General features: G+C 42.9%; 2 protein-coding genes and 2 non-coding genes across 7 annotated transcripts in view; 1 reads left to right on the top strand and 3 right to left on the bottom strand.

The window, feature by feature from the left end:
• Nucleotides 1-181,526: 181,526 nt before the first annotated feature.
• On the top strand, nt 181,527-928,566 carry LOC124601774 (protein similar). Of its 3 annotated transcripts, none has more exons than XM_047136272.1 (14): nt 181,527-181,720; nt 603,073-603,260; nt 622,463-622,608; nt 624,451-624,633; nt 631,862-632,097; nt 637,222-637,328; nt 760,428-760,575; nt 913,079-913,433; nt 916,920-917,466; nt 917,574-917,848; nt 917,957-918,192; nt 918,380-918,576; nt 918,671-918,966; nt 927,279-928,566. In XM_047136272.1, exons 1-14 carry the CDS (start codon nt 181,686-181,688, stop codon nt 927,549-927,551), a joined length of 3,222 nt encoding a protein of 1,073 aa, XP_046992228.1. In that variant the 5' UTR covers nt 181,527-181,685; the 3' UTR covers nt 927,552-928,566. The 3 variants fall into 3 exon arrangements, with proteins under 3 accessions (XP_046992228.1, XP_046992226.1, XP_046992227.1); XM_047136270.1 differs by lacking the exon at nt 181,527-181,720 and adding an exon at nt 486,585-486,748; XM_047136271.1 differs by lacking the exon at nt 181,527-181,720 and adding an exon at nt 571,079-571,131.
• Nucleotides 406,820-406,894, bottom strand: Trnas-cga. Its single transcript has one exon. It is a non-coding gene; the product is annotated as a tRNA-Ser (tRNA).
• Trnat-ugu lies at nt 731,446-731,519 on the bottom strand. Its single transcript has one exon. It is a non-coding gene; the product is annotated as a tRNA-Thr (tRNA).
• A 118,661-nt stretch (nt 928,567-1,047,227) lies between the features above and the next one.
• LOC124601810 (nuclear pore complex protein Nup133) overlaps nt 1,047,228-1,048,914 on the bottom strand; it is a 131,738-nt gene continuing 130,051 nt past the window's right edge. For both annotated transcript variants that reach the window (XM_047136275.1, XM_047136273.1), the window contains exon 22: nt 1,047,228-1,047,819. In XM_047136275.1, coding sequence (XP_046992231.1) covers nt 1,047,677-1,047,819 — 143 coding nt within the window. In that variant the 3' untranslated portion in view covers nt 1,047,228-1,047,676. The remainder of the gene's footprint in view (nt 1,047,820-1,048,914) is intronic.

Consider the following 1,048,914-nt stretch of genomic DNA (forward strand, 5'->3'; position numbering starts at 1 on the left):
CCTGAGTCGAAACAAGGCCCCCGGAGTAGACAATATTCCATTGGAACTACTTACGGCCGTGGGAGAGCCAGTCCTGACAAAACTCTACCATCTGGTGAGCAAGATGTATGAAACAGGCGAAATACCCTCAGACTTCAAGAAGAATATAATAATTCCAATCCCAAAGAAAGCAGGTGTTGACAGATGTGAAAATTACCGAACTATCAGCTTAATAAGTCACAGCTGCAAAATACTAACACGAATTCTTTACAGACGAATGGAAAAACTAGTAGAAGCCAACCTCGGGGAAGATCAGTTTGGATTCCGTAGAAACACTGGAACACGTGAGGCAATACTGACCTTACGACTTATCTTAGAAGAAAGATTAAGGAAAGGCAAACGTACGTTTCTAGCATTTGTAGACTTAGAGAAAGCTTTTGACAATGTTGACTGGAATACTCTCTTTCAAATTCTAAAGGTGGCAGGGGTAAAATACAGGGAGCGAAAGGCTATTTACAATTTGTACAGAAACCAGATGGCAGTTATAAGAGTCGAGGGACATGAAAGGGAAGCAGTGGTTGGGAAGGGAGTAAGACAGGGTTGTAGCCTCTCCCCGATGTTATTCAATCTGTATATTGAGCAAGCAGTAAAGGAAACAAAAGAAAAATTCGGAGTAGGTATTAAAATTCATGGAGAAGAAATAAAAACTTTGAGGTTCGCCGATGACATTGTAATTCTGTCAGAGACAGCAAAGGACTTGGAAGAGCAGTTGAACGGAATGGACAGTGTCTTGAAAGGAGGATATAAGATGAACATCAACAAAAGCAAAACAAGGATAATGGAATGTACTCTAATTAAGTCGGGTGATGCTGAGGGAATTAGATTAGGAAATGAGGCAATTAAAGTAGTAAAGGAGTTTTGCTATTTGGGGAGCAAAATAACTGATGATGGTCGAAGTAGAGAGGATATAAAATGTAGGCTGGCAATGGCAAGGAAAGCGTTTCTGAAGAAGAGAAATTTGTTAACATCCAGTATTGATTTAAGTGTCAGGAAGTCATTTCTGAAAGTATTCGTATGGAGTGTAGCCATGTATGGAAGTGAAACATGGACGATAAATAGTTTGGACAAAAAGAGAATAGAAGCTTTCGAAATGTGGTGCTACAGAAGAATGCTGAAGATTAGATGGGTAGATCACATAACTAATGAGGAAGTATTGAATAGGATTGGGGAGAAGAGAAGTTTGTGGCACAACTTGACCAGAAGAAGGGATCGGTTGGTAGGACATGTTCTGAGGCATCAAGGGATCACCAATTTAGTATTGGAGGGCAGCGTGGAGGGTAAAAATCGTAGAGGGAGACCAAGAGATGAATACACTAAGCAGATTCAGAAGGATGTAGGTTGCAGTAGGTACTGGGAGATGAAAAAGCTTGCACAGGATAGAGTAGCATGGAGAGCTGCATCAAACCAGTCTCAGGACTGAAGACCACAACAACAACAACCGTTCAGCGCTTATTGTCGAACGTGGTACTCCACAGCAGGGGAATGCTGTGTTTTCCCATGTTGACCCAACTGCATCTACACTCCTGGAAATGGAAAAAAGAACACATTGACACCGGTGTGTCAGACCCACCATACTTGCTCCGGACACTGCGAGAGGGCTGTACAAGCAATGATCACACGCACGGCACAGCGGACACACCAGGAACCGCGGTGTTGGCCGTCGAATGGCGCTAGCTGCGCAGCATTTGTGCACCGCCGCCGTCAGTGTCAGCCAGTTTGCCGTGGCATACGGAGCTCCATCGCAGTCTTTAACACTGGTAGCATGCCGCGACAGCGTGGACGTGAACCGTATGTGCAGTTGACGGACTTTGAGCGAGGGCGTATAGTGGGCATGCGGGAGGCCGGGTGGACGTACCGCCGAATTGCTCAACACGTGGGGCGTGAGGTCTCCACAGTACATCGATGTTGTCGCCAGTGGTCGGCGGAAGGTGCACGTGCCCGTCGACCTGGGACCGGACCGCAGCGACGCACGGATGCACGCCAAGACCGTAGGATCCTACGCAGTGCCGTAGGGGACCGCACCGCCACTTCCCAGCAAATTAGGGACACTGTTGCTCCTGGGGTATCGGCGAGGACCATTCGCAACCGTCTCCATGAAGCTGGGCTACGGTCCCGCACACCGTTAGGCCGTCTTCCGCTCACGCCCCAACATCGTGCAGCCCGCCTCCAGTGGTGTCGCGACAGGCGTGAATGGAGGGACGAATGGAGACGTGTCGTCTTCAGCGATGAGAGTCGCTTCTGCCTTGGTGCCAATGATGGTCGTATGCGTGTTTGGCGCCGTGCAGGTGAGCGCCACAATCAGGACTGCATACGACCGAGGCACACAGGGCCAACACCCGGCATCATGGTGTGGGGAGCGATCTCCTACACTGGCCGTACACCACTGGTGATCGTCGAGGGGACACTGAATAGTGCACGGTACATCCAAACCGTCATCGAACCCATCGTTCTACCATTCCTAGACCGGAAAGGGAACTTGCTGTTCCAACAGGACAACGCACGTCCGCATGTATCCCGTGCCACCCAACGTGCTCTAGAAGGTGTAAGTCAACTACCCTGGCCAGCAAGATCTCCGGATCTGTCCCCCATTGAGCATGTTTGGGACTGGATGAAGCGTCGTCTCACGCGGTCTGCACGTCCAGCACGAACGCTGGTCCAACTGAGGCGCCAGGTGGAAATGGCAAGGCAAACCGTTCCACAGGACTACATCCAGCATCTCTACGATCGTCTCCATGGGAGAATAGCAGCCTGCATTGCTGCGGAAGGTGGATATACACTGTACTAGTGCCGACATTGTGCATGCTCTGTTGCCTGTGTCTATGTGCCTGTGGTTCTGTCAGTGTGATCATGTGATGCATCTGACCCCAGGAATGTGTCAATAAAGTTTCCCCTTCCTGGGACAATGAATTCACGGTGTTCTTATTTCAATTTCCAGGAGTGTACAATTATAATTGCAGAGGGCACTGTATCATTGGGACTGGACCCTGGATCAATAGAAACGTGTCGCTTGGTCAGATGAATCAAGTTTCTTGTTACACCAGGTCGATGGCTGTGACCACATACTGCTCCATCCAGGCGAACGACTTGTCGAAATATGTACTGCGCCACAGACGCAGAAAGTTGGGGGTCATATGATGCTGTGGGGGCACTCGCCTTGGCTTCTGTGGTACCTGTGGTGGTAATAGAAGGTGCCATGACAGCTGTAGACTACCTGAACATTACTGTGACCAACTGCATTCCTTCATGGTTGATGTCTTCCTCAGCAGGGATGGCATCTACCAGCAAGCTAACTGTCTACTTTAAAAGGATAGGATTGTACTGTAATTGTCGGAGAATCATGGTTAGTGAACTCACCTTGATGGAACTTATCTAGGACGATGTTAAGTGCAAGCTTAACGCCAACAACTCACTGGCCTGTAATTTACTACAATTGCTTGACTTGTGAGTTGACATCTGGTGCCACAAACTCCGGAAACCCACCAAGGACAGTTTAATCCATGCCATGCTGACTCGCTACTGTATTATGTTTCAGTGAGTACCAATACGCTAACGGTTAGGTGGTCGTAATGTTAGTGTGTAACACAGTGATTATGTGGCGCAGAGACTTCCAGCGTGGTCGGACAAGTCGAAAGGACGAAGACTGGAGTGACAGACCACCTCTCTCTGAAGAATCGGGAATCGCAAGAGAGGTAGTGGTCCTGAGGCTCGAAGATCAGTATATCACAATAGAGACGATAGTAGAAATACTGAAAATTGGTCATGGATCAGTTTTCATCATATTGTCTGACAATTTTCGCTCTGCAGCAAAGAGTACACTGGCTTGAAACTTCCTTGCTGGATTGGGACTCAAATCTGAGAGCTCTACCTTTCGTGAGCAAATGCTCACCCGCTGATTGGAGTCCTAGTTCGGCACACAGTTTTAATTTTGTATGACGCCATGAACATGACAATCCACCTCCGTAGCTGAGAGGTCAGTGCGGCTGACTGCCATGCGGGGGACCCAGTTCGATTCCCGATTCTGACAGGGATTTTTCTTCAGTGGAAGGAGTGATGCAGAGTGCGCTCAGACGAATTGAGGAGCTACGCGATTGAGAGATAGCGACTCCAGGGTGTGTAAAGTCGGAAAAATGACCAAGAGAGCGGTGTACTGCCTTCATGCCCCTCCCTGCTGCATCTGTGTCACGCGGATTCGTCAGAGGATGACACGGTGGTCCGTCAGGATCGATTGTCCTGTCAGGGTCAGAATGCGGAACATTGTTTTACCTTTACTTTGAACGCCGCGCGGGATTAGCCGAGCGGTCTGAGGCGCTGCAGTCATGGACTGTGCGGCTGATCCCGGCGCAGGTTCGAGTCCTCCCTCGGGCATGGGTGCGTGTGTTTGTCCCTAGCATAATTTAGGTTAAGCAGTGTGTAAGCTTAGGGACTGATGACCTTAGCAGTTAAGTCCCATAAGATTTCATACACATTTGAACATTTTTTGCTTTGAACATGACAAAGGTCACCACTCCGTGGGTTCCGCGACCCCTCACACTCATTCTAAAAAGCCTGCCGAATTGAGGATGCAGTGAAAACCTTACTGTTGCCTCAGACTGATCAAGATGACTCCTTCAGCCGCCTAATCACAATGGACAAGTGCTGAGTGTATCACTATGACACCGAGACAAAGAGATAAAGCAAGCAGTGGAAACGTGTGGATTCACCACCCCCAAAAAAGAGAAAGACCCAACCATCATTGGGCAAAGGATGTCAAATTAAGCACCTTTCAGCCGTGAAATTTCCAACCTTATTTTATTTGGCAACTAGTATCTGCGTTTCACTACGCTATCTTCAGGCCCCTGATCGATGTGTAGGAAGAATCTGCCTCGGTTGTGATCAAAACAGGGGCCAGCAGTACTGGTATTAGTAGATATTTGCTACAGTGATCACTCCAACCATCACCTACCGGCTGTTGGTTGGAAATTTGACGGCTGAAAGGTGTTTAATTTGACATGGTCCATCGAACAGCCGAGACCCGCGACCATCTCTAAAAAGATGGGCATACAGATCATTGGGCAAGGTCATGTTGTATGTTTTTTGGTAATGCCGTGGTGTGGTGTTAACATATTAAGCTTGTATACGTAAAACCTTCAGAGGAGCAAACTAACGAAATCTCCTGACGAGGTTACGAGATGCTGTCAATATGAAAACGGCGCGGCAAGCTGTCCAAGGAGGTGCGCTTGCTCCACGATTTCACGCCAGATTGTTCTGCACAAGATAGTCATATAAGTTGCTTCTTTGGATTATCAGTCTTCTCCGGAGCCCTCAATATAATTCACCACAGCCGTCAGTGAACATGATACCCAGTGACTTCTTCCTCTATCCTCGAGTGAAGAAACCATTGGATTTTGGGCATTTTCAGACTGACGGGGAAGTTACCTTCAAGGTGGGACGTATCGAGGTGGAACATAATACAAATTTTTACAATCAACGTCTCTGCCAAACTGAGTACACAGAGAACGACCAACACACGCACATATGCATGCACAAGCACATGCACCCATTAAACTCATAGATCTTACAAATCATATGCTTGGTAATTTTAAGTCTATGGTACAGCTATGTGAACGTTAGATTATTGTTCACCCAGCACTTAAAAGCACCGCTTACGTTGCTGTCAACGCTGGTAGATAATCACTGTCGATAATTTATTAGACACTCAATTACATTAGTTTTTCTTGGCATCTTAGAGGCCAGACGATGGCGATACGGTAGGTGTCCAACACTGCTCTGGCGTGCCTCTATTCATTGCAGTTAATGAAACCACGTATTAAAGATGAGACAGAAAGTTATCACGAGAATAGGGGACTAATGACCTCAGATGTTAAGTACCATATTGCTCAGAGCCATATCACGAGAATAATTCCAGAGCTGTATTGCGGTCGTAAATGGATTACTGGACTATTTCCGCATGATGCCATCTTTACAGTGGTGTCGAGCATACAACATGTTCATCGGGCTCTAATTTGCAGGAACACGTCCAGGGAAGGTCTATGTCCCAAGTTCATAACGGTATATCCCTATCTCTTCCTGTACCACTATCGTATGTTACCTTAGACTTCTCCATTGAATATTTCAAGCATCAGTTCAAATTTCCACCCTACACTCATATTCATAAATTAAGGATAATGCTGATACATGGTGAAACAACGCTCTGGTGGGCGCTTTGCGGGTTAAAATCACCTCGGGGTATGACCAGGCGGTGCATTTGACCTGCGGTCGTCGCACGGTGGCGCTGGCAGCAGTCCACATGCGCAGAGATGTGTTGGTGCATGTCAGAGTACGGTGCAGCGAGTATGTGTGCAGACGTTTTCAGACGTGCTGATGGTGACTGTGTGTTGAAAATGCCTCAAAGAACACATATTGAAGACGTTATGAGGGGTAGAAAACTAGGGCGACTGGAGGCTGGTCAAACACAGCAGGTCGTAGCATGGGCCCTACCTGTGCCACAAAGTGTGATCTCAAGATTATGGCAACGATTCCAGCGGACAAGAAACGTGTCCAGGCGCTACAGTACGGGACGTCCACAGTGTACAACAGCACAAGAAGGCCGATGTCTTACCATCAGTTCCCGCAGACGGTCACGGAGTACTGCAGGTGGCCTTGCTCGGGACCTTACCGCAGCCACTGGAACAGTTGTCTCCAGACACGCAGTCTACAGACGACTGAAGAGACATGGTTTATTCACCCGGAGACCTGCAAGGTGCATTCCACTGACCCCTGGTCACAGGAGAGCCCTTAAAGCCTGGTGTCAAGAACACACAGTGATTCTCGCCCGGTTTTCATCTTGCGTGAACCAGGAACCAGATACCAAGCCCTTAATGTCCTTGAAAGGGACCTGTGTGGAGGTCGTGGTCTGATGGTGTGGGGTGGGATTATGATTGGTGCACGTACACCCCTGCATGTCTTTGGCAGAGGAACTGCAACAGATCAGGTGTGTCGGGACGTCATTTTTCACCAGTATGTCCGCCTTTTCAGGGGTGCAGGGGTCCCACCTTCCTCCTGATGGATGATAGCGCACGGCCCCACCGAGCTGCCATCGTGGAGGAGTACCTTGAAACAGAAGATATCAGGCGAATGGAGTGACCTGCCTGTTCTCCAGACATAAATCCCATCGAGCACGTCTGGGATGCTCTTGGTCGACGTATCGCTGCACATCTTCAAACCCCTACGACACTTCAGAAGCTCCGACAGGCAATGGTGCAAGAATGAGAGGCTATACCCCAGCAGCTGCTCGACCACCTGATTCTGAGTATGCCACCCCGTTGTGCGGCCTGTGTACGTGTGCATGGTGATCATATCCCATATTGATGTCGGGGTACATGCGCAGGAAGTGGCGTTTTGTAGCACATGTGTTTCAGGGCGGTTTTCTCAACTTATCACCAATACCGTGGACTTACAGATCTGTGTCGTGTGTGTTCCCCATGTGCCTATGGTATTAGCGCCAGTTTTGTGTAGTGCCACGTTGTGTGGCAGTACATTCTGCAATTATCCTTAATTCATGAGCATGAGTGTATTTAACTGCCTAGCTTTTGAGCTGTTCTGTCAGTGACTGTAGCACCATCAGGAAAACTGCGAAGGGGACATAAATGATACTGCAGATTAACAAATAAAATCTAAAGAAACTAACAAATATAATCTACTCCTGGACGCTTCTCTGTATAAGGGATTGCCACATTAATGTTGCTTCTACACGTGTGCTTTGAGAACGATATAAAATGTCTGGGAGAGGATACCTTCTAATTCGTGTATGGAGCTTACCATGAAGGATGGCTAGGCGCACGTTATCAATTACATATGTTGCATATGTGTAGGGCTGCGAACTACTACTAGATACCTTAGGTTTTTGTAAGTTATCTAGTAGGATTCTAGAATTTTTCAAATATCGTTTCATGTTATGTTATGCATTATGCTTTGAGTATCAGCAGGTTCAGAATTTCCGAAGTTTCTATTGCACTCATACGTGAGTCAATCAAAATGCAACCATGCATAGTGCTCTTCTTTGTGGAATGCAGTGCCGCATGTTAATTCACACTGATACAGATTTCACACACTCGAGCAATATTCCAGTGCAGAGAGCGCTTCCATAGTAATTCGGCGTGCTAGGCTGAAAAACTTCTTTAGAATATTTGATAGCTATTTCTTTGATACCTTGGTGGCTGCACAAAGAAGCATAGGGCTACAAACTGACAAGTGTGAGTCTCAAATGCTGGACAGCTACTGGATTTATTTCTGACACCTGGCGACTTCCACAAATGACAGTGCTTCTGTATAAATGCAGAAATCAAGTTGCAGCGTGCTTTGAATCGCATGTTAAACTGTAGATCCACATGTAGCTAGCTTGCTCGTCTGGAGCTGATTTTCAGGTCGAAGGAAGACGAAGGCTTGTCACGTTGAACAGGACCATGCATAGTGAAGTACCGTGAAATTCATATAAACTTCCGGGTTTCCATTTAATAACAGCTTTATCTTTTTATTCTTTTACGCCGTCGTTCTTCTCGCGTTAGAAAATTATCACATTCGGAAGTGATAGTACTTGATGGAAGCTGCCAGCGCTCATTCAGATTGAAGCGAAATTTTATCAGCCGGGACTGCAATGAACGTCGCCTATCGAAATCAAAGCAGAAGTAGTAAAATTCTTATGAATGAGAGACCAATCTATGATGTCAAATAATACAAGACCACAGTTTCGACTATTATTGAAGGCAGTTCCTTTTTAATGCCTCTATACTGGTGCGTATGTATCACTGCTCCCTTCCCCCCCCCCCCCCCCCCCACTAAAAAAGAAGAGGAGCGTTTTGCTAGCCGTTGCGTTGGCTCGATTGTAGGAACGTATACGAAAGAGTTCAAATACTTTGTCGATGAATGCTGTTAACTATTTTATCCATCATCACCAACTGTCTATTTTTTGAAAAAATGATCAACCAACTCCACAGAAGAAAATTTATTTTTTTACCAGTTTCACACACCTTGTGCCCTTCTTCAGAAGATTATAACTATGACATTATTAGCGAGCATCAAATCTAAGCAGGTGTATGCAGCATACTACACGCACTATAATACACATGTACAGTAGTATGCTGCATGCCCTCCCACCCTTCCCCCCGCTCCTCTACCCCTCTTACGCTCATTTTCGTTTTCTCCCCTGATGTCTGTTCCTCAGTCTCATTGGAATTCTTGAGGGGATCATTGCTATAAATTAATTACAGTGCTTGTTTTCAAAGTCGTTTATTTTCTGACTCAGTCGCAACTAATTCACCATTCGTAATCAGATCATAAGATGGGTACAGTAGTTCACTCCAATTGACAAAGTAATTTCCTCGGTGTCTGGGATGAACTACTACGTCCGTCTTATGATCTCAAGATGGACGGTGGCAGCCGAAACAGGTAATTTCGTTTTGAAATTGTGAATATTTGTGCCGCAAAGCGAACTATTTTCAAAACAAGCATTTGAACAGAACACGCACTTACATTGAACAGAACACACACTAGCATCTCAAGTACGAGAGCATTCCTTTACCTCCAGAAATTATATTGTCGTCTGAGATAAAAGAAGGGTATCGTTCTATCTTCATCTTAGAGCCAACAAAGACTTTTGTCTGGATCTGTCTACAGGGTGTATAAAAACATATGTCAGAAGCTTTGCGGATTTATTCTTGACATCAAAATATTACAAATAGTTGCTATGAACATGAGTCCGAAAATCCTTCGCCATGGAGATATATGAAAGGATTTATTACTGATGGCAGAAAAATAATACAAGTATGAAAGGAGTTATTATTCATCGCGGAAAAATGACACATTTACCGAACAGATTTACATTTACAAAACCGCCCGAGGTGACCAACACCTGCTTCCGTGTATCTCCTGAACCTGCTTTTCATACTTGGTCGTTATGGGGAACACCTGGTGTATTTCATATTTGATCAAATCCGTTTTAGAGATTCTCCCTCAGAACATCGACAGTGGGTCGGGAGTTCAATACACCAATGATTTTAAATATTCCCAAAGGAAAACATACATCTGGTGAACAGACAAGCCATGCGATGGATTCCTCTCGACCAATCCATCTGTTCGGAAACTGGTTGTCGGGATACTGGCAAATTATGCGTGTAAAGTGTGGTAGAGCACCATCGTGCACAAACCACATTTGTTGGATGACGTCTAGATGTACATCACCAAGTAAGTGAAGCAACTCGTGACTGAGAAATCGTAGATACGATTGTCTAATAGACGTTGTGGGAAGAAGAAGGGCCAATGAGATGATCATGAATGATTCCACCCCACACGTTGGGGCTCAAAACTGTCCTGCCGCACTTCGTTAGGTTTTTCGTACGCTCAGACGTGACTGTTAGGACAGCTGGAGATCCCATCACGTCAAAAGCCAGCCTAATGAGTGAAAAATTTACATGCTAAGAGGTACAGAAACACAGCACAGTGCTATAAATGCGCTGACGTAAAATTATTCTTGACTGAAAATTGGCTAATTTAGTCTTTGCACCCGTTGAAGGTGATAGGTGCACAGAAGATTTTCACGCAGGATTTTCCAGATCGTCATGCCCTTAACGTCTTCCCTTCTCGCGATTCTCCTAGTACTAGTTGATGGACTTTCGTCCACAGCACGATGAACCCGTTCTTCAAGCTTATGCTTTCGCACATCGCTTGGTTACCCACCATCCGCAACTCTTTTCTCGAATGTGCCCGTGTCTCTCCCGTGTTGGTGGAGTCGTACAAGCGTTCTTGCAGAAGGTAACTGCCTTCCAGGGCAATGCTCGAGACGTTCTGTGTCGCATTCCCATCCGCTAGGCAGTACACGTTGTGCATGTACGTCATTTCAGACACGGACTACATCGCCGTGATATTTTGTGATGAAAGTTGGTCTAAAACAGAATAAACGACAATCAGACAAAAGAAAACAAATGCCAAGACCAACTGCAAACAAGAAAGTGAGTAAAAAATTTACATATGAGGCAAATTACACAACCAGGAGTTGCTACAGCGAATTCCTTTCATATGTACCTAGCGAAGGTTTTTCAGAACCATTTTCATATAAATTTTTGGTAATGTTTTGATGATGAGAATAAATCACTAAAGTTTCTGATACAAGTTTTCGCTCACCCTGTATATTCATATAGACCCCAGTCTACAAATACCAAAAAAGGTCGATTAGGGGAAAAATTGCTTAGTCGCAAATTTTTTGAACATTACTAGGATGGAATGTCCTGAACAACTTACTAAAAATTCTGACCTGTGGGGTCGGGTGGGGTGGGTTTAAAGATCACTTTTTATATTTTTCTCGAAAAACTCGAAAACTGTGGCTTCTAGCGAAAATTTTTCACAGTACAAAATTAAACTGCATTAAATTTCATACTAACAATGTCTTATGCATTTTGTTCTCTAGGACTAAGAGCTTCTGTGTTGCAGGGAATGGAAAAATCGCAGTTTATTAAATCTATTGTTGTAATGGCATAAAATTAATATTTGTCTCTAAGTAAAGTGGGTTAAAAACAAATATTAAATGTTTGTAGCACCTCTAAGTGCAGCAGAGCCGTATTAAGGGATAACTTGTGAACCGGTTGTGTAACGGTGTGAAGGGATGTGTGTGGAGTAGAAGCGCAAGGGAACGTAGGCAGCCGAATCGTGTTCATGCACTTCCCTTCTTCATAAATCTGCAAACTGAAGATCGAGCAGGTGGTTCGCCACTCCACTACGTCACAAAAAGCAACTACAATGCGTTTCACAAAGTTATATGAGCCTTCCACGGTGTGCCTTATGGATCACAGGCGGTGCAGTGCGCAGACATACCAGGGGAATGTTTATTTTGCACAAAATGCGTTGACACTACATGGAATACAGATATGAATTACTAATAACACTAACGTAGATATCGCATACAGACATAGGAACGTCAAACATAGGAACGTCTATACAAACACGAGCTCATTGAATTTATTGTGTCTACTGACATAACAGAACTGGGCAGGAAATGCTGGGGAATTATAGTCTATCTGTAAACTGAAAAGCGAGCAATGCTCACGGTGGGGGAAACTGCCTTCCCTGGAAGAACACTGCGGTTTCTTTACGGGATGACTAAGAACCAAATTCTCCTCTAGCAGTGTAGAGCTTTACGCAGATTCCGTCCACATGCATTACTTGTGGTAGTGTTATTAATGACTCGTATCCGCATTCCCTGTAGTGTCAAAGCATTTTGTGCAAAATAGACACTCTCCGGATAAGTCTGCACACTGCATCGCCTGTGTTTTGTAAGTCGCGGTGGAGGTCCTGTATAGCTTCGTGAACCACCCCGTAGTTGCTTCTGGTGACGTGTTGGGGTAGATAGAGTGTAGAATCACCTATTTGACTTTCAGTCTGCAGACGTGAAAAAGGCAGGAACACAGCTTCCGGTTACCTGCCTCCCATCGCACTTTTGTCTTGCACATCTCCCCCTTCCACCCTCTTTCACGCCCGGAACACAATTCAACCCTTCACAGAGCTTTACTGCACATAGACGTGGTATACACATTTAATATTTGTTTTTAACCCGCTTCATTTAGAGATAAAATTTAATTTTATTCCTCGAGAACAACATTTTTAACACTTTGCCGTCCGCACGTCTCGTACAAATTTATTCGCTTGGCGCCGGCACCGGATTACTTGGCTTGTCGCCGGCCTCTTGTCACCTTTCCTTTGACGACAAGCTTCACACACATTGACTTTTGCGCGCTTTAATTTTCCGGCAATCCCCTATTTTGCCATATCGTTCCATAAGCTCGAATTTTCTTTTCAAGTAACTTCTCTGCAAATTCTACACTGTTACAATAATTATCCATGCAGAGGTGATGCCATTTCCATCAGGTGTCAATAGTTCCATCACTGCTTTTGCTAAAGGCTGTCCAGCGCCGGAATATATCTTTAATGAAGAAATGTATCCCATACTCGAATCACAAAGCATGCAAATGAGTTTGCCGTATTTCGTAATTTTTCGATGGATTGTCAACTTTAAAATTTAACCGTCGACGCCACGTTCTAATTCCTTCATCAACTGAGATATTTTGACTTAGGTTAAACGTTTCTTTAAACTTTTTGGAAAAATAATTAAGTACGAATTGCACTTTGACAAGCCGGTCGGTATTAGCCGATTTATTGTTGCTGTCGGAAAAATGTAAAAATGATAATATTTGTCTGAATCGGTTGCGGGACATCGTTTTGCGAAATATTGGTGTGTCTATCATCGGATTCGTTGAGCAATAATAATTGATCTTTGCTTTTTTTACAATTCCCATAAGGATAGCAAGCCCAAACCATTTTCTAAGTTCGGCTCCCGTAAAGTCGACAAATTTGGCATTTTTTTAAATCCAGTTTCCTTCTATTGCAATTTTGATTGTAGTACTTGTTGGTTTCGTTGCTAATATGTTTCAATAGATCGTTCCTAATATATAATTCTACGATATCTTTGTGAAATATGTTTGGACTCGGGGATCCTTCAAATTTATTATTGGTCCTCGGTAAATCAAAGTCTGACCATTGTGCTCTATCTTCTTCGTCAGATTCAGCCGGATCAGCTGGCAAACGTAGCGTTCGCCGAATTCTTCTTGGACGTATTTCACTGTCTTCCTACGATTCTGCTTCACTTTCATTTTTTGATATCCAATGTCTTCTTCGAAATCGGCCAAATCGTCCGGAACGTCAAACAAGACGTCCGCTCATTCATCGTAAATAATCCTACTGTCTCTTTCATCCACCACGATGAAAGGGCACATATATCCTAAAAAACAAAACACTTGTTCACGTGTGTAACTTGTTGTTACCTAAACAAAACACCAGCAGAATGCAAAAGATACACTACTGGCCTTAAAATTGTAACACCACGAAGATTTTACCGACAGGAAGAAGATGCTGTGATATGCAAATGATTAGCTTTTCAGAGTAGGAGTGGCCGTGCGGTTCTAGGCGCTACAGTCTGGAGCCGAGCGGCCGCTCCGGTCGCAGGTTCGAATCCCGCCTCGGGCATGGATGTGTGTGATGTCCTTAAGTTAGTTATGTTTAATTAGTTCTAAGTTCTAGGCGACTGATGACCTCAGAAGTTAAGTCGCATAGTGCTCAGAGCCATTTGAACCATTTTTTTTCAGAGCATTCACACAAGGTTGGCGCCGGTGGCGACACCTATAACGTGTTGACATGAGGAAAGTTTCCAACCGATTTCTCATGCACAAACAGCTGTTGACCGGCTTTGCCTGGTGAAACGTTGTTGTGATGCCTCGTGTAAGGAGGCGAAATGCCTACCATTACGTTTCCGACTTTGATAAAGGTCGGATTGTAGCCTATCACGATTGCGGTTTATCGTATCGCGACATTACTGCTCGCGTTGGTCGATATCCAATGACTGTTAGCAGAATATGGAATCGGTGGGTTCAGGAGGGTAATACGGAACGTCGTGCTCGATCCCAACGGCCTCGTATCACTAGCAGTCGAGATGACAGGCATCTTATCCGTATGGCTGTAACGGATCGTGCAACCACGTCTCGATCCCTGAGTCAACAGATGGGGACGTTTGCAAGACAACAACCATCTGTACGAACAGTTCGACGACGTTTACAGCAGCATGGACTATCAGCTCGGAGACCATGGCTGCGGTTACCCTTGCCGCTGCATCACAGACAGAAGCGCCTGCGTTGGTGTACTCAACGACGAACCTGGGTGCACGAATGGTAAAACGTCATTGTTTCGGATGAATCCAGGTTCTGTTTACAGCATCATGATGGTCGCATCCGTGTTTGGCGACATCGCGGTGAACGCATATTGGAAGCGTGTATTCGTCATCGCCATACTGGTATGGGGTGCCACTGGTTACACGTCTTGGTCATCTCTTGAACAGTGGACGTTACATTTCAGATGTGTTACGACCCGTGGCTCTACCCTTCATTCGATCCCTGCGAAACCCTACATTTCAGCAGGATAATGCACGACCGCAATTTGCAGGTCCTGTACGGGCCTTTCTGGATACAGAAAATGTTCGACTGCTGCCCTGGCCAGCACATTCTCCAGATCTCTCACCAATTGAAAACGTCTGGTCAATGGTGGCCGAGCAACTGTCTTGTCACAATACGCCAGTCACTACTCTTGATGAACTGTGGTATCGTGTTGAAGCTGCATAGGCAGCTGTAGCTGTACACGCCATCCAAGCTCTGTTTGACTCAATGCCCAGGTGTATCAAGGCCGTTATTACGGCCAGAGGTGGTTGTTCTGGGTACTGAGTTCTCAGGGTCTATGCACCCAAATTGCGTGAAAATGTAATCACATGTCAGTTCTAGTATGATATATTTGTCCAATGAATACCCGTTTATCATCTGCATTTCTTCCTGGTGTAGCAATTTTAATGGCCAGTAGTGTGCTAACGTGGTGTAACCGACCACTGCGCGATACTATGCTCACGACACCACCTAGGCGTCGCCGGACGGCATGATGTTAATAATCCGCGATTTCTTTATCTCTTGCAACGCGAAAATTATTAGTTCTAGAGAAAATGAGTAGTTCCTTTTTTTTCTAGCAAATTCAATGTAGTTTAATTTTGTACTGGGAAGCATTTTCGCTAGACTCTGTAGTTTTTGTGGGTTTCGAGTTATTCGAGAAAAACTCAAGTGACCTTTATGCCCATCCCCACGCCACGGTCACACGCCACTGTCAGGATTTTTAGTATGTTGTTCGTGACACTCCTTCCTAGCACTGTACAAAAATTAGCTGACCGGGGTAACAGCGTCAGGTGTGACTACGGAATTTTGTCCCATCCTTCGGCCTGAATTACCTGATATCAACAAAAAAATCTGTATAATATAGCCGGCCGCGGTGGTCTCATGGTTCTAGGCGCTCAGTCCGGAACCGCGCGACTGGTACGGTCGCAGGTTCGAATCCTGCCTCGGGCATGGATGTGTGTGATGTCCTTAGGTTAGTTAGGTTTCAGTAGTTCTAAGTTCTAGGGGACTGATGACCACAGATGTTAAGTCCCATAGTGCTCAGAGCCATTTGAGCCCATCCTTCGTTCAGCAACCGCCGCTTTCAGCGACCTCTTTCAGTACTTTCCGAGGAAATTATAAGACTTCTAATAGGATGGGATTCGAAAATGGTACTAGTGACTCTAAGCACTATGGGACTTAACATCTGAGATCATCAGTCCCCTAGACTTAGAACTACTTAAACCTGACTAACCTAAGGACATCACACACATACATGCCCGAGGCAGGATTCGAACCTGCGACCGTAGCGGTCGCACGGCTCCAGATTGTAGCACGTAGAACCGCTCGGTCACAGCGGCCTTCCGTGGGATTCGAAAGAGCAGGAAATGCTATCATAAAGTGATTCCGCTGCAAGCGGCTTTGTCGAGAAAAGGCAAGACTTCGACACACTGTGTCTTTCGTTGTACATTTTTCTGTTAACTGTAGTAATCAAAGGGTGTGATGGCGGCCAGTGCACAGCGAGTGTATCGTCGCCGAGCCGGGCAAGTGGGAGGCGTGGCGCATGCCGGACCGCGATAAGCGCGGCAGTCCACTGCCGACAGCCGCTCGCCAGGCCTCCCTCCGGCTCGCCGGATTCCCTGCGTCGCTACGATGCTACGGAAAGTGCTCTCCCAATTCATTAAGTCCTCAGTACGACACATCAGCGTCGATTTTTTCAAGGCCTCGTCCCAGAAGTATGTCGCTCAGTCAACGTTTTCTTGTAGCATGACTCAACGAAGAAAAATTACCCTACAACGGCAGATTTCCTTAGTCGCTTATTGGTTTGCGTAAATCGGGAAGGGGAAAAATCTTTCAGAAGTAGTAAGCCGGGAAAACATGGAGAGAGTGGCACTGTAGTTACGAATGTAATAACATAAGCGGCATCTGTAATGTATGAAAGCAGCTACTACTGTGAGTAATAGAAGGTATCTTGGGCAAAAACTTTGGTTTCTTGGCATTCGGACATCACGTATAAGACGAACTGCAATGATTAATCTTTGAGACATTAGAGGCATCTCAAATTCAGACAGAGAGTGACAACTGATTCAAAGTTCATAGCAATGCCTGTAGACTGTCCCAACAATTTCCAACCACAAATTCAATATACACGGCAAGGAACCATTATGCAAATTAATTATGCAATTATTTGTATTTGCTGTTATAAATTTTAAGGCTGGAGGATAAGGCCTTTAATCCCTATTATAATTTCAAACAAATCTTATGGCACACATTCTCCTCAAATTTTCGGACGAATGCTTTTCGAATTCTGTATTTCTCTGAATTGCAATTTCTTGATGTTTAGCAAAAGCGATGTGCTAAGTACTGATGTAAACAAATCATTATCATTATTATATTAAAACATTTTATCTACTTTATTGTAATTTTTATCAAAACCGTAGGCATCTGTTGCACATTAGAAATGTGGGTGACCACAAGTAACATTTGCGGGGGAAAGGGGAGACAGTAACAAGCTAGCACCCCCCCCTCCCCCCTCCCCCTCCCCCCTCCCCCCCCCCCCCCCACACACACACATCCATTCAGACTCGATCCCTAGATCCGCACCTGACTGAGTTCAGCTTTGTAGATCAGAAGGGCCTTTGGTTTGCTATGAAAATTATGGAAACATTAATTAGCACTTTGCTCTGTCAGGACACACGTATCACATAGACATTACTTGCGCTGTTCGAAAATGATGGAGACAACGGCTCCAAAACCATCTTATTGGAATGGTAGCGAGACACACACTATGAAGCAGAATCTTTACAAACAGGAGGCGGCTTTCACTCAGACAGAGTTAGCAAAGTGGTTAGATATCCGTCCGTTTTTGGTCAGTCTCTGGCAACAATTTCTAACCACAGGTTACACATTCGTGTAACATGATATACACTCCAAAGCAAGAGGACCACGACCTCATCTCCCACCTGCCCATCCTACCACCACGCAAAAGGTGATATTGAGGCTTATAAAGGTGGTTTGACCTCAAGGCGACGGGCCACGCTATAGTAGGAAGGAGTGGACAAGACTGTTGCGTACACACCCGCATAAATCCCGCATAAATCCAGGATCGACTTGCGTATTTTGATTTGATGAAAAGCGACAACTCATTGTCATCCATCAAACACACGTGAAAATAATGCAGTTTGTATACCTGTTTGAAGCTGTATGTCATTCCGCCGGCCGTTGTGACCGAGCGGTTCTAGGCGCTTCAGTCTGGAACCGCGCGACCGCTACGGTCGCAGGTTCGAATCCTGCCTCGGGCATGGGTGTGTATGATGTCCTTAGGTTAGTTAGGTTTAAGTAGTTCTAAGTTCTAGGGGACTGATGACCTCAGATGTTACGTCAAGTAGTGCTCAGAGCCATTTTTTATTTCATTTTATTTATTTATTTATTTATTTATTTTTGTATGTCATTCCATGAATAACTGTGGCGCCGCTGGCATACGTAAATGGCATCTCTGATGCTTATGTTTGTCATTATGCCATTGCAAAGGAATGGAAGAAGGAAGAGTAAGGTTTACTGTCCTGCTGACGAGGAAGTCATTAAAGACAGATCACAAGTTCATATTTAGGAAGAAAATTGGCTCATGCAAAGGAACCATCCAGGCATTTGCTTCAGGCTTTTTGAGGAAATCAGGAAAAACCTAAAGTTGGGTGACTGAACAGTGATTTGAACCGTCGTCCTCCAGAGTACGACTCCAGAGTCTTGAGACCGTGTCACCTCAATCAGTATACGACACTGCAGTAGGTGAGCCTTTCATCTCACAAGAGGGCAGTTCTCGACTACGCTAAGTTTGTTGTGGAAGAGCACCACAGCAAACATTTATCGCAGCCTAGCCTACCTCCAAGCTTGTATCGCTCACAGACGCAGAAAATTTATGGTTTGCAACAATAGTGAGGCGTGTTACTGGCTGACAGCGTCCTCCCCGTTCAGACAGGCGTGGATCCAAGGGAACCGCGGGTGGTGTGGGGCGGAGAGGGAGGGGGCAGTGGAGAGGGTTGTCATGGGTGTCATGAATTCCCTCTTTGCTACTGTGAAACACGTCTCTTCTTCTGAACAGCTGCTCTTAGCACTTGAGGTATGCATTTTAGAGCCCATATTTATTAGATGATTTTTTTCTTGTTTTCGTCCATACTACCTCCTTCCAAAATATAGAAAGCAACGAGCTTGCAGTAGAAGAGATTTGCTTCACAGTATCGAAGATGGAGAAGTGCTAAGTACTCTGAATGTATGCATTTTAAAAGCCGTGTTTACTAAAAATTTTTTGTTCTGAATGATTGTTCCTGTCACATCCCTGAATGTTGACCATTGTTCCTGGGACACATTGTACTGCGTAAATTATCACGTTGTCAAAGCTTTCTCTGAACTGCAATTTCTTGGATATTACGTTAAAATGATATACTAAGAGCTGATCTAAACTAAATATTATTATTATTATACTAAAATATTATATGTACTTTATTGTTACTTTTATTAAAGTTGAAGGTAGCCGAGCACCTTAAGCCATTGGTATAACAGTTGTAAATTGTCGTAGCTGTGTTGGGAAAGTAACAGAGCTCCAAGCGCTAATAGAAAGCACTGATGCTCAAATCGTTACAGGCACTGAAAGCTGGCTAAAGCTCACCTGAAATTTTTGCGAAGAACCTAACGGTATTCCTAAAGGATAGGCTAAACACGGTTGGCGGTGGTGTGTTTGTTGCTGTTAGAAGTAGCTTATCTTGTCGCAAGATTGAAGTAGATAGTTCCTGTAAGTTAGTATGGGCAGAGGTCATTGTTGGCAACCGGAATAAAATAATAATTGGATCCTTTTACCGACCTCCCAATTCAGATGATACAGTGAAAGGTGGCTACACTGAGTCACAGCGCCAGAGATTGCGCTAAAGAGTATTATTCAGCCGCCTCCACTGGCAGTAGTAGTTCAGAGGTTGCCATAGGCAGTGCTTCTTGAGAGGATGTCGATGGCTGTACTAGTTGAGGCCATGTCGTGTGCAGTTGTTCTGATGGGCTAGACAGCAGATGTTGTTCGAATGGGGATGTTGTAATGATCAGAGTGTATTTTTCGTCAATATATATGAAGATAACAAAAATTTTTTATTTCAAATTTCCTAACTAACAATGCCTCTTGGTCACAGGTTCAGTCAACAAAGCATCTGGCTTGTGTTCCTGTATTAGAGTGTAATTCTGGTTTCTATGTGCAATTATAGCATTTCTGTTTTTTTTAATTACTTCAGTGTAAATGGCGTTTAAAATATCTTGTCTAATTGAGGAAGAACCGTGCCAAATATGTACGTTGAATCACACTTCCACACAGAGAACAGTTACACTTGTGCTTTGTTGTTTCGTAGCTTTCGTAGTTGCTGGGGACTTAATTACTTAATTGTGTTAACGGAAGTTTCCTTTCATTCTTCGTTGTTATTCTATGCAGTCAGATTGCGTACTAATACTAGTCAGGGCCAACCGGTTACGAGACTGCGTAACCGGACAGACAGCTACTAAAATTAAAATTATTTGCATTTTATTTAATTAAGCCCCCATGCAACAGTTGCTGAAAGGTTGAAAGAAAACTTGAATTTGATTTCAAACACATGCCCGACTCATACGACTGTACTTGGTGGTGACTTTAATTTACCCTCGATATGTTGGCGAAAATACATGTTTAATTCCGGAGGTACGCGTAAATCATCATCCGAAATTGTGCTAAACGCATTCTCTGAAAATTATTTCGAGCAGTTGGTTCATGAACCCACGCGAATAGTAAACGGTTGTGAAAACACACTTGACCTCTTAACAACAAATAAATCTGAGTTAATAACGAGCATCAAAACCGATATAGGGATTAGTGAACACATGGTTGACGTAGGGAGACTGAATATTGTAACCCCCAAATCCTCCAAAAACAAACGAAAAATATACCTATTCAGAAAAGCAGAAAAAAATTCACTTGACGCCTTCCTGAGAGACAATCTCCACTCGTTCCAAATTAATGATATAAGTGTAGACCAGATGTGGCTTACATTCAAAGAAATAGCATCGGCAGCAATTGAGAGATTTACGCCAAATAAATTAACGAACGACGAAGCTGATCCTCCTTGGTACCCAAAACAGGTCAGGACACTGTAGAAGAAAAAATGAAACAAACTTGCCAAATTTAAACAGACGCAAAATCCCCAGGATTGGCGATCTTTTACAGAAGCTCGAAATTTAGCGCAGACTTCAATGCGAGATGCTTATAACAGTTTCCACAACGAAACTTTGTCTCGAAACCTGACAAAAAATGCAAGGAGATGCTGGTCGTATGTGAAGTATGTTAGCGGCAAGAAACAATCTATGCCTTCTCTTCGCGTGAGCAATGGAGATACTATCGAAGACAGTGCTGCCAAAGCAGAGTTAATAAACACAGCCTTACGAAATGACTTCACAAAAGAAGAAGAAGTAAATATTCCAGAATTGAATCAAGAACAGCTGCCAACATGAGTAACGTAAAGTAAATACCCTCGGAGTAGTGAGGCAACTTAAATCACTTAATAAAAGCAAGTCTTCTGGTCCAGACTGTATACCAATTAGGTTCCTTTCGGAGTATCCTGATGCATTAGCTCCATACTTAACAATCATATACAACCGTTCGCTCGGTGAAAGATCTGTACTCAAAGACTGGAAAGTTGCACAGGTTACACCAATATTCAAGAAAGGTAGTAGTAGTAATCCACTGAATTACAGGCCCATATCGTTAACGTCGATATGCAGCAGGATTCTGGAAGATATATTGTGTTCGAACATTATGATGTACCTCGAAGAAACGGTCTATTGACACACAGTCAACATGGATTTAGAAAACATCGTTCTTGTGAAACACAACTAGCTCTTTATTCGCAGGAAGTGTTGAGTGCTATTGACGAGGGATTTCCAATCGATTGCGTATTTCTGGATTTCCAGAAGGCTTTTGACACTTTACTACACAAGCGGCTTGTAGTGAAATTGCGTGCTTACGAAATATCGTCTCAGTCGTGTGACCGGATTCATGATTTCCTATCAGAGAGGTCACAGTTCGTAGTGATTGACGGAAAGTCATCGAGTAAAACAGAAGTGATTTCTGGCGTTCCCCAAGGTAGTGTTATAGGCCGTTTGCTGTTCCTTATCTATATAACCGATTTGGGAGACAATCTGAGCAGCCGTTTTAGGTTGTTTGCAGATGACGTTGTCATCTATCGACTAAAAAAGTCATCAGAAGACCAAAACAAATTGCAGAACGATTTAGCAAAGATATCTGAATGGTGCGAAAATTGGCAGTTGACCCAAAATAACGAAAAGTGTGAGGTCATCCACATGAGTGTTAAAAGGAATCCGTTAAACTTCGGTTACACGATAAATCAGCCAAAAATAAAGGCCGTAAATTCAAGTAAATACCTAGCTATTACACTTACGAACAAGTTAAATTGGAAGGAACACAGAAAATGTTGAGGGGAAGGTTAACCAAAGACTGAGTTTTATTGGCAGGACACTTAGAAAATGTAACAGACCTACTAAAGAGACTGGCTACACTACGCTTGTCCGTCGTCTTTTAGAATACTGCTGCGAGGTGTGGCATCCTTACCAGATAGGTCTGACGTAGTACATCGAAAAAGCTCAAAGAAAGGCAGCACGTTTTGTATTATCGCGAAATAGGGGAGAGAGTGTCACTGAAATGACACAGGATTTGGGCTGGACATCGTTAAAAGAAAGGCGTTTTTCCTTGTGACGGAATCTTCTCACGAAATTCCAATCACCAACTTTCTCCTCCGAATGCGAAAATATTTTGTTGACACCGACCCACATAGGGAGAAACGATCACCACGATAAAATAGGGGAAATCAGAGCTCGTACGGAAAGATATACGTGTTCGTTCTTTCCGCGCACTATATGAGATTGGAATAATAGAGAATTGTGAAGGTGGTTCGACGAACCCTCTGCCAGGCACTTAGATGTGATTTGCAGAGTATCCATGTAGATGTAGATGTATTTGAATGCGCATGCCTATACTGCTGTTTCCTTCTTTGTAGGAATCCACCTGTACCCTGATAGACCTCGATGGCGCACTGTTTTGCCCACCCCTGCTACCAGCACGTCTTCCCTGCCCGGGAGAAACGTCTCTTTGTGACGGGGGACGGAAAAGCAGGTATGCGTTATGCAGGCTGAGGTGCGCGCTCGCGCCCCGCTTGCTGGGACACGCCTGCCTCTATACGCTGCAAATCACCGAAAGGCCGCGCCACAGGCCGCTTTCTACTGGACCTCACTCACGATGTTACTCTGTCAATACTACACCCAACTAGAGGTTGCAAATGCAACTAATTTTACATGTTGTTGTTGTGGTCTTCAGTCCTGAGACTGGTTTGATGCAGCTCTCCATGCTACTCTATCCTGTGCAAGCTTCTTCATCTCCCAGTACCTACTGCAACCTACATCCTTCTGAATCTGCTTAGTGTATTCATCTCTTGGTCTCCCTCTACGATTTTTACCCTCCACGCTGCCCTCCAATGCTAAATTTGTGATCCCTTGATGCCTCAAAACATGTCCTACCAACCGATCCCTTCTTCTAGTTAAGTTGTGCCACAAACTTCTCTTCTCCCCAATCCTATTCAATACCTCCTCATTAGTTACGTGATCTAACCACCTTATCTTCAGCATTCTTCTGTAGCACCACATTTCGAAAGCTTCTATTCTCTTCTTGTCCAAACTGGTTATCGTCCATGTTTCACTTCCATACATGGCTACACTCCATACAAATACTTTCAGAAACGACTTCCTGACACACAAATCTATACTCGATGTTAACAAATTTCTCTTCTTCAGAAACGATTTCCTTGCCATTGCCAGTCTACATTTTATATCCTCTCTACTTCGACCATCATCAGTTATTTTACTCCCTAAATAGCAAAACTCCTTTACTACTTTAAGTGTCTCATTTCCTAATCTAGTCCCCTCAGCATCACCCGATTTAATTTGACTACATTCCATTATCCTCGTTTTGCTTTTGTTGATGTTCATCTTATATCCTCCTTTCAAGACACTGTCCATTCCGTTCAACTGCTCTTCCAAGTCCTTTGCTGTCTCTGACAGAATTACAATGTCATCGGCGAACCTCAAAGTTTTTACTTCTTCTCCATGAATTTTAATACCTACTTCGAATTTTTCTTTTGTTTCCTTTACTGCTTGCTCAATATACAGATTGAATAACATCGGGGACAGGCTGCAACCCTGTCTCACTCCTTTCCCAACCACTGCTTCCCTTTCATGCCCCTCGACTCTTATAACTGCCATCTGGTTTCTGTACAAATTGTAAATAGCCTTTCGCTCCCAGTATTTTACCCCTGCCACCTTCAGAATTTGAAAGAGAGTATTCCAGTTAACGTTGTCAAAAGCTTTCTCTAAGTCTACAAATGCTAGAAACGTAGGTTTGCCTTTTCTTAATCTTTCTCTAAGATAAGTCGTAAGGTTAGTATTGCCTCACGTGTTCCAACATTTCTACGGAATCCAAACTGATCTTCCCCGAGGTCCGCTTCTACCAGTTTTTCCATTCGTCTGTAAAGAATTCGCGTTAGTACTTTGCAGCTGTGACTTATTAAACTGATAGTTCGGTAATTTTCACATCTGAATTTTACATAGGGACATAATATTTATTTTATACGTGTTGGATCTTATTGAACTACTTGGCTGTTGTTATATTAAGGATTGTTGAGTATTACGCAACCAGCCAGAAATACTTTTTTCACCTCCAACTGCGCAACGCTACGCGCTGTTCACATCCAACTGCCCATCACTACAATAGCAAATACTCCAACAATGCCAACCAGCCACAGACTGACACAACACAGTCAGTGATTTTCATATAGGGCGCTACGTGGCGTTACCAACGTAAAAACCTAAACAGCCTACTTACAAAACACTAAATATTGTGAAAACTACGTAGCGAACGTCAGTATCAGCGCGAGAATTACAAACGTGAGCCAGTTTTGTTTTCCTTGAAACATAGAAACGGACAGATTCCACTCGTTCATTCCTATGAAAAACTTTCTAGTAGAGGAAGAAAGAGTGCGTTTAACGGACGGTAGTCGAGGTCGTTAGATACGGTGCACAGCTCTGATTGGGGAGGGAAATCGCCATTGTCCTATTCAAAGGAACCGTCCAAGCATTTATCTTAAGCGTTTAGGGAAACAGCCAGGAACCTAAACCTAGATGGGCTCCTGCGTTTCTACACGACGTGTGCCTTTTTAGAAAGGATCCTTGGCTACAAACTCCAAACATCATCACAGAATCGATGAAAAACTACATGTAGCAATTTATACGGAGAAATAACAATCACAGCAGAAGTGCCAACTTGTATAATGACGCAGAAAAACTGTCTGCCTACCAGGATCGCTAACACAAACAGTTTCATAAATGTGTTAATGTTGTAATTAGAAAGGCAACGACAATTCCCCGTTCTGGCTTGTGACCCGACTGCATTGTCAATCTCTGCCAATCACGTCACTGAACGTCAGAATGCACATTTGTAGAATTTCTTTGCTCGAATATTTGCAACCGCAGCGATGTATAAACGAGTGGACCTCTACTCTTTTATTTGTACTGAAGAAGTTCTTTAGTAACTGACGACGAACGCAAGAGCGTTGAATGCTACAGTAAGCAACTAGTTTGCATCCACCGTTTCCTTAATGGAACTGGTACCTTGACTTCGGCACAGCTTTTGCTTCTAACGTTCCTTTTTACATGGCGCACGGCAGTGTGCCGCCGAATACAAGCTTCCGGTCTGTCAGTACTAGATCTATAGGCTTCCTCTCCACATACGCACAAAACATTACTCACCCCTTTGAAAGAAGACTCTAGTCGCTTTGGAATACAGAAGATGTTGTAGAACTGGTAGCAGAGGTCATGTGACCACCCACCGCCACGAAAGTGAAGACGTGGCTGTGTGCCTGCCGTGTGTACAGAAATCAGCACAATAAGGTGGTTCGACGTTGAGGAGAAACAATAGCAGAAAGGAGTTGCCATGCCCACGACCACACCGTGAATGAAGTTACCCGATTTGTTGAGGTATCAACGTTGACCGTCCACCGTGTCTTCAAAGAGTCAGTCTTGTAATACGACGTAAGAACAATGGTCGTAAAGAGGTCGTAACGATAAGGACTGGAGACGAGTGTCGCGCCTTGTCAATGATAATCGCTTTCAAATCCGACAGGAATTGCTGCTCACTTTGACTGAAGGTCCACCTCAGCCAGATTTCAAGCAAATGCTACGAAGTGAACTGCATGTAGTGGGCATTTGGAGCCGGGTCAGCCGCAAAAAGCCATTGCTCACAGAATCAGAAAAAAACTGCACGTCTTCATTGGGCCAAACTATTCGCGAAACTCGACAGTAGCTGACTAGAGATGTGTGAGTGTGGTCTGATGTGGCTGTACAAATGATGCTAGGCGTCAGTTGGTCCGACATCAGAGTGAAGCGTTTAACCTGCAGCGTATAGAGGGTGTCATTGAGGCCGGAAGTGGTCCTGTAATGGTTTGGGAGATTTTTCGAACCATGAATGGGGGCTACTCATTGATGTTACCGTAGACGTTAACCAGTAAGTATGTTTCAACATTCTTGGTGACTAAGTGATGCCTTTTCGTTTACATCTTTATGATGAATGTTCTGTGGAGACTCCCGTCTTCCGAAATGACAACAGCTGTGCTGACGACATAGCACGCACACAATTCTGGTTTGACAAACACTCAGGCACCGTATCGCACTTCCGCTATCCCACTAAATACCCCGGTCTTACTTAACCTCCGATTTACTTATTCATTTATTTGCCCACATAAACCTTTTTACAGTACAGTGTATATACTGTGGTCAGAAACAGTCTGAAAAGCTCTTAAGAATGTTGCAGGGTCGGTTGTATTGAGAAATAATTGTTGAGAAAAAAAATTCGAAACGTTGCTCCGTTGTCGGCCGCTGTGACCAAGCGGTTCTAGGCGCTTCAGTCCGGAACCGCGCTGCTGCTACGGTCGCAGTTTCGCATCCTGCCTCGGGCATGGATGTGTCTGATGTCCTTAGTTTAGTTAGGTTTAAGTAGTTCTAAGTCTAGGGGACTGATAACCTCAGATGTTCAGTCCCATAGTGCTTAGAGCCATTTGAACCATTTGTTGCGCCGTTTCAGTGCTAATTAGGATTGATGTTAGCTGATCAGGCCGTTGTGCGCAACACATTCAAGCGACCCGTCAGATGAAATTATTGTCATTCTCACAGGGTACATTATAGCGCACGAGACAGCTCAGCCTTTGATTCGGGTTCGATCTTTACTACCGTCCCATGTTCAAATTTTGTATTGCTCTCCTCTTCGGTTTTAGGAAACCAAACGAAGAACACATTTGGCGACGCCATATCTGGAGGGCCGCTTGAATTTGAGCGCGCAAAGACCTGAATGGCTAACTTCATTGCTAATTAACTCGGAAACGGCACAACAATCAAATTTTTTCTTAACCATTATTTCTCAGGACAAACTATCCTGCAACTCCCTTACAAGCTTTTCAGAATGCTTCTGGCCACCTTATATAACGTAGTCAAGATGTTAGACAAAATCTTTTTATATGTCGGTTTTAAAACTTACAAGCGTACTTCATTTAAATTTTTGCAGTCAACTGGATACCAGATAATGAACAGTTGCAACTTTCAGTAATAAACTGGTTTTATATACTGTACGCAAACAACTTATATGCAGAATTAAAAGAATGAGTTACTCTGCAGTTCTGTAATAGTTTCGCAGTACATAGATGTCACAGTTTTTAAAAGATATGTAGTTCAGAAAGGCGTTTTAATTTCTAGGTAATCTCTTGTACAGTTTTCTTTCTCATGGTAGGGGATTACATGTACGTCATTGTTTCACATGCTATTATAATTATGAAGATTTTCGTTTTGAATAAAACTATTTTCTTTCTCCGGCACTCACTTTTGACATGCATAACTACCCCAGCACATAAATGCAGGGAAGGGTAAGATTTTGAGTATTTTTTTAATTGCATTCCTGCTATTTACTTGTTTCATTATGTTTTATAATTTTTTTCCCCCTTGAAAGCGTTTTCGTCTGGTGTACATTTCCTCAGTCTATGACACTGTACCTCAGTAATGAATACTTTCCAGCAAAGTATACTGCCGTAATTGTTCTTGCACTAATGTTGTTGACGAGAATTCTTAGTACATAACCCATTTTTTCCAGTTTTAAATTTGGGGATATGATATGAGAACTCCACTTAAGATTTTCTTGAATACGAATCTCAAGAAATTTAGTTTCGGTAACAGCACTTGTGTTCAGATTATCCATCCAAATGCAAATTCATGGGTACCGTTTACTGGATATTTACCATTAGCCTCCACCCAGACACTTCTTTCGTGATATCTTTTGCGGACACACTTCTTTGTCCCTCCTTTCGATCGAAAGATCGGTGTCATTTACAAATAGTATTGACTCTGAATCCGTGAGGGGTAATAGGAAGTCACAGAAAATGTCTGGGGTTGTCCGGAACAGCGGGTGAGGCGTAGCAATCAACATCGCCGTAGTTTGGCGGCGCTACGGGAACTTCAGTGTTCCGAAACTGTTTCACTGCGGAAAATCGTAACACGGTCCCTGACTTCAGCCGTCGCACGGACGCCAAAATGGAAAATATTGAAATAAACGATATCGGAATTGAAAAACAACTGCTATCACTTAGTAGCGGAAAAGCATCCGGACCAGACGAGATACCCTTAAGATTCTACAGTGATTATGCTAAAGAACTTGCCCCCTTTCTATCAGCAATTTATCGTAGATCGCTGGAAGAACGTAAAGTACCTAGCGACTGGAAGAAAGCGCAGGTCGTTCCCATTTTCAAGAAGGGTCATAAATCAGATGCGAATAATTATAGGCCTATTTCGCTTACGTCAATCTGTTGTAGAATAATGGAACATGTTTTGTGTTCTCGTATTATGACGTTCTTAGATAATACAAATCTCCTTCATCATAACCAACATGGATTCCGCAAACAGAGATCATGTGAAACTCAGCTCGCCCTATTTGCCCAAGAAATTCACAGTGCCGTAGACACTGGCGAGCAGATTGATGCCGTATTCCTGGACTTCAGGAAGGCATTTGATACGGTTCCGCACTTACGTTTAGTGAAAAAAATACGAGCTTACGGAATATCGGACCAGGTTTGTGATTGGATTCAGGATTTCCTAGAAGAAAGAACACAACATGTCATTCTTAACGGTTCAAAATCTGCAGATGCAGAGGTAATTTCGGGAGTACCGCAGGGAAGCGTGATAGGACCTTTATTGTTTACAATATACATAAATGACTTAGTTGACAACATCGGTAGCTCCGTGAGGCTATTTGCAGATGACACGGTTGTCTGCAAGAAAGTAGCAACATCAGAAGACTCGTACGTACTCCAGGAGGACCTGCAGAGGATTAATGCATGGTGCGACAGCTGGCAGCTTTCCCTAAACGTAGATAAATGTAATATAATGCACATACATAGGGGCAGAAATCCATTCCAGTACGATTATGCCATAGGTGGTAAATCATTGGAAGCGGTAACGACCGTAAAATACTTAGGAGTTACTATCCGGAGCGATCTGAAGTGGAATGATCACATAAAACAAATAGTGGGAAAAGCAGGCGCCAGGCTGAGATTCATAGGAAGAATTCTAAGAAAATGTGACTCATCGACGAAAGAAGTAGCTTACAAAACGCTTGTTCGTCCGATTCTTGAGTATTGCTCATCAGTATGGGACCCTTACCAGGTTGGATTAATAGAAGAGATAGACATGATCCAGCGAAAAGCAGCGCGATTCGTCATGGGGACATTTAGTCAGCGCGAGAGCGTTACGGAGATGCTGAACAAGCTCCAGTGGCGGACACTTCAAGAAAGGCGTTACGCAATACGGAGAGGTTTATTATCGAAATTACGAGAGAGCACATTCCGGGAAGAGATGGGCAACATATTACTACCGCCCACATATATCTCGCGTAATGATCACAACGAAAAGATCCGAGAAATTAGAGCAAATACGGAGACTTACAAGCAGTCGTTCTTCCCACGCACAATTCGTGAATGGAACAGGGAAGGGGGGATCAGATAGTGGTACAATAAGTACCCTCCGCCACACACCGTAAGGTGGCTCGCGGAGTATAGATGTAGATGTAGATGTAGATGTACGTCATACCTGCAAAAACCAGTGCGCATTCTTCCTCGCCGCATGGGGCCGTCATAAAGGCTGGGCTAGATGCGACGTCATACGGTATTAGTGGGAAGTCTCCTGACTAATTTTTTGTCTGGTATGTGTGTGTGTGTGTGTGTGTGTGATAAGTATGAGTCTTTGTCTGACAGTCCGTTCCCCTCAGTATTTTCATCGGTTATCGACTAACGACTAGCACTGTCCACTTGGGTCATTAAGAGCAATCATGGATCAAATTCGCTTAGGGATTCCCACTTCATCAACGTTCCTCAGAAGAAACAAAAGCTGTATCAATAGCAGTGACGACGCGAGTGACAACACAGTGAGGTTTTAGAAAAAATCGAACATCAACGTCCAAAAAATAACCAATGAAATACATATAAGACATAAAATCGAGCAGACGTATAACTTTTTCAAGTATTTGTCTGACCCGGAAAATATCTATTGATCTGATACGAAAAAGGTTCAGTAGTTTATGAACATGAGAACTGCTCTTTATAGAAAAATCACTCTTAGTGGTGTCTGCGTAGGCACCCGCGAGGGGAGACAACTGGGGGCTTTTGCACCTTTCTGGAAACTGAGGTAGACGTTTAGTTAATATCAAAATTCCTAACGTATTTCTAGAAATGATTCTTTCTTATTCTACTGGACCGCAACCAGGAGTAACGCAGTGTCTTTAGTAAAAAATTGTCCAAATGGCTCTGAGCACTGTGGGACTTAACTGCTGAGGTCATCAGTCCCCTAGAACATAGAACTACTTAAACCTAACTAACCTAAGGATATCACACACATCCAGGCTCGAGGCAGGATTCGAACTTGCGACCGTAGCGATCGCGCGGTTCCAGACTGTGGCGCCTAGAACCGCTCTGCCACTCCGGCCGGCTGTCTTTAGTAAATACTATATTAAACACTATATCGTTTGATTGTCATGTTGCTCAAGGGAATTTTACCGTTTCCTTGTCGGCGCGGCGGTTTCGGCGTTGTTTTGCAATCTTGGGAGATGTGAATCTTCACAGAATAGTGCTCAAACAATTGCCCAGTCTTTGTCTGTCTTTCTTGCGCACGCCGTAATGAGCTACAGGAAGAAACACTCCCCATGACACAGTATAAACGAGGCCGCGTTATATATGCCCGACACCGGTCTAAAATTCTCACAAGAATAGTTCCTTCTCTTGTGCACATTTAAATTTCGACAGTTAGTTTTCATTTGACCCATCAAGGCATGCTGAGACTCAGTTTTACACGACAAGTAGCTTGTATGAGAGTATAAACAATACGGTAATGCTATACTGTAGGTGTATCAACCTATACCTTCTGCGCTCGTCGAGGGGGAAAAGTGTTGAAATTTCAAAATCGGAAATTTGTTTCAATCTTATTAAACTTTATGGTTTTGAACTATATGGGGTGAAGTCGTGCACGACATCCAGTCATACAGTTACGAGATCTGTAATCCAGTTTCCACGTCTACACAATAACGTGCCAAACCAGGGAAACGCAAACCTTTTTCATTGAGTCTTAGGCTGGTAAAGGCCGGCCGCTGTGGCCGAGCGGTTTTAAGCGCTTCAGTCCAGAACCGCGCTGCTGCTACGGTCGCAGGTTCGAATCCTGCCTCAGGCATGGATGTGTGTGATGGATGTCCTTAGGTTACTAAGTCTAGGGGACTGATGACCTCAGATGTTAAGTCCCATAATGCTCAGAGCCATTTGAACCATTTTAGGCTGGTAACAGTTGGTTCTACCGACCAATCTGATTTGTTGTTTTCGACGGTTTCCTACGTCAATATTGCTCTTAAGATTAAAAATATTTTCCTTGTTTACATTAATGAAATATCCTTGCTTCTAAGGTATACCAGTAATGTACTTCCAAAAAAATATTGGCTGGGTTACTATCAGACGTTTAAGGTACAATAAGCTTTGTGTACTGTCTGTCAAATTTATTTCTGGGGTCTCAACACGTTCTCAAACTCCACTAATCAGTTATATCAAAAATAGAACTTTAGGAATCTCGCCTTCTCTTGTCTAAATGTCTGAGGGCGCCCGTGGGTATATGCCACAATTTCTGTGAACTCTTCGCTGGTAAGATTCTGTTGTCAAGAAATAACAAAAAGTACTTGTTAAGAGACTTATTTTGAACACTCTGTGTATGAACAATACAAAGGTTTAAAAAAACTCACAAGTTTGATAGATGCAGAAATCAGAGAGCTCTGAAGTCAAAAACTAGTAAAGAAGCACGCCAGAGAAAGGGCTTGTTACCTGATTGAATGCCCGTTATCGAATATGCGGAAGAAATCGCCACACTTCTAGCAACAGTGTGCCTTAGATCGCTAACATGCTACGTGACCGGAAAAAGGCGAACGTCTTTCCGATCTGTAAGAAGACTTGGGCAAAACTGCAGACCTATCTCTCTGACTTCAATTTGCTGAAAAATCATCAAAAACATTTTGTGCTCGCGAATGACTATTCAGAAAAAGTCCGCTTAGGGACAATACGAATTCCACAAACACCGAACTTTTGCAACTCAGATTATTCGTTCGTTAATGAGATCCAGAAGATTGTGGATAGCGGAACCCAGGTTGATGCAAAGTTCATAATGCAATTTGAAGCACTGTTCCCGTGCTTGCAGAAAATAATAATACTGTGGCCTCTTGCAAGAAAATAATTTTTGTTTGTTTAATCCTCAAACATATCTCACCAGTTGTGGCAGCCTCTGCGACTTTTTTTCCTTTTATTGATTCTGAAATACATGTATATAGAAATTTTATGTAGATTAGAAATATACTGAGATCAGATTTTGTCGTGGTTTATATTTATAATTATCTACTTCACCTTTTTTATATTATGTCTACCTTGTAGCTGCCAACAGAAATCAGTGACCCTTCTAAATTAATACACCGTGTCATCTGCATCACAGGGATATTAGGGCAACGTCTGGATTGAATTTTATTTTAAAATATAACTTTTAAACTATATATTCCTGTATAATAGTGGCATATGCGTCTTTGACGCCTGTCATTGTTCTATTTGACTTTCCGTTAGCGGTACTTGGCCTCTATTTGCTTGCTAGATGTGTTTTTGTTGTTGTTTTTATATTTAAAATTACTGCGGACACCGGTAAAATTTCACGTGGCCTAGGTTTGGGAAGCTGTTTGTTGTGGTTTGTTATTTATAGATTGCGTTGCTTATTTTTAACAGCGTTTGCTGTCGTTTTCTTCTGCTCAGTAAGGAACTATGGATGTTATTATGTAGTTGTGGCTTAGATAACACTTTTCACTGCTGCTGAATTTACAACAATTCATGACTATCATTTAAATGTTTCTTGAATTCTTGAAAGCCTCCTATTCAGTTTCGTTCCACCTTCTAGTAAACAAAACACGAGGTTATAGAACAGCGGAACAGGTCTGCCAATGAACTACAGAGTTCCTAGGTAACAGAACCCCACTGCGTCGTTCTTCATGGGCAGATATCGTCAGCAGTGAAAGGAACGTCTCATTATCTCAGGGAAGTGAAGTTGACAAACCAGAATAACTCGAAAAATAAGCTTCACACGAAAAAATGTGTAGAATCCGAAGTTGATTATTTTCGAGGGGGACATCTGCTGGTGCTAAAATTAGCCCACCATTCCAGCCCCCTGGGGGTGGCGTGGGAGGCAACTTTAAAATTTCAAATGGGAACCCCAATTTTTTATTGCAGAATCAGCTTCTACATTAAAAACTACGCACATTTTGTCTTGAACATTTGTTTTGATTCTTGGTAGTTGGCGCTTTAATTCAAGAAAATCCATGTTCTCATTTTTGCGTGGAAAATGGTTACGGATAAATAAAAAAAATATTTATTTACTTCGTAAATTTTGATTCGCTAAAACTAAAACTCTCCCTCTCACCCCATAGGGTGGAGTTTGAGAGAGAGGAATTAGAGTTTTAGAAATGTAGACCCACATAGTAATTGTTTCTGCAGATTCTGATAAGTTTTGTTTGTCAACATTTGTAGAACTGTAATTCCTCTCTCTAAAACCCCACCCTATGGGTGAGAAGGAGAGTTTTAGTCGTAGCGAATCAAAATTTACGAAGTAAATACGTATTTTTTATTTATCCGTAACCATTTTCCATGCAACAATAGGAACATGGATTTTCTTGAATTACAGCGCCAACTACCATTAATCAAAACAAATGTTTAAGACAATATGTACGTAGTTTTTATGTAGAATCTGATTCTGCAATAAAAAATGGGGGTTCCCATTTGAAATTTTAAAGTTGCCTCCCGCCCCACCCCCACGGTGTTGGGGTGGCTTGCAAATTTTAGCACCACCAGATGTCTCCCTCGAAAATAATCAACTTCGGATTCTACACATTCTCTCGTGTGAAGCTTATTTTTCGAGTTATTCTGGTTTGTCAACTTAAAATTTACACCCTGTATACAAGCGGCGTACAGGGTAACATTTTTGTTTTTTTGAGGTCGTTTGAATAAGATGCATTATTATATAGTGTGGTCACACTGACAAAAAATGGTTACGAAATACTGAATAGCTGACTTTGATGAGCCATAATTGCAAAGACTGACAGATAATGCTCAACATACGCAAACTTAATGTAATGTGAGTAAACAGACGAAAATACCCTCTATGTTTGACTACACCACCGGCGATGAGTCTCTAGATTCGGTCACAACAGTTATGTACCTATGAGAATCTGTCGAGCGTGATTAACGGTGTCCGACTGAGTCTATCGAAATAGTCCTGCAGAAATTTTAGTCACACACGAAAAGACGTTGCTTCCAGACCTGCCGCTCGACTTATTCTTGAGTGTTATTCCACTGTTTGGATCCCTTACCAACTATTAGCGAAGGAAGGAGATAGAAAAGATTAATATAAGAGGTGCACACTGCGTATCAAGTTTTATTAGTCAGCGCTAGGGCTACACAGAAATGCTCTAGAGCTGAACGGGAGGGGTTACAAGGTAGGCTCTTGTGTTGAGCCGTTATGAGTCATTGATTTGAAGAGTTCCATGCAAATACACATTTTGTCATTCTTAAGGTAGAGAAATCGCAAAGGTAAAAGAGTATATCACGGTAGGCCTGCCGCGGTGAAGTGTTATATGATAATTACAAAGTATACAGGGTGTTCTGAAATTCCCGTTATAGTCTTGTAGAATTTGTAGGGGGGAGTGAGCATATAATATTTTGAATAGGAACCCATGCCTAGAAGCCGTTTGAAAACATGTTTGCTAAATAGGTATGCAACAGAGTAATCATGGTGGGACGGGAGTGGGGTTGTAGCTATGTCGGATCGCCTGAAGTCATTTGACGTCTTTTCGGTTCAAGCCTCATTCATGAGTCTGTGAGCGTTAGAGGAACATGGTTGAGTAAAAGTTTGCACCGACACGGTTCTTCTGTATGGCGAAGCTCACGGAAATGGAAGAGCTGCTCGTCACCTTTGTTAAGATCGTCATCCATAACGTCCGACTCCATCGCATACTCTTTTCGTCAGAATTACGCATCGGCATCGAGAAAGGGTACCTACAAGACTCTTGCACAGGGCACGAGCAAAGACCTGGGGGTGCGCTACAGATCTGTCCATTACGGCAATCAAGGCTCTGAGGTAGGGTACAATCACACTCCAACCGCTGGCCAGTGTGGCCGAACGGTTCTAGGCGCTTCAGTCTCGAACCGCGCGACCGCTACGGTCGCAGGTTCGAATCCTGCCTCGGGCATGTACGTGTGTGATGTACTTAGGTTATTTAGGTTTAAGTAGTTCTAAGTTCTAGGGGACTGATGACCTCAGATGTTAAGTCGCATAGTGCTCAGAGCCATTTTGAACACTCTAACCAGTTGGCCACATTTCGAACTGTAAATGAAATAGACATTTTTAATTACAAGAATATCAGACAAATGAAGTGATGTCACAGTAACCATTGCCATTATGCCACTGGTCGCATCGCAAATTCATTACCCATGAAGTCCTTAGAGATCACAATACAGTATAAGTCATATAACTTATTTTATACACAAACACAGATTTTTTGCCAAATAAATCTGTTCATGATCTTACGTTTGCTCTTCTCGACTTCTACATGGCTTATATGCTTCCACTTTGCTAACGTCATTTCAGCCACTACTGTAGATACTCTGTATTTTCGTTTGGGACCATGTACAGAAAATCACCGACTGGGGGGTGACGTACTGTGATTACGGAAAATGGCGTCGAATCAGGCAGAGCCAGCATTTTCTGCGCTAGATTTTGTCCGTTGTCAGTCAATAGTGAACGTGCAAAGAGCTTTCCGTGGCAGATTTTACCAGACACCGTCAGCTTGCAACAGTCCCGTGCCGTGTCCAAGACAGCCCATAGATCTGTAGGTAGTTTCCTTCGTACAGTGCAAAGAAATGTAGCAATAATACGCTAACACGGACTTTCCAGTATAAGAATAGAATCACATGTATAATTAAGGCAGCGACAGCCAATGATCCCTCCAGTGCAGATGTACAACAGGCTATATAAGGGATGTTGGCTGTATGGTGCTTGTAACCCAAAGAAACAAAAACAAAAAAAAACTCTTACGGGAATCGACGAGATGCCGCGAGTAACGAGGCAAATGAGCAGGGGCACTACATCAGTAGCGTGTGGTATAAGTTGAGAATTTAGGTCTGACAGGAGGTGTGCTGTGGTAATCTGTGCAGTTGTGGTGACCACTGCGTCCGGATGGCGTAGTGATTGACGCATTTCCCTAGTAAGTAGCAGACCTGGGTTCGAATCCTGGTACAGCACAAATTTTCAACTTGCCCCGTTGATAAAAATCAGTGCCCACTTCAGGTAATGTCTTTAATCCTTTTGTGTCTTGATTTATAGTGGCTGCAGGATCAACATGGTGTCTGTTGTTTCTGACACTTCCAAAATAAGAGACACGACATACACAATTAAGATGATGACAGCCAATAATTCGTTCAGTGCAGATGTACACCAAGCTCGAAGACTTATGAGAATCGCCGCGCGGGCTAGCCGTGCGGTCTATGGGCGCCTTGTCACGGTCCGCTCGGCTCCCTTCGTCGGAGGTTCGAGTTCTCCCTCGGTCATCGGTGTGTGTGTTGTCTTAGCGTAAGTTCGCTTAAGTTAGATTAAGTAGTACGTAAGCAGATTGGCCCCATAAGACCTTACCACAAATTTCCAATTATGGGAAGCGACGACACACTGCGAGTAATGAGACTAACGAGCAGTGACACAATATCTGTAGTGTGTAGTGCAAGTTGAGAATTTGGGTCTGATCGGAGACATGCTATGATAATCCGTGCAGTTATGGTGACCACTGTGTCCAGATGGCCAGTGGTCAGCACATCTCGATAGTAAGCAGGAGATCCGGGTCGAATCCCAGTCTGGCACAGACTTTCAACTTGGCCCATTGATATAAATCAGTGCCCACTGGCAGCACATAGCATGACTCAGCAAGAACCGCCAGTCCAAAGCACAGACACTCCACACCACTGCTTGGCTGCGTTTGCCCACACAGACCCATCTTCGCTGAGAGAACTGACGATGTTTATCACCTGTGTCGACACTCTGTAATTATAGCTCATGCCACAACTTGAAACTGAAATGAAATGAAATGTGCGGCTAGGGCCTCCCGTTGGGTAGACCGTTCACCTGGTGCAAGTCTTTTGAGTTGACGCCACTTCGCCGATTTACATGTCGATGAGGATGAGATGATGAGGAGTAGGACAATACAACACCCAATCCCTGAGGGGAGTAAATCTCCGACCCAGCGGGAATCGAACCTGGGCCCCTTGGCACCACATTCCGTCATGCTCACCACTCGGCTACTGTGGCGGACAACACGAAATTAATAGCAGTGATTTCATCTTCCTAACACGTGCAAACGAGATTACCTGATGAGGTGTTGCCATGTCGCTGGATGTACTGTGTTGCTGCCACTGACCTGGCGCTACTCGAGTGCCTAAATCGTCGCCAGACTTGACGCCTGCTCCGGGCTCGCGCGCGCGCATGTGTGTGTGTGTGTGTGTGTGTGTGTTGAGTTACATCAACGATACTGCTTATGTTCCACCTTACCATAGATCCTCGAAGACTTGCGTCACCAGACCGCAGCTACTGTATAACTCTTGATATGCTGGGTTAGGTACGCTCAGAATTCGACAACCGATTACAGGTGTGCAGTGTGACGAAGGGTGGACATATGGAACATCTAAGAACATAGTAAAAATAACTTGGGGGTTTCTCTATACCGATTTTTTAACGTTTCTTGGTGTTTATAATTACATTGCAGAGGTTGCTGAACATTTGTCTGACGCTCTAAAAGGTCGTGTGGCGATAGGCGCAGCTCTTCTTTAAATCTTCTTTATGTTTACCGTTACCCATACTTGATAAGGGTTGGCAATAATGTTGTAAAGCAGTGACCTTCTTGTGCTCGTGAACAACTACCAACTATCTCAAAAACTGGCAGCATTATCATTTACTTCGTTTATTGACATCGTATCGGCACTGTCACGTTTCTTTGACGTATCAGGCGATATTTCGGCTTCTAACGATATCTTCTCGTTAAGAATGACATACAATTTCTGTGACCTAAGTGGTCTTCAACCCAGTACTATCCCTGTTCAGACGTTCGTGAAGCACTTACAGAACGTTTTACAAAGATTCATCACAATTCACAAGACTGTATCTCGTACATGAATGAAGATGGAAACTTAGGGTGCGTTTTAACACACACATCTGTATCACTAAACGGCAAACCCAGGGTACAGTCGCCAGGCACCCAGTTGCAGATTGCGTAACTGTTGGCTTCAGGGGAAAACAAAAACTTGATTTTGAATATTTCTTATGATTATTGATTGAATTTAAAAGTTTAAAACGCTGTCGTAATCTACATGTTAAGAGGTGTGATCGTACGTTAAAGGTTTAGTACAGTGAGACAACTATTAAAGTTAGAAACTGCGCATGTCTTGAGGGAGCGAACTCACAGCGTGCAAATTACCCATACTTTATTCATCCAATATTTGAGAACGACGACACTTAGCGACTTCCAACAAACTTTACACATAATTTCAAACATTTATGAAACATTTCTCGGTAAGTCCATTGATTGTTTGCTTTTTGCCGATTTCTTCTTGTATTCTTTGCTTACTATGGTAAGAAAGGTGAATTTTGTGAAACATTTTAAAATTGTATTCCGAAGTGAAACAACCTCCATAAAATAATTGAGCGTTTACTTTCTTCATTTTTTTCTTGTATTCGTTGCTTCTATATAACAAATCTCAGCTAAAAAAATTTAAAACTTTCTTTTCTTAGTTTGTTGAGACACGAAGTAACACTGCGCCACCTTCTGCATGGAGGTGCGTTTTCGCTATCGTCGGTAATTCCTCTGCGCGAGCCTGATCAGAGTTACCGACCGATGTCGCGCAGGAAGTGGTAAGAGACGGACTACGACTCAAGTCCACATTAGGCCTAGAGCTTTCCGTATTTTCCCTAAACCACTTACGGAAAATACCGAGATGGTTGTTTGCTAAGGGCACGACAGATTTCCTTCCCCAATGCGAGCTTGGGTTCGTCTGTGCTGATGTCGTCATCGGCGGGGCGTTAAACCCTAAACTTCCTCTTCCAGTCTGAAGCTCAAACCAAATCAGCATCAAAACTGCGCTAAACGTTCCAATCCAATACGGAAAAACGCTCTCCGACTCCACTAGCCCACCAGTAAACCCCAGTTTTTTTTCTGGACTCTCATTCTCCAACTTTCGCCGGAATAAGTCGGCCCTACTAACTACTTCCCAGACATCCCAGCGTCTCACAGTGGGCGAGCCATTATTTTAGTCACAATCTGGCTTGCAAATAAATTCTTGACAAGATGGTAACGCATACAGTCATGTGCTCTGCCCTCAAATGAACCAGAAGTCTTCTTTATAACATTCTGCCCGGTATCTACTACCTTCAGCAACCTGCTGAACGAATAATAAGGTAAAAAGGCCCCCATTGACGTTTAGGATGTAGGATACAAAGCCTTCGTTCGACCAATACTTGAATACTACCTATAAGTGTGGGAGCTGTATCAGGTAGGAGTCATAGAGAAAACAGAGAAGATCCAAAGAAAAAACAGCTCATTTCGTCACATGCAATTTTAGTCATCGAGAAAACGTCACACAGATACTCATCCAACCCCACTCGAATAAGCTTCAAGAGAGCCGTTGGATACAACGGCACGGTTTACTAGTAAAATTGCTGGAGCGTACATTCCTAGAGGAGTCAACCAATATATTGGTTCCTCCTATGTATAACCCTCGGAAAGAATATGATGGTAAAATTAGAGATATTTGAGCTCAGGTGGAGGCTCACCAACAATCCTTCCTCCCGTGACTTGAACAGAAGAGGTTGGAAGTGTCATAGTACACAAAGCACTCTCCACCACCCACCATAAGCTAGCTTGCGGAGTACAGACGCAGATGTAGAAGAGAAAAAAACCGACTTGTGTCCAAGTGACCAGTCTAAAGGAAAAGGAATTCACTGGGGAATCGTAAGCCGCTATACCTCCCAAAAGTCTATGACTGAAAAACTATTACTTTTCACTATCATAAATATTTGACAGAGGTGTAATTCTACTTAGATATCAGAAAACATAGCTTACTTTAGATCCTAGATCTTTAGATTAAAGATAAATCTATCCTCAGCCCGAAAGTAGGTATAGAAGTAGGTACAACACAGAATTCCTTTACTACACACGCTGTTCGCCTGCTTAGCTGGGTGGTACTGTGCTTGGCTCCCATGCAAGCAGGCCTTGGTTCGATTTCCGGTCGGGTTGGAGATTTTCTTCGATCGAGGATTGGGTGTTGTGTTGCCCTCAGCATCATATCATCCTCATCACTGGCAAGCAAGTCGCCTAGTTTGGCGTCGACTGAAATAAGACTCGCACTTGGCGGCCGAGCTTCCCCGGATGGGGCCTCCCGGCCAACAATGCCATACGCTCATTTCATTTCATTTCATTTCACTATACACGCTTCCGTTGGATGTGGTAGGCACTTGCCTTCCTTCGACCTTTGAACTGGCCTACGCGGCTGTTTCTGTGAGGGCCGAACCCCCATTCTACTCGGCATTTTTTACATATACAAAATACTGTCATGCACAAAAGAAGTTAAGTGACACAAACAAAAAAGAAACGTAGGACCAAGTGTGCATTCTACCATGCTCGTTTGAAATTCTAGTCGGATTCTCACGTGCCACCGTAAATTTCTACATCTACATTAGTACTCCGCAAACCATCAGACGGTGTGTGGCGAAGGGTACTTGCGGGGCCTGTAAATGATCCTTCCTTCCCTGTTTCATTAACGAATGGCGCCTGCGAAGAATAATGCCGGTAAACCTGTGTATTAAATCCGATTCCTCGGCTCTTTTCGTCGTGATCATTTCGCGAGACGTATGTGGAAGGAGTTAATACGTAGGCCAACTCTTCGCGGAACATAAGCACTTGAAATTTCAGCAGGAAATCTCTCCGTTATTCAAAACGCGTCTGTTGTAGTGTATGCCACTGGAGTTGTCGGGCATCTGCGTAATTCTCTCGTGCCGAATAAACGATCCCCTGACGAAACGCGCCGCCCTTCGCAGCAGGCCCAGACCTAGAGGGGGGGGGGGGGGGGGGGCTAACCGCGCTGTCTGCCTCGGGCGGCAATTTCAGGGGACGTCAAACTCACATTCTTGAAGAAAAGAAACCTTGTTTCACAAATCCAGGCAGTATTCAGCTAATTTTTGAATGTGTGCGTAGTGTTCGTGATGTCTCTGTCAGAGGAATCCCTGTCGCATCTAGAAATATAAAACTCTCCCGCAGACAAAAGGGGGCGGGGCTGTCCGAGCTGAACCAAATAAACCAGAACGAGCGAGTGCTTGTTACTGTTTGTTCGTGGGGTTGACTGGATGTGCGAATGATAATTATTAACGAAATCTATAGATTCAGACTACCAGAGTGGAAATAAATGACTAACAGAAATAACAGGTAAGAAAGATTACGTATTCTCGGTGTATCCAAGAAAATGAAATTTTAGCCGGCCGGTGTGGCCGAGCGGTTCTAGGCGCTACAGTCTGGAACCGCGCGACCGCTTCGGTCGCAGGTTCGAATCCTGCTTCGGGCATGGATGTGTGTGATGTCCTTAGGTTAGTTAGGTTTAAGTAGTTCTAAGGTCTAAGGGACTGCTGACCATAGCAGTTAAGTCCCATAGTGCTCAGAGCCATTTCAAATGAATTTTTGACCGAAAATTTTTGCTAAATCGCTACACTACTAAGGGCCAATTGCACAGTCCTCGGTTAGCAGCCACTTAGTTCTATTCTCGGAATATCGCGGAAAACGCGTGTACGAACACGTACACTACTGGCCATTAAAATTGCTACACCACGAAGATGACGTGCTACAGACGCGAAATTTAACTGACATGAAGAAGATGCTGTGTGATGTGCAAATGATTAGCTTTTCAGAGCATTTACACAAGGTTGGCGGCGGTGGCGACACCTACAACGTGCTGACATCAGGGAAGTTTCCAACCGATTTCTCATACACAAACAGCAGTTGACCGGTGTTGCCTCGTAAAACGTAGTTGTGATGCCTCATATAAGGCGGAGAAATGCGTACCATCACGTTTCCGACTTTGATAAAGGTCGGATTGTAGCCTATCGCGATTGCGGTTTATCGTATCGCGACGTTGCTGCTCGCGTTGGTCGACATCCGATGACTGTTAGCAGGATATGGAATCGGTCGGTTCAGAAGGGTAATACGGAACGCCGTGCTGGATCCCAACGGCCACGTATCACTAGCAGTCGAGATGACAGGCATCTTATCCGCATGGCTCTAACGGACCGTGCAGCCAAGTCTCGATCCCTGAGTCAACAGATGGGGACGTTTGCAAGACAACAACCATCTGCACGAACAGTTCGACGACGTTTGCAGCGGCATGGACTATCAGCTTGGAGACCATGGCTGCGGTTACCCTTGACGATGTATAACAGACAGGAGCGCCTGCGACGATATTACTCAACAACGAACCTGGATGCACGAATGGCAAAATTTCATTTTTTCGGATGAATTCAGGTTCTGTTTACAGCATCATAATGGTCGCATCCGTGTTTGGTGACATCGCGGTGAACGCACATTGGAAGCGTGTATTCGTCATCGCCATACTGTCGTATCACCCAGCTTGATGGTATGGGGTGCCATTGGTAACACGTCTCGGTCAGCTCTTGTTCGTATTGACGGCACTTAGAACAGTGGACGTTACATTTCAGATGTGTTACAACCCGTGGCTCTACCCTTCATTCGATCCCTGCGAAACCCTACATTTCAGCAGGATAATGCACGACCGCATGTTGCAGGTCCTGTACGGGCCTTTCTAGATACAGAAAATGTTCGACTGCTGCCCTGGCGAGCACATTCTCCAGATCTCTCACCAATTGAAAACGTCTGGTCAATGGTGGCCGAGCAGCTGGCTCGTCACAGTACGCCAGTCACTACTCTTGATGAACTGTGGTATCATGTTGAAGCTGCACGGGCAGCTGTACGTGTACACGCCATCCAAGCTCTGTTTGACTCAATGCCCAGGCGTATCAAGGCCGTTATTATGGCCAGAGCTGGTTGTTCTGGGTACTGATTTCTCAGGATCTATGCACCCATACTGCGTGAAAATGTAATCACATGTCAGTTCTAGCATAATATATTTGTCTAATGAATACCCGTTTATCATCTGCATTTCTTCTTGGTGTAGCAATTTTAATGGCCAGTAGTGTAATATCGCCTAACCGGAGAATAAACGCGGGATAACTGAACAGGTGATTCTGACAGGGTTAGCGAAGTTAACCGGAGAATAAGTTTTGACAATGGCAGGAATAGTTACAGAATTAGTTATAACAAGATTGATTGTTAGAACGAGGAAGGAAAAGAAACGGGGACATCACACAAGTTATATGGATGAATATGACGATTCATATTTATATAAAAATTTCTTACTACTACTATTATTTGATCTCGTGCTTTAGAAACTGGAGCATATGAATGAATGTGAAACTATTTGTTAACATAAAACTTTTTGCTTGTAAGAGGCCTAATAGTCATTTGATATTGGTACTTCCTGTATTATATGCTGTCGCATTATTTATGTAAATGAGGTAGAGAAAAATAATCGTTTGTGCCAAAACAGTCTCGCTTATTTGGCGTGTGTTAAAATTGCTGTAATATTAGAAAGGCCTATTTCGTTTTATTTACCAGACAGTGACAAAATAGACGTAATGAGATCGGAAAACCACACAGTCTTGGGTACTATTCGTATCAATAGCTTTTCCAGTATTATACAATGACATTTGGATTATCCATGTAGCAAAACTTTTGAAGAGGTAGTAGATTCTGTCTCAGAAAGGAAAGCACACCTTGTAAAGCTGTAGCAAGAATAGAAAGGAAAAAGTGCTGGGACCTAAAGATTGAAGAAATGTGTAGTGTCTTGCTCGTCTCTTGTCTTTACTGATTTTGTGTTTCCCACATTTAATTTTATGTCACACAAAAAAGGGAGCTATTAGCTAATAGGCAATAAAGAGTACAAATTTTTTGAAGAGTTCTTTTTCTCCCAATAACAAATAATCCCACCCATTATTAATTGTGATGTTTTTGAGGGAGGGTAGGATGTCAAACAGGCCGACTGAGAGCAGGACATTTTAATTTCCTCTATCATGAATATAGATTTGATGGCTTCCATTGCAACATATACACGTTTGAATTTCATGCAGCGAAATACAGTGATGTCGATAGAAGAATGCTGTGTGAAGAGGTATGGCAATGCACTGTGACACATTTAAGATCAACTAACATGTCTTCCATTTCCTCGTCTCGTACGTACGTGTTTTATATATCAAACTCTTGAGACAGATATGCGCTACAAAATGAAAATATTTTTTAAAAATCGATTTTCTTTTTTAATTGTTTGCTGTCCTTTCTTTAACGCTCGAAGGGGAGGGAGGCGCCACTATCAAGTTTTCGCCCCGGTTCGGAAATATCGTAGATCCGGGGATGCTTCGTAGAATCTTGCGTATCTCTTCTATTAATCCGACACGGTAAGAGTCGCACACTGACTGGCAACGCTCAAGAATCGCTTGAAAAAGTGTTTTGTAAGCCAGTTTTTTCGTGAATGAATTACATTTCCTTAAGATCCTTCCAATGAATTTCAGCCTGGCGTATGAGTTTCCTACAATTCGTTTTATGTGGTCATTCCACTTTACGTGGCTCCGGGTGGTTATTCCTAGGTATTTTCCGGTAGTTAGTGTCTAGTGATTTGTCGCCAATAGTGTAATCGCACAGTAGTGGATTGCTTCGCCTATTTGTGAGCACTACATTAGATTTATTTACGTTCAGGATCAAATGTAAAAGCGTGCACCAATCATTAATCGTCTGGAGGGCTTTCTTCGTCTCACTAGTCTTCTTGCATTGCAACCTTTTTATAGAGAGTCGCTTCATTTGCGAACATCCTCAAGGAGCTTCCAACGATATCCACTAAATCTTTTGTATGAACTGTAAACTGTAACGATCCAGTCACATTTCCTCGGTGTACTCCTAAAATTACCTTTCCACCTCTCGATTTTGATGAGTTAAGGGCAACGTGTATTTGCAAAGCACTCCTGAATACAGTCAGAAAACTGGATCGATACACGGTAAGCTCGTGTTTTGTTCGTATTTGACCTACTGAATAGTGAAGCTGTAACTCTTCTAACAAGCGAAAAATTAATTTGTTCTTCTGGATTGCTAGGGACTCATGCGTCACTGCGTTGCAGCAATGTATTCGGGATTGTGCTTGTAAGAATTAAGCTACAGGAATGCTGCTCCGAGTGTTTCGTAATTTTGTTTCTGTCCATGGCGGGGAATTCCTGTCGTATCATGTGCGTAAGGTCAACATCTAATTTATACCCTCGTGAGTGTCTTTACACACCAGTGCCTCTGTTAAAGAAAATCTCAGCGCTCTATGTGGCTATCCGTTAAGAGTTTCGCACTGTCTGAAATTTTGCGCCTTCGTCAGTTGAAAGTAGGAGGTCTGGGAATATGGAAATTGGTTTGGAGCTATAAATATAGTAAAAGTAGGCAAGTGTTCGCTTTATAGCCCCGCGTTAACCGCTGAATCATCTGAGCTCACGGCGTCTGGTCTGCGGACAGGTGAAGGGGCGACCAGGGCATGCCGTGTCCGTAAAGCCAGCGCCCTTCGCAGCCTCGCAAGTTCCCGGTTGGCGGTTCACGTTTCAGGCGACCGCCGGGCTGCGTTCTCCTCAAGGCTGGCCATTGCAACACGGCCGCCCACTCCGATACTGTCAGTCGTAAGGTCGCTGTCACACTGCTGTGACACCGCGACAATTCACATGTACGAAACTAAGCAGAAAATACATGACACCGGCTGTTTCAGGAATATGTTTCCAATCCACTGATTTCGTGTGCAAATTTTGTTTGTACTACAAATGAAAAATTTCGGCACATGACAGTTCCCCTTAACCATCTTGCAGTTACCACCACCAGTCATCATCAGGATTCTTGGCAGTCAACCAGTGACCCATTGCGGTATTTTTTTGAATATTGGTCTTATTTTGTAAGTGCAGTATATCCACGAATTACACTACTGGCCATTAAAATTGCTACACCAGGACGAAATACTGATGATAAACGGGTATTCATTGGACAAATATATTATACTAGAACTAACATGTGATTACATTTTCACGCAATTTGGGTGCATAGATCCTGAGAAATCAGTACCCAGAACAACCACCTCTGACCGCAATAACGGCCTTGATACGCCTGGGCATTGAGTTAAACAGAGCTTGGATGACGTGTACAGGTACAGTTGCCCATGCAGCTTTAACACGATACCACAGTTCATCAAGAGTAGTGACTGACGTATTGTGACGAGCCAGTTGCTCGGGCGCCATTCACCAGACGGTTTCAATTGGCGAGAGATCTGGAGAATGTGCTCGCCAGGGCAGCAGTCGAACATTTTCTGTATCCAGAATGGCCCGTACAGGACCTACAATATGCGGTCGTGCATTATCCCGTTGAAATGTAGGGTAGAATGAAGGGTAGCGCCACGGGTCGTAACACATCTGAAATGTAACGTCCACTGTGCAAAGTGCCGTCAATGCGAACAAGAGGTGATCGAGACGTGTAACCAATGGCACCCCATACCATCACGCCGAGTGATACGCCAGTATGGCGATGACGAATACACGCTTCCAATGTGCGTTCACGGCGATGTCGCCAAACACGGATGCGACCATTATGATGCTGTAAACAGAACCTGGATTCATCCGAAAAAATGACGTTTTGCCATTAGTGCACCCAGGTTCGTCGTTTACACCATCGCAGGCGCTCCTGTCTGTGATGCAGCGTCAAGGGTAACCGCAGCCATGGTCTCCGAGCTGATAGTCCATGCCGCTGCAAACGTCGTCGAACTGTTCGTGCAGATGGTTGTTGTCTTGCAAACGTCCCCATCTGTTGACTCAGGGATCGAGACGTGGCTGCACTATCCGTTACAGTCATGCGGATAAGATGCCTGTCATGTCGACTGCTAGTGATACGCGGCCGTTGGGATCCAGCACGGCGTTCCATATTACCCTCCTGAACCCACCGATTCCATTTTCTTCTAACAGTCATTGTATCTCGACCAACGCGAGCAGCAATGTCTGGATACGATAAACCGCAATCGCTATAGGCTACAATCCGACCTTTATCAAAGTCGGAAACGTGATGGTACGCATTTCTCCGCCTTACACGAGGCATCGCAGTAACGTTTCACCAGGCAATGCCGGTCAACTGCTGTTTGTGTATGAGAAATCGGTTGGAAACAGCACGTTGTAGGTGTCGCCACCGGCGCCAACCTTGTGTGAATGCTCTGAAATGCTAATCATTTGCATATCACAGCATCTTCTTCCTGTCGGTTAAATTTCGCGTCTGTAGCGCGTCATCTTCGTGGTGTAGCAATTTTAATGGCCAGTAGTGTAAGTACTGGATTACAGAACTTAGTAATTTTAATGCAATAAGCGATACACTTTGACGGAAATAAATCGCAGCACCAAAAATAATTAATGTAGGATAACGAAATTTCGGAAATACATTTTTCGAGGTAACATATTTAAGTAATTAACGTTGCAAGATGACAGGTTAATGTAGGAGCGATATAAGCCATTGCAAATGTGAAATTCTGGTACATTAATAACCGGTGTAACTGTCAGAATGTTGAATACAAGCATGCAAACACGCATGCATTGTGCTGTACAGGTGACATGGAGTTCATTGGCTGTTGCACCTGGTCGGTGAATCCAGAAACAGTTAATGCTATTTGTGGATGGCATGGAGTTTTCATCCGATGATGCCCCGTATGTGCTCGACTGGACACAGATCTGATGACAGAGGAGGCCAAGACAACATGTCGATAATCTGTAGAGCTTATGTACAACAACAGTATGTGGGCGAACGTTATCCGGTTCGAAAACACTACCTGGAATGCTGTTCATGAATGGCACCACAACAGGTCGAATCAGCAGAGTGACGTACAGTTTTGCAGCCAGGTTGCGTGGCATAGCCAACAGAGTGCTCCTGCTGTTATACGAAATCACAGCCCAGACCATAATTCTGGGTTTAGGTCCAGTGTGTGCAGGCCGCAGATAGGCTGGTTGAAGGCCCTCAACGGCTGTCATCATTGGTACCGATGCAGAACCAGCTTTAATCAGAAAACACAACATATCCCCACCCTGTCCTCCAACGAGCTCTTGCCTGACACCGCTGAAGTCGCAGATGGAGGTGTTTTGGGGTCAGTGGAATACACGATACAGGCCGTCTAGCTCTGATTTGTAGCAGTTCATTGTGTCACTGTGGCGCCAACTGCTGCTTAAATTGCTGCTGCAGATGCAGAACGATGCGCCACAGCCAGACGCCGAATATGATGGTCTTCCCTCTCGCTAATGCCACGTGGACGTTGGCAGCCCGGTCTTCTTGCGACCTTACATTCCCGCGACCACCGCTGCCAGTAATCATGCACAGTGACTGCATTCCTGTCAAGTCTTTCTGTAATATCGCAGAACGAACATCCAGTTCTCACAGGCCTATTACGAGACCTCGTTCAAACTCAGTGAGCTGTTGATAATGGCCTCTTCGTCGTCTTAAGGGGCTCCGGAAAGGCTCAAAATCATGAAAAGTTCAATTTTTACTTTTTTGCGTTTTCTGAATCTGCAGACTATTACCTTTTAGTAGATATATAATTTATTCAATTCCGAAGACTACAACTATTTTTCAATTTTTTTTTTGAAATGTGTTCTACATGGGCGTGACCCACTGTGGGGCTGTTAAACTGCTGTCAAATGGTGTTATTATTAACGTCCGTGTTCATCAGGTACATTTTAGTGATGTGAGATAAAGTATGTGTTGTGGCTAGCCTGTGATGGTTCAATATGTATCGCTGGTGTGATTGTCGATTGTTTCATGTTTATTTACTCTGTCGTTATCTCGAAAATATTCGTAATTAATTCTGTTTCTTGAGTCTCTGTTTTGTTGAAGTATAATAATGAGTAAAAGTAAAGTTATTAGAAATCCTCTGAAGGCTTTTAAGAAAAGGAGAAATGTTGGAAAGCCAAAGGTATGTGTTATTACTGTAAACAATAAAGACGATAACCAAGTGAGTGAACCTAACCTCTCAAGTACACCTGCCCATAGCAGTCAAAGTGGGAAAGAAAATACTTTACAGAAGAAGCTTGGTTCAATGAGTGAAAACTATGAATGTTTTATGGGCGAATCGGATGTGAATGAAATATTTGATATGTCGGTTCTCAAAGGATTTTTTTCAAACTGTGTAAGATGTATTCATTGTAGTGAAGTTGGTCTGAAACTCTCCATAATAAAGCACGTAGGACTTGCTAGTGAAATACAACTGAAATGTGATAAGTGTTCATACATGACCACCTTTTGGAACAGTGTTGCAGTAACTGCAACTGAAGAAAATGGTAGCAAAATCTACGAACACAACAACGAGCGATGCTTGCTTTAGACAAGGAACGCCTTCGGGCTGCAGACAGGGCTGTAAAGAGTCTAGAAATACAAGCAAGAGTAAACAGGAGGAGGAACAAGAGGAAGCTGGAGGAGGAGTTTGCAGAGGATGAAGATAATCCATCCTATGGACCTGGAATGCACTAAAAAGTCAATCCAATCTTTGTCGCTCGATTCCCAAAACTTTTATTTTCTCATACTAATTACATGTTTTCTAAGGATCTTCCAAATATATTTGTTTCAAGCTTTCAGTAAATGTTACACAGTACCTTCTGCATAATTTAACACAGCCTTTTTCCAAAAAACTGTATATTTTTGAATATATAAATAAAAAATTGCAAAAAAATGTTGTGAATTTTCATTACAATTGAAAAAAATCATCTTTAATAACTGAACTAAAATTTTGTAAAATCCCTGTGTTAACTTGTAGCCCATATTCCAATAAATAATCTGTAAAAAAGTTCAACTTCCTACCTCAAATACTTTGTGAGGAAAGATGTAATTTATAAGCGTTATTTTAACATTGCAAGTATAGGGCGTTCCGGAGGCCCTTAAAGGCATTTTTGACTAACATCAACTCACCACGTCTAGTATCGAAGGTAAGTAGCGTTTACGACCGTTACACCGTGTATTTAAAGGAAATCTGATTTGCAGCCTCATAATTGCGATACTAGCCCCGCTCTTATGCGACTGGCACGAAATTTGAACAGACATCGTCGTCCAGACGCAGCAACACGCCTATCAACTTTCGTTCATCTCACAGAACTCCCTCTTGGTGTTGCGATTTTTTTTCCGTGAGCGCAGATAAGAACTGCAATCGGACTACAATCTCTTCAGTGTTACACTCAGTTCTCTCAAGTTATTAGTGTTGCTGATGTAAATAATGTCCCTGGCGTAACCACCGGTAGAGGAGTCCAGCAAGCAGGCGCGGATCCTGGGTTGGGTTCTCAGGGGGGGGGGGGGGGCAGTGAGAGGGAGGGGAAGATCCCCAGTTTGTTACCTTTTTCTCTTCCCACCCCATTTCCCCCTAGTATACTTTGCTTGCATTCCCACTTTTAACGCACCATAGTTACAAACAATTTAATAATATCTACACAATGTTTTAATACATTAATAATAACCTGCTTATTTATTGCTTATTTCATCGCTTCAGCACAAATTACGAGTCTTGTGTTCTGCTTCGAACACACATACAAGTGAACAATTGTAACACTCAAAATGGTTCAAATGGCTCTGAGCACTATGGGACTTAACATCTGAGGTCATCAGTCCTCTAGAACATAGAACTACTTAAACCTAACTAACCTATGGACATCACACACATCCATGCCCGAGGCAGGATTCGAACCTGCGACCATAGCGGTCACGCGGTTCCAGACTCAAGCGCCTAGAACCACTCGGCCACACCGGCCGGCTGTAACGCTCAGTTAAATGAACAGTCGAATAACATTACACTTTGTAAATACAAAAAATAATCTTGTCTTTAGCTCTCCACTGCTGCGGCTGTGTGAAAGCTCATGGAATTAATTGTGCAGTTAAGTGACTTGCTGTTTAAATAGTCAAGAGACAGTCGTAGACGCGGAGATCGGTTAAAGTAAAAGCCTGTAGATAATGCACTCTGAATGTGAATGTATGCTTTCCCGGCGTATACAGCTGGCGAAGAGTTCTCGGGCTTCCAGCCGGGTGGCGGTGTCTCCAAACAGCGACGTTTCGACGAGTGACATACTCATCATCTTCTGGCGAAGTGCCGAGACTTTTTTTTATTTTTTTTATTTTTTTTTATTTTTTTTAATATTTTTTTTTATTTTTTTATTTTTTTTTTATACTTTTCATTCCCACTCCTGAGGGGTAATGGGCGGGCCATTGGAGAGCTTCTCGCTCTATTTGGCCTTAGTTTAACAATTTTCTTGATATTTCCTCTTTATTGACATATTCCTTATAACTATTACTTACATCTACTTGTGTCTATAATACATTTGAGTAATTATGATACTAGGTGTCCTCAGTCGGACTTAAATAGGTCTATTATACATTTGAGTGATTATGATTCTTGGTGTCCTCAGTCGGACTTAATTAGGTGTACAACAATAAGGTGAGGTGGTTGACTTGGTGTTTTAAGAGATAGGCTTAAGTTAACAGAGAAGTTTTAATAGAACTGAATTTTGATATATTTGGGAAGATCATGATATATATGGTACACTATTGCTATGGCGATCTGTACTTCGATGGTTGACATTGTGAAGTGGAGATATTTTAGTTATTACCATTTAGGCTAAGTGGGTGACCTGTTTCCTCTGCTGCCTGGCTTGAGGCGGTGCAATGTTTGGGTTGTTCCGGTGTTTGGGAGGTTATATTGGATCGGGATCTGGGTCTAGTGCCAGTAGGTGTGGAGGTGTTGGTGGTTCGTTTGCTATTAATAGCAAACTAACACTAACACTAATAGCCGAGACTTTGCGGATGCCGGTCCCTTTATACCTGCGGTGTGCCCCCCACCACCTGGCCGCGGGAGGCTGGGTCCAGAGGAGCCGGCGGGCGAGGTGGAGGGGGAAGCGGGTGCGCCGTTCGTGTCTCCGTCAGAGCATTCTGATTGCGTCTCGTGAGCTGGACGGTTCTTGTTGCGTTCCTGGCGTATTGCGGCTAATGCTGGATTCCAGGCCGCGCTCAGTTGCGAGGAACACATCAGGCATGTTCGACTTGGACAGATAGAGAAATCTGCTATAGCTGAACATAGCATCAAAGAAAACCACACCTTTGACTTCGAAAACACCAGGGTGCTATGCCGAGCCGGGAGCTATTGGGATAGCGTCATTAAAGAATCAATAGAAATACGGGTCCACGAGAACCTTGTGAACAGGGACGAAGGCTATCAACTGAGCGCGGCCTGGAATCCAGCATTAGCCGCAATACGCCAGGAACGCAACAAGAACCGTCCAGCTCACGAGACGCAATCAGAATGCTCTGACGGAGACACGAACGGCGCACCCGCTTCCCCCTCCACCTCGCCCGCCGGCTCCTCTGGACCCAGCCTCCTGCGGCCAGGTGGTGGGGGGCACACCGCAGGTATAAAGGGACCGGCATCCGCAAAGTCCTAGCATATGGTGTCGTGCATTATAGATACATAATACTAGGAGACTTTAATGCACGACACCATATGCTAGGGGACACAGCCGACAATAGAAACGGACGTAGTCTATTCGACTTCCTGACAACAGAACCAATGGAACGGTTACCAGTTAACCAACCGACTTTCATAGGACACCGAGGCCACTCGACACCAGATCACGTACTATATGGACACAACATTAGCGACACAATGTCAGATGCTGTCGTGGGCACCTCGATAACTAGCGACCACCTGCCTATCCTTTTTTCGACCAGCGCCACCCTGCCCCCAGACCATATACCCACAAGACGAACAATCCGCAAATACGCAAATGCGAATTGGGACAAATATAAAGAAGTACTCACGGAACAACTAGCAATACCACTGACGATAACAGACGACGACGACCTCCAACACGCCACAAATAGAATAGAGACTGCCATACATCAAGCAATACATGAAGCCATACCCACTATAGTAGTCGAAAATTGGAAACAAGCCATACCCCAGGAAGCCCTCAACCTAATACGACACAAAAAACAACTTTATAGACAAATCAGACGCGACAACAACCCAGACCTAAAAAGACAATGGAATAGATTGAATGCCAGAGTTAAAAGAATCATATGCGAACACCGACAAAGACAATGGGACGACACATGCAGAAGACTTAACTACAGGGAAGGGGGGAAATTCTGGCAACGCTTTAAAACGCTCACGGGACAACGACGGAGAACAAACACTACATTACTAGTGGATAATGAACCGACAACAGACAAAGCAGAACAAGCAGACGCATTTCGACAAGTACTGCAGCAAGTTTACTCCTTCCCACAAGACGCAAAATTTGACGACAAGTTCAGACAACACGCCGAGCAACAGCTGACTATAATCCTAAACACCCCAACGACAGCAACAGAAGACGAAAACACGCTGACAACAGAAATCACTAACGCAGAAATAATCAATGCCATATACTCAGGACGTAACACAGCTCCAGGACAAAATGACATAAGACGTATACACCTTCAAAAAGCCCCAGCCCACCTCCTGACACCCATCCTCTACCTCATCTACAACTATTGTCTCACAAATGAAACGCTACCCGCCACTTGGAAGACTAGCAAAACAATAATGATACCAAAACCTGACAAACCAAGGACTGACCCAAGATCTTACAGACCGATATCTCTACTCGACGTCATAGGGAAAACTTACGAAAGGATACTAACTGACCGCATAAAAACGTATGTAGAACGCAACGACATCCTCCCTCTGACACAATCAGGCTTCCGACAAAATCACTCCACTAACGACCCGTTAATCAGACTGACCAACGGAATAACACAAGGCTTCAACATAGGACACTGCACGCTTGCAGTCTTCTTAGACATAGAGCGTGCCTTCGACAAGCTCTGGCATACAGGACTGCTATACAAACTGAGCAAATTGGGCCTCCCGACCAAAGTTATACGACTAACACGGACGTACATCACAAACAGGAAGTGCAAGGTACATGTCGGCGGAGCCTACTCCCAAGAATTCACACCCCAAGCAGGAGTGCCACAAGGAGGTATCCTATCCCCGCTGCTGTACGCGCTTTACACGGCTGACGTACCAACGACAACAACCCCCAAAGAAACGGTAGGACTGTATGCTGACGACACCGCCTACTGGTGCACAGACTTGAGGACGACAACCATACAACAAAAAACACAGACCTACCTACAAAGATTAGAAAACTGGATGATGACATGGAGAATCCGACCAAACCCAACCAAAACCCAAATGGTTTTATTTAGACACAGACACCTGACGAAAAAACGACAACAAAACACAAATGACATACAACTGACGCTGTGGGACACACCACTAAGACTTAATGACACTGCCAGGTACCTAGGAGTGTACCTAGACAAGTACTTAAACTGGAAGACACATCTCACTTATCTGCTAAACAAGACGAGGAAAAGACAATGCCTAATCAGACAAGTACAAGGACGTTTCCATGGATGTGACGACCACACGGCGATACACACCTACAAGACGTACATCAGACCAGTGATAGAATATGCAGCAGCCCCCCTAGGAGGCTTGCACAAACCGGTAGCCGAACAACTCTACTCGACCGAAAGACGACTTTTACGCAGCATCTGTAGACTGCCAAGGCTCACGCCTAGAGACGACGTATATGACATCACAGGCGTGGAGCCGCTACAAAACAGACTGACCAAACTCAGAGCGAACTACGGTAGACACATATTAACGAAACGCCCAGACATGGAAGACATTTTGACAACAAGACCGCGAATGAACAGACGACCAAAATTTAAGTATACCCAACCAGCGTGTACAGTAGCACAAAACACCAGCCAAGAATACCCAGACCTCGCCCCCACCATGGAACCACTAACACAAGGCAGCCAACTTCCCCCACACCTCACCCAAAGACACAGAAACTGACCCCAGAATATACACACAAACGCGCCTGCGCGCACACGCACACACACAAAACATACACAAGAACTGTAGACACACTATATCACAACATGACTTAAAATCTTTAATACTTAAACCTCAACCTCTAACCTCATTTTATGTAACATTTTTGTACCTATCTAATACCCTTGTACCTACTTTATATTTTGTTTTATTTTGTATTATTGTATTATTTTATATTCCTGCATTTTTGTATATGCTATATCTTTGTATACTCAATATGATCAAATGCACTTTGCAAGAAATATTGAACTAATAAATAAATGAATGTACGAGTTATGTACAGCAAATGGCTGAAAAGGGCAATGCAAGCCCTCAAACAGCCCGCCCATCCCCATCAGGGGTGGGAAAAAAAAAAAAAAAAAAAAAAAAAAAAAAAAAAAAAAAAAAAAAAAAAAAAGTCTCGGCACTTCGCCAGAAGATGATGAGTATGTCACTCATCGAAACGTCGCTGTTTGGAGACACCGCCACCCGGCTGGAAGCCCGAGAACTCTTCGCCAGATGCACTCTGAATGTTTACAGTATCTACGACGAAAACGCGGCCGTTGATGGCACTCAACAAACTGTACATTCAAGAATGAAGCAGGCTCGATTCGGCGACGATATGACGCGTGACTGCACTCGCGACGAAACTGTAGACACAGCTCGTAGACCGAACAGACCTGGCCGCTCTTGTCCTATGCAGCGATATTTGGAGAGCGTTACGCAATAGCGGCACCTCGTAACTGCTCCTTCCTGACTGGCGCCTGGTGATGCTGCTTGGGCGTGGAGTGTCAATTGTGATGGTCGACTGTCGATATGCCGCAGTCGATTATCGGCGACACCATAACAAGTGTAATAATTTGCACGATATAATATCGAACTGCGCGGTCACTATGACTATGCGAGCGTGTAAAAATAATTTAGTATTGAAAAGTTAGTATTTCTTTTATTTGTTAATTTAGTGGAGGGTCTTTCCATTTCTGTGGTTCTCAGTTCTACCTGTGGCCCCACGAACCGTGTAGGGTTTGTTGTTGGCAGCAGATAGACTCTAGCCAGCCTGTGAGTTTGCGCCTTTTCCTAGCTGCAATGTTTTCCGTAGGCAGTCAGGTCGCTAGCCCATCCATGCAGGCAAGACCTCAAGCGAGCAACTGAAAGTGTCTTGTGGTAAACGTAGCTTATACGAGGGCGTGCTGAAAACTAATGCCTCCGAGTTTTTTATGTGAAAACTTCTAAAACTTTATAAATAAGACAAACTTTATTAAAATTCAACATCATGATTTTTCATGTCTCCATACTTACTTCTCAAGATAGCCACCCTGATACGGACACATTGCTCGTAACGAGAGACCACTTTGTTGATATCGTCGCTGTAGAATGTTTGACTTTGTTGAGAAAGTCACAACCTCATCTCCGCTTACACCGCTTCATCACTACCAAAGTGAAGTCCTCAATGGTGTTATTTAGGTTTTGAACACGGATGAAAATCATATGGGGCGAAGTCAGCAGAATGGTCGATGACAGTGAACTTAAGGTGTCGGATTGTTGCAGAAGTCGCAGTGCTGTGTGTTGTGGCTTTGTCACTCTGAAGCAGAGCATGCACCACGTGTTAACGAACTCTTAGAATTCGTGCTTTCAACTTTCTCCCGCACTGATATACACTGAAGAGCAAAGAAACTGGCACACCTGCCTAACATCGTGTAGGGCCCCCGGGAGCATGCAGAAGTCCTGCAAGACAATATGGCATGGACTCGACTAATATCTGAAGTAGTGCTGGAGGGAACTGTAGTGGCACCACTATTTAAGATGGGGAAAAGTTAGATTCAGTGCAGTATTTCTGAGTGCACAAGTTACAGCCAGGCAAGGACCTGTTGACAATAAGTTATGTTTACCAGTAGTTGCAAAGTAGAGTGGAGGCCACAGGGCCGTAGAACCGCTGAAAAGAGTAAACGCAGCGGTTTGTATGGCGTAAGTTATGGGCAGAAGGGGCCCACTGGCCCAACCTAGGTGTTTTGAGGACATGACTCGGAGCAGCACGTTAGCAAATCAGAGGCGCACACCCACGTATAAATAGGTGCTGGTTTTCTAAGGAGGGGGATTCAAGTGTGGCAGCTCTCCTTGACGGCGGGGCGTGTCACACCACCGACTACACACAGCAGCAGATGGGGCGCCAGCATTCCAGTCCATGGCGGGATGCTGGTTCGACCCTCTGAGGGCAACATGGGGTCCGTAGCCAGCAAGCGGCAGGTCATGTGATGACTCGCAACCATGGGCAGTAGCCCAACACATGCCAGAGGCATACAGAGGCGAGGGCCGCAGATTTGGCTGTCTGATCGCAGGCGCTTGTTGTCGCCGCAATCTTAACCACGATGGCGAAGAAGCACGCAGCGGGCCACCCTGCGGCTCCCAGCGAGCAGCGCTGAGACAACAGGGATGAAGGCCGCTTAGTTGGCTGCTGGCGCATCCTGACGTCGTCAAAACACCATGGCTGTACACGGCCGGCATGCCACAGTACGTTGCACGGGTCACTGAGGTAGCCCTTCCACGCCAAGCTCTTTTGCAGACAGCGAAGTGGCGTTCTCAGCATCACAGGACCCTGTGACGCAGACATAGGGGAACGTGGCACTGTAGCTGGGAATAATAATATACTTGAAGATCATGGCAGAGTTTTAATACGGTGCATGCTGACAGTTTCCATCCACGTCCAACATTCCTTCACCGCACACCAACATCTACATTTGGCAGTCACAGCTACAGAACTGACACCACAATTCCTGCAGGGCTGTCCATAAATCTGCAAGAGTACGAGGGGGTGGAGATCTCTTCTGAACAGCACATTGCAAGGCATCCCAGATGTGCTCGATAATGTTCATGTCTGGAGAGTTTGGCGGCCAGAGAAGTATTAACACTCATATGAGTGTTCCTGGAGCGACTCTGTTGCAATTCTGGACATGTGGGTGTCCCATTGCCCTGCTGGAATTGCCCGAGTCTGTCGGAATCCACAATGGACATGAATGGATGCAAGTGATCAGACAGGATGCTTTGTACGTGTCAGCTGTCAGAATCATATCTAGATGTTCAGGGGTCCCATATCACCCCAATTGCACATGCCCCACACCAATACACAGCCTCCACCAGTTTGAACAGTCCCCTGCTGACATGGAGGGTCCATGGATTCATGATGTTGTCTCCATAATCATACACATCCATCCGCACGATACCATTTTAAACGAGGCCCGTCCGACCAGGCAACATGTTTCCAATTATGAATGGTCCAATGTCGGTGATGACGGGCCCAGGTGAGGCATAAAGCTTTGTGTCGTGCAGTCATCAGGGGTACACAATAGGGCCTTCGGCTCCGAAAGCCCATATCGATGATATTTCGTTGAGTGGTTTGCATGCTGACACTTGTTGATGGCCCAGCATTGAAATCTGCAGCAATTTGCGGAAGGGTTGTACTTTTATCACGTTGAATGATTCTCTTTACTCGCTGTTGGTCCCGTTCTTGCAGGATCTTTTTCTGGCTGCGGCGATGTTGGAGATTTGATATTTTATCGGATTCCTGATGTTCACAGTCCGACTCGCAAAGTGGTCGTAAGGTAAAATCCCTACTTCATCCCTACCTCGGAAATACTGTGCCCAATCGCTCCTGTGCTGATTATAACAGCACGTTCAAACTCATTTAAATCTTGATTTCCAGCAGTTGTAGCAGGAGTAATCGACCTAACAACTGCGCCAGACACTTTTCAAATGCGTGGGCATTGCTGACCACAGCGCCGTATTCCGCCTGTTTACATGTCTCTGTGTTTGAATACGCAAACCCATACCAGCTTCTTTGGCGCTTCTGTGTATTTACGTTATACAGCGCCATGTCACACGTTACAATTTCGGAGCCCACTAGCGACAGAGGACTGCAGCTTGCATCAGCAATGCAGGAAAAGTCGACCGAGTGATATGGACGACAAGTAATTTGTCAACCGACATTGAGAACTGAATTTAAAAATTCGTAGGCGTCCTCTTCAGCATACCCGCGCAGTTTTCTAGAATTCATTGCCATTTCTACACTGAACTTTCGATATAGACGGTGTCTTGTTGACATCATTCAGCGTGTCGCTCTCATCTCTGTAGAAGAAACATTTACGTTGGCCGCCGTCCCGCGTCGCTGCCATAGAGGGCTCGCCAATCATAGCCAGGTGGCGCTCACACCACCAGAGGACGCCGAATCCGCATCCCTTCGCTGCACTCAGAGCTCAAACACAGATTGATCTAAGATTGTTCTCAGATTATCTTCAGATTATTTTCAGATTCCAGAGTGAGATTTTCACTCTACACCAGAGCGTGCGCTGCTATGAAACTTCCTCGCAGATTAAAACTGTGTGCCAAACCAAGACTCAAACTCGGGCCTTTGCCTTTCGTGGGCAAGAGCTCTACCATATGAGCTACCCAAGCACGACTCACGTCCTGTCCTCACAGTTTCAACTCCGCCAGTACCTCGTCTCCAACCTTCCAAACTTCCCAGAAGCTCTCCAGAATACCTTGCAGAACTAGCACTCCTGGAAGAAAGGATATTGCGGAGACATAGCTTAGCCACAGCCTGGGGGATGTTTCCAGAATGAGATTTTCAATCTGCAGCGGAGTGTGCGTTGACATGAAACTTCCTGGCCAGGAAAATCTCAATCTGGAAACATCCCCCAGGCTGTGGCTAAGCCATGTCTCCGCAATATCCTTTCTTCCAGGAGTGCTATTTCTACAAGGTGTGCAGGAGAGCTTCTGTGAAGTTTGGAAGGTAGGAGACGAGGTACAGGCGGAATTGAAGCTGTGAGGACAGGGCGTGAGTCGTGCTTGGGTAGCTCAGATGGTAGAGCACTTGCCCGCAAAAGGCAAAGGTCCCGAGTTCGAGTCTCGGTCTGGCACACACTTTTAATCTGCCAGAAAGTTTTATTTTCAGATTGTGATTAGACTACTCTGAGATCACACTGAGTGTACGGATGACAATGCAGTGAGAACTTACGAACGTAGCACAAAGCTATCGAGACTTGACAAACTTAGTTCGACAATATTGCTACGCCGACTGGCAGTGAATATTGAAAATCAGGGCTTGTGGAACAGAGAGAGACAGAGAGAGAGAGAGGAGGCAGCACAGACTCCAGGATAAAAAGTTAGGTATTCATTCCTGTATGTATTGTAAATAAAGACGTTTTGTATTGATCCTTCTATAGAGTTTGACATGATATTGAGTGTTCACCCATCTCATTATGCTGATGGACACAGCAATACTCACGCTAATTCATTTTCCTAAATTCTCTAAGAAGCTTGGAAACTGATGTATGTAAAAATATAAATGCTTTTAGTGAAATGCCCTTTGACGGTTGGGGAACGGGGACACCTTTCGAGAAGAGATTTGCTTTTTGGACCAGAGGAACCATGATTGATAAGAAATTGTCCAACATTCAGTTTCCGTGGTGAGAACATTCCGCTCAGTTACTTAATTACTTTGGCGCTGTTTCTTCTGGTTGGATCATAGCATACCTTTCCAATACAGCAAGGGAATTTACAATATAAATACAGGATGTCCCACTTAAACCTCCGTGATTTAAAAGACCCAGGAAAAAAAACCTCAGTAGATACGACAATGAAAAATGCACCATATTGTAGAGCATCTCAAAGAATTTATTTATTTATCATCAATACACCTCTACATGTGAACCATTTGTAGCACGAAAAATATCAAGCCTACATTAAATTTCTTGCCAAGTTCTTTGTAACATTTCCTCTGTTATTGCTGCAAGTGCATTAGTGATACAATGTCGCAATGTAGGAATATCATCCGCTTTGGTCACATACACGCGGTCCTTCATGTATCCCCACATGAAGAAATCAAGTGGCGTAATGTCGGGTGAACGTGGTGACCAGGCAATGGATCCTCCGCGTTCGATCCAACGACTGGGAAATTTCCTCTCCAGGAACTTGCAAACAGCCGTTGACCAAAGTGGCGGAGCTCCATCTTGTTGAAAAATGACGTTGGGTTGCACATCTTGTATCCGAGGGTACACAAACTGCTCTAACATGTCCAGATACAGTGACCCATTCACTGTTTGTTCCGTAAAGAAGAACAGTCTAAAAATCCTGTCGTACATTAGCCCACACCAGACGTTTAGTTTAGGGCTATCTCGAACATGTTCAATGACAACAAGCGGATTTTGCGAAGCCCAAATCCGAACATTATGCCTATTAACCCTTCCTGATAGATGAGAGGTTGCCTCATCTGAGAATAAACATCTTTCCAGGAAGCTGGCATCCATATCAATACGTTGCAGCATATCCGCAGCAAATTGTTGTCAGTGTGGTTTGTCGTTTGTCGTCAGATGTTGCAGAATTTGCACTTTGTAAGCACACATACGAAGACGCTGACTAACTACACGATGCAATGCTGCTCAAGGTACATCAAGTTGCCTAGATGCTTGACGAATGGACTTATGTGGGCTTCTGAGAAACGTTTGTCTGATGTCCTCCACTGTCTCTTCTGAAACTTCGTAATGTGCACTGCCAGAATGTTTCAGAACACTTCCTGTTGCCAGGAACTTCCTATACTATTCCTTAATTGCTTTCACATCAGGTGGATCACATTCATACACACGAGGATAATTTCTTTGCACAGTAATCGGCGATTTTGTTTCTGAAAACCACACTACTGCTTGTGTGCACTGCTGCAGAATCGCCATTTTCACTTCATGCGACCATGCTGCACTCTGGCGACGATACTTAGCACTTCTGACGCGGGAATATAAATTCTTTGAGATGCTCTACAATGTGGTACATTTTTCATTGCCGTTATTTACTGTGGCTTTTCTCTCCTGGATCCTTGATATCAGGGAGGTTTGAGTGGGGCACCCTATATATCCCTGCTAACTGATTGACAACGTCGGTCTGCGTTTAAATTCCTGTTCCTGCCGCGGCATCGATGTACAGTAGGACTGTTGGTTCAAATGGCTCTGAGCACTGTGGGACTTAACATCTGAGGTCCTCAGTCCCCTAGACTTAGACCTACTTAAACCTAAGGACGTCACACACATCCATGCCCGAGGCAGGATTCGAACCTGCGACCGTAGCTGCAGCACAGTTCACTGCTTCTTCTTGGATAGTTTCTATTTTTACTGTCTTTTCATTAAGGATGGTAGTATTTTGCGTTGTCAGTCACAATTGAAAAATATTTCTAGATGCTTCGCTTACCATCATCAGGACTTTTCCATTTGAAAATGTAATTTATATATATAAAGCTATAATTTAGTAAATAGTAGACGGTTTTTGATGTTTGAAATATTAAAATAATGCAGCAAACGCTTCTTTTTTTCAAGCTTAACACGATCCATTTTAGAAATTTGATCCCATTTTCGAGTGGGGGGGCGAGTTTATACACTATTTCACTGAAAGTATGCGGACACTCGCGTGTAATGCGGAATTGATCAGTAAGTGTCTCGAGAGGCGGACGAATCAATATAAATGGAGGCGTGGAATATTGTCAATAGAGAGGCGGTAAGAGCGGAATGGCTCGCTCAGGAGAGTTCAGTGACTTGGAACGCGGACTAGTCACTGGATACCACCTGACGAGGGAAACTCCCTATCGCATCCCCCTCAGATTTAGTGGTAAGATGGCCCAATGGATAGCCCGTCAGAAACTGAACACAGAGCAAGCATGAAAACAGGCAGAAGGTGAACTGAACTGAGGGAAAAATGTTCAATATAGAAACAGTGAATGGTCCAGGCTCAACAAGTGCAATATGGAGCGAAACTGAACAGCCACCGCCTCCTGGTTTTGCCGGCACCGTAGCTCAGCGTGTTCGGACAGAGGGTTACCTGCCCTCCGTAATAAAAAGAAAAATGCGTGAATGGATCAACGATGAACTTCAGCGAGTGTCATGGGACGTGCGCCCCGAACAAATGTAACGAACAATAACGAAGAAAATGAGATTTAAAAAAAAAGTGGTTACGGTGTTGGACTCTGAAGTGGACGAACCGTGTTCAAAATCCGTCTTGGCTCTTACTGTTTCGTTTTTTTTCCCACAACGTTATGAACTGTCCGGTAATTGAGATGTTTGTTCTCTTTATGTAGCCTTGGCACTTGCCTTTACGATACGTTGGTTATACAATATGAGTCATGTGGTAAAAATACATTGTGTGAAGTATGTTAAAACAAAGGAATTCAAGAGTCAAAACTTCCAAAATGGAACGCAACTTCAAAAACGCTAAAAACATATGTTTTGATAGAGCACAGACAAACTGTGTGATTGTGAAATTGTTGCTCATGTGACAAACTATTGTGCTTTCATCATTTCCTTCGGAATGATCACATTCACATTCATACTAACTCTTAAATCGGGCAAGGAAGCATATGTCACTCACTTGCCAGGGGTAGAAATTAAGTGTGTCGGTAAGAGATTCCTATCATATGACACACGTACTGTCACTAATGCCATGTATGACATACCAGACGTGTTTTCCGGTAGAGGACTTGCCGCATTGTCAACAAACGTTTGCGGTTTCCACTCGAAAGCCACTTCCTTTCGGCTGCTAGTAGTGCAGATTTCAACTGTCATTATAGGTCCCTTCCTTATACCTCGCTGTTGCAAACGGATGTTGCACCACTACACAGACACAAATTTGAATATAGTGAACAGCGAAAAAAAAAAAATGCAGGAGTGATATTTGAACACGGTTCGTGTACTTGGTAGGGATGACCTCTTTTTTTTATTTTTTTTATTTTTTTAAGGAAGGTAGGAGAAACAGTAACCTTTATTGTTCACAAAACCATAGTACGTCCTTATACATTATAACTGTTTTGGAAGGAACCTCGCTGCCGTCTTACATTGGGCATGAAATAACAACAAAGTCAAAGTGGGACCACCTCCGGCACCCTTAAAAATGTATTTATAGATATTGAAACAAAATTAAAAGGAACATTCCATTGCTAGCTGTGCAAGCGTTAGTTCTTCCTGTGTCGCATACTCGCGTAGTTGTCCTTAGCTGATCACTTTACTTGTTCGGATCCACAACGACAGCACCGCCGCTCATCTTTGCGCACCCGGCACACCCCAAGTATATGGCGGGTCCGCAAAAACCGTTACTAGGAAATTTGCATACCAGTCGTTGTACTTTCGTAGCCGTAACAGTTTTGTGTGTCCATCTTGCAATAATTGCCAGTAATCCAGTACGTTCAGATATATGTCTGTATATATGTAATTGGACCGTCATACCTGCGATCCACGCCACTGCGTTCGTCTGATGACGTGGAAAATACGTTACCTCTGGAAAAAAATACGATGTCGGAAGATACTGCTGTATATGTAGTGCGCCGCATGAACGATATTATCTTCCTTGCTAGAATCCAGACAGCCAGTGCCTCGCCGCAGACCAGCCGGTGGTCATCCGTATCCAGCATGTCGCATTGCTGACACCTGGGCGAATCTTCCAAATGTATTGAGTACTTTTTGTCATTCGTTGGGTATATCCGGTTCACTGCAATGTACCATGTTGACCTAACTGTTGCAGGTAGGCGGGGGTGGTGAATCGTGCGCCACACCACGCGCCAATTAACGGCTGGATGTTTCCGTTCCACCCTGTTTCGGGTGATCTGCCGAAGAAGCAGATGGTACACGTCCTTCGATGTCAACTGTCGGGACGTCAGTAAACGCTCTCGAACGTATTTAACCACGACGACATAACTATTGCTGCCAGCTCTATGTTGCACTAGTTGTCCTTTGACCGTTCACTGTTTCTATTTTGCTTTGTTTTTCACAGTTCAGTGCACCTTCTTCTTGGTTTCATGCTTCATCTGTGTTCTGTCTTTGACAGGCTGTCCACTGGGCCCTCTTACCGCTAAATCTGAGGGGGATGCGATGCGGAGTTTAAAAATGAATGGTTCAAATGGCTCTGAGCACTATGGGACTTAGCATCAGATGTCATCAGTCCCCTAGAACTTAGAACTACTTAAACCTAACTAACCTAAGGACATCACACACATCCACGCCCGAGGCAGGATTCGAACCTGCGACCGTAGCGATCGCGCGGTTCCAGACTGAAGCGCCTAGAACCGCTCGGCCACTCCGGCCGGCGCGGAGTTTCACTTGCGAGTAACAGATCCATCAGAGACGCTTCAAACCTTCTACAGCTACCCAAGTCGACTGTTGGTGATGTAACTGTGAAGTGGATGCGCGAAGGGACGACCACAGCGAAACCACGACCACGCAAACCTCACGAATTAACGAACAGGAACCGTGGACCACTGCCGAGGTAAGTTGTAAAAAGTCGCATGAAATCAGCTTGAGGAATCGCTCGTGAGTTCCCTCTTTCAATTATCGAACAAACGCAAGGATGGCTGACATAGTGTTTAGTGTATCTGGGATTGCAAAACAATTAAGATCCTTAGACGCCAGGAAGGTATCTGGCCCAGACTGTATCCCCGCAAGATTTTATGATGACTATGCTACAAATATATCACCTTTATTATCCATCACCTATCAGAGATCATTGGAATAGCGGAAAGTTCCACGGAACTGGAAGAAGGCCCAGGTCATAGCAATATACAAAAAGAGTAGAAAATCGGATGCACATAATTACCGGCCAATTTCACTGACATCGATTTGTTGTAGAATCATGGAACATATTTTCTGTTCAGACATAATGACCTTTCTAAACTCTGAGAAGCTCATCTGCAGAAACCATCACGGTTTTAGGAAACAGCGGTCATGCGAGACATAGCTGGCCCTCTTTGTGCATGATATACAACAGGCTCTTGATGCCGGCTCCTAGGTTGATGCCATATTTCTTGACTTTCGAAAGACGTTCGACTCAGTTCCGCACAGTCGCTTGCTCCAAAAAGTGCGCGCTTACGGCCTATTCGATGACATATGCGGTTGGATAGATAGTTTTCTAACTGGCAGAGAGCAGTATGTCGTCCTGAACGGAGTGACTTCAACAGAAACAAGCGTAACTTCAGGTGTGCCCCAGGGTAGTGTAATAGGTCCTCTGCTTTTTACGATCTGGTTGATGGCATTGACAGCGGCATTGGACTGTTTGCTGATGATGCTGTAGTCTACCGGAAAGTAGTATCACACGAAAGTTGTGAACAAATCAATGAGGATTTGCAGAAAATAAATGCGTGGTGTAGTGACTGGCCGTTATCTCTCAATATTAGTAAGTGTAACCTACTGCGTATATCAAGGCGAAAATCCCCATTAATGTATGAGTACAAAATAAATGCCCAGTCTTTGGAAGCGGTAACATCCGTCAAGTACCTGAGTGTGACTATTCGAAATGATCTCAAATGGAATGATCAGACTACACAAGTAATGGGCAAGGCGAACTCTAGATTGCGATTTATTGGTAGAATCCTGAAGCGATGCAGTCCTTCGATAAAGGAAATTGCTTACAATACGTTAGTTCGTCCAGCATTAAAGTACTGTTCGTCTGTATGGGACCCTTACCAGTTGGGTCTGATTCAAGATTGAGAAGGTCCAAAGAAGAGCGGCAAGATTCGTGACTAGTAGATTTAGCCATCGCGAGAGCGTTACAAATCTCATAGAAAGTTTGAAGTGGAACACACTTGCAGATGGACGACGCTCTAAACGGAAGGGGCTGCTCACTGAATTACGAAATCCGATCTTCGTCGAGGATGTAGAGCATATATTATTACAACGAACTTTCAAATCGCGCAACGATCACCATTCAAAGATAGGGGAAATTAGGGCTCGTACTGAGGCGTTCAGACAATCGTTTTTCCCTCGCTCGATCCGCGAGTGGAACAGAGGGGGGTGGGGTGGGGGGGGGACGACTTTGGCGCGAATTGTGTCCTCCGCCACACACCGCTTGGTGGCTAGCGGAGTGTTTATGTAGATGTAGAAGTGTCACCAGCAGTCCAACTGCCGCAATGACTGAGCACAGGAAGTTAAAAAGGATGCGGCACGAAGGACGAGCAGCTCGTCCTAAGCCGCACATTTCTGTAGTCAGTGGTAAGTGACCCTTGAGATGGTATAAAGAGCAATGCCACTGGAAGCAGGTGATTTGGAGTGATGAATGACGCTGCATCCTGTGACAATCCGATGGAAGGATTTGAGTGTGATGAGTGCTTGAAAAACGTTATGTGCCATCATGTGATGTGCCCACAGTGAAGCAGAGAGGAGGTGGCGTTGCGATGTGAGATATTTTTCATGGTTAGGGTTGGTCTCCTTTTTGCTCTTAAGAAAATGCTAAATGCGGAAGGATACGAACACGTTGTACAGCATTCTGTACTGTGTACAGTAGAGGAACAGTTCGGCGACTATGACTGTTGGTATCGGCTCCACAATGTAATCTGTCATATGTGGGGCAATGCTTTGTGGACAATAACAGTTCTGAAATGGTCTGGCCTGCCCAGAGTCCCGACCTGAACACAATGGAACACCGTAAGGCTGAATTAGACAGCCGATTTCGCTCCCCACACTCATCTTCTCTGGTCTCGGCTCTTGACGGAAAATGGGCTGTCTTCACATACATTGAGATACCTAATTTTAAGTGATCCCAGTAGAGTTCAAGTCGTCATAAACGCAAAGAGCGGATACACGCCGTAATAATGGCCACTAATAGGTGTCTGGATGCTTTTGATCAGATAGTGTATATGAAAGATGTCGGTATATGTGTTTTTCTGCGTTTCTTTCTCCTGCAATTTTCTCCTTACAAACACACAAAATTTCACTGCGAACGGAGCCATCATAATACCTTGAGAATTAGAAAAGGAAGAGGAAAAGAAAGAGACAACACAGACACAGGCATCATGTCTGATACTTACGAAAACACTCACAGCACTCGAAACTATCAATAAATTCCTCAAATTCGTCGTGACATGCTTGAAAAATTGAAAATAGTGCAGAGATAGAAAAACATTTAAAATCGCTCAAAAGGGGAAAGGCCGCTGGACCTGATGGGATACCAGTTCGATTTTACACAGAGTACGCGAAGGAACTTGCCCCCCTTCTTGCAGCGGTGTACCGTAGGTCTCCAGAAGAGCGTAGCGTTCCAAAGGATTGGAAAAGGGCACAGGTCATCCCCGCTTTCAAGAAGGGACGTCGAACAGATGTGCACAACTATAGACCTACATCTCTAACGACGATCAGTTGTAGAATTTTGGAACACGTATTATGTTCGATTATAATGACTTTTATGGAGACTAGAAATGTACTCCGTAGGAATCAGCATGGGTTTCGAAAAAGACAATCGTGTGAAACCCAGCTCGCGCTATTCGTCCACGAGACTCAGAGGGCCATAGACACGGGTTCCCAGGTAGATGCCGTGTTTCTTGACTTCCGCAAGGCATGTGATACAGTTCCCACAGTCGTTTAATGAACAAAGTAAGAACATATGGACTATCAGACCAATTGTGTGATTGGATTTAAGATTTCCTAGATAACAGAACGCAGCATGTCTTTCTCAACGGAGACAAGTCTTCCGAAGTAAGAGTGATTTCAGGTGTGCCGCAGGGGAGTGTCGTGGGACCATTGCTATTCACAATATATATAAATGACCTTATGGATAACATCGGAAGTTCACTGAGGCTTTTTAGCGGATGATGCTGTAGTGTATCGAGAGGTTGTAACAGTGGAAAATTGTATTGAAAAGCAGGAGGATCTGTAACGAATTGACGCATGGTGCAGGGAATGGCAATTGAATCTCAATGTAGACAAGTGTAACGTGCTGCGAATACATAGAAAGAAAGATCCTTTATCATTTAGCTACAATATAGCACGACAGCAACTGGAAGCAGTTAATTCCATAAATTATTTGGGTGTAGGCATTAGGAGTGATTTAAAATGGAATGACCATATAAAATTAATTGTCGGTAAAGCAGATGCCAGACTGAGATTCAATGGAATAGTGCTAAGGAAACACAATCCGAAAACAAAGGAAGTAGGTTACAGTACACTTGCTCACCCACTGCTTGAATACTGCTCACTGGTGTGGGATCCGTACCAGATAGGGTTGATAGAAGAGGTAGAGAAGATCCAACGGAGAGCAGCGCGCTTCGTTACAGGATCATTCAGTAATCGCAAAAGCGTTACGGAGATGATAGATAAACTCCAGTGGAAGACTCTGCAGGAGAGATGCTCAGTAGCTCGGTACGGGCTTTTCTTGAAGTTTCGAGAACATACCTTCAACGAGGAGTCAAGCTGTATATTGCTCCCTCCTACGTATATCTCGCGAAGAGACCATGAGGATAAAATCAGAGAGATTAGAGCCCACACAGAGGCATGCCGACAATCTTTCTTTCCATGAACAATACGAGACTGGAATAGAAGGGAGAACCGATAGAGGTACTCAAGGTACCCTCCGCCACACACCGTCAGGTGGCTTGAGGAGTATGGATGTAGATGTAGACGTAGATGTACATCATTATTTCAGTCTTTACTGATACAGTCGCTGGATTTGCAAAAACATCGTTTATGATGAATGAAATTAAAACAATTTATAGAAACCATAAGTATTAAACTTCCTGGCAGATTAAAACTGTGTGCACGACCGACGCTCGAACTCGGGACCTTTGCCTTTCGCGGGCAAGTGCTCCGCTGCAAAGTGAAAATCTCATTCTGCATACGTATTAAGGTCAGACAAGCAGCGGTTTTCGGGCTTGTCGCTATCACGTGACTATCACGCTAGAACAACCGAACAAGGCGGCAGCAGAGATGCAGAAACCACGGGCAGGAACCCTCCTGCAGCTGAAAGTCTTCAGCACTCTGGAAGGATCCGGAGTTCCGGCACCTGTTTACGATCGCTAAACGCCGCTGGCCTTGGGAAGGAACCGTTACCTGCAAGGGTTGGCTAACTGAAAAGGGATGGGGTAGTGGTGAGTGACGAAGCCAGGTAGCAGCCGCGGGAGAGGAGAGCACGACGTGTGGACTGTGACGGTTTCGGAGAGCGGTGTAAATGTGTGGCCCACAGACAGATACCATTCCCACTCCTTATAAAAGAAGCATATTTTGCTGGCGCTTCCAATAAGGATTCCCCACTCTGCAATTAATAAAATGTTCCGCGCTGTTATGCCGTGGTCGAATGGATTTTACATTTAAACATAATGTTTCGTCGCCATCTGCGGGGGACATTTTCAAGGGCTATCATAGCTTCTATGAGTGGCCAATTCACACTCTGGCTCGCAAAATTCCGTTTACCTGTGTCCCCACGCTGTGGCGTGACGTCAAATGTTTTGAATAAGCGAGCGCAGTTGGCCGTTGTCGACGCTTTTTGTGTTATTCGGGTTCAGTTTTATGTAATACAGAGAGCCGAGTCTAATACACTACTGGCCATTAAAATTGCCCCACCACGGAGATGACGTGCTACAGATGCGAAATTTAACCGACAGGAAGAAGATGCTGTGATATGCAAGTGATTAGCTTTTCAGAGCATTCACACAAGGTTGGCGCAGGTGGCGACACCTACAACGTGCTGACACGAGGAAAGTTTCCAACCGATTTCTCATACACAAACAGCAGTTGACCGTCGTTGCCTGGTGAAACATTGTTGTGATGCCTCGTGTAAGGAGGAGAAATGCGTACCATCACGTTTCCGACTTTGATAGAGGTCGGATTGTAGCCTATCATGATTGCGGTTTATCGTATCCAGACACTGCTGCTCGCGTTGGTCCAGATCCAATGACTGTTAGCAGAATATGGAATCGGTGGGTTCAGGAGGGTAATACGGAACGCCGTGCTGGATCCCAACGGCCTCGTATCACTAGCAGTCGAGATGACAGGCATCTTATCCGCATGGCTGTAACGGATCGTGCAGCCACGTCTCGATCCCCGAGTCAACAGATGGGGACGTATGCAAGACAACAACCATCTGCACGAACAGTTCGACGACGTTTGCAGCATGGACCATCAGCTCGGAGACCATGGCTGCGGTTACCCTTGACGCTGCATCACAAACAGGAGCGCCTGCGTTGGTGTACTCATCGACGAACCTGGGTGCACGAATGGCAAAACGTTACTTTTTCGGATGAATGCAGGTTCTGTTTACAGCATCATGATGGTCGCATCCGTGTTTGGCGACATCGCCGTGAACGCACATTGGAAGCGTGTATTCGTCATCGCCAAACCGCCGTATCACTCGGCGTAATGGTATGGGGTGCCATTGGTTACACGTCTCGGTCAGCTCTTGTTCGTATTGACGTCACTTTGAACAGTGGACGTTACATTTCAGATGTGTTATGACCCGTGGCTCTAGCCTTCATTCGATCCCTGTGAAACCCTACATTTCAGCAGGATAATGCACGACCGCAGGTTGCAGGTCCTGTACGGGCCTTTCTGGATACAGAAAATGTTCGACCGCTGCCCTGTCCAGCACATTCTCCAGATCCCTTGCCAATGGAAACCGTCTGGTGAATGGTGGCCGAGCAACTGGCTCGTCACAATACGCCTGTCACTACTCTTGATGAACTGTGGTATCGTGTTGAAACTGCATGGGCAGCTGTACCTGTACACGCCATCCAAGCTCTGTTTGACTCAGTGCCCAGGCGTATCAAGGCCGTTATTACGTCCAGAGGTGGTTGTTCTGGGTATTGATTTCTCAGGATCTATGCACCCGAACTGCGTGAAAATGTAAACACATGTTAGTTCTAGTATAATATATCTGTCCAATGAATACCCGTTTATCATCTGCATTTCGTCTTGGTGTAGCAATTTTAATGGCCAGTAGTGTAGTTTGCGAAACGACCGTAACTCCCCAACAGAGCGCTAGAACGTCTCACTTTCTTATTTTCTGTGTTACCCGTGTTAGCTCCAACATCGGCCACCGTCTGAGTTCCCGGACAGCAGCCACAACACACGGTTCGACAACGCACGGGACGCTCGTAGCTTATGTTGTCAGCTGCTATGTTGGTGACAAATGACTCATGAGCGTGTCGCCTTTTATAAGTTTAACAGGCAGCATACGCTTTTTCTTTTCGGTCATTGGTGCCCCCAATCCCTACAACAGTTAAAATAATTTTCACAGATTTCGGTGCATTAAATTCTCAAGTTTTCATCACTAGCTTCATTTTATTCTTGAGTCGCTACAGGACCCAGTACTTCTCTGAATATCTATGAGGGACATTTTGTTGCTTAACGCAGGCCGACAAGAGCATATTTTAATCAGAATGTGTACAGTTCGCGACATGACACAAGTCGGTCTCGTTTATGGCAATTGATCCACATCACAGGGAGATGGTCCTCATCTATTTTTCATTTGAGATAATGTTTCACTGTTTTTTAATTAATAATGATCAGTTCTGATTCCTTATTCTAGTCTTTCGTTTTAGACATGACTTTCATCCTTGACGATGGTCTTTTTATCATTTGGCGATGGTTTTTTCTATATCCATTGAGGAATGCTGAAATCTTTGCCTATCCATGCCAATTGTTACACTGCGGCGTTCTGTAACCTATGACATAGCATTTGTAAATACTTCCTCTTGGTATGAACATACAAGTTGCATTTATTATGTATATACGACGCCTGGAACTTTAACAGTGGTAACTATTTATTTACAGCTCGTACAAAATGGATACTTATTTCAGAGTTTTATTGAGCTTCAAAGGCCGGCCGGAGTGGCCAAGCGGTTCTAGGCGCTGCAGTCTGGAACCGCGCGACCGCTACGGTCGCAAGTTCGAATCCTGCCTCGGGTATGGATGTGTGTGATGTCCTTAGGTTAGTTAGGTTTAAGTAGTTCTAAGTTCTAGGGGACTTATGACCTCAGCAGTTGAGTCCCATAGTGCTCAGAGCCATTTGAACCATTTTTTTGGGCTTCAAAGTAGTCACCAGCATTGTGTATAACCCGTTATCAGCGATGTGGAAGTCGTAGGATACTCTTAGCAGCGCCAGTTGTGTTGACAGTTCGAGTAGCATGGTCTATTGCCCGACGAATTTGTAGCAGTTCTGAAGCGAATGCCGTGAAATTTTTCCTTCAGTTTAGAAATCGAGTTGAACTTACGAGGGCTTAAGTCATGGAAGTGCAGCAGGTGGTATAGCACTTAGCAGCCCTATCAGTCAAACAAATCAGTAACAGCTTGCACTGTACGTGCTTGAACATTGTCCTGCAAAATGATGGTCAGGTCCTGCAGAAAGTGCCATCACTTCTGTCTCTAAGCTGTTCATTTTTGGAACACAACCTACGACCAGCTGAACGAAAAAATGATGTAGCAGAGTCCTCGTGCCACAATATACTGTATTTCATCAAAAGTGTCTAGACACCGCTATGTAATGCGGAATTGACCGTTAGGTTTGACGAGAGGGGGACCCGCCAGTATAAAAGGAGGCAGGGAGTGTTGTGTTGAGACTAGAAAAGCAATAAAGGCGCAAGGGGTCAGGACGGCTTAGTGACTTCGAATGTGAATTATAGCGACTGTCACGAAAATAGGCACCTCAAGGTCAACTCACTGTCCAAATGTTAGTAAAAATTCTGAAAAAAGTGTTACACATCTCCATTTTCAGCCTAGAATATACCTAAGGAATTACTTTTAAAAAGAAACTTCTTGCTAGCCGCTACGAAAGAAATAAGAACTAACATTACAGATTTGAAGAAAAATATTTTTCCCTTAACCAGTGTAAAAACCAGAACCATTGACATATTTGAACTGAAAATAATGTATGAACACTCTCAAAGTTTATAGATGCATGTGATACATATATTGTCATGAATAGGTTAAAGTATTCGGAGGCAAAAAGTAAAATACTGTAAGACGCCTGAAACTGTTCCGCCTGTGTAGCGAAAACTGTCGCTGATAAATTTGTGTTCTATTGAACGTTAAAGAAACTTCCAACGAGGAACTTGTTAAGGAAACTATGAAGTTAATTTTGGTAACATCTCAGACATCATTATTGTATCGTGTCACCTACGAACGCATTTTACTTACGAGAGATTCCGTGCGCGACAGTGCAGGATTATTTGTATGCAGTGGCGGATACATGGGAGGGGCTCCCCACCCCCCCTTGCGAGGCTGGCACCTTTGCCACCCGCGCCGCCCCCGCCAGTCAGCCCGCACACTATTCGTTCGTTTCTTTGAAGAAGAATCACTCTTCATTATTAAAAAGAGACTAATGGGAGAGATTCTTCAACAAGCAACTATTGCTACAGTAGAAAGAAGTTTTTCAACATTGCGGAGTACAAAGTCCTGGCTGAGGTCGACAGTGAAGGAGGATCGACTTAATGGTTTAGCACTTTTGTATACTCACCCTGATACTGATTGTCCTATTGACCATCGTAATGAACCAACTTGCCAGAAAGAATAGGCGTATAGAATACATTGTTTAAGGAAGAGAACCACAATTGTAATTTTTTTATATCATAAGTTGGCTTTGTATTGCATATCTGGATAATCAGTTTAAATAAAAGTTTCTTAAACTTTGCATGTGACTTGATTATTTTTATTACCGAAAAAATGAAGGTAGCTTAAGACATGTTTAGCTCCCCCTCCTTGAGGTTTTTCTGTACCCGCCACTGCTTGAATTCCGCCGCCACGATCTGAGTTCCGAGGGGTCGCCGTAATACTAGCGAGAACATTCCCTACCCACCGAAAATTTTGTATTTGCAGCTCTTACTGACCCTTCGTCACTGCACCCATCATCCAAATCTCCGATGTACACTATGTGATCAAAAGTATCCGGATACCCCCCAAAACATACGTTTTTCATATTAGGTGCATTGTGGTACCACTTACTGCCAGGTACTACATATCCGTGACCTCAATAGTCATCAGACATCGTGAGAGAGCAGAATGGCGCGCTCCGCTGAACTCACGGACTTCGAATGCAGTCAGGTGATTGTGTGTCACTTGTGTCATACGTCTGTACGCGAAATTTCCACACTCCTAAACATCCCTAGGTCCACTGTTTCCGATGTGATAGTGAAGAGGAAACGTTAAGGAACACGTACAACACAAAATAGTACAGGCCGATCTCGTCTGTTGACTGACAGAGATCGCCGACAGTTGAAGAGGGTCGTACACTCCTGGAAATTGAAATAAGAACACCGTGAATTCATTGCCCCAGGAAGGGGAAACTTTATTGACACATTCCTGGGGTCAGATACATCACATGATCACACTGACAGAACCACAGGCACATAGACACAGGCAACAGAGCATGCACAATGTCGGCACTAGTACAGTGTATATCCACCTTTCGCAGCAATGCAGGCTGCTATTCTCCCATGGAGACGATCGTAGAGATGCTGGATGTAGTCCTGTGGAACGGCTTGCCATGCCATTTCCACCTGGCGCCTCAGTTGGACCAGCGTTCGTGCTGGACGTGCAGACCGCGTGAGACGACGCTTCATCCAGTCCCAAACATGCTCAATGGGGGACAGATCCGGAGATCTTGCTGGCCAGGGTAGTTGACTTACACCTTCTAGAGCACGTTGGGTGGCACGGCATACATGCGGACGTGCATTGTCCTGTTGGAACAGCAAGTTCCCTTACCGGTCTAGGAATGGTAGAACGATGGGTTCGATGACGGTTTGGATGTACCGTGCACTACTCAGTGTCCCCTCGACGATCACCAGTGGTGTACGGCCAGTGTAGGAGATCGCTCCCCACACCATGATACCGGGTGTTGGCCCTGTGTGCCTCGGTCGTATGCAGTCCTGATTGTGGCGCTCACCTGCACGGCGCCAAACACGCATACGACCATCATTGGCACCAAGGCAGAAGCGACTCTCATCGCTGAAGACGACACGTCTCCATTCGTCCCTCCATTCACGCCTGTCGCGACACCACTGGAGGCGGGCTGTACGTTGTTGGGGCGTGAGCGGAAGACGGCCTAACGGTGTGCGGGACCGTAGCCCAGCTTCATGGAGACGGTTGCGAATGGTCCTCGCCGATACCCCAGGAGCAACAGTGTCCCTAATTTGCTGGGAAGTGGCGGTGCGGTCCCCTACGGCACTGCGTAGGATCCTACGGTCTTGGCGTGCATCCGTGCGTCGCTGCGGTCCGGTCCCAGGTCGACGGGCACGTGCACCTTCCGCCGACCACTGGCGACAACATCGATGTACTGTGGAGACCTCACGCCCCACGTGTTGAGCAATTCGGCGGTACGTCCACCCGGCCTCCCGCATGCCCACTATACGCCCTCGCTCAAAGTCCGTCAACTGCACATACGGTTCACGTCCACGCTGTTGCGGCATGCTACCAGTGTTAAAGACTGCGATGGAGCTCCGTATGCCACGGCAAACTGGCTGACACTGACGGCGGCGGTGCACAAATGCTGCGCAGCTAGCGCCATTCGACGGCCAACACCGCGGTTCCTGGTGTGTCCGCTGTGCCGTGCGTGTGATCATTGCTTGTACAGCCCTCTCGCAGTGTCCGGAGCAAGTATGGTGGGTCTGACACACCGGTGTCAATGTGTTCTATTTTCCATTTCCAGGAGTGTAATATGTAATCACACAGGATCCACTGCATGTACTATGAGAGTTAGACGGAGGTGAGAAAACTTGGATTTCATGGTCGAGCGGCTGCACAAAACCCACACATCACGCTGGTAAATGCCAAACAACGCCTCGCTTGGTGTAAGGGGCGTAAACATTGGACGATTGAACAGCGGAAAAACGTTGTGTGGAGTGAAGAATCACGGTACACAATGTGGCGATCCGATGGCAGGGTGTGGGTATGGCGAATGCTCGGTGAACGTCATCTGCCAGCGTGTGTAGTGGCAACAGTAAAATTCGGAGTCGGTGGTGTTATGGTGTGGTCGTGTTTTTCATGGATGGGTCTTGCACCCCTTGTTTTGCGTGGCACTATCACAGGACAGGGCTACATTGAAGTTTCAAATGGTTCAAATGGTTCTGAGCACTATGGGACTTATCTGCTGAGGTCATCAGTCCCCTAGAACTTAGAACTACTTAAACTTAACTAACCCAAGGACATCACACACATCCACATCCGAGGCAGGATTCGAACCTGCGACCGTAGCGGTCGCACGGCTCCAGACTGTAGCGCCTAGAACCGCTCGGCCACATCCGCCGGCATTGAAGTTTCAAGCAAGCACCTTCTTGCTTCCCACTGTTGAAGAGCAATTAGGGCATGGCGACTGCATCTTTCAACACGATCGAACACCCGTTCATTATGCGCAGCCTGTGGCGCAGCCCATTCTTCACGGAGTGCTGCACTGAGGAGAGGTATCGACGTCGGTCGGTGACGCCTGGCACGATGTCAGCTTTCCAAAATATCCCAAAGGTGTTCTATAGGATTCAGGTCAGGACTCGGTGCAGGCCAGCCCATTACAGGGATGTCATTGTCGTGTAACCACTCTACCACAGGCCGTGCATTATGAACAGGTGCTCGATCGTGCTGAAAGATGCAGTCGCCATCTCTGAATTGCTCAACAGTGGGAAGCAAGAAGTTGCTTACAACATCAGTGTAGACCTATGCTGTGATAGTGCCTCGCAAAACAACAAGTGGTGCAAGCCCCCTCCATGTAAATCACGACCACACCATAACACCATCGCCTCCGAATTTTACTGTTAGCACTACACACACTGGTAGATGACATTCACCGTGAATTCGCCACCCCCACACCCTGCCATCGGTTCGCCACTTGTGTACCGTGATTCGTCACTCCACACAACGTATTTCCACTGTTCAATCGTCCAATATTTATGCTCGTTACACCAAGGGAGGCGTCGTTTGACATTTATCGGCGTGATGTGTGGCTTATGAGCAGCCGCTCGACCATGAAATCCAAGTTCTCTCATCTCCCACCTAACTGTCATAGTACTTGCAGTGGATCCTGATGCAGTTTGGAATTCCAGTGTGATGATTTGGATAGATGTCTGCCTATTACGCATTAAGACCCTCTTCAACTGTTGGCTGTCTCGATCAGTCAACAGACGAAGTCGGTCTGTACGCTTTTCAACTGTACGTGCCCCTTCACGTTTCCACTTCACTATCACATCGAAAACAGTGTACCTAGGGATGTTTAGGAGTGTGGAAATGACACAAGTGACACCCAACCACCTGACCACCTTCGAAGTCCGTGAGTTCTGCGGAGCGCCCCATTCTGCACTCTCACGGTGTCTAATGACCACTGAGGTCGCTGATAGGGAGTATCTGGCAGTAGGTGGCAGCACAATGCAACTAATATGAAAAACGTATGTTTTTTGGAGTGTCCGGATACTTTCGATCAGTGTACTTGGTAACGACACCAAACTAGTGGACAGGTACTCTTAGAGTTGGTGGTACTGGCGTCTTATATGCATTTTTTTTACGGATGCACGGGGCTTTCCGGAACCCTTTCAGTAAATCACACACTTCAGTGCCTTTCTCCAGGACATTCTTATCTGAGCCGGAGCACCGTTTCACCAAAAACACACATTGCCAACGGTTGGAAGCCCCACTCCATGCTGATCGATTAGCGCGAAGACCTTCCACAGGTACACGAATATACTTAGAACTCTCCTGAGGTCGACTACTGATAAATTTCTGTCGTAGCAAAGCCAATCTAGAGCAAAAATCAATGTCGGTTAAAGAATAATGGTGGCATGAATCAAAAAAGTGTGTGTTCGTTGCAGTACAGCTAGCTGAGCTAAAGTACAAAAAGGAGTAGTGCGTCCGAGCATTTCAGGGGTATACAGATTTCCACGTATAGGATGGCATGCTCAGGTGCATGCTGTAACCAGCTGCCTAATGGTTCTGCACAGTCTGTAGGTCGGCTATTGCGAGATGACACATACTCAACCGTCCGAATACTTCTCGTGTGTGTGTTAGTCCTCCAGCTACAGTGTTCAGCTTTCGTCTACCAGTGCTGATAGGTTTTCTTCTCGAATTACTGCTCACAATTAGGCTGCATACCATTACTCTCATAACATGTTCTTTTCGTCACATGTATTTGGAGCGTTTTTGTTGGACGAAATTCGACTTGCTACTTGAATATAAAGGATACATGCCAGATACATAAAGGTTTATGTGTTTTTACAGATTGCGCAGATTGCTAGTGATGTGCCCCCCCTCCCACACATCATTTTTTTGTGGTGAATTTAAAAAATATAGCGCCAGAAATTTCTCGCTCCAGAGCCATAGTAGAAGCTCTCACCAGAAGATGAGTGTGCAACTGGGACTTTTGAAGTACCTTCCACGACATAACGGTGGGCTATTGCAGAACAGATAGCATTTTAAAGCTAAGACAATTTTGAATTCCATGCCATTTTTCAATATGATCGACACTGGGCTAAAGCAGAATAGTGCTTCTTGCATTTTCGAACTTCATAACATTTTAACTTAGCACATGTACACTATAAATGTTAGACAGAGAAAATGAGTTACTCAGTTCTAAACTTAGGGCAAGTCAGCTCCTAGCATTTAAAATTAGGGTGGCATTATTTAAACAGCACAAGCAGTCTGCTAACTGGGGTGGTTGAAATCTTTTAATATAACAATAGCACAAATGGATTGAAATTTAGGGAAAAAAAAGTGTGTGAAATCTTATGGGACTTAACTACTAAGGTTATCAGTCCCTAAGCTTACACACTACTTAACCTAAATTATCGTAAGGCCAAACACACACACCCATGCCCGAGGGAGGACTCGAACCTCCGCCGGGACCAACCGCACAGTCCATCACTGCAGCGCCTAGACCGCTCGGCTAATCCCGCGCTGCATTTAGGAAAATACAAGTTTTGAATTTCATGTCATTTTATACTTAAGACAGGACTCTAGACTTAGAAAAAGTGACCTGGCAACTATACAGGCTGAACCAGTATCCCAGGTCCGCCGTCTTGGATTCCATGGTTAGTGCAAGTGACCTAACAACAATGCAGACTGCAATAGCACATTCTCAGATACGCCATCTTGGATTCTATACATAGGACAAGCGACCTGGCAAATGTGTGGGCTGGTTCAGTATCCTCAGGTCATTGATGCTGGATTATTAACTTTGCACAAGTGTCCTGGCAAGCATTCAGGGTGCACGAGTAGGCTCATGTCAGCCATAATCGATTCTATACGTAGCATAAGTGTTCTAGTTCCACTATCTTGGACCTTTTTGAATATCCCACCAATACAACAATTGCGCAAATTGGATTTTTTGGAATTGCTATTATTTTATACTTGGTACAAGTGGTCTGTGACGTTCAGGACTGGAGGACAACCAATACCACGGTTGGGCTATTTTCAGTTTCCTTCCATGTTTGCATTTCCAGCCATTTTATACGAAGGGTGGTTGCCCTGTGTCAGCTGTGATGTTAGAGGGGTCGGGGAGCATTGGGGGGGGGGGGGGGGGGGGGAGAGAAACATGACAACATGACGTTATTGCATGAAATCATCGGAAATGTGGCAGCAATCTGACTGTAAGAAAACACCCCTACCCCACTACTACTGTATGTGCTAAACTGTGACAGACGGCTACCACATCTCAGTCACATGGGAAATGAACCACTGTGGCAGTCAACTGCATTCAGGACATGGAGCACTTCGACTATTGAAGCAGCCTAGCGCCGTCAGAGAGTGGGGCGATCGGCGCGTTTCGTCACAGGGTTATTTGGTAAGCGTGATAGCGTTACGGAGATGTTTAGCGAACTCAAGTGGCAGACTCTGCAAGAGAGGCGCTCTGCAACGCGGTGTAGCTTGCTGTCCAGGTTTCGAGAGGGTGCGTTTCTGGATGAGGTATCGAATATATTGCTTCCCCCAACTTATACCTCCCGAGGAGATCACGAATGTAAAATTAGAGAGATTCGAGCGCGCACGGAGGCTTTCCGGCAGTCGTTCTTCCCGCGAACCATACGCGACTGGAACAGGAAAGGGAGGTAATGCAGTGGCACGTAACGTGCCCTCCGCCACACACCGTTGGGTGGCTTGCGGAGTATAAATGTAGATGTAGATGTAGGAAGCTTCTGTTTGATGGTGTTGCTGCAGCCTATATGCCACGAAGCGCGATACCGATGCGGGTGTATAAGCAGCGGTATGTAGGCAAAGGATCAGTGTGCGATTCGAGCCCTTCCGACGTGTGTGCGTTAAGTATCTCTTGGCTGCCGAAGGTCGAAACCGGTAGACATCCATCGGAATGGCAGCACGTCTGTCGCGAACCACAGTTGTGGAATGGCGCACCAAGGGGTGTGCTCCTGTATTATAACACAAATGTAGCGCAGAAGTTACCCCAGCTCAAGTGGCTGAAACTAGAGGACCCACCCTGTCGCCCTAATCTCTCCCCATGCGATTGTAACGCCTTCAGCCCCTTAAAACGGCCTCGAAGTGTCGACTATACCTATCGGACGAGGGTGTGCACTTACGGACTTCTTCGAGCAGTAGGACACAGTGTTTTACCAAACGGTTATTTTCAAGGTTGTGCGTCGGTGGGACGATTACCTCATTGCTCACGGCTGTTTCACCTCCCTGGCATACCGATTCTGGACCGCTCGGCCTTCGAGCGGAATCCTTTTGACGGCCCGTTGTACAGTAAGGTGGAGCTGTTGGACTCACGAACATCCAGTAGCCCTGTCCGTGCTGGGAGAGGCAGGCGAGCGCGGCGAGGCAGACGGCGAGCGCGCCGGCCAGCAGCATGAGGCCGGCGCACAGCGGCAGCCTCCACGCGCCCACCACGCGGCACAGCGACAGCTTGGCCGGCAGCAGCCAGCAGCCCGTCGCCGCGCTCAGCACGCCCACCGCCTGCCGGCATCACCTGCCCCGTAACACAAGACTAGCGGCGGGCAACAACAAAAAGTCAAGCACAGGTCTACACGTACTCAATACACCAATTTGAGTCTTGCCGCATGACAAATCGGAGACAGATGTAGATACTGGTGTTCGAGTTTACACGCGGTCAGCACACATAATCTTCGTCAGAGATAAAACTTAACTATCGATTGTCGACTGTCAAGGATAAAAACTTATCTATCGACGCTGCAGAGCCATTTGAGTTTCTGTTAAAATTATCACTGTGCTTATATACTGACGAGCCAAAGAAACCGGTACACCCGTCTAATATCGGGTAGGGCCCCCGCGAGCACGCAGAAGTGCCGCAACAAGAGGTGGCATGAATTTAACTAATGTCAGAAATAGTACAGCAAGGAGCTGACACCATCAATCCTGCACGGCTGTCCATAAATCCGTAAGAGTACGAGGTACGAGATCTCTTCTGAACAGCACGTTGAAAGGCATCCCAGATACGCTCAATAATGTTCAAGTCTGGGGAATCTGGTGGCCAGCGGAAGTAGACTACTGGCCATTAAAATTGCTACACCAAGAAGGAATGCAGATGATAAACGGGTATTCACTGGACAAATATATTATACTAGAACTGACATGTGATTACATTTTCACGCAATTCGGGTGCGTAGATCCTGAGAAATCAGTAGCCAGAACAACCATCTCTGGCCGTAATAACGGCCTTGATACACCTGGGCATTGTGTCAAACAGAGCTTGGATGGCGTGTACAGGTACAGCTGCCCATGCAGCTTCAACACGATACCACAGTTCATCAAGAGTAGTGACTGGCGTATTGTGACGAGCCAGTTGCTCGGCCGCCATTCACCAGACGTTTTCAGTTGCTGAGGGATCTGGAGAATGTGCTGACCAGGGCATCAGTCGAACCATTTCTGTATTCAGAAAGGCCCGTACAGGACCTGCGACATGCGGTCGTGCATTATCCTGCTGAAATGTAGGGTTTCGCAGGGATCGAATGAAGGGTAGAGCGACGGGTCGTAACACATCTGAAATATAACGTCCACTGTTCAAAGTGCCGTCAATGCGAACAAGAGGTGACCGAGACGTGTAACCAATGGCACCCCATACCATCACGCCGGGTGATACGCCAGTATGGCGATGACGAATACACGCTTCCAATGTGCGTTCACCGTGATGCCGCCAAATACGAATGCGACCACCATGATGCTGTAAACAGAACCTGGATTCATGCGAAAAAAATGAAGTTTTGCCATTCGTGCACCCAGGTTTGTCGTTGAGTACACCATCGCAGGCGCTCTGTGATGCAGCGTCAAAGGTAACATCAGCCACTGTCTCCGAGCTGATAGTCCATGCTGCTGCAAACGTCGTCGAACTGTTCGTGCAGATGGTTGTTGTCTTGCAAACGTCCCCATCTGTTGACTCAGGGATCGAGACGTGGCTGCACGATCCGTTACAGCCATGCGGATAAGATGCCTGTCATCTCGACTGCTAGTGATACGAGGCCGTTGGGAACCAGCACGGCGTTCCGTATTACCCTCCTGAACCCACCGATTCCATATTCTGCTAGCAGTCATTGGATCTCGACCAACGCGAGCAGCAATGTCGCGATACGATAAACCGCAATCGCTATAGGCTACAATCCGACCTTTATCAAAGTCGGAAACGTGATGGTACGCATTTCTCCTCCTTACACGAGGCATCACAACAACATTTCACCAGGCAACGCCGGTCAGCTGCTGTTTGTGTATGAGAAATCGGTTGGAAGCTTTCCTGATGTCAGCACGTTGTAGGTGTCGCCACCGGCGCCAACCTTGTGTGAATGCTCTGAAAAGCTAATCATTTGCATATCACAGCATCTTCTTCCTGTCAGTTAAATTTCGTGTCTGTAGCACGTCGTCTTCGTGGTGTAGCAATTTTAATGGCCAATAGTGTATCTGTTGTTGTGGGTGGTCATCCCGAAGAATGGATTGATGAAACTCTCCATGCTACTCAATCTTGATCGTACCTCTTAGCAATTCCTGTCACATTAACCCAGTTGAACTTCCGTACTATAGCTAAGCATTGGTTGCTCTCTCAAGTTTTATACCCCCCTCCCACTCGTCCCGCCACATTTCCGTCTATCGCCAAACTGACGATTCCTTGACGTCTCAGAATGTGTCATATCAATCGATCCCTTCTTTTACTCAAGTTGTACCACAAATTTAGTTTTTCACAATTCATTTTGGTGCCTCCTCATTAGTTATCGTATGTACCCATCTTCAGCATACTTCTGTAGCGCAACATTTCAGAAAAATACCGTTGTCTTCTCGTCTGAACTGTTTATCACCCACGTTTCACTTCCATACACGGCTGCACTCCAGACATCATCAGAATAGTTATGGCGAATGTCACACAAATTGCCAGTTAATTATCAAGGCACTGTATTATTCTATAAGACGCGAAAAAAACACGTTTTCAACCTTATTCCTCGACAGTGGATGAGAGAAATAGTGTTGTTGTTGTTGTTGTTGTTGTTGTTGTAGTCTTCAGTCCGAAGACTGGTGCGATGCAGCTCTCCATGCTACCCTATCCTGTCTGTTCAAGCCTCTTCTTCGCCAAATAACTACTACACCATACATCCTTTTGAACCTTCTTACTGTATTCATCTCTTGGTCTCCCTCTGCAATATTTACCCCCACCCCCATTTCTTTTCTCCACAATTCTGTTCAGTACTACCTTGCTGATGACGTGATTTATCCATCTCCTCTAGCATCACAATTCAGAAGTTCCCGTTCTCTTCTTGTCTGAACTGTGTGTCGTTCCACTGCAATCCTCGTTCAGAAAAGACTTCCTAACATGTATTTTTTTTATTTAATTTAACGAATTTCTGTTTTCTTCCCTTTTAGAATCGATTTTTTTGCTATTACCAGTCTGAATGTCGACCATCATCAGTTATTTCGTTGCTCAAACAGTGAAAAGCATCTTCTAATTTCAGTGTCTCATTTCTCCGTCTATTACCCTTAGCATCGCCTGATTTCGTTCCCATACATTCCTTCCCCTTGCATTACTTCGGCCGATACTCATCTTACCTCTTCTCGAGATACTGTCCATTCCGTCCAACTGATCTTGCAATTCCTTTGTCGTTTTTGACAGCTTTACAATGTCAATGGCAAATCTTATGGCTCATCACTAAATACGTTACGTAATGTTCCATGCAGTTCATCGCGTATCATGTGGTGCGGCATATCCCAGACGGTACGTCCCACCTGAGCTATTGTCACGCTATTGTCATAATACATATCACATGGTACAGTGCATGTCATGTGGTGTACCGCACATTGTGTAGTATTGCAACGGTCGTGCAAAGTCGAGTGTTGCGTCATGCTCTTGTCGCATTACACTGTACGTAACGCCGTGACACGTGTCACTTTAGCTCATGTCATGTTTATTGTCGTGTCGTGCAACATCGTGATTCACCTTACATTTTATGCCACGTTACACATAACAACTATGCATTCGTAAGAAGTCCGTTTTAACGCTATTTGAAAGCACTTGAAATTATGATATTTATTAAATGGCATCTACTGAAGTTTATGGTAATATTCTTCCCTAAAAGAACAGGAAATATGCTAATTACGGAAGCCAAGACTACTAGCAAATGGTAGCTTCATTTATACTGCCATGTAAATACTGAGTAATAGGATGGAAACTGTGCTAACTTTTTTCCATCTTTCACAGCATACACTTCGTGGGTAGATTTGACGCTTCTTGATATCGACCTTTTTTTTCCATCAACCGCTCTCGAATGCCATCAAAATCGTAATTCCATGTTACATCACAGTTGTCTCAATCTGTTGTCTCAATCCTTGACCCGTTCTGTACTACAACTTATACAAAAACTTGTGCGTTATAATATATTTGGAGTGACAACTTTGCTGCTCAGATTTAGAATATTCTATTACACACGCATATTTTTCTCCTCTGCTGCATTAAGAAGCGTATGCGCTACGCCCATGCCTTTTTTTTTGTTTTTTTCCTCTTACAACACAGTTAATCTAGAGGGCAGTAATAATTGGCATTGGGCGCACTGATGAGACGTATCATCACAGCCTCCCTACTCCTCAGAATTACAAAATTCCGAAACAAAGTTTAAGTTGGTTTTAGCTGAGCAGAAAAAATACCAGTCGCTATGTTGGCGGAAATTAAGCTGGGTGTTACAAAAAGGTACGGCCAAACTTTCAGGAAACATTTCTCACACACAAATAAACAAAAGATGTTATGTGGGCATGTGTCCGGAAACGCTTAATTTCCATGTTAGAGCTCATTTTAGTTTCTTCCACCTACGCTCAATGGAGCACGTCATCATGATTTCATACGGGATACTCTACCTGTGCTGCTAGAACATGTGCATTTACAAGTACGACACAGCATGTGGTTCATGCACGATGGAGCTCCTGCACATTTTAGTCGAAGTGTTCGTACGCTTCTCAACAACAGATTCGGTGACCGATGGATTGGTAGAGGCGGACCAATTCCATGGCCTCCACGCTCTCCTGACCTCAACCCTCTTGACTTTCATTTATGGGGGCATTTCAAAGCTCTTGTCTACGCAACCCCGGTACCAAATGTAGAGACTCTTCGTGTTCGTATTGTGGACGGCTGTGATACAATACGCCATTCTCCAGGGCTGCATCAGCGCATCAGGGATTCCATGCGACGGAGGGTGGATGCATGTATCCTCGCTAACGGAGGACATTTTGAACATTTCCTGTAACAAAGTGTTTGAAGTCACGTTGGCACGTTCTGTTGCTGTGTGTTTCCATTCCATGATTAATGTTATTTGAAGAGAAGTAATAAAATGAGCTCTAACATGGAAAGTAAGCGTTTCCGGACACATGCCCACATAATATATTTTCTTTATTTGTGTGTGAGGAATGTTTCCTGAAAGTTTGGCCGTACCTTCTTGTAACGCCCTGTATATTACTTTTCCGTGGCAAGCTATGACGCACTAGTCTTTTTAAACTATCAGAAGTCCTAAATGCAATTTTAACCCCGTTTCTTCGGAAGATATATTCGATTTTATCTGATGTTTTGCCTATTTATTTCATAGGGGCGTACTTATCCTTTTCGGATGTCGGTTTTACCTGCCGTTTCTCGCTCCTTTTTATCTTCTTTTTAATTTTGGTATGTGTGGAGTTAACTATATCTGGGTCATAATCATTGGCTAGGGCGACCTGTCTTAATATGTCGAGTTCTTATTTCACTTCATTTTGACATAACGGAAGTCTTACTATTCTGTGCAATACTGAATAAAAATATGCATGTTTCTGACGTAGTGGATGATTGCAGTGGGCATTGATAATCACGTCCGTACATGATGGTTTCCTAAATATTTGGAGCGCATATCTACCATTTTTGTTACGAATCGTCAGATCTAGGAAATTTGTCTTTTTGGCTACTTCAATTTCTGTCGTGAATTTTATCTTGGCATGTATACTGCGTAACTTCTGTGCCGCATCTTCTATTTGCGTTTTACTACCTCTATAAAGAATAATTGAGTCATCGACATATCTTCTGTAATATACTATATTCGTCAGAATCTCTGGATTCGTCTCGAAGAAAGTCTTTTCTAGCTGGTTAATAAAAATGTCTGCTATTGTTCCTGTTAAGCAGTTTCCCATAGCGATTCCATCACCTTGTCTGTAACATTTATTGTTAAATAGAAAGTAGTTACACGACAGAACAAACTGCAATATTTCAATCAGTTCTACAGCTTCAGCTTGGCCTAGACGTCCATTACGTAATAGATTAGTTTTTATTATCTCTAAGGCTTCATCGATGGGAATATACTTTCTGACTGGTGCAATGCCAATAGCCTGTCTATGAACATAAATAAAACACAGGAATTAAACATTTCTTATAACAATAGAATCACCTTAGAGACAATTCCTGTAAAGTTTCTTAGCACTGTTTTGCAAAATAGTTTAGCCTGGCAGGCACATGTGAATTATTTAACACCAAAAATTTCTAAAGGAATATTTATGCTCAAAAAATTACAAGCAACAGTAGACGAAAAAATTTTGCTTTCTGTCTATTATAGTTATATTCGCTCTCATTTGACATATGGGACAACCTTGTGGGGAAATAATTGCTACTCAAAATGCTTATTTACAGCCCAGAACAAAGCGGTCAGACTGATATGTAAAGTACCACCTAGAACTCACTGTAGAGAATTATTTATTAAACTTAGTATTATGACCCTACCATGTATATACATATTTCAATGTCTCTTGGACATTAAAAAGAACTTGTCTAGTTTTGATCTGAATTCTGATGTACATAATTATAACACACGACACTGTAATGATGTAAGAAAAGACTACTGCTCGTATACCAAAACTCTAAACAGCTCAAACTCACATCTGTAAAGCTATTTAAAAACTACCAGAGTCAGTTAAGAGTCTGGAGCTGAAAAAATTTAAGATATTTGTAAGAACTTTATTAATTCAAAATTGTTTTTGTGCAATGGGAGATTTCTGTGAGCATAATTTCTATCATAGATTAATTATTTGCGTATTTATTGTCATTGTTGTTTGAACATTTATTGACATTGCTTATACAAGCTTTACATCCCTGTAAATGTTTTGTTTTTGGGCAATAAAAATCAATCAATCAATCAATATTTGTATATAAGTTCTCGATATCCATTGTTGCGAATGTGGCATCCTCCGGTATCTTGATATCTTTTACTTAATGCGCAAAGGCTGCACTGCTTTTAACATTGTACGATTCTTCGTAAACAAAATTAGCTTTCAAAATTTGGTTGAGTTCCCTATCAATCTTATATGTAGGACAATCTATATTATTAATCACTGGCCTAATGGGTTTTTCATGTTCATGAAGCTTTATTTGCGCTCTTAGGTTTGGTGTACGTGCGTTCATTACCTTTAGGTACAGTTTTTCTTTATCTGAAAACAAAAAATTCACATTATCTATCCTTTTGTTTAATTCTTTCTGAAACCTCTTTGTCGGTTCATTTCTAACTACTACAGTGTTATTTTTATTAAAGAAATCCTCTGTCTTTTTTTTATGCAATCAGTGTCATAAATTAAAACGGTTGTGTTGCCTTTATCTGCTCTGGTGACGAGAACTTCTTGATCTTTAAGGTTATTATTGAGCTTTGTAATAACTTTATCCTCGGTGATTTCCCTTCGTGAAAGATTTTGGGATCATTTTAAGAACTTTTCACTCTTGGCTGCAATAATAAGCTGTTCGCTTCTGCTTAGTTTTCCTATCTCACCTGCCATTTTAATCTCAGCTACCGCATTTTTAATTGTAGCTATGTCTTGTTTCTTTCTTGTATTATATTGTAAGCCCCTGTTTTAAAGCTGTTCTTCGTCAGTGTTTAAAATCGGAGTAGACAAATTTTCAACACGGTTAAAAAAGCTTTGGACTTATTGTACTTTACTTTTTTGCTGTCTCAAATCGCTGGCATTTAAATTAAAAGTTTTCTTCTCGTGTCTCGTCTTAACTAAAATTAGCTCTTTACGTATTGAAAGGGCACCTATCGCTCAGTAATGTGCTTTTAGCAATACAGCATAAGCTTTGCCGATTATTTACCATGCAGTAGAACCACATGATAGATACATCGTTACAAACCAAAAAATATTTTACCAGCACCAGTCAAATGCCTGGGCGATTATACTAGATTAGACGTTGTTCTCAACATGAGCAAAAACTAAGCTTATAATGCCATAGAGTTGGAACTGACATTCGCCACACGTCCGATCTATTGCAACATGAGAACACTCTCTCTGCACAATGCTAACCTTCCTGGACTGCAATGATGTCAGACCATCCATTGTAGGAGTATTAATGGATGTCACACTATAATGTCTTTAATTGAGGGCTCCAGTGGACACAATTTGAAAATAATACAAGACATAATTTCACCTGTATCGTAACTCTGACAGTCCATAATTTTGTGAGAGACTAATTTTCCTTTCCCCTTCCGCGTTCCCTTGAACTGTTCCACCAGGCTATAGCTGAGAAGTTCAAGCCAGTTATACCGGCCTTCTTGACTTACAAATTCCGCAGTTGAATTCCCACCATGCTGTCTCACTTTTTTTTGCGAGTGCCACCCCTTTCCTGTGCAACAAAGGCTATTCGCGACCGCCGGCAGTTACCGTAAATTCGGATCATTAAGCTCAGTTACAGTTGAGATGTCTCATGATTCCTATCTCGGATCATGATGCATTTTTGACCAATCCAACTTTAATAAAATCTCACATCCATCTATAAATGTTTCCAACTGATTTCTTCCCTCCATCATTATTTTAACCTACCAACTAATTACCACTGAGATGAATGAGCGCAGTGAGATGCTATACCTTTGCCAGACCTCAAGTACTATAATGACATCTGCAATTAACCAATGACAGAATTCCATCAGCTGTAAATGATAAGGGTAGGGGCAGTGCGTACGTAATTCTACCATATTCTTGCATGCGAAACATCAATAAGTGTAGAAATTATGCTTGCACTTGTTCTAGTAACTGAACAATGTCATCTACTTTATCTACACTTTGTTCAATTTACCATTCATTTGAAATAAGATTGCTGGCAACTGCACCAGTTTCATGCAGTTTGTTGAAAGCATGAATGAACTCGCTGGAATGTGGTACTCTTCAGTTAGGAAATCATCAACCAAATCCTCTATATACAGCAGCAGCGTTTCCATCACAAACACCACACACAAATACCATATTGTCGTACTCAGAATTTGTAAATACATGTGACATACTTGAATGACACAGCAGAATTGGCTAACAAATCACAGTAACAGTAGAGAAATTCAATTTTGTGAAGTGAAGTACAACTTCACGACTTGAACGTCAAAACAAAGAAGACAGTCGATAAAGAAACCCACAGCAACTGGAGTACCAACAAGTCAAATGAAAATATCTCTGTAAGCAGGTGTATCTCTGTAACTATTATAATGGCACTCATGTTGTATGGAATATTTTACTCGGAATTAGTCTATTCTACCAACTCCTACAATGTTTACTATTCCTGCTGAAACACCCCGTATACCTCTCCACTTACTACACAGTCCATTGTAGTGGATATTGTTCACTGACGCTATCTTAAGAGTTCTTTCTATTCTAGTCACAAGCGGAGTCTGGGAAGAGTAATTGCATATTACAGTACATTGGTCCCTGAAAACTTCTTTTAAAAGATTTTCGTTAAAGTAGTTGTTTTAAGGAAGTATGTGTTATCCAGGAAAAAAGTTTATATACGCACAACAGTTAAGTAATTTTGAGTTTATGGTTTGTGCTATGTATCAATAATTACTTCTCAGAGAATACAAAAATGTGTCGAATTTCGTGTATTTTTGATGTCAATATAGTCAACAGCTTTCCTCGATACAAAACACTAAACCCAGTCATATTGTGTCTAAAATTATGCAAAACCAGCACCAGGACATGGAAACCAATCGCTCACTACAGAAGATGCTTGTGTCTTGATTTGATTGCTAACTGTGATCAATAAGAAAATCTTAAGGTGGATTCACCCTCAAAGGACAGTCAATGAGAAGATACTTCAAAGTTCAATATTTTACAACGATTGTTCTCTCAGAACGGTAATTTTATAACGGATCCTAATACTTCAGCATTTATTTTTCTGTAAACTCTAGCAAAATTCATCCTATTAATGGCTGATAAACCGTAATTCTATTGTTCCTGATAGACTCAACAGATGACCGAATGTCTTCGAATTACAATTGTAGAAGAGAACTTGTGAAATCCGTTGGTGCGTCAGTCTTCGAGTGTCCTTTTATTAGAAACGCAGACTTTATTTGACATATGAGAGTGGTTTGCAGAACATGGTGAAACGTCCCCTTTGAACAATTATACATGACTGTGCTTAAACTGACACACAATATTTTTAGCGCAACGCAGTCTGACTTTCAATAATCCCTACAAAAGAATGGCCCTGACTAACATTAACCTATACCTTTCACAAATCACTTACCTCACAAAAATCTTCGTTACTCGAACTACTGCAACACAGCGAGCGCCACTACTGCCAGCTAAATAATAGATTGAAACTACTGAAGGCACTAACTACTGATAGGCATGGTTAGCAAATGAAAGATTTTGATAGAGAACAAACAATGTATTTACCTTACTAGTGTTCAAAAGTCATAATATATATAGCAGTTCATGACATCCAGTCTTACATATTTCAAAACTCCGCCATTTTTCTCCCCACATCCACCACTGCTGGCGGCTCACCTCCAACTGTGTCACGCTACGCGCTGTTAACATCCAGCTGCCCAACACTACAATGGCAGATAACAATGCAAACTAGCCACAGACTGCACACAGCACAGTCAGTGATTTTCATACAGAGCGCTACGTGGCGTTACCAATATAAAAACCTAAACAGCCTACTTACAATGGGTACGGATTAATGTGTGTATAAATCTATGTTTAGCTGTTTGACGAGTGCGACAGTTAAATTAAATGTGGCAGATAAAATATGAGTCAGAACAATATCAGGTCAAACATGTGTGCCGTTATTCTTGGACTATGCTCAAATCTAGTCGCAAGTCACCCAACATTTATAACAAAGCATTGGCTCGCTGGAGAGGGACTAGTTACGAAATGTTTGCTGATTTGTTTTGGAATGTTGTTCGAATACGTTGTGCTATAAACGGATCAAAATACCTGGGGCCGTCAAGTGTCTCTTCGTTATGTTCCTAGAAATGTTTCACATTAACTTCGAAATGCCGAAGAATAGGGAAAAATGCCATATTTGAAGGAAAACACTATTTTTTAGTTTTCGTTTATGAATAAAAATCCTGTCGCATGCAAGAGTTTTTATTTACAGACTGTCGGACAAAAATGTGAAGTACCCATGGGGGGGGGGGGGGGGAGGGGGGGGAGGAAACGAAATGAAACTTCACGGATTGAGAGGGAAGTGATGTTATTTCAGTGACTATAAAATCGAGTAAGATTTACAAAGTACTTGGCAGTACGAGCCCACTTATCAGTATAAGCGTTGCGCCCCTCTCCTCCCCCCCTGGCCTGGATGCATGCGCTGATCCACTTGGTGACGGCTACATAAAGCCGTTGGATCCTCTCTTGAGGCAAGCTGGCCCACAAATGTTGTAACTGGTCCTTGAGGTCATGGGTACTGACACTGGAACGGAGTTGACGTTCGCACTGGTCGCATACACTGTATGTGTTATCGGGGACACATCTGGGGATCTTGTTGGCCACAGGAGTACCTCAACATCACGCAGACCATTCGTAGAGAAGGGTGAGCATTGTCCTGTTGAAAAATGGCACCTCGAGTTTGTCGCATGAGAGGTACCACGCGAGAATGCAGAATGTCTGTGGCGTACCGTTGCTCCGACAGTCCGGCCGTGACCTGAAGTCATGCACGACGACTCTCTGCGCCATCACACCAGGAGTGATACCGCTGTGCCTCTTCAAAAAATTAGAGGAATGAGGCCTTCCCCCAGGTCAAGTGTGCAATATTGGAGTTCCCATCTATTACTTCCAGACACTACAACCAGAACTGGAGGTTGCACTTCGTGACATTGTATTTAATGAATTTCATCTTCATTGATTTCATTTATGCCAGTAAAAACACATCAGTTGGCATACATCCCTTGTGGTAGGATAAGCAGTGGTACTCTAGCGCATCCATTCTTCTGGTGGTCCTATTCGCGAATGGAGAACCTTCTGTTTTCTCGTCGAAAAAAAATGGAAATAACATCACAATGGCCATGGTGTTGTAATTGGATGGCGTCATGGTTAAACACAATAAATAAGTATGGCAAATCCTCGAGATTAGTAGGCGATCCGACTTCTAACCCCAAAAATTTTAAGTAACCCTCTCAAACCGTTCAACATACTGGAAAGAAAAGAGTTAAGCCAATAGTTTCATTTCGTGTTAGACTTACCTCATCATTCTGTTTTTAACTATGTCCATTAGCATTAAGATCTAAGTCTCATGAATGTCAGTACTTGCAGATCCTTGGCAAAGTAACCAGACTTCTTATAATCTTCTTAATACCACAGTGGTCCACTGCACTTCATTAATATGATATTTTCACAAAATAAAGCTTCATCAACGCGAAAACTGATTTGAATACCGCAATGTTTTACTAAGCTGCCCTCCCGTTACTTCAATCTGTGAACTTATGCGCTCAGTCTGTTACGGAGAGAACGTTCAGTTTGCATGTAACCAAAACCGCTGGACTATTTGTCATTTTTCGCAATCTGAGCGCGCAAACAGCGGTGAACACTCTTTTATACACTGAAAAAAAAAAAAAAAACTCCTTGGACTTCCTGGGTATACGATATCGAAAATCTTGAGTTTTTGTCTGAAACTTAGACACATACCATTGAAACCGCACGACATTTCATTACATATAATAATGTCATTTGTGAGAACATCGAATTTATATTAACGGTGTTTTGGAGACAGTTGTGGTATTGCCAGATTCTGCTTCAAGCGCTAAATTTAGTCTGTGTTTTCCGAGGTACGGAATTGCAAATTAAAGTAACAGGGAAGTAACCGCATCACGTTTCTGTTGCACAAGACGCTAGAGACATACTACGGAAGGTGACCAGCACCCACAAAATCCCCCTTTTCTATGAGGAAACACTACAATTTATACGTTGCGGTTGGTGGTTGGCGTCATGCTGTCTAGACGAAATGATGGAACTGCAGTGTTATTAACACTATTACTTCATCCCACTTTCAGAAACGTTAGTTCTTGCTATATTTGCTGTAGGCTGTGTACCCCCACAGTAATTGTGTCGATCAAGCATCTATTGTTTTCTCATTTTTCGCCTCGAGTAACTTCCATTATCATTGTTACCTTAAATAGTAACATAATACACATTTTAAATACAGACAATAGGCTTTCAATTATTTGTTCTTTTGGCTCTGATGCATTTATTGTGTAACAGAACCTGCCACATATTTCAGACCGCTTCGATTTCGTATGAATGAACAATGAATAGACTGCTTACTGATGAATTGATTGGGCACTGCATTGTGCCTACCTTGCAAACTCGCTTGCTAAAATAAAGGATTATTCAAAACGATCTACAGGGTGGTCCATTGATCGTGACCGGGCCAAATATCTCACGAAATAAGCGTCAAACGAAAAAACTACAAAGAACGAAACTTGCCTAGCTTGAAGGTGGAAACCAGATGGCGCTATGGTTGGCCCGCTAGATGGCGCTGCCGTAGACCAATCGGATATCAAATGCGTTTTCTTAAATAGGAACCCCCATTTTTATTACATATTCGTGTAGTACGTAAAGAAATATGAATGTTTTAGTTGGACCACTTTTTTCGCTTTGTGATAGATGGCGCTGTAATAGTCACAAACAAATGGCTCACAATTTTAGACGAAAAGTTGATAACAGATAGGTTTTTTAAATTAAAATACTGAACGGTGGTACGTTTGAACATTTTATTTAGGTTGTTTCAATGGGATACATGTACCTTTGTCAACTTATCATTTCTGAGAACGCATGCTGTTACAGCGTGATTACCTGTAAATACCACATTAATGCAATAAATGCTCAAAATGATGTCCGTCAACCTCAATGCATTTGGCAATACGTATAACGACATTCCTCTCAACAGCGAGTAGTTCGCCTTCCATAATGTTCGCACATGCATTGACAATGCGCTGACGCATGTTGTCATGCGTTGTCGGTGGACCACGATAGCAAATATCCTTTAGCTTTCCCCACAGAAAGAAATCCGGGGACGCCAGATTCGGTGAACGTGCGTGCCATGGTATGGTGCTTCGACGACCAATCCACCTGTCATGAAATATGTTGTTCAATACCGCTTCAACCGCACGCGAGCTATGTGCCGGACATCCCTCATGTTGGAAGTACATCGCCATTCTTTCACGCAGTGAAACATCTCGTAGTAACATCAGTAGAACATTACGTAGGAAACCAGCATACATTGCACCATTTAGATTGCCATCGATAAAATGGGGCCGGCCGGGGTGGCCGAGCGGTTCTAGGCGCCACAGTCTGGAACCGCGCGACCGCTACGGCCGCAGGTTCGAATCCTGCCTCGGGCATGGATGTGTGTGATGTCCTTAGGTTAGTTAGGTTTAAGTACTTCTAAGTTCTAGGGGACTGATGACCTTAGAAGTTAAGTCCCATAGTGGTCAGAGCCATTTGAACCATTTTTTGATAAAATGGGGGCCAACTATCTTTCCTCAGATAATGCCGCACCATACATTATCCCCCAAGGTCGCTGGTGTTCCCCTTGTCGCAGCCGTCGTGGATTTTCCGTTGCCCAATAGTGCATATTATGCCGGTTTACGTTACCGCTGTTGGTGAATGACGCTCCGTCGCTAAATAGAACGCGTGCAAAAAATTTGTCATCGTCCCGTAATTTCTCTCGTGCCCAGTGGCAGAACTGTACACGACGTTCAAAGTTGTCACCACGCAATTCCTGGTGCATAGAAATATGGTAGGGGTGCAATCGATGTTGCTGTAGCGTTCTCAAGACCGACGTTTTTGAGATTCCCGATTCTCGCGCAATTTGTCTGCTACTGATGTGCGGATTAGCCGCGACAGCAGCTAAAGCACCTACTTGGGCATCATCATTTGTTGCAGGTCGTGGTTGACGTTTCACAGGTGGCTGAACACTTCCTGTTTCCTCAAATAACGTAACTATCCGGCCAACGGTCCGGACACTTGGATGATGTCGTCCAGGATACCGAGCAGCATACTTAGCACACGCCCGTGGGTATTTTGACCACAATAGCCATACATCAACACGATATCGACCTTTTCCGGAATTGGTAACCGGTTCATTTTATCACGGGTAATGTATCACGAAGCAAATACCGTCCGCACTGACGGAATGTTACGTGATACCACGTACGTATACGTTTGTGACTATTACAGCGCCATCTATCACAAAGCGAAAAAAGTGGTCCAACATTCATATTGCTTTACGTACTACACGAATATGTAATAAAAAATGGGGGTTCCTATTAAAAAAACGCAGTTGATATCCGTTTGACCTACGGCAGCGCCATATAGCGGGCCAACCACATCGCCATCTGGTTTCCCCCTTCAAGCTAGGCGAGTTTCGTTCTTTGCAGTTTTTTCGTTTGATGCTTATTTCGTGAGATATTTGGCCCAGTCACTATCAATGGACCACCCTGTATATACTTTCAAGTAACTGTAAAACATACTTGTACTGAGGCAAGGTATTATATGATAGTATGTATGGAAATAGCAAGTCAGGAAGTTTCATGTGTTATGTTTACCAATATTCAGTGTCTGAACCGTCAGTCACATTGCACGCGTCCAGTATGTAGTCCAATGTGGCCCACATTCAACCCACAGTGTCCGTATCGGCGTCAGGTCAAAAATGGTTCAAATGGCTCTGAGCACTATGGGACTCAACTGCTGAGGTCATTAGTCCCCTAGAACTTAGAACTAGTTAAACCTAACTAACCTAAGGACATCACAAACATCCATGCCCGAGGCAGGATTCGAAACTGCGACCGTAGCGGGCTTGCGGTTCCAGACTGCAGCGCCTTTAACCGCACGGCCACTTCGGCCGGCTCGGCGTCAGTAACAGCTGTCCCGACACGTCCTCAAACGTTAGCGACTCTATGGGGAAGTTCAGGTGTGAGAACAGTGTCTTAGATGTAACTTTACACATAAAAATCACACTATGTCAGGTCCGGTGGTCGTGGAGGCCTTGCCAGCAACAGCAGATTGCAAGCTTATGCACGACAGATCCGTTGTGGTAGCTCAGTATCCAAGAACTCACGACCATTGTTGTGGAAGTGTAGTAGAGCACAAACCTGTTGAAAAATGATCACTGCCTCTTACAATTGAGGCGTGTGCAACAGATAAAGCATTCCCAAGTAGGAATGTCCACTGATAGTTGCCTGTGCAAAGAAGAAGTATCCATACACATTTTGCCTTGACAACCTTTGAGCATCTACAGACACGGTCGACAACAATAATAATGTGGGGAGTCTCTGGTCCCCACATTCGCGCGCGGTGCCAGTTAACTGCACCAATCAGGTGAAAGGCAGCCCCATCGATGAATAGCACTCTGCGGGTGAAATCGTCATCTTCCATCAAGTGCTCCATATCAAAGTAAAACTGTTTCCGCAAACTTTAGTCGCCATTTGTTATGGCTTGGAGCAACTGAATCCGATATGATTTCATATTCAGGCGTTTTCTTACCCTCTCCAAGCAGATAATTGTGGAATTTCTAGTTCACGACTTGCACAGACGTGGATTTTTGTGGACTTACGAGAAATGTTTCCCCGATCCGTTCAACCTGTTCCTCAGATGTTGATGTCCGACCATTCATTTTGCGTTTTCGTTAAACTTCTGCGCCCACTCGCAAATGGATTGTCTGGTAGGCGGAGTTTTGATAAATATGATCTTGAATTTCTGATGGACTGTGGTTGCGGACTCGCTCTTGCAAAACTCCAACACGTGAAATGCCTTCTCCTCCGGCCTGGTAACCATGTTGCAAGAAATCACTGTAACATAAAATTTCCTTGATTTGCTGCATCTATATGCAGGGTGTCCCATTTATCTTGACCACCCTAAATAACTGTTTGTTCGGATGAAAACTACAAAATGTTTCAAGCAAATGTTCTTTAGCCGTCAGGGGGACACCAATCAGCATGAGTGCCTTCGTTGTAGCTTTGTTTTTTACAAAGATATGAATAGCGGCATGACTTTTTTAAATAGCACCCTGTATGTTTTATTTGGTAATTCATTTCCTCTCCTAAAGACCTGTTCAAAACATGTATCCCAGCGTACCATTCACTGAAACACAACACTGACGTTGACGCTCCCAGCGCTTAGTGCAGGTACTCGGGGTAATGGAACACATCCACGTGCTGACGTTGATAGAGGGCAAATGTAAACATCAGCAGAATGCACACCCTTCATTCCGTCAAGCATCGTCAATTGAAGAGTTGTGTGAGTAGAATGTACACCAAGGAAGAGAAGATAGAAGTGCTACTCATCTGTGGGGAGTGTAAGTTAGCAGAACAGTAATTGCAGTATTGTTTTCTTATGTACGGGACATTTGGTACAGTAGTTTAGTCCTTTTAAATACTGTTGTGTAGAGTAGGCATAAGTAAAGGCTGTCCTTCGTACAAACTGCATCGACCTAAAGTTTCTTTTATTGTTTATGTAGTTGATGGCAGGCGAAATGCTTCGCAGGCAGCGGAACTGTACAGAGAGCGATATTCTGACTAGAACCCACCTTCCCGACAGATGTTTCCGCGTCTTGTTGCAACGCTTCAAGAAACGCGAAGTTTCAAACCACGACAACCCAATCCTCGTAGCATTCGCACAGACGAAGCTGCTTCCGTTGCTTTGAATCCACATGTGAGCACACCACAGCTTGAACACGAGATTGGCATTCCTAAAAGCAGTGTACATCGTATTCTTACACGTCACCGGTTCCATCCTTACCATGTACACCTACATCAAGAATTTCATGGGAATTATTTCCAGAATCGTGTACAGTTCTGTCAGTGGGCACAGCAGCAAATCCTCGCCAACCCGAACTTCTTCTCCAATGTTCTATTTACCGATGAACGTTCAATCTCAAACAAAGGACAGGTAAATACAAGAAACATGCATATTGGTCCAGCGACAACCCACGATGGCTTAGACAGGTGGAACATCGGCGTCAATGGAGGGTTAACGTCTGGTGTGGGATGCTTGCTACTATAATTATTGGCCCTTATTCCATCAGTGGTAGTCTAAACAGCACAGCATATGCCAACTTCCTTAGACGAATTCTTTCTCCTCTACTGGATGAAGCGCCGCTAAGAACCAGAATGCTTACGTGGTATCAACACGTTGGATGTCCAGCACGTAATGCCTTGCGTACACGTCAAGTTCTGAACCGAAGGTATCCTGCGAGATGGATTGGTCGAGAAGGAACAGTTACTTGGTCTGCTAGGTCTCCTGATTTAAATCCTCTGGACTTCTTTCTTTGGGGACGTTGTCTATCGCGATATTTCATGAACTCCAGAGGACAAGCAGGAAAGTATCATGCTTGCTTGTAATTCTCTTCAGCAGGCAACACTGGTAGCAGTAACTAATTCTTTCATTCAACGAATGCACCAGTGTATCGGTGTCCAGGGTGGCCACATTGAGCACCTTTGAATGTTCTAATCCTGGGCAATGGTACAGGAAAGTCAAAGTCAATTTTGTGTTATGTTTTTACTTGGTTTTCGTTTGTTTTCTGTCAACTCCAGCAAGTGGACGAGTTTGTGATCCCATGCTCAAAGTCAATGTTGTGTTACGTAATTAATAACATTGTGTTTCAGTGAATGGTACACTGTGATACATTATTGAATAGGTCTTTAGGAGAGGAAATGAACTACCGAATTGAAAATACTGGGTGCCATTTAAAAAAGTCATACCGCTATTCATATCTTTGTAAAAAACAAAGCTACTACGAAGGCAGTCATACTGATTGATGTCCCCCTGACACATTGCATGAAACATTTTGTAATTTGCTCTGAATAAACAGTTATTTAGGGTAGTCAGGATAAATGGGACACCCTGTATATAATCAGTCACTGAGGTGACAGAAGTAATGGGGCAGCGATATGCACATATACGGACGGCGGTAGTATCGCGTACACAAGGTATAAAAGGGCAGTGATTTGTACTCAGGCGATTCATGTGAAAAGGTTTCCGGCGTGATTGTGGCCGCACGACGGAAATTAACATACTTTGAACGGGGAATTGTAGTTGGAACTAAACCCATGGAACATTCAGTTTCAGAAATCGATAGGAAATTCAATATTCCAAGATCGACAGTGGCAGGAGTGTGCCGAGAATACAGCATTTCAGGCGTTGCCTCTCACCACGGACAACGTAGTCGCCTATGGCCTTATTTAACGACCGAGAACAGCGGCGTTTGTGTAGAGTGCTAACAGACAAGCAAATAACGGCAGAAATCAATGTGGGACGTACGACGACCGTATCCGATAGGACAGCGTGGCGAAATTTGGCGTTAATGGAGTATGGCATCAGTCGAACGACGTGAGTGCCTTTTCTAATAGCACGACATTGCCTGCAGCGCCTCTCCTGGGCTCGGGACCACATCTGTTAGCCCCAGACGACTGGAAAGAACTGATGGTAGAGTTCGAGTGTGGAACAGACCCCACGAAGCCATGGACCCAAGTTGCCTACAATGCACTGTGAAATCTGGTGGTGGTTCCATAAAGGTGCGGGCTGTATTTACATTTAATGAACCGGATCCTCTGGTCCAACTGAAACGATCATTGACTGGAAATGGCTATGTTCGGCTACTTGGAGTCCCTTTGCAGCCATTCATGGACTTCATTTTTGTGGATGACAATGCGCCTTGTCGCCGGGCCACAATTATTCACGATTGATTTGAACAACATCCTGGACAACTGGAGCGATTGATTTGGCCAGCCAGATCGCCCGACATGAATCCCATCGAGCGTTTATGGCACGTAATTGAGAGGTCAGTTCGTGCACAAAATTTTGCATCGGCAACACTTTCGCAGTTGTGGACGGTTGCTGAGCAGCATGGCTCAATATTTCTGCAGGGTCTTCCAACGACTTGCTGAGTCTGTGCCACTACGAGTTACTGCACTACTCTGGTCAAAAGGAGATGCGACAAGATATAAGGAGCTATCTCATAACTTTTGTCACTTTAGGGTATAATATAGTGATAGTCAAACATTTTTGCTCAGGAGCAAATACTGGCATTGTGTGGCAGCATCTCCGGCCGTACATGTACCGATCTTAATATTAATTGGTTATCTACGTAAATTGCTTGTTATGAGGCCCCAATAGAACAGCTATAGCAAGGGAGCGATAAGTTCGCCGCCGGCCGCAGTACTGATCGTTAATAGTGGGTATCATTCAGAACACATTGTGTGAACTGTTCTCAGTTTCAGCTTGCTGCACTCCCAGCGACCCCAAAGCTGTGACGTTGAAATTTCCTGACACTGTTGTATTGACTGTTTGTGCGGATGAGTAACTGATTAGTAACTGCAACTATATTAAATACTGAAATGCATTATGCAATGTGAGACACGATCACTATATTATACCGAGCGAGGTGGCGCAGTGGTTCGACACTGGACTCGCATTCGGGAGGACGACGGTTCAATCCCGCGTCCGGCCATCCTGATTTAGGTTTTCCGTGATTTCCCTAAATCACTCCAGGCAAATGCCGGGATGGTTCCTCTGAAAGGGCACGGCCGACTTCCTTCCCCATCCTTCCCTAATCCGATGAGACCGATGACCACGCTGTCTGGTCTCCTTCCCCAAACAACCAACCAACCACTATATTATAAATGTCATTTTTCTTTCACTCATTGCATCGTATTACTACAATTGTCACCTAATTTCATATACGTTGCTAGAAATAATTACACTGCATCTGAAGATAACTGTCTCTATAATTCGCGTCACGAATCCATGTTATTTCCGTTTGACATATATACCATAGCTCACGCCCGTGATTTGCGAGTAGTGGAAGACAAACAATAAAACATTTCCCTTCTCACATCATCCAACCCTGCAGTGGCCGCGCTACTTGCGCCTTTACCCTAAGGTAAGCGAGGCCCCCCCCCCCCCCCCTATGAAAAACACGACCACACCATAACACCACCGCTTTCGAACTTTACTGTTGGCACTTCAGTGTTTACGCTCCTTACACCAAGCGAGGCGTCCTTTGCTATTTACAGCGTGATGTGTGGCTTATGAGCAGCCGCACGACCATGAAAACCAAGTTTTCTCACCTCACGCCTAACTGTCACAGTACTTGCAGTGGATCCTGATGCAGTTTGAAATTCCTGTGTGGTCTGGATAGACGTCTGCCTATTACACATTACGACACTCTTCAACTGTCGGCGGTCTCTGTCAGTCAACAGACGAGGTCGGCCTGTACGCTTTTGTGCTGTATCTCTTCACGTTTCCACTTCACTATCACGTCGGGAACAGTGGACCTAGGGATGTTTAGGAGTGTGGAAATCTCGCATAGACATGTATGACACAAGTGGCACCCAATCACCTGACCATGTTCGAAGGCCGTGAGTTCCGCGGAGCCCCCCATTCTACTCTCTCACGATGTCTAATGACTACTGAAGTTGCTGATATGGAGTACATGGCAGTAAGTGGCAGCACAATGCACCTAATATGAAAAATGTATGTTTTGGGGGGTGTCCGGATACTTTTGATAACACAGTGTACAAAGGCATTACAGATGAAGCTGTAATGTTGTAGTTAAATTTGTGCACCTGAAAACGGTAGTGTTTGAAACCTGTGGTCAGTTGGAGGTTAAAATCGATGTCAGAACGATCTCATAGATCTCCAGTCATATAGGGATGGCGAATGTAAGTTCATAACGGTGTATCGAGATCGTTTAATGATGTTTATCCAGCTGCAACCTCTGAAAACTAAGACAGTTGCAGAAGTAGTGTATCACCATCGTCCAGTATTTTTAACATTTGGTGCCTCAGCTATATTGTGTAAGATGGCAAGAACTATGCCCCTTACATGAAGTCATTAAAGATCACCTAACTCACGTTGAGCGAGCAGTAGGGCTGAACAAAATGACTGACAAGGCACAATGCATCTTGTAGAGGGTATAGTATGGACGTAGTGGAATAATTAATGTCGGGTGATGGTTTTAAAGTAAGTCACACTACATGAAAACTTTGTGGAAACGAGTCGATTTACTGGACGCTAGTTTACCCCAGGGAAGCATTTAGAGTTGAACGTGGCCGGCTGGGGGAGCAGCTAAGGGAAGCAACAATAGGCACCTTAGGGCGGCTCAAGCTCTGAGAAAGTGGTAACAGTGCGCGGCCTCCAGCCGCCTTCAGATGAGTGACAGTGAGTGGGTGGTTGACCCCGGCTCCATGCTGCTGTACCAGGAAACAGACGGAGAACTTTACGCCTGTTGATAAAAGTCCGTCGTCCCGTTTTCTGTGAAACATGCGAGAAAGCCAAGCAAAGCTACGGTGGAGTGGTCAACAGAGGTCAAAATATGCGTGTTCGTGACTATAGCAACTTCACGGTGAATTCGCGGTCTGCAGAGCCTGAAGTAAATCAGGTGAAGAGCGACATCGTGAAATACGACGGCCTCTGATGGGAACGTAGGACCAAGGAATTTGAAGTACTCTCCTGGGAGTCAGAATTCCGGAAAACTTGGTGTTTGTGCAGACGCTAACCTTGATGGGTGGCCTGGGGGGGGGGGGGGGGGGGCTAAATAGAAGAAGTTGAGAGGAAGGGAAATTTTGTGGGAATTTGTTCACTTCCCAGAGCAGGCATTGTTCAGCACTGGGAAGTGATGCATAATTAACGCGACTTGTGCTGCAATTGGCATAAGTGATTTTGCTGGAGGGGAATCCGAGGCGAAGAGCAGACTGGCAGAAGTCTCAGTAGAGGTCTTCCGTTCCCAGCTTGCCTAGAGTGCGGACGTGGCGTTCTTTACTCAGCTTGCCCGAGAAAGAGTGAGCACCTCTGCAGTTTAGGACTTATCAAATGGAACGATTGAGCTTGGAGATAGAAAGTTTTGGTCCAGCTACGTACTGAGCAAGATAGCTAGGAGTGAATAGATGAGCGCACCCTTGCAGCACCACGAGGTCGGCCGACGTCCACACAACGACGACGCTCTGCCACACTGCACTCGGTGATATTGCGCCCGCTCCGGTCACTGATTAATTTGTTGGATCACATCGGCAAAGTTTCCATGAGAGTTTCATGGGCTGTGTACTGTAGAGTTCTTCTCGCACTTCGCATTACACCTGGGTCAGTCGATAGGAATTACTTTTGAGTTATCGAGCTTTACTCCACGCAAACGCAATTTATTACCACTGCCTGGTAGGAGAGTCATGCAATGTGGTGATTGAAGGTCGGGAGTTAAAATAAATTTGTGATAATCGACTGCATCTGTTTTCAATCAAGTAGTTGAAATCCCAAGTCACTTTCTTAATTAATTTTATGTTCAACATTTGCATCTGGTGTTCAATAGCTGCATATAACATCAACGTGCACCCCTTTTTAATTAAAAGTGATCAATTCTGAATCAATTAATGTCAACACTGCCACCGCAGTTCAATCAGGAGTCACAGGGCCTTATTACTTTCTTTGCGTTATCCGATATTGTGGCAGTTTTGCACTCTCTGTTGATCTGTTAGTCAATTAGCTGGGGTGAACACACGCCAAAACCAGATATGTGACGGGTGGGGTGTTACAATTGTTAGCAGATAGTGGTAGGGAATTTTGTAATCAAGTCGTATCCGAGCTGTGCAATATATGGGAAGATGTGAAGATAGTTCACAGAAAGCCTTCATAGTCAAATAGAAAGCTCAGTTGAAAGGGCCAATCAACATATACAGAATAAGCCTATATTAACTACATGGATGAACGAAAAAATACAGATTGATGGTCAGAAGATTTGCGCTTTGCTCTATTTGCTAAGAACACTTCATACCACGGAGCAATACTCCAAAATCCTTATGAAGCCATGTTTGGCATGAAATAAAAAAATAAAGGCACAGCACCTTCATCTTTGCTCGGCTTTTTAAGAAAATTTCAGCAGTGGCCATACCAAAATCATATTCCGTAGGAAAGTACTGAAGAAGAACAGAAACCTACCAAGTCCTCACATCAGGCCCTAACTGAACAGCGTGAGTTTATTTCAATAAAAAAATAAAAAATAAAAAACTGCAGTGCAAGCAAAGAAAATGTTAAGAACCTCAAAAAGAAAATTTCCTCCTTCACAGATTGGTGATACTGTACAAGTTCCTGAAGTCGACCGTGGCCTTACAGATAAACGAAATGTGTTGGCGGTTGTTGTTCGAATAGAACACTCAAGCTTTTATGAACTAGTGGGAAGAAAAGATACCATCAGACAGCTTTGTCCCCGCAATCAGTTCATAATTCGTAGGGAAAAGTCACTTTCCATAGATGAGATTTCTTCTCATGAAATGTCACTGAGCGATTTAAAGTGTAAACAGTGTTTGATGTTGCTGTTTATTTAATTACGACCCAGGTTTCGACCTTTCAAGCCATTTTCAAGTGACTGAGTTTTGATTTCACTATCATTATGACTCAAGGACAAGTGTTCATCTTTTATACATCAAAGTGAACCTGTTTTTATTAAATATGACGTGCCCCCACCATTCTTTACTGATCTTTTTACAAGATGATGATCTTTACATCTGGCAGTTCATAGGGAGCGGATATTTTTCTTAATTTACGGCCAATTTTAAGCTTGATCTCCCGCAATATATGTCAATGACATAAACGCAATCACTTGAAAGTGGCATAAAAGGCCGAAACCTGGGTCGCAATTAATCGTACAATAATACAAACGGCGGTGTGTTCATTCAAAAAGAAAATTTAAAGTGTCATAACAGTTTAAGTTGTTACAATAAATAAGATTGTGTCAAATCAGTCACATAGTTAAGTAAGTTTATTATTGATCTTATTTTTTCTTCTCATTTATAATTTACTATTCCTTTAAAATTCAACAGTTTATTTACATGTGCTGCTACTTAAGCGTTCTGCTATTATTATTTGCATCGACACCCTGTAGGATCACGCCAAACATTCTATCTAATCTTCCATGATTCTCTCATTTTTTATAGGTTACTTTCGAACTTCACTCTCTGACCTGACACTCTACTGGTGTATCTTATCTCTGTATGTGTTTCTGTCTTGGTCTTTTACTGGATCGATTTGTGCTTTATATAGGTCAAGTTTGACTTCACCTCTTGTATGTACGTTAGAATTCTGTTTGTTAGTCTTGTTGATGTGCCCATGGAACTATAAACTTCTTTTTCTGACGCCTTCTGCTAGGTTTAACAATTTCTCTGTGGTTTTCCTACAGTGTTATCCGTTCTTCATACAGTATGCTTTCCACGTCGCTTTTCGTATGGAGTGTAAATACCACATTTGCGTACATTATTTCAGCCTTTATTACTGTGTTGTAGGGTCTCATCTTTGTTTTAATGGAGATGCGCTTCTTATTATGTATGTATTGTGTTCTGTCGTAAACTCTGTTCATTTTTTGTAGTCCAGTCTTCTGTGAGAACTTTTCTCCTCCAGTAGGATTGAGGATTTGACCTAGATATCTCAAATGCGTAGCACTGTTTGTTGTTGTAGTCGTTGTTGTTGTTGTTGTTGTTGTGGTATTCAGTCTGAAGGCTGGTTTGATGCGACTATCCTGTGCAAGCCTCATCATCTCCAAATAACTGGTACAGTCTACATCCTTCTGAATAATCTTACTGTATTCATCTCATGGTTTCCCTCTACGATATCTAATTCCCCCCCCCCCCCCCCCCGCCCCTCCCACGCACGCGCGTGCCCACACACACACGCCCACACACACACACTCACTCACTCTTCCCTCCAATACTGAATTCGTGAGCCCTTGATGTCTCAGAATGTGTCATATCAATGGATCCCATTTTCTAGTCAGGTAGTGCCACAAATTTCAAATTTCTTCTCTCATCAGTTCTACTTAGTGCCTCTTCATCAGTTACATGATCTACTCATCTAATCTTCAGCATTCTTCTGTAGTAACACAATTCGAAGGCTTCTATTCTCTTCTTGTCGAAACTGTTTATCAGCTACGTTTCACTTCCATACATGGCTACACTCTGGACGAATACTTCCAGGAAAGACTGTAATCTATACTCGATGTTAACAAATTTCTCTTCTTCAGAAACGCGTTTCTTTCCATCGCCATCCTACATTTTATGTCTCCCTACTTCGGCCACCATCAGTTATTTTGCTGCCCAAACAGCAAATCTCATTTACTGCTTTAAGTGTCTTAATTCCTAATCTAATTCCTTCGGCATCGCCTGGTTTAATTCGACTACATTCTATTATCCTTGCCTTGTTTTTGTTGATGCCCAGCTTATATCCTCCTTTAAAGACACTGTCCATTCTATTCAACTGCTCTTCCAAGTTCTTTGTTGTCTTCGACATAATTACAATGTCATCGGTAAATCTCAAAGTTTTTATTTCTTCTCCTTGAGCTTTAATTCCAACTTCAAATTTTTCTTTGGTTTCCTTTACTGCTTGCTCAAAGTACAGATTGAATAACATCGGGGATAGGCTACAACCCTCACTCTCTTCTCAACCAACGCTTTCCTTTCATGCCAGTCGACTCAACTGCCACCTGGTTTCTGTGCAGGTTGTAAATAGCCTTTCGCTTCCTCAATTTTAACCCTGTTACCTTCACAGTTTCAAAGAAAGTATTCCAGTCAACATTCTCAAAAGCTTTTTCTAAGTCTACAAATGCTATAAATGTAGGTTTGCCTCTCCTTAATCGAGTTTGTAAGGTAAGTGTAGGATCAGTACTGCCTGGCGTGTTCCGAAATCCAAACTGATCTCTTCCGAGGTCGGTCTCCACCACTTTTTTCATTCTTCCATAATGATTTCGTGTTAGTATTTTGGAACCATGACTTATGAAACTGATAGTTCGGTAATTTTCATAGCTGTCTGGACCACTGTCTTTGGAATTGCAATTATTACATTATTCGTGAAGTCTGAGGGTATTTCGCCTGTGTCATACATTTTGCACACCAGATGGAAGAGTTTTACCATGGCTAGCTCTCCCAAGACTATTAGTAGTTCTGACGGAATGTCATCTACCCCAGAAGCCTTGTTCCTACTTACATGCAGTGTCCTGTCAAATTCTTCTCGCAATCCCATATCTCCCATCTCTTCCTCACCTATTCCTCTTTAGTTCCTATAACGCTGGAGGAAAGGTACATACTTTGAGATTTGTGATAGTATTGGTGATTCTGAACAAAAACCTTCAAACGAACATAGCCCCTTTTCTTAGCCGTGTCCGCCATACAGCTGTTTAAAACTCACGGGCGTTTAGTCGCTTTTCCTACTTCACAAGCACTCTCTGTAGTTCCTACAGTGTGAATGCATCTGCCGGCATTTTGTGAGAATTTATGAGCTTTTTAAAATTTTGAATTTTGCTTCTGAAACGAGTATTGTTCTTGAAAGTTGTGATTTCAATCTCTTCATATCGTGAACTCTAGAAATCGTTCAGTGTGACGTAAATTGCTGCATATAGGTTGAAGAAACAAAGGAATTACATAACTATACTGCCTTTTTTTAATCGATTTTTGGTGCGTTCCAATAATTTTGTTTGATGTGTTCCGTAGTTTTAGATTTTTGAAAAAAAGTGGATACTTTTTTAGAGTCTTGCTACATTAGATTACCGTTTGTGGGACTGGCTTAAGACCGAAGTCCAAAAGCCTAGAGCAGCCACAAACAAGGAACTTCTATCTCGTATTTTACATGCGTGTACTCAAGTAAACGACCGTACGAATGAGAACAGATCAGCAACACAGCACCTGCCTACAACAGCTGCAAAATGCATTGTGGTTAATGGGGAATCCTTGGACATCTTTCGTGAAGAAATGTATACAGTTAAACAAAACTTACATTTGTCCTGCTTCCCACTGTTTTCCTTAGTTCCCTCGTAACTGTTAAGAACAGGACATATATTCAAATGGCTTTTTTTTTCAGAATCACTAATACTATCACCCCTCAAAGCATGTATCTTTCCTCCTGACTCATATTGTACAACGTATAAAATTGGATTAGATTTTTCAAATGTTGCGGATGGGCGGTTGCAATGTATCTATACCTCAAAGACTAAAAACATAGGAACGTTTATAACAGCGGCACAGAATAAGTAGTCGTCTACTCAGCTATAGACTAAGATTGCAGAATCTGCGTTAATTCATGCTGCATGCATGCCCATAATTACTCTGAAATTTACACGTACATGTTTGGTATACTAGAAACAAAATCAGAATCGCCGCCTATCACCTGGTGCTGAAGAGGCGTTAAAATATATTTATTTTATTTCCTCACGCTTATTTTTTCTGTAATATCAGCTTTCTGTCTTTCTAAAAATTTGCGACCCTACGAATGTACCTTTTGTGTCAAGCTTCTTATTTGTCACGCTTGAATTATATTCCTTATTCTGTTATATTGGTTTGCTTAGGTAAATTGTCCGAAAAATCCAAAATCGTACAAACTAAGGCGAATGAAGACATCCCCAAGAACAGTATAAGGGAATATTTTCTGCGTCTGTAGAGCCCTACAACTCCCGGAAATAGGGAAAGATCCCTTTCACTTGTACAGGCGATGCATTTCTTTCGAAATTCCAGTGGCAGCCGTGTGACTCACGTCAACATGTGGTCGAGGACAGCGCTGTGTTGTCGATGCTAGCACGTAACCCTCCGTGACACTGTTACCTGCAGCTGGCTCCCCTTGCAGCATAAGCATACGCGCTTACCACGTATTCATAAGTGAATGCCCAATTGAGTCGAAAGAAAGCAGGTCGGTTTGTTCCAACCTGAGAGACTGTGGACTAACCTGATTTCGTAAGGCTTGGGGCAATCTTTTATAGCGCAGACCTCTGTCGCAAAATTCAGAAAGCTAAACAGTTTGATTACCGTCTCCCGGATTTCCTGTTCATTTCGTGGTATAAGAGCGCTGGATCATCTAACTCTACACCATGTCTATAGTTTGAAGGTAGTTCAAGTTGGGTGAAAGAGCATACTTTTTCGTTATTTTCCAAAGTATTACATGAACAAATATGATTCATGCATAAGTAGAACCGCAAACTCATCAAGTTTGCATTTTGCGATCTACAAACGTGCTATGAGTCGTCGTCGTCGTCGTCGTCGTCGTTGTCCCGCGCCCGGGTCACACGAGACACTTCAAAGTGGTAGTCAAGTTCGTTCCATGCTTTATGTAGCAATATCAGATCAGTGGTCATCTCAGAGGCATTGATGCTTCTATGAGCTGTTCTCGTGTTCTTGGCAGTAGGGGTACGATGAACACGGTCCTTAATGCACGCCCAGAGGAAAATATCACAAGGTATTAGGGCAGGCGACGCGGAGGTTAGGGTAACTGATTCAAATGGCTCTGAGCACTATGGGACTCAACAGCTATGGTCATCAGTCCCCTAGAACTTAGAACTACTTAAACCTAACTAACCTAAGGACACCATACAACACCCAGTCATCACGAGGCAGAGAAAATCCCTAACCCCGCCGGGAATCGAACCCGGGAACCCGGGCGTGGGAAGCGAGAACGCTATAGGGTAACTGAGCCACATCATCTTCTCCAATCGAGGGATGCGTAAGTTCATCATTTAGTTACCGACGAACACCGATACTCCGCCGGCCGGCGTGGCCGAGCGGTTCTAGGCGCTTCAGTCTGGAACCGCGCGACCGCTACGGTCGCAGGTTCGAATCCTGTCTCGGGCATGGATGTGTGTGATGTCCTTATTTTAGTTAGGTTTAAGTAGTTCTAAGTTCTAGAGGACTGATGACCTGAGATGTTAAGTCCCATAGTGCTCACAGCCATTTGACCCGATACTCCACTGAGAGTGTGCCCCGTCTTTGTGGAAGACAGAATTCTTGGGCTCAGCAATCAGCTGTGGAAACAACCACAACTGCAACATATCAAGTTAAGAGGTGCCTGTCAAGTCTTCTCACACAAGAAAAAGGGCTCAAACAATATCGACTGTGGCTCTGTATAGAAAATCGAATCTCATTCATGCGTTACAGTTTCGTGATGAGTTTCAGTGACCCACACTCTCACATTTTGGTGATTAACTTCTCCAGACAAATGAAAGGTTGCTTCGTCGCTGCATGTGAGCTAGGTAGAGAAATGTTCTTTTCTTGTTCTGTCACCATTTTGTCAAGGCACTGCACTCGTAACGCCAGCCGGTGGGCAAAATGCAAACTCCGTAAGTTTAAGGCTCTACTCACGCATCAGTCATGCTTGTACATGAAATACTTCCGAAAATAAGGAGCTTTGAAAATGAGTGGATAATTGATAGTAGTCCTGCATTAAGTTCCCAGTATACTTCATTGCCAGTATTCTCGCGTTTTGTTTGTAGCCGCATGTAGTATCATAGTTTCATTTGTTTTTTTATGTACAATAGGAGTGACAAATAGGAATATTCTAGCGATATGTGCACGCAGACGACACATTCACACTGTAAGCAAGAAGCGGAGGAGAAGATGTTTTAAATTAATAAAAGGAAACGTGCATCATGGAGAGAAAAAAATGCCTTACAGGGGTTATTGAAACAGCAGCTACTGATGGCATGTGGGTACACAAAAATGGCGATTTTTCGGAAGATCAGTGCACTGAAGACGTGAGGCCATTTAATATATTTACGTCCACCGAAATTTCAAAATTTGCCCGAAGAGCAGTGGCCTGGAAGACTCTGAAGCTGTTATATTTATATAACTACGTCGAAGAGTTTGGCTACATGTCATACCACAAGAACTAAACTTTATAGGAGAGATAGACAAGTTTCCTCAGGGAATTGATGGTTACCCCCAAGTCGAGGATTGCTACAAGGAGCCTCGAACATTATTAGACTTTTTTTTAGTCGTGAAAGCAAGAAAGACGAGTTTAATTATTAGACGTTTCAATTTATGGTGCGAAGAATACTGTCTTTTTTTGACAGAAAGTAGGAATAAACGGTAAAATAAGACACTAGATTCAGAGCGCAGATTTCGTTCCTTCGTAAGTCATTTTCCCCTCCATGTTTTCGAATTCTCTGCTGTATACTCGCATTAAGCCACTCTTTTGTGTCATCCTGATTTTCAATCTTACCTTCTTGAACGTACAATTGACAAATTTATCACGATGTGGAACTACTACACTGCTGTTGCGGGAGTCAAACTCCCCATACTGTACATTCCTGTACCGTACTATGGAATATAATGTAGGGTCTACATTCTGTATGCATTTCTAAGGTGCGAAGTGTTCGCTGTGCGCTTATTGTATGGGGGCTCTAAGGTTCTCGACGAGGTGGCTGATGGTACTTCTTCTTAAATCGATAAAATTAAATGACATCTGCCAGTAGTAACTGATTTCTGACCGTTGCTAACGTGAACTAGCAGACAACACTGTTTAGTTCATCTACACTTATGAAATCAGAACTGATATGCTGAGTTCAAAATCGATGAAATGTTATGTGTAATTGATTTTGAAATCATCTTGCTTACTGACCTCTTTGTCCTTCGTAACAAGTGTTGTCTGTTGTCTGAAGCTGACAGCGATGGGAATGGGATGAATAGCGATCACAAGAATTCGATTTCATTCGATGCACCTACTCTCATCAGTAACCTCTCCAAGAGGCTTCATAGAGTGAGTATGTACTGTCGTTATATTAAAATGACATACTGTATAATAAAACAGAGCTCCTTTCGTCAAAATCATTGTTTAAAAACCAACTTACAAGTCTAAAAAAAAGGTTAACGAAAAAATGGAGTTCTTTTTACTATCAGGTGAGAGAGCACGATGAGACTTTCCCACGGGGCACGTCCTGATACTTAATGGGCTGCATAAATGATTACATAAAGCATGTAAAACTACCGATAACACTCTTGGAAAGATGTCATACCTTTCAGACGACTAACGCTTTTGCACCCAAGCCTTACTGGGACTGAAAAAGCACACGTACTGCATAACGCGACCCCGTTCTTTAGTGCTGATTCCAACGATCTGCCGTGTAAAACTGAATAGCATCCACGTGCCAGGTACGTACCCAACAATAGCGTGTACGGAGAATCGACCGAAATAAGACTGCCGATTCTGCCGCAGCACTATTCAGACTCGCATCTGCCTTGTGTTTCGGTCAGCGCAAAAACGTCGCTGCACCGAAAAACTCGGCTTCATTTACTGCGAACAGTATGAAAATCAAACAATCGTGAGTTACTGAACTGCTACAGGAATAGTGTTTCTCATTGTGGCTGTTTATTGGAATCACAGATAATCATTTCTAGGAGCGTATGAGAATTTTGTAATGTTTAAAAAGTCTGTGTTCCAAATTCCACGGTGGGGAGAGGGAAGTGCCCTTTCTTGCCACCGCCACCCCCACCCCCTTGACACTCCATGTCCCCTTGGGGACGCCATTGCTCGCACGTCTGCAAGTCAGTCATAGTCAGAATACTGACGTAACTGTATTAATTATAATGCTTTTAGAATGGCGCGTACTATTTTTTTCTAAAGTATTTCACAATTATGGATGTTCGATGATCATCAGTATTTAAAAAATATCGTTATAAGTAGTTCAGACATCGATGTTTCAATATCGATTCTGAAATCTGAAACATTGTGTCATCGATGTTAATCACAAAATATGGACCTTCGACGTTGGCAAAAAATAGGCTACTTCTTATCACTGTCAATCAGTTTTTCATGATTTAAACGAATCTGTTTCGAACTTGTAACGACATCAGTGCACTGGTTAAAGAAGAAGAAATAGCATTTGGAAGGACAAATCATATACATGGTGTCTGTAAAACATCGTTATCATTTCAATAAATCATACCTTGCAAACTATTAGTGCATTGTGGTTTGTTGTAAAACGTTTAGCAGCTCTCAAAACTTTTTATGTTTTGCCACAATTTCAGTGTGTAACCTGCTCATAGTTCCTAGAAGCTAAAGGCGATATACCAGTTCTGTCCATATGCAGGTCAGCATGGCAGCATCAACAACAGTTCTGACTGCTTCATTGAATCGCGCGAAAAGGTTAGCAATGTCATTGACTGGCCTTCACGTAAACCCACAAAAAGAAGTGACATTGGATGAGCGTGGGTGCCATGTGATGGAACCATCACAACCCCCCCCCCCCCCCTCAGGAAATGTGTGTAGTTCAGCAGACGCTGCACCTTCAAGAGGGTGCATCATCATGTTGGAACATCATGCGTCGCTGTAGCTCTTCGATCTATGATGTCAGGAACTGTTTGAGCTTTTCCACGTAAACATTCTCCGTAAGGGATTTCCCTGTGAAGAAAAATGAGCCTATCATCCTATCGTACATTTGGTCACGTCGGACATGAAGCTTCGTGTTAACACAAGTCCAGAAATGTGCACCGTTGTTTCTTCTGCAAACAGCCACTTCTTTAGGTTCAAATGGTTCAAATGGCTCTGAGCAGTATGGGACTTAACATCGATGGTCATCAGTCCCCTAGAACTTAGAACTACTTAAATCTAACTAACCTAAGGACAGCACACAACACCCAGCCATCACGAGGCAGAGAAATTCCCTGACCCCGCCGGGAATCGAACCCGGGAACCCGGGCGTGGGAAGCGAGAACGCTACCGCACGACCACGAGATGCGGGCCTTCTTTAGGTAGTCGTTGTCAGCATCCATGGAGGCCAGCCTGAAACATGCAGAGGACGATCGTTTGGCTGCAATGCTTGGACCACTTGCACTTGTGCGCAAAACCCGTTACCGCTTATATAACACTTTGTGGACAGCTGATCTTGCTTCCTGGTATTCGTGCGATATGCCACGACTTGACTTCGGCGGCTGCGTTGAAATGCGGCTTGCACTCTGTCAACACGTGCCTGAGACACAGGGGAACGTCCACTTCGTCAGCAAGGTCTTTGACACGGCCTCTCTCTTTAAAGTTTTTTAACCACCTCGTTATGCTTATTTTTGCTCCCCATTCCGGCGCCGATAACTCCGCAATACCGTTATCACACTGAATTCTGCATACCAGGTGACTCACGCAATTGCGTCATTACACTTTCTCCTGGTCTGTCGCCATTGTGATGCACTCCAAGTCAAATCTGCAACAAAGAACAAAGTAAAAAAATCTTTGGGAGCTGCTAAACGTTTTATATCAAACAACGAGTCTCTATCTCTAGTAGTTCCCAAGTTATGATTTTTGGAAATGATAGCGTGACTTCATGAACACAAGTACAATTTGGTAGCACAGAGACAACTGAAAGCCTGAAAAACTGCCTGATTTGACTACTGTTGTGGACATGATTGTAATGTGGATTAAACAAAACAGCAAAAAAAAAAGAGCTAAGAAAAGAATCACCCCAAAAAATTAATTCAAGGATTACCAACTATATGGAATTCAACGTTCTTTAAAACTGAAAGATTGTTGCAACTGCGTTCAGTGATTAACACTATCCTTAATTGCCTTCATATTGCACCACCCAGGCTAATAGCTGTATAAATTATTGTTTAGTTGACGTCTATGGCATTCAGCGGCCTTTAGAAGTGAACTTTGCGTAGTACAGTAATCCCAATAACTATTACGTTGTAGCTCAGAATATCTGGCATGCGACCAGTACAAACTACTGGAAGGAATCTGAAGAGTACCAACATAACTGAAACAAATACCGCTTAGTACCAATTGAACATGTTGTTCGAGTCTAGATTCAAGACACACACTTTCAAAATGCTTTAGCATATTGGAAGCCAATCAAAACCATCAAGGATCTGCTTGCTGCTGTCGAAACGACAGTCACTGAAGATGAGCAACACGTCGATACATTATACGCGAACAGAGAAATACAATTTGATTTATGAGTGGAAATTATAAAATGTCATAAGAAAAGAATAATTTTCAAACTGCAATAGAAATGTATCTACCATCACAGTTCAGTTATTACCTGAAAGATCACCTTCTAGCTCTTCAACCAAGAGCATTACAAATATGGAATCACAACATCGGCACTACCTAACCAAAGTAACAAAAAAATGCACGTATAAAGGAAGATCAAAAAGTTTCCGTTTGAGTATGTTGCTGCAGTATATAGGGTGATACACTGATCGTGACCGGGCCAAATATCTCACGAAATAAGCGTCAAACGAAAAAACTACAAAGAACGAAACTTGTCTAACTTGAACGGGGAAACCAGATGGCGCTATGGTTGGCCCGCTAGATAGCGCTGCCATAAGGCAAACGGATATCAACTGCGTTTGTTTAAATAGGAAATCCCCATTTTTATTACATATTTGTGTAGTAAGTAAAGAAATACAAATGTTTTAGTTGGACCACTTTTTTCGCTTTGTGATAGATAGCACTGTAATAGTCACAAACATATGGCTATCAACTTTAGACGAACTGTTGGCATCAGGTGGGTTTTTTAAATCAAAATACAGAACGTAGGTACGTTTGAACATTTTATTTCGGTTGTTCCAATGTGATACATTTACTTTGTGAACTTATCATTTCTGAGAACGCATGCTGTTATAGCGTGATTACCTGTAAATACCACGTTCATGCAATAAATGCTCAAAATGATGTCCGTCAACCTCAATGCATTTGGCAATACGTGTAACGACATTCCTCTCAACAGCAAATAGTTCGCCTTCTGTAATGTTCGCACATGCATTGACAATGCGCTGACGCATGTTGTTAGGCGTTGTCGGTGGATCACGATAGCAAATATCCTTCAACTTTCCCCACAGAAAGAAATCTGGGGACGTCAGATCCGGTGAACGTGCGGGCCATGGTATGGTGCTTCGACGACCAATCCACCTGTCATGAAATATGCTATTCAATACCGCTTCAACCGCACGCGACCTATTTGCCGGACATCCATCATGTTAGAAGTACATCGCCATTCTATTATGCAGTGAAACTTCTTGATGTAACATCGGTAGAACATTACGTAAGAAATCAGCATACATTACACCATTCAGATTGTCATCGATAAAATGGGGGCCAATTACCCTTCCTCTCATAATGCGGCACCATAGATTAACCCGCCAAGGTCGCTGATGTTCCACTTGTCGCAGCCATCGTGGATTTTCCGTTGCCCAATTGTGCATATTATGCCGGTTTACGTTACCGCTGTTGGTGAATGGCGCTTCGTCGCTAAACAGAACGCCTGCAAAAAATCTGTCATCGTCCCGTAATTTCTCTTGTGCCCAGTGGAAGAACTGTACACGACGTTCAAAGTCGTCGCCATGCAATTCCTGATCCACAGAGATATGGTACGGGTGCAATCGATGTTGATGTAGCATTCTCAAAAATCGTTCAAATGGCTCTAAGTACTATGGGACTTAACATCTGAGGTCATCAGTCCCCTAGACTTAGAACTACTCAAACCTAACTAACCTAAGGACATCACACACATCCATGCCCGAGGCAGGATTCAAACCTGCGACCGTAGCAGCAGCGCGGTTCCGGACTGAAGCGCCTAGAACCGCTCGGTCACAGAGGCCGGCAGCATTCTCAACATCGGCGTTTTTGAGATTCCCGATTCTCGCGCAGTTTGTCTGCTACTGATGTGCGGCTTAGCCGCGACAGCAGCTAAAACACCTACTTGGGCATCATCATTTGTTGCAGGTCGTGGTTGACGTTTCACATGTGGCTGAACACTTCCTGTTTCCTTAAATAACTTAACTATCCGGCGAACGGTCCGGACACTTGGGTGATGTCGTCCAGGATACCGAGCAGCATACACATAGCACACGCCCATTGGGCATTTTGATCACAATAGCCTTGCATCAACACGATATCGACCATTTCCGCAATTGGTAAACCGTTCATTTTAACACGGGTAATGTATCACGAAGCAAATACCGTCGGCACTGGCGGAATGTTACGTGATACCACGTACTTACACGTTTGTGAGTATTACAGCTCCATCTATCACAAAACGAAAAAAGTGGTCCAACTAAAACATCCATATTTCTTTACATACTACACGAATATGTAATAAAAATGGGGGTTCCCGTTAAAAAAAACGCAGCTGATATCCATTCGACCTATTGCAGCGCCATCTAGCGGGCCAACCATAGCGCCATCTGGTTGCCCCCTTCTAGCTAGACGAATTTCGTTCTTTGTAGTTTTTTCGTTTGATGCTTATTTCGTGAGATATTGGGCCCGGTCACTATCAAAGGTCCACCCTGTATATGAACGTAGCGCGACTCCGATATGGGGGTATAAAGGCGGACACGTAGGCAATGGATTAGTGTGGCATCCGTGCCTTTCTGACGAGCGTGCCGTAGGTGCGTAAACGTGACCTAAGGCGACTTTATTACCAAATGCGTCCCAAACAGGACCAACGTGGTGTTTATTCTTTTCTTGGCTACCGGATGACAAATACTGGTAGACATCCATCGGAGATTGGAGAATGCGTTGCGAGGTGCCGGGGCTAGCAGTGTATTCAACACTAAATTTTTCTAGAATCTGCATATGTAAATGATGCTCTAAGCCCCCCCTCCCCCCTATTCTAACTCCGACTTTTGCTGTTGAACATGGATTAAAAAGAAACGCGAACTGACTGTAATCGACCCTGCAAGTGGAGTAGAAAAGAGTTTGGCACCTGCAATAATTTCATTTGATAAATAAGTTAAATAAAGGAAAGTTTCATTAACGTAGTGAGAAATGATAGGGTTGCTCTACCGATTAACAGAATGAAAGTTCTGTCCAAAATAGCAATATGATTTATTATAACTCAAAATAATAAACAAAAACACATTAAACTTTTACAATACATCAAATTGGCTCAAATTGGATACTCAGATAAATGCTGTGAAGGTGAAGTTGTCCCTAAACTAGATTGTGACATTTATGACGAAGTGGTATGTGGAGCCAATTCCTTGCAACTCAAGTCTTGAGAGAGACATACAGCCAACCCAGCATTAATTGCTGCTACATTAGTGAGAACTCAGACAATGAACACCCAAGACAGATCAAAGTTAGAAAAGACAAACAGGCGCGCTCTGCTGAGCTCGGATTATCACCTAGCAAAATTGCCTGCTTTGCTTGTGCTGCGGACATACATTACCAAGCTGTCTTCCTAACTGCACAGACACGATCTGGCATACAGGAGGCGATGGCTGGTTGCTTCGACGTCCCGTCGTGGTGATGATAATGTCGCGAGTATAGCCCGAAACAAATTATCCTGGCCTGATTGTTCCAGACTAAAGACTTCCTAGCAATACAAACGCGCCTCTGAGGGAGACGAAGAAGGCTCGCCACACAATCACTGACGGTACAGTGATTGATTTTAACAAGCGAAGTCACACTGTAACTCCGATACAGTCAACTTTAGCCAAAACTGCTCAAGACAGACAACATAGGCCTCTTGTACGCAGAACGCTCAATTGCCAACTGTACTCGGAAAGTTACGTTGAAGTCGAAACTTCAGCAACTTCGTCAAGCAGTTACAATTAAATAAAAGTATATTAGACAGCCAACGGAAGGCAGGCTGACCAGAGCAGCGAGAGCTCAGTCCTGTAACCTACTCCGACCGAAAGGCGAGAGCCGACTCCCCACAAGAGCACCCGTACAAACCGAACACAGAACATTCCCGCCCCCATGACAGTGGCCGTGGTTAACCGTTCCAATCAGCAACTCGAAAACCGGCGGAAAATTCCACTCTATTGCCGGAGCACTACCATTCCACCAATGGAGATTCTTGGCGCCAATTTCTGTGCCGATTTTGCGACGTCACGGAGCTATGCCCTGAGCAAGCCAATCACAGTTATGATTTTGCAGAAAGCGCGGGAATTTGCCCGCCACAACTGCCTGGGTACACAAGTCATTCTCACGCCTCGCTGGTAGCCCGCCAGAAAGTGTTTTCGCTAAGTTTCTGCGAAGTAACAGAACCTCTAGCCCAGCTGCTACTTCAGGCCCCTGCGAGCGTGTCTCCGCCGCTATTCTACAATGTCGGCGTCTGGAAAGCATTCACTCGACTCCCTCACACCTGTCGGCTTACCCTTTCAAGATCAGTAGAGCCCGCCTGTCACCAGACCACCTGGGTGACGAGAGACGCTGCGTGGGAAGTCCGCGTGTGAAGGAATAGCAACTTTTCACTGCATGCAATTAGAGAGGAAAATCGTAAGATAGAAATATGAGAGGGGGCTCATACCACCTCTCAGCGTATGGGGCAGCATATCTGTCGACAACTACCATTTGTGGAATGGTGCGCCAAGTTTCGTGCTGGCAGCGATTCGACACAAGACGCAATCGCAAATGTCGTAACATAGAAGTTAGGCCAACTCAAGTGGGAGACACTCGAGCACCAGCCCTATAGACCTGATCTCTCCCTAGGCAATTGTCACGCCTTCGGTTCATTAAAGAAAAGCCTTCAAGCGTCGAAGGTTCCTGTCAGACGAGGATGTGTAGTGGCCAGTAATGGAATTTTTCATACGGCATGACACGGTGTTTTACCAAAGGTGCATCTTCAACGTGGTGCATCGATGGAATGCTCAAAGCTCACGGTCTGAGAGGCGTATGGATTCTCCACTGTATGACCTTTGCACAGAAAGTTTTAATCGCACCTTATATATATTTGAAGTTCTAAAAAAACTTTTAAGAAGTAGGGTACACTCTCTGACAACAACCGAACGTAAAACTTCTATCGAGTACGTTGTTTTCATAGTCATGCAAAAATTGGTGGAGATTTAATGTTGACTGTTGCTGTATTTATTGGTTAATAAATGAGATATTAAATGTAGAAAATAAACAACATGAAACCGAACACGTAATGAAATCGCTACCCAACACTATTTATGAAAAATTCTCACACTAGTCCGACTAGCAACGGATGTATATGTCACTAATGATTGTTGCTGCCGTTCTATTCAATCCAGGAGGGAATAGCTATATGCTGATCCCTATATTCGTTTTCAGAAGAAATACTCTAAGCTTTCGTAGAAAAATTTCCAAATGCTAGTATTCCAGTGAAAAGTCGCACACAAGGTTTATGGGAAAAAAAGCGAACAACGGGTATGGTTTCAGGTGCAAAACGAAATAGGCAACCTTTCATTACAACTACACAGCTCATTTCCGCTATTTTAAGGAGAATTAATGCCAGTCTAAATAAATCAGTACGCAAGTTATTCCAACAATCTGGTGTTAAATACGCATGTTATTGTAAATTTGTCATGAATTACAACCGAAACCATACCCCGTTACAACAGTACAATAGCTGAAGGAGACACACAAATCGAAACGGTTGATTGCTACAGTTGACTTTTCGAAAACATTGATGGTGGACAGATATACCCGACATCGTATTTCAAGTCAGCGGGGGCATGGTTGCATTTATTCGGCCATATTCGTTCCCAGAACAGCAGGTATCAGATAATGAAGAATCCTTACGAGATATTCGAGCGTCCACTTCAAGATGAAAAAAATTGGTGTTTGGTGTGCCATTTACGTTCAATATTTTTTACTGTTTCCGTTCAATATTTTTGACAAGACGGTCAATAAGCAAATTTACCTAACAGTTTTTGAATAACTGTATGCGCAATTTACTGATAATGAAAAACAATACAAGTTATTCTAATAATATGGAGAAACATTTCACTGAATGGCGTTCTCGTGGAGCTGCTGAAAGCAGAGAGCATCTAATCTCCACAATATCGATGACCTGAAAGTGAAAATTCTACGAGAACAACGTTTTACGTCTGACATCTCTCAATATAACAGTCGAACATAAGTGTTCCGAAGCCCAGGGTGATCATTTTGAACATCTTTTGTAACAATAATGGTAACAAATGCAACATTTAAGTTAAGTATCATTCGTGGAAGTTTAATCTCATCGGCGAGGTTATCAATGCCCAAAATGTCATTCTGCAAAAAGCTACCGATTCCGCACCGGTTACGTTAAGGGTTCTGTATTACGTTGCTCACTGTGTTGCTCACTCAGTATTTATGTTGATTTTTGCGCTTTTGGGTCGATTATTATCAGCCATCGATAATTTGCGAACATTGTAGATCCCGGGTCACAATACAAACCTGACACAAAGCCGCATTCCTATCGCGTGCGTTCGTCTAAAAGTACACGACTGCTCTGCAATCCAAATTTAAGTGCATGGCAGAGGGTTCATCGAACCACTTTCACAGTTTCTCTGCCGTCCCATTCTCGAACAGCGTGTGGGAATAATTGACCCTTGAAGCTCGCATTTCTCTTATTTTATTACGATGATCATTTCTTCATATGTAAGTTGGCGCAAATAAAATACTTTTACATTCTGCAGAGAAAGTTGGTAATTGAATCACTCTTATTTTGCGATAGCACAAAACGAGCTGCTCTTATTTGAACTTTATCGATATCGTCCGTCAGTCCTTTCTGGTAGGGATCCTATTCCCCAAAGCAATACTCTCGCGGAGGACGGACAAGCGTAGGCAGGGAATCTCTTTGGCATACCTGTTCTAAATGTTCTGCCGATAAAACGCAGTCTTTGGCTAGCTTTCCTCACAACATTATCTATGTGATCGTACCAATTTAAGTTGTGCGTAAATGTAATTCCTAGATATTTAGTTGAATTGAGAGCCTTTAGATTTGTCAGATTTATCGGGTAACCAAAATTAAACGGATTCCATTTGGTACTCATGTGGATGACCTCACACTTTCTTATTTCGAGTGAACTGCCACGTTTCGCACCATATAGATGATATCATGTCTAAGCATTTTGCAATTGGTTTTGTCTTCTGATGACTTTACGAGACTGTAGTATTTGGAATGTAATTTTGCGACCAGTTTCAGGTTTCCACTACGCCGTCTACAGAACCCCTGACCAACGTGTAAGAGGAATCCAGCCCCATGTGCAGTCGAAATAGGGGCCAGTATTGCGTAACTGGTATTCGTAGACTTCTAGTTTCAACAACGCGACCCTTCGTTCATGAAAGTGTTTTTAATTTTACATTTTCCGTCAGTTACTGCGAACTGTGACCTTTCTGATAGGAAATCACGAATCCAGTTGCAGAACTGAAGCGGTACTCCACAGGCACGCAATTTGTTTAGAAACATCTTGCGAGGAACGGTGTCTAAGACTTTCTGGAAATCCAAAGTATGGAATTAGTTTGAGATCCCCTGTCGATAGCACTCATTATTTCATGAGAAGAAAGAGCTGATTGTGTCCCACAAGAACTTTATTTTCTGAATCCGTGCTGCCTAGTTGTCAATAAATAGTTTTATGCGAGGTAATTCATAATGTTGGAACTCAGTGTATGTTTCAAAATCGTACTGCAAATGGACGCCAGTGATATGGGTCTGTAATTCATCGGATTACTCCTACTTCCTTTTTTGAGTATTTGTGTGATCTGTGCAGCTTTCCAGACTTTAAGTAAGGATCTTTCGTCGAGTGAGTGGTTATAGATGATTGCTAAATATGGAGCTATGCATCAATCTGATAGGAACCTAACTGATATGCGGTCTGAACCGGAAGACTTGCCTTTATTAAGTATTTGAGATGCTGCGCTACATCGAGGATATCTACACAGTGCAACAGAAATAAAGAATCACTTTTTCGAGACGCAATTGTGAGCTTAAGTTTGAAATTTGGCTCAAAGGTGTAAAAGTGTGGCGCCCTGCAACGTCGCCTTCTGGGTCGACTACCCTTCAAACAGTAAGGTATCAACAGGTGCGAAAAAAGGCCACAGCCCATAAGTTCGTGTGACGTGAAACTGTGTCAATGACGTCACATTGGCACCAAATATCAGCACAATTCTGTCCAATGCCTCGGTCAACGTCGGAACTGCGATGCACAGTGTTGCAGTCACCAGGTTTTCTTATGTGTGGCGGAGGAAAACATTTCCAGACACTTCGCCACTCAGAATCGGCACGGAAAGGCCTCAGGGGGTAACATGAAGGATCTAAATGAAACCGTCCCCTTTCCTGGGTCATTGATTGACAATTATTTTGCGATGGAAAACGACAGCTCACGGTGTGATGAACAAATGAAAGACGTTCTTGACAACCTTTGACACTGCTGACGCCTTCGGACCTTTCAACCCTTCTCTAACAACATTATGGTGCAGCATCCCATTAAACATGATCTGGTCCCTTTCGAGCGCAGCACGAGCTCTCGTGTGCAGGTTGGAACCACTAGCGACCGTTAAACACCATTTGACGAAATCTGAATGTGATCTGAAGCAGAAAAGGATGCTTATTCTTTTTCGTCCATCCTATTTCCCGTCCTCGTGTGGTGTGATCATGTGAAGAAGGGAGGGGTTCGACGTTGGCAGATGCGTGATTAAAACGGCAAAGCTTCTATATCTACATCCACATTTATACTCAGGAAGCCACCCAACGGTGTGTGGCGGAGGGCACTTTACGTGCCACTGCCATTACCCCCCTTTCCTGTTCCAGTCGCGTATGGTTCGCGGGAAGAACGACTGCCAGAAAGTCTCCGTGTGCGCTCGAATCTCCCTAATTTTACATTCGTGATCTCCTCGGGAGGTACAAGTGGGGGAAGCAATATATTCGATACCTCATCCAGTAACGCACCCTCTCGAAACCTGGACAGCAAGCTACACCGCGATGCAGAGCGCCTCTCTTGCAGAGTCTGCGACTTGAGTTTGTTAAACATCTCCGTAACGCTATCACGCTTACCAAATAACCCTGTGACGAAACGCGCCGCTCTTCTTTGGATCTTCTCTATCTCCTCTGTCTACCCGACCTGGTACGGATCCCACACTGATGGGCAATACTCAAGTATAGGTCGAACGAGTGTTTTGTAAGCCACCTCCTTTGTTGATGGACTACATTTTCTAAGGACTCTCCCAATGAATCTCAACCTGGTACCCAAATTACCAACTATTAATTTTGTATGATCATTCCACTTCAAATCGTTCCGCACGCATACTCGCAGATATTTTACACAAGTAACTGCTACCGGTGTTTGTTCCGCTATCATATAATCATACAATAAAGGATCCTTCTTTGTATGTATTCGCAATACATTACATTTGTCTATGGTAAGGGTCAGTTGCCACTCCCTGCACGAAGTGCCTATCCGCTGCAGATCTTCCTGCATTTCGCTGCAATTTTCTAATGCTGCAACTTCTCTGTATACTACAGCATCATCCGCGAAAGCCGCATGGATCTTCCGACACTATTTGCTAGGTCAAGGTCCTTCTAAGACCCTGCCCACCCTCCACCCCTTCCTCTAGATCGGCAAAACCCTCAGTGCCACCCATCCACGATTATTGAGCGCCTTAAAAATGTAGCTGTACAGGCAGAACCAGTGACGAGAATCCAAGGCACCTGCAGGCATGCTACGTTGTTGTTCTTTCGCCACTATATTTCTGCTCTTCCGCCGGATAGGAGGCCACCCGGACTCGGAGTGAGTTGAAGTGGTTGTGGGGTGCAAGCGCCTATGACATCGTCACGGACTCTGTCTCTACAGGGACATTTTGAAATTCTCAATAAAGGTGGACGAGTGCCACTGAGGGTCTTGCTGAACTGTTAGAGGGATCTTTGGCCCTTTGCCAATGTCGCATCTCCTCATGACTACGCCACAGGAGGGCAGAACTCAGGAACACCTTTGCTGCTTCGGAAGACGTTCAAATTTCGTCGAACGGTTCTGAACCTGTACACGAGAGCAAAAATTGCAGTTGTGCTCCCTAAATGGGTGCGATCACGTTCGATGCGGATACAGACCCACAATGTCCTCAGAAAAAGGTCGAAACGAGGGTGTCAGCAATGTTGAATATTGTAAAGAATGTCTTCCTCTTGGTCATCCCACTGCGAAATGCCGTTTTCAACGCGAAATGTCGTTTTCGAGCGCGAAATGTTTGGAAATCAACGCCCCAGGGAAAGGTGTGGCTTCATCGATGCTCTTTATGCCACCCCTGCGGCCTTTTCGTGCCAGTACTGTGCAACGGTGTGTCTAGAACGTTTGCTTCCACCACTTATAAGAAACCTTCTTGATTTCAACGCTGGGCGTGGCGGTTCTGACTTTCATCACAGAGGTGTCAGAAAAAGGGGTAAATTACTACGGTATGTTGATGATTTTCACTTATGGACCGTCTGACAGCAACTGAATAAAACACAATTTTAGTGCCATACGCGTTTCGCCTTTATTTTCTGCAAGGCATCATCAGTGGCCTGTAATAAGTACATATGTTAGCTATTTTATTTACATTTTTGTCACTGTGCCTATAGGTTATAAACAGTTCTGGTGGTTGGTATTTCCTATTAAGTAGTAATGTTTTGAACTGTACTTACAGGTTGCGTAGACAGTTTCTTACATATTACGCTCCTGTTGCATTTTTGGTCTTGTTCTTCTTCCTATGAGCGCCAATTTGCTGTTTTTTTCGCATTCCACACACACATACACGAACAGACCACAGATACTTCGATAGTTGCACTCATAAGTTTGGCAGTAATATTCGATCTTTGGCAAAAACATTTGACAGTCGGCAACAGAAACCAAAACATTGCATTAAAAGAAGCGTTCAGTGCATAGTGCTGTGGAATGCGAAAAAAACAGCAAATTGGCGCTCATAGGAAGAAGAACAAGACCAAAAATGCAACAGGAGCGTAATATGTAAGAAACTGTCTACGCAACCTGTAAGTACAGTTCAAAACATTACTACTTAATAGGAAATACCAACCACCAGAACTGTTTATAACCTATAGGCACAGTGACAAAAATGTAAATAAAATAGCTAACATATGTACATATTACAGGCCACTGATGATGGCTTGCAGAAAATAAAGGCGAAACGCGTATGGCACTAAAATTGTGTTTTATTCAGTTGCTGTCAAACGGTCCATAAGTGAAAATCATCAACATACCGTAGTATTACGCGCAACTGAGGAGGACAGGACCACGAAAGTTGAAGATGTCAAGGGGTAGATTGTCGGTAAGAGGGTGTGTGACGACTTTCTGATCGTGTGACACGTCCATGGGGCATTGGGCAGAATTGTGGTGAAATTTTGTGCCAATATGACTTCATTAACCCACCTTACACGTCACATGAAGTTCTGGGTTCTGGCCTTTTTTTCGGGTGTGTCGCCAGCTTAATACGAGGGTTGGAACTTAACTAGTGGCAACTATTTACTCACAACCGATACAAAAGAGATGTCTACACCTGTTACTGTCCTTCAAAGTAGTCACCAGCGTTGTGTAGAACCTGTAGATGTAGAAGGCGTAGTATACCGTTAGCAGAGCCCGTTCTGTTGATGGTGCGAATGGAGTGGTCTAAAGTTATGGTGATTCTCGTGTACGACTGTGATGGTGTTATCCTAACGCGTTACATTCTTTGACGCAAACCGTCAATGCGCAGTATTACTGTTCGTTTTTGGAGCATCACCTGCGACCAGCTTTGCGAAAGAAGCGGCGACGCTTTCTGCGCAACCCACTCATCATTTTGCACGACAATGCGGGGGCGCATACAGCGCAAGCTGCGGCTGCTCTGTTCGGTCGATGGGACTGGGAAGTGCTGTACCATCCACCATACTCCCCGGACTTAGCTCCTTGTGACTTTGATTTGATTCCGAATATGAAGGAACCACTTCGTGGCATTCGCTTCAGAACTGTTCCAAAGATTCGACAGGCAGTAGACCGCCCCATTCGCACCATCAACAGAACAGACTCTGATAACGGTATCTACGCATTCCACATCGCTGGCAACGGGTTCTACACAACGCTGGTGACTACTTTGAAGGACTGTAACAGGTGCAAACATGTAACCCTTTTGTATGGGTTGTGAATAAACAGTTGCCACTACTTAAGTTCCAACCCTCGTACCTGAAGCGTCGTCGAGCCCGAGGGTGACGTCGCACGGCGCCACGCTTTTGCACAATTACAAAAAATGGTTCAAATGGCTCTGAGCATTATGGGACTTAACATCTGAGGTCATCAATCCCCTAGAACCTAGAACTACTTAAACATAATTAACCTAAGGGCATCATACACATCCATGGCCGAGGCAGGTTTCGAACCTGCGACTGTAGCAGTCGCGCAGATCCGGACTGAAGCGCCTAGAACCGCTCGGCCACCGTGGCCGGCGCACAATTACAGACACAGCTCGTACGCACCTTTCAGCCAAATTACAAACTTAACCGTCGGAGTCAAAGGGAATTATGGGGTTTGGAAGAAGTGATTCTCTAATTCTGTTGCACAGTGTATTTTTAAGTTACTTACGTTACTCACGTTGGTAGCAGTTCTTGATTCTGGATTATTTACTTCGTCTCCTTTGCTGAAGGAATTCCGGAAAAGCGTATTTGGTAACTCCACTTTAGTGGCACTGTAAGGGTAAAGGTATCATCGCTATCGCGCAGTGTGGGTATTGATAGTGTCTTGCCGCTGATATACTTGACATACGACTAAAATCTCCTCGGATTTTCTGCCCGGTTTCGAGAGAGAGATTTGTTTTGGAGACTAGTAAAAGCATATCTGCACGTCCGGAAACATTACTGTAGGCAGCTTCTACAGGGTGTTACAAAAAGGTACGGCCAAACTTTCAGGAAACATTCCTCACACACAAATAAAGGAAAGATGTTATTTGGACATGTGTGCGGAAACGCTTAATTTCCATGTTAGAGCTCATTTTAGTTTCGTCAATATGTACTGTACTTCCTCGATTCACCGCCAGTTGGCCCAATTGAAGGAAGGTAATGTTGTGCTTGTGTTGACATGCGACTCATTGCTCTACAGTACTTGCGTCAAGCACATCAGTACGTAGCATCAACAGGTTAGTGTTCATCACGAACGTGGTTTTGCAGTCAGTGCAACGTTTACAAATGCGGAGTTGGCAGATGCCCATTTGATGTATGGATTAGCACGGGGCAATAGCCGTGGCGCGGTACGTTTGTATCGAGACAGATTTCCAGAACGAAGGTGTCCCGACAGGAAGACGTTCGAAGCAATTGATCGGCGTCTTAGGGAGCACGGAACATTCCAGCCTATAACTCGCGACTGGGGAAGACCTAGAACGACGAGGACACCGGCAATGGACGAGGCAATTCTTCGTGCAGTTGACAATAACCCTAATGTCAGCGTCAGAGAAGTTGCTGCTGTACAGCGTAACGTTGACCACGTGACTGTATGGAGAGTGCTACGGGAGAACCAGTTGTTTCCGTACCATGTACAGCGTGTGCAGGCACTATCAGCAGCTGATTGGCCTCCACGGGTACACTTCTGCGAATGGTTCATCCAACAATGTGTCAATCCTCATTTCAGTGCAAGTGTTCTCTTTACGGATGAAGCTTCATTCCAACGTGATCAACTTGTAAATTTTCACAATCAACATGTGTGGGCTGACGAGATTCCGCACGCAATTGTGCAATCACGTCATCAACACAGATTTTCTGCGAACGTTTGGGCAGGCATTGTTGGTGATGTCTTGATTGGGCCCCATGTTCTTCCACCTACGCTCAATGGAGCACGTTATCATGATTTCATACGGGATACTCTACCTGTGCTGCTAGAACCTGTGCCTTTACAAGTACGACACAACATGTGGTTCATGCACGATGGAGCTCCTGCACATTTCAGTCGAAGTATTCGTACGCTTCTCAACAACAGATTCGGTGACCGATGGATTGGTAGAGGTGGACCAATTCCATGGCCTCCACGCTCTCCTGACTTCAACCCTCTTGACTTTCATTTATGGGGGCATTTGAAAGCTCTTGTCTACGCAACCCCGGTACCAAATGTAGAGACTCTTCGTGCTCGTATTGTGGACGGCTGTGATACAATACGCCATTCTCCAGGGCTGCATCAGCGCATCAGGGATTCCACGCGACGGAGGGTGGATGCACATATCCTCGCTAACGGAGGACATTTTGAACATTTCCTGTAACAAAGTGTTTGAAGTCACGCTGGTACGTTCTGTTGCTGTGTGTTTCCATTCCATGATTAATGTGATTTGAAGAGAAGTAATAAAATGAGCTCTAACATGGAAAGTAAGCGTTTCCGGACACATGTCCACATAACATATTTTCTTTCTTTGTGTTTCCTGGAAGTTTGGCCGTACCTTTTTGTAACACCCTGAATATCGACTACTTTGTTTCGTTATAGAAGCAGAAGAGTAGAGAAATGCGGTGTGTAGCTGACCAGCACGGTGGTGGCGGCGAGGCAGGCGAGGAACTCGACGAGCTGCCGCCGGGAGTCTGTGGTGGGGGCCCTGGGCCGCGGCAGCCCCCACGCGGGCAGCGGCGGCAGCGCCAGCGACACCACGGAGCCCAGCGACACCGACTCAGAGCTGTCGTCCCCCTGCACAGCGCACACCACCGCTCACAGCCCGCCCACGGACCGTCGTAAGGAAATGCCAAACGACTTGGACAAAAATTCCACTCGATCAACAGCAACTCTCTTTCAATGTGGATAATGTCTATAAAAATTGGTCAAGTGCGAGTAGCGGGGGTTCCGTGTGAACTTAATTTGAGTACATACACACTCATGCTCATAAATTAAGGATAATGCTGATACTTCGTGAAATAACGCTCTGGTGGGCGGCTTGCTGTTTTAAATCACCTCGGGGTATGACCATGTAGTGGATTTGACCTGCGGTCGTCGCACGGTGCCGCTGGCAGCAGTCCACATACGCAGAGGTGTGTTGGTGCACGTCAGTGAATGGTGCAGCGAGTAAGTGTGCAGACGTTTTCAGACGAACTGATGGTGACTGTATGTTGTAAACGGCCCAACCAACACATATTGATGACGTTATGAGGGGTAGAATAATAGGGCGACTAGAGGCTGGTCAAACACAGCAGGTCATAGCATGGGCCCACCGTGTGCCACAAAGTGTGATCTCAAGATTATCGCAACGATTCCAGCAGACAGGAAACGTGTCCAGGCGCTACAGTACGGGACGTCAACACTCTACAACACCACAAGAAGACCAATATCTCACCATCAGTGCCCGCAGACGGCCACAGAGTACTGCAGGTAGCCTTGCTGGAGACCTTACTGCAGCCAGTGGAACAGTTGTCTCCAGACACACAGTCTACAGACGACTGAACAGATGTGGTTTATTCGCCTGGAGACCTGCAAGGTGCATTCCACTAACCCCTGGTCACAGGAGAGCCTGTAAAGTTGGTGTCAAAAACACAGTACATGGTCATTGGAACAGTGGTCCCAGGTTATGTTCACGGACGAGTCCAGGTATAGTCTGAACAGTGATTCTTGCCGGGTTTTCATCTGGCGTGAACCAGGAACCAGATACTAACCCCGTAATGTCCTTGAAAGGGACATGTACGGAGGTCGTGGTTTGATGGTGTGGGGTGGGATTATGAATGGTGCACGTACACACCTGCATGTCTTTGACAGAGGAACTGTAACAGGTCAGGAGTATCTGGACGTCATTTTGCACCAGTATGTCCGCCTTTTGAGGGGTTCAGTGGGTCCCGCCTTCCTCCTGGTGGATAATAACGCACGGCCCCACCGAGCTGCCATCGTGGAGGAGAACCCGGAAACAGAAGGTATCAGGCGAATGGTGTAGCCTGCCTGTTCTCCAGACCTAAACCCCATCGAGCACGTCTAGGATGCTCTCGGTCGGTGTATCGCTGCACGTCTTCAAACCCCTATGACACTTCAGGAGCTCCGACGGGCACTGGTGCAAGAATGGGAGGCTATACCCCAGCAGCTACTCGACCACCTGATTCAGAGTATGCCAACCGGTTGTGCGGCCTGTGTACATGTTCATGGTGATCATATCTCATACTGATGTCAGAGTACATGCGGAGGAAACAGTGGCGTTTTATAGCACATGTGTTTCGGGACGGTTTTCTCAACTTGTCACCAATACCGTGGACTTACAGATCTGTGTCGTGTATGTTCCCTATGTGCCTATGCTACTTTTCGCCAGTTTTGTGTAGTGCCACGTTGTGTGGCACCACATTCTGCAATTATTTTATGAGCATGAGCATGAGTGCAGTTTACTCCTCCTACTACTCGAGACTCTCAACGATTTTTGCCTGATACACAAACATCAAAAAATGTTTCGCATCACCTCGGTTCCGAGAGTTCCGGAACCTGTACAAAATATTGCAATACCGATCAAAATAAACAATACTTCCGCCCTTTTTATTGCTCATGAAAACCACACATTGCATGTTGTACCACCATACAGCGAGACCTTCAGAGGTGGTTGTCGAGACTGCTGTACACACCGGTACCTGTAATACCCAGTAGCACTTCCTCTTGGTTTGATGCATGCCTACATTCGTCGTGACATACTATCCACTAGTTCATCACGGCACTGTTGGTCCAGATTGTCCCATTCCTCAACGGCCATTCGGCGTAGATCCCTCAGCGTTGTTGGTGGGTCACCTCGTCCATAAACAGCCCTTTTCAATCTATCACAGGCGTGTTCGATAGGGCTCATGTCTGGACAACATGCTGGCCACTCTAGTCGAGCAACGTCGTAATCCTGAAACAAGTTATTCACAAGACTTGCACGATGGGGGCGCGAATTGTCGTCCATGAAGACGAATGCCTCGCCAATATGCTGCCAACATGGTTGCACTATCAGTTAGAGGATGGCATTCAGGTATCGTACAGCCGTTACAGCGCCTTCCATGACCACCAGCGCCGTACGTCGACCCCACATAATGCCACCCCAAAGCAGCAGCGAACCTCCACCTTGCTGCTCTCGCTGGACAGTGTGTCTAAGGCGTTCAGCCTGACCAGGTTGCCTGCAAACACGTCTCCGACGATTTTCTGGTTGAAGGCATATGTGACACTCATCGGTAAAGAGAACTGATGCCAATCCTGAGCGGTCCATTTAGCATGTTGCTGGATCCAAATGCAGCGTGCTGCATGGTGTCGTGGTTGCAAAGATGGACCTCGCTATGGACGTCGGGGGTGAAGTTGCGCATCATGCAGTCTATTGTGCACAGTTTGAGTCGTAACACGACGTCCAGTGGCGGCACGAAAAGCGTTATTCAACATGGGGCGTTGCTGTCAGGGTTCCTCTGAGCCATGATCCGTAGGTAGCGGTCATCCACTGCAGAAGTAGCCCTTGGGCGGCCTGAGCGAGGCATGTCATCGACAGTTCCTGTCTCTCTCTGTATCCTCAAAGTCCGAACAACATCGCTTTGGTTCACTCAGAGACGCGGACGCAATCGAACCGCGGTATTGACCGTCTAGGCATGGTTGAACTACAGACAACACGAGCCGTGTACCTCCTTCCTGGTGGAATGACTGGGTCTGATCGGCTCTCGGACCCTCTCCGTCTACTAGGCGCTGCTCATGCATGGTTGTTTACATCTTTGGGCGGGGATAGTGACATCTCTGACAGGTCAAAGGGACTGTGCCTGTGATACAATGTCCACAGCCAACCTCTATCTTCAAGAGTTCTGGGAACCTGCGTGATGCAAAACTGCTTTTAATGTCTGTAGATATCGATACATGAAAGACATTAGTCCCAGGAATTCGAAGACCGCATCAAAATCTCTAAAGTACTTCCTCAGACCAGCCCGGATATAGCCTACCAAAAGAAGCGAGCAGTGCACTTCAGTTTATAAATGTAGGGAGAGAAGACATAACGAAATATTTTTGATATGCTTACTAAAACATAACTACAACTTTCATTTCATGTTTGCATGCAGTAATCTCATCTATTACGCTTTTGACGGATGATGAATGTAATGTATCTTCAAATGGCAAAAGATATTTTTATATGATACAATTTAACAAGTTCGTTTTTCTTACTTTGCCTCTACTACGGAACCTTCATTATTGCAAAATTTCATGACTTTAGATCACTGGGAAATACCCTGCAGGTTTTGATGAGTGATTTTGCGAGTATGCAAATATGTGGCATAAATGACAGAATCTCTTGACTGCATTTACTTACAAGGGAACCTCCCCATCGCACCCCCCTCAGATTTAGTTATAAATTGGCACAGTGGATAGGCCTTGAAAAACTGAATCCAGATCAATCGAGAAAACAGGAAGAAGTTGTGTGGAGCCATAAAAAAATAAGCAAAATATACAAACTGAGTAGTCAATGCGCAACATAGGCAACATCAAGGAGAACGTGAGCTCTAGAGCGCCGTGGTCTCGTGGTTAGCGTGAGCGGCTGCGGAACGAGAGGTCCTTGGTTCAAGTCGTCCATTGACTGACAAGTTTAATTTTTTATTTTCAGACAATTATTATCTGTCCGTCCGTCCGATGCGAGGTAACTACGCCGTAGTATGGGGACACCAAACCTAAACAAAGATCGAAACACACGTCAGTCGACTACAGCGCACAGAAGAGATAGTGTTCCTGCTAACGAGGCTCCCTGGCTGGCAGTTGACTGTTCACTACTTTGGACGAGAGTGCATTAAATTCGTGAGATGTATTCCGTGGGCAATATGAATTCAGCAAATATAGCTCGCGACTTCAATAACAATCGCACGATTTTGGGGTGCGGTAGCAAAACACAGGCGCTAAACTTATTACAGTGAACAGAGACGTTGGTGAACGAACGGACAGATCATAACTTTGCGAAAATAAAGAAGGTAAAATGTTCACTCGAGGGAAGACTTGAACCAAGGACCTCTAGCACCACAGCGGCTCACGCTAACCACGGGACCACGGCACTCTTACGCTCACATTGTCCTTGATGTTGCTTATCTAGCACATGGACTATTCAGTTTCTATATTTTACTTACTTTTTTCACAGTTCCACACAACTTCTTGTTTTCTCGATTGATCTGTGTTCAGTTTTTCAAGGCCTATCCACTGTGCCAACTTATAACTAAATCTGAAGGGGGTGCGATGGGGAGGGTCCCTTGTTAGAAGCTTAAATTTTATACACTGCCAAGGTACCATAGACTTTGTACGTGACATATATTTGAACTTGATACGCCAAACTGTTCCAGAGAAAAGGGGATCTTAAAAGACGGGCTGACAAACGGATAAAACGCCTAAATTAAGAATTTTTGCATTTTTCCCCTACTGTGAAACTTTGCATCCTGCCAAACTTCATGATTTTACGTCAACGGGAAGCACCCTATAGGTTTTTATGAGTCAGTTTTCGATAGTCAAAATATATGACATAAATGACTGTACCTTTTGATTGCTTTGACTTAGGAGATTACAAGTTTTACGCTATCAAGGGACCATAGACGTCTGCATGTGACAAAGTTGAACTTGATAGATGGCTCTGAGCACTATAGGATTTAACATCTGTGGTCATCAGTCCCCTAGGACTTAGAACTACTTAAACCTAACTAACCTAAGGACATCACACACATCCATGCCCGAGGCAGGATTCGAACCTGCGACCGTAGCAGTCCCGCGGTTCCGGACTGAGCGCCTGAACCGCTAGACCATCGCGGCCGGCAAACTTGATAGATCTAGCCATTCCTGAGAAATAGGGTTTTGCGCAGTCGGGAAGAGGACAGACAGACTAACAAACGGACAACAAATCAATCCCATAATGTTCAGTTTTCACCGACTGAGGTACGGAAACATAAAAATGAGAAACAACCTGATAATATCTGGTTACGAGGTTAATGGTGAACTACTCGAGCTCGTCACCTCATCTAATACTGACAAGGGAAGTGCGTGACCTCGAACACGCAGAACCGCACGAAAATGTGCTTAGAAAATAAATCGCTTATCCCAAAAAAGTGGAATGAACGATTCGCATGCCATGCTGCGCGTCTTATCACGAGAGACAATTAAATGATCACCTATTTATGGTCTAACAAGGAGAACACGTGGCAATCGGATTTATGTTCATTTTCATATTTATGGTACGAGAAGCTCAGAACTCAATTATCAGCCATTCGATGCAGCTCTCAATAATTTTCGAGAAAATCGATTTTGAAGTTTTGCGAACGTGTTTAATATTCTAAATTAATGTCGATATTTTTTCGACAGGCTCTGTGTTAGAGCGCTCGCCTGCCACGTGGGTGGGTAGTGTTTGATTCCAAGCAGACGCAGATTGTTAAACGACGTTTCTACGAGCATTTCTGTGAAGCGTAAAATACATAAAGTGGCATAAAGATGGGAAAAAACCGGTTGCGCTCGAGACTGGCAGTTGCTGGTCTTGTTTTGGTAATTTTTTTTCGTTCTTTTTCTGTTCAGTTCGAATACCTAAGTCATTTAAATATAACATTCATCGAACATATGCCAATCAACAGACATCAAATTGTAATTTTTATGAATATGTAGGTCTTTTTAGCTGTAATTACATATCACACATAAAAACACAGCTTTCATTGGCGAAACGAATTCTTAATTATCGAGTTTGTGTAAAAGATTGTTTGGATTTTAAAATATTACAAATATTTTTTTTTAGTTTTATATGTTCTGGTCTTCACGGAAATGCTGATAGAAAGTGCACCTTCGTTTAAAGATTTATGGCACCTGGGAGTCGTACCCAATCTACCCACAAGACAGGCCGCTCACATGGTCCACCGAAAAACAGAACTTAGTTTAGGTTATTATAGATGCTCAGAAAACTTGGAAGTCGATTCTCCTTAGTAAGGCTGATGTTTTAGTTCTGAAGTTCTCGTACCATAAAAGTTTTAAAAAATACAAAAATCCGATTGCCGTGCGCCTTGTAAGAGAGGGACTTTGGTAACGAGAAGAAACAAAATATCGATATAACAGGACCAAAAAACAGACATTTCAGTGTAGTGACTTATTAAAGTTCCCTCTGCGCTGTCTGAACAACAAACGTTTTCTACTGACCTGAAGGTTATACAGAAATTCAGTATTGAGAGTGTTCGTGTGGAATTTGTATGAAGCGATTAAGGGGAGCCGGAGGTGCCTATGCTGCCCATGTTAAAATCACTAAGTTTGAGGAACATTTATGAATAAACTACCAAATAGAAAATTTTGAATTTTTTTTACATATAGAGTGGTTTAGTATTGCAGTTATGACAGAGATTTTGGAGTATCTTTTCTAGGTTCCTTCCAATTATTTTTTTCATTAATGACCCAAATTTTTTTTACAAATAATTGCTTTATAATTAAACTGAAATGAAACTACTGAACATATTGCCAAATGGCTGTGTTACAATGTAAGTTTGACCACTAGGAGTGCTGTATAAAAATTTCATCTCTCTAGCTTGGGTGGATTTTGAGAAAATGTTCCTTATATTCGAAAAATTCTAATTTACGGGAAATGGCTATCAAAGTTTCTCAATACATTCCTGCACTATAGGATGGATTATCAGGGTCTTCTTCTTCATCCTCCAAAAGCTTCCTCTTCTGTCTTCTTTTCTGGCCTGTTGTTCCATCATACTTCATATGCTTTTCTCTTCTTTCTGCTCCTCTTATCCTTTCTCTGTCAATATTTCTTAGTGCTCGTACAGTGTTCACCCCAGCTGTAAATCCTAATGCCTTCAGAACTTCACACTGTTCACATCTACATCTACATCTACATTTATACTCCGCAAGCCACCCAACGGTGTGTGGCGGAGGGCACTTTACGTGCCACTGTCATTACCTCCCTTTCCTGTTCCAGTCGCGTATGGTTCGCGGGAAGAACGACTGTCTGAAAGCCTCCGTGCGCGCTCTAATCTCTCTAATTTTACATTCGTGATCTCCTCGGGAGGTATAAGTAGGGGGAAGCAATACAGGGCGTTTCAAAAAGAAAGAGCAGATTTCAAACATTTATTTCTCAAAAACTACAAATGATAGAAACACAATTCAAACGTTTCTTGTCAGAGAAAGGTTCAAAGTTTTTCAATGGTCCGCGCAGAAGTTCCATGCAAATCCGCAGTGGCGCTGGCGTTTGTTTGTAGGAAAATGGCGACGACACCACAGGAACGATCATTTTGTGTGCTGCAATTTGCAAAGTTAGAGTCCATTGTTGGTGTGCAACGTGCATTCCGCCGTCAATTCAACAAACAGCCGCCTCGTCATAAGCAAATTTATGAGTGGCATCACAGATTCGTAGAAGATGGTTGCATCTGCAAGCGAAAAAGCACGGGTCGTCCACGCACATCGGATGAAAATGTCGAGCGTGTCCGTGCAGCTTACGAAAGGAGCCCTAGAAAATCCACGACACGGGCAAGTCACGAACTAAACATGTCTAAAACAACGGTATGGCGCGTTCTGAGTAAGCGTCTGCACATGAAGCCGTACAAACTGCAGTTATTGCAAGCATTGCGTCCTGACGACCACAACAAAAGGTTCGAATTTTCAACTGCAATTCTACAGGACATGGAAGAGGACAATTTTGCCGAACGATTAATTTTTTCAGATGAATCAACGTTTCACATTTCTGGTAAAGTTAATCGGCATAACGTACGAATTTGGGCGAGTGAAACTCCGAGGGACGTTATTCAACATGAAAGAGACTCACCAAAGGTTAACGTCTTTTGTGCAATTTCGGTAAACAAAGTTTATGGACCTTTCTTTTTCATGGAGAAAACTATCACAGGAACCATTTACCTGGACATGTTAGAAAACTGGCTATTTCCTCAACTTCAGGAAGATTCAAATCACTTCATCTTCATGCAAGATGGCGCCCCACCACACTTCTCTGAACCTGTACGACGGTACCTAAATAACACCATTCCAGGACGGTGGATTGGAAGAGCAGGAGCACAAGATCAATGTCATCGTCTGTGGCCTCCCAGGTCACCAGACCTTACTCCCTGCGATTTTTATTTGTGGGGGTACATAAAGGACTGTGTTTATGTCCCACCTATGCCCGCTACTCTTCAAGAGGTACGACATCGAATTGTTGCGGCCGTGAATTCGGTAACTAAAGACCAGTTGCGTCGTGTGTGGCAAGAAATGAGATACCGGTTTGATATTTGTCGTGTAACAAATGGTGCTCATATTGAGGTACAGTTTTGATATTTGTTGTGTAACATTTGGTACTCATATTGAGTGAAGGACCGTTGGAATTGCGTTTCTATCATTTGTAGTTCTTGAGAAATAAATGTTTGAAATCTGCTCTTTCTTTTTGAAACGCCCTGTATATTCGATACCTCATCCAGAAACGCACCCTCTCGAAACCTGGCGAGCAAGCTACACCGCGATGCAGAGCGCCTCTCTTGCAGAGTCTGCCACTTGAGTTTATTAAACATCTCCGTAACGCTACCACGGTTACCAAATAACCCTGTGACGAAACGCGCCGCTCTTCTTTGGATCTTCTCTATCTCCTCCGTCAGACCGATCTGGTACGGATCCCACACTGATGAGCAATACTCAAGTATAAGTCGAACGAGTGTTTTGTAAGCCACCTCCTTTGTTGATGGACTACATTTTCTAAGCACTCTCCCAATGAATCTCAACCTGGTACCCGCCTTACCAACAATTAATTTTATATGATCATTCCACTTCAAATCGTTCCGCACGCATACTCCCAGATATGTTACAGAAGTAACTGCTACCAGTGTTTGTTCCGCTATCATATAATCATACAATAAAGGATCCTTCTTTCTATGTATTCGCAATACATTACATTTGTCTATGTTAAGAGTCAGTTGCCACTCCCTGCACCAAGTGCCTATCCGCTGCAGATCTTCCGTTGGTTGTAGATTGCTATTGCCTCATAAATGCCAAAGTGCAGTGTTTTTATGCTTACAAACACCCTTTTAGGAATCACTTTCCAAATCAAATTGTTTACACTCTCATTAGGATTCTGCGTCTTTCCGTGTAGACATTTGTGTAACAATTCTGGCTGTGCTAAGTCATGAAAAATTGGTTTTATTGCATTTATCACAGCTGCTGGCAAACCATGTTTGTGATCATAGTCCTTTTTTGCATTATATTTGCACCAGGAATCCTTTGGGCACAGGCTGTGTTGAGGGTATTCATTGGAAGAGGCAGTATGAAGGAACAATGCCCACACTGCTTTTCGCATGTCACTAACATTACTAGTATTTTGCCTTATAGCATACCCATAGTATCTCTGTAGACGTTCAATCACCTCATCAGTAAGCCTGCCTCTCCCTCCTATTGTCTACCCATCACTGAGCTTACTTGAACCCAAAGTTTGTTTGAGCCTTCGAAGCCGTGCACCCATACGCTTTTGCGCATGCCCAATGCATTCCAACTTTTCAACTACAAATTCATTTCCATATGGTTTCAGTTCCTCTATAGTCTTGAAACCTTTGGAGTCACCATCCCCAAGGTAGTATTTGCTAGAAGATGTCACAGGGCTATGGCCGGCCATGTGTTGCTTAGCAGAAGAACGCACTGTTTCAGTAATTGTAGTATCGCAACTTGGTATTAGTGTTAATTTTCTTTTCCCTACGTTCTCCCTCTTCTTATATACACGGTTACTAAAACGTGGCACCGTAACCAGAACAACGCTTTACACAAGAAGTATAATACTACCAACAACAGGCGCAACACTGAACTAATTCGAAACGGTAAACAGCAAAGAGACGATGTTCCGCGCTCTTGGCGCTTCATTTGTCACAGAAAACAATGTAGCCAACCCTTTCACACTCGCTGTATGCGTAACAGGCCGATAAAATCCCAAGCAGTTCGCCAGGAAGTCACGAGAGGGTGTTAGATGCATTCAGCGGCCGCCCATTTCCTCTGCAGGCGTGGGGGAAAATGGTATTACCTCCACTTCTAGGGCGAGTAGAACAATAATTCAAAGTTTACATTAAAGAGGAATGTTCCAATTAATTTTCGGTAGCAAAAAAAAGAAAAATCGTAATTTTTTGGATTTGACCACCTCCGGCTCCCCTTAAAGTAAAGTGGAACAAACATTATGCACACATGGCTAAAGCCAATGTTACAAAATGCTTGGCAAAAGGCATTTTATGACATTGACAACCCAATATCCAGGTTTGAACATGGAATTAGTGTGGGCGTTTCATACTGGGCACCTTTAATGCAGAATTAATGTTGAATGTGAATATAGTAACCAAGTAATACACGAAACCAATCCAAATATGGGTTTATTCATAAACCTCTGAACAATAACGGGAATAAGCCTGTCGGGAATCTGCACGTAACAAGACACAGAACAACTGATGTCAGCGGCAGAACTGGAAGAACATGAGAGAGGCCGTCAGCGCTGCTCCGCGCATATGCGCGAGTCGACGGCAGACGGCGGAACGGAGACCGCGCCGCGCCCCACGCCTCCCACAAGCCGCCGGTCTGTACTGACACTTCGCGGCCGATTCAAGCACTCACCCTAACACACACTAGCAGGAGGATATAGCAGTGAAAAAGTGTCTTTAAACATATGTGTACTGGTAGGGTTCCTGCACTTAAGTTAGCAACTAATAAATACACGAAACCCTCCGTTGCCAAATTTACCTTTATTGTAATTTTAATTAACATGGAAGCCATAAAAACACCAAACATGGAGGCAAAATGTACGCATCTAAAGGCTACTTAAAAAAGGAATAAAATCACTTAAATTTGTTTCCGCAAGAGGAGAATACGACGTCCCAATGCGGACCTCGCTAACACTTACATTTTACTGACATTAAATATAACAAGATAATCATACATGTGACGAGAACAAATGAATAACACTATCAGTCTTTACAGATGAGAATACGACTATATCCACGAAGGTTCGCGCCCTGAGATATTTAACTTCAACATATAAGGCGATTACAGTAAGCCCTAATTCCACTCGACAAACGTAGTAACAATACAAGCGAGACAAAAGTACTGAAGGAGGATAGCCAGATGTGCTGTAGTAAAAAGGACCACTATCAACCCCGTCAGCACGCGACCCCCGTGACCACAACAGTTTCAGCTACCTGCAACATACACAGTCATTTGTAGCTTCTTAAAAACAATTAACATGAAAAGTCACAACGCGTAACACACTAACAAAATATAAACGACTACTTCACAGAACTAGCTCCTCTTTAGAGGTAGCAAATAGCAGAATATTAATAACACGTAAAATACTTCTAACCTATAACAAACTAGGGTACCAAGTAATAGGATATCGTCTTGAGCTGATAGAACACGCAGTTTGACTTGCCTTTTTATAGGTCTTACAACTCAACAGTGTCAGCTTAAGCAAACCTGCGAATGCAAAACTCGAAATATGACAGGAATAATAATAGAAGCCACTGACAATGCTAGGATGCCACACAGAGGAGACAATAGTAATTTACAACGACACACAACCGACCTTACATTTCCAATTTAGTATAATCAGAATAAACAATTTCGTGTATAATAATGACTTACAGTACCATGGCAACCTCCGAATAACACTTATTATCCAAGGTAGATGCTGGTATCGAGGGGCACCTTTAGTTATACAAAGTTCGAGTGTATTCACTTATTGGAAGGGTTTCCACTTTATATCCCTTTCCACATAGCTCTCTGTTTACACACTTCGATAACTTCTGCAATTAAAGAAGGGTTTATAAATGCACATATAACTGACACAGATTTAAGCAGAATAAAACGGTACCTTAATACGGCGCAAATGGCTTCATTTGCTTTACACGTGGGATATCTTCACCATTCAGTAATTCCGAAATATATTCAACAACGCGTGAGAGCAAGACGTCGCCGTGGTCTCAGCTATTTACTTCACATAATTTCCTGCACAGACACAAGGCAGACGAAGCGTTTTCACGTGCAACAGCAGCGAGCATCACACATTTCCTCCGTCACGCCATAGACACATCTCAATTTCAATGGCCAGTAACAAGAACCTATACATGCCCTCGCAGCAGAAAAGCCCCAAAACACAACAGTGCACCACCGCGATACCAAACCCGAAGTCCCATCAAGTCACTACCGGGATCTCTCGCTGACCCTGCCCATAGCATACAGGCGTCGTACCACAGGCCTCATGGTAAACGTCAAGCCACCTCCGACCCTGCGAATCTCCACTCCGCTGTCTCCTTTCTCTCCCCCGTTAACCACCCGACCACCTGCCTGAATCGCGGAAGGCAAAGATGGTGACCTTGTAATCGATGGCGGCAATGCCATTCTGAGTGCGAGAACACTGGCGCCAGCCGCGCCACGGCTCGTGTACAGTTTTCCGTTCCTCTTTGCAGTCAGCATGCCATTGATATCCCACGCCTGCACACTGAAGACGTAATTGTTCTTTAATATCAGATAACTAGGAAAAGTTTTTTCCTTCAGGTAGCGTAATTATTTCAAGCAGAGAGAAATACATAGAAAAAAGTCACGACAATCTATTACGAGGTGCGATCCAAAAGCAACGAGAACTTTTCTCTGGCAGTTGGTAGAACACTAGTTCCGAATTCTTCCTCTAGGTCCCTTCACTAGACACCATTTTGCATCAGTTGCCCTAGCGGCATTGGTGGAAATATTACTGCAGTCTGTGCGACTGTTTCTACAAGCGCTTGTTTCACGGGTTCGGTGATTTTTCATTCCTAGACATTAAATACCAACATGCTGAAATCAGGTTCTGTTTCCTGTTAGGAAATCAGCAGCAGAAACTGTCGCAGTTGTTTGGACGATATGTGACGAGGGACTTTGGAGCCAGGCAACGGTTTATGAGTGGGTTTCTCGTTTTAAAGGTGGTCAAATGGCAATCCATGACAAATGACAATGGGGACGTCCCTCGATTTTCAGAACGGACGAAAACATAGAAAAAATCCTTGTTTGATCGTCGTAAAACAATCGATGAGATGGTGGAAATAATTGGAATGTCCTGAAGTCCGGTAAAAGTCATCACTGGCAACGAATCGCAGTATTATGCATACGACCCAGAAACCAAACAACAATCCAGCCACTGGGAAACCAAAGAAAGTAAGGCAGGTGAGACCGCATGTGAAGGCAATCATAGGCAAAACCGACACCGAGGGAATCGTACACCATGAACTCACTCCCCAGGATACCACAGTTAACTAACGAGCACGTATGGTGACAAAATAACGACCCGCATTGTGATAATCAGAAGATTGGCTTTTGCACCACAGGAATGCCCCTTAGCACACAGCATTGAGTGTCAGGCAGTTTTTTTTTGTCGAAAACCAAATAACAATGGTTTCTAATCCACCCTACGCATCGTGTCTGGCCCCTGTGACTTTTATTTACTCTGAAGAATGGAAACGAACCTGAATAGCAAATGTGTTCAAGAAGTAGAAGTGAAACAAACTCACTCAAGGCACTAAACAGCATAATTTCAGACGAGTTTCACAACTGTTTCCCCGAATGGAAAAAAAAAATTTGGAACAAGTGTATTATGTCCGATGGACAATATTTTGAAGATATTGAAGATTAGAAAATATTCCGTCAGTTACACGATTTTTCCTAAAGCAATGTCATTAGTTTTGGGTCCCCTCTCGTATGTGTGTTTTTGGACTCTTCATAAAGATATTTTGCTTCGTCGCGTTCCCAAAGTTCCTCTCTTAGACCTTCAATAGGTGGTCATTCGAATGTGTCTCGTCGCAAAACGCGCCATTCTACATGCGAATGGGTCATACCACTGCTTTTAGAATGAGCGATTTACATTCTAATCACATTTTCCTGCGGATCTGTGTGTCCAAGTTTATTCATGTCACTTGTAAGAAATGATACGAAATGGGATGATCACATAAAATCAGTATTAGAGAATACGAAAGTGGGCTTAGATTTGAAAATAAATTGTTGTTCTGCACAGTCACAACAATTTCAAACTGAAATTACCGTTTTCGGCCATCACTAGCCATCCTCAGATCATAAAACAGATCTCGCGGTTTAATGTAAGAGTGAAAGATACTGGCAATGGGTTTCCGCATTGGTGGGAGAGAGCCATGATATCTGTCATATCATCTGAGGATGGATGATGACGGACAAAATTGGTAATTTCATTTTGAAACTGTTGTGATTGAGTTAGACAATAAATTAGTTTCAAAACAGGCGATCATTGTGCATCCACAATTCGGCTGAAACGTCGTTCTTTCCAAAAAGACGCGGGTTTATTGGAAAGTTTCTGGGAAAATTCACTGCATCTGTAAAGAGAAATTGCACATAAGACGCTAGTGCGAACAATACTAGTATAATGTTCCAGTGTTTCAAGTCTTTACGCAGTTGGTATGGCGATAGGCACCGAACAAAGTAAAATCCGCTACTAGGATCATAACAAGGCGGTAGAGCACATACCGATGCGTGATGGAAATTCACGGAGAACGAGAATGAGAATCCTCGGTAATGAGGCTACGTAGTTCCCGCGTAACTCAGCTGGGTACATTTAGAGAACCTGTGATAACGTTCCTTTCCTTCGCTCTTTGGAGCTTCCGTGGCGTTGCACGAAATTCCTGTAGCGGCCGCGGTCTGAATCGACGCGCTCTTGGTGGTGTAATGCGTGCGCAACAAACTACATGACGTACTGCTCCGCACATTTCCCTGGAAAAGTTTTTTGGCGGACCCGCAATGTAACGCTCCTTAAAATATATTTATCTAACTTCTAGGATTATTGCTTCACCAAACTAAAGATACTTCTCTGTTTCCAAATATCTACTTTTTTGTTGCATAGTACAGGATTTACTATGAAGGTTTCAGAAGAAGACAGCGAAAAATTTGCAAGGCATATAGGAAATAGACACATATGAGTAGATAGAGCATCTCGCCAAATTTTTAACTCACATTACAGGCGCTTAATATGAGCATTGTATATAATGCAGAAAACGTCAATTTCACAGACACTTGCCGTGCATGCCCCGACATGTCATGGTCAGTAACAGTGATTGCACCGCTTCTGCTTTGTTGCAACTCTTTCAAATTAAGTGGCAGTGTCGTGGGAGATTTGGAGGGGGAATATTGGCGAGTACTGACAGCCATAGTATTGGTGTGGATTTAAGAGTTCTTGTCACGATCGTCATTGCGTCGTTTATGTGGATATCTAATTTTGTTGACATAGCTACTTCCACTCTAAACAGGAGAACAGTCCTCGGCAACAGGATACACAAGCGTTTGTGCTGTAGTTATCAAGATGTTTGCATTAGGTCCACAGCTAGCACCAGTCAGTTTCCTTAATGTTATTTCTTGCTTTTAGTTTCTGTCCTGTTTGTTGCACGTGTGTACTGAATGTCAGGGATCTGTCGAGAGTCGGATACAACTTAATACGCACCTGACTAAAATATAGAGAACCAATCTGGGCAACCAATGGTTTACTCGCCCCAGAAAGCTATAATCTAAGAGATGAATGGAGAAATCAGTGGACGTCCTTCCATGTTCATAAGAAGTTAGGTAAAACAGGTCCGACCATCCAACCGCGGCGAGCGAATCAATCAAGAAAAATACGCAGCTCCCTCAACCGCATCAGGCTCGTCACGTCATGACCAACACGACTGTGGAACATCGGAACAAACACTGACGCACATTTGCTCGACTGCCCAAAAAGAAAATTCGTGGATACCTGGAAAAACATCGTAGACGCAACAGCTGCAGCAGTGAACTGGCTGGAGTAGTTCGATATCCAACTATTATGGAAAAAGGATATCCCAATTTCTTTCAGCTTCTACCCGTTCTCCGACTTTCATTATAATCTATACATACGTAGATGTATCTGCGCGTACTGATTCACATCATTTTATTTTGTATCAACTTTATTACATTTACTTGTAAAATATAATCCTTTATGCCAAACGCTAAATAAATTAGAATATGGCAAGAATTAATCTGTAATATCGATGTCTGCCGCGTCAAAAACGTTGCCCGTATTGAGCGCCTGTAATTTGAGTTAAAAACAAGCAGAGATGCTCTATCGACCCACATGAGTCATTTTTCTGCACGTCTTGTAGTTTCCACACAGTTGTCTTCTGAAACCCTGGAGGGATTTATGAATAACCTTGCATATATTTACATTGCTGAATGTGCACTCACACCATCCTTACGAGGAAGTAAGATGGTAGAAGTTCATTGCCACTCTTACGACATCATTATATAGGGCGGGAAAACTGCCCTTGTCTTACGAAATTTATTACTTTCCTCAAAATTAAACTGCAAGGAGCCTGATTTTTAAGAAAATTTTGTTTTGCTGAGCAAATGTATTAGTTCTCATAATTACATTTGTAGGGTTTTCAGTGACGATGAGATATTGCTCCCTACCATGGTGTATTACATAGAGACATCCAAACGCTTACTTTAATTCGACGTAATCTTCCCCACCGGTGATTTAATCATGTCATACATGGGAAAATGCGGATATTTAGGGGTACGTTCGCGACTCATTAAACTTTACAAAACTGCAGTGAGCAATTTCAACAAAAAGTCTAGTTATTACTGTTGAGTGCGAGGTTCCGCGCTAAAATGGGATAACGTAATTCTACAAGTTGGCTATCTGTTAGGAATACGTTCACTATGATATCACTTATGAATAGTACATTAGAGATTTTTACCAGTGTTATTAGAAGCACAATTGCTTCTGATTTCCACAGTTTCTTTATCCAGAGAGTTACACTTCCACAAATTATTACTGGTGCACTGAAAAATATTTAATACCTACATCTTAAACTTTATGCGTGCGACTTGATCAAACAAACAAAAGAAAGAGCAAAAAATCAAAACAACAGGCTAAGAGACAAAAGTGTGAAAACCTTTATGACACTAAGACTACTCCCGATGGGAATGAATCACTGATTTTAAAAAAAAATGTAAGAGACTTCTAGAATAATATTTCCGTGCCTTAACAGCGAGACCGTATACGTGAGGACTTAAAGTGCCTGACAAGTGATAATTTTACCTTAACATACGTATATTCTGTTTTCTGAGCACTTAGTACGAGCGAAAAATGTCGAAGTTGCATTTAAACACTTGTAGTTTTGAAACGTCCCCTTTGAACAATTATACACGACTGTCCTTAAACTGACACACAATATTTTGTTAGCGCAAACGCAATCTGACTTTCAAAATTCCCTACAAAAGAATGGCCCTGACTAACATTAAACTATACCTTTCACAAATCACTTACCTCACAAAAATCTTCGCTGCTCAAGCTACTGCAATACAGCGAGCGCCACTACTGCCAGCTAAATAAAAGATTCAAACTATGGAAGGCACTAACTACTGATAGAGATAGTTAGCAAATGAAAGATATTAATAGAGAACAAACAATTTATTTACCTTGATATCATCATATATAAATATAGCAGTTCATGACAAATTTCAAAACTCCGCCATCTCTCTCTCCACATCCACCACTGCTGGCGGCTCACCTCCAACTGCGCAACGCTACGCACTGTTCACAGCCAGCTGCCCAACACTACAATGGCGAGTATTACAACAATGCAAAGCAGCCACAGACTGCACACAGCACAGCCAGTGATTTTCATACAGAGGTGGCGTTACCAATAAAAAAACCTAAACAGCCTACTTACATAGCCCCCATGCTCCCCACAAAAAATTTTACAAATTGGATTGGGCAGTGGCCAATACAGATTTGAAAATTTTTTTTTCATAATTACAATAACAAAGAAATCAAATGCACACACTTATTGATACAATGTTGGTCAAAAGCTAAAATTGTCTCACAGTCCATAAAGACAGTCCTAATCGTACATAACAGGAGAATAGCAGTGTTTTTCTCAAAGTCTGAGCAGTAAAAGAAAATGCACACGGAAGTAGTGGATTTCCATGCAGTCTTGAAGAAGTAGTGTTGTCCTTCCAATGGAAAGACAGTGCTGACTCTCGACATGCAGACAGGTAATGGGCCACAACAGAGCAAACCCACAGCAGAGTCAGTCGAAATTTTGAAGAGTATTGGTAGGTAGGTCATCACAGAGCAGACCCACTGTAGTCCTGGTAGAGATTACGGTATTGGTGGGCCACCAGAGGTGCAGACCCACTGCAGTCCTTGTAGAAATAATGGCATGGTGGGTCATCATAGATGCAGACCCACTGTAGTCCTTGGAGAGATAGCCAGCAGCCATCTGTTGTGACTGTGCAGGTGCACAATCACCGTTGAAGAGTCTTGCGGATAATATAGCAAGTCCATAAACCACCACTTGTGCACTCACAAAGTTTTTGAAATTGTCCTTAGAACCAGCAATGCTGTTATCCAGTCCCTTGCTGAATCATTAACACACGTGCAAACACTATCAGTCCCTACTTCTCACATATTGTCCATATACTATGACCAACACAAACGTGTGCAGTGAAATGTAACTAACAAGTTAATAATATCATGAACTGGTGACAATTACAATTTTATAACATAAGAATACAATAACAAAGGTACAAAACACATCATTAAAAACATAATAATACAGATAACGTTTGTAGTAATAGGGGCTTTACAAAAGAATAGAAATAAACATATACATCAGTGTTACAGGAATTATGACATAAGTAAATACATAAAAGATCAGAATAACTTTTGAAACATCAACTTTACACATGAGCATTAAAACAAAACAGAATTAATAATGTCTAACATCTTTACAAAGTAAATAACATATTATTAACGCAAATTATATTTGAGGATAACAGTATTCCTCATCATAGTTCATGTAGCTGACTATGAGAAAAATTCTACAACAAAAGTCTGATGAGGTAAACATATAAAGACAGGAAGAACATATATACACAAGGGTACCAAAACACATAGTGGGATAACACAAAAGGAAAGGGCAGGGTTTGTTCCATTGCAGTATTTTGCAAACAAAACTTTCTTTGCTTCTTGGAGATCTCCCTTCATTCATCATTATTCCCAAAAGTCCTATCTAAGCCTGCCCTCTGTATTTCGTTCACATCCTCTGTCAGAAATAGTTTTTCTCTCTGCTTTCTGTATTCTGTTCACATCCTCTGTCCACTGTACAGTATCCTTTTTATTTTGCCAGACCATTTTCTGATAGCTTCTCAATGCATTTCTTATAAATTTATAATAGTTAGTTTCTTATATAGTCTCCTCTTAAGCTAACTTAAATCTACTGAGCTCAGATACTAAACTAAGGGACGAGGCAATGCAGCAGCACATAACAAATTAACACAAACAGCAATGCAAAAAAAATGGAAAATTGCAAAGCAAGCTACAGTAAATATAAATTACCAAGCAATGCAACATTACGACTAACATGAGCCCATGTACAGTAGCAAGAAAAATAAGTCAGTAGTAAAATTAGCTTAACAGAGTAACACAATTTAAAATTCAGTAGCACTATGCCTGGCAAACAGCAGCAGCAAATATAAAAAATATAAAAAATATAAAACTTATATCTATACATGACAAAGCTCAAGCAAAAAAATATTACAGTAAAAACAACAATGCAGATAAGGGAAATGTATATTCACATCTTAATATCTATGTAATTAAAGTGGTGCACCACAACAACTGATTGTAAAAAGAAATATTACCATGTACTTGAAAAGAAAATTATGTGTTACTGTTACTAGTTCCTTCTTATTGTTCTTTCCTTTCCAAGTGCTCCTTTTTTAAAGAATGTGGATCATAAAATAATTATTTAATAGATCTGTTGACAGAAAGTGTTCACATTAGCAAATGCATTTTATTTTATAAAAGCAATGCTGCAACACAGCTGGAAACCAGATATCAAGTGAAATAAGCAACTACGAAAAGCAAAGCATAAAAATATCATTCAATAGTCATGTGGCATTTCGTAAGTCAGTAGCTCTCAAGTCTCATAGAAAGACACTTGTCATAATCAGGTGTGCAGATGTACGAATATTTCCCATCAATTCATAAGCATTGCAGTAATTAGTACAAAGTATGAGTAATCATATGTTTTCAGGTAATGAGCGTGTAATATTTGCGATGCTTTCTACAAAGGAATGTCAATAGCAAGGTTAATGGAAGTAATGAGGGTGTCGCATTTGCAATATTTTCTCTAAAGGAATGCCAATGGTGAGGATAAAGGCCTGCCTTTTTTCTTTTTTTTTTTTCTACCTGTGCTTCCGGAAAGGCACACCCTAATGGCTTGTTCTCCAGGTGTTTGACACAGCTGCGCGCCCACGACGCATTACGTGCAGGTGGTCACTTAACTTTCTTACGGAAATATTTACGACACCAATTTCCGCTACAGTGACAGTCTCACATAAAAATATTTCACAGGTCAAGAATTAGCGTTGCAAATCTGTAGAAAGAAAATCCTATGAATATAACGTTGTCCAAAAAATTTTCGCCGGCATTGTGATACATTCACGCATTTACACACATTTCATAACTCTTAAAGTACGATTCTTGGTTTCCAACATCCTTTTTCACAAGTCAAGAGTCCCTACCCACTATTCATTACTCCTTACCTTATTACACATATACGTATCCATCGACACTCGTCAATATTTCGTCATTATAAATATGAAGCATAATCAAATAACTCATATAGCCTCAGCCTATTAATCGTAAACATACCTCAGCAGCATAATACACATCGTCGTCGTAAAAATAACATCATAACACCTCAGTCAAATCTCAAAATCGTCGTAGCTTCCTCCAATAATTAAAAAAATTCTCTGCTCATGTCAAAAGTGTCATCTGCCTCAAACGTACTTTAAAAATCATGAATCCATACCAAATACATCATTCAAAGCTCTCATAGTATCACAATGGTTATGAAAAAATATGAGCATTTCACAAAGTACAGACAAAATACAATTTCATAAGTGTGAAGTTATCCAACTGTGTAATTGCGTAAACATCTGTCACTGATGTAATAAAAAAAGTTTATCTCTCAGTTACATGATCAGATAGCTGTGTAATTTGTGTGTTAGGGAAATATGGTACCGATGTGTAAAGTTGTATAAGCAAATACCATATTAGCTAGGGTTCCTTGTGGTTGCCAAACACATGGTACACAAAGTAGGCGTATACCCCCCTGAGGATTAATGTAATTATACCCTCAGGTGTTACAGATTAGAACAATGGAATGAAATGTATCACTGAAAACCTTTGTATCATTGTACTTCAAATATCTTTAAAAAATAAATGTTTTAAGTACAAAATTAATCACTCAAATGCATGTCCTGTAGCGCTAAATGTGCGTCTCGCTGTAAGATAATTCTGTGGAAGTGTCGTACTTATCGTCCTCCGAAAGCTAAGTTCTGCAGAAGTCAATGTACTTACCTCATGATAAACAAAAGTGAAATGCTTTATGTATAGATATCTTAGTTATTACGCTTATTGCCGTGATGAAGAAAGTACTGTGCTGTAACGTATTGTTGTGCTACGGAAAAGACAATCTCATTGTTGCTGTACCACAAAAGTTACTACTAAAACATGTTTTACTTTCCAGAAGAATTCAGAAAAACTGTGCAGATATAAAACAGAAACACTGCAAAAGCAACATTGTAAATTGTCACTCATTAGTAGCGTCGTGATAAAAATCGTGTAGCTGTCACATAAACTAACCTCTGTGTCATCTGGTATCTCTCAGAAAGCACTTTAAATTCAGAATGTATTTTCAAATAAACCAAAATGTTGCATTAAAATCTCATTAGCAGTACTGGTAAATGTTCTAAGTATGTGAGCCTTATAGTTGTTACGCAATCGTGCAACAAACAAGCAAGAATGTACACACACAATAACACTGTGACGTCTGTTCACTATAACAATGCATTCGTCATTTCTGTTTAAATAAGTTCTCTTGGTTCTTGATTGGATATTTAACTTCAAACATAGTTGTATGTTAACAGATTCTAAGTCTGACAAAGCATATTAGTAATGTGAAGCGAAAAATTTTATGACAAAGACAAAGTTAAAAAGCAGATTATCTTTCAATAAATGGTTTTACATGTGAAACCTGGTGTAAACCTTTACTCTTCATAGTACTCAGAGTTTGAACTTGAATGCAATTGTCATGCGGTATACTGGAATTTTTCTCAAGGTTAGCGTCTATGTTATTTTTCTCTGAGCCAGCCGGCGCACGTGGGTGCCTGCGGCGCGAGTCATTGTCTGTCTCTTTGTTGGCGCGCGTTGTTATTGGGATTAGGAGACCTAACTTCTACAAATTCGCCTTGCCGAGAGGGCCCAGCTCTGTTAGAATCCCGCCAGTTCTGATGAAATTCACGTCTGTCGTTTTGTCGGTAGTTTACATAGTTTCTTGTTTGTCGGTCATGTGGTGGAGAATTTCTCCCTGAATCGTAACTCTGCGCCGAACTGTTGCGTCTGAAGTTATTCTGCCTCCCTTGATAATGCTTGTTTTGGTTCCCATATTGTCTGTTTCTCTGATTGTCTCTGTGATAGTCATTACTACGGAAATGCGATCTTTCTCTGTAACTATTATTACTCTGCCAACGGTTGTCGTACGGGTGGTGTCTATTTTGGTCACGATTTGCGTTGTAAGAATAGACCAGTCGTGTCCGGTTATTGTTTCTGTCGTCACGGAATTGTGACGGATGTGACCTGTAATTGTTGTGTCCTTGTTTTCGCGTTCCGCGATTGTCAGTGTCACTTTCCAGTTCTTGTAACAGTCCCTGAAAAGCTTCAATGTCGTCTTTGCAACGTCCTGCCAAAATAATATGTCGTAAATGTTCAGGTAATTTGATTAAGCAAATGCGGATGAGTTCTGAGGGGCTGTATGGGTTTGTCAGGTACTGATTCTTGTGCAACATGTCTTCAAAATATTTCAAAAGACTGGAGAACTCAGATTGTTCGAAATGTTTCATCATTATGATGCCATGTTTTACGCGGTCTTGTGTGGCTTGAGACCAATATGCTGAGAGGAAGGCATGGTAAAATTCTCCTTCACTGTGGCAATCGTGAATGACCGATCGCATTCTTACAGCTGGTTCATTCTCTAAGTAGCCACACATAAATTCTAATCTGTGTTCCAACGACCAGTTGGGAGGAAAACAATGCGAGAATTGATGGAGCCATGCTTGTGGATGAATGTCGTTGCCGGAATTCTTAAATGTTTTGAATTTACGTGTAGTAATGAACAGCTTATAGTCAAAATCGTCATGTTGGCGAGTCGCATATCGGTCATTGTTAGGTCGTGTCGGCCGTTCCATCTCAAAATTCGGTGCACATTGCCAATTTCTTTCATAACTTCCGAAATGTCCTGTGTTATTATTTTGTGGTTGTTCCGTATTTCTATGTCCCTCTTCCCGTATTGGAGCGCGAGTGGCCTCTGAAATACGTAATTCTTGTATTACCTGAGTCAGCTGATCTTGTACTTCCCGGATTTCTCTTTGGTGTTGCGTATTAATTCGATTATGATTTTGTTTGAATTTCCTAATTTGTTCGCACTCTTCTGTGGCATTAAAGACTACCGGTTTTGTGTCGTTCAGATTGTCATCTACCTTCGTAGATAAGTTAGTGAACTGATCCGAAAGTTCGGCTGCTTTCTCCGATAGTGAACACATTTCCTCAATGTGTTTTTCTGAACCAAGTTTCAGAGTGTCCATTTGTGTTGAAATCGAATCTACTGTGTTCTTTAAGTTTTCCTGAGTTTTTGCAAGTTGCGTAACCGAATCGGTAGATGCAACTGAGTCAAATTTAGCTTGCAAGGTCTCATGATTTTCATGAACAATAATTTGCAGTTCTTTTATGGCTGCTTCGTGATTCTGTAATGCCTTTTCATGCCGCGAAAAAATAGGTTGAAAATGCTCACAAATTTGAGTTTTTACGTCATTACAGACTTTTTGACATTTCGATTCAATGTTATGTAACTCAGTAGTTAAATCTTCACGCGTTTGTTCAAGAGTTTGTTCCAATGAGTCTAACTTTTGAAGCTGTTGCTGTGTTTGTCTCTGATTTTGTTCCAGTGTGTCTAACTGTTGCTGTGTTTGTCTCTGATTTTGTTCCATTGTGTCTAACTTTTTAAGATTTTGTTCCACTGTGTCTAACTTTTTGAGATTTTGTTCCACTGTGTCTAACTGTTGCTGTGTTTGTCTCTGGTGTTGTTCCATTGTGTCTAACTTTTCAAGCTTTTGTCCCATTTGTTGCATTAATTGTAATAACAATGCACTGGTGTCTGAAACATGTTCCTCAGTGCTTTTCGGCAGTGAAGTTGCACCGGCAACATTCACATTTTGACAAGCGGAAAATGTGTCTTGACTCATTTGAGAAAACGGTGAGAACCCAAAACCTGAGTCTGCAGTATTTGCAATATTGTGTTCTGTCATTCCCGATTCCTGAGGCGAGCTGTTGCCGACCAATCGATCGATAACGCTTCCCTGTTCACTACCTGTTTCACTGTCTACACCATTGTTTGCCGCCCGCTCCATTTCCCTATGCGCAATTACCAAATTACTACTTTGAACATTAGTTAATTCATTACTCTGCGGCGCTAACACACTGCTTTCGTCTTCACTGTCATTTCTCAGTTTACTTTGTAGCCTAGTATTACGTTTTTCACACGCCATAATTGTCACAATATTTCACACGATAACACAGAAAAGCACAATTTGAAGAGCAAAATAAAATAACATAGCAATGGAAATAATGTCTACTTAATTGCCAGCGCAGCTGCGAAATACTTGGTGCAAATCTACATGCATGCCACAACTGTGTTACTGTACAACAATGAAAAACTACAACTACAAAGGAAATTCTCTCTATAATTACGCGCTAGCAATAAACAATAGCTACACTAATTACACAAACTACAAGAAAAAAATCAGAAGATTCCAGTGAGGTATCCTAGGCTAAGGGTCGACATATGTAACGTCCCCTTTGAACAATTATACACGACTGTCCTTAAACTGACACACAATATTTTGTTAGCGCAACGCAATCTGACTTTCAAAATTCCCTACAAAAGAATGGCCCTGACTAACATTAAACTATACCTTTCACAAATCACTTACCTCACAAAAATCTTCGCTGCTCAAGCTACTGCAATACAGCGAGCGCCACTACTGCCAGCTAAATAAAAGATTCAAACTATGGAAGGCACTAACTACTGATAGAGATAGTTAGCAAATGAAAGATATTAATAGAGAACAAACAATGTATTTACCTTGATATCATCATATATAAATATAGCAGTTCATGACAAATTTCAAAACTCCGCCATCTCTCTCTCCACATCCACCACTGCTGGCGGCTCACCTCCAACTGCGCAACGCTACGCGCTGTTCACAGCCAGCTGCCCAACACTACAATGGCGAGTATTACAACAATGCAAAGCAGCCACAGACTGCACACAGCACAGCCAGTGATTTTCATACAGAGGTGGCGTTACCAATAAAAAAACCTAAACAGCCTACTTACAGTTTCAACACGTCATTTCCCAATTTACTTTATTCCTGAGATGTTGGGATGGTTGGAATAGAGCACAGCGGCAGTTTTTCAAGAGGAAGTACAAAATTGATCATAGTCAGTTTATATTCGAACTTGCTTCTGTGCAACAGGTAAGAATTGAAATAATTACACTTATATGTAGATCTCCATGTTTCTATCGAATCCTGTTTCTTCTATTTGCCATTCAATCACGCCAGATAAAAGTGCCGAAAAGTTATCATGGGCGATGTTAATATAAACACGTACAACTCTTTCAGTCCTTGAAGTGTGAATATCAACATAATCAGATCAATTTAGAATGCGGATGTCCTACCTGCCACGACGATTTTAATTAAGTTTTGGCCATAAATTTAGACGAAGCTGCGAATTTGGTAAATGTATTCAACTTCTGCAGTATCGATATAATCATATTCTTTGTAAGACTGTGTTTGAGGTCCGAAATGTGGTCAGAGTAAGTCAGAAAGTAGCAGGGTCAGTATGTATTGGTCAGTCTCCCAATGTACTTCGTTTGAAAATGATGGAAGCTGACTTGCCGTGTAGTGGAGGCAGCATTATTTAAAAAATGATTTTATAATAATATGTTTTGAGGAAATACATTGAGCAAATGAGATTAAATTATTGGAAGAATTTTATAAGGATAACTTTGAAGGAAATCTAGTTTTTTTATATTTGTAACTGTGTAACTTCTTACTGTCAGAACACTGCGTATGGTTGAAGTTGCTGTAGAAATTATGTAATACAGCATGTGTTATTGTCTCATAGTTGAAACAAGTGTCAAGGAAGGCAACTGCACACATAGAGTTATTAAGAAATATTTTTTCTAACGTGTCTAGATCTGAGAACTTTGTGAAAATGTGTATAGTTGTCATGGTTTAATGAAGCATGGTTAAACTTGGAGTCTGTGTTCTCGTTTACCTGTCGTTAAGATTAGCTCCACATTTTCATTTTTACTTTCATGACTCTGTTTGCACATTCGTATTGCACATCGCGAGTTGTATACTGAGAAGCATTTTATGAAAATGGTTAGATACCATCTTCCATTGCACATTACAAGTATGGCAAATGAAATTTCATTTTTGACAGACACATCATTATTCCTAATAGCAACAAGTTGCAGAGCAAACGAGCGTTCCGTGCGCACAGGTAGGCCAATAAATTTAATTACCATCAAAGTTCATGTCCGCTGTAAGGCACAGTGACCGTCAGAGTGTATTTGTGAAAAAAATATATCAATTCAGAGGCTTAATAACAATGGAAGATTATATAAAGTGCTATCTTGTAAAATTTCAAGCAGTTTCATCAGTAAGCCAGATGCGTTAATTGTAATGTTTATTTGCTGTGTAATTACTGTAACAATTCTCATACAGTCGTTGTTTGCAAGACTAAAGATGAAGATTAGCAATATTCGAGCCAACATTTTAGTCTGAGTCTTTCGTTTCGCAGTCAGACGGCATACGTAAATTTCACTGAAAACTGATTGCTTTCTCGTAGACAAATAGTTTGATGTACCAGCGAGTCTGGATTTCGTATCGTATAGCGTGAGCTCTACATGTTTCCGTTAAAAAATAAGTTTTCACTTAGTTGTGTTGCCCTGCACTGAGATTTACATATTTCTATACCAAAATAAGTTTTACATATTTCTCAGATACCGGCTTGACACTTCTGAGCACGACTTGGGAAAAAAAAGGAACTGTTACCTGTCGACCTTTTCTGTCAGGATGCGTATGGCAGTCTGCTGATTTTTTGCAGTCAGATAAAGATTTATTCTGCAACAGCATATACAAGCATTGATCTAGCGATTACTTCCAATATGACACAACAGTTTAAGTTATTGTATACTGTATGCCATGACAAGAATACAGTTTTGCATATTTATTACCGGGAAACACTATAGATAAATTTTCTGGACAGTTGAGGTTCGTTTCGGTAGGAACAGAGTTTTGTGTATTTCCTGCAATTGTGACAAGTATTTTACTGAGTCTAGTGCAAGTGAGATTCTTTCATTTTTATGCATTTGTAATGTTATATTGTGCTTAGAATAAGTGTTTTTGCTACTGATCTTTGCTGTTGTTAATGATACATTCCCAGTTACAAGTATTTTTTACTGAATCCTGAAGTTTCATATGATTAGACAGACAGTGATATATGCTACTCTGTGTCCTTTACTGAAGTGTAGGTATTTCATTGCACAGTGATATTATCAGAAGCTTGCATTTGCATTTATTCAGTGATTTCTGTCAGTGGTAATTTAAACATTTCTCTGTTTTCATTAATGATTATAGGAAGTGATTTTAATCGTTATCTGTGTAATGTAAATCTTGTGTTGTGTGTGTGTATGTGTGTGTACGAGATTTCTTTTTTGTTTGCTGCTTTACTACAGTTGTAATAAAATGTCAAAAGCTGCCAGAGCTCGGGCAAATTCTAGAACTTCGGCTGATGCAACTTTTGGTATATCTGTAGAGAGAAAAGAAACAACTGGACAGGGATCCTCTCACAATACCGGTTTAACGGAGATGCCTGACAGGATTGATCAGGATAATTTTTCGGTATCAAATATGGAACATGAAAGTGAACTGGGGATCCTGCTTTAGACATCGAGTCTGCAAGATGTAATTTGCTAGAACAGTCAGCTCCTGTGGTTCGAGATTTTGGTTTTAATCCCACAGCTGTCAAGCAAACTGAGCCACTCTCTAGTCCTTCCGGTAGTAATGCCAAAGATAAGGACAACGACCTGTTGCAGATACTATTGTCAGAGTGTTAAGGAAGACAATGAAAATCTTTAAGAAGAGATTAAAGAAACTGTTACGGGAAATATTAAGTGCTTCAAGGAAGAGATGAAAAAGATTAGGCAAGATGTAGGTGAAGAGTTCAGTCCGGAAATGAATAATCTGAAGTCGAGAGTTGAACACACTGAAACAGCCGAAATCTTACAGTTAAAACAGCAAGATAGTCTGTTTGAAACTGTGAAACAGGTTCTTCAAGGGCAATGCGCATCATTTAAGGCTAAAGAAACAGTTATCCTAAAACAGTTAAATCAAGTTACCAAACAAGTAGACGAACTTCCTGTAACCGTAGCCCAACTGAGTAGCAACGCAGACAAAAATTCTGATGTTACAGAGCCTGTTCCCTTTGCAGAGTCGGAACAAATCTTCTATCGTTTTAAACAGGGACATCTCAACGGCACAAGTCCGACGTAAGGAAACTGGATGACGGATTACCGGGCACTGAACGTTAAACCAGTCACGGGCATGATAATGGCGACAGCCGTAGTTTGGCTTTTAATACTCCTGAAGAACTTCCTGATTGTGAGCGCAGATGCCTCACAAAGAGCGAAAAATAATTTGTCCTCCCACAGAACGATACATTTCATTACAAACATTTCCTCTTGTTCGGAAGTTTAAGGTTTTCCGAAATTCTCCCAGTGATATGAACCTCAGAGAGTGGATACAACAATTCCAATGTTGTCTTCCAGCTTCACGGCCAATTGGTTACAAATTGGAATATAATATGAATGACTATTTAGAATCTGCATCAGGTACAAGAAAGAGGGCAATTCGCACGAATGCCGTATGGAATGTAAATTTTATCATGCATTCTTGTCTTCATGCTGGTCGGAAGCAACAGAAGACAGAGTGAAAAATAGTATTATTATGTTAAAAAGTTTTGAGTAATCAGATTTTTCCAGCCCGGCAGACTATTTTCAGCACATGATACACAAAAATCACTTCTTATCGAATCCGTACAGTCCTTCTGAATAAATAAGAATTTGTTTGAATAAATTACCGATAAGCTTGCGACACATTATTTTGGCAGAACGCTGTGTAGATGACATTGAGGGTTTTCAAACTTTATTGCAAGAACTCGAAGTTGACAATAAGGAATTTTCCTCGCGAAATAAACACGAAGACGGTAACAGTCAAAATTTCCAATTACGGAGAAACAGATCACATGATGGGTGTTATGCAAATTGGAACAACGATTATGAACAGAATAATCAATTCTCTAATAGTCGTGAATATAATTATTCAAACAATTAGCATACGAGAGATCAGTCTTACAATCGCGGCAATTTGAGACCGAAACAGAGGTCTTGGTTTTAGGAATCAAAGAAGTTACGCCAATAATTGTGATTTCAACAGACATCGGTATAATGAAAGAATTAACAGTAACTGGCATGAAAGACAATCCTGTCCATTCTTCTTCTCAGTGTTTTCCTTATATTCATTTCCTCTCCGATTCTGCGCAGAATCTCCTTACTCATTACCTTAGCAGTCCACATAATTTTCAAAATTCGTCTGTAGCACCACACGTCAAATGCTTAGATTCTCTATTTCTGTTTTCCCACAGTCAATGTTTCACTAACATACAATGCTGTGCTCCAGACGTACTTTCTCAAAAATTTCCTCCTCATATTCTGGCCTGTGTTTCATACCAGTAGAATTCTCCCGGCTAGGAATGCCTTTTTGCCAGTGACAGTTTGCTTTTGACGCCCTCCTTGCTCCGTCCGTCAACGGTTATTTTGTACCTTTTTAGCAGAATTTCTTAACTTCATCTACTCCGTGGCCATCAACCCCGGTGCTAAATTTCTCGCTGTTCTCATTTGTGCTACTTCTCATTACTTTCGTCCTCCTTCGATTTACTTGCGATCCATATTCTATAATCAATAGACTGTGCACTCCATTCAGCACATCTCGTACTTCTTCACTTTCACTGAGGACAGAAATGTCATCAACGAATGTTATCATTGATATCCCTTCACCTTAAATTTTAACTCCACTCTTGAACCTTTCTTTTATTTCCATCACTCCTATTCGATATATAGATTGAACAGCGGAGGCGAAAGGCTAGATCCCTGTCTTACAACCTCTTTAATCCGAGCACTTCTTTCTTGATCGTCCACTCTTATTATTCCCTCTTGGCTCTTGTACATATTGTATTTACCTGTCTCTCCCTATAGCTTAGTCCAATTTTCCTCAGTATTTCGAACATCTTGCACCATTTGGCATTGTCGAACTTTTTTCAGGTCGACAAATCCTACTAACGTGTCGATTTTTCTTTAGTCTTGCTTCCATTATCAACCGCAACGTCAGAACTGCCCCTCTGATCCCTTTACCTTTCCTAAAGCCAAACTGATCGGTATCTACCACATCCTCAATTTTCCATTCTTCTGTATATTATTCTTGCCAGCAATTTGGATGCATGAGCTGTTAAGCTGACTGTGGAACAATTTTCGCACATGTCAGCTCTTGCATTCTTCGGAATTGTGTGGATGATATTTTTCCGAGAAGTCAGATGGTATGTCGCCAGCCTCATACATTCTACACACCAACGTGAATAGTCGTTATGTTGCCACTTCCCCAATTATTTTAGAAATTCTGATAGAATGTTATTTATCCCTTCTGCCTTATTTTACCTTGGGACTTCCAAAGTTCTTTTAAATTTTGCTTCTAATACCGGATTCCGTATCTCTTACATATAGGTTCCTGTTTCTCTTTCTATCACTTCAGACAATTAGAGAACTTCAAGCGTACCTCTTCATTCCTTAGTACTTCCCTACCTCACTTATTTGCGCATTGATTCTTCCTTAGTCTCTTAAACATGTCTTCTCTTCGTCACTATTAAATTGTGATCTGAGTCTATATCTCCTCTTGAGTAATCCTTATAGTCCAGTATCTGATTGCGGAATCTCTGCCTGGCCATGATGTAATCTAACAGAAATCTTCGCGTATCTCCCGGCCTTTCTCAGGTATATTTCCTCCTCTTGTGATTCTTGTATAGAGGTGTTACTAGGTGAAATTTATTGCACAATCAATTAGTCTTTATCCTCTTTCATTCCTAGTACCAAGCTCATAGTCTCCCGTAATCCTTTCTTTTACTCCTTCCCTACAACCGCATTTGAGTCACCTATGGCTATTAGATTTTCATCTCCCTTTACGTACCGACTTCAATATCCTCAAATATTTTCTCTATCTCTTCATCTACAGCTGAACTATCGTTGTCTGTGTCGATTTACTGTCGGTTCTGATAACCCATTCACTGAACTGTTCACACTACCTCATTCTCTGTCCCACCTTGCTATTCATAACGAATCCTACACCCGTTATGGCATTTTCTGTTGCTGTTGATATTACCCTCCACTCATTTGACCAGAATCCCTGTCTTCTTTCCATTTCATTTCACTGACCCCCACTATTCTAGACTGAGCCTTTGCATTTCCCTTTTCAGATTTTCTATCCGAATGGAGGACTTTCCCTGAATCTTTTGCAAACGGAGAGATCATCATGACAGTTTTACAGGCCACGTGTCCTGTGGATACATTTTATATTTCTTTAATGCAGTGGTTTTATTGCATTCTGCGTCCTTATGCCGCTTATCATTGCTGATTCTTCCGCCTTTAGGGGCAGTTTCTCAGCCCAAGGACAATCGTGCCCTAAACCTCTGTCGACTCCTCCGCCCTCTTTGACAAGACCGTTGACAAAGGCTTCTAATGCCGGAAGTCTTTTATTCAAAACTTAAGCGGTGACAGTGTGCGAACCCGGGAGCGAGGACGATTCGATTACTATGGTTCAAATGGCTCTGAGCACTATGGGACTTAACGTCTGTGGTCATCAGTCCCCTAGAACTTAGAACCACTTAAACCTAACTAACCTAAGGACATCACACACATCCATGCCCGAGGCAGGACTCTAACCTGCGACCGTAGCGGTCGCGCGGTTCCAGTCTGAAGTCCCTAGAACCGCTCGGCCACTCCGGCCGGCGATTTGATTACTAATTAAAGACGCTAACCCTAGACCACAGGTGCAACAACAGCTATTACGAAAGAAATAATCAGGAGAGGAGGATCGTAGAAATTTTAGTGCTGAACAACGTGCTGAAGTACTTGAAATTAGACCACCTAATTCTCGTGATAATGTTAGACGACGGGCCATCACAGAGACGACTGATGGCCCATGCGGCAAACGACTCGTTTGTCAATACAGAAAATTTCTCCAGTCATACCATGAAAATCATACTTTGTGAACCCATTAGTGAACAAAATGAATAGTGTGAGCCTATTAGTAATCAAAATGAGGAACAGATGTTATGAGAAACCGATCATAATCCCGTTAATATAGAGACTGTTGAGCACCAGGCATTAAACTTAAGGGAAATCAATATTTTTGACTGGGTAACTAATTACAAGTCTTGGTCAGATAAGGATAGTGAATGTGAAACAGATGTACGTTGTCGTATCGGCCGCCGCACAGCAGCCGTCAACTCGGCGCGGCGTGCTACAACACGCGCGGCACACAGCGAGTACCGCTGGCGCCGCACACGATGTCAACAACTGGCGCCAGTGAACGCGTCGTCGCGGGGTTAGCGGCAGCGTACACACCACTATCGATACGGATTACCCTGGCGGCGCTGCCCTTGCCACCACAGTGAGCAACCGTATAAGGGCGCCATCTACCAACACTCTGAACACTCTGATTGGCCGGACCTGCGGATTTAAGCGAGCTCCCTGAGCCCGTTTAACCAGTTCAATCTTCGCCGATGACTGTGTTACTACCCGGCTGCTGGATTCGCGACGACCGAACCGTACTGTGGCGTCCCTGGCTGGAAACTTGCGACGCGTCGGTATCGACTGGTTGGCAGTGGTTTGGACTCGTATTGTCTACTAGTGACTCTGATTTCTCCTTGGCGCTACAGCCAGCGAAGTGTTGTGTAGTCGAATTTAAGTTTTGTTTGGACTGACAGAAGGTCAAATAAATTTGGTTATCACGGAATATTTGTTGTGTTATAGTGCGGACATAACATACATCTACATCTGCTAACAGTACACGGCATAGCAAATAATTTTGGATTTTTGTGACACTTTCTTAGGAAAAAAATTGTGATATGGATTCAGAGAGACGAATAAATTTTGTCCATTTTGCTGATATTAGAGACATCTTGTTGGAAGAGAAGGTGCACAATCCGAACATCTTAACCCATGAAATGTTCAAATGTGTGTGAATTCCTAAGGGACCATACTGGTCAGGTCATCGGTCACTAGACTTACACTCTACTTAAACTAACTTATGGCCAGAACAACACTCACATCCATGCCCGAGGGAGGACTCGATCTTCCGGCGGGAGAGGCCGCGCAATTAGCGACATGGCGCCTCTAACCCCGCGGTCACTCCGCGCGGCTCTTAACCCATCCTATAGTGTCAGTTTATGTTGGACAGGTTTCTTTATCAGTGGTATTAGACTCGGGTAGTCCTGTTTAGATTATCAGTGAGGCAGCTTTCAGTAAATGTCAGAGGTCAACTGTTTGTCCATTTTCATTGCAACGAACCAAAATTGAGGGAGTTATTACTAGTAAAACTGTGCAGGTCGGAAAGCAAACATGTTTGGATTTCAGCTACCAAGGCCATCACTTCTCTGCTAACTTCTTAAGTGTGCCACTACACAAATGACATTCGTTGTCGATTTATTGACTGAATACACGTCGTTCTGAATTTGAATGTTGCTCAGGCGAAAGCTCTAGTCGATGGGAAGTTAATGTATTTGCAATTAGAGGATTAGATCACAAAACTGAAAGAAGAAATCAGCGTTTGAAATATTTATCTTCGTTTAAATCACAACCTTCAACTGAAGTTATTGATCATAAAGCAAGTACGAGTTGTTCTCAGGAAGTGAAAGTCTTTCGATATCTGAAATTGTATGTGATAAAGTAGATAGTGCAGAGGATGCTTCTGAAGTAGATAGGCAAGAATTATTCAATATCTTACAATCACATTCTGAAGTCTTTGTCAACAAACCTGGTACCATACGAAATATTCTGTATGAATATATAGTCAAGGAACATACGAAGCTTTTCGTTCCACGTTATGCTATTCCACTGGTATACAGGCAAAGAGTAAATACTAAGATCCAGTCCTGTTATCTCGAGCTGTCACTGAACCTGCCATGAGTTCTTTACAACAGTCCACGTCATGTTATTGAAAAATGAGTAAAGCAGGTAGAGTACCCATCTCTCTGTGAGGGGTACATCAGCTGGCGATTGATACCTCCTCAAGCTGGGTATTATTATTCCTTTTAATCCACGGTGCACTCGACTTCTTCTACTGTTCTCCTACTATCCTAGCGTAAGTATAGTGAACTAAGTTTTGAGACTGGTTGACCTTCCGCTGCAAGAAATTATTTTCGTAACTGGAGATAAATGTAATTTACTATGAATTTGTGGTGGTTTTTTGAATGATGTTTTAGAAGTCGCTGTATTGTGCCATTTTGAGATGTCTGGAAATAGTTACATGAAGCTAACAATCCTCAGCTGTTGACTACACTTAATACTGAGCAATGACCTTTCAGCTTCAAATGAATATGTATACTGCACACAACTGGACACAGCGTAGAGAGTGAACAGACAGGGTGTAGTATGACATTTATGTAAAAAATACTGAGATCAAAAGGTAAGAAATGATGTGCTTATGATGTAGTTGTATTTGTGTGATGAAATAAGATGTTGATATTGTGCAACAATGTAAATGTTAATAATGCTGAGCAGAAATGAAGGAATAATATGTATTGATTTGTGTGTATCTAGGTGAAGATGTTTTTTTTTTTTTTAAGAATAAATATTTCAAGAAGACAATGAGGAATAGATGATGTTATTTCGGTAGTGATGATGTATGTGGATGTTTTTATAGGTTATTACTTCAGCCAGCCAGTGAGGAATCAAGGGAGATTTTTGTCTCAGAAATGAAGTTTTATGCGGTTTAATATTAACTTTACAGGCACACTCTATAATCGATGGAAAAAGAACCAATCTGTATGTACGTCTTTATGTAGGATTAACTCAACAGATGATAGAGCTATTCTGTGGTCAACACCTGATCTTTGAATTTTCAGGAGCTGGCAGCTTGTTAGTGAAAATATAATTAACATGTTACTCTTTTATCACCAGGAATGACAACGGTTTTGTAGTTGTAGTGATACCAGTGAATTTGAAGCTAAAATGTTACACCTGAAATGTTTGCTCTAATAGTACAGGATGTTGACTGTCACATTACTGCATTTATTCTACTCTAATAAGGTTTTCTATTCTACGAGTGTGTACACAATAATTAGCTATTTTGGTGATCACCATACTTATTCCTGATGTTGCTATATGTGGGAGTTACCATTATGTCAAAGTAGATAAATGTATATAATTTAAGAAACTGGATCCAAGTCTTCTCATTTACGTGAGGTACTTTAAAATGGAGATACGTATTCAAGGTTGAGATCTGATATCAGATTGATGATGAACTGCTCACTTGTTTACGCAATTGGTTGAAATGACACCAGAACTGTACTGAAAAGCCTAAAATGCAATTTATGTGATGCTCACGTTATAATATAACCATTTCTATTGGGTTTATATCAGATAAGAATTTTTGAATAAGGCACATATACAGGAATTACCATGGTTTTAGGACAATTCATTTCGGCACTAAAATGCATGTACCTAGTTATCTTATTTTTTCCTTGATTTGTTTCATGTATCCCGGACACACAAGGGAGACAATCATAGTTAACATGCACACACAAAGCGTAATGGAAATAATTACCGTGGATGGCTTCATATAATTGCCGTGGCACTAAGCTGAGTGTTGCATCATGTCACTGCTTATGAAAGATGGACGAATGGGAACATTGCTCATTATGGCAATACTACAGCAATTTCTCTTCAAATTCTGGGTTGTCAACGAAGGTTGTAACAAGGCATTTCCTCCTCCCCGAGTCCGCGTGAAAAACATATTCTGGACTCTGTGCGTTGTCTGTGGAGAAACTGAAGGCAAGCTACTATGCTCCCTGAATCTGTTCCAGTAATGTGTTCATGCTACCATGTTTGTGTAACTGTGATAAACATGTGTGTGACAAATCAATGATGCTTGTGACATCCTGTTGCTATATTTTTTCCTCCCATCGCACGACGTTGTCCTCACAGGTTTTCTAATAATTTTGAACAGATAATTGTAAGCACTTTTGTACCATACTGTAAACTTTAATAGTGGCAACTATTTATTTACAACTCGTACAAAATAGATACGTGTTCCAAAGTTTTACTGAACTTCACAGTAGTCACCAGCATTGTGTATAACCCGTTGCCAGCGATGTGAGAGTCGTAGGATACTCTTGGCAGTGCCAGTTGTGTTGGCAGTTCGAGCGGCGCGGTCTATTGCCCGACAAATTTATAGCAGTTCTGAAGCTAATGCTATGAAGTGTTTCCTTCGGTTTAGAAATTGAGTTGACTTACGAGGGCTTAAGTCAAGTAAGTGTAGTAGGTGGTATAGCACTTAGCAGCCCCATCAGTCAAACAAATCAGTAACAGCTTGCACTGTACGTGCTTGAGCATTGTCCTGCAAAATGATGGCCAGGTCCTGCAGAAAGTGTCATCACTTCTGTCTCTATGCTGCTCATTTTGGAACACAACCTACGACCAGCTTAGGTTTCAACTCTATTTCTAAACTGAAGGAAACACTTCACGGCATTCGCTTCAGAACTGCTATAAATTCGTCGGACAAAAGACCGCGCCGCTCGAACTGTCAACACAACTGGCACTGCCAAGAGTATCCTACGACTTTCACATCGCTGGTAACGGGTTATACACAATGCTGGTGACTACTGTGAAGTTCAGTAAAACTTTGAAATACGTATCTATTTTGTACGAGCGGTAAATAAATAGTTGCACCTATTAAAGTTTCAGCCCTCGTACGTGTATCTTCCTTGCTTTATTTGAGCTAACAAGAATATTTACTTATCTCCATAACATTTACTTAAACGTTTGAACAAAAAAACTGTAACTGTATCGTAAAATTTTGTACCACGTTGCATGAAATGTGTGTATCTTTCTTACACCATTTGAATTGACAGGAACTCTTACTTGTCCTTAGGTGTACAAATGTTTAAAAGAAACCTCTAACTGTAAGGGCTTTATAATGCTTGTCCCTTATTGTAAAACTGTATGTATTTATGCCATTGTATTTGACTGAATTAGAATAATGATTTACCACAGTAAGCATCTTGTAATGCCATGTCCTCATTTACACTTATGTACTGTTACTTGTATTTCAACTTATTTACCATATTTGTAACTCTTTGTACCTGTCAGCTGATATTTTGTATTCATTGTCACCCAGCCCAGGTATTTGTAACTACACATTTTGTACCATGCTTTTGTGATTGTTTCTTTTGGAGAATGTTTTGAGTGTCTCCTGTTATTGCATCAGCAGAAACAGCTCTGCAAAATTCTTCTTTAATAGGGGCGAGGTGATGAAAGGGAGCTGTCCTATTTGCCATGGTGATTTTAATTGTAAAATATAATAAATATGAATAAAGTTGCGAATTTAATAAATGTACTCGACCTCTCTAGTATCGATATAATCATATTTTTTGTAAGACTGTGTTTGATACCAGACATGGTAGTCAGAGGAGGGTATCAGGGTCAGTGTGTGTTGGACATTCTGGCGATGTACTTTGTTTGAAAAGGATGAGAACTGACCTGCCCTGTAGTGGAAGCAGCATTATTTAAAAAATGATTTTGTAATATGTTTCGAGGAAACATATAGACCAAATGAGATTATATTAAGGGGAGACCGATAAAAGGCAACATTGAAGGTAATCAGGTTTTTAACTGTGAAGCTTTTCATAAAATGCTTTTCAGTACTCAACTCGCGACTGATAAACAAGAACAAAGACACTAAGTATTGTTGGAAAACCGCGTATGGTCGAAGTTGCTGTAGAAATTTAATAATGCAGTATGCGCTATTACCTTATAGCGGAAACAAGTGTCAAGAAAGGCAACTGCACACATGAGAGTAATTAAGAAATATTTTTGCTAACTTGTTTAGGTGAGAGAACTCTATGATGAGGTACAATCTTGTCATGGCTTAATGGGGTTTAGTTAAATTTGGAGTCTGTGTTCTCGTTTATCAGTCGTTAAGATTAGTTCCCCATTTTCATTTTTTTACTTTCATGGTTCTGTTTGCACACTCGCATTGCACATAGCGAGTTGTGTATTGAGAAGCATTTAATGAAAATTGGTGAGATAACCGTCTTGCGTTGCACACAAAAAATACGGCAAGCGAAATTTGATTTTTGATAGTCACATCATTATGCCTAATAGCAACAAGTTGCAGAGCAGGTGAGTGTTCCGTGCGCACAGGTAGGCCAATGAATTTAATTACCATCAAAGTTTATGTCTACTGTAAGGCTTAGTGATTGTCAGGATATATTTGTAAAAATATTATATCCGTTCAGAGGCTTAATACCAGCGGAAGATTTCAGTAGAGTGCTGTCTTGTACATTTTCAAGTAGTTTTATCAGAAACTCAGATGCGTTAATTGTAATTTTTATTTGATGTGTGATTACAATGTGGTACAGTGATTATTTGCAAGACGAAAGATAAAGTTTAGCAATATTCAGGGTCAACATTTAAATCTGTGTCGTTTCGTCTTGCAGTCAGATGCATATGAAAATTTAGTTGAAAACAGATTGTTTGGTGTACCCCCCTGCTAGTATGGATTTTGCGTTGCGTAGCGTGAGTTTCACATATTTCCGTTCAAAAATAAATTTTCACAGAGTTCTGTTGCCCTGCACTGAGATTTACATATTTCGATATCAAAAGTTTACCCATTTCTCAGATAGCAACTTGACACTTCTGAGCATGAGTTTAAAAAAAAAAGAAATAATAAAGTTTCAAACTCCAACAGTTAGTAAGAGAGAGATACTGATAGCTGGATTTCACAGCCGCATAAATGATATGTAGTGTACCTCCACTGTTCTAAAAACAATAAAATGAGGAATCCCAGAAATGACATGAAACCGTCACAGCTTATTTTAACAGTAGCCGATGGTTAAGAATGATTCGGTTACAATATGTCGTTTTCGAAGTGTGTGCAACACCTCTTGAGCACTTTACATTAGGAAAGGAAGTATGTTAGAACAGAACTTCCTATCAACTTGGATGTCGTAAGGGACGAAGAGTATTGGGAGTGATTCACTTCTACAATTAGTCACAATGGCGGCGTTACTGTATTTCTGTAAACCAGTTCAGTGACAGCACTTAGCTACTTAGCTTTCTAAGGCTAACTAAATGTACACAATGACTTTCAGATATATGACACTTAGTTACCGAGCAGTAGAATGTGTTATACGCTCAGGTTTGCTACTGTGTCGAAGAGGGTGTTACATATTTAAATTTTTGTGGAGGAGGACAAACTCTGTGACAATTATTTCCCAACCCGCCGTCCGAAAAGAAAATGGGCCATATTCTCGGGACAGGTCATTGTGTTTCGTGAAAATGACGGCCATATTCGGTTCTTTTACGACTGAATACTGATAACTTGTTCTGGAAGGGTTCGCTGCATGACCCGTCCAAGCTAAATATAACTCTCAGCCATGATCACATGTCTGGACCGGTTAGAGGATATCTACAAGAGACGAAAATCGAGAGTTCCGCAACACTTGCGATGGAATGGCTCGAATAAGCTTATTAAATAACCAGAAGATATGTAGACAATCGGAAACTTCTATTTAAACACCACACTCGATATGCAGTCACAGCTCCACCCAACCGGTTGTAAAAAAACGACAGTATAAGCCTGCGTTACAATAAACATTTGAATACGCAAAGTGGAAAAAAATCTCAGAATTCGCCAAAATAGTCATGAAATTTATGACTGGATTGAGAAGGAAGTAGTTTTTATTACGTTAATGAAGGAGAGGATAAAAGTCGGTGCAAGATCAGAAACTAGCCCCCTAAAAACGCACCGAGTCCTCATCCGATGGCCGGATTACCATCGGCAGACTCAAATTTCTTCGCGTCATGAAACACTGCAGAGAGGATCCGAATTTAAACCAGCTAATTGGAGCAAAGTTACGAATTGCGTATGTCCATCTTATATCGCCTTGCTGGCCATATACTGGCAACAAAAACTTCCTGGACTACCAAGATTCGAAACGGAAAACTCCAAGCCGAGCAGTAACTTAGAAGTCCGCGTTAACAACATATTTTACGAAGGCAGGCTATCATTAATCTCGTACCTAGCAGTAACGACAGTTCTGCAAGGGAGTTCAATAAAGAACGGCACGTGGCCGTAGCTGTCTCACAGTCAGGACGTCGACTGGATTCTAGCGAGTAGCACGGTCAACATTGATACTCAGCTTCTGAAAAGGACAACTAGGACACTTATCGACTTAGTGTGAAAGATGCAGCGGACTTTTCAGTCAGTAGTTGCGGCGGCAGCAGTCTGAATGATTGACTGCTCTGATGTAACAATAAGCAATATGGCCTAGCTGTGCTGGTACAGCGAACGGCTGAGAGCAAGGGGAAACTACAGCAGTAGGCATGCTGCTCTACTGTATGGTCAAATTATGATGGCATCCTGTTGGGTAGAATAGAACTCATTTGGGTTAGTTTGCAGCGGCTACTCAGGGGGGATGTCGTCATCTGGAAAAATAAAACTGGCATTTTACGGGTTGAAGCGTGCAATGTTAGATCCCTTTTGGAAACTTGGATTAGAAAATTAGAAAAGGGAAATGGACAGGCTAAAGTTAGATGCAACGTGAGTTAGTGAAATTCCATGGGAGGAAGAACAGTAATTATGATGAGGTGAGTAAATTCAAAACTCAAGAGGATACTGCAAAAGCTGGTCTAACAAAGAATAAGAAAATAAGAATGTCAGTAAGCTACTGCAGTCAGCAGAGTGAACACATTATCATACCCTAGATGGACACACACACACGCACACACCTCAGAAGTACAAGTTTATATGGCAACTCTGCAGATGGTGATGAGATTGAATGATCCTCGCAGACTGGACAAAAATGTAGGCAGTAATTTCAATCTCAACGAAAGCAGGTGCTGATAAATGTGAATATTAACAGACTATCGGTTTAATAAGTCGTGCTTGCAAAATGCTGACACGAATTATTTACAGCAGGCTGGAAAAACTGGTAGAAGCTGTCCTTGGAGAAGATCAGTTTGGGTTCCGGAAAAATATAAAATCACGCGAGGCAACACTGATTCTACGACTTATCTTAGAAGATAGGTTAAGGAAAGGCAAATCTATGTTTACAGCTTTTGTAGATTTGGTGAAAGTTTTTGAAATGTTGACTGGACTATACCCTTTTAAATTTTTTAAGTAGCAGAATACAATACATAAAAAGAAAGGTTACGATTTTTTGAGAAACCAGACTACGGTTATAACAATCGAAAGACACGATACGGAAGCACTAATTGAGAAGGGGATGAGAAAAGTTCGTTGTAGCTTCTCCCCGATGTTAATCAACCTGAACCATGATCAAGCAGTGAAGGAAACTGAGGCGAAATTTGGAAAATGGAGTAAAGTTCAGGGAGAAGAAATAAAATCTTTGAGGATTGTCGATGATTCTGTAATTCTCTCAAAGATGGCAAAGGACATGGAAGAGCAGTTGGACGGAATGGATAGATTCTCGAAAAGGAGATATAAGATGAACATAAACAAATATCAGACAAGGGTAATCGAATGTAGCCGAATTAAATCAGGCGAAGTGGGAGCAAAAGACTAGAAATTAGAGACACTAAAGGTAGCATCTCAGCTTGGCTATTTGGGCAGTAAAATAACTGATGGTGGCCGAAGGAGGCCATAGCAAGAGAAATATTTCTAAAAGATGGGATTTGTTAGCATCTTATACTAAATTAATCCTTTCAGACGGTATTTGTTTGGAGCGTAGCCTTCTATAGCAGTGAAACCTGTGCGATTAGCGGTTCAGACAAGAAGAGAACAATTATTGTTGTTGTGGTGTTCAGTCCGGAGACTGGTTTGATGCAGCTCTCCAAGCTGCTCTATTCTGTGCAACCCTCTTCATCTCTGAATAAATACTGCAACCTACATCCTTCTGAATCTGGTTACTGCGTTCATCTCTTGGTCTCCCTCTACGATTTTTACTTCCCACACTACCCTCCAGTACTAAATAGCTGATACCTTGCTGTCTCATAATGCTCCTATCAACCTATTCATTCTTCTAGTCAGACTAGAATAAGAGAACAAAAGCTTTTGAAATGTGATGCTATAGAAGAATGCTGAAGACTAGATGAGTAAATCGAGTAACTATGGAAGAAGCGCTGAATCGAAATGGAGAAAAAGAAATTTATGGCACAACTTGACTAAATGGAGGGATCGGTTGATAGGACACACTTAAATACAATCGAGCTAGGAGGGGACGTTAACCTCTAATGTTCCTTCATTTTTCATTTTAAGGCACTGGTAAAGGGAGACCAAAATATGAGTACAATAAGCAGGTTTGAATGGCTGTAGGTTGCATTAGTTATTCGGAGGTAAAGAGGCTCGCACTGGTTAGACTATACAAGGTGGACAGCTGCAGTATACCAGCGTTAGGACTCAAGACCACAACAATATCCACATTCAAAGAGAGCTGACATTTATCTAAGTGGGAAATTCTGCCCAAAAACTGTACTGTACTTTCTCAGAATCCTCTCAACGATGTAAGTCTCCTACTTACTATTACTGATTTCAGATGTACGTTCTGTTCCCATCGTGTGGTAATATCGCCTGTAGAATTTTATACCTCAATCCTTTGATCGAATTTTTAGGGGTTTGTACCTCAGTCTGTAAAAACAGAACCCTTATAAGGACCGCTTTGTTGTCCGTTTGTCTGCACGACTCTTAACAACTCTTTTTCTCATAAAAATGTATGTCACTTACTAAGCTCCACGGTCCCTTGGCGATGTAAAGATGATAAGCTTCTAAGCTAATGCAGTCAAAAGATACGGCCATTTATGTTACATATTTTAATACTCGCAAACTCACTGATCAAAACCTAAAGGGTACTTCCCGTTGACTTGGAATCGTGAAATTCGGTGAAGTTTCACAGTACAAGAAAAGGAAAAATCCGAAAATTAGTTATATCAAACGAACAAACATTTTTGTCTTTTTTTTTGTCTGTCCATCTTTTAAGACCTCCCTTTCTCTGGAACAGGTTGGCGTGTCAAATTCAAATTTGTGTCACATATTGAAGCCTATGGTCTCTTGGCGATGCAAAAAAACTGCAAGCTTGCAAGACAACGCAATCAAAAGATTCGGTCATTCTGTCACATATTTGATACTCGCAGACTCACTCATGAAAACCTACAGGGTACTTTCCGTTGATCTATAACCATGAAATTCGGCAAGAAGCTGGGTTTCGCGGTACAGATAAAGTAAAAAATCATAATACATAAAAATATATTTTGCCATTTGAGCATTCATATTCATCATCCGTCAAAAGCATGGTAAACGATAATTACTCCACGCACGTGTAAAATGTAAGTTTTAGTCACTTTTTAGTAAGTAAATAAAAAATCGAATTAAGTCGGTTGATGCTGAGGGAATTGAGACACTTACAGTAGTAAAGGAGTTTCGCTATTTGGGAAGCAAAATAACTGATGGGTATGGAAGTGAAACATGGACGATAAATAATTTGGACAGGAAGAGAATCGAAGCTTTCGAAATGTGATGCTACGGAAGAATGCTGAAGATTAGATGGTTAGATCACACAACTAATGAGGAGGTACTGAATAGAATTGGGGAGAAGAGCAGTTTGTGGCACAACTTGACGAGAAGAACGGACCGGCTGGTAGGACATGGTCTGAGGCATCAAGGGATCACAAATATAGCATTGGAGGGCAGCGTGGAGGGTAAAAATCGTAGAGGGAGAGCAAGAGATGAATACACTAAACAGATTCAGAAGGATGTAAGTTGCAGTAAGTACTGGGAGATGAAGAAGCTTGCTCAGGATAGAGTAGCATGGAGGGCTGCACCAAACCAGTCTCAAGACTGAAGACCACAACAAGAACAACAAATAAAAAATGTTTTACTATATCTTCTGTATGTATATACCGCTTCCTTTTGTATGTCCAGGCTAGTCTCAGCGATTTCTGTAGAGATTTTGATACGGCCTTGGAATTCTCCGGATCAGTATCTTGCCAGTATCGACATCGATTAACAGGCAAAGATCGTTGTGAATCTCGATTTCCGGGATGGATGAACTATATACTTTGCATATAGACAATTAAGTTTGCGAGTGCTACTTGCATTTGGCCATTTTTTAATTTTCTTTGTCTTGTGTATTCCCTTACATTTATCCACATATATAGTCAACAAATTACAAATACCGTTCAAATAGCTCTAAATATTTTTACAGTCATCTAGTGGCGACATAAGCTTACCCAGCAAAAAATTAACCATCCCGATGCGCACGAGCAGATGAATCGTTAAGCCCTTACAGATGGCGCAGCGATCGAGTCACGTGCTGAACTGCGCGCACTGCCTCTACGTGAGCAGAAGGCAGCAGCGGGCAGTGAGACATCTTTGTTTTCAAGCGAATATTCTACGTAAACGTGCACGACTGTAAGGTAGTGACAGCGTGGCAAAAAGGCACTGTGCCATTGCCACACGGATGTGAAGTTGCTGGATTTGTTGGTGTTTCGCGGAGGACTTTTCAACGTGTCTACAAGCAGTGATGTAACACATATGGCCTCGACACACGACGTCAGAATTACGGCCGGAATAAGATCATAACTGAAAGTGGCCGGAGACGCGTTGCCCAGCTTGTGAATCAAAATCGTTTCCACATCTAACAGGTATTGCTGTAGATGGTGAATGAAGGTCCATCCCAACCTGCTAGCGAGAGAACATTGCGACGGAAACTGCAATCAATGAACATCTGGAGTCGGTCACCTCACGAGAAACCACTGCTCACGCAGGCACATAAAGACGACAACAGCAAAGTTCGCCGGGCTGGAAGAATATGTGACTGGTTTTCTACACACTTCTCGATTGGCTTGCAAAATCATCTTGAACCCCACAGAAAATCTGTGGGAACTGTTGGAACAGTGGGTAAAACAGCGACATCTCCGTCTCCGCAATTTGGTGGAAATGCGTGACGAAATCCTTAGCGAGTGGCTTAACCTGGATGCAGCGTATCTGCCAACCTTGTGGACTCACTTCTTAACCGAATTCACGCGTTTATCAGATCCAGGGACGGAATTACACTGTATTAAATGATACTTGCAATTATTTCTCTAGGGGTGACTAGTTTTGTGTCTGGTGAGTTTATTCCAGTAAACATCGGAGTTTTCAGCGAACAGTCTGGGACTGCTGTTGCGCTGTCTAATTTTATTAGTCCTACAACTTTGCTTCCGTCGTTTCGCAATAGATTACAGTTGCGGAAAGTGATGGTGCAGATGGTAGGTCGTAAGTGTCGTACAACAAGCTTTATTTGTGAGCATAATGCTATCAAAATATTAAAGTTATTTTCGATTGAATTTGTCAAACTTACAAGTCCAGTTCTCGTTATTTGCGGGAAGTTGTTAGTGTTTTACTTCAACATGAAGGAATCTGCGGCTGAGGCTCATAAAATGCTGAGTAAGATCTTTGTGGTGAGGCACCTGTTAGTGAAAGAACGTGCAAAGAAAATGGTTCCCGTGCTTCAAGAACGTTGATGGCCGGCATGGCGGTGAAAAAGAGGTTTCCGAAGCTGAAACGGAAGGAAACAATCACAGGAGATCGTTGTCGAAAGCAGTTGATGTGTTTGAGCCGAGCACTGAAAACAAACGCCCACAATACAGCGATGCATATGAAAAGGCGATTTTGCAACATGACTGTGCTCGACCACCTGTCATAGTATACTTGGAAACGTTGAAATGGGAAATCCTAGACCCCGCCTGTATTCTCCAAGCTATATTTTCTCCGACTAGCAACTTTTTCGATAATAGCACACAACCTGACTGACCAGTACTTCCAATCATGTGAACAACTACAAAATTGGATCGATTCATTGATCTCAAAAAAATTCACAGTTCTTCTGCCGCGGGATTTGTATGCTGCTCGAAAGACTTAGAGGTCAGCAACGGCCAATGCTTTGAACTGTAAATGTTGTGTAAGTTTTCCACAATGAGGTCCCGAACTTAAAGGAAAAAAAACTGCAGAATCAAATTTGTAAACCTAATATGTACTTGTATATATAGGGTAGTTCCTGTAGGCTAGCAGTAAAGTAGCAATTAGAAACAAATAAAAATAGATAAGATAGTAAGGGAGGAAAGGAGAAAAGGGCAAACGAAAGGAGAAAAAGTAGAAATTAAACCAGCTATTGCGTTTTTCCTACGGCGTATATCTGTTATAATGTGGAACTTGTCAAAGAAAAATACTTATCTACATACTGCGAATATGGTAACACTGTTCCTAGCAGAACTAGCGACTATGACCGATATCAGAACATGATGACACAGAGCCCGAGGTTTTACTGTTTCTTACCTTAAGCGTATGTCAGTCACTGAGAAACGCCGACGTTCACTCAAAACCACGTTGTCGAGAACCCTAAATATGGTTATCATCAACACAAATATCTGGACATTCACACACAGCACTCGACACAGCTCGCTAGACAGACCTTCAAAAAAAACTTTGCGAAGACAGTATAAAATTAAAGATTACTGGTGTCTTGTCGGAGCTCACATGATCGAATACACGATTTTAATCGGTTGCGGAGCCCATCCACCATCATGGCGAAAGAATCATTCTGGAATACAACTCGTAAGGTGTGGTTAAACCACGCTCTACCACATTCTCTTGTGCAATCTTAATTGTGGTCCCTCTCTTTTGAGCCCAACCCGACGGATACCTATGGTAGATCGGGGAAAACCACTGTTCAGGCTGTGTTGCTGGCGGGGCCGGAAGGTGCTAACTGCCACATCACGTATAATTATAAGTCTCATTGACTCTGCATGAATTGTTTGTACAACTAACCTACACAGCCTATACCTCAACCTCCACTACATTAATAACTTCTGATCTGAAGCTTGAAGTCAGGCACCTCTTCAAGGGACCTACGCCTCCTGGTAAGAGGCGGCGCACGGCCTGGGTGGAAAGATCTTAATTGTGGTTCCTCTCTTCTGAGCCCAACCCGACGGATACCTATGGTAGATCGCGGAAAACCACCGTTCAGGTCGTGTTGTCGGCGGGGCCGGGAGGTGCTTGCGCCTGATGTACTCTACTAGGAGCCTTGTACGCTCAACATAAACCGTTAGCGTCATTACCTTTATTCCTATTACCACAAGAACCCTTTCATTAGCAACTTTGAGCCAAGCACAAAATCAGTTACCTCTCTATTGTATATCGTAAATAGTTTAGCAGGCTGGACATGGAGGTCTTAGTCTTAGTTTCTAGCTTTAATGTATCCTAATCTCTTCTAGTTAAGTTAGTTTTTAGGATGGTAGATGTTAAAGGCATGGTGAGCGATGGCCAGCGTCTTGAGGGTCATTCCAAGACCCGGGCCGCCGCCCACAACCAGGTGACGGCCAATATTATACCTATCTCCTCTCTATTCAACTCTCTTCCTTCCTTCTGTTTAAATATTTAATTCCGTTTTGTTTATTAATATCTCACTTGATTTTGTATTAGTTATAAGTTTTTCTAATGCTCCACAAAAAAAGATATCAAATGGATGTAAACAAATAGAGCCCGCCTCCACGTGGCGGGACACGGGCAACGGTGTGAGTGGGGATGGGAGCCGGACCCCGCACCCAGTCACAGCGGCTAAGTGGTAACATACGACCCACCATAATAAATTAGACGGTGGGTCATAAAAAATAAGTAGCTAGTGAAAAAAAATGTGTGCAATAAATTATGGAAGCTAGTCTTTCTGCTGTCTGGAAATGGATCGTTAGTGAAAGTTAGTGCGAGAGCTCCAGAAAAGTCTTTTGAACCAAGACATCCACAACCACGTTCAGCTCATCTAAACAAGAATGACTGAAGGGTATAATCCTACATTGTAAAGCTGATGTATTTAATTCTTCATTCAGATGATAATAAACTCACAGTATATAAAAGAAATTTGTTCAAGAGCACTTCTAGCGAAAGGCAAAGATCCAGGTTAGAGTCTCAATACACCCCGCCCCCTTTTCATTTTAATTCCAGGATGACACAATATTTTAGTGAAAATGAAATGAAATGTCGTGTGGCTAGGTCCTCCCGTCGGGTAGACCGGTCGCCTAGTGCAAATCTTTTTAGTTGACGCTACTTCGGCGAACGGCGCGAGATGATGGTCCGGGAATCGTACCCGAGCCCCTTTGCACAGCATTCCGCCTCACTTACCACTTAGCTATCGAGACGGACAATATTTTAATGTTTGGTTAATACTAAACAAATTTGTAATACCGTGACAACGACTTTAGACTGTCTTGCTATTTAATAAGGCAGTAGTTGGAAGAAGTGGACAAGAACTGTGACCATTACTTGAGAATTTTTTTAACCTTAGAAGCAACTGCACCATCAAGACACTAGTTGTTATGCCTTTCATCGATTACCAATTCAGACCATTGCTCATTCATCAACCGAAAAAGGATAAACGCTACAAGAAAATAACGAGGCACTTTTCTAAATTGGTGGGTTCGAGATGAAAGAATTCGCCTTCTGCTTACCCCAAAAACGGCCGACTTTCTGTAGCGAAGGTTGGCGTACATATTCCTGCGCTGGTTCGCACCTTCCCAATGGATCAGTCCTGCGTTTATCTCCTACGTGTACTACATATGATCTGTGGGACGGACTATCTCTTGAATGTTCTCTGGTACGTTTCTTTTACTCTGAGGAAAAGGTATTAAAATCAGTAAATTAATTCTTTGTTAAAATAAAAAGATCACCATACAAAGATATATTTTTCACGTATCACGAAAGAAGTTTGCACCGTAAAATTTTATACCACATCGCATTGTTGCTGCGTTAACATATTGTTAGGCGCACGAATTTGTTGGTATTCATCCTGATAAGAACTATTACATTCAATTACCACAACCTGACTACTGTTTTGTCTTTTTGCTAGTCAATATCTTCCATTTAACAGTTCATTATATTTGTGCCATAATCGATTAACAACACTTAAAAATGGTAGCGAATGTACTTAGCAAGTTTATTAACTTTATACATGTACAACTTTTCTAACAATCGTCCCTGAAGCACCTGCAAGAGTGTGTTTCATCTTTTCAAGCATATCCAGGGCACAGAAAAAAATATTCATGTAAAAATATGTCTTTTAAAAAAATGCACAAATATGATGTAGCTGTGTCGTCGCTCACGTGGAAAAGTTGCCTTTGTTAAGGTGATAACACATAGATTTAGACCCCTCTGGAAGCAGAATTGCTACGTCCTAATGCATGTTCGTTCCTATTAAATTTTCTGAGTCTCAGCTGATTGTCACACGCCGGAAAATCGTGTGTTGTAGGAAGATTGAAAGCGTAGCGGTTCTCATGTTTTAGAAGGCTGTGGACGGCACGTCGCTTGACAAGCTTAATAACAGAGGGCAGCACGGTATTTCCAGTTTGACGTCAGCTGGTGTGCGTTGTGTTTGTGTCCCGTACTTTCGTATATTGTGATTTTTTGTGAGCATTGTTTTAATAAAGAGCATATTTAAGAACTTTCCGAAGAATTTTGTGTGGTTAACGACAAAGGTACAACTGCTTCGTCATGGAGAAAAAGAAATCTACCAAGGAAAAGCGGAGGTAAGTTCAAGTTGTTTATGGCTGCTCGTGTATTAAAGTAGGTCAATTCGTGAATTTCCGCAACATTGCAGCCGGTTCCGTGGCTTCTACGTTTCCGTAAAAGATCAAGCCTACAAGAATTTAATAAGCTGATGTAATTGTGTGCATAGGTTCTGTCATGATAAGAGAGAGTTGTATACATAACTTACCATAACCTTATGAGAAAGCAACTTTACTAACAATAAACATATGTGAACTCTGTAACTTCTGAAGCAAATCCTGTTGGACTACAGCTTTTACATCCTAATTAGAGATTCTTGGAGGTCGCCTGTTTTATTTGGAATTGCTATATCTTATTCCCTCGCTGAAATTTGTCTATTATAGTGAGTGCATCATATTTGTAGCTCCTTAGAGACGTGTTTTTTGGATGGATTAAGTGTCCTTGTAAACTACTGAGCATAAATAATGATGTTTTAGTTAATTCTTGTATATGTGAGAGAATGTTTCTCCGATGACAGTGTTCAGAACAGCCCATATGACTGCGGCTAAACAGTCTGGCAGATGCAGAATAATATTGGGCTCTTAGACTGTGTCTTACGATTATACTTTTTTATAAACATCGTTATCGTGTGCTTACTGCATGTGTTTTTGTCAATGCTTTGTTGTCACCACCTGCCGAAGTTAAACTTTTGTTGCGCGCACAGAACAAACTACACGTGTTTGCAGGCAACCTTTGTATCGCTTAATCTGAACTACGTTATAGAATTTGTTATTGTTTTCTTGCACATGAAATCATAAATTCACTGCTGTTCATTAGGCTACTAGTTGACAAGGTCAAGAAGGTCACTTAATCGGTAGCACTAATACTAATCATTAAGAAAATTGTAATCGGATGTTACCATCTCGTGAAGCTTTCCATGTAATTATATTTACCTTCGTACGCAATCACGTGCGGTATCTATGGTAGTGGCGGACAATTCACCAGCTGATCGGTTCCCAATTTGTTATGTATGCATTGTTTAGTGAGTGCTGTAAATTTGCACTTGCAGACTGTAAAAGCGTGTTCTCAGTTTTACTGCCCAACAGCATTCTATACGTTCGATTTTTTGTCTTAATTAATGTTGCTGTTTTAAGTGGTTGTTTATGAGGTTCACTTCTGAGAGAAAATGTTGAGGTATGAACTCGCAAAATTATGCCGTGTTTAGTTAAAGATCTACCTGCCGTTTCACAATTTTTTTATCTTGAGTTAAAATTGATTTAAGGTAGTGATAGGGTTAATAACACTACAATTTATTTTTCGCTGCCTTGCTTGTAATATATACCACGGGCTCAGTTTCTAGAGGCAAAGGATCTCATGGAGCAATTGAAGGAACGAGAAACCAGTAACGTACAGACAACAGTTTATTAAGACCTCATAGAGCTTTTCGTCAATATATGTAAAGTTTAAAATAGCTATGTTCACAGTTTACTGAAAAATGAACCTCAGAAAATCTTTCTCAAGCCAGTAGTCTACAAATAAGTGATTTGTAAAAATGTGTTGCTTCTGTACTGGCTTACATTTGTGATAGATCATGCAAGTAAGGATGGTTCACTTTTCATGTTATCGTGAACCATGGAACTTCTAGCTCGTTTTCATAAAAGCGTTTTTATAATTTGAATTAGAAAAGAAAACAACGTACCTCAAGCTACTTCCCGGCTGCGCCAAATGACTAGCTTAAGTAGAAATAGACTTTTTTGTGGAGCCAATTTAACAGGGCAGACGCCAGTTCTTCTACTTGATGAGTAGAAGCTACTACTTATGCACCCAGAGTCTATAGTTGGGAATGATAAGGCTATCCAATGACATTCGTGACAGATAAGATAAATATCTTCATGATCACACCTCTAGTTATCTACTTCTTATCGTTTGTTATTCGGGAAACAGTTTATTTACGTGTTACTGTGTGGAATTCTTTTTCTAAAAATTACATTAAAAAACAAATGTGTTTTCTAAGCCTTTCAAACGCTCAGGGGTATTTTCTACCTTTTTTGCGCAGGTAATCTCACTCATAGACGTGATCATTTTGTCTGCCGATAAAGCGTTATAGCACTGTCCTGAGCTTGCAACATTAGTTTCGGTTTGAACAGTTTGAAGGAACAAGTACTATCACATTTCGGATTTGTCAATTCTTCAGCTGGAGTTAGGTGGGATGTGGATGATTCGCAATGGTGCGGCATAGTTTTCACGTGCTGCCTTAAATAGTTCTTTATTTAGTGTAAATTATCCAGAGCATGGATGCGATGTATCTTTCTCGCCAACCTTTCTTAATTTCTTGTGCGAAAACATTGTCAGTCATTTAGCTATTTTAGGCTACGTTATTACATGTGAACTGGAATATGGCATGCAAAGGGACATAGTATACGCAGAAATTTATGAAATGTTTTTGTTGGTGATTGTATTGATTTGCTTTTGTCGGCCCTGTTCATCTACGGTTCTACGCAGAACAGGTGCTAAAGCATAAATCTAACATATGTGATAGTGTACAGAGTTATTGTTGTAGATATAAAGTGTTTTTGTTGAAATTCAGTTAACTTGAAAACACATTACTTTCTAAACAAAATTAATCATTTTTGTGTTATATTTTTTCCTATCACAGTTTAAAAAAAGCATCTCACGCCAAGAACTCGCAATCGTATTCAATGAGTTTGTCACAATGCCTAGGGCAGCATAGAGTTTTTAATGAAGTGAGATTTTCAACATATTGTATGAAAACCATCCAAAATGATCCAAACACTCTTTGAAATTATTACTTTTATATTGTTTTTTTTTATTTCTAGTGGTTTAGCAGGTAGCATACTGGACACACACTCGTCCATTCTGGTGTCGGTTTTCCGTGGTTTTCTTTATCGATTAAAGTGACTGCTGGGATGGTTCCTTTCAAATGGACGCGACGTTTCTCATTCCTCTGGAATGGATCCTTTGGAACGGACGCGACCTTTTGCGTTTCTCGTCCAGTCCGACCACGTGTTCCGTTCCAGAATGATGTCAAGTCAAACACTTTTCTTCCTTTGCTTCTTGATAACACTGCAGTCCTTTTATACGTTACGTCAATGGATATTGACTCTCATCATGTGTCTACTCTAACCTGTTCGTATTTATTTTAGTAATATAAATTCTCTACGTCGCGTGTTTTGTCGTTTTGGGAAAACGGCATTAAAAATGTGAAACAAAAGATTAAAAAGTTGCAAATATTGGGTCCAAGAAGAAAATGTATTTCAGCTCTATTATGATGAGCATTTTTAAAGTAAGATGGACGGTATTTGGGTCTAGTACTGAAGTAAACAATTATTTGACCATTACGTGACATGTTCTATTTACTCGAGCATCTTCTCACTAAAAGCCAAGGGAACGGTAAAGCTTATCCACCGACCTATGTGTAGCCACATTACATACGGTGAAACAGAATAATCTGGAAGGAATTTATTTGCGAAGCAAAATTTGTAGGCTGGATGGGGACAGAATATAGTGCAAACAATGAAAGTATACGGGGTAGTCAAATGAAAACGAGTACATTTATCCCAAGGGCCCACATGTAGCCAAGTGTTTTTTTCTGCGCCGGTGCTGTTTTGCTTGGAAACCCTTGCACATTCTCCAAACAGTCCCGATTTCCATACCTTTGGAACTCTTCAAAAGACATTAGTGGCCGTCAGTTTGCTTCGGTGTACCCTTTGGTACAATCACGGTTCCACAATCAAGCGCAGACATTTTTCCATGAAGGCATCTCACAGTGGGTTAAATTATTAACAGTTATGGCGTATTCTTTTAAAATAATATACAGTGTACTTACTTTTTCGTCAGTCTCGTTGACTGCCCCATATGTGATGTGTGTTGCCGCCGAGGTTGTTTGTGACGGCTGTAGAACAATGATATTGCAAATTTCCTGTGCAACATGTGTTTGTGAATGCAGGTAATACTCGCGAAGAGAAATCCAAACTCATCAGCTATGGACACCTAAAACCAATCAGCACATGCTGCGTAGCAATCCAGAAATCGCCGTTTGAAAAGAAAAACGTATCACCGATAATTAAGAATCTTTATGCAGTGGCCCTTCTTAACCATCACTTGAAGTATCTTCAAGTATACCTTAATTGGATGGTGGTAGAGAGACCGCAGGAGGAGTAAAGGATTGTTTGATGAAGGTTGCCTAACGCAACTGCAAATTGCAATGTGTTACAACAGACACACAGTACATTTCGAACGTGGGGAGTAGATAATGGTTTGACTGGATGGGAGTTGATGTTCCTATTTGGGATTAACGGGGCCATAACAGAGGTTTATGCTAATAAAGATTGGACTACATCAATCAAATAACAGAGGACGTCGGTTGTAAATGCTTTTGTGAGATAGAGAGATTGGCACAAGAGATGAAGTCTCAGCGAACAGCTCAATCCGGTCAGAAGACTAATGGCCCCCAAATAATAATAATAATAATAATAATAATAATAGTTTACATAAATACATACATAAAAACCACTAAGTCAAAAATATATTTATAAATAACGTTTAGTCATGTGCAATACATTCCTTGGCTTGTCTATCTCTGATTGACTGAACATATTTATAAATTTTGTATTTTTGACATTGGATTTTTTGACGTACAGTTTGCTCGTGCTGTTAACAAAAATCAGACATATGCTTCCTTTCGCAGAGGCGCTCATGTTCTCGTTCTACGTATCTGCCCTCTCCTTAGCGTTTAAGGAGAGTTTGGATTTTTTTCGCGTTATTATCCACCAATAAAATTTGCAATTTTCTCAATAAAATGGTATACAAATCATTTATGAGCTCGAATGGGAAGTTTTTTTAAATGTCATCTAATTAAAAACCTTACATGCATTACTTCAAGGTAAGATAAAGTCGGTAACTATTTACATAGAGTGCTGTGGGTTACAGTATTACAAAGGCGAAATTATGTTGATTTATTGGTGGCTCTGTCGATAACAATATGGTAGCTGTTCATAATGTAAGCTCATGTACTATCTAGAAGATCTAAGAATCCTACAGCTACAGCGACCAGTGTCGACACCGGAAAGATAATCGAATTTCAGATTCTGGGAAAATATTGTTATAACTGTAAATCAGTGAAGTAAACAGAACGTACCTGTGATAGGAACTATGAAAGAACAAGTGGTGCAGCTATTGAAATTTTCAGTCGGTCCTTGAATGATGCGAGTGTTTGTTATTCTATGTTCTTGTGTGTTGGGGAATCAAAGCTATACAACAGTGTAGTAGCAGCTCGGCCTTGTGGTGATAAGATTATCAAAAAGCAGGTATGTGTGGCTCACGTCCGGGAGAGGATCTCAACTGGGTAAGGAAGTTGAAACTAACAAGTTTGAGAAACAGCAAACCTTCTGATTGTAAAAGGGGTAGGCGGGCAGACAGAATTATTGATGAATTGCAACAGTACTGTGGGACGAGCATTAGGACTGACACTGATTATTTGTTCAGAATGCGGCAGGCATTGTGGGTTACGTTGTTCCTCAAACTGTCAACAAATGGCAAACCAATACATTAACTTTGCCTCCCGTACAAAATTGATGGTAAGTAACGCAACGCCCAACATTCAGACAGTTCATAGAGCCAGAAACATTCCGCTTCAGCTGCAGTCATGGAAATTACAAATCCAATTTACAGAGAATTGGCACATTCTCACTTCTTGAAGAGTCTGTATGGGCAGACGCAGAATCTAAATAAGTCTTTCAAAAACTCGTACGGACTCACATACCAAAAAAATGTTTTTGTTGGGAGGCAGACGCTAAGATGCCGGGTCTGGGGTTCTTTTATTGCTTTTAATGACGGCTCTCCCAAGGCTGTCAGTAGTTCTGACGGGATGTCGTCTACTCCAAGGGCCGTCTTTCGGCGTAGGTCTTCCAGTGGTCTATCAAATTCTCCTCGCAGGATCATATATCATCTTTATCTGCGTCCGCTTCCATTTCTGTAATATTGCCGTCGAGTTCGACTACCTTGTATAGACCTATATATTCCGTCCACCTTTCAGCTTTCCCTTATTTGCGTAGTACTTGTTTCCCATATGAACTCTTGATATTCATACAGTTCTTCCCTTTTCTCCAAAAGTCTCGCTAATTTTCCTGTGGATGGTATCTATTTTTCCCCCGGACAAAAATGTTTCTAAAGCCTTACAATGGGCGTCTAGCATTTCCTCCGATCTCTCTTTATAGATTTTGTATCCCCTTTCACCTGCTTCATTTGTGGAACGAAATTATTTCTGAAACATGGACCTATAAAAGTGGGCCCATATTTACCACTTTTAATATTAATAAATTGTTTCACTTTGTAGAACAACAAAAAACTGACTGAGTAGCACACGTTCCCACATTGTCGACATAGATGTTTGCTTAAAGATTTTGATGAAGGATTTATGTCAAATTCATATTAGACGAGTTCAAGGGATAGATTTGCTTGCACCACCATTGAAAATATAATTGGTACGCCAATACGGCTGACTTCTGTCATGCCCACACGTGTTTCATTTTCGTTACATTGATTAACAAGATTATTTTATACTCTCAATCCGTATTCTGTACTCATTTTACTGTTCATTCCACTGAGCAGAGGATGTAATACTTCTTCACTTTCATTCAGGATAGAAATGTCATCAGTGAATCGTATCATTGATATACTAACACCTTGAATTTTAATAGCTCTCCTGAACCTTTCATTTATTTCCATCATTGCTTGTTCGATGTACAGATTGAACAGAAGGGGGAAAGATTACATCCCTGCCCTACAATCTTTTTAATCCGAGCACATCTTTCTTGGTTGTCTACTCTTGTTTTAAATGGCTCTGAGCACTATGCGACTTAACTTCTGAGGTCATCAGTCGCCTAGAACTTAGAACTAATTAAACCTAACTAACCTAAGGACATCACACACATCCATGCCCGAGGCAGGATTCGAACCTGCGACCGTAGCGGTCGCTCGGCTCCAGACTGTAGCACCTAGAACCGCACGGCCACTCCGGCCGGCTGTCTACTCTTATTATTCCCTCTTGGCTCTTGTACATATTGTATATTACCCCTGTCTCCCTATAGCTTACCCCTATTTTTCTCAGAATTTCGAACATCTTGCACCATTTTACATTGCCGAACGTTTTTTTCCAGGTCGACAAAATTCTGTGAACGTGTCTTGGTTTTTCTTTAGACTTGTTTTCATTGTCAACCGCAACATCAGAACTGCCTCTGATGCCTTTACCTTTCCTAAAGACAAACTGATAGTCGTCTAACACATCCTCAATTTTCATTTTCATTCTTCTGTATTTTATTCTTGTCAGCAAGTTGGACATGGGCTAAGCTGATTGTGCTATATTTCTCGTACTTGTCAGCGTTCGCAGTCTTTGGAATTGTGTGGATGATATTTTTCCGCAAGTCAGGTGGTACGTGACTAGGCTCACACATTCTACACACCAACGTGAATAGTCGTTTTTCGCCACTTCCCCCCACGATTATTAGAAATTGTGATGGAATGTTATCTATCGCTTCTGCCTTATTTGATCATAAATTCTGCAAAGCTCTTTTAAATTCTGTTTCTAATACTGGGTACCCCATCTCTTCTAAATCGACTTCTGTTTCTTCTTCTGTCACATCACACACATCTTCCCCCTTCATAGAGGCCTTCAACCTTTTTCAACATATCCGCTCTCTGAATTGAACAGTGGAATTCCCGTTGCACTCTTAATGTTACCACCCTTGCTTTTAATTTTACTGAAGGTTGTTTTGACTTTCCTGTATGCTGAGTCAGTCCTTCCAACAATCATTTCTTTTTCGGTTTCTTTACACTTTTCATGCACGCATTTCGCCTTAGCTTTCCAGCACTGCACTGCCTACTTATTTCATTCCTCAGTTACTTGTATTTCTGAATTTCCTTGAACATTTTTTTACATCATTCTTTCATCGATCAATCAAAGTATTTGTTCTGTTACCCATGGTTTCTTCGCAGTTACCTTTTTTGTACCTATGTTTTCCTTCCCAACATCTGTGATGGCCCTTTTTAGAGATGTCCACTCCTCTTCAACTGTACTGCCTATTGAACTATTCCTTATGCTAATCTATATCTTTAGAGAACTTCAAACTATCTCGTCATTCCTTAGTACTTCCGTATCCCACTTCTTTGCATATTGATTCTTCCTAATTAATCTCCAAAACTTCAGCCTACTCTTCATCACTACTAAATTGTGACCTTAGTCTGTTTCTGCTCCTGGGTACGCGTTACAATCCAGTATCTGATTTCGAAATACCTTGTTTGACTATGATGTAATTTGATTAAATCTTCCCATATCACCCGGCCTTTTTCAAGTATACCACCTCGTCTTGTGTGTATTCGCTATTACTAGTTGATATTTATTACAGAACTCAGTTAGTATTTCTCCCCTCTCATTCTTTGTCCCAAGCCTATTTTCTCCTGCAACCTTTTTTTCTACCCCTTCGCCTACAACTGCATTCCAGTCTCCCACGACTACTAGATTTTCATCTCCCTTTACGTACTGTGTTACTCTTTCAATATCCTCATATACTTTCTCTGTCTCTTCATCTTCCGCCTGCGACGTCGGCATGTATATCTGAAGTATCGTTGTCGGTGTTGGTTTGCTGTCGGTTCTGATAAGAACAACCTTATCAATGAACTGTTCATAGTAACACACTCTTTGCCCTATCTTCCTATTCATAACGAATCCTATTCCCATTATACCATTTTCCGCTGCTGTCATCCTATACCCGTCGGACCAGAAATCCTTGTCTTCTTTCAATTTCACTTCACTGACCCCCACTATATCTAGATTGACCCTTTGCATTTCCATTTCAGATTTTCTAGCTTCCGTACCACGTTCAAGCTTCTGACATTCCACGCTCCGACTCTTAGAACGTTATCGTACCTTTGGTTATTCAGTCTTTTTCTCATGGTCACCTCCCCCTTGGCAGTCCCCTCCCAGTGATCCGAATGGGTGTGACTATTCCGAAATCTTTTGCCAATGGAGAGATCATCATGACAGTTATTCTGTTACAGGCCGCATGTCCTGTGGATACGCGTTATGTCTCTTGAATGCAGTGGTTTCCATTGCCTTCTGTATACTCATGTCGTTGAGCATTGCTGATTCTTCCGCATTTAGGGGCAGTTTCCTACCCCGAGGACAAGAGAGTATCCTGAACCCCTGTCCGCTCCTCCACCCTTTTTGACGATTTTTAGAGAATACAAAAAACAAAATGTATGAATCACTTTAAAAAAGAAAGATGACGTGTAGTAGATAGAAGAAAAGAATGATAATTAAATTTGGAGAACAACTATAGCCTCCAGCAGGAATCGCGAAAAACTCCGTCAAAGACATTTTGAAAGTTACTCTGTTACAGCTGCTGGGTGTTTTGAAGTACATTTACCGTAAACTGCCAACGCGTCAGATCCGAGTCGTTCGATGGAAATCTTTTCCAAATAAATGAGGCTTCAGTAATGGAACGCGATAAGATGAGGTGTGACGAACAGTTAGCTTATGACTGAAGGGAAAAGCAGTGGCGCCCCGGCGCGGTACTTGCCGTTACCAGTAAAAGTCGGAGTCTCGATGATTCTGCTTTCTTACACGGAAGGTGCCTCTACTGTTGGAGGAATCGTTTCAGTTCGGCAATGAGATTTAAGAACGTTGGTTGCAGAGTATAACGTGTTACGGCATCAGTGACTTAGTTCCCGCAATGGTTTCCGTGCTAGAGTTATGGCAACACGTTATGTTTATTTTTCAGTAAATGAGTTATGTTTATATACGATCATTTTAGGTTACGCTTGACTGGCCATTGCGATCATCAGTTGAAAATACAAATTACTGTTGGTGAAATCGTAACTTTGACTGGGTTGCGTATTTTGAAATCCATAATTGTGTTTTTAATCGTAGAAAAATTCAAATTGTACACTTGCGCAATTTTCGTAAGCATATTCAGTCCCTGTTGGAGATTGTTCTCAGATTCAACTAAAATCAGTGGTGCAGATGAATCTTAACGTTAAAATGGGTATTCACCAGTGATCTCGTCAGCCAAATTCCTCCTCTTCATCTACTACATCCACATGATTCCTCTGCTATCCACACTTGCATGTTTGGCAGTTAATTCGAAAACTTTCAGAGTATTTCACGGCCGTTTCACTCTCGAACACCAATTGAAAAATTTTACACCTGAAGCTCGGATTTCTCATTTTTTATCACAATGGTTATTTCCTTCTAAATGGGTGTGGGCCAACGAAATATTGTGGCATTCAGAGAAGAAAGTTGTTGACTGATGTTTCCGGAAAAGATCTCGCAGCAACGAAAAACGCGTTTGTTTAAATTATTGCCACAGTAACGCGTTTATCAGATAAGCAACACTTTCTCCCCTATTTTGCGATAATACAGCACAAGGTGCCTTTCTTTGAACGTTCTCAGTGTTATCCGTGAATTCATGTGGTAAGAATCCCACACTGCGCAGTAAGACTGCAGAAGAGTTCGGACACGCGTAATGTAGGCTGCCTCTTTAGTAGGTTTGTAGCATATTGTGTTCTGCCAATAAAACACTGTGTTCCGTTCACATATCCCAAAACATTTTTTGTATGGTGGTTTCAATTTAAGTTGGTCGTAATTGTAATCCGAAGTTATCCTGTTAAATCGATAAGCTTTAAATTTGTGTGAATTATCGTAACCAAAGTTAAAGGATTTATGTATTTATTATCTTTTCTGCTGGTGTGGAGGACCTCACACTTTTTATTGTTGAGGGCCAACTGTCACTTTTCTCAATGTGAAGATATCTTGCTAAATCATTTTGTAATTCGTTTTATATTCTGCTGAGTGAGTTAACTATACGGTAAACCACAGCGTCATGTGCAAAGCATCTAAGAGGGCTGTTTAGTTGTCTCTAAAATCGTTTATATAGAATAAGAACAGCAGAGGACGTATATCGCTCGCTTGGGATTTCTGTAGACTAATTCTCGTCAATTAGTACGAACTGTGACCTTTCTAAGAGAAAATCACGAATGAGTCGCACTGCTGTGACGATACTCCACAGGCATTCGATTTGATTAAAAACCGCTTGTGAAGAACGGCTAGAAAATCCTTCCGGAAATATGGAATCAACTTCGATCCCTGACGATATCGCTCATGGTTCCGTGTGAATAAAGAGCCACTTGTGTTTCATAAGAATGCTGTTTTCTGAATCAGTGCTGCTTATGTTTCGCTGTTTTCTGAATCAATGCACGAAGTCATCTTCAACCTTGTTTTATGTCGTTCTGTGTTGTACCATGTAAACTAATAAACGTTTTGTCGTTACATATTTTGTATACCTCGTACTAAGTTTTGTTGAGGATCCTTTTCAACAATTGGAAAGTTTCTGTTATTTTTATGTTTGTGGTGAGCCTGTCCCTTCTGTCTTCCCTTACCTTCTGTACGTAGTATGGCCGTTCTACATGAGGAATCAGCCACGGTCATCCTGTGAATGTGCGCATTTACGTGGCTGGAAGGCTATCGGTCAGGTCGTAAGCCCATCCAGCTGAGCAGATCATCGCTCTATCAGCTGGAAAGTATCCCAAACGTAGCTTATAATTTCTAGGATTCTGCGTCATTTTCAGGACGGTTTGATATTCATGATACTTTACTTACTGAAGATGTAAAATTTGTGTGTGAAAATATAAACGTTTTAAGTACCAGGGAAATTTGTGCAGTTGTTATAACAAAATACTCCTTGACGTAAATGAAAGAATTTCTGCTGGCTCCAGATGTCTACATTTCCTCGGAGAAGCGTCCAAGTCTAAAGCCAAGTAACATTCTACGAAAATGGAGACCCACAATGCCATTCTACCTGTCCTCCTGAGGTTCAGAAGGCTAGACACTAACTTAAAAGGAGCAAAGCTTCTGGCATTTGAAACGGACACCCGGTGAGAGACGTAGAAATTTGAAGAACAAAAAAGGACACTGAAATTTATGAGATCATGAACCAACCCACCATTTTACAATATCAAAAGAACAGACGACTCCGATGGGTAGGTCACGTAATCCGTATGCCACAGAATTGACTTCCTAAGCAAGGTATCATTGCCACATTGCAACAAAAAGGCACCAAGGGGTAGGTCGACAGACAGAGGAGAAGACGACGTAAAAAAAAAAAAAAAAAAAAAAAAAAAAAAGACACGGAGACTTTGAATGTAGGCAGTTTGAGGAAACAGCATGCCGTGGAGCCTGTTGACATATCGCATGATCTGTAGGGAAGGTGTCCACTGGATAAGTAATCAAGTAATTAACAACTAAAGTGTTGTTTGGGGCGGGACTACTATGACAAACCCCCACTTTTCATTTTGTCTTCGCGCATGTGTAGGTATTTTTAAAACGACAGGGGACACGCTAAGACTGCTGTCGCTGATTCGCGATTTTGAAGCAGTTCGATTAGATTTTATCCTATGTCTTGGAAGCCTGAGGGATACCTTATTCCGTTGTAGTAGCCTGCCATGCAGTTCAGTTTGTAAATAAGGTATGTTTCTTTCGCGTATGTGCTCCAAGTCTATCTTCTCTGCTATCTTGCTGTCGATTTCAGTCACCACCTCTTTACAGCGTTCACTGTTTGCCTAGTACTCCACCCAAGTTGCCTTTTGGTATGAAAATCTCTCTAGAGGCTATCTTGCTGTTTCACGTAACATCACGTTGTGGAAGCGAGTGGCCTCTTGGAAAATTACGTGAATCTAGAGGTTAATGTGCTGACAACGGGTTTCACCCTACAGGTACATCTGCACTAAAGAACTGCGCGTTGTGTGGTGGAGGCATTTTTCATGCCACTATAATTTCCTTCCCTTTCCTACTGTCGAGATGATCGGCTGTCGGTAATACTCTGTATGAGCTGGAATTTCCCTGATTTTAAATCTCCTTATGATGCGCAACGTCTCTCTTGTAGGGTCTGCCGCTTGATTCGGATGAGGCTGCCCGTGACGCTCACTCCCTAACTTTTAAGAACCCGTGACGAAACGCACTGCTCTTCTTTGGATAATCCCTATCACCTGTGTTAATGCTACCTGGCAAGAATATTCTTCCTCCTATCTCCATTATACGTGCGTGGTATGCTATTTCAGAGTGCTTAACATGCTCTTCAGCGTTAATGAAGAGGGCACTTTTAATATTTTTCGAAGTTTGTTCAAAGAGATTTTCTGAGAATTTTATTTAAGGGACCAGAGGTCTCCGGTGGGTCGTTAGGGAGTTGACAGTACAGTTATGATTCGTTCAGTTTGTTACCCAATTATCTTTGTTCCATGTAAAATATTTTCAGCGGTGAAAAGCCTGTAACAATCACTAAAACGTACAACGCTACACGCAGATTGATGCAAGAGCCGACAGACGAAACATATAACTTTCGTCGCAGTATATTCAGTTCATTGTTTCACGACATAACAAATATAGTACTGTTCGCTTACAGATATTGGCCAAATTGGCCACCACCAGCAACAGTTAAAGAACAACCAAAATCCTTGGGAAAAAACCACGAAACAGAAGTGAATTCAGACTTAAGGGCAAGGAGTAAAGTGATCATTGCTACTGTCAGTAGCAAGTACCGTGTTTCCAAATACGACGCACGGCACTTACTGCCGACGCCTGCATTATTGTGCAGATATTTTCAGTGCAGTGCAGAGACAAATATAAATGGGGGTAATAAATGAAACGTAATGCATCCACTCTGTAATTGAGATGACAAAAGTCGTCGGATACCTCCTAACGTCGTATCGGACCTCCTCTTGCCCAACGTAGCTCGACGTGACGTGGACTCAACAAGTCGTTGGAAGTCCCCTGCTAAAATATTGAGCTATGCTCCGCTATAGCCGCCCATAATTGCAAAAGTGTTGCTGGTACCGAGCGAGGTGGCACAGCGGTTAGCACACTGGACTCGCATTCGGGAGGACGACGGTTCAATCCCGCGTACGGCCATCCTGATTTAGGCGTTCCGTGATTTCCCTAAATCGCTTCAGGCAAATGGCAGGATGGTTCCTTTGAATGGGCACGGCCGACTTCCTTCCCCATCCTTCCCTAATCCGATGAGACGGATGACCTCGCAGTTTGATCTCCTCCCCAAATCAACCCCCAACCCCTTATCCATCGCATGATGACGTTGCTGGTGCATGAGTTTATGCACAAACTGGCCTCTTGATTACATCCCATAAATGTTAATGGGATTAATCTAGGGCGATCTGGGTGGCCAAAACATTCGTTCGAACTGTCCAGAACGTTCTTCAACCAATCGCAAACAATTGTGGTCCGGTGACATGGCGCATTGCGTCTTTGTTTGAGAACATGAAGTCCTTGAATGGCTGCAAATGGTCTCCAAGTAGCCGAACATCACCATTTCCAATCAAATACTAAGGGATCCAGTCCATTATATATAAACACAGCCCGCACCATTATGGAGCCACCACAAGCTTGCACAGTGCCTTGTTGTCAACCTAGGCCCGTGGTTGCGTGGGTTCTGTGCCACACTCGGACCCTACTATCAGCTCTTACCATTGAAATCGGGACTCATCTGGTCAGGCCACGACTTTCCAATCGTCCAGGCCCCAACCGATATGGTCATGAGCCCAGGAGAGGCAGCTCGTGGTCATGCGGTAGCGTTCTCGCTTCCCGCGCCCGGGTTCCCGGGTTCGATTCCCGGCGGGGTCAGGGATTTTCTCTGCCTCGTGATGACTGGGTGTTGTGTGATGTCCTTAGGTTAGTCAGGTTTAAGTAGTTCTAAGTTCTAGGGGACTGATGACCATAGATGTGAAGTCCGATAGTGCTCAGAGCCAGGAGAGGCGCTGCAGGCGATGTCGTGCATAGGCACTCGGTTGGTCTTTTGTTGCCATAGCACCTTAACGCCAGATTTCGCCGCACTGCCCTAACGGATACGTTCGTCGTACGTCACATACTGATTTCTGCGATCATTTCACCCAGTGTTGCTTGTCTGTTAGCACTGACAACGATTGCAAACGCGCTGCTCTCAGTCGTTACGGGGAGTCTGTCGGCCACTGCGTTGTCAGTGGTGAGAGGTAATACCCAAAATTTGGTGTTCTCGGCACACTCTTGACATCGTGGATCTCGGAATATTGAATTCCCTAACGATTTTCGATATGCAATGTCCCATGCTTCTAGCTCCAACTAGCATTTTGCGTTCGTAGTCTGTTAATTTCCGTCGTTCGGCTATAATCACGTTGGAAACCTTTTTACATATCGCTATCACTTAACTCTTGTCGCCTCAGTGTATAGCAAAATACTCAGAAAATATTCCTGAATAGCCCCGTAAATTTTGTCGGTGGAGTTCGGGATTACGCTGCATTGCTATTTTCGTGTGCTTGCCGGTATAAAAAGCGCACTACCTTACGGACACGAAACAGAAACACAATAGCGCGAACGTAACATAACCGAAAAATAGTTACTAAGAGCAACTAAGCAGATGTGTTAGTAAATATTGCAGCCTAGGCGGAAAATTTCGCTGTCATTCAACAGATTTGTGGCTGTGGTACCCAACGTAACGAAGATGTTCCAGTGCCTTCCATTCTTCCAATGTTCTCTTCCTCTTACTATCCAGCAGTCTTACACCGCTGCGCAACACCGCGTTATCGCTATTATGCCTTTCATTTCGTCATTTGCAAATCTCATATCTCTGAAAGACATTCGGTATGCATCACTCACTGTCCCCAGTAGGCTACAAAATTCAGCAGCGTATCAGTAACCAAGGGGGAGAGAGACACTCTTGAAATCAAAGAGAGAAACATATATTTAGGTGCACATGTTCAAAATGTCGTTTAAAATGACTGAGTGCATACACAACATATTTACAGAAGAGATCATCACTGTACTATACTATGCCTCCTGCGCTATAAAACGGACTTAAAAATTTCCCAAGTGTTCATTTTGACCATCTCTTCATCTACTGTACCACCTTTTGTCACCTTTTCTGTCTCTTCCTCACTTTTGTTTTAAAATATTATGCATTTTACGTACGTCTTCACTGAAACTTTAACATGTTGCTATTTTCTGTATTTTTTCCCTTTTTGCCCACATCAGTCAGTTCTTCAGATTGGTATAGAAAAAGCTACAAACGTCACAAGAAGCTCAATATCATGATTACCTAGAAGGGACGCATGCTAGCGTGTTTATAAAGTGCTCCAACCTCTGTCGATTTTTACTTGTAAACTTTTTAAAAGAAAATAATAGCTGGATAACTACCTTGTCATCACACAATATCTCGTAATTTTGGTCTGTTATCAGGTACATTTCGCAAGACCCCTCACGCAGTATTTCAGGTTATACAACACGCGCTTCGTGTTGAAAACGAATGAGGTCTGTAATACACCAGAATCTTATCAGGAGGTAAGGGTGCAAACTAGTAGACGTCTCGGCTGCAGCACTTGGCGAGATGTACCTATCACCGGAACATTGCTTTTAAGCATAACATTTCAGCAAGCAGTTTCTAGAAGCAGGAGTATCTTTAGTTTTGTAGCTCAGTACACGTATGTAATTGTCGCACTCTTTGTCTTCGGAAGCTAGTGCGATAGCGAGGTATCTAATTTACTCTACTTATCACGAAACTATAGGTTAAAAATTTACTATCTTTCGGGTAATGGTCGTACTGTTGGTTGAGCTGCGTTGCCTTGAGTGGGGGCGTTGCTATTCTGCTGCCTACAACAGCAGACATGTGACTCCTACTGTGTCCCTCTTTCTTGGCGTTCTTCCCGCCATTGCAGGTTCCGCACGTGATGTGAGATCGCTCATCGTGGATTTGGCACCAGTTTCTGTGGCCACCTGTCCACTGCCGCCACGTCATGTGAACTGAAGCTGGTAATGCGTCTAGACACGATCTGTGGCTCCCAAAAACTGTATCCCTGTGTTATTAAATTTGCAGTGCTGTACCCAGAAGCTGAGAATAACGTCTCCCTAAGAGGGCATTGAAATCCGCCTGGGTAATGCTGTGTTCTTCGACTTCAGGAAGGCATTCGATACTGTTCCGCACTGCCGTTTAGTGGGAAAAATACGAGCTTACCGAGTAAAGGACCAAATTTGCAACTGGATTCAAGACTTCTTTGAAACAGAATTCAACACATCGCTCTTAACGGAATAAAATTGAAAGATTTAAAACTGATTTCTGGTGCACCCCAAGAAAGTGTGGTGGGATCCTTACTATTTACAATGTATATAAATGATATTGTAGAACGCGTGGGAAACTCTTTAAGACTGTTCGCACATGATGCGGTTGTCTATAGGAAAGTAGCAACGGCAGAAAGTTATCGATTTGCAGAATGACCTGCAGAGATTGATGAATAATGCTGGGACTGGCAGTTGACACCGAACGTGAATAAATGTAACATATTGCGCATACATAGGAAAAGAAACCCACTACTGTACAAAAGCAATATTGATCAGAAACCGCTAGAAACAATGTCTGCCATAAAAAATTTACGAGTACCTATCCAGAGCGACCTTAAGTGGAATGACCACATAAAACAAAAAGTAGGATGCCAGACAGATTCATAGGAAGAATGTTAAGGAATTGTAACTCGTCCAAAAAGTAAGTGGCTTACAAGGCTCTTGTTCGACCGATTCAAGTACATTTCATCAATCTGGGACTTTAGAAATAATCGATGCTAGCCGCACGGAGTGTCCGCTCGGTTTGAGGCGCCATGTCACGGATTGCGCCGCCCCTCCCGCCAGAGGTTAGGTTCGAGTCCACCCTTGCGCATGGGTGTGTGTGTTGTCCTTAGCGTAAGTTAGGTTAAGTAGTGTGTAAGACTAGAGACCGATGACATTAGCAGTTTCGTCCGTTAGGAATTCACACGCATTTGAACATTTGAATCGGTGATGGAGAGAGAGACAGACAGACGGAGAGAGAGAGAGAGAGAGAGAGAGAGAGAGAGAGAGAGAGAGAGAGAGCGAAGATCCAACAAAGAGCGGCGCCTTTCCTCACCGGATCGTTACAGTTGGCGCGAGTGCTTTACAGAGTTGCTCAACAAACTCCTTAGCCAGACGCTACGAGAGAGACGGTGTGCATCACGGAGAGGTTTACTATTGATATTTCGAGAGAGTACTGTTCGGGAAGAGTCGGACAACATATTACTTCCTGCCAGATACATCTCTCGAAATGGCCGCAACGGAAAGATTCGAAAAATTAAGGCTAATTCATAGGCTTACCGTTGATCATTTCTCCCAACCGCCATTCGGTAATAGAAAACGGAAGGTGGAAGCAGTTAGTAGTACCATCCGACAAAGACCTGACGATGGCTTAATGTAGCTGTAGAACAACAAATCTACCCGTATGGTGCACTCATCAGACAATTGAGTGATACTAACATAAAAAGTCTCTCCAAAAACTCATACTACCGTTCTGAGCACTGCTCTGCCACTGCTGCCGCCGTCGTTGCCGTCAGTGCGAAGACTGGTTTGCTGCTGCTCTCCTCGCTAGTTCATCCTGTGCAAGTCTCTTCACATCCATTTAATGCTGTAACCTGTATCAACTTGAAGCTACTTATTACAGTCTAGTCTCTATCTACTATTTTTACCCCATGCCCCCTCCTCATCCATTACCAAATGAACTATTCCTTGTAGAAAGGGTCATATCAACCAGTTTCGTCGTTTGGACAAGTTGTTCGACAAATTTCTTTTCTTCCCGATTCGATTCAGTACTTTTTCTTTAGCTACCTGATGTATCCAGCTAATCTTCAGCATTCTTCTGCTGCTCCACAGTTCACTTCTATGTAAGCCTATGCTCTATACAAATACCTTGAGATATGACTTCAGTACTCTTCAACTTTTGTTCAATATTAAAAAATTACTCCCTTTTCAGAAACGCTTTCCTTGCCATTGCCATTCTGAATTTGACCGTTGTCAGTTATTTTACTGCCGAAATAGCAAAACTAATAAAACTACTTTCAGAGCTTCATTTCCTAATCTAATTCCCTAAGCATAGCCTGATTTAATTCAGCTACATTTCATTAGCCTTGTTTTACTTGTTATTGATATTCGTAACTTCTTTTTCAAGACGCTATGGATTCCGTTCAACATATCTTCCAAATCCTTTCCCGTCTCTGACAGAACTACAATGCGATTGGGAAGCCACGAAGTTTTTATTTCTTCTCCCTCAACTTCTATCTCCTTTCAGAGTTTCTCTTTAGTTCCCTTTAATGTTTGACAATGTAAGTATGAGAACGTACATATTGTCTCATTGTCAGTGCTATGTCACAGGAAAAAGGAAAGGAGGCTAGAATTCGAAGTCCCGTGGACGCCGAAGTCATTAAGACTACGGAGTTGCTTGGAAGAGGAAGGAAAGCGGCTGTGAGCTCATTTAGGAAACCGTCTAGCACTCGCCTAATCTGATGACGAGGAACAGCGGCAGACCGAAATTTTATTGACTGGAGGGGAATTTGAGTTCTTTGGAGCTCCTAAATCCACACCAATACCATGGCTGTCAGTATTCGCCTCAGTAAATCTCCGGCGACGACAATGAGCAATAACACTGGAATTGACGAAACTTTTAAAATCCAGAGACCTCTCAGTTGCTCAATTAACTCACATCCGTCTAAAATCTGGAGAACCAATCTGAGTAAACACGACCCCGGAGGAAGACCGTTCAAATCCTCGTGGTGAAAAAAATTTTCGCTGGCACTATTTGGCTGCCAAGGTGAGGAGAGATGGTGCCGTGAAGCTCCTGACCACCGTACTTTGCGCCAATGTCCTGGTTTAAATACGAAACCTCTCTGTAGCCTCATTAAATGAGGCATTTAACATTGTTGATGGTGATCTGTTCGTCGGATGGGGACGTTAAGCTTGGCGGTTCCCTTAGTGGTATTAGCTAGGAGTATGCTACGTGTCGGCTCCGGGTTTCATCCTCTCCCGTCTGTCATCATCATAATCATCATCATCATCAAACAACACAAACATTATACTGCACGTCCGCCCCCTCCACACAATACATACACGTTGTATTACAAATATTGTAAATAAATAAATCTGGGTAAACAATGGCCAACTCGGCATAGAAAGCTGTGAGCTAAGAAAAAATTGGATAGATCAGTGGGCTTCCTATCATGGTCATGAGATTCCGGGCGGAAAGGAGCGCCTGGTCCCCGGCACGAATCCGACCGGCGCATTTGTGTCGAGGTCCGGTGAACCAGCCATTCTGTGGATGGTTTTTAGGCGGTTTTCCATCTGCCTCGGTGGATGCGGGCTGGTTCTCCTTATTCCGCCTCAGTTCACTATGTCGGCGATTGCTGCGCAAACAAGTTCTCCACGTACGCGTACACCACCATTACTGTACCACGCGAACATAGGGGTTACACTCGTCTGGTGTGATGAGACGTTCCCTGGCAGGGGGGGGGGGGGGGGTCCACCGGGGGCCGAACTGCACAATAACTCTGGGTTCGGTGTGGGACGGCGGTGGGGTGAAGTGGACTGCGGTAGTCGTCGTGGGGTTGTGTACTACTGCGGCTGCGGCGGGGACGGAGCCTCTCTGTTGTTTTTAGGTCCCCCGTTAACATACAACATACATAGAATGGTCATGAGAAGTTACGTAAAACAGATCCGACCTTCCAACTCCCAGGAGCGAACCAACAAAGAGACGCATGGAGATCACAGCCGTGTCAGAACTGGCCACGTTGTGACCCAAGCAACGCAACACAAGTGAGGAATGACCAGTGATGACCAATGCGACTGCGGAATATCGGAACGAACACTGAACCACATTTTGCACGACTGCCCAAAAATAAAATTCTTGGATACCTGGGAAGATTTTGCAGAAGCAACATTTGCAGCATTCAGTTGGCTGGATCTTTGTATATCCAAATCTGATTGTGAAATTGTTATCTCGAGCTCCCTGAGCTACTGCCAGTTCTCCATCTTTCATTATTGCCCAGATCGCTCTGTTCATTTTTACGTTATTGAATTCCTTATGATTTTTTCGCTGGTTGTCGTTCATAAGAGGAGCAAAACGGATAGGTGCATAAGCTGAAGCGAGCAACTTTTGTGTCGCAATCCGACTGGAATGCGGGCGTGCAAGGAGCTCTTTCACAAGCAGTAATGAATGAGCAACGTATTGTAGTCGGGTTACCACGTGACTTTCATGTGTTACTCTCTCAGTTCCGATGTACGGATTACAAAACGTACCAGGATTTATCTTTCCTTTAATTACCAGAGTTTAACCTCCAGTGCCCATGACGTCGTTATACGCAATACTGTTGCTAAGATTCGACAATTCGAATTCAAGTATACAGTGTGTTTGTTTCAACTAGAGACAAGTAAATGTCTCGAAAACGACGCATCGTACGAAAAAAGTGTTCTAAGTGAAAAGTGTATGTTAGTAAAGGGGACTTACGTCTGTGCTACAACTAGTCACCTAACCACACGTCCTGCTTGGTCGTGGTCATCTTTCTATTTCCAAATGTGAACCCTCTGTTTTATTGACTATTCGGATTCTACGCCTAAAAATGCGTACGGTTCACGTAAACCATTGTTGTCCAGACTTGGTAAATGGCGCTGAAATTGACAACTATCAAGTGTTCCCGTTTTTGTAACTTTAGAACCTACGCACATTTGATTCTCCAGTTCATTTGCGATGTAAATGTAAACGTTTGCGTCTGGCACATTATTGCGCAAGAGCCATAGAAGCACTGAATTGCGATTTCAGTGGTCGCGGATCGGAAGAGATGGTCGGGTAACGTGGCCTGCCAGATCACCCGACCTTAACGTTGTCCGATTTTTTTGTTGTGGGGTTATCCGAAGGAGTAAGTGTATGTAGAATTACCTACTACCCGAAAGAACGTGATGGAACCTATTAGAAATGCTTGCACGTTCATTCCACCAGACTTGCTAGAAAATGGAAGGTCGTCAGTTTGAGCATTTATTGTCAACTACAGTTGTGGTGTCACGCAAGGGGACTCACCAAAATCAAGCACGTCGATCGTAAGAGGCAGTGGAGCTCGCCGATATCAAGCATCCACATGGGAACAAAAAACTGTTGCATGCAAGCCGTTGTTCCTGGATCACGCTAAACTTCTAACTAGACATTGAAACGACTAATCATATTGCGCTGTACAATCAAATTTGCAACACTACGGTAAATTTCGAACCGTTAGAATGCAGAGGTTTATATTTAGACTTTAAATGAAACGTAGAATTAGATGCGTCGGTTCGCAATTGCAAAAACAGGCACCCTTGATATTTATCGATTACAGCGCCATCTGCCACGAATGGAAAACAATAGTTTGAGCAAACATTACTTACTTTTTGGTGTAGAATAGGAATATACATTAAAAATGAGGGGTGAGCTTCCCGTTTCAAAATACACGCTGGAGGGGTGGTTGGGAGGTGGCCCATTCGTAGCAGACAGATGTCCCCTTTGCTAATATTAACTTTTCGCCTGTAACTTTTTTTTTTGTACGGCGCGTCGTTTTCGAAATATTTAGTTGCCTCAAGTTAAAAAAGAAAAAAACAACATCTGTATACATTTTTCCATGATCACTGTAGCTGCAACTGTGTAGGTTGGTATGTCGGCCAGTTTAAAGCAGCATTTTTGTGTGCCATCGCCTCAGTAACAATCTCGTGAGCTTTCATTGCGTTATCTTCCGTTGCCATGCGACGACAGCACTGGTCTGCCGAAGCGCATCTTTCGCGCATCTTACGTTCATGTAATCCACAAAGATGGCGCATACTCCACATGATCGTTATCGTCTTCTGTCGTGAATCGCTGACACTGACCATTTAGATGACTGGCAAAAATCCAACTGTATTTCGCTGCAGTTTGATGCTGGAAACGAAAACAATTACCATGCCTGTCAGCATTCAAGTGATTTAACAAAATTTTGTATTCGTCTGTGAAAATTTGCGTGTGTGGTCTCGTGTACCAGTCATTTCTCATCTTCGGAGAACACATTTGGCGGTTAACTTCCTAACATTCATCACGAAGTTTTCACGTTTCCATATAGTAAAGTAGTTCTTTTGGGGACGTACTTGGGCAGTAAAGTTCCTTTGCAGCGTTGTCCGTGGTTGCCGTAGCTGACACAGCGCCTCCGGATGTTTTCGGCCTGTCGTATCACCGGAAGGTCTCTGAAGAAACTACCTTTCCTCTTCCACGTTGGGTACAGGCGTATGTTTGCTCTGGCGATCCTACAGCCATTGAATTTGAATTAATTTCTTACTGTTGGCACAATAGCTATTTCCCGTAGGTGTACTAATACCAGTTGAAAAGCAAAATGTAAATATTTTAGATGTTCTTGTTACCCTAGTATCGTTTGAAATATTCAACTATCGGTGTTACGTAATTACGAAGCTGTTCTGTTGGAAATACGTAACGTAACAGACGTTAGATGATTTATGGGATCACTATTTTAAGGACCTTATTAATACTCATGTTCCAAGAGTCATGTTTCAACACATAGTCTATACGTTGTCTTATTTATCCATTGGTCAAACATTGATTCAAGCGACGACACATGCTGTGTTAAGAAAAACGGCAGAAATGGGAACAACTCCACTTTCACGAATTCTACAGTAGAGATAAAAAATTGCTTTATACAAAAACCATAAAGCCAAATTATTCTATATTTTGTCCAAAAATACGTGGCTGTAACATGCTTTGGATTAAGTAATTTTATCCAGTTTTGTTTACCAGTAGGTTTAAAAAGATTGAGCCTTATATTTTATGATACAAATTTATTTTACATATTTTCCTCAAGCCAAATACGTTTTAAACACTATTACATCAAAATAAGTTCGAGTATTTAAACATTGTCTTCAGTTCATCTTTTTTGGGTTGATCACAATTTCGTTCCAAAATTGCATCCTTTCTTCCAGAATGTAAATTAAACCTTTTTTAATATCATCCATTTTTAAGATTTTTATGGGTAGTTTGACTTAGTATGCAAGTTCCTTGGGAAGTTCTAGAGTCATCTGAGTAGTCCTTAAATAAAAGCTACCAGTTCGCAGGCCATTGACGTTCATCTTATTTTGAGCTAGCTGTGATGTGTTTCTGGCGATACTAAATTCGTGGTGCTTCGATTGGGTAAAAAAAAAAAATCTTTTCTTCGTGTAGAACACCTCTGCCGTAAGAATCATAAGTAAGGCAAGCTTTTTTGTAGAATTTTGGTCATCGAGTTTTGTAATACGTAAATTCTTTCTGTTTTCATGAGAACAGCACTAAGTTTGTCTTTCTTCTTAGAAGAATGCAATATGAGGTGTATCACCTCACTAACAGTGTAATATCGTTCCTGTTTTCTCAGTTTTCTTCTGATAATCGCAAAGTCCTTTTATTATTTACAGCAGAAAGGAAACACGTCCTGGTCATGTTCCCTTTCTGCAGTAAGTGGTGATTTATACCTGTTACGAGGCGCGCTTTATCGTAGTCTGCAGTAAATCATGCGATGAAACTAGTTTTGAAAATTATGACACGTTTCCTTTGTGCAGTTAGCGATTCATATGCTTTTGGCTATGATTTCGCAATCAGGTGGCATCTGCTTGCTAGCAAAGGCTGTTCACATGGTTAGTGTTTGACAGAAGCATTGTATTCTGATTGAGAGAGATTACCAGTGTCAGCGGTAAGAGTAATGCACTGGCTGCGTCGTTCTTTAATTTCAGCGGTGCACAGGCCTTCTTAGTCAGCGATTGATTTCACTAATAGTTCTGTAATCGTAGTGACAGTCAATTTCTGCAAAGCAGTGTCAGATAACGCTGAACGTATGTATATGAATCACCCACCAATCGTTCGAGGTGATCAGAGGAGAAGAGATCAAATTCAATTCTATCCATAGAGATTTAAGTATTTTAAGGTGTAACTAAATTGCTGGAGGCGAATGGCGGGCCCGCATCTCGTGGTCGTGCGGTAGCGTTCTCGCTTCCCACGCCCGGGTTCCCGGGTTCGATTCCCGGCGGGGTCAGGGATTTTCTCTGCCTCGTGATGGCTGGGTGTTGTGCGCTGTCCTTAGGTTAGTTAGGTTTAAGTAGTTCTAAGTTCTAGGGGACTGATGACCATAGGTGGTAAGTCCCATAGAGCTCAGAGCCATTTGAACCATTTTTGAGCGAATGGCGGAGGTTTCGTTTAAAGAGTCCACCTCCAGTTCTGTTGCCCATCCTTGTTATCTAAAACGTACCTCGTGATTGTCATTAAACTCCATCATCTTTATCACGCTCAAAGACATGTAAACAGTAGATCCTAAAAAAGCGTGGAAGCAATAATGTACATACGGTTGAACCTTGGGAGACTCCAGTAACAAATTTAGGCTAGTCTGACGCCGTTATTTTAGGGGGCTAATGATGGACCCACTTATTACTGAAATGTAATATGTTTTTGTATGGAGAGTCAGCGATGACTATTTCTATCAAACGCAGACTTCGTGTGAAACAGTGAGCGGGACACAGACACTCGTATATGTTGTGTGGTGCTGATGGTTAACGGTATGGCTGTAGTGCACTCGGTGCCGGCTGGCCGAAGCGAGGCGAAGCGCTGGTGAAGGAACGACCTCGACTCCTGCCTAATCTGTGTCGACCGGCGAGGGGTGGCGCCGTCTGGCGATACAGATACACGCCACTGACGCGACGGTCGTTAGCCACGCGCCAGCCGCCGTGCTCAGCTTCCGAAAGCAAAGAAAGTCTTTCGTCACTGCTGTCAAAATCCAGCGGGCTGCGTATCGAAATAGGGCTGAAGGGCTATGGATAATATTTCAATCCCTCTAGCGGAAAACAGAGTACGTCATAAAACACTCTTATTGTAATAAAATAATTTTCGAGTCATTTAGCGTTTCAATCCCGCCCCTTTTGTACTGTGTTTATTGAAGTTTTGTTGCAGATTGTATACCGATTAAAATTACTTGTGATTCACATTTCATCGAGTCGACTGGTAGGAGCCAGCCGCCATCCAATTGTACACTACTGGCCATTAAAATTGCTACATCAAGAAGAAGTGCAGATGATAAACGGGTATTCAGTGGACAAATATATTATACTAGAACTGACATGTGATTACATTTTCACGCAATTTTGGTCCATAGATTCTGAGAAATCAGTACCCAGAACAACCACCTCTGGCCGTAATAACGGTCTTGATACGCCTGGGCATTGAGTCAAACAGAACTTGGATGGCATGTACAGGTACAGCTGCCAATGCAGCTTCAGCACGATACCACAGTTCATCAAGAGTAGTGACTTGCGTATTGTGACGAGCCAGTTGCTCGGCCACCATTCACCAGACGGTTTCAATTGGTGAGAGATCTGGAGAATGTGCAGGCCAGGGCAGCAGTCGAACATTTTCTTGTATCCAGAAAGGCCCGTACACGACTTGCAACATTCGATCGTACATTATCGTGCTGAAATGTGGGGTTTCGCGGGGATCGAATGAAGGGTAGAGCGACGGGTCGTAACACATCTGAAATGTAACGTCCACTGTTCAAAGTGACGTCAATGCGAACAAGAGGTGACCGAGACTTGTAACCAATGGCACCCCATACCATCACGCCGGGTGATACGCCAGTCTGGCGATGACGAATACACGCTTCCAATGTGCGTTCACCGCGATGTCGCCAAACACGAATGCGACCATCATGATGCTGTAAACAGAACCTGGATTCATCCGAAAAAATGACGTTTTGTCATTCGTACACCCAGGTTCATCGTTGAGAACACCATCGCAGGCGCTCCTGTCTGTGATGCAGCGTCAAGGGTAACCGCAGCCATGGTCTCCGAGCTGATAGTCCATGCTGCCGCAGACGTCGTCGAACTGTTCGTGCAGATGGTTGTTGTCTTGCAAACGCCCCATCTACTGACTCAGAGATCGATACGTGGCTGCACGATCCGTTACAGTCATGTGGATAAAATGCCTGTCGTCTCGACTGCTAGTGACACGAGGCCGTTTGGATCCAGCACGGCGTTCCGTATTGCCCTCCTGAACCCACCGATTCCATATTCTGCTAACAGTCATTGGATCTCGACCAACGCGAGCAGCAATGTCGCGATACGATAAACCGCAATCGCAATGGGCTACAATCCGACCTTTATCAAAGTCGGAAACGTGATGGTACGCATTTCTCCTCCTTACACGAGGCATCACAACAACGTTTCACCAGGCAACGCCGGTCAACTGCTGTTTGTGTATGAGAAATCGGTTGGGAACTTTCCTCATGTCAGCTCGTTGTAGGTGTCGCCACCGGCGCCAACCTTGTGTGAATGCTCTGAAAACCTAATCATTTGCATATCAGAGCATCTTCTTCCTGTCGGTTAAATTTCACGTCTGTAGCACGTCATCTTCAAAAAAATCGTTCAAATTTCTGTGAGCACTGTGGGACTTAACATCTGAGGTCATCAGTCGCCTAGAACTTACAACTACTTAAATCTAACTAACCTAAGGACACCACACACATCCATGCCTGAGGCAGGATTCGAACCTGCGACCGTAGCGGTCGCGCGATTCCAGACTGAAGCGCCTAGAACCGCTCGACCATACCGGCCGGCTACGTCATCTTCGTGGTGTAGCAACTTTAATGGCGAATAGTGTAGTTGTTTCTGGAGTGCCACGTCTTCGCTATGTAGCATGTTTTGTGAGTACGTGTAGCGCTTTGCGAAGCGTGGCTCGCTGCACGCTGGCAACAGTGGCCCCAGCCACTGCAATGTGTCAGTCACAAACAGTTTTAATCAGAGTATAAAACTGTGTCCTGGACTGGGACACGAACCTCCAACCTTTGCCTTAGTCTTTCGCGGACAAATTCTCTACCGTCTGAGCTATCCAGACACGACTCACCACCATCACTCGCTGCTTTGTTTCCCCCGGTACCTATCTCCCGTTTTCCGTTTCGGATCCCCAATGTTGTGGCTAAGCCTTTTCTCCGCAATATCTCGTCTTCGAGCACTGCTAGTCCCTTAAGGTATGCAGAAGAACTTTTGTGAGGTTTGGAAAGTACTGACATACGTAATGACGTAAGTAAAGCTGTGAGGGTCTGTGGTATCTTGATAGCTCAGTTGGTAGAGATTGTCCATGAAAAAGCAAGGACAGAGATTTTGGTATCGAAACTCGATATGGCACACCGTTTGTTAATGTACCAGAAAGTTTCCAATCAGCTCACACTCCGCTGCAGAGTGTGAATTCGTTGTGGACTGTCTTCGTTGTGTGATGTGCCCTTCTCCGAAAAGTACACCACTGTGGCTGAGCAGAGCTCACATGAGGAACAACGATGTTGGATTAAACCGTGCCCTGAAGGCCTGAACTCAAAAACTGAAATTAGTCGTGACCACTGTATTTATTAGTTTTATACTGCCTAACGCGTTTCGGCCTACGTCATTCTGAAAGGCTCAATAACACATTCTTAGATAAAACGAAACTCGATCACAGATGGTCTACATTATCTGAGTTTGCTCTCAGATGTCATTAAATAATGTAGACCAGATACTTTGAATCCATGTGTGACAGATTCAGTTTCGTTTTACCTAAGAATGTTATAAAGATTTTGAGTCTTTGAGAGTGGCGTAAGGCCGGAACGCATGTTGTTGTTGTTGTTGTTGTTGTTGTGGTCTTCACTCCTGAGACTGGTTTGATGCAGCTCTCCATGCTACTCTATCCTGTGCAAGCTTCTTCATCTCCCAGTACCTACTGCAACCTACATCCTTCTGAATCTGCTTAGTGTATTGATCTCTTGGTCTCTCTCTACGATTTTTACCCTCCACGCTGCCCTCCAATGCTAAATTTGTGATCCCTTGATGCCTCAAAACATGTCCTACCAACCGATCCCTTCTTCTAGTCAAGTTGTGCCAGAAACTTCTCTTCTCCCCAATCCTATTCAATACCTCCTCATTAGTTACGTGATCTACCCACCTTATCTTCAGCATTCTTCTGTAGCACCACATTTCGAAAGCTTCTATTCTCTTCTTGTCCAAACTGGTTATCGTCCATGTTTCACTTCCATACATGGCTACACTCCATGCAAATACTTTCAGAAACGACTTCCTGACACTTAAATCTATACTCGATGTTAACAAATTTCTCTTCTTCAGAAACGATTTCCTTGCCATTGCCAGTCTACATTTTATATCCTCTCTACTTCGACCATCATCAGTTATTTTACTCCCTAAATAGCAAAACTCCTTTACTACTTTAAGTGTCTCATTTCCTAATCTAATCCCCTCAGTCTCACCCGATTTAATTTGACCACATTCCATTATCCTCGTTTTGCTCTTGTTGATGTTCATCTTATATCCTCCTTTCAAGACACTGTCCATTCCGTTCAACTGTTCTTCCAAGTCCTTTGCTGTCTCTGACAGAATTACGTTGTCAAAAGCTTTATCTAAGTCTACAAATGCTAGAAACGTAGGTTTGCCTTTTCTTAATCTTTCTTCTAAAATAAGTCGTAAGGTTAGTATTGCCTCACGTGTTCCAACATTTCTACGGAATCCAAACTGATCTTCCCCGAGGTCCGCTTCTACCAGTTTTTCCATTCGTCTGTAAAGAATTCGCGTTACTATTTTGCAGCTGTGACTTATTAAACTGATAGTTCGGTAATTTTCACATCTGTCAACACCTGCTTTCTTTGGGATTGGAATTATTATATTCTTCTTGAAGTCTGTGGGTATTTCGCCTGTCTCATACATCTTGCTCACCAGATGGTAGAGTTTTGTCAGGACTGGCTCTCCCAAGACCGTCAGTAGTTCTAATGGAATGTTGTCTACTCCCGGGGCCTTGTTTCGACTCAGGTCTTTCAGTGCTTTGTCAAACTCTTCACGCAGTATCGTATCTCCCATTTCATCTTCATCTACATCCTCTTCCATTTCCATAATATTGTCCTCAAGTACATCGCCCTTGTATAAATCCTCTATATACTCCTTCCACCTTTCTGCCTTCCCTTCTTTGCTTAGAACTGGGTTGCCATCTGAGCTCTTGGTATTCATACAAGTGGTTCTCTTCTCTCCAAAGGTCTCTTTAATTTTCCTGTAGGCAGTATCTATCTTACCCCTAGTGAGACAAGCCTCTACATCCTTACATTTGTCCTCTAGCCATCCCTGCTTAGCCATTTTGCACTTCCTGTCGATCTCATTTTTGAGACGTTTGTATTCCTTTTTGCCTGCTTCATTTACCGCATTTTTATATTTTCTCCTTTCATCAATTAAATTCAATATTTCTTCTGTTACCCAAGGATTTCTATTAGCCCTGGTCTTTTTACCTACTTGATCCTCTGCTGCCTTCACTACTTCATCCCTCAGAGCTACCCATTCTTCTTCTACTGTATTTCTTTCCCCCATTCCCGTCAATTGTTCCCTTATGCTCTCCCTGAAACTCTCTACAACCTCTGGTTCTTTCAGTTTATCCAAGTCCCATCTCCTTAAATTCCTGCCTTTTTGCAGTTTCTTCAGTTTCAACCTGCAGTTCATAACCAATAGATTGTGGTCAGAATCCACATCTGCCCCTGGAAATGTCTTACAATTTAAAACCTGGTTCCTAAATCTGTCTTACCATTATGTAATCTATCTGATACCTTTTAGTATCTCCAGGACTCTTCCAGGTATACAACCTTCTTTCATGATTCTTGAACCAAGTGTTAGCTATGATTAAGTTATCCTCTGTGCAAAATTCTACAAGGCGGCTTCCTCTTTCATTTCTTCCCGCCAATCCATATCCACCTACTATGTTTCCTTCTCTCCCTTTTCCTACTGACGAATTCCAGTCACCCATGACTATTAAATTTTCGTCTCCCTTCACAATCTGAATAATTTCTTTTATTTCATCATACATTTCTTCAATTTCTTCGTCATCTGCAGAGCTAGTTGGCATATAAACTTGTACTACTGTAGTAGGCATGGGCTTTGTGTCTATCTTGGCCACAATAATGCGTTCACTATGCTGTTTGTAGTAGCTAACCCGCACTCCTATTTTTTTATTCATTATTAAACCTACTCCTGCATTACCCCTATTTGATTTTGTATTTATAACCCTGTAATCACCTGACCAAAAGTCTTGTTCCTCCTGCCACCGAACTTCACTAATTCCCACTATATCTAACTTTAACCTATCCATTTCCCTTTTTAAATTTACTAACCTACCTGCCCGATTGAGGGATCTGACATTCCACGCTCCGATCCGTAGAATGCCAGTTCCGGAATGCATAAGACAGTATAAAATTAGTGAATACGGTGCTCAGGCCAACATCAGTTTCTGAATGCGTTAGAAAATGGCCGCAACATCTCACAACGCGTTTTGCTGTTACGGCTTGCACCCCATTGGGGTCGTCACCCATAATCATATTCTCCCATCCCAAATACGGCGGGACCACGTTCAGACTATACTCTAAGATGTTAAAGTGGTGCTCCTCTGCCAATTTACAAAGGGCCAGAAGGTGTGGAAGTCAACAGATTGCGCTACAGAGCCCGCAGCACCCAAAAGCCGTCGAACTACTCGCCGCCACCGGAGTGCGGACAAGACAGTCGCCAGTGTGTCAGAGAAGAATCATGAAAAATATGGACTTGCCTGAGCGGTATAATGTACTTGGGAAGACTGAAGTTCAAATCTCCTCCAAATATTTTGATGCAGCTTTTATGTGATTTTCCCAAATCACTTATGCCAAATCTCAGGGTGGTTCCTAAACCATCCTCCTCAGAGTTTGTGCTTCATTTCTAACGGTATCACTTACGACGAGGCGTAACATCTTAATTTTCATACTATCAGTGCGGTAACAGTTAGGGTTGCCGTATATAGCTTGGACCACATCGGGACACACATGGATTTAGTGTAAAAATTTATATGATATAATTACTTTTTATTTAGAACACATTTACTTGGAACTTGTTGCGGCAGAAGTAGTTTGTACATCATATTTTTCGGAAAATTACGTACTTACACAATACTGGCCATTAAAATTGCCACACCACGAAGATGACGTACTACAAACGCGAAATTTAACCGACAGGAGGAAGCTGCTGTGATATGCAAATGATTAGCTTTCCAGAGCATTCACACAAGGTTAGTGCCCGTGGCGACACCTAAAACGTACTGACATGAGGAAAGTTTCCAACCGATTTCTCATACAAAAACAGCAGTTGACCGGCGTTGCCTGGTGAAACGTTGTTGTGTTGCCTCGTGTAAGAAGGAGAAATACGTACCATCACGTTTCCGACTTTGATAAAGGTCGGATTGTAGCCTGTGGCGATTGTGGTTTATCGTGTCGCGATATTCCTGCTCGCGTTGGTCGAGATCCAATGACTGTTAGCAGAATATGGAATCGATGGGTTCAGGAGGGGAATACGAAATGCCGTGCTGGATCCCAACGGCCTCGTATCACTAGCAGTCGAGATGACAGGCATCTTATCCGCATGGCTGTAACGGATCTTGCAGCGACGTCTCGATCCCTGCGTCAACAGATTGGGACGTTTGCAAGACAACAAGCATCTGCACGAACAGTCCGATGACGTTTGCAGCAGCATGGACTATCAGCTCAGAGGCCATGGCTGCGGTTACCCTTGACAGTACATCACAGACAGGAGCGCCTGCGATGGTGTAATCAACGATGAACCTGGGTGCACGAATGGCAAAACGTCATTTTTTCGGATGAATCCAGGTTCTGTTTACAGCATCATGATGGTCGCATCCGTGTTTGGCGAAATCGCGGTGAACGCACATTGGAAGCGTGTATTCGTCATCGCCGTACTGGCGTATTACCCGGCGTGATGGTATGGGGTGCCATTGGTTACACGTCTCGGTCAGCTCTTGTTCGCATTGATAGCACTTTGAACAGTGGACGTTACATTTCAGATGTGTTACAACCCGTGGCTCTACCCTTCATTCGATCCCTGCGAAACCCCAGATTTCAGCTGGATAATGCACGACCGAATGTTGCAGGTCCTGTACGGGCCTTTCTGAACACAGAAAATGTTCGACTGCTGCCCTGGCCAGCACATTCTCCAGGTCTCTCACTAACTGAAAACGTCTGGTCAATGGTGGCCGAGCAACTGGCTCGTCACAATACGCCAGTCACTACTCTTGATGAACTGAGGTATCGTGTTGAAGCTGTATGGTCAGCAGTACCTGTACACGCCATCCAAGCTCTGTTTGACTCAATACCCAGGCGTATCAAGGCCGTTTTACGGCCAGAGGTGGTTGTTCTGGGTACTGATTTCTCAGTATCTATGCACCCAAATTGCGTGAAAACGTAATCACATGTCAGTTCTAGTATTCTATATTTGTCCAATGAATACCCGTTTATCATCTGCATTTCTTCTTGGTGTAGCAATTTTAATGGCCAGTAGTATAAAACGTCATGCAAATCAGCTTGTAGCAAAATTGGCATCGTAAGATTCATTCCACAGTCCCATGCAGCAGTGTATTTCTTTCATCAGGCCACTCGGCCGACACCAGCGAAAATTTTCTTTCCATAGTGGCGTTGTGTGCGGAAATAGAAAGCAAATAATCGCATCATTTTAGCAGTCGGCATTTGCGTACGGGATTTCCCGTTTCCTTAAGAAAGTAAATCCACCTTTGTTCCACTGTGTGTTTAGACTTCCATTCTTCAGAGTCACGCTTAGTTTCTAGAAAGCTCTTGTGATATATATATATATTGCTGAAAACGATTGTCACCTGAAATTTTGTAACCATGTTTAATTAGGGATACAACTGTGTTTTCAATCGTCACCCAATCTAAGGTTTCAGATAGCGTCATCCAATCAAATACTTGGTATTTATTAAAAGAAATAGCCTATTTCACTAAGTAATCAAATTGTGTGGTATAGAAAGGCATTGTCTCTTCCTGACACTTTGAAATTAAATTAGTTGTTTCTTAGTTAGGATTCTCATTCTTTAATTTGTTCAAATTCGTCTTGGTTTTTGCATTCCAATAAAATTGGCAGTCTTCCTTTCATCCAGATATATCTGAGTGCCGATTAATGTATTTTTCTATTTCAGCTATGGAGACTTTATTCTTCTCCACGATTTTTATACTTTTTTCAAACAGAGCGAAGTTTGACTGCAGAAACATGAAATAAATTTAACTGATCGGACTACTAAAAAAAAAATCTGAAATTATTTGAGGTGGTCCATCTTCGGCCTCAAAAAATTGTTTTAATGGACTCCAAAGCTTATGAATTCTCTCAGCTGCGGGCATTAATGGCAGCCCTCTTGTTTTTGAATGAGATGGAAGACTTTGATGATTGACATCAGCGTATAAGCAGACCTCATTCAGCTTCTCTGTCCTTATCGTACTTATTGAAAAATAATTAAATCTTTTCATGACGTTTATTTCAGTGTCGACAGTTAGACTTCAGCAGCACTTGATATGGTATTGTGGAGAATAAGAGCAGGGCATCGAATTCCTTCTACACTTTTTCCTAGTTCTTCTTTGTTTTGGTGAAACACATTCCGCTGACCGCTTAGATGAAGCGCTCCAAAGTTGGTATTTTCTTCTCAAAAAGCGATTGATTTATGGACTTTTCAGTTGTCTTAAGTGTCAGCCGGCCGTTGTGGTCGAGCGGTTCTAGGCGCTTCAGTCCGGAACCGCGCTGCTGCTACGGTCGCAGGTTCGAATCCTGCCTCGGGCGTGAATGTGTGTGATGTCCTTAGGTTAGTTAGGTTTAAGTAGTTTTAAGTCTAGGGGACTGATGACCTCTGATGTGAAGTCCGATAGTGCTTATAGCCAATTGAACCAATCTTAAGTGTCGGGAAAGACTTCCTAATTCTTAAACTTAAATTAGATAATTACATATTTTTCTTCCTCACAGAAGCTTTTCGTTCTTTTTCCAGTTCACATTTTATATGCTCTTTACTTCTGGCGTTATCATTTTATTTTTCTGCCCAAGTAGCAAAACACTGTGCATTCTCTCTCTCTCTCTCTCTCTCTCTCTCTCTCTCTCCCTCCCTCCCTCCCTCCCTCCCTCCCTCCCTCCCTTCCTCCCTCCCTCCCTCCCTCTCCGTCCGCCCTTCTCTCCCTCCCTCCCCTAGCGTTTATCCCATTGTACGGGGTCCACTGTTGTCTTGATTTGGCCAATAAATTTTATTTTACCTTCTGGACCGAAAGCCTATCTTCTTGCTAGTCAGCAGGTAATCTAAGGGAGGGAATCAGTGTGCGTCATCTACCTGTAAATCGTGTCAACTGTAGTGTGTGTTGTCTTATTTTAACGGCTTATGTATCAAATCTTCTGGGGCGGAAATGGAAACCAACCCAGCATTTGCTTAAATGAGCATGGGAAACGGCGCGTTTCTATAGTACTACTAACTTTATTTTAAAGCCTCGTGGCAGCTTGAAACCGTGTCCTAGACCGGGACTTGAACCTGGGACGTTTGCCTTATATGCACAAGTGCTCTACCGACTGAGCTATCCAAGAATGGCACACGACCCGCCCTCACAGCTTTAATTCTGCCAGTACCTCTTCTCCTTCCTTAAAAACTTCACAGAGGTCATCCTGCGTACCTTGTGAGACTAGCACTCGTGGAACAAAGTAGCCGAGAGTCGTGCTTGGTTAGCTGAGTCAGCAGAGCGTTTGTCCGTGAAAGGCAAAGGCCCCTGGTTCAAGTCCCGCACTGGTAACAGGTTTCAGTCGCCCAAGAAGTTTCAAATTAGCGCACACTCATCTGCAGAGTGAAAGTTCATTCTGTAGTAATCACTTCGCTCTTTGATGAAGGCATCATCTTTTACTTCAACAGCTGGGAAATTACAATTTCTACGCGATGTGTCTTACGTTTAGGGCTTGGCGGGAAAAAGAAACTGTGTTTCATTACGCCTGGGAGAATAGCGTAGTGGTAGCGCAAAGGACACGAAGTGTCCGAGGGACCGTGGGCCGTTTGTCTCAGTTCTTAAACGAAGTCTACGTCTGAGTGCATATGTCCGCGCTCACGGAGCCTCAGAAAAACGGCAGGCAACGTTAAGTGCAGGAATGCCGTAGCTCGGTTGCGCTTCGTTATATCCTCGACTGCTGTATAAATTTAGCTTCCACTGCTCCAAATGAAAATACATAGTTTCAGTAACACGTGTAGATAAAAGACTCCCTGGAATGTGCTCTCGAGCTTTCTCGCGTTGCACACTAATTACTGGCGACGAAGGTTGAATGCACGTGTTACGCTTTTTCCCTCTTCGTAATTTGCCTCCTCCATTTTCTCGCTGGGTGGCGGCGGTTGATGTGTTGGATAACTCTCCAACGAGAGGACCCGCCCGCTTGTCGTGTTCCCCTCCCTGTGTCCCTCATTTTGGTGGATTGCAAGCTCGGTCATTAATCACAGGACGGCGCAGTCTGTGGCGTAGCAGTAGACCTGTCCTAAATTACGAGAGCGAATACGTGAAATGTTGCAGATTGTGTTAGTTGCCATCTCCTACCAAAAGTTTTAGGTAGGAGCATATATTTACATCTACATCATTACTCTGCTATTCACAATAAAGTGCCTGGCAGAGGGTTCACCGAACCACCTTCTAGCTGTCTATCTACCGTTCCACTCTCGAACGGCACGCGTGAAAAACGAGCACTTAAATTTTTCTGTGCGAGCCCTGATTTCTCTTATTTTATCGTGATGATCATTTCTCCCTATGTAGGTGTGTGACAACAGAATGTTTTCGCAATCGGAGGAGAAAATTGGTTATTGAAATGTCATGAGAAGATCCCGTCGCAACAAAAACACTTTTGTTTTAATGATTGCCACTCCAATTCACGTATCATGTCTGTGATACTATCTCCCCTATTTCGCGATCATACAAAACGAGCTGCCCTTCTTTGTACTTTTTCGATGTCATCCGTCAGTTCCACCTGATGCGGATCCCACACCGCACAGCAGTACTCCAGGATAGGGAGGACAAGCGTGGTGTAAGCAGTCTCATTGGTAGAACTATCCGCATTGTTCCTTATGAATCAGAGAAACCTATAGTGTGATTTACCTACTCCGCTTCTTTACTTACAAATGCCCGATCACTGACGAGTGATTTCCCTACTCCGCCTCTTTACTTACAAATGCCCGATCACTGACGATCGATGCGCTGTGCGCCCCAGTCTGAGCACCGTAGTTGATCTCCGGCTCTTGTCAGTACGCGCTGCGCATTTCAAATGCTGTTCGACAAACTTATTTTTTTGCTGCCATTTATTTTTTCCCACCATCTGGAAGCTACGTTACGCTGTTATTTCCTCTTATTTACGTAATTTTATACTTGTATTAGGGATCTAGGCTTCAGTGAATTACTTATTTTCTGAAACTGAAATACTGCTTAATTTAACTAATTATAGTATTACATTTAACTAGCCGAAAAGGACCCGCTTTGCTTGGTCGTTTTATAGTCACTAAACAACATTGGAATGTTCACCCATGTGCTTTGTTGATGGTCATGATGTAGCCTAATCTTATAGAAAATTGTAGTCTTTTAAAACTGAATGATAAATTAGTTGAAATGGATGAAATTCGTGGTTTCTATATTTCCTTACATTTTTCTTTTCCGGTTAATATTTGCACTTTTATAATGTTGTGTAACAGATGTACTGGGAACATTGAGCATATATCTCAATTGTTGGGGTTGAATTGGGGGAGGAGACCAAACTGCGAGGTCATCGGTCTCATCGGATTAGGGAAGGATAGGGAAGGAAGTCGGTCGTGACCTTTGAAAGGAACCATCCCGGCATTTGGCTGAAGCGATTTAGGGAAATCACGGAAAACCTAAATCAGGATGGCCGGACGCGGGATTGAACAGTTGTCCTCCCGAATGTGACTCCAGTGTGCTAACCACTGCGCCACCTCGCTCGGTATATCTCTAGGGGGAAGATAATACCGCCTACAGAAGAATTAGAGAGACCTTTGGAGAAAACAGAACCAACTGTATGAATATCAAGGGCTGAAATGGAAAACCAGTCCTAAGCAAAGAAGGGAAAACTGGAAGGGGGAAAGCGTTTGTAGAGGGTCTAGACAAGGGGTATGTGTTTGAGGGCAATATTATAAAAATCGAAGAGGACGTACATGAAACTGAGATAGGAGATATGATACTGAAAGAACACAGTATGGCAGAGTACTGAAAGACGTAAGCCAAAACAAGGCCGCGGCAATTAACAACGTTCCGTTGGAGCCACTGATAGTCTGGGGAGAGCCAGCCATGACAAAACTCTTCCATCTGATGAGCAAGATATATGAGACTACGCGAAATACTCTCATACGTCAAGAAGCATATAATAATTCTAATTCCAAAGAAAGCAGGTGCTGAGAAGTCTGAATAGTACCGAAATATCAGTTTAATGAGTCATCGTTGCAAAACAGAAACAGGAATTCCTTACAGAAGAATGAAAAAACTGATAGAAGCCGTCCTCGGGAAAGATAAGTTTCGATTTCGCAGAAATGTAGGAACATGGACGGCTATATTGACCGTCAGGTTATCTTGGAAGATAGGTTAAGGAAAGGCAAACCTACATTTACAGCATTTGTAGAATCAGATAAAGCTTTTGACAGTATCGATTGGAATACTGTCTTTGAAATTCTGAAGGTAGCAGGGGTAAAATACAGTGACCGAAAGGCTATTTACAATTTGTACAGAAACAAGATGGCAGTTATAAGGGTCGAGGGACATGAAAGGGAGGCAATGGCTTAGAAGGGAATGAAGCAGGCTTGTAGCCTGTCGCCAGTGTGCACTGCGCAAGCAGTAAAGGAAACAATTTAGAATAGGAATTAAAGTCCAGGGTGAAGAAATAAAAACTTTGAGGTTTGCAGATAGAATGGATATTTGTCAGAGACAGCAAAGGACGTGGAAAAGCAGTTGAACGGAATGGACATTGTTTGAAAGGAGGATGTAAGATGATGAACATCAACAAAATCAAAACGAGGATAATGGAATGTAGTCAATTTAAGACGGGTGATGCTGATTGAATTAGATTAGGAAATGAGACACTTAATGTAGTATATGAGTGTTGATACTTGGGCAGCAAAATAACTGATGATGGCCGAAGTAGTAAGGATATAAAAGCGTTTCTGAAGAAGAGAAATGTGTTAACATCTAATATAGATTTAAGTGTCAGGAAGTCGTTTCTGGAAGGATTTTTCTGAAGTGTACATGTGTGGAAGTGAAACATGGGCAATAAACAGTGTAGGAAAGAAGAAAATAGAAGCTTTTGAAATGTGGTGCCACAAAAGAATGCTGAAGATTAGATGGGTATATCACGCAACTAATGACGAGTTACTGAATAGAATTGGAGACAAGAAAAATTTGTGGTACAGCTTGACCAAAGGAAGGGATAGGTTGTTAGGACACATTCTGAGGCATCAAGGGATCACAGTTAAAAAAATGGCTCTAAGCACTGTGGGACTTAACATCTGAGGTCATCCGTCCCCTGGACTTAGAACTACTTAAACGTAACTAACCTAAGGACATCACACACATCCATGCCCGAGGCAGGATTCGAACCTGCGACTGTAGCAGCAGCGCAGTTCGGGACTGAAGCGCCTAGAACCGCTCGGTCACAGCGGCCGGCAATCACCAGTTTAGTACTGAGGGAAGTGTGGGGGTAAAAATCGTAGGAGGAGACCGAGAGATGAATACAGTCAGCAGATTCAGAAGGATGTAGGTTGCAGTTGTTAGTCGGAGCTGAATAAGCTTGCACAGGATAGAGTAGAATAGAGAGCTGCATCAAAACAGTCTTCGGAGTGAAGACCACAACAAGCAACAACAACAACAACAATATGTCACATATATTCATACTCGCAAACTTACTCATTAAAACCTGTGGGGCACTTCCCCAGGGCGTAGAATCATAAAATTTGGCAGGAAGAAATGTTTCACAGAACAAGTAAAGGAAAGAAATGAGAAAACTGTTAATTTAGAACTGTCACACGAAAAAATTCTCCTCCTGTGATTTGTTATCCGACTTCGGGCTTGAAATTAAAACATTCTCGAAAGTCTTGGAATCCCTAGAACCGATATCTTTCCAGTAACAATGCCGATAAAAGGCAAATATCGTCGAGACCCTCGATTCCAGGAATGGATGAACTGTCTGTACACATAGTTAAATTTCTACTGAACCCTCAGTGGTGCGAGCCCTAGTCGCACGTCTCCAGTTACTTATTTCTAAAATTGTTTGCTTACCCTACTGTTCTTAGGTAGATTATTTAAGTGGATACACTTTTTCAATGAGTTGTTCCTCTCTCTTCAATGCATTGCAAAATTCGTCGGTTAGGACGGTTTTGTCGGAGTGCGGTTCAGCGCGGTAGCATATGCCATATCCAGACTGTGTTCGAGAACGTTCAACAATATTATAACATTTGAAAATATTCGTTCTCATCAGACAGTGATACTGTAACCTCAAGAACGTTGTAGAACAGTCTCGAATTTTTTTCCATTGAACAATACATTGATACCACAGAGACAGAGGAGTCACGGTAACCACCACGATCTGATGAGCACTTTCAGACAGTCGTATCTCCACAGTAACAGCTATCACCACACAGCTCCCGTAGCGCACAATGAGGGAACCAAGGGTAGCACCAGACACAGAAACCAGTGATTGGCTATGAGTGGTTTTGAGCTGTCATCAACTTCTCCTACAAACACTGTAATTATATTAAGTTGTGCCACTTGTAGAGAAAAACTGCGAAATTGTTCAGAGACAACAGTAGAAGAAAAGTTCGTGTTAAAATAGATTTAAGGTAATATCGAAGCGCATCTCCGCAGTTGTTTTACTCCTGTTTTCAGAACGGGCAAAAGCACAGGTTAAACGGAATTTATTGTTAAGATTGGAAGACGACAAAGCCCGTTTGCCCGAAAGTGAGACATCTGTGCTTCAACACATCAGCAGAATCGAATTGTCAGGCTTCGTAGCACAGAATTTGAGTTAAGAAAAGACGATGCTAAGACAAAGACGATGAGTGATAAAAAAGTACGGAGAAATTTGCTGAATATCAGCCTTGGGAGGTAGGTATAGAACGTTTAGCTACGTAGAAAATACGACGCTAGAGAGGCACTACGAGCAAATTAGCACAGAAAGAACTTTCTGCAGCCAGAGTGTTCTACTGGTATCAAATGTTGACACTGAATTGAAAACTTCTGAAACTGCATAATTGGCGGATAGCATTATATTGACGTGAAATATAACCTGTGAGAAAACGAAATAAAGAGGAGACAAGTGCCACTTGGGTGAGCAGCAAGTCTGTCGAGAGCTCTTAAAGAAAAGGAAACTTGTTAGTTTGCCAGACATATTCTGAGACATCCCAGAGAAATTTTTTGACGCTGGAAGGAGCACTAGAATGGAAATAAGAATGTGTGAATCAGAAAGTTGCGAGGGGTAAATACACGTACGAGGTGTAATAAAAAAGTAACTGGAATTTTTCTTTTTCATCAACATCAACTCTGTCCCCTTCAAAGGAATACCCCCATATACGATACACATTTGTCAGAGTTCTTTCCAATCTTGGAAGCCCTTCTGGTACTCACTTTTCATTATGGTGTTCAGCTACTTCAGCGATTCTGTTTTTATCTCATCAGTGGTAGCAAAACCTTATCCTTTCATAGTCCTCTCAGCTCGGCACAAACTTTGTTGCTACACGTTTCATACCCAAAACATCCGAAAAATAGTTTGGCATAAGCTAAAGAATATGCCGACATCATCAGCATCCTCAGATTGTGATTTGCTATTTTCGAGAACAATTTCTTTAGTTATTCCACATCGTTGTCGGTAATTGATGTGCTGGTGCGTCCAGGGCGGTCGCCGTCTTCAACGTCTTCTCGACCCTCTTTGAAACGTTTATACCATTCGTGAGCTCTTGTCTTACTTATATACTCATACTAGATTCGCCAAAAGCTACAATCAGCATTTCGAGTGCTGCTGTACTTTATGCCATTTTTCAAGCAGAATTTAATGCAATCTCATTGATCCATATTTTTCGTAAGTAAAAATTCGCTTAGCTCTCGAAAACACGTATAACCTTTTCGACTGTCAACAATAAACTAAATATTCAAAACAGCTGAAAATGCAAACGTATATCAGGAACATCTGTACCTACCAAAAAGATAAAACAAATTTTGAAAATGGGATGTAAAAAGCCCGCAAAATTAAAAAAATTCTGTTACTTTATGATCACAACTCATATGCAGAGATGAAAAGATTAGCACTCTACAGGAAGAGGAGGAGGATGGCATCAAACCGGTTACAAGAATTATGTTTATCCTGAGAAGAAGCAGGTACGCAGTATTATGCCTACCACTCATTAGTAAAGATACATAATATGATGCCAGCCTCTCATTCGTAAATGCTTAAAAGAGAAATGAAACATATAAATATTCTATTAATTTACTTTATGTAACTGATGTCTCCAGATAGTTCATAGAAAGGTAAAGCATACTACTTCAGCTCTAAGACTCATTTCAATAACCAGTGCCTTACGATGCATGTTCTTGTTGGAAGTGGTAAGTCCTTGCCGTCTTCGGAAATTTGGATTGACTTATCCATCTGATTATAGGGAGACCTAAAGTTAAAATGGACTCGGGGCCAAGATCCTGTTCTGTATTTTTCGCGTTAACAAAAATCGCCAGAGGTGAAAAAAAGCATTGGCAGATAAAAACACTAGGATTGCCCGAAGACAGAACCCCAAGCCTTTGGATCGGTAGCCGGCAATTAACCGCTGATCAACCGCGCCACGTACCTCGTTTTAATTTTGAGCTGTGCGCTTCACGTTTCTAACCTCGTTGCTTCACTAGGTGATTCTGTACCAAAAGCTGGAAGCACTCGTCTGGTATACATTTTTTTTGTACAGTAACCAATATTATACATTTTTCTGTCAATGCTATACTAACGTTTCCAAGTACATTTTTTTCGAAAATTAATGGATTATTTTTGTGCATCACAGAGAAATGCTATATACAGGGTGAGTCAAGAGGAAAGGTACGTGTTTTGAAGGGCGATAGCATTACTGATTCTGAACAAAAAACTTGATGTGGCCATATGCCAGGAAGTTTCATATCAGCGCACACTCCGCTGCAGAGTGAAAATCTCATTCTGGAAACATCCCCTAGGCTGTGGCTAAGCCATGTCTCCGCAATATCCTTTCTTTCAGGAGTGCTAGTTCTGCATGTTTCGCAGGAGAGCTTCTGTAAAGTTTGGAAGGTAGGAGACGAGGTACTGGCAGAAGTAAAGCTGTGAGTACCGGACGTGAGTCGTGCTTCGGTAGCTCAGTTGGTAGAGCACTTGCCCGCGAAAGGCAAAGGTCCCGAGTTCGAGTCTCGGTCGGGCACACAGTTTTAATCTGCCAGGAAGTTTCATATCAGCGCACACTCCGCTGCAGAGTGAAAATCTCATTCTGGTACCTCAAACTGGCCTACAAAAAGTACCTAAGCTACAGCGCATGCGCGTCGCGCGAGGTTTCCAATATTCTCGCGATCTCTCCGCGCAAATTGTTGGCCCTAGGCAAAAGATAAAAAAGGACCTTTTTTGTAGCAAATTTAATTTAGTTTAATTGTGTACTGAAACATGTTTTCATTGGAGTGTGCGGTCTTCGAGTAATTACAGAAAAGCGTACAAAAGTAATATTAAACGTGTTCTATCTCGGAAACCATTCGCAATAGGGCTTATGTCCATATGAAGTTTTTTGTTCAGAATCGCTAATACTATCGTATCTCAAAGCATGTACCTTTCCTCGTGACTCACCCTGTGTTTCAAGACGATCGGTTTTGCGCACTGTCCGACCTTGTTGACATGAGTACAGGTTAGGAGCTGGTTGGTGATGAAAATCTGTCCGCCACGTCGGCAAGTGGCTGGTTGATAACGAGCTCATTAACCGTCGTCACGCGGAGCAGCGGAGTCTGCCTGCGACGTTTGGTTGAAACTGATACCTGACCGTAGAAACGTCCCACTTGCTGTCAACACTTACGTGGTGTACGCAGCTGTGAATTTAGCTGTTTCTGTGCGCCGTGTTTGCTTTCTCCCGAGTTCTTCATGCTAGTCTCTTTACACACTGTCCCTCCATGCATAAATCCAGGGAGCTGGAGCATAATTATCGATTTTCCAAGGATTTTTTACTCTATCCGTATGTGGTTTTTATTTCTGCCGATGCTTTACCTATATATTGGTTTTCTGTTTTATTCCATTCGCTTATTGAGGGGAGGGGAAAACGACTTGAGTATGTTCCTCTGTACGCGTGCTGAGCTATATTTTATTATTCTCTTTATCCCTGTGCTAGATATAAGATGGTGGCAGCATAAACTTTGCACACTCTTCTTCAAGTACAGGTTCTGTAAGAGTTACATTATGTTTTCGCGAAAACTACATTGTCTTCCTTCTAAGAATACCCGTTTAAGTTCGCCTAGCGTTTCTGATGCACTGCCCAATGGGCTACACGTATCTATTACGATCCTAGCAGCGCGTCTCTGAATTCCTTCGATGTCGCCTCTATGTCTGTCTGATAAGGACTCCAAATATTGAGAGTTGGACGCACTAGCGTCTCGTATTTCCAGACGAATTGCATTTTCCCCGAACCCTTCCAACAAATCTAAGTCTTCCATTCATCACTGCTAACTGTTTTCTTTTAATGACAAGACCTGGCACACTGGCTGTCGTAATTGGGCATAGAATTTCCTTTTATTCTGTCTCTTTAACTTCTGCAAAGTTTCCGCTGTTGAGCCATTTTCAGCTGTGTGGTATAACCCATTAAACGAGCATTTTTGGGTTACAGTCTCTAACCACCTCTTTTGCAATAGGTTAAAAGCAGTGTTTAAAACTGTTCAGGAAATCTCGATAGCGAACATCGGTGCTTTCTCCGTAATCAATTCTCAGTACCTTGAGAACATACAAAAGAATGCCGAATTATTGTTTTGTGGCATGATAACCCTTAAAACTTGTAGAATTATTTATTACTTGCCCTTGTGTTTATCATCGGCACAGTATATCTAGAATGATGATTCTTCTTTGAAGAGAAGACATCTACGATCGTAAATTTGGTTATGCGTCAGCTGTAAAATGATTAGTTGCGAAGCTTTTCTCGTGAATATTTCTACCACTTATTAATTTGGTTTGAAGAACTCACCATATCACACAAAATATTGCATTATAAACCTTTTACATGAAAATGTCCTCCTTGACACACATTGGCACCCAACACCATACCTTTCTCAAGACAAACTACTTAAAATTCGTCAAAAAGACAAAGAGATGAGGGACGTATTTCGCCGTACAAAAAGATTTTGAACCACCATCCTCCAGAATGCAAGTTCATTGTATTGCACTTCGACTCCTCGATTGGTAGCTCACTGCTCTCACAATAGAAATTCTGATTTAGTTTCATTTGAAGTTTGTAACTCAGTCCACTCTGCTTTTCCACGAGGCCCAGAAAACAGCAGATACAGGCGACCAGGTTGAGAGCGTGTTATTTGACTTACGGAAGGCGTCGATACAGTCCCGCACTGCCACCTCGTCAAAAAATACGAGGACAGTTGTATGACTAGATTGAAGAGTTTTTAACAAACAGGACATTCTCAACGGAGAGAATTCTTCAGGCGTAAAAATAATTTCAGGTGTATCCCGACAGAGTATTGCAGGACCTTTACTGTTCACAATATATACAAATGACCTGGTGGATAAAGTGGCAAGATCTGTGAAGTTCCACTCGGATGATGCTGTTGTTTACAGACGATATGAAATTGTAGCGAAATGCAGGAAGACCTATGGTGGATCGGCGCTTGGTGTAGGAATTGGCAGCTGATCCTGAACATAAACAAATGTAATGTACTGTGCGTAAATAGCCAGAAAGGCCAACTACTGTATGATTACACTATTGCAGAGCAATAACTGTAAGCGGCCACATCTATTACATAGCTAGGAGTGTTAGTGCTGAGCGATTTAAAGTGGAACGACCACATAAAACAGATCGCAGGGAAGGCAGATGGCAGGTTGAGAGTCATTGTAAGAATGCTCAGGAAGTGTAGTCTACCTATAACGGAGGTAGTTTGCAATAGCCTCGTACGACCAATGCTTGAATATTGCTCATAAGTCTGGGATCCGTCCCAGATAGGATTGATAGAAGTAATAGAGAAGAACTAAAGAAGAACATCGAGTTTCATTACAGGTTCATTTACTAAGTGGAAAATCGTCACTGACAATGAGATGCACCCCATTCCAGTGAAAGAGAGGTGGTGTACATCACGGTGAGTATCGTCTTGAGCGTATTGTTCCTAGAGAGTCAACCAATATAATCCTTTCTCCTACGTATATCTCACGAAAAGATTGTGGAGGTAAAATTAGAGAGATTCGAGCGCACACGGTGGCTTTCCAGCAATCCTTCCTCCCACGAATTATTCGCGACTCGAACAGGAAAATGGGAATGACAGCGATATACAAAGTACTCTTCGCCAAACACCGCTTGCACTGTATATATGTAGACGTAGTTGAACCCCATTATTGTCTGAGTGATGCGCCTCAAAAGCCTGAGACCAGTATTTTCTTACCACTTCAAAAAGGTGCTACCGTAGTCAGGCCTCGTGATACTGAGTAGTGTGGACTCTCGGGCATGTACCTGGACGCGGATTACTATTGCGACACTGAACCATTACGGGCCATGTATTCCAGCTTGCTGCACCTACAGCCATCATGGTTGTTTCCTTTTGAGTCTTTGAATGTTGGTGTCGGTAAAGAACCACTGAGTCTTTCCACACGGATGGTGTAATGTTTCATTGTTCCTGTCATCCTTCCAGGAGTTACTGCATTATGCCTACACGTAAATGTAAAATACGTATTTATGGTGGGATATAAACAAGGGAATTTTGTAATGTAGATGCGATTTTCTGCCGTTCACGACAGGAGCGCTAGCGTTTGTGCTTGTACTACGTTGTGTCAGGAACGTCTCCTCAGACAGCTTTGTCCTGAAAACGAGGCAGACAGAGCAAACGCCGTCATGAATCGTCCAGGTGTTGCGTGGTGGTCCGGTGCCTTCACGTAATCCATTCCGCCGCATGAAAAACGTAAAACGGGATTCCTACGGAAGACGGAGATGAACCGTAACGTAGTTCTGATCTGTTGGTTCCATTGTGAAGTCATATCGGCATGATGAACGCTATGAAGTTAAGATCAATGCAGATGACGCTGTCATTTACCGTCTTGTAAAGTCATCAAATGGAAAACGAACTGCAAAATGATTTAGATAAGATACCTGTGTGATGCGAAAAGTGGCAATTGACCCTGAATAAAAAGTGTGAAGTTATTCACGTGAGTACTAAAAGAAATCCACGAAATTTCGGTTACGCGATAAGTCGCACAAATCTGAAGGCTGTAAATTCAACTAAATACTTAGGGATTACAATTACAAATAACCTAAATTGGAACGATCACATAGATAATGTTATGGGTAGAGCAAACCAAAGACTAAGATCGTTGGCAGAACACTTAGAAGGTGCAACAAGTCTACTAAAGAGACTGCTTACACTACGCTTGTCCGCCATATCCTGAAGTACTGCTGTGCGGTTTGGGATTCGCGTCAGGTGGGACTGACGGATGACATCGAAAAAGTACAAAGAAGAACGGTTCGTTTTGTAGTATCGCGAAATAGGGGAGATAGTGCCACAGACATGATACGTGAATTGGAGTGGCAATCATTAAAACAAAGGCGTTTTTCGTTGCGACGGGATCTTCTCGCCACGAGTTTTCTCCTCCAATTGCGAAAACATTCTGTTGGCACCCACCTACATAGGGAGAAAGGATCATCACGACAAAATAAGAGAAGTCAGGGCTCGCACAGAAAAATTCAAGTGCTCGTTTTTCCCGCGTGCCGTTCGAGAGTGGAACGGTAGAGAGACAGCTTGAAGGTGGTTCATTGAACCCTCTGCCAGGTACTTTATTGTGAGTAGCGGAGTAATCACGTAGGTGAAGAAGCAGATCAATTCACACAGAGAAAAACGAATGGTGTATCTCCTTTACGATACCATACATACATTGTTTCTTGTGACCGCTTAGCACTTAATTGTTCGTTAAGACACGTGCTGACTGTGCGAAAATCCTATTCTGCAAATCAGCTTTAAACTGCGATTGGTACATGGTGAAATCTGTTTTGTCTAGGAATCCTGCCTACTCGGTTCCTAGACAAACAAAAAACTCGTATTAATGAAAAATGAAAATTGAAATACTTAAGTTTAGCAATTACATAGATGTCTCGCAAGCAAAGGGCGACGTACGAAATGATCAGTTTTTGCAGTGGCTGCTGATCTCTAACTGACGAAATCTGTCCTGAACTGCTGACGTTAAAGCTGCTATTGAAGTGGCTAACGTTAAAGCTGCTATCCAAGTGGCTATTGTAACATTGCTATCCAAGTGCCTAACATTGAAGCTGCTATCGAACTGGGCTCCGACGTAGCGTCCTTACGTCCTCTTCACCTAGGGGCCGCTGCTGTAGCGTTGTCGTCCTGGAAGGAGGTCGGTTAGTGTGCGCTGACAGATCGCTTCTCACAGTCTCCCCTTCTCTGTCGTTCCCGACTGGCGTGCCGGCGCTTGACTTTACGCCGTAACAAAATCAGTGTGGCCCCAGTATCTATAGAGGCAGTCAAATGAAAAAGAGACACATGGAAAAAAAAACGAAGTAAACTGTTTATTATTTCAAAAGTAATCACTATGACTGTTAACACATGTACGTCACTGTGAGACAGGACACTCAGTGCCTTCATGGGAAAATGTTTATAGTTGCCTACAGAACCATGATTGTACACAGCCGTGCACCTCTTCGTCCAAAGCAAATCAATGGCCACGAATGTCTTTCGTCAGGGCTCAAAAAACATCGAAATCTCATGAGGAGAGTGCAGGACTGTATGGAGCATGTGTAAGTGCTTCCCAGTGAAACTTAAGCACTGTAGTCGAAACAACTTTGGCAACATGTTGGCGGGTATTTTGTTGGCAAGTTGTTTCAACTATGCTGCAGAAGTTTCTCTGGGAAGCCCTTACACACCCGGTTTAATTTCTCGACCGGTTCGGAGATTTTCTTTGCTCGGGGACTAGTTGTCGCTAGAAAACCCTCGCGTGTCAAAGAACATATGAGAGGCTGTCGGAATTATGTGCAATGCATGTATTGCCTTTGGCAGTTCCATGAATCCCAGGTGTTGCGCGGGCGACTCTTATCTTCTGATTACTGATCGTCGTGGCTTCTGCAAGCTCTGCCGTCAAACGAGCAACAACGAAATACTCTAGTGAGTTCTGCCATCTCCTCGTTGTTGGAACACGTGTCCACAAGTCGGGTCAACTGAACCTGCTGCGACTGGTTGCTTTCTTCCCATAACATAATGAGGTGGAGGGACCAACAAGATGCCGGCTCTGTGGCGTTTGTCACGGCATGTGCCACTATGGGCCTTACGAATTCCACCGACTGTCTCCGGCAGGAAGCGAGTTACTATTTAATACGAGTTTAATTGTTCCTACCTACACATTAAAATACATGCAAGCTCTTGATTACGTATGAGTAAGTTAAGACGTTTGGTGGGTACCTTTTCATTGACATATTGATTTTTTCGAGGGCCCCAGACGGGGCTGAGTTTCGCGCTGTATGACGGGCAAGGAAGTTGGTTGCGGAGCTGTATTTCTCGAGGGCCCCGGGTTGAGGCGGTGATATCATACGTGCACTAACAGAAACAAGACTGAACCCTCATAATGTTTCCTTTTCATCTGTATTAGTGTTTATAATATACGGTATGATGACAGACTGATCTGTAACGTAGGCTGAGGTCTAGGTTAGGCTGGAAGGTTGAAGTTCTTGCGAGTAGAAAGACATGACCGGTCTCGGTCATGGATTTGATGGTTCGAAACTGGTAATCCAATAAATAAAAAAAGATACTTAGAACATGTTTGCCTTTTTGTACGTTGGAAGTGGCGATGGTGCGCTGTGGACATTATACATTTAATTCTGGAAATGTGACAATTTAGAAATGACTTGGCGTGGCCAACGAATGTGAATACGGAAACCTAGATTTGTTGATTCACGGATATGTATCGGAGCCTGAAGTCTAGGTTAGGTTGGAAGATGACAGTTCAATTTAATTGGCGTAGCGATATCGAACTCTTCAGTTAATCCAACTATTCCAGGCTATCGAGTGATGTGTCGCTGCGACTAGAACGGTAGGTTCTCCAAATCTCTTAAGGCGAATGCCAGGATGAACGCTTTTAAAAGGAGACGCTCAATTTCGCTCCCCACTCTTCCTCCAAATCCGAATTCTTCTCGTTCGCTAATGCCTCTCCCCAGTATTTTCTATTCCAAGATGATTAATATGATTTGGTCTAGTTCATCTGTCAGCGTCACCCTCGGAGCTTTTGACGCTAGGATTCGAAGCATTTATGCTAGTCGCATGCACGATTTCCCGGCAGCAGTAGTATTGAGCGGCAGTACATAGCATACTCTCGGATAACTTCAGACACGCGGCAGATGTACTGACGATATCTCTCTAAGCGACAGGAAGTATCTACGCTCTTGAACTTTCGCTTGTACAATATTTAGTACGTATTATCTTCAGCTGATACTCCTTCACGCATTTTCATCAGAAAGTTTATCACCTCTTCTCGTCCGCCGACATATTAGCTTACTGATAACAAAGTGCTCTTTTCCGGTCAAATGTTTGAGCGGGGCGAAAACAATACTCACTAGAAATTACAGAATTCGTAGACAAACGGTGAGTGGGAAATGACAAACGCGGGCTATCAAATTTACCAGCGTGAAGTCTAGTTTTGGAAAAAAAAAAATTTAATCTTTTCAAAATGGTCAGGCTAATTAAGAAAAACTGAGTTAGTAATTTGTTGGAAAATTACACAATGGATGTTTGCCCAAACATTCATAATCAAGCAAAGAGTAGGAAATGAATAGCCAAAAGAAGAGTCGGAAATGGAGAAACAAGTTTTCAAATTGACTAGCTAGAGGTGCAGTTTTGCTAAATTAGATTAAATTGCGCGAAAGTACCGTAGTTAAGTAAAACTTAAGTTTGTGATTTGAGGAAATATTGAAATATTAACGAACAGCTGCTGCCAGTTATGTAAATGAAGTGTCAATTTTTCCCATTTTCCACAGTTTTCATTTTACCTGCAGAGGATCGGAGCTTTCGTAGCCTGTCTGCAATGTTCAGAATCAATTGTGACGTTCATGCAATTCATGCTCTGTCCTACATGCGTCTCTTAAACTGTTTACGTCATTAAGGGAATCGTCTCTTCATACGCATCCACCCGGCCACTGTGTGTGAAACGTGTTAGTACTTGAGAATGCCCACTGACCTCGTTACGGGCAGTGTGCTAAGCGAGCCCAGTACTGGGCTGCGTGTGAGGCAGCAGGAAGTGTCGGCGTTTCCCTTGCCTAGCAAACCTGGGTACACCAGACCTCTACAGCTCTCCCTGCCTCTGCGATGACAACAACACTTCGTCTACATAGGGACCATGCACGCTACCGTTCATGTACATCCAAACGCCGCACGTCACCCTATAGTGTGTGGCAGAAGTTACTTTGCGCACCACTGCCATTTGTCCCTTTGCTGTATCAGTCGCGAATGGTCTGCGGGAAGATCGATTGCTGGTAAGCTTCCGTCTGAACTCGACTCATCCTAGTTTTACCTGCATGGCTTTTCGCGAGATATGCAGGGTGTTACAAAAAGCTACGGCCAGACTTTCAGGAAACATTCATCACACACAAATAAAGAAAAGATGTTGTGTGGACATGTGTCCGGAAACGCTTAGTTTCCATGTTAGAGCTCATTATAGTTTCGTCAGTATGTACTGTACTTCCTCGATTCACCGCCAGTTGGCCCAATTGAAGGAAGGTAATGTTGACTTCGGTGCTTGTGTTGACATGCGACTCATTGCTATACAGTACTAGCATCAAGCACATCAGTACGTAGCATCAACAGGTTAGTGTTCATCACGAACGTGGTTTTGCAGTCAGTGCAATGTTTACAAATGCGGAGTTGGCAGATGCCCATTTGATGTATGGATTAGCACGGGGCAATAGCCGTGGCGCGGTAGGTTTGTATCGAGACAGATTTCCAGAACGAAGGTGTCCCGTCAGGAAGACGTTCGAAGCAATTGATCGGCGTCTTAGGAGCACGGAACATTCCAGCCTATGACTCGCGACTGGGGAGACCTAGAACGACGAGGACACCTGCAATGGACGAGGCAATTCTTCGTGCAGTTGACGATAACCCTAATGTCAGCGTCAGAGAAGTTGCTGCTGTACAAGGTAACGTTGACCACGTCACTGTATGGAGAGTGCTACGGGAGAACCAGTTGTTTCCGTACCATGTACAGCGTGTGCAGGCACTATCGGCAGCTGATTGGCCTCCGGGGTACACTTATGTGAATGGTTCATCCAACAATGTGTCAATCCTCATTTCAGTGCAAATGTTCTCTTTACAGATGAGACTTCATTCCAACGTGATCAAATAGTAAATTTTCACAATCAACATGTGTGGGCTGACGAGAATCCGCACGCAATTGTGCAATCACGTCATCATCACACAGATTTTCTGTGAACGTTTGGGCAGGCATTGTTGGTGATGTCTTGATTGGGCCCCATGTTCTTCCACCTATGCTCAATGGAGCACGTTATCATGATTTCATACGGGATACTCTACCTGTGCTGCTAGAACATGTGCCTTTACAAGTACGAAACAACATGTGGTTCATGCACGATGGAGCTCCTGCACATTTCAGTCGAAGTGTTCGTACGCTTCTCAACAACAGATTCGGTGACCGATGGATTGGTAGAGACGGACCAATTCCATGGCCTCCACGCTCTCCTGACCTCAACCCTCTTGACTTTCATTTATGGGGGCATTTGAAAGCTCGTCTACGCAACCCCGGTACCAAATGTAGAGACTCTTCGTGCTCGTATTGTGGGCGGCTGTGATACAATACGTCATGCTCCAGGGCTGCATCAGCGCATCAGGGATTCCATGCGACGGAGGGTGGATGCACGTATCCTCGCTAACGGAGGACATTTTGAACATTTCCTGTAACAAAGTGTTTGAAGTCACGCTGGTACGTTCTGTTGCTGTGTGTTTCCATTCCATGATTAATGTGATTTGAAGAGAAGTAATAAAATGAGCTCTAACATGGAAAGTAAGCGTTTCCGGACACATGTCCACATAACATATTTTCTTTCTTTGTGTGTGAGGAATGTTTCCTGAAAGTTTGGCAGTACCTTTTTGTAACACCCTGTGTGCTGGAGAAAGCAATATATTGTTTGTTCTATGAATGTACGCTCACGGAATATTAACTGTAAACAAGATTGTGATGCTTAACGCATCTTTTGTAACTTTTGCCACTGGAGCTGGATGAGCATTTCGGTGACGCTTTCGTACTAAATGAACATGCGACGAAACACGCTGCTTTTCTTTCGATCTTCTCTATTTCCTCTCTCAGTCCTTTCTGGTACGGGTCCGAGACTAAAGAGAAATATATAATTATTAGTAGAACACGGGTTTTGTAAACTACATGCTTCGTGGGTAGACTGAGTTCCACGTACAAGCGAAATTTCTCACTCGTTTCGAGTAATATATCGCACAGTGACGACGAAATAAACTATTCCAGTGACACTGGACTATTTCAGTGACCAGTTCATAATATGGAAACCAAAGGAATACAGAGAAATGTGGAAATAACGATGAAGGGTGTTAAACGTTCTTAATAAAAAATTTGATTACAGTGAACTTAATTGCAAACAGGTAATAATATAGAAGAAACAACTTCAAGTAAGAAGAAAAAACACGGAAATTGAATTTAATTACAGACTAGTTTTTTAATAAGAATTATGGTCTTGCGTTCGTAAGTAACGCATTTGTCGTTCCCTACCCTTTGGTTACTGAGAGGGAGCTTACGGACTGACCGTATTTGCTTTTCTCCACAATTATAGGATTTGAAGCTCGGTGGCTTGACATCAGTTTCCGATAGCAGAACGAGACGCTCTGGTAATCGCAAAGTCGTTGCTTCGAATTTCGTTGGTAGTAACATTTTTTTTTACTTTTATTAAAAATCCATGTTTATTGACATATTAAAATGATAATTAACAAAATCATAATTATTAACAAAAGTAACACATTCCTATTGTAATTATTAATCGAATGAAAATGCGAGTACTCACTCTAAATAAAAATTTGGTGCAAAAATGTGAAACATCAAGTAGAAAATAAAATAACTTTTTTATATTAAGGGATTGAACTGTATGATTGGTGTAAATAATAGTAAGGCATTTCGTCTATCAAATTTTAATTTATTTTCATGCATAGTAATTAAATAATGTATTTTATTAAAATTATGATTTAGTATTTGTTAATTACCATTTCTATTTATTGATAAAAATGGAATTTAAATAAAGTTAAGGAAATGTCGCTACCAATGAGATTCGAACCAACAGATTTACAATTATAAGACAATTATGCTACGCACTCAGTAATCGTCAACTGTGTTAATATGTTACAGATGCTTTATAACGACTAGCAGTAGATTCTGAGTTCCAAAGACGATTTTTTTTTGAGAGGCTTGTCTTTCTTTAGAATTGTGCCGTACAGCTTGAACAAACTGATATCTGGGCACTGGCTTTCAGATCCTGTCAGTATGTAGAAAAGGATGCTGGCCGGTCTGTAAAGCCCTCTTGTGAATGATGCCGGTATAAAATTAATTTATTGGTGTGACATAGCAGTTTACTTAAGCCTATACCTTTTACGTGCAGCGCGTTCACTTGTGGTTAAAAGCCAATCCAGCGAAATGCCTATAGGAAAAAGAAAGAAAAAAAATTTGCACTACAAATCCAGTCATCCAAAAAATGCCGAGTTGTACTGTGATTCGGGGTCTATTTTAAATTGTAGGTCCTCTTATAAGTGGCTGGGTAAGTGATTTCGAATGTCGGAAGAAAGCAAGGGGATACCAACTCCAATAGGACGAGGACGACATCTTGTAAAGCACTGATGAAACCACCTTTGGGTTGAGGACAGCCTTACTTTACTTAAACTTTTCATTTATCATCGCAGTCAGTAGAATGGGAAAGATTCTCCCTTGTAGTGTTCAAACGAGTAGGGGGTTGAGGACGTGCTATTCGCTTCGTCCGCCTACTCACACTGCGCTGAAACGGGGACCGGTGCCCGTCAGTCACGTGGCTGTTTTAATCGTTCTGCGACTTGTTATGCTCCGGTCGTACTTTGACTGGTGCCTTTTCATCCTTAAAATGTGTGTTTTTCTGTGTACAATACTTTTTTAGATTTTTATCTCCGTTTTACAGTCGCCGCTTTTTGTATGCTTTCTTTTCTTCTGTTCCGCCTTTTTTGTTTCTATGTTCCGCCATGTTTTCTTCCTTATATTGTTTTGATGCCTACTTGTAAAGTCTTTCGGCTGAATAGCAGCGACTGTGTTGCTGCCAGACCGCCCCAGGTGGGGAATTGGAAATACAATAAAGAGAAAGAAAACACAAACAAAAAAGACTCTGATGTCGCCGAACGAGTGTTAAGGAAGGGGAAATGTCCCGTTCGCAGAAAGTGAGCAGAAGTTGGAGGAATGCAGTGGTGGGCCAAGCCGTTGCCTGCGAGAGGTTCCTATTACTCACACGCCTTCATCCATGTTTTCCGCCACGCTCTTCCGAGTGCGAAGAACACTCAACAGAAGCGTTTGCGACAGTGTGACTACGTTACTCACGATTAAAATAACCTTGACTTTTCCCGCTAATTCTGCATCTACATCTCAACTCCACGCAAGCCATTTACGTTGTTCGGCGGATGTAATTTTCCCTTCATTCTATGATCACGACATATTTGTTAGAGGAACCAATAAGTTGGTTGACTCTCCAAGGAACTTCACGTTCTCTGAAGTTCAATAGTAACCCACATCATGATGTACAACGGCTCTCCCATAGCATCACCTAATATTTCTTTTTTCTGATTGTAGTGATCGCTATTTCAACTGCCAATATGTCGGGAATATGTAACACTATAAATGTTTATTGGTACTACAAATTGTTTAATACAGGTTTGTTTTTGTTGTTGTGGTCTTCGATCCAAAGACTGCTTTGATGCAGCTCTTCTTGCTACTCTGTCCTGTGCAAGCCTCATCATCTCCGAGTAACTACTGTAACGTACATCCTTCTGTATCTGCTGAGAGTATCCATCTCTTGGTCGCCTCTACGATTTTTACCGTCCACACTTCCCTCCAATACTAAATTGGTGATCCCTTGATGCTTCAGAACATGCCCTACCAACCGATCCCTTCTTCTAGTCAAGTTGTGCCACAAATTCCTCTTCTCCCCAATTCTATTCTGTACCTTCTCATTAGTTACGTGATCTACCCATCTAATCTTCAGCATTCTTCTGTAGCACCACATTCAAAAGCTTCTGTTCTATTTTCGTCTACACTGTTTATCGTTCATGTTTCACTTCCATACACGGCTACACTCCATACAAATACTTTCAGCAAAGACCTCCTGATACTTAAATCTACACTCGATGTGAACAAATTTCTCTTCTTCAGAAACGCTTTCCTTGCCATCGCCAGTCTACATTTTATATCCTCTCTACTTCTGCCATCATCATTTATTTTGTTGCCCAAACAGCAAACTGGTATAAGTCTCTTATTTTGTAATTAGATTTCCTCAGCATCACCTGATTTAATCGACTACATTCCATTATCCTCGTTTTGCTTTTGTTGATGTTCATCTTGTATCCTCCTTTCAAAATACTGTCCATTCCATTCAACTGCTCCTCCAACTTCTTTGCTGTCTCTGATAGAATTTCAATGTCTTTGGCAAACCTCAAGATTTTTATTTCTTCTTCCTGGACTTTAATTCCTGCTCCAAATTTTTCTTTTGTTTCCTTTACTGCTTGCTCAGTATACAGATTGAATAACGTCGGGGATTAGGCTACACCCCTGTCTCACTCCGTTCCCATCCAATGCTCCCTTTCGTGCCCCTCGACTCTTATAACTTCCATCTGGCTTCTGTTCATATTGTAAATAGCCTTTCGTTCCCTGTATTTTACCCCTGCCATCTTCAGAATTTGAAAGAGAGTATTCTAGTCAAAATTGTCAAAAGCTTTCTCTAAGTCTATTATCTTTCCTTAACCTATCTTCAAATGGTTCAAATGGCTCTGAGCACTATGGGACTTAACATCTGTGGTCATCAGTCCCCTAGAACTTAGAACTACTTAAACCTAACTAACCTAAGGACAGCACACACATCCATGCCCGAGGCAGGATTCGAACCTGCGACCGTAGCAGTCGCGCGGTTCCGGACTGCGCGCCTAGAACCGCTAGACCACCGCGGCCGGCTAACCTATCTTCCAAAAGAAGTCGTAGGGTCAGTATTGCCTCTCGTGTTCCTACATTTCTGTGGAATCCAAACAGATTTTCCCCGTGGTCGACCTCTGCTAGTTTTTCCATTCGTCTCTAAAGATTTCGTGTTAGTATTTTTCAACTGTAACTTGTTAGACTGATAGTTCGGTAATATTCACACCTGTCAGCACTTGCTTTCTTTGGAATTGGTATTATTATATTCTTCTTGAAGTCAGGGTATTTCGCCTGTCTCACATATCTTGCTCAACAGTTGGAAGAGCTTTGTCATGGCTGACTCTCCCAAGGGTATCAGTAGCTCTAATGGAATGTTGTCGACTCCTGGGGACTTGTTTCGACTCGTCAAATTCTTCACGCAGTGACATATCGTCCATATCATCTTCGTTGCGCGAGGTAGCCACGCGGTCTAGGGCACCTTGCCACGGTTCACGCGGCTCCCCCGCGTCGGAGGTTCGAGTCCTCCCTCGGGCATGGGTGTGTGTGTGTGTGTGTGTGTGTGTGTGTGTGTGTGTGTGTGTGTGTGTTGTCCTTAGCGTAAGTTAGTTTCAGTTAGATTGAGTAATGTGTAGGCCTAGGGACCGATGACCTCAGTTGTTTGGTCCCATAGGTACTTACCACAAATTTCGAAATCTCATCTTCCTCTACCACCTCTCCCATTTCCACGATATTGTCGTGAAGTGCATCTCCCTTGTATAGACCCTCTGTATACTTCTTCCACCTGTCTGCTTTCCCTTATTTGCTTAGAGCTGGTTTGCCATCTGAGCTCTTGTATTCATACTGGCGGTTCTCTTTTCCCCAAAGGTCTCTTTAATTTTCTGCAGGCGGCTTCTATCTTGCACCTAGTTTACATCCTTACATTTATCCTCTTGCCATTCCCGCGTAGCCATTTTGTACGTCCCATCGATCTCATTTTTCGCCTGCTTCATTTACTGCATTTTTATATTTTCTCCTTTCATCAGTTAAATTCAATATACCTTGTGTTACCCAAGGATTTCTCGTAGCCCTCGTCTTTTTACCTACTTGATCCTCTGCTGCCTTGCACTATTTCATCTCTCGAAGCTGCCCGTTCTTCTTCTACTGTATTCCTTCCCCTGTTCTTTTCAGTCATTCCATAATGCATCCGCTAAAACTCTCTACAGCTTCTGGTTGTTTCTGTTTATCCAGGTCCCATCTCCTAAAATTCCTACAATTTTGCAGTTTCTTCAGTTTTAATCTACAGTTCGTAACCAATAAATTGTGTCAGTCCACACCTGCCCGTGGAAATGCCTTACGTTTTAAAACGTCGTTCCTAAATCTCATTGACTTACCATTATATAATCAATCTGCAACCTTCGGGTGTCTCCAGGTCTCTTCCACATATACAACCTTCTTTCGTGATTCTTAAATCAAGTGATTAAGTTACGCTCTGTGCAAAATTCTACTTGGCGGCTTCCTCCTTCATTCCTTAACCCCCCCCCCCCCCCCGTCCATATTCACCTACTACTTTTCCTTCTCTTCCTATTATCGAATTCCAGTCGTCTCCATTAACTATCGGAATAATTTCTTTTCTCGCTTCATACATTTCTTCAGTCTCTTCATCGTCTGCGGAGCTGATGTAGGCGTAGGCTTCATGTCTATCTTTGCTATAATAATGCATTCACTATGCTGTTCGCAGTAGCTTATCCGCGTTCCTCTTTTTTTATTCATTATTAAACCTACTCTTGCATGACCCCTATTTGGTTTTATGTTAATAACCCTGTATTTACCTGGCCAGAAGTCCTATCCTCCGGCCACCGAACTTCACTAATTCCCACTATATCTAACATTAACCTATCCATTTCTCGTTTAAAATTTTGTAAACTACCTGCCAGATTAAGGGATCTGATATTCCATGCTCCGATCCGTAGTATGCCAGTTTTCTTTCTGTTGATAATGACTTCCTCATGAGTAGTTCCCTGCCGGAGATCCGATTGGGAGACTATTTTACCTCCGGGTTATTTTAACCAAGAGGACGGCATGGTCATTTAATTTTACAGAAAAAAGCTGCACGCCCTTGGGAAAAATTACGGCTGTAGTTTCCTCTTGCTTTTAGCCACTCGCAGTACCAGCATAACAATGTTGTTTTGGTTGATGTTACAAAGCCAGATCAGTCAGTCATCCAGACTGTTGCCCCCGCAACTACTGAAAAAGCTGCTGCCCCTCTTCAGGAACCACACGTTTGTCTGGCACCTCAACAGGTAGCTCTCTTTTGTGGTTGCACCTAGTGTACGGCTGTCTGTATCGCCGAGGCACGCCAGCATTCCCACCAACTGCAACGTCCATGGTTCGTGGGAGGGGATACAAGGTAAGACAAGTTATTTCCTTTTCCAAGTTGACGAATCAAAATTCTGACCTCCAGCGCAATGTGTTCCTCTGTTATAAATTCATGCCGGCCGAAGTGGCCGTGCGGTTAAAGGCGCTCCAGTCTGGAACCGCAAGACCGCTACGGTCGCAGGTTCGAATCCTGCCTCGGGCATGGATGTTTGTGATGTCCTTAGGTTAGTTAGGTTTAACTAGTTCTAAGTTCTAGGGGACTAATGACCTCAGCAGTTGAGTCCCATAGTGCTCAGAGCCATTTGAACCATTTTTTATAAATTCATACAACCTCTGTTATAAATTCATACAAAGAAGCATATATTAAGAGGTTATTTCTCTTTAATAAGATTTTCACATTCGCGAATAATATGATTCCAAGTAAACCATATTGATTCGACAGAGGTGTCACGCTGCTCATGAAATTTTTATTGTTCTTACACTTTTCATACGAAGGTATCGCTATAAGCGATAGTAAAATTTTGACATTTCTCCAATAATAGTTGCTCATGAGAGCGTTAACTCTTTGTGAAATTGCTCTTTTATTTGTGTTCTGGTGCTGTGGACGAAGTCGCTAAGTGGTATTTTATCGTGCTCCGCTGTTCATGAACTCCGTGCTTCCTTTGCTACGACGTCAGCTCCGTCGTTATGCGGTATTGTGTTGTGTTCTTTGATACATATGAAGACAGTGAGCTTGTTTTGTTCTCGTAACAGCTGTATTACATCGAGGATGCGGACAACAATACAATTACTGCGTTATTCAAGGGATTTATAAAAATATGGAAACGCAAAAAACATAACATATTACCATGCCTTACACAGTGTACGGAAACCCTTTCGCAAAATTTCCAGTCGTCTCAGAATGGATAAATGCAGGTCCTGTACGATTTTAAGAAATCGTATACAATTCTTCGTGCAAAATAGTGAAAGTTCGGTAACGATGACGGAGGTGGACAACGGTACCACCCACTTCTCTCCAGAGAAGACGACAAAAGTAATAACGAGATCTGGTTATTGTGATTACCAAGTAAGACGAGACAATTCATCTCGTGGTCACAAAACAGTCCTGGACGATGGGAGTTGTGTGAACAGTGGCCCTGTCATCTTGGAACCTAGCATCACAATTGGGGAACACCATTGTACCATGGGATAGGCCTGATCAGTCAAAATGATAATCCCTGGCAGCAAGAGTACCCGTAGGGTCCGTGGAATACCGCTGTGTAATATGCAGGGTAGGTTCTGCGGAGAAATAATCGTTCAGAAAAAAACATCGGTACATTGCGAAGTTTTCTAGTTAATGTAGCATTGAAATTGGCCAATCAGGCCGTTGCGCCTGTAAATTCAAGCTGTCATCCAGAGTCGGTGTCGCCAATGTGCTCTTCGTTGGTTTTCTAAAACCAAAAAAATAGAGGGATACAGAAACTGGGCATGGGACCGTAGTAAGAATCGAACCCGAGACAAAGGCGGAGCAGTCTTGTGCGTATTATCAACGCTGTAAGAACAGCTAACACTAATTGTATCTGGCGGGCCGCTTGAATTTGCGCGCCGAACGGCCTGACTGGTTAACTCAGTGCTAATCAACTCGGAAAAGGCGCAACGTACTGAATTTTTTCCTTAACAATTATTTCTCAGCACGACGTACCCTGCAGTATCGTTCCAAGCTTTTCAGACTGTTTGTGACTACCCAGTATATATACGGCTGCCCAAATCATCACCACCGAACACAGGACATGTTTCGTTCTTGGGACATAAACTCGACCGGAAGTTGGACACAATGTGAAACAAGACTCATCCGATCAAATGAATCTCTTCCTTTGCTCCACAGTTGAGGTTTTATGGCTTCGACAACACGTTTTGCTGCTATGGGCATTTTCATCACATGAGCGGTTTTGGGATTCCTACTCGCCCTGCAATTTCCTGCTTCTGGAACTCCCTTCGTGTTGGTTTCCTGCTGACAGGGTTCGCGGGAGCGACATGCAGTTCTACAGTGACTTTTGGAGCTGTCGACCCCTTATTTTCTGTCACAATCCTCTTCAGTTGCCGTCTGTCACGACCATTCGACACACAATTTCGTCCTCGTTATGACTCAGTAGATAACGTTTTTCGGCTCTCCCTGTCTGCGGTATGAATCTTCCATGTGGTGCCTCTTGAACCACCACTACGGCTCACTCGGTCACCACACGAGAACCAAGAATTTGCCCACTTTCGTAATCACCCAGTTCCGACATAGTGCACTCTTAAACTCCACATAAAACTGTTCTAATCATGCTACTTGCAACGTATTGAGGACATTGCGCGATTGTCTTTTGTGGTCAGACACAAATGCGCAACCTGTAGCCTTGGCTAGCATCTGCATTTTTGTTCAAGCTTGCATTTCTCTCGGTGTTCCCATATTTTTGTCCAACTACTGTAAGTAGCGGCTGTTTTAGGAAGAATTGTAATTATTTTAGGAGCTGGTAGGCCTAGCAATTCGAATAAAACATTCCGTATAACATGTGTCCAATTTTAATTTGTTGCTGAGATACAACTGTTAGAAGGTATCCAAAACAAATTCTGATGCAAGGTGTTAGGTAAAGGCAAGTGGTCAAACTAAGAGTTGATTTTCGTAAGTTCTACCCTGGACTTCAGTGCATTTCGAATTCTCATGACACCACCACTAGTAACTGTTCCGGCGCTCTTTTATGCGAGCAGCACTATTAATAATCCCAAAGATCAGTTCGTCTCTTTAGTTTACTTGTTTTTTTTAGACGTCGCCTTTCAACCACCGCCCCAGGCAAAAATTGAGTGGGATAAGGAATAGCGCACCTTGATGGCCAAGAAATGTGACCATTTTTGCCAACTCATCTTCGGAGAGTGTTAGCGTTAGATGATAAGTCACCTGACAACTAAAATGTGGAGGAGCTCCATCGTGCTGGAACACCATACCAATCTTTATTATGCTTGTTTTCAAGAAAGACGATGCGGTACCACAGCCGGCCCAGTCAACTGCTTGGCTATCATAACACACCATACATTTACAGAGAAGCAATGTGTTTTTTGACGGAGGCTTGTAGGTTTTCGTCGGACCGTCGATTTTAGTTACGAGTATTATTGATACTGGCACGAGTGAAAGTGGCTTCATCAACAACAATATTTAAGGGATTACTCGGCGATTTGCAATTAGGCAATGGCAAAAATCCAATCGTCTGTCTTCATCTCCTTCTCGAAGGTGCTGAATCCGCTGTAAGTTAAGGTGTCCCCTCCGTCACGCACCACAAGCTGGTGTTCTTCGAGGTCTCTAGAGGGATTTAGATCCTGTAAGATGATTGGTTCGTGAACGCCACGGGAAATTTTGAAGAAAAATTTGCTCGTTTTCTAAATAGTGTAGCTCAAATAACAAGACGTTTAAGACCGTGTAATGCCTATCATCTTTTAACGGATCTTTAGGAACTATTTGATGTATGAACCACAGCGGAGGTAATCTGAACTGCCGTCTCGGACTGTTTACAAATGATGCTATCGTTTACCGTCATGTCATCAGATGATCAAAACCAATTGCAAAATGATTTAGACAAGGTATCTGTATGGTGCGAAAAGCGGCATTTGACTCTAAATGATGAAAAGTGTGAAGTCATCACCACGAGTACTGAAAGAAATTCGCTAAATTCCAATTACACGATAAATCACACAAACCTAAAAGCTGTAAATTCAACTAAGTACTTCGGAATTACAATTATGAGTAAATTAAACTGGAAGTATCACATAAATAATGTTGTGGGAAAAGCAAACAAAAATAGGCGATTTATTGGCAGGACACTTAGAAAGTGATACAGGTCTACTGACGAGACGACTTTCACCACGCTTGTCCTGCCTATTATGGAGTATTGTTGTGCAGTGTGGAATCCGCATCAGATGGCGTTGACGGAGGACATTGAAGAAAGTTCAGAGAAGGGCAGCTAGTTTTGTACTATCGCGAAATAGCGGAGAGAGTGTCACAGATATGGCACGTGATTTGGAGTGGCAATCATTAAAACAAAGGCATTTTTCGTTGCTGCAGGCTCTTCTAGTGAAATGTGAACTATCGACTTTCTCATCCAACTACGAAAATGTTCTGTTGGCGACTATTATGTAGGGAGATAATATCCTGATGATAAACTAAGAGAAATTGGAGATCCTATAGAAACATTTCAAGTGCTCGTTTTTCTTGCCAGCCTTTCGAGAGTGGAACGGTTGAGATGTAGCTTAAAGGTGGTTCGATGAACCCTCTGAGAGGCACTTAATTGTGGATTGCAGGGTAATCATGTAGATGTAGATGACAACTTAAATTTAACTCCTTGCTTCGTGATATTGCGATGGGGCCCTTCTATCTGTCGGTGTTAAATACGCTTGCTGTCTTCCATTTTAGAGGCCTTAGTCTCGTGCATATCTGTTAGACTATCCTTCTTCGATAGGAATGACCTTCGCAGTTTTGCTGTTACATTCTCGTCTGTGAGTGGCGTCTGCCCAACATACAACGAACGCCCGCCATTGGGGTGTAGCGTGTTGCACAGTAATTGTGAGCAGTTCCCCGTATTGTGCGGAGGACAGCAGTCGTGGTCGCGGTGGCCGGCAGTGGCGTCACGCTAGCGGTGCGCCGGTCCCAGCCACCTGCTGCTCTCGGAAAGAGCCCGGCTAAAAATACAGAGCCGAGTCGCAGGCACGCGCGCGCGACCTTATCACCGCACCGCCGCGAAACCAGACACCCGCCACCCAGCGCCCACTCCACTGACATCGCATTTCCTGCGCAACCGCGGCCACCTAGCCGCCCGTCGGAAGCACGCTAACTACCGGCGTGGGCACAACAGAGCGGCTGTGCGTGCGCTGAGGCTGACGCAACCAGACGCCGCGCCGGCACGAGACAGACGCGGGCAGCGACCAGGCTGGGAAAGCACATGACCTCCCGTGCGCTGCTCCTCGAGTCGTACAGTTGTGATAGATCTTTGTTTAGTGTGTAGTCATTAGCAACTGGAACATTTGTTTTAGCCGGTACAGCGAACCGTAAACTGGCCGTAATGGATATTAAAGTGGTCACGTGACTAGGTGCAGCCATTCAATAGTCCAAAGTAGAACGTGTAGTTACTCCGCTTTGCAACCGAGGCACGTGAAAGCGGAAAACACCTTCGCAGGCATCCGTGATGGCTTGGTTATTGTGACATGAAGTTTACTGGGAAAGAGAAGGAGCCCGCCGGTGTGGTCGAGCAGTTTATAACGGATCTTTTACGCTGCGATAAATTTATTTTATTTTTTGTTAGATGTTTTCGTTAATAGCTGAATAAATTGTAATTAGGAATAATTTAATTAAGCAGAGTAGAAAAGATAAAGTCAAAGAGATGTTCATTGGGCGGACATTGTCGTAATGTAACGTCTTTACGTTGTTCGGTTGTTAAAACAAGTCGTTTGTGTTCCGTTCTGCGTGCGCGTATGTGAAAGGAATTAATTCGGGAACTATAATAAACTTTCACATAATAGTTACGATTCGACGTTCCGACAAAAGGGGTTAACGTCAGTGTTAATTTGAATTGTGGGCGACAGGATTAGTTTTGACAGATACGTGAAAACGGACGTAACGAAAGTTGTTCGCATATCATCCTTGAACGTGATTTTTTATTTAATTAACGATTGCGGACTCATTAAAAGCTATTATCTCATGATTAGGATAAATCCCTCTTTCCTCCTAGATATGATCATTCATTAACATTTACGTCATAAGAAAAAGGATTATTAATAAAAGTGATGTTAAATGACAGTTACGTGTTATTCCGTTAGTTAGTTACCGACGTAATATATCTGAAATGGCATTGATGTATAATTTGTGTTAAATACTGAACTGAGATAGGAAGTAAATTGAAATTAGTGCACATTAGATACTGAGACTATAGAAGCAGAAGCGCTTAACGTTTCTCTTCTCTAAAATGGCAAAATAGGTACGAACTTTAACTCAATAGTCGACATTATGTATTGCAAAGACATTAGCATTTCATACTTACTTAGACGACACGCTGTTAAACAAAGGAACGTTGAGTCTCTGCACGAGTAATAAAATTAAATCTAAAAACATAATTAATAACGGCGACCTCCGCTTTAACAAACTGTATTGCGTGTCGTCATCGGGCAATAACTGCTCATCGCCGGGGGACTTGTGTGGTGAAATTAGAAGTCGGGCATATAAAACAAACTTAAAAATCCATTCAAGCTACAGTGGAGACGGCACAACACGACGTGGGCAGTTATAGGTTGTAGGCGCTTCAGTCTGTAATCGCGCGACCGTTTCGGTCGCAGGTTCGAATCCTGCCTCGGGCATGGATGTGTGTGATGTCCTTCGGTTAGATAGGTTTAAGTAGTTCTAAGTTCTAGGGGACTGATGGCCTCAGATGTTAAGTCCCATAGTGCTCAGAGCCATTTGAACCATTTTTGAAAGAGGACGCAGGAGTGACAGTGCAGATAAAAATGACTGAACGTGCAAGCAAAATGTTAAAGTTGACTAAGTCGATAACGTGTCATTTATGGAAGATGGTACACGATGCTGAGGTCAGTGGGATTGAAGTATTTACCCAAAGAAGAAGATGTGATGTGACTACAGTGAGTAACCCACAGAAGACCTGAATAAATGTCTGTTATACAACTATTAAGCACACAAGGAATTACGTACGTCGCAAAACTCCAAGGCTGTTTTAGCACAAAACTAAACATCAGGGTAAGCCAGAATCGCTGAGATACGATTTTGTTTTAATAGATTCCAGACGAGCTTAATTATTAAAAGTCATCAAGGCGACAGAGTTTCAGAAAAAGGCAAACTAAATTAGATTTTTGTAGAATAAAGAAGCATCAGTTCGAAGTGGCTAGGTGTTTTCTCTCTCTCTCTCTCTCTCTCTCTCTCTCTCTCTCTATATATATATATATATATATATATATATATATATATATATATATATATACGAAACGTGGCTTCATACACATTATACTGCGAAGGCGAATTGGAGAAATACGAAATCTTTATGCAAAACCGCGTCCGGCTACCCTGATTTAAGTTTCCGTGGTTTCTCTAAATCGCGTCAGGCAAAGGCCGTGATGGATACTTTGAAGCCGCGCGGGATTAGCCGAGCGGTCTGGGGCGCTGCAGTCATGGATTGTACGGCTGGTCCCAGCGGAGGTTCGAGTCCTCCCTCGGGCATGGGTGTGTGTGTGTTTGTGCTTAGGATAATTTAGGTTAAGTAGTGTGTAAGCTTAGGGACTGATGACCTTAGCAGTTCAGTCCCATAAGATTTCACGCAATTTCACACACACACACACACACACACACACACACACACACACACACACACATATATATATATATATATATTTTTCCCTAATCCGATAGACAGATGACCACGCTACTTGGACCCTTCCCCCAAACAAACCAACCAACCAACCAACGAAATCTATGGCACAACTTGACTAGAAGAAGGGATAGGTTGATAGGACTCACCCTGAGGCATCAAGGAATTGTCCATTTCGTAATGAAGGAAAGCGGGGGACAAGGGGGGGAGGTTAAAAATTGTAGATGGTGACCGAGGCTTCGCTACAGTAAGCAGTTTCCAATTGGTGTAGGTTGCGGTAGCTGTGCGAAGATTAAGAGGCTGCGCAGGATAGGCTAGCGTGAAGAGCTGTAACAAAGCAGTCTTCGGACTGAAGACCATATTGTAGCAGTTTTAGGTGGAACATATTTAGAACTATGGTTGCGTAACATACCATTAGAGGTCAGGCTTGAACTACAACTGCCAACTGCAGCAAACGATTGCGCTGTAGTCACCATAAAATGCTTCGTGTACTCTGTTATGGTTTGCTTGTTGTTTTTTTTTTCTTTTTTTTTTTTTCTTATTTTGAAATGTGTGAAGAGACTAAGCCTGGTGGATAAAGTGATCCGAATGCGACTTTTACTATAATAAAAGGAATCAGCGATCCCTAAGACTATTAAGTCAGCTCTGCTTTCTTGGAAGCTCAGAACGCGGACGTAGGATGGCAGCCCTTCGAGAAGGAGACGGGGCTTATTCTCCCGCAATCCCTGCGACAGTCTTTTAAGTTGTCGTTTGTTTACGGTCGCAGCCACTGCCACGATATATCGTCCGCGTAATAACAACAGCAGAACAAAAACACATGCTGGCCAGGTGATAGTGACCGAGGTGTACTGTGAAAATTATGCACAGTATTTAATTGCTGTGTCCGCCATAACTGTCTCTCTCTGGCGTCAACACGACGGTGCTACAACCCTTGAATGTGCTTGGCACATTCAGTCCTTAATCTCACTCCAAAATCCGCCGTCCCCCTCCAATATCCATCCATTGCCGAATTAACTACCCAATCCTGCTTCAGGGAGTGTCCTATCAACTGATTCTTCTTTCAGACTAAATGTGCCTAAAATGTCCTTTCTCTCCAATTCAATTCAGGGACTCTCCTCGGTCTCCGTAGCTGAATGAGGTCCTAGATTCTATTCCCAGCCGTGTTGTAGAGGCCGTACAGTCGGGGACGAACAGTCTCAAATGAGTGTCCCGGGCAGTAATGCTGTACGGTCATTTCATTTCATGTCTGTACTGTTTGTCGTCCATGTTTTCTGCCCATTTAAAGCTACACACCAAACAAATTCTTTCAGAAAAGACTTCCGTTTGTATTGGACATTACTATCTTTATCTTTTCCGAAAAGATTTCCTTGTTATTGCCGATCGGCAATTTTTATCATCTGCAGTTCTGCGTTGTCAGTTAGTTTACTGTCGAACGAGAAAAAACACATCTACTATGCGTATAGCGTGTCATATCCTCATCTAACGCGTATAGCATCACCTGATTTAATTCCACCATACTTTGCTACATTTGTTTTACTTTTTGAATATCAGTACTCTAGAAGCAATTGAATCGAGCACAATTAATGTTGCAAGATTTTGGGCAACAGTAGTGTAGCTAAATAATTTTCTTCCGTTTGTTTTTAATGGTAATTACCATGTGTTGTATTTGTTTCTGGTTCTAATAAATAAATCTCTTTTCAAGACAGTACCCGTTCCCTTCAGCAGCTTTTCTAAATAGATGCAGTCTCCGACACAGTTGATATATAATCGCCAAACCTTGAAGTTTTGTATTATCTCCCTGAACGTCAACTGTCTTTTTTCAAATTTGTTACTTGTCTCCTTTACTGCATGCTCATCGTGCACGTTGAATAACACGGGGGTAAGTTTAGTAAGACAACCAACTAATTTTACAACCGATTTGCCAGTTGATGTTTTTTTGGTTCAAAAGGTTATTTCAGTCTAATGAAAGAGACTAGTATCTATGACCACACCTCCGGGTTTGAGTGATTTCACTTACATACATGTTCAGCCTTTTCGGTTATACAAGAACCGTGACTATGCTTGTTAACTTTTTAGACGCAAATACTGTGTCTTCCTTCAAGGAGAAGTAAAATAAGCTATATTTCTAAACATGAAATAGTGTCATAATTTATGTATTTATTTACTTGAATATGAATTATTCGTAGTACTGGCGTTAAATAGTAGGTTTTAGTAGATCAGTAACTGATGCTACGTTGTAAATGTTTGTTTAAATAAATGAACGTTAATTTTTAATTTCGGTGTATTGAAGCTCTGTCTCTGTATTCCCACTGGTTTGACCTTATCACGGAATAATTTTCTTTCGATGTATGCCGAGATAACATTAGCAAAAAGCATATAGGATACAATATTTTGTAATTGCTTGGAACTTAATCTATTGCTTTTTAAGCATATACTGGCACATGTTGAAAATTTTTTTTCCCGAAAAATCTTTCTCATGTTGCGTTAATTTTTTTCGAATTTCTGTAACTGATGTAGTTTGAGAATACGAATCATCCTTGCAGATACTGTTCACTTTATATCGCATTGAATTTATCCTGAGGATGTGCAGTCATATGATGTCTCCCATTCCTACACCACTCTGTTTCGGAATTTTGACCCAGATCCGAAGTTCACTCCCGTAAGTGCACTGTTCATAAACGTGGACGAAAAGCTGATGACCGTTCCGCAGTACACAGCGCCCTGGGAGCATTTCGTGCATGCACCAACATTATGATAACGGACTGACCACATTGCACGACGGCAGCGCCATCAGTGGTAGAACTGCGGAACTCTGCTGTTCTCACCGTGTCGCGACCGTCGGCGTGTTCTTCATTTGTCTTCGATGGCTCATCTGAGGGTGACTGACAGGTGCCCACTCGAAATATCGTAGATTTTATGTGGTTGCAATATGTTTGCACTTTAAATTGTTGGCTAGGGATGCGTGAAATTGAGGTAAGCTTGTGTGAATATGAGTGGTACTGTATCATACCTGTGAAATGCTACTTTTCACAGGCTATGAAATGTAAATAAGTTTGTGCGCGTTAGTGCGATTTGTACATATGTAGGCGGTGGCGCAATTTAGTGGTTCAAATGGTTCAAATGGCTCTGAGCACTATGGGACTTAACATCTGAGGTCATTAGTCCCCTAGAACTTAGAACTACTTAAACCTAACTAAGCTAAGGACATCACACACATCCATCCCCGAGACAGGATTCGAACCTGCGACCGAAGCGGTCGCGCGGTTCCAGACTGAAGCGCCTAGAACCGTTCGGCCACACCGGCTGGCGCAATTTAGTGCGCACTGTATTTACCTTCCACGTAAGGAAATGTCAGAGTAAGTATTTAACTATAAACGGTTTTTAGTTTATGGAGATGATCACATCTCTCCAGTTAACGGAGTGGAAACTGTCGCTAAAATTTGACCCTGTTTCTCTTTGCTTCTTATACCCGTAAGGATACTTTTAAGTCTCTATTTTGTACCGCAACGATACATCAGCTTGATTAGTTACGCGTTAATCGCATCTTTTACACCTCGTTCTAGAGCAATCAGTTATAAATGATGAAAAGAAGAATTTGTCTATTAAATAAATAATTAAAGAAACATGTGTAATGCTTATTTTAACTTTGGCCGACACTCCATGGATGTGATCACGTACCCCTGGGGGCACGGGTATCGTCTGAGATTGTGTGTAAGCGACCCCAGTTGTATAGCAGTGCTTTCATTCAATTAGTCAAAGTATTGCCGACTGATGTGACTCGCAAGAATGAATGAATAGCTCAGTCAGCTAAAACAATAAAGGGTGATTTCAGTTGAAAGAACGAATACTTTTTACAATCGACAGTAAAACTACAGAGTGGTTTCAGTTTTAAAAAAAAGAATGAATAATTCGCTCATATACGGAACTAGCACGGAATCTTATCATTTTTGTTTTATTGCCTCCGCAAACTGGTTTCGCTCGAAAGAAAGAAGTGAATAACAGCCTAATCGTAAGTAACTCTGCGACCGATTGAATCGATTGTTTTCATTCTGTTGTTCCAATCACTGGACAAACTGTTTAGGGTATGGTACCTCGTTCATTGTACTTTGAGTGGAAAAGTGCGATTAGTTTGCATTTCATTAATAAGACGTGCCCGCCCGTTTGAAATGAGATCTATGTGTAACATAGACTGTCTAGTAGTCATTCCGGTAATCACGACACAGGTGCACTTAAAGATTGTATGTTGCTTCATAACAAACTAGCGCCTCCACGTGCTTTGTTATAGGAGTATCTGTTGGGACAGACTCGTTACTTTTGTTTTACAAATAAGCATAATTGTATGCAATCTTGAGGTGGCTATTAATAGCTTTGATTAGTATAGTAATCAGCCAGTCAGTTGTCGGATGTTGTTCATGTAGTTTCGTATGGCTCTTGACAATAAGTGAAAAGTTAAATCATTATAGGGAATAAATAAATTTTGTATGAGCAGTGACTGATATGAACATATTAGTCAAATATCTTCTCATTAAAGAAGAGCTAAAAGCTATGTACAGGGTGATTATAATTTAAGCTAAACTTCCAAACCGCTGTAGAGATAACACCACTGGCCAGAATGACGTCAAATTGTAACGGTATATTATCTGAGAAGGGAGAAAACGTATGGCAGAAAAAAAAGTTACAATATGCAGCAACAGATACCGCTGTAAGCATCGTAATTTAATAGTGCTCGACTACAAATGACAAATGAATCATACAACAATGCCTAAGATGTACATCTGACGTTAAACTGTGCTATTCAGTGTGCATGATTGTACAGGTGTAATACTGTTAGTTAAGGAAGCCCATCCACCAAGGCAAGGTCATACCCCGTCGGATGGGAAAAATCGGTTTTTAATTGTCCTGAGGCCAAAAACCACATAAAAAGCATCAATCAAAATCGAATCGAATTATTAATTTCTGTGTGACATGTTCAATATGCTGTCCACCATTTTCTGCAACAAGTTGAAATCGAGAAACAACATGTTCCACAACTGATCCAAGTGTTTCCGGCGTCACGTCCAGAATGTGTTGCACAATGCGTGCCTTCAATACAGCTAAGTTTACAATCGAACACTAAACACAACACCTTTCAGATAGCCCCACAGCCAGAACTCAGACGGATTAAGGTCAGGTGATCAAGACGGCCAGGTTTTAAGGAAATGGTGGCTCATAATTTTAGCATTTCTGAAATGGCGTTTCGGCAGCTGCTTAACTGTATTTGCAATGTGCAGAGTGCGCCATCTTGCTTAAAAATGATCCCATCCACACATTCACGCTGTCGGAGAGCTGGAATGACGTGGTTGCGCAAAAGACACTTATAGTGCTTACCAGTGACGGTACAGGTAACAGGACCGGAAGCACCTGTTTCTTCCAAAAAATGTGGCCCTATGATAAATTATGCCTTAACCCGCACCACACAGTGACCTTTTCAGGATGAAGTGGTACTGGTTGATTTGCGTGTAGATTTTCCTGGTTGATTTGCGTGTAGATTTTCCGTTGCCCATATTCGACAATTCTGTGCCAACGGCTTTTCTAAAACCCTTTAGTGTCCGGATCTTCTGCAGAGCGACGTGTGCACAGTCATTATTCTTGTAATACAGTTTTACGAGCAGAGCGCGATCCTGCATTGAGGCAGTCATGGCGAACGTCGCAGACGCGAAAGAAGGAAAAGCTGTGTACCCGGCGTGTTTATACCAACTTCAATGGATCGTGCGCAAGACAGGTGTTTTCATTTACGTATTCTGACACATACAGCGCCATCTGCTGATCAATTTTCACTCTTATTTTTTTTTATTCTGCCATACGGTTTCCCCCTTCTCGGATAATGTCCCGTTGCAATTTGACGTCATTCTGGCCAGTGGTGTTATTTCTACAGCGCTTTGGAAGTTAAACTTTAGCCATAATCAACCTGTAGGTATAGTGTTGAATACTTTTTGTACATTATAAACTAAAAATATATGTTTTTAAACATGTCTGTCTCTTTTCTTATTAGTTTCTAGATCTGTCCCATTCATCATACAGTATGGTCTAAATAATTATTTTTTATGTGCACATGCAGTCCACTGATGTGTTTAATCAATTACAAAAGTATGCCTGAAAAACATTGAAACCTACTACTATACCATACTGCATTATCTCTCTAAAACATGTGATGAACCTATTGGATCACTGATAGATTTAGGTGTGCCGTCTATAAATTCTGTTTGTATTGAATTCAAACGTATAGGAGTAATACTATCAGCACACACATTTGCACTTACACATCAATTTAACGATTCATCATCACCGTCCTGAACTTTTTGCTCCATCAAATACGTTACATCTCATCGAAGCGTGTGTTGACATGTGGTCACTATAGACTAACTCTCTGTGGCAGTCCATACTACAATGTGTTTCACACAAGGTTACAACACTTGAATGTTTTAGATATACACACTGCGCTGAATGCGAACTTGAGTTCAGCTGTCGACAGGGGATGTCAAATTGATTCCATATTTTTCGATTTACAGAAGGCTTTCGACACCGTTCCTCATAAACGTCTTCTAACCAAACTGCGTGCCTATGGAATATCGCTTCAGTTGTGCGACTGGATTCGTGATTTCCTGTCAGAAAGGTCACAGTTCGTGGTAACAGACGGAAAGTCATCGAGTAAAACAGAAGTAATATCCGGCGTTCCCCAGGGAAGTGTTATAAGCCCTCTATTGTTCCTGATCTATATTAATGACATCGGAGACAATCTGAGTAGCCGTCTTAGATTATTTGCAGATGATGCTGTCATTTACCGTCTCGTAAAGTCTTTAGGTGACCAAAACGAATTGCAAAATCATTTAGATAAAATATCTGTATGGTGCGAATAGTGGCTATTGACCCTGAATAAAGAAAAGTGTGAAGCTATTCACATGAGTACTAAAAGAAATCCGCTAAATTTCGATTACACGATAAGTCACACAAATCTGAAGGCAGTATATTCAGCTAAATACTTAGGGACTACAATTACAGATAACTAAAATTGGAACGATCACATAGATAATGTTGCGGGTAGAGCAAACCAAAGACTACGATTCATTGGCAGAACACTTAAAAGGTGCAACAGGTCTACTAAAGAGACTACATACATCACGCTTGTCCGCCCTATTCTGGAGTATTAGTGTGCGGTGTGGGATCCGCATCAGGTGGGACTGACGGATGACATAGAAAAAGCACAAAGAAGGGAAGCTCGCTTTGTATTATCGCGAAATAGGAGAGATAGTGTCACAGACGTGATACGTGAATTGGAGTGGCATTCATTAAAACAAAGACGTTTTTCGTTCTGGATCTTCTCATGAAATTTTAATCACCAGTTTTCTCCTCCGATTGCGAAAACATTCTGTTGGCACCCACCTACATAGGGAGAAACGATCATCTCGATAAAATAAGAGAAATCAGGGCTCCCACAGAAAAATTAAAGTGCTCGTTTTTCCCGCGTGCTGTTCGAGAGTGGAACAGTAGACAGATAGCTTGAAGGTGGTTCACTGAGCCCTCTGCCAGGCACTTTATTGTGAATTGCAGAGTAATCATCTAGATGTAGATGTCCATACGTTTTAGTAATGGATGCGGAACCAGGAAGGTTGTTTCCGGAGGTACACTAGCGACACCCGTGTATTGCGGCTTGTCAGTACTGCGTGACCGCGAGGCGGCTATCGCCTTACAAGCCCGTCGACCTATCCTTGCGTCGAATGTCAGAGTAGCGCACATGGGTCCATTCTACCACTGGCTCAACTACGCTTGCGTTTGTTGATGCACCTCGGACCATCTGCTTCGTGGAGATTTTTACAGTCCTTGCGCCCATTCTTCGCGTGCCCAAGTGCTTAGACGTCGCAATGCGAGCTCCCTTTCTCACTGTCGCATGCACCGTCAGCTGGGCGATGCTTGCGCGGCGTGCCCCGCCCCGTGTCAGGGCAGAGGAGCGGCGACTTATTGGCTATGGGCTGTGTGCATGGGAGCGTAAAGTTCACTGTCGAGAACACGAACAAGATAAATTTACTGGCCGAAAGTCAAGAAAATGCTTGTTCTATTTGTGGATGCGCTTTGTGTGATTCCGGAATGTTGCGGCTAGATGCAACATGTGGCATGAGTGTAGACACGATACATGATCAGCCTATTAACGAACAGGTGTGGAACGAACTTATCAGCAAGCCGCAAGTCGGCCTGCTTTGAATGTACGATGATGATTGGTGCAAAACGGAGCATACCGGAGATTATGCATTGCGGTCAATAACATTGCAACGCAACGGTGTATAGCACGTAACAAAATTTTACTTATTGTGCGCATACCTAAAAAGAATACATGATTAAAATTTTGGGCGTACATACGGTACGAAATTTAGTACAGGAAGCTGCTACCTCGGCAGCAACAGTGGCTTCAACTTGACTGGGAATTTGTCGCACTGAGATTGAGCGACAGATAAGAGTCGTCATTCCGTGCTACTTCAATCCTGTGGCAGAGTTCATCAATCGTAATGGCTGGCTAATGGTAGCGTACAGTCTCTCGGCAACCCTGGACCGGATGTATTCACTGGGTGATAGATCTGGAGAATGTGCCGTCAGGGCAACAGTGAAACACTTTCTGGATTGAGGTAGGAAAGGCCGGGCGGGCAACTTAAAAGTTCTGCGTCATCTTGTCACGCAGAGTTCGGAGATAGAGAACAGCCACCGGCGTCAACATGTCAGAAATGTAACGTCCCCTGCGCAAATTACCGGCTATGCGAACCAGAAATCTCGCATTATGTATAGAGTGGCAACTAATACCGTCGTGCTTTGCGCTGGGCTCCTGTGATGATGATGATGATGATGATGCTATTTCTGCCTGCTGAAAACAGAATTATTTTGAGACAGAACACTAGCTATGTTGGACAAATATATGGGCCATAGCCTTGGCTACGGAAACAAGAGGGGGAAGAGTTGAACACTGCTTCCCTCCGCATACGGGTGCAGCATCGTAAGGATTGCGTCACCTAGCTCGCTCATACACAGAGTGGTGCTGGTGCAAGGAATTGATGCGACAGGAAGCAGGAAGTAAGCTGGATGACGTCGCATTGCTCAGTGTCCTCGTGCAGTGGTCCCTACCAGACAGTCGTCTATACGCTACTACACCGCTACCCCCCCCCCTCCTTCGCCCCCCCCCCCCAACGCCCTCCTTCGCCGCCCCCCCCCCCCCCCTCCTTGCCCCGCCGTGCGGTCTGAGGTGGCTTGTCACGGTCCGTGCGGCTCCCCCGTCGGAGGTTCGAGTCCTCCCTCGGGCATGTGTGTGTGTGTGTGTGTGTGTGTGTGTGTGTGTGTCGTCCTTAGCGTAAGTCAGTTTAAGTTAGATTAAGTGGAGTGTAAGCTTAGGGACCGATGACCTCAGCAGTTTAGCCCCATAAGACCTTACCACAAATTTCCAATTTTTTCCGCTCCCTGCCAGCGACCGTCACTCCACTGTCTGTCTCATACCGTAGCCACGCGAGACATTGTATTTCCCATAGACTTTACGTCCCCTAGAAATATTAATTACAGTTCAGGACCTTCCCCAAAAACTAATTCTGTGCTTCTGTGCATACAAGCTCATAAAAATAACCTCCAAAGTTACTTTTTCCTGACGGCCAAACCATGATTTTAGGGTAAGTATGGCGAAATGGTAACTCCCTTAGGCGAAGAAGCTGTATGAGTGTTCTTGCAATCCGTTATAGTTTTTACATAACTTCATTCCTATATATTCATTCCTATTACTATTCTCTTTTCCATAAAAGGAACCTAGTCTACTTAGACTCACAATTGTTAGAGAGTGTCGTACCAATATCAAATTGGTTGACCAGTAATGTCTCTGTTTCACGGAAGAGTATAAGATGCGTCTTTAGGGTTCTTTGTAGACAAAGATAATAACTTCTTCTTCCCATCTGTTTTGAAAAAACCGATCCGCGGTTTCTGTTTCATTTATTCATCTTTCGTATTTGCTACTAATTTCGGGGTCGTAGCCACATTTTCAAGTAATCATTCCTTCTGTCAGCCATATCGTTAGGTTGTGATCCGACACCTCAGCTGGTCAGAGTCAAACTAAACTTGTGTAGGAATGTGATGTACATTGACCAGAGAGTGTACATGCTGTCAATGTGTGTACTCTCTGGCTGATGTATATCACATTCCTACGCAAGTTAAGTTTGGCTCTGACATCTACATCTACCTCTACATTTATTCTCCGCAAGCCACCCAACGGTGTGTGGCGGAGGGCACTTTACGTGCCACTGTCATTACCTCCCTTTCCTGTTCCAGTCGCGTATGGTTCGCGGGAAGAACGACTGTCTGAAAGCCTCCGTGCGCGCTCGAATCTCTCTAATTTTACATTCGTGATCTCCTCGGGAGGTATAAGTAGGGGGAAGCAATATATTCGATACCTCATACAGAAACGCACCCTCTCGAAACCTGGCGAGCAAGCTACACCGCGATGCAGAGCGCCTCTCTTGCAGAGTCTGCCAATTGAGTTTGTTAAACATCTCCGTAACGCTATCACGGTTACCAAATAACCCTGTGACGAAACGCGCCGCTCTTCTTTGGATCTTCTCTATCTCCTCCGTCAGACCGATCTGGTACGGATCCCACACTGATGAGCAATACTCAAGTATAGGTCGAACGAGTGTTTTGTAAGCCACCTCCTTTGTTGATGGACTACATTTTCTAAGGACTCTCCCAATGAATCTCAACCTGGTACCCGCCTTACCAACAATTAATTTTATATGATCATTCCACTTCAAATCGTTCCGCACGCATACTCCCAGATATTTTACAGAAGTTACTGCTACCAGTGTTTGTTCCGCTATCATATACTCATACAATAAAGGATCCTTCTTTCTATGTATTCACAATACATTACATTTGTCTATGTTAAGGGTCAGTTGCCACTCCCTGCACCAAGCGCCTATCCGCTGCAGATCTTCCTGCATTTCGCTATAATTTTCTAATGCTGCAACTTCTCTGTGTACTACAGCATCATCCGCGAAAAGCCGCATGGGACTTCCAACACTATCTACTAGGTCATTTATATATATTGTGAAAAGCAATGGTCCCATAACACTCCCCTGTGGCATGGCAGAGGTTACTTTAACGTCTGTAGACGTCTCTCCATTGACAACAACATGCTGTGTTCTGTTTGCTAAAAACTCTTCAATCCAGCCACACAGCTGGTCTGATATTCCGTAGGCTCTTAACTTTGTTTATCAGGCGACAGTGCGGAACTGTATCGAACGCCTTCCGGAAGTCAAGAAAAATAGCATCTACCTGGGAGCCTGTATCTAATATTTTCTGGGTCTCATGAACAAATAAAGCGAGTTGGGTCTCACACGATCGCTATTTCCGGAATCCATGTTGATTCCTACATAGTAGATTCTGGGTTTCCAAAAACGACATGATACTCGAGCAAAAAACATGTTCTAAAATTCTACAACAGATCGACGTCAGAGATATTGGTCTATAGTTTTGCGCATCTGCTCGACGACCCTTCTTGAAGACTGGGACTACCTGTGCTCTTTTCCAATAATTTGGAACCTTCCGTTCCTCTAGAGACTTGCGGTACACGGCTGTTAGAAGGGGGGCAAGTTCTTTCGCGTACTCTGCGTAGAATCGAATTGGTATCCCGTCAGGTCCAGCGGACTTTCCTCTGTTGAGTGATTCCAGTTGCTTTTCTATTCCTTGGACACTTATTTCGATGTCAGCCATTTTTTCGTTTGTGCTGTAATGTCGGATCACAGCCTGACGGCATGGCTGATAGCAGGAATGATTGCTTGAAAATGTGGCTAAGACCCCGAAACTAGTAGCAAATACGAAAGATAAATAAATGAATTGAAATAAGTGTAGCCGGGGATCGTTTGTTTCCAAAACAAATACCTTATCGGATACGGACCCGCCAGTAAAATTACCCTTGAAAAATAGTGCAGAAGATCATGAGAAGAATTCGTATTCCAATTCATAGTACATGTCATTATTGCAGAAGAAATTCTTACCCGCGTGCAGTCCTGCAGTAAGGTGTGATTGCTGCCCATTTGCTCACTATTTGCGTAGGCAGTTCAGAATGAATTTGAGCCTTAATCTATTTCGTTGGAAAAACTTTGCCTGCATTACTGCTGCATTATTTGAGTTATTATCAATACTCCTGCGGGCCCTAAGTCCAGATAAAGAAGGAAGAGCAACCTGTGTGCAGTTCTCTGTGACAGAAACACAATCGTCAAAAGGAAGGGCTTGCAAGACTGTTGTAAGACCAGAATTACTTTCTGAACGGAGACGTGGCAGCTACCCTTTGCTAGTGCAGTAGCTAGTGCTAGTGCATAAATGTAGAGATGACGATGCTAACATGGATGTGGAGAATTGTCTCAATCGTGTAGATTCCGGATGATAAAATCCGGCGAAGCTTGATGACGAACTCGAAGAGAGTGTGAAAATTATTGAGGTGTTCCAAAACTTCCAGGAGAGAGAGTATGCACGCGCGCGCGCGCGCGCTCGTGCGTGTGTGTGTGTGTGTGTGTGTGTGTGTGTGTGTGTGTGTGTGTGTGTGTGAGAGAGAGAGAGAGAGAGAGAGAGAGAGAGAGAGAGAGAGAGAGAGAGAGAGAGAGAGAGCATTCCAAATGATGGGCGGGGGGGAGTAATAGAAGGGGTCGGCGGAAGAAAGTGATTACTCGCAAGAGGGTATTTTTCATTTCTACGTATTTTATGGTTGGCTAAATTCAAACACAAGGACATAATAACACCGAGTAATTTATAGAGTAGAAATATTTTGTAGCACTACGTGTTACGAGCATATGGCGCATTCGAAAACACGACGGATAAATTGATGAGATTAATCCTTACTAAATTGAGGGTTAGTACATTCTTTCGCCGATCCCTGCTATTGATGGTAGGTGACTTACGGGACCGGGTTGAATGGAAGAAACGTTGATTCTATCTTCGTATGGTACTGGCGTGCTTTCCCTATTTTCATTCATTTGTAACCAATAAATATACACTGAAGGTGTCTTGCGTTACGAAACTTAGACCCGAAAAGAAAAGTACTGGAATGTGATAATTTGAGTGACTTTTCTCATCCTTCGTATTATGATTTGCTATCTATATTTTATTACTAAGCATTGTAAAAACGTTCTCTAGTTGTTTGTCTGTTTAGTAGACCATAGTGTCTTAATCACTAGCCAAAACCAGAAAGCAAGTCTGTAGGTAGCAAAAATGCCTGTAGTTGCCCATAAAAGGGCGACGGTGGTCAATCCTCATTGTACTCCTTATTCCCGTCATTAGCAAGAGATGTGGGAAACTGCTTTAATTGTGTATGCATTGCCAGAAAATACTTTTAGATACATATATTTCACGACACATTACTCCTTCCAATGCGATGTAACTCAACAACTAGCCTACCAATTAACTCTTTTAAGATCATAAATTATGCTGCGGTGTTGAAGAGTTTTTGAGAACATCATTTTATCGGAAGACAACTGTTTACAATGTGCAAGACAGACATACCAATCTGGTCATCCTTCGCCATTGACCTTTCCATTTCTCCACTTCTCTCATCGTCTCTTATAAGGAGAATGTGCTATCTCCCGCCTCCCGACCACTTTCCAAATTTAGCGCTACTTGTAACAGACAGGAATCCGCCGAGATGAAAACTAAGGACCTAGAACAGGACGCTTTGTACGGCTAATCAGCCATATTTCACGAGGATACGGTGTTTATGCAGCCATCTCCATGTCATCCGCTCTGCTTAGAAGGTATTCTCCTTCTTGCTGGGACACCAGACGCCAGTCGACTTACTACGAACAGGCAAGCCGAGATGTTCGGCTAGGTTAAAGGGCGTGCCTGCAGCATAGGATCTATCGACAGTTTTCGGCCATCACGATTGAGGGCCGATTGATTATTGAAAAAACATGGCACCGGTAATTGATTTTCATGCACTGTTCCGATGCTCGTTCGAGGGGCCAGTCTCCAGGGGTTAGATAAACACTTCTCATGACCTTTCCAGCTAGTGGAATATTTTTAATTGCCCTGTTTGTTCCGTTGGCAATAGAGGAACACTTTCATCAACATCACATAGCGACAGTTTCACTAGAAAGAAGCTGCAGAGTAATGGATTAATTTACACTAACCCAACACTTCCAGCTCATTTGTTGCCACAATGTCGGAACCTCTTGTTAAGAAAGCGAAGTCGTATGACATTGTTGGCTGGAAGACACCGAGGGGTGGATTCAGCCGCCTAATCGGAAAGTGTTTCCTTCTGTCGCGTACAGCGACTCCCTTTCCTTGGAGATTTGTGAAAGATACATCTTCCATTGTGGAGTGTAGGAGTGTAATGGATGCGTATATTGTGTGGTGTTATGTTCGTGTTGCATGATGAAGATAGAGAAGGGAGAAGGCGAAACACGTGACGGCTCACAGCCTGCTACTCTCCAATAGCACTAAGCGGGCCGCTGAGCTAAACGTCCCCATCCAACGGACGGATCACCATCGACAATGTCAGTGGCCTCTCTTCAAGAGTCATTGCGAGATTTTTGAAATTTAATCCAGGACATCGGCGCAAAGACCGCTCATCAGGAACTTTACGTCACGACGCCCCCTCCCCTTGCCAACCCAGAACTGACAGTGAAATTTCGTCCAATGCCAGGATTCGAACCGGCTTACCTTCGAATCGAGCGTCACCAAACAAGCGTGTGTTAGCGAGCTCGTGTATTTCTTCATCAGTATAACTAGTTTTAGTTTTTTCACCGCCAGTGCATTTGCAGCCCGTAACACTGAGTGCTTCAATCGTTCCTTACCATTTGTCTACGCTATTTCTGTTCGCCTATTCTAGACGTTTTATCACCATATTGCACTTGATATAAACTTGGTGTATTTTCTGTTGAGGACTTCAGTTGACATCTATTGCATATTTCCATAGCAAACAGTAAAACATTCACAGGATATCGCGAGACTGATGGTACATAACTTTTTTTGAATTTCAAAATATGGCTACAACGTGTCTTCCAGAAGTATACCGAAAAGACATTCCTGGAAGAAAACGAATATTAGCTTTTGTTTTGTGTTGCTAATCCTCTTCAAGGATCGCTGGGGTGGAGGGCCGCAGTTCCCCCCCCCCCCCCCCCCCCCCCCCCCCCCCGCGTCATACAGCACGCGCCAAATGACAGCTAGCGATATCCATGGGTATCCACTCTTAGTAGCAGATTGTTTTCGGTATCTCATAGTATGTGCGTGCACCTGAATATGGCTTGGCTATTACAGGCGGAAAAATAGAAAAAGGTCGCTGGTTCCCATATGACAGGTCTGGCCATTCCCCTGTTATTGTGCAATATGCATTTGTCCCGTCGTCTATCTTACGTTACACAGTACAGATATATTGAGCAAATAATCTCGACAGCAAATACTTCTATAAAGACTTGTGCCGGCCGGTGTGGCCGTGCGGTTAAAGGCGCTTCAGCCTGGAACCGCGTGACCGCTACGGTCGCAGGTTCGAATCCTGCTTCGGGCATGGATGTGTGTGATGTCCTTAGGTTAGTTAGGTTTATGTAGTTCTAAGTTCTAGGGGACTGATTACCACAGAAGTTAAGTCCCATGGTGCTCAGAGTCATATAAAGACTTGTCGCAAGACTTGTCCAAATCCAAACTTAGACGCTTCTACAGTACCTCCTCGAGCAACTATGTTTACAAAATTCAGATCGATAACTAAGTAGCCCTTTACGGAGGACATATAGTGTTAGTTGCTGTCGTTCATTATTTTTAGCCGGCCGCTGTGGCCGAGCGGTTCTAGGCGCGTCATTCCGGAACCGCGCTGCTGCTACGCTCTCGGGCTCGAATCCTGTCTCGGACATGGATGTGTGCGATGTCCTTAGGTTAGTTAGGTTTAAGTAGTTCTAAGTCTAGAGGACTGATGACTTCAGATGATAAGTCTCATGGTGCTTAGAGCCATTTGAACCATTATTTTTACGGCATTGCGCAATGGGATGAAGCATTGGTTAGTAGAACGCTTACATTATAGCGAAATTGGACACTTAATACAGCATAAAAACATCTTGTAAGTATAATGGCGGTGTGTCACAGTTGAAATCATACAAATAATAGCTGTAAATTAATTTTTTGGGGAGAGGGGGGGGGGGAGGGTTGTATGACGTTGATGTATCGCGTAGGCTGTTGTAGGAATAGCAGATGTCATACTTCTTCGGGCCGTTGATACGGCCCTGGGGAAATTCAGTTAGTCCACGGAGGAGGTTCGTTACAAAATACTGGTGCGACTAACGCTATAGGTCGTGCGGTGGGAGCAGATCAGATACGGTAAAAGTGGGCTTTGCTTGTCTGCTTCGAGCGTTTTTGTGTACGTTTCTTGAGAAACGCCTCTGTGTTTTCACGGTTCTAAGCGAGTGCTGTGGCTTTCAGGCAGTACTGACGGCAACCATTTACTCATGGCGCTCGAAAGCTGGCGACAGTGCTGCCACCTGTCAGGAATCTGCTTGCCCCATGCTGAAATTGGATTTGCACAATCAAATACTACTAACAGTGTATATAGGACGAATACAAATACTGTACTGGTAGTTCGAATCGTCACAGTTTGTCTGACTGACGGGAGAGCGTCACGGAAATCCTGAAAAATTAGAAGTGTACGACACTACGAAGATAGAAGTCACCTATCCCGCGAAAACCCGCTTACAAAGTTTCGACAACTAGTTTTAATTGAGGAATCTCGGAATGTACTACAGACCTGTGCATCGCAGCTGCAGTGGCCGAAAAGACAAGTTAGGCGAATTATAGAGGGCTCTTAGCCATTCGAGCAGTCATTCTTCACGCGACTGGAACGAGAAGAAACATAATACGTGGTACAATGGGAAATTCCCTCTGCTCTGCACTTCACGTTGGTTTGTAGGGTATGAATGTAAATAAACTAATCGGCTATATAGATATATCCGGAATTACTTCTGCGGCGATTCCCATTTTAACTAAATAAGTGCCGTGTTATGCGCCTCATAGAATTTACACAACTGCTCGCAGTAGCATGCCCGTCAGGTGCCCGCTAGTTGAGCTAGCATTCGTTTGGAATTGTCTCGGAACTCATACTTGGAAGCAAATAAGTGGAAATGATATTCGGGTCTTTTCAGTTACATATTTCTTGTCGACAGTGAGAAGATTAAGCCCCTTTCGGAGGCACCGTCACGTCTTTGAAAAGATACCTGCGTGGATACAAAAGCAGAATGCTCCGTCGGATCTCCGCCGGAATACATTAAGGGATTAAGCGGCCGTCGTTCCGTTCGTTCCCTTTCAGGACTACGTCGTGGAACGAACACAGGGTGACACTACATTCAGTTGCAAGCTGCCGCTGCGCTCCGATCCTCCCGTCCTGGGGACGTGGTTGCATTGCCAGTGGCTGCGGTGCTTTGGGAAAATGAGAGCCGGAGAACACCTTGTGTAAAATGGCAACAGTGAATGCTGCATGGGTGTCTGCTGGAAGTCGTGAGACAACATTGTTCCCGACTGGAAACAGTGACGTTTCTAGGTGCCAGCGGTGTTCTCCGATTGACTGGATGGTCTACATGCTTAATTACGGGGGGTAGCCACAAATTTTTAATTGAAATCTTGGTAATTAATCTTTGTTCGCAGGTACGTGTCTACAGTCTCTGTACACCCTGAAGTGCCTGTGTCACAGGACCGTAGCGCGCCCCTCGAGTAGTAAAAAAAAAGTCTCGTAGTTCGTTAATAAAGTGCAGTATCGTACAGTAATCCGCTTTTTGCATTTGATAGAGAACAACGCCGAAAGAATCCACGCTGAATGGATGGAACCCTACAGTAACAATGTACCTTGATATTACATGGCGCAGACGCTTTAAGTTGGCAAAACAAGTCTGAATGACAAAGAAAAGTCTGGCAGACCATCTGTCTTTGAAGAGCCATGACGCAAGAGATGGTCATGGTGCGATTGGCGATTGCAGAAAAAAATGAAACTCAGATACGGCAAAGGTGACTGTCCGCTGCGTTACGTCACTGCCGACACCCACCCAAAAAATCCGCCGAAACGAGGTAACAGTGGATAGGTCGCATCTGTGTCGGGTTAATTCTGATGATGACTTCTGTAGTCGCCTACCGTCATGGACGATTGCTGGCTGTGTCACTATGACCGCAATACAAAGGAACAAAGCAAGCGGTGCCAACAAGTCGATTCTCCATAACCGACAAAATCGAAGACCCAACTATTATCGTGCAAGATTATAATGAGCCTTTTTACGGACTGTTAAGATATAGTACTAAGAGATTATAGTCGTAAATGGCCAGCTGTCACATGTGCATTCTACTGGAATGATCTGGCTAGATTACGGGAGGCTTGAAGACGAATTGTCGGCCCGAGTGGTCAGCATAGAAGACTGCCATGCGGAGCATCCGTGTTCGATTCCCAGTATTGCTTAGGATTTTTTCTTGGCGGGAGGACTGGTGTGTGGCACACTCAGCTTCTTGACGCCAACAGAGGAGCTCCTTGATCGGCCAGTAACGACTCCACGGTCTGGAAAGTCTGCATAACGGCCGGGAGAGCGGCGTGCTGACACATGTCCCTCCACACCGCATCCTCATCCGCATGACGCTGCTCGGCGACCAGTAGACATCCCTTGGGCCTTCATGGCCTGGCGAGGGGCTCTTATTCTCAAAGAGTAATTGTTGTGGCAAGCTGTCCGAGGGGATGCTTTTGCTCCGCAGACAAGCCGCTCCCCCTCCCCCCCTCCTCACATTCTGCACAGGACACGGTCACCCATGCTGCTTTTTTGGCTGACAGATTTTCTTCCACCCACTTACTACTCCTGACGTTACATCCTGGGTGACTTCTTCCTTTTTTTTATGATCATCGCTTGGCAGGTATTTCCAGAATGATGATCAGCTGATTTTCGAGGTGGGGCGTTTTCTGAACATGCAAAATACAAACTTCTGCAACCAAGTTCTCTACCAAGTCTTTCATCAGTGAGAAAAGTGACTTGAATCAATGTGGGACGGACGACGAACGTATCCGTTAGGACCATGCGGCGAAATTTGGCATTAATGGGCCATGGTACCAACGACCGACGCGAGTAACTTTGCTAACAGGGCGAAATCGTCTGCAGCGCCTCTCTTGGGCTCGTGCCCATTACGATCGAGTCGTAGACGACTGGAAAACCGTGGTCTGGTCACATGAATCCCGATATCATTTGGTAAGAGCGGATGGTAGGGTTCGCTTGTGGCACAGATTCCACGAAGCAATGGTCCCATGTTGTCAACAACGCAGTGTGCAAGCTGGTGGTGGCTGCATAATGGTTTGGGCTGTATTTTCATGCAATGGACTAGATCCTGTATTTCAACTGAACCGATCATTGATTGAAATGTTTATTTTCGGCTACCTGGAGACCATTTGCAGCCTTTCATGGACTTCCCTGTTCCCAAACAGCGATGTCATGTCACCGGGTAACAATTCTTCAAAATGGTTCAAATGGCTCTGAGCACTATGGGACTTAACATCTGAGGTCATCAGTCCCCTAGAACTTAGAACTACTTAAACCTAACTAACCTAAGGACATCACACACATCCATGCCTGAGACAGGATTCGAACGTGCGACCGTAGCGGTGTTCCAGACTGAAGCGCCTAGAACCGCTCGGCCACAACGGCCGGCAACAGTAGTTCGTGGTTGGTTTGAAGATCATTATGGACAGTTTGAGGGAATGATGTGGCTACCCAGATCGCCCGATATTTATCCCATCGCACGTTTATGGGACATAATCGGGATGTCAGTTCGCGCACAACATCCTGCACCGGCAACACTTTCGCAGTTATGGTCGGCTGTAGAGACAGCGTGGCTCAATTTTTCTGCAGCGTTCTCCGCAACTTGTTGAGTCTACGCCACGTAGAGCTGCTGCGACACGATGTTAGGAGGTAGCCCATGACGTTTTGTCATCTCAGTATGTATATTCTGGTGTGCAAAACTAAAGGATGAAAGTGGTTTGTACATAATGTATCATAGGCAAGTAACATACATCAATGAAACTTGGACCATACATAGAAAAAAACTGCAGCAATATAGTGCAGAAGACAACTGTAAGAAATACGCAATGAGAGGAATAGAAGTGGCGCTTTTATTCAAAGACAGTAGTCACTGTGATCATCAGTTCAAACGTGCTGGTGAAGGAATGGAACGCCCTACCACAAGAACTGCGTACCAACCTACGTGGTAGCACGTTGCATAGAATGCATTGCCATCCAGAGTGATCACAAGTAATACGCCCCGTCTTTTGTGATGTGCAGGGGACCATTTTGAATCGCGGTTACTTCAATGTATTTTTTGATAAAAGTGCCATTTACATTCGTCTCACTGCGTATGTTTTTCAGTTACTTTCTGTCCTATACTGTACCATTTTTTTCTATGTGTGGTCCACGTTTGACTGACGTTTGTTACTGTCGCAGTTAACACAACATGCGAAAGTTACTTTATTCCATAAGTTTTGCAGACTTGTGTAATTCTTTAAGAAACGGCGTCGAGTAAATGAGTACCCTGATTGCTGATTAGATCTCAGAGAAGAGACGCAAAATGTTTGTGGTTCAGTTCCCGGTCGACACTAACATTTATTTTTGACACTTATCATGACTTTCACATTCATCAAAATGCCGACTTGCACAGTTGTTCCGATTCATCTTTAAACTGTTATGGTTTGGTTAGTCCGTTCTCGGACTGGGGAAGACTAACCTATACTTCCTCCAGTAGAACTATAAAGCACCTAGCTATTCATCCCAATGCTCTGGTCAATAATGTCTTGCATTTTTTACAAAATAAATATTGTTATCGTACATACCACGAGTGGCATGATAAATACTGTGGCAAGATCTTCTCCCGAAAGGTCATCTTCTTGTATAACTGCCAAATGACTTTTTTTTAACCAGAACATAGCTATTCAGATCACATTCATAGTTTACAGATTCTGTATTTCCTGATGTATTCATGGTTATAGAGCCTCCGAAAGGAAAAATAAGTAAGAGTTTAATTTCCCGCTGTTGTCATAGTGTATTCTTTCACTTTTTCAAGTAGCTCCTCAATTGCCCCCACGCACTCGTAATGGAAAATTCTTTGGTTGTACTGGGAATCGCACCTGGATCATACATGTAGTAGTATACAGCATGACCACTCAGTTACGGAGACGATATTGCCTACCAGTACAAGCTGAATGAAGGAATAAATATAACAGTAGAATAAAACAGAATCTGTCTCGGTGACTAAATGTAAGAAAAGAACCTCAAATATGAATGAAGTACAGTTGCAGTGGGGGGGGGGGGGGGGGGGGGGGGCTGGTAATGGATTAGTTGGAAGTCTGGTTACAGTAACAGGAGTCACATCCGGAACAATGTAGCACTAGATGTTCTCAGCACAGGGCGTGATGGCGTGGGATTCTAGAAGTGCCTACACAGCAACTAACTGTGGATGCATTGATGCTACTGGCTGTTGAGAAGTCGTTGAAGAGAGCTGACTTGTAGCTGGAGATCTATTTCATAGGAAATTTCTTACTCCCGTTCTATTCTGAAAGCGTAGCCCGATGGGCAGTGCCTTCAGTCGATCCGGAAGATGCAAACTAGCCCTTTGCTCTCTATAATTTTGTATGGTGTCGCTTTGCAATAAATGAATAAATAAGAAATAAAATAGACCGCTCGGCTACCCCGCGCGGCGCATGAGAAATGGTCAACGTGTTTTATATCTGCATCAACATGTATACTTCGCAAGCAACGTTACGGTGTGTGGCGGAAGATACCCTTGGTTCCACTATCAAATTCCCCATCCTTGTCCCATTCGCGAATGGTGCTTGATAAGAAAGACTGCCTATAAATCGGGTTTCTCTCATTTTCTGGTCATGGTCGTTTCGCTGGAGGTATGTGGGAGGAAATAATTGTTGCTTGACTCTTCTTCGAACGTACGCTATCGGAATTTCATCAACAACGCTCTCCGTTATGCATAACGCATCTCGTGAAGCAACTGGCAGTCTTCTCTATCTCTTTTGTTAATCCTACCTGGTAAGAGTCTCAGACTGATGAATAATACCGAAAAACTTGGCGAACGAGTGTTTTGTAAGCCACTACTTTCGTAGACGAGTTACATTTCTTTAGAATAGGTGATTTGCGTGATTTTTTAAAAGTAATTTAAAAAGTAATGCTAAAACTTTTGACGCAGTTTTATTCTTTACATTTTCGTCTATATAGAATCACTTTAGTGTCCTCACCGAACACTCCGTGTAGTTGTTGCACCAGGTGGAAGGGCGCCTTGCAGTATAGACACTGATAATTGGCGAATTCCCGAAGCGCTTCTATTGGACATGTGTCAAAATAATTTTGTATAAGTCATTTTCAATAGATTCTCTATTAACACACATAGGATAATTGAAAAATATTAAGTTCTAACAAAATGGTGACGTGGTGTTGAAATAAATGTCGTTTTGTTCGCCCGCAAAACAAAGACAAAAGCGTGCAACAAAAATAGGCTCTTGAAGATACCGCAAAACGGCTACGTACGCTGATTAAAATCGTATGTACTGTTCTGAAGTTTGTTTTTCGCCAACTTGAAAAAAACGTCGTCGACAAAAAAGCGTTTTAAGTTTTGGATTACATTTTGTTTAGTTAAGCGTACGTCTGGTCAGCGATCCGTGGATCATACAGCAATCCTTCCAGCTCCAAAAGGAGCTCCTCCTCAATCTTTTTGGTGGCCATGGCGGTCCTGCGGGCCTTTTTCGCAAGTCGCCTTGGAAGACGAATATGTAGTTTCTAGGAAAATTGGGATGAACACTACAATAAAGTAGACATCCCAAAGAACATTTTAAGGAAAAAATCGATTTTTTGAAGTTTTGAAGAGTTCTCAGCCTGGTTTGTGCTTTTCCTGCAGTTAATTTTGTGTGATCATGCGGCGTTAGGTCGCATGAGGTGTTTACTACTACACTGTGTTCATCACAAGAATAAACCTGATGTAAACATTACGCCACGTTTGCTTCAATCTCATTTGATTTCGTTTCACGTAAAGCGGAAGCCAAGCTGTGTCCAGTACAGTCGAGTGCGGTCATAAGAATGCGCTTCGTGCTGTTACACGCACATAGATTGAGCGATAATGCCGGACAACAGCTTTCCCGGCATATTTAACTTGGACAGCATTGGCCAATCAGCTGGTCCAACCAACCTGCAATGATATGAGCAGTTGTAGTTCAGACGTAACAGAGACGAGCAGAGAAACAATATAGCTTCGAATTGCAATTGATTGTTAAAGAGAATGAATTAATATTCCGCAAAACTCCAGCAATACTGCACGCTTCTTAGACGACCAGGCTGACCTAAAATAGTGTTCTCATCACAGGTGAGAGTGATAAAAATTCCTAATTTAAACACACAGTAATTTTTCTGAGCGAGCTATGTGTGATGCAAAGGCATTCTGCAGGGATCTCACCGTATTATTGAATATTGGAGTTACTGAAGGTATTAATTACTGTCAGTCGTCTGGTAATGTCTTAACTCCTTCCTTATTCGAATCCGAGAAATACATATCAGTTCTGGAACTGTCATCTGCTACCTTGATAACGAATCGATCACCAACAAAATCCACGAAGCCACCAGGCGCCGCAGTTTCTCCTCGTTTTCTATGACGTGCTGTTCAATAATGCGCCTGCGTTCGGCAGGGGCATCCGAAAAAGCTGCGTGCATTAGTTTCAGTACGTCTGGCAGCTTAACAGTCTTGTAATTTCTCACGACAAATCCCGTAATTTGGCTCTAGATCAGTTCTGTTGGATTCATATTGTAATGGTACAGTGGCAAATGTAAAAATGCAGCGTTTGTATGGTGTGCTCGATGCTGCGAAAATGATTGTTTTTCATGTTTCTACGACATTTATCACTCTGGTTCGTGTGAGACTACAATTTATGCAACATGTATTAAAAATTTTTCATAAAATATCGAGAATTAAGAACTTATATTTGAAATGAAAAGAGGAATTTCGTGTGCAATATGTAAACAGAAACAAGAAGACCTGCATTATTCAATAAAAATGATGATGAATTTTACAGTTATGACATTGAACGGAAAAAAGATGACGAAGGTGAGACGTGAACAAGCGATCCATGAACTGCGCCAGATTATCAGCCTTACTACATTACCGATTTCGCTATACATCCCGCGTATATTTGTGCCTCAGCTGTATGAAATACAGTCCTTCGGAAAACTTCAAAGCCGATTTTTTTTTTGTAAATTTATGAAAAAAATTAAGAACAACCTATTTCTCGGCTCTTTTTAACCGTGTTCCACAACGTAGTACGAAGCAACCATAGTCATTTTGATACTGCGTATTAACAGCGCGAGAATCATAGTGCAACAGTATGGAGACTGTGACTGTACGGGGTTTTGAAAGGAAAACTACATAGCTAAAGAGTGATTAAGAAAAATGTTGATGGCTGTTAATACAGTAGAATATCTTAAAATCATTTAACATAACTTAGTAATAAGATGTGTAATACATAAATAGGACCTACTTCCAAGTGCGTTACAACACCAGTGACGTCTGCTACGGCTCCTGATCAATCACCGCGTTTATGATTGTTTACACAGGTTTATTCATATGATGAACGGAGAATAGGCATTTTACTGTTGTTACTATTTTCATTGAATTTTCACTAAATGCGTAATCAAACAGTAGCTAATCTCTTGGCTCGCTTACCCGCAACGTGCTACGTTCAGAATGGTCTGCTAGTCCCTGCACCAGTCACTGTCATTTCGCTGTACTTTCTGCATTTCGTTAAAGTTGTAACTTTCCTACAGGCAACAGCAACGTCTGCAAAAACTCTCTTGGAGCTTACTAGTTATAATACAAATATGTAGCCATAACATAGAAAGAGGTGACACAACGAAGAACTGTAAATTGTATGAGAGACATGCTGTATATTTACTGCGGTCTCATACATTCGTTCGAACATACAGCCATTGATTGTACACGAACGGATGCGTTGTTATCGCTGTGTTGGAAAAAAAGTAACACTTTTCTCCAAACATTTACTGTAAAATGTCATAGTTAAGCACACCTTTTTTTCGTTTTTATGTGAACGTGAACACTGGAAGTAGCTACGTGTGTACCATCCACAAAAGTGCCCCTGAGTTAAATGTAAATGTAAATACATAAAATACCAGAAACTGTCGAATTCTTAAGGACTGAATAGAGATTGTAACATTTTTTAATTGAACGGAACCAGCTCTATCATTACGGCATTTGTCAGAAGTGATTAAGGAAAACTGTTGCGGATGTGAGTCATATATATTCTGCCACCAGACTCATTCCCTATGTCGCCATCCGTTAACAGTTATGCCATTCAGCGGGTTAGAGCCACACACAAGTCAGTGCAAATCTCGAATACTGTTCATTGTATTGGGTCTTCACGAGTAATTGTAGAGCGACGTGTTTTAAATGGAAGTTACTTTGACCTATTTTCTACACAGCATCGAAATTGCGATTCTGTGGTGGATATGACACGTTTAAAATATCGATGAATTTCGTTGTGAGTTTCTTGTCTTCACGAAAGAAATGTGACCTTTTACTATTCAGTCATGCAGTATCTCTCTCTCTCTCTCTCTCTCTCTGTGTGTGTGTGTGTGTGTGTGTGTGTGTGTGTGTGTTGACGAGGGCAACACAGGCGCGATGTCACTTCTCTCTCCGTTATCACAGCCTCCTGGAGGACCAGAAAGCGAAACTCTCTGCAAATCGGCTCACGTGCAGAGGGTTATGTGCGACGCGTGGAGTGTGTGCTGATGTCCGAATGGGTAGCTGTGTGCGGCCTTGTCAGGTTTCTTTGAGAACGGCAGAACTGAGGACGGAGTCCAGCAACTTCCATTCACATCAAGTCCATCTGCCTGTTTTAAACGTTACGTAGTAGTGTTGCCACAGCGTTGTCCGACACTTCGTGTTTATTCGTCGTTTATGAACGTATCACAGTGTTCTTTTCTCCTTTCCGCTTAGTGTCACACGTTGTCTGATGTGTATTAAAGCCTTCTGCAGAACATATCCAATGAAATCACTCTTTTTCTAGATAACTATTGAAAAAGTCTGTAATTCAGTTTCACAGTAAGCTTTATTACGGAATTGCTCCTTATGTTATTAATAACGATAAGAAATGGTGTACTGTTTGTATCAGCCAATAATATTTACGTATTCTACTTGTGCGATTACGATGCTTTGTTCTACGACACTCTTTCTTCTGTGTCTGCGTCCTTGTACGTTTCTTACACGATGAAGAAACTGCCTATATCGCAATCTGGACTGTTCTTTCCTTGTGTAAATGCGTCATGATCCACGTCCTCTTTCGAGTCTTTCTTTGTCTTGTCCTCTTGAACTATTTACCACCATTATTTTAATTCACTCTGCCGGCCGGTGTGGCCGCGCTGTTCTAGGCGCTTCAGTCTGGAACCGCGTGGCCGCTACGGTCGCAGGTTCGAATCCTGCCTCGGGCATGGATGTGTGTGATGTCTTTAGGTTAGTTAGGTTTAAGTAGTTCTAAGTTCTAGGGGACTGATGACCTCAGATGTTAAGTCCCATAGTGCTCAGAGCCATTTGAACCATTTTTTTTAATTCCCTCTACGACACGGGACCTGCTGATAACAGCCCGCACACCTCCTCCTCCAACACCAAATCCCACTAGATGGCGAGTGTGACGAAGTACGCCAAGTCTATCGCTCACATCTCTTTGCGTTCTTTACATTTTTCATTTGTTTATTTTTGTTATGAAATTATCTGATATCTGTCGTTGCACCTGTCGTTAAACTGAACTTTTCACCATAATTTAGTGACTTGGTTCTTCTTAGCACTCGTAGTTGCAATACTAGGCACTATTGCCTTCCTTTCGTTTCTTCTCGTCTGATTCTGTATTTCAGTTTACCGAACGGGGCAGTGCAGTGAATAAGCCGCTGAATAGCTTTTGGTAAAACCGTTTCAGGCGATTTCCGATGTGTCTCCATTGAACAGATTTCTTTGACAAACGGATAGATAATATTCGCAGTACTCCCCGCTCTTAACGCTTCAGATGCTTATTTTATGTCAAAGAATTTCATGTACCTTACGTTACTGTTCGTTGGATCATTCACAATCACGTCCCTCTCTCCATATCCCTTTCCCCCTTTTCTTTAGACTGAGGTGGGGTAGGGGAGGGGAACTGAGCTGGGGCACAATTTAAATGATCCTTTCGCGTTGACTGTACAGCAGTAAAAACATGACGTTGTTTGAGGTACGTAGCAGATGAAACAGTACAAAACACGGTGGAATTGGGATGCGTAATGTGATTGCTGTGAAGCATGTGGTGGTATCTCTTTAGATAATAGCGCTGTTTACCGGTCACGAAGCTCGTTACTGCTTACTTTATCTTTTCTTACGTCCAGCGTGACCATCTCTACAATCTCTTTGCTCTCAGTTTTCTAATAATAACTGTCGCGAGGCATGTGGACGTCTAACAGAGCAGCGCTTTCACCAGGATTAGATTTCGTTCTCGGGAGCATTTCAGGGGTGTGGTTTTTCATCCCAGACATCAACATGAAAGATTCGGACAAATCGTATGGTATCAGAAATTCACACTAGTTGATACTTATCTCATTGTCTAGAGGTCATTGTTGTTATCTTTTTGAAAGAAGATTTTGATTAATTGGCCATCAGTGTAGAGCTACGAAAACTCGACCGAGCGACTTGTGTGCCTGACGTTGAGGGTAGGCATCATTTTGCCGTCAGCGTTTTGGAGGAAAAAGAACTGTGATAGCTTTCAACACTGCGCTAACGGCGGGGTCGTTTAGAGCCCCAGCAGAAGCTCAGTTTGTATGAAGATGGAGCCATTTCAGAGGAGATATTCTGCCAATTCCCAAAGCGATACAAGTAAACCACGAAGACATAAATCTGGATAGCCGGTCACGTGTTTGAACTTGTTCATCCTTCTTCAGAGAACTGGTGCAATAGAATTAATAACATTTCCCGCATACTGAATCCCAGGCATAAATGCACAACCAGCCGCGCTTCGAAAATGGCTTTAATGTGACGGCTTGTGACCGGAACGATACGGATACCGTCTCGCTAGTGTTGAACTCGCTCTTCGCTTCATCCCCCACCTGCTGCGGCGTTATAACGCCGGACACGTCATTTTTCACTATGCTTTCTTAGTTAAAGCACGTCGGTTGTAAAATCATTTATCGCCCGTAGTGTTGGGCATCAGCTGAAATGGCACATAATAATCAGTCGTAAGTATCATAACTAGTTTTCCTGGAGGAAACATTCGCGTATCTTGTAATTTTGTTCGGTAGCGCTGTCAAATATCTGAAAGAGTGGGACTTGCAGACAGGGCATATACAGAGATTGGAGAAAAATATGGAAGCATCGCGAGAAATGCATGTTTGAGACCGCGAACGACACCTGTGCAATGTCCTCAGTACGTTGCAAGTGTCAGTCATGGTCAGAAAGCGTATTCTGCGTCATTGTGAGTGCATGATGCCCAACCTAAGTGACTTCGAACGTACGCAAATTGTTGGCGTTCGTATGGTGTGTGCTTACGTAACCAAGGGAGCCGAAGTGTGTAGTGTTTCAAGAGGCAACGCATCGAAAATTTATACCACGTAAACTCGTAAAGGGAAAGCGGACAAACATCATCCGCTAAGTCATAATGCGATCGAAATTGTGCGCTGAGGGATCGTGACAAACGGTCATTTGAGGAGGATTGTGACGAAAAGTAAGAGGGCGACAGCTGCAATAGTAACTCCAGAACTGAAAGTCGCACTCGCGAACCCAGCCAGCACAAAAACAACACGAATGGTTCTGAATAAGCAGCGAATTGCAGGTTGAGCTGGAATTCCAAAACCACGTATGAGCGATTCAAATGCCCGTAATACGAAAACGTGGTGCAGAAGCCATAAAACCTGTACTGTGTGCCGGCCTGTGTGGCCGAGCGGTTCTAGGCGCTTCAATCTGGAACCGCCTGACCGCTACGGTCGCAGGTTCGAATCCTGCCTCGGGCATGGATGTGTGTAATGTCCTTAGGTTAGTTAGGTTTAAGTAGTTCTCAGTTCTATGGGACTGATGACCTCAGATGTTAAGTCCCATGGTGCTCGCAAGGGAACCTCCCCATCGCACCTCCCTCAGATTTTGTTATAAGTTGGCACAGTGGATAGGCCTTGAAAAACTGAACACAGATCAATCGAGAAAACAGGAAGAAGTTGAGTGGAACTATGAAAAAGTAAGCAAAATATACAAACTGAGTAGTCCATGCCAAGATAAGCAACATCAAGGATATTCTGAGCTCAGGAGCGTCGTAGTCCCGTGGTTAGCGTGAGCAGCTGCGGAGCGAGAGGTCCTTGGTTCAAGTCCTCCCTCGTGTGAAAATTTTAATTTCTTTATTTTCGCAAAGTTATGATCTGTCCATTCGTTCATTGACGTCTCTGTTCACTGTAATAAGTTTAGTGTCTGCGTTTTGCGACCGCACCGCAAAACCGTGCGATTAGTGGACGAAAGGACGTGCCTCTCCAATGGGAACCGAAAACATTTGATCGCAAGGTCATAGGTCAACCGATTCCTCCACAGGAAAACACGTCTGATATATTCTATACGACACTGGTGACGGCATGTGCGTCACATGACAGGAATATGTTGTCGACCCACCTAACTTGTACACTTGGCGAATGGGTAAAAAGATTCTTCTACGTTGCCCAATTTAGGTTTTCTTGTGGATGTGATAATTACTCCCAAAAAAGAGATGAAAACATAAGAGTTTGTCAAATAAACTGCAACAAATGAATCCAACAGTTTCACAGTCGCACACTTTTCCCTGTGCTCTGTCAAAACATATGTTTCTAACGTTTTCAAATTTTTCCATGTGTAAACCGTTAAATCCTGCATATGTCCAAGCAAATATGAACATGTCCTGGAATTTTGGAGAGCGAAGTTGATTATGTGTGAGTGTCTGAACTTTGATAATTGACTGAAAATAAAAATTAAACTTTTCGTTCGAAGAAAGACTTCAACCAAGGACCTCTCGTTCCGCAGCTGCTCACGCTAACCACGGGACCACGGCGCTCCTGAGTTCAGTCTGCCCTTGATGTTGCCTATCTTGCGCATGGACTACTCAGTTTGCATATTTTGCTTATTTTTTCATAGTTCCACACAACTTCTTCCTGTTTTCTCGATTGATTTGTGTTCAGTTTTTCAAGGCGTATCCACTGTGCAACTTATAACTAAATCTGAGGGGGGTGCGATGGGGAGGTTCCCTTGTCAGATCCGGGACTGTGGAGTGATGGAAGAAAGTTTCCAACGTCTGCCCGAGTTTACGCCCGGTGTACGCCGTTCAAAGCCTGCGACGCTAACTGATCGCTGCCAAAAACGAAGCGCGGCGGGGCTTCGGTGGTAATTTGGCAGCCATTTCGTTGAATTCCATGGGCCCCATGGTTACTCGGCAACGACCCATTACCACCAAGGATTATGCGGCCATTTTGGGTGATGAGGCCTATCCCGTGGCACAGTGTTTGTTCTCCAATGGTGATGCTGTGTTTCAAGACGACAGGGACTCTATTCACACAATTCGATGGTCAAGAACACGAGGGCGAGTTGTCGCACTGCCCCTCTCCATCACTGTCATCAGATCTCAGTAGTTTCGAGCCCTTGTGGTCTATTTTGGAGAGAAGGTTGCGCGATTGCTATCCACCCCCTTCGTCGTCATCTGTACTTGCCACTATTTCTCACGAGAATGATGTAAGTTTCTCTTGAAAATAATAAAAGGTGTGTATTTATTCATTCCGGGACGACCGTAAGCTGTTTTGAATGCCAAAAGCTTTCCTACATCGTATCAGGCATGAGGCAATGTTTCGTGTTTTTTGGTGTTTCCATATTTTTTGTCCACCTCCTGTATGCGACTGGAGAGACGTGATGCTTCACTTTTTTTTCTATTGGTATTGCCGTTTTTTTATTTGTGTCTGCGGCTAATTTTTGCCTACCAGCAATTGACTTCTGATTCTTGCGGTCGGTGGGTTAAAAAACGCTGCATTTGATGATTCAGTATTGTTTTTCCTTGTCTCGCATTAGCGATAGGCACAAAAGATAAGACATCCCTCCTCCTACCTGACATTGTCTGATACCATGCTGAATCACATTTCAGCTTTCAATGCCAAGTACACAAGCGTTGATAGTAATATAATTTGCAGATACACTATGTAATGTGACGCAATACTGAACAGAGTACCGGAACTCATTTCGCACCGGCTTTCCATAATACTTCATGTCTATTTCCTGTAACCAGTTTTCGTTACTGAACCGTGATTTATTTTCAAAGAATATTCTTAAGAATTTATTTTATTTACTAGCGATTCATCAAGAACATTAATATATTTAATCACACTATGTAAACATGGAAGTAGTTGCCTGGGAGTAACTGATGAAATCATAACCAAATTCCTTTTAACAAATGGGAATTTTATTCACATTAATAGTGCCTAAAGCTTTTTTAAAGAAACATTTAAAATTATAATCAGAAAGCACCCTCTAAATATCAAAAGTTACAATTTATTCAGAGGCAGAAAGAAACAAGTTTTGACTGTATGAGCTTTCGGGCAGAGAACCTTGCCGCTCCCTTATGACACTGCCGTAGTTACGACCGCTCACAACAGCCTCTGAAAGACGACACTGGTGCAAATCTGCAACACATCAGATAACTTTAAGAGTTTTAACGATTTACACAAGTACACAAACTATGCACCCCCGTAGGAGGGATGGAAATAGTACAAAACAATTAAAATATTAACCTTGCTACCGAAGGTGCAACTTGATTTTAACTTCAAAGAAAAGTCTTACGGTGAAAGGGCGGCAACTATACTAAAATGATCATTTAAATAAAATCCCATGAAATGCAGTCTTATATAAAATTCTACAAGGTTGGCCAAACAATAGTTAAGATGCTCTACAGTACACAGATACCGCCTCTCAAGATCATAGGCAATAATATCAAAGTTTCCAAAGATCAAAACATATTTCAGGTATTAGGCCGTTGCACTCCAAGCAATAAATTCGTTAACTCACCTAATCCGACAAACATGACAGAGGCAGCTACTAACGTATCGTAGATTGATAGGGAGATTACCGAACACCCCGCCCCTACTCCACAAAAGAAAAACGGACCACCCAATTTATAAACAACCACCTTCCCGCGGGTGGGCAAACGGAGAAGAATGGTGGGACGGCCCCAAAGCAAAACGGCTGGTGACCTCACCAAGAAAACAAGTAGAATTTAACAAGAGTAAATCAAACAAGATATCACCAATCACTTAACTTCTAATAAACTGGAATTTCTCGAGAAGACCTGGCGCAGCACTCCCAAATCGCTCTCCCGAACCGTCCGCTGCCAGCCGCTTCAACGGACGTAGGAAGGCGCGCCGATCTCCCGTCTCACGGCGTCGCAGCTCCCACCGGCCAGACTGATGTCGTTGGTTGACTCATGTTTCTCTCGTGTCGACCGCGAAGTCACTACCCCTCGCTATACGGCGCGGCCCATTGGACTCACGTGGCGACCTCACATGCGCCGACGCTCAAGACGGACAAGTCATCTTGTGTCGCAGTGCGCGACCGACCAATCGATCGATCCAACCGCCAGTGACCATTGCTTTAGCAAACTCGAGCAGAATGGCGGCCTAACGCGCAGATTCAGATGCAGGAACAAAGCCCCGACCGGGCGACCACTCGCTGAGTTCTCTTACTGGCGGAGTGGAAAGACTCTCATTTTGCCGGCTTTAAAGGTTGATCCGAACGACAGACATACTAGCACTCCGAACGACAGACTGCCACTAACTGCCTAACAAATGCGGACGCGAGACAGACTAGCAAGCTGGGGACGTGAGACTGACTCATTGGCGAGCTCTTCAGAACAGAAATTTTTACCACGGCTCAGTTACTGGTGATACTATATTAGGCCAAGTATTTTCGCTTCATAAACGTTTTAATGCGCTCTTCTTCTTGTGTGTTTCACACGGAACAGTAATTGTTTCACAGGTTTCATTTGCACACCCAGCAGTAATATGTTTGCTGCGGAGTGCTGAAGCCGCACGAAAGCTATTAATTACTTGAGTAAATCCACTAAAACATGATCTTCTGCGATTAGGAATGAATGCACTATATGTTTAATTACACCTCACGGTGAGTAACGGAGGATTCTGCAGGTACAGCTATCATTTCTCCCGTTTCCTGTTCCATTTGTGAGTGGTGCGCAATAGAGCGACTTCCGGTAATACTCCGTGTGAGCTCAAATTTCCATGATATTAGCATCATGGTTAGTTCACGAGATATATGTGGGAGGCATATGTTCTGCATTCCTCTAGAAACATGTAATCTCTAAATTTTGGTAGTAAAGCTCCGTAACAAACACAATGCATCTCTTATTGCTGATGCCAGTGAAGTTGGCTGAGCATCTCCGTGACGCCCTTGTGCTTTTGGAAACGAACATATGACGAAACGCGCTGACCTTTGGATCTTCTCTTTCACTGATAAATATTCAAGAATCGGTCGAACGAGAGTTCAGTAAGATATCTCTTATGTTGATGAATTAGTAAGATACATGTTACGTTGATAAATTAGCTATCATACCAAAGTCGATTGAAATGAAGCTCGAGAGTATCGGTAATATGTGCGTTTAAATATTTTAGAACTGCATTTGGTTTATTAATTGTGCTTTTAAGTCTTACGTTAAGGTGGCATGTCAGGTCAGGCATTGTGCAACACAGAATTTGAATGTAATGTGTTTCATTCAAACTGAGTGCGTCTTCTTCCAGAGACTCAATTAATGTTTTTCAAGGAAAATTTTATTTCTTCATGGCCGTTGAAAACCGGACACATTAAACGACTTTTCTACTCCAGTACGTTGAGTGACTTCATACCCTGAAGTATTGGAAGGCGTACGGAAACACTCTGACCAGCAAGACGTATACTAAGTTATCCTGTTTGCTAATGGCCGTTGTCTAAACAAAAATGTTTCAGTGTTTACTAAAACGAATCCGTATTTTTTTCAGCTATACGCAAAGGAATTGTACGCTGAAGTAAAATTTCCCAAATCCTGAAAAAGGGTTAGGGAAAAGAAGATACGCAGAGTAATTGTACGCGACCAAAATAAAAGGAGCACAAACATTATTCCTATGCTGTACAGTAGTTTTTATTTATTTATTTATTCGTATGGCTCACATGCAGTTCAAAATTACAGGTATATAACATGAGTAGTAGTATCTATAACAGGAATAGGAAAGTACAAAATTACATATAAAACTAACTAAATGTCATTATCAAGGTTCCTAATCCATATAAGAGCCCGTATCATCAGCTTTCATGAGGTCGCTCCAACTCCCCTGGTAGGAACGCAACGGGTATTCATCTCTAATTTACTTGATTGTCTGTTTCGAAGCCCCACAGTCACAAAACGGAGACTCTGTAGTACTCCTATATAATAGTTCAACGTATGGATGAAGACTGCAATGCATGGAGATGTGTGGAGGAAGCCTTCAACCAGCAGTAGATGTCAAAAGAGTGGTGGTGGTGGTGGTGGTGGTGGTGGTGGTGGTGGTGGTGGTGAGTGATTTCCAATAACAAGTCAGACTGGTAGCAGGAGAACTAAATATAGAACCTGGAATAAGCGGACTGCGTGTATGAGGTTCGATAATATGTTTCATACATCCTTACGTCGTTGCTGTGTGTCAGCAGTTTCTAACTCGGATGCTACTGTTGTTTATCGTGTTACACATAAACGTATTTGCACATATCGGCTCTAAGAGGCGCCAGCATTGTTGGTCTCCATTAGCTCAAGATTAAATGAATCGTCTTTGGTATAGGTAGTGATAGTTCTCGCCTTAAATCCTGGTCTGCATTAAGCGAATAAGTCACCACGAATGCGACAGAATAAGCAATCCGGTCGGCTGTTTCCACCAAGTTCTAAATTAGTTGCACTTGCTTTTGACACTTTATTTACAAAATATGTCATGTGTGTCACATCGCACGAGCAATGACAGTGGTCTTTGTTTCTCCAAATCTTTTAATAGTATTCATATCTTTCACCTAGTTATTGGCAGCCTGTAATAATCAATATTATTTATCTTAGTTTATCGCTAGATTTTCCCAAGAATACTTCTGTTTTTCGTATTCAGCGAACTCCATATAAAGTGATCTGTTTCCAGTAAATTGTGCGAAACTGCTCGTTCTTGACAAGGCGTCAAATACAGATGAAATGGGAAGTTTTAGTTTTCGACTAAGTCGTATGCTGTCGGCTTCGCACTCGTTTTTTCTAGTCCTCGGGTCGCGTAGCGACGGAAAGTTCCGTTGTTTTCTGGTCTCTTCTGCGCCGCACACTTACTCGCTGTCCGTTCCTAAATACAAAGCCTCATTTACATCAACGCGGAATAGCTGTACATAATAAGTAATCATGTGATTTTTTTAATGAAAAAGCAAAAACATTGATATCGCTTATCAAGTTTTTTTGTCTCGATATTTCTTTGTGTAGTGTGCAGTGGATTTAACACCAGATGACCAACCTCTTTGATTTGATAACTTGTAGAATCTATTGCTGGCCAACATATTACTCACCAAACATAATTTTCCTGTTGTTCGAACATCCTTTGCGATCCTGAAGACATCGGAGGCTGCAAGGATTTCAGCTCAACGTGTTAAGTTCGCTGTCTGTATGGGATCAAGTGATTATCGTCTGTTACACGTTTCTTTAAAAATGCATTCCATACAACTGTTACATCACTTTGCCAGAAGCTAAATATATGCTCCGATTCAGGCCTGCTTACTTTCTACCGTGCTGGTCAGCAGTTTCACTTCTGCTAACTAGTTGATTTCCGGACTAGCCGAATTCAGGACATCATATGCTGTAGCCTGAAGTGTAGCTGCATGACCGAGTGAGAAGGCGCAGCGCTAAGACACTGGATTTGCATCCGAGAGAACAATGGTTCAAGTTCTCAACTGGCCGTTCAGATTTAAGTTTTAAGGCAAATGCCGGAATGCTTCCTTTGAGCAGGACATTTCCGAGTTCCTTCCTCATACTTCTCATTATAGGCGATTACGCTCAATCTCTAGTGTCGTCGTCGATGGACGTTAATCCCAGAATTTTCTTTTCCTTTCGTAGCTGCTTCTTACGTTGACCGTACCAGATGAGCGATAGTCTGTGTCGTCGTTTGTAGGGCGAAATTTCCGAGAACGCACACATCACCGCCGGGTTTGATGCGGGAATCTTCGTACGACAGCGCCAGGTATAGGCCGTGAATTCAGAGAACTAACTGAAGCGTACCATACAGCTGCGCCAACTCGCAAACAAACTGCCACCTTTCGACTTCACTTAGACTTCCATTATGCTACAGATATTACCTCCACTAAGATTTCGTATTCGCTGGCTCTGTGTGTGATTCATACAAAGTATCATCACGAGTTTCTTCTGTCATGTTCGCATAAATTCTGTTCTTAAAAGGTAATTAATGTGATGTAAGAAAGAATGAAATTTGATTAAAGACTTCTCACTGGGCAGTACTGAATGCCAAATAAACGTTAAGTATTAGTCATATGTTCGGTTTACCTTTCTATTTCGCTTCGGCCGTATTTGTTTTTTCTTCTTAAAGTACATTAAATGCACGCTGACCTATTGACTTCGTAGAAATTTGTGTCGATTCACGCAGAATGACGGCTGTTAGAAACTAAACAGAAAGGTCTCAAACAAATATCTGAACATTAATGAGTTTCGCTGGAATAGTTAGTGATTGAAACAAGTGCTGTAAATTCACTGATCTCATTTGAATAAAAAAAAAGCCATCCGAGTGGCTGGGACAGAGGATATAAGGGAGAAAGGGATCTTCATCTCAATAAAAGCGTACAGTTCGCAAATGCATCACATGATGAAGTCTCGTGCTTTATACATCTAGAACACCTTACGGTAAGAGGTGTACAACTGATTTTAACATTTTTTTTGCTCCTAATCATGAAACAGACTTAGATTTTCAAGTGTCAGGGCAATTCTCTCTCTCTCTCTCTCTCTCTCTCTCTCTCTCTCTCTCTCTCTCTCTCTCTCTCTCTCTCTGTGTGTGTGTGTGTGTGTGTGTGTGTGTGTGTGTGTGTGTGTGTGTGAGAGAGAGAGAGAGAGAGAGAGAGAGAGAGTCTTTGGTCATAGATCTGGTATGTGTCACTAGTTTAATCCGACAACATCGCTAACGGGCGCCATGTAACTCCTTTTGCGCCCCCTGTGTGTCTTAGAACTGCAGAAGTTGCGATTAATATTCAAACCGTTCATAACTTCTGTTGGCAAGCGGTGTACACTCAGCCCTTGTGAGGCCAACTGAGAAACTACTTTATTGAGAGTAGCAGCACCGGTGACGAAAACTGACAACGGCCGGGAGAGCGGTGTGCTGACCACATGCCCGTTCGTGTCTGCATCCGGTGACGCCTAAGATCTGAGAATGACACGGCGGCTGGTCGGTACCATTAGGTCTTCAAGGCCGGTCCGGCGGTGTTTGTTTGTTTGTTTGCGCCACTTTCAAATATTCCTGTGTGTTACCAACGATTTTTCCTATTTACTCAGACCCAATAGTTCCTATTCTTCCTTCGCCGCTGCAGATCTTCCGAGTTGATTATAGTACTCCTGATCTTCGAACTCTTTCAGCAAATTCTCTAAAGTGGTGTATGAATAACGTTGGGACAATTTTGAAGAAACCATTCTTTTTTTATCTTGCAAAAATTCGAATGTAGATCTAATTTCCAACCTTTCTGCACCCCTGTTTTGCTTGTTTAACTTCTGTTTGCGAAAATAATATCTGCCATATCAGATGACGAAATGCAGCCTCCGTGCCAATAATCTCGCCCGCCGTGTTTCTCAGTAGGTTGCAAATGTTTAGCCTGCTCGCCGTTATTTGGCTTTCACCACGCCATAGATCTTCCGTTTGTTGCTCTCATCAGTAAATGTAAACCCATTCCACCACTGTCGCCCTGTTTTAACGTGGCTGCATGCGAACTGGAGTCTTTTTGTCTCTGTTCGCTTTCTCACATATGACGTTTTCCTCGCCATTCTTCCATTCTCTGGTAACACCATGGGCAGCTGATTCATTCACTCGCTTACCATATTTTTGAATAAGCTGCACCGTAAACTTCATGCGCTTCATTGAGGATTACACTTAATCTTTCTTCTGATTATTAGCCTTTTTATTCTGTGCTATCCCACCTCCTCAAATAACCTTATAATATCCCCCGAATGCATTGAGCCCCTCCAGCCGGAGGTTCGAGTCCTCCCTCGTCGAACAACCCATCGAGCCCCACCTGACGGATTGCAGCGTAGGACGGCCTGGCCAGATAAATGGAGCAGAGGACTGCTGCTGACGTCATGGCGAAGGTATATATATATATAGTGTGTGTGTGTGTGTGTGTGTGTGTGTGTGTGTGTGTGTGTGTGTGTGTGTGTTGTTGGTTTAAGGAGTGTGTAAGTCTAGGGACCGATGACCTAAGCAGTTTGGTCGCTTAGGAATTCACACACATTTTTTGATTACATTGAGCAAATTAGCACTAGCTCTGTAATTACGGCACTTCACGCAGTGAAAGAATACGAATTATCTATGTTCGATAGCCGTGTTAGTTCCCTTGTGTCACACTGTGACCCTTTAGAACACGCGGCAGGCCGGAACAGTTACAATGGAGCAAGCGGACAGGAAGAAACAGGGCGTATCATGCCACACGCAACGCGCATTTATAGGAAGGAACTCAAGGCATGCTTTTGCGTGACGCAGTATTAAAGATTCATCCATTTACGATCTTCCACATTGATTATTTAAAAAAAATGGCAATCACCGTTTTTCAATGATTCATTGACGCTCCATTATTCAACAGGTATCTCTCGACAAATTCTTAGCTTTTTATATGATCACACAACCGACGAAAATTGCTGAAAACAGTGCGTGAGCGAACACTGGCGACAGCCTGAGTTCAAATAGTCCGGCTGAGAGACGGCAGCGGCGCGTGGTAGGCCAGCTCGCGGGTTCAGGCTGTTGACCTTCGCCGTGACGTCAGCAGCAGTCCTCTGCTCCATTTATCTGGCTAGGCCTTCCTACGCTGCAATCGGTAAGGTGGGGCTCGATGGGTTGTTCGACATACGTTCAAGGATACTGCATCTACACCATGAAAAAGTAACTGACTCAGCAGCACACACCGAATACTAGTCCGGCATCCATTTTAGAAAATAACAGACGGGTCCGAGGGCGAGTCTTTTACGGGCAACATCTTTAGTCATTTATGACATACTTTTACATAAGTGTTATTTTATGGAACACATTCCTCATCTGGAGTACAGGTACCTGGAAACTGTTGCTACCGAGTTGAATAAGTAGAAGTCCAGTTATATTAAACATATACACTACTGGCCATTAAAATTGCTACACCACGAAGATGACGTGCTACAGACGCGAAATTTAACCGACAGGAAGAAGATGCTGTGATATGCAAATGATTAGCTTTTCGGAGCATTCACACAAGGTTGGCGCTGGTGGCGACACCTACAACGTGCTAACATGAGGAAAGTTTCCAACCCATTTCTCATACACAAACAGTAGTTGACCGGCGTTGCCTGGTGAAACATTGTTGTGATGCCTGGTGTAAGGAGCAGAAATGCGTACCATCGTGTTTCCGACTTTGATAAAGGTCAGATTGTAGCCTATCACGATTGCGGTTTATGGTATCGCGACATTGCTGCTCGCGTTGATCGAGATCCAATGACTGTTAGCAGAATATGGAATCGGTGGGTTCAGGAGGGTAATACGGAACGCCGTGCTGGATCCCAACGGCCTCGTATCACTATCAGTCGAAATGACAGGCAACATATCCGCATGGCTGTAATGGATCGTGCAGCCACGTCTCTATCCCTGAGTCAACAGATGGGGACGTCTGCAAGACAACAACCATCTGCACGAACAGTTCGACGACGTTTGCAGCAGCATGGACTATCAGCTCGGAGACCATGGCTGCGGTTACCCTTGACGCTGCATCACAGAGAGGAGCGCCTGCGATGGTGTACTCGACGACGAACCTGTGTGCACGAATGGCAAAACGTCATTTCATTAATTAAAACTTCCGGTCTGAATTGTCGTGTTCCATATATAAAACTGCTTCTCCTTCCTGACGTTTTCGTTTCCTACTGCGGGCAACATCTGAGGTGAGTCGTCAGGAAGGAGAAGCAGTTTTATATATGGACCACGACAATTCAGTCCGGAAGTTTTAATTAATGAAGACGCCGGCCGTGAAAGCTTATATGTTATGAAAACGTCATTTTTTCGGATGAATCCAGGTTCTGTTTACAGCATCGTGATGGTCGCATCCGTGTTTGGCGACATCGCGGTGAAACCACATTGGAAGCGCGTATTCGTCATCGCTATACTGGCGTATAACCCGGCGTGATGGTACGGGATGCCATTGGTTACACGTCTCGGTCACCTCTTTTTCGCATTGACGGCACTTTGAACAGTGGACGTTACAATTCAGATGTGCTAGACCCGTGGCTCTATCCTTCATTCGATCCCTGCGAAACCCTACATTTCAGCAGGATACCGCACGACCGCATGTTGCAGGTCCGGTACGGGCCTTTCTGGATACAGAAAATGTTCGACTGCTGCCCTTGCCAGCACATTCTCCAGATCTCCCACCAATTGAAAACGTCTGGTCAATGGTGGTCGAGCAACTGGCTCGTCACAATACGTCAGTCACTACTCTTGATGAACTGTGGTATCGTGTTGAAGCTGCATGGGCAGCTGTACTTGTACACGCCATCCAAGCTCTGTTTGACTAAATGGCCAGGCGTATCAAGGCCGTTATTACGGCCAGAGGTGGTTGTTCTGGGTTCTGATTTCTCAGGATCTATGCACCCAAATTGCGCGAAAATGTAATCACATGTCAGTTCTAGTATAATATATTTGTCCAATGAATACCCGTGTATCATCTGCATTTCTTCTTGGTGGCCAGTAGTGTATATGGAAAAAGTGGGTTTCAGTGCCTCAGCCTCTCTCAAGCAGTCAGTAATTAGTTAGAACAACACCAGCTGTGACAGGTGCCAGAAACGTCAGCTGCAACATCAGGATTGAACCAAAGACAAGAGGAGTTGATCGTCGATAAATTTACAGTGCCTGTAACTGTATAGGCTGAGTCAGAAAAAAAGGCACATGCTTTGAGGATGATAGTTATTCTGAACAAAACAGTCGTATGCTTTTAACAGTTTCCGCGAAATGTAATGAATACAATGGGAAACAGGACATATGCTGGTGATAATAAATGAAACATTGTGATCAAGTGTTTTATTTAATTGTGTACATTTCCAAACAGAAGGTATTAAAAAAGTCCGCCGTCAGTTGCAATGCATTTTGCAGCTTGTATAGACAGCTGTTGTGTTGCTGACCTGAGCTCACTCGTACGTTCTAAGGACGAGCGAGAAATTCGTCCTTTGCGTCCATTCTGAAATCGTCAGTAAAGACAACACTATATATCCTAATGTCGCTTCTGTTGTATTCGCATGTCAGTGCTGGTGAAGGACAACGCGCCGTACGTCCGTGGTTTTCATACAGCTGTACGTCTGATACCGTTAGGAAAAGAGCATATGTTCTTTTGAAATATTTTGTTCAGAATCACCAATATTATCACCTGTAAAAGGATGTAACTTTCCACCTGACACACCTTGTGTATCCTGACATATGTTCTGAAACAGTCGCATCCGCCAGTGTCGGTGTGTAGTGTTGTCGGTCGAGAAACAATAAGAGCACAATGAATCGGTCAGGAGAGCTAAGTTTCTTCGAATGTCGACTAATCGTTGAATGTCACCTGAGAAACAAATCCATCAGTGTCATTTCAACCCTTCTAATGTTGCCCAAGTCGACTGTTGCTGGTGTGATTGCGAAGCGGAAAGGCGAAGGAACAACCACAAATCAAGCAGACCTCATGTACTCACGGACAGGGATCGCCGAACCTTGCGGAGCATGGATGTAAAATGTTGCGTAAAATCTGCGGAAGGAATCAGTCGTGAGTTGCAAAGTACTACGAGCAGTCTAGCTAGCACATTGGCTCTGCATAGGGAGTTTAAAGGACTGGGGTACATTGGTTGAGCGGTTCCTCAGAAGCCACATATTTCTGTAATCAGCGCTAAGCGACGCTTAACGTGGTGTGAAGATCGCCGCAGCTGGACTGTGGATCGCTGGAAACGAGTGATTTGGAGACATGGATCACGCTGTGTCCTGTGGCACGCGTGGAGAACGTTACCGGTCATCATGTGAACTACGGAGGAGGTGTGTTTTTCGTGGTAGAGTGTGTTCTTATTATTGCGCTTAAGAGAACCCAAAACGCTGATGGATACGAACACATTTACAGCAGTATATACTGCGTACAGTAGACGAACAATCCGGAGACAGTGATTGACTGTATCAGCATGACAATGCATCCTGTCATAAAGCAACATCTGGGAAGCAATGGTTCGTGGACAATAATATTCCTGAAATGGACTGGCTTGCCCAGATTCGCGACCTCAACCCAATGCAGCGCCGTCGGGATGAGTGAGAACGTCGACTTCACTCTAGATCCCAGCGCCCAACATCTTTACCATCCCCGGTTTCGGATCTTGAGGAAGAATGGGCTTTCAGGCCTCCACAGACATTCAAGCACATCATTGAAAGTTTCGTCAACAGAGTTCAAGGCATCATAAAGGCGGATGATAGGCACGTCCCATAGTAATGCCCTTTAGTAGGTGACCGGTTATTTTTTGTCATATAGGTGTATGTATTAAGCCAACACACCTGAGATATACATTATATTGATCAAGATGGCTCAAGTGGTTCTAAGCACTATGGGACCGAGATCATCAGCCCCCTAGACTTAGAACTACTTAAACCTAACTAACCTAAGGACATCACACACACCCACGCCCGAGGTAGGATTCGAACCTGCGACCGCAGCAGCAGCGCGGTTCCGGACTGAGGCGCTTAGAACCGCTGGGCCACAGCAGCCGGCATTGATCAAGGCTGAGTAGTAGTTTTCTTTCTGAGAAGAAAGATGAACAGTTCATTTCAAAACCTTCACTAAGATAAATACTAGTGCGAACTGGTATATATGCTTATCATCATCACAGACGATCAAAATGTGTCCTTTCCTGACTGGAAAGTGCCACAAACAGCAAAAGTTTTCCGTCGATTGTAATAAAGTTACCGAGAACACTTTCAGAGGACGGAGAGAGGTATCCATCAGCGCAATATGCGCTCATTCCAGGGAGAACGTGTTTTCACACCCAGAGTAGGACATTATAGCAGGGTTTTTTTTTTTTTTTGTGGCGTTATGCAGCTGTGACAGGTCCCGCATCTGGCGATCAGTTGCTCTGGTACCATTAGTGTGAACGAGTCGTGAGTATTCAAACCCTGTCTTTTTTTATGTTAACAGTTTTGCGCATTTCATTCAAGTATGGAATCACTCCAGTATTCGCCTAAAAAGCTATTATAAGCGATTTCACTGAAACGCCACACAGACTGGTCAGGGTACAAAGACAGCAGTCGTTAAGTCAGCTCGCGTATTCAGTTTAGGTCTACTTCTTCTCCCTGCCTCGCAATGTAGCGAAATTTTTGTTTCGCTGTGGGAGTAACACATCAAGCTCAACGATGGACTGTGCTCGGAAAAATTTACTTTCGTGTAGTGCCAGAGGCCATGAATGAATAAATTTGTGTCTCCTGGGAAATTTCTTCGTGAAAGCGAAATGGGCATTTATGTGGATACTCGAGGAAGCCTCGTAACGCGTTAATTTTTACGCAATTTATTATTCCACATGTTTTCCAAGTAGATTAGAAAGAGTACAATGTCTGCTGCTTCACGAAAATGGTAGTGTGTAGCTGATGGTAAACGATTGCTGAAACTGTGTACTAACCTAATCAGTCAACTATTAGTCGGTAGTGGAATCATTTCATCGCTGTGTAAAGAATTATTTTGAACTTTCGTAATGTAAAGGCGAGATTGTTATTGCATTTGTCAAGCATTATTAGAAGCCGTAATCAATTGGCACATAAGGCATCCTGAACTTTTACGAAATTGCTATCTGCCCCTGCACACCGTCATGCTACGGAACTACTGCGTGTTGTTCTTGTACAGTTCAAATGTTGGATATTTGCCTGTTGTGATAGCCTTCTTTAAGTCAGTCTTCCTTGACTTCTTTACCCTTTAACTTTGTATCTTGTGGTTTTGAGAGGTAATCTTTGGTTACTCATCCTGATAATGTGCTCAGTACAATTTCCTATGTTTTCATGAATTTTATTTCCTAACTGATAGATGTCCTTTTCATTCCTGGTGTAATAATTCAGTCTCAACTACTCCATCCTTTTACTGCTCTGAGATATCTCATGCCTGCAGCATCAGTTCTACTACCTTGTTGTTTATATGTGACCCAGTCAGTAAAATGATTTAGTAGATTAACATGTATTAATTAGACAGAAAAATGAAACCGCACCATGTACAATTAATCTAAACGTTAGGCAAAATTAGGAATGACAGGGGTGAACTGAATATCTTTAAATTACAAAGTAAAATGAAATCGCACGGTGTACATTAATGTCTCATCTAAACGCTATCCTCTGCAACCATGTTTTGAGGGACAAGAGGTCACTAAGACTGCATTGAGGTTGCAGCTTATACGTTAAATTCTTTTTTGCCTATTGATGGTAAGCTAGAGAGGTATCGTTAAACTTGACTATGTTGAAGAATCGTCGCATTCTTTTACTAGTTTGTAACTGCAGAGTTAATTTGACGACCTTTATCAGGAACATCTGGCTTGCAGATAAACCTGTGCGTATCATTTGAAGCATTTTAATAATTTACTTGTTTTATAATTCCATTGTCTTGTGGTCTCCTCTGATATTTCATCAAGCGTTCCAAAGGTAAACAGTTCCCCAGTTACTGAATAAGTCGCAATTGGTGGACGCATACTTAAAACTGAAGCAGTCACCAGTCTGAAAGTTTATTTGGACAACGCCCAGTTATAAGTGAGTCTGCAATTTCATGAGGAATTCATACCATTATGAACGCTATTTCCTTACGTAAACAAATCTTTGTCAGAGGTGCAAGTCGCAAGTACTGCCAGAAAAAAATGTAGAAGCTGCCAGGGATCTGATCCCAGACCTCTGGATTTGGAGTTCTGCACATTACCCGCAGCACTGTCAAGCCACACACTTCTCCCATTTAAATCGGAACATTCACTGATTTCGTTTTTCACATAGTTTCTTCGTGCTATTACAATGCGTGCTTTGATGATTGATGTCCTGCTACACGTGCGTTCAAGTTGGAATTCTTATAGCCCTGCCAAGGAACATTTCGGCAGAATACGTCCAAGTATCTTTAATTTCTTCAACTGGCGATACAGAAATTGCGTTGTAACACATTTTGTTGGGTCTCACCATAAAATTTCCTTGCTTACTTTGATGTACAGGGTCATGATTATTGAACTGCATGAAAAAAACGTAAATTAGCTACAAATGCACTTTATTGAACATGTAAAAGTGGCTACAGATATTCGGAACTACGTTATGACACGTTCTATATGCCTGCCCTCATTGGCGATGATGTGGCGCAGACGAATAGCGAAATTCTACATGACCCGCTGAAGTGTCGGAACATAGATGCTGTCGATGACCTCCTGAAGGTCTGTTTTCAGCTCACCAATGGTTTTGTGGTTATTGCTGTAAACCTTGTCTTTAATATAGCCCCACAAAAAGGAGTCGCATGTTTTCAGATCTGGAGAATATGGCGGCCAATCTAGGCTCATGCCAGTGGTCTCCGGGGCCCCAGAGTCAGAACGCGATCCCCAAAGTGCTCCTCCAGGACTCAAACACTCTCCTGCTTCGATGGGGTCGAGCTCCGCCTTGCATGAACCACATCTTGTCGAAATCAGGGTCACTGTGGATAATGGGGATGAAATCGTCTTCCATAATCTTCGCGTACCGTCCTGACTGGAGATTGCACAACACACAGCCACCCGTTAAGAGACTTCTAGGTCGCGAAATGCGGATTCTCAGTCCCCCAAATGCACCAGCTTTGCTTATTGACGAATCTATTCATATGAAAGTGGGCCTCGTCGCTCAAACAAACAACAATGCGCATTATAACTCCCATCATGCACCGCGACCAACCGCACAGTTTAAACGTCCTAACGCAAACCGTTCAGAAGTTACGACGGTTTTATTTCATATTGTTTGGTAACTGTCACCCTGTAATTAGAGATGGTGTCATTAAGGCATGTCGAGATTCAGTTTTTTAAATCTGTGACAGACATTAGAGGCGTGTACACGAGAACAGTTATGATATATGGGATTATCCTCCTGTAATCAGAGTTGTTAACATTAATTGTTGGCTGTCTGCGTTATCGGTAATTTAATGTGGATGTACCTGCAGAACTGGCGTATTAAAGTACGCCTTCATAGAATGATTTTCTGTCCTTATCACAATGACTCATCAAATAGTGGTCACTAGTTGCTACGACATTTTTCAGCCTCCAATCGTGTATTTTTCTACATGTCACAAACAGTAAGGTTCAACATCCGTCGGTGTAATGCACGGTTATTCTTTCTTTCTTTATTTTGCTGGTGCTGTTTTTCCGGCGGATACGCAGGGTCGGCATGGTTAATCGGATGTGGCAATGTTAGTTGAAGGGGTGGCCGGATGCCCTTCCTGCCGCCTCCCCGTGTACCCCAACTGTCTGCGACTAGTGTAATCCATGGAATAGTGCGAAAGTGTTCAGATGTCTGCGAGCTGTGTAACTGAGGAGGGACTTGGGGACCAGCCCGGTATTCACCTAGGGGGATGTGGAAAACCGCCTAAAAACCACATCCAGGCTGGCCGGCACACCGTCCCTCGTCGTTAATCCGCCGGGCGGATTCGATCCGGGGCCGGCGCGCCTACCCGAGTCCAGGAAGCAGCGCGTTAGCGCACTCGGCTAACCTGGCGGGTTACAATGCACGGTTATTCTGGTACGAAAAAGTAGGAGATTACATTTTGTACAGTCGTTATCAACCTGACCCCTATCACCCACTAGTGGACGTTCCAGCTTTCATGGTGAGCGGTAGGCTGCTGGGGGTTTAAAATAGCATGCGTAATAGACAGCCAACCATTTTCAATAAATGGTGGTTTTCAAATAACCATTACCATGGTTTCGACGGAATTAAAACGTCTTCGTTAGAAGTGATATGTGTCGCCAGTGGTCTGTATGTCCATATGTAAAAGTTAAGATCCTATGATCAAGAGCTTGTCACACCAATAAAACTAGTCTCTTAAAATAACAGACATGCATTTTTCATTAGACTTTTATACAATTTTAAGGAAGATTTGTCAATTAATTATTATTATATGCTTTAACTTGCTGTAACCCTGCTTTACAAATTTTATAATTTACCTTACTATAATTTATAAACCACCATTACTGTTGAACCGATGGGCGATTAGAAAATTTTGCTAGTGATGTATGTATGTACACAAAGGTGGGCGGTAGGTAAAACATGTTAACTACACCTGTTGTTATATGATCACGCTCAGCCTTCTCTGAACGTTGAACTCTTGGTGTGATTAGGAGCAACTGTAAGCGCGTTGCGTATGATTTCAGTCTCGAAAGACTCTATTAACGCGTTAAGCATCTGTGTTATCCTTGTTTGTAACGAGACATAACCGACCAGGATGTTGTATTGCTTCTACGGCTCATAAATTATTCCAACTAACTACTTATTTTCGGAGATACTGCGAATGTTAGAACGTTTTATCATCATCCGTCAGATGCGGTCTGGTATAGAAAACTCTGGCAACATTGTAATTTTTAATTGGATATTCTTCAGACTTTACAACAACATTGTAAACTGGCAAATGTAGACACCGCCCATTCATATTCGAATTGATACTTCGTGTCTCTAATGATATCGTCGTCGACGGGACCTCAGACTGTAATCGTCCTTCCTTTTGTAATGAGCTACGTAAGAAATCTGATAGAGAACGAATGAACAGAGGAAGAGCATTCTGAATGCGTAAACAAAGTGACCCAAAGGGACTGGCTGTCAAAGGATTCCCTTTGTACTTTCCGGTAACTGAAGTTCCAGAACCGGGACATCAGTTTGCTAAAGCAGTGCACTTCTCAAACACACTCGAAAAAACTTGAAGGTTTCCGAGCGCTGTTAAGTAAAACAATTTTCGAACCTAACAGTTGACCGTATTATTTTTAGTTTTCAATGTCATTCCTTGTAAACAAAGATTGAGTTGATTTAGTAAGTAGCGACGTACAAAAAAGTGAAAAAAGAGCTGTGTGCATAGCGCCTCTGGTTATCACGAGGTTGCTGGTTCGTTTCTCGCCAGATGCAACTGTATTTTTATATGCATTTTATATTTATTATCAAATCGACATGTTAATTAACAAATATGGAATCATATTTTTTGTCAAACGGGCATTTTTTATTTACAAATAGCATGGAAATGCGGGTATTCATAGTAAATTGAAATTTGGTACAAGAATGCGAATGATCAAATAGAAAAAAAATATTTTTTCTTTCTAGAGATTACGAATAAATACAAATGTTACACTGTCTATGAAATATATAATTTTGTCATTTGTTAGGGAAATATTTGGTATTTTTGGTTCCCAAATTTAATATGAATACTCGCATTTACATGCGATTAGTAATTAAAAGAAAAAATGTTGCCTTTAGAGAGAAATGAACGAGCAACCTCGTGATTATAGGATTAGAATAATACGCTACAGTACGGACGGCTGTGTTGAAAAAATTTTTACTCTCGACACCACTCGGAAATTTTAATAGTCGATTTTTGCAAGTGTTTTTTGCGAATTAGTCTGGGCACTGCATATATACTCTAAAGTGTAGAAGAGGACCGGTCCGTCAGCTTCTCTTGTGAGACTCTGCAGCAGCCAATGTCATTTCTTCCAGAGCTGACGACCAGCCGTCTGTAATTGGTGATCACCGGGGAAACCCGGCCGTTGGCGACTGGAAGCGTGGCTTCGCCGTCTGGCAGATAAGGCGTAATGATCAGCGGCCGCCTCACGTCCTCCGTACTGCCCGCTTCCCGCCGCCCGCATTGCCGATGCTCGCCATGAATCACCGCGGTTACCAAAGCGGAAGCCGCTGCTGTCCCTTCAAGCCAGCCACTCCTCTTTTCCCTCTTACTACGGCACTACTAACAAGCAGCTAGTCAGATACAGGCAGAGACCGTAAATAGAAAGCGTAAAACCGGATAACCTTTGACCGATTTTCAGTTTCAGATGTGATTATCAAGTCTGTTTTTTAGGTTCTGTGACCCCTACGTTGGTGAACATCGGGGCTTGTATGAAAGGATTACATGCTAAATATTACAATACAGTTTCTAAAATGCGGAGGAAGTAATGTAAAAAAAAATATATATATATACGTTGTCAAAGTTAGCATGGATTTGGCGATCCATTGACCGGCCTATATTTCCACCGCAACTGTCAAGTACTACTCCATTTGTGGTCAATATTTCAAAGACACAATGTAACTTTGACCACCCAGAAATAAATACATTGATATAAAGTTTAAGTGTTTTATTAAGCTTTGTTTCCTATCAGTCTTCTGACTGGTTTGATTCGGCCCACCACGAACTCCTCTCCTGTGCCAATCTCTTCATCTCAGCGCAGTACTTGCAACCTACGTCCTCAATTATTTGCTGGATGTATTCCAATCTCTGTCTTCCTCTGCAATTTTTGCCGTCTGCAGCTCCCCCTAGTACCATGAAAGTTATTCCCTGATGTCTTAACAGATGTGCTACCATCCTGTCCCTGCTTGTCAGTGTTTTCCATATATTCCTTTCCTCGCCGATTCTGCGGAAAACCACCTCATGCCTTACCTTATCAGTGCACCAATTTTCAACATTCTTCCGTAGCACCACATCTCAGATGTTTCGATTCTCTTCTGTTCCGGTTTTGCCACAGTTCATGTTTCTCTACCATACAATGCTGTGCTCCAAACATACATTGTCACAAATTTCTTCCTCCAGTTAAGACGTATGTTTGATACTAGTAGACTTCTCCTGGCCAGAAATACCGTTTTTGCCAGTGGTAGTTAATATTAAGCCTCATAAAAGAAAAAAAAAACTAGTAATGTACATAAGTCAAACAGTGTGATCCATCATCAAAAATATAAATGTAATGAAAGGCAGTAAGATGGAGTACCATACACATAGCTCGAAATTCAGCTGAACATAATACCTTCAGTCTCATCAATCTTAAACCGAAATCCTCGTTTGAAAACACCCATTTCAGTTAGAATTAACGTTACCTTTTCTTCATTTATCGAGACGATATCTGCTATCTCTGCCTCGTGATGACTGGGTGTTGTGTGATGTCCTTAGGTTAGTTAGGTTTAAGTAGTTCTAAGTTCTAGGGGACTGATGACTGTAGATGTTAAGTCCCATAGTGCTCAGAGCCATTAGAACCATTTGATATCTGCTACTTGTGGCCAAACAAACTTCATTCCTTGTTTCCGGAGATATTTGACGATATATATTGTACCTGAATTACAACCTGAACCACAACAACTTGCTGTTCGAGCAATATATGTCTGAAGTTTGTTTTTCTCACTCGCAGGCACATTAACAGTTACAGATGAGCTTTCGTCCATATATCGATGGTTAATGTGTGCATTCATTAGTTCCTCACTGTCATCGGCATGAACACTATTTAATACATTATGTACCTGTAATTCTGGGGAAATATGACCAGTGGTCAAAGTACGAAACAGAGAAATCATGTACATAACCTCAGAAATAGTAATATTCTGGCGGGTACATACATGTGGACAAAAAACTGATCAGTCGTGTATCTTGAGAATTAATCGAGTAACATACATGTTGTAGCTGAAAACTTCGATAGCGTTGCAATTGCATGATATCGGTAGATTTTGCACAACATGTTTTAACACAATTTTTTGTGTATAATTATAAGTAGAACCAGATTCGCCAACTGTTGCGCAAGAAAATTGGCTCTACATGACGCCATTTAGTATATATTGATGGAACTTTATCACTAAACGGTATATACTAAACACCCAGTTACCCGTCCACCCCTGAGGTAAGCGGCCAACTTTACTTAGCTCACGCCCAAATTCACCAACGTCAGTAAAAATTCAGCACATTATAATGTTACTGTCTCTGTAAGTTTATTTGTTTGTTTCTGAGCAGGAAAACTACGCTCTTGAGAAGGTCTTGACTTTTATTGGATTCAGCTGTTATGTTAGATACATATTATAAAATGCGGCTGAGAACCGTGGGTCGCAAGAATAATTGATTCGGGCCGCATGTTTGACAACCTCTGGTCTAGTAAGTGGAGGAGCACTAACAGGCGAATTGGTCAGTGAGCAGAGGTAAGTGAAATCGAACCCGGACCAATCATTGGATGTCGACTGAGTAACAAATTAATCTATGAGATTTCAACTCTTCGAAAACTGTCCCGAGTCGGACTTAATGTGACGGAAAGGAAAAATGCGGAGGAACAACCAGAGGTAAACCAAGACTAGGCAGACCTAATGCACTGTCGGCAGGGATCGCCGAACATTGCGGAGGGTCGTTGTAAACAATCGCATGAAATCAACGGCAGGAATCACATGTGAGTTCCACAGTGCCACTAACCGTCCAGCTATCACAGTGAGTGTGTATAGGGATTTTAAAAAGAATGTGGTGCAGTGGTCGAGCAGCTCCTCATTAGCCAAATATTTGTATAGACAGTGCTAAGTGATATCACTGAACAGTGGATGAATGGAAGCGAATGATTTGGAGTCGTGAATCACGTTATAAGCTGTGAGATGCCTATAGAGCGTTACCTGCCACCGTGTGCAGTACGGAGGACGTGGTGTTAACGTAGGGGTGTGTTTATCGAGATTAGGGTGTGACCTCCTTACTGCAACTCAGAAAACGCTAAATGCTTAAGGATGTGAACACATTTTAGTGCATAGCGTATAGTAGTGCAACAGTTCGGAGACAGTGTTTGCTTGTAGCAACATCACCCTGCCATAAAGCAGCATCAATTATTAATTGTCCATTGAGATAAATATTTTGTAGGCACTATAATTTTCATGTTTTTTGTTAATGATTTATTCATTCAATGATTCAGTTCTTCATCAGAAAGCGGCATGGGAAAGTCATTTTCGTTTGCAGCCTCCTTAAATTTGTTTAACTTACAAATGAAGCTTGCCGTTTCTTGGTGTTGCAAACCCGCCAAAATATATTCTGAGGTACGTAAATATCAGTAGTCAGTTTTCTTTTTTGGGGGGGGGGGGGGGGAGGATCTTTCACTCAACCAATGTACTTGCATTGGGAAATATTGGACTTTAGATATCCGATCGACTACGAGGCTACAAGGATTTAAGTTTTCCGTGATTTCCGTAAGCCCCTTAAGGAAATGCCGTGATGGTTCCTTTTGAAAAGAATATAGAGTTTGCTTCCTTATCTATGTCAAAACCATTTTTCTTCCCTCAGTAATGATCTTATCATCGACGCTGCTCTAATATCTTAAATTCCATCCCTCTTTCAATAAAGCCCAGTCAGTATTAAAGTGCTATGCGGTTGATTTTTTTTCCATAATTCTGATCCAGTTCTGAAGGCAGAGTAATTGCGAAAAGTACGACCACACATTTTTCGAGTCAATAGTCTTCTGATGGGTTTGATGCGGCCCGCCAAATTCCTCTCCTGTGCCAACCCCTTCATCTCAGAGTAGCGCTTTATATGCTGCGTCCTCAATTATTTGCTGGATGTATTACAGTCTCTGTCGTCCTCTACAGTTTTCACGCTCTACAGCTCCCTGTAGAACCGTGGAAGTTACTCCGTGATGTCTTAACTGATGTCCTATCATTCTGTCCTTTCTTCCATGTGTTCCTTTCCTCGGCAATTCTCCGGAGGATCTCCTCATTCCTTACCTGTTAAATGCATCTAATTTTCAGTATTCTTCCATAGCACCACATCTCAAATGCTTCGATTCTCTTCTTTTCCGGTTTTCCCACAGTCAGTGTTTCACTACCATACAGTGCCGTGTTCCAAACGTACGCCGCGGCGAATACTGATCTTGGACCCTTATGATTACATAGGTGAAAGGTTTTTCACATTGCTCTTCCAAACAGACAAGTCTTGTAAAACTGGTGGAAAAAATGTTATAACATATGCGTTATATACTATGAAATGGTAGGCAGAAGACAAGTGCGCAAAGGCCGTTTATTGACCTGTATATAATTTTCATGTAAATATCCAGAGAAGATGCTTACATGAAAGTAGGAAATTTCGTGGCTTTGTTTCTGACGCGTACTTACACACACACACACACACACACACACACACACACACACACACGCACAGAGAGAGAGAGAGAGAGAGAGAGAGAGAGAGAGAGAGAGAGAAGTATGAGTTGCGATCCAGCCTTCTAGTCTTGTGTCGAGAGTATTCGTTTCGTAATAACTTATGGCGCGTGAGATAACTATTATCTAATATGATGCAACTGTACTGACAGTGCGATTACTGAGCCAGTATGCTCTCTTTGCATTTACTAAACGAATTGCGAAATTGATGGGATGAATATTGTGTGTATAAAGAAAGAAATATTACATATCGTAATGTTTTATAGAATTAAATTCATTAGGTGATCGATATCTTTCAGGTAGATTGCCAAACCATAGCATAAATTGTAGTTACCTGCGGAAACATTTTTACCTGATTTAGGTTTTACTCTACTTTTTTCTAAAGAAACATGGACTTTTCTTGAAGTTAGTGTGTGTCACATTCATTATTTTCTGCCAACAGACTGTCTGAGAGAGTAGAACACTATTTTTTTCGCATACTATTCGACATCATACAGTAGTGCCGAAATTCAAAATCTATTTCGCCCAGCTCGAGGTTGGAAGAATTTATCGTTTATCTACTGGAGGTATTATAGTGAGGAAAAACTTGTGTTATCTGCGCCCGATTAGATCGACACCTTCCGCTGTGTTGAGTTTACTACCCTCTGTATCTGACAAACACCAATTGCGGTGGTACACGGAGGTAACAAGAGCTATGGTATGGGCATGTTTCCAGTGAGAGAGGCGTTTTACTGCCGCATCTGTTAATACTCATTTGGCGTTTTACGACGTAACGCATCCTAGATGTTTCTACAGTGTTTCATAATTTATGAGTTTGGTTCTACATTTTTATTTAGGTAGTTAAGATCTGACACCGAACCGGTTCTGTCGTTAAACGATTATGAGGACAAAAAGGACCGTAGCTAAGATAAGGGCTTAATACGAGCATGAGCCGTTATAAAGCTTTGTCGTCGTCACGCGAAGTCCGTAAAGCTCAGATGTGAAAAAGGGTTATTACGTCAGACCGAATTCGTGTTAAAATGAAACAAGCTAGACTAATATCTCTGATATTAGCTGTTTACGGGCGGGTACCCAAAAGAAACTGAACTATTTTTTAAAACCTATTTATTCACATTTTAAGCACAATCGCCTTCAAACTACTCGTCACTTGCATCAATACACTTGTCTAATCTTTTATTCCATTTTTCAGAACATTGCTTAAATTCATCTTTTGTGATTCTTGACAGCGCCACGGTCGTTTCATTCTTCACCTCAACATCATCATCACCAAAACGCTTCCCTTTCATGTCTTATTTCATTCTAGGAAACAAAAAATAATTGCACGGGGCAAGGTCGGGCGAGTACGAGGGGTGAGGAACAGGGATCATACAAATTTTGGTCAAGAATTGTCGTACAGACAGAGCTATGTCAGCAGGGGCATTGTCACGATGGAAAAACCAGTCACTCGGGTACCACAAATCAGACCGCTTCCACCGCACTCTGTTGCACAATCTTTTCAAAATTTCCAAGTAGAACGCCTGCTCAACTGTCTGGCTCTGCCGAACAAACTCTGAGTAGACGGCTCTTCTCACATAGAAAGCGCCGGCCGAAGTGGCCGTGCGGTTAAAGGCGCTGCAGTCTGGAACCGCAATACCGCTACGGTCGCAGGTTCGAATCCTGCCTCGGGCATGGATGTTTGTGATGTCCTTAGGTTAGTTAGGTTTAACTAGTTCTAAGGGACTAATGACCTCAGCAGTTGAGTCCCATAGTGCTCAGAGCCATTTGATTTGAACCACATAGAGAAAACAAAGCAGCATTAAATTACCTTCCATTGGGAAAGTGGGGCGCGTTCCACGACTGTGATAGGGCTTTAAAAATGGTAAAGAGTAGCAATCAGTCGCCATTTCCGTTCTGGGTGTATTATAGCAAATCCATATTTCGGCTAGTAACTAGCCATTATGAATGCCATACTCATTAAATCAGCAATGTCTTAATATCTGATTTCACCCGATGAACTTTCTTCAGGCAAAGCGAACTTGAAGTCTTCCACTGGCCTGATTGTTGCTTTGACTCAGGATGCAAGCACAGCACTTGTGATAATTTTTGAAAAAAGTTCAGATCATTTCGGGACTCTTCTTTCAAAGACCAACGTGCTTCCACGCGATGTTGCTTTTATCCGGCATTCAGCAGCCGTGGCAAGAATTCGGCAGTCACCCTTTTTCATTTCCAAATCTTCTGACACAATTCGCTGCACTGAACTCCAGGTCACTGCCGACAGTTCCAGAATTGCATCAGCGGTCCGTCATCGATCTTCATTGATCATTGCACAAATGTTTTCAAGATTTTCATTTGTCCGAGCGGTGGAACGACGACCAGATCGAAGTTCGTCATCGGTTGGCATTTCACCATTTTCGAAACAGAAAAACCGCTCAAACACCTTAGTAATCCCTTATACGCCGTTTTTAACATTTCAAGGGTTTCTGTTCCACTTTTACTGAGCAGAAAGGCAGAATTTCACCGCCCCACGCTGTTCACGGAAATCAGCCTTGCAAAAACGACAATCACACAAAACAGTTCTCACTGTAAACTCTGCCGAAACTAGTCCCGACCTCTTTCAGCGACGACATTCGGCTTGTCGTCTCTGGAATGTTGGCTGTATGCGCTCCTATTGGGCAATTGACGGTTGAAGGTGCGCTAAATAATGACACTATAAGCAAAGCAGAATAAAGAATACCATATTTTGTGTGAAGAACAAACTGATATTTGTTCCTGGTGGGTGCCACATTTGTTGAATTCTGCTTAAAAGCAACAGCGAAAACGCATTACTCATCATTGCCTGGACCGTTCCAAAAAGTATCTGATTATGTGCGCCAATTTGTTGCTATGTGTAAACTTGACTCCGTCTCGACACGAGAAAAACAAAACTGTCAAAACAGTGGGTGGAAGCCGGTGGCCTTGCACCACATAGGGCAAAGGCGATTTCATCAATCGAAAAGTTTACAGGTTGCGAAAGGTACTCTGGTTACCAGACAAAGGGTGAAACAATAATACTACTGTTTGAGGGAAAAATAAAGTAGTACAGGCCTGGGTTTCAAATGAGAAGAAAATGTATTTAAATTAGGAACATTCATCTGTCCGCTTAAAGTGCTTTGGTAATGAAAAAAAAACGATAATAAGTGAAGTAGTAATTATTAGAACACTACTAGATTCGTCAGCCTCTGACGTACAACTGTTTTCACATCGAACGAAATGTATGGTAGCAAAGCACTTCTTTTGAGTCCAATGAAAAGGTTATGGCAGCCATAGATTGTATTTGCGGACCTTCCAGAATCGCACTTCAGGACTGGAGTTTAGTTCAGAAATGGTTCAAATGGCTCTGAGCACTGTGGGACTTAACTTCTAAGGTCATCAGTCCCCTAGTACTTAGAACTACTTAAACCTAACTAACCTAAGGACATCACACACTTCCATGCCCGAGGCAGAATTCGAACCTGCGACCGTAGCAGTCGCGCGGTTCCAGACTGTAGCGCCTAGGACCGCTCGGCCACACGGCCGGCTGGATTTTATTCAACGCTAAAACTTAAAGCAAACTGCACTGGCTTAATAAGAGTACAGTGAAACCTCGTTTATGCGATGCTCATTAATAAGTATCACTGGTTCATCTGATGGTTTTTGGGGTTTCGTATCTCAGTTGGCTAAACAGAATCCATGTAGGATCACTTTATTGTCTACTTGTTAAGACACATTTTTCTCAGGAACGAGTAGAGGTATCAAGTTGAAATTTATGTCAGTTACTGCTAAAGTGTACGGTCCCATGGCGGTGCAAAAATTGTAAGACAGTGCAGTCAAAAGATATGGCCTTTTATGTCACACTCGTAAACTAACTCGTCAAAACCTATAGAACACTGAGTGCAAGTCGTTCTCGCGCTTGTCGTTTTTTCGCCAGTGTAGTAACTGTACAGTAATTCATAATTTGGAAGTAAAAGCAGCGACAGTCAATAAATTTAAATTAAGATGACCGCTATGCTTTGGTTGTACTGTCTTGCATGACCCTGTTTATTGCAAGTGTAAAAGTAACATCAAAAAGAAGGAATGTGGTAATGTCCACGCGCAAAAAGTTTGGAAGAATAACAGGAAGAAAACTGCAGACTTTTGTTTCAACGTGACTGATGAAATTGTCGCCGTTTGTTCATCTGCAGACAATGACGACAGTGTAATGGACATTCTGTCGACGTTGCCGATCATTATGGAGACTTCATGACACACAACGCAGCTGGATGGAAATTTTTAATATATGTGTTTATACGAGGGGCGTTTTAAAAGTCCGTGCAAAGTCCAAGAGATGGAACCAGCGGCGCGTATCGAGGTCATAAATAGTTAGTAGCATCTTTGGAAAGAACGCACACCAAGTTTCAGCCATATTGGTCTATTTCTTTGTGTTTGGCATTCGTGTGAATCAAGGAAGTCGAGTGATTGTCGAAAAATGGACGAAAAAGAATTTCGTGTGGTGATTAAACATTACTTTATAAAAGGCAAAATGCCTCAGGAGACTAAACAGAAGCTTGATAAACATTACGGTGACTCTGCACCCCCAATTAGAACAGTTTCGGAATGGCCATATGGGCACAAGTGATGCTGAACGTTCTACACGCCCTGTGGAGGTTACGACTCCAGAAATCATTGATAAAATCCATGGTATGGTGATGGATGACAGAAGAGTTAAGGTGCATGAGATTGCTAGAGTTGTGGGCATCTCGAATGAACGGGTACATAATATTTTGCATTAACATTTTGACATGAGAAAGCTACCCTCAAGATGGGTTCCGCGATTGTTCACGCTTGACCAAAAACGGAATCGTGTGAAGTGTTGCAAGGATGGTTTGCGGCTGTTCAGGAAGAACCCACAGGATTTTAAGCGTCGTTTCGTCACTGTGGATGAAACTTGGGTACATTACCATGCTCCTGAGACCAAACAACAATCTAAACACTGGGTTACCAAGGGAGAATCTGCACCAAAAATGGCGAAGACCATTCCTTCGTCCAGAAGGGTTATGTCTTTTGGCATTCGGAAGTGGTAATCCTCATCGACTATTTGGAAAAGGGTAAAACAATTACAGGTGCATATTATTCATCGTTATTGGACCGTTTGAAAACCGAGCTGCAAGAAAAACTCCCGCGATTGGACCGCAAAAGAGCCCATTCCATCACGACAATGCACCAGCTCACACCTCAGCAGTTGTGGTCGCAAAATCAATGGTAATAGGATTCCAGCTCGTTTCACATCCCCCCTATTCTCCAGACTTGGCTCCTTCGGACCTTATGTGTTCCCCAATTTGAAGAGATTTTATTCAAACGAAGAGGTGATTGCAGCAACTAATAACAATTTTGCAGACTTGGACAATTCCTATTATTCGGAAGGGATCAACAAATTAGAACAGCGTTGGACGAAGTGTATAAGTCTAAAAGGAGACTATGTCGAAAAATAAAAAAGGTTTACCCCAAACATGTAACAAGTTTTTATTTTTGCACGGACTTTTCAAACGCCTCCCCGTATAATGCTGGTGTAACGCCTATATTATCATCTTGCACATAACCGACATACGAACACAACTCACAATAAAATTACTGATTATTTTAGTGCATAAACTCACTGTGTGTTGTTCCAGCATCTCATCAAAATTTCTGTGTAATGTATCATTACTATGTTTACGTAAAAATAAATTCATCGCCGGCCGGGGTGGCCGAGCGGTTCTAGGCGCTACTGTCTGAAACCGCGTGACCGCTACGGTCGCAGGTTCGAATCCTGCCTCGGGCATGGATGTGTGTGATGTCCTTAGGTTAGTTAGGTTTAAATAGTTCTAAGTTCTAGGGGACTGATGACCTCAGAAGTAAAGTCCCATAGTGCTCAGAGCCATTTGAACCATAAAGTCATCGTGTGTACTTCTAGCATTAAACCCATGTAATTCTATTTTTTTCCAGATTTTCCGAATTTTCTATAATCCGAATGATGTACGGTCTAACCTACCCCGTATAAATGAGGTTCCACTGTACTACGTAAAAAGAAGAAAACAACAAGTGCACTTTAGACGTTAGAAACGCAGTATTTCACTACCACGTTAGAATTTAACACCTTGGTCTCGTAGGGGCTAGACTTAGAAAATTCAAGGCCCACACGCCAAGCTCTGTCGCGCGAGAATAGGAAATGGTATTGGGATTGACACTTGTAATACTAGGTAACTAGATGTAAAGTCTTGGTAGTTTAGACACCATTGTGGCTTTTTAGCTTAGGAAATGTCACGCTTTTGCAAACGTTTATCCGCCTTAGTATGACCTGAATGAATGCTGCCTCAGAGCGGTAGTGGTTACCTGTAAGGAGTGTGTGCACGTGCTCTAGCGGACTACCATTCTCTAGGATCCGACAAGCGGTGGCGCCACGGGCGGCGCTACGGCCCAGATGAATTGCATTAGTCATTCCACCGCTAAACGGTATAAGTGTATGAGAGGCCATTGCAAATTACAGCCGTTATGTGCGAGTACAGCGCGCTTTTATTAGCTGGTGGCGGGTGGGACATAAATGAAGAACCGGACTTCGTGATATTTACGTATACTTGACAGTTACGTAGCTGTTAAGAAGCAGCAGACTTTAACACGAAACGGGTGATAACACACCAGCTTTCAGACGTGGTTCTTCCTCTGCTCGTGATTTTTAGTAAAGGAGTATATAAAACATGCAGAGCGAGGTGAGGCACTAGGTTTGTGTTCGGGAGGACGACGGCTTAGGCTTCACGTGTTTCCGGAAGTCGCATAACGTGAACTCCGAATGGTTCCTTTGAAGGGACGCGGCCGATTTCACTCCTCATCCTTCTCAAATCCGAGCTTATTCTCCCTCCGTAATGAAATCGTCGTCGACGGGATGTTAAGACCTATTCTTATACATCTACACCTACATGGTTACTTTGGAGTTCACAGTTAAGTCCCAGGCAGATGGTCCCTCAAAAAAATGGTTCAAATGGCTCTGAACTCTATGGGACTTACCTTCTGGGGTCATCAGTCCCCTAGAACTTAGAACTACTTAAACCTAAATAACCTAAGGACATCACACACATCCAAGACCGAGACAGGATTCGAACCAGCGGCCGTAGCGGTCGCGCGGCTCCAGACTGAGCGCCTAGAACCGCTCGGCCACCTTGGCCGGCGATGGTCCCTCGAACCACCTTCAAGCGACTTCTGTACCATTCATCCTGTAATAGCGCTTAGGAAAAATTAACGCTTAAATCTTTCTGTGCGAGCTCTGATACCTCTTATCTTATTATGATGGTCATTTCTTCCTAAGTAGGTTGGCTGCAACAAAATATTTTCACACTCAGGGATGAGAGTTGGTTTTGTGAAAAGATCTCGCCGCAACGAAAATATGCTTTATTTTAATAATTACCACCCCCAAATCGTGTATCATACCTGTAGGATTCTCTCCCCTATTTCGCGATAATATAAAACGATCTGCCCTTGTTTGAACTTTTTCGATGTTCTCCGCCAATACTACCTGATACGAATCGCACACAGCACAAAATACTCTAGAAGAGGACGGACCAGCGTAGTGTAGGCAGACACTTAACTAGGCCTGTTGCATTTTCTAAGTGTTGCACCAGTAAATCGCAGTCTTTGGTTCGCTTTCCCCACGTTATCTACGTGATCATTTCGGTTTAAGACATTCGTAATTGTAATAGCTAATTTCTTAGTTGAATACACAGCCTTTAGATTTGTGTGATTTATCGTTTAACCGAGATTTAAAAGATATCTTTTAGTACTTATGACGGTGAGGGTTCACACTTTTCATCATGTAGAATCAGTTGCCACTTTTCGCATCATATAGCTGTATTGTCTAAATAATTTTGTACTTTGTTTTGATCTTCTGATGACTTTACTATACGGTAAATTACATCATAGTCTTCTAACAATCTTAAGAGGGCTGCCCAGATTATCTCCTAATTCGTTTGTATAGATTAGGTTCAAAAATGGTTCAAATGGCTCTGAGCACTATGCGACTTAACTTCTGAGGTCATCAGTCCCCTAGAACTTAGAACTACTTAAACCTAACTAACCTAAGAACATCACACACACCCATGCCCGAGGCAGGATTCGAACCCGCGACCGCAGCGGTCGCTCTGTTCCAGACTGTAGCGCCTAGAATCGCACGGCCACTCCGGCCGGCTACAGATTAGGAGCAGCAGAAAGACTACAACTCTTCCCTGGGGAAGAGTTGTAGATCAGTTTTGTTTTACGCGATGATTTTACGTCGATTACTACGTATTGTGACTTTTCTAACAGGAAATCAGGAACCCAGTCGCACAGCTCAAGCGACATTCCACAGGCACGCTATTTGATTAGAAGTCTCCAGTGAGCAGCAACGTCAAAAGCCTCCTGCAGACCTGGAAATGTGGAATCAATTTGAGATCCCCTGTCGATAGCGAATAAAGAACTAACTGTGTTTCACGAGAACGATATTGTCTCAATGCGTACTGCCTGTGTGTCAGTAGAACGTTTTCTTCAAGATAATTCTTGAAGCAGCTTTCTTTTGGAACAGCTTGCTGGTAAGAGTTTGTCCTGGTCTTTTGCTCACCCTAATTTAGTTAAGTCACGCAAACGGCTGCACATAAGCTCTTTGCATTTTTAGCGTACCTTTAAAGAAGGTAGAAATGTAAACACTCTGCTTGTGTGCAAGAAGCAAACCTCGTCCGACGCAGACTGATGGAAGTAGACCTATTCAGGTAGTTCGTTGCAGTTTCCCAGTGAAGGCTACAATGACTCGTTGTTAAACACAGGACTGTTTTCCTGGCCTTCGAAACATTCACACTGCTTTTCTGGTTCATTACTATTTTTTTCTGCTTGTATAGAATTTCTTATGATTCTGGGGAACCCGGGCCATTACGATCAGAGTTCTCAAGCAAACTTCGTCCCAAGGTTCCCATGTACATTGGTACCTTTAACATTCAGACCCTAATTCAACTTGGAAAATTACACAACTTAGTAACAGAGCTAGACCAACAAAAAATTAAGATCTTAGCGTTACAAGAAACTAGATTCACGGATGAAAATACAATAGACTATGGAAACTATCGCATCTTCAAGAGCAAGACTGACAAACGAATTGCCAATGGTACGCCACTCCTGGGCATGGCATTTGCGGTGCACAGAAATATATTAGGCTCAATTAGAGAGGTCTCTTCCATAAATAATCGCCTCATGACCATGCGTATCCAGTGCGCCAACAAGAAATACACATTGATAAATGTTCATGCACCCACAAACATAGACAACAAAAAACGCCAACTACAAAGTGAAAAATTCTGGACTAAACTTGAAGATGTCATGGCCAAAATTCCCCGGGATGATATCAAAATCTTAATGGGAGATTTCAATGCACAAATTGGCAGAGAGAAAGAACACCAAAAAACTGTAGGAAAATATCCAGCACACAGATTCACCAACAGAAACGGACTGAGATTTATTGAACTATGCCAACAAAATAATCTAAAAATAATGTCTACATCTTTGAGAAAAAAACCTAGAAAACAAAAGACCTGGAGGTCCCCCATACAAGAGATCGGCGAATATCAGATTGACCACATTGCCATTTCCTATTTCGTACAGAAAGAGACCCATGATGTCCAAGTCCGCAGAGGGGCGAACATTGACTCAGACCACTACTTAACACGCATTAAAGTGAAATTCACCCCAAAAAAATTCTATCCGAAGAAAACACACATGATGAAATTTGACACACGAACAATCAAAGAAACCAATCTGAAGGAGGAGTGGGAAAGGGAACCAGCTGACTCTTGGGAAAAATTTCGAACAAAAATTACAAAGAAGGCAAAAGAACTGATCCCATTGAAAAAGAACACAAAACACCCCTGGTGGGACTCTGGATGTGAAAAAGCGCTGGAAGAAAGAAAGAAAGCCTTTTTGAAGTATAACAGTAAAAAATCCCCAGAAAATCTAGATCACTTCCACAACACCAGAAGACAAGTAGCAAAAACAATCAGACAAGTCAAGAGGAAGTACCTCAAGGAACAGTGTGAGTCTATTGAAGAAAATTTCCGTAACTATAATGTACGAGACTTCTATAAGACCTTTGCTGGGAGAATCAATGGATACGGCTCACGAAATCTATGTTTCAGAAAACCAGATGGAAAACTAGCGCTCACAAATCGGGAAAATTGTGAGGAGCTGGCAAGATACTTTTCCGGACTCCCCAATTGCCCTGAACCTTCATCAAGATTCCCTCAAGAAACTGCTATCTGCACAAATCCAGAATCCCCACCACCTACACTAGAGGAGATCCAAAGACATATTCATAGACTGAAAAACAACAAGGCATCCGGAGAAGATAATATCACTGCAGAACTACTTAAAAATCTTGGACCAAATTCCCTCAAAGAACTCACTCAAATCATCACAGACATTTGGCAGACAGAAAAACTACCAGAAGATTGGAAATGCGCCCTAATTCATCCACTGCATAAAAAGGGAGACATGGCAGATATAAACAACTATCGAGGAATCTCCCTTCTCCAAGTCACTTATAAAATCCTCTCAGCTTGTCTTCTTCAACGAATACAAGAACAACTCGAACACAGTATTGGTGAATGCCAAGCTGGCTTTCGCCCTCACCGATCCTGTGCAGAACAAATTTTCAATTTGAAGACAACACTAAAATACAAAGCAGTCAGAAACAGTCCGATCATTTGTTCCTTTGTTGATTTCGCAAAGGCTTATGATTCAATCGATAGGCAATCTCTCTTTATTATCCTTGAGGAGCTAGGACTCGATCCGAAAACCCTAAACCTTATCAAAGAAACGCTCACAAACACAACTTCTAAGATAAAATTCCTGGGTGGAATATCAGAGCCCTTCCTGATCAAAACCGGCGTCAGACAAGGTGACGGCTTGTCTCCACTCCTCTTCAACCTTGTCTTAGACAAAGTCATCCGAGAATGGGAAAAAGAACTGAAGAATCAAAATTACTGGAAGCCTATACAACTAGGAAGATCTAAAGATGGTATTAAAATTTCATGCTTGGCATTTGCAGATGACGTGGCCATTCTAGCAGAAAACGAGACCACAGCAATTAAACAGATAGACATTCTCAAAGAATGCGCCGAAAAAGTTGGGCTACAAATTTCCTTCCAAAAAACCAAATTCATCTGCTCAAAATTTGAAACTCAAAAACTGACTACAAAATATGGACAGATTGAGAGAGTTCCATTCTTTAAATACTTAGGCGAGGTCCTAGAACCCACAGGGGGAGAGAAAACTGCACAAAAAGTTCGACTGCAAAAACTGAAAAGAGCATACTGGAAAACCCACAACATCTACAATAAAAAGTGTCTCTCCATTCACTCAAAAATACGACATTACAATACAGTAATCAAGCCCGAAGCACTATATGCCAGCGAAACACTCACACTCCATAGAAAAGGCGACCTGGAAGGCATCCTGAAAGAGGAACGCAAAATTATCAGAAAGATTCTTAGCCCAAAAAGAACAGAAGATGGATACAGGTTACAGTCTCGGAAAACTACAGAAAAATTATCTAACCTCGCCGCAGACATCCGGAAAAGAAGACTAAAATTTTACGGTCAAATCCACAGACTCCCAACACCCAGACTCTCCCACAAAATTTTAATATACATTGGAAAATTGAAAATCATACCCTGGATACAAGAAACCAAAACAGATCTAGCAAATGCACAAATAAATTCTTCAGAAGTTATAAACAGAAATGTATACAGGCAAAAAATCAATAGTTGGAAAGTACAACCCGAGAATGAAGTTTGCAAGAGACAGGGGACAAAATGGACAGAGGAAAGAAAGAGAATTCATGGGGAAAGAATGAGAGAAGTTTGGAGAATTAAAAAATTGAATCGGAAAAGCTTTGCGTGATCCGTATGGGTCCAATCGCACATAATAATAATTTCTTATGATCTGGACATGTTGGCGAGCGGTCGAAACAGTGTTTTCTTTCTGTCCTCCAATACCGTACAGGGTGACCAATTATTTAATTGTAACTTTAGTAACACAGTTATTTGTGCACAATGCCCGTATGTGCACCTGTTATCACTGCACAGATTGATACGCGTCTGGCGATTTAAGTCATCGTCCGTTACTTCACTGATGGCCATTGCACGCTAACTTCAGCACGTATTTCTCTTTGGGTTGGTGGATGACCAGAATGGAAGGCATCCAAAACACTTCTCAGGTGAAATGCTTTCCTCCCTCTGAAGACTTCGTGACTCCATACCCAACCCTTCACTAAACCCATCCAACATCTGAGTCATATTTTTGTTGTTGTACTTGCGTTCGTGGACCCACACGCCTGTCAGTAGGTGAAGTCTCTGATATCTGCCATTGTTCGTCCGCAAACACGGAAAGGCGAACAATGAACTGGTGAAGGTCACACACTTTAGTCTCCTCCTCGGTCAGTCGCGTGGCAGTTACGCGACAGTCACGTTGCGGTTCGCGTGAGCAACACTGCTGCCGTATCAGTGGTCGGAATGGGGATTCAACCCGTAAATATCATACCATCTTACGCTGGTAAACGCATTTAGTTCAGCTGACTTTGTGGTCACACCGTACGTTGTTGCAAACAATTAACGGAAATGGGCTCGATTAAGCTTTTCCTGTAGCGTATGTTTTCATTTTCACATTTATTATACTGAGTATTCGACCACTGGCGAATAACTTTCAAACTACCGGTGGCTTATAAGCATGTACCCATTTTTAGAATTGTAAGTGAGGATGAATTTCATAAGTCCTATAGCGCGACTAGTCACTGCAGGTGCGCCTTGACGAGCGCCCCGTAGCAAGCAGACTGGTTGACCGGAGCCGCTGCAAGTGGGCGCCTTTTAAGCTGCAGTCCGCCAGTAGGGCAGCCGTCACGATGCACGCGAGTCGGCAGTTGAGCTCGGCGGCGCTAGCGTGACCCAAATCGGTGTGTTTGTGCTGCTGACGCGGCGCGGCGGCACGCCTGTCGGAAGATTCTCGGCGGGTCCGCCGCGCCAGTCTACCAGCGCCGTTTCGCAACGCTGCCCGTCGCCTTGACTGCCGCGCGAAAGCCGCTTTCGCTTTTTCGGGGCCACGACCGTGCAGTAGAGCGATAAGCACCACCGACTGCAGCTCGGCTCGCCTCTGCTCTTGCACTCAGTCGGCCGTAGCTTAATCCAGTAATTCTCTGGCAGAGCTTGCTACCAAAATGTCTTTTTATGGATATTATCCTAACTGCTGCGTGGAAACGGAAGTTGGCGTACAAGCCGACCCAAAGGTCTGTAACACTAATTCACGGGATGACGTGTGTAGAGAGCTAAAACTTGACACACATGCCTCAGATGACACGGGGTTTTAGAGAAACCAAAAACGAGTGCGAAAACCGCCCAACAGATGGCGCTGGACAGCGACGTGCTGCTTTTCAGACTGTCAAAGTGACGGGTGCGAGGAACGTATAAACGCCTAATGCTATTTTGTCAAAAATGTTCAAATGTGCGTGAAATCTTACGGGACTTAACTGCTAAGGTCATCAGTCCCTAAGCTTACACACTATTTAACCTAAATTATCCTAAGTACAAACACACACACCCATTCCCGAGGGAGGACTCGAACCTCCGCCGGGACCAGCCACATAGTCCATGACTGCAGCGCCCTAGACCGCTCGGCTAATCCCGCGCGGCGCTATTTTGTCGAAAACTGACATTCTGAACCCGTGGCTGTATACAAAATATAGGTTGACTTTTACAGAGAAGATAACAGCAACAAGCCACTTTTTACGGTGTTGTTTATTTATATAAATAGCTCCGTCACCGGTTTCGAACTGACAGTTTCATCTTCAGATGGCGAGTTCACGTTAAGATAAATTTTACGTTCGCTGTCCCTTTTTGTTTTCCCAAAGGATGAAATTTCCTTGGGGCGGTGGTGCCCTACAACAATAACCAGACGTGACACGTTGGCTTATTAACTGTCATTGTGCTTCACAACGATTGCTAATTGATGTAGACTAATTGTTAAAATGAAGATGTTTTGGTTACTTACGTTGCAAAAATCTGCGCCATTACGCTCCAGAGCTGACAGCTGTGATCAGGCAGCAGCGAAGACTGTATGAAGCACTTTCTTTATGTATATTTATACACACAATCTAAAGCATCACTCGCACACCAAAAAGTTTCATCACATTTAAGTATCACAAGCTGCGACATGGTCGCGAATAAAACACTGACCAGAATATAGAATCAAATTTCCTTTACTTTACGTCTGTGGTCACAAATTTTTTGTCATCAGACTGCCGGTTTCGGTCTGTAATGACCATCTTCAGATCTGTTCTATAATAACATGTCCTAATGTACTACAGCCATAGTGGCATCGTCGAATGTTAAACACAAAATTAGCGCCAGCATCGCAAATATATATAAATAACAACATATGCAATAGTCAACTTGTTAGCAACACTGATGTTGGTTTGAACAGTAGTGCTGCTGACAAGATGACTATTGCATATGTTGTTATTTATATATATTTGACGATGCTGGTGCTAATTTTGTGTTTAACATTCGACGATGCTACTATGGCTGCAGTACATTAGGACATGTTTTTATGGAACAGATCTGAAGGTGTCATTATAGACCGAAACCAGTAGTCTGATGAGAAAAAATTTGTGACCACAGACGTAAAGTAAAGGAAATTTTATCGTTGAAGTATGTGCACAAAGATGGCGATATCACAACCATATCAATGTCAAAGACTTCCACTTTCAGACATATTTCGATGTATGCATAAATGTGACAGTAGGAATTTACAAATTACTGTTGTTCCGTTACTTGCTGTTTGTTCAAAAGCAAACTGGATAAAATTAATATAAACAAATAAAGCAGCCAGTTTGCTATAAAATGGTACTGCAGTGATATTATGTAAATATTAAGGTATACATTGGAACCAAAGTAAATGATAAGGGGCAGATGTATATAAATAAAAATTAAAAATGTAGACGTATTATGTAAATATTATGGCATACGTCGGAAGCAAAGGAAATGATTTGGGATGGATGTACATAAATAAGTATTACAACAGTGGATATTACACTGAATTTTTTTACGTATCTAGCTAGTTGAAAGTATTGTATGTGCACCCTCATTCTTCTTCTAAAATCGAACGTTTTTCCCCGCTGTGATAGCCTCCGAAACTGCATCATTTGACTGTAAACTTTCTTGACTTCGGGTTCAGTTTGACGTACGTCGCTTAAATCCCCGATTTCAGCTAGTAAGAGAATCATTGTTTCTTGAGTGATATAGTTGATTACAGTTTCACGCCATGCTAATCGGAGCAGGTACATAGTATCGCATCTTCCCCCCCCCCCCCCCCCCCCCTCAGTGCTGGAAATAACGCACAGTTATGTGCCGCTCAACGAACGTCGTTTCTTTTGTAACGGTCCTCTCGGACTGTGAATGGACCCGTAAAATAGCCTCTTGCTGCGCTCATGTATAACTGGACAAGTCGAGGAGTGTGCCTGGGAACAACGGCATATTTTCTATTATTCTATTTTCGTGCGACCAGTACAGTGTGTTTGAGTGTCTCTGTACAATTGCTGCCCTTTTCATCTTAGAAGAATACTGCTGACTGCTCCATTCTCCTTTAGCGATATCATACGTAGCACATCCCGGCACAGTGTTACCCGCGGCGCCAGGAACGCATGGCCGAGCTGTAAATGCGCTGATAGGAAAAGGAGGAAAAATATGTGTTTAACATCCCGTCGATGGCCTCATCATTAGAGACGAGCGCATACTCGGAATGGCCAGGGCTGGAGAAGGAAAGTGGCCGTGTCCATTTCAAAGGAGCAATCCCGGGATTAGCCATAAGCAATTTAAGGAGAAACTAAATCAGGCTGGCCGGGCGGTGGACTGAGACACGCTCCTCCGAACGTTAGTCCTTGGTCACGGGGTTGGACATGACGGCAGTAATAAAACTTTTCCAATTCTCATGCTCCGGCAGCCTTACATCTGCACGCGCTTTACATCCTATTCCGATAAAATTTTAATGAACTTCCCCACCCGACAGTGAAATCACCCCTGAGTTCTCCCCATCCCTCCAGATTCAACAGAATCCGCTTTTTCATGTACATGTTTGAGCTCCTCTTGTCCCCACTCCACTCCTCAGTATTTCAAAACATTGATTCAGTGCCCGCCTCTCAATCATCCAACATCTATCCTATTCAAAAAGATCTCCAACATAAATCCCACACCACCCATCACCTTTGATTATAGCCCACTTCTCGTATTTACTGCACTCACCGTACTAATTCATCCCTACCCCCTAAAAGTTACCAAACATCCTGCACCATCACCACTTGCAATGGTACAATCTGTAAAAGCATCAGTGTCTATCTACAATTACGCCATAAAAAATCAAGGAAATCGAGCCTTTATGTTTAAAAAAAATGCTCGGAGCAAATCATATGTATTTGAATTCATAAGACATGTCTAATTTAACACTTCCCTATGTTTTAAAACTACGTCTGTAAATTTTAAAACTCTTCCCCCCGCCCTCCCCACGTGATATATGAGTCTGATGAAGCTGAGATGAACGTGTAGTCGACTGGTCGATGTCATTAAATACTGCGCTGAAAACTAAAGACTCAATAGGACGATGCCAAGGACAGGGTAGGGCGCATAACCCTCTTACAACCGCCGCTTTGAATGAGGGACACCTGTAATTTTCCCACTACAGATTTGAGGGACACGTCTCCATCCTTTCCTTTGTATATGGTTAAAGAAGCATCAGAATATTATGTTCACAGTAGTGTGTCGGCCCTTTACGCGAACGATCAACATACAACCCCGGTAATAAGTTTTTTTTTTTATCGTATTGAGATGGTCACGAGTGCTTTGACCACTGTGAGATTGTATCAGACAAACTTCCGCCCGTCGGACGTCTAGTTTTGACGGTCTTTCGTAAACCTCGGGCGTCGATTCTCTGTAACGATTTGTCGCCGAATTAGGTCGCTCGCGCTAATCAACGAACCGTGCTGTGTGAGACGCTGCTGTAGACAATGATTTAGTAACCAGCAGAATGTTGGGCAATTTTTGTCATCGTGTTTGCTGTGTCATCTGCTGTTCATCTACAACGCCTTCTTGTTTTTGATCAGGAACGTTTAGCTGCTAAAGAAATACCTTGACGATGTACTCAGCAATGAAAACATTGTGTCTATAATCCTGTTAATTTCATCTTTCTTTAAATATTAAGCCCTCTTGTTTTTGCGTTCTGCATTCCGTGCGTCTACGTCATTCACGCAGGCAGAGAAATAAAAACTAAAAGAAACTCTACAAGTTCACCTTCGAGAAGATATTGAGTGATAAGAGAATAGAATCGACAGATTTTGTAGTCGCATACATCCTTTCTATACCTACACAGACTTGCGTACTGTATGCGTATCTATGCAAAAAGCTGTGCAAGACGTGGAGCAGCGTTCGTTCACCGTTGTTGGTCTATTCCTATCGTGTTCCATTCACGAAGGGCATAAGTGAAGACTACTGGCCCTAAGATCCCGTATCTTGTCTTTAGGGTCATGAATCTATATTTACAAAAGAAGCTATAAACTATATACCATATTTACCTAATAGCTGTTTACACTTATAATCTCGTCCTTTTTCCGTTTACTTTACTAGACCTTCGTCACATTTGTTGACCAACACGCACAATTAAAGCCATTGGAGCGTGCGGCCTTGAATTCCTCACAGATGACCCTTGAAACCACATAAACCAATGAATTGTTTGGGTTCGCATTTGTACTCCCACTGCTACATTCATCCACCAGGAATTTAAAATCTATCCGCATTCGTTTGTCCTCCATCCTGCGATAAAATTACGAAATTATGTTCACGCGTGCGCAGAGAAAAGGTGTGTAGAGTGACAAATAAACTATCAGCAGAAAGCATAAAACTAGAGGCCAAGTGGCGAAAAGAGACATTTATTTGTTGTACTGTGTAGTTTCATAAAATCAATGCTGTTTTGGAAGCGACAGGACAAAGGAAAACTTGGGCTAATATAGTCTTTTGCTAGATTGTCCTAATATGAACGTTTTGAACTCAGAGCAAAATTTTAGTATGGCAATAGTTAGCACGACCGTTTCTCTTGCAGTCGACCGAAGATACCTGAAGGAATTCAGCGCAACATCTTTTTCTTAAGAAACAAAGTAAAATCTGTATGATGTAATGCTGCAGTGGGCCACTGCACAATACAAAGTAAACGGCCAGTACATTAAATCGTAAGAACGAAATCATTGCGCTACCCTGGGCTACTGCTTAGTGGAAGAGTAGCAAGATACTGACTGTAATGTTTGTTAAACGTTTTGGCAGCTTTCATCACGATGTTTAATTGTAAAACTGTGTTAATGATTTGTGATAACACAGTTGGTAAACACCTGTCTAAATACAACTTCAATGAATTAATTGATCATCCAAAGCACAAAAAAGTTTCGAGAAAAATAGACGATTGTCAAAATCAGATTTATAACAAATCACCACTCTCATAATTCTGAATTGTTTTTTAAAGAAGTATGAGCATGCTATAGTTCGTATGAAAAAATTCACATTATTTCCACATACCGACTAATGACAGTAGCGCCTTTTGACAGATGTAAGGTTTGTAATTAATGTTAATCTAGAACAGAACAGATGTTAAATGCACGGCACACCCAAATATGACCTATTCAAACGCTTCGTGGTCGTCGTTTTCATCGTTTTCATAAAACACATTCTGTGGCTTGAGTTTCGGATAAGACGGCCAATACAACTCTGATTGTAAAGTATAACTACTACGTACATGATGTGGACACTAAATTATATTGTCAACCCTTGATAACAATTGAGCAGCACAGACTAACAAAATTATGCTTTCTGCCCATATGGAAATGAATATCCGAGAAATCGGCGAGGAAGCTTTTCGTGAATGTCCATACATGAGTATACAGTGTGGGGCTAGACAGTTAGATGCATTTGGTATACCTAAGATCAAAAGATATCAGGAACATGGGCATATGGGATAATCTCAGAGTAGATGACCCTTATGGTTCCCAGCGCCTCAGTTAGTCTTGATCGACCACAAAATATGTAATTCATAATAATCATGAGATTCTGCCAATCATCATCAGGCCATTAAGTATCAGTCGACGAATGAGCCTGCTGGCATATGATTGGTTTCGCTTGCCGTCTCCGCAGATCGCTAACGGAGAGTCTTAATGGTCTGATGATGATCTTCAAAGATTGAAATCGGTTACCACGAATAAGATATTTTGTGATCGAGACTGATTACTTTATGAAAATGTAGTACTGTGTACCTGTCAGAAGACAGATTGAGAAGATTGTGAAATGAGCTTCCATGATTCATGATGAATTTGGTTCGTGATACCTCAGAGCAATCTCCACGCGTAAAGTCACCGCAGAATTAATCCTTCGGAATTGGAGTACTTTTTCACCTACCCACCTTCATGCAAGGAAGAAATGCGTTAGGAGTTCTGCACGTGTATACGACGAAGTTGAGCGCGCTTCGTCCCCGAATTAAATAAGAACATAGGACCCTGACGAAGATACCTTCTTTGCTAAACAGTAAGCAATAGTTATGAGGTACAATAAGGTGGCACAGCGTACAGTTGTAGAAGCGGAGTATGTGATAATTCTACATCATTCCTTGTAGACGGGAGCGCAGTGCCGAATCTTGACGTCATACCTGCAAGTTTGAATCAGTGCCACATCTTAACTACAAATTGACCAAAACGTTGAGATTTTGCTAATCGTTGTATTATACTAACATTTAAACTATGTGCGCTGACCAGGGGCCTCGACGTGGAATGACGATAGGATTTGCTGACAGAGCTACTAACAAGGGAAACTCACCATTTCACCCCTCTCAGATTTAGTGTTAGTTGGCCCATTGGATAGGCCGTCAAAAACTGAACACAGATCAAGCATGAAAACAGGAAGAAGGTGTACTGAACCGTGGGAAAAATAAGGAAAACAGAAACAGAGTACTGCGTAAATTTGATACGTACAATACCGAGCAACGTTGATGGACATCGTGTCGTGGTTCAGTGGTTCAAATGGTTCTGAGCACTATGGGACTTAACATCTATGGTCATCAGTCCCCTAGAACTTAGAACTACTTAAACCTAACTAACCTAAGGACATCACACAACACCCAGCCATCACGAGGCAGAGAAAATCCCTGACCCCGCCGGGAATCGAACCCGGGAACCCGGGCGTGGGAAGCGAGAACGCTACCGCACGACCACGAGATGCGGGCAGGTCCAGTGGTCACGGTGTTGGACTGCGAAGGGGAGATCTCACTGGGTCCTATTTTTTTTCCCCCAAAATTAAGAACTTGCCGTCCTGTCGTTGACGTGTCTGTTCGCTGTATTCAAAAGTGTGTATGCGCGGTGGCGTAATGTCAGTTTGCAACTGCGACGTGTGACTTAGGTATTTTCAGACGGGCTTACCTCCTACTTGTTCTACACAGGTAACCATATGCTATGCCTCGCGCGTTTCGTTTTGGACGTTTTGACTCTTGAATTCCTTCGTTGTAGCATAGTTCACCCCCCTTTATTTGTTGTTTTCATTTCTATGAGAGGTCTATGTGGCAGTAAATGTGATGAATAATGAGAGCTGGCAAGATGCCGCATAGACATCTCACAAAAATGAGAACAACAAGTAAATGGAAGTAAATGGGTGTGAAATACGTTACAATGAAGGAATTCAAGAGTCAGAACGTGCAAAACGAAATGCGAGAGTCATAGCATATGGTACCTGTGTAGAACAAATAGGAGATATGTACGTCTGGAAGTCCCTTCGTGACACGTCGCAGTTGCAAGCTGACATTACGCCACGACACACACACAAATTTGAATACTTCTCAGTCCAACAACGTGGCCACGGAACCACGACACGACGTCCATCGACGTGGCTCGATATTGTACATATCAAATTTACATAGTACACTGTTTCTGTTTTACTTCCTTTTTCCACGGTTCAGTACACTTCTTCCTGTTTTCATGCTTGATCAGTGTTCAGTTTTTGATGGGCTATCCAATGGATCAACTTATCACTAAATCAGAGAGGTGGGAGGAGGGGGGGTAGTTTCCCTTGTAAGTAGTCGTAGAGGCATTAATCTGGACAAAAATTTTTCACTCCATTGCGCTCGTACAAATTAATGTTTCAGCTGTTAGAGAAGGCGCAGTGATCGAGTCACGCACTGTATCTCGTGAGCATAAAGCAGTGGCGATCAGTGACGCATTTATTTTTCGAGGGGACATTCCATGTAAACATTGGTAAATGTAAGGATGTAGCAGAGTTCCGAAAAGGGGCAATCGTGTTTGGCCTTTCCCACGGCCATACGGTGTGTGAAGTTGCTGGATATGCTGATGTTCCGTGACAGACTGTTCAAGGAGTCTACAAGGAGTGGTGTAACACACATTGTCACGAAACACGACGTCAGAATTGTGGTCGGAGAAAGATCAGGACTGATAGGTATCGTAGACGCGTTTCCCGGCTTGTGAATCAAAATCACTTCAGACCCAACAGGAATTATTCCAGGCAGTGAATGAAGGTTCAACTCAGTGGTAGAGAACAGCGCGGCGTGAATTTCATGCAATGAACGTTTGAAGTGGGTCACATCGCAAGAGCCCATTGCTCACGCAAACACAAAGACAACAGCAAAGTTCATCGAGCTGTAAGAATATGTGACTGGTTTCCTGAACGCTCCCCCACCCTGTTACATTTCGATTGACCTGCAAAATCAACCGACTTGAACCGTGTAGAAAATCTGTGGGGTATGTGGGAACAGCGGGTAAAACGCCTAAATCAGCATCCCCACAATTTGACGGAATTACAAGATCAAATCCTCAGCGAGTGGCTTAACCTGGATCAAACGTTCGTGCCCAACCTTGTGGACTCACTTCGTAACCGAATTCAACCGTTTATGAAGTCCTGGGGCGGAATTACACGGTAATAATTTCTCTAGGGGCGACGGAGTTTTTGTCCGGTGAGCTTATTTGACGTCCTCACTTACTCGGCTTCAATTAGGGCACTTGCGACGTTACCAGCCGACACCCCCACATTAAATTATGTAGCTCCTAATTAAATGAACTCAGAAAATACATTTACGCAAATATTTTGCGCCTGTAGAGCTGACATCGCTATAAGATTTTTTAATTTATTTATTTACGCTGTCAACTTGTCTTTACAAGCGATGTGGAAGTCGTAGGATACTCTTAGCAGTGCCAGTCGTGTTGACAGTTCCAGCGGCGCGGCCTATTGCCCGACAAATTTGTAGTAGTTCTGAAGCGAATGTCGTGAAGTATTTCCTTCAGTTTAGAAATCGAGTTGAACCTACGAGGGCTTAAGTCAAGGGAGTGCATCAGACAAACAAATAAGTAACAACTTGCACTGTACGTGCTTGAGCATTGTCCTGCAACATGATGGTCATGTCCTACAGAAAGTGTCATCACTTACAGGATGGGACTAAGAATGACTCTGTGTCCATGTACCGCACGCGGGTAGGAAAGCATCGAGGCCTTAGAGGAAACTGTAATGCCAATACAGATGAATGAAATTCAGAATCTATAACGTTACATTGTCAGCGTTAGACAAACAGTGGCAGTCGTCAAATATTTTCATAAGGCTTAGTAGCCAGGCGTGGCGGGAGTTGTTTACCGAACGGGAGATGGCTTAAGCGGCGCGCGGCGGCCTGTCTGTTGACTCTGCGGCGTTTTTAAACGTCTGCCCGCTCTTGCTGTGCTGTAGCAGAACTACCAACTATTTTGGATTGTCAATAATTGTTACCGATTATAATCTTAATTACGAGGGTAAGGAAAGTTGCTGAAAAATACGGAAATAGACCTTTTACAATTTGTTGTTTTTAAAAAACCGGAAAAACTGCTGTTTACATTTCCTTAGTCATATGCTGTGAAAATGATTTACAGATTGTAATGATTTTCCTCCTGAGTACATAGTGAACCTGTCTGCGTGTTATTTCATCACCACGGCTTCCTTCGATAGGTTCTGCTGAGTGACGACGAAAACTTTTCGTTCTGCGAGTGTCAGCTTGAGGATAGGAGTGAAACTGCTTTCGAACCAAGTGACATCACAAGGTCAAGGAATTCGTCTATAAACTGTTCCGGTTCCTCTGACCAGATGACGTAACAAGATGCACTGTTCGCCTATTAAAGGCCTAAATCGGGCTCGTAATTCTAAAAAAATTCCGCAGAAGGCCACCAGACCCCCCTGCATATTTTCCATGTGATTATTGGCAATGTCTTCTCAATGCTGGTAACTATGCCGTAGCTAGCGTCCAAAGAAAGGGGCCGATGGTCGCGACAAAGTCGCTTGTTGATCATAGTTTAATTTAAATTAGTTGGCCTTTCACGTTTTAAGGTCCAGAGTTGCGCGTTGTCGCGACTAGTACTGCCTGCAGGCAGCCACCACAGCACACTGCACTTCGCTGCGATGGGAAATGGCTTTAAAGTGGCCATCTCCCAAAAAAATCACGAAAAAATCTGAATCTCGTTCATTGTGCAGACGTCTGTGTTGCTCGAAACAGGTGAAAAATCTGTTCTTAATTTTAATTAGAACTAGAGATCCTGTTACTGTCCTCAAATTGTGGATTACTTGACACGAATTTTAAGACCGACTATAGATATTGTGAAGGACTGGTTAAAATGCCTATTTTGTTGAAGAGCTATGTGGGTGAGCAGTGCTTATTTATTATTGTCATCATTATTGCTCACTTTTGAAAGTCGACATCCTCACAAATTTGGATGTAGATGGTCAGTAGTGGGGAGAGAACACAGTGTTACCAGGAGGAAAAGTTGTTAGCCTTTAAGGAACATGATTTTATAGATTATATAGTTGGTCCAGTTCTCGTCCTAAAAATATATGATGCTTGTGTTTCATGGAGAAGAGAAGCCCTGGGATACGCTTCAAGCTTACCATTATAAACACGCTGCCTGGAAAAAAAAACGCTGACAAGGGGAGGAGGAAACGATATGATACTTCACAGGTTGAGAGAGTGTATGATAATATTTCAATGAATACAAAATCGAGACCCAGTTACAAAGAACTTGGCAGAAGTAGTGCACTTAATGAGTGTCACTTTGCATCCCCTCTCGCCTGGATTCATTGACTAATTCAGTTGGCAACAATGTCATAAAGCCGTTGTATCCTCTCTTGGATGACTGGGTGTTGTGTGATGTCCTTAGGTTAGTTAGGTTTAAGTAGTTCTAGGGGACTGATGACCATAGATGTTAAGTCCCATAGTGCTCAGAGCCATTTGAACCATTTTTTTATCCTCTCTTGAGGCAAACTGGTCTAAAAGTGTTGCAACTGGTTCTCGATAACCTCGATACCAACACGGAGTTGACATCCAAATTTATCCCTCACTTGTTCTATCGAGGACACGTCTGGGGCTCTTGCTGGCCACGAGAGTACCTCAACGTCATGCAGAAAGGTCATAGAGGCATGTGTCGTGTGTGGACGAGCATTGTCCTGTTGAAACAAGGCACCATGCATGAGAGGTAGCATATGAGGGTGCAAGACGTCCGAGACGTACCATTACGCCGTCGGAGTTTGCTGGATCAATACCATCCGTGACCTGAAGTCATATGCGATGGCTTCCCACGCCGTGGCCCAGAAGTAACACCGCTGTGCCTCTGCAACACTTTGCAAGAATGGCATCTCTCCTCAAACTGTCGCCATATTCCCTCGACGATGATCATCTGGGATAGTGCAGAGGCGCATTCATCCCCGGACACAATGCGACACCATTCATCAGCACGGACTGCTGTACTTCACTGTCACGGAATAACTACAAACGCAGCCCTTTCTGTTGTGTTTTTTACTGCAACCTACGCATGAGACGGTAATTCCCAATTCGGATGCAGCTAGTTTCCGACGAGTTGTTTGCGACGACACACACCCTTGCAGGGAGTGCATTACTTGGTCTAGGATGACAGGCTCAGATGTAAAGGAATGATAGTGTGCTTCGTTCACGAGATATCGATCCTCCTTTGTAGTGATCAGACGTGTTCGGTGTCTACCCGAACCTTGACGATGAGTATGTCTCCCCTCACGTTGCCATGCAGTCCAACATCGGGTCACTGTCCCATCCTAATGACCCACAAGTCTGGATACAACACGATTCGACCATCTGGATATTACACGATTCGACCAGCCGACCAAATGGAGACCCAAAATGAGGCCTCTTTCGAACTACGCAAGGTGCCGACAAAGCTGTCTCGTACGAGTACGCGGCATTTCCGTGCCCTTCACAGTGATCACGCAACATCTGACACTTATGTAACCAGAAACAGTAACAGGTCTACACAAAAACTGCACTAATGTACCCTAGTGGCCGTTCTACCTGTCACAGAGAATTGCAATTCTGACCATTCACATTATTTACGATGGTGTGTACGTTTACGATGCAATATTCAAATCCGACCACGTCTTCTGGGTGCTTCAGTTTGTCATGCAGTGTATTTCCAGTGTTACGAATCTGCATGAATATCCCGTTATAAACTGTATAATTCGTGATACAGGATACTTCGCTCCTAATTTTCCCTCCTTGTCCTGTCCACTAGCAAATGGAACGTGGGTAAAATTACTTTCTTTGTGTCTTCATGCGCTACTCAACATCGTTTAGGAGCTTCCCCGAGATACGGTACGGAGGCAATAAAAATAGTTTTACGGAGATATCTTCTTTAATTCTACAAAGACAGTCTTTCTTGTAATGGTTCTCATGAAGGATCTTTAAGTGAACGAATCGGGAGAACTAGTGTCCAAATATCCGTCCAGGTATCCTGCATAAGATTTCCGTGGTTTCCCTAAATCTGTTAAGGCGGATTTGGGATGATTTCTTTGTAAAGGAAATAGACGATTTCATTGAAACTTCCTGGCAGGTTAAAACTGTGTGCCGGACTGAGACTCGAACTCGGGACCTTTGCATTTCGCGGGCAAGTGCTCTACCAACTGAGCTACCGAAGCTCGACTCACGCCCCGTCCTCACAGCTTTGCTTCTGCCAGTACCTCGTCTCCCACCTTCCAAACTTTACAGAAGCTCTCCTGCGTACCTTTCTTTGAGGAGTGCTAGTTCTGCAAGTTTCGCAGGAGAGCTTCTGTAAAGTTTGGAAGGTAGGAGACGAGGTACTGACAGAAGCAAAGCTGTGAGGACGGGGCGTGAGTCGTCCTTGGGTAGCTCAGTTGGTAGAGCACTTACCCGCGAAAGGCAAAGGTCCCGAGTTCGAGTCTCGGTCCGGCACACAGTTTTAATCTGCCAGGAAGTTTCATATCAGCGCACACTCCGCTGCAGAGTGAAAATCTCATTCTGGAGACGATTTCATTCTCGATCGTTACCCTGTACGAGCTTATGCTTCGGCTCTAATAACGTCGTCGGGACATCAAACCAAAATCTTCCTATGAATCGTCCGGTTACAAATATAGCAGCAAGTCTCTGAATTCCTTGGGTCTCTCGTTTTACCCGACGTAGTAACGATTCCAAACAGTAGCAGAAATCGAGACTAGCTCGCAGAAGCGTTTGCGATTTCCTTCCATCAGAATTATCTTTTCCCCAGAATTACTCCGAGATATCTAAATGACTCATTATACTTCTCTGTAACAGACTTCTTATGTTTTCCTCCGACTTAATATTGTTCGTATTTGCCATGTTATTGGTTGAGAGCAGCAGCGAGTATATTACTTTTTTTCCTTTTTAAAAGAAAAACGTTTTGCCGTCAATTGCTCTACTAAATTATTTAACTGCTAAACTGGTTTCGACTTATAAATTATTTTCAGTAGCCCTTAGATATTTGTAGGCCTAATTCTGCGCCAGAATATGGAGTCACCATTTGCACCAGGTTCCCACCAGCGATGCATTTTACCTAGATTTTTATCTGTGTAACTGAGCACAGAAGTTTGCCACTGACGCTGACTTGAAAAGCTACCAGATTTGTTCCCTAATCATGAGCGTTATCCTTTCTTCATATACACTTAAAATAAAATGTCGTTTATCACACCAGGTTGATATTATCTGTAACTCTTTCAGAATGTGTCTACAGTTCTTGATGCGAATATTTATAGGTACCCAACCGCTTCTCCAACAATCTGAATATGCTATTCGCACTGTGGGATGAGTCATTTGTGTACAATGAGTATAAGATCAGTTATATACACTTTTCTGCAGCATTTCCAACGTTACCATTTTTGATGACGACACGTCATCCAGCTGGCCGGGGTGGCCGAGCGGTTCTAGGCGCTACAGTCTGGAACCGCGCTATCGCTACGGTCGCAGGTTCGAATCCTGCCTCGGGCATGGGTGTGTGTGGTGTCCTTAGGTTAGTTAGGTTTAAGTAGTTCTAAGTTCTAGGGGGCTGATGACCTCAGATGTTAAGTCCCATAGTGCTCAGAGCCATTTGAACCATTTTGAACACTGAGCATGTATGAATTACGGCACCAACAGTGCGATGTTATAAGTATGTCACATCGCACAATAAGGCCGGAGAAAGGCAAAAAGCAAGGCCATTCAACGAGACCTTGCCACGGGAACAATGCATTTTTTCCCCTTTGCAAGCACAGTTAGTACTGAGACAAGATAAATCGTGTCTCGTTTCGACAGGCGAAGCTGTAACTCGGGTCATGGCCTTTTAGCTTTTTCTCCAGAACTAACGATAATGCCGTGACCGTTTCAAATCCGCAGCTGAGGCGTATCAGACAAAGAGCTCATACTTGTCCACCAGTTGTCGAGTCCATCTATGATCAGCTAAATTCTATTTTTCCCTACTTACGGTTTAAAAATTGTAACATCATAAATGTCGGAGGAAACTTGAACTGTTGGGCTGAACATAATTGTGGCAATCCCACTCCAACTGACTTAAGCCATAATTGACGGGGATCGTCATTGCATGTACGAAAATCGACACTCTGCCAAATCGCCATGCTCTGAAATAGACATTCTTTATTCAACGATCGTAATCCGTTGCGTTATTATTTAATGAGTAGCAGCAATTGCTGTTACTATAGGGTTTTGCATAAGTACTTTAGCGTTCTTGTATAAGTTTAATAAACACAACAGATACACGTAACAGAGCCTTTATTCATCAATAATATATTCTCTTTCACTATTTACAACAGTCTGCCAACGCTGGGATAACTTTTCCATTCCGCGACTGTAGAAATCATTTGGTTTTGAGGCGAAAAGCTTGTTCAGCCATTTTCGGGGCGCATTTTTATCCGATAGTGAAGTTCTTTGTAAATTGTCTAATAGCGAAAGGAGAAGGCGAAAATCTGAGGGCGCAAGATCAGGTGAATGAGGTTGGTGCGGAATGACTTCCCACCCCAATTCCTGTTTACTGTTTTTGGTCGGTCTAGCAGAATGTGGGCGAGCGTTATCAAGGAATGGCATCACTTCGCGCAGTCTTCCTAGTGGTTGCTCTTACATTGAGTCTGCAATACAATGGTTCAAATGGCTCTGAGCACTATGGAACTTGACATCTGAGGTCATCAGTCCCCTAGAACTTAGAACTACTTAAACCTAACTAACCTAAGGACATCTCACACATCCATGCCCGAGGCAGGATTCGAACCTGCGACCGTAGCGCATCTCATTCGTTGGTAATAAATGTCAGCAGTAATGGTTACATCTCGGGGAAGCAATTCGCAGTACACCACACGGTCGCTTTTCCACCAGATGCATAACATTATCTTTTGTGGAGACGCACAGGTCTTTGTACGGGAAGTTGCTGCTTTGTTTGGGCTCAACCAATCCTTTTTTTCGTTATTTTAGCATAAAGACAGCATTTCTCGTCACGAATAACGATACAGGATAGGACTGATCGGTGTTGTTCACGACCCGATTGATGACGAGCTAGCAGAAATGCGCACATGGGCACCCGCTGATTTTTGTGATTTTCGCTTATAGCATCGGTACCAATACACCCAATTTTTGAACCTTCCCCATTGCGTGTGAATGTCGCACGATGGTGGAATGATTACAGTTCATCACATTTGCCAGTTTTCGAGTACACTGACGTGCATCACAGTGGAGTGATGCCTTTAAAAGATCTCCGTGTAACCCCGAAGGTCTTCCTGAGCGCGGAGAGTCACTAATGTCAAAACGCTCCTCCTTAAAACGAGCAAGCCATTTTCTTGCCGTGCTCTATCCAACGGCATATCCCCATAAACGGGGTGAATGTTTGTGGCCGCCGCCTCTGGTGTGACCCGTCTAGTGAACTCAAACAGAAGAGTCTGTCGAAAACTCTCCAGTTTCTCCACTTGGCACTCCATTTTCTATCGTCCACAGCTCCACTAATTATCTCCAAATGACAATGTGTTAACTCAGACAGCAACCATGAACTGCAACTAAAAAATGACAGTTGATAAATAACCTTTAACAACAGGAATACCAACATGCAAAACAAAAACGCTACCAACTTATGCACCAGCCTAATATTTCCGTGTCCAAGGCTTGTAAATATGTCCCGTTAACCTTCCCGGAAAGCAACAGCCTTGCCTATTTTCTTTGTAAATTATATTCCTATGTGAGAATATTTTTATATGAGATCGCACGCTGAGTGGGAGTAAAGGCTGGAATTATCATTTCCCCATTAACGACGAACCACTGTTTAATTGAAGCAAGAACAGGTAAGGAAACTGACTGTAACCTTGTCGAAGGAAGCACTGTAGAATTAATTTCAACTAATTTAGAGAAACAACCGGAAACATATATCGGGATGTACATACGTGAATTAAAACCTCACTTATCGGCACCATACTTTGGATTGATCAAGCGGTTTGTAAAGAGCGCTGATCACTTCCTTTTTCAAGGAGTGTTGTCGGTTAGATGCACACAATTACAGGCCCATATCGGTGACATCAGTCTGTTGTACAAATATGGAACACGTTTTACGTTGGCGTATTTGCAGAGCGAAGTGCCCTGTATAGCAGTCAGGATGTGTTTCGTGAACAGAGATTATATGAAGCTCGGCTCGCTCCGTTCGTCCGTAATACCCGGAGTGCCGTAGATAACGGCGCTCGAATTGATACCGTGCTCCTTCACTTCCGGAAAGCATTCGACACTGTTCCGCACTCTCCTTAACTGGACAGAATACGCGGTTGCCGAGTGTGGGTTAGGCCTGTGAATTCTAGCGTGCTAGAACACAGCATGTGGTTCTTAACGGAACGAAATTGACAGATGTTGAAGTATGTTCGTCCAGCTGTACGTACGGAAATGGTTCACATTGCAGCCCCGGAATTGTTGTGAGACAGCCATTCACCGCCTTGTGTCACAGTGGGACAAGTGTCTCAACAGCCAAGGTCAATACTTCTAATATACAGTTACTGATTTCTGTAATTATGCCTCCGACTCGTTTCTTTTTGAACGCCTCTAATAATTAATCCACGAATGTTCATCACCTTTTGAAAGCTTCAACGCCACACAGCAACAACACTTCCAACTGGATGGCCCTCAGAAGCACTCTAAACGTGATCCACAGCGCCACCTTACCGTTCCCATATCCTACTTGCGCATGCGCGATCTGGGCGAGTGTTTGGACTATGTTGCCACTATTTCATTCACAGACCTTCGCATATAAATGATGCGGTGGATAACCAGTCCATGTAATCGGGAACAGTACCAACAAGGAAATGTTTAGGAGCAGACGTCTAGAGTTACCTAAAATGGAATGATGGCATAAAAATAGTTTATAGAAAGTCGATGACAGCCTGCGGTGTTTAGAAGACTCCTGGGGAAGTTTAACTCGTTCACGGAATCAGTGACTTACAAAATAATTGTTCAACCGATTATCGGGCATTGTTTTTCAGTCTGAGACCTTTATCAAGTTGGATTAATACAGAAGATAGAGGAGATACAATGAAAAGGGGCGGCTTTTAGTCGCATCGTTTAAAAAGCACGAGAGCGATACGGAGATGTTCACCAAAGCCCAGTGGCAGAAGCAACGAAACGTTGTACATCACTGTTAAATTTCCGAGAGCGTACGTTCCAACAAGAGTCAGGCATATTGTTTCCTCGCACATACATCGAGCGAAATGATGACATTGGAAAAATCAGAGACGATAAGAGTCACGTAAAGTGATCTGCAGAATATTGATACATATATCGATACGGATGTGGATCGTAGTCGCAGTTACGTGTTCTGTGCAGAAATACACCCTTTCATCTATATGAGCCGGCCGGGGTGGCTAAGCGGTTAAAGGCGCTACAGTCTGGAACCGCGCGACCGCTACGGTCGCAGGTTCGAAATCTGCCTTGGTCATGGGTGTGTGTGATGTCCTTAGGTTAGTTAGGTTTAAGTAGTTCTAAGTTCTAGGAGACTGATGACCTTAGAAGTTTAGTCCCATAGTGCTCAGAGCCATTTGAACCAACCATCTATATGACACCATCAGTCTTTCATCAACCCAGTTGTATTGATCTTATATTCCGCGCATCAGGGCACATGCTTTAATACTTTGTATGTTTCGTTTGTGCACTGTGTCAGTTATGTGAAAGTAGTTATACAAGGTATTACAGGAGGAATGATAGTGTACAAGAACGGTCATCCGAGTCAGAAAAGTCTAGTAAACGTCGGCACTAAAACGCGTACATTAACAACTATGAGCACTACTGCATCTTCGATACTACGAAACAAGTCTCTTCTGCTGCAACCTCCTTGCTTACCATATGTAGAGAGGTGGTCGTATGGACCAAAAGAAGAAAAGAAGTCCAGTAAACATGGGCTGTAAAGTACGTACATTAAGTGCTCTGAGCACTTGTTCATCTTCGCTACTGTGAAACACATCTCTTATGCTGAACAAGTGTTCGTAGCTCTTTCGGTATTCGTTTTAGACCCCCTGTTTACAAGACTTTTTGCTTCGAGTTAACTTTCCTGTCCCTGAATGCTGACTGTTCCTCCTGGTATACCCTGTATAATTACACAGGGTGAACGAGAGCTCCACTGACAAACTTTCAGACGTTGTTCGGACATACCTTCTAGATCCACGGTCTCCGACGGCTCTTTACAGGGTAGTAATGTAATTATGATTTATTCGGTTTGTTACAGCATTCATCCTGGTTTCTATGGAAATGTCTTTACAACAGTGAAGAAACCTGTAATATGCAGTAACAAAACGTACAACATACAACACAGAGTAATGCAAAAACCCTCAGCTGCAAAGTACTGTTTGTGGTTGCCATCAGTGCGGGAACAGTTCAGCATTGTGCCATTGTGCAGCGCATCCACTGAATTCAGCGAACCCATAACGAGCTGCATATCGGCCAACTCTTGTTCAGTGAACGTATCCATAGTACAGGTGTGTGTCACTGTTAATGCACAACCAATAGTGCCGGAAAACAAAATCCTTGACATAACCGAACAGTACTGAATGCAAACTCGAGGCTTGCGGGTTAAACACGGCATCGTTGTTTACACAGCATGTACTGTAAACGAGTGGAAAAACAGACACAGCACATGCCGTCGGCACTTGCACTGTTGTGCAATACAGATGCAAAACGAGTCGGGGCAAGAAACCAAACGAAATGCAATAACTCTGTAAGGAACCACCAGAGACGTGGGTCTCTGAAACCAAAACAACCGCTGACAATTTTTGGGTGGAGTTCTGGATCACCCGGTGTATGTTCTATTATAAGATTACACTTCCCATACACACATCAAAATTTTTTTTGCATCACCTCGGTTCCGAGAGTTCCGGAACCTCTACAGAAAATTGGAATAGAGATCAACATAAACCTCATTTCCGCCCTTTTTATTGCTCATGAAAACCACACATTGCATGTTGTACCACCACACAGCGAGACCTTCAGAGGTGGTGGTGCAGATTGCTGTACACACCGGTACCTCTAAATACCCAGTAGCACTTCTTCTTGCATTGATGCATGCCTGTAGTCGTCGTGGCGTACTATCCACAAGTTCATCAAGGCACTGTTTCTCTAGATTATCTCACTCCTCAACAGCGATTCGACGTGGGTCCCTCATGTTGGTGGGTCACGTCGTTCGTAAACAGCGCTTTACCATCTATCCCAGGCATGTTCGATAGGGTGCATGTCTGAAGAACATGGTGGCCACTCTAGTCGAGCGAAGTCATTTACAAGATGTGCACGATGGGGGCGCGAATTGTCGTCCGTGAAGACGAATGCCTCGCCAATATTCTGCCGATATGGTTGCACTATCGGTCGGAGGAAGGCATTCACGTATCGTACAGCCGTTACGGCGCCTTCCATGACCACCAGCGGCGTACGTCGGCCCCACATAATGCCACCTCAAAACAGCAGAGAACCACCTTGCGGTGGACAGTGTGTCTAAGGCGTTCAGCCTGACCGGGTTGCCTCCAAACATGTCTCCGACGTTTGTCTGGTTGAAGGCATATGCGACACTCATCGGTGAAGAGAACGTGATGCCAATCCTGGGCGGTCCATTCGGCATGTTGTTGGGCCCATCTGTACCGCGCTGCATGATGTCGTGGTTGCAAAGATGGACGCCGCCATGGAAGTCGGGAGTGAAGTTGCGCATCATGCAGCCTATTGTGCTCAGTTTGAGTCGTAGCACGACGTCCTGTGGCTCCACGAAAAGCATTATTCAACATCATGGCGTTGCTGCAGGGTTACTCTGAGCCATAACCCGTAGATAGTGGTCATTCAGTGCAACATTAGGCCTTGGACGGCCTGAGCGAGGCATGTCATCGACAGTTCCTGTCTCCTTCATTCTCCTCCATGTCCGAACAACATCGCTTTGGTTCACTCCGAGACGCCTGGACCCTTCCCTTGTTGGGAGCCCTTCTTGGCACAAAGTAACATTTCGGACGCGATGGAACCGCGGTATTGACCGTCTAGGCATGGTTGAATACAGACAACACGAGCCGTGTACCTCCTTCCTGGTGAAATGACTGAAACTGATCGGCTGTCGGAACCCCTCCGTCTTATAGGCATTGCTCATGCATGGTTGTTTAAATCTTTGGGCGGGCTTAGTGACATCTCTGAACAGTCAAAGGGACTGTGTCTGTGATACAATATCCACAGTCAACGTTTATCTTCAGGAGTTCTGGGGACCGGGATGATGCAAAACTTTTTTTGATGTGTGTATTATGTATGTGTCAGTGGTATCACCAACGTCTTTTGGATGCAGATGGTGCTTTCGACAACGTCAGAGGTATGGTATGCCACCGTGAGACGAAAGTTCGGGCCACTCCGAAACCTGTATTTGCTTCTCCTCTTGAGACGGCTGCTGTACGAAGGAGAAAGCTCTGCCTTTCTCTGGGAACCCCTGTGGCAACGTTCCGCTGCATTGGCCCCACGCTTTAGCTGAGACCAGATATTCTCTGTTGGCCATGGTCGCGGATGTAGTGTGGCGCAGACTGTTGTACGAATACTCTTATCTGTCCAGTTACGTTTTACCACTGAATGATCTCTGACAACTGGCACAGCTGACTGCACATCGTGGCTCGTAGCGCCGTGAAACGTAACTGTATTTCCTGCCCTAGTTCAGAGGCCATCCTCGTTATCCTTTACACACCTAGCTGAACGAGTTAAGACCGCCAGCCTCGGCTCGCGGGATAGATACACAACTCATAATTTGTATCTGTATTTCTTAAGCCCGTAGCAGTCTTCTGGCCTTTACCTGGGCGGAAGATTTAAACTACAGCTTCGGTAGATGTTTCGGATTTAGATTTCTTGACCTTCGGTTCGTATCCTCCTATCTTCCGAATTGGTCAGAAGATATACCACTGCGCCATGGACTTCATGAGCAGCAACGTTTAATAGTCCCTATGAAGATGAGGAGAACATTTGTGTTCCACGTTCTTGCTACTATAAGAGAGAGAAACGTTCAGGGTAAAAAGATTGATCAGAAATTGCGCAACCTCACACTCTGTGACTATGTCATAACCCCGTGCCATATAGATCTGTGACATGCAGCCTGATACCGTTCATGCTGGGGCTGTCACGTTGCCCCCAGACGTGGATACGTTGGTGATTACACCAAAGACGAAAGCAAGACTGCCTCCTGCCGTTCGGCGTGGGATCGCAATGACCGATCATGGAAACTGTGCAGCGTCTCTGTTGTTGCGTTAAGAGGAACCATCATAACTGTCTACATGGCGGTACTTGCATACAGAGGACATTCCAAGCAAGCAGGGCATCAGTAATTGCTGAATGATCTACGGTCACACTGTCCGGATGTTTCCGCAGGCCATGGGCAAATACAGCGAGCGTCTATTTTTCTCCTCGTGTGCCTGTGTAACCGACGTCATTTGGGCGGCTGCTTGTCAAGAATCTTAAATCGAAGTGTCTTATCTACGTGAATGTGATGAGTAGTCTATGATACAGTGCCGAGTTAACTTTTTTTTAAGATGAGAAAAGAGAGAGGTTGAAGGTCAGTACTGGCACGTAATCTGCTTCTAGCGGATAGCACCAAGGGGGTCGCCAAGCTTAACGCTCTCATTCGACAGACATATCGCTACCAGCTACGTAACGTGCCCTAACTGCGTGAGACACTGTGGAGAGGTTTTGGAATTCGGTCCGAACCTTTGAGGTAAAATGTTGTGATCCGGAATAAAACGCCGCCGTTTCTTCTCACATCACTGGTCAAATTTTCCGGTACCAGAATCTGGTTCGAATGGTTCTGAGCACTATGGGACTTAACATCTATGGTCATCAGTCCCCTAGAACTTAGAACTACTTAAACCTAACTAACCTAAGGACAGCACACAACACCCAGTCATCACGAGGCAGAGAAAATCCCTGACTCCGCCGGGAATCGAACCCGGGAACCCGGGACCAGAATCTGACTCCATGTGAGCCAAGTGCCACGGCACAGACATGAGTTAGCAACTTCGGCTATCGACATCATTTTTTTTTTTTTATTTGATGCTATTTCTAAGTCCCAAAGCGCCGTTCTTGCTGTTAGATGGACCCAGTGGGTAGGACGGTGCAAGATATTGCAAATATAGAAGGAGGGAATCATTTCTTGCTGGTTTCCAGGGCACACAGAGATTAGGGAAATGAACTCGCCCACCTTTGTCGAAGATGCGGGTAACGGATGTCGATGCAGCATATTTTAATTGCGTTTTATTTGACTACCTGAGGGCAAAGATGAATCTCTCACAGGGTCTGTATGTGTGAATAAACAAAATATGCAGTAATGGAGTGATATGAACCCTCGAGGCCTTCATGAGCAGCCGCTACATACAGAACGCATGACGGTTTGGTGTGCATTATCCGAAATCAGCGTTATTGGCCCGTGGCCCATGGTTTTTCGAAGAGAACGATAGAGCAGTTGCGGTCACTGCTGAGCGTTATGTCCAGATGTTTGAGTAGTTTTCTCTTCCCGAGCAGCATGAAGAAATAGACGTGCGGGATGTCTGGTTCCAATAAGACGGCGCCACGGCTCACACGGCACGAATGTCAATGACACTCCTGCGCGAACACTTCCCCCGACTGTCTCATCCCTTTGAGGAGGCGATCTTCAGTGGCCATCACTCTGGCGAGATTTAGGCCCCTGCGAATTTTTCTGATGGGGCTGTTTTAAATCTTTGGTACGTACCAGTTGTCCACTGTCTCTGGGTGAACTGTGGAACAACATCGGCACTGCTGTTGCCAACATAGAGAGATGCTGTGCAAAGTGCACCTAAATTTTACGATTGCGACTCTCCAAATGCATTGAGCAGAACGGAGGCCGCCTTCAAGATATCATTTTCAAAAACTAATGAAATGAAACTTTAAATGTACCTCTGTTTAAAGAAAAGAGAATTGATATCTCAATACATCCTGTTATATGATTTTTTAAAATAAGTAATTTCTCGCGCCGCACCGTGTATAATTTAATTTTATATGCTGTTATTCTAGTGTGTCTTTATGACTCTCTATATGTCGGTATTCTACTTTATATTCTCGTTTATTGTGCTGTGTTTATTTACACAGCGTGGTTTTAGAAATTATTTTCGTTTTAATAGAGTTTAATCAACCTTGTCTCTATTTCATGCAATGGCTCCGATGACCGCACAGTTTAGCGCTCTAAATGTTGAACACTATCTCTTAGCTCTTGCTTGTTCTGTGTAGGTACGTGCGTTTCTCTTTACAGTGCTATTAACGGCATGGTACGGGGATATCGTAAATGTTGTTTGCGGCGAAACTGTTAGTAAGAGACAAGGTTCGCGAGGAAGCTTGACTCTTTTGCGAACGGCGGCAGGTTTGGAGATACTCTGCAGTTTTAGTTCGCTCTCGTCTCTTCGCCTGAACAGGCACCGGGACTCCGACGATCGTGCCAGGCAGCGGTGGCGCCTGTGTAATGCGGGAGGCTGAGGCTCCCAGAAAAGCACATTTTAAGCTCGTTAATTTAATCGCTCTGTAGTTCGGCAGCGCGTCTGACGCCATCAGCTTAACTTAGCGGAGTACCTGGGGAACGGTATGTTCGTGAAGCTAAGCTATTATGAGGCATGCACAGTTGCATGATAGTTCTGTTGCATTTGATTTGTGTATCTGTGCGATAGTTACAATATTACGTTAGTTATGGATTCAAAAGAACATATTTGAGGATAACACCAATACTTACTAAAACGCTATTGTCGGTTTTGCAGTTCTGTAGGTCTACATCCACATAAGTACTCCACAAGTGTTCGTACGGTGCGTGGCGGAGGGTACCTTATACTGCTGCTAGTCATTTCGTTTCCTGACCCACTTGCAAATGGAGCGAGGGAAAACTACTGTCTATATGCTTTCGTACGAGTGGTGTTTTATCTTCTCTTCGCGGTTCTTAAGCGAGATACGTATTTCTGGCAGTAGGATCGTCTTGCAGTCCATCGCAAATGCAGCCTCTCTAAACTTCTTCAATAGTGTTTCAAGGAAATCACGTCTTCTTCGGTCTAGGGATTCCCATTCAAGTTCTTGTATCATTTCCGTTCAAAAATGGCTCTGAGCACTATGGGACTTAACGTCTGTGGTCATCAGTCCCCTAGAACTTAGAACTACTTAAACCTAACTAACCTAAGGACATCACACACATCCATGCCCGAGGCAGGATTCGAACCTGCGACCGTAGCAGTCGCGCGGTTCCGGACTGAGCGCCTAGAACCGCTAGATCACCGCGGCCGGCTATCATTTCCGTGATACTCGTTTCTTGATTTAACCTACCGATGACAAATCTAGCAGCACGCTTCGAATTGCTTCGATGTCTTTCCTTAATCCGTCATGGTAGGGATCCCAGACACTCCAGCAGTACTCCAGGTGTCGACTTGACAGTGTCAAGCAGAATACTACTTCCACTGTATTCGAATATTCCTCTTAATCTTCGTTCATTTACATTTTTCCATATTTAGAGCAAACTGTTAGAAGCCACCCTGTAACTTCCGACGGACACTCCACGGCGACACTTTCCCGTGGACTGCAGCGTTGTCAGCAAACAGTCGCAGATCGCTGCTCAGGCTCTCCATCAGATTGTTTATGCATACAGAGGAGAAGGGCGATGCTGTCACACATCGTAGGCCGCTCCTGACGATACCCTTGTCTCTGATGAACACTCGCAGTGGAGGAAAACTTACTGTGTTCTATTGCTTAAGAAATCTTCGAGCCACTCAAATATCGGAGAATCTGTTCCGTGTGCTCTGATCCTCGTTAACAGTCTGCAGTGTCACATTATGGAAATATAGGAGTATGGAATCTACCTGCTGCCCTTCATCCATGGTTCGCAGGATATCGTGCGAGAAAAGTGCAAGTTGAGTTTCGCACGAGCGACGCTTTCTGAACCCGTGCTGTTTTGTGGACAGAAGCTTTTCTGTCTCTAGGAACTTTATTATATGTGAACTGAGAATATGGTCAAGGATTCCGCAGCAGACAGAAGTTACAGATATTGGTCTGTAATTTTGCGGGTTCGTTCTTTTACCCTACTTATATACTGGAATCACCTGCGCTTTTTTCCAGTCGCATGGGACTTTGTACTGGGCGAGAGATTCACGATAAGTGCAAGCTAGGTAGGGGGCCAGTGCCGTGGAGTATTCTTTGTAAAATCGAATTGGGATTCCTCCTATTGGTTTTCAAATCTTTCAGCCGTTTTTCAGTGCCAGGGACGCCTATTTCTAGGTCCTCAATAATGGAGGTTGTGCGGCAATCAAATGATAGTATGTCACACGAGCTTCCTGCGTGAATGATTTCTATTCTCAGCGCAAAATTTAAAATTTCAGTTTTCCTTTTGCTATCTTCTGTTTGCATACCGGACTGGTCTACGAGTGAGTGAATCGAAGCCTTCGATCCGCTTAGCAATTTTACGTAGTACCAGGACTTTCTGGGGTTGTGGGCAAGATCTTTTGCTACGGTATGACGGTGGCAGTAGTTGTATGTTTCGCTCATCGATCTTTCTATAGGCGCACGAATTTCTACTGACAATGCCTGTTGGCATTGCTGCGTGTTCATTTATATACTTTTTTGCTGTGTTTATTGGCTTAAGAGACCTCTGCTTCGCCGTTATTTTTTGTTTTAACTGTCCAGTCAAGGAGGCTGTACCGACGGATAACAGCTGAAATGTGACGTGGTAGTATTACGAAGAAAGGTCAACAGTGTTGCTGTCTTATATAGACATTCGTGGAAACTTTTTCCTATGAAAATACCCTTAATGGAATTGAACCGGGGTGGGGGTGGGGGGTGGGGGAGGTGTACAAAACTAATTCTTTGTACGGATTGTAACTTATAACGGTTCGAGTTACAGTTAGTGTCCTAAGGTGCTTTTCGAATTTCGTTGGCTATAGGTGCTGTGCTCAGCTAGTTTTTTGCTCCAGTTCTCAAACGCAACAACTCTTTTCAGCTTTTGAGAAGTACATCACTGATTTCAAGTAAGTGGGTATACCCACAACTCATAGTATTTGGCCTTTCGAAGTGCCTGAGTAAGTAACTGTTGCGTTGGGCAGTTACAATCAATATTTATTTGAGCGCGTAGGCGGGTCACTGGATGCTGAAGTACGTGCTAATGGTCAACTGAAAAATCAATATCGTAGCCAAGTTCTGAAATTCATCGCACATGGAGTGCAATAGTACAACTGTGAGAGTATTTGCTAGGAATATGGTTAAAGCTCCCAGTTAATATAGCGTATGAAAGATGTGTGTTTTGAGTGTTACGTATTCTGATCAGCCAGAACATTATGACCACCTACCTAATAGCTGGTATGTCCACCTTTGGCATGGAAGCAATGAGGCCTTAATAGGTCGCTGGAGGGAGTTGGCACCACATCTGCGTACAAAAGACACCTAATTCCCGTAAATTCCGGGGAGAGGGGCGATGACCTCTGGCGTCACGTTCAAATCACATACAGATGTGTTCGATCGGGATCAGATCTGGCGAGTTGGGGACCCAGCACATCAGTTGGAACTCGCCACTGTATCCCTCCAACCACTCCATCACGCTCCTGGCCTTGTGACATGGCGCATTATCTTGTTGAAAAATGCCCTGCCGTCGGGAAATATGATTGTCATGAAGGGGTGTATGTATCTGCAACCAGTGTAGGAAGCTCTTTGGCCGTCATGGTGCCTTCCTTACACGAGCTCCACTGGACTGATGGATGCCCACGTGAATATTCCCCAGAGCATAACGGAGCCGCCGCCAGCTTGTCTCCGTCCCGCAGTACGGGTGTCTAGGAGCTGTTCCTCTGGAGGATGACGTATACGCGTCCTTCCATCGACATGGTGAAGAAGGTATCGGGATTCATCAGACCATGCAACGCTCTGCCAATGCGCCAACGCCCAATACCAATGATCACGTGCCTATGTTATGGTGTTCACATTGGCGCATGCATTGGTCGGCTGCGAAGGCCCATCGTTAGTAGTGTACGGTGCTCTGTGTGTTCAGACACACTTTCACTCTGCCGAGCATGATGTTAGTTCCGTCACAGTTCGCCGCCTGTCCTGTTTTATCACTCTGCCCAGCCTACGACGTCCGACGCCACGACGTCTGGGCGTGGTTTCCCCTTGGATTCGCCATGTGTTGAAGACACCGCAGACTTCCTCGAACACCCGACAAGTGATACAGTTTCCGAAATGCTCGTGCCGAGCCTCCGGGCTATCACAGTCTGCCCTCGGCCAAACTCACATAGATCGCGCGCCCCTACCGCACAGCACGCTCATTTTTACTACATGCGCCGTGCGTACTAGCAACCATTCCTCGCCGGTTGACACTGCTATCGCCTTGATGGGTTTATATCGTTAGTAGGCCGGTGATCATAATGTTCTGGCACTAGGCGTTTCAGTCTGGAACCGCGCGACCGCTACGGTCGCAGGTTCGAATCCTGCCTCGGGCATGGATGTGTGTGATGTTAGTTAGGTTAGTTAGGTTTAAGTAGTTAGGTTTAAGTAGTTCTAATTCTAGGGGACTGATGACCTCAGATGTTAAGTCCCATAGTGCTCAGAGCCATTTGAACCATTTGTGTTTCCGATTATGTATTCTGCCACTTTTGTAACATTTCATTATTTTGTTCCAGGTAAGACAGAACTGCCCGGAGACCTTGTACTTCGTAATCATTTCACGGCTTCTGAAGACCGCTGCTGCATGTTAAAAGCAGTGTACATGTGAGTTCGCTCAAGCGCGCAGCATATGCCCAACAATCGTAAATCTTGCTTTGGATAGCAATGTAGATATGCCTGAGGCTGCTGTGTCTCCTGAAATATACTAAAGCCAGGATACAGTTGTGTGCTATTTTTAATATGTTATCTGTACCACTAAAGAGAAACTCCGTATTTTAGGAAACTGAGAACGACCTGATTGCTGCTGTGTCGTCCTGTCTGAGGGGAAGTCGATATTAGCGTTTGCCAGTGTGTCTAAATTTTGTTACGTGGCGTAGTTTATATAAATTAGGTAATTTGTGTCATTAATCATTAGAACGCCATATTTATTGTCGCTGGCATAGCTTTCGACCACAAAAGGAGTTTAAACGACGCCTAATTACCGTGTCAGTATCACCATGACTACAGGACTACATCCGGATTTTAATCCGGAAATAATACAATGGCTGTTGTAACTACCCTACTCATAGAGACTCAGTAATGTCTACAGTGCCATTGCATGTTCCATGTGTAATGTATACATGGTGAGTTACTAACTATAGCCACCTAGAATAACTCCGAAAGTATGATAGTAGCTGAAAAGCTTTTGGGACAAATGTTGCATGTGACAACGGTGGCAACAATAACGCGTTGATTTTTTGTTGCTAGGTGGGGTTGCGTCAGAGATATGAAGGTTAACTTTGTTTTTTAAATGGGATGCTATAGTTTGGTACTTATTTTCTGGTAGCGGCTATCGAGACGAATCCAAGGTCTTTGAAGTTCACGACGTTAAAAAAGATGGCATGAACGCCCATTGACAGGTGTTCGAAGTGATGACCATTGGTATCAGTGCAGTGCTGCAATCTTCTTATCATGGACTGAGTGGTATTCCTTATCACTTCGGCACTTATCGAAGCACATACTCTGACAATTCTCCCTCGTACATCGTGCAAATAGTAAATATTCTCCGAATGCGGCGTATCCATCTAACGTGCCATTGACATGTAAACACCATTCGACGGTTTCGCAATACAGCACTAATAGGAACGGTAAGACTAGTATCGTCGTATCAAGGTAATGTGAATGATGTATTCCTTCGAAGAACAAGTCGATAATTCATTGACAACTAGAGACATATACGCTGAAAGATTTCCTCAACGTACTTACCCTACACGTCTTACATTTAAATATGTGTATGATAAATTGAGAACAATTGGATCTTTGACGCATCGGAAACAAATCCGGCAAAGGAAAGTTACTAACGAGGAAACGGAAATTTGCACTCTTGCCACTGTGGTTCGAGATCCTTATGTTCGCGTCAAATCGCAGGGAAATCTGGCATGAACGAGAGTAGCCTTCTTCGTGTTCTGCATTGCCATTAACATCATCCGTACCATATCAGTATCCACCAAGGCTTAACTGGTACGGATTGTACGCGACGCATTGAATTCTGCCGATGGGCTGAACTTCAGATTCAGATGGATGACACATTTATTAATTTGATTTTATTTGCTGACGAGGCTACATTCACGAACCATGGAAATGCTAGTTTTCCTAACATACATTATTGAGCAACTGAAAATCCCTGTTGGTTGCGGCAAGTTGTACACCAAAGACCGTGGTCGGTGAATGTATGGTGTGGGATTCTAGAGGACAGAATTATAGGCTCCTGTTCCATCGAAGGAAATCTTAATGGTGGGAAATACACCACATTCTTGCAGGAAAAATTAGGTCTGTTATTGGAAAAAATACGTTTAGGAACAAGGAACACAATGTGGTATCAAGACGATGGGTGCCCTGCACATTTTTCGCTGATGGCTAGAAATGAGTTGCAGAGACAATTCCCTAACCGTTGTATTGGACGCGGAGGAGATGTGTCGTGGATGGTTCGTTTGCCAGACTTGACGCCTCTGGATTTTCCTTGTGGGGTGAAGATATGCGAGAGAGAATTGTCAGAGCGTGTTCTTCGATAAGTGTCGATGTGATAAGGAATACCACTCAATCCATGATAAGAAGATAGCGGCACTGCATTGACACCAATGGTCATCACTACGAACTCCTTCTGTAAATGGACGTTCATGCCACCTTTGTGACCTTCGATGACCTTCAAAGACCTTACTGTTACTCATCATTGGATTCGTCTCGATAGCCGCTATCACAAAATAAGTACCAAACTATAGCATCCCATTTAAGAAAACAAAATTGACCTTCAAATCTCTGAAGCGACCCCACCTAGCAACAGAAAACCGACGTTATATTATGTCCCCCGTTGTCCCATGCAACTTTTGTCCCACAAACTTTTCAGCTCCTATCATACTTTCGGAGTTATTCTTGTTGGCAATAGTTGGCGACTCACCCTGTATACTTTGTGTGCGCTTTGTGTGTGTGTGTGTGTGTGTGTGTGTGTGTGTGTGTGTCTTTAGAGAGGAGCTACAGAGCATGTCACACACAACGGAGACAACGCTGATTTTAACGAAACTGTCAATTCGTCAATATAACTAAGCATGGTTTTCAGATATCCACGCTAAACAAAAGGCTTAGTCTTGAGTTGTAGTTAAATACCTGTAATTTGTATCCAAACAATTCTGAACCATCCGTTTTTAATACAAATATCTGTGTTTCGACTGTCCGTAAAAAGAGTGGTATACTAATGACAGGTTTGTTGGCACAGCAAATTTCTTCATTGTAGATGTTATGCAGACGTTGCTTGGTGGGCCATGCAATCCTCGTTTTTCGAACATTTCTCACTTGCTTTTGCGAAACCGATGGTTAAGACACTGCGGAGTTGAAATCTCCTACCAGCCATTGTGGTTACACTTCATCAGTGTTTTAATAAATCACTCCAAGCAAATTTTAGGAGGATTCTTTCCACTAAAGTGAGGGTGATATCCTTCCTCTTCCTAGCCCAGATGATCCAGTGCTGTGTCTATAAATTCTGCCATATCGACAGGACGTGGAACCCCGTCCGTCATAATATTTTTGCGAAAAATACCCTGCGTTACTTCATTGTATTTTTTTCCACAGGGACGGCAGAACGCTGTTAAAAATAGTTCATCGTACCATCAACAATTAACAGTAGCGACGGTAGAGAAGTCTGTTACGAGCGGAAAGAGTATCCTTCACTGCGGACACTATGCATTGCCGAAAATTTTCTGAACGGTTTATGAAATGACATGAATTTTTGCTTTATACGAGATGGTCTTTTACTTCATGCATTACTATTCCATCGTAAAAGATATCCAGCATAGGCACCACGTTTCATTGTAACAATCAAACACACGCGTTAGGTGTAAAAGCCGGCTGTTACAGCTGATAAGTACAGAGCGCTCTCAGTCTTTACTTCTTTATGCAACTCCTTTTATCTGTACCATTAGACGGCACGTTGGGAAGCTTTCTATAAGGGCACTCTCAGTCTCTACTTATACCACATCTCCTCTTCGTTGGGCTACGGTCTTAACAACCTGCTCACAGCAATTTCGGTTGACGCCGTGGACTCGAACGACGACACATGTATCAGTGCACGTAACAAATTAAGCATGCGGTAGAAAGAAGGAATTTCCCCCTTTCTGCGACCCATTAATAGCCCCAGTTCGAGAAATTATTGTTGGCGCATGACTAAATTTCAGGTTAGTTTGCTTTTCATTTATACAGCATTGGAGTCATTGTACTTCTAAGTTTTCGTTGCTGTAAATCAGTAAATCTCTAGCATCTGGTGAGCAAGATGTATGAAACAGGCGAAATACCCTCAGACTTCAAGAAGAATATAATTATTCCAATCCCAAAGAAAGCAGATGTTGACAGATGTGAAAATTACCGAACAGTCAGTTTAATAAACCACAGCTGCAAAATACTAACACGAATTCTTTACAGACGAATGGAAAAAACTAGTAGAAGCCGACCTCGGGGAAGATCAGTTTGGATTCCGTAGAAATACTGGAACACGTGAGGCAATACTGACCTTACGACTTATCGTAGAAGAAAGATTAAGGAAAGGCAAACCTACGTTTCTAGCATTTGTAGACTTTGAGAAAGCTTTTGACAGTGTTGACTGGAATACTCTCTTTCAGATTCTGAAGGTGGCAGGGGTAAAATACAGGGAGCGAAAGGCTATTTACAATTTGTACAGAAACCAGATGGCAGTTATAAGAGTCGAGGGACATGAAAAGGAAGCAGTTGTTGGGAAGGGAGTAAGACAGGGTTGTAGCCTCTCCCCGATGTTATTCAATCTGTATATTGAGCAAGCAGTAAAGGAAACAAAAGAAAAATTCGGAGTAGGTATTAAAATCCAGGGAGAATATAAGATGAACACCAACAAAAGCAAAACGAGGATAATGGAATGTAGTCGAATTAAGTCGGGTGATGCTTAGGGAATTAGATTAGGAAATTAGACACTTAAAGTAGTAAAGGAGTTTTGCTATTTGGGGAGCAAAATAACTGATGATGGTCGAAGTAGAGAGGATATAAAATGTAGACTGGCAATGGGAAGGAAAGCGTTTCTGAAGAAGAGAAATTTGTTAACATCGAGTATAGATTTAAGTGTCAGGAAGTCATTTCTGAAAGTATTTGTATGGAGTGTAGCCTTGTATGGAAGTGAAACATGGACGATAAATAGTTTGGACAAGAAGAGAATAGAAGCTTTCGAAATGTGGTGCTACAGAAGAATGCTGAAGATTAGATGGGTAGATCACATAACTAATGTGGAAGTATTGAATAGGATTGGGGAGAAGTTTGTGGCACAGCTTGACCAGAAGAAGGGATCGGTTGGTAGGACATGTTCTGAGGCATCAAGGGATCACCAATTTAGTATTGGAGGGCAGCGTGGAGGGTAAAAATTGTAGAGGGAGACCAAGAGATGAATACACTAAACAGATTCAGAAGGATGTAGGTTGCAGTAGGTACTGGGAGATGAAGAAGCTTGCACAGGATAGAGTAGCATGGAGAGCTGCATCAAACCAGTCTCAGGACTGAAGACCACAACAACAACAAATCAGTGTTTCCCCTCTCACTTTAGCGTCCTGTCTTTTTAATATTTCTGATATCGCCTTTAGTTTCTAGGCGTTTTGTAAATGAATCATAATTTATTTTGTTGAACCTCCTAGAATATTGCTAACATACACCTGTCTTCCAATGGTTGTTGTCGTCGTCGTCGTTGTTGTTGTTGTTGTTGTTGTTGCTGTTGTTGTTGTGTTTGTTGTGGTCTTCAATCAGAAGACTGGTTTGCTGCTACTCTATCCTGTGCGAACCTCTTTGTCTCCGAGTAACTACTGCAACCTACATCCTTCTGAATCTGCTTACTGCTTCATCTCTTGGTCCCCATGTATAATTTTAACCCCCCCCCCCGCACACATTTCTTTCCAGTACTAAATTGGTGATCCCTTGATGCCACAGAATGTATCCTATCAACCAATCCCTTCTTTTGGTCAATTTGCGCCACACATTTCTTGTCTCTCTACTTCTATTCAGTACCTCCTCATTAGTTAACGTAATCTACCCATCTAATCTTCAGCATTCTTTTGTCGCACCACATTTCGAAAGCTTCTATTCTCTTCTTGTTCAAACTATTTATCGTCCATGTTTCACTTCCATACATGGCTACACTCCATACAACTACTTTCAGAAACGACTTCCTGACACTTAAATCTATACTCGATGTTAACAAACTTCTCTTCTTCTGAAACACTTTCCTTGCCATTGCCAGTGTACATTTTATATCCTCTCTACTTCCACCATCATCAGCTATTTTGCTCCCCAAATAGAAAAACTCATTTACTACTTTAAGTGTCTCATTTCCTAATTTAATTCCCTCAGCATCACCCGACTTAATTCGACCATATTCCATTACCCTCGTCTTTCAAGACACTGTCCATTCCGTTCAACTGCTCTTCCAAGTCCTGTGCAGTATTTGACATAATTACAATGTCATCGGTAAACCTCAACGTTTTTATTTCTTTTCCCTGATCTTTAATTCCTATTCTAATTTTTTCTTTTGTTTCTTTTACTACACAGAGTGAGTACCATCGGGGATAGGCTACAACGCTGTCTCAGTGTCTTATCACCGATGGAGGTGTCGCAGTGGTTAGCACACTGGACTCGCATTCGGGAGGACGACGGGTCAATCCCGCGTCCGGCCATCCTGATTTAGGTTTTCCGTGATTTCCCTAAATCGCTCCAGGCAAATGCCGGGATGGTTCCTCTGAAAGGGCACGGCCGACTTCCTTCCCCGTCCTTCCCTAACGGTGTGAGACCGACAATCTCGCTGTCTGGTCTCCTCCCTCAAAACAATCCAGCCCAACTTTCACTCCCTTCCCAACCACTGCTTCCCTTTTTTCATTCCTCTTTAAAGAATTCGTGTTAGTATTTTGCAACCATTACTTAGTAAACTGATAGTTCGGTAATTTTCACACCTGTCAGCAACTGCTTTATCTGGAATTGGAATGATTATATTCTTCTTGAAGTGAAGTGTGAGGGTATTTCGGCTGTCTCATATATATTGCACACCAGATGGGAGAGTTTTGTCATGGCTGGCTCTCCCACGGCTGTCAGTAGTTCTGACGACAGTCGCCTTCTCCCGGGACCTTGTTTTGAGTTATACCTTTCAGAACTGTGTCAAATTCTTCTTGCAGTGCCATATCCCCCATCTCATCTTCGTCTGCGTTCACCTCCCTTTCTATACCCCACGGTATGCATGTATGAAAGTATCTTGCATATATAAACATATTTTGCAGTAAAAGGTAAAGCTTCATCAACCCGGAAGCTGGTATGAACACCACAGTGGTTTACTGGGCATAGTCGTATTAGAGGTGATATGCCCTTGCTTTCCTCCGAGCTTCGAACTGACTTGGATTTCTAACCGTTATGCAACTCCAAATTTTTCACATTAACATACATTGCCAGAGGCGACAGAAATAAAAAATGACAGGTGAAAATCCTATGATCGACCAGAGATCTAACCTTTTACCTATTACGTGGCACTTTGCCAATAAACCCATCGAGCCACACTTTATGTTAGAGTAACCATTACATATTTATTTTGTAGTATTTCGTAATATATGGCCTGATTTAATGTAGTGAGTAAATTTTTACCAGCGAAATGGATGTGGTCTACGATTCGTGGGGGGAAGACTCGGTGGTGGTGGTGGTGGTGGTGGTGGTGGTGGTGGTTAGCTGTTGACCTGAGCCTGTAGACGTGAGTCACAGTGCCTCCGACAAGTGTTACAGGGCAGTTATCATCTTTGTGCGTAAATGACGCGGTAAATGATAATATCGGTAACCGTCTCAGCAGTTTTTCTTGAGCTGGGATGCTATTTTATCATAGAAAAATCTGAAGATGTAGCAATGATGTTCCCCCTTAACCAGCGATGGAGCGTAATACAGATAAAGAGTCGCTGCATACTCTTTAATAAGCAGCGAGGTATCCCAGGAAGCCAAATTGCTATATGGGCAGTGTTATCCTGCGATTGTATTACGGACTGTGGAACAGAAGGAGGGGAGGCGGTGAAAGGTTGTACCGATGCATGTTCTACATCCAAAGGGAAGGTCCAAAAATTTCGCCGGACACAGCTTTTACGCTTACCAGATGAATCACCATTAACAGCTTACCATCTCCTTCCCTCTAAGACACCAAGGAAATATGGGAAATAATGAAAAGTGAAGGACAAGTACAAAGCAGTGTCTTCTCCCTTTGGGCCAGTTCCAAAGAAGATAGCTGCGTTCTCCATCAAGGATATGTACCGACTTCGCCCGCTTCGAGTACTGTACTAGCAGACATTAGGTAGGGACCTTAGCTATGGATAATGACGATAACGATTAGAGTAACACCCACATAGTCTGAATGTATTCTTGCACTAGACACTCAGCGATATAAGGTATAACGCCCATCTCAATTTTATGTTTACGACGGAGGTTTGTATTATAATTCGATTCATTTGAAAATTTCTTAAGGGTTGCCACTTATGTACAGATGAGATTATTTGTAAAACCAACTCATCTGCCCTGGTATCCAAACCACTTCTAAATGACTGAAGAAATAATTCAGTTTGCACGAGAACCTCTTGGACAATTCAATAACTTCCAGTGCGAGACACAAGAAAGGTGTCTTGCCTCGTGAGACCAGTTCCTACTAATATGCCGTTAGCATACACACTGGGACGCGTCAAAGAAAATGTCCCGACGTCCCACATACTTATCGCGCAGAGAGCCTCAAATTAGGTTGCATGAGGAAGCCCACAGGCGATAGTTTCGTCCGAGCACCGCCCATGAGTGGAATCTGAGGGGAGGCAGCCTACATTGGTACCGAGCTTGCTCTAAACCACACAGACCTACCTACCTGCATTTGGGGAAGATGAACGTGCAAGCAGCGTCTGATAATAACTGGTATGTTGTGTATACATGTAATACTCACAAGAGGCAGAAAAAATTCGATGTCGTGTATACATGTAATATTCACAAGAGGCAGAAAAAATTCGCTATTCAACATAGTTTGCATTGCAGTCGGCGCCCGTAAGTGTGCCTAAGTTTTACTAATGCCTCAATTTCACGTAGAACGAATAATGAATTAGTCTGACTGCACAACCTCTCGAGTACCGCCTGTTTCACGTGAAACTGCTTGCCACCAAGTTGCCTTCTTGAAAGATAGAGGCGCTTTGCAGCTATACTTCGTGAGAATGTACATGATATAGTAGAATTTTTATTCTACTGGGACATCTTATATATGCGGCCGTAGATGAGTCGGTCTTTCTTTTTTTCTTTCTTTCTTTCTTTGTGCAGAAAGAGTGCTAAGAAATTTCCTTGGTTCCAGTGAAAATTAATGTTACCACTCATTGCTCAGTTCTGGTTGAAAGTATTATTCCCAGCATTCATGAAAAGTAATAATATGCTTTGTGAAAACATCTTCCTCATTCTAATAAATTTATAGCGGAGATCCATAAAAAGTAAGACGAAGCTCTTTCACATCAGGGCAATTAGTGTTGGAACCCACGAAGAAGCATTGATTAGTGTTCAATTCTTCACAAATTTCGTTTGGTGTTCATCGCCAATTTCCTAGTATCGCTCCATTTGTAGATGTTGTATGGCGTAATCGCAACAAGCGGAGTGCCAAAACCCAAAAAATCTGTCAGTGTTGACAACCTCCTCCTCCCCCCTCATCCCCCCCCTTTAAACTCCCTGTGCCGCTTATACCTTTTCTGATTCAATACATAGGTGCTGTAATACTTCTTCATCTTCTGACGTACGTCTTCTGGTTTTCCACGCTCCCACAACATACAAACCGAGTGCTATCTTATTACAGACGCTGACAGCACTCACTCAGTAATACCACTTTTATTGATCCCCCAAAGGGAGATTGCTTGTATATTTTTCTCATACCTGTAGATACTCTTATTTCAAGTTACAGACTTTTTTATGACTAATCAGACTTGTATATGCATAAATAACTGTGCAGTTTACATTAGAGACATATCAGTTCCTTTCCTTACAGTTGGTTCCTTCTAAATTGCTGTAATTCCGTGTTTACGGGGCAAATATTGACGAAGAAAGTAACAGTACAAATTACGACACTTTTTGTCATACTCAAGCTAAATTTCGTTTCATTATTAAATACATATTAAAATATATGAATTATTTCATCATAAACATATGTGTCACTGAAACAAAAGACAATTAAACCGATCTTCCTTTTTCAAAAATGGCTCTGAGCACTATGGGACTTAACTGCTGAGGTCATCAGTCCCCCAGGACTTAGAACTACTTAAACCTAACTACCCTAAGGACATCACGCACACCCACGCCCGAGGCAGGATTCGAACCTGCGACCGTAGCGGTCGCGCGGCTCCAGACTGTAGCGCCTAGAACCGCTCGGCCACTCCGGCCGGCGATCTTCCTTTTTCAATCCACTAGTAACTGTTGATGCAAGTCTCTCTCTCTCTCTCTCTCTCTCTCTCTCTCTCTCTCTCTCTCTCTCTCTCTCTCTCCTAATGTTAATTCTGGTTTCGCGATTTTGCAGGTTTATAGGTTTATATTAACGTTGTGGCCGGATATCTTTCCTGTCGGCACTGTCGTCAGTTAAGCGATGGGACTGTAGAGAGGGGGGGAGAGAGAGAGAGAGAGAGAGAGAGAGAGAGAGAGAGAGAGAGAGAGAGAGAGAGAGAGAAAGAAAGAAATGAAGTTGTTTTCCCTACGTATTGTCAGTAAACTGAGTAGTAGGATTATGTGGAAGCCACAGAATTTTATTTTTGCTTAGTTCGAATATTTGTGAAACTTACTGCGCTGCGGATCTTGATACGTTTGATACGCTAGGTTCTTAGCTGTTGAACAGTGTGATTTGTTTACAGTAGGTAACAGTTTTTATTTATGTTGGGAACCAGCTTCACCATAGGAGTATGACATTTTTCTGTTGAGAAGTATTGTCCTAATTAAGCTGTTTAAGTATTTATGTACAGATTGAGACCTCAAATGGCTCTGAGTACTATGGGACTTAACATCCGTGGTCATCAGTCCCCAAGAACTTAGAACTACTTAAACCTAACTAACCTAAGGACATCACACACATCCATGCCCGAGGCAGGATTCGAACCTGCGACCGTAGCAGTCGCGCGGTTCCGGACTGCGCGCCTAGAACCGCTAGACCACCGCGGTTGAGGCCTCAAGGGATCACCAATTTAGTATTGGAGGGCAGCGTGGAGGGTAAAAATCGTAGAGGGAGACCAAGAGATGAATACACTAAGCAGATTCAGAAGGATGTAGGTTGCTGTAGGTACTAGGAGATGAAGTTTGCACAGGATAGAGTAGCATGGAGAGCTGCATCAAACCAGTCTCTGGACTGAAGACAACAACAACAACAACAACAATACAGACTGAAGGGACGAATGAAAATTTGTGCGGAGGATGGGATTCGAAAGCGAGGTTCCCAGTCATTAGGAAGAAGTACTAACCACTACGCCACCCTGGCATACTGGCTTTGCACAACTGCAAGGACAACCCCAGCAAGCCTTCCTCCTCAGTCCAAATTCCCGTTCACGCCTCAGCCCACTTGGTATACCCAAGAGCAGCATTGCAGAGGCTTTGAATAACTATATCAGAATACCACCTCAGCAGGAACGGGGGATTCTGCCTGAAACCCAGACATAAGTGCTTTTATTAGAGGAAACAATATAGTTCCAAAACCCTTTCGAAATCTCAAACATCTATGATTCAATATGCAGCCTGAAGCAACAAATGAAAATATGTGCAGTGGCCGGGCCTTAAACCTGGATCTCCTGCTGACTAGGCAGATGTGCTAACCACTACGCCACACTGACACACTACCCTCGTACAACTAAAAGGACTGCCCTGTCTGTTCGAGTTTATCATAATTACCAAGTGGGCCGAGGCGTGATTGGGAATTTGGATTTAGAGAAAGGCGTGCCAGTGTAGTCCATGTAGGTGTGCAAAGCCACTGTGCCATCGTGGCGTAGTTATTTGGCATTGTGCAGGTTCGAGTCCCGGACTTAGTACAAATTTTAATTCAGCGCTGCAGTCTGCATGTACTGTACACGTCATAGATGTTTGAGGCTTGAAAAGGTCCCTGAATCCACATAGTTCCATTTGATTTTTTAAGCATGTTCACCTTCGGATATTAGTAACTACGTACTGAAATTGTAATAAAGAAACTATTAAGATTAAATTGAGCATAACGATTTATTTTATTTTCATTCCCCTGATTTTGAAATAATAAAAGTGGGGTGTTGGTGACCCCATCATACCAGTACTGAAACAGAAATTCAACATACCAGTTACGGGTTAAGCTAAAGCGTGAGGTACGCCACCCAGGTGGCTTCAGTCACGCCGGAAAACAAATAACTGAGTTTCTATTATTTGTTTAAATGTTTAACGGCGCTGGGAAACAGTGGCTAGGGCTGCACGTTCACATTTTGGTTGGACTTAAAGTAGCAAGCAAAGAAACCTGCGCTCGACATGCGACGAAGTCAAGTATGGAAACTGACGAAATATTTTGTAAAGCGCTAATGACAACTAGGATGCAAACCGAAAAACTTGTGAACCAATACTATTTTTCATGCGGCAAGCAAGAAGAGAATCTCAGGAGAACACAGCAAGTGCCATAATCCAGTTTTCCAGAAACTTCGCTCAATGGAAGAGGGGGACAAAATAAGCGAACAAGGGCCTCGGCTTACCCGTAGATTCTTGACCGTTTCTGAGAAAACGACCGTCAGAGTTTTCGAAGTACTTTATGTGCCCTTTAGCGAGTAAAAAATTCAACAGAAAGACTGGCACAGTGGCTAGCGTCGCGGCCTCAGTTTTTTCCGCCCCATGTTGGAAACGCTATTATTATTTTAATTTTTGTTTTTCAGTTATCTACTGATGTCCCTAGAAGAGTACTACACGACTGCTTCCCAGTGTATATTGAAATAACGTTGACCTTATTGGTCTACTAATCGTCTGTCTGCCATGATGAATTAAAAAAATAAATAAGAAATGAATGAGAAAATTATATGAAATTGTTTTTGGTGAAATTCCTGTGGTGTATCTTGATCCATAATTAGTAGCAGGTGCCAGTTTTCGGTAATGTGACTCGTTATGCGTAGTTTGCCGCGAAATTATTGCCAACCCGTGAACTCTTCAGCAATGTTAACGATGTTTCTTTCGCGAGTGAGAGTCACACGAAGAAATGTTACTGTGTAAAGCCTGCCTTCGCGTGATGCTCGTGATGTTCGGTATTTCTTTGCTTCGAATGTTTCTAAGATCGGTATCCTCCAAGGGAACGCACCAAATCTTTCTGAAGTATAAACATAAGAATAAAACATAAGAATTAATATACGAATTGATTCGAAAATGAAGTATAAGAACACGAGAATTTTAAAAGATTGTAACCACTGAAAATACTTTACACACACATTTTATAATACTGTATGACACTTACTACTGTGAAACCCAGTGATAACTTGATAACAAACATCGTTGTAGTAACCTACGATCATGAGTAGATAATTGAAAAAATAAAATAAATAAAAACAATTATAGGGTTTCGAACATGGGGCGCGCAAGTGGGAAGCCGCAACGCTAACCACTGTGCCACCAGTTCAGCTGACAGTATCGCGCGCTGAAGGGCAGCTAAATTACATAGTAAACTTTGGCCGTCTTTTTCTCAGAAACGGCCTGTCAACGGATAAGCCGAGACACATGTTCGGTTATCTTGTCTACTCTTCCGCCGAGCGAAGTTTCTGGGAACTCGGGCTGTGGCACCCCCCGTGTTCTCATCGTAAGACAACGCCACGACAAGACAATGGAAGTTGACAGCAGAACCGCTGTCTAATGTGCTTGATGGCGCCGTCCTCCAGTGCAAGTGCTTGGCCGTTTGTGGGCGCCTTTCTCTCTGTGGCGTTCACACGAGCGTGGAGAGAGCGGAACCGGACTTCGTCACCAGATCCGGAGTCGTAGCCTCAGTTGTAGGATAGGAACTAGGCGGCTGCCCCTCCGGTCCCCCTCGACATGCTTACATTACTCACAAAACAAACAAACACCGCCCAAAGGTATCGACCGGCCACCGTGTCATCATCAGCCCTTAGGCCTCATCGGATGCAGATATGGAGGGGCATGTGGTCAGCACACCGCTCTCCCGGAAAGTTACCAATTTTCGTGACCGGTGTCGCTTCTACTCAGTCAAGTAGCTCTTCAGTTGGCCTCACAAGGGTGGAGTGCCCCCGCTTACCAACAGTACTCGGCAGAGCCAAACGATGACCCATTCAAGTGCTCCAAGTCCGATAGCGCTTAACTTCGGTGATCCGACTGGAACCGGTGTTACGACTGCGGCAAGGCCGTTGGCGTAATTACTCATACGTAGGCGATTTTATCGTTCGCCTGTACTGTCACTGGGTAAATTGAGTCTTGTATCTCACACTGCATTAATATTTCTCTAGCGACAATTCCGTACCGGCGTAATTCTTACTCTTTTGTTCTTTCCTGAGCGGACGACGCTTTATTTACGATTCAATAAGTAATGTAACATATTATTTTCTGATAGCAAGTTGGTTTTATTCAGCGTTCAATGAGACGGCCTCACGCCATCTTACTGGGAGGACCCGCAACGTGCCACGCTACTGGTCGACGTGAGTTCGTTTGCATTTTTGTGGGGACCAACACGCCGAAGTCGTTTCTTCAGGTTCGTGAGGTTACCTCAGCACACTTCAGAGTTGATCTTTGCACCATGAGGGAGGACATCAAACAGAAGAACCCTTTCAGGGTCCCAGAAAACTGTTGACATGACTTTGGTAGCTGAGGGTGCGGCTTTTATATTTTTCTTCCGAGGAGAGATGGTGTGGCGCCACTTCACATGGATTGCCGTTTTGTTTCCGATTCGAAGTGATGAACCCAGGTTTCATCGCCTGTGACGATTTTCGACAAAAAATTGTCAAAGTCGGCTTCGTAATGCGCAAGAATTCCGCACAGATTGTCCTTCGTTGCTCTTTTTGGTCTTCTGTTAGGCGACGAGATACACAACGTGCACACACCTTTGGGTATCCCATCTAATGGATGAGGGTGTCAGCACTACCAAGAGAGACGTCCAATTGAGCAGTGAGGTGTTTCGTTGTGATCAGTCGATCACCTCGAATGATCAGTCGATCACCTCGAATGAGAGTGATCGCACCTTGTAACATTGCAGGAGTCACAGCTGTGTGCGTCCAAACGGCACGCGAGAGATGGGACAGGTTTGTACGACCTTGTTGCGATGATGACAGACGGTTTCCCCAACGGCTCATCGTTTACCGCCAAAAGAAACGCAGTAGCAGCTCTCTGCTTGGAACGCGACTCTGTAGCAGCCTCCATTTTGAAGGCTAGATATAGCGCCACTATCCATCGGAATTTCATTTAACTATAGGCGCTGAAGGGGAATATTACACAATGTCCCACAGCTAATTCTGCATTTTCAACCGAAATCTCCCGAGAAAAAAGTGTTGCATGGCTTCTCGAATGCCCTTCGTAATTGGCACCCTGAAAGTGAGCTGCGGTCTGCCCAGTCTCACAGTTGCAGAATGGGACATGGAAGGAGCCTCCTTGAAGAGTGCAAAAATTACGACACACTGGTGTCCACTGGAAACGGTGAGACATCGGCCAATCCTTACGCTCCAGAAGCACCATCGAAAAATTAATTCATTAGGAAAATATCAGGCCCACGAAAAACTATGTTCGTTTGGAAATTACGAAGTAATTATGAAATTTATAGTATCCACTGATCCAGTTGATATGGGAGAAGGCGACACTGCCAGAAGAATGGAAATTGGCTATAATATGCCCAATATACGAGAAGGGAAGCAAAATGGAAAGAGGTAACTACAGAGGAATCAGCTTGTTTAATGTAACGTATAAGGTGCTGTCCATCATTATCCTCAGAAAATTGCAACCGTTCATAGAGGACAACATATAGGAGCACCAAGCTGGCTTTCGACCAAACCGATCTACAGTACATCACATTTTCACACTAAGACAATTGTTAGAAAAACACTGGGAATATGATAGATATCTACAGCCTGTTCGTCGATTTTCAACGTGCTTATGACAGCATCCACAGGAATAGCCTATACAATGCAATTTGTGACTTCAGAATCCCTGAGAAGCTAGTGAGAACGGTGCAAGCTTGTATGGATGGGTCAAAGGCAGCAGTACGTTTCCAAGGAGCCACATCAGAAACATTCGAGATTGAGACAGGTCTCAGTCAAGGGGATGTTCTCTCATGTGTTCTGTTCCATGTCATCTTAGAGAAAGGAATAAAAGAGTGTAGGCAACAAGAGTGGGCTAGAGTAGAGATGGACGGTAACTTCAACTGTCTCGCATATGCAAATGACATAGTACTACTAAGTGAATCCCAGCATGAATTGAAAGAAATGTACCAGAAAATGGACAATTATCCACAGAAGGTAGGGCTCAAAGTGAATCGAGACAAAACAGAGTTCATGCAAGTAGGAAGAAGGCAAGAGCAGGAAGAATTTCTTGAGATAGATGGCAAGAGGTTCAAGAGGGTACACCAGTTCAAATACTTGGGATCTTGGTTTACCACGGACAACAACATGAAAATGGACATCAAGGGAAGAATAGCAATGGGAATGAAATGCATGCATTCCCTCAGAGAGACGCTTGGCTCTAAATCGATCTCAGTGAACACTAAGACGAAAATCTACAACACAGTGATATACTCATCAGTAATGTACGGTTCAGAAACATGGACTAAGCGAGAAAGGGAAACGCTATTAGTATTTGAAAGAAGAGTAATGAGGAAGATATGGGAACCAGTTTTAGATAACGGAGAGCGGAGGAGAAGGATAAATGAGGAAATCTACCTTCTGGTGCGACAACCAGCTATCCTGCAGAAGATAAAGAGCAAAAGAATACAGCGGGTGGGCCATGTAGCCCGTATGCCAGATGGAAGACAGGCGAAGATGGCTCTAGCGGCGAAACCAAACACCAAACGCCCCATTGGACGACCAAGGCAGCGCTGAATGGACGACCTGGCGAAGGATCTAGCAGCCCTGGGAACTGAAGACACCTGGAGGAACCGGTCACAAAACAGGAAGGAATGGAGGCAGTTTGTGGAAACAGCGCGTGGTCTGCAGGGCCTGTGATCGCTGAATGTCTATCAATCATAGTATCGTAGAAAACATATCAGAAGTAACGAGAAAAAGAAGACTGGTATTTCTTGAACATACATACCGATTGCGAGACGGTAGATTAACCAAAAATGTCTCCAGATATTTGCGGGAAAATGTTGTTATGTGAAGAGTTACTGATTTATGGGATGTTTTGGGGGAGGAGACCAAACAGTGAGGTCATCGGTCTCATCGGATTAGGGAAGGATGGGAAAGGAAATCATGCCCTTTCAAAGGAACCATCCCGCCATTTGGCTGAAGCGATTTAGGGAAATCACGGAAAACCTAAATCGGTATGGCCGGGCGCGGGATTGAACCGTCGTCCTCCCGAATGCGAGTCCAGTGTGCTAACCACTGCGCCACCTCGCTCGGTGATATTTGTAGGAATAAAAGTCAACAAGAAGTTAGCTCCACGAAGTAAAAAAGGAATTAGAAAAAAATAATATAAAGACTGAAGAAACGAATGAGAGAGAAGTGCTTAAAGGACAAAGAACTGAGTATGGAAAGATTCCAAAGCAGGAGAGTGACAGAAACTGGTCTGAAGTGGTTAGAAGGCAGAAAGAAACAACATAGTGAACAGATGAAAGAGTACTGCAAGAAAAGAACAGGATAAAGAATTCAAAACGGCACGTAGTCCTTAGTTGGCGTATTCGAGAAGAACAGAAAAAAGTGTTCTTGTAGTACCTGGTGTGTGTGCTACATACAAAAGTATTGAAAATACGTGAACACCCATTGATAAATGGGTTAAGATAAAAATAACTGTAGAGGAATTTCTTAATGAGATTGTAACAGCAAACATCCATTTTCAGATGTTTAACTAGATAGTGAAACCTAGTTCTGTTGAAACCCTGCCTGTACATGTCCCTAGCTACACACTTATCAGTACGGTCGGCAATTCCATGCATGCATGTCGGAGGCAAATTATAGTGGCTGAGACTTTCTGTAATACGCTCTCTGGAAATTCTTTTGACAGCCTTTGGCGGGTGTACTGCGTCCTGTTTGCAATGCATCTACGTCGGGCTGTCGTGCTAACTAAACCGATAGGTCGAAAATCCAGCAGACGGTATCCGAATTGCTTTGATCTCCTGCGTAGGCTTGACAGGGTTATAAACACTGGAGCAGAGTGCTCCAGAGTGGGTCACATCAAAATTTTACCGTCAGCATAGTATTGAGGTGTTCAGCTTCTTGGTGCTGCACACGTGTTCGGGAGAAGCAGAGTTTAAATTCTCATCAAATCATCCTGATTTTAGACGTCTGAGATTTCTGTTGACATTCACACGGTTTCTTTCAAAATGTAGGAGTTGCTGTTATATAGGGCTCATGTCTCGTCAGTAACTGTCATGCTATCTTGTGTTAGAATCAGCAGCACCATAAGGTTGTTCGCTGACGATTTAGTTGCGTACACGAAAGAATCGTCGCTGGATGATCGTAATGAGTGGCGTCTCTCTTTAAATATAGATAAGTGTAAGATAATACCTGTAACAAAGAGAAACTGACAGTATCTGTTTACGAGATTATTGGTGAACATCTTTAGGACAGTACGTCACAGTATATTATTATACTCTAAGCGGGGAGGGGGGGGGCGGGGGGGGGGGGGGGGGGGAGACGCAGCACGAAAGAATTAGCCGAATGGGATGGAAATCATTAGATGTCATGTACATGTACAGACATACAAATGATTACAATTTCAGAAATAGTGGATGATTTATTCAAAGGAAAGAGCTTCACAAGTTGAGAACGTCAATAACACGTTGGTCGGCCTATGGTCCTTATGCAACCATTTATTCGACTTGGCAAGTGGTTCGTAGAGTTGTTAGATGTCCTCCTGAGGGATATCGTGCCAAATCTGTCCAACTGGCGCCTTAGATCGTCAAAATACCGAGCTGATTGGAAGTCCCTTCCCATGATGCTCCAAACGTTCTTCATTGGGGAGAGATCCGGAGACATTGCTGGCCAAAGTATGGTGCGTGCTGGCATTATTGTGCTGAAGTGTAAGAGGAAGATGGATGGTCCTGAAGGGCAACAAAACGGGGCGTAGAATATCGTCGACGTAGCGCTGTGCTGTAAGGGTGCAGCGGATCTAATCAAAGGGGTCCGGCCGTGCGGTTCTAGGCGCTGCAGTCTGGAACCGCGAGACCGCTACGGTCACAGGTTCGAATCCTGCCTCGGGAATGGATGTGTGTGATGTCCTTAGGTTAGTAAGGTTTAACTAGTTGTAAGTTCTAGGGGACTAGTGACCTCAGAAGTTGAATCCCATAGTGCTCAGAGCCATTTGAACCAAAGTGGTATGCCAGACCATCACTCGTTGTTGCCGGGCCGTATGGGCGGTGACAGTCAGGATGATCATCCTGACTGTCGCCAGTCGCACGGCCTGACAACAACGAGTGATTGTCTGCGGCTTCATTCGGATAGTTGTTCAGTGGTGCGTCGTTGTCTTTTGTCTTAGAATGTATTTAGGGCTAATGCTAATAACCGGTATGAAGTGGGATGATCACGTAAAATGTGTATTAGGGAAGACGAATGAAAAGCTTAGGCTTGTTGGAAGAGTGTTTGGGGAAGTCGGAGAATGTTGCCACCAACGTACATCTTGCGCAGGCTTCATGAGCAAATGATAAGACAGATTGGGACACATACAAAGGCATTTAGACAAACATTTTTTCGATCGCTCAGTATGCGAATGGAATAGGAAAGAAAATGTATAATATTGGTTCGATACACCCTCCGACATGCAATATATAGTGGCTTAGGCTGCGGGTCATGATGGGAATTAGTATGCGCATTATGGTTCGGTTTAGCGATGAAGCCCACTTTCATTTGGATGGGTTCGTCAATAAGCAAATTGTGCGCATTGGGCGGACTGAGAATCCCTATTTCGCAACCGAGAAGTCTCTTCACCCTCAATGGGTGACTGTGTGGCGTGCAATGTCCAGTCACGGAATAATCTGTGCGATATTCCTTGATGGCACGGCGACTACCAAACGATACGTGAAGGTTTTGGAAGATGGTTTCATCCTTATTATCCAAAGTGACCCCGATTTCGACAGGATGTGGTTCATGCAGGACGGAGCTCGATCCCATTGAAGCAGGAGAGTGTTTCATGTCCTGGAGGAGCACTTTGAGGACCGCATCCTGGGGTATCCAGAGGCTACTGGCATGGGCCTCGATTGGCCGCCATATTTTCCGGATCTGAACACATGCGATTGTTTTTGTGGGGCTTTTTTAACGATAAGATGTACAACGATAACCCTAAAAACATCGCTGAGCTGAAAACAACTATTAAGGGGGGTCATCGACAGCATCCATGTTCCGACATTTCGGCGGGTCACGCACAATTTCGCTATTCGTTTGCGCCACACCATCGCCAGTGATGGCAGGCATATCGAACATGTGTCATAACCTAAAGCTGAATATCTGTAGCGACGTTTACATGTTGAATAAAGTGTGTGCACAGTGTAGTTTGTAACTAATTTAAGTGTTTTCCCCATGTAGTTCAATAATTGTCACCCTTTATATAGATAAAGACCTGGCCTAAGGACACTGGCAGTTACAGAGTTTTCACAATTTACTCTTGCAGTCTTTATTTTGGGAGTTGTCATACTTCACGTTCTGAATTGGGACTGTTTTTACGGTGCTTCTATATGAATCTCATTAGTAGGTGCGCGAAGAAAATGGAACTCTGTAACGTGATGGCAGACCAGGTGTTATAGTTAGTAGCGTGGCTGTTGAACTGCGCACTTAGGAAGACGGAGCGCTCCATTGGGCTAACTGGCGGTGCCTTGAGTGATGGTCGCCATCCTGCGCGGACTGCGCAGCGCAGCAGCCAGGAAGTGGCGGCAGCCTTGTGCCTCAGGGCCAGACTGCTTCCTGCGCATACGTCACAGCCCACTTGCCCTTTACTCGCCCCTAGGCGATCACTGTACACGCGCTCTGAGCGAGAGCTTCGAGCTTCGTCAGCGCACCGCAGATTTTTGATACCCTCCTCCCAGAAAGAACTCGCAAATGAACTCTACTCGCGAACAACTTGTTCTAGGAAGATTTCATTACCAGTGTTTGGCCGCCAAGGGTGCGAGACGTGGTGGCGTAAAGTTCACAGTCACCGGACTGCACCAATGTCCTCGGTTAGTTTCCAAACCTCTCAGCTGTCTCTCCTAAACTGAGGACATGTGACAATGTGATCAGTCCCCTTGGAATTAGTAAAAGGAATGGTAGGTTATGTGGCGGCACAGTGTGTCACCACTCCCTCTCTCACCAGTAAATAAACATCTCTTGCTGTAGACCCTCCTTCAATGTACTGTACTTATATACATAATCAACAAATCTTTTGTAATGGTTGTTTTTATTGGCTCTTTGTGTCATGTGGCTAGGCTAATACCTCTCTGAGTGTCTTCCATTGATCACTGACATCGTCGTTGACCATGAAGTCGTCCATAAGTTCCTGGCTCTGTTCTCTGTCTTCTTTCTTGTCTTCTGCTGTTTCCTTATAAAGGCGCCTTGTCCGTTGTAAGTATGCTCCAACTACTGTCTGTTCTTCTCATGTTGTCTCGTCTTCCTAAGCGTTACAGTATTTTAGGTTGGGCCATTTCAGACCTTTACATTGTTTTATATCCTCCAGATGTATTACTATTGTCACTACTTACATTTAGCTTGCACCGTTCTACTGCCCACCTCATACTTTGTTTTCCCCTTCATTTACATTTAAGCCCAGATCGAAGAGCCGTACGTGCTAGTCGGAGTTGTACAAAAATTAATCTTGTTTCCCTTTAGGCCGAGAGGTAGTTTAAACTTCATACAAAGTTGAAAGCTCCAGTGCCTTCTCCAAATGTTATTTATTCCCATATAAAGTTCTAGTCTTTTCTCAATTTACAGTCTCATTCAAGAGAGTCTTTACGATGCCTTAGTCATAGAGCGCACACTTTCTTTCTTTCTTTCGCTACTGCCTTTATCCCTCATTGTGCGCAGGGTCGGCAGGGTTAAGTACGGATTTGGCATGATGAATTTTAAGGGGTGGCCGGATGCCCTTCCTGCCGCCAGTCATAGAGCGCACACTGTGCAGCCCTAATATCAGGATGACGAGATGAAATAAACAACCCGCACCCAAGTCTTCCTCCTGCATTACGGAGAGGGATGGCCTTGTATATCACATATAATAGGGCAAACTACTATTGCAAATCACTGCACTAAAGCTAAATAAAAAAACTGAGTAATTTTGTGAAATTTTCAACAAACCTTCGAACATAATTATTTTCATAGTCCTCGTTCGTAGAAAAACAATAGTGATAATGTTTTAGTTAAAAAGCGAACATATCACAATATTTTATTACGTTACTGAGTTTGTTTGTTTGTTTTCTTTCGAGTGAACGCCTGTTTCTATGACATATGATAATGGAGCAAAGCCTTACATACGCAGAATTGTTAAAAAAATCCATATCTGTGGGAACAGGAATTCCCAAGTGCATCTGTTGCTAAGAGCGAAAGATTGTCCAGCGCCAAGAAACCCATACTTAGCTCGCAGCTCTCGTAGTCTACAACGTTGAACTTCTTTGGTAGCGTAAAGACAAATAAATAAGTAATAGAATTTCTCGCTTTCCAAATTGCCCTTACAGATAATTTATAGTAAACAACATGCTCAGAGTTAATTATATGATTCTTTTACATTCATAGCCGTTTAATCGGAAAATGACATGACTGGTGGGGCCGAGCGGTTCTAGGCGCTTCAGTCTGGAACCGCGCTACCACTACGGTCGCAGGTTCGAATCCTCCCTCGGGCATGGATGTGTGTGATGTCCTTAGGTTAGTTAGGTTTAAGTAGTTCTAAGTTCTAGGGGACTGATGACCTCAGATGTTAAGTCCCAAAGTGCTTAGAGCCATTTGAACCATTTGAACATGACTGTTAAAAATAAACACATAATAACATGTTTGTTAGATCAAGCTTCTTGTTTGTAATGTGTAAACAATTTTTAAAAACGTTAATGTCACCTGAAGACAGGAGAGAGGGGACGGAGGAGGGGGAGGGGCCTGTACTTAAAAGCATTCGAAACTGATACAGGTGTTACAAAAAATAATAGTAAGGGACTGGTTGCTGGATGTTTTTCCAGTAATTGAATTGTTTTATATATGAGGGTTGAAACAAAATACTTTATAACCAGTGTCTGTGTTACAGCGAGATGAAATGTGTAGTTCTAACGTAAAAAGAGCGTCCAGTGGTCAATGTTTTCTTTAGTGTTGAAAGATGTATCGAAATACGATGGTAAAAAAAGAAAAATACCTCGTCGGTGATATCGTTTTATGGGCACTACGCCATGGGCCAACACCTATTTCTGCGCCTAACGTTTCGTCTCGTAATGCTGGATACATCATCAGAGCCTATAAACACTCAGATAGCAGTTCCAGACTTACACAGTCTCAGCAAATGCCGACCATGAAAGACTGCATTCTATGAAAGAGAAAAATAGCTTTTTGTGGGACGTATTGACACACCATTACGAAATTGATGAAAAAATAATAAAAATGAGAAAATAAAATTCAATTGCATCATTTTTCATCTTTATGGGGGGACCATAAATTTTCATTGACTAGAGCTGTTGTGGGTCAAGGGATGTGATTATCACTGAATTGTCCCGGAAACACACTATGTTAACAAAATGGTTGTCCAAAACTTCTTTGTGTCTTTGAGATCTGTTGGGGCCAAAGAGCTCCAAATAAACTAAAGTCACGCAATGCTCTCCACACATGACGAAGATATGATTCTGAAAGAGACTGTGATGATCATCCCAACGCGCAAGCTTCTGGGCGTTTTTGATGTTTATTGTGCGTGCACGTTGCTGTCAAGCTCTAAGCGAGTTAAAGGATCTCTTCTACTGGAGAAAGAAATCGAGTTGGTTGGCAAGACAGACTTTTCTGAAACGTTAGTGTATTTCCTCCACGTCCATTCTATGCAACGCTCTCACCAAGTCTACTACTTCACCTACACTCACCCGTCGCAAACAGCCAAAGTTATCCTCCCACTTTGTGAAATGAGAACAAAGTGAGTTCAAGAGTAGTGATTCTATCGAGGCCCCATAAGAAATAGCCTGCCGACCTTGTCCGAAAGAAAAACTTCTTCATTGGACCATTCCACTTGGTCCCAGTAGTGTTGTGCAACTAGGAAGTACTCGAAACAGAACGCTTTACTTGCATGTCGATGAAATTAAGAAATGGCTCGCTTTTTTGCAGATTGTGATGATGAGGAATGGAGCATTTAGGCGTCGGCGAACAATAATAGCACCCACGTACGGAAGTTTCTGCTCATTTCTCTTGTTGACATGAATGCATTCCCGATGCTCCCATAAAGTGGCTCTTAGTTACCCCAGAAAAATAATGCAATGGTGCGACAAGAATTCACAGAGCGAAGTGATAAAGTGTAAAGCACTGGGCTCATATTCGGTTCATATCGTCATTTGGTAATCCATATTTAGGTTTTTGTGGCGCTCTAAAATCGCTTAACGCAAATTCTGGGTTAGTTTCTTAGGAAAGGACAAGGCCGGTTTCCTTCCCCCTTCCTTCCTTCAGTCGGAGCTTCTACTTCCTCGAATGACCTCATCGTGTACGGTAGGTTAAACCCTAATCTTTTTCCTTCCTTCCTTCGAAAAGAGCTCCTTTCCGTTATTTGTATAGCAGTTGACGCAGACATATACGCAATGCTTGAGGATATCTTTCGGTGCAATGTCGGAAGTAATGAGCGCGCAGAGTTCCCGTTTGTTAATAAATACGAGGATGCCAGGAGGGATTTGTGGACTTCTCACCCTCTCGTTCACTGTCAGTAAGCATAATCCGCGTGTTACTGTGACGCTCAGGCCTTTGACTTTAAGCGAACGGCGAGCTCTCAGCTCAGCAGAATAATAGTTGGAAGTGCGTGGATGTGTTGCACAAATGAGGGAAAGTGATCTCACATATGTGCTGTTGATTCGGAGAAATAGACCATAAAATACAGTGTAGAAAGGAACGGCAGCGGCAGAGGCTAAATAAAGTGGCGTTATGCACCAAGGAAAAGATGACTGTAAAAGAAACTGAGGAAATATTCTTCCTCCACACATATTTCGCGAAATGACCTTGATGGGGAAAAATCAGAAAAGGCTCTCCAGCATGAACTTGCACTCTTCAGCGGAGTACGCGCGTATTTGAAACTTCCTGGCAGATTGTAATTTTGTGCCGAACTGGGACTCGAGTATGGGACCTTTGTCTTTTGCGAGCAAGTGCTCCAGCGACTGAGTATCCAGGTACAACTCATTATCCGGCTTAGCCACAGCCTGGAAGATTTTTTCCAGAAGGAATTTCCACTCTGTAGCGGAGCGTGCGCAAAATTGGAACTGCTTTCTTCCACGAATGCTAGTCCCGCAAGATATACAGGAGAACTTGTGTGAAACATGGAAGATAGCAGATGAGCTACTGGCAGAAGTAAAGCTGTGAGGGCGAGTAGTGAGTGGTTCTTGGATACTCGACCGATGGAGCACTTGCCCGCGAAAGACATAGTCCCGGTCCGGAACACAGTCTTATTCTGCCAGGAAGTTGTAGAAAAGTCCTAGCTCGTAAAGATACTGGGCCAGTTATTTTTCCCGCAAACCATTCGAGAATGGGACAGGAAAGGGGAAAAAAGGATAGCGCTATCCGAAGTATCCTACGCCACATACGTAATGCGGCTTGCTGAAGATAGATGCAGATGTAACGTTCCTGCATACTGGCTGATGTCTAACGTGAAATGGGTCAACCGCATATTAATAAACATCCCCTGGCTGGGTAATGTCAGCGAAGTGCCTCGTCGTAAGTTGACCGACTTACTTGCGGAAACGTGGACTGACAGTGAAAAAGTATGGGTCATGTTAGGATTCAGGCTTGAATAACTTAAAGGTAAGGCAACTGCTCTCAAAAACAGAAAATTCAACTCATGTCTTGTTCCTGACGCGCACATGCAGCCACCACCTCAGATGCATATAATCGCGGCTGTTCGTATATGTCTTTGATATCGTATTGCACACAGTGGTATAAAAATTACAGAACTTTATTTCGTGCCTGTATATTGCATCTCGTTTCTAATTGTTGCGGTAATCGCCATATGATGAAAAGTAAAATAGATATTGTAATGTTAGGGAGAGCCAGAAAAGTAGTTTAATACGCCTTTTCTCCCGGGAATGCATGCTAATGATTGAAGCTCTGCCACCCCTCTGGACGTTGAAATTTACGTTGCGCACTGTTTCTAAGGTTCTGAAGCGGTTGAGTTTGCGGGCCGAGCAGAGCCCATCCCTTTTTTTTTTGTCATGTTACAAGAACAAAGAACAGTTGTTTTGCACCCACAATAATCGGATTTATCACATAAAATATGCCTTTTTCTCTTTCGCAGTACAGATGTGCTATTAACATGTATTTCACAGAACCCACAACGACTGTAACGTACATTCTAGAAGGCATGAAATTCTGAGAAGTTCGAATAACTGACTTGACGTAAACTGTCTACCGAACAATAAGATCATTTGCAGGTTGAAAAATTTTGAAATTAGGCTCGATTTTAATTATTCAGCGATTTCATATTCTCGAGAGTAGATTGACGAGTGAAGATACGGTAGCCGGCCGTGTGGCCGAGCGGTTCTAGGCGCTTCAGTCCGGAATCGCGCTGCTGCTACCGTCGCAGGTTCGAATCCTACCTCGGGCATGGATGTGTGTGATGTCCTTAGGTTTAAGTAGTTCTAAGTCTAGGGGACTGATGACCTCAGATGTTAAGTCCCGTAGTGGTTAGAGCCATTTGAACCATTTTGAAGATACGGTTCTTCGACCATTCAGTCAGAGGCTGTTTCAAGAAAGACGTGCGGTCAGATGATAATGACTGGTCATTATAGCTTCAGTCATCGTGTTACTCCAATAGAACTGCTTCGTGGAAAAGGAAACATGAAGTGTAAGAAGAGCCATTAGTCCGTGTTACGGTTATAGTAATATTAATTCGAGCCAGAAATCGGGATATTCGTTGGGTGTTGTACCAGCAAAACCTGGCGTTCCCTTCCCGCGGATCACCATGCCGAGCCGCATGTCTGGTGCAGAAAGGTCGTTGCCCTGTTGGGGTTCGAGCCGCATCACGATGTACAGCACGGTGCGCATATCGCCTGTTGCGATCATCGTGCCGTCTTGAAAAGCCGGCTCTGCCAGGTCTCGAGACCAGGCACTGCCGTTTCCCCTTGCGTTCCCGCTTCCCCTCCGTCCATTCTCCCAAGGTCCTTCACTACAGCTGGCCTGCGGTTGGTGCAGCGGGCCAAATGGAGGGGACTCGACGATGTGGGTCCAGACGCGTAAGATCAGGCCACCTGCAGCTGCCCAGCGTCCCTCGAGATGATACGAAGTGAGCAACTCTTCGCGCTATTGCACTTCCTGAGAGTTCATCAAACATAACGACAGTTTCATGGTTTTGCCATAATGACAGAGATACAAATTAGATAATTCTTCTACATCTACATTATTACTCTGCGATTCGCAATTAAGAGTCTGGCAGCTTCAAGCTACTTCTCTGCCGTTCCACTCTCTAATAGCGCGCGGTAGAAGCGAACACTTACATCTTTCCGTGCGAGTTCTCATTTCTCTTTTTTTTTATTATGACGATCATTTCTTCCTATGTAGGTGGGCGCCTACAAAATATTTTCACACTCTGAGGAGAAAGTTGTTGGTTGAAATTTCGTCGAAAGTTTTCGCTGCAACGAAAAATGCATTTGTTTTAATGATTGCCACCCCCAATTCACGTATCATGTACGTGGCATTCTGTCCCCTATTTGGCGATAATACAAAACGAACTACCCTTCTTTGAACTTTTCCGATGTCCGTCGTCTATCCTGTCTGAAGGGGATCTTACACCGCAGAGCAGTATTCCAGAAGAGGGCGAACAAGTGTAATCGCAGTCTTTGGTTTGCTTTCCGCGCAACATGATCTATGTGGTTGTTCCAATGTAAGTTATTCGTAATTGTAATCCCTAAATATTTAGTTGAATTCACAGACTTAATATTTGTGTGGTTCATCGTGTAACCGAAATGTACCGGACTCCTTTTAGTACTCATGTGGATGACTTCACACTTTCCATTATTTGGAGTCAAATGCCACTTTTTGCACAACGCAAATAACCTTGTCTAAATCATTTTTTTGATTTGCTTTGATCATCTCATGACTTTACAAGACGGTAAATAAAACCATCATCTGCAAACAATCTAAGAGGGCTGCTCAGATTGCCTCTTAAATCGTTTGTGTATATCAGGGACAGCAGAGGGTCTGTAACACTTCCTTGGGGAACGCCAATGTTTCTTCTGTTTTACTCGATGGTTTTCCGTCAATTAATACGAACTGTGAATTGAATTTGTTGTGAGGTCTTATAGGACCAAACTCTTGAGGTCATCGGTTCCTAAGCCTACACACTACTTAATCTAACTTAAACCAACTTACGCTATGGACAACACACACACCCATGTCCCAGGGAGGACTCGATCCTCCGAGTGGGTGGGTGGGGGGGGGGGGGGGGGGGGGGGGAGCCGCACAGACCGTAACAATGCGCCCAGACCGCGCGGCTAAGAACTGTGACCTTTCTGACAGGAAATCACGAATCCAGTCACGCAGTTGGTTGGAAGCCGCTTGTGAGGAGCGGTATCAAAAGCCTTCTGGAAACCTAAAAATATGGAATCAGTTTGAATTCCCCTGTCGATAGCATTCATTACTTCTTGAGAATGAAGAGCTAGTTGTGTTTCACAAGAACAGTAGTTTCTGAATCGGCGTTGGCTTCTTTCCAATCTGCATTGCTTGCAGCTCCGAAGACAGAAAGTCGTACCGTGCCATATGTTTGTGGCTGGCTTTCTGAACTGTTGAACTCGTAAATAGTGGGAAAAGCGTGGCATTGCCGAGGATAATCTGGATTCGATTTCAAGCCTGCGTGATTCAGATTTCTGAGAATAGTTATGAAGTTTTTGGATTTATGTGTCACTTTTCGATATCTTGGTATTAGGCGAGTTAAGTTAGTAGGAATAATAGCTCAGTAATAGACGCTAACGTAAAGAGGACAGGATTTTACTTAATTCCTGCTCTATACTTTAAAGACGCCTAATAGGTCACGGGTATTGCTAACTTATGTTTTCAGGTATAGAGAATTTAAAATCGTTTGTCTATTTGTTTGTGTATTACTATTTTTACTGTTGATGTTAACTACAACTAATGACATACAACTCTGAGTAACTCTAGTGATTCACTTGTGTTATTGGGAGGACGATGATGTGCGCTTCCGACAGTTTCACAAATGTTTTCTATCTTCAGGAAACCGACCCCGATGTAAAGTCAACAACAATCATTTAAATGATCTGGGAATTATGTGATGTGAATAGAGCACAATTTCGTGTCATTTGTAATGAAACCCGCCTGAAATGATAGACGGTTATGCAATATTTCACGCTCGGTTTCCGTGGAGATGGAGTCTTCTTTGCTTCGTGAGGCCAAATGAGAAGCTTGTCGAATAAATAAGCAGCGAATTAAATGCACAAAATATCAAAGTTTTGTCAAATTGGAAAGGCACCACCGAGCTGTTTACGATATTATATCGCTTACGAGTGTCGCTTATTATCTAACACACTTCGAGTGTACTGGTCATGATTGTTAACAGTTCCTCACACTCAGCGAAGAAAGCTAGTTTTTAGTTCATTCTCATGTCGACACCATTGTCTCTGAAAATTAATTAAACTTCAGGAGGAAGTTTTTAGAAAGCACAGAGGCATCCTTCGAAAGAGGTTTTGAGAAGACACGTCAAATTTTACATGAACTGGCATTAAGAAAGACCATTGGGACACGTTGTGGTGCATTGTATTTGTGTTAGATATTATGTAGTGAGACACAGACTCTCCAGGATCACCAGTTGAGGCGGTATTCAAAATTCCTTATTATTTGTGATTGTAAAAGTTTGTGCTTTGTTAAATTGTTAACTGAATGGAAAATACCTCTTAACCCCCTTGCTGGGTTGGAGTAGTGTTCAACGGCTGCCTCCCGCCTCCCTCCCGTTCTAATCCACTGTCACATTCTCGAGTCTTCCTAGTTTAAATGTACTTAAAAGAGTACCGTCCATACAAACGCTCGTATGTACAGAATATTGCCATACTCAGAGCGGGAAAAGTATGAAAGATGTTATACATAATAATTTTATATAAAGATAAAATAAGTTATTTATTGTTAAAAATGTGTTTTAATAGTTTTAATAAACTGCCACAACATACACGGTGTCGAAATTCTCAGTACTGACACTTTGCTGTTGCTAAATCAGTGGTGGTGACGAGTCAGTTTTCGGAAGCTCCTGGTGGGAGTCTTTTGCCTGAATCTGGTGCAGTAACTTCTTCCATCTGCTCACATTGCAGCGGCTACTGGAAATATTTCATACAAAATTCTATTCAAAAGGATTTTCGTATTTATGTGTGTCTTTCAAGTTATTGTACTCGTATTACGATTTTGAGGCTAATTGATAATATAATTTTAATCAATGGTATTAGAGTAAACTGTCATGTTTTTGTGTGTTAGGAAACAATGGTTCAAATGGCTCTCAGCACTATGGGACTTAACATCTGACGTCATCAGTCCCCTAGAACGTAGAACTAATTAAACCTAACTAACCTAAGGACATCGCACACATCCATGCCCGAGGCAGGATTCGAACCTGCGTCCGTAGCAGTCGCGCGGTTCCGGACTGAAGTGCCTAGAACCGCTCGGCCACCGCGGGCGGCTGTCTGTTAGCATCTAAAATAAGTCATCGTAGCTAATATAGAATGCATGCTTCCACTGCCCCCCCCCCCCCACCCCCCCCCCCTCACCGAAAAGTGGAACTCCTCCTCCAAGGATGCTATGCCACCCAGTTCGAGAAACACAGCACTAAATCTGTGACGTGTCGATCGGTCACATTAGCGAGTGGATATAAAGCAGTATACTTTGACCCGACCAGATACCTGAGCGCGTTAAAGCGCAGCTTCCCGAATGTGGGAAGGGAGCCTGGCCAGATCGAATCTACCTTGTGGTATAACGAGGAAGGATCGGCGGGCATGGATGTGGTTTTTAGGAGGTTTTCCGCATCTAACTGGGTGAATACTGGGCTGATATCCACGTTCCGTCTTAGGTAAACGCTAGCTAGACATTACGAAAACGTTCTCACACTTAAACATGAGGCTGGCCTTGGTGGCCGAGCGGTTCTAGGCGCTACAGTCTGGAACCACGCGACCGCTATGGTTGCAGGTTCGAATCCTGCCTCGGGTATGGATGTGTGTGATGTCCTTAGGTTAGTTAGGTTTGAGTAGTTCTAAATTCTAGGGGATTGATGACCTCAGAAGTTAAGTCCCATAGTGCTCAGAGCCATTTACTTAAACATGAGATTTACTCCAGACGCAGCCAGGTGGGGTACACAGATTCCGTTAGGGGAGGGGGTGGTGACTTCAGGAAGAGCATCCGGCTGGCATCTACCTCTAATATTGCCTCAATCCATATTGCAATGGCAACGCCACAAAAGAAATGGGAGAAATCAAAGGAAGGAGTAGTAGTAGTAGTAGGAGTAGTAGTAGTAGTAGTAGTAGGAGGAGGAGGAGGAGGAGGAGGAGAAAGAACAATGTTGTTTCATCTCTTGATTCTAACAGAAGGACAGAAATATTTTATTCACAACTGTGAGGGGCCGGTAGCAGTAAGTATGGGGGGCTCGTACCGCGGCATTGAGGTTGAGCGCAGAGACCGGTCCCGGCCGCGTCTGTTGGCCGTGCCCCAGGCCAGTGCCCGCCGCCCGGTTGGCTTTTTGCGCAGCCACCCCGCAATTGGCGGTATCCGCGCCGGCGCGGCTTCTGCGAACGCGTGTCCCGGTGCGCGCTCAGCGGCACGTAGTCTGCCGGCTGGACCGCCTCGCCGGAGTCTGCGCCAGGCTGTTCACCCGCGCGGCCCTGCCTCGGCCGGGAGGTCACCCACTTATCACTCTGCCCGCTCCCCACTTCGCTCGCCCGCTGCTGCCGCTTACTGCCTCTTCCGCATTTCATTCCGCTCTTCCCATCGCCCCGCCCCTTTTCCTCGTCTTAAGCGCTTGTCTCCCTGTTCCTCGTATCCCTTCCCGCTCACATTCTTCGCTTGTCTCTTTAGTGGGTTCGCCCTACATTCTCTTGTGCTTTCTTGTGTTCCTTTCAGTAATTCTCTTTCTTCCTTTATCGTTGGTTACAATATTCTCTTTAGGCTGCCTTCGCGGCAGCGCGTCTCTGCTGCTAGCTCCTGCAGCTGTTTAGTGCACTTCGCTCTTACCCCACTGACCCTGCGCCCCACCACAGGTCTCTTCTTCGCCTGAAGAAGTCTTCAGCACAGTAAGGAACTGCCGTTGGCAGGCCGCACTTGCTGCTCTGCCTTGCATTCATATTGGAATGCAGCTGCAAACAAAGCGCTGTCTACAGTCTTCAGGCACTCGTAAGGAATTAGTTCGTTTAATTCCAGTCGATTGACACAAACAACTTGTCGTCAGACCACTGATTTTGTTCCATAATGACCGTCTCCAGAGCTGCCAGGAGAAGGGAAATGACACGTTACTGCTGGACTCTCTGCATCTTGTAAACAATAAATAATGAAATAATGAGAATGTACCAATTTCATCACTTAAGACAGGAGTAAATTTTCTTGCCTTACTTCTTATTATTATTTTTGAGAGGTAGTCAAATGAAAACCGAACACGCACCGCAAGGGACCATAAAATGGTGCCATTCAAAACTAATCACTACACGCATTAAGACATGGCCAAAAGTATGCCGACACCTGGCTGAAAATGACTAACAAGTTCGTGGCGCCCTCCATCGGTAATGCTGGAATTCAGTATCGTGTTGGACCTCCCTTGGCCTTCATGACAGCTTCCACTCCCGCAGGCACACGTTCAGTCAGGTGCTGGAAGATATCTTGGGGAATGGCAGCCCATTCTTCACGGAGTGCTGCACTTAGGAGGGGTATCGATATCGGTCGGTGACGCCTGGCACGAAGGCGGCGTTCCAAAGCATCCCAAAGTGTTCTATAGGATTCAGGTCAGGGCTCTGTGCAGGCCAGCCTATTAAAGGGATGCTATTGTCGTGTAAGCACTCCGCCACAGGCCGTACATTATGAACAGGTGCTCGATCGTGTTGAAAAGTGAAAACGCCATTCCCGAATTGCTATTCAAGAGTGGGAATCAAGAAGGTGCTCAAAACATCAGTGTAGGCCTTTGCTGTGACAGCGCCACGCAAAACAACAAAGGGTGCAAGCCCCCTCCATGAAAAACACGACCACACCGCCTCCGAATTTTACTGTTGGCACTACACACGCTGGCAGATGACGTTCACCGGGCATTCGCCATACCCATACCCTGCCATCGGATCGCCACATTGTGTACCGTGATTCGTCACTCCACACATTTTTCCACTGTTCAGTCGTCCAATGTTTACGCTACTTACATCAAACGAGACGTCGTTTGGCATTTACCGGCATGATATGTGGCTTCTGAGCAGTCACTCGATTACGAAATGCAAGCTTTCTCACCTCCCACCCAACTGTCTTATTTCCAGTGGATCTTGTTGCAATTTGAAATTCCTGTGTTGAGATCGCTGATATGGAGTACCTGGCAGTAGGTGGCAGCACACTGCACCTAATATGAAATGGTTCAAATGGCTCTGAGCACTATGGGACTTAACATCTGAGGTCATCAGTCCCCTAGAACTTAGAACTACTTAAACCTAACTAACCTAAGGACATCACACACATCCATGCCCGAGGCAGGATTCGAACCTGCGACCGTAGCAGTCGCGCGGTTCCGGACTGAGCGCCTAGAACCGCTAGACCACCGCGGCCGGCACCTAATATGAAAGTGTATGTTTTTGGGGGTGTCCGGATACTTTTGATCACATAGTGTATATCGCCCTGGCAGATGAGACGATCGATTCACGCTTCGTAGAACGCTGTCGGGTGCGTACGGATACACAACCGCACGCACTCTTGCACTTGCTCATCCGTCTGGAACCAATGTTGAGGGATATTTTTCTTCAGGTCGCCAAAGATGTGACAATCACACAGTGAAAGGCGCGGGCTGTACGGAGGACGTTGCAGTGCATCCTACCAAATTGCTGAAGCGAAGCTGAAACGTCCCCTTTGAACAATTTATACAAGACTGTGCTTAAACTGACACACAATATTTTGTTAGCGCAACGCAATCTGACTTTCAATCCCTACAAAAGAATGGCCCTGACTAACATTAAACTATACCTTTCACAAATCACTTATCTCACAAAAATCATCGCTACTCAAGCTACTGCAATACAGTGAGCGCCACTACTGCCAGTTAAATAAAAGATTCAAACTACTGAAGGCACTAACTACTGATAGGCATAGTTAGCAAATGAAAGATTTTAATAGAGAACAAACAATGTATTTACCTTAATAGTCATAATATATATAGCAGTCCATGACAAATTACAAAACTCCGCCATCTCTCTCCCCACATCCACCACTGCTGGCGGCTCACCTCCAACTGCGCAATGCTACACGCTGTTCACAGCCAGCTGCCTAACACTACAATGGCGAGTATTACAACAATGCAAAGCAGCCACAGACTGCACACAGCACAGCCAGTGATTTTCATACAGAGGTGGCGTTACCAATAAAAAAAACCTAAACAGCCTACTTACATAGCCCCCATGCTCCCCACAAAAAATTTTACAAATTGTTTTGGACAGTGGCCAATAATGATTTGATAAAATTTTTCATAATTACAGTAACAAAGATATCCAATGCACACACTTATTAATACAATGTTGGTCAAAAACTAAAATTTTCTCACAGTCTATAAAGACAGTCCTGATCATTCATCACAGTGAACTTACAGTGTTTTTTTTTTTTTTTTTTCAAAGTCTGAGTAGTAAAAGTGAATGCACACGGAAATAGTAGATTTCCTTGCAGTCTTGAAGAAGTATTGTTGTCCTTCCAACAGAAAGACAGTGCTGACTCTTGACATGCAGACAGGTAATGGGCCACAACAGATCAAACCCACAGCAGAGTCATTTGACGTTTTGAAGAATATTGGTAGGTAGGTCACCACAGAGTAGACCCACTGTAGTCCTGGTAGAGATTGTGGTGTTGGTGCGCTTCCAGAGGTGCAGACCCACTGCAGTCCTTGTAGAAATAGTGGTACTGGTGAGTCAGCAAAGGTGGAGACCCACTGTAGTCCTTGCAGAAATAATGGTATTGGTGGATCACCAAAGGTGTAGACCCACTGTAGTCCTTGTAGAGATGGCCAGCAGCCATCTGTTGTGACTGTGCAGGTACACAATCACCATTGAACAGTCTTGCAGATAATATAGCAAGTCCATAACCACCACTTGTGCACTCACAAAGTTTTTGAAATTGTCCTTAGAACCAGCAATGCTATTATCCAGTCCCTTGCTGAATTATTAACACACGTGCAAGCACTAACAGTCCCTACTTCTCACATATTGTCCATATACTATGACCAACAGAAATGTGTGCAGTGAAATGGAACTTACAAGTTAATAATATGATGAACTGGTGTCAATTACAATTTTATAACTTAAGAATACAATTACAAAGGTACAAAATACATCATTGAAGAACATAACAATACAGATAACATTTGTAGTAACACAGGCTTTACAAAAGAATAGAAATAAACATATACATTGGTGTTACAAAAATAATGACATAAGTACATACATAAATATCAGAATAACTTTTGAAACATCACCTTCACATATGAGCAACAAAACAGATTAAATAATGTCTCAACATCTTTACAAAGTAAATAACATAGCATTAGAAAAATTCTACAACATAGCTCTCATCAGCTAAACACATAAAGACAGGAAAAACACAAATACACAAGGGTACACAAACATATAGAGGGATGACACAAAAGGAAAGGACAGGGTTTATTTTACTGCAGTATTTTGCTTGGAGATCTCCCTTTGTTCATCATTATTCCCAAAAGTACTATCTAAGCCTGCTTTCTGTATTCTGTTCACATCCTCTTTCAAAATAGTTTTTCTCCACTGTACACTACTTTTTTTTTTTGGCCAAACCATTTTCTTATATCTTCTCAATGCATTTCTTCCAATTCATCATAGTTATTTTCTTATATAGTCTACCCCCTCTTAAGCTAACTTAAATCTACTGAGCTCAGATGCTAAACTAAAGGACGAGGCAATGCAGCAGCACAAAACAATTAACACAAACAGCAATGATAAAAAAATACAAATGCCAAAGCAAGCAGCATAAATTATCAGAGCAATTGCAATATTACAACTAATATAAGGCACTGTGCAGCAAACAAGAAAAATAAATGCGTAGTAAAACTGGCTTAACAGCGTAATACAAAGTCAAATTCAGCAACATTATGCCTGGCAAACAGCAGAAGCAATAGCAATAAATTATATCTAAACATGACAACGCTCAAGCAGAAAAATATTACAGTAAAGACAACAATGCAGACAAGGGAAATGTATATCCACATCGTAATGTCTATGTAATTAAAGGTGGTGCACCACAACTATTTCTACAAAAGAAATTATCAAGTACTTGAAAAGAAAATGATATATGCAGTTACTGTTATTAGTCCCTTCTTATTGTTCTTTCCATTCCAAGAGCTCCTTTTTCGAAGAATGTGGGTCATAAAATAATTATTTAATAGATCTGTTGACAGAAAGTGTTCACATTAGCAAATGCATTTAATTTTATTTTATGAAACCAATGCTGCGAGACAGCTGGAAACCAGATATCAAATGAAATAAGCAACTATGTACAAAGTAAAGCATAAAATAATCATTCAGTAGTCATGAGGCATTTCATAAGTTGTTAGAAATTCTCTCAATTCTCGTAGATAGACACTTGTCCTAATCAGGTGTGCAGATGTAAGAATGTTTCCAAGTTATGAGCGTGTCGTAGTTGCGATGCTTTCTACAAAGGAATGTCAATAGCGAGGATAATGGCCTCCCCTTTTTTTCTCCACCTGTACCTCTGAAAGGCACACGCTAATGGCTTTTTTTTTTTCAGGCGACTGTCGCCCAGCTGGGTGCCCACGACGCATTACGTGCAGGTGGTCACTTAACTTTCTTACCGAAATATTTATGACACCAGTTTCCGCTACAGTGACAGTCTCATATAAAAATATTTCACCGGTCGAGAATTTGCGTTACAAATGTGTAGAAACAAAATCCTGTAAATATAAGTGTCCAAAAAATTTTCAGTGGCATTGTAATACATTCACGCATGTACACACATTTCATAATTCTTAAAGTACGATTCTTGGTTTCCAACATCCTTTTCCACAAACCAGAGTCCCTAACTTCTATTCATTATTCATATACATATAAACACGTAATCACATTCCTTATATAGCATCAGCTTATTGATCATAAACATACCTCAACAGCATAATACACATCGTCGTCGTAAAAATAACATCATAACACCTCAGACAAATCTCGAAAACGTCGTAGCTTTCTGCAATAATGTCAAAACCTAAAGAAAATTCTCTGCTCATTTCAATAGTGTCATCTACCTCAAACATACTTTAGAATCATGCTCCCTTACCAAACACGTCATTCAAAGGTCTCATAATATGACAAAATACAGTTTCATAAGTGTGAAGTTATCCAACTGTGTAATTGCGTAAACATCTGTCACTGATGTAGTAAAAAAAAATGTTTATCTCTCAGTTAAATGATCAGATAGCTGTGTAATTTGTGTGTTAGAGAAATATGGTACCGATGTGTAAAATTGTATAAGCAAATACCATATTAGCTAGGGCTCCTTGTGCTTGCCACACACATGGTACACAAAGTAGGCGTGTACCCCCCTGAGGATCAATGTAATTATACCCTCAGGTATTACAGATTACAGCAATGGAATGAAATATATCACGGAAAAACTTCGTATCATTGTACTTCAAATATCTTTAAAAATAAATGTTTTAAGTACAAAATTAATCACTCAAATGCGTGTCCTATAGCTCTAAATGTGCGTCTTGCTGTAAGATAATTCTGTGGAAGTGTCGTAATTATCGTCCTCCGAAAGCTAAGTTCTGCAGAAGTCAATGTACTTACCCCTACATAAACGAAAGTGAAATTCTTTGTGTATAGATATCGTAGTTATTACATACATTACTTTGATCAAGAAAGTACTATACTGTAAAGTATTGTTGTGCTACGAAAAAGGCCCTCACATTCTAGCTTACTACTAAAACATGTTTTGCTTTCCAGAAGAATTCAGAAAAACTGTGCGGATATAAAACAGATACACAGCAAAAACAACATTGTAAATTATCACTCATTAGTAGCGTCGTGATATAATCGTGTATCTGTCAAAGAAACCAAATGCTAAGTCATCATTAATTCCACAGAAAGTACTTTAAATCCAGGATGTATTTTCAAGTAAACTAAAATGTTGCATTAAAATCTCTTTAGCAGTACTGGTAAATGTTCTAAGTATGTGAGCCTTATAGTCGTTACGTAATCATGCAACTAACAAGCAAGAATGTACACACACAATAACACTGTGTCGTCTGTTCACAGTAACAATGCATTCGTAATTCCTGTTTAAATAAGTTCTCTTGGTTCTTGACTGGATATTTAACTTCAAACATTGTTGCATATTAACAGATTCTAAGTCTGACAAAGCATACTAGTAATGTAAAGTGAAAAGTTATATGGCAAAGACAAAGTTAAAAAACAGATTATCTTTCAATAAACGGTTTTACATGTGAAATGTGGTGTAAACCTTTACTCTTCCTAGTACGCAGAGTTTCAACTTCAACGCAATTATCATGTGGTATACGTCGGATTCTGTAAGGTCCATTGTAAACTAGAAAGAATTTGTGACTCAAGTGTTTCTTCTTATGTGACAGTGAATGAGCTTTAATGAGAACTTTCTGACCAATATACAATTTCTTTGCATTTGCTTTACCATGTAGTTTTCTCGTTTTGTCTGCTGCAGATTTTATATTTTTAAGAGCCAAATCAATTATGTCTTTGTGTCGAAGTTTAGTGTATTCGGGAAAGGTACAAGCTCTCTGATTCTGTTCGGTGGTTCTTCATTCTTTAGTACAAGAGTAGGTGGTAAAGCAGTGGAATCATGAGGCATTTCATTCAGCACGTTTTGAAATAAGTGTAAATATCTGTCCCAATGCTGATGCTTTCTGTGACAATAAAGTCTGCAAAGCTTATTGATTTCTTTCATAATCCGTTCGGAGGGGTTACAATGTGGTGAGTACAATGAAATAAAAACAGGTTTGATTTTATGGTTGCGAAGCATGCGTGACCAAACAGCAGATCTGAATTGCGGTCCGTTATCTGAAATGACTTTACTAACGTGTCCAACTTCACGTAAGAAATTTTTAACAAAGGCGTTGGATACAGACCATCCAGTGGCTTTACGTAACGGAGTGAAAGAAACAAATTTTGAAGTAAGTTCAACAGCGACTGGAACGTACGAAAATCCATTAGATGTTCTGACAAGCGGTCCCAAGAGATCAACAGCAGCAAATTCTTTTAATTTAGAAGGAATAATAGGAAACAACGGAGCACGATGTGAGACAGTAGATGGTTTCGCCTTTTGACAAAGTTTACAAATAGACAAGACTCTTCGAATTCTCTTTTCCGTATTGTTAAAATAACAAGTCGTTCGAAGAATATGATAACATTTTCGTGGACCAAAATGTGCGTAGCTGAAATGAATATACCAAATGAGCTTATTAACAAAATCGTCTGGAATGCAAAGTACCCATAGCTTGTCATCAACAGTGCAGCGTTTGAAGAGTATGTTGTTTCTAACCAGGTAATAATGCCGAATCTGTGTGTGTGTCTTTTCATACCATTTGCTCTTGATGTCTTTCCAAATCGGATCTTTATCTTGTTCATGAGCAATGTCCTTTAAAGATGTGGTGATGAAGTTTTCAAAGGCGACTTTCTGAATGTAAAGAATACTGAAATTTTTCTCGAGGTTGCCTTCTGTGTTACTTTTCTCAAGCCCAGCCGGTGCGCGTGACAGTGCGTCCGCAACAATGTTCTCCTTGCCGGGAATGTAGACTATTGTGAAGTGGAATTCTTGCAGAAACAATGCCCAACGTTTTAACCTGTCATGATTTAATTTTGAAGACATAAGAAATTGCAATGCACGATGATCACTGTATACTTTTACGTGCTTACCAGAAAGAAAGAAACGGAATTTGTTAAATGCCCAAACGATAGCTAAAGCTTCTAATTCAGTAACGGAATAATTTTATTCAGATTTTGTTAGCACTCGGCTAGCAAAAGCAATGGTTTTCTGAACAGTAATGTCATTTTCTATGGCTTCTTGAAATAAATGGGCACCAAGACCGACTTTAGAAGAATCCGTGCTAAGGCAGAAATCTTGTGACAGATCTGGATGAGCTAGTATTGGCGCGTGAAGTAACGCTTCTTTCAAAGAATTGAATTCCAACCGTGCTTGTTCGTCCCAGTTCCAAATAGTATTTTTTCCAGTGAGAGAACAAAGTTTTGGTGTAACAAGAATTTGCATATTCAGAAAACGACGGTAAAAATTTACGAGACCTAGAAAACTGCGGACTTGTCTTTTTGTGGATGGAACTGGAATGGCTCTGAATGCTTCTAACTTTTCAGGATCCGGCTGAATGCCCTCAGAAGAAATAATATGTCCCAAAAACCTCACCTTTGACCTACCGAATTCAGACTTTTCCAAGTTAACTGTAATTCCAGATTCTGCAAAAATACGTAACAAACTGTTGAGGATGCGATTATGTTGTTCCCATGAGGCTTCTGCTATCAGAATATCGTCTACATATAAGGTGATGTGACGTTTTAAGAACTCAGGTAATATGGAATTTAGCCCGCGAATGAATGCTGCCGAAGAAATGTTCAAACCAAAAGGAAGTTTCCGAAACTGATAACAAACGCCGAAACAAAGAAAAGCTGTGTATTTTCTACATTCTGGATGAAGTTCGATCTGATAAAAGCTGGATCTGAGATCAATGGAAGACAACACTTTTACACGATTAAAATTTTGAAGAAGTTCTTCCATCGTCTGCGGCCTGTCTGTTTCAGGAATAATGATAGTATTGATTTGTCTCGAATCTAAGACAAGCCTGATCGATCCATTTTTCTTCTCAACAACATGTAATGGATTGTTGTATGAGCTTACTGCAGGCTCAATAATGCCCTCGTCAAGCATAGATTGTATTTCTGTTCTAACACGGTCCCTATAATGTGCTGGAATTACGTATGGTCTAACACAAAATTTAGTATGCTCACGAACACGAAATTGGTATTGAAATCCCTTGATTGTTCCTGTTTTGTGAGTAAAAACTGTGGAATGTGCTTGTAAAATCTCAAAAAGGTCCTGCCTATCAGTGTCATTACAATTCTCAATTGTTTTAATTTTATTCTGAAATAACTCATTAATTTCAAATATGCCGTCGATATCATCCCTGTCAGTACTTGCAGAGTGATTGTTAGGGTCTAGTTCCGTAGAAAATTCCGAACTGTTGTCTACCAGAAGGTAAAGCCGATTAATTTCTTCGTCATGGTTTGAGAGCCAATCTTCAAATTTCAAAGCTACTGACTTACCTTGTTTTTCTAAACTTATTTCAGCATCGTGAAAGTTTAAGATTGCTTTGTATTCATTCAAAAAGTCTACTCCCAATATAATTTCCGTCGACAATAATGGAACAATAAGAAAGCTCATAGAGAAGCTGTGGCTTTGACAAAAGAATTCTAAGTTGGTTTGTTGGTGTACATCTACACTTTTTCCAAAGATTTCACCTTGTAATTTAATCTTACGCAACGGAAGTGTGGGACAATCGTTCGATTTGTTGCATTTGCTAAAGGCTGTTTCACTAATTACTGAAATGGGACTGCCAGAGTCAAGTACTGCCGTAAATTTTACATCATTTACTGTAATGTGAATCACAGGATATGCAATGTTGTTATGTTTTATGTCGTGTTCCTGGAGTAAGATGTCCCTAATGTCTTCCATTTTTACGTAATTACTAGCTACGGCAGCTGCGTCGTCAGTTTCATACGTACGTTTCGTGGCTGCCAGCGGTATGAGTCATTGCCTATTGTCTCTTTGTTGGCGCGCGTCGTTATTGGGATTTGGAGACCTAACTTCTACAAATTCACCTCCTCGAGAGGGCCCTGCTCTGTTTGAATCCCGCCAGTTCTGATGCAATTCAGGTCTGTCGTTACGATCATATCGTCTGTCGTCATGTCGGTAGATGCCATAGTTTCTTTCTTGTCGGTCACGTGGTGGAGAATTTCTCCCTGAATCGTAACTGCGCGCTGGACCGTTGCGTCTAAAGTTATTCTGTCTCCCTTGATAATAATTATTTTGGTTCCCATATTGTCTGTTTCTCTGATTGTCTCTGTGATAGTCATTACCGCGGAGAGGTGATCTTTCCCTGTAATTGTTACTACTCTGCCAACGGTTGTCATACGGGTGGTGTCTGTTTCGGTCACGATTTACGTTGAAAGAATAGCCTTGTCGTATATTATTTCTGTCATCGCGGAATTGTGACGGATGTGATCTGTAATTGTTGTGCTCCGGTTTCCGCGTTCCCCGATTGTCAGTGTCAATTTCCAGTTCCTGTAACAGTCCCTGAAAAGCCTCAATGTCTTCTTTGCAACGTCCTGCTAAAATAATATGTCGTAAATGTTCAGGTAATTTGATTAAGCAAATGCGGATGAGTTCTGAGGGGCTGTATGGGTTTGTCAGGTACTGATTCTTGTGCAACATGTCTTCAAAATATGTCACAAGACTGGAAAATTCAGATTGTTCGAAATGTTTCATCATTATGATGCTATGTTTTACTCGGTCTTGTGTAGCTTGAGACCAATATGCTGAGAGGAAGGCATGATAAAAATCTCCTTCATTGTGGCAATCGTGAATGACTGATCGCATTCTTACAGCTGGTTCATTCTCCAAGTAGCCGCACATAAATTCTAACCTGTGCTCCAATGACCAGTTGGGAGGAAAACAATGAGAGAATTGATGGAGCCACACTTGTGGATGAATGTCGTTGCCAGAATTCTTAAGTGTTTTGAACTTACGTGTAGTAATGAACAGCTTATAGTCAAAGTCATCATGTCGGCGAGTCGCATATCGGTCATTGTTACGTCGTGTCCGCGGTTCCATCTCAAAATTCGGTGCACCTTGCCAATTTCTTTCATAATTTCCGAAATGCCCTGTGTTATTATTTTGTGGCTTTTCCGTATTTCTAAGTTCCTCTTCCCGTGTTGGAGCGCGAGTGTCCTCTGAAATATGAAATTTTTGTATTACTTGTGCCAACTGATCTTGTACTTCCCGGATTTCTCTTTTGCATTGCCTATTAATTTGATTCTGATTTTGCTTGAATTTCTTAATTTGTTCATACTCTTCTGTGTCAGTGATGGCTACAGGTCTTGTGTCATTCAGGTCATCATCTACCTTTGCAGATAAGTTAGTGAACTGATTCGAAAGTTCGGCTACTTTCTCCGATAGTGTACTTATTTTCTCAGTGTGTTTTTCTGAACCAAGTTTCAGAGTGTCCATTTGTGTTGAAATCGTATCTACTGTGTCCTTTAAGTTTTCTTGAGTTTTTGCCAGTTGCGTAACCGAATCGGTAGATGCAACTGAGTCAATTTTAGCTTGCAAGGTGTTGTGATTTTCATGAACAATAGTTTGCAGTTCTTTTATGGCTGCTTCATGATTCTGTAATGCATTTTCATGACGCGAAAAAATAGGTTGGAAATGCTCACAAATTTGTGTTTTTACGTCATTACAGACTTTTTGACATTTCGATTCGATGTTATGTAACTCAGTAGTTTAATCTTCACGTGTTTGTTCAAGCGTGGTGTGAAGATTTTGTTCCATTGCGTCTAACTGTTGCTGTGTTTGTCTCCATTGCTGTGTTGTTCCATTGTGTCTAACTTTTGAAGCTTTTGCTGTGTTTGTCCCATTTGTTGTATTAATTGTAATGACAATGCACTGGTGTCTGAAACATGTTCCTCAGTGCTTTTCGGCAGTGAATTTGCACCGGCAACATTCACATTTTGACAAGCGGAAAATGTGTCTTGACTCATTTGAGAAAACTGTGAGAACCCAAAACCTGAATCTACAGTATTTGCGAGATTGTGTTCTGTCATTCCGGATTCCTGAGGCGAATTGTTGCTGACCGATCGATCGATAATGCTTCTCTGGTCACTACCTGTTCCACTGTCTACGCCATTATTTGACGCCCGCTCCATTTCCCTATGCACAGTTACCAAATTACTACTTTGAATGTCTGTTACTTCATTACACAGTGGTGCTGATAAACTACGCTCGTCGTCACTATTATTTCTCAGTTTACTTTGGAACCTAGTATTACGTTTTTCACACGCCATTATTGTCACAATATTTCACACGACAACACAGAAAAGCACAATTTGAAGAGCAAAAATAAGAGAACACATTAACATAGCACTGAAAATAATATCTCGTTAATTGCAAGCGCAGCTGCGAAATACTTGGTGCAAATCTACATGCATGCCACAACTGTTTTACTGTACAACAATGAAAGACTGCAACTACAAAGGAGATTCTCTCTACAATTACGTGCTAGCAATAAACAAAAGCTACACTAATTACACAAACTACAAGAAAAAATCAGAAGATTCCAGTGAGGTATCCTCGGCTAAGGGTCGACATATGAAACGTCCCCTTTGAACAATTTATACAAGACTGTGCTTAAACTGACACACAATATTTTGTTAGCGCAACGCAATCTGACTTTCAATCCCTACAAAAGAATGGCCCTGACTAACATTAAACTATACCTTTCACAAATCACTTACCTCACAAAAATCTTCGCTACTCAAGCTACTGCAATACAGCGAGCGCCACTACTACCAGTTAAATAAAAGATTCAAACTACTGAAGGCACTAACTACTGATAGGCATAGTTAGCAAATGAAAGATTTTAATAGAGAACAAACAATGTATTTACCTTAATAGTCATAATATATATAGCAGTCCATGACAAATTACAAAACTCCGCCATCTCTCCCCACATCCACCACTGCTGGCGGCTCACCTCGAACTGCGCAACGCTACGCGCTGTTCACAGCCAGCTGCCTAACACTACAATGGCGAGTATTACAACAATGCAAAGCAGCCACAGACTGCACACAGCACAGCCAGTGATTTTCATACAGAGGTGGCGTTACCAATAAAAAAACCTAAACAGCCTACTTACAAAGCTTTCGTCCGATTGGCGTTATCGCACAAGGTGATTCCGGCCGATAGCATTCCTGGGCGTTTTGACTCTGTTTGCCCTCGGGCTGTCGGAATGCTGTCGGCGGACGGAACCATACTACTGCATGATAACGCCCGCCCCCACATTGCCATCGGACGAAGGCTACGCTTAAGCCATTTGGTTGGGAAACACTGCAACACCCTCCGTACAGCCCGGACCTTTGACCGTGTGATTTTCACATCTTTGGCGACATGAAAAAAGACTAGCATGGACGTTTCAGTCGGACGAGGAAGTGCAAGAGTGCGTGCGGCTGCGGATCCGTAAGCGGCTGGCCGCCTTCTACGAAACAGGTATTGATTCGTCTCAGCTCCCATTTGGATAAATGTCTTAACGCGTATGGTGATTGCGTGTGAATGGAGCCATTCCATGGTCTCATTGTGGCGGGTGTTCGGCTGTCATTTGACTGCACCTTATATTTTATCGTATTTATGTAATTCTGTTAGCTCCTTAAAGTTGTGTGGCATGGTTGGCTTGGAGACCCTGTGGTGCAGGTTCAGGCACCTAATTGGAAAGGTTTTTACTATCGTGTATAATACGCACAGTGGTACCTTTCCTTCGCGATGTGTGAGAGTCGTTTGTTAAGTGTGTCTGATACCTATGGACGACTGTAAGGATGTGTGTGTAGCGCGGTGTCGTGTACGAAGATGAGAGGACCATGAACAGTGTCACACGCACTCACTCCATGAGACACTGCGTTGAGGTTTGGAATTTAACCCATGACGCAGGTGCAAAGTCTTGTGATCAGGAACATTATGTCACCAATTCTTCTCCCCAAAGGGGAAGAGAAAACTGGCAACAGCGCATGGTGTAAGAGGGCGGTTGCCCATCCAAGTACCGGGCGCACCCGACGTTGCTTAACTTCCGTAGTATGACGGGAACCGATGTGTTCAACGAGGCAAGGCCGTTGGCGCTCCTGAAACTTCATACATGGGTATATTTTACTGCTATCTAGAGTTAACACCATAGTTTTTCGACATCACATAATGTCACTCGCCACCCATTTCCTTTTTAACAATCAAAAACTTAATTTCATTTACGCTTTTTAAAATATTTTAGTAATGTAACAACTTATTTGAGTTGCAGAGCAGTTTTTTACTTTATTATACATTTTTACCAAATTGTACGTACTGTACATATTGTTAGATATGTTTGCAGTAACGACACCCTACAAGTTTGTGTCGCAAACGTGTTTTTTGAACCGAAATCGCACCTCAGTTTTATAGTAACAGCAACGACTTCACATTATGATTCTTCCGGCGCTCTAGCCTGGTTTGCACTGTATTATTATACCTGTTCGATGATGCCAAGCTAATTTTGTTTTTAACTTTTGACGTCTTTTTTGATCAGGTATGGAATTAGTATCTTTTCATTATTTCTTAATGCATTGTTTAGATGTGAGAGACTACCCAGAAATTTTATTTGGAATCTCTTTTCCAAACAGTCAGCAGTTCGTGTTCTTGTGATTAGCGTTGTTTACTCTCGATCACACGGTCTCGGATCCGATTCCCGGCGGCCGGTTCAAGGATTTTCTACATTTGCGAACGCGCAAGTTGCAGAAGTGGCGCCAAATAAGGACTCGCACCAGGCGGCCGAACTACCAAGGAGGGAATCCCCAACCAACTACGCCATACGTACATTCAATTTTTTCTGACAGATTGTCATAATGGATCGAAACGTCGAAATGAATAGTCTGACAACAGTTTTTACGATAATCAGCTGAAACTGAAGAAACCAATTCTGGACGTAGTGCATGGAGCTTGTAAAACTCATGTCACAGCTTCTTTTTATATAATATGATTCATCTGGTTTAATGACGCTCTTCTTCTCCTCCAGTTCTGTATTAAACTGCACGTTAGATGGTAAAATTAGCTGAAGAACCGAAACACCAGTGTATTCCCATTGCTACTTCGATGCTAAATCGTTGGCTAAAATAGATAATTTCGATATATTAGAATTTTTGAGTTACCAGAAAAGAGATTCTTATTTGACAAAACTTAAATCGGCGATAAAAAACTCCTATTATTTAAATTTGTTTTATGATAGGTCTGTTGTTTACAAACAATTTATGTCGAGACATTTGTTTGATTTTTATTAAAAACTATTAACGTTTTCTTTATTTCTAAGTTAATGAAAGTATAGGGCTGTTTATTTAAGCAAAACTTTATTAATAGTGATACCAGAGACCTAACAGTTCCTATAAAATGAAAATAGTAACTGAAGTCAGCAATACTAATATTTTATTGAAGGTTATGCTTATTAAATTGGTTCGATGTTGACTTAAAGGAATGCTCTTCAAATGTGTTCAGTTTAGAAAATAATAAAGAACTGTCAGATCAAAAATAGGGTAACAAAAAATTTTTTGTTTGAAGTGAAAGCTTATTTTTCTGTGTCGTAAAATTGAGGGCAGCACCGTTTTTAACTAAACTTACTTTCACTTCGTGGATGACCAGTCGATGTACTCCGAAGAAATGATGGCGAACGAGAAGAAATTATCTTTTGAACCTCATGATACTAACGGCAGGATAGGTGTGTGCTGAATCAGTATCTTGTGAGGGTATGCAGTCAGTCGCTAGTGTGTAGATACCCATTGCAGACAATCTGACTTATTATTTATGCCTTACATTAACCATTTTGTCTTTTATTTTGTAAAGCTGTGGGTATGACTTCGAGTTTGAAGTATTCGCAGAAATTTTTCAAATTTTTGTCTCAGATGTTACACTTATCACCAGTTCCACAGCGTTTATTCTAAACTGCCTTCACATGTCGCTTTTAGGAGCCATGCCCCACTAAGTTATAAACTAACTTTGACCAAGCTTTCAAAAAAATCACAGAACAATGCAATATTTACTTCTTCAACTGCAAGTCAACAATTTACATACCTCAAAACACATGAATTTGACTGAATAGCCGAAATGAACTGATAGAGATGCATGACTGACTTCAAATTGAGGAAGCGACTCAATGAGTTCGGATATACAGGGGGCTCACTGAGTCGTGTAAGATAGATTGGGAGTCAAGCGAGTTGTTCAGTTCAGTAAGACACACAAGAGACACGAATATTTGTCATATATCTAGATCACCCAGAAGTGAAAATGATTTCATTAAAAATAGTTAGGTACTTACCATCTAGAAGAGCTGAGGTTTCATATCAGTGGAATACTGGAAATATATGTTTCGTTCTGAGAGGTTGAGACTAGTTGATGACTGTGTACAGTAAAAATATAGAAAATAAAATTATGAAAGCGTGATTTAGTTGTGAAGTATATCGATATAGACTGTTTTGGGTCTATGTTTCATTATTGATTTAATTTTTCGTACGTATCGATGTATTGTTGCCATTTCTATCTCTGCGTCAGCTCGTAACTACTAACCCAACATCATAAACGATCTTTTTTACATTTTCAAATGGTTCGAATGGCTCTAAGCACTATAGTACTTAAAATCTGAGGTCATCAGTCCTCTAGACTTAGAACTATTTATACCTAACTAACCTAAGGACACTTCTCTTCCTCGCAGTCTATACTGTCCGTTTAGGAGCCGCTATTTTCCGAAGGATCTTGCGCTCGAACGTTTCGGTTTCTCACAGTTCAGCCTTTCCTGTCATTCTGAGGTATTCACTTCCGTATAGGCGTTTATTTTTGACCACTACGTTATAGTGCCTTAAGTTTATTAAGATTGTCCAGTATATAGAACATGCGTTCTACAAAAATCAGCGGCCACCTTCCACTCTCCTGCTGTCTTTGATTCCTTTTTCACTGCTGTATTTTACGGTACTCTGTTGTTATGTGATAAGGCGTTGTTCGGATATTGGTTACGTGCTTTGTTTCCTCGAAAGAACTTTTTCTACTTGTTCCTTCAGCGTGTTTATCAGTTCCACAGCTGTTTCTATGTTTCTTGACAGGATCGCCAGGTCATTGGCGATTGCAAGGCAGTTAACTTAACAGCGTTCTTTGAACCTCTAATGTGAACTTCGTTCACTAGCTCTTTCCCGGCTTTTTCCTTTTCCGGTTCTCTGACCTTCGCTATCACGCAGCTAAAGATAACTGGAGAAAGTCCATCCCCCTGTCGGATTCCAGTTTTAATTAAAAACTCTTCGGCGATTTCTCCCATGAATCTTAAAAACTTTCGAATGATTCCTTGTTGGAGCTTGCTTCATTGATAATTTTTACTGTTTCTGGATCCACTCTAAACGCTATTAAGATGTCAAACACCCCTTCCAGGTCGATCGAATCATGGGCTTCGTGAAGTCGAAGAAGACGACCACCAAGTATTCAAAAATGTAACTTTCCAATAGGCTTTTTTAGACTCCGGATCTGTTCTACGCATGACTTCCCTATACTGAGGCCTAATATTCAAAAATTTGCCGATCTGATTGCTTTACCAGCTTAGCCTGCAGTGCTTTGAGGAGTACCTTGTAAATTTCAGGTTATTTTCCTAATAAATATTTACACCCTCACCATATGAAGCACACCTGAAAAATTGCTGATTTTCATATATCCTCCTCCGAACATTTATGCATAAGGTAACTGTTCATTGTTTTGTAGGCGTAAAATTGTTCGTAGCACGGTACCTACTTTGGTTTGGTAAGCAGAGCTTTCTTGGTAATTGACGTCTTTGTCTTGCTGACTTCGTATGCTGCATTCGCGTCGTGTTGCCGAGACAGGACAATCTGAAACTCATTCCGCGTGTCGGCATACTGGGAAAGCCTAGGGTTGCTGCCACTGTTTACTTGCTTGCGTCATCCTTTCAGCTGTGTGCTGGGGTATAGCAGCGTTTAGGTCTGTGGACCCGCGCGTGGGAGAAGCAGAGCTGAAAGCCCTGAACGGGGTCTGGCGAATGCTGAGACAGTTCCGTAAGAGCAAGACCTCAGCCCTTTGTCTAGACGCGGCGTTGAACTGTAACTTTTCCATCTTTCCGTCTTTTTTTTTTTTGTCTGTTATGTTGCTCTAGGTAGCGCACAGTATTTATGGTAGACGAACAATTCGGGTTCTTGATGCTTCTTTCCTTATGTAGCTCATGACCTTTTCGTTACTAAGACCGTTAGATACTAATATTTCCGCTTCAGACTTTTTGTTGTTGCTTACGACAGTTCGAATATGGCAATAACTTCAGTCAAGGGCAACTCGATGAACAATCCTTATAATTAAGTGAAAGAGACATAATTGAAAATTGTGTGCCTCTCCTCACAAATATTAGTGCATGAATGGCACCGCAATGGATTTAAGATAGTCTAGGCTAAAGAAACTCTTCAAAGACTGTTAGATAGCTGTTTCCCTTCTCCAGCTAAGTAACGATCATAGAATATTTCACCTAGCATACAAATTATTTGTAATAAATAACCAAGAAACTTAGTTTACTTCGTTACTATAACTGCAATCTCCAAAACATTACGTTCAGCATTGTATGGAGCGAGTCAAGCAATCTTAACGTTGCAAACAGTAGTTCGCTGACTTGCGTGTTCAATAACTATTTCAGTTCCGCGCGGTATTGCTTCGGAAACACTGAAATAGTATTTTATTTTGAGACAGGGAGAAAGAAGTTGACTTGAATGAAGAGTAGCATGATTGGGGGACAGTGGTCTGTTCCTGTTTAAAAGGAAGTCCCTCACGGTTAAGTGAGGTGTATTGCTAGTGGCGGAGGTGAACCTTTGACGATGCCAGCCATTCGTGCTGACGAAGCGTCATAAAAGTCGTGAAACAGTCGTCATCGGAAGACCGCGACACAAAACCCAACGCAGTAAGCCAAGAAGTGGCCACGTAAGCGTCAACAGTTTTATTCCTACCCCTTTCTTGGACACAAACTGCGTTGTTGCTCCATCTGTGATGACCATGTGCACTGCTGTCCATAACGGAATGGATCTTCGAGATCATCCAAGAAGCAGCATGAAACATGTATAATATGTGTACCAAAATGTGTAATGGCAATATTGTAACATTCGACTCAGTGACTTGGATAGATGATGTTCTAGAAAACGGGCTGTGAGTGGGATTGGCACATGCCGGTGGCATGCAGAACTTCAGTTCGAGTGCGATGCTGCTGTCATATGGCGGTACAGGATGAGTAACGGCTCCCCTTACTGTGTGGCACACGCTCTGCGGCATGGTATGCAGTAACGCTTACCATTGTTGAAGAAGCGCCCTCTCGAGAGCGGCAATGATCCGTGATAGCGGTGTTAGGGCTACGATCTCCTTCGTTCAAATGGCTCTGAGCACTATGCGACTTAACTTCTGAGGTCATCAGTCCTCTAGAACTTAGAACTACTTAAACATGTTGTGGCTTGGCAAGACAGCCAATCCACTAGGACGGGAGGCCGAAGGGCACGCCTTTAAGCTCACGCAGGCTGGCGTGAGGTCTGGAACAGGACAAGGTAATTAATATAGCCAATAACGTACGTTGCTGCTGGAATACTTAACTTTAATCCACAATTGGTGAACATCACTCTTGACGGTACATGTTTTACAGCATCAATAGTAACTGGTAATGGCGCCTTGCTAGGTCGTAGCAAATGACGTAGCTGAAGGCTATGCTAACTATCGTCTCGGCAAATGTGAGCGTAATTTGTCAGTGAACCATCGCTAGCAAAGTCGGCTGTACAACTGGGGCGAGTGCTAGGACGTCTCTCTAGACCTGCCGTGTGGCGGCGCTCGGTCTGCAATCACTGATAGTGGCGACACGCGGGTCCGACGTATGCTACCGGACCGCGGCCGATTTAAAGGCTACCACCTAGCAAGTGTGGTGTCTGGCGGTGACACCACAAAACCTATCCAACCTGAGGACATCACACACATCCATGCCCGAGGCAGGATTCGAAACTGCGACGGTAGCGGTCTCGCGGTTCCGGACTGTAGGCGCCTAGAACCGCTCGGCTACTCCGGCCGGCTTCGTGCTCAGTCTCACGTAATTCGGGGGGAATGAACCAACGTTTGTAGACGGCCAATGTCCTCATGTGCATGCAACCTGTCGGCCATCGGATGAAACCCAGGTCTGTATGTTCCACATAATAGCAGAATACAAGGTTGCGTGATGTCGTCGCTACAGACTTGACCCTTGGAGTGCATGCTTCTAACATCGTTATTTATGTATTGGTCTGGTACATAGAAATTAAAGCAAACTAACTTCTTATTGCTTGTAATAAATATTCCTCTATAATTTCATTTGGTAACTATTTTCAAAGAGAGAACAATTTGCTACTGATTCATTAATTACGAAGATAACACTACTTACTGACCTAATTATCAACGTAATAACTACTTGCTAATTACTAATTGTGATGCCTGTTCTTTCTAAAATGCACTTTATTTAAAAGCAGATATTGTCAGGCTTACGGCCTCCGGCACTACCGCAGATTTTCTGTAGTCCGGAAGACCACGATAAGTCTAAATAGTTTAAGTCCGGTAACTTCCGAAATACTTTAAAACTTTTTCTACTGTTCTGCAGTATGTTCTGAATGTACCACTCTGTTCCCCTGCTCTGAAGTTGCCTCCATGGCTCTAGTAACGATATACACCGCAGCAACTTCGAATGGCCAGTCTTCTTGTATCGTGTTGATCACCATAGTGCAACATGGAGCAGACGACAGCACCGGGCGCCGCAGAAATTGTAGTAACTCCTGGCAGTTCCCAACGCTTACCATTCAGCCACAGGTGGCCCAATATATGTGCACGTCACCGTCTTCACTTATATATATTTATACAAGGAGTGATTTCTAAGAATAGTTAGGTCCATTTTACCCTGGTGTTACGGCAGATATTTGTAATTTCGTTTCTGCAATGTGTAGCAGGAACCAGGGCAAACAGATACTGGTCATTATGTCTTTCACGCCACGCCCAGTGTCGACGGACAGCGTCTGTTTGCTTTAAAGTCGTTTTTTAAAGCGAAATTTTACGTCCCCATTCGTTGGGGTGGTCCGAAATTAGTCTTCTGCGATCCAGAATGAGATTTTCAATCTGCAGCGGAGTGTGCGCTGTTATGAAACTTTCCTGGCAGATTAAAACTGTATGCTGGACCGAGACTCGAACTCGGGACCTTTGCCTTTCGCGGGCAAGTGGTCTACCATCTTTTTTGTTCGGTATTGTTCGTTTCGTTTTGGTCTGTGCGGGCGGCACATGACATCCGTTGAAATTGATCGTTGACTCCTTTACTCAGCTTTTTTTTATTACAGAGGGCAATCGGCCCTCTGACCGAACACGCTGAACTATCGTGCCGGCATCCTCTGAGCTACCCAAGCACGACTCATGCCCTGTCCTCACAGCTTTACTTCTGCCAGTACCTAGCAGAACTAGCATTCCTGGAAGAAAGGATATTGCGGAGACATGGCTTAGCGAAAGCTTGGGGGATGTTTCCAGAATGAGATTTTCACTCTACAGCGGAGTGTGCGCTGGTATGAAACTTCTTGGCAGATTAAAACTGTGTGCCGGACCGAGACTCGAACTCGGGACCTTTGCCTTTCGCGGGCAAGTGCTCTACCATTTCATAACAGCGGACACTCCGCTGCAGAGTGAAAATCTCACTCTGGAAACATCCCCCAGGCTGTGGCTAAGCCATGTCTCCGCAATATCCTTTCTTCCAGGAATGCTAGTATTGCTAGGTTCGCAGTCTACTGCGATATTTGTTTTATCGTTTTGTATCAATACGGACATTAAAACGCAAATCATAACTAGTACTCCACCAGCGACAACATCGCCGTGTCCCGCGCTGACTGCTGCCGCCATGCAGAAGCGAAGCTCTATTGCTACTGGAGTACCAGTTAGTCTTCGTGTTTTACTGTTCCCGTTAATACAGAGCGATAAAACAAATATCGCGGTACACTTAATTAGGACCATCCTATCGAACGGGCACGTAAAATTTCGCTTTAAATATAGTTTTATTTGTAACGGGAACAAACCGACGCTTTACACTGACTCCAACTACACATTGTAAAAACGCAGTTGCAGACATATGGCGAAATACCAGAGAAAATTCGCCTCACATATCTTAGGAGATACACTCTGTACATTTAATTCTTTATCGTGTATCGTTGTTACTCCTTTCTTGTTTTCGAAGATAAACTTTCATTTCTCTCTTGGCTATGTTTTCGGCTGTTTTGTTTCCCTTGCGCTACGTAGATTCGCCACGAAAGATATATTCCGTCCCATCCCCGACTTCAGCTCTTTCGTATTCAGTGACTTCTGTCAAATGAATACAGCGCCAAACAGTATGGAACACTGAAATAACTACGTAGGCTTCCGCTGTGCGTTTCATATGGTACAGCGTTCCAATTTCTCTGTAGTCACAGTTACCGATCCGTCAACGCCCTGTTCTTTTCAAATGTGTAGTGTAATGTTCATATCTGGTAAGAAAATCCGTCATATCCCTCATATGCTTCATCTGAAGTCTTACCTTCACAATGGGAAGGAACTAACTGGCGCGTCGTGCTGTTGTTCTTGTCACTACTTTCTGTGGCTATAATTCGTAAGCAGTCGTATCCTTCTTCTTTCTGATTTCGGGGTCTGAGGGACATATACCGCAGAAGTGGTGGTGTATGCAACTGCAGACCAAGGTAATACGCTCCTCTGCACATGTGTTCGTAATATAATGCCACACGGACGTCTCCACTGGCGCAACTATAGCGGTCCTTTTCCATAGTTTTGGCAGGATTGTACCGTGTCCCAAGGCACCAGATGGAGAAACTGAGGGAATCACACACCAGGCTGGGAGTGGTCAGTGGTGGCGTGCTCCTGTAATCCAGCTACCTGGAGGCCGGGTGTGGTGGATAATCTGAGGTTGGGAGTACTGTTTCACAGCATCCTGTGTTGATGTGGCGTCCGCATTGAGATCGCCATCGTTATGGTCGTTTAAGAGGAGTCTTGCGCGACCAGGTTAGCTAAGGAGGGACGCACTGGGCCAGGCAGGTAACTGAGCAGCCAATAGTCTCCGTGGTGGTTAGCAGAGGGATAACGTCAGGATAAACTTGGATTCGCCTACGTTGTCTTTTGTGACCGTAATAATGCAGAACGACGGGCAGATGCTGATTTGATTGGACTTCGCCTGTCACTTACGGCTTGATAACGCTATTTGCCGTACGGCTGTTATTTCCCCCATACTGACATTATCTCCACAACCAGGATACGATGCTACGTGTGAAGTCCAACTCTCGACCCGTGTCGTGATGACTTTAGTCAGCCTCTAATTTTCCAACTATCCCCTTACATTCACCACACCGTCCTGCTGCCCAGCGACTTGAATACTGCTTGCAAAACTGTGACACCACTCTGTCAGGAACGCAAAAAAGACTTACGTAGTAAGCCTTCTGTTTTTATCTCCTTAAATACAGTTTGTTAGGTGAAGAAAGTTGAATATGGCGCTATTCACAATGCTTCAGGTCCAATCCACCGCAGTATTAACTTTCTACATTGTTAGATTCAAGTACTGCAGTCGCATGTGAAAGGCCAACATCGTAGTTCGTATTAGACAGCGCGTTCTTGAATGCAGAAGGTGAAGCGCCCATTCGCGTTCATGAGAGACTGAAAAATGTGTGCGGTGATGCAACAGTGGATATCAGGTAATGTTAGACGATGGGTTCGTCGCGGTAACGAAGCTGAAGGGCAAACACCGTTGGCTGGCGAAGCTGGGAGCGGCGTGCTGGACTACAGTGACGCCACACAATATCAGCGAGTCGCTGACATCATTCGTGATGACCACCGAGTGACTGCAGATGATTTGTGTCGCTTTACCTCCTCAGTAAAGGCAGTGTGATGACGATTATTCAACAACTGGGACACTCATAGATTTGCAAGTCTACACATCATTCGTCACACCACTGAAGACATTGTGAAAATTGGTTGGGAAGCCTTGCCTCATCCCACATACGTCCCTGACGTGGCAACATCAGACTGTCATCTTTTCGGGCTGCTAAAAGTAGTACACTGTGGAGTCAGGAGACCGCGGAAACGTCCGTGCTTCAGTGGCTTCGGAAGAAGGACCTTGTGTTTTATCACGCTGCAACACCCGCTCTTGTTAAGATTGATCAAAACTTTGGAAATGGATGGAGATTATATTTAAAATTTATAAATTAAGCGTCAGTGTTGTAGTTTTGAAGCTATGTAGTTGCGTTTGAAATTCTCGAAAAAAAAAAAAAAAAAAGAATAGCTGGCATTACTTTTTGAGTGGCCGTCGTATATGCTTCCGTGTTGCCCCTTCAGATTTTATTCTGGACAGTGCCGCGATAACGCGCTGTTTTGTTGTGGATAGCGAAGATTCCTTAATTTAAGAAGCGGACATGTATGTGACTTTAAAATAGTTCAACGTGAGTCCTCAAGCCGGCTGGAGCTTCGTTAAGTTCCGCTCCGCAGACCCAGGAAAACTGCGTGTCACTGGCGGCTTGCAAAGGCCTTTGCTCCAGAGTTTGCAGTTTGATAATAGCGTTTGCCAGGCGTCTTATGTTGTGTAATGGAACGGGTGAATGGCGCTCTTCTTACATCACTGGAGCAATCTGTGTTACGTCAGCGTCCGCTGCCGTAAAGTCTGCTGCGGCTACAACACAGACGTCTCAATAGGCATTATGGGATGTGTTACTGAGTGCTCCAACTTTGTAAGCGCCCTCAGTAATACACACTGAGTTTACGGTTTCCTTTTCTCTGTGGTTTTATAGGAGACAGTTTTTAGGCAGGTGGACCATACGCCTCAACCTCGCCGTGGCGAACTGCAAATAAAGAGCATGGGCCTCCACAATTTAGAAAGGGCCTGAGAATCTCACTCGTCTGCAATTTGCCAAAGTCATTGTAAATGTGTCATATTAATAATTAGCTGTTCGCCATATTTATAGTTTCTTCAAAGCTGCAGAGCACCGTACGTAGAAGCCGTTCTTATCAAAGTCTCTCACCTCTGCCCTGATTCACTATACATCCGCTCGCCACGCCCGTCCCGTAGAGCACCTTACTTCATTACACAGGCGGGGGCTTACTAAACAACATTCCATTAGTCGCTAACACAGTTGCTTATATTTTGAAAGTGCTTCATCAATAGTAAGCCGGCCGGTGTGGCCGTGCGGTTCTAGGCGCTTCAGCCTGGAACCGCGCGACCGCTACGGTCGCAGGTTCGAATCCTGCCTTGGGCATGGATGTGTGTGATGTCCTTAGGTTCGTTAGGTTTAAGTAGTTCTAAGTTCTAGGGGACTGATGACCTCAGATGTTAAGTCCCATAGTACTCAGAGCCATTTGAACCATTTTTTTGCTTCATCAAAGGTACACATTTATGCCTTACGTACATCTACACAGAATTGTCAGAACCAGTCGGAAAAACTTGTAAGGGCGGTGCAGGATCGACTGACCTGAAAAATAATATTAAAGAAACAAATTCGATACGGTGCGCCGTTTCCGAGTTTAATTAACTGTGAAGTTGGGCAGTCAAGCCGTTGGGCGTGCAAATTCAAGCTGCCGCCACACGTGTTGGATTCCTAAAGATGAATAAGAGAGCAATACATGGGACGGTAGTAAGGATCGAACCCGAGCCAAAGGCTGAGCAGTGTCATGCAACAACTGACACTTACTGTATTTGGCGGGCCGCTTGAATTTCCGTGCACAATAGCGTGATTGGCTAACTTCAATGGTAATTAACATGGAAAAGGCACAACATATCGAACTTTTTTCTTAACAGTTATTTCTTAGTACAACCTACCCTGCGACGCCCTTACAAGCTTTTCCGACTGTTTCTAATTACTCTGCATAGACTGATTTGCTAGCGATCAGGGCGGACTATTGGCAGACCATTTCTGGGGTCCAGAATGCTCCGCATTTACTGCGTGATGTTCCATATTTTGTGTTTGCCGATATCGTACTTTCTTGAATTCGGCCACGACACGGTTGAATATATTGTTACGAAAATACTTCGTGTACGGATTTTATTTGCTTGATTGTGAAGAGTAACTTATCATTTCCTCCGCAATAGGTCACCGACTTGTACACTCCTGGAAATGGAAAAAAGAACACATTGACACCGGTGTGTCAGACCCACCATACTTGCTCCGGACACTGCGAGAGGGCTGTACAAGCAATGATCACACGCACGGCACAGCGGACACACCAGGAACCGCGGTGTTGGCCGTCGAATGGCGCTAGCTGCGCAGCATTTGTGCACCGCCGCCGTCAGTGTCAGCCAGTTTGCCGTGGCATACGGAGCTCCATCGCAGTCTTTAACACTGGTAGCATGCCGCGACAGCGTGGACGTGAACCGTATGTGCAGTTGACGGACTTCGAGCGAGGGCGTATAGTGGGCATGCGGGAGGCCGGGTGGACGTACCGCCGAATTGCTCAACACGTGGGGCGTGAGGTCTCCACAGTACATCGATGTTGTCGCCAGTGGTCGGCGGAAGGTGCACGTGCCCGTCGACCTGGGACCGGACCGCAGCGACGCACGGATGCACGCCAAGACCGTAGGATCCTACGCAGTGCCGTAGGGGACCGCACCGCCACTTCCCAGCAAATTAGGGACACTGTTGCTCCTGGGGTATCGGCGAGGACCATTCGCAACCGTCTCCATGAAGCTGGGCTACGGTCCCGCACACCGTTAGGCCGTCTTCCGCTCACGCCCCAACATCGTGCAGCCCGCCTCCAGTCGTGTCGCGACAGGCGTGAATGGAGGGACGAATGCAGACGTGTCGTCTTCAGCGATGAGAGTCGCTTCTGCCTTGGTGCCAATGATGGTCGTATGCGTGTTTGGCGCCGTGCAGGTGAGCGCCACAATCAGGACTGCATACGACCGAGGCACACAGGGCCAACACCCGGCATCATGGTGTGGGGAGCGATCTCCTACACTGGCCGTACACCACTGGTGATCGTCGAGGGGACACTGAATAGTGCACGGTACATCCAAACCGTCATCGAACCCATCGTTCTACCATTCCTAGACCGGCAAGGGAACTTGCTGTTCCAACAGGACAATGCACGTCCGCATGTATCCCGTGCCACCCAACGTGCTCTAGAAGGTGTAAGTCAACTACCCTGGCCAGCAAGATCTCCGGATCTGTCCCCCATTGAGCATGTTTGGGACTGGATGAAGCGTCGTCTCACGCGGTCTGCACGTCCAGCACGAACGCTGGTCCAACTGAGGCGCCAGGTGGAAATGGCATGGCAAGCCGTTCCACAGGACTACATCCAGCATCTCTACGATCCATGGGAGAATAGCAGCCTGCATTGCTGCGAAAGGTGGAGATACACTGTAATAGTGCCGACATTGTGCATGCTCTGTTGCCTGTGTCTATGTGGCTGTGGTTCTGTCAGTGTGATCATGTGATGTATCTGACCCCAGGAATGTGTCAATAAAGTTTCCCCTTCCTGGGACAATGAATTCACGGTGTTCTTACTTCAATTTCCAGAGTGTAGATAGATTGAGGGGGCTGCTACCTTTAGACATACTAGCAAACCTGTTGTTGACCCAACGGTATTGCGTATGTGCGTATATGTTTCTCCTGTAACTAATCACTTCCAACGCACCAGATCTCAGTAGAGAGCGCTTTTCTAAAATAAATCCGGCGCTTTTGTAATGAAATGACTTTATTGTGTGCAGCATTATTGGCCAGTAGATACCGTCTGGGATGGTTGTGCTTCCTGGTGCAAGTCTTTCTGTTTGACGCCACTTCGGCGACCTGCGGGTCGGTGATGACGAGATGAAATGGTTCAAATGGTTCTGAGCACTATGGGACTTAACATCTGTGGTCATCAGTCCCCTAGAACGTAGAACTACTTAAACCTAACTAACCTAAGGACATCACACACATCCATGCACGAGGCAGGATTCGAACCTGCGACCGTAGCAGTCGCGCGGTTCCGGACTGAGCGCCTGAACCGCTAGACCACCACGGCCGGCCGAGATGAAATAATGTACTATTAGCATAGCATAAAAATAATACTTTTTACATACTAACGAGGATATGATGCTTTAATATCGTCCACTCACAAGACATACGTACGGGATTATCCCTAAATCCCCCGACATAATTTCAGAAATTCTTGAGGGACATTTTTGAGTATTTTGGTATAAGGGACCCGTGGTCTCCAGTAGCTCATTACAGAATAATAGTGTAATTCTGATTTACTTGTACGTGTATACTCCGCAAGCCACCCTACGGTGTGTGTGTTAGAGATTGCAGTACCGCTGTCATTTCTACCCCCCCCCCCCTCCCCCCCTTCTGTGCTTCATTTAACAATTGGAAATTGGAACCATCACATAGATACTGCAGTGGGGTGGTGATCCAAGACGGTGTTTCAGTGGTAGGACACGTAGAAAATGCAACAAATCCACTAAAGAGAGACCGTCCACCACCTTTGGGCATCTTCTGCTTGAGTACTGCTGTGCAGTATGGGATTCTTACCTCTAGGGTTGACGGGGTACATCGAAAAAGTTCAAAGAAGGGCAGCTTTTTTTTCTACTGTTGATAAATAGGGGCGAGTGTCACGGATATGACACGCGAGTTGGGGAGGCGATTATTAAAAAACAGGCGTTTTTCGAAGCGGCATTCCTTTCACGAACTTTCAGATCCAAAATTTCTCTTCAGAATGCAGAAATATTTTGTTGACGCCCACCCATATAGACAGAAACGATCATCGCAAAAAGAAAGAGAAATTAGAGCTCGCACGGAGAGATTTAAGTGTTCGTTTTCCCCGGGCGCTGTTCAAGAGTCGAACGGTAGAGAAATTAGTGGTTCGATGAGCACTCTGCAAGGCCCTGAATTACAGAATAGTCCTGTAGATGTAGATGTCCGTAAACTTGAGTATGAGCTCTGATTTCTCGTAATTTCTGGTAATGGTCATTTCGCGTCACATACGAGGGAGAAAGTAATATGTTGCCCGATCCTTTGTCGAGCGTACGTTCTCGGTATTTCAACAGGAAACAATTTCAACAGTAAACCTCTTTGCTATAGACAATGCCTCTTGTGTAGCGACTGCCACTGTGGTTTGTTGGGCATATGTCTGACGCTCTGGAGCTTGGTTCATGATCCCGTGACGAAAGATGCCGCTCTTTGTTATCTTCTCTGTCTCTACTGTTAATCTTGCTTGACGTGAGTTCCAGACTGGTGAACAGTACTCAAGGATCAGTCAAACAAGTGCTTTCGTGGATTAAGTACATTTCCTTAAGATATTTCCAGTGAATCTCAGCCTGGCATCTGCTTTTCCAATAATTTGCTTTATGTTGTCTTCCCACTTTAGGTCGCTCTGAACATAGATATTTTACGGTTGTTATTGTTTCCAGTGAATTTTCACCAAATGCGTAATCGAGCAGTAATGAATATCCTCGCAAATTTGCGGCCAGCGTGTTACATTTATTTACGGTCAGGATCAATTGCCAGTCTCTGCGGCAATCATCAGTCCTCCGTAGGTGTTCCTGCATTTCGCAACCGTCTTCTGGCGTTGTAGTCTCCATATAGACAACAGCCTTGTCTCCAAGAATAATCTCTTTCCTACGTTATCTACAGGTAATCGCCGGTCGCGGTGGTCTAGCGGTTCTAGGCGCTCAGTCTGGAACCGCGCGACTGCTACGGTCGCAGGTTCGAATCCTGCCTCGGGCATGGATGTGCGTGATGTCCTTAGATTAGTTAGGTTTAAGTAGTTCTAAGTTCTAGGGGACTGATGACCACAGATGGAAAGTCCCATAGTGCTCAGAGCCATTTGAACCATTTTTTGAACAGGTAATTCATTTGTGTTATTAACAGTAATATCCCAATAACACTCCCTTGGTGTACTCCAAAACTTACAGTAATATCTGTCGATTTACTGCCGTTAAGAATAATATATTTAGTTCTGTCTCGTAGAAAGTATTGAATCGAGTCAGATGTTCGAATGTGTGTGAATTCCTAATGGACCAAACTGCTGAGGTCATCAGTCCGTAGACTTACACACTACGTAGACTAACGTAAACTAACGTATGCTAAGAACAACACAACACCCATGCCCGAAGGAGGACTCGAACCACTGGCCAGAGGGGCCGCGCAATCCGTGACATGGCGCCTCAAACCGCGCGGCCGCTCCCCGCGGCGAATCGAGTCACAAATCCGGTCTGATACTCGGTAAGCTCGTATTTTGTTCACTAATGACAGTGCTGAACTTTATCGAATGCCTCCCGGAACTGAAGAAACACGGCGGCGAGCTGGGTGCCTTTGTTGCGCTCTGGATTTCATGGGCGAACATAGCGAGATGTGTTTCGCAAGACATCTATTTATACGTTTTATTCGGTTTGTTACAGAAATTACCTTTGTTACCGTGAAAATACTTTCACAACAGTGAAAAAGCCTGTAATATGCACTCACCAAACTGTACTGCACAAAATACAGCGCAGTGCAACAACTCTCAGATGCGAAAGTGATTGCCACCTCCGCGGAAACAGCTCGCCGTTCTATCGTCGTGCCGCTCTTCCATTGTATTTAGTGAAGCCATACACGAGCTGCATATCGGCTAACTGTTGCTGAGGCAACCTATCCATACTGGTGTGTGAACACAAAATGAAAGTGATCTCAGGCGGAACAAACAGTAGCGAATGCAAGCTTGAGAGCGAAGAATAAAACGAACATTACTGTTATTAACAGTACGTAACGTGAGTGAATGGAACAGGTTGTTTCGAAACAAGAGACAGCACACACGGTCGACATATGCTCTATTGTGCAGATATTTTCAGTGGAATACAGATACAAAGATAAACGAGAGCAAGCAACCATGCGATACGCAATTACTCTTGTACGAACCAGCGGAGACCACGGGTTTCTCATACCAAAATAATCTTAAAATATTCCTGAACAACGCCCGAAATTTTGTCGGTTATGATGACGCCCACCCTATCTCTGGCCCGGACTGCTACAACATGATCGGTGAAGAAGCTGTAGACCCGGATACAGTACGCTGCTGCACTCGTGCACTCAACTGTTGCGGGCGTGCAACTTCAAATGTTCAAACATAAAGCTGCGTCCTAATGAGAGTATGCTAATCACTTTAGTCGTCTATTTATGCGCGTGATTATTGTAGAAGGTCTACGGCGAGCGGAAGCGCTATGTGCTGTATGGAAGATGTTGTTCGTAAGTGTTTTTTTTTTTTAGTGCACTGTACTACAATCGTGTTCGGTTTTGCCGAAGTCGGATTCATTATACGTTTTACAGGTGGGGTGCGTTTAATGCAGCATAAATTTTCATGTGCGAAGCGAAACATCGGAAGCCAGAGGTTTGCTTGTAAACGAAAGTTTCTTCGGCACTTTCTCATATGAAACTTCCTGGCAGATTAAAACTGTGTGCCGGACCGAGACTCGAACTCGGGACCTTTGCCTTTCGGGGGCAAGTGCTCTACCAACTGAGCTACCCGTGCACGACTCACGCCCCGTCCTCACAGCTTTAATTCCGCCAGTACCTCGCCTCCTACCTTCCAAACTTCACAGAAGCTCTCCTGCTAAACTTTCATAACTAGCACTTCTGGAAGAAAGGATATTGCGGAGACATGGCTTAGCCACAGCCTCGGGGATGCTTCTAGAATGAAATTTTCACTCTACAGCGGAGTGTGCGCTGATATGAAACTTCCTGGCATTTTAAAACTGTGTGCCGGACCGAGACTCGAACTCGGGACCTTTGTCTTTCGCGGGCAAGTGAGGACGGGTCGTGAGTCGTGCTTGGGTAGCTCAGTTGGTAGAGCACTAGCCTGCGAAAGGCAAAGGTCCCGAGTTCGAGTCTCGATCCGGCACACAGTTTTAAAATGCCAGGAAGTTTCATTTCAGCGCACACTCCGCTGTAGAGTGAAAATTTCATTCTGCTTTCTCATATGTTTAACGAATATCTAAAGTACATTTTTACATTTCGACTTCAGAAACTTTGCAGTTACCTCTGCCCATGTGTTGTACCAAGCTTTCCTGTTGTATGGATGAACCTCCACTTAAAATAAATATTTTTCATCGGAATTCTAAGTCACTCCAGGGAACGAATGGTCGAATCTAACGTCACATCGCCATTCTGGTCCGTAATGGCGTGACCGGAGCTCACAATGCACCACAGTAGGGGAAGAAATATACATTATCTGTCTGGTAACTGTCCAAATCTCGCGTGAAGTGAGAAACGAAGGAAAACGTCAAATTGAATGGCTCGACCCCGACTATCTAACGATCTAAATATCGTGACATACCCTTACAAAGGGAGGAAGTCTCTATACTTTCCAACCTTATAAATCTGGAGTATCGCGTGACACAGTTCTAACGTAGAAAGAAGGTCGTATTTTATTTATTTCGGAAAACGAATATCAGCCACCATTGATTAGTAGATATTGACTTGACGTTTAGCCATCAAACACATTTTCGATTTGTGGTTATCTGGAAAAATTTTCCCGATTCGGCCTCGCGTACCCCACTCTGATATTAACGAGTTTCTCTCTCTGCCCCGTATAGCAGTGGGTCACGATCCGCTGAGGGTTCGCAAAGCCTTGTTCTGGGGGTCGCGGTCGCAGGAGAAAGCAAAGAAACTTGTCCATTTTATACTCGCTCAGAGCGAATCGCGAAGACAATAATCACATCCGTACTTGATGGCGTATTCGGGCAACTGATTGTAGTGACCGAAAACGCGTGACTATGCCTCCTCTGATCCCTTCTCACACCCACGCCTCTACCGCGGCAAAGAATATAATTATATAACTGCCCGCAGAGCACTGCGACCTTTTTTCACATTGCAGTTGATTTCTCGATCAGTGTAGTGTCAATAGAAAGTAAATTAAATACGTTGCCTTTGAAATCGTTGACGTACTTTTATTATGATTCAGGGGTCGCCAGAATATTTTTCCTTGAAAGGAGTCGCATATTCAGAAAGGTTCGAAAACACTGCTGTATAGTAACTGACGGTTGAGGTTTCGCGACTTAGCTGGAGGTAATTTGCAAATAAAGGTCCGCCGATTCGCTTCAGCAGAATGTGAAAGCAGAGCTAATACACAGTTGACATTCTGTCTTGTTTACCGCGCTGCAGTGCTGCATTATGGTAGCCGACCTCTTCGGCGACGGCGCGGATTGTGCACGTCGGCGGTGACACGTGCCGTCCATTGACGTCACGGAGAAGAGTCGCGGCCGCCGTGACCGGAAGCGGCTGCGTCCGTGTCTTCTGCGAACACGCGCGACGTACGCTGCGGTAGCCGCCCGACCCCTTTTTGAGATGGGTCAGGGACGATGCAGTAAATGCGATGCGGTTGTCCCGCAGACAGTTACAGCCACTATTTGAAGTTTCCTTCCGATTCAGGAAAGCAGACATACAAAGAAGGGCAGCTCATATATATTATCACGAAGTAGAAGCAGAGAAGAGAGAGCGCTACGAATATGACATGCAGGAGGGGTGGCAGTCAATAAAACAAGGGCGGTTTTCGTTGCTGCAAGGTCACGAGATGTCGCTGTCACCTCCGTGAATACACTCGAAGACGAAGACACAAAAAACAACATACCACGAAGGCATAAAAAAATTGGTCACAAAATGATTCCATAACCCCCCCCCCCTCTCTCTCTCTCTCTCTCTCTCTCTCTCTCTCTCTCTCTCTCTCTCTCTCTCTCTCCCTCCCCCTCCCCCTCCCTCCCTCCCTCCCTCCTCTCCCTCTCCCTCCCCCCCTCTCCCTCTCTCTCTGTGTGTGTGGGTGGGTGTGCGTGTGCGTGCGCGCGCGTTTGAGTCGTCTGTCTTGTGACTGGTTTGATGCGGCCCGCCACGAATTCCTGTCCTGTGCCAAAGTTTTCATCTCAGAATAACACTTGCAACCTACATCCTCAATTATTTGCTGGATGTATTCCAATCTCTGTCTTTCTATACAGGTTTTTCTCTCTGCAGCTCCCTCTAGTACCATGGAAGTCATTTCCTGATGTCTTAACAGGTGTCCTATCATCCTGTCCCTTCTCCTTGTCAGTGTTTTCCAGATGCTCCTCTCCGATTCTGAGCAGAACTTCCTCATTCCTTACTTTATCAGTCCACCTAATTTTGAACATTTGTCTGTGGCAGCACATCTTAGATGCTTCGATTCACTACTGTTCCGATTTTCCCAGTCCATGTTTCATTACCATACAATACTGTGCTCCAAACGTACATTCTCAGAAATTTCTTCGTCAAATTAAGATCAATGTCTGATGGTAGTAGACTTCTCTTGATCAGTGATGCGTTTTTTGCCTGTACTACTCTGCTTTTGATGTCCTACTTGATCCGTCCGTCATTGGTTATCTTGCTGCCTAGGTAGCAGGATTCCTTTACTTTATCTACTTCGTGACCGTCAATCCTGATGTTAAGTTTCTCGTTGTTCTCATTTCTGCTACTTCTCATTACTTTCGTCTTTCTTCGATTTACTCTCGATCCCTAGTCTATACTCATTAGATTGTTCATTCCATTCAGTAGATCATGTAGTTCTTCACTTTCACGGACGCTAGCAATGTCACCAGCGAATCGTATCATTGATATCCTTTCACGTTGAATTTTTATTCCACTTCTGAATCTTTCTTTTATTCCCATCACTGCTTCTTCGATGTACAGATTGAGCAGTAGGGGCGAAAGACTACATAACTGTCTTACACCCTTTTTAATTCGAGCACTTCGTTGTTGATCGGCCACTCTTATTATTCCCTCTTGGCTCTTGTACGTATTGTATATTACCTGTCTCTCCCTATAGCTTACCTTTATTTTTCTCAGAATTTCGAACATCTTGCACCGTTTTACATTGTCGAATGCTTTTTCTGTGTCGACAAATCCTACGAAAGTGTCTTGATTTTCCTTGAGTCTTGCTTCCATTATCAACAGCAACGTCAGAACGGCCTCTCTGGTGCATTTACCTTTCCTAAAGCCAAACTGTTCGTCATCTAACACATCCTAAATTTTCTTTTCCATTCTTCTGTGTGTTATTCTTGATAGCAACTTGCATGAGCTGATGGTACGATAATTCTCGCACTTGTTGGCTCTTGCAGTCTTCGGAATTGTGTGGATACTATTCTTCCGAAAGTCAGATGGTATATCGCTAGACTCATATATTATGCACACTAACGCGAATAGTCGTTTTGTTGCCATTTCCCCTATTGATTTTAGAAATTATGACGGAATGTTATCTATCCCTTCTGCCTTATTTTATCTTAAGTCCTCCAAAGCTCTTTTAAATTCTGATTCTAATACTAGATCTAGTATATCTTCTAAATGGACTCCTGTTTCTCCTTCTATCACATCAGACAAATCTCCCCCCTCATAAGGCCTTCAATGCTCTCTTTCCACCTATCTGCTCTCTCCTCTGCAATTGACAGTGGAATTCCCGTTGCACTTTTAATGTTACCATCCTTGCTGTTAATTTCGCCAAAGGCTGTTTCGACTTTCCTGGATGCTGAGTCAGCCCTTCCGTCGATCATTTCTCTATCGATTTCTTCGCATTTTTCATGCAACCATTTCGTCTTAGCTTCCCTGCACTTCCTTATTATTTCATTCCTTAGCGACTTGTGTGAGGGGGTACCCCCCCCCCCCCCCCAAAAAAAAAGAATTATTTTTTAAAAGTTACATGTTTTTAAAATATTTACAAAACACCCTTATCCCCTTCAAAATACTCTCCATTACAACTAATACATTTGGCTCACCGTCGCTTCCACTGTTCGAAACATGTTTTGCAATCATCTTTAGAAATGGCTGACAGCTCCTCCCTCGTTTATTTTTCTTAACTTCTTCAATGTTGTCAAATCGGTGTCCTTTCATCTCCTTTTTCATGCGCGGAAATAAGAAAAAGTGGCACGGTGGAAGATCGGACGAATAAGGTGCGTGGGGTAGCGGAACCATGCCATTTGTGTGTGCAGGTGCGTTTTCGTGGTGGAAGAACAGGTCTTCTGCCACAAATCGAGCCTTTTTTTTTTACGAACGCTGTTGCGCAATGTTCTTAAAACTGCTTAAAACAGACTGTGAGCACAAGCACAGCCTCTTGAATTTTCAGTATTTCAGTATTTTCATCGATTCGGGCAGTTAATGGACATCCAGAACGAGGTTTGTCATCCGTGGACACAGGTCGCCGTTTTCAAATCGAGCAAACGACCCGCACACTCGAGTTTTTCGCATGGCGTCATCTTGATAGGTTGTGTTCATCATCGAAACAGTTTCAGCAGCATTTTTGCGGAGTAGAAAACAAAATTTCACGGCTGCACGTTGTTCATTTAAACTTGCCATCATAAAACCGAAACAAGAACAGAACAACGCTAGCAAAAAGAACCACTGCAGATGGACAGAATAAGCGAGGTCGACGATACAAGCGGCACTGAACTTGCAATGAGTTTCCCTGTACGCGCCCAGCGGCAGAAATGCGTGCTGCCCACGGCAGTATTACTTCTTTTTTTTTTTACAGCCGCCCTTCTTAACGCTCGATGGTCTTTGTGCGTCAGTACAGAAGGTCTGTCTGGTCTCATTTTAGATGAAGTTGTTTCTTTTCATTTCCACTTCACAATCACATCAACAGTTGACTATGGGCGACTGTAGAAGGATTGAAATGTCCCCGATTGATTTGTTACTCAAGTTACACCCAAAGACTAGTCAGCGTTGAAGTCGCGGATCTCATGTAACCAGACCATTCTTCTGTTACTGTTTCTGCCGGCAGTTGTAGCCGAGCGGTTCTAGGCGCTTCAGTCTGGAACCGCGCGACCGCTACAGTCGCAGGTTCGAATCCTGCCTCGGGCATGGATGTGTGTGATGTCCTTAGGTTGGTTAGGTTTAACTAGTTCTAAGTCTAGGGGACTGATGACCTCAGATGTTAAGTCCCATAGTGCTCAGAGTCATTTGTTACTGTTTCTCTACTGACGACACAGTGCTCCTCCAGCTTCCTTTTACACTGGTAGGTCCGCCTTCCGTTACATCTAATGATCGGTTCCGTATTACATAACGGTGTGCGGGTATTTATAATTAGAAAGCGTAAATTAAAAAAAAAAATAACTTATTGGTCGATAATGGTGTCTCAGTTTATTATGTTCAAATTTTTTCGACATGTTTGAAAGAAAGCTTGCGTCATTATACATAATTAGAACACTGCTCGGTACACATTATTGTTAACTGTCGCGCGAAGGAAGTGTATTATGGGAATGCTACTTCTTTGAATGCCTTGCTGATATGTATGTAAGCTTAATGCTTGTTGCCTCGCAAAAGGAACTATAAAAACAGAAGTAAATCTATGAAAGTATACTACACACGAGGAACTCTGCGATGATAGATGTGTGGTGAAGCGTATGGTACATCTCACAAGAGTGGCAAGTCTCCATTTTGAAATGAGAGATCACCAGCTAAAATACATGATTCCTGAAACACTGACTAAGTGATGCTAAATATTATTTGCGCTTTGTTAAGCAGAACAGAAAAACGAGAGTATCTAAACAGCACGATATCACTGGCGCTAAAGGATCAAACGGTTCAAATGGCTCTGAGCACTATGGGACTTAACAGCTGAGGTCATCAGCCCCTAGAACTTAGAACTACTTAAACCTAACTAACCTAAGGACATCACACACATCCATGCCCGAGGCAGGATTCGAACCTGTGACCGTAGCAGCCGCGCGGTTCCAGACTGAAGCGTCTAAAGCCTCTCGGCCACTTCGGCCGGCGGAAAAGGATCGAACAATAGGCAGTACGAGAGACCTTTACAGGAACCAGGTTCTTCAAGAACGAATATGCGAGAATTGACGCAATGAAAGGCCATGCATAACAGCTGAAATGAAAGTTGTGGAGGAATGGAGAAATTGTTTCAAAAATCTTCAGAATGTGGCCGACGCCATTAACAGTGTTGCGACAGCAGCAGCAGCAGAAGAAGAAGAATTGCACGGAGAAAATAGAGTAATAATGCCTAAAGTGGAGAATGAATTCCCGTGCATGGCAGACGCAGGAGAAGCCATAAAAATGCTGAAGAGAGGAAAGGCATCATGAATAGATGGCATACCTACAGAGATGTTGATAGGAGGAAGAGAATACCCTACAAGAGAGAGTATACCACCTAATTAGTAAAATTTGGGGGAGAGAAAGGATTCCTGCAGAATAGAAGCAGTCTGATATTTGCGCAATACTGAAGGAGGAGACCCAGTGACATTCAGCAGCTATAGACGAATTACCTTACTACGCACAATTTATAAGACCCTGAGCATGTTATTGCTGAAGCGACGAACATCATACGTTGAGGAGATATTTGAATGGGGTTTAGAAAGGGAAAATCAATCGTAGACCAACTACATACAATAAGGCAAATACTGTCAAAGAGTTAGAAATTTCGCAGAGATGTTCACTAGACTTCCAAAAAGCGTATGATAATGCGAACAAAAAAAAAATGGCTCCGAGCACTATGGGACCTAACATCTGAGGTCATCAGACCCCTAGAACTTAGAACTACTTAAATCTAACTAACCTAAGGAGATCACACACGTCCATGCCCGGGCAGGATTCGAACCTGCGAGCGTAGCGGTCGCGCGGTTCCAGACTGTAGCGCCTAGAACCGCTCAGCCACACTGCCCGGCAGTGTGAACAGGCAAGCAATATTTTGAATACTGTAAAGGCCGCAGGTTCCCAGAAAACTAATAAAAATAACATAAACGTGTATACAGGAGACAACATATATGGTGAAAGTGAATGGAAAGATGTCAGAGGAATGCAAGCTGAAGAGTGGAGTGCGACAGGTAGATTTGACTCTCCCTTCTTCTGCTTAATCTGGTTCTGGAAGGAGCTTAAGCGGATGATGTAGTTTTAACAGCCCAGAATGAGCAAGACCTGGTGCAGATGGCAAGGGGCTATGAGAGCAGGCATGAATATGGATAAGACCATATACCTTGTTGCGAGTAGAGAGATCGGTGAAAGAATTTTAGATGTAGATGGTAAAATCTTTGGGTGTGAGGGGTAAAAGAGTTCAAATATCTCGTGGAAGTATTCAGTGAAGGGAATGAGATGGATCACAAGAAATAATGGTAAGAGTCCAAGTAGGAAACAGGTCAAGGTCTGCATTCGGAAAACTGCTGAAGTCCCGCCCTCTATCGAGATCCACAAAGATTAGGATCTGCAAGACAGTAATAAAACCTGAACTGTGATACAAAAGATAGAAAGAAAAAGCGTGACATTTGAGAATGCAGTTCTGAGACAGATTTTTGGGCCAACGAAGGATGGAGACGACTGGAGAAAAAGGAAAAGCCGCGAATGGCAGGAGTTGTACAGGTCGGTGGACATAGTGGCTGTGATTAGAGAGAGGAGACTGAGGTGCTACGGGCACGTAATGCTGCGAGAAGGCCAGATCACGAGGCAGATGGTGGAAGAAGACGTCAGAGGGGAAGACCACGGCTGGGGTGGATTGACGGGATCAGAGAGGATGTAGGTAAGATTAGACTAGCGGGAGAAGAGTACACGGACCGAGGAAGATGGAGGAGGCTGATTGGAGAGGCCAAAAACCGACTACGGCTTGTGTACCCAACGCAGCAGGTTGTTAAGGAGTTGATTCTGTGCGTCCTTCGAAACATGGTACATCATCTCTTTTCTTCTCCTGCGTTTACCCGTCGCTCTATGCTAAAGCCAAGAAGCTACTGAAGCAGCTGTTCGTTTTTGTCATCCCCAGTAAGGTATCTTCGGCAGCGGCACACTGAACGGAATATGTGATTCACTCTATAACTTGTGCCTTTTTTGTACTGCTTTTACAAGAGGCCATAAATAGATCAGCCACCTTTTTCTTTTTTGAGATCCGTGTCCAGCTGATAAGACACACTCAGCTCAGCGTCTACTTCTGTTCTCGGACTTGAAGCGACAGCCGTTCTTCCGGCATTCTTCCTCAGCGCAGCATTGGCCAAGACAGTGCTTTTCCGCGTCAAATAAAGTAAAATGCGTTTTTTACAAGCACGGTTGTTGTGATCATGCTCATTTGTCGCACATTCTTATTATATCGTTCTCTCTCTCCCGTTAGAAGTCGGTTGTAACTTGTAGTGGAGATTTTAGAGCTATGCTCTCGCGTGGTCAGGTGTTGCTTTCTCCGCGCTGTTAAGACTTCCATTTCTCCTCTCTCTCTCTCTCTCTCTCTCTCTCTCTCTCTCTCTCTGTGTGTGTGTGTGTGTGTGTGTGTGTGTGTGTGTGTGTGTTCTAATTTAATTTCCCACTTATAATCACGGACTATCAGATAAAGTAAAGCCCGTTGCTTCTGTGATTAAACGAGTGTTTTGTTCGTAGATATTGTTTGCCCTCGACTTGTATGTCCATACTTCTTATTCTTAACTTTCTGTCTAATAGTTTTAACACAACTATTTTTCGAAATCCTTTAACTCTGCTTTGTTCCTGTTATTTAAGACTGTTCACATGATGGAAATGCACAACGCCAGTCTGATCAGTGAGAAAGACTACTTTTCACTGTGGCACTGTTTCCAAATTATACTTCCAGAAATAGTGAACCCATTCCACTTATACTATCTTTAATACAGATCTTAGCAACATTTTTCAACTGTTAGGTGTATTACTAGCTGCTTCTCTCGTCCTCACAGCAGAATAAAACACGATATGCACGCTTTTAAGTTCTAACAATGTGACTAACAAATGACTTGTGTAATACTGAAATAGATCAGCAAGGACGGGATAGGATTAATCTGGAATGTGCGTGACCAGTTGAGGTGAAATGGGCAGGATAGACTCTACTGTTAATGAGTTACCTCTGTAACTTTTCTATATTTCTTCTTAACCCTAGATTACTGAACCCTCGTAAAATTTACGATTGTAGTAGGGTACAAAACAGTACATTTGGTACGTAACGTACCATTGGACATCTAATAATGATAAGTAATACATAATCCCCTTTTTAATGTTATAGTATAGAGCGCGGCATATTTTGGTACATTTTACGGAAACTGTAATGTTACCAGTAACATTTACGTGTTGTTTCCATCTACTACCTCGACAGCGTTCAAGACCCGCAAAATAACCAGTCTATTGCGTGTACAGATCCGTCTGTTCTCATTCGCAGGCTCCCCGTCTGCACGGTGCCTGGTATACTAGGAACCCAGCGTGTTAAACAATGCAGCAGGTCACACATGTTGCCTCTTGCATGTGATGCAGTCTTCAAGTGCCCTAGTTCTTGTTTATTTCTGTCAGTGGGCAAAAGACGCCAGTACAGTTTATCTGCACTTGAAATTTTTGTGAGATTCACTTGGTAAAAAAAAAATTTTAAAAATAATTTCATTGCTTTGTTTGAAACGCAGTGACCAGTCTTTGCTTTGAATCACAACCTTCGCAATGCGATATGAGATTTCAGAGAAACCTGCGTAGTTTTGTTATACACTGATTTTTCTATCTTATTCAACGTAGCTTTACAGTAAATGTATGTCATATGTATCAGTAAAGAGATTCAGACGGCCACATGAATAGCCTCGGGAACAATTGCGCGATGGCAAGGCAGGCCAAAAGAATTCGTGGCTCATATATTTCAACTACTGTTCTCTTAAATCGTGAGAAGTTTGGTCGAGCTGTAAAACTGACAGGAAAGCAGAACACAGCTATCGAGCAAGCAGCTGATTCTAACCGTGAATTTGGGGAACAATTCCCACTGTAGTTACTTATTTATGTAGTTCCCTGTCTGTTGTGAGTCTTCCTTTTGCTGCTTTAAACTTAAATCCTATGGTAATTTTGAAGATAAGCGTTGTTTTTAACCAATAATGAGAATCTCTCTCTTGGTCTCACTTCCCCGCCCCCCCCCCCCCTTTCCTTTTATGATTTACTCACCTCCCCTGTCATCCACAACATAATTTCTGCTGGTTTTATTTTTAATTTATACACATTTTTAGACTTTTCAAAATCACAGATTTAACGTCCGTAAGACGCTAAGGCCCATCTTCTCATAAACACTTTGGGCTCTGTTCATCAACAGCACCACTGTAAGAGGAGTTCTAATATTTCGAAAACCTTTAAAACTTTGTATTTGGTCTGTGTAGGTGTTGGTTAACAAGTAAAGAGGAAACGTGTTAAAACTTCATTTACGTAACTGCTCTTATGCTCACGCGCATTTTTCTGGCGATAGTTATACATTATGCTGACTTTGTAGACAAAGAAGCGCGCCGGGATGTTGTTTCCTAGTACACGGGTTTCCAAACTTTCCCTTTGACGGAACAGTTCGAGAATCCTCGTACTTTGATGGAACACCTTGTTTATTTTGAAGGTTAATGAAATTTTAAAAATGGGAAGACCTATTTCATTCAGTGATGACTTCAGTTGTAAATTATAACTAATAACACAGAAATCATAAAGAATGAAAAAATAATTAGTACAGTCAAAATGTTCAAAAAAACATAATGTTATTGATAGTTTTTCGCGGAGCACTTACTTATTTTCCGCGGAACACCAGTGTTTTGCGGAACACAGCTTGGGAAACCCTGTCCTACTATAAGAATTTATACTTTCGTTATGGTCGCATGTTCGTAGTGTAATATTTAATGACAGTGTACATAAGTTGTAGAACCCTTTTCCGACCACAAAGCAGGGGTAGCACATTTGCCATTTCTCTCTTTTTCCTTCTTTTCTGCTTTATAATGTCTTTACGTGATAAGGCGAATAAAATAAGAACCAAGACTTGGATTTTGTGTGTGTGTGGAGGGGGGGAGGCGGGACCGGGCATTAAAGTCATTGTGTAAGAAGATCGTATAGGGTTCAATAAAAATATTAGAGAAAATAATTTACACTGAGCCAAGCAGCAAGCATAAATGATGCCGTATATTTTAATTTTCCGAGCAATGGTTTCGCTAGTGCCACCTGCAAAGAACCAAAATTACAATTATTTCAAAGAATATACAAGCACGCTGCTTCAAGAGAACACAGAGACAGTGTTGTAAACGAAAAATTTGTTCGCGTCTGTAGACGAGAGTAATTTTACTCAAATGTAGCTCACTTCCGTCTATGTGACCTACAACAGTAGTTACATCCTCTCATGGTGACTGACTAAGAGTTGAAACTGGTGATGAAAGCGTTTGTGTGATCTGAAGCACGAGATAATTGATTTTAATTTATATACTGATGTTTATTCAGGTATTTTGTGATAATAGTTAAGCGTATGTGTATGTGACCGTGATAGTAAACGACTCTTCATTTTCGTTTCTATATCGGATGAATGGACCCTTAAAGTAATTCTTAATCCATTCCAGTTTTAACAATTCACTTTTGTTCTGTTTAGTTCGCTAAGTTGTGCTGCAGCTGTTGCGTTAATACAAAGGTTACATTTACTTACATCTCGCACGTATCGTGAGTTAAACTCATGGCCATCTTGCAAATGAAGTGAATTAGGACCAAGTATTGAAATCCCGTTTACGTGTAACAGCGTCGATAACCTCCAGAAATTACGCTTTGTGTCCCAATTTAACAAAGGTGGCAACTCACTTTTGGTAATATTGACGCTTGAACCTCGCAGCACCTTTAGTCGGGAGCGACATCCTAGCTGAACGGCGACCCCTCCTCTGCGCTGAGGCGAAACAGATGGGCAGTGTTCTGCAACATAAAACCCAAGAGTGCCAGACCGTTTGCTTTTTTCTCTCCTTCTAAGTAGGCCAGCATCTGGAGCTTGTCAGCAGAGATGACAGGAAGACATACAGCTGCCGCTTTGTGGTGCCCACACCCACCGGTAACCAGTTTTTCAGCGCTCGTCCCGTCGATTTAAGAGCGGGCGGCCGGACGATGAATTGGCGTAGTCTTTAGAGAGCGCTAAGTTCAAGTGTTTGTGAAAACTGCAGCACCGTCAATGGTTGCCGGAGAGACAAGCTTCTACAGAGTGAACTCGCGTGTTGCAAGTGTGACATAGGCAAGGAGCTCGAGCCCGGGTGGCGAGGGTTGGACACTATGGCCAGACAAGTTTTTATCTGAACTTGGTGGGCCCTGTAGAATCCTCCTCACCACTGTAGAGTCTTGTAACGAGCCGCGCGGTCTGAGGCGTCTTGTCACGGTCCGCGCGGCTCTCCCGTGGGAGGTTCGAATCCACCCTCGGGCATGTGCGTATGTGTGTGTGTGTGTGTGTGTGTGTGTGTGTGTGTGTGTGTGTGTGTGTGTGTGTGTCGTCCTTAGCGTAAGGTAGTTTAAGTTAGATTAAGTAGTGCGTAAGCTTAGGGACCGATGACCTCAGCAGTTTGGTCCCATAAGACCTTACCACAAATTTCCAATTCTTGTACAGTAAGGAAGCAAGGGAGAGGATGTTGTTACGGGTGGCCAGTATCCTCTTTATACAAAACAACTGCACACGTGGATTAATACGTTTCTTTATTTACATGAAGCTGGTACTTAACTGGATAGAGTCCATGTTGTGGTACAAGTTCATCACTAATAGTCCTCTTGCAGACAATATCGGTAATCTTGCTGTTACAAACTTCAGTCTCACTGCTAGTGCCGCTATAGTCGCTAACCCTGCTGCTCTGCACTGTCGTAGCCTGTGACGTGAACTGAGCCTGCTCTGCGAAGAAATGACAGACGCCAAACTGGAAGAGTGAATCAGTGCGGCCACCCGGTCAGCGGCGGCGGCCTGAATACATGCTGTTGAGAGGGCGTTGGCGACGTGTTGTTTGTCGGTACATCTCTGGCCTCTCTCATGATAGGCGCACTTGATCCATCGTGTACTATCGATCTTTGCGCTTCATCTTTGCTGACCGGCGTGCTGGCGACAGCTTACGCCAGCACAGACCTAATGTGACAAAACATTACTAATCGCCAAAATATTAAATGGTAGCAAATGCTTTAGTACCGTAACATAGGTTCTCCGAACATTAAATAAAACCGTCCGTAACCAGGTGGTTGGTCTGAACACTACAGTGATTTACTATGCAACTGCGAACTATCTAGATCGTCATCTACATATGTACGCTGCAGACCATACGATGCATGGCGGAGAGTACCTTGTACCGCTACGAATCATTCCCTTGTCTGACCACTTGCAAATGGAGCGAGGGAAGAACCACCGTCTATAGGCTTCCGTTCGAGTTCTAATTTCTTTTACCTTGTCTTCACGGTCCTTACGCAAGTTGTATGTTGGTGGCAGTGGAATCGTTATACAGTTGTGTCGCAAATTTCGGTTGTCTTAACTTTCTCAATACTGTTCCGCGAAAACCGCTTCTTCTACCCTCTACAGAGTCCTATTTGAGTTCTCGTAGCATTTCTGTAATACTCAGGTATTGATCCAACCTAACGATAACAAATCTAACAGCACGCGTGTGAGTTGCTTGGATACGTTCGTATGATCCGACCTGGTGGGGCTCCCAAACACTCAAAGAGTGAAAGTGTTCCATACACAGTCTCCTTTACAGATGTCCTACACATCTCTATTCTCTCAATAACCGTAATCGCCCAACACCTTCTCTACAATCGATCTTATGTACTCGTTACATATCTCTTTGCATCATTATGCCTAGCTATTTAGTGGACGTGACAGTGTCACAATAGCATACGACTAATACTGTATTCGAACTTTGCAAAATTGACTTCCTACTCAGATGGTTCAAATGGCTCTGAGCACTATGGGACTTAACTTCTGAGGTCATCAGTCCCTTAGAACCTAAAACTACTTAAACCTAACTAACCTAAGGACATCACACACATCCATGCCCGAGGCAGGATTCGAACCTGCGACCGTAGCGCTTCCTACTCATTTAATTACATTTACATTTACATTTACATTTACATTTTTGCGCATTTAGAACAAGCTGCCGTTCATCACATGAAATAGAAATTATGTCAAAGTCATCTTGTATGTTTCCACAGCCACTCAACAACGGTATTCCCCGTACAGTACGTCGTCATCAACAAATAATTGCAGGTTGTTGCTCACCCTATCCGTCAGATCATTTATGTAAATAGCCGGCCGCGACGGCCGAGCGGTTCTAGGCGCTTCAGTCCGGACCGCGCTGCTGCTACGGTCTCAGGTTCGATTACTGCCCCGGGCTTGGATGTGTGTGATGTCCTTAGGTTAGTTAGGTTTAAGTAGTTCTGAGTCTAGGAGACTGATGACCTCAGATGTTGAGTCCCATAGTGCTTAGAGCCATTTATGTATATAGACAACAAGAGTCGTCCTATCATACTTCCCTGGGACACTCTTGACGATGCCTTTTTGTCTCCGATGAACGCTCGCCGTCCTGGACAGCGTATTGAGTTCTGTTCCTCACAAAGTGTTCGACCCACTCACATATGTTAGAACCTATTCCCATACGGAATCTTTGATAAGTCGGCGTTGTGGCAGTGTGTCAAACGTTTTCCTGAAATTACCTTTTCTCTTTAAACTGCCTTACTTAGCAAGTTACAGAGGGACCCACAATTTAACGTGGATTCCCAACCACTGTGGAACTCGGCATTTTTCACATTTGCAAGTCATTGCTCGATGTGAAAGACGAGATTACTGACGCAAAAATATCTTAGAGCGGACACGGGATTTAACCCCGGACTTTTGGGTTTGTACACTTCACTTACACTCTGAGCCACCGAACTACACCTTTCTAAATTAAATTGAAGTCAGAACTCATGTGTTTTGGACAGCATAGACATCGCACCATCGTGAGAACAAAATACACTGAGCTTGTTGTTGTATGCCTCGTAACTTCTCTTGGCAACAGCCCTTGGACGATGTCCAAATAAGCTCACCGAACTCGTCATCTTACGTCCAATCTCTATCATCGCAAAATCGCCCCTTTTATTTGTCTGTTTATCGCGTAAACAGGAGCAATGAAAAGCCATGAGGACGGTTACAAAGGGTGTAACTAAATTCCCTTTACAGACTTTGAGGAAAGATTTCTTATATCAAAACAAGAAAAAAAAAGGTCTAGTAAACATGTGCTCTATAATGAATATATTAAGAGGTATGAGCACTTGTTCATCTTCGATACTGAAAACACATCTCTTCTACAGCAAGCTGTTTTCTTTCCCTTTTTTTGGACAAAAACAAGAAAAAAAATCCTTTAACTTTGGCTCTAAAATGCATATCTTAAGAGATCTGTCAGCACGTGTACAATACAAGAGACGTGTTTCACAGCAGCGAAGATGAACAAGTGCTCATATCTCTTAATGTAGGCATTTTAGAGGCCATGTTTACCGACTCTTTTTTTGTTGTTGTTGTTTTAGTCCATACCACCTCCTCACAAAATACGGAAATCGAAGAGATCGCTATTGAACAGATGCGTTTCGCAGTGCTGAAGATCAACAAGCGTACTTAGCTCTTTGGATGTGCGTTTTAGATCCCACGTTAACCGGACATTTTTTGTTGTTTTGGTGCAGGGAACCTGTCCCACCCTTATATGGTTTCTCCGCCAACTTCAGTCTAGGTAACTGATTGATTGATTTTTATGTCTCCCCATTTGACTACACAGTGTGTTCTTTTAATAAAGAACAGGTAAACTCAACTAATGTCGTCAAAGTCGCGCGGAGTGGCTGCGCGGCTTGAGGCGCCATGTCACGGATTGAGCGGCCCCTCCCGCCGGAGATTAGAGTCCTCCCTCGGACATGGTTGTATGTGTGTTGTTCTTGGCGTAAATTAGGTTAAGTAGTGTATAAGTCTAGGGACCGATGACTTCAGCAGTTTGGTCCCTTAGAAATTCACACACATTTGAACATTTGATGTCGTCAATTATTTAGCATTGGGGTTCTAACTGAAGCAAAAACGTGCTAATAAGGTAGTGAAGTTGTATATATTTATCACTATATTTATATTTAGATCTTAAAGTTATTTAGTTACTATTCAACTCAGGTGACTGCAGCACAAACACACACATATGACAGATAGAATTATTTACGGTTATCTGTAGTTTAAGATTCAGATATTAATTATTAAAAATTCCACTGGTTGTAATTCCGAGTAACACTCTGATCGACACCTATTCTAAGGTTATAGCAACTTAACTCCATAGCAGTGAAGTGAATTAGCCACACTAACAGCTCTTGACGACGCAAATGCTACAATGAATGAAATTTCTAATGGGAGCGTCTGTCTTCATTATTGTTTCGGGAGCACAAGTATCTGTAACAGCGCTGTGAACGAAAATTGTTACACGTCGGAATGCTGTCAACAGATGTTATCTGTGGCATTGTGCTCTGTTTGGAGTGGACGCAGCCGTTTTACAGTCACGCGCAAACGTAAACATGATACACACTACGGCTCCGCAAAGATGGAAACATTTTCAAAGGACCGCTTCAAGGGCGTTAGAACACTCAAATGTGTAATCGAAAATCTACTGTACTTGCAGAGTAGTACTAGAAACCTGAATATGTTTTGTTCCAGGTAAGTCTGCAGCATTTCGTGGCCGTTGTCATTTAAAATCTTCTAGGTTGTTAGGCCGAGTCATGTTTCTTCTACGTGAACAACGTATCGACCACTCTTGTAGGATCTTCTTCAGGTTCTTGTGGCGTCCAGCCAAACGTGCTTATTGTTAAATTTTGATACGCTTAGCAGGTTATCTATGGGCTATCCATACCACTAAAACAGATTTAATTTACAGATCTCTTTCTCGTTCTTAGGGTAAACTGAAATTCGTCATATATAACGTAATTAAAAATAGTGGTCTGGTGTGAATTGATGAAAAATTGCTTGCCATATTCGTTACAACTTATCAAGCTTATTACATTTTAGCTCATTTGTCTTGCGCTCGGATAGGATGTCTCGAACACTTGTTTGGGCTTAAACCATGACGTGTTGAGAGCAGCTTTTGAATACGATTTGTAGGTGACGCTAGTTAGCGTTCAACAAGTTCATCTTATAAGGAAGTATACTAATCATTATAATATTTTTACCAATTCAGCTATTTGTAAAATAAACATGTCTCTCGACCGTTTAAATAATAAAAAATAAAAAATACGCAGATATATCGTATTTTAGTGAATGAGGAGAGTGAGTCGTATTATTAATTTTTATGTATAATATAATATAAAATAAAAATATAATGTTAAATTACAAGTATATCACTGTTTCCCTAAGGCAGCATGCGTAATTAGTGTACGAATGATTAACTTCCACAGTTGTCGGCTAAGTTCACACATCACTAATAGGATGTCAAGCGTTCTCACTGTATCATTAAATTAACGAAACTTCTTAACATATATTATGTAAACAACATTTAAAAGAAAAGTAGACTCCAATGTTAGACGGTTGTTTAGTAGTCAGATGTGGGACCGCTATGGCCAACAACCCCAACAAATGTATAGCCATCAAGAAGGGGAGAGCCGGATAGTGGCCAGGCCTATGGCATTCCTGTTTTTTAAGATGTGTGGCAATACACAGAAAAGCATAGAAATGAATGATTACAATCTGCAACTATTAAAGTAATATCGAGTAGTTTAATTACCTTAGGACCCAATTAAATACATTAAATACGTCAATTTTCACAAAGTGGCTAAATGGCCACTTTGCACTACATTAGTGGGCGAAGGAAGTACTTAGTTTTGAACCAAAAAAAGAGAAAAAGACCTATTTTAACTATGAGCTAAATTCTTTCGTCGTGAAACATGATTCGAATTAAATTGTCTACACTTTTCACAAGTAAAAGTCAAACTGTGTGTCTCGACTCCTGCTCAGTGTTCGTGAGTCCAGAGGGAGCACAATTAATTGGCACGTAATCCACTGCACCGTGCTTCTCTCCCTGAATTTGAAAATTTTTCTTCGCTCTACATGCACCCCCTGTATGCATCGTTGTGATCAAAAGAGTTCTTCTAGGTTTCCTGGTCCTAGCATTCTTCTGTTTATCGCCTTTCTTCTTTTCGTTTGCTTTTCGCTTTTCATTCGTTTTATTTTTCTTTTCTTCACTTTCTCAAATTGCCATTTCGGGGTCACTGTTACAAGGACCTGCTGCAAGTATCGCTGTGGAGCGTTCATCTCGGCCGCTGCTTTTACGTTTTCCCCTGCACAAATTGGCCAGAAGCTACCGCCAAGATGGCCATTTTGCCCACTCTGACGCCTTTACACAAAAGCTGGATACCCTGTAGTGGAATGACTTGACTTGCAGTAATTAAATAGGACTATGGAGACAGTGTATGCCACTTCCTTTACAATTTCACTAAAAATACGTAATTCACATTCCCTTTCCATAAACTGACAATTTACCTTACATCAGGATAACTAAAAACCACAAAAATTGATATAACACTGAGGAGCGGCACAGCAAACAGTTTAGACTTATGGTGTGACTGGCCCTCCAGCAATAATAAGTTAAAGCATTTCCCGCACCATGCCAGCATCTTATAGCCTCAGGACCCAAACAGCCACTGTGCCCACCAAGACCCCTTTGCCCGACTGGTTAAACGTACTCGGATGTAACAATAAGATCTATAATCCGACATAGTAGTGTGTGAACATTGATGAACAAAATAGTGTCGATACTGTAGAAAAGCGTGAACCCATACTAAGAAACCATGTAACGGAACAGAAGATCTCTGTGTAGAGAATAAACAGAAAAATTGTACAGCTGTTGTTCACCTCACAATAGTAGTATTGACGTTTGTCATTAACTTCAGGACAATAAGCCACTGAAATGTACAAGGTGCGTCTGAAAAGTGCGGTAAATGGTCTCTGAAAGTAAAGGAAACACGCGCAGTATCTGCGAAGCGTAAGGTTTTCAGGGCTAATTTAAGACGGGATCACAAAAAGAAATCTGCCGGAGCGAAAATCTGGAGAATAAGGAGAATGCTGAAGAACAGACACCTTGCATTGAGCGAGAGAGTTGAGCACGCAGTAGTTGCGGATATTCAACAAAGCCTGACCACGGTGCTTCGAGTGATTCCGCAAGAAGCGTTTTCTGACAGTTTCCAAAAGCTTTGCAATCGTTGTAGTAATTGTGTAGTAGCTAATGGTGATTACTTTGAAGGCTAGGAAAGCTATTTTGTTTGTAACTCTTGTTTCCTTTATTTTCTAAGATCATCCACCGCACTTTTCAGACGCAATTTATAGGTAAAGAAATGAAGGTTCAAGTTACTAGGGTTGTTATAATTCTATTGGCATGGAAGACCATAGTTTTAAACGCAGGAAAATTTGTCATGTTGCTTGGTTAGACTGCATTTGTACCTCTTGTTAACGTAACAATAGAAAGAGAACAGAGTAAATGAATAGAGGTCGTATTGTGACTGGCCAACTAGCGGTCTTCACACGAGACGTGTTGCTCATCACGAAGCGCGCCAAACGTCGCCGTCGTGGTTGCTGCACGGTTTTGAAACGGTCAGCTGCATTTCCCGGAACGTGCTCCTCATTGTGATTTACGACTGCAGCGGACTCCAGCGGCAATTAGCTGCATCTGGCGTGCTAATCACACAGCTTGTTTACGAGAAAGGGCTCGCATAAAATGATTATGTTAACTTTGTAGCGAACGTAGAAGAAGCGCGGGAGAAATCGCGAGGAAGAGTCCGAACTCGACGATGACTCGAACAGCGAATGGCTGGTAGAGGGACTCTAGGCATGCTGGACAAAGAACTGATATACGTACCATTAGAGGTTTCTCATTGGCTCAGTTGAATATCTATTTCATTTCCGGTTTTAAATTGAATATAGTTAAAATATAGTGTCTAATTTCAGTTCCCTCATAAATAATATCCTTATGCTCAATGTTCTGTTGACTACCATAGCTCTGAAGTAAAGTACCCTATCACATAGGTTTCAAGATCGCGGCGATTCATCCCATAATTTCATTCGAGTGGAATGGGAGATTTTTTTTCCGAAGCTGATCACCACTATCGAAAAGTATATTTACCGTCAAGATATAAAAACGAAGCAGTCCATAAAATCGTTAAACACAAAGTTTAATAGTAGCAGATACTTCCAGTGTCGTAACTGGTGTTTACTTCTCAACATAGATTGGCAGTCACGTTTAGATTTCTGGCCACTGGGGAAACATTTCAGTCGTTGGCTATGCAACAAGAACTGCAGCAAATGCATTATTTATAGTAAATAACATCGACTATTGCAGGTCATACTTGTGGTAACTCAGTAGGGAACACGCAGTATTGAAAGAAATGATATTGCTGGTTTTTTTTTAAATCGGGTGGCAATACAAAATGGCTCAAATGGCTCTGAGCACTATGGCACTTAACATCTGAGGTCTTCAGTCCCTTAGAACTTAGAACTACTTAAACTTAACTAACCTAAGGACATCACACACATCCATGCCCGAGGCAGGATTCGAACCTGCGACCGTAGCGGTCGCGCGGTTCCAAACTGAAGCGCCTAGAGCCGCTCGGCCACACCGGCCGGCGGTGGCAATACATATACAAAGATTACAAAACTATTGCAAGTCAACGTTTAAGCACAGCTTTCCAGCATAAAATACCGTAAATGACTATAGCCGTATATGCATATCAAGGACATTTATGTGTTTTGTAACATCAGTCGTTATGTGAGGAAATCTTCGAAAGGACCCTTGTAGGCACACGCGAAACATGTCGATACAAAATGAGCAACTCTGTTGTTCCGCACCACAGTGACACGATGGTGATGAATATTTGGCCCACTTGTGGAGAGTGTCTGCACATCGTCAACGGTTCAAGGTAGTCCAAATTGCCCGAAGCTGGTCGAATACAGGGCATTTCTTCTGGATACAAGGCGGCTTAGGGCATTGTGATGAAAAGTTTTATTACCTGCAGCTTTCCCTTTCATCGATGGTATTGAATTCAGTTTCCGTGAGAGTCCTAGTTGTAATGAGAGTGGGATGTCTTGATCTTAGTCTTTTTCGCTCCGCAGGGAATGCGTCAACCATTATTGGACGGTCGGTGTTATTAGCAATCTTCTAGTATCCACGCAGTAGCACGCTCTTCCGTCTGATATCCAGAGATGAAATGTGGCCTATTAAGCCAAACGCGCGCAATACTTTGCTGTTGAGTATCCAAACCGTTGCTGATACCCAGAGAGTATGTGCTGACGATCCCCAACGAGAGCCGCAGAGTTTACGGGGAATGTTGTTTGTGGTTTTGAACTTAGATGTGCGTGTCAAGTGCTCCTTAAAAGAAAATGTCCTATCTAACATGATCCCAAGGTATTTTGGATGCATACTATGGTGAAGTTTGTCTCCTTCAAAAGAGACATCGAGGGCTCTGTGTGCCAATCTATTGGACAGATGAAAACATGAAACTTCTGTTTTATTTTAGTTTGGTTGTAACATCCATTCGCGGAAATAATGGCTTAAGATGTCTAGATCAGAAGTCAGGATTTCTCCAGTTGTAACTGTTGCCAGTCGTCTGCAAAGCCAGCCCTTCTGGACTGTGTTGGAGGGATATCAGATATAAGTAAATTAAACAAGAAAGGAGCCAGGGCGGATTCCTGTGGTAAGCCATTATTCAATACTTTTGGGCAGCTAGTGTCTTTTTCTGTCGTTACAGTAAATTTCCTTCCAGCTAACATACTGTCAATTGATTTCGTCCGTTTGCATGGGACAACCTGAAATAATTTATAAAGCAGTCCATATGCTACACTTAGATCAACGAAAGTAACTGATGTTTTCTGCTTCGTTTGGTATCCTGCTTCAGCAGATGTTTTTAAAGATAATATTTGATCAGCACAGCTCCATCCAACTTGCTCAGTAGGAAGGTTGTCAAAGATTACTAGATTAATCCGGCTGCATATAATTATTTCAAGGAACTTATAAATAGTGCTCAGTAGTGCGACCGGGTGATAGTTCTTAAGATGGTCTGGTGCCTTGCCGTGTTTGAGTATTGCTACGCTTTTTGATTGCTACATTTTTTTGTGGGACTGAACCAGATATCCTACTGTCAGCGAAGAAATCCGCCAGCCATCTTTTTGCGTAGTTCCCACTATGCAGAAGAAATTCTGAGTGATTGCCGTCATTTTCCGGTGACTTTCCAAGTTTTGGAGTTTTAAGAGCAACAGAATTTCAAGAATAAAGAAAGTTCTTGAAGTCAGATTGTTCATTAATGTTCTTTTTGAGTGATGTAATTTTGCGTCTGATGTACTTTGTATGAGTTTTATTCCTTGGTGCTCTTGATGATGTGGACAGTAAATGTGATGCAATCCTATTAGCTAATATACGAATTTTGTTCCTTACTTCAATTTTTTTCCATCCAACTTCCGTAGTAATGACCATGCTTTTCTACTTGATGTTTGGAAACTGAGTAACTCAACAGTCTCTATGCACCTAATACGTCTGGCTGTGTTGTGGTTATGAAGTAGGCTATCCGCTATTTCCGGGTCCCCGCTTTTTAAAAATTCATCATGTTGTTTATCAGTAGTTTCATTCCAACCTGCATTGTATTGCTTCCGGTAGCCCCTCGGGATTGCCTTCTTTGCTGCACTTATCATAGCTCCAACATGTCTCTCACGGTTTTTTGCTTTTGGGGGAATCCAACCACGACATATGTCCTGATTTTTAGCAAATACATCCCAGTTTGCTTTTCTGAAGTTCCATCTAGGTCGTGGAAAGGATGAAACGAGTGGGGTATTTGTCCCTATTTTAATCAAGGTTGGAGAGTGTTGACTGTGTGCGAAGTCTTATAATACGAACCACGAACTTTGGAGAGGTAATTAATTTCGATTAGTTGTCACAAAGCGTAGATCAGAATTATACTCCTGTTTTCAAGCTGCTGATGCGAATGTCCCTTCATCCTTTGCATCAAATGCCAAATATAAACTATTGTCTTCTGCCCCATTTACAACGGCTTCACCATTTTCACTACTTTCCTTATACTTCCATTAAGTCTGGTGGCTGTTAAAATTTCCGAGGTATATGGCGGGGTATTGTGATACCGGAATGACCGAAGGAGGCCAAGAGATAGCTGGGGGTTTGTATACATTAATTTCTGTTGTTCTCCCAATTTACTTATATCCAAACGCGAACCTGTTACCTTTCCGTTCCCAGACGCTATCACTAGCGCTACGTTTTGAACATGGGTGGGATTAGTAGATGGTATATATTTTTTGCTAACGTCTTAAGGACGGGTATACAAATGTCATTATTTGATATTTAACTACGCAAATTGTACCAAAAACTACGCGCTTTTGACAAATGACCAATGCGTATTAGCACTGAAACGGCATACTTATGAAGTATGCTAGTTATAATACAAAAGCGTCAAATATGAGAAGCTTTTTCTCTACCAATGTGTAATTTCCTTTCATTTTATTGTAACAAATCGTAACAAGAACGACTTGTTTTCGAGAGCTCCTCATTGTGGTGGTAATGGGAAACAGCTTAAATTCGTACTCCATAATTATGAATTAATACAATATGGCGTCTCGTAAGTTCTGCTTGTGACGCAAAACCGATGCTGCACCTTATTGGCCACGTTGCTCTTCAGGAAGCAAAACTCTGACATGGCGGATTCTTCCTTTCACGCTTCGCAGTATGGTGGAACGTGAAATTTCACCGAGGCCTGAGTGGGCCTCGAATTTCACGGTGTGACTTCATCAGCTCCTCGATTCCATTTCACGTCCTTAAGCGTTGCCACGAAAGAAATAGTCGCACGATCACAATTATAGACCCTTAGCAAGGGATTAATATTTTTTGCCAGTAAGATTATATGTTTATCTATTGTTCTTGCTTCACATGTAAATCCTGCAAATAAAATGCATTGTAGATGTGTTAAGAGGAGAAGAAAGCGGTTCGAAGGCAGAAACCGATGAGCGGAAAATCCTTACTGAAGTGGAGCTGGCCGCACGGAAATTCAGCAACACTGTCGTTACAGGTATAAATACGACATTCTTTTGTCGATGGGAAATTGTTCCACAGTGATATACTATGGGACTGTCAACAGTGAAGTTAATCATTTAGTCCTAAAACGGTCGTAATTGAATCTAGAAATCGAACCCTAATAGAAACTACGTACACCTAAGGAGTCCAATTCCGAGGATTCTATTATGTGAGATCGTACAGCCAAATATGAGATCCTGTCTGTGAATTTAAGGAACCATCAACTATCAGGGAATAGCGTTTTTAGCTACTTGATAGCGAAGCTGGATCGAGTTACCACAATCTGCTGTATTAAATCATCGGGGACACTAGTATAGAACGGAGCCAACGGCTGAAGAGTTCGAGATTTTCTAACATTTTCATAACGGACAGGGTTAAAGTCGTGGCGGTGGCAATCTATTAGTTTTTAGGGTAGGCCAGGTTATAGTATGATAGGTGGTGCAATGGAACTCGGGTTCGGGAAATGTAATGACTTTATGGCTCACAAAGTTCGTTAAGTTATTTCTAAACAGTAAAAGACTGGTTAGTATTTTTCTAGAAATAATATCTTATCAAGATTCAGTTTTAAGTAGTGTTCAATCTATTTGATAATAGTTTTGTCTTGGGACGATTTACTATAAATATATATATAAATAAAAAAGGAGGGATCTTAATCATTAATCAATAAGTAACAGAAATTTCTTTTTTAAAGAGACACAAAAAGACCATAAAACTTTATAAAGAAACCTGGAGAAAAGGGAGAGAAATAATTACGTATTTTTTATACGATATTCTTAGGGAGACATGAAAGGGAAGCAGTGGTTGGGAAGAGAGTGAGACAGGGTTGTAGCCTATCCCCGATGTTATTCAATCTGTATATTGAGCGAGCAGTAAAGGAAACAAAAGAAAAATTCGGAGTAGGAATTAAAATCCATGGAGAAGAAATAAAAACTTTGAGGTTCGCCGACGATATTGTAATTCTGTCAGAGATAGGAAAGGACCTGGAAGAGCAGTTGAACGGAATGGACAGTGTCTTGAAAGGACGATATAAGATGAACATCAACAAAAGCAAAACGAGGATAATGGAATGTAGTCGAATTAAATCTGGTGATGCTGCTGGAATTAGATTAGGAAATGAGACACTTAAAGTAGTAAAGCAGTTTTGCTATTTGGGAAGCAAAACAACTGATGATGGTCGAAGTAGAGAGGATATAAAATGTAGACTGGCAATGGCAAGAAAAGCGTTTCTGAAGAAGAGAAATTTGTTAACAGGAAGTCGTTTCTGAAAGTATTTGTATGGAGTGTAACCATGTATGGAAGTGAAACATGGACGATAAATAGTTTGGACAAGAAGAGAATAGAAGATTTCGGAATGTGGTGCTACAGAAGAATGCTGAAGATTAGACGGGTAGATCTCACAACTAATGAGGAGGTATTTAATAGAATTGGATAGAAGAGAAATTTGTGGCATAAATTGACTAGAAGAAGGGGCTCGGCTGGTAGGGCATATTCTGAGGCATCAAGGTGGTGGTGGTGGTTAGTGTTTAACGTCCCGTCGACAACGAGGTCATTAGAGACGGAGCGCAAGCTCGGGTTAGGGAAGGATTGGGAAGGAAATCGGCCGTGCCCTTTCAAAGGAACCATCCCGGCATTCGCCTGAAACGATTTAGGGAAATCACGGAAAAAGCTAAATCAGGATGAATGGAGACGGGATTGAACCGTCGTCCTCCCGAATGCGAGTCCAGTGGAGGCATCAAGGAATCACCAATTTAGTATCGGAGGGCAGCGTGGAGGGTAAAAATCGTAGAGGGAGACCAAGAAATGAATACACTTAACAGATTCAGAAGGCCAGCCGGTGTGGCCGAGCGGTTCTAGGCGCTTCAGTCTGGAACCGCGCGACCGCTACGGTCGCAGGTTCGAATCCTGCCTCGGGCATGGATGTGTGTGATGACCTTAGGTTAGTTAGGTTTAAGTATTTCTAAGTTCTAGGGGACTAATGACGTCAGATGTTAAGTCCCATAGTGCTCAGAACCATTTGAACCAGATTCAGAAGGATGCGGGTTGCAGTAGATACTGGGAGATGAAGAAGCTTGCACAGGATAGAGTAGCATGGAGAGCTGCATCAAACCACTCTGTGGACTGAAGACCACAACAACAGTGGGAAGAAAGTGACAGTGTAAAATTGTAGCATCTTTGACTGAGGCGCTTTTACATCTTTGTCCTATTGTTGTGTATGAAGAAGCTATATATGAATTTCAGAGGAGCTTTTACGTGAAAGTTAAATATTGTATTGCAGGAAAAAGTATAGATGATTAACTGACGAGTCGCATATCATCTTTAAAGGGTGAAGGTGCACGTTATTACTAGACGACTTATTATGCGCCAGCAATAGTCTTGACGCTGCGTATGTAGTAAGGTAGTACTCACTCTCTCCGTCTTCAGGCCACGAGTGGCCTACCAGGACCACCTGACCGCCGTGTCATCCTCAGTGGAGGATGCGGATAGGAGGGGCGTGGGGTCAGTACACCGCTCTCCCGGTCGTTATGATGGTATGCTTGACCGAAGCCGCTACTATTCGGTCGAGTAGCTCCTCAATTGGCATCACGACGCTGAGTGCACCCCATTTAGTAACGTAGTACATCGGCAAAATATTTGCATAAACGAAATACTTTGTAATCATTGTTTAGATGTTGACGCTCTTCTTTCTTTCCGGTCTTGCTGAGAAAATTGGTGAGATATTCTACCTTATCCTATAAGTTTTGGAAACAGATGAAAATCGAATGGTGCCACGTCGGGACCTTAAGGAGCATAATTGATGACCGTGAACCCATGGCGTCGGATTATTGCAGTTGTCGCAGCACCCGTGTGTGGCCTGGCATTGTCCTGCTGAAGGAGTGGGCGCTCCACGTGTGGACGAACTCTTCGAATTCGGAACGCGATTACAGTTCGCTGCTTCTCACGCACCGACATAATTGCATTACACACCGCCATGTTACACGCTACAGTTATGAGCGTCCTAGCAGCAGAGGGTTGCAAATATGTAGACGTGAAGAATAAATATGTAGAATGTTAATAAGGGTTGTTTCATTTAAAAAGCTTAAAGATTTTTCACATAAAAAATTCGGAGGCATTACTTTTCAGCACGTCGTCGTATTAATGTGCATATGAAGTAGTGATAACAAGGTCTCAATTTGGCACTGATCTGCATATGTAGTTAATTGCGAATGTCAGCTAACAGATAGAAGAAATATGACGTTTTTCTGATGTAGCAAAAAAACGTGAAATATTTTGTATAGCAGTTAGCCGACATGTGCAGTTAATTACGTTTGTAAACCAGTGCAAAACTGATACGTAGTCACCATTCTTTCATATGTACATAAACAACTTTAGAGAGAAATTCAAATGTAACTGTGCTATAAAAATTTCCAGACAGCAAAATAAAAATATCCCACTGATGATAGCACAAGTGCTGAAACATACTTTGGAAAAATAAAGCACACGCACATTATTTGCGTAAGGCGGAATATATCACTGAATCCTTATAGTAAACCATACTCATTTGTATATTAATCCTCACTTTGGAATACTGATAGAGAGAAATTACGTATTAAAGATAGAAATGGTTCTTCCTGTCAGGAGAGACGTATTAATAGGTTTCGTAACTGAGATCTGCAGTTAGTCGTAGGCTTGCCGTACAGGGAGCTAGAGGGTATTACAGTATCCACTCGGGTAAGTTCGAAGTAAGTGATTAGCGAAGATCAAAAACACTGAATTAGTATTCTAGAGAATCGAGATTTTCCGTGGCTCATTAAATCATTCCACCCAAATGTCAAAGTATTGTCTTCCCCAAGGCCACAGCCGCTTCTTTCCTGGTTCGTTTCAAAATCGAATAAATGTTCCATCGGAAATGGACTCGCCATTGTGAAAACCTCCAGCATCTGTGCTATTCCAGGTGAATAATCTGCCACACCAAGACCAAAGTAAGTCATAAAGTGGACATGTTTCCTACTTAAGAGACCATACTTTGTAAAAATCGTAAGAAATTGTCTAAACAATTCAAAGGAAATATGCATCACTTCTGTTGTCACTCCTGAGGCACTACAAAAACACGTAAAGATGTCGTTTATGGTTCGAATAAGGAAATAGTTTGATGTGATAAGATACACGGAAAAAGGTGGCAGTACGCGCAAGGCCAACCAATCCTGCTTACACATTGTCCTGTAACATAACGGCAACTTTTTTGTACTGTAGCTTTCTACGGGAATCCAGTTTTACTGCATCTTTAGATTAGAATAACAGGCGTCTCTATTCAGTCTTGCTGTATTCTATTACCAAAACACCTTTTGAATCCTACAGAGTCTATAACTTGAATGTTTCTGGTTTTCGGTAACTTTGTTGCTGGCTTTGTCTATCGTTTGAGGATTTTATTCATGTAAATAAATTTCACAGCGCAATTAAATCTGTTGCACAAGTTCATAATAGGGCTTCACTTACAGTTGCAATCAAAATTTGGAGACATAATAGCCAATAGTGTCAGCATACTCAAGCCCAATTCCCCGTGAATTGTCCAACTGCCAAGATTTCATGATTTGTGCAAACGACGACAGCTCTTCTTTTAGCAGTGTATAGTTTATCGGTTAGCATCTGGTATGAACGCAGTCACAATTTTTAGAACTTATTTCAGTGGAGATCCTGTTACATCTTAGCACCTTCTCATTGTCAAAATTGGTTTGGAAGACGACGAATATACAGAAAGCAAGGCGTTATACTATTGAAAATCCAACCTTTCCTGCAGATTTAGCTCAGATAACGCCGTGGGAGATTAAGATTTTGACCTGTCTGGTATTATAGTGGCATTAGTGAATGTCTGCATCTGATACGGTTACAATGTGACGTATGCTCACCTTTCGCTCCTGTTGCAGTTTCCTCTTTTTTGGTAGAGTTTTCACTTAGTTGAGGTACACGTAAGTAGACAACTCTTAGTTTGTTGTACCATAGTGAACAGTTAGGTATGTAATAATTTTTTCATAATGCGGGGCCACAGTCATATTTCTTTGAAGTCAGTACCGCCATTAGACTATTGTTTATTTACAGTGTTACAAATACACTTATACACTTATGATTTCGGCTTCAAAGTGCCATTATCAAGTGTTTTAAGTGTTATAAATTGCCTAAGATGGTATATGTCGTATTAAAATACACTATTAGACACGTTGTCTAATAGTCGATATTTGTGGCAGAGCCTATTGCTTTTTTTCATTATTGTCATTCAGTCAGATGGTGTACTCAGTAATGAATCAAAGCAGTAGGCCAGAAATATCGACTCTTAGACAATGTGTCTAATGATGTATTTTAATACGACTGTATGGCATCTTAGGCAAATTATAACACTTGCAACACTTGACAATGGCACTCTGAAGCCGAAATCATGAATGTGTAAGTGTAAATGTAACACTGTAAATAAACAACAGCTTAATGGCGTTACTGACTTTAAAGAAAGTTAGGTATGTCTTTTGAAATAGTCTGTTCTGATCGTAAAAACAAGCGTATTGCACTTCCAGGAGATACTCAGTTGATCCTAGGGACAGGCTGAATTATTTAAGTCTTACTTATTTTATCAAATTGATCTAGTTTGTCTTTCGCTTTCAGAAAGGAGGCGTGGCCATGTTTAAAAAGAACAGAACATTTCTCAATTTGTTGAAATTCAGTCACAGAATCGGCGCGTAGATACCTCTTGGCGAATTGCAACGACTTTTCGAAGTCCGCCGAAAGTCAGCGGTCGTACTCTCTAAGGAAGCTAGACAGTTTTATTTTCGCCGCATGTCGAAAGTATCAGCAATTGCTGTCAGTCAGTGCATGATCTATATTGAAATTATATAGGAGTTCGCTTTTTCCAGTTTGTCACCATTATGTTTGAAAGCTCTGCATTTTTTCACCCACAATCATTGCACGTTCATTTTCACCACTCTAGTTGTTTTATTAAGGTGGGTTGCTGGGTGCGGAGTTATCAGTAGAAGTCAGCCGGTAGTGACTTGTTCGCTCTGGGTACCTAACTTATTTAGCGAACAATTGTATTGGCAGTAGCATTGAATGGTAGTAATAGCTGAAAAGGACCTGCTTCTCGTGGTCATTTTTAAGTGTTTGGCCTTATGCTTTATTGATAGTCACACTGTACGTTGATTTTACCGGAAATTTTAGACGCTCAAGAACACAGTACAACAGTTTCGAATTTTTTTCTTGAGAAATACATTGATGCAAAAGAGATAGTGTCACGGCCAGATGCAATTTACAGGAACCAGATTTCAAATTTCGATTACATAAAATCATTATGTTCCATAGTAATTCTCACTCGTTTTTGTTTTATTTGTTTCGCAATAAATTTGAATGGTTATGGGACCAGTATAAGGAGCTCTCGAAAAAGGTTCACGTCATTTCATATGGTACTGGCTACTACTATACGGAAAGAGAACGCTTATTTTTCTGGAGACGTTAGCAGAACGCGCGTCTAAACGTTGTTCTGTTTTATCCTCGTTCGCTGAATCATCTAGATAGCGGTCACATCAACACCTTTCCGTATCCTGGAACGTAGAAAAGCTTTATTTAACATGTCGCTGGCCGGTTTACCTTGTCCGTCCACCATCCTCTTCTTGCAGCACTGTTAAGTTTCCTGCAGCTACTTACCACAATTTTCTGCTCGGTTGTGCCGTGCTGCAGTAATAAATTTTCAATTCTCAACATCATGCCAAACGCTGCTGTGGACCTATAATACCGAATAAAACAAAACATGATCTGTATAAACAGATCTATCAGAGTTGTGGATTCGAGAAGCTATTAGTGGGAGGATTCGATTTTCTGCAGTCAGATAAAACAAAGATAGAGCGCAATGTGTCAGTGTGATCCATTTAACATAAGACGATGCACTGTTAATTTCGGAAAACAAAAAAATGGTTCAAATGGTTCTGAGCACTATGGGACTTAACTTCTAAGGTCATCAGTCTCCTAGAACTTAGAACTGCTTAAACCTAACTAACCTAAGGACATCACACACATCCATGCCCGATGCAGGATTCGAACCTGCGACCGTAGCGGTCGCGCGATTCCAGACTATAGCGCCTAGAACTGATTTATTTATTTATTTTTTGACAGGTTACCTTTTTTATTTTGTGAGAACTAACCTGTATTTTTATACAGCCACAATATTACAATGACAGTTTTCGACAAAATTGCATCTTTTCTTGAATTTTTTCATAGGGAGAAGGAAGCAAACTTCTAGAAAAGCGTCAGTACTAAAAAAGAAATGAACACAAAACGTACAAAATAAATCCTCCGGGCCGGATCGGCCACTCCGCCCGGCTTCGGAAAACAAAGCTGGAGTCTATACGCTGAGGTAACAAAAGTCGTGGGGTAGCGATACGCACATACACAGAAGACGGTATTATCGCGTACACGACATATAAAGGGGCAGTGCATCGGCGAGGCTGTCATTTGTACTTAGGTGATTCATCAGAAAAGGTTTCCGACGTGATTATGGCGGAACGACGGGAATCAACAGGCTTTGAAAGCGAAATGGTAGTTGGAGCTAGACGCATGGGACATTCCGTTTCGGGAATCGTTAGGGAAGTGTCATGAGTGTGCCGGGAATGCCAAATCAGGCATTACCTCTCACCACGGACAACGCAGTGTGCCGACGGCTTTCACTTAACGGCCGATAGCAGCAGCGCTTGGGTAGGGTTGTCAATGCTAGCAAACAACTCTGCGTGAAGTAGCCGCAGAAATCAATGTGGGACTTACGACGAACGTGTCCGTTAGGACAGTTCGGCTAAATTTGGCTTTAGTGATCTATGGCAGCGACGACTGACGTCAGTGCCTTTTCTGACAGCACGACATAATCTGCAGCGCCTCTCCAGGACTCATAACCGTAGTGGTTGAATCCTAGACGACAGGAAAACCTTGGCCTGGTCAGATGAGTCCCGATTTCAGCTGGTAGGAACTGATGGTAGGGTTCGAGTGTAACGCAGTCTCCACGAAGTTATGGACCCAAATTGTAAGCAAGGTACTGTGCAAGCTGATGGTGGTTCCATAATAGTGTGGGCTGTGTTTACGTGAAATGAAGTCGTCCAACTGAACCGATGACTGACTGAAAATGGATAAGTTCGGCTAGCTGGAGACCATTTACAGCCAAACAATGGTGGAATTTAAATGGTTGACAGTTTGCCGTGTCACCGGGCCACAATTGCTAGCGATTGGTTTGAAGAACATTCTGTACAGTTCGAGCGCCCGACATGAATCCCATCGAACATATGTGGGACATAATCGAGAGGTGAGTTCGTGTACAAAATCCTGCACCAGCAACACTTACGCAATTATGGACTGCTGCCGAGCCAACAAGGCCCCATTATTTCTGCGGGGGAATTCCAACGGCTTGTTGAGTCCATGTCACGTCGAATTGCTGCACTATGCTGAGCAAAAGGAGACCCGACACAGTATTAGGAAGCATCCCATGTCTTTTGTCACCTCAGTGTACCATACAATTAAACACACATAATATGAACTGCAGCCACACACGTAAGTTTCACAAGACACACCACGCTCCAGACCATTTGTTGCAAAGATTCCATGGTGACATTTAGCTAACAAACTTCCATCCGGAATGCAATGCGACTGTTGCCAAAATAATCTCTTGGTGATATAAAAATACTGGAATTTCTATATCTATTAATTAAAAAATACAGAAATTCCTGCATCGGTTGACTAAAATTTTATTGTTACAGTAAAATTTTTCATTCTTTTTCAGAAACACTGTACATATGTTCCTGTCAATAGCTGCAGAACAACACTGTATTTGGCTGACAGTGTAGAATAATTAGAAATGAAATGATATTTACAGTGAGACGGAGTAACGGCCGCGAAGCAGTGAACCGGTTTGTTTAAAACGTATGGTGTAAATGCCGATTTATTCTTCGCTGAAATAACGTATGCGATCCTGGCGGGATAGCTTCGAATTACCGTCTTCATAAGTTTCTTCTCCGCGAAGTTACTCATACGGCGCAGAGACGCTATGGAACACATTTTTAGTTGCAATCATTGTCTGAGTGCAACAGTTCTCACACACCGGATGTTTCAGCCCCGTGACAAGTCTCGAGTCACCAGCAGAGACGGAATCAGTGGAAGGCATATGGGTTGTAAAGAAATCGACAATGAAGCTGACAATGCAGTCTGGTCGTAAGTTACGTCATACAGTTTGTGTTACAGAATCGCTTGTCATGTAATCTTTACAACTATATCGCGTTTTGAACTTGAGACCAAAAGACAAGCTGAAAAGCACCATCTCCTGCACTGAAATGCAATATCTTCTAAAAAAGGACAGATTTTGTAACAGCTTGGTGTTTAGTGACGAGCCAAAGATCTACGTGATTGGACACGTGGTTTGCCATAATGCTTAGATCTGGTGCACAGGAAACCACATGCTATTGTGGAACCTGGAGCAGGTCCACCAAACGAGAACGGACCTGGACGTAGGAGAACCGTTATCTCAGGACGATGGATTCGCCGAACCGGGAATGATGGCATGTCGATTCTGCTTTGGCCTCTGCATTTTCCTCATTAGACACCAACGATTATTTTTTCCGGAATACGAGAAGTATGTTGTTTGGCGTTTTACATTTACCTCGGCAACTGAATGATTTTAAGAACAGTGTTTGTCTTGGTCTCTTTTAGTGTCACTGACAACCGAAGGCAACCCCTCACCCGAAATGGATCGTGGTCGAGACATCTGCTGTGTTGTGCAGAGTACTGATACTCGTAATATGTAATTCCAGAATAACAACAACACTATTGCCAGGAAATACTTGAACAACATAGAGCGTCATGAAACTTAGAACCGACAAACTTAGGAACATTACCATCCTCGTATGTTCTCGTTTGCGGTGTATGCCTTTACAGTAACCAATCTATCAGCTTTATTTTAGGATCAACGTTCCGAAATAACCGTACATTTTCCATGCGCAGTTTGAACGAGACGTTAATAATCAATTGGCTTTAACTTTTCTTGAACTCAGCCCAAAGGAAAACAGTCTTATGCGACTGAGGATTCATAAATGTACATAAATGTACAGGTTTCTGTGCAGGAGTAGCACGAATTGAATGTTTTGCCAAATTTTTAACGCCGGTCCTGTACTTTCCGATAATGGTAAGCTCGTTGAAGTTGATAGAGCTCGATGACGCTAGGGTCTTAATAGTTCACGGCTGAAGCGTTAGGTAAAATGCCGATGTGATCGTTTCCTTGGAATTACTTATGTAAGGCACGTGGCGTTCACAGGCCAGTGGCTGTTTACGTGCGTGCTTGCATCTCGGAATGGCGGAATAGCAATCCGAAAACCGGTTCTTTGGTGCACACGACGTACAGGAGCAGAATCATGCGCTCAGGCCCGTGGGCTGGTCTAGGGGAAGGTTAAAGACTCTCCTGACTGTGCTCCTATTCTCAGGTATACGTATACCATGTATTTCTTCGCCTTTTCTAGACAGCTGCTGGGACTCCCAAGAGCGCATCTCTTTAAATTTTAAATCAGAAACCAACGATTCTGAACCAGTTAAACACCTAAAGTAGGCGCGCCTGTGTTTCGAAATCTCAATTATATGTTCAGTACTTTTACAGGACCCGATGCTGTGCTTATAGGCCTTCTTCCAGTGTATTACGGTAATCCACTATAGTGATTAGTGAGAAATTAAAGTGGCGGTCTCGAAACAAGTCTGTAGCCTTTCTTTTTATTTATTCATATCAGTGAATCGAGCAGGGCAGGTGGAAGATAATTCAGGGGTTCAGACCAACGGGGACCGCTGTTCTCTACAACTGCGCTAATTGTGCTTATCTATGGATTTTCGCATTTTTAAAGCATTTGGTCACATATATTGATTCGTTCCTGGATGAGGACCACATTCGAACTGTTTCCCAAATTGTGTTGGAAGCAAGTTTCATTTTTTACAAAGGATTTGATATGGCTTTGAATAGATTTAAATGTAATCGTTCCAAAATAATTCACATTTTTTTCACACACACCTCGGAGAACACTGGACGTCCAGAAGCAAAATTCGACTTCTTTGACATCTGCTTAACTCAGATGGCATTGTTTTTACTCATTTTTATCTCTGTTTAAAGTACATCACTAATCTTGACCTATAGTTTTTAAATTTGTTTTATTAACTTATCACTGGCTTCGGACAAAAATTACATGTTGTAACTCATGTTTGCAGCACAATATTGGTTCATAACAAGCCGGAAGATGCAGTGCTGAATATTTCGTTTACTGTTTGTTGTTAGAGTTTCGTATCTCATCGAGAAAGGCTATTAGGGGAACGACCGATCAAAGAAGCAGTAGTGTGCTTAATGGGATTCTTTCTGGTATTTATCTGAAGTGGCAAGAGAAGTAATAGAACACGGATGACTTCAGTGTTACTTCGAATGTTTGCGACGACAGAAACTGTAAAGAATTGGATCTGAAGACTCAATCAACGATGTGAGCATGGGAGATCACAATTAATCTGTTTACCAGTTTGCTCGGCCGGCTTTACTGATACGGTAATGAAAATATGGGGGGGATGCCAAATTAAAACTCCTTGCTGTGTGCCCTGCCTACCCCTCCCCCTCATGCGCCTCCTCCTAGCTTTACGCACTAAGGGGAGTTGGGGAACTTGTTGTTGCACCCATTCCATAGTTGGTCGTCAGACGCTTCTTTTCCCTGCTGATTTATAGCAAAAGCTACTTTTGAGACGCTGCTGTCATCTGTTCTTAGTATGTGCCTTACCCACTTTGTCCTGTATTTCTCAAGTGTCGCCAGAATAGTATGCTCTTTGGAGATTGAACCTGGCTCATTCATTCATGTGATCTAGCCTTTCCCTCTGTCCTTGACTGTTCTGGCCCATGTTACGTTTCTGTGGAGAACGGCGGGTATTGCGATGGAATTTTAACAATATTTAGTTTTTGGGTGTTTTGAATATCTAATATTTAATACTAGGATTGAAATGCAGCTGACGTTAGACCGTTTGTATCATTTGGAAGACTATTTGCGTTGAAGGAAGCACGTTACTTCACTTGCAGCCAGTTCTTCGAAAAACACACACTACAGTCTTGCAGCTCACGGATAAATTTAAGAGCTCAAGACGAAGCACTACCTAGGGGTCAGACATGACTCTCGTCGGTGTTGTCAGGTTTCTGACCTTCACATCGCTTCTTCTAATTTCCTTAAGGATACAGGGTACTTATAAATGATGGAAAAATCGAAATTTTTATGACTGTATTAAATTATATAGTTTTTCCTGATCACATTGATATATACATTATAGGGTTTCAGATGAAAATGACCTATACATACACCAAATTTTAAAGTTACGGTCATGTATGCCTCCACGCCCCCTTTATTTCTGTTACAGAACCCAGTATTATTTCGAAAAGAACTGTGAACTTTCTGTTTCCAGCGATTATACGTATGATACATTGTATATGTTGGTAACAGTGCAGGTTTCTAGTGTCTCATAGTAAATACTAGCAAAGATAATCACTTAATCTTTGCTAGTATTTACTTTTGTTTCGCTGAAACAGTTTGTTTACGTGTTACTGAATGTTTGTGCCCAAGTGCTACATATATTTGTGGCAGTACATATCCTTTAGTGTGCAATAAATACGAACTATGAGACGCATCAAGAAATTCAATAAAAGGAAATTCCGTAGTAACCAGTTCACAAACAAAGAAAGCCACACTGTTGAAAGTAACCTATGTGTCAGTTTTTCAGGGAAGAAACTCCCAAATGGCACGCCTCCTGGTGATTTAAATTTTTGTGTTAACAATGACGCTGTTTGTAGTGGATTTGTTGTTGTTGATGTGGACACCTTATTTTCTTTGATAAAGAAGTGGTGGTGTAGGCTGTCTGGAAATAACTGAACAACAAATTAGCAGGAAGGGTTTAGCGTCAAAATTAGTTGTTCTGTAAAGATCCTGCAATAAATCCACCTCGAAAATGGCTTCGAACATTTTGCATAATTCGTATGATATGAATTTGAAGTTAGTGTATGCAAGCGTGCAATAGGAAAAGAAGAAAAGGCTGCTCAAACGCTTTGTGGTTTGGTGGACATCCCTCCTCCTCCTCCTCCTCCTCCTCCTCCTCCTCCTCCTCCTCCTCCTCGTCCCAGTAGGTTCAGCAAGTACATAAATATAATTTTAGGTTGTGTCTAAAGCATCTTGAAACGTGCAGGAAAAGAAACTGTAAATATTAGTGGAACCAGGGACATTGCTGTTGCACTTGATGGGACATGACAATGTCAAGGACAGCTTTCCTTGAACGGTGTTGTAAGTGCTACTTCTCTGGAGAATGGAAAAGTTGCTGTTGAGTGCTTATCTAAGTACTGCCACACCTGCGATGGTAACACTGAATGACATATTGAACATCAGTGTTCTAAGAACTATGATGGTTACAGTGGAGGTATGGAGTGTGATGGAGCTCTACAAACGTATAACGTTAGATATACGAAGTACCTAGACGATGGGGACTCTAACGCTTTCAATAAAATTAATGAGTTCAGTGTTTATGTGATACCTTGGTAACAAAACTGGAGTGTTGTGAATATGTGCAAAAGAGGATGGGTGCTAGATTGAGGAAGCTACGAAGAAAAATGAAAGGAAAGTTGCTATCTGATGGAAAATCTCTGTCTGGCCAAGGCAGAGTGACAGAAACTGAAATAGACCTTCTTCAGAGTTATTATGGACTGGCCATTAGACGAACTGCACCTCTGAATGATGTTATAGCAATGAGAAAAGCTGTATGGGCCACCTACTTTCATAAGTTGTCCACAGATGACCACCCTGTTCACGGACTTTGCCCTAAAGGAGCAGATTCTTGGTGTGGTTACCAAAAAGCAAAAGAAAGTGGCCAAATATACCATCATAAGCATTCTCTTCCTGAGCCTGTTATGAATGAAATAAAACCAATTTTTAGAGACCTGAGTGACCCTGTTTTGCATAGTAAATGTCCTCATGGGGGCACTCAGAATACAAATGAAAGTTTCAACCATTGCATACGGGACAGATTACCCAAGAATATTTTTGTAGGACTAAATACATTAAAAGTTGGTATACTAGGTGCAGCGATATGTTTCAATGATGGAGTGATAGGAAGACTGGAAGTCCTGAGAAATTTAGGCATAAAATGTGGCTCTAATATGGAAGATCAGTTGCTTGCGTGTGACAAACAACGGGTGCATGAAGCTGAAAGATTCGCTCTTCAAGTTACCAAAGAAGCAAGAAGTGCTAAAAGAAATGCCAAGAGGAAGCTTGAAGATGAAGAAGTGTTGCAGGATGAAGACTATGCTTGAGGAATGTTCTGAGACACAGTTTAGTTGGACTCATATCTTCATTCGCAATTTCCCGCAAGTTATATTTTTCAAAATTCAGATACAAATGTTTCCTAAAGTTACTAAAGCATTTCTCTCATTTTTTTCTGTAGCTTGCAGGAGTCCATATTTATGTAGTAGACGTAAGCTTTATTGCAGAACCAACTAAATTATAGGAAAAACAACACTTTTATTAGGAAAAAAATTTTTAAAATTAAAATGTAAGATGTTATATTTTTTATCCCTGTGATATACACAATATATGGAATTAAATAGGTGTCGTACCTCAGCCATCATGTCATGCTTATCGGTTAAAAATTTGGTCTCCTTCAAATGTATAACATTGGATTAAATGGGCCCTCAATTTGAGGAAGCATTTTGGAAAAAAGTTGCATCAGTTTTTTTGTAATTTTTTATCAACCCTAAGCAGGTTCAAAAATATTCAAAATACTTCTAATTTGTTTAGAAAGTGTGCTGCATTACCTGATATCAACAAAAAACATGTAAAACATATATGTTATAAACAGTGCCTGAAAGAATAGGTGTTGATTTTTACACAATATTGAGACGGACCACACGACGAAGAGGGCACCCTGTTCGACGATAAGAGCCGTCAAGTTTGTTCATTTTCTTCAATATCCGGAGCTGTTATGGATGCCCCATGTCAATCACAGCCGAGGCGTGGTTCAGCTTGTGACTAGACGCGGCCCTTAACTCACGGCGTGTCGCTTTCGGAAAGCAGTCAGTACACGTGCAGGGGAATTTGTTTCCCAGAACACTTCCTTTTAGACTGCATAACACGCAGACATTTACGCAAGAGCATAGAACACATAACAGGAGGTACACTATATGATGCACTGAAGAACCTTGACACATGGACACGATTGAACAAAATCACCAATAACACCTGAAAAGCAAATGATGACATACACTTGTAAAACATCGTTTATCATTGTCTATTGCTGAACTTAAGTTTGGGTTGGTGGCAGTACTAGTGTCATCTACAAAAACAACTAATTCTGTTTGTTGTACGGGGTGTTCAAAAAATCTCTCCGCAGTGCCGTATGATTGTTAGTGGCGCGTGCCGTATGCCGCAGTGAATATACTGAAATGAAATTCAGTGGACTACAAGTTATTAATTTATTGACTATTCATCTTTACTTACAAATTTTCACATTAAATTTTGAAACTGTCCCCCCTGTTGCTGAATACACAATTCAATTCGTCTTATCATGTTTCCAAACACAAGGTGTAACACTTCTTATGTAACAAGCAGTGAAAGTGGATATTGCAGTTTTCAATTCATCGAGGGATTTTGGACGGTTTTTATAGACAGTTGCTTTCGCTGCACCCCAGAAGAAAAAGTCAAGTGGTGTTAGGTTAGGCGATCGTGGAGGCCAAAGCCCCTGTGAAATTATGCGATCACAGAAAACATCAGCATGCAGTGACATTGTAACGCGAGCTGTATGCGCGATTGCACCATCTTGTTGAAAAAACCCGTTCAGTATTTCACTTAAACAAGTTCTCCTATGCATGGGTACAGAATATCACTATTGTATCGTTGTGCGCTAATTGTTTCGTTGAAAAACATGGGACCCACAATCCGACGTCTAGAAATTGCAATCCAAACTCCTATTTTCACAGAATGAAGTGGTTCTTCTTGAATACTCAATGGATTTGCAGTACTCCACATACGAGAATTTTGCGAGTTCATGTACCCGGATAAATGAAACCAGGCCTCATCAGTGAAAAACTCTTCATTAAGAATATCCCTTCCATTTTGTTGAACGAAATTTTTGAACCATTGACAACAATGCAGTTTCTTGCCATGATCAGTATTTTTCAGTTCTTGCACGACTGTAACTTCGTATGGGAAAAGTTATAATTTTTTCCTTACAGCTGTGTGGGCCGTTCCGACACTAACATCGATTTCTTGGGCGAGTTTTCTTACTGACTTGTTCGGACTCATGGACATTCTATCGGAAATATCTAGTGGTTTATCCTCAGACAATACGCTAGGACCACCACTTCTCGGTGCATCTGTCACTGAACCCGTACTTCGAAAATTGTTAGTCAAATCTCGCACGTATCGCGATGCGGGTGTGTTGTCTCCGGGAAAACTGAATTAAATGTTTAACGAACTGAAACTGCTTTGAACACTTGTTCGACTTAAAACACACGTTCTTCGATGGTTAGCATTTTAACAGTGTCAAAAATGTAACAAACGAACAAAGGAACTAAACTTTAACGTCCACGTCGACATGTAACGATACACACCAACAATGCTGCTGACGCTGACCGAGAGTCCACTTGAAGGGAAGTAACCCAGACACGCGAACAATCATACGGCACTGCTGAGAGACTTTTTGAACCCCCATATAAATAGACTCGTCAAGGACGACATAATGATTCGTGTGTGGCTCCAGCACTGACGAAACAAATGACTGTGACAACACTGACACAACATAAACACACAAAAATTACACAATAATTACTATGTACGTTAGTTACATCACAATTTGTATTTCGCCGGCCGCGGTGGCTCTAGGCGCTCTATTCCGGAACAACGCGACTGCTACGGTCGCAGGTCCGAATCCTGCCTCGGGCATGGATGTGTGTGACGTCCTTAGGTTAGTTAGGTTTAAGTAGTTCTAAGTTCTAGGGGACTGATGACCACAGACGTTAAGTCCCATAGTGCTCCGAGCCATTTGAACTTTTTTTTTGTATTTCATCATACATCTATGTAAATAATATCAGTAGTTATTAGATAGTCCGTGGATAGCTGTTTGTTCTAGAATCCACGCTAAACCTACACACTTTTTTTTCTCTTCTTCAAGTCCAACGTACATTTATTTCCTACTTCTCGTTTCATGCATTTTTCTTCGGAAAGAAGTATAATTGCTGCAGGTAAATAAAAGAAAATACGAAATAGCAGACAAAAGAACTCTACGCAGCCCACCTCCACGTGGTGCTGCATGGAAATGGTGTCCGCGACCTGAGCTGCATTAAGCACTCCCTTGCTGCGCGGTGGTGGCCGTGTGCTGGCTGAGAGGTCCGTGTAGATAGCAGTGCGGCCTCCATAAAGTAATCGGATGGCAGTCCCTAGTAGTCATACTGCAGCTTTTTTTAAAGTACTCTCCTCCAACCGCCCCCTCCCACCCCCAAGAAGAACATGTCTGGTAACACCGGGAATCGGACCCGGTTCCTCCGAATGCAGCCAAATTCGCCGATCGCTCAGCTACGGAGGCGTATGCGTGCAATGCAGATATACTGATGAATGCAGAAGTTGTCGGATCTCTCGCGTGTGACTGTCATTTTGGCCAGGAATTTCTTCTTCTTCTTCGTCGTCTACCTATTACAATTCTCCTTTAATGTTACAGGGAGAGGAGTGTTCGGAATTTTCTAGCGCCGCCAAGTACTTCTTTAGGCGAAGGCTTGAAATTCAGACGTTCAGTATTTATCACATTTCCATGCAATAAACTCAGAAGATTCATTTGACATGTTGCACGTTTCCTCTTATCTTGATGACCATCAAGTTAACTATATGGGTCACTAGTTTGAGTGATGATTTTCATGTATTTCTTTATTGTTCGTGCTATTTTATTTCTTTACGATAACTTCGATGTATGGTAAGTTTTCTCATAAACAAAATAAACTAGTAAGAGGGACATTTTGTTGAAATTTGGAATGAACCAAAATGGAGCATTGTATATGATCACAGTGTCATTACAGTTTGTTTCGACATTAAAACAAAGGAAGCAGTTGAACTATGTTCGTATGGCTCAGGTACGTGAGATTTACAATGCTGTGAGCTAGTGTAATCTCGGAATTTTAATTCTTGTTCGTCTTTTGTGTTACAGGTAAGAGCATTTCAAGTACACTGAGAAGTGCAAGTTTCCAGCCTAGCTGGCGGTAAGTCATTTTTCTGTTATAAGAGGAGGCCGCGTTTGAAGCGGCCGAGTGGGACATATGTTTGCGTAACAATATTTCGTGCACATGTGCGGGTTTGGGCAAGCCATGTTTTCTGGCTTCTAGTCCCGTTTAGCGACAGTATTTTGTACATGATATTTCAACAACCGATCTAATCGTCTATTTCAGTGAGTCACCATTATAGGTCCTTCGGGCAGTGATCTTATGTGTGCTCGTTACCCTTGACCCAAATCAACCAAGTGGGATGGGTGGTCCGTTGAGGAATTCGTTAAGCCAAACTCCAGCAAGGTGAGTGTGGGACAAAGATGTCCCCAATTAGGAATGATTGGGAGGAGATTGTCAGTTCTGGAATTGCTTTACAACGAGAGATCGGGATCGGAAGATCGTGACGATATGTCCCAGCCAAAAATATTAAGGACCTAGTGTATCCAGAACGAATATTTGTAGCGGAGAGTATGCTGTTTTGGACCTCGTGTCAGATTAAAACTGAGTGCCGCACCGGGATTCGAACGTGGACCGTGTCCGCGCTCTCACAGCTTCGCTTCTGGCAGTACCCCTCCCCTGCTTTGTAAGTTTGAAAGACGCTATCCTGCTAACCTAGCGGGACTAGCACTCCTGTAGGCAAGAGCATCGCGGAGAAATGGCTTAGCTGCAGCCTAGGGGATTGTTTCCGGAATAATTTTTCAATCAGTAGCAGTCTTTGCACTGCTTGCGGAAAGGAAGGATCCGGGTTCGATTCCCGCTGCGGAAACAGTTTTACGTGGTTTAATTTAAGATTTTGTATCTGTTAATGTGCAAAAGAGCTCCAGTTAACATATTCGTAAATCCAGAGTAAAATTTTCACCCAGTAGCGGAGACGGAAAAAAGAACATGTAAAAGCCTTTATACAGGGTGTTACAAAAAGGTACGGCCACACTTTCAGGAAACATTCCTCACACACAAATAAAGAAAAGATGTTATGTGGATATGTGTCCGGAAACGCTTAATTTCCATGTTAGAGCTCATTTTAGTTTCGTCAGTATGTTCTTCCACCTATGCTCAATGAAGCACGTTATGATGATTTCATACGGGATACTCTACCTGTGCTGGTAGAACATCTGCCTTTACAAGCGCGACACAACATGTGGTTCATGCACGATGGAGCTCCTGCACATTTCAGTCGAAGTGCTCGTACGCTTCTCAACAACAGATTCGGTGACCGATGGATTGGTAGAGGCGGACCAATTCCATGGCCTCCACGCTCTCCTGACCTCAACCCTCTTGACTTTCATTTATGGGGGCATTTGAAAGCTCTTGTCTACGCAACCGCGGATACTCTTCGTGCTCGTATTGTGGATGGCTGTGATACAATACGCCATTCTCCAGGGCTGCATCAGAGCATCAGGGATTCCGTGCGACGGAGGGTGGATGCACGTATCCTCGCTAAAGGGGGACATTTTGAACATTTCCTGTAACAAAGTGTTTGAAGTCACGCTGGTACGTTCTGTTGCTGTGTGTTTCCATTCCATGATTAATGTGATTTAAAGAGAAGTAATAAAATGAGCTCTAACATGGAAAGCAAGCATTTCCGAACACATGTCCACATAACATATTTTCTTTCTTTGTGTGTGAGGAATGTTTCCTGAAAGTTTGGCCGTACCTTTTTGTAACACCCTGTATATGTGGGAAATTTAATGACGTGGGACGGAAGCTGTACAGAAGTAGTAAGGATATCTGTTGGAAAGAGAGTATATCGAAAGATGAAGCAGTTACTAATTTCTAGAAGAGTTTCATTGGATATTACGAAAAAATTTTGCTCGATGTTGTGTCTGGTGCGTAGTGTTATACAGCAGTGAATCGTGGACTATCAAAAGAAAAAAAGGAAGATATTTAGAAAGTTTTGAAAAGTGGCTAAGGTAAAGAATGATTAAGGTGAAGTGGACTTACAGGCTTAAGAATGAGGAAAACAGGGAACTAGAAGATTATTGGAAGTAATCAGAAAGTGGAAAAATCTTGGCTGGGACATATATTGCGCAGGAATTGTCTGCAACATAGAGTTACACAGGGAAAAGAGGAAGGAGTGAGTGGAATGACATTACAAACAGATGAAGGAAGGTGCTCAGAACAGGAAGCGATGGAGAGCCTCCAGCAGACACTTGACATAAGACGGACGCACTAAAAAATAAGAAGAAGAATGTGTAAGATGGGTTAAACTCGATGAATTACAGGACATGTGTCGCAGCGCAGCTGGTCCTGAGTGTGATTTGTTGATGTCGCGACCCCGGTCGGAGTCGGCTTTATTTTCTTATGCCCGTAGCGTTATTTCGTCCAACGAACATCTCTTCGGTGCCTCGCTTTACTCTTGAAATTTTCCCTGTATACTAAATACTGCCTGTTTCGAGAGCGCAGCCAGTCATAGTCACTACAGCTCAAGACGTTTCGTCTGGACACCTGGGAGACATCTGAGGTGGACCGCTGAATATTGGCCAGTCTTCGACGTCTCACCTGAGGATGTGTGGCAGATGCCCTGATGAAACATCGTGCGTGGTGGTAAATGACGACTGGCTGCATTCCCGAAGCATCGTCGAGTACCTGCTCCGTGTTTCTCGGCCGTAATGTAAGAGACCAGCGAGTGACGCACCAGTAGCTCTACTTACAAGGGCGCCTTACGGAATGGCTGGTTTCCGTTACCTTGATACTGGTATGTTGTGATGGTCAGTGTCCGTACTTCAATTTCCTAAAGCAGCGGTACGACGCAAATCTCAAAAAATCCGCTTTTGAAGATAAGAATATTTTCGAGCGCTACTAATTAAGACACATTTAGTGCTTATTAAACCGATTGTCGGTAACTGAGTGCGTAGTGTGCAAGTCCGGCAATCGTAAAGTCGCTGGTTCAAATCTCTTTAGTAACAACGTTTATTCTTCAGTTTAAATTCTATATTCGTTATTTGTTATGTTATCAAATGGTAACATTTATTAACAAATATTGAATCATAATTTGAATAAAAACGTCTTTTTATTTTTAACTACTGGTCGTATGAAAATAAAGGTTGATATAGGGTACGAAAGACCTTGTTTGTACCAAATTTTAATCCTTACGAACAATCGCATTTTTCAAGAGATTAGCAGTTTTTTAAAAGAATCTTAAAAATAATTCAGTATTTCTCAGTTAAACTTTCCATTTGTTAACAAATATGAAATTTTAAATGAAAACAGAATTAGTTGGTGCTAGTGATATTCGAACTAGCGACATGGTTACAAATCTCTTAAACAACGCTCTCAGCTGCTAGCGACTATAGTCAGAAAATAATAACGTATTGTACTTAACGGCGTTCGGAAATATTCTAGCCAACAAAAGTAATTTTTTTAGAATTTTGCCGAACTACTTGAGGAAATTGATGTTCGGGCTTCCAGTTTGAAGTATGAAGAAAATCGAAGCGGGGGGAGTCCGTAAGAACCCCATGTTGGATCGAAACCTGCGTCTTAACTCAATATTTCTAAAGGCTCCTTTAATTATGCTGTCGTAGAGCAGAGACTTTGGGCACTCCGTATAGTTTTCGTCGTTTCTTTGTTTTCATCTCTTCCCGCCTCAATGAAGATGACCTTCGGGACTGGTCCTTCACTGTGTCCATGAACATTTGGCTTTTACGCTTTCGATCATCGCTGCGTGACGGGCCATATTAAAACTCACTTTGTCTCGTGCATTTCGTACAGTGTAAAGGACAAGCTACGGAGCAGATGAGATACGCGCTCCACGGAAATACGTGCCACTTCTAAAGAGTGATTGCGCGATATCATGAAACTATGTGGCGCCAGCGGGGCTCCATATTACAAATGGGTGCTTGTGTCAACACAGCTGAGTGCGCCGCGTAGCACTGGCGTGGAGAAGTGGTCGTCGGACGCGGGAAGCACCCTGCTTCCTGACGAGGCCGCTACTGTCCCCGAAAACAAGGCGTCGCTTCTGCGTCAGCATTGGCACCGCTACGATGTTTACGCCGGCGCCAGCCGCCCGGTCGGCCGGCCGTCCGTCCGTCCGTCCTTCGTGTACCGCTTAAACGAGTGAACGATTATCTGGAAGCGGCCTCGTCTCCACTTCCAAGAAGTGAACGACTTGTTCTCCACGGACTGTTCCGCCACTGAGAGAGGTGTGCGTGTCTGCACGACGGCATTTACCCCAGGGCATTAGAGCTTTCAGCGTCTGTGCTCATGCTCTTTTTCAGTACATGGCGGAGAGAACTTTGTACCACACTCCTGCCTTTCCTGTTTTCTGTCTTCATTTAAAGAAGCTAGTGCCTCCTTACGCGCGATGGAGACAGCACAGTAGTGCTGTCTCTCTCTCTCTCTCTCTCTCTCTCTCTCTCTCTCTCTCTCTCTCACACACACACACACACACACACACACACACACACACACACACACACACACACACGAGCTCACCGGAGTAAATAATAGTCGCCCCATTACATGAGCGTGCTGGTGGCTTTGCAGCACTGCACATGGTATAGAATTGGCACCATGCGACCATGTGACCCTTCACCGCTGATGTATATAATGGCAGTGAAGATTTTGTGATATCAGCGACGTGAAGACTTGGTGGAATAGCTGAAAAGGAGCTGCTGAATTTGAATATGCCCACTATTACATCATGATTGAAGTTGTATGATTCGTTGGTGTATCAGTACGATCTCCCCAACGTGTGTAGATGGAACGGTCAACCATTCGGAGCCACGCACTGCGTTGACAAAAGTCATGGGATAGCGATATGCGCACATGCAGTTGGTGGTGGTATCGCGTACATAAGTTATAAAACAGCAGTGCACTGCGGAGCTGTCATTTGTGTTCAGGTGATTCGTGTGAAAAGGTTTCCGACATGATTATGGGCGCACGACGGCCAGACGCGTAGGACATTCCATTTCCGAAATCGGTGGGGTATCCACTATTCCGAGATCCAAAGTGCCAAGAGTATGCCGGGAATACAAATTTTCCGGCATTACCTCTCACCACGGGCAACGCAGTGGCGACTGTCTTCACTTAAAGTCCGAGATCAGCGGCATTTCTGTACAGCTGGCAGTGCTGAAGAACAAGCAACACCGCGCGAAATTACCGCAGAAATCAATGTAGTACGTACCACGAACGTATCCGTTAGGAGAGTGCTGCAGAATTTGGCGTTAATGAGCCATGGCAGCAGACGACCGACGCGAGTGCCTTCGTTAACAGCACGACATAGCCTGCAGCGCCTGGCCTGGGCTCGTGGCCGTATCGGTTGGTCACTGGACGACTGGAAAACGATGGCTTGGTCAGACGAGTCCCTTTCAGTTGATAAAAACTGATGGTAGACTCTGACGACCCCCACGAAACCATAGACCAAATGGTTCAAATGGCTCTGAGCACTATGGGACTCAACTGCTGAGGTCATTAGTCCCCTAGAACTTAGAACTAGTTAAACCTAACTAACCTAAGGACATCACAAACATCCATGCCCGAGGCAGGATTCGAACCTGCGACCGTAGCGGTCTTGCGGTTCCAGACTGCAGCGCCTTTAACCGCACGGCCACTTCGGCCGGCGAAACCATAGACCCAGGTTATCAACAAGACACTGGGGAAGCTGGTGGTGGCTGCATAATGGAGTGAGCTGTGTTTGCTTAGAATGGACTGAGTCCTCTGGTCCAATTGAACTGATCATTGAGTGGAAATGGTTATGTTCGGCTACTTTGAGACCATTTGTAGCCCGGTATGGAGGCACAATTGTTTGAGATTGGTTTGAAGAACGTTCTGGACAATTCGAGCTAATAATTTGGCCACGCATGTCGCCCGACATGAATCCCATCGACCATTTATGAGGCATAATCGAGAGGTCAGTTGGTGCACAAAATCCTGCACCGGCAATACTTTCGCCATTATGGACGGCTATAGAGGCAGCGTGACTCAGTATTTCTGCAGGGGACTTCCAACGATTTGTTGAGTCAGTACCACTTCGAGCTGTTGAACTACGCCGGTTAAAAGGAGTTCCGACGCGATGTTATGAGGCATCCGGCGACTTTTGTCACCTCATTGTATAACACGGCGCAATAACAGTAGTTGTAAAAATGATCCTAACCGACAGGGGCCAGGGGCGAATTGCTGCTGTCAGGGTTTGCTGGTCTAACTCCTGCTGTCATGGTATGATGGGCCATCTCAACCAGTGTTCGAGTGAATGTAGCGATGGGAATTACAAAAATGGTTCAAATGGCTCTGAGCACTATGCGACTTAACTTCTGAGGTCATCAGTCGCCTAGAACTTAGAACTAATTAAACCTAGCGACATCACACACATCCATGCCCGAGGCAGGATTCGAACCTGCGACCGTAGCGGTCACGCGGTTGCAGACTGAAGCGCCTTTAACCGCACGGCCACACCGGCCGGCGATGGGAATTACAAACAGCGGTAATTAGGAATCCGAGTACCGCGCAAAAGGCTATTGCTCGCAGAGTCACTCGAAGTTGCACCTCTTCAATTGGCCAAACATCGCGGGAACTTGACAGTAGCTGACTGGAGACGTGTATTGTAGTCCAACGAGTAGCGATTTTGTCTCTTTTTAAAAGTTACAAGGTATCGTGTACACATGCGGCGCATTGAGGCGTTTAACTCGCAGTACTAGCAGGGTATAGTTCAGGCTGGAGGCGGTCGGATGACAGTACCAACTTATTCACGTTACCTTGAATATGAACCACGGTGTTTATTTCAGTATTTTGGGGACCACGTGTTCCCCATTCTTCCATGTCTTCACCCATCATGCAAGATACTAACAGTCATGTTCACAGGGCTAAACGCACACATACTAGGTTTGACGAACACTCAGGAACGCTATCGCACATCTGGTCAGCAGCGTGTTGCTACAGCTGCCCGTGGCATACCTTAAGAATCTTGTGGTCTCTCGTCTCGTAGATATCAAGGGTAGATGTGGTGATGCTCAGTATTGGTGTAATGTCCTCCGTAACTCTGTAATGAAATTTCTTATTTCATCTACCATGTCCACAAGACATATTCCTAGATGCTTATTTCTGTTCTTTCTATCATCATTTCTCTCTCTCTTCTCGAGCTTCGCCGGAAAAAGCTACCCTGCTACCTGTGAGAGAAAATTAGTGTCTCGTGCATTGTGGTGCAATGGGGCGCTGCGATATATTAACGTGTACTTCCATTTCTCAACAACGGAGAAAAAATTTTGCTAAACCTTGTGTCAAAATCTCTCTAGCGCAGTGTGAAGTTCCGACGAGCGTACAGATCGAACACGTATCCACACTTCCACCAGAAAGAATTGTGTGTGGATTTTTAATTCATGTTTGACACTGATCGGCAGCTTCACGTCAGTCATGAAAGAAAAAAATCTCATCAAGCAAAATTCTACGATTTCCAACGTATCATAAAAAGTAATGATTTTTCTGATTGCATAGCAGAGGAAACGGACAGCGACCTCAGTAGTCATTAGACATCGTGAGACAGCAGAATGGGGTGCTCCGCAGAACTCACGGACCTCGAACGCGGTCATGTGATTGGGTGTCACTTGTGTCATACGTTTGTACGCGAGATTTCCGCACTCTTAAACATCCCTAGGTCCACTGTTTCCTATGTGATAGCGAAATGGGAACGTGAAGGGACACGTACAGCACAAAAGCGTACAGGCCGACCTCGTCTTGACTGACAGAGACCGCCGACAGTTGAGGAGGGTCATAGTGTGTAATAGGTCGACATCTATCCCGACCATCGCACAGGAATTCCAAAGTGCATCATGATCCACTCACTGCAAGTACTATGTCAGTTGAGCGGGAGGTGAGAAAACTTGGATTTCATGGTCGAGCGGCTGCTCATAAGCCACACATCACGCCGGCAAATGGCAAACGACGCCTCGCGTGGTGTAAGGAGCATAAACATTGGACGATTGAACAGTGGAAAAACGTTGTGTGGAGTGACGAATCACGGTTCACAATGTGGCGATCCGATGGCAGGGTGTAGGTATGGCGAATGCCCGGTGAACGTCATCTGCCAGCGTGTGTACTGCCAACAGTAGAATTTGGAGGCGGTGGTGTTATGGTGTGGTCGAGTTTTTCATGGAAGCGAATTGCACCTTTTGTTCTTTTTCATGGGACTATCACAGCACAGGCCTACATTGATGTTTTAAGCATCTTCTTGCTTCCCGCTGTTGAGGAATTCGACACGATCGAGCAGCTGTTCATAATGCACTGTCTGTGGCGGAGTGGCTACACGACAATAACATCCCTGTAATGGACTGGCCTGTACAGAGTCCTGACCTGAATCCTGTAGAATGCCTTTGGGATGTTTTGGAACGCCGCTTTCGTGCCAGGCGTCACCGACCGACATCGATATCTCTCCTCAGTGCAGCACTCCGTGAAGAATGGGCTGACATTCCCCAAGAAACGTTCCAGCACCTGATTGAACGTGTGCCTGCGAGAGTGGAAGCTGTCATCAAGGCTAAGGGTGGGCCAACACCATATCCGAATTCCAGCATTACTGCTGGAGGGCACCACGAATTTATAAGTCATTTTCAGCCAGAAGTCCGGATAGTTTTGATCACATAGTTTACATTACAAGCATTATGTTACCAAAAAAACGCACAAACGTTGTAGTAACCATAGTTTCCAGCATAATAGTAACTAAGTTATTACCATAGCATGTTTCGTTAAATATATGTTTATACTTTTTAACATTACGTAGAAGCTACTCTCAATTAAAATTAATCTTGAACAATAAAAAGTCCTCGTTAGCTCAGACAGTCAAAATGATGTATTAGATGGTAATCGTTCCTAAGTGCGTTTCGTCATAGATGTTCCTTTTATAAATTTTCAAATGTGTGTGAATGCCTAAGGGACCAAACTGCTGAGGTCCCTAGACTTACACACTACTTAAACTAACGTATGCTAAGAACACCACACCCATGCCCGAGGGAGGACTCGAAGCTCCGGCGCGAGAGGCCGCGCAATCTGTGAAATGGTGCCTCAAACCACGCGGCTTCCTTTTATAGATAAGACATTAATTTTTTGCATGTTGATACTCAATGCAGGGATTTCGAAACATGTGCTAAAATTATTTTTTACCTCTGGCCGTAAGTACTTCCACCTAACGCGATTTGATAGCGCTCTCGTTACTCTGTTGCTAAGGACAAGAATGATAAAAAAATTTCCACATGAAGCGTTGCTGCAGCGCACGTGCAACGTAGCGGACTCCGATGCGGGTATATAACCACCGACACGTAGGCAAGGGATTAGGCTGCATGCGAGTCTTCGCGATCTGCGTGTCGTAAATGCGGAAACGTGGACTACGGCGACGTTGTTACCTAATGCGTCCAAACAGGGCCAACCGGCTGTTATTTTTTTCTTGTCTGCCGAAGAACAAAGAGCGGTAGACATCCATTGGTATTTGAAGGATTTGTATGGGGCAGCATGTCTGTCGAAAACCACCGTTGCCGAATAGTGTGCTAAGTTGCTACTTCGTTATTACGCAGGTCCCCATATCGCAATGTAGTAACGCAGAAGCTGCACCAACTCAAGTGGGAGACAATCGGCCACCCGCCCTATAGTCTTGATCTCTCCCCATGCTTTGAGTCCCTTGAAAAAGGCCTTGAGAGGTCAATGAGTTCTACCGAACGAGGATTTGCAGCGGACAGTTACTGATTTCTCATGCACGCGGACACGATATTTTAGCGAACAGATATTTTGAACCTGGTTCGTCGGTTTGGATGATTACTTCAGTGCTCACAGCGATTTTTCGTGACTGGCACACCGACTTCGGATCGTACGGCCTTCGAACGGAAACTTTTTGACCGCCCCTTATAAATCAGTCAATTGCTGCCAGATGACGCATTCTTCGTTTTTCTCCTCCATCTCGGCAGTGTTAAACACAAAGCAAAAGCAAAAGTCCGCATTCTGGCCCTGATGATCCAATCGAAACCGACCGACCGCCGTGTCATCGTCTGTCAGTGCCCCCATTGGATGGGGTATGGCGATGGGAAGGGGGGAGGGGGGACGTGGAATCTGCACACCGTTCTCTGGCCATTGGTATCACGAGAATGAGTACATCCCGTTCGAATCGTCCTACCAACGAAAAATCCCTGCCAGTAGCCGAACCCAGATCCTTCGCATAGCTGCCCGGCACGCTGATCACTGAGCTCCGCAGGTGAACCTGTCTTAAGTACGCTAAGAAAAAAGAACACAATTATTTTTCTTTCTTTCAGTTATTATTTACTTTATAAAAGAAAGATACCTAAGCTTTGTTCACGTTTCTTGTTCATGCGAGGAGAAGAAACACCGGCGTCATCTGATGATAATAAAACGCAATTTTTGTAATTCAGAGTATCTCCGAAAAACTGATACGCTAGAAACCGTCGCGAATGGAAGCACATCATGTGAATTCGCTGCCGTTTACATGTAGGTGGTACGTTGCTCTGTGTAAACAGTCAAAAATGTTTTTTTCAGACTCAGACTAGTTGTGTAACAAGTTTTAGCGCTTTCTTTGAAACTTTTCTCTGTACGTTCGTTCAGGCACCGACTGTATAATTTTGACCTTGAAAGTTTGGCTTACATTGTTCGTTCACCTAACTCTCAAGAGATTTCGGATCGCGGTAAATACACACGTGGACTGAATGGCCGCCGCTTACGTGGCCTTGTTGTCTTCCTGTGTCTGCCTCGGTATGTCGGTCACTAATTTGTCGGTGTGGTTAATTTCCATGTAAACAAGATAGCGGATCCGTAGCGCGGTCGCTGCGCGCCGTTTTACGTAAACCAGCGGCTGGCGGCTGCCCCGGACTACAAACAGGCTTTCGGCGCGGAGAAAGCGCCATCGCCACCGCAGGAACGCGCCCGCCTCGCTTCGCCTCAGCTGCTGTTCCCCCGGCCATTGCCGCTCCAGCTCTCAGTGGGTTGGCCCAGGTCCGTGCCCGTGCTAAGGCACGGCCGCGTGGCCCACCCACATACCCATACACAGCAGGCCATTAAAATTTCTATTCGGCGTGCAACAAACGTCAGATTAGCGTGAAGTGCGCTACATCCTCGCATATGCAAATGATCAGCATTTCACGCAACCGCCCGAAATAGAAAGGAGTAACACCATCTACATTCTGTACACAAGGGAGTATCTCGCACCGAGTCTCGCAGCATCACCAAGGCAGCATTATGACTTGGAATTTTTAAACACTCAGTACAGGACACGTTACGCAACGCTTCAAACGAAGCGTAGTTCACATGCACAAGACTTCCATTAGACCAATTCTCGAATGTGCAGCGCCTGTATGGATGGCAAATCCAAACCAAACAAAAAGATATTGAACACCGAAGGAAAAAATCTTAAGAACAGCTGCAAGATACTGCACACACACGCAAAACAACGCCACATATGAAATAGTCAATTAAAACCTTTAAAATGCTTGCCCATCAAACTGGATAATAATGTTAGACTGAACAGACTAATAAAATGAAACTATGTGGTGCTAGAGACGTTTTCAAGTCTCAGGCATCTATGATGGTTGTATGCAGACTGAAGCAACGAATGAAAATTTGTACCATGGCCGGGATTCGAATGCGGGTCTCCTGTTTACTAGGCACATGTTCTGACTCCTATGGCACCCTCCCACAGTGGCTTTGCACAACTGCACGGACTACTCTTCCTCGCCTCCCTCCTCAATCCAAATTCCTATTCACGCCATAGCACACTTGGTATTCCCCTAACTCAAACAGAATTGCGGAAGCCGTGCAGCTGTATTGCAATAGCACCTCAGCTTCGAAAGAAATGGATGATCTGCCTGAAACCCAAACTGAAGATATACACTACTGGCCATTAAAATTGCCCCACCACGGAGATGACGTGCTACAGATGCCAAATTTAACCGACAGGAAGGAGATGCTGTGATATGCAAATGATAAGCTTTTCAGAGCATTCACACAAGGTTGCCGCCGGTGGCGACACGTACAACGTGCTGACACGAGGAAAGTTTCCAACCGATTTCTCATACACAAACAGCAGTTGACCGTCGTTGCCTGGTGAAACATTGTTGTGATGCCTGGTGTAAGGAGCAGAAATGCTTACCATCACGTTTCCGACTTTGATAAAGATCGGATTGTAGCCTATCGCGATTGCGGTTTATCGTATCGCGACATTGCTGCTCGCGTTGGTCGAGATCAAATGACTGTTAGCAGAATATGGAATCGGTGGGATCAAAAGGGTAATACGGAACGGCGTGCTGGATCCCAACGGCCTCGTATCACTAGCAGTCGAGATGACAGGCATCTGATCCGCATGGCTGTAACAGATCGTGCAGCCATGTCTGGATCCCTGAGTCAACAGATGGGGACGTTTTCAAGACAACGACCATCTGCACGAACAGTTCGACGTCGTTTGCAGCAGCAGCACGGACTATCAGCTCGGATATCATGGCTGCGGTTACCCTTGACGCTGCATCACAGACAGGAGCGCCTGCGATGGTGTACTCAACGACGAACCTGGGTGCACGAATGGCGAAACGTCATTTTTTCGGATGAATCCAGGTTCTGTTTACAGCATCATGATGGTTGTTGTGGTTGGCAGGAGAGCCAACACCGTGTTGCTAGAGGAGGCCGAAAGGCACGCGTTTCAGCTCACGCAGGCTGGCGTGAGGTCTGGAACAGGACAAGGAAATTAGAATTTAGAAAAACGGACGTAGCTGGTGGAATACTTAACTTTAATCCATTAATGATGGACGTCGGTTTTGACTGTACATGATTCACAATATCAATAGTAACTGATAATGGCGCCTTGCTAGGTCGTAGCAAATGATGTAGCTGAAGGCTATGCTAAACTATCGTCTCGGCAAATGAGAACGTAAGTAGGCAGTGAACCATCGCTAGCAAAGTCGGCTGTACAACTGGGGCGAGTGCTAGGGAGTCTGTCTAGATCTGCCGTGTGGCGGCGCTCGGTCTGCCATCACTGATAGTGGCGACACGCGGGTCCGACGTATACTAACGGACCGCGGCCGATTTAAAGGCTACCACCTAGCAAGTGTGGTGTCTGGCGGTGGCACCACAATGGTCGCATCCGTGTTTGGCGACATCGCGGTGAACGCACATTGGAAGCGTGTATTCGTCGTCGCCATACTGGCGTATGACCCGGCGTGATGGTACGGGATGCCATTGGTTACACGTCTCGGTCACCTCTTGTTCGCATTGACGGCACTTTGAACAGTGGACGTTACATTTCAGATGCGTTACGACCCGTGACTCTACCCTTCATTCGATTGCTGCGAAACCCTACATTTCAGCAGGATAATGCACGACCGCATGTTGCAGGTCCTGTACTGGCCGTTCTGGATACAAAAATGTTCGACTGCTGCCCTGGCCAGCACATTCTCCAGATCTCTCACCAATTGAAAACGTCTGGTCAATGGTAGCCGAGCAACTGGCTCGTCACAATACGCCAGTCACTACTCTTGATGAACCGTGGTATCGTGTTGAAGCTGCGTGGGCAGCTGTACCTGCACACGCCATCCAAGCTCTGTTTGACTCAATGCTCAGGCGTATCAAGGCCGTTATTACGGCCAGAGGTGGTTGTTCTGGGTCTGATTTCTCAGGATCTATGCACCCAAATTGCGTGAAAATGTAATCACATGTCAGTTCTAGTATAATATATTTGTCCAATGAATGCCAGTTTATCATCTGCATTTCTTCTTGGTGTAGCAGTATTAATGATCAGTAGTGTACATATAAACATCATAGGTGTTTGAGACTTGAAGAGGTCTCTGGAACGACATAGTTTTATTTGATCATAAAGCATCTATGTCTGGGTTTCAGGCAGGATCCCTCTTTTCGTTCGATGCTTAGATGCTATTCCAATACAGATGGAGAGCCTAAGCAATATCAAGTGAGCTAGGATGTAAATGGGAATTTGTATTAAATAGGGAGACGTGGTAGACACTCCGTACAGGTGTGCAAAGCCACCGTGCCAGGGTGGCGTAGTAGTTAGCACATATCCAAGTGAGCAGGAGACCCATGTTCGAATCCCGACCTTGGTACAAATTTTCATTCGTCACTTCATTCTACATAATAATATTATAGACAGATAAGTACCAATATGGTGACGACGGTACTGCTTAAGGAGAAAATCATTATTTTTCAATTTTCCAAGATTTCATTAAAAGTTACCTGCCGAAAAGAGTTAAGTAGACCAGAAAACTGTATGAGCCATCAACTATAGCCACCTCTTATAAGAAAACCAAGAAAGACAAACTAGGGCCCGCATCTCGTGGTCGTGCGGTAGCGTTCTCGCTTCCCACGCCCGGGTCCCCGGGTTCGATTCCCGGCGGGGCAGAGATTTTCTCTGCCTCGTGATGGCTGGGTGTTGTGTGCTGTCCTTATGTTAGTTAGGTTTAAGTAGTTCTAAGTTCTAGGGGACTGATGACCATAGATGTTAAGTCCCATAGTGCTCAGAGCCATTTTTTGACAAACTAGGAAAGTAACAGTCAAATGCATCGTGTTCAAAATAATCCCAAGTAACCTTTAACAGAGGTTTTCCTTACCTGTAAGGCGAATGCTGGGATTATAATGCGCCCTCTCTAAACTAAACACTTCGGCTGTAAGCAATGGTAAGAAGCAAGTTGGTTTTTTTGAGACACTGCACAGTGAAGTTGAAAGCAAATCTCGAAATTAGACATTTCAAGTATATCCACTATAATTTATTCAGATAAGTCGTTGCCCTCAAATATTTCTAGATTTACGAAATATTTTTAAAAATGTAAATGCTATCCTAAATTTTATTCTTAAAAATGCGTCTGTGACGTACTTAACATTGTTTACTTGCAAACTGAGTTCGCTTAACATGGATTAGCATTGACGTACCACTGTTTACTTGCTGGATGAGTTAGTGAAACATTACTGTGGAGAGTTCCGAATTGTTTCAGTTTATGATACTAAGGCTTCCATTGCTGATTTTTGCATTAATAAAGAGTAACAACCTCAGAAATTAATCAATGATTCGGCACAATACAACATTAATTTTATTTTCGCTCTACTACAGCACGTAAACAATGTTAAGTCTGTGCCTTGGCATTTCTATTATCAGAGTGTCACGAAAATTCACGTAAACTATGGTATAGAACACGGCTTAACGTTGTTTACTTCCCGTTTACCTGTTAAGCGATAATGTTTGAAGCGAATTTGCGTTCAAGGACATATTCAGGATGTCTATCTGATAGTAGTTATCCACATCATCCTTGCCGGACGGAGTGGCCGTGCGGTTCTAGGCGCTACAGTCCGGAGCCGAGCGACCGCTACGGTCGCAGGTTCGAATCCTGCCTCGGGCATGGATGTGTGTGATGTCCTTAGGTTAGTTAGGTTTAATTAGTTCTCAGTTCTAGGGGACTGATGACCTCAGTAGTTAAGTCGCATAGTGCTCAGAGCCATTTGAACCACATCATCCTCGAATTAGTACAAATCATACCTGGATAGCATTTTCCTGGCAGGAGAAATGCACACGTTAATTACTGCTGGTAGCTTTGTTTTTGGCGCTTACCACTGTTTACATGCACACATCCTGACGAAGTTTCCATTTGTGAGAACTTGAAATTACAGCTATCACTTCTCGGGTTATCGTAGAACTACCAAATAACATGAATAAACCACTTCACGTACCATACTCTACATCCAGTGACTTGTTTCTCCTAGACAGTCCCTTACCATTGCTTATAGCCGAGGTCTCCAATTCATATCAGAAAAAATGGAAAATAAATTCTCCTATTTTCCCACTTACAAATAGAAGACTGTTACTATCGATGGAGCACCTAAAGAAAGTGTGTAATAAAATCCTCGAATATTGTAACAGATAATTTATTTCCAGTGTAACTTGGACATTATCTCATGCATATCACTGTAGTAGACATAGAAGTCGTAAATACGAATGTTCTGTGTAGTGAAATATTTCAAAAATAAAAGCATGTGTTTCGGCCCAGTCAAGGGGACTGCTTCCTTTCATTGTGTCAGACGGTTTCCGTGAATGGGCTATAGCATAAAAGCTGGTAAATACTAAACTACTAAACACACACAAATGTCAATACATTTCGTATTTCTTAGGAATTTTTTTTTTTTGGCGTCTCAAACCGAGTAGCATGTATTCGAAGCCAAAGAGGCTAAAGATAGAAACGTTGCTTTCGTGGATTAAAAAAAAAAAAAAAAAAAAAAAAAAAGCGTTTCACTGATTATCAAAATAGTTACAGACTATTGGAAAACATATGGCGTTAATTGTCATACTTTCCAATGATAGCTGTAGAAATTTAATCAGTACAACGTATCAACCATTAGTATTAATACCGAGCGAGGTGGTGCAGTGGTTAGCAGACTGGACTCGTATTCGGGAGGACGATCGTTCAAACCCGCGTCCGGCCACCTTGATTTAGGTTTTCCGTGATTTCCCTAAATTGCTTCAGGCAAATGCCGGGGCGGTTCTTTTGAAAGAGCATTGCGACTTCCTGCTCATCCTTCCCTTATATGTTGGGACCGATAATATCGCTGTTTGGTCCCCTCCCCCTAATCAGCCATTAACATTCGTCAGTTACGAGAACATAGTGAAAAGTCATATCTTTTTTCACTGTTACTTTGTGTGTTCGTGGAACAATTCACCGCTAAGATAACGAATATTTTGCAACACGGGACACACTTAATGACCTCTAGAATGTGCCTATTGTCAATATCCGCAGAGAAATTGAGCTCCCCATCGATAGTAACTTCCCCTAAATGTAGTCAGAATGGAAACATGTTAGTTGGCTGGTTCAAATGGTTTCCAGACTGTAGCGCCTAGAACCGCTCGGCCACTCCGGCCGGCAAACATGTTAGTTACTTGGGAGAAAATCGTGTTATTCTTCGTATAAGAAGGAGAAACGTCTACCAACACGTGTCGGAATTAGGCAGTGACAGAACTGTAGCCTATCAGACAGGTGTTTACTGGTCCGCGATATTGCAGCTCGCATGGCCGAACGAAATGGTTTCGATGCTTTCAGGCGGGCCATGCTCATCGCCACTGAAAGTGCGACGTCTGGAGCGCCAAGGACTGCGCGGCTACCATTTCTGCGACTTCCCGTGCTGCGGCAGCAGAAAGAGAGAGAGAGAGAGAGAGAGAGAGAGAGAGAGAGAGAGAGTGAGTGAGAGTGGAGGGGGGGTCTAGTCGTTTGCTGTGTACTGCATCACGATGGACCTGTCAGTGCGCGGAGACTCAGAGAACGAATATTGCCGGCTTGCGTTCGACTTCATCGTGCGGTCCCCTCACCTGATATTATGGTGAGGGGTACCATTAAATGCGTAACACGGCCACCTCGGATGATGTTTCCACAGACCGTAATTTGATCAGCAGGCGTTACATTTCTGATGTCTTAATATTGATGACCGTGCCCTATCTTCGAGATCTCTGTGACTTGATCGCACAAAAAAACACCACAAGACCGCATCTTGCTCGTGTTGTCCTAACCTACCTCGATACAGAGAGAATTCGACTGTTATCCTGGCCTGGCCTTTAGAACCCCCACTCATTGAAAACATCTAGTTGTGGATTGCCGAGGGACTGGACACGATACGCTTCACCGGCCACTACAGTTGATGAACTCTGACATATTCTTGAAGCATGACGGAATGACTACATTTTATTTATTTCCGTCAATGACCGTAAAAGTTTTAGGTCCTTAGATTACCGGTTTTCGTTAGCAATGACCGTCTTCAGATCTAAGTTGTTAAGGCTTCCGTGGCCACTTGTTGACTTATTGTCTGTTGTCTTCTGTTTCGAATTCTTCGGCCGACATCTGTTTGATAATTTTGTGACGTTTCGCCAGCACAACTGGCTGGCATTGTCAATGCTTCACCCTCCATTGTCCACCACCAGCAATGGGGGGTGGAGCTTTGACTGTGCCAGCCACTCGTGCTGGCGAAACATCAGAAAAATTATCAAACAAACATTGGCCGAAGAACCCGAGACAGAAGCCAACAGGCAGTCTATCTTCAGATCTGTTATACAACATGTCCTAACATATTGAAACGATTGTGGCATCATCAAAAAATACACACTGAATCAGCTTCCTCGCACAAATTTAAAATATGGTGTAAACTAGGCTACAATGACCGCAGAGTCATCCTGTTAGCAGCGCTACTATTCAAAACAGTATCTGTCATATGAGCTCATCTCAGTTTCAGTCGATCATCAGCCGGGTTAGAAACTTTGTCACTGCCAGTGGCGTCAGCTCTACGTACTAAATTTCTCACTCTGTATACCTTAAAATCTCCTACAAATTTAATTATATTTCTTCCCACTATACTGTAATTATTTCGTTGCACGCTCTCCTTCCACTTTTAATGACCATCAGTATAGTATCAGTGTGCTTGAAGGATTCTGTACAGATCACTAATTAGATCGACTCTAGATTATATCTTCCATTTTTATAGTGATACCAACATCAGATAGCTTGACAAGATTGCCTACACCACTGTGCCCGCAGGACCAATGGAAAAAGTGCCTATTAATTCATTCTTGATTGGAGCTTGTGAAATGCCACGGCGTATGTTAACAACTCGCGTTACAGTTACAAAAGTACCCTGGCAGCGATTACTGGAAAATAATATGGGTTGTGTCCACCCTTCGTCTTCATGACGCCTTGAAGTTCCGTTTGTCGCACTTTTATTGAGGTGTGTGAATGTCTGTGAAGGTGTGGCAGGACGTTCTTCCTTACGAGCAGAAACCAGTGAAATTAGTGATATTGCACGTCGGGGTCTGGAGGGAAGTTCCTCTGGGTCCGGATCGGAATTCTAAGTATTTACATTAGTCCAAGAAAAATTACGGAAGTGAATGGTAAGCTACATAGCTCACTGGTAGCCCATAAATGGAAGTTTTAATGATCAAATGAATACGAAAATAGCGTGCTTTTTGGCCTCGGACGTAGCAGTGTCGTTGCTCTTTTTCCTGTTTCCGTTTGACGCAGCACATACGTTTCCCATGTTGGTGGTGGAATAAAAAAGAATACAATCGCTTTGTTCGCGCCGAACGAAATATGTTACGTTCTTAGTCTGAAGCTTGGAATTTATTCCAGACGTCAATCCCCTAATGGAACACATTGTTGTATAGACTACATCGTTTAATTTTCTCCTTGCACTCGCCACTGTCTCACACAACACAGCTTCGTTAAAAGCTATGTAATCCGGACTATCGGCCGTTTCGTCTTGTCACTGTTACTTTACATCAACGTCCTTACTAAGTCATGATTAAAGGAAATATCACCAACTTGACCTCATATTGTAAGGTGAAAAAGCGCACTTGCAAGATTTCAGTACCAGCGATCGATCCCGCACGAAAAGATGGACCATAATTCTGAATAGTACGCACTTGTGACGTTCCGAATGTACAGGTTTTAAATTTCGCACGCTGTTTGTCACTCGCTCCACCCCATTGCAGCCGCTTGATGTCCGAACGCGACTTATTGTACAGTGGTGTGACTAAGAGGTTTATGAAATAGTGCTGCGACGTTGGTGATATGCTTTCTTCAATATGTCAAAGTGGCAAATATACCTTCGCTCTAAAAGTTTTTGTGTTGCGATTTACAAGTACATTGTAAATGAGTGAAACTAGTGATTTTGTCATTAAAGGCGTAGCGGAGCGCTATTTCATTATTAACCTAACTGTTGCGAGTTACGTTCTTCGTATTTTAAAACAGACAATATTAAAGTGAAATACGTATCAGAGGCTGAACTATTCTTCAACGTTATTTGCTCGATTAAATTGTAAACTCAAAATAATTAACTTCATTTGATGATAATTCGTCATTTACTTAGGTTTACTCATTTTGCTTTTGAGGCGTATATACAGTGTGGTAAGAAAATGTCCGAAAAGCTCGTAGGGCTGTTGCGGGCGTGTTGTACTCAGACATAAATATTAAGAAACAAAGAATATCATACGTTGCGCCGTTTCCGAGTTACTTAGTATTGAAATTAGCCAATCAGGTCATCGCGCGCGCAAATTGAAGTTTCAGCTAACCAAACAGAGCACTACTTGGGCAATGCCGCCCATGGCAGGCCGCTTGAATGTGAACGCGCGACGTACCGATTGGCTGACTGCGGTGCTGACAAGGGAACCTCCCCATCGCATCCCCCCTCAGATTTAGTTATAAGTTGGCACAGTGGATAGGCCTTGAAAAACTGAACACAGATCAATCGAGAAAACAGGAAGAAGTTGTGTGGAACTATGAAAAAAATAAGCAAAATATACAATGCGAACATTTTTTTAGGCTTTACCGTGACTGTTACTGACATTAAATGAAACAACAGTTTCACTGTTACCAGTCACCGTTTTATTTATTTCCACGACGCGTTTCGAAGGTTTAAACCTCCATCATCGGGTGGGTTTACATTAGTAAGTATTACATTTGCGTGTGTGTTGTGTTACGATTTTTGGAGGAACTTGTGGCACTGCCTAGTGGAGAAATCAAAGAGTGTAATGTATGTACGATTTTACTGTTGTAGCCAATATGGTCATTGAAATTATAGTCTGTAACATTTCACCTAATTGTTATCAATAAGTATGATGTTTAAGCCATTTTAACATTTCACCTGTTTGTATAAACAAGTACGAATGTTTGCTGTTTTAACTTGTCAGAATTGGATTTATATACCACCTGAAGTACACACACATATATTTGACAACTGAAAACAAACACCGCCAAATGCTTAAAGCAATTATTCTGTAATAATATTGTTATGATGTATATTCTTTGCACTTTGCGATTATGTCTTCACTTCTGCTATACGAACTTTGCACCCAGCTGATTCCAGACGCCATATTTGTTTACAAATGTGGCAGTATACACGTGATGTGTTACGACAGCAAAAGGAACCTGTGATCACTGAAGGTACTGTAGTTTACTTATTTAATGTTTACCATTAGATATCAGTTTAATTTTTCATAAAAGTTATCCTAAACCATATTCTGAAATAGTGTCTCGTTTCTCCACTAGGCAGTGCCACAAGTTCCTCCAAAAATCGTAACACAACACACACACAAATGTAATACTTACTAATGTAAACCCACCCGATGATGGAGGTTTAAACCTTCGAAACGCGTCGTGGAAATAAATAAAACGGTGACTGGTAACAGTGAAATTGTTGTTTCATTTAAAATATACAAACTGAGTAGTCCATGCGCAAGATATGCAACATCAAGGTTACTGTGGGCTCAGTAGCGCTATGGTCCCGTGGTTAGCGTGAGCAGCTGCGGAACGAAAGGTCCTTGGTTCAAGTCTTCCCTCGAGTGAAAAGTTTATTTTTTTATTTTGAGACAATTATCAAAGTTCAGGTACTGACACATAATCAACTTCGCTCTCCAAAATTCCAGGACATGTTCAGATTTTCTTGGACATATGCAGGATTTGACAGTCTACAAACGGAAAAATTTGAAAACGTTAAAAACGTATGTTTTGACAGAGCACAGGGAAAACTGTGCGACTGTGAAACTGTTGCATTTATTTGTTGCAGCTTATGTGACAAACTCTTATATTTTCATCACTTTTTTGGGAGTGATTATGACATCCACAAGAAAACCTAAATCGGGCAAGGTAGAAGAATCTTTTCACCCATTCGCCAAGTGTACAAGTTAGGTGGGTCGACAACATATTCCTGCCATGTGACGCACATGCCGACACCAGTATCGTATAGAATATATCAGACGTGATTTCCTGTGGAGGAATCGGTTTGGTCCTCCGATAAAATGTTTTCGGTTCCCATTGGAGAGGCACGTCCTTTCGTCTGCTAATCGCACGGTTTTGCGGTGCGGTCGCAAAACACGGACACTATAAACTTATCACAGTGAACAGAGACGTCAATGAACGAACGGACAGATCATAACCTTGCGAAAATCAAGAAAGTAAACTTTTCACTTGAGGGAAGGCTTGAACCAAGGACCTCTCGTTCTGCAGCTGCTCACGCTAACCACGGGACCACGGCGCTCCTGAGTTCACACTATGCTTGATGTTGCCTATCTTGCGCATGGACTACCCAGTTTGTATATTTTGCTTATTTTTTTCATAGTTCCACACTACTTCTTCCTGTTTTGTCGATTGATCTGTGTTCAGTTTTTCAAGGCCTATCTACTGTGCCAACTTATAACTAAATCTGAGGGGGGTGCGATGGGGAGGTTCCCTTGTAAGTAACTCGGAAACGGCGCGACGTAACGAATTTGTTTTCTGAGCATACATGTCTCAGTACAACCTGGCTGCAAAATCGCTACAAGCGTTTCAGACCTTTCCGACCACCCAGTCTAGCTGTAGAATGTCGGTACGAGTATATTCAACCTATATGTTTTTGGGGTTGACATATTATGTACTGTACTCCCTCTTTTTCGCGTAGAATAACGTGTTCTCGAACAAGATCTGGTAATACCTTTGGCGAAGGTGTCCACCTCCTCCCTCGCCGTCATAAATCTTGCGAATACCAAGGCTCCGGTTGTCACACCGCTGTACAGCACTTCGCGCTTCGGCATTCGGTGGCTGCAATGCGCCGGAGCGAGTGACAAACAACCGGTGCGTGTGAAATTTGAGTGCTGTACATTCAAATGCTCATAACTCCATAGTTTCAGAATCATGGCCCCGATTTTCACGCGATATCGGTTGCTGGGGCTGATATTTTGCAAGAGCACTTTTTTCTGCTTAAAATAAGAGGTTGAGTTCGTGATGGTTCCTTGTCAGACTCGTCACACTCACGGAACAGCAGCGGAAAGGAAGGAACGCTGTGTAACACTGACGCAGTAGCGGGGCTTTGGTTTGTAAAGTATGCAACCCGAAAAATTAGACTCGCACCATTTCTGATTCACTGTGCCATGGTTTTTGCACTTGGAAACAGTGTTACTGCGATACTGAAAGTCCACCCGAGACACCACTGACCTCAGGAAATCGAATTCTCGCGTAATCTCCGATGTATTATAAAAATGGTTCAAATGGCTCTGAGCACTATGGGACTTAACATCTGTGGACATCAGTCCCCTAGAACTTAGAACTACTTAAACCTATCTAACCTAAGGACATCACACACATCCATGCCCGAGGCAGGATTCGAACCTGCGACCGTAGCGGTCACGCGGTGCCAGACTGAAGCGCCTGGAACCGCACGGCCACAACGGGCGGCGATGTATTATAACCCACGCGTCTTGCACCGACTGTCATTTCACGTTGAAAGTCTGTTAACTTGTGACATGGTGTGATGTGCACTACACAACTGTTTGTAACATACTGGTCAGATATCGTGTCTACAAAAGCACCGTACGCCGCATCTACTAGCAACTTTCTGGGGTCATGCTTGGCATGTCATCAAATTGCACACCCTTTCGTGTGGTTTTTAGATTCTCACAATCAGTTTATATTAGTTTGGTGCGTAAGTTCCTAGATCTTCTGTTTTTCATGTGTTGATATTCCGGTTCTGTGGGTTTATTTATCGATTGTCTTTTTTTATTTGTAGTTCACTGTTGCTATTTGGGTTCACATATTGTCATATTGTCACTCGGAGAGAGTGAGTGGAACTGTGGACGCTAGAAAATAAAGTGCCAATTTGAGAAATCGAACTATTTCCCACGTAGTCTTCTGTTTGCGCTCAATAGAGGGATGACAGCAACGGAGGCGGCCAGAAACATTTGCGTCGTGTACGGGGGTAATGCCAGTGGACAGAGCTACGCAAGGCAATGATTTTATGGTTTTAGGGAGGATCGTTTTGACATCAGCGACTCTCCAGGCGCCGGAAGACCTTTGGGGTTTGATGAAGATCGTTTAAGCCCATTAATCCACAATGATCCACGTCAGCATACTCGATAACTGGCATTGTGATGAACTGTGATAATTCCACCATCGTGCGACATTTGCAAGCAATGAGGAAGTTTTTAAAAAATCGGTGTATGGGTACCACATACTTAAGCCAAAATCACAAATATCAGCAGGTGGTCACCGCTTGCTCGTCATCAGTTGGCTCGTGAACAAGACCGAGCATTTCTACACTGCATCTTTACTGGTGACGAGAAATGTTGTGTTTATGCTAACATAAGGAAAAGAAAGGAATGGTTGAACCTAAACAACGCAGCAACTCTCCACACAACGACCTGCGAGCATCCACAAAATATAATGTTTTGGATCTGATGGAACAGCGACGGTATGGTATACTACGAGTTGCTTCCCCGAGGTGTAACCATCACTTGTGACATTTACTGTCTCAACTGAGACGTCGTGCAGACGCAGTCAAAGAACAACGGCTACGAAGACTTCCTGAGGTGGTGTTACTCCACGATAGCACTCACCCGCATTCTGATAGACTGACAAAAAACACTATACGGTAGTTGGGTTGGGAAGTCATTCCGCACCCACATTATTCACCTGATTCTGCGCTCCGATTTTCACCTTTTCCGCTCTCTGTCGAACTACTTTCAAGGAACTTCGTTTCCGGATGAAAATGCGTTTCTAACTTGCCTCGACGAGTTGTTCTCCTCATAACGATGTGATTTCTACAGTCATGAAATTGCAAAGTTACCCCAGCTTTGGCAGACTAACTCATGCGCATAAATTAAGGATAATTGCAGAATGTGGTGCCACACAACGTGGCGCCTACACAAAACTGGCGCTAATAGCGTAGGCACATGGGGAACACAAACGACACAGATCTGCAAGTCCGCGGTATTGGTGAGAAGTTGAGAAAACCGTCCCGAAACACATGTGCTACAAAACGGCACTGTTTCCTGCGCATGCACCCCGACATCAATATGTGATATGATCACCGTGCACACGTCCACAGGCCGCACAACGGGTTGGCATATTCTGGATCAGGTGGTTGAGCAGCTGCTGGGGTATAGCCTCTCATTCTTGTACCAGTGCCTGTCGGAGCTCCTGAAGTGTCCTAGGGGTTTGAAGACGTGCAGCGATACGTCGACCGAGAGCATCCCAGACATGCTCTATGGAGTTTCAGTCTGGAGAACAGGTAGGCCACTCCATTCGCCTGATATCTTCTGTTTCAAAGTACTCCTCCACGATGGGAGCTCGGTGGGGCTGTGTGTTATCATCCATCTGGAGGAAGGTGGGACCCAGTGCACCCCTGAAAAGGCGGACATACTGGTGCAAAATGACATCCCGATACACCTGACCTGTTACAGTTCCTCTGTCAAAGACATGCAGGGGTGTACGTGCACCAATCATAATCCCACCCCACACCATCGAACCACGACCTCCATACAGGTCCCTTTCAAGGGCATTAACGGGTTGGTGTCTGGTTCCTGGTTCACGCCAGATGAAAACCCGGCGAGAATCACTGTTCAGACTATACCTGGACTCGTCCATGAACATAACCTGGGACCACTGTTCCAATCACCATGTACTGTGTTCTTGACACCAGGCTTTACGGGCTCTCCTGTGACCAGAGGTCAGCGGAATGCACCTTGCAGGTCTCCGAGCGAATAAACCATGTCTCTTCAGTCTTCAGTCGTCTGTAGACCGTGTGTTTGGAGACAACTGTTCCAGTGCCTGCGGTAAGGTCCCGAGCAAGGCTACCTGCAGTACTCCGTGGCCGTCTGCGGGTACTGATGGTGAGATATCGGTCTTCTTGTGGTGTTGTACACTGTGGACGTCCCGTACTGTAGCGTCTGGACACGTTTCCTGTCTGCTGGAATCGTTGCACTTTGTGGCATACGGAGTGCCCGTGCTACGACCTGCTGTGTCTGAAAACCCCTGCACACTTACTCGCTGCACCGTACTCTGACATGCACCAACACACCTCTGCGTATGTGGACTGCTGCCAGCGCCACCGTGTGACGACCGCAGGTCAAATGCACCCCATGGTCATACCCCAATGTGATTTAAACCCGCAAACCGCCCACCAGAACGTTGTTTCGCCATAAATCAGCATTATCCTTAATTTATGAGCCTGAGTGTATTGTAAACAGTGAAGGAAATATATTATTAACAACCAAGATCACTGTTATGTGTACCTGTTGTTTTTATTAAACTAATGGGAAAACGCTACAAACTTACGCACCAACCCAATAAATATACTGAGAACAATGAGGATCGTGTAACTTTTCTTGCGTTACTCCTGACAGCACCATTGGCTCCGATATGGGCGCTCACCGTCTACGACAACGCATTGGGTCCAGTCAGACTAATTTCTTAGAACTTATCACATAAAATAGACCTACTTTCGTGCTCGAGTATGAGCTATACTATATCATCCGTATTCTCTCAGTAACGATAGTCCGGAATGGTACGAAAGACGTTCTTTTGAAAATTTGGGAATTAGATTGTAATTACTTGTACGTCGAGGTTTTGAGGTGAACTGTGAATTATGCTCTTTTGGAATAATCGGTGAAAGCAAGGAGTAGAATTCAACTACTGTTCGGTCGGCCGGAGTGGCCGAGCGGTTCTAGGCGCTACAGTCCGGAACCGCGCGACCGCTACGGTCGCAGGTTCGAATCCTGCCTCGGGCATGGCTGTGTGTGATGTCCTTAGGTTAGTTACGTCTAAGTAGTTCTCAGTTCTAGGGGACTGATGACCTCAGATGTTAAGTCCCATAGTGCTCAGAGCCATTTGAACCATTTGAACTATTGTTCCAAAACATAGTGTAGTCGGTTTGAAACGAACGCAATAAATACGCCGTCTAATCACGGTATTACGTCTGCCGTTTGTAGAGCAATTTGAAGGTACTGAGTCAGGTGCTGATAGGTTTCAACGTGTATGTGGAGGCATTCTATCTGCAGTTTTTTCCTCAGTCGTCGGAAGTTCCCCAACGGATAATTCACAGTTCAAGGTGTTTAATCTGGTTAAGAACCACAGAATTTGTGATATGGTTAAGACCCCGAGAACTTGAAGGCAGTGGATGTCTTGAGCGTGCTCTTCTACAAGTGCTACAAAGAGCATTAGCCCTCATTCCAGAAGACAATCACTGCGCGCTGGTCACTGTTACCTCCAATGTTCGGTTGCTAACCGAAGCGCCTAGGGGTGGTTTTGATATGTTTTAGTAGTCCTGTAATGAGATACAAAAATATTTTTCTGGCTGTAACACCGCCTCGAGGGTTTTATGTTGTATTGGCAATGATAAGAGTTTCTGAGTCGTCGTCCATACTGCTCTCCGCCATTCGTCCTTTACCAATCAGAAAACATTTCTCGTCGCTTACGCCATTCAGCAGCAATTTTTTTTCATGTTCCGTTGTTGTAACAGGCGCAGACACAATCCGTCTACCTTGGAATCACGATGCGCAGTAAGAATTCCCACAACTGCTGTGACGGACACGGATGTGTTTGCTCTATGTTTATTTGGACGGTGAATAGTTCCATTGTAACTTGTCGACCTTTTTTCACGCATAATTGTAACCGCCGTTCACGTTGAACATGGACGGCACATGCATCTTCCTGGTTTACATGTATGATTTGTTTGTATTTAAGCTGAAACAAAAAGTGTATGTCAGAGAGACGGCGCAACCTTTTTTGCAGCTACACCCGCTACTGACGGAGTGTCAGTGGTTGATTGGGAGATCATTTGTATTGTGCGTAAATAAAGCTAGAATTAGGAACGTGACATGCAGCACATGTAGTGGTTACATTAAAGGCCTATGAACTGTAATATTATGCGGAATACTGTTGTTGTTGTTGTTGTGGTCTCCAGTCCTCAGACTGGTTTGATGCAGCTCTCCATGCTACTCTATCCTGTGCAAGGTTCATCATCTCCCAGTACTTACTGCAACCTACGTCCTTCTGAATCTGCTTGGTGTATTCATCTCTTGGTCTCCCTCTACGATTTTTACCCTCCACACTGCCCTCCAATGCTAAATTTGTGATCCCTTGATGCCTCAGAACATGTCCTACCAACCGGTCCCTCCTCCTTGTCAAGTTGTGCCACAAACTTCTCTTCTCCCCAATTCTATTCAATACCTCCTCATTAGTTGTGTGATCTACCCGTCTAATCTTCAGCATTCTTCTGTAGCACCACATTTCGAAAGCTTCTATTCTCTTCTTGTCCAAACTATTTATCGTCCATGTTTCACTTCCATACATGGCTACACTCCATACAAATACTTTCAGAAACGACTTCCTGTTAACAAATTTCTCTTCTTCAGAAACGCTTTTCTTGCCATTGCCAGTCTACATTTTCTATCCTCTCTACTTCGACCATCATCAGTTATTTTGCTCCCCAAATAGCAAAACTCCTTTACTACTTTAAGTGTCTAATTTCCTAATCTTATTCCCTCAGCATCACCCGACTTAATTCGACTACATTCCTTTATCCTCGTTTTGCTTTTGTTGATGTTCATCTTATATCCCCCTTTCAAGACGCTGTCCATTCCATTCAACTGCTCTTCCAAGTCCTTTGCTGTCTCTGACAGAATTACAATGTCATCGGCGAACCTCAAAGTTTTTATTTCTTCTCCATGGATTTTAATACCTACTCCGAATTTTTCTTTTGTTTCCTTTACTGCTTGCTCAATATACAGATTGAATAACATCGGGGAGAGGCTACAACCCTGTCTCACTCCCTTCCCAACTGCTGCTTCCCTTTCATGTCCCTCGACTCTTTATAACTGCCATCTGGCTTCTGTGCAAATTGTAAATAGCCTTTCGCTCCCTGTATTTTACCCCTGCCACCTTTAGAATTTGAAAGAGAGTATTCCAGTCAACATTGTCAAAAGCTTTCTCTAAGTCTACAAATGCTAGAAACGTAGGTTTGCCTTTCCTTAATCTTTCTTCTAAGATAAGTCGTAAGGTTAGTATTGCCTCACGTGTTACAATATTTCTACGGAATCCAAACTGATCTTCCCCAAGGTTGGCTTCTACTAGTTTTTCCATTTGTCTGTAAAGAATTGGCGTTAGTATTTTGCAGCTGTAGCTTATTAAACTGATTGTTCGGTAATTTCCACATCTGTCAACACCTGCTTTCTTTGGTATTGGAATAATTATATTCTTCTTGAAGTCTGAGGGTATTTCGCCTGTCTCATACATCTTGCTAACCAGATGGTAGAGTTTTGTCAGGACTGGCTCTCCCAAGGCCGTCAGTAGTTCTAATGGAATGTTGTCTACTCCCGGGGCCTTGTTTCGACTCAGGTCTTTCAGTGCTCTGTCAAACTCTTCACGCAGTATTGTATCTCCCATTTCGTCTTCATCTACATTCTCTTCCATTTCCAGAATGTTGTCCTCAAGTACGTCGCCCTTGTATAGACCCTCTATATACACCTTCCACCATTCTGCTTTCCCTTCTTCGCTTAGAACTGGATTTCCATCTGAGATCTTGATATTCATATGAGTGGTTCTCTTTTCTCCAAAGGTCTCTTTAATTTTCCTGTAGGCAGTATCTATCTTACTCCTAGTGAGATAAGCCTCTACATCCTTACATTTGCTCTCTAGCCATGCCTGCTTAGCCATTTTGCACTTCCTATCGATCTCATTTTTGAGACGTTTGTATTCCTTTTTGCCTGCTTCATTTACCGCATATTTATATTTTCTCCTTTCATCAATTAAATTCAATATTTCTTCTGTTACCCAAGGATTTCTACTAGCCCTCGTCTTTTTACCTACTTGATCCTCTGCTGCCTTCACTAGTTCATCCCTCAGAGCTACCCATGCTTCTTCTACTGTATTTCTTCCCCCCATTTGTGACAATTGTTCCCTTATGCTCTCCCTGAAACTCTATACAACCTCTGGTTTAATCAGTTTGTCCAGATCCCATCTCCTTAAATTCCCACCTTTTTGCAGTTTCTTCAGTTTTAATCTACAGCTGATAACAAATAGATTGTGGTCAGAGTCCACATCTGTCTCTGGAAATGTCTTACAATTTAATGCGTGGTTCCTAGATCTCTGTCTTACCATTATATAATCTATCTGATACCTTCTAGTATTTCCAGGATTCTTACATGTGTACAACCTTCTTTTATGATTCTTGAACCAAGTGTTAGCTATGATGAAGTTATGCTCAGTGCAAAATTATACCAGACGGCTTCCTCTTTCATTTCTTTCCCCCAATCCATATTCTCCTACTATGTTTCCTTCTCTCCCTTTCCCTACTCTCGAATTCCAGTCACCCATGACTATTAAATTTTCGTCTCCCTTCACTACCTGAATAATTTCTTTTATCTCATCATACATTTCATCAATTTCTTCATCATCTGCAGAGCTAGTTGGCATATAAACTTGTACTACTGTAGTAGGCATGGGCTTTGTATCTATCTTGGCCACAATAATGCGTTCACTATGCTGTTTGTAGTACCTAACCCACACTCCTATTTTTTATTCATTATTAAACCTACTCCTGCATTACCCCTATTTGATTTTGTATTTATAACCTTGTATTCACCTGACCAAAAGTCTTGTTCCTCCTGCCACCGAATTTCACTAATTCCCACTATATCTTACTTTAACCTATCCATTTCCCTTTTTAAGTTTTCTAACCTACCTGCCCGATTAAGGGATGTGACATCCACGCTCCGATCCGCAGAACGCCAGTTTTCTTTCTCCTGATAACGACTGTGCAGTATAATTTAAAAGCAATTAATGTAAAGATATCTAAACAATTAACAATAGGATTAAAGAAATTAAAATTACAATGCGTATTCTAAGGTTACAATAAAGAAGCAGGTATATACACTACGTCATATGCAGGGTGTTACAAAAAGGTACTGCCAAACTTTCAGGAAACATTCCTCACACACAAAGAAAGAAAATATGTTATGTGGACATGTGTCCGGAAACGCTTACTTTCCATGTTAGAGCTCTTTTTATTACATCTCTTCAAATCACATTAATCATGGAATGGAAACACAGAGCAACAGAACGTACCAGCGTGACTTCAAACACTTTGTTACAGGAAATGTTCAAAATGTCCTCCGTTAGCGAGGATAAATGCATCCACCCTCCGTCGCATGGAATCCCTGATGCGCTGATGCAGCCCTGGAAAATGGCGTATTGTATCATAGCCGTCCACAATAGGAGCACAAAGAGTCTCTACATTTGGTACCGGGGTTGCGTAGGCAAGAGCTTTCAAATGCCCCCATAAATGAAAGTCAAGAGGGTTGAGGTCAGGAGAGCGTGGAGGCCATGGAATTGGTCCGCCTCTACCATCCATCGGTCACCGAATCTGTTGTTGAGAAGCGTACGAACACTTCGACTGAAATGTGAGCTCCATTGTGCATGAACCACATGTTGTGTCGTACTTGTAAAGGCACATGTTCTAGCAGCACAGGTAGAGTATCCCGTATGAAATCATGATAACGTGCTCCATTGAGCGTAGGCGGAAGAACATGGGGCCCAATCAAGACGTCACCAAAAATGCCTGCCCAAACGTTCACAGAAAATCTGTGTTGATGACATGATTGCACAATTGCCTGCGGATTCTCGTCAGCCCACACATGTTGATTGTGAAAATTTACAATTTGGTCACGTTGGAATGAAGCCTCATCCGTAAAGAGAACATTTGCACTGAAATGAGGATTGACACATTGTTGGATGAACCATTCGCATAAGTGTACCCCGGAGGTCAGTCAGCTGTTGATGGTGCCTGCACACGCTGTACATGGTACGGAAACAACTGGTTCTCCCGTAGCACTCTCCATACAGTGACGTGGTCAACGTTACCTTGTGCAGCAGCAACTTTTGCTTCGAACGTCTTCCTGTCGGGACACCTTCGTTCTGGAAATCTGTCTCGATACAAACGTACCGCGCCACGGCTATTGCCCGTGCCAATCCATACATCGAGTGGGCATCTGCCAACTCCACATTTGTAAACATTGCACTGACTGCAAAACCACGTTCGTGATGAACACTAACCTGTTGATGCTACCTACTGATGTGCTTGATGCTAGTACTGTAGAGCAATGAGTCGCATGTCAACACAAGCACCGAAGTCAACATTAACTTCCTTCAGTTGGGCCAACTGGCGGTGAATCGAGGAAGTACAGTACATACTGACGAAACTAAAATGAGCTCTAACAATGTAATTAAGCGTTTCCGAACACATGTCCACATAACATATTTTCTTTATTTGTGTGTGAGGAATGTTTCTGAAGGTTTGGCCGTACGTTTTTGTAACACCCTGTATATGAGGGGCAATCAGTAAGTAATGTAACACTATTTTTTTCTTGGCCAGTTTCTGTTGAAAAAATGCGAATTTTGTTGTGGGACATAGTGGAATGTTCCCGCTTGAGCGATTATAGTTTCTTCAAGTTCTGAGAGATGGCGGCCTTCAAAATGACGTCTGTAATGGAGGTGCGTTCCAAGCAGAGAGCTGTCATTGAGTTTCTTTTGGCAGAAACTCAGAGTATCGCAGATATCCATAGGCGCTTACAGAATGTCTGTGGACACCTGGCAGTGAATAAAAGCACAGTGAGTCATTGGGCGAGGCGTATGTCATCATCGCAATAAGGTCGCACAGACCTGTACGACGATCTACCGCGTGCCGGCCAGCCGCACATGCCAGTCACTCCTGTTGTGTGTTCATCGCCACAAAAATACAAACCAACTTCTCCATGTAAACGCAAGGCCTCACACGAGTCCGTGCACCCGAGAGGAGTTCGTAAAAATTCATCCAACTTTCCTTCCTCATCCACCCAACAGCCCGGATCTCGCATCTTTCGATTTCCATCTGTTTGGTCCAATGAAGGATTCAGTCCGCAGGAAGCACTACCTGGATGATGGTGAGCTTATGATATTGACCAGTAGAGTGGTGCAATGCGGGTATACAGGCCCTCCCAGTAAGTTGACGTACAGCCGTCGCATAGAATGGAGATTATGTTGAAAAATAGAGCTTTGTAGCCAGAAGAGTGGGGAATAATATGGTGTATTGGAATCGTGAAGAAAACAAACCTGCTTTCAGAAAAAAAGGGTTGCATTGCTTATTGAACGCTCCTCGTATATTTCTGTATATATTCAAAATTATAGCCCCCACTGTACTGGAAATTTGTAAGATGCATTTACTGTAGAACGGTATGTGCTTTACCACGTATTTCCTGCTGTCGTCATGATCTTTAGAGTGACATGGTCCACAGCAGCCAAAGATGCACTACTACCTGATGTTGATGCCATGGCAATGTTTTCATCCTCAGTATATGTTGATGAAGGCATAAGAGGAACTTTTGGTTGTGACTCTTTTGTTCTCTGTTCTTTTATGCCTTGGTTTCACATCTCTTAGTATTGGGTAGTGCTTTTGGTAATACCAATAAAGTTGATAAGTGCACCGAAATTTTCCCTTGCATTTGATAGCTTAAAGACCTGTACATACGCGGATACCAGTAGACTTGAAAATGTTACACATTACTATGGCAGGCCATGTAATTTTTATTGAATTCTCCCCTACGCTTCAAAGTGACATAGATATATAACACTATTTTTCAACGTAGTGACGAAGTCTGTGCAAACTACGGTCGGAACCAACCAATCGTTCAGCTCCTCGACGACAGAGATCCGCCCCTTGGCCACGGAGCCATTCGACTACCGCTGTGTGGATTCGACTACCGCTGTGTGGACGTCATCTTTGGAAAATCTCTTTCCCCCCACATATTTCTTTATGTTCGCCGAAAAAATGGAAATTGTATGGCGTACAATCTTCCTTCCTGATCAGTGTCACCCATATCTGTGCGGCCTTGATCAGATTGTTGGCACCATTTCCCTGGGCTATATACGACATGACATTTTTTGCATATACCGGAGGAATATAACCGTGAGTATCCGTGCAAATTAGACGTTTTTCCCGCAAGACTTGTACTGTCCGACGTACTTCATCTGTTATCCGTACCGCGACAGAAATATGTCTGCAGAAAACCCGCAACACGCACTCTCTTCTGACAAGAGACACATTTGTTGTGCAATGGTCTTAGCGTGGAACATCAAGCATAACTCACTTTCTGCAGTCCCTACATATCATCATTGACTTCATCTTCTTCGCAGGATACCATCAAGACCAAACAGGTTTCTTTGTCGCATAAAAGATGATTTCATACGTTTGAAAGGGTATTTCAACATCTTACAATCAACGAGCTTGGCGCGAATGATGCCCGGTGCAGTAAGGTGGCGTTTCATTTCGCGGTTACAAAAAAATAAAATGAAAAACAACGAGTCTAAATTGTTGCGAATTACGAATTAGATTTGCTGTAGTATGAAGTGCTTAAGAGTACGAGAGTACGAAGATTGGAGATTCAAGTAAGTTTGAATTAAATTAGGATATGCGTAGGTGATTAATATGGATGCGCGGTAGAGATATTGTGGTGAGGAATTAGCGAACCTGGACAGCCTGACTCTCTCGTGTTCACACTCGTGCACATCACGTGACTTAGGTTGTGTAGATGTCACAGCAGATTAGAATTATGTAACGAAAAAAATATTGTAACATTTGATATAACGGAACAAGCCAAGAGCGTGGGCCCTTTGCCTTTAGTGGGAAAGTGCTCTACCGACTAAGATATCCAAGCACGACACACGTCCAAGTCATTCTGGAATTACTTGAGCACGGTTCTCACTGAGGCGATACGATATACGATGGGACTCATGATAATTCGCAACAGCATCCCGCATTGATGGAGCGCGTAGAAACGTAGTTGATGCCTATTAGGTGGTGCACACTGGGACGACAGGTACACAACACCGATATGAATCTCATTCGTATGCTCAGCGCGACACGGAGTGCTAATTGCTCCACGCAACTTCGAGGGCTATTCGGAAAGTTAGGAACGATCGGTCGTGAAATGAGAACCACAGTGAAAATCAAAACTGTTTTATTTGCAACAGCTAAACGGTTCAGCCACTTCTTTACATAGTCGCCGCTCGACATAGACATCTGCCGTAGAGTTATACCAACTTCGCAGTGCCCTCGTTATGGAAATGGAAATGAGCGTTTGGCGTCATTGGCCGGTAAGCCCATTCCGGGGCAGGTCCGGCCGCCTTGGTGCAGGTCTTATTACATTCCGCGCCGCATTGGGCGGCCTGCACGCCGGATGGTGATGAAATGATGATGAAGACAGCACAGCACCCAGTCCCAGAGCGGAAAAAAATCCCCGACCCAGCCGGGAATCGAACCCGGGCCCGTAGGACGGCAATCCGTCGCGCTGACCACTCAGCTATGGGAGCGGACACCCTCGTTATAGAAGGCAGTCACCTTTGCTTTCCGACATTTTAATACTCTGGACCGCAACTCGCTGTCTGTGCCAAGATGTTGTCTTCATAGCCAGCGGTTCATTTGAGCAGAGATAATAAAAATCAGGGGGAGCCAAGCCAAGGCCGTATGGTGAGCGATCGAACACTTCCCACCGAAAACGCCATAGGACCGTCTTCATTGCCCCTTCAGTGTGCTGCCGAGATTTTTCATGAAGGAAATGCATACTATACTTCGAAATTAACTAAAACACAGCGCATATGTGAGAAATGCGCGGTAAAAAAAACGTAGTGTATGGCCACTTTACGTTTGGTGCGTTTTAGGTCATACAATAACTGATGATGGTCGAAGTGGAGAGGATATAAAATGTAGACTGGCAATGGCAAGGAAAGCGTTTCTGAAGAAGAGAAATTTGCTAACATCGAGTATTGATTTAAGTGTCAGGAAGTCGTTTCTGAAAGTATTTGTATGGAGTGTAGCCATGTATGGAAGTGAAACGTGGACGATAAATAGTTTAGACAAGAAGAGAATAGAAGCTTTCGAAATGTGGTGCTACAGAAGAATGCTGAACATTAGATGGATAGATCACATAATTAATGACGAGGTATTGAATATAATTGGAGAGAAGAGAAATTTGTGGCACAACTTGACGAGAAGAAGAGATCGGTTGGTAACACATATTCTGAGGCATCAAGGGATCACCAATTTAGTATTGGAGGGCAGCGTGGAGGGTAAAAATCGTAGTGGGAGACCAAGAGATGAATACACTAAGCAGATTCAGAAGGATGTAGGTTGCGATAGGTACTGGGAGATGAAGCAGCTTGCACAGGATAGAATAGCATGGAGAGCTGCATCAAACCAGTCTCAGGACTGAAGACCACAACAGTGGGAAGAAAGTGATGGTGTAAAATTGTAGCATCTTTGCTGTTACATCTTCGTGTTATTGCTGTGTATGAAGAAGCTATATATGAATTTCAGAGGAGTTTTTACGTGAAAGTTAAATAGTGTATTGCAGGAAAATGTATGGATGATTAATCTTAAAAGGATGAGGGTGCACATTATTATTAGACGATTTATTATACGCCAGCAGTTGTCTTGAGGCTGCGTATTTAGTAACGTAGTACTCAGTCTCTCAGTCTTCAGGACACGAATGGCCTACCGGTACCATCCGACCGCCGTGTCATCCTCAGTGGAGGATGCGGAAAGGAGGGGCGTGGGGTCAGCACACCGCTCTCCCGGTCGTTATGATGGTATGCTTGACCGAAGCCGCTACTATTCGGTCGAGTAGCTCCTCAATTGGCGTCACGAGGCTGAGTGCACCCCATTTAGTAACGTAGTACATCGGCAAAATATTCGCGTTAGTCGGCCGGAGTGGCCGAGCGGTTCTAGGCGCTACAGTCTGGAACCGCGCGACCGCTACGGTCGCAGGTTCGAATCCTGCCTCGGGCATGGATGTACGTGCTGTCCTTAGGTTAGTTAGGTTTAAGTAATTCTAAGTTCTAGGGGACTGATGACTTCAGGTGTTACGTCCCATAGTGCTCAGAGCCATTTTAACATACCGAAATTGTTTTTAACCCTGAAGGAGAGCCGTACCTCTATCCATTCCCGATTAAATACGTGACATTTGGAAGTTGTCCGCAACGAGCTTGGCAGCGGCGCGCCACATGCAAGGCAATTGCCGCCTGCTGTGTCTTGTTGTTTGGCTCTAGCGGGAATAGAAGTGCCGCAGGAACAACCTTCGCGCAGCCTGATCTGCGTGTCCTGTCGCATCAGTGAGAATCGTGCCCCACAGTAATGAGTCGCTAGATTTGACGTGCAGGTAGGTGTCTCTTTGTGGCTAAGTGTGTTGTTTGGGTTTGGCACGGCCGATCCGTGAGGCGAGTGGAGATGAGGGCGACCATTAGCGCAGGGCGTGCAGCGCGGCGGGGAGGGCCGCGGCGGCGCTGGCGGAGGCGGAGGCGGCGCTGCCCGCCGGCCGTGCCCGCTGCCCGCCGCCAGTCGCTCTCGAGGTCCGCTCGCGGCAGGTGCGCCACTCACTCTGTCTCTCGTGTGCCGTGTGACATGTGGATGCGACAACACGCCGAAACGTGGCGGCTCGCCGGCTGCGCCTGCGCCGCCGTGCCGCTGCCGCTGCCTGTTCCCGCGCCCCTTCCCACGCCGACGACACCACCACTAGCCGACACTCCAGAGGACGTCTCTTTCAGGTACGGCGCCAGTAGTCGCAGCTTCCGGTCGACGACGAGGCTAAACCTGTTGGGGTGCCAGTAGGATTCTTAGAGCGCTATGCGCACCGGTGGACTGTGTGCTTCTGTTGATACGACAAATGAGTCCGTTGCTCCAGTGAGTTGCGTCCAGTGACACTTTTGATATGAAACGCCACAGCTACGTACTTCGTTGTGAATGCTTCCTTAGATCGCGTGTTCGACCTCTAGACTACTGGGTCTTCTAGTAGAGGGGTTTTTGTGATTACAATTTCATCGCTCACGTTCAGAGCTTACGTGTTTCTTGTAAAACGGCTGCACCATACTGCTCTGGAGCTTTGGAGATGAGTGGGAATCGCTTACTGCCTTCTTAGAGGATCTGGTTTTCGTTTATTTTCTCCAACCTCTTACAGCGTGTGTGATGTGTATGTGTTTCAAATGGTTCAAATCGTTCTGAGCACTATGGGACTTAACATCTGAGGTCATCAGTCCCCTAGAACTTAGAACTACTTAAACCTAACTAACCTAAGGACATCACACACATCCATGCCCGAGGCAGGATTCGAACCTGAGACCGGAGCGATACTAGCAGGTATCATGCATTTTCCGACTGACCTTGATGATGACTGAGGTGTTCAGCTGAAAAACCGATTGAAGGTTGCTAAGTAACCAGTTGCATTCCGCGATGAGTTGCCATGCACCAACGGACGGGAGTTTACAGTGAAGTTGAAATTTGTTTTCATCTTCTTCCGGAGATCTTTGTCACTGAACAAAAGTATCGCTTATAAAAGTTTTCCAACCAAATGGACGACTGCTGAGTTAATCTCAAAATTTAGCCACATGTATCTGGCCATGGTAATTTATAACACGGTAGAGTTCGACTTGTATGTCTTATACAGATAGATTACGTAACTTACTGTGTGCTTTTTAGAATTTCACTACCCGCTGAAAGCTAAAATATTAAAGTGAAAAGGGGGCTGCAAAGCATCAAAATGTAATCCTAACCTTTAAGAGCCTTGAAACTGCGTATACTGCTTTCAGTTGATTATTTCTGTCGGAAGTGTGGATTGAAGTAATTTAATATCGTTTTTATAAATAACTTCTCCCAGACTTATATGGAAAATGGATATTTATATTTGCAGAATGCTATCATCTTGAACATCTGAATGATTGCCGGCGAAAGCTGCACGAGTGTCATTTCCAAGCAATCCGTTATTGTGACAGAATATCTCGTCACTCTCTCCAGGTTCCGTTTTGACTGTCTTACGAGTAACAGATCTGTAATGTAGCAATGACTTACACTTCATCGTAAGAGGCACCATGAACAGAATTATAACTTCCATGGTCACTGATACTACCTGTAACACCCACCCTTCCGTAACCAGTCATCCAATCATTTCATGAAGAAATTTTAAGAATGCATGTTCTTAAGTATTGTGTACACTTCCTTCCAAGAAATGAGAAGCACATTGATAGAACCCTACTCGACTATAGAGCGGAGCAGCGAACTCACCGGCAGCATTCCAGACAGCGAGAAAAAAAGTTTCTCAAAACTTCTACCGGACTGGCTCCTTTATAAGGCGAAGACCGAAGGATGGGAGGAGAGGGGGACGATGGCAGGTGGAGATAAGGAGGTGGTGTAGGTCAATGCTGAGACGCGGCCGACTCATTTTCTGTGTTCCGTCCAGGGTTTTAAACGCTGTCTCCCACTGTATGCTAACCTTGCTCCTCCATTTCCGATAGCTCCAAAAAGCTTCAGGCGCTGTTATGGTTGTGTTTTGTCTTCCCGTACAGCGTTCACTTGGAAAGAAAAATGAGTGATTATTCTGCATTCCTACGTCGTTGAAAGTCATACGTCTCAGTATTAGTAGTGACGTTATCTTGATGTCTGCTCAGAGCGAAATCAGAGGATGGCAATGGTCGAAACAATGCTGATGGCTAGAATACGCTAGCCCCGACCGAAGTTGCACTGCTGAGACGTAATAAGTGCTGCCCATGCGGCTACTACGAATTGCCTGAGGACGTCTGACGTCAGGCGACTACCGGATCCGGTTGAAGAAATTTATGACACACCCGTTGATAATGTGGTCCATTTTCCATGCTCAAGAATAAAGACGTTGCGACGAAGTGACAAGGTTCCAAGAATTTCGTCTGCGGTCTCGCCGTTTACCAAACAGTTGTGGGACTTTGTACGTCGCTGTCTGCTCCGCATACAAACATCTTCCAATTTGTGTTACTTCCACCGTTTGGTGTTAACGGTGGTCACTGGTGGTTTCTCAGTGTATCAGACGTACTATACAGTCAGAGGTGTTTGTGCTACTCACGCCGCTACGCTGTTTTTCTTATCTTGTCCTTGTAACAATTTTCTGTTTCATATTTTTTTTATTTCATAGAATTTAGTATAGCCTTCGTGTTCAAGCACATCCTTGCGATGTATGTTAGTGTTTAAGACGCTGTAGTATATTAGAGAGGTGCAGGATTCAAATTCCTTGCGACTTCCCTAACTTAGATTTTCGGTGTTTTCCACAGAATTACAAAAGACAAATGCCGCTATAGTTCCTTGAATAAGAGTGCGATCGACTTCGTCAGCTATCCTTTTGCAACTGAGCTAGCGCTACGTTTCGGAAGTTCTCCACGTTTACTGAATTTTAAACTATAGACTTCCTCCTTTTCTATTTTTCTGGTGCATTCCTGCAAAAGTCCTGTGTAGCTTATCTATCAGGTGAAATATTCATACAGCGCTGCTTCTGAGCAGACTGGTATATTTCGAAAAAGTACAATTTCTAAATTTTCTGACTGATTTTCACTATGGAAAAAAAGAAAGGATGCCAAATTGCATTTACTGATGTACACATACGTAGAAAACCGACGGAACTTCAGAGCACAAGGTCTGCAGAGAGTACACTGACACGGTTAGATGCCTTCGCAGTAATTTCAAGAATTGTCCCAAACAGAAAAGAAGAATTATCGAAACGTTGGTGGACCGGGCTACAAAAATTTGTCAGCCACAGTACTTGGAGAACCAGCTCGATCATTAAGAACTGCCTTCAGAGGAAACAGCTGTTCTGGCAGAAAGGGAAATAGGGCACTACAGACTATAAGACCCAGAGTTTCTAATAAAATAGAACGAACTAAAGGGAAAGTTTTCCTACCGTTCGTAAAATAGGTGACAGTTGGCCATATCAGAGTACTCAGAATACACGGTATTGAAATAGTGTTTACATCAACAAGATAGATGTGCGAATATTTGAACACTGCAAAGGAAACATAAAATCCCTCGCACACGCTGTCAAGTGTACATGGGAACTAGGAAAAGAAGCGTTAACATCCGCTTTAAGGAACACAAGATTGCCGTGTTGGCAACACGGATAAATTGTCAGCAACGGAACATGCGTTGGGACGAGGGAACCACCAAATTCATTTCTCTGCTACCATGGCTTTATCGAGATCGAATCATTGGTATGCTAGCATGTACAGGAAGACAATAGAAATTCAGAAATATAACAACGGCCTTAACAGAAAAGAAGGGCTGAAATTAGACAAGTTGTGGGCTTTAGTACTAAATAAAGGACCAGAACACATGTCGTTGCGACTCAGCGATGTTAGGCAGCGGTCTGACGGCGTCACGAACCGACCGTTGCCAACGCACGTTGCCCGGCTACGTATAAACAGTTGGGATTGCTGAGCTTGTATGAGATTGTAACTGCTTTGTGAGTTGTCACAGCCTCTGATGAAGTCTCCAGCGTTGGAAGACGAAACGTTAGGCAGAGAAATATGCCTTGGACCACGGCCTAATTCGCGTAATTGTGCGAGTTACACAATACGATCCGGCGACAAACCCGAGAAGCGTATTTACAACAGATCCGTCGGGAAAGCGTGATAAGTCAGATCAGTAAATATTTCGATGAGCTATTTCTGCTGTCCCGTTATTTATTAAATAATTGTTGCTCTTATTACGTCGTTGTCTGTTCAGCGTACGAGCAATGTTTAATTGTCACTTCCTCTTCCTGATCATAAGCGTGACCACCGTCGTCTCACAGTATATCAAATATATACGGCTTTTTTCGATGTTTCTGCCACCTTGCTGTCCTGGGCAAATATCGGATTGCTGGCGTGACATATGTATGGCCTATTTCTTCTTTGGCCCTCGGCAGATGGAATATTAACGTACAACGTTGAAGGTCTTTGGTATCAGCGCATAACCCCACGGACACCACAGTTACCGTTCCGGCGCAATCTCCACTCGTTTATATTTCAACAAGAGAAGGAATATGTTGGTTGAATATTGGAGTAGAACACGAAAGGCGTAGGATCAAATCCTCGCCTGGCCATCTTGACTCAGGTTTTATTTGATTTCTTACAGAGCGGAGTGGTAAGACATCGGAGTCATACGCAGGAGGACCGGCGCTTCAAATCCCCATCCGGTCATCGCAGTTCAGTTTTCCGCGGTTTCCGTACACCATTTATGGCAGATACCTGAATGACTCCCTTTGAAAAGAAGACTGCTGATTTCCTTTCATATCCTTCCCTATTCCAAGCTTGTGCTCCGTCTCAAATGACCATGTCATCGAAGACACGCTCAACCGAAGGCTTTCTTTTTGTTTTTTTCTTTTTTCTTTTTGTTTTTCGGAATCAGGTCGACAGAATGCTGAGGTGGTTCCCTCAGAAATTTCACAGTGAATTTCTTTCTCGGTGCTTACCTAATCTGAAGCACATTCTTATAAGAGCCTTCTTCTTATTCTTCTTCCTTCTTCTTTGTCGTGTCCCGTTTCTGTACAAGTCGGCGTTATTGTACATGTGTTAGGAAAAGAAATGCTGACCAGATACTCTTCCTGCATCGCTACTCCCTCCGGGACAGAATTCGAGTACGCAGTGTGTTTGCTTCTAGAGTAAATCAAATGTGTGAAGAAGAGTTCTAAATGTGTTCTTGTATCTGAGGTATGATGTGGGCGCCAGACTGGTATTTACCCAGTTGGTGTGGGAAACAGCCTAAAAACCTCATCGTGATGGCTGGCTCAGCAGTCCTCGTCTGCCGGCCGCGGTGGCCGAGCGGTTCTGGGCGCTTCAGTCCGGAACCGCGAGACTGCTACCTACGGTCGCAGGTTCGAATCCTGCCTCGGGCATGGATGTGTGTGATGTTCTTAGGTTAGTTATATGTAAGTAGTTCTAAGTTCTAGGGGACTGATGACCTCCGATATTAAGTCCCATAGTGCTCAGAGCCAGCCAGTCCTCGTCTCTAATCGGCGAGCCTGATTCAATACGGTGCAGGCTTACCTCCCTGTATTCCGAAAGCGGTGCTGTAACGCTCTTGGTTATCCGAGAGCCACTCTTACTAGCGTGAAATATAATAATTTACGATCCGTACATCCTAGGAAAGGCATATCTTATGAAAATAAAAATTATGTGGCAACAACTTTAAACGGGATTAGTATCATTTGAAAACTAATAACATTTTTCCCCAAAACTGGACATCATTTGGGTATGAGAGTCTAATCTTTTACAATTACAGATCTTCTCCTAATTAACTTAATCAGTTTGAACCCTAGCAATACTACGGCATTTTCGATAACGTGCATTATCAGCAGGGAGAGTACTATGTGTGCACCCTAAAAAATAAAAAAAACCGTTAATTGTTGTTTTTTATATTAACAACATACTTTTTATAGAGGCACTGGTGTGTAAGTTCGGTAAAGGAATCTAAAGTATCTGTTAGCACACCCTTAGCGGTACCATCGCGAATTTCAATAACGTGTGCTGCTGGCTTTAAGCCAAAAAATAAAAATAATTAAATAAATAAAAATGGAAATTTCGTTCATCGTTGTTGATTTTTATCTCATTATACTTTTGAAAGAGATATTGATATGTAAGCAAGGCCCTGAATATGGAAATTTTGAATACGACATTCATTGGGAAACTAACATCTACTACTGATACTTAAATTTTTGGGTTACGTTTAACTGAAGACTTTAAAACATATATGGAATGTAGTAAAATAATTTATTAAAACAGTAAGTATCTTTTTCAAACTTTGAAATCTAAAATAACTAACTAGATTACAATATTTTCAGAGACAGCCAGAAATGACTCTCCCTCGCTCCGTCCTTGCTATTACGAAGGTTAATACATTTCAGATAGATCAGCTTAGTTTTGCAGCTCAATACGATGGTAGCTATAGACAGTATGCGTGCGTTTTTCTCAAATTGCCGAATCGAACACTCTAAAAATGAATACACAACGTCCTGCCCTACGGAAGAGTAAACATAATAACATAGGAAGATCGTTATTCGTTACCTTGTATAATCTCAGATCGAGGCTACTCAATATATTATTAATATTTTATTAAAAATTTACGATACATTTGTACCCTCGTTGGAAGGCAGAAAACATGCGAGATGTTTCATGCTGCGTCTCTCATCACCTACCTGTAACTTTATTTCTGATCCTCTCCCTACAAAGAACTTGAGCTGCTGAAAAATCATGGTTGCACACAGCTGTGTTAATCAATTCATTACAGTTTCAGTAACAAACAGACCTCTTCAGGTGTAGTGTTACATTATAATCGGATGTGGGACAACACATAAGCAGCATCGAGCACCATTTCACACTGCATCTCCATTTAACGACGCATGCCAAAATACACTCCTGGAAATGGAAAAAAGAACACATTGACACCGGTGTGTCAGACCCACCATACTTGCTCCGGACACTGCGAGAGGGCTGTACAAGCAATGATCAAACACACGGCACAGCGGACACACCAGGAACCGCGGTGTTGGCCGTCGAATGGCGCTAGCTGCGCAGTATTTGTGCACCGCCGCCGTCAGTGTCAGCCAGTTTGCCGTGGCATACGGAGCTCCATCGCAGTCTTTAACACTGGTAGCATGCCGCGACAGCGTGGACGTGAACCGTATGTGCAGTTGACGGACTTTGAGCGAGGGCGTATAGTGGGCATGCGGGAGGCCGGGTGGACGTACCGCCGAATTGCTCAACACGTGGGGCGTGAGGTCTCCACAGTACATCGATGTTGTCGCCAGTGGTCGACGGAAGGTGCACGTGCCCGTCGACCTGGGACCGGACCGCAGCGACGCACGGATGCACGCCAAGACCGTAGGATCCTACACAGTGCCGTAGGGGACCACACCGCCACTTCCCAGCAAATTAGGGACACTGTTGCTCCTGGGGTATCGGCGAGGACCATTCGCAACCGTCTCCATGAAGCTGGGCTACGGTCCCGCACACCGTTAGGCCGTCTTCCGCTCACGCCCCAACATCGTGCAGCCCGCCTCCAGTGGTGTCGCGACAGGCGTGAATGGAGGGACGAATGGAGACGTGTCGTCTTCAGCGATGAGAGTCGCTTCTGCCTTGGTGCCAATGATGGTCGTATGCGTGTTTGGCGCCGTGCAGGTGAGCGCCACAATCAGGACTGAATACGACCGAGGCACACAGGGCCAACACCCGGCATCATGGTGTGGGGAGCGATCTCCTACACTGGCCGTACACCACTGGTGATCGTCGAGGGGACACTGAATAGTGCACGGTACATCCAAACCGTCATCGAACCCATCGTTCTACCATTCCTAGACCGGCAAGGGAACTTGCTGTTCCAACAGGACAATGCACGTCCGCATGTATCCCGTGCCACCCAACGTGCTCTAGAAGGTGTAAGTCCACTACCCTGGCCAGCAAGATCTCCGGATCTGTCCCCCATTGAGCATGTTTGGGACTGGATGAAGCGTCGTCTCACGCGGTCTGCACGTCCAGCACGAACGCTGGTCCAACTGAGGCGCCAGGTGGAAATGGCATGGCAAGCCATTCCACAGGACTACATCCAGCATCTCTACGATCGTCTCCATGGGAGAATAGCAGCCTGCATTGCTGCGAAAGGTGGATATACACTGTACTAGTGCCGACATTGTGCATGCTCTGTTGCCTGCGTCTATGTGCCTGTGGTTCTGTCAGTGTGATCATGTGATGTATCTGACCCCAGGAATGTGTCAATAAAGTTTCCCCTTCCTGGGACAATGAATTCACGGTGTTCTTATTTCAATTTCCAGGAGTGTATTATGACCACCTACCTAACAGCCGGTATGCAGGCCCACATCTGGGGGGAAAGGGGGGGGGGGGGCGGCAAACCGAGGTATCTGCGCGGGCGGTAGTTTCAGGGGGCGCAAAATTCATATTCTCGAAGAAAAAAAAGCCGTTGTTCACGAAGCACTTATCATCCAGCGCACGTTGGCCTGTCGATTGTTCATATGATGTTGTAACGCATATCTGTTGGTTTTTGAACATTTTCGAACACATTCTAAGAAGATATCTGAACGAGTCTTCAGTCGATTTTTGAATGCGTGCATAGTGTACGCAATGTTTCTGCGAGGAAAATCTAGGTCGCATCCAGAAATAAAAAACTTTCCCCCAGACACAAGGGGACGGGACTATACGAGCTGCGCCGAATAAACACGAACGGAAGAATGTCAATCGCTGTTTATTTGTGGTTGGTTGGGTATGTGAATGATAAGCGTTGTCATAATTACTAGCGAAATTCGTAATTTCAGACAATCAGAGTAGAAATAAACGACTAATAGGAGTAATAGGTAAGAAAGATTGCACATTATCTTCCCGGTTTATCCAAGAAAATGAAATTTTGACAGGACATTTTTACCAGGTCGCTACACTACTAAGCCCCCTGCGGGTCCGGGGGTAAGAATTGGCCCGCGGTATTCCTGCCTGTCGTAAGAGGCGACTAAAAGGAGTCTCAAACTTTTCGGCCTTAATGTGATGGTCCCCTAAGGGGTTTGACCACTAGATTTCAAAATTTTCTGTTAGTGCGTACCATTTGGGAAAGGACGCCTTATGTGGTGCATTCTATATCCATGTTGCCCTCAGATCTGGCACAACCGATTTTGTCATGGAGTTGGCCTTACACCGAGCATCCGGCCACGTCAGCTGCAGTGTGTTCCGGGTGGCATACATGCCCTCCATTGTGCACTTCCATCTTCGCACTCATGACACATATGGATATTTGACACCCGACATCCAGCACGGTAGCCAGTCCGTTGTGGTGGGGTCGTCATGTACCCTCTTGGTGGTAGCCCCCTGACTACACAGGGATCGCACTGCTGATGCCTGAGCTGCTACCTCCCCACGTATGCCGAGTAGTAGATGCCTATCCCTCTGGGGCATCGGGACTCCCGGCAAAGGCCATCCTGCCAGGTGGTCTTTGCTGCGGCTGAGTGGCGCCCGTGGGGAGAGCCCCTGGTCGGAGTGGGTGGCATCAGGGCGGATGACCCGCAATGAAGCGTGGTACATCATCTCTCGCTGGTGGGCCTCCACCAGCAGTCTCTAAGCGATCGAGGTCTAACCTCAACGGCAAGCAATACAATCAAAGATCATTTCCCTCCCTAGCCACTCCATGGGAGGAACGCATGGCTAAAGACAGCAGTGGAGATTATTCACCCCAGTACCTTGTCTGTACACGGGTTGATGGTGAATCTTTTATGCCAACCAAGCCTCAGTTTTTTGTGGAGCATTTAGAGGACAAGTTCGGGGAGGTGGAGGGCTTGTCCAAAATGCGCTCTGGGCCAGTTCTCATCAAAACAGCTTCCTCTGCCCAGTAACGGAGTTTGCTCGCTTGTGACAAGTTGGGGGATGTTTCAGTTAGCATCACGCCCCACAAGAGTCTCAACATGGTCCAGGGTATTATATTCCACAGGGATCTTCTTCTGCAGTCCGTCGATGAACTACGCGCCAACCTAGAATGACGAGGTGTTCACTTCGACGCGTCCATCGGGGTCCGAGGGATAATCAGGTAGCCACCGGTGCCTTCATCTTGGCCTTTGAGGGTGACGTCTTACCCGAAAAGGTTAAGGTGATGGTTTATCGTTGTGATGTCAAGCCATATATCCCTCCTCCGATGCGGTGTTTTAAATGCTGGAAGTTCGGGCACATGTATCTCGCGGTGCTTCCAGCATCACGTGTCGGGATTGTGGACGTCCTTCGCATCCCAATACTCCGTGTGCCCCGCCTCCTATCTGTGTTAACTGCGGAGAACAGCATTCGCCCTTCTCGCCGGACTGTAGGATATTCCAGAAAGAAAGGAAGATAATGGAATATAAGACCCTGGACTGCCTGACCTACCCCGAGGCTAGGCGGAAATATGAGAGGCTCCATCCTGTGGCAATGACGTCAACTTACGCCGCTGCTGCCACGACGGTTCTCCCATCGTCCCGAATCGGCTCTAAGATCGGTCAGAATCCACCAGCCCCCTTGCTTGTGGGGGGCCCTTCACAACCTGTTGCTCCTGCTCCATCTACTTCAGGAGCAACACCCCCCCCCCCCCCCCAACGCTAGGGGACATCAGTTCCCCCTTCCCGGCCGGAGAAGCGTAAGACTTCTTCGGCTCCTCTCGCGAGGAAGGGGTCCCTTGGGGACCTCCCTTCGCAATTTCCGACCAGCGGCACAGCAGACACCCGCAAGTAGGTCAAACAACCACCAGTCCCTGGTCGTAGGGCCTCACGGTCGTCGTCCGTCCCTGAGACTGACCCTGTGAAGCCCTCCAAGCCTGAACCACCGAAGGCACAACGCGAGAAACAGAAACAGAAGCAGAAGAAAATCCCCTAGAATACCGACATTGCGGCGGCACCCGTCCCACCGCTTCCTACAAGCTCTGCGTCTGAGGACGAGGTGGAGATTCTGGCGTCCGCTGAGGACCTCGATCTCGCCGGTCCCTCAGGCGCCATGGATAGCGCTAGCACCGGTGCTCAATTGGAGGCAGCAGGTGACCCAGCAGCGTAATCTGCCTTCCAAGTCTTGTCACGCCTCTCTCAGACATGGCCAATAACAACCTCCAGTGGAACTGCGGCGGTTTCTTCCACCATCTAGCTGAGCTCCAACAACTTATCAGCCTTCATCCTTTTCTCTGCATTGCTCTGCAGGAAACTTCGTTTCCAGCAATGCGAACCCCCGCCCTCCGTGGCTATCGGGGTTATTATAAGAACCGAGCAGCTTATGCAAGGGTGTCTGGTGGCGTCTGCATCTATGTCCTTAACTCTCTTCACAGCGAGTCTGTCCCTTTACAAACGGCTTTAGAGGCTGCGCTGCTGGCCCAATTGCCGCCACCTTTCTTGTTACTGGGCGATTTCAATGCCCACAACCCTCTATGGGGTGGAACTGTCTTCGATGACCGCGGTCGTGCCGTGGAGCATTTGTTGGCTCAGCTCGACCTTAGCCTCTTGAACACCGGTGCTCCCACGCATTTCAGTGTGGCCCATGGCTCGTTCTCGGCCATCGATCTCTCTCTTTGCAGCCCCGGACTTGTCCCATCCCTCCACTGGAGAGTGCATCCTGACCTGTGTGGTAGTGACCATTTTCCCATCCGTTTGTCACTGTCCCAGTGTCATTCTTCTGGGCGCCTGCCCCGCTGGGCTCTCCACAGGGCTGACTGGCCGGCTTTTACTTCCGCTGCAACCATCTAGTCTCCCCCACAGGGTGACTTTGACGAGGTGGTCCATGTCTTAACCACGTCAATCATTTCAGCGGCAGAGGCTGCCATCCCCCGCTCTTCTGGACTCCCTCGGAAGAAGGCTGTACCCTGGTGGTCGCCAGAGATTGCTGAGGCTTTTCGCGACCGTAGGCGGGCCCTCCAGCGTCATAGGCGGCACCCGTCTCTAGAGACCCTCATCGCCTTTAAGAGGCTCCGTGCCTTGGCCCATCGTCTTATTGCACGGCGTAAGCTGGAGTGCTGGGAGAGGTACGTCTCATCCTTGGGCTCCCGTGTCTCCCCCTCGCTCGTGTGGTCCCGGATCCGGCGGATTTATGGATACCAGACCCCTATGGGTGTCCCTGGGATCTCCTTGGACGGCGCTGTCTGCACGGACGCTGCCGCCATTGCTGAACGCCTTGCTGCGCACTTTGCTAAGAGCTCTGCGACTGCAACTTATCCCCCCGCCTTTCGCTCTCTCAAGGAGCGAGCCAAGCAGACGCCGTTATCATTCCACACGCGTCGTTCTGAAAAATACAATGCTTCTTTCAGCGATAGGGAATTCCTCGCTATCCTCGCCGATTGACCTGATACGGCACCAGGACCAGACTGCATCCACGCACAGATGTTGAAGCATCTCTCCAGGGACTGCCAGAGACACATCCTCACCATCTTTAACCGCATTTGGAGCGAGGGCGTGTTCCCGTCGCAATGGCGAGAGGGTGTTATTGTCCCCATCTTGAAGCCCGGTGCGGACCCACTGGCGGTGGACAGCTATCGTCCCATTACCCTCAGCAATGTTTTGTGCAAATAGCTCGAACGTATGGTGGGGGGGGGGGGGGGGGTTTGTGTTGAGTCCTTGAGTCGCGCGGTCTCCTTGCTCCATCCCAGGGTGGCTTCCGTCGGGGCCGGTCTGCAGCGGACAATTTGGCGCGGCTGGAATCTGCTATCCGTACGGCCTTTGCCCGACGTCAGCATCTCGTTGCTGTCTTTTTTGATCTGCGGAAGGCGTATGACACCACATGGAGGCATCACATCCTTGCTACGTTGCATGAGTGGGGTCTTCGTGGTTGGCTCCCAGCTTTTCTTCAAACCTTTTTATTGCGCTGTTCTTTCCGGGTGCAAGTCGGTGCCACCTCTAGTTCCTCTTATACACAGGAAAATGGGGTCCCGCAGGGCTCGGTGTTGAGCGTCTCCTTATTTCTAGTGGCCATTAATGGTCTGGCTGCAGCCGTGGGGTCGTCGGTGTCTCCTTCTTTGTATGCCGACGACTTCTGCATCTCCTTTAGCTCCATGACTACGGGAGTCGCCGAATGCAGGCTGCAAGTAGCCGTTCGCAAGGCAGCATCATGGGCTCTGACTCATGGTTTTCAGTTCTCTGCAGCCAAGACTCGAGTTATGCACTTCTGCAGGCGTCGGACGGTCCACCCTCATCCTGAACTTTACCTCAACGGCCACCTGCTTAAAGTGGTGGACACATGCCGCTTCTTAGGACTCGTCTTTGATGTCCGGCTCACATGGGTTCCTCATATTACTCAGCTGAAGCAAAAGTGCTGGCGGCACCTCAACACCCTCCGCTGCCTGAGCCACACACCTTGGGGTGCGGATCGCTGCACGCTGTTGCGATTGTACAGGGCCCTTGTGCAGTCCAGGCTTGATTATGGGAGCCTGGCCTATGGGTCTGCATCACCCTCCGTGTTGACGTTGTTAGACCCCATACACCACTGTGGGGTTCGGCTTGCAACTGGCGCTTTTCGTACGAGCCCTGTGGATAGTCTACTGGTGGAGGCCGGGGTTCCCCCGCTGCGGATTCGCCGCCATCGACTGCTCGCCGACTATGCTGTCCACGTGCATTGCTCGCCGGGCCATCCCAATCGTCGCCTGCTTTTCCCTACCATGGTCCTCCATCTGCCCGAAAGTCGACCTAGGTCTGGGCTTTCCCTAGCTGTCCGTGTCCAGTTCCTGCTGTCGGAACTGGGGTCATTCCCTCTTCTGCCTCCCTTCCGGGTCCGTGCACCTACGCCTCCCTGGTGTTTGCCCCGTCCGTCCGTCCGTCCGTCTGGACTTGGCACAGGGACCCTAGGACTCGGTTCCGCCTGTGGCCCTCCGTCGCCGTTTTCTTGCGCTCCTCGCCTCATTTTCGGGCTGTGAGACTGTCTACACTGATGGTTCCCTGTTGATGGTCGCACTGCCTACGCTTTTGCTCACTCTGCCCATGTTGAACAGCGCTCCTTGCCGGCTGGCTGCAGTATTTTTACTGCAGAGCTGGTGGCCATATTGCGCGCTCTTGAGCATATGCGTTCCTGCTCAGGTACGTCCATCGTCATCTGCAGTGACTCCCTGAGCGGCCTCCAGGCCATCGACCGCTGCTATACCTCTTCTCCTCTGGTGTCCTCTATTCAGGAGTCTGTTTCCGCCATTACCCGTTCTGGTCGTTCGGTGGTCTTTGTTTGGACACCAGGTCACGTTGGCATCCCGGGGAACGAACGTGTTGACAGGCTGGCCAAAGGGGCGATCGACGCCCCAGCTTTGGAGATCGGCCTCACAGCTCGCGATCAGCAGTTGGTGTTGCACCGTAAGGTGCTTGGGATGTGGACTGCTGAGTGGCGTGGCATGACATCCCCGAATAAACTGCGGGCTGTCAAGGAGACGACCGATGTGTGGCGCTCCTCCCTGCGGGCTTCTCGCAGGGACTCTGTCATCCTGTGTCGGCTCCGCATCGGCCATACCTACCTGACGCACGGCCATCTTTTGCGTCAGGAGGATCCCCCCCCTGTGTCGGTGTGGGTCCCGGCTGACGGTCGCCCACATTTTGTTGGAGTGTCCCCGACTGCGCACCCTCCGGCAGTCTTTTAATCTTCCGGGCACTTTGCCTTTGGTTTTATGCGACGATGCCTCCATGGCTGATGACGTTTTAAATTTTATCCGTGGCAGTTCTTTTTATGGTTCCATTTAGGGAGGTCCTGCACCTTTCCCTTTCTGTGTCTTTTGTCCTCGCGTCTCTCAATATTTGTTGCTGTTTTGGTGTGTCGTCGGATGGTTGACTCTTTCCCTTTTTTTTTGTTCTCATGGTCTGTCAACCAGTCTCCGGCCATCTTCTTTTCTTCTGTTTGTTTCTGTCTGGTGTTCATCTGTACTCTTCTTGTCTGTAGTGTTTGTTGCTGCATTTGTGTTCTTTTAGTGCCTGGGGGGCAGTCTCCTCCCCCCTTTGGTTTTTACATGCTCCGCAAATTTTCGGCTCGCCTGTTTTTGGAATGGAGGACTGATGACCTTCGCTGTTTAGGCCCCCTTAAACATCCCAACAACCACCACCACCACCACTACACTACTAAGGGCCAGTTGTTAGGTTAGCAGCCGCTTAAGTTCTGTTCTAGGAGCAGCGCGGAGAATGCGTTGTGCGAACACATAATAACGCCTAACCGGGGAATAAACGCGAGATAATTAAACTGGTGATTCTGGCTGGGTTAGCGAAGTTAACCAGAGAGAAAGTTTTGACAATGGCAGGAATAGTAACAGAATTAGTGATGACGGGACTGGTCGTCGAACGAGGAAGGAGAAGAAACGAGGACATCACACACACTATATGGGGGACTATGACGATTCCAAATTTATATAAAAATTTAGTACTACTACTACTACTACTTTTCGATCTCACGCTTGAGAAACTGGAGCATATGAATGACATTTGAAACTATTTTCTAAGATAAAACATTTTGCTTATACTTTTAGTAAGCATAATAGGCATTTGACGCTATTACTTCGTGAATGATATTCTGTCGTGTTATTTATGTAAACGAGGTAGATGAAAATGACCATTTGTGCCAAAACAGTCTCACTTATTTGAAGTGTATTACAATTGCTGCTATATTAGAAAGGACTATCGTTTTATCTAGCAGACAGTGAGAAAATATGCGTAATCAGAGCGAGAAGTGACACCAGCCTTGAGTACTACTCATTTTGACAGCTTTTTCAGTATTAGAAAACGACATTTTGATTTTTCATTTAGCAAAACGTTTGACGAACTTTGATGAGGTACTAGATTCTTTCGCGGAAAGGAAAGCACGCCAAGTAAAGCTGTAGCAAGATTAGAGAAAAAAAATACTCGGATCCAAGGATTTAAGAAATGGGTGTTGTCTTGCTTGTCTCTTGTCTTTACTGCTTTTATGTCGCACAGAAGAGAAAGTTATTAGCTAATAGCCAATAAAGAGTGCAAATTTTCTGAAGTGTTCTTATCCTCCCGGTCAAAAAAATCCCACCCAGTATTAATTATGAGCTTTTTTTAAGGGGAGTAGGATGTCAAACCGGCCGACCGGGAGCAGGAGAGGCACAACAGGACATTTTAATTTCCACTATCTTGAATATAGATTTGATGGCTTCCATTGCAACATATACACGTTTGAATTTCATGCAGCGAAATACAGTGACGTGCGATAGAAGAATGCTGTGTGAAGAGGCGTGGCACTGGATTTTGGCACACTTAAGACCAAATAACATGTTTTACATTTGCTCGCCGCGCGGAGTCGCGACGCTGTTTAAGGCGCCATGTCACAGATTGCGCTGCCCCTCCCGCCGGAGGTGCGAGTCGTCCCTCGGGCATGGGCTTGTGTCTTGTTCTTAACATAAGTTAGTTTAAGTAGTGTGTAAGTCTATGGACCGATGACATAAGCAGTTTGGTGCCTTAGGAATTCACACACATTTGAAAATTCTTGATATTCTTTGGCCGTCATGGTGCCTTGCACGAGCTACACTGGACCCATGGATGCCCACGTGAATGTTCCCCCGATCATAATGGAACTGCCGCCACATTGTCTCCGTCTCTCAGTACAGGTTTCAAGGAGCTGTTCTACCGAAAGACGACGGATTCGCGCCTCCCCATCGGCATGTTGAAGAAGGTATCGGGATTCATCAGACCATGCAACGCTCTGGCACTGCGCCAACGTCCAATGTCGATAGTTACGTGCCCATATTAGTCGTAGTTGCCGATGTCACGGTGTTAATATTGGCACATGCATGGATTGTCGGCTCCGAAGGTCCATCGTTTGGAGTGTTCGCGCACTGTGTGTTCAAGCACACTTGTACTCTGCCCAGCATTAAAGTCTGATTTTAGTTCCGCCCAGTTCGCCATCTGTTCATATGGCTCTAAGCACTATGGGACTTAACATCTGAGGTCATCAGTCCCCTAGACTTAGAACTACTTAAACCTAACTAACCTAAGGACATCACACACATCCATGCCTGAGGCAGGATTCGAACCTGCGACTGTAGCAGCAGCGTGGTTCCGGACTGAAGCGCCTAGAACCGCTCAGCCACTCACCAGTCTGCCCAGGTTACGACGTTCGACGTCTGTAACGAAGGGTGGCCGTCCAACCCCACGACGTCTGGATGCGGTTGGTTTTGTCACGTGTTGAAGACACTCACCACAGTACTCCTCGAACACCATAGAAGTGGCGCAGTTTCCGAAATGCTCGTGCCATCACAGGTTGCCCTTGCTCAAACTCAGATAGATCGCTCGCCTTCCCCATGCTGCACATGAACAGCGCGCTCAGTGATGCTACATGCACCGTGCATGTGTCTGACTGATAATCATTCATCGACAAGTGATGTTGCTATCACCTGGACGGATTTATATCGGTAATAGGTCGGTGGTCGTAATGTTCTGCCTGAACAGTGTATAAATCGGGAACACATTTAAAAACAGAGTGAAAAGAGAGATGGAAGTGGCTAAGATGCCGGTGTGTACTGGTTTGTGCGCCCGCAGACTGCAGATAGAGCACAGCGCGGCGGCCGGTATGGTTAATCGAAGAGACGGGAGAGCGGGCAGCTGTTTGCGCCGCCTATTACGTCCACTCAGCCGGGCCGTGACCGCCGGATTGTACCGGGTCGCCCGTCGCCCGTCGGCCGTCCCCAGTCGCGCCGCCGGGGCTCGCCCGGCCCACGGCCCTCGCGGCCAGCTCAGTGCGCGTAAAAACACTCCCGTTGTGTAAACTTTTCATGAAACTGCGAGGTATTTGAAACTTTCCATCGTTGAAACGTAGTCGTTATGATAAATTGAGAATTTGCCTCAGACTGCAATGAAAATATCTCCAGTTTTCTCCAACACAATCGATGTCGAGTCTTCTAACATCGTTTTCGGATGTACCTGATCAAATGAATTTATTACAACAGGCATGATCTTGCATAATGCAATTTCGCTACTTATTGATTGTGTTTTAACAACTTGCTCGACCTCGCCGTGAGTGTAATGTCATATTCAGGTAGAAAATGTATTTACAACTGCAATTTCATATAGTCGTAAGCAAGAAATATTAATACAATGACACTGTCCAATTTACTTGTGTTGAATATCATCTAAAGGCGTTCGCAGTTGATTTACACCTTAAATTACTTGACAAATGTGGCATTGCATGGGAATTCATTTTGCCGATTTTCTATTAGAAATGAAAACAAAAAATGAAATGTGTTTGAGGTACCGAAAAACAATTCATTTACATATATTCGTGAAAGCACCTATGAAATTACGAAACAATCGTACAAAGAAATATAAATAATGTACAAATGTGTGAGTACAGTATCCAAAAAAGTAACACGATCCTGTACATTTTCTGTACGCTGGCTGCGACTGCTTCGCCGCGAAATCGTAAACATCTTTATGACAGTGCTTCTTCCTAGCTCACTGTTGACGGCTATCGTTTTCGCACACAGCCGTTTGCGCTTCGTACTTGAAAGCTCCAAAAGCGCTACCAGGTGTCAGGGATTTCCTTAAGTTGACTCGACTGCAGCAGTGTTATAGTAGTGAAGAATGAATTTGTTAAAACCTCACACATTATGGGGCGTTATTTCACGCATCTCAGTGCTTATGGCGTCATATTTCTTCAACTACGTGTCCTACAATGATATATTCGTGAAGGTTCATAAACCGGTGTACGTGCATACAGTCTGCAAAATCTATTGCTAATAGAGTTAGTAGAAAAGAAGTTATAAGTTGAAACGTCATATACAGTGCGGCAGTTTTTCACGCATCTCATTGTTTATGACGTCATATTCGGAACTATCTTAGGTAGATGGTTCTCACCCCCACAGCGGTTGTTGCCTGATAGTAAGGGATATGTGTACCAAGTTTGGTTGAAACTGTTCCAGTGATTTTTAGGAGAAGATGTGGAGACACACACACACACACACACACACACACACACACACACACACGCTCTCTCTCTCTCTCTCTCTCTCTCTCTCTCTCTCTCTCTCTCTCTCTCCCCCCCCCCCCCTCTTTCTTTCATAATATGTATGGATTAACAAACATTCAGAGTGAAAATGTGTACTCGTCGTGCGTTTTTGCGCCAGAAACAGTCAAAACATCACGATTAAACAAGGTAACATCTTATTCTTAAGACGCAGGACTGTAACAATCGTACCAACTCAATTTCTAAAGTACCATGCGGGAGTACTGTTATCAACGATTTGTGGAAATGTATCCAATTTGATAAGTGAAAATCTATTTCAGTAACCCGTGCAGTTTGCAGGAATTGTTCTTCGCTACTCTGTAATGTAAAAACCGTGGGCGTTGTTTGCATAGCAAAGCATGAACGACACGGGGAAATGTTTTAACTGTGGAAGGAACAGAACGAGTAACTCTGCTACATCTGTACTCCACAAAGTTGTAATATGCACTCGGGAGCATGGCGGCTCAGATCTCCGTCCGGCCATCCATATTTACATTTTTCCATGGCTCCCTTAAATGCGGAAGACAAATGCCGGGCGGTTCGTTTGAAGAGGACACGACCTGTTGTCTTTGCTATACTTCCCCAATCCGAGTCAGTACTCTGCCTCTAATGACATCGTCTTCGACGGGGCTTCAAACCCCCAGTCTTCCTTTCTTACTTTGCAGTATGCGTGACACAACATAGTTTTTATTGTGTCATATAACGGCGTTCCAACCATGGACCGAGCGTTCGAAGCACGATTGCTGATACGCCTCTGCAAGTGTCATTGGTATAATTTTATCCTCGCAGTATCAAAGGGGACTGAAAAATGTACTTTCCTTCCGCCCTGAGAGGTAATTCTAGAAGTTATCCAAGATTGCCGTAAGATGTAATACGTGTTTCTTCACATGTGTACCAGGTGACAATTTTCTGCATTTCAGTTACTTGCCATTCTATCAAACAAGTAACCAAGAGCGCGACCCTACTTCCCATACGCTATATGCATAATTTTATAATTGCGACCAACATGGATATCCTTGAGCAATATATTGGAATAGTTCAAGCAAGTGTCTGGAAACGAAGTTTTTTAAACGGCAGTTTCCCAGTAACCTAAAAATGGGTCGAAGCCTGTCATGAGCTTAGGTGTTAGTTGGGCCTGTTATCTCCTGGGCATCTGCACCACACGATTGATACCTGCTTTAGTTGTCAAGAGATACACCACTTGATTGTTTCTAAAAGCGCAGAGCACCTCGTTAGCGTACAGTAGATGCTAGTTGCTTGCCGCTCCACATGGATGTGGTTAACATTTTGTTGATGTACCATGGCGGCCTTTTATGCTTTAACAGCTACAATGAAAGAAAAACATTTTTTGGTACAAATCGTATTATTTTCCTCACAATATCAGCCTTTAAAATTTTAAGTATTTTTCCATGCATTCGAACTGTTTCTGGAAACGTTTTTCGCTCTTATATTGTTACTAAAAAATAGTATTTTGAGGAATCAACAACTCTTCCAGGCAATGAAAATCTCAGCACACGCAATTTTTGTTTGATGAAAAAAACTATGCTTTTCTTCGTCAAATAATCTGTTATTTAGCATGTGTGACACGTGGCATTGTGATGAAGAATGGCGCGTCGTTTTTGGCAGTTTCTTCTGAGTCAATGGATTATTGTATACCATTCAGTATCAGCTGTTCCTTGATCCTCTCTAAAGCAGTGGTCATGACATGTCCGGTATAAACAAAGAAACAACCGACGACTTTCTTCGAATTCGAAGCACTTTTCTTGGTTTCGCTGGAAAACTCCGCAGAAAGATTATACAAAGTCGAGTTTACTACAGATTTTGGCGTGCTTAAGGATACCTTGGGAAGACATATACTGATCCTCTTACAACACATGGCGAAGAGTGCCTATGTCTTTTTGAGACCACAAATTGTTTTGGCTGTGCTTTATGAAACTGATCGCTGACAGAGACCCGACTACGACGAAATTCTGCAAACTGACTGTAAACATTCGTTTCTGAAATTTGTATATTACCAGAAGTTGAAAGAAACGAGTCTAGATGTTTTGCTGAGTTATGCCCGAACGAAAGTCGTAAGAACCACACATTGAAATCTGTCACGTGAATTTCCATTTTTTTCGTAACACAGTTTCTTTACTCTTTTCCAGTAGTAATGTTACATGGCAATACCGCCTTCAACAGTAGTCACTGGTAACAACTTTGACTGTGTCCCTTGTAACTTCTCCTGAAAACTGGTTTAGTGTCACGTTTATTACGCCTTTTGGTCTTTCAGGTAACGTTTGATCTATCCGTGGGGGGAGAACGGTATAACCAAAGGTACACCGCGTTTGCTTTCACGACTTCAAAATTTGGGAGGTTTCATTAACGCATGTCAATGAGAAGACGTTCCCTTTGTACGTGAAATCCTGAACAAGTCTTACCTACCTGTAGAAATCCAGAAATTAAAAACAAAAGAAACACTTCTCATCCACGTAATAAATCATTTATACATGACCAAGAATGATGTTGTATTGTTCTGTGTACGAGGAACACAGTAGACGACACGCTAAGGAAATATTCCGGATGCTTGCTATTGCGTAGACGGATTATTGTGGTAGAGGTTCAAATGTAGATGACAGGCATTTCTGCCCCTTCTTTAAGGTGATTCCGAATAATATCCGGTTATTTCGTCTCTTTTGGCATTTTGGGGCACAGAAAAGGTGAAAGAATGTATGGGGGTTTTCTGAACGACGGTCTTACGAGAGACTTTTTTGCGTCTTCCGTAACAAGGCGGATGTTGCGGTCGCCCTATGACACTGAATCTTATACACCTGCGTCATGCACATTTACGACAATCGCTGGCATAATTACAGCCCAAGTAACCGACACGGTCCTCTCGGAAATTAATATTTCGAAACCTCGTCATTTTGGTTCCTCTTCCTTCTTTCCTTCAGTTTTTCTGCACGCGGAACTTATTTCTACTTTCTGTCCCGGAGTCAGTTACGAATGACTGTATCTTGATTAAGTCGTTTGACGGCAATCTTAAGAGATTTTTCGAAAGAAAAGGGAACGGAATGCTGCCAGTGCTGGTGACAGTCGCAGGAGAGATCATGACTGCTCTGTACGCTATGCTCCGGCATTCTTAATCCTCTTTACTTATCGTCAAGATCAACATAAACATGACACTGCCCTCTAATGCACTTACCACTCAGCTGTTCTAAAAAGTTTCACTTAAGACGCGACACTGGCGCTTGTGGTAAGGAGAGCTGGCATTGTGTGTGATGAAGGAAATCCTTCCAACTAAAAGGCTGTATCAAACCTTCAAGGCTGCGGCACAGTCAATGCTGTACGACGTAATTTCTCTAATAACAATAGTGAAACGACGTAAATTTGCTTCCTTACGGAATGAAGGAAATTGCAGAACAGATATGCTCACTCTACGTTAATTCTATATTGTACTGAACATTGAAAATTCAATGAATTTCTTTCGTACAAAACATTGGTGGTTCGTCACAGGATAACCAACTGCATCAGAGGAAAAAGGATAAACAAATAAATCTCCAATTTGGTGGCACGGTATTCTGATTGTTGTCGACTTTGACGTCCGTGCACCGCAATAGCGCTAATTTTCTTTTTCAGTGGTAAAGAGTACGGTTATGCCATCCTATTGAGCCAATTAGTATCCTTAAGAATATTATGCAATATCCTTGCCGCAATACTTACGGCGACCGCGTGTAGTGGGCACGGACTCCTCGATACACTGAGGGAGGCGCTGTGGAACCTTACTAATCCAGAGCTGGTCGAAGCTCGACCCAAGCTATTCAGGACTCGCTCGATGGTACCACAGATGGACTCATAAGGACTGGAGTCTGGTGACCCGACGGGCCAAGTGAGCGCTCTCGTATTCCTGCAGTGTTCCAGATACAGTTCTGATACGAGGGTAAGTCAATTATTTTCCGCAAAGTAGTTATAAAATTTTATTGTAATCAAATAGGAAACTTACAAGAACATCATTTTTCGATATAGTCTCCTTGCGTTTCAACGCACTTGGACCATTGTTGTACAAGCTTCCTGATGTCCTTATAAAATAAGGTTCTCGGTTGAGCTGCGAGCCAGGAATGCACCGCTTCTTTCACTGCTTCGTCCGAGGCAAATCGATGGCCCCTTAATGCCTGTTTGAGTGCACCAAACAAGTGATAGTCAGAAGGGGCAAGATCGGGAGTATATGGAGGATGACGCAGTACTTCAAATTTGGGTTTCTGGAGCGTTTCAGCAGTGTGGGCAGCAGTATTCGGACGGGCATTGTCGTGCAACAACACAACACCTTTTGACAGCAATCCTCGGCGTTTGCTTCGAATTGCAGGCTTTAGCCTCACAATAAGCATCTCACTGTAACGTACACTGTTTATTGTTGTGCCCCTTTCCCCACAGTGTTCCAGTATTGGACCTTGTGCGTCCCAAAAATCCGTAAGCATCAGTTTTCCTGCGGACGCTTGGGTCTTGAACTTTTTCTTGCACAGCGAATTTGGATGTTTCCATTCCATACTCTGCCGTTTACTCTCCGGCTCGTAATGATGGATCTATGTTTCGTCATCAGTAATGATCCTGTTTAAGAAGTTGTCCCCTTCGTTACCACAGCAATCCAAATGGTTTTTTGCAGATGTCCAAGCGCGTTTGTTTATGCAACTTTATGAGTTGTTTTGGGACCCATCTTGCACAAACTTTATGAAACCCAAGCATGTTGTGGATGACTTCGGAGGCAGAACCGTGACTAATTTGCAGACTTTGTCAATTGTTAATCGTCTGTCTAAGAGAATCATTTCAGGTGAACGCTAAATGGTTTCTTCATTTGTGGCGGTAAGCGGTCGTCCGGCTCCTTCATCGTGCGTAACACTTGTGCGACCATTTCGGAATTTTTCAGTCCATTCGTAGACACTCCGTTGTGGCAAAACACTGTTCCCGTACTGTACTGAAAGTCTTCGATGAATTTCGGCCCCTGATACGCTTTCCGATCACAAAAAACGGATCACTGGACATTGCTTGTCTTTGGTGCAAATAGACAGCGGTGCAGCCATGATTAACAACATGGCAGCGATAACGACACTAACCTAGCAGTTTGAAAATTGCGAAGGTATAACAACAAATAAACTAAGTGTGCGTCATCAACGTGAAACGACAGTACCACCAAAATAATCAAAAATATTACTAAATTGGGGATAATAATTGACCTACCCTCGTACTTTAGGGGCGATGAGGTCATAGATTGTCTAAAGCAAGGTGTAAATCTCTTGCGGCAACTGTAAGCGAGCAGACGAATGCCCAAGATGGCATGGTACGCTGATAAGTAGTTCGATAGCGAGAGGTGATGACACACCTTTCAAGGACATCCCGTAGTCCCACTCCTACCCCGATCCTGGTCCCAATCCCAATGTTAACGTCCCGCGCACAATAATACCTCCTCCGCCTGCCTGAACTAAGTATGCTGTGTTGGCTATAGAGATGCCTGCAGCCCATGGTGTTCTCGTGCCTCGACATCGTGTCGTGTGTCAACGAATACAGTAAGTCACCAGTCTAGGTACCTTTCCCCATTCTTCTAGCGCCCAAACTAATCTCTGTGCCCTGTGACAAGAAAATAAATCTGTACTTCATAGCTAGGAGATGGTTTTGTGTGGTATGACTGCCTGCCGGTCGTTGTTGCTGGTGTCCAGCATTAAAGGAAGATTAGGTCATAAGAGATGGAACAGAAGTTTGGTTTGCGAAAGGAAACAGACGGTGGCCTTTCAAAGGAATCATCGCGGCATTTGCCTTATGCGATTTAGGAAAGCACGGAAAACCTGAATATTGATGGTCGGGTTCTGTTCAGGTATCAGCACATATTTAGAAAGCATCGCTCGTGCAGAACTCACCTTGCGCTTTTCTCGCACTGTATCCTGGAAACCATTAATGAAGGGAAACAAGCATATTCCGTTATTCCTTGGTTTCCGGAAAAGCGTTTGATACGAAGTATTTTCTCAGGTATGTGAGTGACTCAAAGACTTTTTAAGTAATAGAACACAGTACATTGTTCTGAACGGCGAGTGTTCAGCGGAAACAAAGATATCGTCAGGAGTGCCCGAGGGAAGTTGACAGGAAAACGGTCTGACGGTTACGGTAAGCGGCAGTCCGCGACTGTTTGCCAATGACGCTGTAGTGTATGGGAAGGTGTCGTTGAGTAACTGTAGCAGGATGCAGCATGACTTAGACGGAATTTCTGTTTGTTGCGGTGAAGGGCAGCTAACTCCAAATGTGGAAACATGCAAGTTAATGCACGTGAGTGGGAAAAACCATGCTGTAATATTCGAATACAGTATTAGTGGTGTGCTATGTGGCACAGTGACGTAGTTTAAATATCTAGGCATAACGTTGAAAAGTGACTTGAAACGGAAGGAGTACCTAAGATTTGTTGTACGGATGGCGAATGATTGACATTAGTTTATTGGTAGAACTCTAGTTTAAGTGTACCTCATCTGTGAAGAAAATCGCGCATCTTTTGTGCGACCCATTTTTGAGTATTTGCTCAAACTCCATGAGTGTGCGTCCAGTTAAGCTTTCTGGTTAAAAAGAAAAAAGACATCCCCATTTCAAAGTCCGTCTCTGCCCCGTCAGGCCGTTATCTGCTATCCGCATCTACGAGTGTCTCAACCATGGCGAAAGATCAAATAAAAAAAATAGTCTCTGACGCACTGGGTAAGCGATCGAATGGAATTGTTTATAAAAGGCAGTGTATATCGCTTTCTCCGTTATCGTGAATGATGTCATAAAACCGAACATAGCTATTGTAACGATATGTGACTGAGCACGAATTGTTTTTCTGTCACGTTTGTACACATCTTTTCCATGGGTTTCAAAGATACTCATTCCCAGGCGACGGACCAGACTGATATGCACTTTGTGAAAACCGCTTATGAAAGTGAATTTCCTCATTTGCTGCTCGTATTGTCGCTAGAATTGTCTACTCTATTTATTCAGTCTCGTGGTGAGTAGTGGTTATAATGTTTTAGCTGATCAGTCTAGCGTGGATTTGAAAGCACATTGAAATATTCAGTAAGGCCTAGGAGCAACTACTGTCCACTGAATGTGGAGAATGGCTTTTAGACTGAAACCTAGGTCGTGTAAACTGGTGAAATACAGGCAAAAAAGATGCGTTTCCTAGTGTGATAAAACCTATTCTATCTTGTGGCATAACGACACTACCAAATATTTCTGTCACCTTCATCTACGGATCATCACCACGTTGCCTATATTTTCATCTGTATTTGCTTTTAAGACGTCATTCACGTGGATCATCTTCAACAGAATTATGGTCAGTTTTGAATTTAGCCACTCGGTAGTCACATGCAACAACTTTCCTTGCGGAGACCGATTAATCCATCTGATTTCTGCGAAATCAGGAGTGGATGCGCACATAACATTTAAATCGGATAGAAAAGATATATTTTCCAGCAAACAAGTTAAAATAATATTATGCTTACCTGCTACTAGTAAAATACACTCCTGGAAATGGAAAAAGGAACACATTGACACCGGTGTGTCAGACCCACCATACTTGCTCCGGACACTGCGAGAGGGCTGTACAAGCAATGATCACACGCACGGCACAGCGGACACACCAGGAACCGCGGTGTTGGCCGTCGAATGGCGCTAGCTGCGCAGCATTTGTGCACCGCCGCCGTCAGTGTCAGCCAGTTTGCCGTGGCATACGGAGCTCCATCGCAGTCTTTAACACTGGTAGCATGCCGCGACAGCGTGGACGTGAACCGTATGTGCAGTTGACGGACTTTGAGCGAGGGCGTATAGTGGGCATGCGGGAGGCCGGGTGGACGTACCGCCGAATTGCTCAACACGTGGGGCGTGAGGTCTCCACAGTACATCGATGTTGTCGCCAGTGGTCGGCGGAAGGTGCACGTGCCCGTCGACCTGGGACCGGACCGCAGCGACGCACGGATGCACGCCAAGACCGTAGGATCCTACGCAGTGCCGTAGGGGACCGCACCGCCACTTCCCAGCAAATTAGGGACACTGTTGCTCCTGGGGTATCGGCGAGGACCATTCGCAACCGTCTCCATGAAGCTGGGCTACGGTCCCGCACACCGTTAGGCCGTCTTCCGCTCACGCCCCAACATCGTGCAGCCCGCCTCCAGTGGTGTCGCGACAGGCGTGAATGGCGGGACGAATGGAGACGTGTCGTCTTCAGCGATGAGAGTCGCTTCTGCCTTGGTGCCAATGATGGTCGTATGCGTGTTTGGCGCCGTGCAGGTGAGTGCCACAATCAGGACTGCATACGACCGAGGCACACAGGGCCAACACCCGGCATCATGGTGTGGGGAGCGATCTCCTACACTGGCCGTACACCACTGGTGATCGTCGAGGGGACACTGAATAGTGCACGGTACATCCAAACCGTCATCGAACCCATCGTTCTACCATTCCTAGACCGGCAAGGGAACTTGCTGTTCCAACAGGACAATGCACGTCCGCATGTATCCCGTGCCACCCAACGTGCTCTAGAAGGTGTAAGTCAACTACCCTGGCCAGCAAGATCTCCGGATCTGTCCCCCATTGAGCATGTTTGGGACTGGATGAAGCGTCGTCTCACGCGGTCTGCACGTCCAGCACGAACGCTGGTCCAACTGAGGCGCCAGGTGGAAATGGCATGGCAAGCCGTTCCACAGGACTACATCCAGCATCTCTACGATCGTCTCCATGGGAGAATAGCAGCCTGCATTGCTACGAAAGGTGGATATACACTGTACTAGCGCCGACATTGTGCATGCTCTGTTGCCTGTGTCTATGTGCCTGTGGTTCTGTCAGTGTGATCATGTGATGTATCTGACCCCAGGAATGTGTCAATAAAGTTTCCCCTTCCTGGGACAATGAATTCACGGTGTTCTTATTTCAATTTCCAGGAGTGTACATTCTGCTATGACTGTACGAATGTTTCAACAGTATTAACAAGGTTTGTTTTGCGAATTTGGCAGTTTCATGCTACCCGTCAAGAAAGCAGTTTACACAAACCTTCGTTTGCAATTTCGTTAGCCGCGCGGGATTAGCCGAGCGGTCTCAGGCGCTGCAGTCATGGACTGTGCGGCTGGTCCCGTCGGAGGTTCGAGTCCTCCCACGGACATGAGTGTGTGTGTTTGTCCTTAGGATAATTTAGGTTAAGTAGTGTGTAAGCTGAGGTACTGATGACCTTAGCAGTTAAGTCCCATAAGATTTCACACACATTTGAACATATTTGTAATTTCATTAATACGAACGTTTGGGAATTAGGCAGTAGAAAGGAAAATTTCGTGATCTTTCAGTCTGCTCGTGTCGACAAAATCATTGTGAACCTTGCCCATTCCAGAAAAAAAAATCTCGTGAAGCCGGACGTGAAGGGTATTTTGTCAGTGGAGTCCATGTTGAGGAGTGGCCGTGACAATAAGACGAGATAGACATTTTAAAATCAACTACCAGCCCTAAAATACAGTTATGCAGCTTTACTGTATGATTACATGATGATGGCGTCCTCTTGGGTAAAATATTCCGGAGGTAAAATAGTCCCCCATTCGGATCTCCGGGCGGGGACTACTCAAGAGGATGTCGTTATCAGGAGAAAGAAAACTGGCGTTCTACGGATCGGAGCGTGGAATGTCAGATCCCTTAATCGGGCAGGTAGGTTAGAAAATTTAAGAAGGGAAATGGATAGGTTGAAGTTAGATATAGTGGGAATTAGTGAAGTTCGGTGGCAGGAGGAACAAGACTTCTGGTCAGGTGACTACAGGGTTATAAACACAAAATCAAATAGGGGTAATGCAGGAGTAGGTTTAATAATGAATAGGAAAATAGGAATGCGGGTAAGCTACTACAAACAGCATAGTGATCGCATTATTGTGGCCAAGATAGATACGAAGCCCACGCCTACTACAGTAGTACAAGTTTATATGCCAACTAGCTCTGCAGATGACGAAGAAATTGAAGAAATTGAAGAAATGTATGATGAAATAAAAGAAATTATTCAGATTGTGAAGGGAGACGAAAATTTAATAGTCATGGGTGACTGGAATTCGAGTGTAGGAAAAGGGAGAGAAGGAAACGTAGTAGGTGAATATGGATTGGGGGACAGAAATGAAAGAGGAAGCCGCCTGGTCGAATTTTGCACAGAGCACAACATAATCATAACTAACACTTGGTTTAAGAATCATGAAAGAAGGTTGTATACATGGAAGAACCCTGGAGATACTAAAAGGTATCAGATAGATTATATAATGGTAAGACAGAGATTTAGGAACCAGGTTTTAAATTGTAAGACATTTCCAGGGGCAGATGTGGACTCTGACCACAATCTATTGGTTATGACCTGTAGATTAAAACTGAAGAAACTGCAAAAAGGTGGGAATTTAAGGAGATGGGACCTGGATAAACTAAAAGAACCAGAGGTTGTACAGAGATTCAGGGAGAGCATAAGGGAGCAATTGACAGGAATGGGGGAAATAAATACAGTAGAAGAAGAATGGGTAGCTTTGAGGGATGAAGTAGTGAAGGCAGCAGAGGATCAAGTAGGTAAAAAGACTAGGGCTAGTAGAAATCCTTGGGTAACAGAAGAAATATTGAATTTAATTGATGAAAGGAGAAAATATAAAAATGCAGTAAGTGAAACAGGCAAAAAGGAATACAAACGTCTGAAAAATGAGATCGACAGGAAGTGCAAAATGGCTAAGCAGGGATGGCTAGAGGACAAATGTAAGGATGTAGAGGCCTATCTCACTAGGGGTAAGATAGATACCGCCTACAGGAAAATTAAAGAGACCTTTGGAGATAAGAGAACGACTTGTATGAATATCAAGAGCTCAGATGGAAACCCAGTTCTAAGCAAAGAAGGGAAAGCAGAAAGGTGGAAGGAGTATATAGAGGGTCTATACAAGGGCGATGTACTTGAGGACAATATTATGGAAATGGAAGAGGATGTAGATGAAGATGAAATGGGAGATATGATACTGCGTGAAGAGTTTGACAGAGCACTGAAAGACCTGAGTCGAAACAAGGCCCCCGGAGTAGACAATATTCCATTGGAACTACTGACGGCCGTGGGAGAGCCAGTCCTGACAAAACTCTACCATCTGGTGAGCAAGATGTATGAAACAGGCGAAATACCCTCAGACTTCAAGAAGAATATAATAATTCCAATCCCAAAGAAAGCAGGTGTTGACAGATGTGAAAATTACCGAACTATCAGCTTAATAAGTCACAGCTGCAAAACACTAACACGAATTCTTTACAGACGAATGGAAAAACTAGTAGAAGCCAACCTCGGGGAAGATCAGTTTGGATTCCGTAGAAACACTGGAACACGTGAGGCAATACTGACCTTACGACTTATCTTAGAAGAAAGATTAAGGAAAGGCAAACCTACGTTTCTAGCATTTGTAGACTTAGAGAAAGCTTTTGACAATGTTGACTGGAATACTCTCTTTCAAATTCTAAAAGTGGCAGGGGTAAAATACAGGGAGCGAAAGGCTATTTACAATTTGTACAGAAACCAGATGGCAGTTATAAGAGTCGAGGGACATGAAAGGGAAGCAGTGGTTGGGAAGGGAGTAAGACAGGGTTGTAGCCTCTCCCCGATGTTGTTCAATCTGTATATTGAGCAAGCAGTAAAGGAAACAAAAGAAAAATTCGGAGTAGGTATTAAAATTCATGGAGAAGAAATAAAAACTTTGAGGTTCGCCGATGACATTGTAATTCTGTCAGAGACAGCAAAGGACTTGGAAGAGCAGTTGAATGGAATGGACAGTGTCTTCAAAGGAGGATATAAGATGAACATCAACAAAAGCAAAACAAGAATAATGGAATGTAGTCTAATCAAGTCGGGTGATGCTGAGGGAATTAGATTAGGAAATGAGGCACTTAAAGTAGTAAAGGAGTTTTGCTATTTGGGGAGCAAAATAACTGATGATGGTCGAAGTAGAGAGGATATAAAATGTAGGCTGGCAGTGGCAAGGAAAGCGTTTCTGAAGAAGAGAAATTTGTTAACATCGAGTATAGATTTAAGTGTCAGGAAGTCATTTCTGAAAGTATTCGTATGGAGTGTAGCCATGTATGGAAGTGAAACATGGACGATAAATAGTTTGGACAAGAAGAGAATAGAAGCTTTCGAAATGTGGTGCTACAGAAGAATGCTGAAGATTAGATGGGTAGATCACATAACTAATGAGGAAGTATTGAATAGGATTGGGGAGAAGAGAAGTTTGTGGCACAACTTGACCAGAAGAAGGGATCGGTTGGTAGGACATGTTCTGAGGCATCAAGGGATCACCAATTTAGTATTGGAGGGCAGTGTGGAGGGTAAAAATCGTAGAGGGAGACCAAGAGATGAATACACTAAGCAGATTCAGAAGGATGTAGGTTGTAGTAGGTACTGGGAGATGAAAAAGCTTGCACAGGATAGAGTAGCATGGAGAGCTGCATCAAGCCAGTCTCAGGACTGAAGACCACAACAACAACAACAACTTCCGTTCACTTGCAAATAACGTTGTTTATCTGTAACCGAAGGTATGTAATAACAGATTTTTCCTGTTCGAGAGTTCATGATGTTTGCATAAAAACATCAAATGATAGTAAAGCATGGCAAACAGTTTGTTAGAATGAACATTGCATCAGTCTTCTTAGCAACAGGTACTGCAATATCGTATTTATCCGAGATACTGGCAACTTTCAATTAAAATGTCCGCCCCTGTACGGGAATTACGTGTTGTGTGGTCGAGTACAGGTTGTGACGCAGGAGCGACGACATATGTAAGTTTGGGCCTCGCCATGAGTCGTGCACGGATAGCCAAAGTGAATGAGGCGACAGTTCGCGTTAAGCGGGAAATCTGGCTTTGAGTCCCGGTCCGGCACAAATTCTCATTGTCGTCATTCCCTTCCACAGTTTTTTTTTGTTAGTTTTGAAATTTATTTCTGCTAATAGTAACATCTAAGGTTACAGAACTTTTCGCAAATCATTTACACCTTGTTTTCCTCCATTGCACTTTCTTCCCTTGTCGTTTATAGTCTTAGCTCTAGCTGACATACGTAAGTTTTGGTAGCTAACAGCCAAGTTGCAAATTCGCACTTTCAAAGCAGTGGTTACTTTAACAACGGTTGTCAGATTCGTTTTGTTTTGTGACCCTCAGTTTCATTTTATGATAAACTGATACATTTGGAAAGTGTTCTGTAATCTGATAGACTCCTATGTAATGGCAGTTAATAAAAGCGAGGCGGGCCTGCTCGCTGAAGTATCTCCAGTGAATTTTGAGTACGTTTGTAGGCTTGCTTCGCTTTTTCACAACGATGAGAATATTTTGTCTTTTGAGTTACCTGCCTGTAGTAAATGAATATAAGCGTTTAATGAATAGTATCCTTGCGTAGCAGTTAAAAGCAGCTTTTTCCATAAACATAGGTCGAGCACCAATGGAAATCACTTCTAAGCGCATACATTATTTACTGAAAAAACGGCATATATCTTAGCGGTGGCCTTGTAGTCACGTGGGTACTAGATTAAAATACTGGCGGCCGCGGTGGTCTCGCGGTTCTAGGCGCGCAGTCCGGAACCGTGCGACTGCTACGGTCGCAGGTTCGAATCCTGCCTCGGGCATGGATGTGTGTGATGTCCTTAGGTTAGTTAGGTTTAAGTAGTTCTAAGTTCTAGGGGACTGATGACCACAGCTGTTAAGTCTCATAGTGCTCAGAGCCATTTGAACCATTTTTTTGATTAAAATACTAACTATGCCATGCCGTTCATCATTTCCAAAACTTCTGGAAGTAACTCGAGAAGAAAAAAATTATGTGTTGGAACCCTTTTGCTGAGACTACACTGGTATACCGAGTACATTGGGACTGTCATTGACACATGAAACTTTAAAAATAGATAATTGAAATTTCGGGGAATGTTCGTTCATCCGTCGCAAAGTAAAACGCTGCTTCGATATTTAAATTTCACTTTACAGATTTCGAGGACTTCTCATACTGATGAAGCTGATAAAATAAAGCTAGTGATTTCTTTCACTAAGATCAATCTATGAACTAAAAGCTAAACGAAGCATGTATATATGGTCAACAAAAACTAGATAAACTGTGCTAAACTTTTTGTATCCCGCCGGGAAGGCGGCGCGTGGGTAGGAGCAGGAGCGGGAAAATTTCGTCGGTACTGCAATGAGTAAAGGTGGTATATTGGTGCAAGAAAGAATACATCACTTTTGTACAGATGCGTAGTCTTAGACCCGTCGTATGTAGAGCAAAGCTGAAGCGAAGTGTCCTAGTTGTCTGCACTTGATGAAATGGGCAGAATCTATATCTACGCTCGTAGAGCTGCACAGCACCAGCTAGAGGGCGCTGTCGGCGGTGTCTGGTGGTAGTGCCAACCGTTGAAACTATGCCGTGGCATCGTTGCTATCGATACCACAAAACTGAAAATAGTAAAAGTCTATGTAAAAGCGCCAGATTCTCAAAAACCTCCGTCATCGAAGTCTGTGACAAGCAATGTGTTTTAAAGTAAGTAATTACGCCTTTGTGCAACGCATTTTCGTTTTCAAGATTAGACGCCAGGAAGAAGAGAACATTGAAAGCGGCTGAGGCTTTTCTAGTAAACAAAGCATCCGGAGCCATGGTAGTATCTGTCGTTCCACGATGCGTCTTGAATGACCTGAAAAATAAATAATAGTTTAGCTGTAGCTCGCTGAGAAAGCAATGAAAAGTTTATAATAAGCTCAAAATATTTTAATTTTAATTTGGCTGTCCAAAATTCCCTTAACTAGTGAAATGCTCTATCGTCCATCCTACATGGTTACCTTAGGTTTGCCCGTTTGCCTAATCAAACAATTTGTAGATGGGAAATAGTTTGCAACTAATAAAATCGATGTAACAATTGCAAAAAAGTCATTTATAGAAGCTTTCTAAGAAGATTGTGTGTGTAGGCAGCAAAATAGTCGTGGAACATAACTAGATGAACTACACAGCAACATAAAATTTGTTCCACTTTTATAAACTAAAAACAAAACTTCAAAAAATATGTAAACATGCCCAAGAGGGAGAAATTCCAGGAATCAAGGCATATACCCAATCAAATTATAAAGCTACGATGCAGTGTATGCTGGAATAACAAGTAGGATAAGTCGCATAGTGCTCAGAGCCATTTGGCCATTTGAGCCAATAACAAGTAGGAATTCTAGTACGAGATATTAAGAACATACGAGATATTGGGAGTATGACACTAATAGCTCCATGTTTTCAGGACATTAAAAGCAATTTAGCCATTATCTCACAAATATAGAGCAAGACATTAACATTGGGAGAATAATTAATCATGATAAATATCTCATTCCAGTATAAGGAAATGGTCACATTCAAAAAGCCATAGTGGAAACAAAGCAGCTGATATATGACCAGGCACGTATAAACAACTACTCACTGCTAAGCAGTTGATGTTCGTTGAATTATAAAACCGGGTTCATTCGCCGCCGTCTGAAGTTGGTCAAAAACTTACCGAAAAGATTACCACAAAATAAATCTCTTTGCAATCGAGACTGTTCTGTTCGTGTTCATTTATAGAATTCACTGCTTTAAACGTGACCAAAGAGCCCCCCCCCCCCCCTCTCTCTCTCTCTCTCTCTCTCTCTCTCTCTCTCTCTCTCTCTCTCTCTCTCTCTCTCTCACACACACACACACACACACACACACACACACACACACACACACACAGTAAGTACTAAAACAAATATGAACACAGGGTGCGTAGGTCAGAATTGCTTGTAACTTTCAAGTACAGTAGCAAAATATGTTAAGTTGAAAGCGCTGCATACAAACGAAAATGTGTGTGTATTTTAGGCCATTGGTGATGATGTAATAAATTGTTGCGAAACGCTTCTGGTAAAACAAATATTGCTGCTATTCACTTGCAGACTGCCCTACCTAACCTAAAAATATTAATATAACATTAATATCAGTTGGTATCGTCACATCAACAACGTTAAATATACTTAAAACAAGATGATACAGTTGCGGGAAGCTTTCTTGCGATGTTCTAGTATGAAGAAATCGGAACAACAGCGCTCTCGTGAGACCAAGAGGATATGTGCGCCCTCTCCACAGCTGCGGACTGCAGTAATTTCGTGTGTTTGTAAGCAGAACACGTGACGTCTTAAGCGATTTATGGATTCGGCTTTTGAATTATTTATGTTTTGCCATGGAGAAACAGTTCGGAATTTACGGTCAGCTTCGGCGCTTGTACTGAACTACGCCGCGTATTTCGTTCAGATGGAGGACGCTACGTAGTCGCCCTTGCGAAACTCTCATTCTTGCATGTCTAATTCACTGAGGACAGCAAAAAGCTGAGTCGTTTTAACTGTCGACGCACTCAGCTTGTACATGACTGTACTATGTGACAAAACAGAACTATTGATGCAGAAATCGGAGATTCCCTTGAAATGCGCGACTTGTATAGAACGCTGTAGCCTCGACATGTATCGACGACGCATACACGTGTTCTGACTGCTGTCCACGTTGCTCAAGGCGGAAGCATTCACACTGGTATTTACGTTTTAGTCTTTAGATGCATTCCTTGTTTTACACTACTGGCCATTAAATTTGCTGCACCAAGAAGAAATGCAGATGATAAACGGTTATTCATTGGACAGATATATTATACTAGAACTGACATGTGATTACATTTTCACGCAGTTTGGGTGCATAGATCCTGAGAAATCAGTACCCAGAACAACCACCTCTGGCCGTAATAACGGCCTTGATACGCCTGGGCATTAAGTCAAACAGAGCTTGGATTGCGTGTACAGGTATAGCTGCCCATGCAGCTTCAACACGGTACCACAGTTCGTCAAGAGTAGTGACTGGCGTATTGTGACGAGCCAGTTGCTCGGCCACCATTGACCAGACGTTTTCAGTTGGTGAGAGACCTGGAGAATGTGCTGGCCAGGGCAGCATTCGAACATTTCTGTATCCAGAAAGGCCCGTACAGGATCTGCAACATGCGGTCGTGCATTATCCTGCTGAAATGTAGGGTTTCGCAGGGATCGAATGAAGGGTGGAGCCACAGGTCGTAACACATCTGAAATGTAACGTCCACTGTTCAATGTGCCGTCAATGCGAACAAGAGGTGACCGAGACGTGTAACCAATGACACCCCATACCATCACGCCGGGTGATACGCCAGTATGGCGATGACGAATACACGCTTCCAATGTGCGTTCACCGCTGTGTCGCCAAACACGGTTGCGACAATCATGATCCTGCAAACAGAACCTGGATTTATCCGAAAAAAATGACGTTTTGCCGTTCGTGCACCCAGGTTCGTCGTTGAGTACACCATCCCAGGCGCTCCTGTCTGTGATGCAGCGTCAAGGGTAACCGCAGCCATGGTCTCCGAGCTGATAGTCCATGCTACTGCAAACGTCGTCGAACTGTTCGTGTAGATGGTTGTTGTCTTGCAAACGTCCCCATCTGTTGACTCAGGGATCGAGACGTGGCTGCACGATCCGTTACAGCCATGCGGATAAGATGCCTGTCATCTCGACTGCTAGTGATACGAGGCCGTTGGGATCCAGCACGCCGTTCCGTATTACCCTCCTGAACCCACCGATTCCATATTCTGCTAACAGCCATTGGATCTCGACCAACGCGAGCGGCAATGTCGCGATGATACGATAAACAGCAATGGCGACAGGCTACAATTCGACTTTTATCAAAGTCGGAAACGTGATGGTACGCATTTCTCCTCCTTACACCAGGCATCACAAAAACGTTTCACCAGGCAACGCCGGTCAACTGCTGTTTGTGTATTAGAAATCGGTTGGAAACTTTGCTCATGTCAGCACGTTGTAGGTGTCGCCACCGGCTCCAACCTTGTGTGAATGCTCTGAAAAGCTAATCATTTGCATTTCACAGCATCTTATTCCTATCGGTTAAATTTCGCGTCTGTAGCACGTCATCTTCGTGGTGTAGCAATTTTAATGGCCAGTAGTGTAGCTCCGTGGGCAGCAGAGCTGCAAATAATAGCGGAGCAGTTCGTCCTAATTTTTTCGTGAGCTTCATGCGTCAACCTTTACGAAAGTCGGTACCTTTACGTCAGAATCACATTATTTTTTCTTGACGGTGTAATAGCATTTCCAGGTCACGAAAATTGATAACGGCCGGGAGAGCGTTGTGCTGACCCACCCCGCACCTTACTGCATCCAAGGACGCCATTGGCCGTTGATGACTCGGCGGTCGATCGGTAACGATGGGCTCGCCGGGCCTCTGGGCGGAGTTTAGCTTTACATCATAATCATAAGTTCCTTATAACTGTCCGGGTAACTAAGTTCAGAAGTCGGAGAATACCACCTCCAGTGTAATTGTTGACAGCTTTATCTAATATCGACAGTAGGCCCAGTGGTTGTTGGTTCACCGTTGAGTAGATTTCGTGCCATAATTGGACCTGACACACTGTACGGAATATTTGATGTTCCAGTGAATGCAGTTTGTTGGTTCAGAGTAAACATTTGCGATATTCGCAGTATTAGTTTTCTAATATTAATCACTGTAATCGTTAGGTCTGGATTATGTCTAAGGGTGTTCCAGGAGGATTGGTCAGTAGTCAGGGATATGACACGAACGATAATTCGAAGCAAAAAAAAGTATAAACATGGACTCTAAAATACATACCTCAAGAGCTATGGTCACTTCCTCATCTTCGCTACTATGAGATACATATCTTCCACTAAACGAGAGATCGTAGCTGTTAAGGTATGCATTTTAGAGCCCAAATTTACCAGACATTTTTCCCTTTTTTGGTCCGCACTACCTCCTTCCAAACATGGAAACAAATAGCTTGCAATAGAAGAGATTTGTTTGACTGTATCGGAGATAAAAAAGTGAATTTTAGAGCTCATGTTTACTAGATTATTTATTTTACTTCGAATGATGGTTCTGTCATACCCCTTATTATTGACCATTCCTCCTGAGACACCCTGTACACATATACATTTAATGCAGAGTGTTTTGTGTTATCTTTTCTGACACAGAGTAAGAGTTCAAAGTAAGGTTATTCAGATAATGACTGTTTGATCTGAGAGCTTTAATTATTTTCGAATCCACTTCAGTTTTCATATGCTTCGCGTAATTATCTGGTTCGTATTTCAATTATTTTTCTATAAGTTATGTATTGGCTTTTAGTTCAAATACCACATATCATAAAGAGAGACGAATTCTGTGCTGTACAGCATATAATATTATCGGTTATTTTCTCTGCTGTGGCCTGATCGGCTTATAGGATGAGCGGCACGCGAAGTCCTGGAGGAAAAGACATAGCGGAGAAATAGTTTAACTGCAGGGTAAGAGTGCTAGTCCCGCTAGGTATGCTGGAGAGCGTCTGTGAAGTTTGGAAAGTGGGAGAGCTGTACTGACATAAGTAAAGCTTCGATGGCGAACATAACCCAGCCGACAGCATTCCCCGCGAAGGGCAAGGTTCCATTTTCGAGTCACTTTCTCTTGAGTGTTTATGATCATTAGACTGCAACTACTTGTCTTCTGCTATACTACCTTAAAATTTCAGACTTCGGCAAGTCGAAATACTTCAATTTACGTGGGATATATATAGAAAGAAAAGTTCATGTTAAAAAGGTATCAAGACTCTATAGTAGTCGTTTCGTCTCTTAGACCATTACTGCAAATGGTCAAGTAGAAGTGGGGGTGCGAAATCACTGTGGTACTCGTTGTACGAGGGGCGTTTGAAAAGTCTGTGAAAAATAAAGACTACTTACGTGTTTGGGGTAAACCTTATTTTTCGACGTTGTCTCCTTTTAGACTTATACACTTCGTCCAACGCTGTTCTAATTTGTTGATCCCTTCCGAGTAATAGGAATTGTCAAAGTCTGAAAAATAGCTATTAGTTGCTGCAATCACCTCCTCATTTGAATAAAATCTTCGTCCCACCAGCCACTTCTTCAAATTGGGGAACACACAGTAGTCCGAGGGAGCCAAGTCTGGAGAATAGGGGGGATGTGAAACGAGTTGGAATCCTATTGCCATTAATTTTACGACCACAACTCCTGAAGTGTGTGCTGGTGCATTGTCATGATGGAAAAGGACTTTTTTGCTGTCCAAGCGCCGGCGTTTTTCTTGCAGCTCGGTTTTCAAACGGTCCAATAACGATGAATAATATGCACCTGTAATAGTTTACGACTTTTCCAGATCGTCGATGAGGATTATCCCTTGCGAATCCCAAAAGACAGTCGCCATAACCTTTCCGGCCGAAGGAATGGTCTTCGCCTTTTTTGGTGCAGATTCTCCCTTGGTAACCCATTGTTTAGATTGTTGTTTGGTCTCAGGAATATAGTAATGTATCCATGTTTCATCCACAGTGGCGAAACGAAGCTAAAAAGTCTTGCAGATCCTTCCTGAACAGCTGCAAACCATCCTTGCAACACTTCACACGATTCCGTTTTTGGTCAAGCGTGAGCAGTCGCGGAACCCATCTTGCAGATAGCGTTTTCATGTCCAAATGTTTATGCAAAATATTTTATACCCGTTCATTCGAGATGCCTACAGCACTAGCAATCTCACGCACCTTAACTCTTCTGTCATCCATCGCCATATCATGGATTTTATCAATGATTTCTGGAGTCGTAACCTCCACAGGGCGTCCAGAACGTTCAGCATGACTTGTGCCCATATGATCACTCCGAAAATTTTGAAACCACTTATAAACTGTTCTAATTGAAGGTGCAGAGTCACCGTAATGTTTATCAAGCATCTCTTTAGTCTTCTGAGGCGTTTTGCCTTTAATAAAGTAATGTTTAATCACCACACGAAATTCTTTTTCGTCCATTTTTTGACAATCACTCGACTTCCTTGATTCACACGAATGCCAAACACAAAGAAATAGACCAATATGGGTGAAACTAACTATACATGACCTCGGCACGCAGTGGTGGTGCCATCTCTCGGACTTTGCACGGACTTTCAAACGCCCCTCGTACGTTTCAATGATCGCCGGAAGATGGCTTGTGGAATACAGCTGCAGACAAAGAAGACGTCAAAACATTCTCCTAGCTAGGAACCGAAACTATAGAAAATAGGCGCGGCAAGGAAGAAATGTTGACATGAAGATGAGAAATTTTTTTTTTATAGTAAGATGCTTTACGGAAGAGAAAACAGGGAAGTCACTGCAAATGTGATATATGTGACGTGGATGTAGATTTGCTTATGCTGGATATGTATGTCGTCATCACGTCCATAGGTTGAGTATTTGATTTTATCACTATGATCGTCTCTCGCATAAAAAATCTTAAACCACTAGACAAGCTCAGTCTGTTAATGGCAGCAGCCTCAGTTCCCGTTAATCCAGTAAATATATATGGGGGTTGATTGTTGTTTATGCAAAAGATAGCCTCAGAAGTAACATTAAATACTCAGCCCTACGGATATGATTATTACACATTTACATGCCAGATAGATTTGAAGTTTCGACGTGTTACTGAAGTGCGGTTTTCTCAGTATTCAGCTTCAGAATGGCAACTTGGCCAAAATTTGCAATAGTAGATTTTATGCATGTGTCGTTTTTACAGTCAGAAGCGATCGTTTAGAGTTAGTTGTAGGGACGAAGCTTGTGGAAATAATTGTCTGTGGAATAGTGACTTTGCCTGCGGAGTAAACTTTGGAAGAGATTATTTACAGGGACAGTCAAAGTATGTAAACGAAACTTACGGTAATGTCCTGCGATGTAGTTATGTTTAGACCGAAAAATTACGTAGAAAGAAACGAAATACAACATTAACCACCTTATAAAAAGTATAGGCCAATAGAATCAACATTCAACAGCGTGGATTCATTGTTGTGTACCAAAGGGAAAGCCGAGCGACCTACTATTTTTCAGATTCTCTCACTCGTCAGTTTCTGCATATTGACAAAATCTCCCATTAGGACAAGGTAAATTTCCTTAAAATATGCTTTTTATATAAAGTCCGAAGACTGGGTTGATACAACTCCCCACGATAGTCTATCGCGTGAAAGCCGCTTCATCTCTGCATAACTATCACAACCTACTTCCATTGGACCTTCTTATTGTATTCAAGCCTTGATCTCTTTGTACTGTTTCACCCCCCATACTTTGTTCCATTAGCAAATTGACGATTCCTTGATGCCCTGGGATGTGTCATATGAACCAATTCCTTCTTTTAATCAAGTTGTACCACAAATTTCTTTTTTCCCCAACTCCATTCAGTATCTCCTAACTAGTTAATAGTTGTAGCCATCTAATTTGCAGCATTCCTCTCTAGCACCACATTTCAGAAGCTTCAATTCTCTTTTTGTTGAATTGTTGATCGTCCACGTTTCGTTTCCGTACAAATGCATTCGGAAATGACTTCCTTAGACATAAACTTATATTTGATGTTAACGAATTTCTCTTTTCCATGAACTATTTTCTTGCTATTACCCGTCCGGATTTGCGCATAGTTTGTTATATTTGCTGTCTCGTTCTCTAATCTAATTATGTCAGCATCACCCGATTTAACTCGTTATACTACGTCAACCTTGTTTAATTTTTTATATTCCTCTTATAATCTCTTTTTTTAAACAAAAAAAAAGCTGTCCAGTCCATTCAAACGCTCTTCCAAACCATTTGCCGTCTCTGAGAGAATTAATGTGGCATCGGCAAAACACAAAATTTTATTTCTTGTCCCTGAACTTTAATTTCTTTTCCAAATTTCTTGTTCTTGCCGCCATCGCACATCTCTATTTCCCCACTGTATCTTAACTTCAACCTACCGATTTCCGTTTTTAAATTCTCTTAATCTATCGACCCGATTAAGCGATCTGACATTCCACATTGCAAGCAGTAGAACGCAAAATTTTTTTTCTCATAACAACAAATTCTCCCGAGCAGTACCCTCCCCGAAATCCGAATGGGAAACGATTTTACCTGAAGAATGCTTTACCTAGGCGGATGCCATCATTATTAGTCCATACTGTTGAACAGCATGTTCTCGATAGATCTGACGGCTTTTGTTTCAGCCATTCGCAGTAGCAAAGTAACAAAGTCATGTTGGCTAATAATACAAGACCAGATCAGTCATCGAAACAGTTACCCCTCCAACCACTGAAAAGGCTCTGCTCTGTTTAGGAAACGTAAGTTGGTCTGGCCCATCAACAGATACCCTTCCGATGTGCTTGCACCTACGGTACGGCTGGTTGTATCATAGGGACGCAAGCTATCTCACCTCGGCAAGGGCCGAGGTTCATTGAGGGACCCTGTTAATACTGAATATTAATTTTCGTCAATAACAATGATGTATACGACGCAAACGATGTTGATTTGTCTCGCCGTTCATGTTAATGTTACTAGCCATAGCACATGCCGATCACGTTAGTCGAATTTTAGTGTCTGCTGTGCTAATAAGGCTATACAGTGAAAAGAGACTGTATTCATTTTTCTACTTGATTTGCAAGCAACCCATGAGGAGCCGACTGTGTGGTCCTAAACCGTGATCGTCAAGACACGTAGCCGTGTTCGCACGATGGCCGACTCTGGTGTCTCGTCTCTCCTGAGGTCTCGTCTAGACAAATCACTGGGGACGTTAGCCGTAGCTGCTAATGAGGAGACAGATTCCTCCTGTTTCCTCGTCAGGGGCAGCACGTCCCAACAACATCGCCTAGCGGGCCTCCTGTCAGTCTTTCCTTTATCATTTGGAGCATGCAACGAAGATACGCAAAACCGATTATCAAAGGCGTTGGGTGCAGTAGCTATACTGAATTCAGAAGATTAGGAAAGTATAGCAAGATGTAGATGGGCACACGAAACTACAAAACGTAATGACTATCATAATAAGTACATGAAGCCCTGAAACAACTGACTTCAACAGTGTGTTGCCACTTTCACATCGAACATTAGTAAGTTACATTGTGTGAACAAAAATCCTCTATTAGTTTTTCTCGGTCTGCAATGGCGTAATGGGTAAGGCGCTGCACGACATATGTAGCAACTGTCACGGTTCTTTCCACATACTTTAAATCTCATTTCCTGCAAATTACTGTACATCATATTGGTGCTTAAGTGTGCTACGAAAATGAGAATGAAATACAGATTATCGTGAAAATGTGCATTTTCCAATACCTAACTCTGTGCCATAGCGCGCTGAGGCTCAGATTGTGAATGATTCGAGCTTTAGAAACGATAATGTATCCTGCGACAAGAAGGTATAGGATGTTGGACAGATAACATAATGCACGCTGATAGAAAAACCTCACTTGGGATACTTGTTTTCCTATTTACCTGCTACGCCATAGCACCTCTCTAAAGTTTTGAACTGCTAGTAAGTGTGAGATCATTGCGATGCCGGGTTGATGTAACACCGTGGCGAACATTACACATTTATCAGTTAGTGAATCCGCAAATCTACTTAGAGGGTTTGTACAGCCGCTGGGTCTCTTGTCATGGCAGCACACCGCATAAATAGGTAAATATTGTCACACGGAAGAACTATCTACAAATGTAGACATATGGCAGGACAGTGTTGGTACCACTAATAAGAAGACCCCGAGTACTATTGTGAATGGTGAACTTAATATGCCACTTGAGAATAAAAGGAAAATGGCATATTTGTGATTAGAACTTCATTGACAAATCATTCGCGGCAGGAGCAGGACTGCTATTTCCATACCAACTGTAAACTAGCTGATTACAAAGAGAATTTTTATTGGTACAGGAGGTCCAAAAGATTGACGCTGGCTTATGGAAACGTGTAATGTGATCAGGTGAATCAACTTTCGCCCCGATGATAACCAATAAAAGTTAACATCAAATGCCGGCCGCGGTGGCCGAGCGGCTCTCGGCGCTTCAGTCCGGAACCTCGCGACTGCTACGGTCGCAGGTTCGAATCCTGCCTCGGGCATGGATGTGTGTGATGTCCTTAGGTTAGTTAGGTTTAAGTAGTTCTAAGTTCTAGGGGACTGATGACCTCAGATGTTAAGTCCCATAGTGCTCAGAGCCATTTTTTTAACATCAAATATTTCTACCAAAAAATATTTGATATCCTTTCGTCTTGATCGTGTCACGCAGTTAACAGTATGCTATTACGCACACCTATTTTCAGCGTAAGGGTTGTTACGAACTTCAGTCCGATGACTTGGTTATCAGGCAGCTCTCCACGATACTGTGTCCTGTGCAAGCCCCTTCATCTCCGAATAACCACTGTAACCTATCCCCTTTTGAACCTGCTTACTGTAGTCATCCCTTGGTATCCCTCTACAATTTTTACCCTCCACACGTCCCTCCAGTACGAAATTGGCGATTCTGTAATGTCTCAGAACGTGTCCTATCAAGCGATCCCTTCTTATGGTCAAATTGTGCAACAGATTTCTTTCCTCGACAGTTCTATTCAGTACCTCCTCATTAGTTACGCTATCTACCCACTTACAGGGATCCAGTAATACACTGACGGGAAAAAAGAGCAACACCACGAAAAAGTTGTGCAACATAAACGAAAGTTGGTAGGCATGTTCTACATCTGAAAGATGATGTCTGTTCACATTTGGCACAAGTCGCGTAAGATTTGTGGTAGTAGCGCCAATGTGAGGACGCAAATCAGATTTGCTTTGAGTACACGGTGTAACTGTCGTGAGTGTTAGTTACCCTTGAGATTGAACGTGATGAGTTGATGTTAGTCACGAATGCCTTTAAGGCGACAAAGACGCCATTATCAACACCTCACCGAGTTTGAACGAGGTCGCGTAGTAGGGTTACAAGAAGCTGGATGTTCCTCCTGCTGTGTTGCAGAAAGATTTCACAGGAGTGTAGCCACTATACATGATTGCTGGCAGCGGTGGTTCGATCATAAGAAGACTGGGCTCCGGAAGGTCACATGGCGTATGGCTCTGTCGCATCGTACTGAATCTGCTCATTGGGGAACAGGGTAGAGGCCTGTTGTGTTTTTTTTTTTATGAAAGTTGGTTCTGCCTTAGTCCCAGTGATGGGCGTGTGTTTGGTTGGAAGAAGGCCAGTTGAAGGTCTGCTAACAACCCATCTGCGTGCTAGACTCGCTGGACCTACACCTGGAGGTATGGTTCAAATGGCTCTGAGCACTATGGGACTTAACATCTCAGGTCATCAGTCCCCTAGAACTTGAACTACTTAAACCTTACTAACCTAAGGACATCACACACATCCATGCCCGAGGCAGGATTCGAACCTGCGACCGTAGCGGTCGCGCGGTTCCGGACTGAAGCACCTAGAACCGCTCGGCCACCCCGGCCGGCAGGAGGTATGGTCTGGGGCGAGATTTCGTATGACACCAAGAGCACTCTCGTGGTTATCCGACGCACCCTGACTGCAAATTTGTACGTCAGTGTCTTCTGGTCACTCTAAATGTAGGTAACAGTAACGTTTGCGAAACCATTTTGGACATTCGTATGTTGGTACAAGCTTAGTTCCTGAATGGAGACAGGAGTTTTCAAAATGATAATGCCTTACGCACACAGCTGGGAGTGCCAGAGATTGATTTGTTGAGCATGAGACTCGAAAAATGCCTTTTACGTTTCGTGCGCTATCGTTGAATGTGAATGCTCATCTTGCGGAACAGCTGTGGTTTATATTGGCAAGTAATTAAGGACTCGTTGCCTGTTGTGGAGATGGAGAAAGCAGTTTGTTTGGAAAGTATCATATAAAATTCCATTGCCATTTTCCAGGCTTTATGCCACGATCCCAAACAGAATTCAAAGCACTGCAGTAGCTCTGAATGGTTGTGCCTAATTTTAGGCCTGTGTTCATATTATTTTGTCCATTCCCCGCAAGTGGTCCACAGCGGCAGTGCAGTGAGATGGTAGTATGAGGGGATCGGTCTGTGGCATGGAATTAGACGGCACTGTTTTCGCGTAGCTGAGCCCGCCCGTCGGCGTTAAACATGTTTTCCGGCGGCTGTGCAGCGATACGACGGGCCATCACGCTAACGAGCGAAAGAACAGGGGGAGGGGAGGGCTGGGGCATAACACGGCGCCAGCACGCATTCCGCGCGCCCGGGGCCCATACTGCTCTCCTACACACAATATAGGCCGGAGGTCAGCGAGTTATCGGCCTTATCGCTCCTCCACTGTCCGGCCGCTGCTTGCTTAATGACCGCGGTTTGCCTCTTATGACCTCGATGTCGATGAGCTGTCGTGCGGCAAAGCCGGATTCATTGTTACGCGGGGAGGTTTCCAGAGAGAAAGTGCATTACTCGCGACAACTCTCGTCACAGATTATTTGACGTGCCCCGTCAGTGGCTGATTTTTGACGCATACTGCACACGAAATTCTTCTAAAATGTCCTGAATGTTGTTACATACGAGACGGTCTGATAAAGCTAAGAAAAAAAATATCATCCTTCAGATATACACACAAAATAATAACCAATTCTGAAACTTTCTTGCAGATTAAAATCGTACGTTGGATCGAGGATTGAATTCGGAACCTTGAGACACGAGGTTCTGGCTTCCAGTCCCGGTCTGATACAAAGTAGTGTGGTTAGTCTGTCAGCACGATCTTGTGGAACGCTGGAAATCTTAATCACTCTTCCGTGTCTTACCTGAGCAGACGGATAGATGCCCAGTAGTAATCACGTGGAGCGTGGTAGACGACGACCAGCTGCAAGTCTGAATTTTCTTTTAACGTTCTAATCGCGGGGAAAATTTTATTTATATCAGGTTTAATTTGTCAAAAAGTTTCAAAACAGTACACATTCCACTACAGAGTGAAAGATTCCTTCTGAAATGATTCCTTCTGCAAAATGTACTTGTGCTCCGTAAGCGATCATACGATGTGATGTGCGGTGCGGTCAACTGGTTCATGGAGTACCAGAATCGTGCTCCTTGACTCGTACTGAAAGGTGAGTTCTTGAAATATTGCGAGTAAGGCTCTCCGATGTGCACAAGTTTTGTTTCGAATACTTGGAGCGTATCCCATCAGAACTTTTCAGAATTTATGTGACGCTCTCGCGTTGACCAAACAACCTATAACCAATCGCACGGTTTTCCTCTGAATTCCCTCTACTCCTTCAAGTTGATACTAGTGCCAGATCGACAAAAAATACTTAACGAATAAGCGTTTCAAGCGACTGCCGCAAGACCGCTACGGTCGCAGGTTCGAATCCTGCCTCGGGCATGGATGTTTGTGATGTCCTTAGGTTAGTTAGGTTTAACTAGTTCTAAGTTCTAGGGGACTAATGACCTCAGCAGTCGAGTCCCATAGTGCTCAGAGCCATTTGAACCAAGCGACTGACTGCATGGACGAATTGCACTTTATCGAGGGTCTTTCAATAAGTCTTTGTCTGACGTCTTACGCCTTAGATCGCTTTAAACTGCTCTACACATACGGACATGCTTGAAGGTTTTAACTTATTCCTCTGACTGATCTCTGAGAGCACATCCGTTGGCGCACAATACATTACATTTATGTACGTTCTTGTTATCTCGCAATTGCCTTGATGTTTATTCTACAGTTAATCACTAAAACTGGCACATCTGCGTCGGTTAAATCATTGCTTTTCTTCCAGATGCCTTTAGCAGAACTGTCATCGACTTGAAGGTCCGTTTTAACACTGCAGTGCTTTACTGCTCGTGGCCTTATTGTAGGTATTATGCCGTTGCCTTCGTCCTACCTTTGAACTCTCTTTCCGAGGTATTTGCAGAGGCCCTACAGTTCAACGTAACTTCAGAACCATGCTGAGACTCGTCATTTTTCACTTTAAAAATCATTCCGAGGGTGATAGATGAGCTAAATGACAGAAAAATCTTAGAACCGACCGAGCATCGAACTTACGGATCTTTGGATTTGTAGTCTGACGCGTACACAGGGACACACTCTTAAAGGCTTCTGGCAGGCCGGAGTAGCCGAGCGGTTCTAGGCGCTTCAGTCTGGAACCGCGCGACCGCAACGGTCGCAGGTTCGAATCCTGCCTAGGGCATGGATGTGTGTGATGTCCTTAGGTTAGTTAGGTTTAAGTACTTCCAAGTTCTAGGGGACTGATGACCACAGATGTTAAGTCCCATAGTGCTCAGAGCCATTTGAACCATTTGAACTGTTGTTAAAGTAGTTTACTGTTATTAAAGTACTTCAGTCCACACCTGATGTCTGAGAAGAGTACTCGAAGTGTTGTTACTTTAGCCAAAGTGCTGACCTACTGTACAATATTTATGAATAGCGTGGGGAGAGGTGGGGGGGGGGGGGGGGAGAAAAGAATACTCCTGGGTCCCTGGTAGCTAATCGTATAACGGCCCATGAAGAAGAGGATTATTTGCTCCAGATTTACGCGAGGCCCAGAAAAAGAGATAGCAGTATGTTTTTTACCCTACGTCAAATAAGTGGTTTTCTTCCTCGGCAGTGAAACACACTTGTAGCTTTTTAGCGCACTTTATAACCATTTTGTACACGAACTTTACGTGACTTGCAGCAACTGTTGCATTATAATTATTTTGTCGCTTTTGGGGTGACGTAGCACTACGCTGGGCACATTACATACTAACCGGCCCAAAAGTTCCTGCTCCTAGGAAAGCTCGGCTTCATGAATCACTGGCGACGCACTGCATAGACATTTTCAGGGGGTGTCATTTTTCACAAAATTTTGTTAACACTACGTGGAATACATATATCAGTTGCTAGTAACACTAGCGCAAGAAACGCATGCTGAAAGAATCCACGCATATCTCTGCACACTGTTCTACGCTGTTAGAGGGAAACTGATTCATAGTCATCGTGTACGGCATACGCGGTGTTTCTCCAGGAAAGGTAAATTCCCCGCTATGAGCGCCGTTCGCCTTTCAGTTCACAGAATGAACGTATTTACTTCGTTCAAATGGCTCTGAGCACTATGGGGCTCAACTGCTGTGGTCATAAGTCCCCTAGAACTTAGAACTACTTAAACCTAACTAACCTAAGGACAGCACACAACACCCAGCCATCACGAGGCAGAGAAAATCCCTGACCTCGCCGGGAATCGAACCCGGGAACCCGGGCGTGGGAAGCGAGAACGCTACCGCACGACCAAGAGATGCGGGCCGACCGTAGCAACCGCGTGGTTCCGGACTGAAGCGCCCAGCCGGCCGTGCGGTTCTAGGCGCTACTGTCTGAAACCGAGCGACCGCTACGCTCGCAGGTTCGAATCCTGCCTCGGGCATGGATGTGTGTGATGTCCTTAGGTTAGTTAGGTTTAATTAGTTCTAATCTCTAGACGACTGATGACCTCACCAGTTAAGTCGCATAGTGCTCAGAGCCATTTGAACCATTTTGAGCCTGAAGGGCCTAGAACCGCTCGGCCTCAGCGGCTGGCAAACGCATTTGCTCTCCACTCGTCTTATATGTGTAGACGAAATAACTTCACTGAGTTCGTGTTTATGTAGTGGAGTTATTTTCAGTTGGTGTGGTATGATTCATTATTACGAGCTACCTCGCGCAGTAAATCCCACGTTGATTCTTGGGCATAGCCGTGGCTCTTGGATCGTAAGTCGAATTCCGCCTGTTGAAGAAAAATGAAATCTTAACTTTTCGGAAAGAGCACCGCAGCGAAACTGGTAATCGGGAAAACTCTCAGTTTCATTGGGAACTTCTTCCTACGTTGTCATGTTACAAAAACGTTTCAGCAATTCTATCCAGATTGGTTAGCGTCCATAGATGTTGAGGGTAATCAGATATTCCACGTAGAGCTTAGAGGGGTCTCACAGACAAGCTTTGCGTCAACAGCTACTAGACAGGAAGACTCGTGATGCAACTTGTTAAGCCTGCGGCTCGCCAGCTGACCGGCGGCCGACAAGGCTGTTACACAAGCGCTGTGCTGCCGAGTTACGACCGGCGGCTCATGTTGCTTGATCGATGTAGTAGTGTGTGTGTGTGTGTGTGTGTGTGTGTGTGTGTGTGTGTGTGAGAGAGAGAGAGAAACAATAACTTTAGTTGGCGTTGTGACATAGGGAAATATTTCAATCTGACGATGAGAACAGCTGTTGACGTTACGATAGCGAAATACAAAGTTTTGTTTGCAGTTGCAGTCGCAACTACTGCCAGAATTGATTTAGGAATTTGCGCACGTACGTAATAGTGAAAAATGATGTTGGCTATGAGATGCTTTCCATCCCTGTGCCCAAACGGTTTTATTGCTCTATGAACGAGCCCTAAGAAATTTAGTATGACTCACGACTACTGTCAGCATTCATCTCCAGTTCGAAAGATCTCTACTCTCTGCTGGTTTGGATCGTGATGGAGGGAGCTTTTTTTCACGCGAGCTGCCGCCTTAACCACGTTTTTAACCTTTTTTTAAACGGATTCTCTGCTTCGCAGTCAGATGTTTATTAAATGGTTATAATTTCATGTGACCCCTTTTTTTGTGGGGGATCAGTAGTGAGGCCTCTTTTAAATGCCTCACCTGGACTACGTGCCACAAGCACCGCATTGTGCATTCAGTAAAGAAACGCACGTTGCAGAGATGTGCGCCGTTCTCTGCTTACGCTTGATCATCCATCTATGTCTTCACGCATGTCGTAGGTTATTCTGCTGATAGCCGGTCGTGTTCTCATCAGCCCAGTCGAGGAGTACCTTCTCCTAGCTATCGAAAGTCCACCTGGGCGGAGGGCCGCGTAATACTGCCTGTACTTCGGTTACCGTACAATCTTACTACGACGTTCTTGTAGGTAGTTTCAAAAGTTCAATACATCTTTAGGTTCACCGTGTGACCACGGACCCACGTGACTGCGTTGGGTTTGGTGCGCAGGAAATACACTTCATCTGGAAGAAGTAGATGCCGAGGTGCATTATGTTCCGGGGTCACTCGTAGAAAGTACGCCACAATTTGTCACACCAAGCGCCTCGTCCGAGTCTGGTACTCCGCATTCCTGTTCGCACGTTCAAATTTGTTTGCAAAACTTGGAGCGATTCACAAGAAAGTTTTCATAAATTTCGTTTAAAGTTCAACTAGGAGTGATTCAAAAAATGGCTCTGAGCCCTATGGGACTTAACATCTGAGGTCATCAGTCCCCTGGAACTTAGAACTACTTAAACCTAACTAACCTAAGGACATCACACAAGTCCATGTCCGAGGCAGGATTCGAACCTGCGACCGTAGCCGTCGCGCGGTTCCGGACTGAAGCGCCTAGAACCACTCGGTCACCGCGGCCGGCCAACTAGGAGTGAGTAGGAGAAAAAACTGTTAGCGTAATTTTGTGGCACATTATGAGTAAAGGATACGTCCATAATTCTTGCATTTGTTTTTTGCGCAAGATCTATTTTGTTCAGTTAAGTTTATTTTTCCTTACAGGCAGGAGAGAGAGAGAGAGAGAGAGAGAGAGAGAGAGAGAGAGAGAGAGAGTCTTAGGAGGTATAGCCTATTAATACTTCGTGAATACACATTGCCAGACTGTACTTTCTTATAGTTACAGTTTATCCGGAAGCTTGAAAAAACCCTTTCTAAAGATCTACGCTGTCTCACGTCGACATCTGCGCTCTACCAGCCACCTTACGCTGTTGCCGCTACAATGGCGTCAGGTTGCGTGCTGCAAGATTTCTTTCCGCAGTTTTAAGTATAGACCCCGTAGTGCAATCAGGTCTCATTGTCCACCATTTACGGGGTTACTCAGGCCCTTCGAGGTCAACTGAGAAGATGCTTGAATAAATAGGCAAGAACATTGGATCGCAAGCAACCGAAGTGTCGTCAAGTAGAGAGGCTTGTACCAGGTCATGAGCCACACATTTACGAGGATGTATTACTATTCTTAAGTTCAGTGTGACCTCAGGCTTTCCCAACGTATGACGATCCTGAACTGTTTTCTTGGACAGAGTCTGGTGACGTCAAGAGGGCGCGATATTTCCCCTCATTGACTTCTTGTTGTCCTTAGGAAGTCGTAAAGGTCTTCTGACGATGGTAACAAGTCATCTTGATGAACTATCGCATTGTATGACCACAACACCCAGATGAATAAAACTAACTAAAATATTTCCGTTCTCCCCCCCTCTCTCTCTCTAAACACACACACACACACACACACACACACACACACACACACACACACACACACAAACCTGTTCTGAAATTTACATGCTAAGTGCAAAACACTTTCAACGCTTGCAGACGTGCAGTCAGTCAACTATTTTTTGTTAACTCTCAGCAGTTGTCGTACATCTTTCTTTTTAATCTTAATTTAAGACGTGCGTGGCCAGACAGTAATGTAAAAAGATGCTTTAGGAGTACAGCAACTAAATTGAACCTAGGACTTCCAACAGGAAATTCCTCTTTTTGTCTATCTTTACTTTGTGACTCTGACAGCTCTTTTAATGTTCCGAGCATGTACTCTGAATATGAATATTTTCTAAATTTTCGCGTGTTGCACGGCACCCCTCAGCGTTACGCTTCATACATGTAATAAGATAGTGCTTGTGGTATTTGAATACTTTAGCTATAACATTGCTTTAGTGCCAGAAACATTTCTGTACCTGCCGCTTGCTGGTGTGATGAAGCCAATTATACCACAGATTTGGTTCCGGCTCGTTATCCGTTCATTCATTGCCAGGGAAGTAAATGATTCTTTAATAATTTATATTGTGTTTCATGTAGTCTTCAGCAGAATCAAATGGTTCAAATGGCTCTGAGCACTATGCGACTTAACTTCTGAGGTCATCAGTCGCCTAGAACTTAGAACTAATTAAACCTAACTAACCTAAGGACATCACACACATCCATGCCCGAGGCAGGATTCGAAGCTGCGACCGTAGCGGTCGCTATCAGCAGAATCAGTAGATGATAAGTGTGATAGCAGGGATCCTGTTGGTGATTCATGGACGCCATAGTAGAATTAAAAATAATTCACAGTCTCATATATGGGCAGAATTTCTCAGGTACTTGCCAGAAAGCTATAATTTTGTAAATGTATACCCGTTTTCTACGCCAGAAAGAAGATAGACATGATGCTGTTAAATAGTTAAGATAAAAGCAAGCTTCGTCAGCGAAGTGATCTTTAATTATGTGATAGTTAATCCACTGTCCAATATTTTATTGGGGACAGTCAGCCACCATTTGGGTGGCTGATCGTTAGGCAGAATGGAGACTCTTTAACACTGCTATTGCCCTTTATGACTGAATGCACCGTATCATGCGCAATATGATGATCTTCATACAACGATGAAAATTGTGCACATCATGTTACAGGAAACGTTATAAATTAATGTGCATTAAGGCACTTAGAGTTTGGTTTCAATTGAAGAAACAGGATTTCACTCATCCCCCCCTCTCTGCCACCGGTTAAATTGAGTTTAACCAGCAACTTAATTTAGGCGTGCATGAGGAGACACTCAGACTGTGATCGTCTTTGTGTTTTTGATTTAACTATATCACTCTTTTTTGTTTCACTTGCAGCAATTTAAGCTGCGCTGTTGGGTTCGTGTCAAACCACACCCTCGGAAATCGCGACAAAATCTAAAGAAAAAACAAAATATTTTTGACAAGCAAGAAAACAAATGACGTTGCTGCTAGTTTTGAGTTCACTCTGTCCTGTAATTAAGTAATCAGAATTTGTTGCCTGCAGTGTGCAAGCACAACTGTAGCTTATCACTAACGTTGTTCCAAGTGGAACGTCGAAAAGGCACTAAAGGAAGTGAAAGAAACTTTAGCGCATCAAAAGTAAAAGAGCAACTGATACCAGTTCTAAATTATGCACGCAACTTACCCTTTCTGGTTATTTGTAAGGACGACTTCAAAGATCTGTTGAAAGGAAAGCATAGCGTGCTTCACAAATAAAAAGAGGCAAATAAAAGAGAGATGATAGGAAAAAGTAGCAGGCAACATCAAAACAGTAACATGACTAACGACTAAAAGAAATATTTTTCGACATGATCATTCTAACTGCCTCTAGAGAGACAAAACGGCCAATAAAGTAATTTTCCTTGCTTCAAGTAGACACATGATTAGAAAATATCGAAAAGAATTGAAGACCCATTATTAGATGCCTCAGTCGTCATTGCTTAATTCCGTTGTGAGCGGAGTGTAGTCTGTCTGTCGGTGCAATAGTCAACGTATTGCCGGAAAAAACGCCATTTGAGATGTGTTTGTAGAATAGAATCATCTGACACCGTGAGACAGCTAGACATGGAGTGCAATTTCGACAGTGATGATTGTGTCTCAGAGTGACATCTGAAGGTCTTGTTTATGGCGCTGGTATACAGGTAACGTTCGCCTTAGGTCACTGCAGGGTTGATCAGGCGTAATCGATCCACAACAGGACCGATGTCAACAGTATTTTGATGTATATAATTATTTCATTTAAGAATGAGATATTTCTCATTTTTGTACCAAACTTAATTTTTTTATGAGTATGTTCATTTTCATACGATTAGAAATTAAAAATGCGAATTTTATTTTTATTAAAATCTAATTACTAATCGTCAACATTTTTATTTTACAAAAAATGTCGTTTTAATAATCGTTAGTTACAAAAAATTATAGTTAAAAGTAAAAGAAGCTGAATCTAGCAAGAATCGAACGAGCAACTTCGAGATTGCCGGTCGCGGTGGCCGAGCGGTTCTAGGCGCTTCAGTCCGGAACCGCGCGACTGCTACGGTCCTGCCTCGGGCATGGATGTGTGTGATGCCCTTAGGTTAGTTAGGTTTAAGCAGTTCTAAGTTCCAGGGGACTGATGACCTCAGATGTTAAGTCCCATAGTGCTCAGTGCCATTTGAACCATTTTTGAACTTCGAGATTACAAACCTAGAACGCTAGGCACTCAGCTACGAATGGCTGTGTTAAAAAGTTTGAATTTTTTTTGCGTAAAACCGCTTGTAACATACAAAGTCGGTTTTTTGGTGTGGTTGTGAGAAGTGCATCACTGCTTCAAGAAATTGATGACCGGGCACTGACCTTGAAATTCTATAAAAAGAAAATGGAAGAGGGCCAGTCTGTAGTGTTTTCTTCGTAGAGGTTAACGACTGAGTTATTGATCTTGAGATTGAAGCCCATTCTTACGTCCGTGTTTGCTTACAGGTGAAAGTGTTTCTCGATTGGTCCCGCCTTGAGCAAGCACAATTTTTCTTCTTTTCACCCAGACATGTGTCGCTGAAGTCAACACCATCATCAGTGGTTTTATTATTTTACTTCTATTAAACAACAGGGCTCTTTACTATCTGTACATATGGAAATCTCAGTTTTAACGAAATATTCAGGAATTCAATAACAGACAAAATTATGTACTTGCTAAGATATAAAATCTTTTTTCTGTTGTGACTGCGTTTCGTAAAAACTTAAATTTCCATGTTTACATGTAGTAAAGAGCAAATTTACTGTTCTTTAATAGAAATAAAATAGAAAACCCACATTCGGAAAGGGTTAGGGGAGTTAACTTGGTTTGAACGACAAAACGTGTTGGTATTGAGACACTTTCTGTTAACGGAGCGTAAACAGAGAGAGCCAACCCTAGATCTACTATCTCCTGGTGTGGAGTTTACGTAGTTAAAGACTTTATTAGATCCGGTATTTTAGAGGTGGAGTGGGGAGGACAGTGGTTGCCGTTGAGCTGATGACTTGAGATAACTGTAATGTCCCTCAAATAGAGAGTGAGCGAGATTTGAGGCTGGGAAAGGTGAAGCACCGCTCGGAGTTCCGGGAAATGCGACGCTGTAGGGCGGCCCACGGAATCGCTGCAGTTGTCTGCTGTGCCGTTATTGCACTTGCATCACAGCTAGCGGTACGCCGCTGTCGTTCTCCCGTGTTTGCCCGTTATGAGCTTTACGAAAATAAAGTGCAGCTCTCCAGTGCGCGTACACGTACCTCCTCAATGGGGAGAATACTTTACGGGTCAGGGTGAAAAGTCTACGTCCACGCTGAGAAAGCGCAACCTTTTCGACACAATCCCATTTTAGGTTAATGCACTTTGACCAACGTTATTCCACTGGGAAGATACCATCCCTAAAGTGTGAGCGTGGAAGCTCATTACATTCCTTTAATTGCGACAATAATCTTATGGGCCAAACGACTCCCCTAAGAGCGTCTTCCATTTCGTTTTGTCGAGCGCGTTAGTTGTCCTTGAATCCTAACTGTGACATCCATGATGTTGTTTTGCCACGTAATTTTGGATCTACCTCATACTTTCGTACCAACTGTTGTAAACTTCATTTGGTTTCGAAGCTCGATCAGCAGCCGCATCTTTGTGCCATCATCAGTGGGTGCTTTTCTTGTACTCTTCATAACGCAGTATATGTATTCTCTAAGACAAAAAAGGAGTTATGCAAATTGATCACAAACGGATATTCATATAACTATCGACGAAAAATGTAAAATTGTAAACTTTGGCGGCCGATGATTGAATGTAAGACGCTGCAGCGCAATTCCACGCGCTGCTGGCAAGATTAGTAAACAGGGAACATGTTGGCATGAAGTCTTTGCGAATTTCACTCCGTGTACTACGATGGACAGCGGAGTAACCGGCGAATCGCCCGACGTTTGAATAGGAGCGATTTCACCATTCGATGATGTCAGCAGGAATGGATGAACAATGGCCGAGCACAGCGTCTAGAAGGAAGCGGTCGATCTAGAAAGACGACAGAATGTAAGGACCGAGAAATCGTCAGAGAGGCTCTCAGAGCCCCCCGGATTCATCATCATCATCTCTCCGACCTGCGCCGACCGACGTAGCCGAGCAGGTTGGAATCCTGCCTCGGGCATGGATGTGTGTGATGTCATTAGGTTAGTTAGGTTTAAGTAGTTCTAAGTTCTAGGGGACTGGTGACCTCAGAAGTTAAGTCCCATAGTGCTCAGAGCCATTTGAACCATTTATCCGGCCTGCAACTGGTGCTTCATTGACCACAAGGAACATTAATAGGCGTCTCACAGACATCCATTGGCGACTTAAACACCAACAAGCTCATTTGCAGTGGTGTCGGGCACAATTCGGCCTAGTTACATTCACTGGAGTAGATATCTTCAGTGATGAGTCCCGCTTCGGAATGAGCCCGGATGACCAACTGAGACGTGTCTGGAGACGTCCTGGACAGCGGCGGTATACCAACCTGGCTGTCGCTCGCCAAACAATCTGAAAAGCAGAAGTGATGGTCTGGGATGCCTGTTCATTTCATAGTAGGACCCTTTTGGTTGTCATCTGCGGCACCCTTACAGCACATCTGTAAGTCGACGATATTCTACGCCCCGTTTTGTTGCCCTTCATGGCAAGCCATCCTGAGCTCACATTGCAGCGAGATAATGCCCGCCCGCACACGGCGAGAGTTGCTACTGCTTGTCTTCGTGTTTGCTAAACCCTACCTTGGCCAGCAAAGTCGTCGGATCTCTTCCCAGTTGAGAAAATTTGGGGCATTATGGGCAGGGACCTCCAACCAGCTCTTGATTTTAACGATCTCACATACCAGTTGAACATAATTTGACGCGATATACATCAGGGGGATATCTAACAACTCTGTCAATCAATGGCAAGCCGAATAAGTGCTTGCATAAGGGCCAGAGGTGGACCAACGCATTATTGACTTGTTCGATTTCTGAAGCTCTTTCTTTTGAATAAGTCATCCAGTTTTTTCAGAAATTGTGATCTTTTTTGTCTGCACATTTACGGTGCGTGTCCAAGGGAACTTCGCCTCGTAATCAGAATAACACAGGCACACCAATATCGCATTTACCTGCCGACACCGGGAAAGCGACTTTAAGTTAAAATGTCTTCAAATGTTTCAAATGGCTCTGAGCACTATGGGACTTAACATCTGAGGTCATGTCCCATAGAACCTAGAAGTACTTAAACCTAACTAATCTAAGGACATCACACACATCCATGCCCGAGGCAGTATTCGAACCTGCGACCACAGCAGTCGCACTGTTCCAAACTGAAGCGCCTAGAACCGCTCGGTCACAGCAGCCGGCTAAAATGTCTTCCTTGTAGAGGAATATACGTAATCAAATCACGAGTGCAGGTTGTAGACACATGGTTGACGACGTATGGAATTTTGGGTCTGGTCATGAGTCGTGCCCGGATAGCCTAATGGTAAGGCACTGAGTCCCTGTCCGGCACAAATTTTCACTGTCGTCATTCCATTATAAAACTGATGGTTGTCCATATTCGCAACTGCGAATACATTTCCTGTATTTCGCAACAGCTATAGTCACCACAGTGCCTCTTCCTTCGGACACGCATGCATGTTAGAAGGAACATTGATTGCATTGTGTTTCTGAACAACACAGGTACAGCAATATCGGAAATATTACGTACGTTTCCTGCCTTCCACCGTGTGCGGAAATTAATCCGTATGTTTTTAATAAAATATTAATAAAAATTCAATGAATAAGCAAGAGCTGGTCTTACGTAAAATAACAGATTAGGATCAAATGTACACCTCTGCCCACGTTTTAAAATTTATCTACCGTAGTGGAAGAGGATGAATATCGACTCCGTTTTTAGAAAGAAGCGTACGTAAAAGTGGTATATAGTGGCCATTGTGTTGAAATGCAAAATCAAGATGATTTATTTAAAATGCATTAAAACTTATTAAATTAGAAGATGTGCTGTTGTAAAAGATTAAAAATGTTATTTAATGATCGGGCACCGTATATTCAAGCGTTGTTGTGTGTGTTCTGTAGAAGACTAGAAAGAAAAGGTATATGAAATATTGCTATTATTATTTTACAAATGATACTCATCTCATTTAATGTTCTGATGCCAATCCTCTCTCTATCATGTGGTATATTTCAAAAGATCTGCCCCACGTTTAATTGCTTTTCGTAGGGCGCACGGATCGTAGTTTATAGTATTTCACGCTAGCAGGGTGTGATCTTATAGAGTGAATTCGAGATGACAGTCTAGTGGTATACAGTCTTAGATAAAACGAGACAAAAGTGACGGGACAAACCGCCATTTAGTGGCGTAACAGACACGACAAGCGTGCTGGTAATAGATCTGCAAAGAAGCACGGGCGGTTGCGGTCTCTGGTCCTTCCAAGCAGCTGGCGTGCTTGAATTGCAGACGGGCTGGATGCAGATGTAGGCGTGGTTAGTCAGGCGGACTTAGGGATGCCGGTGACTGCGGCCGGACGACAGGGCAGTGCGTGAGACGCGAGCCGATGGCGCGGCACCGCGCTGACGCCGGCAGTTTCCTTGAACAGCGGATGCCCGCCTGGGCCTTCCCTAAACCGAGCCGCCGTCCGCTGCCTGCCAAAGGAGCTGCAGGTGGCGAAGGACGCGCCGCGGCGCCTGCGCCCTGCGCCTTGTCTCTCAGTGCCGGCACACAAGTCTGCTTCCATCCAGTAGCAGTCTAGCAAACTGAACGCGGCGTGTCATTCTGAACGAGGGAAGTCCTAAGACGTAGAAGTAACACTGGGTGTGCCCCGAGGGAGTGTTGTGCGACCATTGCTTACACAATACATACAGGGTGCCCCAAGACAGAATGGTCAGTATCCAGAGATATGACAGGAACTCTCATTTGAGGTAGAAAGTTCATGCGCGCATATGCCGTATTACGAATCGTTTCCTGGATAGAACGCATTTAATGTACCGGGTGATCAAAAAGTCAGTATAAATTTGAAAACTGAATAAATCACGGAATAATGTAGATAGAGAGGTACAAATTGACACACATGCTTGGAATGACATGTGGTTTTATTAGAACCAAAAAAATACAAACGTTCAAGAAATGTACGGCAGATGGCGCTTCATCTGATCAGAATAGCAATAATTAGCATAACAAATTAAGACGAAGCAAAGATGATGTTCTTTACAGGAAATGCTCAATATGTCCACCACCATTCCTCAACAATAGCTGTAGTCGAGGAATAATGTTGTGAACAGCACTGTAAAGCATGTCCGGAGCTATGGTGAGGCATTGGCGTCGGATGTTGTCTTTCAGCATCCCTAGAGATGTCGGTCGAGCACGATACACTTGCGACTTCAGGTAACCCCCAAAGCCAATAATCGCACGGACTGAGGTCTGGGGACCTGGGAGGCCAAGCATGACGAAAGTGGCGGCTGAGCACACGATCATCACCAAACGACGCGCGCAAGGGATCTTTCACGCGTCTCGCAGAACTTTTTTTTTTTTTGTTCTAATAAAACCTCACATCATTCCAAGCATGTGTCAATTTTTACCTCTCTATCTACATTATTCCGTGGTTTATTATGTTTTCGAATTTATACTGACTTTTTGATCACCCGGTACATCTATTTTTAAGCTAGTGGCACGCACGTATGTGTCTTAACCAATTCACTGGATTGCTCATAGTTGTACACTTAACTGGCCAACAACGCAATTGGTTTTTGTTTATGGGATCGGATGAAGTCTTAAGTGTACAAACGAAACGTGAATATGCTAGATCAACCGCTTGGGAGCATCGTGGACGCTGCCATCCACATTAGGGAACGTGCAGAGGCACTCAGACAATTGTCATCTGTTCTCCCAAGAATGAACAAATGAATTGAAGTGGGTGATGGGATATTCGAACAGTTATTGTGGAGTGTACAACAGGTGTAAACTGACGCATACGATAGTACTTAAAGGTGAATGTGTTAAAATTAGTATTTTTCAATTGGTACTTTCTACAACACAGGTTGTAATGTTTACTACCTCTTGGCACATGTGAACCTGACGCATCGAATAATAAAGAAAATTAAAAAAAAGATGTACAGGGTGGGGCAAATAGAAATGGCCCGTACGAATGAATTCGACTGGACGTGAATGTATGCATATTATCACACCCCGTGACGCGTGGATGTAATGTAGCATACTGTTCTGTGTGTTAATTGATCGGATTTAACATCCCATCGACATCTTCTACACTGTTGCAATTCATTCGAACAGTGATGCTACGAAATCTACATAAAAATAACTATTTACTAATTCGAAACACCGTCCTACCTAAAACGATTCTAATACACTGCTGGCTATTAAAATTGCAATACGAGGAATGATAGTAAATAATAAAATTTTACTCATTGTATGTGTATAGTACATTTCGTCGTTCTGCTAAAAGTATCAGTGTGATGGAATCTCAAACATAATACACTCCACTTTCTAACCCGTCAGCAATACAAAAACGTTCCAGGAACATTTCGACGAAAGAGTTCTTGGCTGCATCAAGGTCAGAACTGTTTATGCTCAAGAGTTTCCTCGCCATTCAACGGCCACCGACTATCGAATTCACAATGCTAAACATCTATGCTGTAAAATATCAACAATTTACACTGTATGATTACTTCTGAATATTTCTGTTCTTCTCCTCCTTGGATACGTTTTGTCGGGTCCCTCCCTTTGCTGGAATATACGCGTGAATACTTTCACTATTTTGTTTGACTAAACTGACTAGTTGTCAACTTAATTTATTAGCCTTTAAGTGTAGTGCTGTCACTCGAATACGAATACGATGTGCTTTGCTAATTTCTCTAAGGTAGCATTTGCTACTCAATGTATTTCATTATTTTAAACGTTGAGTAGGAGTGATGACAGATCTAATGCCTACGCCGCAGGGATGGGCAATCTTTGGTGGCGTGCGGACCTGTTTCACGTACTTAATTAAGCTCGCGGGCCGGCTCGTCACATGTCGCGACACCAGCGGCTTCTAGCAAATAAAACCAGAACTATAGTGTCTGTTGATTGGATCACGCACCGATAGGAATGGCACCCCTTTCCCGACACGTCACGCCAACAGATGATGCCTGGAAACACGCGTTTTAGAGAGTGAATTTACTTTATGTTTACCCTATCTTCAGATGTTTAATTTATCTGTGCTTCGTGAATTTTGTTTCTTAATGAATTAATTACGTGGCCCGGTGAGCCGGACTGAAACAATCGCGGGCCGGTTACCCAACCGTCGCCTAGGGGAATGTTTCATCGGTAACTTTAACTTCTGCCATCTTTCAACCGATATTAGGTCTTGCTGGCCCCTAGTTAGAAGATGATTTTCATTTTAACGTCTGATCGACTATTTGGCAATGTGGCATGGTGTAGTGCTGAAGGATGTGAGAACGAATCGGCCATTGCTGTGTTAAATGAAGTATATTAATGGAGTTCTTCAAAGTATGTTGTGCTACACGTAGCTGTCGTATTTTCTCGTAGCGTCCCATTTGAAAACCGAAACCTCTAGTCTGGTGGTTTCCCTTGCAATTTGTAATTCTTGTGCGCGAATTTTCGTGAAGTAATGGAGCTCGAACTGCAAAGCCTGTAGACTACCACCCCACTTTGTTGCTGCGCTACCACCCCACTTTGTTGCTGCTTATCAGGAAATTTAGTCTGTATCAAACACTGTTAATAGAATGTCAAAGTAATTCTGTGGTACGAACTTCCAATCCATAGATCTTACTTTATCGTGGTCCGACAGGCTATACATTTTATGAGACTCATTATCCCACTGCCATCAAAAGTCTAGGTCGTTGGTTAGTTTCCATTTGGGCAGTCTTCTACCTGTATTGTTTTATGATTTTTCTATCATTGACTCCTAAACTGATATTATGTAGTTATTCTAGTTTTTCTGACTTCTGTATCTCACAACGTCATGGCTATAGTTTCAGTTCTTGTGTGTTCATAAAACTCGGTTTTCAAACTTATTGTTTATTATTTTCACAGTCTGCACCATCCTCATCCCTCTTAGAGCCCCTTAATTTCGTTGAGCAAGTACTTTGATGGATTTTGTGGTGTGAGACCTTTAGGATATAGGCATCGTTTCCACCATTTTAGAATGTAGTTGATCGATTTGACGCCCATTAGTTAAGATACACTCACTCATAGGAACATCAAATTCAGTTTGAGAATTTATAGCAAGTGATGGAGAGCTCTGTTAGTACCCCTACCTGCACATAACTACGTGCAATCTGCAAATAACTCTAAAGTAAGAGGCAGGCGACATTCGTTACAAATATTTAGGTTTCTTTAGTTTACATACAAGGATAGAGTGGTCTGTTTGAAAGGCGGCCGTTATTCGAAGCCATCTCATCGACTGTGACATACAAATATTTTGAACGTGCGCTGCTTGTACCACGTCACATCGCACTGGATGCTCATTTTGTCTGCTCATTCCCTATACTATTTGTCATGAGTACCGGAGTAATTTCTCCCGCTGTTGTTACCCATATAACAATGAAATAAATTGATCAGAGCCATGTATTAGCAGCAGACAGTGACATAAATTAACGCAACAATAAATTCCAACACATTGCCGAAAATGCCAGTAAGCAGCGCTTTTCCATGGCCTTCCTTCACATCTATTTGGTCACAAGTTGTTCTTCGTTTTACATGCTTGTTTCAACATTTTCCGAAGCTAGTGTAGTTCATTGGATAGACATCGAAAGATAACAAAAGTTAAATTCACTGTAAGACACACACAGACTGATATAGCTAGTTTATTATTCAATTTCTCTGATGATGATAGTGCTATTGACAATGATCGATCATTGCAAAGGCTCTTGTTCCTGACGTGCTATGTTGCCTGGGTTTTTGCTTTACCACTAACAAAATTTATTTTTCTATTGTATGCACTAGTATTAACTTTGAAATAAAAAAATGTTAAGCGCATAGTCACTTCCTTGGATATATTGATTTTTTCCCTCATTGAGACATCGTGGCTGTTAGTATCAGTGTCATTTAAAGAATTTTTTAAAGACATTACTACTCGGTATCAATTTTGTGTCTTTCTCTGTGGCGTTTAGCTTGAATTTCGTAACTTAAGTTTCCAAGTATGTGCTTATGTAGTGGTAGTGTAACTGTTTTTGATACTATGGGTTATCGTTCATTGTGATAGTGGTCTATCGGCTTTGTTTGTAGTACATCCATCACGCACTGGTTAAGTCTGATGTGTTCAGAGTGTGGCGGATCGGCAACAGCCAAGGTCGGCTGCGATGGTACCAGACAAGGAGTGAGATTTTGTAAGAATCGGTAACCACAGTGCATTATTTGATAAGAGGTACACTTCAAATTGAAATATTTAAGGTAGTTAACGTCCAAAAAACAGATCTGAGATCATAGAAGACAACTAGTACCATAATATAACTGGCTTATTTTACCGTCATGAATTACAGAAAACTAACTATGCTGAAGTCTGTCTTAAAGAGAAACTATTGAGAAAGAAGCATTGGTTAAGTGGTTAGGGTTGAAAAAAAAACTACCGTTGGATTGCTACACCATAAAATCTAGTTTCACTACATTGTTGTACACACTGTACAAGTAGTAGATGTTGTTCAGTCCTCTACGAAAGCAGTGAAGTAGTTATTTCACCGTCATCACCAACAACAACAATTTTGTAATGGCAGTCACTACGAGTCATGTCCCAAAGAACAGACAGCACACATAAATACTATACTACTTAATAAAACATATACATTCATGTGTGCATCTGTGTTAATATTCCACATTCTTTGTTAGTATTTCGATGCTTTTGCCTGTCATCTGCAGGAACATGAAGTTTTCTTCAGTGCAGCAGAACATTCGGAAATGATGATGATGATGATGATGATGATAATTACCGTTTGATAGATCCTACAAGTTGATATAAATGGTGTGGTCTCTGAATTAGAATCTTTCCATTGCTTGGCTCTGAGAAGTGCCATTGGTTGCACTTGCCTTGTGCTCTCGCTTCAAATGGCCGTGAGAGATCTGTGACCAAGTTTGGCGGCCGTGTGTGTGCGTGTGTAGACATACTCCTGCGTTAGCTGTCCGTTTCTCAAGATGCACCTCACTAAAAGTTGTCTACACTTCGCGCGTCATGTTATGAAAGCCAGTCTTAACTTCAGGACATCATAGACCCCTCAGTTAAACTAGATGGATTCGAATTGAAGGAGAATATGTGGAAGGAAGGAAGACGAGGGATGAACGCCACATCAACGACGGCGCCATTTGAGACGTAGCAAAAGCTGGGATTAGGGGAATTATAAGGACTACCATCGGCAGAATACTTTTCTAAGGAATTATATCGAAATTTGCTGTTTGTGGACCCCACGGGAAACGTAAATCTTGCTGGATGGGCGTGGATTTGAACCGCCGTCCTCCCGAATCCTAGTCTAGTGATCTAACTACTATGATACCTCACTCACTAACTTCATCTGCCGAAGGACGTGTCATGCAGTGTCGTAAACTACAGTTTGGGACTTACCCGACTTGACACCTCCTGAACAATTGAAACGTCCCCTTTGAAAAATTATACATGACTGTCCTTAAACTGACACACAATATTTTTAGCGCAACGCAATCCGACTTTCAATAATCCCTACAAAAGAGTGGCCCTGAGTAACATTAACCTATACCTTTCACAAATCACTTACCTCACAAAATCTTCGTTACTCGAACTACTGCAATACAGCGAGCGCCACTACTGCCAGCTAAATAAAAGATTCAAACTACGGAAGGCACTAACTACTGATAGGCACAGTTAGCAAATGAAAGATTTTAATAGAGAATAAACAATGTATTTACCTTAACAGTGTTGAAAAATCATAATATACAGCAGTTCATGACATCCAGTCTTACAAATTTCAAAACTCCACCGTTTCTCTCCCCACATCCACCACTGCTGGCGGCTCACCTCCAACTGCGCAATGCTACGCGCTGTTCACATCCAGCTGCCCAACACTACAATGGCAGACAACAATGCAAACTAGCCACAGACTGCACACAGCACAGCCAGTGATTTTCATACAGAGCGCTACGTGGCGTTACCAATAAGAAAACATAAACAGCCTACTTACATAGCTCCCATGCTCCCCACAAAAATTTTACAAATTGTTTTGGGCACTGGCCAATACAGATTATGAAAAAATTTTTCATAATTACAGTAAGAAAGATATCAAATGCACACACTTATTAATACAATGTTGGTCAAAAGCTAAAATTTTTCTCACAGTCCATAAAGACAGTCCTGATCATTCATCACAGTAAAATTGCAGTGTTTTTCTCAAAGTTTGAGCAGTAAAAGAAAATGCACACGGAAGTAGTGGATTTCCATGCAGTCTTGAATGAAGTAGTGTTGTCCTTCCAACAGAAAGACAATGCTGACTCTTGACGTGCTGACAGGTAATGGGTCACAACAGAGCAAACCCACAGCAGAGTCAGTCGAAGTTTTGAAGAATATTGGTAGGTAGGTCATCACAGAACAGGCCACTGTAGTCTTGTTAGAGATTACGGTATTGGTGGGCCACCAGAGGTGCAGACCCACTGCAGTCCTTGGTGGGTCATCAAAGATGCAGACCCACTGTAGTCCTTGTAGAGATGGCCAGCAGCCATCTGTTGTGACTGTGCAGGTGCACAATCACCATTGAAGAGTCTTGCGGATAATATAGCAAGTCCATAACCATCACTTGTGCACTCACAAAGTTTTTGGAATTGTCGTTAGAACCAGCAACGCTGTTATCCAGTCCCTTGCTGAATTATTAACACACGTGCAAACACTAACAGTCCCTACTTCTCACATATTGTCCATATACTATGACCAACAGAAACGTGTGCAGTGAAATGGAACTTACAAGTTAATAATTTGATGAACTGGCATCAATTACAATTTTATAACATAAAAATACAATAACAAAGGTACAAAATACATCATTAAAAACATAATAATACAGATAACATTTGTAATAAAACAGGCTTTACAAAAAAAAAAAAGAAATAAACAGATACATCAGTGTTACAGGAATTATGACATAAGTACATACATAAATATCAGAATAACTTTTGAAACATCACCTTCACATATGAGCAACAAAACAGAATAAATAATGTCTAAACATCTTTTCATGGTAAATAACATATTATCAGAAAGAATCTACAATGTAACTCTCATCAGATAAACACATAAAGACAAGAAGAACACAAATATACAAGAGTACACAAACACATAGCGGAATAACAGAAAGGGAAAGGACAGGGTTTGTTTTACTGCAGTATCTTGCAAACAAAACTTTCTTTACTTCTTGGAGATCTCCCTTCGTTCTTCATTATTTCAAAAAGTGCTATCTATACCTGCTTTCTGTACTTTTTTCGTAAAACTTCTCAATGCATTTCTTCCAATTCATCGCAACTCATTCTCTTATATAGTCTACCCCCTCTTAAGCTAACTTAAATCTACTGAGCTGAGATGCTAAACTAAGGGACGAGGCAATGCAGCAGCATAAAACAATTAATACAAACAGCAATGACAAAAAAAAAATCAAATTGACGAAGCAAGCAGCACTAACATAAATTAACAGAGCAATTGCAATATTACAACTAATATAAGGCAATGTGCAGCAAACAATAAAAATAAATCAGTAGTAAAACTGGCTTAACAGAGTAATACAAAGTCAAATTCAGTAACAGTATGCCTGGCAAACAGCAGCAGCAAATGAAATAACTTATACCTAAACATGACAAAGCTCAAGCATAAAAAATATTACACTAAAAATGGCCATGTTTAATACCTATGTCACATCTTAACACTAGAGTATTGCATCACGATAACTTACTCTACCAAAAAAATTACCAAGTAGTTGAAAAGAAAATTATGTATGCAGTTCATTTCTAAGAAAGTACATCATAAATGTATTCTTTCCTGGGTCTGTAGACAGAAAATAGTGATATTAGTACATCTATTAAATTTTATAATAACCAATGCTGCAGTGCAACTAGAAACTAGATATTAAACGAAATGAGCAAATATATATAGCCTATATAGAGCAATGCATGAAATGTCATTCACTAGGCAAATGGCGTCTCCAAAGGCAAAAGAATCTCTCAACTAGAAAGACAATAAATGTAAAATGTTTCTCATTATTTCGTTAGGCATTTCAGTAAATATCATAAATTAAGAGCTCCACAGTGTAATCATATGTTTTCAAGTTTGAGTGTGTCGTATTTGTGATGCTTTCTACAAAGGAATGTTAATAGCGAGGATAATGGCCTCTTTTTCTTTTTTCTCCACCTGTGCCTTTGAAAGGTACACACTAATGCTTTTTTCCAGGCGACTCGCGCAGCTGGGTGCCCAGAACGCATTACGTGCAGGTGGTCACTTAACTTTCTTACCGAAATATTTACGACACCAGTTTGCACTACAGTGACAGTCTCATATAAAAATTTTCACAGGTCGAGAATTTGTGTTGCAAATATGTAGAAACAAAATCCTATGAATATAACAGTGTTCAAAAAGTTTTCGTCGGCATTGTGATAAATTCACGCATATACACACATTTCACAACTCTTAAAGTACGATTCTCGGTTTCCAACATCCTTATTCACAAGTCAGAGTCCCTAACCACTACCCATTATTCCTTACCTTATTACACATATACATATTCGTCGACAAATCAATATTTCATCATAATAAATATATAGCATAATCAAATTCCTCATATAGCATCAGCTTATTGATCATAAACATACCTCAACAGCATAATACACATCGTCGTCGTAAAAAAAAAAACATCATAACACCTCAGTCAAATCTCGAAAACGTCGTAGCTTTCTGCAATAATGTCAAAACCTAAAAAAAATTCTCTGCTCATTTCAGTAGTGTCATCTACCTCAAATGTACTTTAAAAATAATGCTCCCTTACCAAATACATCATTCAAAGCTGTCATAGTATCACAATGGTTCCAAAAAAATATGAACAGTTCACAAAGTACAGACAAAATACAATTTCATAAATGTGAAGTTACCCAACTGTGTAATTGCGTAAACATGTCACTAATGTAGTAAAAAAATGTTTATCTCTCAGTTAAATGATCAGATAGCTGTGTAATTTGTGTGTTAGAGAAATATGGTACCGATGTGTAAAGTTGTATAAGCAAATACCATATTAGCTAGGGCTCCTCGTGCTTGCCAAACACATGGTACACAAGGTAAACGTGTACCCCCCTGAGGATTAATGTAATTATACCCTCAGGTGTTACAGATTACAGCAATGGAATGAAATGTATCACGGAAAAACTTTGTATCATTGTACTTCAAATATCTTTAAAAATAAATGATTGAAGTACAAAATTAATCACTCAAATACGTGTCCTGTAGCGCTAAATGTGCGTCTTGCTGTAAGATAATCTCCGTGGAAGTGTCGTAGTTATTGTCCTCCGAAAGCTAAGTTCGGCAGAAGCCAATGTACTTACCTCATGATAAACAAAAGTGAAATGCTTTGCGTATAAATATCGTAGTTAATTACGTACAGTATCGCGATCAAGAAAGTACTACACTGTAACGTATTGTTGTGCTACAAAAAAAAATCTGTCTTATTGTAGCTATACCACAAAGTTACTATTAAACATGTTTTACTTTCCAGAAGAATTCAGAAAAACTGAGCAGATATAAAGCAGATACAGCACAAAAGGAACAATGTAAATTGTGTCACACATTAGTAGCGTCGTGATATAATTGTGTAGCTGTCAAAGAAACCAAGTGCTAAGTCATCTTTAATCCCACAGAAAGTACATCAAATGAAGAATGTCTTTTCAAGTAAACTAAAATGTTGTATGAACATCTCATTAGCAGTGCTGGTATATGTTCTAAATATGTGAGCCTTATAGTCGTTACGTGATCGTGCAACTAACAAGCAAGAATGTACAAATAACAACACTGTGTCGTCTGTTCACTATAACAATGCATTTGTAATACTCGTCTAAATAAGTTGCCCAGTTTCTTGACTGGATAGTTAACTTTAAATCATTGTTGCATGTTAACATTTTCTATGTCTGACAAAGCATACTAGTAACGAGAAGTGAAAAATTTTATAGTGAAGACTATCTCTCAATAAACGGTTTTACATGTGAAATGTGGTACAATCCTTTACTCTTCATAGTACTCAGATTTTAAACTTGAACGCAAGTATCATGCGGTATACGTCGGTAAAGAATACTGGAATTTTTCTCAAGGTTAGCGTCTATGTTATTTTTCTCTGAGCCAGCCGGCGCACGCGGCTGCCTGCGGTGCGAGTCATTGTCTGTCTCTTTGTTGGCGCGTCGTTATTGGGATTAGGAGACCTAACTTCTACAAATTCACCTTGACGAGAAGGCCCTGCCCTGTTTGAAGCTCGCCAGTTCTGATGGAATTCAGGTCTGTCGTTTTGTCGGTAGTTTACATTGTTTCTTGTTTGTCGGTCATGTGGTGGAGAATTTCTCCCGGAATCGTAACTGCACGCTGAACTGTTGCGTCTGAAGTTATTCTGTCTCCCTTGATAATAATTGTTTTTGTTCCCATATTGTCTGTTTCTATGGTAATCTCTGTCATAATTACTACGGAAATGCGATCTTTCTCTGTAACTATTATTACTCTGCCAGTGGTTGTCATATGGATGGTGTCTGTTTTGGTCACGATTTGCGTTGTAAGAATAGACTTGTTGTGTCCAGTTATTGTTTCTGTCGTCACGGAATTGTGACGGATGTGACCTGTAGTGATTGTTTTCCTGTTTTCGCATCCCGCGACTGTCTGTGTCAATTTCTAATTATTGTAAGAGTCCCTGAAAAGCTTCAATGTCGTCTTTGCAACGTCCTGCCAAAATAATATTTCTTAAATGTTCAGGCAATTTCATTAAGCAAATGCGGATGAGTTCTGAAGGGCTATATGGGTTTGAAAGATATTGATTCTTATGCAACATGTCTTCAAAATATTTGACAAGACTGGAAAATTCAGATTGTTCAAAGTGTTTCATCATCATGATGCTATGTTTTACTCGGTCTTGTGTAGCTTGAGACCAATATGCTGAGAGGAAGGCATGATAAAATTCTCCTTCACTGTGACAATCGTGAATGACCGATTGCATTCTTACAGTTGGTTCGGTTCATTCTCTAAGTAGCCACACATAAATTCTAATCTGTGCTCTAATGACCAGTTGGGAGGAAAACAATGAGAGAATTGATGGAGCCATGCTTGTGGATGAATGTCTTTGCCAGAATTCTTAAATGTTTTGAATTTACGTGTAGTAATGAACAGCTTATAGTCAAAATCATCATGTCGGCGAGTCGCATGTTGGTCATTGTTACGTCGTGTTGGCGGTTCCATCTCAAAATTCGGTGTACCTTGCCAATTTCTTTCATAATTTCCAAAGTGCCCTGAGTTATTATTTTGTGGCTGTTCCGTATTTCTATGTCCCTCTTCCCGTATTGGAGTGCGAGTGGCCTCTGAAATACGTAATTCTTGTATTACCTGAGTCAGCTGATCTTGTACTTCCCGGATTTCTCTTTGGTGTTGCGTATTAATTTGATTCTGATTTTGTTTGAATTTCCTAATTTGTTCGCACTCTTCTGTGTCATTAAAGACTACCGGTTTTGTGTCATTCAGATTATCATCTACCTTCGTAGATAAATTATTTAGCTGATCCGAAAGTTCAGCTACTTTCTCTGATAATGAACTAATTTCCTCCATGCGTCTTTCTGAACCAGTTTTCAGAGTATCTACTGTGTCCTTTAAGTTTTCCTGAGTTTTTGCAAGTTGCGTAACCGAATCGGTAGATGCAACTGAGTCAATTTTAGCTTGCAAGGTCTCATGATTTTCATGAACAATAGTTTGCAGTTCTTTTATGGCTGCTTCGTGATTCTGTAATGCATTTTCATGACGCGAAAAAATAGGTTGGAAATGCTCACGAATTTGTGGTTTTACGTCATTACAGACTTTCTGACATTTCGATTCGATTTTATGTAACTCAGTAGTTTAATCTTCACGTGTTTGTTCAAGCGTGGTGTGAAGATTTTGTTCCATTGCGTCTAACTGTTGCTGTGTTTGTCTCCATTGCTGTGTTGTTCCATTGTGTCTAACTTTTGAAGATTTTGTTCCATTGTGTCTAACGTTTGAAGCTTTTGCTGTGTTTGTCCCATTTGTTGTATTAATTGTAATGACAATGCACTGGTGTCTGAAACATGTTCCTCAGTGCTTTTCGGCAGTGAATTTGCACCGGCAACATTCACATTTTGACAAGCAGAAAATGTGTCTTGACTTATTTGAGAAAACGGTGAGGATCCAAAACCTGAATCTACAGTATTTGCGAGATTGTGTCCTGTCATTTCGGATTCCTGAGGCAAGCTGTTGCCGACCGATCCATCGATAATGCTTCCCTGTTCACTAATTGTTCCACTGTCTACGCCATTATTTGCCGCCCGCTCCATTTCCCTATGCACAATTACCAAATTACTACTTTGAATGTCTGTTAATTCATTACACAGTGGTGCTGATAAACTACGCTCGTCGTCACTATTATTTCTCAGTTTACTTTGGAACCTAGTATTACGTTTTTCACACGCCATTATTGTCACAATATTTCACACGAAAACACAGAAAAGCACAATTTGAAGAGCAAAATAAGAAAACACATTAACATAGCACTGAAAATAATATCTCGTTAATTGCTAGTGCAGCTGCGAAATACTTGGTGCAAATCTACATGCATGCCACAGCTGTTTTACTGTACAACAATGAAAAACTAGAACTACAAAGGAGATTCTCTCTACAATTACGAGCTAGCAATAAACAAAAGGTACACTAATTACACAAACTACAAGAAAAAATCAGAAGATTCCAGTGAGGTATCCTCGGCTAAGGGTCGACATATAAAACGCCCCTTTGAAAAATTGTACATGACTGTCCTTAAACTGACACACAATATATTTAGCGCAACGCAATCCGACTTCCAATAATCCCTACAAAAGAATGGCCCTGAGTAACATTAACCTACACCTTTCACAAATCACTTACCCCACAAAATCTTTGTTGCTCGAACTACTGCAATACAGCGAGCGCCACTACTGCCAGCTAAATAAAAGATTCAAACTACGGAAGGCACTAACTACTGATGGGCATAGTTAGCAAACGAAAGATTTTAATAGAGAACAAGCAATGTATTTACCTTAACAGTGTTGAAAAATCATAATATACATAGCAGTTCATGACATCCAGTCTTACAAATTTCAAAACTCCGCCATTTCTCTCCCCACATCCACCACTGCTGGCGGCTCACCTCCAACTGCGCAAGGCTACGCGCTGTTCACATCCAGCTGCCCAACACTACAATGGCAGACAACAATGTAAACTAGCCACAGACTGCACACAGCACAGCCAGTGAACTTCATACAGAGCGCTTACCAATAAGAAAACCTAAACAGCCTACTTACACAATGCACTCAGCGGAAATGTGGTTGAATGCTATTATATGAATACTTGGTGTCTGTTCTGGGTCTAGGGAGCATCCACACTGAAGATATATCATAAAAATCCGTCCAAAACAACGGACACCAAGCATTCGTATACTGAAGAGCCAAAGAAACTGATGTTGTTGTTGTTGTGGTCTTCAGTCCTGAGACTGGTTTGATGCAGCTCTCAATGCTACTCTATCCTGTGCAAGCTTCTTCATCTCCCAGTACCTACTGCAACCTACATCCTTCTGAATCTGCTTAGTGTAGTGATCTCTTGGTCTCCCTCTACGATTTTTACCCTCCATGCTGCCCTCCAATGCTAAATTTGTGATCCCTTGATGCCTCAAAACATGTCCTACCAACCGATGCCTTCTTCTAGTCAAGTTGTGCCACAAACTTCTCTTCTCCCCAATCCTATTCAATACCTCCTCATTAGTTACGTGATTACCTCCTCATTAGTTACGTGATCTACCCAACTTATCTTCAGCATTCTTCTGTAGCACCAAGTTACGAAAGCTTCTATTCTCTTCTTGGCCAAACTGGTTATCGTCCATGTTTCACTTCCATACATGGCTACACTCCATACAAATACTTTCAGAAACGACTTCCTGACACTTAAATCTATACTCGATGTTAACAAATTTCTCTTCTTCAGAAACGATTTCCTTGCCATTCCCAGTCTACATTTTATATCCTCTCTACTTCGACCATCCTCAGTTATTTTGCTCCCTAAATAGCAAAACTCCTTTACTACTTTAAGTGTCTCATTTCCTAATCTAATCCCCTCAGCATCACCCGATTTAATTTGACTACATTCCATTATCCTCGTTTTGCTTTTGTTGGTGTTCATCTTATACCCTCCTTTCAAGACACTGTCCATTCCGTTCAACTGCTCTTCCAAGTCCTTTGCTGTCTCTGACAGAATTACAATGTCATCGGCGAACCTCAAAGTTTTTATTTCTTCTCCATGAATTTTAATACCTACTCCGAAATTTTCTTTTGTTTCCTTTACTGCTTGCTCAATATACAGATTGAATAACATCGGGGAGAGGCTACAACCCTGCCTCACTCCCTTCCCAACCACTGCTTCCCTTTCATGCCCCTCGACTCTTATAACTGCCATCTGGTTTCTGTACAAATTGTAAATTGCCTTTCGCTCCCTGTATTTTACCCCTGCCACCTTCAGAATTTGAAAGAGAGTATTCCAGTTAACGTTGTCAAAAGCTTTCTCTAAGTCTACAAATGCTAGAAACGTAGGTTTGCCTTTTCTTAATCTTTCTTCTAAGATAAGTCGTAAGGTTAGTATTGCCTCACGTGTTCCGACATTTCTACGGAATCCAAACTGATCTTCCCCGAGGTCCGCTTCTACCAGTTTTTCCATTCGTCTGTAAAGAATTCGCGTTAGTATTTTGCAGCTGTGACTTATTAAACTGATAGTTCGGTAATTTTCGCATCTGTCAACACCTGCTTTCTTTGGGATTGGAATTATTATATTCTTCTTGAAGTCTGAGGGTATTTCGCCTGTCTCATACATCTTGCTCACCAGATGGTAGAGTTTTGTCATGACTGGCTCTCCCAAGGCCATCAGCAGTTCTAATGGAATGTTGTCTACTCCCGGGGCCTTGTTTCGACTCAGGTCTGTCAGTGCTCTGTCAAACTCTTCACGCAGTATCTTATCTCCCATTTCATCTTCATCTACATTCTCTTCCATTTCCATAATATTGTCCTCAAGTACATCGCCCTTGTATAAACCCTCTATATACTCCTTCCACCTTTCTGCCTTCCCTTCTTTGCTTAGAACTGGGTTGCCATCTGAGCTCTTGATATTCATACAAGTGGTTCTCTTCTCTCCAAAGGTCTCTTCAATTTTCCTGTACGCAGTATCTATCTTACCCCTAGTGAGACAAGCCTCTACATCCTTACATTTGTCCTCTAGCCATCCCTGCTTAGCCATTTTGCACTTCCTGTCAATCTCATTTTTGAGGCGTTTGTATTTCTTTTTGCCTGCTTCATTTACTGCATTTTTATATTTTCTCCTTTCATCAATTAAATTCAATATTTCTTCTGTTACCCAAGGATTTCTACTAGCCCTCGTCTTTTTGCCTACTTGATCCTCTGCTGCCTTCACTACTTCATCCCTCAGAGCTACCCATTCTTCTTCTACTGTATTTCTTTCCGCCATTCCTGTCAATTGTTCCCTTATGCTCTCCCTGAAACTCTCTACAACCTCTGGTTCTTTCAGTTTATCCAGGTCCCATCTCCTTAAATTCCCACCTTTTTGCAGTTTCTTCAGTTTCAATCTGCAGTTCATAACCAATAGATTGTGTTCAGAATCCACATCTGCCCCTGTAAATGTCTTACAATTTAAAACCTGGTTCCTAAATCTCTGTCTTACCATTATATAATCTATCTGATACCTTTTAGTATCTCCAGGATTCTTCCAGGTATACAACCTTCTTTTATGATTCTTGAACCAAGTGTTAGCTATGATTAAGTTATGCTCTGTACAAAATTCTACCAGGCGGCTTCCTCTTTCATTTCTCTCCCCTAATCCATATTCACCCACTACTTTTCCTTCTCTCCCTTTTCCTACTACCGAATTCCAGTCACCCATGACTATTAAATTTTCGTCTCCCTTCACTACCTGAATAATTTCTTTTCTCTCGTCATACATTTCAGAAATTTCTTCATCATCTGCAGAGCTAGTTGGCATATAAACTTGTACTACTTTAGTAGGCATGGGCTTTGTGTCTATCTTGGCCACAATAATGCGTTCACTATGTTGTTTGTAGTAGCTAACCCGCACTCCTATTTTTTTTGTTCATTATTAAACCTACTCCTGCATTACCCCTATTTGATTTTGTATTTATAACACTGTAATCACCTGACCAAAAGTTTTGTTCGTCCTGCCACCGAACTTCACTAATTCCCACTATATCTAACTTTAGCCTATCCATTTCCCATGGACCTTGCTGTTGGTGGGGAGGCTTGCGTGCCTCAGCGACACAGATGGCCGTACCGTAGGTGCAACCACAACGGAGGGGTATCTGTTGAGAGGCCAGACAAACATGTGGTTCCTGAAGAGGGGCAGCAGCCTTTTCAGTAGTTGCAGGGCAACAGTCTGATTGATTGACTGATCTGGCCCTTTAACATTAACCAAAACGGCCTTGCTGTGCTGGTACTGCGAACGGCTGAAAGCAAGGGGAAACTACAGCCGTAATTTTTCCCGAGGACATGCAGCTTTACTGTATGATTAAATGATGATGGCGTCCTCTTGGGTAAAATATTCCGGAGGTAAAATAGTCCCCCATTCGGATCTCCGGGCGGGGACTGCTCAAGAGGACGTCGTTATCAGGAGAAAGAAAACTGGCATTCTACGGATCGGAGCGTGGAATGTCAGATCCCTTAATCGGGCAGGTAGGTTAGAAAATTGAAAAAGAAACTGATACGCCTGCCTAATGTCGTGCAGAAGTGCAGCACCACGACGTAGCATGGACTTCGACTCTGAAGTGTGCTGTAGGGAACTGACACCATGAATCCTGAAGGGCTGTCCATAAAATAGTAAGAGTACGAGGGGGAGGAGATCTCCTCTGAGCAGCACGTTGCAAGGCACCCCAGATATGCTCAATAATGTTCATGTCTGGGGAGTTTGATGGCCAGCAGAAGTGTTTAAATTCAGAAGAGAGTTCATGGAGCCACTATGTAGCAATTCTGAACGTGTGGAATGTCACATTGCCCTGCTGGAATTGCCCGTCGTAATGCACAATGGACATGAATGGATGCGGGTAGTCAGACGGATGGTTACGTGCGTGTCACCTGTCAGAGTCGTATCTAAACGTATCAGGGGTCCCATATCACTCCAATTGCACACGCCGTACACCATTACAGAGAATCCACCAGCTTGAACAGTCCCCTGCTGACATGCAGGGTCCATGGGCTCATGGTGTTGTCTCCTTGCCCGTACACTACCATCGGCTCGATACAATTTGGGACGAGACTTGCCCGACCAGGCAACACGTTTCCAGTCATCAGCAGTCCAATGTCGGTACTGACGGACCCAGGCGAAGTTAAAGCTTTGTGTCGTGCAGTCATCAAGGGTACACGAGTAGGCCTTCGGCTCCGAAAGCCGTTCCGTTGAATGGTTCGCACGCTGACACTTGTTGATGGCCTAGCATTGAAACCTGCAGCAATTTGCGGAATAGTTGCACTTCTGTCACGCTGAACGGTTCTCTTTAGTCGTCATTGGTCTCGTTCTTGCAGGATCTCTTTCGGGCCGCTGCGATGTCGGAGATTTGGTGTTTCACCTGATTGCTGATATTCACGGTACACTTGGGAAATGGTCGTACGGGGAAATCCCCGCTTCATCGCTATCTCGGAGATGCTGTGTCCATCGCTAGTGCGCCGATTATAACAGCACATTCAAACTCACTGAAATCTTGATAGCCTGCCGTGGTAGCAGCAGTAACCGATCAAACTACTGCGCCAGACACTTGTTATTATATATAGGCGTTGTCAACCGCAGCGCCGTATTCTGCCTGTTTACATATCTCTGGATTTGAATACGCATGCCTATACCACTTTCTTTGGCGCTGGTTTACCTCGATGGTCTAAGAACCCACAACCATCAGTCCAGATTCACATTTACGTTCGGTCTCGAGTGGGAATGTAAAGTTAGCGAGCAAAAAGGACACGGACGGGGACAGCGGGTAAGTGGTGGCGCAAGGTGGGAATATGAGTCGGCTGGGGAGCGTGCCGAGACAGTCCGCGTTTTTGCGATAATCACTGTGTCCGGGTGGTGCATTGGTTAACACAACTACCAACTACCTAGTAAGCAGGAGATCCCGGTTTGTAGTCCTGGTCTGACAAACATTTTAATTCGTCACCGCTGATTCTGCATAAAGTCCCGATGCAGCTGATATCATCAGTTCTTTCCCTTTCCTGTCCTCTCTCCCCGTCCACTTTCAATTTACATAATACTCTTGAATGCTCCGAGACATTAAGGACGTCACCCCTAGGCACTCGACTGGCCGCAGTAGTTCCTTATAAACCAGTGGCCCAAGTCTCCGTTTTGTATCCTTCCACTTTTTTAAATTTAGTGTACAGCTATTGTCTTCCTTTACAATGAATAAATAAATTATTTTTTGAAATCCGTAAAAGCATATGTTCCCTAGCAACATTACTAGCATCGTCAGAATGATATTCGTGCAGTGACTGAGATAATTAGTATAACTTTTTGCTAAGCACTGTAACCATACTCTCAACTGCGTTGATAAGGTCACCTTTGGCGAGTCTTTTGCAGGGAGAGCCACCCGTGTTGCTTTCGGAGCTGAGGAACTACGTGAAGCTAGTGTGGTAGTCAACAAGAAAGGGATTTGACGTCAATGGATTTCAGGCTACGATCAACGTAGCAGCGCACGTGTGTTGCGGCCTCGGCGTAGACGAAGGCGGAATTGCAAGCGGCCAACGCCGAGCCATGTGGAGGCGTCTGTGACGTCCGCGCCGCTGTCTGGCGTGGCCTGTGGCGTGGTGGGCACTGGGGGCGCCCATGGTCCGGGATGGACAGTTTCAGAACCGGCCGCCTGTTTGAACAGGCAGGAAGCCTCTCCGCACACAAACCGACCGATTGCTGGCCGTTACAAACTCTGCCTGTTGACGTCAACAGTAGCCTCTTCGATATATGTTACCAACCAGGTTTCCTTCAAGCGCTCACTGTACTCTCTCTACACAGCACTGGCTCACCAGTCTTTCCGTGCTCAAATGATGGGGAACTCAAATGAAACGGAAAAGAAACACTTACGTCCGGTTGCGGTGCTAGAACGATCTAGATGACGCATTGGTTAACACTCTAGCCTCCCACTTCAAAGGAACGTGGCTCAAATCTTTGTTTTCCCACTCCGATTCATGTCTACCGTGGCTTGTCTAAGATTTTCCAAGCGAATTCCTTGAGGCTTCGTAATCCAGGCCACGCCAGCTTCCGCCCTCTACCCTTTCCCAGCTGAGCGACTACCCTGTCCCTCTAATTTTTGTGCTGTCCGTCTGGTGTTCCGCACTTCCTTCTTGGGTACAAATCATAAACGTTTTCAGTTATGGGGTCGCAATGGAGTGAATTTTTGATGGCCTTGTTATTATTCCGTGCTATAAGAAACTGGCACCCAAACTAAGTAGTAGGAGGTTTTTTATAGTGATCGAAGGAATTACCAGGAATTGCAGCTTTGCATACTCTTTGGGGGATAACTGAAAAAGCATAAAAGCTGTACGCTTAGATAGTGATCTATCTATTACTGCGCCGCATTTTATCTTTTCTGTGATGCAAAATAATGATGTAGCACTGCATGGTAGAGATACATACAAGCGAGGTACTATGTTCTTCAGTCGGAGTATGGACCTGAAAAATGCAGGATTACGTCCTCTTGATTGTATCGTTTCGTATCTAAAAATAGTCCATTATTTTTTGAGCTCGTTTGGGCCGGCTGTGGGCCTTGGTGCGTGCTTTTTTGCTGTAGTCGTCTGCCCCTTTTGGTGTTCTTGTTGAAGTGTATTGGCTGTTCCCTTGTTAGTACCGTGGGCTTTTCTGTTAGCCCAGTAGTCCTTTCTTGCTGAACTTTCCTCGGACCTTTTCGAGGTCTCTTTGTGATTAACTTTTAGAAGGGATATTAGGAAGGGTATGGTTTCAATAGCTAAACTGTGATAGTCATCGCTGTCAGTAATTGATGTTCTGGGAGGTTTTTCTCTATTTGCTTGAACCTCAGGAACCCAGTGGTTTTACCCTAGTTGACTGCTTTGAAAATCTTGTAAGATAGCGCGTGGGGGTCCATTCCCTACAGGTGGCCATAGAAAGCATGTCGTCTTGTTCTGACGACAAGGATCAGATTTTCATGGCGATGGTAGAGTTCGACATTAGGTCTGTACCATTGTCTACCATCTGGCAGAATCCTTTGTCGCACTGTCTTTCTTGTAATTCGAGGATTCTTATGCGATCTTCTTAGTCAGTAATATGCGCTCTGTATGCCCTTCATAATTTGATCTTATTTCGTTTGAGAGCTATCGTTTCACTGAGATCACCTGAGAACCATCCTCCAAGCTACTTTACGATTTTGGCTCTCATGATATGCTTTGATTCTCATCATTCTAAGACATATTTAATATCGGTAATGAATTCGTCCTTCCCTTGTTGATCATGGACTTGTTTTCTCTGCTGTCAAGTCAGTCATGTAAATTAACGTAATGTATCTCCATTAACGAGTATTAAAGCAATGTGTCGCACACTGCAGGGCATTGCTGTAGAAACTGTGAAATCTCACTGCTTTATTTGCGAGGCAGGAGTGAAAGTAGATACTAGGAAAGCGTAGTCTATCGCCAGGCGCTCTGTGTAGAGGACATGAGAGTAGACTTCGTTACAGTCCTACATATGGAAGACAGAGCTGCGGGCGGACATCATGGAAATATTTCTGCTAATAGAGACTGCTTTTGTACATGAGACGCTACGTAAATTTGAGACCCAAGCTAGTCAGCAAAAGACCTGCCTCCAACCCCCTCCCCCCTTCCTCCCCCCCCCTCTCTCTCTCTCTCCCTCCCTCCCTCCCTCCCTCTCTCTCGTGGGGTGAGGGCGAAGGGTAATTTGTTGTACCAATACTGCTGTATTTTCAATTATTGTTCTGAGGCTTGTCAAATGAACGCTATTGCTTCACGCAATCTTTTATACGATTTACATGAATCGCTTTTTTGAAGTTGACCAATTTTGACTGTCGAGAGTGACGATTATATTTTAAAGTTTGAGTAGAAGCCGACCGTCTACTTTTATTTCATGTGCCATTTACAGCCCATACAGGGCAGCAAATAACTTACAATGATCCCTCTTCAGGGCGATTCGCTGTGTTAATATGGCCCCATAACATTTTTTCCCTTTTTTCGGTTGCTTTTATGCAATAACGAGCGTTTTCAGTATCCTTCCCAACGTAGTTGACAATAATTTTTAATAATCCTATAGTAATAATGGTGACATATCGATTCGGAAAGCTAAACTGTGTGTCAAATAGTTCTATTACGTATTCACTCCTTCTGAATCACACTTATTTGCGGACGGTATTACTGTAACTGAACCTTTACAAAGTATCCTCTGGGAAAGGCTGAGCACACCAGAAACGGTAATACGAGATAAGGAATATCATTGCGAGTAAATATAAATTCAAGAGCAAATAATTCAACGGTTTTCAATACCTTCATATTTTTAAAACACAGACAGCCGGCATATGAAGGGACAGCAACAGTGAAAAAATGTTTTCGTGACAAATATAAATTTTTTCTCATACTGCGAAACATAGCATCTTATTTGATCACCGTGTGAGTACCTTTCCCAATTCGCTGAAGGAATTTAGGAAATAAGTTTTTAAAATTTTCTTTGGCCCTTGAATGATTCTATTGTCGATGTACGAGTATTATGCAGAGTTTGCTCCTTCAGTCATTATTTATTTCATTAAAATAACATGAAACGTAGTACCAGCATGCAGCAATCATCTGATGTCTTATTCTTATCACATGATAATACACCACATTCGCTTCCTAGTAATTACTCCTTAACCTTAACGAAGTTAGAGTGTGTAGTTACTTTTTAAGCAAATGTGGAGTACTACGGTTAGGCAACAATATGTATAAGAAGAAACAGGAGCAATGAGGGAATAGTAGAGCGGATGAAGATGAATGCAGCCTTCTGTATGACCAGAGACATACGCAGTAAAAAGAATATATTCACCGGCACACTACAACTCAGCGTCGAGCTATGTGATACTTAAGCGACTAAGACGAAAGCACTAGGAAAATACGATCCAGAACAACTACAGAAAGGTGAAAAATATTAATGAAAATACTAGGTCCTAGAAGAGGTAGTGAAAAGTGAACGCAAAGACCTAGGGAAACTTCAGGAGCTTGAGGACAATATCAGAAAATCAGGCTTAAAAAGTAAGATTTGCGGGGCATGGGATCAGGATTAATAAAGACCGAGTGCGAAAAGAGTATGGGAAACAACGAAGAGGACTAGAGGAAAGACGGGAACCAAGTGGTTTGTTAGTCTAGGATTGGTCTGCACGGCGATCTTGGTAGAAGGGAAAGAAACTTGGAGAAGCAAGTGCACACCGACCAATATGCCACAGATCAACGACAGCGAAGGGTACAGGAAAGGGAAGAGAGTCGCCAGTGTAGCTGACGAGAGACGTGGATATTGAAAATCTCTGAAAAAGAGCTGGAGAACAGAACGGAAGAGAAAGGATGAAGAGGTTCTGGGTCGAGAAGAAAATGCACTTCATGAGGGGGCTACGCATGGTCCTATCGAGACCGTAAAGGAAGAAGAAGGAGGAGAAGAAGAAAGGCGGCAATAAGGCATCTGGTAATGGTAGCTTGCTGACGAACAGCTTCGTTCTTAATTAAATAGCAAATAGTGACGGAATAGCATTCTGTAATGTGTCCAATGTGGTTATTTTTCTTTTAGACAAGGGAGAATGTGCTCGGGAGTAATCTGAACGTTCCATTTTGCTCTCTGTTAACCTTGCATTCGATCACCATGCGTGATGACGTTCATTACATTGAAGACAGGCGTGTTGTGAGCGGCTTTCAGCCCCCACTGCAGTTGCCTTTTGAGAGGAGCAGATGTTTTTGACTCTGGTAGTAGAGGTGGACTCTGAGCAGCTGAGTCGCAACGGTTTGCAAGCCACGCGGATGCCGTGCCTACTCTTATCTCGGCCGGCAGTCATGCCATGCGCTTCTCCGAAACAACCCGACTGCAACGGTTGAGAGAGCACCTTAGGTGAACAACTCGAGCACCAAATCTGTGCCGAGTGAATTGTTGGCGATGCCTCTACTCTTATCTCAAAGTGAACACTGCACTCCGACCATTGCTGACACAAATTCCCCCCCCCCCCCCTCTCTCTCTCTCCCTCCCTCCCCCTCCCCTCCTCCCTCTGCCCTTATGGGAAATGTGAGATTGAGTCCCAGTATGGGTGACCACGAGGTCCCTACACTTACGAATACAAGTCGTCAAGTAGTAAGTTTATTATGTTCACAGTTTTGTTACTTGCCGAGACTTTGACATTCACTAGCAAACTATGCAGAGACACAGTACCATCGTCACATGTAGGGAATTTCGTGTACAAGCGCACCCTGCACCGATGTAACGGACTCTCTACTTCCGGATTCAGAAATTCGTGCAGAAATATAAGCCTTCTAACCAGCTTTAGTCCCCTCCGCTCTTATCCACTCATTAGATAAGACTCCTTTATCCACTACCTAAAAGGTCCACACAAGATTATGATAGTCTCATGCAATCATAACCCGCCTCCTTTGCCACAAAAATGATCATATGCCGAGCGCTCTGCCATGAATGGCTCGTCATCCCTAGATGTTAAAGAAGCTCTAGTTTATCACAAACATAGTTTATACTTTACGCCAAAGTTGATGTACTTTAAATGTCATTTTCTGCTTTTGGCTATTACTGTTTTTATTGTGCTCCTTCAGTTTCGGCTTATGTACAGTGCCGAGTAGAAGGATTCGATGTCGTATTACAGCATAGAAACTGGCTACAAATAACATTGCTCATGTAGGGCTGTGTCACACTTGATGGCAACGGCTGTCATCTGTGTCATGATTAACATGATACATATATTTATGTTGTTAGCTGACTTCAACCTGCATGTAACTATCACAAATGCACGTATCTTATAACTCATGTTATGATAGCCATTGACTCTGTTACCATCAAAGGTGACATCCGATAAGGACGTTGTTATTTTTAACCTGTTTCTATACCGTAATATGACATCGAATCCGTCTGCTTGACACTGCACATACGCCGAAATTGCAACAGTACAGTAAAAATAGTTGCAGCTGAAAGTGTAAAATGACCTCATTTAAAGAACTTTTAGTGGCTGTGGGCCTGCATTACAGGAAGTTATTTGATGTTAATTTCAATTTGAATAGCGCGAGTACTTTATTTTTCACCTTCTTTATTTCTTTGATTAAGGTTTCTTAAAGAACAGTGGCTGGAAGCAAAATTCCACCTGCCATTGAAGAACGAAATATACGATTAGAAGGTACAGAACATCAACCAAAGCTGTGGCCCTGTCTCGGTGATCCGATTTTCGTGGACAAATGTGCAATTAAAAATATTGCATCCGCGGCCCCTTCGTTGAAGGGGAGACGATGAAAGTGTCCTGGATGTCCGGGAATCATCAGTGTAAGAAATTTACTGTTTAGAGCAGCTACTTCCAAAAAATGCGGGATTCATTGACTGCCAAAGCCCAGTGAGGATACGGAATAACAAACGGAAAGACATGATCTACCTATATATATCCTACAAAGTGTAAGAAAGCGCAGAGATACACCTCCTGTGCACTTACTGGTATAATCATTTCTAGCCACTGAGCGATAAGTACTGCCTACGTCATGAGCAGATAGCGCCTGCAGAGAGAATCCGACCGGAAAGTGCTTCAGTATCAGGGAAAAGATAGCAGCGTACGAGCTCGTTTCTGTAATTAAATCGGGCAGTTAAGCGTATTGAAGTGAATCGTGCTTGCTCCGGACGGTTGGAATAAACATGTGTCGAGTGCGACTGCGGGAAGAAGACAGGATTAGGTGAGTGTGTCAGTATGGTGTGTCGAACTACACCCAATTAATTTTGTCCCAGTGATTTCGCATAAATCCCTTGTGCCACTAGCATCTGAAGCAATAATCTTCGTATTTATAGTAGTAATTCTATTACGCTGATCGAACTTTTAGTTCATTTGCTCTACAGTTTCTGACCATCAGAAAGATTAGATTTATTTGTGGAAAAAAAATTAAAGCTGCGAGTGCCGCTTCCTTGTGGTCACTGATATCTGGACTCGCAAGACAAGGAAGAAATGTATCTAGTGATGTGTATTGCGTTTTGTGAGAGGTACCACACATGGTCGCAGGTTTGATATCGAGCACTGCGTTCTTCATATGTTGTTGTTGTTATGTTTGTGTTCACATATTTGTTCACTTGCATTTTTTGACACCAAGATCATTGCAGTGACGGACGTCAACTGTTTCCGCTATCTTCGTTGATAGCGCTGCCATTAACTTACGTATTTCGTCATAGACATTAGACCCAATAAGTGAAGTAAAAAAACATTCAGTGGTGGACACGTGGAGACTATGCTCTGAGGGGGCTGGACACTGAATTGAACATCTGCATATTATAGGTTTTTTTCTGCAGCATTGAGACGGCTGCTTTGAACGTTAGGCGTTTCAGTTAGGCATCCATGTCACACATGCGCAGGTTAAGACGAAGTTTCCTGTTAGAAAACGTGGCGCTGCCCGTTACTGTATAAGCGATCATGCTACCCCCCCCCCCTCCAATTATGTTTGAAAACTATACTTTGCTCTATAATAATCACGTCTACAGTGTAATTATAAACAGTTGTCTTGTCTTCTAAACGTACTCATAACATTTGGCAGAAATGTTCTTAATATATAGCACATTTAACAGATAGAAATCAAGGTTAAAGACATATGAAACGGCAGATGTAAACGTAAACGTACTATAGAGACGTTGTTATGTTTTGCGTAGTGACCTAGCTGCCACCTACAGACGACCAAAGAGAGACAATGTATAGAATGGTACGTGTTAGTTGCTGCAAGAAGACAGACTATTCCCAGATGATTGACAAACTTGTATTGATGACATTATGCTACCATTGGAAAATAATCAAAGAATCATAAAAGCTGACGTTTATGAAGTCGTAGCTAGTATTGCCAAAGGAATGTCAAAGTTAGTACTCGTTCTTAGCAGTGCTTGTTTTACATGTTTGCACTATGACAGATGTAATTTAATTTGATTTCTCGTAATGACTGTGTACATGTGTGACTCATTTTCCGCACATTTACATGATACTTACACATTTAAGTTTTATTTAATCTGTCTGCAAAGAAACAGCTGTATGCAAAATATATCTGGTAGTAAAACTAAGACCAGAAGACCTGCAGAGTTAAATACATTTTTTGCTAATGAGACCTTCCTCAAATAACATTACGTTAATTAGCTGAAGATGCGGAGGTTGCGTTAAATTCGGAACAGTGGATGACTAGGCAGTTTTCATATGCGTAAGATTATGTCAAAGGTGTAATCCACATCATGGCAGAGAAGCCTTGGATTGAATCTCAAAATAAAATAGCATTTTTGTTTTTGCAGCTAATGTATGATTGTATTGCTTTATTAATACTTAAATTTCCTTTTTGTTATATTTGTACCAATCTTTGATTGCAATCTCAGTTCATATAAGTTCCGGTTTAACTTGCACTCCTTTTTCCCCACTTTAAATATAATACGGCTTCATTCTTTTGTGCATATTGTAGTCCAAGTGTATTCTTATCCTCTTCTTATGGAGACTTTAACTTTTGTATTTCTCTGAGCCATATTTTTGTAGTTATATAGCATTTTAAGTATGCAGAAACTTACAAATTTTTCGGGTGAAGTCACGTGAAAGTCAAGACCCAGTGTTGAGGTAACATTACCCGATCTCGCATTCTTATTGTGACTTCAACTTTCAAATGTGTTGTGATTTCACCGGTCTTGGTGAAGTTCTTCTGTGCAGCCGCTGAAAAACTCTCCTCACAGAAGTATGTACTGTTTATGTGTACCGAATTTTGATTTAGTCGATATTTTATTTATTCCTGTTTACTTAATATCAGGTTTAGAAATAATAAATGCCTGAATAACGTCTCACACGATTAAAGAATGCCAGAGGAGAAGGAACCATAGTTTGCTCCGCTATGACGAACCTCAACAGTTTTTTTTATATTAACGGGAGCTGTGGTTATCTTCTACACACATCAAAAAACGTTTTTCATCACCCTGGTTCCCAGAACTCCTGAAGATAGACGTTGACTGTGGATATTGTATCACAGACACAGTCCTTTTGACTGTTCAGAGATGTCACTAAACCCGCCCAAAAAACGTAAACAACCATGCGTGAGCAGCGCCTATTAGACGGAGGGGGTCCAACAGCTGACCAGTTCCAGTCTTTCCACCAGGAAGGAGGTACACGGCTCGTGTAGTCTGTAGCTCAACCATGCCTAGACAGTCAATACCGCGGTTCGATCGCGTCCGCATGGTTACTTTTTGCCAGGAAGGGCTCTCAACGAGGGAAGTGGTCCAAAATGGTCCAAATGGCTCTGAGCACTATGGGACTCAACTTCTGAGGTCATTAGTCCCCTAGAACTTAGAACTAGTTAAACCTAACTAACCTAAGGACATCACACACATCCATGCCCGAGGCAGGATTCGAACCTGCGACCGTAGTGGTCTCGCGGTTCCAGACTGCAGCGCCTAGAACCACACGTCCACAACGGCCGGCGAGGGAAGTGTCCAGCCATCTCGGAGCGAACCAAAGCGATGCTGTTCGGATATGAAGGAGATACAGAGAGACAGGAACTGTCGATGACATGGCTCGCTCAGGCCGAACAAGGGCTACTACTGCATTGGATGACCGCTACTTACGAATTATGGCTCAGAGGAACCTTGACAGCAACGCCACCATGTTGAATAACGCTTTTCGTGCAGCCACAGGACGTCGTGTTACGACTCAAACTGTGCGCAGTGGTCTGATGATGCGCAACTTCACTCCCGACATCCATGGCGAGGTCCATTTTTGCAACCACGACACCATGCAGCGCGGTACAGAAGTGGCCCAACAACATGCCGAATGTACCGCTTAGGATTGGCATCACGTTCTCTTCACCGATGAGTGTTGCATATGCTTTCAACCAGACAATCGTCGGAGACGTGTTTGGAGGCAACGCTGTCAGGCTGAACGCCTTAGACACACTGTCCAACGAGTGCAGCAAGGTGGAGCCTCCCTGCTGTTTTGGGGTGGCATTATGTGGGGCCGACGTACGCCCGCTGGTGGTAATCGAAGGCGCCGTAACGGCTGTCCGATACGTGAATGCCATCCTCCGACCGATAGTGCAACCATATCGGCAGCATATTGGCGAGGCATTCGTCTTCATGGACGACAATTTGCGCCCACATCGTGCACATCTTGTGAATAAATTCCTTCAGGATAACGACATCGCTCGACTGGAGTGGCCAGCATGTTCTTCAGACATAGCCCTATCGAACATGCCTGGGATAGACTGAAAAGGACTGTTTATGGACGATGTAACTCACCAACCACTGTGAGGGATCTACGCCGAATCGCCGTTAAGGAGTGGGACAATCTGGGCCAACAATGCCTTGATGAACTTGTGGAAGTATGTCTCGACTAATACAGCCATGCATTTATGCAAGAGGACGTGCTACTGGGTATTAGAGGTACCGGTGTGTACAGCAATGTGGACCACCATCTCTAAAGGTCTCGCTGTGCAATGTACGGTTTTCATGAGCAATAAAAGGGACGGAAATGATGGTTATGTTGATCTCTATTCCAGTTTTCAGTACTGGTTCCAGAACTCTCGGAACCGAGTAGATGCAAAACTTTTCTTGGTGTGTGTATAAGCGAAGCTCATAGCATGTGAAACTCAAGTAAAAGTTGGTGTTTGATAATATGCTGTTTTTGTTCTAATAACTTTGACTTACTAGAGATATAATTTACGCCAGTAAAGACAACCCGCTCTCGTTACGAACAAGTCACGAATATTCACCACCCAATATTTATTTTCATAGAGCTGTTGCTTACTGAGGGTTGACTGTTGCTACGCTTCTAGGTAATTTTTAAATTGACAGGTAGTACTTTATTGCTACCTTCTCTTTAATAAAAACAAGGTGAAGTATGTTATCTGTGATTGCGGTTTTCTGTCAGCTATAGTATAGAAAATGATAAATAGATGCTGAGTATTGCTTATTTTCACTAGCGAATTTTAGTGTTTGTTTGCATAAAAAGTTTGTTACGCAATGGGTAGTCAATATTATCCAATAATTAATTTGGACGGTATTTCTACTACTGGCACATAACTGCGCGGGAGACTGGTTGCATAAGAATAATGAATGGCAGTTCTCGACAAAGGAAACAATTCCACATCATTGTCCGAAAATACAAGCATGGTTGGGCTGGCCTCCGTCTCTGATGACCTTAAAGTTGACAGATATTTTAAACGCTAAACGTCGGTTTATTTCCTTGTGTCACATTTTCGAGCTGGGTCCCGTGTTAATTTCATCAAATCTGAGTCTTGGATTCTCATTAGCATATCGTTATGTACCGTAGTGAAGATTGTTAATTCAAAAGAAAGACTAGAGAAATCAGTTCAGCGATTTGTTTCAAGTGATGACTTTCTTAGAATTGATAATTTGTTTACTACATTGATGATGCAAGAAGCTACACTAATCTGTGGTGTAGTGTTGACATCTTTTTAACCGTGATTGTACTACAGAATTTGATCGTCTGCACCAGTCACCGTATGATGGTTATTTATTCACGCTATTACTTTCAGGTTTGACATCTCGATACTAGGCGATTACGTACATATATATGAATAACAATTAAAAATATGGTTTTCGTGTAGTCCATTACAATAATATGTGAAAAAACTATATTCGAAAAATAATTACTCAAGTGCTCCTTCAAAATCTCCAATAATTACTCAAGTGCTCCTTCAAAATCTCCATATGCGTAAGAATTTGTTGTTCGATGTGACTAGCTTCTATGTAAGTGATTAGCTTGTGTTTAAGACACTGATGGTGTTGGCGCCGTTTCTTTGTCCTGAACTGGTATGGCAAGGGAAAAAGGCGAGAATTTTATTAAGGCCAAGTTATTTCTTCGGCTACACAATGATTTTGGGATGCTGAGTCATGCGCGAAATTTATGTGCTTCAGACTGCGCAACTGAAAATGTGCTGATTGTCTGCTTGTGCCACGTTTCTTAAAGCTTACCAATCGTTCGTACGTTCGTTGCTGCAATTTGCGTGGTACTTGCTAACTGTATTGTATTGTATGTTAACCGGGGGGCCTAGAAACGACGGAGAGACTCCGTCCCGCCGCAGCCGCAGAGGTCTACAACCCCACGACGACTATCGCAGTCCACTTCACCCCTTCGCCGCCCCACACCGAACCTCTCTTTCAGGGTTATTGTGCGGTTTGGCCCCTGGTACCCCCCCCCCCCCCCTCCCTCCCTCCCAGGGAACGTCTCACACCAGACGAGTGTAACCCCTATGTTTGCGTGATAGAGTAACGGTGGTGTACGCGTACGTGGAGAACTTGTTTGCGCAGCAATAGCCGACATATTGTAGCTGAGGCAGCATAAGGGGAACCAGCCCGCATTCGCCGAGGCAGATGGAAAACCGCCACTCTCCGGCTCACCGGACCTTGACGCAAGTCCGCCGGGCGGATTCGTGCCGGGGCCATGCGCTCCTTTCCAATCTGGAAACCCGTGCGTTAGACCGCACGGCTAACTGGGCGGGCTTGCTTACTGTTCAAGCACGACTCTACGTGTTTCACGTGGTAGATTCACTGAGGTAACAAAAGTCACGGGATACCTCCCAATATCGTGTCGTTTATACTATTCAACGGGCATTGGATTCTGTGTATCCTTCAATCAATCCATTGTTCAACTAAGTCAATTAAATATGAGGCAAGGAGTCGATCACACTTGTAATCAGCACTGAAAAAAGACAGGATCCGTCTGATTAAAGTTTTCTCTGACAAATAATTCACTCTATGGCTCGCGGTCTATAGGCGTGGTACGAGCAAGGAAAGTCAAGTTCAGAGTTGAGTTCGAAAGTTATTTCGTAGCACGTAAAAACCAGAAGCGAACGTTTTTCACGCTCTGTGGTAAAACTGTTATCTCAAGAAAGCTCTGCCGCTCTCGTGAATGCTTTTATTTTGTAATGCTGAGACCGGCAATAGCTCGAAATCATCGTTTCTCAGTAACTCAGTGATGTCGCTGCTCCAGCCCTGTGTGACGTTTCCACTCGCTCGCAGTGTCAGCAGCTCTGTGGTCTTTTGACAAGCTAGCTGCCACGAAGTCGACGGCGGCCACAGCACTGCCTCACGTCCCACGCCATTGCCTGGCCAGGCGTGGCGGTGAAACATCCTTCACAAAAGCCATCCTCTCACGGGGCGTGAAAACGCACGTTTACGAGGAGCTGCTGACGTCACAGCATGGAATTTCACGTTCCACTACACCGCGGAGCGTGAAATAAAGGATCTGGCACGTCAGATTTTTGCCTCGTGAAGAGGAACGTGGCCAATGAAGTTCAACTTCGACTTCGTCACAATCGGAACATAGGAGCCGCCGTATTTTATGGCGTTAAACATCGTATTTGGCGGATTTTCTTTCTCGTAGAATACGTGGCATAAATGTAAAGTACTTCAGAGCATCAGAAATTTGCGGATCTCTCTAAAACGCTACGAAAAGAAAAGAAATAAAGGGAACTACATATCGGTAGGTGGAAGCCAGTCTGTAGTTGATGTTGTTAGTGTTATACGATGAAGCACATTATTCCAGAGTGGTGGTAGCCAATGCTACATCAAGAATATTGCCCAAACTGACCTTAACGATATTCGATTTAAAACCGGAAGTGAGATGAAAATTCAATTCAGTTAACGAATAACTTCTGCTAGTATATATCTCAGATCATGTTACAGTGTTACGTAGTTTTCCTCTACAAGCAATTCGCTGTTCAAGCCATCGACGAGTCCAAAATCTTCTTCGCAATTTTCTCCGCCCTTCTTCGACAATCGCTGACAATAGTTAACACAGATATTTTGTGAGCGTCCATTTTCGTAAACAAACTGCGTAGTTTGCGAGCCAGATAAAGCAGGCAACCGCCGCTGGAGAGCGCTGAGAGTGGAAATCACGCCAAACAGCTCGTTCCTTGCGCCGACTGCGCTCTCTCACATGAGATCTAATGCCTCGCCCGCGTCCACGTCAGCATTAGCTGCCACTTGTTGTGTGAGGACGGCTTAAGCGTTAACGCAATCTCCATTCCTTCACGTTCTTTTTACCACAGATCATCTTTAACGGTGATAACTACTTTGTGTCGATTATGGCCAAGTAATACGAAGGACTCTTAGCAAGTGATTTTTCATTACGTACCTAAACAAATCAGTTTGTGTGAGATTCATTTCTAAGAAACAATAATTTACTTTGCACGCAACCATATTTCTGAAAATTCTCCGAGTGATAGATTATCTGCGATTGTTAGTTAATGTAAAACAGTTGTATTTTCAGTCACGGCCACAAACAACTTGCACAGCTATTATCACTTTCAGCGTTTAAGGAATCTTCAGATAGCCAGTCCTACAGAGAGAAGATTATCGTTTCTTCGTAGGGACTTCAGAACGTTGGTTAAACGTGTCGTCCCACGTTGAAACCATTGCGCATTACGACCACGTTTTCAGAAGAGACGCACTCTGAAGTTAAAGCACACGAGACAGCGCGACTCATGTCGGCAAAATGTGTAAGTTACACACAGATTCACCGTCAAATTATGGCTGTATATCGACCATACCTGCTACTGTCAGTTGGAAGCAGTTGTTAACTAAAACTTTGCATGACGAACAAATGTTGCGATCTCAAACACAAATAGAATAGAAGAAGACGTGCCCAGAGGAATCAAAAGCGACAGCAGATAAATATAGAGTTACTCGCAGTCCTTCATTGATGATATGCTCTCATTTTTGCCGTGATTGTCTGTTCGATCGTTGTTCCATCAATATTTTAGTGTGATATACTGATGATTTTTCTCTACGTGGGCTATATCACACTAGTATTTGTGATTGTGACTGAAAATATAACTGATTAATAAATTGCGAAGTGTGAGTCGATGACTGTATGGTAAACTGTTGAAACAACAAAACACTCCGTGAACTACTATCTAAATCTATGTTTATTGGTTGCAACTCGTTTCGGATCCTTCCATCCGTTACGTCTTCAGGTGATAATCTTCGACATAGTCACCTAAGTATGGAACTAAGTCTCCGAAATGTGCAGTGATTAATAAATGTAAGTGCTTAAGACTGGCTACGCACATTTTTCGTTGCTTTGAAAATATTGTACTATTTTTCCGTCACCCACTTCTGTGAAGGATCTGTTCTTCGGTCGTTTTTGATCGTCCTGCCAGCGTGTATAACTGAATGACTGTGTTCCGCTTGTAGAACTTAAAGTTGTGCATCGAAATAAAGAAGTACGTATAATTAGCATCCTGCGTTTCTCTTTAAAAAGGTAACTTGATACAAGCACCTCCTGGTAACTAAAGCCGGCCGCGGCGGTCTAGCGGTTCTGGCGCTGCAGTCCGGAACCGTGGGACTACTACGGTCGCAGGTTCGAATCCTGCCTCGGGCATGGGTGTGTGTGATGTCCTTAGGTTAGTTAGGTTTAAGTAGTTCTAAGTGCTAGGGGACTTATGACCTAAGATGTTGAGTCCGATAGTGCTCAGAGCCAGAGCCTGGTAACTAAAGGCAGATGTCACAACGTCATTGTGCCGTTTTCCCCGTCTTATCGATCGTTTGCTTAATTCCAACAGCGCTGTTCGCGGAACGATCCATGTTGTTTACTGAACATTTAGCTTTAACGCAGCGGATTAAATTATTTGAAAAAAGTATTTATCTGTCACTTGGTACGCGATAACACTCTCTATAATTGAACGGTAAGTTTCCGAAGACAACGTGGTAATACACCATTGCCACGGGCGGATGGAAGTTGCGTAATGTAGAAGTATCCATTCTCAGCGTATAGTCGTCACAGTAATTTTTCATCCAAGCTACAGATGGAACGATTATGCTAGTGGAGGAACCATGTTTCCGGGGCGTAATAGAGTGATCTGTCATCTGCTTTGTCGAGCATGAGCTATCGTTTCCACAAACATTTCCGTTTTAGACAAGTAATACTATGTCACTTAAGTTGAGCACTTAACAGTGTACAGCTAACGTCAATTCAGAATAATCATATTTTGACGACGTATTATGTCCCGTTGACCATGACCTAATTAGAGACGGAAACAAACTAGGATTGAGGAGAGGAAATTAACTGTGTCATATTCAAGGAAACCATCCCACCATTTGCCTTAACTGAATTTAGGGTGAACCTCGGAAAACTAAATGTGTATGATCGGACGGGCTTTCGAACCATCATCCTCCCGAATGCGAGTCCGGTATTTGATGGAATGTAGTTCAGGAATCCAATGATGACTCTGTACAAAATAGACATGCATTGAAAAAGAAAGAAGAGCATTAGCCATTCTGTGTATGATGCAAAAAACAAAAGTAAAAGCTTGGAAACAAGTAATAGCACGCATTGAAGAGGAGCTAGTTCAACATACAGCTAAAGAAATTCCTTCAGGTAAAAAAAGCAGCCAGGTGAAAAATCAAGTGTAAACTATTTGTTAATGATGTTGTTGTCGTCGTGGTCTTCAGTCCAAATACTGGTTTGATGCAGCTCTCCATGCTGCTCTATCCTGTGCAGGCTTCTTCATCTTCGACTAACTACTGCAACCTACATCCTTCTGAATCTGCTTACTATATTCATCTCTTGGTCTCCCTCTACGATTTTTACATTCCACGCTTCCCTCCAGTACTAAATTGGTGATCCCTTGATGTCTCAGAGCGTGTCCTACGAACCGATCCTTTCTTCTAGTCAAGTTGTGCCACAATTTCCTCTTGTTCTCAATTCTGTTCAGTGTGTCCTCATTAGTTACGCGGTCTACTCATCTAATCTTCAGTATTCTTCTGTAGCGCCACATTTCAAAAGCTTCTATTTTCTTCTTGTCTAAACTGTTTATTGTCCATGTTTCACTTCCATTCGTGGTTACACTCGATACAAATACTTTCAGAAAGGACTTCCTGACTCTTAAACCTATACACAGTGTTAACAAATATCTCTTCTTCAGAAATGCTTTTCTTGCCATTGTCAGTCTACATTTTATATCCTCCCTACTTCGACCATCATCAGTTATTTTGCTTCTCAAATAGCAAATTCCATTAACTGCTTTATGCGTCTCGTTTCCTAAATTGGTTCAAATGACTCTGAGCACTATGGGACTTAACTACTGTGGTCATCAGTCCCCTAGAACTTAGTACTACTTAAACCTAACTAACCTAAGGACATCACACACATCCATGCCCGAGGCAGGATTCGAACCTGCGACCGTAGCAGTCGCGTGGTTCCGGAGTCTCGTTTCCTAATCTAATTCTCTCAGCATCACCTGATTTAATTCGACTACATTCCATTATCCTCGTTTTGCTTTTGTTGATGTTCATCTCATATCCTCCTTTCAAGACACTGTCAATTCCGATCAACCGCTCTTCCAATTCCTTAGCTGTCTCTGACAGAATTAAATGTTGTCGGCAAACCTCAAAGTTTTTATTTCTTCTCCGTGGATTTTAATTCCTACTCCACATTTTTCTTTTATTTCCTTTACTACATGCTCAATATACTGACTGAATAACATCGGGGACAGGTTACAACTTTGTCTCACTCCCTTCTTAACCCCTGCTTTCCTTTTGTGCCCCTCGACTCTTATAACTGCAATTTGGCTTCTGTACAAATTGTAAATAGCCTTTCGCTCCCTGTATTTTACCTGCCACCTTTAGAATTTGAAAGAGAGTATTCCAATTAACATTGTCAAAAGCTTTCTCTAAGTCTATTTATCTTAACCTGTCTTCCAAGAGGAGGGGGGTCAGTATTGCCTCGCGTGTTCCTACATTTCTGTGGAATTGAAACTAATCTTCCCCGAAGTCGACTTTTGCCAGTTTTTCCATTCGTCTGTAAAGAATTCATGTTAGTGTTTTTCAGCTGTAACTTGTTAGATTGATAGTTCGGTAATTTTCGCACCTGTCGGCACCTGCTTTTTTGTGGAATTGGAATTATTATATTCTTCTTGAAGTCTGTGGGTATTTCGCCTATCTCATACATCTTACTCACCAGATACAGGAGTTTTGTCATGGCTGACTCTCCCAAGATTGTCAATAGCTCTAATGGAATGTTGTCTACTCCCGGGGCCGTGTTTCGACTTACATCATTCAGTGATTTATCAAATTCATCACGCAGTAACATATCTTCCATCTCATCTTCGCCGCGCTGGATAGCCACGAGGTCAGTGGCGCCTTGCCGCGGTTCACGCGGCTCCCCCGTCGGAGGTTCGAGTCCTCCCTTGGGCATGGGTGTGTGTGTTATCCTTAGCGTAAGTTAGTTTAAGTTAGATTAAGTAATGTGTAAGCCTAGGAACCGATGACATCGGTTGCTTGGTCCCATAGGAACTTACCACATATTTCCAGATCTCATCTTTCTCTACGACCTCTTCCATTTCCTCGATGTTGCCCTCAAGTGCATCTCCCTTGTATAGACTCTATGTATACTCCTTACGCCTGTCTGCTTTCCCTTATTTGCTTAGAGCTGGTTTTCCATTTGAGCTCTTGATATTCGTACAGATGGTTTTCTTTTCTTCGAAAGTCTCTCTTACTTTCCTGTAATCAGTATCTATCTTACCCCGAGTGATACATGCTTCCACATCCTTACATTCGACCCCTGGCTATTCCTGCTTAGCCATTTTCAATTTCCTGTCGATCTCATTTATGAGACGTTTGTATTCCCTTTCGCCTGCTTCATTTACTGCATTTTTATATTTTCTCCTTTCATCAGTTAAGTATTTATTGTGTTACCCAAGGATTTCAACTAGCCTTCGTGTTTTTACGTACTTGGTCGTAAGATACCTTCACTGTTTCATCTCTCGAAGCTATCCATTCTTGTTCTACGGTATTCCTTTCCCTTGTTTTTGTCAATAGATCCCTAATGCTCCCTCTGAAACTGTTTACAACCTCTGGTTCATTCTGTTTATCCAGATCACATCTCCTTAAGATCTTACCTTTTTGCAGCTTCTTCAATTTTAATCTACAGTTCATAGTCAGTAAATTGTGGTCAGAGTCACATCTGCCCTTGGGAATGTCTTACAATTTAAAACCTGGTTTCTAAATCTTTGTCTTACTTTTATATAATCAATCTGAAATCTTGCGATGTCTCCATGTCTCTTCCACGTACACAACCTTCTTTCATGATTCTTAAACCAAGCGTTAGCTATGGTGAAGTTATGACCTGTGCAAAATTCTGCCAGGCGGCTTACTCTTTCATTTCTTACTCCCAGTCCATATTCACCTACTACTTTTCCATCTCTTCCTTTCCCTACTGTCGAATTCCAGTCCCCCATGACTATTAAATTTTCGTCTCCCGTAACTATCTGAATAATTTCATTTATTGTCTATCTTGGCGTCGATAATGCGTTCACTATGCTGTTTGTAGTAGCTTGCCCGCTTTCCTCTTTTTTTATTCATTACTAAACCTACTCCTGCATTGCCCCTATTTGATTTTGTATTTATAACCCTGTATTCACCTGACCAGAAGTGTTGTTCCTCCTGCCACCGAACTTCACTAATTCCCACTATATCCAACTATAATCTATCCATTTCCCTTCTTAAATTTTCTAACCTACCTGCCGGATTAAGGGATCTGACATTTCGCATTCGGATCCGATAGAACGCCAGTTTTGTTTCTCCTGATGTCGACGTCCTCCTGAGTAGATCTGAATGGGAGACTACTTTACCTTCGGAAGATTTTACCCCAGAGGCTGCCATCATCATTTAACCATACAACAGAGCTGCATACATTCGGGAAAAATTACGGCTGTTGTTTCCCCTTGCTCTTAGCCTTTCGCAGTACCAGCACAGCGAGGCCGTTTTGGTTGATGTGACAACGGTAGTTCAGTCAGTCATCCAGATTGTTGCCCCTGCGACTACTGAAAAGGTTGTTGCCTCTCTTCAGGAACCACATGTTTGTCTCTCCTCTCAACAGATACCCCTCCGTTCTGGTTGTACCTACGGACCCGCGGTACGGCTGTTTGTATCGCTGAGGTACGCAGGCCTCCCCCACCAGCGGCAAGGTCCCATGGTTCACGTTAATGATACAATATAAAAAACTGAAACAGCTATAAATATTCTGTAAGTGTGAAGGAATAGCTGTAAACAATGTCCTATAAAGATAAATAACGTTAAAAAAACAGAGTTACTTGCAGCCTCAAAATAAAATCGTAATAGGAAGAGAATTGGCAAAGCAGGCAGGCCGTTTACATTACTGAGTATAGTATATGAAGCTTTATAGAAGAACAGCAGGGCATGTATAACAATCAGAAAATTTTCTGTCGACCTTGAAATACGTCATGATGAGAAAGTTGGTGAAGAGAGTCGCTTGGACGGGATGCTGAAGAGTGAATACCATAAAGACTTTAGCAGCGTTTAGAAGCTTTTGGTATGCAAGTATAGAAGGAACTCTAAAGTGCGAGTTGGAAAAAGAGATGTAATGTGAGAGTTGGAAATAAAAAAGAGGTAGCATAAAAGAAGGTGAATGAGACTTGGCAAATAACTATGCGAAACAATAACAGCACTTGAGTGAGAACAGAAGGTCAAATACATGATGCATTACAAGGAACAGCCAATGAGGAGTGGTCGAGCGGTTATAGGCGCTACAGTCTGGAACCGCGCGACCGCTACAGTCCCATAGTGCCATTTTGGAACAGCCAATGAATACGAAATCCGTGGAAGGAAAATGTGCAAGATAATTTGAAAAAAATCATTAGCTTGGAAACACGCAAGATTTGTTATTATTATTATTATTATTTCTTTACTTTCTCAGACGTTAAGTCTGGTTAAAAATGGAAAGTGACGCGGACCTTGATCAAGCATGACTTCCTTTTAACTGTACGGTATATGTTACATTGTATTTAGGAACTTTCGGGTTATTGAACACGTATCAATAATTACGGATTTCTGTAGTTGTATATATACGTTTGGATGTAGCTGTACTGCGTTGATGTACTGGTGGATATTGTGTGGTATGACTCCTGTAGTTGATAGTATAATCGGTATAATGTCAACTTTATCCTGATGTCACATGTCCTTGACTTCCTCAGCCAGTTGGATGTATTTTTCAATTTCTTCTCCTGTTTTCTTCTGTATATTTGTTGTATTGGGTATGGATATTTCGATTAGATGTGTTAATTTCTTCTTTTTATTGGTGAGTATGATGTCAGGTTTGTTATGTGGTGTTGTTTTATCTGTTATAATGGTTCTGTTCCAGTATAATTTGTATTCATCATTCTCCAGTACATGTTGTGCTGCATACTTGTATGTGGGAACGTGTTGTTTTATTAGTTTATGTTTTATGGCAAGTTGTTGATGTATTATTTTTGCTACATTGTCATGTCTTCTGGGGTATTTTGTATTTGGTAGTATTGTACATCCACTTGTGATGTGATCTACTGTTTCTGTTTGTTGTTTGCAAAGTCTGCATTTATCTGTTGTGGTATTGGGATCTTTAATAATATGCTTGCTGTAATATCTGGTGTTTATTGTTTGATCCTGTATTACAGTCATGAATCCTTCCGTCTCACTGTATATATTGCCTTTTCTTAGCCATGTGTTGGATGCGTCTTGATCGATGTGTGGCTGAGTTAGATGATACGGGTGCTTGCCATGTAGTGTTTTCTTTTTCCAATATATGAGTGATTGCTTTGTGTATTTTGCTAGTTTCTGCCCGTTCTAGAAAGAATTTTCTTAAATTGTCTACCTGTCCATAATGTAGGTTTTTTATGTCGATGAATCCCCTTCCTCCTTCCTTTCTGCTTAATGTGAATCTTTCTGTTGCTGAATGTATGTGATGTATTCTATATTTGTGGCATTGTGATCGTGTAAGTGTATTGAGTGCTTCTAGGTCTGTGTACTCCATTTCACTACTCCAAATGAGTAGGTCAATATTGGTATAGCATAAGTATTTATAGCTTTTGTCTTGTTTCTTGCTGTCAATTCTGTTTTCAGTATTTTTGTTAGTCTTTGTCTATATTTTTCTTTTAGTTCTTCTTTAATATTTGTATTATCTATTCCTATTTTTTGTCTGTATCCTAGATATTTATAGGCATCTGTTTTTTTCCATCGCTTCTATGGAGTCGCTGTGGTTATCCAATATGTAATCTTCTTGTTTAGTGTGTTTTCCCTTGACTATGCTATTTTTCTTACATTTGTCTGTTCCAAAAGCCATATTTATATCATTGCTCAATACTTCTGTTATCTTTAGTAATTGGTTCAGTTGTTGATTGGTTGCTGCCAGTAGTTTTAGATCATCCATGTATAGCAAATGTGTGATTTTGTGTGGGTATGTTCCAGTAATATTATATCAATAATTTATATTATTTAGCATGTTGGATAGTGGGTTCAGAGCAAGACAAACCAGAAAGGACTTAATGAGTCTCCTTGGTATATTCCACGCTTAATCTGTATTGGCTGTGATGTGATATTATCTGAATTTGTTTGGATATTAAGTGTGGTTTTCCAGTTTTTCATTACTATGTTTAGGAGCTGTATCAATTTAGGATCTACTTTGTATATTTCCAATATCTGTAGTAACCATGAGTGGCGTACACTATCAAAAGCTTTTTGGTAATCAATGTATGCGTAGTGTAGCGACCTTTGTTTAGTTTTAATTGATATGTGACCTCTGTATCTATCATCAGTTGCTCTTTACATCCTCGTGCTCCTTTGCAGCAGCCTTTTTGTTCTTCGTTTATAATTTTGTTCTGTGTTGTATGTGTCATTAATTTCTGTGTAATGACTGAAGTTAATATTTTGTATATTGTTGGTAGGCATGTTATGGGGCGATATGTAGCTGGGTTTGCTGTGTCTGCTTGATCTTTAGGTTTTAGATAGGTTATTCCATGTGTAAGTGTATCAGGGAATGTGTATGGGTCTGCAATGTAACTGTTAAATAATTTAGTTAGATGTGAATGTGTTGAGGTGAACTTCTTTAGCCAGAAATTTGCTATTTTATCAATTCCAGGAGCTTTCCAATTGTGTGTAGAATTAATTTCTCAGGTGACTTCATGTTGCAAAATTATCACTTCAGGCATTTGTGGTATCATCTTGTATGAGTGTGTTTCTGGTTGTATCCACTGTGCATGTCTGTTATGTTGTACCAGGTTTGACCATATGCTGCTCCAGAAGTGTTCCATGTCTGTTATGTTTGGTGGATTGTCTATTTTAATGTGTGTGTTATCTATTGTCTGGTAACATTTATTTTGGTTTGTGTTGAATGTTTGGTTTTGTTTCCTTCTATTTTCACTTTTTTTGTATCTTCTAAGTCGTTTGGCCAATGCTTGTAATTTCTGCTTCTTTTCATCTAATTGCTCTATTGCTTCTTGTTGTGAGATTTTACCTAACCTTTTTTTGTTTTTTGTCTGATATTTCATTTTTTATAAACTGTGTTAGCTGTCCGATGTCTTTTCTCAGTTTTTCTATTCTGATCTGTAGCCTGTGTTGCCATGCTGGTTTTGTGGGTTTCTTCTGTGTGTTGGTTGGTTCTGATCTCTGCCTAGTGTGTATATTTAGTGTAGTGAGTGCTCCTACATAAACCAGTGGTTGTAACTCTTCCATAGTTGTATTTTCATTTATTTTGTTGTGTATGATTGTGTTGATAGTTGTTATTGTTGTTTCGACTTGTGGGTTATTTGGTGGTATATGCAAGAATGGTCTAATGTCTGTATTTGTGTCTTTGTATTCTATATATGTCAACTGAAATTTTTCTTCTATATCTAACATGTGTATCACTTCATGTTCTATTTGTGCTTGTTCTGGTGGCTGTCTTAAGATTTCGTTTTCCTCTGATTGTTTAATTGACGCGTTTTGTTGTTTGTTTGTTTTCTCTGGGACATTTGAGTCCATTACTGTATTTTCTTCTTCTTCTAATTGCACGTTATTTTGTTCCAGTATTTGTTGTACTTGTTATTTGATGTTATCTAATTCTGACTGGGGTATCCTGTTATTTTTGATTATTACACGGATCTGATCAGCTAGTCGTTGTTCTGTTAAAAATTTTAATTATGGGTATCTGGTAATAAATGTTGTGTATACTTGTGATCTGTATCCAGTTGTGTTGGTTCCTAGGTTTGTTGCTTGGTAATAACAGAACATGAGGTGTCGATTAACTTCATCTGACCATCTCATCCTCTGTCTTTTGTTTTCCTTCTAGGGTGGTTGCAGGAAGCATATCCTGCAAAACACCTCTATTTGGATTTAAATCATTTTCCAGTTGGCTAGCAGTGTCGTTAGCATTGTGGGCGGGCATAGGGTTCAAGCGTCGTCCCTGACCATGACACCGCTTGTCCGAGGCTTCTTTAGTTCTGTCCTGAACCAAGTAATCAAACTAAAAGGGGGGTTAGCCCTATTAGTGGTTTGTTCTTTTCGTCGCCTTTTACGACTGGCAGAACATACCGGAGGCCTATTCTTTTCCCGGGCCTCCACAGGATTTATTATTCTTATTATTATTATTATTATTATTAGTAGTAGTAGTAATTACGAGTATTAGTAGTAGTAGTAATTACGAGTATTAGTAGTAGTAGTAGTAGTAGTAGTAGTTTCGTATAGAATCTCATAAAATTAAGACCCAGGCAGACGTAAAAACGTAATTTTGTTGTGTATCATCATTAGTGATGCGGTCGAAATGCACCGATTATCTCACTGTCTGTCGAAGAACCTGTTCGTGAAGTGAAATAAACGGCAACGATCCGAACTACAGGTACTGCTGGCCTTACAGATGCCAGGACACGTGGCTCTTACGCCAGGGCTGGGATATATTAAACTACCGCCATAAGGTCCACCGATAATAACGCGGTGTATACCTGAACTTGACCTCTGATTTACCGCTATTATAGGAGCGCTGTCGGGAAAATGCGTGGGCCTTCTAAGATAAACTGAACTTAACATTTTATGCCAGAATAAGATGGCGCAGGGTGATTTGATTCGCATTCGAGAAATGACACTGTTAAGTACAGGTTTAATCATCCTGGTTTTGTGTTTTTAATAGACAGCCGAATGTCGAAACAATTTCTTCAGATCACAAACGATTTATTTGTCGTCCCACTAAGAATTTAGTGCTGCTGCCTGTATTGCTGTAAGTGACTGAGAGAAGTGTATGAGCATTGCCCAGAAAACAATTCCTACAAGTTGTTCCAGATAAAAATGGTGTAATCGATATCTTTTTGTTGTTTTGAGATACTTAAAAATCCACGGAAAATCATATTTAGATTTTTAATTACTAGTGGTGTTTATTTCATTACCCTCTGCATTCTACCGCCGTGACCCGTTTCTATCGAAGATCATTTATCGAGCACTGCGTACATTTGTTTTCATTTATACGTTTTACTTACATTCTAAGTATTGGAGAAAACTGTAATAGAGTTGAAACTGAGTACATCTCTGTTTAAGTGAAAAAAACCTACTTATTTCTGAAGTTTAACTGTAGCGTAATGTATGTGCTACTCTTATAAAATCTCACACGTTACGCAAATGAGTTTCATTATACAGATGACGGTTTAAAGACGGATGGCTGGAGTTTTAACGTCAAATCGTTGTCGAGGTCACAGCAGATTCCTTGCACAAAGTGAAAAATGGAGGCTACCGTTTCTGGGAAGAAGCTACAACTGTTGAACCGCGTTGCATGAAATTAGTCAAAATAATGCCACCTTCTGGCCATGCAGTTGATATATTTATTATTCATCTAACAACTACAAGAAGCCACTTAACAATGAAAAGCCCAGTATTGTGCATGTTCTGCAGTTAATAATGTAGAACATACACAATATTGTGCTTTTCGTTTGTTACCATGAAATTATTCTACCAAGAAGCGAAGGAAGAATCAGTTAACACGGAAACGCAACTTTACTGGCATCAGTGCAAAAATTATCTACCCATATATCACGCAGTCCTAGGCAGTTCGGAAGTGTCCTAGTAGTGCTAAAATACGATATCCAACATAGCGACGTCATTTGCAAAAATAATATAATAATAATAATAATAATAATAATAATAATAATCATTATTATTATTATTATTATTATTATTATTATTATTATTATTATTCTGTATGGCTTAATGGGATAGTTTATTTGCTACGGTCGCAGGTTCGAATCCTGCCTCGGGCATGGATGTGTGTGATGTCCTTAGGTTAGTTAGGTTTAAGTAGTTCTAAGTTCTAGGGGACTGATGACCACAGATGTGAAGTCCCATAGTGCTCAGAGCCATTTGAACCATTTTGCAACGGATCCGCCTTTTTGGACTTCGCTAAGAAACTTACGCTTCCTCTGTATCTTAAGGAATTAAAGCGATTCTACTACGTCGACTTATCATTCAGTAATTTCGAACGTTTTTTCAGGTTGCAAGTATATGCCCGTTGATCTCGAATACTGTAAGGAGCGATTTCTCACTGAGACTATACGCTATGCGATACGACACTTTGTAGTAAAGGTCGCGCGACGCGACGGTTAACCGTGGGAGGCACGTGCCCCTACAGGAGCGATACTAAAAGCAACAAGACACAGCAGGCGCCGACAGCTTCGCGTCGCTGGCATCCTCTATAGTTGACAACATAATTTAATGTATACATCATGTACGCAGTACTAATACTTCATAATTCCAGGTGTACCGGCTGTTTCATCTGAACCTCAAGCCCACAAATGTGCTAAATGAAAATGACGATAACGAGGACCATGAAGTGTTGCAATAGGTCACAATTGCGTGTGTCTGAATTTAGTATCTGTCTTTTATGATGTGACTATATCTTCACAATAATTAAAAGCTTTACAACTGTCAAAAGACGCTTTTTTCTCTAGCCTATACATCGAATCTTTGTGAATTAAAAGTAATAAATGTAATCTTGAATATTAGTTAATATTTCATAACATAAAATTGGTACATTATTTTGTTTTTTGTGGAAAGTATAGGATGTTGAGACGTGGTTCAAAACAGTTCAGACGAATGTGACTGATGATTTGTCAATAAATTTGATTTTCACAAACATATATGTTTCTCAGAACTTTGATTCTGTACTTTGATTCTGTACTTTGGGCCCTTATGGTTCTCAGTGCCTCCATTTTTTTAGGCATATCATTTGAATTAAAATTTCCTTCCGCGTGTATCGTACGATGCAGGTGCGAGGAGCATCGCTGTAGTCCCATGCCTGTGCCATGAATGCAACGGATCCGCCTTTTTGGTCTCCGCTAAGAAACTTGTGCTTGCACTCTATCTTAGGGAATTAAAGCGATTCTACTACGTGGACTTATCATTCAGTAATTTCGAACATTTTTTGAGGTTGCAAGTCGCTTCAACTACGTTTCTTTGCCCTCTACCAATGTGGTTTGCTTCTGCGTAGTATCGCGACTCACATCTTGTACCGTATCGAATATCGTATCGGCCCAGTGAGAACATAAAGAGGTTGTACGACTGCAACGCTTTGCGGCGGTAACAGTCTAAAAAATGTTTGTGGGGTTCCACCGTGAAGTAGTTGGCCGTTTTCGTTCTGAATGAGATTATTCCGATTTTCTAGTTTTCCCTGATTTTTCTACTCATTGTAACGTTGCATTTCGTCTTAACTGCTCGTGAATATCAGTTTTATATGTACTATCTGCGTTCCGTCCGTTCAAGGAAAGTCGTTATTAAGCAGTCTCGACAGTTATGTTTATGAGAGAATTAGAATGTAAGCTTAATTATCATGTCAATGGGCGTGCCTCGCTGTTAGTGTACCATTTTTTAAATGCAGACATTTATTAGTTAAAGAAAAGAGTCTTCTGTGCTCATGTCCTCTATTGGCGTTTTCTTCTGTTGTCACTGAATCGGTTCGCAATTGTAATACAATTTTCTCAACAAGTAACGTAATATTTAGTATCTAAATCCACCGCCCCCTCTGTCTCTCCGCACCCCTGCCCCCCCCTCTCTGCCTCTCCCTCCCTCCCTCCCTCCCTCCCTCCCTCCTTCCCTCCCTCCCTCTCTCCCTCTCTCTCTCTCTCTCTCTCTCTCTCTCTCTCTCTCTCTCTCTCTCTCTCTCTCTCATACACACACACACACACACACACACACACACCCCGCCCCAGTCGCTCCCGTGGCAGTATTTCTCTGTATAAGAAAAAAGTAAAGCTGGTGTAATTTCAATTCAGAAAACATCAGAGCTACACTCATTGGCTATAGAACAAGGATAACATTAAACTTTCAGACTACTTTCGTGTACGCTCTCGCAGCAAGGGGGAAGTGAGTTTAGCCTGACTACTTTCCGGCTCACGGTTACATTATCATGCTGAGGCAGTTCGGTAATTAATCGGCATATTTCTCATTCTCTTAAGCTGTTTAGTCTCGTTGGCGCAGCGTGTGAGAGCTCGCAAACGCCGGCGTGTCCGCCGTGTGACGGCGGTGTTTGCTGATTTTGCAGAAGCGGCTTCCGGTGGCGGACGATGCTCAGGGCAGGTGTGGACGCTGTGGCTTGTTTGCGGAATAAGGCTCTGCAGGGCGCGCCTTCCAGGAACGACGGCTCCAATAACGTCACAGTCGCCACAGCCCTTATCTGTGCGTCGCTGGTGTTCGAGGAGCTATGCTCCTGATTTTGGTAGAGTTAACGATACAGCTGTGTGACACCATGTCCATCGCTACATCTCCGCTCGCCCTCCTACCTTCTCTTTCTTTCGGTAGCCGGGTGTAAAACGCTAACTATGCTTCACGGAAGTAGACAAATGATGTTTATCCCCTTCTTTTTTTTTGTTGATGTTTCTGGACGGTTTCCAAGGAACGCTCATGTGTTGCAGTTTTTGCACTTCCCGCCATCTATACAAGTGTCTACCCGCCATCTATACAAGTGTCTACTCAGGTGATTCATGTGAAAAGGTTTCCGACGTGATTTGATTATGGCCGCACGATAGGAATTAACAGACTTTGAACGTGGAGTGGTAGTTGGAGCTAGACGCATGGGACATTCCATTTCTGGAATCGTCAGGAAATTCAGTATTCCGATATCCACAGTGTCATCAGTGTACCGAGAATACCAAATTTCATGCATTACCTCTCACCACGGGCAACGCAGTGACCGACGGCCTTCACTTAACGACAGAGAGCAACGGCTTTTGCGTAGACTTGTCAGTGCTACCAGACAAGCAACACTGTGTGAAATAACCGCAGAAATCAATGTGAGACTACGAATGTATCCGTTAGGGCAGTGTGGTGAAATTTGGCGTTTATGGGCTATGGCACCAGTCGACCGACGCGAGTGCGCTTTCTAACAGCACGACATCGCCCGAAAAGAACCCCACCGAAAATTTATGGGATATAATGAAGAGGACAGCTCGTGCACAAAATTCCGTACCAACAAAACTTTCGCGATTATAGATGGCTATAAAGGCAGCATCGCTCTGCAGGGGTCTTCCAAAGACTTGTTGAGTCCATGCCACGTCGAGTCGGGCAAAAGGAGGCCCAACACAATGTTGGGAGGTATCGTGTGACTTTTCCATCTCAGTGTATATGGTCTAGCTGGAATCGCACTTCCTGACATTCGACAGGAAGTAGCAGCCCGAAAAGACAAGACCAAAGTAACATCAGCGCTTGTCTTGTGTTCAGTTACCAAGAAGGACATCCACGATTGAAGTCGAGAAAGACTTCCTTGAAGACAGTTGAGGAACTTGTACAGCAGCAGCACAGCAAACAAGACTACGAACATGGTGTGTTGGAGCCCAAGTCATTCAACCGACTCCGTCATGGTATCACGTTGAGCAGAACTAACCTCCAGAGGTGGAGTCTTACAGTGGAGTCTTGTGTTCTTTGAGAGTGTAAGGCCAAGCAGACCTCAAGCCACATGTTGCAGTGTCGTCTATGCCCAGTCTTCTGCACCGTGGAGGACTTATGAGGTCCTCTTCCGTCCCGTTTTTGTTTTACTTTATTTGGTAGTCTTAATATTTCCAACATCGCTTTTTTGCATTTGTCAACGTTTGTTTGTGAAAAAACAGATACGTCACTAAAATTTTGAACCGACATCTGCAAGGTCCTTATTTTTAATATTTGGCTTAGAATGGTAACGAATTTTGCTTGACTTGTAAAATCTAGAACCACATGTTGCACAACGATATTGAACAAGCCGCATTTCACCCAACATTCAGTGATATACTCTGACGCTTGTTCAACCACTATCAGCAATATCCGCGAACCACGCCCTTTCTTTGGCACGATAGAAGGCGTAGCGGCATATGGTCTCAGTATTTGACGCACAACTATTCATGGGTAGATATTCAATTAGTCTTACATAGAAAAACAATGACTATTGCCCAAAAACTTTGATATCGAACTTCATATATTTCAAGCATTTTTTAAAAATTTAAGTGAAGGTTAATAGTCGCTCTGGAGAAAGGTTTACATACGACTATTTTTTTGTTTGCGCTACCTAATTTAGCCGTATGATTGGACTGACAACTCAAAGAGAAAAGTAATTTATGTCTGATATAGAAGGACAATCTACTTGCGCATTGTAGTAACAGGAGGAATTACAACAGAACTGACAACAATACAGAAAGAAAAGGTGTACATTTAACTTCGATGTTTTACGACTTGGAAGGCAATTTCATCGTTAAAAAAATAGGAAACGCACACAGATGTAGGAGAGGAAAAAGTACTCCAGACACAGGAAGTAATCGCACATTATTTAGTGAGTGTGACAGGGGGATTAATACACAAGGTTCGTTGACTTTATTCATGTAACTGAGTTTTATCACCATCCGATCGCGAAGCAGAGTAGCTCCAAAGAGCCAACGATCGCCAAGCAGAGTGGCCGGTGCGAGGTCTGTAGTCAGAGCAGGTACTTAAGTCCAAAGATTGATTTGATGGAGCTCTGCAAGCTAGCCTACGCCTTGCAAGTCTCGCCATCCAGCATAACTACTGCATCCTACAGTTTTTTGAACGTGCTTTTTGTATTCAAGCACTGATCTTCGTCTAAAACTTTTAGCCCCCACACTGCCTCCATTAACAAAGCTCTCTCCTCCCAAATTCAATTCAGCGCCACTTCATTAGTTACCCGGTCACTGTACTTGATATGTGTGTAATAAGTTATACCATAGTCTTCGAAAACATCTCGCCAAAATGTATGGCGCAAAAATCAGCAATCCTTTGACAGCTGAAGCGATGCTAGTGCTCCAAGCCCAAGCGTGTAGATGCAGAAGAATGTATATTTACAGCTATACTCCGCAAGCCACATTGCGGCGGACGGTACTCTGTGTACAAACCCCCGCCCCCCCCCCCCCCCCCCCCCCCCTCCTGTTCTTGTCGCGAATAATTCGCAGGGAGAACGGTTGCTGGTAAGCCTCCGTGTAGGTTCTGATCTCTCTAATTTTATCTTCATGTTCTGTTTGCGAGATATGTGTAGGAGACAGCATTACATATGTTGGCCCTTCAAGGAACTGCGCTGTCGGAACTTTGACGGTGCACCACACCGTGACGCAGAACGTCTCTCTTGCAGCGCCTGACACTGGAGTTCCTTAATCATCTCTCTGACGCTTTGGTTACTAAGTGAACCTGTAACGAAACGCGCTGCTCTTCTTTGGATCTTCTCTATTTCCCCTACCGTTCCTATCTTGTACGGGTCCCATAATGACGAGCAATAGTCATGTATTGGTCGAACGTGTGTTTTGTCAGCTGGCGGAGGTTCGAGTCCTCCCTTGGGCATGGGTGTGTGTGTTTGTCCTTAGGATAATTTAGGTTAAGTAGTGTGTAAGCTTAGGGACTGATGACCTTTGCAGTTAAGTCCCATAAGATTTCACACATTTTTTTGTGAGCTACTTCCTTTGTTGATGGATTACATTTGCTGATGATTTTTCCAATGAATCTCATTCTGGCATCTGCCTTACCTGCAATCAATTTTATGTCCTCAACCCACTTCAAATAGCTGTGTATGCATAGTCCTATATATTTTATGAAAGTAATTGCTTCTAGTGAAGGCTCCGCAATCGTGTAATCATACAATAAAGAGTCTTTCTGTCTTATAAATTCGCAGTACTTTACATTTGTTTATGTTGAAGGTCAATTGCCACTCACTGCACTAGGAATCGATCCTCTACAGGCCCTCCTGCATTTCGCTGCAATTTTGTAACGTCGCACCCTTCTGTGTGTGCAACGGAATCATCCGCAAGAAGTCCCATGAAACTTCCGACGTCATCTACTACATCATTTATACACACTCTGAGCGGGGAAAAAAACCACGCAGATGTCGGCATTTGAGAGGGGACGTGTACTTGGACTCAAAGAAACCGGTTGGAGTACTCAACAGTTGAATGGGAGCGATACCACTATTCGACGATATTAGCAGGAATGGACAAACCATGGCCGTACAGAGCGCCCAGAAGGAAGCGATCGGCCTAGAGGGATGAGAGAATGCGAGGAACTAGGAATTAGCAGAGAAGCAACCAGAGCCCCGCACTCATCTTTATCATCGATCCAATGTGCAGCTTGTGCTTCAGTGACCACAAGGGTCATTAATACGCGGCTTACAGAAAGGGGACTGAGCTCATCATGCCATTGACTTCTGTGCACCATCACGCCCATTTGCTGTGATGTCGGGCACGTTCGGCCTGTAATCACATTGACTAGAGTACAATTGTCTTCAGTGATGAGTTCTGCTTCGAACTGCGCCCCAGTACCAGCGAGGATGTGCCTGGAGACGCTCCAGACAGCGTTGGGATACCAGCCTGACTGTCGCCCGTCATACGGCTCGACGTACCAGAGTGAAGGTCTGTGGTGCCGTTTCATATCATGGCAGGACCCCTTTGCTTCTCATCCGCGGGACCCTCATAGCATAGCAGTACGTCGACGGTGTTCTACGCCCCGTTTTGTTGCCTTTCATGGTAAGCCATCCTGGGCCTACATTTCAGCAAGATGATACACGCCCTCACACGGCGGGGGTTTCTATTACTCACCTTCATGCTTGACAAACACCACCTTGGCCAGCAGGGCCGCCGGATCTTTGTCCAGGTGAAAACGTTCGGAGGATTATAGGCAGGACCCTCCAACCACTTCGGGATTTTGACTGTCTAAAGGGTCAGTTGGACAGAATTTAGCACGATATCCCTGGAGGACATCTAACAACTCTTTATCAATCAGTGCCAAGCCGAATAACTGCTTGCATAATAGTAAGACATGGACTGCAGCGTTACTGACTCGCTCAATTTGTGAAGCTCTTTCTGTTTGATAAAGCTTCCAATTTTTCTGAAATTGTAATAATTTTTTTGTCTGTACATGTACACCACACATACCGATTTCCTTCGCATGCGGGTAATTCCTTCGTGGTGCGTTGTTTCTTTAGAGTGTACGCTGTGAAAAGTAATGGTCCTTTAACAATCCTCTGGGGCACGCCCGAAGTTACTTTTGTGTCTGAAAACATCTATCCGTTCAGAATGACGTGATGTGTTCTAACATCTCGTTGAATCTGGTATACTGCCGGTGGGCTGCGTTTTTCTAACACAATATTTCGACGTCGTACCTCGGCTTCTTCATCAGGTGCTTCCAGTCGCAGGAAGCACCTGATATTCCGTGCGCTCCTATTTTGATCATTAGGCTGCAGTGCGGAACTATATTGAGTGCTTTCCGAAAGTCAAGGAACACGATATCTAACTAGGCGCTGTGTCTTCTGCTTTCTGGGTCTCGTGGACGAACAGAGAGAGTTGGTTTCACGTGATCATGGTTTTCGGAATCCGAGTTGGTTTCTACGGAACAGATTTTCGGCCTCCAGAAATGTTTCAAAATTCTACAAGTGACCGCCAGGAATATAGGTCTATAGTTTTGTGTGTATTTTCGACGTCCCTTCTTGGAAACGGGACTGACCTGCCCTTTTTTTCCAATCGTCCAGAACACTTTGCTCCTCCAAAGATCTAGGGTACACTGTTGCTAAAAGAGTTGCAAGTTCTTTCATGTACTCTATGTGGAATACTGTTGGTATCCCGTAAGGTTCAGTGGCTTTCATTATGTTGAGCGATTTTAATTGCTATTGTATCCCTTGGTCACTTATTTCGGTATCAGCCATTTTGTCGTTCGAGCAACGTTTTAAAGTAGGCGCTGTAGTGTTCTCTTCCCCTGTGAAACAGTTTTGAAAAATACTTTTAGTATTTCGACTTTGTCTGTGTCGTCCTCCGTTTCAGTGCCATTATGGCCACAGAGTGTGTGCACAGATGGCTTCGCTCCATTTACTGATTTGGCATAAGATCAAAGCTACTTAGGATTTTCTGTCAAGTGGGTAGACGGAACTTTACTTTCGAATTCGTTGAACGCTTCACACAAGTTTCGGCTTGATTTAGTTTTTGATTGACTGTGAGGCTTTGGCTGCGTTTACTTCGCAGTGAAGCTGTCTTCGCACTCATAGCAGTTTTCTAACATGGGTGTTGAACCACCAACTTTGCGTATAGGACAGTGATCTTGAACTTTGACCGTTGATACTTGACGTTGTTAGTGCTGGAGATGAAATTTTCGTGCTAAACGCTCAGGTGATCTGATACCTGTTTCTTGTCGCTCTTGCTAAGCAGGAAGATCTTAGTACGTTTCTGTTTAGCCTGGTGATGCCGTAACGTCCTTATGATAGCTGATACCATGTTCTACGCTGAGCCCATAAGTTCGGCTCTGTTTGCTACCAGCAGGTCTAAAATTTTATCTCCACAAGTCGATTTTCTGATAGGTGCTCCAGATAATTTCAGGATAAAGACTTAGAACAATTTCACATCATTATCTGTCCCTACTCTCCGTCCTAATCACTTGAGTCTAGTCCATAGTTGGTAGGTTAATATCTCCACCTATAACATGACAAGGAAATTTACGCGAAATAATCTCAAAGTTTCCTCTCAACGGTTCCGCCACTATTGCTGCTGAGACAGGGAGCCTGTGAAAGCATCCAGTGACCATGTTTGATCGACCTTTAACAGAAATTATTTTTTTATTCGTAATGTGTACGAATCTCACATTATCGTATTTTTTATCTTTGCGGTATGCTTTCCAGTCGCAATGTAGAATTACATAGCTACTGACATGTGGTTTCAACCAGCTATCTGACCCTAGTCATATGTGGGCATTGTTAACGTTTACAAATGAGATTAGTTTCGGCACCTTTCCACAAACGCTCCTACAGATTAAAAAAACAAAAGGAAAAAAAATGCACGCCTGCCATATTAAGAGGAACCCTACAGTTCTCTACCAGATAGCGGAGGTCGAGAAATTTGCATCTTTTCGTGCCGCAGACTTGTTGGAACATCTGGTTTAAACCTTTCACTCTGCACCAAACGAGGGGTCCACGATCGGTTCTGAGAACGATGTTGAAAACCGACAGCTCCTCTTCAACCCCGCGGGTGAGGCTAACTGTCTTTCCAAGTCAGTCAGCCTCCTATAGGAACCGAGGATGGCCTCTGTATCCAAGCGGCAGGCGTCATTCGTGACTACATGAGCCACGCTTTGCAGCCGGGTGCACCCAGTGCGCTCAACCGCTGCTCTACGTCTCGGACGAGACCCAACTGGAGGCAAACAAAGTGGACAGTGGCCTTCTTTCCCGACCTGCCGCACATTTCTAACATTGGAGCTCCCAATGACTCTCTGCACTTGTCCAGACTTCTCAGGAAGTACGGCCACAGACCCAGCCGGCCAGCTATCCCGTGCTGGCTCATTTGTACTTTCAGTAGCGGGCCATACCTCAGACCTGTTTCTAAGACGTAAGGGAACAGCCGTGCTGACTGTATCCTTTTTCGCCATCCGTGCAGAGATTCGCAATCTTGCCCCTGTTCGCCAAACACCATCAGGTAATCGTTGACCGGCAGAGACGTGCGAATCGGACGACTCAGCGGCATCAGGGATCCCAGGCGACACCGTAGGTTCCAGAGATGCCGAAGCATTCGTCTGAGATTCCGCAACACCACGTTCATCAGGGCAACAGCATGAAGATAGTTTCCAGAATGAGATTTTGACTCTGCAGCGGAGTGTGCGCTGGTATGAAACTTCTTGGCAGATTAAAACTGTGTGCCGGACCGAGACTCGAACTCGGGACCTTTGCCTTTCGCGGGCAAGTGCTCTACCAACTGAGCTACCCGAGCACGACTCACGCCCCGTCCTTATAGCTTTACTTCTGCCAGTATCTCGTCGCCTACCTCCCAAACTTTACAGAAGCTCTCCTGCTTTCACTCCGCTGCAGAGTGAAAATCTCATTCTGGAAACATCCCCCAGGCTGTGGCTAAGCCATGTCTCCGCAATATCCTTTCTTCCAGGAGTGCTAGTTCCGCAAGGTTCGCAGGAGAGCTTCTGTGAAGTTTGGAAGGTAGGAGACGAGATACTGGCAGAAGTAAAGCTGTGAGTACCGGGCGTGAGTCGTGCTTCGGTAGCTCAGATGGTAGAGCACTTGCCCGCGAAAGGCAAAGGTCCCTAGTTGGAGTCTCGGTCGGGCGCACAGTTTTAATCTGCCAGGAAGTTTCATATCAGCGCACACTCCGCTGCAGAGTGAAAATCTCATTCTGGAAACATCCCCCAGGCTGTGGCTAAGCCATGTCTCCGCTATATCCTTTCTTTCAGGAGTGCTAGTTCTGCAAGGTTCGCAGGAGAGCTTCTGTAAAGTTTGGAAGGTAGGAGACGAGATACTGGCAGAAGTAAAGCTGTGAGTACCGGGCGTGAGTCGTGCTTCGGTAGCTCAGATGGTAGAGCACTTGCCCGCGAAAGGCAAAGGTCCCGAGTTCGAGTCTCGGTCGGGCACACAGTTTTAATCTGCCAGGAAGTATCCTATACACTGGTTATACAATATGTGTCATGTAAGAATACGTTACCGTCACAAGTAAACAGGATGAATAGTGAGATCATACCACACAGACGTCTCACAGGAATAAAAACGACAAATAAACGGGTGTGAAATATGCTACAACATAGGAATTGAAGAGTCAAAACTTCCAAAACGGAACGCAACTTCAGAAACGTTAAAATTATATGTTTTGACAGAGCACAGAGAAACTGTGTGATTGTGAAATTGTTGCGTTTATTTTTGTCATTAAACGGTTGCACTTCCCATTCCAAAGCAACCTCCTTTCGGCTGCTAACAGAGTAGTCGTGCAGAATCAACTGTCATTATAGACCCCTTCGTTACACCTCGCAGTTGCAGACGGGCGTTACATCATGACATGGTTACAAATTTGAATACAACGAACAACATAATAAAAAATTGGTACGACAGAGGTTTGGGGGGGGGGGGGGGGGGTGTTGCGATGGGGAGTTTCCATTGTCAGTACACAGTCGTTTCGCAGGATGCTTGCACATGACAGCCGCTTGGCGGTGCTGCTGTAGTGAAGAAGCAGAAAAGATGTAGAAGTTTGTGACCCATTGTCTTGGACGCTGTGGTTATACTACATGTATACAATAGGTTACTGCACGCGACTTCAGTTTGCATGATTGTCATTTGCGCATGTAGAATAGGCAGTAGCTCTAACCTTCTTTGTCTTCCTTCCTCGTGAACATTTGTCATGCAATATAGCAGAGTCCGCCCTTTTTTCTCTATGCCTTCACCTGGCGCGACCTGGCGCCTGGTATGTTGCTTTTCAGTTTGATTGTAGTTGAAAGTTATTCTTGTCTGCAGCATCCCGTGGAAAATCAGCATACTACAGTGTCCAAGGTGGTAATATCTTAAGGTCTCTGGTCACCGTGTCCATTATTATGATGAACAGAAAGGAGTGAAGAGTTGGTCCCTAATGAGCACCCACAGAAACAAGCAGAGTTACCTGATGCTCTTGAAGCAGATAGTAGTTGACTTTCAGGATTGTTTTAGAGCAGCCAGTCTCATTCAGTTAGTTCTTCGGGTCTTCATGCTCACCGTCTGCCTGCTTAGCTGGGTGGTAACGTGCACGCCCCCCATGCAAGCGGTCCTGGATTCGATTCCCGGCCGCGTTGGAGACTTTCTCTTTTGGGGGACTGGGTGTTGTGTTGTCCTCATCATCATATCGCCGGCGCGCAAGTCACCCACTGTAGCGTCGAGTGAAATAAAACTTTCACTTGGCGGCCGAACTTCCCCGGTTGGGGCCTCCCGACCAACAATGCCATACGTTCGTTTCCATTTTTTTCATGCTTACGTAGATAACGTGGCACTCGCTCAAAAGCATGTTCCGTGCCCAGGAAGGTAAAGTGATGATGATTAGATCTTTCTAACAGAGTTTCTTAATGAGAAAGCAGGTATGAACGACATCGGTGGTGCCACAGCGTTTCACAAAACCACGCTGATTGATGATGATATTGATATTGACAGCCTGCATATTCTGCCGTCTGTGATGCACTGTGATCTTAATTACAATAAAAACATATTTCACATTTATGAACAAGTGTACAGAAGAAGGGATCGGTTGGTCGGGCATATTCTGAGACATCAAGGGGTCACCAATTTAGTATTGGAGAGCAGCGTGGAGGGTAAAAATCGCAGAGGGAGACCAAGAGATGAATACACTAAACAGATTCTGAAGGATGTAGGTTGCAGTAGGTACTGGGAGATGAAGAAGCTTGCACATGATAGGGTAGCATGGAGAGCTGCATCAAACCAGTCTCTGGACTGAAGACCACAACAACAATGGTCCATTGTGATTTAGCTCCGTATCAGAAATGTGTGGTTTCTATTTTTTGCATTAACTTTTTATACATATTTTCGATTACGATAAAGTTAAATAATAGTGCGAAAGAAGGTATTTTGCTTCTTTTTGTTGAAATGCAAGCAATACTTAATAATTTTTTCTCTGTTTCAGGAATTCGGAAAAACGAAAGGAGAAATCCAGAGATGCTGCGCGATGCCGACGCAGCCGTGAGACTGAAATCTTCACCAACTTAGCACAAGCATTACCTTTGCCACAGGCAGCTATTTCGCAACTTGACAAAGCCTCTATTATGAGGCTCGCTATTTCGTATCTGAAGATTAGGGACCTGCTCAGCCTTGGTATGTATTCTTTATGAGTTTCAACGAAAAAAATTATATGTATGTCTTAATTTAGTTGCCTTTTTTTTTAAAAAAAAAGGAATCTAGAAAATAAAACGTTAGCCAACTATTCACAAAATACGGCAGTAGATCCAGCCACATCTAAAAGATGGCCGCCTCACGAACTTATTTCTGCCTTCAGAGTGTACTTTGAGCGGATGTGTCATTAACTTTTGTGGTTCTAGTGAATATCTTTACAATCATCACCCAAAGCTTAATAATCTGTTGAGGCATTGAGTGGATGACCTCTACAGTGCCAGGGTTAAGTTGAGGCGATGTGTTGACTGATGGTTCTCAAGGAAACGTCATTACTGTCATACATTTTATTGGAGAACTAACTACAAGACTCATAGCGACACTCTGCAGTGGCAGCACCTCCTGGATGTGCGCTGAAGACAGCGAGTGTGGAGGCGCTGAAGCAAGCAGGCGTCCAGCGGGTGGGTAGGAATGCTGACGTGCGGAGTCCGCGGGAGAAGGTGTACCTCCCAGGCACGGCTCTGTAGCCCGAGGCAGGGCGCGGACACCCGCCCTCATACATGGTGAGGGTGACATCCCTCAGCAGTTGCATACACCCTTGCGAGCCGAGGTGTACATCATCAGTATGCCTGCCCAGGCATAGATGTTGTGCGGCTGCACTGCCCTTGTCTCGAGCGACTGCCTTCCGGGGCAGAAGGCTGGTTGCGTGTGAAGTGAGCTCCGAGGTGACCCGCCGTATCGAAGGCACTAGGTCTTCAGCGGTGAACTTACAGCTAACGGTAGGCTCGCAGTTGGTGGAGGCCAAGTCTCGTGGTGGCTGCTTGCAGAACCCTCTACATCTACATACGTACTCTCCAGACCATCGTACTGTGCATGGTACCTTGTACCACACTACTAGTCATTTCCTCTCGCGTGACATTCGCAAAGAGGGGGGGGGGGGGATGACTGTCTAAAAGCCTCCGTACGAGCTCTAATTTCTCGCATCTTATCTTCATGATCGTTACGCGAAAAGTACGTTGGCGACAGTAGAATTGTCCTGCAGTCAGCCTGAAATGCTGCTTCTCTAACTTTGCGCAATAGTGCCTTGCGAGTTCCTACTCATCCACATTAATTTACATTTTTATACCTTTAGAGCAAGCTGCCGTTTGTCATACCAATTAGAAATTCTGCATAATGCATACTGTATTTTCCTGCAATTACTCAGCGGCGACGCCTTCCCGTACATCGCAGCGTCATCAGCAAGCAGCTATAAATTGCTGCTGTTCGTCAGGTCATTTATGTTTATACAGAATAAAAGCGGTTCCTATCACACTTCCATGGGGCTCTCCTGACGATAGCCTTTTCGCCCTGTGGACCAGCTTAGATGTCCCCTCGTAGACGGTGCTGCCAGACTTTGATACCTTTGGCTTTAGATGTGTCAGTGTCTGCTTGTTTTGCTGAAGCTCCGCTTTCAACCAGTTACTCCAAAACAAGTTCTTAACTTGGGTGTGTAGTAACCAGCCTGTCGATACCGCCTTCTGCTGTGTCGTCGTTATTGCGTTGCTGACTCCTGGCCCCGCCGGCAATGTGGAAACCCGCCAGTGGCGTTGCTGCGTCTGACGTTAACGTTTTGGTCGATTCTGCGCTCGCCAGCTCCCATGCCCTTTTGCAACAGCCGTAGTACCGTTGGTATTTTATTCAGTAGCGCCAAAAAAATAGTGGAACTGCTAAAAAATCAAAAGTTCCATTGTTTGCTAATTAAATAATTATTTGTACTTGTTCTGACCTATGTGTATCACACCATGTTTTCTTTTTCAAACATTGGATTATCTGAGAACACCATACCAACATTTAGTTTGAAACACATTTATCAGCCTTTCCTCATTGCCTACGATTTGGCGTAAGTGGGGGGTACCCAACTCGGTATCCAACCTGCAACACCCAAGTCACTTTTCACCGCCTTCACAGTTCCCACAACAGCTTATTTAACCTCATGAATTGCATCACTGCAACAATTTCTACTGCAAATTTCCTTCTGTCTACTCTCGGTGTGCTAGTTGTTTCAGTGTTATCGTAGATACCACTTTTTGTGAGGCCCAAATTACAAATTCTTTTTTTTTTGCCAGTCATTGTATGCCGTCTAAAACAGATTTCATGAACGGCCTGCATATTTCGTAAAGACGGGCCTTACACTACCCACTAATCGTTCACGCGAAACGTCTAAAACAGATTTCATGAACGGCCTGCATATTCCGTAAAGACGGGCCTTACACTACCCACTAATCGTTCACGCGAAAGATTATTGTATGACAGTTGCACTAGGAAACCGTCTTTACACAAGATTCACTGAATCAAACTCAGCACACAATGTGCCTTTAATTAGATTCATAGAACATAGCACACTGGTCCCCAGTGCGATGTATTTGCAACATGGATGATGATAGTGATTGGTTCAAATGGCTCTTAGCACTATGGGACTTAACATCTGAGGTCATCAGTCCCCTAGAACTTAGAACTACTTAAACCTAACTAACCTAAGGACATCACACACATCCATGCCCGAGGCAGGATTCGAACCTGCGACCGTAGCGGTCCCGCGGTTCCAGACGATAGTGATTGGTTCTAAAAGAAATACACTCAGGAACATTGAAAATAGCGCACCAACAGGGGAGCATCGGACCGAAATGAAATTTGTTAGACATACTGATACACGTGAGAGATTCACTTGATCCCAAAACGAAGACAAGTAAACAAATACAGTGAGAACAAGTAGACAAATGAAGTTCAACATCAATAAAGCGATGGACCCCTTTTTGGTGCAATACATGCCTCAACATGGTCCGGCATCGAGTTGATCAGACGTCTGATGATGTCCTGAGGCAGACTGGCCCACAAATCTTGAACAGACACCTCCAAATCATGTACAGAGTGACACGGTGGCATCTGGTGTTTGAGCTGGACCCACACATGCTCCAAGGGGACAAGTTCAGGGAGCAGGCCAGTCATGAAAGAGTCGAAACATGACATAGGAAGTCTTACGGACGATCATTATCTTGCTGGAAAAGTACTCCTCGTACACTATGTAGAAAAGGTCCCACGTGGGGTAGAAGAATGTCATCAACATAACGCTGGCCCGTTAAGATTCCACGAACCACAATGAAAGGGGACCGGCCATCGTAAGTTATGGTCCACCAGACCATTGCACCGGCTGTGCGGGGGCTGTGGCGCGCGATAGCGTGGGTTAAACTGTACCGTTCAACAGGCTGCCTCCACACCCGCCAGCGGTTACCATCCATCCCCAAAACGAATCAGGTTTCATCCCTAATACCACGTTTCCCATTGTGTGGCAGTGCACGTCGATCTGGCGTGGCACCACTGCGGAAGGAGTCGCCGATGTCTGGCTGTGACGGCAGTAGCCGGCAAGCGCGCCTGGATTGCAAATGCACACCCGCCGGGCGTCTGGAAGTGGTTTGTGGAACAACTGGCATCCGTACAACTGCTTGAATTGTGGAGCGAATCACAGTAGGATCGCTGATCACTTGCTGCGCGATCCTTCGATCCTCTCGCCTCAGCGTCTTCCTGGTCAATCCAGCCCCTGTACGTCACACTTGGCTACCACCTCGTGTCCACTGCTGTCAGCTTTGTGTGACTGAACAGTCCGAACGATCGACCTGGCGAGCCACACGGCGTGTCGACCAGCCTGCGGTTTTCATGCCGATAATTAGGACCCTCTCAAACTGGCTTCACTCATGTTTGTGACCCGTCCAATGCACGCCGTTTAGCCGTTTCAGGGTTAAAATTCATTCTGAATATATTGTTAAAAATAAAAGGTCAAACACTGCCTTCCTTTGTGGTTAACAACACACTTTCACTATCAAAACAATTTTAAGCTGACAGATTTTGAAACTTTGTTAAGTGGGACACATGTGTTCCACGAATCTAACTAGACGCATGTTTGCATGTGAACCTAGAATTTTCACACATAATTTTTTTATGTTTGAATAATTTTATCAGGCAGGCAATTTTGGAAAAAATATAACAAATTATTACCAAAACACATTTATTGTCCTCACGATGAAAAACATTCACAAACAATTCATACACGTTTTCAACATCACATTTTAAGATAACTTTTGAGATATCATACACCAATGTTTTTTACATTGTGTGAAGTTCTCTGGGGCACATACGTCTCACTAGATAAAAATGAAGTACAAACCAGCGGCGTTGCTGAGGTGTGTAGTAATGTGATATATAAGAAAACACAGTTAGTTGCTTCAGACATTCTTAAAAAGGAGATGATAGTGAAACAAACGCACTGTGCCACTTACAAACACACGGCTCCTCATTTGATCGCTCACAGCCTTCTACATATCCCTCCGTGGTCCGTAGTATTTTTCTCCAAGTTCCGAAAGCATCTCGCTAGATGCTAGCACTAGACAGGTATGAGATATAGACGTCCAAATGCACAAGACTGCATATTACTTTAGTGGGACATATCAAGCACGAAAGGGTTAAGTAGGATCCCCTGCCCGATTGCAGCGCCACTGCAAGTTCAATGGGCATGCACATTGGCACCAAACTTGCATCATTTGCATATTGGTACTCATTGTACTTTCCTGAAATACTTGTAACTTTCTTCCCTCTTGGTGTGCTATCTTCATTGTTCCTGAGTGTGTGTCTGGTACGCCAAGAACGTAATTTCTTACAACCTTAAATACAGTTAAACGTCATTTCTTCGCATTGGCCTATTATTTTAAACAATGTTATACACAATCGCATGTACACTTAACGCAGGTGGAAATTATTACATCATGACATACACTCCTGGAAATTGAAATAAGAACACCGTGAATTCATTGTCCCATGAAGGGGAAACTTTATTGACACATTCCTGGGGTCAGATACATCACATGATCACACTGACAGAACCACAGGCACATACACATAGACACAGGCAACAGAGCATGCACAATGTCGGCACTAGTACAGTGTATATCCACCTTTCGCAGCAATGCAGGCTGCTATTCTCCCATGGAGACGATCGTAGAGATGCTGGATGTAGTCCTGTGGAACGGCTTGCCATGCCATTTCCACCTGGCGCCTCAGTTGGACCAGCGTTCGTGCTGGACGTGCAGACCGCGTGAGACGACGCTTCATCCAGTCCCAAACATGCTCAATGGGGGACAGATCCGGAGATCTTGCTGGCCAGGGTAGTTGACGTACACCTTCTAGAGCACGTTGGGTGGCACGGGATACGTGCGGACGTGCATTGTCCTGTTGGAACAGCAAGTTCCGTTGCCGGTCTAGGAATGGTAGAACGATGGGTTCGATGACGGTTTGGATGTACCGTGCACTATTCAGTGTCCCCTCGACGATCACCAGTGGTGTACGGCCAGTGTAGGAGATCGCTCCCCACACCATGATGCCGGGTGTTGGCCCTGTGTGCCTCGGTCGTATGCAGTCCTGATTGTGGCGCTCACCTGCACGGCGCCAAACACGCATACGACCATCATTGGCACCAAGGCAGAAGCGACTCTCATCGCTGAAGACGACACGTCTCCATTCGTCCCTCCATTCACGCCTGTCGCGACACCACTGGAGGCGGGCTGCACGATGTTGGGGCGTGAGCGGAAGACGGCCTAACGGTGTGCGGGACCGTAGCCCAGCTTCATGGAGACGGTTGCGAATGGTCCTCGCCGATACCCCAGGAGCAACAGTGTCCCTAATTTGCTGGGAAGTGGCGGTGCGGTCCCCTACGGCACTGCGTAGGATCCTACGGTCTTGGCGTGCATCCGTGCGTCGCTGCGGTCCGGTCCCAGGTCGACGGGCACGTGCACCTTCCGCCGGCCACTGGCGACAACATCGATGTACTGTGGAGACCTCACGCCCCACGTGTTGAGCAATTCGGCGGTACGTCCACCCGGCCTCCCGCATGCCCACTATACGCCCTCGCTCAAAGTCCGTCAACTGCACATACGGTTCACGTCCACGCTGTCGCGGCATGCTACCAGTGTTAAAGACTGCGATGGAGCTCCGTATGCCACGGCAAACTGGCTGACACTGACGGCGGCGGTGCACAAATGCTGCGCAGCTAGCGCCATTCGACGGCCAACACCGCGGTTCCTGGTGTGTCCGCTGTGCCGTGCGTGTGATCATTGCTTGTACAACCCTCTCGCAGTGTCCGGAGCAAGTATGGTGGGTCTGACACACCGGTGTCAATGTGTTCTTTTTTCCATTTCCAGGAGTGTATATGAAGTACCGACTTCCTGGAGATGTTCATTACGTTAGGGGTATGAAATAATTAAACTTCGCCGGCCGCGGTGGTCTCGCGGTTAAGGCGCTCAGTCCGGAACCGCGCAACTGCTCGGTCGCAGGTTCGAATCCTGCCTCGGGCATGGATGTGTGTGATGTCCTTAGGTTAGTTAGGTTTAAGTAGTTCTAAGTTCTAGGGGACTGATGACCACAGAAGTTAAGTCCCATAGTGCTCAGAGGCATATGAATCAATTAAACTTCCATCGCATTCGGAACTTATGTCTATCAGCAACATCAGTATGAGGCGTGACCCCCACTGTTGCAAGATTCACTCTTGGTTGTGGTATAGAAGTAAACAGACTCCGAATATCATTCGAGGAATTTCCTGCCATGCCCGAAACACAGGTTGCGTCGTTTCACTAAGATTCCTGGATAGAGGCTGGGATGAAAGTATAAATCTTCCCATCGCGTCCCAGAGATGCTCTTCAGGTGACAGTTCAGTAGACGAGACAGGTCATTTAAGAATCTGTGCATTTCTCAAGGCGTTTGCAGTGTGGGTCTTGCATTATCTTGCTGCAATATGCCATTTGGTACCCTGGCCATGAAGGGTATAACTACAGAATTTACCATTCATACATATGGTGGGAGTCCGTCTTCCTGTCAACATTTACCATATCAGTTCTGGTATCATTATCCAATAGCTCTGCGCACACTGATTCCAAGAACTGGAGCGATATGGGTCCCGAGCATCGCTGCTTCCTCTGATGTTTCACCAGGTCGTATAAGGACACGTTGCCATCGGTCTGACCACCACAAACAAAAGCGAGACTCGTCGCTGAACAACTCGGGATGCCACTACAGCACGTTGAGTAAGAGAATTAGGGAGAGAGAGAGAGAGAGAGAGAGAGAGAGAGAAAAGGGATGTACATGCGCTTATGATAAACCCCTTTCCTCAAAAACATCTCTCCTTCATAGCTCCTCTGTGTTCAGGTCCCGTATTAGATTCCCGTCTGGCCTGGGGATTTTCTCTGCCCAGGGACTGGGTGTTTGTGTTGTCATCATAATTTCACCACCATTCGTGAAAGTGGTTAGACTAGACTGTGCAAAGATTGGGAATTTTTACAGCTGTTTATGACCGCGCAGTTAGCGCCCCACAAACCAAATCATCATCATCATCGTCTGTGGTACCACAGATGACGTGTGACTGATCTCATTTGTACTAATACTGCAGTACACGCGAGGTGCCTATTTCTTTCCCCCGGATTGAGTGGAATGCATAAATTCTAATTAATATTCACCAACCTGCAGTCTCCTGTAGTTGTTGTCCCCAGCGCAGAAAACAGCACGTATATCATGAATCCATTACCTTGAGGATGTTCCTCTTATCGAGGAACTTATATTTAAGAAATAATTAAATTTCCAATTAGTTTGTTTATGCGGGATGCCAGTCGCTTATTATTAGCAGAACACGAGAAACTGTACAATTACATTCCACTTTAGAGTCACAAATAATTTTCATTCTTCGATAAGATAATGAACTGCGTATTTCCGTAATTACTATCACACTGTTCTCAACTACATATCCAAATAACCAGAAATTGCAACTGAAGTCTTAACTGACACCAACCGCGGCAGACAAAATGTCTGCCCTCCGATTCAGCCGAACCAGCTATGATCTTACAGGGAACCACTTCGCCCGCCATCCAATTTAGGCGTGATCCCAAGATCACTGAAGTGCTTCGACTGCCTTTTTGTGTAACTGTTGTTTATTGTTCTGCTGGTTATTAGTACTTGTGAAGTAATAGAATGGTAGCACGCTATTGAGAAATTCTTTAATTTGAAATGCAAGTAAATACGCTGTTTAATTTGTCCAGTATTAATAACAGAAGATTATAATTTTGGCGCGCAGCTTCCGAATGCAGCAGCCAATCGCAGAGCAGGACCACAGTTTAGACGGTCTTTCTCAGAATACCCGTACCGAACAAATCCTCTGTCGTCGGTACCTCACACCACATTACGTCATCTTGCCACTGTTGCCTTCTCAATTGTTCTAGGCAGAGCTTCTTGTACCTGAATACGATTGCTGCAGAGCCAGAAATAGTGCGCCACTCAATGTCCCGGATGACTGTGGCTCTGCACCGCGCTGTCCTCTGTTGTCTGCGGTATGATGTCAGCGGTAAACACACGTGGAAACGGAAGATCTCAAACCAGCTTCTAGTAATCCATTCCCGACGATTCATGGCGATACTGCCACTAAGCTCTGCCCAGATATCAACTGTTGTCATCCATCTGCCATCGCAGCCAGGCGAACATCCTACGATTTCCTCGTAATTTTTTCCTTCGCGAAGAACCTTTGCCTATGACGCTGCCCTGTCTTTAACGCTAATGATTCGACCTTCGTTAAAGTCCGAAAAATGACGATAAGTCGCGTGCACGTACTGTGACCGTACTGTGTTGCAATTTCCACGTGAAAAGTTCCCGCACACCATTCTTCATCTTTAGCAATAGTTTTTTTTCTGTACGGGATCGGTATAAGGATGCAATTTTATTCAGCGTATCCCGCACGCATGGAAATATTGGAGTAACTGTTTGATACCTCTGGTCGAGATATTTGTGGTGTAAGACTTTCTTTTCTGTCATTGTAATATCCATCACAATCTACCGTTTTCTGTCAGTGTAATATCCATCACAATCTACCGAGCGAGGTGGCGCAGTGGCTAGCACACCGGACTCGCATTCGGGAGAACGACGGTTCAATCCCGCGTCCGGCCATCCTGATTTAGATTTTCCGTGATTTCCCTAAATCACTACAGGCAAATGCCGGGATGGTTCCTTTGAAAGGGCACGGCCGACTTCCTTCCCCGTCCTTCCCTAATCCGATGAGACCGATGACCTCGCTGTCTGGTCTCCTCCCCCAAACAACCCAACCCAATCATCACAATCTCTACCTCTACCTCTACACTAGGGTTTATATGTAAAAGATTGTAGTGAAGAGATTGTGACAAATATTACACTGACGGAAATGATATATACATATATGGCTTGTTTGATGTCTATGCAATGACTGACCACCTGTTCAAACACAGACATAATAATTAACAGTCGAATTTACTTGACTGTAATCGGCATTTGCCGTGAGATGAATATTTATTCTCCTGTTCTTAATGTCAAGTTCTAATTAACATATATTACATGACATTTACTGTGTGGAGAGGCGTTTCCAGTTGTCCATGTAGCAATAGAGTAGCAACGGACCACACTAGTCGATAAAATCATTCTTGATAGCAAAATCAGTCTGGTGCGCAAACTCATACCTGTCCACCAGTAGGAAGCGCAAGACCAGACAAGGTCCCACGACGAAGGGCCTTCTCATCTCAGCTGCAGCGTCAGGTGTTTACTAGCTATCACCACTAGACGACGGTCATCTGCCCTGCTACACCTCTCGACGGTCTTGTCTGCAAACCGATTCAACGCGCGTAACCTACACTGGTTGAAGCACGAAAGTAACTTTCGCATGATGTGTCACTGGCAAGTAACGACTTGGACCGTACATATAGAGAACTGATACAGTACAGTACAGAAGGTAAGTGAAGAAATAAGCAGTGACGCTTTTACAACGCGTCCCACGCGTATTCAGTGGGATTGACGTCGGGGGAAGGACGGGCACAATTCGATGCGGCCGCGCGTTGTTACCGATCAAAATGAAGACAGGGCCGAATGCACTACTGAAAAGACGCATACGCCACGCCCCCCCCCCCTCCCCCCCGCCGTTCCACTCGCGGATCGCGCGAGGGAACGACGACTGTCTGAACGCCTCAGTACGAACTCTAATTGAATGGTGATCATTGCGCGATTTGAAAGTTGGTGGTAATAATATATGCTCTACATTCTCGGCGAAAATCGGATTTCGGACTTTAATAGAGCAGCCCCTTTCATTTAGCGCGTCGTCTTTCTGCAAGTGTGTCCCACTTCAAACTATCTGTGAGATTTGTAACGCTCTCGCCATGGCTAAATGTACCAGTCGCGAATCTTGCCGCTCTTCTTTGGACCTTCTCAATCTCTTGCATGAGACCCAACTGGTAAGGACCCCATATAGACGAACAGTGCTCTAAGACTGGACGAACTAACGTATTGTAAGCAATTTCCTTTGTTGAAGGACTGCATCGCTTCAGTATTCTACCAATAAACCGCAATCTAGAGTTCGCCTTGCCCGTTACACGTGTAATCTGATCATTCAAATGGCTCTGAGCACTATGGGACTTAACATCTGAGGTCATCAGTCGCTTAGAACTTATAACTACTTAAACCTAACTAACCTAAGGACATCACACGCTCCATGCCCGAGGCAGGATTCGAACCTGCGACCGTAGCAGCAGCGCTGTTCCGGACTGAAGTACCTAGAACCGCTCGGTCACAGCGGCCGGCTCTGATCATTCCATTTGAGGTAATTTCGAATAGTCACACCCAGATATTTGACGGATGTTACCACTTCCCAAGACTGGGCATTTATTTTGTACTCATACATAAATGGGGATTTTCGCCTTGTTATACGCAGTAGGTTACACTTACTAATATTGAGAGATAACTGCCAGTCATTACACCACTCATTTATTTTCTGCAAATTCTCATTGATTTGTTCACAACTTTCGTGTGATACTACTTTCTTTTAGACTACAGCATCATCGGCAAACAGTCTAATGCCGCTGTCAATACCATCAACCAGATCGTTTACGTAAATCGTGAAAAGCAGCGGACCTATTACGCTGCCCTGAGGCATTGTACCGTGTTCATCAAATATTTGGAGGTCACTACGCCCATGGAACATTATGCCTCACTACAGCACAACACCTGGGCCACCAAAATGATCGTGTTCGACAATGCTGGACGTACCCTCATATGGCAAGAGGTGGAAAGAAGTAATGAATCCAGGAACATTGTCAAACATGGTCCAGCCACGTTATTTGGCAGTGACACATCATGTGAAAGTTACTTTCGTACTGAAGTTTTGCACACCAGTGTCCTTACTCTCACTTTTCTCGGTAATGTTGTATCACAATGTTTTTATAAAAGGAGATATATTTGTGGAAATCATTGACTTTGTATATAATTTCGAGAACTTTTCGTGACCTAATAAAATTTCCGATTATTAAAATAGTTTCGCCCAGCAGGTAATTGTTTATATGTTCTCAAGGACTTAGTTTTATATAATAATGCGTCCATTCTCAACAAGTTCTGTGAATTACTCGACTATTGTAGTGTGGTAACTTAGTAAGTTCTTCACCATGGGAAACACTTACCGACGCTGAGATGGAAGTTATATGAATGCTTCTGATACGGAAGGTTCGGTTTCAGAATGTGAGGATCAAGTGAGTAATAATTTTGAAAAATGAGAATTGTGATCTCTCTCATCGTTTTGCCAGCAACACGCAAGCAATTTCGTAAAGAAATCGTGCTATAGAGTGGCAGCTACGTCCACTTCTGCTACCAACCTGGAATAGCACGGTGTGCAAAAAAATCTTTTGTGGCGTAAGATAACGGACCGTAATATATTTCGGGCGTCAATCTCACCATGAACATAGTAAAATATCACATGCTGTGATTCGATAGTAAATCATGTAGAGAAGCAAAGCAACATACTGACATCAAACTGTAGGATAAAATGAAGGACGCTTTGCGACAATCAAGCTTTAGATGTTCTGATTCCGCAGATTAATGCAGGCAAAGGACCAGGAGCAACACCAGAAAGAAATAAACGTACGAGATTTCTGCTTGAACTCATCAGTGAACTAAAAGATCAGAATGTGATATGTGACGTCGTTACCTTTATGATTTGGAATAGCAGCTGCTACAACAAGGAAGTTACGCTAATAAGATCTGCACGGTAAAATAGTCCAGAACTCCCACCACAGCAAGCAACCAACCAACACGGAAGTTCTATGTTTGTCATCTTACTTCGCGAATGACGCTGCTGTTATCGATTATATTACAAGAGAAAATAAAAAAATGTCATGAGTATAATGCAACACCACGGCCAGTCAGCAAGAGAGATGACAAAAACAGGAAATGGTCATGGGTACATCAGAACTAAAGAGCTTTTGACACAATATGCTAAAAAAGTATGTACTCTTGCGAAAGAAAGACATATCAGTAGTCAGTAATCATTTTCTAAAACTTATTAGACATTTCTGCACCCGCGGTCATGTTTTGAGAACTTCAGTAGATCCCAGTAGGTACGTAAACAAACGGACGTGAAGAAGGAGAGTATTGTTAGAAGACATTTTAAAATCACAAAAAAAAAACACACTTTCCGTGAGCGGATGAATGACGAGGATTTTCAAGAATATCCTAAAACTTGAATATACTTTTGGTGTCTTAACAGTGTGCCACAGAAAAAAGAAAAAAAAACTTTAGACGAGCTTGTGTGGAAACTATAACAGGCAGAAGAGCGTAGGGCTCCACGGCCAGTACCAGCTTGAATAAAATCATTTAGAATATTAAAGGCCATCTCATTACGAAAAAGTGAAATATTACAAAGCTAACGTTTCGATTGACTTTTGCAGCGTTTTTCAGGGCGACTGTACTAAATAAATTTTGTCGTCGTAAAGGAACCACTACAAATTCGCTCGAAACGTTGTCTTTGCAATTAGTTTAATGTTTCGTAACTATGCGGCTTATTATGGAAAAGGGTTTTCTTCAAAATATAACACACCATTGAAAAGCCCACGTCATCTACTTGGGTGCAGACGGTAACCAATGAATAGTAATATTGTGCTGGAATTTTGTATACTGTATCTTTGTAACTGAATCTTTTTTCAGTGTCCCACATTAAGATACGAACAGAAGTGTAACGTATATTACGACACGTGTTTTTAAGTAAGAACCATTTTGAAATAAAATTGAAACAAGTAGACTTACTTGTTAATTTTATTTTTGCATGATATCCTTTACTTTAAATTTTCTACCTAATTCCCACGAATATTAAAGTACTTACCGTGTTGTACAACCAACGTTGAATACCATCCTCATAGAAATCTACCGCCTGAGCATAACTTTCGATAATTTAAACATTCTGTAACAATTGCATAAAGCCCACTTTTTATACTGGAAAAAACTCATCGTAAAGCGTCTATTTTCTCTCTCTTCATTCCAGTTCGTTCCTCATAATGCACATTTTTCTGTCATCTTTAAAAACCCTCACCCATTTCTGTACCATTACATCGCTCATACATGTCAACAAGTGTTCTTTATGCATAAATTATCGGAAGTTACGCTGAAGTGATGGATATATACATGTCGTTTCGCTCGCTAAGGATCACGTGGAGCCATTACTTAGCACTGGCTTTCTTGGCTTTCTTATGTTCCCAAAACTTCCTCATCCTTTCTGTCCAGGCCTGTCTTGCGAGCATGCGTTTTTAAAGTTTCAAATTTCTTCCTGTTGGATTCTTCGGTATGAAATATGTGTAATGTTTTTCTCCCTGTGTATAATCCGTGTAGTTGCCAGAGATCAAAACAGATTTGTGTGAGGTCACTTTTTGTCTCTACCAGCCAACATATTTTGGATTGTCGGGTTCCGTTGATGATGGGGAAGATTTTGTTGGTCAAGCGAGAGTCGTCAATTCGTGCTATGTTGTCGTTATTATTATTATTATTATTATTACTATTATTATTATTTAAACTTGTGTCCAGCTGTATACAGAGATTAATAATTCGCATTTTCTTAAATGAATTGTCAGGAATTTATTTTCCACTTTGTGCCCAATTATGACAGATCTCATATTTCTCCAGCCAGTATACTGCTGAAATAAATTCGAACAGATCAGCAGGGTTAAAAATATTAAACTGGTCATACGTCACCTGAAAATCATCACTAAGTGTTAACAGAAGCCGAGAGACTAGTTGCAGCATTGATCTGATGTGCTTCATTACAGAATGATTATAAGACCACTTGATTCAGGTATCTTGATTCTTCTCAGATTACTTGCATCTTAGAACTCCGTTGCTAAGAAGTTGTTCCACAACTTGTGCATTACCCCTTTCATCTAGTTGGTCTTCGAATGTTCAGTCTATCCTCTTGTCCACTCACTCCATATAGCATCTCCAACACACCTATTTGTGCTTTGTCTCCTGCTTGTTATCCCATGTTTTACTGTTTCCAGTTTCCCCCCTTCTCTTCCTTTGAATTCTCTTCCTCTGAATTTCTTTGGCCATTTCTTTTTATTTTCTTAATTTTGCCCTAGTTATTCTCTAGTCCGTGTTCTTCTCCTTCCCTTCCCTTTTGCCTACATGTCTCACCCTATGTACACTTCTTTCTGCACTTACTCCTCCCTTTGTCTACAGCTTATCAACTGCAGCTCTGTCTCATCCACCCAGCACTTTCTCAGCTCCTCAAACAAAATCTTTTGTATCCCATATGTATTTCAGTTCCATCCTATATTGCCGTTCGTCTCGTCCACCATGATATGAACGGGTTTCCTGTTCCAACTTTGCAAAATGGCTGAAAGATCAACTGTTTATGACATCCAGTTACCTTTTCATGCATAACTGTGGATTTGTTTCAGGAATGAACCTCTTAAATGCTTTCATTTTTAATATTGCAAGGGCAGTGCTGGTAGCAGCTACTATGTCTTTGAGAAAGACAGTGTGTAACATTGTGAATGAGTTAGGAAATGAATGATACTATTATGTTTAATACTCTTCACATTTAAATGGCTAGTATGCTGTTGCATTAAACAAGTTTTCACTACTTCTACAGTTTAGAATTCTGCGTATTGACAGTATGGTGCGGAATAAACTTTTGAGGTGCTGAAAAAAACTAAGAATATATTGTCATGTTGTTTGAAGCCAATATAGGGGCGCTTACAATACTTGCGCTCCTAATCTCATATTTGCAGCTGAGTGATTTAGCCTTTTCTTTATTTGCTACAGCTGTTCCTTAAATAAAGTCCAGTGCCATTCTTTCCCTCAAACTGAGCGTAATAACTGGAAATAAATGCCTTGTTCTTCATCATATGTTAAAAACATGCTCCAACTGTAGTTTGTTTGGCAGTTGTTTACATAATTGTACTTGGAAACTGATGTAGTTGGCAACAGCGAACTTGTAAGTCCTTTTTGTTGGACAAGTAAAATGGGGTTTTGGAAGTGTTGTAGTGGTCCTTGTTGTCATCAGCACAGCTCTAAAAGAAGTTATGCTCGTTATTGGATGGCAGGGCTTTCAGCAGTTTGCACAGAAGCAATGTCAGCAGTGTTTCATTGCTTCCTCAGCTGTGTTGCTTCGATATTTCATTTCTATCCTGTTTTGACAGCATTCCGATTATCTTGTTTTGTTATTTCAGAATGCAGGAAATTCTGCTTTTTGTTTGTACTGTCCCATAATTTACAAGATGAGTATAAAGGCAAAAAAAGATGGTAAAGGAATGAAAGATTGAGCTATTTATGGATAGTCCTACTAGTTTAAGTATAACAAATTGTAGTAATGTAATGAACACACATGCTACTTGCTAAAGTCTCAAGGTCGTACTCTTTGTCAAGCTTACATGTCTGCACTTGACAATTTAAATTGGTAGGTGTGGGGAGGTGGAGGCAAAGTTCATCTGATTTGTCTCTGCAAAATAGCAGAAGTCACTAGAAAAGAGACCTAGAGCTTTAGAAATGGAGCACTTCTAGAGAAGAGCATATAGAATTCCCCAATTTCACCTTCTAAGAAATGAATAAATAAGAGAAAGGATGCAGACTTATTATAGTATTGCAGATATAATAGAAGAAAGATAGCTAGGATAATCAGAGGAGGAGGAGGAGGAGGACGACGACATAAATTGTGGTTAAGGGGATCCAAGAAGGGATGGGGAGAAGATAAATAGATTATGAAGAAGAATGGTGACAGAAATGCGAAATGCAGCATCAGCTGTCGGACCCCCACAAGAGAGAAACTCAGTTATAGACCATATTGCAAAGGCAGCTATGGAAATGAACCCAGCATTCATTGCATAGTATTTGGGAAGAAATGAACACGTTTGCTGTGGTTATACAGAATACAGGAAGAGGACAAATTGGAGTGGAAGATGTTGAAAGTGTTAAGAATGACTTTAAGAAATAAGGTTTGCTGTGGACCAGATGTTGGAAATGAGCTCTGTATACCCACTTTAAACCCTCCAATAGTTCCTATGATGTCATCTCTATGTTCGCAGTCTCTGTATGCATGGAGATGTGATGTGCAAGTCTCTGCCACTGCTCAATCATAACCATAAAATCATCACTTAAGTCTTGTCTGGCCCAAGTGAACTCTACCAATGCAGAAAGGAGAGCTAGCACATGGGTTTGCAAATATAAATAAGATCTTGCAGCGTTGCTGTTACATTGGCAACCACTGGGTGTAGCGACTATTATATACCAGTATATTGACTGATTGCTAAGCAGTGAATATTGTTCTGTTTGAATATTTGGAGTTCCCAGGTTGCTCTCTTAATTTTTTTCTCCAGTGTTCCTTTTTTAAGTCACTTTGGCTCTTTTCTGGTGCTGACTTCAGTCTCTGCCAGTGCTTACCATTTGCTAATTCTTTGTCTGTATGAGTTTCCATTGAAAATGTGTGATGGACTTAAACGAGTCTTTTGTAAATGCTTTTGTCCTGGGGGATTCAGGGTGTGTGCATGCAGAGAGTCTGTATATGTGTATGTCTGGGATCTCCTTCCAAACCCCTGGATCAGTTTCAACCATACTGACATTGAAACAGCCAGCCTCACAAGTGTCAACACAGTGAGGTTTATAACTTCCTATCTGCAATAGGAGTGGAGATGGAGGCAAAAAAGCTTCTTCTTTTTTTCAGCACCTGGCGTGTAGGCTGCCCCTCATGACAGGTATATTGTGTGAGAACAGTATCAGCCTGCCAAATCAAGCTTCTTTGTTGGGCAACCTACACGGCAGGGGCAACACATGGTTTTATGGGCACTACATGTAGGCTGCCATGCTTGGCAGGCATGTTGTGTTGGAGTAATATCTACCTGCTTGGCGTGGTAGCCTGTACAACAGGGGCAAATAAATGATTTTCAAGCTCTAATGCGTAGTCTGTCCTGCATGACATGTTGTGGGAATTATCAGCCTGCTTTATTGACGTGTGAAGTAGGGTACACATGCCAATGAGCATTGCTGGGGATAGGTTGTGATTGGTAGGGTAGGGGATGAACAGAGTGAGGATTGGGGGGGGGGGGGGAACGGACAGAGTGGAGAAGGGGGGGGGGGAGATGCGTGAGGCTGGTGGAAGGTGCAGACGGATAATGGGGAGGTGAATAAGGAAGAGGGGAGGCAGAAATGGAAAGAGAGAGGGGGAGGAGGATACGGTCAGAGGAAGGAGGAGGAAGGAATGATCAGAGTTAGTGGGGGTGGAAGAAATGGATGAAGATGGGGAGAGGAGGAGATGAAGAGAGAGGGGGGGGGGGAGGAAGAGATAGATAGAGATAGAAGGATGAGGTGGGTGGTCAGAGGGAGGAAGAGGTACACACATATAGAGGGGGAGGAAGAGTGTGCTCAGTATGTGTCACACATGCAGTTTGTCTAATGGTTTAAATACCCTGCTATCATAGTTAAAACTGACTGTGAGAAAGAAAACTAAACTACAGGTTTGCACATCATAGCATTTTCTTCCTCACACTCACATTTAACTTATTTTAAAGAATGTGTATAGCCTATCCCTCTCTGAACGTTTATTAGGGCATTGTGTACAAATTTGGAATAAATTTGCCAATAACTTTTTGAGATTTTTGGTAGAAATGTCTTGTCATTATATAATAATGTGGATATCTTCTAATAACTTCAGTCGTGCAGTTTAGTTAGTTATAGGTCTTCCGGGGGAACTCTGAGGAAATGTACCACCGGGGGCTTTAAATATGAATAATATCTTGTGTATCTGCTACATATTGAAATTTGCAGTGCAGGGACTAACTTGTGCACTCTCATGCTCTAACTCAAGAAATGTGTGTAAGGAGTTTGATACAGCCGCCAAGCCACTTGACACAACAGGTGTACGTACAGTAATGTGAGTAGCCTTGTTGGACCCTTCAAAAATGATGACTTAGCTCACTCGTCCACTGTAAAAGTTAACGTACCACATCGAGAAGACATCTCTAACTGAAATGAAATGAAACAATTTCAAATTGTCACAGAACTTGAGACAGCAACCACGAAAGTAAAGTAAACCATTTTGAAGTTGATTCTTACACAGTGGGACCAGAGAACTTTGGTCACTGAGGACAGGGCTCTGAAATTTGTCATTTTATGACATGATGAGAGTGTGAGATGAAATTACATATAAAACTCGGCATATAATTATTATTTTACTTGATTGTTAAGTTTAGTAAATTTGCTGGCACGCTCTTCTACAAGATATTAGGATATTTTCAGAGTTGCTTCAAGCTAGACACGTTCCATTATTGTTATTATTATTATTATTATGATCATTAAAAAAAGTAAAAGAAAAAAATCTTACAAAGACTGGAAGTCATTACCATTCAAGCTGACTTAAGCCTTGCAGTATCAAGCAAATGAAGTAATGTGATAAAAATTTAATTACATGTAAACTGAGTCATCATGGTCAAACAATTAAAATTTTTTATGTATAAATAGGTTGGTCTTGCCTCCTATGTTAGTTAATAGAAAATCCTCATAAGCATTTATCTTGTTTGCTGGCTCTGTTTAGGCATGCCCGTTGTCTGTTGATTCCAACTGATTTAAGCCTCACTTTGCTACTTCTGCTAACCTTTTATGTCCTCTCTTCCTTTCAGCTTTTATTGTAGATAAACTTTTGATAAGGAGTGCAAAAATTTCACATTTGCTTTTGAATGTTTCCTGAAGGTATCAGGTATTGACAGATGTGGTAGATGTTGTCGCTTTGCCTGTTAATATTAATGTATTTGTTTGTATTTTATATTTGAACAGACATTTTATTTTAATTTTTGTCTTTTTAGCTCCGGAACCGACTGACTGTAAGGCTGATGCTATCAGTGATCCCCTATTCTTAAAGGCACTGGAAGGCTTTCTGTTGGTCCTGTCTGCAGATGGAGACATGATTTTCCTGTCAGATAACATTAATGAGTACCTTGGTATTCCTCAGGTATGTTGTGCTATATGTAAAATGTTACAAGGTAATGACCATATTCTGACCTATGATGTGTACTTGTACCGTTGAGTACCAATCACTATAAAGTACATGAAAGAGGGTAGTTTGTAACGTATGATTTTATCTGATATTGCTGCTGTTTTGTATACTATTGATTACATGTTTGTGAACATGCAATCATTATAGAGCTAAAAGCAAAATGTTTTTAATGTCTCCAGAAAAAGATCAATATCAAAGCATGTAATTGCATATATCAGTTTGCTGATAGAAAAATGTTTCTCATTGCAATCCAAATGGTAACTTAGTGAAATAATACCAGAAACTTACTGGAAAATGCTGTTCGTTTTATTTTGCTCTCTATTAATACATATGCTATGGTTATTCACAATGATATAGGTTTAACTGGGTGTAATTAAAACACTGTATAATAATATTTTTTCCAAAACTAATACATGGAAATATTATTTATCATAAAGTATGAACTGCTTAGTTCCATTCAGAAATTTTGACAGACAGATGAGGTGAGCAATCCTTTGTTTCAGGAAATGTAATTCTGTATTGATAATACTCCTGCTGTCTAGAAACAAAGATCTCGTATTATGGAAAGAAAAGAGGATATAGTTGGAGGAGGCCTTAGTTAGGGTGCATGCCACATGGAACCATTGTGTGAGGGAGGGGGGGGGGGGGGGAGGAAAGTGAAGATTATAGATGAAGCCCATCTTTTATCTGTATGTGTGGTTTCCCTGATGAAAGATTGATCTACTCAACTCATGTCATTTAACATTTTTTCTCTGCTAAAGCTTTAACCATTCTCACATATTACTTTAAAAAAAAAAAAGGCCGCTCACATGTCCGTAATTACATCTTGGGTGGTAAAGGACTCACAAATGAACTCTTGTTATTCTTGCTCCACTCTCTCACTCACTCACATATACCAAGTTTGGTTGAAATTGTTTCAAGCATTTCAGATTTATGCCTATACCAACAGTTCCGAACCACCACCACCACCCAGAAATGGGGATGGTAGCAGTGTTTTTCCACATAGTATTTTCTTTTCTAGGCAGTAAGCCATTTATGTGCTATGTTTAGTTTATATTTTGTCATGCATGCCCGAGTTATACATACTTGTCAAATCCACCCCTTCCTTACACTCATCACCATCCCTGGAAGTACTTGACCAGTCCTTCCACCCCACCCTTTCCCCATGTTTGAGGGTTAAATGCCATCGGGGCTTTCAGCAGTCAGTCCAGCAGCCACGAGAACTATAGACTTGATACTATAGCTAATATTCATTTACCTATATGTATTACCCTTCACACACACACACACACACACACACACACACACACACACACACACGCACGTAAAGCTGCTAGGTGTTTCTTGCCCTAATAGTGTATTCTTTTCCAGGTAGGAAGCCATATTTGTGACAAGTTTGTTATTTCCGGGAAAGCAAAATAATCAAACAACGGGAAATACAGGATGGAATAATGACAATAGTATGAAAAGGATAGATTGCTACTCATCATATAGGGGTGATGCTGACCTTCTTTTTTCTTTCCCCCCCCCCCCCCCCCCCCCCCCCTCTGTGTGTGTGTGTGTGTGTGTGTGTGTGTGTGTGTGTGTGTGTGTGTGTGGGGTCTGATTTCAATGAAGGCCTTTTTGGTGATAAACTTACCTGTTAGACAGTCATTTTGTTGTGCGTTTCTGCAGCTCAACATCTCTGCTACAATGGATGTTATTTTCTTGGTACTAGTGTGTTGTTAGAAGGTGATAATGTACAAATTTATTATTTATAGTATCCATTGTGGTAACATTTACAACATTTGCTTCCAGATTGATCTTATGGGCCACAGTATATATGAATTCAGCCATCCCTGTGACCATGAGGAAATTAAAGAGATTCTCTCCATCAAGACTCCAGCTGTGCCTTCTATTCCACGTTCTTTCTTCATTAGGATGAAATGCACTTTGACTAGCAAAGGCAGAAATGTAAATATAAAGTCAGCTACTTATAAGGTGAGTTGAATATAAAACACACATTATACCCACGTAATTGTTTTTCACTGTTTTCTTATTACTGTGCAGCTCAAGTTGATGGTAGTACGCAGAAGAATTACAGAAAAAGTGTGTAATGTTAAGGTAATACAGTTGAGTACTCTCTTCTCTAATGCTGACACCACCACCACCACCACCACCACCACCACCCCAAGAGTCACATGACCACTACCCTTAAGTATTAGTCTTACCAAGAACAAGTAATAAGCGGTAGAACACCTGCAAAGAGGTGAGAAGAGTGGGAACCAACTCAGATCAGAAGTGCTGACACAGGAGAAGTGGTAGTAAATAAGTAACACATTTGCAAGAAACAGATTAGTATTGTAGGAAGAGACAGTGAAGAAGAGTACCTATCAGTTGCTGAAAATTAGCACCAAATATTCATGTTCAGTTCAGGAGGAGGTCAACTTGAAATAAGTTCCTCATTATTTCCACAATAATTACAGTTAAAACTTTGTATGCTAAGCTAAGCAAAGCATAACTAAATCATCTCTAAGCTTTCTTCAAAACAAAAATGTGTCCCACCTCCAGTAATCTTGTTGCCAATGTAAAAAAGAAAATGTAGAAAATAACTTCATTTCTTAAAATTACCAAATATGCAGCAACCAGTCGCAAAATCATGTTTTATTTATTCACTTTTGCAAATCGATTCAAACTGATTAACAGCCATCAGCAGTGCTTTCAACCAATATTGCTGCATATTTGGTAATTTTATGGTTTATAGTCACTGCACGACTTGGGAACCATATGGTGCCCACCATTCATAACTTCATTTCTTTTAAAGCCTCCAGTTAGTTTACACTATTCCACCAGAATAATATAATTATTTTGATAGAAACTAGACTAGACATCACACTTTGCAGCCAGAATTTCCATAGTGAAGCAATGTTCTCTTCAGTGACTGATGAAGAAGGCCAACTTGAGTATAGAGCGTATCTGAAGGTGAACTTATGCCACTGAAATTATTTGCAGTCTCTGAATGAATGTGACAGTTTGTCAGAGAATCTTCTCCATACAGCAAAGCTGTTTCCTCAGAAGTCAGTTATGTAGAATAATAATAATAATAATAATAATAATAAAGTTCCTTATATGTGGCAAGTAGTGACACATCTTGATACTGTTTAGGGGGAGGGGGGGAAGAGAGATCTGGATCCTGGCTCCAAGTATCTGTAATATACACATGTCTGAGAATTTGCCTCCTGTGTAGAACTGCATTCATTCTTGTGTGAAACTGCAGTTGTTCCATTCTTTTCTTCATTTAAGTGAATGGCCTGAAGGCCTATTGGGGCAGTCATATTGCTCTGCCAATTTCAAGTCAGCACTAGCAGTTTGATAGCTTAGAGATCACATTTCTACCTTCAAGTGCAGGCAGATTTTTTCATGAGTTGGCAGAACCCTGTCCAGACACTATTCAATTTACTTCTCCTCTGTGAATATCTTTTAGTCTTCCAATATCATACATTTGACAGCATTCTTGCAATGAAGACAACAATCGTCATTTGTGAAGCCCAGTTTTGTGAATGAACAGGGCTCTTTTTTTATTTTTAAACTCCCACAGTTTGTTCTCCTTTTTTTTGTTATATCCTGTCACTCATTACATCTAAACTTTGGAAACCACTGTGAGGCGCACGGGTGAGGGTATGTCCTATTGTACCTGTTATTAGGCTTTCTTCCTGCTCCATTCACATATGGAGCATGGGAAGAATGATTGTTTGAATGCCTCTGTGTGTGCAGTAACTATTCTAATCTTATCCTAATGATCGGTATGTGAGCAATATGTAGCAAGTTGCAGTATATTCCTAGACTAATCATTTAAAGCTAGTTCTTGAAGCTTGATTAACAGACTTTCTTGGGATAGTATACACCTTTCTTCAAAAGGCTTCCAGTTCAGTTCCTTCATTATCTCTGCGACACTCTCCCACAGATTATGTCAACCTGTGTCCATTTGTGCTGCCCTTCTCTGTATGAGCTCAATATCCTCTGTAGTCCTATGTGATACAGGTCCCACACACTTGACCAATATTCTAGAATGAGTGATTTGTAAGCAATCTCTTTTGTAGATTGATTGCAGTTCCCCATTATTCTACCAATAAACCAAAGTCTACCACCTGCTTTATCCATGACTGAACCTATGTGATCATTCCATTTCGTGTCCCTATAAACTGTTAACTTACGTTAGAGTGACATGTTCCACATCATTTGAAATGTGACATTCATGATCTATGGAACAAGGATTAATGTGTGTATGGTATTTGTACGAGTTGGTCAATTCCTGACTCATTGATATTGTACTCACTAGGTTACTACATTTTTTTGTTTTGTGAAGTGCAAATTTTACATTTCTGAACATTTAAAGCAAGTTGCCAATCTCTGCAGCACTTATTGCGGAGACATAGCATGTTCCGAGTTCGAGTCTTGGTCTGGCACACAGTTTCAATTTGCCAGGAAGTTTCATATCAGCAACTCTCTCTCGAAGAGTGAAAATTTCATTCTAGACTAAGCAGTCTTACTGTTATAAAATTTTACCCTAAAGAAATGGAGTTATTGCATAAAGGATGAAGCTGCAATACGACCCAGCATTTAATGATGCTAATATTAAATCTGTAATTGCCTATAGTAAAGCAGCATATGATATGGCGACATTACCAACAGTTTTTAACAGACCCACTACAGGAGTATGAAAATTGTAGAAATAATATTTATGAAATCATTAATTTAAAAGCATCAACAATAAAATGTGATCATCTGATGCTAGAGAGTTAAAAGCAGTCAAAGGTGGTACAATTGTAGTTATGCATGAAGATGACTGTATTACAAAACAAAAGAATTTTTCAGAGGGAATAACATTGTGAGAATAGAAAAGTGAACAACAAACAAAATTCAGACACTTACTAAATAAGCAGTTAAGAAAAGTGATTTTCACTTTCTAATAAGGGAATGAATAATTGTATAGTAATGCTCAGCGAGCACCTAAGCTGGGAACACAAACCAAAATAAGCAAATACGGAATTCCTATTGCTGCTGTAAATTGTAGAAATAGTCCAGCATGCTTACTTATTAGAAATAACCAATAAAGTGCTTAGCTGTTACTATACATACACCAAGAAATACATAGCTAAAAGTACCATGGATCTAATAAAACAGAATAAAGACTCAATTTACCACTTATTGAAACCATAAACAACATAAGAAATAAAATGAAACAAGGTTAGCCAACCATGAATACATGAACTGAACAATGTCCTAGACATAGTGCTATCACACAAATATTCCACTCTCCAAGGAAAGAGAGGCAAGCAGAATGATGTGGCGGCTCCAGGAAGCTGCCTTGAAGGAAGATCACTTAGAAAATAAACTTTTCAGGGAGCAAATCCGAAGGGCTGATAAAGTCACTTATTACTGACATAAAATATGGTAAATGAAATACACAAAAACAAAATCAAGGCTAAATAAAAAAAAAAAAAAGTGAAATAATGTTAGTGAAGGTAGGCAAGAAAAAAGAAGAAACAAAAATTCATTATGTTACCATGTATAGGCAATATTTCTCACAAAATAAGTAACACATTTTGCAGTATTAATGTTAAAATTCTGCAAAGAGAATGATAGGAAATAACATAATACACAGAACAGACAAAAGTCAGAAATGTGGCTCGTCAGGAATGCACAAAATTAAGTGTGACAAGTTCTACAGTGGACAATATAATGAAAATTTACTGTAAGATACAACAAACATATAAATCAAAGCAACAAACTACCTATCTACATTTAGTACTGCCCATGCAAGCCAAGTTGACACTTTGTGGAGTGGCTGATGAGAATGGCCATAATTGGGAAATGCCTTTACAGTTGCTCCCATCAGCCACTGCACCAAGTTTCAACTTTACTTGCATGGAAAGTAAGCGTCTTTGAGATAATGGACACTGTACACTAAATAAAGCACTAATATTTCAATTTTTCATAGAGCCAAAAAAGGAAAGTACATGAACATCTTAGAGGAAACAGAAATCTACATACACTTGACAACGAATTGAAACAACATTTTAAATGATCAAACAGAACTCATAAGTATTAAGCAAAAATGAGAAATTTGACAAAATTCTTATCAGTAGTAGACAATTCAGAACAAAATACAATTGTAAATTTAATATACAATATAAACGGATGCATCAAATATATAAATGTAACAAAACAAAAGTAGATCTAATTAAAAAATAACCTCTTAAGGTCTTACAACGTGAGTAAAAAATTATATTACAACAAAACATGGTGTGTTTGTGACACTTATAATAGAATGAACCATTACTCAAAACCAGTAGTGCAAATAAAATATGTAAAAATAAGCTTTGGTGAATTATTGTTAGAACAGCATGCATTTCATGCAACTTGTTGAGGCTGCAGAAATATATTGACAGCAGTTAATTGCATCTATATGACAGGCTAGGGCTAGATGTCAAGTTCTCGCATGGTCATTGAAGTTGAAGTTTCCTCTCCTTAGAGAGACTTTGAGCACGGAAGGGTAGTTGGTGTTAGGTGCATGGGACATTCCGTTTTGGACATTGTTAGGGAATTCAGTAGTCCAGGATCCACAGTGTCAGAAGTGTGCTACAAATACAAAGTTTCAAGCATTACCACTCGCCACAGAAAATGCAGTGGCCTTCACTTAATGACCGAGAGCAGCGGCATTTGAGTAGAGTTGTCAGTGCTAACAGACAAAGCAACACTGTGTGAAATAACCCCAAAAATCCATGTGGAACGTACAATGAATGTATATATTAGGACAGTGCAGGGTAGTTTGGTGTTGATGGGCTATGGCAGCAGATGATCAATGCAAATGCCTTTGCTAAGAGCGTGACATCGCTTGTAGTGCCTCTCATGGGCTCATGACCATATCAGTTGGACCCTAGGTGACTGGAAAACCGTGACCTGGTGAGATGAGTCCCAATTTAGTTGGTAAGAGCTGGCAGTAGTATTAGAGTGTGGTGCAGATCCCACAAGCCATGGACCCAAGTCGTCAGCAAGGCATGGAAGCTGGTGGCGGCTCCATGACAATGTGGGCCATGTTTACATGGAATGGACTGAGTCCTCCAGTCCAAATGAACTGATCATTGACTGGAAATGATTATGTATGGCTTCTTGGAGACCATTTGCAGCCAAACAACGATGGAATTTATATGGATGACAGTACGCCATGTCACCGGGCCACAGTTGTTTGAGAATGGTTTGAAGAATATTCTCGACAGTTTGAGTGAATGATTTGGCCCCCAGATAACCTGACATGAATTGTATTGAACATTTATTGGACATAATTGAGAGATAAGTTCACGCACAAAATCCTGCACCAACAACACATTCGCAATTATGGATGGCTATAGGACATGGCCCAATATTTCTGCAAGGGACTTCCAACGTCTATTTGAGTCCATGCCACAATGAGTTGCTGCACTACTCCAGGCAAAAGGAAGTATGACATGATATTGGGAGGTATCCCGTGAGTTTTGTCACCACTGTGTAAAGCCGGTTTCTGAAATACCATTTTTGTAAAATAAGCTGTACGTGCTGTGCTGTCAGAGTATTTTCAACATACCTAATTAAAATATCTGAACATTCATTATTAGTGTAATTATTTGTTTTATGTTTTAAACTATTGTTTTATGTATCACATGCAATTTTTTTTAGTTTACCATTTCACATGTGTGTATTTTGTTAATTGAAAATAATAAATAACTCATTGTTATGACACGAAATCGTTGCAATAATAGTTTTAAAAGAATGTCCTTGCGACACCATCTAAATCTGGTAAACAAAATGTATGGTCAGGTCAAACGATATTCAAAAGATGTTTTCTTTCCCATCGAGAGAGAAAAATGTGTATTATTGTTAGATATGTAGGGTTGCCAATGTGAAAGAAGAAAAAAAGTGTGAAATGTAAAATAACAATTTAAAATATAAAACAAATATCAGTAAAATAAACAAGTAGGCTAATAATGAATGTTTAGAGATTTTAATTAGGTATGATGAAAGTACTCTGACAGCATATTGTGTACAACTTATTTTCCAGCAATGATATTTCAGAAACTAACTTTATTGCACATTGAGTGATGTTGTAACAAAAGTTTTCATTTTCCATAATTAATTAACGGTGATGGAGTGTTTTGCAAAATTGTAAATTATTGTAAAATTTGATTATACAGTTTTCAAGAATGTTAATTATGTATCAACTTTTACGTAGGGAACATTTGTTATATGTCATTGTTTCAATGATATTCCTTCCAAATCTAGTATGCCAAATTATCTATTGGGGTGTATTTTAGCCCTTCAAAGCGAAATTGGCCATCAACCAAAAGATATATACTGCATTATTTTGTTCCATCTACACACCCTTCAGGTTCCATGGGAGTTCTTTATTGGCAGTTGGAAATATCTGTGCCAAACAAATGCATATATGATGCAATCAAGAAAGTTACGAGCCTGAAAGAACTGTGGTACAAGCTGGAACTGTTGGGCAGACAGTAAACACAAATCATATTTTCTTATTTTTGGTGTGTATTTCTGCTCCAGAGAGGACACTGTACTTCAAAAGTGCATGATTTACCACTCAGTTTCTAATTTGTTCTGAGTATGCAAAACTTTCAACTATTTCCTAGGCTATTTCCTTTCGTATCAGGCTTACTCTCCCCCCTTATTCCACTTCTCAGCGAACAAAACTTACTCCATTTGGGTGGTTGACCAGTTTTGTGTTGAAAAATGGATCAAATGGGTGGTGGTGATTTTTTATGTCAGCGGTGTGGTATCTCTTGTCAACTTTTGGGACAAATAATTTAGTACACAAATTCCCATGTAGAATCACCTCAGTTCATGTACCCATGGAAATGCTAAGTTTCTCTGAAATTCAGTGTGTCTGTTGAACTGTAAGTTCCTTTACAACTTGCTGGGTAAGTCATTTCAAAGATCTATGGAAGGCATACCATCTCCATCAAAGTTACGTGTACTATAGAACTGTGATGTTCAAATAAACAGTTGGGTTGGAGACAGCTTTACATTGATACAATTTAAATGAATTTTAGTGCAGCAGCAATAAACAGAGATTGCAGTCTATTTAAAAGCTGTTGGTGTGTTCTTATATAATACTAAACAGATGCAATGGTCACCAAAGATGCAGTTTTTTTTTTTTTTTTTTTTTCATTTTCAGGTTATTCATTGCACTGGCCATGTGCTTCCTGGTACTTCTGGTAAAAAGAAGATCAAGTCGGAGAGCAGTGGTGAGTGCAGTAGTGACAGTGATTGTTCCACAGTTGATCAGCAACACTGTCTTGTGGCCATTGGTGAACCAATTCCACATCCTTCAAACATTGAAATTCCACTCGACAAGCAAACCTTCTTGAGCAAGCACAGTTTGGACATGAAGTTTACTTACGCTGATGAAAAGTGAGTACAGCTTTTTCATATAGTGTAATGCAGCAATAGTGTTGAATAATTTATTAACCCACAGAGTTTCTTTGCTGCTGCTAGTCAGTGTTTATTGGCAACTAATGCACATAGTGCTATTGTATTTACCCCCTTAGTTACAGTTTTTGCATTTGTGACAAATGCTCGTAAAATAATTATGATTGTATGTTTTGCGCTATTAACACTTACAGATATTTTTATTGCATAAGGCATCAATGAAATTAAACTACTCTGAAGAAAGCACTCCAGTTATCTTGACTTCATATTTTTGCAATTTATGTATTATATCAAAGAATAATTCTTGTGGAAATTGTTAACAGATTATGGTATCATGCTTTTTCCCATGTATCAATATTTCTTTTAAATATTTTGAATATCAATAATGGGTGTTCATAGAATATCTTTGTAGTGATGTAAAAATTTAGAAAATGTAAGATGTTAAAGAAATGAACATTTTGTAACTGCTCAGATGCCTGGGTCATATCTGTACAGAAGACACTAACTGTAACAATACCTTAAGTTTTAGGCACATTTTGTTTGTTACTATTACCATTTTACATTGCAAATGTGCTAACAATAGTGAATCCAATACAGATTTTCTTCTTCTTAAAGTAGCCTGCATTGAAGAAGGGATACACATTAGCAGATGTTAACTGAACCATTTTTAATGTTAAGATCACAGTTTTTGTCTGCTTCAAGTGGAGATTATTTCATTTGCAGATGATGCACAGGGATAACAAGTGTCAGTATTCATCTTTTGTAGGCTCAAATTTATCTAAATATACTGTCATGGTTGAGATGTGTGTTGGATGAAATAACATATTTTCGTGACTAATATTGGAAGCTAAGAATTTCCTGAATTTGGAAGTAAGGTTTTCTTTAGTACACTGTGCTTTCAAGTGATGTCCCCCATTTGATGTTGCAGAAATAAGGAATACCAAAAGTGATATTTTTTTATAAAATATATTCATTATGCAGCCAGTTTTGACACTACATTAGGGTCATCTTCAGGCCCCTATGAAAACTGCATTGTGATATCCAACCCTTGGTGCATTGTGACAAGTAATACGTTTACACTGGTCTCATGGATTTCTACTTACATGATGTGTGCAACCTAGCCATCTGAAAACCGCTGCCAAATATAAATATAGATCCATGAGACCATACATGGTACATGTCCTAATGCACCGAGCATCGAATATCACCATTCACTTTGTATAGGGGCCTGAAGATGACACTAGTGCATTGTCAAAACTGGTTGCATAACTAATATATCTTATAAAAAGTATGACTTTTGGTGTTCTTTATTTCTACAGCTTTATGTCTCATGTCCACATCAGTGATGGATCATCAAAAAACCTGTTGGAAGTTCTTGAGCCTTTTTGTAACACAGTCAAAACATACCATAATACACTGTTCTGCCTTATGTCATGATTCTAGGCAGGCCAATTGTATAGAGAAGTTGTTACCATACTTTTGCATAGTAAGATGTTAAATGTCATATTGATATGCACAGTTCTCCAAACTAGTACCTGGAGGTTGCCAACAGGTAAATACTAAAACTCAATAAAGGAAAGATGTGCAGAATTCAGTTGGTTTCTTTTTCAATAGGCTTTCAGCAAAACTTAAAAAAAAAAGAGGGTACACTCGTTATGTTCTGTGTAGGGGTTCCTCAAAGCAATTGAGGAATTTTCTCTGTAATATTCTATTTATGTGTATAAACTATCACTTTTTTATTTTTAATAATTCTTGAATTTTTTTAAATTTCTAATCGGCATTCTGTAGACTGTATACTAACTTGTTCAATGTTTATTGGTTCCTACTGCGACATTGCCCAGCTGAGCAGCAAGAGGGGGAAGCACGTTTTGTGAAGAAAGGCACCACTTCCACATTTCTTTATGGCTGTACACTGCCTGATATGTGATGCTAAGCAACCATTCTATGAAACCATAATTGCTATGAGTTCTCAACTCTCGTCACTTTTATTTGTCTAATGCCATTGCTTTTTATGTCATACCTTTGTCCAAGATTTCATTAATGTGTATTTTTACAAAGAGCTGCTTGGTTATGTTAACAAATGTCTAGATCTTGTCCTGAACAGTCATGGTGTCATACACTGACCCTGATGCCATGAAATGTCTCTGTATTGATTATTGAAGTTGATAGCTAGTTACTGAATATAGTCTTCTTAAGTGCTCAATGATCACTGGAGCTCAGTTGATATTGCTTTTGGATTGTGTTTGTCTGATATGTTATCCACTGTTATGGCATTAGAGACAGTGTGTCAGTCTATATTTAGTTCAGTTGAAGGGTCAAACTCTGGTGTCTGATATGTCCATCATATTTACCTAATCCTGTTTGGATGTCTTTAATCTTTGCAGAATAGTTTTGCCTGCTCTGCAACTGTGGATGTTTTACCTTCATTTTAAGTCACTGTAACCACAGTTGTTGTTATGATAGGTTTGTGTGTACTTGTACCAGCTATATAGAACAGGCCAATAGTGTCTCAGTAGAAAAAGAGAAACAGAAAACATTGGGCGTTGATATAAAATAACAAACAAGGAGTGTGTTCATAATGATTGTTGTGTAGTTCTTCAGACAGTGCTATCGCTCCCTACTTAAGCTTCCATATGATCTCCATTTTTCATTTTCGACACTTATTAATTCGTGTGTTGTGTGACTGGAATTAAAATAGTTGACATGGCTACTAGGTAATGCAATGTTTGTTTGGGAAACATTGGTGTCTGCCTCTGGCTGCTGACCTGAATCTGCGAGTACAGTTTGCATGCACTTCTAGAACTAAGTGTTAGACTTGATGTCCAACCCATTTTCAACAGTAATGTAATGCAATTATACAGATGAGCTCCAGTGATCATTGAGCACTTAAGAAGACTATATTCAGTAACTGGAAGATGTATGCCTGTATGATTGTCAGACTCTTGATCTCATTCATAACTCTGAAGTATTTAGCAATGTTTGTCCAGAGCCACACTAGACTCGTATTTGGTAGGGTGACAGTTCAAATCAGCATCCAGCCATCCAGGTTAAGGTTTTCCATGATTTCCCTAAATCGCTCCAGGCAATGCGGGGATGGTTCCTGTCGTAGATCACGGGTAATTTCCTTCCCCATCCTCAACACATTCCTTTCTTCACCAGAAAATGGAAAAGGAAAGAGGGAAAAAGATTTTGGTACACTATACATATGACATAAGAAAGAAAGAAAATTTCATTCTTGTCTCTGAGCTTTCACTCCATCTTTATTGATCTTAATGTTGATGGGACATTAAACCCTAATACTCCTTCTTTGTTCAAAGCAATCTAAGGTGGGATGATCAGATAAATGTAAGTGTTAGGGAGGGCAGATACCAGGTGGAGGTTTATTAGAACGATGTTGAAGAGGTGTAAGTGATACCCGAAAGTGTCTGCTAACAAACCCCTCACTCTACCAATACTAAATTATTATTTGTTAATCTGGGCCCTTACCAGACTGAATTAATGTATGAGATGTAGCTGAAGAAGAGTTGCACAGTTCAGCAATGATTTGCTTCAGCGGTATAAGTGATACAAAAAACACTTAACAAATTCCAGTGAGATACATTGCTTGCAAGAATAGAGCCTTACTTTCAAAATTTTGAGATTCCTCCTTTCGCTATGATCTGACAAAACATTTTACTTCATCCTTCATGCATCTCATATAATCAGCTCACCAGTAAAATTAGTGAAATAAAAGTGTGTGCACAGAAATAGAAACACTCCTTTCTCTGAGTCCATTTGGTGCCAGAAGGAGAGTTGCTATTACTCAGTGGAAGAATTTATGAAGGATGACCTGCTAATTTATGTAAACGTACATCATGAGATGAATAAACCGCAGTTCGCAAGACACATCTTTTGCCACAGTTCATAAGACGACAGTATAGATATAGATTTCTGCAGTGAGCATGTTGTGCTTATGCAACGAACTACACAGTTCCTCTATGCTTGAGAAGAGCTGAGGAATGTAATATATTGTTGTCAAAAGCAATAAGTTTTATCTGATTTTTGATCATTACATCACACAATTGCATTGTTCTTTCTGTTATAAGTAAATCATGTATTTGACAGCTTTTGTTTCTTCATGTAATTTTCTTTCCAGTTGTTTGTTAATTTGTGGAGAGTCAAGTGCAATTCACTTTCTGTATCTCACTAGATTTTCAATGAATTGTGATGCTTTACAGTTATTAGTAGCTGTATTTGTTGGGAAGCTATAGTTTCACTCAATTTCATGCTGAGTGAGTTTTAAATGAATTGTGATGCTTTACAGTTATTAGTAGCTGTATTTGTTGGGAAGCTATAGTTTCATTCAATTTCATGCTGAGTGAGTTTTAAATGAATTGTGATGCTTTACAGTTATTAGTAGCTGTATTTGTTGGGAAGCTATAGTTTCATTCAATTTCATGCTGAGTGAGTTGATACAGTGCTGACACTCTGGACTCAGGTTTAGAAAGACTGGAATGCAAACCCCATTCTGGCAACTGGTAACTATTTTTTTATGCTTACCTTAAATAATTTGAGGCACAAGTAAAATAATTCCTTGAATAAGGCCATGGGCAGGTTCCTATCTAATTCTTGTTTGACCCCTCTGCCAACAAATTTGTATTATTAGAAGGAAGGCTATGTAATACAAAACATTAATAAAAACCTGCTACTTACTATATAGCGGAGGTGTTGAGTCATGGACACGCACGACAAAAAGACTACTAAACTCATAAGCTTGTGGCCAGAGGGCCTTTTTCTGAAACGGACAACATATACAGGCACATTCTCAAAAATGCAGCTCATACACACATGACCACTGTATCTGGCTGCTGGGGCCAGACTGCCAGACCAGCAGCCAGAGATAGTGGTCGTGTGTGTGTGTGTGTGTGTGTGTGTGTGTGTGTGTGAGTGTGTGTGTGTGTCCATTTAAGAAGAAGAAGAAGAAGGTCTTCTGGCCAAAAGCTTACGTGTTTAATAGTCTTTTTATTGAACCTGTCTGCGACTCAACATCTCCGCTATATGGTGAGTAGAATCTGTCCTTTTAATCATATTGTCCATTGTGTGATTGATAAAAACATTGTGTTTCAGCATCGGACAGTTCTTGGGATTCCACCCAGATGATTTAATTGGGAAGTCAGTTTATGAATATCATCATGCTATGGACAGGGATGCAATAGAAAAAGGATTTAAAAGCTGTAAGTGGCAAAATCTTTCTTGATAGTATATTTGCTAATGTTATACTTAAGGAATGAGGGAGTGGGAGTAACTTGTAGCAACACAGAAATAAAAATATTTTAAGTTCTGTTTACTTTGTTTATAAGCATGAAACTTCAGGGACTTGGGATTTCATTCTTATAGTAATTTACTTGTAAGAAAACACATTTCTGATCTTAAATTATATCTTAATTTGATGTATGTTGACTCATGTGCAGGTTTCACTCTAACTGCTACCAGCAATGAGTGGGGTTTGATTAATTAACTAGATTCATTGTGTGAGGAAAGACATCATTCTACTGGGCAGTATTTCAAAATTGTTGTTTATTCATCATAATCAATTTTGGATAAGACCCATTTTCAAATTTATGTTAACAGTTGTGGGTACATTGTCCTCACCTTGTCATCCAAAAAATGAAGATGGTGTATCCACAGGTATTACAGATGCACTGGAAATTGGCCATGCCTGAAACTAGTAGTGCTGAATAAAGTGCAATTTTAAAATACAATCTGGTGGAATGATCCATTTTCCCATGATTTAGTGAGGCTGTGGTGTCCACCCTGAAGAAAATCAATTCATAATCGTGGAGCTAAAGCTTGAAATCACTTTCTGACCACCATTATTAAAATTTTTTGCTGTTTCCCATAAACTGTTTCCTTTGTATTATTAGTGGTCAGTTTCCATAGAATCATTTGTTCTAACCCCACACACAGGTAAGAACATACACAAAGTTTTAACGGGGTTTAATGAGAACACAAAACTGAAGTTCCATACAAGTTCCAAAGTACAATCAAGGCAGTTTGCACACTACAATTTACTATTAGGTCCCGAGAGTGGAGTCCAAGTAAATACAATGAATGTACGATAGGGAATGAGTGAGAGAGAGAGAGAGAGAGAGAGAGAGCTCTCCACTCTGGGGTTATATGTTGTTTGTTTGTTTGATAACCTTAGTGGCATTAATCATCAGTGGCAAACGCAGATCGCAATGTGAAGCTGTCTTCTGATGTTTGGTAATGCCACCTCCTTCTGGCTGGTACTGCAGCACCTGGTGCCGGTGTGGGTGAATTGAATAGTGACAGCTAGCATTGGCGTGTAGTGGAAGGTTATGGCAGCTGCAGCAGAGGCACTGATAAGGCAACACAATGAGATGGCATGAACCAGGCATCCCTCCTCCATACTGTGAGCTGTGGCAAGACAAGCAAACAGCCAGAAGCTCTCTGTTGGTGATATCAGGAGAGTAGGGCTGGAAGTGGCCCTGTTCATGAAGACTCCATGACTCCACCATGGATGAACACTGGGGCAGTGTGTCGGTAGCAGACAGTGGACACTAGTGGAAGTCGTGGGAGCATCTGGCTTGGGGGGGGGGGGGGGGGGGGGTAGTGAGTGAGAAAGTGCTGCACCTGAGGAAAGATTCTTCTGCCACCATCCCTGACAATTATGCAGAGGGATGAAACAAACAGTCTGACACATGGAGTGGCATGGGAGGTGCACAAGGGGGACAATGGGAGTTCCTCCCCCACCCACAGGTGTAGCGAGTTGGGATGGCAGGGCATCAGTGCATCAGCCTGTCGCCTGTGTACAGTGTGAAGTCGCACCACCTCCACTGCTTGTGGATGACTGCTGGAATCCACTGTTTGTGAAGACTGAAGGAACACATGAACCCAGACAGGGGTCCTGGCCATGTAATGTGGTGACAGCCACAGCAGGAGGTGTAGCAAGGTGTGTCCCCTTGCAGCAACTCTGCCAGCAGGTGCGGATCTGTAAGAATGAAGAAAACACTTGAGCATTTCTTCTGCTGGAGCATCCCTGATGTACTACGTCATCTGTGTTTCAGAGTTTTGTGTGAGACCTTTCTCACCATTGGACTGTGGGTGAAATGTGGGCACCTTGATGTATTGGATGCCATGCTGCGTGCAAAATTCTTTGAAGGTCTGAGGAGAGATGAACTGTAGCCTGTTATCCATTGTGAGAGTGTGGGGAGCACCTTCAGTGGAAAAAATCCAGGTGAGGGCATGTATAGTAGGCTCCACCATCATGGAGCAGACTTGTGGATGTATGGGAAGCAGGAGTATGCATCAGCGACAATCAGTCAAAATGTGTGCAAGAAGGGGCCTGTGAAATACAGGTGGATGCATTCCATGGCTGTGTTTGTGGGTGCTGGTCATAGCGAATAACATTGTTGCAGAGCAGCCTGGTAACCACATACTTGGGACATGCAACAATTAAGTGTTCCAATAGTTGGTCAACACCAAGTCAGTAGTTGTAGTGGGACAAGCATATTCCAATGTGATACTCCCCACTGGCTGTGATGCAAGAACCAAAGTGCATCATGCCGGTGGGATGTGGGAATGACCACCTGTGGTACAGCATCCTCTGTCTTCAATAATATCATGCCGTTGATGGGAATCAATCTGTAGTGCAGCACAAAATAATTATGAACATGATGTGACACGCAGGCTGGAGGCCATTCTGGTCACTCCCACAGGATATACTCTCACACTTGGCATAGAACAGGATCTGCACTGATGGCATCAGCTATATGTGAGATCATAACAGGGATGCATTCCACTGTCTGCTGAGCTTCGTCATTGAGATAAAAATAAAAGAGTTCTTCCTGGTTGAAGCAAGGGTCAGGACCCACATGAAGACACAATATGGCATCTGGGTTAAGAGTGCTGAGCTGTGGGGGAGAAGTGAATCTGATAATTGTAAGTGCTGAGGATCAGGGCCCACCATTGCAGTTTGTGGGCCATCTTGTCCAGCAGAAGTGCAGAAGTACTAAGGGAGGTGATGAGCTTCTTGTGGTCTGTGATGAGTGGAAAGTTTGCACCATATTAAAAAATAAATAAATAAAATTAAAAACCCATGACATTTCTTTATTCCATAAATAATGAAGAGGGCTCCTTATCAGTTTTTGAATAATTCTTTTGTGCTATGTTTAACGTCTTTGAGGCAAATGTTACCGGTTGCTCTGAACGGTCAATTGGGATCAATCAGTAGACAAGGTGAGCTGTTTACCTGGCTAAAAGGGGGGCTGAACGAAGACAGTCTTTCAGCATCATGAAAGCTTTGTCACACATAGCCTACAAGACAAAAGGTGCACCCTTTTTCAAACTGATTTAGAGGCTATGCAATGGTGATAGCTTTTGGCTGAATTTATGATAATTAGCAATTTTGCCCAGAAAAGCCTGGAATTCCTTCAGGGTTGTGGGCTGTGAAAGAGCATCAGTGATTGCAATGAGACTGTCTGTTTGCTGAATTCCCCAAAGGGAAATGAACTGTCCAAGCTGTTCATTACGGGTCTGAAAGAATTGTGATTTATCCAGATTGTGCTAGAGGTCCACATCCTGTAGGGTCAGAAAAAGAAGCTGGAAGTTCCATGGATGTTCCTCCATGGAGGGACCAGTGATCACAGTATTGTCCAGAGAGTTGATACAACAAGTAATGTGTTGTGTGAGTTGCTCCAGGAAATGCTGAAAAAGTGCAAGAGCTTTGTGATGCCAAAAAACAACTATTTGTATTTATACAGTCTGTAGGGGATGTTGACTACTACCAATATATCTGAAAGATCCACATTTGAAAAATGCTGACCCTCTGCCAGTCACCTGGATGTTGGATAAGCAGTAAGTGTCAGTCAGTGCCTGTGTGTTGATTGTCACTTCAAAATCGCTGCAAATACGAAGCTTACCATATAGTTACTTAATGATCAGTAGCGGCGTAGCCCATTGGCTTGGCAGAGTACGTTCAATCACACCCAAAGCCATAACCTGTTGAGTTCCTGCTTAACTAGGTCATGAAGTGCTGATGGTTCAGGCTGTGCTTGAAAAAAAAAAAAAATGAGGCTGTGCTGTTGATTTAAGGGTGAAATGAGTGGTAAAATCATTAGTCGTGCTGAGACCAGCAACAAAATGTCTGGAAATCCCTTCCAAACATCAAATTCCTGGTATGACATTTAGTCAGAAACCAGGGGAACCGACTTGGAGACTGTAAACCAGGCTGTGAAAACCTTTCAAGCCAAACAAGTTTTCTGTAGAAGTGCTGTTCACCACAAGGAAGGTTGATGGAGAAACCACAGACTTGTACACTGTGTCTTCTGTAAATAGGTCAAATATGGGGATCTGTTGCCTGTTGTAGCGTAAAAGATGACATTTAGTGGGTGAGAATGACGGGCACTGAGATGCTGATATGTGTGAGAATTAATGAGAAACTGTGAGAATTCATGAGAAATTCTGTGGCACCAGTATCGATTTAGTATCGACTTGCAACTGAAGGGGCTTCCTGATGATACGCACATTCGTGAATAACTTATTGAATACTGCTGCAAGGACATCAAATACAGGTCTTACAACATTGCTGTCCTTCAGCTGAGGACCTGAGGGTGCAGTGTGAGCAGGCCAAACATGACACACCTTGCATTGTGTAGCTTCTTGACAATTATGCAAGGGAGACCAATGCTTGGAGCAATCAGGCTGATCCTGTAGAACAAAACAAGTGGGGCAAGAAGAAAAGGGCTTGTTGTAAGCAGGCTGCTGTGGATGTTTTTGTGTGGTGTGGCTGCACCACTGTGATTTTCACCTCAAAGGATATGCCGGAACCCGAACGCCTGCTGTTGTCACTATTGATTGTGGCCATGTCCACCCAGGATTCCAACTCAAATGACTGAGCAATAGAAAATATTTCTTCCAGTGTGGAATCTTGAAACTGCAGTGCCCATTGGAGAAACTCTTTGTCAGGGGCTGATATAATGTTAGTGCTACTGAACATAGCATCAGTGTAGGACTCTTTATGCTGAGTGTAACAAATTTTGGGTGATCAAATGGTGATCACTATAGAGAGAAATGAAGTCAGATGAAGCAAGGAAAGAAGATGAAAAAGAGAGAAAATGGGATAATTAGCAGAGAATTTACGTAAAGGAACTGGTGAGTGAAGGACAGTTCAGAAAATAGATGAACTGCAAAAGTAATGCACTTAATGAATGAAACTACTATGAATGAAAGCTTTTTAAAGATGGAGAACTAAGAAAAGAAATAAGTATTGTGCATGTTGATATACTAAAGATGCAGTGAATTCCAAGCCTTTTTTTATTTTTGTTTTCCAAGGTTGTCTGAAAGTGACATGAGCCCAAAAATCTGTGCCATTAGGTTCCGTAGCATCATCTGCTAAGAAAATTTGTGTCATGACCAGCTGTTGATTAAATTATGGTACATGCATGTATTTAAGAAGTTCCTCACATATAAAAACTGCATTTGGAGTCCTTGGATACAAAAAATAACATTGGGAAATCTTAGCGTGTGAACACTAAATTATCAGTGTCACGTTTGTGCTATTGGTTGTGGGGAGTCTAGAAGACAATGTGTTCTGAACCAGAATCAAAAGAACTGATGTGTAAATGACAAAAATTCATTAGCATTCATATTAGTAAAGGACTACACTGAATTGATGTTGTTTAAATGACAATATTGGAGAACTTTTCTTTTTTTTCAGTTTTAAGTTATTTGGTTCCAGTTGCATAGATGGGTATTATGCATGAAACCCACGAAATTGGAATGCTTCCAGTTGTTGAGTACACCAAATATAAAGAGAGGAAGTGAAGTACGGTTTAAGTGCCGTACCTCATATTTGTCAGGAGAATAAAAAAAAACAGTGTTTATCTTCTTGTACATAACATTATTTGTATCCAAAAATGTTGAGAAGGATTCTGATACTGCAGAATAACGCTACCCACTTTATCACCACAAGAATAATGTGACAGATCGGAACTTTCTAATTAAATTATCTATTTTCTAAGTACCATACCAGGAAGCTGACTGGTTCTAATTACCAATAAAAAAAGTTTTTGTTCCAGGTGCCATTAATACAGAGGCAACACATTTTATTTGTGATAATAAAAGTACAGAAATACAGCAGAAATATTTAAAGTAGTCAACAAAAACCAGTTCTCATTTATTTTACAAGAGAATAAAAAATTGGTTTCATGAAAAAGCCACTATTGACTTTTGTTTCTTATTCAACCCCGTTCTTGGACTCAGATGCTGCAAAGTTTACTGTAAAACTCTCTCTGTGCCGTTTATGAAGAAATAACGTCGTTAATGGGTCGTTCTGTTTTACAACTGATAAAAGTGGCTGGTCTTTCAGATGAAGTACGCCATGGCATACATCTACCATTGTCTCTCCTTTTTTTGAATACATCATCATTTTTCCATTCTTCTGTTCCAAAGTAAGAATTTTGAATAGCTATTTGAGTATGAGACACTTAGACCATACTGCATTTGGAGATCTAGCATGCCTACATTGACAAAAATGCCTCAGCAGCATCTTCAAAATCATATAAATCATTTGTATGTGTTGAAATGGCATTTGAGTCTCCTGAGCGAAGTATTTCTTGTCACAAAGACCTTGCACCTCATAGTAATAAATGTTTGAAACATTTTCTTCATTATTTTACACTTGGAGGAAGTCTGGAGACAAGCAGCAGAGTACTGAGAACACAATAGCACTGAAAACAGTTTTAAAAAAATGCACCTCAAATGTTTTCAATTTCAGGTCCTCATATGAAAACAACAGAACTCTACGTGTAAGCCCCAAAATAATACTGTTTTTATGTGCAGAGTTTTGGAAAATGCTTCCTGTCGCATGTGTACTGATTAAAACAGAATAGCAGTTGGAAAAAAAACACTGCTTATGCATCTCTGTAGATTAATCAAAGAATAAGAAGTTAGTTTAAAAGGCATCATCAAACAATACATTAAAAAACATCTTGAAACGACAGTAGGTTTTTCACAAGATTTAGGTCATTTAAGTTTTCATTTCTTCCACATGTCAAAGCAGAATAGAAAAAAAAAAAATAATAATAAAATAAAAAAAATAACGTAGCTGACATCTACACTTTAACATGAAATCCAATGCTCATGCATTTTCATAGCATGGAATATAAGGGTAACATACTGCCGTGTTTATTGTTCCTCGCTCTTAAGAGTCCTGTAATCACTTAAGAGTACCAAAGTTTGTGTTGAATGCATCTTAGAAGGCATGATATTTGTATCATGTTTTCTTATGTGGGGAGCCATGCTCATGGATATTAAATCAGTTTTAACACACAATTGTTTCGTAAATTATTTGCAACTTTATTCTTTCACTAACAAAATTATCCCTTGTTCTCTAATGACCTTGAAGAGACAGTGATACAGTTTCTAAATCTGTTTTCTAAATGAATAATGCCAACAGTAGCACAACAGATCAAGGTACATATTGAGATAGAAGCTGTATTAAAGCAAAAACAGCTGTACTTTATTCAAAAATTTTTGTTGAGAACTCTTGTGGAGCATAACCTGTCATAACATGCCTTAGCTTTTGTGTCTTGAAACTGCTGTGGTTCAGCTCTTAAATAAATATCTAGACAAAATTAAAGAACATCTGTTTCACTGTGATGTGCATTTATTAGTTTTTCAGGTTGAATATTCGTGATATTCTTCTCATTGCTGGTAGCTTTGAATGCTGAGGCAACTTATGCTACAGTTTCTTTACATTGTTGGTTGTGGTCTTAAAAGAAATTGTGCAAAGGAAGCTAATAGTCTGAGAAAACAATAATATATTTGTTGAATTAAATCATAGTTTTTTTTGTTATTGGTGTACCCTTTGTAGATATTTCTATAGTAGTTTCATTCATTTGATAGATGTTCAAGTAAGAAAAGTGTTTACTGTATACTTAAATGCAGTGTGAAGGATTTTGATAATAGCAAAATCCTTGCAATAAGAAGAAGGGAGAAAATAGTACTGGTTGCTTGGGAAAGATAATAACACAGATAGTTTGTTTTTCAAAGTTAGCTGCAGGTTACATTTAATTTTTGTAGTTGCAATCAACACTTCTGTACACAGTTGTGAAGTCACATGCATGATCACATAAATATACAGTGCTATTTTCATGGAGCCAAATTTCTACAATTACAACACCCCTCTGAGCATGTTATATTAAGTTTGTGATCTCATTCAGAAACTATGTGCTAGAGTGATGAGGTAGAGCTGTAAACTTATTATCAGTATGTCACACGATGAGGCAGCTTATTGAATTTTGCGATGATAGTGTCAGCATAGCCTTAGACCCAGAATTTCATTTTTGGGGTGGAATAATTCTTTAACTGGTGGCGATAATATGGAGGGGGTAGGCCTCATTGTTGCTTGGTGTGATGCCACATTTGTACCCATTTAATCCACCCACTGATATGTAGTGTGATCAGTGGATACCACTCACTTTATACGGCCATGCGTGTTTTGAATTCTGTACATTCATGTATGTGTAGCAGCTTTCCTCTTATCTTTATCATTGGCTCGCAAAACGTATTCTACTCCATCCTTCACTCACTCTCACAATCACACATTGTCTTTTGTAGCTCCCATCATTAAGAAGAGCCTTCAGTAATGTGGGCACAATAATTTACCGTACGCACTGAAATATGATCCATGTATACAAATTAAGAATCATTGTTACTGCTAGTGGACAGGGTTAATTTTATTGCATGTCTGACAATGAGTCTCTTGTAATCTGCATTATGAAAAAGATAGGTTGCTGCTCGCCATAAGAGGAGACGCTGGGGTTCCTGACAGGCACAACAGAAAGACTGCTACACATTTTACGAGGGCCGTTCAGAAAGTAACCTCCGGTTGATTTAAAAAAATACACCAAGTTAAATAAAAATATTTTAATATATACATCTTACAACTACATCTTTGCACTATTTTTCTACATAGTCTCCATAGCGATTGAGGCACTTATCGTATCTCTTCACAAGCTTTGAAATTCCTTCTGCATAAAAATCACCCGCTTGTGCCTGGAGCCAGCCTGTGACCGCATCTTTGAGCTCTTTGTCGTCATCAAACCGCTGTGACCCGAGCCATTTCTTCAAATGCATGAAGAGGTGATAATCACTTGGCGCCAGGTCTGGGCTGTAAGGTGGATGGTTGATAACGTACCACTTGAAGGACTCAAGAAGGGCCGTTGTTCTGCGAGCAGAGTGAGGACGGGCGTTATCGTGCAAAAAAAAACGATACCGGAAGTCAGCATACCACGGCGTTTGTTCCGTATAGCCCGTCGTAACTTTTTTATTGTTTCACAGTACACGTCTTGATTAATGGTCGTACCACGTTCCATGAATTCAACCAACAACACCCCTTTGGCATCCCAAAACACCGTTGCCATCAGTTTTCTGGCAGAAAAATCTTGCGAGGCTTTTCTTGGTTTGGTAGGCGAATTTGAATGTGCCCACATCTTTGATTGTTCTTTTGTCTCAGGGTTCACGTACTTAATCCAGGTTTCGTCACCGGTCACGATTCTGTTTAACAATGGTTCACCTTCGTCCTCATAACGTGACAGAAAGTCTAATGCAGAGGCCATTCTTTGAGTTTTGTGGTGGTCGGTAAGAATTTTGGGCACCCATCGTGCACAGAACTTACGGTAACCCAATCTTGCTGTCACTATCTCGTACAAGAGAGTCTTAGAAATCTGTGGAAAACCAGTAGACAACTCCGACATTGAGAAACGTCGATTTTCACGAACTTTTGCATCAACTGTCTGAACGAGTTCGTCAGTCACCAATGATGGTCTACCACTCCTCTCTTCATCATGAACGTTTTCTCGTCCACTTTTAAATAAACGTACCCATTCACGGACAACTCCTTCACTCATAACTCTTGGTCCGTACACGGCACAAAGCTCACGATGAATAGCTGCTGCAGGATATCCTTTGGCTGTAAAAAACCTTATGACAGCACGCACTTCACATTTGGCGGGGTTTTCTATTGCAGCACACATTTCAAACTGCCACAGAAACTAAACTAGCGCAGGTACGACGTTCACTCGACCACGGCTTGATGCCGACTGACCTGTTGAGTGCGTGAACGCACAGATGGCGTCGCTACTCCCCCCATAACCCGCACTGTGACCAATCGGAGGTTACTTTCTGAACCGCCCTCGTAGCTTTCAGCCAAAAGGCCTTCTTCTAAAGTAGAAAAGAAAACATACACACATTCACATAAGCACAACTCACATAATTGTGGCAACTGTCTCTGGCTGCTGTTGCCAGATTAAGCTGTAACAATCTGGTGGTGAGGGTAAGTAGGAGGAATGGGGCAAAGAACGGGGAGGTGATAGCAGGGTGGGGTTGGGGAACATGTAGTGCTGCTTGTTGCAGTGTCCAGGGATGTGGGGGGGCGGGGGGGGGGCAAGGTAGGTCTGCTAGTTGCAGGGGAGGTGGGAGGAGGATGTCAAGGGGTGCAGAAAAGGGGAGATGTGGAGAAGCGGAAAAGGAAAGAGTCCATTGATGGAAAAGGAGGCTGTGTTGTCCTGGAGTGGGAGCAGGGAAGGAGGTATGTAAGTGGAGGCAAGGCACTAATAAATGTTGAGGTCAGGGAACATAAGATGTATTGCAGAGAGAGTTCCCACCTGTGCAGTCCAGAAAAACGGGTGTTTGTAGGATGGTGCAAGCTATGAAGCAGCCATTGAAGTGAAGCACATTATATTGGGCAGTATGTTCAATAACTGATTGATCCAGCTGTCTCTTGGCCACAGTTTATTGCTGGCCATTCATGTGGACAGACAGCTGGTTAGCCATCATGCCCATGTAGAAAGCAGCAGTATTTGCAGCTTAGTTTGTTGATCACCTGACTGCTTTCACAGGTAGCCCTGTCTTTGATGGGATAGGAGTTGCAAGTGACTGGACTGGAGGAGGTGGTGGTGGGACAGGTCGTGCATCTAGGTCTATTGCTGGGATATGAGCTATTGAAGTAAGGGGTTGAGGGGTTGGAGGCAGGAGTGGAGTTGGGATGGACTGGGATGGACAAGACTATTGCTTAGGTTTGCTGAGCAGCAGAATATCAGTCAGTGGATTGGGAGTGGGGGGGAGGGGGGGGGGGGGAGGGCATGCAAAAAATAGTGAGTAGGATATTCCATATTTCTGGGCACGATGAGAGGTAGTCGAAACTTGGGAAGAGAATATGATTCAGTTGAGCTGTCCTGGGTGGTGCTGAGTCACGAGAGGAGTGCTCATTTGTGGTCAGACACTGGGTATTTGATAGATGGTATGTGACTGGAGAGACAAGGTGCTGGAAATGTTTATGTACAAGAACAGGTAAGTAATTCCAGTCTGTGAAGGCCACAGTGAGACCTTTGTATATCTGGAGAGGGCCTGCTCAGAACTGCAGATGCAGTGATATTGGGTGGCTAGGCTGTTGGGAAGGGACTTCTTGGTATGGTTGGGTGGCAGCCTTCAAAGTGGATGTATTTCTGGCGGTTGGTAAGCTTACATGGGCAGAGGTACTGATGTAGCCATCCTTGAGGTGAAGGTCAACATCAAGGAAGGTGGCTTGTTGGGTTGATGAGGACAAGGAGGGGCAAATGGGGGAGAAGTTGTTGAGATTCTGGAAGAATGTGAACAAGATTTCCTCGCCCTGGGTCTAAATCGTGAACATGTCATCAGTGAATCTGAACCAGGTGAGGTGTGTAGGATTCTGGATGGTTAGGTAGGATTCTCCGAGATTGCTCCTGTGTATGTTGGCACGGGATGGTTCCATGTCGGTGCCACTTGCTGTACCATGGATTTGTTTGTAGGTGATGTCTTCCAAGCAAAAGTAATTGTGGGTGAGTTTACAGTTGGTCATGGTGGAAGGAGGTTGTCAGATGTTAAGAAAGGTAGTGTTTAGTAGCAGCATGGCCATGGGCATTGGGGATGTTATGTAGAGGGAGGTGGCATCAACATTGACAAAGACAGCACCTTGTGGTAAAGGAACAGGAACTGTGGAGAATTGGTGGAGGAAATGATTGGCATCTTTTATGTAGAAGGGTAGGTTATTGGTAATAGGCTGAAGGTGTTGGTACTTGAAAACAGAGATTCTCCTGGTGGGGGCACAATAAGTGGCCATATGGGGCACTCTAGGTGGTTGGGCTTGTGGACTTTAGGAAGCATGTAGAATGTAGGAATGCAGGGATTGGTAGGAGTGAGGAGAGAGGTAGACGGAAGGAGAGGTTCTGGCATGGTCCCAAGGATTTGAGGATGGAGTGGAGATCCTGTTGGATTGCTGGAATGGAGTCACTGTGGATGGATTTGTAGGTGGATGAATCAGACAACTGGCAGAGTCCCTCCACCTGATAATCCTTGTGGTTGAAAACATTGGAAGGTAATATTATAAGGTTGGCATCAGTTTTTAGGTGAGGGATTACTGTTCTTCCTAAAGATTAAGGTTAGTTTCCATGTTGAAGGATTTGGGCAGTGATAGTGAGGCAAAGTATAAAGTGAAGAAAATCTGGAATGTTAATATGGAGTGATTAGGGGGCTGTAGGGATGGATCACAGTTGGGTGAAGGAGTGAATGGATATGTATGAAGAGAGGGCACAGCAGGTTTAAATGGGTTTGCTGAGGTTAGTATGTGGGTGCTGCAATAAGGGAAGAGAGATGGAGGAGAGGGTTCAGTAAGGTCGAAGTTCAACAAGTTCATGTGGCACAGGAAGGTATGGACAATATACACAAAAATATGGGAAACGAGGGAGAAAGGTTGATGTGTTTGGAGGTCTGAGATGAATTACACCAGCAAAAAGAATGTGGAACATGAGGTGCTGCACCAGAAATCCACATGGTCATATAGCCATCTTTTGTGTGCAGATGAGATAATTGTTACAGTGTGCAATGTGGCTCATAAGTCAGAGTGTGTGTGTGTGAATTTGAAGGTGAAAGATAAAATACAGGAAACAATAGACGAAAAAAGACAGACACTGAGTAATCTGTTAGAGAATAGTGACAATGGAAAACAGCACTGGGTTGACCAGTGACAGAAAAGCTGTTAGGCAAAATGAAACAATGGAAAATCTGGGATGACGGAATAAAAACAGTATTATGTAAAGGGCTGGGTGTAAACCAATCTCTCAACCACAGAAAGAATTGTAATCCACCACCTAAAATCTGATCCTGACATTATAATCCTGTTGGCTGACAAAAGCTCCACTCTGGTTTTGAACCACAGAGATTACATGTCAGATTTTTCCACCTATAAATCCTGTCTCAGAAATCCAACAGGGTCTCCAGTCCCCACTAAGGTCCTTAGGCCCATCCCAGAACCTCGTCTTTAGTCTCTCTCTCTCCCCTCACCCCTACCACTCCCTGCATTCCTACCTTCTACATGCTTCCTAAAGTCCATAAACTCAACTACCAAGGATGCCCCATTGTGCTGTCTCACTGTGTCTTCACTGAGAGAATCTCTGCTCTTGTGGACCAACACCAGTCTGTTACCTGTAAGCTACCGTCCTATATAAAAGACACCAACCATTTCTTCCACCAACTCTCCACAGCTCCTGTTCCTTTATCTCGAGGCACCCTGCTTGTCAGTGTTGATGCCACTTATCTTGACACTTACATTTCCAATGCCCATGGCCTAGCTGCTACTGAAAACTTACTTTCCCAGCACCCACCTGGCTCCAAACCTACAACCTCCTTTCTGATCACCAAGACCAACTATATTCTCATCCACAATTACTTCTCCTTTAAAAGCACCACCTACTAACAAATCTGGAGAACACTAATGGCCACCCACCTGGTATCATCCTACGCCACCCTATTCATGGGTAATTCATCCAGAATCCCAGACCCCCTCACCTGGTATTGATTCATTGATAACATGTTCATGATCTGGACATGAGTGAAGACACCCTGTCAACACTCCTCCAGAACCTCAACTACTTCTCCACCATTTGCTTCACCTAGTCCTCCTCAACACAAGAAGCCACTTTCCTCAATGTTGACCACTGCCTTGCTCTGTCAATAGCAAACCTACCAACCACCAGCAATATCTCTACTTCAACAGCTGCCACCCATTCCGTACCAAGAAGTCCCTTCCTTACAGCCTAGCCACCTTTGGTCATTGCATTTGCAATGACAGCCATGACAGCCAGGTCCTCTCGAAATATACCTAGGGTCTCGCTGTGGCTTTCACCAACTGAAATTACCCATGCATACATATACAGAAAAAAATCTCCTGTGCCTTGTCTCTCTAGTCATCTACCACCTGCCACTTACCCACCATCTGGCCACAGAGCAGCACACCCCTCATGACTCAGTACCACCCTGGACTGGAGCAACTGAATCACATTCTCTGCCTAGCCGGCCGAAGTGGCCGTGCAGTTAAAGGCGCTGCAGTCTGGAACCGCAGGACCGCTACGGTCGCAGGTTCGAATCCTGCCTCGGGCATGGATGTTTGTGATGTCCTTAGGTTAGTTAGGTTTAACTAGTTCTAAGTTCTAGGGGACTAATGACCTCAGCAGTTGAGTCCCATAGTGCTCAGAGCCATTTAAGGTGACATTCTCTGCCTGGGTTTCAACTACCTCTTGCTGCACCCTGAAGAGAGGACTGTCCTACTCATTATTCCTCCCACCCCTTTCCACAGCAGTATTCCACCTCTCATCAAACCCATGCAATATCCTCGTCCATCCCTATTCCACCTCTGTTCCAAATCCCTTACCTCACATCTCATATCCCTGCAATAGGCCTAGATGCAAGATCTGTCACATACATCCTCCCACCACCACCTACTACATTTCGGTCACAGCCATCTCCTATCTCATCAGAGACAAAGCTACATGCGTAAGCAGTCATGTGATGTGATCTACAAACTAAGCTGCAAACCTTTTCCTGCTGCTTTCTAATGGGCATGAAGACTAACAAGTTGTCTGTCCACCTGAATTGGCACCAACAAACTGTGGCCAAGTGGCAACTAGACCACCCAGTTACTGAACATGCTACGCAACACAGAGTGCTTTGCTTCATTGACAGCTTCACAGGTTGTGCTATCTGGTGCTTTCCTACTATCAGCTTCTCTGAACTGCATGGGTGAGAACTCTCCCAACAGTGTATCCTACATACCTGTAATCCCTGCCCTGGCCTCAACCTTCACCACTCCCTGTTGTACATTTCCCTATCCCCTTCCCTGTTCCTGCTCCAGCACACACAGTCTTCTGTTCCACCAGTGCACCCACTACTCCTTTTCCCCTTCTCTACATCCGCCCTTTTCTTCACTTCTGTCCCAGCCGCTCACTTCCTAAACCTCCTGACTGCACATAGGAGCCCTATCCTGTCCCCACCTTGTTCCTGGATGCTCCCACAAGCAGCACTATGCACCCCCCCCCCCCAATCCTACCCTGCTATCCCCTCACCTGTTAAAGTACCATGTAAAGCCATTTGGAAATGTAGTGCACTGCATATGCTCACTGATGGCGCTTTTGTAAATAAAAAGTGAGATGTGCCTGAAGTGTATTTGTAAATGTAAAGCTGTCCTCAACCTGAAAGGTAGTTTGAACACCACAGTGCTTTGCTAGACATGTTCCTATCATTGGAAGTGCTGTGCCCTTGCCTTCCCCTGAACTGTTAACTGACTGACCCTGCCAATTGTAGGAGAGACCTATAGTTTTTTTGGACTCATACCATGCTGTTACTTGCCATTTTTCACATTTACAAGGCATTGTAAGATGTGAATGAAACTGAAAATGACAAAAAGAAAGGAAAAAAGTGGGAGCAACTGGCTTTGATCCAATGGAAATTATTACTTATTCAGTTGGGGCCACAGAACTCATAAACATATGAGAAAACGGTTTCTAAAGCAAATATTGCTGTAAATAATACTCAGAAAGTATTACTTCATGTAATACTAAATCCATAATAAAAAAACTGATATTGCTGGCACAATTTTAAGTATAAAATGAGAAAAAAGTTTGGTTCATTGTATACTGAGTAGGCTCAGGTTACCCATACAGTTTTTAAGTATTATCAATCCTAAAGCATACTTTGGAAGTGTTTCCATGGTTTACATTATCCCGTAAGATTTCTTATCAAAAAGGTTTTCCTAACAGCAAACATGTAAAAAAAATCTTATTATTGCGATGTAGAAAGGTCGTAGCCCCACAACAAATGTCATTTAGGTAAGAGTCTATTGTGGCTTCACTAAATTATGGGATGCACATTGCAGTGATGTGCTGCGACACTACTGAGTGAGAGTGAACTGTGACATTGTTATACGGGATATATCACCACCTGAAGATAATGGATAGGAAACTCTTCAAACCATTACAACAATGTTATGCTGTGACTTGGCTGATATTCCAAGAAGATTTCTTGAATGTTTCATTGTTTCCTTCTGATTGTTTCCTTTAGGTACTTTTATCTGCACTTAGAAACCATAGTTATTTTGGAACACATGGAAGGAATAAGTCTGAATGGTGTCATAACAGTTCCACAAAATTGACCCAAATTCCTTTACTATTCTTCCAAAATCCAGAACTCGGAACTGTTCGATCAGTTTCAGGTTTAAAATCTCGTCATAGCATTAGAAAGAGGAGGCTTCTTATCACACAAAAAAGCCCAAGTGCTTGAAAATATTCACAATAGTTCACACTGTTAACAGGGTCAGCTGAAATCTTACCATCATGATCACAGTGAGGTAAAGCACACAACTTCTAGGTCACATGAATGTCTCTTCCTATTCACCCATAGTTACTGCAGTTGCGAAGAGGTTGATGAAAGGAGAATGATGCTTCCCAATCCATTATTTGCTTGTACTTGAATTTTCCTGTTGTCGTGTGTTTACTGCCAATACATATATTTTTAATGATCTTCCTATACTCTTGCCAGAAGTCAAACAATTCCAGTGTGCCATACATCATTGAAGTGCTGTTCACCCTGCTTTAGGAATCTGAAAATATGCATATTACAGTAATGAAAATGTATGTAAACTGTAATAAAAATGAGGAAAATCAACCAAAGAGAGTAAGTACAGTACTGAAAATTTAAGGATGCAAATTGTAATAAAAATGAGGAAAATCAACAAGAGAGAAAGAGAGAGAGAGAGAGAGAGAGAGAGAGAGAGAGAGCGCTATAAAAGAACATTAGCTAGAGAGTTAGTAAAATCTGTGTGCAGTTCACTGTTTCAGTGTGCAATGCATCAATCAGGTATAAGTGTGAGGAAGCCTTTCCTTAATTTTTATTATGACAACATAGTATATTACATAATAGTGCAATCCTGATAGAGTGGTGTACAGGTAACATGGTTGGGAATGGATAAGAAGTGTAACCAGAGACAATGTACCTGTGATTTACCAACCTGTAACATCATTCTGTGTTGAACACTTTGGCTTGCATGTAAATGTTTAGTATTTATTTTGATGTTAGTGCACATATGGTCAGTAGTGTTCATTATGTGTGACTTACACGAAACAAGCAAATATATAGTGAATAAACAAAGGTGGATGGCTCCAAATGTAAAGGCACAGTGGTTAAGTCACAAAAATCTCACATTTTTGTGGAGTGGTATCCAATTCTTTCCGTATTCTTGTACCATCCTAATTTGAGCTCTATTTATAATACTCTCATTATTGTTAAGACATCGAACCCTATTATTCATTCCTTTGTGAGTTGTAACCTTATGTGTGTATCAGTTCACTGAGAGAAAGTCATAAACAGAATGAGCAACTCATGTGAAGCATACTCCATTATTGCCAGTAGCCAGGACAGAAAATGAGTGGAACATGTGTGAAACAAATAGATAGTAATATAAAGATGCCACAAACTATTCATTGTGTCTTTCTCAGTGCAGAACGCATCCCTATTAAGTAGACACCACTTGAATAACTGTTAATTATTACATAAAGTATCAAAAAACAGTTGTTACCTGTGTGACTGTATGATTTTAAATAGTAGTCAAATTACTATAATATTTTAGCTCATATCAGAGCCTCAGTTATTTTCATTCTACTATTGAAAAAATGCCATTCAATAAATAGAAATGTTGTCTTTACATGTGTAAATTATTAAGTTATATTTTGGTTATTATCACATTACTGCACATGAAATCTTGGATTTGGCAGTGAAACTTTGAAGGTATTTCAGTACAAGTAGGGTACTTTGTAGGATGTTTAACTAGTCACGTACTATTTGTGTTGGCATGAAATACCAAGAATTTCTTTTGACAGTCATACACAACTTAACTAATGACTTTTCTTGCATTTTATCCAGTGGCGAATCATAATCTTTTCTACAGTTCATCCCGTAGAAATATATGCCTTATGCCGTGTTATTCGCTGCACTTTTCCATATCATCATTATGAATTATATTACTAGTGTTCTTAAACAAATTGTAAATAGTGGGGCAATACATCACAAAAAGTGACTCGCATTTTCCACAGATAGTCATGGGCACCATTCGGATATCATCAGGTGAGTCTTCTTGGCCTAAAGATCCCTGGCAGGTGCTCAGATGAAATATCATCCATGGTAGAAAATTATGGCTGGCTGCATTCGAGAAGCAATATTGAGTATTCTGTACTCTGGGAAACTTCCAAGATTCACATCACTTTAATATCTATGCAAATACTGTGAAGCTATATTAAGTGGTGTAAACATGCAAAATTGATAACTGAGAAGAACATCATGCATTTGTATTGTAATGCATCTACAAAGGTGACTACATACATGATCCTTGTGCATTGTTCTTAAGAAATGCTAAAGAGTTTACATTGCTCACTAGGTCAGATGGAAACAGGAAACAAAAAGAATTCTGAAGCCTCTTGCCAGCATTGTACCTGTTTGGTTAAATCATTGCAATACTGTAGCAAAAATGCTAAGGGACATTACATAAGACTCTTTGGAGCAAAGATGATGATTTGTTTGGTGGGAAATGCTATTATGTTGGTCTAACACACGAAATTTCTGACAGATTGAAAGCAGTTCTGATGCCTACATTGTATATCTCACATAGTGAACTCTAGTTATGAAGTAATTGAGGTTAAAGTGCACATCATCAAGCCTTTATTTGTCTGCTCAGTTCCCAACAGAAACTGAAAAGGATATGGCTAATAACTATAGGAAATACTCTTGAGCTTGAGCTGAATAGTGATTTCTTTGATTTACTTGAGTTCAAGCATACATATGTGTACAGGAATGTGTGACCCACGCTTTTTGGTGCACGCACACCATTTTATTTTATCCATAGAGAAAGCGCTTTGAGTCACACTTATTTACAAAGAACAGTTGTCATTTCTGTAACTAATTTGAGGACCAAACTCATCTTTAGAGGACAACAGTATACGTATCTTGTGAAACTTATGTTTTGTTCCTCCTGTAGCTTGAACAAATGAAGGCACTTAGTTGTTTACATCAACTTACATTTAATATATTGAAAGGTTATGCACCACAACATTTAAATACCTTTAGTGATTATGTTGTAAATTACCAACCATCATTATTTTTTATAGTAATGCAGAAACAGTATGTTATCTCCACAAGAATATATGCTGCCATCTAAAAATGGTTATAGGCCTGAAACTAGTCAAGGGCATATCAATCGCTCCCTCAGCAGAATTGCTGCTGGTTGCAGTATTTCTCTCATCATTGATCCTGTGAGGCGGCGATTGTTGTATCGAATTTACAGCAGCTCGAAATCCGACTATTCATACAGTGACGTGGGCATCAATGTAGAGACAGACTCATTCAGAAACTGCCACATTTCTTTATGGAGAGGGTTAAGATGATGATAATAATAATGATACATTACTACAATTACATCTATATCTACATCTACCGTATTTACTCGAATCTAAGCCGCACTTTTTTCCGGTTTTTGTAATCCAAAAAACCGCCTGCGGCTTAGAATCGAGTGCAAAGTAAGCGGGAATTCTAAAAATGTTGGTAGGTGCCACCACAACTAACTTCTGCTGTCGAATATATGTAGCACTACACAGGCATGCTTTGCAGGCACAAAGATAAATACCGGCGCCAAAACCTCTGCGTCTTTAAATAATTTTTTTTAAAAAAAGGTGGAAGACAAGCTTTTTTCTCCGCCTGAGTTTCGACCACTGCATTTTCGTACATTATCCAATGAAGTAAATACAAATTCCGTATTGTTCATCTTCGAATGTAGCAGCATTTCAATGTACTACGAAAATCCGACTGGCAAGACTGTTTAGGATGTTTGTCAATATGGCCAACTCTACGTTATGAATTTTTTCCTGCCTGTGAGAAGAGCTGGTTGCTAATAGGAACTTTTATGAATTGTGAATCACATGCAGTATTCTCTTCACCATATGAATAATACGAATATAAACATTATGCCATGTATTCGTTCGTGTTTGTTGCTATCTCATTTAAATCCTGTCCGCCTAATAACCTACGAAACTGGTGTGAGAACAGCAAATGCGGAAGAATATACGTATCATGTCATGTTTATATTCGTATTATTCTTATGCCTAATAGTGATACAATCAGAAATGAAGCACGGCAACTGACTAGATTTTTAAATCTAAGATGACTAATTTCTGTGCAGAATGTAATGTACATGAGAGGCGTCTGCAAAGATTTTCAAACGGAGAAAAATTTTAGCTAAACTCTCATTTAGAATATCTATCATACGCAGTCTATTATTTGGTTCTTGTTGATCATTATCACAGAAAGCAGCAGTGTAAGTAACAACAAATACCAGTCTCTTGGCATTGTTTCGCTAATGAGACAATTCCTCTTTTTTTTTTATTGTAAGCCGTGGTAGCGCGCACAAAAGCAAGCCATGCTGCGGCAAACAATGCACGACACAGTACAGTAATGCATTTTCAGCTTAGTGTGATGTAAACACCTATAACAAAGAGAACGGCACTTATCAGATCAAAGAAAAATAAACAATCAATTCAAACCAGACGAAGTATGCGAAAAAGGAAGGGTACCCGTATAAATACTGACGGAGCACCTGACGCATAGCAGTGGCTACCTGATAAAGCTTAACTGCTAAGCTTATGACTCGAACCAAACTACTGTAGCTGTATCGTCATTCATTCGACCTAACTTTGTTTCGATTTGGAGGTGCGGCCTAAAACTTTTCTCTCCTCTTGAATTTCGAGTCTCAAATTTCAGGTGCGGCTTAGATTCGGGAAAATTTTTTTCCCTTGATTTCGAGTCTCATTTTTCAGGTGCGGCTTAGATTCGAGTGCGGCTTAGATTCGAGTAAATACGGTATACTCTCTGGTGTGCATGGGAGAGGGTATGTCCCATTGTATCAGTTATTAGGGATTCTTCCTGTTCCATTCACATATGGGGCACCAGAAGAATGATTGTTTGAATTCCTCTGTATGTGCAGTAATTATTCTAATCTTACCCTCATGATCCTTATGTGAGTGATATGTAGCAGGTTGTGTATATTTCAAGGACAATCATTTAATGCTGGCTCTTGAACCTTTGTTAATAGGCTTCCTCGGGATATTTTACATCTATCTTCAAGAGTCTTACAGTTCAGTTCCTTCAGTATTTATGTGACACTCTCCCATGGATTAAACATGGTACGGGTCCCAAACACTTGAGCAATATTCTAGAACCATTCATGAGTGATTTATAAGCAATCTCCTTTGTAGACCGAGTGCCAATAAACCAAAGTCTACCATTTGCTTTACCCACAACTGAACCTATGTGATCATTCAATTTCATATCCCTGCACAGTGTTACACCCAGGATTTCGTATGAGTTGGCTAATCCCAACAGTGACCCATTGATATTATAGTCATAGGATACTATGTTCTTTTCGTTTTGTGATGTGCAAAATTTTACATTTCTGAACATTTAGAGCAAGTTGCCATCTCTGCACCACTTTAAAATCTTATCAAGATATGACTGAATATTTATGCAGCCTGTTTTAGGTAGTATTTTGTTATAGATAACTGCATCATCTGCAGAAAGCTGATCTTACTATTCATATTGTCTGCAACGTCATTACTACACATCATGAACAGCAAGGGTCCCAACACACTTCCTTGGCACACACCCAAGTCACTTGTACATCTGACAATGACTCTCCATCCAAGGTAACATGCTGTGTCCTCCCCACAAAAACTTCTCAATCCAGTCACAAGTTTCACAAGATACCCCATGTGATTGTACTTTTGACAATGAGTGTGTATGTGATACTGAGTCAAATGTTTTTCGGAAATCAAGACATACTGCATCTACCTGGTTGCCTTGATCCAAAGCTTTCAGTATGTCATGTGACAAAAGTACGAGTTGGGTTTCATATGATCGATGTTTTTGGAATCCATACTGGCTGGCACAGAGGATGTTGTTCTGTTCAAGGTTTGTCTAAGATTCTACAACAAATCGTCAAGGATATTGGTCGGTAGTTCTGTGGATCACTTCTACTACCCTTTTTGTAGATGCGTGTCATCTGTGCTTTTTTCAAAGAACTGGGCATGATTTTTTGTTTTAGGGATCTTCGATGGATTATAGTTAGAAGAAGGAAGAGGGGCCAATTCAGCCACAAATTCAGTATAAAATCTGACAGGGATTCCATTGGGCCTGGGAGCTTTGTGCAGTTTCAACAATTTCAGCTGTTTCTCAACACTACTGGCACTAATACTTATTTCATTCATCTTTTCAGTGGGATGAGGATTAAATTGGGACAATTCTCCTGGGTTTACCTTCATAAAAGAATATTTGAAAACTGAGTTAAGCATTTCAGCTTTTGCTTTGCTACCCTCAGTTTCAGTTTCTGTCTCATTCGCGAGGATCTGGACACTAACTTTGGTGCCACTAACAGCCTTTACATAGGACCAGAATTTCTTTGTGTTCGGGTGAAAGATCTCTTGACAATATTCTGCTACGATAGTCATAGAAGCCATCACACATTGCTCTGTCGACAGCCAAATGCATTTCATTCAGCATCTCTGTACCTATAGCTCAATGCTTTGTTTTACATCTGTTATGCAATAATTTCTGTTTCTTGGAAGTTTCTGTACAGTGGCTGTATACCATGGAGATTCCCTTCCATTATCAACTGTTGTACTATGTACATATGCATCCAGTGCATGGCCAAATATTCTTTTAAACTTGATCCATATTCCTCTACATGTTCCTGCCCTAAGCTGAAAGTTTCAAGCTCCTCATTGAGGTATGACATTACTGATTTTTTATCTAGTTCACTGAATATATATATCTTTTTTTTTTTGCTTGTTTTAGTTGTCCTTTTTACTTTGTTAATCATTGTTGCCACAACCAAGTAGTGGTCACTGATACCAGTTTCAATGCGGATATCCTCAAACAGGAAGGTGCGGTTCCTAACTATCTGTTCCAGGTAGTTGTCGGAGGAGGCATTTAGTAAAGTTTCACGGGATGTCTTATCATTCCCACCACTAACAGAACTGTAATTTTCCCAATTAACTGTCAGACGATGGAAGTCTTCACTGATTGCAGTATGATAGGAGAACTTTCAGAAAAGTGAACTAAGGTTTTTTCTAAAGTTTTCAGTTACATCAGGAGATGAGTCTGGGGGGCGATAGAAGGATCCAATTATCATTTTATGCTCACACCTGATACTGAGTCTTACCCAAACAATTTCACATGCAACTTCAATTTCTATCTCTGTGGATTTGAGTTCCTCATCTACTGCGACAAATGCACCACCTCCATTTCCCATGTATCTATCCTTTTGATATACGTTTAAATTTTCCCCAAAAATCTCACTGCTATCAATTTCAGGTTTCAACCAGTTTTCTGTGCCTAGTATTATGTGAGCTTCACTGCTTTTCATGAGTGCTTCAAACTCTGGCACTTTGTTGTGAATCCTTTGGCAGTTTACCTTTAGGATTTTAATACTGTCTCCTGAAGGAGGCATTTCTTTCCATCTTACACTGATACTTCTGTGTTTCCTACAGCTGTTGTTATCTGGATGGAGAGTCGCGTAATCTAAAAAAAACCTTGTGTGTACCCCGCGCACAGTCAGCTACCTGAGTAGCAGCCTCTGATGTGGAACTGCACATCCAACCTCTTTAGGGAGACCCTATAGTTCTCAAAGGCAATGGTCTCGCTGCAGCGGATACACCAGTTCCCATCAGATCACTGAAGTTAGGTGCTGTCAGACGTGGCCGGCACTTGGCCGCCATGCACTGTTACCATTTTCTGGGGGTGCACTCAGCCTTGTGATACCATATGAGGAGCTGCTCGACCGAATAGTAGTGGCTCTGGTCAAAGAAAACCTATGACACAAGTCCAGGAAGTCACAGCCTAGCTTTTCACAGAACATTTGAGGTCTCTTGTTCCTGAGACTCCACATGCAAGGCTGTACTTCTCAGCCTTCACTGCCAGTCACTGGAATGACCCAAGAATGACCTCGGAGCCTAGATGACAGGCATATTTTTTCTAATGAGTGCCACAATCTGCAGTTGGTTGCACCCTGTGCCCTCAGTAACTGCCGGAATAGCCTCTTCAACATGTTGAATCAGGCCTCCAGGCATACACGAGTGCACCTGGTGTCCTCTCCTGTGTTGGCATTTCTATAAAGGGTACCATCATTCGCCATATGTTTGAACTGTCGACAATTTATAGACCCCTACCCTTTTGCATTTGCTTCCTCCTGTTTTTCCAAAACAAGTGAAGTGAGTCCCATTGCTTAGGTTTTGTTTCAGTGAAAGACACCTCAAACATGTTGGTAAGGGAATCAGTACAACACCCCGAGTCCTCCCTTGCCCCTCTCCACCATGTACAGGATGCGTAGATCTTCTATTGACATGCCACTCACAATGAGGTCGATGGATAATGACAGATCTTGTATTTTCTACAGAGGAGAGAGGGTCAATAGGAGAGGATAGTACGAGGATTTCCCAGAAAGTAATGCACCACTTTTTTTTCTCAGCCAAAAAGAATGCTATGAATGCGAATTGTTAGCTATGTATTATTTGAAGTCTCCTGAGTGAGTGCGTCCAGTTTCTGTCACTTCTGAAAAATAGCATAGATGCAGGACAGTTTCAAAATGGCTTCTGTAGGTGATGTATGTTACAAGCAGTGTGCTGTCATTTAATTTCTCACTGCAGAGAAAGAAACTGTGGGGAATATTCACAAATGCTTGTGCAAAGTATGTAGAGCATCTGCTGTTGACAGAAGTACAGTTAGTCGCTGGGCATGGAGGGTGAGGTCATCAGAAAGCGGTTCGGTATAGCTCCACGATATGCAGCAGTCGGGGAGACCATCTACAGCTGTCACACCTGACATGTTGCAGCGAGTTGATGATGTCATACATGAGGACAGGTGCATTATGACTTGGCAGTTGGAAGACAATTTGAGGTCGATGAAGAAATGTTTCATACAGTGAAGCGCTGGAGGAAGGCCATAGAATGGGATGGAGATTACTTGGAAAAATAGGGTGTGTAGATAAAACACCATTCTTTCACTATGTTCATTCTTCTCATTATGTTCAATAAACAACTGTTGAAGAAAAAAAATGCAGTGCATTACTTTCTGAGCAACCGTCGTACTTTGGGTACCTCTGGTACGGGTATTACAGGTGCACAACTCTCGGGAGGATAGGATCAGGGATATAATTAGGTTTGAGCAACTGGGGCATTGGCCCGAGATCGTAAAAGGAAGATAAAAATGAATTAAAATGGAAAGAAAAAATGGAAAATTAGTAAACTCAGTCAGTCAAGTGAAGTATTTCTCTGCGTTAAAATAATTAAAGTTGATTCGGGATATCCTTCAAAGATAGATATATGCAAATCATTTACTATCTCTGCCTAGGTCGAAGAGTGATCTACATTAGGACTTGTACATCAATTAATTAGATCTATAGAACAAAAGGGACTAGAGACCAACAAATGTTATGGCCAAGGCCATGATGAAATAGAGGACTTCAAGATGAATTTGAGAAATTCAGATTGGAAGGACTTACACCACACACTTGATCTGAATCAAAAATATAATGTATAGTGTAGCATTGACATAAACGCCAAACCCATGACATAATCAATTCACCATAACTCAGCTTTAGTGGTTCTTATTGTCATCAATTACAAAAATAATTGAATAATTCCAAGCAAACTCACCATTGAATCAAAATGTAGGTATCTCCCCATTCATATGAGATGATTGGAGATAGAACAGACACTTGAACTGAGGAAGGATAGGGAAGGATAGCAGCTGTGATCTTTCAAAGAAATTGTCCAGCATAATGATAGCCAATTTAGAGAAATCACAGAAACCTAAATCTGGGTTTCGGATGGTAATTTGACCTATTCTCATTAATACAAGAACACTGTTTCATCACTACATGTGGTTTCAAGTAAAAAAAATTATAAAAACTGAAAACTATTTGAAACATCGTAAAAACCAAGCAGAAGGTGGCATCAGAAAACTGATGAAATTTTGTGACTAATTATGAATGGGTCATTGATCACTGATACAACTCTAGGGAGATGAGAAGTGAAAAAAAAGTTGGTATACTGTACTGGGACTGGCAACACCAACTGCACCAGTGCAAAGATGATAAAGATAACTACTTTATTTATTGATACGTATGCAGAAACTATAATTTAAAATCACTTTCTATTCCAATAATGAGACCCCTATGAAGACAAATTAGTTTTCAGGCAAAGGCGTAACTTAATGCTTGAGATCCGTCTGTAATGCATTGGAAATTTTTGGTAATATATAGTATTTCATAAGACATGTGCAAGAAAAGCTTGTGTTTCAAGACACTGTGGTAATATAATAAACTTGTTGAATAGGATCACTGTGAGCAAATACAGAAAGCAGCTGGCATGACAGATTCATTGCAAGATTGATAAAATTTGTGATATTTGATTTTATTTTAACTGCAATATTCATAAAATTCATTTTTTTCCAACACAAACTACCTCAGACAAAGTGTGATGAACAGTTTGCATTACACCGATTGTAAGAGCTGTGTGAAAGAACTCCATGTGAGAATTTCTGCTACGCATCTGCATGAAAGTGCAATCCACTTGACGCAGAAGCTTTGAGTGCCAGGTATCAGCAGAATTCAGGCACTGGCTGATGGCTTATCTTCTGACTGCTTTATTTCTCCATGCTCTTACAGCATTTCATGTCTTAAGATTTTGCTGAATGAGGCCAGAAGCACTTGTGTTGCACCCCAGTTGCCATGTTTTCGACTAAAGCTAAGGAATAGCATGGACCATGTAGTGTTAAGGACTGCATCACATTTTGATTTGTTTTTGCTGTAAGAAGATGTAAATAGTCATTGCACAATTCAGGAAACTATTCGACAATAATAGCAGGGGCATAACTATGCTGTGGCATCTAGGGCTAAACACTCGAGGTCAAGGTGGCAAGGGTACCCCACTGGAGGCAAGAGAGGAACACCCCCATCTAGCTCTCATGGAAAGGAAGGAGATATAGCCTAGTCATGTGTTTTTCTTTCAGAAAGATGATTTAAAAGTTGGTATTATGCAGGTTTTTAGCAGGGTCAGAACTGGAACTCTTTTATAGCCACTTGCGAGTCGCCATTTGTCTTCCAAAATATTAACAATATTTCCAGCCCCCACGTCTTCCCCCCCCCCCCCCCTCCATACAAAATGATGTATGTACACCATTGCAAGATGTGAAAATCATTTTCCTCATTTACTGAGTGAAAGATCGGTCTCAAACACCAGTTAACTGACACTGTAGACTGAAGGGGCTAGATATGAGCAAATGTTTTACCCAAATCTGTGTAGGAGCGTTCATCATGATTGGCGTATACAATGGTGTGCAAATAAGAATAGACTCAAATTTTGAATCTGCTCCTTAAAGGTCTCATAATGCTACAGTGGTGAGGAACAATATGTGGGCGATTTGTTGAGTTGGTTTCAAATGGCTCTAAGCACTATGGGACTTAACTTCTCAGGTCATCAGTCCCCTAGAACTTAGAACTACTTAAACCTAACTAACCTAAGGACATCACCCACATCCATGCCCGAGGCAAGATTCGAACCTGCTACCGTAGCGGTCGCGCGGTTCCAGACTGTAGCGCCTAGAACCGCTCGGCCACCCTGGCCGGCTGTTGAGTTGGGAATGGGGTGGTATGCAGTAGGGAGATGGGGCCTAATTTTAGGTACGTGCTGCGGACCCCCAAGATGTAGCTACGCTCATGGATAGGATTCACGTAGCGAAGATAATCGGACCGCTACAGTTCAGTGGAGCGTGAAAGACGTGCACCAACGTCTGTAAGTAGGGCGCAAATATCAGCTGCACGAGAGCGAAGAACGTTAATGGCTTCATCACGACTTGTATACTTGGGATGCTTGCATTGTGTCTTATTCCCATTATCTCCTTCAGCCTCCCAGGAGAAGCAGTGGTTATGCGGTTAGTCAGGAAACCAGATAGTTTGCAGAACAGTTGTGTCATTGAATTTACACGAATTGGGCAGTAATCTTGTGCTCAGTTGGTGAGAGAAATGGAAGCTAGATTAGAGGGAAATGGTCCGTCGAGATCGGACGTTTGAGGTGCAGCACTAGCTCACTATGGACAATAACGAAGAAAAGGGAATGGTTCGTGGTCTTTTTGAAGGAATCATCCCAGCATTCACCTGAAATGAATAATGAAACCGCGGAAAACCTAAAACATTGAATCGCAGACCAGGACGTGAAATCTGTTTCTCACAAAACCCAGAGCATTTTCTCAACAGCTGCATAATTTCGTCCCGTGAGATAATGGAAACAGAATGACGAAAGCATGTTTTCTGAGGCGTAATTCTAATGCGCCTCTAGCCTCCTGTTGATCGCCGTAGATCGGATGTTCCGTCAATAAACAGTTGCTGCGAGTAGTACACGCATGAAGTTGTACAGTATAAGATGCCAACTAATCTTTGTCTTTAAAAAGTACAGTGGAGGGGGTGAGACTCAAGGTCGAATATGACTTTGGTGTTTCTAGATTTTAGAGAAGGTTTTGGTGGAATATTTCAGAACCGCCTACTGAAGAAAACGTTCGTACAAGATATCTGGGTAGACTTACGGCGTCGTTGAAAACTTTTTAATGCTCAGAAAGCATCAAGTACATGAGTCATCCGTAGACACTTTCGGGGGTACAGTAGGGATATATAATAAGGACATTACTGATCATGTTAATTTTTAACGCCTTAGCGAAAGTATTCGTTACTATCTGAATTTATTCGCAAGTAACGCAATTATGTATGGAGATGCGTAATCCGATAAAAATAATTTCGTAGTAATGCGTAGTGAGATCAGATTAAAATGTCAACAAGACTGGCAGCTCTACCTGTTAATGTAGAGAAATTCGAAGTTATACGCGTAACAACTGCAAGAATCACATTGCGTCAAGTTGTACAAGTACTTGGGAGTAATAATGTGTGGGGATGTGAAGTGGGTTTTTTACATTGGCTGAGTTGTTGATAGACTTCTATTTAAGTGCAGAATACTCGAAAACTGCGCTCGCCTACTGAAAAGATTGCCGACAGTGAACTTTAATGGGTTGTACTGAGGTGCAGATCAAGTTTGTATGATGTACACGAGGGTAGGAATTGCTGGGCATATACAGCGTATTCAGGTAACGGTTTTTCGGGTGGTCGGAGGCTTGTTTGTATTTGGAAGAGTGTAATGCAAACGCTTAAGAACTCGATTCACAGACGCCTGAAAAAAAGTTTAACATCTCGCAAAAACCTAGTTGTGAAATTTTCAGTAAAACAGAAAAGCTGAATTATGACTGATAACAGCACTCAGAGCCGTATAAGCAGAAATGATTCTTCAAATACTCCATCCGTAGGCTGAACGAAGAAGAACCCTACTAAACGGTACAGTAAAAAGTATCGTTTCCTATATGCCATCTACATTCTGCTGGTTCGCTGAGTGCAGCAACGCGAAACCTACAACTGTGTTGACACGCAGGCACCCAGAGAAGTAGCGCGCGACTGTTTTCAGAAGTAGCGCGTGGACAGTTTCCCTTTAACGCCGGTATTGGCGGGAGCTTCCGGGCCGCACGTGCAGGCAGCGCACGTTTTTGAATGGGCTGGATGGAGAACGCCGGCTGCCCGCTTCCACTGGGCTTACCTGTCGCAGCTGCCGCGACACCGTGCCACAGTACAATGGACTCGACATTAATACCTGCCCTTATACTCCCGTAGCCCACCTTCCAACCTAATTCTCCCGTGTTGTGTAACATTTCGCAACCGACAGTAGCTCACTAGAGGAAATGTAAGACTGGTTAACAAGACCTATTTCACACATCATGTGCGTTAACTTGCGAAGAACTGAACAGGATTTAGAGTCCGCGTTGATGCCAAACACTTGTTTCTATCGTCATCAGTGGCTTTCTTTAAAATCTGAAAAAAATGAAAATATTCAATAACACTCTTCTTCTGCTTCAGGCCCTGCTTTATGCAATTTATTGCTTGTTACGATCCCCAATTTTTTCTGGATCTTCCTGGGTCTCGTTCAGGTTTAGGTTTGTACAAGTATTTCTTCATTTTTGCCAGTAATATTTCAGGATCCATTCCTCAAAATTGTCACTCAACCCTCTCTTGTTTTCTTCTAACTTTATTTGACGCTGTGTATGTTCAATTCATATCTGATATCAGCATTTCTGATTCCGTCTGTTCTTTACGTTCCTTGAGACTTTGAAATCTCATTTCCGTAGCTGTTCCAGTTTCAAAACGCTGTAGAAAGAGAACCATTGCTCAGAATGACGTCAAATTTGAACAGCATTTACCAATAGATGGCTCCGTAAGCGTCTTAACGGAAATGGAATCTGCTACAACAGATGAAGCGTAATACGACGGCTATCCGTCGACTGCACAAGTTCGGCAGTCAACAGTTGTGGCATTGTAGGTAAGCCCATCCACTACGGCCAGATCGTACCACATCGGGTGGCAAAAGCCGGTCTTCAGTTGTCCTGCGGCCAAAAACCGCATAAAAATCAAAACGACGTCGGTTTTTAATTGTCATGATACTGAAATGTTGAATGTGTTGTCTGCCGTTTTCAGCCACAAGGTGAAATCGACAAACAGCGTATTCCGCAACACATAGAAAACATTTTATGAGTGTCTTACAGACAGTTCTACTGCGTTACGGGTAACAAGTGCGTTACAGTATGGGCGTGACATGGCGCAGCAACTGGAAACGTACTCCGAAGTCGGAGTACACGGCACAATATGATTCGTGTCGGCAAAACATCTAAATTGCACGCGGATTCACCGTCGAATTCTGGAGATATACAGTGACTGACGTAATTATCGGACAGACATGATGTATTATATTTTCCCTCGTATCAGTAATTTCAGTAATAACAAAGCATTGGTTTAAAGTAAATTATAAGTTCCTGTAAGGAATGTAAAAATTAAACGTCCATAATACTTCTAAGGAACACTCGAAATACAAACATAAAAATTAAAAACACAATCAAAGACAAACAAAATTTGTTCAATATTATTCTAATACCTTTTTTTCTACTTTTGGTCCAAAAGCTCAGTATCTAGTAGGCATTCCTTTGATCTTAATTAATTCTTTGAGACGAGTTGGAATGCTGTCCACTAATTTCCAGGCGTACTCGGAAGATATTTTCTGCCACTCTTCTTGCAGTCTCTTTTTCAGCTGTTCTCTAGATGTTGGGTTTTTCCTTGTTTTTTGTCCGTCCCGATAACTGAGTGGCCCGGCACGGTAGCTCAGCGTATTCGGTCAGAGGGTTAGCTGCCCTCTGTGATAAAAAAAAACTGAGTTAATCGATAACAAAGAACTTAAACGGATGTATTACGACGTCCGCCCCGAGCAGATGCAACGAATAAAAGCGAACAAAATGAGATAAAATAAATAAAGTGGTCAGCGTGAGGGACTACCGTCCTACGGGCCCCGGTTCGATTCCCAGCTGGGTCGGCGATTTTCTCCGCTCAGGGACTGGGTGTTGTGTCGTCTTCATCATCATTTCATCTCCATCCGGCGTGCAGGTCGCCCAATGTGGCGTCGAATGTAGTAAGACTTGCACCAAGGCGGCCGGACCTGCCCCTCAAGGGGCCTCCCGGCCAATGACGCCAAACGCTCAAAAGTGTTCAAATGTGTGTGAAATCTTATGGGACTTAAATGATAAGGTCATCAGTCCCTAAGCTTACACACTACTTAACCTAAATTATCCTAAGGACAAACACACACACACCCATGCCCGAGGGAGGACTCGAACCTCCACCGGGACCAGCCGCACAGTCCATGACTGCAGCGCCTTAGACCGCTCGGCTAATCCCGCGCGGCGCCAAACGCTCATTTCCATTTTTCCTTGTTTGTTTATCAGGTTTCTCCCAAAGATTCTAAACCACTTTCGAATCTGGTGATGAGGGTGTGGATGAAGCACCTTTCGACAGTGAAACAATAACCACATCCTCACATTCCTGGCCATATGTTTCGGATCGTTATCTGGATAAAACTTGATATATTCCCCAGTCTCCATGTTTCCAGCGCTTCTTTACAGTTTGTCCTCAAGTTGGTCTATTTTACCCTAAATAAAAACCAGCTCATCAACTCCATTCGCTGACATGCACCCCCACACCATTACATGTCCACCGCCGTACTTCACAGCTGGTTTGAGATTTTTCTCTTGAAATTCAGTATTAGGTCCCCATCAATTGCTATTCTCCCATCAGATTGAAATACATTAAATTTACTCTCATCAGTATAACGTCATTCCACTACATAGTGTCGTCTCTAACAGTATTCTCTTTCTTTGATTTTTTTTTTTACTGATGGAGGGCTTCCGTCTTGCAATACGGCCGTGAAAGTTACCTGTTTGGAGCACCCTCCATATTTTTTCGGGACGTACTTCCTTTCCATTGTACACTCCTGGAAATTGAAATAAGAACACCGTGAATTCATTGTCCCAGGAAGGGGAAACTTTATTGACACATTCCTGGGGTCAGATACATCACATGATCACACTGACAGAACCACAGGCACATAGACACAGGCAACAGAGCATGCACAATGTCGGCACTAGTACAGTGTAAATCCACCTTTCGCAGCAATGCAGGCTGCTATTCTCCCATGGAGACGATCGTAGAGATGCTGGATGTAGTCCTGTGGAACGGCTTGCCATGCCATTTCCACCTGGCGCCTCAGTTGGACCAGCGTTCGTGCTGGACGTGCAGACCGCGTGAGACGACGCTTCATCCAGTCCCAAACATGCTCAATGGGGGACAGATCCGGAGATCTTGCTGGCCAGGGTAGTTGACTTACACCTTCTAGAGCACGTTGGGTGGCACGGGATACATGCGGACGTGCATTGTCCTGTTGGAACAGCAAGTTCCCTTGCCGGTCTAGGAATGGTAGAACGATGGGTTCGATGACGGTTTGGATGTACCGTGCACTATTCAGTGTCCCCTCGACGATCACCAGTGGTGTACGGCCAGTGTAGGAGATCGCTCCCCACACCATGATGCCGGGTGTTGGCCCTGTGTGCCTCGGTCGTATGCAGTCCTGATTGTGGCGCTCACCTGCACGGCGCCAAACACGCATACGACCATTATTGGCACCAAGGCAGAAGCGACTCTCATCGCTGAAGACGACACGTCTCCATTCGTCCCTCCATTCACGCCTGTCGCGACACCACTGGAGGCGGGCTGCACGATGTTGGGGCGTGAGCGGAAGACGGCCTAACGGTGTGCGGGACCGTAGCCCAGCTTCATGGAGACGGTTGCGAATGGTCCTCGCCGATACCCCAGGAGCAACAGTGTCCCTAATTTGCTGGGAAGTGGCGGTGCGGTCCCCTACGGCACTGCGTAGGATCCTACGGTCTTGGCGTGCATCCGTGCGTCGCTGCGGTCCGGTCCCAGGTCGACGGGCACGTGCACCTTCCGCCGACCACTGGCGACAATATCGATGTACTGTGGAGACCTCACGCCCCACGTGTTGAGCAATTCGGCGGTACGTCCACCCGGCCTCCCGCATGCCCACTATACGCCCTCGCTCAAAGTCCGTCAACTGCACATACGGTTCACGTCCACCCTGTCGCGGCATGCTACCAGTGTTAAAGACTGCGATGGAGCTCCGTATGCCACGGCAAACTGGCTGACACTGACGGCGGCGGTGCACAAATGCTGCGCAACTAGCGCCATTCGACGGCCAACACCTCGGTTCCTGGTGTGTCCGCTGTGCCGTGCGTGTGATCATTGCTTGTACAGCCCTCTCGCAGTGTCCGGAGCAAGTATGGTGGGTCTGACACACCGGTGTCAATGTGTTCTTTTTTCCATTTCCAGGAGTGTATTTGGCGTTATCACTCCATTTTCGTTTTTCTGATGCTATAACACTCTTCTTGCACAGAAAACGCTCTTGGACGTCCCGTATGCGGTAGCTTGTCAATCCTCTTCCTCCCAGAATCTTCTGATTATGTTGGAAACTGTACTTCTCTTCATACGTAACATTTCAGCAATTTTACGATAACTTTTGCCTGTAGCCTGGTGAGAAATTAATAGCTGCCGCTGTTCGAATGTTCTCTCTCTTCCTCTGCTTCCCACTGTTACTTCAGTTGTACACAGCACATTACGTCGCTAAATGTTTACATTCACACTGTCCGTGGATCCTACACACGACCACTGTAGGAGTGTGTTCGAATAACTTTGTTGACGCACGGTAACGGCGTTCGGAGGTTCCAGGATCACTTGTTCTCCCCTGTTTCCTAAACGTAAACATGTTACCGTAGTGTTGACTCTGCCAAACAAGGATATTAGCAACTATTTTCTGTGAACTGTAGGGCCAGTGTGTAGTAAAGGCTAGATAATAATGAGTGTCTGAATAATTATGTGAATCACTATATGGGCTTAACGCAGTGTCGCGTCCAGCCATAGGAAATGGTTCCAGTAACTTTACTAAGACCAGACAAACTTACGTTATGCTGATCGGGAAGGAAGGCCGTCGACATCGACCAGAGACAAGAAAGTCCAGGCAATCGAGGAACTGATGCGTTCGCACAGCGGTTCTATATCGGCTCCGTGACAAAGTGTGTATTTCTGTGGTCGAGAAACTGAACGTTTGGTAGAACGTCCCGATCGTCTGTTGCAGAGACTTTGTAGGTATGTTGAAAAATGATGTCATGTTTCCGCATCGCTTTGAAGTGTAGTGCTGCATTCAATAAGAGCTACTTGGCCTGCCATACTAATGTGTAACTTAATTTTTAAAGTCCCCTGCATTATAACGGCCCCGCAAATCCTGCATTGTTTTCTGCAGACAAGGAGCAATCAAAAGAAGAGTATGACAGCGAAGAAGTGTCAACTTTTCCAAAATAGTAGTAGAGAAAAACATCAACATTTGGTGTAGAAAGTTTACGACTGGTTCGAGGACATTCTTCTCAGAAATAATGGAGCACGTTTTCGTTGAGTGTAGGTACTTATAACAGAGGCAGGAGCAATCTCGGATGTGCCCAAGGCAAGTGTAGTTAGGATACTATTTTACTGTTTCCTATTAACCAGTTAACAGATGGTATTGGTTGCGATGCCAAAATTTTCGAATAAGACACAGTAGTAATGAGGCTGGGTTATCCGATTAAAATTGTAATGATATCTATTCCTAGCTTGAAAAGATATCATCCTGTTGGAAGATTGGCAACTAACACACAAAAAAAGAAAATAACGTTGAAGTAGAACTTGCGCACACCGCACAACGTTTTTTTAGAGCGTACGATTACTGAGTCAGTCATATCAAAGAAGTTATATGTGAGTAACTATGCAAGGGTATATGTTACGAAATGGTCACAGACTGCTGAGTTGTTGGCAAAGGGAATGGGTGGCTTTGATTTATTCGTTTGTGTGCGAAAGGGATTGTTTACAAAACACTTGCGCAGTCTCTGATGTGGGATTCATATTAGACTAGCGCTGGACATCCAGAGTATACAAAGCATAGCATCAATGAATACAGTTTTGCTTACCTCACGAGGGAGTGTAAATAGAAATTCTGCAAAATTGAAACTGACAGACGTTTAAAGAAGAACAGTAACTGGGGAAAACGTGTGTAGGTATTTCCAAAAGCAGGTTTTCAGAACAAAGCTATAAATGTGTTTCAGGCGCGTACAGATCGCCGCTTTAGCTACCGGGGAAATAAAATTCGGCCGTAGCAGATCACAAGGCAGTATTTAAGCACAACAGAAGCGAAATATGTTGTTGTTCTGCCGCCGTTTAATGTTCGTTAGCCTCCAAGTAATAAAAGACGGAGCATTATCTAAGTGCTGACTACGGACTGAGAAGACAGCCGGACCTATTCTCAGTAAAGCAAAGGCGGCGTCTAGAAGGATCAAAGTAGTGGCCTCAGGATTAGAATTAGAACATTCGCTACCATGGTGCTAGCGCTTTCACTCCGCGCTAGTACGTCGCGACAGTGTACAAACGGAATCACAGATTTTTGAACGGGGCTAGAAATGACGAAGTGGAAATCTTCCAAGTGGCTATTCAACTCAGATAAGAAGGCAAAGTTATGCGAACTCAGTTCCGGAGAAAAAAGTCTTCGGACTCCTAATGAGGCACCCCAGTAACGAAAAATTTCGGTAACGAAACTGCTACGTCACAAGAGGTAGCGTTCTGAAGGTGTACCCAAATAGAAGTGGATACTTGTGCAAAGAAATGAGGGAAGATTTAGCGTCCAATGTCCCACCACAAGGTCATAGAGACGCAGCACAAAGTCGGATTGTGTCAAGGATGGGGAAGGACATCTGCCGTGCTCTTTCAAAGCAACCATCCCGGCTTTTGCCTTAAGTTATTTAGAGAAATCTCTGGAAATATAAATCTGGATTTGAACCGTCGTCCTCGCGAATGCGATTCCGCGATCCCAGAATGCTGACCGCTGCGCCACCTCGCACGGTACTCGTGCAAGAGCTCGCTTTTTTAGCTTTCTAACGTTTTCGTAACTGATGACTGGCGGTTTGTTCCGAAACAAACCGCTTGTCATCAAAAAAAGAAAGAAAACATAATCTTGAGAATGAATTGTCATTCTATAGCGAAGTATGGCACTTACGGAGGTGGAGCTGTGAGGGCGTCGTGAGTCACACTTGGATGCTCAAGAACACGGCAAGTGCCAAAACCCAGTTTCCCAGAAACCGCTCAGTGGAAGCGGAATCAAATCAGCGAACACTTGTCTCGGCTTATCGTAGATACTCGATCGTTCCTGAAAAAACGACGGTGAAAATTTTCAGTGTAATTTAGATGCCTCTTAGCGCGCGCTATCAGCCGAAGTGATTGCACAGTGGCTAGCGCCGCGGCCTGTCTCTGTTGCGCCCCGTGTTCGAAACCGATTAATTAATTTACTTTTATGTATTTGTGTTGTTCATTTATCTACCCATGAACGTAGAAGGCTACTACATGAATGTTTCTTATCGAGTTAAGAAATACAAGAGCGTTATAGTAATCGTAAAATTACGGCTGGGTTTCACAATAAGTTTCAAACGTTTACTATATAATATAATATTTGCGTATTGAATTTTCAGGGGTTACAGTCTTTTTAAATCCTCATGCTCTTATATTTCATTGTTATATCAATTCTTATACTATTTTTTTATAATTCATTCTCTTCATGAAGATTTGGTGCATTCCCGTGGGTGATACCGATCGTAGAAACATTCGAGACATAGCATCGCGCGAAGGTTTGCCACAGTAACATTTCTTCGTTAACATTGCTGAAGATTTCACGCATTGACAACAATTTCGTGGCACACCACCCATAACGCATCACTTAACGAGAAACTGCCGCTTGCAGTTGATTGTGAATCAAGATACATTATAGAAATTTTGCCGAAAACAATTTCAAATAATTTTTTCTTTCACTTTTTGTTTCTGTTTAAATTCATTCGCCAGACATTCAATTAGTAGACGAATAAGGATCACGTTACTTCAGTATTCATTGGAAAACATTCGCATACTAATCTTCTACTGGCAGGAGTAGATAAATAGAAAAAAGTAATACTCGGGTTTCGAACATGGGGCGCAAGAGTGTGAATCCACGATGCTACCCCCTGCGCCACCACTACGGCTGCATGATTTACCTAATGAACGGCACATACAGTAGGGCTACCTCGAAAACTTTGACCGTCGTTTTCGCAGAAATGGTCGAATATCTACGGATAAGCTGAGACATGTGTTCGCTTATTTTGACTCCCCTTCCACTGAGCGAAGGTTCTGCGAATTTGGGTTATGGCACTTTTCGTGTTCTCCTTGTCAGTCAGTTAAGCACTTGCCCGCGAGAGTAAAGGTCCCAGGTTTGAATCCCGACCTGGTACGTAGTTTTGTTCTGCCAGGAAGTCTAGACATTATTTTGATTTTGAACTTGCCCAGGTGTGCCGGTTTTTTGGGCGTGACATGATCGATTCTCGGGCATGATGTGATCGATTCTCTGCCTTTGGCTTTTATTTCACTGTTTCAAAAAGTTCACATGCATGTCCTCCCATCATCATCATCATCATCATCATCATCGGTACCAATGAACAGCGTTGTTTAAAGTTTTGCCGTGTCACAGACGCATGATTATAAAAACATGCACTTAATGCCACTGAATTGCATCTCGTGTTGAATGTAAAACGATTACCAACAAACCTTGTGGAAAATTGCAATTAGCTGAGCCCATCTCTCTCTCTCTCTCTCTCTCTCTCTCTCTCTCTCTCTCTCTCTCTCTGCTTTGCACTCACACACACCGCGTTTCGTTAACTACCTATTGCCCTACAGCACTGTAATAATAACAAGCTGTGCTTTATTCGCAGTGACTTGTTACATCACCATCGCGTATCAATGTAAAATGTTTCAGACGTTTATTACTGTTGCGCGAATACAATAAAGAAGACTACGCACACATTTCCATTGCAGTTAGAAACCCAAAAAGAACTGCCCTATCGATAGCTTCTGGACTTTCCGTCTTGAAATAACCGTGTGAAACATCATCAAGTGGCATGAAAGCTTGTATACAACTGAAGTAATAGACTCAGGCACGGTTGCATAAATTATGGGTAGATGTAACATGTGTGCAAGTGTACTTACAAACGTTGTTATGTGAGAACAACGGAAGACGAGCCATAGTTGCAAATTTCTCTTTTTTTCTTGTGTAGTTGATGACTAGTTTCGGGACCAGACCCATTTTCAAAACATTCAGATAGTCAAAATGGTATTTCCAAAAATACAAGAACCATGTCAAGATAAATTTATAGGTATTGTGAAGTGCAAATGTACAGAAACGGATTGTTAAGTGATCCAATCTTTGGTTCTGCTCATGTGCATACGAATTCTACTAAGACAGTTTCAAGATAGAAGTCGGCCAAATTAAAAAAAAAAAAAAAAATGTGGAGTTGATTTATTACCCTCGGTACAGTGAGCGATACTTACTAGCAGATTAAAATTCTGCGGTATACCGCCGCTGTGTTGTAGCCCTAATGAAATGTTCTTGCAAACACTCAGGTATATTTCGTGCAATAAATTCCTCAAAGGGATATGCATTAGGAAGCACAACTTCTAAAACGCGAATCCCTTTTTTTCCTTTGGGTCTTCTCTGATTGAATGGAGAATAAGGTTAAGACAAGATGAAATAGGCTTCCAAGCGAAATTGATCCGTCTTAGCTATTTATGAGGAACAAAGAGCGAAGAGGATACTAATTTACTTGTTCTCTTTTATCTTAATCTCAGTGATCTATCCACACTTACCCGTGCGTGTGCCCAACTTCTGAAAAGAAACCAGTATCTTTATTTGTTGGAAATAGGATGGTGGGGCGGGGAAACACATACCGCAAAATTATGGCTGCGCGGGTGTCCGCATCTCAAATCTGGCACAGATCTGTAAATAAATATTAGACAAGTGATAGACAGTGGGATACATATTTAGATGCGTGCTTTAAGCCTGTAATTTTTTAATCTGCCAATATGTTAAAACAACAGTCTGTTATTTTTAATTACCGTAACGGTGTATTTGTTTTCAACGACAGTGGGGAGATCTTGAAGACAAGATTACAGTAATATAAAATGCAAATGATAAATATTTAGTCGTGTTTATAACAAGACTTTTTTTCAAAAATAGACGAAAACTATTCTGGATATAGTAGCAAAGCTGTAGGATTGAGCCCCGTAAACCTATGTTTATGCGGCATTAGTTGTGAAACCATTTTGTGTTCGCATTCCGGGCGTCTACTTCTAGCGACACATTTTCCGCCCAATGTTTGTGAAAATCGTTGCAGCAAACATGAGCATAATATTTATGTTCCTCTTTTTAAGAGCTAGAGAATGTCGTTTAAAAAAGTGCGCATTTCTGTTAGAAAGATAATGGTGTTTCAGTACCTCTGTATTTAAAAATTTTACCAGGAATATTCGTACTGCAGTATACTCGCCCCTTTGCGTCAGGGACTCACTAAAAATGTTGTCTCCTTATTTCGTACGGTTTTTCTACTATTAGATCTGCCCACCTTGCATAAACAATAAGTGTTTGGACACTTAGCTATTTCGGAGCTTTGGAGCTTGTTTCGGAGATGAATGACTCTATTTTCAAGGACGTAATGGAAATTTGAGGTATTGTAACTATTTTTTCCCATGTGAAAAAGAAAGAAGTCTTTAGCCTAAAAAAAGCCATTAATCAGTACTTCATAGCTGCGTGCAACAAATATTTGGGCACTTGGTAAAATTTGGTAGCATACATGTTTCTTTTTTATTTTATTTTAAATGATGGGGACAAATTATTAAGGTGAAGTGGGTTAAGCGTATTTGGGAACATAAAAAAAGAGTTCTAAATGGCCTGATTTGTATTTACAGAAAGAGTTAAAACGGAGCACATACTGAGTTAAATAAAGAACAATAGTAAATATTTGTGAATTTCTCTTGCGTTCTAAGTACAATGTTATTAACTTTTTCGCTTACTGTTAGGTCTGATCTGCATAATTTTTTCACGGGAGGGAGGGAGAGAGAGAAAAAGAGAGCGAGAGAAAGAGAGAGAGTGCGTATTAATTTATACGCTATGCATTGCATCGGTTTGAATAGAATGAGGAGAATTAATTTCATCGGCTTGTAGCTAAAATACTTTGATCTCTTTTTTTCTGCATTTATTAAAATACACTGTGGCGAACATGTTTAGGCGGTTTGTGTCTCGCGGAAGAGAATTTGCGCTTTAACCCACATCTATGCACAATCGTGCACTAGCACGTGGAGGGTCTGACATGTGGGTCACCCATTTTCATGAAGTTTTGTAAGGACAATCTATATTGAAAATAAAGTGACATGGGGTCCAAAATATTAATGTTTGAACTATTAACATCACACGGTTGACAAAGATAGGTAAATGTCGGTAGTTTCACTTTCACGCTGCATGTTCGTTGGGCTATCATCATCTACGTTAGTCTTATCGTAGTGTCTCATGTAGTATTATAATGAAAGTAACTATCAGACATTATATACGAGGGCAGTTCAATAAGTAATGCAACACATTTCTTTTCTCGGCCAATTTTGGTTGAAAAAACCGGAAATTTCTTGTGGAATATTTTCAAACATTCCCGCTTCGTCTCGTATAGTTTCATTGACTTCCGACAGGTGGCAGCGCTGTACGGAGCTGTTAAAATGGCGTCTGTAACGGATGTGCGTTGCAAACAACGGGCAGTGATCGAGTTTCTTTTGGCGGAAAACCAGGGCATCTCAGATATTCATAGGCGCTTGCAGAATGTCTACGGTGATCTGGCAGTGGACAAAAGCACGGTGAGTCGTTGGGCAAAGCGTGTGTCATCATCGCCGCAAGGTCAAGCAAGACTGTCTGATCTCCTGCGTGCGGGCCGGCCATGCACAGCTGTGACTCCTGCAATGGCGGAGCGTGCGAACACACTCGTTCGAGATGATCGACGGATCACCATCAAACAACTCAGTGCTCAACTTGACATCTCTGTTGGTAGTGCTGTCACAATTGTTCATCAGTTGGGATATTCAAAGGTTTGTTCCCGCTTGGCCCCCCTTGTCTAACCGAACACCATAAAGAGCAAAGGAGAACCACCTGTGCGGAATTGCTTGCTCGTCATGTGGCTGAGGGTGACAATTTCTTGTCAAAGATTGTTACAGGCGATGAAACATGGGTGAAACATGGGCTCATCACTTCGAACCTGAAACAAAACGGCAATCAATGGAGTGGCACCACACCCACTCCCCTACCAAGAAAAAGTTTAAAGCCATACGCTCAGCCGGTAAAGTCATGGTTACAGTCTTCTGGGACGCTGAAGGGGTCATTCTGTTCGATGTCCTTCCCCATGGTCAAACGATCAACTCTGAAGTGTATTGTGCTACTCTTCAGAAATTGAAGAAACGACTTCAGCGTGTTCGTAGGCACAAAAATCTGAACGAACTTCTCCTTCTTCATGACAACGCAAGACCTCACACAAGTCTTCGCACCCGAGAGGAGCTCACAAAACTTCAGTGGACTGTTCTTCCTCATGCACCCTACAGCCCCGATCTCGCACCGTCGGATTTCCATATGTTTGGCCCAATGAAGGACGCAATCCGTGGGAGGCACTACGCGGATGATGAAGAAGTTATTGATGCAGTACGACGTTGGCTCCGACATCGACCAGTGGAATGGTACCGTGCAGGCATACAGGCCCTCATTTCAAGGTGGTGTAAGGCCGTAGCATTGAATGGAGATTACGTTGAAAAATAGTGTTGTGTAGCTAAAAGATTGGGGAATAACCTGGTGTATTTCAATGCTGAATAAAACAACCCCTGTTTCAGAAAAAAAAAGTGTTGCATTACTTATTGAACTGCCCTCGTACACTTACTTGATTAATATTCACACCTCCTATTAGCAGAGTATTATCAGACCCACCGAAACAAAAATCGAATGAAAAATAAGCCACGACCAAGAACCGAACACGGACCAGCGGTTTGGTATCTTGACGTCCTGCCTGCTCGACTTGCGACTTCCGCCTGCAAGAGGTTTGAATGACGGGTACCCTAGCTACAGCGTGAAAACACAAAAGCGTTAATAACTCGAACATTATTAGCTTTTGACCCCATATTACATAAATAAAAACGTTTGTTTTTAGACGATCTTTCGATGTATAGCATTGATCATACTATTTTCCGGGTTCTACCTTGACCTTTTCTTTTTTTTTTTTTTCAGGAACTAAGGAAGTCTAGCAGAAAGCCGAAAAACATATTTCTTTAGATGCAGCGTAGAATGTATTTGCAAAACTTGATCAAAATCAGTGACCCACATGTCACACCCTCATCATGTAAGAGACGTCAGGTGTTTGTGGGGATGCACGCTGGATAGAAATTTGTGATGGGTCAGTAACATTTGTTAATGTAAACTAGAGTTCCCCGAAAATTCTCTTCACGCACCGGAACGTAAATTTGGGATGTTCTAGAGAATCCTCAGGACCGCGAAATAACAGGCCGCAAAAATTTAACATGTCGAACAGTGCAGGGGTGGAACGTTATATTATCCTTTGTTTTTACAGTTAAAGGTACTTCTGTGTACTAACAAGGAACCCTTTGAGGTCGAGATGGCAAGTTCAATCTTTAGTAAGACACATTTGAAAGATTTGTATTAACAATTATGGCAGGAAAGATACTAGCTGCTAAAGAGTCACCATGTGTATCAGGAGGCCAACAGAAAATAAGTGTCCGGGAGGTGCAGAGATCAACTTTCTATGGGATGTTTCACAAAATGGACGTCTTCGACACACAAGAAACGTTCAAACCAAACCATTAACTTGTTCTATGAATATCGAATGAAAAATGACACGCTACAGTGATCACAAAGGTTGGCACCACCGAGGTCGAGGGCGAACTGCTTGGGAGTTACAAACCGTGCAGGACGTTCAGCTAAGTATCCGCTCTTAAAGAATGCGTATAGAGTAATATTGGTGTAGGGCCCGCCCGCTTAGCCGTGCTGTCTAACGCACGGCTTTCCGGATTGTGAAGGAGCGCCTCGTCCCCGGCACGAATGCACGCGGCGGACATGGGTCGAGGTCCGGTGAGCCGGCCAGTCTGTGTATGGTTGTTAGGCGGTTTTCCATCTGCGACGGCGAATGCGGGCTGGTTCCCCTTATTCCGCCTCAGCCACACTATGTCGGCGATTGCTGCGCAAACAAGTTCTCCACGTACGCGTACACCACCATTAATCTACCACGCAAACATAGGGGCTACACTCTTCTGGTGTGAGACGTTTCCTGGGGGGGTCCACCAGTGGCCGAACCGCATAATAACCCTGAAAGAGTGGTTCGGTGTGGGGCGGCGGAGGGGTGAAGTGGACTGCGGTAATCGTCGTAGGGTTGTGGACCAGTGCGGCTGCGGCGGGGACGGAGCCTCTCCGTCGTTTCTAGGCCCCCGGTTAACATACAAGTACAATATTGGTGTAAAGGGGGCAAGGAGAACTGATGGAATGTGATGGCATGCAACCAAATGCGACAGCTTGTCGTGGAGCTTATCGTGAAACTGGCTATTCTTTAAGGGGTAGCTGCAGATAATACGATAATGTGTTTAATAGGCACGGAGAAAAAGCACCCAGAGGCTGAATTTGTCCAGTGATTCAGGGTGGTGTGAACTGCAGCGTTACACACTTTTCAGGAGATGATGATGATGATAATGATAAGGAGGAGGAAGAGGAGGAGGACAACAGAAACTCCCAGTCCCCGGGACTTTTCAGGAGAGATAGTTTGCTCTAAATGAGTAATATTTTTGTGCGTGTACCAGGAATCAAGCAAAAGCAAGTCATTTTGACCAGCTATTGGCCATATCATAGTTGTAGTTCTCTTAAGCCCGATTCCCTACTCTTGCTTGCTGTGACGTAAATGTTTCCTACGGCCCTTGCAAGATCACGCGGACGACAAAGAATCGTAGGGGCAGAGCACGTCCAACATCTTGCAGCAAAATAAATAACTTTCTAGCTAATTTACCATCCAGATTAACAGTCGACGTAATTGTATACGTATGCGTTAAGGCGTTGATAGTTGATCTTGATACAACTCTTTATGTACTCGTAATTTCCACTGTCTCGCGCATGGATGTGTATAATGTCCTTAGGTTAGTGAGGTTTAATTAGTTCTAAGTTCTAGGCGACTGATGACCTCAGAAGTTAAGTCGCATAGTGCTCAGAGCCATTTGAACCATTTGTAATTTCCAGGGTTCCTTTCATATGATATGCATTTCCTCTTAAAATCCCGATTGATCGAACTTGAAAACAAATTCCTTCATCTACATCTACGTGATTACTCTGCTATTCACAATAAAGTGCCTGGCAGAGGGTTCAATGAACCACCTTCATGCTGTCTCTCTACCATTCCACTCTCGAACGGCACGCGGGAAAAACGAACACTTAAGTTTTTCCGTTCGAGCCCTGATTTCTCTTTTTTTATCGTGATGATCATTTCTCCCTATGTAGGTGGGTGCCAACAGAATGTTTTCACAATCGGAGGAGAAAACTGGCGATTGAAATTTCATGAGAAGATCCATTCGAAGCGAAAAATGCCTTTGTTTTAATGATTGCCACTCCAATTCACGTATCATGTCTGTGACACTATCTCCCCAATTTCGCGATAATACAAAACGAGTTGCCCTTCTTTGTACTTTTTCGATGTCATCCGTCAGTCCCACCTGATGCAGATCCCACACCGCACAGCAGTCACAGTGAATCGCAGTCTTTAGTTTGCTCTACCCACAATAATATCTATGTGATCGTTCCAATTTAGGTTATTTGTAATTGTAGCCCCTAAGTATTTAATTGAATTTATAGCGCTCAGATTTGTGTGACTTATCGCGTAATCGAAATTTAGCCGATTTCTTTTAGTACTCATGTGAATAACTTGGCACTTTTCTTTATTCAGGGTCAATTGCCACTTTTCGCACCATACAGATATCTTATCTAAATCATTTTGTAAGTGGTTTTGATCATCTGATGACTATACAAGACGATAAATGACAGCATCATCTGCAAACAATCTAAGACGGCTATTCAGATTGTCTCCTATGTCGTTAATATAGATCAGGAACAATAGAGGGCCTATAACACTTCCTTGGGGAACGCCGGATATTACTTCTGTTTTACTCGATGGCTTTCCATCTATTACTACGAACTGTGACCTTTCTGACAGGTAATCACGAATCCAGTCGCTCAACTCCGTAGGCACGCAGTTTGATTAGAAGACGCTTGTGAGGAACGGTGTCGAAAGCCTTCTGGAAATCTAAAAATATGGAATCAATTTGACATCCCTTGTCGATAGCACTTATTACTTCATGAGTATAAAGAGCTAGTTGTGTTTCACAAGAACGATATTTTCTGAATCCGTGCTGACTATATGTCATCTTCAGGAGGATTGTCTCTCGCTGAAGAAAATTTTGTTTGCAACCTACGTCCGCGCACAGTCGTGCACCAAGAGACGTGAGGATGCACGTGGCGTCAGAAGCATTTGTTGATGTACTGTACATTGGCCATACATGTAAGCTTGAGTCCCATGAAAATGCTCTTCACACATGGGACAGAAAGTTTGGGATGTTGTAGAGAATCCTTGGGACCGCGACATAACAGCCTTCCGCCACACACCGTGAGGTGGCTTGCGGGGTATGGATGTAGATGTAGATGAAGTATTTAATACGTCGAACAGTTCACGCGTGAAAGTGCGCTAGCTGACTTAAACTGATTGCCACTGTTTTCGTATCCCAGGCGAACTAAATGAAAAGAGCATGCCCCAGTTAGCGGACGAGATCAATGTCGATTGAACATCGGGTCTCATGTTGTTATTCTTTCCGGTATCAGAGCGTGGGAAGGTCTGGACTACTATCCTACTTCCAGAGGACCACTAATTTGAATGGATACTGGGGAAAGGTGATAGAAATCGCAACACAAATAAAAGATTTAGAAACTAACACGAAGAGATGTGAAATTAGTACAGGGCAACGCTCTCTTAACTGAGGGCAGCCTCCATTAACACACACATACACAGAATGATATATAGAAATAGGATTCACCAAAAGCTATACAAGTTTAAGAACTCCTCAGAGAGACAATACTGAACGACTAGATCTAGTTATCGGCAATGAGAGGGGGATGGCAGAATTCGGTGAACCTTACCACATAGCTGACGCATCTGCTCTCTCGTATTATAGCGACATACAGTACTTCCGAGCATCATTATTAGACTGTGCCCCAAGTCACGAACCTTTAAGCTTTACTGTCGCGTGGCGGAGCGTACCTATGGAGAATTAGCGGTCGCGTGCGCGACATCAGCTGGTGGACCTTCCAAGAAGTAGTTTCAGAAATGGCCCGGGGGGGGGGGGGGGGGGGGCGATGCTCAGGGGTTTTGTTAGCTGGCCGGCGTCTCACATTAGTGTGCCTACGGCTGAAAAAAGTAGTTCGGTGCCAGCTAGCTGGGTGGTCAAGTGGGTAGCTGTTGCCTCGTGGGCCATAGAATTGGCCGCTTGTTTTTTACACCAGAGGTTTCCTAACCTGGCGCAGCCTCGCCCGTTGCTACGGTGGGCCTTTCTGCGTTCGTGCACGCCTCAAGACCAAGAAGATACCCGGTTTGAACTAGAAATTGAATCATTTTAACGGCCACCACCGTATGAACAATTTATCAGTTGCTCTCAAAATGACAGAAGCCGAAATTTGTGTTTACAGTTTTGGATTCCTCTGTATGCAGGGAATTTTTATTACAAGTTTTCTTTCGTTTCTGTAAAGGTCTTAAATCGCGGTTGAATCTTTAGATATGTAGAAACACACTACTGGCCATTAAAATTGCTACACCACGAAGATGACGTACTACAGTCGCGAAATTTAACCGACAGGAAGGAGATGCTGTGATATGCAAATGATCAGCTTTTCAGAGCATTCACACAAGGTTGGCGCCGGTGGCGACACCTACAACGTGCTGACATGAGGAAAGTTTCCAACCGATTTCTCATACGCAAACAGCAGTTGACCGGCTTTGCCTAGTGAAACGTTGTTGTGATCCTTCGTGTAAGGAGGAGAAATGCGTACCATCACGTTTCCAACTTTGATAAAGGTCGGATTGTGCCAACGCGATTGCGGTTTATCGTATCGCGACATGGCTGCTCGCGTTGGTCGAGATCCAATGACTGTTAGCAGAATATGGAATCGGTGGGTTCAGGAGGATAATACGGAACGCCGTGATGGATCCCAACGGCCTCGTATCACTAGCAGTCGAGATGACAGGCATCTTATCCGCATGACTGTAACGGATCGTGCAGCCACGTCTCGATCTCTGAGTCAGTAGATGGGGCGTTTGCAAGACAACAACCATCTGCACGAACAGTTCGACGACGTTTGCAGTAGCATGGACTCTCAGCTCGGGGACCATGGCTGCGGTTACCATTGACGCTGCACCACAGACAGGAGCGCCTGCAATGGTGTACTCAACGACGAACCTGGGTGCACGAATGGCAAAACGTCATTTTTTCGGATGAATCTAGGTTCTGTTTACAGCATCAGGATGGCCGCATCCGTGTTCGGCGACATCTCGGTGACCGCCCATTGGAAGCGTGTATTCGTCATCGCCATAATGGCGTATCACCCGGGGTGATGGTATGGGGTGCCATTGGTTACACGTCTCGGTCACCTCTTGTTCGCATTGACGGCACTTTGAACAGTGGACGTTACATTTCAGATGTGTTACGACCCGTGGCTGTACCCTTCATTCGATCCCTGCGAAACCCTACATTTCAGCAGGATAATGCACGACCGCATGTCGCAGGTCCTGTACGGGCCATTCTGGATACAGAAAATGTTCGACTGCTGTCCTGGCCAGCACATTCTCCAGATCTCTCGCCGATTGAAAACGTCTGGTCAATGGTGGCCGAGCAACTGGCTCGTCACAATACGCCAGTCACTACTCTTGATGAACTGTGGTATCGTGTTGAAGCTGCATGGGCAGCTGTACATGTACACGCCATCCAAGTTCTGTTTGACTCAGTGCCCAGGCGTATCAAGGCCGTTATTACGGCGAGAGGTGGTTGTTCTGGGTACTGATGTCTCAGGATCTATGCAACCAAATTGCGTGAAAATGTAATCACATGTCAGTTCTGGTATAATATATTTGTCCAATGAATACGCATTTATCATCTGCATTTCTTCTTGGTGTAGCAATTTTAATGGCCAGTAGTGTAAAATTGGCGTGTAAATTATGGGTAGAGCAGCGGTTTGTTTATCATAAAAAGGTCCGAATGTGTCACCTGGTTTCTTATCCTTTAAGTACTTCTCGACTCATCCTTTGCTTCGGGCCGTGCGACGCCGCCCACACGCTCGTCACTGCACGTGTCTTTCTCAGGAGGGTTCATAACACAATGTGTTACAAAGATTACATTGTCATTTGTTTTTATATTTAAAGCTACTTCTGTCTACTCAGACATTAGATTAATTGTAAATAATGCTACTGCTAGCGTTTGCATTTACCATTGGACGTGTATTGCGAAAGTTGACAAACAGAGGAGGCAAACCACAAAGCTACGAAACCCATCGGCCGAAGTTGTTCTTCGCGTAAACAGGAGCCAGCGACAGCGGGAAGTAACAGCTGAAGGGGGTGGTGGCGGTAGGCGGGAAGGGTGGGAGGGCTCCGGGAATGGCATCGAACGTGAGCTTATTTGGTCGGCGTAGCCAGCCCAGTTGTTCCGGCCGATATCGGCGTGGGCCGCTTGCACCCTCGCGCAGCGGCTGCGTGCCCCAGTTTCGGGTGCGCATGCGCGGACTCGGGGCAGGAGATAAAGGGTGCGCGCGGCGTGGTACGGCACGGAGGGGGCGGGCGGTGTTTTACTGCCAAGGCGTCAGAAGGAGTGGTAGAGCAGGGGGGGGGGTGGGGGTGGGAGGGGGTTCGGAGTCCCCGGGCCGGGCCGGTGGCCAGCGCGGCCGACGACCTCGCGGGTGCGCTCCGCTCCGCTCCTTCCCGACAAATGCCGCGACCCAGAAAGACGGTCTAATCTGCGCCCGGGGCGAGATGGGGCCAGTGGCGGTGGCGCGCGCCTTTGTCGTCTGTCGCCTCGCCTCGGAGCGCGCGTTGCCCCTGGGGAGCCGAGGGAAGGGAAAGGAAGCTACTGGCGCTGCTGAGCCCGCACGCACGGAATTACTGCCGCCGCCGAGGTCCTTCATCCCCATCGCAGTTGCGCCGCCGCGCCGCGCTCCGCCATAAAACAGAGCCTCTGCCGCCCTTTTATTGTTCGACAGAGCTGCGTCGGGTAATGCGACGGCGACGCTCGTAGCGGCGCGCTTAATTTCGCCGGCGAGGGTGCATTTGTATACCGGACAAGAGAGGCCGTAGGGTAGCTAGTCTGAAGACCGTTTTGGTGCAACTGTACACGCTAGTCCATCTTGTGCAAGGGTCTTCGTCTTCGCATAACTACTGCAGCCTACATCCTTTTTACCTGCTCACTGTGTTCAAGCGATCGTCTCCATTTCCCACCTTTCAGTCGAGATGGATGGTGCATTTCTCTTCTCCCAAGTTGATTCTGTACCTCCTCATTAGTTATTCGATATACAGGGCTATTACAAATGATTGAAGCGATTTCATAAATACACTGTAGCTCCATTCATTGACATATGGTCACGACACACTACAGATACGTAGAAAAACTCATAAAGTTTTGTTCGGCTGAAGCCGCACTTCAGGTTTCTGCCGCCAGAGCGCTCGAGAGCGCAGTGAGACAAAATGGCGACAGGAGTCGAGAAAGCGTATGTCGTGCTTGAAATGCACCCACATCAGTCAGTCATAACAGTGCAACGACACTTCAGGACGAAGTTCAACAAAGATCCACCAGCTGCTAACTCCATTCGGCGATGGTATGCGCAGTTTAAAGCTTCTGGATGCCTCTGTAAGGGGAAATCAACGGGTCGGCCTGCAGTGAGCGAAGAAGCGGTTGAACGCGTGCGGGCAAGTTTTTACGCGTAGCCCGCGGAAGTCGACGAATAAAGCAAGCAGGGAGCTAACGTACCACAGCCGACGGTATGGAAAATCTTACGGAAAAGGCTAAAGCAGAAGCCTTACCGTTTACAATTGCTACAAGCCCTGACACCCGATGACAAAGTCAAACGCTTTGAATTTTCGGCGCGGTTGCAACAGCTCATGGAAGAGGATGCGTTCAGTGCGAAACTTGTTTTCAGTGATGAAGCAGCATTTTTTCTTAATGGTGAAGTGAACAGACACAGTGTGCGAATCTGGGCGGTAGAGAATCCTCACGCATTCGTGCAGCAAATTCGCAATTCACCAAAAGTTAACGTGTTTTGTGCAATCTCACGGTTTAAAGTTTACGGCCCCTTTTTCTTCTGCGAAAAAAACGTTACAGGACACGTGTATCTGGACATGCTGGAAAATTGGCTCATGCCACAACTGGAGACCGACAGCGCCGACTTCATCTTTCAACAGGATGGTGCTCCACCGCACTTCCATCATGATGTTCGGCATTTCTTAAACAGGAGATTGGAAAACCGATGGATCGGTCGTGGTGGAGATCATGATCAGCAATTCATGTCATGGCCTCCACGCTCTCCCGACTTAACCCCATGCGATTTCTTTCTATGGGGTTATGTGAAAGATTCAGTGTTTAAACCTCCTCTACCAAGAAACGTGCCAGAACTGCGAGCTCGCATCAACGATGCTTTCGAACTCATTGATGGGGACATGCTGCGCCAAGTGTGGGAGGAACTTGATTATCGGCTTGATGTCTGCCGAATCACTAAAGGGGCACATATCAAACATTTGTGAATGCCTAAAAAAACCTTTTGAGCTTTTGTATGTGTGTGCAAAGCATTGTGAAAATATCTCAAATAATAAAGTTATTGTAGACCTGTGAAATCGCTTCAATCATTTGTAATAACTCTGTACTTACATATACTTCTATATGGCTACTCTGCAAAATCACACTAAAGATGGTGGCAGAGGCTTCATCGAATCACCTTCAGAATAATTCTCTATTATTCCACTTTCGAACAGCGTGCGGAAAAACGAACACCCGTATCTTTCCGCGTGAGCTTTGATTTCCCTTATTTTGTTATGATGATCATTTCTTCGTGGCCGGCCGGAGTGGCCGTGCGGTTCTAGGTGCTCCAGTCTGGAATCGAGCGACCGCTACGGTCTCAGGTTCGAATCCTGCCTCGGACATGGATGTGTGTGATGTCCTTAGGTTAGTTCGGTTTAATTAGTTCTAAGTTCTAGGGGACTGATGACCTCAGAAGTTAAATCGCATAGTGCTCAGAGCCATTTGAACCATTTTTGGGTTGGCTTGGGAGCGCACCGAGATAGTCTGCGCAGTTGCGATAAACACTGTGTCCGGATTGAGCAATGGTTAACGCAACTGTGTAAGCAGCAGATCACGGCACACATTTTCACTGGTCGCTGCTGATTTCACATAAAGTCCCGATGCAGTTACTTCTCGTACCTTCCAATCCCTTCCCTTTCCTTTCTTCGCCCTCCATCTTCAATTTACATAATACTGCGACGGTCTTGAGGGGTTCTTCTTGACTGGGAGGCGGTTCATTATTTTTGGTCGCTAGCAACTTGAAAGCAGGTTTTTATACAATATATTTTCGATAGTGATATGTTTCAGTAACATTCAGTTTTGAAATTGTAACAGCAGCCGTCTTTGAAGATTAAGTATGGGACTTTAGTTCCACGTGTTATGCGAACAACTACTCTTTTTCAATCCCAAATGTATGTCAATACCTCGGTGCCATCATCATTGGGTACTTTTATTAGGAGAATAAGACCCGAACTAATGACAATGCAATGGTGCCGAAAGATGTTTGGGCATTAAAAAGATTAGGTCTTTGCATAATAGCCGGACCTGAAGTCCCATAATAACATGCTTCGCACACGGGAGCAGCTGTTTGGAGATTGACATTTTCTGTGTCAAAATTATAATGCTTCAGATGATAAAGCAAGGACCACTGCGTGAAAGTTCAAAGAAAAGCAGGCAGTTTTGTGTCATTTATAGTATAATATATTTGTCCAAGGAACACCCGTGTATCATCTGCATTTCTTCTTGGTGTAGCAATTTTAATGGCCAGTAGTGTACTATTATGTGGTGCGGATGTTGTGATGGTTATATGAATGTGTGGTATCTGGACTTTCATACATGTCACAACCTTCAGTGCGGATGCACATTTACTTTCGACTTCTAGCGAAAATCTAAAAATAGCGAACATGGAGGACGTGGATGGGGACTGCGGACAGGTGGCGCTAGGTGGGAATGTGGATTGGCTTGGCCGGCCGAGGTGACCGAGCGGTTCTAGGCGCTTCAGTCTGGAACCGCGCGACCGCTACGGTCGCAGGTTCGAAACCTGCCTCGGGCATGGATGTGTGTGATGTCCTTAAGTTAGTTACGTTTAAGTAGTTCTAAGTTCTAGGGGACTGATGACCTTCGATGTTAAGTCCCATAGTGCTCAGAGCCATGAAGAATGGTTCACTCAGTCATCTCGGATAAGACAGCCGTATATCTTTACTTAAATAAAAGTGCGTTGATTATTGCTGTGTGGTGTGAAATACCCCGATGATAGAGCTTCTTATCATACTGCCTTGTTATGTCTTCTTTCACACTGGAATTGTTCTGTGCTAAAAACGAACACTACCAGAGAATCAGGCTCTTAAAGGTAATGCAAGAGAATTATCTTTGTCCATTTATTAAATATGTACGTTAATTTCCACTGTTTAGAAATTTCCAGCACCTCCGCCTCTATTTCTCTCCCCGTCTACCCATATCAACAATAACAACAGCAGGGCGAAAATTGTAGCTACACCTAGAATTATCGTCATTTGAAGAACTCTTCAATCTGTTGGCTATGGGAAAGTATAGAGGACGTTCATTGCCCTTTCTTCCATCGATGTTTGTCGCCTCTATTCTTGTCGTTCCTTACGTCCACACGGAATTTCCGCGCCCTGGATCCAATCCCAGGCCGCGCCGCGTGGAGTGAGGCTAGAAGGCACTGTACATGGAGATTCGCGCGACGAATGGGCACGTTAATCTCGGCGGCGGCTTTGGTAGAAGCTGGATGGGGGCCAGCATAGGACTCTTCCCCTCTTTCTCTTCGGTACTTTTTATAGTTGACGTGAACAGCTCCTAAAAGTAACAGTGGGACAGTAGTTTCCACCACTGTTTCCTCGCAGGGTGGCAAGTTGCGGAGAACTGATCCTTGCCTACTAGTTTGTTCTTATCTACCTGGGAAATTAAGTAAATGCTACTATAGATTATTTTACGCAAAATCGGAGTGTTTGTTAGAAATGTTGTCTTGCTTTTCCTCTAAAATTTTACGACTTACATAGACTTCGTGTAAACAGACGAGGACACTCGTATACGCAGAAGGGGAAAGACAAGCAAGGGGAAGAGGAATTGCAGCGTAGCGGACGAACTGTGGGGGGGGGGGGGGGGGGGGGTTAGTGGCACCACAAGCGTACACAACAAAATATTTGCGGATATATTTTACAAGCGTAGCCACGTGAAACGTACAATTTGTCGTAATCAATAGCTTCATTCTTAAGGCGTATACGGATCTTTAGAGTGATTCCATACAATTACACAATATAAATAATACAGTTCATCGTGTGACATAATACTATGGATGTTTCACTGTGACTATTTCCACACAAAACACAGTTATAAATTGCTCCACCCAACGTTTCTTTATCATCAGAGCCGTGTCTGTTTTACTTCTACTGGCACTGCCAGTTGATTCACTCTCATCTTCACTTGCGGAATCAGTATTGGTTCCATCACTATGAGTATCACTACTCGGGTCTGTACTACTTCCCACATTTATGATCATCTCCAGCGCTTGGTCCAGTAAACCGTCACTTGAAGTGTACTGCTCTTCAATTTTCTTTACGTACTCACAGCATTTCTTCCAGTTTTCTTTTCTTATGGAAGCAATTTGTTGACGTATAAATCCATTCTGAATGTCACATTATGTCAGGAACGTCATTCTTGACTCTTCCTCGTTTCAACACTATAGGATCTAATTCTGGGTGGTATGGAGGAAGCCGTAACACATTATGACCATGTTCGGTTAAAATACTGTCTTATTTTATAAGTGATGTGGCCTGATTTGTTCACTTCGGGGAGTCTCAGCATGCCCTTGTGAAGTGGAATTCTCTGCTCTGTTAATCAGGACATCGTCTCTTTCGTTGTAGAGTTTGATATTGGACCACTACCGAGCTTATTACTGTAGTAAGCGGTGTTATCTATAACGAGGACAGTGTTAGATAACGTATTAATCTCTCCGTGAGACACTGTCCATAATTTGAGAAGTCCTTGTCGTCGTGACAATCCGCTGTTTTCTGGACAGACTTAAACATTATGTTGGCATTCGTTACAAAACCGTCCTCCCCGCCATCGTGGATGTTGATAATTCTGCTCCCTTTCTAAACAAATTTCAACATACTCTGCGCTGAATTGTTACTCCATCCGTACGATGCTGTGCGACAAGTGCGAACATATGTATCGTCCTTATAGGCAAGTGGACGACACTCACGTATGTACTCTCGGATAATTTTCCAGTAAGCAATTTGTTTTGCTCTGATACTGCTTTGTTCCCGAAAAACTTTTCGGTTGTTCGCAGTCTTTTTCCATCTATACCCTATAGTGAGAAGAATTTTACGAAGTGTATTTTTACTGACTTCAGAATTCGTTAAACTCTTTAATTTTTTTACGAATTTCCCTCAAAGTGCGTCTTCTTTTATCGGTAATGTAGAAATTATTCACCACGCGGTGAACGATAGCCTTCCAAGCTCTACTTTGGTAATACTTCTTCTCCTGGGATGTGCCGAAAACGTCGAGGATTCACCTGCTTGGAGTTTTCCCAGCTCTCTCTTGATCCGCCGAACGGAAATATACCGTTGAGCAGTTGCTTCGGCCTCTCATTTCAGCGTGGATTTTGGTTTCAGTGGAGCACCTAGCACAGCGCCTTGCTTCGTGAACTGGTAGACTTTTCCAACCACTTCGCATGTTTAACTATGAAAAACTTTGCCTTTTATCTTGCTTTTTACCGGGGCCACCTTCCAACTTCGCATTTGCCCTCCCAGAGTATTTACTAGTTGCGGGCTCCGCCTAGCTCGGTGGCGACATGTCCGTCGCTGGCATTGTTCTTTTGATTATACACAATTTTCACAAGATAACTTATAAAACTTAGTTTTTCTCTGCAGCAGTGCACACGCGATGGACACTCGTTGGTGACACCAGGACCTCTTAACGTGCTGCTGTGCCCATTGCACTACCTCCGGTCTGTTCGGGAAACTAACTCCAGGTCGTTATAAACATACAATTTCACCAATGCATATCCTCCCCTCAGTCTGCCGGAAAATGTAAACCAGCAACTTCCACGATGAGTGAGATGTTGAGTTCAGAGAATGAGGAGACATTGCTATCAGGCACTATATATCTCACAAAAGATTTTCTTGTAAAAGAGTTTCACTTTGATAATGTTTTGTAATGTTACAGGATGTTGTAGTTGTCCATTTTCGCTGTTGACCACTATTGTTTGTCCTCGATGTAGACTTTGCGTACTATGCCTTACTTAAAAAGTATGTTTTACTTATTTTTTATTTTTATTTATTTATTTTTTTCTAGATGTGTTGCAGTAATCATTTTCACCTCTTTATTCAGTTTATTGCGCAATAATATTCTCTGATAGAAAATTTGGTACATGTTACTCCAAACTGCCTCTATGGGACTTAACTGCTGAGGTCATGAGTCCCCTAGAACTTAGAACTACTTAAACCTAACTAACCTAAGGACATCACACGCTCCATGCCCGAGGCAGGATTCGAACCTGCGACCGTAGCAGTCGCGCGGTTCCGGACTGAAGCGCCTAGAATCGCTCGGCCACCGCGGCCGGCCCATGGTTCTGTATAGAACTGTTAGTGAAATATGTTTTCTCATATCCACCACAGATAGAAGTTCTCGTTAATTCAGCGCATGTGGCACTGTGCAAAAGTTTCGCCCACTTGCTGAAGGTCTTTATGGCAGCCTCTTGGGCATTATGTTGCAGCGCGCCACGAACTGTGTAGTGGTTTGCGGAGCACATATGCAGAGGCATATCGCGCGGGATGCTGTATTTATTCTGCCATGTTAGCCATCTGATTTTTTTTCGCAACCAGCAGATGTATCCATTGCGCTTTTGGTATAGTTGCGAGAATCCTCACGGCGCTAACAGCGTTGATTTCCCCTGGGAGATGTCCCACTCTCGTAAACTAATCATCCGAGGCCAACGTCAGGATCCATTTGAAATGGCGGTAGGTGACGAGCGAGAAAGGTATTTTGACCTGCGAAAACATTGGAAATGCGTATTAAGCTAGTCAACGTGTTATAACTCTTTTTAAATTTTTATATGACTTTAATATACGTGTAGTACTTTAATTACAATACTATTCTTGCATCCGTATCAGTGGGCGGAAAACTTTATGTAATTTTTCTTAATTTATTTCACCCTTATTTCACAACTTTTGTGGTGATTTTCCTCAAATGTGGGAATTTATTTATTAGAAGAGTATGTATATAAGGGCCGACGTAGCGCCTTCAAGAGATACAGCAACTGTTGATTGATTAAATCGGATGACCTGATTCGGCCGTTAGAAGCCGTCTTCAGATCTTGGTTACAGTCTTAACGTGACATAGTCGTCGCCATTACTGGTTGTATTGAAATTATAATATTTCAACGTCGAAGCATCCATTCACGGCGGTGAGTGTGACTTGCACACGCAGTAATCCGTCATACAGACTTGAACATGGGCGCCAACGACCGAAACTGAATTATCACTTGTTCATTTCGCAGCTGTTACGGAAATATATAGTCATTTGAAATAGTGAAGTATTGACAGCTATAGCGCCATAGGTCTCTTCATTTAGGTACATTGGCGTCAAGATGAAAGTGTGGTTGCGAAGTCTATAATATCTACATAATGTGACTACGGGAACTTGATAGTTAGAGAGAATGCGGCATTTCCAAGGTCCTTTCGCAGATTGTTCATCTGTTTTATTGCAGCGTGACGATAATTTGTATGTGGATTGTGATTGGCTTCGATCTATATCTGTACTCCCTAAACCATCTTACGGTGTGTGGCGGAGGGTAACTCTAGTACCACTATCATTAACTCCCTCTGCCCTCCATCCGCCGCCGCCTTCTTGCTCTGTCGATAAAATTGTGTGTGAGCTCTCGGATTTTTTCGACATGGTTATTTCGGAAGACATACGTGGGAGGAAGTGGTATGTTACGCAGTTGATCTTCAATCGTACGCACTCGGATTTCGACAGTAACTTCCCGTGCGGGGTAGCATTGTAGCCACGTGGTTTGAGGCGCCTTGCCACGGTTCGCACGGTCTCTCGGTCTCTCTCTCTCTTTCTCTCTCTCTCTCTCTCTCTCTCTCTCTCTCTCTCTCTCTCTCTCTCTCTCTCTCTCTACCGAGCGAGGTGGCTCAGTGGTTAGCACACTGGACTCGCATTCGGGAGGACGACGGTTCAATCCCGTCTCCAGCCATCCTGATTTAGGTTTTCTGTGATTTCCCTAAATCGTTTCAGGCAAATGCCGGGATGGTTCCTTTGAAAGGGCACGGCCGATTTCCTTCCCCATCCTTCACTAACCCGAGCTTGCGCTCCGTCTCTAATGACCTCGTTGTCGACGGGACGTTAAAACAAAACTAACCTAACCTAACCTCCCTCTCTCTCTCTCTCTCTCTCTCTCTCTCTCTCTCTCTCTCTCTCTCTCTCGCCTCCCCTCCCCCTCCATTCCCCGTCAGGGGTTCGAGTCTTCCCTCGTAAGTTAGCCTAAGTTACATTCAATAGTGTGTAAGCTTAGGGACTGATGACCTCAGCACTTTGGTCCCATAGGAACTTTCCACAAATTTCCAAAATTCAACTGTAACTTCTTCGTGACGCACTTGCGCTTGCTAAACAATCCCGTGACGAAAAATGCGCTCTTAGTTGAATCTTCTATATCTCAGCTTGGTAAGGCTCATAAACTAATGAAAAACACTCAGAAATTGCTCTACAAGTGGTTTTTAGGCCGCTTCTTTCGTGGATGAATTACGTTTTCTCAAGATTCGTCTAACGGATTTGTTTGGCAACTGCGTTTCCTAGTTTGTTTTATGAGGTTATTCAATTTTAGGTCGCTCCAGACTGTTAATCGTAAATATTTTACGTTAGTTACTGTTTCCAATCGATTTTCAGCAAATGCGTAATCGAATCGCCTATTTACGGACAATGGCACATTTATTTACGTTCAGCGTCAGCTGCCAGACCCTGCAACAATCAGCGATCCTGTGCAAGCCCTTCTGCATGTCTCTACTGCCGTTGCAACCTTCTTGTAGACAGCAACATCGTCTGGGGAAAAAAAAAAAAAAAAAGCCACCAAATGTCACCACAATTTTGCCAGAGGCCACCGTGGGCGACTCACTCGGTATCGAGGTCGTCAAACCCCCTCTTACCCACATTTCACCCCTTCTCTTGATGCCTCTGCGATGGAGGTCAGAACCGCGATGCCCGGGGTCGAAATAACGTGATTTTTTTTTTTTTTATCTGTGGCGGAGGAAACGTTTCCGACACACCGTTGCTCAGAATCGACGCGAAAAAGGAGGTGACGTAAAGGGCGTCAATAAAATGACCTCTTCTCTTGCGGCGTTCATTTTCACTTATTTTGCAATCGAAAGCTACCATTTCCAGTGCGATTTGCAACACGACGACTTTCTCGACATCCTTTGAGACTCATGACACCCCTCGGGCGATTCAACCAGTCTCTAAGGTATTGTAAGGTTACAACTCCACTGAACGTGATCTGACCCTTTGGAGTGTAGTGCGACCGCAATTTTTGGTCTGGTATGCAAGGTGGAACCGCAAGGGACAGTTCAAAACCATTCGATGAAGTCTCAACATGATCCGAAGCAGCAAATGGTGTTTCTGCTTTTTCAGCCCTCCTGTTTCACACCCTCCTATGGCGTGACCACGGGACTGTGCACTATTGACACGGGTGTTAATAAAACGGTAAAGGGTCTCTCTCTAAGACATCCCCCCCCCCTCCCAGTTCGGCAGCAACAGCAGTCGCCCTAATGTCCCTGTGGGTTACTGCATAAATCACATTTACATCTGACAATTTCACCACGTTAAGAATAAAGTATTCCCTTCTGTCTGTTAAAAAATCGTGAATACAGTAAAAAACCTGCCTCGTTAGTCGGTAAGCTCCTATTTTATTCACTAAAAGACTGTGCTGAACTGTATGATGAGTCAGTCATTGGTAGTACTTAAACTACATACATCATTCTTGCCGTTGTTCTCTCACTGTTTGTTTGAAGTGTCCAACATTAGCGAATAGTTTAAATTTCACTGAGCGTCGAGCGAACTACCGCTGCCAGTGCATCAGCCATGATGAATGCACATCACACTTGATTCTTTGTTGTACCTGATTCATCCAAGGTGCACCGTAGATAAAAGCTGAGAGGCTATGGGTCTGGAGATTTTGTTCCCACTCAATAAATATTTTAGGTCGTTGAGGGCGTCTACTGTAGCTGCTATACCGAAATTTTTGCATAAAAGTGAATTTTAAAAAATCGATGGCTATTATCCAGTTCCCTCTCAGTGGAACGACAATTAGCTCAGTTTTGTTGAATCTGGTTCGAATACGACTTCCTTAGCCTGCAAATAAATAATAGAGAACGAATGTTATAACTCGTATCAGGTACTGATTTATTCCCGTCCTCGATATAGTCTTAATTGTCATTTCAAGTGCATGCTATTATTTGCGCTCATTCCTTTTTTATCTGTTGAAGACACTTGAAAACTCACACTCCTCCTCCTCCTCCTCCTCCTCCTCCTCCTCCTCCTCCTCCTGCCCCCCCTCCCCCTTCTTCATTATCATCATCATCATCATCTTCTTCTTCTTCTTCCTCCTTCATCAAACTTTATGATGCGTGTCTTGTCAGATCTTACATTTCTTATCGGCAATGTTGATTTATCCATCGTTCCTACTACTATTCGTTTTCTTGGCTTGTTTTTCTCGTGTTAGTATCTGTTACACTGCAACAAACGTGAAGTAACTACGCCTATATTATTGAAATGGGTACGCTGGGATGCCGTGGGTGTGTTTTGCACATCTGTGACCTTAAGACAGTTTGTTGCTGTTGCTTGTGTGCCACGTGTGCGGAATCAGAGCGTCTCGGTAGGGGTGGTGTTTGATGGGCGAGCAATTGCCCCAGTTCCTGAGCGCGACTTGCCGGCCGCTGTATTTGCATAATGAGATGACGCTCCGCCCAGCACTCCGGCTTTTGCACCACGCAGCCACAGCCGCCGCTTCCCTTAAAAAGGGATGCCAGTGTTTCTTGCCGCTGTGTATCTGGCTTGGAACACAGCAGGGTCTTCCTGTGGTGCGTATAATACCAAGTTATTTATTTTGTTCGTTCTCTTCCTAATGTTAGAAGCACAGATTGGAACCCTATTGACATACTCTGGTGCATGAATACGATTTAACAATACTTGACTTGAGCGTTAACAAAGTGCAGATGTCATCTGCGAGAAGCTTTTTATAAGTCTTTCAACACATTTTTTTCTGATAGCTAGTTGGTTTTATTCAGGATTCCATTAAACCATGTTATTGTCAACTCTTCTAGCTACAAAACTATATTTTCCAACATAGTCTCAATTCAATGCGGCGGCCTTAAGCCGCCTTATTGGGAGGGCCTGTATGCCTGCGTGATACCACTCCACTGGACTTCGAAGCCGACGTCTTGCTCATCAATAAGCTCACCGTCATTCACGTTCTGCTTCTCGCGGAGTTCATCATTCATTGTGCCGAACATGGAAGCCGGAAGGTGCGAGGTCCGGGATGTAGGGTGGATGATGGAGAACAGTCCAATCAAGTTGTGTGAGCTCCTCTAGGATGGGCAGACTTGTGTGAGGCCCTGCATTGTCTTGGAGGAGAAGTTTGTTTGCGTTTTTGTGGTGACGTACATGCTGAAGTCGTATCTTCAGTCCCCTGAAGGTAGCACAATAGCTCTGTGCGGCCGACCTGCCCGCGGGATATCGGATAGGTTTGCGCGACCTGGTTGCGATGATGACAGATGTCTCGGCGAACGACTCACCGCGCTTTTGTTCTTTCCCAGGGCACCGTATACATTCTGCATGCGCCTTTGAGTATCTCCAATGCTCTCGCTTTCTGTCAGAAGAAATTCCTTGACAGCCCTCTACTTGGGCCGCGCCTCCGTTACGGACGTCATTTTGAAGGCTACGTATAGCACCGCCACCTATCGGAACTTCATGAAATTATAGGGGCTGAAGCGGAAATATTCCTTGACGTCCCACAAAAATTCTGCATTTTTTCAACCGAAATTGGCCGAGAAAAAAAATGTGTTGCTTTACTTACTGACTGCCCCTCGTGCTTTGCTGCTCACCTGTCAGCGGTAGGTTTCTAACAGGTACTTCGTTCGGTGAAACTTAATTTTCGAATCAACAGTGTGAATTACTTGACTCCTGAATTGAAAACTTCTATCGCCTTACTGAAAACAATTTCCGTTTCTTGACACCGAAAATCGGTAAATGTCTACAAAATTTCTGATTCAAGTTCTAGCAATTTAGATTTACTCTTTATTGCTACAATTTGTCCCATAAATTCTAGCAACGGAGACTTGTTGCGTATTGCTTGAATTTGTGACTTAATTCAGCACACCATCTCTCTTCAGCTGTCGAATGCTTCGGGTAATGCCAGCAGAATTTTATTCAAAAGAAGGAAAATAACTTTGAATCATAAATTATTTCAACTTGGGGAATAATCGAAAGACTGATGGAGTCTTGTCAGAAATGTAGAGAACGCGAGCTTAAATTTTCCAACCGTATTGGCACAGCATTTCGACTAAAACATGTCTCATGTTATGTCAGCCGACGCTGTGATGAATGGGTGGCCCTGTTTCGAGTAAATCGAGACGGAATGGGTGGCCCTGTTTCGAGTAAATCGAGACGGGTTAGTGTATTTCTCTGCTCAAATTTTGCCTGAAGCCACAGTAGTAAATTCTCATCACGTCTGCCGTGATGATTTCTTGGTGTTCACAATCAGTAATCAGCACTCCCGTCACCTTTTAATTGAGATAATTATCTTCAGTGTCGAATCTTTGTTCCATCAAGAGTACAGTGTCCATAATTTCTATTTCTCTTCAGGAGCTAAGCAGCGAGGAGACACTTTTCTCTAAGTTCGAGATACTGACGTAGAAGTAATCCCTTTGGTCTCAGAATGTTCCTTAGGTCTTTCACCACAGTCTTCTTTAAGAGCATCTAGCACAATATACACTTAGTTGATTCTGTATGTTCTTGCGTTCATTTCATCTTTCCTATCATACCATCACGAGGAATACGAATAGATCGACGAGAAAATGTACTGGAGCCGGCTGTTAAGTCAACACAAATCCCATACAAAGCACTATGAGACACTGTTGGCTTTTAGCGGTCAAGTTTAGACTTAAATGTGCAGCCTTTACTCATGGACTGTCACAGTGCCTAAGACCCGTGCAACTTGCATTTGAACCTCGCGTTAGTTAAGAGCATAGATAAAAGAAAACAGTTCTCAACTCTGTAACAATATGGATAAACTTCTAATTAAACCGCTATTTTAGGCAATTGTAATCTTGTGGTTGTGCAGGCAACTGTCAGACCACAAATCCAGATGTTGGAGATTAAGTTCTTGGATATAGCAACTGGGTGGATGATCCGATGCTCACGTCAGATAATGGAATGGGAATACGATATTCCGTAGAACAAGACGTAGTGAAAAAGGCCGTTGTGTAAACCAACCTTTGGGTAGATGAACGCTGCAGTTGTGCGTAATATTGTTTTATTGGACTTTTTGTATAATCGAACTCTCGTAACAGAAATTATGTAAACTAAATTTCATTCATTGCTGTTCATTATTTGGTAAGATATTTCTGTATATCAATCTTACCTGCACAATGACGTAATGATCTCTCCCACTGAATGTGTAGGATATTTTATCATGGCGCACAGCACACGCTTTATTCCCTTGCGTGATAAGGCGAATCTTAATTCCTTTACAGAATCTGCATCTACATCCATACTCTGCAAATCACTGAGAATTGCATAGCACAGTGTACATCCCGATGTACTGGCTACTAGGACTTCTTCCCTTCCCGGTCACATAAGGAGTGCGGGAAGAATGTTTGCTTAAACACCTCTGTACACGCTGTTATTTGTCTAATCTTGTCCAGGCGATGCCACGGGGGCGATATGTTGGGGGTTGTGACACATTCCTACATCCACCACTTAAAACTGGTTGTTTGTATAGTTTCAGTGTCTCCTGTTAGTCCTGTTTGGTACCAATCCCACATACCTGAGGAATATTAGGTGGCTCGCAAGAGAGTTTAGAAAGCAATGTGCTTCGATTTTTTACTGTTTGTAGCGAAACTATCGAGGAATACTAGCGATCTGATTGCTCGCGTAAAAATAACAAGACATTTCCGTATCGATAGTAGCTACGAGCATTTCACGTGTAATGTATATGTTGAAGATAGTTTTCATTGCATTTGTTCTTTACTGTAGTTTACGAATGGTTCACAACAATTATCACAGATTGTTCGAAGTGACATCCTTCCGTCTTTATATGGCCTTAAGCTCGCCGCCGCCGCAGTATTTCTAACAGACTCGAATATGCCTGGTATCATGTGTCTGCCTCCACATCTAGCACACGATACCCTTCATCATTGGCACAGGTAAACCGTAGAATTGGCATTTTCTCACAAAACTAAGACCAATTGGTTTAAACAGATGAGCTTGGAGGCCACGGAATTGTGGTCCTCTACCTACCAAATAGGGAAATATCTATGAGGTGCGGTCATGTACACTCATTAGGATGAGCAAGAGCGTCATCGTTGATGGAGTACATACATCGGCGTACCTAGCAGTATGTCTTGTAAGTAATCGGATAACAATAGTTCTTAAACTTTGAAGAAGTAATTGAGACACAGACACGCACCCCCCCCCCTCCACACACACACACACACACACACACACACACACACACACAAATGAGACAGTGGCCGTAATTCAGTCTCTCCGCCCCGGTAGCTGAGTGGTCAGCGCGACGGGTTCGATTCCCGGCTGGATCGGAGATTTTCTCCGCTCAGGGACTCGGCGTTGTGTTGTCCTAATCATCATCATCTCATCCTCATCGATACGCAAGTCGCCGAAGAGGCATCAACCCAAAGACTTGCATCAAGCGAACGGTCTAGCCGACGGGAGGCCCTAGCCACACGACATTTCATTTTTTCACTCTTTCATATTTCCGAAACTAAGTACGCCTATGTGTATTTCCGATCTATACATGTTGCCACTATTTTCTATAGACCCTTTGTACAACGACGAGTAGGTTGTTTGATTTCTTCGGACCATACTAACGTTTAAGCCATTTATTATGTGACCGGTATGTAAGTAACATTTTTTAACGAAAAGGTACAGCACGATGAAAGAATATTCTTCCCGGAATATAAAGAAACTCGGTAACATTTTTAGAAATGTTGTCTTGAGAACGTAGGCGGAGGAGTTTCATCAGAGCAGTTATTTTTCTGGACGTAAGCAAACTGCTTGACTACAGAGATAAATAGCTGTTGCGGTATCCTCTGATTGTTTTTCCCTTTTCTCTGGCAACCTTTCTTAAGCCATTTGTCACTCAATAAAACGTGAGGTTAATGGCGTCGTAACAGTTTCTATCCCCGCGGAAATTTTCGCGTGGCGCTTTTTATTATTTTGTTTTGGTGGCAACAGTCAATGACCCCTATGCTGAACTACACCTGTCCGCCAGAATAAATTGAAGAGATCTAGGAATGGCCGCTCGATGGAACGAATTTATTCATCCCTCCTAGCCTACGTGAATCGCAGCTTTCATCAGCAGCCACGCAGCATGAGTGTTGTCGCTCATGAATCTTGCCATAGCCTTAATGAAGCGGGGGCTTTCTCAGCCGCTTGGCAGCGCGGCTTGTGCACAAAGCGGTTCGTAGGAAAAGACCTCTTCTCCCTGCCCTGTCAAGCCAGTGCGTTTGTTCTTTCCTGTTCATTCTGCCAGTTACACCCAATGTGGATGAAATATAGGCTGCGATGTCAGAAAGTTAACCTAGTGCCACTGTAAATAAAACGACGCTAAAGATCACCTACATCTACAGTTGTGTCAAAGATGACCATCTATTTTATTTAATTAAAAATAATTATGCAGTGCGTTCGTAAAGTCATGGAGCAGTTTTATTGTCCACAGAAAAGCGGCGAAATTAGATAGAAATGTGGAAATGATTGAAGTGAAAGAGAAACTCTCCAAGTCTGCGTTCAGCGCAGTTCGACGTGGTTTCCATTTGTCGCCGTTCACACATGTAAACGATATTCTAGTTCTTCCTACACACATGAAAGGACATCCTTTGTAACACAGTGAATAGTGCCTCTGATTCTCATGATTTTCATTGATACGTTCACTGTACCCAAAAGTGAAAGTCAAATGGCATTAGGTCCGGGGTCCCTGCTGGCCACGGCTTAAAACCATCCCTTCTTGTCCGCCGCTGGGGAATTTTGTATCCCGAAATTTGCGAACATTGTTGGAGTAGTGTGGAGGAGCGCTGTCTTGTTGAAAAATGACATCTTCTGGAAATTGTGGCACTGCCTACTGTTGCTGCAACATGTCGAGGTAGTCCTTTGAAATCAAATTCAGCTCCGAAAAGAAAAATGGATGTATAATTTTATCGTACATCAAGGGGGAGGGTGATACTTTCGTACTTGATGTAGGCACCAGGATTTTCAGAAGCCCATATTATGACGTTATAGCGATGAACGTGGTCACAGACGCAGATTGTGACCTCATCGCTAAACACAATTTCTTAATAATTCGTTCATCACAATCGGTCACATTACGCATATCTGTAACAGATTCGAATCATTTGTGTTTGTCAGTCCGATAGCGTCCAACAGCAGCAATTTGTAAATCGAAAACTGGAGACGTGTCTTTAAAACCTTGTAAACTCTAGTCCTTTTTAGGCCTAATTCTGGAGCACACACATGCATTGATTTTTTTGGGAGGCTTGTTAGGTAGCTAGCCTGTATAGATTCTACAGACTCGTCACTTACCAAAGGTCTGCCAGAACCTGGTTTGTCCATCAAACTGCCGGTATTGTTTTACTGCTTATCCTACTGATTAAAGTTCTTTCTACGTATGTGGTGACTCTTCTTCGTAACGCGACGATATTCATATTTAACATTGGTCACAGATTCGAATTTAGCCAGCCACAGTACACACTAAACTTTCCTCTGTACCGACCTCATCTCGAATGACGTGGCCCGATCCGTCGCTGCTACACAGTTCGTTGTGTTGCGAAATCATCTGATCACGCACAAAAAATGGTTCAAATGGCTCTGAGCACTATGGGACTTAACATCTATGGTCATCAGCCCCCTAGAACTTAGAACTACTTAAACCTAACTAACCTAAGGACAGCACACAACACCCAGCCATCACGAGGCAGAGAAAATCCCTGACCCCGCCGGGAATCGAACCCGGGAATCCGGGCGTGGGAAGCGAGAACGCTACCGCACGACCACGAGGTGCGGGCCCTTCTCACGCACACCAATGAACACCATACTACAGAAACTCTTTGCCATGTTGTCCAATATAGAGCACGTTTTTACTGACGCGCTATATAAAGTGTACCGCGCTTGCTGATTTGTCTCTCTTTTTTGAACTGTAACACTGATGTTCTAGCAATTCTGAAATTTGCTTTAAACTGAGGCGAAATATATAAACTGTCCGTAGGTCACGTTGACTTTTGTATATTTTTGTATCCCTGGCTTCTGGTTAGTTTGCTTCACGTACTGCATACATTGGCACTGGAACGAATTGCTGCGTGGTGAGGGTTACCCCACTAACTTGCTTCAGAGAATCTAGAGTTTTACGTAATTTACTTGTGTCTCTGTGGTGAAGTGCCAGACCAATCATCCATTTGTGTGAAGGTTCGATCCCAGTGGTCTGCAGTTCGATCCCATATCAGTGATAAGATTTTTATCTGTCACTTATCATTTCTGTCACCTCTACCAATGCTTGTTAATGTGAAAAAAAGGCTAGTTGCGTCGTGATTCAGAATCAGTTCAAAGATAAGAGAAAAATAAAGTTTTACTACCTCTAAAAGGACCATGATTACTAAAGCTCAGTGGTGCTCAGACAAACCTTCGGGTCGATAGCGGGTTTCTTTCTGTGTAAAGTATTGCACTGGACTACAGTTCCAATTCGTGATTTCGTACCTACTTCCGCTGTGGTACTAAGCATTGTGGGGTAGGAGTAAGATATATGGATTCTTATTCGGGAGGAAAGTATTTCAGATCGTCGTTCATCCATCTTCATCTAGATTGTCTGGATGATTTCTTAAATAGAGGGGCGTCACTTCTGTACTACATGTGCGCATGTTCCGTCACTAGTAACCATGATGGTCGACGACATGCTGAACTCTATTTTTTTCTCCCTTCAACACTATTCTGATACGAAATTATGCATTACGTTCGTTGCAAGTATACTTATCGAGTCACCGATAAAGTGTTTTTCACTTGTATTTCAACGCTGACAGTGATGTGTCTCCCGTTGTAATAAGAGCGGAGACGAAACTTTCGTTGCTTGAAGCGTGTTTCTTACAGAAAAGGCCCGACGAAGTGAGCTGTAATATAAACAACGATTTGTGGATAACGTAATTTGCACTTACCTTTCCGTCGATTGTAACAGTAGTCTTGTTGCTTCCACATTGCTGGTATTGGGGGTTGTTAGCTGAATATGAAACCGTAGTTACATCGATGTCGAATTAATAAAAAAAACAGTAGAAATAGCTGAGTGGAGAAAAAGTAGTAAGAGAGTGTCGCTTATTCTCCATAACATACCAATTTGAAATTATGTGTTTCGAACTTACAGTCATCCTCGTAGTGAGTTGAGAATGACTCGAAGGTAGGGAATCGAAAGAAGAGTGTAAGAAGTAGATTACAAATTGTACATACGAAACTTAACCGATTAATCGCGAACGACTGTTAGTTGTATCACATTTTCTGATGTATCACTTCTCCGATAAATTTGCAGCAGATTATTCAAATCAAGCTTTATTTTTAGTATATTTCTTGCACGTTTCAGTTATTAGTCAGAACATATCTGTGACGCATTACCTATGGCGTGAGTGGCAGTAATTGTCGCACTGTGTCGTGTTGCTCTTCAGAGTTAGGGGAGAGCTATTCAGATAATCTATAATGAAGATAAATAACTACAACATTTCATAGGTGGAGCTATTCTTATGTGAGGAAAAGGCAAACAGTTCCGCAAGGTGCAAAAATATCGTGAAAATACCGAATATAATTATGACATTACTGTTTATTGGAAGAATGGTATCTAGTAACAAGAGGATTTTTTTGTAACGTGAGAAAAGAACTCTAATAATCTCTTTGATCTTTTAAGTCAGAAAGCAGCTGGTCACTATCCGACAGGATTTCTGTCATCGGACATATCTTCACTTTTTCAAAACCTACTCTGTGGACGTACAATATTATTCGATTATTTTGTTCGTGTGGACGACAGCTATCTTTCAGCCTTCCACAGGGACTTGTTCGGTGGCTCCTGATATTATGGGCTTCAAAACTGAATGTGACATGATACAATTTTTGATTCTAATTTATATCAGCTACACAGGATTTACGTCCAGACAATGTGGGACCAGTCTTAGGGGAAAGAATGCATTTAGTATAAGTACACAGTGTTGCGAAGCTTGAATATACGAAAGGCAGTTGCACCGATCTCGTCATTCAGCCACTGAAACTAACTCTGATTCCTCTTAGTATTACCGTCGACTCCACTAGAACGTCAAGAAGGCACCATATTTATTAGTATGTTACAGTAAGGCTTGCGACCAAGAACAACTGTGAAGCGTTCTTGTAATCAGGGTATCCTCTTGATGTATTCGTCGCACCTTCTTCTATTCCGTATGCACAGTCGTAATTATTCGCTGCAGCTGGCTGTCCTGGCAGCTCATCTCTACGACTAGTTCCAAAATGCGCCGGCCTCGCATTGCTTTTATTTATTATTGCTATCATTATTATTATTATCATCATCATCATCATTTTTTACTGATTTTGGTTGTTATTGCCTTGATTGTTTTATGAAAAGGATTTGTGTTTGTGTGAGGTTTTTTTTCTTAGCATCAGCAATAATACAAATGTTCAAATGTGTGTGAAATTTTATGAGACTTAACTGCTAAGGTCACCAGTCCCTAAGCTTACACACTACGTAACCTAAATTATTCTAAGGACAAACACACCCACGCCCGAGGGGGGACTCGAACCTCCGCCGGGACCAGCCGCACAGTCCATGACTGCAGCGACTAAGACCGCTCGGCTAATCCCGCGCGGCCAGCAATAATAGTACTTACCTTCTTACGTAACATATTCTTCTTGTATCGTTTCTAGGGAGTTGGTATATAAATACTATCGGCTCTATTCAGGAGTGCCGCGTGTGTGTGTGTGTGTGTGTGTGTGTGTGTGTGTGTGTGTGTGTGTGTGTGTGTGTGTGTTGCACGAATGCGGAAGACTTTTCTCTTTTAGTGTGTAGTGAGTTCGCTAAGTCGTAAGCGGCAAGGGGCCTACTAAATTCGAGGCACCACTGCCAGCCATCCTACTAAAGGCGAGGCACCAGTGCTGTAGTGCTGTTACCGCTTAGGCTCCCGTCACACGGTACAGCGCAAGGCGTTTGACACCATTCTGTTCACTTGCGACGAAACACGTCGTCGGCGGGTCAGCCACTCGTTTCACGTACTTTGGTTCTCTGCATCTCCACCATACCAGCAAGACATCACCGACAGCTGAAACCGATAGTGTTCTTCCGATTCAGCTTTTACATTAGGAGCAATTGTAACCACCTCTTCTATAACTCAGATTTGCCATTTTTAGTTCAGAAAACATGTTGCATTGCTATATTTCCGTATGTTTTAAAGAAAAATATGATTATATTTTTGTTGGGAGAAAGCAGTATGGCTGCGCGAAACCGAAAGCACGTGTCTCCTTTTGGCGCTCGTGTCGGTCTGCTTTCGTCGACGGTACCAGCACGAGTGGCTGAAATTGTCAGAGATTCTCTCAGTTCACCACCCGCAACGGAGGGAAACGTTTGTCAGAGATTTACTCAGTTCGCCACTTGCAACGGAGGGGAACGTTTTGACAAGGCTAGCGACTTGTGCTGGCGAAACGACAGAAAGGACCTTAAAGAACTGTCGACTGAAAATCTCTAGACGAATGCCAGCAAGCAACACGTGAGACAGTGATTGCGGGAGTCTCAGCATTTTAACCGACAATGAAAAAAAGACCAGATTTCGTGTACAATTTTAAACCAAAACATACATTTGTGGCTTTGAAGTTTTGCGATTCACATCATTTGTATCTTTCCACTAGCAAGAGTTCGCTGAACTACAGCTTACAGCTTTGGAGAGCCTGCTGGCAAAAACAAAAGCCATAGAATGGATGAGTTCAAATGTTGAAACTGATTTAGCTTTCGTGCTCTGAATAACTCGCCAGAGCTTTTCGTTTGCCAGAAATAAATTTGTCCTGGGTTAGGGACGACAGAAGCGTCCAAATTCCTTTTCTTTCGCAAAGCCACTGTTTAGTGTGTGTGTGTGTGTGTGTGTGTGTGTGTGTGAGAGAGAGAGAGAGAGAGAGAGAGAGAGAGAGAGAGAGACCCGGGAATCGAGAATCTCGACCATTTTTGTCTGTTATCGGCATCGAGACTGGCAAGAACTGGGCCCTGGGGATTCCAAGATTTTCGAGAATGTTTTAATTTCAATAATTTGAATGTGGAAAAGTCATGCAGGAGTCAGGTGACCATTACTATAATAATCAGTAGTTCTCCGTTGAGGCTGACTAGGTCGCAGTGGTAAAAGTCTTAAACATCAGGCAAGGAATGACTTCATTGCTCATATGACGCGTTTCGGATTTTATCCATCACCAGATATATAGGAGGAATTATTTACGAGCTGTAAGCGCACCTGGGTATCCAGTTATGAATAAATTTCGAAACACGTCATGTGAGCCCTATGTTTGACTTTTACTATTGCGGTCGAGTCAGTCTGAATGCAAGAACTATTGATTGTTTAAATTTAGAGTTTGACGTCGGATAAAAAAGACGTAAGAAATGTTTTTTTCGGGTTATATACACTCCTGGAAATGGAAAAAAGAACACATTGACACCGGTGTGTCAGACCCACCATACTTGCTCCGGACACTGCGAGAGGGCTGTACAAGCAATGATCACACGCACGGCACAGCGGACACACCAGGAACCGCGGTGTTGGCCGTCGAATGGCGCTAGCTGCGCAGCATTTGTGCACCGCCGCCGTCAGTGTCAGCCAGTTTGCCGTGGCATACGGAGCTCCATCGCAGTCGTTAACACTGGTAGCATGCCGCGACAGCGTGGACGTGAACCGTATGTGCAGTTGACGGACTTTGAGCGAGGGCGTATAGTGGGCATGCGGGAGGCCGGGTGGACGTACCGCCGAATTGCTCAACACGTGGGGCGTGAGGTCTCCACTGTACATCGATGTTGTCGCCAGTGGTCGGCGGAAGGTGCACGTGCCCATCGACCTGGGACCGGACCGCAGCGACGCACGGATGCACGCCAAGACCGTAGGATCGTACGCAGTGCCGTAGGGGACCGCACCGCCACTTCCCAGCAAATTAGGGACACTGTTGCTCCTGGGGTATCGGCGAGGACCATTCGCAACCGTCTCCATGAAGCTGGGCTACGGTCCCACACACCGTTAGGCCGTCTTCCGCTCACGCCCCAACATCGTGCAGCCCGCCTCCAGTGGTGTCGCGACAGGCGTGAATGGAGGGACGAATGGAGACGTGTCGTCTTCAGCGATGAGAGTCGCTTCTGCCTTGGTGCCAATGATGGTCGTATGCGTGTTTGGCGCCGTGCAGGCGAGCGCCACAATCAGGACTGCATACGACCGAGGCACACAGGGCCAACACCCGACATCATGGTGTGGGGAGCGATCTCCTACACTGGCCGTACACCACTGGTGATCGTCGAGGGGACACTGAATAGTGCACGGTACATCCAAACCGTCATCGAACCCATCGTTCTACCATTCCTAGACCGGCAAGGGAACTTGCTGTTCCAACAGGACAATGCACGTCCGCATGTATCCCGTGCCACCCAACGTGCTCTAGAAGGTGTAAGTCAACTACCCTGGCCAGCAAGATCTCCGGATCTGTCCCCCATTGAGCATGTTTGGGACTGGATGAAGCGTCGTCTCACGCGGTCTGCACGTCCAGCACGAACGCTGGTCCAACTGAGGCGCCAGGTGGAAATGGCATGGCAAGCCGTTCCACAGGACTACATCCAGCATCTCTACGATCGTCTCCATGGGAGAATAGCAGCCTGCATTGCTGCGAAAGGTGGATATACACTGTACTAGGGCCGACATTGTGCATGCTCTGTTGCCTGTGTCTATGTGCCTGTGGTTCTGTCAGTGTGATCATGTGATGTATCTGACCCCAGGAATGTGTCAATAAAGTTTCCCCTTCCTGGGACAATGAATTCACGGTGTTCTTATTTCAATTTCCAGGAGTGTAGTTAAAATTAACAATTTTCGCATTTTTTCTTTTGCTTGTACTGTGAAACCTTACTACTTGCCAAATTTCGTCATTGTAGATCAACGGGAAGTATCCCAGACGTTCTGAGGAGTGGCTTTCCGAGTACCAAAGTATGTGACCTAAATGGCCGAAGCTTTTGGTGGCATTGCCTTAGAAGCTTGAGTTTATTACACCGACAAGGGCCTATAGATCTTAGTATGTGACACATTACAACTTGATACGTCTACTGGTTCATAAGAAAAAAGGTTTTTGACAGACAGACAGACAGACAGCAAAATGATGGCATAAGGGCTCTGTTTTTACCGAATGAGGCACGGAACCGTAAAACTGTGTAATATTCACTTACGAAACAAGTCATTATCCAGAAAAAGCCTCAAAGCATACTTCCTTAACCCGGAACCGGTACTGTCATCATATGCAGCTACATATATACTTCAGAAGCTACTCTTTCACGATTCGAGAAGTTCCTGGCCCACATTTGTTATTCTGTTCACGAGTGCAGTGTACAAAACCATTGTCTTTTCTTCCCTTTGTGGTGCGTGATATCTAACGCTTACGGAACGCATCTGGTCGTGAGGCACTGCACGCACCTAGACCTGTGGCGACTGAAAATACTGCTTGTATTCACCAGTCGTAGAATTAACGACGTTTTTTAAATACGAGTGCAGCTCGTGTCCCGCAGAAGGTACAGTACAGTACTACCTGCTTGGTTTATTTTTCTGTCATTGTTGGAATTCATTATGAGTGGTAATGCCAAGCGAACAACCTAATTTATGAGCTATGAAAGTGGTAAACCCTGGGTTTTTGTCGTAAATCGGGATGATCCTTTCGTAATTTTTGACACGACATGGAAACTAGTGATCAGGAGCTTGTCCTTATCGTCGTTTTACTGGACGTGGGCTGGCCCATTACAAACGTGCTTACCTGTTCAATCGTCCTGTTGCATTGTTTGTACAAAGCTTGGTCACTTGATTGGCATCTTTGTCGTTGTGTACTGCATTCAAGGAACCAAGATATAGCGGATCTAACTGTTGTCGAGAAACTCCGTTCGGCACTCCCATCCTAAAGTATTGCGCTGAAACCTGCAATCGGTGAGGAACGTTAGTGCTGTGGTACTCCACGTATAGGCCTCTGGTTCAAATCCCAGTGGTGGAAGATTTTCAGCAACGATACGTTGCCAACAAAGGGAGGAGAGTTTGTGCTGTGTAAAAACTATCGGCAGGACGTGCTTCTGTCTCGTGGATTTAACGTAAAACACTTCTTAATATGGAATGAGTACGTGTTAAAGATATTGTACTCTACCCGTGTGTTGGATCGGAGTGTCGACCTTGGTGAACCTCGTGGTGCTGATCGAGAGCACCAGGCCGTGCTAGAAATGAGTTCCACTCTTTCCCTTCTTTTGTTTAATACCCTTCTGTGAAAATAACAATACGTTGCACTCATAACAGTCATCCAAATGATATAATACACTCTTGAATCTTAATAACGGAATAAAGGTCTACAACGACGAAAAGCCACCATTAGGAAGCAGAACGTATACGAGCCTTCCAGTTTGTCCCCAACGCACATTGGTGAAAGTGATCTGTACTTCATTATTGTGTTCAAGAAACCATGTAACTTGTAAAGTTTTAATACCTTTACATTAGACCACCTGAGAGACGTTATACATTGCTCCTTTCTTGCCCATCCTTTAGACCTGTCATATTACAGTTTAATAAAAATGTATCCAATAATGCTAGTCATCAATAAAGTCGTCAGTATCATTCAGAAATAGAAGGCTCGGATCCGTAGAGGCTGGGAGGAAACGTTTCAACACATTTAAGCCAAGGTATAGGGCGTATGCTCAGTGTCTCACAAAAATACCAGCTTCCGCTGTTAATGTACAGAAAATAAATTATTTATTCCTATTATATTAGTCCTATATTGTATTTTTGTTTTTGCTACTCCGATGATTACTCCGTGACACTGTTACTTTTTATTTATTCATTAATCTATCTAACCCCCCCCCCCCTCTCTCTCTCTCTCTCTCTCTCTCTCTCTCTCTCTCTCTCTGTGTGTGTGTGTGTGTGTGTGTGTGTGTGTGTGTGTGTGTGTGTGCGCTCCATATTGCTGTTCTGCAGACTCTAACTTGGTTCGTGTATGTATGATGTAAGTACAATATTAGCTAGCGCCAGAAGGCCAAGTAATGGTACACGGGGTGGAGAGCATCAAAAATGCAGCACATTAACATCCCTAATAAGGTGTAAGAAAAATATTGGCATCCAAACCAGCATCCAGTCGTCTCGGAGCAGATAGTTTTCGAGGGAATCTTGTGACATTGTTCCCTCAAAACAGTGGCTGGTTATGATAACGATGATGGAGGTGGATAGAAGTCAGGCACTGTTCTCTCCAACGGAGCCCTCAAAGGCTGAATCATATTGAGATGTTGTGACTGATGACCAGGGGAAGTGTGACAGTTCTTCCTCGCACTCACGGAGCCAGTTCTGCTCGATGTGAGCTGGGTGAACAGGGGTTCTGTCACCCTAGGACACAGTATCACCATTGGGGAACTAACATTGTGCCATGGGATGCGCCTAAGTAGTCAAAATGGTCACATAATCCTTGACAGTAATGCGGCCTCCCAGGGTAACCATGGAATACGATATGCCTGCCCAAATCATCAACGAACCCACGCCGTGTTTCACTCTTGGGGGCGTAAAATCTGCCAGAAGTTCGACCGACCAAATGATTATCTTTCGTCACGACATTACCCCGGGTTTTATGGCTTCAACACCATATTTCCCGCCGGCCGCTGTGGCCGAGCGGTTCTAGGCCCTTATGTCCGGAACCGCGCTCTTGCTACGGTCGCAGGTTCGAATCCTGCCTCTGGCATGGATGTGTGTGATGTCCTTAGGTTATTTAGGTTTAAGTAGTTCTAAGTCTGCCGGCCGAAGTGGCCGTGCGGTTAAAGGCGCTGCAGTCTGGAACCGCAAGACCGCTACGGTCGCAGGTTCGAATCCTGCCTCGGGCATGGATGTTTGTGATGTCCTTAGGTTAGTTAGGTTTAACTAGTTCTAAGTTCTAGGGGACTAATGACCTCAGCAGTTGAGTCCCATAGTGCTCAGAGCCATTTTTAGTTCTAAGTCTAGGGGACTGATGACCAAAGATGTTAAGTCCCATAGTGCTTAGAGCCATTTGAACCATATTTCCCTGTTACGGATACTTGCATCTTTGATGTGTGGTTTTGGATTCCCTGCTTCTGGAGCTCCCATTGTGTTGTTTTGGTGCCGACAGTATTCGCGGGTGCGACATTCAGTTCTGCAGTGACTGTTGGAGGTGTCGTCCTGCATTTTTCGTCACAATCCTGTTTAATGGTCATCTGTCACGATCATGTAACACATACTTTCGCCCACATTGCGACGTTTTTGTGCTATCCCTGTATGCGGTATAAATCTTCCATAGGTGGCTCTCGAAACACCAAAGACTTCGGCTACTTTGATTACAGAACCACACGATACGAGCACCAACAATTTTTCCACGCTCGAATTCACTTAGCTCGGACGTTATGCACCCGTAGCTACACAGAACACTGTTCTGACAACGACTGTCTGCCTTCCAACGTACAGAGGGCATTGCATATTCGTGATCAAATAAAACAGCGTGCATTTATGTTTAAGCATGCATGGTGTCCCCTTATTTTTGTCCAACCCCTGTAGGCTGTCCAGCACACTGTAAGAGCCGGCGACTGTTCTGACGCCAGAGGCAGTGTTATGCAAGGAGCAGTTGGGATCTTGCATGCTGACGTGGGACTTGTAGCATTCAATAAGAGGAGTGGCGGCGTGGCCGGACGTTACTGTGCAGCCACAAAGGAAGCCCGTAGGCGGCTCCAATTCGACTGGCTCGCAGCGCTGGCCATTAGCTGCAGGCGGCCGTCGCTTCACGGTGATGAAACCCTTCGCCCTCCTCGCTCGCCCACCCCTGCCCCGCTGATCGATGGGCGACCGTCACCAGCTGCAGCCCCCTTGTACAGCCGCGTCTTGTCTCCTCGCCGTGTTACTTGTGGTCCACTGGAAGGTGGTGACTCACTTTCACACGCCGATTGTGCGGCGTTTTATAAAAAGCGGCGCACCTCTGCAAAGGCCCAAGAGAAACTTGCTTATTTATAGCCGGGGCATTAAAACCCAGCGGCCGTGCCAGCGCCTGCACCTGTTGACGAGGGTGACGTCAGCGGGCTGCCGCACGGTCAGCTTATTATGCATGGCTCATTGTTCTCGGGCGCACCATTGGGTGGCCAACGGCGCCACTTACCGTAATCGGCTGAGGTCTGTGCGAGTTCAGTTACGCAGTGCCCACTACCTAGCGAACATCCTGTAATGCGATTACGTGCCAACTATGTGGCGTGAAAAGACGTTACATACGCTCTGATAGAAAACTTCAACTAAGGTTCGTATCGAAACGTAAACAAAGCAGTTGGCACACTGATGGGTAACAATAAGGCCACTGTCTAGCGCCGCAGGCTCAAGGTCCGGGTCTGATAGGTATGCCTTGGTCTTGTAGGCGATTGACTTCTCCTTGTACTTAACTTGAATGTATAGTGTGACGAACGTCGCTCGGGGTAGCCGCTCGGTCTAAGGTGCCTTCCCACGGTTCGCGCGGCTCACCCCCGTCGGAGGTTCGAGTCCTCCCACGGGCGTGCGTGCGTGTGTGTGTGTGTGTGTGTGTGTGTGTGTGTGTGTGTGTGTGTGTGATATATATATATATATTGAAGTAGTGTGTACGCATAGGGACCGATGACCTCAGCAGTTTGGTCCCATAGGAATTTACCATAAATTTCCAAATTTTTGTGACGAATCCTTGTACTTTACATGTGGAAAGCACTCTGTCGCACTGTTGTACGAATTCCAGGCCCAAGTCTCGGTACACATCGTACGCCGCTTCTCAGAGGGCGTGCCAAAGATCATACCTTGTGAAGCACTATAGTATTCAGAACAAACTCCTCTTGGCGACGAGCGTGTTTACAAGTTCTGTGGCTACTTCGCATGGTGTCCATCATAAGGACGACGGACGGTATAGGTTTTGCGTAGTGCACCAGACGGGCATCCAAATTTTTTTTCCAATTTTTTCTGTAGCATCTTTGATCGACATGTTTTATAGGACGTGTTATGTTGTGGCGTGAACAGTTTTCAGTCTGTTCCGTACGTGCAGGGGGCTGAAGCTAAAATTGATGTCTGCTTTAAAGTATTAGCTGTAGGCTTGATAAGGCCTCGTGTGGATTCTTTGAGCAGGTACTGACGCATAACGCATGGTTTGGAATTACTCCAGCAAACCTTCTTTAAGCAAACAGTGGATGTGATTTGGTCGTTCAGTGGGTAAGTGTTTCAACGCACGTTCGGGTATTAGTATTCTGAAAAATGTACGTTACCGCCTTGAGCTGTTGATAAAATTTACGCAACCAGTTTCGGCGGACTTGACCCATCGTCAGGTTCATGACATTATCACAGCATCTCGTTAGGCGAAATATAATTTTATTTATAGATTGACGACGTAATTTATAGTACTATACGATAACAGTGTCTAATTAATGGTTTTATCATGTGACGTTAATGATTATAATTGCGCTTAGCATGATGCTTTGAATACGTTTATGAACTTCATGACTGTCAGTAGACCGAAACTAGTTGTATAAATTAATTTACACCTAGCTCAAGGCCGTGACATGACATTTTTCAAATATATATATATATATATATATGAACTGTGGGGGTACCACTTCCTGAAAATGTATTGATTCTATGTTGGAGTGAGAATTTTATCCGCATGTATATCACGACTTTAGTTTCTGTTCTTTGCGCATGTGAAGTACGCGAAGTTGCAACAGGCTCCCTTTCCAATGACCTAGTCATCTACTGGTTTTAATTTTATCTTCTTTCCTTCTTGCAGAACAGAGGAAGATATGGACATGTTCCTTAGTTGGGCATTGATTAATTTTTCATCCTGTATGTTGAAGCTAACCGTCGGGTTAAATGTTCCATTACTGTAATGGGTAGTAAAATGAAACCGACACGAATGGAAAAAACTAAGTAAGTTATTATTTCAAGTAATCGCCATATCTGTTAATACGTGTATCCCATTCTGAGGCAAGATGGTCATTGCCTTCATGGAAAAACGTTCGCTGTTGCCTACGGAACCAGGTGTGCACTCTTCGTCCGAAGCATATAGCCGGCCACGAATATCTTTATTCAGGGCTCCAAAAATATGGAAATCGGATGGGGAGAGACCGGGACTGTGGGTGAGGATGTGTAAGGGCTTCCCGGCGAAATTCCTAATTATCCTGCAACATTATGATGCCATCCATCAACATTTCTAGGCGTTTCGGCTCGATGGCGCTCTTCATTCTGTGCAAAGTGACCACCTACCGCTGTGCTGTAATTGTTCCAGAAAGTCAATGAGCAGCGAACCGTTGCGGCCTAAGAAGAAAGGTCATCATGACTTGAGCTGGCGCTCAAGGGTTTAGATTTTTTCGGAGGGAGTGAATCCATGTGCTTCCGCTGTTAGTTCTGGCGCGTGCTCTCCAGCTCGAAAACATAATGCCGCGTTTAATCTTCGGTGACAATACAGGACAGAAACAATATTCTTCATCATTATACCGTTCCAGGTGCTGCAGATATACCGACATTCTGTTCTTCGGGCTGTGGGGAAGCCACTGCGCATAGATTTTTCGAAACTTCAGATGCTTTCTTATGATGGAATGAGCGGTAGCATGACTGATATCTAACATGGGCCGAACGTCTTCCACCTTCCGCCGTCGATCACGTCTGACGGCAACATCCATCGCAGCAGTGACAGAAGGGGAAATGACATGATGAGCTTCACCGGGCCGACTGCTGTCTTTCAGTGACGCCCGATCTTATCAAAACCGTTTATTCCACGCAAACATGCGCACGTATCATATTGTGTTCGCCATACATAGCAGACATCCGGCATAAATTTCACTTCTTGATACCCCATCCGCACTCAAAAACCGCTCTACACCTCGCTGTTCATCTTTCCTAGCTTCCGCAGTGAAGTCGGACGCATACACGACTCGCTGATCTCACGTCGAGCACGTCTAATAAAGGGCACAGCTGTGAACGTTCGTGCTGTTCGTTGCTGATTCCCAATAAAGGGCACTTCTATACACACACTTACGTGCATTACCAACCTCCGCTCCATGCTCGTTAGTCAGTCTGTGTTTCACTTGACTGCTGCTTATACTTGTAAACATTCTAATAACACTTTCCATTAATACCTTTCTCAATCCATCAGAGCGCTAATCAGAGGTGGAATAACTACGAATGATTGATTGGTTGGTTGATTTGAGGGAGGGGACCGGACAGAGAATTCATCGGTCCCACTGCGAATGACAATTGTATTCAGTTTCTTAAAGTATTTAAACAACAACTGTTTCTGAACAGGTGTTAACAGAACAAGCAAAGTCTGATTCGACAAATGCTGACTGTTATTAGAAATTACTTCCTTGGGTCCATTAACCGGTAGGAAATTCGTAGCATCAATTAATGAAAACATGAATCGGATAATCAAACCTTTGAGCATCGAAGGCGCCATTGAATTGACGCCCAGCCGTATATGGCTGGAACGAAGCATAATGTGCATAGCGTTAACCTGTACACTAGCTAGATTCGAAATCGACTACATTCAGAACAGACAATTAAGGTACTATACATCTATATCGTGTCCCAGGGGGATTGGTCAATATTCAGGGATATGAGAGGAACCAACAATCGAAGCAAAAATGTCCAGTATACACGCCTTCCACATTTTGAGAGGTGGTAGTAAGGACCAAAACAAGAAAAAAAGTGCAGTAAACGTGGATCCTGAAGTTCATTCTTGTTCAGTAGAAGAGATATGTTTCACAGTGTCGAACCTGAGGAAATGCTTGTAGCCCTTAAAGGCACGCATTTTAGGGCCAATGTTTACCAGACCTTTTGCTTAGAATGATCGTTCTTGTCGTATCCCTGAATGTTGACCATTCCTCCTGGGACGGCCTGTACCATTCACTGTACTTCGTGTACTTGAGTTACCTTTTAGTGTAATTTGCTTGATACAGTGACGCAAAATAAAAAGAAGAAAGAATCGAATTCATAATTTAAAAACCGCCATTTCACTTGTGAAGCGCTTAATCCGGTTTTTGGTAGCCACTGACGTTAGGCTCACGTAGCGGCGCATGCTTCAGGCGGTAGGAGGTGTTTCGCTTCAACGCGCATTTTCTCGGTTAAATTTACATTCTTCATCAAAAGTGGGATACCAGACGTTGCAGTAAGACACGAGGGTTGTACTTTTCAAACAGAAGCAGTGTTTTCAACCTGTGAATTTTCATATACCTTCATGCAACCATCTGTTGGAGACCCGTATGAACAATCGCTAGCAGGCACCTCAGGAAACAGCGAAAGTAGTTGTGGCAGGCTTTTGGGATGACGTGCGCAGCGAGGTCTTCTGTTGTTGATTCTTGTCATATGTCGGAATGCTTCCTTACATAAGGCTGGAACTGGTTCTCGTCAGATGTCACTCCGTTTACATAGACTTCAGTGTGTACATGTGTTAACAAAGTAAGTAAAGTCTCGAGTTGGCAAATGCTGACAGAATTTTTCAGAAAATTCCTCTTTGGGCCGCTAAACCAGATGCTGTTCCGGCACGAGTTTCGCTCCGTCAAACGTAAGGCACAAAGAAAAACTGATTTGAATTATAATGATTGTAATCTGTTGCTTCACCAAGAAGTAGCAAGTGATGGGGTGGCACTAAAATCAGCTGAGACAGAGAAGTGCGCTTGTACCATGTTTCTCCTTACGTGACTAGAATCGCTCTAGTTTTCGATGTGTGGCCGCCCGTTTTGTACGTTTACACGTAAGTCTATTTCAATGTTGTGTTTGCTAACACTGGATTTTAGCCGAAGTTGGATCTCAAAACCAAATATTTTAGAATTTACATTGGGCAATATTTCACTCTTCTGAAAGTAGACCAGTGATACAGCTCTGCTCTAGTGCTCGTATATACAGTGTAGAATTTTTAAATGTTAATTCAGCTGAGTTGTTCTCTAAAGTTCTCAGCGTTGATTGAATGTTAAAAATATGATTAAAAGAAACCGACACTGAAGCGTATGTTGAGTCTTACAATGTTTCTGGAAGAATCTAAAAAGTTGTCAGGATGCGATGAGAACTCGCACTCCGAGGTTCCTGTACTAAACAATTCATCTATACTGGGACGAATACCAAAACTTTCGAGAATGTTTTAGTTTTAAATTTAAATTTTTTGTGTACTTTCGCGACTTATTTTATGTCAATAGGAAGTACACTATAGGTTTTGATGGGCGACTTTGCAATTATCAAAATATGTGACATTAATGGCTGCCGGCCGCGGTGGTCAAGCGGTTCTAGGCGCTTCAGTCCGGAACCGCGCGACCGCTACGGTCGCATGTTCGAATCCTGCCTCGGGCATGGATGTGTGTGATCTCCTTAGGTTAGTTAGGTTTAAGTAGTTCTAAGCCTAGGGGACTTATGACCTCAGATGTTGAGTCCCATAGTGCTCAGAGACATTTGAACCATTTTTTTGAACATAAATGGCTGTATCTTTTGATTGCACTGACTTAAAAGCTTAATTTTTCTGCGAAAAAGGCACCGTAGACCTCAGTATGTGATGTAACTTCCAATTTGGTATCTCTACCCGTTTCTCAGAAAGCGGGTCTTAACAGACGGACAACAAAGTGCTTCAACAAGGTTCAAAATGGCTCAAGCACTATGCGACTTAACTTCTAAGGTCATCAGTCGCCTAGAACTTAGAACTATTTAAACCTAACTAACTTAAGGACATCACACGCATCCATGCCCGAAGCAGGATTCGAACCTGCGACCGTAGCGGTCGCTCGGTTCCAGACTGTAGCGCCCAGAACCGCACGGCCACTACGACCGGCTTACGTAATCCGGAAACGAGGCGATTTATCTGATGCCCAGAAGGGCATGATCATTAGCTTTAGAGCCAAGGGTGGAAGCATTTTCGAAAGGACTGTTTGCGTTCCGCCGTGGTTGAAGTATACCGTACTTCGCAAACAGGCGCCGAGGCCACTGTGGTGCACCACGGGCCATAGGTGACAGGAGTAAACGAAGGTTGCGGAGATGTGTACGGGCGAATAGACGTTCAACTGTCGGGCAACTGACTAGTCAAGTGAACGAAGGAGCTACCAACAGTGTCTCCTCAACGACCGTTCAGTGAAAGCTGCTGCGTATGGACCTCCGTAGCAGGCGGCTGGTTCATGCGCCCATGCTGACTGCTGTTCATCGGCGACGGAGGCTACAATTTGGATGCCAATATCGCAACTGGACATCTACTGAGAGGCGACAAGTGGCCTATTCAGATGAATCACGGTTTATGCTCCGTTGGACAGATGGCTATTGGCGTGTTGGGCGTGAAACGTCTGCAAGCTTACGCCCTGCGGCAATCGTCGGAAGGGTCCAGGCTGCAGGAGGGAGCGTGCGACGGATTTTACGTGCGTGCGTTGCGATGCACCAATTGCGACGGATTAACGTTGCTGCTGCAATGCAATTTCTTTTATAGTTTTTGTTCACCTACCTCTTTACAACGGTGGATCTTCGCACGTAAACTCCTGACTGCAGCTACTTACGAGATCACAGATAAGCAGTGTTGAGGAAACTGTAACCTCATAGCTACACGACGGAGGCCGCTATAAGTAAAATTTGCTGAAAATTGTCTATGTACTTTAAAGAAATGATTCGGAAAGGGGATGTCACTCGTACTTTAAACATGAAGTTCAAATTTAAACCTTTAATAGATCTTTATTGCCGTTAAGCAAGATCATCAGCCCACATTTACGAAAATTACTAAAGTTTCTGCTCACAGTTATCACCATACCTAAAACAGCCAAAACTTTTACCTTCCCAAATTCCGAAACCAATTACTTGTAACACCGTCAATGATCGGCCACTTACTTCTGCACATGATATTCAGTGGTTCTCTTCAGTAAAAGTTTATGCTCGCCCTAAAATAATCAGTAAGAATATACTCAGTACCGCCACGCTATATAATTCAAAGTTCACTCGCGATTTTCGTCGGAACGAATTATCACAACACACTAAAGTTTTCATAAACAGTTTCTGGTCACTACCAGATACCATTAACACTGGACCATAACGCGGAAGTCATCCCAAGACTTCATCTTACATATAATGCGAAAAGTCACATCCAACATAACCGCCTCCACTCAAAGCTAGCTTGCCACTCTCTTCTCACTCTCCCACTACTCAAAACTATATCTCCTCGCCAGGTGGCCAACCGTCTCGCTTCGCATTGGCTGTCAGCACTTACGACCAATGAGAACTCACTTCTAAGGCCCGACTCGCGCCAAAATCTAGCAAGCACCAACCACTTCTCTAGGCTCATTGACGTCATCAAATTAAGTAACACAAAACTCTCTAATTAAATAAACAAAACAAAATGAACTATAAGCTTTACTCTACATCTGGAAATTTATTATGTAGTCGCGAATGTTCTGGTTGTCTTATACATAAACATACATACTTGGACATCCGACATTCATTCACTAGTAGGGGAACTACTAGTGGATTCGTTCCCACGTTACAGAGTTGGAACACTTGCCAGTTCCTGTAGAGAATTACATAAATGATTTTTAATAATGCCGAACGTCCCACATACTCACACTCACCCTATCACACAATACACATATTTAAATTGAATTCTTGAAATTATTACTATAGAAAAGTCAGAGGTTTTCTGAAACTAAAAACTTTCCAAATTTATATATGAACACTGAAAGTGTTATCAGATCATCGTACATAGTCACTGAAGGTGAACTATTACATCAGTGTATTTATTTAAATTCTTGACTGTTGGAAAATTAAGTTTTTTATGGAATTTTACTAACTTCCAAAACAACTATTTTTGATCTCAGACTTTGACATATTGTTTGTTTTCACAACAGAAGGTTGTACATCAAATATGACGTTCCTCAGGTTATTCCTTTATTAGTTATTAATATTTTTAGTTTCGTATAATGTAAGTGGCCTGCCAGCGCTACTCCACTGCTTTCACACGTGCAGCTGCAACAGACGGTCGTGACGTCAGTCTGCAGGACACAACTCGTCCGTTACTGACCGTATGATACTCTACCGGATTACATTGCAGCCCACATACATTCTGAAGTAAAGCTTTTAATAGACAAATGGGCGATTGCGCACTAGTTGCGATGCCACACGTTATGGTTTCGTCACATTCCCTGGGTGATCTCGTTGTTCCGGAAGCACAATGGATCAAAACAAGTATACATTTATCCTTGGATACCACGTCCACTCTTAAACGCAGTTTGTTTTTCATCGGTAATATGGCATCTACCAGCAGCACAATACAAAATGTCACACAGCTCGCAGAGTACGTGCGTGGTTCGAAGAGCACCAGGATGAGTTTACCATAGTCCCCTAGCCACCAAACTCCCCGGGTTTACACCCGGTCGAAAATCTGAGGGACCAGCTCGATCGGGCTGTTCGCTTCATGGATCCTTAACCGAGAAACCTAGCGGCGCAGCTGGCCACGTCACTGGATTCGGTACGGCTCACATCCCTGTTGGTTCCTTCCACAGCATATCCAGACACTCCGGGATGATGATGGTATTGAAACAGAGGATGACACGCGTAAAGCTGAAATACTAAACACATTTTTCCAAAGCTGTTTCACAGAGGAAGACCGCACTGCAGTTCCTTCTCTAAATCCTCGCACGAACGAAAAAATGGCTGACATCGAAATAAGTGTCCAAGGAATAGAAAAGCAACTTAAATCACTCAACAGAGGAAAGTCCACTGGACCTGATGGGATACCAATTCGATTCTACATAGAGTACGCGAAAGAACTTGCCCCCCTTCTAACAGCCGTGTACCACAAGTCTCTAAGAGGAACGGAAGGTTCCAAATGATTGGAAAAGAATACAGGTAGTCCCAGTTTTCAAGAAGGGCCATCAAGCAGATGCGCAAAACTATACGCCTATATCTGTGACGTCGATCTGTAGTAGAATTTTAGAACATGTTTTTTGCTCGCGTATCATGTCATTTCTGGAAACCCAGAATCTACTCTGTAGGAATCAACATGGATTCCGGAAACAGCGATAGTGTGAGACCCAACTCGCTTTATTTGTTCATGAGACCCAGAAAATATTAGACACAGGCTCCCAGGTAGATGCCATTTTCCTTGACTTCTGGAAGGCGTTCGATACAGTTCTGCACTGTCGCCTGATAAAGTAAGAGCCTACGGAATATCAGACCAGCTGTGTGGCTGGATTGAAGAGTTTTTAGCAAACAGAACACAGCATGTTGTTCTCAATGGAGAGACGTCTACAGACAAAGTAACCTCTGGCGTGCCACAGGGGAGTGTTATGGGACCAATGCTTTTCACAATATGTATAAATGATCTAGTAGATAGTGTCGGAAGTTACATGCGGCTTTTCGCGGATGATGCTGTAGTATACAGAGAAGTTGCAGCATTAGAAAATTGCAGCGAAATGCAGGAAGATCTGTAGCGGATAGGCAATTGGTGCAGGGAGTGGCAACTGACCCTTAACATAGACAAATGTAATGTATTGCGAATACATATAAAGAAGGATCCTTTATTGTATGATTATATGATAGCGGAACAAACACTGGTAGCAGTTACTTCTGTAAAATATCTGGGAGTATACGTACGGAACGATCTGAAGTGGAATGATCATAAAAATTAATTGTTGGTAAGGTGGGTGCCAGGTTGAGATTCATTGGAAGAGTCCTTAGAAAGTGTAGTCCATCTACAAAGGAGGTGGCTTACAAAACACTCGTTCGACCTATACTTGAGTATTGCTCATCAGTGTGGGATCCGTACCAGGTCGGGTTGACAGAGGAGATAGAGAAGATCCAAAGAAGAGCGGCGCGTTTCGTCACAGGGTTATTTGGTAAGCGTGATAGCGTTACGGAGATGTTTAGCAAACTCAGGTGGCAGACTCTGGAAGAGAGGCGCTTTGCATCACGGTGTAGCTTGCTGTCCAGGTTTCGCGAGGGTGCGTTTCTGGATGAGGTATCGAATATATTGCTTCCACCTACTTATACCTCCCGAGGAGATCACGAATGTAAAATTAGAGAGATTCGAGCGCGCACGGAGGCTTTCCGGCAGTCGTTCTTCCCGCGCGAACCATACGCGACTGGAATATTGTAGTTGTGCGCCCTAAATAATAATAATAATAATAATAATAATAATAATAATAATAATCGACTGGAACAGGAAAGGGAGGTAATGACAGTGGCACGTAAAGTGCCCTCCGCCACACACCGTTGGGTGGCTTGCGGAGTATAAATGTAGATATAGATTAGATTGACGTTCTTCCTGAACATCTCGCAGCTGTCCGAACTGCAAAGGCTGGTTATTCAGACTTTTTAAAAGTCGACACGATGTAAATGGATACTGTATATTGTACTATCATCCAAGGATCTTACCCGTCTGTTACGGATATTTCTAGCGCAAAGAGGTTGTGATGTTTTGAAAGCACGGATCTTTGCGTCATGACTTTTTGTTTCAAAAGGAAATTGAGATTATTCCAATACGGGAATCAAACGAGTAAACGAATTAATTTCTAGTTAATTATAATTTTTATGCTGTGAAACGTTAGTGGAGACGCTGTTTCACTGTATTTGTGTACGGTACGCTCGATCACGTGTCAGATATGATTTTGTTTACGAGATCGTAGACTGTTCTAGGTTTCAGCCTGTAGAGGTATTTGAGTGTACATGACCCATACTAAGTTAGTTTCTGTAGTTGCTGAAATGACTGATGATTTAAGAAACAGGCGAAGTGGGACACATCTCACAAGGTGCCATAGTATTATTGTTCGTTTCTTTTAATTGAGTTCGGTTGATATACATTGTATCCGCATTGTACATTCGTATTTATGAAGGATTTTAGTCCAAACTCTATCGATTAATTAAGTAATATAGACAGAACTCTAAGCAAATGTACTAGTTGTCGGTGACCCATAATCTAACATCAAATCAGCAGTTACATTTGCATCTGCTAGTATTACAGGTGTTGGGACCCTAGCGCAGACTACACTGCAGTTTCATATTGGTTTAATATATTAGGCATAGCTCTGCGCCTTTTGATTGTTCCGGAGTTGTGTTCTGCTGTCGCAACAGAGTCTATTCCTGAACGGACCCACTCTCCTCGCGTTCATAGTTTGGTGCCAGATGCCTGACAGAGAAAATATAGCGGCGGTATTATGAGGCCTCGCGCGAAACTCTGCTGTTACCACGAGGGCCTCACTTTCATGCAACCTCGTCATTAATGTTTTTTTTCCGCTGACTTCGTACGATTGAGCGTACTCTCAAAATATATATTACTTATATCAGCAAAAGTATCTGAGTAAGCAGAATGGCGCATTTTTTTAATACAAAGCCGAAACCCACAACTTACCAAGGGAAGCCTTAGTTGGTTCTAGTTAAGCTTCAGAGAAATGGACCGTCTAGAGGCTGTTAGTAACCTTCCTCACCATCACACAGTAAGTCAATCCTAAAAGTCTGCAAACTGGATTAATATAAAAAAAGGAAGAGTTAAGGTGGCTGTAAAACTCTTAGAAAATTCCTCTTTTTGGGATGTTGTTGAATTCGCTCGTCACATTCACATTATCTTCGGTCTTGCCGTACCGTAAGGGACCCATTGTGCACTGTGTCGTTTCGTGGTAGGATCTTGTTAACAACAGCAAGTCTCTTCACCACCACCCCGCCCTTTTTTTTCTTCGCCCGTGACGATTTTTTAAGAAGAACTGTCTTATGTTTTTGTTTTCAATAAAGCTGCGGCAGGCGTCCACGAGTCGTTTTTGTTCTGTACAAACTTAACACACACACTTTTCTCTTCTTTAAAAAATTCCGAAGAATGTTATGAATACTTGATTTAGAGATTTTTTGCTACATTGAGGTTTGTGACATAACGAAGTTGACTTAACACTACCTCTTCATAGCTGATTGGTGGAAGAGACGCGACTGATACGGTCGCAGGTTCGAATCCTGCCTCGGGCATGGATGTGTGTGATGTCCTTAGGTTAGTTAGGTTTAAGTAGGTCTAAGTTCTAGGGGACTGATGACCAAAGATATTAAGTCCCATAGTGCTCAGAGCCATTTTTTTTTTTTTTTTTTTTTGGAGGAGACGCCTGTTTATTTTTTTTTTAGAAAATGCATTCTAGCTATCAGCTGTTTCATTTAACCTATATGTTATCTACCCGTTTCGATCATAGATCATCGTCACTGGATGTAATGTAAAGCAGAACAGTTAAAAACTTTTACTATTTTCCTTTTAAGCTGATACAGCACAAGGTTGTCACATTGCAGCCACTGGCTGATGTTGTATCAGCTTAAAGGAGAATGGAATATGTTTTTAACTGTTCTGTTTTACCTTGCATCCAGTGATGAGGTTCTATGACCCGAAACCGGTAGAGGATAAGTAGGTTAAATAAAACAGCTGATCGTTAAAATGCAGTTTCTAAAGTGCTTAGCGGATGTTGGTTCTCGCCTGATGAAAACATTAAATGTCTGTTAGGTTGTTGGTTCAAGCTGATACGGTTACTGGGCTCATGTCGCTTATACGCCAGGAATAAAATCCGTCTCGCAACATTTTGGACTGATGTGGTTTAGTAGTCGAGTGTAAAAATAGAGGTCTTCTTCAGGCCCGTTCGCATTAGGTGCGTGGAAAGAACACATGTGTCTACGCCTTAGCCGTAACCAACTTAACGGTGGAGTAATCACGCGGTATGTCTATGGGAGATAAACGTGTTTCTAAAAATTTTGAGAATGATAGTTTTCTTGGTGGACACCAGCATTGTAGCATCTCCCGCTGTATTCAGCAAAAACTCTCACACTTATAAAACAAACCCATGACGAACCGCGCTTGTTTTTTTATTTAAATCCTTTCCTCTACTCTCCTCTCCTTTTAGTCCTGCTTCACTGTGGTCGCAAACAGAGTAGGAGAACCTAAGAATGACATGGTCAAGGGTCTTTGACGCAGCCTCCTTCGTGCGTGAGTTACTCTTTCAAAAAATTGAGTAGAATTTGTTTTAGACTTGGATTAAGATCGTTGCTACATTGCACTATTCCGCGGAAGTTCTTCGCCATGAGAAAATGCCGCGTGATCTTCCCGTTGGGGGGAAAGGGTAGAGAGGACAAGGTGGTTGTGATGTACCAGCTTCGCGGCCGCTTTTAAGGTAAGGGAAAACAGTGACTTGTTTCCGGCTGTTCTCAAAACCTCGTGCCTGCCATGCGAGTCGTGTAATGCCGCGAGCGCGCTCTGTCAGTCATGAACTGCCAAGACCAACATCGTAGCTGCCAGCGGCCAAAATAAGTTCAGGGATGCCTCGTTGACAGCTTTGTGAGATGCGGCTGCGATGTTTCGTGGCCGTGCGTTACGAAATACTTCGGAGTCCGCTTACGCGTCGCATCTGGCATCACGTGAGCAACTGGCAGAGCATTGTTCCAATACCATCGTTCTGACTCGAGGAAATTCTAGCTTATTGAATGTCTCCCTCCATTCAGCAAACGTAAATCGTTGGGATAGATCCGCGGACAGCTTATTTCCCACGGTACGTTTATTGACGCCAGTACAGACGCAACATGAGGAAAACTGGTGTGTGTTGTGTGTGCAAAACTTCCATTACTAAGTGCATACTGTAGAGAATTGGTTGCCACCGTTTTTCAGTCGTTTAAGTGTAAAATTTAATTTCAATTATTTATTATTTCCGAAGAAAAAAAAAAGATATCCCGAATGTAGCACACGAGATTATTGATTTTTTTTTCTCTCTCGCGCATCATTATAGGAACTACTGCTGAAAACCATCCTTTTGTACTCTAAGATCATGGTCTATTCATAAAATTTACAAATGGGATTGTGATTTGGCAAGAATTAATCATAGTTCTCGTTCGTATGTCTCGTGTTCGGACAGAACGGTGATATTCAAGTGGCGCAGACGGCGGCAAACTGTAGTGTCCCTTGTATCCTTACAGGTTGCCTCAAGTGTGATGCACCTTTAGAGAGTGTTTGTTCACGAGAGCGCACATTTTCCAGGGTACAAGACTAAGTTAAAGGAAAGATTCCATTTTCTCTGGACTGTGTGTCTTTCGTCTTCCAGTAGTCACTTACTAAGCCGCAGTAAAGGAGGTGATACTAAACTTAATAAAATGTAAGGACATGTGGCATATTTGATGGGTAGGCCCCAAGGGGTAGTTTTTTAGCCGCGTAGCCGCAAAGGGTTTTACTCCTCGAGCACAGTGACCCCCTTCATTACGAATATGTGAGAGGTGTATCGTATGTGTATTTGTTGGGTGTAATAGATGCGTATATATCGTGGTGTTGCGTTTAGTGATGGTGGTGATGCAGGGAGAGCCTTAAACCAGGTGCCAGCACGTAGCCTAGTCCTCTCGAATAGCACCAAGGGGGCCGCCAAGCTCAACGTCCCCATCCGACGTGCAGTGCCACGTACCCTGCCTTAATGACCCACACTGCGGAGAGGTTTGAAACTTAATCCAAGATATTGACGAGAAGTCATGAGATCAGGAACCTTACCCCACCATATCTCGCCAGCGAAATACCGTCAGTGAAAATACTATCCACCACCGGCATCCGAATGACCTACAAAGAGTGTTGAGGGGACCGTGCAAAAATCATAGCAAGGTACAAGCGTCTGTGAAATCGAAAGTTTTTTCCTTTTCATTAAAGGCGTTACTGACCGCTCAGGAAAAATCTTGGACAATAAAAATCCACGGAACATCGCGATAATCTGCAAAACCATCAGGAAGATAAGAAATCACCTAAAAATGTCCAAGGATGCTCCCAAACCGCTGAAAAAAATAATGAAGGATTCCGTGTAGTTGTGGGGAGGTGTAAGTGGTTACTGCAAAAAGAACGGTCAAAAAACAACTAGAAGCACAAGAGTAAGTGTAGAAGAAGGAAGATAACAGATCAGCTGTTGTGAAAAATACTTCGCAGCCAAGAGATAACCACATTCATTTTGATACGGCTCAAGTGCTGGCAGCCAAAAGGGGATACCACGAAAGACCATAGAGATTTTAAACACCCCAGGAACTGCAGTAGAAAGGAGGAGGGCGTGACATTTAATGGGGTCTGGATCCCGGTCCTGAAGAGGATGTCTACTAGTCTTCCACCGTTGGGTGATAGCGACAGCGGACGTCGGCAATCGACAACGGCCTATTGCGCTCCGATATTTAAAACATTTGGCGTCATGCCACTGCGCAGAAACACGTTTTAACAGAATAGTGCTGCAGTCAGAAGCGAGCCAGGGTGCGAATGGAGACGAAACGTTGGGTTTAAAAGTGAAATCTATTCGAACACGGCATAATAGACCGGAACATTTTATTAATCGTGTCATTTCCGGCCGTGGAAGTTTACAGTTTTCAACATTGGTTTACTGCTTTCACCAAGATGGTGCGCCAACTTGAAGTGCACAAAATTTGTTTGAAAAGTAGGTTAGCGATGAAACTTCCTGGCAGATTAAAACTGTGTGCCGGACTGAGACTCGAACTCGGGACCTTTGCCTTTCGCGGGCAAGTGCTCTACCGACTGAGCTACCCAAGCACGACCCACGACCCATCCTCACAGATTTACTTCTGCCAGTACCTCGTCGCCTACCTTCCGAACTTCACAGAAGCTCTCGCAGGAGAGTTTCATATCAGCGCACACTCCGCTGCAGAGTGAAAAACCTCATTCTAGGTTAGCGATGTTTGTGTAAAAGCCTATCGAGACTCGTCACATTCCTCTGGCATCTTCCAAGAAATGAAACAAGTTCCTTTGCGAGGAGTGTTGTAAAAACCTGTTGATTATATTTGATTAAGCCAATAAAGAATTGAGGATCCTTTGGATGGCAGAGGTGGGCTTCCACCAGATGATTTCATATTTTTTCTCCAATTCAGAACATTCAGTTACGTCCAGATTCGTAAAAGTGGTAGTGTAAAATATAGATGTAAGTTGAGTGGACAAGAGGGTGGCTCAGTGATTTAGTGCCACACTACGGATCCAAAAACACGGGGGTCCGATCCCTGCTGAGCCCTAGAATTTTTATGTGTCATTTACCCCTTCTTTCACCTTAATAAAAGTTTCTTAACGTGAAAAATGCCGAGTTGCGTGATTTGCAATCTGCGTTAATTTTTGGTTCTTCCCGTAACTGGCCGCGCACCCCACCTGCTATAGGGGTATGCCTAGTGAAGCGCTGTGGTGCCCAAGCAAGCTTTCGGTTGATGACGGGGTTACCTTTAAGAGGATGGCCTACAAAAATAACCAACGTTAGCACTGTTTCGCTGTGCCTCGCCTCGATGCGGCAAGTAGGCGTGGCGCCTCGGGGGGGCGAGATTTCTGGCCGCGAGCACGCAGGTATAGAGGAGGGCGTGGCCGCCTTGCGTCAGCATCATGTGATAGCGGGCTGCGTATTCTGGGCCGCGCCGCACTGGTGGCGATCACGAGACCGCACTCGGGCCGCCGGTATTTGCGGCGCCTGCCGACTCACTGCCGCCTGGCTCCTGGTGGTCGCTAATGGAAATGAGGCGCGTTCCTTTCTTAAAGCCTGATCCCGCAACACTTCGTTTCTTGAAATTACAATGAAATGAACACCCTTAGCTGCTTACAGGCGTTGACATACATCAACGGGGACAGATGAAAATGGTTGCCCCGACCGGGACTCGAACCCGGGATCTCCTGCTTACATGGCAGACGCTCTATCCATCTGAGCCACCGAGGACACAGAGGATAGCGCGACTGCAGGGATTTATCTCTGGCACGCCTCCCGCGAAACCTACATTCTCAACGTATTGTCCCACACTACATTCGTAGTGCCCCCGTTCATTATACTCATTACTCGCGGCGACATGTCAGAAAGAACAGATACCATCTTAGTATATACTTCGTTTCTTGCCTTGCAAGCCGTGTATTTCCGTGTGCTTCTGAGTGAGTGAGGCCGACCGACCGCTGTTGACGCTCAAAAGACCGCTTTATCACTGCCCCCCTTCAATTTTTCACTATGCGCAACTTTTAAAGATGTTTTGTTTCACTTATATATTTATTAGAAAATTGAGAAAATGTTAACTAACAAGTATTTAAATATAGCTGTTAATAAAAATAATTCATTAAATACTAGTCGCATGAAAATGCGAGTATTCGTAATAAATTGAAAATTTTGTACAAAACACGTAACACATCAAATAGAAAATAAACCCTTTTTATTTCTAGAGATTAAAAATAAATACAAACAATATTAAAACATTTTTATTGATATAAATGATGGTTCAGTATATTTGTTAACGTTTGACACGTTTTGCGAGAATCGAACCAGCAACCTCGCAGTTGTTAAGACTGGAACGCTGTGGAGGCTACTACGAACGGCTCTTTTATGTTAAAGGACAGCTTCTATACAGCATGAGATTCACTTAAAATGTTTAATAGCCTAAGTGATATTCTGGTGCATATCCCATCGTCATTGGCTTCTGACGCAGAGGACAACAAAGAATTGTATGTAAGTGCATCGCTATCTGTAACATGATAATTGTATATATAATAGCAGTGTATCTTTTTATCAATGACATGCGTGACAGGTATAACTTCCATTTGATTCTCAACCTGAACTTAATCTTAGAAGCTAACGACCATTTGGATACCAGGAACCCATATACAACCAGTACTATGTTAATATTTTAGGATATCAAGTCCTTCCTGTCTCACACTACACAGGTTATCATGTACGTTACTGCTGTCAACCAAGAAATGACAACAGTGGCATACACGACAACGTGTGTACTGTGAGGTAGGGCGGATTTTACTTCCTAACATATTAACGTAGACTTTCTTGTAATTGGATTCTAGCGGGGGCAATGAAATATACAGATCCTACAACGAACTTGTGACGTCACACTAGCAGGCTCGTCCGTCACACTTCGGGAACGTTCGGCTCCGTGCAGGGCACACGGGAAATCAATATTTAATTGAAAAGGTACTCATTAAAGGTCTTAATTTCCTCGTGTGCTGTCAAAAAAGTGCATGCATTTAAACTCTTCTGAAATAGTTACTCGCTCGCCGTTGGAGACGGGGCGGCAGCTGGCACTCGTAGGACGTGCAGTGTCACGTGCTTTGACGTACGCGCCACGGAATCTAGGTATACATGTAGTTGTTTGCTTTCTACGTGAATATCAAGTTACAACTGTTACGCATGTCGCTGGTATAGAGGCACGTAATGTAAGTCGATTTACGATTGTTCTCTTATGTATACAATTGTCTTCTTGTACATATCGATGTACACGAAGATCGGTTGTACATCCGATTAATAAGTGCAGCTCATGATGTTTAGGAGTTGGCCCTCAACAAATATCTACTAACTGTGCAGCACCAAGCAGTCGAGATTCTTACCCCAGTTTTTTATACTAAACTGTTCTGGGAGTTCTTCAGAGTACATTTTTCCATGTCCTTTGAGGAGTGCATTGTACTTGATGCCCAGGCACTGGCCATTAAAACCTGTAAATATGAAGAAAATCTAAGAGGGCCGCTTTCTAATACATGGCTAAGAGCACTTCATACCAATGTTAACCACTCCTGTTTCATTTGTGTGTGGGCTGGCGGAAAATGGCTGTGTAAGGCTCAGTGCGCCACCCTAAATCTTGCCATTTTCAAGATCCCTGAGAGAAAAATACAGTGTGAAACTGAACTCCAGCTTAATAATTTCGGAGGTTGTTCAGTGATAAGTTCTGAATATTTTGATACAAGGGACCTATGGTCTCCGGTGGCTTGTTACGCAGTAATAATGTAATCACAATTTATTTGGCTTGTTTCCCCAGCTATCTTTATATCTGTTATAATACCTTCACTACAGTGGAAGCCTGTAATAGGCAATCACAAAAACATACAAGACGATTCTACATGGTAACATCCGGATTTTCGTAGGAGCCTATCGAAAGATGCTAAGATGCTAAGGTGCAGTGGTGTTGTTACTGTAGCTGTGAGAACAGCTCGGCATATCGTCTTCTTGTGCTCTTTCATTGCAACCAGTGAACCATACATGAGGCGCACATATGCCTGTTCCTCACAAGTAAGCTCACCCATACTGCTGTGTATCACGGTCAACGTCCAGTCAACTCTGCCGAACAAATAAATAAAAAAAAAGGCTGAACCCTACACAGAACCTAGCAGTACAAAACGCATGCCTGAAGGCGAAAAGCAAAGTGAGCATTGTAACCAGCGAGTACCGTAACAAGCATGTTTCCGAACAGAATACACAGCACATACCATCGACTTTTGCAACTATTGTCCAGATATTTTCACTGCTACACAGAAATAGATACAGGCCAAGAAATCAAACGAAATGCAGTTAGTCTGTAACGAGCTACCGTAGACCATGGGTCCCTAATAACAAAATACTCAGAAAATATATCTGAACAACCTCCAAAATTTAATCGCTCCAGTTCGGCTTCACCATATGTAGAAAATATACTAGAGCTGTTGCACAGCCTCACTTCTATTAAGCATCCTCAGAATTAAGACAACAGGTTTAGCGGAAACAACGTCCCATGTCTTTTAGCGCCTCTCATTTAACTTACCTGGGCAACTCTGTCTTTCGTCGACATTTTTTCCCATCACATGCAGTTGATGGTGTCCGCAGTATTCAAAGTTAATTTACAGACCTCCTCGCAGTTTTCTGTCGACTGGCAGCGTAAGTCAGGGTTGATACTGTCCGTTCCGTGTGGTAGAGAAAAAGTTCTGCCGCTCTCTTCATCATTCTGGGAAGTTATGTACTGGCATCCAGTGGCAGAAACTAGGCAATAACACTCCATCACAATAAATAAATAAAAATCCACAATTTCATTTATTTGTCAAAATGTGTGTGAATTTCTAAGGGACCAAGCTGCTAAGGTTATCGGTCCTTAGACTTACACACTACGTAAACTAACACCTATGCCCGAGGGAAGACTTGAACTTCGGCGGAAGGGGCCGCGCAATTAGTGACATGGCGCCTCTAACCGCGTGGCTCATTTATTTGTCCAAACGTGACACCTCAGTAACGTGAAACCACCAAAACGTTTGGTGTTGTGTAGAAAGGAATCTTCTTCTTTTACTTTTATCGGATTAATGGCGAACGCTGTAGTTCTCTAGTAATTTATCGTATAAATACCCGAAATAGGACGTCTGGAGTTACTGAAGAACTTATGTGACACAACGGCAGTAACCGAATAAAACGCTCTGAAATTGGAACAGAACATACAGGAGAATATTAGGTACCAACTAAACTAGTCTGTTCAATGATGTCCTTAGTAGAGCGAAAAGAAAAAATCATTGAATTTGCCGTCAGTCAGAATCTGGTGCAGATTGAGATGCCTCACCTTTTTTCCTCCACCTTCCGTCGCTGTGTCACTGTTTTGCGGCAGCACCGAAGGTAAAGGACGAGACTTTCTTCATAAACGGCAAAACCGAAATTTTGTCCATCCTTGTCCAAGTAAAGTGATCTCAACTAACGATCTCGCTGTCGACTGCATATCAAACCATAAAGAAAATAGCGGCGTATTAATAGTGCCCCTAAGCTATTATGGTGCGCAACCACGCCCAACATTGGTAACGCGGTTACATGGGTTAAGTAGTACGATGACAAAATGCGGAAACTTGCTAGAAAGCAGACACGATAGTCATTCATGACTCTTACACCAAAGATATGTCAACATGGGCTGTTGCAATCACTCTGTTCTATTTCATAAGATGTATCACGAGTTCCATGCTGTCTCCTCCCTGTATTTACAGTGTCGTTTTTTCGTACACTATCTCGAAGATTTCTTAGCGACGCTGGTTAACTTCGAGCCCACACATTAACTGATGTCTACGTCACCCGTATCAGCACGTTCTGTGAATGGTAAAGTTGCAACTTTTCCATCGTGCATTGCAGGATTCCACAAAAATGGGGTTATGGAATTTGTTCCGGCCATCAGAAAGGTACGATGTATGGCTACATGTGCCTGATGTTGTGTGATTGTTGTAACTCTATACTAAAATTAAATTGGGATGGTAGCTTCAGTAGTATCTGAAAGCTGAAGTCATCTGTGCCGAAACATATTCTGGAGCCAAAGCAAAAATAACGCTCTCAGAAACCTAGGAGTAACAATAATTAAAATTGCAATTCGACTATTACCGAACTATGTAACTCAGAGGTTTCCGTACTAGACTGGTATTCAAGATGAGTAGTGTTCGCATCTCGTTGTGGCGATCCAGATGCAGGTTTTCTGGGGTTTCCCTAAATCGATTAATGCGTGTATCTGGATGATTTTTTTCGGTGGTCCCATCTCTACCCTTTTACTATCTTTATTAGTCTTGGTCTCAAATGATTTTGTCATCGACGGGACATGAAAGGCCTAATCTTCCTTTCCGTGCAGTGCAAGTATGGCTGATCGCAGCGCTAGCTGGAGTCCTGCCACCGCGAGTGTTGCGCAAGTAGGGCCTAATTACAGCCCGCAGCGCCGTCACCATTAGCCGATACCGGCGGGGCTTAAACACATTGCCGACTCCGTCTGGCGCATGCGGAACACGTGTTTAGCAGTGCGCTGGCGCTTGTGACCCCCGTAAGGAGCTTATCTCGAAGAATCAGCATAGGTTCGGGGAGGAAAAAAAAATCTGTAGTAAGAGTGACAGCCCGTTTTTTCCCATGAACATTATCTGGATATCAGTGCGTGAAGGTGAACAGATGTTAAGGTTTTTTATCTTAGATTTACATATGGCGCTCTAGTATACAGGGTGATTCAGGTTTCTTGACACCCGCAGTGCCTTCGAAAACCACGTGCGAGATTTTTGTATTCTCTCACTCCATGAGAAAAAATAAACAGGACCTTTTTGTAGGAAATATGATGTAGTTAAATTTTTTACTGGAATACGTTTTCGCCGGAGGCCGCGGTTTTCAAGTTTATATACAGAGGGGTCCAAAAAAATGCATCCACTGTTTAAAAGTCCATAACTGGCAAACTAATTGGCGGAGTTGTCTCATCTTTGGTAGTGTAATAGTTTGTAGTTCCGGCAATCGCCACACAAGCGTTGTTTTGTTTTGTCAGATGACAGTCGCCAGAGTGTCAGTGTTTTGTTCTTAGTTGCACCTAGTTACTCGAGTAAACATGCCTGGCGCAAGGCTTACATTCGATGAACGGAAGTCAGTTTTGAAGTGGTATTTTAAGTAGGAAAACATTAATGAGGTTCAACGGCAATGGCGAAATGAGTATAAAACAGAGCCACCGACACGTTTAACGATTCGTCACATTCGAGACAAATTTGAAGCCGAAGTCTGTGTTAAAGATGTACACAAACAACGATCTGGTCGACCTGTTACAGTAATAAGTTCAGCTAACTCCCGTCGTGTGTTACAATTCACTCGCTCGCCACAGAAGTCTGTGAGACAGTGTGCCCGTGAAACTGGAGTGAAGTGCTACATCCCACGATTGCTACACGCAATGAACGAGGACGATCCAGATCGTAGAATGGAGTACTGCGAGTGGTTTACCAACATGGTGCGCAACGATGAAGAGTTTGCAGAGATGATTGTGTGCTCTGATGAGGCACAGTTCAAACTCAATGGTACAGTAAATCGCCACAATTGCATCTACTGGGCCGCCGAAAATCCGAACGCCCATTTAGACAAAAGCCGTAAATTTTTCCAGGAGTAAAAGTGTGGTGTGGGTTGTCTTACCGGACTTGCTTGGGCCATTCTTCTTTGACGACACAGTTACCGGTCAGGTATACCTTCAGAAGCTTCAGACATCCATTTTACCTACCATCCGAGACTTGGATGGAGACGGAAAAGTTTACTTTCAACAAGATGGTGCCTCAGCCCACTGCCAAAATCGTGTTAGGGCGTATCTCGACGAAAATATACCAGGAAGATGGAAAGGCCGTAGAGGTGCTGTGGAGTATCCACCACGTTCCCCAGACCTAACTCATTTGAACTTTTACCTGTGGGTGGCACTAAAGGACGTCGTTTATCGACAAAAGCCATGCACTTTGGATGAACTTCGAGAATCCATCGTACATTCATGTGCAAATATCCAACTGTACACGTTGCAGTCAGTAGTTCGTGCTGCAGTTCGGCGGCATCGTTTGCGTGTGGATGTTAATGGTGACCATTTCGAACACCTACAGTGATATCTTTAAGTTGGACTTTAAGCTACACTTTCACCAAAAAATGAGACAACTCCGTCAATTAGTTTAGAAGTTATGGACTTTTAAACAGTGGATACATTTTTGTGGACCCCTGTGTATTGTCTGAAGCTCATGCCCTGTTAATTTTTTCTGTTTGACAGTCTTGCATTGCATGTGGTATTTGAAGGTCTTGCAGGTTGCGTAAAACCCATGGGCAGGGGCAGCTGAATCACCCTGTGTACGGCTTTATCGACTGGTCACCAGTGTGAGGTCATACAAATAAGTTACGCGCCCAAACTGGAACGGCTAAAACAGAATAAAATGATTTCAAAATACGGTGATGTGGCACATCACTTATGCTGTTTTACTGGTTAGCGCACAATCAGTGTGAGAAGCTTAACGAATCAAGAGACCGCAGATGCACAAGTCGTTACAGAAACAATTCTGTATAAAAACAGTTATCACCAGGCTCACTAATGTATTGTTTAACCAAAAGCTAAATATTTGCTCGGAACATGTTTCCACACGCGGTACTTACACAGTCTTATTTCCCAAAACTAGAAGTCTTATTTGTAATTCTAAGTACAGATGTGGTATTTCAACAAAATGGTTAAAACACAGTGGAATGGAACAGTATTCACACTTGACAATAGTAACAGGTGGTCATGTATAATTTTCTCTGTAGCCTACAATGTCAAAAGTCACTGTGGTCGCATTATCCAGACCTTTAGATAAGGTATTGTGGTTTGCGTACACCATGCGTCCAAAAAGTTCCGCCACTGATTTTATTCCCGGCGTATAAGCGACGTCAGCGTGGCTAACTATGGGAGCTGTTCAAACCGACTAAACAGTTGTGAGAAGGCAGTCTTACATAGTGGACGTGCTACTGGAGTGTGTCACAGATTGCAGTGGAGCAACAGCTGTAAATCAAGTGTTCAAGACATTCTCCAGAATGTGTAGGAGAAGACGAAAGTGTTTGCAAAGTTTGGCCCATGCCCCCTGACTCCTACACAAAAACAAAGATACTTGGACGTCTGCTGTGACTTGACAGAAAGGCAAAACGTGGGATGTTCTTTTTTGCATAAAATCATCACAGATGACGAGACTGGGTGTTATGAATAAGAATTGTACCACATACCGACAGAGTGCAAAAATTCACAAATGGTCAAGCGCTTTGACGACATGTCCGACATTCAAACTAATGTGCCGCTTAAGTTGAACAACACCCTAAAGAACATTTCTGACAGTGTCATGTTCTTGGATGAACATTCTGCCCATTGTACTTATGTGGGAGCAAACTACGTAGAACACCTGAGACATTAAAGCCGCCATCTTGACCTTCCTTATACTTTTTATTAATCTAGTTTCGAAACGTTTTGGACTGACGGGATATGCGTTTGCAGGTATAGCTGCAGTTAATATAGACTGTTAGGGTCGACATTTTCCAGAATAAATGGAAGGAAAATAGTCCATTATATTACGGTGTTATGTCACATTTATATACATAGACTTTAAGGGGATTGTTCGTCGTTAATGAGTTCTGAGTGGCGTACTTTTTGCACACAAGTTTTCATTAACGAGGTGAGACGCTCCCTCTATCCAAGCAAAAAAGATTAGATTGTAACGTCCCGACGACGACTACAAGGAAGGCTTTAGGCCGGTATTACACTATCAAATTTCTTTGCCAAAGATTTGATCAAAGATGTGATCCAATATTCCGTCCAATATATTTGACAAAGATCTTTGACGTAGCGCTACAAGGGGTATTACACTGTCATCAAATTTTTCGTCGAAGTTCAAGATGGCTGACAACTTGTTATTAACCGCAGCAGTTCTACGTACTCCAATTGCTTTGTGTGCACATGCGGAAAAGAAGTGGGGGGAAAAAATGGAACCATACATACCAGGTTGACAGTGTTAAAAGTCCTGGGATTACAACTGGATAATAAATTCAGTTGGGAGGAGCGCACCACAGAACTGCAGAAAGGCCTTAACAAATCTGTATTTGCAATTCGAGTGTTAGCAGACACAGGCAACATAAAAATGAAAAAGCTTGCATACTTTCATTCCATAATGTCATATGGGATAATATTTTGAGGTAAATCTTGAAGTCAAACAAAAGTTTTCAAGGTCCAAAAGCGTGTAATACGTATTATTTGTGGAGTAAATTCACGGACCTCCTGCAGAAACCTCTTCAAAGAACTGGGTATACTAACTACTGCCTCTCAGTATATTTACTTCTTAATGAAATTTGTCGTAAATAATATATCTCTTTTTCCAACAAACAACTCAGTTCATACATACAATACCAGGAACAAAAATGATCTGCACAAGGACTTACAAGCACTGACTTTAGTTCAAAAAGGGGTCCACTACTCAGGAACACTCATCTTCAATAATTTGCCAGGAAACATAAAAAATTTAGTTAGAAATAAAGATCAGTTTAAGAGGAGCCTGAAAGACTTACTACTGGCCAACTCCTTCTACTCCATTGCCGAAATTTTTAATAGAAACAAATGATGTATTGTATTTATTCATACTATTAGTATTGTTATTTCAGCTAAAAAAAAAATCGACATGTTCCACATCCACGAGGATCTCCTCAGCACGGATCTACGGAACGAAAAACTAATCTAATCTGGGTGAAGCCGTGGGTTTTACGACGACACGATAAAAGCATTCAACAAAACTTGTTACGTGAGATTACAGTGGAAGACGTCAAGTCGTACATCAATTACTTAAGAATGGATGAGCATACATTTCTGTATATGCTCAATGAAGTGTATCCTCATATCGCAAAGCACAATATTCACTTAAGAACTGCTACATCTTCAGAAGACAGGCTCACTATAACACTCCGATTCCTTGCTACTGGAGAGGGTTATGTTAGGTTAGGTTAGGTTAGGTTAGGTCAGGTCAGGTCAGGTTAGGTTAAGTTAGGTTAGGTTTCGAATCTTCTTAATCTATCTTTGTATTCAGGGTGCCTCACGTTGTAAAGCGCCTCATCAGCTTCAGACATCTCTATTAATTTTGTAGTTATCGGCACACACCAATTGTATTTACCGGCAATGGTTATAAAAACACTACAGACGACAGAACGCTGCAGCGATGCTAGCGCTCCATGTGGTAACATGTCACATTGCAGTGAACAGAAGAGAAGCGGTTTCTTTGATCAAATATACAGCGAGGCCCTAGATTTGATCAAATATTGGACGACATTTGACAAAGTCCCTATTACACTATCAAAAATCTTTGACAAAGATATTGGACAAAGAAATTTGATAGTGTAATACCGGCCTCAGCAAAAGCTCGGGCGGAGAAAAATAGATGAGAAACTCGATCTTGTCAATTTCAGAGGAACCAGCCCGATATTTGTGTTAGTCATTGAAGGAACGCACGAGAATCTAAATCCTAATATCTCCCTCTGAACGCTTGTATTTGTATAACCCCCAAACAGTGCCCCAACTCTCCCGGAGCGTCCTGTGTAACATTTACAGCGCGGTTACTACGTAGAAATCAACCAGTCATAAATTTCCTAGGAACTGTTAAATCTGATGCCTCTTCATTGCTGTGACTCCTGCTTGTCGCCGATGCGGTGTGTGTTTGCACTAATTTTGCGGATTAGACAAAGGCAGCAGAGTTACGGCAGTCCTGCCCTTGGCAGCGGTTAGAAGTGAAGACTTACTCACGGTCAGACAGAGGAGGAAATTGTTTTCGCGGAATGCGACTGAAAGCAACGACGCTTGGACGCCTTTAGCGCGCTAATGGAGAGCTGTCGTGATGTCATTGCAGCTGCTAATTGGTTATAGCAGCTGGACCGCAACGGTGATGCCAAGCACTTTCGGAAGACCAGCACAGTATTATTGCCAGGGTCTTCAAACATTGGCCGTTATGTACCTTTCCGCAACCAGCGATAACAGGCTAGTCAGCTCATGTTGACTGCTCCTGTTACGTCATTTTCAGTCAACTTACGCCTTGCGATTGGTGCGTTTTCTTCCGCTTTTGTCAGTAAATGGCTTGCAGATAATAACGTTGGACAACTGCAGCGCGGTGTAGGGTCCTTACCAGATATGACTGACGGAGTACATCGAAAAAGTTCAAAGAAAGGCAGCACATTTTTGTATTATCGCGAAATATGGGAGAGAGTGTCACAGAAATGATACAGGATTTGGGCTAGAAATCATTAAAAGAAATGCGTTTTTCGTTACGATGGAATCTTCTCACGAAATTCCAGTCACCAATTTCTCCTCCGAATGCGAAAATATTTTGGTGGCACCGACCTACATAGGGAGGAACGATCGCCACGATAAAACAAGGGAAATCAGAGCTCGTACGGAAAGATATAGGTGTTCATTCTTTCCGCGCGCTATACGAGATTGGAATAATAGAGAATTGCGAAGGTGGTTCGATGAACCCTCTGCCAGGCACTTAAATGTTATTTGCAGAGTATCCATGTAGATGTAGATCGTCGGCGTTACTGTAACATACAGGGTGTATGTGAACAGCTGGCCAATGGTGGGGGAAGATATTACGAAAATTATTACAGTGGATCTTACATAAAAGTTCAGCTTACAAAAACTACAGCCCATTGATTACGTGCACTGACAGGCGTTTAGGACGAGACCCTGCCTCATTTCGCCCTGGTGTAAGAACTCTAGGGATTACCTTCTTTTTTTACTTTTATTTTCTTGCAACCCTTACTAAAACGTTTCACACTGTAGTACCCGGTTTCGATTAGCTAGTGATGATCAGTTTAAAAGCATGCGCTGTAAGCGATGACCTGACGTTCCCGTTGCGTTATCAATATGCACTGTCCAGTCACATTAATGTTATTACCTGTCAGAAGCCTGAATGAGCACCTTTTGCCGCACGGACCGCTGCGAGACTTGCAGGAAGAGTGTCATCGAGCTTGAAAAATGTATGTGAATTCCTAAGGGACAAAAGTGCTGAGGTCATCAGTCCGTAGACTTACACACTACTTTAACTAACTTATGCTAAAAACACACACACCGCCGGCCGGTGTGGCCGAGCGGTTCTGTCCAGAATCGCACTACTGCTACAGTCGCAGGTTCGAATCCTGCCTCGAGCATGGATGTGTGTTATGTCCTTAGGTTAGTTAGGTTTAAGTAGTTCTAAGTTATAGGGGACTGGTGACCTCAGATGTTGTGTCCCAAAGTGCTCAGAGCCATTTGAACACACACACACACACACACACACACACACACACACACACACCAGGGGAGGACTCGAACCTGCGGCGGGAGGGGCCGCGTAATCCGTGACATGGCGCCTCAAACCGCGCGGCGTCATTGATGTTCTGCAAGGTACCGATAGGAATGTGGAACCATTCCGACTCTATCGTCATGGCCAGCCCGGTCGAGGCGGTCCCGCAGATGGTCGACCGGTTTCTATCCGCGGAGTTTGGTGGCCAAAAGAGTACGGTAAACTCATCCTGATGCTCTTTGAACAACGCACGTTCACTGCGGGTTGTGTGAAACATTGTATTGTCCTGCTGGTAGATGCCATCGTGCGAGGAAAAACAAACTGCGTTTGGGATAAAGGCATACTTGTGTTGATCCATTGTGCCTTACAGAAGGGCGAGATCACTCAGGGAATCCCACTAAAACATTCCCCAGATCTAAACGCTCCCTCTTCCGGCCTGAACCCTTCTGACGATTGTTGCAGGGTGTTTGGTGTCTGACGGCCATGTGTCTGGCGGAGCATAAAACTTGTTTTTTCTAAAAGAGCCAACTGTCGCCATTCAGTGGACGTTCAGTTGCGTTAGTGGCGTGCGAATTCCAGCCTCGATCACCGATGAACAGCATGGGCGCATGAACCATTCGCCTGCTATGGAGGCCGATACGCACCAACTGAACGGTCGTTGAGGATACACTGCTGGTAGCTGCTTCGTTGACCTGCGCGGTCAGCTGCTCAGTAGTTGAGCGTGTGTTTGTCCGTATACGTCTCCGTTAACTGCCGTTCGCCTCCGTCACGTATGGCCGGTGGTGCACCACAGTTGCGCCCCGGCGCCGGTTTCGGGTAGCGCCGTTTTACCAAGTACGATATACTTCAACCACGGCGGCACGCGAACGCTTTATAAACTTAGCCGTTTCGGAAATGCTTCCACCAGTGGCCCGAAAGTCAATGTTCATGTCCTTTTATTATATGCGACCAGGGCGTGTATTTTATTACGACAACGAGCGCTAGACCATTTCACAATGCAATAGCCGGTTTCGACCAGCCAATGATGATCAGATTAAAAGCACTGGCCACAAGCGATAAACTGTCGCTCCCGTTGCACTGTCAGTATAATTATAGCTTGCAGCGGATACGTGTAGTCTGATTATGAGCACCGGCCGGTCGAAACCGGTTATTGAATTGTGATACGCTTTTGCGATTCTAGTCGTAAGAATATAAAAGAAATTAGCCGTCAGTCACATATCTCCTTCGACAATGTGATTTTTAACACCTTTTTTTGTTAGGTCGGTTTCTTGTCTGTCTGGTACAAATTTTGCAATTGATTGTGAGCTAACTTCTCGACGATCTAGAGATATGAAACTTTCAGCATAGCTAGGAGCTGGATGACAGCGTAATGTTAACTCCCTTCCTTGTCTGGTGTGTGGCGGTGGGTGGCGTTTTGTAGCACCGGCACTTCTCCCTTTCCGTGTCCCAGTGAACTCTAATCTTTCTTGAGTTTTACCCTCGCGGTCTTTTCGCGAGGTATACATAGAATTAAGCAAGTAATTAGTTGAGGAGAAACTGAAATAAACTTTAAATTTACCAAATGTCTTTTACAATGTCATCAAAATAATTGAAAAATTTCACGCACCCAGTACTAAAAATCGGAAAGTAATTATTTACATTAAACACTTTTTAATACAACATGTTTTTAAAACGTAGTAAAAGGTATGACGTAATTTCTCATAGCCCCCATACAAATAGCCCTGAAAATTTGTATTTATGAAGTTTTAATTGCTGTGACAATACTTGTAAAATGTGGAACGAAAAACGTGAAGCGCATACAATAGATAATTGATGCAGGATTGCACCGCAAATCATATGAACTCTTGAACTCTTGTGCAATTTTGATCAACGACAGCTATTCTCTACACTCTTTACTATTATCTACTTCACGCCGTCTCTTCCCCCCCCCCCCCCCACCCCCACCCCCCACCACCCCACCCCCTCATGTTTTACGCGTTTTAAATTTTACAATTATTGACACAGCTATTAAAAATTCAAAGGACAAATTTTCAGAAGTATCTGTATGGGGTTTGGAATTTGTATGCGGCTAGGAGAAATTTTATACTTTTTAATCAGTTTTTAAAGGTTTTACATTAAAAAGTGTTCATGTGAATAATTATTCCTAAATCGATGTGTGAATAATTATTCCTAAATCGATGGACCCACACAACAGATTCTGAACATAGCCACCGCGCGCGTGCCTCTGTGTGTGTGTGTGTGTGTGTGTGTGTGTGTGTGTGTGTGTGTGTGTGTGCGCGCGCACGCGCGCGCGAGTATTTATTTCTGTGGCTTCCGTTGAGGACGAAGTTTACATCTTTCCACTTCCAGGGATACATAGAAAATTGAGAATGTTCCATTACAACTACAATCGCGATGACCAACCTACACCAGTTTGAGAGGACCTGAGGAAGAGAGGGACTATCGTATGTGAATTTGTAGTTCAGACACGAGGCCCACTCCGAGTGGATAATTGTGTGTAATATCTTTCAAACTTACTTCTTTCATATCAGTGTGGAGTTTGATACACCAGTTATCCAAATCGGGAAAACATAATCCCGCTATTGAGTTTCGTAAACAAAGAAAAAAATTATTTCGCAACACCTAACACACCAACATACATAAAATGAAAATCTGGCTGTAGTCCATGTAGTACTACGCAGTTTGAAAGTAATACACCATTAGACACAGCGATGAAATAAAATTAAAAAAAACCAGTTCTGAGTAGGGCTCGCGCACTGAGGATTCCGTAGACAGTTCACCCATTCCAGAAATCGAGAATATTGACGATTTTTTCCTGTCATCGACATTAATACTGGCAAGATATCGGTCCCAGGGAGTCCAAGATTTTCGGTAATATTTTAACTTCAAACTTGAAGTCGGATGGCAAATGACAAAAGAAGTATTCTTTTTGTGTGATACAAATTAACAATTTTCTGATTCTTTGCCTGCGCTTATACTGTGAAACCTTTCTGCTTGCCAAATTTCATGATTCTACGTGAAGGGGAAGTACCCTGTAAGTTTTAATGAGAGAGTTTGCGAGTGTCAAAACACAACTTTCCAAAGTTCAAACCGCGGGGGAAAGTGCATCCAGTTATTTTTTAAAAAATCATTTCAAGGTGCATTACCAAACATATGAAGCGAAGCAGAAATTTTGAGATTTATTGTAAGACTGATATCGTGGTACAGTTGTATTATGGCTTCAGAACAGGTTCCCTCTTTGAGATGGGAATATGGTCAAAGTATAGCGTCGTAGAATTGCTGAACAACATTTAACTGTTCTGTATTTTTCAAGTTAGTACTGCTACTTATTCACAATCGTTTCGATCCACACTTTGCTACTTATTCACGGTTATCTCGATACTTCCTTGTGGGCTCAACCTCTTCGAACTGGTACTGGCGGCGAATTGGCGGACAACCAGTCCCACAGCTTAAATGTAGATGCGGAGCCCGCCTTTTCCTTCCGCGTAGTGGTGTAGCCTTATTGGCGCGACGGAAGCCGGCGTCGATTGGGATAAGGGCCGAGACGGTTCGGGGCGAGCAGTAAAGCGGACAGCAGAGCAGCGTGGGCGGCGGGGGCGGCGTTAGGCGGGCGTTCGCCCCCGCCGCTGCCCGCCAGCCAGTCGTAAAGCCGGGACCGGAACGTCAGCTGCCTGCAGATACGCCCAATATATGGCCCCGGCGCCGGACCCAGTTGGGCCGCTCCCCCAAGCAGTTGCCCACCAGCTTCGGCGTCCCAGCTCCTGGCCAGTCCTCTGCAAATTCTCGGAAGATGGCTACCGAGTCAGCGTGTCGTACGCAACAACAGTGGTTCGTTTCCAGTGGTGTAAGAGCGATCTGTTCTAGCGTCGTGCCTTTGTTGTATTATATCTACAAAAAATGGTTCAAATGGCTCTGAGCACTATGGGACTTAACTTCTGAGGTCATCAGTCCCCTAGAACTTAGAACTACTTAAACCTTACTAACCTAAGGACATCACATACATCCTTGCCCGAGGCAGGATTCGAACCTGCGACCGTAGCGGTCGCGCGTTTCCAGACTGTAGCGCCTAGAACCGCTCGGGCACCACGGCCGGCTATCATATCTACAGCACGTAGAGTCTAACAATGAGAGATTCCCAGCAGTGAGTTGAAATCGCCTATACGATGATATAGGTTAAGATCCCAACTATCACGCCATGCAGCCATTCACCCTGGTAGGCTTTCGTTTGCGAGTTATGGACGAAAAAATATTTCGAAATTTTGCGTGACGCTCAGTAGCATTAAGAAAGTTGTATCACATTGACTAGTTGCGTGGTGTAATGGATAAGGAAATACCTTGATGTACAGGTCATCGTTTCGAATCTTGTAGGCCGAGATACCAGATTGACTCCATTCTTGTTATACAAAGCTTCTGTAGTCGAATAACAGACTATAGAACCTACCCAGACATCGAAAGTAACCATAACATAGTGATAGATGTCTTGTTCAGTGGGTACATTCGGAGAGCAGTAGAAGAAGTCTGAGGAGAAACGAGGAGTTAAAATCTATCGTAAGAAAATAGATATGTTGATTTGCTGGTGATAACGCAGTGTTAAAGGTGCTGAACAGTTAGAAGCAATGCTGGCCTAGATGTAAACCGACCCCCCCTCCTCTTCCTGTAAAATGAAAGTTGATAAAACTGAAACAAAAATCTTACTGTTGCGGAGTGCTTGCCTAACAAATGAGCGACTGGTGACTGTCGAATTCTTCACTTACCTAAAATTTCAGATGAAAAATCAAATGATATTACAAGCCGAATCCAGCTACTTTTAACGAGAGAAGAAACCTTTTCACATAGAGCTGCATAGAATAGCATCTGAGGAAAGATCTAATAGAGCCGTCTGTTAGGAGTATGCTGCTGTACGAGAATGAAACGTGAACCCTCTGAGAAGCAGAAAAACACAAAATAATTGCATTCGAGATATGGTGCTACCGTAGAATGCTGAGTACCGGTCTCATGAGAAAGGCCGCGGACAGAAGAACATGGCGAGCTACTGCTAACCAATCTGGTGATTGAAGACCCAATAAGAAGACGTCTACAAATTGGTTGAGCGCTACCCAGAACAAACTTAGGGTGCACGTTGCATTAGTCGAAGATAATATTCTTCGAAGAGTAAAGGAGGACGAAATGCGAATATATATATTTGGAGGGGGGGGGGGGGTAAACACACACAGAGCTTATCATTTTAAGCTAGTGAAACTGCTTCATTGCAGCAAGTCAGTAATATACTTGCAAAATGATTACACAAAATCCGCCTGCTTATTTCGATGTCTGCAGAGACGAGTTTAATCTGCACATGCAGAACTACTTTGTGGTTAAGTAGCCTCCAGAATTTACCTGCTCTGTAAGTATAAGGAATGGAATGTGGCTAGATTTTATCCTTCCATTTACATCGAGATGATTAGAGAAACTGTTAGTCATGGATGAGATGAAGATAGACGGCGATCCGAAGAAGAAACCATGCGCGTATTGGCCTTGAATGATGTAGAAAGTCCATGTAAAGATAAAACAGAAATGACCAGACGTTCAGTTGAACCCATAGCCACTGATATATTGAGGAGGATGCTGCGAATACTGTTAGACTTCATGTCATTATTTCAAGGTGCCACTCCCTGTGTAGGGAAGACTTGCGAAACGTCGGAAACATCACCGTGGCGGCTTCCCGGGATTGCTGTAAGGTTTCCTTTGTAATCGCTGCGGTTGACTAAACATGTCGCGTTTCGTGCGGTTGCGCACATAGCTGCGGCTTTCTGGTTCGTGCACTGTGCTTAGTACTTTGATATGCTTGTTGTACTTAACAGTTATAGTACTGACAGAAGGCCGTGTAGCTTAAGGGCTAAATATGTCTTAGACATAAATATCCGATGCAATTTACAGTGATCGAACGACTGTGTTTTTCTCCTGTCTTATCGGTCACTCCCGCTACATTACTTTAGTCCACTTAATGCTTGGCTCGGAGAACAGCGGATGGGGGAAGCCTAACGCCTTGGGAATCCTTTTACGGTTAACGACCGGTGACCTGAAACAAAGCAGCATGGATGTCATTTTTAGGTGGTTTTCCATCCTTGTGAAGGCGTGTTGGGCTTGTTCACTATTTGCACCTGAATATCAATCGCCTGGAAAAATGTACACACAAAGATTCCGCAAGACATACGGTGACGCATCACGTGTTCTTTCACTGTCATTATAGGTTAATTAAGGCGTAATTCGTGCTAACGTATGCTCATAGTTATGTGCTGTGTAGCTTAAGCGCTAAATATGTCTCGTAAACACAAGTGTCCTATGCTATTTACAGTGGTCGAACTACTGTGTTTTTCTATGTCAAGATGAACTCAAATGGGGAAGTCAGTTGGCGAAACAGCATTTGACAAAGCGTAAATACCACGGAGGATAGGTAAAGTGTTGAAAGAGGGGAAGTAAAACCGCTTCGTAACAGTTCCCTTGTGCCAGCTGTTCTTAGATGACTTATTTCTTTGTACGATTTAGACGCGCTGCGATGGCTTTCAGTTTGCTGCCGACAGAATAATTATTCTTCAGTATTCACTCGCGATAACCATTAACTGAAATTTTGCGAAATCATAAGGAACTAGAGCCGTTATTCTACGCATCTTTTTCGACAGCATGGCGGAAACTGCAAGCGAAACTGTATTCTTAAGAGTAACCATTGTAGAACGAGATTATTAAAGAATTATACAGTCCGTAATTTCTCTTCGTCTGCCATACGTGAGTGTAATCGGAAAGGGGTGTAATGGGAAGGAGGCTTGTTAATAATCCTGCGTAGTATTCTCTGTTACGGTCTGCACTCATGTTTGTGGATCATGCAGGGCCTACGCCAACTACCAAACGATTGCTGTTCGCATCGGATATCTATTTCGTCGCATGTGAAGCATAGACATTATGTTCAGGTTCCCAGAGGACGGAGCGACAAGTACAAATTTCACAATTTGTTAAGGCTATTAAAGCTGATGTCGAGTGTCTTGAAATCGAGGCACCGAAAGGGTATTCTACTAATAGTAGCGAAATGCATGCAGCGTTTCAGATAGTCATGATTGCAAATTTTTTTTTTATTCATATGACCGGATACGGTTCATTCAGAACCATCTTCAGATCTGATATTTCAGTTACAGGAGTAACCCGTCCAACTCCAGCAACTTTCACATGCTACGTCACATAAATGTGAACCGAAACCGGTCATATGAATAAAAAAAACAAAAAATTGCAATCGAGACGGATTTTAAGTAACATTATAAAATCACTGATTGCTGTTATCCCTTAAGCCATGTCTATTTTTGCAAAATTTCAGAAAATCAGTGCTTGGTTTAGGAACTGGCAATTGATACCTCCGAATAAACTACTGCTCGTAAATAGGGCGGAAGGGGCCGTTCTTGTTAATTACACAATTTGCATATAAAATACTTGAATCATGTGCAACACAAAAAATATCCAGGAGCACCAGTCGGAGTGGTTTGAAGTGAAACGACAACATAAAGCTATTATCAGTAAACTCTTCCGGGCTAAGTTGCCGTGGTCGATCTGTAGAACTTCTTCTCCCTGACGTTTCGTTCTCAACTGCGGAGAACATCTTCCGAGGTGAGTCGACTCACCTCGGAAGATGTTCTCCGCAGTTGAGAACGAAACGTCAGGGAGAAGAAGTTCTACAGATCGACCACGGCAACTTAGCCCGGAAGAGTTTACTGATAAAGACGCCGGCCGTGAAAGCCTACATGGAATGAACATAAAGCTAATTATATGGAAAGCAGATGCCAAGCAGATACATCGGAAGAACCTTACGGAAATGTAATTCATCCACGAAAGAGGTAGCTTACAAAACCCCAGTTCGACCGATATCGAGTATTGTGCGTCAGCTGGGAAGCTAGCAGGTACGATTAATGGAGAAGATACAAAGAAGAGCAGCGCGTTGATTTAGTTTACGCGATATCGTCACGGAAATGCTACACTAACTTCAGTGGCAGGCGTTTTAATAGAAGCATTGTGCCTGACGCAGTTTTTTGTTGAAATTTCGAAAGCGTTTGCTCGAAGGGGAGTCGAGCAACAAATACTTACTTCCAAGTGTATCTCTAAAATATCATATTGGTTAAATGTTGGAAATTCAGGCTCATAGTAGAGGAACGACAGTGGTTCTTCCAGATTAGCATTCGTGAATGAAACAGAAAATAAGAGATCGCTGAAGAGCACTCCCCTTCGCACCGTAAGAGGACTTGCGAAGTACAGATGTCGGAGGGCACAGTTAATGATTAATACGTGTTGTTCGTCATGCAGTTGACAAGTGAATACCAACCTTTCACTGGCAGCGAAAGGAGGATGTTAATTACAGAAAGAAAAGAATATGCGCAGACAGAACTGCACCTAAGCATTTTTGACGTAGCAGCAGAGTTAAATCAGCTGTTACTAATTTACTGTTAACGGTTTCCTGTGTAGTCTAGCCCGTAAGCGTGACCTAAGAAAGACACACATTCGGATTACAATAACTCTCTGAATTACTACAGAAATATGCTTCAATATTAATGAATTAAAGCTGTTGAAGGCCTTAAGCTCAATATTACAACCCCCCCCCCCCCACTAAATAAAAGCAACATTAAAGACCTAATAGGAAGCACAAAAATTCCATCCACAGCAGCTAAACTAAAACACGACGAACAAAATGTTATGCCCATAAGGCAAATATTATGAAAAATATTCACCAGAACAAAAGATACAATGAGATGAATAATGACCATAGGACATTATGCGACATAAACAGGAACTTTCAACCGAGAACGCCCTCGTTGTCAGAGCTGAAAAGGGCAGTACAGCTGTTGTCATATATGAATCAGATTAACAAAACTTGTGAATTCTTCAGAAAGAATAACATAAAAGAAATAGCATATGACCCTACTCCCAAATTCCGAGATAAAATTAGAAAGTCGCTTAAAAACTGCAACTTCTTGTTGACACCAACAGAAGCAAAGCACTGTGTAGTGATATACCCATCAGCACCAAAATTGAGATCACAGCCTAAGATCCATAAACCAGAATGTCCAATACGTCCCCTGTGAACTCCATAAACAGTCCAAGCTATAAAATCACCAGAAAACGTAATGATATTATCCGAAAGGCATACGTATTCGGAAATAACTTCTCCATCAAAAACAGTCATGAGGTCATCAGCAGCATAAAAGATATCCCCACCCCAGTCACGACTAGATTTCCATCCCTCAACATACTCAACCTATATTCAAACATACCTGTCAGAGAAACAGTAAGTATAATAAGAAATAACTTACTCAAACATGGAACAGTGGGTAGAGCTGAAATCTGTGAACTAGAGATTCTGGAGCTTGTATTACCACTCAACTATTTCCTGTTCAACAAAAAGATGGTTCAAATGGCTCTGAGGGCTATGGGACGTAACATCTGAGGTCATCAGTCCCCTAGAACTTAGAACTTAAACCTAACTAACCTAAGGACATCACACACATCCATACCCAAGGAAAGATTCGATCCTGCGACCTCTAGTGTTTGTAGTCTTGCTAGCAGACGTATGTATTAATAATCTTGAAAACAGCGTTTTTAGATCCCAAGCCCAGCTAAAAGATAAGCTGCTTTACTACAGACGCTATGCTGGTGACACACTCAATCTGTTCAATGGAACAACAGAAGCAATAGAAAATCTAGGCAAAGAAATTAATAAATTACACAGCAAAATTCAATTCATAGTAGAACATGAAACACCAGAAGGCATTAACTGTCTTGATTTAACAATCTCTAATAAAATCGAAAGCATAGATTTCAAATTTTCAGAAAGCCAACAACCACCAGTAGAACCATACACAAGTCCTCTTGCCATTCAGACCAACATAAAAAAGCATTCTTCAGAACAATGGTTAATCATATGCTTAAAATCCCAATGGACACAAGTGAAAGAGAAAAAGAAACAAATTATTGAATCAGTTGCCTCGAGCAATGGGTACAACCCTGCAGTAATAGATAAACTAATCCATACAGCAAAACTAAATCAACCAAACAGCTGAACAACCACCCACAAACACGAAGACCACATTTATAAGCCTGCCTTTACTAGGGAAGATTTCTCACCAAATTGCCAACCTCTTCAAGACATACAACATAAAAATAAGCTGCTTCACCAACAACGAAATACACAATAGAATCATACACAGCACCAAAACTACTATACAACAGTATCAAAAGTCAGGTGTATATAAGCTCACACGCAACTCATGTCCAATCTTCTACATTGGACGAACTGGTAGAAGCTTCACAACGAAATTTAAAGAACACAGATGCACTCCGTCTTAACAACCTGAATAAATCCAGCTTTGCACGATACTTGACCTTCTTTAAGAAATTGAAATATTTATCTACACAAATACAGCAACTGACTACTTAATGACCAAACTGAACTAATTTTTCCATCAGAACTTTGAAGATTTACTAGTTCAAAACAAGTAACCACTCAACCAACCCTACCCCATCTCCCCGCCCCCCAATCCCTCTCCTTACATCATAACTACACTGGTTGAGTGTAAATATGCTATCACAGAATAAAACCTTTACTATATTTCTAAATCGTAAAGCCCTCTACTGTTAAAATACATCAGTACTTTTATCCAAATTACCTCTAGCTGGAACAAACAGAATCTGCCTTTACCAATACGCCAGCTCATGTTAATGTAAGAACAAAAATAAATCATCAGTTCACTTGAACTTTGTGTTCTTTATATTTAAAAATAAAACAAGTCATACAAACAGCTAAAGCCCATTAGAAAGACTATAACTTTTATACATATTGCCTGAGCTAAAATAACCAAAATTTACTCTTACTAATATTCCAGATCGTATAAACGTCAGGACAGAAATAAGCCAACAGTTCATTTGAGGGTTTGTTGTTATTTAAACTTAAATATAAAGGTCATGGTCATACAAACGGCTTTATCTCATTGCAAATGCGATAACTCTGTATTAATGTCTCCTGGGCATTCATGTTAATGCCAGTCTTGTTTGAAATATATGCTATAAACTATTATACGAATAGAAATAAGTCATCAGATCTCTTTAAGTTTGTTCTTGTAGCAATTCATTTATGTATTTATTTTATTTTGCTCTCATGTTATCGCCAGTCTGATTAAAATATTTGCCCTTATACCGACTTTAATAAGTGTAAAAAAATAAATTTACGTCCATATCGACAAATAAACAATAGTCATGGCGATACATTAAAACGTGTTCCATCTTCTTGTCACAGAGCCAGCACCCAGCATTATGCTTAAAATAATGATGTAACCTCCAGAAACCATCTGAATATGAATCTTAAAAGGTTCGAAAATCGGTTCATGGAATAAAACATAATTTTTCAAAAAAGTGACTGGTTGCAGTTTTATGTAACTTAGTTACATTCAATTAATAGTCACGGTTTCTACAATATTCGTGATGGATAAGCTTAACTGCTCTGAACTATTTCATTGGTAGTACATCAAGTAGACCAGATCGAAGAACTATCTAGATAATAAAGCTCTTCAATCACGTTCCACATACTATTTGCAGCGCTAAAGGAATGTAGCACCACAGATAGGCTTAGAGGCCTTTAGATAAAGCAAATCTACCAGCTGTAGAGGACGTGTAATTAAACATTATTGCATAATTTGCATATCATAATGTCCGTAGCTTAAACTTCGATGAAATCTGTAGCCATTCTTAACAGTATGCAATTTTCTTTGTTCTTAGCAGAAACTGTGCAAAAAAACACTTTCACACACTGTGGGCTGTACCCATCAGAAAATGCAAACTGGTTGTGACAATGGAATGAGGCGTCCGGCAAATAAAGGGGGAGGGTAGGCAGTAAGATGGAGAACAGGTCGATACTTGTTTGTGTCCATACGGTTCCTTGACGTGCACCAAGTACGGTGAAGTGTTTTAATGAGATATCCGAGAAAAACACTCGTCGCCATTCAGATTTTGGTATCATTCAGATCTTACGTTCGTGAGAAGGAAATTGAGAAGGTGGTTTTGAAAATTTTCTTCCATCTCTCAATGTCAATAGTGAGTCACATCATCTATACAGGGTGTTTAAAAAAGAATGGCCCGATTTCAAAACTCCATATTTATTGATAAAAACATACTACATACACGCGATAAATTGCAAAATACTCATTAAATCTTAAAGTTTTAACCTGCTGTTAAAAATGTTCTGTGTCCTCCAGCATCAGGACGAACAACATCTAGACCATAGATAAATTTGTCAAACTTCACACAATGTATCTGCTTTTACAGAAGTTACGGCGGCCATTGTTCTGTTATTCACTTCTTCTATGTCAGATGAACACACTTTCTTTCACATATCTTCAAAAAAAATGGTCTAAGGTCATGTCTGGCGATCTTGGAGGCCAAGAATTCAGGTCAGGGTCCCGGGGTCCCGTGCGCCCCATCCAGTGTTGAGGCAGTGTGTCATTGAGAAACTGATGTTCGTTGCTGTGCCATTGTGGTGGAGTTCCACCCTTTTGGAAAGTGAAGTCATCGGAGTCTTCTTGAAGTTGTGGAAAAAGCCAATTTTGCAGTATTTGAAGAAAGCTCAACGCTTGATAGGGCGCACGGGGTCCCGAGACACTGCACTGCATTCTTGGCCTCCAATATCGCCAGACATGACCCCAAGCGATTTTTTCTTGTGGGGATATGTGAAAGAAACTTTGTTCAACTCTCCGTTACCTCGTGACATAGAAGAAGCAACTTCTGTAAAAACAGATACATTGCGTCAAGTTTATGACGAATTTAGTTTCTAGATGCTGTAGCTGGTGAACCCAGAGAATTTGTAATAGCATAGCTAAAACTTTAAGACTTTGTATTTTGCAAATCATCGCAAGTTTGAAGTAGTTTATTATCAATAAATATAGAGTTTTGAAATCAGATCATTCTTTTCGTAACATCCTGTATTTTGGAACAGTAATAAGACTTAATTGAGCAGGAGTTGTTACTATTTAATGTTTTATATGACAACAGCCAAACTCTTAAAAATGTCAGTCAGAATCTTTGTGTAACGATACGTTAATAAAAAGTAGTTCATACTAAAGAATCATCTTAAATGTAAACTTATTAGCGTGCATGGTGCCCTTTTTCCACTTTATTAATCATCGAAATGCTTTCCTGAGAAAGAATTGTATCTTATGACTTCTGTTGTGATGTTTCGACAAGACAACCGTTACGGAACGTAAGTGAATTACTTGTGGTGGACATGTTAACATTTTGTTTTAAAACTTTCGTCAGAAACACTGTATTATGCGTACTGTTCACTTCTAGTCCGTCGGTGCTGGCAAGTGCTGAGACCCTTCGCCACAAGCGTTTCACTGCCTCCGCTTCACATGAAAATATTCCCTACTTACTGAGTACGCGATTAGACTTTGGGTATACAGCAAGATGTAGTTAATTTTTTTGTACTGATTTTTTTCTATCGTTCTCAGTGTCACTCGAGAGCAATCGTTTTTGTGGGGCTGTAGCCGTTTCATATTAGCAGGCAACGAGGAAACACGTGCAGGCGCAGATATTAATACTTCCAGACAAATAGTACCACAGATCCTAAAAGAGTGAATTTACGTTAAAAAGGCTATGGTGTCTTCAGTCTACTCCATGCCTTGGACACTGTAAGGTGCACCATGTTATACATGCATTATATATTGTGATGTCTTGGGTCCGATCGAATCTGAGGGGCGGATTGCTGGATTTACCGCAGCATAAACTGTAATTGCCATTAATTATACTGCCACCAAGTCGAATTTTCATTGCTGTTTTTATAAAGAGTTTCAAAGATTTTGATGTTATCTCGTCTACATAACCGTTTGCAACGCGATTTTCAACTAAAGCAGTTTTGCTGTACTCTAAAATACGGGTATTGTGTCTACGTTTGACGCGTCGCTCCTGTACACAGTTTAAAGTTATGTGACGTAGGATCTGCCACATAACGGAACGTTTGTAAATGTATGCCTAATGTAAATCCAGATCGCCGGTCCTCCGCAATTTGCTCCCACAGCGCTTTTTATGCCCAAAACATCCACTACTTGGTGCGCCACAGCCTCAGTAAGAGAATGTCACACGTTCAAACCCATCTTTAACATATGAGAGATTTGAAAGCAGACAGTTCTTAGGTGAGGCCTAACTTGAACGAGAAATAGTATAAAAACGAATTGTATACGGTTACTTTCAAAATTAGGTACGTTAATAAGTATGCATTTGCTACAATCTCTTGATGCTACTCTTTGACCATAATTTCGTTGTCGCAGTGGTCTAATAATCTTCGTTGACGACATGTCAGTGTTTGTTTGCCACTGAAGAAAACAGGAAGATTAGTTAGTGACTGAAAGGTTTAGACGCCCACACTGATTCTGTTACAAACGTTGGATATTATAATGCTACTTTCCGGAACAACGACAACGCGCAGACTAACACCAATCGAGAAGATGGGTTACGTTTAGGAATGCCTTTCAGAAATTATTGCATTGAATTGCGTTAGCTTGCGGTACACAACTTCCGAGTTTTGTACAGTATTTAATTTGTTACTATTAACTAGTCTCTCTGAATTAATACACCCTATTGCTGGCTGCGAATATGCTATCTTCTGTACTGCAGCGATGGTTTTCTACTAGCAATAAGCCTGTAAGATGCTCAGTCTAAATTTATGTAAAATATATAATTGGTTCGGAGTTATCCTTTTGGAATCTAGGTGTTGAAAGATATTTTCATCGCCATTATTTTACTGATATTTATTTTTAGCGCCTCATAGAGTTAGGGCACGTGACACGATTGATAGCACTGCCTCCGTTGGATGGAAACTGTAGGCTCTGTGGAGCGTTTACGTGACTTTCGGAGCAGTGGACTGCATGCTGGTACCGTGTTTTGCCGTCTTTCGGGAATATTTAATCTGCCTGCATTACACCCGTGCTTTGGCACATGGCTTCATTAAAATGGAGATGTACTATTCACGATATCCAATATGCGTAAAATACACCCCATAAGAAAAATTATAATTATTCTCAGGATGTTACTTTCATATTATTTGACGTCACATTTGTTGATAAGCGACGTGTTGTCATAAAGCTATGGATTCAGAAAAACCGTTATTAAGCAGGTCGCAAATATAATTTTATTCGATTACTAATTTCGGCTTATCTACAAGCCGTCTTCAGATCTGTAGTATAGATAATTACATCTAAGTTGTACAGAATTTCAAATTTCTAATATGGAAGTTCCATCACACGATATATACTATAACAGAATACATTTATTACTGTGCAACTACCAATCGGCGGGACACTTGCCATAGTTTGTGTGAACAGGACCTTTTGTTGAACATTCCAGTGGAACAATGATGTGAATTATCCTAAAAACATATTTAAATCGTGACAGTAATATTATAGTGCTAAGATACATTACTAGGAAAGGCGAGTTGAGACTACAACTGTTACGCAGAATAATAGTAGTCATATTTAATGCTTACTGACAATCAGTTTACATATGTGAACACTATTATTATATTTGCAACATTACTTTATTCTAAAGTACTTATACTTTCGTATAGAAGTTGCTTATAGTTCATTTGGAGTGTAATTATACTTCGTTAAATTTACACATGTAATGTGTGTTTACTAGTGCTTTCAACACTTTCATGCTACCTTGTTTATGGCACTCAACAAATTATATTTTACTCTTTCGTTTTGTGTAATTAATTATTCATGTTGTCATTATATTAATTGTTCGTTAGGTCTGCTAAGAGAAAAATTAGTTATTAGCGCCATTTGGTAGAACCTGACCTCCCGTAAGCCTTGACTAACACCATGAGTTAGTCTTCGGCTTGCCGCATTACGTGCACTTCCTTGTTTATCGAGGCTTGTGTCATGAGCGACACATGATGTTCATGTTCACATATGGAAGTTACACAATACTGGTTTCTAATGTGCAACAGACGTCTACTTCTGCCGAGTCCGTAACATTTACTGCTTCTAAGGCTACTGTAGAACATAATGTAGCAAATAGGATGGCCGTGTCCACATGCGTGAACCATGTGATCATGTCACTGTCCAATACACGTGACGAATTTTAGTCTCAGCTTCTATATTTCTCTGCACTATAATGTTATTGTCAAGATTTAAATTTTTTGGGATAATATACATCATTGTTCCATAGCTTTGTACAACAAAAGAACCTCTTCGCACAAGTTGTCACGTGATCCGCCTTTTGGTAGTTGTACACAAATCAGTTTAATTTGTTATGTATCGTGTGATGGAACTTATATATAAACGATTCAAAACTATACACCTCTTAGATGCAATTTTCTATATTATAGATCTGAAGATAGCTTGTAGATAACTTGCAATTAGTAATAAAATAAAAAATTGAGATCTTGACTATTAAAGATTTTTCTGACTTCACAAAGATCTCATATTAGTTTCTTCGCTCACTAACAACGACACAGTCACCTTCCAACCTAACATACTTCGGACTACGCTACAGACCAGTGTCACTACAGGCTGGAACCCAAAAAAATTATAGAAACGTTGTCGAGTGTCATTACGTTGCATACGTATGACGTTATTCGCCATAACGTTACGCCACGTATCAAAACAGACGTCTTGTATAGACAGATTCAATCGACACTCTCTTCTGTCATCAACACGACACTATAGGAAACTACTACTCTGGAATCTGGACGCACAAGATGTCGAAGTGGCATCAGTTGGAAAAAGGCACGCATCTGTCCGCGGGCCACAGAAATCATCATCAGTTACAGTTAACTACATCCATTTGCAACCCTGAAGTCTAATCGGCTCACAGTACGACGTCTCGACAGAGTGACGTGTATCCGTACGCATTTTAGGTTCCTGCCGGCTTGCCGTAACATTTCTATGATACATCTCACCATTCAGGATCCCGTGCTGGAGCGCACCGTTGGCCGGCAGGAACAACGGAGACAGGCAGCCTAAGCAAATAACGTGGCGCACTTGGACACAGCACTTCACAGGTCACTGTCGGAACTAGAACTGGCGGCGGTATCGCTGCAGCCGCACGGCGGCCGGCGTGTCAACACGCTGATTCACAGGTGGGGCTGGTTTGCCACGCTGTCACCTGCCCGCTGCCACCTGCCCCGTGGAGCGCACGCCGCGCGACTGCGGCCACGCCGCGCCTCGCCGGCCTATGTACGACGACGCCCTACCCTCTTCTCTTCCCTTCCCTGTTGCAGTGTTCTCCAAGGGCCAATGCGAGACGGGCCAGTACCGCTTCCTGGCCAAGAACGGCGGCTACGTGTGGGTCCTCACGCAGGCGACGCTCATCTACGGCAGCAAGAGCCAGAAGCCGCTCAGCGTGGTGTGCCTCAACTTCGTCATCAGGTACGTGACCGCACGCACGCCGCAGCCGGCGAGCGCCGACCCTGACACGGATCGGCAGCGCCGCTCCTCTGCTCTGCCGCACGTTCACCTCGCGCCGGCCGGCGGGACTCATCCCGCACCTGGCCTCGCAGATCAAAGCGACCATGGCTCACCTGGCACTCGCCGAGGCCCCGCTCTACTCGCGACGCCGGCTACAAAAGGACGCGGCTCCGTTTCACATCCAATCCCGACCTCGCCAACAGCTTAACCATTCGAGCAACGCAGCTGCGAGACCATAGCTTGCCCATCAACTCTATCTAGGGGCGCGACGTTGAACAAAAAATATCGATACTTTACTCATGAGTACCGTACTCATAATAGTACCGAAAGAAATGTATCGATATCTTGCTGCACCAGTGCTCATCTTTGATTTAAAGAAATTAAAACATACTCTCTATCGGCCCGAAGAGGGCAACGAATTCAGAACAGGACTTTGCGACTCTCTTTTCAGCTTCTTCGGAACTGAATGAAATGTATTTGCAGTTGCGAATATGGACACCATCAGCTATATAATGGAATTACACCACTGGCCATTAAAATTGCTACACCAAGAAGAAATGCAGATGATAAACGGGTATTCATTGGACAAATATATTATGCTAGAACTGAAAAGTGATTACATTTTCACGCAAGTTGGGTGCATAGATCCTGAGAAACCAGTACCCAGAACAGCCACGTCTGGTCGTAATAACGGCCTTGATACGCCTGGGCATTGAGTCAAACAGAGCTTGGATGGCGTGTACAGGTACAGCTACGTGCCCATGCAGCTTCAACACGATACCACAGTTCATCAAGAGTAGTGACTGGCGTATTGTGACGAGCCAGTTGCTCGGCCACCATTGACCAGACGTTTTGAATTGGTGAGAGATCTGGAGAATCTGCTGGCCAGGGAAGCAGTCGAACATTTTCTGTATCCAGAAAGGCCCGTGCAGTACCTGCAACATGCGGTCGTGCATTATCCTGCTGAAATGTACCGTTTTGAAGGGATCGAATGAAGGGTAGAGCCACGGGTCGTAACACATCTCGACTGCTAGTGATGCGAGGCCGTTGGGATCCAGCACGCCGTTCCGTATTACCCTCCTGAACCCACAGATTCCATATTCTGCTAACAGTCATTGGATGTCGACCAACGCGAGCAGCAATGTCGCGATACGACAAACAGCAATCGCGATAGCCTACAATCCGACCTTTATCAAAGTCGGAAACGTGATGGTACGCATTTCTCCTCCTTACACGATGCATCACAACAACGTTTCACCAGGCAACGCCGGTCAACTGCTGTTTGTGTATTAGAAATCGGTTGGAAACTTTCCTCGTGTCAGCACGTTGTAGGTGTCGCCACCGGCGCCAACCTTGTGTGAATGCTCTGAAAAGCTGATCTTTGCATGTCACAGCATCTTCTTCCTGTCGGTTAAATTTCGCGTCTGTAGAACATCATCTTCGTGGTGTAGCAATTTTAATGGCCACTAGTGTATAATGAAAATTCTTGTCGGACCAGCACTCGAACCCAGATTTCCCGGTTACCGCGAGCGGTCGCCTTACTTTTAGGCTATGAGACAACGCTTCACGGCCAGACCCATACTTTCATATGTCGTCAACCACTAGTCCACAACCTACAGTCGTACATCCTTTATGTATATTCCCATATAGGGGAGACATTTCAATTGAAAGTCTTGTCCGGTGGCGGTGGATAAAAAAGATATTCTAGTGCCTATATTGTTCAGAAGTACGATACAATATCCCTTCGCCTATCCTAATGCTGAGGCGACCACTCGCGATAAACGGGAAACCCGGGTTCGAGTCCCAGTCCATCTTCACTGTCGTCGTTCCATTATACAGCTGATGGTTGACGATATTCGCAACTGGGAATACATTTCATGTGTTAATGACTGTAGCCGCCGCAGTGCCTGTTCATTGGGACACGCTGAAGGAACATTGCATCGTATTTCTGAATGACACAGGGAATGCAATACGGTACTCCTCCGGAATGTCTGTCGCGAAAACTGCACCTACTGGCTGACGTACCGCGACTGAAAGAACGGCGTCGAGAAACTTCAAGTACGTTCTACAACGTACAGCTAGCTCTGCAGATACAGGGTATTTCAGGAGGAATAGTCAGTAGTCAGGGATGGGACAGGAAACTCATTTGAAGCTAATTATGTCATATGGACATAATGCACTATTCCGAATGGTTTCCGAGGTGGAACACATTTAATGTATACTTGTGATTTTTGACAACTGGGTCGCTATCTTTCCCACCCAACCTCTTTGACATTTTATTGAAGCCAAACCTATCTCGTTTGTTTCAACCTCTTCGCTCGGGATCTTTATATGGCATTAAACTAACCAGTGAACGAACAGTTGCCCACGGCGTGTTACGAGTGAAATTGTTGGAGAGATTGAGAATGTATCAGAGAGAAGCATCGGTTAACTGTGATGTACACGTGCCGGCTAAAATATCACACATCTACACATATTAAGAATATACCGATGTGGTATGTGTTTACCGTTTCTGCGATGGTAGTACTTTTGCTTCTGTCGGAGGATACCTCGGCGTTTCCCTACAGGTCGAATTCCTGATCGTAGAGTGTTTATCAGAGTTTTTAGCATATAGCTTACTACAGGCATACTCTTCCAAGTTCCCGTTTTTCTTCAGAACGAGTAGTTCAACAGCCTGTGGATGAACAGCAACACATTATACAGAAAGTAAATAACAATGTACATTAAATGTGTTCTCTCTGGAAAAAACCGTTCGGAATAGCGCCTAGGTCCATACTGAGTTTTTTGCTTCGAATGATCGTTCCGGTCATATCCCTGAATAATCGCCTGCTGAGACACACTATATACGCATCAGAAGCTTGGAAAACAAAATCTAGTATCGCCTCACTCTAGAATGACCACACCACCTTCGAGACTAACATGTTGCGATAGTAAAAAAAGAAAAAAAACTACTACTTAGGTAGCAACAATAGGTTCCAAACACTCTGCTGCAAGTAACTATAGCCATACGTATGGAACAGACGTAAAACAACGCAAGACAATGGAAGTTAAGACACGGGATCAAAGTTTCATCTTAAACTGGAAGTTGAGAGTTTCCAGTACGAAAACTCTCGTCGACGTCTCTCCATCGGTTTCAGTTTTTCAATCACTGTTTTTTAAGTGTATCTGCGATAGATACAGTCGATTTTCATAAGTTTTGAATAGAATAATACAAGAGTTAAATAAGGCAATGTTTTCATAAATGCTGTTTCGTGTTTGAAGTATTTCACGAAGACTTCAAAATTTTGAGGAATGTTTTGCATTTCACTTCGTTATTATCGTGTATATCAAAATACTGACAAGTTTCACTTGTGGTAGGCGCCATTCAGTCTGCTTATTCAGTAATTCTTGCACCGAGACTGTTTTAAACAGCAATACGAAAACAAAGTAATAAGTCAAATAGTGAAAATAATTGGATTCCAAGGGAATCCGTTGTGAACAAAACCTTGCCTGGATTGGCAAATCTTAAATGTTTTCGTACAATCACTCTTCGCTCGCAGTGATATTGTTCGTCCAGTTGAAACTGAGTCACGTGGTCAAAATCTTGAGTACATAATAAGAAAGAAAAAAAGAAATAATTACTACGATCATTCCGTACGATACCTCTTACTAAGCACTGATGAGAATAAAAGTATCAGCTTAAAAGTATCGAATGAAAGAGTATTAGTACAGAGTTGGAAGTACTAGCTATCAGATATCATAGATACTTTTCCCTGTATCTATCCCCGGCTCCAGTTGTAGTAATGAAAGAATTATGACAACTTCTTCACCTCATAATTGCACTTATACACCCAACGTCTCCAGCTACCTGCTGGATATTATCCAATCTCCGCCTTTCCCTACAGCTTTTGCTCTCTATGTCACTCACTAGTACCCTGGGATTCATTTCCTCACGTCATAGCAAATGTCCCATCAGACTTTCCCTTCTTCTAGCAAATGTTGAAATACCACATCAAGTTTCGTCTTCTCAATGTACATAGTCATCAGTATCCCACTTCTCAAGCTCCTCGATTCTCTTTTTTACCAGTTTCCCACGGTGCATGATTGGCTTCCGTGCAGTGCTGTGCGCCAGACGCACTTTCTCAGAAATTTCTACCTCAAATTAAGACCTATCTTTGATACTTGTAGATTTCTTTTGGCGAGGAAAGCCCTCTTCATAATAGTTTGCTTCTTATACTCTCTTTGCTTTGCCCGTCACGCACTATTTTGCTTTCAAGGTAGCAGAACTCGCTCACTCACGATTTCAGATTTTGATCTTAAGTTTGTCGCTAATAGCATTTATGCTACTCGCTTTCGTGTTTCTTTCTTTTACTCTCAATTCATGTTCTGTGTGTTCAGCAGATCCTTTTAGTCTTCCTCGCTTTCACTGGGGTAGCAATGCCATCAGCGAAACTTGTCAGTCATATTATTTGACGATGCGTTTTAGTTTGTCGGAGAAAGATTATATCTTTGCCTTATGCTATTTTTAATCCGAACGCTTCACGTTTGGTTTTCCATTCTTATTGCTCCTTCTCATATTTTATGTTGCACGCCTTTCCCTATAACTTCACTTACCTGTCTGAGAATTTCGAACATCTTGCACCATTTTACATCGCCAAACACTTTTCCCGGGTCTACAGATCGTATGAAAATGTCTCGGTTTTTCTTAAGTCTTCCCCCCATTTTCAAGAGCAACTTCAAAATTTCCCCTCCTTTGCCTTTATCAATCCACGCGCAAAACACGTAACCGATCCTCTGATTTCTTTTCCGTTGTTCTGCACATTACGCTTGTCAGCAACTTGGGTGCATGAGCTGTTAAGGTGATTGTGCGATAATCCTCTCATTTATCTGTGTTTGATATCTCCGGTATTGTGTGAATGATATTCTTGAAAGTCCGATGGTATGTCTGCAGTGACACAAATTCCGCACCTACACGCCACAAAAACAAAATTAGAAATGTGAATTCGTATCACACGATCGCCTGGGAATTTTCAGCCGTCTGTTTGCTAGTTCTTTCAATCGGACGCCATTTCGACGAGTGTAGTGCTGCTAATCTGTCCCAGTTATCTTTTCGGGGGGGATTCCATATTTTCACATCATTGATACGTGAAGGCTAGCGTAAAAGCAGACTGGCCGCCCCATGTCACGGTTTGCGCTTCCCCTCCCGCCGGAAGTTCGAGTCCTCCCCCGGGCATGGCTGTGTTTGTTGTTCTTAACATAAGTTAGTTTAAGTAGTGTGTAAGTATAGGAACCATCGAGTTCAGTAGTTTGGTCCCTTAGGAATTCACACACATTTGAACATTTGAAAAACAGACTGACTAATTAAGATGCGTGAGTAGGACTGGTCCCTGGAGGTTTACCATTAGAGCACTAAGCCCGACATATAAAATATTTAAGACTGGTCGAGATGGCGTAGTGATAAGGACACTGGACTCGTTTTCGGAAGGAAGGTAGTTCAAACACCTGGTCGAACATCCAGATACAAGTACTCCGCAGTTTCCTCAGATCACTTCAGGTGAATGCTGCAGTGGTTCTTTTGAAAAGAACATGACCCATTTCCTTCTCCAAACTTCTCCGATCCGAGCTTGTGGTGCCGGCAATAATCTTAATGTCAATGCGACTTCGATAATTAGGATGGACGCCCAGTCCATCCCCCGTCAGTCCAGAAAGACGGGGTTAAGAAAAAAATAGATAAATATTAGGTAGGTGGTTTTGATGCTTTAAGGTGTTTTACACAGTCTCCTCGAGCTTTTGTACAATGGACAGAATGTTAACCACGTGAAACTGTCAGAAAAATAACTTCTTTGGGATGTTGTTCATTTCGCTCGTCACATTGTCTTGAATTACGGATGTGTCGTGAAAGCGTTGACCCTTCAAATGAACTTCTGGAATTTATCGTTTTGTAGTAGGTTCGTATTGCTGACACCAAATCTCGTCATCCGTCGGATTTTTTTCGGGAAAACATTGTCCACTTTTTTTATTTCAATCAGTGACGGTAGACTTCCATGCGTCTGTTTGTTCGGGAGCCTGTGTGTGTGCGACAAACTTTGCACACAATTTTCTCTTCTTGAAAACAACACGGAGAATGCCTTGAAATCTTGATGTAGAGATGTTGCGCCATTGCGATTTGCGAGACAACTACGTTGACACACTATGGTCACATGTCCATTACTTAAAAGCTGCGTGGTTACAGCTGACTGGACGAATGCACTTGTGTTGTTTACGCAAGCCCCTCTGCGAGCTCGATGTAGAGGAGGAGCCTCAAGGTCTTCTGACGTGTAATCCTTACTCTTGGAGCCCATTTCGTATCATTTGTGTTGACACCTGCACTCCTGTAGCTGTTTGGAACTATCGCTGTAGACATGTCGTATCGTGTTGGTGGTGTCTATTTGCTGTTATGTGCCTCTCTCCAATGTTGTTCAATCTGTATATTGAGTAAGCAGTAAAGGAAACAAAAGAAAAATTCGGAGTAGGTATTAAAATCCATGGAGAAGAAATAAAAACTTTGAGGTTCGTCGATGACATTGTAATTCTGTCAGAGACAGCAAAGGACTTGGAAGAGCAGTTGAACGGAATGGACAGTGTCTTGAAAGGCGGATATAAGATGAACATTAACAAAAGCAAAACGAGGATAATGGAATGTAGTCAAATTAAATCGGGTGATGCTGAGGGAATTAGATTAGGAAATGAGACACTTAAAGTAGTAAAGGAGTTTTGCTATTTGGGGTGCAAAATAACTGATGATGGTCGAAGTAGAGAGGATATAATATGTAGACTGGCAATGGCAAGGAAAGCGTTTCTGAAGAAGAGAGATTTGTTAACATCGAGTATAGATTTAAGTGTCAGGAAGTCGTTTCTGAAAGTATTTGTATGGAGTGTAGCCATCTATGGAAGTGAAACATGGACGATAAATAGTTTGGACAAGAAGAGAATAGAAGCTTTCGAAATGTGGTGGTACAGAAAAATGCTGAAGATTAGATGGGTAGATCACATAACTAATGAGGAGGTATTGAATAGAATTGGGGAGAAGAGGAGTTTGTGGCACAACTTGACTAGAAGAAGGGATCGGTTGGTAGGGCATGTTGTGAGGCATCAAGGGATCACCAATTTATTATTGGAGGGCAGCGTGGAGGGTAAAAATCGTAATGGGAGACCAAGAGATGAATATACTAAGCAGATTCAGAAGGATGTAGGTTGCAGTAGGTACTGGGAGATGAAGAAGCTTGCGCAGGATAGAGTAGCATGGAGAGCTGCATCAAACCAATCTCAGGACTGAAGACCACAACAACAACAACATTCCGATATCAGTCCTGCACACCCGTTCTTTTTTTTTTCCGCGGCCACTAGTGTGACTGATCCTGTCGCTAGAAACTTGTTCTAGATTCTAGAGACATTACTCTGACTCACAGCGACGTCGCTGTAACGTACACCTGTGTCATTCGCTACCTCAGTGACTATACAGAGCCTCTGATCGTACGTTATTGTTGTCCAAACCATCCTGAAGCAACACAACTCTCTTGATGATACACAGCATAAGTACTGTAATGGTTACAGGTGACACTGTTGCCACAGATTGCACATAATGCCCCCTCACAGTGGAAATATGGACTGTTTCCGCTATCATTACATTAAAAACAAACCTATGTGCTGACATTATAACATTTTTCTGGATTGTTCAGTTTTACAGTTTCAGCAGCATGCAACTTTTGTTTTGAACACTGTATATCGTGCACTCTGACGGTGCAGTCTCATTTCTGAGAGCAGTACCCTGGATTGCGCGGTTGCAGTAAAACCCCGAGTGCACCCAAACTGCGACGCAGCCGATGACGAGGGCGAGCGTGCGACACTGGAGCTGGTGGTAACGCGAACCGCGGCAGGGAGGCTGCCGTGGTCTCGGCTATGGAGGCCTGTCTATCGCAGACGGCGACAGCGACAGCAGCGCGGCGCTGCAGCCGGTTTTCCCAGGGGCACTCAACGTATCTGCGTTACAGCGCCCCGCCGCTAATAGCCACCAAAATGCTCTCTCAAGCCGCGGCCATTTTGTCGCATTTCCCGCACCTTTTGTCCCTCGCATTTGTGACAAGGTTCCACGACCTTAGTTGCTGCCCGCAGTAGTAGTGCCTTCTGTACGTTTGCAACAGTAGCTTCAGAGCCGTACTGAGGTTATCCTGCGCCCTTGACGGAATTCTGAAGCTACCTCCAACCGTAAAACAACCTTGCTGCAGTTTTTTCTGTGAAAATTTAGTAAATTTTTAAAATTTTGTTACTTGTTTAGTAAAAATAAAGTATTATAGACAAACAGTAGTTAAATGAGCTAGATTGACGAGAAATGTTACACATCTTATGTGTTTGTGTGTGTCCAGGAACTCCAGCCAAACACTGGACCGAAGTGGACCAAATTTGGCACACAAACTTCTTGCCCTGAGAAGACCAATATAGGGGTTTTTAAAACGCTCTAGCTCTAATATATACGGAGATATAGATATGCGACGATTTTAAGTCCGAGCCGTATAGGCTGCCCTGCGCAACAGATATGTTGTGTGGGAACAGTATCGACCTGCTCTACACGCCCCTTAGGGGCAATTGCGTAGGCAACCTGCCATATACGGATGTATTGCCCCACACCCCTCCTCCCAGCGTACACTCTTCCATTCCCATCTTTCCACAGACAACAATGTGTCACTTCTGAAGTGCATCATAGCAAGTATGCTGCATGCATTGCGATTGTACACACAGAGAGTGCTCCACGTCGTGAGGTCACCAGATGTACGCGAGGCTCTTAGCACAGGCATGTACCACTGTACTCATCCATTGAGGAATACTTTACATTTTCGTCCCCCGTATACCTATGTACAAATGCTATGTTCATTATGGCAAGGACGAAATATTACATTGTGCGACTTGGTTGAATGGCATCGGCACATTCCGACGCTGGACGTTCGGGTGGACATGTGCAGGGGAAAGTTGAGATGGATAGAAAACAGGGGGCAGGAGGGGATAGACAGAGAGAGAGAGAGAGAGAGAGAGAGAGAGAGAGAGAGGAGGACTAGATGGACAGAAAAAGAGAGGGGAGAGGAGATGGGCTGAGAAGTGGAAGGGGAAGATGGACAGATGGGGGTGCGAAGAAGTAATTTACAGAGAAGGGTTAGAAGGAGGTGGACCAAGGGTTGTGAACATTTCAAATGACATACATGTACACAGGTGAAGCCACAGGAAAAAGTCTAGTATCTAATTAAATGTTGCATTATAGTAAATACACTACAAATTGTGGTGGAGACCTCTTCTGAGCTGCACGTTTCAAGGCATCCCAGATATGCTCAGTAATGTTCATGTCTGGGGAGTTTGGTGGCCAGCGGAAGTGTTTAATCTCAGAAGAGTATTCGTGGAACCACTCTGTAGCAATTCTGGATGTGTGGGGTGTGGCATTGTCTTGCTGGAATTGCCCAAATCCGTCGGAATGCACAATGGACATGATTGGATGCAGGTGATCGGACAGTATACTTACGTACGTTTTGTCAACTGTCATAGTCGCACCTAGACATATCAGGCGTCCCATATCACTCCAACTGCACTCGCCCCACAGCATTGCAGAGCCTTCACCAGCTTGAACAGTCCGCTGCTGTCATGCAGAGACCATGGATTCATGAGGTTGTCTCCATATCCGTACACGTCCATCCCCTTGATACAATCAGAAACGAGACTCGCTCGATCAGGCAAAATGTTCCCAGTCGTGAACAGTCCTATGTTGGCGTTGACGGGCCCAGGCGAGGCGTAAAGCTTTGTGTCGTGCAGTCATCAAGGGTACACGAGTGGGCCTTCGGCTCCGAAAGCCCATATCGATATTGTTTCGTTGAATAGTTCGCACGCTGACACTTGTTGATTGCCCAGCCTTGAATTCCGCAGCAATTTGCGGAAGGGTTGCACTTTTGTCACATTGAACGGTTCTCGATTATCTTCAGTTGTCGTCGGTCTCGTTCTTTTTTCCGGCCGCAGCGATGTCGGAGATTTGGTGTTTTACCGGATTCCTGATATTCTCGGCACACTCGTGAAATGGTCGTACGGGGAAATCCCCTCTTCATTGCTACATCAGAAATGCTGTGTCACATCGCTTGTCCGCCGACTATAACACCACGTTCACATTCGCTTATATCTTGATAACGTGCAATCGAAGCAACAGTAACCGATCTTACAACTGCACCAGGTAGTTGTCTTATATAGGCGTTGCGGACCGCAGCGTCGTATTCTGCCTGTTTGCATATCTGTGTATTTGAATACGCATGCCTCTTTCCATTTTCTTTGGCGCTTCAGCGTATGTTCGACTACACGGAGGAGTTGTGCTGTTGAGTGGTGATTCCTAAAGCCATTGGCGATGCAGTGCCTAGTGATGCGTTGTAGTGTTACCTTCTAAACGTCTTAACAGTATCTAACCTCCCTTTTATAGAAACCGCCACCGCGACCACTAAGGCAGCGGTTTCGTCAGCCCTTGATACCTCCCAAAAATCTTCGACCCGCTACACGCTGTGACTACCACTAGCAGTAATGAGAAAAGGCGAACAGACGGCGCTGTAAAGATTAATTAAATGCAGAGACCTAATTGGAGCTCTAGCGATTCTCAGAAGAAATGGTGATCACGGTTGAGTAGCACACGCTTACAGGAACCGTACTAGTAACAGTGGAATAAATAAATAAATTAAAGAAATCGAGCCGTATTCAACAGAGGATCGCGGCCCGTAACCTTTTTACAGTAGCTACAAAGCTAATTCACTCCCAGATCTTAAACCTTTAAGACAATTGCATATATGAATGAGGATGTAATTTAGTCGGAAGACGTTGCACATAAATCGCCTTTGTTTATGGTGGACTAACTTTTATCTTGTTGCTGTGCAGTAGTCGGTCACAGAATGCAAGAATGCAGCCAGAGGAAGATAAATGATTTAGGTGAGTTCTTTATTATACACTCTGCGTAGATCGCAGTGTGTCATCACGTTGTGCTGTGTCAGTTGATTGGTTTTTATTGTACGGTGACCTCTTAATAGACCTCTGATGGACGGGTTAACTTCCGCTGCCCGTTTCGTCTGATCAGACACGGGAACAACAGTCGCAACACAATGTTTCCGCCTGGAATTATGTTCGAATACCAAGCAGCTACGACTATGAAGTACAATTTACACCTCCCCAATCATTTCCTTGACTGATTAGAGACGGTAGACCTAATACCAGAATCACTAGCGTAGCTTGGGAATGAGTACCTGTGTAATAAACCATTATTACAAATCTCATTTAGTAGTTTATGTCGGTCAAAATCAAGCTTTGTTTCTCTCCCGGAAGGCGTTAGTAACTGAAAAATAATTCTACACCACCAGCGTTGTCTTAACACCCAGTACCAGTCTGTGGAATCCAGTTTGTCCTTCGAGATAATGAATTCTCGATCCCCCTGCATCGGAGCACGATACTTGTAGGGCACATGACGTTGCCGTTACGTGGAAGCTTGTGTCACATCAACATCACAGCCGTATACAAGGTGTTTCTCGTTTCATGTTACACACTTCTAGAGGTTGTATAGGGGCTTAGTAGATCAAGTTTTACATAGAAACCCATGTCCGAGGAGCTAGTCAGTCGCGCGCTACATGTTTCTTACGTAGTTAGCCTGATATGGTAGGCTACCCACGTTCATGAATTGTAACGATGATGCGATGCCACGTGTTGTCTGTTTCCATCTGTCTTGTTTTCATTCTTATTGGTAGTGCGTCAGGTGACATTATAGTGACTAGTACTGCAGTAACAGTACGCCTGAGTACACGTTCGCAGAATATATCGATATGTTGTTAATTCACGGTGAAACTCGTCGTAATAGAAGCCTGTACCACGAGTACTTTCCAAATCGTGTGACTTCATCTCACCCCATGTTTGCCGCAGTAGAACAACGGCTGCGGGACAGTAAGAGATTCACAAGCAATAGATCAAACTGTGGTGCTCCAAGAATGCGGCGCACTGTCATACTGGAAGACGAAGTGCTTCAGCAAGTTGAAGAGAACCAGTCGACGTGTACTCGAACCATTGCAAGTGATTTGGATGTGTCTCAATCGTCTGTCTGGCGTGTGTTGCATGAACAGCAACTCCACCCGTATCACCCTCATTAGGTACACGCCATGCTCCCGGCAGATTTTGTGCCACGTGTCAATTTCTGTACTCGATTTTTACACCGTTGGCGAATTATGTTCAACGACGAAGCGTGTTTCAACAGGGGAGGTGTTTTGAACTCTCTAAATAGCCACTTTTGCGATCAAGAAAACCCCAAAGCCACGTGTGCAAGAAGATTTCAGCGTACCTTCGGTATCAATGTCTGGACAGGGAGCTGTGATGGTCATGTGATTGGGCCATACCTCCTTCCTCTCCACCTAAGGGGTGCCAGGTGCTTGATATTCCTGTAACAAGTGCTGGCGAAGTTTTTGGAAAATGTGAAAGGACATTCGGCACGAATTGTGGTTCTAACATGATGGCGTGGAAGTACATTTCGCAGTTCGCGTCGAGGTGGATCGGTCATGGTGGACCACATCCTTGGCCACCAAGATCCTCAGATTGAACCCCTTTGGACTTTTTCTTGTGGGACCACATGAAGAATCTTGTTTACGAGATCCCTGTGCAGTTGGAGGAAGATGTGGGTGGTCCGATCATGGCTGCGGCAGACGTGATAAACCATAAACCATGCGTGTTGGACTGAGTTTATCCGAAATTATTGCGCAGGTTCAATGTGTGCAAGAAAAATGGCTCTGAGCACTATGGGACTTAACTTCTGAGGTCATAAGTCCCCTAGAACTTAGAACTACTTAAAGCTAACTAACCTACGGACAGCACACACGTCCATGCCCGAGGCAGAACTCGAACCTGCGACCGTAGCGATCGCGCGGTTCCAGACTGTAGCGCCTAGAACCGCTCGGCTACTTGGCCCGGCCACTGTGTGCACCAAACTTACTGGTCGTCATATCGAACAGCTGTTGTGATATCATAGTAAATAATAGTACAATCTGTACAGCTTGTTTACGTTATAACATAGGAGCGAACAGTTTTCGGACACGGATGCCTATGTAAAACATGATGTACTAAGTCCCCTCTACAACCTCTAGACGTGTGTAACACGAATTGTGAAACACCCTATACGTGTGAAAAATGGGTGACGAGCGTGGCATTTCGTGCTAATTATGAATCGCTTTAGCTCAAGATGTTTACAAACAACTGTAAGATAGAAAAATGCATTTACGAAATAGTCATGCGATATGAAAAGTTCAAAGATCACTAAACTGCTCTGGCGTAGTTCATGCTCAAGTCTGAAGCTAAAAAAAATGTATTTCAATATTAATTATTAGTTTGTGATAAGTTGTCCCAGTTTTTAGAGCTTAGCCTGTTAATTAAAAGGGTCTAAAATATGTGGTTTGAAGATTAAACTCCAATAGCAGTTAATGAATATAATGTCTATGGGTGATCATACTGCGATTCCAAATCCACCTAGTACATATGCGCCAAACCTTTAACCCACTCAAATTTGCAGAATTTATCGAATCCGAGGGATAAAAGAGAGATTGTGGTAGACTGAATCTTGAGTCGATCTGTGCAATGTTCTTGATGGTTCTGGCTGTACAGTGTTATGACTTTTCGTTTATTTTACATTCGTTTCTTTTTTGTAGAACCGTATTCGTTAGTAATCCATCACCACTGTCACACCAAACTTCCGAGAGACATCCAAAATCAGCGTTTCATGGGCTCACGAAACATCCTAATCAAGAACAAACTCCATCACCTGCAACTAGAGGCAGGAGACTTGATCTCAGTTTAATCTCACGGCTAACTGAACTTACAAATGAAAAATAAGACGTAAATGTACATCTTGTTCGAACACTGTTAACCGTGGGGTGTTTTTAATAACTGAACAATGTTGCATTTTAAGAAATATCATTGCTGCCTTAATTACATGACAACTGAAAATATGTAAAATTAAAGACGGCGTAACAAGTATAGTACCAACAGTGGATATATTTCACCGCTCCCGTATATTAATGAGGACTGCTGTAATTATGTTCTCGATTCCTTTAATCAGCGCGCCCCATCGTTTTCCTAGTCGATGTTCCGGCTCATCGCCTTTTGTCTCACACAGCGGAATTAGTGATTGCACAAATTATTTTTTTAAAAATTTGACTTAAACAAAATGGAGAAAATACCCAAGACTAGCGGTCGGAAAACTCCTTTGTAAGAAAACTGTCTGGGAAAGACAGCGAGGCGAAGCGCTTTGTTTAAGGCGTTGGACTCGTATTCGGACGGGACAGCGCTCAAATCCCCTTTCGACCACCGCGTTGTCATTTTTCATGGTTTTCTTGAAATTATTCTGAGAAAAACTTCTAAGAGATGATTTCGTGTGCCGACAACCGATTTCGTCAATAATCCTTTTTCCTGCCATCTACAACTACACACGTAATGCACCTACCGTTAAGAGACGTTACCCTCGGATCAATGTTTTGTTTCTTTCGAGTCGCGATCTGGTGCCCCTTCCCCATATTCGAAGAACTGTGTTTGTAGGTGGAATGTTAGCGGTACCAGTGCTGGTGTGGTGGGATACGGGATTTATAAAACAGGTTCTAGCCGTCATATGAATGCAATATTTAATCCTAGCAATGCCAGGTCGAGGACTCAATGCCTACATCAAAAAAAGAAAAAAAATTAAGCGAATAAAGAAATTTCGTCAGCTGTTTCTAACTTTTATTAACGACATACGTTTCGAATATGTACTGATATATAAGAAGGGTCCAGAACAGGAAAATATCCTTTAGCACAATCTTAGCAATACCAACGAATTGTCTTTAATGCGTACACCAAAGGGGAGGTGTACTTAATGACACTTAAAAAGTTTTTAAGAAATTCAAATTTCGTTAATTGCTGTTTGTTGTTATTCAAACCATACATTTTAAAGATGCATAGATACGTAAGAAGTGTCCCGAACCTGAAAGTATTAATGAGACAGTTGTTGCAAAAACTCACATTCACTACTAAAACTTAATTTTTTGGTTTACGTTTTAATCAAAAACTTAAAGAAATACAGAATCAGGTGTGGGAAGTCATTAGAAACAATAAATATTTTCAAAAATTTTATTATATGAAATACATGACTGGATTACAATATTTTCAAAAGGTGGGCGTATGGGCATAAAGCACTTCCCGCCTCGCACCGCCCCCCCTCCCCCTTTTGGTATTGCGAGGTTTAAATAATTTTATATCATTGCCACTGGCTTGTGAAATCAGACAGTCGATCTCAGATCGGTGCTGTGTATTTATGAATATAATAACCGCTTCTTGTACGTTTTTTATTCTCATGGTATCGCTGTAACCTTCCTAATTTTTCCGAAACACTGTGTTAGCCTACAACATTTTAACGCAAATTTCTGATTCTGAACTTCCCTGTATCTAACTGTATTTAGCATTACAACTGCAAAATTTTTCTGTGTAAATATCAATGAGGCGCGATGTATATTAATGATGCCCGCCTTTATGCTACCACCTTAACATTCTATCCGAAAGATTTTTGAGATTGTCCTCTAAAAGGTAAAAAGTCCTGTCAAACATGATCCAGCATTATATTTTTGCGATTCTGTGTTATGTATTTATTCAGTACCTCCAGAAGACTAGGGTAATTTAAGTAACAACGTAGTACCACAGAACGATCATGCAACAATCAGTATCCACATCCTAATATTAATATTTAAACATAGGAAACAGAAGTGCCAATTTTAACATTAATTATGAAAGGAGGGCAGTGAAACCCACGTAATTAGGAAGGTACTTTTTTACTTATGTGAATGCAACAACTACTAGCTAGTTTATAGTGTCAGCAGTGGAAAACAAAAGGTAGTAACGAAGCGGGGAGCTGCAACACAGATTATACATAAAGGTGCTTATTGGCGTCGTTTTTTCTCTTACTTTCGTCTAAGAGTAAAAGGAATTAAGTTCATTTACCATCGTTACCATAAAATTTTAAGTGAGTTCCTAGTTTTCAATTTCTTAATTTTGAATAGCAACGACTTCCCTTATTATACGGAAACTATATTTGTTTTAGGCTATTCCTCGAAGAACAATACTAACGGGTGGTACTTGACAGACAAAGAGCTAGAGAGAAACAATTTTTGCGTAGACAAAAAGTAGGAATAACGTGGACGCTAATAATGATAATTGTTGTGTTGAAAGATAGATTTAAATGTGCACTGAACGTAATTCCAAATAATTTTGAGATTTATAACTGCAGTCTGATGAATTTAAATTGCTGATTTCTGACGTTACTTTACGTTATTACAAAGGCATTCACATTGTGTTGTCCTAAGGGAAAAGATAATTTGCCACCTTCAACACAAAATTTATTGTTCAACGCTCTGCAGCAAGGACTCGTGAACAATTAAAAGAGAAATCAAAGAATTGTTTCAATAATATTCGTAGCTACAATGCAGCATTTACTGTTCAGCTTCGAGGCTAAAATTTCAGTCACAGTTTTACGTGTATTGTATCACTTTAAAATAGACGACGTTCTTTATTATGTATCTATGTATGATTGTTCAGATTGTTTTGCGTAGTTGGATTTTTAAGACTTCGACACAGTTTGTCGAATTTCGACCACAGCGATACTAGCGCACGTAAGCATCCCGCAGACTTCCGAATTTTATCTGCTCGTTATCGGCAATGGGAATGGGTACTAATATTATCAGTATATGCACGTCTACCTAGCAACTATTTTACAAATTCTCTGTTCCACGATTTTTTTTATAAACCATGTGAGAGTCTGACGCTGCCATGAAAATGGCGAGCAGCAGTATCTACCAAGCATATGTTACAGAATGCTGAGATACATCCGTTAGCTGGCACAGTTCACGTTTGTACTTCTGCGTGGAAAGAGAGAGAAGCTCAAGTACCGTGTTATGTCGTATCTCCACTCCGCCGAGTTTCGTTCGTTCCCTTCGGCGCTGCCGGCTAGACCCGAGCGTGTGTGCTTGGTGCGTTGCTGGTAACATATGTAGCAGGCAGTTCCTTGGCACGGACGGCGGCAACCGCCCCCTCTTATAAATTGTTACTTCATCTGTCGCGGACCACACCTCGTAAATTAAGTACCAGAATGTGTAGCCGTGAATCTCTCGTGAAGATGGCGCTTGAAAAATGAGCTTTGGTTCAAGTGAAAAGCCCGTGTAGAAACACTGCAGTAGCGATACGAGGTTCGCGAAGTATAAATGAACTACTGTATATATTTGTGGAGAGAACTGTCACCTTCAACAGGAATGCGGTGTTGCACGAGAAGTATTATTCAGAATGAAATCGGTCATTAATTCGTGACAAAAGTATTCGACATTTCGTTCCATAGCTGCTATATTATTAATACTACCATTATTATTATAAAGCGCTGGCAGCATACGATCGTTGCATTTCATTTAAAGAGAAAGCACTTTGATCTTAAGAATTCTTTATTGGCTCTGAAATACACCCTGAAAGCCATTCGGAACGCGCCGTGTACGTTTATGTAATCACGCATTGCAAAAGAATAAGAAGAATCATATATATGCTGAATGATGTATAAAATTCTTGAGCAATTTACTAGTAAAGTAAATGCAACGAGCACACAATAAAGATGAAGAGGATGTGTTGCGATTCAAATTTCATTCCTCCATACCGAAACGGGAGCAAAGCCACGAGAGATTCCACCCTTAAGCCTCGACTGACTGAACATATGTTCCACCTCCAATTACGTCAATACCGTCGTGAGGTATGATTCTGTAACCTATGTCTCTCTTCTTACAGGACACAGTGAAGGTCGTTATCGATCAACTTCTGTTCGTCCCTATCGGTGATACAGGAAACTACCTCACGGTAGCGGCTAGCGTTGTCTGGAAGTAGCCGATTCAAATTCTGATGCTGTATGAAATTTTAATCAGCAATATATCGCCAACAACGAGCGAAGAGGCGCTGAGAAGCACCAGAGACTGCACCAACAGCCTTGATCAACCGCCATACTTCTCTACAGTGTCTCCTAAAGTGAAAGCAAATCCCATTTGCAGCTGGTGATTTATCAGTCATACGGAGATTTCCTTGGAGTTTGCCTGGGGTGCTACTCGAGAGAAGCAGGCAGTGTGCTGTTACCGGGTTTGATGTTCTATACTTTTCTCGTCAACATAATGACCCAAGTTCGATGTTATACTCAAGAGAGTCTCGTACTCCAAAACATCAACACTTCAAATACAATCATGCAAACCACCGAAGTGGTGTCAAGTCAAAAGGCGTGCACCAGGCCGTAAGCGGTTCGACATTAAGTTATTGTCATCAACTTGATATTGAGACTTCTGTGTTAGTATGTTGGGTTTGGGCCCCACTGAACAGTGCTTCCAGCATGTTTAGCAGCGAGATATTAGCATTTCCAAACAATCCTATGCTCCGTAAATTCATCGTATATGCTGCTTCCTGACATATGAGGCAGAGCTCTCCTTCGGTTGTGCACTATTGATTCCAGGGAGGCAGTTATGACACCGATGGACTCAGTTTGCACTGGCCACATACGATTAATCTCTTTAGTTTCTTCTGAGCTGCTTTATGATGTTACTTGCCATGTAAGAATGTTATATTGTTAGCTGCATCTGTTTTATCGGTGTTTGCATCTCGTGGTCGTGCGGTAGCGTTCTCGCTTCCCACGGCCGGGTTCCCGGGTTCGATTCCCGGCGGGGTCAGGGATTTTCTCTGCCTCGTGATGGCTGGGTGTTGTGTGATGTCCTTAGGTTAGTTAGGTTCAAGTAGTTCTAAGTTCTAGGGGACTGATGACCATAGATGTTAAGTCCCATAGTGCTCAGAGCCATTTGAACCCTATACTTAGAACTACTTAAACATATCTAACCTAAGGACATCACACACATCCATGCCCGAGGCAGGATTCGAACCTGCGACCGTAGCATCGGCGTGGTTCCGGACTGCAGCGTCTAGAACCGCTCGGCCGGTGTAAATAATCCAGTTAATACCAAAGTCACGCATCACATGTCTTTGCACCACTTCGTGGTTCCAGGTGTGTAAGGCATCACGCCCACACGTATAAACAACTGTACTACTTCCTTCTGCCATGTATGCATTTGGTGATGATAAGTTCCTATGAGACCAAATTGCTGAGGTCATCGGTCCCTAGGCTTACGCACTACTTAATTTAACTTAAACTAAGGACAGCATATACACCCAACCCCGAGGAAGAACTCGAAACTTCGACGGGGGAGCCGCACGAACCGTGGCAAGGCGCCCTGACCGCGCGGCTACCCCTCGCGGCCATGTATGCTGTGAAATTCATTATCACTACAAAGTAAAGACTGCTCGTTGCCTTTAGAAGTCCAAAGTAATGGAATGTAATAGCCACTTGGTCTTTGGGGTTTTTCTAACTGTGTATCTTCCTCTGGCTCTATGCAAAAATGTCGTGTGACTAGGGCCTCCCGTCGGGAAGGCCGTTCGCCGGGTGCATGTCTTACGATTTGACGCCACTTCGGCGACTTGCGCGTCGATGGGGATGGAATGATGATGATTGGGACAACACAGCATCCAGTCCCTGAGCGGAGAAAATCTCCGATCCAGCCGGGAATCGAACCCGGGCCCTTAGGATTAACATTCTGTCGCGCTGACCACTGATCTACCGGGGGTGGACTGGCTCTACGCTGTGAATATGAAGTTGCACTTTGGTTCGAATTCCATGCTGAACTTTTGGTAAACCCACGATTTAAATGGCGCTTCGCTTCTTAGGTTGGAAGAAGACAAGGACATACCGCTTTCATAAGGACAAAGCCTATTCAATGGTCTCTAAACGAACTTTAGGGAGGTGCTCACTTTACTGGAGATAAGTTGAAATTACCAACAGTCGGTCGCCAGTAGTTCTTGTCTGGTCTGAGAAATGGGGAAAGAACTCATTAGTGGAACTTTTGAAATCATCACTGTTTCTTCGGTCTGTGATCTTTAGTGCCGCTGATTTATTTTGCTCGGCCTAAGTGCACTTCCTTCGATTGCTGGCAAGGGAGGCTGGGACTAGTACTGAGAGCAGAAGGGGGAATCCCCGTGGAGGTGGAAAAGTTAGGCTCTTATTCAATCTTGGGAAGCTGTGTGCGAGCAGAGCGAAGTGTTTTTGCCGGTGGCCGAGGTGGACGTATCGACTGGTGCTCCCCGGCGCCGGACCGGCTGCCGCTCAAGGCTGGCCTGAGCGCGGCCGTTGCCCCGCCTCTATTCCTGGGCGGTCGCCGCTTCGACTACCCGCCGCTCTGGACGCTGCAGTTCGCGCCGCCCTCGCCACAGCCGAGTCTCATGACCACCACCACGCAGTCGTGATCGGTGTACTGAATTAAGGCAGGGAGCGGACACGAGACCTGATCATATGTATCCAGTCACCTACTTGTGGATATTAATGATAGGTGTGTCCAACATTCGCCATTATGGCGATTCGAACTGTGTTGAGGAAACTTGCGGTGAGGTGTCTGAATGATTGTCTTGGAATAGTAACCCATACCTCCTCAAGAGCCGAAACCAGAGAAAGTAGTGGTGTTAGACGGTGGGGTCTGGAGCAAAGTCGACCTTCTAGCTCATCGTGTTCCATTGGGTTCAGCTCGGGACTCTGAACAGGTCAGTACATTTCGGGAATTTTATTGTCCACAATCCTTGCTTGACAATTGCTGATTTATGACAGGGTGCATTGTCATTGCTCCGAACTGTTTAATAAGTCAAGGTTGCAAAATGATGACACGAATTATTTACAGGTGAATGGAGAAACTGGTAAAAGCAGACTTCAGAGATCAATGTGTGTGCGGGAGAAATGTGGGCAATACTGATCGTGCTACCTACCCTAGAAGATGTGACTGAAGAAAGACAAAACTACTATTGTAGCGTTTGTAGACATGAATGAAGATTTTGACTGTTTTGGCTGGAACGTACTTTTTTTAGCAGCGGTAAAGTACAGAGAGCAGGAGGTTATCTACAACTTGTCCAGAAACCAGACTGCAGTTAAGAATCGAAGGACATGAAAGGGAAGCAGTAACTGAGAATGGAGTGGAATAGATTTGTGGCCTAATCCGCACGCTATTCAATCATTACATTGGGCTTTTAAGGGAACCAAGGAGAAATATGGAAAGGGAATTAAAATTCAGGAAGAAAAAACAAAACTTTTAACGTTTGCCTATGGCAGTGTAATTTACTGAAGGACAGTAAAGGCCAGTTGAATGGAATTGACAGTCTTCCAAAGAGCTCATAAAATGAGGTAAATCAAGGTTAGTGGAATGTAGTCTAATCGAATCAGGCGATGCTAAGGGAATTAGATTAGCAAATGCAACACTGAAAGTAATTGCGGTGTTTCGTTATTAGGGCAACCAAATAAGTGACGTTGGTCAAATTAGGCAGGATATAAAATTCAAACTGTTCGCAGCAAGAAAAACATTTCTGAAAAAGAAAAAGTTGTTAACATCAAACATAAAATTTAAATCGTAGGTAGTCATTTATGGAAGATATATGCCTGGAATGTAACTTCGTACGGAAGTGAAACTTAAACTGTAAACAGCTCAGACAAGATGACAATAGAATCTTTCGGGACAAGATGACAATAGAATCTTTGGAAAAGTGGTGGTACAGGAAAATGCTGAAGACTCGATGGATAGTTTGGATAAGTAATGAGAACTACAGAAAGGAGTGGGGATAAAATAAATTAGTGGCATAACTTGACTAAAAGAAGGAATCAGTTGATAGTAGACATCCTGAAACATTAAATAATCTTTAATTTGGTAATGGTGAAAGTGTGTGGGGATAAAAATTGTAAAGGGAGACCAATGCTTGACAACAGTCAACAAGTTCAGATCGATATAGGTTGAAGTAATTATGCACAGACGAACTGACTTGCGCCCGATAGATTAACGCGGTGGACTGCATCAGACCAGTTTCCCGCTACTGTTCTGACTAGACATTGTGTACAGTGCTTACGAGGTTCCAAATTCTCGCATAAAAGGAATTTTCGAACGAATTCTTATTCCCTATTTCTTCCTTCAGTTTTTTGTCACCAGCCTTCATTCGCAGATTTAAACAGTGAAATCACTTTTTTGTCATTTTGCATGTGTACGCTGTTGCTACATGCGTACAGTTCAGTAGCCGTGTCACGACCACCTCTGCCATTTGGCATCGGTAGCGACGTTCATCAAATTTCGGGAGATGACTACGTAAAGGGCGAAGTCGGCGCCTGCACAGTCTAAAATGACTAGAGTTATAGAATAGGAGTATCGAGTGGTAGGGCATTTTAGTAAGGTAGTGTGTTGTGTGTGAACAAAATCAGCCTCAGCGTTGAAACTTAGAAGCTCCAGATAGCATTGACCTAGGCTCTGACCTTCGGTTAGTAAACACCTAAAAGTGTCTGACGCGCTACCTCACAGCGACTTAGAATGGGCCCTGAGGCTGCCAGGCGCGTACCAGTGTGAAGCAAATGTCCTTGTAACCATGCCGCTTTTTGTAAAACGATATAGCCTTTGCTAATGTTGAACCCTATCTGGAAACGCCTGCATTTGCAGCGGAGTATTGTAATTGACTCTTGTGGCTGATAAACTCTACCTGCATGGAAAAATCTTACTGTCTGCGTCTTGGAACGAATGAATATAATGTGTGCATTGATGAGCCAAAACATTATGACCACTGCCTATCTCGACATTGGATGCCGCCTGGTGTCGTTGCGGACACGTGACGCGGCAACAAAAGTGTGTAAGAGGAACAGGCACAGACGGGGGATCACCCTAGCGAAGATGCGGGCTGCAAATGGAAAAATCCATTGAGGTAAGCGACTTTGAGAAAGGACAGATTATTATTACGCAGAGGCTGTGAACGAGTATCTCGAAAACGGCGAAGTAGGTCGAATGTTCACGTGTTACTGTCTTGAGCATCTTCGGACATGGATTGGACAGTGAAACTACCACTAGGCGCCAAATGGTTGGACGCCCACGACTCTTCGCAAAACGTGGGATCCAGAGGCTTGGCTACTCTGTAACGTAGAATAGATGGTGATCTGTGGCATCTCTGCCGACAAAGCACAATGCTGGTGCATGCACAAGTGTTTCGGAGCACAGAGTTTGTCGTACGTTGTTGAACATGGAGCTCCGGAGCAGACCATCACATGACTCAACGACATCGTCAATTACGATTGCAGTGGGCACGGAATCATCGGGATTCGACCGTCGATCAATGGAAGCGTTTCGGCTCTTCGGGTGAATCACATTTTTTTTCTACGCTAGGTCGACGGTCGTCTCCACAAGCGCCGTCATGTTGATGAACGACAGATCGAAGCGTGTAGCGCGCCACGGTCACAGGCTGGTGGGATTGATAGTATGCTGTGGGAGACATTCTCCTGCGCTTGCTCTTGCATGCATGGAACCTGTGGTAGTAATCGAAGACACGCTGACAGCTTCGAACAACGTGCATCCCTTCATGCTTGATGTCTTCCCCGACGGCAATGTCACCTTTTAGCAGTATAACTGCTACAGTGATATGAGGAGCATTATACTGAACCCACGTTGATGTCTCGGTGACCAAATTCGCCCGATGTAAATCGTATTGAACCAATCTGCGTCGCTATCGGGAGCCATCACTGCGTGCACAGATCAGCGGGCCGTTATTTACGTGAATTAATTGACCTGTGCGTAGACATGTACCTACACAAACCTACCAACAAACTGTCGAATCCCTCATACGCAGACTCAGTGATATATTTCGTGCCAAAGACGGACGAACAAGTTCTTAAACAGGTGGTCAAAATGTTTTGGCTCGACAGTGTATATCATGCAACCGATAGACAACACACATCTTGCTACCGAATTGCTTTACACCATTATGAACTGGGGAATAAATTGCTCACATCTTGTCGAATCAATCGCCTATGTTACGACTCTCATAACCTGTATGGTATCCTTTCAAGTAATGAGCGCTAACTCGCTCTGGATATGTTCGCTGGGGCACATGTCTTTCTTCACAGTGTTGCTACATGTCTCACAGTTCGACTGTCGTTATCAGTACGATGGAACGTCAAAACTGTACTCGAAAAACCCTGTGACATACATTGAACCAAGACCTGCGGCAAATGAGAACGCACTGTTAGCGCTACCAGAATCCGTTGCAGTAGCTCGACAAGTGTATAAACAGCATTCTTCATCAATAGTGAGACACGGCATTGCAGGAATTGACTATGGGACCGACTCGATACTAGTAGCGCTCTGTGGTTCCAGCACGTGGAACCCTAACGGAGTTGAGCGATACATTGCAGTTAGAGACTTGTCGCGAGCTTCATGAAGTGTCTTCCAATGAGTCGAACTTTTCCACTTTGCCCATGACGTTTGCTTTACATGCTATATGCTGTGCTATATGTTGTTCATATTGACTGTACTGCCTTGTGTATCTGTCCTCCTCGTTTCGCTCTGGAGCTGCGATAGTGTGACGCAGCTCCTGATATTAAAGGTTGTTGTCTGTTTTATAAAGAAGATTATGTGAAGCGTATCGTGCAGAACCGGCACATGCGAATTTTCGGGTGATAAGGAGTTCGCCACTTAACTAGATATCGAAGCGGCTCTAATCAAAGGTGGCTGTTATGTGTTATCGTTAAATGATAGTGTAGACTTTGTAATTTGTGCCGTATCATGTTCTTTAATTAAATATTGTGCCTTAAGAGCACCAACCGGTTTCGGAATTATCGTGGGCAGTTTTACGCCAGTTTCAAAAATGGTAATTGTCCACACGTGAAGTTAGTGCGTTTAAAACGTGTATTAACATGCTAATATTTCGATGGATCCGCGCTATCTTAAAGAGACACGGGGGTGATCCACGCGCAGGAATAACGATTGTTTTTCTAGTATATCCGCCCAGGCGCGGATCCAGGGTAGGGGGTAGGAGATCATCGTGGTAATGCCCCCTCCCTCCCCCTCCCCCTCCAAAAAAAGCCAAAATTTCCGTAATGACCCCTAATGTAAAAAATTATAATTGTTACATTAAAACATTTTGTGTATTTGGGAGGAGAAGGAGACAGGAAAAGACGTGTGTTCTCCCTAGAACGGAATATCGTTTCTAGGCGGTTACCCATCGTGACTTATGTAAGTGCCAGGCTGATTCTCAACAATCATTAAGTTTACGCAGCTGATAAACAAATTTATAAAAAAATAAATTGTCAAGTCATGAAAGCAGCAGCTCGAATCATGTGGCCACGATACGATGCAAGGAAGACGAAAATCTTTTGATGTTTCAGGAAGCTACATCTGGTAAACAACCTACAGCCGTCAACAAGCTCTTTCTAGACTTCCGTATGCAATTATTTTTTCATATATAATGTGTTATAAACGAAACAACTGTCACTTTAATTTGTTACAATGTTTTTGTCGACAAAATAAACAATTTGTCAGTGGGAAATGCTAGGTAGACGCCCTAGTGCCGGAAAACGGTGAATGTTGCAGAAGCAGTAAAATTCACGTCAAGTGGTCTCGAAAGTCGTTAAGCCACTCCACGTTGGCTGCGGGCTTGTGCATTAAAATAGACCGCACCACGGGGGAATTGCCTTCTTTTAGTGGCAGCGCTAGTTCCTCTCTCCAGCGTTAGCCAGCTGTCTTTCAGCTTAAACAAAGCATACAGGGATCCATAGATAACAAATGTTCTAGGTTGTGCTATTTAGCGTAACACGTAGTAAGTAAGGTAGAAGTGTACATATTTTCATCTCCTTTACTGTCTAAATACAAAATAAAGACGTTCAGTAAACAAAACTTCCAGTTAGTCTAATATTGTGATAGATAATGAGGCTCGTGAACAAGTCCCACAAAATCAGGCATTTGGATCGAGCGAGGTGGCGTATTGGCTAGCACACTGGACTTGCATTCGGGAGGAAGACAGTTCAAATCCTCGCCCGGCCATACAGCTTAAGGTTTTCCGTGATTTCCCTAAATCGATGCAGGTCAATGCCGGGATGGTTCCTTTGAAAAGACCACGACCGATTTCGTTCGCCATTGATCCTTAATCCGAGCTTGTCTTCCGTCTCTAAAGACCTCGTCGCCGATGCGAAGTTCAACTTTAATCTTCTTTTCAGGTATTGGGTCGTGCGTTATAAGCAACGAAAGAGATAAGTGACAGGTCCCAAACTACATCCGGGCCGATTCTCAAAACTATGTTAGATTAAGCGTAGAAAGATACGCAACGTAGATTACATAAAACTTTGGCAGTTCAGACAGTCCTGTGTGGCACCGAGACGTGAACTGTTGAGAATAAAATTGAGTTAGCAGAAATATAATTCTTGGGAATGCCAAAAAATAATTTTTTTTAGATCACAGTCCAAGTCATTAAATGAATGAAGAAATAAATGTGAAAATAAAATTAAACCAGAACACTACAAATAGGCGGCATTGACTGTACGTAGTATAACAGATGGAGGAAGCAAGAATGCACAAAATAATGACAGTATGTCGTCCAAAAGGGGAAAGAGATGTAGCCGGATAGTGCCAGCACAGAGTATCAGGTGTCACCGCTACAGCCTCCTCGAAATCGAATAGTGCAGTAGAAAAGTTGTTTATATTTGTATTGATTTCGGGAATGTGTAATCCTCCACTACAACAATTAAGATGATACATTTCAGTGGAGCTCTATGTCGACAAGACAAAGAGCCAGAGGGAGGGAAAACAAGTTGTGAGAATCATGGCCGTGGCAAGGCGTTCATTAATAAATTAGCTTCGCCTAGAGTGCGGAGACCACAGGTACGTCACGCGCCCTTCCTAGAATGGCGAAGCGTGTGGAAGCTTTGCTCAACCGCAACGGCATTTTGTACGCAACCGTTAGAAGGCGAGGATGGTGCAGATCTTGCACATAGTACTGTCCGCATGAGAGCCGTTTCACATGCGAGCACAGTACAGTCTGTCAGTAGGCTGAAGAGCGAACAGATGAGCCCCACTGTACCCAGCTGCTTGTCAATGAGCACCTGTAGCCTGTTTCACTAGGTTATACTGACCCTTCCACTTTGCATCAGTGACCAGATAGTGCGCAGACACACCCGGGGAGTGTTAATTTTCCGGTAAACCTGTTAAGACTAGACAGATTACAGTTATTAGTAACTAATACAACTGATGCAAGAAACGCACATGAACAGAACCTACGTAGATGTAAATCACGACACGCTACACTGCTCAACTAGACGGGAAACTGTTATTGATTCTGTACAACAGTCGTAGTGTTATTCCGGGAGATGTCACCTCCCCCACCAAAAGATCTGCTCACTCTTCGGTTTACAGACAGACTAGAATTATCATCCTGTACAATTACGAAGTGCATCGGTTCATAGTTTGAGTCCTTGAGACCTATTATAGGTAATAAGCTACATTTGCGAAGAAATGAATAAATTCATTAAACCATTCGACGAGGATGGTGGCACGCTTTAATTTTGTTTTTTGTGCGTCATGCGAAGTGGATGAAGAAGAGATTCAGATAGTTCTTAATTTCGTTATAATACGGTACATTGTTCAAAAGAATTAGGGGAATTGTATTAACGTCCGATATGTTAAAACTATTTTGATATAGGCGGTACATGTTGTCTTATTGCAGGGATTGAGATCTTCGCTTTCAATGTAGGCAACAATTAAAATTGTTCGCCATATGTTAGCTGTGCTATGCGTTAGAGGCTTGGGTTGTTTGGGGGAAGAGACCAAACAGCGAGTTCATCGGTCTCATCGGATTAGGGAAGGATGGGGAAGGAAGTTGGCCGTGCCCTTTCAAAGGAACCATCGCGGCATTTGCCTGGAGCGATTTAGGGAAATCGCGGAAAACCTAAATCAGGATGGCCGGACGCGGGATTGAACCGTCGTCCTCCCGAATGCGAGTCCAGTGTGCTAACCACTGCGCCAATTCGCTCGGTAGTGTGCATTAGAGTGCCAGGCGATCGTTCAGAAGGAAGTTATTACCTATATCTCTTAGAGGGTTACTGGAGCCGCTGTGTGCGATTATATTGCAATGAAGAGGTTACGAGAAAGGACCTTACTATCCAGACGCCCTGTTGGAGTACCCCGCTTGACACCATATCTTCCAGCTCGCCTTCTGTTCTGCCGTTCCAAGCATGTCTCCCATATGAATGATGGGGTTTAGTTAGGGACTCACTGCCGGCTATTCCATTGCTTCAGTGTCCAGGTTTCGTGACACTCCCTGCAGACTGCGAAACGTGTTATCCACAGGCGAGTCCAAATATCCTCTGACGTAAGGTGATGGCTGTATACGTATGTGGAGAGTACCTGCCAAATGTTGTCCAGGAAGTTGACAGACTTCCAGGGTTCTGTGACGTTTTAGGAAAGCTTCAGTGTTGACAGCCATACCGATCTTGTCGTTGTCCATGCTCGCCTTACCGCCGGGCAGTACATCGAACAGATTCTGGTGGAGCATGTGGCGGCTGCTGCATGTGGGGATGGCCCATAAATTCCTTCTAATGCCAGGGTCTATGTGGCGGGCGTTAACAGCGATATCTTGCGAAGCCTAAACCCCATTGTGCATATGTGAACATGCTTGACAGACGTGTTCGTGGTTGTCCTGTCCCACCACAGCCTCATCATGAACTCTAATGGGTTCTCATTGAACAGTGGGAACGGATAGGGCAGGGTGATCTCTGTAGTCTTAATGGCACGGTTTCAGGCAGTGCTAAACGCTCACGGAGGACATAAATGTTACTGAAGCCCTCAAAAGTACAATTAAATGCACCTGGGATGAATGATTATTTCCTTTCCGTTCCCGACACATGCTGGACATTTCAGTTCTCTTTATTTAAACGACGGAGAATGTAATGTTGTTTTGTTGCGTACTTAATTTGTGAAAGATAAAGGTATAATTTGGTAACATACCTATTCCTCAGTGGAGTGTGGCAGTCGCTAAAAGTTATGTTCCCCTAATTCTTTTGGGCAGTGTCTCTTCGACAGTGCGCGCTCTGTGTCAGCAAAAATTAACAACAAGAAAAGAGAACTCATAGCGCTCTTCAATTATCGATGACTAACGTTATATGGTATAGGAAGTGACGTTTAATATTAACAATTCTCAACTATGAGTGGAAATGTCCATAACGGTTTGCTAGGGAAAAGATAAGGAGGAGAATACTCGTTGGGGGAGGCATTCTATAAATGCCACGTATATGAATTGCTTGCTCCTTTCGTTCCAGGATTGCCACATGTTGCAGCAAGCCTTTTTTTCTTGTTTTGGTGGGATTTTCGTGTCTGCAAAATCGCTAGGTTATAAGAGCTAGATCACTCACTGAAATCACATACAGACACGAATACGAACAACCTCGGCTTGAATAAGTAGGTGTTTGGTCGTTATTGAAAATTGTAACGTGTAAATAATTTTTAGCCATTGAAAAATTTGTGGTAGTGTCGTTAGTATTCTCCTTGCGTAAAATAATGGAATATAGATCTCATTCAGTGAAAAATGACCTAAAGAGGAAAACAGCTTCGGGGGCTCGAAATTCGTCGTCTATTGTCAATACATTCACGATTCGTGACCACTCACGGGCTTTTATTCCACATTTTAATTTTGTTTCATATCTACCTTCAATTTCAGTGCATTTGGTGCGCAAAGATTATGTTCATTTTGGACTGAATTCCAGTTTCAGATCGTCGTTGATACATGTGTTTTACTCTTTGTCATAGTCTTTGGTAAACGGAGTCACTTACTAATTAAGGTGTTTTCGTCACATTATTTTATACAGGCGACGAATAATCTTATTTTAAATATTATTATACGGTATAAAATGTTGTCTTTCGTTAAATATTGTAGTACTGTGGACGTTAAACAGAAATTAGTTGTCCAGGAGTGTTTTATACTCTTAAAGATTATGACAGGAACTGTGTTCTCTTCTTAGTCGTGCTGATTACATTTGCAGCAGTTGCAGTTTTCAGCAATGTATCACGTCTATTATACTGTCTACTAAATAAGAATGTCAGCAGCCTGTTGAAAGGTAGTTTTTTTTCCCTCAGGGCAACTGTCGCGTAACTGGCGAAAATGCTGCACGTACTGGAATTTGCATGTCGTTAAAGACCTCACTGTTGCTGCAGCCGTTTTTTCCAGGTATTCTCATTGCTAATGGACGGTCGTTACGAGGCAGGAACGCATCAGAACGTTACATTCGTGCGGGACACTGTTAATATATCACCGTTTCCCTATAGAAGAGCGTTAATGAGTTGGCGTGCGCGAGCGTCGCTAATTAATGACGCCGGCCTTTTCTGTGCGCCAGCTGTGCCTGAAGAGCGTCATTCGCTCACTCACTGCGATGAAGTTGAGCAAGGGCGTGTCGCCTCAAAGTTTCCGCTGAGAGCCGCTGTCGTTACGCGATACCCCGGTTTGCTGATGGCACTGCGCTTCGTCGCCTGCGGCCTCTTCGGGCTTGTGTTTCACCACATAATTTGAATCGCCTCCGCCCCGCAGGCACGTCGTGGTAGATGGGAGACGGTCGCGCAGCACACCCCACTGGCGATACCACAACAGGTCTGCGCAAGTACGGTGGGGTGTGTATTTTCGCACATAGTTTCGGGCATTCTGCAAAGGAAATAGTACGGGCAACGAGTCGACGCGGCATCTCCGTTAAACTGACGAGGAGAACGTGGCAAGTACCGTCACCCGATTTCCCAGGAACTTCACTCAGTGGTAGAGAGGAGTCAAAATAAGCGAAAACATGTCTCGGTTTATCCCTGTAGATAGTCGACCGTTTCTTTGGGGAGGGGGAAGACATTCAAAGTTCGAGGTACGTTATGTGCCTTTTACCACGCGATATTCTCAGACGAAATAGTGGCGCAGTAGTTTGCGTCACGGCTTCTTAAGATTGCGCCCCGTGTTCGAAAGCCGATTAATGTTTTTCCTTACTTTATTTTTATTGTTTTCGTTTATCTACCTACGTAAGGTTTCTTACCAAATTAGGGAATACAAGGGAGATACATTAATTGTAAAGTTACAACAGAATTTCACAATACGTGTCACACGTGTATTATATAATATATGTGTGTATGGTATGTTGAGGGGTTATAATCTTTTTTAAATTCTCGTATTCTGATATTTCATTCTCATATCAATCCTTATATTAATTCTTATATTTTATTTATATTTTTGTTCTTCAGAAACATATGGTGCATTCCCTTGGATGATACCTGTCGTAGACACATTCAAAACAGAGATATTCCAAACATCACGTCATCGCGTGAAGGCAGGTTTGCCACAGGCATTTCTTCGTATGCATTTCACTCGGGAAAGAAATGTCGTTAACATTGGCGCGTTGGCAATAATTTCGCACCATACTATACTTACCGGATCACTTTTTCCGAAAGCTGGGGCTTGCAATTGATACGACAAAGGAATTTTACCGAAAACAGTTTCAAATATTTTTTCTCGTTGCCGGCCGGTGTGGCCGAGCGGTTCTAGGCGCTTCAGTCTGGAACCGCGCGAACGCTACGGTCGCAGGTTCGAATCCTGCCTCGGGCATGGATGTGTGTGATGTCCTTAGGTTAGTTAGGTTTAAGTAGTTCTAAGTTCTAGGGGACTTATGACCACAGATGTTAAGTCCCATAGTGCTCAGAGCCATTTGAACCATTTTTGAATCGATAAGACAAAAATTGCAATCGGGGTACTGCTGGGTGCTAGTTCCCAATGCAGTAAATAAATGAAGTATTCGGTATCCACGTGGAACCACCCTGATTTTAAACTCATTTTTTTAATGAGACTTAGATTCTAGTGTATTGCAGCATCATGTAAAGTAACTAAAAAATTTTTCTACAAAATGTCAATACATTTCTACATAGTCTTCTTTCGTAACCTGTGAAATGTCTTGACGATACTCTACCTGAGCTCTTTTGCGCGTGTTGTCCCTTCGTATACATCACTGTGGAAATCGTTCGGTCCAGGAAGCCACTAACATATAAACTCCAGTCTGGTGCTGGAAGAGCACATTTGCTGAAGGGGAAGAAGCCGAGGGACAGCAAATTACTCAAGCATAAAAATGGTCCAGCTGTGATGTCTTTCGTCAGCACAAACCACACATTCATCTTTTTTCCTGTCTCGGACGCGTTCCCGAAAACTGCGAGCGATTTTCGAACCCCGGATTTGTATGTTGTGCCGATTAACCTTATCACACGTGTGGCAGGTTACCCTGTCAGAGAAGACGGCGTTACCCAGATAGTTGGGGCTTTGCCCGATCCAGTCCAGCATCTGTGTAGCAAATCCATGGCGACGCTGTAAGTCATTTCGCTTCAGTGGTTGCACAATTTTTACTTTATAAGCGTGCATGTGAGGTCGTTCATGCAGCACCGTTTGAACTGTTGAGCGAGGGATGGTTAACTCTCGTGATGCTCGGCTAACTGACTGACGAACTTCTTTGAGAAATCTATCTGATTTCCTCTCATACGATATGTGGGAAGACCAAAAGAATCGCTGGAGTATACTGTTAGCGGACCATGGAGATGGGTTTTTCATTGTCTCTCACTGCATAAATGAGATCGTACCATACAATTAATTATCACTGTTTAGCAATTAGACTTGTCGCTCTGGGGCAGCGATAAAACACAAGGTTTGTATTCAGCTCCAACGGGGTTTTTAATACCCACAGGCAATCTTAAGTTTTCCCGTAATTCATGCCAACCATTTCACGCAAACAACGTGTGCTCTCTTCAGCAGTGATACGACGGGATCCTTCCGCCATCTTTCTCCAGCTTATCTCGGCCCCCAATGAGTTTAACGTGGACTGAAGGTTGGCATACAACATATCCTTGTGTCGGAAGCCATGACAGTAAAATTATTATTCTTTACGAATTTAGCTGGCATAATAGTGCTAATGATTTTACCATTAAATTCTTGCTCTCTCCTAAACATGTTGAAAACGCTCCATGACTGTGTATAATGTTGTATTGAGTGTTACTATCGCAACATACTTACGCGCAATTTTCTACAGAATAAGCCGCGCAACTACTTTCACACACGTCTTCTGTGAAGAGGCAGCCAAGTTTGTTTCGCAAGCGTACGGCTGGTCTCCATAACTCCCTTGGCCTTTGGTCGTCGACTTTAAGTTGTAACGTTTTATGAGGAGTTTTTGTCGTGCATCATGCACGTAGCACTGCATCTTTCCAGTTTTCATCTCAGCCCAGTACAACTTGCCAGTGAAGCAAATACAATTTCCCTCATTGTCGTTGAGAAACACTCCTTTAACGCTTTTGTCTGAAATTTTGGCTGCAGGAGACATGAAACTGTTACTGACTAAATGCCGCTGTGTTTTATTATTGTGCATGTAGAAAGTGAAAATGGACGGAATTGGAGAAAGATGGAAGATTGGATTTAACGTCCTGTCAGTACCAAGTTTATCAGAGATTGTGCACAGTCTCAGATTAGACAAGGCTTGCAGACGTAATATACCTTGAACTTCCCGAATTAATCATCACAGCAATCGCGAGATGTGATTTAGACAACCACGGAAAATTTAAATCGGTGTGGTTCCCCTTTGTGTTCCCTATTCAGAGAGCCTTAGTCGCTGCAAATGACTTTGGAACTTATGAATGTTATGATTTGAAGGGACAAGTACAAAACGGGAGAACTCTCGAAGTCTTCTCAGAACTGAGTGTTTCTTCTTTAAAAGCAAGGAATATAGATAACTCAAGAGCTGACAGTCGTTCGTTATGTCGATGGGTATGTGCTCATTTTAAGTCAAATGGTTCTGAGCACTATGGGACTTAACATCTGAGGTCATGTGTCCCCTAGAACTTAGAACTACTTAAACCTAACTAACCTAAGGACATCACACACATCCATGCCCGAGGCATGATTCGAACCTGCGACCATAGCGGCCGCGCGGTTCCAGACCAAATCGCCTAGAACCGCTAGGCCACACCGGCCGGCCTTCATTTTAAGTCGTCGTTGGCATATTTGATACGAGTTTCTGTTATACCGGGGTGTGGGTAATAAGCGGGGCATAGACCAATGTTGATCTGGGCTGTTAAAAAGTGATATTATCCTCTGCTGAACGTAAATAACTATTCTCCAGTGTATAAACCAGACGGTGCACGATGTTAATCTGTTCCTTCCCCTCCCTCCAGCTCGTTAAGTAAATGAGATGTGCTAGTAGTATTTTGTGGTTGAGATAATTTATCGCTTTAGATTGTAAGAGTCTGCTGCTGAATAAAAGGAATATGAACACGCATACTGGAGCGGCCGTCATCAAATTCTCATGCGATCACGGTTTCATGGTTTTCCTAGATCACTTTCCGGGTGGATTTTTTCTACATAGCCTACAGACTCCGCAAACCAATGTACGGTGCACGGCGAAAGGTACCCTATATCACTGTTAGTCATCCCCGGCTCAAAACGCAGCGCCTAAGGAATTGACATCACACTCTGAAGGGACGGAGTGCGAATCACCGTCCAGCCATCCAAATTACGTTTTCAGTCGTTAAGGCGAATGGCAGCCTGGTTTCTTCGGAAAAGTCTGGACTGATTTCCCGCGCACTCCTTACTGCCTCGAATTTCGTTTTGGATACCCAGCTTCCTTCTTTCTATTCTTTATTTTCCTTAATAACTTTAGTTTCGTTGTGACGCTGTAAAACCTATCTACTTTTCAGTCATTAATTGGGAACGTACAGAATTCACTGATTTTTTTCATGGATGGGCGCGCTGATTTTGTACAACAAATACTCGGAATTCGAATTAGGATAGGCTTAACAGACATCACACCGCGGCCTACAGAATTAAAGAACAGCGTATTCGCCATTCGCCTTTTGTACTTATGACGTGGTCGCCTCAGTACTTATTTATTTATAATTTTTCAGCCGTCTGCTAACTACGGAAAAAGAAAATAATTTCCATCGTTTATTCTCAGGTTTTTATCTTTTAATGATTTATTACTAAAGGTCCTCCATTTCACTGCCTTCTCCTGCGAAGGCATCGCCGGATTTTAGTCTTTGCCATTATTATTCCTCAGTTACACAATTTTCCCTAATTTCTCTCTTTTACAGTTAAATTCTGTGAAATTTATTTGTACTTTATTTATATCATCTAGTTACAGTGCGTCAAGTGAAAGCAAGTGCTTTCCGTTTTTCACCGGAAGTCGGATGTGTTGATCGCCCCAAGTTTAACTTCAAGTGTCTATAGAAAACAACGGCCTCCTTGAGATTGTGGTGAACTATCGATCATTTCAAATACCATGAGTAGGACATCAGTTGCAAGGCTGTTAGAAATTACTATGAAACTTTCTTGGGCTCTAGACTGTTTCTGTATAACTTTGTATCCATTTTCTGTTTAACTGAGCCGTTTCGCTTTGGCCAATGTCTCAATAGTACGACGGAATTATGTCGAGACTGCTATGCAGCAGCAGCCGGCCTAAGTGGCCGAGCGGTTCTAGGCGCTACAGTCTGGAACCGTGCGACTGCTACGGTCGCAGGTTCGAATCCTGCCTCGGGCATGGATGTGTGTGATGTCCTTAGGTTAGTTAGGTTTCAGTAGTTCTAAGTTCTAGGGGACTGATGACCTCAGCAGTTAAGTTCCATAGTGCTCAGAGCCATTTGAACCATTTTTGCTATGCAGCAGCATTTCAGTTTCCAAGGGTATGAAAAGGAGTGAAGGGAAGGTATTGTTTTGGCGTTCCAGCGACGATTAATTCGTTGCAGGTAAGTTTGGACAGTCGGCTGCAGCCTTTTGTAGTACGTCTTTCCGGTATTCGCCTACAGTGATCCTAGGTAACCGTGAAAAACCTCGCTGCGGATAGTCGGACCACGATTTCAATCCTACTCCTCCCTAATCCGATGGCTGCGTTAACAGCAGTGGCCATTCGTTCTGTGCCAAGCAGACAGATCAGTGTTTTCAAGGATGAAGGACCATATTGATATTCGTCGCTCTTTCACTAGTGCTTGTTTTTCATGTATTGTGGTAGCGTGAAATGGATTTTGCGGCCGTCTAGTGGTAAAGATGTGGGCGCGCCGTGATGGAAAGTATGTTGGATCCAGCTGGAAGGCTGCGCCCCGCACCCCTCGGTCGGGTGTCCCGGGTTGGCGGCCTGCCGGGGGCCCGGCTGAGGACTAAAAATAGAGCGTCGCCTGTGTTTACGCGTGCCTCCCTCGCCGCCACCAGCTGACGCCTCTTGTGCAATCTCCGGCGCATTAGCTCTATTGTAGACTTGGCGAGGCGCGGCGGCCGGCAGCCGACCTTTGGGAGTACGTCATTCTCACTGGTCGCCATTCCTTCGCTGTTTAATACCCTACAAACCAGAGTAGTTTGAAGATCCCGTTTCGCCTTTTATACCAACGTCTTTGTTATTTTACACGTCGATTGTACAGGGTTGGCGATAACTCCCCGTACCCCCTAGTGTACGCGAGGCAGGCTCCTTTCTAATTTGGCTGCGTAATGAGGATTCTCTGTGGGCCAGAAGAGAATATTTCTAGCGTGTGACCTGGTATAAATGGCGCATTGATCTCAAAACATAACCTTGGGACGGTCCACTGAATTTTGAAATTGATATAAACAAAACACGACGTGCTAAAACGCGGCCATTCCGGTCTGAATCGTATAACTCGCTTACGAACTTCAGTCGAAATAGGTCTGACCTTAAGGTCTTTTTCCATGTGTTCTCGCACTGTTGTTCGCTGAATACAGAGTTCAAAAATGGCTCTGAGCACTATGGGACTTACCATCTGAGGTCATCAGTTCCCTAGAACTTAGAACTACTTAAACCTAACTAACCTAAGGACATCACACACATCCATGCCCGAGGCAGGATTCGAACCTGCGACCGTAGCGGTCGCGCGGTTCCAGACTGAAGCGCCTAGAACTGCTCGGCCACGCCGGCCGGCGAATGCAGAGTTCCGAAGCATGTTTACGTGTCGACGTTATAGGAGATTGTTCAATCAAAGCAGAGACTCTGACACGTTTCTTATCGTGTTTTCTTCCTTCCACTCAGCGGTCTATTAACACTGCCAAAAGCATAAGCATGTCTTTCACAATCCAGAAGTGTTGCCTTTCGTGGTGTAGCCTTGTTAAATCTTTCCTGGAATGCCTCCGTTATATGTCTCATTACCTACCTTATGTGTTGTCGCTCGTGCAGCCACGCACTTATCACCAAGCGTTCCTCCGTAACAAATTAAAACTCGACTGCGCAGACATGTAAACATCAATTCCAACAATTGATAACAAATAACATAACTACCAACCGGGATAACAACATTTGATAACCGAAATGAAATGAGCGTATGGCATGGTTCGCCGGGAGGCCCCTATTCGGGGAAGTTAAGCCGCCGAGTCTTATTTCAGTCGACGCCACGTTGGGGGACTGGTGCGCCTGTGATGTGGATGAAATGATGATTAAGACAACACAACACCCAGTCCCCGAGCGGAGAACATCTCCAACCCAGCCGGGAATCGAACCCGGGTCCGCTTGCATGGGAGGCGAGCACGTTGCCACCCAGCTAAGCATGCGGACATTTGATAACTAAACAGGGGTTACGGACTAGGGGACTTCTCGCCCACCCTTGTAGAATCGTGAGCGTCGAGGGATTAATCTTTCAGGTGGGTTTGCTGGACGGAATCGAGTATGATGAGAGTTGTGATGGTTGGTTCAAATGACTCTGAGCACTATGGGACTTAACATCTGTGGTCATCAGTCCCCTAGAACTTAGAACTACTTAAACCTAACTAACCTAAGGACATCACACACATCCATGCCCGAGGCAGGATTCGAACCTGCGACCGTAGCGGCCACGCGGTTCCAGACTGAAGCGCCTAGAACCGCGCGGCCACACCGGCCGGCAGAGTTGTGATGATGGGTGATTAAATATTATGCGGCTGACACGAATTTAAAACGTACTCGTATTCATCCTTGGTTGGAGTGTGTTATATGCGAGATACGCCTGAAAAGTAAAACACGATTGCGTAGGGAAGTTCACAAACGATACCGATACAGATTACACAACGTGCTTCAGGAAGAATAATACATATTTTAGGAGGTGGTAATATAGACTAATATTAGTAAAACATTCAATATAACACGCGTCCAGTTTTTAGCTGTTACAGAGATACAGCTTTTAGAATGTAACCCTGACGGATACTCACAAAAGTTGTTAAACAAAGGCAAACGATTAATCTGAAACTTGATTTTTCATATATTAAAGCTCCGACTTCAAACCACACTTGAATTCTTCTGAATTATGTGGTCAATATGTCGATCTTTTACCACGGCAGCACTACTCATAAACGTAACGATTACATCGTCTTTTGTGCTCTTTCCTTGCAGACTTGACTAGAGTCTGATATTCATCTACATCCTCTACATCTACATCACGTGATTACTCTGCTATTCACAATAAACTGCCTGGCAGAGGGTTCAGTGAACCACCTCCAAGCTGTCTCTCTACCGTTCCACTCTCGAACGGCTCGCGGGAAAAACAAGCAGTTAAATTTTTCTGTACGAGCCCCGATTTCTCTTATTTTATCGTGATGATCATTTCTCCCTGTGTAGGTGAGTGCCAACAGAATAATTTCGCAATCGGAGGAGAAAACTGGTGATTGAAATTTCATGAGAAGATCTCGTCGCAACGAAAAACGCCTTTATTTTAATGATTGCCTCTCCAATTCACGTATCATGTATATGACACTATCTCCTCTATTTCGCGATAGTACAAAACGAGTCGCGGTTCTTTGAACTTTTTCGATGTCATCCGACAGTCCCACCTGATGCAGATCCCTCACCGCACAGCAATACTCTAGAATAGGGCGGACAAGCGTGGTGTAAGCAGTCTCTTTAGTAGACCTGTTGCACCTTCTAAGTGTTCTGCCAATAAATCGCAGTCTTTGGTTTGCTCTACCCACAGTATTATCTATGTGATCGTTCCCATTTAGGTTATTTGTAATTGTAATCCCTAATATTTAGTTGAATTTACAGCCTTCAGATTCGCGTGACTTGTCGTGTAATCGAAATTTAGCGGATTTCTTTCAGGACTCATGTGAATAACTGCACACTTTTCTTTATTCAGGGTCAACTGCCGCTTTTCTCACCATACAGTTATCTTATCAGAATCATTTTGCAAGTCGTTTTGATCATCTGATGACTTTACAAGACAGTAAATGACAGCATCATCTGCAAATAATCTAAGAGGGCTACAAAGATTGTCTCCTACGTCGTTAATGTATATCATGCACAATAGAGGGCCTATAACACTTCCTTGGAGAACGCCGGATATTACTCCTGTGTTACTCGATGACTTTCCATCTATTACAACGAACTGTTACCTTTCTGACAGGAATTACGAATCCAGTCGCTCAACTGAGGCGATATTCCATAGGTACGCAGTTTGGTTAGAAGACGCTTGTGAGGAACGGCGTCGAAATCTTCTTGAAATCTAAAAATATGGAATCAATTTGACATCCCCTGTCGATAGCACTCATTACTTCATGAGTATAAAGAGCTAGTTGTGTATCACAAGAACGATGTTTTCCGAATCGGTGCTGACTATGTGTCAATAAATCGTTTTCTTCGAGGTAATTCATAATGTTCGAACACACATTGAACATCTTCCCCCCACCCCTCCCCTGAAAAGTCTAGGTTGTGGTGACAGTGATTACAGTAAAGCCTGAGGTCTAGGTTAGACTGAAATGTGGTAATTTGATTGTGAATTGGCGATGCCAACGTATCATATTTAAACGTACTTTGCACACATATTAGCTAATGAATGAGACTCCGACGGGAATTTTTATGCATATTATGTGCATATATCGACATAAACTAAGAAAAATCTCAGGGTCTACCACTGCGTAATCTTTATCGTAAACTTCGGCTTGCAACCGTCCCCAAAAACAAAAATCAATAGAGGGGAGGTCCAGGGTCCATGGTGGCCAACTACGGAACTATTTATGCCGAACCATATTAGGTTTAGATGATGTGTTGCGTTTCATGGCCAGCAAGATCCCGTCGCCTTATTACCCCTTTGAGACAGAGTGATCGTTTGGCGTACGATAGTGCTGTTCTCACAAAAGACGGTATCAGAAGAGATACATGTGGTGTTGTCAGAAGAGTTCTCAAGTAAACTGGAGTCTGAGGAAGAATTTAAAAAAAATCAACTCTGATCTTAATCATTTGCCTTTTATTTGACACCTACACATGTCCTTATTTATTTACGTTATATTCTGAAAACTGTATCTTAAAGGCTTTACGGTGCAAAACAACCAGTGAGAATTGTTCTAGCGTTATGTGGAATGTTTTACTCGAATTAGTCGATACTACCACCTCCTCAAATATTTACTGTTCCTCCTGAAATACCCTGTGTAGTTACATCCGCGCATACTATTTTTGGTCTCTGTCTTTCCATAGTCGTAATTGTTGTCCAAGAATTTTTGAAACCATTTGCGTAAAATTGCTCCGCCTGAGACATCAGACACATCAGAACAAATGTAGTCGATACTTCACGTCTTTATAACAATGAGAATGAAGTTTTTTGTGATGCAAGAATAGCTGACACCCATTGAGTGCAGATTAGGACCTAAAGTTTATACTTCCAAGTTACCAGTCGTATGGGCAGTGTGGACTGCATTGTGTAGGCTTGCATTGTTGTGAATGAGGACTGTCCCAGATAATAGAGACCCGTATCACCAGTTTTTTAATTATAGGTCTTTGTTTCGAAACTGTTTGACTACACATGTCACATGTAATTGACTTTCCCAGGAGTTTGAAGTCCACCAACAAACATAACTTGGACTCGAAAAAACAGTTCCGGCATTTTCCCGCGCAAATGTAGTGTTTTTCAACTTTTGTTGATGTGCATTACGCTGCTCGATTGTACGTCGTTCTGCTGTGAGTAATGAAATCACTAATTGTAATTCTAACATGATAATACCGTTTATTTTTTGCAATAATTTTAATACACTGCCTCACACGCATTATGTATGAAATTTGACCTCGTCTGTACGCAGGGTCTGCACTTACTGTTGTCCAGGGACAAGATGACTGCAATCAGCCATACTTCCTGACAATCAGCCATTACTTTGAATACACGCCACTCAGCACACAAACATTCCATTTGTTAGGCTCCACTGAAGCTTTTCGGGAAGGTGGTTAAATGATCCTTATTTGCGACCTGTACGTGGTTACAATTAAAGTGCAGCTAGTCACAGAGGTCCAGTCTGGGATGTAATTATCATATGGCAGCGAAACTTGATAGATATGCTTATGCTTTAATAGGGAATCGCTGTACGCTGGAAAACAAATTAGTTCAAATTTTGACAACCAGGTGCAAATCTGGCGACGTCTCCGGTGCTCGTATTTAACAAATTGTGTAAACGGCAATTAGTAGTAAAATCAACACTACGCCTTTCTCACTTGTTTGGTATTTTCTGACCACGTCCCGTTCCCAACCCCTTACAAATGGAAACATTTCTACATGTCTTCCTTGCAGACCCGCACCGGTGACCAAAATTGGAACTAATTTTTTTGGTACATCGACTCCTCATTAACCCGTTAGAATATCTACTAAGTTTCGGTGCCATACGCTGATTACAGACTACGCTGGACCTCTGTGAGTAGCTGCACTTTAATCGTAGGCAGCCGGTACTTACTCGGTGTCTTCAATTAGAAAGGCTACCGTTGCCGTCCAGAGAACTTTGCACCAAGAAGACAAATTAAGGGTACTACGTCAAAAGTTTGAGCCAAAGAAACTCGAAAGTAGCAGTTGTTGTCGGCCACTACGTAAAAGGGCCAGTCAAATATCGTCACACCCTGATTCTTGCGGTCATTTCCTACTCCTGCAACTAACAAATATTTCAAAATCTCTTTCAACCCGCTTTTAAGAGATTCGACGTTTCCCATCGAGCTACGCCTTATGCCGACGAAACAGTGGTAATATGCTCATTGTCTTTTGTGGATTACAGAAGGAAGTCCGCAGACTGCATTTGAACCATTTTCGTAAGTTTTTGATGTTGTCGAGATGGAACAGCTCGCGATGCTTTTATGATGACACCTATTTGTGTTCGTTTGTTTCGATGTACCTGCTGCGTCACAAAAGTTTGCACTCATTAGTCCATATCAAAGAACTCGCGATCGTAATAGTTTTCAATAGGTGCTTTAACTTTGAAATCAGTGAAAATAAGGAAAATACTGGGCTATTGGCGTGGCTGTACTTAGAGAACAGCGTTTCTTCGACGCAGCACCAGTAGGGTGAGGTGGCGGGCCTATAACCCCAGCCGCCCTTTACGCCCGGGAGAGATCCCCGGTACTCATTTGGCGCCTTCCTGTAGGGACTGGAACGTGGGAAAGTCCACGGTCCCCGCCCCTATCCGGACCTCTTCGCTCTTGACCACACGGCCACAATCAATGATAGTATGAAGGTCAGTTGTTGAAGGTGGGAATTTCCTTATACTCCATACATTAGATAGTCGAAATGATATTTAAGCAGATGTCCTTTACAATCGATGAAGTGGGGAAAACCATTTTGGAACTGCAGATTTAATAACTATTCCCGAATTTTTTATCAGAATCAAACTATGAATTTCCGTGTGGTGACTATTGATATTACTGTCCATAACAAACACGTAATTTTCATTTGCCTGAGAATGCTTGTAGATTATAATTGTGATTGGCTGTAAGTTTTATGGCTTCCCACAGTTTCACGCATGAGTTCAATTACGTGATTTTCAGCGAGCCGCTAGTGAACCAGTTATTAGCAACTGCATTACTATTGGAGAAAAATGGAAAAATATGACTAACACGGGTGTGAGTGTTTGTTATCACATTGAGATAAGATAAAACATAATTTTCCAGAACTGTAATAGTGATAACTGCTAGAAACAGTGGGGACGATTACCTGTGAGCGAGCGGGATGATACAGCGGTAAAACGTTGCTCTGTCAGTTTTGAAAAGCGCGGATCACTTACCAATTTCAGTATTCTGATTCGAGTTTGTCGTGGCGTCTCTGAACTATCTCAAGCAATTGACAATACAGCTTATGCAGGATACGGCTAATACTTTCCCCGCAACCTTCCCAAAATGTCAATCTTCTTTACTAAATGATATTTTTTACCTTTTAAATGAAAAGTCTTTAAGATTTCTTTTACTTGTTTCACATTCATGACGACCATTTCACTTGAGATCTGTGGAAGGTAGTCTATTTCTTCTTTGAAAATATTTATTATCTATTCTTTTTTTCTACATGTTCTACATTTTGGAGGATCTCTTCAGCATGTATCTCTTGGAATAAAACGTCCATCAAATGAAACTCAGAATGGTTATTCGACCATTAAAAAAAGGTAGATCTGTCTTCAACGTTAAGTTTGATGTGATCACCGCTCTGGTTTATTTAGGCACGGTATAGGTTAGCCTTCACCAGTGTTTTAAGTAACTTAAGCAGTGGGAGACAGTAGAAAAAGACAAAAACCGTTTGTCTCTTAAGTTCCTAAATCGCTCGTTCCAAGAATAGCCAACTGACATATTTTTCAGAACTTGAATAATTGCTAGAAAGATAGTACTTTGAAACTGACTTTTTTTTATTTCAGTGTGCCAAAGATACTGATCATGGTGACCGCACTAGTATGCGCAAATAATGTCAGATAAAGTGGTTATGCTATGAGGATTTTAGTGTAATAGAATAGCGCTGAGCCCCACCGAGATTTCCTGTCTCATGTAAAGACATACTTGTATCCCTCAGCACTTCTCGCGCTGTGACTATGATGGCACAATTGTAAAATCTGAGCAACGAATTTATTTCTCGATATTCATATGCAGAAAGCCTATGAAGCCAATGTCAATCGTATATAAATCCAAAGGATTGAGCTCAGCATTTACTAGACTGGCGCTCCACTAATAGAGTCATAGAAATCCTCAACGAGCTTCTGATAACCTTTACGCTTTGCCATCCCTAATCCGTGTTAGTGTTTTATGTCTGATGTCGCCGCTAGCCGCCGAATGCTAAATATGCGTTAAAAGGGAATGAATTAGCTCTTTAGTATTGAGATCTGTAGACGACGCCCTGTGGTAAATTTGTTTCGTACAAAGCTTTTCGCTAGACAACTTGTGTACGGTAGCTGTGCAGCAAAGCTTGCGTCATACCGCGCTCTGTGTTAAATATGCGTCGGCTGTTTTGCACGTCGGCCGCATTCACGCACAGCAGTTACGCAGTGCTTTAAAGAGCGGCGCGGCCGTGAGCTACCATTGAACAGTTGTTTTGAGCGAGGGCCTTGCGTGACAAGTTCGTACCAGTCCACCGCACACCCAGCCGGCATCCGCTCTTCAGTAACCTGCCAAGTATGTCTACGTGCCACCTGCTTGTTATCTGCAGAGCGCGATAGCCTGCTCTGCTGGAAACAGACTCAGCTCCTGAACGTTTCGGATACCGTCTGACCCAAGACCGTAGTACGTGACAGGGATGTAGAAGCGGCCGCCGCGTGTTCCAGAATTGCTGCTCTCCCGCACGATTTCGCAGGTTTCTTTTCAGAGAATTTGCGTCATTGTAGGCGGCATAATATGAGGCACTGTTGAAATCATTTCCTGCCTTCGTATGTACCAAACCGGTTCTGCCAGGAAAATATTGTGAAGAATGATCAGTGTTATAACTGGATTCGCCATACAGCGGTACGAGGAAAACTGTAGTCTTCGGAGAGTAGTGTGTGGTAAGACAAGTACGTACAGGGTGTTTCACAGTTCATGTTACACGCTTCTATAGGTCGTAGAGGGGATTTAGTAGATCTAGTGTTACATAGGAACTCATCTCCGGCAACGTCATCCAACAACGCTACAGAGCCTCAGAGTTACAGGCGCAGGCGAAAACCGCTCTGATAGTGGAAATTTGTTGTAAGTTCTATGGGACCAAACTGCTGAGGGTATCCGTCCCTAGCCGTACACACTACTTAATCTAACTTAAATTAACTTACGATAAGACAACACACACACCCATGCCCAAGGGAGGATTCGAACCTCCGACGGGGGGAGCCACCCGAACCGTGACAAGGCGCCTAGACCGCGCGGCTACCCCGCGCGGCTCTGACTGTGGAATACAAGCATCGGTACTGTTGTTGCTAAGAATGTAGGGTACGCAACTTTCAGAGGTGGCAGTATGAATCAAGACAAGAAAAAAAGTCCAGTAAATATGCCTCTCCTCTACTGAAGGAGAGCTCTTTTTTTTTTCTAGCACTATGGGACTTAACAGCTGTGGTCATCAGTCCCCTAGAACTTAGAACTAATTAAACCTAACTAACCTAAGGACATCACAAACATCCATGCCCGAGGCAGGATTCGAACCTGCGACCGTAGCGGTCTTGCGGTTCCAGACTGCAGCGCCTTTAACCGCACGGCCACTTCGTTTGACCCTTTTTAAATCTTTTGTATCTACATAGGTTTGCACGGTAGCGGCGAATATAAGGGCAAATACAATAAGAAGCAGACTTTATTATGATTATAGCCGGTAATTCCATTAAATTTTATGAATTTGATTGTAAATACCAGACCACTTAAAACATTCCGATAACATGCACTGATATCGATATCTGCCGTTCTGATGTAATGGCTGGCGCAAATGTTTTGAGAACGTCGTTGTAGCACCTAGTAGGGCTCTCGTAAAGTATCTTAAGATCCCCCTATGTCGAACGGCTACGACCAGTGCACCACTTGTACAATATTCCTGTCTCAGTATAGAAGCCCAGTGAGCTGCAACGCTGGTAGGTATTAGAGACTTCGGCTGACATGAATTGTCTGACATGAACCAGTTGGGACATGTTTTTGTACCAATGACTCCGCAAATAACACAACTGCTTCGTTTTTACGTACCACCATCGTTCGATAACATCAGAGATTTACGCGTTTTTGCGTAACGGCTATCTTAATTTTCATACCCGTCGAACTTGTTTCAATTATTCATACACTGTTGTGATATTGTCTGTATCTAGCAAATATCGCGAGAGTCTTTCAGGACATAGTTTCAGTGTTGCTAGCACTCGAGGGCCAATGTAATGGTGTAGCAGCAGCAGTACTGAAGAGCATGGCGGAACCAAGTTTTTCCGTAGACCCGACTTTTCAGACTTTTAGCGAGCTCGAGCACAAGTCAGTCTTCACCAGTATTGCGTAACTACATCTGTAAATTAAGCGGTACGGATATAAGTAACTGTGGAACCAAACTCGCGTATTAATGTGGAAATTGTGAAACATTATATTACGAACTTAAACAGTAGCAACTATTTATTCACAACCGATACAAAAGAGTTAAATGTTTGCACATGTTACTGTCCTTCAAAGTTGTCACCAGTGTTTTGTAGAACCCGTTGCCAGCGATGTGGAAGATGTAGTATACCGTTAGCAGAGCCTGTTTTGTTGATGGTGCGAATGGAGCGGTCTACTGCCTGTCGAATCTCTGGAACAGCTCTGAAGCGAATGCCACGAAGTGGTTCCTTCATTTTCGGAATCAGATCAAAGTCACAAGGAGTTCAGTCCGGGGAGTGTGGTGGATGGTACAGTACTTCTCAGTCCCATCGACCGAACAGAGCAGCCACAGCTTGCGCTGTATGCACCCGCGCATTGTCGTGCAAAATGGTGGGTGGTTTGCGCAGAAAGTGTCGCCGCTTCTTTCGCAAAGCTGGTCGCAGGTGATGCTCCAAAATCGAACAGTAATACTGTTTATTGACGGTCTGCCGTGGAGGAACGTAATGCGTTAGGATAACACCACCACAGTCGTACACGAGAATCACCATAACTTTAGACCGCTCCATTCGCACCATCAACAGAACAGGGTCTGCTAACGGTATACTACGCCTTCCACATCGCTGGCAACGGGTTCTACACAACGCTGGTGACTACTTTGAAGGACAGTAACAGGTGCAAACATGTAACTCTTTTGTATCGGTTGTGAATAAATAGTTGCCACTATTTAAGTTCCAACCCTCGTAGTTTGAATTTGTCGTCAGAAATCTCGTTTCAGAGATACTTTTTGAGATAGCAGCATCTGAATTTGGTATGTGCTTGTGAAGATATATTTGCCACAGATTTTGAACATTGTGTTACAACTATTACTCTTAAGTCGTCCACCGGTTGGAAATACAATGAACTGTATATTGAAGAAAATATTCGCGTTGTACACTGGCGGCATTTGCTGAGTGCAGTGTTAACTACCCCATTCAAATCTATTCGAAACGTCCCTTCCACATCACAAGTAATAAAAGCACGACCCTCTGTATTCATGCTACAGCCCTCACATAGCCAGTGGCGCGCGTATTAGTGATTGTGACTTGCCGGAGGTTTTCTTTCCTTCGTCACAAAGGAATGGCTCGTTCGCTTAAATGCAAAAGCGTCCAACGCAACATGACGCAAGTGCGACTGAAACATCGTTTCTTAGCACGTTATTTTATGTTCGCAGGACGTTAATTATGTATGTGTGTGTTTTTTGTGGTGCGCTCATGCTGACGTAGTTGTAGCTCATTACTGACGAGGTTCAGTCGGGGAGGATACTTCGCGGCTTCGCGTAGACATCCATGCGGGCATACAGAGGAAATAACAGGGAAAACCACGAAAGAAAATCAGGATGGCAATTACTCGGGTCTTTGGTTCTGAAGGTGACTATCATCTTAGTCCCACGCTAAAGTAATCGTTGAAAGACTTCGAAACCAACCCCAAATTCTCAGGACTAGCATTTATTTCCTCTCCTTAGTTTCGTGTAAGGTCCCATTAGGGCGTGGTTACATCTGTATTTACGTCGCTCTTCGGCGACATTTTATATGTATTGGCAGCAGCTGTGACAACAGTTTCTTGCGGCGTAAAACATGTTGTGTGGAAAACACGTGACGTGAGGAGCACAGAGCATATTCTGCCAAATAACACTTGTCAAAATGTACTTGAATTAACCACTGGTGCCGGTCGGGCTGGCAGGGCGGTTCTAGGCGCGACCGCTAGGGTCACAGGTTCGAATCCTGCCTCGGGCATGAGTGTGTGTGATGTCCTTAGGTTAGTTAGGTTTAAGTAGTTCTAAGTTCTAGGGGACTGATGACCTCAGAAGTTAAATCGCATAGTGCTCAGAGCCATTTGAACCATTTTGAACCAAGAAACTATCGGGGAAACTAACATAGTCATATAGAGATCCACCCAGCGGGAAACTTTCACCACGACAAAATAAAAGCATTAACTTCATTTCAATGTTTAAGAAATCTTGCACCAGTTACTTTTTTTTGTGCATAACACGACGCCCCTTAACAATTTGTTTTTATTTTCAAGCGCATCTACACTCCTGGAAATTGAAATAAGAACACCGTGAATTCATTGTCCCAGGAAGGGGAAACTTTATTGACACATTCCTGGGGTCAGATACATCACATGATCACACTGACAGAACCACAGGCACATAGACACAGGCAACAGAGCATGCACAATGTCGGCACTAGTACAGTGTATATCCACCTTTCGCAGCAATGCAGGCTGCTATTCTCCCATGGAGACGATCGTAGAGATGCTGGATGTAGTCCTGTGGAACGGCTTGCCATGCCATTTCCACCTGGCGCCTCAGTTGGACCAGCGTTCGTGCTGGACGTGCAGACCGCGTGAGACGACGCTTCATCCAGTCCCAAACATGCTCAATGGGGGACAGATCCGGAGATCTTGCTGGCCAGGGTAGTTGACTTACACCTTCTAGAGCACGTTGGGTGGCACGGGATACATGCGGACGTGCGTTGTCCTGTTGGAACAGCAAGTTCCCTTGCCGGTCTAGGAATGGTAGAACGATGGGTTCGATGACGGTTTGGATGTACCGTGCACTATTCAGTGTCCCCTCGACGATCACCAGTGGTGTACGGCCAGTGTAGGAGATCGCTCCCCACACCATGATGCCGGGTGTTGGCCCTGTGAGCCTCGGTCGTATGCAGTCCTGATTGTGGCGCTCACCTGCACGGCGCCAAACACGCATACGACCATCATTGGCACCAAGGCAGAAGCGACTCTCATCGCTGAAGACGACACGTCTCCATTTGTCCCTCCATTCACGCCTGTCGCGACACCACTGGAGGCGGGCTGCACGATGTTGGGGCGTGAGCGGAAGACGGCCTAACGGTGTGCCGGACCGTAGCCTAGCTTCATGGAGACGGTTGCGAATGGTCCTCGCCGATACTCCAGGAGCAACAGTGTCCCTAATTTGCTGGGAAGTGGCGGTGCGGTCCCCTACGGCACTGCATAGGATCCTACGGTCTTGGCGTGCATCCGTGCGTCGCTGCGGTCCGGTCCCAGGTCGACGGGTACGTGCACCTTCCGCCGACCACTGGCGACAACATCGATGTACTGTGGAGACCTCACGCCCCACGTGTTGAGCAATTCGGCGGTACGTCCACCCGGCCTCCCGCATGCCCACTATACGCCCTCGCTCAAAGTCCGTCAACTGCACATACGGTTCACGTCCACGCTGTCGCGGCATGCTACCAGTGTTAAAGACTGCGATGGAGCTCCGTATGCCACGGCAAACTGGCTGACACTGAGGGCGGCGGTGCACAAATGCTGCGCAGCTAGCGCCATTCGACGGCCAACACCGCGGTTCCTGGTGTGTCCGCTGTGCCGAGCGTGTGATCATTGCTTGTACAGCCCTCTCGCAGTGTCCGGAGCAAGTATGGTGGGTCTGACACACCGGTGTCAATGTGTTCTTTTTTCCATTTCCAGGAGTGTATTTACATCAGTATTGCATGCGATGTCTTTGTGTGTTTTTCTGTTTCTCTGCGGTCGTCTTTTTGTGGTTTTACTGCTACCATAAAAGTTAGGCACGTGATTCCTTCAGACTCTAATGTTAGAAAATAGTATTTCTTGCGTATTTATGTGCTGGTATTGTGCCTCCTTCATTGCGCATAAATTGTCACACATTCGCAAACCATGGCACGTTGCTTGTTCACAATCAGTCAAAACATGGTACCAAGACACTAAACATCATCGCTTCCTAAAGAGTATGTATACAGTCCGAGGTTGTTCCGATTTTCCAGTAGCACTAAAACTATGAGAAGACGAGTGCAGCGCAAAGGAAGCAGAACAATACACACACAGGCATCAGATACAATACTAACGTAAATCCTTGCACTTGAAAATGGGAATAAGTATCAGAAACGCGTCGTGCTGTGCAGTAATAAACTTAACTGGTGCAGTGTTCTATTATTTAAATCAACATAAGCATTGCCTTAGTATTTGTAGGCGCTTGATGACTATTTAAACACTCTGTAATTCAGTGGCTGCTTCTAAGTTTTTTAAAAAAATGTAACACAGTCCACAACACAGGAGTGCTTCACCACGTTTGGTCGTGGTGGGAAATAATGATGACGTGCCTTTGCCTTCCTCCGACTTTTGAACACACTTACCCAGCCAGTTCTAGAGGGGCCTACAGCCTAACGTGGACTACGAGCCACGGTGCAGCTTAGCATTTCTTACGTAACAAATCATTCGCGGTGATGAAAGAAGATGATTTAAATGGCTCTGAACACTATGGGACTTAACATCTGAGGTTATCAGTCTCCTAGAACTTAGAACTACTTAAACCTAACTAACGTAAGGACATCACACACATCCATGCCCGAAGCAGGATGAAAGAAGGGCCGACTGTAATTGATTCTGAAAACTTGGGCTTGCTAATTGAGCCACGGAGCCACACAATCGTAGATAAAAAAAACATCAGTTTTTACACCGTTTAGGATGTAACAGGTGATGTACTCATTGTAGTTTTGCACTGAAAAGAAGAAAAGTTAGAAATTAACTTACCGTCGGCAGCGCGGTCGTTAGATGCGGAGCACAAGATAGAAATGGACAAGGAATCAGCCATGTGCATTTTGAAGAATCCTTGGCGGAATTCGTTTCGTTTGTACGTAGAAACCGCGGAGAAACTAGAGGAAGGTGAGTACAGTCTTTTAGCCATTGCACCATTTCTCTCGGGCGTTCTGAATGGGCTGTTCTTCCCTAGACCAATTCAAAACTGCAGAAATGAAAACTTTAGTAACAAAAAAGGAACATACACCTACAGTCACTGTCCTAAGTTGGGTTTGGCAGCCGTGATACGTGCGCTGCGAGCCGTTTGTGTTAGAACGCGGTTTTGTGACCGACGAAAAAAGAAAAAGAAACAGCAGGGCGAAGTAAGAGGGGGAAGAAGAAGAATGACAAGAAAATATTTTGAAGTCCACTAAATTCGGAAGAAGCGGAATTGTATGAAAGGAAATCTGAAAAACATTGGGAATGGGCTATGCTGAGGAATAGTTCCGTTAAGGCCCACCTTTTCTGGCACGGAGATGTATGGTGCCTATTTCCAGCTGCTAGATTTAGTAGCTGTTGTTACGATAAGTGACACAACCCAGTGAAGGTGTATAAAGTACATTTTACGTTGTTTCTTCTTTTTTTTGTCATGATTATGCACTGTGGAAAATGGAACAAGAAATAAGTTACTGTTGCAAGCAATGCGACCTTGCACAAAATGTGCTCCATGGTTTGGATTGCATCATGAGCTCGTCGCCTAGGTCGCACGGCCCAAGGAATGTCGACGGGCGCTGTCATCCTTTGCACTGCGGCGTCATGCGGATGCAGCGTGGAGGGGAATGTGGTCAGCACACCGCTTTCCCGGACGTTTTGCGGACTTCCAGAACGGCGAAAGAAAAGGGGGAGAGGCAGGGCGAAGTAAGAGGGGGAAGTGGAGGAATAAGAAGGAAATGGGTGGGAACGCACTAAAGTGGAAAGGGGCGGAGTTATATGAAAGGAAAGCGGAGCCTACTATTCTAAAATGGTTCAAATGGCTCTGAGCACTATGGGACTTAACATCTATGGTCATCACTCCCCTAGAACTTAGAACTACTTAAACCTAACTAACCTAAGGACATCACACAACACCCAGCCATCACGAGGCAGAGAAAATCCCTGACCCCCCCGGGAATCGAACCCGGGAACCCGGCCGTGGGAAGCGAGAACACTACCGCACGACCACGAGATGCGGGCGCCTACTATTCTATCAAGTAACTCCTCAAATGGCACCAAGAGGCTAAGTGGCAAGGAAAAATTTTTTCCACCAAGGAAAAATCTTTGGCAGTACCGTGAATCGAACTCGAGTCCTCAGCGTGGCTGTCACGAACGGTGACCACTCACGTACGGAGGCGGACCAAATTGTATCGTACAAGAAAAGAATTAATGAAATGTGTGCCTCGAACTTAATTATATTCACTTTGAAAAAAGAATTAGATATCAGCAGACGGGAATGAGGGAAGGGGAGTGCGAAGTTTGCCCTGTGCGCCAGTGTAGTGTCCTATAGGCTTATTACCGGCAACATCAAGATAACTCGGCCGCCAATTTGAAGTACGTATCGCAGCGGCACTGGGCCGTCGTTAGTAGAGTGGCAGTGGCAGCAGCAGCAGGGATGGCGCGTCGGCCTTCATTGAGAGGAGAGGAGAGGCGTGGAGCGGATTATGCAAGCGAAGGGGCGCCGCTGACTTGCCGCCTGTGGCTGTGACGTAACTCCGTCTGCCGGGCCGCGTGCTCTGCATGTGCTCGCGGCGCGGCGTGGCGTTAGCGGCCATTAGCGAGCCGGCAGCTCTTAGCACGTGCCCTCAACTTACTGCACCAGCTGCGCGCCCCACGGGCGGGACGCCGGAACGGGAAACGTCCGTCCGAGTGTCTGCGGTACGGCCGAATGAACACTCCAGTATAACAAGTATACAGCATATACAGTACCACTATTAAAAGTATACCCGATAGTAGACTTGAGAACTTCCCAGTTAACACGTGTTCTTTAACGAATTATTTGCGGGGTAATTGTGTGAATTAGTCACCACCAACTTCAGTGTGACATATTCTCCTAGTTCCTACAAATGTATTTGAAATATACACTTCGGTTAAGTCCCCATGTAATTGTGCTCTAATTTCACCCGTTGCTCACTTCAGTACGTTACATGTTACTCTTTACTTTCCACACGCACCTAATGAAGGAGGTATTCCACTTCTCGTCCTCGCATTTGGAAGCACTATTGCACTCGTCTCTGCAGTGAGTTACGAATTCTTTCAAGCACTCCCAAATCACCTCGTAAATCTTGTCACCACTGTACAGTTCTTCAACCTTCACTGCACGGGAATAGCCGAGCGGTCTCAGGCGGTGCAGCCATGGACTGTGCGGCTGGTCCCAGCGGAGGTACGAGTCCTCCCTCGGGCATGTGTGTGTGTGTTTGTCCTTAGGATAATTTAGGTTAATTAGAGTGTAAGCTTAGCAGTTAAGTCCCATAAGATTTCACACACATTTGAACAACCTTCTCAGCGGGAATGCAGTACACTCCACTTTTGAGATTATCCCAGACAAAAAATCCAGAAATATGGGATCAGCCGATGTTGGAGGCCAAGCTACGGGCTATGCTCGGCTTATCCATGTTGGACCATATTGGCCGTCAGGTGTCGTCTTACATCAGCAACAAAATGTACCGGTGCCCGATCATACCTGTGGCACAATCCCCATCATGGGTCACGCGACAAATTTAACGCCACTTAGATAGGAACGCAAATATATTTATAGTGATTAGGATAGATTTTTCATCCTTATGTCAATGGTGGCTCGTAAACACTCATACACAATTACTTGTTTTTGCTTCTTTTATCGCATAATTTGACCCGAGTCGCCGGCCGGGGTGGCCGAGCGGTTCTAGGTGCTACAGTCTGGAACCGCGCGACCGCTACGGCCGCAGGTTCGAATCCTGCCTCGGGCATAGATGTGTGTGATGTCCTTAGGTTAGTTAGGTTCAAGTAGTTCTAAGTTCTAGGGGACTGATGACCTCAGCAGTTAAGTCCCATAGTGCTCGGAGCCATTTGAACCATTTGTTGACCCGAGTCAGTTTTCGCTATTAATTCTGACTTAGCTTGTATATTATTTCCCTCTAAATGAATACTTCGTGGCTGACAGGCATATGCGCTGTTATGCATCGAAGACGTCAGAACAGTCGTGATGTAGTCGTTAGGTATTGAAGATTTTATGAATGCGGCGGAAAAATTCCTTGTCTGAGACTGTAAGAATTTTGAAGGCGTTGACAGGATGGGTTGTAAATAATAACCCAGCCGTGCACTCTACTATTTCACAGCATTATATACACTCAGGTGACAAAAATCATCCGATACCTGCTAATATCATGACAGACCTCATTTTGCTCATCGTATTTCAGCAGCTCGACGTGGCATGGATTCAACAAGTCCTTGGAAGCCCCCTGCAGAAATATTGAGCCATGCTGCCTCAATACCCGCTCGTAATTGCTAAAGTGTTGCTGGTGCAGGATTTTGTGAACGAACTGACCTCTCTGTAATGTCCCGTAAATGTTCGATGGGATTCATATAGGGTGGTCTGGGCAGTACTCAAACTGTACAGAAAATTCTTCAAACCAATCGCGAACAACTGTGGCCCGGTGACGTAACGCATTTTCATCCACAAACATTCCGTCCTTGTTTGGGAGGATGAAGTCCAGGAATGGCTGCAAATGGTCTCCAGGTAGCCGAACATAACTACTTCCAGTCAGTCTTTGCTGATCCATTATGGGCTGTGGGACAACGGCTGACATGTATTTCTTGATACAATAATTTACCAACAGCCGTATGTGTTGTAGACATTTATTTTATGAACTTCTTATATGCAACCAGTTTCAGCATTACATTGATGCCATCTTCAGGCCCCACACGTCAGTCATAAAATCGCTATACACGGTGTGTCACCTGATCACCAAGAGCTGTTGCATAGCGATTCTATTCACGGATCCAGTTACATGGCCTCTTTCGTGTATAGAGATTTTATGACTATGACGTGTGGGGCCTGAAGATGGCATCAATGTAATGCCGGAACCTGATGCATATAAGAAGTTCACAAAATAAATGTCTACAATACATACGGCTGTTGGTAAATGTCGGCCGGAGTGGCCGAGCGGTTCTAGGCGCTACAGTCTGGAACCGCGTGACCGCTACAGTCATCGGTTCGAATCCTACCTCGGGCATGGATGTATGTGATGTCCTTAGGTTAGTTATGTTTAAGTACTTCTAAGTTCTAGGGGACTGATGACCACAGCAGTTAAGTCCCATAGTGCTCAGAGCCATTTGAACTTTTTTTTTGTTTTTTTTTTTTTTTATTAAGAAAGTTCCAGTCAATGTTAAGTTCAGTTGGACCAGAGAACGCAATGCATTGCTGTAAACACAGCCCATGCCATTATGCAGCCACCACCAGCTTGCACAGTGCCTTGTTGACAACCTGGGTCCATGGCTTCGTGGGGTCTGCGCCACACTCGAACCCTACCATCAGCTTTTGCCAACTGAAATCGGGACTTACCTGACCAGCCCACAGTCGAAGCGATATGGTCACGAGCCTAATAGACGTTGTGCTGGCCATGTCGTGCTGTTATCAAAGATACTCACGCCTGTCGTTTCCTGCCATAGCCCAAAACGCCGGATTACGCTGCACCGTCTTTACCAATACGTTCACCGTATGTCCCAAATTGATTTCTGCGTTGATTCCACTCAGTGTTGCTTGTCTGTTTGGACTGACAACTCTACGCAAAGGCCACAGCATTGCCGGTTGTGAGAGGAAACGCCTGAAATTTGATATTCTCGGCAGGCTCTTGTCGGGTCTCGGAATATTGAATTTCCGAAATGGAAGTCTCATGCGTATAGCTCCAAGTACCATTCCACGTTCAAAGCTTAGATTGCAGTCGTGCGGCCGTAATTACGTCGGAACCTATTCACGCGAATCGCCTGAGTAAAAATAACAGCTCCGCCAGTGCACTGCTCTTTCATACCTTGTGTGCATATTGCCATCCCTTGACTTCTGTCACCTCGATGTATAGCTCTAATGCTACTCTTCTAAAATAGAAAGGAAGGAACTAATATTAACGGCAGATTTTTGCAGATAATACCGTTACCTGTAGCGTACTAGGTCAGAAAGCTCCGCAAATATCTAACCAGATCTGGATTAGATTCCAACGTGGTGCAAAGATTGGAAACGTATTGGAAATGTGCAGGAAAGTAGGATGCGCGCGTATAATTACAATGAGTTTCAAGTGGAATACCTGATTGAAGCAGTGTCTAAGAATATGAACTGGAATAATGGCATAGGCTTAGGTTAAGTCGTAGGTAAAGCTGGTGGTAGATTTCTGTTCATTCGTAGGATGCCGGGAAGATGTCGTCAGTGTACCAAGAACAGTGTTTACAAAACACACATGGATAAAAAATGAAAATATAGATCAAGCATGTGTGACCCACACCAAATAGGAGTGTTAGAGAAAGTTAAAATTATGCAAAGAATGTTAGTACGAATGGTCACAGGCTTGTCTGACTCACGGAGGTGCTGAAACCTGAACTGACAGGCGCATGAACATAGACGCCGCTCTACCGAGGGGTCGTTGGAAAGCGGCAAGGAAGGGAGAAATATTCAGGGCTAATGTCTCGTCGAGGAGATTAGAGAGGGAATAGAATTTCATGTCATGGAGGGAACTCAACCGTACCATTTCAGAGGCTTAGTCCCGGGATGTCCTTGAGCAGTTTAGAGAAACTACTGAGAACGTAAGTCTGGGTGGCCGGGCAGGGATCTGAATCGCCACCCTCCAGAACTCAAGTCCAGTGTCTCGCCGCTGCACCATTCGGATCTTCTAAGAAAAAAGACACATTAAGATTCAGTTAGTGGACTTGTAGTTCAGTGTTTTAGGCTGGTTTTGTTTCATCCATGTCTGTTCTGTAAATGTGTGGTAATCTATGGCTTTCCAGCTTTCCATGCAACGTTTCCTCGACATCTTTGTCATTAGAGACGTAGCAATAGCTCTTACTGGACAAGGATGTGGAAGGAAACTTGTCTTGGCCATTCGGGAGTTCGCCTGGAGTGATTGGAGCAATGTATATTAATGTATTGTGAAAGGATTTCTCTGCCTCCCAGTTACTGTAGAATAAAGTGAATAATGAGTGATTGACGTGTAACCATATGCCTTTACGTAGTGTTTGTATCCACAGAAGACTGCTTCTCTCTTTTGATCATCTCCCCTGTTAGTGGACGTAGATGTGTAGATGGTACGCTTCCTTTTCATCTCGCTGAAGAAGTCACATTACGAAAGACGCAGATAACATTATCTAAATGCAATATCTGTACTTGTTACGGCAGGCTGCTTGATAAGCAATTCGCTGTTGCGTCTGGCGTCAGAGGTTGATGATGCATCGTACGTGGTAATAAAGGAGTGCATTGTTTGTTTGTATTTCAGAAATATGGCTCTTTGCAGGCTATTAGAAATTTTTTCAGTAAACGATTATTTTAGTATAGTATTCCTTTTGACTCTGAAAACGCCGTGCTAACACGTCATCTACAGCTTCGGTGGACTTCAGTACGTGACTGCTAATCGTTGGACAGGATTCACACAGATGAAAATGTCTCGCCAATATAATTCCTAATTATTGGATAACTCTTCCGTCGCAAAAACAAAGTTCTTTCATCTCTTGGCGACGTTGTTAGAGAATATTCGACTTCACTGGGTGTTCTGCAATTAACATACAATGAAATAGGGTCTGCGTTAACCGTATTACGTACGTGGTATACGTGTGTATTATTACCTTGCGAAGGCCACTTACGTTTTGGAATTTATGTGTTTTTGGTTAAGTATAGGGCTACTTTCAGAGTTTTCTGTTATCGTAATGTCAGCATAGCTAGTTTGTCGAACGGACTGATCATGCGTACTGTGTCGTTCCTAAAGAAAGGTTTGCATATGTAACTACGAACACTTGCCGTCGCTATGCTGATTTTGTTTTGGAACGTCCGTTAATAGTTGTTTTCACTCTGGAAACAAATGGTTCAGATGGCTATGAGCACTATGGGACTTAACACCTGAGGTCATCAGTCCCCTAGAGCTTAGAACTACTTAAACCTAACTAACCTAAGGACATCACACACATCCATGCCCGAGGCAGGATTCGAACCTGCGACCGTAGCGGTCGCGCGGTTCCAGACTAAAGTGCCTAGAACCACTCGGCCACACCGACCGGCCTCTGGAAACAGTTTTCAATTCCATTTTATTATTTTTTTCTTACAGTATAACACTTTGTCTCTCCTGTAAATAAAGTATCCGCGAATGTGATGGAACGAGGCGTAAAATACTGTGAACTATAATTTCGTTTCCCTCCAACAGATTGCATTAACCGACATATTTGCTTCGTTTGCACAGGAAACGGCGCTAGTGTGCAGTAGGGTGTGTTATGTATGTAGACGAAATGAATCTGATTTATAAGGGGAAACACACTTTTTTATTTTTTTTTTTTATTAGCTAAATGTCGTATACGAAACGGCCTTGTCACATGTGTCCTGATATCCCACCATGTGGCAGGAAGGTTAATTTTATGAAGAGAATAGAAGATACGGTAAGTTTTTCAGTACGATACAAAAACTTCGTGCATGAAATTGTAATTTCCATCACCATACATCCCGTTCGAATAATTATGCAAAAGACCTCCATGTATTTAATAATAGAACGTATTGAGGTAATATTATACAAGTGGGTCAGGTAAAACGTATCTTTGTTGAATTCTTAACGTACCATGGGTAATATAAGACCAGTTTTCTCATAGTTAGTAGACTGAAAAGCTTTTAAAAGAGCAAATTAATAAACATGATGCTTACCGTTACGTACATATGTTTTACAAAAACCTACCGTGTCTGCCACATTTATTTACATCACCCCGCTTCAGAACTGTCTAGTGTAAATGTATTGTATTGCTTCTTTCCATTGAATTCCACCCGTTGCTTGCTGTTTCACAGCCGTGCGCTGACGTTGCATTCGGTAATCAGAAGTGTAAATTATACCCCCATCCGGCTTACACCAACATCCGTTGTGCCATCAGTACGGGTGCCGAACAGTTTCTGGCTTCAAAGCGCCATTTAATGCTGACATAAATTTCTTATTGTTTAACTCGAATTAGCTATATTCACGATGCTGTAAAATCTTTGCAAAAAGCATATGTTGTGCCCTCAGGGAATTGACTAAATTGTGTTACACTGAATGGGCGAAATAAAACTGGAACGGACAAACGTATAAGACTGACGAGGAGTTGACTCTTGTTAATGAACGGGAGAACTGCTCATCATCACGGGAAGTACTGGAAACCGTGATTTGAGTCACAAATCAGTTTCGGTCGCATATCCTGCACATCCGCTTATCCCGCGTGTTCTGTGCCCTAGTACTTACGTCGAACTGAGAGAGAGGAGCGTTTTGGTGTGGGTGACCCGTAGTTTTCGGTAGTGTCAGCTGTACACTGAGGTGTCAAAAGTCATGGAGGAGGAGGAGATTAGTGTTTAACGTCCCGTCGACAACGAGGTCATTAGAGACGGAGCGCAAGCTCGGGTGAGGGAAGGATGGGGAAAGAAATCGGCCGTGCCCTTTCAAAGGAACCATCCCGGCATTTGCCTGAAGCGATTTAGGGAAATCCCTGAAAACCTAAATCAGGATGGTCGGAGACGGGATTGAACCGTCGTCCTCCCGAATGCGAGTCCAGTGTGCTAACCACTGCGCCACCTCGCTCGGTGTCAAAAGTCATGGGATAGCGATATGCACAGATACAGATGGCGGTGGTATTGCGTGCACAAGCTATAAAAGGGCAGTACATTTGCGGAGCTCAGGTGACTAAAAGGTTTCTGACGTGATTATGGCCGCACATCAGGAATGTAACAGACTGAATGCGGAATGGTAGTTGGAGCTAAACGCAAGGCGCATTCCATTTCGTAATTCGTTAGGTAATTCAATATTCCGAGATCCACAGAGTCAAGACCGTGCCGAGAATACCAAATTTCAGGCATTACCTCTCACCACGGACGTCGCAGTGGCCGACGGCCTTCATTTAATGACCAAGAGCAGCGGCCATTGCGTGGAGTTGTCAGTGCAAACAGACAAGCGACATCCCGTGAAATAACCACATAAGTCAGTGTGGGACCTACGACGAATGTATCCGTTAGGACGGAGCGGCGAAATTTGGGCGTTAAAGGTCTATGGCAACAGACAAAAGACGCGAGTGCCTCTGCTAATAGCACGACATAGCCTGCTGCACCACTGCTGTGCTCGTGGCGATATCGGCTTGACTAGACAACTGGAAAACGATAGCCGTTTCAGATGAGTCCCAATTTTAGTTGGTAAGAGCTGATGGTAGTGTTCTATGCAAGCTGGTGGTGGCTCCGTGATAGTGTGGGCTGTGTTTACATGGAATGGACTGGGTCATTGACTCGAAACGCTTGTGTCTAGCTGCTTGGTGACCATTTGCAGCCATTCATAGGCTTCATATTCTCAAACAACGACGAAATTTTCATGGATGACAATCGCCTTGTCACCGGGCCACAGCTGTTCGCGATTGGTTGGAAGAACATTCTGGACAGTTCGAGCGAATGATTTGTGTTGGGTTCACTGAATGTAATGGAAGAGCAACACAACGGCGCTGTGCTGAACTGTTTCTCCGGAGCGACGGCGACATCACGCTACTTTTGCATCTGAGTGTTTTTTTCTTTACTTTGTTTTTTACGTCTTACGTTGATAGTGTATAGGATTTTTCATGTTATCACGATATATACGTAGAAACAAAGATAAGAGAGGTAACAAAAGTAATAAACCACAACTGTAGTGTTATAATTATGTAGTGAGCCATTAGAGACTGTTTGTCCCTTATACCAAAATACTGAAAATTTCGAAGGTTGTTCAGGGATCTTTTCTGTGGTGTAATCCGGGGTTACGATCTGCGCGGCCTTTGCTGGAAAAGTCTAAGAACTACAGTAGTTGAGAAGACACTTTCTTGGAAATAAAACAAAAATCGTTTCGCGCTAAACTCTCTTGTAGCGACACTACTCACTAGACAATTGGCCTATTAGTATTCTTCGACAGGCGGTATCAATGAACTGTGGACTTTGATCGAATGAGCCATACGGGCAAAACACCAGGAAGACTTTAAATGCTAAATGCCTCTCTGGTTCCATGTTGTAACGTATTGAAGCCCGAGATAGCTTCCACCAAGGTTCGGTTCCTTGACAGTAATTTGTTTCCCACACCGGTCAGTAGTCATATCGAAAGGTGAAGTTAACATCACCCGTTTTGGAGTAGAGCAACTGGCTTCCGTGTACTGCTTTCACTGCTGTTTCATTTCTGGCATGAAGTGGTTGACCCACGTCTCAATCAGAGTGATCGATCAGGGCAGAAAATCAGTACTGTTAGATATTTAAATCGACACAATCATCTTTGAGGAATTTCTTTTCGTATTTCCTTTGATCAGTATTCAACAAATTCTGCACCCATCTTGCACAGAGACTCTCATAGCTAAGTCCTCATTTAAAATTTGCAATACCTTCTCGTCAGTAATGTTCATGGTACAAGTTTAAAGTTCTGTGGTGTACACTTCCATGGTATATTCATCTATGGGTGCAGATTTCGCTCAGTCTTTCTCGTGGAGCATCGTCAAGAAAAGTACGGCACGTTTGAAGTACACACACACATTTCAGCTGTTGAAAGTTGGTAAGAATCAGACTCTATTTTAAAAATTCGCACCAGCTAGTCTATTACTGTGCAGATCATGTCGGCATTTGACTTACATTACTGTGTAATAATTACTAACATAGCGTGAAACATATTTTCTTTGATGTGAGTGCTACCTATGTGTACAATGCAAAATTTTCTCCTTAGCATCGTATTTCACTATTGTTTGTACGCAGGATACGTTTAATACACACTGCCCCCCAATGATTTATTCGTTTGCTGAAGTTTCTCTGTGTGGCAGTGTACCAAAGATTACTTCCTCTTTTTCGAGGCAGTTGCGTATGTCCATGGCTGGTGAAACGCTTTTTTGTTTTCCGAAATCAGAAGCGTGATGATGGTAGCATGCTGCGAAGACGCGGCGTAGTTCTTCAGTAATCAAAATGTGTCGGCTGAAACAGTACTCTAAGCTAATTTCTCGTCATTTATGCCTTGCGCGTCGTTGCGGAAAGTATTTGCGCTCCGATCCGTGCCCCCCACGAGTAAACGCGGGACCGCAGTACCCCTACAGAGACGTACGGGTTCTTATGAGCTGGCAGGAGATCTCTTGAAGCTGCGAAATTGTACGGATGTGGCGGCGTCACGTGACTGATGAGCGGACAACGTTCAATTGGACAATCGACGAGCGACCTCATGCGCTCATCCTGCGTAGATTCTCTCCGCCGCGCCCAGCCGCGCTGTCCCATTGTCTCCTCAAGATCGACTTGCGTCACGGTGACAGTGCGGCTACACTCTGGATGCGAAGAGAAAGGAAAGGATGATAGTAGGCAGCCACACACTTCATACGTTTGCCCCATACTCTTCTGCTACGTAATCCTTGAGATTGCATATTTGATAATTCAGAATAATGCACAGCCACCAGTATCTCCTTCGGCAGCTGGAGAAGCGAAGCATTCCTAGTTGTTACCGTTTTCAAGATGGGGCACCGAACACGCGCACAGAACTGTAGGCCAAGTCGCTGACGTCAGTGTGCTGTAGAAATTTGGAACATGTTTTGTTCTTGCTTATTAAGACATTTCTGGAGACCTTAAATCTACGCTATAGAAATCAACGTGAATTCCGGAAACAACAATCATGAGAAACACAGCTCGCTCTTTTCGTGTACGATACGCAGAAGGCAATAGATAGAGACGCCCAGTGTGATACCGTGTTGTTCGACTGTCAGAGTGCTTTCGGTACACTCGCAGAGCCAGCCGGGGTGGCCGAGTGGTTCTAGGCACTACAGTCTGGAACCGTGCGACCGCTACGGTCGCAGTTTCGAATCCTGCCTCGGGCATGGATGTGTGTGATGTTCTTAGGTTAGTTAGGTTTGAGTAGTTCCTGCCGGCCGCTGGTGGCCGAGCGGTTCTGGGTGCTTCAGTCTGGAACCGCGCGACCGCTACGGTCGCAGGTTCGAATCCTGCCTCGGGCATGGATGTGTGTGATGTCCTTAGGTTAGTTACGTTTAAGTAGTTCTAAGTTCTAGGGGACTGATGACCTGAGCTGTTAAGTCCCATAGTGCTCAGAGCCATTTGAACCATTTTTGAAGTAGTTCTAAGTTCTAGGGGACTGATGACCTTAGAAGTTAAGTCCCATGGTGCTCAGAGCCATTTAAGCCATACATTCGCACACTGTCGCCTAATTAACAAAATACGAGCGTACGGTATGACGTAGTGCATAACGTCGGAGTTACATCAGACTGCTAGCGGATGATGCTGTTACATAACGAGATGTCTCAACGCTAGAAGATTGTAGGAAAATGGAGGAAGACCTTCACAGGATTGGCCGTTGACACCCACCAGCAACAAACGTAACGTACTTCATCAAAAAAACAGAAAGCCCCATTATTGTATTATTACAGAATTGCAGTCGCATCCATTAAACATCTGGGAGTAGGCACAGAGAAGCCACTGAAAGCGGAACGACCGCATAAAAATAATCGCAGCTAAGGAAAATACCAGACTGACGTTCATGGGAAGACTTTTCAGGACGTGTCGTTCCCCCACGGAGGACGTAGCATATAGAACCAGCGTTCGACCGACATTCCCGTGTTGCTAGTCAGCCTGCGATCCGTACTTCGTGGGATTAAAGGAGGAAATAGAGAAGATGCAAACAAGAGCAGCGCGTTTCGACACAGATTCATTTACTAGTCTCGTAAGCGACACGGAGATGCTCGTGGAACTCCAGTGGCAGATTGCTACAAGAGGGCGTAGTGTATCACTGTATGGTTTATTGTTTAAGATTCAACAAGATGTCTCCTACGTATATCTCACGAGAATACAGTGAACATAACGTTGGAGAGATTCGCGTTCACGTGGAAATTTGCCAACAATCGTTCTTGTAGAAGTAGATGCAGATGTTATCGGACAATGTATCATGTGACGTATCAGTTTTATCACGCAGAAACCAGTACCGGGGAGACACGCTTTGATCACCGGATACGCTCAGACCAATTCGTCGGACTTCACAGGTAGAGTATCGGGTTTGGTCGAACTAGACGAGTTAGGAGCGGCCTTGCAGAAAGAATCGGAGAAAACTGTTGTTGCATTCAGTACTTCACACCACTGGCTATTGCAGCCCATGCATATTGGAGAGGTGGATTCTGGAACGCTCATTTTTCTGATGAAGCATGGATGCATCTGCAGGGTTCTTTGAACACTCAAAACAGTAGTGTCGGGGTTCTGAAAATCCTCATCAGGTAAATCAAGAGCCTCTGCTTGATGTGAAATGAAGAGAGTGTTGTGCAATGAGTGCGGCACGGACAACTGAGGCGATCTTTTTTCCATGAAACATAACTCCTCACAGGGATGTGGACGGTATTCTTCAACTTTTTACAAAGAAGTAACAACTAACGGAAAGACCTACTGTTGTTTCACGAGAGTCAGTGCAATAGCGAACGTCGTCAATGTGTCTTGACAGTATTACAAGGTTGTTTTTGATGATAATGTAGTTCCTGTGACAGATGCTTCCTGTCATAAATAACTGCAACGGGCCCGAGCGTCGTACGGTGATCGTAGTCTGCCTGTGTGCTTATTTGTTCCTGTGCAGCGCCATAAGCAGAACTTGCGTCGTACGTCAAGGTAGAGAAACGGAGAGTTCACGTAGGCTGTCGTAAGGTGAAACGCCATCTGGGTGAAGGGCAAGTACCAATATCCACTACATATTTCTTATCGATTTTTTAAAAGTTAGAGACGATTTTAGCTGCCAGTCGAATATTTACGAAACAGATCATAAAGTGTTTTCATACTCGTGTTTGCGAGTGACAGGAATAATACGTGTTTACATCTGCAATCACATCATTTATGTGCACTTTTTACGTGTTATTTGGATCACTCTTGCGCTACGTAATAAGCCTTTTGTCTAAATTATATCCATATGCTAAAACCGTTACATAGTTTGACTGTTCTTTCTTGTGCACGTACTTTTACCCTGCCATACATCACATGGACTGCACTCCCTTTCTTAGACCATACCCGAAACTGACAGATCAGTGGACGTTTATTGCAAGCTTCACATCTAGCTGCACTTTGCCCACTATGTCGTCGGAAAACCTCAAAATAGTTATTCTTCGGTCAACATCTACTCACTTTAGCGAGCGTTGTTATCCACCTGCCATCTTGTCGTGATGCAGGGAATAAACTTCTGAAATGTGCAATTGATAAAAGCATTTTAATGTTATGCATTGTTGCTTCTTCCGTGAGTAACTTACGCGTACCGTAGCGGTTAACACGTTGGACTTGTGTTCTCACGGAAAGGACTTTCTCCAACTTGTACATCTTGATTCCAGTTTTCCGTAGTTTTCCCTAGACACATCCCGCTGTGCAAGGATGATTCCTGTTAGTAAAAGGACGCCCGATTTCTTTTTGCGTTTTTATCTAACGCAGCTTGTGTTGCGCCTCTAATCTTATCGACGTGGACGAGTCACTACAACGGTAATATTAATCAACGGCACATTTTCTTCAGGAATAGTCCACAGATACTTTGGCAATGAGACATACCACATTCTCAAGATTTTATGAACATATTTGGTCGGTGAAAACAGGCCACCACTTTTCTAACCTCCATCCCAATTATAACATTCTTCGTACTATGATTAAATATTGTGTTAAAATTTTCACAGTGACGAAAATCTACTAATATTGCTTTGATGCATGTGATGGGTTTCTGTAGTGCCACTGTTATGTTGTGCATCAACTGGAAGTAAAGTAATTCGTGCAGATGACCGTTAAGCAGATCTACATACAGCTCTGCTGTCGGAGCTGTAAATGCAGGCGAAGCGACGTAACGCAGCCTTCTTTCGCTTGCGTTATTTTTACTGGCGCTTCTTTTGTGCTAGCCAAGGCTTCAAGGATTACAGAGCAGTGAACAGACAGTCTTACGTAAACGGAAAAATGCATTCTTGTTTTCGGCGCGCCTTTTAGTCGGAGTACGAACGTTTTCTGTCACTTCTCCGTCCGCACTGGAACAACGTTACCAGGCAGACATGTGACCATTTTAATATGTTTGTTATACTTTTAAGTTGCATATTTGGGTAGTTTTAACGTAAAATCAAAGAATTATATGTCAGTTTACAATAACAGAATTCTTAATACCATCCAGAGTGAAGCGCTCGTATTTTCCGCAGTGGCCAAGATAGTGTCGATGGTTCCTTGAGCAGTCTGCAGTTGCTAGGTTAGCAGTTGTGAAAGTCGAAACATTCTAGGTTAGCATTTGTGAAAGACGAAACTCACTATCATTGGAAATGTTTGTAACATTGTTAGATTATTCAGTTGCATCACTCTCTAACTGTTAATGAACTTTACATCCGGTCTTTGTAGACACGTAGGTACAGAAACGAAAGAAAGGTGATCCACTGTAATTTTTTCGTTCCTTTAGTATTTATTTTTAATTTCAGTTTTATTAGCAGTACACTATGTATAAAAAAAATTACAGGTTGCTATAAAATTAGTCGTGACGACGTAAACTGTCAGTCTGGAGCGCATTATTAAAAAATAACCGGCTACAATATGTGCGGTCTTTTTTAATTTCTTGCTTCTTGCTACTGGAAAGAATGTAGGTATTAACGTCTCGTCGACATTAATACGTTTTATGTAGGTGATTACAGCCTGGACAGCAGGAAAAACATGGGGATTAAAGGAAATAATCACACCTGTAGACTAAAAAAGAAAAAAAGTTGATGCAGTTCACTACTTAGGGAAATCACGGAAGACGTAAATCGGGATTATTAGATTAGGATTTGGATCTAAAAAGCATTATATTGCCACACTATCATAAGTAAGCATAGGCCTACCACCCTGTAAAAAGGCAAAAAAAAGAACAAAACTGTAGAAGACGTAAGTTGCGAATATGAAAGAGTGATCATCAACGGAGTCCGCCCGCCGGTAGCTGAGTGGTCAGCGCGACAGAATGTCAATCCTAAGGGCCCGGGTTCGATTCCCGGCTGGGCCGGAGATTTTCTCCGCTCAGGGACTGGGTGTTGTGTTGTCCTAATCATCATCATTTCATCCCCATCGACGCGCAAGTCGCCGAAGTGGCGTCAAATCGAAAGACTTGCACCAGGCGAACGGTCTTCCCGACGGGAGGCCCTAGCCACACGACATTATTATTATTATTATTATTATTATTATTATATCATCAACGGCTAATTTTGTTTCTTTTTAAGAAATAAATTACTAATTCCAGTAAGAAATTACCTGCAGTGACATCCAGTCCCTGTTTCAAAAAAATTGTTCGAATGGCTCTGAGTACTATGGGACTTAACTACTGTGGTCATCAGTCCCCTAGAACTTAGAACTACTTAAACCTAACTAACCTAAGGACATCACACACATCCATGCCCGAGGCAGGATTCGAACCTGCGACCGTAGCGGTCACGCGGTTCCAGACTGAAGCGCCTAGAACCGCACGGCGACACCGGCCGGCTCCCTGTTTCACGTATTTCATTTTAGACAAGGTAGCATACATAAATTTATATTTATCACATTTGCGTCCAGTTTGTCTCAGTTGGTATTCCAATGCTGTCCACTTGTAGATATTCTGAGTAGTAATCTCTGCCACATAATTTTATTTTGCTTCTCAGCGAGCCATATTTCACCCCCTTGTTTCGGGCATCTTCAGTTCTGTACAACAGAAATGATTGTTGTAGTTGTTTTAGGTACGTGTGTACACATGAATAAAATATTTGTAATAATATAAATTTTGTACTAATATCTGCTTCGTCTCTAATAACTATCCCGCAGTATAAATGTTATCCATGCAAAGAGGAATTTAAAGTTTTCCCGACGCTCAGCGTTTCCGAAGCAGCCACGTTTCGATTTTCTTGTGATTTCTGTTACGGGGAATGTATGTGGCACGGATGTCGCGCTGTAGGGCGCCTCAGCGATATTTCTGGTAGAGCGCTCTTTCAGAGGCGGCTACAATCTGTGACAGGGCAGGGCGGCGTCGAAGAGCGTGTCGGGATCGTTGTCCGGAAGCGGTAAGGCGACGCTGCGCGTGTGGGGATACGTTCCGCCTTGGCCAGCGCGCCGCGCCGTCACACCTTGCCACGCCCGTGGGTCAGCTTCCACGGCCTCCGCGTGCCTGCCCTGCTGCCGAAGACGGTACCACCGCTGAGTAAAGCGTCCTCAACTCAGAAGTTTTGTTTGCGCTAGAGTTTGTTCTGGGCGCGTATCTGACACGATCATTACTACGAGAACATCATGTTAACGACAATTGCAGGAAGCGCCTGCATTTATTGTCTGGTCTCCGCATTTGTGTCCTCCGCGGTGAGCCATGGTGTGATTGATTCGTTGCACATTACGTCAAGCCACTGTAGGATGTGTCAAAAAAAGAAAAGAAAAAAAGGTTCAAATGGCTCTGAACACTAACCTAAGGACATCACACACATCCATGCCCGAGGCAGGATTCGAACCTGCGACCGTAGCAATCGCGCGGTTCCGGACTGAAGCGCCTAGAACCGCTCGGCCACAGAGCCGGCTAGGATGTGTCGCGGAGGGTACTTTTACCACCGTAACTTCCTCTCCTCTCCTTTCCCGATCCTGTCATGAATGGTGTAAGGGTTATTTCTCTCAATTAGATGTGGTGGATGTCTTAACCAGGACATATCGTGAAACGTTCGACGATTTCCTGATGCTAACTACGCCGCAATTGACTATATTAAAAATTTAAATGCCTGTTTTTAAATTACAAGTATTATATTTTGTATTCTATTTAATATTGTGCTTAAAACCATACGATAAATAAATAAATAATTTCAAGGGAAGAGCGACTGTTGATAAATTCCCGTATGAAATCTGATCTATTTTGCCGTCAAGGTCTTTCCGCGAAATGTATGAAGGGAAAGCAGTATAATTGTTGACTCGTCTGGGAATATATGCTCTCAGAGGTTCTAAATGAAACCACACTGCCGGCCGGTGTACCCGAGCGGTTCTAGGCGCTTCAGTCTGGAACCGCGGTGCCGCTAAGGTCGAGCATTCGAATCCTGCCTCGGGCATGGATGGGTGTGATGTCCTTAAGTTAGTTAGGTTTAAGTAGTTCTAAGTTCTAGGGGACTGATGACCTCAGATGTCCCATAGTGCTCAGAGCCATTTGAACCATTTTTGAAACCACCCTACGATGCACAACGCTAGGCTTGTAGCATCTGCTACTGCAGTTAGCTCAGCATCTCCGATTTCGTGTTTAGTGAAACACTCTTTACGAATTGCACTGCTCTTCTTTGGATTTTGTCTAGTTATTTATCAATTCCACCTCGTAAAGGTCCCACGTTGGGTATAGATATTCAAGTATCGGTCTAACGAGTGCTTTGTAAGCTACTTCCTCTGTGGGCGGATTACGCTTCCTGAGGATTCTTCAAACGAATCTCAGTCGTGCATCCTACGATTAGTTTCATGTGATCGTTCCGTACTAATACTCCCAGATATTTATTTCATGCCAATGATTCCCCTTGATCGGCCGCGGGTAGTATAACCAGTGACAGATGTTTCCACACATCCGCAATACATTCATTTGGTTGTGTTTAGTTTCAGCTGCTAGTCTCTGCAGCATACATCGATCCTCTGCGGGTCTTTGTGTATTTTGCTACAATTTTCAGTATCTCACTGCGAGGCAATGGTTATCTCTCCGTAACACTGTCATCGATGCTTTGGTACTACTCAGTAGCGTTAAACTATGTGTGATCAGCGAAGTTCCCTGTCTCTCCTCTGTAGCCTTCATCAGTAAAGAGCGAAAACTGGTACTGATCCGTCACCTACACGGTATAAGTCGCCACAAGGCGAAACACTGAAAGTTTTAGCCGCCACCGTAGCCGAGGTCACTAGTGCACGGATGTGCGTCTGCGCTCGACCCGTAAGCACAGAGTCGACTCCCGTGTTGATAGAAGAAATTTTCACCGCCAGCTTCTGGCCGGTGACGGGAGGAGAGGTGGTGGCGTAAAGTCCCTGATCATCAGACTTTGCAGCAATGTCCTGATATAAATTCCAAACTCTCTGCACTGTCTCATGGAGTAAGGGCATATGATCCGTTCGTTGGACGGGGACGTTAAGCTCTGCAGCTTCCTTGGGACTGTTGTAGATATGGGGCAAAGGATCTCTTGACAGAAATACTTAGACATAACACTCAATCTTTGCGAAGGAAAGCTGCCATTGTGCACAAAGACGAAAACATTTCCAGTTAGATATCTGATCTTAGCCCTCGGGGTCTCTCATCCAATGATGGTATACAACTTTACTTTTAATATTACGTCTCGACAGAAGTATGGACGAATACTGCAGCAAGGCGCCCCATAGTACGTATTCTCCATAGGCTGGATTAATAAAAATCAGACTATACAAGGTAAAATGTTTCTCGCAACACACAGTGGAGCTGTTTCTACTCCCGTAGAGCGCTTCCGTCATCGGCCGTAACTGGATCGCAGTTTCAAAATTAATCGCTTATCGGCAGAGATCGGCCGCACCGCTCGCGGGCGCAGCAACAAATCAGCTGTCTGTCCGTGTACCAGCACTTTCACCGCCAAGTTGCCGCCGTAAATTGGGGCTCAGTGCTCCCATTGCAATGCCACACCTAACCACGTTTCAAAAATTAATATCCCAGCAAGATCGTAGGCTGATTTATACGCAGGTTGTCCTTAAACGTATTAGATATTCGATCCAAACAGTTTTCAGTGACAGCATAGTTTGACCCTCTTTGTTTTACACAACTGCTTTACGTGCCCCGCCCAGTTCCAGTTAATAACCTCTCCGCTTAATCGTTTTCACATTTGAAATATTGGATTATTATAGATCAAATGTGCTGGTGGCGGTGGTATGTTCTGCCCATTTGGAAGTTCAGCATTCTTCAGTCCGTCCTGTTTCCCGCCATCTTTTCCGTAGCTCAGTAAGATGCATACATTTTGACGTTCGTAATTTGGTGATATCTTCTTTGGCTTCTGATCGTCTTTCCAGTCACCCTTCCTTCTAGTGCATCTATTATTGTACTGTCTCTTCTCATCTAGTGTCTTTACCAATTTCTCTTCCTCCTCTCTAAGTATTCCTACTATTTTTCATTTCTCATGCACCCTCTGGAACACAACCTCATTACTTAATTTAGCTGTAAATTTCACACCATTACTTTTTCATAAAATGTTTACTGTGAGGGAGGTAGGAGAAATGTTCTGAGGCTTTTGAGATATGGACTTCGGAGAAAATCAGATATTGAACATGTTAACTAGAATTAATACCATGTTTCACTTGATCTTGTATGAGTGTTAGGCGGTAATTTTATGGAGTGATACTAGGCTGACGTTCTGAAACTAGTTCAGGGACACAGAAACTCTAGATAAACGTTGCATTGTTTAATATCGCAATTCATTTGATATAATTTGTCACAATTAGATCTTCATCAGTTCATAAACTCGTAAGTTAATCGTTATTGTATAATAATCAATTTAAGGTCACTTGACACGTTGGTTTGAGCGCAAGCGCAATTGATCACAGTAGTGACGCAAACATGTGCTGTCACAAACATTCGGCCATGCCCCGTCTGTGCCGCATTCATGTTCGCGCCAGTAACCACGACACAATTCGCTTCAAGCTTGCAGTCGAGAGGCCTGCCACAATCCTCTGGTCACCGTCTGTCATGCATGCTGCTTTAGAGCGGTTTCTACGCCCAGTTACACAAATTCAGAATTGTTCTTGCGTACCGCGCCAGTCACCCACAACCACACACAACAAAGAGCGTACGCAGACACGCAGCAGATTATTCTCTCTCATAATACTGTGACCCTCCCCAGTGAAGCTCTTATGTACAGGTTACGTCGGGTTAGAGCCTCATTATAGGGCTTACCAGGGAAAAATCTAAGAGTTTTTAGAAAAGCATGAAAAGAATCCCACGCTTTTTGCTGTCTCACTCTCGACTGGCCGTTCTCACGGATAGCCGTGCGTGTTAAAGCGTCGTTTCCGGGACGGGGAGGTGCACCGGATCCGGATGGAATCTGCCCAGCGGATTAACGACGTGGGTGGTGTGCCGGCCAGCTTGGATGTGGTTTTTATGTGGTTTCACGCATCCCGCTAGGTGAATAGCCTGCTCATTCCCCAGTCCCGCCTCAGTTACACGATTTGTAAATATTTCGAAAAATTAAACGCAAGATATCACGGCAGAAGCTGCTTTCCCGGTCAGTCGCAGTGAATGTGTCACTTATATGCACAGCGGGCACGCGCGCAGATTTTTGTTCTCTGTGGATCAATTGCCTTTGTTCGCCCACTTGCTTCACCTTTGACAAGATTACTGAAGAGAGATTGTACCTTTATTGGAATAAGCTGTTCCCACTGCTGTCTGTGTTCTATATTGCACGAAATATATACACATTTCGCTCTCGAAACAACACGTTTTCAAGAGTTTCTACTTGTTGCAAATGATTTATTTACTTCTCTAAGCATAACGCACAAACAGAGATGGATCATTTACGGGATTTTTACACCTCGACTTTTGTCCTCACGCTTATAAACTGCGCAGTGAGTATTCAAGTTGGAAGCTACATGAATTTGGCCCACACAAAGTTATTTCAAGAAATGATATTTCAGGCACTGTATCTTTTGCTGTTTCCTTTTGTGAGCCTTTTGAGATGTCCACTAAATCAGTGTAGCTATTTACCGCCTTCGATCTGCCTGCAGATATAAAACGAATGCTGTAGATTAGTAAAGTTTTGAGTTTATTTATATGCTTCGATGCATTCATATATTTGACACATATAAACAGTTAACAACACATTGACACATATAAACAACAAACAAGTGCGCGTAATTTAAAGTTAATGCAGAATCGTCTCCCAGCCAACGCCAGTTCACTTTACACTAGTTTACATAAAAATGCACAATATTTTAAGGTTACAACTGCAGGATACAAAAAAATCGAAGTTTGATTTGCAAATACAAGAAATTCCGTATGAGAAGATAATTTTTTATAATATGGTTGCGCCGCCAAATGACACCATCGAACAACTTCCAGGTCAAGACAGTGTGCATAGGCGGGAAGTGCCCATTGTACAAAAACAGCGCGTCATAAAGTTTCATTGGTGAGAAAATGGCGATTAAAAACATCGTTTGGTGACCTCAGAACACTTGTGTTAATCCCAGAACACTTGCCGGTGTTCACTAATTCAGTTAAAACTACATCTGCACCTCAGACCGGATATTACGCGCATACCCACGATAACTTGGAACTCTCCATCTCGGCTACGAATAATGATATCGAAAAAAGTTTCAGAATTCACCGAGATCATCATCTTGAGAATACATGGTAAAAATTTTGACAGTCTGCCGTGACTATAAATTATAGAAGTGGCCATCCTCACAATAGGTACTTTTGGTAACCAAAGTCATACTTTAGTAGTTTTTTTTTCAGGAACACCCATCAAAAAAAGCTGCCTAAGGTCCACCCTAGACCACACCTACAGCAAAAGAGCCAACCGAATTGCCCAATTTGTCTGGGCTGGAGGAAGTGCGTAGTGTTCAAACTTTGACCCTGCACTGTAGCAAACTACAATATACCCATTCATGCGATAGGTATATAAATGGTCGCTAGGCCAAGGGCTACCCAAATAGAACCTCAGATATGAACCCCCCCCCCCCCCCCCCCCTCAGGGAAAATCGAATTTCACGTGCGGCTTTTTGGAACAGGTTGGTACCGTGCATTGTCGCGCACGGACAGATACACACGTGGCGAAAATCCATATACAAAACAAATAAGCCAGAAGGAAGCGCTTGAGGCGATGCTGACACGGCTGTTTGTGACTTCCTGCCAAACGCAGTACTCGCCGTTGGTGGAGGCGTCAGGAACAGACGCGCTGCCAGCGACACGTGTTCCATGCGTGACGGGACCGCCTTGCGCGCAGTACGCTACGCATCGCCGACTGCTTGCTACTGTGGAATCCGCCGCTTCCAGTACGCCAGTAAGATGCCACATGTTTTCTCGGAATGTGTAACGAGTTACATATTCACGTTGGTGCCAGGTAGAAAAAGTACACCCTCCCTGCTTCCTTTTGCTCATCTATTTTTAGGCCACAACGTCCCATAAGTAGGGACACAGTGACAGTATTAATACTTCTTCGTGTCGAGTACTTCCATCTAAATACGGATACTTTTCTACTCGATACTTTTAGTTGATACTTTTACTCGTATCATTACTTTAAAGCAGGTATCGTATCGGATGATTCTTGTAATAATTTATTACATTTTTATTATTATTAACTCAGATTTTTAGCCGCGTTAATAAGTTCCAACACATCAAAAACAGTTCGACGAGCGGCGTGTGTGCTAGCGGCGGAGAGTTTGTACAAAAAATTTTGCGGTGCATCGTCAAACTTGGCAACGTTTCTTTCGCAGTTCGTTCACTTGCTATTTCCTTGTTTTCACGATTCGACTGACTAGTTTGTTTTTGTTGAGTTGTGTAAAGCAGTTTAGGTGCAAGAATTACTGAATTAGCAGTCAGAATGGGTCCTACCAAAAATGAAACTTTGCAGTATTTTGATAAATTAGATAATAGCGAAGTGAGATGCAGAATCTGTTGCGAAAATTTGAAGTCTACGGGAAATATTTCAAACATGAGATAGCTTTTAAGATAACATTGCTTGATATAACGCTTGTATTATTCTACTTAAAATTTGTGAAAATTAACTTTGTATTTCTTTTATAGATAGATTTTAAAAACTAAGATGGAGTAATGAGTGCCTAAAGAGTGTGTCTGTTAATTGGTTTTTTAATGGAACATCAGAATCGATACAACAAGGTATCGAAACTTTTCTCTCGTTACTTCTATGAGTAGGATACTGATTTATTTAAGATACTACTCATGAATATAGTATAGATAAGTTTCATTATATTCCGTGTCCTACGCATAACAGCGAAATTATTGCTATCCTATCGAAGTGTGTAATAATTATTTACGAGAAATTCAGTTCAAGCTGGCCGAAGAGGTATCTGATGTCGATATCTTCCATATCGGCTTAGCCTCTGTCTCAGACTCCTCGATAGCGAGGGCACATTTCTGTACAGACAATTAGCTGGCCAGTCGGAGATACGCACTATGCCTTCGCTGTCGTTTAGTCTTGCCGAATCCTTACCTGCCTAGTCATTATATTCAGAAAGAGGACTCTGTGACGCATTTCCGCGTAAGTTCGTCAGACCTAACGGAGAACGGACATAGCATCCCTCAACGGAAGATTCCAACTATACGTGTGTTGTGCGGGTAACTGTGGCGAGTTCTTGTTTGTTTTATTAAATTTCGAGGGTGAAAACAAGGCAGAATGTGAAACACGCGCCTTCTCCTCTCAAAATGAACAGAACCCCTCATAACATGTCCATGTACCAGACGGATTACGGCCGGCCGAAGTGGCCGTGCGGTTAAAGGCGCTGCAGTCTGGAACCGCAAGACCGCTACGGTCGCAGGTTCGAATCCTGCCTCGGGCATGGATGTTTGTGATGTCCGTAGGTTAGTTAGGTTTAACTAGTTCTAAGTTCTAGGGGACTAATGACCTCAGCAGTTGAGTCCCATAGTGCTCAGAGCCAGACGGATTACGGTAACAGTGTCACTTTCCCTCACTTAATGTGACGAAGAGGAAAGGGATAGAGGTGGTTGGCGTTTCAAATTCTATCCCGGTGGTTGGTGCACGATTTGATGGGTAAAACTGTTAGCCATCTTCACTAATCTCCTTGTCGTCTAAGTACTGATTTTGAAGAATTTTTTCCACCACCAGCATTCAAACTGCCTAACGTCATGTCGATGACCACTTGTGTAGCAATTAGTGAATTGTCTTACACCTTGTGCGTGGTTGGATCTCAAGCTGAGTCCATAGGGAAGGTCCTATTGTGCGCCAAGTCCATTACCCGACAAAAAAAAGTTGAGGCATCCAGAAGGGGAGGAGGAAACGAAGTGAAGCTACATTGGTTGAGAGGGCATGTGATGTTATTTCACTGATCACAAGCCGGCCGGTGTGGCCGAGCGGCTCTAGGGGCTTCCGTCTGGAACCGCGCGACCGCTATGGCCGCAGGTTCGAATCCTGCCTCGGGTATGGATGTGTGTGATGTCCTTAGCTTAGTTAAGATTAAATAGTTCTAAGTTCTAAGTAGTTCTAAGTTCTGATGACCGCAGATGTTAAGTCCCATAGTGCTCAGAGCCATTTGAACCATTTTGAACTGATCACAAATTCAGTACGAAGTTGTATCCCTCTGTCATGGATGCATGCATTGATTCGATCGTGAAAAATGTCATAAAGCTGTTATATCCTCCGCTGAGGCAAGGTGGCCGACAACTGTTGTAACTGGTGTTTGATATCCTGGATACTGGAACAGGGATGGAATTCACGTCGCATTTGGCCGCACACATATTCTATCCAGGACAGATCTAGGTATCTAGTAGGCCCCGGGAGAGACTTGTGCCATGTGTGAACGAGCATCGTCTTGAGGAAAAAATGGCACCGCGATATTGTCGCATGAGAGGTAACACATCAGGACTCAGGATGCTCGTGGCGTACTGTTGTGCTGTCAGATTTCCCTCAGCCACAGCCAGCCGTGCCCCACTCCACGACCTAAGGAGTAACGCTGTGTGCCTCTCCAAAATATTGGAAGACTGGGATCTCTCCCCTCCTCGTCGCCATACTCGCCAACGTGAAGCACTCAATTCGTTGTAGCCTTAGATAAATTTTTGTATTACGTTCTTTACATTATTTTTTTAAAAAAGCATTGACAACTGTACACTAATAACATTGTAATACTGAGAAGTGTTTGCTGTTGGATTCAGAAGCATCCGACCCACCTTACATTTCAAGGCGGTGAGTTACCCTGTACTGTTAGTGAAATAAATAAATAAAATACTCGCCGATGCTGGTCATCTGGGGTAATGCAGAACCACAATTCATCGCCAACGCAATGCGATGCCGCAATCTCATCAGCGGTCTATGCTTCCCGCTCACGACATATCTACAAATGCAGCCGTTGTGTCGAAGTGTTATCCGGCAGCACGGGTCGGTAATTCCATAGTCAGAGTGTTACTAGCTTCCAGCCAGTGGTGTGAGATGACACAGAATGTTGCAAGGAGTGAGTTACCTGTTCTCGTGTGGCAGGCGCATTCGTGGAGGGGTTACGGTGTCTTCGGTGCTCATTACGGCGATACTCCCTTTTGGTTGTCAGATGTGGTCAGTCGGAACCTTGTCTAATGTGCCTACTCCAACGTTCCCATGCAGTTCAACATCGGGCCGCTGTCACATCTGAATGACCCACGAATCCGGATAATGCACGATTCGACCACCCGACCAAATGGAGGCCCATAGTGAAGCTCCTTTCACAGATGCTGATAATGCTGTCTCACACGAGTACGCTGTAGCTTCATGTCCTTCACAGTGGTCACTCAACATCTGACGCTGTTCACGCCCCTTATATAACCTACCAGGCCAGGTACGACCACTAATCAAGAAAAACACTAATGTACTCTGGTGGCCGTTCCACTTACAAATAATTGCAACTCTAATTATGTAAATACCCAACGATGTTGTGATCGTGTACTAAGTTACACTGGCACCCTGCCGTGTCTTCCGGGTGTTTCACTTTTTTTTGTCAGGTAGAGATATAAATGATATTCTGCAAGTAGTATCAGTAGCATACCTCAGCTAGTAAGCTAAGATTTTCATTGCACAAGGGAAGGGTGAGATTTTTGCGACGGCATAGTGTGCCGTATGTTGCTTGTTGAAAGATGTGAAATACATTAATCGATTCACAGCATATCGGTAAAATGTAGATTTAGCTCCTTGTATACCTGTGAGTAAACAAAGCAGGGCGGGTGTTTCACGCGAGCCAAAATAACACAGAAGGATTAAAAATAGGTAGCATTACACTGAAGATGAACGAAGTGAGTAATAGATACAGTGACGTGATGCAAACTGTGTAGTCCGGAAACAGCAGTGGGCAGCTATTCACGACGAGAGCAATCTCCCTGTGATTACCTGCAGGTGCCTGGCCTCTCCTACAGCAGCAGGGGCCGCGACTGAGAGCCCTCTGGCTGGACGGGCTTCCGACGTCTGAAGAGCGTGCATAATTCTGGCGTGGCGGAGTGCCGTAGCGCTGCCGGCCAGCGTGAGAGACGCTTACCAGGAGTCAGAACGCGCCGGAGCTGGCAAGTGCCGCGGAGTCGGAAAACCCGATAATGAGAGGCACTTTCTACGCTGTACAGGATCTGCCTATCGAACACCCAAAAGAACGAAAGGAAGGAGAGGAGCGAGGAAGGAAGGTTGAGATTTACCGTCACGTCGGCGACGGAGCACTCGTTCAGATCTGACTGGTGCCCTGTACGAAGGAAACATCCCGGCCTACTTACAACAGAATCCTAGAACTGGATGGTCTTCATGTGGTTTGAACTCGGCCCTAGCTTATCGATTACGATTTTTCTATCGGGCTTGAAGAACATTAACGTATGTTTATTTATCAGAAGTAACAATATTTAAAAGATACGTCCCTCCGTTTCCTTTGATCTTTTGGGAAGGATTGGGACATACGGGGTTATTCTGAAGTACCTCCTGGATTCCAGGAGACGGTTTCGTAAAAATTATAAGACATACAGAAAAATAGAGATGTCTTAAAGTTTTGAATTCTCATCAAAGGTGCTCATAATGGGCATTGTTTGTGAGGCAGCAAACTACAATAAGTACGTGCTTGCAATTCACTGACAGGAACCGTCCAGGGAGGTGCGACAGCAGCGCGTTTTGCTGAATCTGTTCGTTGGGTTCTCTGTTTCCAGACGCGAACTAATTCGATGCGACAATACGAAACGAATGATGTATGTCCATGTTGTGCCACGCCCACCCCTTACGCCATGTACGCCACTGTGCGTATAACGAATCGAAACTAGGAGAGATGCTCCGTCGACTTACGCGTCATTTTTCCACACGTCTCATAGTTTTTGCGCAGTCCTCTTATGAAAATCTGATAAACTATCGTGGGCTAAGTACGCCCGAGTGGTAGTGAAAGGCTTACTTCGTCAAGTACACCCACCGCAAGCCATCGTATTGTGCACGGGAGAGGGTGCCCTGTACCACTGCTAGTCATTTCCTTTCCTGTTCCACTCGCAAATAGATATAATACAGAGATGACGCAGAGCACAAAAAATTTTCGCTCCTCCCCTTTGCTGGAAACTGATTTAGGCAGCCTTGTTGAAGAGGAGGCGTAATGAACGGTGTCAGCCGGAAAGTCAAATGAAGTGAGGTGGCGGCCTTTTGTCGGACATCGGCACGCAGCCGGCGGTATGCGCTGGCGAAAGCCGCGTGAAAGCGCTCCATTTGTTCGTGGAGGAGGGGGGGGGGGGGGGGGGCGTTGTACAGCGAGTAGCCGCGGTACGGACACTAGACGCTAGGGGCGGCGAGCCGGCCGATTTCACCGGCTGGAGCACTCAGCAGTAGCCACCGCTGCTCTGTCTGCGTCGCTGCCTCCTCGATTGACGACAGGGTAAAGGGTTTTTTCACCCCTGTCAGCTTCTTCCGCATTGTTAGAGAAGAAAATTTAAAGACTATCCTTTCTTCCACCCGTACAGATGACATTGATGAATCGGTGCTTATGTTTCTTCTGTGTCATATTCTTACCTAACAGTTTTGCGGATTTTAGTTGCAGTTGAAGCGTTTTTAAAGCTAAATCTATGAAAATTGGCATTTCCTTCTCGGTTAGACAGGAAAATTTACATATTTCACTGTTTTTGGAGCTTCAGCCCGTACGGGGGTGAAACAGGGTCAGACTGATTCACCGACTCGCCATCGCCCAGCCGAAACCGCGAAGAATAGAAACTTAAAATTTGTAGAGGGTATGATCTTGTACTGTACGTATCCTTTAAGAACGGATTGTTCGAATATTCACTCGTAATTTGGTGAAATAGGGGATGAAAGGCTTTTTGAAACTATGTTCCTATTAAGGCAGTGTATAAGATAGAGCTACGAAAATTGCCCCTTGGTTTCTCTGTCAAAAATAAAAGAATATAAGCTTCAGCATCTTTGGAAATTCAACTATTAAGGGGGTAAAGTAGTGGGTGAAAGTTTTTTTGTGGAAATAAATAATTATTAAAGAACTACTAAAGCATTTTTAAAGCTACTTCTTTGACAATTGGTGTTTCACTTCTCGGTTAGGTATGAAGAACTGTGTGTTAGGGGATAAAAATTCCTACGGAAATATTACCACAAGAACGCAAAAGCTATGATTAACAAAAAATCTTGGCTCCAACTACCAGAGTCGTTGTAGGACGGAAGTACATTCGGAGAAGCGCATATTTCTATGGCCATAGCGTGAAAAGTTCAGATGTTGTTGCAATTTGTGGAAAACATGAAAATTTGTACTTATGCAGACCATACAGACTAAGCAAGCGAAACAGCGGGCGCTAAGCTAGTTTAGAATATACTTGAGATATTGTATTATGTAATTATCTCGTTTTATGGGCCGTTGATTGTGAGATAAAACCGTACAGATCTAAGTGGTGCGCTGGATCACTGCTGTACGCAATAGACTAACCATGTCTTCGACTGTGAAAGCAGATAATACTGGCACGTTCGTGCGGATAGACAATTATACGTGTGAATTGGCGAATTCTCGAACTCTGGCGCAAGTTTGGCCACTTTAATGAGCTTTGAAAATTGCTCCATAACCAAAACTGCACCGAAATGAAAATAAATGAAAGCAAAGTTGTGCTTCTAATGACGGCCAGTGTGGTAAGATGCGCTTATTCAGACCGTTTGTCGTGGCTGCGGAAAGCACGGCAACCAAAATGAAGAAAATCAACACTTAATAGGTTATATAAAATTGCTTTATGATTCTGTAAAACTAACATAGAACGCAAGTTTTCAAGAATTTCAAACATAGTTTGCAAAAGTAAAGTACTGTTTCATCAGAATTTCGTCGTGACTTTAAGCTGACTGAAATAGTCATCCCTATATAAATTTCGTGAAACGTAACTAATTTTCATTGAAAATTCGTTCATCTTCCACGTAAGAGGAAAGTAGAATTTAGGAGCAACGAAAGCCCTGATTCATTAATAAAAATGGAATTCGGATTAGAGTTCGAACGTCTTACCAAACGGCAGCAGTTTGAAATACCTCTCCTTGTGGTTCATTGCTGCATACACGCCTTTGATTGGGTGCCTCTTAGATGTCTTGTATGACGGACATATTATGTGTGTAATTGGAAGTAATTGGAACGTTGGTTACTGTTACATATGTGTATGTGGTGTGCAGGTCATGTGTCTGTTGGTGAAAGAGGAGGGCCATCGAACTTAACATATCCATTCGACGGACGACCACTGACTACAATATCTCATGCCTCACTCCATGAAACTTTGCATCAATGACATGGAAAGATCACCAAACCACGAACTTGAGTGATGAGGAACATCACGTAATCGCCTGCCCTCTCCAGTTTGGTCAAAAGCTGATGATAAAAATTTATTCTGCCACCAGAATTCGAATAGGTGACCTCACAGACGACAGGCAACGAAAATACGTAAGATGACGACAACTATTTTGAAATTGCGTTAGTAAGTGAAACAGGTGGCTCCGAATTATATATGCCTACTCACTTGTTGCACTTATGGTCGGAGGATAGCATCAGTTAAGTAATTAAGACAAATTAATTTCTTGCTTGTCTGTCAGATAATATTTTTGCTCTTTAAAAACGACCGTAAAATGTTTTGTAGTCATTCTTAGACGCGATCATGCAGCATTAAGGATAGGAATGTCCATTTTCTTTATTTTTATTTTTTATTTTTTTTAATGTTGTGGGTTAACGAAGAGAATTAGTCAAAGCCATTTGCAGTGTTTCCGAAAAAAAATATTAATAATCACACCTCTAAACCCGGTATTCATTTTATACCATCGCACGCTTCAAGTTTATTGGTGTTACTAATAAACAGATTTCACACCACGTTTGAGCGAATGGTTAGGATGTACGGTGTGCATGTAAACAGGCGACACGTCGTCGATACCACACAGTCATGTGCACATATTAGTCTGGAGCCGAATGTTGTGTACGTTCCAAACAATCATACGTGTGCAAATAACAAAAGCACAGAATTCCATTAAGTAAATAAATCCCAGAAAATATGCATTCTCCGTTCACGAGGTGACCAGAGGAGAGCTGCAACATTTCGGCCATGGAACTGTGCGCAAAATACATTAAGGCTTCATTCTTCGTGTCTTGGTCGCGATGTAGCACTGATCTCCCATTACACTCGCTAGCATATTTTGTCATCTCGTAGCGGAAGTAATGTATCGGCAACTAATTGCTATTAACTCGTCTGAAACGTGCGAAAATCAGTCCGCCATGCACCAGCGTCGATTCCGGCCGTGTTTCATATTCGAAGTGCTTTCAATGAAAGTTTGTGTCGAGTAAGCAGCGCTAAAATCTCCAGATCTCTGCCCTGGAAACTGTTTTTGTATTTCCATGACATTTAATCGCGCACTTTCCTGTTCCTTCTCGTGTAAATCTGTTGCACGGCTTTGACTGTGAGAGCGTATTGTTCATTGGTGATTACTCAACGCTCGCTTTCACAGGCCTCACTAACGAAGACTCGCATGCCATCACTAATGTCGTTAAGCGCGCACGCAGCTAATGAAGCTGGCAGCATCTGTGCTGGGCCAGCGTCTCCGTGTGGCAGTAGCACACGCAGCTAGCTTACCTGTGACCACATACAAGTGGGAGTTTCGGTTTGTCACAAGTTACTCTTGGCACATTCTGTAAAGAAAAGTGCTGTACTGGGTATTTTTCCTGTATTACAGGATTTTGCAGTTGCTTTTCCTTAGAAGAGCTGTCAGTGTTCTACTTCTTGTAGATCAGTAATAATGACAAACTGTTTTGTTGTCTGCTGACGAGGTATCGTCTCTGCTTTAAACGGATGTTCACGTGACATTTAGAGGTGCTACTATTGATAACGTAATCCCCGTGAGCGTACGGTACTTAGGGAGATGTCAACAGCGTCACTACGAGCTGTCCTCTTCGTTTCTAACTAACAAATGACTTCCTAAAGCGTTAAGCGAAATCCGACGTTGCGATATGTACAAAAATGATTGTTAGCCTGTAGAGATATTCACATATAATGTATTAATTTATTAAAACAGTCATAAATCTCGGATACCATTTCCTGGAGCTTACTGATATTCTATGTACCTTGTGCGTATGTTGCGTATTAGAATGTAAATGTTATACAATTGATAGTATCCAGGTTCTGTAAGTTGAAGCTGATTGTGCGTACGAAGTGCGAAGGCTGTTATCATTGTTAATAATAATAATAATAATAATAATAATAATAATAACTGAGTGCCTGGTTTTCTAATCTGATTTCTTCAGTATAACTTGATTCAATTCGTCTACATTCCATTAACATTGTTATACTTACGTTGATGACCGAATAACATCTTTTCAAGTCAGTATTCATTCCGTTCAGCTGCACTTCCAAGCCATTTGCCGTCATTCGGGAGGACGACAGTTCAATCCCGCGTACGGCCATCCTGATTTAGGTTTTCCGTGATTTCCCTAAATCACTCCAGGCAAATGCCGGGGTGGTTCCTCTGAAAGGGCACGGCCGACTTCCTTACCCATCCTTCCCTAACCCATTGAGACCGATGACCACTATGTCTGGTCTCCTTCCCCAAACCAACCAACCAACCATTTACCGTCTAAGACAAAATTGCATGGTCATCAGCAAACCTCAAAATTTTAATTTGTTCTTCGTGAACTTTAATTCTGTTTTCAAATTTCTACCTTGGTTTCCCTTATTGCCTGGTGAATCTGTTTTCATTAAGTGCTTAAAACAGATAATTGCTATTATTTGGTAGCTGTCATACGATTACGGGTCCATGATTGACAGAATGAAGGTACAAAGCAACTACTTAAACCTAACTAACCTAAGGACATCACACACATCCATACCCGTGGCAGGATTCGAACCTGCGACCGTAGCAAAAGCGCGGTTCCAGTCTGAAGCGCCTAGAACCGCTCGGTCACAACGGCCGGCCGTTACAGTATTACGTGAAGTAAAAGACGGGAGGCAGCTACTCTCGGAATGGTTGTTAACGTCGCTCGCTGTCAGTATGCGATCGCGGTTTTGCACGTTTTGCGAAGGAGGTTGTGCCTAACAGAGCAACGGTGGCTCGTTTTTGCGACACCTTGCGGCTGATGCAACTCTACGAACCAGACCACACCGGAAGCGTGATTCACTCCTGTCGGCTCCGTCTTCAGGTGGTGCATGCCTGTGCAATAGCTCAAGCACGTCTCTCTCCTTCTTCCCCTTACGTAACAAACCCTACTGTCACGAACGTCTCAGATCTGTAGGCACTGGCTGGTTTTGAAGAACTGTTTGTCCGATTCGCACTTGCTCCTGTATGACACGTTTCCCTTACGAAAGCTCATAATCGGATTGCACACGGTGTTCTTCACAGATTACTAAAGTATGTACCTGCTTTTTACACACAAAAGTATATTACCACTTCCTCTGCGTCACAGCGTGTTCTTCGTCGCGTAGTCAGTTAGACCCGCCTCCACTGCTAGCCTAAATATCAAATGCAACATAGCGACTTCAAGCGTATTTTGAAGATTGTATTTTATGTATCTATTACTCTTTTTCAAATCGTTTGCGATACAGACTCAGTCTTATTTATTCTTCAACTTAATGCAAGGTAGTGTATGGATGTATATAATACAGAAAATAAACGAAGACGCATTAATTCCCATTACTGAAACTTATTACTGTCATTCTCGTCTTTACCTCGACATTGTTTGATACATACTACAGGAAGAAACAGTTTGTGTATTCCCCATTGTGAGTGAGTCACTCTGTACTTCTAAATTTTTGGCGCCACTGTCTTCAGTCCCCTTCATAACATTTTCCGAAACCAAGAACATGCTTTTGAAGGTAATATAGTGTCTGTGAACTGATGTTATCTACGTTCAATGTATGGCAAAGCAGATTCTACGTTGTGCGAGGAACTGTCTTCTCTTTTATTTTTCCCACCCATACTTTTAAAACACTACAATCTAGTTAATTCATCATATGAACACGAAAAACACTCACGAAAGAGGAGAAAGCCATCGTAAGCTGTGACAACAGCACGATTATAATTTTACGATAAAAATTCAGAAATCTTTTCAAATTTTTCTTAGAAGAACAAATGATTTCTCTGTTGTACTTGAAAAGTGGTAAATGTATAAAATGTAGATGCAGAAACTCACTCAAATGTAACGTACAGTTACTTTCACATACGAGACAACGCAAAATATTATTTCCGTATTTTTAACAGTTTTTTACGGTAGTGTTATAACCCTTTTAATATGCATAAATCAACGGTACAAATGCGTAGTGTGTTCAAGGACAATAGGTTCATGCTTTATTATCATGTTTTATTATTATAGCTGAGTGGTTTGGGAGGCAGAATGCCATGCGAGGGGTTGGGGTTCGATTCCCGACCGTATCGGGGATTTTCTCCGCTTGGGGTCTGGGTGTTATGTCTTCTTCATCATTATTTCATCCTGGTGTCATCATCATTTCATCCTCATCGTCACGCAAGTTGCCGAAGTTGCGTCAACTAATAAGACTTGCACTAGGCGACCGGTCTGCCCTACGGAAGGCCCTAGTCACATGCACATTTCATTTCAGAGCTAATTTTAAGAAACTTCATAAATCGTTGTATGTTTATAATTTTTAGGCGATAAACAATTGCACGCCGAAAACAGAACAGAGGTTTCATAAACATAGAACGTGTTTTCATAGGAATTTTCGTCTGGAAGTCCGAAACCGAAAAGAATTAGGGGTTCAAATTAATATTACTTGACGTAAGGGAAAAAGGGGAAACGAGTAAGGCTATAACTTATATTTAACTGTGCGGTTAACACTCAACAGCAAGGAACTGTATATTTCGCACGAAGTAATTCGCGAACAGACTCTACCTCCCGAAATGACCGTTTGGTTTATATAACACTCAAGCGTTTTCTTTCCCTTGTTGCACCTACAGAACTAATAGAAACAAGTCTCAGTTAATAATGAGAAGAGAACGCTGTACCACGTGAGTTACCAGTAACACTTCTATGCTTGAATCCATGTTTGTGAATGACGGATGTAATTCTCAAAGAAGGCACAGCCGTTTGCTGGAGTGAGGTTGATCGCGATATTGGCGCCAGAATGGAGTTCCCATTATGGCGCCAACATACAAACTGCCGCTGCATGACGGAACCTCTTCGTTGTTGCTGCTTGCCTCTTTTTCCTCCCAGTCTTGTTTTTTTTTTTATCGTGTCTGGTGTTCGTGTAAAATACTGTAAACTGCCTGCACGAAGTCGTTGTACAGTTACAGACGTATTCTTTTGTATGGTGGAGAATCATTGTGTGAACTGACCGAGGTTCCTGTTGAACCACACAAACAGCACGAGGTGGTCCTGCGTTACCACGCTGGAGTCTTATTCGCAAGGACGACGTTTCAGATCCCTGTCCGGGCATTCAAATCTAGATTTTTCCGTGATTTCCCAAAATCGCTTAAGGATATGACATGTGAGAAAATACAGGATACACATAAGCTAACGTAACTTTTACTGTTTGAGAGATAATTGAACCAAACTTTGAATATGTTGTCATTGTATTATTGACTATAATTTGGATGTTTTTCCGATTTTTTATCAGATAATTTGATCAGGACATTGCTGGAGGACACATACTATCACATAAGGAACTTTGTCTCAGAGGTTACTTTACTCATCACTTTCAAAATATCGAAGTTCATTCTTACTAATTAGATAAATCTGTGCACCAGTTTTTAAAAATCATTCTTAGAATCCTCGCAATAATGTTTTTTAAATTTATGTGTATGATACACCACAATTCTTATTTCACAAAAATTTAAATAAATTTGAGAGTAATGGCCTTTGAAAAATTTTGCATCACATGAAGCTGTGTTTTAGAATGTTCAAAGTCAATAGCAGATTTCGCCATTTTATCAGCAGGTATTCAGCAGAAGATGTTCCTTATACATTGAAAAATGAAAGTTTCAGGCAATCCAGAAAAAAAGATTTTATGAGCATTCATGCCAGAAACGAGTATCTCAATGTTGGCCATAACCATACATTTGGACTTGTTGGTCTTCGTGTAGCTCTTTTCTTCTCGTCCAGTTCCTCTGGCAAGCCCTTGTGTCAAAATTCTTCACCGACATTTCAGAACTAGCAATACGCACATCATCAGTCTTCTTCAGTATGTTTTAAGTGAAGCAGCCTGCATCAACTCCTGTTCTCTTAAGGGTCCCGATTCTTCCAGGGTTACCATCAGTGAACACCAGACAAGCATCATATGAGGAAATTTTAACAATAGTGGATGTGCAAAATGTTGTCTTTTGGCGTCTCTGCTAAATATGTTTATTAAAGCTTTCGTTCAGGTTTTGAGCTCCACCATGTGTTTATTTCTATAATTAATTGTATCGTAAATGGGCTCACAGCCTTCTTAACGCCACAGATATCTTTTCTGATGGCAGGAAATAATAAAGCATCATTAAGAAGGACAGAGGCGGATAAAAAAGGCGGCGCGGCACTGCACATTGGTTGAAACAAAATGGATTTTACATCATTTGTAACACGAATTGAACTATGAAAATTGGAGACAATATTTCTTACACGTTACAGAACTATCTGGTGGCAAAAAATTCCAACGTTTTTGACTAATTTTACATACATTACCCCGTTAGGCGAACTCATGGATAATTATTTTGAAAGGGCGCGACCTATGTCTTTCCCAGTCAGAGCTTGCGCTTTGTTTCCATGATCTCGCCGTCGACGGGGTGTTACAACCTTAACCTTTCTTTCGTTAAGTGTTGAATCACACTAGTAAAAACGTCTAGAAATTGTACTCATCTTCTCAGCGTTGTACATGGAAAATTTTAGGAAATTCGTGTTGCTCAACTGTACCTCTAATGTGTTAAGAGGTGGTACGTAACCGCTACACAAATTGAGTGTGTATATGAGAGGGCTCATCGCTAATCGAATGCCGTGCTGTTAGGGAAGCCTGCAACAGCGTGTTTGGCGCCATCCAGTTGCTGCCCTGAATTACACTCTCCATTCGCTGCTGGTCAATACCTCCTGAATGACGCATGTTGCATAACCACGTGCTGCAATGGCGGAGTAATCATCAACGCTTTGCTGCCATGTCTTTCGTATTTTGTTTTGCTAACGTAGCTTCACTTTCGTGCGGTATGTGAAGCACAACTGAAATTCGTTGTCTCATTATAAGAGGATAAAGTAAAGGGAAGGGGACGTTAACTGCAACTTGTATAGAAACCAGACTGCAGTTGCAAGACTGAGAGGGTTGAAAGGGGGGCGTTAATTGAGCAGGGAAGTTAGGTTTGTAGTCTGTCCCCGATGTCGTTCAGTCCGTAAATTCAGGAAGCAGTAAGGGAACCAGAGAGAAATCTGGAAAGAAGCTTAAAGCCCAAGGACAAGAAATAAAACTTCTGAGGTTTGCCGATGACGTAATAAATCGCGAAGGCCCTGAAAGATAGGTTGAACAGAATTGATAGTGTCTTGAAAAGAAGTTATAAGATGAAAATCAACTAAAGTAAAGCAGAGGTAATCGAACCTGCTCGGATTCAGTCAGGCGCTGCTCAAAGATTCACAGTAGAGTTGTAAAGTTACTGCAGACTACTGTAGATTATCACAAGTAAGCGTAGACTACGGTAGCTCTCCTAGTAGCCTTGGTCAGTTAAGGTCGTACCTGCGTTACCTGTACGTTAGGTTTGTTGTTCTTATCGCTCGATTTGTTTACGTATGCGATCAGTGTCTTATTAGATTCCACTAGAAACCGGAAATGGATAACAGTCTACAAACTGAGAGAAGGTATATAAAGGGCCGCGTAATGTACGGAACATTTTAGTTCTACATAGTTATCCTCGGGTCTGTTACTTAAAAATAGACAGTATTTATAGCAAAATTGAAATTTTCAATATTTAATTCAGGCTTTATTTTAAAAACATTGATGTGTAACGTGAAACAGAGGCATGTTGCGGGAAAAAAAATCATATAGCACAAGAAAACGCAATTCCCTCAAAAATGGTAAAATGATAAGCAAAACAAAATATATTAAACATCATTTCTGTACTTCCTCGAAATTATATAAAACATGTTTTTGTAATTCGTCGGAAACTTTGGCATTAATCAGTAATAACGGGAAACTCTTGTCTTTCATTTTTCATGCTTGTACATGTAAATTCTTTTTGCATCAGAATTAATTCCTGTAGCTACATAAAAGTGCAAACGTTATGCGATTAACTGATTTTTGTTACGTACAAAATGCAATTTATGTTCTTAAGGGTGTATAATAAACAATGGACTAACACTGAACCATGTGTGTCCTAATTACGTGAGAAACAAACAAAGAAACAGAAGTCGTCAGCTACAGTTTCTCTCTTACACATGCATTTATGTTTTTCCCTACCAGTGCTACCGATAATCCTACCATTTACGACGTCATTTGTGTAGTGTACCAAAACAACCGAACCGTAATTTTGGTAGAGCGCGACACTAACTTACACTAATAAAACAATGGAAATTCCGCGTCGGAATATCAACAATGTAAGGAAAAGCAAACATAACCATCACGTCCGGCAGCTGCCTGAGACGACGGTCATGTGTGCTTGAGATGTGCTTGCTTGTGTGAATGAATGTGTGCTTCTCTTTATTTTCTGGAGAATGGTGTAGCCATAATGTGCAAGTGTATATTTTTAACTGTGTCTGTCTGTAAGTTGTGTCATCTTTACGCTCAATGGAATCTATCTTTCCCTTTCATTGTTTACAGTGAGAAATGAGACAGTTAAAGCACAGATGAGGTTTGTTATTTGGGCAGAAAAATAATTGATGATGGCAGAAGTAGGTATAAAATGCAGATTAGCAGTACCAAAATGCGTTTCTGAAAAAGAGAAATTAACATTGAATATAAATGATGAGAATTTTTTTCTGAAGGTATAGCTGTCTTGATTGTAACCTTTTACGGAAATGAAACGTGGATGGTAATCAATTGAGAGCAGAAGAGAAAAAAAACTTTTGAAATGTGGTGCTAGAGAAAAGTGACGATTAAATGAGTAGATTGGATAATTAAGGAAGAGGTAGTGCATCGAATTGAGGAGGAAATTAATTTATGGCATACCATGACTAAAAGAAGTATCAGTTGATAGGATACGTCCTGATGTATGAAGGAGAATTGGATAATGGAAAAAAGTGTGAGGGGTAAAAGTCTGTAGAAGTGGACCGAGACTTGACTACAGTGAGCAGCTTCATGTGGATGTATAAGGGGCAGTCAAATGAAAAAAAAGTAAACCGTTCATTATTTCAAAAGTAATCATCTTGACTGTTAATACATTTATCACTCTGTGAAGCAAGGCGGTCAATGCCTTCATGAAGAAATGCCTTCTTGGTGCTAGCCATCCCCGGAAGGTGTTGCCCCTCCACCAAGACTCTTTATCCATCTCAGACAAGTGATGTCAGTCAGTCATTATGTGGTGAGATGTAAAAGACACTGTCGATGTACTGTAATAAGCAACATAGTTGATAGTACAATCAGTTTTTCAATTTTATCAGTTTTTCAACGCCGACCAGTGTCACGGCAGCATGCTTCCCAGTTTCTGTTTCATCGCTAATCTATCCCTCCACTACTTTGCGAGTACCATATGCTAGATTGCAAATGTAGACATAAGACTGTGCAGTACGTCCATTCATTGTTAATTCACGAGTATTACACCAGACAGTGATCTACATATTTCTAGCACCTCGATCATAGGGATTAATATCTGATTACGATTGCCCATCTTTCCCTATGCGGATGGGAGTAACAGAGCATTCTCACATTCTTAGGATAGTCGTCGATTTAAGTTGCAGCTGACCAGAAGTAGACCGGTACATCCCACATCTCATGGAGGAACAGAGCAAGCCGAGTCCGTAACTGCCGTTCAGCGAACACTGTTCCGCACCAATCTTAACTCACGGAACCCATCCAGGTGTACAAGATCTCTCCAAATGCGCGCATGTCGAACCTACAGAACCGTGGTTGTATTTAGGCAGACCTACATGTAACGAAGATTGTTTCGAGTGTGCTGCAGAATTTTCGTTGTAAAGCACTTTTTTCCATCTGCCTCGTTTTCATTTGACTGTTACTTATAGGCTGCGGTAGCTATGCAGAGGCGAAGAATCTTCCGCAATATAGAACAGCCCGGAGAGCTGCCGCAGCCCATTCCCTGGACTGACGGTACAACAAATGTGCAAAGGTCCTGAGTTCGAGTCTCGGTCCGGCACACAGTTTTAAGCTGCCAGGAAGTAACTATCTGACAGTTGCTGTTCGTTGTTTCCTCTACGTATGTCAGCAAGATTAAGAAATTCTAAGGTAATACTGCAAGTCCAATATATTTTTATAACGTGTTGCTGTTGGGCATATTTCCAAAATATTTTTCATTTGGTGTGTTAAAGATGTTAGAGTTTCAGCTGTATTGCACACCTTAAACGTGCCCTTTCGACGATAGACGGCAGCTGGAAGCAACCTTTATTAGGCCTCAATTGAAATACAATTGATATCATATCCTCTAAAAAATTCATGATAAATATTTGAAAAAAAAAAAACCTAATTGCGTGCCGTCAGAAATTGATGAATTAATAAAACTGAAATTGTTGAAAAATCGTGCAGGAAAATGTGTTAGAAAATATTTAACAGAAGAATAAATAATGACTATGCCTAATGAGAAAGGGCTCCTCAAGCAATGTATCTCTGTATCTAAAGTCCGCAGCTCGTGGTCTAATGGCTAGTATTGCTGCCTCGCGATCATAGGGTCCTGGGTTCGATTCCCTGCTGGGTTGGGGATTTTCTCTGCCCGGGGACGGGGTGTTTGTGTTGTCCTCATCATTTCATCATCATCATTCGTGACAGTGGCTAGACTCGACTGTGTAAAAAATTGACTGTGTAAAAATTGGGACTTAGCACGGGCGCTAATGACCACGCGGTTGAGCGCCGCACAAACCAAACATCATCATCACCCTCATCATCTGTATCTACAGAATTAGAACACTACAGCTGCGCAACAGTGGCTAGATTAAAACTTTTTTGTGCGTAGAATGCTTAACAATGATTTATATACTGAATAAATTGGAACCACTAGAATGCAGATTAAAGGAAATATGATAGTTGCTGTGCAGGCAAAAAGAGTACGTATAAAACGAGATGATGTGAGAAAAGTCATCGGAAAGGACAAGAAACTTAGTGAGTACTTGCATAACAAGATCGTACCTTGGACTAAAAAAAATTGAAAAAAAAATGATCATTGGAAAGATAGAGGGAGAATTAAGAACAAAACATGCAGAAATTCAGAAGGCTACGTATGCCGAAAAAGTAGAGAAATCGTGAACAGTATAGATGGAAGAGAGAATACAATCTGGAGAGAAGATGGCTTGTTAGAAACCTAGTTAGAAATCTAGGAAATAACATGGAAATAAATAACTGTAGATGAAAAGTCATCCTCTTCAGAAATAATAACAACAGGAAAAGCGTGTGACACAGTTTATCAAACGGCTTTCATTTATTGGCTAATAAAGAGCGGCGGAAAATTGCTTTAGATTTCGAGAAAATCGAGAGTCTCCAGCATCTGAAACTGCATCCTTTGGTCCATTAGCAAATGCATACATAGTGTGGGAAAAGGAAGTCGGGGGGGGGGGGGGGGGGGAGAACTGCTCTCACTGACAGAACTATCTTCACAAACCAAATTTGGATCCCGTCCCGTCTCACTGACAGATAGGCCAGTTCAGTATCAGTTTGAAGAAATGGCTACTGATTGGTAGTAAATGTACCCAGAATCATCTGCTGTGAAATCTCAAAACTGTTTAGTCATTCACTGCGGAATTTCATAAGGGCCACTGCCCCATCCCCTCCCGTCTGCCGCCTTCTCAGACCCTTGGTGCACTCTTGGACACACCATACAAATAAAATATGGCGTCTCTTTATCGATGTATTAGTCCCACGTGATCGGAACATTAATGGTGGGGTGCCACGGATGAATTTTGAAGAATGAGGATCTGACCACCAATGTCAGTAGAATGTGGAAAATTAAAACTGATACCATCGCCGTCATCGTTGGTGTGCGGGGATCAGTGCGACATAAACTTGACAACAATCGGTCCAGAATCTCAGGATGTAGAAAAGACAGTGAAATACAATATTTAACAATGTTCGGAACGGCCCATACCTTGCATAAAGTACTGCAAAATCACCTACGTCACTAGCCCTGCTCATTAAGAGATTGAGAGCAAAGTGAAGTAGGCTTGGTTTTATGATGATATGATGATGAAACAGTATCTTAACCACCGTACCACAGTGTCTTAGCCACAGGATTCGCAGATTTGTTGCGCTGCAGAACAGTTGGTCACGTTCTCAGAGTACATGGATAACTTCACGATAACTTGTTTTTATACCGTTGTCATTATGTTAGTGCCACGTAAAATTTAGTTAGGCAGTAAATAATGACAACAAACAAAAGCAGCTATTACGTAGCACATCTCGCAATGGAAATTCTTTCCGACCGGTAACGTACGGCAACATTGTTGTTACTAAAAACCTGCAGCCAAGGAGGTTTCCTTCAGAGTGTCGAAGATGACAGAGCCTTATCGGAAGGCACACAGTGATAGGCGCCTGCCGTGCTTGCCCTCCCTTGTTCCTCTCCTTCATGCGGAGAGCCGTGTTACGCTGCAAGCGCAGGAGAACGGGGACCACGTCAGCAACTGCCCAACGATGGGTACTCAGTGGAGCTGACTGGACACTTTATAGCCAGTTGGCCCAATTCGATCACTGTGCGAATGTTGAGGTGTGGGTGGATCATATTACCAAAACGGTCCACCATGCCGCTGCGGCATCCATTCCACAGTCCACAGGCCACCGGAAAAGGCCACCTGTGCCTTGGTGGAGTGACGAATGCCGCTCTGCAATCAGGACCAGGCGTGCGGCTCTGCGGCGGTTCAAGTGTCGGCCGACTGCTGAGAATCTTGCAGCCTTTCGGGTGGCGAGGGCGAGATGTCGCCGCATTATTCGTGAGAGCAAGAAGAGGTCGTGGCAAAAGTTCCTGAACACCATTAATCGTTCCACCAAAAGTTACATTGTGTGGGAGACCATTAGGAGAATTTCTGGCAGAGGAGGGAGGTGCCCCATAGCTGCTGTAATGAATAACGGCACTCTCCACACAGATCCGCGAGACATTGCCCAGACTATGGCAGCATATTTTGCGACAGTTACTGCCACAACCAGTCAGGATCCAGGTTTCCAGCGCCATAGAGCGGTTGCTGAGAGGTGTAGTCTGAACTTCCAGCCCACCTCTCATGAAGTTTACAACTGCCCTTTTTCTATGTGGGAGCTGGATTCTGCATTGTCTGGAGCTCGTGACACTTCCCCTGGTCACGACAGGATCCATTACAGTATGCTATGGCACCTCACAATGCGCAACAAAGAAATCCTCCTCGCACTTTTTAATGCCATTTGGGCGTCGGGTCACTTTCCTGACGCGTGGCGTGAGGCAGTTTTAATCCCTTTTTTAAAACCTGGGAAAGACCACTCGAGCCCAAGTAGCTACCGTAGTATTGCCCTCACTAGTTGCATAGGGAAGACCTTGGAGCGGATGGTCAACCGCCGCCTTGTCTGGATGTTAGAATCCCGGCAACTACTTAGTCGCTATCAGTGTGGTTTCAGGAGGTTTCGTTCCACCTTCGATAACCTTGCCCTCCTGGAGGCGGCTATCCAACAAGCTTTCCTACGCCGTCATCACCTTATAGGCGTATTTTTCGACATCGAGAAGGCCTACGATACCACTTGGCGGCGTCTCATCCTGGAGCAGCTTCACGAATGGGGTTTTCGTGGTTGTCTTCCTCTTTTTATTCAGTCTTTCCTCTCGCCACGATATTTTAGATACCGAATTGGTGACGTCCTGTCTGATCGCTTTGAGCAGGAGAACGGTGTCCCTCAGGGTAGCGTTTTAAGTGTGACTCTGTTTGCCATCGCTATTAATCGCATTACGTCCATGGTGAAAAGTCCTGTCCAGTGTTCTTTGTTTGTGGATGATTTCTCTTTGTTCTGCTCTTCTTCAAGCCTTGCAACGACAACTCGTCAGTTGCAACTTACGATTAGGCGTTTGGATGACTGGGCGCTGAAGAGTGGATTTAAGTTTTCCACCGAGAAGTCTGTATGTGTTCTTTTTAACCGTTCTCGTTCGACTTTCACCTTTCCTGAGTTGCGCTTGAGGGATACTATTCTTTCTTTTAAAGACACGGTGAGATTTCTGGGGCTCATTTTTGACTCGAGGCTCACGTGGTTACCTCATCTTAAAGACCTGAAACGGCGGTCGCTTCAGGCTTTAAGCATTTTAAAATGTCTTAGCCACAGTACATGGGGAGCTGACAGGACTTGTCTGCTCCAGTTTTACAGGGCGTTTGTGCGATCTCGGCTCGATTATGGGTGCACGGTGTATGGGTCTGCGAGGCCTTCGTACTTAAAGATTTTGGACGTTGTCCACCATGAAGGGCTGCGGTTGGCCACTGGGGCATTCCGAACTAGCCCCATACCAAGCCTCTGTGCAGAGGCTGGTGAACCGCCACTTCATATGCGGCGATGGCTACTTACGGTACGCCAGGCGTATAAAACTTTGTCCACACCGTACACACCTGCATACCATACCGTTGCTCAGCCTCCTCTGGCACGGTTATTTCATAACCGGCAACGTGCGACGCAGCCCTATGGGATTCGCGCACAGGATTGCCTCGCTGCAATGTCTATGGCTGGTCTTCGTGTTTTACGTCGCGGTTGGAGCAGATCTCCACCTTGGCTCCTCCGGAGACCCAAACTTATTTTAGATTTGACTCGTTTTAAGAAGGATGGCACGCCAGATTTTACATTCCAGTCACTTTTTTTTAACATTTTAGATGTGCATCACGGTTTCACTGTCGTTTACACTGATGGCTCCAAACAGGAGAATTTCCTTGGCTGTTCTGTGGTGTTCCCTGACCATGTTACCCGGATTCGCCTCCCTGCTGAATATACCGTTTTCGCAGCGGAGCTCCACGCGATCCTGACGGCACTGGAGCAGATGCATCGTGTTCGGGGCGATCGATTTCTTCTCTGCTCCGATTCTCTTAGTGCCTTACAATCGCTGCAGAACCTGTACCCGACTGAAGAGATGGTCCAGCTGATACATAGCCAACTGTACTTGCTCCAACAGCGGGGTAAAGAGGTATCCTTCTGCTGGGTGCCTGGTCATGTCGGCATCTGGGGCAATGAACAGGCTGATCGGGCTGCCAAGGAGGCCTGCAGAGAGCAGGATGTGGTCCAGTGTCCTATCCCCTTGCAGTCAGTCATCGCTGCACTCCACAGGAAGTGCATGGAGTTGTGGGAGGACGAATGGCTGGCGGTGACGGCCAATAAACTGCGGTCGGTAAAGTCAACCACTCGGCCGTGGCGTTCCTCCTGTCGATTGCTCAGGCGGGAAGAGGTGGCCCTCACACGTCTTCGGATCGGGCACTGTCCTCTGACGCATAGCTATTTATTACGGCGGGAGGATCCTCCGTTTTGTGATGCTTGTGGCGTGCACATCTCTGTCCGCCACATTTTAACAGACTGCATTTTATACCGTGATGCAAGGGCAGAAGCACAAGTTGATGGTGATCTGCCCTGTGTTGTAGCTAATGATGAGACGTGTGTGTCTAGGGTTTTTAAGTTTTGTGATGTGTCTGGACTCTGGCCTAAACTTTTAGGCTGGAGGTTTTAGTGTATTGCAGAGTGGCTGACTCCTCCCTTTTTTTCCTTGCGGTCAGCCAGCCACTTCCATCTGCTGCTACATTGTTTTAGCCCCCTCTCTCGTTTTCTTCCTGTGTTGTCCATGTTTTACTGCTGACGCCCTGCTTCATCCCACGCTTCGGTGTGGGTGAGCACATCTTTTCCGATGATTGTTTCCCGTGTTTTATGTTCCGTTTTATGTAAATATTCTGAGCTTTTTTTTTTCCTTGACACCCGTCTCACTATGATACTGAACGGGCGCTGAAGACCTTGCTGTCGTGCGCCCACAAAACCCCTCTACTACAGCAACTGCCCAAGTTAAGGGCAGCGTGCGGTCTACACGCGAAGACACGGAGCAGCGCCTACGCAAGGCGCCAGATTGATTTCCGATTTTCTACGGCGCCAGCTCCGATGGCCCATTTTTGTCTGGCTGCGTTGTTAGTCGCCCGCTGCACGAAATCAATTTCCATCAGTGAGCGCGGAGCTGCATTCCGAGAGGGCAGTTCCGGCGCTGCACTTAGGTCGCTGATGGCGTCGGCAACACGTATGCGGCTATTAATAAGTCACTAGAGTCACGCGACGCGCTGTGAAAATGGCTTGTCGCTGCTGCTCAAATCCCCCCACCGCTACTCCAGTAGATACAGCCCGTCATCTCACATTCTTTTCTTCGTCGTGCCACATTCGACATTTATCAGAAACAGAGACACGTCAAAGATAACTGAAGAAGAAGAAAACATTCGTTCATACATACGCTGTTCGCTGTCCTTGAACGTAGCGGAGAAATGTTCTAAAGGGGGAGGGGGAGGGGGGACCATCGAAAACTTAAACTTGAAATTTTTTGAAATGATTCCAAGGGATTTTCTTCCTCATTCAATTAACTGCCCCATTAGCTTTTATAAAAAATACGTGGGCAATTTTTTATTCGTTTCTTCCTTGCAAGCGCAACACTGACCTGAGCCAGGGACGGTGTACCGTTTCTTGCGAGTTTGGTTCTCTTTGAACTGGGAGCAAGGCTGGTGCGGCCAGTGGGCATTGTGTGAGTTAAGTGTGTGGAGTCGTATCAAAGTCTGGTGACGGAGTACAGATGCTAGCCCGTGGTCGCCGGAAAAATATTAAGGTGGATGTAAAACAGTTTGCTAATAGGAGAGAGGCGAAATGATATCGCGAGTTTAAGAGCTGGAAATCATAGTGACTGATAATAAATTCTAGAAGTGTCGTGAAACTTGAACTGTTATAAGTGGGTGGTTCCTAGTCAGTAATAATACATACTCATAATGACTTCAACCGAGCACATATTCGTAGAGCACTTTGTCATTGTTGGACGCGAATGCGACCAACAGATTTGAGCTGTTCTATTAATTAATGATTCCCAGAAGTTAATTAAATTTTTGTAATTTGATAATAGAAAGCTTACATCCTGCGTAATAATACATTGCGTAATTAAGTGGTTAGGAGACAATTCTGGTTCCTAAACTGTCGGAGAAGACAGTGTTCGAGAAGTGCTAAAGTCAGCAGCGCAACAACTCTGCGGACCCTCTGGTTAAGGTCCTTTGGTTAAGATATTGCACTCCTCTCGGGAAAAAAAGAAGGAAGATCGTGTTTAACGTCCCATTGACATCGATGTCATTAGACGGTGCGCATGCTCGAATTACGTCAGGGATGGGGAAGGAAATCGGCCCTTTCAATGGAACCATCCCGGCAATTGCCTGAACCACTTTATAGAAATCACGGAAAACCTAAATCAGGATGAACGGACGCGGTTTTGATCCGTCTTCACCCCGAATGCGAGTCCAATGTGCTAACCACTGCGCCACTTCGCGCCGTCCACACCTTTCGGTATGAAACTGTTCATGCCCTGTGCCGACAATCCCAATTGTTCAGTATTTCCAGTAGATTCTCAGCTTTTATAAATGACGATGTGTCCAACTAGTGGTGTTCTGTTACATTGGGAAATCATAGGCAGAGATCTGCCATAGTAATGGAGTACTTGATTTGAGGACGCCAGCCACTGCTCACTTCCTATGGACAGGTCTCTCAGTACATTATTATTATTGTTGTTGTTGTTGTTACCATCACCACCACGAACACCATCATCATCAATCATCGTTATTTCTCGTAACAGGGATTACGTTATAGGATACAAGGCCTACTTCACGTTGCTTTCAACCTTTTTATGAGCAGGGCTAGTGACGTAGATGATTTTGCAATACTTTACGCAAGGTAAGGGTCGTTTCGAACAGTACCAAATACTATTTCACAGTCTTTATACTACATCCTGGGGTTCTCGACAGATGCTAGCCATGTTATGTCGCACTGATTCAAGAACATCACTGATGACTAGGATAGTATTAGTTTTCGATGATGCTGAATTTGAGTTTGGAACTGTCAGAGATAGGTTACTGAATTACGCGTGCATGTCGTCAACGAACCGCGAAAAATGAGCACAGTCAACTGCATTATTTGAAGTGACCAACTGAGGAAATTATCCAAATATTCACAACTTTTGATGCTCTTAAATGCAAGCATTGGTTATGCGTATCTTTTTCGTATAAAAATAAATCGGCAGTCCCAATGATAAAAGCAATTTTTCGTCGTAAATATGATCAGAAGCAACTATAATAGTTTTCTCCGTCTGGATCCAGGCAGCACTCTTTTAACTGACGCAGCAGTTCGTGACTGTAAGAGAGACTTTGTTTCTGGATATAGCATTCCAAACGACAGTCAGGATAATGGTCCTGTCTGGATTCCTGGCGGGGTTGCACGATTGCGGAACACTCAGGACATTCTGAGAAGTTTGACTGTAACGCAAGATTAGCGTAGAAATTCTGACGATCAAAGAAGAAATAATGTTTTAGAAGGAATTCTCTGCTCGGATCTTTTAGGTTAACATTATTAAAGCATATCTGCCCGTTTGTGCAGTCATCTTCATGCCATTGCTCCCCGAAGATTGTTGTAATACAACCTTATTGTTAAGGACAACAGTAACTACGTTAAATATGCCGCTGTCGGCGACAGTCTGTAATGAGCACTATGTTATGGCACTGGAATGTGTAAAAACAATACAAAAGATACTACGTAGAAAGAGGAGGCTTTTTTTTTTTTTTTTTTTTTTTTTTTTTTTTTTTTTTTTTTTTTCATAGGCGATGTAACTGTAAGATCTATCTCTCTAGCGTTACGTCAGTACAGAAATAGCTACGTGAGCTGATTTCCGTGTTCAGCGTCTTCGAGGAACTTCTCTTCGCGGAACTGTGGCGCTGCGTTAACACCATTATGTGTTGCTACATACTTGCTTGTCATTCTTGGGAACGGCGGGACCCGATGTAACTGTCGACCACGCTGAGACCGACAGTACGTTTGAGACGAGGCGAGATGGCTGTTCGGGTAAACACAGCAATACTTATTTGCAGCAGAATAATTTCCTTTGGTGTTCGGATATCTTGATATAGGTTTTCGCTGTTTTTCCAAATAACTCGATGAGTTTTCCCTGTTCCATTCATTTTTCCCACATGTGTCAAAATTAAACCTAAACAGTAACCTGTGTATCGGCTGAATGCCAAACAATAAAAAAAGAGGACTTTGTTTACGATTTATAGCATACGAGTTATCAGGCATTTCGTTGAAAATATGACGTGAACAAAGGGCGAACGTGGATTGCTTGCCTTCTGCACAAATGTCTATGAGACTGCGCAAAATAGCTTCTACGAATTTGGGGCGCATTCCTTAGAAACGAGTCGCCGATCCTAAATACTCGCCGTTTTGGAACCATTGTACGCATCAGTTTCTCCCAAACAACGGCGACAATCTTCCTTCTGAGCATACTACTAACTCAAGAGGTTTTCATTCGAGGGCCAGAAGCTGTGCTGATGCGTACTTGTGCACCTTTTCGTTGTCTGTGTGTACTAATATTATTTATGTCAACGTCAAAATTACTATGGCTGGCAGAAGAGGATGGTAACATGATTTCTAGTTTTCAAGAGTCTGTTTCTCTGAGCTGTCAGAGTCGTTTGGATAACGTAGTTTTGCTGTCGTAACTCATTTAAGGTTTCGTCAAGTGCAATAAAAATAAGGAACCACTGTTCTGAAGGAATGCTGGGAAGCGTTTGAACCACCTAAATTGATATTGTGTGGTTTGTATATTGAGTTCATTAGAGAAATGTATAAATATCGTAACTAATATGTTGTAGAGCAATAGAAATAAAAGACGAAAAGATGGTACGTTACTCTGATGCCGTTGGGAGTCGTTCCGTAGGAGTAAGAAATTTGGGCAGTTGTAAACGTACTCTTAGAGCTTCGAAGGATATAAAACAAAGCAACCGAAAAACATACATTACTTTGATGAGACTAGGTGAGAAAAACTAGAGCGGTAGCATGCGCGACGTGTTTTTAAGCGGACACGTACACCTTTTTAGTCAGTTGACTTACAAATTCTCGTATCTTCAAATCAGAAACTTCCCAAAAACTTTGCATGATTCATAGACCAGTCGTGTACACGAATTTTCTTTCTGCCTAATCTTTAGGCTTACCTTGTGTCGGCAGGAATAGCGTCCAGCGACAGAAAATAAATCAAAAAAAGTATGTTAAAGCCAGGATGCTCGAGTACGCATCACTTGCAGATTCCGAGAAAGACACGGTGATGCCAGAGAGAAAGAGAAATTACCGAAAGAGACTAAGGAAGCAAAATTTTCACTGTTGCTTTTTGGAGAGCTGTTGCTCAATGTACGAATGAAAATGAATTGTATAATATGAAAACCGTTATTATAGATAAATTTCCGGCGTTTGCAAACAGTGCTGAATATTTATCAGTTGTATGATGTTTTCTATTTCTTGCTCGAATGGGGTTAGCAAACTACCAATCATATACGTGTAGTTTCATGTCAGAACAGCCTGCGACGTGTTAACTAAACGGCGGTGACCCGACAAAGCGTGAGTATGAAACTAATTTGTGTAATGCTTCACGCTGTGATGTGTGTCCTCTGTAGCGACGCTGTTTGTTTTTTGGACTGCTCCAGTACGTGTTTCAGCTACGCCCTAGAAACGAGGTCTTGGCTCTTCATATTTGATACGAAAGTCGATCCGAGGTTCACGTGTTACCACGGCAGTGGGGTTCCTGCGGTTGTACGTGGTACCATTTCCATTTACGGTTTACCGGCGTCGATCCACGTGAGGAACTCAGGGCTTTGGTTCTTACGTGACTGCAGCAGACAGTTGTATAAAAAACGTTTCTTACATAACCAAAAACTTTACAACCACGTTTACTGTGTACGTCAATTATTGTTGTTGTTGTTGTTGTTGTTGTGGTCTTCAGTCCTGAGACTGGTTTGATGCAGCTCTCCATGCTACTCTATCCTGTGCAAGCTTCTTCATCTCCCAGTACTTACTGCAACCTACATCCTTCTGAATCTGCTTTGTGTATTCATCTCTTGGTCTCCCTCTACGATTTTTACCCTCCACGCTGCCCTCCAATACTAAATTGGTGATCCCTCGATGTCTCAGAACACGTCCTACCAACCGATCCCTTCTTCTAGTCAAGTTGTGCCACAAGCTCCTCTTCTCCCCAATTCTATTCAATACCTCCTCATTAGTTATAGGATCTACCCATCTAATCTTCAGCATTCTTCTATAGCACCACATTTCGAAAGCTTCTATTCTCTTCCTGTCCAAAATATTTTTCGTCCATGTTTCACTTCCATACATGGCTCACTCCATACAAATACTTTCAGAAACGACTTCCTGACACTTAAATCTATACTCGTTGTTAACAAATTTCTCTTCTTCAGAAAACGCTTTCCTTGCCATTGCCAGTCTACATTTTATATCCTCTCTACTTCGACCATCATCAGTTATTTTGCTCCCCAAATAGCAAAACTCCTTTACTACTTTAAGTGTTTCATTTCCTAATCTAATTCCCTCAGCATCACCCGACTTAATTCGACTACATTCCATTATCCTCGTTTTGCTTTTGTTGATGTTCATCTTATATCCTCCTCTCAAGACACTGTCCATTCCGTTCAACTGCTCTTCCAAGTCCTTTGCTGTCTCTGACAGAATTACAATGTCATCGGCGAACCTCAAAGTTTTTATTTCTTCTCCATGGATTTTAATACCTACTCCGAATTTTTCTTTTGTTTTCTTTACTGGTTGCTCAATATACAGATTGAATAACATCGGGGAGAGGCTACAACCCTGTCTCACTCCATTCCCAACCACTGCTTCCCTTTCATGTCCCTCGACTCTTTATAACTGCCATCTGGTTTCTGTACAAATTGTAAATATCCTTTCACTCCCTGTATTTTACCCCTGCCACCTTTAGAATTTGAAATATGGTATGATATAATGGCCAAATCATCACCCAAGCCCCGTCATGTTCCACTCTCGCCCTGAAGTTGGAAACTGCGTGAAAAAAGACTTATGTGGACAAATGACATTCTTCCATTGGTGCATGGTTCGGGTTTTATGGCTTCGGCACCACGTTTTGCTGTTATGGGGATTTGCATCGTTGATACGAATGGTTTTGGAATCGTAGCCCGCCCTGCAATTCCCTGCTTATGGTGTTCCTTGCGTGTTCTTTTGCTGAAGATGTTCGCGAATGCGAAATTCAGTTCTGCAGTGACTTTCGTAGCTGTCGCCCTCTTATTTTCGTCACAGTCCTCTTCAATCACGATTATTCAACAAGCATTTTCGTCCGCGTTTTGACTTGGCAGATGAACTACATCTACTATGCAAGCCACCGTACGGTGCGTGGCAGAGGGTGCCCTGAACCATTCCTAGTAATTTTCTTTCCTGTTCCACTCGCGGGTAGCGCAAAACGACTGCCTATATACCTCCACATGAGTCCTAATTTTTCGTATATAATTTTCTGCTTTCCCTTTATGTGACACAAACCTTCGATACGGCGCCTCCTGAAACCAAACACTTCGGTCACCTTGGTTACGGGAGCACACACCATACGAGCACCAACAATTTGCCCGCGTTCGAAGTCACTTGCCTGTGAGATAATGTCCTCAAAACTACTTGCATTGTACTGAGGACATTATACAGCTGTCGTTCGTGGTTAAAAAAAAAAAAAAAAAAAAAAAAAAAAAAAGAAAAAACTGCGGAACCTGCAGGCTTGGCTAGCGTCTGCATTTGTGTTCATGCATGCATTTCTCGCGGTTTTTCCATATTTTTTCTAACCTCTGTGTATATAGCGGAAGCTGACATGACTGAACAAAATTGTTCCAATAAACGAACGAGACGCATGCGAGATAATTGCGAATTTGTGGTTACGAACTGCTACGGACTTAGGAATGGAATGTAGTCCTAGTTAGTATAAAAGTGTTTGAAATGTAAATTTTTCGATCACTTTTCAGTCTGATTGGATTCCAATTTCGTCCATGGCTTACGGTTGGGGCATCTGGTACATGCATGATGGAGCCCTGGGACATTTTGTTGCTGATGTAAGACGACGTCTATCGTGCCAATTTGGTCCAATATGGACAGGTCGAGCACGGCCTGTACCTTGGTCTCGAACATCACCTGATCTCAAATCTCTGGATATTTCTGTTCGGGGTAATACCAACAGTGTGCGGCACTATCGTTGGTACGGTTGAAGAATTGAGCAGTCAGTTGCGTAGTGTAACTGAGATCTGTCAGGTGATCTGAAGGTGTCTGGAAGAATTCCTAAATCACTACAGATGTGAAATGCATTATTGCATCTAAATGGGATGAAGACGCGCGGCGTACCGCCTTTAACATGTATGTTCAAATGGTTCCGAGCCCTATGGGACTTAACATCTGAGGTCATTAGTCTCCTAGAACTTAGAGCTACTTAAACCTAACTAACCTAAGGACATCACACACATCCCTGCCCGAGGCAGGATTCGAACCTGCGACCGTAGCAGTCGCGCGGTTCCGGACTGAAGCGCCTAGAACCGCTCGGCCACCGCGGCCGGCTAACATGTATGAATGTACAGTAAAGTGAAACAGTGAACATACTGAAGTGGTATTTTATTACTTGTTATGCGAGTAGTAGGCCAAGGGTTAAATTTAAACCTCATCGAAGGGTTTACATTTCTGATATATATATTCTAACTAGTGCCGTGTTTCATCCGTAAGTCAGTGGCAGCTTGTAACCACACGTTCGCTAATTTCTCTCAGACGGATCGTCTGTGAAGTTCACTGAAAAGTTTGTGCTTCTGCTATCGTATACTTCTACCACGGTCAATTTTTGCCGTTAATTGTGATGCACCATGTATGTATAACACTGTGTTTTAGGTAAATTGTAATCGTGGACACGTATACCAGTTTGAGCTGAAGTCTGCCAAATGATGACGCAATGTCGAAACTACTCACAGTAAAATAAAGTGCAGGGTGGGCAGTGAGTCAGTTCTCAAAAATACGTGCGGTGCATTAGTTCTAAACAAATGAAAAATTTATTACCGGCGCAGGAATACATTTAGGTTTCAATGAACGTACAAAAGGTAGTGAACGAGGTTTCCATACTGCTCTAGGCAAACATTGCACCTTTTCAACATGGATTTACAAATTTTGTCACGAATCTTCTGGGACTGTAGCCTGTAAGTACTCAAATTGTGATCGTATTCGTTCCTTCAGCACCACTAATCCTGACGGAATAAATCTTATTTTTTAGTAAACACCAGACTGAGAAATCCATGGGTGTGACATCTGGGGATCGTGGAAGCTATTCAATTCTTCCCCCTCTGCCAATCCACAGATCAAAGCTTTCATTTAGAAAGTTTCTTGCAGTAACTCCGTATCAAATTTTCCTTATCTGGCTGCGGAAGGCCCGATTAGGCAATCGCTGAAAATCTCTGGCTATACGCTGATGTCAGGAGAGTTTAATTCCGTCTCCATCGCCACACGATAACTCGTAGAATTTGTTAACTCTGCCATTCACCTTGAAAATCGCTTCGTAGCCCCAAAGAATGCTTTTGTAAAACTTTGGATCGGCTTCACTTCGGATTGTGTGCAGCTCGCAGAATACCATACTCCTCTCCAGATCATCTTCATTTTCGCCTTAAAAGTAAAGAAGGCCTGCATGTCTCAATTTCACCTTTTTCTGGATGCTTCGTAGGCTTTTCCATACCCCATGAATGCTTTTCTTTGAGATTTAGTAGCTGATTGCTCAAAACGCTGCGTGACAACATTAAGATTCTCTTCTGTTGTAACAGACTTCGGCCTACCTAATCGAGGAAACTCCACTATCGACCCAGTCTTTCTAAATCTTAAAGTTAATTTGCGAGTACTTGTCGAGATAGATGTTTGGGAAACGTACCACAAACAAACCACAAACATCACTGTAATTATGGACACATTTCCATCATGTGTGCAAAATAAATACACGCTCTCTTGCAGTTAACTTTCTAATTTTGTTTTTCGGATAACAAGAAACACGTAATCTCAAACCCATGGTGCCGATTGACTCTTGGGCTCTACGCTCTAGTCCAGTGTACTGCTGACTACTGCTACGCTAAGCAACACAAAGTGAAAGGATTGGTACGATTAAATTCCCTCATGCTGAGAAATTAGAAGGAGCTATCTGTTTTACTTGGCAAAAGCTTTCTGAAGCCAGGACCGCATTAATATTTACAAACAACCGGTTTCGACATACTTCGCTAGTCACCTTAGACCACCGAGCGAGGTGGCGCAGTGGTTAGCACACTGGACTCGCATTCGGGAGGACGACGGTTCAATCCCGCGTCCGGCCATCCTGATTTAGGTTTTCCGTGATTTCCCTAAATCGCTTCAGGCAAATGACAGGATGGTTCCTTAGAAAGGGCACGGCCGATTTCCTTCCCCATCCTTCCCTAATTCGAGATTGCGCTCCGTCTCTAATGACCTCGTTGTCGACGGGACGTTAAACAGTAATCTCCTCCTCCTCCTCCTCCTCCTCAGACTAAGGTGGATCATCAGTGATTAGAACATGTCCAGCTAACGTTAACAGATGTGGCACTGTTTATCTTATTGTATACTTTGTTTTTATGACGTGACAATCATCTGTGAGCGCTACGTATATGGGCATTGCCATGTGCGCGAAATGCTTCCTGATTTTAAATGTTTTATTTGTGACAAACGTTTATACTATGTGCTACATTTTATGTACGTGACAACTTAGCGTGAGGTCCAACTCAAAATTAACACAGAAATGTTTGAAGACCTGAAAATGGCACCAAAAGTCTGTCGAAACCTGATGTTTGTATATAAAGAAACATTAATGCTAGCTTTGGCTTTAGAAAGTTTTTATAAAGATTGGTAGTGACAAATGACTTACGACCCAGCCTGTATCATTTAATAGCAGATTTTTTTGTGTGAACGATTTCTGCAGCACAACATACCGAGGCTGCGGAGCGGAATTCAGCAAATGGTGCACAGGTTAGCACTCTGTGGTTCCTTAACATTCGGGCGACAGTGGGCGAAGCAACCGAGAGCGGGGTGTGTGTGCGCCGCGCGTCGGCCTTGAAATATATTAGGAGGATGGCGCGATTGCCACACACAGTATTTTCTTTTTTAGATCGACGGGATTGTGCTGGCACAGCGGCGAAGTAGCCAGCAGCCCGAATTCTTGGATGCCTTCCTCGGCGCGCGGTGCTGCAACAAGCGGATAGCTTCCCTCGTGTCCCCCCGTACGCTGCGCTAGTTAGAGCGTGTTCATCAGATGACGGGGACGTGCTGATTGCTTTGGCCTTGCCCCCGCCTGGGGACCACGCAGCTGTCAGCTCCGCTGTGGCCGGGACACCTCCTCCCTGCATGATTCTGATTGTGTGACGTATTCTCTCTCAGGCAGCCCGTGCTCCGGCGGTAATCATGTGTGCCACTCTCTGTCATAGCCTGAGACGTGGTAATGTTATTGATTTCAATCTATAGACGTCAATTCCTTTTGGCAGCAATGCACATCGCACATTCGAGTAGACCAGAATTAATTTACAATCTGATCGAAACTATGCGGACAACCCCATGTTATGCGGAACTGATCTCTAGATGTCACGAGATGCGGAACCGCTAGTGTAAAAAGAAGCTGTGAGTGCTGTGTTGTCAGTGGAGAAGTAGCGCGGCAGAACGGATCAGTCAGCAGAGCTCAGTGACTTCAGCTTGAACCAGTCATTGGATGTCAGCTGTGCAACAAATCCATAGGGACAGTCCAACCGTTCTAAAGTTGCCCAAGTCTGCTGTTGGTGATGGGACTGTGGAGTGGAAATGCGAAGGAACAGCCACTTCTAAACCAAGACCAGGCAAATCTCATTCACTGACGGACAAGGACCATCGAGCATTTCGGTGGTGATTGTAAAAAATCGCTTGAAACTAGTGGAGGGAATCACTTTTGAGTTCCAGAGTGCCGTCAGCAGTTCAGCTGGGACAGTGACTGTGCATACGACGTTAATAAGAATGGGGTATGGTTGGCAAGCTGCTCTTTCTAAGACACGTATTCCTGTAGTCAGTGCTAAGAGACACTTGAGGTGGTGTAAGGAGCGACAACACTGGACGGTAGATGAGTAGAAACAAGTGATTTGGAGTGATGGATAAATCTATACCCTCTGGCAATGCGAGGTGAGGGTCTGAGCTGGCAGTTGCCTGGAGAGCGTTACCTGTCATAATCTGTAGTGCCAAGAGAGAAGTATGAATGGGGTGCTCTGGCATGGGGTGTTTTTGTGATCATGGTGTGGGTGTTATACCCTTATTGCGCTTAGGAAAGAGCTGAGGGTGGAAGCATGTGAACACATTTTACAACATTATATACTGCGTGCAGTGGAGGAACAATTCCGGGACGGTGGTTTTATAAGTATGACAATGCAGCTTGTCATAAAGTAACATCAGTCAGGCATTGGTTTATGAACAATAACATTCCTGAAATGGACTGGCCTGCTCCGAGTCGTGATCTGAGGCCAGTGGAACACCTTTGGAATGAGGCAGAACCTCGACTTCGCACCAGACCCCACCCTTCTCTTGTTTCGGCTTAACAGGAATGTGCTGCCATTCCTCCGCCGACTTGGAGGGTGAACAAATCTCACATTCCAGAATGAGATTTTTCACTCTGCAGCGGAGTGTGCGCTGATATGAAACTTCCTGGCAGATTAAAACTGTGTGCCCGACCGAGACTCGAACTCGGGACCTTTGCCCGCGAAAGGCAAAGGTCCCGAGTTCGAGTCTCGGTCGGGCACACAGTTTTAATCTGCCAGGAAGTTTCATATCAGCGCACACTCCGCTGCAGAGTGAAAATCTCATTCTGGAAACATCCCCCAGGCTGTGGCTAAGCCATGTCTCCGCAATATCCTTTCTTTCAGGAGTGCTAGTTCTGCAAGGTTCGCAGGAGAGCTTCTGTAAAGTTTGGAAGGTAGGAGACGAGGTACTGGCAGAAGTAAAGCTGTGAGTACCGGGCGTGAGTCGTGCTTCGGTAGCTCAGTTGGTAGAGCACTTGCCCGCGAAAGGCAAAGGTCCCGAGTTCGAGTCTCGGTCGGGCACACAGTTTTAATCTGCCAGGAAGTTTCAAATCTCACATTGACAAACTGCCTGTTGGCCTCCGTCTAGGGTTCTTCGGCTGACATTCGACTCATGATTTTTCTGACGTTTCGCCAGCACGAGTGGCTGGCATTGTCAAAGCTTCACCCTCATTTGCTGGTGGTGGATCGGAGCCGAGTTCGTGGTCGCAGACCGGCTCCCCACCACCAAAAATGGTGGGTGAAGCTTTGACAATGCCAGCCACTCGTACTAGCGAAAGGCTGGAAAAATTATCAGACGAAAGTCGTCCAAAAACTCGAGGCAGAATCCAACAGGCAGTTTGTCAACAATTGGCCACGAAAGCCACAGCTCATATTAATGTCCTCTAATAGATGTCCGGATATTTTTGGTGAGATAGTGTATGAGGGTAGTCTCACAACTTCCAGTCTTAACAAAGAAGTAAGACTTTTTCTTCAAATTTCTTTTTATTGCTCAAAATAGTCTTCTTGTAAGTCTGTGCACTTTTCTCCACGATGGTCCTATCTCTTTAACACGTCCAAGTAATACGAGGGTTGGAACTTAACTAGTGGCAACTATTTATTCATAACCGATACGAAAGAGTTACAGGTTTGCACATGTTACTGTCCTCAAAGTAGTCACCAGCGTTGTATAGAACCTGTTGCTAGCGATGTGGAAGGCGTAGTATACCGTTAGCAGAACCTGTTTTGTTGATGGTGCGAATGGAGCGATATACTGCCTGTCGAATCTCTGGAACAGTTCTGAAGCGAATGCCACGAAGTGGTTCCTTCATCTTCGGAATCACTTAAGTCCGGGGAGTATGGTGGATGGTACAGTTCTTCCCAGTCCCATCGACAGAACAGAGCAGCCACAGCTTGCGCTGTATGCGACCGCGCACTATCGTGCAAAATGATGGGTGGGTTGCGCAGAAAGTGTCGCCACTTCTTTCGCAAAGCTGGCCGCAGGAGATGCTCCAAAAACGAACAGTAATACTGTGCATTGACATTCTGCCGTGGAGGAACGTAATGCGTTAGGATAACACCATCACAGTCGTACACGAGTATCACCATAACTTTCACCATACTGGGGCGTCATCACCATACTGGGGCTCTGACGCACTTTCGACTTTCGCGGCGACCCATAATGACGCCTTTCGTTGGATTGGCGTTTCAGTTTTGGCTCATAAGATGTGGCCCATGCCTCATCCAGTGTTACGATACGGCGTAAGAATGCGCATACAGGGCAAGCTGCGGCTGCTCTGTTCGGTCGATGGGACTGGGAAGTGTACCATCCATCAACTCCCCGGACTGAAGTCCTTATGACTTTGATTTGATTCCGAAGATGAAGGAACCAATTCGTGGCATTCGCTTCAGAACTGTTCCAGAGATTCGACAGACAGTAGACTGCTCCATTCCCACCATCAACATAACAGGCTCTGCTAACGCTATACTACGCCTTCTAGATCGCTGGCAACGAGTTCTACACAACGTTGGTGATTACTTTGAAGAAAAGTAACACGTGCAAACACGTCACTCTTTTGTATCGGTTGTGAATAAATAGTTGTCTGTATTTAAGTTCCAACCCTCGTAGTTAGTGTCTTTCTTCGCAAAATAGTTGTTTACGAATGTGGCTGCCTCTTTATTCGAGGGAAAATTCCTGTCCTCGTGAGTAAGGAGGGAGATGTTCATAGCCTCTGCTTTCTCTCTCGCCGCAATTCGATGGTTCTCTATTACAATTTGATGAACTTGAGCAATGTTATCGGTAATGGTTGCAGTTTCTGGTCGACGCGAACGTTCATCACCCAAGCTTATACGTCCACATTTAAATTCAGCTGCCTAAAAGTTGAGCCGAGCGGTTCTAGGCGCTACAGTCTGGAACCGCGCGACCGCTACGGTCGAAGGTTCGAATCCTGCCTCGGTCATGGATGTGTGTGATGTCCTTAGGTTAGTTGGATTTAAGTAGTTCTAAGGTCTAGGGGACTGATGACCTCAGATGTTAAGTCCCATAGTGCTCAGAGCCGTTTTTGAGCCTAAAAGTTCACGGTGGTAAATTGTAGTGCAGACTCCCCGTACACAGCATACAACTCCTGTTTAATTTGTGTAGATATATTGCCTTTCAAAAACAAAAATCTGATGACAGTTCGATACTCGATTTTGTCTGTTTTCACAAAAACACTCGCATCGACTCACCAAAACGAATGTCAAACAACTACATGGGGTCCAAAACGACTGAAATTTAGATGAGTGGCGTACTACGCATGCGCAAACAAATTCCCCCCCTTTTTTTTTATACAAGTGCTGCTATCTCCATGTTGGGGTCGTAAACTAAAATATTACCCTCGAATTTGTGAGGTTCTGTCCTTTCCGGTGTGGCTGGCGTCACGCTGTCCATACGATTCCGCCTTAAAGCTTCATTCGCGACGCTGATGGTATCTTTTACTTTGCTGTTTACATCTGCGATTTGAGCTGTAGTAGTGTGTACTGCCGGCCGCCGGCCGCTGAGGCATGCTGGGTCGGCGACGGCAGCCAGCGGCAAATATAGCCCCTGAGGCTAGCCGTCTTGCCTCACACCATCCATTGTCACTTTCCTGTTGCAAACTGCCCTGCCTCACTCAAACGAGATTGCCGTATGGTCGGTTTTACGTGTTTCGGTGACCGTCGAAGGCTTGCGTGCTATCCAGAATCTTTGTCCTTACGTGCGCAACGCATGCACTACTCTTATTTCACAGCCTGTTTGTTTCCCGTATGAAGTATGGGCCGACTGTTTTTAAGTATTTTAAAATGGTTAACCGTAGCACATAGCGTTTCCGTTAGACGGCTGCAAAATTTTGAAACGGAGTTCGCGGTTCTTTGCGTCTGATTATGTCTTTGCGTGTTTTGGTTCTTTGTCATGTAACTGCGCTTTTCCCGCAGTGATGGTATAAATGATTCAACGATAAACTTTATTGTAGTACATTAGAACAAAAACGTCTATTTCTCACGCTGTGGTAAACTTTAAATCTACGTCGGATAGTTTATTTGAAAATACTAAATTTAAATTTCTTGCGTATCAAATTCCGTACGTATTAGGAGTAGGTGAATAATTGCAAGTCTGACATTTAAAAGAAATTATTTCGTAATGGAATGTAGATGGTAAATAAGAAATGACTGTGTGAATGAATGCGAATGACTGACGTGGTAAGGAGCACAAAATTACACACACAGACGGTAAGGTTTTGCCCTAACTGAGTAGGCTATCACACCACCAAGCAGCTTCCAGTGTCCCTACAATCGATATTTTTGTTTCAGTACTCCATAATATTTGGCATGAATAGAATTTCATCACGCGCAGGTAGCTAACTTTGGTAGTTTTCCATTTATTAACGTAGACTTTCCGAGCGAGATCTCATACGTGTTTTACTAACGGAAGAGGAGTTCGATGGAGCAGTGACTGTCCCAGATTCTCACCCCCAAAACACCAGTTTTATAATAATATAACCTCATCATCAATTACAGGTTCTTTTCCACTTAATTTTAAGATATGCAAAAGTGACTCGACATTTACGTTAAATACCTCTAATCGGCTGCAGATGATTTTCATGATTAGCTTATGCACATTCGGGAGCCATGTGATAAAAACATGGATTGAATTTCTTTCGTTACTATCTTTCATGAGGTGGACGTCTAGGTAGTCGTCTCTCTCCTAACGTGATGCCATAGGCACACAGCGTTAGTAGCTGTATGTAGTTTTGTTTCTAGCTTATATTAGTTTGTCTTTGTGCGTCCAACGACGTTAATGATCTTTGCGTCGTGTTTTAGTACACAGATACGGAACTTATTGAGACACTTGTCACGCCGTAACCCAATCAAGTCCAGATCCGAAAGCAGCTCCGTCGGTGAAGTACAACACTTTGCACCCTTAGCACATTTACTACGTAGCGATGGAACAGAACTATCTTCTGGTATTTATACAAACATAAAATATTCCAGCATTTCCAAACATTACAAACGTAAGAAATTTCTAGAACCTACTAGAAAAGTTGATTCTAAATAACAAACATTTGTTGGTGATCATATTTGAACTAGCAGTCTGCAGCACGTCAACCAGCGACGTAGGAGTCTACTCCATATTCTTGAAAAACAACTCGCGGAGTATTGTTAGATTTGTCAGTGTCATATGCACATCACATTTGCGTTACCGAAGTTTCGAATATTCTGCTTGTGCCGAATAAATATGCAGCTGCTATTACCAGTTTTTTTTTCATGTCAGCCGTTGTTGTAAGTTTCGGCAGTCAATCTCATTGGGTCTGTCCGTGGCCTTGTGCCTATGGAGTGCAGAAGTGTCCATGAACGATGGCCTATTTGGTAATTCAGATAACGATCACGAGGGGAGACTTAAGGCTTAGCGTACATAAAATGTCTGTAACGTAAGCAAGCTTGTGTATAGGCGTGAACTCTGCGGGGTTATCTCAACGCTACTTGGCTGCATACCGTGATAGAAGGAGTATTTCGTAAAACGGGTGACGGTCGCGCGACCGCGTGTAACCGTCGCTTGAGGTCTTTTTTTTTCCTACAACGCATCAAAAATTCTGAGCCATAGTGATGTTCCATATCTGAAATAATTTGTGCTGTATGTGGTACGAAAGCAGGAAAGACGACACAGAAATTCTAATTCTTTTTATTCTCTTCAAATTTCTGTGACATATGAAACCAAGCCTATTACTGGTAACGACACAATCCTTACGAGATACGAATGCGCGCTGTATGCGGTACGCCAGTGTTTCACAGTTTTTGTGGCGGCTGCTATGGAACCGTCACTAGCGGCTTGGCGCCCGAGGAGGTATTGCATATAAGTTTGTGTTACGGTGTGGCTGCTGGAAAGGTGCGACCAGCCGGCTTATTCACTGATTTAGATTTGTGTCCTGGAGAGCTGAACTGTTGTATGTAGAAGATGGTATTCTCAGAAGAGTGAGGGAGAATTTCCGAAGAAATGCAATGCTTACAAGATTTTATCCGTCTTGCATATCTACGAGCGAATGGCTTCTTACACAATAAAATGTGCTCGTACAGGATACAGAATTGCTGAGTTCGTATACACGCACTCGGAGCACCTCCTTTACGTGATGCGAATATGATCTTTCGTAAGTGTAACTAGTGTGGGTTTGCGTCTGGCGACAGACACGGGAAAAGGGCCTTGGGGGGGGGGGGGGGGGGAGGTTCTGACGCTTAGCAATGAGCATCCAGACTTGAGGTCCCCACTTTACCGTCAGGATAGGAAAGTCTCTTGTGCCATCGTTGTATATCACGCTGCAGAAATGTATGGATATTAAGTCATGACAATGATACTTTCCTTATCAAAAACTATAAACAAGGTGCGTTTAATAAGCAATGTAACATTTTTTCTCGACCAGTTTAGGTTAAAAAATTTCGCAATTTTGTTTACAACATCCCTAAACATTCCTGCGTCATCTCATGTATATCCAGTAACTCCTGGTGAATGGTAGCTTTAGTAGTGTTATAACTGGTCTTAAAAAAGGCGTCTCCTGCTGAGTTGCGTCCCAAGCAAAGAGCATTTGTGAATTTTCTCTGGCGGAAAACCACACCATCACCGAAATTGAGAGGCGTGTACAGAATATGTACAGACACCGGGCAGTGGATTAAAGCATCGCAAGTCACTGGGCGAAGCGTCTGTCGTCAACAGAACAAAGAAAAGTAAATATGTGTAATCTCATATGTCAGACGGCTGCACACATTTGTGACTTCTGCAGTGTTGCAACGTCCGGACACACTTTATTCGACGTGATCGACGTATAATAGTCAAGCAACCCAATGCTGTACACTTGTCCACCTGGTAGCGTATTCAGAAGTTTGTGCTCGCTGATTTCCTCGAAGCCCAACTGAAGAGCACAAAGAGGAAAGAAAAATCATCTGTGTTGAACCGCTTGCTCATTATACGCTGATGGTGACAATTTCTTGTCAAACATTGTCACAGATGATGAAGCTTAGAAGCTTGCAACCTGAAAGTAAAACGGCAATCCATGGAGCGACACCGCACAACACCCACGTCGGAGAAGCAGTTCAAAACAGTACTCTCAGCAGGTAAAGTCATGGCTACCATCTTTTGGGAACCTGAATGGGCTTGTTCTGTTCGAAGTCCTCTATCATGATCAGTCGAACAACTCCGAAGCGTATTGTGAAACTCTTAGGGAACTGAAGAAACGATTACACCATGTTCGTGGCTGTCTAAACAGTGTTTACCAGCACAAAGGTATCCGAAATGATGATAAAACTAAATGAGGGCACTTTATCACTTTGTAATTTACGCCTCACTTGCGATGATTGGTTACGGGAGCTATGTTTATTGGGATTATTTACTTGTTTCGTTGTCCTCTACTCGCCCCTTTCATTTGTACCTCAAGGAGCCAAACACCCTGTACACTGACTTACGCACTGCTCGCGTATGACTTACGCACTGCTCACGTATCTGAGACTCGTATCATGTGCCTACAAAAATTTTTACCTTTCCTGAGATAAAATTTCCCTTAAACGTAAACTATGACTTATATGTACCAAAGAAATTGAGGATGCTGGATGTAAGTGCTGCTCTGACACAAAGAGACTAGCGTAGGAGGTGAAGAGATTTGGCACATCAAACCATAACCTTCTCCCAACCCCTCCAAAAAATCATTGTGCATGGCGTGTATTAAGTTGATACATAAGTTCGTAGCGTGTTTTTTTTATGTTGGTATTCAGCTTGCTATAGGTTTATTTATCGAATGTAATTTTTTGTCTGTAGTTCACTGTTGCCATTTGAGCTTACGTAGTGTCATTTTCTCATTTGGAGATAAAGAGTGCAGCTGTGGACACTAGAAAATGGAGCGCCAAGTGGAAAAATCGGAACATTTCCGGCATATTTATGTTTGACTTCAATGTAGGGGGGACAGCAACGGAGGCAGCCACAAACATTTGCGCTGTGTGTGTGGATAATACCATTGGACAGGGCACGGCAAGAAAATGGTTTACTCGGTGTAAGGAGGATCGTTTTCACATGAGTGACTCTCCACGTTCAGGAAGAGCTTCGACGTTCGATGAAAATTGTTTAAAGGCATTAATACACAGTAATCCACGTCAGTGTACTCGGGAACTGGAAAATGTGATGAACTGGGATCATTCCACCATCGTGCCATATTTGCATGCAATGGGGAAGGTGCAAAAATCGAGTGTATGGGTAACAAATACTCTAAGCCAAAATCACAGAAATCACTGGGCGGCCATATGTGGATCTCTGCTTCCTAGTCATCATTTGCCTCGTGAACAACGCCGATCATTCCTACCCTGTATCGCTACTGGTGATGAGACACGGTGTCTTTAAGCTAACATAAGGAAAAGAAAGGAATGATTGAGGTCAAACAAAGTAGCACCTCCCGGTACAAGGACCTGCGCGCATCCACAAAAGATGTTTTGCATCTGGTGGAACCGCGACGGTGTGATGTACTACGAATTGCTTCCCCGACTTGTAAACATCACTGCTGACATTTATTGTCAACAACTGAGACGTCTTGCAGACGCAATCCTATAACAGTGGTAAGGAAGACTGCGTGAAGTGGTGCTATTCTACGATAGCGCCAGCCCGCATTCTGCAAGACACAAAAAACACGATACAGGACTTGGGTTGGGCAGTTATTCCGCAGCCACCTTTTTCAAGTGATTTTTCGCTCTGCGATTTTCACCTTTGCATTCTCTATTGAACAACCTGAAAAGAACTTCCTTTTCGGGTGTAAACCGGCTGCGAACATGGCTCGACGAGTTTTTTGGCTCAAAACAACGTCATTCCTACAGCCGCGGAATCGAAAAATTACCCCAGTTTTGACAGTGAAAATAGTGAAGGAGAATATATAGTGAAAATAGTGAAGGAGAGTATATTATTGATGACTGAAGACTATGTTGTGTGCTGGCCGGAGTGGCCGAGCGGTTCTAGGCGCTACAGTCTGGAACCGCGCGACCGCTACAGTCGCAGGTTCGAATCCTGCCTCGGGCATGGATGTGTGTGATGTCCTTAGGTTAGTTAGGTTTAAGTAGTTCTAAGTTCTAGGGGACTGATGACCTCAGAAGTTAAGTTCCATATTGCTCAGAGCCATTTGAACCATTTTTTTGTCTGTTGGTACTTGTGCCTCTAGAAAATGATCCATATAGGACAGTGTGCCGTATTTTCATGTCACGAAGTTAACAGCCCTCCAGAAAATCAGGTTGAATATCCGATACGAACATATTTTGTTAAGTAGGCGTCGGTGCGTGTGTAGGGTAGCTTGCAAGATAGACATTGTGTAGTGGCAGCGAGAATGCGCGTCCGCGCCGCGTTAGAAATGGAAAGCGGCGAGGAGCAGAGTCAGCAGGGCTGGGTGTTTTTTGCCCCGCAGGCGGCCGCAGCCGTGAGGCGGCTCACGTGCGCGAACCGCGCCATGTCGCGCCGCACGTACGGGCGCGGCAGCGGCAGCGGCAGCGGCAGGTGCAATGCCCCAGTTCCGCCGGCGGGCTGGGCCGCTATCGCGCCGCCGCGCCGCCTCCGGTCCGGTCTGGTCCGGGAAGTCTCGCAGCCGCAGCCACGTCACCTCTGCAAGGCCCGAACCCGCTCCTCTGGCTGCTGCCCCGCGCGCTGCGCTCCACTCTGCACTTTCCAGCTATCTGTCTGTGAATGGGCTTCGAAACTTAGGGTGACGCTGGGAAGACGTGGTCGAAACACTACATTCGTTTCACCAAAACTCTTTCATTTTTAAATAATTTTATGAATACACAGAGAAGTGACAAAAGTCTTGGGATACCTCCCAATATCGTGTCGGACCTCCTTTTGCATGGCGTAGTGCAGCAACTCGATGTGACATGGCCTCAACAAGTCGTTATGGCCTCTTCAAGGCGTTGGAAGTCCTCTACAGAAATACTGTGCCATGCTGAAACTGTGGCCGTCCATAATTGCGAAAGTGCTGCCGGTGCAGTATTTTCTGCTCGAACGCACCTCTCGATTACTTCTCATAAATGTATGATGGGATGCACGTCGGGCGTTCTAGGTGAGCAAATGACTCGCTCGAACTGTCCAGAATGTTCTTCATACCAATCACGAACAATTGTTGCCCGAAGACATGTCTTATTGTCATCCATCGTTGTTTGGGAACATGACATCCATAAACGGCTGCAAATGGTGTCCAAACAGCTCCAGTCAGTGTTCGGTTCGGCTCGACAAGATGGCCCAGTCCACTCATGTAAACACAGCCCACACCATTATGGAGCCATCACCAGCTTGCACAGTGCGTTGTTGACAACTTGGGTTCGTGGTTTCGTGATCTCTGTGCCACACTTAAATCCTGCCGTCGGCTCTTACCAACTGAAGTCGGGACTCATCTGACCAGGCCGTGGTTCTCCAGTCGTCTAGAGTAAGACAGATAGGGTCACGAGCCCAGGCTCTAGAGACACTGTGGGCGATATCGTGCTGTTAGCGAAGGCACTCGAGTCGATCGTCTGCTTCCATAGCCGCTTAATCCCTAATTTCTCTGCACTTTTCTAACAGATACGTTCATCGTACGTCCCACTTTGAATTCCGCTGTTATTTCACACAGTTTTGCTTGTCTGTTGGCACTGACAACTCTGTGCAAACGCCGATGCTCTCGGTCGTTAAGTGAAGACCACTGAGATGTCGGGGTGAGAGGTAATGCCTGAAATTTGGTATTCTCGGCACACTCTTTACACTGTAGTTCTCGAAATATTGTGTGCCCTAACGATTTCCGAAATGGAATGTGTCATGCGTTTAGCTCCAGCTATCATGCCTCGTTCAGATTCTGTGAATTCCCGTCGTTCGGCCTTAATCGCATCACAAACCTCTTCACATGATTCATCTCAGTGCAAATGACGGCTCTTCGAATACAGTGCTCTTTTGTACCTTGCGAACGCGACGCTACCGCCAGCTTTATATGTCCATATCGCTGTCACATGACTTCTGTCACGTCAGTGTATATACTTCATTTGCCATACGTACTACATACAGATACTACCTGTTCGTCCCATTTCATTTCACTACTTAATACTACCCCTCAGTTTTTTAATTATGTGGCGTGTTTCTAGATCATTATCATCATCATCCATTTTTGTCATCAGATGATGTGGCCTCTTCAAGTACTGAACTCAAGTATGTCTGCAACTTCTTCCATGAAGGATTGTCTGACGCAATATTGAGCCAGTTTAATCCAGCGATGCTGCGCAGGTCTTTGTGCCATCGGTCTGGCGGTTTTCCTCGTAGTCAGTCTCTGACTTTGGACTCCGTTTCCAGTATCGACTTTGTCCATCGGTGATATTTTTTTCTGGCACAGTGGCCGGCTTATTGCCAGTCCATATCGGTTGTCCTCTCCAGGTTGTCCCTGACGTCGGGAACTGATCTGGTGTCTTTTGCCTCTGTTTTTTAAAAAAGAAACATCCGACATAAACCTTTCCATCCCTCTATATAGGGGTTCTAAGTTTCCGTCTTGTATATTCATGTAGTGTCCAGGTCTCATAGGTGTTAAATCCAAACGAGAAGGACATACTGATAAAAAAAAACTATTTTTTTACTGTTACTGCCATATTTAACCTAAGGGTATTGAATTTCTTCCAGACGCTTGCCACTTTACTTTTATGAGTCGGAAGTTGCGAAATCATGTGTGTCCCGTCATATTTACAGTTCGGTCAATGTAGGCATATTCTCTGACTGTGTCCAGTAGTGTGTTTTCGAGTTCTAAGTTTTCTACGGAGCTCCGCTTATTAGACATAATTTTTATCTTGTAAAACTTTATGTTCCGTCCCGCTGCCTGATGTTCTGAGGCGAGACTCGATACTAATGTCTGCAATTCTTCAAAATCATTTGCTAACAGTATAATCTTATGTGCAAATCTCATAGTATTAAGTCTCTTGCCGTAGATTCTAATTTCTGTTTTTTCCCCACTTCAGTTTTGACGTTGCCACTTCCAGAGATTCACCGTTAATCTTGTAGTCAGATACTTTTGTCTCGTATTTACGCGCATTTAAAGAAGACTGACATGCATTACCGAAGTGGAAATTTTGTCCAAGTCTTTCTGCTTTGCTTTTCGATCGCCAACGACGGTACTTTCCTGTAGACAACAACACCATCAGGGACCCATCTTACAGTGCTGCTGATCTTATCTGACTGGTCGTTTACCTGTATTGACAACATCAGAGGTCCTGTTACGCTTTCGTGAGACATTCCTGGTGTTATTTAGTTTCCGTAGAACATTCGCCGTCCAGTATAATGTACTAGGTTGTGTTGGTAAAATATTCATTGAGCCAATCACATATTTGTGAAGATACTCAGTACGGTCTATCTTCTTTATTGATTACCAAAGCGGCGCAGTGTGGAACACCTTTCAGAACTCTAGGAAAACGCAATTTAAGTGTTCACCTGCAGCATTTGCATGAAATAGCATGTGAATAAAGCAAACTGTGTTTCTCACGTGGAATGTATTAGAGATGGGCAAACTCGTTCATCCTTGGGGACCAGTTCACTGGTGATCGCTCTTTTTTGGGAAACTTCTGCTATTTATCGAAATAGTAAGCTGAGATGCCGTTTTGTTGCCTTAAAAATGTATGTATTACATATCACGTAATTTTTTATATAATTTACGTAATTATAAAATACATTTTAATTACCGGTCATGGACGCTGAATAGAATACGAAAAGGACCAGAGGTTCAGAGTTTAAAAAAAAGTTTGAAACTGATCTAGAATGGGCGTGCGCAGCGAACGAAACGAACAACTCGATACTGAACGATCTATGAGCAGTCGGCAGTGGGACTGCGACGAATGGCCATGCGAAGAAGGACGAGTCCGGCCGAGCGAGACCGAGACCGAGACAGACGGGAACAGGACCGAGGCTGGAACGAGACCGGCCGACGTGCCGTTGCGGGAACGAGACCGACCGTTACGCGTTCCCGGGAAATGTAAGTAGAAATCCGCGACCGAAGTGAACTATGAAAGACCGGTCCTTAGAATTCGTTCATCGCTCGTTCCGTTCATCTTGGTGTTCATACCTTTGGATCTGTTGGTTAGCGAACGGCCCATCTCTAGAATGTATCTTGAATCCGTACTGGTCTATGAGAGACGCTTCTTCTTCCACCCCGCCCCCGGGAACGTCATAACGCTTGAGCTGAGAAAATGCTCAAGGATGTTAGCTGTGTGGTATGTAGTCATGTGCAGCTATTCTATTACACCCTTTTTGTTGACAGGAGCGCCGTGCGCTCGTTTCCAGTCTTTTAGGGGTGTTCGATGTACGGGAGATACTCGATAAATATTATAGGCGTCTGGAAAGACCTGTTGTCCCCCCGGCGCTTACGTCCTATCGAGCGTGCGTTGGACGCTTTAGGCTGATGAATTGCAGAAATAACACTTGCCATCGCCGCAGAGGACGCTTGTCTGGCAATTGGTGCTGCAGCAGTCCATGCTGATGGACCTGATCCACATTGCGGGGATATTTTACGGTATACATAATGTCATTTGAGGGCCTCACGCCTTTTTATTTACGTTCTGCATTCCACCGGTGGGGGAACACCAGGCGTGGCAAGTGACACTAACGGCTCATGGCCATTTTCAAATGTTCTTGCGTCCATAGAACTACGTCCCATTTTACATCGGTGCCAAGAAACCACACATGTTTAGAAGCTGCATTAAGTTACCGTCCTGAGTGTACTAACTATATGTCGCCGGGACAGTTCAGGCTGGGAAATTTGCAGGTATCGACCAACAAACTGTAGAGACACAGGACAATCAAGAAGCCAGTGGTGACCGAAGTAGGCTGTTATGCTGAATTCTTAAAACTGTAGTGAATATATGGAGGTAAATGGAAAGTCGAGATCTTCAAATCTGCGTTTTAAAGAAAAGGTTCGTTCTGGAAGGTCATAGAGGGATATGGCAGTTTAACCGTCTGACGTACACTGAAATGGGTGACATTGAAGTAAACATTGATAAAAACGAATAATGTTCAAGGCCCTGATAAAATTCCTGTGAGATTTTATTCTGTGCAGGCTATAGTCACCCCCTTGTCAGTTTTGAGTCAGCGTTAATCTTCCACACAGCGATTACTCCCAAAAAATTAGAGAAATCGTTTAGTTTATAAGAAGGATGAAGCAACAGATGGCCCAGGCAATACGGGTTACAGCCTCCACTTAAACGTAATAAGTAGCTACAAATGTGGTCAGACGTGTATTTTACATTGCATTCTTGTAGTAAATGCAGTCACTGTAGACGGCGGGTGTGACGTCTGGCAGTGGGTGCAGGAAAGACCTTTGACAGTAAAGAGGAGCATTCTGCTGTATGCGGCCCTGAGGGCAACATGTTTGTGTAGTGTGGTACTAGCTGAGGTGTTTTATTAAACTTGTTCTGTACAATTCGAACTTCATTTCAACCTCTCGCGTTTTTATTCAATTATTTAAAAATATTTTACAGTTATTATTTTAAACCTGTACAAGAAATTCATAGTATTACGAAATTAAATGTTACATCGAATCTACGGAGTGAAGCTTCTTTGAACGAATCGTCCATTGTTAGCAGATGGTTTGACACAGTTGAATAAATGGTCACGTTGTTCGAAAATTATTGCTAAAGCTACAAAGACTTTCCAGAGCATGAGTTTTGGTACATAAAGTGGCTACTGATACTCGGCATAAGTAAATTACTCCACGATCACCCTTATGTCACTGGAATCCGTGCCGGCCTCGGTGGCTGTGCGGTTCTAGGCGCTCCAGTGCGGAGCCGCGCTGCTGCTACGGTCGCAGGTTCGAATCCTGCTTCGGGCATGGGTGTGTGTGATGTCCTTAGGTTAGTTAGGTTTAAGTAGTTCTAAGTTCTAGGGACTGATGTCCACAGCAGTTGAGTCCCATAGTGCTCAGAGCCATTTGAACCATTTGAACTGGAATCCGTCGCAATCGTCAAGTATATTTGGCGCGATCTGAAGCGGAATGACCACATAAATCTAGCTGGACGGAAAATAGAATCCAGGCTAAAAGTTGTCACAAGCGCCCTAAGGAAAGAAAAGAATGTCGCCAGGAACGGTAAGTGGTTGGGACTCGACGGTAAACTGAACGTCCACGTTATGGACAAACAAACCGCCGAACTGGTGTGCAGTTGAAAGACCTGCACCAGGACTTTGAGCCACCCGTTATTATTATAGCGTAAAAGATGAGACTAAAGAGAAGCTGTGCATTTGGTCCCTATAAGTGTGAGAGCGGTACAGAAATGTTCGACAGCTTGTGAATTGAAATGAATTTCACACACATCTGACACATTCCGTATTCCTGATTTTCCTAAAAACATTCATCACTGCGTCACACTGTCGCCTGGTATGAAAGATACAAACGTCCGGAGTAGTAGTAGTACGAGTAGTAGCATAACAAACAGTGCGAGTAGTAGCATAACAAACGTGTAATTGACTGGTAAAGAGCGCTGTATTATGTGACGAGTGTTCACGGTAAAGTACGTTAGTATTTGAGTTGCTTCAAGGAAGCATTATAGCACCAGTGCTGTTTCCAATCTATACAGAATGTTTTAAGGCTTTTAGTGGGCTCCAAATAGAATTCAGTTTGAATAAAAGCATACAGTTTCTGTGCCAGAAAAAACTCCCGCGTTTGCCATGTGAAAGAGTGAGAAAAATTTACCGTTGCTCGAGTAATTATTACATTCATAACTAACTAAGTAACGAACGTATTAACAGTACGCAATGCTAAATACTGACTCTGTAGGCGAAGAAGAAATAAACCACAGTGGAAGAAGAGATACCAAATATCAGCATGACGCGTGAGAAAACTGTGTGTTTCCTTTCTCCCTTAGCACTGGACAGTGCTATCAGTTGAGTTAGTTGATTACCAACAAATGTTAGAATTAACATAATTATGAATATGTGCCTGAGCTATTCACGTTTCTTCAATTATTTTTGTGTTTCCTTCTTTGCTCACTCTAAATCTGTGCTGAACCCTACGTCATTGGAGAACTGACTCGAGAAAATTTCTTATTCGAGAATGGCTATTGAATGTATACCAAGTTATTTGTATTAGCTACGGTTTTGCTGTACATTTATTCGCTGAAGAAATTTATTGACAAAAATAAAAGTGGCATTCGCAAATACAATACTAGAGGAAAAAATTATCTCCCCTGTCTTGTGTAACTTTGTCGCAGGAAGTAGCGAAATACTCAGCTATAAAACGCTTGGCAATCTAGCCATCGAAGTAAAATATCACACTGGCAGTGAAAGTGTTTTCAGATGGAGATCAAAATAGTGGCTTTCAGAATTATATGCCGTAGAGAAGTTGTTGAGAACAGACATTTATAATCTCATGAATGTGTTGGCATATTATAATATAAATACATTTTTGAAGCAGTATGTGTGCCTTATATCCGATTCACGATCCATGTCGTAACATGTATTGCAAATATGATTTATGGATTACGCAATTACTCAAATTCAGCTAGACGCTGAAGGTCAGCGGGCTGTATCGAACATTTAGCAGAAAGCAAATAGTCCTTGCTATTGCCAGTTCGTAAGACACCGTGTAAACTAAACGGTTACTACACGGACGCCAGTTTTCTCGTCGAGTTGTTTTCATCGCGTGCGGTGCGTATCAGAGCCAGCAGGTCGTGACACCATTATCGGTTTGTTTCAGACGTCATCTCTGGCTGCATAGCTCCTGTTTGCCCTGTCTGGCCGGTATCATAACGCTGTCTCAACTACCTCCGGATTTTTAGTGCCGAACTCCTCTCTTCGCTCGTTTCAGAAATGTAGGCTTCGTCACGAACACTCGCCACGTAATCAAACTCGCGTCAGTGTCGGCGGTTTCTGCAGCGAATCATACCGACAGTGTCGCCTAGTGAAACTTTCGATGATCTGAAAACTCTAGACTACTAATTGCAGATATTTTTTATTGGATTTTCGATTTGAACTCCTGAGATTGAACCAGAAAGGCTCCTTTACTCTCGTTCACTCCATTCTCATCCCATTGCTCACAGTCCTTGGTACAACCAACGACACGGCACGACACTGCATACATTAACACAAATGTAGTCTCCAAAACTTCCTTATGTCAGGCCTGTCTTTCGTTTCGGAGCGCAGATAACTATTATCAGCGGCGATAAACAGTTGTGCGGGAAATACTTCCTGCACTGATTCTGCTTTTAACATAACGATACATAAACGTACCGAGTAAACACGTGGATTGTGTCGCTTCAGTCTAGAGCAAGGGTTCCCATACTTTTTGTCACTCCGTACCACTCGACATTTTTATAAATTTAGCGTTACCACTGTAGCGTGCTCACTTTTTAACGATCCCTGCCGCAAAGCCAAATTGTATGTAGCTTTCATCGCACTTGCGGTTAGGTGTTGAATTTGATTTTGCTTCCTTGTAGGTAAAGGGAGCTCCCTGGCTTAAAAATCACTTCATGGTTAACTTAAAACACAATCACCCATTAAGGCACACAGTCAAGCTTAACTTCGCATCACAGTTACGGTGTTCAAGAATTAGCTCGTTGTAATACGCACATGCAGTAAATGCAGTAAATGAAGCAGGCAAAAAGGAATACAAACGTCTCAAAAATGAGATCGACAGGAAGTGCAAAATGGCTAAGCAGGGATGGCTAGAGGACAAATGTAAGGATGTAGAGGCTTATCTCACTAGGGGTAAGATAGATACTGCCTACAGGAAAATTAAAGAGACCTTTGGAGATAAGAGAACCACATGTATGAACATCAAGAGCTCAGATGGAAACACAGTTCTAAGCAAAGAAGGGAAAGCAGAAAGGTGGAAGGAGTATATAGAGGGTCTATACAAGGGCGATGCACTTGAGGACAATATTATGGAAATGGAAGAGGATGTAGATGAAGATGAAATGGGAGATACGATACTGCGTGAAGAGTTTGACAGAGCACTGAAGGACCTGAGTCGAAACAAGGCCCCCGGAGTAGACAACATTCCATTGGAACTACTGACGGCCTTGGGAGAGCCAGTCGTGACAAAACTCTACCATCTGGTGAGCAAGATGTATGAAACAGGCGAAATACCCTCAGACTTCAAGAAGAATATAATAATTCCAATCTCAAAGAAAGCAGGTGTTGACAGATGTGAAAATTACCGAACAATCAGTTTAATAAGCCACAGCTGCAAAGTACTAACACGAATTCTTTGCAGACGAATGGAAAAACTAGTAGAAGCCGGCCTCGGGGAAGATCAGTTTGGATTCCGTAGAAATACTGGAACACGTGAGGCAATACTGACCTTACGACTTATCTTAGAAGAAAGATTAAGGAAAGGCAAACCTACGTTTCTAGCATTTGTAGACTTAGAGAAAGCTTTTGACAATGTTGACTGGAATACTCTCTTTCAAATTCTAAAGGTGGCAGGGGTAAAATACAGGGAGCGAAAGGCTATTTACAACTTGTACAGAAACCAGATGGCAGTTATAAGAGTTGAGGGACATGAAAGGGAAGCAGTGGTTGGGAAGGGAGTAAGACAGGGTTGTAGCCTCTCCCCGATGTTATTCAATCTCTATATTGAGCAAGCAGTAAAGGAAACAAAAGAAAAATTTGGAGTAGGTATTAAAATCCATGGAGAAGAAATAAAAACTTTGAGGTTCGCCGATGACATTGTAATTCTGTCAGAGACAGCAAAGGACTTGGAAGAGCAGTTGAACGGAATAGATGGTGTCTTGAAGGGAGGATATAAGATGAACATCAACAAAAGCAAAACGAGGATAATGGAATGCAGTCGAGTTAAGTCGGGTGATGCTGAGGGTATTAGATTAGGAAATGAGACACTTAAAGTAGTAAAGGAGTTTTGCTATTTGGGGAGCAAAATAACTGATGATGGACGAAGTAGAGAGGATATAAAATGTAGACTGGCAATGGCAAGGAAAGCGTTTCTGAAGAAGAGAAATTTGTTAACATCGAGTATAGATTTAAGTGTCAGGAAGTTATTTCTGAAAGTATTCGTATGGAGTGTAGCCATGTATGGAAGTGAAACATGGACGATAAATAGATTGGACAAGAAGAGAATAGAAGCTTTTGAAATGTGGTGCTACAGAAGAATGCTGAAGATTAGATGGGTAGATCACATAACTAATGAGGAAGTATTGAATAGGATTGGGGAGAAGAGAAGTCTGTGGCACAACTTGACCAGAAGAAGAGATCGGTTGGTAGGACATGTTCTGAGGCATCAAGGGATCACCAATTTAGTATTGAAGTGCAGCGTGGAGGGTAAAAATCATAGGGGGAGACCAAGAGATGAATACACTAAGCAGATTCAGAAGGATGTAGGTTGCAGTAGGTACTGGGAGATGAAGAAGCTTGCACAGGATAGAGTAGCATGGAGAGCTGCATCAAACCAGTCTCAGGACTGAAGACCACAACAACAACAACAATACGCACATTCCGGTTCCAGACGCAAGCTTTCTTCGTATGATGATACCATACCATTTAAAGTAAAGCCCAACAAAGCGACAATAACAACAATAAACCGTTCACTGCCTAATGACTACTGCATCACCACACATTGGTGCACCGCATAAGTTGATAGCAATTGCAAAGGGGCACGAAACCTCGAATAACCACCGACAAGACACGTTCAAAATATCGCCAAAGTTAAAACAAGATTAACCATTCCCAGCCAAGGCACTGACGAAAATCAAGGGAGGGTGTGGGGGTTAGAATCCGATTTTCGTGTCTCCTGCGTACAGTCCGAAATAAACATTCTGCGGTAAATCCATTTGCTTTAACGTTATAAGCTGCTGCTTTTACCAAACAGATTTCTCACTGGCATTTTACTTTAAAAATAAGTAACGTAAGAGAATAATTTTACCCGGCCGAAGTGGCCGTGCGGTTAAAGGCGCTGCAGTCTGGAACCGCAAGACCGCTACGGTCGCAGGTTCGAATCCTGCCTCGGGCATGGATGTTTGTGATGTCCTTAGGTTAGTTAGGTTTAACTAGTTCTAAGTTCTAGGGGACTAATGACCTCAGCAGATGAGTCCCATAGTGCTCATAGCCAGCCAAATAATTTTACTTATATCAGTATGTGTATTATTTACTTCTACACGTAACACCTGAAATGTCCTTGAGTACGACGAGTAGTACGCGTACCAATGTCTGCGAACCCCTGGTCTATATGACGATCTCAACAATCACTGGATTCCAATCGACATCTTCGTTACGTATAATAGTAGGTTACGTTACTCATATCCTTTAAAGATAAAAAGAGATGTATCCCCGATCATTTTCAAAACTGATGATGACAGGATTTTTCCACAGCTCGTCTTCTTGCATGTTTCTAAAGAAACCATTAGAAATTCTGAAACCGTCTTGTAGCCTTTCATTGTACTCGGCTTTTCATTTTAAGCCCCGCAGAGAAACTTCTTTCTTTATGTCGCTTCTGCCCTCGTTAAGGCGTTCATTAGCTAGAACAAATTGACAGTTTTCCTTTCTGATCACATTAATTGGCCCAGTCAGATAGATTTATTAATTGTTGTTTAATCTAGGATGCTCAAAACATGTTACAAGATTGTAGAAAGGCTATTTAGAGGTCAGTCAAACTGTTGTTTCGGTTTTTAACAGCACTACCATTACTTAATGCTAATGTTTGGAAGTGGCGCCAATTCCCCACTCTGTATCGTGGGTGAATCATTTACTCTGCAGCTGAGTGTGCGCTGTTGTGGAACTTCGTATCTTAAAAATTTCTTAAATAAATCGGTCAAATGTTTTGTCTAAAAGAAAGAAATGAAACAGATTAGAGAAACATCTGACGCACCTTATCTGCAGCACATGATTTCGAGCATCATTCAAAGGCGCGACAAATGTTTCACTAATTTGTTTTATTTCTTTCTTTTAGACAAACCATGTCACAAAATATTAGCCTATATTTTTTTTTATTGTCAACTCTTGATCAAAAGCATAATCATATTGACACCTTATTTCCTTCCCTGACATTTTCTATTCTCGAACTGATCCGAATTTAGTTCGTAATTTGGAGGAAGTCATTTTAAGAATTAAATATTACACCGGTAATCACGCCTTGAAGGGATGAACTTTTTGAGACTTCATTTACATAGCTAGCAGTAGCTGTTCGTGAAATACTTCAATTTTCCGTCAAATCACGAAGTTCTTCTCAATTACGATGATTACTTTCAAATATTTTTTTTCTTTTTTTAACCTAGACCTCAAAATTGCGAGCGATCTGGCAATGCCGTCTTGTTGCACTTGTGTAGACAGGTCTGATCATTCCTTCCAGATGCTCACTCCGAGTTTTCAGCTCCGTACAGCCATCACGTGATTTTTGAGAGCGTCATCGGTGAAGTCGTGTCCTTGTTGTGCGTTAAGAAAACTGAACAGGGAATTTAGAGCAATGGCGTGCAATCGAGTGTTGTGTTAAACTTGGAGAACCCGCGCGTGTGACCTTTGAAAAGTTTAAAAACAGTCCTTATCAAGAGCACAAGCTTTTTGCTGGTGAAAATCATTTTTGGAAGACTGAGAACACGTTGAACATGAACCTCGCTCGGACAACTTCAAAAACCGACGAAAACGTCGAACATTCGTGCTCTTGTGAGATCAGACCGACATTTGACATTACGGGTGGTGGGTGACCTGTTAGACTTAAACATTTTCACCGTATACCAAATGTTGTCCGCAGTTTTGCAGAAGGAAAAGATTTGCGCCAAAATGATACAGAAATATCTCACAACAGAGCAGAAGGATAATCGAAACATCGCGTCCGTTGATTTTCTCGAAAGGATTGCCAATAACCACGAATGGTTCAGTCATGTGATCATAGGAGATGAATCATGGATTTTTGAATACGATCCTGAGACAAAGCGGAAAAGTGTGGAGTGACAGACTGAGACATCTCCACGACCGAGAAAAGCTTGAATGAGCAAATCAAAGATGAAAAAAATGCTGATTAGCTTTTTTTGACAGTAGGGATACCGCGCATAGAGAATTTGTTCCTCCAGCACAAACTGTCAACCAAGTGTTTTACGCACTAAAAGACTCAGGAAAAGGGTGAATTGAGTGAGATTGTACATTGCAGAGAAGTGAATGCAGCACCATGACAACGCCCCATGCCACCCGGCCACTTCCATCTCGAAATTTTTAACCTGTAAAGGCATTCCTGTTGTTCCACAGTCCCCTTATTCACCCGATATGAGTGCTTGTGGCTTTTAGCCGGCCGTGGAGACCGAGCGGTTCTAGGCGCTTCAGTCCGGAACCATGCGACTGCTACGGTCGCAGGTTCGAATCCTGCCTCGGGCATGGATGTGTGTGATGTCCTTAGGTTAGTTAGGTTTAAGTAGTTCTAAGTTCTAGGGGACTGATGACTTCCGCTGTTAAGTCCCACAGTGCTCAGAGCCATTTGGACCATTTTTTTGTGGCTTTTATCTTTTCCTAAAATTGAAAAATGTCTGAAAAGTATATCAGTTTCGGACTACGGAGGACATTCAAAAGAATAAGACCGACATGTTAAAGGCCCTACCAGTTGAAACCTTTCAGCACTAACACCAAGACTGGAAACGACGACTCTGCCGGTGTAGGCTGCCGAAGTGAACTACTTTGAAGGGGACAGTATTGTTGTTTGAAATAAATAAAAACTTTGGTGTATAAAAAAATGAGCGTTGTTACTTTCCTTACACACCTCGTAAGCTTACATCTGCCATACTTTGTGAAAGACGTCACCGAATAATGAGATTCGCATTCGAACCCATGCCTTATGTGAAATATGCTCATATCGACATACCTACAAATGCATAACTCAGGAACCCCATCATAGTTTACATCTGCCGTTACTCGTCCCTTGCAGTCCATACACCGTGCAATTTCTTACGCGTTTGGGTTATCAAAATAGCCGAACTGAGACACATTGTGAAAAACATCACCAAGTAAATGCTTTGTTACTGCATGATGTTATGGACCTCTGAAGAATTCTGTTATTTGACCTCGAAGCGAACGGTCTCGCCGCTTCGGGAATGAAGCCCTAGTATCGATGGATGAGGAAAGCCACTCCTGTACGTACAGTACGCCCGACAGCGTTTGGCCGCCGGCCACACTAGGCCTTATGTAAGGCAGCGGCAGTTAGGTAAGAATAGACGCTCACATGCTGGCCGATGTAAATAGCAGAGCAGCTGGGAGGCGCATCTGATGGGGCAGTCGGGTCCCGGAGTCCGCAGCCGACGTTAGTGCTCGTTCGCCTTTCGTTAATTGGCTGCTGCGTCAGCCAACGGGCCGTTTGGCACTTCGGTAACGCAGAGCCGCTCGCCTTCGTTTGCCGCCAGCGTCGGATGTGGAACATTTCCAGTGGCAAGCGAAGGCCTTGTCCGGGTGTTGACACGAGGTCCCCCTCCAATAAAATCTACTAACACGGCGGCCGACTCCATGTTTGACTCATTCGCAGCTACAGCGGTGTAGTGGCCCGAGCACACAAATTGGAATTTCGCTGGGAAGCCTTCGTTCACTTCCTGGTGCGGCGACCCACTTCGAAGTTTCTCGCGGTGCCATGAGATCGGGAGAATGCATTTCTTTTGTGCTGTGCAGGGGGTTCCACTAGTTTAACGTCGTCTACACAGATCGAATGTAAGGTAACGAGGAGATCATACACTAGAAGTTACGTGTCGTGAGTGTTTACTGACGGCGCCGCGTAACATAGAAGATGTAGATATTTATTTATTTATTTGTTGCAGGAGCGAGACGCTGCTGACGAAATATGAAGTCTTGATATCCGCTGCCGTTACAGCCGTAGCAATTAGCGTTCCTCTTAACTGCTTCAAATTCGTGCTGAAACGCTTCTTTATACAGCAGGGTTGTTCCTTATTCTCGATTGCTACGTCCAGATCCTGCACCTGTAAAGATCTCGTGCCCCGTAGGTGCTGATCGGCTATTTTCTGTTATTTAACCATGGTTGCTGCAAATCACTTCATGGTAGTGAGGAAAAGCATGTTTCATCGAGCGCCGTCTACATTCAGTCCGTTATCTTCTTCCATGCTTCGTCTCTAATACGTGGGCTATCCACAAAGTACATTACGTTTTGGAATTAAAAATAAATAAAGTATTGGAATTTTTTTTTATTATATACAGATGAAAGCCACACTTAAATACTACTTTTCTACATAGTTGCCATTTAAATTAAGGCACTTATCGTAGCGATGGACGAGCTTGGAAATTCCTTCGTCTTAAAATTCGGCCGCCTGCGCCTTCAACCACGTGGTTACCTCTTCTTGAAGCTGTGCGTCGTCATCAAAACGCTGCATAGCCAACCACTTCTTCATTGCTGGGAATAAGTGGAAGTCGCTCGGTGCCAGGTCGGGACTGTACGGCGGATGAGGAAACAACTGCCACTTAAAAGATTCGAGAACTTCACGAGTGGCATTTGCCGTGTGGGCCTGGGCGTTGTCGTGAATCAGCAAGATCTTTGAGCTCAACTTTTCCCTGCGCTAGTTTTGTATTGCTCTTCTGAGGTTGTGCAGAGTTTGGCAATACCTTTGAGAGTTTATTGTAGTGCCTCTTTCCAGGAAATCCGCAAAAATCACACCTTTTCTGTCCCAAAAGACAGTCGCCACACCTTCCTTGCCGACATTGTCTGCATGCATTTCTTGGGTTTTTAGGGGGAATTTGTGTGCCCCCACTGCATTGACTGCAATTTTGTCTCGCAGTTCACATGCTTAACCCATGTTTCGTCACCAGTATCGATGCGCTCGATTAATGAGTCGCCATCTTTCTCGTAAGCGTCCAAAAACGTTAACGCTGCAGCCATTCGCTGATTTTTGTGAATCTCTGTCAAGATTTTTGGTATCCATCTTGCACAAAACCTGTGGTAACCAAGCTTTTCGGTAATGATTTCGTGCAACAAACTTCGTGAAATTTGTGGAAAACTCATAGAGTGTTCCGTTATTGTGAAATTACGGTTTTCACGGACCGCGGCATCGACTTTTTCAACAAGTTCGGCAGTCACTATGCTGGGTCTTCCACTTCGCTCTCCGTCGTGAACGTTAGTTCGGCCATTTTTAAATTTTATGACCCATTGACGCACTCCACCTTCAGTGATTATGTTGTCCCCATACACTTCACAAAACTGCCGGCAGATTTCTATCGGTGTACAGTTTTTTGCAGTCAGAAACCTTATTACAGCATGCACTTCACACTTCGCGGCATTTTCAATTAACGCTGACATTTCAAACTGTCACAGTCACTCAACGGAGTACAGCACGAACCTCTCACTAGCACGGCAGGATGCCGACTGAGCGGCGGAATGCCATGACACCAAGATGGCCGCGCTAGCCCCGCCCCTAACGGACACAAACGAAAACGTAATGTACTTTGTGGATAGCCCTCGTAGCTTGATGTCTACAAAACTCTTAACCTGCCATTAAAAGGTGTGGCTTTCGCAGTCACTGCCGTTCGGGTAATTAGCCAAAGGATTCGAGTTATCGAGACAGCTGGATCAAACGAGGCGGCACAGTGATTTACATGTTGACCGCTGTCAGCGAAGCTCAGGTCCCTGCTTTGTGTTATTTAGTGCTGATGATCATAAATTACTCAAGACTAATGCTGGGGTAGTTCTGGAGTTACCCATTATTGTCGAGAGAATGAGATTTGAAGTTCCCTAAATTTCATTTAGACGTTTGTTTACACCGAGAAATTTGAAAGTAGTCGACAATTTTTATGATAACTTGCTATTCTTGTTACATTTTTTTCCATATATAGGTACATCATAAAACACGCGATGACCGATTTATCGATCATTGACTCGTGCTCAACAAGCTTTTCGGTATTGGCGGAACTCAAAGCGTGTGTGAATAAATGTTATACAGACAGCGCACTAATTTCGGAGAATATTTGCATTTAACCACAGTCGCTTCTACTTGTGACTGTTTCCAAGTGGTCTATTCTTTTGTAAGAAAAAGAGTACTCAGTTCTTAAAGCTGCGAAAGTAAGAGTTGTCGGATATGACATGAAAACAGCTCTTCCTTGCTGCAGATCATTCTCGTCCTTTCTTCATACAGTTTTCGTAGTGCCGTGGTTTCTCGTTAACTTTTCAGTTAATATCTGCAAGACCGTCAGTTGTGGACGCATCGTATCAGCCAACGTGGCAGCCTACGTTTGCGCGGGTTTTGATGTCGGAAAATATACCGCCTACCAGAATCTAACAAAAATAAAGAGAAACTTCAAGAGTGAACTAACCATGTAGAAAAGTTTAAGGGTTGTAGCATCACGAGTCAGCAAACTCATAGTTACAGCCTCATGAAAATATTTTTATTAGCCAGTGCACACCTTCACTCACAGCACTAGGGATCTTTTCTTGACAAATTACAGGATATATCTTTGCGTTACGCACTGTCAAAAATGCCACGTTGAGCGTAGCCACCAGTAGCAGTCGCATGCTTTTATAATGTCTTCTATGGGAGAATCCTGTAGCCCGAAGTATCTTTGAAGGATTTGATGCCCAAGCCATGTTTCTTGTGTAACAGATATTCCGCATTACATTGCGTAGGACGTGACATCGAATTCTCCATGATATACACGTTGAGATATCTCTGTATTTACCTAACCCCTGCATCGTTTTTCATAGCCTGTTTTCCTATATGTGAAGAGCCCTTTCCCTAGGTTACCTTAATCAGCTTCAGACGATGACTCCATCAAGTCCATGACCGATTTCCTTCCCCGTCATTTTCCAAATGCGCTGGAATTCCCACCTCAATTCGACGTGACGTTAAAAATCCTGCATAAATAACGACTGCTATTGAAACTTCTTGGCAGATTAAAACATGTTATGGAGACATTCTCCAGTCTGTGTTTAAGCCACGTCTCGAAAATATCCTTTCTTCGAGGAGTGCTAGTCGTGCGAGTTTTGCAGGAGAACTTCTGTGAAGTTTGGGAAGTGGGAAATGTACTGGCGAAAGTAATGTTGCGAGAACTGGCCGTAAGTCGTGCTTGGGTACATCTCAGTCGGTAGAACACATGCCCGTGAAAGGTAGAAATTCGAAATTTGTGGTAAGATCCTATGGGACCAAACTGCTGAGGTCATCTGTCCCTAAGCTTACACACTACTTAATCTAACGTAAACTAACTTACGCTAAGAGCAAGACACACACCCATGCCCGAGGGAGGATTCGTACCTCCGACGGCGGGAACCGCGCGAACCGTGGCAAGGCGCACTGACTGCGCGGCTACCCGGCGCGGCGAAAGGCAGAGATCCCGGGTACACAGTTTTAATGTGCTAGGAAGCTTCATATCAGTGTACGCTGTGCTGCAGAGTGAAAAATTCATACTGGAAACGACTGCTATTGTTCCAATCCCTTTGCTTTTCTTCTGTGACTTGTGAGAAGATTATCAAAATAATCATAACTCCTCTTCTCTCTTAACCATCAGACACCAGTTGCAGATTTCCATAGTGTGATATAAAAACAAATTGATCCGTTTTAGTCCGCAGCTCGTGGTCGTGCGGTAGCGTTCTCGCTTCCCACGCCCGGGTTCCCGGGTTCGATTCCCGTCGGGGTCAGGGATTTTCTCTGCCTCGTGATAACTGGGTGTTGTGTGATGTCCTTAGATTAGTTAGGTTTAAGTAGTTCTAAGTTCTAGGGGACTGATGACCATAGATGTTAAGTCCCATAGTGCTCAGAGCCATTTGATCCGTTTTAACAGCAACAGATTCGGTTCAAATGGTTCTGAGCGCTATGGGACTTAACATCTATGGTCATCAGTCCCCTAGAACTTAGAACTACTTAAACCTAACCAACCTAAGGACGTCACACAACATCCAGTCATCCCTGTAAGCAGAACTCCTTTATGTATTCCTACTTTGCCACTGCATTCCGAATGCAACGAATTCATGAAAAGTACAATAAGCTTCTTCAGCATGGCACACACGTAATTGTTGCGACGCACACGAACGTTTACGCCTAAAAATTAACGTTGGTCCTCGTACGCCCTCATATTTTCTGTCGTCTGTCGTTTCCAGCACGTGCTCAAAATCGACATCTTCGGAGTCCACTTAAAAGCTGTGACGGTCACTCAGGAAGCACATTTTAGAGTCACGGTTACTCGGCACTTAAATCGACGCTGAGCTCGCGTATCTCGTACCCCTGGTTGTGGACGGTTTGCGCTGCTCCTTCCGTCCCCACTGCTTGTAATGCAAAGGGTGTTCACGGTGGCGGCCAACTTGTGAGTTCGCTGCCGCCCTCGTAGCCCAGCGTAGCGTCACGTACGTAGATAGCTGCCACCCAGGGCCACTTGTGCCCGTCTCGCGTACAGCCAACTCTGTTCTTTACTGCATCACACACTCTTATCGTTGTGCGAAAATTTGCATCTGTATTCTTCCCGCCCTATACACATTGTATGGTTGTAACATTTAATGAGTGTGGTGAATTACTTTCATCGGTACTTCAGATCCGAGCACAATAGATGTCTTTGACTGTCCATACTCTCACGTTAGTTCTTGTTCTAGCTGTTTAGCTGAGCGCATATAGAGGATTTCTTCGGAAGATGTTTGTTTATTGACTTGAATGGCCTTCGATACCAACCAGTAATTTGCAGTATAAGAAAAGACTTCGGCTTTATAACATAAATTTTCAACTAAATTATTCGTTGCCGGAAAGTTAATTCGAAGAAGGAATGTGGTTTACCGTAGCACCGACGACTAGGTCACTAGAGACGGGGAGCAGAAGCGCAGATGGGAAACAGGCCGTGTTCTTTTCGAAGGAACAACCCCGGCATTTCATAAAACTAGTTTGAGAAGCTGGCTGACTATAAGACGTTTGTACCCCGCTCTTCCCGGACTGCAAGGCCAACATCTTCACCGCTTCGCCCGGTGAACTTAATTCGCGGTACGCCAGCAAGTTGGCAATGAAGAGAAGATAGACCTGACCTCAGTCATAGAATTGTCTTCCAATTATTTGATCGAAATCATCAAAGATATCTGATATAGATAGACAGTAACAAACTTGTCTGACAACTCTGCTAAGAGAGAATAGGAAAGCACGTTTGTGCGTAGCTCCCCCAACCGGCTGTACGCAGAACTTCGATGACAGCGATTAGGTGTGCAGAGGAAGCGTTTCTAGGTTGGTTGGTTGGTTGGTTTGGGGAAGGAGACCAGACAGCGTGGTCATCGGTCTCATCGGATTAGGGAAGGATGGGGAAGGAAGTCGGCCGTGCCCTTTCAGAGGAACCATCCCGGCATTTGCCTGGAGTGATTTAGGGAAATCACGGAAAACCTAAATCAGGATGGCCGGACGCGGGATTGAACCGTCGTCCTTCCGAATGCGAGTCCAGTGTGCTACCACTGCGCCACCTCGCTCGGTGAAGCGTTTCTAGAATCACTGCCAACGAGGATCCAGAATTAGGCGGTGCAGCGCCTGCCAGTCGCTCGAAATTAGAATGCAGGCAACCATAGAATGGAATTAACGACACACCGGGTTAGCTTTCTTCTCAGGACCTAAATCCGACATTCTTTTCTGCTGCTTTGGAAAGACAGGGTAATAGATAGACTTGGCGGTCGCCTGAAGATGTTAAGTTTACCACCACAGGTGGTGCAGATTTTTTCTTGAATGCTTATATTTCGATTGAACTGTATCACAATGCTTCACATACTGAGTTGCTTAACACTTACTTCTATACACATTATCTCACAACAGGAGTTACAGATATTTCGGTGCACCAGTGATGATCTGTATAAAATATGGAATATCCCCACTCATTTGGCTACAAAATTCTCTATTTTTCCACATCTTTTCCATTCAATGCGACGGCCTTACGCCACCTCACTAGAAGGACTTGTATGCTCGTATCGTACCAGTCTACTGGTCGACGTCGGAACCAACATTCTGCTGCATCAGTAACCTCCCCCATCATCCACGTACTGCTTCTAGCAGAGTACGAAAGGAAGTCGGAAGGTGCGAGACCGGGCCGTAGGGTGGAAGAGGAAGAAGAGTCCAGTGAAGTTTTGAGATCTCCTCCCGGGCGGGCAGACTTGTGTGAAGCCTTATGTTGTCATGGAGAAGGAGAAGTTCTTTCGCATCACATCGAATGAGAATGTCCTCACATTCCAACATCGCAGGAAGGTCTGTGCGGCCGGCCGACTCACAGGGGATAGAACAAGTTTGCGCGACTTTATTGCGATGATGACAGACGCCTCGCCCAACGACTCACAGTGCTTTTGTTCACTGCCAGGTCTCCTGATAGACGTTCTGCAAGCGCCTATGAATATCTGCGATGCTCTGGTTATCCGTTAAAAGAAACTCGGTGACAGCTCTCTGCTTGGAACACACCTCCGTTGCAGGCTGTGTGTAGCCCCGCACTCACGAAAATATAGGAGCTGAAGCGGGAATGTTCCAGCATGTCCCATAACGAATTCCGCATTTTATCAACAGAAATTAGCCGAGAAAAAGGTGTCGCATTACTTATTGAAGACTCGTCGTAGTTTTTCCCTCTCCCCACTGCTTTCGTGGGTGATGCAAGAAAAATCTACCTAGGATTCTTATGTTATGCCACATTATACTCTGTGCTAGAGCTCCCTAACCTCTGACGGAATTTTCTTTTCTGTGGAAAAGGGAAATTGACCCATTGGTCTGACAAAAGGGGATGAGTCATTCAACTTTCATTCCAGTAACAAACGGAAAAGACAACCAACCAGTGGCTTCATTTTGGATGTAAGAATCTCTGAGTTAGAGGTCACCACTCTGTTGATCCAAAGTTGCTTCCGAAGAATTTAATAAGCATTTCTTCGCGGTTCCGGTGGTACTCGTTTACGAAAGTTGATTACACACATAACTCTGAAACCTCTTGGACAGGAAGATAAAACACCACTGATTACACAGTTGCCGGCCGGGGTGGCCGAGCGGTTCTAGGCGCTACAGTCTGGAACCGCGCAACCGCTACGGTCGCAGGTTCGAATCCTGCCTCGGGCATGGATGTGTGTGATGTCCTTAGGTTAGTTAGGTTTAAGTAGTTCTAAGTTCTAGGGGACTGATGACCTCAGAAGTTAAGTCCCATAGTGCTCAGAGCCATTTGAACCATTTTTATTACACAGTTTCGGTACTAGAACTTCTGTGACTGTCCTAAATTTCTGGCACTCCTCCCCCCCCCCCCCCCCTCCCTCCCTCCGCGATGTGTTGCTCACTCACTCGCTCACTCATGACCTGCGCTGAACGTAAGAAAAACCCGAGTATGCAGCCTTATAAGGAACGAGGATTGATACACCCCTTGCAAACCCTGCGGTTCGAAACACTTTTAATATAACGTAACAAATGTGTAAGACGTACTCTCTTCCCACACCCGTACGGAGAGCGAGAGCAGAGTTCCGCGTGGATGCCATCAGTAGCTCCGATAAGCCGAGCAAACAGAAACGTGACCGGCTACGTCACGCAGGACACAGCTGCAGGCCGTATTTCTTGGAAATGAAACAATGAGCCATAAAAGTGTCTCCCTCAAACGCTTCGTAGTGAGTCTCGTAACCGCTTGCACTACACGAGGTCAGTTCGCCAGTCATATTTAACAACCCTTAAAAATTGTTAACGAACTCAAGCTGTAAAGAAACTGAGGCTCCTCCAAAAAGGCGGTCGGTGGGGGGGGATGCGTCGTCGAAAGTAGAGGAATGTTCCGAAGATGAGGTGCACAAATCTGAAATACAAAGGCCTTAGCGAAAAGCGTGGAGCGAGCTCGACGGCGCGCCAAGTGGACTAAACGAGGCAGCCGCATTATGCCCGTGTCAGGCCCCAATTGAGACAATCTGGCGCGCAACGCACAGCACTCGCACCAGCCTGACGCAACTTCCGATCCAGCGCAGCCGCAGGCCGTCGCCTCCACAACGACCACTCTCCAAGTCGTCGGTGCCTCAGGAGGCGAGGTAGAACACGGGTGGATCTATGTCCAAGGGCCACGGGCTCGCGTCGCAGACACGACACCTAAACGTGGCGGAATCTGACTCGACAAATTACACAGAATAGATATCCCGTATCGTGTACCTCTGCCACAGTATAGAACAGCTTAAGCATTCGATAGATATGGGTGTCCAGATAAGCACCTATTTCGGGGAGAGGATTCCGTGCCGAAGATTGAGTGAGCTCGTGTGCAATCAGTACTTGTAGAGAACTGGTACAGCGCCCAGTCCGAGCAGTTACTTAAGGGGAGTTGGACGTCAAACGGGCCGACTTGGAGCAGGAGAGGCACCACAGGACATTTTAACTTCCACTGGCTATACTTTTACAAATAAATTCATAAAACTTTGTCAGCATGACCAGGAAGGATTCAGAATTCACACTCATAGCAGTGGAAGTTCAAAAACATAACGAAATAATTTTTTTTTTACATGTGAAATTTCATCATTTTTTTTCACTTACTAATGGCAGTATTTGTTGCTATAGGTACACTTTTCTTCATAAGTAAGAGAGGTTCTTCGATGAATTGTGCACAGCATACAAACCATACTTAAAGGTGTATGAAACTCTAGAATTTTCCAAATCTATTAAAAACTGTGGTAAAAATTGAGGTAATTAACTATAAAATTTGTGTTTTTCCTAATCATGATGTTTAAAATATAACAGTTCATTCGTTTTTTCATAAATTAAATAAATTCTAGAGTTTCATACACCTGTGAGTATGGTATGTATCATGTGCAAAATTCATCGAAGAATCTCTCTAACTTGTGAAGAAAAGTGGACCTATAGCAACAAATGCAGCCATTAGTAAGTGAAAAAATGATGAAATTTCACAAATAAAAAAAATTATTTTGTTTTGTTTCCGAACTTCCACTGCAATGAGTGTGAATCCCGAATCCTTCCTGCTGATGCTGAAAAAGTTTTACGAATTTATTTGTAAAAGCATAGACACTAGAAATTAAAATGTTCTGTGATGCCTCTCCTGTTCCAAGTCGGCCCGTTTGACGCCCTACTTCCCTTAAACCAGTTTTCCACATTGGAGAGAAAATGCTCGCCTGATTCTCCATTCGTTCTTCGTGTACCTGGTGAGTTAAAACTGAAACATAGAGAACAAAGCTGCCATCGTACACAGAAAGACTGCACATATAATCTTCTCTTCCTTTCCCTTCTCTCGTCATCGAAAGGTGTGAATTCCCAAGACAGTCTCATCTGAGGGACGAGATGATTCAAACGAAAAGGCCACGGCCAAGAACATCCTTACGCCAGCCTCATTCAGCGAGCTGGGAAATTAATCCGTCGTACTCTCATTTGAACTAAGTAAACGTGTAGACGTAATACGTCTGGCAGTCATAAATTTCATGCGCTTATCCCTGTTTTCGTTATCTGTGCTGTTACAGCGAATCTTCTGAACACCTCACGGTTTAGTTGCAGATGCCGTAACGGCTAAAAGCGGGCAGTATGTCATATCGGTGGGTTGTGGTATGACGAAGCGCAATTTAATACAGCTCATTTTTGCGATTATATTCGAGAAACACTGGAAGGCACTGGCACTTCTCAACTGCGAAAAGGCCTGATGTATCGTGTTCCAGTCTCCAGCCATCTACTACGGAAGGGCAAGCTTCTATTGTTTCCGCAAAAAGTAGGATGTGTTCGTAATTTTTCACGCTGAACATTTGTCTGTAATCCACGGCAGCTTTAGTAAAGGCCCTAGCAAGGACATTCGACCCGAAATGGCTCGTTGCGTGTCCGTATTGTAGATATCTGTGATTAGTACAGATATCACATGTAGTGTGGTGGGCGTCTCGTTACGTGAGAAGATGGAGGTGAACTCGAGGGAGAGGACGAACCTCGTTGCCGGCACACTGGCCGTAGCTATCAGAAGATTTGTGGGCCCCGACGATCTTAAGCTCCTTATCCCAGGGACGGATCACCACTAACACTGGATTACGCCCTTAGCCCATGTAACATGGCCGAGCGGTTCTAGCTGCTACAGTCCGGAACCGCGCGACCGCTGCGGTCGCAGGTTCGAATCCTGCCTCGGGCATGGATGTGTGTGATGTCCTTAGGTTAGTTAGGTTTAAGTAGTTCTAAGTTCTAGGGGACTGATCACCTCAGAAGTTAAGTCCCATAGTGCTCAGAGCCATTTGAACCAAGCGAATTGTAGTAACTAATTTACCGCTCGTAAAATGGCAGCAGCAAAGATGTTTTTTCCACCACCGTTCGGGTTCAAATCAGCTTACTTCTGCTTGATTATCATAGAGTCGCACGATTTAAAAAAATCTGAATAGAAGGTACAAAAATGGCATTATTCACAACAGAAGGCAATTATGTCAAACAATGCTCTCGATTTAATGGAGAAAGCAACATCACTATCGACGTTTCTGTGATTTATTTTATATATCTCTTGCACTTTCATAGCAGGGTAGAGCCGAGAAGGAAGAATAAGCTAGTGTACAGATCCTGCAAGAGAAATAACGCTCACACCAAACAGTTATCAAGTTAAAATTCGCCAGTTATCCAGTTGACAAAATGTTTCCATCGGAGAGCGGCGTATTGGAATGCGATACGCAAAACAAACTCCAGTACACGATGAGCATCACAAATCAGGTACAAGACAATAAGAATGGAAATTTCCACATAAACTTTCTTCGAAACGAATACATTGCGAATCTACCGTAACGAATGTACGCCAAGCAGCGTGTTACTCGAAAGGCATCTAATAATTAATTTCGTTATAAAAAATTGTGAGTTTGCGATGTTTAGTACGACCTCACTTACTGTGCTTATAGTGGATGGAATGAAGAGGGTCAGTGCACATGTCGTTAGTCTCTCTGTCTTGCACTGATTCAGAAACATGAGAGTGAAGAACAGAGCGCGGGACTCGGTTTTAAAGAGATTTCCACAAGGATAAGAAAAGCACACGAGGTATTTTTTACAAATGCCATCTATCCCAGGGCTCCACTTCGACGTCCAATCAGATTATTCACACTTACGGCGGGCAGTGCATCTCAAAACAAGATGAGGTCGATCCGTATCGAAAAGCTATTGATATAAATAGTCACACATAAAAGATTTTACTTACCAAGGTCTGACTGGACAGTTTCACGCGTAGGGCCCAAAACGCGAAGCAGTTATTAATCGGAAGATTAGTTCGAGGACCATATTGATTTCGTAGTCTTAGTCTGCCTGGAGATGTGGTATCGATCTCCGGAAAAACAATTCGAATGTCTTCTGAGACGATCTAAACATTATCATGATACCTTACGACCAGGACCGCGATTCAGCTATGCTAAAGAGTTTTCATGTGTACAAAGTGTTCATTGTGAACGTGATAGTTTATGAAAAAAAAAGTAGATGCTGAAACGAAAGAGAGACGATATCCCTCTGTCCTAACGTTTGACAATGAAATTCTTGCAGCTCGAATTGTATTTAGTTTTAATTCGGGGTACTTACAAGCAATTCTGAAAACACCTTTATCGTAAACGTAGACAGGTAACTATTTTATTGGTCAGCGACCATTTATGAGTAGTATAGTACCCAGACGACTGAACACACGAAACTATATAGTCTCAGACATCTTGGAAATTCCGTATTACTGCTGGCCAGGACGTACACAATTTTTTCATGACGTATCAGGAGGCAAATGCTTCGAAGGTTGTAAATGCGTTAGGACGCGTGCAAGCAGTGCAGGTGCAGGTGCTGGTGCAGGTGTGTGTGTGTGTGTGTGTGTGTGTGTGTGTGTGTGTGTAACGAGGGAACCAAGCGTTGACAACCATCACATTGTAAAAAAATGGTTGAAATGGCTCTGAGCACTATGCGATTTAACTTCTGAGGTCATCAGTCGCCTAGAACTTAGAACTAATTAAACCTAACTAACCTAAGGACATCACACATATCCATGCCCGAGGCAGGATTCGAACCTGCGACCGTAGCGGTCGCTCGGCTCCAGACTGTAGTGCCTAGAACCGCACGGCCACACCGGCCGGCTATCACATTTTGCCTTTGTAGCTATTACTGAATATGTACTGAAATTGTGTACACCCCAGGGACACATAAAACTATTAGCGATTGCGAAATAATGTTCCCGGCAATTTTACACCACGTAATGGGGGTAACGAGTTTTTTTTGTGTGGTTTATGCTCATAACATTTAGTCCTATTAAGTTACAAGACACCAGTTGTACATTGCCTTTAATGCAACAGTGGATAGCTTTTGATCACTTTCCGTAGCTCTTGTGAAAAGCAGTATAGTGTATATCAGTGTTTGAGGTGCAACATTTTGCGAAGTAGTCCGGTTTACAACAAGTGCTGACCAAAGCTGCCGCCATAGCACTTTTTCGCTTATCTTGCGACGTAAATATTGGATAACAGGGCTGAAACTGCTCTATGCCGGCACATTTCGACCTTGGGCGTAAGTCATTTGCTGTATATTTTTGGGAAACTATTCTCCTCATAGACTAAAAGGCACAGTATTCAGTTAAAAGGCTCCCAGAGGCAATCAAAATCACTAAGTAGTTCTGTTTCCCTTCAAAATGAGGTAGATCCTTCGCCTTTTGCTTTCATTATAAATAATTACAGCAGTCTCTCCGCAGCTAAGAAAGTAAAAGTTTAAACTCGAGGAAAACAATACTTGGCCCTTTGGACACATCACTCGTCGAAATCCTTCTGTCTACAGCTTGAACCGTTTGGAAATTATTTTGTGTGTCCACTTAAAGTGTGACGCCCTGTAAACTAAAGCTATAGGAGTGATTGTATTGTAACAATTACAGATAATCGTAAAGCGATAAAGGTCAGTGCGGCCAACGCGTGATGTGAAATTTTTTTTCCATTTCATCTGTCGGACCATGTTAAAGAGGTGTTCAGTTTTTACCGTGCAACGTTTTCGGAACATCCAGTGATGTTTTGGTAGTAAGTAGAAAGCGGTAGTGGTATCATTTGTGTGACCTGACCTGAAATAAATAAAAAAAATCTACAAAACGCTCACTGCGTTCCCCTAAGGCAGTATGCCTAGGCTTTGTAGCAGGATCGTTCGTTTTTTCCATACATATATTGACGGAGAGGATAGGTACATTATCAGCACCAGAATAGACCTACACCTTTCCCAGCTCATCTATCAGTTCCACGAAGTTGCATTGCCGTATTTCACTAGATAAAATTTATCGGGTCGGTTCTGTCTGGCAACGTGTTCCTCATCACGAACGACAAGAAGACCATTGCTGTCAGTATATGCCGGAGTATCAGAAAAGAAGCGAGTAATCGACATGCTTATCGCGGCTGTAAAGCGTAGAAGTGCCGAAAGCCGAACGACTGGAGCAGGTTTCCCGGACGGCGCTGTGCGATGTAGAAGCCCGGTTGCTGCCCACGGCTGTGTGCGGAGCATCAATCTTTCCGCCGACGGTCGCGATGCCGCTGTCTCGAGGGGCGGCTCGGCTGTCCCGCCCCCAGCAGCCGAACTGCCGCATAACCTGAATGTCAGCTCGAGCATCGGTCACGTCACTCATGGTGTGTTGTGGCGCTGGAGCGTAGAAAAGCGCTGACATGTTTAGCATTCTGCTATTCTCCTACTAAAGGGGGCCATGGCCTCTTCCGATACTCGAAATAAAGATCGTGCGTAAAACGACACAGGCATCTAGTTGCAGCAGAAAATGGGTACCCTGGTGTGTGTATGTGTGTGTGTGTGTGTGTGTGTGTGTGTGTGTGTGTGTGTATAAATTTGCACTCTGATCACGGTACTATAATTCTTCGTGTCGGTAATATTCAGAAATGGATTTCGTAGTTAAGAGACAGATGTTGAAAGGGTTTCTCAAGTTTTCAAGCACGTACTACGCGTACAAAATGAGTCCTCGAAAATTCTCCTTGCCACGAGAGCACTGTTGGATGTGGTAGAGGTTCCGTGATTGATTATGTTTGAAGCGGCATATTTTTTCCGATGTATGAGAAGACCAACGTCTATTTGCGGAAACAAATCTTTAAGAAAAACACTCCACAACGTCCCCACTAACACTTAATTACTGCGGAATAGAGAGTTTGAGATTAAACAGTGCAACCTTCTAAAAACAGAAGACTCAAATCGAAAAGGAAACTAATTCCAAATTCGTAAACCAGCGTGCTCCAAAAATTATAAACAGGGCGTCTACAAAATGACTATTTACAAAACACTTGTGCGTATCATTTTAGGCTATTGATCAAATGTTTGGGAACCATGACGGATATTACTAACGGAGGATACTGAATTTATACAAACGAGGACAGCACGAATTACTGTCCGTTTGACTTGCGCGAAAACGTCACCAAAATACTGCACGACATGAATTGGCGTACGATTGAAGAGAGACACCAATTATCAGGCTAAATTCTACGTACATAGCTTCAAGAACCAATATTAAATAGCAGATGAAGACTCTAGAGATATTCAACCCTCTAGGTATCGTTCCCATAGAGACCGGGAAGAAAAGATTAGACTAATTACCGAAGGTACAAAAGATTAAACTAATTACCGAATGTACAAGAGCATTTAAGCAGTCATTCTTCCAGCGCTCTGTATGAGAATGAAATGAGGAGAAATACTAATACGTGGTAGAATGTGAAGTACGCACTGCCTTGCTTTCACAGTAATTTGCAGTGGAAGGATGTACAGGTAAAGGGCGCCATAATAAATGAATACTGCTGCCACCACAACGGTGCTCTAGCCTTCTTTCTATCTTAAAACTCTCTTATCGAATTTAACGTGGAATTTGAACCAGGGTGCAACTTGGCACTCATCACGTCATGAAAAAAATTCTAATATCACAATGGAATTGAACCATGGATCTCTAGTGTCACAGTCTGATCACTAAACGGCCGAGGCAAGGCGGATATACTGAGATGCCTATAATATAACACTATTTGTCTTTCTTAGGGGGGCCTAATTTTCGTAGTACTTATGTAATGACCGGTATTTAATTGGCAGGTTCTCGATTTCAAAGAGAGTAATGGCGGCGGTAGCTTCCAGTATAGCAGTGAAAGTACCAACTGACGATATAATGAGTTGCTTTCAGAATTCATCTATTAGACTGGCTTCCCACATAGTACTATCAGGCACCGCGCAACAGAGACATTTATCGGTCCCTTCGGTAGTCCAGGGTTCCTATTTCTACTATGGCTAGACGCTTGTGGACAACCATTAAATAATTTCCCCGCCCAGCAAAAGGCAGAGTTTACAATTCCAGTATGACTTTTAGAGTGTAGTAAATTAACCTAACGCCTCAAACGTACTTTTTTGTTTTATTTAAGCAGATTATAAGCACAGGTAGTACTCATCCTGATTTCAACTGTAATCCGCAGTCCATCTTCATATCCATTGGTGCAAGCCTTTTTATGCTGCATCATTGGATTTGAGATGTTTGTGTACTACAGTCGAAATCGGCAGTTGTACGAGTAAAAGCTATGATAATCGTCTGGTTGAATAAATAAACAATTTGTAATTATATGAGCAACTTAAATCTCCGAAACACAGTTGGCATATTTTACAAAATTAAACGTAGGCAACCGTCACTGAAGTCCAAGAGTGGTCTAAACTCACTTGAAAAGACAATTAGATGCGAGTGTGTCGTTGGAGGCGCTTTCGTTTGGCAAGAGAGTTAAGAAATGTATGCGGTCTATAGCACAAGAAACGTCGACTGACATTTTTTAGGGGCGGAGGCAGGCAGTAGGGGCAAAGGAGCTCGGACAAACGTCTAGTAACTAAATAGGTTTTCTTAGTTTCCCGAAACCACGTCAGGCGAATGCTTGGATAATATGGTCGTATTCAATTCTTGCACGCTACCCATCTCCAGTTGGTCCCCTGTCACCTGTGACGTTGTTGTCGACAAGGCGTTACCATCCAACTTCCCTTTTATCTGTAGTGGTGTTCCAATGTTGTTTCATCACTCACGATTACCCCTAAAAACCTTTACCCCCCTCCCTGAGGATATTCGTCATGTCGTGTTATCTTGTACCAGATTTACGGGCTCGCTTCAGACCACGTCACCTATCACGCACAGAGTACTCCAGAAGCACTTGGTTCTTCAGCAGCTGCATTTCACGGTATGACGATCCGAATTCACGAAGACGGACCATTCCACCCCCCTGCACTTCACATGGTTCACACTGAGGTGACAAAAGTCATGGGATACCTCCTTAATATCGTGCCAGACCGCCTTTTGCCCGGCCTAATGCAGTAGCTCGACGTTGCATGGACTGAACAAATCGTTGGAAGTACCCTGCAGAAATATTGTGCCGTACTGTCTCCACAGCCGTCCATAATAGCGAAAGTATTGCAGGTACAGGATTTTGTGCACGAATTGGCCTCTCGATTGCGTCAGTGAAGTGTCTAGAATGTTCTTCAAACCTAACGTGAACTTTCACCCAGTGATATGGCACATTGTCATCCATAAAAACTGCGTCGTTGTTTGAGTATACGAAGTCCATAAATGGCTGCAAATGGTCTCCAAGTAACGAAACATAACCATTTCCAGTCATTGGTTCAGTCGGACCAGAGGACCCAATCCGTTGCATGTAAACACAGTCCATACCGTTATGGAGCCACTACCTGCTTGCACTGTGCTTTGTCGGCAACTTGGGTCCGTGGCTTCGTGGGATCTGTGCGACACTCGAACCAAACCATCAGCTCTTACAAACTGAAGTCGGGACTCACCTGACCAAGCCATGGTTTTCCAGTCGTCTAGGCTTGAACAGATATGGTCACGAGCCCAGGTAAGGCGCTGCAGGCGACGTCGTCTGCTAGCATAGCCCATTACCGCCAAATTTCGCCGTACAGTACTGGAGGATACGTTCATCGTACCTCCTACATTGATTTTTGCAGTTATTTTCACGTAGTGTTGCTTGTCTATTAGTACTGACAACTGTACAGAAACGCCGCTGCTCTCGGTCGTTAATTAAAGGCCGTTGGCCCCAGTGTTGCTCGTCGTGTGAAGTATGCCTAAAATGTGGTGTTCTCGGCACACTCTTTACACTGTGGATCTCGGAAAATTGTATTCCCTAACGATTTCCGAAATGGAATCTCCCGTGCGTCTAGCTCCAAACACCACGCCTCGTTCAAAGTCTGTTAATTTCCGTTGTGCGTCCATAATCACATCAAAGCTTTTCACATGTATCAGCTGAGTACAAATGAAGCTCCTCCGATACACTGCTCTTTTATGTCTTGTGTACGCGATGCTACCGCCAGCTGCGTATGTGCATGCCTTGACTGTTGTCAAGTCAGTGTATATATGACATTTTATATGCGGTTTTAATAACTAGATATCACAGCCACAGACTGCATTTGGTTAAGAAGCGGTGAGCGCTGCAGCCCGGCAGGTGCAAAGCGAGTGTGGGAGACGCAGTTGTGTGTGTGCTCTGGGTAGGAAGTGCTTCGGAGCGTCCCGTTGACAACACTCGGTGGTCAGTGAGCAGCTGAGGGGCGAGAGGCAGCTGGTTGCTCCACTGTGAACGCCCTGGGAGGCGGGTGGAGGGGAGGAATAGGGGGCGGGGACTCGGGGCAGGCGCAGTCGCCGTGTCGCGCGTCAGTCGCTCGCCGGTGCACACACGAGCACAACGTTCCGGGCTGTCACCCAACAGGCTTCGCCACGCACAAGCAGCAGTAGTTTCTTCCGTGACTCCTGGTGAGTGGCGCAGCTTACGGCTCCTCGCGCCATCAGTGGACACGACGAACCCGTATCCGCGAAAGGCTTCTAGAGCAAGAATACGTTTCTATACGGATAATGCCTCAATCAGAAACATCTCAGAACTGAACTTGGCGATGGATTATACAGTGCGGAATGTGCGTTATCGGCAGCTGTGGATACAAGTGCTTCGGCGAGAAACGTGAAACTATATAAAAAGGAAAAAAAAAGTTGTCTATAGCAATTTCAGTGCCCATCCACTCCACGTCAGTTGTGTATTTTCTGCTCAACGCTTCGATGGTTACATCCATCCTCATCGGCAGGATACGTGAATGTTTTAACACGCAGACTCTACAGTTACATGCTGCGTACTCTTCTGAGAGGAAACTAATGCCAGAGAAAGGCTTTAGTGGAAGTATCATTGTATAAAAGAGTGGTCTAGTTGTGGTTCTGACGGCTAGTTTTACTGCACACGAAGACGAGGGAGAAATGCACGAAACGTCGATTGAAATGCACAATTGATGCGACTAGCTCAGCGTTATCTTTTATTTGCGAATGTGGCCGCTGCAGAATTTGAAGGCGGGAAGAACTCTTGACATCCATATACCATCGCTCAAAGTGGCTTGTTGTCCCTTCCAGGCTCTGTGATTTCTCGTTAAAAGCGTGATTTGTGATCTCCCGCAACCTGCCGGATTCTTTCTGGGGACAACAAAGTTATCATAGTCATGCGTGTGCGTGTAGAGTACGGTGCGACATATCGCTGAGCCTTGTAAAAGCACAGGGCGCTTCTTACGTTGTTAAAAGATGTTTCATCAAAGGGTGTCCATGACTGATGCAGAGGGTGCGTCTCTCTTTCCGTTCACTGGAGTTTGGTGGTTTTAACTGCTTCGCTGTCTTACGGAAGCCGTCGAATCATTTCTTGTGTCTTCGATGTAAACAGTGAGAGTGATGTTTCATTGTTCCATGTCGGCGTTACTGATGAGTTTGAGAGACGCTGGTTACTTAAGTAAAAAATCGGCTGCTGAATTTCTGTACAACCGGACGTGGACTCTGTTTCCCATGGTTTTCTTTCGACATTACGGAATGTCTCTGTTGCTGCGTCTGCTTCGATCATATGGAAGGTCTGCCGTTATCTTCATGTCGAAGGACGGCGCTGCCAAGGCCACCAGATTTCGCGGGAGGCAATTGAAATTTCGTGCCTTGCTCATGTATTTATAGTTCCAATGGAAATTTATCATCAACGTTTTGCGCAGTGTGCGGACATCAATAAGCGTTCAATATTTTCTACATTCGTTGACAACAAAGCGAGACTTCTTTTACGATGGAGTGACTAGGTTGCGAACTCGTTCGCTTACTAGATTTTACACTGAGTTGGGTCAGTTAAATACGTGGTCCAGTCTTTGGAAACATTAGGTCATCACCGACTCGGCTGTGCGTTACCAATTGGTACTTGTGCGTTAATACAATCATTGTATGGCCAATAAATAAAGAATATTGCTACGACAAATTTTTAGAGACAGAGAATTCTTCCTGATAGTTTACGAAGGGACGATTACTCGGCGGTGTGTTTAATCACTTGATACTCGTCTTGTACTAATACTTGTCGTTCAGTGAAATGCTATACTTGATAAAGATATTCGAGAGAGGTTATAAAAAGAGTTCTACGATACAGCCCTTGATAATTTTTGCAGATAAACTCTTCAATAAAGAACATTGGTAATGTGCGAAATACGGAACTATAGTCTGCTGGTTCAGCAAAATTTCCACCTCGATATAGAATTTTTACGTAGCAGTGTAGGTGAAGCATACAATAGTATGGCCCTCATACACATTCTCTCTCTCTCTCTCTCTCTCTCTCTCTCTCTCTCTCTCTCTCTCTCAGAATATCAATTGTCATATCACTGTAAAACCTTCTCCTTTTTCCAACAAGGTTTATAGAATGCCAGTGAAAACGTACACAGTTCATCAAAAAAGGATAGTTGTTTCACTATCATATTCGCCGTTCAGCAGTGCAGTGTACACTTTGTCTCGATGTCTTAACAATTCCAGACCTTTTAAAAATTTTGCATTTTTTTCATTTTAGGCTGCCAAACTAACTGGCGCGAGCGTGTCCGCGGCAGACTTCCATGCTGTATCTGTCACTTATGGCTACTTGAAGATGACAGTTTTCCCATGCCAAACTATCTCTTGTTAGTGAAAACTGAACAGAAAAGAAGTCGTTATGTAAATGTTCAAGAAATAATTATTTTGGTTAGTTACATCATCAGTTGTGCAAAGCACCATATGTGTATGAGCTAGGCACTTCTTATTTGCAAAGAATCGTCATAGGAGGCACTTTTTTAGGCTTCTGCGTTCTCTCTGATAAATGCCCATTCTTATGTTGTAAGAGCTGTCCATTTACACTTCAAGAGCAAGGAAATTGTTACGAAAAATTATCATCGCAAATGATGACGCTATTCACAGTGAAAACACCCGACGCCTTTGGCGTAAATACGCGTGTTTTCCGTTGCATTCATGACGACACAAATAACGTAACGAATTGTTAACAGGCGACTGAGGGCAAAAAAGGCTGAAAATTCGAGGAAATGTACCAAAAATATTTCAAATTAACATGTTGTGTGTGTGTGTGTGTGTATGTGTTTGTGCGCTTACTGAGTACTGATGAGGGCGTCGCGTGTTGCAGTGGCATCGAGCACCGGGATGAGGTGTACGCGAGCTGCCAGTTGTGCGCGGGCCCTCCGGCTGCCGCTGCGCCGGCCGGCGTGGCGGTGCCGCTGAAGAGCGGGCCTTGCGTCGCGCAGACCGTGTCGGGCAAGCTGTTGTCGGCGCGCACGGTGACGGCCAGGGTGTTCTCTGCCGCGCCCGCCGTGCGCCACGCGCCGCAGACGGTGCTGTTGCCGCTCGCCGACCTGCCCCCGGCAGCCGCCGCCGCCGCCGCCTCCCCGGCCACCGCCGCCGCCGCAGCCGCCGTCCACCAGCCGAGGGCCGCCGCCGCCGCAGTCCGGGCTAGCGCGCCCGCCGTGCTCGAGGCCCCGCAGGTACACGCCAGCCACCAACCCCCACTCCCCTACCAATCAGTCAGCAGTGTCAGTTGAACTTGACACAACAGAGTGGGAATATCTGTGGAGTGAACATTCGGACGCAGAATTTTTGTCGCCAGCTTATATCGTGTCCAACAGTCGATTGACTGTGGTTTGCCCGTAAGCGTTCTGCTGATTTTGAATGTCATTGCATCACCGGTACAGATGGATCCCATTCAAAAGTACTGTGACTTTAGTATTCGTGTCTCATAAGTAGATATTTTTATGTTCCGTGAACGATTTGTATGATTAATTGTAACGATGTGGAATGAGTCATTCTACATTTGTACATAAATATGGCTACATGCTGACCATTCACAGGTTTTCTTTGTAATACTACGTTGATGCATAAGTGTAATAAACGCAGTAGATACACGTAAGAGACGTTAGAGGGAGACATTAGTCGTCAATAATATATTCGATTCAGTGACTGTAGAAATCACGTGGTTTTGAGGCGAAGAACTCGTCGAGTCTTTTTTCAGAGCGCATTTTCATCCGGAAAGGAATTTCCTGGAAGGTTGTTCGATAGAGTGTGCAAGAGGTGAAAATCTTATGGTCCGAGATCAGGTGAATAAGATGTGTGCTGAATGGCTTCCCAACCCGACTCCTGTAAAATGTTTTTGTGAGTCTGCACCGGAGGCAACAAGATACGTGGGCCCTGCGACAAACTGGTGACATCGCACTAGTCGACTGTCCGTCACACTCTGCGAATGCTGGGCTCTGTGTAGAGCCCACGGGAAATCGATATGCAATTGAAAACGTAACCTATTAAAGGTCTTAATTTTGTTGTGTGCTGTCGAGAACTTGCAGGCATTTACTCACACAGTCAACGATAATCGAACTCGTCTGAAATAGTTACTCCCCACTAGAGATGGCTGCTGGCACTCATAAGACCTGCAGTGTCACATGCTGTGACGTATGTGCCACAGCCTATCTTTCTCATAGGCCTCTGTGTACAGCGTGAAATGAAATGTCGTGTGGCTAGGGCCTCCCGTCAGGTAGATCGGTCACGTGGTGCAAGTCTTTTTAGTTGACGTCACTTCGGCGACTTGCGTGTCGGAGGTCTACAGTATGTAGAATAACATCACTTCATGTAGTCTTCCCGGTCAGTGTTGTTGGATTGTGTATCTGAGACATCTCGGTTGTTGACAATAAATGTCAGCAATGATAGTTACACCTCAGGGTAGGAATTTGTAGCACACCACACCGTTGCTGTTCCACGAGGTGCACCAGTAACAATTCAGGATAGGAATGGTCGGCGTTGTTCATAAGTCAGTTAATGAGGAGCAAGCAGAGATGCACATATGGCCACCTGCTGATTTTTGTGATTTTGGCTTAGAGCACGCAGTATCCATAGAGCCAGTTTATGAAGCTTCCTTATTGCATGCAAATGTCGCACGATGCTGAAATGACCACAGTTTACCACATTTCCGAACTCTTGAGTACAATGATGTGAATATTGTAGATTAATGCATTTAAATGAGGTTTATCAAACCCTGAAGACCTTCTTGAATGTGGAATCACTAATGTCAAAATGATCCTCCATAAAATGAGAAAATCATTTTCTTGCCCTGCTCTGTTCAGCAGCATTATCCCAATACACGGCACAAATGTTTCTAGCTGCATCCGCTGCTGTCACCCCTATATTGAGCCCAAACAGAGGAATATGTCGGAAATGTTCTGATTCCTCCACTTGGTTCTCCATTTTCCAGCATCCACAGCTCCACTCACTATCTCTAAGTGATAATATGTAAACTCAGATAGCATCCCTTAAGACTTACGTGCACAGTAACAATCATTGCTCAACTGTACTCATCACATTATACTCTCTGTAGTGAGTGCATATATGCATGTCCTTAAAACAAACCGCCAAAATTCCAATTTTGTTTTCTCCACTTGAATATGATTCCCCTAGGAATATAGCAAGTTATTCGCTTAAATGCAAAATCCAAGACCACATGGATAACTTAAAAGTATGGATAGTCCAAAATACAAAGGTTTTTACTGGAAATTGCTATTTGCTTTATTTGCAAAACATGTTTCATGTCACATTTGAAAACCCACTGGATTAAGTAAAGTTCCTCTCTGGAAACTAACTAGTGATTTATGAAATTATGCTGAAAATGCACTGTATTTCACATAATTTGGATTCAGTCCAGTTACGGGAAACAGCCATTCATTTTTTTCTGTTTTTGGTTTTGATTCATATTTCTCCTGCTGAGCATTTTCATTTTCCAGAGGGTCAAAACATCAATATTAGTCAAACAAATTCTATCCTGAATACTCTATTAACGAATCAGTGCATTTCAGTGACTCAGTGAAATGAAATGTCGTATGGCTAGCGCCTCCTGTCAGGTAACCGTTTACCTGGTGCAAGTCTCTTGAGTTGACGCCACTTCGGTGACTTGCATGTCGATGAGGATGAGATGATGACGATGATTAGGACAACACAACACCCAGTCCTTGAGCAGAGAAAAATCTCCGACCCAGCTGGGAATCGAACCCGGCCCCCTCGGCATGACATTTCGTCATGCTGACCGCTCAGAACCGGGGCGGACTCACTGTACATGATAAAACATGAGTAATATGCAAATACTATATTGTAAATGAAAACTTTAATCCAATTATAATAGAAGACTTCAGGCTTCATTTTTTTTCAAAAAAAAGCCAAGCCATATAAGGATAATCCTCAAATCGAGATTATTGGGAACTTGCTGTATTTTCAAGCCCACTGTAAATATCCACTTCAAGGATTTTGAAGAAGAAATTGGACTAAGTACTGTTCACACTTTCATTAAATTAAATTTCTGTCAATTACAATAAAAGACTTTGATAGCAAGTCATTTTTGCAGTTCAAGGGGGCATTGTCTGACTAACACTGTGAGGTAATAACAGCCACTACTTAGAGCTGAAAAGATGAAGTTAGTTCCTGCTGTGACTGGGCCTACAGTTTTCTTTGTCAAGTAATAAGCGCTCACTTTATGAAATACACAAATGCATGTAACCAGTCAGTTCATATCTGTTCTGACTGTATTCTTTAGACATTGTCTTTCAATCCACTGTTAATTGACAATGGTTCCTTTAAAACCTGTGGATGTTGTCATGGAATGTTGGCAATGATGCTGCTTCACGAAGAAGGGCAGAGCTGGTTCTCAGTGATTTGTTATTCTGATGAAAGAATGTTTAAACAGTAATTAATAATCTGAATCAACAAATATTTAAAGAAAGACTCTACTTACCAAGCAAAAATTAATTATGACAAAAACAAGTTTTAAATTATTAATCTAGGAATATATTGCAACCCACTAGAAAGCATTCACATGGAGGATTTTGAAGATGAAATAGTACTAATTGCTGTGAACATTTTCATTTAATTTCATTTCTTTCATGAGATAACCTAAGTAAATGTTGTAGTTTCAGAACAATTTGTTTGTTTATTTTCAGATTGTGGCCAACAAATCAGCACTGGTTGTGGGTAGCAAGTTAACAGCCCCACCGCCAAGTGAGCCTTTGCGAGTTGCACCTGATAGAGTACGTTCAAAGGAACAGCCCCAGACAGTAACTGCTAAAGTTTTCACAAACGTGACAAGGGAGGCACCACAGGTTGTCACCAGCAAGATATTTAGCAACATAATTCGAGAGACACCGCAAGTTGTGACAAGCAAGATCTTTTCAAATATCAGAGATACACCGTCACAGACAGTGACACAGAAAGCATTTGTCAGCACTCCTCAAGTGAAAGAAGCTCCATCAATAATAATAACTAATGCTCCGGCAACACCTGTGAAAAATGTTCCTCAGGCTGTGACCAGCAAGATCTTTGCTTCAGCTCCCAAAGACATCATCCATCAGCAGTCTCCGCCTAAGCTATCTGCACCTGCAACTGATTTGCCTAGACCACAAGCTACAACATCCAAGATATTTGCTCCAAGAACTGAAGATATGAACAAAGGATATCTTATGTTTTCAGACGAGGAGCCGGGGTTGACTAGTAAGAACAATATTTATATTTCTCACATATTTGTTTTTAATAGATGTAAGACACTGGGGACTCTCACAAGAGAGTTTGTCTTGAAACCAATTTAATGTTTGTTGCAGTTCTTAAAGATGAGCCTGAAGACCTTACTCACTTGGCCCCAACAGCTGGAGATGTCTGTGTTCCACTTGAAACAAATGCTTTTATCACAGACATGTTTGATGATATTATGCTATCTGATAACTATTGTCCACTCTTGAATGATGATTTGAACTCTCTAAGTGACTCTCAGTCAAGCAATGGCTCCAAGACAAGTGGAGACCCATTCTTCTCATACAGAGAAGAGTTGTCTCCTTCAGCATCTCCAAGTGACCTCAGTAGTTCATCATTTACAAAGGTAAACATATTCCTGGTGCAACTGTACATATTTCAAATTATATTTCAAGGTTTAAGATACTTCGGCTTCCGTGAAGTATGATGATAATAATTTGCATTGACATTACAGAGTCCAGGTGGTTGCAGTATGCCATCCCTGTGCAGCCCAAGTCTATCCGGCGATGACGATCATATGACACAGCTGATGTCTGTAGGCATGGGATCACCTTGCACTGATGCTGATGAGGATCTTACAATGCGTGCCCCTTACATACCAATGGGTGTGGGAGATGATCTCCCATTGCTCATATCAGCTGACTTAATGTGGGGCCCACTGCAGGATAAGCCGCCATCTGAAGACAATTGGTGAGAGGAAGTCATTTTTTATTCCCTCCCCTGCACCACTCTCCTCCTCAGACATCCCTCCATCTTAAAGGAATTTTGTAATTTAAAATGTTGTTTTACTTTATGTATAGCATATAAATTGTTAAGTTTGTTGATTCCCTTATTGTGGCATGTGAGTACAACAGAAATGATGAGCTTTATTTTTCAGGTCATTGCTATCACCTGTCAGTAAGCCAGACCTGAGCTCAAACCTAGCACAACTGTTATGCTCAGATAGTACATCATCTCCTGTGATTTCATCATCACCACCACCATCAGCAAGAACCACTATAGGTCGCTGCAATGATCATGGTGGAGGGTTGGTTGACACAAATAATATGCTGTCCAGTGCAACATGTAAGAAAGGTAAGCAGTGGTATTCTATTGTCACCAGTCATATGTAGAGTCCTTTCGATTTCTTTTTAAAGTAATTACATTGTTTTGTATGCTATCCCAACAGGGTGTATGAGTGACAGTGACTGGCCTAAAAGTCCACGACGCCAGAGGCAGAATGGGCCACCAGACCCTTTAAAAGAAACAAATGGAGTAACCACCAGCAGAAGAGCCCCTGACAGGCCTCCGTGCAAGAGGGTAGCACCATCAGGCTCGGCTCGCTCAGATGCAGGTGGTGGGGCAGGGGGCAAAAGACCTCGACAGGCACCTGGAGCCTGGATACCTGATGGAGGGGGGACAAGTTCCAAACCGCCACCACCTGGTGAAAGTGTGCTGATGAATCTTCTGGTCAGCGGGTGTGATGTGAGTGCTGGCTATATTTGCTTAGGGCCTACTAGGGCAGGACTGGTATCCAAGCAGACAAAGCCCTCTTAGGCAAGTAGAGCTTTCCTTTGGGTTTCACTTCCACTGTGTGGTTGTTAATTTTTATGAACAGTCACACAGTAATCAACTACACTGCCTATTATACATGATACTGCCACTCATTGTCTCTTCACCACAGGAGAACTGAAGTGGCACTTTTCTTATTTGTGTAAATAGACTCTTCCAGTGAGATCTAAATGAGGACAATTGCCATACTTGCACAGTGGAGAGAACATTCTTACAGTGGTATGTATATATGAGGATTATAATTGTCAGTTGTGAAACGTAAACATTTGTTGGCTAGATGCCATATAGCAGAAATGGAATGTATATACGTATCTGTTCTGTTTACCTTCATCACACTTCAGAGACTCACATATCTTTGTGTTGCTACCAACCCATGGTAGATCAGTATGGAAAGGAAAGTCATAATTTTGATGGGAAAGTTTAGTCGACAATATTAGCTTTGGTGTGCTAGTCTTGCACACAGAATTACAAATAAAAGGAAAATAATCTGAATGTAAAATTTGCGAGGCAGTGACAGATGTGTAAAACATGCTTGATCTAGTTGCGTTACAGCTGGTTGTTGCTGCTTCATTTTTGACGTAATGAGACATTCCCTATGTAGTATATTGTTTCATGAACATCTGAATTACTGCTAATAGACTCATAGATACAAAAGAAACATACATTAACAATATATCATGCTTCATCAGATGGAAACCATTATTTTTGTATCTGTGTCAAAAGAAATTCTGTAAACGTATCAGAAATGGCTACTGCATTGCAGTCAGTCCTCTCTTAAACAATGACATCACACTTAATAAGTGTACATTGCAACAAGACAGCTAAATAGACAAAATAGGACACTGTACTTTGTGCAGCCTTTAACAATGTACAGTAAGTATTGTTCCTTTCTCTTAGAAATGTTTTAAAATTTTCATCTTCATTTATAGAGAAGATGTGTCCTAGGTACAGTATGCAGTACAAGTGTCAGCCAGCAGACCTGTCGTATTTTATTGATTTCTAAGTGTAAGAATGATTATGTGATACAATAAAGAAATTTGTAGTAATTGTAAGCTTTACATTAGCCCTTCTTTCACTCATCCCTATTTCCTTCTGTATTTTAAAGTTGGTATTAGGTGTTTTTTTTTTTTTTCGCACTTGAATCAATAATTGTTATAAATGAACTTTAAGTGGGGGAGAGAGAGATGGGGGGGGGGGGGGGGGGCGGCATCAATGTGAATTCATTTAGGTATGGTAAGGTTGTCACTTTCAAGTAACAACATACCAATTTGCAACAGGAACATATCTTTGTAATATGTTATGTTAAGTACACTGGCAACGCTGTATTTTCTGACATTTGTTTTCAAATAGAAAATGTGTAATATGCAGAACAAATGCAAAGCAGGAAGAGGCTAGAAAGTCACATGGCAGAGGGGGGGATAGTGTGACATTCTTACATTAGTTACTTACTTTCGAAAGTTTTCTTTTTGAAACACTCATATCGTAATTAAAACCTCTGAGAAGCATTCAACAAGGTGACTTTTTCCTTTCATTTAATGGATTTGCTATCCATTTGTGCCACCATCACCCATTCCTTTCTTTGAGAGACTTCTTTTGCGTATGTTGTCCTCCCATTTGAAGGAAAATTATCCTGCAGGATGAGGTACATGTTTTTATCTATCATTCTATCATCACATAAAATTACCCATTTCCAAAAACTTCACAATGTCTGGAATTTAGCCCTCCTGATTTTTGATGTGATGTTCTTCTTCTTCTTCTTTTCACTAGTTATAAAACGAAACCCGTCGATATGAGGGCTATATTTTTTTTTTCCAATTTCTGATTGGATGCGAAATAGAAACCACAGTGGAAATCAAAAATGTTTTGTTTGCAAAATTTACCTACTCCTTCCAGTGGCTCTCTATGTAGTTGCCCCTCCAACTTGGACATCTGTTGTAGCATGGCACCAACAGTCCAATATTGTTGTCATAGTAGGCAGCCACTTGTGACTTCCTCCAGTTCCCTACACTGGTCTGCAGCGCATTGTCTGTGCCAAAATACAGTCCTCATAGCTTACATGAGTGAAGAGATGAAAATCAGAGGAAGCCAAGTAAGGGATGTATGAAGAGGATCAGATATTTCTCACTGAAAAAGCTACAGGAGTGACTACGTTGCTCCTGCAGTATACAGCCAAGAATTGTCATGAAGTGGGAAAAGCATGACGGTTACATTATGTGGGCTGTATGAAATCAGACAGAATCCCTCAGCAGGACTTCACACTTGGTGGGAGACATTATTTTCTAGGCAGCTTTACATGCTCACTGTGCACTCGGAACTGAAAGTGCGACATGAAATAATAGATGGGCATACGAGAGAGACTGCACAACACATCTGCACAAAGCTTCACGAAATTTTCACATAGCTTCACGAGATTTTCTCTGTGGTTCACATTTTGTGACTGATTAAAGGTTGGGGAAAGGGGGGGGGGGGGGGGCTATGTGTATACGAAAGCAAATAAAACAATGGAAACTCAAGATTGGAATATCAACAATATTAGGAAAAGAATAGGCTGCTGCTCACCATAAAGATGGCCCATTGAGTTGCAGACAGGCACAATGAAAAGACTGTTACATATTCTTCTTTACTGAAGAAGGCATTGGTCGAAAGTTACAATGTGCAACAGTCTGTTCGTTGTGCCTGTCTGCATGGGTTATCTTTATGGTGAGCAGCAACCTGTCCTTTTCTAATAACAAATAAAATCAGTGGAGGAGAGGGAGGGGGGGGGGCACAGATCAAATCAGATCAACAGTTATAATTTGTCACAAAGATATATTGCAACAATCATATTGCTACAAAATAAAACAGTTCCTTGCATACACCTTGAGAATTCAATGGTAAAGTTAGATGTCAGTAACTTACGAAGTATATAATCTCATGAGTCAAGGGCACACACATCCAAATTAGCATCCATTCACTGAGGAAAAATTTGCTCTACTGCGCTCCTAAAAACTTGTGACCTGTAAAGAACAACTGAGAAAACTTCCTTCTCCTCTCATGCTTTGTTGTGATTAGATTTTGGTAAGTAATAGATAATAATAAGGTATGCAGCTTCAATTTAAAGGAGACAGTCTTGTCTGAGTTTGACTGAAAGAAAGCTTATATTTACTCTAAATAAAATCAAATAAAGTGAAGACTTAACTGTTACCCAAAACCATGATAACCTGAAATTTGCTAGCAGAATGATTTGTAGATGAAGGATTCTTGGGATACCATTAAAGAGGAAAAGGGAGGGGGTGGGGGGGGGGGGAGAGAGAGGGAGAGGAGAGAGAGAGAGAGAGAGAGAGAGAGAGAGAGAGAGAGAGAGAGAGACCTGAATTTGGGATTGTAAGAGTACATTAGGAAGATGAACAAACGAGGTGTTGCAAGGAACCTGCACTGTACTGAGAATGTACACACATATGAAAAGTTATTTGCTTTGAGGGGTGATAGTATTAGTGATTCTCAACAAAAAAAACTTCATATGAACATATGGTTTGTAAGATAAAACACATTTAATGTATATCATTATGTATTTTTTTATACTATTCAGACATTGTCATTGTTTACAAGGTACCACAGTAGTGTAGAAGTTGAGAAGAACAGTTTGATAAAGAACACTTGTGGGCTATCAATTCAGGGAACTCCCTCAAATTGGCCTACAAAAACTACCTAAGCTATAGCATATGTGCATTATGCAAGATTTACAGTATTATTGCTCTCTCTTCATGCAAACTATTAGTCCTAGAGAAAAAATAGGACCTTTTTTGTACAAAATTTAATGTAGTTTAATTTTATACTGTGACCCATTTTTGCTGGAAGGTGGGGTTTTCAAGTATTCTAAAAAAACCTATAAATGTGATATTAAATGTGTTTCATCCTAGAAACCATTTGGAATAGGGATATGACCATATGAAGTTTTTTGTTTGGAATCGCTAATACCAGTACCCCTCAAAGCATGTACCTTTCATCTTTACTCATCCTGTATCTCTTGAATTAATGCAGGTATATGATAGAACCAGTTGCATACTGAAGAAACCTTTTCAGTTTTAGTACTGTTCAATGCACTTCTGCACTTTTTCCTCCCAATACATAAACTGCACAGCATGGAAAAGGTATTTTCAGATCTAAAACTGTCAGAAGGATGTGAGGTTGGCATTATGATGTGAGACGCTGGTGATATGATTTAGAATATTCAAATTATATAGTCTCCTGAACAGAACCAGTTTAAGGGCCCAGTGACACAAACTGCCACTTAGGGCTCCCAAGTGCTGGGTGTATCCACACATAATTAGTAGTGAAACCTGATTCGGGTGAAAGTACACAGCAGAGAGAGAGAGAGAGGAGGGGGAGGGGGGGGGGTGGGGGGTGGGATTCAAATGATATGTTGTTAGTGTGGAAAAAATGTTCTCAATCTGGTTCTGATCCTGTAAATAGTCAAACATCAAAACTGGGGCAGTTTGCTCAAGATGTTTTGTATTATCCACCACATGAATTACTTTGAAATAATTCTATTTCATTATAACACCAACCCAATGTTTGCAAATTCTCAGTATGAAAGTTGCATTAAGATCTTGATGCTCATTGAGAACTAAACTTTTGAATATAGTCATTTATTTTGATGTTGCACATGCAGGGTTATATCTTAGGTATAATGTAACATACCAAATGCATAAAATAAATTCTGCAACTTACAAGTCAAAAACAGGTGCTCAACAAGTAAAAAAAGTTATACAACTAATTATATGGCTGCCAGCAGTCTCACAAAACTTTCCAATTGTATTTACTAAAGTTTCAGTAGCAAAATTCTCAAAATGATGAGGGGTGTGTGGGAGGCATTACTACATGATTTCAGATTTTCCTCATTGTCTGGAACATTTGGACATTTCTCATGTTTTCCATGGAATTGTACCTGCTTTTAACATCAGTTTTATCATAGGGAATACCTCTGACCACATTAATACATGAGTGGGAAACTGTGCAAATACATTAAAATTTATCAGTTACTTCCTAAGGAACTCATCGCCATTCATTCATGAGTCACAGGTAATGACTTGGGTGCCTTAACAGTTGCAAGGAAGTTTGAGAGAATTATACAGATAGAGATAGCTAAGATTTAAATCACAACAAGTCAGAATTAATATTGACAATACATGGTGTCACATAGTAACTAAACACATAACAGGAGTTGTAATAACACTTAAGATTAAGGAAAGGCATTCACTCATCTGTAGCTGACTGACGTCTAATGCATTGAAACACACAACAGAAAAGATTATTTACACTGGCAAAGAGCTCTTGCTCTTTCTCTAGCAAAAGCATACACATTCACACATGCAACCACACAGGCACCAAAATACTCCTGGGGCTACGTGTGTGTGTGTGTGTGTGTGTGTGTGTGTGTGTGTGTGTGTGTGTGTGTGTGTGCGTGCACACTTTTGTTAGAGGAAGAGCAAGCACTTGAAAGCTAGTGCACATAATCTTTTCTGTTGCCTGTTTCTATGCACCACACATTAGTCAGCTAAACGTGAGTGAGTGTCTTATCGTAATTTTACATGTTATTTTATCCAGGAATTTATATAGAAGTTCTAATAAATTGGTAATATAAATATAAAAATAGTTACATATTTTGTCACAGTCCTGTATACTTAAGTAGCAGTATGGTAAATTATTGTTATTTTTTGGATAGGTACATCATGCCTTCTTTCTGGGCTGTAGTGGTATATTTCAACTTTTGTGCCATTGTTATGAGCTACGGTTTACTGTGCAAACTGAACACGCATGTTTAAAAGTTGGGAACACAAAACACTAAGTTAGGGTCAACATTCCAGGGAAGAGCATAAACCTGTTTGTCGGGCTCCATAGACCATGTTATTTTGCTTAATAATACAGACAAAAGCTGACTGATTGGCAACTATTGAGTTCATACATATATGTGCCATCTTAGTTGGCCTACTAATAAAAAGGAACAGTTTGTAGTACCCTTAATTTAGTAATTTAAATTTTCATATATATAATTAAACCGCTTCATGAGTGTAAAATTATAAAATGAAGCTATGACTGTAGAATAGAATAATGTATGTAATAATGTCTGGAAACATAAAATCAGTAAGGTGTTGACCCACCTATTAAAGATGAAGACATATTGTCTGACGAGTCATGGCCAGAACAAAAGTAAAAATTGGACACATTAAACATTTGACATGAGAGATGCTTGGTGAATTTTTTGACTACACTTCTTCGATAAAGACATTAAAATACAATGCAAAAGGGACAGAAGAATGCAGATTCCAAAAACCAGTTTGTGAAATGCGTCCCTATTCCTGAGAAATATGCCAGATTTTTTTGTAATTATTTATTAAGAAGCAGTTTCTCCCTATTATGGTTCCCCACCAACATAATGAAACTTTGAAAAAACAGTTTATATATCAGCATCACTCTATTAAGTTAATATAAAGAGTAAATAAAATCTTGTTTTAAACTATGCTTCTTAGTGAATTTAACCTATTTGTTGCTTGTGAACTATTTTTCCACTCATTTTTTGTTCGATCAACTTGATTAATATTTGACTCAATTCCCCACACAAACCCAAAGGAAAGCTGCAAAAAGATGAAACATACTGTAACTTATATTTGAAATGTTGTACAATAAAATTATTAAGCATTGTTATTGTATGTGAACAGTGGTATACGAAGAATTTGTTGTTGCTATAAGTTAAAAAAAACTTGACAAACACATTGCATGCAATTGCTAATGTAACCTCAGAAGAAAGAAAGAAAGAAAAAGATAAGTCAATATGGTGGTACTAAGTTATTCAGAAGTCTATTACACATAGGACAAAAGAATTTGACTGGAGTGGAAAGAAAAAGATAAGTCAATATGGTGGTACTAAGTTATTCAGAAGTCTATTACACATAAGACAAAAGAATTTGACTGGAGTGGAAAGCAAACAGTGATGAATAAAATCTATACTGTTGGCAATTTATTGTCATGTTTGTGTTTCTCTTTGTAACATAATGTAATTAGTATTTCATTCTTGAGCTCGTCATTTTGATGATGATGTAACTGCATTGGTGTAATTAGACACTTTTCACTTTATTCTAACTAGCAGTGACGAAGTAATAGTTCTGAAAGAATCGGTATCAAAAGTAAATTTTTATCTTACTGAAACTCCTTTGACTCTTATTGGCATACATCAGCCTTTTTAACCAAATGTTAGCATTCTGAGTAATATTTTCTTAGCTCATTTAAGTTTTTGACACAAGGTGTTCAGAACGCAGAAGGCAGAGAAGATTAAAACAATGCCTGACAGCAATTTCTGATGCTAGGGATGATTTACAGAGAAGGTAGTTAGCATGATAATTACAGCAGTGGCATTCACCAGAACTGCTTAAATGCGCAACTGTTGCCCTATATGCCCACAGTAAATTGTCGGACAGTTGAGTGTCACGTCCTTTCAAAGATTCGTGGCAAGCCTGCAATTGTACTAGCAGTGACAGCAATTTTAGTGATGAGGCCTTCTGTTTCTACAATGATTTTATACACCAGCTGTTTCATGTGCTCCTAGAGGAAGAAATCCAAACACTTGTGGCCAGGAGGGCTAGGTTTCCAGGCCACAGGGCCACCTAGCCCAGTCCATCAATTCCATAAGATAGTTCAGATGCTGCAATCTTGAAATGGTCTGGCACCCCATCATGTTGGAAGAACATTCTTTGTCTCCTCCAGCTGTTCTGGCAGTACAAGTTGCACGAAGATGTGATATCTCCATCCATTGAGGTGAAATGGAAGAAAGTATGATCCACTCAACCTGTCACCTAGAATGCCAGCACACGCATTAACACTGAATCACTATTGATGAGCAGTACGCCGAGTACCTTGTAGATTCATTTGTGGCCATACATGTGAATTCTGGATATTTCAGTGTCAGTACACATTACCAGTCAGCGATATCGACACAACAGCTTTTGTCAGTACCACTAACAAAATGTTCCCTTACAGTCCAAGTTGATTTCAGAGACCATATGTTCCTTGTTGAAATATATTTGTTTTGATGTTCTCTACCTCCTGTATTAATTTCAATAACTGTTTTGGAACACCCTGTATACATTATTGCTAATGAGTGAATAATTATGAAGTTGGTACACATTTTGATACAGTTTAAGCTAGCAACTGGAACAAACTCTAATGTGTGTGAATTTCTGTTTTTCCAGGAGTTAATGACTAAGAAAACAGGCCAGAAGAAATTTGAAATTCAAGACCCTGGGCCAGCTTTCAGTGGCACTAAAGTGGCAGAGGAGCGAAAAGCAAGCATCCGCAAAAATTCCTTCTCACTTTTGGAGCCAGAGAGTTCAACTATACCATCTTTAGCAGATTTGAGTCAACAAGACTATGATGTTAATGCTCCAGTTAGTTCAAGTGGTGGTTTGTTACAAGGACAAGAGTTACTTTCAGCTCTCGAAGTTTCCAGTGCTTTAATGGGGTAGCATGCTGACTATCTTTTTCAGTCAACTGTTACATATTAAGCACATTCCACAATTTATCAGTTCTTGATAGTGGTGAACTGTTGAAGTACAAAATCCAAACTTGTTCTTCAAATCTTAAACACCAAATGCCAACTTCATGTTCTGAGAGGTTTTTAAAACTTATTCTGAACTTCCTGAATGTATTTATTATTAAAAAAAACCTATTGTGTTCATATCATCATAGATTAATATGGATGTATTTTGTGTAGACATGACAAGCTTTTATTGAAAAAGAAATATAAATGTATTTGCTTTAAATCATGAAATATACAGCACTTTTAAAAACTGTTGAAATTGTGGGTGTACAAATAAGTGACAAGTGAGCTGTTTTTTTTTATTTTCCATTGAACCCATAGTGTTTGTGGGAGATTGCTGGTGAAGGAAGGTATATTATGGGCTATGATAAGGACAATAGACCAACTTTACTGCCATTACCTTGACAACAAAATTGTAAGATGTGACCCTGAATTTTTTATAAGATTTATCATAGTGGTGCATTTTTCCCCACTGATGTTTATATCTGGGTCCAAGAGCACTATATTGTGAAATGAACAAGGAAATATGCTCGTATGTTATTTTAGATTACAGGGTGATACCTACAGACATTTTAAAGACAATTTTATAAGCAGTTGCGTTGTGGAAGATTTAGATCTGCCACCAGAAGATTGAGAAGTGCTTGATTTATAAAATTTGAATGTTATAATTTTTCTGAACTTTGGAGAACTCCAGAAACTCTTTTTTCAGATGGGAATATATTATTTCATGTAATATACTTTCAGTGTATGCACATTTAAGCTGTGTATGGGAAATAAACAAGATGAATTATGATTTTAATGTTGAAATATTATATAATTTTCATACGTTTTTATGATATATTTTATTTTGGAATTGTTTTAGTAAATAAGCCATTTTTATTCTTGTGTTCATATGAATAATCATTATATGACTAATAAAGTATCTCCAGTTTTTTAAGTAACAGTTTTCACCCATTTCGTTATTTTCATTGATTTGTATCACATATGCAGTTATGACTAAGAATAGGCATTCAGCTTAGGTGTACGCATTAAGCTGCGTCATCTCTGATGGTTACACATAATGAAAGTGAATGAATAGCACTGTATAAAATAGAAGTAGTATCTGTATGGAATGTAGAGAACAGAGATAAGAGAAGGTAATGTAGTAAAAGCAAAATCATCAGTTTCTTCAGTTTTGTCCCTTGCTTCTTGTCAGCATTCTTAGGTATTAGTTTGATTTTCTTTCTTCTAGCAATTACATGTTATTTATAAACATCTCATTCACTAACTTCGTGCTGACAATGATAAAGGAATAAATCTGCCATGTGTCTTGGATTATTGGAAATATTATTTCAGCATTTTCTTGGTTGCACAAAAAAAAACCACATGAAGCTTTTATCAGAATGTGTCTTTCACTCTGCAATTGAATTTCCACTACTGCGAAATTTCCTGGCTGATTTAAAGCGAAATGCCAGTTTAGGACGTGACTGAGCACACCAAGTGCGACCCACTATCAGCCCCACAGCTCATATTTGCAAGTTTATCTCTCACGCATGCCACAATCCACAAAGGTTCTTCTGCATATCATGCTGGGCATGTCCACATGGGAGAAAGGAAGAAAAGAGACAGACTTATAATTACCTTTCATCTTTCAGAAAATTTCATTACAATATAAATGCTACTGCAGAGTGTAATATTCATTCTGAGAACAACCCTTAGGTAGTGGTTAAGCCATTGCCTGTCTAAACAGTGTGCTGGATCAGCAAATGTATGTGGGAGAGTCTCTGTGAACTTTGGAAGGCAGTAGGTGTGTACTGCAAGGTTGAAACTGTGTAGTTAGTAAGTGTTGCCCACCAAAGGAAAGGCTCTGAGTTTGCTACGTCTCAGTGTGAAACTCAACTTATAAACATGTGTTCACTTTCTGTGTTGTGCACGTGTCTGCATTAGTTCTTAGAGTGCTCTTTCTGATCTGCTAGACAGGAGGGCTCTGACACTATAAAGCCTACAACTGAGACCGGCAGGATGTAGATAAATGAGCTCTTCTCAGGGCTTGGAAACTTAGTAATTCTAATTATTTTTGTCTTTGAGAAATAGTGGTATGCATAGGGCAACGAATCAAGTGAGAAACATAAGTATTCTCACACTTCACAATGAATGTCTTTAATTTTTGTTGTGCGCTGTCAAGTTTGGTGAGGTATTGTTTCAGAGAAACTAGATACCTTCGCCACTTGCCTTGATGTTCAGCTAAGAGTTGCAGCTGTAGTTAGTCAAGAAGTAAGACAGAGTGCTACATTATGATGGTTGCATCTTTTGTCAGGTATAGTACTGCCTAATTTGTATCCTTATTCAAAAATACATTGCCTTCATCTCAGATGATGACCAATTTGTCTGTTGGAAGGTGTTTCATTATCTCAACCATTACTTCGTTTATGGGTCATAAGTGTGTACTCTTTTTTTCATTTACCATTATTACACAGCCCAAACCATTATTGGTAATTCTGATGAAAATAGCTTAAAATCAATGTTAGAGTGAACACTGATTCCTAATCCCGGTCAGCACTGAAACATTTGTGAAACCTTTTGTTTGAAAGTCTTCTTGTGTCTAAAGGCTCCTAAGGATCCCTCAGAACATATGTATTTTCAGGGATGTTTTTTATTCTTTAAACTTGCATTACTATTTGAAACTGTCCTTTTATTTGTGTTTTTAAGATGTACGAGGTATGTTCAAAAAATTCCGGAACTTTGTCCACAAAAGTTTCCTACACCTACTTTTTACTTGTTGTGCATGGTCTCCGTCGAAATACTCTCTTCCAAAATCAGTCTTGGTATGCCTTTTGCTCAATCACATGAAGCGCCATATGCAAATTTTCTTTTATCTCATTGGTTGTTGCAAATCTTTATCCTTTCAATGGGGTTTTAAACTTTAGGAATAAGAAAAATGTGCAAGGACCATGTCTGGAGAGTACAGATTATGAGGCAGCGTAGTGATTTTGTTTTTTGTGCAAAAGTCACTTGCCAGCAGGGATGAATGTGCGGGTGCGTTGTCATGATGGAAGAGCCGTGAAATGTCTCACCACATTTGAAGCTGTTTCCGTCTCACATTTTCTCACAGGCATTGCAACATGTCCTGATAGTACCACTGATCAACAGTTTATCCCTGTGGCAAAAATTCATGATGAACTAATCCTTCAAAGTCAAAGAAAACTCGATGGCGAATGGCATCCTGAACAAGGGTCATCTTTAATTACTGTCCAGCCATTTTTAAACAATGTGAACCATTCATAACACTGAGTACAGCTTAAGCACTCGTCACCTTAGGCTTCCTGTATCATTTGGCGTGTCTCGGTAAAAGTTTTCATGCGTTTCATGCAGAATGTAATGCAGACATGTTGCTCCTCTAACTCTGCCATCTCGAAATTCGACACAGCGTTCTACTCAATACAGCACTGAACAATAACTAAAAGATATCAACAATGAAACTTCCAGCAGTTATGCATTAAACAAAGGCATTTGCAGGGACGCCAACCACATTTTGCTCCAGCACACCAATGGCATGAAGTTATGAATGCTCTGGAATTTTTTTAAACAGACCTCATGTATGTTATCCTTGATGTTGGCTGGTTCATAAAGAATAATGCAAGATGTTGACTACAGAGTAGAAAATTTTACTTGCTACCCATGTAGTAGACATGTTATAATAAATTTGTGGGAATGAGGACTTCTTTAGGGAAATATACATAATATTTTACCCGTAAAACAAAGTTAATATAGACCATAGGCTGTCCATCCAGCATAGTGTAGAGAGGCAAGTGTGTGTGTGAGTGGAGGTGGGGGAAGCGACAATGGATTTATTCCAGAAGCTAGCAAGTTTTTTTTCCTCTTTTGTGTGTGCTTGTCAGTGACCTGATGCTTCTGCTATCTAGAGATTGGTTTCCTTTACTCCTAAACTACCTATAAAAATATGTCTTTGTTTTAACGCTAACCTCACTTTTGAAATGGATGAATATTTCTGAACCTCTTGGGCTTTGCATTGGATGACGTTGCTGGAATTTGTATTACTTTTAAGAAAACACCTCCTTGTCATCTTCTGGTGATTGTTTATTGTTTCGAGAGTACTGTGTGTAAGACATTTCACCGCAATATTCTTTCTTCTAGGAGCACTAGTTCCATAAAGTATGCAGTAGAACTTCTACGAAGTTTGCAAGATAGGGGAGAGATACTGGTGGAAGTAAATCTTTGAGTCATGCCTGACTAGCTAAGTCGGTTAGAGCATTGCATGTGATCTGGCATAAAGTATCTTGTGTAATGGTGATGGGAAACCCAAAGAAGGCCCTACTGATGCTGTATGCAAAATCTGAGGGCCTCAGCAATTTTACTGTTGGGAAAGTTTACATTTCTGTCCTACCTGTTACTAAAAATTTCAACAAGAGAGACAGAATGATTTAGTTTGAAGTCATTACACAAAGCCTTAAGCAACACAAAATAAATATTACAGTTATTGAAAATATACTGGATGATAATTATGCATTTTGGATTAATAAATATAAGTAAGCTGATGCAACAATTTACACACCGATTCCTTAGTCAGGAAGAGTGAGTTTCAATATTCATCTGATCATCCTGGTATGAATTTTCAATTGTTTCTGTTAATTATTTCAGGTTGGCAACATTCAGTGTCATGTCTTCCTTAACTGAAGCAGCAATGTTCCATGATATGCCTTTAAACTTACAACTTACTTTTTTTTTGCTTTTGGGAAGTTAACAGTGCTATTTGTGGAAAATAGGGGGATTTTTTTAAAGAAATTACTTCCCCGTAATTGATAAATGCTACTCATTTTCATAAGCGCATGAATATGGATGAAAATTTTTGCTCTGTGGACTAGAGATGGTTCTCAAGAAGAAACAATTTTAGACTGATTTTAAAATCAACTTCAGTTTATTACAGGCTTTTTGCATCATTAAGCCGAAAGATTTTTCTAACTGTGAATTAAATTTTTCTGTATCACAGAGAGCCTTAATGAAGAATAAATAAAAATGATACTGGCAATTAAAAATAGCAAAAAAATCCCAGGCAATCTGTGAGGAATCCATTCCCCCACCCTTCAAACAATCAGTGACAAATTGTTTGCTGCTGCCCTAACAACACAGTCCACGTGTGTACTGCTGGTTCATAGCTTCCAACGAGCACAATACAGGGTGTATCAAAAAGAACCGTCTGATTTTTAAAAAATTCTAACTATTATCTTATTAGAAGTACGTGCGTGAACAATGTACTGTTGAAAAGAGCAAACTCTTCGAGTTTTACATGGTTCCCACTAGGTAGCAGCAGTTTGTGCTCCCTTCAGTTCTAGTAAAAATGGTGTCCGGACACCAGAAAGCATTTCGTGTTCTACATTTTGCACAGTGCAGGTCAGTAATAACTGTTCAGCATGATTTTTGTACCAGGTATTGTGTGGATCCTCCAACAGCATAGAGAATTAGATGATGGCATGAAAAATTCCAAGAAATGGGTTGTTGGTGTAAAGGCAAATTGCCAGGCCGTCCCCAATTGTCTGACACAGACGTCAAATGCATCTGCCATAGTTTCACAAGAATTTCACAGAAACCTGTTCACCATGCAGTTTGACAGCTCAACGTGCCCCCGATGTCCATCTGACTCATGCTGTCGATGTTTACACATGAAGCCATGCAAAATTCAGCTACTGCAAGCTCTTCATAAAGGTGAAAAACAACAACATTTGGTGTTCCGAATGATGAATGTTTCCTTCCACACTTAGTGTTTAATGAAGAGGCAATATTCCATTTAAATGGAAAGGTGAACCATCATAAAGTGAGAATATCGGGTATGGAATAACCACATGAAGTTGTACAACATGAGAGGGGCTCTCCAAACTTTAATGTGTTTTGTGCTGTTTCACGGGAAATGGTGTATGGTCCATTTTTCTTTGCCGAGAACACTGTTACAGGAAGGACATATCTGAACATGCTTGAGAACTTTCTTTTCCCACTGTTGGAGACTGATTTGAATGCCTTCATTTACCAACAGGATGGGGTGCCACTGCACTGGCATCTGGAAATGAGAGAATTTTTAAATCAAAGGATTACTGAACAATGGGTTGGTTGCACTGGACCAAATGATTCAGCCTTACGTTATTGGTCTTCAAGGTCTCCAGACCTGACTGTAAGTTATTATTTCTTGTGAGGGTTTATAAAACATTCTGTTTATGTGCCTCTATTACCAATAACAATGAATCACCTGAGACGTCGCATAACAGCAACTATGGAAGCTGTAACTCAAGACATGCTTGCTGCAGTGTGGGAAGAATTGGAATACCCCATTGACATATGCTGCGCATCTCAAGGGGTGCATGTTGAACACCTATGAAAAGGCATTTTAAAAAATAACTTTGTTTCCCATTCATAAAAAAAAACATTATTCATTTTAAATTTTTATTAGTTTCAGAAATATAGACAAGCCAAATTGGATGATTCTTTTAGATACATCCTGTATTTTGGCGATTAGACATGTCACCATCATCAGGTGCACTGACGAACTGAGTTCTTGAGGGTGCGTGGCTGACTAATATTCCCTGCCCCCAATAGCTCCTCTGTCTGTGGTCTTCGGCCTTGTGTCGGCAATTGCGGAGACCCTAGCATTGGTGTTTGTGGTGGCGTTGAAGTAACTTCTCTGACTCCCCTGGTCACTAGATCATTTTGTTGGCTGAGAGTCTTCTTAATTAAACTCGTTGCCAGTTCCCAAGCCTTGCCACAATTATAACGGCAATCTTGGTTAATGATGTTGTCCCTGGTTGAATTTCTATGGCCTCTCTAATGACGCTGTCCCAGTGTTTGGAAGACTATGCCAAGATCCGGACACAGCCATTCTCCATTGCATGATTCTTGGACAAACAGTGCTCTACGACCGCCGACTTGTTGGGATACATCAGTTGAGTGTGCCTCTGGTGTTCGCAATGGTCTTTGATGGAGCGCACTGTCTGCACAATATGTCGTGTCACATTTAAATGAATCTGGTATATGCTGCCTTCTGCAAACTGAGATCAACTCTGACACTTCTTAGTAATGCTCGTGTTTTATTGTGACTTCTTAGTAATGTTCATGTTTTATTGGGCAGGCAAAAGACAGTTTTTAATCAGTGGTTCTTTAATATGCATCCGATTTCGCGTAATAGTGCACCAGTGTACCATATAAAGGCTGCTTCTTCCTCTGTGGATTCTTCCATCTCCACAGGTTGTACTGTTGTGGTGGGGCAGAGAGCGTACCTAATCTGCGATTCTGGATACCCATTTTTTTGGAATGCAGGTCTGAGGCATTCTAGCTCCTGGAGCAGACACTCTGCAGCTGAAACGGTGCACGCCCTGTGTACTAGTGCTTTTAGTACCCCATTCCTTTGCGAAGATCAGTGGCAACTCTCTGCATACAAATACAGGTCAGAGGGCGTTTTCTTTTACTACACGCCATGGCTCAGGGTGCCATCAGCTTTTCTCTTGACCCTGATGTCCAGGAATGGTAATCTTCTTTCTGCTTTGGTCTCCATAGTAACTTTGATGTTGGGATGTATGGAGTTCAAATGTGAAGGAGTTTGTCTCTTCCATGGGGCCACATGACAAATGTATCATCCACATAGAGGAAAAAACACATGGGTTTTCATTTAGATGACACTAGGGCTTCTTCCCCGAAGTACTCCATATGCAAATTTACAACTACAGGTGAGAGTCGGCTAGTAAGCAAGGAGACCCTGGTTCAAGTCCCGGTCATGGCACAAATTTTAATCCATTTCTTCGGCTTCTATCATTATCAAAGATAAAGATGGGACTCGAACATCTCCAGGAAAATTTAGTTATATCAGATCTATAGATCACGTACGCCTGAAAAACAGGCAGGATTTACCCATTACGTCCAATTCTGGGGTGCTATTCCAATAGCGGAGTGCCTCGGCAATAGTGATGATCTAAGAAGGCGAAAATAATCTGAAAATGTGAAATGAAGTTTCTGTTAGGAAGGTCACTGGACTAGGGTAGTCCATGCAGCTGTGTAGCTATACCGCCAAGTAAGCAAGGAGACCTGGTTGAAGTCCTGGCTGTGGCACATATTTTAATTCATTTCTTCAGCTTCTACTACTTCCATAGATAATTATTGTCCTCCAGTAATTATATATATACTACGAATACTAGACAGACAGCTGAACACCAATATATAATACGAAAAGAATAAATAAATCCACTGAAGATGGAGAAACCTCACTGAAACATGTTTGGGCTCTAACAAGAAGAATTGTGTTTGCTCAATGTAGAAACACATTGTATATTAGGAAGCAAACATGGACTACAAAAGAATTTAAACAATAAGATGATTTCCATTAATTTTAAACAAGAATAATACATATGGATTAGTGCAAAGGAGTCACTCTGCAGCATATATACATTTGTTTGATACCAACAATGGGAAAAGCTGTGTTAGTTGGTGAATAAACTGCAAAACTTTTGTGATCAAAATAAATTCATTTCATACTAAGTCATTAAAAGGTTGATGCATGAGACAGGATTAATAAGTCAGGAAAATTTCTACAGAATTGCAGGAAATTTCACTATCAGCATTTCTTGTGGATTTGGAACATTATTGTAACTGTTTTGGTTCAAATAAATAGTTGTTTGTTAACAGCATGTAGGCAATATGAGACTGGTTGCCTGCTTATGAAATTTGATATTCTCATTGAACAAGAATGCTTCTGCACTCTGAATTCAAGAGTCATCAGTTCCACATTGCACTCAACAGAGCGATCATCTTAGATCTAGGTGACTCGCATATTTTTTAAACCACCAGACAAAGGCAAAAGGTTTTTGTAAATCACATACAGCAATCCAATTACAGTTCCTGATAACTTTCAGTAATTTTTTATGAACAGACAATCACATTCCCAATGAAACTAGAAGTAGTGTATCGTACTAGTCACAAAGCTGCATCTGTAATAATTTTGAAATGCATCTATTCCCACCAGGGATGTTCCGAGAAAATTCCATGTGACTAGTGTATTTACTTTACAAAGTTCCACCGTGACACAGCATAGTTAAATTACTATTTATAACTTTTTACTTAAAAGTCTCTGGATCTTATGTAGTTCTTATACTTTATCTACAAAATTTACTTAAAAAAATAAGTAAAAAACTTTGTCAACGTCTCAGATAAAAATTTTAGCCAAAATAGTAGAGTTTTCATCTGAATCAATAGCTAACTGCAAAATGTCACTACCATTGCTACTGAACTAAATGCCTATTAAGGTAGCAAAATTAATAATTTGAACTTAACTAATTGACCAAATGTTATGAAAAACCAAATTTCCAAATTTTATTACATCATCTGGCAGATCATATACGTAAAAGAAGGGATTCTGTGTCACTTTATTTGAGGTGACTGCACAACACTTTGGCATGTTGCATAGAGGAAGTGGCTTGTGAGTTTACGAACTTACAGTGTAGCAACTCCCCATGCAGTGTATGGGAAACACATACTTGTCATGGCAAAAGTGCAAAGGGAAACTTGTAACCGTGTTGTTGACTCCAGTCCCAAAACCTTGAAGAAGTATATTTCAAAATCGTGTGGAAAAATTTGGGTACTTCTGGCATTGACTGTGACTAGAGACAGAATGTGAATCACCCACTGCATTAGGTAGAAAAAGCTGCAGTTAGAACTGGACTGAAAAGTGTGAAAGTCAATCAAAATTACCATATAAAAAATTCTCTTGCATCAGTGCACACACTAACACATTGACCATTGCAATGACAAAATATATGAACACTTCGTAATGAGGTTTTTGTAAACCATGTCTTTTGTGGCTGAGTAATATTCCTGAGGACTCTATCAATGAATCTCAAAGAGTATGAGATGTGGCTATAGACTTACAGAAATACATAGAACTATGTTTGCAAACAAAGGAAGAGAGGTGGAACACATAGTAAGCATCATAAGAGGAACCCTTAACCTGTGATCACTTGCATTTGAAAAAAAAAAATCTAATGTTTATGATTTTATTGAAATATTTCAATATATTGTTGCAGAAGAAGCTGAGTAGCGCAGTTGCCATAGTGTAATGGTTATGATACTAGATTGTTGCATGGATGGTCATGAGTTCAAAACGCACCTGAACTGAAACATTTTAATTTCTATCTTTGGCTCGAGTACATTCTAGAAGTATCCACTGATGGCAAGAATCATTGTACTGGAATGTTCTGTAGCTGTACATATATACCGTATGTGTTCTGGCCAGAGGCAGTTCGCTCCGCACTCTTGTATGTGCAAGTGCTGAATAAACCGTCGTTAAGTGAAGTTAGTGTTCATCATTCATCTAGTTACACCTTCGTCTACGTGACATTTTCCTGGTGGAGGCACTGGGCATTGGAACTTGTGATACCACACATTATCGACAACACGGTGGCTCCCATCAGGCCATGACAGAGCCGCCGTTTACGTTGCGAGAAACCCAAGTTCGAGCCATATTCAACAGATCACAATCTATCGGAGACAGAAGAAGAAGAGGACGTCATGATGACAGGAACTGTGTGCCACCACATGAGACATCCTTCCGGGTTCTCTGGTGATGATGGCCAAGATCCAAACAAGTGGCTGAAGGTATATGAGCATATAGCCAAATTTAACAAATGGGATGACACCGTGTGTTTGGCTAACATATTTTTCTACTTGGAGGGCACTGCCAAGCAATGGTATGAGAACAACAAGGAGAAGTTCACAAGCTGGGAAGTATTCCAGGTGAAACTGTGCAAGTATTTTGGCGACACAAGATGACAGAAGTGCAAGGCCGAAGATAAATTAAAGTGCAGGGCACAGCCCCCAGGAGAAACGACAGCATCCTACATTCAAGATGTCTTGGAGCTGTGTAAAATAGTGGATCCTAGAATGAAGGAGGAAGATATGGTAGAAACAACTAATGAAGGGTGTTGCTGAGGATATGTATCAAGCCCTACTCCTGAAGGAGGTATCGACAGCATAAAATGGTGCCAGTATATCAAGACAATGCATCAAAAGAGAATTACATGCAAGAAGTTTGAACAGCTTCCAAGCATTGTATCAATGTCTTTGATGGAGGAATAAACTAATTTCACAAGTATTCTTCATCAGATAGTGAGAAAGGAAGTTCAGGAGGCACTTGGATTGCACAGCAAGCAAAAAACTGAGACGCTTCAAGAGGTCACAAGGGAGGAAGTGGAACAGACATTGAACCCAATCTCTCGTCCTTCATTTCCGTTTAAAACGGTGAAAAAGTTCAGACCCAGGCAAAGTTATGTTCCTACAATGCCCCATGAGGACCCTGTTTGGGCACCAAGGAAGACTGATGTCTGGAGGACCCAGGATAACCAACCAATATGTTTCCACTGCAGATGACCGAGACATGTGGTGCACTATTGTAGAGAAAGGCGGTGGATATTTGATGATGCCTGTGCCAGAAGACAGCAGACCGATCTTAGCCAACACCAACTCCGGGACGACGAAGGTGAACAAGAAGAGGTGGGTGCAGGATGACGTAGGTCACCTTAGCCGCAAGCTAGCCGTTGGAGAGGACGTTCCCCAACACGTCGATCACGGTCTCCATCGCTGTTTAGAAGCTCCAGCTGATCACCTAGCCGCTGCAACCTGGAAAACTAAAGGGTGTGACCTACCTTGGAGGTGAGGCTGCCGAAGAGAAAAATTCTCTGTCGTCGATCACTACAAAAATGATAGGAAACTAAGTTGATATCCTCATGGATGGTTCACCAGCCAAAGCTCTTGTGGACTCTGGAGCATCATATTCAGTCATTTCGGAGAAGTACCATCACCAGTTGCAGAAAACCAAACATCTCTGCTGAAGGTGGCTCATGGGAAATATGTAAAACCTACAGGAAGATGTGTCATTCGTGTGGGTATAAGTGGCCATACACAGACCTTAGAATTCATCGTCTTACAAGAGTGTAGTCATGACGTCATTCTCGGATGGGACTTTTTGAAAGCTTCTCAAGCAATTATAGATTGTGGTCACTCAAAGATTATGCTAGACGAGATGAGATACTGTGGACAGGAAGATGCACATCCGAGTGTGTAGAGACTATGTGTGCTGGATGAAGTGATCATTCCTGCAGTCGGCGCTAGAATGGTAGCTGTCATGTGTCATGCCATGCATCAACCCGTGGATCTTGTAGTGGAATGTAAGAGAAGCATACCACTGAAGAATAACTTGGTCATCCCAGCCTCTGTTGTCTCATTTCAGAACAGATTCGGTGAATTGTGGATAGTTAACTGTCGCCGAGAACCATCCAAGATGCATGTGCATAGCAAATGCTGAGCCATTAATTGAAGAACAGCTGAGTGTCATAGAAACCTCCCATGCTGAGTCTGTGGGCGAAATTAGTGCTACCACTATGAGACAAGATCTTATAGCTCGATTATCACCAGGTCTCACTAAGGAACAACAGGAGAAGCTACTTGGCATTCTTCAAGAGTTCTCTGAATGCTTCAATCCTCAGGTGAAGAGCATATTAGACAAATCGATGGTGAAGCACCGGATTAGCACTGGAGGCCATCAATCAATAAGCTAAAGAGCATACCATGTGTCAGCAATGGAACGTCGAGTAATTCGCGACGAGGTAGAGAAAATGATGAAGAATGACATCATTCATCCTTCGCAGAGCCCATGGTCATCACCAGTAGTTCTCGTCAGGAAGAAGGATGGCAATTGACACTTTCGTGTTGATTACAGGAAGCTTAATAAGGTAACTAAAAAGGATGTTTACCCTCTTCCATGAATTGATGATACACAAGATTATCTGAAGGGGGCTAAGTTTTTCTCAATCATGGACATGTACTCAGGATTCTGGCAAATCGAAGTAGATGAGGCTGATCATGAGAAAACTGCATTTATCACCCCTGTGGGCCTGGATGAGTTTAAGGTAATGCCGTTGGGTTTGTGTAATGCACCAACAACTTTTGAATGAATGATGGATAATCTTCTATGTCACCTGAAGTGGACGATGTGTCTTTGTTATTTAAATGACATTATAATGATCTCAGAGACATTTGATGAACACATAAAAAGACTGAGGGCCGTTCTTAAGTGTCTCCAACAAGCCGGACTGAAACTTAATCCAAGAAAGTGTCTCTTTGGAGCAAAAGAAATCAAAATGCTTGGGCACCTTGTGTCAAGAAATGGTATGTGGCCAGACCCAGAAAAGGTGAGAGCTATAACAGAATTTCCTATTCCTAAAAGTATTAGAGATGTGAGAAGCTTCCTCAGATTGTGTTCTTATTACCTTCATTTTATCAAAGACTTTTGTATCAAAGCCAGGCTACTCCAAGAGTTGTCAAAAGCTGATGCTAAATTCATCTGGGGTGGTGCTCAACAAGATTCTTCTGATGTGCTGCGAAAAGGTCTGACGGTGACCCTGTACTTGGTATGTAGATGAGAGAGTACCTACAGAACTACACACAGATGCCAGTGGGTATGGGATCGGTGCTGTTCTGGTGCAGATTTCGGATGGAAAAGAGAAGTTTATAGCCTATACTTCTAGGACACTTACAAAAGCTGAGAGAAACTACTCAACTACAGAAAGAGAATGTCTTGCTGCGATCTAGGCCATGTGCAAATTTTGACAGTATCTCTATGGAAGGCCATTCACAGTTGTTACAGAGCATCATTCACTTTTTTGGTTGACAGGTCTTAAGGATCCAACAGGATGACTCGCCAGGTGGGCACTATGTCTTCAAGAATATGACATTACCATAGTGTACAAAAGTGGAAGAAAACACCAAGATGCCGACTGTCTCTCAAGAAACCCTGTGCAAGACCATCAAGACTTTGATGAAGATAGTGACTGTCTCACTGCACTTCAGGATCTCTCTGCTGAGCAGAAGAAGGATGCCAAGACATCTCAAATTATGCTTGCCTTAAGTCGGTCAGAGGATGCGAAAGGACAATTTAATGTAGTTAATGGATTACTTTGCAAGAAAAACTTTGATCCGTTTGGAAAGAGGTGGCTACCAGTGATTCCTAAACACATGCGCTTAGATGTTCTACAGAAATTCCATGAGACACCTTAGGCCGGACATTTAGGATTTATTAAGACATATGATAGGATCCGCAAGAGATTTTTCTGGCCAGGTTTATTTAGGAGTGTCTGTCACTATGTGTCACACTGTCGAGAGTGCCAGAGGAGAAAGGCAGTTCCTTAGAAACCACCTGGCCAACTCATACCAATTCCACCAACCAAAACGCCTTTCCAGCATGTTGGGATTGGCCTCCTCGGATGACTTCCAATGTCTGCTAGTGGCAGTAGATAGATCATTGTTTGCACTGATTATCTGACATGCTTTGCCATTGCAAAAGCTGTGAAAACAGCCAATTTGAGGTAGCCAAATTCATCATAGAAGACATTGTATTAAAACATGGTGCCCCAAGGTCGTTAATTATGGATCAAGGAAAAGTTTTTCAATTGAATCTTGTGACAGAGATAAACTGTTGGTGCAGCCTTACTCATCACATGACGACTGCTTACCATTCACAAACTAACAGGCATACGGAACGCCTTAATAAGACTGTGGCCGACATGCTATCAATGTACGTCAATGTTGAGCAGAGCAACTGGGATGAGGTGCTACCTTTCGTGACATTTGCCTCCAACACCGCCAAACAAGACACCACAGGATCTACGCCATTCTTCCTAGGGCACGGGTGTGAGGTGACAACGATGATGGACACTGTGTTTCCGTTACATCCTGATAACATGGATGATGACTACATTGGCCAGGTGTTAACCAGAGCTGAGGAAGCTCAGCAGTTAGCTCGACTCCGCACGCTGCAGGATCAAGAAAATGATCACTGAAGGTATGATGCGAGCTACCACCCTGTTGTCTACCAGCCTGGTGACCTTGTCTGGATCTTCACTCCTGTTCGGAAGGTTGGTCTCTCTGAGAAGCTCTTCAGGTGATACTTTGGACATTATAAGGTTGTAAGACAGTTGTCTGATGTTACTTACAAAGTTGAAGATTTCGACCCCGACACGAGATGATGAAAGATCAGAGATATGGTCCACGTCCTTTGAATGAAGCCCTACAAGGATCCTGCAACCCAGGGTAAATTCGAAGCACCAGCAAAGGCAACAAGTGGAAAGGTGATGAAGAGCATTGTGCCAAAAGAAGTTCTAAGAAGATCACCACCACGGTGAGCATCAGTCACCGGGAGTCGGAGTATGCAGGACTGATGACTCATTCCTAGACTAGGGGGACATAACACTGAGACACTGTTCTCTTCAGGAGGGAGCAATGTCGCAGAAGAAGCCAAGTAGTGCAGTCGCCATAGTGTAGTGATTATGATACTAGATTGTTGCATGGAGGGTCATGAGTTCAAAACGCACCTGAACTGAAACATTTTAATTTTTGTCTTCGGTTCGAGTACATTCTAGAAGTATCCACAAATGGCAAGAATCATTGTACTGGAATGTTCTGTAGCTGTACATATACCACATGTGTTCTGGCCAGAGGCAGTTCACTCTGCGCTCTTGTATGTGCAAGTGCTGAATAAACCTTCGTTAAGTGAAGTTAGTGTTCATCATTCATCTACTTACATCTTCGTCTACGCAACAATATTTTTAAAAAACTGAAGTGTTGATCCAACAGTGTATTCGTTGATATCTACCTGTAGTCATTGTCTCTTTTATTGGTCAAATTACAATTCAAGCCTGCTATAATTGATTTGCTTGAAGCAGCGCATATTGTTAGATTTTCTCCTCACATGAGCATTATTACACAACAGTTTCTTACACATTCCTGTAACATTGCATGGCCTCCTCTTTAGTCTGTTTCTTTGTGTTAGTTAAGTGCAACTAGGTTTTGTCCTGGAATTGTTCTGCATATATTACCTCTTTTATACGCAAAGTAAATATTCTTATTGGGTTTTTATATATTGAAAGAAGCAGCTGCGCACTCACACACACACACACACACACACACACACACACACACAGCTACATAAGAATAAGATAGTGACTCATGGTCTGAGCATGAAGAGATCAACATAGCAGTAGAGCAGTTTGACAGTGATTCTGAAACTTTTGCAGACTGTGATATATATTGCAGTAGGGATGGAAAAACAAAATGTGTCTAGCATAAAACCCCTCCATCAAAAATTGGTCATCAGAGTATTGTGACACAGCTTCCAGCTGTAAGGAAGAAAGAAAATTGTCACAAACACATAAGGATTGCTGGAAACTTTTTTCCAGATAGTGTAATAGACCACATTGTACACAGACCAAGAACTAATAGTAGACAGAATGGCAGCAGATTATTCATGGAGTGCTAGACACTGTGCAGAGAAAGATTTTGAAGAATTATTTGATTTTCTTGGTGTTTTATACCTAGCACAAGTGAAAAAGTCAGAGCATCTCAACACTGATGAACTATGGGACTGCACCAGATTTTTTTACTGCATTGAGGAGCAAACAGAGGTTCCATATTCGCCTCCAAGCTGTACAATTTGATGACAAGTCTACAAGGGCACAGTGGAAAGAAATGGATAACCTGGCACCAATTATAAAAACATTTGATCAGTTTGTGAATGTCTGCATGAAGAGTTTCAGTGTGAGAGCATTGGAAATGTTGTGTGACTAGGGCATCCCGTAAGGTAGACCGTTCGCCGGGTGCAAGTCTTCCAATTTGACACCACTTCGGTGAGTTGTGTGTCGATGGGGATGAAATGATGATGATTAGGACAACATGACACCCTGTCCCTGAGCAGAGAAAATCTCCGACCCAGCCGGGAATTGGACCCAGTCCCTTAGGACTCAGCTACCAGAGGCGGACAGTGCAAGAGCACTGACAAGAATAGATGATATGTTGGAAGCATTCTGTGGAATTGTAAATTCAGGCAGAACATTCCAAGCAAGCCAGCAAAATACAGTATAAAAGTATAAGCACGATGTAATGCTAGAACTTTTTACTCCCTAAAAATGGAAGTCTATACAGACAAACAGCCTGATGGTCCATATCAGGTACCCAATGATTCAGGGAATTTGGTACCACCACTAATTCAACTCTTTGGCAACACATGCAAAAATGTGATGATGGACAACTTACATCTATGTCAGTCGCTAACTAACAGTCCACTTATCATCAATTCATAGTAGTAGTTACTCTGCAGAGGAATAAGAGAACAGTTCCACCAGAACTGCTGTCAATAAAGGGCAGGCAACAAAATAGCAGCATTTTCACACATGGAGAAAAATCAAGTATCAATTGCCTCCTTTGATCATATGTTCCAAACAAGAAACAGAAAAAGAATGTACTAATAATATCTACAGGGGCTGGAAAAATACACGCAAATGCCATGAGAAATGCATGCTTGAACATAACTGTGGATGCTAGCCAAGCCTGTAGGTTGAGATGTTGCATTTCATCATGAATGGCACCTCTGTCCTCAGTAAATTGCAAGTGTCAGTCATGCTGAGGACAGTGTTCTGTGTAGCTGCAAGTGCATTAAGTTGGAGATAAGTGAATCTGAATGTGGGAAAACTGTTGGCACTTGTTTGATAGGTGCCTCTGTAAACAAGGGAGCCAAAGTGTTTGGTATTTCAACAGGCACCAGATTGAAGATTTATGCTACCCATAGGGAAAGTGTAAAAATATCATCAACCAAGTCACAATATGGACAGTGTCCTGTATAGTTGCGAGTGAATTGTGTTGGAGCTAAGTGAATTTGAATGTGGGCAAATTATTGACACTCATGTAGTGGGTGCTTCTGTAACCGAGGAAACCAAAGTGTTTGGTGTTCCAAGGGGCACCATATTCAAGATTTATGCCGCATATATTGAAAGCATAAAAACATCATCTATTAAGCAGCAAAATGAATGAAAGTGTGTGTTGAGTGATTGTGACACTGATTGAAGAGGACTGTGACAAAAAATAAAGAAATGACAGCTCCAAAATTGCTGCAGAACTGAATGTCTCACTTGTGAAACCTGTTAGTGCCAAAACACACAGAGAGCTCCATAAGCAGGGAATTGCAGGGAAAGCTGGAATTCCAAAGCTGCTTATCAGTGATGCAAATGTCCTTAACAGGGTGTCCATAACAGGAAAATGCGACGCTGACGTCATAAAACCTGGATTATGGAGCAATGAAAGAATGTCATTTGGTCAGATGAGTCTTGTTTTATACTGTTTCCAACTGGTTTTATACTGTTTCCAACGTCTAGCCAAGTTTATGTGGTGGGGGTTGGATGATGATTTGGGCAGCTAGATCATGGTATTTTGTGGAGCCCATGGGTACTCTGCCAAGGATTATCTTACCATTTTGGCTGATCACCGCATTATACAATGTTTGTTTCCCAGTGATGATGCTGTGCTTCAAGACAACAAGGCTCACATCATTCAAGATTGGCTGTGTGAGCTTGAAGATGAATGCTTGTATCTCCCCTGGCCACCATAATCACCTTACCCAAATAATATTGAGTCTTTGTGGTCAGATTTTGAGAGAAGGGTGTGTGATCGCTATCCACCTCCATCATTGTTATCTGAACTTGCCACTATTTTATGAGAAGAATGGTATGAGATTCCCTTGAAAACCATATGGGAACAGTATTTATCCATTACAAGACAAGTGGACGCTATTTTGAATGTCAATAGTTTTCCTACACTGTATTAGGTATGATAATGCGTTGTTCTTCCAAATTTTTGTACACCGGCAAGCCACCATATAATGTGTGGCAGAGGTTACCTTTTACCACTACCAGTAATTTCCTTTCCCGTTTCACTCACAAACAGAGAAGGTAAAAACAATTCTCTCTCTGGCTTCATACAAGTCCTAAATTCTCTTATCTTGCCTTCATAGACATCATGCAAAATGTATGTTGGCAGCATAGAATCATTCTGCAGCCAGGTTCAAATTCCAGTTCTCTAAATTTTCTTGATAGTGTTCTTTGAAAAGAACTTGTTCCCTCTAGGGATTTCTACTTGAGTTTATGAAACATCTCTATGAACTTGCGTGAATTGATTCAATGTCTTCCTGTAATACTACCAGGTATATACCTCAAACGCTCAGGCAGTACTGGTGTTCTACACCTTCTCTCCTTTATGTGACCCTTCCATTTATATCACTTTGCAATGTTATGCTGTAGTACACTACTAATGTTGTGTCCAAACATAACTAGATTATTTATCCTGGAAATTTTGTGTAAGTCATCTTGTATCCTCCTACAGTCACTCAATGATGACCCCATCCTGTGCACCATAGCATTGTCAGCAAACAGATGCAGGTTGCTGCTTACCCTGTCCTTCAGTCTAGACCATCAGTATAGACACTGACTGTGGCAAAGTGAATAAGCCTGCAGTGATTACATTCTACAATCTCACAAAAGGAGGTGTAGATGTTGTTCATCATCTGAAATTGGAATATTCTGTCTCAAAGCCAACATTGGCCTCTTACAATGATTTACAGCTTGCTGAACACCTGTATTACTAGACCTGCAGCATTTACCTGTCATGACAGGATAGACTGCCTCAAAATTACATTAATTATCATATTATAACTGAAGAAAGATATTTACAACATTTTTTCATATAACATGTAAAGAACAACAAGAACACATACACTGAGGCGCCAAAGAAACTGGTATAGGCATGCGTATTCAAATACAGAGATATAAACAGGCAGAATATGGTACTGTGGTCGGCAACACCTGTATGAGACAAAAACTGTCTGGCACAGTTGTTAGATCAGTTACTGCTCCTACAATGGCAGGATATCAAGATTTAAGTGAGTCTGAACGAGGTTTTATAGTTGGCACATGAGCGATGGGACACAGCCTCTCAAAGGCAGCAATCAAGTGGAGATTTTACTGTACAATCATTTCATGAGTGTACCGCCAATATCAGGAATACGGTAAAACATCAAATCTTCAACATCGCTGTGGCTGGAAAAGAATTCTTCAAGAATGGGACGAATGATGACCGAAGAGAATCGTTCAACATGACAGAAGCACAACTCTTCCACAAATTGCTGAAGATTTCAGTGCGGTGTGCGAACCATTCAGTGAAACATCATCGATATAGGCTATCAGAGCCACAGATCCACTCATGTACACTTGATGACTGCACGACACAAAGCTATATGCTATATGCTATGGACCCGTCAACACTGACATTGGACTGTTGATGAATGGAAACATGTTGCCTGGTCAGACGAGCCTTGTTTCAAATTGTATGGAGCAGATGGACATGTAAGGGTATGGAGACAACCTCATGAATCCATGCTCCCTGCATGTCAGCAGGGGACTGTAGCAGCTTGTGGAGGCTCTGTAATGATGTGGGGCAGTTGGAATGATGTGGGACCCCTGATATGTCTAGATATGTGCGTAATCCTCCTGCCTGATCACCTGCATCCATTCATGTCCATTGTGCATTCCAATGGACTTGGAAAATTCTATCAGGACAACACGACACCCCACACACCCAGAATTCTACACATGCACACTTCCACTGGCCACCAAATTCCCCAGGCACAAACATTATTGAGCGTATCTGGGCTGCCTTGCAACATGCTGTTCAGAAGAGATCTCCACCCCCTCGTACTCTTACGGATTTATGGACAGCCCTGCAGGATTCATGATGTCAGTACACTCCAGCACCACTTCAGACATCAGTAGAGTCCACGATATTAGGCAGGTGTACCAGTTTCTTTGGCTCTTCAGTGTAAAACACATAAAAACAATATTTTGACCATCACTATTGAAAAATTCTCCAACAGAGTGTAATAGGTGCTGTTCCAAGTCCTGTGAAATTTTCCTTCTGAATAATCATGGTGAAAGACATTTCACTTCTGGAGGCAGTCAGTTGAACATTTTTAGGGCAACCATTGGAAAACTGTCTTGTGTTCCAGACAGTCAACAGCTTGGTATTTCTCTGTCTCTCTCATTTTGAGTCGCAATTATGTATTTCTTGCTTCATGCTGAAATCCCCTTGATTTTCTTTCACACTAATGAGACATAAAAACATACACTGACTGAAAATGGTCATAATTTCTGCCAGGCAAATACAGGCTTGCAGTGCTTCAGTCTTTTGCTTGCAACCTGTAGAGTGACCCCGTAACAGCAGGTCATAATTAATGTGGCTATGACACAGTGCACAATACACTGTTATAAGGAACGGGCCAGTTAACACAAGCTCTAGCCTCCTCAGTATGTGTACCCCATAGGAGAGCTTGGTACACATGCACAGTGTGCTCATTAGTCGGTAATGCTGTCAGGCCAGCAGTTTGACAGCCACCATATTATCCTAGCAGCTGACATTGCTGAGGCTGCATCAGATGATGTTTTCAAAGTGCACATCTTCTGCTAGCAGAGTTTGTGCAGCAGTTTTCACTTTGGGAAAAATGTGATGTCATCAGTAAATTTTAACTTATGGTTGCTACAACCCACATCATTGTCGTAGATAAGGAACAGGAGAGGTCCTATGATGGATCCCTGAGATAAGGCATGCTCCACTTCTTGTTCTCGGAAGACTGCCCCATGGAATGACACTACCTGCCTTTTGTTTTCAGGATAAAATTGAAGAGCTTCTCAGAACAGCACCTTAGATACCATAACACTATCTTGCTAAGCCATATGTTATGTAATACTCAGTCAAATGCTATGCTGGAGCTACAGTGTCAGTTCCACATTTTCTCTGTCATCAAACTTCTGCCTTATCTTTGTAATTAAGTCCAGTGCTGCTGTAACCATTTAATTTCCTTTTCTAAAAGTAGGATGTGTGTCCTTAAAAAGTTTGTCATCCTCAACATAACTTAACATTTGCTATTTCATTACAGATTTCATAACTTTAGCTAAAATTGTGATTACTAAAACCGGTATAAAATTGTATACTTCACATGGTTCACCATTAGGCTGGTACTGTCCACGACAGTTTTTGAAGACGCTAAAGGATAAACATTTCATTAGTTTGGATATGACATCCTTCATTGAGTCTGTGACCATGTTTGGCTCAATAATATACTCTCATCTTGGTTGCTGCCCCCCATGAGCCATGGACTTTGCTTGGTAGGGAATTTTGCGTGCCTTAGCAGTATAGATAGCCATCCATACCATAGGTGCTACCACAACTTTGGGATATCTGTGGAGAGACCAGACAAACATATGGTTCCTAAAGAGAGGCAACAGCCTTTTCAGTAGTTGCAGGGCAACATTCTACATTATTGACTGATCTGGCCTTGTAACATCAACCAAAATGGCATTGCTGTGCTGGTACTGCGAACGGCTGAAAGCAGGGGGAAATATCAGGTGTAATTTTTCCCAATGGCATGCAGATCTACTATATGGTTAAATGATGAAGGCATCCTCCTGGGCAAAATATTCTAGTGGTAAAATAGTCCTCCATTCAGATCTCCGGGTGCGCATGACTCAGGAGGATGTCATTATCAGGGGAATGAAAACTGGAGGTCTATGGATTGGAGTGTGGAATGTCAGATCACTTAATCAGGCAGATAGGTTAGAAAATTTAAAAAGGGAAATGAATAGATTAAAGCTAGATATCATGGGAATTAGTGAAGTTTGGTGGCAGGAGGAACAGGACTTCTGGTCAGGTGAATACAGGGTTATAAATACAAAATCAAATAAGGGTAATGCAAGAGTAGGTTTAATAATGAATAACAAAATAGGAACACAGGTAAGCTATTATGAACAGCGGGGTGAACACACTACGATAGCCAAGATAGACACGAAGCTCACACCCACCAAGGTAGAACAAGCTTATATGCCAACTAGCTCCACAGATGAGAAGGAGATTGAGGAAATGAGTGGTGAGATATGAGAAATTATTCAGATAGTTAAGGGAGATGAGAATTAAATAGCCATGATGGACTGGAATTCGATAGTAGGAAAAGGAAGTGAGGGAAAAGTAGTAAGTGAATATGGACTGGGGCAAAGGAACGAAAGAGGATGCCGTCTGGTAGAATAGTGCACAGAGCATAATTTAATCATAGCTAACACTTGGTTTAAGAATCATGAAAGAAGGTTGTACACGTGGAAGAGACCTGGAGGCACTCGAAAGTTTCATATTGCTCACATAATGGTAAGACAGAGATTTCGGAACCACGTTTTAAATTGTAAGACTTTTCCAGGGGCAGATGTGGACTCTGACCACAATTTATTGGTTATGAACTGCAGATTAAAACTGACGAAACTGCAAGAAGGTGGGAATTTAAGGAGATGAGACATGGATAAACTGAAAGGACAAGAGGTTGTAGAGAGTTTCAGAGGAAGCATTAGGGAATGACTGACAGCAACAGGGGAAAGGAATACTGTAGAAGAAGAATGTGTAGCTTTGAGAGGCAGCAGAGGACCAAGCAGGTAAAAAGACGAGGGTTAGTATAAATCCATGGGCAACACAAGAGAGACTGAATTTAATCAATGAAAGGAGAAAATATAAAAATGCAATAAATGAGGCAGGCAAAACGGAATACAAATGTCTAAAAAATGAGACTGACAGGAAGTGCAAAATGGCTAAGCAGAAATGGCTAGAGGACAAATGAAAGGATGTAGGAGCATATATCACTAGGGGTGAGATAGATACTGCCTACAGGAAAATGAAAGAGGCCTTTGGTGAAAAGAGAAGCAGCTGTATGAATATCAAGAGTGCAGATGATAAACTAGTCCTAAGCAAAGAAGGGAGATGTACTTGAGGCCAATATTATGGAAATGGAAGAGAACACAGATGAAGATGAGAAGGGAGATATGATATTGTGTGAAGAATTTGACAAAGCACTGAAAGACAAAGTAAGGCCCCGGGAGTAGACAATATGCTGTAGAGCTACAAATGGCATTGGGAGAGCCAGTCATGACAAAACTCTTCCACCAAGTGCGAAAGATGTGTGAGACAAATGAAATACCTACAGACATCAAGAACAACTTAGTAATTCCAGTTCCACAGAAAGAAGATGCTGACAGGTGTGAAAATTACCAAACTATCAGTTTAATAAGTCACAGTTGCAAAATACTAACATGAATCCTTTACAGAAGAATGGAAAAACTGGTAAAAACCGATTTTGGGAAAGATCAGCTTGGATTCTGGAGAAATGTAGGAACACCGAGGCATTCCGGAGAAATGTAGGAACATGGGAGGCAATACTGACCCTATGACTTCTCATAGAAGAAAGGTTAAGGAAAGATAAACCTACATTTATAGCATTTGTAGACTTACAGGTAGCTTTTGACAATATTGACTGGAATACTTTCTTTCAAATTCTGAAAGTGGCAGGAGTAAAATACTGGGAGTAAAAGGCTATTTATAATTTGCACAGAAACCATATGGCAGTTATATGAGTTGAGGGGCACGAAAGGGAAGCAGTGGTTGAGAAGGGAGTAAGACATGGTTTTGGCCTTTCCCAAATGTTATTCAATCTGTATACTGAGGAAGCAGTAAAGTAAATAAAAGAAAAAATTGCAGTAGGAATTAAAGTCCATGGAGAAGAAATAAAAACTTTGAGGTTTGCCGACAACATTGTTACTCTGCCAGAGACAGCAGAGAACTTGGAGGAGCACATTAATGGAATTGACAGTGTCTTGAAAGATAAACATCAACAAAGGAAAAATGAGGATAATGGAATGTAATCAGATTCAGTCAGGTGATGCTGAGGGAATTAGATTAGGAAATACGACACTTAAAGTAGTAGATGACTTTTGCTATTTTGGAAGCAAAATAACTGATGATGGCTGAAGTAGGGAGGATATAAAGTGTAGATTGGCAGTGGCAAGAAAAGAATTTCAGAAGAAGAGAAGTTAGTTAACATCGAGTATAAATTCAAATTCTAGGAAATCCTTCCTGAATTATTTGTATAGAGACGATACCGTGGGCAGATTCAGAAGGATGTAAATTGCAGTAGTTACTCAGAGATGAAGAGGCTTGTACAGGACATAGTAACATGGAGAGGTGTATCAAACCAGTCTTTCAACTGAAGACCACAACAACAATTTGGTTGCTAAATACTTTTCATTAAAACTTCTTATAATCTGTTTTGCTTTACAGTACCATTAGGTCTGTGGTACACTGAATTAGCATTAGAATAGATGGAACAGAATTTTGTAAAATAACAAGGTTTAGGATAACTGTGGTGCAGGATAAGGTGAATTATGTACCTTATGGGCACATAGAACCTAGTCAAACATAAAAATCTTATTCAGCTTCAGAGGCCAAACTGGCTATTGCTGTGCAGGGCGTATAAAGTAAACACGAAGTGAAAGGCATAAATCAAATATGATCCCTCATATAATTTTAAAATGAAATAATTATTCCCTTCCATAAATATCATAATTACAGCCTAAATATATTAATTATGAAGTATATTATTACATTACAGTAAATGTTACTGTGTGTCAAAAATGTGTAACTTGAATCACATGACACTACATTTACAATAAATTTTTTAAAAGTAACCAATACTGCAGTTTACATGTATGCAGAAGAAACGCATAACTGCAATATTAATACCACTATACCCATTTTGGGTGAAGGATTAAATGGTGTTTTGAAACTTTGGCATAAATAACAGTATTTCAAGTGTTGACAAAATAATATGATTGGGAATATAAAAAATCAACTCACCAAATGGCAGCAGAACACACACATAAAAGAAGGTTATAATCAGCTAAGCTTTCAGAGCCAGTGGCTCCTTCTTTAGGTAGAAGGGTTAAAGGGGATGGAATAGGGGTGAAGGAAAAGGACTGGAGAAGTCTAGGACAGCAAAAAGTGGCAATTGACCCTGAATAAAGAAAAGTGTACAGTTAGTCACATGAGTACTAAAAGAAATCCTCTAAATTTCGCTTATGCAATAAGTCACACAAAAAACTTAAGGCTGTAAATTCAACCAAATACTTAGGAATTACAATTACAAATAACCTAAATTGGAATGATCACACAGATAATGTTGTGGGTAGAGCAAACCAAAGACTGTGGTTCATTGACAGAACACTTAGAAGGTACAACAGATCTACAAAAGAGACTGCTTACACTACACTTGTCCGCCCTATCCTGGAGTATTGCTGTGTAGTGTGCGATCCGTATCAGGTGGGACTGACAGATGATACTGAAAAAGTTCAAAGAAGGGCAGCTCATTTTGTATTATTGCAAAACAGGGGAGATGGTGCCACAGACATGATACGTGAATTGGAGTGGCCATCATTAAAACAAAAGCATTTTTCGTTGCGACGGGATATTCTCATGAAAATTCAAAACCAGTTTTCTCTTCCGATTGTGAAATTCTGTTGGTACCCACCTACATAGGGAGAAATTATCATCATGATAAAATAAATCATGGCTCGCACAGAAAAATTTAAGTGCTCGTTTTCCCTGCGCGCTGTTTGAGAGTGGAACAGTAGAGAGACAGCCTGAAGGTGGTTCATTGAACCCTCTACCATGCAGTAGGCACACATGTATTACACATTTTCATATCAAATATTAATAATGTTTTTATTGTACATAAATTTACCATCAGAATATTATTCTTACTGGATATAAAGTTCACACAAGAAAGCTAGAATTTGGACAATACCTACAGCCATGTCCATAGTGTATTATCATTTTCAATACTGTTTACTGTCATTACTGTTTTTTTTTATGATACTGTGCCTAGGATGTCATACAAAGGATATATTTCCCAGCCTTCAAAATAAAGTTCCAGTCTTCTTTATATGTATAACATCATTAGTTATGGTTTATAGTATTTATACTGCAGTCATATGTTTTTCAGCATATGCAACAGTTGCAGGTTTGGTTACTTTAAAAATTATATTGTAAATCTAGCATAATGTGATTCAAATTACACATTTTTTGATGCACAATAACGATCACTGTAAAGTAATAATATGTTTTATAATGTAATATGTTTAGGCTGCAGTTATAATATTTATGAAAAGAAATAAATGTTTCACATTAGAATTACAAGGGACATCATATTCAATTCATGTCATTCACTTCAGCCACCAGGTGGGCAAACATGTTTGCTTTGTAATGTGGCACACAATGAGAACCAGTTTGGCCATTGCTGTTGAGTAAGGCGATTAGCTTTGACTGCATACTATGTATCCATATTACTTTATTACTATTCTTACTACTTTATTACTAGATCTGTGTCGTTTACAGCCATGACTGGACAGACTGCGTCAAGATTAATTACATATATACATTTAAAAAAATATTCACAAAAGTAAGACATTTATACCTAATAGAAACAATATTTGTTTGTCCATTCACTTTGGTCACTATTAAAGAATTCACCAATGGAGTACAGTGGGTGTTCTTTCAGGTCCTGTGCTACTCTCCTTCTGAATGTTCCTAGCAGCAGGAATTGCACTTCTTGAGGCAGTGAGTTGAACATCTTTAGGGCAACCACTGGAAAGCTGTCTTGCATTCCCGTCAGACGACACCTGGGTATTGCGATGCTCCTCTTGTCACAGTTATTGTGATTGCGTATATCTTGCCTCATGCTGAAGACTCCTTGGTTTTCTTTCACGCTGATGAGATATAAAAACACATACTGGCTGAAGACTGTCATAATTCCTAACTGCTTGAATATAGGCCTGCAGTGCTCCTGTCTTTTGCTTGATGTGATTATTCTGAGAGCTTTTTCTGTAGAATTAGCACATCCTTACAACCTGCAGAATGTCTCCATAGCAGTAGGCCATAATTGATGTGGCTATGGAATAGGGCATAATATACTGTTATGAGACATTGGCCACTCAATACACCTTTTAACCTCCTCAGAAGGTATATTATATGGGAAAGCTTGGAGCACATGTACATTGTGTGTTCATTCATTGTTAGTTTCCTGTCTATCATGAAGCCCAACAGTTTGACAGCCTCCATATTATCATGACATCTGATGTTGTTAAGGGTGCATATCAGATGATGTGTTTTTTCTTCATTCATTTTCATTTCGTTTTTGATGAACCATTCTTTAATGTTTTGGAAGAGTACATCTGTTTCTTGGAGTGATTCTGCAGCAGTTATTCCTTTGGCAAAAAGGGTGGTGTCATCAGCAAACTGTAACATATTGTAGTTTAACCCATACCATTGACATAAATAAGGAACAGGAGAGGCCCTATGACGGACCCTTTGGGTACTCCATGTTCCAGCTATTGTTCTTGTGATGTTGCTCCATGAATTGATACCACTTGTCCCCGGTTTTCCAGATAAGACTGAAAAGTTGCCAGAACAACACCTCCGACACCATAACACTTCAATTTATTGTGCAGTATCTTGTGCGAAATGCAGTCAAATACCTTGCTAAGATCACAGAGTGTCAGTGCCACACTTTCTCTGTAAGCTGTGTAATTCAACTTACGCATCACAAAGTTACTCTAAACATTGTTATTTTATAAAAGTCTATTCCATCCATTCAAATGTCAGTTCTTTATACCACATATCTGATGTTGCTGTAAAACAAAACATGTTATAAAGAGTATTAAGCAAAAGATTTTAGCAACCAAGACAAGAACATATTATTGGGTAAACATTTGTTAATTACTACAGCTATTGGTTTTAGTGGTTGTGCAAGCTCCAGGATAACTTTCTTTAGGACTGTGCAGGACATACCACTGATACCTGCACCATCTGAAAGCTTTTACAAATTTCCTATTTTTAAAATGTCCTGAGAGAGCACTTCCTTCTAGTTTTTAGTAGTGCAACAGATTACACTGTTTAGGTGGGCTGTAGGGCCTAAGACTGAGTCTGTGATTTTAATGTGCTGACTGAAGATATCAGCACTACATAATTTAAAGTGTAGGTAGGCTTCTTCCTGCGTTCGTCCACCATAGTCCAATCTGCTTTGTGTGGATTATGAGCCTCTTTCATGAATGTGTCATTGTATTTCTTTTTTCTATCCTCCAATCCATATCTGTAAATTTTCTTGGCTCTTAAGTGGTTACAAAGAAACACATCTTTTGTTGGAAGATCTAAAGGAGTCTTCATACAGTCTCTCAACATTATGGCAAATTTTAATTTATGTGGTTCAGATGTGTACCACATCATGTTTTAATAGGTTTTTGCCTGCTGTGTAATTTGCCAGCAGGATTCTTCTTGGCGATTATTGGGACCATGTCATCAAACTTCATACTTAAGTTTCAGAACAGACAATGACATATGATACTGGCCCCATATGTGTAATTTTCTGCTGCCATTTTACAAAAGACAGTGCTGATTTCAGATCATTTAGTCTCACTTCCTTAATAATTCTTGTACTGAATGTGGAATTTGAGTGCTATTGGCTTGACTGTAGTTTACACTTGCTCTTCATATTGAGGTTCACTACTAAAGCGCTAAAGCATTTGTTCAGATGTGCTGATATTATAATCCCAAGTGTCTGTATCAACATCACCCTCCCCCCCCCCCCCCTTGGGAGCTGGTTTTTTTACAAACAATTCATAATGTTTATTAACGCTTGAGCATGTGCACTGATTTTTGTAACAAGAACATGTGTGGCGTACTTTGCACACTTGTACAGACTAGTTGTTTTTATGTCATCAAGTTAAAATTGTATGAACAAAATCACAGTTTAATCGTAGTTTAATTGAACAACAATAAAATAAACTTATATGATTTGAGCTAAATCACTGTTTAATTAAACAATACTAAAAAAAAAAACCTTTCATTATGTCACTCTGTTGCCGTGTACAAGTGTTACCCTACAGTAATGGCTGCCTCAAAGCATTCAACAGCGCATTTGCTTCAGAACCCAGCCAAATGCTTACTCAATTACTAATTGTCTCATAGACAACTACCTCATTGTGGGAGTGTGCTGCTAGCTCAGCATATGGGGCATTTTCCTGCACAGATCGTAAACTTTTTCCACACCTAGCTTGCTGTTTATTTTATACTACTGCTGTTCACTTGGATGTATCACAATGCCAGTTACCACTGTATTAGAAAAAGCAATAATGAAGGAACAGGTATGGGCTCATAGTTGTGAAACAACAATGGAATAGTACAAGACAAGTTATTTGCTGTTGGCACACTTTATTCAAAGGCATACCCACTTGAGGTTTAAGCTCATAAAGACCCTCTCTTGTACTTTGAAGTCACCACACAATGTTGTTTTAGACTTAAATGCAGTAGGAAAGATTTAGGAATAAAGGACACCACTCTTCGAATAGCAGAAGGGTCGAGTCATTGACAGGCACACATAGAAGAGAAAGAAATCTTGCTAGCTTTCACAATAAATTCTTTGTTGGGCTAAACAAAAGATTTCTTCTGAAAGCTAGTAAGTTCTTCAGAATAAATTCTTTATCTAACTCAATGAAGTATTTATTCCAAAAGCTAGCAAGTTTTCTTTCTTTTTTTGTGTGTGCCTGTCTGAGACAACACTTCATTTTCTGTGAGTGATCACCTTTACTCCCAAATTATTTAAATTTAGACTTAAGGCATGTTAGATAAGATAAACAATTCTCAAGCTGTGTGATAAAGTTTTCAAAGTTACTATTTGGTGAATTGCGCACACAGATAACAACGAGATTCATATTTATTAACACTAGTGCAGCCAATCCAAGGTCCAGGTCTGACAACAGTTTTTTAAATCGATTTGCTTTGCACTAAGATTTCTGTTGGCATATACAGATACATCACCATTAGGGTAGTTAGGGCTCAAATAATATGCAAGATAAATACAAATGATTTAATACCAAGGAGAAAGGCCCTTACAGAAATTAGTATGATGCTTTCAAAAGAGTGTATGATAAAACATATATTAAATCCAAGAATATCACACCACTTGAAGTAGAAAATAAAAGGTGTTGTAGGCATCCAAAACTTACCTACGTCGGAAAGAGCAAGTGATGCAAGAGAACACCTAAAAAGAAAAACAAGAGACATATAGCATCACTGCTGTCTTTGTTCCAGTCCTATTTGTAAAGAACATACAGCAACAATTATTCTTAATTGTCTGTGTGTGTCACAAGATGATGGATCTGGCTTAGAGTAGTAAAACAAAACTGAAGTTATCCTAAGTGACTCACTTATTATGATTATTTCAAAGTGCTGTTACGAGAGATGTGGATGGAATGATAAACTGTGTGCAACCACTGCATAATGAAATATTGTTAGGTTAAGCAAGATACATACTTCACTCTTTGTTTGTACATATTTGTGATGCGCTGAACAATGGAAAATCCATCTTGGGATATCAAAAATGGTAGGAGTTGCAGATAGGCTCAGCAAAAAGACTGTTACACATAATAGCTTTTGGGCAAAGCTTTCTTCAGCAAAGAAAACACACACACACACACACACATTCACACAAGAAGCACACCTTACACACACGAGTGTTGCCACCAGCAGGTCTGACCAGTTTCTCTTCTCTGGCATTTGTATAAGGTAGTGGAAAGACTGATACTAAATCAGATATCAGAGTAAATTAACAAAAGCCTCATAAAAGAGCATTTTGGTTTTCACCAAGGAATGTCTTGCTGTGGACAGATCCTTAATTTAGTGTATGTGTACATCTACATCTACATCTACATTTATACTCTGCAAGCCACCGTGAGGTGCATGGCAGAGGGTATGTCCCATTGTACTAGTTATTAGTATTTCTTCCTGTTCAATCCACATATGGAGAATGGGAAGAATGATTGAATGCCTCTGTGCATGCAGTAATTATTTTAACCCTATCCTCATGATCCCTGTGTGAGCGATACACAGGGGGTTGTAGTATATCACTGGACTTATCATTTAAAGCCAGTTCTTGGCACTTTGTTAATAGACTTTATCGGGATGCAAGAGTCTGCCATTTCAGTTTCTTCAGTATCTCTATGACACTCTGCAACAGATTAAACAAACCTGTGAGCATTCATGCTGCACTTTTGTGTACACGTTCAATATCCCCTGTTAGTACTATTTGGTACAGGTCCCACACGCTTGAGCAGTATTCTAGGATGGGTCACCTAAGTGATTTGTAAGCAATCTCTTTTGTAGACTAATTGCATTTTTCCAGTACTCTGCAAATAAATCAAAGCCTGCCAATTGCTTTACCCATGACTGAACCTATGTGATCATTCAATTTTATATCCATAAAGAGTTTTACACTCAGATATTTGTATGAGTTGGCCGATTCTAACAGTGACTCAATGATATTAGAATCATTGAACACTACTTTTTTTTTTGAGTTCAAAATTTTATAGTTCTGAACATTTAGAGCAAGTTGCCAATCTCTGTACCATGTTGAAATCGTATCAAGATCTGACTGAATATTCATGCAGCTTCTCTCAGAGAGTACTTTATTTTAGATAAATGCATCACCTGCGAAAGGCATGATTTTACTATTAATATTGTCTGAAATGCCATTAATATAAACAGTAAGGATCCTGACACACTTCCCTGGGGCACATTTGAAGTTACTTCTACATCTGATGATGACTGTCCATCCAAAATAACATGTTGTGTCCTCCCTACAAAAGAGTCCTCAATCCAGTCACAAATTTCACTTTATACCCCATATAATCATACTTCTGACAAGAAGCATAGTTGTGGTACTGAGTCAAGTGCTTTTAGAAATTAAGAACCTCTCCAGCTACCTGGTTACCTTGATGCAAAGTTTTCAGTATATCATATGAGAAAAGTGCAAGTTGGGTTTCACATGATCGGTGCTTTCAAAAACAAATCCTGGTTGGCATTGAGCAGGTCATTCTGTTCAAGGTACCTTATTATGTTGGAGCTCAGAATATGTTCTAAAATTTTGCAACAAATCAATGTCAAGGATATTGGATGGCAATTTTGTGGATCACTTCTACTACCCTTCCTGTAGACAGGTGTGGCCTGTGCCTTCTTCCAAGAACTGGGCATTGTTTTTTGTTTGAAGGATCTATGGTAGATTATAGTGAGAAAAGGGGCTAACAGAAGCAAATTCAGTATAGAATCTGACAGGGATCCGAAAATTCAGTATAGAATCTGACAGCGATCCAAGCCTGGAGCTTTATTCAGTTTTGATGATTTCAGCTGTTTCTCAACACCACTGATAATAACAGATATTTCTTTCATCTTTTTAGCAGTATTACAATTAAACTGGCACAAATCTCCTGTGTTTTCCTTTGTAAAGAAGCATTTGAAAATGAGATAAGCTTTTGCTTTGCTACCCTCAATTTCAGTTCCCATCTTACTAACTGTGGTGCCACTAGCAAGCTTTATGTACGACTAGAATTTCTTTCGATTTTGTGAAATGTCATTTGACAATAGTCTGCTAAAGTATTCATTGAAGACATCATGCATTGCTCTCTTGACAGGCAAACATGTGTCATTCAGCATCTCTCTGTCTATACCCCCACCCTTTGTTTTACACTTATTATGCAGTAAGCTCTGTTTCTTTAAAAGTTTCTTTATAGTGACTGCATACCATGAAGGTTCCCTACTGTTATGAACTGATCTACTGGGTACATAGTCAAAATATCTACAGGTGTGCTGCCGGTCTATAGTGTCCAACGGGCACAATATTTCGGCGATCATACATGTCGCCATCATCAGGTGAACTGACGGACTGAGCTCCTGTGAACGTATATATATCTTTCTGTTTGTTTTAGTTGTCCTTTGTACTTTCGTAATCATTGTTGCCACATCTGTGTCATGGTCACTGATACTGGTTTCAATGTGGACATCCTAAAGAGGTCAGGTCTATTTGTTGCCATTAGATACAATATATTTCCATCATGAGTAAGGTTCCTAGCACTCTTCTAGGTAGTTTTCAGAGAAAGCTTTTAGTAAAGTTTGACAGGATGTCTCATCACGCCCACTGCTAACAAAACAGTAATTTTCCCAATTAATTGTTGGGTGATTAAACTATCCACCAACGATTACAGTATGATTGGGTAACTTATGTACAAGTGAACTGAGATTTTCTTTAAATTTTTTGGTTACATCAGGAAGTGCATCTGGCGGGCGATAGAAGGATCCAATCATCATTTTATGCCCATACCTAATACTGAAACTTGCCAAAACAATCTCACGTGAAGGTTCAACGTCTATCTTGTGGTATTTAATGTTTTTTGTCTACTGTGACAAATACTTCGCCTCCATTTCCCATTTGCCTATCCTTTCGATTTACACTTAAATTTTCCCCAAGAATTTCAGTGCTATCAATTTCAGGTTTCAGCCAGCTTTCTGTAGCTAGTATTAAGTGAGCTTCACTGCTTTCCATGAGTGCTTCAAACTCTGGCCCTTCGTTGTGAATGCTTTGCAAGTTTACGATTAGGATTTTAATACTCTCACCTGAGGGAGGCATTTCTTTTGATCTTACACTTATACTTCTGGGTTTTCTACAAATATCATTATCTGGATTGGATGGAGAGTCACCTGATCTAAAAAAATACTCTTGTGTGCACTCCACCCACAGTCAGCTACTTGAGTAGCAGCTTCTGATGTGTAGTGCACACCTGACCTATTTAGGGTGACCCTACAGTTCTCAACCCTATGGCAGAAGTCCAGGAAGTCACAGTCCTATACATTCAGGATGGGTATGAAAGTGGTTAAGTCACACATGTGGCTTTCATTGACCTCACAGCAGCTTATGACACAGTCACTCACAAAAAGATGGTCAGGAAAGTGGACTGAGTCATGAAGGATTATTGCTAAGACAGTGCATCCAACGATTTTTGCAAAATGTGAGATGATTTGTCACAATGCCAAACAGTAAAAGTTGATGGAGGATTCAAAAACTGGACTCCCTCAATGAAATGTGTTGTCCCCAATGATGTATAGCATCTACACAAATGACCAACTAACCAGCTCTGTAATTAAAGCATTTGTTTATGCTGATGATACCGTGATTGCTGCCCAAGGCAAAACCTTTGCGAAGTTGGAGATAAAGCTGACAATAGTCCTCGAAGACCTGGCCAAGTACTATGACGATAACCATCTGAAGCCAAATACTATAAAGACACAAGTTTGTGCATTTCATCTAAGAAATAGTGAAGCTAAACGAAAACGAAACGTTACTTGGACTCAACGTATCAGCACCGAACAGCATCATCCATACATTTACAAGAACCATCTGGACACTCAACCTTAAGTGCTTCAAAAATCTTCCCTGGTGGTATGTTTCTCCATGGCAGAATATTCTGCATCAATCTGGCAAAATTCTGTACATGACAGACAGGTGTATTCAGCTCTGAATGTGATTGGGTGCATTGTGACAGGCTGTATGTTACCAACACCCCCAGTAAATTGCACCAGGGGGTAGGCACTAACAAGTATTCAAAGGAAAGGAGCTTCAGAAGAGGAAACTGATGTTTAGAGATGAGCTTCAGTGACCAAGGCCCAAATGAAGAAAGAGCTTCATACAAAGTCCATTTTCTGCAACTCACTGAATGGTACTTTGGTGAGGTTATTTGTCTGAGGCACACTGAATGCATGTCAGAGGGAAAACAGGTGAAGGCTCACACACGTTATATGACATGGAAGAGACTGAACAGATTAAGAACTGGGGTGTCATGATGCACAACTTCAGGAACTAGGGCTCCTAGTTTGTCAGTGTGATGACCTGTAGGACAAACCAAATCTGCTAGTCTGCAGGGACATGCGAGATACATGAACTACTAGTGATCTTGCTGCAGCTAACAAAACAGCAGTCACAACTACTGAATACTGGGCTGTCCACACAATATGAAGTGAATTATGTTGCTGTTTCTTCCTGTCTGTGCTTATAAATTTTTATTGTACATGTTAATCTTCATATTTTTGTTGTTATTAATTTCTGTCTTTATTTTATTGAATTTTCTGTAATTGATATTTTGTATGTGACTAATCTCAAAATGTTATTAATGCTCTACCAATGTTGTAACAAATTCACGTCTGGGACATATAAAATAAATAAATAAACTTCCATACTATGCCGTGTTTGTGGCACAAATTCTCAAAAATTTCACCCTCACGTTATTAACTCCTACATTCAATACTAGTGGACTTCTTTTGGCCTGATATGTTCTTCTTACCTATTCTAGTCTGCTTTTTATGTCTTCCTTGCTTTGTCTGTCATATATTATCTTGAAGGTAGCAGAATTCCTCCACTTCATCTAACAGATGTTAAGTTCACCACTAATCTTGTTTCTTATCATCAATATCCTTTTACCCCAAATTTTAATCCCATTCCTGAACCTATTTTTTATTTCCATCATTCCTTCTTTGATGTGTATATTGAACAGTAGGGTGGAGAGACTGCATCATTGTCTTAAGCCTTTTGTAATCTGAGCACTTTGTTCTTGGTCTTCCAGTCTTATTGTTCCTTCTTGGTTCTTATGCATATTGTATATTACCCATCTTTCCTTATGCCTAACACTATTTTTCTAAGAATTTCAAATACTGTGCATCACTTTATATCAATGAGCACTTTTCCTGAGACAACAAATCCCATCAGTATGTCTTGATTTACTTGTGTCCTTCCATTATCAAGCAGAGTATCAGAATTGCTTCCCTTGTACCTCTTCCTTTTATAAAGCAAAAATGATCATCTTCTAAGTGATCATTGATTTCCTTACCATTCTTCTGTACATGATTGGCATAAGCAACTTGGATGCATGATTTCTTATTTTATTGTGTGATAAGTCTCATACTTACCTACCATTGCTGTTTTCAGAATTCCATGAATGATCCTTTTCATATTCTTATGTCTCTAGACTCATAGATTCTATATATCAACTTAAATAATAATTTGGTTGCCATTTTCCCAATGATTTTAGAAATTGCAGAGGAATATTATCTATGCTTCTGCCTTATTTGATTTCAAGTCTCTCAGGGCTCTGTCAAACTCTGACTGTAATAATGGATCCCATATGTCTTCCAAATCAACAACCATTTCTCCATTTATCACTTCATCAGAAAGTTGCTACCCCTCGTAGAGATATTCAGCGTACTCTTTCCTTATCAACTTTCTCCTCTTTCCACACATCAACTCTCTCTTCCGTGCTTAACAATGGAATTCCCATTGCACTATTAATGTTGCTGCCCTTGCTATTGAGTTCACCAAAAATTGTTTTGATTTTTCTGCATTGTCAGTCAGTATTTCTGATGACATTTCTTTTTCGATTTCTCCACATTTTTCCTGCAGCCATTTCTTCTTAGCCTCTCTGCACAATCTATTTATTTCATTCCTGAGTGACTTATATTGCTCGGTTCATGAGCATTTTCTACTTCCTTCTTTTGGTGATCAGTTGAAGTATTTTGCATTTACCCAACATTTCCTCACAGTCACCTTCCTCATATCTACATTTCAAACAATGGAAAGTCCAGGTAGGAATATCAACAATGTAGTACAAGATAGCTTGCTACTTGCCATAAAGAAGACACGTTATGTTGCAGACAGGCACAATTAAAAGACACTTACGTAAAGCTTTCGGCCACAACCTTCATTAGAAAAATGGACACCCACCATTCATACACAAAAGTAAGCCATCTTATGCACACTGACTGCCACTTCCAACATCTCAGGCCAGAATGCAACTATCACATGGGATGCATGCAGCAATTGGGGGAGGAGGGGAGGGGAGGGTTGGGGGGGAAGGGGGAGAGGGAAGGGATAGTAGTGTAGGGGTAAGGGGAGAGATGAACGTTGTCTGGCAGATTGCCATGAGGTTTGAGGCAGGGAGATGGGGGGAAAATGGAGAGGAGTGGGGAAAGATGGGCAAGTGCACTGGCAAAGGGCAGCAAACAAAGTGGGTGGGAGATGATAATGGGGAGGAGATAATATGACAAGTGGGCGGGGGGGGGGGGGGGGGAGGGGGGGGGGGGAAACTGTTGGGTGGACAGTGTGGAAACAGTATGTTATCTAGTGGCGGATGGGAGGATCCAGACGACTCGGATAGTGAAGCAGCCATTGAAATGAAGCATGTTATGTTCAGCTGCATGTTGTGCCACAGAGTGGTCTATGTTTCTTATGGCCACAGTTTGGCAGTGGCCATTCATCCTAGTGGACAGCTGGTTAGTAGTCATACCTACGTAAAAGGCTATGCAGTTTTTGCAGCAGGGTTGGTATATGACATAGCTGTTTTCACAGGTGGCTTGGCCTCTAATGGGGTAGGGTAAGCCTGTGACGGGGTTGGAATAGGATGTGTTGGATGAGTGGATTGGGCAGGTCTTGCATCTGATTATTCCACAGGGATATATAGCAAGGGGTTGGGATTAGGAGTTGCATAGGTATGGACTAGGTCCTAGGTCCTTAAGAGGGGTGAATTAAGACATTTTCCAACTCTGAAGACACAAATAGAAGAAAGTGAAATACCTTACAATAGTGAATGTCATGCAATAATGATCTCCAATTTGAGGGATGATTCCAGTGATTGGTTTTCACACTTCAAAAAAATTTCAGTGGTAACCAAGTTTGTATCTTTCCCTTGGGCTAACATTGAACTATTGAATACATCTTCCTCCATTGCAAAAGTTTTTGACATAGTTAGGGCAGCTCTTGAACTTGAAATAATATCATTAAAAGTGATTTGTTTCTCAAAAGTGTTGCAGAACCCAAAACCTGTTGGCATTTAATTCCTCAGGAGAAATACCCTATCTCAGTTACTGTTGCTCTTAGAATAAAGGCCTTGTTTGCTTCTACCTACCTGTGTGAATAACTGTTTTCAGATATGAACTTAATTAAAAATAAACACAGAACAAGGTTGACTGATTAACAACTGGACTCATGGATTCGACTAAGTGTAACAAGTTATACACCAAATATCAAGGACATTGTTGACAAAACAGCTACTCAGATTTCACATTAAATGTAAAATAATTCTTGCGTTATTAATGTAGGAATATAGTTGAGAATATTATGAAATGAAATTATTATGTTTCAAATAAATAGTGAAGATTTAAAACTTATATTTTAAATAGTTGTTTTACAGTACCAGTATGCAAAAATTAAAAATGTAGCAACTGAATTTTTAAAAGTAGATCACTTTGATAAGTTGGTATGGAATAGTAGACTGTGAAGGCTTTCTGGTTGCCTACCCCTGGACTAGGACATGTGGAGGTGAGATGGGTTATGGAACTTTAGGATAGGTGGGAAGTATCATGTGTAGGATGACACTCATTTCAGGTCATGATCATAGGTAACCAAAGCCCTGATGAAGAATATGGTTCAGTTGTTCTAGTTTGGGGTGGTACTGGGTGACACTTCTTTGTGGGTGGTTCCTGGGGGTGGTGGAAGGATTAGGGGAGTAGAGGGAAATGGCACAGGAGATCTGTTTGTGGATTAGGTCTGGGGGGATAGTGCCTGTCTGTGAAAGCCTTAGTGAGACCCTCAGCATACTGAGCAAGGGAGTTCTTGTCACTGTATATATGTCATCCCTGGATGGCCAGGCTGTATGGGAGGGATATTTTGGTATGAAAGGGATAACAGTTGTCAAAATGCACATATTTGTGGATATTTTTATGTATCTGTGCATATTTTTGCATATCTGTGGCATTTCTTCATGTTTTCACGTATTTTTATGTATTTTTACGTGTCTTTTTCTTATCCAGCTCCTCTCACAAGCATCAACATCTGTTTTACCCATTTCTGGTTCAAAAATGGTTCAAATGGCTCTGAGCACTATGGGACTTATCATCTGACATCATCAGTCTCCTAGAACTTAAAACTACTGAAACCTAACTAGCCTAAGTAGATAACACACATCCATGCCCGAGGCAGGATTTGAACCTCTGACCTTAGCTGCTGCGCGGTTCCAGACTGAAGTGCCTAGAACCCATTTCTGGTTCATTCCAATTTCCTTCCCTTTCCAATCTCATCTTGATTGCTGCTTGCATGCCACGTGATAGATGCATTCTGGACCGAGATGCTGGAAGTGGTGCTCATCTGTGTGTGACATGTGCTTGCTTGTGTGTATGAGTTATATGTGTTTCTCTTTGGCTGATGAAGGCTGTGGCTGAAAGCCTTATGTAAGTATCTCTAATTGTGCCTGTGTGCAACATAATGTGTCTTCTTTATGGTAAGTAGCAATCTATCTTTTCCTATACTGTTCATATACCTACATTTGTTTGTCCAAGTTCTGTAACTGTTCAGTTTAGAGAAACCAATTCATCTTCAACTAAAAGTCTACTGCCACTTTTAATATAAATAAGTTGATCAGTTTGAGATGTCTCATGTTGAAAGTACTGAAATTGTACTAAAGTTGTACAGCAACTTGTTGGAAGTGCTATCTTTAAAGCAAGATAATATATGATGGACAAAGCAAGAAAGACATAAAAATCAGACTAGAACAGGTAAGAAGGACATATCAGGCCAAAAGAAGTCCACTAGTATTGAATGTTGGACTTAATAATGTGAGGATGAAATTTTTGAGAATTTGTGCCACAAACATGGCATAGTACGGAAGTTTATTTATTTATTTTGTGTGTCCCAGACATGAAGTTATTACGACATTGGTAGAGCATTAATAACACATTGAGATCAATCACATACAAAATATCAATTACAGAAAATTCAATAAAATAAAGACAGAAAGTAATAACAACAAAAATATGAAATTAACATGTACAATAAAAATTCATAAGTACAGACAGGAAGAAACAGCAACATAATTCACTTCATATTGTGTGTACAGCCCAGTATTCAGCAGTTTTGATTGCTGTTTTGTTAGCTGCAGCAAGATCACTAGTGGTTTATGTATCCAGCATATCACTAGTAGTTTATGTATGCAGCATATTCCTGCAGACTAGTAGATTTGATTGGTCCTACAGGTCATCACACTGACAAACTTTATCATCGCTCTGAATGCCCCATTTCCTGAAGTAGTGCATCATGACTCCCCAGTTCTTAATCTGTCCAGTGTCTTCCATGTCACATGAGGCAGGTCTGAGTCTCCAGCTGGTTTCCCTCTGACATTCATTCAGTGTGCCTCAGACAAATAACCTCACCAAAGTTCCATTCAGTGAGTTGCAGAAAATGGACTTTGTACTCTTTCTTCATTTGGGTCTTGGTCATTGAAGCTCATCTCTAAACATCAGTTTCCTCTTTCTTCTTCTCCACTTCTGAAGCTCCTTTCCTGTGAATACTTGTTAGTGCTTACCCATAATTTGGTGCAATTTACTGGGTGGTGTTGGTAACATACAGCCTGTCACAATGCACCCAATCACATTCAGAGCTGAATCCACCTGTCTGGCATGTAGAGAATTTTGCCAGATTGATGCAGAATATTCTGTCATGGAGAAACATATCACCAGGAAAGATTTTTGAAGCACTTAAGGTTGAGTGTCCAGATGGTTTTTGTAAATTTATAGATGATAGTGCTCTGTGCAGATACTTTGAGCTACATTTCTTTGCAGTGGGCTTTGAAGATAAGGGAACAGTCCATCTTTACTCCAGGCTATTTCAGAGTGTCACAGTGGAATAGTTGTCCTCCTGCCCAAGTAATGTTTAGTTTTTCTTTAGCTTCCCTATTTCTTAGATGAAATGCACAAACTCATGTCTTTACAGGATTTGGCTTCTGATGGTTATCATCATAGTACTTGGCCAGGTCATAAAGGATTTTTGTCAACTTTATCTCCAACTCCACAAAAGTTTTGCCTTAGGCAGCAATCACTCTATCATCAGCATAAATAAATTCCAAAGCTAATTGATTGGTCATGTCTGTAGATGTTATACAACATAGAGGACAACACACTTCAATGAGAGGGACCATTTTTTGGATCCTCCATCAACTTTTCTTGTTTGGTAGGGTGAAAAATGAATGCATTGTGTTAAATAATAATCCTTCATGCCTGACTAGACTTTCCACACCAGCTTTTTGTGGGTTACTGTATCATAAGCTGCTGTGAGGTCAACGAAAGCCAATGAAAGTCACATACCCATCCTCAACATGTTGGACTAAATTAAACCTTCCTTGGTGAAAACCTGAAAGCTCTTTTATGAGGTTTTAGTTAACTTACTCTGATATCCGATTTAGATCAGTCTTTTCACTACCTTATACTAGTCAGACATGCTGGTGGTAGCACTCATGCGTGCATGTGGTGTGCTTTCTTGTGGAAATGTGTATGAGTTTCCTTTGCTGAAGAAGCCTTTGACTGAAAGCTAATATGTGTAACAGTCTTTTTGCTGAGCCTATCTGCAACTCAATGCGTCATCTTTACTGTGAATAGCAATCTATCCTTTTCTCAACATTGTTGATATTCTAAGCTGGATTTTCCATCGTTCAATACATTACAAATATGTATAAACATAGAGTGAAACATGTATCTTGCTTACCCTAACAATATTTCAATATGCAGTGGTTGCACACAGTTTATCGGTCCATCCACATCTCTCGTAACAGCACTTTGAAATAATCATAATGAGTCACTAAGGTTAACTTCAGTTTTGTTTTACTACTCTAAGCCAGATCCATCATCTTGTGACACACACAGACAATTAAGAATAATTGTTGCTGCATGTTCTTTACAAATAGGACTGGAACAAAGACAGCAGAGATGCTATATCTCTCTTGTTTTTCTTTTTAGGTGTTCTCTTGCATCACTTGCTCTTTCCGATGTAGGTAAGTTGTGGATGCCTACAACACCTTTTAAAAGGTGTGTGTGTGTGGGGGGGGGGGGGGGGGGGGGGGGAGGGACCAAACTGCGAAGACATCAGATCCTTGTTCCCAACAGAACAATCAATTACCCAAGGGAAAGAAGAAAACAAAGAAGACGTACAGCACAATAACAGGAGAAAGGAAGAACCAGAAGAACAACAGGACAACAAACACTACAATGGACAAAACAGGACTAGAAAACCACAGAGAGATGCAAGAAACAGGGAGAGGAGATTAAAAACAAGAAAGCAGATTATCAGGGCTGGCTGACCATGAGAATAAAAAAGAAGCAGCCAGACACTCTGCAACACATAAAAACCTCCACCCTAAAAGCCCTTGGGTGTAGGACACAGAGGGACAAAGGACATGCACTAAAACTCAGATAAAATGATAAAACCCATCCGCACAAATAAAACGTAAAACTAAAGCTGCTGTTGAGGCCTTGTCACCCAACACCGAAGGTAGGGTGCTGGGAAAGTTAAAAGTCTGCTGCAGAGCGGCTAAAATTCGGCAGTGCAGCAAGAGGTGGATGACTGTCATTTGGGAGCCACAGCAACACTGAGGTGGGTCCTTGTGACTCAGGAGGTAATCATGTGTGAGCTACATATGGCCAATGAGGAGTCGAGAAGGGACAACTGATTACCTGCGGGAAGCCCACAGGGAAGACTTCCACACATTGCAGTCTCATTAATGACACACAGTTTGTTGTGCATACTGTTATGCCACTCCATCTCCAAAAGCCAAAAAAACCTAGCGGCGTAAGACAGAACGCAGGTCAGTTTCAGAGATGCCCATCTCCAGGAGCGGTTTTCGCGTAGCCTGTTTACCCAGCCAGTCAGCAACTTTCTTGCCTGGGATTCTGATGTGTCTTCGGGTCCACACAAACACCCCTGAATGACTGGACCATTCCAGGGCAGAGATGGACTCCTGGATGTTCACTACCAAAGGATGGTGAGGGTAGCAAGGGTTGATAGCTTGTAAGCTGCTCAGGGAGTCAGAACAGAGAAGGAACGACTCACCAGAACAGGAACGGATGTACTGAAGTGCATGAGATATGGCCACAAGCTCTGCAGTGAATACAGTGCAGCCAGTGGGCAAGGAATGCTGTTTAATATGGCTTCTGGGGACATAGGTGAAGCCATCATTACCATCAGCCATCGAGCCAACGGTGTAAACAACTTCAGAGCCCCGGAACACATCAAGAATAGAGAGGAAGTGACAGTGGAGAGCGGCGGGGTTAACGGAAATCTTAGGGCCATATAAAAGGTCCAGACAAAACTTTGGCCAAGGTGTACACCTTGGAGGTGTACGTGAATCGACCTCAAGTAGAGGTGGTAAAGGGAAGGACTCAAGTTTGGAGAGAATGGACGCACACGAACCGCAAATGTGAGCCCTGACCTGGGCCACTGATGCAGGAGATGAACTGCCACCGGGTGGGAAAAGGAGACAGTAATTCTGATGCTCAGGAGAACTATGAATGTGTGCAACATAACTGGAGAGTAAATGTGCATGTCAGATCTGCAATAGAAGGACTCCGGCCTCCACCAGGACACTGGTCACCGGACTTGTTCCAAAAGCTCCCGCCACTTGGTGAACGCCACAGTGGTGCACTGGGTCAAGGAAACGCAACACTGAGGGCGCCGCTGAGCTGTAAACCAGGCTCCCATAGTCAAGGCAGGGTTGAACAAGGGCTCTGTAGAACGGCAGCAGTGTAGTACTATCTGCACCCCAGTTGGTGTTGCCCAGGCAGTGGAGAGCATTGAGGTGCTACCAGTACTCCTGCTTAAGCTGACGAAGGTGAGGTAGCGAAGTCAACTGAGCATCGAAAACCAGTCCTAAGAATCGATACGTCTCCACTACAGTGAGTGGATCGTCATTAAGATAAAGTTCAGGTTCTGGATGAATGGTAAGATGCCGACAGAAGTGCATGACACACGACTTCGCAGCTGAAAACTGGAAGCAGTGGGCTAGAGCCCATGACTGCACCTTATGTTCACTACCAAAGAATGGTGAGGGTAGCAAGGGTTGATAGCTTGTAAGCTGCTCAGGGAGTCAGAACAGGTGCCACTCAGCAACACCAGTACTGGAGGAGCAATACAAAATGCAGAAGTCATCTGCATACAGAGAAGGGGAGACCGACGGCCCTACAGCTGCTGCTAGGCCGGTGATGGGCACAAAAAATAGAGATACACTCAATACGGAACCCTGCGGAACGCCATTCTCCTGAATGCGGGGGGAACTAAGGGAGGCATCAGCTTGGACACAGAAAGTACGGAGTGGCAGGAAGTTATGGATAAAAATCAGGATCCGGCCCCAGAGACCGAACTCATACAATGTGACAAGGATATGATGTCTCCAGGTCATGTGGTATGCTGTATGTAAGTAAAAAAAAACGGCAACCAGATGCTGGCATCTGGAAAAGGCTGTTCAGATGGTAGACTCAAGAGACACAAGATTATCAGTGGTGGAGCGACCCTGGCGGAAGCTGCCCTGACCTGGAGCCAGTAGGCCACGTGACTCCAGGACCCAACCCAACCGCCAACACACCATACAGTCCAGCAGCTTACAGAGAACGTTGGTAAGGCTGATAGCTATCCACACCAAGCAGATTTTTACCAGGTTTTAGCACTGGAATGATGGTGCTCTCCTGCCATTGTGATGGAAAGATGCCATCACACCAGATGCCGTTGAAGATGACTAGGATATATTGCTTTTAGTCAGACGAGAGATGTTTAACCATCTGACTGTGGATCCAATCCTGGCTAGGAGCTGTGTTGGGGCAATGTGCAAGGGCGCTGAGGAGCTCCCTCTCTGTAAATGGGGCATTACAGGGGTCACTGTGGCGTGTAGTGAACGAGAGGACGTTCCTTTCCATCTGCCATTTGAGGGTGCGAAAGGCTGGGTGTAGTTCTCCCATGCAGAGGCTTGAGCATAGTGCTCAGCAGTGCTCAGCAATTGCATTTGCATCAGTAGAGAGCATGCCATTGATGTTTATGTCAGGGACACCTGTTGGTGTCTGGTACCCAAAAAGACGTTTGATCTTTGTCCAGACTTGGGAAGGTGAAGTACGGCATTCAATGGTCGACACGTACCTCTGCCAACACTCCTGTTTCCGTCGTTTTATAAGCAGGCGAACATGGGTATAGAGCCGCTTAAAGGCTATTAGGTGCTCCAGGGAAGGGTGCCGCTTATATCGCTGTAGAGCTCAGCGAAGCACTTTAATTGCCTCAGTCACATCTAGTGACCATCAAGGGACTGTCTTTCGCCGGGGGCACCCTAGAGAACGAGGGATCGTGTTTTCCGTCTCAGAAATTATCATTGTAGTAACCTGCTCAATCGCAACACTGATGGCACCATGTGGGGGAGATTCAAGGGTGACAGCAGAGGTGAAGGCTACCCAGTCTGCCTTGCTTAAAGCCCATCTGGGTAGGCGTCTGTGGGTATGATGCAGGGGAGTGACAGGAAGATGGGCAAGTAGTCACTACCACACAGGTCGTCATGTGCTCTCCAATGGTTAGTTGGGAGGAGTCCAGGCGGCCCCACTATTTAAGAGGCAGAGGTCGAGTTGGGACAGTAAATTTTCAACATCTTTGCCATGGCTAGTAAGCATGGTGCTACCCCACAAGGGGTTATGGGCATTAAAATCTCCCAAAAGTAGGAAAGGTTTACGAAGTTGATCAATCAGTGCAGCCAATACGTTCAGGAGTACTGCACCATCTGGAGGGAGATATCCATTGCAGATAGTTATTTCTTGCGTTGTCTGTATCCTGACAGCCACAGCTTCAAGAGGAGTTTGAAGAGGCACACGTTCACTACATACCGAGTTCAGGACATGAACGCAAACTCCACCTGACACTCTATCATATTCATGACGGTTCTTGTAATATCCCCTGTAGCCACAAAGGGCAGGGGTCTGCATTTCCAGGAACCGGGTTTCCTGGAGGGCAATGCAGAAAGCAGGTGTAAAGCGTAACAGTTGCTGTAGCTCAGTCAGGTGGTGGAAAAAACCGTCACAAAACACTCAGTGAGGTAGTCTATGCCTCAGGGTCCCCTGAAGCCACCGACTCATTTCCTGAACAGGCTATACCCATTGTGTCTGAGGGTCTGGCAAGACCTAGGTCCACAGCAGACGCCAGAATCTTCACCTCATTCTCAGATGCAGAGCTTGTGGGCAGTGGTGGTGTGGGTGTCACCACAGCTCCATTGATCTTGGAGTCTTCTTTCTGGATTTCTCTTGCTGAGCCTTGGATTTCTCTGGCTGGGAGGGCTTCACCGATTCATTCTCTGGGACTGTGGATGATGGTGAAGTCCAATGACTAGCTGCTTTTGGCCACTACAGCCACTGGCAGGTGTCATCTTTCCCACTAGCAGAAACCTGGGAAGTGAATGACCCAAGGAACCCCTTCCTAGTGAGAGGAGCTGAAGAAGACTTATGCTTCTCCAGCTGAGAAGTGGGGACTGGTGTCCCCTATGGTTGGGGGACAGTGCTACCAAGGTAGATGGTGCGGAAGCAACAGGGAGGGAAGTGTCCCCCACCATCAAGGGGGCACGTGCAGTCTTCTGGCTCTGAGAGTTGACTTGAACTCATGGAACTGATGGGGCTACAACTCTTCTCATACTGGTGGCATAAGAGGAGGTTGCAGCCACAGGATGTAGGCACTTAAATTTCCTCTTGGCCTCAGTGTAGGTCAGTCGGTCCAAGGTCTTGTATTCCATGATTTTCCTTTCTTGCTGTAAAATCCTGCAGTCTGGTGAGCAAGGAGAATGACGATCTCCGCAGTTGACACAGATGGGAGGCGGAGCACATGGAGTATTGGAATGGGATAGACATCCACAATCTCAACATGTGATGCTGGACGTACAGTGGGAAGACGTATGGGCGAACTTCTAGCACTTAAAGCACCACATTGGGGGAGGGCTATATGGTTTGACATCATAGCGGTAGTCCATCACCTTGACTTTCTCGAGTAATGTGTCACCCTCGAAGGCCAAGTCAAGGCATCGGTGACAACCTGATTATCCCTCGGACTCGGATGGACACACCAGACGAAATGAACTCCTTGTTGCTGTAAGTTGGTGCACACCTCGTCATCAGGCTGCAAAAGAAGGTCCCTGAGGAATATAATACCCTGGACCACATTTAAGCTCTTATGAGGCGTGATGGTAACAGAAACATCCCTCAGCTTGTCACAAGCGAGTAATGCCCATGACTGGGCAGAGGATGCCATTTTTATCAAGAATGACCCTGACCACATTTTGGACAAGCCCTCCACCTCCCCAAACTTGTCATCTAAATGCTCTACAAAAAACTGAGGCTTCATCGAGACAAAGGAGTACCCATCAGCTCTCGTACATACGAGGGCGAATAAGGTTCGTTGCCATCCTTAACCTGGCATTCCTCCCACGGTGTGGCCATGGAGGAGAATGATTTAGGATCATACTTCCTTGCATTGTACTGAGACTTGGAACCCTTAGAGACTGTTGGCGTTTAATCACCAGCAAGTGATGGCATGGTATGTTTCATTACATGTCATCCACCCTGATGCCATCCCCTCCGACCAGGGGCCCTCCCCATGGGTGCCACCCAGCTGCAGCATAGGCCACCTGGCAGGATGGCCATTGTCAGCAGTCCTGATGCCCGTGACGGGCATCTACTCCCTGGCATACGTGGGGAGTTAACGGTGCAGGCATCAGCAGAGAGATCCCTGTGTAGTTCGGGGGCTACAACCAACAGGGTACATGGTGGCCCCACCACAACGGACTGGCTACCATGCCGGATATGAGGTGCAAAGAATTCCATGGTCCTCGTTGGTGCAGAAAAAGACACTGCATAGTGGGTCGAGGAAAATGCACCCTGGAAGGTTTCCTCACTCAAGAGATGGAGGATGAGCGGGACTGCAATGCCACAATCAGAAAGTGGCCTAAATATCTCAATACACGATGGAGACGAGTCACCATGTAAGGCCTCTTTCCCAGTTGGTTCGCTCTTCAGGAAAATTTTGAAAAATGGAGGTCAAATACTACAGAGGACCATCACATAAAGGTCAAGGTGTGAAACTTCTGTTAGTCACCTCTTACAACAGGCAGGAATATCTTGGGCCTATTCTAAGCCCCAGGCCCACAGGGGGGGCCTTGAATTGGCTGTACTAGTGTTAACAAATATGAATCTCATTGTTATCTGTGTGTTCAATTCACCAAATAATATCTTTGAAAACTTTATCACACAGCTCGACAATTGTTTATCTTATCTAACATGCCTTAAGTCTAAAATTAAAATAATTTGAGAGTAAAGATGGTTATTCAATGAAAAAAGAAGTGTTGCATCAGACAGGCACACACAAAAAAGGGTAGAAAACTTGCTAGCTTTTGGAATAAATACTTCATTGAGTTAGACAAAGAATTTATTCTGAAAAATGTTCTAGCTTTCAGAAGAAATCTTTTGTCTAGCCCAACAAAGAATTTATTCTGAAAGCTAGCAAGATTTCTTTCTCTTCTGTGTGTGTCTGTCAATGACTCAATGATTCTGCTATTGGAAGATTGGTCTTCTTTATTTCTAAATTATTTAAATTCTACCAGAAGCTTCCTGCTACATTTAAGTCTAAAACTACATTGTGTGGTGACTTCAACATACATATATGTGGTGAAAGTACAAAAGAGGGTCTTTATGGGCTTAACCCTGAAGTGGGCGTGCCTCTGTATAGAGTGTGTCAACCGCAAATAACTTGTCTTGTACTGTTCCACTGTTGTTTCACAATTGTGATCCCATACCTATTCCTTCATTATTGCTTTGTCTAATACAGTGATAACTTGTGTTGTGATACATCCAAGTGAGCAGCAGTAGTATAAAATAAACAGTGAGCTAGGTAAGATAAAATTTACAATCTGTGCAAGAAAATACCCCATATGCTGAGTTAGCAACAAATGTGCCATTTAATCCTTTGAGGCAGCCATTACTGTGGGGTAACACTTGTACACAGCAACAGAGTGACATAATGAAAGTTTTTTTTAAAATTTTGTTTAATTAAACAGTGATTTAGCTCACATCATATAAGTTTATTTTATAGTTGTTTAATTAAACTAAGATTAAACTGTGATTTTGCTCCTACAAGTTTAGTTTGGTGACACAAGAACAACTATTCTTTACGCATGTACAAAGTATACCACGCATGTTCTTGTTACAAAAATCAGTGCACATGCTCAAGCGTTAGTAAACAGCTACAGATTATTCATAAGAAATCAGCTCCCAAGAGAGGGTGATGCCGATCTAGACACTGTTATGATTAACCTCAGTACCTGGAATTATAATATCAGCACAGCGGAACCAATGCTTTAGTGCTTTAGTAATGAAGCTCAGTATGATGAGCAAGTGTAACTACAGCCAAGCACAAGCTCTCATATTACATATTCATAGAAGGATTATTAAATAAGACAGGCTAAACAATCTGAAATCAGCACTGTCTGTCATAAAATGGCAGCAGAAGATTGCAGATATGGGGGACAGTGTCATATTTCATTGTCTGTTCTGAAATTTAAGTGTGAAATCTGATGACGTGATCCTAATAATCCCCAAGTAGAAACCTATTGACAAATCACACATCAGGGAAAAACCTATTAAAGCAAGATATGGTGCACATCTGAACTACATAAATTAAAATTTATTGTCATAATGTTCAGGGACTGCATGAAGACACCACTAAATTTTCCAAAGAAAGATGTGCTTCATTGTAACTACATAAGAGCCAAGAAAATTTACAAAAATGGGGTGGAGGATAAAAAAAAGAAATACAATGATACATTCATTAAAGATGCTCATAAACCATGTAAAGCAGACTGGACTCTGGCATATGAGCACAGTATGAAGCCTACCTACACTTTAAATTCCTGTAGTTCTGATGTGTTCAGTTACATTGTTAGGATAGTGAAAAATACTGTAAGTAAAATTACAGACTCAGTCTTAAATCCTGCAGCTCACCTAAACCATGTAATCTGTTTAACCATTTAACTGAAAGGAAGTGCTCTCTAAGGACATTGTAAAAATAATGAATTCATAAAAGTTTTCAGAGAGTGCAAGTATCAGTGGTGTGTCCTGCACAGTCCTAAAGAAAATTATCTCAGAGTTTGCACAACCACACCAATAGCCAAAGTACTTAACAAATGTGTACCCAATAATATACTCTTGCCTTGTTGCTAAATTATTGTCCTTATTATTCTTTATAACATGTTTTGTTTTACAGCATCATCATATCTGTGGTGTAAAGAACTGACATTAGAATGGATGGAACAGACTTTTATAAAATAACAATGTTTAGAGCAACTGTGTGATGGCTAATTTGAATTACACAGCTTATGGATACATAGTATGTAGTCAAAGCTAATCACCTTACTCAACAGCAATGGCCAAACTGGCTCTCATTGTGCAGTGCATTACAAAGTAAACATGTTCGCCCACCTGGTGGCTGAAGTGAATGACATGAATCAAATATGATGTCCCATGTAATTTTAATGTGAAACATTTATTTCCTTTCATAAATATTATAACTGCAGCCTAAACATATTAATTACATTATAAAACATATTATTACTTTACAGTCAACGTTATTGTGCACAAAAAATACGTAACCTGAATCACACTATGCTACATTTGCAATGAAATTTTTTAAAGTAACGAAACCTGCAACTGTTGCATATACAGAAGAAACATATGTCTACTCAGAGATTTGATAAAAATTAAAATGAAAAAACATCATCAGTTATGTATGATGCACCATGTGAGATGTGTAATTACAAGGGTGGGAGTCCACAACAAATGCCCTATGACACATACGTCCACCATTACAATTACATGCAAATAAAACAAATCCTTAAGCAATTGCTGCTATATTAGAAAATAATGGCAGTGAGATCATTGTTCATTATCACTTTATGGGTGGCTCAATGTCAAAGTTACACAAGAGCAATGAAGTAGTTCCAATGAGGTAAAAATCTCAATTGAAATACTGTCCTTCAAACCAAAATTTCAAAACCACCATTTAATCCATCACATAAAATAGGTATAATGGTATTAATATTGCAGTTATATGTTTCTTCTGCATGCATGTAAATTGCAGTGTTGGTTATTCTAAAAAAAAATTGTATTGTAAATTTGTCATCATGTGATTCAAGTTACACATTTTGACAAACAGTAATATCTATTGTAATGTAATGATATGCTTTATAATGTAATATATTTGGGCTGCAGTTATGGTATTTTAGGAAGAGAATAATTATTTCATATTAAAATTTTTTGAGAGATCATATTTGATATATTCCATTCACTTCAGCTACCTGATGGCTTAACATGTTTACTTTATAACACACTGGACAGAAAGAGCCAGTTTGACCTCTGATGTTGAATAAGATGTTTAGCTTTGACTATACACTATGTATCCATAAGGCATGTAATTCATCTTGTGCTGCACCACAGTTACTCTAAACAACGTTACTTTACAAAATTCTGTTCCATCCATTCTACAGCTAGCTTTTTGTACCACAGGGTGCTGTAAAGCAAAACACATTACAAGAAGTTCCAATAAAAAGAATTTAGCAACCAAGACAAGAGCATATTATTCAGCCAAGCATGGTCACAGACTCAATAAAGTATGTTATATCCAAACTAATGAAATGCTTATCCTTCAGTGTCTTTGCAGAATTCCAAAAGCTGGCATGGGCAGTACCACTCTAATAGTGACCCATGTGAGGTATACAGTTTTATATCAGTTTTAGTAATCACCATTTTAGCTAATGTTATGGAGTGTGTAATGAAATACCGGATGTTGAGTTATATTGAGGATGACAAACTTTTATAGAATACACAGCGTGCTTTTAGAAAAGGAAACTAAATGGTTACAGCAGCAATGGACTTAATTACAAAGATAAGGCAGGGGCTTGAAGGCATATAAAATGTGACACTGTAACTCCAGCAATGCATTTATTTGCATCTTACATAAGATATGGCTTAGTAATTTGTCATTTCCTTTTCGAAAAAGGAGCTGACATCAGTGTTGTTCCACTCTCATTCACTGTAGTTGATATAACACCAACCAAAATTCTCCTTCGAGCAGCCAATAAATTGACACTGTGTGTCAATGGCATGGTCTTGTTACCTATTAAACTCATGCCCTGTGAACCATTCAAATGGTCCTTCCACATGGCCAACGTTGAAGACGTGGTACTTGGAATTGATTTCCTGATTTATTTTGGTCTGTTGGCTGACCTCCTGTTGTCTACTTTAGTGCACACTGCTTTGGGTACACATATTGCATGATCACTCTCTCAGCTCTCCTTACCTCCCCCCCCCCCCCCCCCACAGCCCTCCGATGATGCTGACGAAGCTCTCATTGAGTGCTCTTCTCTGGCGAATTGCCTCACCACTTTCATCACTCAGCTCCAATCTGCGCACTCTGTGTTCAATAATCTTCATGCTGAGAATGCAGAACTTAGCCACACTATCGCGACAGCTAAGCAGGTACTTGCGGTTGTGCAGCACCTCGTATGCCAACTGTCTATGCCACCGTATCTCAACAGAAATGATGCACCTCTTATAAGTCCAGCATGTATGCCTTTGGCCACACTGATTGCATATCAGGTTAATGACTCTGCATGCTATCGACTCCTTCTCGAGATGTCCCCTTGCTGTGTTCATTGGGTCAAATGAACTCTATTACGAATGGGATGACACAAAAATTGTCACAACAGATGGCCCCTAGTGTGTCATAAAGCATGCTGCCTCCCTCCGCACAAAATAAGCCTTGGTAAGGCTGCAGTGGGTGAACTTCTGCTGGCAGGCATTGCTCGACCATTGGACAATAAATGATATTCCCCAATACACTTAGCCTGCAAGAAGGATGGCACAATGTGCCTCTGCAGTGACTATCATCACCTTAATGCATGTACCGTATTAGACAATTATGCTATCCCACATATTCAGGACTTTGCCCAACTATTTAATGTAGCATGCATTTTCATTGCTTTGGACTGCCACGAGGCATATTTACAAATACCAATGGAAAAGAGTGACATACCCAAAACAGCCTTGATCACCCTCTTCAGCCTTTGTGAATTTTGATAAATGTCTTATGGCCCTGAAAACATGCCACAAACTTGGCAATGTTTCATCAACTACCTTCTCTTTAACTGCTTTTACTGTTATGCATACCTAGATTCTCATTTTCTCTTCCTCTGATGAGGAATGTGAGCTACACCTGGCCATGGTACAAGACTTGGTATCAAGTAATGGAGTTGAAATTAATTACGAGGGTAAGTCAATTATTATCCGCAATTTAGTTATATTTTTGTTTATTTTGGTAGCACTGTCTTTTTACGTTGATGACACATGCTTTGTTTATTTATTACTATATCTTTGCAGTTTTCAAGCTGCTAAGTTAGTTTTGTCATTGCTGCCGAGCTGTTAATCATGGCTGCTCCATTGTCTATTTGCACCAAAGAAGAGCAACATTCAGTGATCCATTTTTTGTGGTCGGAAGGTGTATCAGGGGCTGAAATTCATCGAGGACTTTCGGTATAGTATGGGAACAGTGTTTTGCCACAACAGAGTGTCTACGAATGGATTGATAAAGTCCAAAATGGTCCACACAAGTGTTATGCATGATGAAGGAGACGGACGACCTTTTAGCACCACAAATGAAGAAACCATTGAGTGTTCACATGAAATGATTCTCTTAGACAGATGATTAACTATTGACAAAGTGGCACATTGTCTGCAAATTAGTCATGGTTCTGCCTACAAAATTATCCACAAGAGACTTGGAATTCAAAAAGCTTGTGCAAGATGGGTCCCAAAACAACTCACACATTTGCTTAAACAAATGTGCTTGGACATCTGCAAAAAACATTTGCATCAATGTGGTAATGAAGGTTGGGTTGGGTTGTTTGGAGGAAGAGACCAAACAGCGAGGTCATCAGTCTCATCGGATTAGGGAAGGAAGTCGACCATGCCCTTTCAAAGGAACCATCCCAGCATTTGCCTGGAGTGATTGAGGGAAATCACAGAAAACCTAAATCAGGATGGTCGGACATGGGTGGTAATGAAGGGGACAACTTCTTAGACAGGATCATTACTGGTGACAAAACATGGATCCACCATTACGAGCTGGAGAGTAAATGGTAGAGTATGGAATGGAAACATCCAAATTTCCCATGCAAGAAAAAGTTTGAGACCCAACCGTTGGCAGGAAAACTGGTGCTTATGGTGTTTTGGGACACCCCAAGTCCCGTACTGGGACATTATGGGGAAAGGGGCACAACAATGAACAATGTATGTTACAGTGAGATGCTTACTGCCAGGTTAAAGCCTGTGATTCGAAGCAAATGCCGAGGATTGCTGTCGAAAGGTGTTGTGTTGTTGTATGACAATGCCCGTCTGCATACTGCTGCCCACACTGCTGAAACACTGCAGAAACTCAAATTTGAAGTACTGGATCATCCTCCATATAGTTGCGATCTTGCCCCTTCGGACTATCACTTGTTTGGTCCACTCAAACAGGCATTAAGGGGCCATCAGTTTGCATTGGATGAAGCAGTGAAAGAAGTGGTGCATTCCTGGCTCACAGCTCAGCCAAGAAGCTTCTTTTATGAGGGCATCAGGAATCCTGTACAATGATGGACCAAGTGCATTGATATGCAAAGAGACTATGCCGAAAAATTTTCTTGTAGGTTTCCTATTTGATTACAATAAAATTTTATAACTACTTTGAGGATAATAATTGACTTACCCTCGTACAATAAATCACAACTTCGACACATCTCTGTTACTTTTCTCAGGTACACCGTCTCCTGTGAGGGTATATGTTCCAATGCTTTAGACGACAAGAAGCGATGTGGAGCTGGTTTGCAAACTTCCCACCTCTCTTCCATAGGTTGACTTACTTAATATGCACAGCCGATCTTCTTCTCTTGATAGCCAGCCATGCCAATCTCCAAAAACTTCTTCTCTGAAGAATAATGCTAGTTAAGGGAATTTATCAGACACTCTCTCTACTCTTGAAATAATTTGGTACTCGAAGAACACTTTTAGTTCAGTCATGGTATATTCCAACTTCCACAAAAAACAAATTCACCATTTCTCATATAAATATTCGAACTCAATGTCAACCAAGTCATCAAACATTAGACTCTATTAAGATACATTTACAACAGGGTTGGTTTAATAACCACCAGAAAATTGCAAATCTCTTGCATCTAGCAAGTCCAATACATGAATTACTTGAGAGTCTAATCTCATTTCTTCATTTATGCTTAACAATCATCACAGTCACTGTATGTATATACAAGCAAAGAATAGCACAGGCTCTTCTCTATACATACACTGACACTTCATGGATCGTACAGCAGGAACTTGTCGGATGCCATTCGGCCACCGCATCTACATTTTGCTCGTGACTGTTTTTAGACCCGCACACACAAACATCCAATGCGCAATTGGTCGGATTCATCTCTCTCACACTTCTATTTAAAATATCACGGGTTTGAGATGGAGTAGTTCTAGAATTTACACGGAAATTCTCGAAGCACTTCATATTCCCCTCTCAGATCAAACACATGATATTTTATATACCATCATTGTGTCCATTTATATCACATAGAATGACAATTCATCTCTCAACAGTATACCTTGTTCTTTTAATAACCGTGAATACTGTTTTTCTTATTATTTAGCTATTCCTTTTTTTTTCCATTTTACTTCAATTACAAAACATGAATATTTCAATCAATGTTGGAGTTAGTTCTTTCAAATATCTAAAAATCGTGAGGACCAATTTTTTTTCTTTTTTCTGCTCTTTACCCAATTGCAAATTCCAGGTGTTCAGGAGACTTGAGTACTTTATTCTTTATTCTAATTATTTGTAATATTTTTTCCTTAGTATGTATTAGTATCATTATTTATCATAGTCTGTAGTCTGGAGGAACTCTGGGCAAAATAAAAGTGTTACCTTTTGACACTTGTAAGCTTACCTAAACATAATAAAGCTAGTGGTATATAGAATTCAAACTTACCAGAATAATTCCTATTAAATGTGTGACTTCTGTCACGATACTGTCCTTTTCCCCTAGGATCAGTACCTATACCATACATGTGGGTTGACTCTATGAGTGCACTTCCTCCTTCCGTTCTGGTAGGTATGCCACTTTATAAAAAATCCCTATCCATCAGGCCACAGGTTGTCCTATCTCTATGTAGGTACGCCTGCCCTATATCCTTAGCAAATCCTTTATGAGTAGGCCTCATGGATCATTGCCCTAGTATACATTTCTATGTACACTATAATTAAATATTTCCTGGTAAAAATAAAATATATTTTACACTTCACTCTCACTTCTTAATACCTCCTCTAATACTCTAGAGTCCTCTTCCATTTCTCAACTTCTATAGTATTAGTAGATACTATGTCTACAGATATTATTCGACTCATTGTAGATACTGTGTCTATACATAATGATCAAATCCCACTACTCTATGACTCATCACTTCATCTGAGTGTTTGCTACCCTGACTTTTCTTAAATGATTATCATGATTAACTCCAACCTTGCGTATCACTGTTTAATAATTATTTCACAAGCTCTCCTGCTCCTATCTCTATTGCTGCCATTCTTTCTTTATATATACCTCTATATACATGTATGTATATACAAGATACGACCAAAAAAAAAAAAAAAAAAAAAAAAAAAAAGGAACGATGTACAACCATCACTTTAAAAACAATTGTGTATCTTTCCAGATGTACACATATCTTTTTCCCCTACAACCCTTGGAGGTTCTCACTTGCTTTCAATCTGTAATTTCATTGTTTGTGTATTCATATTTCTTCGCGTGTATGCGGACATGTTTTTGTGTAGTCTGATTCTTTGGCCTATAAGATGTAGGTTATTGGAAAACACAGAAACTAGGAAGGACTTGTGCAATAGAAGTAGATGAATATGGGAAGAGGGAAAAATAGATAGGTCCTCAAAAGAGTAGTAAGAAAGAAAAAAATAGATAAGGTTACTAAGATCGAAGAAGAGAAAGAAGACAGCCCCAAAGACAGGAAACCCTTCCCACACCCCTTCCCCAGGATCCCTACCTCATCAGTATTTGAGTGAGCAGCTGGAGGACGTTTGGTGTTAAATTGTCTCCTACAGAATGGACATTCCCACCTTCACTCTTGAGGTCCCTGAAGGAAATCTTAGCAATACTATTGAAATGGCAAATCATGAAGAATCAGGCACACTTGTTTGTGAGGGTTGTTTGAATGGTATGATGTAGTGTGCGTTTTGTGTTAGTCATGATTTATCTGTTGGTGTAAATCACGCTTTTATCTACAATACCCACCCCTTTCAAAACTAATATAAACCCTCCCAGGCTATACCACATCTCATAAAAGTTATAAAATATTCTATGCAAAATAGAAAGAGTATCCACTATAGTATAATAATTATTTAAATTAGTCACTTAATATCATGTTTTCCACAAATATAATATTCTATTCAGTTTATTTCATCTAGAGATCACCTTTTATCCATGATTCTCTTAATCCGGTCCTTAGGTTATAGCCATATCCAGTTTCCTAGGTAATCAGATTATAGGATAGTTTAAGAATTCAAAAATAGATGACAGAATAGTTTAAGATTTGAAGGGAATTCGGTGCAGGAAAACTATTTTGGAAGAAACACCGAAAACAACTCGGGAGCCGACGGTCGTCACTCCGTGCATTAACTCAGAATGTTGGCTACGAAGTCTTTTGCGACGTATTTCTTGAGTAAAAATCTCTCGGTGTACATGCCGCGTCAATTCAGGATAAAACTACAAGCTTTCGGCCACTACCTCCATGGCCGTCGTCAGGGCTAAAACTGACTGTCATGAACTAGTGAGGTTCCCACTTTTATATGCAAAGGATGTCTTCTGATTGGCTGGAATACATCAGCGATATGGCACGTAGTGAAGTGGTGCCCTCTACTTCCATAGATGTAGTTGCTATCCCGCGTTGCTTGCAGCGCCATCCCTTGAATCAGGAGGTAAAGTGGGAGAAGTTTTTCTCTGCGATTTTTCTTTATCCAGTGCACTCTTCCAAGTGTTTCTAAGTGCATAGCCATTGTCTCTATTAAAGTTATTATCGCTAAGTCTAATTTCGACTGCTTCCCAGATCACAGAGTCCCAGTAATTCGATGCGTGGGCTATTACTCTGGTTTCTTCAAATAAAATCTTATGCTTGTTAAGCAGGCTATGTTCAGCCACCGCTGATTTTTCCAAATACCTGTATTTCAGGTGGCGTTGGTGCTCGATGCAGCGGTCGGCAACGGTTCTTACAGACTGGCCCCCGTAATTCTTGCCGCATTCGCAAGGAATAGTATAAATTCCCGGCACTCTTAAGCCGAGACTATCTTTGACTGGTCTCAACATTTCCTTAATTTTCCTAGGTGGTCGGAAAACTAGTTTTATTCCTTGCCTCTTCAGGACTCTGGCTATCTTGCTCGTTGTAGCACCGCAAAAAGGAAGCTGCGCTATGTGTTGGTCCTCTTCTTGTATGTGGCCGGCATCATGTCTTACTTTCTTGGACAATACTGATTTAATATCATCAGCAGAATAACTATTCCTCTTGAAAACAGTCATCAAATGGTTAATCTCGGGACCGAGGTGGTCCTTGTCGGAAATAGTCCTGGCTCTGTGTACTAAAGTATTCAGCATAGCTCTCTTCTGAGACGGATGATGGAAGCTATGGCTATGCAGATATAAGTCTGTATGGGTTGACTTCCTGTACACAGAATGGCCCAGTCGCCCATCCGGCTTTCGCTCTACCAACACATCTAAAAAAGGTAACTTCCCTTCCTTCTCTACCTCCAATGTAAATTTTATGTTTGGATGTACACCATTCAGATGTTCGACAAACTGCTGCAGCGTGTCGCTGCCGTGTGGCCAGATTAAAAAAGTATCGTCGACATATCTGTAGAAGTATGATGGGCGGAGGTGAGCCCTGCTCAGGGCTCGTTCTTCAAAGTCCTCCATGAAAAAATCGCTATTGCTGGTGACAGTGGCGAACCCATGGCTGTTCCATCCGTCATTTCATAATAATTTCCACTGTATAAAAAAATAAGTGGTCGTCAAGGTATGCCGGAACAACTTCAAAATTTCTGAGGAGAAATGAGTAGCCAACAGTTGTAATGTGTCATCAACAGGTACTTTGGTGAACAGAGAAACCACGTCGAGGCTGACCATGATATCACTTGGGCCTATCTTCATCTGTTTTATGATATCAACAAACATTTTTGAATTCTTAATATGATGTGGGCAGTGACCAACCATAGGCGCCAACAATTTAGTTAAGTGCTTTGCAAGCTTGTACGTAGGAGAGCCAATAGCGCAAACAATCGGTCTCAACGGGACGTTCTCCTTATGAACCTTTGGCAAACCGTGCAGTCTTGGTGGCCTAGGTGCTCTCGGCCGTAAGTTCTTCACCAGTTCGTCGGAGAGGCCAGAGTTTTTTAGTAGCTCCCTTCTCTTCCTGCTGAGCGCCAATGTGGGATCCCGTCTGAGAATCCGGTATGTGCTGTCCTCCAGTAATAATCCAACTTTCTTGTGGTAATCTGTAGCATTGTGGATTACTGTGGCGTTCCCCTTGTCAGCAGGTAAAACAACTAGATCTTCATCCTTCTGCAACAATTTCAGTCCATGTCTCTCCTCTCTGCTGATGTTTGACTTAGGCGGCTTGGATGTCGCTAAAATCCGGCTAGTAGCAAGCCTTACGTCATCCGCTGCTTCTTGAGGAAGATGACGAACTGCTTGTTCCACTCCACTAATGATCTCAACCACCGGTAACTTACGTGGAGCTGGGGCAAAGTTCAATCCTTTACTGAGAGCCGAGATGGTAGCTTCATTAAATTCCTTGTCAGAGAAGTTGATAACAGTGCGGTGAATGCCGTTGGACCCAGTAGTTCCTTGATCACGGTTAAGCCGCTCAAATTTATCGGCCTGTTTCGCCGTAGTCCTGCTTATTTTTTATACAGTGGAAATTATTATGAAATGACGGATGGAACAGCCATGGGTTCGCCACTGTCACCAGCAATAGCGAATTTTTTCATGGAGGACTTTGAAGAACGAGCCCTGAGCAGGGCTCACCTCCGCCCATCATACTTCTACAGATATGTCGACGATACTTTTTTAATCTGGCCACACGGCAGCGACACGCTGCAGCAGTTTGTCGAACATCTGAATGGTGTACATCCAAACATAAAATTTACATTGGAGGTAGAGAAGGAAGGGAAGTTACCTTTTTTAGATGTGTTGGTAGAGCGAAAGCCGGATGGGCGACTGGGCCATTCTGTGTACAGGAAGTCAACCCATACAGACTTATATCTGCATAGCCATAGCTTCCATCATCCGTCTCAGAAGAGAGCTATGCTGAATACTTTAGTACACAGAGCCAGGACTATTTCCGACAAGGACCACCTCGGTCCCGAGATTAACCATTTGATGACTGTTTTCAAGAGGAATAGTTATTCTGCTGATGATATTAAATCAGTATTGTCCAAGAAAGTAAGACATGATGCCGGCCACATACAAGAAGAGGACCAACACATAGCGCAGCTTCCTTTTTGCGGTGCTACAACGAGCAAGATAGCCAGAGTCCTGAAGAGGCAAGGAATAAAACTAGTTTTCCGACCACCTAGGAAAATTAAGGAAATGTTGAGACCAGTCAAAGATAGTCTCGGCTTAAGAGTGCCGGGAATTTATACTATTCCTTGCGAATGCGGCAAGAATTACGGGGGCCAGTCTGTAAGAACCGTTGCCGACCGCTGCATCGAGCACCAACGCCACCTGAAATACAGGTATTTGGAAAAATCAGCGGTGGCTGAACATAGCCTGCTTAACAAGCATAAGATTTTATTTGAAGAAACCAGAGTAATAGCCCACGCATCGAATTACTGGGACTCTGTGATCTGGGAAGCAGTCGAAATTAGACTTAGCGATAATAACTTTAATAGAGACAATGGCTATGCACTTAGAAACACTTGGAAGAGTGCACTGGATAAAGAAAAATCGCAGAGAAAAACTTCTCCCACTTTACCTCCTGATTCAAGGGATGGCGCTGCAAGCAACGCGGGATAGCAACTACATCTATGGAAGTAGAGGGCACCACTTCACTACGTGCCATATCGCTGATGTATTCCAGCCAATCAGAAGACATCCTTTGCATATAAAAGTGGGAACCTCACTAGTTCATGACAGTCAGTTTTAGCCCTGACGACGGCCATGGAGGTAGTGGCCGAAAGCTTGTAGTTTTATCCTGAATTGACGCGGCATGTACACTGAGAGATTTTTACTGAACGCAGAATGTTAACATCCCTGGGGGATAGATGACTCTGCCTGGATCCCATGGATCTGATATTAACTTCACTTGAGCAAGTACAGACCATTACTTCTCGTTGAATTTAGTTTGAAAGTCTCCCCACTGCAAAACAATCACCATTCACTAATCAATACCAAGTTAGGTGAAGTTATTCTATATTCTACTCTATCCTAGATAAGTTTGAAGTCCCTCCAGAGTTCATCTATGCTCTTCCTGGTGTCAGTAAATTTGGAAGAAGCCATAGGTGATGCATTCCCAGATGTTATTCTCTCGGCAACTTTTCGATCCATCATTTCCTCCACCTGTTTCTATAAACTATTTATATTTATAACGTCTGAGTTCATTAGTTTCTCTTTGAAATTTCTTTCTACTGTATCTAGTCATGTATTCACGCCTGTAATTTGCAATTGGATAATTGGTATCAACTTCTCTTGCTTATCTAGGCTCTGTCTTAGAGTATATAATCTCTGCTTTACAGCATCGAACTAAACATTGCATACATTTTCAAATGATCCTAATTTTTCATTGATTTTGGTTTCTACATTATTACATTTTTCCTCAATATCAAATTCTAACCTTTTTGTTAAATCTTGGATTTGATCATTCTGTTGCTGACTAAAGTCAGTGAATAGTTGATTTACACAAAGGTTTAAAGAACTTGTTAATTCTTTCTTTAAATCTAATTTCAGATTTTCAACTTTACTTTTTAGCGTGTAAAATTCAGTCTTCAGTAAACCTATATTTGTTGCTTGACTATTCAAGGTTTCACTCTGGTCATTTAGAACTTCACTTTGAGCATTTAAACTAGAATGTACCAAACCTATTTCTTTCCTGAGTTTCATTCTGATCATTTAATCTAGAATTTAAAATTTCATTTAATTTCTTTCTTAAAGCTGCTCAATCTGCCCTCTGGGCATCTAGTTTTTCACTTAAAGTTGCAATTTGATCATTTGATGCTGCACTTTGTGCTTTAATTAAATTTGCTAACTCAGTCCAGTCTGGTATTTCTCTACTGATTCTCATAGCCATGGCTGGTTCTGAGGTTTCTCCAACTAATTGTATGTTTTCCATGGTTTTACCAATTTTAGATCTAGTAAGCATTTAAAAAAATAATTCTAAGTATAATAAATTTACAAATACAGTCTACTTAACATTTTCTTCAACTTTATACTCAAACAATTATTGTTTTACACTCACCTGGCATAGAGTTTTAGGCAGTGTTGATGAGTGGGTGTGAAATCAGCACCAGTGACCAGCAACTGGTGCCAACGCCATCGGTTGTTGGTTTCTGCATCGGTGTCAGCATGATGTAGAATCAGCACCAGTGAATAGCAACTGTTGCGAGTGGTGTTGGTTGTTGGCTTCCACATCAGCGTCGGCATGATGTAGAATCAGCACCGGTGAACAGCAACTGGTGTGGGTGGTGTCAGTTGTTGGTTTCCACATCGCCGTCACCACGATGTGTGTGAGAGCTGTATACTTCCCACACTTGATCTACTTAGTTGAATTATTCTCATCGTATCTCTTCTTAGTCTAATACGTTAAGGTCTTCTTTCCATTCTTTTAATGTTATTACTTCCTTACTTTTTTTCCTTTGCTGCATTCACAAATTTTCTTTTTCATTTGATTTCTGGCATAAATCAAGTTTCTCATAACGGTTTTCTCGTCTTGTTATACTCGGTTGCTACAGCAACATGCAACATCCACTTTTCTCAGTTTTGTCTCTAATTCCTGTTTTTTCGGGTTCTTTTTCACTGACCACCATGTTCTAACACTCTTTGATGATAGAATGTGTGGAGTAAACATACAAAGTTTATGTTTTCACCAATTAATGATATATTGGATTATGCATTTCACATGTAAATATCTCCGTCTTCTTGTATTTCACTCATATTTTGAGCTTTATAAACGCATTAAATTAACATCCATAAGTGAGTTGGTTTAAGAACCACTTGTAATTTATGAACATGTCTTGTTTTAGAAACCAATACTTGAATTACACATACCCTGAAACTCCATGGATCATACAGCAGGTACTTGTCGACTGCCGTTCAGCTGCCATGTCCACAAGCTCATGACTGTTTTTAGACATCCACACACAAACATGCAATACACAGTAGGTTCGATTTGTCATCTCTCTCACACTTCTATTTAAAATATCATGGGTTCGAGATGGAGGAAGGCCAAGTAGTTCTAGAATTTACACGGAAATTCTCGAAGCACTACAATGTCCCCCAGAAGATCAGATCGACAGCTTTCACAGTCTACCACTCCCTGTGGGTTTTTGGGGACCATCAGTTCTTACAGAAGCAGCCTCCTGATGGCAGCAGCTATCCAAGCCTGTGCCTTGCATATGCAATAGTTGGCAAACAGACTTCTGGTAATCACCAGTTATAGTGGTCTAACAATATGATGAAAGCTTTTGAGGATCTCAAAACTGCTCTAGGATGTACATCACACTTGCCCAGCCCTTGCCAGATGCTCAAATCTCTATAACACTGGACGGAAGTCATTTTGCAACAGGTGTGGTTTTTCAACAACATGTTGCTGGCACAACTCAGCCAGTCCATTTTTTTCAGAAAATGCTATCTGTGGCTCAATGTAAGCAGTCCCCTTTTATAGAGAACTTCTCACAATGTACAAGGTTGTTCAAACAAATTTTGGGCTTGCAGCCGGTCGTCCTTCAATACTTCGCACAATATTTCAACTGGGCACCTGCCAGTCATCTTCAGGTGAGCCGTCGCAGACTGGCGAAAACGTCCTCCATTCCGCAATATATAGCGTACTGTAACTATTCTGCGCACTCGTTGAAAACTTGATAGTTGAACCGCACTGACCGCCGGCAGCGCCCTCGCTGGCGGAATAGCGGAACTCAGTTGCCCTTTACGTTGCTGTTTGCCACGGCCGTGAGCACACACTGTCGTGTTCGATTTGAGCAAATCGTGGAGATGATGGGATTCCATGCACTGTCCAGCTGGTAGCCGCTGTCACGGTTTAACAGATTTTCCGCCAGCCGTATTTCTATGGATTCTTTAATAATGGAGTCCCAGAAAGAAGTTGCTGTGGACAAAATCATTGTTTTCTCATACTCCATTGAATGTCCAGTAGAAATACAATGTTCAGCAATAGCGGACTTGCTTGGCTGCAAAGGGCGGGTGTAATGTTGATGTTCAGTGCAGCGTCCTTTCACAGTGCATGTGGTTTGACCTATGTAAGCCATACCACATTCACACAGTATCTTGTAAATTCTGGCCTTTCGTAGTAACAGATTGTCCTTAACTGATCCCACAAGGTACGCAATCTTTGATGGGGACGGAAAACCACTTTTACCTGAAATTTTCGGAGGATTCTTGTCAACTAAGTGTTGCCAACGAAAGGAAGAAAAGCTAAAGATTGCTCCGGCATGTTCTCCTCTTTATTCACTTCCTGCTTCTTAGTTTCAACTGTTAGTGCCCTGTTAATCTGCTGGATGGAATACCCATTTTCGCCGAATACTGTCTTTAGATGGGCGAGTTCTTGAGGTAAGCTATCCAGATCTGAGATACCGTGCGAATGTGGTATGGCTTACATAGGTCAAACCACACACACCGTGAAAGAACGCTGCACGAAACATCAACGTTACACCCGCCTTTCGCAGCCAAACAAGTCAGCTATTGCTGAACATTGTATTTCTACTGGACATTCAATGGAGTATGAGAAAACAATGATTTTGTCCATTATTAAAGAATCCGTAGAAATACGACTGGCAGAAAATCTGTTAAACCATCACAGCAGCTACCAGCTGGACAGTGCGTGGAATCCCATCATCTCCACGATTTGCTCAAATCGAACATGACAGAGTGCGTCGACGGCCATGGCAAACAGCAACGCAGAGGGCGACTGAGTTCCGCTATTCCACCAGCGAGGGCACTGCCGGCGGGCAGTGTGGTTCAACTATCAAGTTTTCGACGCATGGGCAGAATAGTTACAGTAAGCTATATATTGCGGAACGGAGGACGTTTTTGCCACTCTGCGATGGCTCACCTGAAGATGACTGGCAGGTGCCCAGTTGAAATATCATGCGAAGTATTGAACGACGACCGGCTGCAAGCCCGAAATTTGTTTGAACAGTCAATTCGCCGGGAAAAATTTTAAAATTCACAAAGTACAAGGTTGTTAAATATTTTTCTGTGCAGACATCAAAGGAAGGAACATAACTGAGCAAGGTGGCACAGTGGTTAGCACACTGGACTCACTTTCGGTAGGATGATGGTTCAATCCCGCATCTGGCCATCCTGATTTAGGTTTTCCTTGATTTCACTAAATCGCTCCAGGCAAATGCTGGGATGGTTCCTCTGAAAGGGCACAGCTGATTTCCTTCCCCATCCTTCTGTAATCCAATGAGATTGATGACTTTGCTGTTTGGTCTCCTCCACAAAACAACCCAACTCCAAGGAACGTAACAGTTCTCATGGATCATCAACCCCTCAGAGATATTGTTTGCAATCCTGCCATTGACCCTCCCCCAAACAAGTTTTGGCAGATGGATCTCATCTGTCAGTTCACAACAGACATCCAATACATCAATGGCTCAGAAAATGTAATGGCTGATTATGGAGTATCATCACTTAACACAAACTCCGAAATCTACAGCACATCTATTCTTCCAAAAACGAGTGTAAATTTTAAAAAATATGAACTAACAGCAACTAAAAAGATCGCTGTACAAAACAGATACAATGCTCTGGAAATATGTGATGAAATAAAATCTTGTGGAGAGAGAGTGGAAGCAGTAAGTGTCGCGAGAACTGAAAGTAAACAAGCCTCCGAAAAGTTCGTTACACCTAACATACAAGCAACTGTTAACAGAAACCTCGAGTGAAAACTTAACAACTCAGCTCATAATGTGCTCAAAACGTTAAAATCTGTTAATAATATAATACATAGAGACTGTGGAAAGAAAGAAGATTGTACAATAGACTGCAAAACTTCGGAAGACTTGAGCACAACAAATAATGCTTTTACTGTACATATACTTGCCGACAGTCTCAGAAAAAGACTGGCAGAAACCCTATATAACTCAGGATGCAGTGTTACTAGCGTAATAAAGCCTGATGCTCCACTGAAAGAGATCATCAACAACTGCGAAAATCTGAGTATCAAGATAAAGAAAAATGATTGTGTTCTAATCCTAGGGGGCGGAGTAGACGTCCGCTGCAATGATGTATTAGCAGCAAGACGAGTGCTAGGAGAGACGCTCGAAAAGCTCAAAAATGTACATGTGATGGTAACCAGCATTCCATACGACTTTTTTTAAGAAATCTCGTGTTAACGAAGAAATAAAAAAAACTAACAGACTGCTTCACAAAATAACAAAGTGCTACCCAAATTCAACATTTGTCCAGCTAGATTTCAGAAAACAACATTTCATAAACAGTGGAGATCTCCTAAATAGAGCAGGACAACTGTATGTCTGTGCTCAAATTATGAAAACAATAAATAATCTAAATGGTCAACACAAACTGCCTGGTATCCTCACCATAGCAGTAACTGAGCAAATGGAAATTTGCAAGAAAATGTCTAAGATGAGAGAGATACCTAACATACCGGTACCAGTATCTGAAGGAGTGGTAGAATATGGGGTACCAGCAGAGTTGAAGAGGAAACAATTTCTTCAGATGAGAAAGCCTACAAACCTAGTATAAACTCATGTGCACCTGAAACCTCCAAGGATGAAACTGTCAGCACATTCGACACACTTAATGCTTCATGCTCACTTGTAACCAGGACTGCAACCACACCAACAGGCAAGAACCATTCAGTTAGATCCAGAAACTCATCAGCTGCTCTGCAGACATCTCAAAGGAAGAGCCTCAGGATAAGAAGAGCTGCTATGTGTAGTGACTATTTTTTATGGGATGTTTGCAATTTGAAGAAGAAGAAAAGGCAGAATCTTTACAGTGTCAACAACAAGAAAGTACAAAGGTAAATAGTGCAGCAAATCCACTACATGAAACTTTAACAGTTGTATACCAAAATGTGCAAGGACTAGAAAGTAAATTAGCTGAAATAGAAGTTCTATTAACTGACTATCTAAAAGACATTAACATACTATGCATAAGTGAACACTGGGTAAAAGAAATGCAAGCGTCTAGCATAATTATTCCAAATTTTGAAATGATTAGCAAATTTTGTAGAATCAACCATAAAGGGGGTGGGACATGTATTTATGTTAGGACAGGGGTAGAATCAAAAGAAATGAAATGTAAACTAAAATTCATAGAAAAAGATTTTGAATACAGTATATGTGAGCTAACCAAATTAAAAATTACTATTATGTGTTTATACCGATCACCATTGGGCAACTTTGCCATTTTTATGGAAAACATTGAGGGACTACTTAATGAACTTAAACATATTGTAATTGTTCTTGGTGATTTTAATGTTAACTTTAAGAATGATTGTAGTAAACAACAGCAACTGTGCAATCTGTTTTTGTGTCATAATATGATGGCAACTGTAAATGAAGTTACCAGATGTGGAAATATGTCTGAAACTATAATAGATCAAGTATTTACAAACAAGGACAAGTGTGAATATAACACTGAAGTAATTGACACTGGTTTCTCGGATCACAAAGGTATCAAATTGAGTTTAAATGTCACATCTTCCAAGGACCCTGTTATCAATAACGGTTACAGAGAAAGGAGATTTATAAATGATGACAGCATAAGAATTTTTAATTACATTCTGGAAAATAACAATTGGGGTAGTGAATCAAGTGGTGATGTCAACAGAAAGTTTGACTAATTCCTTGAAAGCTACAAATACTGCTTTGATGTAGCCTTTCCTATAAAAAGAGTCAAAACTAAACATAAAACCAAAACATGGGTTACACAGGGGATTAGAAAGTCATAAGACACTCTCAGAAAGTTAAATAAATCAGCCAGGAAGAATGTCGCACTGAAAGCACATGTGAAATGTTATAGAAGCCTGTACAAGAAAGTAATAATTGCAGCTAAGAAGCTTGATAATGATACATATATTGAGAAAGGTAACAACAAAATGAAGTCAACTTGGGAGGTAATAAATAAAAATATAGGTAGACACAAAAGAAAAGATAACAGCTTCGTCATTAAAAGTGGGGGTAAAACTGTTAAGGACCCAGTTCAGATTGCCAACATATTTAACAAACATTTCACAAATATAGCCACAAATTTAATTAAAACTAAATGCAATTCCAATAGCAAGGTAAAAATCCCCATGAATGACATGACAATGTTCCTTTATCCAGTAACTGAATCAGAGGTACTAAATGCTATAAATAAGTTAAAAAATAAAATGTCATGTGGGTGTGATGGGATTCCTGACAAAGTCATTAAGCAAAGTGCAAGAAACATAGCCTCGCATCTCACTGAAATTATAAATGAATCTTTTAAGACAGGGGTGTTTCCATCAAAACTTAAAATGTCAACTATAAAGCCACTTTACAAGAATGGTGATAAATATGATGTTAGTAACTTTAGGCCTTTATCAATGTTGTCAGGTTTCTCAAAAATAATAGAAAGGATAATGTATCAGAGACTATACAAATTTCTTATTAAGAATAGAATATTGGTTAATGCGCAAAATGGTTTCCGTAAAAATAAATCAACTGAAACAGCTATCTTCAATTTTTTGCAACTTGTTCTAAATTCCATAAACAGAAAGCAATTAAATTGTGGATTGTTTTTAGACTAATCAAAGGCCTTTGATGTCATCGACCATAAGTTACTGCTTAGGAAGTTATATGCCTATGGGATACGTGGAGTTGCCCACAAATGGTTTGAATCATATCTGTCAGACAGGTATCAGAAGGTGGAGATAAGCCAGGCAGATAGGACATATTCATCAATATTCGAGAGAGTTTTGTATGGAGTACCCCAGGGATCTGTATTAGGGCCATTACTGTTTTTAATATTTATCAATGACCTACCAAGTCAACTATCTGAAGAAGAGGCAGTACTGTTTGCTGATGATACAAGTTTGTTTGTTAAAGCAAATAGTGAAGCTGACTTACACGAAAAAGTCACATTAGCAACAGACGAAGCACACACATGGTTTAATGAAAACAGACTCATTGTGAATGCCAAAAAAACAACGTGGATCAACTTCTAACATATTACAAATAAAATAAAAACTAACCTTACAGTAGAACTGGGTAAGTGTAAGATTGAACAAGCATCATACACTAAATTCTTGGGAGTATGGTTTGATGAACACTTAAGATAGGAAAAGCATGTAATATCATTGAACAAAAAATTAAGTCAAAGATGTTATGTACTTAGAATGCTTAAAAGCTCATGTAATATTAAAACAGTGTTATGTGTTTATTTCTCATTCATGCACAGTTTATTAAGATACGGTGTACAGTTTTGGGGGAACATCAGTCTAACAAAACACTCATTTAGACTACAAAAGAAGGCAGTCAGAATAATAAAAGGTATAGGATATAGAGACTCTTGTAGGCATGCTTTCAAAGAATTAAAAATCATGACACTACCATCTTCATACATATATGAAAGCATATGTTTCTTAAAAGAACACAAGGAATTTTCTACATTAAACAAAGAATTTCACAACTACGAAACAAGGAATAGGAATGATTTCCACAGAGAAATTCATAAAACAGCTATGTATTACAAAAGTGTACTATACCAACCCAAAATCCTCTACAGTGCTCTCCCCAAAGAACTAAAAATAATACCAAAACTGCACATATTTAAAAGAGAATTAAAAAACATGTTATTGAGCAATAGTTTTTACAGTATTGAAGAGTTTATGAATCGTTGACAATAAAAGTGCAGTTAATATTTCCCTGACATAATAAATATGTGTAATTGCTCACATTTAAATACTTGCTGTTTCTATGAAAGTGTGAAACAGTGTTAATGTAAGAATGTAAATAATCTTTGATGTGAGAATCACTAACTTTTTTTTTTGTACGTTGTTATCCTACTTGTATATTTTTGTGTTAATGTTCTAATAGTTCTATTAAAATTGTAATGTCTAAGTGACAAGTAAATTCAATTATAAATTTTCATGTACATGTATTTTAAATTGTAATGTTTATTGACAAGTCCTATGTCATTTTGATGATGTACTACAAGGACACTAATAAATTGAATTGAAAATCTGTCACGTGTCAATGCCATTTCATCTCCTATTAACTTTGACGAACTGGCCTACTTACAGGACAATGATATCAAAATGCTAACCTACACCAGGTCCCTTCCACTTCCCTACAGATAGTTTCTTGTAACCTACAGGGCTTGGTCAGGCAATTATGGTGCAATACGTCTATGGGTGTCACTCGACCTATTGTTTTTGCTGTTTTATGTCACCAGGTTTTCACTGTTTTGCATAATCTTTAACACCCTGACACTAAGGCTAAATGTGGCTTGTCACGGAACACTTTCTGTGGTCAGACGTGCAGCAGGATTGTCGTATGTGGGCTCGCGTCAACATGCCATGTCAGCACAGTGAAGTCGGCAGACATATGCAGCCTCTGCTATACAAATTTCATGTCCCTAGAGGCTGTTTCTGACACATGCACCTAGATCTCATTGGACCATTACCTGTATCTAACAGTTTCAGGTATATCTTGTCAATCATCTACCATATTACATGGTGGGTAGAGATGATCTTTCTTGCACACAGTATGGCAGCGTCCGTAGCATGAGCATTTGTATCTTCCTGGATAGCTAGATTCGAGTGCCCTACTTCCATCACTACCAATCAGGTTAGACAGTTCGAGTCACTATTATTTAACAAACTCTGTCTGCTCTGTGGTGTGGATAAATTTTACACTACAGTGTACTATCCTCAGAGTAAAAGGCTCATTGAGTGTTGGCATAGGACTCTGAAAGCGGCCCTTATGTACCACAGTGGTGAATGGTTCGACGCCCTCCCCTGGGTCATGTTAGGAATCCACACAGCTTATAAAGCAGACCTCCAGGTGTCACTTGCTGCAGTCCTGTATGGTGATACATTAGTCCTCCCAGCTGAGTTCATTGACAGTGCTGCAACAGTCAAGCTATTTGATCTCCCTGTTCTTGTTGAGCTGCCATTTGTATACCTTCACATGACCACATACCTGTGCCCCCCTCCCCCCCCCCCCCCCCCCCCCCCCTCCAGTTTTCTTACACTCGGCGTTGGACTCACGCAAATGAATTATGTTATGGAATGACACTGTCAAAGTGGCACTGCAGCTACCTTTCGTTGGTTCACATCAGGTATTGGTTCACATGGCTAATTCTATGGACATCCTCAATAACAGCCAGCATCAGACAGTTTCACTTCAGCAGGTTAAACTGGACTGGATGATTGAGGAATCTGTCCCTCCACAATCTCTTGAGTCACATTCCCTATCACTGTGTGATGAGACCGAACCAGTACGTACTACCCCTATGCCTGTGCATGAACCTCGCAAGTGCTATCACATGCTGTTCACCACTGTGCTCTTGGGCTTCTCCTGAGCTACAATTTCCCCCTCCCTCCACCCTACTTCCTTCGTGCCACCTACAACTATCACTGACAAGATCTGCTTTTCCATCAACACTTCTCAGTGTCCATGGGATGAGCTTTCCTTACTGCTCCAATATGGCTCACTCTTCATCCTCCTGTGAGGAGCTCTTCATCCAAGGCCACACACACTTCACATATAACCACCCTGTTCACAGCCCTGCTCCAGATGAGGTGATGCAGCTGGAATAACAGTGGCCCTCGGCACAAATGGGATGCTCAAGACAAACATCCCTGCTCCTCCGACACCATTGCCTCCTGTGTTGGCACAGTTTACACGAGCAGAGTGACTTGTACGTCCTCCTTACTGGATGGCAATCTATACCTTCTCTAGTCCACCCTGCATGGACCTCCTTGACTCTGTGAGAAATGGTCTACCCATGCCTTCCATTTGGACCAGACACGGCATGGGTGGTCACGCTACCTTGCACGATCAGCCAACAGTGATTGAGCGGCCCTCAACACCCATTTATTCAACTACACTCACGTCCTCTCCCCAGTGCTCTGCACTTCCCAGGGGAGGGGGAGGGGGTGGAGGGGCGGGGAGGGCTCTGTGGTGACCACCAATTGCCAATGACGATATAACACAGCATGTTCTATCTTCAGATGGGAAGAGTTTGTGACAAAGCAATCTGGGATCTCTTTGCTTCCTCTCTTGTTTTGCTATCTGCCTCCTTAAATTAATTTTATTTCCATTTTTGCCTAATTACCATTAACATGCAGGAGTATAATCTGTACTTCCATAAAAGAGAGAGGTTGGCCCTCAGTCTTAAGGAATAAAGCACCAGATCTAATTTTACGCTTAGTTTTGTGTATGTAATTAATTTTCTAATTTATTTTGACCATTTCTAGCAAATACCTTTTTCTACAGTTCATTATAGAGTGAAATCAGAAACTGTTTTGTGACTTAGATTCTATTGTAACTTATAAACAAATATAAATTCTGTTCTAATTATAAACATTTGGAAGAGGAATTACTAGGATTCTTAAAGTATTTATTTGGCTCTATTTGTGAACATATTAGCGAATCCAGCCCTTAATTATTTCCAAAATAATTACCAAGTTTGTCAAAAGTATTGTTTGTATAACTATATCTGTTAATTTAATTTTTTAAACAAATAATTTGGCCTAACCTTTGCGGTAGAAGGAATTTTTTGATGTATTCAGTTAATTGAATGAGTTATGTTTTAAATGTAATTTCTCTAACTTAAACCTCAGATAATGTATAGTTTCAGTGCCTATTAGTGTGAGGATATATAAAAGACTGATTTTTGGTCCTGAGACAGTCAGTCAGTCCACGGCTGATTTTCCAATGTGAAACATGAATTGGTTAGATTAATAACAAAGCAGCGACTTAAAAGTGGAATAAGTGTAACACAAATAGGCTGTGTGTTAGAACAATTAATGACAATGTCTGTTCAATTTGTTTGAAAAATAGTGTCACACATATTGTATTATTCTGCAAGAACTGTGAACTGTGTGGTTTGGTTTTTACTGCTCATAGACGTTCAACAGTAAACTATTGTAGCAGTATGCTGATGTTGCCTGCAACCTATTAATGAGGCTTCTCAACATTTACCGATAGTGAACTGGCCACATGATTGTGCAATATTGGGAGTTTGCGAACAGTGAAAGTAAAGAACTGTGAAATGCAATTGCGCAACTGTCAGCTAAGTCATTTCCAGTAGCCAGTGTTGAACTTCCACTCCCCTGGCCCTCATTTTTCAGCCAGGATAGCAATGCAGTACGCCAGCACTGAGGACTATTTATGAACCAACAAATGAGGTGAATGTCACAAGCTTTGGATCCTGTTGTGGAATTTGTATTCACTCAATTTGTGTTATTTTTCTGGTTATTGTGCATGAATAAAGAGTGCTTAGTTGCAACTGTGGGTTACTTCTATCCGGAAGCTCATCAGTGTCAATAGCAATCCCACACTAGTAAGATTTTGATTGTAATCCGTAAGTTTTCTGTTTCTAATAATGGATGATGTAGGCAGTAATTGTTACTAATATATATAAGGAGTGGCAAATCGGCCTTGGGTGTCTGTCAGTTTTGTTACTTTGCAATAAACATGTGATTTGGAAAGAGGACATTATGTCAACCCAAATTTCTTGACATTTCTCTTAGCCTTACCAAATCCTTAGCTACACTGTCAAGAACTCAGAAAGTTGTAGCAAATTTTGGTGGAGCAGATAACACCCCTTAAAGCTACTGCAGCATTGTGCACTGCCGAGAAATGAAGATGAGTATTTGTTAATTATTTGTTACGCCCTGGTGTATTTCAGTTGTGGTGGAGGATCCCTGGGTTACAGTTGCACTGCTAATGAGGTTTTGCTAACAGAATTTTGAGTTTCCAGTTGATTTGTACAATAATGGATGCTGATACAATGGACAATTTAAAAGAAAGCACTTGTGTGGAATTCCGAAATGGACCATGTGTGTTAATTCAAAAAAGGAGATTACAGAGAAGGTAACTAAAAAGTGGACACAAATAAGGAAATGACATTGTGGCATGGAACTACATCATCAAGGATAATTGAGATAAGCACTTTGATTGTTTATTCTTTTTTTTCTGTGTGCTAAAAATTCCATGTGAAGACTAGAACTTTAATGTGAGGACTGAAATGTTCATTCAGAGTGCTTATAATTGTGTTTATCAGTATGGTGAGTAATGATAGCCAAGACACTGTGCCAGTAGAAAATCAGGATCAGGTAGTAGACAATGTTGCCTGTTTAAACAACTACTTCACTGATAATGAAAGTGAAAGTGAAGGAAACAGTGAGATAGCATAGAGTCAGATTCTTGATAATGAGGCAGTAGGAATGTGAGTGGTTATGCAAGGTTTCTTGGTTTTGACGAAACTGAAGTTACAGGTTCAGACATTGGAGTTTTAGAATTATTGTCAAGGTTACTAGACAAAACTGATAATACTATAAGTAGTACCTTAGGTCATCAAATTTCTGAAACAAGCAATACTATGAAGGGTGTTAAAACACAATTAGAAAATAGTAATACAAGAACCACAAAAAACAAAGAGGAGATCACAAAGCTTAAAAATGATGTAGAAACAGACTGGAAGCAGGTTGATGCTTAAGTTGGGTCTTTGTAAACCAAAACTGGTACTCTTGAAACAGAACTCAATGTGGAGATTGCTCATACTGAACACAATTTTGAAGTTGTTCAGATTAACTCAGTACATAGTTGTGATGTGTTGAAAGATGCTATAAATAACAACAAGCCAGACTTAGAATTTCAATTCATAAAATTAGAAGAACATTGTAATACCAGAGTATCATAGTTAGTTAGACTTCAAAGTCATTAAATTAGAAAAACTTGTAACTATCAATATAGATGCATGTAGTAGAGAAATGAACAATATTAACACGAAATTTATTGAGTTGCAGGAAAATTTCGTAGCTAAAAGCTTTAGCAGTTATTTGTACTAGCTTGTGGGGTAACATCTCAATTAAGCAGTTTCCAGGCGACAGTAAATTTCATCCAACTGATTTTTTACAGCAATGGAGTACAACTTTGCAAGTGGTATGACTGATAATCTAAAAATCAAATTTGTCAAGAATTTTTTGGACCGGGAAGGGCTATCAAGGGCAATCCAAAATATTAATACTGAAATACTGTATGACAAAATTTGAAAGGAGTTTTTTAAATGAATTTTGGTCTGAAACAGAGCAAGAAAGATAAAGAATGAATTTTTGAATAGGTCAAACTATAGAAAGGGGCCGGGAAGCATAAAAGATTTTGTGAAAAACGACTTAGGACACTAACCCATTTAAACAAACTATTTGATGAATGCACTCAGACTGATGCTTTGAGAAGGAGACTTCCAAGTAAAGTGGTGTGAGGGCTTGTGTATGGACTGGATGAATCTGTAGAGGAATTCCTAAAATACATGGACAGACTTAATACAGCTTTAGAATGCAATTATTAATCCAGACAGCAACTTTATTAGGAATAACAGGTATCAACCAAATGGATAGAATCAGAGTAATAAATGAGTGGGATCAGAGTAATAATTGGGATAACCATGAGAGGAAAGATGGGTATGACTTCAGAAATGATTATCATGGGGCAGGAAATAGAAGGAATAATCAGTGGAGTGACAGAAATAGGAACAAAAACAGAGAAGTAGATGGCAGGAATAGACCATGGGGAGAAAGAGTAGGGAATATCATAACTTGAGACAAAACAAAAGAGCCAATCATCAAGGAAACTGAAGGGCTACTCAAAAGGTACCTGTCAGTTTGCGGCAAGATAATCACTGGAATCGGGCAAAACACTATAGGATCAAAGAATTCAATACAAAATGCCACAGATTCGATTGTGAGGGGGCTTGTCAGATGGGAAAACTACATTTTGACAGAAAATATTGGAGAGAAATGAAGACTGATGTATACAGTAGGAGAGATTTAGAAACTGAGGAAGCATATGAATGTAGACTGGATGCGGAAGCTTTTCATAATTTGTATAGTCAAGAAATAGTAAGAATGTAGGGATGAAAGTGTTAATGCTAATGACAAATTTGATCTTTATGCTATAAATAATCTGATAAGTAATGAAGGCATGTGAAGTATGAATGAATCTGTTAGTCCTGATGTTGAAACTAGTGAGTTTAGTGATGTTGTGTCAAAGAGAAAACAGAGAGTATTATTTGTAGTGTTGAGGCTGTAGAAGTTGATAATGATTCTATGATTTGTGAGGCTGTGGACACTGATGGTGTTTCTGTGATTTGTAAAAGTAATGCTGAGAGATATTGTGATGTTATTATGATTATGTTGTAATGGCAATGATGTTAATTTGAGAAGTGAGATTACTTTCAGTAATGTGATGATTTATGTGGAGATTACAGATGATGTTCTAAAAGGAGATGATGATGTAAGTAGGGACAATGATTCACTGTGGAGTGATGCATATAATAGGATGGTACAAGAGAACCAGATGTTGCAGGTGGATGTCAGAAAAGCAGGGAGCACTGATAGCAAACAAGAGGAAAGGTGAACTTCCATTGACAATGAGATTTTAAAAGTTGCTTGGGATCACTACAGAGATATGGATAACAATGTTAATATTGTTGTGAAAATAGAGGGGATTTGCAATGCTTTACACCCAGTCTGGTGGGAAGAGAGAAATGAGGATAACTTAGAGGGACATAAAATGCCTGTAGGAGCTTTGTGACCAGTTTCTCATAATGAATCTGATAATAATCAAGGTGAGTGTGGCATTAGCTGCAAAGAAGTAGAAAATGATTTGTTATTTGGGAAAGAAGGTAGAGATGATGGTGAGTCACAGGTAAGTCCTTATATCCTTACATCTTTGTTAAAACTGATAAGTGGGAAGGTAATTATTTGGAAGACACTGGCAGTCCAATCCCTGGAATTTCTGAGAAACTGAGAGACAGAATTAAGTATATTAAATATTTTATTGAATTATATGTTGTTGGTGTCAAGATTAATGGAACTACTGGGAGGCACAGAAAAATAATAAAGTTTCAAGTAAGGCTAGACTTTGAAATTGATGGTTTAGTCTTTGTACAAGACTGTCTTATTATTCCTGAGCTTGAAACCACATGAGCCATTTTTCATAAAATGTTACTATATTCAAATTTCAAAAAGAAGGGATGTTGAGAGAGAACTATAGAAAACGAAGAGTGGGGGGGTGGGGGGTGGTATAATAGAAAAGGGCTGTAATGAATACAATAATCCATCAGTTGTTGCAGAAGAAAGAGATGGGTGAGAATTGTATTTGATTTCAGACAGCTAAATAAATACTTGCAGAGAGAAACAGACTATCCAGAGAATATAAATGAACTTGTAAGTAAATTTTAAACATATCCTGTACCTCAAGTCTAAGTCTTTACCTTACTTCCAGTTTTCATCAAATTTCTCTTGTACCTAATTGTAAGAAATACACAGCTTTTTTGTGTGATGGGAGATGTTTCCAATATTCTTTAGTACCTTTTGGATTAAATGTGTCTGTGGCTGAATTCATTAGGGGTTTGGACTACTGTTGGGGAAGGAACTGTTAAATAAACTAACTGTATATGTAGGCAATATACTTGTAACTTGGAAAAGTTGGATGAAACATTTGAATATCTTAAGTGAAGTGGGGGAGAAATCAAACAAAGTGTGAATGAGCTTAAAATTACAAAAGTGAAGTTTGCAGTGACTAAATCGGAGTTTCCAGGACACTATGTAACAGAAGAGGGAATTTTGCCTGATGATGAGAAAATCTTGGCCATAGCAAATTTTTTTAAACCTAGAAATAAAAAAGAGTTAAAGTAATTATTTCAGTTAACTAATTTCTACAGAAAATATGTAATGATAGAAACGGTCTACCCGACGGGAGGCCCTAGCCACACGACATTTCCATTTATTATAGAAGCCCTTAATGAATCATATCTGGATAGTCTTCTGAAGAAAAACGGTATTTGGATTTGGGATGAAAATTGTCTGCAAGCCTGTGAGGAGACAAAGAAACAACTTTGTGTCAGTAAATCTTATACTGATTTATCTATCCTTTTGTGTAATGTGTGGTAACAGTGACAGTAGTTCTAGAACTCATTTACTTTAAGAAAAATATGTAGATAGTAAAGTGGAGCACTGTTCAACAGCTTTTGCAAGTAGAACTTCACAGAAACATGAAAATATTATACATTTGCAGAAAAGGAGCTATTGGCTATTCAGTGGGAATTTTTTGAATCCAGCAGTTATCTATTAGGACATGAAATCACTGTATATTCAGATTATGAAGCACTGAGCTATATATGGAACTGCAAACTATACAACATCAAGATCACACAATGGGCACTTTTCCACAACAGTCTAATTACACAATCAGATATGTAAAAGGTGAGAAAATGTGACTGCTGATGAATTGTCTATACCACCACTGGCGGAGGGGTGGGGGGTTTAGAATGAGAAAAATGGAGGTGAATGTGATAACAATTTCAAAATAATGTTTATGGAGGTATCAAAGATGAGAAGGAGATAATTAAGATTTGTAAGGATCACGCAGAATGAAAATAATGGTGGTGGTGGTGGTGGTTGTTGGGATGTTTAAGGGGGACTAAACAGCGAAGGTCATCAGTCCCCCATTCCAAAATCAGGCGAGCCGAAAATCGACGGAGCAGGGAAAAACCAAAGGGGGAGGAGACGTCCCCCCAGGCGCTAAAAGAACACAAATGCAGCAACAAACACTACAGACAAGAACAGGACAGAGGAACACCAGACAGAGACAAACAGAAGAAAGGAAGATGGCCGGAGACTGGTTGACTGACCACGAGAACAAAAATGGGAAAGAGTCAACCATCTCACGGCACACCAGAACAGCAACAGACACAAGGACAAAAGACACAGAAAGGGAAAGGCGCAGGACCTCCCTAAATCGAACCATAAAACGGACTACCACGGATAAAATTTAAAACGTCATCAGCCATGGAGGCATCGTCGGATAAAACCAAAGCCAAAGTGCCCGGGAGATTAAAAGATTGTCGGAGTGTGCGCAGTCAAGGACACTCCAGCAAAATGTGGCCGACCGTCAGCCGGGACCCACACCGACACAAGGGGGGATCCTCCTGACGCAACAGATGGCCATGCGTCAGGTATGTATGGCCGATGCGCAGCCAACACAGGACTACCGAGTCCCTGCGAGAAGCCTGCAGGGAGGAACGCCACACATCGGTCGTCCCCTTGACAGCCCGCAGTTTATTCGGGGCTGTTATGCCACGCCACTCAGCAGCCCACATCCGAATCAGCTTACGGCGCAACACCAGCTGCTGGTCGCGAGCCGTAAGGCCGATCTCCAAAGCCGGGGCGTCGATCGCCCCTTTGGCCAGCCTGTCTACACGTTCGTTCCCTGGGATGCCAACATGACCGGGCGTCCAAACCAAGACCACCGAACGACCAGAACGGGCAATGGTGGAAACAGACTCCTGAATGGAGGACACCAGAGGAGAGGAGGGATAGCAGCGGTCGATGGCCTGAAGGTTGCTCAGGGAGTCACTGCAGATCACAATGGACCTACCTGAGCAGAAACGCATATGCTCCAGAGCGCGCAATATGGCCACCAGCTCTGCAGTAAAAATACTGCAGCCAGCCGGCAAGGAGCGTTGCTCAACATGTGCAGCATGAGCAAAGGCGTAGGCAGTGCGACCATCAACCAGGGAACCATCAGTGTAGACAGGCTCACAGTCCGAAAATGAGGCGAGGAGCGCAAGAAAACGGCGATGGAGGGCCACAGGCGGAACCGAGTCCTTGGGTCCCTGTGCCAAGTCCAGACGGACGGACGGCCGGGACAAACACCAGGGAGGCGTAGGTGCACGGACCCGGAAGGGAGGCGGAAGAGGGAATGAACCCAATTCCGACAGCAGGGACTGAACGCGGACAGCGACGGAAAGCCCAGACCTAGGTCGCCGTTCGGCCAGATGGAGGGCCATGGCAGGGAAAAGCAGGCGACGATTGGGATGGCCTGGCGAGCAATGCACATGGACAGTATAGTCGGCGAGCAGTCGATGGCGGCGAATCCGCAGCGGGGGAACCCCGGCCTCCACCAGTAGACTATCCACGGGGCTCGTACGAAAAGCGCCAGTTGCAAGCCGGACCCCACAGTGGTGGATGGGGTCTAACAACTTCAACACTGAGGGTGATGCAGACCCATAGGCCAGGCTCCCGTAATCAAGCCGAGACTGCACAAGGGCTCTGTACAATCGAAGCAGCGTGCAGCGATCCGCACCCCAAGACGTGTGGCTAAGGCAGCGGAGGGCATTGAGGTGCCGCCAGCATTTTTGCTTCAGCTGAGTAACATGAGGAACCCATGTGAGCCGGGCATCAAACACGAGTCCCAAGAAGCGGCAAGTGTCCACCACTTCAAGCAGGTGGCCGTCGAGGTAAAGTTCAGGATGAGGGTGGACCGTCCGACGCCTGCAGAAGTGCATAACTCGAGTCTTGGCTGCAGAGAACTGAAAACCGTGAGTCAGAGCCCATGATGCTGCCTTGCGAACGGCCACCTGCAGCCTGCGTTCGGCGACTCCCATAGTCGTGGAGCTAAATGAGATGCAGAAGTCGTCGGCATACAAAGAAGGAGACACCAACGACCCCACTGCCGCAGCCAGACCATTAATGGCCACTAGAAATAACGAGACGCTCAACACCGAGCCCTGCGGGACCTCATTTTCCTGTATATAAGAGGAACTAGAGGTGGCACCGACTTGCACCCGGAAAGAGCGGCGCAATAAAAAGCTTTGAAGAAAAGCCGGGAGCCGACCACGAAGACCCCTCTCATGCAACGTGGCGAGGATGTGATGTCTCCATGTGGTGTCATACGCCTTCCGCAGATCGAAAAATACAGCAACGAGATGCTGACGGCGGGCAAAGGCCGTACGGACAGCAGATTCCAGCCGCACCAAATTGTCCACTGCAGACCGGCCCCGACGGAAGCCACCCTGGGATGGAGCGAGGAGACCGCGCGACTCAAGGACCCAACACAAACGCCGCCCCACCATACGTTCGAGCAATTTGCACAAAACGTTGGTGAGGGTAATTGGACGATAGCTGTCCACCGCCAGTAGGTCCGCACCGGGCTTCAAGATGGGGACAATAACACCCTCTCGCCATTGCGACGGGAACACGCCTTCGCTCCAAATGCGATTAAATATCGCGAGAATGTGTCTCTGGCAGTCCCTGGAGAGATGCTTCAGCATCCGCGCGTGGATGCAGTCTGGTCCTGGTGCTGTATCAGGGCAATCGGCGAGGGCAGCGAGGAATTCCCTCTCGCTGAAAGGAGCATTGTATTGTTCAGAATGACGCGATTGGAATGAGAACGGCGTCCGCTCGGCTCGCTCCTTTAGAGAGCGAAAGGCGGGGGGATAGGATGCAGTCGCAGAGCTCTGAGCAAAGTGCGCGGCAAGCCGTTCAGCAATGGCGGCAGCGTCCGTGCAGACAGCGCCGTCCAAGGAGAGCCCAGGGACACCCATAGGGGTCTGGGATCCAGAAATCCGCCGGATCCGGGACCACACGAGCGAGGAGGAGACACGGGAGCCCAGGGAGGAGACGTACCTCTCCCAGCACTCCTGCTTACGCCGTGCAATAAGACGACGGGCGAAGGCACGGAGCCTCTTAAAGGCGATGAGGGTCTCCAGAGACGGGTGCCGCCTATGACGCTGGAGAGCCCGCCTACGGTCGCGAATAGCCTCAGCAATCTCCGGCGACCACCAGGGGACAGCCTTCCTCCGAGGGAGCCCAGAAGAGCGGGGGATGGCAGCCTCGGCCGCTGAAATGATGGACGTGGTTAAAACACGGACCACCTCGTCAATGTCACCCTGTGGGGGAGACTCAATGGCTGCAGCAGAAGTAAAAGCCGGCCAATCTGCCCTGTGGAGAGCCCAGCGGGGCAGGCGCCCAGAAGAACGACACTGGGGTAGTGACAAATAGATGGGAAAATGGTCACTACCGCACAGGTCAGGGTGCACCCTCCAGTGGAGGGATGGGACAAGTCCGGGGCTGCAAAGAGAGAGATCGATGGCCGAGAACGAGCTATGGGCAACACTGAAATGCGTGGGAGCACCGGTGTTCAAGAGGCTAAGGTCGAGCTGAGCCAACAAATGCTCCACGGCCCGACCGCGGTCATCAGAGACAGTCCCACCCCAGAGGGGGTTGTGGGCATTGAAATCGCCCAGAAGCAGCAATGGTGGCGGGAGTTGAGCCAGCAGCGTTGCCAAGACATGTCCGGGGAGCTCCCCATCCGGAGGAATGTAAACAGAGCAAATAGTAATAGCCGGCGAGAGCTCAACCCTGGCAGCAACTGCCTCTAAAGGCGTCTGAAGGGGTACTGGCGAGCTACAGACAGAGTGGTGAACAAAGAGGCAAACCCCACCTGACGCTCGTTGACAGGCAGCACGGTTCTTATAGTATCCCCGATAACCGCGAAGGGCGGGGGTCCGCAGTGCAGGAAACCAAGTTTCCTGCAGAGCAAGGCAGAGAACGGGGGAATCACTCAGAAGCATCCGGAGCTCAGGCAGGTGGCAGAAATAACCGCCGCAGTTCCATTGGAGAATGGAAGCAGGAACAGACTGGGAGGGCATGAATGCGACTAAGAGGCAGACAGTGCTTCAGAGCCAACCGCCGCCACCGGGGGAGAGTCAGCTGAGTCCATAGGAGAGGCCCCCAAGGGTTCCGTGAGGGCGAGATCCGCGGCAGAGGCGAGGATCTCCACCTCATCCCCGGAGCCAGGATTATGTACAGCAGGCGGTGCTGAAACCGCCGGAACGTCCTTCTTCTTGGACACATGCCGTTCCTTCTTCTCACGTCGGCCCTTAGGGTGAGAGGGCTGGGAGAGCTTCTCGGAAGGAGCGTCGGAGGCTGACGACGACGCAGAAGCCCTACGACCAGCAGGTGGCGGAACCTTCAGCCACTGGCTGACATCTGGCTAGGAAGGAGAAGAAACGGAGGAAGGGAGAGCCCCGAGGGACCCCTTCCGCGAGAGAGGAACCGGCGGAGGCAACGCCAGCGGAGAAGGAGGGGGAGGAATCGAGCCTCCCGGTTGTGGAGCAGATGTCACTCCCGAAGTAAGCGTGGGGGGAGCGACAGAAGAGGGTTTGCCCCCAACTGCTATAGTGGCAACAGAGGAAGGCTTGCCCCCAGGCACGAGGGGGGCAGACAGAGATACATGGCCCCGAGGGCCCACTGAAGGCGGCACAGATGAAGCGACAACCGTCGCTCGCGTGGGCGACGATAACGTGGCTGCAGCATAAGATGTTCGAAGGGAAGCAGGATACAACCTTTCATATTTCTGTTTAGCCTCTCGATAAGTAAGCCGGTCCAGGGTCTTAAATTCCATTATCTTCCGCTCCTTATGAAGAACGGGGCAATCCGGCGAGCATGGAGAGTGGTGCTCCCCACAGTTGACACATACAGGCGGGGGCGCACATGGAGAATTGGGATGAGAGGGGCGTCCGCAATCTCAACATGTAGCGCTGGATGGGCAACGGGAGGACATATGCCCAAACTTCCAGCACTGGAAGCACCGCATCGGGGGAGGGACGTATGGCTTCACGTCGCAACGGTAAACCATTACCTTGACCTTCTCGGGCAAGACATCACCCTCGAAGGCCAAGATAAAGGCACCGGTGGCTACCCTGTTTGTCTTGGGTCCTCGATGGACACGACGGACAAAATGCACACCACGCTGTTCCAAGTCGGCTCTCAGCTCGTCATCGGATTGTAACAAGAGGTCACGATGGTAAATAATCCCCTGGGCCATATTTAAGCTACTGTGGGGAGTGACGGTAACAGGGACGTCACCCAGCTTATCACACAAGAGCAACGCTCGTGACTGGGCTGGGGAGGACGTCTTGAGGAGGATGGACCCATTCCTCATTTTTGACAACCCTGCCACTTCCCCAAACTTATCCTCCAGGTGTTCCACAAAAAACATAGGCTTCGTCGGAAGAAAGGAGTCACCATCAGTCCTGCTGCAGACAAGGTATTGCGGTACATAAGGCTCCCGCTTGGCACTAGATCGGCGTCCCTCCCATGGCGCAGCCAACGAGGGGAACGTCTGAGGGTCATATTGCGCAGCATCGAAGTCGACTCTACCTCGCTTAGAGACGCTTGTGGCCGTGCGACCACCAGCTTGGTGTGATTTATTGCGCTTCATTGCGCCACATCCGCCCAGATGCCACCTACTCCGAACGAGGGCTCTCCCCAAGGGCGCCACCCAGCCAAAGCAACGGGTACCTGGCCGATATCCCGTTGCCCGGAGTCCCCGTGCCCCAGACAAGATGGGCACATACTCCTTGGCATGCATGGGGAGGAAACAGCTCTGGCATCTGTAGTGCGATCCCTGCGTGGTCAGGGGGCTACCACCAAGAGGGTACATGACGACCCCACCACAACGGACTGGCTACCGTGCTGGATTTTAGGTGTTTAAAGGGTCCACAGTTGTCGTAGGCGCTAAGAAGAAGAGTGCGCACAAGGGTAGAAGGAGACAACCCAGAAGATGTTGGGCGTAGTCCCCCCCACATGACAATAGGTAACATGCAAGATGGTGGAGCATGATGGACCAATACAAAAACACCAGGTAAGGTGTCCTTCCCCAAATGGCACGCACTGACGACGGAAATTTGGAAGAAAAAAGGAGGTCAAACCCAAGAGGGGACCATCACATAAGGCCGAAACGTTTGAGACTCCTTTTAGTCGCCTCTTACGACAGGCAGGAATACCGCGGGCCTATTCTTACCCCCGAACCCGCAGGGGGATGAAAATAATGATTCAAATTGGAAACTAGTAAAAAGTTGATACAAAGGGAAAAGAAAAAGTGGGATTGTACTTTAAAGTGTCCAAAAGGACTCTTTTTCTTTTATGGATACACTTACTTGGTATGTGCATGAAAGCTGTGGTCATTGTGGAGTGCTGAAATGTACACAGAAAATTCAAGAACATTTACGTTTTTATAGCATGACAAGAATGGTTAAAAATCTTTTAGCAACTTGTGACAGATTTCTAAGAACAAAAGTTAATAATCAAATGTGTGCAAGTTATATGGAAAATGTTATACCAAAACACAATTGGAATTAGTGGGAGTGGATTTCTATGTGGAGTTACCAAAATCTAAAGGTGGTTATAGCTATATTTTTGTGACGGTTCATCTATTCTCAAAATTCTTCAAACTTTACCCATTAAGAAAAGTTACAACCAAGAAATATCCCTAAATGTGTAAAGACTATTTTCAGAATGTAGGGAGACTCAAAGCCAAATAGTCACATAAAGGGGAACAGTTCACTTACAAAGTATGGAATAAATTGTTGAGGCATAAAAACATAAAATACATATAAATTTCTGTAATTTATCAGGTCCCATCTCCTTAAATTCCTACCTTTTTGCAGTTTATTCAGATTTAATCTACAGTTCATAACCAATGAATCTGCCTCTGGAAACATCTTACAATTTAAGACCTGGTTCCTACATCTCAGTCTTACCATTATATAATATATCTGAAATCTTCTAGTGTCTCCAGGACTCTTCCATGTATACAACCTTCTTTCATGGTTCTTAAACCAAGTGATAGCTATGATTCAGTTATGCTCTGTGCAAAATTCTACCAGACAGCTTCCTCTTTCATTCCTTACCCCCAGTCCATAATCATCTACTACTTTTCCTTCTCTTCCTTTTTCTACTAACGAATTCCAGTCCCCCATGATTCTTAAATTTTCGTCTCCCTTAACTATTTGAATAATTTCTTTTATCGCATCATACATTTCTTCAATCTCTTCATCGTCTGCGGAGCTAGTTGGTATATAAACTAGTACTACTGCGGTGGGTGTGGGCTTCGTGTCAATCTTGGCTGCAATAATGCACTCACTATGCTGTTCATAGTAGCTTATCTGCATTCCTATTCTTTTTATTCATTATTAAACCTACTCCTACATTGCCCTTATTTGATTTTGTACTTATAACCCTGTATTCACCTGACCAGAAGTCTTGTTTCTCATGCCACTGAACTTCACTAATTCCCACTATATCTAACCTTAACCTATCCATTTCCCTTCTTAAATTTTCTAACCTACCTGCCTGATTAAGGGATCTGGCATTCCATGCTCCAATCCGTAGAACAACAGTTTTGTTTCACCTGATAATGACATCCTCTTAAGTAGTCCCGACATGGAGATCCAAAAGGGGGACTGTTTTACCTCCAGAATATTTTACCCAAGAGGATGCCATCATCATTTAACCATACAGTAAAGCTGCATGCCCTTGGGAAAAATTACGGCTGTAGTTCCCCCTTGCTTTCAGGAGTTCACAGTACCAACACAGCAAGGCCTTATTAATTTCATCTTATTTGTATTTTGTCATTTGCCAACTACACAACTATATACTAAAAATATGTCATAGGTAATATTACATATGTGAGAGACATTTTGCTAGGCATTGGAAGAGTTTGTTGAAGGAGTGGATTGTACACACTAAGTAACCTATATACTGTATGAAAACTGTTTAAAACTAAACTGTGCTGCATTGTTTTGAAACGAATATTTGACTATGTACACAGAATTTTATACTTGAAATTAGTCAGTTGTACTAGCAATCTTAAGAAAGAAACAACACATGTGAGCTATTATTGATGCTGGAAGATGTATTTCTTTAGATTGCTGAGAGATAAGGGAAATACTTTATTTAAATAATCACTGTCTGAGAATTATTTTGATACAAGGCACTATATTACAATGAGAATATTTCTGCAAATTTATGTCACATACTTTAGATACACCCTGCGGATAATTTTTTGGTTCAGTAGTAATGAGTAAAAAGGAAAGCGATACTGTTTTGAAATAATGCACATATATTGCATTCTGAAAGTATTTGTATGGAGTGTAGCCATGTATGGAAGTGAAGCATGGACGATAAATAGTTTAGACAAGAAGAGAATAGAAGCTTTCAAAATGTGGTGCTACAGAAGAATGCTGAAGATTAGATGGGTAGATCACATAACTAATGAGGAGGTATTGAATAGAATTAGGGAGGGGAGAAGTTTGTGGCACAACTTGACTAGAAGAAGGGATCGGTTGGTAGGACATGTTCTGAGGCATCAAGGGATCACAAATTTAGCATTGGAGGGCAGCATGGCGGGTAAAAATCGTAGAGGGAGACCAAGAGATGAATGCACTAAGCAGATTCAGAAGGATGAAGGCTGCAGTAGGTACTGGGAGATGAAGAAACTCGCACAGGATAGAGTAGCATGGAGAGCTGCATCAAACCAGTCTCAGGACTGAAGACCACAACAACAACAACAACAACAACAACAACAACAACATTGCATTTGAAGCCACTTTATAGACACATCTTGGCCTTATATGCTACTTCACATGATTTCTATTCTACTGGTAAACGAAAACTGAAGTTAGTGACACACAATAAGTACGATCAATATTACTTTCTGCTGTTCTTGCCATCCAGCTGCTGAGTGACTGGTACACTGTTAGGAAGAAGCATTGGAGTTTATCAATAAAGTGTCTCAAACACGTTCACATGGAAGAGTTCTACATTGTAAACTTATAACCGACTTCATTTGTTTATCAAGAGATGCGTTTGTATACCCAAGTTACATTTTTATTGCATTTTGACAGGTTTTTAGTTACAAAACTTATGGGTGTTGAAATGTGTGTGTGTGTGGACGGGGGGGGGGGGGTCGCACTTGTGCACGCTGGGTATATATGCACACAATGAATGCTATTTAGTGATACATTTAAGACCATTTGAAAGAAGAAGGGTTACCTTGGACAAGCTATGGTAAAGGACCGTGCTGCCTTCCTGTAATGCAACTTTGATGGATCAGAAAAGGAGTTAGCTGACTAGAATTGGCATGTAAGCTGTCACTTGTAGTGACACATCTGACTGGATTAATAACTGTTAATCACATAATATGCACACTGTACATATTGATTTGTCAGTATATGAAAATTTAATTACATATCAATTAGAGGAATATTTTCCCAAAAGTGTGTGCTTTCACAGCATTTTCTTCTTCTGAAAAAAAAAAGAAAAAAGAAATTGTTACTTGATATTTGGATGTTTTCTGAGTTGCAGACTATTTTGCAGAGAGAGAGAGAGAGAGAGAGAGAGAGAGACCAATTATAATGTCACAATCAATATACAAACATGCAAAGAAACTGAAAACAACTTATATCAATGAAAACACAAACACTGTTTTAACTTTTATTGTTTCTTGGAGGTGACATCTGAGAATTTACATGTTATCCACAAATGCCATTTGAGGATGTCACGCATCTTTATTGATAGAATTGAGCAACACTTATCTTGCTAGAAAGCTACTGCCTATGAATCAATATTTGTATAATGATAATGAAATTTGATACTTTAATATAAGCAGTATATCCGGGTATTTGAGCCTCCGTGTATAACTCTTTCCTGCTCTGTAATAATTCGTCTTTGCTGTTCTGCTTCTTTGTATACTATGCTGTGAGTGTGGCTGAGATGAATAGTGACAATGTCAATTGGATGTACTTGCAGAGATTACTGAATGCAGAGTGTGTGTCAGACCACCAGAGGAATATGAAGAGACTGGTAGGAGGTGTTACCACAAATGGACTGGAATTTTCTGAAGCAGTGAGAAGCATGTAAGAAGAATATATACATTTTCCCTTTATAATTTTGTGTAATTGACTCACTTATTTCTTTTTTGAATTATGTGGAAATAGACATGGTTTAAATTTGAATCTTTGTGCCAAGTTTTGCTTTAAGCATATTTGATTTACTACACTCACCTCACTGCCACAGTTCACGTTCACTGAAGTCAACATGTTGTGCTGGTTGGAAATTTTATACTATGGCTTCCGGAAACTCGCAGAAGTTTTATTTCTGACAGAGTATCATACCTGATTCTCATCTGCAATACTCTGGGGAGGGTGTGGGGTGTTTTTTTTTTTTTTTGTTTTTTTTTGGGGGGGGGGGGGGGGGGGGGTAACATGAAGTGATGACCTCGACTGTCAGGCTGCCACATTTGCAGGCTTATATAAATTTTGTAGTGACCATATTTGAATTATCTGGTAGTTTCATTTGATTTATTATACTGTTTCATATTTTGTCATTAATTTCATTCCGTCTTTAGCAAGCACTCATATATCTCTGCACTGGTTCAACTGTTACTAATTGTTATTTGAACATACACTCACAGAAATGTTTGGAACATTTTCCAGTTCATAATCTTCATGATATAAGAAACTTTATAAAAAAAAAATTATTAATGAAATAGATTTTACGAATTTCAAATCTAAAAGGAAAAAGCCATGTAAAACTTCATGTTACAATGTGAGAGGAACAAATTAATGCATAACGGAATGATGACAATCTGTGTACACTAGGAAGATTTTGATTGTAATCCATAAATTTTCCATTTTTAATAATGGATTATGTAGGCACTAATTGTTAAAAATACATATAGATACAGTATGATGCAATAAACAAGTCACTCTGAAAAACGACATTGTGTCGACCTGAATTTCTTGACATTTCTCTTAGCACCACCAAATTTATAGCTACGCTGTCAAGAACTCAACAAGTTGAGCAAATTCTGGTGGAACAGATAACTTGCAAATTCTTTTACAGCTACTGCAGCATCACTGGAGGTTGCCGAGAAATGAAGATGAGTACTTGCTAATTAATTCTTATGCCCTGGTATATTTCAATTGGCATAATTCTTCATTTGCATTCTTACCACTGTTTTTCATACTTTAATGTACAACTTAGTACAAAATTCAATATCTCTCTAGATGGAACTCAACTCAAACTGATCTTCATCCAAAACAAGACCAATCTGATATACATACAATGAGAGTTAACCATGGATTATTTGAATTATCTGTTGTCCTTTAACCATATTTGGTTGAAAAATACTCATTATTAGATATTCAGTCTGCAACACTATTGACTCAAATGTAGGTCTGATCTGGGAGTCTTTTGATCCTATAACTTTCAAGCAATTAATCTTCACTAATTTAGTATAATAATAATAATAATAATACAAAAAAGTTACATTAAATTTCGTAACCTAGATTATACAGTTGCCATATTTGTAGGATACTGAACAATAATTCTCGGGTCTATCATGGTTGCTGTTGTGTGAGTACTGTGTTACTGTATATTCTTTTAAGGTATGTAATATAATGCAGATGTAATCATACATAAACTATGCACATATACTTAAAATATTAGATTAATGCTGCAGTTGAAAATCTTGACTGAAAGATGTTCTTAAAACTTATGTACGTAGATAATCTACAACAACTCCATCACTGTTAAGAAAAACAAGGTTGAACCTTTCATTCATTATTAATGAGTTAGCTCTGTAGAGATTAAATTGCATTATTACATTGAATTATCTGTCTTGGTCATTATCAACTGTGCTCTGTTAACACTTGTTGAAACATACACATGCTTCATGGATAGATATTCACGTAGGTTGCTCATACAGTCTTGACGTTATATAGATCGGCACATGGCAGTGATTGTAGATGTTGCAGTTGGAGTAACAGTGGCAAGTAGACAGCAGGGCAGACAGAATCAGGTTAGGAACTAGTGATGCGAGGGATTACAATGCGCATTGCCAGAAACACTCATTTGATACAAATGGATTCCAGTCGGCAACAGACATTTAGATTGATACGGACGTGGAACAATGAGATTAGAGAAAAAAAAATTGTTATTGTTGATGGGGCTGGAAGAAATTGATTAGTCTGGCTTAACCATTCATTCACATTCAGAAAAAAATATGGTGTTTATCATTCACTGTTCAATGGAGACGAGAACAGAAGCATGAAACTTGTTGACTCACTAATGCAGTCACTGAGCATTTAGTGTTAGAGCTTTCACTAATAAGCATATTCCAGGGGTAATGATTTCCTCACACCACAATGGCTATTGACAATTCAAGCCCTTAGGAACATTCATCATGTGACATTCATGCAGTGTTTATGTTTCAAATTCATTGCACTTAACTATAACTTCATAATTCCAATGATGCACAAGAGATTGAAAACAGACTTTAGTCAGTCTTCAAATCCATTCTTATTGCTAACTTTTCACTAAATGTCACACATAAGTTTTCATAGTAGCTGTGTCTATGGATGTCAGGGAAGGTTCACCTTTATTACTGGTTCAGATGTCTTTAGATTTTAGTGATTGTACAATCACAAACTGATTTATGCTGGAAGTACACAGGGTACATTTATTTAGGCTCATTATCTAGCAGGTCATAAGATGTAGTTATGTTTCTGAGGGCTAACATGTGCACGTGCACACACAAATGTCCTGACCTCACACATACCTAGGATTGAGTACTGGTCCCAGAAACAGAAAAATTCTTAACAGACAATCAGAAATTCCAATGACGTCTCATGTAACTAGTGTAGCAGCACTAATCAGATCATTTATACATTATTGCTGAGAAAAGAGATGATTTGAAATGGTTTCTCAGGAGTACCATTGCTCCAACTTCTTCAGTTAGCTGTTACACCACACTGATAAAATTCCTCCAATACTCTATACAACCCTGTATTGTATGCTTCCCAGGTTTGTGAGACTATCAAAAAATTTTCCATGAACAAGGTAACCAAATAATTGAGCTCTGGAACCAGTAGTGTATTCAGAATAGATATGAATGCACTGGAGCTTTCATTAAGCACAAAAGGCAAGACGATACAATGATAACTCCATCCAGAGTATATAAATGCTGCATATTTCCTGGATTCCTCATCTAATGATACCTGCCAGTACGAATATCTCAGATTGACACTGGTGAGATATCTGACATCAGGAAACTTCTGTATGACTTCTCCAGTATTTTGTGGTCTGGTTCACATAGGTATCAAAATTTTATTAATTTCTCGGGCATCAAAGACTAAGTGGACACTACCTCCTGCTTTTGGCAACATTGGTAATGGACTACAATAAGGACGTTCAAGGGTTCTATAATACCCTATTGAAACATTCTCTTAATTTCATGGTACATGAAATATTTTAATGCCCAGCGAATAGGACAATGCAGTGTGGTCTGATGTTTAAATGACAGATGTATCCTTTAGAATGTAACAGTACAAGAGAAGGAAAGTTGCTACTCACCACATAGCGGAGATGCTGAGTTGCGATAGGCACAACACGCACAACACAATTATAGCTTTCAGCCATTAAGGCCTTGTCAGCAGTACACACACACACACACACACACACACACACACACACACACACACACACACACACGTCATTGCGAGTCAGCATTTCTGCTATATGCTATATGATGAGTAGCAACTTTCCTTCTCTGGCTCTGGTATTGTTACATTCCATCCTGGATTTTCCATTGTTAGATGTCTCCTTTGATTATTCTGGCTTCTCTTCATAAACCTGATCTGCCCTGTGGCTGACAAGGTCATAGAATCTGTGATTGTTACACAAATCAGTTCACTAATCAGTGCGGTCTCTGCATTGACAGGCAGCTGTTTCATTGTATTTGCCATTGCTCTTCTTATCAATTGAATCGTTGGTCCTCAGCAATACTTCCCATCGATGTAGTCCTTCATTAAGAGGTTTACTGTGGTCAGGACTCCATCGTTTTGAAAGTATAGGCTCGCCTGCAAAAAAGTCGATGTTTGCATCCTCCTCTTGCAGCCAATCAAGCCCTAGCATGCAATCAGCAACTAAATTTGACACAACTAGGCACTGGTGGGTATTTTGTGCACCCTACCTAAGGAATCTGATTGTGTGAATCATAGTATACTCCTAGATAAATTGAAGTTTTATGGGCACAGCCAACCAATGGATCATGTCATATCTAACCAAAAGAATGCAGAAAGTTGTACTTAATAGTAATTTAAACAACAGAATCCAGGGACATAATTCTGACTGGGGAGAAATCATGCGTGGGGTTCCCCAAGGCTCAATCTTAGGTCCACTACTGTTTCTCATGTATGTAAATGATCTACCGTCTAATGTACAAGAAGCAGAATTAGTTCTTTTTGCAGATGACATGAGTATTGCAATCACTCCCAGTTGTTGTTGTTGTGGTTGTGGTCTTCAGTCCTGAGACTGGTTTGATGCAGCTCTCCATGCTACTCTATCCTGTGCAAGCTTCTTCATCTCCCAGTACTTACTGCAACCTACATCCTTCTGAATCTGCTTAGTGTATTCATCTCTTGGTCTCCCTCTACGATTTTTACCCTCCATGCTGCCCTCCAATGCTAAATTTGTGATCCCTTGATGCCTCAGAACATGTCCTACCAACCGATCCCTTCTTCTAGTCAAGTTGTGCCACAAACTTCTCTTCTCCCCAATCCTATTCAATACCTCCTCATTAGTTACGTGATCTACCCACCTTATCTTCAGCATTCTTCTGTAGCACCACATTTCGAAAGCTTCTATTCTCTTCTTGTCCAAACTAGTTATCGTCCATGTTTCACTTCCATACATGGCTACACTCCATACAAATACTTTCAGAAACGACTTCCTGACGACACTGACCTATACTCCCAGTATACAAACAGAAATGGAAGAAATGGTGAACAAAGTTCTCAAAAGTATCATTGACTGGTTTTCTGCAAATGCTCTCACCCTGAATATCACAAAGACACATCATATTCAGTTCTGCATCTGTAGGGGTACTGCACCAGTGATAAGTGTTACACATGGTGATGAAATAACACATAGGGCAGAAACTTCAAAATTCTTAGGTGTCCATATTGATGAGAATTTAAATTGGAAAAAACACATTTTGGAACTCCTAAAGCAACTCAGTTCAGCCACATTTTCACTTAGAATTACAGCAAATTTTGGGAAGAGAGAAATCAGTAAGTTGACAAATTTTGCTTATTTTCATTGAGTAATGTCGTATGGAATAACTTTCTGGGGAACTCATCTTTAAGGAAGAAGGTCTTCATTGTCCAAAAACGTGCTGTAAGAATAATATGTGATGCTCCCCACAATCATCTTGTAGACATCTGTTTAAGGAATTGGGCATTCTGACTATTGCTTCACAGTATATTTATTACCTTGTGAAGTTTTTTTGTGAATAATCCACTACAGTTCAAAAGGAACAATGATGTACATAATTACAATACTAGAAGAAAAAAAATGATATTCATTACTCAACATGAAGGTTGTCTTTAGCACAGAAAGGGGTGCACAAAGCTGCAACAAAAGTTTTTGACCACTTACCCAGTGATATAAAATGTCTAACAGACAGCAAGATAAAATTTGAAAACAAATTGAAAAAGTTTTTCCTTGACAATTCCTTCTATTCCATAGAAGAACTTCTATGTTTGTAATGCGTAAAAGCTGGTGAGTAGGAACTGCTAACTCAGACTGTACATCTTGTTTTCATTTCGGGGGGAAAAAAAATGGTGATGTTTAGAGCACAAATAGATGTACAAATTAATTTGCAATATGAATGTAAAATGACTCATTCCACATCATGAGGATTTATCATGCTAAATGATCCTTGGAACATGAAAGTAACTACCTAAGTAACTGAGTAACTGACTGTACCAAATGTGGCTCCATTATCCAGAATTATTTTTACTTATATGTGTCATTTCACAAATTGCAAATGTCCTCCAACAGCACCTATTATTTGATAGTTTGCTGCTGGAAGAGTTGGTACATTCACTATTTCCTTAATTCTTTGGAATAGAGATAATGTCACGGCACTGATACTTGCACATGTGTTAAGTACTGGATTCACAGTTAGGCTTTCAGTTTCAGACATGGTTTATTCGCCCAGAAACCTGAAAGGTGCATTCCACTGACCCCTGGTCACAGGAGAGCCTGTAAAGCCTGGTGTCAAGAACACAGTACATGGTCATTGGAACAGTGGTCCCAGGTTATGTTCGTGGACGAGTCCAGGTATAGTCTGAAGAGTGATTCTCACTAGGTTTTCATCTGGCGTGAACCAGGAACCAGATACCAACCCCTTAATGTCCTTGAAAGGGACCTGTATAGAGGTCGTGGTTTGACGGTGTGGGGTGGGATTATGATTGGTGCACGTACATCCCTGCATGTCTTTGACAGAGGAACTGTGACAGGTCAGGTGCATCAGAAAGTCATTTTGCACTAGTATGTCTGCCTTTTCAGGGGTGCAGTGGGTCCCACCTTCCTCCTGATGGATGATAACGCATGGCCCCACCGAGCGCCATTGTGGAGGAGTACCTTGAAACAGAAGATATGAGGCAAATGGAGTTGCCTGCCTGTTCTCCAGACCTAAACCCCATCAAGCATGTCTGGCATGCTTTTGGTCGACGTATCACTGCATGTCTTCAAACTCCTACGACACTTCAGGAGCTCCGACAGGCACTGGTGCATGAATGGGAGACTATACCCCAGCAGCTGCTCGAGCACCTGATCCAGAGTATGCCAACCCATTGTGCGGCCCGTGTACTTGTGCATGGTGATCATATCCCATATTGATGGCAGGGTACATACGCAGGAAACAGTGGCATTTTGTAGCACATGTGCTTCGGGGCAGTTTTCTCAACTTAGCACCAATACCGTGGACTTACAGATCAGTGTTGTGTGTGTTCTCTATGTGCCTGTGCTATTAGTGCCAGTTTTGTGTAATGCCACATTGTGTGGCACCACATTCCGCAATGATCCTTAATTTATGAGCATGAGTGTATTTACTGAGTAAAGATGCATAACTTATTGACCGTCTTGAAGCCCAACAAGAGCCTTGTTACTGTTAAGCATAGATAGACAAGAGTGTGTACACTTATTCAGTGTTGGAATACTTCATAGACCTGGGTAATGCTAATCAGATCTCATTCCAATAATCGTTATGGCTTTGTCAGCATCGGAAACATTACGCGAAACAAAAATACAATGTTTTATCTACTATCATAAACATTACAAAATTAAAAAGAATATAATGTACTAATTACAGGAGTTGTATTTCTCATTAGTTCTGTCACAACCACCACACTAAAATGTCCTATACTACTCTTATTGTAAATAAGCCTATTTCAGACCATTTTCTGAATGTTGCTGAAATAAAAAACAGATTAGTTACAACTGGAGGACTACACTCGATAGAAGGTGTGTTCAGATACGGAAGACGTCGTTCTGTTAGTAGCATAGAGAAATACAATTGATTTTTTACTGCAGGCTCATCCGTTGGATTTGCCGCTGTCTATCATGCCTGCCAATGATCTGGAACATTTATGACTAGTAAAATAAATAAGCAAAGAACTAGAACTGAAATTTAGTCTCCGGAGCAATGGAGTGATGAGGACATTTATTGGACTTGAAAGCCTTGCATCCAAATAAATCCATAGACAATGTTGGCTTAATTCTTTATTCACCTTCCTGCACTTTTTTCCTACACTTTAATGTACAACTTAATACAGAAATCAGTATCTCTCCAGATAGAACTGAGTCAAATATATCTCCACCCAAACCAAGACCAGTCTCATATCCATATGCTAAAAGTTGACTATGAAATAAATAGCAAAGAACAAATGTCTCATGGAGTGCCTGTCACAGCACAGTTCAATGTTCATTACAACTCAGAAGAGCAAGTAACTTTACACTATTACTTAATTACTACGATTGTTCATTTTATATGAGTATGTACTATAGTAGAACTTGGTCACAAAAGGAGATAATATACATAGTATCATCACAGACAGCAGGATCTTCATGCACACGACATAGGACAGCTAATGACACACCGGTGCAACAGTTTAGAACAGTCAAATTAATGGTCGATGTCGGACTGATGACTAAGTGCATGAGTGTAAACCAATCTTAGGAGTGAATTTCCTTCATTATTTGCACCTTGTGCTGGACCTTGTGACAAAAATTACATAGGCAAACCACTTCTGACGAAATTGTACAAGGATGTGTCAATTTCATTGAAGAAGCAAGCACCTCTCATGAAACTACAACACAAAGAGCAACAGCACTACATGCTTCAGCCACAGTTCACATGTAATGTTCAGGTCAGTCAGTGCACCATTCAAAGTGTGCAAGTGCCCGTCATATGACACTCATATCAAACAATTGGTACTCAACATCAGGGTGCCAAATGCAATACTGTGCATTATATTCACACTACCCTGGACCATCAGTGCATTTTAAATTGCAGTGCCAGATAGAATGCATGTGGCTAAGACTGTGACAGATAAGCTACTATGTGCAGAAATAGTGTAGCCATGGGACAGTTTGTGGGCCTCGTCCACACATCTAGTACCAAAAAATGATGGCTCATAGAGACTTTATGGGGATTACCATGCTCTGAATGAGTGGACAATATCAGATAGATATCCAATCCAGAATACCTAAGACTTTTCCCCTGTGTTGGTGGGTGTCACCATTTTCAGGGTAACAAGTCTGCAAGGAAGTACATTTGCAAATTCCTATATGCCAAAACGGCTGAAATCACACCACTCAAATGCTACACACTATTGTTTATGCCTTGCAGATTATAAAAGGCTGCACAAACATGGCAGCACTTGGTTGACAAGTTATTACTCCAATTTTCATTTTCTGTTTCTTACCAAGATGACATTCTAGTTCTCTCAACTTTTCTGAATGAACTAGAGGAACACCTCCACATAGTTTTTAATACACTAGGACAGCACAGCATGGTAATAAATGAAGAGAAGTGCCAGCTCTGAAAACAACCTTTTTGTAGATCATCTAGTAAATCAGACAAGTGTCTGTCCCATGCAGGAACATATCAAACTTCCTTAAGCACTACCTAGTCCTTCCAATTAGCAAAAACAGAGGAGAGTTCTATGACAGCAAACTTCTACAGGGGTCATTTATCTCAGGCAGCAGCACTATAGTATGACTCACTGATGCCTTCAAAGGAAGAAACAAACAGGGGAAACAATTACTACAGTGGATCCAAGCAAAAGCAATGCAATGTGCATTTGGTTACATCAAGTTATGCTTACAAAATTAACACAACCCATACTGGACACTCTTCACTCCATCACAGATGATGCAAGAGATACAGCCTTTGGTGCAATTCTGCAGCAATTCGTGGATAGCAAGCAACAACCAATACACATTTTTTCACAAAAGCTCATACACTCACAGTGCAAATGGTCAGTGTTCAATCATGAGTTGTTAGCAGTATATGAAGTGATGCACCACTTTAAGCCTGAAGTGGAAGGCAAGCAGTTCATTATTTTCACAGACCACAGCCTGTTAGCAGAAGCAATAGGAAACCCAGACAGTGACTGTTCACCAAGAAGATTTCGACATGTTGACTATGTGAGCCAGTTCACAACTGATGTATAGCACATAAGGGGAGGTGAAAACATGGTGGTTGGCTATCTGTCCAGAATCAGTGCACTGTCTGCAAGCATAGATTAAGCAATGACTATGAGAAGCTTGCAGTGGCATAGGAATGAGACCCACAAATTCAAGAACTTTTGCACAATGTGAACACCAGCCTAAAGTTCAAACATTGCTCACTCCCCATCTTGGAGAAACAGATTTGGTGCAACATTTTCTGGGGCAGGGACCACCAATTGTCCCATCAACTATGCAGAAACAAGTCTTTAACTGCTTGGACTGAAAGTCTCACCAGGGGCTATGGCCCTTAATGAAACTGGTAAAAGACAATTTTGTGTGGCCAGAAGTAAAAAAGAAAAAAAATGTGAACAGTGGATACAAGCATATGCAGTACATCAGCAGAGCAAAACAGGATCTCATGCCAATCCTACATCCCTTCTGGCAGACTGCAACACCTTCACTTAGACTTGGTCAGCCCCTTCCACAATCAAACTCGTATAAATAAACTGCCAGAAAAAAATTAGCACAGCCCAGGCTTCCAGTTCACACAATATTTATTGTCACAACAATATTATGAAAAAAATAGTTGCTACTCACAATATAGCAGAGATGCTGAGTCATAGATAGACACAACAAAAAGACTGTCACAAAATAAGATTTCGGCCAACAAGGCCTTTGTCAAAAGTAGATTATGAGAATGTAGGCTATATTGCAGGGAGAGTCCCCACTTGCACAATTCAGAAAAGGTGGTGCTCGTGGGAAGGAGCCATATGGCACAGGCTGTGAAGCAATCACTAAAATGAAGTATATCGTGTTGGACAGTATGCTCAGCAACACGGTGGTCCAGTTGTTTCTTGGCCACAGTTTGTTGGTGGCCATTCATGTGGACACACAGCTTGTTGGTTGTCATTCCCACACAGAATGTAGCACAGTGGTTGCAGCTTAGCTTTTAGATCACATGACTGGTTTCACAGGTAGCCCTGCCTTTGATGGGATAAGTGATGTTTGTGACTGGACTGAAGAAGGTGGCAGTTGGAGGATGCATGGGACAGGTCTTGCATCTAGGTCTATTACAGAGATACGAGCCATGAGGATAAGGGGTTGGGAGCAGGGGATGTGTAAGGATGAATGAGTATAGTGTGTAGGTTTGGTGGATGGTGCAATACCACTGTGGGAGGAGGGGGAAGGATAGTGGGCAGGACATATCTCATTTCAGGGCACAATGAGAAGTAATCAAAACCCTGGTGGAGAACGTAATTCAGTTGCTCCAGTTCTGTGCGATACTGAGATACAAGGGGAATGTTCCTCTGTGGCCAGATGGTGGTACTACGGGAGGTGGTGGGAGACTGGAAAGATAAGGCACAGGATATTTGTTTTTGTACAAGGTTGGAAGAATAATTACAGTATTTGAAGGCTTCAGTGAACCCTCAGTATATTTTGAGGGGACTACTCATCACTGCAGATGCTATGGCCATGGGTATCTAGGGTGTATGAAAGGGACTTCTTGGTAAGGAACAGGGGGCAGCTGTCAAAGTGGTGGTATTGCTGGTGGTTAGTAGGTTTGGACAGAGGTACTGATGTATCCATCTTTGAGGTGGAGGTCAACATCTAGGAAGGTGGCTTGTTGGGTTGAGTACGACCAGGTGAAGCAAATGGGGGAGGAGTGAAGATTCTGGAGGAATGTGAGTAGGATGTCACCAATGACTCTGAACCAGGTGAGGGGTTTAGGATTCTGGGTTTTTAGGAAGGATTCCTCTACATGGCCCATGAATAGGTCAGCGTAGGATGGTGTCATGCAGGTGCCCATAGCCATACCCTGGATTTGTTTGTAGGTAATGCCTTGAAAGGAGAAGTAATTGTGGGTGAGGATGTAGTTGGTCATGGGTACTAGGAAGGAGGATGCTGGTTTTGGAATCTGTCAGGCATTGGGAAAGGAAGTGTTCAATAGTGGTAAGGCCACTGGCATTAGGTATGTTAGTGTAAAGGGAGGTGGCATAAATAGTGATGATCAGGCTACCATGTGGTAAAGGAATAGGAACTGTGGAGAGTCAGTGGAGAAAATGGTTGGTATCTTTTATGTAGGAGGGTGGGTTCTGGGTAATAGGCTGAAGGTGTTGCACTATAACAGCAGAGATTCTCTCAGTTGGGGCACAGTAACCGGTTGGGTTTTTGGACTTTAGGAAGCGTGTAGCAAGTAGGAGTATGGGGAGTGACAGGGATGAGATTCTGGGATGGTCCTAAGGATTTGAGGAGAGACAGGAGATCCTGCTGGATTTCAGGAATGGGGTAACTGTGGCCAGGTTTATAGGTGGATGTTTTTGACTGTTGGTGGAGTCCTTCTGCCAGGTGATCCTTGCAGTTCAGAACTACAGTGGTGGATCCTTTGTCTGCACGTATCATTATAAGGTCAGGATCAGATTTTAGATGGTGGACTGTGGTTCTTTCTGTGGATATAAGGTTAGTTTGCATGTTGAGGGATTTGTAGAGTGATGATGAGACAAGGTTCAAGGTTAAGATATTCTGGAATATTAACAGGAAGTAATTTTTTTTGGGGGGGGGGGGGGGGGGAGCAGTGGGGGTGGATCACGATTGGATGGAGGAGTGAACTGGGTCAGGCAGAGTTCAACATTGGTCTTTGGTTGAGATTGATTGATTGATAGGGTTAGTGGCAGAAACAGTGTTTTCACTGTAGGGACTGGAAGAGGGAGGGAAGGTCTTTAACAAAGCCTCATGATTGAATTTGGGAATGGTACAGAAGGTGAGTCCTTTTGAAAGGACTGATATTTCTATAAGGCTAAGGGTTTTGGAGGAAATGTTCATGACAGTGTTTTGGGTGTGTTTAGGTTCCAGATCATGTGTAGTGGTGGGAGGGAGTTTTGTAGAGTTGGGTAAATGTAGGAGGTCTGTGAGACAGGGTTTATCAGCTATGAGGGAACAAGGGGGAGGTTTGGAGGTTGTTGTAGAGGTGGTGGACAGTGGTACTCCAAGGCAGGAGTAGGAAGTGAGCAAGGTGGAGAGATTTTTGAGGTGGTGGTGTGCATGTTGCTCTAGTTCCTGCAGGGCAAGGGTTTCAATGTATGTTATGGGTTCCAGCGAATTTTAGATTGCATACCAGGAGAATGTTACGGATGGAGAGAAGGTATTGCAAGGAGGCTTGGGCTTGATTGATATAGTTTTGCAGGACTATGTTGGTAAGGGCTAAGGATTGGTGGAATCTGAACAGATAGAGGTTATTGTGGAAGGATGGATGGCTGGCAGAGATGGGTAATTTGTTGGTAGGGCCAATTGGGTGGATCATATGAGCCAAGCAACAACACAGGAATGGTATGTAAGACTGGATTCTGGTAAGGGATATGAAAGCTTTTCTGCTGTTAATGTAGATGGACAGAGTTGGTGGAAAAAAAAGTGTGAAACCATTAGCAAATAACATAGGATTACATCCAAAAAAGTTCACAAAATTACACACAAATATGTGGGAAAATCAAGAAACAGATGAAGTAGGGGGAAACAAGATGCGAGATCTGAGGGAATACGATGATTTTGAAAGGCAAAAACCCGCTAAAATTGGTGGAAAGTCACAACGAGTCCAAGAAAAGATATAAATAAAAAACATATTTTACTGTGGGTTGCAGGTCTGAGGGTGGATAAGTGTAAAGGAAGGGGGCAACAGATGTGATGGCATGAGGTGAAATTAGTATGTGCGAGCTGGGATAGAAGGGAGGAGGAGTGGGGATGGGTTGGTAGGATGAGATACAAGATCATGTGGCACCACAAAGCTGCGGGAAATAACACACGAAAATATGGGAGAGTGATCAATTTGAAGGTATAGGATTAGCAATATTGGCAGCAGTAATGTGGGACATAAAGGTGGTGCACCAACAAGCAGCATGGTCTTGTAGCTGTCTGTTGTGCATGGCCAAGACAGCTGATAGGGTGTGGCTCATAAGTAGAGCATGCAGTGTGGTTTGTAAGGCGACAAGAGAAACACAAGAAAGAAGGGCGGACATGGAGTATAATATTGCATTAGAAAATAGTAACTCTGAGTTAGTATGGAAGAAAAGTCATCAGTCAAAATCAAACAGCAGAAAATTTTCAATGGAATGTAGTAATATTATAAAAAGGTTAGCTGCTACTCACTAAAGCCAGACTATGAGCAGCAGCAGTAATCCATTATGGGAGAGGCAACTGGGTGGATGTGAGAAGGAGGCAGGCTGGGGAGGGGGAGTGATAGCAGGATAGGCATATGGCACGGTGAAGTGTTGCAGGGGAGTGCGCTGGGATGAGGTGAAGATAGTGTAAGGCAGCTAGATGCACTCAGGACAGTAGGAGGAGGGCAGGGGAGATTTTTTTTTTTTTGGGGGGGGGGGGGGGGCTAGCAGAAAAGGACAGAAGTAAAATGACTGGGTGAGTTGATGGAATAGAGGGCTGTGTCGTGCTGGAATCAAAACTGGGAAGGGGCTAGATGGGTGAGCACAATGAGTAATGAAGGCCAGGAGGGTTACAGGAACATACGATATATTGCATGGAGAGTTCTCACCTGCGCAGTTCAGAAAAGCTGCTGATGGTGGGAAGAATCCATATGGCACAGGCTGTGAAGAGTCACTGAAATGGAGAATGTCGTGTTGGGTGGCATGCTCAGCAACAAGGTGGTCCAGTTGTCATGCAGATAGATGGCTTATTCGTTGTCATGCACAAATAGAATGCAACACAGTGGTTGAAGCTTGTAGATCACATGATGGGTTTCACAGGTAGCACTGCCTTTGATGGGATATGTGATGTTTGTGACTAGACTGGAGTACACGATGATGGAAGGATGTATGGGACAGGTCTTCCATCTGGGAATATTACAGGGATATGATTCAAGAGGTAAGGGGTTGGGAGCAGGTGTCATACAGGGGTGGACGAGTACACTATGTGATCGACAGCATCCGGGCACCTGGCGGAAAATTACTTACAAGTTCATGGCACCCTTGATCAGTAATGCTGGAATTCAATATGGTGTTGGCCCACCCTTAGCCTTGATGACACCTTTCACTCTTGCACGCTTACCTTCAATCAGCTTCTGGAAGGTTTCTTGGGGTTCAAAATGGCTCCATGCACTGTGGGACTTAACATCTGACGACATCAGTCCCCTAGACTTAGGACTACTTAAACCTAACCAACCTAAGGTAATCACACACATCCATGCCCGAGGCAGGATTCGAAACTGCGACCACAGCAGCGTGGTTCTGGACTGAAGCGCTTAGAACTGCTCAGCCACAGCGGCCGGCGTATCTTAGGGTATGGCACCCCATTCTTCACGGAGTGCTGCACTGAGAGAGGTATCGATGTCGGTTGGTGAGGCCTGAAACAAAGTCAGCTTCCAAAACATCCCAAAGGTGTTCTGTAGGGTTCAGGTCAGGACTCTGTGCATGCCAGTCCATTACAGGGATGTTATTGTAGTGTAACAACTCCGCCACAGGCTGTTCATTATGAACAGGTGCTTGATCGCGTTGAAAGATGTAATTGCAATCCCCAAATTGCTGTTCAACAGTGGGAAGCAAGAAGGTGCTTAAAACATCATGTAGGCCTCTGCTGTGATAGTGGCACACAAAACAACAAGGGGTGCAAGTTCCCTCCATGAAAAACACGACCACACCACAGCACCACTGCCTGCAAATTTTACTGTTGGCACTACACACGCTGGCAGATGATGTTCACCAGGCATTCGCCATAACCACACCCTGCCATCAGATAGTCACATTGTGTACCATAATTCGTAGCTCCATACAATGTTCTTCCATTGTACAATCATCCAGTGTTCACGTTCCTTACACCAAGAGAGACTTTGTTTGGCATTTACCAGTGTGATGTGTGGCTTATGAGCACCCACTCGACCATGAAATCTAAGTTTTTTCACCTCCCACCTAACTGTCATAGTATTTGCAGCAGACCCTGGTGCAGTTTGGAATTCCTCTGCGATGGTCTGGATAGATGTCTGCCTATTACGCATTATGACCCTCTTCAACTGTCGGCAGTCTCTGTCAGTCAACATACAAAGTCGGCCTGTATGCTTTTGTGCTGTACATGTCCCTTCATGTTTCCACTTCACTATCACATCAGAAATAGTGGACCTAGGGTTGTTTAGGAGTGTGGAAATCATGCATACAGACATATGACACAAGTGACACCAAATCACATGGCCACGCTCGAAGCCCGTGAGTTCTGCGGAGTGCCCCATTCTGCTCTCACACAATGTCTAATGACTACTGAGGTCGCTAAAATGGCGTACCTGGCAGTAGGTGGCAGCACAATGCACCTAAAATGAAAAACGTATGTTTTTGGAGATGTCTGGTTACTTTTGATCACATAGTGTATATTGTGTAGGTTCGGTGGATGGCGGAATACTACTGTGGGAGGGGTGGGAAGGATAGTGGGCAGGGCATTTCTCATTTCAAGGCGTGATGAGAGATAGTCGTAATCTTGGCAGAGAATGTAATTGAGTGGCTCCAGTTCTGCTTGGTACTAAGTTATGAGTGGAATGCTCCTCTGTGGCCAGACATTGAGACTTTGGGAGGTGGTGGATAATTGGAAAGATAAGGCACAGGAGATTTGTTTTGTACGGGTTTGGGAAAAAACCTATCTCAGAGACCTACTACATTTACCCCACCCTCCAAAGCTTCCTCCCACCACCACATAGAATCCAGAACGTAAACAGACATGAAACACAATCATTAACCTTTTGTACAAAAGTCTTATCCCACAGAAATATCAGTCCTGTCCAAAGGCCTAATTTTTGTCCCCTTCACAAATTCAGCCATCAGGACTAGTTAAAGGCCTTCTCCCCCTCTCCTGATCCCTACAGTGGAAACGCTTTTTTGCCACCAATCCTACCAATCAGTCTCAACCAAAGAACAATGTTGAACCCTGCCTGACTCAGTTCACTCCTCCATCCAATCGTGATCCACCCCCACTGCCCCAAATCACCCGCTGTGAACTTTCCAGAATTTCTTAACCGTGAACCTTCCCTCATCATCATTTGCCAAATCCATCAACACGCAAACTAGCCTTATATCCAGAGAAAGACCCACAGTCCACCACCTAAAAACTGATCCTGACCCTATAAACTTGCCTGCAGACAAAGGTTCCACAGCTGTTGTTTTGAACCATAAGGATTACCTGGCAGAAGGACGCTGCCAGCCATCTGATACATCCACCTACAAACCTTGCCATAGTTACCCCATTCCAGGAGTCCAGCAGGATCTCCAGTCTATCCTCAAATCCTTAGGCCCATCCTAGAATCTCTTCCTGAAGTCCATCTCTCTCCTCACCCCTACCACTCCCTGCACTCCTGCCTTCAATATGCTTTCTAATTTCATAAACTCAACTAGCCAGTTACTGTCCCACCACTGAGAAAATATCTGCTCTCATAAACCAACACCTTCAGCCTATTATCTGGAACCTAACCTCCTATATAAAAGATACCAACCATTTCCTCCATTGACTCTCCACAGTTCCTGTTCCTTTACCACATGATGGCCTGATAGTCACTATTTATGCCCCTCCCCTTACACTAACATACCTAATGCCAGTGGCCTTACTGCTATTGAACACTTCCTTTCCCAATGCCTGACAGATTCCAAAACCAACAGCTTCCTTCCTAGTACCCATGGCCAACTGCATCCTCACACACAATTACGTCTTCTTTGAAGGTATTACCTACAAACAAATCCAGGGTATGGCTATGGGCACTTGCATGGCACTATCCTATGCCAACCTATTCATGGGCCATATAGAGGAATCCTTCCTAAAAATGCAGAATCCTAAACCCCTCATCTGGTTCAGATTCACTGATGACATCTTTGCGATTTGGATCGAGGGTGAGGACACCCTATCCACATTCCACCAGAATCTCAACATTTTCTCTGCCACTTTGCTTCACCTGGTCCTACTCAACCAAACAAGCCACCTTCCTAGATGTTGACCTCCACCTCAAAGATGGATACATCAGTACCTCAGTCCATATCTGACCTACTAACCACCAGCGATACCTCCACTTTGACAGCTGCCACCCATTCTTTACCAAGAAGTCCCTTCCATACAGCCATAGCATCTGCAGTGATGAGTGGTCCCTCTCGAAATACACCAAGGGTGTCACTGAGGCCTTTACACACTGTAATTATTCTCCCGACCTTGTACAAAAACAAATCTCCCATGCCTTATCTTTCCAGTCCCCCATCACCTCTCAAAGGCCCACTGTCCAGCCACAGAGGAGCATTCCCCTTGTAACTCAGTACAACCCAGGACTGGAGCCACTGAATTACATTCTCCACAAGGATTCTGACTACCTCTCATTGTGCCCTGAAATAAGAAATGTTCTGTCCACTATCCATCCCACCCCTCCCGTAGTGGTATTCTGCCATCCACCAAACCTACGCAATATACTCATCTATCCCTGCAAAAGCCCTGCTCCCAATCCCTTACCTTATGGTTCATACCCCTGTAATAGACTTAGATGCAAGACCTGTCCCGTACATCCTTCCACCACCACCTATCCCATCAAAGGCAGGACTACCTGTGAAACCAGATAAAGTACTACCACTGTGCTGCATTCTATGTGGGCATGACAACCAACAAGCTGTCTGTCCATATGAATGGCCACCGACAAACTGTGGCCAAGAAAAAACTGAACCACCCTGTTACTGACATGCCATCCAACAAGAATTCTTCATTTCAATGACTGCTTCACAGCCTATGCCATATGGATCCTTACCACCAACACCTGCTTTTATGAATTGTGCATGTGGGAAATCTCCCTGCAATATATCTCATGTTCTTGTAACCATTCTGGCCTCAATCTCTGTTAGTCATTGTCCGTATCTATCTAGCCCCACTCCTGTTCCCATTCCAGCACTACACAGCCCTCTATTCCATCAATCCACCCAGTCTTTTTACTTCTCTCCTTTTCCACTACCCCCCTCCTCCCTGTCTAACCTCCTGAGTGCACCCAGCTGCCTTACACTCTCTCCCCCCCTTGTCCCTGCATACTCCCCAGCAATACTCCACTGTGCCACACCCCAGTCCTGCTATCCCTCCCCCTCCTCGCCCCAGCCTCCTTACGCCCAACCAGTCACCATTCCCATCATGAGCTACTGGTCATTGTCTGGCTTCAGATGCCAGAGACTGTGGTCATGTGTGTGTGAGTTGCATTTACATGAGTGTGTGTTTGTGTGTGTCTATCGTCTATTATTGACACAGGCCTCATTGGCCGAAAGCTTATTTTGTGACTGTCTTTTTGTTGTGCCTATCTGCAACTCCACATCTCCACTCTATGGTGAGTAGCAACTACCCTTTTCTTAATACTGTTACATTCTATCCTGGATTTTCCATTGTTTTACTGTTACAATAGTGCATTTGGGGTACATGAAATGGTTACATTTACAGATCAATAGCACAAGCAGTTCTGAGGTATCATGTGTTGACCCATGCCGAGCACCAATTCCAATATGTGGTGTAGCCTCCATGGGTGGCAATGCAGGCAGTGACTCTGGCATCCAGTCGATCATACAGTTGGCATATAATGTCCTGGGATATGTTTTGCCACACCTGCTTGACTTGTTTAAATATGAGAGAAGATTGAAAAGTGACAATGAACAATTTTATTACCAAAATGTTTATTAAGTAAAAAGACAAAAGAAAAAATCACAAATGAGCTTACATCTTATACTCACTTTTCTATATAGTCACCAACATTCACAGTACATTTCTCAAATCGTGTAACCAGTTTCAGTATGCCCTGTACGCAGAATTCCTTTGGTTGGTGTATAGCCCATCGTCATGAAGAAGTTTGACACCATCAGCATTAACATTGTTGTGTTTGTCACGAAAGGTATGACGCAGCTTAATGAAAGTTTTAAAGTAGGCTGCAGCATTCACAATGGTCCCGGGTTCAGCAAAGGCCACCAATAATACACCATGCATATTCCAGAACACCGTCATGAGTACTTTCATAGCCGACTAAGTCACTCTGAACTTTATTCGTACTGGGGAACCAATATGTTCCCCCTCCATAGAGGCCTACTTGGTTTTGAGTGTGTAGTGGTAGGCACACGTCTCATCATCAGTGATGATTCCATTCACAAATTTATCCCTTTCTGTGGTATAACACATTAAGTGATCCAAGCTCGTCATCCACCAGCCCTTGTGGTTACCTGTCAGGTTCTTAGGCACCCAGCGAGTACTAACTTTATGAAATTTCAACATTTCATGAACAATATCTTACACCACACCATAGGAAATATTGAACTGCTGCGATTAGGTTTGCAGTTGCACATGCCAGTCATTCCAAATTGCTACCTCAATACCTTTGACATTCTGTGGGGTTGCAGCTGTTACTGGCTGCTCAGTGCATGGCAAATTGCTGAGGTTCACAGAGCCCTCTTAGAAGAATGTATATGACCTGGAGACATTGCTACGGTCCGTACAGTTGTCCCCTTACATGCCATGCAAGTCCCTGTGAATTTCACTAGTTTATGTCCTTTGGGCCACAAATATCCAACTCACAAGCTGACGACAGTAAGATGTATGCCATGTTTGTTCTATAGTTTAGGCTTCTCTCACTAGAGTTGCACATGAAAACAAAATGCCTTCTGTAGAGCAAACTTCAAAATATATAGATGTGAAATTTCAACATTTAAGCTGCAATACCAGGGAAGAAAAAGTTATTGTGCAACATTTTCCGATCCTCCCTTGTAGTCTGTAGGAGTCGTTTGACAAATCGCACGGGTCACTGCTCATCCCATCACATCCCACACGTGCTCAGTTGGAGACAAGTCAGGAGACTGTGATGGGCAGGGACATTGCTGCATATCTTGCAGAGCATGCTGAGTTTCACGAGCAGTGTGTGGGTGAGCACAATCTTGTTGGAACAACACATAATCTTTCTGTTCCAAGAACAGGGAAAGAATGGATCTAACAACATTCTGCATGTATTGAGTGCTATTTAGCATCCCCTCCAGAAACACCAAAGGGGAATGAGAGTTACAGCTTATTGCACCCCCAGACAACGGGGTCTGGGGTGGGGGGTCAGTATGTCTTGGACGAATGCACTGTAGGAGCCAGCACTCACCAGGTCAACATCGTACATGAAAAATATCATCACTTGCATGCAGGGAGAATCTGGTTTCCTTGCTGAAGACCGTTCCACCTTTCAAGTGATCCTTTGATAGCATCAGTCGAGCCATGAACATACAAGCTGCAGTGTGAGTGAAAGTCAGGCTAGAGGTATGCATGTCCATAGCCCCCCACTGTTAACAACTGGTTCGCAACAGTTCATGTTGACACATCTGGGCTCGCAAGCCCTCTTATCTGTGCTGTGGTAGCTGTACAATCTGCAACTGCTGCCCTTAACGGTATGACAATACCGGTGCATGTCTGTGCTGATGGACATCCAGAACCTTGCTACCGGTGTCAGAATGTTCACATTATACCTGATACAAGAATTGTTGTCCAACTGACATAGCACATCCAACTTGTTTGGCATTTCTCTGAAAGGACTATCTTGCCACTTGGAATGCCACAATTTGACCCCTTTCAACTCACTCAGTTGGCTGTAGGAAGCCCGAGTATCTCTCCATGACATGATTTCCTGCTTATTTAACATATCTGTACCACACTGAGCCTTCTGTCTGTGATCATTCCCTATTAAAGGGTAGACACAGATGTTGCTCTGGTAACTATGCCAGTGCACTATCTATTGGTAGATGATGCTGACATCATCATCAGCAGACAAATAATCACCCATGTGGCATATGCTGTCACTGGAACAAAATTGACATTGTATTTCCAGGTGAACTAATTTTATTTATTTATTGTATTCTTCCCAGCAGAGTATTTTCTCTTGGTTGCTGATCATGTTACACACTGGGTAGAGCAGCACCACTGGCAGACATTACCATGGACTCAACAGCTCTAGCATGGGTAAAGTTGTGGATTTCTAGATGTGGTTGGTGGGATGTGATTACCACTGACCAGGGCCATCGATGACTCATTACTTTTCAGGGGATGATGCACACTTTGTGGAGTGTGATGCTTTCACACCACCACCTACTGTCCCCAGATTAATATGTTGGTAGAGTGGTGGCATCACACCCTCAAGGCAGCTTTAATGTGCTGTAGGGAACAATGGTGAGAGACAGTTCCTTCTTTGATGTTGAGTGTATGCACTTCCTTCAAAGGTGACTTACAGACACCACTAGCATAAGTCTTGTATGGTGAATCTTTACACCTCCTGTCAGAACCCACTGAATCACCAAACATTCTAGAGTTACCATAACTAGTCAGCAAAATACAAAGCACATTGCATGGATCCGCACATCACCACCACAACCACACAGCATACCAAAAGTTTTTGACAACAGGCCTCACCATGCTTGCGCAGCTATGACGAAGCAGGAAGCCTGTATATTCACACGTATAAAAGATCTTTCATTAAGTCATAACACAGAAAAAAGACGTCAGAGGATACTCCATGAACATCAGAATTTCGTGAACCACACTAAAAGGCATAAATCAGCTAAAAGTGCACATTCGTATGTCCAGTTTTAGATGTAAATTTTCTTGGAGTACCAGTCCTGTAATAACTCATGTTTGGTTCTTTATTATGACATAATGCCATATGTGCTACAATATGAAAGCGTGCACTTGATATGAAGTTGAAACTAGCCAATAGTGTGGAATTAAACAATTCGTTTCAATAAATTGACTGCCTCAGCAGAAAAGATTAATAAAAGCCAAATTTCTTTGGCAAACTGACAAAAATAACTTCATTTTTCTGCAAGGCGATTAATGCTTGTCTGTCAGAAATGTGGAATTAAAATAAAATCTGAAACTAATAACATATTTTAGCCATACATAATTATGTGAATGTATTTTAATTAACTCGATAGCTCCCAGCCACAGAAATCTGTTTTGCTTTCATTTGACGTGAGAGCAATAAATGAAGAAGAAACAGCAAAATCACTAAACGTAAATACAGGTCACATGGAGACTACCCCCCTCCCCACTACAACTCAGACTGCTCTGCGCATCAGCCCCGGATCTATGATATTTCCGAACTGGGGAAACAGTAGATAGTGGCACTGTGTTTTGTTGTTGTATATGGTACATTTCCTTTGCAACTTAAGTTTCATTTTTTTTCTCTTGTTCATGCTTTACTGCTGCAGAATCGTTATGCACTAACAAGACACAGTAATATCCTTTGTTAGAGTATTGGTTATTACCAGTCAAAATAACAAAAATTTTACTGAAAACTAAAACAATGAAAAATTCCTGGAATTCTAAAAAATTACCGGGTTTATCCTGAATGAAAAAATTCCTGGGTTTTACCCGGATCTCCCGGATCATATACACCCTGAATAATTCATATGACCTGCCTAGTGGACAAACAGTGATTATTTTACAAAAGTGCATAAATAAACGAGTCGAGGGAGGTATAATACCTCAGGATAATGATGTAGCCCAACCAGTAACCCAACCACAGAATTAAAGTTCACTATCAATTTATACGGATTTAAACTCTAACTGCTTCGAGCAGTAGCCTTACAGAGGCTAATATTTAAATACAGTGATGCAATAAGAGACAAAATAATTGACCTAGCAGTGTAGGCAAAGTGTTCGCAACCAAAAGTGAATGCAAAAGGCACTGTGCAGTGTGCAGTGTTTCAAAACCACTCAAACTGAATGAAATTCATAAAGTTCAATAAATTCATTTCAGATACTATGTGATAACCAGTTCACCTTAGCAAAGTTCAATACTGTTAGTTATATTAGCACTCACCTGGTCAAATACTTGTAAGTCTCCAAACTGTTACCTTGAACAATTACTGACTCCCAAATGGCAGCACATTGACACATTCCTATCTCTGAACTATTGCTTAAACACATGTGCCTGTCAGCCACACAAACCTTACTAATGACTCTACCCAATGAGACACTAACATCATAAAGGCTCTGAACCATGCTCTGCTTGCCTATTTGAAAATTCTGTTATTTGACCAGCAAATACAGACAAGCGCGCGTGTGTGTGTGTGTGTGTGTGTGTGTGTGTGTGTGTGTGTGTGTGTGTGTGTGTGTAACTACCCCACCATTCTTATGAGAACTTTTTCATCATTTTACCTATATTTAACATATATAATATACATTTTTAAACAATTTGCAGACAGGTATTACTATATTACACATTAAACACGGCAGAATAATCAACTGTGACTTATATTTTATACCTCACAGAACAGAACACAAAGCACTAGCCAAACTCTTAACCTTTATTGACCTTGCCACTGTGATACTATGCTACTGTAACATCTGTCTTACAAATACTGACTTAGAAAAATTATTATTAAAGAAGCATAAACAAATTGGAATCTATGTATCACTGGAGAACTCTTCATTTTGGCACTCTGTTACTATTTGCTGCATAAGAGAAAATAATGTAATCATTTTACTGAATCATATTTTCTGTAGCATGTCTGGAAATGATTTTCATATTTTTTTTTTTTTTTTTTTTTTTTTTGAAACTTCTAGATTTACCAGACCTTGGGCATATTTCCTTGGCATTCACAAGCATGCAGTGGTACAATATATTTAATTTACATGAATAAACAAACTTATCCCACTTCCATTCATGGCCTGCAGCACTGAATCAGACTACTGGACAGCTTCTGCTTACCTATCTGGTTCTGCCGCTATACTCCAACTTGCCAGCCACATATCGGTAAAAATCAAACCTGCTATTTTCAAATACCTTACTCAGCACACACACTGCTCGTAAAGTCAAAACAGTTTATCCATTCAAGATTGAGTATAATCAAACAAAAGAACTAATAAAATGCTGATCCCTGCCCTAAAATATGTTTTAATAGGGTAGAAAGTAAGGATAGTAATGAGAATGGTAGTCATGAATTGGGAGTAAAGTAACATGGTGTGTCCCGCAAGCTTTGGGTGCAGTGATTACATAGTATTCAAAACATGCTAGCCTACAAATACAAAAACTGCAGTAATTCCTTGTAGTACCAACATATATCGTTTTTCAAGATTTTAAATACAAGAGGATTGAGCTTGATAACTGTGCCAATAGAGTGGTCAATGGCAAGAGGATTTCTGAAATTTTAGTTAAATATACGTAGGCATACAAATCTTATTACACAGAAGTTCATGTTGTGTTGGCTTGTTATCTAGAAGGGATTAAAAGGCCTGTAGACACATTGTTTTGTGAAGTAGATTTGGCGCAGGATGGGCACAGTAAGTCCCCACACGCATTTTTAAGTGTTAAGAGCTGATATGCAAGGGGGAGGATGAGAGGTATCTCATTTCTTGCAAATACAGCTGTTGTGATTTGGTTTGCTAATGAACAAACATGCTTAAAGTGATGTGGCAATTTGCTGAGAAGAAGTCATTGTGTGGAGTACTGTGACTGTGTGACTGGACAGGACGTGGATACGTAGCTCTTGCACCCCCATCTCATCTATTCGTTCTTTATGACCAGGGGGCAGTGAAACTGGACTAACTCAGCACAAATATGACTTTCTAAAATTTACTGGCTTTTATAAAATTTTGTATGGATGACTGTGTTTGTAGTTTTGTATTCCTCTGTATTGCAAAGTGTTAGTTTTGTAGGGGCTAGGTCTTCCAAGGTTGGCTGTTCAGAAGCCATTAAATCCCAGTGTAGTGGAATTATGAGCAACACCCTAGCTGTGTGCGCACACATGTTTGCGCGTGCGCGCACGTGTGTGTATGTGTATATGTGTGTGTGTGTGTGTGTGTGTGTGTGTGTGTGTGTGTGTGTGAGAGAGAGAGAGAGAGAGAGAGAGAGAGAGAGAGAGAGAGAGAGAGAGGGGGGGGGGGGGGGGGGGGGGGGGGGGGGGAGGACGGCAGCACATGCATGTCCAATATATTACAGAAGAATCAATAAAGTGTTTGTTTTATGAAGTTATTAATGAACACAGAGTGGCACAAAACATGTTAGAAGGTGAATAAGACAATAACAGATTGAAAGAATTATCAAAAACAGACAATTTCCTAAAGGAATTTTGCATTAAAATTATCCTCCCTGCACATTATGTGAACTCGACAGAAAGGCATTAAGGCATTAATATATTGAAATTAATTTATGTTGAACATGAGAAGTGCACATTCAGTGCTTGTACAAAATCTATGACTATGTTTACAATACTGCAAAAATAGTAAGCTCTTAATTTAATCATAAAGGGGATTCCTTCATCCCCCCCCCCCCCCCCCCCCACACACACACACACTTTCTCATTGGAACTAGTTTCTTGTTAATTTTATTTCAGAAAATTCTGAACCATGGTGGGTGATGACATAAACTGCGAGTGAGCACGTTCAAACCACATCACAACGTGGTTGGCCAGATCATGCAGGACTTCATGCGAGCATGACGTGCTGCAAATGTGTGGTCTGAGGCTCGGCTTCTCTCTGTTTTGCTTGGTCCTTCTTGATGCGGTACATTTCATTTAAAAGTGTTATGTGACACTGTTTCTTGCAGCTTTTTATGGTCAACATGAATTTCTTCAGTTCCGCAGAATTGTAGTGTCAGTGTTGATTATCATTCATTATTTATTTGCGGTATTAGCGAAATTCATAGGTCCAGTGGGTGTTTGCACAAAAAGAGGCACTAAGGCAATCTAGTGTCTCAACTTATAAAAATGAATGGGAATCAGCAATTCAGAATTCTTAATATCCATTATGCAGAACTGCGAATATGCTACAGAATGGTACAATATCATTCAGAAAGAATTTAAAGATTTATCTGATGAGGAAAGAACAAAAAATTGCAATGATCCCCATACAATTTGTACAGGTTTTATCATTCTGTATCAAGAAGCACTTTGTTTTAAATTAGCTGGCATGGATCATGCAATAAAATTGGTGGTAAGAAGTCGATGCATTATTTTATAATCAGTTGCAACATTCTTGCTGGAACTGAGCAAATAGTATGGAGTCGTAATGTATTAGTGTTAAGAACATTGGTTAATGTAATTCTTCAGGATTTAGTTACATCAAGGGGCAGATCTGGAACACTTTCAATTGAGGACCCACTATTGTTGAATTCCTGAAAGAAAGGAAAGCAAGAACAAAACTTGGAACATCCAAAGTGAATTGAAGACCTCTCACTTTAAGGGGACTTGACTGCAAACTATCCACAGTAAAATGTTGTGAGATAAGAAACAACTTATTCTTGATATGTTTGGGATTTATTTCAAAAGAAATCGTGTTGTGGGAGAGGCAACTTCGAACCAAAAAGAACGTCATTTCTCTGAACTTACTTGTGTTAAGAAAAAAACAAATTCTGAAAAACTCATTGTGGCATTCAAAGAATCACAGGAACGGTTCTCTAAACGTTTGGAGAACACTGCCAGTCTTATCTCTCCTTTAGAGCTATTTTTGAGACTGTTTGCTGTTTCAGTTAAAAGTGCCCCTGTACATGTGCAGATGGACCTGATCGATTTGCACTACAATCCCAGTTTAAAACAGGAATTCTTTTATGATAAAACTGTTAAAAAGTGGTGCAATGTTTTCCCTGAGAAGAGTTTCCACATCTCCGTAATGAAGTTGCAAATGAGCAACATATGTGGGTGAAAGGCATTCTTTGATTATGAAACAGGTTGCATCACGATTACGTGGCATCGCGGGGGACAAAAATCTGCGAAACTGTCTGTGTTTGTAAGATGAGAGTTTGTATGAAATTGCAATTTTATTACGCCTTCATTGCACCAGAAATAATAACACAAGGCTGAAAATTTTTGTTTGTTTGTGATTTATTTATTTACATGTCAAGTTCTGTTGGACCAAATTAAGTAGTAGATCTCCAAGGGCATGGAATGTGTCAGTACATGAAATTACATCGTAAAAGTAATAACAGATAAAAATAAAACGTTTATGAACCCAAAAAATGTCAAGCCATAAGTTTAAATAAACACAATCAACAATACAACAAGAATCAGCTTAATTTTTCAAGGAACTCCTTGACAGAATAGGAGTGACCCATGAGTCAACTATTCATTTTCGATTTGAAAGTGTGTGGATTACTGCTAAGATTTTTGAATTCTCATTGTAGTTTATTCTTTTACAATGGGAAGAGTTACTCCAAAATATAATACCATACGACATAAGCAAATGAAAATAAGCGAAGTTGACTAATTTTGGTGTCGAACGATCACTTACTTCACGTACCGTCTGTATAGTAAAAATGTCAGCCTTAAGTCTTTGAACAAGATTCTGAATGTGGTCTTTCCACGAGTTAACTATTTATATGAACACTAATCATATGGCCTTTCTGTGAAATTCTGGGTTTTGTTGAATTGTGTGTCAGAAACGGTAAAAACTGAGTCTTAATGTGATTTAGCATTAGTTTATTTTCTACAAGCCATGAACTTAGGTCATGGACTGCACTATTTGAAACTGAGCCAATGTTGCACACAACATCCTTTACTACCAAGCTAGTGTCATCAGCAAACAGAAATATCTTAGAGTTACCCATAATACTAGAGGGCTTATCATTCATATACATAAGGAACAGGAATGGCCCCAACACTGATCCCTGGGGCACCACCCATTTGACTGTATCCGCACTCAGACTTCACATCACAGCGATTCTCAACATTATGGAAAATGACCTTTTGCTGTCTGTTGATGATATAAGAGGAGAACGAACTTTGAGCTACTCCCCCGTATTCTGCAATGGTGCAACTTATGGAGCAATATTTTGTGATCAACACAAACAAACACTTTTAGAAACAATATTTTAGCATTCGCATGTGTCTGGTCAAAGTTAACTTGGGAAAAACAGTGGCATCACTGTTCTCTGAGTGGATGTAGCAGATAAAAGGTTAACATTTTCCTTAAGTCTACGTTGCACACACTGCAGTGAATAAATCTTCTGTCTGTAGAGAAATTAGGAAATTCTTGCAACCACAGACGAATTAGAGATGATTTGGAGCTGGCTACTTTCGGCATGCTTGACTTTCCACAAATAAACTGTCGCTGTGAAATATTTCGCCACATCCAAGCAGCACGCTGACCAACTGAATGAAGACAGTAAAGGTGTTTCAAACAGGTTGTTACAACAAGGGAGGAAGGCACTGGAGACAGATCCCAAGGCTCCTTTGTGACCTGCCGGCCCATATGATAATTCACAGTGAGCGACAACGCTCTGCAGAGTAGGGCAGGCTGGCCTAGCCTGGCGTATGCTGTCGTCTTCCGACTCGTGATTGGCATTCATGTATGCAAACAAACCTTTTATTATTCAATTACTGTTTTCTAGGTGGCCAGGAAGACCACACAAGTAGTTTTAGTCATACAGATTTTATATGACTGGATTTTTAAAAATTAGACACATTCAGGTTCTAACATGAAATTATGTATTTTAGGTACTATAAAATTACTATTTTCGATAAAACATTCGCACAATTCTTGGCAGGGAAAACCACAGGAGAATATTAATCCAAAGAATTTTATTTAATTGTGAAAATTTTTATTTAATTGGATTTTTAAAATTTAGGTACAATCAGGCCCTAACCTAACCTGAAATTAGGTATTTTTAGGTGCAACAAAACTAGTGTTTTCCATCATAAATAGGCACAATATGTGTATGTATAACTTTTACTACCTTTATTTAATGATGAGCAAAGTAGGTTTTTACCTAAAGTCCGTGGTCTAATTATAAAATTATATGTTTGTTTCTTTTATAAGCTGCTCTGGGAGGAGGAGTCAGAGCTTGTTTCAGCAGCCAATGTGCTAAGAGCCGATTGCAAGCTTCTGTTCCTAGCATCCTCTGCTTAGGGGCCACATAAAAACATGTGACCTTTAGCAGAGATTTTGCAGTGAAGGAACCTGCAAGGCATGAAGTGTGTTTCAAGGAAACAGCCTGAGGATTGTAACTGTGGTTAGGGTATAACTGATTTGAGAGAATTACTTCACAAAAGCACTGGTGGTGAAGTCAGATTTGTAATACAAGCTAGGATCACATTGTGTGACGAGGTAAACTTTTTGGCTTTTACATATATATGAGTCAGTCAGTGCTGGGATGAGCTAAGAATACAGGAAATCCGTTTGTGGAATGAGGTGGTGATAAAAAATGCAAAAGAAAAGGGTAGTAGCACACCATACTACTTCAATTGTATGAGTATATTAATCAAAGTTCACAATAGTGAATAGTAAATCAAACAATGCTGAGCAATGTACTATACATGGTGTAAAATCAGTAGTTGACTCAGCTGCCTTCCCATAACCCGGTCGTGGAAAATTGTACAGTATGAAACTATGAAAGAAAACTAAATACATTTATTACAGTTCTTTTTTTTTTCAAAATACAAAACATTGTAGAAAACATGGCAGGACTATCACAAATTTACAAAAAGACTTACTGTTACGATTAGTGACAACATTCTGGAAAGGACAGATTGCTACTCACCATACAGCAGGGATGCTGAATCACAGATAGGCACAACAATAACACGACCACTGTCTCCCGAAAGGTTACTTGTTTGACAGTCTTTTGTTGCGCCTATCTGCGACTCAACATCTCCACTATATGGTGAATAGCAACATATCCTTTCCATAACACTGTCATTATTCCAGTCTGGACTTTCCATAGTTTTAGGATTTTTATTCACTCAAAAATCCTTCTTGCAACCTTACTTTTGTTCCCCATCCACATGAGAAACCAAATCACGCAATTTACACACGTAGACAATTGAAATATTCAAAACACAACATTTATACTGTGAGGAGAGTCCTTTCTATATGTTCATATGCTGCTTTTAAAAGGTACTGAAAACTACTGCTGTCCTTAAGGTTTCCAATTTCTGGAGCTTCTAACAGCCTCTCCACAGGTGGTAGAAGCTCGTCGGCACCTTCATCTGCAAACACAGTTATTAGAAATCAGTACTAAACACACACACACACACACACACACACAAACAATACTTATTTTGCATAAATTGCTCTTCTGGCTCTTAAGAGTGGTGTCATTTGTTAGGATATATCATATCATCTAGTCTATTTGGTAATTAATTTCTACTCAACTGGAGCAGAAGGACTGCGACTAGTTACCAATTGAGGAAACAATCATGAATGTAGAACTTCAGTACCTAGATTTCAGAAATGACAGCTACAAAGCGATACCAGATTCCAAAAGAACACTGTGTCAAGGATTTTTTCCACAGTCGAGTTTCTGTGGGCATCAGTCACTGGGAAGTAATACACCATATATCTCAAATTAAGACTCCCAAGTTTAATTTGAAACACTGTAGATACTAAGTTTCTGTATGTTTATAATCTTTGCATGGTCAACTCACTCATTTGACCAGAAAATGATACATAATAAATACAGGGTGCGTCACCTAACATTACCACTGGAAACACTGCCCAAACCACAACAAACACTGAATAACCAATTCCGCAGACCGAAAGTGAGGAGAGGGGCTGTTGTTATTGGTTAATACAAACCACTGAGGAATGTACGGAAGTCTGATTTTCAAAATATACTTTTTTTTAAAAATGGAAACTAGTTATTATTTTTAGCACAACTGAAAATAGAAACAAATGCCATCTGTTACATTGTAAAATGATAAGTACACCCAGAGTAATTTGTGTAAAGTTGATGCTTGAAACCTTAGGCATTCAGTAGCATGTTGTAACAAACAAGATCTGTAGACGTATGTTTACGAAGACTACAATGTTTACAAGTTTGGCTGTCTCCGTGTCTGCATGTAGCGCTTGCTGAATTAGTCCTTGTACTCAGAATAACTGTAGTACACTGCATTACTGGATGTCTAAGTAAGCACAGTAGGAACGTGAGGTCACAAGTACAACAGTGTGTACTGTGTTATAAGAACAATGAAAATGATTTATTCTAACTCTGAAAAGGCAGAGAAGATACTCACCTAAGGCGAGTGTAGACAAAACACAGCTGCAGTCTGCAGGTTGTATGCAGATAGGTACCCAGACAGAGA

Source organism: Schistocerca americana, chromosome 1, assembly GCF_021461395.2.
Source record: "Schistocerca americana isolate TAMUIC-IGC-003095 chromosome 1, iqSchAmer2.1, whole genome shotgun sequence".
In the NCBI taxonomy this organism is placed as follows: domain Eukaryota; kingdom Metazoa; phylum Arthropoda; class Insecta; order Orthoptera; family Acrididae; genus Schistocerca; species Schistocerca americana.

Bases quoted from the DNA above. Each gene is read 5' to 3' on its own strand.
- LOC124601774 (XM_047136270.1), top strand. From the start codon at position 486,606: ATGTGGATGCGACAACACGCCGAAACGTGGCGGCTCGCCGGCTGCGCC. The intron at 486,749-603,072 runs GTACGGCGCCAG...TCTCTGTTTCAG, and splicing joins CCAGAGGACGTCTCTTTCAG to GAATTCGGAAAAACGAAAGG. The intron at 637,329-760,427 runs GTAAGTGGCAAA...TCCCTGTTGCAG, and splicing joins AGAAAAAGGATTTAAAAGCT to TGTTCTCCAAGGGCCAATGC.